This window comes from Mus musculus, chromosome 1 (genome assembly GCF_000001635.26).
Source record: "Mus musculus strain C57BL/6J chromosome 1, GRCm38.p6 C57BL/6J".
NCBI lineage: Eukaryota > Metazoa > Chordata > Mammalia > Rodentia > Muridae > Mus > Mus musculus.
Window position 1 is genome coordinate 21,080,872 of NC_000067.6, and position 924,747 is coordinate 22,005,618.

The 924,747-nt window shown below is 40.2% G+C and overlaps 6 protein-coding genes, 3 long non-coding RNA genes and 6 pseudogenes across 19 annotated transcripts; 8 read left to right on the forward strand and 7 right to left on the reverse strand.

Moving 5' to 3' along the window:
- The first annotated feature begins 85,564 nt into the window (after positions 1-85,564).
- Tmem14a (transmembrane protein 14A) lies at positions 85,565-149,296 on the forward strand. Of its 4 annotated transcripts, none has more exons than XM_006495579.2 (5): positions 85,565-85,680; positions 144,687-144,772; positions 145,074-145,175; positions 145,721-145,808; positions 148,537-149,296. In XM_006495579.2, the coding sequence occupies exons 1-5, from the start codon at positions 85,676-85,678 to the stop codon at positions 148,712-148,714; spliced, it is 459 nt and encodes a 152-aa protein (XP_006495642.1). In that variant the 5' UTR covers positions 85,565-85,675; the 3' UTR covers positions 148,715-149,296. The 4 variants fall into 4 exon arrangements, with proteins under 4 accessions (XP_006495642.1, XP_006495644.1, NP_001277608.1 ...); XM_006495581.2 differs by having other exon boundaries at positions 85,577-85,680; positions 148,720-149,296; NM_001290679.1 differs by lacking the exon at positions 85,565-85,680 and adding an exon at positions 137,704-138,018.
- Gm32947 lies at positions 108,175-112,452 on the reverse strand. Its single transcript, XR_373237.3, has 2 exons — positions 112,313-112,452; positions 108,175-109,012 (listed from the first exon to the last, which is right to left on the reverse strand). It is a non-coding gene; the product is annotated as a predicted gene, 32947 (long non-coding RNA).
- Positions 126,657-190,814, reverse strand: Gm28836. Its single transcript, XR_373236.3, has 3 exons — positions 190,544-190,814; positions 127,492-128,112; positions 126,657-126,906 (listed from the first exon to the last, which is right to left on the reverse strand). It is a non-coding gene; the product is annotated as a predicted gene 28836 (long non-coding RNA).
- Positions 159,694-184,704, forward strand: Gsta3 (glutathione S-transferase, alpha 3). 4 transcript variants are annotated; one of them, XM_030248789.1, is made up of 9 exons: positions 159,694-159,788; positions 164,067-164,161; positions 168,880-168,987; positions 173,813-173,952; positions 176,460-176,511; positions 177,977-178,109; positions 179,177-179,318; positions 181,922-182,053; positions 183,972-184,349. In XM_030248789.1, the coding sequence occupies exons 6-9, from the start codon at positions 177,988-177,990 to the stop codon at positions 184,089-184,091; spliced, it is 516 nt and encodes a 171-aa protein (XP_030104649.1). In that variant the 5' UTR covers positions 159,694-159,788; positions 164,067-164,161; positions 168,880-168,987; positions 173,813-173,952; positions 176,460-176,511; positions 177,977-177,987; the 3' UTR covers positions 184,092-184,349. The 4 variants fall into 4 exon arrangements, with proteins under 4 accessions (XP_030104649.1, NP_001070821.1, NP_001275546.1 ...); NM_001077353.2 differs by lacking the exon at positions 173,813-173,952 and having other exon boundaries at positions 159,714-159,788; positions 183,972-184,704; NM_001288617.1 differs by lacking the exon at positions 164,067-164,161 and having other exon boundaries at positions 159,714-159,788; positions 183,972-184,704.
- Positions 190,815-191,436: 622 nt separating the features above from the next.
- On the forward strand, positions 191,437-192,231 carry Gm7094 (annotated as a pseudogene).
- Positions 192,232-204,374: 12,143 nt separating this feature from the next.
- Positions 204,375-217,441, reverse strand: Gm4956 (predicted gene 4956; annotated as a pseudogene). Its single transcript, NR_002858.2, has 6 exons — positions 217,170-217,441; positions 214,055-214,106; positions 212,609-212,741; positions 210,424-210,494; positions 207,271-207,402; positions 204,375-204,862 (listed from the first exon to the last, which is right to left on the reverse strand). The product of NR_002858.2 is annotated as a predicted gene 4956 (transcript).
- Gm21909 (predicted gene, 21909) lies at positions 231,645-260,517 on the reverse strand (annotated as a pseudogene).
- On the forward strand, positions 268,806-271,328 carry Khdc1a (KH domain containing 1A). Its single transcript, NM_183322.2, has 3 exons — positions 268,806-269,248; positions 269,387-269,569; positions 270,005-271,328. The coding sequence occupies exons 1-3, from the start codon at positions 269,149-269,151 to the stop codon at positions 270,220-270,222; spliced, it is 501 nt and encodes a 166-aa protein (NP_899145.2). The 5' UTR covers positions 268,806-269,148; the 3' UTR covers positions 270,223-271,328.
- Positions 271,329-287,459: 16,131 nt separating this feature from the next.
- Positions 287,460-288,872, forward strand: Khdc1c (KH domain containing 1C). The gene is made up of 3 exons (NM_001033904.1): positions 287,460-287,886; positions 288,021-288,203; positions 288,639-288,872. Exons 1-3 carry the CDS (start codon positions 287,787-287,789, stop codon positions 288,854-288,856), a joined length of 501 nt encoding a protein of 166 aa, NP_001029076.1. The 5' UTR covers positions 287,460-287,786; the 3' UTR covers positions 288,857-288,872.
- A 44-nt stretch (positions 288,873-288,916) lies between these two features.
- Positions 288,917-300,437, reverse strand: Gm33147. The gene is made up of 3 exons (XR_001778839.1): positions 300,413-300,437; positions 291,144-291,252; positions 288,917-288,945 (listed from the first exon to the last, which is right to left on the reverse strand). It is a non-coding gene; the product is annotated as a predicted gene, 33147 (long non-coding RNA).
- Positions 291,485-293,299, forward strand: Gm2709 (predicted gene 2709; annotated as a pseudogene).
- On the forward strand, positions 298,683-299,548 carry Gm16533 (predited gene 16533; annotated as a pseudogene).
- A 2,247-nt stretch (positions 300,438-302,684) lies between the features above and the next one.
- Khdc1b (KH domain containing 1B) lies at positions 302,685-305,513 on the forward strand. The gene is made up of 3 exons (NM_001113187.1): positions 302,685-303,165; positions 303,304-303,486; positions 303,931-305,513. The coding sequence occupies exons 1-3, from the start codon at positions 303,066-303,068 to the stop codon at positions 304,026-304,028; spliced, it is 381 nt and encodes a 126-aa protein (NP_001106658.1). The 5' UTR covers positions 302,685-303,065; the 3' UTR covers positions 304,029-305,513.
- Positions 305,514-317,527: 12,014 nt separating this feature from the next.
- Kcnq5 (potassium voltage-gated channel, subfamily Q, member 5) lies at positions 317,528-881,779 on the reverse strand. Of its 4 annotated transcripts, NM_001160139.1 has the most exons (15): positions 880,310-881,071; positions 512,653-512,743; positions 454,190-454,316; positions 424,813-424,988; positions 424,429-424,554; positions 406,352-406,462; positions 398,503-398,598; positions 388,599-388,693; positions 385,512-385,538; positions 380,680-380,736; positions 376,533-376,753; positions 343,178-343,286; positions 324,922-325,053; positions 324,061-324,187; positions 317,532-322,254 (listed from the first exon to the last, which is right to left on the reverse strand). In NM_001160139.1, the coding sequence occupies exons 1-15, from the start codon at positions 880,708-880,710 to the stop codon at positions 321,292-321,294; spliced, it is 2,859 nt and encodes a 952-aa protein (NP_001153611.1). In that variant the 5' UTR covers positions 880,711-881,071; the 3' UTR covers positions 317,532-321,291. The 4 variants fall into 4 exon arrangements, with proteins under 4 accessions (XP_011236670.1, NP_001297406.1, NP_001153611.1 ...); XM_011238368.1 differs by lacking the exons at positions 380,680-380,736; positions 880,310-881,071 and adding an exon at positions 527,285-527,310 and having other exon boundaries at positions 317,528-322,254; NM_023872.3 differs by lacking the exon at positions 380,680-380,736.
- Positions 430,996-432,225, reverse strand: Gm7658 (predicted gene 7658; annotated as a pseudogene).
- Positions 881,780-924,747: the final 42,968 nt, after the last annotated feature.

The window sequence follows — 924,747 nt, forward strand, 5'->3', positions numbered from 1 at the left end:
GAACTCACCACCCCTCCCATTTATAAATAAAACAGTCGAAAAAGCAGAGATGTTTTAGACATTGCTCTTGCAGCTGATAGCTCTTCCCTTTGCAGAATAGTTGAACAATAAGACACAAGATTCTAAGATGTATGTTTGATGGTGCATCACATTGACAACTGCCGAGGGAGCACCAAAAGCTTCCTTCAGCCATCACAGCCATTTCTAAGTCCAGGTTGCCCAGGCCATCTTTAATACAAACAATGGGTTAAACACTTCCCAGTGCTTGCAATACACACTCTTAATACTAAGAATTGACAGCATCCTGCATTTTGCAGGAGTTTTGCAAGCCCATTCCCAGCCTTTCTTATTCACTCAGCCACAGAGTCCTGTAAAGGCTCATCTCAGAATTCTCACCACTCCCCTTCTTCATCATTCCACATGTGACCCCCACAAATCACCCGTGTATTTCCAAAGTTTGTTATTATCTTGTTTATTAGCCATTTCATTTGGCATAATACCCTTGGAGCACCTACCATGTGACAGACATAACTAACTCCTGAGAAGAAAGACATGCTAATCCAAGTGTGGCAGTTTTATATGTTTCCAATCCAGCTAATTCCTCTTCCTTTGAACGTGGGCTTGACTTGGTGGGTTTACTTCTAACACAAAATGGTATCATGTTTTTGTTTTTGTTTTTGTTTTTACCTCTAATACTAGGTTCTAAAAGGTCTTTCTAGGTTTTCCTTCAGCTTGTATCAGCCTCTCTGGGACAAGCCAGATGCCATATATTTATACAGCAGAATTCACATGGCAGTGTCTGAGACCTCTTGCCAGCAGCCAGCAATGACTTCATGCTTGGGAGGGAGCTACTTTGGAAGAAGATTGTCCAACCCTATGAGTTCTGTACTAGCATCTTGACTACAGCCTGTAAACCACCCTGAGTTAGAACGAGCCAGTGTAAGCCACTCCTAAGTTCCTGACCCACAATGATAAGATAATAAGAATCTGAAATCTTAAGCCACTAAATCTTGCCAATTGTTTTGTACCAAGAGGTAACAAATACACATTTGTTGGAGCTTGCAGTAGTTTTCAGTGATAAAGACATCATTACAGTTCAATAGGGTGGTGGTGGTGGTGGCTCAAATAATTTGAAATAGGGTAGAGACTCATTTTGATCATGGTCTAGGAAAGGGGGAAATTTGGGCTGACACACCTTTTAAGGATAAGAGTATGTAGGCTGTGTGTGGAGGTGCTCATGTGTTATCCCAGCAGTCTGGAGGTTGGAGCAGAAGGACTGAGGGTTCAAGACCAGCCTGAGCTACTTAGGTAAACTTTCTCTCAAAACAAAACAGGAGAGAGAGAGAGAGAGAGAGAGAGAGAGAGAGAGAGAGAGAGAGAGAGAGAGGAAGGTGCAGAAATGGGAAGATAAATTTGGAGAGAGATAGAGCTGGATTTTTAAGACATTTTGAGAACTATGCTAAGGATTGTGACTTTATTCTGAAACAATGAGAACTTTTTAAACATGCCTGTATCAGCCATGAAAAGGCTAAGGCAGGAAGATTGCTATGTGTTTGAAGCCAGCCTGGACTCCTCACTACATTCCTGGCTAGACAGGGTTACTGAAAAGAGAATCTAGCCCAAAACAAATCAGTTGTTTTAAAAAGAAGGAAAAGTCTGATAGAGATCAGGGAGCCCAGACTGGGTAGATATTCAGTTACCCCTGGAGGTGGAGGGAACAATAACCCTCTTACATTTACACTGCACTTTGCAAGTGCCCTGTGAGCAAAAATGACAGTAATTGGCAACCTCTTCTTGCAAATGCTCCAAGACATATGGATGACCAGGGGCCACATAATTAGTGGGTAGCTGAACCTGGACTCAGACAGTGGAATCAGTCTCTCCGTGCCTAGTTCCCGGTGCTGTACCGCACTGTTACTTGCGAAGAATATCAGGTAAACCCCAGGGACCCCACTCTGCCAACCCAGTGATGACTGCCAGCAATTTGACTGCATCAATGCTGATCTAATCACCCTCTCTAAAGCTCTGGGAATATCATAGAGGGGGGGGGTGATGGAAAGAGTTGAGTAAGAGTCAAGGTTGGGAGTTGTGCAAAAAAAAAGACATTTTCTGGGTATGACATAGAGGTTGCAATCATAAATTTACCCCAGCTGTGGTTATCTGCACAAGCAAGACCTGAACAAGATTGGACCTATTAATAATATTGGACCTACTACAATGGGGGAGGGGGCTATGAGACCTCATTGCTTCCCGGAGGGACTATTCCAACTAAAGGTAGTTGAGTCTCCGGTGTTATTTTCTTTAGTGATGTAGCCACAGGTAAGTTGCCTTTGCTCCAGAAAATAACCTCCCAGCATGCTTGCAAGCAGCTCTTATGAAACCTAGAGGGCCACATGCAAAACAAGGACTCAAAAGCAGCAGAGGCTTGTAAGGAAGAAGGGTTCCAGCAGGAGAGGAAAAAGGGTAGGAGAGGGGAATAAAAGGTGTAAATGACTAAAGTTCATCGTATAAATGCATGAAAATGTCGAAAATAAGACAATCAAAGGTTATCTATATTAGACAGATCTTGCTCTTTCCATTAGGGACCCGATAGTTGCCAATCCCCATGTTTTCATTTGCCTTGGTGCCTGTGTGTCTCATCCTTTTGCCTGGAAGGTAAGCATCCTTGAAGAGAGTTGTACTGCTTCCTTTACTAAGTTTCCATGCAGCAGGCTCAAGGCCTTGGGAGTACCATATGCTCACCTCCCAGGTAGCACCAAGTACGCCTGTATTAGATGTGCATGCCTCTGAATTTCACCCCACACTGGACGATGTGACATTTCTAGGCTGGTATTATGGTTTGGAATAAAGTGTTCCCCTGAAAAAGGTCACACAGTGAAGGCTTGACACCCCCCTCCCCTGGGCTGCTGCTGTTATGCAGAGGTGATTGGACCATGAATGAAGATGGTAGGTTTACTGGTAGGTTAATCCTCTGAAGAGTTCAAAGAAGAATAGGATTGAAGTAGAAATTTTTGGGTTTTTTGGAGACTCAGTTATATCATGTGTGTGTGTCTGTGTGTGTGTATTTGAAACTGTCTTATGAGAGGATGTTTTATTGCAGCAGACACATGGGAGGATTTTTTTTTTTTCTGAGAACAGACACATGGTATTTGTCTGTAAGCTGTCTGGAAAAGGGGCATGTGATGTTTTGTTAAAGCAGATGCTTGAGAGAACACATGATGTTTAAAATGGGTATAAAATATAACCCAATAGACAGTGGGTGGTGCTGTGTGGTATTGGTACACCTTAGCCTTCTTTGCTGGTCGGCTTTGGGTTTGCTTATGCTGGTCTTCGCTGACAATGCTGTGTGGTATCCATTTGCCTTGCCATTCTTTGCTGGTGACCATTTATTTGTAGTGACTTCACAGAGAGAAATGCCACCAAAGAATCTCGTGGTGTTCCAGTGGCTTCTTGCCGCTTCCTTGGACTTGGCTGTTGCTGATTTACGAATGGTGTTTGCAAGTGAATTTGAGCTGCGCTGCTGATTCATGTGAACTGAACTGCTGATATGCTGACCATGCAAACTGAATTCTCTCCCAAGAACTATTTCTAAACAGGTCCACCTCCTCCTTTGCCCTATTAACCTTTCCTTTCCACTACGTTTGGTGGGTGGTGGGCTAGAAGGGAGGTTAAGGCACTTAAAAACCCTTATTAAAAGTAGGTTATAAAAAATATAATCTTACAGAGAATATTAAGAGGGGAGGCAGAGGCAGGTGGATCTCTGTAAGTTTGAGGCCCCTGGTCTACAGAGCTAGTTCCAGGACAGCCAGGGTTACACAGAGATACCCAGTTTCAGAAAACATACAAACGGGGAAAAAAAAGAGGTGGGCACTAGTTGGAGAAATTGCATCATCTTCTCTCTGGAGAACTCCCTCCTGCTTGCTTGCTTCCTCCATGAAATGCCATGAGGCGAGCTGCTTGGCTTCACCATAGCTGTCTGCCAAGATTCTCTGCCTCACCACAGTCTCAGAAACAATGGAGCCTGCCAACCACTGGCTGAAATCCTAATAAATCTTTCTTCCTTCAAGTTCATTCTTGTAGTAGAGAAAAGGGTGACAGGGCAAGCATGCCACCCTAGGTGGCTGTCATATTGATACAGAGATAGGACAAGAGTCCCACATCTGTACATTCAAGTGTTGTACTCATGGCTGAATGAGAGAGGCTTGTGAGGTGGACTGTACAAATACTGACCACAGCTTCTGGATGTCTAAGTGGAGTATAGCATGCTTTTATGCATTTGTGTATTTATGCATTTATTTATTTATTTTTGGGCTGGGTTTCTTTATATAGTCCTATCTGTCCAGAACAGGCTAGCCTTAACCTCACATAGATGCACCTTTTTCTGCCTCCTGAGTGCTGGGATTAAAGGTGGGCTCCTCTGTTGGCCTCAGAGCATGCCTTTTTGTTGTTAATGAAGGTTTTTCCATCAGTCCTCAGTAACTTTTAGGTTCCCCCAGAAGAGGAAAATGTATTTCCTCACATAACAAGGGGGTCAGGCATTAGTTCATGCACAGAAATAAATAATGCAGCTGAAGGTCAGAGTCTCACTGGTTTTCCATTTTGGAACATGACATTTGCTTCTGTCTCAGGTTTGTCCACCATGGTTATAAATTAGCTGCCACAGCTCCAGGTATTCTGTCCTTTGACAAAGGATAACTCAAACAATAAGGCTCACAATTCAGACAAGAAGGAAGAACAAGGTTTGAGGAAGTTACCCAGTAACTCCAGACTTCTCACTAGCCATCGGCCAGAATTACCTTCCAAATTCACTCCTAAAGCAAGCATTGGCACACTTGATTAAAGTCTACAAGAAGGCATTCTCATAGAGCCTGGGATGCCCAGATGTCCCATAGGAGGACCACCCTGCAGATCCTTACTCAAAGTAATACAACTTAGGGGAATCAGTGGTATAACGAGGGTGGCGGGAACATTCATCTCCCAGGACATGTGACAAGGCTTTGAAAGTAGGTATTTTAAATAGTAGTAAGCCTCTAAATGCAATGTAATTCTTGAACTAACTTGCAATACAAGAGGTATTGTATTGGAAACACCAGAGAACTCCACATTAAGTCTGTAGTTTGGATAATCGTGTTGTGTCGGTATCTGTTTGGATTAATGTGCAGTGGCTGTATAAACCTAAAGAAAGATGTATGAGAACTCCCCATCCTATTCTTCCAATTTTCCTGTAAACCTAAACACTACAATTGCTTTACATTAAAGTGAACTTTGGTCTGCTTTTGTTACTATATGAACTGCCTGTTAGAAGCAATGACATCCCTCAACTAAGACCCCATGCATTAGACACTTCCTTAAAGGCCATGTATATGTTCTCCCACCTTCAGAAAAAGGGAGCCCCAGAAAACTGTTATTAATAAGGATCTGGAGAGGAGGCTGAGTACAGGACCCCCTGTGTTCTGACACATCACTCCCAGCACCAACTGCACCCAGTTGCTGGCTCTCCCTTTGCAGAGACACAACCACTCTGACAATTGAACTTCCTTGTCTAGCACAGCCTAGTGACTCAGTACCAGACTGAGGCATGGGAAGCAGCTCTCCTGGTGGCTCCAGGACGTTAGCCACTGCATTTCATTTCCCCTTTCCAGATGGATGCCAGGTGACTAATAACTGTACCGCCTGACTTTGGATGAGAGAAGGGCTCCATCCTTAGAAAGGGATGCAGCTCTACATTAAAGATGAGTCAGCCAGAGCTCCTGCCACCAGGAAAATACTAACGCTCATCTGTGAAACCGGGCAAGAACTCCGGACACTGAGTTACTTCTCCAGTGGATGGAATCATTTTTATGGATGGAAAAGGAAAGAGATTGGGGACTTAAACCTGCCCAATAAACTGCTTATCCTCAGTAATACATGAGAAGAGTAAAGGAGAAAGTGATAAACGATCAGAGTTATGACGCTGCAGGGTGAGCTGTCATGCCAAGGAGAAGCTACCCAGTAAGAGGTCTCACAGAGCTGCCCTGACAAAACGCAGTTGCCATGCCTGGCTTCTTTAGATGCCATCTTGATTACTTTTGTTACCAGCCCTCAACATTCATCCCACCATCCCTGCTCTCACCTTGCCTCTGCCCAGTGATAGGGAAATATTTAATTGTGAATAATAAGATATGGCCACTGAGTACAAACTGCCAGGTTCTGCTTTGCACTGATACCTTTATAGTAATTAGTTATATTTATCCTGAGACCCACTGGGTTAATTACTGACTTCCTGCCCCATTCATGGAAAGATGATAGATAAGTGAATAGATGAATAAAAGGAACTTATAGATGGAAGGGAAGATAAATGAAGATGGATGGATGATAGATAGATAGATAGATAGATAGATAGATAGATAGATAGATAGATAGACAGATAGATATGGATGGGTGGACGGATGGATGATGGATGGATGGATAGATGGATGGATGGATGGATGGATGGATGGATGGATGGATGGATGGATGCTGGATGGATGAATGGGTGATGGTAGATGGATTGGTGGATGGATAGATGAGTGGATGGATGGGTGGATGATGGATAGATGGGTGGATGAGGATGATGAGGGATTGCTGGGTGCGTAGGCAGACATTTGGATGGATGAGCAGATGGTTAGGTAGATCAGTGGGTACATAAATAAGTGAGTAAATGGATAGCTAAGCGAAGAGTGATTGGTATGTGGAAGAGCTGGTAGATTAGATCAGTGTATACTAATCCATTATCATTATATTTTTAGCCCGGTGATACCCAGAGGACTTGCATAGCATAAGGACCTCAAAGGATTCTGTGTTCCTACAGGAGGCATATCCAGGAACAAAGCTGTATTTACTTAAGCTTAACAGAAGTGTGACTGCAGAGGTACTCTAAACCTGAAAGACAGGAGTCTATCCATGTGCCTTTGGAAGCAGCCAATTCTTGGCCATGTGCTACAGACAAAGTGGAAAGTAAAATGAATGAATGAATGAATGAATGATTTGAGGAACACAGGAGATGCTCCCACATTTTGACTTTAGTTTATGTGCTAAAGTTAAAACATCATTATAAATTAACTAAGCCTGGCATCGTAGCTCATGGCCATAATCCCAGCACTTCAGAGACTGAAGCTGTAGTTTTGACTCATGCTTGAAGCTACATAGTTAGTTCCAGGCTGGGCTTCAGAGTGAGACCCTGTCCAAAACCAAAAGCAATGAAACTAAACCAAAACCCAAAACCAAAAGCAAAATAGAAAACCCAAACCCAAACCAAACGGGAACAACAACAAAAACAACAAACAAACAACAAGAAGAAACTAAGTAAATAAAAGAATTGTTTTGGCATCTAGGACATCCCAGTGAAGGTACAGAACATTCCTGGATATTTAAACCATTCAACTTGGGCTGGAGGGATGGCTCAGACATTAAAGGCTAGGCTTACAACTGGGGAAAAAAAGTCATGAGACCTTTTTATGTGTTTTGTTTTGATAAGAATTAGCGCTACTGCTGTCTGTCTTGACTCTTTGTTGAGGAGGCTGAGCATGCGCCAGGGCCAGAGAGTTCTCTGATGAGGATGATGCATTCTCAATGAGAAATAGCAAGACTCTTTCACGTAGGAATCATCGTGGGGAGGAAGGCAAAGATTCCTTTCATCATGAATTTGGGCAGTCAGTCCCTGGTCTCAACGACTTCCCAGCAACCCCTGCTTCAATGTAAGGATTTCCTCACATTGTCCTGGCTCTACTGGAATAATTCACTTTGTCCAGTGAATTTCTGCAAAGTGAGGAGGGTACTGAGACACAGCAAGAAAAGAAACAAGGAAATCAGGGTGTGTTGGGTCTTGTGTTTGTAACCCCAGCCTTCAGGAGGCTAAAGCAGGGGGGACTCATTGAGAGTTGGGGCTATCCCGGGCTGTGTGATGATTTCTCAAAATCACAAAAGAAAGAAAATATAAGGAAAGAGAACAGATGAGGCAGGAGGAGGGGGAGGGAGGGAGGGATGGACAGATTGGGGGGAGCAAAGGAAAGCAGGAGGAAGGGGTAGAGAGAAAAGACTAGGAAAAAGTAAAGTTGAAAAGAGCAGGGGGCGAAGAGATGGAAGAGCAGATGGTGTCCCCAGCACAACACCTATAGTGATGTTATCATTATCTTGCCTGAACAGATGTGTCAGGACTCCCAGCTACTCATTATCCTCAGTGAAAACAGAACACATTTCCATCATTCCCATCCTGGCAATAGCGACAGACAGTGTGCCCTGTTTCTGAGATGTGATTTTTCCCTTTTAAACAGTCCTGTGTGTACACAGAACTCCAGGCCTTGGTCATGCTAAGAATGAGTTCCACTGCTTCCTCGATGTTTGCAGTATGCTTTCCTTTTCAATAGCACATATTGATTATTTTATAATACACATTGATTATTTTATAATACATATTGATTATTTTATTTGGGCTGGGGGAGCAATGGGGGTTGTATGTGTTTTCTTTTTTGTTTTGTTTTTAATCTTGAAATCCTTTACCCTAAGGTGTCCCGCTTTGGATCACATTGAACCCCTGTCCTTGCCACCTCAGCCTGGAGCTGGCTGGCAATCATTGCTCCACTGTATCCTGTGCTAAGGGCTCATTCTCTGAACAGCCCCTCACTGCTCTCATCTGCCCGTTCTCCAGCACTAGTCACAACTCTTCTTCAGTGCCCTGACCTCAGTCCCTTTCTCTCAAAGACATCTAAAATGTATACAGTTAAAGGAAAGAGCATTAACTCCCATCTGAACAAGGTTTGGGCAGCCTGCAGTCCAGAGAAGGGAGTGGGCACCGTTTGCCTCTGAACTACAGCTATGTAGTGTGTAAGTTCTCCATAGCAGACACCACCTTTCCCTGGGAAGGCAGCCAAGGCCTGGAGCCCTGGGTAGGAAATCCCCTGTGAGAGGCCCTTCCTGAGCCCCACAGAAAATGGTTCTTTTCATACTCTCTGAGTATCCTTCCTTTATAGCTGTAAATGTCCACATCACATCCCCCTTCCTGGCTGTCTCCACCCGATTCACATGCCAAGTACCCCCACCCAGGCGCCTCCCGGCTCATAGATCTCCTTCTCGGTCCCTCCACACTCAACTAGCCTCTTCAGTGCCGAGAAGCCTCCTCCTTTCAGCCTTGCTGTGCTTATCTCTTCAGCCAGGATTTGGTGCCTCTCTGTGAGGCCATCTCCCATCTCCAGAGACTTCTCTTGGGTTGAACAGAAATCATTTGTTGATGTTGTGAGATTAGAAAGATGAACGGATGGTAGGTGGAGATATCTCCACTTCTACACCTCAAAGTTGAACTCTCAGACATGCTAGCAGAAACCCTGGGAGATGGCAGGAAAGATTCACAACACTGACCACCTCTCTCTGTGCAGCGATCACCAGCAGGCGGCAATTGCCCAACCCCTTCACATGCAGTTTTCCATGTAGTCTTTCTTCGTCACAGACTGCTGTGGGTAACTGTTTCGAGCACCATTTGGGAAACCCAGAGTTACTAAGGAACTTACCTGAGGCACTAGGTAGGTAAGACAGAGTGGTCCCCCGGGATGAAGCTCTGCGCTGTTGTCCACAATTTCTGGCATGCCCTCAAGTGACAGGAAATTGCATTCCAAGCCAGTTCTGTCATTCTTCAAGCAAGTTAGTTGAGTCTGCCCCTTCTTTTCCCAAGCCTCTATTTCCTCATCAGAAAAGAAATGGGATTTAAAATGATCTCTTAGAGTCCTCTCCGTAGCTATCTGTGACACTTTGTCCCAGTGTTAAAAGCACTCAGAATAACCTCAGATGTTTCTGGACTCTGGTTTAACCAGAAGCAACGAGATGAAAGAAACAAGTTGATCTTTGGTTGTCCCTAAAGTTCTCCACCTGTGCAATATTCCCTCTGTTCTGATCAAGTCATTGAGGTAGGCCTGGTTGGCTCTTTTCACCCCATCAAAATCTCAGGCAGGTAAAATGAGGGGTTGCCCACCAGCAATGGGCAAAGTACACAATGCACTCCCCAGGAGGATGTCCAAATATGAGCTCCCAGATAAAAGCAAGCTCCCCTCGCAGACAACACTAGCAGCTGAAATTTAGGAAAGCCAGGCAAGTCTTACTGAAGACAGGTTCCTAGAGTCACCCTCTAAAAACCTGAAAGTATATTCTTGGTCACCACAAAAGCACAGGCTGGCAAGAGCAATTCAATGTTCAAGGTGAAGTTGCTGCAGATATGGGAGAAAACACACAGCCTCCATCTGTGCAGGACAGCAAAGAGAAAGAAGTTGCTGAAACAGGTGTAGAAATTAAGGATATAGAATCGGAGAGGTCTTGGGAACAAAGGAAGTCAAACTCGAACAGCAACAATAATGATACTGTAAATGCTCTTACAAAATCAATAGTGGGATGAAGAGATGGCTCAATGGTCAAGGGCATGCACTTCTCTTATGGAGGACTGGAGTTCAGTTCCCAGCACTGACATCGGGGTTCCTACGTCACTTGTAACCCCAACTCCAGGAGGTCCATCTGATCTCCTCGAGTACCTGCAAACATGCATATATTCCCCCCTCCCATTACACACACACACACACACACACACACACACACATCATTAGAAAGAAAAATAATTTTTTTCCAGAATTGAAAGAGAAATGAAGACTCCTTTTCCTCCCCAAAACCAGCTGGGCTTGCTTGGAAATTTGTATTATTTCTATTGTTTTCACAGTTATAGATTCTTATTGGATGGTAAAAGGTGGGGACCTGGAACTGGGGCTCAGTGTAGAAACATATGCAGTAAGTGTGAATGTCTGGGCTTAATGCTTTGAACTAGAGCAGAAGAAAGGGAGGGCAGGTAAAGGGGGAGAGATGGGGGGAAAGGGAATGGGAGGGGAAAGAAGGAGGGGGGGAGGGAAAGGAAGGGGATAGGAGAGGAAGGGGAGGGGAAGGGAAGACAGGGAAGGGAAGAGGAAGGCAGGGGAAAGGGAGGCAGGGGAGGGGGGAGGGGACTGAAGGGAAGGGGGAAGAGAGGGAAGGGAAGAGAAGGGGAGGGGAAGGGAAGGGAGGAAGTTTCTTTTCTTGAGTGTGTCTTCATATAGGGTAAAGGTGAATGTTCTGGCCAGTTCGATTCAAAGTTAACCAACCCCTGCCTCAGACCAGACACCTTGATGACTACCTGTAACTGTATAACTTAGGAGGCAGAGGTAGAAGTTCATGAATTCAAGGCTGATCTACATAGCCAGACTTTGTTTCAAAACAACAACAAAAGCCAAAGGTAACCCAGCCATAGCTTCAGTCCACCCATGTTGGGCACAGATCTCTCAACCTTGCATTAGAGAGAAGTCATAAATATCGTTTCAGGTTAATAGAGGTCAAGTGATTGTAGACATTAGGATCATACTTCCCAGTGAGAGAGCCTTCAGCAACTGCAAAGGGCCTGCTGGAGGAAGCCCTGGAGCCCGTAGCCTGGCTATTGGGAACTTCCTGTGACTCTTCTACTTTGCCTTTGGCTTCCTGGGAAAGTGGTGAGCAGCTGGTTTCTAGAAATCCCAGCAGCATCACAAGAATTAGCATCCAGCATTGGTGGAGAAAAAAATCTGTACAATATTTGATGGGTCATAAAATGCATATTTTCCCCCTTTTAACATACTACTTAGCAGTGATATTAAAACTGATGGTCGACCATTGTTCATTCTGCAGCATTTCTTTTTAAAATTGTTTTATTTCTATTTATTATACCATGTGTGTATGCGTGCACATTTTGTATGTGTGCACATTCTGCAGTATGGAGGTCAGAAGGCAACTTCTCAGAGTTGTGCTCTTCCGTCTCTGCCTGGGTTCTGGGAATGGAACTTAGGTCTGTCGAGTTTGCATGGCCATATTGACAGTTCACTTTTTTCTTTTGTAATGTAATAATATAATCCCTTGCAATGGAAGACATCTCATATTTAATAAAGTATGCTACACAGCATTCTCTAGATTCAAATGTTAGCTGCTCAGCCAGAGGCTGGGAACTGGTAAGATTGTTCTTAGGGACTTGTCCTCCTGGGATAAAGATGGCTCTCTGGGTTATGGGGCTTGCATTAAGGCTTTCCTTAGTCATAACTATGAGGGATGTTCAAAGTGTTTAACGATAATCAGAAACAATGATACACAGACGTACCTGGCATGTCTGTCCTGAACCTCACCTTCTGCTCCTCAGCCTGTCTGTCACTCTTGTTAATGTTGGCTCTCAATCTTTCCAGTATCTGCCCTCAATGATCTGATAGATAGTTGATAGCATGTACAGAGAAATGAGCCTGCCCCTCCAAACCCAGGCAAATCCTAGTTGCTCTAAACTATATGTGGTTATACCATTATTGGGCTTGTGTATTACTTTTAAGTTGCTGTCTCAGCAACCATTACAAACATAGCTTACAGTAGACCTTATTTTGTTATAGTTTCATGTTCCTGATGTTCAGCCCGCTTGTCTAAAATCGCGGCCCTATTCCTTTCTGGGGATTCAAAAGAGACTAGGTTTCCTTGTGTTTGGGGTATGTGGAAGATTGTGGTTTATTGAAGCTATAGGACTACAGCCCCTGTTTCCTTGCTGGCTGTGAACTCAAGACTCTTTTCGGATGTTAGCAGCCTCTCTCAAGTTCTCCCTCGCAGCTCTTGTATCTCAGAATCAAAGCACATTGTAGCAATGTTGCAATCAGTAGCACATTGTAACAATGTTGTCATTGTCCTCTCCCAGCTGGGCTGATATACTTAGATAGGGCATATGGTAGGACAGCCTGGCTGTGCCACGGGTCACTCCTTAATCCAAAGTGTTTTCTTCTGGGTAAAGTGAAACCACAATAATTTGCATGAGGCTAGAGTGTGATCACCTCTGAAAGTATTATTCTATCTACTAAAGTGTGTGGACCATTCTGGCTAATGGTATTTGTCTTAGTTAAAGTTTCATTACTGTGAAGAGACACAATGGCCAAGGCAACTCTTATAAAGGACAGCATTTAATTGGGGATGGCTTACAGGTTAGGAGGTTGTCCATTATCATCATGGTGGAAAGCATGGCAGCATGCAGGCAGACATGGTTCTGGAGGAACCACTGAGAATTCTACATCTTGATCCAAGGCAGCAGATTCTCCTCCACACTGGGTGGGGCTTGAGCATAGGACGTCAAAGCCTATCCCCACAGTGATGTACTTCTTCCAACAAGGCCACACCTCCTAATAGTACCACTTCCCATGGGTCAAGCAAGCTCATACCACCACAGTATGTAAAGGGAAATCAGCTGAAGAATGGAGGAAAACGTTCTCTGATTACAGAGATGTTTGCGTTTGCCTCAGGCATATCTGCTCTGCTTCAAATGACATGAGTTATGACAGATGTCTTATGACTATAGGGAGTCAGCCACAGGAATGAAAACTGACATACAAATAACAGCACTGACCATATCAGAACAGAAGAGTTTGGCCCTCCGATGACCACGGTTGAGCACTGGCCCAAGCCAACCATCATTTTCAGACTCTTGTGAGATACTTAAATAGCCTTTGCTTAGTAGCAAAATGTTTTAGTCCTTGTAGCTGACCTTCTCCTAGAAGAGAGTCAATTCCTTCATTATTGGCCTATTCCATTAATTCCTTGATTAGCCACATAGTCTTCTGTTGCCTGCTTTACCTCAGTCTACTATAGCACCTGTATCATCATTCCAAAGTTTCCTAAGATTCCTAGTTCCTCCTTCTGGCTCCCTCTCTAATGGCTAAGTGAAGGCCCTATAATTTCAGTTATAGCTCGATCTAACCTTGGATGAGCAGGTCTCCCACTACCCATCACACTGTCTGTCCATTCTATCCCCAGATTGAATGATTATGCATGAGCTTGCTGTCTCTCAGACACAAGTAGTTGGGTTGTTGGATGCCTTTGCAACACCTCAGTTTCCTCAGCCCTGTCCCCTTCAGTCTCAGTTTTCTCTTCCTATTACTCCCTCCCCTCCTGGGTTACATCATATCTACTCTGCTCACTCGATGTTCCTGATATATCTTCACATCTGCATACTGGGCCACTAGCCGTTCTCTCACTGCTCCTTCCTGCTGTTATGTCTTTCTGGTCCCTTAATTGGAAATGCCTTTAGCCAGCCAGATGTGATGATTCACATCTGTCATGCTAACCCCCAGGAAGCTAAAGTAGGATGACTGGCAAGTTTGAGGTCAGGCTAGGCTACAGAGTGAGGCCGTGTCTTTGAAAAGGAAACTAGCTCTGTCTGCAGCCTCAGATCTTCACACTGAGTCTTCATTGAAGGCTTTACCACTGCCATTCCCCTTCTTGCTCCCCGTATAGCTCAGACTAATCTTGAACTTACAGTCTAGCAGAGGCTAATCTGATTCTCCTGCCTTCACCTCTGGATTACGGGGAAGTCTTGAGAGGCGGTAAATGTCTGTGAAACCCATAAGTAAGGCTGGTAATGAATAGGCAGTAAAAGAATTAACCAGAACATGGGAAAACAGAGAGAACTTATTGAGATACACTGGAAGGAGACAGTGAATGGGTTTCCAGAGAGGAACCTGGCTGATAGAGAACGGAAGGATTAGTTTGTTTTGGTTTTGTTCTGTTCTGTTCTTTTTTATAACAGTTGGGAAGAAAGTTTCTTGGTTCTATCTTGCAGGACACTGGTGTAGTAGCGTCCATATCTGGAAAGACAAGTAGGCATCTCATTCCATTAGTATGAAGTAAAATTTGTGGCTTGAGGTGTTTTTCTTGAGTTTGGCAACATAGATTCTTAGGAGGCAGGCTCCAGATGACTGGATAGCTGCATAACTGTATTAATGTATAACTTCATTACTGTATAACAGCTGGGATCTGGGTGCCATGGAGTCATGGCCTGGTTGTTGAGTGTGAGAAGTTAGCTTTGGGTGATTGTGCACAATCGGGAGATACCACCATTCCTCATTTGCAAGCAGTTACAAACTGAGAGGTTACTATTTCTGGTGATGAGGTTAGCACCTGCGATAGGAGGGTGCCTAAGCACCTGCGGTAGGAGGGCGCCTAAGCAAGTTTCCCTTACCTCTCCTCTGTCCCTTTATCCTCATCTGTAGCCTTTTTTCAGGAAACTGTGCCCAGCCAAGGCTCGAAAGACTTGTTTTTCTTCTTGCCCTGTAAGTATCCAAGGCACGAATCTTTGTTATCTCCTCCTGACAGCAGTATGATTGTCCATGCAGGGAGAAAGAAACCCTGGTTCACATATTCAGGTCTTATACAAGAAGTGGTCCCCTTCTTCCCAATTTCAAGCTTACTAGAATGGGCAGGACAGTGCACGGAGTCAGGCAAATCCGAGAAACAGCACAGCAGAGTGCAGGATTTCCAGCACACAGATCCGATGCAGTGAGCACCCTCCGATGAGACACACGTGATGAGCGTGGGTACTTTTTACAGCTAATTAATTTTATTTACTTATTTGTGTATGTGAGTGTTAATGTGAGTGTGGGTGTGTGCCCATGCACACCCATGCCCATGGGCCCCAGAGTGAAGAGGAAAGAGATCACTGGGGTCTGTACACTCATTTTCAGTTCATCTGCTCTGGCTTGTCATGTGGGTGCTGGGATCTGAACTCTGATCCTCATGATTGGGTATCACACGCTCTTAACAGCTGAGCTATCCAGTCTTTCTGTTTAAATTATTAAAAATGTGAATCCAATGTATTTGCGCGTAAGAGTGTGTGCATCCTTAGCACACAGGAGATGGTCAAAGGACAACGATTGGGAGAGGGTTCTGTCTTTTCACTACACAGGTCTAGGTGAGAGCAAATATCTTTCCTACACAGCCATTTCATCAGCCATAGCTGTTTTAAATCTCATTTATCCCATTATAATGATATGTAATTCAATCTTTTAATAATTATGTTTAACAATCTGTTTTCAATGTTTCTGAAAAGATAACAAGATTGATAAACTGGTTTGACCCAGCCACTAGTAGAATCTTATATAATGTTTTGCTTTTTAATAGGCATGGCATGGTGGGGAGGCTGGTAATACAAAGAATGTGGTTATCTTCTGGTGAGCTTTCCCACAACTGGCAACCCGGGCTCGAGTTGTTTCTACTGTCTGAGCGCTGCTCGGCTTGATCTTCATACTTTACAAAAAAACCGGATGAATAAGATGCACTTGAGGGTGGAGACTGAACAAAATAGATAATGGCCTAGTTTTGGGCTGTGAATACTGACCTCTGCCTAGGGTCAGGGTGGAGCTCTTCGATTGCTTCCAGTTCTGAACTGAGCTCAGCTGTAACTGGGCTTGAGCAAGCATTTCTGCTGAGTCTCCTCTCCTCTCCTCCCTCTCAGCTCCCAGCCACGCCCACAAGATAACCGATTATTATTCTATTACATTGCAGAAGGCGTAGCCTCCTAGGAATTGGGATCCTCGAAAGAAATGACTAGTAAAATGCGGAGATCCAAAAGCACGATGCCCTGGTGCTCTTTAGCTATCTTAACCTTTTATTATGGATGCCGTGCTGACCTCAATGGAAACCGGAGTGGGCCAGCGCTGCTTAGGGAGCCAGAGGGACAGCTGGTGAATCAGCTGTGTTGCGTTATAGTCTATTCTACTGTTGGCTCAAAGACTGTACCATATATGGACCGAGGCTCAGGACTAGCATGCCCTTTGATTTGCCCCAGGGTTCCTCTAAAATTGCATCTTGGGATTAGATCATTGTTCCCAGCAAAAGGGAGACCCCCAGAAAAGTTGATGAGTATGAAGAAATTGAAATGATTTATAGTCTGGCAAAGAAGAGGAGGAGGGCAGAGCCTCGACGCAGCCAAGCCGTAGTCGCAGATGACGGGCTGAGGCTGAGAAAACCATGCGAGGGTTTCTTTGCAGAAGTTTCAAAGGGGGAGCCGCAGACCCCTTCTGCGAACTCAGGCCTGAGGTAGACTCAGATCAGGGTCAGAGGCGCTGAGCCAACTCCGCTCTGTAGAGTAAGACAGGCAGCCTCTCTGGCTGTGGATGAAGGTGTCTGTGATGCTACTGAAGACACGGACTGTACTGCCCACTAGGGATGGTCCAGGCTCTGGATTATTTTGAGTATGAGACAGGTTAAGGAACCTTGGAGCACAGTTCCTTTCCTATCTGCTCAGGCAGGGTCAGGCTAGTGAGACATTGCTAGGACTGGATGAACTAAGGAAAGGGACTGGGTGTGGGAGGAGATGATGGGGTACTGATTTGGGAAAGTGACTCTTAACAGATCATTATATTACATTCTATCTAAAATTGAAAGAATTCTCTCTCTGTGTTAGTAACTTAGTTTCTGTCTGTCTGTCTGTCTGTCTCTCTCCCTCTCTTTCTCTCTCTCTCTCTCCCTCCCCTCTCTCATTCTTCCCATGCATGTAATTGTGTTCCACAGTCTGGAAGTGTAGAATGCTCTACTACACTGAAAATAAGTGGCTTGCTATGCAAAACACAGGCAACGCTTGCAAGCATAACTTGAAGCCAAAAATCCAGACACACACGAGTACTGGACAATCCCATTTATGCCAACTCAAAACCAGATAAACCCAATCTGAGACATTAGAGGTCAGGAGAGAAGCTCCTTTGCTGGCCAGTGCTTGGAAGGGGCTGGCGGGTTCAGAGGGTGCGGTGGATGTCCTCATTCTCTGTCTGGTCACTGCTTACGTTGATATAGGCATTCTGAATATTGATTATCTGGGTCATTCTGCAACTGTTCACATGAAGGAAGGAAGGCAGGAAATAGGGAAGACAGGCAGGCAGGCCGGTGACAACCAGAATAGAGTCTTGTGAAACTGGCTGGCATTTACAGGAAAAGTGAATGCCTGTGTGCCAACCTAGAATGTAGTCTGCAATTGGTGAGGCACAGCGATTACTTGATTCCTAAAGCTCATTGGTCATCCACTCTAGCCTAATTTGTAAGTGACACTGAATTTGAGTGGCCCTGACTCCAATAGTTAGAACAAAATAGTGTACCCTCATGTACATGTGCATATACACACATGAACACGTGCGTACACCACAGTATAACACATATAAGCTAAATGCCTGCTGCCCTAGGCTGCCATGCCCAGTTGGGTGGCTTTAAAGGTGTATGTCACAGGTAGTTGTGGGGACTACTAGTCTAAGGTCAAGATGTGTCTGCAAGACTCTGCTGGCTCGGAGGGGGAGGGGGTGCTGAGAAACATCTTTTCTATGACTGGATCGTAGTTTCTGTAGCTTTAGATGCTTGCTGGCTTTGCACCCTGTACCTCTAGAGCATGGCTCTGCCTGGGTCTCCACAGAAACTTCACTCAGAACATGACTGAATATCCAATTTTTTTTCCTTTTAAGAAGGACACCAATGGTATCTCACTCCAGTGACTCCATTTTTAACTCCATTACATTTGCAAAGGTTCTGTTTCCAAACGAGATCACCCCGAATGGTACCAGGGATTAAAAAATCCATCACACATTTTAGCCACAAAACTCAGAAGTACTAGTGCTGAGACAAATGCCTCCGGGCCGTCTAGAACAGTCCAACTCCACGCCTTGTTTGCTTGAGGATCCCAGCTGAAACCCAAACACTGAGCGGCTGGGTATGAACTCATAATCTGTAGTGTGTACACAGTGATCCCTGCTCCCAGGCACAGTTGGAATTATTGCCTTATGTGAGACTTCATGGTATCAGAAGTAAGAAGGCAGGCTCTGGGCCAGACTGCCCCGTGTGGGCATGAAATGTCACTTCCCTCTGTGACTGGCTGCGTGGCCCTCAACTTGTGTGTCTTAGTTTCCTAATATGTGAAACTAGGATGTAGGGCATAGTCACAATGCACTAGTACCAATGGCGGCCTGCAGCAAGGTTAACGTTTGATAAATACTAGTCACACAGGTACAAAAGGCAGTCAGTGCCGTGGGCATTTTATAGATGGAGAAGTTGAGGTATACACAATGATGTCACATTACATCTACAACTGCAATCCAGACCCTCTGTCTGCGTCGTCTCTCATTGCTTGCTGTCACTGTCATGCATTAATTAAGAAGACTCTACTGCTGCGTGTTGATACCCACAGGAAATAGGGCTGGCCCTATGCTAAGTCCACATACAATATCTCACTCAATCCTCATAATAGTGCATGAAGTAGTTTAAAAAAACCTAATTATCCTCATCATTATTAGGTTTTGTTGCTTGTTTGTTTTTGAAAAAAAAAATCTGGCTAAGTACACACACACACACACACACACACACAATACACATTTTTTTTTCCTTCCCAGAACTGGTGATTAAGTCCGAGGTTTGTATGTTTGTCTATGTGTATGTATACGCATATAGTTGTCAGGGTGTTAGATCCTGAGCTGGAGTTACAGATCACTGTGCGTCCCTCAACATACTTTGGTATCCTGGAAGAACAGTGAACACTCTTAACTGCTGAGCTATCTCTACACACTCTGTTATGCCCATTTTAGGGAGGTGAATACCAAGACCTAATCAGAAGGCAGGGCCAGCAATATCTATTCAATCCCTGGAGCCCAAGTAAAGGTGAAAGGAGGAAATCTATTCCGTAAAGTTGTCTTCTGATCTCCACACACATGCTGTGGTATGGGTGTCCACATATGCACATCCTGAAAACACACACACATGCACACACTTGCATACCCATATGCACACTTACCCACAAATACATACACACACATACACACATATACATGTATGAACACACACATGCACACACACATAGACACATACATACATATATACACATATGCATACACACATACACACCTTAAAACAATATAGAAGGCAAAGTGGGCCGTTCTGCTAGTAAGAGGCAGCCAGAACCTGAGTGAAATCTTTACAGCCTCAGAGCCCAAGGTTTCAACCATTTATTTTCAGTGGCCTCTAAAATTAAAAAAAAAAAAAAAAAAAAAAAAAAAAAGGCTATCAAGATAGTGGCTACTTTATAAACAGTGTCGAGCTGAGCTGCCAGGACAAACTGGGTGACATTTGTGAGCTCCTCAGGGTCAAAAAGTAGTCCTCGTTATCCCTCATCTCTCCTTCTGCATCAGGCACTAGACCCCCACAGGTGACCATATGCTCCCATGGAAGGACCTTAAGAAGCCAGGCCCAGGAGAGGTAGATGCCAGGGGAATACTTGGTAGCCAAAGCCAAGGCTAGGGCTGGGGCCAGCGAGATTGTGATGGAGCTGAAGAAACAGAAGTAGTAGATGCCAAAACTCAGAGGGACGGAGTGTCTGATCACACAGGTTTGTGATGACTGGTGATTTTTCAGGAGGAAAAACTCAAGGTGAGAAGGTTGGCACTTCCCAAATGAGCCTCAAGTGCTGCTCCTGTTAGGGCCTTGGGTGGCTGCCTGCTTTAAGATCACAGCATAGGTCTGAGGGACACAGCCCTTTAGCAGGCATTGATTGCCTGGGCCATTCTGACTCTGACAAGCTCCCATGATCACACATGGTTGTGGCTGGCAGCTCAGACAGACACGACTGTTTTGGCTTCTGTCGTTTCTATTTTTCCTCTATCATCAGGCATAGACTCAAGGTCCTGAGCCTAATTGGAATTGGTGGCCAACCCAAGTGCCTGCTGGCGCCCTCTGGTGGAAGAGCAAAGGCTAAAAACACCATCTGGCCCAGAAGGAAAAGATAAGGTAGGGCCTGGGATAGAGGGAGCTAAGTGGATCTTCCCAGCTGACTTTAAAGAGCTATGGTTGCGAGTCTTCCTGCTGTCCTCCATAGGTAAATGATTTACTGTGACTTAAAGGTCAGCAAACACAACAGCTCTGACTCTCAAACGGACTTTGATGATGGATGCAGAAAGGTTTTTCTGTTTTGTTTTGTTTTTTTAACCTTGGCTCCCTTTGGAGGCCCCTCGGCCCTCAGGAGACTTAGAAGGTCATTCGTTCAGAGCTTTCCCAGACAGAACTCAGGGCTGTGACTTGAGCAGGAGGTGTTTACTCCCACACACTTGGGATTTGTATTGCTAGGAGGTGTGAAAGCTGTGTACAAATCTTGCATAGCAGTGCTGCCTTGGGGCGGGCAGCGGCACAGGAAGGGGCTCCAAGCGCCTGGCTTCTTTCACGCTTAGCTGCACAGGAAGCCTCTGGGACCTTGTGATGAGAGGGTCTGGGTAGGACCTGGGGTCGTTCCAACTCTCACGAGGACTGCGCTGGAACGTAAACCTCTTCTCTTCCTATAAACCACACACCTTCCTTATAGCTTTCTGACCTACGAGTCAGGAAAAACCCCAAAAGCTGGAACCTGCATTTCCTGGAAATGGCTTACATGATCTCAAGCAACAAGGAAGGGATGTCCCACAAAGAACTTTCTCATTGAGGGCTGGTAAGATAACTGCACGGGGGAAAGGAATTTTTGTGAGCCAAGTCTGACCACCTAAATTTTATTCCTCTAACCCACATGGTGGAAGGAGATAACTGGCTCCTGAAAGTTGTTCTCTGATTTCTCTGTGGGAACCCTGGCGACACACACACACAGTCACACCCCAAATAAATAAATAAGTGTAAAACAACAAAACCAAAGAACTCTCACTGATATTGCCTCCACGTCCCCCTCCCAAGGCAATTTTATCAAATAAGCACTACTCTTTTTTTCCTTCAAAATACAGTCTTAAAAATAGTTTTGATAGACAGGCGTGCTTGAGAATAGTTTAAAGCAGGGCTAAAAAAGCAATTGTACTATCCCTTTGTGTTATTTCATATTTTTAAATTTTTATGCAGATTAACCTATACTGTTTCTTATTTCTCTTAAAGTGTACACTTGAAACATCCTGTGCTGTTGATGTTCACCCTTTCTTTTCCCTGGGGCTAGCTGACCCAGATGGAGTTTATAAAACCTAAGGGTTAGGACTGTAGACATAGGCACCTGGTGCTAAGAGGATGCTGGCAAAGGGTACTAAGTCTGTTTGGCACTAAAGGGCGGTAGAGAAGGCCAGTGAGGGGCACGCAGTCTCTGCCTTTGGGTCACGCTGACTGCTTGCTGGCCAGAGGCCTGATTTATTTTGGTTTCTTTGTCTGGGAGCATAACCAATTTGCACAAGTAGTTATCTGACATCTTGATGCACGTTTACAGATCGATGAGTAGATGACCCAAGTCAATGCTCCACGGTTTTGTGCGTTTTATAGATGGGAGAGGAAGCCTGGACAAGGTAATGACAGTCATGGAAATGAGAAGTTCATGACTCAGTTTCCCACTGCGTGGGACTTCCTAGAAATAAGACATCATCAATCTTTGGAAGTGCCTGGGCACCGTGCCTTTGGGTAAACAAACTCCTCTTTTATCAGATTTTATGATTTTGTATACAGTAAGTACTTGATAACTTTTTTTTCTAGGAGAGCTTACAGATGACGCTGCTCAGCTGGCTGTGGAGGGGGTGTTGCTTCTTGGCTGGTGTGTGTGTGTGTGTGTGTGTGTGTGTGTGTGTGTGTGTGTGTGTGTGTGTAACTTTGTGCATGTGCATGTGGCACTCTCTGCCCATGGTCTAGGGACTTTTCCCCTAGGCAGAAGGATAAAGAATACATCCCTCGTAGCCTAGGAAACAGGCTTTGAGAGTGAGTTACCTGGGTTTCAAGGCGTGGCTATAATTTTTTTTCTAAAACAGCATCTCATTATTTAGCCCAGGCTGGCCCCAGACTTGCAATCCTCCTGCTTCAGCCTTCTGACTGCTGAGATTACAGGCATATGTGACCATGCCTAGCTTCAATTTTTAGATGAGTTTTGTGATATTCTTTTTTAATTTTTTCCTCCCACAATAGTCTAAGCATACAGCACAGAGCCGTGTTGGGACATCACCATTTCTACAGGAAGCAGTAAGATTTTTCAGGAGGTTTGGCAAAATAGAAACTCACACTTCCTTGTTAGGCATACTAAAAGAAAACCGAAGAGATATGGTTTGAGGTGATTAAAACAGCAAAAGAGAAGGAGGGTTGGGAAATGGGCAACTCTGAAAGTGGCAAAATTCTGTTTAATTGAAGCATCTACGAATAGATTCAAGCACTTGATATCCAATATTTGAGGCACCAGGACTCAAGGAGAGTGCCTTCCATGGTTCCCTTCACCCACTGTGGGGGAATGAAACACACACCCCTTGTGTCTCAACCTTGGCCAGGCTGTCTGCTGAGTTCTTTCAGTTCCTGTCAACCCCTACCCTTCCACACTCTGGCCCACCAAGGTAAATACCAGCAGCATTTGTTCCTCGTGTTCCCTACCTGCATCCTGCTGGACTCTTATTCCCTCTAGCGCTTTGCTCCAGGGGTCCAGGATTCTCACGGCTTCCTTTTATGAACAAAAGAGGACTAAATAACTGATGATGACCTAGAGTGTTAGTCTGGCTCTGCTCCAGGCCAAAGCACGACAGACGTGTGTCTCCAAAGGCTAGATCCACTTCAGGGCTAAGGTGCCTGTGACGCTGAGGACGTCACAGGTGTTCCCTTAGCTCCAACAGGCCCCCTTCTTGGCTACTGTACCCTGGCATCTTCTCTCACCATCTCACCCAGAGTTACCAACTTTTGTCTTTAATTTTAAAAAATGTATGAAGCAAAGTTGAAGTTTGTTGAGAATAGGGTTGATGCCTATCTGTTTGTTTGTTTGTTTGATTGATTGATTGACTGATTGATTTGATTTGATTGATTGAGAGACCAAACTGGCCTTAGACTTGCTACATAGCCCATGATGGTCTTACAGTCAGCAATACTCAGTCTTTGCCTTTGTGAATAGTGGGCATGATGGTTTGTATATGCTGGGTCCATGGAGTGGCACTATTAGAAGGTGTGGCCTTGCTGGAGTGGGTGTGGCCTTGTTGGAGTAGGTGTGCCACTGTGGGTGTGGGCTTAAGACCCTCATCTTAGCTGCCTAGAAGTCACTCTTCCACTAGCAGCCTTCAGATGAAGATGTAGAAGTCTCAGTTCTGCCTGCACCATGCCTGCTTGTATGCTGCTAATGCCGCCACCTTGATGATAATGGACTGAACCTCTGAGCCTGTAAGCCAGCCCCAATTAAATGTTTTACTTTATAAGAGTTGTCATGGTCATAGTTTCTGTTCACATCAGTAAAACCCTAGCTAAGACAGTGGGATTATAGATAGGTGCTCCCATACCTGTCTAAGAATAGCTTTTGAGGTTCTTTGAGAAAAGACCTCATGTAGCCCAGGGTAGCCTAGCATGTAGTTGTGGGTGACATTTTGTTCTCTTACCTCCGTTTCCCAAGTGCTGGGATCATATTCATATGCCATTATACCCAACAAATGTTTTTAATATAAACATTTTTTATTCATGTGTGTGTGTGTGTGTGTGTGTGTGTGTGTGTGTGTGTGTGCATGTACAGCTAAGTGTCCAGGCTAGCCAGAGGACAGCTTTGAAACTCTGGCATTGCAGTTATGTGTGGTTGTGAGTCACTAATCTGGATGCTGGGAACTGAACTCCAGTCCTCCTCTTGCAGTTAAATGCTCTTACCTGCTGAGCAATATCTCTAGCCCCAGGTTTTACATTCTTTTTGTCAGTATATCTTCATTGTACATAAAAATAATTTCCATAAAGACATTTTCATATCATACAAGTATAGCAGTTACCTTGACTACATGTGTATAAACAATTTTAAGTATTTATAGACATGAGAGACATGTCATCTTTCCTTCCTTCCTTCTTTCCTTCCTTCCTTCCTTCCTTCCTTCCTTCCTTCCTTCCCTTTTTTCCCTGAGACAAGGTTTCCTCATATAACTTAGGCTAGCCTCAGACTTGCTTTGTAGCCCAGACTAGTCCTATCTCAGCGTCCAGAATGCCGGGATTAAAGGCAAGCACTGCCATACCTAGCTAACATTTGTCTTTGTGAATCTGACTTATTTAGCTTTATGTGATAATCTCACGTTGTACCTATTTTCCTGCAAACAGCATAATTTTGTTCTTCTTCATGGCCAGTTGATACGCCACTATGAATATACACCATTTCTTCCTCTATTCATCTGTTAACAGACATCTAGGTTGATTCCACGAATATTCCATTATTGTGTATAATGCCACAATAAATGTGGATGTGCAAGTCTCTCTGGTGTGTTGACTCAGACACTTCAAGAATATGTATATATTCTAGAGTGGTATAGCTGGGTTATGTGCTGATTCTATGTTTATTTCTTTGAGGAGCTTTCCTACTGCTTTCCATAGTGGCTGGATCAGAAGCATATAGATTTTTTCGGATTTATTTGTATATTTACATGTATGAGTGTTTCCTGGCATGTAAATATGTACACAGGTGTATATCCCTGGTATAGTGGAGGCCCGAAGAGAATGACAGGTCCCCTGGAGTTACTGATGGTTCTGAACCACCATGTGGGTACTAGGAACTGAACCCAGCATCTCTGCAAGAGCAGCATGTGCTCTAAGCTACTGAACCATCTGTCTAGCCCCTGGGTGATTGCCTTTGAGAGATGGCTCAGTGGGTAAGACCACTCCATGCCCAGCCATGCATACCCAATCGAAATTACCAGTACCCACAGAAATGTAAGATGTAACTGCAGGGGTTACCTGTAGCCCCAATGCTACAGAGGGTGGAGTGTAACTCCAGATTCTGCGAGAAACTCTGTTTCAGGGGAGTGAGGAGGAGAATGATGGAGTAGGACACCTGATATCTTCCCTTGGCCTCCACACATTCATGGATGAATGGACGAGTGTAGATACACACACAAGTACACATACTCCTCTTGATACACACCATTTCTCAACAAACAGCATTTGCTGCTTATTTCCTTTTAAAAGTTGTGTGTGTGTGTGTCTTGGATGCATGTGATGCACATGTGTGTGTTGCTGCACTTGACCATGAGAACCCATGTAGAGGCCCGAGGTTGACATCAAGATGTCTTTCCTCAATTGCTCTCCACCTTACTCCCTCGAGGAAAAACCTCTCACAGAATCTGGAAGCTTGCTAGTTTGGCTAGACTAGCTGCCTGGTCACCTCCAGGATCCCCCTGTCTCTGTCCCCTGACACTGGGAGGGCAAGCATGACCTGTCTTACTTGCCTTTTGCTTCCAGGGAATATAAACTGAGGTGCTCAGGTTTGAGCAGCCAGCACCTTCCCCGCTGAACCATCTCCCTAGGCCTTCTTTGTATCCCCTAGCCATTTTGACTGGAGTGAGAGAGATCTCAGTGTTGTTAGTATTTAAATTTTCTTGATGACCAAGGATGTTATTTCATACACTTATTAGCCATTCGTAGTTCATATTCTGAGAATTACCTGTTGGCCTGCTGATTTCATTAACCCATTTGTTGACTGCAACATCTTCCTTCCTTCCTTCCCTCCCTCCCTCTCTCCCTCCCTCCCTTCCTTCCTTCCTTTGAAGAGTTCCTTCTTTCTTTTCTTCATCTTTTAGTTCTTCTTGTGTTGCAGATGCCAGTCCTGATCAGATATGTAATACCTAGTTTGTTTGTTTGTTTGGTTTTAATCCCATAGGCTGTCTCTTCGCTCTCATGATTGCCTCCTGTGTTGTGAAGAGGGTATCGAATACGCTGTAATCTCACTTGTCCTTTCTTGCTTTTATATCCTGATTTGCTGCAGCCCTGATCAGAAGGGCCTTACCTGTGTCTGTATCCTGAAGCATTCTTTGACCCATTTTGGATTGATTTTTGTGCAGCCTGAGAGATAGAGACCTAGTTTCATTCTTTGTTCATGTGGACATACATCAAATTTCCCCAGCACCACTGGTTGAAGTGGCTGTCTTTTCTTCCTATGTATGTTGTTGTCATCTTTGTCAAAGATCAGGTAGCCCATACCGGCACAGGTTTATTTTTGAGTTCTTTATTCTATTAAACTAATGAGTCTGTTTTTATACCAGCAATGTGCTAGGTGTGAGCTATCCTTATTACTAAAACTCTGCAGTATAATTTGAAACAATGAATTGCTCTCTCTCTCTCTCTCTCTCTCTCTCTCTCTCTTTAACCAGGCATTGTTTTGGATATCTGGTGTTATTTGTGATTTTATATGAATTTTGAAACTTTTTCTTATTTCTACAGTGAAAAGCATTGTAATTGTGTGTGTGTGTGTGTGTGTGTGCGTGTGTGTGTGCGCGCGCGCGCGCGCGCGCTCATGCATTAATTTGTAAACACACATGAAAGACAGAAAAAGACATCAGGGACGTATCTTGATCTTTCTCTGCCTTATTCCTTGGAAACCTGGTCTTGCTGAACCTGGACTTAGGCTGGTAGCTGTCAAACCCAGTGACCCCCCCTTCCTTTCAATGCAATCAGCCATAGCCAATCTTTTACACAGGTTCTGTATATTTGAACTCAACTCAGGTCCTCATGTGTGTGACACAGGCAGCCTTACCCACTACTATCTTTAAAGATTTATTTTTATTAATTACAAACCGCATCTATGTGTTTTTGTATGGATATCTATGTGCAGGTGTGTATGGATATAAATGCAGGGTCCTATGGGAGCATCTGATCCCCCTGGAAATTGGGAGTTAGAGGCAGTTAGGAGCCACCTGACATGACTGCTAAGAATTGAATTTGGGCCTTCTGTAAGAGTAATACAGTCTTGACTTCTGAGACATTCTGCAGCTCCTTAATATAACATTTTAATCAATTCGTTGAGACCTTTACACGTGCACATAATATAATTTGATAATATTCTCCTGCTCTGGCTCCCCCATAGCACCTCAAGATTCAGATAGTGATCCACCCCCACTGTCAAGCCCTCTCAACTTTGTTTCTTTTTTTAAAAAAATATACACTTATTGATTATTTGAGAATGCCACACAGTGTATTTTCATCATATTCACCTTCCGCACTGGAGGAAATTATCTTCCAGATCCACCCCAACTCCCTACTCTAAACCTGCTTTATGTCCTCTTATTTGTATTATAAGCTAATGTGTACAATTTGTGTTGCCCATATACTCCTAGGTGTAAGACCACCTACTGGAGTATTGCCAACCAACCAGGAGCTTCATCCTTTGGAAATCTGACCTAGAAGCCGTCAACTGCCCATAGCTCCCCCATCGGGGTAGAGTTTGTGAACCCCCTTTCCCTCCATGGTAGAATGTCGACTGCCTTGATCTTGTGCAGTCAACCATGTGTGCTGGGGGTTGGGGGGAGAGATAGCCATCTTGTTAGGTCCAGAAGACACTGTGGTCCTCCCTGATCTCTGGCTCTTATAATAGGTCCATGCCACTTTCCATCATGGTCCTTGGGTCTTGGAGGGTGGTGGAAGTTTAGATATTCCATTTGTGGCTGAGCACCCCAGGGATGCTCTCCAGACTTTTGACTAGTTGTGAGTTTCTGTTCCATCTACTGCCGAAGGAAACTGCTCTAATGAAGTTTGAGAAGATGAATAGAGAAATGTCATTTAAAGAGAAATTTGGTACTATGTCCATTTAGTGAAATATTATTCACCTATGAGTCACAAATAAGTTTTGAAATTTTGATAAACATGTGGAAGACCATATACTGGTTAGTTTTGTGTCAACTTGACACAGCTGGAGTTATCACAGAGAAAGGAGCTTCAGTTGAGGAAATGCCTCCATGAGATCCAGCTGTAAGGCATCTTCTCAATTAGTGATCAAGGGGGAAAGGCCCCTGTGGGTGGGACCATCTCTGGGCTGGTAGTCTTGGGTTTTATAAGAGAGCAGGCTGAGCAAGCCAGTAAAGAACATCCCTCCATGGCCTCTGCATCAGCTCCTGCTTCCTGACCTGTTTGAGTTCTAGTCCTGTCTTCCTTGGTGATAAACAGCAGTATTGAAGTGTAAGCCGAATAAACCCTTTCCTCCCCAACTGGCTTCTTGGTCATGATGTTTGTGTAGGAATAGAAACCCTGACTAAGACAAGGGGTTTAGGGAGATTGCTACGTGGACAGAATGCTGATCATGAAAGCACGGATACTGGAGCCAGGTGGGCTTGGTGGCTCATCTGTAATCCTAGAGAACAGGATGTGGAGACAAGGAATTCCCCAGGGCACGCCAGCTATCAAGAGGTGCCCAATTGTGAGTTCTGTGTTCAAGAAGGGGACCCTGGCTTCCATGAGAAACAAAAGATGAAGACACAAAATGTCAACCTCTGGAATCCATATACATGGACACCTCCACATGTGAACCAATGTGCCCGCAAATGCACCTACACACAGGGACCCCGTGCTCACATACACATACAGCAAACAACCCAGATGGAAATATATGAGATAAAGGAGCCACCTGCCTAGGACGGGGGAAGTATGCTGTCAAGCAGGGATATTTTGATGGAGTCCTGAAGATCTACTTTTAAAGAAAGGTGTGCTGGCTAGTTTTATGTTAATTTAACACAAGCTAGAGTCATTTGTGAAGAGAGAACAGTCATTGAAAAAATGGTTCCCTAAGCTTAGGCAAGTACATACTGCATTTTCTTAATTAGTTATTGATGTAGGAGGGCATCCATTGTGGGTGGTTACAATCCCTGAGCAGGTGGTCCTGAATGGTATTAGAAAGCAAACTGGGCAAGCCAGGAAGATCAAGCCAGTAAGCAGTACTCCCCCATGGCCTCTGCTTAAGCTCCTATATCCAGGTTCCTGCTCTAACTTCCCTGGATAATGGACTATAATCTACAAGAGGAAATAAACCCTTTTCTCCTCAAGTTGATTTTGGTTATGGTGTTTTATCACAACAATGGAACCCCAGACAAGAGAGGAGGAAGGATATAGTGGGTTGGCCTAATGCTGTTTGTATTCTAATGTTAATTTTAGGCCTCCAAGACTGTTGCCCCAGAGACAAGAGACACTAAGTGTCCTGATCCCCAAGTTATTTCTGATTGGCAAATAAAGAAGCCAACAGCCAATAGCTGGGCAGAAGAGACATAGGTGGGGTGGAGGTTTTGAGGGATTGCGGTCAGTGTAGAGGAAGGAGAAAAAGAAGGTACTGGAGAGGAGGAAGGAGAAGCCACCATGGGTTGGGAGATGAGGGAACATGGCCCTGCGGGCTGGCCAATTGGAATTGAGAGCAGCCCAAATGAAATATAGCAAGTCATAAATTGGGGTTATCAATAGGGAAGGACCTGTGCAAAGGTCCTGAGACAAGAGCACGCTGTATTTGAGAGAGGAGCTGCTGGAGTTTAGGGTGAGGTGATGGGAAGAGTAAGAGGAGTAAGTGGGATCTCATGGCTTTCATTCAGGTGTCAGGTCAAGAACTAGAGACCAAGGAGAGGCCTTTAAGAAGAGGCATCACCTTTTGCCTTCTCCTGAGGCTTTCTCTCTATTCTGCAGACCATTGGAAGCTGTGACCATGTTAGGACAAAACTGTTTCCTCTAGGGTCTTATGGTAGCATACTGAGTCATCATGCTGGGAACAGCACTGTCTCCTTCAGGGTCCTATGGCCGTGTACTGACACACTATGTTGGGATAATGCTGTCTCCTCCAGAGTCTGTTGGTAATGTCCTGAGGGATCATGTTGGGACAATGCTGTCACCTTCAGGGTCCTCTGGTAACAAACTGAATGAGCTCCTTTGGTCCAATGACAGTAGAATAGCCTCTTCCCCAAGGGTTGGTGCTTTTTAGGAACTAACAGAAACAGGCATGAAATCCCAATCTGAGAGAGAGAGAGAGAGAGAGAGAGAGAGAGAGAGAGAGAGAGAGAGAGAGAGAGAGAACTCTTATAATCCAAGAGAATGTCACAAGAGGAAAAAGCACTGAGACTTATTTAGCACATCCAAGGTGCTCTCCAAGGTCAAATATGCCTCTGGTGTGTCCACTTTTCTTCCAGTTACACATTCATTCAGTTGGACTGAATGTCAGCAAATACAATTATTCACCACAGAATTTTGAATGGTCACAGCTTATCAAGGAGAAGCCAACAGACCAACAGAACCACAGTGCTAGGATTCTGAAATGGGAAGATCAAAGGCTACCACTTCATCCTCCGTAGAGCCCTGGTGGGAAGGAAACACCACAGGTGGAATATAAAGTGTCTGCTCTCCTGTCCAGTAGCTAGTGTTGAATACTGACAACCTGTGAGGCACAAAGGTCATTAAGATGGTCTTTATCCAAGGGGGAGTCCATGTGGGAGAATAGCTCACTGCGGTGCAATGTGATACACTACTGCAGAAGAGTTGTCAAGGAACAATGGTGGCTCCTAAGTTTCAGCCATGAATGTTCCACAACTGGAAGATGCTGGAGTAAAAAAGGAACTTGGATTTGCCCTTGCATCTGAAGCCACCCTGTTACTCTTCCCATTTTGGACCACAGTGTCAAGATGGGATTGTGGAAAATGTTCCCACTGTGCTCACACAACTGTCTTGGACTCCATGCAAAAGACTGCAGTTGGTAGGTCACTTGGTCTTTAATGTCAACTTGGCAGAAGCTGGAGTCATCTGAGATTAAGTAACTTCAATTGAGAAAAAAAATCTGCGTATGATGATCAGAATGTAGTCAAGTTTGGAGTGCACTTTCTTAATTATTCATTGAGGTAGGAGGGCCCAGTCCATTATGGGTGGTGCTACTCTTGGGCTGGTAGTCATGGGTCCTATAAGAAAGCAGGCTGGGTAAGCCATTAAAGAACACGGAGATCACATATCTAGCATGTTCTGTTGATCTGCTGGGTCCTCTCTGGTAAGTTATGACCATACAGAATTCAGTGTCTATTCATATTTGCTGACACCAACCCTGTGATGGTAAACTTAGCAAGTTGTTAAACAGTCTGCTGAGAAATTATAGAAATAGTGTGTTAGAACCTGCTGTTGTTCTAATACACTATTAGAGTATTAGAGTCTTCCTGAGTTCATGAAATGCTTCATCCATATTGTTCCTTAGCATTTCCTCCCACTTCCAAAATACAGTGCAGTCATACAGGAGGTGGGTAGTCTATAAACACATCGTGTGTGTGTGTGTGTGTGTGTGTGTGTGTGTGTGTGTGTGTGTAAGAGTTAGTAGGGCCCACCAACCTTAGTGACAGAGAGTGACTTGTGTGTGATTTGTTGGAGAAAGGCTAAGCAGGATATTTGGGTGAGCAGCTGCTGTGAAGCCTCCACAGACTCAAGGCTAAGCACATTTGAGAGTTGATGCCTTGCAGGGAAGGAAATCAACTCCCATCAACCTGTGGGAAGGGTCATTATCATTTATCCCAACTTGGACTACAAAGACCTCTAGGCTCTGCTGGATTCACTTTATTTGGGGAAAATTTAATCTTTTTTAAAAATCACATTGTATTACCTTACCCAAGAGAGTTTTTCTTGAAAATGACAAATGTGAGAACAACATGATTTATTTCTTCTCACTAGAGCCATTTACTGAGATGGAAAGTGATTCTTTGGGCAAGATGAAAACTTGAGGTTCATGTTAGTTTTACGTCCAAAGTGTCATAATGCTCACACTCAAAGACAGGCTTTATCCGCCTTCAGACATCAGACGTGGTCTTAGTCGGTAGCCGCCAGAGAATGTGTGGCATCAGACGATCAGACTTTATGAGGGTTGTTTTATAATGCAAGTGTAGATGCTCTAAGTTTTTCATCTTGGAAGGGGCAGGGCATCTAAACTCAGCATAGAGTGATTCGGTCACCACTTGGGAACTTTTCTTTGCCTTTTAAAGCTCTAAACACGAAGAGGAATATTATGTATTGCTTCTTGGGCGTAAAGGAATTATGACAATGATTTGACTTTTGTCCACCCCTTCGGGGAAAAGTATACCTATGAAGTATGGATTTCTAGAATTTTCTCTATGCTAGAAGCTCTACCTGTCTCTTCTATTTCTGGCAAAAGAGGTTTTGAGGGTAGGAAGCTGTGGACTAAAGTCAAGATACCCAAGTTGGTGTTCTGGTTACCATAAATGGAAAGAAGAGTATGCACTGTGTTAAGAGCATTGGCTGTCTGTCTATAGGAACCAAGTTCAAATCTCAGGACCCACATTGTGACTCACAACTACCTGTAACCCCAGTTCTGGAGGAGCTGATGCTTTCTTCTGGCCTCCACAGGCACTGTACACACAATGCATAGCTAGACATGTATGTAGGCAAACACTCATACATATAAAATAAAAATAAATATGTATTTTTTAAAGAAAGAGGAAATATGCCTTGCTCTACTACACCATTGGAAGCTTACACAGCTGAAGGCTCACAGCGATGCATCTCTCCTAGGGCTTTTCTCCCATGACAGAAGAAATGAACTCCAGCCTTCCACATGTACTCTCTTATTCATTTTGTCTGTCAAGAACACTGCTGCCTCCTCATTGTTCCTAAATAACCATTCTATTTGTTTATTTAGTTTAGCAACCATGTCTTGCTGTGTAGTTCAGGTGGCTTAAAACTTGCTATGTAGCCTATGGTGGCCTTAAACTTGTGAGCTTTGGCCTCCTGAGTACTGGCAAGGTATACACATGCCACCATGCTCCCAGCTGAATGAACATTTCAAGTGTGTTATTTTATAGATTTAATACCTCCCTCGTGTTCAAGTCCATCTCCTAATTTGAATGTTGAAGAGCTTCTAAAAACCAGGAAAGAAAAGATTTACTGCTCTGATTCCTCACAAGTTCCCCCATTCTAAAATTTCTGCTTGGTCATTCTGTTCAGATCACGACAGTAAAGGTGCATCTTCCATCACTGTGGTCCATTCCTTCATTCATATGGCCAGGAATGCAGTGGCTGCTTCTGTGTGGCCAGGCTGTGATGAGAGGTTTTTGCACACAATAAACTTATTGTTTAGTTAAGGATATGTCAAATGGGTTGACTGTAGCAGTGCCGGAGGAGCCTTGACGGGAGTCACACTGTACTTAATCTAGCTTTGGAGAAGGTAAAGGATGCAATTCAGAAAGGGGAGGAGGGTGAGAGAGGAAAGGAAGGGAGAGGAAGCGGGGGGGGGGGGAGAAGGGAGAAGGAGAGGGGGAGGGGAAGAGGAGGGGGAGGGAAAGAGAGAGAAAGAGAGAGAATCAGTCAAGACACAATGAATAGACAGAAGTTTTAGCACAAGTTGAAAGCAGCCTGCACCAGACAAGAAAACTGTCCAATGGCCTGTGAGAACACGGTGGATTTGAGTCACTAAGAAAATTATACTCAGAATGGAATTTGTAGCATAGAGGGCATATCTTGCGCATGCTCGACTCGACCAGCAAGAACGACGCTGCAACAGGATCCTTCTGCACACGTTTATTGGGAGAGCTTGATTGCAGAGGCGAAAAGACCTTTTGCCCAGAGCTGGTGCTGCTTTTATAGGCCTAGGAGAGGCGTGTCTCATACCCTGATTGGTTATGCACTAAGCCTCATTTGCATGTTCCTCATCTGATTGGCTACTCTCTCTCAGTACCTCACTGAGCCTCATTATCATACCTCATTTGCATGTCTCACATCCGATTGGTTATACTCTCAGTACCTTACAGAACCTCATTATCATGCCTGGGCCAGGCAGTGTTTTTGCAAAAAACTTTACTGCATATGTACACATTGGTTGTTTGTCCAATCTTATGCATGGTGGCCAGCAGTAGTCAGTGCCACTCAGCAACGGCACATGTGGCTTCCCACATCTCCCCCTGTTTGTTTTAATAAAATGAGGCTGGACTAGGCCTGTGCAATTATGCCCATCCGCCGTGGCTCCTATTTTAGGTCGTTCCTCTAATGTCACAGCCTTACCCGTCATAGGGTAACCCTATCGCCACCGGGCCCCATGTCTTAGGTTGGACTGTGCACGAGGAAAGTTGCCCGTCTCTGGATACCGCAGTGCTGTGTGACAATAACTGCTAAATGACCTAGGGCGAACTCTGCAAAAGAGGCCAGCCAAAAATTGAATTAGTGGGGAAATCATGATCACCCTATTGATGAGCAAGGGCTGATCAATGATCGTTGAGTCTCTCTCATCTAATCTCATGCTGACTAATTCTTGAGCATAGATAACCAAATTTCAGGGGAGGAGCCGTTTTCAATAGCTAAAAGTGCCTGAGTTATAATCACCTTGTCACGTTTTTGTTGGGTTCTGAATTTGCATACCAACCAGAGCATGAACGCCAGTCCACAGCATATGGCAGCACCAAACAAAATCACTCCCACCCATTCCTTAAAGTAAGAAAAAGCAGAGGTAAACCAAGAGGTAAAGTCTCCGAGGGTCACTGGTTCCACTCTGGTCCCATTAAGGTTCAGGATCTGCATCTGCAGTCTCGTCTGCAACCTCTCCAGCTCCTGCGACCAGTTCCCTTTCAGGTAATTTGATAGGTCTGTACTTTTAATAAAAGAATTATTAATATACTTATTGGGAGTAATGCACACATGCGATGTGGATGCCACACAACTCATTTGTATGACATCCATCATCCGTTCCATATTATGTTGTAAAATATCCACTCTCTGATTCACTAACATTAACCCTGAGGCGATATGAGAATCCACCTTTTGCAGGGTAAGCAATGCTTCAGAGGATTTTTCTGCTATCTGACTTATGGTGTCAGCAGTATCAATTTGATGGGCCATTGCAGTTCCTGCGGTAACTGCTGATGCCGCGGACACTACAATGGCTGTAACAATGGCAGCTGTGATTCCAAAACCTCTCTTTTGCCGAATAAGACTCGTTATTGGGAACTTCTCTGGATCTGCCTCAACAGGCACAGGGACAAAGATTGGTAGATGAACCACTAAGGCTAAGAATTTGGTTCCATTCCAGCATTGCGTCAAAAAACAAGTAACATTTGTACAATCTAACCATTCTGTATTATTTTGAAATTCAGCCAATATAAAGAAAAATGGAGGATTGACACAAACTTCTACTGGAGAAGTAGTCATATTAGTTGTCACATTATCTAAATGAGTAGAGGTATTGGAAAGAGTGGCAGAAACATTCAATATCTCATGAAAGGTTCCAGTCAGCAATGCAAAGGCTGACAGACTGGTACTAGCACCTGCCTCATTGCTTAAAATCCATTGGTAATATGGCCAAATATTTTCTTTCCCTGTAGCATCTCCTTTATCGCTCATTATAGCAAAATCTAGTGGGGGTGACAAAACAAAACCCTTTGCTATTTCTTTTCGAGGAAAAATTTTTGATTGACAAGGTGAAAAAACTATAGGAAATGCGAGGTCCGGATGACACCAAGGCATGCTGCGTATAGCAGTAGCATTGCCAACAGGCCATCGTGATCTTTTGGGAATGGTCACCTTTCCCTTTATCATAATAGTGGTGATGTTTATAGGTGAAGTTATATTATTTTCAACATCACCTGAGCCTGATTGCACTCCTTGAGCAACTTGCGTTAAAGCATTAAACAACACTCCAGAGCTCACCTTATTTTGGCTAATGGGATCTGCCCAATTAGAGATAATCTTTTTCTTTAAAAATATACAGGGTGTAAAAGGTTTATCCACATTATGCACAAAGCATAGTGTATAATTCAAATGAAAACTAGTACTATTATACACCCGTGGCTCTTGAGGAGTTTGTCGTGCACAAGGCGCATCCAAATAACATTCCGTTGCAAAAAATAAAGGCAAGGTAGAAGAATTGGAATGTACCGGTAAAGGTACTGGCCATGATCTTACTATGGCCCACAAAGGTATACTTATCCCGGTCTCAATCATCAGGAGCAGGAGAATCATCTTGGGGTTCATCTTGCTCTTTCACGGTCCTTGTCAGTCGCGTCGGGACCCAAAGTGGATTTTCTTCACCCTGTGGGAAAATACAAATAGCTCCCCGGGATCTGATTAAAATAGGATCTGGGCCATACCATTTATTATCAAGGACATTTTTCCATTTGACCATTTCATTGGGCGATTGAGGCCATTGTCCGTGCCTTTCAGCTGGTGATCTTCCAGCATCATCCAATTTTAAAAAATTAAGAGTAAATATTGTAAGGGATAGAGCCATCTTTGGCGTCATAGCCTCTATTCCCCCTTTCTGTTTTTGCAAATATTGTTTCAGAGTGCGATGGGCTCTCTCAATTATGCCTTGGCCCTGTGGATTATAGGGCAATCCAGTAATATGTTTTACTTGCATTTGTTTGCAAAATTGGCTAAATTTAGAAGAAGTATATGCAGGACCATTATCTGTCTTTAACACTAGGGGCTTGCCCCATGCAGCCCAAGCCTCTAAGCAGTGAGATATGACATGAACTGCTTTTTCCCCTGTCAAGGGAGAGGCATGTAGGACACCAGAACTGGTATCGATGGATACATGTACATATTGTAATTTCCCAAAAGATGGGATATGCGTTACGTCCATTTGCCAAACATCTAGGGGTCGCAATCCGTGAGGATTAACACCCACGGAAGGTGCATTAACAAATTCTACACATTTACCACACCGTAGGACAATATCTCGGGCTTCTTTTCTTGTGAGCTTAAACTTTTGTCGTAATGTAGAGGCAGGGACATGATAAAGCTGATGAAAATTTTTTGCACTTTCTATAGAACTTTGTAATAGAAAAACCATGTCTCTGGTGGCTGAGTCAGCAATCGCATTTCCCTTAACCATAGGTCCAGGTAATGATGTATGTGCTCTAATATGTTGAATATAAAAGGGATGCTCACGCATCAGAATACAATTTTGTATTTTCATCAAAATTTCAGATACAGGACTGGACTGTTTAAAATTTCCGGCAGTCTCTAATGCTAGAACCGCATTAACTACATAAACAGAATCAGAGATAATATTTATGGGCATAGGAAATCTTTTAAAGACTTCTAAAACTACCAAACATTCTACCAATTGAGGGGCTCCTGGTGTAAATTGCAACCTTACAGCCTTTTCATTGATTACATAACTTCCAACTCCTGTTTTGGATCCATCTGTATAAATATCAATGGCTCCCTTTATAGGGGTATTAGCCGTTACCTTTGGAAATATTACTGGATGCAATAACATAAAATGTAATAACGGATGTTTAGGATAATGATTATCAATTAAACCAGAATAACTGCATCTAAGAATGGCCCATTCATCTATAGTAGCACACAATATTTGCATTTGTGCGACAGTATACGGGACAATTATGCTATCAGGCATTTTTCCAAAGTGAGTGATTGAAGTTTTTATCCCTTTGTGGGCCATATTTGCTACCATGGTGGGATAATGCTCTATAGTTTTATTAGGGGATATATGTGGATGTATCCATACTAAAGGACCATTTTGCCATAACACAGCAGTTGGCAGATTGATGGTGCATAATATGCATAGGCACAAAGGTTCTTGCTCATTTATACGAGTTAACTGTGCTGTTTGGATCGCCTTTTCCACTTTCCTAAGAACATCAAAAGCCTCAGGTGTTAATTGTCTCAATGAGGTAATATGTGAGTCTCCTTCTAAAATTTGAAATAAAGGTTTTAATTCCGAAGTAGGGATCCTTAAATAAGGTCTAATCCAATTTATATCTCCTAATAATTTTTGAAAATCATTTAGTGTCTTTAGATGGTCTTTTCTAATACTAATCTTTTGTGGGGTGACACATCGTAAAGTAATAGTGGCTCCTAGAAAATGACTAACATTAGACTGCTGTACCTTTTCTGGTGCAATACTCAAACCATTATTTTTTAAAGTTTCATTAAGCAAGCCATAAGCTTGCTGTATACTTTCTTCTTCAGGTCCACAGATTACAATGTCATCCATATAGTGACAAATTTTTAAGGAGGGGAAACCATCCCTAACCGGTTGTAAAGCTTTTCCTACATATAACTGACATATGGTAGGGCTATTTGCCATTCCTTGGGGTAATACCCGCCATTGGTACCTTTTATCAGGTTCCATATGATTAATAGAAGGCAAGGTGAATGCAAATCTAGGTTTATCTTTCTTATTTAATGGAATTGAAAAGAAACAATCCTTAATATCTACTACTATAATTCTCCAATCCTTAGGTAGAGCTGAGAGTAGGGGGAGTCCTTTTTGTACAGGACCCATAACTTGCATTTGTGCATTAATGGCTCATAGGTCATGTAACAATCTCCATTTACCTGACTTTTTCTTTACAACAAAAATGGGGGTATTCCAGGGTGATTAAGTGGGCTCCACATGTCCCAGATCTAATTGTTCTTGTACTAATTCTTTAGCTGCTTTTAACTTCTCAGAGGGTAAAGGCCATTGAGGCACCTACACCATGTCCTCCGTATGCTACGGGATGGGCAAAGGCTCTTCAGTGGCCCCTAGAAAAAACCCAGCCCTTTCTTGTCTGCCTTTACAGTGGCTTTAACTGGTAAAATTCTACCTTGCAAAATTTTTCCAAGACCTAGTCCAGGTATATATCCCATTCCTTTCATCATTTCCTTGCTTTTCTGAGAGTAATCATTAGTCAATATAAAGTTCATAGCTGATAACACATCTCTCCCCCACAAGTTTACAGGTAAAGGGAGTACATAAGGTTGAAAAAGCCCTGTCCTTCCTTCTTTATCTTTCCATTGTAAGGATTTTGCACTTATAGTTGGGGTAGCCTCATATCCTAATCCTTGTAAGCTATGTGACGATTGATTAACAGGCCAAGAAGCAGGCCACCACTTACTAGATATAATGCTTTTATCTGCTCCTGTATCCATTATACCTTGAAAGGTTTTTCCTTCTATTTGTAAAGATATGTACTTTATTTTCAAACATACTCTTTCTACCCTTTGTACATTGCTTTTGCATATTACCTGTTTTCTTATGTTGTTTAGAATAACTCCAACCTTGGGTTTCCAATTTTAAGCTAACTTTCTGTTACAAGCAAAAGGCTGCCTGCCCCTTTAAAAGCTCCATTTGCAATCAGCCTTCAGCAGGGCTTTTTCAGCTGTACTTGACTCCCAGCCACTGTGCAGCTAACTTGTCATTTTTTGCTGTGCAGACTGAGACTGCTTTTTTATTTTTCAACATGAAACACAGAACAACAATCATTCAATCATCCAAGCAAAAACAAACACGAGTTGACAGACATATAGACAATTTGGTGCACCAAAAAACAGAAAATAGAACACAGATATCCTATTCGAAGCTAAAAATATTTCCATAGGAGCCAGAGAGGAAGCAGGACGTCTCCCGTTTTCTGTCTGTCCCTAGGAGGGCTCTGAAATAGCTTATTTTCATTTTTTCTCCTTCTTCTAGGAATTCTGCACAGTGGCTGCTTCTAATAGTTACTCCTCTTTCCCTGAGAGCTATCTTTAAGCCTTTGATGAAGGCTGCCTCTTTAGTCAAAGTCCTCGAGAGGAGGGTAAATTGACTTAACTTTTTGCTCTTCATTTTTTATATTATCCTTTATATCTTTATATTCTCCTTTGTATCTTTATATTATCCTTTGTATCTTTATATTTTATATTATCCTTTGTATCTTTATATTTCAGCTTCCTTTCTTTTTCTCTTTTTATATTTCTTAAGTTACTTATTTTTCTGCGCGCATCTTCTTTTTTCTTTCTCTATGTTTCTGATATGCCTTCCTGGTACTCCTACAAAGTCGCTGCCCTTCCTTAACAGCTCGTCCCACACAAACCCAGTAACAACTACCAGACCCACTGCGTAAGAAAGCATATCTCTCAGAGACTTACCTTAATTTCTTTATACTTACTGGTACCACCGTTCCTCAGCTGAAGAGTTCTGAATCCACGCAGTTGAATCCTTCTCAGCAGTCTGTTTTGCAGGAACCTTTATTAACACCGCTCCCCAGCTGAAGAGTTCTGAATCCACGCCGGATCCTTCTCAGCAGTCTGTTTTACGGGAACCTTTATTAACCGCTCCTTCCCCGCGATGCAGTTCTGAATCCTCCCTGTAGCAGGGGGTCTTCGCTCGTGCCTGAAGATGTTTCTTGTCCCGGGTTTCGGCACCACTTCTTGCGCGTGCTCGACTCGACCAGCAAGAACGACGCTGCAACAGGATCCTTCTGCACACGTTTATTGGGAGAGCTTGATTGCAGAGGCGAAAAGACCTTTTGCCCAGAGCTGGTGCTGCTTTTATAGGCCTAGGAGAGGCGTGTCTCATACCCTGATTGGTTATGCACTAAGCCTCATTTGCATGTTCCTCATCTGATTGGCTACTCTCTCTCAGTACCTCACTGAGCCTCATTATCATACCTCATTTGCATGTCTCACATCCGATTGGTTATACTCTCAGTACCTTACAGAACCTCATTATCATGCCTGGGCCAGGCAGTGTTTTTGCAAAAAACTTTACTGCATATGTACACATTGGTTGTTTGTCCAATCTTATGCATGGTGGCCAGCAGTAGTCAGTGCCACTCAGCAACGGCACATGTGGCTTCCCACAGGCATACACATGCATGTACATGTGTGTGAATGTGTAGTGTAAGTCGTTCCCTCCCCCCCAAAAAAAAGTAGGGAGGCAAGCAAGGTCAGATCACTAGAGGTCTCGTAAGCCAGCTAAGGCATAGCTATACAGGTCTGGAGCATTAGTGAATCATGATTAAATCGGATTGGATTGGGGACAGCCTTACCACTGTGTGTCTCATCGTCATGGCTGTGCCTGCCAATCTGTGCTGTTCTCAGTATTGACAAAAATCTTCCCCGATCGCGAAGCTCAAACCCCACATCCTAGAAGGCCTCTCTTTTAATTACATCAGCACCCAGGCACCCCTGTCTGTATTCACTCATAATATGTATATTTTCCCCTTACATTATTATGTAGTAACCACACACAGGTCCATATGAATATTCAGCCTGCTGTGTATATCTTATATTTACAACAATGTTGTTAATACTCCCACGTAACTCAAGCTAGGCTCAAACTGGTTATGTAGCTCAGGTTGATATGGGACCTAACATATTCCTGACATAGCCTTCTGAGTGCTAGGATTACAGGTGTGCGCTGTCCACCTCTTACCCCCCCCCCCCCCCCCAGTTTCAGCTACATATAGTTTTGCTCATAGCCAAAGGCAAATACATAACAAATGGGTATATTTTGATACAACTTTATAAAAATAGGCAGCTGCAGGTCACGTTTGTCTTGAAGGATGTAGTTTGATGGTCCATAATTCACAGGGTCTGCAGAAACCAACATATAACTAGTGTTAATTAAGATGCATCTTCATAGAGGCCCCTTGGTCTTGCAAACTTCATATGCCCCAGTACAGGGGAACACCAGGGCTAAGAAGTGGGAGTGGGTGGGTAGGGGAGCAGGGCGGGGGGAGGGTATAGGGGACTTTCGGGATAGCATTTGAAATGTAAATGAAGAAAATATCTAATAAAATAATTGAAAAACAGAGATGCATCTTCATTTACCTCATTTAGACATGGCTTTGGACTACTATTAACAAGTAAGGCTTTCCTTCCCAGGACTATTATTAATAATCTTTTTAAAATATTTGATGGATTACTCTGCATTAATCCCAAAAATCTAAGACATTCACTTGAATCATGCCTTGAGCCTCAGGCTTGTACGATTTGAGAACATCAAAGCTCTTCAGTGAAAACAGAGACACAAAGGTAACCTGGCAGTGTTTAATACGAGGCTCTCGTCAGAGACAGTATCTACCTCCATTTGATTGGTGCACGCTTATAATCAAATGCTAACACGTGGAGGTGTTGTTACTATCTCTCTGCTGCTTTGCTGTTTTTTCTTTCTTTCTCTTTTTTTCTTGAGCTACCTCATACCATTCCTTGTGAATCTGCCTTCCATCAAGTCCTAGAAACTGAACACAGTCCTTCTGGCTTTTTGCAAGTGAAAACAAGTATAGTGTTTGCTCTCATCCCCAGTACTTGACTCCTGACTTCAATCTGGAACCTCTTCAGGGTTCCCTCTTCAGCCGTGTCTCTCTCTCAGCTTCCTGGCCATGAGCACTGACTTCACCTCTGAGAAGTTGCAGACATCCAGCATTTGTTCTCTTCCTCCGCATCCTCAACAGAATCTTCCTTATCGTCCCTCTCGGGGCAACCAAACTTTCTTCCCAGTCTGAACCTATCATCCCTCTTAGTCTCTCCTCGGTACCCAGAACCAAGGGTGTTCCCACATTTCCAGGTATGTGTTACAGTGACAGACTGGCTTCTCAGTACCAGTTTTGTGCCTTAGATGATTAAAAAAATTTGAGACAAGGCCTTCTTATGTAGCCCTGAGTAGCCTTGAACTTGTGTCCTTTTGACTTCTGCTGCCCAAATGTTAGTGTTACAAGTGTGCATCAGCATGTGCTACTTTTCTTAGATTATTTCACTATTACTATAATTGAATGCATGTCATGATGCTTAATAACAAAAAACCCCAAGAGATTAATTTACTATTTTGGATGCTGGGAAGTACAGGGTGACCTAGCAAGGGAGAGAGGGGGATGCAGAGGGGGGGAGAGAGAGAGAGAGAGAGAATGGAGAGAACTGAATTAAATTTCTTGTTCGGCATCCACCCCCATGAAAATTAACCCACTCACTGGATAGCCATTTATCTGCTGTGAGGACAGAATCCTTCGGACACAATCACCCCTTCAAAGGCCATATCTGATCTCATTATTGCATTGGGGATTAACTTTCAGACATGTATGCAACTGCACCATGCTGTAGTTTGAAAATGGAATCTATAATAAGCAATTGGCATGTGCAGTTCAACCTGGGATTCAAATCTAGAACTGTCTAACCTCAAATGATGTTAAGTTTAAAGTTTAGTTGAACTTTAATTGATCAAAGATATTTTTTATTAGAAAAATTAAAGTGGAGTCTTGCCCTGTTGGCCAGGCTGGTCTGAGATGCACTATATAGAGCCCAGGCCGGCTTCAAACTCTATGATCCTCTCTGCCTTAGGTGTGTTTGTGCTGGAATTACAGTCATGAGTCTGGCTTTGAGGATTTTGTAGAACGTCTTGTTCCCCTCATGCCCTGGGCTGCAGCTTACTCTACACTTCACCTAGAGTGGTCAGGCATGCAACAAACATATGAAACACTGGATAAAGAAATGAGTAATGAGGGTAGAGGATCCGGGTTTGATCCCCAGTGCCCACTTGTGGCTCACAACTGTGTAAAGCCAGGCCCAGGGGCTCAAACACCCTCTTCTGACCTCTAAGGTCACCAGTCATGTATGTGACACACAAACATACAGACAAACATTCATACACATTTTTTAAAAAAAGAAATGAGCAAAGAAAAACTCCTCTGGGCAACGGAGGAGGGGCACTCCGGGGCGACTGCACCAGGAAGACAGTGGCTAGCAGAATTTCAGCTATGCAGAGTGAGTAGGTCTAGTGTTTCTCACTAACTTCGTATCGTACCCAGGCTTTATGTAATAACTGGTGGGCTGAAGTGAAATGCCTCCTGTCCCATGGCCCATTTGAGAAACGTAATGAATGGGCCCTTACATAAGGCTCCCTTGTGCAGTTTGACCAAGTGCGCAGAGCCAAGCCTCCAAAAACAGAGGCTTATGCCCAGGTTTTAAAAACCACCAACCAACCAACCTGTACCCACAAACAGTCATTCATTTATCTCTGTAGGAACCGAGGGACTTCACAAATGTTCCAAGCCAAATGGAGCAGGATGAACAACAAACATGAGCAGCCTGTTCGCACGAGGTTTCCAGGAATCACCCTGCCCAGTAAAGAAAACAACGCCCAAGTCTGCAAGTTAACCAGTGCGAGACCGAGAGTAAAACGCTGACTGGTGGGGTCAAGGTTGTTTTACAGTTTAAAAGAACAAAAATTAATGGAAGTCCCTAGGCAACAAATGAAAAGAAATCAGAATGTTTTGTTCCAATACCGAACATCCACTCTAGCGGCACGGCTATGAATGGCAGCTGGAACGTTTGTGAGCTTCAAATTATGGAAACCTAAATAAATACTCTCTGATTTGAGGGTGGGGGCGGTTCATAAACGAGTGTGGTCACGTGATGGTACCAATGAGGGCTCGCCTTCCTTGTTTCTGGTAAGATAAAAAAAAATGAATGTCACAAAACTAAGTACAGTTAGGCGTTAGGCTACACATACTCACATATATTCATCAGGAAGTGCAGAACAGAACTAAATTTGCGCATCTCTGTCTTTTCTGGGAGCAAACACCCTGGATACGTGGATAATTGGTAGGCGTGATCTCTTTGAATATGACAAAGTGGGGCTGAGAACAGAGCAGGGGTTTCACGGTTGCTTATTATAACGACTTATACAAAGAGATATATGTATACAGCTGCTTCATAATTAGAAATTAGCAATGATTATCAAATGAATTAGGACAATATAGCTTTTTGAAAAGAAGGTGTTCTTGTTAGTAATAGGAGAATCCTACTTAGGTACTCTGTCAAATTCATGTTGGAAAGAAATATCTCTGTCTGTCTGTCTGCTTCTCTCCTTTTTTGGTGACTCTTAGAATTGAACTCTTGGCCCTGTATATGCTAAACATATCATAGGACTTATATCCTTACTCCCAGAAAAATGATATTAAAGAAGAAAAAAAACTTTAATTATAAATGTCTTGATGCTATTAAATTGATAATGAAATCTTGAAGATTTTCTTATGAGGGCAAAGCTTTCTTGTTTCTGGTAGACAAGGAAAAAATCAAAGGCATAAATGTGCTCACCATGTGCTCTGTAGCTCAGGCTGCTCTTGAACTTCGAATTCTTCCGTGACTGACTCCCAAATGCTGGCATTATAGAGGTTCATCACCACACCCATCCTGAAGATGTTGTAACTGGCAAATGTTTAATACGTATAATGGAGCAGTAAATAATCTCCCCCAAAATTAAGTAAAATTGAGAAATAGCAAGTGTTTTGTTTTATTTTTTTCCAATTTGAGAATGATTACTGTGTTGGTTTTTTTGTTTTGTTTTGTTTTGTTTTGTTTTGTTTTGTTTTTAAGTGCTAAAGGGAAAGAATGTCTGTCAGTGTAGAAGACCTATGTGTTCAAAACTTAATTTAGAAATGCACAAGAGAAAATTGAAATCATCAAGACAACATGGACCGTGTTCCTTGGTGAGGAAATGAAGAAAAAACCTTTTTGTGTTAATTACAAAATCAGGAAATCTCAAGGAATTTCATGTTGTTTATTTAATTGGAAACCATGATTCTGAGTTCAAAGAATGGGTTGATGAGAAAAACCAAGACACTTCTTGACTTATTTTATTTTAAAATACAGCATAGAGCTTCAAGTTTCACATTTTTCACCTTGGACAGAAAAGTCAAATGGATTGGTGCAACAGAATAGAGCATGAACTGCAAATAAGTTTGCCTGTCTGTCTATTTATCTACTAGTGAATAAAAAATATCACATTCCAATGATGTACAGAGAAATTATATTTCCATTGCTATTTTAAAAAATTCACCAGGCATGATAACGCATACCAGCAACACCTCAAAAAAGAGTGAATTTTGAGTTCGAGGCCAGAATGGAGTAGTGAGTTCTTTGCTAATCTGAGCTTTATAATGAGATGTTGTCTCAAAATAAGCAAATAAACAACCAACTACTTATGTAAAGCTAACAAGAGGGGTAGAGGTAATCAGGGAGAGAATATGAGTAAAGTATAGTCATATAGCCCACATAGCTGTGTGCAGGGCTCATGTGGTGTGAGTGTGTGTGTGTTCTCAAATTAAATACATGTAGAATGAAAAAAGTGCTTCTTCAACATATATCACAGAGCAAATCACACAGCAATCCTTTCAACACCCAGCAGATCACCTGCCTCTACTGAAAGCCGTCCAATGACTTCTGTAGCACTCCAAGCAAAGAGCAAACCCAATGGCCTTAGTTTGCCCCCGAGGGGTCTTTCTCTGTCTCTGTCTCTTTGTCTCTGTCACTTCTCCCTCTCTCTCTGTCTCTCTCTCTGTCTGTCTCTCTGTCTCTGTCTGTCTGTCTGTCTGTCTCTGTCTCTGTCTCTGTCTCTCTCTCTCTCTCTCTCTCTCTCTCTCTCTCTCTCTCTCTCTCTCTCTCTCGTGACTCCACTCCAGATTTACTGCTTCCTTATCTTCAACCCATCCAGCAGATGCTACCACGTGACCTTACAGTAACCAATCCCCCAGCCTCTAGACTGTCTTCAGGTCTCTTGCTTCTCAACAGGGCTCTCTCTCTCTCTCTCTCTCTCTCTCTCTCTCTCTCTCTCTCTCTCTCTCTGCTGGCTTTGATACATCTTTTCTTCCTTTCCTTTCCTTTCCTTTCCTTTCCTTTCCTTTCCTCCCTTTTTAAAGTTAATGCATAGGGCACTGGAGAGACGGCTCAGTGGTTAAGGACATGTGCTGCTTTTGCAGAGGACCTAGGTTCAGTTCCCAGCATGCACATGGCACCTCACAGCCACATGTAACCCCAGTTCTAGGTCATAACCCCTCTTATGACCTTCACAGGCACCAGGCACACATGTAGTATACTTGCATACATACAGGCAAAATACTCATGTATATAAAATTAAAAACAACCCTCCCCATACATTGAAAATAACAGGGTTCAGTGTTCATGCTTATACATGAGTGTTATATAGTTTGCTCAGATTCATTCACCTTTCCTGATACCCTTGACTCTGGCCATTTTCTCATCTCAAACTGTTAGTTTGATACAACCTAGAATCACCCAGGAAGAGAATCTCAGCAATGGATTGTCTAGATCAGGGTGGGCTGTGGGTCTGTCTGTGGGCAATTGTCTTGATTGCATTAACTGAGGGGAGAATGTCTGCCCACTGTGAGCAGCCACCATTCCCTGTGTTGAATCCTGGGCTGTAGAAGTGTAGACAGGGCTGAGCCCAAGTGAACATGCATGCATTTGTTTTCTCTGTTCTTGATTGTGGATGTGATGTGATAAGATACATCAAGTTCCTGCTGCCTTCTCTTCCCTAAGACAATGAGCTCTGATCTGGAACTGTGAGCTGCTGGAAACCCTTTTTCTAAGTCTGTTTTTTTTTATTTTTTTTCCCACAGCAACAGGAATAAAACTTAAAATACAAACCTGCCCCATGTTCTATATTTTCTTGTTTCTCTATTTGTCACTTCCCTGCCCTTTGAGTACAAGCTCTCCAAAAGCACAGACCATGCTTATTTTGACCATTCCTATATTCCCTGTGTGTGCAGCAGTGTTTATTTGTGAGTGAAGAGCTGAACATATGAACTTGTGGTTTGAATGTAAATGGTCCCCCATAGGCTCCTGTGTTTGAACACTTGGTCTCCACCTGGTGGCGCTGTTTGAGAAGGTTGTGGAACATTTAGGCAGTGGAACTTCACTGAACTTGGGTTACTAGAGGCAGAACTTGAGGCTCTGCAAACTGGCCCAACTTCTGTATGCTTTCTGCTTCCTGTGTGTGAATGCAATGTGAACAGCCAACTTCCTGTTCATGTTGTGACTCATGTGGCTACTTCCAGGACTTTCCCACAATGATGAAATGATGCCCTCAAACCATGAGCTAGGATAAACCATTTCTTGCTTAACTAGCTTATTGGCAGATACTTGGTCACAACAGTAACAAGAGTAACTAGCACAGTATCAATTGTGACTTTTAGTACAACTGAGAGAGAAATATTTGAATCAATTTAAGGACCTCATCAAGGTGAGGTGGCAGCTCTTTCTAACCAATGGAATCCATGCCATGCTGGGAGCAGTGGACTATGGTCATATTGGGGAGGAGCGTAGTGTATTCTGTGAAGTGGTGATTGCCCACTTCACCTGTGTTAGAGGAGAGGGGAAGTCTCCAAAAAGAAGTGAGCAGGTTGGCTCGTAGGTATTTATTTTGTACAACTAACTCTCAGTTCAGTTATAAAACATGTTAGCACCTGTGCTGTTTTTGTTTTTGTTATTGTTATTGTTGTTTTGTTTTTATCAACTTGACACAGCTCGGGTCATCTGGGAAGAGGGAATCTCATTTGAGAAAATGGTTCCATCAGATTGGCTTGTAGACAACCCTGTGGGACATGGATATGGAAGGGCCCAGGTCTCAGCAGACGGTCCTTGGGTGTATACAAAAGTAAGTCAAGCACACCCATAAGTAACATTCCTCCTGGCTTCTGCTTTACTTCATGCCTCCAGTGTCCTGCTTGAGTTCCTATCTTGACTTCCCTTCATAACGAATTGTTATCAGGACATGCAAGTCAAATAAACTCAGCCTCAAGTTGCTTTTGATGGTGTTTTATTACAAGAGTAGAAAGCAAACTAGAACAGTTCCTAATTCAAAAATTACAGTATAAAACAATTTACAGTATAAAACAATTCATAAAATGATAACATATTATAAACAGTATGGTACACATATAGGCAGAAAGAACAGTGGAACTGATAGAGTCCAGAGGTGAACCCTCACATATAATGAGTCAAATGAACTTTGACAAAAGTGCTGTGGTAGTTTGAATGAGAATAGTCCTTGTAGGCTCACATATTTGGATCAGCACTAAGTGGAACTGTTTGGTAGGATCAGGAGGCATGGCATCAATGGAGTGGGCGTGTCACTAGGGGTGAATTTTGATGTCTCAAAAGATTAAAGCCATTCTCTCCTCTCTCTCTCTCTCTCTCTCTCTCTCTCTCTCTCTCTCTCTCTCTCTCTCTCTCTCTCTCCCTCCCTCCCTCCCTCTCCCATCTGTGTCTCCCTGAATCTCTGTCTCTGTATCTCTGTCTCTGACTCTGTCTCTTTCTCTCTCTTTCTCTCTTTCTGCCTTGTGTTTGTTTGTGTCTCAGGATATGGGCTCTCAGTTACTATTCTAGTCCCATGCCTGCCTTGCTCCCCATAATGATGGTCATTGACTCTAAGCCTCTAGAGCACCACAAACACTTTCTTTTGTAAGTTGCCTTGGTCCTAGTGTTTTATCACAACAATAGAAAAGTATCTATAACAGGTGGCCCAGAACACAGTGCTTGAAAAGTGGATGTGCGCAGGCAAAAGACTAAATTTAGATCCCATCCTTATGCATTACATGAAAACTAACTAAAATTGTATCAAGGCACTCAAACAAGAGGACTTCAGGTTTGAGGTCAGTGTAAGTTGCACAGAAGAGCTTACTCTCATATAGCTAATCAAACATAATCATAAAAACCTCTCATCATATTTAGATATTTAGATATAAGATTATAAATTCACTTTACTTTAATTAAATTAATTAATTTTATCTCTTCACTTTTTTTTTTTTTTTTGGTGCTGGTACTGGGATAGAACTCAGGGCCTTATATATTTTAGCCAAGTGCTCTACCATTGACCCAAGCCCTTGATTATAATTTTTAAAGGTTTTAAAAGATTTTCAACAGTGGTATTATCAACTCCAGATGAGGGTCTAGTCAGAGAGTCAAACACCAAAAGCCCAAAGGACAAAACCCCAAGTAAACACAAACAAAACAATTAGCTAAACAACAAAAAAAAGAAATCATGGACACTTTCAGATCTACTGAGAAATAGCCTGGAGTTATAGCCCTCAAGATCTGGGCAGGCTATATACAGATATGTATTAGTTTGATAGAGAGCCCAAGGAGTTAAAAAAAAATCTCAATGAGGAACAGGATCAAAATGGTGATTTGAGAAAGGTACCTATCAGAAGAGAGCCACTTAACATGGGAGAGATTACAGGAAGAGGTTATCTAAAGAATATTTAGTCTTAGTTCACTTTGAAACAAAACAAAATTCTTACACTACTGGGGTGACATAAATCAATTCCCAATAAAAACTCAAACAACTAGGGACCTAGGCTTGGCATTTTAGCTTTTTGTGATATTTAATGATGTTTAAGGGACTGTAATTTTTTTGCAACCCACTCCTTAAGTAAACTGTCAACCTACCTTTGACCCCCAAAGTTGTCAAGAGAGATTAATAGGTGTGTTGAGGCAAATTGTTGCAGTAATTAATTCTGACTGGGGAAAATAACATTAGAAGACTCAGAACATCCACAGAATAGAATTTGCTAGTGCCTTCTCTAGCTCCTTCATTGGGGACCTTGTGCTCTGTCCAACGGATGATTGTGTGCATCCACTTCTGTATTTGCCAGGCACTGGCAGAGTCTCTCAGGAGACAGCTATATAAGGCACCTGTCAGAAGGCTCTTGTTGGCATCTGCCATAGCATCTGGGTTTGGTGGTTGTTTATGGGATGGATCCCCAAGTGGGGCAGTCACTGGATGGTCCTTCCTTCAGACTTTGCTCCGAACTTTGTAACTCCTTCCATGAGTATTTTGTTCCCCCTTCTAATAAGGATTCTAAGCTTCTGGGCTAATATCCACTTATCAGTGAGTGCATATCATGTGTGTTCTTTTGTGATTGGGTTATCTTGCTCAAGTTGATATCTTCCAGATCCATCCATTTGTCTAAGAATTTCATAAATTCATTGTTTTTAATAGTTTAATAGTACTCCAAGTACCCAGGGAGCTGAAGGGGAGTGAAGCCCCATAGGAGGAACATCAATATGCACTAACCAGTACCCCCAGAGCTCCTTGGAACTATACCACCAACCAATCAAAGAAAACACATGGTGGAACTTGTGGCTCTAGCTCTATATGAAGCAGAGGATGGCCTAGTCAGTCATCAATGGGAGGAGAAGCCCTTGGTCCTGTGAAGGTTCTATGCCCCAGTATAGGGAAATGCCAGGACCAGGAATGGGAGTGGGTGGGTTGGGGAGTATGGGGAGGGGGAGGGGATAGGGGAATTTCAGAGGGGAAACTAGGAAAGGGCATAACATTTCAAATGTAAATAAAGAAAATATCTAATAAAATATTTTAAAAAATGATCATGACAAAATAAAAAAAAAAAAAAGAATTTGCTAGTGCCATCTATGTGGACTTCAAAATGCCACTTTCTCCAGCATTAGCTGTTCAGGAAACTCATTCTCCCTTGTCTTCTACATTGTGATATCATTTCCAATATTTTCAAAGGATGTAATGTTCTTTTTAACTACAGTGTCAACAGAACACTTGGCAAAACCTTTCTCTGTTATTTGCTCCCATGTCAAAGTTCACGGTGCTATGCCATGGTAACCTTGAGCTGTAGGTACTTCACACGTGGCACTCAGAAGGTCCAAAGGTGGTGTGACAGACACTTTGAGTGAGCAAAGTGTCCCTTTACTCTAAGTGAAAAGGCAAGAACCACAAACTGCCTAGTGTCTTTTCATCTCATGTTATCATTTGTTTAAATTAGAACTTAATTTCCAAAGAGGAAGTTGAAACAAATAGTTCATTGTTCATCAAAGAAAATAGAGTCACACTCAGCGGAGGCATGATAAACAAACTACTAGTTTTTTTTTTCTTTTGTCAGAGTTCCTATGTAGGTAGCCCTAGGGCTAATAATTCCCCCATTTATGCTGACTATTAAGAATCATTTTATAAAATGATTTTTGTAAAACTCTCTTGTGCAGGTTGCTGGGAAACACCTCGCTTCTGCATTGGTGCTACAGTTACACACACATCTTTGATGGTGGGAGCAGAGAAGTTTTGTGTATTGAAATGGTCTTTATAGGCCATACAAATAATGGCTTTCAAAATTATATTTAATGTGAAATGTTCCTGAAAGGAATTGAAATTATGCAGCATAACACAATTCCTAACTGTATAGCTTTTCATTCACACAAGAAAGTGTATCATAATAGAAGAATACCAAACATTATTAATGCTTCAATCAAATTCATCGGTATAATAAGCTTCTTGCTTTTAATTCATTTTGTTTTGATTTTTGGAGACAGAGTCTCACTCTGAGTCCAGGTCTGGCCTTGGACCTGTGGCCCTCCTACCAGAGCTGCCTCAGTACTAGAATTAGAAGATACGTGCTACCACACCTAGCTTAAGACTCTTATTCTTTGTACTAACTAGCTTTTGTGACTAATATATTATGTTAGTTATATTATTATTTAATTTGAGATGTTAGACACAACAGATTAATAAACAATAAACACAATCTATTAGGAGTGAATACTGGGGTAATATCAAATCTGTTTAATCTAAAACTGGAAATAAGTAGCTTTAATATATGTATGCTTTTCACTGGAAACATCTTGTTAATGCTCTATAGAGTAACAACACAGGGTAATCTCGTTTACAAACAGCATCAATACCATGCATGGTCCATATTAAATGGTGGTTTGAAGTCACGAGACAATAGGGAGACTGTTATTCCCAGAAGGGCAACAGACCAGACAGCTGAACAAAAAGCATGACTTTACCAGTGAATTTAAACATTAAAAGGGAAAAAATGTCAACCTTACACAAACTTTTTATAGGAAAAAGTCATGAGATAATATTTAAGAGCTCATTTTATGAGGCCAGGATTCCAGTCATATCAAAAATGCACAAGTACATTATAAAATGAATATTACTGCCTCACACCGTCAAAAGTAACTTAGATGCAAAAGCTGGGATTTCTTACTAAGCACGACAGAAAAAGACTAACACATCATAACTAGATGGGTTTATTACTGGAAGGCTACATTAGCAGTACTTTAAATATGAACTGAGGTGAATTAAGGAGAGAAACATGATCCATAAGGTTGTCTTAAAAGATTTAAGAGAAACATCTGTCAAAAATTCATACAGCTTACATAAAAAGAAGGAAAACAAAACCACCTCCTCCTCCTCTTCCCTCTTGCTCCTCCTCATTCTTATTCTTCCAAAGTGGAAATTTCTGGCTTCTTTGTAGGCTCAGTTGTGTCATGTGACGTTTTTCTTGAGAATCTTATGAGAGGATGTTTTGCTAAAGCATACAAGTGGGAGAATGCTTTGCTGAGAATAGACATGTGGTGTTTTTCTGAAAGCTGCCTGGGAAAGGGCATGTGGTGTTTTGCTGACGAAGATGCTTGAGAGGACACATGGTGTTTGGAAAGTGTAAGTGTATCCCAATGGACAGTGGACAACGTTGTGGCATTGGTTCACCTTGCCACTGGTCTTCATTGGGTTTTGTTAATATGGTCTTCAATGACGACACTGTGGCATTGATTTGCCTTGCCTTCTTCGCTGATCATCATTTGTCATGATTTTGTAGAAAGAAACACACCAAAGAACTTCTCATGATGTCCTGGCAGCTTCTTGCTGCTTCTGCTTCCATGGACTCAAGCCAATTGGCAGAGCTCTGTGGTTTCTTCTAGATTGAACTGCCATTGCTGATTCATGAATGGTGTTGGTGAGTGGACTGAGCTCCTGCTGCTGACACATGTGAACTGAACTGCTGGTATCCTGACAAGGAAGGTTGGAATTGCCCCAAAGAACTATTTCTTTATTTTTTTTTATTACATATTTTCCTCAGTTACATTTCCAATGCTATCCCAAAAGTCCCCCATACCCTCCCCCCACTTCCCTATCCATCCATTCCCATTTTTTTTTTTTTTGGCCCTGGTGTTCCCCTGTACTGGGGCATATAAAGTTTGCAAGTCCAATGGGCCTCTCTTTCCAGTGATGGCCGACTAGGCCATCTTTTGATACATATGCAGCTAGAGTCAAGAGCTCTGGGGTACTGGTTAGTTCATAATGTTGTTCCACCTATAGGGTTGCAGATCCCTTTAGCTCCTTGGGTATTTTCTCTAGCTCCTCCCTTGGGAGCCCTGTGATGCATCCACTAGTTGACTGTGAGCCTCCACTTCTGTGTTTGCTAGGCCCCGGCATAGTCTCACAAGAGACAGCTATATCTGGGTCATTTCAGCAAAATCTTGCTAGTGTATGCAATGGTGTCAGCGTTTGGAAGCTGATTATGGGATGGAACCCTGGATATGGCAGTCTCTAGATGGTCCATCCTTTCATCACAGCTCCAAACTTTGTCTCTGTAATTCCTTCCATGGGTGTTTTGTTCCCAATTCTAAGGAGGGGCATAGTGTCCACACTTCAGTCTTCATTCTTCTTGAGTTTCATGTGATTCGCAAATTGTATCTTATATCTTGGGTATCCTAAGTTTGGGGCTAATATCCACTTATCAGTGAGTACATATTGTGTGAGTTCCTTTGTGATTGGGTTACCTCACTCAGGATGATGCCCTCCAGGTCCATCTATTTGCCTAGGAATTTCATAAATTCATTCTTTTTAATAGCTGAGTAGTGCTCCATTGTGTAAATGTACCACATTTTCTGTATCCATTCCTCTGTTGAGGGGTATCTGGGTTCTTTCCAGCTTCTGGCTATTATAAATAAGGCTGCTATGAACATAGTGGAGCATGTGTCCTTCTTACCTGTTGGGACATCTTCTGGATATATGCCCAGGATAGGTATTGCGGGATCCTCTGGTAGTACTATGTCCAATTTTCTGAGGAACCGCCAGACTGATTTCCAGAGTGGTTGTACAAGCTTGCAATCCTCAACGAACCAAAAAGAAGACTGCCACAAGAACAGAATGCCAATTCTAACAACAAAAATAAAAGGAAGCAACAATTACTTTTCCTTAATATCTCTTAATATCAATGGACTCAATTCCCCAATAAAAAGACATAGACTAACAGACTGGCTACACAAACAGGACCCAACATTCTGCTGCTTACAGGAAACCCATCTCAGGAAAAAAGACAGACACTACCTCAGAGTGAAAGGCTGGAAAACAATTTTCCAAGCAAATGGTATGAAGAAACAAGCTGGAGTAGCCATTCTGATATCGAATAAAATCGACTTCCAACCCAAAGTTATCAAAAAAGACAAGGAGGGACACTTCATACTCATCAAAGGTAAAATCCTCCAAGAGGAACTCTCAATTCTGAATATCTATGCCCCAAATGCAAGGGCAGCCACATTCATTAAAGACACCTTAGTAAAGCTCAAAGCACACATTGCACCTCACACAAGAATAGTGGGAGACTTCAACACACCACTTTAATCAATGGACAGATCGTGGAAACAGAAACTAAACAGGGACACAGTGAAACTAACAGAAGTTATGAAACAAATGGACTTAACAGATATCTACAGAACAGTTTATCCTAATACAAAAGGATATACCTTCTTCTCAGCACCTCACAGGACCTTCTCCAAAATTCACCATATAATTGGTCATAAAACAGGCCTCAACAGATAAAAAAATATTGAAATTGTCCCATGCATCCTATCAGACCACCATGGACTAAGGCTGATCTTCAATAACAAAATAAGTAACAGAAAGCCAACATTCATGTGGAAACTGAACAGCACTCTTCTCAATGATACCTTGGTCAAGGAAGGAATAAAGAAAGAAATTAAGGACTTTTTGGAGTTCAATGAAAATGAAGCCACTTCATACCCAAACTTATGGGACACAATGAAAGCATTTCTAAGAGGAAAACTCATAGCTCTGAGTGCCTCCAAAAAGAAACTAGAGAGAGCATACATTAGCAGCTTGACAACACACCTAAAAGCTCTAGAAGAAAAGGAAGCAAATTCACCCAAGAGGAGTAGACGGCAGGAAATAATCAAACTCAGGGGCGAAATCAACCAAGTGGAAACAAGAAGAACTATTCAGAGAATCAACCAATTGAGGAGCTGGTTCTTTGAGAAAATCAACAAGATAGACAAACCATTAGCCAGACTCACTAGAGGGCACAGGGAAAGCATTCTAATTAACAAAATCAGAAATGAAAAGGGAGACATAACAACAGATCCTGAAGAAATCCAAAACACCATCAGATCCTTCTACAAAAGGCTATATTCAACAAAACTGGAGATCCTGGATGAAATGGAGAAGTTTCTAGACAGATACCAGGTACCAAAGTTGAATCAAGATCAGGTTAATGATCTAAACAGCCCGATATCACCCAAAGAAATAGAGGCAGTCATTAATAGTCTCCCAACCAAAAAAAGCCCAGGACCAGATGGGTTTAGTGCAGAGTTCTATCAGACCTTCAAAGAAGATCTAATCCCAGTTCTTCACAAACTATTCCACAAACTAGAAACAGAAGGTACTCTACCCAACTCATTCTATGAAGCCACAATTACTCTGATATTTAAACCACAGAAAGATCCAACAAAGATAGAGAACTTCAGACCAATTTCCCTTATGAATATTGATTCAAAATACTCAATAAAATTCTCGCTAACCGAATCCAAGAACACATTAAAGCAATCATCCATCCTGACCAAGTAGGTTTTATTCCAGGGATGCAGGGATGGTTTAATATACGGAAATCCATCAACGTAATCCATTATATAAATAAACTCAAAGACAAAAACCACATGATCATTTCATTAGATGCTGAGAAAGCATTGGACAAGATCCAACACCCATTCATGATAAAAGTCTTGGAAAGATCAGGAATTCAAGGCTCATACCTAACCAGGATAAAAGCAATCTACAGCAAACCAGTAGCCAACATCAACGTAAATTGTGAGAAGCTGGAAGCAATCCCACTAAAATCAGGGACTAGACAAGGCTGTCCACTCTCCCCATATCTATTCAACATAGTACTTGAAGTCCTAGCCAGAGCAATTGGACAACAAAAGGAGATCAAGGGGATACAAATTGGAAAAGATGAAGTCAAAATATCACTTTTTGCAGATGATATGATAGTATATATAAGTGACCCTAAAAATTCTACCAGAGAACTCCTAAGCCTGATAAACAGCTTCAATGAAGTAGCTGGATATAAAATAAACTCAAACAAGTCAATGGCCTTTCTCTACACAAAGAATAAACAGGCTGAGAAAGAAATTAAGGAAAGAACTATTTCTATACTGGCCCACATCTCCCTTTTGCCCTATTAACCTTTCCACTACCTCTGGTGGGTTGTGAGGTAGAAGTGAAGTTAAAGCATTTAAGAACCCTTATTAAAGTAAGTTTTGAAAAATCTAAGCCTACATCATTCTTCTCCTCTTTCTCCTTCTCCTTCTCTGTCTCTCTTAATACAAAACTAAAGGGAACATTGTCCATTTGTCATGTGCCCTCTGCAGAATGTCTGTAGCAAATGTATTTAAAGTTGCAATGTCAGGGCACTCCTAAGATTGGGATCAAGGCAGATATGTCTTCTCCCAACATTTACATCCGAGGTTTAGACACGGCCCTCAGAGGTGCCAAGGTTCTGTCGTCAGCAGGATTTTGTGTGCAGGTTTGTGTGGGTGTTATCTTTATTACCTGTCCTCATATTGTGGAATAGTATCCCGTTATACAGATAGGCATTATATTTTGCTTGTACACTTACTAGATACAGGTAATTTGGTTTGTTTCTAGTTCAAGCTATTGTGAACAGATATACAAAAACATGCTGATGTTAAAACATGAAGGTATGTAAGGATACTTATTAATAGGGAAAGGTGGTATTGACCAGCTGGTAAATGAAAATAAATTATAAAATGCTGTATGAACATTTTCTTTTCTTTATTTTTATTGTATTTTTTTGAGATGGGGTTTTGCTTTGTAGCCCAGGCAGGACTTGGACTCAAGATCCTCCCACTGCAGCTTATTGAGTTCAGATCCCCAGAATCCAAGCAAAAACCTGGATGTGGTGGTTCATGTCTGTGACACCACTGCTGAGACATAGACAGAAGGATCCGTGGCCAGCCCGTCTAGCAGATCATTGGTCTCCAGGTTCACTGGGTGACCCTGTCCCCAAAAGTAAAACGGAGAGTGTTTGGATGGCATTCGTGTTACCATTTTACCTTCATGTGTAAATGCGTGGATGAGTGCACTCTTACACACAATGCACATGTATGTCACATACACATACGCACACACACATATACAATTGAACAAGCATCACACAAAGGAAGATATGCTGAGGAGCATATTGAAGAGGTGTTTAATATCACTAGTCATCAGGAGATGCAAACTGAATGATCTGCCCCCATGAAGAGTACCAGGGCAAAGCAATGAGGCGTACTATGCTGGTGTGGACAGAAAATTGTGCTATGACTCTGGGACCTGCCCAGGCTGTTTCTCATAAACATGCTACTCCACTATGGCCCAACAAATGCACTTCCACAGATTTGCAGAGGAGAAATGAAAATATTTGGGGCTGGAAATACAGCTCAATGCTGTAGTTCTAGACCAGTGGTACGGTAGCATATGCAAGTCCCTGATTCCAATCCTTAACATGACACAAAATGAAATCTAAACAGAGTAGACTTGTACATATGCGTTCTTAGCAATGTTATTCATGCTGAATACTCCAGGAGGAAGAGAACACTTCAAAACTTTATCCAGCTGGGAGACTAGTTCACTGGCAACTGACGTGTTTAGCAATCATGAGGCTCAGAGTCTAATTATACACACACACACACACACACACACACACACACACACACACACACACATACACACACACATGTTTCCCCCTTTACCATCCTTGGCCTCAATAAATCGAAATAAATTGAATGTTCATTAGAAAAGGATTAATCAACACATGAGTATTTCTACTCAAAGGGATTCCACCCAAAAATAACAGAGCCAAGAATTCTAATGCATGTAACACAGGGACAAACCTCAATGTTATTATGAGTGAGGGAAGTCATGCACAGAGGAGTATAAGCTGTGTGACTCCATATTTATAAGGTTCTGGGCCAAGCAAAAACATATTATGGAAAAGATATCAGGAATGGGGAAGTCACAAAGCATATTTTAGAAGTTATAGGATAGGACTCCTGGTATTGCACCAGTTTGTATTCACCATGCCTACCTTACAACAACAACAACAACAACAACAACAACAACAACAACAACAACAACAACAACAACATAATAATAATAATAATAATAATAATAATAATAATAATAGTGTGAGCTGTGGCTGTGAACGTATACTTGAGCACCAGGAGGACAGGAGAGGGCATTGATTCCTTGGAACTGGACTTGCAGGTGGTTGTGAGCCACCATGTGGGTGCTGTGAACCAGACCTGGGTCCTCTGTAAAAGCAGCAATCACTCTTAACCACTGAGCCACCCCTCCAGTGTATCACTGTGAATATGCTAATGACACCTGTGATACACAGATGTGTGCAATTGTTGAAACTTATTCAGCTTGTTATTTCACTGAGAGTAAGTGATTTTAAATAGTAATGGGGAAAATGAAAACAAAATAAAACAGAAATTCTTTGTATCATACAGAATGTGAAACACATAGGACCAGGACTAGAATGGACACTCTCTACTGGCTGGTTTTGTGTGTTAACTTGACACAAGCTGGAGTTATCACAGAGAAAGGAACCTCAGTTGAGGAAATGCGTCCATGAGACTCAGCTTTAAGGCATTTTCACAATTAGTGATCAATTGGGGAGGGCCCAGTCCATTGTGGGTGGTCATGGGTTCTATAAGAAAGCAGGCTGAGCAAGCCAGGAGGAGCAATCCAGTAAGCAGCACCTTCCATGGCCTCTGCTTTAGCTCTTGCCTCCAGGTTCCTGCTCTGTATGACTTCCTTTGGTGATGAAATGCAATGTGCAAGTCTATGCAGAATACACTCATTCCTCCCCAGCTTCCTTCTTGGTCATGGTGTTTTGTGCAGGAATAGAAACTCTGACTAAGACATGCTCCATCTTATCTGAGTAGTCATTTGTTAACATTGGTTATTGGCTATAAGTTACCTGAGAAACATGTTGCAAATTTTTCCCACAATACCTTGAGCCAAGCATAGCTGTGTGTTTACTTTATAAAGAAATGCTTAGCAGTCCCTTTCAGCAATCGAAATGGTGTGAGAAATGGGCTACTTTGTCTTCCCAGGGATGGCACAGTCTGTCCCATAGTCTACTGAGAAATCGTGGTCATTTTCAGCTATCTGCAAGGCTTTGTCTTGTAGGGTACTTTCAGTCAATGCTGTCATTTAGAAGGGAATACTTTGCGTCGATGTCTTTATTTTAAAGTCAGTTTGATAGTTTTGCTATCCCACCAAGGGAAAGGCTACAGTGATGGGTACTGCTAGACTGCTCTCCATTCCTAGTTTGGATGCAACTGATGGAAAGAGTGAGGCAGATTATGGAGAAACCTATGGCATCTAAGTATTTACTAAGTGAACTCCAATATATTCCTTACTCATGATTGTCCATTTCCACAGTCACAAGCATAAGAACTTCTACCCGAGAGAACCTTGCCATGTGCTGGATGCTCAGTCAATAGATATTACTATTGCCCGAGCTTTTGTCCCCACCGGCAAGAACACACTTAGGACATCTGGAATCTTCTGCGGCAAAGCTTTTGTTGCTTACTTATCAGGAGGGAAGACCCCGAACCGGGGAAATGGCGCTGCTTATATAGCCCGCAGCGTGATGTTTCAGCACCTGATGTGGCGTGACAGCTCCTGATTCGTTGCTCGCCCATCACCCCATTACTACGCCGCGAGATGGGCAGTGACTAGGCGTGAGTTCACTCTTGCACTTGCGCATAAGGCTTGTTTACTAGTTAGGCACAGTGGAAGCCAGCGCCATCTTATAATGGCGATTGCTCATGGCACGGCTCTCCACATATTACCTTCCCTTCCTTAACTCTGTTAGAAAGCAGGAAGGAAAACCACTGTGATGGCTAGCTAGCTTTATGTTAAGCTGACACAGCTAGACTCATTTGGGAAAAGAAATGAGAAAATGAGAAAATTATTCCTCTGGTGCTTTCAGTAAGTTTGGCCCCTGTAGACTCATGTGTTTGAATGTTTGGACCATGGGGAGTGGCACTATTAGGAGGTGTGGCCTTGTTGGAGTAGCTGTGGCCTTATTGGAGTAGGTGTGGTCTTACTGGAGGAAGTGTGTCACTCACTGTGGGGTGGGATTTAAGGTCTCCTCTTATGTTCATGCTCCACTCAATGCAGAACATAGATCGTCTCCTCCTGGCTGCCTGCAGAGGATAGTCTCCTGGCTGACTTCACATCAAGATGTAGAACTCTAGGCTCCTTCTCCAGCACCATATCTTCCTGCATGCTGCCATGCTTTCTGCCATGATGAGAATGGACTAAACTGAAACTGTAAGCCAGCCCCAATTAAATGTTTTCCTTTATAAGAATTGCCTTGGTCGTGGTGTCTCTTCACAGTAATGGAAACCCTAAGATGCCCCAGCAGACTGGTCTATGGGCAAGTCTTTTGAGGCATTCTCTTGAATAACAATTGTTGTGGGGTGTTCCATTTCATTGTGAGTGGGGCCACTCCTGGGCTAGTGGTTCTGGGTGCCTAAGGAAGCAGGCCAAGCAAGCCATAGAGAGACAGAGAGCAACATCTCTCCATGGCCTGCATCAACTTCTTCCTCCCAGGTGCTTGCCTGAGTCTCTTGGATGATGGACTACAACCTATAAGATGAAATAAACCCTTTCCTATAAAAGTTGCATCTGGCCATGGTGCTTTATCATAACAATAGAAACCCTAACTAAGACAAACACCGTCATTCATTCCCCATACCCAGAGCTAAGTTACTCAGAAATCTGGATATTCTTTTTGGAAGCTATGCACATCTTTCTGGACTGTTTCAGAATGAGGTGGCAAAGAGCTGATGAAGGTGAGGTTGGGAGGAGTGGGAAGTCACAATTTTTTAATTGCATTAAAGCAGTGGTCCTCAGCCTTCCTAATGCTGTGACCTTTCAATACAATTCCTAAAGTTGTGGTAACCACAGCCATAAAATTATTTCCATTGCTACTTCATAACTGTAATTTTGCTACAATTACATATTATAATGTAAATATCTCTGTTTTCCCATGGTGTTATGGTACTCATGTCAACCCTCCTGTTCAACCCTCCAAAGGGGTCACCATCCACAGGTTGTGAACTGCCGTATTACAGCATCATAAATGTTTTATAAGAGCAATTGATGCAAATACCTGCGTCATCTTCTTTTTTCTCATTGAGCAACAAGGACTCTTAACTTCTGAACCATATCTACCACTCTGTTTAATTACGTTGTTTAAAGCAAGGCCATCCAATTTGTCTGTCCACTACTGCAAAAAGCTTGCTGTTTTTCTTCCCCTGTCTCTTCCATACTGTGACCCTTACCAGATGGGTTCAAACAGGTGGGACTGCTCTTGAGCTTTTTGCTTTCAAATTAGGAGCTCCATGTACCTTTTTCCTTTATAACATACCCAGCCTTAGTTATTTTGTTATAACAACAAAAATAGGTGAATATAGGATATATAGAATTGAGGCTTAATAAAGTTATGTTCTTGTTTGATCTTGTATAGAAAGCATGGACCAAACCCAAGCCTTGAACCCTGGCCTCCTGACTTTGGATCTTTCTCGACAGACTGGCCATCATGTTCAGATGAACCGGTCAGTTATTTTTAGAGCATTTCAATGAAGTGGTCCAGAAAAACAAGTCTGGGTACTCTTGCCTCAATTACAGCCTGTGATGAAGTGGAAGATGCAGGAACCAGACATGATATGCCACACATGAAAGTCCCAGAACTGCCTTGCAGGACGAAGTTCAACATGACACTTGGGGGTGGGCAAGAGTTGAATCTTCTGTGTATCCCCTTCCGTGCTTACATCTCATTTCTAAACTGAGAAAAACCAGTGAAGAGCAGAAAGCAAAGAAAAGCAGACATTCCATTTCTAGAGCATATCAAGAGTACTACCAATTAAAGAAGAATTTCATAAATGTACACATCAGACATTTTCACTCAGCTCTGTCTTTAGATTAAAAACTAGAGTTCCAGAAACAAAGTAAAATTGTGGCTGCCAGTGGCTGAGGTGGTGGTGGTTAGAAATAGTAGGGTGACTGCCAAAAACGACAAAGTTTCAGGGGTGCAGGATGAACAAACTTATGATTCCTCTAGTATTCAGCATGATGGCTGTGCTCAATGGCATGGTACATGCACTCAAAATTGTCTGAGAGCAGATTTTAAATGTGGTCACTACAAGAGAAATAGTGACTCTATGAAGCGATGGATATGTTAGTTAGCTTAACAGGACCAATTATTTCACACTGTAAATATAACCAACATTTTATACCTTAAAAATATACCATTTTTTGTCAGTTATATCTCAATAAATCTGGGGAAAGATATTCAATCCTAGCACTAACCTGAGACATCATAGCAATGTCTAATATTAATTCAGCAAAGCTCTTAGATATATTAGGATTTTACTGTTCATAGAGTACCCCAATGCTTTTGAAATTAAATGATTCAAAGTCAGGAAAACACAGCACTATGTCCCAGTGAATGCCTTTTCTGTCTGTCTATCTGTCTGTCTGTCTGTCTGTCTCTCTCTCTCTCTCTCTCTCTCTCTCTTTCTCTCTCTTTCTCTCTCTGTCTCTGTCTCTCTCTCTCTCTCTCTCTCTCTCTCTCTCTCTGTGTGTGTGTGTGTGTGTGTGTGTGTGTGTGTGTGTGTGTGTGTTCATTGTTCACCATCAAATGCCTTCCTGAGCAGAGACATTTTCAATAAGCTTCCCACAACATCTCAAGCGTCCTGTTCTGAACAGTCCTCTTCGTCTCAGGCTTGTCATTACAGGCAACAGGAGAGCTGAAAAGCAGCAGAAAATTACCTTGTCAGGGTGTGTGCTTTTAGACAGCAGATTCTAAGGAAAGGAAGCCTTCATATTTCATATTTTCTCCCTTCTCTATAGTGTTTTTTTCTGTGACGTGCCTACTAAAGGTAGGGGTTGCCTTAACAAACAAACAAACAAACAAACAAACAAACAAACCAGGAGACCTGGTTTATGTTAGTTCTGTACCAGATTTAGATAGATAGATAGATAGATAGATAGATAGATAGATAGATAGATAGATAGATAGATATAAAAGGCTCTAAAACCCACAATCTTTTTGAGCATCAACATGATATCACGGTAGAAAATTCTACACCTGTTGTCTGGTCACAGGAAAACACATTAATAGCATTGTATCAAATTACCTTCTGGCCAAGTGTGTTGGTTGCACTTCCACTACCACAAATTTTGGATAAGGCATATACATTCTGTGAGGAAAAAATTTCAGCGGATACCACTGAATGCAATGCATGCTTATTTTCAAATAAGGGACATTTTACGAGGCCCATTGCTTCATTTTAAATGAGGCTACAAGAATAGGAAATATTTGGAGATTGTAGAAATTATTTTTTGTGAACTATGGTCCAAGTTTAAATTCTGAATCCTTGAACACACTGTTAGTCCAGGAACTGTTGACTATTAAATGTTCTGTATCAGATTAAAAAAACAAACAAATCTAAAAGGCTCTAAAACCCACAATCTTTTTGAGCATCAACATGATATCACAGTAGAAAATTCTACACCTGTTGTCTAGTCACAGGAAAACACATTAATAGCATTGTATCAAATTACATAGCTAACAGATTGTTCCAAACCCAGGGTCAGGTCCTCAGATTTGCTTTTTCACTACAGTGGGGGGTGCACAGTGAGATTTTTAAAGAACACAATTTTCTTTACATCAGAAATTGGAAACTGGACTTCTGAGTTTTCTAAGCATCTCATCAAGTTTGAATGGATAGTGGAAGCTGTCCCTTAGTGCCTTAAAATGAATGGATGCATTTATTCAGCACATAGAAAGCTTTGGGACCCATGCTGGACCAACATGAAGATCAATACTTGTAGGAATTGATTAGCTTATCACGATTAACAGTCAGGGAAGCCTTAGGACCTGTTTAACCTTTTACTACGTATATTCAATGATTGAAAGGCATGCTCAAGACTTCAAGAAGACCATGTGCCCACCTTGAATCACAAAGACAATGTCATCTCAGCAATGTCTTCTATTGACTTGGAAATTATAGATAGGTGTTCACAAGAATTCAGCATCCATGTTTCCTGAGTTGAACATTAGATTGAAAACCAGCTGTCAGTGAACAGGAGCAGCAAATGACTGCCACAAAGAAAACAGGGGCCATGCTCTTCACTACGTGAGACTCACTGAGGCACAAGAAGCCATGTAGTTGGGTACCACTGCTGTAGGCTATCAGACTGAGGCATTGAACGTGTATCAGTTATAGAATGACATGCATGCAAACCATTGAGCAATCCAGAGAGCAACAAGTTTGACTAGGAAAATAAATCTTCAACAAAATCCAACACTCATTGTGTGTGTGTATGGTTTGTACTGGGTAATTTTTGGTTTTAATGACTTCCAAGTCCTGCCTACAATTTTTTCCCCTAAGGGGTCATCCTCCATCCTCATCAATGGCTGGTCTGCTGGTAAACATTTTGAATGAGCAAACCCTGTGAACGTTTTAGAGTCCTGATTGGTGACATGAGAAGTATCTTTTGAGGGAAGAAAATGGAGACAAAAACAGATGGAGAAAGGGAAACTTGAAGACAAAAACTAGCAGATAAGTGATATGGCACACTTAGAGAAGAATATGCAAAGGGTGGGGCATGGGAGTGAGTGAGGAGGGAAAGACAAAAGAGAGGGGGGAATGGAGATGCCTAGAGAGAATCAGAGAAGGTTTGGAGACAGTGAGAGACGGTCCTGCGGAACACAGAGGGCAGCTTTGGGTGGAGGGAACAGGGTGGTATGTCAGCTTGGACTATGAAAACCTCACAGAGAATACAAGCCCTGATGTGGTTTGTCTGCAAGGCCAACCTTTCCCAGGGCTGCTGGAGAGGGTGGGTGTAGTCTTCCTAAGCAGAAGCAGGGTGCCTTCATCTATCCCGGTGCTGGCTCGCCTGGAAGGAGTCTCAGGAACTTGGCTTCTCCCCAGCACTTAGGCTATGGGGACCTCACAGAGCTGCAAGGAACTGGAGCTGAGGTCCTTGGGGTGAATGTGTGGGACTTCTTGGCCAGCCCTTCTCCTTCCACCTCATTCCTAGTGACAGCCTTCTCTGTCTGGCCACAACCACCCTTCCCCTACTCTCCGCCCCTGTGGTTTCTATGGAGTTCATGAGACCTTGCCTTGCCTCCCATGACTAATTTCTCCTGGAGGTGGTAATTGCTTCAGGGATAGATACATTAACCGAGGAAAGAAAGTGTGTGCCCATCAGTCTCACATGTGTGGTGTTGCTGGGGTGTCAGAGTCTGTCCTCCCATGCCCGCTTAAAGCATAGAGATATGTTCAGCTGGACAGGAGCTGTATCTTGTATCCATGCACAAATGGCTTAGAGAACAGCAAATAACTGAATGAACAACTGGGCTTTCTTCTGAACAGCTGTTTCTAAGCTATCTTTAGGGTTTTTTTTTATTATTATAAAAAGCCAATAAATTACTAAAAACAAAAAAAGATTAAGTCACTTCATACTGTATTCCCTATTGCCCACCCTAAAACCTATTTGTCATAAACTCTTGGATATCGTGTAACAACTAATTTAAGACAGGATCTCCCTACATAGCTGTCTGGCCGAGAGCTTTCCGTATAAACCAGGCTGGCTTCAAATTCACAAACATTTACCTGCCTCTTCTTGCTAAGTGTTGACATGAAAAGCATGCAGCACCATACCCAGCAGAAACAAATCTTTATTTTATTTATGAAAAAGTATAAATATATTTTTAATGTGTTTTGCCTGCATGTGTGACTATGGCTGGAGTATGGGCAACTTAACATCACTGAAGAAAATGATTCTTTCTCTCCCAGCAACCATTAAGAACAGCCAGTAGCTCCTCAGAAGTGGTGGGGCCTGACGAATCCTTCCCCTTACAGGATTTCATGATCACAGGCCCCATGTTATGCCCATCTGCAGTAAGCTCATGGGAGCAAATTCCATGTTCTGCCCAAATGACAGCTCTTGAGAACACTCCTTTCAACTGTCTGGCTCTTCCATTACTTCTCTCTCTCCTGCTGTGTTCCCTGAGTCCTAGAGGAGGGCAGCTGTGATACAAATATACTGTTTAGGGCAAACACTCAGTGGTCACTTATTCTGAGCACTCTGACAAGTCAAGGGTCTGAGCATTAACTGCGGCACACTCCAAACAGAAGCTTTGCTGAAGAAAGCTGAGGACAGCAGCAATTTATGGTTATAAATATAACTACTTAGAAGTCAGCTTCACACCTTGTCCAGTCAGCAACACAACTATTTACAAGTCTGACTGCAGCTTCTTATCACTGTACTTCACTACCCTCTATTTCTTCCCTCCCTTAAGGTCATGATCCTTTTACAACTTCATATCATCTCCTCACCCCTCTGTTCATGAACACACACACACACACACAATTTGAAATCTAGGTTTCACATATGATGGATACTATGATATTTGTCTTTCCAAGTCTGGCAAATTTCATGGATTTTAATTGTGTCCATTTTTATGCAAGGGTTGTGGTTTCAAATATAGCCACATAAAATTCCTGTGTGTGTGTGTGTGTGTGTGTGTGTGTGTGTGTGAGAGAGAGAGAGAGAGAGAGAGAGAGAGAGAGAGAGAGAGAGAGAAAGCATGCGTGCTTGCATCCACAGCTCCCTTATGTATTCATGTATTGATGGATATGTAGGATGGATAGATTTCATTTCATCGCTAGTTGGGAGTAGTGCAGAAGTGGTACTGATGTGCTAGTATCTCTGTGGTGTGTTGACTTCAACTCCCATCCAGGAATAATATATCTGGGTACAGCATTTATTTATTTTTTTAAAAAAATATGATTTCTATGACTAAACAGACTCACATTCCCAACAGCAGGGAATAGGGTTCCTCTTTTTCCACATCCTTAGCAATGTTTGTTTTCTTTCCTTCTTTTTTAATTCTTCCCTCATATATTATGTCCTGACCACAGTCTCCTCTCTTCTCGGACCCTTCCCTCTACCCCACTCTCCCCACTAAATCTGCTCCTCTTTGGTTTTCCTTCAGAAAAGGGAACTCTCCCAGGGATGTCAACCAAATGTGGCCTATCAAGTTGCCACAAGCTTAGGGACATCCCCTTTTATTAAGAGTGGATGGAGCAGCCCAGTAGGAGGAAAAGAGTCCCAAAAGCAGGCAAAAGACTCAGAGACTGTTCTCAATCCCACTGTTAGGAGTCCCACAAAAACACCAAGCTACGTATTCATAACGTATATGCAGAGGACCTAGATCAGACCCAAATATGAAGTTTGATTTTTCAGTTCAGTTTCTGTGAACCCCTATGAGCCCTGCTTCGTTGATTCTGTGGGTTTTCTTAGGGTGTCCTTGAGCCCTCTGGCTCCTATAATCTTTCTACCCTCTCGTCCTCAGGATCCCCTGAATTCTGCCTAATGTTTGTCCGTGAGTCTCTGCATCTGCTCCCATCAGTTGCTTGATAAAGCCTCTCTGATGACGATTATGTCTGTGAGCAGAGCTGAGTATCACTAGGAATAGCTTTGTTGACTTTTCCCCAGTCCTGTTTGGCTCCTAGGCCTCTGATGATAGAGGTCTTTAAAGCAGAAATGAAGAAATCCCCTTTAAAAACCTAGGAAATCACAAGTAATGGGAGGTAATGGATACATCCCGTTTTTAAAAAGCCAGGAAAAACAAACAGGTGAAGGAAATGAATGGACACAGAAGCATCAATAAAACACAAACTGAGAGAATCCTGGAGATAAAAAAATCTAGGTAAGTGAACAGTAACTACAGACAGAAACATCACCAACAGAATATAAGACACAGAAGAGAGAATCTCGGTCGCAGGAGATGTGATAGTGAGAAGCCAGGTCTTTTAAGTTCCAACTTCGTTTTAGAGAATCTGACCTAAGTTTGAACTCAGGTAAACTAACAGGATGGTACCTAGTTTCCAAGTTGTCCCCCAACAAAATCCAAGTCTAGCTCCAGTCTCTAGGCTAATCCCCAACAAGACCAAAATCTCTAGGTTACACCTTGAACAAGACCAGCATCTCCAGATTATTAATTACCCCAACAGATCTGCACCCCCAGGTTACAAGCCTAATGACCACCAATGCAGAGGAGAGCTAAGAGTTAAGTTTATGATATGACTCCTAACACCAGGCTGCAGTAGCTTCCCATTTAGATCTTTGCACTCTTACCCCCCTATACACACACACACACACACACACACACACACACACACACACACACATACTTGCTGCTTACTATAAATCCTTGCCCCATAGATATTTGGGGATTCCACCATCACTAAAAACATCCTGCATGATGGCAGTGCACTGGGGGTGGGGGGCGAGCCAGTTTGAATAGAATAAAGACCCTCTGTGAGATGCATCAGGTTGGCTCCTGTCTGATTTTGGGGAGGATCACTACACTTCCCTGGCACTACTATAGGAGAAGTTGATATATCAGTCAAAAAAAAAAGTTAAATATAAAAAATTCCTGACACAAAACATCCAGGAAATCTGGGACACTCTGAAAAGCCCAAATCTAGAATAATAGGAAAAGAAGAAGAGTCCCAGTTTGAAGGCCCAGAACATAATTTCAACAAAATCATAAAGGAAAAATTTCCTAACCTTAAGGGCATGTACAAGAAGCTTAGAGAACAGCAAATAGATTGGACTGGAAAAGAACACCCCTCCCCCATATAATCAAAACACTAAACATACAGAAAAAAAAACAGAGAGAGGGAGGGAGGGAGAGAGGGAGGGAGGGAGGGAAGGAGGGAGGGAGGGAAGGAGAGAGAGAGAGAGAGAGAGAGAGAGAGAGAGAGAGAGAGAGAGAGAGAGAGAAAGAGAGAGAGAGAGAAAGTATGTGTGCTTGCATGCACAGCTCCCTTATGTATTCATGTATTGATGGATATCTAGGATGGATAATTTCATTTCATCGCTAGTTGGGAGTAGTGCAGCAGTGGTAGTGATGTGCTAGTATCTCTGTGGTGTGTTGACTTCAACTCCCATCCAGGAATGATATATCTGGGTACAGCATTTATCTATTTTTTTTAAAAAAAAAATATGATTTCTATGACTAAACAGACTCACATTCCCAACAGCAGGGAATAGGATTCCTCTTTTTCCACATCCTTAGCAATGTTTGTTTTCTTTCCTTCTTTTTTAATTCTTCTCTCATATATTATGTCCTGACCACAGTTTCCTCTCTTCTCAGACCCTTCCCTCTACCCCACTCCTTCCACTAAAGGGAGGGAGGGAGGGAGGAAGAGAGAGAGAGAGAGAGAGAGAGAGAGAGAGAGAGAGAGAGAGAGAGAGAGAGAGAGAGAGAGCTTTTAATAAAAAGCTGCAATAAAAAAAAAAGGCCAAGGCAGACCTGTTAGAGTTATACCCCGCTTTTCAATGGAAACTCTTTAAAAAGGTCTGGACAGATGTAAAACTCCAACCTAAGGAGGTTAACTACATCCATGAAAACACAGGGAATAAATAAATAGGAAGAAGGGAAACACCACCACCACCACCAACAACAACAAAAATAACAGGAATTAGCACTCATTAGTCCTTAATATCTCCCAATAGCAATGGATTCAATTCCCCAATAAAAAGACACAGGCGAACAGCAGAGCTGTGAAAAGAGGAGCTATTCTTCTGCTGCATACCTCAATATCAAAGATAGACATTGTCTCATGGTAAAGGGTTGGAAAAAGATTTTCCAAGCAAGCAGACCAAGGAACAATCTGGTATAGTCTAGTATCAAACAAAACAGACTCTGAGCCAAAATCAAAAGAGATTCGGAAGGACACTTCATATTCAACAAAGGAAAAATTCACCAAGGTGATATTTTCTTCATAATAGCAATTCTCAGCTGGGTGGTCACAATAAGAAGGGGTCCTGACAACACCACATTGGATAGAGGGATGATATCTAAAACATATGAGGAATTCAAGAAACTAGACATCGCCGTTCTAAATAACCTAATTTAAAAATGAGTTCTAAACAGAAAATCCTCCACAGAGAGATCTCATCTCTAATGGATGGAACTAGAAAAGATCATCCTGAGTGAGGTAACCCTGACCCAGAAAGTCAAACATGTTATGTACTCACTTATAAGTGTGTGTTAGCCTTAAAGTAAAGGATATAACCATGCTACAATTCACAGGCCCAAAGAAGCTAAGGAGGGCTCTTGGGAGAGGTGTGAATGCTACAGAGAAGGGGAAATAGAGTAGAGTTCATGGGTAGATGCAGGGAAGGGAATGAGTAGGGATGGGACGGGAACAGGAGGGATCAGATGGGGGACAACAGAGGGGGAGACTTAGACAGCTGGAGAGGGAGAGACTTAGACAGCTGGAATGGAGGAGCGTCTCTGCAATGAGCTTAAAAAACCAGGGCAATAAAAACTCTCATACCCAGATATAGCATCTGAGACTCAATTATAGTTACAAATACCTTGGCCATAAGCTTTGTTTCCCTGTTTAGATCACGACTAATAACCCATTTATTCTAATCTAGGGGGTTTTGTTTGTTTGTTTGTTTGTTTTTTGGTTTTTGGGTTTTTGTTTTGTTTTGTTTTGTTTTGTTTTTTGAGACAGGGTTTCTCTGTGTAGCCCTGGCTGTCCTGGAACTCACTTTGTAGACCAGGCTGGCCTCGAACTCAGAAATCCGCCTGCCTCTGCCTCCCGAGTGCTGGGATTAAAGGCCTGCGCCACAACGCCTGGCTCTAATCTAAGTTTTAACACATAATTGGTTACCTCTGCTCAGGTTCAAGGCATTCAGGTCCTGGGGCCAATTCTCCCGGTTCCTGAGAATTCTCTGTCCCTGCCAGATGTCCTACCTTCCATTTCCTGCTATAGACCAATTGGCTTTTTTTGCCAGGTGAACGTCTATGCACACATAAGAGATTCCTTCTTCACTTCATTAACAAATACTCTCTCCAGCATTGTGTGGGAACAGAGATATATCTTAAGTGCTGCAAAGAAAGTAAAAACTGAAGGGGAGGGTGAGGTGGAAATGGGAATCTCAGGCCCAGAATGATATAGTAGTCATGAGAACAGTCCAAATATAAAGGGGAGAAGAGTGTGTATGTCTGGGGGAGGGGCATTGTATAAGTAGGTGTTGACTCAGAAGTGATGCAGCACAGGGACAGTGTAAGTGTGTGTCTAAATTCCATAAGGATGCATTAACCTCTTGTTACTGGGTGATGTGGAAACCTGAAGAAGAAAATAAGTTAGGATATTAGAAAATAAGGAATATTAAATTTGTGTTTGCAGACTGAAGTGTATATGTGCTACATTGCCCAAAAAGGGAAGTTGGGAGGGGTTTAGACCATTCGAGGGAAGGGAGCCTCGTGCATCAAGGAGCACTATGCAGAATGGGAGTGATTGCTCCTGCTTGGCCAGCAACTGCGTTTCGGGGATGAGGAGCAGTCCAAGGTCAGCCACACATTCTCACGGGCCAAGAAACCCAAAGATTGAGAATGGGTAGAAGCTACTGAAGAAGGAGCAAACATTGGCAAGGCCTGGCTTCCCAGAGGGTTCTGGGAGTTATGTTTTAAAAGCATTAGATTTATCCTGGAATGGTGGTGCAGGCCTGTAGTCCCGGTCCTCAGGAGGCCGAGACAGAAGTTCATGAGTTTTAAGGCAGTCTGCAACATATATTCTCTCTTTCCCTCCCCCTCCCTCTCTTCCTTCCTCTATCTCTTCCTCTCTCCCTCCCCCGCCCCCTCCCCCCACCTGTCTCTCTGGGATTAAAGGCATGTGCCACCACTGCGTGGCTGTGAGAAAACGTTCTTAACTTATCTAGACTTATCTAGACACTTTGGAGAAAACATTTCAACTGGTTGCTAGGGTAACAGCAGGATGCTGGGACTCCAGGTGGATGCCCAGCATTGGAGAAAAAAAAATTGTTTTTTGGATGTTTCACTCTCTTTTTCTTTATCTCTTATCTAATTTTCCTATACAGACTTTTCCTGTACAATTATTTTAAGCAGAGATTTGTGGGGATTTTTTGCTTGTTTTTGTTTTTTTGTTTGTTTTTGTTTTGTTTTTGTAAAGAAATGTAACTTAGAGTTCTTTTGGTAAAGATGAATTTAGTACTATAATCCTTCTTCCATATTTTTGGAGTGGAGAAAAAAAATAGAAGAAATGAAAAGCAAAACAATCCAAACAAACAACCAACCAACCAACTAACCAACCAACCAACCAACCAACCAACCAACCAACCAACCAACCCATAGACAGTGCCATTCCCTTCCCCATTCGCTGAATCCAGCCACAGAGGAAAGAAACGACCATTCTCAGTGAACCACCAGAAACAAAGCATGAGGTCCTGAAAGAGCCAGGTCTTCAGAGGACCAAGGCTATCCTAGGGCTCTGCTCACAGAATGAACCATAGTGGGCTGCCCCGACACCAAGACAGATTCAGTGGCTAAACTAACTCCTTTCCACTGAAAATTCTAACTGAAACAAGTTGCACATTGCAGTAAAAGACACGAAGTGTTGAAACAGACACTACTGTGTCAGACGTGCCTGGCTGCTTCCCTGGAGCTCCTGGGGCCTACATTCGACTCCTGGAGGGTTTTAGCTTCTCTGGGTAGCTTCAAAGAGAAGAGAGAACACTCGGTATTGACACAACTCAGCTTTGCGATAATCCAAGACAGAACATGCTATTCAAGAGGCTGAATTGCCCAGGGGAACCAAAGAAACAGTGAAAGTCAGACTCAGACACAGCGGTGTCTGATGACTAAGGGTAGGAAGCTGGTTGTTTATGGGGAAAGTGTCTTTAGAAGGGGTCACATCCCGACACGTTTAGAAAAGGGAACACCCTGCTTGGCTTCGTGCCTTGGGCATTGATGGAGCCTCGGCGCAAAGACAACTGGATGTGGTTCTCAGCAGCTCGTGTTTCCTTCGTGTCAGGGATGTTGTTTAGCTCTCGATGAGAATTTTGTCTTTATCAGCATCTTTGTTCAAAATCCACCCCTCCCCCCAAGCAATCAAAAGGGAATGATCACTTTGGGGTGTTTTATATCAGGACTCAGCAGGCCCTTCTCTCCCGGGAATCTCATGTACAAACAATGTTCTCATTGGTCCCTGCGGTCCTCATCAAAGCCAGACTCGAGAATGGAAAGGTCCTGGAGTCTATTTTGTGTTGGAGTCACTGGCTACGTTTGGATGCAGTCACACATCAGAGCCACTTAGTACTGAGGAGACAGAAATAAAAGAGCCTGCTGTTCAAGTTCCTGGGACTTTCTAGCATGCAGACTGTAAGTGGATCCAGTAATTTATGTGTGGACCACTGAGGCAAAGCAGACAGCAGCCCTTTGAAATTCGGGGTTCATCCTGTTTGGGTGATAACTACAAAAGACGTCTGTAACTCTGGTTTTAGGGCATCTCATGATGCCCACTTCTGGCCTTCATGGGTAACAGGCTCACAAGTGGTACACACACATCAGCAAACACTTGCACACATAATTTTTTTTTAATTAAAATAACAGTGCCAAGAAAGAAGATGGATTGTAAGGAGTTGTGGTCCTGTGGTGATACTGAGTGAGACTATGCACCGTCATTGTCCCTACTTGATGCACTTATGAAACACCAAGAAATTTCATGAAAATTGAACCATGGAAGAAGGACAGGAGAAAGACCAGTACTCAATGAGTATTTTCCTGATAGCAACTTTCCCACTGTTTCCCACTCCAGAATGGCCTGGCTTGACCATCACGTGGCCCCTTGACATAGCAGTGGGTATTGTCTTGCGCAGAGTGGGAAGGTGGGGGGGGGGACCATATCTCAGATACAGGAGGAGGGAGAGAAAGGTCTGCTTCTAAAAAGGCTGATAAAGTCTCTGCTTTGCCCTTATACCTAGACCTCTGTAACAAAGGACCTGGCTCCCCTCCTCCTTCTCCTCTTCTTTCTCCTCCTCTTTTTCCAACCCCTGCTCCTTCCCCACGTTCTATCCCCCCTCCTCTTTATCCTCCTCGTCCTCCCCCTGATCCTCCTTCTCTTCCTCGTCCTCCCCCCTCTTCTCCTCTACCTCTTTCCCCCCAGATTCCCTCCAGTGGTGGCCCACACCTTTAATACCAGGATTTGGGAGGCAGAGGCAGGCAATCTATGAGTTCGAGGTCAGCCTGGACTACAGAGTGAGTTCCAGGACAGCCAGGGCTACACAGAGAAACCCTGTCTCAAAAAACCAAAAACAACAACCACAAAAAAACCCAAACAAAACAAAACAAAACAAAACAAAACAAAGCAAAAAACCAAAACCAACCAACCAACCAACCAACCTCACCAGGGCAGACTTTCCTTCCATTGTACTGGATGTTTCTTCCCTATGCTGATTGCTTCCTTTTCTGTATAGACATTTTAAACATTTCACGATGTCCTATTCCCAGTTCTTGGAATGGCTCTCTTTCCCCCTTTCTCAGGCAGCTCTGACCATGCCTATATCTTGAACTATTTTACTTATGATTTTTAATCTAAGCTCAGAGTTTGCAGGTCAACATGAAATTACTTGATACATTTGTATTTGAGGGCCATAGGAGAGATTATTAGCTTTCTGAGAAGCCATCAACTCCCAGGAGCACTAAGCTCTTTCGTTGGGGCTGGAGGTTCCCAAGTCCCTGCTCACCACCATGTTGGAATTTAGATGAGTCTGATCCTGTGCAGGCAACCACAGCTGCTGTGTGTTCATGAGTACAGTGGCTTTTCAGTCTAGTCTTCTTTTATCTCTGACCCTTACCATCTTTCCACACCCTTGTCTGCGATGGTCCCAGAGCCTTTCCATATGAATTTAATGACTACATTTTCTAGCTCTGTGAAAAGCGTCATTGGGATTTTATTGAGTATATATATGATTTTCCACTAATATAGCTGTTTTCATAACATTAATTAAGCTAATCCATGAACATGGGTAGTCTTTCCATCTCTTGGTGTCCTCTTCAGTGTCATAAAGTAAGCCTTGTACAGGTCTTTCACCATGTTGGCTTATTTCTTGGCATTCACTTTTAGATAGTATTTTGAAGAGAATTTTCCCCCTTCTTTCTCATCAGGTTCATTATTGGAGAACAAGCTACAGGTTTTTGTAGGTTAATTTTGTTGGAAGTGTGTACCATGTCTAAGGGCTTTTGGGTTGAGTCTCGAGGATCTTTGAAGATCTCATGCCATTTGCAGAAGGAGATATTTTGATTATTTTTATTGTACTGTTTTATTCTTCTCATCCTTTTTGTATTGCTTTAACTAAGACTTCGAACACTCTATTGAACAACAGCATTGAGAGCAGACATCCTTGCCTCACTCCCGATTCTACAGGACCTTGAATAAAGTGTACAAACAGTCTCTTGGTATTATTTTTTATAGCCACATATGAATATACAAATGTCACAATACAGAAAGATTAATTTAGAAAAATGCCTCTCATGCCTGGGTTGCTCTTCATGCCAATTAAATGATACAATCTGGAATTGGGAGCCAGGCACTAGTAATTTACAAAGTGATTCCCTTGACGGTTGAGAATCATTAAATTAGGTAGCACAGAACCAAGAAGATCTTTGAGAAGATGAACAAAAAGACGGGGGAGGAAGAGGAGGAGGAGGCAGCGGTGGCACCATTTTTGTGAAAGGGAACTACAAAGAAGCATCCAATTATAATCTGACCACATCCCCATTTAATATGAGGGAGATGCCATGGACATGTCTTGTCTATCTTCAGGTTCATGTGCTCATGAGTTCAGGTGCTTTCAGAGTCCTGAAGAGATCCCTGGGAGCTGGAATCACACAAGGTTGTTTTAGGTCTTAAAGTAATGTAGAACAAGTCTCACTCAGTACCTGTGGCTCCTTTCCAGGGCTTCTCACTCTGCCCTCTACCCTAAACCACACCCTTCCAGGGACTTGGGATTCCCAACCCCTCTCATCCACTCCAGATCCCTATCTAACTCACTCTCTTGTCTCTTGGACCATACAGCCTCTCTTGTTCTGCGGTTCCTCTTTTGCTCTCTCTCCCATCTCTCTACTCAGTCAGGTTTAGTCTTCTGGTCATATTCAGCCTGGACTCTTCCCTCTGTCTGCTTTCTCCCTTAGATCTATAGTAAAAATCTTTTCCATACTTTAGAGTAGTCATTTTCTTCCTTTCTTCCTTCCTGCCTTTCCTTCCTGCCTTTCCTTCCTGCCTTTCCTTCCTTCCTTCCTTCCTTCCTTCCTTCCTTCCTTCCTTCCTTCCTTCCTTCCTTCCTCCCTCCCCTCCCTCCCTCCCTCCCTCCCTCCCTCCCTCCCTCTCTCTCTCTCTCTCTCTCTCTCTCTCTCTCTCTCTCTCTCTCTCTCTCTGTTGTGAGCCTCCTGATGTTGGCCCTGGGGACCCACCTCATTTTAGGTCCTCTGTAAGAGCAGTACACGCAGTACATGCTCTTAGCCACTGAACCATCGCTCCAGCCCCTCTAACTTTTTATTAAGCCTCGCCTGAACTGACATAATCTCTTCGAGGTGTGCTGGAGTCGGCCTTTAGGTACCACAGCTGTGTTCACTTCACAATGGCACCTGGCTAGCAATTCAGTGCCTTTAACATCCACTTCCTTTCTTTTCAAGCAACTTCTTAGAGATTCTACTTCAACCCGCTAAGACAAACAGCATGTTATAGCATACCATAAAAGCAAAGGAGAGGAAATGGGCTGCGATATTTTCTCTCATTAAACTAGTACCAGACAGGACCTTAATAGTAACTCCTATTACATTACCAAAAGGTGGATGTTTTTAGATAATGTTTCTTTCTTTCTTTCTTTCTTTCTTTTTTCTTTCTAACTTTCTCTTGAGATTGCTCCTTTCGGATTAAAAGCAGCATTCAGTGGATTACTGGAGCGCTATAAGGGGACAGGCAGCTTTATCGGGCACAGTAAGATCCTCTCCCCCAAGGATGCCAATTTTATTGCAAGGATTACTTTGCTCAAAAAGTTGAGGAAGAAATATAAATTAACCCTGAATATCAGGTTTTCCCCTTCACCACCCGATGTTCTGTGTGATTGTTTATATTTCGAGAGTCACAAGTATAATTGCGGTTCTGTGAGACTTTAACAGAACAGGACATTTGAGTTGTCTCTACTGTTTGTCTTTTATTATCAAGTAACTTGTTTCTGATGAGATGAAGTTATGTTATTCCTGTGTGCTGGAGAATGCACGTAAGCCACTGGCCAAGGAGAAGGACATTCTCTAACTTTTAAAGTTAATTTTGCTTATTATGACTAGTGTGTGTGATGGTGGGTGTGTGTGCGTTCATGTCATGGTGTACATATGGAGATCAGATGGCACCCTTGTGGAGTCCATTCTTGATTTCACCCTTATATGGGTTCTGGGACAAAATGCACGTTATTAGGTTTTGCATAAACATCTTTACCTCCTAAGCCATCTTACCAGCTCCTTCTTTTACTGTTAAACAGAACAAAGAGTGACAGGCCATTTAAGATAGATGCTCTTCTGGACTTGTATATGCATAGATACATACAGCATTGGGTTCCGTCAAGGACAACCAATGAAAAGCAAGTTGCACACAAAAATTATCTTATGCCTCATGATGTCAAATTTCCACTCAGCCACATCTGGAGACTGCAAAAGTCCAGGTGACTTGAATAGATGACGCAGGGGCAGGAAACCATGCTTAGCCAAGGTCACTTATTACATAATGAATTCAGCTTCTTGCTGAATCAATCCACTGCGCTTCTATTTCCCAGGTCTGCAGCACCCAGTACTCTCACTTTGTTTCCACAAGTCACAGAGCCCTTCCCCCACCAGCACCCTTGCTCAACCTATTTATTCCATGTACCCAGTATGGGGCTCCAATATATGGTCCAACTGGTTCATTGTCTGTTGGCTCCCTCTCAGACTTCAAGTTTCAATTAACATGATATGCCTAGCCATGCCCCTTCCTCCAGAGTCTGTGAGTTGGCATCCTGTCCAGGTCTGCATCCTATTCCAGAGCTAACAGAAAAATACCCATGAAATAAATGGACCCCCCAAATCAGCAAGTAGTTTGACCAAAATGTAGACATCAAGCTACTGCTTTATTTTAGTGAATTTTTTCGAAGAGGATATGTTTAGTCAAACATCCACAGGCATACGATGATTAAATGTGGCAATTCATTATGATAAAATAGTTTTACATTTTAAAAGACTGAGACTTTTACTGGACTCCAGGAAGTTAGTAATGCACTGTGAGGTTACTTAAGACTTCAGGCTGCTGTCCTGCTGCCCTACCTTGTTTAACCTTCCTTAAGAGAACAATGTAACAATCAATATTACCTGCCTTAGATTCCCAGTGTAATCACTGTTTGCAACCTAAGCTACAATGTATAGCTGTAAGCTTGGTTTATGTGTTGTTCCATGCCAGACCTAAGCAATGCATGCGTATTCTGATAATCATTTGCACAAAGCAGCAAAGATAGAGGGTGAAAGCAATCTTATATCAATCATAGATATTGTACACGACACACAGCTATTGCTTGATGAACAACGGTATCTGTTATCTGGGCCTGTTGGGATCAGCTGGCGTCAGTGACTTAATCCTGTGTAAACTCTGTTGAAGAGTTCCCTCCTTCCTTCACCATGTGATGCTTTCTGTGACGTTCAACGCATACATAGTAAAACACTTTGTTAGGAACAGGAGCTCTCAGATTGGCACACATTCACACAGTCCCAGACAGACACATTCACACAGTCCCAGACAGACACATTCACACAGATGGACAGACACCAGGACAGCCTCACAAGACAGCCTTCAGGCAGGCACGGATTCAAACTCAATCAACACACAGACAAGAGGAATGAAGATACAGGGGGCCTGAAGTGCAGAAATAAAATCTAGATGATAACAATCCAAAGTGTTTTGATTTCGTTCCCTAATGCTGCACCAACACATTATTGGTAACTCAGAGGTTATTATTAGTGTGTTCAAGCTGGGTGGATTTGATGCCCCCTGTCACGTGGAAATTATCTAATGTGTCTAATCCATGCAATGAAACATTCAGAATGTAACAGTTATCTCAGCCACTTAGAGTCAGAAATCGCTTGCTGTTAATGCCACAGAGGCTTCTCCTATAAGATTTTAAGCAGTCGCTACACTGAGCGAGCTATGACCTGGGTCTGACACTCTCTGCACATCTTTTCCTTCACTACAATGCTGATGGGCAGCTATTATTTCTTGGTTTGATTGACTGACTGATTAACTCATCCATTTGGTGCCTCTCTTGTATTATTAATTATGCTAAACTCCTTAGCTAGATATTAAACTCCCAGAAGATACATATAACTGTATTAATAACAATAGCAAATACTGTATATTTCCTAATGCTTGTTTTCTACTATGTATTTCCTACAACAGTCACTCAGTGTTTTCCTTTATAAGAAAGTGTAGAGCTACACATGACAAACTCAGAATGAACACGAGTCAGCATGTGCTGCTCTTCCTAAGCATCTGATGCTGCTTTGTATGATCTAAGGCAAGTCGCTTGTTCCTTCCTCCATACTATGGGGATGTTGGGGTACCTACCTCAGTGGATGGCTGTGAAGGTGACAGCGGATATCTATAAAATACTTAAAGTGGTGGCCAGCACGCAAAAGATGCTCATTATCATCAGCTGTTCCCATCCCATTATTGCTGCCTTATTGGAATGGTCTCCATCCTGAGAAAATCTTTATCCCCACTGTTAGCATCAAAGGTCCCACAGCCTTGGCAGAAGTCCACTTTGAGTCAAAATGGCTGGATGAGGACAGGTCAGGCAGACCTTGTTCCGGTCATTCTCCACTGCTCTACTTAAAAGTTCCATCTTATATCCTGTAACAACATTTCAGGAAAGTTGTAGTCTTTAAACAGGATGTAGTGAAGAAATCACGCCCATTTTTTTGCACAGACTTCCAGGAAGACCTCAGAAAGGCTAAGGCAGCACCATGCTCAATGAAGCGTTGACCTCTAGCGCCCCCTGCTGTCTCTTTGTGGAAAATACCATTGAACGAGAGAACATGTTTGATTCTGGAGGTCCAAGTAAAAATTCCATGCAAATATACTAAAACTGACATTAGATTTATATCATTTGACCTGTTCTCTCCAGTTTGTCTTTTATCTCTTTGTTTTGTTTTTCCTTTGCAAATTTTGCTTTTTTTTTTCTTTATTGGGCATTTTTCGTGTCTTTTTGTTTCCCTTGATTTTCAGATGTTTGTTTTGGTTACTTAAAATTTTGTCCTACCCTTGTCTCTTTTTCAGTTTGGTAAAACCCAACGAGGAGTATGGTGTGACAAATGACAGTGTCCTGAGACAAGTGGCCCCCCAGCAAATTTAGAGCAGGCCCTTGAGGCGAGGTGTTGTGCTTGATTTGCCAGAGGGCTTTGGACTACCAGGGTTCATGTCCTCTGTGTCTATTAAATTCAACATAAAGTGCTCAGGAACCCAGAACCAAGCTGTCCTTGGCTGGAGATGGCACCTTAGAATGCTCGGAGGGGTGGTTGAGTGGCTTTGTGGGTGGAGGAGAACCACCTGGATCAGCTATATGTCAGGAACACATGACAGTAAGCAGCCCCCAATACTGACCCACCAGGAATCCGCATGAAAAGTCTAGGCTACCCGCCTTCCGGGACTGAGGCTAGAGAGTGGAGGTCCAACATGCGATCAGCAGCAGGAACCGAGAGGACCAGAGGCATCTCAGAGCTGCAGGATTACCTGATTGGATTTGGCACGATTCTGGAGCCGTCTGGTTGAAAGGGCGGATGGACAGACCTGGAGGGTCAAGAGGGCTGTTCCTCAAAGCCGTCTAGGCCACTCTAACCCTCCCTCCAGTAGCTCCTCCTACCTTTCAGCTGGGTATTTGGTCCTTCTCAATCCCCAGGCTCTGAGCGACTTCTGGGGTTCCCAGGCAAAGAAAGGGAGCAGAGGGAGCCGGTTTCTGTAAGAGGGTTTCCGGATTAGCCTCCAGCGCGCCCCGCTGTGGCTGGGCTCCTTCCTTGCCCTCTGGAAAGAAATGAGCTGAACTGGTCAGCGAGAGAGCTGGGGAGATTTATGAATATCATTCAGAGGTAAATACTTTGTGAACTTGCTTGCTAGTTTGATGTCAGCTTGCCACAAGCTTGGGTTGTTTGGGAAGAGGAACTCTCCATTGAGAAGATGCTTCCATAAGATTGGGCTGTAGGCAAGGCTGTAGGGCATTTTCTTAAGTTGTGATTGATTTGTGAGGCCATCCCTGGGCTGGTTGTCCTGGGTGCTCTAAGAAAGCAGGCTGAGCAAGCCATGGAGAGCAAACCAGCAAGCAGCATCCCTCCATGGCTTCTGCATCAGCTCCTGTCTCTAGGTTTCTGTCACGACTTCACTCAGTAATAGACTGAGCTCTGAAATACTGACAGAAAGAACAAAAACTTTAAATCACCTTAAGTTGGAGTGATCCCTGACTCGGCTGTCAGAAGTGAAGCCAGCACTACCAGACCGGGAGGATTCAGTGGAAAGTTCTAGAAAGAGAAAAGCAGTGTGGAGAAGGACCAAGATTGGGTTGTCTGAGCCACAGATGTGGTCAAGTGTTCATTGGGGTAAGTAGAGTTCAGACACTTGTTCCTGCAGGGTATGTGGGCTTCAGTGTCCAGGAAGAGGGCAGTTGGCACTTAGTACCTGTCTGTATGCCTGATTGGACACTACGTTTACTACTTCACACAATGAGTCTTAAAAAGGCATTGATGTAGAGTCTGAGATAGGTATGTTAGTATTAGCGGCACAGGAAGATACCATTGTGTCCACTTCCTGAGACATGTGAAGGAAGTTCTTCTCATCCCACATAGGGCTCTGATTACAGACCAAAGAATGGATTCTACCAAAGTTTAACTTGGTAAGCCAGTGAGTTTGGGGGGGGGTGTCACTTACGGGAATAGGAATGCCTTAGAGGCAGCTGTATCACCCCCATGTCACTGTTCATAAAAGGCCCATTTTGGGGGAGCTCTCTGTGACTTGCAGGCAACTCAACCTGCTGGAGACTGTTCTCTTTTCAGAGGAGACTCTTGTGATTTATATAACCTTGAGGAGGGAGGAATCTTCATGAATGTGCTAAGTTTCACTGATTTCCAGAGGATTGTGAGTTCCTTACCGAGTGGTCTTGAGCCTCTCTTTAGAGCACTGGTTCACAACCTTCCTCCCTGGTTCTCAACCTTCTGAATTTTGCAGCCCTTTTATACAGTTCGTCATGCTGTGGTGACTCCCAACCATACACTTATTTTAATTGCTACTTCATAACTATAGTTTTGCTACTGTTTGAATCATAATATAACTATCTGACATGAAGGATATCTGACTTATGACCTCTGTGAAAGGCTCATTTGACCGCAAGGGGGGTCTCAATCCAATAGGTTGAGAACCATTGCTTTAGAATGTCCTGAGTTTGTTTCAATTCAGAGGATACTGTTCTACTACACTGAATGTTAAATAAAGATGAGGGTAGGGTATTAAAGTCATTCACTATTATTTTATCAGGACATATGTGACTTCTTGTGGTCTTTAATATTTGCTGATGAAATTAGGGCTGCAATGTTTGGTGGATATATATTTATGCTTGTAATATCTTCTCAATAAGTTTGATCCTCTTATTAATAATGTAATATCTCTTTATCTCTTCTAACTTTGACTTGAAGTATACTTATTGGACATCAGAGCAGCCATGCCCACTTGATTTTGGCTTCCATTCACTTGACAGATTGGCAGGTGTCTTTATGCCTGAGGTGTGCTTTTTGGAGACAAAAGACATTTGGATCAAGTGTCGTAAATCCAGTTAACCAGCCTGCATGTCTTTGGTGAGCCAAAGTCATTACATTTATGATTATTCTGGAGAGGTATAATTTTATTGGTCAGATTGTTTCTTCCTTTTTCCCTTTCCCTTTTTTCCCTTTCCCTTTCCCTTTTTTCCCTTTCCCTTTCCCTTTCCCTTTCCCTTTCCCTTTCCCTTTCCCTTTCCCTTTCCCTTTCCCCTTTCCTTTCCTTTCCTTTCCTTTCCTTTCCTTTCCTTTCCTTTCCTTTCCTTTCCTTTCCTTTCCTTTCCTGTGTTAGAGCTCTGCTAGTGTACCATATACGGCACAACAGGGCTCACATGGATTCTCCTCACCCGCTCACTCTTCCCATTAATTCATTCTCGCCTATGCTCATGTGATGAAAACAGTCTTTCTCTTCTGCGTGTAGCATTCCTGCAACTATTTTCTGTAGTGCCAGCGTGGTGGTCATGAACCACCTTAGTTTGCCCCTGGTTATCTGTTTGTAAAATAGGTTTACTGGCTATTTCAACTGGGAGGTTGAAAGTTGAGCCTCAGGGAGGTCCTCTCCCTATATTTGCATGTGTGCAATCCCCATAGCATACAGAGGGTTCTTAAAGTGGTTTAGACAGCATGAGTCCAATTGAAACATACTGTACTTGTTTCCATGGTCTAAGTTTTTAGTGGCAAGGCAAAAAAGATCTTGGAGCCAGCTAGCCTGAGACAGATTCTCTTAGAAGGAAAATTACTTTCCCAGAGTGAAAGCTATGTATTCAGATCCTAATGATGAGACAGTGAGGAATTAGAAGAAAGCTCTACATTTGATTTTGAGTAGGGAAGAAGTTCTGTGAGTCTGAGGAGAGAGAGAAGGCTGGGGTGAGGGTAAACAAGCAGGAGGTAAGGAGGAGGGCCAGGAGAACTTGAAGTTCAGGATACAAATGCCTCCATATCCCTATGTCTTGCTGCCAGTGTTCCTGCAACCTTTCCAGGGTTTGATTAATTCCTGAGGAGCAGGAGAGAGAGAGACACACACAGAGACAGAGACAGAGACAGAGACAGAGAGACAGAGAGAGAATAGGTTCAGCAAAGGAGTGTCACAAGATTTAATGTACATATTAGGTTCCTTCCTCTGTTGAGGGGAGGTTCGTTTATTCCACACTCCACAGAATCTTGGATAACTGGACTTCCTCAATACCAGAACTACTGCTGTATAACAGAGGGCAGAGAGTAAACCCTCTTTTCAGGCAAGACTGGAGTGGCGTGAGATTACCGCAAGGCACACTTTCAAGTCATTTTAAGGCTCTTATTTGGGAGGGAGGGGTGGCGGGGGGAGACTGATTCTCCTGGACTTGGAAGACTCCAAATGCTTTCCAACGCTGGAGCTCTGTGTCATTCCTCCCGGACATCTAAGCTTGGCTATCCTGGTTTCACCGAGTTTTATAAAAGCAGATCATGATCTGCCTAGATAATGAGCTGTAAGGGCTCTGGAGCTTTGAAACCAGATCAACTTGGACTCTTGACTTTTGATACTGCACATGCTGCAAGTGTCAGCCAGCCCGGGAGGGGGCAGCAAAATCCAGCCTGGATTTAGGAGCAGCTCTCTAGGCGGGTGAGCAGTAAGTTCCTGGGAAGGGCTCGATAAAGTGACCGCACATGCGCGCTGTGGGCCTGGCCTGGCCCCTGTCCCGGGATAGAAAGGGTGAATCGCACCGCGGGGGTGCGGCTGCGTTGAGATTGCTTCCGGAATGAGGTACTGAGCTTGCGTGTCGCTCTTTCTGCCCCCTCCACTGTTTCTCTCTTTAGCCACAGTTGAGGCTCAGGACAGCAGGTGTTATATATATTCATTCCCACAGTGCTGACTTCCCTGCCCTAGGCTGTCTTGCTAAGGTGCAGAAATAAAAGGGACTTTGCTGTCCCTCCCTACCCAATGGCCTTCTAGTGCTGGAATCTTGGTGAAGGTTGCAGAGTGAGCTCATGAATTCCAATGTCTCAGAATCTTGCAGATGTAGCTGGGAAATGTCTTCATGTCCAGGGACCTCAAGGGATCATAATAGTTAAAGCTATTATGCTGAGGCATGTGAAAATGCACATGCTAAGTTAGAGCGGTTAAAGGCTGTGCCTAGTTTTCACATTCATACATAGTTGTACCTGTTTGAAGCCAGAAGTCCCCTCCCCTGCCTTAGGCTAGGACACAGGATCAGATCGGGACACTCCCCTTTTCTCCCAGGGCACTGGGCAGATGTTAAGTATCATTAATGCACTGGTAAAAATCAGTAATACGTGTTAACAATAACTCCTTCAGGTTCTTGCTGGAGGCACACCTTCTCTTGTTCGTGCTCCTGGGAATAAGCAAAGTCCTAGATGTCTCTTGCTGCCCTGGCTGCCTTACCCAAAAGCACGGTGCCTTTATCTCATTACTCTCATTTTGAACTCTCTCCAAATGCCTTGAGGAGACTGCACTAACATTGTAGCAACCATTTTCACCGAAGCCAGAGCGGAAGCACCTCCCGTTTGTGACCCAGCAGAAGCTATGGCTGGGGGCCTTTATTTGCATACGAGGCTTGCTGTGTTGTACAAACACCCCTCTTACATATAAACGTGTCGTTCAGTGCTCTTGGTGATTTATCTGGGAGATATACTCATGTGCCGTGCCCGCTCGTTTTTGAAATATTAGGCTCAGCAAAAGGCTTCTCCTTGAGCGGTGCTTTATTTTTTATAAACAATTTTTTATTAGATATTTTCTTCATTTACATTTCAAATGCTATCGCCAAAGTCCACTATGCCCTCCCCCAGCCCTGCGCCCCAACCCACCCACTCCTGCTTCCTGGCCCTGGCATTCCCCTGTACTGGGGCATATGAGCTTCTCAAGAACAAGGGCCTCTACTCCCATTGATGGCCGACTAGGCTGTCCTCTGCTATATATGCAGCTAGAGACACAGCTCTGGGGGGAGGGGTACTGGTTAGTTCAGATTGTTGATCCTCCTATAGGGTTGCAGACCCCTTTAGCTCCTTGGGTACTTTCTCTAGCTCCTTTTGGGGGCTCTGTGTTCCATCCAATAGATGACTGTGAGCATCCACTTCTGTATTTGCCAGGCACTTGCATAGCTTCACAAGAGAGAGCTATATCAGGGTCCTGTCAGCAAAATCTTTCTGGCATATGCAATAGTGTCTGGGTTTGGAGGCTGATTATGGGATGGATCCCTGGGTGGGCAGTCTCTGGATGGTCCATCCTTTTGTCTCAGCTCTAAACTTTGTCTCTGTAACTCCTTCCATAGGTATTTTGTTCCCCCTTCTAAGAAGGAACAAAATATCCACACTTTGGTCTTCCTTCTTCTTGAGTTTCATGTGTTTTGCAAATTGGATCTTGGGTATCCTAAGTTTCTGGCCTAATATCCACTTATCAGTGAGTGCATATCATGTGGGTTCTTTTGTGATTGGGTTACCTCACTAAGGATGATATCCTCCAGATGCATCCATTTGCCTAAGATTTCATGAATTCATTGTTTTTTAATTGCTGAGTAGTACTCCATTGTGTAAATGTACCACATTTTCTGTATCCATTCCTCTGTTGAGGGACATCTGGATTCTTTCCAGCTTATGGCTATTATAAATAAGGCTGCTGTGAACATAGTGGAGGATGTGTCCTTATTACAAGTTGGAACATCTTCTAGGTATATGCCCAGGAGAGGTATTGCTGGACCTACTATGTCCAATTTTCTGAGGAACCGCCAAACTGATTTCCAGAGTGGTTGTACCAGTTTGCAATCCCACCAACAATGGAGCAGTGTTCCTCTTTCTCCACATCCTCGCCAGCATCTGCTGTCACCTGAATTTTTTATCTTAGCCATTCTGACTGGTGTGAAGTGGAACCTCAGGGTTGTTTTGATTTGCATTTCCTTGATGATTAAGAATGTTGAACATTTTTTCAGGTGCTTCTCAGCCATTCGGTATTTCTCAGTTGAGAATTCTTTGTTTAGCTCTGTACCGCATTTTTTTAATAGAGTTATTTGATTTTCTGGAGTCCATCTTCTTGAGTCTTTTATATATATATGACTTTAGTCCCCTATCTGATTTAGGATTGGTAAAGATCCTTTCCCAATCTGTTGGTGACCATTTTGTCTTATTGACAGTGTCTTTTGCCTTACAGAAGCTTTGCAATTTTATGAGGTCCCATTTGGTGTTCTGTTCAGGAATTTTTCCCCTGTGCCCATATCTTTGAGGCTTTCCCCCACTTTCTCCACTATAAATTTCAGTGACTCTGGTTTTATGTGGAGTTCCTTGATCCACGTAGACTTGAGCTTTGTACAGGGAGATAAGAATGGATCAATTCCCATTCTTCTACATGATAACCGCTAGTTGAGCCAGCACCATTTGTTGAAAATGCTGTCTTTTTTTCCACTGGATGGTTTTAGTTCCCATGTCAGAGATCAAGTGACTGTAGGTGTGTGGGTTCATTTCTGGGTCTTCAATTCTATTCCATTAATCTACTTGTCTGTAGCTGTACCAGTAGCATGCAGTTTTTATCACAATTGCTCAGTAATACAGCTTGAGGTCAGGCATGGTGATTCCACCAGAGGTTCTTTTATCGAGAAGAGTTCTTGCTATCCTAGGTTTTTTGTTAATCCAGATGAATTTGCAGATTGTTCTTTCTAATTCGTTGAAGAATTGAGTTGGAATTTTGATGGGGATTGCATTGAATCTGTAGATTGTTTTCAGCAAGATAGCCATTTTTACTATATTTATCCTGCCAATCCATGAGCTTGGGAGATCTTCCCATCTTCTGAGATCTTCTTTGATTTCTTTCTTCAGAGACTTAAAGTTCTTATCATACAGATCTTTCACTTCCTTAGTTAGAGTCACACCAAGGTATTTTATATTATTTGTGACTACTGTGAAGGGTGTTGCTTCCCTAATTTCTTTCTCAGCCTGTTTATCCTTTGTGTATAGAAAGGACATTGATTTGTTTGAGTTAATTTTATATCCAGCTACTTCACTTTCACTTTCTTAGTTAGAGTCACACCAAGGTATTTTATATTATTTGTGACTATTGTGAAGGGTGTTGTTTCCCTAATTTCTTTCTCAGCCTGTTTATCCTTTGTGTATAGAAAGGACATTGATTTGTTTGAGTTAATTTTATATCCAGCTACTTCACTGAAGCTGTTCATCAGGTTTAGGGGTTCTCTGGTGGAATTTTTAGAATCACCTATATATACTATTATATCATCTGCAAATAGTGATATTTTGACTTCTTCCTTTCCAATTTGCATCCCCTTGATCTCCTTTTGTTTTCTAATTGCTCTGGCTAGGACTTCGAGTACTATATTGAATAGGTAGAGAGAAAGTGGGCAGCCTTGTCTAGTCCCCGATTTTAGTGGGATTGCTTCCAGCTTCTCTCCATTTACTTTGATGTTGGCTACTGGTTTGCTGTATATTGCTTTTATTATGTTTAGGTATGGGCCATGATTTCCTGTCTCTCCAAGATTTTTATCATGAATGGGTGTTGGATTTTGTCAAATGCTTTCTCAGCATCTAACGAGATGATCATATGGTTTTTGTCTTTGAGTTTTTTTTATATGGTGGATTACATTGATGGATTTCTGTATATTAAACCATCCCTGCATCCCTGGAATGAAGCCTACCTGGTCAAGATGGATGATAGTTTTGATGCGTTCTTGGATTCGGTTAGCGAAAATTTTATTGAGGATCTTTGCATCGATATTCATAAGGGAAACTGGTCTGAAGTTCTCTATCTTTGTTGGGGTTTTATGTGGTTTAGGTATCAGAGTAACTGTGGCTTCATAGAATGAATTGGGTAGAGTAACTTCTGTTTCTCTTTTGTGGAATAGTTTGAGGACAATTGGAATTAGGTCTTCTATGAAGGTCTGATAGAACTCTGCACTATGCCCATCTGGTCCTGGACTTTTTTTTATTAGGAGACTATTAATGACTGCTTCTATTTCTTTAGGGGATATGGGACTGTTTTGGTCATTAATCTGATCCTGATTTAGCTTTGGTACCTGGTATCTGTCTAGAAAATTGTCCATTTCATCCAGGTTTTCCAGTTTTGTTGAGTATAGCCTTTTGAAGTAGGAACTGATGATGTTTTGGATTTCCTCAGGTTCTGTTGTTATGTCTCCCTTTTAATTTCTGGTTATGTTAATTAGGATACTCTCCCTGTGCCCTCTAATTAGTCTGGCTAAGGATTTATCTGTCTTGTTGATTTTTCTCAAAGAACCAGCTCCTGGTTTGGTTGATTTTTTTAAAAAGATTTATTTATTTATTTATTTATTATATGTAAGTACACTATAGCTGTCCTCAGACACTCCAGAAGAGGGAGTCAGATCTTGTTATGGATGGTTGTGAGCCACCATGTGGTTGCTGGGATTTGAACTCCTGACCTTAGGAAGAGCAGTCGGGTGCTCTTACCCACTGAGCCATCTCACCAGCCCTTGGTTGATTCTTTGAATGGTTCTTTTTGTTTCCATTTGGTTGATTTCAGCTCTGAATTTGATTATTTCCTGCCATCTACTCCTCTTGGGTGAATTTGCTTCCTTTTGTTCTAGACCTTTTAGGTGTGCTAACAAGGTGCTAGTGTATGCTCTCTCTAGTTTCTTTTTGGAGTCACTCAGAGCTATGAATTTTCATCTTAGGACTGCTTTCATTGTGTCCAATAAGTTTGGGTATACTGTGTCTTCATTTTCATTAAACTCTAAAAAGTCTTTAATTTCTTTCTTTATTTCTTCCTTGACCAAGGTATCATTGAGTAGAGTATTGTTCAGCTTCCACGTGAATGATAGCTTTCTCTTATTTATGCTGTTATTGAATATCAGCCTTAGTCCATGATGATCTGATAGGATGCATTGGACAATTTCAATACTTTTGTATGTGTTGAGGCCTGTTTTGTGACCAATTATATGGTCAATTTTGGAGAAGGTGCCAAGAGGTGCTGAAAAGAAGGTATATCCTTTTGTTTTATGATAAAATGTTCTGTAGATATCTATTAAATCCATTTGTTTCATAAGTTCTGTTAGTTTCAATGTGTCTCTGTTTAGTTTATGTTTCTAGGATCTGTCCATTGATGAGAGTGGGGTGATAAAGTCTCCCACTATTATTGTGTGTGGTGCAATGTGTGCTTTGAGCTTTAGTAAAGTTTCTTTAATGAATGTCGCTGCCCTTGCTTTTGGAGCATAGATATTCAGAATTGAGAGTTCATCTTGGAAGATTTTTACCTTTGATGAATATGAAGTGCACCTCCTTGTCTTTTTTGATAACTTTGGGTTGGAAGTAGATTTTGTTTGATATTAGAACGGTTACTCCAGATTGTTTCTTCGGATCATTTGCTTGGAAAATTGTTTTCCAGCCTTTTACTCTGAGGTAGTGTCTGTCTTTTCCCTGAGGTGGGTTTTCTGTCAGTAGCTAAAAGTTGGGTCCTGTTTATGTAGCCAGTCTGTTAGTCTATGTCTTTTTATTGGCAAATTGAGTCCATTGATATTCAGAGATATTAAGGAAAAGTAATTGTTGCTTCTTGTTATTTTTGTTGTTAGAGTTAGTATTCTGTTTTTGTGGCTGTCTTCTTTTACGTTTGTTGAAGGATTACTTTCTTGCTTTTTCTAGGGCATAATTTTCGCCCTTGTGTTGGTGTTTTCCCTTTATTATTCTTTGAAGGGCTGGATTTGTGGAAAGATATTGTGTGAATTTGGTTTTGTCATGGAAAACTTTGGTTTCTCTATCTATGGTAATTGAGAGTTTTGCTAGGTATAGTAGCCTGGACTGGTATTTGTGTTCTCTTAGTTACTGTATAACATCTGTCCAGGACCTTCTGGCTTTCATAGTCTCTGGTGAGAAGTCTGGTGTAATTCTGATAGGCCTGCCTTTATATGTTACTTGACCTTTTTCCCTTACTGCTTTTAATATTCTGTCTTTATTTAGTGCATTTGTTGTTCTGATTATTATGTGTCGGGAGGAATTTCTTTTCTGGTCCAGTCTATTTGGGGTTCTGTAGGCTTCTTGTATGTTCATGGGCATCTCTTTCTTTAGGTTAGGGAAGTTTTCTTCTATCATTTTGTTGAAGATATTTACTGGCCCTTTAAGTTGAAAATCTTCATTCTCATCTATACCTATTATTCTTAGGTTTGGTCTTCTATTGTCTTCTGGATTTCCTGGATTTTTGGGGGTTAGGATTTTTTTGCATTTTGTATTTTCTTTGATTGTTGTGTCCATGATCTCTATGGAATCTTCTCCACCTGAGATTCTCTCTTTTATCTCTTGTATTCTGTTGCTGATGATCACGTCTGTGGTTCCTGATTTCTTTTCTAGGGTTTCTATCTCCAGAGTTGTCTCCCTTTGGGTTTTATTCATTGTTTTTACTTCTATTTTTAGATCTTGGATGGTTTTGCTCAATTCCATCACCTGTTTTGTTGTGTTTTCATGTAATTCTTTGAGGGATTTTTGTGCTTCCTTTTTAAGGACTTCTACCTGCTTAGCAGTGTTCTCCTGTATTTCTTTAAGTGAGTTTTAATGTCCTTAAAATTCTCTACCAGCATCATGAGATATGATTTTAAATCTGAATCTTCTTTTTCGGGTGTTTTGTGGTTTCCAGGACTCGCTGTGGTGGGCGTAATGGGTTCTGATGGTGCCGAGTGGTCTTGGTTTCTGTTAGTAAGATTCTTATGTTTGCCTTTTGCCATGTGGTAATCTCTGGTGTTAGATGTTCTAGCTGTCTCTGTCTGGAGCTTGTTCCTCCTGTGATTCTGTTAGCCTGTGTCAGCAATCCTGGGAGTCCAACTCTCTCCTGAGTCCCAGTGGTCAGAGCACTCTCTGTAGGCAAGCTTTCCTCTTGCAGGGAAGGTACACATAAGTTTGGAGCTCAGATCCACCTTCTGAGTCCCAGGGTCAGAGCTCTCCCTGGAGGCCTACTCTCCTCTGGCAGGGAAGATGCCCAAGAGTCTGGGTCTCAGCTCTGCCTCCTGGCTGAGGATGAAGGCCCGAAGGGACCCTGTCCAAGAAGCTCTTTTGCATGTGGCCCACTTGCTCTCCTGTGTAGACTGGTTTCAGTGATCCCAAGATCCTGAGTGTGCTAGGGCCCACTGAGTTCGTGCCCAATATGGTGCAGGGATGGAGCCACCAGAACGAATCCCAGCCACTGATTGGGCAGGTTTCCTTTGTCCCTATTACTGCAGTGATCCCAAGATCCTGGCTGTGCTAGGGCCCACTGAGTTTGCACCCAAGATGGCACAGGGCTGCCACTCACCAGAATGATCCCCAGCCCCTGGTTGGGCGGGTTTCCTTTGTCCCTGTTCCTGCTGGCACAAGACCCTCCAGGTTGTTTTGGAACAGATGTTGCCTTCCACTCACCAGTGATCTCAAGATCCTGGGTGTTTTAGGGCACCTGCTGTGTGGAGAATCCTCTGGGGACCTTGTGACCCTCCTCGGAGTTCGTGCCCAAGATGGTGAGGGGCTGGCTTGCTCTAACTGGTTTAAACTCTTAGTCATGTCTCCTGCTCAACCAGCCACCTTTCCTTTCCTTCTGCTTCCTCTCTCTCTCTCTCCCTTTCCCTCTCCCTCTCCCTCTCCCTCTCCCTCTCCCTCTCCCTCTCCCTCTCCCTCTCCCTCTCCCTCTCCCTCTCCCTCTCCCTCTCCCTCTCCCTCTCCCTCTCCCTCTCTCTCTCTCTCTCTCTCTCTCTCTCTCTCTCTCTGATACAGGGTTTTGCTCTGCAACCCTGGCTGCACTGGAACTCAATCTGTAGATGAGGCTAACTTCAAAGATCCATCCACCTCTGCCTCCCAATTGCTGGGATTAAAGGCATGCACCACCACCTGGCCTCAACTCCATTTTCTTAATTAGACACATACCGTTATTGTATCCTTCCATTCAGTTGGTGGTTTTTGGGTTGTCAGAGTTCTGCAGTGTACACTTGTTGATTTCTCCTTCTGTATGATGTGGCTGAAAAGCTGCTCACCAAATGGCACCTGGGCATTAGCTGCTCTCCTCTGCCCTCCCTTTGCAGTCAACTGGCTGAAGGGCTCTGACTTGGAAAACATGGTAGAGGTCGTCCGTGGGTATCACGGAGCTCTAGAGGGCTCCAGGGTGGAGTGGAGAAGCCCTGACACGGCACTCAGTATGAGCATGAGCAGTTTGGTTCTCTGTAAGTGGAGTATGGGGGCTCTTGCCAGGGCAGTCATGTAAGGAGAGCTACTCCTTGATGCTATGCGTGAGGATTGTATATTACAGTCACAGAGAATCATTATCTCCCTTGGTCTCGTTTTCTCTTTACCCAGCAACACATTAATGTAACCTTTACCCTAGTTTTGGCCTGGCTCTCAACAGCCTCATTTTCAGAAATAGTAAGGAACATTCGGTAACGTATTTCTTAAGCTGAAACTTCATTTCCTTCCCTAACATGATCCTCAGGAAGTCCTGGGAGGCCTGGGTCCCTTGGCTCTTCATCCCTAACAGTTCTGTGCCTCAGGCATGTGAGGACTTCACTTTCCAGGCACGACTTCTGATCATGCCACACCCTGATAAGAAATGGCAGTACACTGTGTGACCTAAAGACAAGTGTTATACTTTATGAAGGTGTTATACTTCATAAAGTTACATTTTTTTGAGTTGCCCATTTTAAAATATGTGTTTTTAAAACATTTGAATCTCGGTAAAGAAGTCACACAATTTCTCAGAAATATGAGTGTTGGTAAAGCTAGTGTATTCTTGCTTTTATTAAAAACAAAAACAAAAACAAAACTCAACCCCTAAGAAAAATTCTTCTTAGAAAAAAGTAATCTTTACCTTTTAGTTGGTATGTAAAATAGTGAGTTTCGTTATAAGATTTTTCACACATATGTGTCCTTCTACATAGCTTATATTTCCCCTCACCATACTTCTCTGCTTCTCTTAACTGATCCCTTTCCTTTTCCAAACATAAATATGTATACATGTATATGTGTGTGTGTACAGCACTATATGTGTGTGAAGCATTATACATATATACATATATATATGTATATATATATATACACACAATACATATATGCATTTGCAGCACTATATATGTGTGTGTGTTCAGTACTATGTGTATATGCAGTACTATATATATGTGTGTGTGTATACACACACACACACCACACACACATACACATACACACACACACATATACATACACACACACAGAGTGCTGCGCTACATATATGTATATGTATATATATGTGTGTGTGTGTGTGTGTGTGTGTGTGTGTGTGTATACAACACTATATATCCTAAATGTTTTATAAAAGAGCTTCAGAAAAGGTAGCTGTTTTCCCCCAAGTCTTAGTTCTTGGGCCCCTGCCTTCAGTGAGCCTCTTACTTGTATTATCATGATGTACTTGTATTACCACGATGAGATTAGTCATGCCAGGAACTTTATAAAGGTTATGCCAGTAGCTCTCGGTTTTTGGGCTCTGACTCTTTGCTATATTCCACCTTCCATGCAGGTTGAGATAAAGGCTATCCAACTGCCTTGACTGGGCTTGATCAATATGTATGTTATATGGGATGAGCGAGTGAGCATGTACATGTGCCCACATGTATGACACATGCCTGTGCATGAGGCCAGAGGCTCCCCATGTGCTCCTTTCCTGCACTCCACATGCCCTGTTCTTTCCCGTTTCCTTGAGGCCCAGCACAAGCATTGCAAACACCACTGTCTGCAAAAGTGATTGATTGAAATAGAAGTGACTCCGAATCCCTTGGACTGCACTTCATTCGAGCAAGCCTCTTAGAAACCCAGTATCTCCATGTGTAAGATAAAAACGCTAAAAGGTGTCCTCTTATGTGATGTTTTTAGAGTAAAATGAAGGGGATTTGTGAATTCCCATTGTTTGTCTGATAATAAAGAACTATCGGGTCCCTTTTCTGTACCGTAACAAGAAGTCACACAGATCATTGTTGCTCTATTATACAATGAAATTCTAACAGTAGAGGCGGTGTACCAAGTCTAAAGAAGCAAGAGGGGTCTTGCCAGAGTCTGGCAATCAGGGGACCCCACTGATTAAAAGAAAAGAAAAGAAAAACAACCAACCAAGCAGAACACCAGGAAGCAGCAAGCACTGCACACTTTTTGCAGGCATGCTTCAGCCACTCAGTTGAATGGTTCTTGAGGCCCAGATTTTTGCCTTTGTCCAGGTTCTGACAAGTTTCTTGGGCCTTCCCTGCTGTGGGTCCCTCATCCTCTTTGCTTTTAGTGGTCACTGTGGATTTTCATATCTGTTGTCAGTTTTAGTGGGGTAGATATTACATTTAATATCATTACCATTCAGTTTCATTAACTGGCATGTAGAAATAATAGCAGCTTCATAGGTATAGCATGAGTAATAAAGACAGTGGATCAGGAGAAGGTCTTGAGGATGTTAGGAGGTTTTCAATGCATTTGAGTTCTCTGGTTCTTGCATTGCCCACTCACTCCCAAACAGGCGTGACCACAATGCTCACCTGTTAGCCTGCCAAGAGCATTTTAAACAAAGGTGATCTGGGATTGGTATATTTTAATCCATTTTCTGAAGACATTTGCTTAGGTCTGCTTGGATCTTTGTGCCCAAAGGCTGATCATTACAACCCCATTACATACTAACAGCCCTACTATGAACATCATATTAGCCAACGGCATCCCCTCTCCTGCTCCCCACTCTCCTGAAATGTCCATCATGTCCTTCATGTTCTTCCTTGAACACCTGGTAAACTGACTGCACACATTCCCTTAGTTTCTCCACAGTATGACCTCCATGGTCATATATATTCACAAGATGATCCTAGGAACCCCAGAACCCTGACTTTTCTTCATAAGAAACGACGTAAAAACACAATAGCCACTACCAACACCGATATTGCTTACTACCTGGCTTGTGTGGGTCTGACCCAGCCCAGTGTGTCTGTCAGGTCTACATCAGTCTAAGAAAGTGCTCTGCCTACATTTTAAAGGACAACCAAAGGCTTCTTCTGCCACTGTCTGGATCACCTATCTTAGACAACGCAGAGCCTCCTTTGAAACCAGAACACACTGGCAATTGAAATCCAAAGATCTTGATGCCTGTCCCAATGGACTTCTAGTTGGACAGAGAGTCTGCCCACTGAAAAATGTTTGTTAAATAAGAACCAGGTTTTCCTCTTGATTGTTCATTACACGTGACTACACAGAACTTCTGGCCAGACAGAGAAGTCTCTGCTACTGGCTGCAGTTCCAACCGAGGTGTCTTTGCCTCAGGATAGGTTGCAGATCAAGACCAACCTGTATCTTCATCAGTATTAGAGTGAGTTAAAGAAAAAAAAAAACAAAAACATAGGATTATATGATTAAGTAACCGTACTGTTACATCCAAATGTTGACTTACATCTAAGTGGAAACCTGGAACCTTCTCAGTTATGTAACTGTATAGTAATTTAGTCCATATACCAATGTTTAATAATGTGTATTAAATTACTAATCAATGTAACTTTACAATGGTGTCATTTCACCCTCTACAATCGTATCAGAAATCAAAGGTAGTTTTGTTTTCAGGGAAAAATAATGTGATAACTCTTTGATTTTTTTTCCTTAAATGTGGAATTCTATCTTAGTGCACCCCATCTTTTCCAGGGGAGAAAATTGTGTAACACTGTTTATAAGGTTAAAGTTAGTTATAGATCATCTGGGGCTGTTTTCCTTACCCCACAGCTACCTGGGAATGCAGTGCTGTCAATTCCACCAGAGGCCTCTCAATGGCACATAGATAGGTAGATAGATAGATAGATAGATAGATAGATAGATAGATAGATAGAAGGAAAGTTTAGCTGGTCCTTAGTATATGTGCCATGGCGGAGACACAAATTGTTCTTTTTTCGTTTTTCTTGGGCACTCCTCTGAGATGTGGCTGGAAGAAATTCTCAGTCTCTTACCTCCAATAACACACCTCCAAAGCCATGATGTCATCACAGACATAGGTCGGGTCATTGTAGCAGTGAACTACAGGAATGAGCAGATGTGTGCCCTTCCTCTTCCTTGTACTTTTTATGTCTATGATCAATTTCTATCCAGCTAAGACCAGGTTCTCAGTTTTCCTACCAAACTAAAGAATATTTCCCTTCACAGTGTATGCACAGATTCTGTTGTGTTGAAGAACTAAGCAAGCTGTGGGATGGTGAACAAGAACTCATGTACTGTTTTTGCTTTACAGTTTGAAGAGAAATATATTAAAACACTAAAAGACTTGAAAAGGTTAAAGAACCGTAAGAATTAATATCTAACTGCCTCTGAGCAGTGTCCTCAATATCAAGTTTAAATACTAGATTTTATCTACAAAATTGTAGCACATCATGAGATGGTAGAGGCAGCGGGTAGACAGTAAGAAGTGAGGACCCCTGAGGAGACCCAGCAGGGCTCTCAGAGCTTGAAAGGGATTTTCTCTGAGGACTTGAGGCAAGGGCTTTGAGGAGTTACTGAGGCTCCACCTCCAGGACCCCAGGAATGGGCTTTCATTTTTCCATGAACTAGAATTAGCTACACCAGCTTAGGATCCCACAGTACCTAGCACTTACTTACCTTGCATTTTCTAACAAGCTTTTAAACACAACTCCTCACTAATATTGTAGGTTGATAATGAAATAGTAACAGTCATTTGAAAGTCCAGGTGAAAGTATAGGAGGGAAGGGAAGGAAGGAGGGAGAGAAGGAGGAAGGAAGGGAAGGAACAAGAGAGGACAAAGAACATACCCATGGTGTTAGTTAAAGAGCATACAGAGGTGCTACCTAGGAATCCCTCCCTACCGACTGACCTCGAAGTAAGGAATGCCCTACGGCTTCCTTAACTTCTTCCTGAAAGACCCATGAAGATAAATTAAGTTAAAAACTACAGAGACCAACAGCATATCAAGATGTGGGAAACAACAATGCTAAATGTTAAAAAGAGGAAGAAAAAGTTTTAAAAAATAAGGGGCTCGTTTTAAAAGTGCTTGTTGATCTTGTAGGGGAACTAGGCTCGATTCCCAGTGCCCACAAAAGGCAGCCTGGAAACATTTGTAACTTCAGTTCTCGACCGTGAGATGCCCCTTTCTAACATCCATAGCTACCAGGCATGGGACACAGAGATATAAACAGGCAAAACACCCATTTAAAATAAATTAAAATGTAAAATAAGAAAAGGAAGGTGTACTGGCTAGTTTTGTGTCAACTTGACACAGCTGGGGTTATCACAGAGAAAGGAGCTTCAGTTGAGGAAATGCCTCCATGAGATCCAACTGTAAGGCATTTTCTCAATTAGTGATCAAGGGGGAAAGGCCCCTTGTGGGTGGGACCTTCTCTGGGCTGGTAGTCTTGGTTCTATAAGAGAGCAGGCTGAGCAAGCCAGGGGAGGCAAGCCAGTAAGGAACATCCCTCCATGACCTCTGTATCCGCTCCTGCTTCCTGACCTGCTTAAGTTCCAGTCCTGACTTCCTTGGTGATAAACAGCAGTATGGAAGTGTAAGCTGAATAAACCCTTTCCTCCCCAACTTGCTTCTTGGTCATGGTGTTTGTGTAGGAATAGAAACCCTGACTAAGACAGAAGGAAAGGAAGCAAAAACTAAAACTTGAAAGGCTTCCATTTGTGTTTTCTCCTATAGATTCAGTTATCATAACAAACATATCATAGACAATCCTCTCTTTTCTTTGCTTCGTCCAATAGATGGGAGTTTGATGTTCCAGCAAGTGCCCACGGTAGAGATCGACGGGATGAAACTGGTGCAGACCAGAGCCATTCCCAACTACATTGCCTCCAAATACAACCTTTATGGGAAGGACATGAAGGAGAGAGCCCTGTATAATGAGGTTCCTGTACTTAAGAACAGATACCATAAGAAGGTTATACGTCTTCTCTTGAGCATAACTGTGGTAGGGAGATCACAACCAGCTTCAGGCTGGACATTTGCACTGATATCAAAGTGGGAGACTCCTGTGGAAAGGGAGCAGTAAATTTGGTTGCCCTTAGAGAGTTGTGCCTATAGAGTAGGGCAGATACTCTACATGGGTATAGACATCTATAGACTGTAGACATCTCTATACATGGGTATAGAGATCCATGGTTAGAGGATAGGATAGAGCTCATGGAGTCCTGATTTCTCTTGCTTACTCTGTAGAGGCAAGACTCTTAGCAGTTTCATGGAAAGGTTAGACATGGAGTTACTACTAATCCAGAAATGGGATCTATCCAGGAGAAATGGCCATGCATCCTTGGCTATGCTTATATCAGAGTGTGCTGAGCTATATTGTTTATACTATTTTAAAAATTCAACAGGTGAATGGAAGAGGAGAGTGTTCTTCAGCCACAATGTATCATATCTGCAGGGGGGAGGCAGGGGAGGGCAAGGGGAGAACTAACTTGTGGGACAGCAGAGATAAACCTTGATATTTTATTATGTAAAAAAAAAAGACATAATACACCACCCATTGTACATTCTCTTTTGTTTAAAATGCCCAGAATTCTCAAATCCATAGAGACAGGAAGCAGATTAGAAGCAGTCTAGCACTGGGGGCAAGGGTTTGGAGCTTGGCTGCAAAGTCTACAGGTCCTCATACAGTGTCCTCTTGTGAGGCTATGCCAGGGTCTAGCAAACACAGAAGTGGATGCTCACAGTCAGCTATTACATGGATCACAGGGCCCCCAATGGACGAGCTAGAGAAAGTACCCAAGGAGCTAAAGGGATCTGCAATCCTATAAGTGGAACAACAATATGTACTAACCAGTACCCCCCAGAGCTCGTGTCTCTAGCTGCATATATAGCAGAAGATGGCCTAGTCGGCCATCAGTGGAAAGAGAGGCCCATTGGTCTTGCAAACTTTATATGCCTCAGTACAGGGGAATGCCAGGGCCAAGAAGTGGGAGTGGGTGGGTGGGGAGTGTGGGGAGAGGGTATGGGGGACTTTTGGGATAGCATTGGAAATGTAAATGAAGAAAATACCTAATTAAAAAAATAATAAAAATATATTACAAGGCCAGTGAAAAGGCCTGGTGGATAAACAAGCAAACAATCAAAAAAAAGAGTTCTGGGACTGGGGAGTGTTGTCCTTTGCAGCTTTGATGAACATATGGGAAAGCACAGAATGGGATGCCTGGGTGACAGTCACAGTTATTAACAGATCTCAACACACTGATTATTTTTAAAAAGTAGCCCAGCAACTTCACTTTACATTTTCTTCAAGTTTTCCTATAATGCATACCTGTGATCATAAAAAAAAAATCATATCTAGCAAGGTGCTGTTTTGGGTGAGGTCTGAAAAAAACGCAAGCACAACTTGAGTTGGACAATAGGACTCGAGAGGGTAGTGGCTCTGTGTTTTATAGAAAATGGAGAGAGCTTCTGACATGAGGTCTGTAATGAGCCTAAGCCATGTGCTAGGGTTAGGGAGGAACAGCAGAGCTGGGGTGGGTGTGGCACACACAGGAGGCACAAGCCCTCTTTGTAGGGCATACAGTTAGTTGTGGGTGCCACATTCTCTCAGTATCGACTCTGGTGGATCACTGATGCTCCTTCCACCATGTTTCGTTATGTGGATAAGTAAAATTTCACACATGTTATCTCCCTTGTACACCCAAGAAACAAGCGTTAACTTATACTTGAAAGTTGGAGGTCCCACAGAAGGACTTGGACTTGGCCACCATCTGAGTTCTATTCTCCTAGGTTGTTAACCACTGAGCAATCTCTCCAGCCCCATCTCTTAGGTAAACAATGAATACAAGACAGGAATTTTCTCCTTCAGGATTGACATGTATACAGAAGGCACATATGATTTCAATGACATGATTATTCGCTACCCTTTCCTTCCCCTGGGGAGAAGGATGTAAGCCTCGCCCAGATCACATGGAAAGCAAGAAAGTGTCATCTCCCTGCCTTTGAAGGGGTGAGTAGAGGCTGCTGTGTCTCGTCCAGCAGCACTGAGTTTGGAGGCCACCATGATCTGAAAGAGAATCCTCCGGTTTAGGGCTGCTACAATAAAAAATTACACTAAGTGGCTTGTGCTTCGTATATCAGGAGACTTATTTCTCATAATTCTGGGGGCTGAGAAGTTTAAGATCAGGCTCTGGTGAATTCCTTTTTTATAAGGCCTGCTTCTTGGTTCATGGATGCCTGACTTCTGGCTGAGTCCTTACATAGCAGATGGTTCAAGGAAGCTATCAGAAGTGCTGTAATAATGATGGCAATGGGAGACCTGGGCTGCAGCTCAGGTGGTAGAGTATTTGCCTAACATGGGCAAAGCCATGGGTTTACCTCCAGTACTTCATAAATCAGGTATAGTGGCACATGCCTATAACACCAGCACATCTGTAATCCCTGCACTCAGGAGGTGGGGGCAGGAAGAGCAAGTTCAAAGTCTTCGTTGGCTACTCTGGATACATAAAAGTCCATCTCAAGGTAAGATAGATAGATAGATAGATAGATAGATAGATAGATAGATAGATAGATAATAAATGATATAGATGGATGGATGATAGGTGATGGATGATGGATGGATAGATAGATATATAGATAAAAACTAATGTCATTCACAAGAGCATATGATTATTTCTCAAATATCCTACCTACAAACCATATCATATCATGAGTTAGAATCTCAATATATGACTTTTGGGGATCATAGACATTCAATCTAACAAAGACAGGATGAAAGCAGTGTCTACTGTTCCTGGGCATTGACCTTCCTTTCTAAAGGACTTTTATTAATATTAGAGTAGCACTGAAGGTATTCTGCAGAGGCATCGTTCTATTTATATCAGAGTTTGCAATTTTCATAAAAATTTCTTTTGCTAGGATTCTAGAATTTTCACTATGGTGTAACTTCTTGTTCACAACTAGAGCTGGACTATGTAAAGGTCTAAGCTGCCTTAGAGGTTGGAATAGATCATGAAGAGCACCATAATACTGACTTAGGAGCAACACAATGAAAGTGACACATTAGAAAATATGCCAACACTGAGTGCCGGGATACCTGAGACAAGCTGCTCATCAGAGACTACTGTAGTGTTCAGAGACAGGAAGTTTATACACTGACACATAGAACAGAGAAATGACATCATGATTTACAGGTTATTTTCCTGGTATTTTCCTAAGGAAGTTACATAAAAATCAGGGAATGAAATCCCATCATTATGTTTAGTACCTGCTTTAATAAGACCTTTCTCTGTGTGTGAATAAACATTATTCAAGATGGAAGTCATGCGAGGTCATGTTGAATAAAATCACAAACCAAAAATGGGCTAGAAAAATACAGACTTGTAAATAAGCAATGAAATAACCACTTAATTTCCATTATATCATTAATTAATTAATTAGTTCAGTGAATGTTAAGCTGCTGCTTGTGTGTCAGGTCCAGGGTAAGTAGCTACCAATGTACAATCAGATCCCCGACCCTGGTTTTTGTGGTGCTGATGATGTAGGAAATGTTCCATGATGATAATCTCAGCAACCATTATTAAAATCAAGTCATCTATGCTATGTAAAGTATCCTGTGAATGTAAATACATAGTACAAATTACATCATTCATTTGTTGGCTGAAATGATATCTTCATGGATAAAAGTGTTTGCTACCAAAGCTGATGACCTGAGCTGGATCCCTCAGACCCTTGTGGTGGGGGAAGAGAACCTATTCCATTGGATTGTCCTCTGATCCCCACACAGGCTCTGTGGCAGGTGGACACACACACACACACACACTTACATACACACTAAATGTAAAAATAATCATGTTGTGCTTAGTTATTATAACAAGCAGTCATTCATACATCTTTTGGTATTTATTATCTTACAGTACATTTGACAAATATCTTTGACTGGTAGTTCTGTGTGTGCCTTGTTTCTCTTATTCATGTATCTTAAATATCATGGATTATTCCTCCCTAATTGTCATGTAACTTCCATCTACTAAGAAAAGTTAAGAGAAATCTCAGAGGCCACAGAGATACTCCCTGTGGATGGAGTAGCCTTGACATCCATCCAATAGAATTGTCTTGCACAGATGTGTCTGTCTCTCCATCCCACTCTCTTTCACTGAAACAAGTCATTAGTTAGAGACATAGCTCAGTCCTCTCTCCACACCCAGGCATGCCAACTATGGCACAATGTTGAGAATGGAAGTTAGAGTTGCCAAGATGATGGTTCAATTGTCTTCATTTCATATATGTGAGTGTGCAGTGGTGTGTGCTCATGTGCACGCAGGTGGAAGTCCAATTGTCTTTTCTAGATCACTTTCCACCTTTGTTTTTGAAACTGAAACTGAAGTTCATCCTTATGCTAGGCTAACTGGCCAGTGGGCTTCAAGGGATCTGCCTGTCTCTGCTATATATACTTATATATGTATCTTCCAAGGCTGATGTTACAAGCATGAATCACCATATCCCACTTTTTAAAAAAGACTTGTTTATTTATTTTATGTACATGGGCATTGTATCTTTACATGCACGCATGCGCGCGTGCACACACACACACACACACACACACACACACCAGAAGAGGGCATCTTGGATCCCATGGGACTGCAGTTATAGACAGTTGTAAACTGCCACATAGGTGCTAAGAATTGAACCCAGGACTTGCCAGCATTCTTAACCACTGAGCCATAACTCCAGCGCCATGCTCCATTTTCTCGAGTGGATTCTGGGCATCTGAAACCAGGTCTTTGTGCTTTCACACTTGGCACTTTTATCAACTAAGCTATCTCCCCAGTCCCTCCAGTTGACTTTAGATCCCAGAAACAAACCTAAAGGATGAAGAAAACAGGAAAGAGGAGAAATGTATACTTGCCTACACAAAACTGGTCTACTCATGGGTGAAGGGGCCTTCCATGAAAGTCAAACAACTTTCCATTCATTATGTATAGAGAGAGCTGAAACTTTGCCAATTTTAGGATGTAGGGACAGGGAGAAACTGCAGCAGGAGGTCAGCCCTTGGCACATGTGTAAAATTCAGGAAAGGGCAGTTGTGAATACTATGTGGGTCTGGGAAGGAAAATGGAGAGGTCCTTTTGGCTCTCATGGAGGAGACAGCAGACTCCCTGTCTCCCCCTCCTTCATGACAGGGCCCTAGAGAGAGGTCCAGAACCCCATACTTTCTTGACGAGGCTATAGAAGGAGAATTGGGCTGAAAGGATTGGGGAGACACTAGTGTTCCAGCCTGACTGTATATGTTCACGAGTCGATTTTCTGTATTCTCTAGGCACTGAGGGAGCATGGGCAAGACTACCTTGTTGGAAACAGGCTGAGCAGGGCTGATGTTCACGTGGTTGAACTTTTCTACCACATTAAGGAGCTAAATGGCAGTGTTGTGGGTAACTTCCCTCAGCTTTAGGTGAGATAGTTCAGTCCCTCAGAGGCAGAGGAGGTTCTCCTTTCCTAGCAGGTCTCTCTTCAAGTACTGACGTTGGGCTTCTGGCATCTACCCTTGTCATTGTGCACCGAATCTTATGTTAGCAGCCCTCTTTCCATCTGTTTCTCTCTCGGTTTTTGCCATTAGCAGACATTGTGTTTCTCTCAGCATGAGCACTGTCTTAGTCAGGATTGTCCAGAGTCGCAGAACTTATATTAAGGGAATTTATTGGAATGACTTACAGTCTGCAGTCCAACTAACTCAACAATGGGCAGCTATGAATGGGAGGGAAGTCTAAGAATCTCGTAGTTGTTCAGTCCCATGAGGCTGGGGGGTTTCAGCTGGCCTTCTGTATGAACTGGACTCCTTCTTCCATTGTTCTTATATAGGCCTCCAGCCTAAGGTATGACCCAGATTAAAGGTGTGTACCACCATGCCTGGACCTAAACTGTTCTTTATGTGGAACTTGCTCTGTCCCACTCTGGTCTTCAACTCAGAGATTTACTTGCCTCTCTCTCTTGAGATTAAAGGCATCCACCACCTTGCCTAGGTCAAAGATTTTCATGGCCACCATGCCTCAAGATCTGGATCAAAAGTGTGTCATCCCATGCCAAGATCTGAATCAAAAGCCTGTGTCTTCCAGCCTCAAGATCTGGATCACAGGCATTCCCCCCCCCCCCCATTTCTGGATTGTAGTTCATCCTGGATATAGTCAAGTTGACAACTTGGAATAGCCATGTTAGCTGCCAACACAGCAACAGCTCTCATTCATCTCTCGCTGTGATAGTTCATAAAGTCTGGACTCTGGCTTTTCAGTTCCATTTTGTCATCATTGATGACTCGGCATCTTGATTTCACTGGTGTGAGGGTTCCTCCGTATTGGCGTCTGACAGACATTTTATTTCCTTTTTCTTTACACAAGGGGTGACTCCTATACAAAAAGGGTAAGAAGGAAGGTAGGACTGACTGAAGCTACATAAAGTCTTCAGGGTGTTCTGGGAAGGAAGGGTTTAGTCAGCCTTATTCCCACCTCTTCTTGCCTCTATCATCTGTTCCCTGAGCTCTGCCTTCATGTTGCTCAAGGGGGTTATTTGTTTTTTGTTAAGGAGGGGTTAGATTTCCTGGGACACACCAGTTTGGGCCTCACTTTGAGGTTTTATATTGCAGGCCTTGGGAACCAAAGTCATTGACCTCCCCACAGTGAAGAAGTTTCTACAGCCTGGCAGTCAACGGAAGCCTTTTGAGGATGAGAAATGTGTAGAAGAGCTTAAGAGCTTCTTTTGCAAGACTGGACAAGATTTCACATAGATTCCCTGCCTTCCAGGAGTTCTGGCAATGAAGTGCTCATGGTGTCCCAGTAGTCATGGGGTCAACAAAAGTTTCCAACAATTATGTGTCAGTCTTGTCAGACATGAACCATACATGGTTCCGAACAATATCTCGTGTATTGGGTGTTGAACAAATTTGAAATCATGATCACCTCCTAAGATGTGCCTTTGAATTTAAATAAAGCAGAGAGAGAGAGAGAGAGAGAGAGAGAGAGAGAGAGAGAGAGAGAGAGAGAGATGTTTAAACTAAGATCTATTTAAATCTTGTCATTTCTCACCTGTTATGGACCCTGTCAAAAAATTAAGCAGAATTTTTCATCAGATGCTTTGACCAATGCAAAAATACTCCTTTATGATGTGTTTTTATAACTGAGTAATAACACATTTTTGTAAAGAATCCTGTTCCTTCAAGTAATTTTTCTTAGTCACTCTTGTATTTACATGCTTGCATCCAATGTTGAGCATCCACCTGTAAATGATGAGTACATCAGATAATCTCTCCGTCTCATGGAGATTTTGATGACTGCAGTGAGAGGAAACAAGACAAAACAGGGCGATTCTAATTCAGCCAGGCATCCCCAAGTATCACATTCTGAAGGACGCTATGACAACATAGCACAAACTTTGCACCTTAAGATAATATAATCTTAATCTCTCAGAGTTCTGCAGAGTGTGGGTTTCAGGATGGTCAGAAACGCTCCAGACTTTAGCTGAAGACTGTATGGAAAGATCCTTCTTTATTTATTCCTATCATCTGCCAGTGGCCAGCCATGCTAGGGTGTCTTTGGGTCAGTACACTAAACTTTGCCTTCATGGTCCTGTGGTATTTAACTCGTGTGTGTTTGTGTGTGCACATTTCCCCTGATATGGACACCAGTAATCACATTTGGGAACTCCCCTATCAGGTGTGACCTCAGCTTGCTTATGCCTGCAGAGATTGTCTTTCCAGATGACGTCACACTGACAAGTGTCCTGACTTAAAATATACATATATATGTAGGAGGTAGAATTTAGCCAACAGCTCCATTCTAGGGATGGCCTTCTGGGCAGGAAGTCAAAGGGGTATCTGTGACGGTGCTAGATACTGACTCAGAAGATACTGTGCTAAACTTTAGCGACTGAAGACAACATTTACTACCTCTCACTGCTTATGAAAAGAAATGTAGCACCCGAGAGACAGGAACCACAGTGTGTCCAAGATTCTAGGAGCTAGCGATTGACTGAAGAGATCTCTATGAGCTAGTCAGGAAGATGAGGTGAGGGGGGGTTGCAGGGGGGGGGAGGTGAGTTGAGTAAGAGTAGCTAAGGAAGAGCTTAAAAGAGTCAGTGAAGTGGAGGAGATCAGGGAGCCATGGCAGCTCAACATGGGAGCTTGGAAGCCAATGGTGGCCCCCAGGAAGTGCAGCTTCTCTGGGAAAGAAGCCTCATTAGAAGAGAAAATGGAACATGAGGAAGCATGGTTACCTAGCTTCTAGAAGAAGCAGTCACTTCTAGAAGATTCTGGAGTCTTGCTCTAGAACAGGGTAAGTGTGCAATTGAGGACTTTCTTTGAGACATAGAAGAGGGAAACAAGGCAAGAAGACTAAGATGACTTTATTTGGGGAAGTTGCCTAAGGTTGACTGAGGTCTTATGCTAGATCAGGGTTTGTATATGTCACTTTGTTCTAGAATGTTCGCTCTCTGGTGTTGAAGCATGGAGACACAGTCACACTGACTGTGAAGAGCCTGCATGGTTTGCTGCAAAAAGAAAAATTTTGTTTCCTTTGGTTTTTAAGTTTGTTTTAGAATAAACTGCCAGAGTCTAACAGATGTGGTCAGAAAGGGGGAATCAAGAAGTTTTCTCTTTCTCTTAGCATATTCTACTAAGCTCACTTCCATTCTTAATAACCAAGGACTCCAGTCTCTGTTCATAGAAAGGGCTTATAGTTTTCTGACTCCATATTTTGCTTTGATCTAATTGAACCACGGCAGTTTTGTGAATGGTGAAGGGAAAGGGAACTGGTGGAGATGTCAGGATCCATCTAGCCATTCATTCATCCACTCACCAAATAACTTTAAGCTTCTAGTTTTGAGGAATATTTGTAGAAACTCAACAAGACACATGTAAGTTAAGAATATCAAGTCACCAAATGACTCTGGTGATGACGTCCTTCCTATATGTGGTATCAGTGGGTGACTGATTGTCAGGCAATGCTGGTGTGTGGATCCAGTGGGCGTTGAAGATGGTAAAGATGCAGAGGGTAGAAATGTAAGGGTTGAGGCTCTTTGAGTAGGTTTCGCAACTCTCCGTGGTGCTGAGAGGGGTGAGATGCATCTGAAAGCTTCGTAAAGAGTCATTCCCCATGCCTTGGGAACGGCCTCTTCTTGTTCTCTTGTATGATCTTCTCAGCAGCATGGGTCCCACGTTGTCCTTCTGCCAAGAACACACAGGGATGTGATCAGATGAACAGGAAAGGAACTACCCAGTATCTCCAGGGCTTTTATTTTTGGCTTCTGATGAATTATATTTTAGCAATGCTAAAATTGCTTGTGGGAATACAGAGCAGCCCCTCTGCACAGAAACTTCTCAGGGAACCTTCCTTAAATAGCATGAGACTTAGCTAAGGGACTGACCCCTGCAAAAGTGTGGCCTGGCCAACGGCTCCCTCCCTACTTCTTAAGAAAAGAAACAAGCATTTCAAAGGACCTGGAGAAAAAATGGAGTCATCAATGAAGTGAGGTTAAAAACAAAAAAACAAAAAACAAAAACAAATTGAAGATTGACAAGATAAAGAGGGCTTAGCAGTACCAGAGAGTGGGTTTCACTTGAGCCACTAGCAAGATTAGGATGGCTCCTCCTTTTATGTCTTCAGTAATTTTAGGAACTTTTTTTCCACGAGGCTGATAATGGGCTAAATCTCTAAACCTGTCATTCAGGCCCAGTGAAATGCTTCCCTTTATAAGAGTTTTTATGGTCTTAGTGCCTCTTCCCAGCGATAGCAACCCTAACTAAGACAGATACTGTACCAGACCGTGAAATATTACTTGGCCTTGAGGATGAGTGAAGGTCTAATTTATTGTTCACTTTGCTAAATCTTAAGCTACTATCTTGCATGAAAACAGACCCAAAATGGCACATAGTTTCTGATTCTCTTAGTGTGACCTGCGCAGAGCAATTGCATCCTCAGACACAGGACACAGAGTAATGTTCAGGGAGGTAGCGACTGAAAAAACAAGCACACAGCTTTCGTCTTAGGATGGAGGAAATATTCCGAATGGTGACAGTTTCATATTTTTGTGCATTGATTAAACACCACAGATCTATACTCTTTAAAAGAGTGACATTATAGGGCTGGGGAGATGACTCAGTGGTTCCAGAGGATGCAAGTTTGGTTTATGAGACCCACATCAGTCAGCTCACAACCACTTACAACTCTTGTTCCAGGGGATCTCACAACCCCATCTAGGTTCCATGAGCACAGACAAATATGCATGTGGTACACAATATGTATATACAGGTACTTGCACATACTCATAAAATAAAAAGGAATCTTTAAAAAGAAAGATTGCAGTGTAAGAGGTGATGTGGAAGAGTCATCAAAAGTGCACACATGGCTAGAGATGAGCAGCATTCCACGGGCATTGCACAGAGATGAGCCCTCTATGGCACATGGAAAATTATTGCAAGAAAAGTCATGTGTGGGCTAAGATGAAGGAGAGGGAGACATGCCTGAGGTGGAATTGCTGGGCTGGGGACTTTGTTTGGTGTTTACCTGGCATGCAGGTCTTCACTGTGCGTGAGCTGTGTATTTTTTTAAAGACTGCATTTTTATGTCTATGGGTGCTTTGCATGTATACCCATGCACTGTGTGCATGCAGTGGCTGCAGAGGTAAGAAGTGTCTTGGCAGCGTTTGCCAGTAATGATTCTACAAATACTTTGATCAAAGGGAGAATGATTTGTCATTTTTTTTCCTGTTTTGAAACTCTTAGTGATGGCGTGAACTGTCTCTAAGAAGTTAGTTCCGAAGACAGTAGCACAATGTTCGATTCTCCACAAGGTATTAACCGCATCAGTGAATGTCAGAGAACACTACTGTTAACACCCTAATGCCTCATCATTCAAAAGAAGACCATGAGTCTTTAGGAACTTCCTCCCCTCTGGTTTCCGTGCCCTCTGTCTGAGGTTTGTGTTCGTTGGTTCATTGCTATGATATACATTTTAGAGGGGCCAACATCAAGGAAGTTAACAAATGAGGGACATCTTGAGTTCCGTTTAGGACAGAAGGAAGATCAGGCTAGGCCAAAAGCTAGGTTAGAAAGACGTCATGGCGGAGGTCATGACAAGGGAGCGGGACAGATAACCTTCCCCTAGGCCAGTTATGTACCTCTGAACTGGAGAGCCACTCCTTGGAAGCTGTTGCTCACCTTCTGCACTGAGCTTGCCCAGTGTTGCCTCCCGGGAGTGTTAAGTTTTCAGCAACCCTTTCCAAGCAACTATCTGCGCTTGCTCAGACAGGAGCCTTTCCTCCCTGTCCCTCGGGGCTTTCTGACTTAAATTCCTCCAGCTTCCCAGTGTCCGTTTCAAATACTGTTATTATCATGACCGAGGGACTGAATGAGACACAGTGCTCCCCACCCCACCCCCATGGTGTCCACACGTGATGCTCAAATGCTTTGCGTGGACCTTTTTTGTATCCTGACACAAATGATTTGGCTTTAAAATTCTTAGGGACAACCAAAGGAATCGGAGCGTTGAGTATTTGTTAGAATGAAAGAGGAAATACATTTTTGGTGTGCTAGAACAGTGGGGCTTTGTGGGTAAGTCATGTACATTTTAGGTCCAGATATTTTTCTTGTTTCTTGGGCACACACGACAGAAACAAATTAAGTAGTGGAGAGAAGCTGTCTCAATACGTGGTTCAGCGGCTTCAGTTAGTCATGGTACAGAAGACACATAGTTTGTGGCATTGGGAGCTTGCTGTAGGGCTTGGTGACAACTTGGTGTGCACGAACCAGAGAGCTCAGGCTAGAGGCAGGACCAGGCAGTGACTTTGAAGTGTCTGACCCAGAGCAAGAGTGTCACCACCTCCCCAGGCAGTGCCATCAGCTGGGGATCAAGGGCTCAAACATGGGAACTCTAACAGGTATTAAAACACAGTAAGGGGTGTCTATAATCTGCTTCATCATAATCCAAGTGTGGTGGGAAGAGGGTATGCTGTAGTCTCATTGGTGGCTAGAAACTCCAAACTCCTTGGTGATCTTTTGACAATTTAATTTGTGCTCTTGGGTGAGAAAAAGGAAGTAAAACCCAACAAAGGAAACTGGTGTCTGAAATACAACCAAACATCCCAAAAGTAATTGTTGGGCCTCAAACCTGGGACAAAGAAATAACTAATGAGCTAACTAACAGAGATGCCAATTTAACACATCAAAGCAGACCTGGGCAGCATGGCTGAGTCCCTACCTGTTACAGGTATGGCTGGCATACCCCACCCCCTACCCTAAACTCCTCAAGCCCAGGGGCTGGGCTGGCCTTCCCTCAGCTGCCCTTCCCTTTGTAATCCAGTCTTCTTTTCATTCACTCTCCACGTGGCCTCTGCTCTTCTGGCACTTAGCTGCTCTTCATGACAAGCATCAAGGGACAGGGACAGAGCTCAGTGTCACAAAACCTGCTTCACATGTGCAGAGGCCTGGGCTCCAACCCCATCCCCGTAAGAAAAATAAAACAAGCACCTGAAAATCCAGCGTATCTCTAAATCCTCCTCTTAGAAGGTCGCCTTGACTCCAGGAAGGTTGGCAACAATTCTTTTTCTGTTTCTGTTTGTATGTTTCCTGCTTTATGGACAGCCCTAAAACAAACCAAATAGTCAAAACCAGAGCCAATCTAGAATTAAAAAGCCCCCTTGACATACTATTAGTATGGCAAGTCAAGTCAACAGTTGACTATTTGAAATTTGAGCAAATAACATCTTAAGGTAGCTTCATTAACATACTTTCTCATTTATCAAACTCAAGTAATACATCTTAAAGTATGAGACCTGAGACATGGATATAAGCTTTACTGATAACAGCATAAAGTCTGTTTCTATCTGCCACTTTGGGTCTATATGCATGTGAGTTTTGTAATAGATTTATAACCTAATATAATTTACTTAGATGAAGTAGGCACTAAGAAAATAAAAATTAGCTGGGTGTGGTGCCACACACCGTTAGTTCTAACAGTCACTGACAGAGGCAGGGGGATCTCTGTGAGTCTGAAGCCAGAGAGGACTGTGCCAGGCAAACCAGGCCTACATAACATAGTGAAACCTTGTCTCATTGAAATACAATAAAATGAAATAATCCTCTTAAAAGTATATGTAGTAACTAATCCAAATGACTTTTGGTTGTGTGACTTAATAAACCTTTGGTAAAAGAAAAAAGCCAGTTTTAAAAAGAATTGGTAAAATAAACACTTCTTCACGATTGTTAGCATCTTTGGGTTGGTTTGCTCATCACGCAGCTGGTGTGGGCTCTGACAGACACAATGTAAAAATCCTGTTGTTTCTGTGATAGTTTTGATGGATGCTTGATTTACCTGAGCAAATAAATTGACTAGAACTACTCACAACTCAGAAAACTCACTACTAACAGTATATCCAAGATAAATGACAACACACCCTTTCTAATACTTGGTTAAAATTGCTTATAGCAGCATCATTCAGATGCTGGAAATAAACCAAATATCTATCAGCCAATGAATAGATGAGGAGAATGCCCTACAGCAATACCATGGAGTTCAATATGTGGATTAGCATTGAAAATCTATGCTACACAAAAGTGTTTGGAATTGTCAAAAGCAGAAAATTGCAAGTCCCCAATTTCCAGATATAAAGAGCCAAAGGGAATGAGCAGTAACAATGCATTAAAGGGCAGGATTAGCAAACAGAAACATCTAAATAAATTTGTGCATTAAATAAAAAGGCATTGGGGGTAAATAAACACTGCCAATGATTATTTTCATTTCAATATAAGACATTTCCCATGTATTTAAAATGACCACTTCAATGCAGGAACCTGCCGTGCCAGGCACTTAGCATGCTGGGAGCTGGGCTCTCAGCTTGTCCAGACGCTACAGCACCAGCAGCACAAGTCTCAGGATCATCATGAGGCTGAGTCAAAAGAAGAGGAAGACAGAGGGACAGTCACGCTGATGGACAGGCCTGCTGTGTACTGCCCTGTCATGTCCCTGTGCTGTGGGCTCTGAGGGCTCTGTCACCGCCCTTCTCAGAGGAAGCAAGGGGGACTCATTTTTCCTGTGTCCCAACTTCCCAGATGCAACTTGACAATATTCCCTGAACAGATGAGAGAAAGCAAACCTGCTGTTCTGAAAGGCTCAGATCAGGGCTTAAGGGAGAAAGGTCAGGGAGAAAGGTAAACTTCCAACAGCTACTGAAGATGAGCCACTGGGAAGGCCTGGTCAAGGGTGCAGGAGAGCTGGCTCAGCAGTTAGGAGCACCTGCTGCTCTTCCAGAGGGCCGGAGCTCCGGTCCTGCACCCATGGCAGGTGTTTATAATAATAAATGACACGTGACTCAAGCTCCAATCTTCATCATTACTTACTACTTTTGATCCTTCTCGGTATCAGAAATCACCTTATGTCATGGACAGAGCTGCAAAGTTGTCTTTGGTAACCCTCCACACAAATAAACATCACCACACTAGATAAAAACGGGGCCACTCTAGAACATTCAGCATCAACAAAAGATCATAAAACTATTTAGGAGGCTTGAAGCATTTCTAACTTGTCTTTTTTTTTTTTTTTGCGATAGATATCTTTACACATTGTGTCAACCTGTGTTTGGTATGTTTTAGTCCTGATTTGTATTTTATTATGACTTTATTAATTTCCATGTCTTTTTTTTTTTTTTTTTTTTTTACTTTCTTCTTTTTTTTTTTTTTTTTCCATTTTTTATTAGGTATTTAGCTCATTTACATTTCCAATGCTATACCAAAAGTCCCCCATATCCACCCACCCCCACTCCCCTACCCACCCACTCCCCCCCTTTGGCCCTGGCGTCCCCCTGTACCGGGGCACACAAAGTCTGCGTGTCCAATGGGCCTCTCTTTCCAGTGATGGCCGACTAGGCCATCTTTTGATACATATGCAGCTAGAGTCAAGAGCTCTGGGGTACTGGTTAGTTCATAATGTTGTTCCACCTATAGGGTTGCAGATCCCTTTAGCTCCTTGGGTATTTTCTCTAGCTCCTCCCTTGGGAGCCCTGTGATGCATCCACTAGTTGACTGTGAGCCTCCACTTCTGTGTTTGCTAGGCCCCGGCATAGTCTCACAAGAGACAGCTATATCTGGGTCATTTCAGCAAAATCTTGCTAGTGTATGCAATGGTGTCAGCGTTTGGAAGCTGATTATGGGATGGAACCCTGGATATGGCAGTCTCTAGATGGTCCATCCTTTCATCACAGCTCCAAACTTTGTCTCTGTAATTCCTTCCATGGGTGTTTTGTTCCCAATTCTAAGGAGGGGCATAGTGTCCACACTTCAGTCTTCATTTTTCTTGAGTTTCATGTGTTTAGGAAATTGTATCTTATATCGTGGGTATCCTAGGTTTTGGGCTAGTATCCACTTATCAGTGAGTACATATTGTGTGAGTTCCTTTGTGATTGTGTTACCTCACTCAGGATGATGCTCTCCAGGTCCATCCATTTGGCTAGGAATTTCATAAATTCATTCTTTTTAATAGCTGAGTAGTACTCCATTGTGTAGATGTACCACATTTTCTGTATCCATTCCTCTGTTGAGGGGCATCTGGGTTCTTTCCAGTTTCTGGCTATTATAAATAAGGCTGCTATGAACATAGTGGAGCATGTGTCCTTCTTACCAGTTGGGGCTTCTTCTGGATATATGCCCAGGAGAGGTATTGCTGGATCCTCCGGTAGTACTATGTCCAATTTTCTGAGGAACCGCCAGACTGATTTCCAGAGTGGTTGTACAAGCCTGCAATCCCACCAACAATGGAGGAGTGTTCCTCTTTCTCCACATCCTCGCCAGCATCTGCTGTCACCTGAATTTTTGATCTTAGCCATTCTCACTGGTGTGAGGTGGAATCTCAGGGTTGTTTTGATTTGCATTTCCCTGATGATTAAGGATGTTGAACATTTTTTCAGGTGCTTCTCTGCCATTCGGTATTCCTCAGGTGAGAATTCTTTGTTCAGTTCTGAGCCCCATTTTTTAAGGGGGTTATTTGATTTTCTGAGGTCCACCTTCTTGAGTTCTTTATATATGTTGGATATTAGTCCCCTATCTGATTTAGGATAGGTAAAGATCCTTTCCCAGTCTGTTGGTGGTCTTTTTGTCTTATAGACAGTGTCTTTTGCCTTGCAGAAACTTTGGAGTTTCATTAGGTCCCATTTGTCAATTCTCGATCTTACAGCACAAGCCATTGCTGTTCTGTTCAGGAATTTTTCCCCTGTGCCCATATCTTCAAGGCTTTTCCCCACTTTCTCCTCTATAAGTTTCAGTGTCTCTGGTTTTATGTGAAGTTCCTTGATCCACTTAGATTTGACCTTAGTACAAGGAGATAAGTATGGATCGATTCCCATTCTTCTACATGATAACAACCAGTTGTGCCAGCACCAATTGTTAAAAATGCTGTCTTTCTTCCACTGGATGGTTTTGGCTCCCTTGTCGAAGATCAAGTGACCATAGGTGTGTGGGTTCATTTCTGGGTCTTCAATTCTATTCCATTGGTCCACTTGTCTGTCTCTATACCAGTACCATGCAGTTTTTATCACAATTGCTCTGTAGTAAAGCTTTAGGTCAGGCATGGTGATTCCACCAGAGGTTCTTTTATCCTTGAGAAGAGTTTTTGCTATCCTCGGTTTTTTGTTATTCCAGATGAATTTGCAAATTGCTCCTTCTAATTCGTTGAAGAATTGAGTTGGAATTTTAATGGGGATTGCATTGAATCTGTAGATTGCTTTTGGCAAGATAGCCATTTTTACAATGTTGGTCCTGCCAATCCATGAGCATGGGAGATCTTTCCATCTTCTGAGATCTTCTTTAATTTCTTTCTTCAGGGACTTGAAGTTTTTATCATACAGATCTTTCACTTCCTTCGTTAGAGTCACGCCGAGATATTTTATATTATTTGTGGCTATTGAGAAGGGTGTTGTTTCCCTAATTTCTTTCTCAGCCTGTTTATTCTTTGTGTAGAGAAAGGCCATTGACTTGTTTGAGTTAATTTTATATCCAGCTACTTCACCGAAGCTGTTTATCAGGTTTAGGAGTTCTCTGTTGGAATTTTTAGGGTCACTTATATATACTATCATATCATCTGCAAAAAGTGATATTTTGACTTCCTCTTTTCCAATTTGTATCCCCTTGATCTCCTTTTGTTGTCGAATTGCTCTGGCTAATACTTCAAGTACTATGTTGAAAAGGTAGGGAGAAAGTGGGCAGCCTTGTCTAGTCCCTGATTTTAGTGGGATTGCTTCCAGCTTCTCTCCATTTACTTTGATGTTGGCTACTGGTTTGCTGTAGATTGCTTTTATCATGTTTAGGTATTGGCCTTGAATTCCTGATCTTTCCAGAACTTTTATCATGAATGGGTGTTGGATCTTGTCAAATGCTTTTTCTGCATCTAACGAGATGATCATGTGGTTTTTGTCTTTGAGTTTGTTTATATAATGGATTACATTGATGGATTTTCGTATATTAAACCATCCCTGCATCCCTGGAATAAAACCTACTTGGTCAGGATGGATGATTGCTTTAATGTGTTCTTGGATTCGGTTAGCGAGAATTTTATTAAGGATTTTTGCATCGATGTTCATAAGAGAAATTGGTCTGAAGTTCTCTATCTTTGTTGGATCTTTCTGTGGTTTAGGTATCAGAGTAATAGTGGCTTCATAAAATGAGTTGGGTAGAATACCTTCTACTTCTATCTTGTGAAAAAGTTTGTGCAGAACTGGAATTAGATCTTCTTTGAAGGTCTGATAGAACTCTGCACTAAACCCATCTGGTCCTGGGCTTTTTTTGGCTGGGAGACTATTAATAACTACTTCTATTTCTTTAGGGGATATGGGACTGTTTAGAAGGTCAACTTGATCCTGATTCAACTTTGGTACCTGGTATCTGTCCAGAAATTTGTCCATTTCGTCCAGGTTTTCCAGTTTTGTTGAGTATAGCCTTTTGTAGAAGGATCTGATGGTGTTTTGGATTTCTTCAGGATCTGTTGTTATGTCTCCCTTTTCATTTCTGATTTTGTTAATTAGGATTTTGTCCCTGTGCCCTTTAGTGAGTCTAGCTAAGGGTTTATCTATCTTGTTGATTTTCTCAAAGAACCAACTCCTCGTTTGGTTAATTCTTTGAATAGTTCTTCTTGTTTCCACTTGGTTGATTTCACCCCTGAGTTTGATTATTTCCTGCCATCTACTCCTCTTGGGTGAATTTGCTTCCTTTTTTTCTAGAGCTTTTAGATGTGTTGTCAAGCTGCTAGTATGTGCTCTCTCCCGTTTTTTCTTGAAGGCACTCATAGCTATGAGTTTCCCTCTTAGAAATGCTTTCATTGTGTCCCAAAGGTTTGGGTACGTTGTGGCTTCATTTTCATCAAACTCTAAAAAGTCTTTAATTTCTTTCTTTATTCCTTCCTTGACCAAGGTATCATTGAGAAGAGTGTTGTTCAGTTTCCATGTGAATGTTGGCTTTCTGTTATTTATTTTGTTATTGAAGATCAGCCTTAGTGCATGGTGATCTGATAGGATACATGGGACAATTTCAATATTTTTGAATCTGTTGAGGCCTGATTTGTGACCTATTATGTGGTCAATTTTGGAGAAGGTACCATGAGGTGCTGAGAAGAAGGTATATCCTTTTGTTTTAGGATAAAATATTCTGTAGATATCTGTCAGGTCCATTTGTTTCATCACTTCTGTTAGTTTCAGTGTGTCCCTGTTTAGTTTCTGTTTCCATGATCTGTCCATTGGTGAAAGTGGTGTGTTGAAGTCTCCCACTATTATTGTGTGAGGCGCAATGTGTGCTTTGAGCTTTACTAAAGTTTCTTTAGTGAATGTGGCTGCTCTTGTATTTGGAGCATAGATATTCAGAATTGAGAGTTCCTCTTGGAGGATTTTACCTTTGATGAGAATGAAGTGTCCCTCCTTGTCTTTTTTGATGACTTTGGGTTGGAAGTCAATCTTATCAGATATTAGGATGGCTACTCCTGCTTGTTTCTTCATACCATTTGCTTGGAAAATTGTTTTCCAGCCTTTCATTCTGAGGTAGTGTCTATCTTTTTCTCTGAGATGAGTTTCCTGTAAGCAGCAAAATGTTGGGTCTTGTTTGTGTAGCCAGTTTGTTAGTCTATGTCTTTTTATTGGCGAGTTGAGACCATTGATGTTAAGAGATATTAAGGAAAAGTAATTGTTGCTTCCTGTTATTTTAGTTGTTAAAGGTGGCATTCTGTTCTTGTGGCTGTCTTCTTTTAGGTTTGTTGAGGGATTACCTTCTTGTTTTTTCTAGGGCGTTGTTCCCGTTCTTGTATTGGTTTTTTTCTGTTATTATCCTTTGAAGGGCTGGATTCGTGGAGAGATAATGCGTGAATTTGGTTTTGTCGTGGAATACTGTGGTTTCTCCCTCTATGATAATTGAGAGTTTGGCTGGGTATAGTAGCCTGGGCTGCAGTTTGTGTTCTCTTAGTGTCTGTATAACATCTGTCCAGGCTCTTCTGGCTTTCATAGTCTCTGGTGAAAAATCTGGTGTAATTCTGATAGGCTTGCCTTTATATGTTACTTGACCTTTTTCCCTTACTGCTTTTAGTATTCTATCTTTATTTAGTGCATTTGATGTTCTGATTATTATGTGTCGGGAGGAATTTCTTTTCTGGTCCAGTCTATTTGGAGTTCTGTAGGCTTCTTGTATGTTCATATGCATCTCATTCTTTAGATTTGGGAAGTTTTCTTCAATAATTTTGTTGAAGATGTTTGCTGGACCTTTGAGTTGAAAATCTTCATTCTCATCCACTCCTATTATCCGTACGTTTGGTCTTCTTATTGTGTCCTGGATTTCCTGGATATTTTGAGTTAGGATCTTTTTGCATTTTCCATTTTCTTTGATTGTTGTGCCGATGTTCTCTATGGAATCTTCTGCACCTGAGATTCTCTCTTCCATCTCTTGTATTCTGTTGCTGATGCTCAAATCTATGGTTCCAGATTTCTTTCCTAGGGTTTCTATCTCTAGTGTTGCCTCGCTTTGAGTTTTCTTTATTGTGTCTACTTCCGTTTTTAGGTCTAGTATGGTTTTGTTCATTTCCATCACCTGTTTGTATGTTTTTTCCTCTTTTTCTGTAAGGACTTCTACCTGTTTGATTGTGTTTTCCTGTTTTTCTTTAAGGACTTGTAACTCTTTAGCAGTGTTCTCCTGTATTTCTTTAAGTGATTTATTAAAGTCCTTCTTGATGTCCTCTACCATCATCATGAGATATGCTTTTAAATCTAGGTCTAGGTTCTCAGGTGTGTTGGGGTTCCCTGGACTGGGCGAAGTGGGTGTGCTGGGTTCTGGTGATGGTGAGTGGTCTTGGTTCCTGTTAGTAAGATTCCTCCGTTTACCTTTCGCCATCTGGTAATCTCTGGAGTTAGTAGTTATAGTTGACTCTGTTTAGAGATTGTTCTTCTGGTGATTCTGTTACCGTCTATCAGCAGACCTGGGAGACAGATTCTCTCCTCTGAGTTTCAGTGCTCAGAGCACTCTCTGCTGGCAAGCTCTCTTACAGGGAAGGTGCGCAGATATCTTGTATTTGGACCTCCTCCTGGCCGAAGAAGAAGGCCCAAAACAGGACCTTTCTCAGACACTGTGTTGCTTTGGCAGTTCCCAGGTGGTACAGACTCTCACCTAAGCAGACTAAATTCCTAAGTTCCTTGGAGTCCCGGGACCAAGATGGCGACCGCTGCTGCTGTGGCTTAGGCCGCCTCCCCAGCCGGGTGGGCACCTGTCCTCCGGTCCGGAAGGTGGCCGGCTGTCTCCGGCCCACACAGGGTGCTGCCTCAGCGCCTCTGTGCTTCTGCCTGTTCCAGAAGCTGTCAGGTTCTCTGGCGCACCCTCTTACCTGTTCAGACTAATTTCCTAAGTTCGGCGGGTCTCGGACCAAGATGGCGACCGCTGCTGCTGTGGCTTAGGTCGCCTCCCCAGCCGGGTGGGCACCTGTCCTCCGGTCCGGACGGTGGCTGGCTGTCCCCGGCCCACAAAGGGTGCTGCCTCAGCGCCTCTGTGCTTCCGCCTGTTCCAGAAGCTGTCAGGTTCTCTGGCACACCCTCTCACCTGTTCAGACTAATTTCCTAAGTTCGGCGGGTCCCGGACCAAGATGGCGAACGCTGCTGCTGTGGCTTAGGTCGCCTCCCCAGCCGGGCGGGCACCTGTCCTCCGGTCCGGAAGGTGGCCGGCTGTCCCCGGCCCACACAGGGTGCTGCCTCAGCCCCTCTGTGCTTCTGCCTGTTCCAGAGGCTGTCAGGTTCTCTGGCGCACCCTCTCACCTGTTCAGACTAATTTCCTAAGTTCGGCGGGTCCCGGACCAAGATGGCGAACGCTGCTGCTGTGGCTTAGGTCGCCTCCCCAGCCGGGCGGGCACCTGTCCTCCGGTCCGGAAGGTGGCCGGCTGTCCCCGGCCCACACAGGGTGCTGCCTCAGCCCCTCTGTGCTTCTGCCTGTTCCAGAGGCTGTCAGGTTCTCTGGCGCACCCTCTCACCTGTTCAGACTAATTTCCTAAGTTCCAATTTCCATGTCTTTTAAAGCATGATATACAAATGCAAATACCTGCTCAATATTCTATTAGATAGATAAAATACTTACACTTCTTTTCTAGTGAATTTCAAGGTTGCCTTAGTTTTTCAGCTTATTATATTTTCTATTATCAGCTTATCAAATTTTCTATTAGAAATACAGCCAGAGTGAGCATTAGAGTTTGCATACTTCTTTTTGGGGGATAATTTCTGGAAAACAAAAATGTGTACCCAAGGGAGGTGATGTTTGTGGCTTTCAACCTACAAGGGCAGCTTCCAGGAGGAATTAGAAACATTTTCTCTATACTTCATTTGATAATATGTATTTTACCAACTTTACCTCAAAAAAAAGTATATCCTGGGTAATATGGCAGACTAGAGGCCACCTCTGAGAGTCTGACTAAAGGAAATCTATCAGAATAGGGGAAAAAAATAGACTTTCTTCTAAAGAGAATGAGGAAGGGCTTTGAAAACTCACAAAGATGCAGAGGTAAAGACAGGAGACACACTGAAAAGAACTGGGAAGCTAACACAGCTCTAGACACATGGTCCCTAGGAGCAGTGAAAGGAAACAGAAGCCTCGCCCAGAGCCTAAGCTGGGCAGCCCCAGGAAAAGCCCAGTGTCCTCAAATCTCAAGCACAGTTTAGTTGAAGGTTTTGGTGGGACACTAACTAATTCTTCACTCAGACAGACAGTAATAGAGAGGAATCGCTTTCTGCCTTTCTGTGTCCTGGGGGGCAGCAACCAGGTGTGATCTTCAGAGGCGGTCTAGAGAGGGGGGCAGAATCTGTCCTTTATAGAGGAAGAAGGTGGCTCAGTTGCAAAGGCACAGCAAAGGTGACCTTCACAGTAGGAGATGAATAAAGGAGAAAGAGGAAGGATTCTGTTGTTGGAAACATTTAATCCCAACCCAGATTTTCTACCCTGCCTTTGACCATGTAGGTCCCGGATAAAAGACACACAGCTTGTATTATTACAATAAGCCTTAGTCAGCACAAGAGCTAGGCAGCTATCTATCCTCTATGTGATTATGTCTATTTCCAAGCCAATAATCCCATTATGTGATTTGCCATGTTTCCTCTGGGCTGCTCTTAACTCCAGGTAGCCAACCCACATGACCATGCTTCCATGCCTCACCTAACCCATGGTGGCTTCCTCCTCTCCCATGTTTTCCCTCTCGTGGTCTCCTCCAACCCTGTAAGTCCAGGAGAGCTAGGAAAGAGTCTATCGCATCCAACAGCACACTAGCAACCCCTCACACTATCAGGGATGACAGAAAAGAATAGTCAATAGCTCAATCAATCAAAAATCACCACAAATTTATAAGAACTAGGCCAAGTTGTGGTATAATCCTCTAATCCCACCCTTCAGAGGGCAGAGGCACAGGGATCTCTGAAAGTTTGAGGCCAGCCAGTTCTACATAGAGAGCCCCAGCGCATCTAGAACTATAAGGAGAAACTGTCTCAAAAAGAAATGAGAAAAAGGAAAAAGTAAAAAAAAAAAAAAAAAAAAGGAACACACTTCATTGGTGAAGACATCATAAAATGTTGTCAAATGTTTTTAATAATTTATCATGCATACCAGATCCCCAAACAAACTGGAACAGGACTTTGATAATGAACAAAATTAACCTTAAACAAAGATTTTAAGCTATAAAGAAGGCCACTATAATAAGAGAATAATACATGAAGAGGACATAGCAATTATAAATATGTATACATACCAACATCCGGGTTAGCAGTTATATAAAAAAATTATGTTATTGTAAAAGACCAGGAAGGTCTGGATGCAACAGCAGTGCTTGTCTTTAATGGCCACCTTATCTTTAGATGGACCATTCAGCCCCCAAACCAACCAAGATACTTCAGACTTAAACTTCACCAGTGATCAAATAGATTTACAGATAAATTCAGACTTCTTGTCCTACAGACGCAAGCTATATTCTTCCCTATAATCCACACAGTCATATCTAGAGTAGTCCATAAGCAAACTATATCTGCCTATAATTAATTTTTAAGTGCTCTGATATTTAGGCTGGGTGTGGTGGCACACACCTTTAATCCCTGCACTCAGGAGGGAGAAGCCATCAAAACACGGTGAGTTCAAGGTTAGCCTGCTCTACAGTGTGAATTCCAGGCCACCCAGGGTATGCAGTGAAACCCTTTCTAAATAACAAAGAAATGAAACAAAATTAATTATTAAAAATATCTAGCTATAGCACAATAAAAGTTTGACTATGGAGGTCAGAAACATCTAAATATTTATAACTGAAAAACTTAAGTTATTTAGCACTTTAGATCCTTATTAACTATATTATGGGGTTAGGAAATTATGATTTGCCCCTCAAAATCTGAAAGGTCATTATTATTTCCCCGCATTAGTAGATGTACAAAATATTATTTAAAAAACAATATTACTGATAATATGAAATAAACATTGTGAAATAAAACATCCTCAGAACCAGAAAAGATTCTAACTTCTCCTGCCTCTTCATTTATAATTTACTATTCTTAAATAAAGTGTTTTATTTTTGTATAAATGGAAGTGGGGAGTAAGTTACCTTGAAGAAGGTTAATTAGTTATGCAATTCATGATTGCTGATGAAATTAGTTTTTTGAAAGCCCAGAAGTCTAGGCTGGAACGCTCTGCCAGGCTTGGCCCCACATAACTCCCTTCCCTCTGTGAATTTTCCCCAAGGCATGCTGGGTCTTATCCACTTGTAAGACATCTTTAGTTTCTTGTCCTGCTCACAGGTCCTTAGATCCCAACACAGGATCTTGACATTTTTGTATTTTACCATTTTATATCTATAGGAAAAATAATCTTGTTAATATGAAAAATGGTGAAGGTGTGTGAAGTTTCTTGTGTGTTCATCTCTCTCTCTCTCTCTCTCTCTCTGTGTGTGTGTGTGTGTGTGTGCATGTGTAAGTATACATGGATGTTCATTGGTGATTAAATGCAGGTCTTATACATACACTAGGCAGGAGCTCTACTACTGAGCTGTATCTCTGGCTCTTGTGTACACTGTTTTAATTTCCTCACTGTTTCTCCTTTAGAGGAACAGTCTCAGAAAACCGACTCAGAAGAAGGCAGGTGTTAAGCTGATCTAGAGTCACTTAGAATCTACTATAGATCAAGTATTCATGCCTGTAATTCCAGGAAGTAGTGTTAATCCTACTGGGTGAGAATAAGAACACTATGACAATATTTGAGCCAAATTTGAAGCAAGCATTATTAAATGCTGGCCAGGTCCATGGATACTGCCCAGGCCCATACCCAAGATTTCCAGAGTATTGAACCCGAATTACATGATAAAGGCAAATCCCACAAGGCTATATATACCCTTCCCATCTTCATCTAATGAGGGGCAAGCATACATGCAGACATACTTCCTGCCTATTTGTGATCAAGCGTATCCTATGCAGTTGGAGACCTAAGCCCACTTACAGAAGTGAAAACATTGGGTTTTTTATCGTACATGAACATCCCCCAGCATGCTGGGAAGTTATTTGTCCTAGGACAAATGGGGCTTACAGCTTGGAGGCACTTTTATTTTCCACATCTCTTGAGCACAGTGACTTAAACTTAAAACATGACTTACATCCCTGCCTTGAGTTGTATCCCGAGTCAAGTCCTTGACTCTGTGGTGGGTACCTATTTATATGGGATCTAATAACCTTCAGGTTAATGGGACCCAGATGAGAATTCATGTATCTACTTCAGGCATTAATAACACAAAGGCCAGTGGTAATTAGCCAAAACAGAAGGTCCAAAGGAGGAGGCCGAAGGTGAGAATGGGGACCAGTCATACATTTTGTTTCTAGTCCACCACTCACCCCCACACTCCTTTTTTTTTTTTTTCTGAGCACCACCAAATTATTTCTAATGATTCCCAAATGGTTCGCATTGAAACAACTTTCTCTTAAAGGTCCACAATAGCTTCCTTGTTTTACAAAGAGCAGGTAGAGTGTCCTATGATATTGTAGAACTATTTCGCTAATAAATCTACCTATTGATAGTTCTTGGTCTATTTGGCCTTAATGGATACCTTTTCTGGTGTCCCAATGGGCACTATAGGTAGCCATTTGTCCCCTTTGCCAGAGAGTTTCCTTTGGACCTAACATTCCAGCCTTTTGTTAAGGATACCACTGGTGACTTACTCCCTGCTGGGGTTACTTCCTGTTGAAATTAGGATGTTGTTGTCAGGGACCAGGAGGCTGGAGTGCTAGGCAAAGGCTGAAAGGGGATTCAGGCAACAGGGCCTTCATCAGAAAAATCTCATTGGCTGATCCAGCTGAAGACACAAGGAGCAATCACATGAGCTGGGTTGCTTCACATCAGCTTTCAGCAAGTCTAGGCTTGTAGCCATTTGGAGCTGTTCGTGGTCTCCTTTGGAGCAGTATGTAGACCCCATCTGAATGGAGTCTGTCAGCTGAAGGGAAATCTGATGGGGTAAGATATGGACTATGAATAGAAATTAAAGTTTAGGAATTTAAAGGAAAATCTCACATGTGGACCTTCCAGGCCTGAGACCAGGAGATGGACAGTGACAGAGGCTGAGCAAGGCTTGCTTACAGAGCTAGCTGTGCAAAGCTTGTTAGTCTCAACTCTTCCATGATCTTTGCTTCCCTGAGAGAGGCACAGCTGAGAACTTCTTCTGGTGTCCCTCCTGGTCCCTCCTGCTAACTCATGCCGAGGCTGAGGCCTGGCTGTCTCTGCTAGGTAGTGCCACCACTGCTGATTCGTGTTTGCTATCCCGATTCTTCTGAACTGGACTGCAGGTATATCTGTGAAGTGTTTGCAGATGGATTGGGCTGCTGCTGCTGACCTGTGCACTGTCAATTTCCCGACAACACAGATGGCAGTTGCTCCAAACATCCTTTCTAAACAGGTCCACTTCCCACATATCCTTTTCCTCCCACTACTTCTGGTGGGTTGTGGGCTACAAGGGAGGTTAAAGCATTTAAGAACCATCATTAAAAAATAGGTTTTGAAAAAATTAAAGATATGTAGCACAGGCAAAATGTAGACATAAACAAAAACTAGTGAGAGAGGAGGTTAAAGAACCCAAGGGCATCTCCTCCGGACCCTCAAATACAACCACACATTCAGATTCTTTGTGCTTATAATACAACTTTAAATTACATTAACTTATACATCCAGTAGGAATTCAGACTTATGCTCTTACAGTGACAGGGTTGAGAAGAAGAATTAAGTATTTTCTTCTCATGATTTGGGCAACCAGTCCCTGTTCTCAATGGCTTCACACACACACACACACACACACACACACACACACACACACACACACTACCACTGGTAACATTATCAGTACATTGTCTGAACAGACATGTGGGAACTCATGTCTGCTTAGTATCTCACACAAAACCAAAACAGGTTTCTATCAGTCTCATCAGAAATCCTTACAGATGAGTCACAACGTCCGTGCCTCTTCTTCATCAGCTGCCCTGACCTCAGCGTCCCTTCCTCTCCAAGACACATGAAGTGTATGGCTTCCTGGTTCCCTCCTGAACGAGGCTTGAGCAGCCTGCAATCTGGAGAAGAAATGGGCATCATTTGTCTCTGCACTATAGTCGTAGAGTGTGCAAGTCCTCCATAGCAAACACTACATTCCCTGGGAGGCAGCTAAGGCCTGGAATCTTAAGTAGGAAATCCCCTGTGAGAGGCCCTTGCAGAACTCATGAAATGACTCTTTTCATACTCTCTGGGTCTCCGTCCTTTATAGCTCTATATGTCCAAATGCATCCTCTGTCTTGGCCTTCTATACACAATTTGCTTGCTCCTATGAAGATACTTTTAGAGACAACTCCTGTATTAATACACCTTTAACTCTTCCACAGAGCAAACCCAGTAGCTTTGTTTTCTGCCATCTTCACAAGGCAAGCTAAGCACACCCAACCATCTCTATCTACCATCTTGTCCTTGTGAACATGCACTCCTTCTTGAACTATGATCCTAAACTGAGCATGCTCAGACAATGTTGCTGAGAGTGCTGAAGAGCAGAGTATGCCCACACCTCAAGTGCTTTCCTACAGGAATATGCAGAGCCTTGCCTGCATGACCTCCACACTCCCTTTGTCTGAAAAAGACACTAATTAGGAAATGATTCCATTACTCACCAGCAGAGGAGAAATCTTTCTCTTCTCTATTTGCTTCTCTTGGGCATCTTCAGTCTCCATGATGCAAATGCACAGCATCCAGCCACAGAATCACATGCCAGGGACCCCTCCATGTTCCTCCTCACTCAGAGTCACCTCTAATGTGTCTGTATCCATACCCCAGTCCCCAGTGTCCTCAGAACAACTGCCCTAGCTGGGCTATCAGCTCTCTCTCTCTCTCTGAGATCAAGCCAGGGTAAAATCCCCTGAACCAGGGAGCCCAGTGCTCTAGGCTCTACCACCTGTCCCAAGAGGCTAAAGAAGGGCTGTGAGACTGGGTAGCCTCTGCCACTTGTCCAGAGAAACTGACACAAGAGCTAGGAGACTGGAAAAGTCTTTATTCATGATGTGATATCAGAGAGCAGATGTCTGGTGACCTAAATTCCATCCACAAACATTGCAAGGGCAAGGATTGGAGCTCTGCGGGACAGGTTTCTGGTGGTGTTGGTCCAACTGATCTTCACTCCAGCCATCACCTCAGGATCCGCCACTGAGGGCCTTTTTGATGCCAACAAAGTCTCCTTTGCTCAGGCACTGGTTTCAGTCCTTTGTTTAAGATGATCATCAGTTAGACCATGGCTTCTGAAACCCAAGGAATGTGGGAGAAGAAAGATTCAGGAGAGGTCAGAAAGAGGGGGAAGAATTCAAATGGGATAAATAACCAAATCCACTTATCCTGCCCCATCCGAGTCTTTCTTGGAGGCCCTGAGAAAAGCCTTGCTCTGTGTCCTTGCTCAGGAGCAGACTTGGCAAGGGCAGTCTGGAGCTGAGCCCTGTGGGCCTTGAAGGAATTAACTCGGCTTGCCCCTGAAGAGACTGAAGCTATCAGGCCAAGGCTGCTGAGTGCTGGGACAGCTCTTGAGATACCCTGGGTTCCTTTTGTGGAACATTGCTTGCTTGGCCTCCCACTTCCAACTTTGTCCCATTGTATGATGGAGTCTGCTGACTGTCCCACTTGTGCCCTGAAAACAGTCATATGGTGCGGTACTCATTAATAAGTGTTCTAGGCATAAGATAATGCTTCAGCAAGACCTTCCCCCACCCCCATCTTTTATCCTTTCTTCCTTTCTCATCCTCTGGCACCTCTACCTCAGGATCCCATCACTGAGGAAGGACCTGCTATTGCTATGCCAGGTCAGTCCCCCAGCTGCTGGAGAACAAATGACAAGGGCTGAGAAAGGAGACACAGCCTGTCTTGTAGATGCATTGCTCCCAGTCTCCTCACACAACCAGAATCTTTGCATTATCTGAGTCTGCACAGTAACAAGGGCAAGCACACAAGATGGAGGCCTCAATTGTATGGATTGGTTTGGAGATTTTGGTGGTGGCAGATGGATATTTTGCTTGCTTGTTTGTTGTTTGTTTGTTTGTTATTTTGGGTGTCATGGTCACAATATTTAGCTCTGACTGTGTTGGTACTTGCTACACAGCCCAAGCCGACCTTGGATTCCCAGAGATTTGCCTGCCTCTGCCTACCCTAACCCTGTGATTAAAGGCATATAACCCCATACCAGGCATCTGCCTTGTTCAGAATTCCAGCTCCATGTATTAGTAGCTGCTTGACGCTTGCAGGGATGTTCTGTTAGAATCCAGTTACTGTTCAGACATCAATGCTTGCTACAGGTTTTCCCTTTCATGGGCACAGGCAGGCTTTCCACTGAGACACTGTCTGTGAGTCCCTAGCTAAAAATGTTCCAGGTGCCAAAGGGACTTTGCAAGGACAAGAGTAGTGGTGGCCACACACCCTGTTCCCTTACCACCTCCTTTTTAGTGAAGGTGCAGAAAGGTATGTGCACACATCGTCAGAAGGGTATGTGCACACATCGTCAGAAGGGTACATGCCTACATCGTCAGAAGGGTACATGCACACATCGTCAGAAGGGTATGTGCACACATCATCAGAAGGGTATGTGCACACATCATCAGAAGGGTATGTGCACACATCATCAGAAGGGTATGTGCACACATCATCAGAAGGGTGTGTGCACACATCGTCAGAAGGGTATGTGCACACATCATCAGAAGGGTATGTGCACACATCATCAGAAGTGTATGTGCACACATCATCAGAAGGGTATGTGCACACATCATCAGAAGGGTATGTGCACACTTCATCAGAAGGGTATGTGCACACATCGTCAGAAGGGTACATGCACACATGGTCAGAAGGTTATGTGCACACATGGTCAGAAGGTTATGTGCACACATCATCAGAAGGGTATGTGCACACATCATCAGAAGGGTATGTGTACAGATCGTCAGAAGGGTACATGCCTGCATCGTCAGAAGTGTATGTGCACACATCATCAGAAGGGTGTGTGCACACATCGTCAGAAGGGTAAGTGCACACATCATCAGAAGGGTATGTGCACACATCATCAGAAGGGTATGTGCACACATCATCAGAAGGGTATGTGCACACATCGTCAGAAGGGTATGTGCACACATTGTCAGAAGGGTATCAGGGCAGACCTCTCATTCTCTTCTTAGAGGCCTCTCTCACCTCACTGTTATTGGTTTGCCTGTCCATAGTATTATTTTTTAAGAGTAAACTCATCTCCTCAACGATCCGCCCAGGCGAATTTCTCAAATCACTTCTCTGAGGTCTTTTAACCCCTGATCCCTGTGTTTCAGTTTTCTCCTGCACAAAGCAGGAATGAAGCAAAGGTTAAATAAGTTAGTACAAAAACAAAAACAAACAAACAAACAAACAAACAAACAAAAGATCGTACAGTTCAGGCGATTCCAACATGCTCCTCTTACTCGTCCCAGGGACCTAGCAACAGCCTCTGTTATCACCTGCCACCATGACCTGCCACGTGCGACTTGGCCCTGTGTTTAAGAGGACTGCATTCAACAGGTTTTGGGACAGGCCCTGTTCCAGTTGTTCAGAACCCACCTGAAGACCAAGCTGCACATCTGCTACACATGTGTGTGAAGGCCTAGGTCTAGCCCGTGTATGTTCATTTGTTGGTGGTTCAGTCTCTGAGGAGCAGTGAGCCAGCTGTGAAGTGAATAATTTAAAAAAAAAGAAAAAAGGAAAACAAGGTCTGCTTGAGCATTCTCTCTCTCTCTCTCTCTCTCTCTCTCTCTCTCTCTCTCTCTCTCTCTCTCTCTCTCCCTTCCTCTCTCTCCTTCTCTCTCCCTCTCTCCCACTCTCTCCCTCTCCCTCTCCCTCTCTCTCTCTCTCTCTCTCTCTCTCTCCCTCCCTCCCCCCTCTCTCTTCCCTCAAATTCCTGGCCATCCTCTCTCTCCTGCTTCCTGTCCTTTCTTCTGTCCTCTCTGTCCCCCACTTCTCTGCCCTCATGGCTCTGCTCCAGTCTGCCTGCCTCTACCCATTCTCCAGGACTCACTCCCCTCCCCCTTTTATGCCAGGTCTGCTACATTGTGTGATTTCTCAGGGGGACACCTTGGCATAGGCTTCTAGGTAGCCCCTGACACTACCTTATATTTTACAACACCTGCCACAGAGTTACCATTTGATGAGGGTTCCTCAACTCAGTTGCTAGAGGCCCTACAGTGCTGTCTGTGTTAGACCTATGAGGAAACCGAGACTGGCAAAAAGAGTTTTTGTCAGATCTAGAACTGAAGGCCAGGTTTCCTGGGAAGACTCGATGTCTGTTTTTATGTAGTGATAAGAAAGACATTAGTGCTTATGGAACACTTGCTAAATGCTCCTTGTGCTAAGACCTTAACACACAAAGCTTCATTCGTTCCTCATAATCAACAAAGCAAGGTTCTTAAGCAAGTTCTTTGCTTTCAAGTTAACAGAGAAATCTGTGCCTTTTCCACTTAGCAGGTGTTCTTATCTCCATTTTAGAGAGGGAAATGTTGAGGACAAGAAATTCAGGGTGCAAAGACTTATTGCTCTGTCAGTGACAGGCACTCAGGACCAGGACACAGGTCTCTGCATCCCCAGAACCTGGGCATCAACAATGTGTGCTTGGTGACCTCTGCAATGCAAGAGACCAGCTTACCAACTTTATAAACAGTGCTGAGCTTCCAGGACAAACTAGGTGACATTTATGAGTTCCTCGATGTCAGGAAGTGGTGAGAATTGGTTCTACTGCTTTCTCTTAATTCGGATCCCAAAAGCCCCGCTTCCAGATGTGAGGGTCCCTGCCGCCGCTGGCTTTGACTGTTCATAGAGAACTGCTATTCAGCCAATGCCTGGCACAGAGATGGACGTGAGACCTTTAGATTGTGCAGGCAAGGGACCAAAGGGGAAGAAGGACAGAATTGCCATGATGAGGAAGCAAAGAAAGCAGACTTAAGGGCCCACCAACGTGTAAGACTCTGCGAAAGCAGCCCAAGATTCCCTGATCCCTCTCCCCTGATTGCATCTGGGGTAGCAGAGATAAAATGTAGATTTTAAAAGATGTTAACTCAGGAATGCCAGAGGGAAGTATGTGCTAGGGGCAGGGAGGTTTAGAAGTGCCTAGTCATGGAGCAAGTAAAGCTTATCAAAATTAACTGACCTGTGTGTCCTGAAAGGGCTGCAGCTGACATATAAGAATATGAAAGATCCTGACAGAATGTAAAAGGTCACAGAAGCCCTGAAATTGGCAAAATAGATTTCACTGTTACTAAAAGTAGCTTCACTGATTTAGAAAAATAGAGGTGCACAATGCTCTGGCCACTCCTTGAACCAGTGTGTCTGCCAATGTTTTGACCGTTCCTTGAACCCATGTGTGTGCCCACTGATGAAGCCCACTGCCAGGTGTTTGTGATATTGGTTGCTGGGGAAGAGTCGGAAAATCTCCCCAGCAACCACAGCCCGGCCAAGGAGTTGCTACACCTGCCCCAGACTCTTTCCTTGTACCCCTCCCATACCCATTTCTTGAGAATAGACATTGTTTAGATCTGGAAATCCCCTACTCCCCCCTCTCCTTTCCCCCCTGAGGGCCTATAAAAACTGGGACCCCTTTCCCCTCGTGGTTGATTCCTCTACCCCTGTGTGGGATATGAGTCGTCCCCAGAGCTCTGGCTTTCCCCGAATAAAGCCTCATGTGATTTGCAACAAGCTCGGTCTATCCTGAGTTCTTGGGTGTCCACTATTGTCCCCAGGCCTGAGTGAGGGGCTCCTCTCAGAGTGTTTTAAATACAGACTAGGTCTCAAGACACAGCCCTTTACTAGGCCATGGTGACTGTGATCACACATGACTGTGGCTGGCAGGCCAGACAGACACAACTGTTCTGGCTTCTGTTGTTTCTATCTTTTCCTCTATCATCAGGCATAGACTCCGGGTCTGGGATCTCAGTGATGGCCAACCCATCAGCTCTGCCAGTGCTGCTGGCGCCCCCTGCTGGAAGAGCAAAGGATAAAACTACCACCACTTTAAAGAGCTGTCTTGTAACTCTCCCTGCTGTCCTCCATAGGGAAATGATTTACTGAGACTTAAGGGGCAGCAAACAGGACAGCTCTGGATTCCAAATGGCCTCTGATGTTGGAGGCAGAGCAATGTCTCTGTGCCTTAAGGGGCTTTCGAGGTTCCACAGCTGCCACTGCATTTAAAGGTCCCCACAGGGCTGTCTCAGGACTGGAGGAGGGACAGAGTATAGTTTGAGCAGAGGTATTTATTCTTTGGTTATTAAGGAAAGATCAAGGACATGAGAAAGGCATTTGTGAAACTTGGCACCAGGACTCTACATACTCAGAAGATCTGGGGGTGTTCACAGCTGCATGTCTCATGGGTTTGTGCTTTATGAGAAACACTTTGGAAGAAGAAACATGGCTCTCCTTTTCTTAGTACCCTCCTTCACATCTCTTCATTTAGTTCCTGAACATGCTCCACCCCGCAAGCTGTGGAGAATGGTATTTTCTGAAGACTTCTTACACAACCTAAACGCTTGAGTTCAGACTGAGATGCAGTCTTATAGATTTTTGTTCCCTCTCACTATCATCAGAAAGTCTGCCAAAGCCAGTTTGTGACTGATCGTACTCTCTGCAAAACGTTCCTGGAGGCATAAACTCTGATGGTGAGCAAGCCCTCAAGGTGTGGGACATGTCAGGCACTGAGCAAAGCTGGCCCAAGAGTGAGGTGACATGCTGTGGGCGGCAAGAGCTGACAAGTCAAGTCTGCCAAAGCTCATTGGAGCCCAGATAATGCCAGACATGGAGATGGCAGGGTTGGTGTTTCCCTGCTGGCTTTCAGTGTGGATTTGGTCCTGTCACTCCTTGCTGTCTACCCTCGTTCCTCTCTTTGGTAATGAGAGACTTTAGTCTGTGCTGTGACATACTGGGAGGCTGTACTTCATTTTCTTGTATTGCTGGGGCTCATAGTTTAGAGACTGAACCGAGTTTAGAAGCAACACTGGAAGAAGAGTCCTGAAATGTGTCTGTGTGTAGCATCAAGTGTGGCACAGACTCTCAAGCTTCCTGCACTAGAGCTGCTGCGCTGCACATGAGCACAGAGCCTGACCTCCAGGCTTCCAGGTGACTGGCTTTGGAGAAGGGCCTGAGAATCTGCTCTTCTAATCCTCTCTCAAGTGGTGCTCACACAGGTCTGGGCACCACCCTTGGAAGATCATTGTGTATATTTAAGACTAAACTCCAAGAAGGCTTAGCTAGGTAGCAAACAAGCAAACAAACTGCCAAACTGTTCTGTTTCCCACTCAAAATCCAGATTCACTCAGCAGAAGCAGCCACCAAGTCCTCTAAGAGATGATGAGAGGTGGCATCAGGTGGGCTTTGGAAGAGTTTCACAGTCAAGGGCATTCGAGACGTGGAGAGCCTCTGTGATAAGCTTATTGGTGCAAATGACCTGGCGGATACACAGCCGGTCTATCAGACAAGCTGCAGATTCAGTGTAGGTCACTGCATGAGGTTAGGGTGTGTGTGTGTGTGTGTGTGTGTGTGTGTGTGTGTGTGTGTGTAATAGAATCTAAAACCTTGCCGTTTCTCAGAGGTAAGGTCATGAGTGTTCTACTCAAATGCTTTCCTAGGCAGCATAAATAGCTCGATGGCAGCACACTGTGCTGACAGAGGACTTGTGTAATTCTGCCTTGAGGAGAGCCGAGCTTGAGGGCAGAGTGATTTCTATCGAGACTTCTTGCTTCTGAGACCTCTGAAAATGAATGTCCTCAGGGCTAGAGGCAGTCCTTAGAAGTATCACTGAAAAAAAAGAACATGAAAACACTGTTCTTTCTTTCTCCTTCTGGTTTTAAGAGACAGGGTTTTTCTGTGTCATCCTTTCTGTCCTGGAAGTCACTCAGTAGACAAGGCTGGTCTCAAACTCACAGGTCCACCTGGCCTTGTCTCTCAAGTGCTGAGATTAAAGGTGTACACCCCCATCACCAAATGAAAAGATTGTTGTGTCATGGAAATGTGTCACTTTTTAAAAATTGAATATAGGAAGGGGTTATTAATTAATCCTATACTATTTGTACTCCCCCTTTACATTCCATTTTATTGTACACATGTACATTAACCTTCACAGTGTTAGCAGAGCAACATATGGTAATTTTAAAATAGGTTATAACCCAGACTAGGTGGTTCACATCTATAATTCAGCCCTTGGAAGGCTGAGGCTAAAAGGATCACTGTGGCTTTGAGTCCAGCCTGGGAGATATAGGGGATTCCAGACCAATGTGGGTTACGTAGTGAGACTCTCTCTCAAACATTAAGTAATTATTAATATTCTATGTACTGTATGCACACATGCTGATTCAACACGTCTTTGCCTGATGAACAGAAGTAAAGTTGCCATATGGATCAGAAAGGAAAGAGTGAAGACTCTTTGCAGTGTACACTTGGAATACCTGAGACACACTGACTTTCTCAGTGATTGTTGAGAATCAGGCTTAGGACCCAGTGAGAATAACTCAGAAAGTCCTGACTGATTAGACAGCGGGCTGGACAAATGGACTGGTGGCCTGCTTCTCCCTTCCACCATTTTCTCCTCTCCTCTACCTATGGAAACACCCATTACTACAGAGCTAGCAGCTTTCCTCTGGGATCTGCAATTCTCAAAACTGTAAGGATTGGAAGCAGGTGCAAATGTCAGGCAGAGTAAAGAATTTTCTGTTTCCACTAACCTCTAATTTAATCTCACTGTTTGCATTAGGGAAATACACATCAATCCACAGTAGCACTGCTGTGTGTCTCCTATCATGGGGGACCACACACAGTCCCATTACAGACAGTTCATGACAGTACTTACATGTGACACAATTCTGAAGTTATGCTGATAGACATAACTCAAGACCATTTACTCTTCAGGATATTTATTAACCGAGCTTCCTTTGAGATTTTATGTATTTCTCCGGCATGCCAAAGGCTCTAGGCCATACTGAATTGTGCATCTCTGTTACTACGAAATATGGACAAAAAGTCTGTCTTAGTTGGGGTTTTTATTGCCACGATGAGACATGACCACAGCAACTCTTATAAAGAAAAAAACACTTAATTGGGGCTGGCTTATGGTTCCGTGATTTAGCCTATTGTCATCATGTCAGGAAAAATGGTGGCATGAAGGCAGACACTTGGGGATCTGAGGGTTATATATTAGGAAGTACAGACATCAGGAAGAAAGGGTGACATTGGGCCTGGCTCGAGCATCTCAAGGCCAAGAGACAGAGCCCACTCCCGGTGACATACTTCATGAAACAAGGGGACACCTCCTAATAGTGCCACTGCTATGAGCATTTAGGGGCCATTTTCACTCTAACTATCACACAGTCTTACAAGTTGGCAGAGGTGCTGAGGCCACAGGGAATTGTGTCTCTGTCACCATGGATCGTAGGTAGACAGTCTTACAGGTTGGCAAAGGCCGAAGGTTTCACTGCACCCTCATCCTCAGCTCCACCCTTGGCTTCCACTCGAGCAGGTGGCAGCTGATGGCTTGAGCTCAGGTGACAAGTTCCCTCTACCTAAGAGCAGTCCTGTTCCACATATCTGACAGTGTGGAATCCCAAATGCCCTACAGAGAGATGTTCTCTGGGGTTCATTTAGAATCACTGAATAGGAGCATGTTGTGGCGGCTTCATCTTCTGGTACTTTAGTAGGAGAATCTCTGAGTGTCTATTCTGAGCCATATCTTAATCTGCTGCCGGGGCTGATGGTATGAGGGGTGTTTAAGTGCAACAGACTGCACAAGAAGGACTGTGCTCCAACTTTCAGACCAACAGAACAACAACAAAGACCAAACTCTAAATCCACTGTGAGTAAAGGAGCCATCATTTACCCAAGCATGCCATGGAAATAATAAAGCTTTCCAAGAGGGTTTTCATATTATTTTTAGACTTTGAGTAGGAAAGAGTTCTGAATCTGAGGAGGGGGGGGGAAGGGAGAGAGACAGACAGAGAGAGACAGAGACAGAGATAGCTAGGCCACGTGTGCACAATCAGGATGTGGGAAGAAGAGAGAACCAGGAGAATCTGAAAGCAAACTTTAGGATGGGACTAACTCCATAGCTCCGTGTCACTCCATAGCCCTATGTCAGCGCCCCTGCGACACTTCCAGGGTCTGATTAATTCTCTAGGAGCAGTATAGATTTCCCAGTTCTCAAAAGCAGTCACATTACTTCTCCAAATGTGTGTGTGTGTGTGTGTGTGTGTGTGTGTGTGTGGTGTGGTGTGTAGGATCAACAAACAAATGCCACCTGTTTAATGTATATAATTAATGTATATGTCTTTGAGGTAATTCTATTACTCCTCACCTCCGAGAATTCTGGAGCTTTCCTGAATACCTTGATTGCTGTTGTATAAGGGAGGGCACAGTGTTCATCCTAATTACTATTTCCATCCTAGAAAGCCCAACTGGAGTCGCATGAGAATTTACCAAGAGACACAATTTAATGTCAGTGTAAGGAGATTTTCTGGAAACTGATTCCCCTAGCCTTGCAGGACTCAAAATTCTTTCCAACTGTGGCGTTATGTGCCACACCTCCTGATCATCTAAACCTGGATACCTTGATCCCACAGAGTAAAAGAGTAAAAGATCAGGAGGCTATCTATGCCCTTATCTACCTACCGGCATTCATGCCTTGAAATCAGGTTAACTTTCACTGATCCTGAAGACCTTCGCATTCTGGAACGTCCCCACCTCCACTGAAAGTGGAAACAATTTGTAGACTATGTATATGTTGTTTACCTTCCTAAAATTCTTATGACGATGTAGGGGGATCCTAGCTAAACCAAGGAGTCCCTCTGCAAGCATCATCCCGGCCGGCAGGGGGAAGCAGACTCCAACCCTGCGCTCTCGGGGCCTACACAGCCGGGTGGGGAAGCGACTTCACTTCCCAGGGTCTTGGCCTCTGCTGGCCCAGAGCTGCACCCCACTCCCAGGCCGAGGACAGTAGAAGAACTTGGGATCCAGGACTCTACAACGCACGAACCAGCTCCAGAGAGGACTCAGCTCTGTGCACTCTGCTCTCTAAGGCGGGTCGCAGCTAGGCAGTGCGCCTGCGCAGAACTGCTTCCGGATTGAGGGACTACTCTTGCGCTTTTTCCGCTTTCACCAGCTGCAGCAAGTGCTCAAGGGTGCAGGTGAGCTGTGCATCCATCCCTTAAAAGAAACTTTTCATGCAAAGGCATGAGAATAAACCGTTCTTTGCTGAGCATCCGCCCTCTCCTTCAGTCCCTCGATCTTCACAGCAGAAAACAGTTCAGACGACCTGGGGAGGGAGGGAGGGAATGGCATCTGCCCTCCCACAGATCTTTTCTGGCTCATCCTTCCAATTTCCTGAATTTCTGCTTTCCTGGGGGCCCTAAATATCGCATCTGTCTTACTCTTTACCTTCCCAGAGGTGAGGCGTGGTGGTAGGTAAAGTTCAACCAAGACTTGCTTCAAAAATGGCTCTCATGCCCACTTAGATCATAGGTAATTAGTTTATTTTTATGTGAAAATGCTTTGTGCATACTTATTTACAGATATCTTAGTGGGTGGAGAAGATTCAGGAGGACCTGAGATGGTGGGGCTGCGGAGGGATTTTCAGTTTCCTATGCTAAGCAGTGAATAATTTTGTTGCATTGCATCCAGGACGTTTTCCAGTCCTATATCAGCACCTAGCCTCTGTCTGTTGCATGAACATGCAGTGAACATGCCTCCCTCTTCCAGCCACATTCCACAACTTTCAAGTTCTTACACCCTTTGGGGTTTGGGAAGCAGGTGCGGGGAGGCAAGTGTCCTTTGCTTTCCAGAAGAAGCCAGCAAGATAACTGACTTGTGTAAGTTTTCACAGTAAGCAATTGTTGGCAATGGATTAATTTTACCCTTCTATAGAACTAAACTCAGTTCTCTGTGGAGACGCAGGAATTGTGGGATTCCTGACAATGTAGCCAAGGATGGTGAGGCAGTGGGGGTGTGGGTGTGGGTTGGGGGGGTGGCCAGCCACTGGATAACTTCCACACAGGCTGTGTATTGGAGCCACCCACTCATTCTCTCAGGGCAGTGCGCTTGGAGCTGTGTGCAGGTCAGCAATGGATGAACTAGTGTGGGTTTGCCCTACTTGAGCTTGGCTGGCAGAGAAAAAGAATCTGACAGGCAACGAATCTCAAGCAGGAAATTAAAGGAATTTATCTCTTATTGAAACAGGGTCACACGATCAGTTGGGGGACTCAAGAAGGTGAACTCACTTTTCATATTTTAAGTTAGCTTAGAAGAAAAATTAGAATCCACGTTACTATCCAGTGACGAATAATCTGTGCTATTAGCTTTGGATTTTTAAAAAAGTATGTCTTCTTGACTATTAGGCACATCAGTGAATAGTTCAAATATATGTGTATGTGCACACACAAACATGCTCTCGTGCTTACACACACACACACACACACACACACACACTACTGCCCAGAGACTCTGACTAAGGGAAAAGCATCAAGACTTCCCACCCTTAATTCCACTAGTGCTCCAAGACAGAGACCAGTAGGGAGCCTTGCTTGTAACTCCCCAGCCTTGCCCACCTCCAGGCTGTAGACTCTCAAGGCTGACTCTCAAATGCATGCACGCTCCCCTTTATTGTCCTTTCTCACAGGTGGGCACTCTCATCAACTGATAGCTCCACTGCATTCAGCTCCAGATTCATGTCCCCCTGCCTTTCCTGAGTATGTTCCACTACCACAGCTAGGAAACATTAAGTCTGCCTGTAAGGCTTGCTGGCTTAACCCTTCACTGACCTTGGGGCAAGACCCACAGACTCCCCTTACAGGGTGATGTGAGCGCAGGTGATATTTCTAATGGACACTCTTTGCACAAAACATGTGTGTTTCAGGATTTAAGGTGTGTCATTATTCGTTTGTTTGTTTTGAGACAGAATTTATGTGTGTAGCCCTGGCTGTCCTGAAACTCACTCTGTAGACCATGCTGGCCTCGAACTCAAAAATCTGCCTGCCTCTGCCTCTGCCTCTCTGCCTCTCTGCCTCTCTGCCTCTCTGCCTCTCTGCCTCTCTGCCTCTCTGCCTCTCTGCCTCTGCCTCCCAAGTGCTGGGATTAAAGGCATGTGCCACCACTGCCAGGAGTGTCATTATTCTTTAATCGTGTGTGTCTCTGTGTGGGTGTGTACACACTCGGCCTTAGAGTTCAAAGGAGGTCATCAGATGTCCTGGTGCTAGAGTCTCGGGCAGTTGTGAGCTGCCCAGCATAGGTGCTGGAAACAGGGCTCAGATTCTTCACCAAGCTCTCCCACTCCTCCCCCTACCCTTTGCATTTCATTTCACTTTATTTACAAACATGCCTTGCTTGCTCACCAACTCCCGGAAGGCTCTGCACATGTTCATTCATCTGCCTGGAACACTGGCTTACTCTGCTTGTTCCGGCTTCCCCGAGATCCCAGCTGGGACCCTGCCTCCCCTGGACATCCATCCTTAGACTCCAATGTCCAACAGACGCCTGTCCCCGTGGGGCTGTTCACCATCTGCTACTCCCTGCCCTGTTGTACTGTAGACCAGCCTGTGTCTACAACCTTTTCAAAACTGCTTCCTACTGCCTTGCACAAAGATAATGCTCAGTAAATACTTGTTGAGTGCAAAGGGGTTTAAATATGCCTCATTGAATGTGCAGGTGACAGATTTACTCTACATTAGTTGTCTTCTTGGTGTGCTGAAACAGTAATGGTTTTTAAAGTGGGAGTATCAAGGGAAGGATATTACCAAACACAGCTAACGTTTGTTCTAAAGTGTACCTTTATTTTTAATTGACATGTAGTATAAGTGAGACCACATGGGATTTTTCTTTCTGGGCCTTGAACAATTAATGTTTCCTGAACACTCAGTAAGTGCCGGGCACTATCCTGGTACTCTAATTATTTTTGGAAGTAACCATGTGAGCTAGACATTTATAATTTCCTTCTATTAAAATGGAGAAACTGAACCACAGAGCAGCTGAGGAACGCACCTGGTTTGACACAGCTAGTAAGCCTCGGTGTCATGGAGGCTGAGGTATATGGTATGACCAGTTTCTACATAGTACTACGTGGGGCCTCCTGTGAGATGCTCATAGGGCAGAAGAGAGTGAGTCACAGGTGGATGGTGCACTGTGTCACAGGGTGTGGGGCGATTGAACAGAAGAACCCTCCACGAGATCTCAAGCCCACCACTCACACTGTTGTTCACCTTGTTCAGCTGGATGCCCCTTGTTCTCAGGGGCGGGATTGCAGAGACGCCTACGGTGAGACGTCTCTGATCCTGAAATCTTGGCTGTGTGTGGTTTGGACATTGCCTGCTTTCTCTGCACCTTAGTTTTCTCACCCAGGAAATACTCACAATGATAGCACTGCCCTCATAAAAGCTTGTGTGGTGATTGGCTGTGGTGATATGGAGTTACGTGCTTGGAGCTCAGAATTGTCTTTCTCATTACCCTATTGCTGTTTCTTTAAAAACAACAACAAAACAAAAAAAAAAGGATGAAAGAAATAAGAGCCTTTTCCATTTGTTTCTCTCGTTTAAATCGTGGTTTGATTGATCAGGTACTCCCCACTCCCACAGCTGGGGGTCTCACTATGCAGTGCTGAGTGGCCTGGTACTCATGGTGTAGTTCCCATGAGTTCCCCACCCAGTACTGTGTCTGTGTGCCTGTGTGTCTGTGTGTCCATGTGCACGTGCTTCAGCTCTTTCTCTACACATTTCTTAGGTTTTTGGTTTTGTTTTGTTTTTACCATAGCACATTTCTTCTCTAGTTTTCTGGGGGCTTTTGTTTGGTGGAGAGGTTTTTTTTTTTTTTTTTTTTTATGTTTTGGGGTATTTTACCTGTATGTATTATACCTGTAGAGAGTGCCTGGGGCCCATATAGGCCAGAAGAGCATATCAGATCCAAAGGGGCTGGAGTTACAGAGACTCATGAGCTGCCATGTGGGTTCTGGGAAGTGAACCCTGGTCCCCTGGAAGAGTTGTCTGTGTTCTTATTTATTGAGCCTTCTCTCCACTCACTATCATTATCATCACCATCACCATCACCATCATCATCTCTTCATTTCTTCTTCAGTCATCTGTGCCACTCCTTGGGCACAGATGAAATCTACTAGGTTAGTTCTTCATGCAAATGTAATGAGTCTTTCACTGTTGCCTCCCTTTCTTAACATTCCCCACCACCACCACCACCACCACCACCTCTACTCTGTATTTGGTGTTTGCATCTTGACTGGCAAGGAACTCAGTATGTAGTGAGGTTGGCCTTGAACTCCTGGAAAGCCTCGCGTGTGCTGAGATTATAGGCATGAACTACGTACCACACTTGATTTAACGTAGACTCTAAGATCAGCTTCACACCTACCTTCTTCTGAGGCAGTCTCAGAGTCTGTTCATCTGAAGGAGAAACAGTGAGGAAATTAAAGCAATGCCCATAAGAATCAGCGATGTAGCTCAGTAGTAGAGTCCTGTGTTGTATGTGCAAGACCTGGGTTAAATCCTCAGTTACTGCACATGTAGAGACGATCCCTTGTGCACTGTGTAAAAACAGTCATCTGCCAATCAAAAGCTGATTGGCCCATGAGCTGAGGTAGGATTAGAAGGTGAGGACAGGGAGAGGATTTCTGGAACTGAGAGTCATGCGTGGGAGGTTCACTAGGACACAGGGGAAGAAGGTTACAGGAAACTGAACACCAGGGAACCAGCCATGCCCATGGCAGGACTTGGAATAGAGCAAATGGATAATTAGCTGGTAACAGGCCCAAGCTAATGACCCAGGCATTTATTCACAACTATATTTAAGTCTCAGAGTCATTTCAGGGTAAGTTATGCACTGATAGGAAAGCCTACAGTTACACACACACACACTCATAAATGTACAGAACATGCCACACTCTGTTGTTGCCTTTTTTCATACATACCAACATGATTATTTTTTCCTATGGAAAAGGTGATGTAAAAATGGCAAGATATAAAAATGGCAAGATATTGTGGTTACAAAGGTCATAGGCCCTAGGGGACAACCTACTGCTATTCTGCTAAGAGGACATAGTATTAGAATGATTTCTAATAATTTATAACTATACCCATAGATTAGTGAATGTTTGAGCCCTTATCACAGAAATGCATTGCAGTAGTCAGTAATTAGCACAGAGATTCAGAGACTGAGACTGGGGAGTGCTAAGCTCTAAATGGCATGTCTGTCAAACCCTTCCCCAAAAGGCTCAGGGATCACCTAGGACGAAGGTCTAGGAAGACTGTAAAGCCAGAGGTCGTAGATGACGGCAAGCAGACAGTGTTTCCATACACGACAGGCACAATTGAACCCCCAGCAATTTTTACAGCACGCATGAGCCCAGTGCACACTAAAGTCAGACAAAAATCTTACCTTGGAGAAGGGGAGATGACACAAAATCCAGCCCCTATCTGAGGACCTCTGAGTATTTGATCCATTCAGGGAGACTGAGAGTCAGTTTCCCTTAAGGATGTGACCCCTCATAGGTAAGCTGCCCTCTAGGCCCCCTACACAAGAGAATCTTAGCAACACAAGTTAGACTTTATGAGAGGGAGAGAGAAAGATGTAGAACACACGGGTACAGGAGTACACAGTTGGGTGGATCAGGAAGTGGATGGATCTAGAAGGACGATCTAGAAAGATCTAGATGGGGAGAAGGGGGGTATGTTAAAAATACATTCTATGAAATTCTCAAGGAATTAATGAAAATATTTAAAAAATAAATCAATATATAATTTACCAATTGAACAACTACATCATATCTCATCTACATCCCTCACTATTGGGGTACACAGGGACAAAAGGGCACATAGCCTATGGATCCACAACCAGCTAGGACAAGTGGCTCTCAAGCTTCCTGGTGCTGTGACCTTTTCATATAGTTCCTTAAGTTGTGGTGAGCCCTCAACCATAAAATTATTTTCATTTCTACTTCATAACTATAATTTTGCTATGTTATGAGTTGTAATGTAAGTATCTGATATGCTGATGGTGTTAGGTGGCCCCTGTGAAAGGGTTGTTTTAGTCCCAAAAGGATTACAACCCATATGTTGAGAACCACTAAACTATAAGCGAATTCCTTAACTCCTGGGGCTATCTTATTTTTGTTGCATCTTGGGTAATTGAGGGCAGGGATTCAATGGAAACCTCCTCACCACTGGAGTTTCTTTACCTGTTCTGTGATTCACAGAACAAACAGTTAATTTGGGGAAAGGGCTCCATTATAACACATGGTGGTTTATGATCAATTACAAGTGATGTCTTGCCCACTGACTGGAGAGTTGGTAACAAAGAGAAAAATCCTTATTTAGGGGAGGCAGAAACTACTCCCTGATGAGCTCTGGAAAGTCAAAGTCCAAAGAGCTGACGAAGACATGATTGAGAGCAGAGGCTGAGTGGGTACGGAGGATCATGGGCACAGGTGTAAGCTGTGTCTCATTGGTTGAGGGAAGGAGGGCTTTGCAGGACTATAAGCGAGTATGAGTTGAAAAGTCTAGTCTGCGGGACCAGAGCAGAAGTCTTATTTGGAATCTAAGCAGCTGAGGGCATAGCAGGTCTTGAAGACAGGTAACACAGAATTGGCTGATGTGCCCTGCCCCCACCCCCACCCACACCCCCAACACATGTGTATTTGGAGTTATGAGATGGGAGATAGTGTCTGCATGATACAAGAGGTAAAGATTAAACCTCCTTTCTTCAGTGGGCCAAAGAAATCCCATAGACTTGTGGGATAACTATCATTAGCATACACATCTGTTCTTCAAAACACTAGATCACACACTCCTTGCTTTTTCTTTAGACTTGCATCCTTACCAATGGACCTGATTGGTTTTGGTTATGCAGCCCTTGTGACAATTGGGAGTGTTTTGGGATATAAGCGAAGAGGTAAGCCAAAATGTTCTTCCTTCCCCTCATCCCTCTCTCCTTCCCTTCCCCCTCCCTCTCTCCCTCCCTTCCTCTCTTTTTCCCTTCTTTGTTTTAAAAAGACTTATTTTCATTATTTTTAATTGTGTGTGTGTGTGGGGGGGGTGTACACATCATTGTGAGTGCCCAAGGGGGGCGTGCAAGAGCTGTACTCAACTGCTAAGTCATCTTTCCAGCTTTTCCAGCTATGTAAAGTCTCCCCCCTCCCCCTCCCCCTCCCCCTCCCTCCCTCCGTCTCTCCCTCTGTCCCTCCGTCTTGCAGGTGGAGTTCCATCTCTGATTGCTGGGCTTTCTGTTGGACTTTTGGCTGGCTACGGAGCCTACCGTGTCTCCAATGACAGACGGGATGTCAAAGTGTCATTGTGTAAGTGAAATGTTGTCCCCGGTTACAGAGGAAGAACCTGGGAGATGTTCCCTTCATGTTCTGTGCCAGGCTTACTAGGAAATGGACTGTTGAAGTTAAGTGTCTCAGTCCATGCCAAGGCTGGACAGAACACTTGTTCCTTTCTAGACAGAACTGGTAAGAAATAATGTACTCAGAGACTTCCTCTACCTCATGTTTTTACAATGCATGTTACTAGAAAGTAAGTCAGAAAAGGCATTGGGATTATGACAAGATTTTCTTGTAGCTTTTCTAGGTGTACAATTAATATGGTTTTCAAGTTGCTGTGAAAATGCCTTTATATAGCCTTACATCATCATCATGTTCAGGGCACAGAGAGCTTTTATGTACAGCGATGCCTTAAGAGAACAAAGCTAGCTTCCTTCTACTTTCTTTTCTCCAGCCTTTAGTAAGATCATGCCTATTGGTTAACTCCACCCAACCCCCAAGGTACTTGGCTTTTTAGTCTCTTGACTAGCAAGCATTGATAATGTTTGACATTCTAATGCATGGTATTTGGGTTTCAGTTACAGCTTTCTTCCTGGCCACCATAATGGGTGTGAGATTTAAGAGGTCCAAGAAAGTAATGCCTGCTGGTCTAGTTGCAGGCTTAAGGTAAGAGCCCTTCTGATCTATGCTTTCCTGTGCCAGCATTTCTGAGTGGTGACAGTCCGAGGCAGTGCCACCCTGAATATGCCCAGTCTTGCTAAAGCTCTGACAAATTTTGTGAAGAATTTTCATGGGTCTGGAGACAAGGCTCACTTACTACTCTTGCAGAGGACCAGGCTTGGCTGGCGGCCATCTGTAACTCCAGTTCCAAGGGATCCAACATTCTCTTTTGGCCTACATGTGCACTAGGGACATATAAGCACACAGGCAAAGCATTATTATACAAATAAAACTAACTAAATATATTTTTAAGGGAATTAATTTTCTTGCTAGAGAAGAGGCCCAGCACTTGAGTCCTCGCAGCTTTCTAATAGGAACTGGGTTGGCTTCCCAGAACCCACATCGGGTGGCTCACAACCACCTATACCTTCAGGTTCTTGGGAATCTGGCAATGTCTTCTGAACTCTGAAGGCACATGCATGTACACAGACACACACATAAATATATACATACAATAGAATGATCATTTGAAAAGTCAAATAATTATTATGATAAGTATTAGCATAGCAGACTTAAGCCACCATAGACTCAGTCTTTGGTGTGACAATGGTCCTCTCTGATGCACTTTCTAGTGTTCAATAAGATGTATGTATTTATATTTATCAAAATAAAGAGTTAAGTTCTCCTTCAGTTGGCTTATCCACTGGTAGCAGTAAATTCATCTAGGGCCCTTCCAGAGAATTAGGGACAGTCCAAGTCATGGAATTTTGAAGGGAGATAATTTTTTGAAAATAAATAACCTTTATTTTCTCTTAATAGGATCCAGTATATGCATTTCCTTTATTTGTTTATTTATTTGATTGGGTGTTTATTGTATGTCTTAGTTAGGGTTTTGCTGCTGTGAACAGACACCATGACCAAGGCAACTCTTATGAGGACATCTAACTGGGGCTGGCTTACAGTCCATTATCATCAAGGTTGGAGCATGGCAGCATCCAGACAGATTATGGGGCTGAAGGAGCTGAGAGCTCCACATTGTCATCTGAAGGCTGCTAGGAGAAGACTTCTAGGCAGCTAGAATGAGAGTCTTAAAGCCCACAGTGACACACTTCCTCCAACAAGGCCACACCTACTCCCACAAGGCCACACCTCCAAATAGTGCCACTCCCTGGGCCAAGCATAGACAAATCAACCACTATTAGTTGATTTTCTGTTACTGTGACAGAATAACCCAACAGGAAGCACAATCAAGGACAAGATGGTTTATTTCAGGGGAATGTTCTAGAGGGCATGCAGATGCATCATGTCACATAACACAAAGCAGCACTGGGTGACCCAGGCTTGGGAATCAGGAAACAGAGTGATCACATTCTATCCACACAGAGAAACAGGAAGATAGCCAGGCCGTACAGCCCCAAAGCCTGTCCCTTACTGACCTACTTGTTCCAGCAAGGTTCCACTTCGAACTCCTGTCGAGACCTTTTCAAACGGCCACCAGCTGGGAACCAAGTGTTCAAATACATGAGTCCATGGGGAGTACTTGTCATCCCCATGCCTAGTTATTAATTAGTTACCTGTTACAGTTTCAGTGCTGAGGACTGAACCCAGGGCCTTGCATATGCCAGACAAATACTCGGCCACTGAGCTATATCCCCAGCTCAGATCATGTGACTCGATCCACCAAGTTAAATACATATTACCAAATGAAATATAGAGAAAATGTTTCTAATTCCTCCTGGAAGCTGTTCTTGTGTGTTGAAAGACACAAACATCTCCCTTTGGTACACATTTTCATTTTCCAGAAATTATTCCAAAAAGGAATTAAGCAAAGCCTAATGTTCACTGTGGCTGTATTTCTAATAGAAAATATGGTAAGCTGAAAAACTAAAGCTGCCTAGAAATTCACCAGAAGAGATATATAAATTTTTTTCCATTTAATGGAATATTGACCAGGCATTTATTTATCATGTTTTAAAAACTAGTTAGTGCCATTGGAAATTAATAATATCATAATAAAATAGAAACAGGACCAAAACACACCAAATATAATTTGACCCAATGTTTAAAAGTATCTGTGGCAATAAACAAGATGGAAATATTTCAAGCATCAGTAGTATTTTGCCCTGGGCTATAGCCTCCTGAATGGTTTTATGGTTCTTTAATTGCTGTAGAATTTTCTAGTGTGGCTCTGTATTTATCTTGTGTAGTGATATTTGTTTGTATGGAGTAGTGCCAATGACAACTTTGAAGCTCTGTCCCTGACATAAGATGATCTTTGATACTGGGAAGGATCAAAAGTCATTAATTATGAAAAGAGGACCTAGTTCCTGATTCTCTCATAAGTCCCCACTGAATTATTCCTTAATGTTTTTACTTTACTAAAAAGGTGTGTGTGTGTGTGTCTGTGTGTGTGTGTGTGTGTGTGCGCGCGCGCGCGCATGCATGAAGGTACCTACAGAGACCAGAAGAGTTCATCGGATCCCTTGGAGCTTGAGTCACGTGTCATTTATTATTATAAACACCTGCCATGGGTGCAGGACCGGAGCTCCGGCCCTCTGGAAGAGCAGCAGGTGCTCCTAACTGCTGAGCCAGCTCTCCAGCACCCTTGACCAGGCCTTCCCAGTGGCTCATCTTCAGTCGCTGTTGGAAGTTTACCTTTCTCCCTGACCTTTCTCCCTTAAGCTCTTATCTGAGCCTTTCAGAACAGCAGGTTTGCTTTCTCTCATCTGTTCAGGGAATATTTTCAAGTTGCATCTGGGAAGTTGGGACACAGGAAAAATGAGTCCCCCTTGCTTCCTCTGAGAAGGGCGGTGACAGAGCCCTCAGAGCCCACAGCACAGGGACATGACAGGGCAGTACACAGCAGGCCTGTCCATCAGCGTGACTGTCCCTCTGTCTTCCTCTTCCTGTGACTCAGCCTCATGATGATCCTGAGACTTGTGCTGCTGCTGCTGTAGCGTCTGGACAAGCTGAGAGCCAAATGCCCAGCATGCTAAGTGCCTGGCACGGCAGGTTCCTGCATTGAAGTGGTCATTTTAAATACATGGGAAATGTCTTATATTGAAATGAAAATAATGTCACTATAATATTTAAAAATCATTGGCAATGTTTATTTACCCCCAATGCCTTTTTATTTAATGCACAAATTTATTTAGATGTTTCTGTTTGCTAATCCTGCTCTTTAATGCATTGTTACTGCTCATTCCCTTTGTCTCTTTATATCTGGAAATTGGGGACTTGCAATTTTCTGCTTTTGACAATTCCAAACACTATGAGTGAAATAAGTTAAATAAGTTAACTGCATCCTGTCAGACAATGGGATTCCTGTCGTGGGCCACAGGGAGTGTTAATGAATTATAAGTCACTTTGTACTTAGGGGTTTTATTTGTATTATTGGGGGTGGGGCAGGTTTGCATAGAAGGAATTCTATTCTCAGCACATCAGCATCCTGACACAATGCACTCAGTGTTGAAATAAAATGCATCTTAGTCTAAGCCTTCTCATTCATTTCTATGTCTTTTCTAGAAACTCAATCACTCAATCGTTTAGGCTGTAACATGTTCTTTAGTAGTGAAAAGGATGTCAGGGAGGGTTGTTTACACCAGATCTCCATACTTCTCAGGAGCATCTCTCTGTCCCCCACACGCCTGTGAGACCACACGCCATGTGAAGACCAGTTATAACTTGTAATGTCCAAGGCAGTTTAGGAACCAGATGAACCATCTGGAGACCCCTGCCTATTTCCAATGTCTGCTATGGTCTCTGGGAAACCTGACCCTCTCTGGGCGACTCAGTTTCTCATCCCTATGGGGGTGGATATTAATGGGTAGCTTGCCCTCCAAGGTAGCAGGCTCACAGTTTCAGTCCTTCAGACTGTGTGTGGCCTTTGTTGACATGGAAGGGGTGGAGAGCTGCAGCTGTTGGCCTGGTAGGCAGGAGGACTTACCCTCTTGTTAGTGCAAGCGGGATGCTAACCTTTCAGCCATGAGGAACTGAGGAGGGAGCCAGCAAAGCCATTAGTGAAATCAAGTAGGAAACCCATACAAACTTTGTTAGTGTGCTCTCAATGATGCCCTTCTTAAAAGGACAGACAAATCCCCTCTGACTCCAGCAATGCTAATCACATGGCTTCCATCAGCTGGACTAGAAATGGCAGGTGGTTTGCTTTCTTGACAACAGCCAAGGTTGACTGGGCTCACTCTGTGATTGACACTGAAACCAGGGTGAGTTGTGCGGTTGGTTGTAGAAACACTTGCTGTATCTGGAAGATACCCCAGGGATGGAGACTTTTAGAAGCTGTTGGAAGCTACGCTGCATCCTGGACTTTCACCAAAAGGCAGTGAAAGTGAGTGATTGTGTGTGTGCGTGTGTGTGTGTGCATGTGTGTGTGTGTGTGTGTGTGTATGTGTGTGTATGTGTTGTTGAGCTTTCATTTTTAACCTTTGAGGGTGAGCAAGATGGCTCAGCAAGTGAGGTTGCTTGCTGCTCGTGTGTGTGTGTGTGTGTGTGTCTGTGTGTCTGTGTGTGTGTGTGTGTTGTTGAGTTTTGTTTTTTAACCTTTGAGGGTGAGCAAGATGGTTCAGCAAGTGAGGTTGCTTGCTGCTAAACCTGATGGCCTGAGTTCAATCCCCAGAGCTCACAGGGCATGAGGAGAGTTGTTCTCTGATCTCCACCCATGTGCCACAGCCAACACAGGTATATACACCTGCACCTACGCATGCACAACCACACTCACACATGTGCACACCCACAAATAAATGACTTTCATTTACTCCATGTGAGCTTATTCCAGCACCATACAGAATGCAGAGGACTCCTGCTTGGGTTTTCTGGACTCACTCTTGGCAGCATGTTTCATTTCGAGCAGGAATTGGCTCTACTAGTACATTAATAGTTTTCTAGTAGTTTATTTCCTTACACATGTGTTATTTCTTTACTAACATACTTCCCCATGCCTTCTTACAAAGCACTAAACCATGGAGTTCTACATTTAAAAGTGTGGATTCTTAAAACATGGTCATGTATTTTTGATTTTAGAGATTCCTTCTGTTTATGTCGAAGTACATTTTATCAAAGAGAAGCATGCATTTGCAAACATGATGTAAAAGCAGTTGCAGTTTCCTGCACTGGGCTGGCATGAACCTGGGACGGTCAACAACCCAGCATGGTTAGGGAGGGGCTCAATTGTTAACAAAGGTGCAGTGTTTGTCTTTAATTGAGTATGAAACCCTGTAAAGAGCAGGTTCCAATGGACAGCTCTAACCCCCACTGCCGGTTGAAATGGGTGGGTTACAAAACAAAAGCAAACAGTGTGAGTATGGAAGTGGACTTGTAGGGAGGAGGGGCTGGGGAGATGGGGTGACAGGGATGAGAGCAAATCATCAAAGAATGAAGTAAATCGATAAAAAAAAAAAAAGTTGGACATTCATTAAAAGAAAAACTATAGCCCTGCAAATGTAACTTGGAAGTTTCTGGATGTTTTCTAAGCACACTTTGTACTTTGGGCCATTATATAACACTGTGGGAAATTATGTAATCATTTGTAGCTGAGTCAAATTAGCTCCTTGTGTTTCTCTTCAAGCTGCAAGTGTCAGAGAGCCTTTGGTTTTCATTGTCAGGTTCTTTGCTGAGTGCCACTTTCCACACTGCTGAGACAGAGCACCGATTCCCTTGACTGATATTAAAGAACCTGTTTCTATCCATCACGAAGCCCTTTACAGCAGTCTACACCCACACACTCACATGCATGACACATATAAAACTAAAAAACAGTTTCCAAAAAAAAAAAATCCAACAAAACGAGTGTTGTAAAGGCTTGAGAGATGGGTCGGCAAGATCCCTTCCAGAGGACCCAGCACCATATGGTTACAATATATTCAATTCTGGGGAGTCTAACATTTTCTTGTGGTCTCTCTGGGCAACAGGCTCACATATGGTACACAGACAGACATACAGGAGACTCATACACATAGGAAAAAAATATTTAAAAATTAGCTTTGTAGATCTACCTGCCTCTGATTGTAGTGTATGTGAGACATCAGTCTGAGGCACAAAGATCAGAATGCTCTGGCCCTTGGCACAGGCAATGTGTATTGTAAACAGAGAAAGGAAGCCATGCAAAGCAAGCAGAGGACAGGAGAGGACCTTCCAATATGAGGGAGGTGTGTTTTGCTTGCAGTTGGGTAGCAGGAGGTTGCCTTTAAGGGTATGCTGAAATCTCATTATACACCAAGGTCGTCTTCAGTTTTCTAAGTGTGGGCAATTCTTTAATCGAAACAAGTTATTTCAGTGCATATGGCACCTGACCTGTGGGGAGGAGAGTCGCTCCTGCGTTCTGACTGTGGATGAAGAACAGAGATGAGACACCTGCCCTCAGTCTTTCCTGGTCTCATTTTCTATTGATCCAGTAGCTCTAGGTTCACCTTGTCATGGCCAGGGGTTTGGACCCCTACCCTCTCATAGTATCACACTGAGTATTTATTTATTCTTTTTTTTTTAATTTCACTATAATAGCTTAGTGAGGTCCAAATCACAGTAGGTAATAAAACCTAGATTTTTTATTTTAAAGACAGGGTCTCACTATGTAGCCCTAGCTACCCTGAGACTCACTGTATAGACCAGGCTGAATCCTGGACTTTTGGGTTAAATATGAGTTTGAGTTGCTAGTACAACCCACATATCAGAGCAGCAACTACTTTCTCTAATTCTTCTAGGGTAAAATACTGGCAAATTCGTGAGTTTGACGAGTGTATGACTGATATTTAGCAAATGTTCCTTTCATCCCATTCATCCACACTGCTAGGAAGTGAATGCAAGAACATCCCCCCTTTCCCAAACCACGAAGCAAAATACAACCCCCAGGAGCAGCACACAGATTTCTGGCATGAGCAGGGAATTAGCAATTAGGCTTAGAATTAGAAACTTTGAACTGCACTGAACCCAGTCTGAGTCTTACTTTGACTCCAATGTGGAGTAACAGCCAAGGAGCTGAAGAGTGGATGCTGTCTCCTTATCCATGACACAGTTGTAGCCTCTGGTTCCCAGGGCTTTGGTCTCTGTGACTCCCAAATCTGCCCTTGTTTTTTTCTGCTGCCCACGGGGCGTGAATCGTATGTTCATAAGTGGATATCGTGTAAGGTAGTCTTTGCTTCTTGCCTCTCTTTACATGGTTCCATTATTTACATGAACGTAGCAACAAATATGGCCATGCACCCAATAGCATTTCAACCCATGATAAGCCTCATTATTGACAGTGGTACTGTATGATTAGAGTGGAGATGAAAGCTTTTGATAAGCTAATACAGCACAGCCATTGTAAACCAAAATACAGCACATTGGGCACAGATTTGTGGTAATCTTAGTGTAAATAGATCCACCAAACTTTCTATAAGAATATGGAGTATACAGTCATGTACCATCCCAAATACATTTACTTTTATAGATTATTTTGAACTTATGTATGTTTGAGTGTTTTGCCTCTTTGGATGTCTGAAGGCCACATCTGTGGTTGGTGCTCCCAGAGGTCACAAGAGGATATCAGATCCTCTGGAACTGCAGATCCAGTCTTGAGTTGCCACTCATGCTGGGCACTGAACCTGATCGTCTGCCAGAGCAACTAAAGTTCTTAAGACCTGAGCCATCTCCCCAGTCCTCCAAATGATGGGCTTTAAAGATTGATTTTTAAAAATTATGTCAATATATCTAAATTATGTACCCCTTCATATCTCTGAGTGTGGTTCTGTACATGTGAGTGCTGGAGCCTGCAGGGACCTGAGCTGTCGGATGCTTCTGGAGCAGGAATCACAGGTTACAAGCTGATGTACGGAGGTGCTGGGATCCAAACTCAGGTCCCCTGTAGGAGCAGAATGTGCTCTGAACGGCTGAGCTGTATCTCCAGCCCCAATTCCTGCTATTGGGTAAAGACTGTAGGCAACTGGGTTTGGTATATGTTTTTGCTACACAACATAGTGTTCTGAAAGCACTGAGGTCGCAGAATAAACTCCATGTTGTTCTTAAGACTCCATTCTAAGATAACTTGCCCTTAGAGAGACATGGCCAATGAAGAGGCAAAAAAAAAAAAAAAAAAAAAAAAAAAAAAAACCAGCAGGACAGATTCCATCTTATCCTCCAAACTCTATTTTAAGTTTCTGTTTGGAGAATGTACTGTCTAGAAAGCTACGGTCTGTTGTCCTTGAAGTGATATGGCCCCCACCCTTTGACTCTGGGAAGGAGACCAGCATCCCTTTACCTTCTCATTAATGCCAAGGCTTAGAAACCCCCACTTGCATTCTTTTTCCTTTATAAACCTCCTTCACCTGGAGCTGGGGGGTCACTCTCCTTCCTGTTCCATCAGGAAGGTTTGTAGCCTAAGCTTGAGCTTGAATAAAGACTGTCCTGTTCTTGCATCCAAGTTGTGGTCCCTGGGCATGACAGTTTGTTATTATTTTGCTTGAAAAAAAAAAAGTAAAGCTAATTGTGGTGAGTTTGCCAGCAGGTGCCTCAGCCATCTTCAGTTAACTATCTTTCCTCTGTTCATATCAAGAGGCCCTGTGCAATCTCTGACCGCCTCCACTTAGGTTTCAGAAGTATACTCCATGACATTCATACAATGAAGAAAAGAAAAACTTGTTAGCAGTTGTTCTGATCTTTAGTGATGCATGCCAACAGTTCACTGGAGTTCTACATAGACTAGTGAGAAATGCAAGAAGCCATAGACTAGCATTGAGGGCATCATTAAGAGTTTTACAATAAATATTGCTTCTTCAGTTCTTTCTCATCACACTAATCCTCACACACCCATTATTACCACAACCTCTTACCCGAGAACCGGGCAAGCACAGCCATGTCTCATTCCAGGGATACCTGAGGCTTGTTAATATCTCGGAGTGGCTACTAATAGGTTCATACCAAGGAAAGCATTTCAGAAATTGCTGAGAACCTACCATTAAAAAGACACAAAGTGCTATGATACAGTCGACAATGTTTAATCATCCCTCGCGACATGCATTTATACCTGCATAATTTGGCTCACTGATACATATGTAAGCAAGTTGAGAGATTGTTGCTGCAGACAGGGCAAAATGAAGTGCATCTGGTCACGCTTGCTTGTATCTGCCTTAGAGATGGACTCTGGTCGGGACAGCTTAAGTCAATCCTAAAAGTGACCCCATCTACTGCCTTTCACATATTAAAGGGAAGGAATTTTTTTGCCTCAAGATCTCTCTAGACTCTAAGAGACATCACAATTTGAGATCCTTATTTCAGTGAGGATTTAGACAAAGCATAAAATAATTTATGCATATTATTCTGGAATTAGAACTGTAACTATTAAATAAATATTTAATGGTATTACCCAATTATTACTTTTGTGGAGCTGTGGAGTCAGTTGAGTAGTAGTACTTGGTTAGCATGTATATTGTGCTGACTTCCATTCCAAGGCCTGTTTAAAAAAAAAAACACACAAAACGAAAAATAGAAACATTGCTACCTACTGAGGTGTGAAAATCAACTGTGGTTACTTTTTTAAAGATTTATTTATTTATTTATTATATGTAAGTACACTGTAGCTGTCCTCAGATACTCCAGAAGAGGGCATCAGATTTCGTTACGGATGGTTGTGAGCCACCATGTGGTTGCTGGGATTTGAACTCGGGACTTTCGGAAGAGCAGTCGGCGCTCTTAACCATTGAGCCATCTCGCCAGCCCAACTGTGGTTATTTACAACATCATAGCAATGTTTTACAGAGGAGCATTGGTGGAATTAAACATAACATATATGTGCTATATATTGTGTAGCCATAGAAAAGAGTGCAGTACTGATACATGCTCCAGCAGTGGTGGATCTTGAAGACATTATGCTAAGTGAAAGAAGCTAGAACAGTCATGTATTATATCCTGTTTCTATGAAATGTCAGAAAAAAAGAAGTCCATGGAGAGTGCTGGAAACAAAACATAACTACTGAACTTACAGATGGCCGAGAAGCTGTTCTAGAACTAGATAGGAATGAATGACAGTTCACCAACAGCGGAAATGTGCTAAATACCACTCTGTCATCATCGCTCAAATGTGCTCAATGTTTTGTGAATTTTACCTTTAAATAAACTCCCAGAAAGAAAAGATTAAGGTATGAAGATCTAAAATATGGCTCAGGAAAGAAAAAGAAAAGAACAGCTTTATATAAATGAAAAGAATAACATGCCTGTGATCTACACATATTCATGTCGAAGAACTTCCTTTATTACAGTAAGGGAGAGTGGATGAGGACACAGATCCTTTCTGTATCTCACACCTGCATCCCAGGTCTGCCTTGGTCTTGCACTCTGTATCCATCATCTCTCCATCTCTCAGCCCAGGCTGTTACTGTGAGACACACCGCTGTTCTCTGCACAGACCCTATGTGCAAATGCCTTCCCCTCCTTAGTTCCTCAGCTTTATCTGTGGGAATTGGCCATGTGGCTGTGGTCAGACTAGGGGACAGCATACAATGCCAGGCACTGCCTTCAAGTAGGCTGGGATGGAGCCCATGTATCATAAATGTTCTCAGTAGCCCATGTATCATAAATGTTCTTTGTAAACAACAGTTGTTCCCATTTCTCCTAACCTTAGATGTGGACACCGGCTGTACAGATTTCATTTGTTTGTGACTGCTTTTCAGTTGACCTTGGTGTGCATAATTATTCTATTATATCTGACTGTCTTACTTCTTTCTCCTTCTGCTCTGGTGAGTTCTGTGAAACCAAATATTCCCTGATGTAATGATACATAAACAATTAAAAACTAAGGCATGGGCACAGCACAGCACAGTCCTAACGGCCTAGGTATATGCTGTGTGTTCTCATCTTAGTAACAATGTAATAACTGCACGATGGTAGTTCCAGATTAATGCTTGATTTACAAAGAAAGTTTGAAGAAATTATTAGAAAATGAATTAGAGCCAACACAGGACTCAGAGAAAGAAAAAAAACTATTAAAGTTATTAAATAAGTTTTACACAGCACTTGAGAGTGGTTCCTGGATAAGCAAGTATAAAATATATAAAATCTTATATTAGTAAAACTAAGTCAAAACACTGGGACTTTTAGGACAGTCATTGTGTACAATGTCCAAAAGTGGAACTACTAAGTTAAGGGTTAATTTGATTCTTTCTGGCTACTGCCGGACAGCTTTGCCCATGTCATTTATCATTAGAACTTCACAAGAAAATGCAAGTAACTGGTCTTGGAGCTCTGAAGTATTATAAGTCAAAAGTTAAAGTTTAAATGATAAGTTTGCAATTATTATTACTTTGGCTATAGACCTGGGAATAGGGAAGCTTGAAACTTTGGGGGAATAATTGTAACTTGATTCTTTATGGTTTATGGGACATGGTTATTCTTTTGAATTTGATTTGACAGTGATTATACAATCTCTCTCCCTCCCTCCCTCCCTCCCTCTCTTTTAACCTGATTTTGGAGTAACAATAAAAGACTGGGCAAGAGAAAGTCTAGAGAATGAGAGAGCATGTGAGGTGAATGTGGAGAGCGAGTGAAGAGAGAGAGACAGACAGAGACACAGAGAAAGAGCATGAGAAGAGTGAGTGGGGAGAGAATGTGAGGCATGTATGGAGAGTGTGTGTGAGTGACTGAAAGGAGACTGCATGTGGTATGTGTGTGAGATGTGTGTGAAGAGTGTGTGTGACAGTGAAAGGGGAATGCACAGAGGTGTGTAGGAATGTGAGAGTTCAAGAAAAGCAGAGTGCACAGGAGAATGCAGAGTGTGTGCAGCCTCAAGCTTCGAGTGAATGAGCCAGAGAGGGAAAAAACAGAGAATGAGAGAGAAGAGAGAGAAACTTTAAGCCTTGAAAAAATTGCCTGTCAGTTTGTACCCAAAGAAGTAGTCTGTGTATATTTATTATGCGCCTTCCAGATATCCCTGCTTCCAGTTGAGAACTCCAATCCTGGGTCGAGGCTGGACCCTGACAGTACGCATTCCTATCTCACCTCCCTGTACATGATTTCATCTTATTTCTATGACTTCATCTTATCTACTTAGAGATTCCTATGAGTTGGCATCTGACACACTGTCATACCTTAGATGACATAAGACCATAAATGTAAGAATTTAATGTACAAGACAGAAACAAGAATGTCTGCAAATTAATGTCGTTAAGGTATCTTTGTGGGTACTGGAGAGATAGTTCAGTGTGAGAGCACTGGCTGCTCTTCCAGAAGACCTGAGTGTGACTCCCAGCACCCACGTGGCAGTTCACAGCCATCCAAAACACCAGTCCAGGGAGATCTGATAACTTCTTGCTTATGTGGGCTCCAAAGATGCAGGTAGTACACAGAAATACCTGCAGGCAAAACACCCATATATGTAAAATTAATTGAAGAAAGATGTCTGTGGAAAATGGTATTGAGCTCTGTGTCTTTTCCACCACCTCATCTTATACACATCTCTGCTTCTATTGAGGTGCCTGCCACCATATTGAAAGTGTCGTGTGGGTTATTAAAGATGAACTCATATCAAGTTCCACAAATTAAGAACATCTGTAAAGACCTTTTTCCAAATTCAATTCTATTTACAAGAGCCTAGGATTTGGACATGGGTCTAACTTTGAGGGAAGGCACATGATAAACTTAACTCATTCTACAATATAGTTAACAAAAAACTGACAAGTTATCAATCTGAGTGATAGAATGTATTTGGGGTTTTTAAAAATACTATTCCTCTTTTGTGTTTTTGGTAGAAATTATTGCAACCATTCTAAATTAATTTGCTGCTACTATCTATGGTCATATTTTTATGCCCATTTATAGGGACTTGACACATACCACAGCCCATGAGAGCACTTGAAACATATAATGTAAAAATAATTCAGGACACAATAATTGAGAAAATGAAATAGTAGCTGATAGTCAGGAGTCTAACTGAACACAGGGCACATGCAAAGGCCTTTTGCGGAGAAGGTAACATCTAGGACAGCCATGTCAATGTGAAGTTCAAAGATAACATCTCTTTTTAGCATAAGCACATTCCCTCAATACTTGTGACATACTAATAATCACTACCTGAAACTCAGCTCGTTGTGGGGTCTGCTTAAATCCAACATAATTCAAACAGCAGGTCAATGCAGTTGACAAAAATTTGATTGTAATCAAGCCACTACTGCTCAATCAGGGCCACAGATCAGACTTGGGAGCTGAACTAAGACCCTGAAGGGATGCTATCCATCATATTTATAGTATGAAACCGTAAAGAGATGGGATGCTAGGGGGGCTATAGCATTGTCTAATCATACTTTGATATAAGGGACTGAGCAAGGAAGTTTCCATTAATCAAGAGTGGAGTTGATTCCTGAGCCTGGGAAGATGAACTTAGGTTGACCTTGCCAGCAAGTTGGAGAAGTTGTCCTTGAGATGTCTGCACTCAGACAGCTGTTTCCTTACAACAGAAGCTGGTCAGCTACTGGGAAGTTCCCAGCTCCCTAGGGCCTGAGACCTTGAATTTAATTTTTTTCTTAGGATTAAATGGAGTCTGAAACCAAACTGGTAGTACCTAGAATGAGGTTCTATTGCTTGTTCCCAACAAGATTATCTGTTCTGTACCTAACCTGGTGGCCCAGTCCACAGAAGTACTCCCTGGTGTCACCAGAGTTCTCTTTATAACATCTGCCAGCTGAGATTTCCCACTTGCTTTAGCCCATCCTCATTGACAGCCGAAGAGTTAACTCTGCTTGGAACAGGTTCTTCCAGCTTGCCATTGGCATTGAGGAAGAAACATATTAACCAACTCTTTAGCAACTCAGGCATGACATTGCATTTTTCTTCTAATCCTTTATCTAAATGTCTGGCCTCTGAACACTGTGGGAGTAGCTTTTCCCTTATTGGATTGTCTCCCCTTAACTGGGAAGGGCGTATTCAAATTTAATAAGTAGCTTACAAAACAGCAGAAACTCTTGCATATGGTAAAAGCTAGCTTTTTAGAGGGAACAGCTTTTTAACAAGGTAAGTACTGAATCAAATCTCTCTCTCTCTTTCTCTCTCTCTCTCTCTCTCTCTCTCGCTCGCTCGCTCGCTCGCTTGCTCTCTCTCACACTCTCTCTCCCCCCCCCCCCCACACACACATCCTATATGTTCCTAGAAAATAATTTAGCACAAGAAAACAAAGTTTTATACTGGCATGCAGACTAGGTGTGCTGGATTCAGGACAGTCTAAGAATTGCCGAATCCATTTCTGCTGGATACATTGTAATAGAGATGTAAGCATAAAGGATTTAGATAATGATTGAGGATTTAGTAAAGGATTGAGACATGAGAATTTATTGGTAAGAGACAAATTAATCTCATAAGTAGACAATAGGAGGTAATAGCCTAGACAAATTGCAATTATGTCCAGGGAAGAGAAGCATGGGACTTAGTGTGTTACAGCTCTGAGGGTGGAGGTTTCCCTGGTGCAAGTGCTATAACTCTGAGGAAAAAGGTTTCCCCTATGGAAATGTTGCAGCTCTGAAGGGAAAGGCATCCCAGCATTTGGAAGCCAAGTGATACCACAGAGTCACACTGCACAACAAACCTCATACTGGAGATTTATTGGGAAGGATATAAGAAGGTGGCTACCTCTGCTAGGGTGAGAACTGGACAGGAGAAAGGCTTATATACAGCTCTTTTGAGGGAGGAGTTTTCCAAGGTGGAGATTTCCAGGGCGAAGATTAGTAAGATTTCAAGTTGTGAGCTTGGAGCAAGTGCAGGGATTGGTGGGAATTTTGCACATGGGAATTGGTAGGTTTTCAAGCTCAGGCACTGATGGGTTTGGGTAGCTTTTGTCATCCAGAAATGGGCTCATACCATTTACCCTACGTTATGATGATGATGATGATGCAACCAAATAGTAGGAAAGGGAGCAACATTCTCATTAAACTACTTTCTGCTGATTGGGGCTGCCAAAGTTCTTAGGGAAAACTTGATCTTCACCATCAGGGTATAGTCACAGGCCTCTAGCTCAGTAGCTAGGGGCTGGTCATTGTACAATAGCAGCAGAATAAAAGTCTGATTAGAAATCTTTCTGATCTCTTCTTGAAGAAATCTAGACAAGAAAGGGCTTGTGAACTTCTGGACATAGGGGCTGGGTGGTATTGCTCAGGGTGAGGATATTATCACAGTCTGAGGGATCCAGTGTGAAGCAGCCTGTGATGCCAGAGAAAGAAGTGTCGGAGAAACTAGGGGTGGTAGTGATTTTTGGCAGGGTGCAGAGTGTGATAAGCCAATGGGTGAGGCTACAAATGATGATTGTGAATTTGATCCAGAAGGGGCACACAACTAACTTTCTCCAAAGTGGCCATCCAGGGTGTTATTTAGTAGCTGATCTACAATTAAGACAGCCCAGATTTGTCCCATGGTATTTGTAGGACCAATGTGGGTAACCTCTTTAAGTTTCTGACCACTTTTTACAGTAGTGTTCCTTTTGATCATAGAGAAAACAGGAGTGAAAGAGAGATGGATACAGAACTGAATTGGCCTTTGACAGCCTGCTAGAACAATTCACCGACACTGTTTGGAAGGGCTGTTGGTTAGAGGGGAGAGCCTCTTGGAAAATAAACATCTATATGTAAAAGCTAGCCCTGACAGGTATAGATAGGAGACATAGAGAAGAAGGTGCAAGTTAAGACATAAAAGATTTTTAGATTCATTGTTTGCACAGTGACAGAAATTACCACCACTAAAACCTGGCCATGGCAGTTTTGGCCATTGAATTGTGCTGAGTTCAAGCTGTTTGTAGTAATGGAGGGAGGCTTTAATAAAATTTGAGTCCATGGAGGGAGGAAGAGAAGAAGGGTCATAAAATGACCTCTGAGAGATCGAGTGTCTATAAGTTCCAAGAGGGAGCTGAGAGACAGGAAGAAGGGCCTAGGGAAGCTATGGGACTTAGCAGTCAGCTCCCGAGGGGAGGAGGCGAGGAAATAGGGAGGGTTCCATTAGGGGAGAGAAATAGTGGGAGAGAAAAATATCTTAGTAACTTGCCCAATTAGTAGGGCTCCAGAGTAGCAGGCTCCAGGAGCCAGAGACAGGAGACTTATTGAGTAGGTGGGAAAAGATGGATGGTTATAGAGAGTGGAAAGATTACATGGATGAAGAGAGACTCTAGAATTTGGAAACAGATAGGACAGCAGAATCCAGTGGCAACAAATGATCTGTGCACACCTTAAGAGAGTCCGTCAGCATCTTGAGTCAGTTTGAAATGATGAGATGTAGGCATGGTTGAAAGGTAAGTCTAGCATCCTCTACCTGAAAAGAGAGAAGTCAGGAAGGAGTGTTCAAAGCCCCTTGTATGTTAGGCGGTGGTATAGCTGAGGGAAAGATGATAGTGGGTGACCTGAAGGTTAACTTTTTTTTTTTTTAATTAGATAAGCAGTTTGGCTATGTCCAGAGCATGCAGGCAAGGTGCCCATTATTGTATAGTATGATCAGCTTTTGATAAATATGCTATGGGAGCCAAGGAAGGTCCCGGTTGGTGGTCCAGGACCACAAGGACTTATCCCTCCTTCTCTATGACATGGAGTGAGAAGGGGTGAGCCAAATATGGAAGATGTAGAGCTGGGGCCTAGAAAGCATCCTTTTGAAGCTTACAAAAGGGTTTAATGATGGGTGCAAGAAGGGGTTTGTACGAGGGGCCAAGAGCTGCCTTATCTAGGGGAGGGTGAGAAGAGAGAAGGAAGGAAGGAATCCAAGAGCCTAAGAAGCTAGTCATCCCTAGGAAGGACAGAATTTTATCCTTGGCGGTGGGGACCATGAGAGAATAGGTGAAGTGTTTTCTATCTAGGGAACTGACCTTGTGAGTTGGGATAATAATTAATCCCAGATAAGAATCCAGAGGGGTGGACATCTGAACCTTAGAGGATGAGACCCTTTATCCCTGGCCAGATACAGAGTTTTGTAAGGTGTTGTTCTGGCTAAATTGCAGGGATGAACTACAATGGTATTTTATAAGCTTGGGTTTAGGAAGCAACAAAGAGAATAAGTCAGAGACTAGAGCTTGGCCAAATAGATGTGGGCAGTCCCTGTGAGCAGGGTTGAGAGGTGAGAGTCTGGATTGGTCTAAGTAAAGGCAAAGATATTTTGTGACTGAGGATCTAGAGGAGTGGAAAATAAGGCATCCTTGAGGTCTAAGACAGAAAAATGGGAAGTCCCTGTAGGGATGGTAAAGAGGAACAGCATATGACAACAGTATACTGTCGCTCATACCTAAAAGACACCTGAGTCCCTATAAAACGAAACCCAGTAAAATGAGAGTAAGCAAGGCTTAAAGATAGAAAAAAAAATGAGCTCTGGCAACAGAGAACAGTGCAGAGAGTTGAGAGACTCACTAGCCAGCAGTGTGTGTGTCTGTCTGTGTGTGTGTGTGTGTGTGTGTGTGTGTGTGTGTGTGTGTGTGTGTGTGTGTTTTCGGGAAGACCATACACATGCCTTGTAGTAGAGAAAAGAGAAAGCTTGAATATAGGGAACGGGGAATTTCTTTCCATTTCCCTTATCACTCACAGTATTTGTAGAGGTCCAGAATAATATTGAGACCTAGGATGTCATTAGGCAACATTTTGGATTGATTATCTAAAAGATAGATTATCTAAGTGCAGAATCAATTGCAAAAACAAATAAAATTGGAGCCCTTCAGGTCGGGTGCCACATGGAAAGGCTGGAGGTTTCTAAATTCATCCCAAGGGGGAAGGGAAAGGGTCCCATAGATGAGAGAGCAGGAAGAAAAACAGCCTGTGTTTGCGGGCATCCCCAGGACTCAGAGGAGTGGAGGAAGTCATGAGCCTTTGGGTGAATCATCACAACTTAGTGGTTTATCCTGGCTAAGCCTAAGCAGAGATGTGTGCCTGGTACTAGGGCTTTTATGGAAGCCAGACATGAGGATAAAATACCAAGTCTGAGGGAAGGATATGGAATGGACTCTAGAGGATCTGTGGGATTATTGCCAGCTCTGAAATGGAGGCAGAAGTAGAGGGCAGAACAGGGCAAAACAGCCTAGTTGGACCTAAGGAAATTGCAGGATTGCAGTTTGAGTTAGGGGGAAGGTCAGGGCCAGGTAAAGGGGGACAGCCATAGCCTTAACTACCATGCTAGGGATACCTCTGAGGGTACCAGAGGAGTGTCAGACGCTCAACAATTACCTCCTCAGACTCAGGAAAGCTTTTATGCCCAACCGAAGGGGGATCTTACTGAATTGCTCCTGGTGGATGGAGTGCCAAGTGATCAGTGAGCCAGAAGGTGTGTCTGTTGTTGCAGGTGAACTGAAGATTTGAGGGATAGAGTCCCAGAGAGATTTAGACTCCAAGCGGCAGTGCAGGGACCAGGAGAGCCTACTTGAGGTACAGCACAATGTAAGTTTTATAGCTCTAAGGGGAAAGGGGCTTTCCCAATGGAGTTGTTACAGCTTTGAGTGGGGAGGTCCCCCAGGGAAGTAACATAGTTCTGAGGGGAAAGGTTTCCCCTAGAGGAATGTTGCAGTCTTGAAGGGAATGGTGTCCTAGTAGTAGTGAACTAAGGAATAACACAAAGTCACACTGCACATAAAACCTCACCCAAGAGAGAGATTCAAGAAGGTGGTTGCCCCTGATCCAGGGTACTGAACAGGGAACTGAACAATAGACAGATTTTATTTAGGGTTTCTTAGGGTTGGAATATCCAGGGTGGAGATTTCCAAGGTGGGGATTGGTATGATCTCAAGTCCTGTATGGTGCAAATCCAGGGATTGGTAGAATTTCGTGCTCAGGGACTGGCTATTTTTATGCTCAGGGATTGGTGCATTTTATCACCTAGAAGTAGCTTGGACCATTTACTCAACACTTATGCTAGAGTTGCTTTGTGTATAGAAGAAACCAATGTGTAACTGTGAATTGTGATGGCTGAGGCAAGACAAAGAGAATTAGACATGAGGATGAAAAATGAGTTCCTCACCTCTACTGGCTGAGATTAAAATTAGGAATTATGTTTATAGCCAAAGCAAAGTGTCTTGATCATTAACCTTTTTTGGCTTGTGTTCTATCTTATCATTCTAAAAACTAGTACAATATGCCTTATAAACCACATACCAGTGGGAGATCCCTGATAAACCACACAATCTAGTTTATTGGTGGAGGGAGGTTGCTGGGGGAGGAAATCTTTGGATAAAACTAAGCATGCCTAAACATGTTGCCTAACCTTTAAATATTTTAGATAATTATAACTCCATCTAACACCACTATGTGAATAGCTAACAGATCTATCTATCTATCTATCTATCTATCTATCTATCTATCTATCTATCTATCTATCATCTATCTATCTATCTATCTACCTATCTAAATCTGAGTCTCACTCTCTCTTCTGACTATAGAGACAATCACACTCTCCCTCTCGAAGCTAATGAGCAACACAATAAATGAATACACATAACATTCATATCAGAGACATTGCAGAAGCATGTTCACCGTCGTCCCAGTTCCTGAATTTCATGAAACCCTCAGTGGTGGGGAGCGCCAGGAGCTGTCTCCATGGTGGTTACTGACAGCACAGCTACTCCTTAGAACTGTCTAAGGCTGAGGAACATGTAAGATCCTGTCACATCATTCAGTCTCTCTGGTTCTCATCCTCTGTTGACTCTGTGAGGCTGTGTGACACCCTTTGTCCTGATGGAGAACTAACAAACCAACTCCTGTTTGGAGACTGGCAAATATCCGAGTGGAGGGCTTATGATGAAATACCATGTGATATGATCCTCTATCGATGCTAATAGGATTAGTGAGCACATTTGAATTACTTGGCTCAGTGTTCCCAACAATCACCTGCAGCCACACAAACTTTCTCTTCCTTCTGAGTCATTCCAGCTAATGAGAACATGCAATACTCACATCCTACAGCTATAAAAATAATGGAGTGCTTACATTTACAACAAATTTTATAACATAAAGGTTGGGACTTAGGAGCTCTGCCTTTAAGGGAGCTCCTATTTAAAGTTGTTTGCTATCTTAAACACAAGTGCACATACTTTGGTAAAGACAAGGAGAGTGTTTCCAACTGCACAACATCAAACACTCTTCAAGAGGTTATATGCTGTTCTATATCAGCTCTTTGGGGCTTTAGGGGGAAAGTATGTCTCCCCCAATCCAGCACTGGAGCCTCTAGTCACAGTGATTCTTCAGTGTTTACTTTACACCCATGACCTCACTGGTCATCTATCCCAGAAGCCATTGCTTTTTATCCTCTATTTCTTTGCTGTGTCCTACCTCCAAGCATCCTGAGATGGGGAAGTGTCAAATTTCCTTACTGGACTCAAGACCTCTTAATATATAATATATATAACAGCATACACACACTGAAACTAAAATCACATCCATCTACTTAACACTTTCTGAACTCTGGTACGTCCTATTCTTTTTCTAGTTCATCAAAAAATCAGATTTTATAACCCATCTAGAGATTTCCACTTGTATTAAAAAAAATAAAAAAAACTAATACCACATGTCTTGGTTAGGGTTTTACTGCTGTGAACAGAGACCATGACCAAAGCACCTCTTATAAGAACATTATTTAATTAGGGCTGGCTTACAGGTTCAGAGGTTCAGTCTATTATCATCAAGGTGGGAAGCATGGCAGTGTTCATAATTAGTGGTGTAGGAGGAGCTGAGAGTTCTAAATCTTGTTCCAAAGGCAAACAGGAAGAATACTGGCTTCCCAGAGCTAGGACGAGTGTTTTGTTGTTGTTGTTTTGGTTTGGTTTTTTGTTTTTGGTTTTTTTTTTTTTTTTTTTTTTTTTCCCCCGAGACAGGGTTTCTCTGTATAGCCCTGGCTGTCCTGGAACTCACTTTGTAGACCAGGTTGGTCTTGAACTCATAAATCTGCCTGCCTCTGCCTCCCAAGTGCTGGGGTTAAAGGCGTGTGCCACCACACCCAGCAGCTAGGATGACTGTCTTAAAGACCAGGTCCATACAGACATACTCCTTCAACAAGGCCATGCCTCCTAATAGTGCCATTTCCTGGGCCAACCATATTCAAACCATCATACAGTAGTTAATAAAGCCTAGACTTGGTTTTGAATAGAAAAGTGACTGATAGAACAACAGTTTATTTCGTGCAGACTTCTCTAGAAACCCATCTCTACAGCTGTACAATGAATATAGTTTTTAAGGGTCCTATTAGGTGACTTATTTATTCGGAGAAAATGACAATAAACTGATGAGGATGCCCAGTGTGGCAGACGTGGAAAACCTTTAGCTTGGTGTCAGGTCCAAAGGAAACTCCATGCCTCCAAATCACAAAGGAGAGGCATCCCTTCTCATGTAATGAGATCCCAGTTGGGCAAGAGAACTTGTTTGTCCCAATTGTGACTTTTGTAGAAACAGTGTAAGCTCCAGGAGGGGGCAGAGTAAGGAGTCAGCAGCAGTAGGATCCTAGTAGTAGTTTCCAGGAACCAACAGAGTCAGAGCAAGCAACTCCAAGGTGACATTGTCCAGGAGAGAGCAGGTGGAGGAAAGAACCAGCTAAGAGGGCAGTTCTAAAATCTGGAGTTGACTATGATGGGGGGGAGGGGAAGCCTAGAGAAACAAACAATCCACTCCTTAGGAGAGTTCTACCCAGTAGCCTGGTTCAGGTAGGGGTGGCCCAACCCGTTGGAATTGGGTCCATTTATACCCCCTTTGGTTTTGTTAACAACCAGATAAACTGAAGATATGACTACTCTATGATATGGGTAAGGGACTGGTTTTTATTTTAGATATGAGAGAGGACATCAGACATAGTCCATAGCAAAGACAGAACATCGTAGCCTGAACATATCCACCAGACTGGACATGGCTATAAAAGAAGCAGGAATGGCGGGGGTCGGGGGGAGGATGGGGCGAGCTCTTTTTGGAGAGCATAAGGGGCTGGAGGAGGCAGACAGAGAGAGGAAGATAAAGAGAGTGTGGGTAAAAGAGGGAACATACCCAACACAGCAGGGTTAGAATGAGAATAAGTGGCTGGGAGTTGGGAAGCCCGTATGCTGGGAAAGTTTAGGGTAGGAGGTGAGAAGGATGAGGCTGCTAATATGAAATGTGTAGCAGGTACTCGTGGTACTGAGGGAGGCCAGCATGGTTTTAGGAACCACAGATAACTTTCTGCCAGTGATAAGGGAAACGGCTCCTTTAGTTGGGGTTTCGGGGGGACCTGTTTCAGGCTTCCCAGGTTCCTGGGGAATGCTGGCATTTGTCTACCCACAGGAATTTGGGGAAATGGGGTTTCCTTTGGACCTGATGTTGGTCCTATATTCTGTAAAATGAACTCAGCAATACTTCTTTTTCTTGATTTCACATTGAAATGCAGAAGCAAGGAGTCTGCAAGAGTTTAATCTCTGCTTTTGATCAAATGCAGCATAAGAGCCAAAGGGCTGAGCAGTGCCTGCTGTTGTGGCCATTGCTGGGTTAGCCATGTCCTCTGGGTTTGATGTGCTCGCTTATGAGGCTACAGATCCTTCTTGTCTTTGTGCCTCACTGTGACTCGTCCTGTCCAGCACTGACTTTGGTGTGATTGTGCACGCTGTTTAAACATACTGATGTTCGGTTTCCTTAACTGAGAGAGACGTGGAGAAAATAGGCAGTTCATGTGACCATATGAGAGTATTAAGGCAGTGTGTTAGAGGAGATCTGGGCTGGGGATGTACCTCAGGGATGCAGGGCTTGCCTAGCCTGTGAAAAGCCCAGGGTTAGACCTTCACCAAGAGAGGGGGAAAGGAAGAGAGAACAAGACAGTGGGGTGGATGGGTGGGACCATTGGAGATCTACAATAAACTGTCGTTTGCTGGTACTTTGTTTTCCTATTAAGTCCCACACATTATCATCCTCCACCTTGAACTATGATCCTTTAAAAAAAAAAAAGTCACATGTTAACCAATAGAGACACTAACGTGTTTTGGTCCATCTGAGGGTGGCTCCTGATATGTATTAATCTGGACCAAGGAACATGGTCCTGGGCTGTCTCCAACCCTGCCATAGAGAAGGCAGATACTTCTTCAGTTAGCTGCTGCTGTTCAGACGCCCGCATAGGACAAACTTTTAAGAGCATGGTGTGCTTCATCCCTGTTTAGAAAACCCAAGCAACTGCTGCCATGGCGGGGAAGCCAGTCCTTCATTACTTTGATGGCAGGGGAAGAATGGAGCCTATCCGGTGGCTCTTGGCTGCAGCTGGTGTGGAGGTACGTTCTGACATGAGTGGAACCTGAAACTACTTGTATCAAACACTTTCCTCTCACGAACTGACAAAGCATCTTACTGAATGTCCTAAGATAAAAACTACCAACTCTTAAGTGATTCACAGATTTATCCTAATAGATTAATACTTAAATTCTCATCATCGATCATTAACATTAAAATAAGGGCTGGAGAGATGGCTCAGCAGTTAAGAGCACTTGCTGCAATTTCAGAGAAACTGACTGCAACTCACACCACACACACACACACACACACACACACACACACACACGCACGCACACACGCACACACATACACACTCATACACACATGCATACTTACACACACATGCACACATTCATTCACATACACACACATACATACTCAACACACTTGCACACACATGCAGAGAGTAAACCTTCAAAACAACGAAACGTGTAATTTATCAAAACTTGTACACTCTATTTAGATGTAAAGGATCTGTAAAAGACAAAAACCAAACGTGTCATTTGAGAAAAAGAATAGAAAAATGAACGCTGTCTACTTGATGTTAAGTTAAACAAAACAAACATCAATAATAAATAAATTAATCTCAATGTAAAAGTTGAACTTCACACATGTCATTTTTAAACATTTTTTGCTTTTGTCATAGCAATAAGAAAGAGTACACAGTTTGCAGCCAAAGTAAAATATTTCTGTTTTCTAATATTTCTATTTTTCATTTTTTTTGTGGGTGTGTTGTTGAACACACACTCACAACTTTATCCTTGTCCTGATCGTGGTCTGGATGGTCAGGGTCACAATTGTCCTCCTCCACCTCTTGCTGCACTAGGAAGTCCTGGGGTGACGCCCTGGATCAATTGCTGTCTCCTCTGAGGACTGTGCCTCCTTCTGGAACAACTGTTTGCCTGAGGCTCATCTGAGGAGATGTCAGTCTGTCATGAGTTTGATTGACATTCCTGAAAACAGAAAATGGAGCATGGTATTCCTTTCATCCTACAGATGAAAGATGCTTCCAGGTTGAGATCCATGTTTTCAGCTTTCAAGGAATGTTCCTGACACAATTTCTAAATGTTCCACTATGGTTCCTCTGCTCCTGCCTTGTTTTTAATCTATACATTCTCTATGCAGTAATAACTGTAATTCTGCTATAAGCTATGAGAGCACCTTTGCATGGTGTGTGGTTGACCCAGCGTTGGTGTGAGTGTGCATGGAATCTGAGACTTCCTTCACCAGATGAGAAAAGAGGCTTAGAGGTGAAAGTCTCTTGCCTTGACGATTGAAAGTCAAGAGGAACCACAGAGGTTTCTGTTTATTTTCACGCACACCCAACACATCAACCTTAAAAGGATTAAAGCGTACACTCTTAGGAAATGAACTTAATTACACTGAAAATACATAGAACAGGTGAGGTGGCCAAGAGACAATGCAAAGAAACCCTCTGTTAAGCATGAAACCTGTACATTCATAATAGCTAGAGAAGTCAGTTTATTTTTTCTGGGTCCTTGGAGATATTGGGCCATAAAAGACAGACAGAATGTTTGCCCTTGGACATCCTATTGTCACTGTAATAACCATACTTATCATCTTAAAAGGAATAAGAGATAGCTTGTTCTATCTAAGTACCCACTGTGAGTTAACATGGCCCAGGGAACACAGACGTATGTTATGCCCCAAACCAATGTTCCAACATGAAAGCACTTTCAAAAGACATTTATAGTTTCACAGAACAAAGAAGGCAATAAATCAAGCCAAATTTAAAATATATTTATAGAAATTTATTATCACAAGATGTTCTGTGTCAAAACCTTCTAAAAGGGTTTTTTGTTTTGTTTTGTTTTGTTTTATTACCATGAGATGTTAGTTTAAATACAAGGTGGAACAAGGAATGGCTGTTCCACAAGGCTAAAGCTAGCCCAAGATAAAAGAATTAGACTCCGTGTTAGTACCAGGACACTCCAAGCCCTGGCCTAACTATGTGACCCTTGACCTGCATTGCCAGGACAACGACCCTCAATCCCACAAACCATTTGGCTCAGTTCACACCATCACTGGTGTGATGTCATTTTCTGTATAAATTAGGAAGTCACCCCCTCCTCTCTCTCTTTTTCCTCTTCTCTGCCCTTCTAACCGCTTCGTCGCCCCCCTTATCCCTGCACAATAAACCTCTCCCACGTGGAACCACCTTGGCCTGGTCTGCTGTCTGGTCTATCCATTCAAAATATTTATAGATTAATATTATATGATATTAATTAACATATCATTCTGAACCTGTAAATCCCAATCTCTCCAGAGCATTGGCGTTCCAGTGGTGTCTACAGACAGACAGACGCCTTCCGGGGGTTTTTGGTTCACAGTGAGACACAGCTTCTTTTTAGGAATTTTTCATTCACAGTACGAGAGAAGGAATCAAGTTTTTACAGAGCTAAAAGGCATTCTTTTTCAAACTTTTTGCACAGTAATCTAGTGGGGATCTTTGTGATTCAGCTGAGCACTACTTTCTCCAGGCAGAAGGATTCCACAAATGGGTGACCGATTTTCTGAGACAGGAACTTGGGAAAACTGCTAAGAGGTCTTGTCCCTGGGAGGTAGTGGTAAGAAAGCTAGCCACTCATATGAGGTCCTGTCTTTTATCTGAGCTTCTACTGCCCCCTCAGTTTCATAGCAAGGTGTTTTCTAAAGCCTCAGGTTACAACCCACACAGAACCACACTGTGAATGTATCTATTATGTGGCCAGATCCTGTTTCAAATTTAATGAAGAAACAAACAAAAACAAACAAAAATGTGTTGAGCCATCACAGCTTGTTTTCTTCATACAAATGAATGCCTGGTTTCTCAGGTAACCAGATGGCAGTCAGTCTGGTGTTTCAAGACTTTTAGGCCTCTGGGCAGAGAAAGGTCAGTCCAGACACAGTGAGAAGCAGTGTTGCCAGCTCCCTCTCCTGTCTCTCAGCAGGACTGAAGAGCCTGCTGAGAGCAAGTGGCCTGGACCCTCTGGCTCAGAACCCCTGTATCTAAGGGGCGATGACCATCTCCTCCTCCACCATCCTCCTCTTCACCAGCAGCATCACACTCCCAGCCCCAGCTCACCTTGCACACTCTCCCGTGATCTCATTTTCTACCCTGTATGGTTTTTCTAGGCTGGATGTTTGGCAAAGTGTTATCATATTATCTTATCGTCCCTGGAGTGTGATATGATGGAATCACATAGAGCTACAAGAAACTGATCTGTGGAGCATTCTAAATAAGCCCAAAGTCCTGAATTTTTGCAACCAAGAATTCTAGGAATGTCAGATAGTCACCGAAAGTAACTCCACCGTATCACGTGACGGTATTTGCTTTCTGTGGGGCAAGTGAGGTACTGAGTGTTTTGAAAACATTCCGGTATTCGTTTAAAGAACGAATCTCACAAAGATCTCACAAAGCCATGTCAGAACTCATAGGTTTTAATAACAAAAAATAATGTAGAGACATTAATTCCTTCTTAAACTGGGAATTTGATATAATTGTGCTCCCATTTTCCAGGAGGGACATCTTTACTTACAAGACTAGGGTAGCAAACAGGAAGTTCTTCACCCACAGCAGGGCTCCTGCGAACAAAAGTGTTGTTAAGTACAGCAGAAGCCTATTGGCAGGATGTTAGACACAGGCTCCTGCCCTATTCCAGTCTGGAGATGCACAATATTCCTTCTAATCCCACTTGGGATCAGATAAATATTATAAATACATAGCAAGAAGAAAAGAGCATCATTCCCCTGCCACTGGTATTCCATAGCTCATGTCTTAGTCACTGACATAGGAATGATCCTAGGAGAGGAGACATTGTAAGATTCAGGGGAGCCTTAGCTTACCGGAGACCCCCTGAGTGAACTATGTGGAGCCAGGATCAATGCAAAAAGCAAGAGGAATTTATTGTTCCAGTGCACTGGGGTTGTCCCAGACACGAAGGAGAGACGGTCACCTCTGGTGCATGTTTGACGAGTTTTTATATAGTTTCCAGGAGCGGAATAGAGCATCAGCAACTAGGCACAATATGATTGGTGGAACAGTGTGCCTTTTAAACTGATTGGTCTTTAGGGAATGAGGTGACAAGGACTTCCCTTGTCAGAAGGTGGGCAATGGTCCATCCTGTGAGATGTATTCCCACCCGCAGGTCAGTTCCTACCCTGTGATCTGAGGAATGTTAATTAGCCTCTCCCTTCCAGGGGAGCAAGTGTTTCATGACCTTCCCAAAGTTCCTGAGCTGACCTTTTCAACATCAACTACCATAAGCTGATGTTCCATTGAAGCAGGAATTTTGAAGGAATTTCCTACCTTTGTCTAGGCAAAGTGAGTCGGTCAACTTCCCAGGGTCCTGCCTGTCCATAGTTTGGACAGTGTGCTGTCGACAGTCAAGGGAGGCAAAGGGCAGTCTACTGCTCAGGGTCCAGCTTTTCTGAGTTTGAAGCAAGCGTTAGGTGTAGGTTCTCCTGTTCCCATCTGATCTGGAGATCAGAGGTGCTGTCAGAAGCTGCCATGTCTATCACAAAGAGGTTTTTAGTATACATTTGAAATGCCATATTCTACACATCTCTGAAGTTTTTGAAGGCCATCTGTCTGTCTAAAGTGTAGTTGACTAGACAAACTTTGCTTGTATCTCGTTACCCATACTAGTCTTAACCTTGAAAATATACATACACAGGAGGCTAAATAAGGCTTATTTCTATAATTAATTACATTAGTACTTAGCATGATTACAGATATAGTTCTCAACATATTAAAGGATTTTATCATTTATAAGGTGACTGACTACTAACTTGCATTTTTTTTTTTTTAATTTCTCGTGACAGGGTTTCTCTGTGTAGCCCTGGCTGTCCTGGAACTTGATCTGTAGACTGGGATTAAAGGCTTGTACCGCCATGCCTGGCTCCAAAATAAGACTTGTAATTACAGTATCCAAACAGCTAAGGCTTAAAGGAAGAGAAGCTAGGTAAATATTACTATGAACATACTAGACCTTAGGAGTTTATAGATCTTAATTATTTAATATACCTTATTCATTTAACATATGTTGCTACTTATCTAAATTTTCTAGCAGTTTGTGCTGAATCATTAGCAAAGACAGAAAATTTCATACAGAATATTTTAAATTAGAGTTGAACCATATATATATAATGTGTTGTGGCAAATATAGCCTTAAATTTCTACCATCATCACACAAAAGGCCATAGCAATTTAAAATATTTGAGACTTGCTGCTTTCGTAGTCTAAAAGGAGATAAATTAATGAACAGTTCATTATGACAAAGAAGTGTTATGATTGTTGTTTTATGTAGTGAGGTCATCTTAAGATGGCAAAGTCACATGGCAGGTTGTCAGCCATGTGACTGACATGGTTGCTATTTAAAACATTTGTTTTCCTAATCTATCTATCATCTCTCTATCTTTTTAAATGAGCTATATTCACGTTACATGCACATATACCCTAAACAAGAGTTGAAACACATATACAAACACCCATGTATACAAACACCCATGTATACAAACACTCATGTATACATTTTTAATTCTAAGCCCTTTGTTGTAAGTTTAAAGCCAAATTTTGTTGCAGATTATATACGTTTTAAACCATATCTAATGGGTAACATACAAATCCTTAGATAACAATTTACGGCATAATCTTAAGATGTTTTGTTTCTGAGAGCAGAGTGCAAAGAAATCAGGAGATAAGATTTTTTTTTTTTTTAAGTGTGGGGATTTGGAATCTTAGAGATAAGAGAATTTGAGAGTGTGTAGCAGAACAAGTTTAGACATAATATATTTGTGAATCATTTGTCCATGGCAGTGGGAATTTGGAAATCAGGTATGCCAATTTCTGGCCTTTGAATTTAGCCAAGCTGTTGTATAAAATCTGAGTCCATGTAGGAAGAGAGAGCAGGTGTGTGCTTAGCTTAGCACAGGCCCCAGAAAGCCAATGGCAAAGTCCACATGGGGAGGCTGCAGGAGCCAGTACTATGTGGCAGACATAAAGTGTGCTCTAGAATTTGAACTTACAGACAAATGATAAGTGCATGCCTCAGGAGCGTCGGATCAGCAGCTTGGTTTGAGCAACCACTGTGGTGGGAAAACCCAAGGGAGGACTTCGAACATGGCGTCCTACTTGGTGGCCTGGAGTGGAGGAGGGTTTGCTCTGGGTTAGATGTCTTTGGGTCCTAAGGCTCCTGAACAAAGATCCGCTTGCCCAGGCACATCCCAGCGTGGCGAGGGATCCTGGGGTTCTTAGACCCAGAAGTACCTTGTGCTTCTTAGGTTGCTGGGAAAGGATAACTTACCTAGTCAAAAGTTGATCATGTCAAGCAGAGAAAAAGAGAGGGGAAAGGAGAGGTCCTCAATTACCATGAGGACTTAACTCCTCCCTCCCTGGCCTAAGGCAACAACATAATAGGTTTTCTCTGCCCATGAAATAAGCCAATTCAAACCAAATTAAAAGTAAAAAGGGGCAGGTTATTTGTGGGGCAGCTCTCAAGTGGATTCATCAGTCTCAAGGAACAAGGCCAAAAAAAATCACCACGCAGACAGGGAGACTGAGGTGGGGGAGAAGAAAGAGACAGCATGTGCCCAGGGAGGGAGGGAGGACAGGAGCAGCAGGGCAGGAGGAGGAAGGAAGGAAGGAGCGAAGAGGAAAGGGAGGGAGAGGGAGATGTAGGCCTCTGGGGGTAGGGGAAGCCCAGCCCTTAGGCTGGAAAGTTTAGGGCAGAGGGTGGGGTATGCCAGCCACACCCTGTAACAGCAAAGGACTGAGGGATACTGGGAGAACCTAGAGGCCAGGTCCCCTTTGATATGTTAAATAACCACCTACTCCAGGGTTTGAAACCCAACCACTCCTTTCTTAAAATATCTGCTGTAAATTTCCATCAATCAAGTTTAGCTTGTAAGACTCTGGGAAGCCGTAGCTTACCCGGGACCCACTGTGTGAACCATGTGGATCTGGGATCTATGCAAAAAGCAAGAGGAATGTATAGTTCCAGTGCACTGGGGTCATCCCAGACCCGAAGGAGAGGCAGTGACCCCCAAGATCTATTCGGGGAGTTTTTATATGGTTTCCAGGGGTGGAATAGAGCATCAACAACTAGGCACAATTAGAGGAACAGTGTGCTCTTTAAACTGATTTATCTTTAGGGAACAAGGTGACAAAGACTACCCTGATCTGAAGGTGAGCAAGTCAGTCCTGTGGAATGTGTCCCAATGTGGTCAGGTCGGTTCCCACCCTGTGATCTGAGAAATGTTCATTAGTCCCTCCCTTCTGCAGGGTGCGTGTTTCGTGACCTTTCCAAGTTCCTGATCTGACCCTTTCAAGCTCACCTGTGTACCAAACTTTAAAAAAAAAAACAAAACTTTTTTTTTTCATATTATCTATAGACAGGAGCCATTAAAGTGAAAATCCTGGAGCACAATGAACTTAATCGATAAAGACTTGTTTATTCTTTCTGTTTTCTAGTTTGAAGAAAAATTTCTGAAAACTCGGGATGACCTGGCAAGGTTACGAAGTGGTAAGAAACAGATGTAAATGTTCCTGAGGGGGGTTCTGGTGGAAGCTATAAGCGTTTAATCATAAGTCAGTACCTATATAAGGTGGTGGTTATTATTATTATGGGGGGCTGCTACACCACCTCATTTAAATATCTATTCGGGGGTTTCTACCCCACTTCACACCATATTGTTCCCAGATAGAAGACAAGAAGCCTTTAGTATTATAAGAAGCTTAAAAGCACTAGAGCTGGGCAGGTATCAACCCTTTGTACTATTTTGTCTACATCCTGTGGTGATCCCTGAGATATAACTTGCCTTGCTCTGCCTGGGATCTGCCTACTCCATCCATGGCCCACATGTCCATGTGTTCACCATTCACCTAACTCGTGGTGGCTTCCTTCCTTTTCCTCTCCCTTTCTCATGGTCCCTACCTCAGACTCCAAGTCCTGGAAATTTCGCTCTACCCCTCTCTTCTGCCCAGGCCTGGCTGTAGGCATCTTTGTTAACCAATCAGGGATAACTTCAAGTACAGCATCGTTTGTACTTGAAGATCTCCTGGAGTACTGGGACCTGGTCTCAGCGGCCAACATTTAGCATCTGTATACATAGCAGCACCAGACCAACTCCCTACAGGTAATTGTAGTGTTCACTGATGAAAGGGTAGTAAGTTTAAGTCAAGGGTCTTCTCTATGAGCAGATCTGAAAATCTCTCAGTTTAAGGAGCTGAGAAACTCTTTGTGTCTGCTGAGAAACCATCCCCAGGGCCCCACAGGTGTCCCAGCTTTGCTTCCACATGCTCATTGCAGTTAGCTCAGGCTCCCACAGTACCCTCCATCCACACACAACTCACTGGATGCCAGGAGTAAATATGTCAATAACTGACCTTGAGGTCTAACAGGTTTAGCAAACTAATTCCATAGGAATACTGTATTCTAGGATTAACAGAAAGATTATGCTGATTATGTGGAAGACTATGAGAGAGGATAAGGGGAGAAAGGGAGAAGGGCAGCACCTATGGGTGAGGGTCACTGGGCCTACCCAGTACATGTTGTCCCTTGGTGTTAATTGAAAAGCACACAGGAACCTACATAGAAGCAGGGTCATGATTTTCCTTTGATGTCATGAATAACATGAATACTTTAGGACTGTCTTTTTTATTGTAAGGAAATCTGTTGACAGTACAATTATCCCTCCTTCAACTTCACCCTAAAATATATATGAGGATGAAATAAACACACCATCATATCCTGTCAACAGACACAGTATAAGTGTTTATGGTAAAAAATAAGAACACCAGTAAAATAATTGTCTACATCTTAGAAGACACTAAAGATGCAGGAAACAAAAAATTAGGTGCTATTTCATTGAAAGTTACCTAGTAATTTGTTTCTAAATTTTCAGCCATCTGATTAAATATTTTGTTTTGAATGTATCTAACCATAGATTTTACGACTTATTCTCCTTTCTCTTTGTTTCGTCCAATAGATGGGAGTCTGATGTTCCAGCAAGTGCCCATGGTAGAGATCGACGGGATGAAACTGGTGCAGACCAAAGCCATTCTCAACTACATTGCCTCCAAATACAACCTCTATGGGAAGGACATGAAGGAGAGAGCCATGTATGGTAGACTTTCTCTGGAAAAGATTTTTTCCTTTCTTGAGTGAACAGAACTATAGCAAGGGATTCATGAACACAGTGGGGTTGTGTGCTTGGATATACATACACTGACATCAGTTAGGGGAATGCCATGGAGATGGAGGAAGAATATAAGGGGTTAAAGATGTATCGTTGTAGAATAGGAGATATTGGAATCCTGTTTCCATAAAATTTGTTTAATCTTTAGAAGCAATATTCTAGTCAATATAACTTTGGACAAAGGCCAAGTCTTTAACTAACAATAAAGAGAGGTATCCAAAGAGCTGACCTTCTAGTTCTGGCCATTATAAGACATATAACAGTAACCATGACCCTCGGTTACCATCTAAATCTACATATAGTCAGCCTGCTTGTAAGTCATAGAGTCTGGTGCAGAGACACAAGGGTTGCATGGTACACGGTGCTTTTCATGGGAACTGAATGAGGGTTTTTTGAAGCTGCCAAGACTAATCATCAGATCTCCTCTCTCTATGCTACATCCACTCCATTCAAACAGAAGACTTCTGTGGAACTGTGGATTATTTCTCAAAAGTTAAACATCAAGCCACCAATAACCTAGCAGTTCCTTTACTAGACACATACGTAAGAGACATGGAAATATATGCTCAGGAATAATTGCACAGGAATGTGCAAAGATGTGCCAGTTATAGTGTTAAAAAAAGTGAGCCAAGTGTTCACCAAAGCCTGAATGCAAAGAAGAACATTGCTTGCTAGACATTCAAGTCATTCAAAGTGGAATGCCACTGGATGTGATGGCATTTGCCTTTAATCCCTGAGCTCAGTGACAAAGGCAGGCAAACTGCTGAGAGTTTAAGGCCAATCTGTAAACTCAGCCAGAGCTACATAGAGAAACTCTGTATACATTTTGAAAAGTCCAAAAGGATTGCTAATCTGCAAGTAAAAATCAAATTACTACTACTGACTCCAAAGCCCCATCAGAGGTAAACAACTTTACCACCGCCGTTTGAGTCTTTTAAGTATGAAACCCCAGGTAAGGGAGCTTTGGCCGAATGTTTGTCTGTCTTTCAGCATTGACATGTACACAGAAGGAGTGGCGGATCTGGAGATAATGATTCTCTATTACCCCCACATGCCCCCTGAGGAGAAAGAGGCAAGCCTTGCCAAGATCAAGGAACAAACCAGGAACCGTTACTTCCCTGCCTTTGAAAAGGTGAGTGGAAGCTGACAGAACTTCCGTGCATTCAGAAGGTCTAAAAGTCCTCAAGGGCACTGGGCGTGGTGGTGCACGCCTTTAGTCCCAGCACTTGGGAGGCAGAGGCAGGTGGATTTCTGAGTTCGAGGCCAGCCTGGTCTACAGAGTGAGTTCCAGGACAGCCGAGGGCTACACAGAGAAACCCTGTCTCGAAAAACAAAAACAAAACAAAACGAAAGTCCTCAGGGGACATGTGGCCAACTAAAGTTGCTATAAGAGAAATGCGGAGCCTGTTAAAACATGTTATGAAGCATAACATCAGGACCCTGCAGATTGGTGCCTGTCTGGACTGGCTCCTTGGTTCATGGATGCTTGCCTTCTTTCTGTGTCTTCAATTGCAGGTGGTGTATGGGAGGTCTCTGGAATCCCCCTTGTAGGGAGCGGGGATGCCATTCATGAGCACTTAGCCCACAGTTAATCTATTCCCTTCTCAAGGGTCCTACTTACTAGCAGCATCATGCTGTGGGCTGGGGTTCTCTGCATCTTGATTTTGGGCAGGGCAGACACAGATCCTCAGTCACAACAGAGGAAGAATATGTTCTTGGGTTGTTAGTCTTTGCTTCCAGAACGGGCTTCATTATTGTAAATTCAGCACCTAAACGTTGGAGGTGTTGTGTAAACGTGGAGTGTGAAGACCCATTGGGATAGTTATAGCAGAGAGTAACAGTTCATTTTTTTCAAAAATTTTTGTTGTGCTGTGACCCACCCTAGAGTTTTTCTGAAAGATTTCACAGTCACAATTAGAACTTGGGGTATGTGAACCTCCAAGCCACACTAGGGGCTGCTCTTGATTAAACAGAATACTGCCATCTTTTGACTCGAGAGCATCACAATGAAAGCAATACCAGAAAATATTCTGCCCCTGATATACGGAGGTTTGAAACAGGTGGGCCATCAGAAGAATATTGTTCTGTTTCGGGATAGATTTGAAGTATCTACACAATACTGACAAGAGGCATGGGAGGGAAGAGGCAGGGCAGAGATGTGAAGGAAAAAATTGCCAGAATTAACAACATGGCTCTCAAGTTTTTAAAAAGAAAGTTATACAAAATAAAAGAATAAGTTCTGCCTTTACACATGTATATGTGTTTGTTGTATATATACATCTTCTTGAGAAGTCCATTTACAAATGAAGAGGCCATGTTTCAGAATTGAACTACGAAAGGTCAAACTGAACATAAGAAATAATTGTAAGCACGTGACGGTGGCAGGAGCCTTGCACATAAAGGAAGAACAACAGAGTTCATCTACCTTTCCTTTGCTGCACACGGTCGGTGCTTTCCCCTTACGTCTTCAGGAGTTCAATAATGATGGATATTTTAGCAAGTAGCACAGTTCAATCCCCCCCCCTTTCTTTGATTAAACACTTCCTTTGTATTAGGTTATTCCTTCATTAATTCAACAAATACCAACTCATTGCTCAGATGTCAGATCTAGGATGTAGCAAAGAGCATAAATCATCATCCCTCAGTTTCTTACTCCTGGCTCTCGTGATGCTGACAGATTAGGATGCAAACCATGAAAAGATGCTCTGTTCATTAGTTTGTCTTTTTCCAAGCAGTGAATTATATTTCTATGTGTATACCTAATCTAATATGTATTTGAAGACATTATCTTTAATTGGTAGCACTATGGAAGTCCTTTTCTTTATTCTTAAGACTTTAACATGGATAAACTATTTAGGCAAATATTACTTATTGCCATAATATATTTTTAAAAAACTTCTGTCCATCTAGAAAAGTTTAGCTAGGCATGGTGACACACACCTGTACTTGGCACTCAAGGTGTAGAAGCAGGATCAGGTCAAGACAAGGTTAACTACACAGTGTGTTTGAGGCCAGTCTGCACTGCACGAAAATCTGACTCAAGAAATACATGCATGCATGCATGCATTCATACGTACATTCAGACAGAAAGTACATTAAAGAACATATGTGCAGTGTCTGCTTGATGACAGAATTGACATCCTGTGTGTTCAATGTGTCCATTCCTCTCCTTCACCTGCCCTTGTTTCTTCCAGTTAATCATAATACATTTCTGAAGCATTTGAAAATTAATTGTAGACATGGATGCAGTTAACCCTTTGATGCTTCAGCAGTACTGAGGATCCCATAACATAAATAGCCCGAGCCAACGTTGCAGAGATGACAGTTCAAGCTTATTGTAGATGCCATAGACATGAGAACACTGGGAAACAGAGAGGAAGAAGGTGGTCAACGAAACGGTCTGTGCGTGTGTGAAGGGTGCAGTGAAGCCACTTCCCAAAAGAGACTACAGAGTATGGCGAGGGGCACCCCCACATGTCAGGGCTTCATCCTTTTAGGATGGGTAGGAAGAAATAGTGCAGCTGGAGCTAGGAGCTTGGCAGGGCTCTAAGATGTAGGGAAGGACAGATGACACAATGATGGTCAGAGATCTGCTTCTTGATTTTATCATGAGCCAGGGCCTAGAGACAAGCATGGGCTCCATATGCACCCGACAAGGAAGCAAAGGGACATTCAAGGGGCCCCACTCTGATGCCAGTTGTCTTCAAGCTTTAACTAACAACTTGAATTCCTCAGGTGTTGAAGAGCCATGGACAAGATTATCTCGTTGGCAACAGGCTGAGCAGGGCTGATATTGCCCTGGTTGAACTCCTCTACCATGTGGAAGAGCTGGACCCGGGCGTTGTGGACAACTTCCCTCTCCTGAAAGTACTCTACATATCTTACCTCATGGGAACCAATATGTTGACCATAAGGGTGATCCTGATGCAACTTCCAGCTACTGCCTGCCTCCATAGCTAGCCCTCTCATTTAACCTATGAGATTCGACTTTAGATGCTAGTTCTGAGACATAAAAAGAATCCTGTTACATGAGGAAATCTGAGGAGGATGCTATCTCAGGACATATGACTTTGTCTTGTATAATGGAAAGAACCCAGGACCCCCCCCTCTCTCCCCACACTCTATCCTACCTTGGATTTGATTCTGATTTCATGGGATCCTCTCTATCAAAGGTGCAGTCTTGTCCTTCCACACTGAATGTATCTGGAGAGGTCTTTTTCAAGCTTCTATATTAATGAACATTGTATTTCTGTAGCAGTGAATAGCTAATCTGTTAACTAGTTAACAGTTAATCTGTCGTGGAAATATGTTTGTAAAGGAGGTGTGTAGAGAGAAATATGTTGTAGTGGTGAATAGTAGTGAAGAGTTAATCTCCACTGAGCTTTCAGCGGCTGATTGCACTTCTAGCCACCTGCCAGAGATCTCTGGATTCACGAATAAAAGACACACACACACACACACACACACACACACACGTCAGCCTAATTTTGATATGCCTTGACGAGTTCAATGACTGGACACTTCCAAACCTCCCCACAGCTAGCACACACACCCCTACAGTATTCCTTAGTTAACACTTTCTAAGTTCTGCCAGGAGAGGGGTGTAGGATGGAACATGACAAGACTGGGAAGCAGAGACATCAGACTTAAAGGCCCAGTGACATATAAGAGTCAGGGAAGCAGACCTAGAGGCCTCTCTCCAGCTTGGGTCTGGGGCAGCAAAGATAAAATATAGATTTAGAAAGTGTTAACAAAGCATATATCAAAAGGAATCTGGCGCGTGTCTTTCATTCGAAAATCCAGAGAACTCTGGCTGGTGGCTAGAAGCATGATCACCCACAGGAGCTCAGTGCAGATTAACTATTCTCCATTCAACATATTTCTTCCTACAGAGGCCTTCTTTACAAACATATTTCCACAATACAACAACTCTCATGTGTGTGTTTGTGTGTGTGTGTGTATGTGTAATGAATGTGTTAATATCAGGGTGTGCACATGCACTTATACGTATGGATGCCAGATGCAGACATAGGATGTCTTCCTGGATCATTCTCCATCTCATTCATTCATTCATTCATTCATTCACTCATTTGAGATATAGTATGTCACTGAGCCCGGAGCTCATCAATTCAGCTAGCCTGGCTGACCAGTGAACTCCAGAGCTGTCTGTCTCTACCCTCCACACCACAGCACTTGATCAAAGACACACACTACTCTCCTATCTCGGGTGAGGATCCAGATTCATGGCCTCACACTTGCAGAGCAGGCATCTTGCCCATTGAGCCATTCCTAAGCCCTCTCGCTCTTTTTATTTGCCTTAGTTTTCTGTGGTGCTTGTGAGTAAACCTTGCATCTACTGGGCAAGGGCTGTACCACTGGGCTACACTGCCAACCTCTGATCCTCCCATTTTTCTTTCTCAGTGATGCTTGAGAGTGACTGGATACAGGTTTTTCTGTTCTATTTTCTACTACAATTTTTCTATTTGGGTCTATGGATCTGAGAAATAAATTGTTCACCCTTAAAACCAACAGAAGTGATGAATCTGCAGGATTAATATCCAAAGAAGATGGAAAAAACTCGAACAAAATGAATCTTTAAGATATATTGGGGCAAAGCTCCATTTCCTTCCTCTCATCTTCATTCTCTCTGGGTGTCTGTCTCCAACCTCCACCCTGGTGCTGATGGAGGGGCTCGGTTAGTCATTTGACTGGCAGGGGCACAGGGCAGGGCAAGCAATAACTCTTTCTTCGGCTGCTCTCTGAGGCTCTGCTTTGTCTGTTGCAGGCGCTGAGAAGCAGAGTCAGCAACCTCCCCACAGTGAAGAAGTTTCTTCAACCTGGCAGCCAGAGGAAGCCTTTTGATGACGCAAAATGTGTTGAGTCAGCAAAGAAGATTTTCAGTTAATTCAGGCAACTATAAGTACATAGCCCCCACAAAGCCAACCTTCTAAAATTTTGCATCACATTGAAGTGTTTTGACTAAGTGTTGACCCTACTTAGAAAGCTAACAAGTTTTCTAAGGCGTCTGTGTCAATTCAGGTAGACATGACTGACGAGGAACGGCCGGATGCTCTCTAGTTGTAGTTAAAATTGAAATCATGATCACTTCCTCGGATATTTTCTTACTGTTCAATAAAACAAAACAAGCTTCTTAGACTCTGGAGTATTCGAACATTGTCATTCAATAGCTGTCATATCCTTGTCAAACGGAGAAATCTTCCTGTCAAATTCTGGTTGATGCAAAAATAATCTTTCCTTATGGAGAGTGCCCTTCCTGACCAAATACACACAGATGTGTGCACACTCAAACTGTGAGGAACTCTTTTCCTTTAACTTAGTAATGGTTTTCTTATTCAGTTATACAAACAATACATTTATGTTCAATATAGAGCAATTGATTTCCCTGGGGCTGCATGAATGATGGATACAGCAGGGACAATCAAATTACCCAGCCACAGAATCTTGAATTTCTGTAATAAAAGTATTAAAAACTTAGGTATTCCTAATACAGAACTGGACATTCTGTGTGTCCCATTCCTAAGGTTTCTATAACAATGTACCACAAACTTTGTATCTTAAAATAATATAAACTTATTCTTGCTCAGTTCTGGGGGAGGTGTCTGACGTCTAAGTCTGCGATCCACTAGGTTCTCTCAGAAGGCTTTAATAACGAATCTTTCTTAGCTTGATGGCCAGTAACGCTGAAATACCTTGGTTTGCTGATATAATACTCAAATCTTTACATCTGTAGAGATCGTTCTTCCAGAAGACAGTATCAGGAGTTACAGGTGGAACAGATGGAACACTCTCTAGGACAGAATTTATCCCGAAGTCTTATGGATCAGCATACCTAGAGATACACCTGCTAGACTCTGAATGTAAGAAACAGTAGTTCCTTTTTTTTTCTACTATGACAAAAAACACATGAGAAAACTTTCTTGTTGTAGGTAATATTTAATCTCAATGGGTGTTTCCCATTTGATCATTCAGTCCCCAGATAAAAGATACACAACTTACACAACTTTTATATTTATGATAAGTCTTAGTCAACACAAGACCTGGGCAGATATCTACCCTCTAAGCAATTAGTTTATACCTCCCTATCAAGAACCCTGAGTTATGACTTGCTATTTTCTGCATGGGCCACTCTTACTCTGACTGGTCAGCTCATATGTCCAGTTTTTTTTTACTATCCCTCACCTCATGGTGTCTTCCTCCCTCTCTTTCCTCTTTCTTTTCCTCGTGGTCTCCTGCCCCCAAACCCAAGCCCTGGAACCAAAGGACCCACCTATCTCTCTTCTGCCCAGCTATAGGCTGTATGCAACTTTATTCACCAATCAGGGATAACTTGGGGGGCAAGGTTACATATAGTCACTTGGGTCTATGTGAGGGTTCTTTCATCCCTGGGAGCAAGCAGGTTTTGACCAGTATTTAGCATTACAATACATAGCAATGAACGTTTTATTTCGGTTTATACTTTGAAGGTAGAGTCCATAGCAACTTTCCAGGGGCCAACACATTCAGTTGTAACCCATAGTAAATCACTATGCATTATAATGGAGCCCTGGGCCAAAATTAAGTGTTTGTCAGTGACATTTTGGTGTGACTTATGCAACAGCTAAAGCACCTCCAATGATGAGAAAGGTTCCATTGAGTCCCTGTTCTCAGTTACCCAAGAAGCAATAGCAGATAGCCCCAAAGAGATAAGGAATCAGTCTCTAGCTGCTGGATCCATAGGCCATGCCCTTCACTCCCCATGTCCCCCAAAGTGAGGCAGCTTGTTAAATCCTAAATTGATTGGTAATTTTAAATTTTTTATTTATTTTTTTAAATAAATTTATTTATTTATTTAATGTATGTCAGTACACTGTCCAATCTTCAGACACGCCAGAAGAGGGCATCAGATCCCATTACAGATGATTGTGAGCCACCCTGTGGCTGCTGGGAATTGAATTCATGACCTCTAGAAGAGCAGTAAGTGCTGTTAACCACTGAGCCATCTCTCCAGCCTGGTAAATTTTAATAATGTTTTTATTAACTCTTTGATAATTCCATGTATTTTTTAACATACTCCACCTAACTCATACAGATCCTCTCCTACCTACCTACCCACTTCCCTTTCAACACATTTTTGTTCTTTTCTGTGTCTGTCTGTCTCTGTCTCTCTGTCTCTCTGTCCTTTCCCCCAAAGAGTCCAATTTGTGTTACTAAAATACTCTTGGGTATGGGGTCTAGAGAGTGGCAGACTACTGGGAGTCATATCTTCTCAACCTCATGTGGGTAGGTAATGTGAGTTTGAGATCACAGTGGTGTCTGTAAAATGAGTTCCAGGCCACCCAGGACCGCATAGTGAGACTCTCCCCCGTGTGGAGGTGGGAAGCCCTTAACAAATTGAAATAAAATAAAAAACTAAACAAATAAACAAATGGAAAAGGTTAATTTGTAAAAGAAACAGCAGTAGGGTAATGAGAAAGACAATTCTGAGCTCCAAGCACGTAACTCCATATCACCACAGCCAATCACCACACAAGCTTTTATGAGGGCAGTGCTATCATTGTGAGTATTTCCTGGGCGAGGAAACTAAGGTGCAGAGAAAGCAGACAATGACCAAACCACACAGAGCCAAGATTTCAGGATCAGAGATGTCTCACCGTAGGCGCCTATGCAATCCCGCCCCTGAGAACAAGGGGCATCCAGCTGAACAAGGTGAACAACAGTGTGAGTGGTGGGCTTGAGATCTCGTGGAGGGTTCTTCTGTTCAATCGCCCCACACCCTGTGACACAGTGCACCATCCACCTGTGACTCACTCTCTTCTGCCCTATGAGCATCTCACAGGAGGCCCCACGTAGTACTATGTAGAAACTGGTCATACCATATATCTCAGCCTCCATGACACCGAGGCTTACTAGCTGTGTCAAACCAGGTGCGTTCTTCATCTGCTCTGTGGTGCAGTTTCTCCATTTTAATAGAAGGAAATTAGAAATGTCTAGCTTACATGGTTACTTCCAAAATGAATTAGAGTACCAGGATAGTGCCGGGCACTTACTGAGTGTTCAGGAAACATTAATTGTTCAAGGCACAGAAAGACAAATCCCATGTGTTCTCACTTGTATATGGAAGCTAAAGTTTTACCAAATCCTAGGAATGATGTGAGAGGGAGACGTTATAGGGCACACAGAATTGCTGAAAAGGAGGAATAATGTCTAATGTTGCCCAGCACAGTGGAAGAGCTATGGTTGGAAACTACTCTACGCTCTTCTGTAGCTAGTATACAGGATTCTGGATGACCCCAGAGGGAAGAAAGTAATAAATGTCTGAGGTAATGACTATGACAGTTGCCCTAATTGGTTGATAAGATACTAAATATAAGATACTGAAATGCCACACTTTACCCCAGAAATATGTGTAGTTATTGTGTGTCAATTGAAAGCAAAGGTACATTTTAAGAGAAATATTAACTGTGCAATAATAGTAATCTTTACATGTTACCTGGTATTTCAGCACACCAAGAAGAAGACAACTGATGTAGAGTAAATCTGTCACCTGCACATTCAATGAGGCATATTTAAACCCCTTTGCACTCAACAAGTATTTACTGGGCATTATCTTTGTGCAAGGCAGTAGGAAGCAGTTTTGAAAAGGTTGTAGACACAGGCTTGTCTACAGTACAACAGGGCAGGGAGTAGCAGATGGTGAACAGCCCCACGGGGACAGGCGTCTGTTGGACATTGGAGTCTAAGGGTGGATGTCCAGGGGAGGCAGGGTCCCAGCTGGGATCTCGGGGAAGCCGGAACAAGCAGAGTAAGCCAGTGTTCCAGGCAGATGAATGAACATGTGCAGAGCCTTCCGGGAGTTAGCGAGCAAGCAAGGCATGTTTGTAAATAAAGTGAAATGAAATGCAAAGGGTAGGGGGAGGAGTGGGAGAGCTTGGTGAAGAATCTGAGCCCTGTTTCCAGCACCTATGCTGGGCAGCTCACAACTACCTGAGACTCTAGCACCAGGACATCTGATGTCCTCCTTTGAACTCTGAAGCCGAGTGTGCACACACCCACACAGAGACACACACGATTAAAGAATAATGACACGCCGGGCAGTGGTGGCACATGCCTTTAATCCCAGCACTTGGGAGGCAGAGGCAGAGGCAGAGGCAGAGGCAGAGGCAGAGGCAGAGGCAGAGGCAGAGGCAGAGGCAGAGGCAGAGGCAGAGGCAGAGGCAGAGGCAGAGGCAGAGGCAGAGAGGCAGAGGCAGAGAGGCAGAGAGGCAGAGAGGCAGAGAGGCAGAGAGGCAGAGAGGCAGAGAGGCAGAGAGGCAGAGAGGCAGAGGCAGAGGCAGAGAGGCAGAGAGGCAGAGAGGCAGAGAGGCAGAGAGGCAGAGAGGCAGAGAGGCAGAGGCAGAGAGGCAGAGAGGCAGAGGCAGAGAGGCAGAGGCAGAGGCAGAGGCAGAGGCAGAGGCAGGCAGATTTCTGAGTTCGAGGCCAGCCTGGTCTACAGAGTGAGTTTCAGGACAGGCAGGGCTACACAGATAAATTCTGTCTCAAAACAAACAAACAAACAAACGAATAATGACACACCTTAAAACCTGAAACACACATGTTTTGTGCAAAGAGTGTCCATTAGAAATATCACCTGTGCTCACATCACCCTGTAAGGGGAGTCTGTGGTTCTTGCCCCAAGGTCAGTGAAGGGTTAAGCAAGCAAGCCTTACAGGCAGACTTAATGTTTCCTAGCTGTGGTAGTGGAACATACTCAGGAAAGACAGGGGGACATGAATCTGGAGCTGACTGCAGTGGAGCTATCAGTTGATGAGAGTACCCACCTGTGAGAAAGGACAATGAAGGGGAGCATGCATGAATTTGAGAGTCAGCCTTGAGAGTCTACAGCCTGGAGGTGGGCAAGGCTGGGGAGTTACAAGCAAGGCTCCCTACTGGTCTCTGTCTTGGACCACTAGTGGAATTAAGGGTGGGAAGTCTTGATGCTTTTCCCTTAGTCAGAGTCTCTGGACAGTAGTGTGTGTGTGTGTGTGTGTGTGTGTGTGTGTGTGTGTGTGTGTGTAAGCATGAGAGCATGTTTGTGTGTGCACATACACATATATTTAACTATTCACTGATGTGCCTAATAGTCAAGAAGACATACTTTTTTAAAAATCCAAAGCTGATAGCACAGATTATTCATCACTGGATAGTAACTTGGAGTCTAATTTTTTTTCCTAAGCTAACTTAAAATATGAAAAGTGAGTTCACCTTCTTGAGTCCCTGAACTGTTCGTGTGACCCTGTCTCAATAAGAGATAAATTCCTTTAATTTCCTGTAAAACTGCTTGAGATTCGTTGCCTGTCAGATTCTTTTTCTCTGCCAGCCAAGCTCAAGTAGGGCAAACCCACATTAGTTCATCCATTGCTGACCTGCACACAGCTCCAAGCGCACTGCCCTGAGAGAATGAGTGGGTGGCTCCAATACACAGCCTGTGTGGAAGTTATCCAGTGGCTGTCCACACTCCCCCCTCCACTGCCTCACCAACCTTGGCTACATTGTCAGGAATCCCACAATTCCTGCGTCTCCACAGAGAACTGAGTTTCATGCTAAAGAACAAAATTATTCCATTGGCAACAAGTGCTCACTGAGAAAACTTACACAGGTCAATTACCTTTCTGGCTTCTTCTGGAAGGCAAAGGACACCTACCCTCCACCTCCAACCCCCCCTCAAGGCTGTAAGAACTTGAAAGGAGTTGAGTGTAGCTGGAAGAGGGAGGCATGCTCATTGCATGTTCGTGCAACAGACAGAGGCTAGGTGCTGATATAGGACTGGAAAACGTCCTGGATGCAATGCAACAAAATTATTCACTGCCCGGGATAGGAAACCGCCCTGCCCTGTCTCAGGCCTCCAGAATCTTCTCCATCCACTAAAAGATCTGTAAATAAGTATACACAAAGCATCTTCACATAAAAATAAACCAATTGCCTACCTATGAGCTAAGTGGGCATGAGAGCCATTTTTAAAGGAAGTCTTGGTTGAACTTTATCTACCACAACGCCCCACCTCTGGGGAGGTAAAGGGTAAAACAGATGCGAAATTTAGGGTCCCCATGAAGGCAGAAATTCAGGAAATTGGCAGGATGAGCCAGAAAAGATCTGTGGGAGGGCAGATGCCATTCCTTCCTTCCTCCTTCCCCAGATCTTCTGTGAAGATCAAGAGATTGAAGGAGAAGGCAGATGCTCAGCAACAACTGGTTTATTCTCATGCCTTTGCATGAAAAGTTTCTTTTATGGAACGGATGCACAGCCCACTTGCACCCTTGTTGCAGCTGGAAAAGGCAGAAAAAAAAAAAAAAAAAAAGCAGAGATGCTTAAGGGCACTACCTCACTCCGGATGCAGTACTGCGCAGGCGCACTCCGTAGCTGTGACCCGCCTTAAGTGTTCTCTTAAGTGTCTCTTGAACACAGTCTTGTTCTCTTTGGAGTTGGTTTGTGGGAGGTAGAGTCCTTCATCCCACGTCCTTCTTCTGTCCTCGCCCTGGGAGTCAGGTGCAGCTCTGGGCCAGCAGAGGCCAAGAAGTCCCTTCTCCACCCAGCTGTGTCGGAGCATAGGTCTGGAGTCTGCTGCCCCCTGCCGGCCGGGATGATGCTTACAGCAAGACTCCTTAGGATTCCCCACCCACCCACCCACCCACCCACCCCCGAGTCGTTAAGAATTTTGTACCCACAGACTACAAATTGTTTCCATTTTCAGTGGATGTGGGGACATTCCAAAGGGTGAAGTGTCCACAGTCAGAATCCTAGTTGATTTGATTTCAAAGGCGAGTGCCCTCACTGCTCAGTATCTAGGTAGATAAGGGCATAGCCTCGTGATCCTGCTATTGCCCTGTGAGATCAGAGTATCCAGGTTTAGATGTCCAGGAGGGGTGGTACAGAACGCCACAGAACGCCACAGTTGGAAAGCATATTGAATCTTGCCGGTCCAGAGAATCAGTTCCCAGAAACGAAACTTAAGAACACACACACAGTATTTTGGGGGAACTAATTTGATCATATTTTGAGAATTTGGAAGTCTAAATTGGTCCCAGGGAATTAATCAGTCCCCAGGAGAGGCGTAGGAGCACTGTCAGCAAGACACAAGGCTGTAGAGTCACTCCCATCCTGACCTTTGCCTGCGAATCCTTCTGGCCCTCCTTCCAACATCCTGTTTGTCCATCCTCACCCTAGCCTTCTCTCTCCTCAGACTCACAGAACACTTTCCCTACTCAAAACAACCCCTTTGGATATAGCAACCGCCTGCCGGGAGCAAACGCGCGCCCTGGAGGGGAGAGCGGCTGTTGCGCGGGCGCGGGCAGGGGCGCAGGGAGGGGATATGGCATCCAGCCAGCGCATAACTTTAGACCAATGGAAGAAAAAAGCAGCAAAAGTTGAACTGAATGACACCCAGAAGCAAGAAATTAAAGAGGCCTTTGACTTATTCGATATTGATGGATCTGGAACCATAGATCTGAAAGAACTGAAGATTGCAATGCGGGCCTTAGGCTTTGAGCCAAAGAAAGAAGAAGTAAAACAACTGATCGCTGAAATCGACAAGGAAGGGACTGGCACCATTTGTTTTGAAGATTTTTTTGCCATCATGAGCGTAAAAATGAGTGAAAAAGATGAAAAAGAAGAAATACTGAAGGCATTTAAATTATTTGATGACGATGCTACGGGAAGCATATCACTAAATAACATCAAGAGGGTTGCCAAGGAGCTAGGGGAAAACTTAACCGAAGATGAATTACAGGAAATGCTTGATGAAGCTGATCCTGACGGGGATGGAGAGATTAATGAGGAAGAATTCTTGAAGATGATGAAGAAGACCAGCCTTTATTAGCTGCTTGGTACCTTCCAAGAGGTTTGGACCTCCTGTTAACAGCTTTCCTGTTAAGCAGTTCAATGATGTAATACCTGAGTGTATCCATTTCCACTTTTAGTTTAGGTTAGTCCCTTGGTGTCTAATCTGTGCCAGAAGTTATATGTCCCTACCAATGTCATTAAATCTGTAGTAGTAAGAAACAAACAGAAAAACAAAACAAAACAAACAACCCCTTTGGAACGCTTTATTATCCCCACGACAAGATTGGATAGATCATACTTCCTGTCATGATGCTGCGATATCTTTGTTGTTGTTTCATTGGTCTGAAAGTTGAAGCACAGTCTCTCTTGCGCAGTCTGTTGCACTTAAACACCCCTCCGCAAACCTCCATCAGCTCCGGCAGCAGATTAAGATATGGCTCAGAATAGACACTCAGAGATGCTCCTACTAAAGTACCAGAAGATGGAAGCAGCCACAACATGCTCCTATTCAGTGATTCTAACTGAACCTCAGAGAACATCTCTCTGTAGGGCATTTGGGATTCCATACTGTCAGATATGTGGAACAGGACTGCTCTTAGGTAGAGGGAACTTGTCACCTGAGCTCACGCCATCAGCCACCTGCTCGAGTGGAAGCCAAGGGTGGAGCTGAGGATGAGGGTGCAGTGAAACCTTCGGCCTTTGCCAACCTGTAAGACTGTCTACCTACGATCCACGGCGACAGAGACACAATTCCGTGTGGCCTCAGCACCTCTGCCATCTTGGGGAAATGCAGAAGTAAAATATGTAAGAATTCAAAGAAAGCTCAGTTAATAAATACCCTAAAGAGTAAATGATCTTCAGTTATGTCTACTAGCATAACTTCAGAGTTGAGTGACACATAAGATTTCCAGGTGTACCTGGCTTTGGGGAGATTTATTTATAAAAATTAAAATCACACTGACTTAATTGATATTACAGAACAACAAAAGCAAACAGAGGCTTGACATTTTCCATTTCTTTCTGTCCTCCACCTTTGGAAACACCCATTACTACAGAACTAGCAGATTCTGCAATTCCCAAATGCTGTCAGGATTGGAACCAGATTCGAGAGTTAGGCAGAATAAACAATTTTCTGTTTCCACTAACCTCTAATTCAATCTCACTGTTTGCATTTGGGAAATACACATCCATCCACAGTAGCACTGCTGTGTGTCTCCTATCATGGGGGACCACACACAGTCCTGTTGCACACAGTTCTTATATGTATCACAACTCTGAAATGGCTACTTTACAGGATAAAAAATGTGTTGAAAGAGCATACATGTATACAGAATATTAATGTTTGCTTAATTTTTGAGACAGAACCTGACTCTGTTACCCACACTGGCCTGAAATTCACTAAGTAGCCCAGGCTGGCCTCAAAGCCATAGCAATCCTTTCTGCCTCTGCTTTCCAATGGCTGAATTATAGATGTGAACCAAAATAGTTTGTTTTAAGAGCAACACATACCGCCCAGCTAATACTGTAAATATTATTCATGTATATGTATAACAAAGAGGTTATAGAGGGAGAATACCAATATTATAGGATTAACAACCCTTTCCCCCCCCCCCACACACACATATTCAGTTTTTTATTTCCATGATACAGAACAATAATACTTCTAACAACTGCCTCTAGCACTGAGGACATTCATTTTCAGAGGTATTAGAAGTGAGTAAGTCTCGGGTAGAAATCACTCTGCCCTGAAGCTCTGCTCTCCTCAAGCCAGTATTACACAAGTCCTCTGTCAGTACAGTGTGCTGGCATCAAGCTATTTATGCTGCCTAGGAAAGCATTTGAGCTAGAACACTCATGACCTTACCTCTGAGAAATGGCAAGGTTTTAGATTCCATTCCCCCACCCCCCCCACACCCTAACCTCATGCAGTGACCTACATTGAATCTGCAGGCTTGTCTGATAGACCGGCTGTGTGTCTGCCAGGTCATTTGCACCAACAAGCTTATCACAGAGGCTCTCCACTTCTCAAATGCCCTTCACTGTGAAACTCTTCCAAAACCCACCAGATGCCACCTCTCATCATCTCTTAGAGGACTTGGTGGCTGCTTCTGCTGAGTGAATCTGGATTTTGAGTGGGAAACAGAACAGTTTGGCAGTTTGTTTGCTTGTTTGCTACCTAGCTAAGCCTTCTTGGAGTTTAGTCTTAAATATACACAATGATCTTCCAAGGGTGGTGCCCAGACCTGTGTGAGCACCACTTGAGAGAGCATTAGAAGAGCAGATTCTCAGGCCCTTCTCCAAAGCCAGTAACCTGGAAGCCTGGAGGTCGGGCTCTGGGCTCATGTGCAGCCCAGCAGCTCTAGTGCAGGAAGCTTGAGAGTCTGTGCCACACTTGATGCTACACACAGACACATTTCAGGACTCTTCTTCCGATGTTGCTTCTAAGACTCGGTTCAGTCTCTAAACTATGAGCCCCAGCAATACAAGAAAATGAAGTACAGCCTCCCAGTATGTCACAGCACAGACTAAAGTCTCTCATTACCAAAGAGAGGAACGAGGGTAGACAGCAAGGAGTGACAGGACCAAATGCACACTGAAAGCCAGCAGGGAAACACCAACCCTGCCATCTCCATGTCTGGCATTATCTGGGCTCCAATGAGCTTTAGCAGCCTTGGCTTGTCAGCTCTTGCCACCCACAGCATGTCACCTCACTCTTGGGCCAGCTTTGCTCAGTGCCTGACATGTCCCACACCTTGAGGGCTTGCTCACCATCAGAGTGCATGCGGTTACCTCCAGGAACGTTTTGCAGAGAGTACGATCAGTCACACATGGCCTGGCTTCGGCAGACTTTCTGATGATAGTGAGAGGGAACAAAAATCTATAGGACTGCATCTCAGTCTGAACTCAAGCATTTAGGGTTGTGTAAGAAGTCTTCAGAAAATACCATTCTCCACAGCTTGCGGGGTGGGGCATGTTCAGGAACTAAATGAAGAGCTGTGAAGGAGGGTACTAAGAAAAGGAGAGCCATGTTTCTTCTTCCAAAGTGTTTCTCATGAAGCACAAACCCATGAGACATGCAGCTGTGAACACCTCCAGATCTTCTGACTATGTAGAGCCCTTTCTGCCCTTCCTCTGTGGTCCTGGTGCCAGGTTTCACAAATGCCTTTCTCATGTCCTTGATCTTTCCTTAATAACCAAAGAATAAATACCTCTGCTCAAACTATACTCTGTCCCTCCTCCAGTCTTGAGATAGCCCTGTGGGGACCCTTTAAATGTAGTGGCAGCTGTGGAACCTTGAAAGGGAAACCCTTAAGGCACAGAGACATTGCTCTGCCTCCAACATCAGAGGCCATTTGGAATCCAGAGCTGTCCTGTTTGCTGCCCCTTAAGTTTCAGTAAATCATTTCCCTATGGAGGACAGCAGGGAGAGTTACAAGACAGCTCTTTAAAGTGGTGGTAGTTTTATCCTTTGCTCTTCCAGCAGGGGGCGCCAGCAGCACTGGCAGAGCTGATGGGTTGGCCATCACTGAGATCCCAGACCCGGAGTCTATGCCTGATGATAGAGGAAAACATAGAAACAACAGAAGCCAGAACAGTTGTGTCTGTCTGGCCTGCCAGCCACAGTCATGTGTGATCACAGTCACCATGGCCTAGTAAAGGGCTGTGTCTTGAGACCTAGTCTGTATTTGAAAGACTCTGAGAGGAGCCCCTCACTCAGGCCTGGGGACAATAGTGGACACCCAAGAACTCACGAGAGACCGAGCTTGTTGCAAACCACATGAGGCTTTATTCGGGGAAAGCCAGAGCTCTGGGGACGACTCATATCCCACACAGGGGTAGAGGAATCAACCACGAGGGGAAAGGGGTCCCAGTTTTTATAGGCCCTCAGGGGGGAAAGGAGAGGGGGGAGTAGGGGATTTCCAGATCTAAACAATGTCCATTCTCAAGAAATGGGTGTGGGATGGGTACAAGGAAAGAGTCTGGGGCAGGTGTAGCAACTCAGGATTGGCCCCGCTGTGGTTGCTGGGGAGATTTTCCGACTCTTCCCCAGCAACCAATATCACAAACACCTGGCAGTGGGCTTCATCAGTGGGCACACACATGGGTTCAAGGAACGGTCAAAACATTGGCAGACACACTGGTTCAAGGAGTGGCCAGAGCATTGTGCACCTCTATTTTTCTAAATCAGTGAAGCTACTTTTAGTAACAATGAAATCTATTTTGCCAATTTCAGGGCTTCTGTGACCTTTTACATTCTGTCAGGATCTTTCATATTCTTATATGTCAGCTGCAGCCCTTTCAGGACACACAGGCCAGCTAATTTTGATAAGCTTTACTTGCTCCATGGCTAGGCACTTCTAAACCTCCCTGCCCCTAGCACATACTTCCCTCTTTAATTCCTGAGTTAACATATTTTAAAATCTACATTTCATCTCTGCTACCTCAGATGCAATCAGAAGAGAGGGATCAGGGAATCTTGGGCTGCTTTCCCAGAGTCTTACTCGTTGGTGGGCCCTTAAGTCTGCTTTCTTGGCTTCCTCATCATGGCAATTCTGTCCTTCTTCCCCTTTGGTCCCGTGCCTGCACAATCTAAAGGTCTCACGTCCATCTCTGTGCCAGGCATTGGCTGAATAGCAGTTCTCTATGAACAGTCAAAGCCAGCTGGGGGCAGGGACCCTCACATCTGGAAGCGGGCTTTTGGGATCCGAATTAAGAGAAAGCAGTAGAACCAATTCTCACCACTTCCTGACCTCGAGGAACTCATAAATGTCACCTAGTTTGTCCTGGTATCTCAGCACTGTTTATAAAGTTGGTAAGCTGGTCTCTTGCATTGCAGAGGTCACCAAGCACACATTGTTGATGTCCCAGGTTCTGGGGATGCACTCCTGGTCCTGAGTGCCTGTCACTGACAGAGCAATAAGTTTTTGCATCCTGAAATTCGGTTTTTTTTTTTTTTTTTTTTTTTAATGGTTTTTCGAGACAGGGTTTCTCTGTGTAGCTCTGGCTGTCCTGGAACTCACTTTGTAGACCAGGCTGGCCTCGAACTCAGAAATCTGCCTGCCTCTGCCTCCCGAGTGCTGGGATTAAAGGCGTGTGCCACCATGCCCAGCTGCATTCTGAATGTTTTGTCCTCAACATTTCCCTTTCTAAAATAGAGATAAGAACACCTGCTAAGTGGAAAAGGCACAGATTTCTCTGTTAACTTGAAAGCAAAGAACTTGCTTAAGAACCTTGCTTTGTTGATTATGAGGAACGAAAGAAGCACTGTGTGTTAAGGTCTTAGCACAAGGAGCATTTAGCAAGTGTTCCCTAAGCACTAATGTCTTTCTTATCACTACATAAAAACAGACAGCGAATCTTCCCAGGAAACCTGGCCTTCAGTTCTAGATCTGACAAAAACTCTTTTTGCCAGTCTCGGTTTCCTCATAGGTCTAACACAGACAGCACTGTAGGGCCTCTAGTGACTGAGTTGACGAACCCTCATCAAATGGTAACTCTGTGGCAGGTGTTGTAAAATATAAGGTAGTGTCAGGGGCTACCTAGAAACCTATGCCAAGGTGTCCCCCTGAGAAATCACACAATGTAACAGACCTGGCATAAAGGGGGAGGGGAGTGAAGTCCTTGGGAAGGGGTAGAGGCAGGCAGACTGGAGCAGAGCCATGAGGGCAGAAGAGCGGGGGACAGAGAGGACAGAAGAAAGGACAGGAAGCAGGAGGGAGAGGATGGCCAGGAATTTGAGGGAAGAGAGAGAGACAGAGACAGAGACAGAGACGACAGAGACAGAGATAGAGTGAATGCTCAAGCAGACCTTGTTTTTCTTTTTCTTTTTTAAATTATTCACTTCACATCTGGCGCATTGCCCCTCAGAGACTGATCCACCAACCAAGGAACATACACGGGCTAGACCTAGGCCTTCACGCACATGTGTAGCAGATGTGCAGCTTGGTCTTCAGGTGGGTCCCGAACAGCTGGAGAAGGGCCTGTCCCAAAACCTGTTGAATGCAGTCCTCTTAAACATGGGCCAAGTCGCACGTGGCAGGTCCTGGTGGCAGGTCCTGGTGGCAGGTGATAACATAAGCTGTTGCTAGGTCCCTGGGAGGAGTAAGAGGGGTATGTTGGAATCACTTGAAGTGTACGATCTTTTTGTTTGTTTGTTTGTTTGTTTTTGGTTTTGTACTAACTTATTTAACCTTTGCTTCATCCCTGCTTTGTGCAGGAGCGAACTGAAAGACAGGGATCAGGGGTTAAAAGACCTCAGAGAAGTGATTTGAGAAAGTCGCCTGGGCAGATCGTTGAGGTGTTAAGAGTTTACTCTTAAAAAAATAATACTATGGACAGACAAACCAATAACAGTGAGGTGAGAGAGGCCTCTAAGGAGAGAATGAGAGGTCTGCCCTGATATCCTTCTGACAATGTGTGCACATGCCCTTCTGATGATGTGTGCACATACCCTTCTGATGATGTGTGCACATACCCTTCTGATGATGTGTGCACATACCCTTCTGATGATGTGTGCACATACCCTTCTGATGATTTGTGCACATACCCTTCTGATGATGTGTGCACATACCCTTCTGATGATGTGTGCACATATCCTTCTGACGATGTGTGCATGTACCCTTCTGACGATGTGTGCACATACCTTTCTGCACATACCTTCACTAAAAATGAGGTGGTAGGGAACAGGGTGTGTGGCCACCACTACTCTTGTCCTTGCAAAGTCCCTTTGGCACCTGGAAAATTTTTAGCTAGGGACTCACAGACAGTGTCTAAGTGGAAAGCCTGCCTGTGTCCATGAAAGGGAAAACCTGTAGCAAGCATTGATGTCTGAGCAGTAACTGGATTCTAACAGAACATCCCTGCAAGCGTCAAGCAGCTGCTAATACATGGAGCTGGAATTCTGAACAAGGCAGATGCCTGGTATGGGGTTATATGCCTTTAATCACAGGGCTAGGGTAGGCAGAGGCAGGCAAATCTCTGGGAATCAAAGGTCAGTGTGGGCTATGTATCAACACAGTCAGAGCTACATATTGTCACCATGACATCCAAAATAACAAACAAACAAACAAGCAAAATATCCATCCGCCACCACCAAAGTCTCCAAACCAATCCATACAATTGAGGCCTCCATCTTGTGTTCTTGCCCTTGTTACTGTGAAGACTCAGATAATGCAAAGATTCTGGTTGTGTGAGGAGACTGGGAGCAATGCATCTACAAGACAGGCTGTGTCTCCTTTCTCAGCCCCTTGTCATTTGTTCTCCAGCAGCTGGGGGACTGACCTGGCATAGCAATAGCAGGTCCTTCCTCAGTGATGGGATCCTGAGGTAGAGGTGGCAGAGGATGAGAAAGGAAGAAAGGATAAAAGATGGGGGTGGGGGGAAGGTCTTGCTAAAGCATTATCTTAGGCCTAGAACACTTATTAATGAGTACCGCACCATATGACTGTTTTCAGGGCACAAGTGGGACAGTCAGCAGACTCCATCACACAATGGGACAAAGTTGGAAGTGGGAGGCCAAGCAAGCAATGTTTCACAAAAGGAACCCAGGGTACCTCAAGAGCTGTCCCAGCACTCAGCAGCCTTGGCCTGATAGCTTCAGTCTCTTCAGGGGCAAGCTGAGTCAATTCCTTCAAGGCCCACACGGCTCAGCTCCAGACTGCCCTTGCCAAGTCTGCTGCTGAGCAAGGACACAGAGCTAGGCTTTCCTCAGGGCCTCCAAGAAAGACTCGGATGGGGCAGGATAAGTGGATTTGGTTATTTATTCCATTTGATTTCTTTCCCCCTCTTTCTGACCTCTCTGGAATATTAGTCAAACTTTTATTGTACTATAGCTAGATACTTTTCATAATTAATTTTGTTTCATTTCTTTGTTATTTAGAAAGGGTTTCACTGCATAGCCCTGGGTGGCCTGGAATTCACTATGTAGAGCAGGCTAACCTTGAACTCACATTGTTTTGATGGCTTCTCACTCCTGAGTGCAGGGATTAAAGTGTGTGCCACCACACCCAGCCTAAATATCAGAGCACTTAAAAAATTAATTAGAGGCAGATATAGTTTGCTTATGGACTACTCTAGATATGACTGTGTGGATTATAGGGAAGAATATAGCTTGCATCTGTAGGACAGGAAGTCTGAATTTATCTGTAAATCTATTTGATCACTGGTGAAGCTTAAGTCTGAAGTATCTTGGTTGGTTTGGGGCTGAATGGTCCATCTAAAGATAAGGTGGCCATTAAAGACAAGCACCGCTATCGTATCCAGACCTTCCTGGTTTTTACTATAACATAATTTTTTTTTATGCAACTGCTAACCCAGATTTTGGTATGTATACATATTTATAATTGCTATGTCCTCTTCATGTATTATTCATTTATTATAGTGGCCTTCTTTATAGCTTAAAATCTTTGTTTAAGGTTAATTATGTTCACTATCAAAGTCCTGTTCCAGTTTGCATGGGGATCTGGTATGCATGATAAATTATTACTAACATTTGGTAACATTTTATGATGTCTTCACCAATGTAGTGTATTCCTTTATTTATTTTTCCTTTTTTCTTTTTCTCATTTCTTTTTGAGACAGTTTCTCCTTATACTTCTAGATGCCCTGAGGCTCTCTATGTAGACCCGGCTGGCCTCAAACTTTCAGAGATCCCGTGCCTCTGCCCTCTGAAGGCTGGGATTAGAGGCTTACACCACCACTTGGCCTAGTTCTTATAAATTTGTGGTGTTTTTTGATTGATTGCGCTATTGACTATTCTTTTCGGTCATCCCTGATAGTGTGAGGGGTTGCTAGTGTGCTGTTGGACGTGATAGACTCTTTCCTAGCTCTCCTGGGCTTACAGGGTTGGAGGAGACCACAAGAGGGAGAAGGTGGGAGAGGAGGAAGCCACCATGGGTTAGGTGAGGCATGGAAGCATGGTCATGTGGGTTGGCTACCTGGAGTTAAGAGCAGCCCAGAGGAAACATGGCAAATGACATAATGGGATTATTGGCTTAGAAATAGACATAATCGCATAGAGGATAGATAGCTGCCTAGCTCTTGTACTGACTAAGGCTTATTGTAATAATACAAGCTGTGTGTCTTTTATCCGAGACCTACATAGTCAAAGGCGAGCTAGAAAATCCGGGTTGGGATTAAATGTTTCCAACAACAGAATCCTTCCTCTTTCTCCTTTATTCATCTCCTACCGTGAAGGTCACCTTTGCTGTGCCTTTGCAACTGAGCCACCTTCTTCCTCTATAATGGACAGATTCTGCCCCCCTCTCTAGCATGCCTCTGAAGATCACACCTGGTTACTGCCCCCCAGGACACAGAAAGGCAGAAAGCAATTCCTCTCTACTACTGTCTGTCTGAGTGAAGAATTAGTTAGTGTCCCACCAAAACCTTCAACTAAACTGTGCTTGAGATTTGAGGACACTGGGCTTTTCCTGGGGCTCCCCAGCTTAGGCTCTGGGCGAGGCTTCTGTTTCCTTTCACTGCTCCTAGGGACCATGTGTCTAGAGCTGTGTTAGCTTCCCAGTTCTTTTCAGTGTGTCTCCTGTCTTTACCTCTGCATCTTTGTGAGCTTTCAAAGCCCTTCCTCGTTCTCTTTAGAATAAAGTCTATTTTTTCCCCTATTCTGACAGATTTCCTTTAGTCAGTCTCTCAGAGGTGGCCTCTAGTCTGCCATCTTACCCAGGAGATACTTATTTTGAGGTACAGTTGGTAAAATATATATTATCAAATAAAGTATAGAGAAAACGTTTCTAATTCCTCCTGGAAGCTGCCCTTGTATGTTGAAAGCCACAAACATCACCTTGCTTGGGTACACAATTTTGTTTTCCAGGAATTATCCTCCAAAAAGAAATACTCAAACCCTAATGCTCACTATGGCTGTATTTCTAATAGAAAATTTGATAAGCTGATAATAGAAAATATAATAAGCTGAAAAACTAAAGCAACCTTGAAATTCACCAGAAAAGAAGTGTAAATATTTTATCTATCTAATAAAATATTGAGCAGGTATTTACATTTGTATATCATGCTTTAAAAGACATGGAAATTAATAAAGTCATAATAAAATATAAATCAGGATTAAAACACACCAAATACAGGTTGACACAATGTTTAAAAATATGTGTGGCAAAAAAAAAAAAAGACAAGTTAGAAATGCTTCAAGCCTCCTAAATAGTTTTATGATCTTTTGTTGATGCTGAATGTTCTAGAGGGGCCCCGTTTTTATCTAGTGTGGTGATGTTTATTTGTGTGGAGAGGTACCAAAGACAACTTTGCACCTCTGTCCATGACGTAAGGTGATTTTTTGATACCGAGAAGGATCAAAAGTAGTAAGTAATGATGAAGATTGGAGCTTGAGTCACGTGTCATTTATTATTATAAACACCTGCCATGGATGCAGGACCGGAGCTCCGGCCCTCTGGAAGAGCAGCAGGTGCTCCTAACTGCTGAGCCAGCTCTCCTGCACCCTTGACTAGGCCTTCGCAGTGGCTCATCTTCAGTAGCTTTTGGAAGTTTACCTTTCTCCCTGACCTTTCTCCCTTAAGCCCTGATCTGAGCCTTTCAGAACAGCAGGTTTGCTTTCTCTCATCTGTTCAGGGAATATTGTCAAGTTGCATCTGGGAAGGTGGGACACAGGAAAAATGAGTCCCCCTTGCTTCCTCTGAGAAGGGCGGTGACAGAGCCCTCAGAGCCCACAGCACAGGGACATGACAGGGCAGTACACAGCAGGCCTGTCCATCAGCGTGACTGTCCCTCTGTCTTCCTCTTCTTTTGACTCAGCCTCATGATGATCCTGAGACTTGTGCTGCTGCTGCTGTAGCGTCTGGACAAGCTGAGAGCCAAATGCCCAGCATGCTAAGTGCCTGGCACGGCAGGTTCTTTTTTTTAACCCTAGTATTAAAACTTTGATTTTAACTTACAGCACAGATTTGAGATGTTTCTGTTTGCTGGTCCCGCTCTATGATGACGTGTGACCTGCTCGGTCGCTTTGTCTCAGGTTTACATGAATCTTAGGGCTTGGTGCTTTTCACTTTTGTCAATTCTAAACACTTATGACTCAAATAAGTTTAAAATAACTTGCAGCCTGTCAGACAATGGGATTCCTGTCATGGGCCACAGGGAGTATTAATGGATTATATGTCACTTTGTACTTAGGGGTTTTATTTGTATTATTGGGGGTGGGGCGGGTTTGCATAGAAAGAATTCTATTCTCAGCACATCAGCGTCCTGACAGAATGTACTCAGTGTTGAAATAAAGTGCATCTAAGTCTAAGCCTTCTCATTCATTTCTATGTCTTTTCTAGAAACTCAGTCACTCAATCGTTTAGGCTTTAACATGTTCACTAGTAGTGAAAAGGATGTCAGGGAGGGTTGTTTACACCAGATCTCCATACTTCTCAGGAGCATCTCCCTGTCCCCCACACCCCTGTGAGACCACCACGCCATGTGAAAACCAGTTATAACTTGTAATGTCCAAGGCAGTTTAGGGAGCAGATGAACCATCTGGAGACCACTGCCTATTTTCAATGTCTGCTATGATCTCTGGGAAACCTGACCCTCTCTGGGTGACTCAGTTTCTCATCCCTATGGGGGTGGATATTAATGGGTAGCTTGCCCTCCAAGGTACCAGGCTCACAGTTTCAATCCTTCAGACTCTGTGTGGCCTTTGTTGACATGGAAAGGGTGGAGAGCTGCAGCTGCTGGCCTTGTAGGCAGGAGCACTCACTGTCTTGTTAGTGCAAGCGGGATGCTAAGCTTTCAGCCTTGAAGAACTCAGGAGGGAGCCAGCAAAGCCATTAGTGAAATCAAGTAGGAAACCCATACAAACTTTGTTAGTGTGCTCTCAATGATGCCCTTCTTAAAAGGACAGGCAAATCCCCTCTGACTCCAGCAATGCTAATCACATGGCTTCCATCAGCTGGACTAGAAATGGCAGGTGGTTTGCTTCCTTGACAACAGCCAAGGTTGACTGGGCTCACTCTGTGATTGACACTGAAACCAGGGTGAGTTGTGCGGTTGGTTGTAGAAACACTTGCTGTATCTGGAAGATACCCCAGGGATGGAGACTTTTAGAAGCTGTTGGAAGTTACGCTGCATCCTGGACTTTCACCAAAAGGCAGTGAAAGTGAGTGATTGTGTGTGTGTCTGTGTGTGTGTGTTGTTGTGTTTTGCTTTTTAACCTTTGATGTTGAGCAAGATGGCTCAGCAAGTGAGGTTGCTTGCTGCTAAACCTGATGGCCTGAGTTCAATCCCCAGAGCTCACAGGTCATGAGGAGAGTTGTTCTCTGATCTCAACACATGTGCCACAGCAAGCACAAGTGTACACACACACACACACACACACACAAATGTAATAAAAACTCCTTGACTTTCACTTGCTACATACAAGTTTATTCTAGGATCATACAGAAGGCCGAGGGCTCCTTGGATTTTCTGAATTCTGTCTTGGTAGCCTGTCTTACTTCAAACAAGAGTTGGTTCTTGTAGTTTATTGATAAGCTTCTAGTAGTTTTTCTCTTACACATTTAATATTTCCATTACTAACATTCTAACATTGCTAACATACTAAGATTCCTAACATTTATTACTAACTTCAGGATATTTCTCTGGCCATATACTTAGTGAGTGTCTTTTTATGAATGCAGTGTCAAGTTACTCAGTATACTTACTGAGTAACTCCAGCCTCTGTAGCTGTTAATACTCAGCTACTATATTGCTCATGTTTTTAAGAAACAGTCCTCATTCAAATTTGAATATGTCCTTTGCAGTCCCAATGGATCGCTCCTCCAAAGGAGGCTTCCTCTGGCTTCCAGGTTGGAGGAAGCTGTTAATTGTAGGAATTTGGCTGGTTCTCACCTTGAAGTCCTACAATGTAAAAGGCCACGATCCATTAAAAGAGAATGCAGCAAAATAAACAGAAGGGAGGCATGTTGTTACAAATGAAAAAATGTGTAGAGATTTGTGTTCGTTGGAGATGTGACTCAGTGGTTAAGAGGGCGTCCCATTCTTCCAGAGCACCGGAGTTTAGTTACCATCACCAGGTGACTCACAAGTCACCTGTATCTCCTGCTCAGAAGGATGTGAGCCCCGTCCTGACCTCTTCCAGGACCTATACTCATGTGTGTGTGTGTGTGTGTGTGTGTGTGTGTGTGTGTAAGCTGTATATGAATACATGTATGTGTGAGCATGTTTATATGTGTATGTGGGTATATGAGTATTTTTGTGTATATGTGAGTGTCTGTATGAGAGTATATGTAAGTGTGTATGTGAGTGTGTGTGAGTGTGCAAACTTTAACAGAAGCACATAATGAAATTTGAATTCTGCACTGTGAGAAAGAGGAAAGATAATGGTCAAGTGGTAGTAGGTTGGATGTTATTGACAAAACAGGTAACTGTAACCATAAGCTGTAACCAGCTCATCTCATTACAAGACTCATATCCTAACATCTTAAATGTGTAAAAGCCCATACCTGTCGTGATGCTGTTGATGTACGAGTTATAAAAGCAAACATCAGAGCATCACAGTAAGGGCCACAGTAAGACGAGTTCTCATTTTCTTAGGCCACTTAGGCTTATTTCCTAAGCTTATTTTCTTAGTGTTTTTCATGTTTTTCTGTGAAGAACAGCTTTAGGGGCTGCGTACACTTATACAGTGGAAGCTTCTTCGTTTCTGAAGTTATTTCTCAGGTGTTAGATGCTCCTGGCTTTCACTACTTAAAGTAAGCACAATAACCAGTATATGGTCAGGATTTTTTTTCAGAAATATAAAATAGCCAACATTGGAAAAACCTGAAGTGAACCAAATAACATTTCTAAAGAAGTTTATACTGGAATATAAACTGGAAAAAATGTGGCTTCAGAATTGGAATAAGTCTCAACTATTTTAAGTTTAGTTTTGCAAAGGTAAGGTTTGAGAGTTCGGCTGTGTAAATCGGATGGATGAAGTTCGAGTCCCTGTCTCTGCACCTCACAATGGAGAGTTTCCTAGCTCCCGGAGTCCTATCTCTTTACTTTGAGGATGAACTAGTGAATGGGTGTGTTTGGTGTTTGGTGCTATGGGAGACATTTGGTTCGCTTCATCAGTGGGCGCTGTTGTTGTTAAGTAAGGGCTATGCATGACAGTGTCTTCTGTGCCTGCCCCAAGAGAAGAAAGCAACTCTTTAGTCTGTTCTTAAAAAGGGGGGTCCGCCATCACTGGGAAGAGAGGCCCCTTGGTCTAGCAAACTTTATATGCCCCAGTACAGGGGAACACCAGGGCCAAGTAAGTGTGTAGGGGAGCAGGGCTGGGGGAGGGTATAGGGGACTTTTGGGATAGCATTTGAAATGTAAATGAAGAAAATATCTAATAAAAAATGTGGGAAAAAATAAAGTATAATGTGCTGCACCTTTGTGAGGTGCGCAATCTAAATAAAATAAAATAAAATTAGTTTCTAAGGGACAAAAAAAAAAAAAAGAAAAAAGAAAAAAAAAGAAAAGGGGGGGGGGTCCTGTTATATAGCCTGCGCTGGCTTTAAACCAAGATCCTCCTGCCTCAGTGTCTACAGAGCTACAACTGCAGGTACGCACCACCGTAGCATCAGGTGTGCACTGTCGTGTCAGTTTAGGAAGCGGCTTCATTAAGGTTCTGCTGCATCTCAGGCAAAGTCCTGAAGATTCATTTCCAGCAAGAAGCCTCCTCTGTCCCCTGTCTGGATGGCACTACCTTTAAATTTTATTTTATTAGATATTTTCTTTATATATATTTCAAATGCTATCCCGAAAGTTCCCTATATTCTCCCTCTGCCATGTTCCCTACTACATACCCACTCCTGCTTCTTGGCTCTGGCATTCCCCTGTACTGGGGCATATAAAGTTTGTAAGACCAAGAGGCCTCTCTTCTCAATGATGGCTCACTAGGCCATCTTCTGCTACATATGCAGCTAGAGACACAAGCTCTGGGGGTACTGGTTAGTTCATAGTGTTGTTCCACCTATAGGGTTGCAGATCCCTTCAGCTCCTTGGGTACTTTCTCTAGGTTTCCCATTGGGCTGTCCTGTGTTCCATCTTATAGATGACTGTGTTTTCCCATATTTTTAACTTAGCACATTATATGCCTCTGTGACTGTTTTCTGGACTAGCTGTGTTTAGTGGTGGTGTCTTTATATATTCTAGTACAGGTTGTGGCATAAAGATGAAAGTGACTTCTTAAATAATAAAGTATGACTGAGTGTAGGAATAAATAAATAGCACGTGTTCATTCTCTGAAGTCCACAGGAGCTCTTAGATAGGATTACCTGTAGCAGAGGGAAACCCGAGAGAACACTGGCTTTGCATTCTTCAGCCATTAAGATGACTTCAAGGAGCTGGACATCAGCCAAGCTCAGCCGATTGCCCACAAGAAAGTCTTGCCCGTGGTCTCTCAGGGCCTGCGTGGTGGTTGGAATGGAGGAGGCAGAAGGTGAGGGTCATTTTCAACACATATAGTAAAGTGCTGTTCAGTAGAAAGATCTTTAAGAAGTTAGACCTTAGTTGTTATTCTGTTCTTTGCCTCCAGCTAGTGTTGTGAGTTAAACCCTATCCTGTGTGCCTTGGGCTTCCTACTTAGTTTAAACAATTCACTCAGCACAGGAAATCCTTGCACCTACCTTGTGAGTTAAGCAGCATCCTCTCTGGTGGCTGCTCTTGACTTGTGGCGATACTCTGTCCTCACCCCATGTGTGGACCTTAGGCATGCCCTCTTTAGAAAATTCTCCATGTATAAGGAGAGTGTTCTCAGAGGGACACAAATCCATTTTTTCATAAGGGTTTTCTAATACAGCTGTAAATTATATGTCAGGTTACTTTAAAATTAATGAATAAAAATGAAAAAAAAATGGAATAGGCTAGAATAGTATATATTCTGGCGCCAAAGTTTATGTTCTTTATTATAGACTTGGATGTGTGATCAATATTTGTAGATCTGGGAATGCAAGTGTTAACTTTTATCAGTTATATGCCTTTGGACAAGTTCTTCTAAGTTATGATTTCTCATCTATATCTGGAATGATAATAAGACCTCTTTCTTGGAATTAATGAGTATTAAAACAGTGCTTGCAAATTACATATGGCCCCATCCATGTCCCTCAATAGAGATGATTCTCCTTGTTACTAATGTCGTTAGGAAATATTGATGTTGTTACTACTTTTAGCCATGAGAGGAGCCTCTGTGCTTCATGTATTATAGGGGGCAGGGAATGGAAAGAGCAGTGTCCTAGGATATTGCATTGCCTGAATGAAGCCCTGGGTGTTATCCCCATCACTTCCACAAAAAGAAACATACATACATACACACACACACACACACACACACACACACACACACACACACACACACAAAGGGGCTGTGGAAATATTGGTGTTAAACTATGCTATTGATACTATTTTTAAAATTAGAAAACAAAATACCTTAAATTATGCACTAATTAGAGATGAATAAACTTTAAATTCCTTTGAAATAAATTTGTGTGGAGACAGTCTGCAGTATATAGTATTTATAGTTTGATATCTTTTGAAACAAAAAGACTAAAAACTTACTAAGTGTAATTAAGAAAGAATATAATTTAAGAAGGTAGGGTACCTGTAATTCATGATAAGTGTACAGTAACAAATACATGCTCATGACAAATACATGCTCATTTAAATGTATGTACTAATCTTTCAATTCTAAGCATGTCCTATAGTACAGAAAAGATAACAAAGCCAGTATAGTAGGTGAGTTTGGGAAATTCATCTGGCTTTTTCTTCAAAGGATGAGTCACGTTTTCATCATCTTCCCCCTACATCTGTACTTATGACAATGAATACACCTGGGAGAAGATCACATGTCACCAAAGAACCACCCAACCCCGGAGTCAGGGATACCATCTTTAAATGTGCGCCTACAGCACATGATTTCCAGGAATCATTTTGCAGATGTGAAAAATTTGAAACAATACACAGCATTACTTTTTAAGTAATCACAGAACTCATGGAGTCCTGCTTCCTGAAGCTCTGGTGCTGTTCGAGGCTCTTGAGAGATAACTTTCATCCTACTACCCCAGTGTGGGAGGCCCTGGGGGTCTTGTTTAGAAGGTACTATTGGACTTCAAACTTAAATAAGGTAACTGACTATACCAGGACCATGAATAGTACTGGAGCTACACTTAAAGTCCTTAAAAAGAAAATAGAATCCAGGAGAGTTCAGTAGAGGTGGAAAGATGGCTCAGAAGATAAGAATGCTTCCTCTTGTTGACTGGAGCTGGGATCTGTTGTAGAAATTATTAATTATAAATTATTAATCCCAATCAGGGTTTCTACCCCACCTTGATCATTTAGTTTCTGGAGAAAAGACACATGAAATATATTATTTACAATAAACTTTAAACAGCACAAGAGATGGGCAGATATTACCTACTGTGTTGTTAGAATCTACTTTCCTATGGAACCCCGAATTATTACTTGCTATGTTTCATCTGGGCTACTTTTAACTCCAACTGGCCAGCCCTCAGGGCCACATTTTCATGACTCACCTAACCCATGGTGGCTAATCTTCTCTATTCATCTTCTTCCTCTGGACCAGTGGTTCTCCTCCAACCCCAAATCCAGGAATCCTAAACTACACTTATATCTCTTCTGCCCAGCGATTGGCTGTCAATGTCTTTATTCAGCAATCAGAAATAACTTAGGTGCAAGGTCATACAATGTAACTTGGGTCTATGTGAGCAACTGGGCCTTAAGGAACCAGTATTAGTGTTAGAATACAAGCAGCATCAGGCCAACTCACTACAGAGGTCCCAACACCTGTAAGCCCAACTTTGTGAAAGGAAGTCATCTAGGTTCAGGAATGATACCCTGCCTCAAAAGACTAAGCAGAGAGTGATAGAGGAGGATGCTTGATGTCCTTGTCTGTGTGCATGCATAGGTGAGCTCATACATGGACACATGTATGCACACACACACACACACACACACACACACACACACACACACACAAATGCACAAGAGAGAAGGAGAACGAAGAAAAGAAGGAGAGAAAGAAAAAGGAAGGAAGGAAGGAAGGAAGGAAGGAAGGAAGGAGAGAAAGAACAGGATGAAGGAAGGAAAAAGAAAGGAGGGAACGGAAAGGAAGAAATGTAGCTAGGAAAAACAGAGAGAGAAAAAGAGAGAAAGGGGGGAAGAACTAAGGAAGGGAAAGGAGGGTGAAACCCCAGAGAAAGGAAGACAAGCAGGTTTGTTTCATACAAGTGAGGAAAGATGTTCAAGCTCTCACACTGTGTTTGCAATCTTTCATCCATCAAAGAAGTTCTGCTCTCAGTTCCGTTAGATGTGCTCTCTCTCTCTTTCTCTCTCTCTCTCTCTCTCTCTCTCTCTCTCTCTCTCTCTCTCTCTCTCTGATGAGAGCCATGCAACAGCCAAAGGTCTTTGCTCACCTTCTCATAAACGGGGAAGAATCTTGTTGTAGCTCGGTGGAGGATGTATTCAAGGTTCATCTCCTTCTCTTCTGGCAGAGAGAGTGGAAAGTACATTATCATGTCGCTCAGGTCTCTTAAGCCCTCTACATACATATCAATCCTAAAGAAAGGATGGCCATTTAAAAGAATCACTCAAGACAGAGAAGAACATTGTATGGACCAGTGATACACTTTACATAGTGCCTTAATCTCATCTGCCTGGTTATCGGGGTCCCCACAGGATATCCTCTTATGAACTCCACTCAAGTATTTATACCAGCAAGCCACTCCTTGAGGGTGTTAACAAAGATCAACCTGAAACCTGGTGTGGTGATACAAGCCTAGAATTGCAGTCTTCAGAAGACTGAGTGCAGGGAGGGAAGATCCTGGGCTATGTAGCAAAACCTCGTCCCTCCCAGATTAAGAATTATCGCACCAAGATGTGTGAGCAGTTACATGGATGTTTATATATTATGCAGTGCCTCTATTAATAAAATGCAATATGCTCATACAGAGTCTTAAAGTAACAGTAAAGTAGTGCCTAGTGTAAATGTGTTGTTTATGGTATTTGTTCAAAGACAGCACATCTCAGGTCCGTGTGGGAGAAGAGGTATCTAGGGTCTTCAGTCCAGCCCAAAACCTCTCTGCAAGGGTCCAAGATTCTCAGCTACTCAGAACAGCATCTTAAAGCACATAGAATTTGCTCCACAAGACACCATTTGCTGCTACCCACAACTCTGACAGAATGAATGGAAAAACAGACACCATGGCCCAGTGGAGAAACTCCTGAGGTTCCGCATGGTATGTCTCTAACCTGATCTAAAATGAATCTCTGATCTTTTCAGGCAACAGGTCCTGAAGATTCACCCTGAGGTAGCACCTAGTGTCCGAAGATGGTCTTGAATTCTTGCTGTGTCTGCCTCAGAAGAGATTTAGCACAGACTACGAAAGGTGGGTGCTTACAATGAATTCTTAAGCTAAAATCACTCTAAAAATTAGCTCTATATCATTTTTTTGGACATTTTTTGTGGCTTTTCAAGACGGTTTCTCTACGTAGCCTTGGCTGTCCTGGAACTCACTTTGTAGACCAGGTTGGCCTCCTGAGTGCTGGGATTGAAGGCGTGCACCACCATGCCTGGCTCTTTTTTTTGGACATTTTTTAAAAATGCATTTTTAAATACAATGAAGCAATGGCAGATTTCTTTAAAATACACTTCATGAACCATTCATGGGCTGTTTTGTGCCTAACTGTGTTTATCAAATTCCACACAGGAATGTTCAGCTCAGAGTTGCTGCTTTAACTTTCAGGTAGGAGACAAGCATGGAGTTTAGATGTAGGGCTGCCAATCATGCCAGGTCTAATACATGCTCAAGAGATTTAGACTTTGTCTCAGAGGCTGAGGTGGGCAGCTGGTTTAAGTAGAGACCTTTTTTGTATATGTTTGGCACTATTTGGAGGTGTGGCCTTGGTGGGTGGAATAGGTGTGCCACTGTGGGTGTGGCCTTTAATGCCCTTGTCCTAGCTGCCTGGAAGTCAGATTTCTCCTAGCAGCCTCCAGATGAAGATGTAGAACTCTCAGCTCCTCCTGCACCACGTCTGCCTGGATGCTGCCATGCTCCTGCCTTGATGATAGTGAATGGAACCTCTGAACCTGTAAGCCAGCCCCAATTAAATGCTGTCCTGATAAGAGTTCCCTAACTAAGACAGACATCGTGCACAGTTTCCTATAATAACTACCAGCCTTGGGTTTAAAGGTGAGCCCCTTAACCGAAACAAATGTATGAGTCAACGTTCTTGTGACTTATTCTTGTCTACATTTCCCACCTGGCAGAGGCAAACATGGCATTGTGAGAAAACAGCTAACTCCCTCTAGTAATGAAAAGCCAAAAATGCAACTAGAAAAAATAAATAAAACTATAGTAATTTCCCAAATGAATTATTGCTGAAGGCAATGTTGTGGAATGGGGTCTATAATGATAGTCTTTCCCTTTAGCACTTGTTATAACAGATTCTTCCAGTCAAGAGCAAAGTATGCTTTGTATCAATCTATCAAGAACTACACTACGAGTGTGGCCTCTAATGATGCTAAGTGTTAGTGTTCTGGTTTGGGGCAAGGATCGTTCTGCTTTGGCTTTGGCTCTAAATAACAAAGTGCCCTTGTACCAGGCTTGTTCCTCCAGGTTCCTTCCATACAAGTCATATTTTGCAGCTACATATCTTAAGATGGCACTGGTCTGCACCAAAGTCATTCCATCGATTTCCACCATGGGCACTTGCTCGTACATCAGGGTTCCACCTTGAAATACACAAAAGTACACGAGATTATATGTTGGTCTTCAGAGAAGTAACTATAATTCCTTTCATTCTAAAGGCTCTAGAAAATAGGACCACATGGCTCATTTGTAAATTTTAGAAACAAACAGGAGAAATATGTATGCATTTTTCCACAAAATATATACCATATACAATATGATATTTGACACTTTGAATCAATTCTTTTGGATATTTTGGGACATTTTGGATACATTTGGATACAAAGTGTTCCTTCTGACTAGTTTTTCCTCTTCTACCTCCTTAGTGTCTTTCCCTATGGCTATGCCATTCATTCAGACACCCTTTGGCCTTTGAACTGTGATAGCACCCTCTACTGTAATCCCGAGTCCAGTTGGGCTTCTTACCTACCCCTCATCCCTCTGGTCTCTTCCTGAAGTCCTACACCACTGCTTATGTCTTTCTATCACTCATCATTGCTTGCCAGAGGGCACATAACTGGTGACTCTCACTCTGAATTCAAACTCTCTCTTGAAATTTGCTCTACAGGTGAGCTCTCCTCTGGTGAGAGTTATTTACTTTGGGCTTATTTCTTCAACTTTCCCAAGATGCTTTGTAGCAAAGCAAAGCAACCAAGAAATCACATGGAGATAAGGAATGCAGGATGGCTATGGTCATTTAATTAGAAAGAAATTTGTCTCTTTCTGTCTATCTCTCTCTGTCTCTGTTTCTGTCTCCCTTCCTCCCTCTCCCCACTCTTTCATGAAAGTGACAGTGAAACTTACCCTACACTTTTCCATTTATAATCTTTCAAGTTGGGTGAGTTAGGCTAGTCTGTCCTCATTCAGTATCTAACAGGGAAGCTGAACCACACAGCTGGCTTTAGCAGAGAGAGTTCAATATAAAGACATTAGCTGTGTATGGTAACATACAGGCATAATCCCAACATCCAGATGAAGGTAGGAAAAATGGGGGTTCACGGTCATACTCAGCTACACAATGAGTTCCTGTGGCCTAGGTTATGAAACCTTGTATGCATATGTGCATACACACACACACACACACACACACACACACACACACAGCAGTGCCATGAAGCAGCTGCAGAAAGTATCGCTTCAAATTAGGGGGAAAGTTGGGAATGGGCTCCTCCTACTTGCAAGATTCAAGTGCTGCCCTTCTTACATAGAACTAGGATCCTGGTAGTTTCTGTCCAAGTGACTTCCACTGCCCTCTTGGAATACTAGAGAGAGAAGCAGAAGGGGGCTTCCGCAGTAGCAAATGACCATCTCAATTTTGTCTCCAGCAACACTGAGAGCGAACAGGGTTTTCTCTTACCTTGGATTAACTTCTCAAACTCTTCATGGGTTTCAAAAAGTTCTTCCTCAAACTAAACAAGGATACAAAGAACAAGGATGTATTGCTTTTAGCAGGTCCATTGTCATTGCTGTTGAAGGCATGAGGAAGCTGAAGAGGATTATGAGGCCTAAAAGCCTCATAGGCCATGAGTTTATGGATACCGGGACATGACTCCTTGCTTGGCATTTCTGAGTACCTGGACTGTTAAACTGAAGTGTAAGGTCACCCTTTATTTCTGATTCCCGAAGACAAGTGTGACTTGAACTCTGAAATCCAGCAGCCATTATAGGTTCTGGGGCTTATACCACCTTTTAAAAACAAGGGCAGGTACAAAGATCCACCCTCTCATTCTCTTAAAACATTAACAATATATTTACACTAGTTATAGAATACATTGTAGAAAACTATATCTTAAAATACTCACTGCTCCCTAAAGCAATGGGAGTGGTTTAGATGCTAAGTATTGCATTCACTCTATATGCTATGTATGCCTTATGTAGTTTCATATTGTAAAGAACAAATCCACAAAAATGAGGTTTAAAATGTATTGTCGAAGTGTTATTGACCCATCTCTCTCACATGCAGACATACTCTCCATCTCTCTTTAACTATCTGCAACTCTATCCTTCTAGATCAGGTTGGGGAGATAGATAAAAGGCTGCTCTGACAGTACAGATTTATGCTCACTGGTGGTGGTCCAACTGCATGGAAAGGAATGTATATCCTACTACACAGACACTTCCATGTGCATACATGTGTTTCTTTATTGCCCTAGGGTAAGAAGGGAGTAACGGGTCTCTTCATAGTAGCTAAGAAGTCAAGCCAACCTAATAACTGAGAAGTGGATAAGAAAGATGTGTTGCACACACACAATTGACTCTTACTCGGCTGAGGGGCAACAATATGAACTAACCAGTACCCCCAGAGCTCCCAGGGAATAAACCACCAATGAAAGAGTACACATGGAGGGACCCATGTCTCCAGCCGCATATGTAGCAGAGTCTGGCCTTGTTGGTTATTAATGGAAGGAGAGGCTCTTGGTTCTGTGAAGGCTTGATGGCCCAATGTTGGGGAATGCCAGGGCAGTGAGGTGAGTGGAATAGGGGGAGGGAGGATGAGATGGGGGGTTTTCGGAGGGGAAACCAGGAAAGGGGATAACATTTGAAATGTAAATAATGAAAAAAACTTTACCTAAAAAAAAAGAAAAGAAAAAAGAAAAAATAGAAGCCAAAGATAAAAAGAAAAAAGAAAAATGCGATTGTGAGATTTGTAAGTGGTCAGGAGCCATTTGCCTACTTCTTTGAAGCAGAGGGAGAAAGAGAGCAAGAAACCAAGTAAGAGGGAGGGAAGGAGGAGAGAGAGAGAGTAGAGAGAGAGAGAGAGAGAGAGAGAGAGACTGCCTGCCAGGCTGAGTCAGGGGAAGTATGTGTCTGTTGGCAGATTTCCTAGGCTGCTGGATATGGAACAATAGGAAGTGGCTTGATACTTGAGGCTCAAGGCAAGGGGTTGAAAATTCTATTGACCTTGGTGGAAGGAAATTCCAACATAGACCCAGAAAGCATCCTCCAGGCCATGCCCACTACTGAGGAGCTATTGGCAACCAATAGCTGCAGGTAGAGGGAGAATCACTCTTTTTAGAAGCCTTCTGAGAAGGGGCAGATTTCCCCATGCTTCAGTGCATGACCCCACACCCATGCATGTATAAGCAGTACTAATGGTGGGATACAAAGAGAGAAGTGGGGGAGGAAGGGGAGGAGAGGGAGGAGGAGGGGGAGGGGGCGGAGAGAGAAAAGTGGAAGAAAGAAAGAAGAGAACATGAAATTGGGAGGGAGGTATGGTTAAGATGAGGGTGTTGGAGAGAGGGTATGATCATTTTTCATTGTGTACGTGCATGAAATTCTGAATAATAAAGGAAAATTATTAGTACCTTAAAAGAGAGAGAGAGAGAGAGAGAGAGAGAGAGGAAAAAAGAAACACAATATGTGAAAACAAAATGTTTAGTAATTTTAAATTTCATTAAATTATTTGACAGTGACAATTTTAGTAGCAAATGATATGTTTTACATCAGGCTGTTCTGTTTGCTTGGGGTTTTTGTTTGTTTGTTTGGTTTTTGTTCTTGTTTTTGTTTTTGCTTTTGTTTGAGTCAAGTTCTTATGTAGGCTAGGTTGGCTTTGAACATGCAATGTAAGAGAGAAAGACCTAAACTCTTGACTCTTGATCCCCTTTTCCCCTCCTAATTGTAGAGTTTACAGGTGTGTGCTGCGATACCTGGTTCCTATGAGATGTTCTATACTTTCAAATAAATTATCAGGAGGCCAGCAAGGTGACTCAGTGGGGAAAGGTGCTTGCTTCCAAGGATCCACATGATCCTTGGAAGCAACTCCCAGAAGGAAACAAGTCCCAGAAGTTGTCATCTGACCTCTAGATATGTGTGTCACATGTCCCCCCATACATATACACAAATTATAATAAATATATAAAATAAGTCTCTCTCTCTCTCTCTCTCTCTCTCTCTCTCTCTCTCTTGTTTCGTTTTTTTGTTTTTTGTATTTTTTGAGACAGGGTTTCTCTGTGTAACCCTGGCTACTCTGGAACTCACTCTGTAGACCATGCTGGCCTCAAACTGAGAAATCCACCTGCCTCTGCCTCCCAAGTGCTGGGATTAAAGGCATGTGACACCACTGCACTGCAGTATTTGTCTCTTAATGCTCTTGAGGCAAATATAAGTAGATGATAGTCTCACTAGGTTGATAAGAATTAGCTGAATCTATGAGTCAAAATGATCCCACTTCCTTCTTATCCTTTCTTCTTTCCTTCCCCTCCTTCTTACCTTTCTTTCTCTTATTAATTATTGTAGCACACTGTCTACACTACCTTTAAATGAGCTTAATATCCATAACTGGTCCCCACAGAATTTGAGCACCCATTTTAAAAAACTAACTCACTTGCAGCCCAACATTTAAGGAGTAGTTTTCAAAAGCTTCATTTTGTTTGAAAAGAATAAAAAGTTTTCTATGACTTTTAGCCAAGTATGTGTTCAATGAATGACCTGGCCATAAGATAATCAACTAACAGGTCTATCGGGCATCTTACCTCTACTCCAGCTGCTGCCAGGAGCCACCGGATGGACTCCATTCTTCTTCTTCAATTGAAGTAATGAAGGACAGGCTTCCCAGTCATGCTGCAATATTCCTGACAGAGAGAGGGAGTCAGAGACAGAGACAGAGACAGAGACAGAGACAGAGATGCACAGAGAGACAGACACACAGGCACACAGGAAGAGTCTCAGAGAATGTGTTTACAGTGTCTAAACACAGGCTAAAAATGCTTTGACTTGGAATTTGGTGATAACAGGAAGTTGGGATGGTGGTGTGCTTGAGAGGGGAAGCAGATGGAGTTGGAAGGAAGGAGGGAGGGAGAGAAGGAGTGGGGAGTGAGCATGGCCAAGATACTTGCACATAAAATGAAATTAAATGGTCATCACTGTCTAAAATGGTTTTAGTATTTAATTAGAGAGAGGTAGCAACAGAAAAGAAAGTGGAGCCGGGCGTGATGGCGCACGCCTGTAATCCCAGCATTCAGGAGGCAGAGGCAGGCAGATTTCTGAGTTCGAGTTCAGCCTGGTCTACAGAGTGAGTTCCAGGACAGCCAGGGCTACACAGAGAAACCCTGTCTCAAAAAAACAACAAAACAAAACAAAACAAAACAAAACAAAACCAACAAAAACAAAAACAAAAAAAGAAAAAAAGAAAAGGAAGTGGAAAAAAGAGAAAAAGGTGGAGATGGGTATTTGGTTCAAAGGAGGAGGCTAGCAGAAGTGCTAGGGCAAGAAAGGGCAGCAAAATATATGGTCAAAGTATAGAGATGCTTAATGGAAAGCATTTTAATGAACTCAGTTAAGTTCAATTGATTATACTCAATTTTTCTATAGCAGAAAAAATGGTTGTATATATTCATGTATATTTATTGGCAGGGGGTAACTCTCTTAACAAGAGCCACCCACATGCAGTTGTGCTAGATTTGTAGTTATAATTGTCTAAAGGATTTAAAGGTCGGGTGACAGGTCTGGCCTGCTTACTTTTATACAAGGAGTTTCCCCATAAAACTAGATTGTATGTGGTTATGAGGTCCATTGCACTGGTCTATCTCCTGATAAGACAGAATACAGCGAACAAAAAGGTCAATGATGAAGGCAAGGGGTTTGACTGTAAACATAGCTCATAACATTAATCAAAATGTCAGGAAACAGAGGGGAGAACCTCTTCTCTTCCTCCTCTATTTAATTCTCTTCATCCTTGGGGCTTGCCTCAGCATCACAATTCACAATTGCACACTGGTCTCTTCTATTAGAAAAAGCAACTCTAGCGTAAGTCTCCTGGACTTGATTTGAGTTTGTCTAGGCTGTTTCCATCTTTCTTTTCTCCTTGTGAAGTTAGCTTGCCTCTGAGCATTCAATTCTTATAGCATACTTTTCTAAGTCCTTCCTTCTTACATCTCTGCAACAATGTATCCAGCAGAAATAGAATCAAAGATTCTTAGACTGTCCTTGAAGGACGTACACCAAGTCTGCATAACTGCATAATGTAAGCATAAAAGAGATGCTTGCTGTGCTAAAGTATCTTCTAGGTACTTAAGATATGTGTGTGTGTGTGTGTGTGTGAGAGAGAGAGAGAGAGAGACAGAGAGAGAGAGACAGAGACAGAGAGAGACAGAGAGAGAGACAGAGACAGAGAGAGACAGACAGAGAGAGACAGACAGAGAGAGAAAGAGACAGAGAGACAGAGACAGAGAGACAGAGACAGAAACAGAGAGACAGAGAGAGACAAAGACAGAGAGGCAGAGAGACAGAGAGAGAAATAGAGAGACAGGAAAATTCAGTAATTGGTGTTAAAAAGCTGTTCCCTTTATGTTCCACAACACGCTAAGAGTTCCTGATATTTTTAAAGCTATTTATTCCATCTGAATAAGCCCTTACCAGTTAAAGAGGAGACAGTCTAATAAAGGAAAAGTTGCTCCCACAGTGTCCAGAGGCCAGAAGTTTCTATGAGAGACTAGAAGAAAAATGCCAAGTCAGGCCTGAGTTGTTGAACAATTAGTTAATGTGTTTAATCTCGAGTGCTGTCAGCCAAAAGCTGGAAGTCTTTCATCAAATTTAACCCTTTGGGAGGCAGTGTAGATGGGATTTTCCAGGAAACTTCCTGTGAGGTTTCATGGGTAGCAGGCAAGGGCTAAAGAAAGTGGGGAGTCCCTGTCAACTAAGCTGGGAGATGCTACGAAGAGCATGTAGATGCCAGTAGGGAGAACTTCTGTTGCCTGGCCTCTGTGGGGAGGTGCTTATGCTAAAAAGAGATGTTCTCCTTGAACTTCACATTGACATGGCTGCCCTGGATTTTACCTTCTACCCAAAAGGCCTTTGCATGTGCTCTGTGTTCAGTTAGACTCCTCCACTCTCAGCTACTATTTCATTTTCTCAATTATTGTGTCTTGAATTATTTTCACTTGTGTTTTATATTTTTATATAACATGAACATGATATGTTCAATATGATTATTGGATTTTTTTTTAACGTGTCAAGTCCCTGAAAACAAGCACAAAATATGTCCTTAGTACGTACTCAGTGAATTAAAGTACAATGTTTATAACAATTCTGACAGAAAGTGAAATAGTATTTAAAAAACCCAAATTATCCATTTTCACTCATCAATTGCCACTTTTTGTCAACTATACTATAGAGTAAGTTATCATGTGTCCCTTTCAAAATATATACCCATGTCCAAATCCCAGGATATTGTAAATATGAATTGAATTTGAAAGGGTTTTTTGAAGATAGATATATTTAATAGGTGATGAGTCAGTCTCTAATAATCTTCATAAAACTTTCAATCTGGTGGTAGGCATCTCCACAGAAGCAGAAGGAAGTGTGAACAAGGTGAGTGGGTGGAGAAGAGAGAAAGAGCTCACTGCCATTTTCTACCAACATCTTCCCTGAATTCATTATACATATACGGGTGTTTTGTCTGAAGGCATCCTTGGTGCCCACATAAGCAAAAAGAGGTCATCAGATCCCCTTGGCCTGGCGTTTTCGATGGCTGTGAACTGCCACATGGGTGGTGGGAATCAAACACTTACACTGAACCATCTCTCTAGTACCCACAAAGATACCTTAAAGACATTAATTTCCAATAACTCCTGTTTCTGTGTTATGACATTAGACTCTTATTTTTCTGAGTCAGGGTTTCTCTGTGTAGCTCTGATTATCCTGGAACTAGCTCTGTGGACCAGGCTGGTCTTTCACTCACAGAGATTCACCTGCCTCTGGTTCCTGAGTGCTGGGATTAAAGGCAAGCACTAACAACACTAACTCTTTAATATTTTGGTCTTATACCTTCTAAGGGATGATGGGGTGTGAGATGACAATTCACAGGGATCTCTAAGTAGATAAATAAGATGAAATCATGCACATGGAGGTGAGGTAGGAATGCCTATAGCCTGACCACGGCCACCATGGCCAATTCCCACAGATAAAGTTGAGGAACTAAGGAGGGGAAGGCATGGACATATAGGGTCTGTGCAGAGAACAGCGGTGTGTCACACAGTAACAGCCTGGGCTCAGAGACGGAGAGAGGGTGGATACAGAGTGCAAGACCATGGAAGATCTGGGATGAAGGTGTGAGATACAGAAAGGATCTGTGTCCTCATCCACTCTCCTTCCCTGTAATATAATAACCTAAAGGAAGTTCTTCCACATGAATATGTATATATCACATACATGTTACTCTTTCCATTCATATAACACTGTTCAAAAATTCCTTCCCTTTAATATGTGAAAGGCATTAGATAGGGTCACTTTTAGAACTAACTTAAGCTGTCCCGACCAGAGTCCATTTCTAAAGAAGATTCAGCCAAGAGTGACCAGATGCACTTCATTCTGCCCTGCCAGTAGCAACAGTCCCTCGACCATGCAGCCACATGTCAAAAGGGATGGTTAAACAGTGCTGACTGTACTGAAACGTTCTGTGTCTTCTTTATGGTAGGTTCTCAGAAACTTCTGAAATGTCTTCTTTGGTACAAACCTCTTAGTAGCCACTCTGAGATTTGAGCAAACAAGCCTCAGGCATCCCTGGGATGAGACATGGCTGTGCTTGGCAGGTTCTCGGGTGAGAGGTTGTAGTAATAACAGATATACGAGGATTACTGTGATGAGAAAGAACTGAAGAAGCAATATTTATTTTAAAACTTGTAATGATGCCCCTCCATGCTAGTCTATGGCTTCTTGTATTTCTCATTAGTCGATATAGAATCCTAGCGAGCCATTGGCATGCATCACTGAAGATGAAGGCAACTGCTGAGAAGTTTTCCTTTTCTTCATCGTATGAACATCATGGAGTATACCTGAGCGGAGGCGGTCAGAGATTGCACAGGGCCTCTTGATATGAACAATGGAGATATAGTTAACTGAAGATGTCTGAGGCACCTGCTGGCAAACCCACTGTCTTAGTCGGGGTTTCTATTCCTGCACAAACATCATGACCAAGAAGCAAGTTGGGGAGGAAAGGGTTTATTTGGCTTACATTTCCATATTGCTGTTCATCACCAAGGAAGTCAGGACTGGAACTCAAGCAGGTCAGAAAGCAGGAGCTGATGAAGAGGCCATGGAGGGATGTTCCTTACTGGCTTGCTTCCCCTGGCTTGCTCAGCCTGCTCTCTTACAGAACCCAAGACTACCAGCCCAGAGATGGTCCCACTCACAAAGGGCCTTTCCCCCTTGATCACTAATTGAGAAAATGCCTTACAGTTGGATCTCATGGACGCATTTCCTCAACTAAAGCTCCTTTCTCTGTGATAACTCCAGCTGTGTCAAGTTGACACAAAACTAGCCAATATACCCACCATAATCAGCCTTTATTTCTTTTTACAAGCAGAATGACACTTTTAATAATAGCAAACAGTATATTCTCACAAATATACCAACCAAAGTCAGTTGCTTACTGTTTTATCAAAAGTTAGGAATTGGGGCTAGAGACACAGGTCAGCAGTTAGTTCAGAGCACATTCTGTCCTTAGGAACTGAGTTTGGTTCCCAGCACCTACATACAGCAGCTTACAACCACCTGTGATTCCAGCTGCAGGAGTGTCTGACAGCTCAGGTCCCTGCAGGCTCCAGCACTCACATGTACATAGCCACACACAATGATGCATATGTAACATAATAAGACATAATAAAAACAACACAGTCTTTTGAGATTCATTTGGAGGCTCAGCCATTAAGAACATTAGTTGCTCTTTCAGAAGATACAGGTTCAGTGCCCAACACCCACATGACAACTCATGACTTTCTGTATCACCAATTTCAGAGGCTTTGACATCCATTTCTGTCTTCTGTGAGTACCAGAAACAGGTGTGGGATCCAAACACACAAGCAGGCAAAACACTCAAACACACATAAACTCAAAACAAATCTTAACAAGTAAGTGTTAAGGATTGTATATAATTGCATACTCTGTATCATTCTTGGTGCAACTGTTTATACTAAAATTACCGCGAAGCCTGGCGTGGTGGTGTACGCCTTTAATCCCAGCACTCGGGAAGCAGAGGCAGGTGGATTTCTGAGTTCGAGGCCAGCCTGGTCTACAAAGTGAGTTCCAGGACAGCCAGGGCTATAGAGAAACCCTGTCTCGAAAAAAAAAAAAAAAAAAAAAAAAGTAAAATTACCACAAATCTGTGCCCAGTGTACTGTATTTTGATATACATTGGCTGTGTTGTATTATCTGATCAAAACTGTCCACCTCCACTCTAATCATACAGTACCACTATCAATCATGAGGCTCATCATGGGTTGATAGGGTGCATGGCCATATTTGTTGCTACCTGGATCTTACAGCTAATGGAACTATGTAAAGCGAGGCTGGCTACTTACAGACATGAGAATTCACAGCGAGTGTGCAGGAGTAAAACAAAGGCAGATTTGGGAGTCACAGAGGCTTGTCCCTGGGATCCAGAGGCTACCACTGATGGCAGAGATGAGGATGGGGAGCCAGCATCCACTCTGCAGCTCCTTGGCTGTTAAGCCACATTGGAGTCAAAGTAGACCTCAGACTGGGTTCAGTGCAGTTTAGAGTTTCACATTCTATGCCTAGCTGCTAATCTTCTGCTCATGCCAGAAATCTGTGTGCTGCCTGTGGAGGCTGCATTTTGCTTTGTGGTTTGGGAAAAGGGGGGATGTTCTTGTATTCACTTCCTAGCAGTGCAGATGAATAGGATGAAGAAAACATTTGGTAGGTATCAGTCATACACTAGTCAAAGTCACGAATTTGCCTTCATTTTACCCTAGAAGTATTAGTGACATACTGACTTGCCTAACTCGTGAGTTGTGCTAGCAGCTCTAACCACAAGAGGAATCCAATGGCCAGGTAAGGACTGTGCCTGCGGTTCTCACCCTGTAGGTCATGACCTCTTTGTAGTTGCCTATCAGATATTCACATTACATTTCACAACAGAAGCAAAATGACAGATAAGAAGTAGCAAAAAAAAAAAAAAAGAAGTAGCAACAAAATAATTTTATGGTTAGGGGGTCACTTCATTTGAGGAGCTGTATTAAAGAGTCAAAGAATTAGCAAGTGTTGGAACACTGACCAAAGCAGAGCTTAGCATACAATATGCTGGGTCAGTAGGAAATGAGTCAAGGAGTACCCGTAGGCAGGGGTCTCACCTATGTACTTCATTCACAGTCAGTACTCAGGAGCGACTCTCTGAGGTGACTTTCCTCCCCACAAGGAAGGTGTCATGTGCATTCAATTGATTTGTTTGGCTTAATGAGTTCTCCACACTTAGTAAGCTGACGTTGACCTTGATGTACAATGAGATTGCAGCATACCCTTGAAGGCAACCTCCTGCCACTCAACGGCAAGCAAAAATGCACCTCCCTCATGATGGAAGGTCCTCTCCTGTCCTCTGCTTGCTCTGTGTGGCTTCCTTTCTCTGTTTAAAATACACACACACTGCTTGTGCCAAGGGCCAGAGCTTTATGATCTTTGTGCTTCAGACTGGTGTCTTACATGCGCTGCAATCAGAGGCAGGAAGATCTACAAACCTAGTTTTTAAAATAGATTTATTCTATGGGTATGAGTCTCCTTTATGTAGGTCTGTGTACCATATGTGAGCCTGGTGCTCAAGGAACCCAGAAGAGGATATTGGGTCTCCCAGAACTGAACATACAGATTGTATCACATGGGGCTGCTGGGTCCTCTGAAGTCAGTGATCTTGCCAACCCATCTCTCAAGCCTTTAAAACACTGGTTTTGCTGGATAGTTTGTTTGTTTGTTTGTTTTGTTTTTTTGGGTTTTGTTTTGTTTTTGTTTTTGTTTTTAACGAGACAGGGTTCCTCTGTGTAGCCCTGGCTGTCCTGGAACTCACTTTGTAGACCAAGCTGGCCTCGAACTCAGAAATCCGCCTGTCTCTGCCTCCTGAGTGCTGGGATTAAAGGCGTGTGCCACCACGCCCGGCATATGGATATTTTTTTTTGTAAACTGTACTTTAGTTTTATATGTGTCATGCATGTGAGCGTGTGGGTGTAGACTGCTGTGAAGGGCTTTGTGATGGATAGAAACATGTTCTTTAATATCAGTCAAGGGAATCCAATCGGTGCTCTGTCTTCACAGTGGGGAAAGTGTGAACCTGATACAAAGAACCTGACAATGAAAACCAAAGGCTCTGGGACACTTGCAGCTTGAAGAGAAACACAAGGAGATAATTGGACTCAGCTACAAATGATTACATAATTTCCCACACTGTTACATAATGGCCCAAAGTACAGAGTGTGCTTAGAAAACATTCATAAATTGTCTTCATAAGGGACATTGTGCAGAGCTCTAAAATTTTTTTATAAATGCCCAATTTCCTTTTTTAAAAATATCAAATTCATTCTTTCCTTTGGAGGCTCAATGCCCCAACTTAGGGCAATGCTAGGGCAGTGAGGTGGGAGTGGGTGTATGGTTGGGTGAACACCCTCATAGGAGCAGAGGGGAGGGGGGATGGGATGGGGGTTTGTAGAGGGGAAATCAGGAAGGGGATAACATTAGAAATATAAATAAAGAAAATAACCAGTAAAAAAAAAAGAAAAAGAAAATTCTATAGATGTATATATAGCATTGTTTGCTCTCATTCCTACCCTTTAATAAAACCTCCCTCCCATCCCTATCATCCGCCCATCCTTCCTTCCTACAAGCCCGTTTCCACACTCATGCTTTTTGCTTTGTTATGTGACCCACCTATTTCTTCCAGGACCAGCAGTGTGGCCATGGGTTTGGAGCCGTCCCTTGGAACCTGGTGTGCTCACCACTACAGCTTTTAAAGACAACTGAGGTCAAATACAATCCCATCCTCAAGATTCGTCTGTTGCTACTCGTTCAGCCCCCTGAATCCCTTCCCTGGTGTATGATTAGCCATTTACAGGCCCAGTTTTGTGCCAGATTTGTGCAGGCAGCTGCAACTGCTGTGAGACCATGCTTGCAAATGCAGTTTTTGATAAGATATATATCTGTATAACCAAAACAATCTCTAAAACCAAAGATGTGTCACCGTGTCATAAGTATCTGTATTTCTAGATCATGGACTCATAGTTTAATATTTTTTTTAAGAAGACATAGAGCAGTACACTTTGCTTGTTTATCTTGTAACTGGATATTCCGTACACAGTACTGGAGATCAGTCCACTGTTCCTTCTGGCCAAGGAGGTGGAAGAGGGCAAGACCGAGTGAAGTTGATGCTAACAGGCAAGGTGTGTGACTGTTAGGACTGAAACTCAGACTACAGCAGCTTTCTGTTGTTAGTGACTAGGGGGCTATGTTACAAAGGATGTGAAATAACACCCACTCACATGATATTTTATCGAAAAGCTCTTCATTAGAAAGCACTTTCTCGTACTTATTATAAGAGGATTCCAGGGCTGGAGAGATGGCTCAGTGGTTAAGAGCACTGACTGCTCTTCTGAAGGTCCTGAGTTCAAATCCCAGCAACCACATGGTGGCTCACAACCATCCGTAATGAGATCTGATGCACTCTTCTGGTGCATCTGAAGACAGCTACAGTGTATTTAGATATAATAATAAATAAATCTAAATAAATAAATAAATAAAAGAGGATTCCAAACCTGGGTCATGACTCGGGGGAAAAGTGAGTATGGTTTCCAGGATCAATAGAAAATGAGACCAAGTGGGATTAACTGGCAGTCTCACCCATGTTCCTCCTTCATGCTCAGTACACAGGAGTGGCTGTCCTCTCCATAACCACCATAAGAACTGCTCCTTGTACCCTCAGAGGGAACCCACTCACCCACACTCACACACTGAGTGTCAGGTATATGATTGTCCCTGGCTTCAGGTCAGCTCTCCAGTCCTCTACCAGCCTTCCTCATCTTGCAACAAGCTCCAGAATTTCCCATCGGAAAACCTATACTTGCCCAAGCCGAGTACAGGTTGGAATGGAAGGGGATGGGAACATTCCATTCATCTTTATTCAGGTGTCCCTCTTTATTACTGCTATCTTAAACTTCATCTTGTTGAGACAGGATCTCACTATGTGGTCCTGGCTGACTAGGGAATCACTACATAGGCCAGGGTGACCTTGAACGTAGAAATATCCACTTAACCCTGCCTCTCCAATGTTGAGATTAAAGGGATATTCCACTATATCTGATACATTGGGGTCCTCTTTATGGGACTAACAGGTCAGGGATTTTTATGGGAATAGAAAATTAGTATACTTCAGCTTGGGTTTCCATTGTTAACCAACAAAGCTGATTGAATTGAGGGCATGCATCTATCTGATAAGATAATCGGATTGTTTTAAAATCATCGTGAACTCAGTCAATTCTAACTGGAAGTTCAAAGAATTCCATTTTAAAAGTTATTTCAAAATTCCCAACTCTTAGCACAAAGAGCTGTATGAAGTTGGAAAAGTTAAAGAAGTTCAGATCTCTATATCCTTTCTTGAAAACAAAGAGAAACAAGTTCTCACTGAAGGACTCCTGTGTAAGTGGATGAGATATCTAATAAGGGTCTCAACAAATGGACAGTCTCTGCTGCCCCAGGACCTGAGCTCAATATTAAACCTACTTTTTACTCTTTTATGTCCCCTTTGAGTTGTGAGGGTTCAGAGGGCAGATTTTCCAGGGTAAGCACAATATGTTGCACACAGTAACACTGATATTTTAAAAGTTAAACTAGCAGTGTAAAATACAAATGAGGACACACAGGCATATGGTTTTTCTTCTTGAGAATGGATACAAAGAAACGTTACATATAAATCCTATTTATCAGAGACCATTTTCAGTTTACATAGAATTAATATAAAAAGATACCTTGACCCATTCTAGTAAACAGACATTGAAACACTAGGCATAGAAATTTGGGGATTGGGGGGTTGGGAAAGAGTCTCTGCAACATCTAACGTGTATTTCAAAATGAAGCTTCATGGACCAAATTTGAGAGCAGTACCAATCTGAAGCATAAAAATATTTAGAAGGTGTGATGGTTTGTATATACTTTGCCCAGTGAGTAGCACTATTAGGAGGTGTAGCCTTATTGTAGTAGGTGTGTCATTTGTGGGCATAGACTTTAAGACCTTCATCCTAGTTGCCTGGAAGCCAGTCTTCTTCAATTGACCTTCTTTTTTTGTTGTTGTTTGGGTTTTGTTTTTGTTTTTGTTTGTTTGTTTGTTTGTTTTTTGTTTTTTTGTTTTTTTCGAGACAGGGTTTCTCTGTATAGCCCTGGATATCCTGGAACTCACTTTGTAGACCAGGCTGGCCTTGAACTCAGAAATCCACCCGCCTTTAATCCCTCCCGAGTGCTGGTGTGTGCCACCACGTTTTTAATTTTTTAAAAAAGATTTATTCATTAATTATATGTACGTACACTGTAGCTGTCTTCAGAAACCCCAGAAGAGGGCACCATATCTCACTATGGATGGTTGTGGGCCACCATGTGGTTGCTGGGATTTGAACTCAGGATCTTCAGAAGAGCAGTAAATGCTCTTAACCGCTGAGCCATCTCACCAGCCCCTCTATTGGCCTTCAAATGAAGATGTAGAACTTTCATTTCCTCCTTCACCATGCCTGCCTGAATGCTGCCATGCTCCTGCCTTGATGATAATGGACTGAACCTCTGAACCTTGAAGCCAATCACAATTAAATATTGCCCTTATCAGAGTTGCCTTGGTCATGGTGCCTGTTCACAGCAGTAAAACCCTAACTAAAACAGAAGGTGCTTCATGACAACAAATTTATTTACCAAAACAGTAGTTTGCATCACTAACACCTACGACCTACACAGCCATGACAACCATTTTTCACAGTGGTCAACCCTGAATTCACCCATTAGAGTGACTCTCAAATGCAGTTGGTTATGCTTATAACAGTCATATCATTACTGATCAGTGAGTACAGCTTGCCTAGTCATATCAGTTGTGTAGCATGTGGGGTACACAGCTGGGTAAAGTCCTGTGATGTCATTTGTCCTGCCCTGGTCTACTAGTACTTGCCAGCACTATGAAAGCTAACCAGAAAGGAGGAAGCATCTATCTAGCTTCCACCTTGATTGTTCTATGTCTTGCAGTCAAAGCATGAGGTGTCTTCAGAAATGGTGCCTCGGCATCTAGTTCTAGTGGGCAACAAAGAGTTGTGGCAATAGGATTTATTGCTTTGGGGGCCTCAGAAGCTTCCCTGAGCAAGACCTCCTAGGGAGGTATCCTACTTTGGGCATTGGGAATTACAATAACATCTGGCTTCTGGGACAAACATAATTCACCTGTGCGTGGAACCTCTTTTTAAACTCCAGCTCTTTAACATTTTTAGATTATGTATTTTTTGTTTTGTTTTGTTTTCGAGACAGGGTTTCTCTGGATAGCCCTGGCTGTCCTGGAACTCACTTTGTAGACCAGGCTGGCTTCGAACTCAGAAATCCACCTGCCTCTGCCTCCTTTAATCTGGGATTAAAGGCGTGGGCCACCACGCCCAGCAGATTATATATTTTTAATCATTTTACAAAGCAGTCTGTTTCCATATAACTCCAGAACATTGTAAAGTGGGGTAGAGAATGAGAGAATTGGTGCTGAGCTTGTGTCTCCCTCTTGTCTCCACAGTTCAATAGGCTATCTGGTTGTTTTATAAAAAACATTGGCTCATTTAAATATCCATCACCCAATAAAGGAGGCAGAGCCCAATCAAAGAAATGCACAGATTTCAGGGAATGGTAAATGTTCATTCTACATTAAAAGACAGATGGCAGGTATTTTCATAAAGCAATGGGATTAAATATTCCTTCTCATAATTTCTGGTTGGATGTCTTTAAAAACTATAGGAGAATGGATTCTTGAAAAAATTTCCCATGGTGTTTATATGAGTTTTATGAGTGTGAAACCAGCTAGAGGAAACAGTATACAAGAAGTTGATGCTGCATCATAACATAAGATTGTAACTTAGTTCTGTTGACCACTGCTGTGGTAAAATACCCTGACAAAAGCAACTGTAAGAGAATGTTGGTTCAGCTCACAATTCCATCACTGTGAGGATGTCAAGCAGGAGCTTGAAGCAGCTAGTCACATTCACAGTCAGGGGCAGAGACAGAAGGATTGATCCTATGTTTAGTACATTTTCTCCACTCTTTCTCTCTCTCTACAGTCCAGAATCCACACCTAGGGAATGGCACCACCCATAGTGGTCTGGATCTTCTTACAACATTAACACAGGCAAGACAAATCTACACAGACATGACCACTGGCTAACCTGATTTAGACAATCTCTCATTGAGACTCCCTTCTCAGGTGAATCTAGATTGTGTTGACTTGATAATTAAAACTAACCCTTGTGGCTGGAGAAATGGCTCAGCATTTAAGAGCATTTGTTGTTCTTGCAGAGGACCTGGGTTCAGTTCCCAGTATCCACATGGTAGCGCATAGCCATCTGTAGCTCTAAGTCTAGGGGCTCTGATACCCTCTTCTGGCCTCTGAGTTATCAGAAACAAACATGGTACATAAACATACATGTAGGTTTAACACTTACACACATAAGGTCAAAGTAAATAAATTATAAACAAATATACAAATGAAAGCAAACTCTAACCATCTTAGATCACTAAATATTACTGAAGGTTTTCAGGGAAGTAGCTAATAAAAACTAAACTTTTTAAAATTCAAAATAAGTTGTCACACCTTGTAGTGGTACACAAGATTAATCCCACCTTACGAAGCAGGGGCAGACAGATCTCTGTGAGTTCCAGGCCAGCCTGGTCTACATGACAGCCAGGGCTATATAGAGACCCTGTCTTGAAAAACAAAACAAAACATTACAAAACAACAAAAAAGTTTTCTTGGCTAGGTATTATGGTGTACGTCTTTAACTCCAGCACTCTAGAGGCAGAGATATGTTGGGGTACATTGTGTGGAGATGTGTTTTTATATATTTAATTGTTAACTCAGTACTGCCAGAGAGTTAAATGCTGACAAGATCTTAGTATTGTTATTTCTATGGCCCATCATCAGCCTCATATTTTGTAAATATTCATCCTTCCTTACTAGCCTAGAGGCAATCTTGTATATGATTGACTGTAATAAAGAGGTGACAGCCAATAGCTGAGCATAAAGTAGAAGGCAAAATGTGTGTGTGTGTGTGTGTGTGTGAGAGAGAGAGAGAGAGAGAGAGAGAGAGAGAGAGAGAGAGAGGGAGGGAGAGATAGGAGAGGAGAGGAGAGGGGGAGAGGGAGAGAAGAGGGAGGGAGGGGGAAGGGAAGAAGGGAAGGGAGAGAGAGGGGGATGAAGGGGGAGAGAGGAGAGGGAGAGAAAGACTGGGAGAAATGAAACATGGGAGATTCCCCAGCAGACATGGGGTGAATGGACAGACAAAAGCAGAGCTGAGAGGTAGAGCTAGCCACATACAGACATTAGTGCCAGATTTAGTCAGGTTAAGCTAGATAGCCAGCTGAGAGACTGCCATAGGCAAAAGGCCCAAGCTTTAAAATATAAAAAACTTATGTGTCATTATTTATATCACTTGCAAGTCCAAGAAGGTCCCACTATAGAATTAGGTAGTTCTCTGTGAGTTTAAGGCCACCCTAGTGTACATAGAAAGTTCTAGAACTGGATAGGTTACACAGTGAGATCCTGTCTCAAAAGAAATGAACAAACAAACAAACAAATACCAAAATAAAAATAAGTTTCTAAGAAGAAAAAATTGTTATTCGGGGCACTACTATATAATTACAGCCATGATTCTGTTTGCTTAAGAACATTAAATGAAATTTCTAAACTTGACTTTTCAATAGATGAGATGACAGATGTTGTTATAGGATGATTAAAAAAAACACACATAATCCACAATTTGTATTAATTTTTTGTTACAGGAAAGCATTACATCATGGAACTAACTATAAACCAATTCCACAGCATATCCATAATAAAATAGTTTTCATTAAACTGTGTCATAGAAGCCCACTCTTTCATTAATACACTCAAATGTGGAAGCTCACTGTCTCACGATGTTCAGGGACAACATGTAGGTGTAGTACTTGGTCAATGTCACATCACCAAAACTTGAAAACATTCCTTGTTTTTTGTATACTTTTCTCATTGACAGGAGGCTGCCTCTGGCTGCCAGGCTGCAGAAACTTCTTTATGGTAGGCATGCCACTGATTTGGGCTTTCAAAGCCTGCAGTTAAAATAAGAAAGAATCCATAGCCTTATGGAAGAACCCAAAGACAAAGGCAACTTGCCTCACAGCCTAGGATATCTGAGTTTCTCCACCAACTGTATACAGTTACAGATAGGCATCCAGTGACAAGGAAAATAAGATGAAGAGGCAGAAAACAGCTCGATAGCACTTTATCTGAAGATATTGCTAAGGCTTTACTAAGTTATAATCATCCTTATCTTATCCCTTACACCTTCACCTAGTAGTTTCATGACTCTGGTAGAATTCAAGGAAGTAAAAAGTCTATCATAGATCGACTCAGAGGAGTATAAGGAGATGGAGCTGGAACTAAGTTGAGGACATATTGAATAGATATTACCACTAAAAACACAAAACTGTTTTATTGTGTCATATGATATGGTAGTGTTACAGAAGAAATTGAAGAAAGGAAACAAATCCTTGGGGACTGAATGACATACACTTGAATGAAGAGTGTCATAAAAGACATTAGGGAGGAAATCGGTACATTTCTAGAATCAAAGGGAAGTGAAGGCACAACTTAAGAGAACCTTTGTGGTATAGCCAAGGTGGTTTTAAGAGGAAAGTTATTGATACCATTGCTACATTAAGAAGTCAGAGTGCTTTCCAAGGTCAAAAAAAAAAAAGGGAGTCAATGTCAAAATATCAGAGAGAAATGAATGAAATGCTATTCAGTGACTCATGCTGAGTCTTCCTGTCTCAGCCTCCTGAGTCCTGGGTTTGCAGATATATATCATCACATCGACACTAATATCAATACTCTTGAAGTCCAAAGAGCTTCCACAAACCTTTTCAAAGGCAGGAAAGTAACGGTTTGTCGCTTTCTCTTTCATCAGTGCAATATTTGCTTCTTTGTCCCCAGGTGGGTCAAAGGGGTAGAGAATAAACATCTCATTCAAATCTGCCAACCCTTCCGAATACATATCCATCCCGAAAGACAACAACAACACAACTCTCAATGTAGCCTGCCTGACAGTTCTTAGTTTGAAAACTTTTGAGAATATCAGTAGATACCAGCCCTACCTCCTCCTGCTTCTTCCCCTAGTGAGGGCCTGGTATGTGTTAGACATTATGCTAGGATTTCTATAGTTACATATTAACATTGATTTTGGGGGGAGGAAATCTGTAAGGTTAGAGTTGTTGAGAGTTTCTGGTGGCATGTTTTATCTTGTTTCTTTATGCTTCCAGTATCCCCATATGGGTATTGGTACATTTGATGGTTTGGTTACTTCTCCCACTTTTATGTTAAGAGTGGCTTCCATAAACTCTTCCTGCAGGTTATCTTAAGGGTTGGTCGGATAGACAGCATTGGTTTTTAAATGTTTAGCAGGCACTTCCGGGTTCAGGTGTGCTGCCTAAATACTTCCAGGGATACAGATACCGCTTTTTAACTTTTATTTTAGCTTTTTATGTAGAGACGTAGGCAAGATGATTCTTGCTAATAATGAATTTGACTGTTTGAGGAATTGCTACTATTTCATACTAGATCTCACTTTAATGTTTTAGAGGGTTATATGTGTGTTTGTAGGTGTATAGTGGGTATACCTGTCCATATATGTGCACGTGGATGCCAGAGGTCAATGTTAGTTATATTCCAACATTCCCTTCCATCTTAAAGAGACAGACTCTTTAATAAACTTGGAGCTCAAATGTTTCTGCTAGCACTGGCTGCAAGCACCTAGAATCCCTGGATTTCTACCTCTCAAAACTGGGTTTACTGCTGCACCCAGCTTTGATGTGGGTGTTGGATATCACAACTCTAATCTGTATGCTTGGAAAGAAAGTACTTTACTGAATGAGCCACCCCGCCCCCCCGCCCACCCCCAGAGTTTACTAAGTTTCAATGGAGCAGTTCACCACAACTGGGAGGCAACCTGCCAACTCTGCTGGTCCTGACTCAGTCTGACTGCTTTGATTGAACATTACATAAGCCAAGTGACTCTAGAATCTTAGGCACCTAGGTTTTATTAACCTGTGAGCATTGGACATAATTAGCTAGTAGCTTAATTTCCTGGTTCTGAACATGATCATTTCTTTTTTTTTTTAAAGATTTATTTATTTAATGTAAGTACACTGTAGCTATCTTCAGATACTCCAGAAGAGGGCGTCAGATTTCATTACAGATGGTTGTGAGCCACCATGTGGTTGCTGGGATTTGAACTCGGGACCTTTGGAAGAGCAGTCGGCGCTCTTAACCACTGAGCCATCTCGCCAGCCCAATCATTTCTTAAAATTAAAAGTTGGCAGACAAAATTCCTCTATGGTCACTCCTTCATTTCTAGACATTTCATGTTATGAGCATCCAGGCTCTGAAAGCCTGCACATGTGGAATAATGTTTCCACTTTTCTCCCAAATTCAAAGCTGACAGAGTTATCAAGCCTCTGTCCCTATGTTGTGTCTGAGAACATCAATATCCTTGTCTATCATTACATTCACCAGGATTCCCACCAAAACCACTCATAGCTCATCTCCATAAGACTCTGCCATACTTGAATCCAGTATAAATACCAAGACAGGCCTGGTGATCCTCATTCCTCCCACAGATCCGATCATTCATTGCAGGACTTAAATCCTCCCCATGATAACCACTGTACAGGGCTCTCTCCTTAGAGGTTGTGTTTACTGGAAAAATAGTTCATAATGGCTCTGGTCTGCACCAGCTTCATCCCATCAACCTCTACCATGGGCACTTGCTGAAACATCAGGACTCCATCTTTTGAAAAAAGAAAAAAAAATTATAGGATGAAAAATGCTCAGATGACTAAAAGTCAAAAGGAAATAAGATTATTGCCTGGTAACTTAACATTTGTAATTACATGCAGTTGCTTTGTTTTAAACCTCCCATACTTCTCCCCACCCCCTAGCCCTAATTAATTAGCTTGCTATCTTAGCTTCATTTCTGTCTTTATTCCCCATCCAGATACATGTAAGGGAATTTCTTCATTTGTTTCTGTTCATAGCCGTATTTAGGAAATTGAGAGAGAAAAGAACAAGGTGGCCATCTGACATCAAGGTTGGTCCAGAGAAGAATTTCTATCTAGGATTGTGCCCTTTTCTAATTAGACCACATAATGGGTCCCAGGAAGGCTTAAGTTCCCTGGCCTTGTAGCTGGTATCCATTCCTGTTTCTTTACTTCTCCACACTCTAGTATGAACTTTCAATACTTTAGCACTATCGCACAATAGATCCTTAAGTGTTGCCAGGAATCATCTAGCCAAGTCATCAGACTGAAGAACTGAACAGGAGTGCTGGATTTCTTTCTCTTCTTTTACCTCATGCAGTGGGTGAAAGGCATTGGATCCTGAGCTGTCTATTGCTCAAGAAAACTGTACAAAGTACAGGAAAACTAGTGAAGACACTGGGAATGTTTTATTAGCAAATACTCAGCAGCCTGGTCCTTGCAACATTAAATGAGTCTCAAGTGTGCTCAAAGAACCCTTCTCTTTTATATTTTAATTTCTCGATGCATCTCTAGCATCCTCATGAACCACAACACACACACACACACACACACACACACACACACACACACACCCATACAACTCAGGGTTTAACTCTTCCGGAAGACACCCCTATCAGGGGTCTTCAGATAATTGGGCTCACTACTTCTTAACTTCTCTAAGTCTTCATTAGTGTGTATAAATTTCTCTTCATACTAGAAAGAAGAAACAGCAAAGGAATTATTTTTCTTTAGTATTGTGGGTTTCTTAATTTGAATATATTCTCTTTGACACATGGTGTGAGTGAGATAATACTTTGAAGTTTGATAATATATGCAACAATATGCTTACAGCTGCTTGGAAATTTATATCTGACCTGTCAAGAAGAGAGTGCAACTCACAGCATGCAGCTGATTATCCTAAAGGTAACCTCATTCTCACCCTCTTCCCCACCAAGAACTATGGCAACTACACAGTTAAGGAGGGAATTCACAAAGAACGTTCTGCAATGTTTTCTAACTGTAAGGCTCTAAGATCTCAGGAGAGTCGGCATCTCCAAGAGAGATTGTTGGGTCTGCAGTACAAGGTATTACATGGACCAAAAGTCTCTGTTCTAGCTAGCTTTAACTGTCAACTTGGCACAGCCCATAGTTACCTCAAATAGGAGATCTCCTTGATCAGACTGCCCATGGACATGTTTCCTTGGCACTTTCTTCATTATTAATTCAGGTAGGAGGGCCCAGTCCACCAAGCATAGTGCTATCCTTAGGCAGTTGGGCCTAGACTACAAAAAGAAGTGAGCTAAGAAAGCCAGGAAAGCAAGCCAGTAAGCAGCATTGCTCCATGGTCTCTACCTGAGTTCCTGTCTCAGTTCCCTTCAATTGTTGGCTGTGACATGTAAGCTAAATAAACCCTTTACTTCCAAAACAAGTTTGGGGCAGTGTTTTATTTTTAAATATATATTTAAAATGATGTAAATGACATGAGTCCTAGTGTCATATAGCATGGTTCAACTCTTCTTAGCTAGAATTTTCTCTCTGGAATATATGGAAATTCATGGTCGAATTCTCAGTTGAAAGAAAAGTTCATAGTTATATATATATGGTGTAATGGTGTATGGGTGTTTTACCAGAATGTGTGCCTGGGTACTCTTACATGCCTGGTGCTTTCAGAGACCAGAAGCCAGTATTAGATTCTCTAGAACTGAAGATACAAATAGCTGTAGAACACCATGTGGATGTTAGAAATCAGACATGGGTTCTCTGGAACAGCAGCAGGTCTTAACAATTGGATCATCTCTCCAGCCCCTATTCAGTGTTTTATCATAGAAACAGAAAGCAAACCATGACAGCCTCACACTTTTACTATGTGGCTTCTGCTTAGTTTATAATTTACATCACTGCTGCAGATGACCTGAGTCCTGGATGTCATATCACATAGTATCAATTTTTCTTAGCTAGAATTTCCTCTCCTGAAATATATGGAACTTTATGGTAAAATTCTTCATTTAAGGAAAGGTTCATACTTCTCACAGTAAAATAATAACAAAAAGAGTGACTATAATGTTGTGTGGTTTGTTGCATGTTTCCACAAAATATTTAACTGAGGTCGACAAGATGGCTTAGTTGGTAAAGACATTTGCTGGCATTTCAGAAAAATATGAGTTTGATCCTTGTAGCACAGAAGGTAGCAGAGTACAACAAATTCCTGTAAGTTATCCTCTGGCATGTGCATCTATGTATGCATACACATGAAAACACACACACAAAATAAAATTGTAAAAAGTATTAAGCAAACAGTTAGGATTCTGAAAATTGGGAAAGTTCACTGAAACACTTTAATTTTTGTGTATTTATCTGACCTTTAAATCCTTGTTAACTCTCAGTTTCAATGTTCAAATCTATGTATACAGTTATATTGACCTATGTTTTGTTTTGTTGCAAAAAATAATTCAATGAGTAATTCAAACCACTTAGAACTGTTCAGAGGTATATGTGAGTGTTGTGTGTGTGTGTGTGTGTGTGTGTGTGTGTGTGTGTATGTGTGTGTGTGTGTGTGTGTGTGTGAGAGAGAGAGAGAGGGAGGGAGGGAGAGAGAGAGAGAGAGAGAGAGAGAGAGAGAGAGAAAGAGAGAGAGAGAGAGAAATTTTTCCAGACAGATGATGTTTCATAATTCTAATGGATTCCCTGCTATTTCATCACACTCTTTTTTCATTTCCCTTTTCTTTAAAGCAGCTGAATACTGGTGATCATCCACTCAGCTCTTTATCTGCCATTAGAGATTAAAGTTTATCCTGAGGGACATCACTTTGGTAAGATAGGCAGCTCAAGACAGGGCTGTCAGAAACTTATCTGATGCTCCAAACAGTTGCCAGTATTTGCTACAGAGGAAACAATCATATTAGCCAGACATGGTGGCACTTGCCTATGCAATGACAGCATTCTGGAAATGAAGCAGGAGGATGACAAGTTCATGGCTAGTCTGGGATGCACAGCAACAGTGGTATAAAAACCCTCTATTCAGGAGCTAGAGAAATGGCTCAGTGGTTTAGAAGATTGGCTGCACTCCCAGATGATCCTGGTCCAATGTATAGCACCAACATCACCATTCACAACTGTCTTTAACATTAGTTTCAGGGGATCTGATGCCCACTTCTGACCTTCATGGGCACCAGGCATGTTTGTGTGGTTCAGACATACATGCAAGCAAAACATCCATGCACATAACATAAAAAATTTTAAAACCTCAAATCAGTTTTATAACATTTATTAAATATACAATCATATTACAATTGATAGAATCCATTAAAATAAAGTCATTAGAAAAGAAAGAGTATTTCTGTATTTTGATGCTCATATGATTTATGATCTATAGCTCATAAATGTGTGTCTATGACTTGAGCGAAGTCTTTTAAGATCTCACAGCATAGCATCTCTCTCCCCATTTGTAACATGGAGAACATTTTTATTCATCTATTGTTTTTTTTTAAATGTGAGACATAATGTTGCACAAGCTAGGCTCAAATAATTCTCCCTCAACTACAATCTACTGAGTAACTGGGGCTGTAAGCACACATGACTGTACCCAGGCAGGTGAGCACTTCCTTAGATAAAATACGGAGTTTTCAAATATATAGTACAGGGCTTGGCCCACATAAAATTGGACAATAAGTAATAACTGGCTGTGGCAAGTTATTAGAGTTCTAAGTAGTTACAGGAATATTTTCATTTCTGGCATGTTTGGTGAAATGCTTGGTTGTAGATATACACTATCACATTGCATTAAACCATAGAGACAGTGAGGTGTTGCATGCCACCACTTAGCTAAGCATTGATTCAGAAAGCACATAGGGGATGAGCAGTTCTTGAGAGAGGGTCACCAAGGCTGCATGGGGTTGGTGAGTTTGATGGCTACAGTGGGGATGATGGAATGCATGGGCCTGTCATGATCACTCTTGGGGTACAAAAGACCAGGGAGATCTGAGCAAAGGTCTGAGGGCTCAGCTCCCTCTTGAGTCTCCCTCAAGGGTGGTAAAGAGGAAGCCTGGATATTGAGTCCATTGCTTCTACTCCACCCTTCTGTTTAGAACTCAATCTTCCAGAGGCTGAATTATAAGGTGGACATCTGCCTGATGGGAAAACATACTCTTCATAGAAAGAACACAAGTAGAAACTGGTCATTTGTATCTGTGTGCTGTTTTCTTTGAAACTGAAAAGGGTCAAGCTCAAGTTCCATGTGTGTTAGCTGTATCAATGTAAGCACCGTTTCTAAAACGTTCGAAGCCCTGGTAATGTATTGACTATTAGTGTACAGATTAAAGGGACAGGTATCCATCTCATGAAATAGAGCTACAACAGCTATCTAAGCTCTAGAACTTGATCTGAAGCTGAGGGAGTAAAATTTTCTTTCTTCCTTTCTTTCTTTCTTTCTTTCTTTCTTTCTTTCTTTTCTTTTTTCTTTTTTTTTTTTTTTTTTTTTTTTTGGTTTTTCTAGACAGGGTTTCTCTGTATAGCCCTATAGCCCTGGCTGTTCTGGAACTCAATTTTTAGACCAGGCTGGCCTCGAACTCAGAAATCCACCTGCTCCTGCCTCCCAAGTGCTGGGGTTAAAGGTGTGTGCCACCACCAACCAACTGAGTAAAAATTTTTTATCTTTTACCCTGAATCATATAAGCTTCAGTGCCATTAGAGGATCAATCTGTAAAAATTACCTGAAATCTGGGAATGGGAGTTTGCCTCATTATTTTAGGGAATTTTAATGCAGGCATATTCATAAACTGCAATAGCTTATATTTAGGATAATGATTATCTATGACTCCAGGATATTGTGCAAAAGCAATGGCCCATGCAATCATATTTTGAAATAACCAAACAACTTGCTATTTTGTAAAAGGCACTCCAATCGATGAGGGCTCTGCTCCAAAATATTTTTTTTTTTTTTTGGTTTTTTGAGACAGGGTTTCTCTGTATAGCCCTGGCTGTCCTGGAACCCACTTTGTAGACCAGGCTGGCCTCGAACTCAGAAATCCGCCTGCCTCTGCCTCCGGAGTGCTGGGATTAAAGGCGTGCGCCACCATACCCAGCATCCAAAATACTTTTTAAGATTCCTCTTGAGTCACCTGTACTAGACAAGCAGCAGCTTCATAGTAAGGCAGCAATACTCTAGCACAGGAAATGCATAGGTATAACCAAAGTAATGACATATTACTGCAGTAGGTGTACAGGCAGTAGCAAAAACATAAGCAGCCTATCCTTATGCATAGTCTATATACAGCACACACTTTTACTCAATAACTTGCTCTACCTTGTGTAGAACCTCTCTACAAGCTGTTAATTCTCTTTCAGAAGTAGGATTAAGGTCACCCCACAAAATATCAAAGAGTTTTTAGCTCCCTTGTAGAAAATTTCAAGTAAGGTCTAAGCCAATTTATGTCTCCCAGTAATTTTTGAAAATCACTTAACGTTTTTCAATCCATCCTTCCTGATTTGGAATTTTTGAGGCATGAAAACGTTGGGATACAATTTATGTCCCAAATAAGAGTAAGGTGGTTCAGTCTGCACCTTTTCAGGTGCTATTACTAAGCCCTGTTCTTTCAAGACCTTTTGTAAATGAGCATAAGGTGCTAATAGCAGTCCTTCTTGTTTATTGGCCAATAAAATATCATACATATAATGAATTATACATACTTCAGTATGTGCTTGTCTAGCTTTAATAACAGCTTGGTGATGTGGAAACTTTAGGGTTTTTTGGAAAGTCAGTTGTGTTAGATGGTGTTTTGCTGGGGCAAACACATGAAAGAATATTTTGCTGAAGCAGACACAGGTGAAAGGATGCTCTGCTAAAGCAAGTATTTGAAAGGACACATGATGAGGAATTCTTCATTAATGGCACACATGTATTAGTCCACCTTACATTGCATAGTTGAGCTCCATTTGTTGAGACTCCATAGATAGAAATTCACTAAAAAACTTCTGGTGGTGTGTTTCAGCTTCTTGCCACTTCTGTGGACTTGGGCTGATTGGCAGAGTGATGTCAGCTGAGACAGACCCATGGCGGACACATGATGACTGGAGGGTATATAAATAGGACTCAATGGACTGAGAAGAGCTTGAGAATTCCTGATAGAGCTAGCTGTGCAACACTTGTTGGCCTCACATTTTTGCTGATCTTTACTTTGGTGAGAGAGACACAGCCCAAGAACTTCTCCTGGTGTCCCTGCTGGTCTGAATCCCTCCTGCTGACTCCTCCCAATTTGACTGAGGCATGGCTGTCTCTGCTAGGTCATGTGACTATGCTGATTTGTGTTTACTATTCTGACTCTACTGAGCTGAACTGCTGGTATATTTGTGAAGTGTTTGCAAGTGGATCTAACTACCACTGACCTATAAACTGAACCACTGATTTCCTGAAAAGGCAGATGCTATTTGTTCCAAAGAACCATTTCTAAACAGGTTCACTTCCCCTGTATCCTTTCTTTCTCACTACCTCTGGTGGGTGGTTGGCTAGAAGGGAGGTTAAAGCCTTTTAGAACCATCATTAAAAGTAGGTTTTGAAAAATATTAAAAAGTTTGGGCCACAAACTTTTGAAACACCTTGGGGATGTTTGCCATGGGTAGGGGTAAAACCTTACAATGAAATCTTTTCATGGGCTCTTGAAAATGTGTGGAGGGCATGCTAAAAGCAAATTTCTTACAATCCTTTGGAGCAAGAGATATAGTACAAAACAGTTGTTCAAATCGAATGTTAAAAGTATCTTTGGGTATGGCAGAAGGGGTAGGCAACCATGACTGTAGTGTTCCCATTAATTCCATAGTCTTATTAACTCTCTGGAGATCTTGCAACAGTCTTCATTTTCCTGATTTCTTTTTAAATCACAAAAATGGGAGAATTCTTTTTTTTTTCCTAAGGGGAACTAGAATTCTATGTGTCTTCTATGAAGCTGCTCTGGTGCTCACTGTTCTGTGGCTTTTATTTATTTATTTTTCCTATGTAAGAGGCCAGTAAATCCACCCATATCACTCTTCCAAGCATGAAGCAGAGCTCGGCCAGTAACCTCTATCAAAAATACTCTAACCCAGCCCTATAAGGTCTTTCAGTAGGTATTACCAGTTCCTGGACTCCCTGCCCCTTAATTCCCAAGCCTTGGTGTGGCAAAATTCCTGGATTCAACATCTGTCTTGTTACTTCTTTGTTAGGACTATAAAGTTAACCCCCATTTTGCTCATCACGTCTCGTCCCCGTAGATTAACTGGTAGGCCTTTTACAATGTATGGTTGGAACATACCTTCATGGCATCTCCTCATCCTTCCAGAATAAAATATCAGTACTTTGTTCTGGACATTAACATTGACCAATTCCTTGTAGTAGTGTAACTGTGGGTTGTTTTAGCCAAGCCTGAAGCCATTGATCTGCTATGGACACTGAGACATCAGCCCCTATGTCCAGTAGTCCCTGAAACTCTCTTCAATTAATTCTTAGCATGAACTCTAGGCTCTGAGCCCCTCTTGCTTGTACCCAATAAGCATCTGAGGATCCAAAACCTGCATTTCCTCTTCTATCCTCTTTTAGAGTATTCTTAATTTGAACTTAAGGGAGCAATAATAACATGCCAAACGTTGCCCTGACTGAGTAACCGAAATCCCAATAGCGGAATGTGTTATAATTTTGATTTCTCCAGTATAATCATTATCAATAACACCTGGCTCCAACATAATACCCTTCATGGTAACACTACTTCTTCCAAGGAGCAGATCTATGGTACCTAGTGGTAAAGGACCATACACTCCTGTAGGTAGGGTTTGTATACCCACTTCAGGTGTTAATGTTGGTGGAGAAACTGCTTTCTGCCTGGGGTTTCTCAGAAGAGGTCCTGAATAGATTTCTTTACTGAGAAAGGAAGTAGTGCCCCATAATATTGCTGCTTCGGGCCTGGTGCTGGCCCTTCCTCCAGTTACTCTGAGAGAGAGAGGATTCCCCCTATCATCTCTCTTGGACTTGCATTCATTAGCTCAATGTTTTCCTCTCTTACATCTAGGACATAAATCTGGCTGTTGGCCGTCCTGGGAAAACCTCTGAAGCCTAGTTCTGTTTTTATTGTGATGCTATTTGACTTGATGTCCTATTTGCCCACACCCATAACAACTTCCAGCAGGAACAACTACTCTACTTTTATTCGATTTTTCTGTGTTGAAACAATAGCTCCTTTACTATCTTTCCTTGCAGAGCAGCTGCCATAGCAATACCTTACGTGTATGATGGACCTATGTTAGAATACAATCTGATATAATCTGGCAAATTTTCCTTTTCCCTAAAAGGCTGTAAATACTGTCTGACATACAGTATTAATATTCTCATAGGCAAGCTGCTTCTCCAGTAATAAACTTGCCTCAGAATCCCCCATAAGTCTGCTTGCTGTCTGCAACAACCTGGCCACATCTTGGAACAACTCATCTGGACCCTGCCTAATTTTAGATAAGTCCTCAGTCTGCCTCCCTGTAGAAGGTAGTTTATACCAGGCTTTCTTAGCTGCAGTATTAACCTAGGCATAAACAGCTGGATTAAAATTTAACTGTTGAGCAGTCACAGCATATTTATTGCTCCTCTCCTGCTAGCGTCTCAAACATAATAGATATCCACTGTGCTCAATGGATCACAGTATTTTGGAGTTTCTCAGCAAATTCTGATTTCCATAATAATAAAAAAATCTCCTCCTGACAAGCATGCCCTTGCCAATTGCTTCCAGTCTCCAGGAGGGAGGGGTCCCTGTGGCCAATGATTTGAGCATAGCCTGAGTAAATAGGGCTGTCAGCCCATACTGTGAGCAAACAGTTTCTTTTATTCCTTTAACTGTTTAAAGGGGAGAGGCTGATAATCTCTGACTATATTAACCTTGAGGATCAATCTGCTCTGTAACTAGAAATGGAAAATGAAACCCCTGAACATCATGTCCTCTCTTGGTAGCCTCTTTCAATTTCACCTGTAAGGGGGATAAAAGCCTCTTTGGTCCAGTCAAAGGCTGTGTCCCAGATGGTTTCTGTACTACTACTATGACTGGTGGCTCTGCTCCTGGAAGTGGATCCAGCTCAGCTATGAGGATTTAGATTTTACTAGCTCTCAGTCTTAGAAATCCACTCTGATGGTCCCAAGACCTCCTCTTGATCTGGCTGAGCCTACAGGCTGCTGCATTGCATAGACAATGAAGTGCACTGGCTGCACTTCCTTTGTAACTAACCTATCCTTGGAAGGAATTTCCGGTTCCACCAAGACAGTATGTGGTGAAGAATTCACCTCCCTATGATATTTAGTGGCTTCCTCTTTCAGCTGCTAAGCATTTCCCACATCTAGGGTCTCTTCTTCTTTCTTATAAGGTGGCAGCTCAAAAACTGGATCAGTTATGCTTGATTGTAGGAGTAGATGGCTTAGTTTCACTTTTTCTCCTCCATGGTTGAAGCATCCCTAGACAGGGGCTGCTTCTCCAAAACCTGCTTCTCCTCCTTGTGTCTAGGATCTAATCCATTGCTAACCAAAGTCAAAAGTCTACAAGTATCTACAGGTACTTTACCTGATCCATGCACATCATAGTAGTCTTGAAGTCTTTCCCCAACCTTCTTCCAGGTAACTAAATTTACTGTACCTTCCTCAGGTAACCAAGGACAACGCTTCTCTACAAAAATCTTAAAAATTCTGTAATTGCTATTGCCTTACTTTAGCCCTGTGATCATGAAGCATATTCTTTTTTTTTTTTTAATGTTTTTTTAAAATTAGGTATTTTCTTCATTTAAATTTCCAATGCTATCCCAAAAGTCCCCCATGCCCTCCCCAAAACACTTCCCTACCCACCCACTCCCACTTCTTGGCCCTGGCGTTCCCCTGTATTGAGGCATATAAAGTTTACAAGACCAATGAAAAAGTATGCGACTGTTTCAATTTCCGATTTTGTCTTTTTCTCCACCCTTACCTTTTCTGAGCTCACTTTTCTGAGGTGTCCTTCACTTGATCTCTAATTCTCAGGTCCCTGTTGGGGTGACACCATACCAGAGCCTGCTGGCACAAGCCCAACAGTACCTCTGAGGGGAAGTGATGATTTAAAAAGACAGAGATCATTTTAGGAGGACTGCCAGTGTATACTGCAGCCTCGAGTTTACTGAGTATGGCCTTTTTATACCCCACAGAGCCAAGGGAAGTAAAACCAGAAACTAGCAGAAACAATTGCTGACATTTACACAGGATATCTGTTATTAACAGAGCCCTTCTGTTCTTTCCACCAAGGTATAGGTTCAGCTCCTTGTTTCGAGCCTCAAGTGGACCTCTTCCTAATGATCCATGCATCCATGGGTCAGGAAATATGGCTGCCTGCAAAACATCCTGCTAGGCTAGCAGCCCCTGACTGGCAGGCAGACTTCTACACTACTTCAGTGGCAGGCAAATGGCTCTGGATACTATACCAAAACCTAATTCATACTGTCCCCTGCAGAAGGGGAACCTTTTTGCTTGTTTTATTTGTTTTGTTTTTCGAGACAGGGTTTCTCCGTATAGTTCTGGCTGTCCTGGAACTCACTTTGTAGACCAGGCTGGCCTCGAACTCAGAAATATGCCTGCCTATGCCTCTTTGCCCCTCTGCCCCTCTGCCCCTCTGCCCCTCTGCCCCTCTGCCCCTCTTCCCCTCTGCCCCTCTGCCCCTCTGCCCCTTTGCCCCTCTGCCTCTGCCTCCCAAGTGCTGGGATTAAAGGTGTTTGCCACCACACCCGGCTTTTATTTACATTTCAAATGTTATCCCCTTTCCTGGTTTCCCCTCTGAAACCCCTCTATCCCCTCCCCCCTCCCTCTGCTCACCAACCCACCCACTCCCACTTTCTGGCCCTGGCATGGCATTCTTGCTGAAAGCAACCTACAGAGTCAATGCAATCCCCATCAAAATTCCAACTCAATTCTTAGTCACTGAGTTAGAAAGAGAAAGTTGCAAATCTTCTGGAACAACCACCACAACAAAAAAATCTAGGATAGCTAAAACTGAAAGACCCCCGAAGGGAGACCCTCACTCAAGTCTTGGGATAGCTGCGGACCCCCAAGGACTCGCGAGAGACCAAGCTTGATGCAAATCACATGAGGCTTTATTCGGTGAAAGCCAGAGCTCTGTGGACAACTCGTTTCCCACGAAGGGGTAGAGGAGTCAACCCAGAAGTGAAATCACAAGAAATGAGTATGGGAGGGGTACAAGGAAGGAGTCGTGCCCAGGTGCAGGGGTGATGCAACTATATTGGCTATTGACTGATATGTGGGGCAACTCAGGATTGGCCCTATCTGAAGTTGCTGGGGAAATTTTCCGATTTCAGCCCAGCAACCAGATTACAATCACTTGGCAGAGGACTACAGCAGTTGGCAAATACACGGGTTCAAAGTACGGTCAGAACATTGGCATACACATGAGTTCAAAGAATGGTCAGAACATCGTGCACAAACATTTTCTAAGTCAATGGAGCAAGTTAAACTTTTTTTTTTGTTGTTTTTTGTTTTTATTTTTGTTTTTGTTTTTTGAGACTGGGTTTCTCTATGTAGCCCTGGATGTCCTGGAACTCACTTTGTAGACCAGGCTAGCCTTGAACTCAGAAATCTGCCTGCCTCTGCCTCCCAAGTGCTGGGATTAAAGGCGTGCACCACCACGCCCAGCTAAACTTTTACTTTCTTGTCAATAGTGAGGTCCATGTTGGATGCCAGTCTAGAGGCTTTCATGAATATTTTCATTCTGTCAGGTTCTTTCAAAACTAGTCTCAACAATAAAAGAACCTCTGGTAGAATCACCATCCCTGACCTCAAGCTGTACTACAGAGCAATTGTGATAAAAACTACAATGGTATTGGTACAGTGACAGGCAGGTAGGTCAATGGGATAGAATTGAAGACCCAGAAATGAACCCACACACATATGATCATTTGATCTTTGACAAAGGAACTAAAACCATTCAGTGGAAAAAAAGACAGCATTTTCAACAAATGGTGCTGGCTCAACTGGTGGTTAGCATGTAGAAGAATGCAATTTGATCCATTTTTATCTCCTTGTACAAAGCTCAAGTCCAAGTGACCTCCACATAAAACCAGATACACTGAAACTAATTGAAGAGAAAGTAGGGAAGAGCCTCAAGCATATGGGCACAGGGAAAAATTTCCTGAACAAAGAACACTAATAGCTTATGCTCTAAGATTAAGATTTGACAAAACAAACAAACAAAAAGCTGGGCGTGGAGGCGCACGCCTTTAATCCCAGCACTAGGGAGGCAGAAGCAGGTGGGTTTCTGAGTTCAAGGCCAGCCTGGTCTACAGAGTGAGTTCCAGGACAGCCAGGGCTACACAGAGAAACCCTGTCTAGAAAAAACAAAAACAAAAACAAACAAACAAACAAAAAACCCGAACAAACAAACAAACAAAAAACGGTTGCCAAAGTAGTAAATCCAGGTCTTCTTGCTTCACTATCCTAAATTCCTTTACCTTTCCATTTTATTGCCCTTTTCAGACTTTAAACCCTGTTCATCTTTGGACTCCTCATTATTGAAGCAGCCGGGAATGGGAAGGAGGAGGAAGACATAGTAAGAGAAAAGAGAACCCAGGGAAGTAAACAAGTCCATCTGGAGGAGGAGGAGGAGGAGGAGGAGGGGGGGGAGGAGGAGGAGGGGGAGGAGGAGGAGGAAGAGGAGGAGGAGGAGGAGGAGGAGGAGGAGGAAATAAAAGTATAGGCATGAGAGATGGCTTAACTGGTTTTGCCCTGGAAACCCCAAGACCAAAATTCCACCCTCAGATCCTATGGTGGTGTTAGTTAGACCTGAGGGAATGTCTGGTTAAAGCATGCTGTATTTAGAAGTGCACCAGGGACTGGACACAAGACTGCCTCCCCTAAGCTGGGCTTTCAGAGAGCAATCCCTCACTGGCCTTTGAGTTCCCTTTTATGGGGAAGAGTTAGGGTTGATAAAAAACAGCCTGACAGATAATTGGCTGGTAGCTCCTGGATAGAAGAGCAGGGAACTCAGGGTTCAAGGCTGCTTGTACAAGGATATATAATGTGGAAGAAGTATCATCACCAGCTTCCTAGGACAAAGCAGTCCTCTAACCACGTATGTGAGGTGGCTCCTGGGAGCCTGCACTTACACACATCATAGGAAAAGCAGCATGTGTAGTAAACAACTGAACTGACTGCAGCCTAGTCCACAGACGAGCCAATTGATTGCAGCCTGGCTAGCTAATTGTTAATAAATAATCATTGTTGGGTTTTTAAAATGTAATTTAGTTTTTTACTTATTCGCTTCAAATTCCACTCATAGCTCCCCTCCCAGTCACCCCCCTCACAATCCTTCCCCCATCCTTCCTTCCCTTCTCCTCTGAGCAGGTGAGGGGCTCCCAGGGTACCCCACCCCCTCAACCCCTGCACTTCAGGTCTCTGCTAGACTAGGTGCTTCCCTTCTCACTGAGGCCACATTGTTGTTTTTCTGAGAAGAAAATAAATTTCTACTTTGTGCCCAATCTTAAGGTAGCTAACTTGAACATTGAACATTTTATGTGAACTCAACATGAAGTCCATATTAAGATTTTGCCTGGCAGGTACACTTCAGGCCGAGAATGCACAAGATAAACTTGCATTTTCCGATAACTAGTGATCCTGTTTACTCTCATCAACTGTGAGGGTTTGTGTGCATTCAGCCCAGGGAGGGAGTGGCACTATTTGAAGGTGTGGCCCTGTTGGAGTAGATATGTCACTCTGGGTGTGGGCTATAAGACCCTCACCCTAGCTGCCTTGGAGCTGCCTTCAGATGAAGATGTAGAACTCTCAGCTTCTCCTGCACCATGCCTGCATGGATGTTGCCATGTTCCTGTCTTGATGATAATGGACTGAACTTCTGAATCTGTAAGCCTGCCCCAATGAAATGTTGTCCTTATAAGAGTTGCCTTGGTTGCCGTATCTGTTCACAGCAGTAAAACCCTAACTAAGACATCAACCCATCAAATTGTCTGCTCCTGGTTTCTTGTTTTTCTTTAAAAACTAACAAAGGAAATCTAAAATCACATGCACCCAACACGGGTTAATAAATACAATTAATTTTTTTCAGATTTATTTTATTTTATATATATGAGTACACTGTAGCTGTATAGATGGTTTTAAGCCACCATGTGGTTGCTGGAATTTGAACTCAGGACCTTCAGAAGAGCAGTCAGTACTCTTAATCGCTGAGCCATCTCTCCAGCCCTACAATTACTCTTAAAAAAAAAAAAAACCTAATAAAAATGCACATGGGGAAGTCAGTGATTTGTGTGAAATGCTACACTTTTTTCTCATGATGAGACTAGATAGGTTAGGGTTTGAAGACAAAGACTACCCAGCTCCCCAATTTCTTAAGCCATGAAGCATACAAGCTGAGCTGAGGGGGTACCTGCTTTTAATCCTTAGCCCAGGCAGACGCAGGCTGATCTCTGTGAGTTCGAGGCCAGCCTAGTCTACAGAGTGAATTCTAGGACACTTAGGACTACCCAGACCAACCCTGTCTCAAAAAACAACCCCCCTCAAAGGAATGCTAAAACCAAGGGCCTGTGAGCTATCTCAGTAGGTAAAGGTATTGGTTGCCAAGCCTCTTAAGGTTGAGTGTAGAGATTCACATTGTAGAAAGAGAGAACTAACTTCAGAGAGTGTCCTCTGACCAGCACACACCTGCCTACATGCCACCCCCCCTAGTTAATTAATTAATTAATTAATTAATTAAAGTTTAAAAACAGACTCAGAAGGAAACTTAAGGGATCACTTCATTGGAGTCTGAGAAAAACAACAGGGCGGGCAACGTGGGACTCTGAGAAGCTGCAAGTGGAGGGAGATAAGACAGAAGTCATGGTTTCAGAGTTAGGGGTCAGAAAGGTAGATAAGACTCAGAATGCAAGTCTCTCAGCATCGTTGGTGTGAGTTCGTGTGCAAGGGATGGGGATCGCTCCTCAGAACCAGAGAGAATGCCCAGTGTCGGGAAGCAGGCTTCGGGCTTGGGCAAGCATTCAAAGTGGGAGCTAGAAACTGGGAAGATGGCTGAAGAAGGTGCTTCATGCGCTCGCATGTTAGATTTCGAGCGAAGATGTCTACAGGGAGTATGGGCAAGGCTGGAGCTGGCACATGGGTTTGGTGAGCTTTAAGAACACGGCTGTGGACTTAGTCTTGAAAAGAAAACTTTTACTGGATTCTTCTAGGAAGAATCTGTACAGAAATGAGATACAGGAAACTGGTAGGAATCTCACACATGACCCTGGCTCACGTGTACCTGAACCCAAACACATATACACATATTAGTAATAAAATAAAGAGGATTTAGCAGTTAGAAGCACTTGCTACTAAGCCCAATGACCTAAGTTCAATTCCCAGTACCCACAAGGTGGAGAGAGAGAACTCCTGCCCCTTGTCCTCTGATTTTTCATAAATGCCACAGTATGTCAGAGTGCTCTCCCCACCAACACCCCCATACGCACACATACTCAAGAACTGTAGCTTTAAGAAAAGAGAAGACGGGATGGAGAGGTGGCACATTGCTTAAGAACACTGGCTGCTCTTCCAGGGTTCAATTCCCAGCACATATATGGCAGCTCACAACTGTCTGTGAATCCAGGCCCAGGGGATCTGACACCCTCATGCCAATGTCTGGGTAGGCAAAAACACCAATGCACATAAAATAAAAACTTGAAAAAAACTGTTTCTTAAAAAAAAGAAAGAAAAACCAGGCAGTGGTGTTGCACACCTTTAATCCCAAGTGCTGGGATTAAAGGTGTGCAACAGGTAGAGGCAAGAGACAGGTGGATTTCTGAGTTCAAGGCCAGCCTGGGCTACAAAGTGAGTTCCAGGACAGCCAGGGCTACACAGAGAAATCCTGTCTCAAAAAAACAAAAACAAAAAAAAACAAAAAAACAAAAAAAAAAAAACAAAAAACAACAACAACAAAACAAAGCAAAAAGAAAAGAAAGAAAAGGAAAGAAGGAAGGAAAGGAGGGACAGAAAGGGAAGGAAGGAAAGAAGGAAGGGTGTGTGTGTTATTTTTCCTAAAGTAGAACTGAAAAGGTGGAAAGGTTTACCAATCAGGACACATGAACACCTGCATAGGCGGCGAGGGTGTTCTAGAGTCTGTAAACAACACATCTCAGTAGGGGAGAGCCTTTGGTCTCTTAGCATGTCTTCAGGTGTTGTGGTAAATCTCCAACCCAAATAAGCCCGGGCAATGAAAACACAACTCAATTAATATGAATACATGCTGTGTTGTGTGCCTAGATTGGGCAGATCTACCACTACACTACCATCTTCCCCATATAAGAGACCCCTTATAACTTGCGGTTTCTCCAGGCCAGGTGCTTCTGCTCCACTTTCCTTCTTCTGCCTCCTCTGTTGTCCTCCTCCTCCTCCCAACCCCCCCCCCTCCCAAAACTTTCAACTCTACCTTCCTCTCTTTCTCTGCCCAATCACCAGCTCTAGCCTTTATTTATAAATTAAGGTGGGAAGAAGATTTACCTGAATGCTGACTCATTCCTTGTTTGCAGCCCCTCACAGGAGAACAGAATTAACATCAAATACAATTAGCCCCAGGGCTATCCACAACAAGATAAGGCTATCCAATCTCAGTAGGAGAGAGCTATTGGTCTCTTAGCATGTCTTCAGGTATATCACGTTTCTTGTTATTTCCCCCCCTCGGGTGATGTGATCCATTTGGCTAAATCTGTTTTGTTTTGTTTTGAGACAGGGTTTATCTGTATAGCCCTGGCTATTCTGGAACTCACTCTGTAGACCAGGCTAGCCTCCAACCCAGAGATACACCTGCTTCTGCATCCCGAATACTATGTGCTACCACCATGCAGACATGAATTTTCTAATATTAGCTCTCTGGTACTGAGAGAGGTAGAACAACTGGATATATTCTTCTGGGTGACTAAATCTAGGGACTTACTTATACTAGTCAAGGGTTGTGTCACTGAGCTACACCCTAGCCCTTACATATATATCTTAATTGAGTTTTGTTTTTTTTTTTTTCTGAGCAAATGTTTAGAAATTAAAGTAATAAAATTTTACTTTTTTTTCTTTCATGATGTTATACAATAAAATATTAGTTATCTACAGTTCATTCTTTTTTTTTTTTTTTTGAAAAAAGTTGGGAACTAGAGAGATGGCTCAGCAGTTAAGGCCCCTAGCTGCTCTCCTCAAGGACCCTGGTTTGATTCCCAGCACCCACCCACATTGCAGCTCACAAACATCTGTGACTCCAGCACCAGGAGACCCAATGTCCTCTTCTGGCTTCCTGGAACACTGTAACATGGGGTAACAGACATACACTCAAGCAAAACACACATATGGATACTGTGGTATTAGTATTTTAATAAATCCCGGTGAGGGGTTACTACCCACCTCAATGGTTGATGTTCCTGGATGAAAGACACACACACACACACACACACACACACACACACACAGCCTTTATATTTAATATGCCTTAAGCTGCACAATAGCTAACCTCCAGTTGTTAGAATCTTCTTCTATCCATAACCCCATTGTTTCTTACTAATTTCTATGTTCCCTCTGGGCCACGTTTTCTTGTCTCACAGCCCAGGATGCTCTCCTTGCTTTTTTATCCCATGGCATCTCTTGTCTCTACCCTGCACACTCCTAAGGCATGGCATCTCTCTCCTCTCCTGCTTCCTAGCAGCCCCAAGATCCCAAGCCCAGGAACCCTAAGTCCTCGCTCTCTCTCTCCTCCCCAACTATTGGCAGCTCGTATCTTTATTTACCAATCAGAATTAACTGGGGGCAGGTGCGTAGAAGCTATGTGCAGACTCTCTCGTTGTAAACAATTTTGGGGTGGGGGTGGGGCGAAATTATCATCAAAATACAAGCAGCTACAGCATACAATACAAATAAATCTTAAGAAAATTAACAGTTTGGTAAAACTATGTCCCGACCCGCAGGACTCAGTTATTCTGGGGGCGGAGGGGTCCGAGGGGGACCATGCCTGAAAGAGAAACGGGCGAGAAAGAAGGAGCGAGACTAAGCAATGATTGTCAAGGTCTGTTTATTGTGAGCAAGGTTACAGAATATAAGAAAGAAGGAGGAAGTAAAGAGGGAGAAACCTGCGGGAGCCTCAGCCCGGGGGCGGGGGTGGTTCTACATAACTGCCTGGGAATACACTATCTACTCTTAGCTCAGGGGACATTCTGTGGTTTTTCTCGGAAAGTTTGCAGAGACTATTATCTGATCTTGATGTTCTGTCAGCTGTCATTTCAAAAGGTCAGAAGTTTCTCAAGAAGGGAGGGGAACTTTGGCTCACAGTACAATATCCATCCCCAACAAAACTAGTTATAAAAATCAAGAATTGACAAAACAAAACAAACAAACAAAAAGCCGGGCGTGGAGGCACACAGCTTTTATCCCAGCACTTGGGAGGCAGAAGCAAGCGGATTTTTGAGTTCGAGGCCAGCCTGGTCTACAAAGTGAGTTCCGGGATAGCCAGGGCTACACAGAGAAACCCTGTCTCGAAAAAAAAAAAGTAAAAATAAGAAGTATGTAAAGGAGACAAAAATCAAGTGTGCTTAAACTTCAAGTACCAGGAAACCCTGGTCAAACTAGGCATACAAGAGGTCCAGGCACAACTTGTCAAGGGCTCAAATTCAATCTCTGTATGTCTCCTCCCTCTTCAGTCTGGTAACACAATACTCGTGTTGCTGCCCAAATCATACTGGGTCCTAGCCCCCAGGAGAAGAGTTGAGATTCGTTCCTGGTTCTCTTCTCAGAAGGGAGAAAAAACATTTTCTAGAAATGCCCAAATTTTCCTTAATTGTTAAACTGATGCCATTTCTTTAACCAATCGCTGGCAAGAATGATGGGATTGTCTCTGTCAGTGTACACCAATCAGCTGGAGTCGTGCTAGCCAAGACCAACTAGGTTCTTGCCTTCTACAAGGTTCTTGCCTTCTGTATTGGAGGTCCTCTGGGTATTTTTAACTTCCAAATGTCAGCCAGTACCTGGTGACAGTGGTGTAGTTCTCCAATTGTTTATTTGTTAGGGAATAAGAGTCTGCAGACTCTAATGTAGAGTACAATAGAAACTATATTCTCATACAAATTCGCTTCCCTATTTTCTTTTTAAGATTTATTTATTTATTTAATTGCATACACTGTAGCTGTCTTCAGACATACCAGAAGAGGGCATCTAATCTCATTATGGATGGTTGTGAGCCACCATGTGGTTGCTGGGATTTGAACTCAGGACCTCTGGAAGAGCAGTCAATGCTCTTAACCTCTGAGCCATCTCTCCAGCTCCGCTTCCCTATTTTCTGGTAGCAGAAAATTACTGACACATTTGGTCTCAGGTTGGTTGTTAAGAAATTGGCAGGGCTGGTGAGATGGCTCAGTGGGTAAGAGCACCCGACTGCTCTTCCGAAGGTTCAGAGTTCAAATCCCAGCAACCACATGGTGGCTCACAACCATCCCTAATGAAATCTGATGCCCTCTTCTGGAGTGTCTGAAGACAGCTACAGTGTACTTACATATAATCAATAAATAAATCTTTAAAAAAAAAAAAAAAAAGAAATTGGCAATCATGCCAGGTGTGGTGGCACACGCCTTTAATCCTAGCACTCGGGAGGCAGAGGCAGGTAGATCTCTGAGTTTGAGAGCAGCCTGGTCTACAGAGTGAGTTCCAGGACAGCCAGGGCTACACAGAGAAACCCTGTCTCGTAAAACCAAAAAGAAAAAAAAAAAGAAAAAAAAAAAAGAAATGGGCAATCCCAAGTGTATCAGAGGTCCTTATACTTCTCATCCTTCTTGTGTGAGTACACATTCATGTGGGTAGCTTACATTAAAACAACCCTTGGCTCCATTTGTCTCATTTGCAGCCCTTACCTTTCCCAAAACACAAGGTAGCAAAAGCTGTGAGCTAGCATTAGCTACCACACTGCCCCCACTATCTTTGACCCTGTGTTTCTGAGCCTATTGTGGTACTCTCCATAATACTAGTACCATAACTACACACTGGTGTATTCTATTGTAGTCACTGAACCTGGTATGGGGGAATTTCTTCTAGCTTTAACACCAAAGTTAAATATTTGCTATTTCCTCAGAGGGATAATACTTGAGAAAGAGATCACAAAGCTGTGTAGAGGGTTCGCTTTCTGAAAGGAGAAATTCACACCTCCTGGTCCTGCATATGTATTTGTGTGTATGTGTGTGTGTGTGTGTGTGTGTGTGTGTGTGTGTGTGTGTGTGAGAGAGAGAGAGAGAGAGAGAGAGAGAGAGAGATGTATAAATGTTTTTGAAATTCTACTACCCCTCTTTCTAATATAAGGCCACACAGGGAAACTTAGAAAAGTATGAACTTTTATAGTTCCTGTTTTTACTCAAGAAACAAAGAAACACTCAAAATGTGGCTATTAACCTGATACCAAATAGCCCCACAGGATAAGAGGAAAGAGGAAGTCAGATGTTTGGCATTCAAAAGCAACAGCACTCAAGTAATTCAAGGTGGGCTACATTGTTGGTTAAGTTTTGTCCATTTGAAAGAATGAGGTTGGAGATCAAGTCAAGCTTGGGGTTGCTGGCCATGTCTTGTTTTGTTTTTGACAGTTGCTCTAATCCCACTATGTGGCCAAGGATGATCATGAACTCCTGATCTTCATGTCTCTATATTCAAGGGCTGTGATGAGGCTTCTGCCATCATGACAGCTCTGAGATTCCCTGTTTCTAATAGTAGACAATGCCGATTAAAATGAGAGTGGAGGGATGGCTGTTGCTCTTGTCTGCTCTTGCAGGTCCTCTTCCAATCTTCTTCACTCCAAATTCTTCATGGACCAATTTCCCCAGAGGTTGTTTACTCTTTAGTTTCTAATCTCTTCTGTTCTCCTCCTAAGAGATGGGATTATAGGACTGAGCCATCACGCCTTGCATATGTGGTGCTGGGACTGGAACTGAGGATTTTAGATATGCTGTGCACCCTTAATGGAGCTACACCCCTGGCCCTGCCCATGTCTTTTAATCTTTTCCTTTTTCCAAGCAGTGGAAACAGTTAGATTGATACCTGGGAAACACCAAGGAAGGTTGTCTGTGAGCTGCTCCCAGAATTCTAGATAAAAGCGAGAGCATAGCCAGAGGCAGGGACAATTGGGAGAGTCTTAAGTGAGCACGACCCTGAGCTGGCTCAGGTGAGGAGAGTTGGAGGGGTGAGTGGGGAACTAGACCAAGAGGCCAGGAAGGTAAAAGGTAGACCAAAGGAGCCAAAGGACCATAATAATGAAATGGATTATACAGGGAAGGGCAGCTGGAGGAACTGGCAGCCTAGTGTCTGGGCTGGAGGAGTTTAGAGTAGGGGGTAGGACATGTGAGTCAGGAGGGCCCTGTAACAGATAGGGACTGAGGGATTCTGGGAGAACCTGGTGACCATGTCTACTTTGATATATTAATTGGCATCTTAGCCATTTGTCCCAGGTTTGAGAGCCTTTTTGTTGATGATACACCCCCCCCCCCCACATAATTAGCTCCCGTGTATCTGAACAATGCTATCTACTACCAAAGAGTCTTTATCTTGTCATAGGCTTCATTGTCTCCTTTTGTATCAAAGGCCCATGAACAGACTATATTTTCTGAGTCCCCTTGTGGCTAATGAACTCTGACAGTAGGATGGTTCTGAGCATTGCGGATGGAAGTCCTAAGGGATGATTTTCTGTTCCTTTGTTCAAATAAAGAGTCTGAAAACTGAAACCTATGAGCTTTCACCTGGAAGTCATCCCACCAGACTGCCTTCTAATCTCCCTTAATAAACCTTTGTAAAGCTGGCCTGGTGCTGCATGCCTGAAATGCCAGCACTTGGTAGGCTGAGTCAGAAGGGTCACTTGAGTTTGTGACCATTCAGGGCTACAAAGTGAGTTCTGGTTCAGCATGTGTCAGAACAAAATAATGTGACAGAATCAGAAAACTACCCAACAAAATGGGACAATCCTGTCCTCAAGAAAACATATCAAATAATATAACAAGTCATGAATAACAGTTCAGTGATCAAACATCATAGTAATGGAAGCAGATGTGGAAATGTCACTCAGAAACTATTTGAAACGAAATTAGGATGGCATTTGGCCTAAAGGGTTGGAAGGCAGTGGAGTGGTATGTTCTTTACCTAGTATGCACAAGGCACCAAGTTAGAGCCCAAGCACCAGATGAACAAGCAGACAAAACAACAAAAAGTAAAGGAAGATAAATGTTGTAATTAAATACTGTGACCAAAAGCAACCTGAAAGAAACACTGTCTACACAGCTATCTCCTGACTCCTACCCACCCTAGTCCAGTCAGTAGACTCCTCCAGAATTCTTTGCCACTACAGAGTATGAAATTTTGGGTTCTACTGAAAGACTCCATGAGAGCAGCCCCTCGCTCAGGCCTTGGGACAATAGCAGACACCCAAGAACTCATGAGAGGTCAAGCTTGATGCAAACCGCATGAGGCTTCATTCGAAGAAAGCCAGAGCTCTAGGGACGACTCATATCCCATGCAGGGGTAGAGGAGCTGACCTCAAGGGGAAAGGGATCCCAGTTTTTATAGGTCCTCAGGGGGGAAATTCACCCAAGAGGAGTATATGGCAGGAAATAATGAAACTCAGGGGCGAAATCAACCAAGTGGAAACAAGAACTATTCAAAGAATCAACCAAATGAGGAGCTGGTTCTTTGAGAAAATAATCAAGATAGATAAACCCTTAGCCAGACTCACTAGAGGGCACAGGGAAAGCATCCTAATTAACAAAATCAGAAATGAAAAGGGAGACATAACAACAGATCCTGAAGAAATCCAAAACACCATCAGATCCTTCTATAAAAGGCTATACTCAACAAAACTGAAAAATCTGGGAAAAAAATGGACAATTTTCTAGACAGATACCAAATACCAAAGTTAAATCAGGATCAGATAATCCATCTAAATTGTCCCATAACCCCTAAAGAAATAGAAGCAGTCATTAAAAGTCTCCCAACCAAAAAGAGCCCAGGACCAGATGGTTTTAGTGTAGAATTCTATCAAACCTTCAAAGAAGACCTAAAGCCAGGCAGTGGTGGTACACACCTTTAATTCCAGAACTTGGGAGGCAGAGACAGGTAGATCTCTGAGTTTGAGGCCAGCCTGGTCTACAGAGTGAGTTCCAGGACAGCCAGGGCTACATAGAGAAACCCCATCTCAAAAAAACAAAAACAAAAACAAAAACCCCAAACCAAACAAAAAACAAAACAAACAACAACAAAAACAAAACAAAACAAAGAAGACCTAATACCAATACTCCTCAAACTATTCCACAAAATAGAAACAGAAGGAACCCTATCCAATTTGTTTGATGAGGTCACAATTACACTCATACCTAAAACCACACAAAGACCCAACAAAGGAAGAGAACTTCAGACCAATTTCCCTTATGAATATCAATGCAAAAAATAGTCAAAAAAATTCTCCCAATCTGAATCCAAGAACACATCAAAATGATCATCCATCATGATTAAGAAGGCTTTATCGCAGAAATAGTTCAAAATATGGAAATCCATCAATGTAATCTACTATATAAACAAACTCAAAGGCAAAAACCACATGATCATTTCTCTAGATGCTGAGAAAGCATTTGACAAAATCCAGTACCCTTCATGATAAAAGCCTTGGAAAGGTGAGGAATTCAAGGCCCATACCTAAACATAGTAAAAGCAATATAGAGCAAACCAGTAGCCAACATCAAACTAAGTGGAGAGAAACTTGAAGCAATCCCACTAAAATCAAGGACTAGACAAGGCTGCCCACTCTCTCCCTACCTATTCAATATAATATTCAGAAGTCCTAGCCAGAGAAATTAGATGACAAAAGGAGGTCAAAAGGATACAAATTGGAAAGGAAGAAGTCAAAATATCACTATGTACAGATGATATGATTGTATATTTAAGTGACCCCAAAAATTCCACCATAGAACTCCTAAAGTTGATAAACAACTTTAGCAAAATGGCTGGATATAAAATTAACTCAAACAATTCAGTGGCCTTCCTCTACTCAAAGAACAAACAGGCTGAGAAAGAAATTAGGGAAATGATGTCTTTCACAATAGTCACAAATAATATAAAATACCTTGGTGTGCTTCTAACTAAACAAGTGAAAGATCTGTATGACAAGAACTTCAAGACTCTGAAGAAAGAAATTGAAGAAAATCTCAGAAGATGGAAAGATCTCCCATGCTAGTGGATTGGCAGGAGTAATATTGTAAAAGTGGCCATTGTACCCAAGGTACAATTCACAGACCACATGAAGCTCAAGAAAAAGAAGAAGGAAGACCAAAGTGTGGGTGTTTTAGTCCTTCTTAGAAGGGGGAACAAAATACCCATGGGAGGACATACAGAGAAAAAGTGTGGAGCAGAGACTGAAGAAAAGTGTGGAGCAGAGACTGCCCAACCTGGGGATACATCCCATATACAGTTACCAAAGCCAGACACTATTGTGGATGCTAATAAGTGCTTGCTGAGAGGAGCCTAAAATAACTGTCTTCTCAGTGGATCTATCAGAGCCTAACAAATACAGAGGTGGATGCTCACAGCCAACCATTGGACTGAACACAGGGTCCCCAATACAGGATTTAGAGAAAGGACTGAAGGAGCTAAAGAGATTTGCAGCCCCATAGGAGGGACTGCAATATCAACCAACCAGACCCTACAGAGCTCCCAGGGACTAAACCAACAACCAAAGAGTACACATGGAAAGACCCATGGCTCCTATCATATGTGACAGAGGATGGCCTTTTTGGCCATCAGTGGGAGGAGAGGCCCTTGGCCCTGTGAAGGCTAGATACCCCAGTGTAGGGGAATCCCAGGACAAAGAAGTGGGAGTAGGTGCGTGTGGGGAGGAACACCCTTATAGAAGCAGAGGGGTGGATGGATGGGATAGGAGGTTTTTGGAGGAGAAACCAGGAAAGGGAATGATATTTGAAATGTAAGTAAAGAAAATATCTAATAAAAAATATTAAACATGGCCCTCAGGGCTGGCCAATTGGGGTTGAAAGAAGCCCAGACAAAACATTATAATGTTTATAAATATTAAATAGTAACTCAAGGTTATTGATAGTAAAGTAGATTCTAATAACAGATTCTACTAGATTCTAGTAGGTATTTGCCCAGTAGGTATATGTGTTGTTTAAGGCTTATTGTAAATGTAAAGGGCTGTGTGGCTCTTTTATGCAGGAACTAAAGGGTTAAAGGCAGGGCAGAAACCCCAGGTAGGGATTAAATACATTCTACAACACTCTGTGGCATTATTGAAAGCTGGAGGGTTGAGACAGTCCAGTGGTATTTGGACTGGACCCATCTTTACATTGTGTCATAGCAGTTGTTTGGACTTGCCATGTTCTGAAGCAAGTAGGAGTTCCTACATCTCCATCGGAGATGGAAATGAGTGCCTCTCAGCAAGAAAGCATGGTCATTACCTGAAAAACTTAATGTTGTCTGCTGTCCTATGTGGATGAAGACCACCATGAGGAATATATACTTGGTGGATAGCCCTTGTCCACATCTCTCTTTCTCTCTCATTTTACTTTCCAATCTTTTTCCTCTTCTGTCTGTCCTATAACCCTACTGCCCTATAACCTCCAGGCTACCCATCTACCCAACAAGTGCTGGTGGTCTACCTGTGTCCTCCCACCTCTTCTGTTCATGGGCCATAAAAGCACACACTTTAACTGCATCAAACTGCAATGCCACACTTTCATTCAGTTGGAGAAAGGGTTCTCGGCTTTTGGCCATGTTGGGGGTGGGTCTGGTTGTGCTTGTACTCATATGATAAATTCTATACCTCAAAGTCTGGTTGTCCCAATATGAGCAAGTTCTCATGTTCAACAGCCTTTGTTGTGCAGATCTCACTCCCCCCTCCCCAATTTAAAACCAGAGAGAGAAAGAGAGAGGACAGAGAGAGGAGGTCTACATTAGTCAGGACCAGAGCACATGCCTCAATGAAATGCCTCTCTAGGACACTACACTGCTGGAGTAGAAATAACCCAGGAAGATTCAAAGTGTTTGGGGGAAGTAGCCAGTCTAGTGTTAGAGAATTAGACTAGGGTTAATTCCTCAGTAATTACACAGTTAAGTCACTGTTGTGGTGACCACTTATGTATGTCAAGGCAGTGTGCTACCACCAGGACTTTTATCATTAGACTGGAAGTGCATTTAGGTTTCCTTGACTGACTTGTGAGGATTTGGTACTCAATACAGTGGAATCTTGTACCCACATACTCCTTGGAATTCATATGAAGAGGGGGAGCCTAAAATGATGGCGATTCTTTAAAATATTTATTCATTCATTCATTCATTCATTCATTCATTCATTTAATGTAAGTACACTGCAGCTGTCTTCAGAAACTCCAGAAGAGAGCATCAGATTTCGTTACGGATGGTTGTGAGCCACCATGTGGTTACTGGGATTTGAACTCAGGACCTTTGGAAGAGCAGTTGGTGCTCTTAACCACTGAGCCATCTCACCAGCCCCAATGGAGATTTTTTTTTATGGCATGAATTCACCAGGGAAGTAGAAAGGAAAAGGGAGAAATTCAGAGGTTGTGTTGGAGGATTTGAGCTGGAATGACCCTCTTTATCACAACATCCCCATGAAGACACTCTTTCAGTGACATAATGTTGTACTCATCATGACCACAGATCCCTCCACAAGCCATGTGATGCTACAGTGGGAACAGAGCCAGCCCCCGACCAAGACCAACCTGGACATCTTTATCAGGATGCAGTTAGAGGTCTGGACCTGTCTCTGGCTACCAGGTTGAATAAGGATTATCTCTTTGGACATTACTATGTCTTTCTTGTGCCAATTCTTCTATTGTTTTGGGTTTTGTTAGAATTAACTCTATCTGTAATAAAAAGCTCACCTCTGTGAGGAACAGTAGTAAAAGTCATGGTCAGTCTTTGTTGAGAACAAGAGAAGCATACTACTGGGAGTTTCAAAGTTGTGACTTCTCCAGTCCATCTCAGGCTTCCACTCATGTCTCTGAGGGAAGACTGATAAGTACAAAACTGTTTTACAAGAAAACTGTCCAGCCAGGTGTAGTGCACACATCTTTAGTCGCAGCACTCGGGAGGCAGAGGCAGGCAGATTTCTGAGTTCGAAGCCAGCCTGGTCTACAAAGTGAGTTCCAGGATAGCCAGGGCTATACAGAGAAACTCTGTCTTAAAAAAAAAAAAAAGAAACCAAAAACAACAAAACAAAACAAAAACCCCAAAAAAATGTCCAAGAAAGCAAGCTATGTATTATTTAATGTCTTTGATGTGTTGTCCTTTCTTCTGGATTATCTTATTGATCCAGAATAGGCTTTTATATATGGCACCAAAGCATGGGTGGCCTATAGTGCTGTTAAGGAGAAGAAGACTAATCGAGGGACCGGACTTTACATATTTCTTGCATGAATTGCTTCTCTGAACAGAAATCTGGCAGGTGCTCTGGTATGAGAGAAAACATAGGTTTATTCTGTGAATAAATATTCCCCGAAGCTGATGGTTCTCGTTATAAAATACAGATAAATGGGTGTGAAGAAGGTGGGTGGAAGAGGTCAGAGAAGGTATTTACAGTCACTTGGTAAAACAGACAGGATGGCCACATGGTAGATCTTGGTGACCAGGCTGCTGACTGTCAGAGGTTGGAAGTGACTTGGGATGATAAAAGTTCCAAGGACCCCAAAGCCTTGAGTACACTGATTAGTAGGGTGTCCAAAACATTTTTGAGGCTGGATCTCACTTTTTGGATCCCTGGGTAGCCTAGAACTTCCTATGTAGATTAGGTTGGTCTGGGACTCACGGGAAGCCACCTGCCTTTGTCTTCCAAGTGCTGGAGTTAAAGGCATGAGCCACCATGCCCAATAAATTTCCTGAATTCTCATCCAGAATGTTCTGCAATGCCAGATCTAAATTGATGTCTCTGCCCCAGATTACAGCAGGCTAAGCCCCTCCCGATGTGAGCTTCCCCTCTTCATTGTCTACTGTGTGTTTCCCACAATGAAACCACTGTCCTATTCTAGGGGTGAGACATTGCAATGGGGGCCAGTGTAGAATGTGTCAAGAAACAATTTTCAAAACATTCCCTCTTCTATTGTACAGACACAGACACCGTAAGTATCAAAAAGTTAGCTTTTCCTGGTGTGGGGGTAGAACTCAGAACTGTCAGCACATCTAGTTCTTGAATACTAGGCTCCTTTCCCAGACCTTGGTCTTTTTAAACAATTTCACTACATGTCCTAAACTCCCTCTAAAGCTGACCCTACTGCAGGGATCTCTTTGGAAGAAGCCCTCCAACACCAATAAGAGGGGAAGAGCAGAGATGTCACCTTAGTCCAAAGCCAGGATAGTTCCTGAAAGGCTTCAATGCTGAGTCTAGGTACTCAAGGGTCTAGTTTGTATTTTCATTTTGTATTTAAAACCATGATGCAGGTGGGACAAGAAATCAGGATTTTATAGAGCCTATGTGGTTGGCAGGCCGTCAACGGACACGGCTTGTTGTTTTTGTTCCCGGTTGTTCTGTTCCAGGTAGCAAGTGATGCCATTGTTGTTGAATAAGCTGTAGTGCTGATATGTAGTGCAGGCTGTGAAAATTGGTGTTGCTAGCTTCTTCATAGCCGGGAATCTGGACTGTGAGTTTCTTGGAAGAGATTAAGTCAGAGGCAAAACAAGCTTTGTTCATTAAGAAAGGAATTATTTGGAACCAGCAGATAAGGTGTAATGATCACCCTGAATATAATGATATTTAGAACCTGACATTTCCAGATAAGGAAGCTGATGACTCTGAGCTTGGTCAAGAGACCAAGCAAGCAAGATTTTATAGCCTGTCCCCTATAAAACAGGGTGGCACTCCTTAGCATGCTTTGCTGCCCTCTAGAGGCCAACCAAAGTTTCAAGATGTGTTCAGAAATCTTCCTTCACCTTCCACAGCATTGCTCTGGCTTCCAAAGAAATGCAAACCTTTACTAGCGCACCTGAAAGACCCACAACATGAGGACTCCCCCGCGTTCTGACTCAGGAGAGGCGACACCCCAAATCACTCATGAGAAATGGTCTTACTGCAAACTGCAAGAGGACTTTTAATTCAAGAGCGCTCTCGGGCCCACGGTCATACACCACGCAGGGGTAGAGGACCATGGCGCCCCGAATAGCTGGGTAAGGGGGTATTTAAAGGAAGAAACCACAACTCAAGGAAGTAGGGAGGGCGTTGTTGGAAAATACCAAAGATACAAGTTAAGAGTCACAAGGAAGTGCAAAGTCACAAGAGTCACAAGGAATAACTGGTAATTGTTCGGCTTATCTCTCAAGACAGTTTCTAAGAGCCCCTAACAATAGCACATTCTTTGAATGAACACTCTTTGAACCCAGGAAGCGGGTGGGTGGAGGAATGTCATATCTGTTTAATGATTAGCATACCTTGGAGCATTGAGTCACAGAGGCCACATTCCCAAGCCTGGGCCTAAAGGCCTAGAATTTTGCTTTTATATTTTTTCACACGCAACTACAGTTTTTCTTCATTTTTATTTTGTTTTGATACAGGGTATTGCTTGTATTGTTCAGGTTGACACCCATATCATAATTTATCTTAGAAGAGCAATATTAAATGAACCTGGTTTGGATCTGTAACACCCAAAATTAACCTGTAAGGCCCACCTGCCCAAGGACCAGGTAACTTTAGCTATTGGGGACTCTCTGAGTGAACCATGCACAGCTGGGATTGATGCAAAAGCAAGAGGAATTTATTGTTCCAGCTTGTTGGGGTTGTCCTGTACCCAAAGGAGAAGCTGCAACCTGGTTGTCCAGTTCAGCAACTTTTTTATACAGTTTCCAGGGGCAGAATAGAGCATCAGCAACTAGGCACAATATGATTGGAGGAACTGTGTGCCCTTTAAACTGATTGGTAATGAGGTAGTAGGGGCTTACTCAGCCTCTCCCTTCCAGCCTATGTGCTCAGCTGACCTCTTCCCTCTGGGAGGGAAGGGGCCCAGTGGAATTGTCCAACAGTCTTTAGTTAGCTGACCTCTTCAGCTGGGAGTTGTAGTTCTTGGAAAATAGCAAAGCCTCGGGGGAAAAAGAGTACTGTAGCTGATAAGTTTGCCCTTATAAATTCCTGCAACACATGGCTGGGACCATTCCACCTGGGAAATACAGGGAATGGCCTTGACCAAAGTCCATTTCTTGGTCAGTATTTAATATTTAATAAAGCTTGCATTAAATTTGACTCAAAATGGTGGAACCGTTCCTCCTCACCACCCAATACCTGGTGAATCGCAAGATTAACAATCCTATTGCCTCTGCCTCTGGAAGAGTGGGAACAGAGACACCTATTACTATGAGGGTGTATTCCCTCCCCTCCCCTCCCCTCCCCTCCCCTCCCCTCCCCTCCCCTCCCCTCCCCTCCCCTCCCCTCCCCTCCTCTCCTCTCCTCTCCTCTCCTCTCCTCACTTTCTCTCTCTTTTTCCTTTTCAAAAGCTATTGGCAGGTGATAGCTGCTGGGAGAGGACAATACTTTTATTCTAGATACGGCCACTGGTGGGCTGCCCTGCTCCACTGAATGGCCCTCACATATGGATCAGAGAGACTAAGGAAGAAAAGAGAAAATATGAAATGGGAGAGGAAGGGGTAAGAGTGTGTTCAGGGGAAAAGGGAATGGGGAGATGAGAAATCGACAAGCTCAAAACACATTGTATATGTATCTGAAGTTCACAAGGAATAAATAAAAATATTAAAATAAATAAGGGTCTTCTTTTTTTTTTTTTTTTTTTTTTTTTTGGTTTTTCGAGACAGGGTTTCTCTGTATATCTCTGGCTGTCCTGGAACTCACTTTGTAGACCAGGCTGGCCTCGAACACAGAAATCCGCCTGCCTCTGCCTCCTGAGTGCTGGGATTAAAGGTGTGCACCACCACGCCCGGCTAATAAGGGTCTTCTTAAATGAATAATCTTTGTACAAAGAAGTGGATGCCATAAAGACCTCAGTCTGTATATAAAGTTGACCTCATTTATGTCCCCACTTACCCTCTCCTGTTGGCCTTCCCTTCTCATCCTGGTCACCTTTCTTGTTCTGAATTATCCAGATTCTGTGGACACATTTTGAGCTTGTGTGGATGATGCATGTGTGTGTGTGTGATGGAGCATATGCTTGCATGTGTGCTTGAGAGTAAGTACTATTTAATCTTCCCATCCCCCAGTGCTGAGACTTGAACCAGGGTGACCTGCTATAGTGACAATTTTCTAAATAAAATCAAACCATGGGCAGTTTTCGATTGCCACATGATTTAATGTCACTGACTTAATAGCTGTTCATTTAAGACTTTTACAGAGCAAGTTGTCTTCTAAGAATTCTTGCTGATACTTGTAGTTTCCTGAAGATTAATCTGTTACTATTTGTTCTAATAAAGATACAGGTGGGCACATGATTCTGAGCCTTGGTTTTGTTCTCTAGACTGTGATCTCTTAGATTATTTATAGTACTAAGAATAAGTGTTTGTGGCAGGGCCTGGTGCTCTATGACTCTAATTCCAGGCCTGTGAAAGGAAAGGGAGGGGGAGCTTTGTGAGTTTCAGAGAGTTCTGAGCTATACAATGAGATGTAGACCAGCGAGGGACCACATGACACCCAAGCAAAGAAAAGTAGGTTTTTCAAATAATGAGCTGAATCACATTTAAACACTGTCTCATATTGTCCGCAGTGGCAGTCTCTCTAGATGCTTCATTATGTCCTTTGGAGAAAGAAGGTCTCTTGGACCCTGGCTCTGAGTTGCTGCAGGTTTATCAATCTCCAAGAAACTTTTGACCATTTGATTCTGACAGCAGTGTGTGTTTCAGTCAGGATCGCTCTCAGGCTCCCAGGTAAGCTGTGCTGAGGTGGCTCTCAGGTGATCAGGTCCTATCAGGGTGCCAGCCTCTGTGGCTACAGAGGGTGCAACGTGGTGAAGACTGAGAGGGAATCTCACAGAATTCCTGACATGCACAGAGGGGAGTAGTCTCAGAGTTTGGAGGAAACTAGTCGGAGTTTTGCAGATGAATAATGTTTTCAAATAGGGTATCCCTATGCAATCCTGGTAATCCTTAAACTATGAAGACCTGGGAGGCTGTGAATTTACAAAGATCTGTCAGCCTCTGCCCCCTGGGTGCTGGGATTAAAGCTGTGAGCCACCACACTTGGCCACTAAAGTAGGAATTTAAAAGTCCCATTATTGGGCTAGCTAGATGGCTCAGTGGGTAAGAGCACTGACTGCTTTTCCAAAGGTCCTAAGTTCAAATCCCAGCAAACACATGGTGGCTCACAACCACTCCTAATGAGATTTGATGCCCTTTTCTGGTGCCTCTGAAGTCAGCTACAGTATACTTATGTATATTGATGACTAAATCTTTGGGCCTGAGCAAGCAGGGACTGAGCAAGTGGAGTTGACAGGAGCCAGAGTGCTGAAAACAATGACCAGAGTGAGCAGAGGTCCTAAAAATTCAATTCCCAACAACCACATGAAGGCTCACAATTATCTGTACAGATACAGTGTACTCACATAAATAAATAAATAAATAAATCTAAAAAAAAAAAAAAAAAAAAAAAGGTCCTAAACTCCTCAGAAATTCTGTGGATCAAAACCATGTGCTTGTAAAGCCTGAGAGCTCACTGGACCCAAAAGAAAACTCTGAAGGAAAAGAAAAAGAAAAAATATTGAAAGAGAAGAAAGAAGGAAAAAAGAAAGAGATAGAGAAAGCAAAAAACAAACAACAACTTGAACAAAGGTGGAAGGAATAAAATCCTAAGAGCTCACAGCTGTAGACTGATAAGAAACCAGTGATCTTTCCTCTGAAATGTAAATAACTCTTCAAAGACTGGGATAGTGGCCCACACCTTTAATCCCAGCAACAGGGAGGCAGAGGCAGGTGGATCTCTTGATTTGAGGCCAGCCTCATCTACAGAGTGAGGGCCAGGACAGCCAGGGCTACACAGAGAAATCCTGCCTCCAATAAAGCAGGATGGAGAGACACACATCTCTAATCCTAGTTCTCAGAAGCCTGCGACAGACATGAAGAAGGCAGCTCTAGTCTGTGCTATCTAAAGAGTTCCAGAGCAGCCTGAGCCACCAAGAACCCCACCTCCACACAATAAAACAAATGAATAACGAACAACCCCAAGTTTCTTTCTTTCTTTTTTCTAGACAGGGTTTCTCTGTGTAGTCCTGTCTGTCCTGGAACTCACTCTGTAGACCAGGGTGGCCTCGAACTCAGAAATCTGCCTGCCTCTGCCTCCCAAGTTCTGGGAATAAAGGCATGCACCACCACCACCTGGATGTGAAGTGTCTTAATGAGTCAAGATCACAACAACTGTTCAAAATTAGTCATCCTGAAACAGAGATTCCTAGGGGCTGGGAACTACTTTAGAACTAAGGAGTCTGGGTTCAAGACTGGCACCAAACAAACAAAACCATAACAAACAAGAACAACAAAACAATTCAAAACAACAAAAACCAAACCAAAATAACCAACAAAACAAACAAACCCAAAGAAGCTAATGTCATCTTGCTGCCATGGTGACAAGTTGACAATTAGCTGTACAGCCTCAGGAAGGAAGGTGACAAACTTGAGCACAGCCTGGTTTTTTTTTTTTTTTTTTAGTGAAACCCAGATTAAAGAAAAAAGAACAAACAAGCAATCAAAATAAAATAAAATAAGAACAAACAAACAAACAAAAAACAAAAACAAAAAACAAAGCCCCAAATAAATCAAGGGACTCTCTGAAATTACGGAAGGGAGCCTGAGGCAACTGTGTTCAGCTTGCCCAGGGCACTGCAAGGATTTAATGAAGCCTGCTTTCCTTGAGTACACTCTCAAGGTTCCTAGCTCTCTGTCAGCTCCTTTCAGGAAGTGGGAGTGTTTTTTTGGTTTTGTTTTTTTTGGGGGGGTGGGGGTGGGGTGGCACTCACCTTTCATCTCAGCACCTGGAGAGATCCAGCAGCCTGGTCTATTTAATGAGGTTCTGGGCAGCCAGGGCTACATGAGGTCCTGTCTCAAGGAGGGAAAACCATGTAGAGATCTTCCTCCTCCAGCTCTTTCATTCCTCCCCAGCCTCCAGCGACTTCTCTACTCCATGGTCTGTAGATCTGCTCCAGAAATTTTGACATTATAAAGAAGAAAATTTTAGGTGTTTGGACATTCAAGTGAAGACTAATCAGATTATCTAAGAGTAATCACAGGGAGTTTCGAAGGGAGAACTTAGAGGCATTTGAGTCTCCTCCCTAAGGTGGGTCAAAGCTTGTTCCTTGGGAGTGAGCATACATATATAGCTCCTAAAGCCAGAACTGCCTTTCTACGGAGCAACAAGCTGTCTGGAATTGCTTTGTTCTAAGGCAAGTAGGATCCTTCAGAAGACAGGAATGAGTGACCTCCGCAGGAAGGGATGGTGGAATGTGCCTGACTACTTCCACAGCCCACTGGTGTTTGACATGGAAGAGGACAAGGAAGACTACATATTTGGTAGGTGGCTGTTATCTTCATCTTAATTTCCTTCTATCACCTTAGATAGAATCTAAACTTCAAGGCCTCCTGTTTACCCACCCCACCCCCAACCAAGTACTGGTGTTTCACATGTGCTATTACCTCTTCTGTGAACAGGCCCTCATGATGAATACCTTCACACCCTGGAGGTCCACAGCAACACCCTCATCCAGCTGGAAAGATGGTTCACACCCACAGGCCAAACCCGAGTCACTGTGGTGGGGCCACTTAAGGCAAGGCTGTGGGTGATGGACATGATCAGAAAAGTGGGGAGTAAGAACAATTTGGATCAAATTAAAGGTAGGCATCTTTGACAGGATCCTGGTGGAGGCCATGGTGCCTCTTTGTTTGAAGATTTACTTTATGTATATGAGTCCTCTATCTGCATGTACAACTGCCTGCGAGTAGAGGGCATATGGTCTCATGAGCCACCAAGTGGTTGCTGGGAATTGAAATTTGGACTTCTGGAGGAAATCCAGTGCTTTGATGCCTCTTTAGGAGTAGCTGTAAAGCACCATACCTCCTGAAGGGCCTCTGGGTCATCTGGTAAACCAGAGATTACACAGAGTGCAGTATAGACTAGGACAGTATAAAGTCATATAGGTTCATGGGATGATGTCAGTGAGGGTGTGGGAAGACAGGATGGATTATATGGGGGGATTTGGGTGGGATGATGCCCCCTCCCCCCTGCAATGTCCTCCTGAATGTCTTGTTCCTCTTACATTCCCTTCTCAGGCAAGATGATGCTACTGCAGATCCGGGATCATCCTCTGAGGGATCGAGACCTGGAGCTTCATCCGGAATCAGGGAGCAGTCTTTGGATTACCACAATGAATGATACGACTTTTGTGGAAGTTCCTCACTTCTTGAGGTTTCCTTTGACAGTTGCTTGGTTGTTTTGTGGTTTTGTGAGAATTCTTGGTATTCATAACTTCGCAGACCTCCATTGGTAAATGCTTTGGGAAAGCAGCAGTTTGGAAAAGCAGTGTTGGTGGTGGTGGTGGGTGGGTGGGGGACAGGTGTTTCATCGGCCTTTAAAAATTAATAAAAGATAGTCAAGGAACTTTGAATTGTGGACCATATTGGCAATCTCTAGAATTGTAAGGCATAAGATTACACTCTTGCTGGTGTAAGATTCTGGCAAAGGTATCTGTGACAGGCAATGCCTTTGATGTTGGTCTCTTTTGTCTACACTAATCCGACCTAGTGGTAGAATTTCTGGGCAAGGCAGATTCCAAGGTCTGGGAAGGCTACAATTTCTCCCAAGAATTACAATCTGGGAGGTGGGAGTGGAAACAAGATGTAAATTGCTTCTCTCACATGGAAGCACCTTAGGCTGTGTTACTGGGAGTGTCTGATTAAAGCAAGTTGTATTTAAAATCGCAGGAGGGCCTGGCTAGACTACTGCCAGGGTGACCTGCCATAGTTAGTTTTTAAATCAAACTGGTTCATGGTAGTATTTACTTGGCACACAATTTTTTTTTCAAAGTCAAAACATTTATTATGCACTTAACAAAGGGGGACAATCTTCTCATGGAAAGGTGCCCCTATTATGACACGCTCAAACTACAATAGTACTAGTGAAGAAAAGAATGCTTGACACTTTTTGCAGATGGAACATCCATTCTCTTGCTCAGAGGAAGATCTTTCCTTTACAATGTGTCTCAGGCTTTTAGGTGCTTGACATATCCATGTTCCTATCAGCAATGGACATTGACTTTCGATTTTGTCCATCTCTAATACTCAGCTTTCATTTTTTTGTTCCACAATCAATATTCCAGTAGTTCTCTCTGGTATAGGCAATGCTGGGTCTCCAGATCATAAACTTAGGACCCACAACAGTTTAAACATTTGGATGTAGCAAATGTGACTCTGTTGGGCTGCCTATTAGCCCAGATTATGTCCAGAAGACATAATTTCAACTAACTCGGATTTAATAGGAGTTCATTTAAGTCCTTTACAGAGAAAGTTGTCTTCTAGGAATTCTTGCTGATACTTGTAACTTCTTGAAGATTAATCTGTTACTATTTGTTCTAATAAAGATACAGGTGGGTACATGATTCTGAGCCTTGTTTTTGTTCTCTAGACTCTGATCTCTTAGATTATTTATAGTACTAAGAATAAGTGTTTGTGGCAGGGCCTGTGCTCTATGACTCTAATTCCAGGCCTGTGAAAGGAAAGGGAGGGGGAGCTTTGTGAGTTTCAGAGAGTTCTGAGCTATACAATGAGATGTAGGCCAGCAAGGGACCACATGACACCCAAGCAAAGGAAAAGTAAGTTTTTCAAATATAAGCTGAAGCTGGGTGTGGTGGCACACACCTTTAATCCCAGCACTCAGGAGGCCAAGGCAGGCGAACTTCTGAGTTCAAAGCCAGCCTGGTCTAAAAGTGAGTTCCAGGACAGCCAGGACTATACAGAGAAACCCTGTCTCTAAACAAAACAAAACCATTCAAATAATGAGCTGAATCACATTTAAGCACTGTCTCATATTGTCTGCAGTGACAATATGATGCCTTCATTATCTCTTTGGAGTAAGAAGTTCTCTTAGAACCTGACTCTGTGTTGTTGCAGGTATCAATCTCCAAGAACCTTTGATCATTTGATTCTGACAGGAATGTGTGTTTTAAATAGTCAAGATCTTTTTTAAGGCTCCCAGGTAAGATGTTCTGATCTCAGGTGATCTTAGGTGATCTCAGGTGATCAGGGTTCCAGCCTGTTGCTGGAACCTTGGTGAGGATTTAGCAGGAACCTCACAGAGTTCCTTACAGGCACAGAGGGTAGTAGTCTCCTAGTTTAGAGGAAACTAGTCTGAGTTTAGCATATGAATAAGGGAACCAGAAAGGATTTAGGCATGAATTTGTTTGTTTTCAAATAGGGTATCCCTATGCAATCCAGGTAATCATTAAACTATGAAGACCTGGGTGGCTGTGAATTTACAGAGATCTGTCAGCCTCTGCCCTCTGGGTGCTGGGATTAAAGTTGTGAGCCACCTCACATGGCCACTAAGGGAGGAATTTAAAAGTCCTATTATCTTCTGGATATATGCCCAGGAGAGGTATTGCTGGATCCTCCGGTAGTACTATAACGCCAGGGCCAAAAAGGGGGAGTGGGTGGGTAGGGGAGTGGGGGTGGGTGGGTATGGGGGACTTTTGGTATAGCATTGGAAATGTAACTGAGCTAAATACCTAATAAAAAATGGAAAAAAAAGTCCTATTATCATTCCAACTTTATCCCAGACACTGTTTCACACTTTTGGGAACTTCTGTGATCTTACAGGGTGATCAATACCATGTGCTTGACAAGCCTGATGGCTCACTGTGTATGCCTTGGATCCAAAAGGGAACTCTGAAGGAAAAGAGGAAGGAAGGAAGAGAGAGAGAGAGAAACAAAGAGAGGAAGAAAGAGAGAAGCGGCAACAACAAAAACAAGGTCAAAAGAAATATAAATTTAAGAGCTAACAGCATTTACGCTGATAAAACATTGATCTTTCTTATTAAGTATAAATATCTCTTCAAAGACAGGTGTGGTAGTCCACACCTTTAATCCCAGCACTAGGGAGGCAGAGGCAGGTGGATCTCTATGGTGTGGAGATCTCCAGAATTCTTGATATTATAAAGAAGAAAATTTTAGGTATTTAGACATTCAAGTGAAGCCTAAATATATCATCTAATAGTAATCACAGAGAGTGTTTAAATGGGTGTTGAAGGGAGAAGGTAGAGACATTAGTGCCTCCTTCCTCAGGTTGGTCAAATTGGCCATTTGGGAGTGAGTATACATATATAGCTCCTAAGACTGGAAGTGCCTTTGTACTGAACAACCAGCTGTCTGGAATCACTCTGTTCTAAAGCAAGTAAGAGTCTATAGGAGTAACCCACGCAGGAACACGCAGTGGAATGAGAAGGACTACTTCCACAGCCCACTGGTGTTTGACAGGTAAGAGGACCAGGAAGACTACATATCTGGTAGGTGGCTGTCATCTTCATCTTTTTGTTTGTTTGTTTTTTGAGACAGGGTTTCCTGTATAGCCCTGGCTGTCCTGGAACTCACTTTGTAGACCAGGCTGGCCTTGAACTCAGAAATCCACCTGCCTCTGCCTCCCAAGTGCTGGGATTAAAGGCGTGGGCCACCATGCAGGGCTCATCTTCATCTTAATTTCCTTCTATCACCTTAGCCATCAACCTTCAAGGCCTCCTGTTTACCTACCCCACCCCCAACCAAGTGCTGGTGTTTCACGTGTGCTATTACCTCTTCTGTGAACAGCCCCTGATGATGAATACCTTCACACCCTGGAGGTCCACAGCAGCACCCTCATCTAGCTGGAGAGATGGTTCTCACCCACAGGCCAAACCTGAGTCACTGTGGTGGGGCCACTTAAGGCAAGGCTGTGGGTGATGGACGTTATCAGAAAAGTGGGGAGTAAGAACACTCTCGATAAAATTAAAGTTAGGCATCCTTGACAGAATCCTGGCAGAGGACTTGGTGCCTCATTTTTTGAAGATTTATTTACTTTATGTATATGAGTCCTCTATCTGCATGTACAGTTACCTGCCAGAAGAGGGCATATGGTCTCATGAGCCACAAAGTGGTTGCTGGGAATTGAAATTTGGACTTCTGGAGGAAATCCAGTGCTTTGATGCCTCTTTAGGAGTAGATGTAAAGCACCACACCTCCTGAAGGGCCTCTGGGTCATCTGGTAAACCAGAGATTACACAGAGTACAGTATAGACTAGGAGAGTATAAAGTCATATAGGTTTATGAGATTAAGTCAGCCAGGTAGTGGGAAGGTATGAATGGATTGGGGCGGGGGTGGGTGGATGAGATGATTTATTTCCCCTGATAGTTCTTCTGAATGTCTTGTTCCTCTTACATTCCCTTCTCTGGCAAGGCGATGGTGTCCCATATCCTGCTTCATCCTGACAGAGGAAGACCTGGAGCTTCATCCAGAATAGGGGAGCAGTATTTGGTTATCTGATTGAGTGATTGGACTTCTGTGGTAGTAGTTCATAGTTACATGACTTTCTTTTGACATTTGTTTGGTTGTTTGGGGTTCTGTTAGTATTTCTTGTATTCATAAGTTCACAGATCTCCTTTGGTAACTGCTTTGGGAAAACAGCAGGTGGGAGACGTTCTTTATCAACTTTGAGAAAACAAGTGAAAGATCATTAAGGAAGTTTGAATTGGTGGACCACACCTGCACTCTCAAGCAGTGTAAGGTGTAAGATTACACACTTCTAGTTGTAAGAATCTGTCAGAGTTCTAATAAAACATGTTGAAGTAATAGGCAATGCCTTTGATGTTGGTCTCTTTTTTTTGTCTTCACTAATACAAACTAGTAGAATTTCTGGGCAAGACCTTGTCTTCAGGGTCTAGCAAGGCTACACTGTTCTGAGCAGTGTCCTGAGCAGAGTATAACCATAGGGGAGTGTCCTGAGATGGTTGATTTAGACTGGTCTGAAGCTACCAACATAGTCACCCACTTTCCTTGGTCAGTAATTGAACAATTTGATTTTTTGGTTTCAGAATAGTAACTGAACCTGATATATTCCATTTTTTTTTTGATTATTTTCTGGTTTCTTTCTGTCTTTGAAATGTTAAAAAATGATTTATTTTTATTTTACGTTCATTGGTGTTTTGCCTGCATGCAAGTTCATGTGAGTATGGTCTATGATATTTTGGCCTGGATAAAGCATCAACTCCTTGAATCTATCCTCAAGCTCTCAGACTCTGTCACCCTCTACTGGGACCCGTTCAGATACCATGAAACTGGACTTAGAAAATTGTGAGCTTAGCCAGGCAGTGGTGGTGCATGCCTTTAATCCCAGCACTTGGGAGGCAGAGGCAGGTGGATTTCTGAGTCCAAGGCCAGCCTCGTCTTAGAGAGTGAGTTCCAGGATAGCCAGACCTACACAGAGAAACCCTGTCTCGAAAAACAAAAAATAAAACAAAACAAAAAATTGTGAGCTATTGTGTGGGTATTAGGAATTGAGCCTGGATCCTTTTGGAAGAGTATCCAGTATTACTAATGGCAGAGCCATCTCTACATCTGCCCCACTATTTCACTCTTTCTTTATTTCTTTTATTTTTTTTTTTTTTTCTGAGACATGGTCTCCCTATGAAGCTGTGGCTGTGCACGAACTCAGTATCTAGTTCAGGCTGGCCTTGAACTCACAGACATCATCCTGGCTCTGTCTCTCAAGTGATAAGTTAAGGGCATGCATCACCAAACAAAAACTAGCCTAGTAAGAATAGTGTTAGTAGGGTGGGTCTAATGGACTGTCTCAGATTCAGTCAGGAATGGGCATGGTTTTGACTAATCTGATCACACACTGTGATATCAATACTTCAGGAATTATGCATTTGGCATGGCATTGGTTTAATGAAGTGTTGGAAAAGTACATTTCTTCTGTATTTGGGAGAAATGTTTCCTGTCTCCTTCCTGTGTCCCAGTGTAATTAAAGAAATGTGCTGATCCTCTGGTCACCATCTTGTGGACACTAAGCAGTTTGCCCCTGAAAGTGTCCCAGCAGAGCGTGACAGAGCCTGAGAGCTTGAGGATGGAGTCAAGGAGTTGAAGCTTTCTCCAGGTCAAGAGTTCATAGACCATCATGTTCCTCTGCTCATGGCTGTTGCTGTTTGTATGTCTTGGATTTCAGCTAGTTTCTTCTACCATATAGCCATGGATCCATGTTGGCCTCTTTTCATAAGTGCTTTGAGGAAGGGCTAATAGGTTCCATATCCTGAATGGGGTTGGGCTATCAATAACCACAAACTTTTCATTCACTCCTTCTGCTTTTAGTCTTTACCCTTCTTGGACTGTGTATGACCTGACTACATTATCTAGGCTGGACTTAGGCTTAAACTCATGGGCTTCCTGCCTCAGTTTCCCAAGTGCTTGTCTTACTTGTAGAAGGCACATCTCCTGGTCAGGCTATATTTTTATCCCAATGACAATGACGATGACATGCTGTATGCTGCAGCTGATGCCAGCTGAGAAGAGGATATGATGTCACGAGAAAAGCAGAGGATAGGATGGATTTGTTTCTAAACTGGACTCTAAAATGAAGTTTGATAAAGTTAACTTTTTCAACTGTAGGCATCTGTCACAGTCATTCTGAGCTGAGGGCAGGATGCTGAGGCCTCCTGTGGGGTTCCTCCCTGCTGGGGTCCTGTGGGGCTGCTTATGGAGGAGTCTCTCCTAGTCTTGTACATACATCTTATCATCTGCTCCACTCCCTGCAAGGACTTTGAGGACAGATTTCAGTTCTGTGATTGACTGAGCTTTCAGAATTAGTCTCCCATAGTCAGAAAGGTTTTTGAGTTTAGGAATGGGAAGGAGATAGAAGCAGGGTTGCAGGTGAAACCTTTTAATCTGCTCAGTGAGAGCTACAGTTCTGATGGTTCCAAGGAACAGGGCATGGTGGTAGGGGAATCTGTTTATACTTCCAACACACTAGAAGCTGAGGGAAGAGGATATCTCCGTCACTGTCTGTCTTCCCTTCACCCTTTTTTGATATAGAGTCTCTCTGTGTAACACTGGATGTACATTAACTCTCTATGTAGAGCACACTATCCCCAAACTCAGGCTCTTCCTACCTCTGCGTTCTAAATGCCAGGATTAAAGGTATGAGCCAAAATAGGATCTTGATTTCGTTGTTTTTGTTGTCTGTTTGTTTCATGAAACAAGACTTCTCCCTTTAGTAACCTGGCTGTCCTGGAACTTGCTCTGTGTGGACCAGACTGGTTTCCAACTCAGATATCCACCTGCCTCTGCTTCCTAAGCAATGGGATTAAAGGCGAGCACCATCACTGCCTAGGCCCAGATCTCAATTTCTTGACCAGTCTCCCAACCATAGACAGACTTTGTCTCAACAAAGCCAAAATAGCTTGCATTGTTCTGCATCCTTGTAACAACAGCATAAGGGAAGTTAAGCCCAGAGGATCAACTAAAGCCTGAGATCAACATAGATACATGACAACCCTGTGTCAAAAAAGCCTCCTGGATACCCTCTAAATCAATACTAATAATACAACGAGGGAAGGCAACCTAGAGTTTGTCTCTTCTGAGATCCTACAAACCTCAGGGAATGCTCCATGGTGGGCATAGAAAGTGCTTGGCCTATGGTTAGGCAAGATCTTTTTTCTTACTTAAGGCTGCTTCTGTGACCTTATTGGTCAGTCAGGACAGTTTTGGGAGTGGGCTAATAGTAAAGACAACAAACTCCCATAATGGATTTGGGACATGATTTTGGGCCTTGTTTTCGAAATGTCTGCTGTTGTCCTTGAGTTGTATTCATAGAAGCATTCATTTTCCTAGTAATGAGCAGAATCGTATTTGAGGATGGCATGGTACTCAGTGAGCAATCCATTCCCTTGCAGATATCTGGTTTGATAGCTCAGTATGCATCAAAATGCTTGCAAGCCACTAACAGTAGGAGGCAGCAGGAGGTGTTCTGGTGACTTCCCACGTTAGCATGCACTGAACACTGCATCAAAGAGGGGACCTGAGAGGATAAGGGATTCACCTGCCTCTGCCTCGTGAGTACTGGGATCAAAGGCATGCTTGGGCCACCTGGTCTTTGAAGATGATTTTTTAAAAATGGTTTTCAGGGTGGGGCTTATCTATGTACCCCTAACTGTCCCAGAACTCTGTCTGTACACTTTAAGCTTGGCCTTAAATTTACAGAGATCCACCAACCTCTGCCTCCAGAGTGCTGGGATTAAAGGCATATACCACTGCCCAGCGAAGATGAACATTTAAAAATCAATTATCTGAGCTTGGTATGGTGGTACATACCTGTAATTCCAGTACTTGGGAGGCAGAAGCAGGCAGATTTCTGACTTCGAGGCTGGCCTGGTCTACAAAGTGAGTTCCAGGACAGCCAGGGCTATACAGAAAAATTCTATCTCGAAAAACCAAAAAAAAAAAAATGTGTGTGTATATATATATATATATATATATGTATGTATGTATTAAGTATGTGTGGGTTAAAAACGAACACACTGCAGCTGTACTGAATGACAAAGATTGAGGTCTTTTGATACTGAGGGTCACTCTCAGCTAGTGAATCTGGTTGGGAAATCCAACCGGCACACATGAAAAGAAGGACATTATTTTTATTTATAGCTTTTTCCAGGTTACCTGCCCATGAGATTAGATCCTCTGCATAGAGAGGGGAAGGGCCTCAGAGTTCAGTTGATCAGTGAAGGCACTAGATCAGCCACCAGTCAATAATTTAAGAAATTAATTCTATTGTCCCACTCTACCTTGGGAATGTTACATGCTACAAATTTGGGAAATTTTTTGATAATCTGTAAGTGTGACTGCTCCCTCCTCGGGGACAGCGTCTGTTTTCATACACTGAATGCTGACCTCTTATGTCTCTGGTCCAAAAAAGCCTTAGCAGGATAAAAAAGGGAGCAGCAAATGAAGATGAACAAGGGGAACATAATCCCCAAAGGGCTTGTAGTGCTTAAGCAAAACTCACAGGACAGGTGGCTTACTTATGCTTTATCATAAACACACAGACCTTGCTTGAAAGGCTGAATGTTGAAGGAAGCACACCTTTAATCCTAGCATTCAGGAGGATCCCTGTGAGTCTCAGGACAGCCAGGGCTTCAATAAAGATAAATGGTCTCTGCCAGGCAGTGGTGGCACATGCCTTTAATCCCAGCACTTGGGAGGCAGAGGCAGGCAGATTTCTGACTTCAAGGCCAGCCTGGGCTACAAAGTGAATTCCAGGACAGCCAGGGCTACACAGAGAAATCCTGTCTCAGAAAACCAAATAAATAAATAAATAAAACATGTACAGCTGCCTGACAGTGAAGGAAGATGAAATATTGTAACTTATGAGTTGTTGAGGAGCCCACTGCCCTGGCCTGAGACTGAGAACAAAGCAGAACAGCCCCCAGGCATGCCAGGGCAGGGCTGTTGTTAAGGCCTTCCTAAGAACATCTTGACTGTAAAGATAAAAAGGTATGCAAGGACCAGCAGGGCTATATTATCTAAGTCAACACCATCTGGCCAGAAACTCCTCTCTGTCTATTGCCTCTTGATGCCGGGTAAAGTCATACATCACCTGGTTGCTATGTGAACAAAGATAAGCCCCCAGCCCACAGGAACAAAGTCCTGATGCCCTTTCTGTTAATGTTTGAATAAGCCAATAGTGTGCCACTATGCTGAATTCCACACCCCTAAGCCCCTTACCCCATAAAAACCCCTAGCTTTCAAGCTTTGTGGTCTGTTGCGCTCACCTTGTCCAGCAAGAAAAGACGCAACACGGTCGGATTCTTCTCAACAGCCTTTCTTTATTTCAGGAACACCTTGATGCTACAGGGACCCCGGAAACTCCGGGTGGACTGCTTATATACACCCCAGCACTGGGGAGAGCTATGTGTCCTCCTGGGATTCATCAGTCTGTCGGCACTTTGATATGTAACACCCCCTCGGGAGGGGCTGGCACCAGATTCAGGCTGGCGCCTGCACAATGGCGTTGTTTATAGCGCCGGTATACCGGAGGTCAGCGCCATCTTTTGGGCGTGCGGCTGCCTACATCTCCCCCTTTTTTGTTTAATAATATGATGCTAGTCTAGGTCTGGGCAAGTCTGTACATAGGCTACGGCTCCTGTCTTAGGTCGATCCTTTCATGTCACAGCCTTACCCGTCCTAGGGTTACCCTATCGCCACTGGGCCCCGTGTCTTAGGTTGGTCTGTGCATAAGGAAAGTTGCCCATCTCTGGATACCGCAGTGCTGTGTGACAGTAACTGCTAAATGACTTAGGACAAACTCTACAAAAGAGGAACTAAACTTCAGGGGAGACGCCCTCTTTAATCGCCATCAATGCTTGGTACACCACTGCCTTGTACTGAGCGTGTTCTCGTTTGCCAGACACAAAAGACACAACCCAGGAGGACCACTGCTCCCCAGGCCAAAATTCCTGCCCATTCCTTAAAAAATGAGAAGGCATTGGTGATCCAGGAGGTGAAGTCCCCCAAGGTGACAGGGTCAAGTCGAGTGCTGTTGAGTTTTGCAATCTGGAGGAGCAGCTTTCTGAGCAACTGCTCCACTTTAGCCGACCAATTTCCTATTCAGATAAGAGGTGAATCTGTTCAAGAGACTGAGAGAAATTAGTTTATACAACTTTATACAAGGGGCACCTAATGGGCATAGGTGGCAAACATTTCAAAATCTACTATAGGCACAAAGGTGAGAAGCTTTACAACCACAGCAGTATACCCTGCCAACATTCTGCTAAAAAACATGTCCTTCCGGAAATATTATAATCTATATCTCTGTCGGGGGGAGCAATTTTTGCGTCAGCCTCTCTGGTACCCAAATCAGGTGTTCTTGACTTTGTGGAAAAACACAAACAGCTCCCCTGGATCTTGAAATAACGGGATCTGGGCCATACCATTTTCAGTTAGGACATCTTTCCATTTGACATCCTGTTTAAGGATAGGCGAGGTCATGGCATGCCTATCTGCAGCCGAACGACCATGTTCATCCAGAATTAAAAAATTTAAAGTAAAGAGGGCTAAAGATAATTTTTCTTTGGGTGGCCGGCCATCGGCGATTCCCCCTTTTTGTTTTTGTAAGAGTTCTTTTAAGGTTCGATGTGCTCTTTCCACAATGCCTTGGCCCTGTGGATTGTAGGGAAGGCCAGTAGAGTGACTAACCTGCATTATTTTGCAAAAGGTTTGGAATGATTTTGATGTATATGCGGGGCCATTATCAGTTTTTAAACTATCTGGCCTTCCCCAAGCTGCCCAGGCTTCTAGGCAATGGCCAACCACGTTGCGGGATTTTTCACCAGACATGGGGGAAGCAAAAATGACACCTGAACAGGTGTCAATTGAAACATGAACATATTTTAATCTTCCAAATGATGGGACATGAGTAACATCCATTTGCCACAGTTTTAGAGGAAGCAATCTGAGAGGGTTAATACCAACATGAGGAGGGTGGTGAAATTGTACACACTATGGGCATTGTAACACCACATCTCGTACTGAGGCTCGAGAGATATCAAATTTCTGCTGAAGTGTGGCAGCAGGAACATGATACATTCGATGAAAGTCTTTTGCAAGCTCCAGTGGGGTGGCATGAAAAATAAATTCCATGCGAGTGCTAGCGTCCACTAAGGCATTTCTTTCTGCCATAGGGCCTGGCAAGGTAGAGTGAGCTCGTATATGTTGAATAAAGAATTTATGTGTTCTTTTCCAAATCAATTTTTGTAACTCTAATAAGATGGTGCACACAGGGCTGGTAGGTCTAATGGGTCCTGCAATTTCTAGTGCACGCACTGCATTTACTACATAAGCCGAATCAGAGACTAGATTAAAAGATTCTTTAAAAGCTTTGAATACTTCCAACACAATTTTACATTCAGTAAGTTGTGGGATGCCAGGATTGTATTGAAAAAGAACGGGATTTTGAGAATTAACTACATAGGCACCAACACCTGTTTTAGAACCATCTGTATAAATGTCCAATGCACCCGATATGGGTTTAGATGCTGTGACTTTGGGGAAAAAATCACTGGATGTTCACTAAAAAATTGTAGCAAAGGATCTTTGGGATAATGATTACCTAATTCCCCATCAAAACTACAGCGCAATAGAGCCCAATCATCTATCAAAGAACTTAGAATCTGTATTTGATTAGCATTATAAGGTGTAATGATTTTCTGAGGGGGTGCTCCAAAATGTTGAATACACGATTTAATGCCCAAAATTGCTAATTGAGCTACAGCAATGGGATAATATTCAAGGGTTTTATTGGGAGACACATGAGGATAAATCCACAATAGGGGACCTGACTGCCACAACACTCCTGTTGGTTGACGGAATGTCTTCAAAATGCATAAGATGATGTCCTCTCCCTCTTTCCATCTATACAGTTTGGCCTTTTCTAAACACCTTTCTACCTTTTCTAATGCTACTCTGGCCTCAGGGGTGAGAGCACGAGGTGACAAAAGCTGTGGATCGCCCTTCAATATATCAAAAAGAGGGATTAATTCAAAATTTGATAGCCTCATATATGGACGAATCCAATTTATATCTCCCAACAACTTCTGGAAATCGTTTAATGTTTTTAAATGATCTTTACGCAATTCTATCTTTTGAGGTGTAATAAAATGTGGAGTAATTCGAGCACTCAAGAACTCTCCTAAATTTCCCATCTGAACTTTGTCAGGTGCTACAAACAATCGTTTCTTTTCTAATTTATTTTCTTTTTCCTTTTTCTTCTTTTTGGCCTTTTGTTGACCGATACTCCCTTTTTCATCGGGTTGGCTCTATATGGCCAATCCAGATCATATCTATCCCTCTCATATTGAGCTGCCTCTTCTTCTAGGTCAGCTTCATCATCTTTACTAAGCTCCGAGTCACTGGAAGCGGAGCTTGATAAATTTAAATCCTTTAGAGAGGGATATATCTTCACTATTTCCTTTTCTTTATCACTAATTATTTTTATTTTTCCTCCCCTTTCTTTTTCTTTTTCTTTCACGCTATTTCCTTTTCCTTTTGAATTTTCCTTTCCTCCCTTTTCCCTTTCTCTCTCTTTTTCGCCCCTTTTCTTTCTTTTGCTTATGTGTTTCCTATCTTCCTCTGACATACTTTCTTTTTGTTCCATGAGAATTTTCTGACCTGCCTTAACTGCTTCTATCAAACAAAAGCAGAGGCCAGAAATTACAAAAAAACGAAACGAAAACACTAAGAGCTACCCACACTGGGTCTACGGGCAAGAGAAACATATCCCTCCTTTTAACCAGGGATCAATTTTGGGAGACTTACCGGTACCGCCGTTCCTCAGCTGAAGAGTTCTGAATCCACGAGATCCTCGGGTCCCCGTACGGGCCACCAGTTTGTTGCGCTCACCTTGTCTATCAAGAAAAGACGCAACACGGTCGGATTCTTCTCAACAGCCTTTCTTTATTTCAGGAACACCTCTATGCTACAGGGACCCCGGAAACCCCGGGTGGACTGCTTATATACACCCCAGCACTGGTGAGAGCTACGTGTCCTCCTGGGATTCATCAGTCTGTCGGCACTTTGATATGTAACACCCCCTCGGGAGGGGCTGGCACCAGATTCGGGCTGGCACCTGCTCAATGGCGTTGTTTACAGCGCCCGTGTACCAGAGGTTGGTGCCATCTTTTGGGCGTGCGGCTGCCTACAGTGGTCAACATCCATTATCTCCTGTGTGGGATACATGTCGGTCTGGAGCTCCATAATTAAACGTCCTCATGTAATTACATCAAGAGATGGTCCTTCGTGATTTTTTTGGGTGCACGCCAAATCGGGAATTGGGTGGGGGTTTCCCCACTAGTTTCTTTCAACAGAAGAGGGCATCTGATCTCATGAGCCGCCAAGTGGTTGCTGGGAATTGAAATCCAGACTTCTGGATGAAAGCTACTGCTTTGATACCTCTTTAGGAGTAGATACATAGCACTACACATTCTGAAGGGCCTCTCAGTTAGCTGGTAAACCAGATATTAACACAGAGTGTAGCAAAGACATGGAGATCATAGAGTCGTACTGGTTTATGGGGTGAAATCAGTAAGGATGTGGGCAGTTATTAATGGATTATGTGGGGGGAACAGAGTGGGTTGATATTTTAACCCTCCCTACAATGTCTTTTGTTCCTCTTATATTCCCTTCTCAGGCAAGATGATGCTACTCCATATCCTGCTTCATCCTCTGACAGAGCAAGGCCTGGAGCTTCATCCAGAATCCGGGAGCAGTATTTGGTTTCCTGATTGCGTGACAGGACTTCTATAGTAGTTCATAGTTACTTGATGTGTCCTTTGACAGTTAATTGGTTGCTTGTGGTTCTGTTAGTATTCTGTTAGTATTCCTTGTATTCATAAGTTCACAGATCTCCTTTGGTAACTGCTTTGGGAAAACAGCAGGTGGGAGACGTTCTTCATCAATTTGAGAAAACAAGTGAAAGATCATTAAGGAAGCTTGAATTGGTGGACCACACTGGCTCTCTCAAGCAGTGTAAGGTGTAAGATTACACACTTCTAGGTGTAAGATTCTGGCAAAGAGTTCTAATAAAACATGTTGAAGTAAGAGGCAATGCCTTTGATGTTGGTCTCTTTTCTTTGTCTTCACTAATTCAACCTAGTGGTCAAATTTCTATGCGAGGCAGTCTCCAAGGTCTGGAATGGCTACATTGTCTCCTAAGAGGTACAATCTAGAAGGTGGGAGTGGAAATAAGATGTAATTGCTTCTTTCTTGTCAACAGCCACTTAGGGTGTGTTAAACCAGGACTAACTGATTAAAGCAAATTGTTTCTAAAAGTGCAGGAGAACCTGGCTAGACTACTTCCAGGGTGACCTGGCAGTAGCAAACAGATTTTAAATCAAACTGGTTCATGGTAGTATTTACTGGGCATGTGATTTAACTAACACGGATTTAACAGATGTCCATTTAAGTCTTTTACAGAGAAAGTTGTCTTCTAGGAATTCTTGCTGATACTTGTAGTTTCCTGAAGATTAATCTGTTACTACTTGTTCTAATAAAGATACAGGTGGGCACATGATTCTGAGCCTTGGTTTTGTTCTCTAGACTGTGATCTCTTAGATTATTTATAGTACTAAGAATAAGTGTTTGTGGCAGGGCCTGGTGTTCTATGACTCGAATTCCAGGCCTGTGAAAGGAAAGGGAGGGGGAGCTTTGTGAGTTTCAGAGAGTTCTGAGCTATACAATGAGATGTAGGCCAGCAAGGGACCACATGACACCCAAGCAAAGGAAAAGTAGGATTTTCAAATAATCAGCTGAATCCCATTTAAGCACTGTCTCATATTGTCCACAGTGACAGTCTCTCTAGATGCTTCATTATGTCCTTTGGAGTAAGAAGGTCTCTTGGACCCTGACTCTGTGTTGCTGCAGGTATCAATCTCCAAGAAACTTTGACCATTTGATCTGACAGCAGTGCGTGTTTTAGTCAGGATCGCTCTCAGGCTCCCAGGTAAGCTGTGCTGAGGTGGCTCTCAGGTGATCAGGTCCTATCAGGGTGCCTGCCTCTGTGGCTACAGAGGGTGCAACGTGGTGAAGACTGAGAGGGAATCTCACAGAGTTCCTGACATGCACAGAGGGAGTAGTCTCAGAGTTTGGAGGCAACTAGTAGGAGTTTAGCAGATGAATAAGGGAACCAGAAAGGGTTTGGCATGAATTTGTTTTCAGACAGGGTATCCCTATGCAATCCTGGTAATCCTTAAACTATGAAGACCTGGGTGGCTATGAACTCAGAGATCTGTCAGCCTCTGCCCCCTGGGTGCTGGGATTAAAGCTGTGAGCCACCACACTTGGCCACTAAAGTAGGAATTTAAAAGTCCCATTATTGGGCTAGCTAGATGGCTCAGTGGGTAAGAGCACTGACTGCTTTTACAAAGGTCCTAAGTTCAAATCCCAGCAAACACATGGTGGCTCACAACCACTCCTAATGAGATTTGATGTCCTTTTCTGGTGCCTCTGACGTCAGCTACAGTATACTTATGTATATTGATGACTAAATCTTTGGGCCTGAGCAAGCAGGGACTGAGCAAGTGGAGTTGACAGGAGCCAGAGAGCTGAAAACAGTGACCAGAGTGAGCAGAGGTCCTAAAAATTCAATTCCCAACAACCACATGAAGGCTCACAATTATCTGTACAGATACAGTGTACTCACATAAATAAATAAATAAATCAAAAAAAAAAAAAAAAAAAAAAAAAGGTCCTAAACGCCTCAGGACTTCTGTAGCTCAAAACCATGCGCTTGTAAAGCCTGAAAGCTCACTGGACCCAAAAGGGAACTCTGAAGGAAAAGAAAAAGAAAAAATATTGAAAGAGAAGAAAGAAGGAAAAAAGAAAGAGATAGAGAAAGCAAAAAACAAACAACAACGTGAACAAAGGTGGAAGGAATAAAATCCTAAGAGCTCACAGCTGTAGGCTGATAAGAAACCAGTGATCTTTCCTCTGAAATGTAAATAACTCTTCAAAGACTGGGATAGTGGCCCACACCTTTAATCCCAGCAACAGGGAGGCAGAGGCAGGTGGATCTCTTGATTTGAGGCCAGCCTCATCTACAGAGGGAGGACCAGGACAGCCAGGGCTACACAGAGAAATCCTGCCTCCAATAAAGCAGGATGGAGAGACACACATCACTAATCCTAGTTCTCAGAAGCCTGTGACAGACATGAAGAAGGCAGCTCTAGTCTGTGCTATCTAAAGAGTTCCAGAGCAGCCTGAGCCACCAAGAACCCCACCTCCACACAATAAAACAAATGAACAGTGAACAACCCCAAGTTTCTTTCTTTTTTCTAGACAGGGTTTCTCTGTAGTCCTGTCTGTCCTGGAACTCACTCTGTAGACCAGGGTGGCCTCGAACTCAGAAATCTGCCTGCCTCTGCCTCCCAAGTGCTGGGATTAAAGGCGTGCACCACCACCACCTGGATGTGAAGTTTCTTAATGAGTCGAGATCAAAACAACTGTTCAAAATTAGTCATCCTGAAATAGAGAATCTTAGTGGCTGGGAAGTATTTTAGAACTAAGGGGTCTGGGTTCCAGACTGGCACCAAACAAACAAAACCATAACAAACAAAACCATAACAAACAAGAACAACAAAAAAACTCAAAACAACAAAAACCAAACCAAAATAACCAACAAAACAAAGAAACCCAAAGAAGCTAATGTCATCTTGCTGCCATGGTGACAAATTGACAGTTAGCTGTACAGTCTCAGGAAGGAAGGTGACAAACTTGAGCACAGCCTGTTTTTTTTTTTTTTTTTTTTTAGTGAAACCCAGATTAAAGAAAAAAGAACAAACAAGCAATCAAAATAAAAACAAACAAACAAACAAAAACCAAAAACAAAGCCCCAAATAAATCAAGGGACTATCTGAAATTTCAGAAGGGAGCCTGAGGCAACTGTGTTCAGCTTGCCCAGGGCACTGCAAGGATTCACTGAAGCCTGCTTTCCTTGAGTGCCCTCTCAAGGTTCTTAGCTTTCTGTCAGCTCCTTTCAGGGAGTAGGAGTGTTTTTTTGGTTTTGTTTTTTTGGGGGTGGGGGTGGGGTGGCACTCACCTTTCATCTCAGCACCTGGAGAGATCCAGCAGCCTGGTCTACTTAATGAGGTCTGGGCAGCCAAGGCTACATGAGGTCCTGTCTCAAGGAGGGAAAACCATGTAGAGATCTTCCTCCTCCAGCTCATTCATTCCTCCCCAGCCTCCAACGACTTCTCTACTCCATGGTCTGTAGATCTGCTCCAGAAGTTTTGACATTATAAAGAAGAAAATTTTAGGTGTTTGGACATTCAAGTGAAGACTAATCAGATTATCTAAGAGTAATCACAGGGAGTTTCGAAGGGAGAACTTAGAGGCATTTGAGTCTCCTCCCTAAGGTGGGTCAAAGCTTGTTCCTTGGGAGTGAGCATACATATATAGCTCCTAAAGCCAGAACTGCCTTTCTACGGAGCAACAAGCTGTCTGGAATTGCTTTGTTCTAAGGCAAGTAGGATCCTTCAGAACACAGGAATGAGTGACCTCCGCAGGAAGGGATGGTGGAATGTGCCTGACTACTTCCACAGCCCACTGGTGTTTGACATGGAAGAGGACAAGGAAGACTACATATTTGGTAGGTGGCTGTTATCTTCATCTTAATTTCCTTCTATCACCTTAGAATCTAAACTTCAAGACCTCCTGTTTACCCACCCCACCCCCAACCAAGTACTGGTGTTTCACGCGTGCTATTACCTCTTCTGTGAACAGGCCCTCATGATGAATACCTTCACACCCTGGAGGTCCACAGCAACACCCTCATCCAGCTGGAAAGATGGTTCACACCCACAGGCCAAACCCGAGTCACTGTGGTGGGGCCACTTAAGGCAAGGCTGTGGGTGATGGACATGATCAGAAAAGTGGGGAGTAAGAACAATTTGGATCAAATTAAAGGTAGGCATCTTTGACAGGATCCTGGTGGAGGCCATGGTGCCTCTTTGTTTGAAGATTTACTTTATGTATATGAGTCCTCTATCTGCATGTACAGCTGCCTGCGAGTAGAGGGCATATGGTCTCATGAGCCACCAAGTGGTTGCTGGGAATTGAAATCTGGACTTCTGGAGGAAATCCAGTGCTTTGATGCCTCTTTAGGAGTAGCTGTAAAGCACCATACCTCCTGAAGGGCCTCTGGGTCATCTGGTAAACCAGAGATTACACAGAGTGCAGTATAGACTAGGACAGTATAAAGTCATATAGGTTCATGGGATGATGTCAGTGAGGGTGTGGGAAGACAGGATAGATTATATGGGGGGATTTGGGTGGGATGATGCCCCCTCCCCCCTGCAATGTCCTCCTGAATGTCTTGTTCCTCTTACATTCCCTTCTCAGGCAAGATGATGCTACTGCAGATCCGGGATCATCCTCTGAGGGATCGAGACCTGGAGCTTCATCCGGAATCAGGGAGCAGTCTTTGGATTACCACAATGAATGATACGACTTTTGTGGAAGTTCCTCACTTCTCGAGGTTTCCTTTGACAGTTGCTTGGTTGTTTTGTGGTTTTGTGAGAATTCTTGGTATTCATAACTTCGCAGACCTCCATTGGTAAATGCTTTGGGAAAGCAGCAGTTTGGAAAAGCAGTGTTGTTGTTGGTGGTGGTGGTGGGTGGGTGGGTGGGGGACAGGTGTTTCATCGGCCTTTAAAAATTAATAAAAGATAGTCAAGGAACTTTGAATTGTGGACCATATTGGCAATCTCTAGCATTGTAAGGCATAAGATTACACTCTTGCTGGTATAAGATTCTGGCAAAGGTGATCTGTGACAGCAATGCCTTTGATGTTGGTCTCTTTTGTCTACACTAATCCAACCTAGTGGTAGAATTTCTGGGCAAGGCAGATTCCAAGGTCTGGGAAGGCTACAATTTCTCCCAAGAATTACAATCTGGGAGGTGGGAGTAGAAACAAGATGTAAATTGCTTCTCTCACATAGAAGCACATTAGGCTGTTTCACTGGGAGTGTCTGATTAAAGCAAGTTGTATTTAAAATTGCAGGAGGGCCTGGCTAGACTACTGCCAGGGTGACCTGCCATAGTTAGTTTTTACATCAAACTGGTTCATGGTAGTATTTACTTGGCACACAATTTTTTTTTTCAAAGTCAACACATTTATTATGCACTTAACAAAGGGGGACAATCTTCTCATGGAAGGTTGCCCCTATTATGACACACTCAAACTACAATAGTACTAGTGAAGAAAAGAATGCTTGACACTTTTTGCAGATGGAACATCCATTCTCTTGTTCAGAGGAAGATCTTGCCTTTACAATGTGTCTCAAACTTTTAGGTGCTTGACATATCCATGTTCCTATCAGCAATGGACATTGACTTTCGATTTTGTCCATCTGTAATACTCAGGTTTCATTTTTTTGTTCCACAATCAATCTTCCAGTAGTTCTCTCTGGTATAGGCAATGCTGGGTCTCCAGATCATAAACTTAGGACCCACAACACTTTAAACATTTTAATGTAGCAAATGTGACCCTGTTGGGCTGCCTATTGGCCCAGATTATGTCCAGAAGACATAATTTCAACTAACTCAGATTTAATAGGTGTTCATTTAAGTCCTTTACAGAGAAAGTTGTCTTCTAGGAATTCTTGCTGATACTTGTAACTTCCTGAAGATTAACCTGTTACTATTTGTTCTAATAAAGATACAGGTGGGCACATGATTCTGAGCCTTGTTTTTGTTCTCTAGACTCTGATCTCTTAGTTTTTTGTTTGTTTGTTTGTTTTGTTTTTGGTTTTTCGAGACAGGCTTTCTCTGTATAGCCCTGGCTGTCCTGGAACTCACTTTGTAAACCAGGCTGGCCTGGAACTCAGAAGTCTGCCTGCCTCTGCCTCCTGAGTGCTGGGATTAAAGGCTTGTGCCACCATGCCCGGCTAGATTATTTATAGTACTAAGAATAAGTGTTTGTGGCAGGGCCTGGTGCTCTATGACTCTAATTCCAGGCCTGTGAAAGGAAAGGGAGGGGGAGCTTTGTGAGTTTCAGAGAGTTCTGAGCTATACAATGAGATGTAGGCCAGCAAGGGACCACATGACACTCAAGCAAAGGAAAGTAGGTTTTTGAAATATGAGCTGAAGCTGGGTGTGGTGGCACACGCCTTTAATTCCAGCACTCAGGAGGCCAAGGCAGGCGTACTTCTGAGTTCAAAGCCAGCCTGGTCTAAAAGTGAGTTCCAGGACAGCCAGGACTATTCAGAGAAACCCTGTCTCGAAATGAAACAAAACAAAATTCACCATTCAAATAATGGGCTGAATCACATTTAAGCACTGTCTCATATTGTCTACAGTGACAATATGATGCCTTCATTATCTCTTTGGATTAAGAAGGTCTCTTAGAACCTGACTCTGTGTTGCTGCAGGTATCAATCTCCAAGAACCTTTGATCATTTGATTCTGACAGGAGTGTGTGTTTTAAATAGTCAAGATCTTTTTTTTAGGCTCCCAGGTAAGATGTGCTGATCTCAGGTGATCTTAGGTGATCTCAGATGATCAGGGTTCCAGCCTGTTGCTGGCACCTTGGTGTGGATTTAGCAGGAACCTCACAGAGTTCCTTACAGGCACAGAGGGTAGCAGTCTCCTAGTTTAGAGGAAACTAGTCTGAGTTTAGCATATGAATAAGGGAACCAGAAAGGATTTAGGCATAAATTTGTTTGTTTTCAGACAGGGTATCCTTATATAATCCTGGTAATCCTTAAACTATGAAGACCTGGGTGACTGTGAATTTAAAGAGATCTGTCAGCCTCTCCCCTCTGGGTGCTGGGATTAAAGTTGTGAGCCACCTCACATGGCCACTAAGGGAGGAATTTAAAAGTCCTATTATCATTCCAACTTTACCCAGACACTGTTTCACACTCCTGGGAACTTCTGTGATCTTACAGGGTGATCAACACCATGTGCTTGACAAGCCAGATGGCTCACTGTATGCCTTGGATCCAAAAGGGAACTCTGAAGGTAAAGAGGAAGGGAGGAAGAAAGAGAGAGAGAAACAAAGAGAGGAAGAAAGAGAGAAGCAGGAACAACAAAAACAAGGTCAAAAGAAATAAAAATTTAAGAGCTAATAGCATTTACCCTGATAAAACATTGATCTTTCTTATTAAATATAAATATCTCTTAAAAGACAGGTGTGGTAGCCCACACCTTTAATACCAGCACTAGGGAGGCAGAGACAGGCGGATCTCCATGGTGTGAAGATCTCCAGAATTCTTGATATTATAAAGAAGATAATTTTAGGTATTTAGACATTCAAGTGAAGCCTAAATATATCATCTAATAGTAATCACAGAGAGTGTTTAAATGGGTGTTGAAGGGAGAAGGTAGAGACATTAGTGCCTCCTCCCTCAGGTCGGTCAAATTGGCCATTTGGGAGTGAGTATACATATATAGCTCCTAAGACTGGAAGTGCCTTTGTACTGAACAACCAGCTGTCTGCAATCGCTCTGTTCTAAAGCTAGTAGGAGTCTACAGGAGTAACCCAGGCAGGAACACGCAGTGGAATGAGAAGGACTACTTCCACAGCCCACTGGTGTTTGACAGGTAAGAGGACCAGGACGAAGACATATCTGGTAGGTGGCTGTCATCTTCATCTTTTTGCTTGTTTGTTTTTGAGACGGGGTTTCTCTGTATAGCCCTGGCTGTCCTGGAACTCACTTTGTAGACCAGGCTGGCCTTGAACTCAGAAATCCTGCCTCTGCCTCCCAAGTGCTGGGATTAAAGGCATGGGCCACCATGCCGGGCTCATCTTCATCTTAATTTCCTTCTATCACCTTAGGCATCAACCTTCAAGGCCTCCTGTTTACCCACCCCACCCCCAACCAAGTGCTGGTGTTTTACGTGTGCTATTACCTCTTCTGTGAACAGGCCCTGATGATGAATACCTTCACACCCTGGAGGTCCACAGTAACACCCTCATCCAGCTGGAAAGATGGTTCACACCCACAGGCCAAACCCGAGTCACTGTGGTGGGGCCACTTAAGGCAAGGCTGTGGGTGATGGACGTTATCAGAAAAGTGGGGAGTAAGAACAGTTTCGATAAAATTAATCAATAAAATTAAAGGTAGGCATCCTTGACAGGATCATGGTGGAGGCCTTGGTGCCTCATTGTTTGAAGATTTATTTACTTTATGTATATGAGTGCTCTATCTGCTTGTATAGCTGCCTGCCAGAAGAGGGCATCTGATCTCATGAGCCACCAAGTGGTTGCTGGGAATTGAAATCTGGACTTCTGGAGGAAATGCAGTGCTTTGATGCCTCTTTAGGAGTAGCTGTAAAGCACCATACCTCCTGAAGGGCCTCTGGGTCATCTGGTAAACCAGAGATTACTCAGAGTGCAGTATAGACTAGGAGAGTATAAAGTCATATACGTTTATGAGATTAAGTCAGCCAGGTAGTGGGAAGGTATGAATGGATTGGGGTGGGGGTGCGTGGGTGAGATGATTTCTTCCCCTGCAATGTCCTTCTGAATTTCTTGTTCCTCTTACATTCCCTTCTCTGGCAAGTCGATGGTGTTCTATATCCTGCTTCATTCTCTGACAGGGGAAGACCTGGAGCTTCATCCAGAATAGCGGAGCAGTATTTGGTTTCCTGATTGAGTGATTGGACTTCTGTGGTAGTTCATAGTTACATGACTTTCCTTTGACAGTTGTTTGGTTGTTTGGGGTTCTGTTAGTATTCCTTGTATTCATAAGTTCACAGATCTCCTTTGGTAACTGCTTTGGGAAAGCAGTAGGTGAGAGAAGTTCTTCATCAGGCTTTGAAAAAACAAGTGAAAGATCATTAAGGAAATTTGAATTGGTGGACCACACCTGCACTCTCAAGCAGTGTAAGGTCTAAGATTACACACTTCTAGGTATAAGATTCTGGCAGAGTTCTAATAAAACATGTTGAAGTAATAGGCAATGCCTTTGATGTTGGTCTCTTTTCTTTGTCTTCACTAATCCAAACTAGTAGAATTTCTGGGCAAGACCTTGTCTTCAGGGTCTAGCAAGGCTACACTGTCCTGAGCAGTGTCCTGAACAGAGTATGACCATAGGGGAGTGTCCTGAGACGGTTTAGACTGGTCTGAAGCTACCAATATAGTCACCCACTTTCCTTGGTCAGTAATTGAACAATTTGGTTTATTGGTTTCAGAATAGTAACTGAACCTGATATATTCCATTTTTTGTTTGTTTTTCTGGTTTCTTTCTGTCTTTGAAATGTTAAAAAATGATTTATTTTTATTTTATGTTTTTATTTTACGTTCATTGGTGTTTTGCCTGCATGCAAGTTCATGTGAGTATGGTCTATGATATTTTGGCTTGGATAAAGTATCAAGTCCTTGAATCTATTCTCAAGCTCTCAGACTCTGTCACCCTCTACTGGGACCCGTTCAGATACCATGAAACTGGACTTAGAAAATTGTGAGGTTAGCCAGGCAGTGGTGGTGCTTGCCTTTAATCCCAGCACTTGGGAGGCAGAGGCAGGTGGATTTCTGAGTTCAAGGCCAGCCTCGTCTTACAAAGTGAGTTCCAGGATAGCCAGAGCTACACAGAGAAACCCTGTCTCAAAAAACAAAAAATAAAACAAAACAAAAAATTGTGAGCTACTGTGTGGGTACTAGGAATTGAGCCTGGATCGTTTGGAAGAGTATCCAGTATTACTAATGACAGAGCCATCTCTACATCTGCCCCACTATTTCTTTCTTTCTTTCTTTCTTTCTTTCTTTCTTTCTTTCTTTCTTTCTTTCTTTCTTTCTTTCTTTTTTTTCTGAGACATGGTCTCCCTATGAAGCTGTGGCTGTGCACGAACTCAGTATCTAGTTCAGGCTGGCCTTGAACTCACAGACATCATCCTGGCTCTGTCTCTCAAGTGATAAGTTAAGGGCATGCATCACCAAACAAAAACTAGCCTAGTAAGAATAGTGTTAGTAGGGTGGGTCTAATGGACTGTCTCAGATTCAGTCAGGAATGGGCATGGTTTTGACTAATCTGATCACACACTGTGATATCAATACTTCAGGAATTATGCATTTGGCATGGCATTGGTTTAATGAAGTGTTGGAAAAGTACATTTCTTCTGTATTTGGGAGAAATGTTTCCTGTCTCCTTCCTGTGTCCCAGTGTAATTAAAGAAATGTGCTGATCCTCTGGTCACCATCTTGTGGACACTAAGCAGTTTGCCCCTGAAAGTGTCCCAGCAGAGTGTGACAGAGCCTGAGAGCTTGAGGATGGAGTCAAGGAGTTGAAGCTTTCTCCAGGTCAAGAGTTCATAGACCATCATGTTCCTCTGCTCATGGCTGTTGCTGTTTGTATGTCTTGGATTTCAGCTAGTTTCTTCTACCAGATAGCCATGGATCCATGTTGGCCTCTTTTCATAAGTGCTTTGAGGAAGGGCTAATAGGTTCCATATCCTGAATGGGGTTGGGCTATCAATAACCACAAACTTTTCCTCCACTCCTTCTGCTTTTTGTCTTTACCCTTCTTGGACTGTGTATGACCTGACTACATTATCTAGGCTGGACTTAGGCTTAAACTCATAGGCTTCCTGCCTCAGTTTCCCAAGTGCTTGTCTTACTTGTAGAAGGCACATCTCCTGGTCAGGTTATATTTTTATCCCAATGACAATGACGATGACATGCTGTATGCTGCAGCTGATGCCAGCTGAGAAGAGGATATGATGTCACGAGAAAAGCAGAGGATAGGATGGATTTGTTTCTAAACTGGACTCTAAAATGAAGTTTGATAAAGTTAACTTTTTCAACTGTAGGCATCTGTCACAGTCATTCTGAGCTGAGGGCAGGATGCTGAGGCCTCCTGTGGGGTTCCTCCCTGCTGGGGTCCTGTGGGGCTGCTTATGGAGGAGTCTCTCCTAGTGTTGTACATACATCTTATCATCTGCTCCACTCCCTGCAAGGACTTTGAGGACATATTTCAGTTCTGTGATTGACTGAGCTTTCAGAATTAGTCTCCCATAGTCAGAAAGGTTTTTGAGTTTAGGAATGGGAAGGAGATAGAAGCAAGGGTGCAGGTGAAACCTTTTAATCTGCTCAGTGAGAACTACAGTTCTGATGGTTCCAAGGAACAGGGCATGGTGGTAGGGGAATCTGTTCATACTTCCAACACACTAGAAGCTGAGGGAAGAGGATATCTCCGTCACTGTCTGTCTTCCCTTCACCCTTTTTGATATAGAGTCTCTCTGTGTAACACTGGTTGTACATTACCTCTCTATGTAGAGCACACTATCCCCAAACTCAGGTTCTTCCTACCTCTGCGTTCTAAATGCTAGGATTAATGGTATGAGCCAAAATAGGATCTTGATTTCGTTGTTTTTGTTGTTTGTTTGTTTCATGAAAGAAGACTTCTCCCTTTAGTAACCTGGCTGTCCTGGAACTTGCTCTGTGTGAACCAGACTGGTTTCCAACTCAGATATCCACCTGCCTCTGCTTCCTAAGCAATGGGATTAAACGTGAGCACCATCACTGCCTAGGCCCAGATCTCAATTTCTTGACCAGTCTCCCAACCATAGACAGACTTTGTCTCAACAAAGCCAACATAGCTTGCATTGTTTTGCATGCTTGTAACAACAGCATGAGGGAAGTTGAGCCCAGAGGATCAACTAAAGCCTGAGATCAACATAGATACATGACAACCCTGTGTCAAAAAAGCCTCCTGGATACTGAAGCAAGCCCTCCAAATCAATACTAATAATCCAATGAGGGAAGGCAACCTAGAGTTTGTCTCTTCTGAGATCCTACAAAGCTCAGGGAATGCTCCATGATGGGCCTAGAAAACTGCTTGGCCTATGGTTAGGCAAGATCTTTATTTTCTTACTTAAGGCTGCTTCTGTGACCTTATTGGTCAGTCAGGACAGTTTTGGGAATGGGCTAATAGTAAAGACAACAAACTTCCAGAGTGGATTTGGGACATGATTTGGGGCCTTGTTTTTGAAATGTCTGCTCTTATCCTTGAGTTTTATTCATAGAAGCATTCTTTATTCTAGTAATGAGCAGAATTGTATTTGAGAATGGCATGGTACTCAGTGAGCAATCCATTCCCTGGCAGATAACTGCTTTGATAGCTCAGTATGCATCAAAATGCTAGCAGAAGGGGGCAGCAGGAGGTGTTCTGGTGACTTCCCACATTAGCCTGCACTGAACAGTGCATCACAGCGGGGACCTGAGAGGATCAGGGATTCACCTGCCTCTGCCTCCTGAGTACTGGGATCAAGGGCAAACTTGGGCCACCTGGTCATTTGAAGATGATTTTTTAAAAATGGTTTTCAAGGTGGGGCTTATCTATGTATCCCTAACTGTCCCAGAACTCTGTCTGTACACTTTAATCTTGGCCTTAAATTTACAGAGATCCACCAATCTCTGCCTCCAGAGTGCTGGGATTAAAGGCATATGCCACCACTGCCCAGCGAAGATGAACATTTAAAAATCAATTATCTGAGCTTGGTATGGTGGTACATACCTGTAATTCCAGTACTTGGGAGGCAGAAGCAGGCAGATTTCTGACTTTGAGGCTGGTCTGGTCTACAAAGTGAGTTCCAGGACAGCCAGGGCTATGCAGAGAAATCCTGTCTCCAAAAACAAAAACAAAAACAACAACAAAAAAATTTTAAAAAATTAAAAAATCAAATATCTGTATTAAGTATGTGTGGGTTAAAAAAGAACACACTGCAGCTGTATTGAATGACAAAGATTGAGGTCTTTTGATACTGAGGGTCACTCTCAGCTAGTGAATCTGGTTGGGAAATCCTACCGGCACACATGAAAAGAAGGACATTATTTATATTTATAGCTTTTTCCAGGTTACCTGCCCATGAGATTAGATCCTCTGCATGGAGAGGGGAAGGGCCTCAGAGTTCAGTTGATCAGCGAAGGCACTAGATCAGCCACCAGTCAATAACTTAAGAAATTTATTCTATTGTCTCACTCTACCTTGGGAATGTTACATGCTACAAACTTGGGAAATATTTTGATAATCTGTAAGTGTGACTGCTCCCTCCTCGGGGACAGCGTCTGTGTTCATACACTGAATGGTGACCTCTTATGTCTCTGGTCCAAAAAAGCCTTAGTAGGATAAAAAAGGGAGCAGCACATGAAGATGAACAAGGGGAACCAAATCCCCAAAGGGCTTGTAGTGCTTAAGCAAAACTCACAGGACAGGTGGCTTACTTATGCTTTATCCTAAGCACACAAACCTTGCTTGAAAGGCTGAATGTTGAAGGAAGCACACCTTTAATCCTAGCACTCAGGAGGATCCCTGTGAGTCTCAGGACAGCCAGGGCTTCATAAAGATAACTGGTCTCTCCCAGGCGGTGGTGGCACTCGCCTTTAATCCCAGCACTTGGGAGGCAGAGGCAGGCAGATTTCTAACTTCAAGGCCAGCCTGGGCTACAAAGTGAGTTCCAGGACAGCCAGGGCTACACAGAGAAATCCTGTCTCAGAAAACCAAATAAATAAATAAATAAATAAATAAAGCATGTACAGCTGCCTGACAGTGAAGGAATATGAAATATTGTAACTTGTGAGTTTTTTAGGAGCCCACGGCCCAGGCCTGGGACTGAGAACAAAGCAGAACAGCCCCCAGGCATGCCAGGGCAGGGCTGTTGTTAAGGCCTTCCTAAGAACATCTTGACTGTAAAGATAAAAATGTATGCAAGGACCAGCAGGGCCATATTCTCTAAGTCAACACCATCTGGCCGGAATCTCCCCTCTGTCTATTGCCCCTTGACGCCAGGTAAAGTCATACATCAACTGGTTGCTATGTGAACAAAGATAAGCCCCCAGCCCACAGGAACAAAGTCCTGATGCCCTTTCTGTTAATGTTTGAATAAGCCAATAGTGTGCCCCTATGCTGAATTCCACACCCCTAAACCCCTTACCCCATAAAAACCTCTAGCATTAAAGCCTCATGGCCGACATCCGTTATCTCCTGTGTGGGATAAATGTCAGTCCGGAGCTCCGTAATTAAACGTCCTCATGTAATTACATCAAGAGATGGTCCTTCGTGATTTTTTTGGGTGTACGCCGAATTGGGAATTGGGTGGGGGTTTCCCCACTAGGTTCTTTCAACACAAGAGGGCATCTGATCTCATGAGCAGCGAAGTGGTTGCTGGGAATTGAAATCCAGACTTCTGGATGAAAGCTAGTTCTTTGATACCTCTTTAGGAGTAGATGCATAGCACCACACATTCTGAAGGGCCTCTCAGTTAGCTGGTAAACCAGATATTAACACAGAGTGTAGCAAAGACATGGAGATCATAGAGTCATACTGGTTTATGGGGTGAAGTCAGTAAGGATGTGGGCAGTTATTAATGGATTATGTGGGGGGACCAGAGTGGGTTGATATTTTAACCCTACAATGTCTTTTGTTCCTCTTACATTCCCTTCTCAGGCAAGATGATGCTGCTCCATATCCTGCTTCATCCTCTGACAGAGCAAGGCCTGGAGCTTCATCCAGAATCGGGGAGCAGTATTTGGTTTCCTGATTGCGTGACAGGACTTCTATAGTAGTTTATAGTTACTTGATGTGTCCTTTGACAGTTAATTGGTTGCTTGTGGTTCTGTTAGTATTCTGTTAGTATTCCTTGTATTCATAAGTTCACAGATCTCCTTTGGTAACTGCTTTGGGAAAACAGCAGGTGGGAGACGTTCTTTATCAATTTGAGAAAACAAGTGAAAGATCATTAAGGAAGCTTGAATTGGTGGACCACACTGGCTCTCTCAAGCAGTGTAAGGTATAAGATTACACACTTCTAGGTGTAAGATTCTGGCAAAGAGTTCTAATAAAACATGTTGAAGTAACAGGCAATGCCTTTGATGTTGGTCTCTTTTCTTTGTCTTCACTAGTTCAACCTAGTGGTCAAATTTCTATGCGAGGCAGTCTCCAAGGTCTGGAATGGCTACATTGTCTCCCAAGAGGTACAATCTAGCAGGTGGGAGTGGAAACAAGATGTAAATTGCTTCTTTCTTGTCAACAGCCACTTAGGGTGTGTTAAACCAGGACTAACTGATTAAAGCAAATTGTTTTTAAAAGTGCAGGGGAGCCTGGCTAGACTAGCAGTAGCAACAGGTTTTAAATCAAACTGGTTCATGGTAGTATTTACTTGGCACATGATGTAACTATACGGATTTAACAGATGTCCATTTAAGTCCTTTACAGAGAAAGTTGTCTTCTAGGAATTCTTGCTGATACTTGTAGTTTCCTGAAGATTAATCTGTTACTATTTGTTCTAATAAAGATACAGGTGGACACATGATTCTGAGCCTTGGCTTTGTTCTCTAGACTCTGATCTCTTAGATTATTTATAGTACTAAGAATAAGTGTTTGTGGCAGGGCCTGTGCTCTATGACTCTAATTCCAGGCCTGTGAAAGGAAAGGGAGGGGGAGCTTTGTGAGTTTCAGAGAGTTCTGAGCTATACAATGAGATGTAGGCCAGCAAGGGACCACATGACACCCAAGCAAAGGAAAAGTAGGATTTTCAAATAATCAGCTGAATCCCATTTAAGCACTGTCTCATATTGTCCACAGTGACAGTCTCTCTAGATGCTTCATTATGTCCTTTGGAGTAAGAAGGTCTCTTGGACCCTGGCTCTGAGTTGCTGCAGGTTTATCAATCTCTAAGAAACTTTGACCATTTGATCTGACAGTAGTGTGTGTTTTATTCAGGACCTTTTTCAAGCTCCCAGGTAAGCTGTGCTGAGGTGGATCTCAGGTGATCAGGTCCTATCAGGATGCCTGCCTCTGTGGCTACAGAAGATTCAGTGTGGTAAAGACTGAGAAGAAACCTCACAGAATTCCTTACATGTACAGAGGGGAGTAGTCTCCTAGTTTAGAGGAAATTAGTCTGAGTTTAGCAGATGAATAAGGGAACCAGAAAGGGTTTGGCATGAATTTTTTTTCAGACAGGGTATCCCTATGCAATCCTGGTAATCCTTAAACTAAGAAGACATAGGTGGTTGTGAATTTAAAGAGATCTGTCAGCCTCTGCCCCCTGGGTGCTGGGATTAAAGCTGTGAGCCACCACATTTGGCCACTAAGGCAGGAATGTAAAAGTCCTATTATCATTCCAACTTTACCCCAGATACTGTTTCACACTCTTGGGAACATCAGTGATCTTACAGGATGATCAATACCATGTGCTTGACAAGTCTGATGGCTGACTGTGTATACCATGGATCCAAAAGGGAACTGTGAAGGAAAAGAAAAAGAAAGGATGAATAGGAAAGAAAGAAGAACAAAAGATAAAGCAAGCAAGCAAACAAACAAGAACAAAGGTGGAAGGAATAAAATCCTAAGAGCTCACAGCTGTAGGCTGATAAGAAACCAGTGATCTTTCCTCTGAAATGTAAATAACTCTTCAAAGACTGGGATAGTGGCCCACACCTTTAATCCCAGCAACAGGGAGGCAGAGGCAGGTGGATCTCTTAATTTGAGGCCAGCCTCATCTACAGAGTGAGGGTCAGGACAGCCAGGGCTACACAGAGAAATTCTGTCTCCAATAAACAAACAAACAAACAAACAAACAAACAAACAAAACCAAATTTCTTCTAAAGCACGATGGAGAGGCACACATCTCTAATCCTAGTTCTCAGAAGCCTGAGACAGACATGAAGAAGGCAGCTCTAGTCTGTGCTATCTAAAGAGTTCCAGAGCAGCCTGAGCCACTAAGAACCTCTACACAATAAAACAAATGAACAAAGAACAACCCCCAGTCTCCTGTAAAGTTTCTTTCTTTTTTGTTTTTCTAGACAGGGTTTCTCTCTGTAGTCCTGTCTGTCCTGGAACTTACTCTGTAGACCAGGGTGGCCTCGAACTCAGAAATCTGCCTGCCTCTGCCTCCCAAGTGCTGGGATTAAAGGCGTGCACCACCACCGCCTGGATGTGAAGTTTCTTAATGAGTTGAGATCATAACAACTGTTCAAAATTAGTCATCCTGAAACAGAGAATCCTAGTGGCTGGGAACTATTTTAGAACTAAGGGGTCTGGGTTCAAGACTGGCACCAAACAAACAAAACCATAACAAACAAGAATAACAAAAAAAACTCAAAACAACAAAAACCAAACTAAAATAACCAACAAAACAAACAAACCCAAAGAAGCTAATGTTATCTTGCTGCCATGGTGACAAGTTGACAATTAGCTGTACAGCCTCAGGAAGGAAGGTGACAAACTTAAGCACAGCCTGGTTTTTTTTAGTGAAACCCAGATTAAAGAAAAAAGAACAAACAAGTAATCAAAATAAAATAAAATAAAATAAAACAAAAAGAAAAACAAAACAAAACAAAACAAAAAAGTCCCAAATAAATCAAGGGAATCTCTGAAATTATGGAAGGGAGCCTGAGGCAACTGTGTTCAGCTTGCCCAGGACACTGAAATGATTCAATGAAGCCTGCTCTCCTTGAGTACACTCTTAAGGTTCCTAGTTCTCTGTCAGTGTTGTAGTTCGTCAAAAGACCCTCACTCACAAAGACCACAGAGACCACGGCCATTGCTGCAAACCACATGAGGATTTTTATTGATCCAACATATTGGGGACTTCCCTGTCAGCACACAGGTCAAATGAAAGACCAAGAACAACGAAACAACATACTTTTTATACCTTGTAAGGGGCAGATTTGGGCAACAAGGTTTTCATTGGTGTAGCAAGTAACCCTTTCAGGCATTGGTTGGTTTGTATATTGACTAAGTAACCCTTTGGTCTAGTGACTCACTTTGCTTGCCCCCATGGTGGGTTATTATGATTTGGTCAGCAAAGTAAGAGTACATTTTGAACCTATGGATCAGCTATTAATGGCACAGCTATTAACATCAGGGGAATTCTCACAACAAGGTCAGGGTGGTTTGTGGTCTTTGTCAAAATTCAGTGTGGGATGGGGGGACAGGAGAGTTGCTAATCTGGTTCTGAGAACAGCTAATATTGTTTTGGCAGCTTGTAGGCTCAGTATTTTTTTTTTTTTTTTTTTTTTTTTTGGTCTTTCAAGATAAGGTTTCTCTGTATAGCCCTGGCTGTCCTGGAACTCAATCTGTAGACCAGACTGGCCTCGAACTCAGAAATCTGCCTGCCTCTGCCTCCTGAGTGCTGAGATCATAGGCATGTGCAACCACTCCTGGCTCAGTCACTTTGACTGCAAAAATGTGTTTTACATTTGTTTAGTCAGCCATCTTCCTTATCTGGCTCTACATTTGGCCTGCTAGTACAGTTTGGAAAGTTCTTTTCGAATGGGGAAAGTACTGATTGGTCTTGAATTTCATTTTGGATATTACATCAGCTCCTGTCAGGAAGTAGGAGTGTGTTGGGGGGTGGGGGGAGGTTAGCACTCACCTTTAATCTCAGCACCTGGAGAGATCCAGCAGCCTGGTCTACTTAATGAGGTTCTGGGCAGCCAAGGCTACATGAGGTCCTGTTTCAAGGAGGGAAAACCATGTAGAGATCTTCCTCCTCCAGCTCATTCATTCCTCACCAGCCTCCAGGGACTTTTCTACTCCATGGTCTGTAGATCTGCTCCAGAAATTTTGACATTATAAAGAAGAAAATTTTAGGTGTTTGGACCTTCAAGTGAAGACTCAACATATTATCTAAGAGTAATCACAGGGAGTTTCGAAGAGAGAAGCTAGAGGCATTTGAGTCTCCTCCCTAAGGTGGGTCAAAGCTTGCTCCTTGGGAGTGAGCATACATATATAGCTCCTAAAGCCAGAATTGCCTTTCTACGGAGCAACCAGCTGTCTGGAATTGCTTTGTTCTAAGGCAAGTAGGCGTCTACAGGAGACAGGAATGAGTGACCTCCGCAGGAAGGGATGGTGGAATGTGCCTGACTACTTCTACAGCCCACTGGTGTTTGACATGGAAGAGGACCAGGAAGACTACATATTTGGTAGGTGGCTGTTATCTTCATCTTAATTTCCTTCTATCACCTTAGATAGAATCTAATCTTCAAGACCTCCTGTTTACCCACCCCACCCCCAACCAAGTGCTGGTGTTTCACGTGTGCTATTACCTCTTCTGTGAACAGGCCCTGATGATGAATACCTTCACACCCTGGAGGTCCACAGCAACACCCTCATCCAGCTGGAGAGATGGTTCTCACCCACAGGCCAAACCCGAGTCACTGTGGTGGGGCCACTTAAGGCAAGGCTGTGGGTGATGGACATGATCAGAAAAGTGGGGAGTAAGAACACTCTCGATAAAATTAAAGGTAGGCATCCTTAACAGGATCCTGGTGGAGGCCTTGGTGCCTCATTGTTTGAAGATTTATTTACTTTATGTATATGAGTCCTCTATCTGTATGTACAGCTGCCTGCCAGAAGAGGGTATCTGATCTCATGAGCCACCAAGTGGTTGCTGGGAATTGAAATCTGGACTTCTGGAGGAAATCCAGTGCTTTGATGCCTCTTTAGGGGTAGCTGTAAAGCACCATACCTCCTGAAGGGCCTCTGGGTCATCTGGTAAACCAGAGATTACACAGAGTGCAGTATTGACGGGGAAAGAAAGCATAAAGTCATATAGGTTCATGGGATGATGTCAGTGAGGTAATGGGAAGGCATGAATGCATTATGGGGTTTGGGGGACCTGGGTGGGATGATTTCTTCCCCTGCAATATCCTTCTGAATGTCTTGTTCCTCTTGCATTCCCTTCTCAGGCAAGTTGATGCTACTCCATATCCGGAGTCATCCTCTGACGGATCAAGACCTGCAGATTCATCTGATATCAGGGAGCAGTTGTTGGTTCCCTGATTGAGTGATTGGACTTCTGTGTTAGTTCTTAGTTACTTGACGTTTCCTTTGACAGTTGTTTGGGGTTTCTGTTAGAATTTCTTGTATTCATAATTTCACAGATCTTCTTTGGTAATTTCTTTGGGAAATCAGCCAGTGGGGGTAGGGGAAGGAGGTTCTTCATTAACCTTTGAAAAAACAGGTGAAAGATAGGTAAGTTTGATTTGGAGGACCTTACTGGCAATTTCAGGCAGTGTAAGATTACACACTTCTAGGTGTAAGATTCTGGCAAAGGTATCTAATGAAACACATTGCTGTGACACGTAATGCCTTTGATGTTGGTCTCTTTTCTTTGTCTACACTAATCCAAAGGAGCTGTGGAATCTCTGGGCAAGGCAGTCTCCAAGGGCTGGGAAGTGTACATTGTCTCCCGAGAGTTATTATTAGGGAGGTTGGAGTGGAAACAAGATATAAATTGCTTCTCTCACATCAACAGCACCTTTTGCTATGTTAGACCAGGAGGGTCTAATTAAAGGAAATTGTACTTAAAAGTGCAGGGGTGCCTAGCTAGACTACTGACCCCCAACCTCCAGCCACTTTAGGGTTTCAGAGAACAGCCTCTCACTGGTTTTGAGGTTTCTTATTGGAAAGGGTTAGGGTTGATAGAATACAGCTGTGGAGATTATTGGCTGTTAGCACCTGGGTAGAAGAGTGGGGAACTCTGGTCTCAAGGCTGCCTATGGGGTAGATAAGTGGAAAAAGAGTTATCACCTGTGTCTTGGAGTTTAGCAAGGCAAAGAGGTAGGTGTACATCAGTGGGCTACAAGTTTTGCATATTCTGGAAACTGTGGTTTATATCATACATTAGGCTCTGGAAAGAAACTTATTCTTGTAAGGTATTGAGATCTAATGACAATGAATGATATGTGGATCCTGATTTGGGCTCTCAACTGATTTGAGTGGAAAACATTGGTTCTGCAGAGAACTTTCAGTAGACTTAAGATTATCCTAGTCTTAAACACTGACCAGTGAGAGGTGAGAAGATTCAGGGTCCTGATGGAGACAAGTTTTAAGTGGACAGGAAGGTCACCTGGTGAGCATGACCATGAGCCTTCAGCACTGTCCCTGAAGCCTGAAGTTGGGGGAGGGTTAAAACATGCTTTCTGAGATCTATAAATTGACAATCAAGGGTATTGGAATTCCTTAAACATGTTCTCTTCACAGGGCTCTTCAGCCACTTGTGTCTTACCAGGACACCATTTCCCTATTCTAGGAGAGGGAGCAGTGTCCTGAGCAGAGTATTACCACAGGGGGGTGTGCTGAGATGGTTGATATACACTGGTCTGAAGCTACCAACATAGTTCCCTACTTTCCTTGATCAGTAATTAAATAATTTGATTGGTTTCAGAATAGTAACTGAACCTGACACACTCCATTTTTTTGTATGTTGATTGTTTGGTTTCTTTCTTTCTTTGGAACATTAAAGTTTGTTTTATTTATCTTTGTTTTATTTGCATTGGTGTTTTGCCTGCATGTATGTCTGTATGAGGATGTCAGATTCCCAGGAACTGGACTTAGAGAGTTGTGAGTTATGTGTGGGTGCTAGGAATTGAACATGGATCCTGTGGAAAAGTAGCCAGTGTTCCTAATGACTGAAACATCTCTACTGCTTCCCCCCTCCCTTTTTAAAAAGAGTCTCACCTTGAAACTGGGACTATTCATGAACTCAGTATGTAGTCCAGGTTGGCCTGGAACCCCCAGAGATCAGCCTGCCTCTGTCTTTCAAGTGCTGAAATTAAAAGTATGCATTACCACACACAAACTATCTTCCTAAGAATAGTGTTTGTAGGGTGGGCCTTTGTGCCCTTTCCCCAGCCTCCAATAGGCTAAACAAACAAACCTCTGATGGTTTTACAACCTGGCTGGATCTCTGTGCTTTGCCTTGCCACCTTTACATTTCCTGTGAAGCCTTGTGGCAGACTGCCTGTTGAGCTTACTTTCCAACTCAATTCAGCTGAAACAAAGGGTGAGTCTGTGGGTTTTGCCTATATAAACACAGAGCTGAAAACTAAACTTTGAGCTATGATCAGAGAAGCTTTATCTTGCCTTCATTCTTCTCTTGTCTCATGTCCTATTTCATGCTCCGCCTCCCTTTCAGGTGTACCCAGTTCTCCATGGCTGCTGAACAGCTACAGGTCTAATCTATCCCAGATTCAGTCGGGAATGGGCATGGTTTTGACCATTCTGATCACACACTGTGATAGCAATACTTGAGGAATTATGCACTTGACTTGCATTGGTTTAATGAAGTGTTGGAAAAATACATTTCTTCTGTATTTGGGGGAAGTGTTTCCTGTCCCCTTCCTGTGTCCCGGTGTAATTAAAGAAATGTGTTAGCCGGGCATGGTGGCACATGCCTTTTATCCCAGCACTCGGGAGGCAGAGGCAGGCGGATTTCTGAGTTCGAGGCCAGCCTGGTCTACAGAGTGAGTTCCAGGACAGCCAGGGCTACACAGAGAAACCCTGTCTCGAAAAACTAAAAAAATAAAATAAAATAAAATAAAAATAAATAAATAAAAAATGTGTTGATTCTCTGGCCACTGTCTTGTGGACACTGAGGAGATACTGTGCACACTAAGCAGTGTGGTCCTGAAAGGGTCCCAGCAGAGTGTGCCAGAGCCTGAGAGCTTGAGGGTGGAGTCAAAGAGTCAATGCTTTCTCCGGGTCAAGAGACCATAGACCATCACCTTCTTCTGCATGTAGAGGGAAAGGGCTTCAGAGTTCAGTCGATTAGTGAAGGCACTAGATTGGCTATCAGTCAATAATTTAAGAAGTTATATTCTCCCACCCTACCCTACCTTATCTGCTATGAGTTTAGGATAGAATATAAGATGTGACTGCTCCTTCCTTGGGGACAGCGTCTGTGTCCGGACACTGAATGCTGACCTCTTATGTCTCTGGTCCAAAAAAGCCTTAGCAGGACAAAAAGGTTAGCAGGATAAAAAGGCACATGAACAAGGGGAACAAAATCCCCAAAGGGCTTGTAGTGCTTAAGCAAAACTCACAGGACAGGTGGTTCACTTAGCCTTTATCCTAAGCACACAAACCTTGCTTGAAAGGCTGAATGTTGAAGGAAGCACATCTTTAATCCTCGCACTCAGGAGGATCCCTGTGAGTCTCAGGACAACCAGGGCTTCATAAAGGTCTCAAATAAAACAAGAGGAAAGAGAAAAGAAAATATAAACAAGCCTAAGGGAGTTTAAGACAAAGAGAAAGAAAAAAAAATGATCCTGGTCAAGGTGGTTACCAATACTAAATTGTACCTCACATATCTATGCAGTGAGAGATAAATGATTTGGGGCTGGAGAGTGGGTCAGTGTTGAAGAGCACTGGTAGGTCCATTCCATAGGACCCAGGTTCAATTCCCAGCAAACACATGGTTGTTCAAAACTCTCTGTAGCTCCAGTTCCAGGGGAACTGACACCTCCACACAGTCATATTGCATGCGAAACACCAATAAATGTAAAATAAAAATAATTTAAAAAACATATACAATGAAAAAGAAAAGAAGAAAGAAAAAAGAAGGAAGGAAGGAAGAAAGAAAGAAGTACCTTGCTAGAGATGACCAAGCATCAGGGAACAGTACAGTATAAGCAGGCCATCTTTACATCGCTGCTTCAAACATCCATGCACTAGGCACATAGAACGCTCAGACTGGGATTCTGAGACCTGCATTGCAGCCTGGACAAGAATGTTGATTTGCTGATGGTTGCTGTGAAATGTCATCGGAGGAGAAAATACCCTTTCTGCGTTTTGGAACTCTCCAGGCTGCCCTCAATCTCGGAGACCTGCCTGCCTCTTCCTTCCCAGGGCTAGGATTAAAGGCATACACCACTAACCCTGACTTTATTTCTTTTACTTTTGAGATTATGACATAATTACATCATTTAACCCTTTCCCTCCTCTCCAAAACCTCTCATATGCCCCTCCCTGATCTCTTTCAAATTCATGGCCTTTTGCCATTAACCATCCCTAAATGCATACACGTATATACATATATATTCCTAAAAAAATCAGTTCAGTCTGTTTTTCCTCTACCACTTTAGCCCTAAAATATGAAACTATCAAGTAAATAATAAGTGCCACCAGCCTGTTGGAGCTAGGGATGCAGAGTAGACTGATCCACAAACACTGATCTCATAAGAAAGGCAGGGAGGGTGCTGGCTTGGTGGCACAGGCCTGTAATCCCAGCCCTGGGGAGGTTGAGGAGGGTTGATTTCTGAGCTGGAGGCCTGCCTGATTTACATAGGAAGTTCTAGGACAGCCAGAACTGTGTAGAGAGACCCCAATCTAAATCAAAAGAAAAGAAAACAATCCCAAAACAAACATGCAAGCAGATAGATGTAGGACCCAGCCAGACTTTCCAGCACCTGTGCATTTATTCATCCCTGGTCTACTTTTCTAGACCATGCTCAGTAGAGTTCCTGGAGAATCTTATGTGATTATTTAGAATCAAATTAGAATTTCTGGACACTAAAGATTATCTAATTGCCATGGAAGACTAAGCCAACATCAGATTGGTTGGATTTACTGGGGAATCTCTGGGCATGGGTCCCTTGCTGTAAGGTGTATCAAGGGCTGGGTTCTAGGTGTGAGTATATAAACCAGGGTTTGGACCCTCCTTCATACCATTCTGCAGTCAGTTGCCTGCACTTGCCTTGTTTTGAAGTCAGGGCAGTTTCTGAGCTGGAAATGTATGTGGCCAGAGAGAATGCCTGGTGGATGATCCCAGAAAACTCTGAGGCCCCATTTGTTTCATTTATAGATGGGGACCAGGAGCAGTGCCTTTGCTTATACCTTCTTCCTCATGATTTCCAACCTTCTCCTGTTCCCCTGTCTGTTCTAGGTTCCCAGCTGTTGTGTGACATTATTTCTGGGGAGGTGTGAGTAAATAACTACTCACCTCAGATGGAGACTCCCCCCCCCAAAAAAAAAATCCCCAAAAGGTCAAAACAAAGCAAAGAAACAAAAAGAGCAAAGTAAGGAATCCATGAAGCATCAGTAGAACTTGGAGGACCACTTAGGAATTTTTGGGCTTCCGAACTGTAAGGATAGGAGTGAGGGGTAGGGATAGGATGGGAGCAGAAAAGACAGCTCCATCATTACAGTGCACTCTGAGTCTCAAAAGCTGGGGACTTACAGCATACTGATCAAGCTGCAGGCGGCTCAATAGGTTGGAGGGTGTTCCTGTCCAGTGGCTTAGTTGGTCTGAGCCTCTTCGGGCAACTCAGTTGATCTTTGCTTTTCTGGGATCCTGTGAACTGGGTCTCTTAGGAGCTCTGTCTGAGAGTGATTTCTGGCAGTCTTTACTGCTTACATACTTTTTGTTTTGTTTTGGTGTTTTAGATACTGTGTAGTGCCTCTGTGGATAGCCTTAGCTGTCCTGGCACTGGCTCTGTAACCAGACTGGCCCTAAAGTCAGATCTTCCTGTCTCTGCCTCTGTGCATTGGCATTAAAGGCATGTGCCACCACTGCCCAGCTTGCTTACATAATCTTGGGGAGGTAAGAGTCTAGTGAATCCAGTTAGTTTTGAAGGATTTCTAGTAATTGTTTTCTTTTGTCTTAGGGGCTTTCATGCAGGATGGATTGTTTAACCGCCTTTGTCTGTGAACCTTTTCTTTTTTTTTTCTGTCGTTGTTTATTTTTTGGTTTGTTTGTTTATTTATTTATTTATTTATTTATTTTGAGGCGGTGTCACTCTATGTAGCCCTGGTTGGCCTGGTACTATCTATGTAGAGCACGCTGACCTTGAAGTTAAAAGGATTTGCCTGTCTCTGCTCGATTAATGCCAGGATTAAAAGAGGGCTCCACAATGACTAGTACTCTTCCTTAATGTCCTGTGTCATTATTTCTTCACTCCAAAAGAAACTTTTTTGTCTTGGAGAAAACCACTACACAGTACCACTCTCACTATTGAAGCCTGATCATAAAGCAAATGCTGGTGACTGATATATCCCACTGCCATTTCTTCTGTGCACAGGTCATGGAGACATATACCTCCGAAGCACTGAGGAACACGGCAACACCCTCATTCAGCTGGAGGGTTGGTTCTTACCCTCAGGTCAGCCTCGAGTCACTTTGATAGGACCATACAGAGCAAAGCTGAGGTTTATTTGTATTATTTTTAGTATCTGTGACCTGGAAGCTTCCCACCACCAGGCCTGAGGTACGTGACCTTGGCCCTGTTGCCATTGTTGGGGATTGACTAGCAGCCCGATAATAGTTGACTGGCTATAAATGCTCACTGAGCTCACAGGAGTATCAGGATCCAGATGTTCCTCAAAATCCATTCAAAGAGAAACAGCTTTAAGTTACAGCCCTTTTTATTGCACGAAGTCCTTAATGTCATGGGGAGTATGAATAGATCACCTGGCAAGGCGAGGATTTGGCTGATGTCCCTCTCTACTGTGTTTCCAAGGGAGTCTTGGTTCCCTGTCTTGAGCCTCACTTTGCCATTGGTTTATGTTTTGTCCCCAGGCCAAGAGATGGTGGATCATGTTTGGAATCAGCCTCTGAACAGAGCCGACTTGGATCCCGCTCTCAGAGTGCAGGCATACAGCTGAGGCCTGTCTCCTGCTGTCAGGATGAAAGGCACCACCTGGAACTGATCTCCCCTGGTAAACTAGGATGTGAGAGTTTTCACCAGGGACTTGACATGGTGCACTGTCTGTCACTAAGGTGTTCTGTCACATAAGGCAATTTTGTGATGGCAAGCATCGAATAAAGCAAGCTACCTAATGTCAAATGCCTCGTATGTGGTAATCTGTCTCCTTGGGAGAAACTTATCCAACCCAGTATCTCTGCCAAGTGTTCCTAGGTTTGGGCTAGTGATACTGTCTCCTCGGAGCCTAACCCAAAGAAAGGGTGGGAAACAAGATACAAATGGCTTTTTTTCATATGCTGAAAACACAGGTTCTGCAGACCAACCTCAGAAGGCTTGGGAGTCTCTTAACTTGAAAATACAGTAGAGAAGAGTTGGGTGTAGAGTATAGATGGAGAAGTATGTTTGGAAATAGGCAGGGGGGTCAGTGCATAGAGCCTGGTTAAAACAAAAACAAAAACAAAACAAAACAAAAAAAAAAAAAACTGGAGCAGCCTCTGCTATCCCTGACTGTCAATCATTTTGGGGGTGCTCCTGGAAAGTGAATTTGGGGATCCACAAATAAATTAGTGACAAGAATTTCCTAATTCTATTCAGAATAGCACTATCCTTCTATTGATCTCCATGCAAATGCAGGCTGAGCATTTTTTTCTTTTATTAATTGTAGGCATATTATCCCTCAGGAGCCTTTATCGTACAAGGACTCTACCGCTTCAAACTAGGAAAGAGGCTTCATGTCTTGGACCAGAATGCAATGGAAGAAATTTCAGAAAATGGTTGAACTTGGTACATCTTCTGGAGCTAATCACATTGATTTTACACTGCCAACTGCTGAACAGAGATTAGATCAGTTTCACAGAAGATAGACACTTGGGAGTCTCACAAGAAGAAAGCAACCTAACTACTCTCAAAGGGGAACATCATTTATTTTTTATTTGATAATTCCACATTTTAGGGGGTCCACGGATAAACTAGTGATAACAGTTTTCAAATTCCATTCAGAATTAGAAGTAGCGGGAAAACAGCTGGCTCTTTAGGAGTGCCTGTGTGCGTGTGTAAGAACAGTCAATGAACCAAGAGGCCATAGATTTGAAAGAGATCATGGAGGGCTTTATAGGAGGGTTTGGAAAGAGGGAAGGGATAAAATAATATTATATTAACTATATTATAGTCTCAAAAGATAAAAGAAATAAAACCAGGTGTGCACCTTTAACCCTAGCTAGCAGAGAGAAAGCAAAGGCAGGCTGGTCTCAGAGTTTGAGAAGAGCCCAGAGATTTCCGGGCCAGGGCTACAGAAAAGGCAAGTTAGAGTTAAAGGGATCTACCTGCCTCTGCCCCCGAGTGCTAGGGAGTAAAGAAGGGCTCTGCCATGACTAATTCAACCTATTTTATCTCTTCCTTAACATTCTTTGTCTTTATGGCTTCGGTCCAAACAGAAGACCTCCATCCCCACCCCAAAAGTATAAAAGCTATTATTTTTTTTTCTCCAATGAAGTTTCACACCAACCATTGCCAAATCAACATTTCCTTCAGGCTGCAAGGCAGGTTTCTAGTTCGAATTGTCTGTGCCGTGTTAGTGCCTATGTGTGTTAATCCCTGAGGTGACAAAGCAGAGACAGCTGATAAGACTGTATCTTTCTCTGATGCTTGGACATCTCTGACAAGATACTGAATTCTCAGTGAATAGGTTTTATGATCTCCAAAATAGCAATGAGAATAGAAACAACCTTGGGCAGTTTAATTTTTTTTTTTTCTCTTTCTCTTTTACCTTTTTCTTGTTGTTATTTTGAGACAGGGACTCTATGCAGCCCTGGCCATCCTGGAACTCACAGGGATCTGCCTGCCTCTCCCTTCTGAGCAGTGAGATTAAAAGCGAGCGAGCGAGCGGCACCACCCTGGGCCCCTTACTGCCTTTTTCTGGCTGGGTTTTCCCTATATCCCTAACTCTGTTGGTTGAGGCGTCAGCCAATCAGATTGCATAATCTGTGAAGGCGCTGCCCTAAGAATTTACATTTGACTGGTGTTGGTTTCATTAGGCGCCAGGGAAGCATTTTTATTCATTTGGGAAGAGGAGATCATGTCTCCTTCCTGTGTTAGAAGTAGTTAAAGATATGTTCGCATGCAGCTGTCATGAGGACTATAAGAGGAGGCACCAACAGTATCCAAGTGGGGAAAGGAGAGGCAGGAAGAGCGCGGGAGCCTGATGATGGAGTGCGGCGGAGGACACTTTGCCTTTATCTCTAGTTTTGTGCGATGGGCTTGGAAGTTTCTACATTTGATTGGTTTGCTGCTTTTGACTTTCTGAGACAGGGTTTCTTTGTGTGGCCCTGCCTGTCCTGGAACTTACTCTGTTGACCAGGCTGGCCTCTAACTCAGAGACCCTCTTTCCGTTGCCTCCCAAGGACTGGGATTTAGAGTGTGTACCATCTCTCTTGGCTTCACTAGTGTTTTCCTAAACACCATATCCCTGTTCTTCTTTCAGCAAAGGTGTTAGTATATTTTACTCCAAATGTTCCATTACTTTTTGTAATATAGCTGGTATAATATTGGGCAATTTTTTTGTTTTTGTTTTTTTGAAATATTATATAAAATTTCACTTTGAGCTTACAGTAGTGTTCCAGTTTGCCTTTTATTGCTTTCATAAGGACCATGACCAAAAGCAAAATATACATTCCAAAAGAATAAGTTTTAAAAAAACACAACAGGGCTGGAGAGATGGCTCAGTGATTAAGAGTATCCTTTGATCTTCCAGAGATCCTGAGTTCAATTCCCAGCACCCATATGGTGGCTCACAACCATCTATACTGTGATCTGGTGCCCTCTTCTGGCATGCAGGTAGGTATACATGGAGAAAGAGCACTCATAAATAAATAAATAAATAAATAAAACAAAAAACAAAACCAAATTAAAAAACACATAATTTAGAATTAGATGAGTTATAAGGGGAATTTTTTACAATTAATATAAAATTTTAAAATGTTCCAAGATGTGCTTGTATCAGACTTGAAGCATTTGAAACCAGGGAAATAATACTGATACCTCAAGTCCAATACCCACCACCCCCATTTTTTTTTTTTTTTATAACCAGTGGTTAAGACAGAATTGTATGTTTTTATTTTAAGTGGTAGGTTTGAGGTACTGTGAAAGTAGTTCCAGAAATGCAGCTTTTAAATTTCTTTAGTTAAAAAAAAAAATGTGTATAGGTGTTTTGCCAGCATGCTCAGTGTGGGCCTAGTCCTCCTAGAGTCCAGAAGATGTTGTCTGATCTCAGAATTGGAGTTTCAGATGGTTGTGAATTGCCCTTAGCATGCTGGGAACTGAATCTGGATCCTCTTTAAGAATAGCCAGTGTTATGTGTGTGTGTGTGTGTGTGTGTATATATATATATATATATATATATATATATATATATATATATATATATATATATATATATATATACTTGTTTGTTTTAAGATGGGGTCTCATTGGTTGGCCTGGAGCTTGCTATGTAGTCCCAGGTGGCCTCAAGCTCACAGAGATTTGCCTCGCCAGTGCTGGGATTAAAGGTGTGCCATCACACCGAATTAGTCATTGCTCCTAACTGCTGGAGCCATCTTTCTAAGCCACTAGAAGCAGTCTTATCTCAAAAGATGACAGAGCAACCGTGGCCCTCACATGTGATGGTTAGTGTCCTCACTTTGATAAGAATCACCAATGAAGTCAAGCCTCTAGGTACATCATGAGAGATTATTTAATATTTGGACCTGTCTCTGAGGAATTATGTTGATTAGCTTAATTGAGGCAAAAATATCTATTAAAAAAAAGGTGGGTTACACTGATCCCTAGACTTGGGTCCTGGGCCAAATAAGAAAGATAAAGAAGGCTGAGTCACAGATTCCCTGCTCTCAACCTTTATGATTTTGTATGTGACTTGACTGGCCACTTCAGCCATCTGCCATCTTCAGTTCTCCACCATGGTGAACTCAAAGAACTGTCACCAACCCTTCAGTTTCGTTGCTTGGCAGGCTGTAGAAGATCCTACACAGTTTTGGAAGTTTGCAGTTGAGAAGCACTCTTCTTTATCTAGCATCATTAAAGCCATGGGCCTTAGGACCTAGGTAAAATATTAAGGCCTAAATGGAATGTTAATAAGGCCTAGGTAACTGTTACCTACCTGGCTAGCCTGCCATTATAAGGAAACCTTCTCATTTGTTTCTGCTGTCACTAGGAAGCTTTCTACTGTCAAGATTGATTACATAGTCTGTTATGTTCCGTGCCCGTGGTGGAAACCAATGGTGATAGAAGTCAGTAGAACTGTTTTGTATAGTTATGCACTATAAGCTTGGACCCAAACTAGCTACCCAACAGCACCTATGTATAAGCTTTTATGGTATGTGCCTCTATAAGCTGCCCCTGGGATGGATCCCCAATTGCACCAGTAGAAGAATCTATTTGGAATAAGACTTCCGTTTTGAGTAGTGGTCTAGTAAAGATTAAGTTCCCAAGACCTTTCTGGGAACATCCTACTCAGCAGAAAGAGACATGTGTGTGGGTAACTAACATCATGGTTGGCAAGTTAAGATGTGAATGCTAGGCAAGTCCCATCCTGGTAGATAAGTTAAAACATGAATATTAATTAACAAGGCAAGTTCCCTGCCACAGTTGAATACCCTAACCAATGGGAGCAGGATAAGTGTACAACAAACACATATTCCTAAGAGAACCCTCCTGTCCCTAAATCCTGATTGGTGAAGTAACTTGGCACAGATGTTTGTGGATTTTGGACTTAAAATCCCTGTAGGATCTTAACTCAGGGTTCAGTTCCTGAATCTGGGTCATGGCCTTGGTCAAGTCTAAGGATGTATGTTCAATAAACTATCCCTGTCTGACTGAGATAGGGGTTTGTGTGGCTTGTGAGTCGATTCCTGGACCCTTACATAAGGATGTCTTCCTAAGGATTTTATGCCTCTGTATTTAGAAGTTGCAAGATTCTGATTTCCTTGAAAATTTTTGAACTCATAAATAGAGTTTCCAGTAGTTAAAAGTAATGGGAATCTTTATTCTTACTGATAGTTTTGTTGTAGTTGTTGGGTTTTTGTTTGCTTGTTTGTGTTTAAACCAAGCGTCTCACTATGTAGACTTCCACCTCTTGTCTTATTCTTCAAATAGCTAGAACTGCAGGCATGACTACCATGGCTGACTTTTTATGTTTTTGGTTTTGCTTTTTAAAGATTTATTTATTTTTAATTTCTTTTGTTTTTGCTTTTTGTTTTGATTTTAAAGGATTTTTATTTATTTTTTTAATACTTATTTATTTATTTATTTATTATATATAAGTACACTGTAGCTGTCTTCAGACACTCCAGAAGAGGGCATCAGATTTCGTTACAGATGGTTGTGAACCACCATGTGGTTGCTGCGATTTGCACTCAGGACCTTTGGAAGAGCAGTCGGCGCTCTTAACTGCTGAGCCATCTCACCAGCCCTGTTTTTTGTTTTTTGAGAATGGGTTTCTCTGTGTAGCCCTGGCTGTCCTGGAACTCACTTTGTAGTCCAGGCTGGCCTTGAACTCAGAAATCTGCCTGCCTTTGCCTCCCGAGTGCTGGGATTAAAGGTGTGCGCCACCATGCCTGGCTGTTCTTAAATTTTATGTGTATATTCCTCCCTGAGTTTATGTATGACAAATGTGTGCAGTGCCCTTGGAGGCCAAAAGAATGTGTCAGACTCTGTGGAACTAGGGATACAGCAAGTTGTGAGCCGCTCATTGGTGGGTGCTGGGGGATGATGCTGGGCTCTCTGTAGGAGCAGTAAGCACTCCCATTGCTGCAGCCTCTAGTGGAGCATCTCTTGGAACAAAGCCTACTGTCTGTTTGAGGTAGAAACATTTTCCTGGTAAGGCAGAGCTGTGTGCATGCACCCATATAGTCCTGGATAACTATATGGCTTCCATTTCTTGATGTCTCCTTTAGCAAACCCTTTTGTTATACTGGTTGAATATCTCAAAGGCTGAATCCCCAAAGCTAACAAATCTAAAAGCTTTTTAATGTTGACATGATCACCATAAATAGAAAATTCCATAAAACGTTCTTCCATGGCACACATTATTAACAAACTATAAATGTCTGGGGTGAGCTCCATGATCGAGTACTTGCCTAGAATTTGTAAGGTTTTAGATTTGAGTGTATGTGACATAGCGAATTTCATGTATAGACTTGGATTCCATCTCTAAAGTGTATTATGGCCGGGCGGTGGTGGCGCACACCTTTAATCCTAGCATTTGGGAGGCAGAGACAGGAGGATTTCTGAGTTCGAGGCCAGCCTGGTCTACAAAGTGAGTTCCAGGACAGCTAGGACTATACAGAGAAACCCTGTCTCGAAGAAAACCAAAACCAAAACCAAACCAAACCAAACCAAACCAAACCAAACCAAACCAAACCAAAAAGTGTATTATGTATTTTCAAATATCCTAAAGTCAACATTAATCTGTAATCTACAAAGCTTCTGCTTCAGGAAGTGTGGGTAAGGGCTAGTCAGAATTGTACTCAACAGAAGAATCAATAACTCGGACTGATTGTGATGATCCATATCAAATTAGGTTTTGTTTGGTCTAGGGCTTACATGGCCAGGAACCTTAGTTGAATCCTCAGCAATCAAAAAATTATAATTTTCCTAATTTTATCCTTGAGAACATATGCAAATCTCTTCCATTCCCCAAATGCAACAGTTTCTTTACCACCACCACAGACATACATCTGTACAAAATCTGTACAGTTGAGTTACTTGGGTCAGTCAGCCAATTCCGGAGAAGTCTATCAATAGATCTCATTGCAGACATTTAAGACAGACCCAACCAGTTCATTCCAGATAAAAGCAGTCACACTAGCTGTTTATAGACATCTTTTTAATGTTTTAGTTTAAAACATATCATCTTGGTAAAAGAGCAAAGGAAATTACATTTTAATGATAGCTTGAAATGGGTGTGCTATTCCTGATTTAGTTGTTTTTCAGGAAACAGACAATTGCATTGTTTTCGTACATGACTTTTGGAACTGCTCAGTTAAATGCACATAATTATATTAAATTAAATTTTCCTTACAAAAACACAACCATGTCATTTAAGGCAAAAAAAATAAATAAATAAATTGGGTTCTGGGGAATTAGCATCTGTGATAGCATCTGACTGGATGATCTGTTTGCCTGGGTTTCATCATTCTTTATAGTTTTGCTCTGGAAATAGGTATGATATATACCTAGTGTGTGCCTCAACTCCTCTATTAGGCTTTTTTGATTTTCATATTAAGAACCTTCCAGAAAAAAACAAAATACCAAAAGGCTGAGCCAATAGCAGGTCAGAAAGGCACCTAAGAACCCAAATTAAGTACTTAGAAAACCCAATAAAGCTCTTAAATTAAATGAATTTGCCATCTACAGATATTAATTTGGCTCAACAAACATTGTAATGTTTGTACATTGTAATGATGCAAACATTTAGATTAGACGTGGCAAACATGTTTTAGGTAACTTCCTGCATGGGATGATTGCTGTTCTATATGAGCTCCACCAACCCTGTGGTTTGCGGAGGGCAGATGGGTTTGGGCTGAGAAAGCACAGGGTTATTCAGTGTGCTCGGCTAACCTGTGCTCCCCTTCCGTCACCCCTGCCACTCTTTGGGGTGGAGCAATGGGTCTCTGCTAAGTGTAAATGGGAGACCCCTCCTCTGTTCCCCCAGAGCATGACATAATAGACATACCTCTGAAATGTACACACCCAAAACCTACCAACATCCAGGTGGTTTTGTGCTAGAATAAAGCAGACACAAAGTGGTCATGGCTTCAATGTGCAGACATCGTTCTCAATGCCATTCTTCACATTTTTGCTGTGCTTAAGACCGTAGGGACACGTTTAGGCTTTGTCTCTGAATCTTCAGCTTTCAGCTATGTTAGATGAACTGTACTGTGCTTGAGGCCCGAGGATGCCTAAGAAGAAGGGGTCCCTGATACATTCACAATTCTTGCTGCCAGTGGGGTTCAACCTGAGACAGTATCAGTGCTGTCTGGAAGCTGTCAGCTCCCTCCTCTTCCTCAGCCCGTATTTGGAGTGAGCCTTGTTCAGTGCCAGGCAGGTTTCTCTGGCTTTTGCTCAATGGTGAGGGATGTGTTGTGGGTATACACACATGTGTGTAATGTCCGTTGGAGGGTACATCATTCAGGTTGGTTGGAGACATAGGTAAATAAAACATCATATAATAATTGAGTAGCAGTCTGTTTGCAAAATGAGAAGAATAGCTCGAAAGGCTTGAGGAGCATTCCAATTTCAATGGAGTGTAGAATTTAGACTTTAAAGATGTTCTCATAGGTCAGAAGATCCTGAATGCTACACTCTAAGAGACCGTATTAAGAGTCCAAGAAAGTTTTTGTTTGTCTTTTTTTCAGACACACTCCCCCCCCCCCCCTTCCTTTTTTTTTGAGACAGGGTCTCTCTGTCACCCTGGCTGGCCTGGAACACACCTTGTAGACCAGACTGGCCTTGAACACACAAAGATCCACCCAACTTTGCCTCTCAAATCCTGGGATTAGAGGTGTGCGACCACACCCTGCATGTGTCCTTGAGGGGTGAGAGAGAGAGAGAAAGGGGTGGGGGGGAAGACTTTAAATGACAAAGTTACTTAAAGGTTGGGAAGAAACAGAGGAAGAGAGAATTGGTTTGCTTGAGGGTGGAGGCTGGCTGAAACCTGGTGAAGTTTTAAAGCAAAATTGTGGTGTAGAGTTACCAGTTAGGGGAAAGAAAAGTAAGGGCGATTGTTCAGGGACAGCGTTCTGCTGGGGGAGAGGCTGGTGGGTTGAGAGCCTTCCTTGCTTCCATCAACCACTTGACATCCCTAGAGATTCTGCTCATTTGGCTTGGATGCTAAAAAGGTTGAAAAGGCCCCCAACTCTCCCAACCCAGACCACCCAGCACAAAAAGAAAAACATCTTCTTTCAGGAATCTTTTAGTTAAAGCTTATATAATTTAAATGGCAGTTATAGATCTTTCTTTAGCAGCCCGCCCCCCCCACTCTCTTTACACAGTCTTGCTGTATGAGCCAGGCTAGCATTGAACTCATGATCCTCTATCTTCGGTTCCCCGTCTCCATGATTACAGGTATGGGGTTGAATTCTAACAAGCAGCCAGTATTGCTTGCCTTTTGGGAAATGCATTTTTAATAAATACACTTTTTTATTTGTTTCTTTTCCATCATAATACATGACTAAGGAGTTTTGATCTGCAGACCCATCCAGTGCTATCTGGTTTGCAGTTATAAATGTTCATAATCTGGAAACTGAGCCGGTAGTTTCTTATGTGGGATAACTTTGTTGGGAAGAATAGAAAAATGTTCACTATAGTATAAAAGTAAAGGAAGTTTCATTTTAGCCTTTCATATGCAAAATGTGCTACTTAATAGCAAAAGACACTCAGGGCATATTAAAAATAAATAGCTTGCAAAATTCTCTGCTATACAAGAATAAGTGGGTGTTTAGGTAGTTGGATTTCCTAGCAATATTTATTTTTCTAAGAAAATCTAGTTATTTATTTCAAATTTTGGGCTCCTCTCCTCCTTGCCCATGGGGTGCGGGGGGGGGGGGATGGAGATGTACTTCCTTTAATGTCACCCACCTGTGGTAACTGTGGAGTCTTTCCAAGTTGTTTTCCCCCAACCTCAAGTAGGAAACCCCTTCCCCAGGCCCTATACCTCTATGTCCACTAAATGGGAATTGTTAGTCACCCTGGCCATTTGAGGGGACAGGATGGGCAAACCTGTGGTTGTATCCTCACAGAGAGACCAGCCCCGTTGCACAGGCTGTTAAATCCACCAGTACTTCATATGCTTGTAGAGAGGTTGACCATTTTCAGGGTTGACTCCTCCATTAGAGACTATGTTGTCATGAAGTGGAAGATGCCGTAGGAAGGGGAGGTCTCCTCCCCCACTGGCCCTCAATAACATTATCTGGCCATATTCTAATTGGAAAACATTCGCAGCGTAAAGGACAACATGAAAACAATGTGCGAAACTGCTTGCCACAGCGCTAAGTCACCAGAAGCACACAGATTGACATTCAAATCACATTGATGAAATGACTTAGGAGAAACGGGCTGGCAAAGGTTTCTTGAAATAAGCAGCCATTTCGGTTATATCCCAAATTCTGCTTTACTTTTGTTATTAGCAGCTGTTGATAGCCATTGTGTCTAAACATACATTATGGCCTAATTTTGAAAATGTACTTGGTATCTAGTCATAAAGCAGAAATGCCTGAAATTTGAAGGTGTTTACTTTCACAATTTCAAAACACAGCGTCAACTCTTGCAATTGAACTAATATCCCGGCATCTTCACACACCCCATAGCATCAGCAGCGACTGTTGGCTTGGGATTTTAGACTCAAGGTACGTTATTAAATGCATGGATTAATGTCGATGTACCTTGGAATTTCTGCCACCCCTAAACATGCATTTTCATGCAATTAAAAGATAACAGGCTTATAAATGGCCTTTCGCGTTCTTCCTGACTCTTGTGCGATTTCAACTCTATAGACGGGCTTCCAGAGTACTTCATGCAGTGATATGTATGGCTAAAAGAACAGCTATGCTTAGAAAGGAAACAAAGAACTTAGTTCAGTTTGACGTGAGGCAAACTGAGGGCGTCTGTACTGTCTCCTGTCTTACAAATGTTCTGAGATGACCGTGACCTTCCAGTCCTTAGAGAGTCTGATGAGAAAGCAGCCTCCCCCGCAGGCGGTGGGGTGCCGTCAAAAGTATCTGTTTCTGTCTCTTCGGCACCGACCTCCTCATCAGTTATAAACAATTTGGATTCTCTCCACTTGGGATAAAAATCTTGACTGCCTCGAGAGCCGCTTGACTCGCTGCCTGAAAACTGTAAGTTCAGTTCTTCTGTCGACCTGATCAGGTTTTGTACAGACAGAGATTTGCCCAAATCCTTGGGCACCATGGGGCGGACAGACAACAGAGTTTCTCCTCCCATGTCGAAACTTTTCCTCAGGGAACGGTCCTTGGTCAGGTTTGACTGTGCAAACTGAACACTTTCCTTGGAGGCAACAAGGCAGGTGGTGACATCAGAAATACTCTCTTGTAAGCCGGTGGGGTTTGAGAGCAGAGGTTCTGGCCTGGACAAGTGCTTGATGGCCGAGAGAGGAGGAGGGATCTGTAAAGTTGTTGGGGCTGCTGGCTTGGGTGCGGCGCTTATTTGGTTTGCAATGTTATTGGTGGCTACCACGGAGGAGCCGTCATTTTGACTCATGGGTACCTGGGTAGCTTGGCTGTGCATAGTAGGGCTAAGCGCATAGAAAGTCTGAGCACTGAACTCATTTGGTGTTAGGATGAACTGCAGGCCTCTTGAGATGTTGGCACTGGCTGACCTCGTTAAACAGCCGCTGTTTTGTGCTGAGCCAGACAGGTCTTTGCTATCCACAGGACTTTGATAGTCAGAGGTCTGTTCACATTCAAAAGGCGGGATCTGAAAGGATGCCAGAGTGAGGGCGGAGGCAGAGCCTTTCCGGAGGACCTGTTGATAGATATCCAGCAGGCAGTCCAGCTTGGATTCGATGGACTGGACCTGGAAGCGGAGAGAATAGTTAGACACCAGTACACACTCTTATAAGGAACTGACTTGACTTTTTGGTACTGAAAGGTGAAATAAAATTGTATTGACAGAGTAAAATAACTACTATGAAGGCCACTCCAGTTTTAACTCTTATGGAGTGTCGTGTTCGCTGGTCGTGACAGTGCCACAGGAGGAAAAGGAGGGCGTTACTTTGGCATTTATGGGACCCTCTGTGCACCCTCCTCTCTTCTCTTTAAAACTTTAAATAGAGTTTTTATATTTATTTATTTGTTTATTTATTTATTTATTTAATCAATTAAGTACCATTGAAATGCAACCTCAAGATGATTTTCAACGGAGATTTTCTTTGCATTACTGCTTGCTTTCCTTTCTGGGATGCTAGTGAAGTTTAGTGAAACCTTAGACTATCATGAAATTAGGAAACTTAAGGATCAATCAAATTTAAAGTGAAAGCCAGACTTGGTGGTGCACATCTGTAATCCTAGCACTTGAGAGGCAGAAGCAGGTGGATGGCTAAGTGGTCAAGGCCTGCCTGATCCGTGTAGTGACTTCCAGCCAGAGGTATATAGTGAGACCTTGTCCCCCCAAGTCCCGAAATAAATAAAATAAATAAAATGAATTCCATTGAGAAGACTCTTTGAGAAGATACAGTATCAGGGTTAACAAATAACCAATGTTTGCCACAGTTATGGTGGAGATTTTAAAATCTTGTTTTAAATGAAGGAAACTAAAGGAGACACTATGAAAATAAAATATGGCTGACTTTTGCTGTTTTTAACCTTTGAAATTCTTTAGTTGCTTTCAGATAATTATTAACTGACAAGATAAAAATTTCTTTTTTTTTCTTTTTTTTTTTTGTCTTTTTCTTTCTTTCTTTTTTTTCCGAGACAGGGTTTTTCTGTATAGCCCTGGCTGTCCTGGAACTCGCTTTGTCGACCAGGCTGGCCTCGAACTCAGAAGTCCACCTACCTCTGCCTGGGAGTAAAGGCGTGCGCCACCACCACCCGGCTAAGATAAAAGTTTCTTTCTTTTTCTTTTTTTTAGAACCTTTGCTCTCTCTGGTCCACTCTGTCCGCCATGTCCCGAAGATTTATTTATTATTGTACATAAGTACACTGTAGCTGAGTCCAGATGCACCAGAAGAGGGAGTCTGATCTCATTATGGATTGTTGCTGTGATTTGAACTCAGGACCTTTGGAAGAGCAGTCAGTGCTCTTAACTGCTGAGCCATCTCGCCAGCCCAAGATAAAAGTGGCAATCCTAAGGTGTTTTAAAGAACATTGTCTATTCATAAGGCAATTAGATACTCTCCATTTCATTCTTAAAACATATACTGATCATTAGGAGGCCAGGCATGGTGACACAGGCCTTTAATCCCAGCACCAGGGAGGCAGAGGAAGGCGAATCTCTGTTAGTTCAAGGCCAGCCTAGTCTACTGAGTGAGTTCCAAGACAGCCAGAGCTCTGTAGAGAGACGCTGTCTCAAAAAACAAACAAGATTAAGTTCAGGAGGTGGAGAGAGAGCTCAGGTTAAGGGCACTAATAAGGACTAGGAGTGTGATACCCAGCACCCACAGCTGGGCATGGCAGCTCACACCGATTCACAACTCCAGTTCTAGGAGATCCAACAGCTTCTTCTGACCTTGGGCACTAAAGTTCGAGCACAGATGTATATGCAGACCAAACACTCACACACATAAAATAAAATTTAAAACGATTAGCATGAATATTAACACTGAAGTTGCAGATACTCTGCCTTGATGAATGAATCCCAGCTGAAAGTGGGGCTGAGCCCTACCTGTTTCTCAACCTTCACAACCCGGGCGAGCATGCTGGGGTCATCTGTTGTCTCGTGTTCTGCTGTTATTTTCTCTCGGCTCTTCTTATCTGACGTCATTTGTCCTTTTCCAAGAATTTGATCAACGCTGCCAGACAAAGAAGATTTCTGGTTATAGGCACTAAATATATATGTGTGTGTATGTGTCTGCTACTTGTGTGCGGGTCCCTTTGGAAGAGTCAGATTCTCTGAGAGCCGGGGTTCCATGCAGTTGTGGACCACCTAACATTGGTGCTGGGATTTGAACTCAGGTCCTCTGGAGGAGCAGCAAGTGTTCTTAGTTAAGGCACCTCTCCAGCCCCTGATGGTTCTTTTAACACAGCATTACATATGATCAAATATGAAATCACGTAGGAAGGAGCGTCTAGAGGGAAACTGTCCAAACAAAATAACGTCTCCCTTGGACCTGTCAGTTCTGAGTTCTACCAAAAAAGCCATGAAATCGTAACTCTGATGATTTTACACTGATAGAACAGGCTCAGTGAGGATTTGTTTGATACCTGATATGTGGGCAATAAGCAAGTAAGGAAGCTATGGTTTTTTTGTAAAGTGTTCTACTGAGCTGCCATGTTAGCCTATCATTAACATTGACTGATTAGCCAGTGCCAAGGATACTACGTGTTACAAACTACACTGACTAGTCAATAGTTGGCTCAACCCTACGAGGTACCACTAACCTTCTCTCCATTTACGAAAAGAAGAATACAATCTATGTTAAAAGGCAACCACCCTGTTGCTTACCGAACAAGAGTCGGAAATACAGAATCGAAAGGTTTTGTGTATTGTAGGAAATACCAGATAGTTTCCATGCCCATTGCTTACCGTGTCTGAAGGCTTTTTATTCTACAAAGCATGTCCAGGTGACCAGCAGAGTATTGTTCAATGACATCTTTTACATCATATGGGCGTAATGTTTCCTTAAACTTCCGCTTTGCAACATGAAACTTCATAATTCTGTATCAATACATAGTGAATATTATTGCCCACAACTTGGTCAAAATAAGTTTCTATACATTTGTCAGCAAATACAACAACACAATAAATCTCCTAGTGTACAGATCCACAAGCCCACTTACTCTAGAGGCCAAGGCAGAAAGACTGCGAGCTCAAAACCTGCCTTGCTTCCATGGCCAGCCTGGAAAACTTAGCAACATCCTGTCTCAGGATGAAAAAAGACCAAAGATACAACTCAGTGTTAGGAGACTTGCTTAGCATATGCAATGCTGCCTTAGGTTGTTAAATATATACACACATGAAACTCCTGGAAGCAAAAATCATGTATTAAATTATTTTATGCTCCTACAGTAATGCAGTATAAAAGCCAGAGTTTAAAGAGGGCATTATTAAGAATATTTCATGTGAGACACACAGCATAGCAACACACACTATGAAAGAAACTAAATATTAAGTGTTATATCTGTTTAATACTCATTGAAATCTCCAATTAAAACTAGAGTCAAATGCAATTCTTTGTGACCACAGACATTCAAGATACATTACGATCAAAATATAAGATCTTAAAAATAGAGCATACTGCATAAATGCATAAATGATGCATTTATGAAAACTGTTTGTCATACAAGGATGAGGAAACCTGAGTTTGGATCTCTGGCATTCATGTAAAGATACTGGTTCTGGTGGCATACACCTGTAGTCTCAATGCTGGGGGGAGTGGAGGCAGCTGGATTCCTGGGGCTGACTTGCCGGCCAGCATAGCTAGATTGGTGAGTCAGGATTAGTGAGAGATTCTATCTCAAAAGATAGGGTGGAATTTGAGGAAAGCATTTGATCTGAACTTTATGTGCACTCACATGCACATCTGTACGCACACATACATGCCCACATAGGTACATACACACAGTGAGACAAATACACACACACACACACACACACACACACACACACACCACTCTCAAGCAAGCCTTCCTCCATAAACAGAATAGTTGTCCAAGTGGTCTTTTATGAAATTACATCTTCCTTCCTCCCTCCCTTCTTCCTTCCCTTCCCCCCCTCCTTCTTTCTATTTTTCTCTCTTTCTGCATACATATATGCCACAACCACATGTGGAGTTAGAACACAACCTAAAGTAGTCCATTCTCTCTTCCAATCATGTGTATCCCAGGGGTCAAATTTAGGTTGCCAGGCTAGGTTGCAAGCATCTTGTATGCATTTTTGAGATGCAAGTATGTTTGCAAATCTCAAAATAATGCATACTAGTTTTGAATTTGTAAAAATTTCCGTAAACTATTTCTGCATATAGTTTTGGATTAGCTAGCCACTTTTTCTTTTTAAGCACAATTATCAATGAAACTTGGATATAAACATTTTTTTAAGGGATAAGAGTTCATTCATTAGAAAGCTCCCATTAGCCCGAGCCCCAGATTTTAAAGTAGTATTTCACCAGTCACTTTCATGATGCCATCAAGTAGCTCATTTGGTTTGGTAATTAGTGACTGCAATAGTGTCATAAAGCGCCTGCTAAAGGCAAAGGAGTGTGACATTTTAATTAATCTGTGCAGCCTCATAGGTGGTAAATGTTAAACCTGATGGTGTTTTTCAGCTATTAAATAGCTCACTGATCCCTATTACAACAGTCATGGATTCCAGACAGGGAACTAGGCTCTGTTCTAAAAACTAAAATTTATGATGCTTTGGTCAAAAGTGGAAAGATTAGAGTTTAGAGAGAAACTATCTATTACCTATCTGATGTGATAGGTTAGCTGACTGAATCCAAGTTGTTTAGTAGTTTAAAAAACCCCCAACTCTATCTTCTAATTGTATCTTTAACCTCAAATTATTTATATCCTAATTACTGTTGAATCACTCATCCACAACATCCTAGCTCTTTACCATATTTTTCAACATCAATATTCTTATTCAGAAAAGGGATTCTGTGTTTGTTTCTTCTTTTCCTCCTCCTCTTCCTCCTCCTCCTCCTCCTCTTCCTCCTCTTTCTTCCTCCTCCTCCTCTTCCTCCTCCTTCTTCCTCCTCCTCTGCTTCCTCCTTTTATCTTTTTCTTTTTAAATTTTATTTATTTATTTATTTGTCTTTTCATAACATAGCTTCTCTGTAAAAGCTCTGGGTGCCCTGGAACTCAGTTTGAAAACCAGGCTGGTCTTGAACTCACAGAGATCAGCATGCCTTCAGCCTCCAGAATGCTGGGATTAAAGGCACATGCTCTATCAGACTCAGTAATCTGTTTGTTTGTTTGTTTGTTTGTTTTCTTAAAACCGCTTAGGCAAGATTTTTCAGTAAAAAGTAAAGAAAGTCTGGCGCTGGGGAACCTTGGTTTTGAAGGTCTAGATGCCGAGTATGTATTCACATACAAACTGAGGCACAGCTGGGGCTCCAGGTTCAGTGAGAGATCCTGCCTCAAAAAACCAATCCATAGAGGAAGCCATCAAATGTCAATCTCTGACCTCCACCCGCACATATCCCTCTATGTAGCCACTCACATGAACATGTATACACACACGTGTGTGCATAGTGCATTCACGATGCCTTAGCTTCAACAGGACTGGAAGAGATGGTCTTTTCTGCTTTATACATATTTTGTGAAGCAGAAATACAAAGATCTTAGACTGTCTTCCTCGCCTCCCCCACATAAGCAACCATTACACAGCAAAGCAGGATCCCACTCAGGTCTTCCTGGCTCCTGCTTTAGACCTTAACCTCCCATGCTGACAGTGATGATCACTGCGGTGTTCCAAACTGAGTCTGCATCTCCATTGCAGTGACCTGGATGGGAGCATTCAGTATGATCCCCTGGATGCTCAGCTGGGTGGTAAGGGTACAAGGTTGAACAAGACATAGACAGCTCTTGCCCTCTTCGATGGCTCTCTAATAGTCCCACCTTTCTGGATGTCTCACAAGGCGCTAAGCAGTTTATCTGCACCACACCACTTCGAAACTAACAATTCCCCACCTTGCTCTTGGAGTCAGGGGAGAGCTAGAGTTGGAGTAACCCAGTCCAAGGTCATTCACCTGTTAAGTGGTAAGTTTTTGTGGATGCCAAGGCTCATGGTCTAGCAATCCAGAGAGCTCCCTCACAGGGAGGATTGGAGGCAAGAAGCTTCATAACTATAACGCAGCTTGTCCAGGCTAGTCATGTGATCTCTAACACTCGCACAAGTGAATCTACAGCAACATCCACAACTTCATCCATCGTCATCTCAAAAGATTCCTTCTTTCCCTAACCCTACTGATTGCAATATTTTCCTTTTGAACAAATGCAGGGGTTGCCCGCTTATTTATATCTCCATTTTAGTATACACACAATATTCTTGATGTGGTCTGACATTTTACTTTTTACTTTGAAATATATTATCTCCCAGAGAGCAGAGATTAGGCCATTTTCTGGTTACCTAGGGGATCAAATGAAGTTCAAGGCTTAATAATTTAAACCATAGGAAGAAACGAGATTGTTGAAAATTAAGGAATTAACTTTTTTTTTTTTTTTTTTTTTTTTTTTTTTTTTGGGGGTCCCTGGTAACCCTGCCTGTCCTGGAACTCACTCTGTAGAGCATGCTGATCTTGAACTCACAGAGATCTGCCTACCTTTGCCTCCTGAGTGCTGGGATTAAAGGCATGTGCCACCATATCTACCTTGAGGGAAACGTCTTAAGAAAAGCTATTCAATTATGAATTTGAGAGGTCTTTCAATTATTCATTGACTTGCCTTTCCAAGACCATTGTATTTAAGATACAAAGAAGATGACTTTTATCTGTCAGAATAAGAGAAGGAAGAGAGATCTGGGGTTTGTGAAGTCCTGGGTTGGTGGGTAGAGGGTGAAAGCTGATTTTGTGTCTTGGGCTAGCCTGCAAATTCTGTCTTAATTGTCTCTACATAGGTGGGTGTAAATACAGAGAAACTTAAAAACCCAGATAAAGGGCAAGACGTAATTCGAGGTGAAAGGGTAGCAGGTGAAAGTCGTGTGTCCTGCAGGTCCTATGGTTTCTGGAGAAAACAGACAAACAAATGCAGCTATGACCCAGTGACCCCAAATTTGCACCAAATGAACTTTGGGTAAGAGTTTTGACTTAGCTGTTGTTTCCCATCCCTGCTTTAGATAAGAACTATGAGGGGTGGCCAAGAAACCAGGAATAAATGAAAGTCTATGAAATGGGTTGTCAAAGAGGTCAAAGACTTTGGGGGCCTCTTCCTTGTTTACCAAAAGAAGTGGTGATAGTTTGTGCATTATCTAGGGGTGGGGGAAATGTTTGGGGACATTGCCCCAGGTTAAAATTAGAGCCTTTAAAATATATTTAATAATTAGGGTGATGATAATATTAGACTGTACTTCTTAATACACTCGGAGAGAGGTGTATAATTACTTTGCAGATAAGGACCCGTAGTACAAAGAGAGGCCAAGTCGCTTGGCCCATACTTAAAGAACTATCAAGCATGGGATAGGAATGAGTCAGCTTGACTCCAGAGTTAAGCCCTTAATTATTATTATTTTTTTTATTATGTATTTTCCTCAATTACATTTCCAATGCTATCCCAAAAGTCCCCCCCCCCACTCCCCTACCCACCCATTCCCATTTTTTTGGCCCCGGGGTTCCCCTGTACTGGGGCATATAAAGTTTGCCTGTCCAATGGGCCTCTCTTTCCAGTGATGGCCGACTAGGCCATCTTTTGATACATATGCAGCTAGAGTCAAGAGCTCAGGGGTGCTGGTTAATTCATAATGTTGCACCTACAGGGTTGCAGATCTCTTTAGCTCCTTGGATACTTTCTCTAGCTCCTCCATTGGGGGCCCTGTGATCCATCCAATAGTTGACTGTGAACATCCACTACTGTGTTTGCTAGGCCCCGGCCTAGTCTCACAACAGACAGCTATATCACGGTCCTTGCAACAAACGCTTGCTAGTGTATGCAATGGTGTCATCGTTTGGAGGCTAATTATGGATGGATCCCTGGATATGGCAGTCTCTAGATGGTCCATCCTTTTGTCTCAGCTCCAAACTTTGTCTCTGTAACTCCTTCCATGGGTGATTGTTTCCAATTCTAAGAAGGGGCAAAGTGTCCACACTTTGGTGTTCGTTCTTCTTCAGTTTCATGTGTTTTGCAAGTACAATTTGCAAAGCCCTTAATTATTATACTCTCCTACTGTCTTAATACTTTGGTACTTTGACGTACTAGGGCCTTTTTCACTCACATAACAGGTGCAATAAACCATTGCCAAGTGAATGGCCTATTCTTAATGGCAATTCCTGGCTGGCCTTTGGGGGACAAAGAAAAGGCTGAGAAGTCAGTTATACTTAGTGGAGACTCTTCTTCACACGAACGAGTTGTATCACAGGGCTAATTAATGCAACAGACGATTCCTCAGGTCAGTGTCCTTGGATGCTGTTGGTAATCAAGAGGCGTGGAAAAAACGATCCTGTTGAACAAAACAGATGTACTCCACTAACACCACTAGAGGGTGCTGAAGATTCACCACAGACTCTGAATTGGCACCTCCTCCAGAAACTGGAGAAGCCTGCTCACACATTTTCTGAGAACTAAGGAACTACAGCAAAGTTAAACTCTGGGTAGAATATGTCTATAAATACACACAAACACATGTGTGCTTCTGAGGAGCTAAGGAAATGTAGGTGCATTTGTTGTGTTGCCACAAGTTATAAAATCTCACAAGAGTCTCCTTCCAGTAGCTCTAAATCAGGGTGAAGACATGAATATGCAGCGAGAAGAATCCTGAGAAAACAGAAGCAGCAGTGACTATTGCTGCCACCAACAGATGGATGGTCCGGCCAGCCGCCAAACCGTGCGTGGGGCAGAGAGGGCCCAACTGACTGTGAACTGAAGAGGCGTTTGATTGACTGTGAAGAGAGCACTATTACCCAAGCTTGGCTGCTCTTCGGAATCACCCAGGGAGCTTGGGCTCTGACTCTAATTCTGATTTAATTGGTCTGGGATACGACCCAGAGATTTTTGAATCTTTCTCCTCTTATTTTGAGACAGAATTTCACCATGTTGCCCATGCTGGATTTAAATTCTGAGACTCAAGTGGTCTGAGTACCTGGAAATACAGGCTGTGTAGCTGCCACACGAGACTAGGCATCAATACATACATATGCGTGCGCGCGCGCGCACACACACACACACACACACACACACACACACACACACTTTACTTTGTAGTGCTGTGGATTAAATCCAGGGATTTATGAATACCAGGAAAGTGCTTTTTAGAGCTACACTCCAAGCCGCAGAGATTTAATGACAACCTTGGTCTTGTTTGCCTGCTGTTGTGATAAACACCTGCTTGGATAGGAAATGGATAATTTCACCTTCTAGTCCACCACTGAAGGAAGCCAGTGTAAGACACAAGCCCCTTCAGCCACAGCACTTTCGGACTAGTAAGGCAGCTGGCAAGCAGACAGAAGGCAGCTGGGAGCACAGGTCAATATGAGAGTGCAGAGATGGAGAGTGTTCAGCTAGGCTGGAGGAAATAGTAGCACATGGTTTCTGGAGGTAACAGCCTGTCACAGGGATCCTGTATGTCCACCTCTAAGGCATCTGATCATATATTCCACTGTCTCTAAAATACATGTGCGGTTCCTCTCTGGACATTCTTCCTACTTTGTCTTGGATTCTTGAGGTCCTATGCTCAGCTCTTTTGTATGTCACAGCCTTTCTTCTGAGTTCAGAAAACTCCATTTTCTGATGTTTCAGTTGCCGTGAGAAATGCAGCCTCTAATAACTTTAAAATCAAGGATCCAGGGTGGTGGCGGCATATGCTTGTAGGCAAGCAGATCTCTGTGAGTTCAAGGTCATCCTGATCTACAATGTTCCAGGATAGCAAGGCCTACACAATGAAACCCTGTCTCGATAATAAAATAAATACAAAGAAAGAAAGAAGTCACAAGGACCCCATCCTGGCTTGGTGATGCTTATTCTTGAGTGATAGAGACACTGGATTGACAACCCAAGCCTACCCCAAATTTTCAATTTTTAGACCTTAACTCAAGTTTGGTAGTATTCATGGAGCACACCGAATAGGCAACCAGGTCAACATGATTTGGTAATTTTTGCTCCTCTTGTAAGCATATGTGTTGTTATTCATTATGGTATTTAGTGATATTGTTTTTTTGTTAATATATAAACATAATCAACAATATATACTTTTATTTGTAGGCTAAGTATTTGTTTTTTTTGAAGATCCTGTAAAACAAATTATAGAAACACTCACCTCCGACTCCTCAACTCTTCTTTCATCTCGGGCTGGGGGACTAGTTACTAGGGAAGGCTCAGAGACCTTAGATGGCCTGACTCAGTCTGTCTGCCTTTCTCTTTCTTTTTAGCTTTTGAAAAATATATTTAATGTATGTAAACATTTTCCCAGAATGTATGCATGTGTACTTAGTGTATGCCTGGGGCCTGTGGGAGGTTAGAAGAGGGCACCAGTCCCTCTGGAAGTGGAGTTATGGATAGTTATGAGCCACCATGTAGCTGCTGCATACTGAACATAAGTCTGCAAAAAAAAGGGCTCTTAACCACCAAGTAATCTCTCAAGCCCCACTTTTTAGTAGAGATATACAAACTGGCTTCACTTGTATATAGTCTGTTTAGTGTTCTCAGTAGAGGTTGTAAGCAGGTTGTGGTGGTTCAAATATGCTTGGCCCATGGGAAGTGGCACTATAGGGAGGTGTGGCCTTGTTAGAGGATGTGTGTCACTGTGGGATTGGGGCTTTGAGTTCTCATATAAGTGTGCAAGTCTGGCCAGAGGATCCAGAGTTTCCTTCTGGCTGACTACAGAAGACAGTCTCCTCCTGGCTGCCTGTGGATCAGGATGTAGAACTCTCCACTCCTCCAGCACCATGTCTGCCTGCACACTGCCATTCTTTCTGCGATGATGATAATGGACCAAACCTTTGAAACTGTAAGCTAGGCCTAATTAATATTTGCCTCTCAGTGGAAGAGGATGCACCTAGCCCTGCAGAGACTTGATGTGGCAAGGTAGAGGGAATACATAGGAGCTATTCTCAGAGGAGAAGGGATGGGGAATGGAGGAAGGAATTGTACTGGGGGGGGGTTAATGATGAAGATATAAAATGAATAAATAAATTAAAGGAATGAAAGAATTGCCTTAGTCATGGTGTCTCTTAAAAGCAATGAAAACTTAACTAATGCACAGGTATACCAGTTGGCTGGTTTAGAACATGTTTCCATTTCTGTCAAAAGAGTCTGTCCACCTCCTCCTCCTCCTCCTCCTCCTCCTCCTCCTCCTCCTCCTCCTCCTCTTTTTTTTTGGGGGGGGGGAGGTATCTTTGTGTATCTCTTGACATCCTGGAACTCACTATGTAGACCAGGTTAGCCTTGAGCTCATAGAGATCTGCCTACCTCTACCTCCTGGGCACTGGGATTAAAGGCAAGTGCCACCATGCCTGGCCTAAATTATTATTGTTCTCTAGCTGAGAGTTTACAGAGGATGCTCTGAAGGCTTGGTGAATTTTCTTAAGAAAGGTAGTAAAACTCAAGAAAAATCTTGTAGATCTAATAGTTAACTTGCCTTACAAGGTCTGCTTAACCTTGGTATGGTATCTAAATATGGGGACTTTGTCTTTCTGCATAAACTTTAAAACGTGAAAAGACTAAGTAAAAATGTGCTCACACACTCTATTATCCTTAAATCACTTTGTTCCAGCAACAAAAAGAGGCTCAGTTTAAATTATAACCAAATAAAATGTTAAAAAAAATCTCTGCATGTTATCACACTGTGCCTCCATTAGGAACAGTAGTTTAATTCGTCCTCAATAAAAATTTGGCCACAAGTAATTATCTTCAAAACAAAACCAAAGAATATCCTAGGGAATACATTAGCTGATTTTAAAAACATGTGCTAAATGATCCTTACAACATTCTTCTGGCAGCGCCCTTTACTGTAGAATGGCTGTCAAGAATGTCTTAATAGAGACTGGGAAACAATGAACCACTACCTCTGTTAAAATAACGGAGAAAAGAAAACATCAGCAAGATTAACAGCTCATGATGATTAAACAGCTTGTAGACTTACAAACAACATCAACAAGCACAAAGACAAGTAGAGCCTTTTCTCGGTGGAGTATTTGTATCTGAAATACAGTGAGACTTCAGAAGGACCCACAGTCTAGATTGCATTAGAGGAAGGGGCATGTGTGTCTCTTTGCACAGGTCGAGCAGAAAGAAGACTAGAAGACTGTCATGCAATCTAGGGTGACAGTGGGGTCTGATTTGCATATCCACTTTAGAAAGTTTGACAGGCCATCACTGGCTCTTTGGTGGCTGATCAGATGTGAGCTATTTAGAGGAGCTGAGTCTTCCCTAGTCACAAAGAATTTCTTGACACCCTTGTTCATATTAGAGCCAGAGATTCCAATATTGTGTTTTAAGAAGTGCTCTGCCTGCTATCTGACTTCAAACCCTTTCCTCTACACTGACATTCCCCCCTCCGGGGTCTTAACACCGATGGACACTTTCCAAGGACCTTCTTCCTCATCTTTCTGAGCTCATAGCAGCATTTAGTGCATTTGACTTCTGTCTTCTGCTCAAGCTAGTTCCCCCACGTCATCTTCCGCTACACCTCCATCTGTCTTTCAGTATCTGCCTGTCCACTTGGAGCTTTTCCCTTTTATTCTTTGAGGCCCCCTGAATGATTTCAAGCATTGGAATCTGTGTAGACCATTTTATTTATTTTTTTTACTTCCTGGGATAAGACATCAGTAAGACAGTTGTCACTCTGCTGATGGGTACCATGTTTGTCTCCATTCCTTTTGTTTTGTTTTGTTTTGTTTTGTTTTGTTTTGTTTTGTTTTGTTTTGTTTTGCTTTGCTTACTATTCCACAGATCCAGAGAGAGAGTCACTCTGCTGCTAAGCTCCACTGGCACTTTAAATTCAGTAGTTGCTTCTCTTAAGCAAAGCATACTGTGACGTTTAATATGTTAGACCCAGGGAATGGCACTATTAGAAGGTTTGGCCCTGTTAGAATTAAGAGTGGCTTTGTTGGAGTAGGTGTGGCACGGTGGGTGTGGGCTTTAAGACCCTCATTGTAGCTGCCTGGAAGCCAGTATTCTGCTAGCAGCCTCAGATGAAGATGTAGAACTCTCAGTTCCTCCTGTACCATGCTTGCCTGGATGCTGCCATGTTCCTGCCTTGATGATACTGGACTGATACTCTGAACCTATAAGCCAGCCCCGATTAAATGTTGTCTTTAGAAGAGTTGCCTTGGTCATGGTGTCTGTTCACAGTAGTAAAACCCTAACTAAGACATACACCATTCTCCATTCTTCCTATTTCTCACCCATCCTTTCCTACATTCTGTAACTTATATTCTTTTTGTTTTTGTTTTTTTGAGACAGGATTTCTCTGTATAGCCCTGGCTGTCCTGGAACTCACTTTGTAGACCAGGCTGGCCTCGAACTCAGAAATCCTGTCTCTACCTCCCAAGTGCTGGGATTAAAGGCGTGTGCCACCACCGCCCGGCGTAACTTATATTCTTTTGTTTGGTTTTAAGACACAGTTTGGCTATATAGCCCTAATTGTCTCTGAATTGATTCTCTTGAGGGCTAGGATTTCCCAGTGTGTATATGATACTTGACAAGTACTAACACTTGCGTGCATGATACATTGTGCATGTGTAAGGAAGCCAGAGGTTGGAGTTGGGGATGATCCTTGATCCTGCTACATTTTTATTGAGGCAAGGTCACTGCTTGAACTCAAGGTTCAGTGATCCAGTTGGTTTAATCAGCAGATGTGTCCTGAGTTGTGTTCCATGTTTCTGCCTTTTGAGCATAAGGATTATAGGTGGCTTGACACCCCTGCCTGGTTTTTAATATAGGTTCTTGGTTTTTAATATGCTGTGATGTTAATGTATGTATATATAAAATAAAATATTATATTTTAATATATATAACATAATATAATAAATGTATGATTATATGTATATGTATGTATATACATGTGTGTATATACATACATATAAATGTATACACACATATATTTTATGTATATAAAAGCATTATAGGTTCTTTTCAAACTTCAGAATAAAGCACTCATCAGATGAACTTGCTTCTGTATTTAAAAACTCCTCACATTTCCTACTCTTTAAAACAGTTCAGGCTCCATCTTCAGTTTTAGTGTACTTTCCTGGCTTACCCCCCTCTATTAGCACATACCCTTTCTAATGCTGCTTCTGCATTTTCTCACACTTGCAGCTCACCAGTGTTCAATATCCTTCCCCTTAAATAACCTTGCACCTACAGATCATCTAGCTTTCTTTGCTGCACCCTTCTCTGATTGCCATATCCTGTAGACTTGTAGATTTATGCAAGATCCAACTATCCTGCTCAGCATCATGAGTGACTGCAGTTTTCTTGTTGGGCCTCATGACTGTAAGCAGGGATCTGTCTCCCTTGTTAATGTTTATCCCTGTGCTTGGGGCACAGTAGTAGCTCAGCTCATATTTTTAGAGTGTAAATACCAGCTCCTTGGGAAGAAATACAAAGAGTCAGTAGTTAGACCTCTGCAAAAGAGAGAGAAGCCACTGCTAACCCTTATCTCTGCTTCTTCTTTTTCTTCTCCCTCTCCTTCTGCTCTTCTCCCCTCTCTTCTTTCTTCTTATTTTCCTCTTCCATATAATCCAGATTGACACTGAAACTGCTGTTTTTCTTCTTTAGCCTCCTGAATGCTGGAGTTGCAGGCCACCACACCTAACTTTATACTTCTTTTGTTGTTGTTGTTTTCAGATTTTTTAAAAGTTGTATTTATTATATTTATATGAGTACATTGTAGCTGTTTTCATACACACCAGAAGAGGGCATCAGATCCTATTATAGATGGTTGTGAGCCACCATGTGGTTGCTGGGGATTGAACTCAGGACCTCTGGAAGAGCAAAGAGCAGTCAGTGTTCTTAACCACTGAACCATCTCTCCAGCCCAACTTTATATTTCTTTTATTAGTCTCTCTCTCCCCCCCCCTCTCTCTCTGATAAGGCTGGATATAGGTTGCCCTATCCCTTTAAATTTCTCTAGCAGCCAGCCTGGTAGGGTAATGATGTTGGATGGATGATCTATTATGCTGCCTGAATACAGTCAGCTAAAGAATTCTTTGAGGGGCTAGAGGTGTAGTTCAATGGTAAGAGTGCTTGCTTGTTTGATTATGCACATGGCCTTGGGTTGCAGCCTGAGTATTGCAAACGAATATACAAAAAGAGAGTTTTTTTTTTTTTTTCAGTTTCCCCTCTTGATTTGATTATTTCACTTGATTCTTTAAACAGCTGGCTTGACTTGGGATATAGGAGGTTGCCTGCAGGGAAACCTAACAGGCACGGGAACTCTTGCATATAAATCTTAGGAGAAATTAGGAACATGGTAAAATTAGTAGCTTCTCTTGCAGCTTTTCACAATAATGAGCATTTGGATTGGCTTTAATTATCTCTAGTAGAAAAAACTGTTGAACAGTAATCTCATTCAGACTTTTGCTTAGTGGTCCTGGGGATCAATTCCAGGAAGTTCGAACATGTTAGGCGGGCACTCTGCCACTGAGATAATTATGTGAAAAGACCCAAACTTTCTGCATCTATAAAACCAGCTTATGCATGAACGATGGTCACTGAGGATCTCATTAAGAGGGACTCTCACGCTAGATGTAGTAATTCTGTGACAAGCACAACAGTAAGAAGCATAAGAACACCACACTGCCTCGTGAGTAAAGCATGCTCCCAAATGCATGATTCTTCAAATGATACTGCACGTTGCCTTGGTGTGTATATCTGAGCCATAACCTAGTCTAGTGCAAGTGCACGCAAATAAGCTATACAACTTCTCCCCCCACCCCCAGGCTTTAGAGCTTTATTGTAGAAAGGCAGGGAGAAAGAGAGAAGGGAGAAAGAGAGAGAGGCCGGCCATGACCACGGGGGGGGGGAGGAGAGAGAGAGAGAGAGAGAGAGAGAGAGAGAGAGAGAGAGAGGAAGAAGAAGAAGAGGAGGAGGAGGAGGAGAGGAGAGGAGAGGAGAGGAGAGGAGAGGAGAGGAGAGGAGAGGAGAGGAGAGGAGAGAGGAGAGAGCTAGAGAGGAGAGTAAGAAAGGTGAGAACTTAAAGAGTGCTATACAACTTCTTTTGCATTTTAATTGGTTATGACTCTGAGACTTTAAAATAAACATCTATTGCAGTGATAAAACTTTCAAACATTTGTTAAAACAAATATAAACCATCCATTCATTTTCTTGTGTGAATTTGCCAAATATTCATGACTTTTTAAAAAATGAGTATTATTAGTCTCTGTGTAGATATGTACACGTGTGCTCATGGAGGCCATAGGAGGGCATTAGATCTCCTGGAGCTGACCTGATAATCAGTTGTGCACCACTTAATTTGGGTGTTCAAAGCTGAATGTGGGTCCTTCGTAAGAGCAGGAAGGCTCTTAACCACAGAGACATGTCACTGGGCCCTGACTCATACTTCTATAGTGATTGTAATATCAATACAAGCATGAGATATAACTGTAACTTGACTTAAGAAACTCCTGAATGGGCTGGAGAGATGGCTCAGCAGTTAAGAGCATTGACTGCTCTTCTGAAGGTCCTGAGTTAAAATCCCAGCAACCACAAGGTGGCTCCCAACCATCCTTAGTGAGATCTGATGCCCTCTTCTGCTGTGTCTGAAGACAGCTACAGTGTACTTACATATAATAAATAGATGAATCTTTTTTTTTAAAAGAAACTCCTGAATGATCAGATTCTCTGCATGTTGGAAGACAATGTCAAGGGCATTTATTTACAGTTTTTCCTTTTGTTTCATTAATAAATCAATCATAAAATCACTGGTTCCATTAAGACAGGGTTTCTCTGTGTAGCTTTGGCTGTCCTGGAACTTTCTACGTAGACCAGGCTGGCCTCAAACTCAGAGATCTGCCTAGCTCTACCTCCTGAGTGCTGGGATTAAAGATGTGTGCCACCACTGCCTGGCCTAAACTTGTCTTTTAGGAAAAACTAAGAGTTTCTGGGATACAAAAGAGTATTTATATTAAATATTCTAACATATAAGAATTTTTGACAAGGAAAATGTCAAGGTAAAGTTGTTTAGAGATAGATAATGGTTGGTGCATGCTCAGAGTTAGTAATAAACACATAAAACACCATTTCAGGTGAGTTGAAAGATGTGAGAATGTTTGGCAGGCTTCTTAGCCAGCTGATTTTGAACTTATTTATGCAATTAATACTTCACCAGAAAAGTACCTTTGCATAAGATTTAGGGACAAATATCTGCAAATTTCTTTGCAGAAATAGTAGTATTGAGTGGTCATCAAATTATGTGTCTTACAAAAATAGTTTTATTTTAAACTGTGTGTGTGTGTGTGTGTGTGTGTGTGTGTGTGTGCACGTGCGCCCTTGCATGTGCAGTGCCATGGAGTCCAGAGGAGAGAGAGTGTCAGACCCCTTGGAGCTAGAGTGATAGGCCATTGCAAGTCGCCTGATATGCTAGGAAATGAACCTGGGTTCTCTGTAAGAATAGTATGTGCTCTTAACTGCTAAGCATTTCTTCAGTTCCTAAATCAAGTATCCTTAAGTTACGTGCTTCATGGATGAATAATTTCATGTTTAAACCCTTCAGTGTCATGGCTTTTAACTTCTTATATTATTTAATTATTTTAAATGGAACTTAGGAATGATTTCAACAACTCCAGGCAGAATCAGAAAATAGGGAAGAAAAATATCCCCCATTTATCCTCACCAAGAGCCTCAAAATACACACAGACACACAGACGGACAGACAGACACACACACACAGTAGACACCTAAATCATGAAGTTCAGCTAAAAATAAGAGCTTAGCGCAGAGGAGATGGTTCAGTAGGTAAGAACGGTTGCCCAAGCTGAGGACCAGAGTTCGGATCCCAGCAGCTAAGCTGGGTGTTTCTGTACCAGCTGTAGCTGCAACAGCAGGAGGTGGGTTGAAGGAAAGACATGAGAACTGCTGGGGTCTGTTGACCAGAGAGTCTAACAACAATGGGATGAGCTCCAGATTTAATAAGAGACCCTGTCTCAGCCGGGCGTGGTGGCGCACGCCTTTAATCCCAGCTCTCAGGAGGCAGAGGCAGGCGAATTTCTGAGTTCGAGGCCAGCCTGGTCTACAAAGTGAGTTCCAGGACAGCCAGGGCTATACAGAGACATGAAACCCTGTCTCGGAAAAAAAAAAAAAAAAAAAAGAGAGAGACCCTGTCTCACGGTAGTGATAGAGCAGGACACATGACATCTTCCCCCTGGCTTTTGTACACGTGTACTGGTGTGCACAGATTCCGTCTTACACCATACAGTTACATACAAACAACCCCCATGTACAAATAAGAACCAAGCTAGGTGTGGTGGCAAACACTTGAAATGTCAGACGTAGGGAGTTAGAAGCAGGAGGATCAGGCGTTTAAGACTAGCCTTGGCTACATAGTATGTTTGTCTTTGTGACTATTCTGAGCAACATGAGACCTCGTCCTAAAAAAAGCAAACAAAACCCAAACAAAAATACAAAATCCTAGGTTGGAGAGATAGGTCAGTGGTTAAGAACATTGGCTGTTCTTCCAGAGGTCTTGAGTTCAATTCTAAGCAACCACACAGTGACTGGCTCAAAACCATATATAATGAGAGCTGATGCCTGCTTGCAGCATGCAAGCATATAAGCAGATGGAAAATTCATATACATAAAAATACATAAGTAAATTAAAAAATATAAAATCCTGACCAGTCAACAGAAAGAAAAAAGGGAGTGGGAGTAGGGGGATGGGGAGGGACTGAGAAAGAGCTCTGAAAAACAACGGAATTCTGCAAAAGACTTTATGAACGTCAGCTGATTTCAGGAAAGGCAAAGTAAGTCTCAAACTGTTGCTAAACTGCTTAAGGCAGCAGAATAGACCAATCTCGTTCCTGGTTTTGCAGCCCACGATCCTTTTATTACAGGCTGTGAAGCAGACAGGGAGAGTTTCAGAAGGTCTGTGGAAATGCCGCAAACTGTATTAAAGATGACGGATCTGCCTCTACTAGATAAGATTTAATGCACGTGTTGCAAGTCAGATGGATTTGTGGACTAACTCTCCTAACGGAAATAGTCAATGCATGTAAAAAATCTAAAGGTGGCTTTCAGAGCAGTACTGTTCAGTTCAGCTTCCTGTGATGATAGAATGTTGCTGGCTCTTTTTTTTTTTTTTTTTTTTTTCGGTTTAATATGGTTGTCACTAGCTATGGGTGCCCATGGCCACTAAACATTTGAAGTCTGTATTGTGTAACTGAGCCAGCTGAGCAACCTGAATTTTAAATTGTCTTCTATATTTTAATTAATTCAAATTTACATATTCTTTTAAAAACAAGTAGTTACAGTATTGGACAGTGGTGTGTTGTCTTATAGTCAAGGTTTGTATGCTTGTGCAAAACATCATGACCAAGAAGCATGTTGGGGAGGGAAGGGTTTATTTAGCTTATACTTCCACTTTGCTGTTCATCACCAAGGAAGTCAGGACTGGAACTCAAGCAGGTCAGGAAGCAGGAGCTGATGTAGAGACCACGGAGGGATTTTACTTTCTGGCTTGCTTCCCCTGGCTTGCTCAGTTTTTCTTTTTCTTATAGAACCCAGGGCTACCAGCCCAGGCATGACACTACCCACAATGGGCTGGGCCCTCGCACCCTTGATCACGAATTGAGAAAATGCCTTACAGCTGGATCTCATGGAGGCATTTCCTAAAGGGAGGCTCCTTCCTCTGTGATAACTCCAGCTTGTGTCAAGTTGACACACAAAACCAGCCAGTACATGTATAGGTGCTTTGCCTGCGTGTTTTTCTGTGCTGTATATAAGTGCCTTGTGCCTGAGTGGGGAGGCTAGAAGATGGCATTGGATCCATTGCAACTGAAATTACAGTGAGCAGCTATGTGGGTACTGAGAATCAAATGGGTCCCCTGGAAGAGTAGCCAGTGTTTTTAACCTCAATGGGTAGTCCCTTTAATTGACTTAGATATATATGTAGGTCTCTGTCTCTGTCTCTGTCTCTGTCTCTGTCTCTGTCTCTGTCTCTGTCTCTCTCTCTCTCTCTCTCTCTCTCTCTCTTCTGCAAAGTTTTCCTATGTAGTCTAGGCTGACCTCAGATTCACAATCTCCCTAGGTTGTCCATGGATATATGATGACTATTTAACTGGTTGCTCAAACTGGTACCCACTGAGGAAGTCTGAAGGTACTTTCTACAGTTACAACATGATGTGAGGCATAACCTATGACCATCCAGGACTAATAGGAATCTCCCTTTTGTAGGGCAATTCACCTTTACTGCACTTAGTATCAACTGGCGATACATATCATTTAAGCATCTTCTGAAAGCACTTACATTTTCATAACATTTTATGGTTTTCTTTATCACCACAAGCATTTACTGGGAACTAATTTCTGCTTGCCCAATATTTCCCAATGAAATCACAAAGGCACATGTAACATCATGCTAAATGACCAACTTAGACTATAAGCAAGCAATTAATTGCACAGATATGAGCTGGAGTTGTTATGGGTTCTCTCTTAGCTCTTTGCCATTGTACAGGGACCAGATTAAGAGTCCCTGTGTATGAGCAATTACTTTTCAGAATGGGAAGAGTCACTGCACAGTACCTCAGGTTTCCCATAGTCAGAGCTCAGCCTTATTTCAAATAGCCTAGAGGGGTTTTCTTTTGGTACAAAATATAGAACATATATTATTGAATAAAAGGCATAAAATAATTAAGAAAAATATAGTTCTAGTTACATCAATAAACCAAATGTCTCTAAAGCGACAAATATAAGACAGTACACTCACTCTTACACAATTTATCTGGTTGCTTAGCTTTTCAAATCCCACCTACCTTTTAACATATTTCATGTTGCAGCTAGTACAGTTCCTTATGAAGAAAAAAATTACTTAGTGAGTTAAGAGGTGTGTGGGTGAACACACCAAGGGGAAATAGTTATTCCAGGAAACTTATTTGGTTGGGAAAAGAGAGAGAGAGAGAGAGAAAACCAAACAGCTCCACAGTAATTCAAAGAATCAGAGATAAGCCAGACGCACAGTTTTGTTCATGGGTTTTACCCACCTGATTGCTCGGATGACGGTTTTAAGTGGTGGGGTGAGGTCCTCCACAGAGACGTCACACTGGCATCCTTTCTCATCATACACATCATCAATGCCAAGGGCTGTGTCGGCTGCAAGAGACAAACACCACCAGCTTCTGGTTAGGACATACTGGGTTGTTTGTCTCACCCTGGAGAGATGGGGGCCCTTGCAGACTGAGCATTTAATCAGCTGATGAGGTAGAAACCCAGCCATTGATGTTGCCAAATCCTAAAAATTCATCCCTGTCCTTGATGATTTGACAGGAACATTTTCCCCCAAGTTGTTCTCCACCTGGAGGATGGTGGTGACAAATTTGTGTCGATCTGCTCATACTTTTTGCGCTGGTTGTTGAAAGCTAATAGGTGTTATTTAAATTGCAGTTGTTTAGAGTTGAGGAAACTGTCTTTGGACACTTAAATTCATTAGTCTGCCTATACAGAGCTGAGATCCCACGACACTGACCTCATTAGCTCTGTTGCTGAACCACTTACTTTATAAGCAGCAGACCGGAGAAGGTTGACTACTTATTGCTTGCTGGCCTGGCAATGGTGGGGTGGTGAGAGCGCTTGCTTAAGCAGATACAACCACAGCTAAAGGAAGAGCGGTTTGCATATGAAAATCAGTTCCGTATAAACCAATTAGATTAAGTTTTTGGTTAATTGTAACATTTGGGAATGTGCGTCTATTATTACTCCTGGCTGTTCGCAGTGTGGGAGTAAGGCACAGAAGGCTATGAAACTTCTCTAAGGACATAGGAAGACTAAAGTGATAAATCCAGAGCTGTTCTTCGGACCTCTTCCCATGTGTCCCTTTTGCCTGCTCTCTTGGCCTCTGGCTTCCCTTCTGTAGTACTATTCCTTTCATATGACTATGTGCACAGAGCGCATTGTCTTGAAGTTCCAGCTTGGAGCAGTCTAGTTACCTTGGCTGTGTGGTGCGGTACTTTATATCTTATAGGAGCTCTGGATGCGTATATATGAGGGAGCTTCTAGGAAGAGTATACAAGGGAAAGAGAAGACAGACAGGTAACACATATAAACTGACTGACTGACGGCTGAGACCGGCATCCTCTGAGCTGCACAGATACTAGCTCCTCAGAGGCAGTATCAGATCACACTCCTCAGGGCTTCCAGTGTAGAATTTTTGGGAGCATTTGTTACTCTGCTTCAAAATTGAGGCATGTGACTGCTTCGTCTCATCTGAACTCTAGTGAAAGGTATTACTCACATATATTCTGGGATCGCTGAGTGGTCTCAATGGGGGGTACGTTTCAGAAAACCATGGACATAGGAGAGGACATAGGGAGAGTAGATATAACAATTCCCATATTGATGACCTCTTGAAATGGTAGAACAGCCTTATATTAAACAGCATAGGATGCAGGGTCATTTGTTTGTAAATAAAAATGCTATTATTTGAGAACACTTTTACAGACATTAGATGTGTTTTGGTCAAATATGACATTTCTTCTATCCTAATATCAAATATCCTATTTCTTCTATCCCAATTTTTCCTTGATTCACTCACTATTCTGCCACTCCCTGCCACCTTCCAACTGCATGTTGTTTTTCCCCCATTGAGACCACTCAGCGATCCCAGAATATATGTGAGTAGAATAGACCATCTCCTGGAGCCCCTTGGGGACTGCATTCTTGATTTCCCCCTCCTGGAACAGTACATGGGAATTGTCCCAGAACAGTGCATGGGGATTGTCACAGGACAGTACATGGGGATTGTCACAATTACCACAAGGTGCAGATAGTGAAACCAGTGCTCACGGCTGACTCAAAATGGAACTGAAACTCCATCAAGTGATCAAATGACAGTGATCTCTTGGATTACTGCTGTACTTCTTCACCCCTAGCCTAGATATCAAGAAGACACATGGTCAAACTACCTTGGTGGGAAGAAATCTAGACTAAAAAGAGAGCCAGATACTAACAGTATTTATATTCAGATGTGTCTTACTGGGCAGATTTATCATACCATTTTATAACTCAAAGATTCAGGTACAAATTCAACAATCATGTCTGCTTTGTAGATTTCATTTATTTAGTGAGTGTCTGAGTGTACAGGTATGTGCCACAACATGTATGTGAAGTCCAGAGGACAAACTGTGGGAGTTGATTCTTTCATTCTGTTATGAAGGTTTTGGGGATCAAACTCGGGTGATAAGTTTGGCAGCAAGCAACCTTTATTGGTGTAGCTACCTCATCAGCCCTCATTTCTGCTGTTTTGGTAGGTTTTGTTAGAGCAAATAAACACCCAACATATGTCTGCTGGTGAGTGTGGGGCTAGGGTGCTAACTTAGATGTTATTCTCATCCTTATTCCAAAGCCCCCCAAAATGAGAAAGACAACATTATTTTGCCTCATTCATATCTTGGGATATCAAGTTTCTTTCTAATATTGTTAATAATTCATTATAACTCTTATGGTTCCTAACAACTTAGAGCCCTCTATGACTATTGAGCAGCTGGGGATGGACGATCATCAATGGAGGCTGGATCTCTGCTCTCCCCTCACGGGCTAGGCTGTGGAATTTTGGTAGATTCATGAGATTCTCAAACATATCTGGACAAAGCCTAGCCATTGTATCCAAATGTCAGTCAAATAAGGTGCTCCAAATGCCTCTTGCTTTGGACAATCTTCCCACCTTGTGCTGTTCATCTCTGGCACAGAAAAAGGAGTATAAAATACAACTGTTTTCATTTGTGCAATGCTTTTCTGTTTTTTTCTTTTCTCCTTAACATTCCTTCTCTTCCCTCCCTCCCTCCCTCCCTCCCTCCCTCCCTCCCTCCCTCCCTCCCTCCCTCCCTCCCTTCCTTCCCTCCCTCCCTCCCTCCTGCCCTCCTGCCCTCCCTTTCTTTTTTGGTGTTCTGTGTTTTGTTATTGGTGGGCCAGGACCTTGATCATACCAGGTGGGCATTCCGTCTCTGAACTGTATCCTTAGTCCCATTTCTTATTAATTTGATAATTAGTATTGATATATTCTGAAGTTGTTACCCTCCATTTAGATTTAGAAAAACCTAGAATAAACATTTGGGAAAAAAAAAATCTCACAGGGCAGCGGTGGTACACGCTTTTACTCTCAGCATTTGGGAGGCAGAGGCAGAGGCAGGCCTCTGTGAGTTCCAGGTCAGTCTGGAGTACACCGTGAGTTCCAGAACAGCCAGAAAAATGCTGCCTGGAAAAAACAAAATTCAATCCAAACCAAATCACTCATTAAAATTGGCATTGGTAGTAAAAACATAACTCGGAACAAGTTTTTATAGCTATTAAAACTTAAGATCGGGCCAGGGAAGATGGCAACGGTGTTGTGAGTAGCTGAGTGTGTATCTTGAGAACTCGTACAGAATCCCAGTGCTCCCACTGAGAGGTAAGGGGTAGAGACAGGAGAATCCCTAGAAGTTACCATGCCAGACGGCCGGACACACAGTGTAATAGTACCCACAAAGCTTGATTTGAAAAACCTGCAAAATACAAACAATATCAATATGTCTATCATACTTAGGATACTTAATTGTGGGACTCATAGTTCAGGGTTGACACCTGTGGCTGTCCTCTGACTTCTACATGCACCAGCACCACTTTTGGGTATGTGGATTCACACACACACACACACACACACACACACACACACACACACACACACACACTTATCAGTTCCTTAAGAAATTAAAAGATGTTTTTCCTAACTCCTAAAATTGACATAGTTTGGGGAAAGGAAAGTTAGAGAATGAACTAAGGTTTCGCTGGCCACTTACAACATATAGCTTTTGACATACAGAGCATTCAAAAAACAAAGGTGAGTTTAGAATGAAGGAAATAATTTCTTTTTTCAAAGATTCAAAATGTCAAAGCAACCAGGATTGTGGTACATTTTTTACAGTAAGAGTGTGAGAGATCCCAGTGTACATATAGAAAGGAAACATACAAAAGCCATCTGTCACTGGGCCACAGGGAACACACATTGAAATAGCCACCATTAATGGTAGTGACGACCAATTTGTTACAGTCTGTCATGAGTCACGGTATATTCTCCAAAGATTCCTTCCTCTGCCGCTTATTGGGTTAAAGTTGCTCTCTCACCCACTAGCATCTCACAGCACCTTAAATATCTTCCTAAATTTAGAAGGTTCACGTTAGACATGTGCTAAGCCAAGGATAATGTCTTTGATCTGAGTAGAGTTCAGAGTGACATATTGGGCCCTGGAGCAGTAACATAATCCTATTTCTCTATGTCCTTGGCTTGGCCCCTTTTTCAGTCCTGTGCTAGCTGCTTCGAAGTTACCAACAGATTGGCTGGGTCCCTTAGGCACAAACAAATAGCCAACCCAGGAAACAGATCATATAATGTTTGGCCTAGACTTATCTCTTTTCAAATACTAATTTTAACTCTACCTTTCTCCCATAATAACATTAACACATGCTTGTTAAAACTTATCCTTTATCAATTTCATTCTTTGCCTGACCACATAATATTGGTATGCGTTAGGGAGTGTGATGGTTTGTATATCCTTGGACCAGGGAGTGGCACCATCTGAAGGTGTGGCCTTGTTGGAATAGGTGTGACCTGGTTGGAAAGGGTGTGTCACTGTGGGTGTGGGTATAAGATCCTCACCCTAGTTGCCTGGAAGTCAGTCTTCCACTGGCAGCCTTTGGACGAAGACATAGAACTCTCACCATCTCCTGCACCATGCCTGCCTGGATACTGCCATGCTCCCACCTTGATGATAATGGACTGAACCTCTCAACCTGTAAGCCAGCCCCAATTAAATGTTGTTTTTTTATAAGACTTGCCTTGGTCATGGTGTCTGTTCACAGCAGTAAAACCCTAACTAAGACAGGGAGGTACAACATGACGTTTTTGGTCTCCGTTATTGAGTCAACATCTTGTTATGTTGCATACCTACATGTGAGTTCTTGATCTTCCTGCCTAAACCATGCACACCAGAGCCAGCACGATATGATTTTGTATTCATGTACATGATGGAACATGATCAAATCAGAGAATTCAGCATCATCACCTGAAGCTTTCCACCTCTTCCCTCCCTCCCTCCCTCCCTCCCTCCCTCCCTCCCTCCCTCCCTCCCTCCCTCCCTCCCTCCCCCCCTCTCTCTCCAGGTTTCTCTGTGTAGCCCTTGCTGTCTGTGAGCTCAGAGATTTGCTACCACTGTCTAGCTTACATTTTCCCCCCAGAACTATTTTTTTAAATCAACTACTGATGGCATACAAAAGAATAAAAGTACACCTAATTTAAATAATCAGTGCTTTGTGAAATGATAATATACACTGCATCACAATGTTAAGCCTAACTGTCAAGATGCACCTCTTCGGTGTTTCAAAGAGAAGTTAGGGCACCAACAAAATTAGAGCTCACAGTTTGGGCTCATTTGGATGGTAAAAGATGATTTTGTAGTTATATTGGCAGGGTGTGATGATGAAAAATTCATCCATTAGACAGTATAGTGTATAGTAAAAAAAATATAACCAGAAGGGAAAGAATGGGGTGGATTTGATTAAAAAAATTATACACATGTACAGAATTCTTAAATGACAAGAAGTTAAGAAAAGACAGGTGTATATTTGAGTTAATGCCTGAAAAGAAATGATGTCATGGGTTGGTGTGGTAGGCAGAGGTTGCTGCCAGGCTTGATGACCTGAGTTCGATTCCTGGAACCCACATGGTAGAAAGAGAGAATGACTCTTACAAGTTGTCCTCTGACCTTTACACACATGCCATGGCAGCTGTGCAATGTCCTCCATAAAACAAATATAAGAATAAATGTGGTGGAAATGTAAATAAATGTCTGAAAGTAAATGACATCCATCAAATTGCAAAACAAATCTTTCTTATTACCCCCTTCCTTCCTTCCTTCCTTCCTTCCTTCCTTCCTTCCTTCCTTCCTTCCTTCCTTCCTCCCTCCCTCCCTCCCTCCCTCCCTTCTTTCTTTCTTTCTTTCTTTCTTTTCTTTCTCTTTCTTTCTTTCTTTCTTTCTTTCTTTCTTTCTTTCTTTCTTTCTTTTTTCTTTTTGAGAAAGGGTGTCTCTGTGTAACAGCCCTGGCTGTTCTGGGACTTGCTTTGAAGACCAGGTCGGCCTTAAAAGAGATTCACATGCCTAGACACGTGCCACTATGCCAAGTCTTGCAACAGATTTCGTTGAGGAGTAATTTTTTATTTTTTAAATTTTAATTTTTATTATATATATTTTTATTTATACTTCAAATGTTATCCCCTTTCCTGGTTTCCCCTCTGAAAGCCTCCTATCCTCCCCACCCCCATTCACTAACCCCCCCACTCCCACTTCCTGGCCCTGGCATTCCCCTACAGGGGTCATAGAGCCTTACAGGACCAAGGGCCTCTCCTCCTATTGATGACTGACAAGGGCATCCTTTGCTACATATGCAGCTCGAGCCATGAGTCCCTCCATGTGTACTCTTTGGTTGGTGCTTTAGTCCCTGGGAGCTCAGGGGGTACTGGCTGGTTCATATTGTTGTTCCTCCTATGGGGCTGCAAACCCCTTCAGCTCCTTGGGACTTTTCTCTAGTTCCTCTATTGGGGACCCTGTGCTCAGTCCAATGGTTGGCTGAGAGCATCCACCTCTGTACTTGTCAGGCACTGGTAGAGCCCCTCAGAAGGCAGCTATATCAGGCTCCTCTCAGCAAGCACTTGCTGGCATCCACTATAGTGTCTGGGTTTGGTGACTGTTTATGTGATAGATCCCCATGTGGGGCAGTCTCTGGATGGCCTTTCCTTCAGTCTCTGCTCCACACTTTGTCTCTGTAACTCCTCCCATGGGTATTTTGTTCCCCCTTTTAAGAATGACCGAAGTATCCACACTTTTGTCTTCCTTCTTCTTGAGCTTCTTGGGTATTCTGAGCTTTTTGGCTAATATCCACTTATCAGTGAGTGTACACCATGTGAGGACTAATTTTTAAAAACACTGGTTTATGAAAACATTTCAAAACATTAAATTAAATGTTCATTGTGATGAGTAATTTGGAGACAGGCTAAGTTCTGTGCTCTGTACAAATTAAAGGCTTTATGCTTTACTACAGGCGAAGTTCAATATTCTAATTGTCTTAGAAAAAAAAATACACTTCACAATTTAAACAGAACTTACAGTACTACAGTTTGTAGACTATCTTTCCATCTTCTTTCCTCCCTCTCTCTCTTCCCCCTCCCTTCCCTTCCTCCCTCCCTCCCTTCCTCCCTCCCTCCCATTTTCTTCCCTTTCTGTTCTTAGACTATGTTTCATATATTCTCCTATGTCCTTGAACTTGCTATTGTAGATGAATATGACCTTAACTTTCTCATCTCTTGCTTTTATCTCCCTAATAACCTCTAGGATTAAAGGCATGAGCTACAGTATCTGGGTTATGTAGTGCTGGGGATAGAACCCAGGGTTTCCTGTGTGCCAAGAATGTACTGAGTGGACATCTCCAGCCTCCACAAACCTTTCTTGAAAAAAAAAAAAGAGACAGATCTGGATGTTCAAAATGTAAAAAAAAAATTTTTTTGTGTGCATCAAGTTGTAGCAATTGTTTTTGCTATCCAATAAAGAAAAAAGAAAGAAAGGAAGAAAGAGAGAAAGAAAGAAAGAAAGGAAGGAAGGAAGGAAGGAAGGAAGGAAGGAAGGAAGGAAGGAGGGAAGAAAAGGCAGTAATTCAGCAAAACTACCCTGGAAGTAATTATTCTAGACTTTGAACAACAGAGATTACACTGTTAGTAAACACTGAAGAACAACCCAGAACACAGCACCCTGAGCAGCAGGAGTGACAGATGACAGAACAATCATGGCAGCTGTGGAATGTGGGTGTCGGAGTATGCCAGTCTATCTCAGCCATAGCTTGTCCATCACAGGCTACAACAACTGCCGGCCTCAGACCCATGTCAATGTGGGTACTCTTGAATACGCAGGTCACAGAGAACTATTTAAGAACATTTCCCTCTTCCACCTCAGTAGTGCCCTGGGCATCACAGTAATCCTTAGAAAACGGGAAACCCAGATGCTCCAGATTTTGCTATAGCTCCCACTTAAATAGAATTTGAAGTCCATGTTTAAGCAGTAAGTCAAATATAATTTTGCATGACAACAGGTAGATTTTATGTAAGACTTGCATTTAATGTTTATGTCCCATCCAGAAGAATATAATTCTTATTTTATTTATAATTTCTTGATTATACAGGATATGGGAAGTAATGTCAACATCTTATTAGTAAGCAGTTCCAGCTTTGTTTTCTGTAGATGTGTCAAAAATATCCAACTTGATAGGGACTGACATAGTATGTCCATTGATCATATAACATGAGCATACCTGTGTAAGAAGGAGTTCATCTGGCCTATAACCTGGCTTCCAGTAGTTACACCAAATTTTGCTACACCTTATTTGCAGTAAGCCTCCACGTTCAATGTCACGTACTGTAGGCATGAATAACTATCAACTCTAACACTTCACAGTTCCATATACTTCCTCAACATTTTGTAGAGTTGTATTCAACCCTATACAGAAGGTACAACAGGGTTAAGTCTCCAAATCATTGATGCTGTCCTGGTGCTTTGTACCAAGAGTTTCTCTCATGGTCCATCTGGGATTTCATGCAGGCATAATCTCCATCTCAGCTCTGGTCTTAACTATCTCCCTGTAATCCTTGGGTTACAGAGCCTTAATAGTATCCATAGTCACTAGATCGAGCCCTGAATCACCAGAACTCATTCGTCCCATCTAGTGTTAGCACTCTACCTGTTAGAGAATAACGTCTTCCCATTTTTCTTCCCTGCATTTTAAATTAAATCATAAAGTATAAGAAAAAAATTTGCTTCAAAACCTTTGAGGCAAATCTTATTAAAATTTGGCATATTCTGCTCTAATCACATTTCTTCTGCATCAGCTGGTGCTTTCTGTCAAAGTCAATTTCTTAACAGATTGAAATTAAGCATCTCTGGTTGCCATGTAAGAGAAATTTCTTCTGAGGGCTCCGGCTTTACCTTATTGTTTTATGGTCTTTCCATCCCATGCTCTAGATATACCAGATGACCCAGTTCTGCCAGGTGCTGCATAGACGTCACCTATGGATACTCTTCAAGGTGTGCTGTACACATACCCTCCATCATCTCTTTTTTCCCCCCTTTCTTACTTGGCTGATGGTTTCTGCATGCTTGATTTCCAGTGGAAAGATTGTAAAGTGCATGGGCAGGGAATGCTCAAATGAGGTGAACCTCAGAATAAGCAGAAGAAACTGTTTAAGGTTTGGCACACATGCAACTTGTGCCACTTGGAAAACTGTAATTGTGTTTTGCAATCTAGCAGTTATTTTTATTTTCAGTTGTCCTAAGCAAACAGCATGGGGTGTGGAGAGAATGTGCTGCAAGTTCAGAGCCTCAGATACAGAGCTGCAGTGGCAAGCCCTTCAGGCACCTGCTACCCCTAGGAAATACACTGGGGATTCATGGAATGGATTAACCATGTTCTTCCTTTACTGGCTACACATACTTCTTGCTGGGTGGTTTTTGTCTTTGCATTGTGTAGTTTCTGGGTGAACTAAGACTTAGCACATATCAGGTAAGTGCTCTACCATTGCAACTACGCCCTTAGTGTAGTGATTACTACATCATATTATTTCTAGTTGTTTAGAAGTCCTTTTATTTAATACATAGTGAGCTTCATGACAGCAGGACTTCTTATCCATTTAGCTGATTTCTTGATATTATTCTTATGGTTTCATCATCTATTGTGCTTATCTCTCTCTCTCTCTCTCTCTCTCTCTCTCTCTCTCTCTCTATCCATCTATCATCTTCCTAACTACCTAACTACTTATCTACCATCTTCCTATTTACATTCATGATTAAGTAAACCCCAAAACCCTGATATGAGAGTAAATAGCTTATATGCAGAGTTAGGAAATCATCTCATTGAGTTTCTATAGAGTAAGACAGTGACAAGGAAACTGCAACTGTGACTATACATTCATAAAATTTAAAGACTAAAAAAAAATCCACTATTGAAAAAAATTTGAAAGAGAAGAGAAATTATTTTATTTGAAAATAAGTCCAATTACTCTTATATACAGAATATATTACTTTCAAAATCAAATAACCTTTTGAGTTTTTAAAGAATAACTTTAATTAAAGCTCTGCCTTTAACATTTTGAACAGCATGTATGAATCTTTACATACATGCATATATATGTCCAAAGCAGATATACCATACTTGGCAAATGTAAGCACAATAGAACACTACCGATTCATGGAGTTGGCATTACCTACAGTATGTGTTGCCTAGTTTATAGTTTAGGGCTATAAACTTCTTAATGCAAACGAAAAACTTAGAACTCAGGATAAACAGCACAGTACTGAAGACAATAAAATGAAGCAACACATCTAAACATAAGAGAAAATGCAGTTTACCTTTCTCTCCCCCCACCCCCCCCAAATCTAGAATTTTCTGTGAATGCCCCTCTCAAATGTACAAAGGAATTTTTAGATTAAGGAAAAATATGGTTAGCAGCTGGCTAGACTTATTTTTTTTAACTTGTTCTATAGTACTTTTCAGATTTTTTGAGTTCTATCCATACAAAGAAATGCATTTTATATTGTGATCTAACACACACACACACACACACACACACACACACTCACACTCAGAGAGAGAGAGAAAGAGAGAGAGAGAGAGATTAGTGAGACAAGGTGACAGAATGAATATACATATCTAGTCCTGTTCCCTCTGAGAACTCACAAAGACACAGTGATGAGATAATTAAAAAAGATAAACTATAAAAAGAGAGCATTTGAGAAAAGGCAGCAGAAACATAGTTTTGGAGGTGGGAAGCAGATGGAGAAGCTAGGTAACTAAGTCGCTGACACCAGAAAGAGAACCCTGGATCAGCCCACAACAGGAAAAATGGAGGGGCCAAGGTTTACACTTCAGAGAGCTCAAGGCTCTCAGGACTTGGCAGCCCTGGGCTCTTCTAGATGCAAGAACAAATGGGAACTTGTTAACACGAGAAAGACTGAATATAATCAGCACTACACTTGGCCTCACAGTCCTCTCATACTCTGTGCTCGCCCATGGATAGGATCAGCTGTTTTAAGTTTCTACTTCTTTGACTTCATGGCAGTGATGGGTGGGCTTTAATCTGGAACCCTGAGTTTAAATAAACCCCTGTCTACCCTACATTTCATGTGTCAGAACATTTTAAACATAGCTGCAGATGAAACTAAAACACTGTTGTAGCGATGACAGCACAGGCTATAGCCATTGTGTAGGGGCTTGGATAAGTAAGTGATCCCTGGCAAAACTAAGCTGAAGATACTAATATAATGAACATGCTAGGGGCTGGAGAGATGGCTCGGAGGTTAAGAGCACTGACTGCTCTTCCAAAGGTCCTGAGTTCTATTCCCAGCAACCACATAATGGCTCACAACCATCTGTAATGGGATCTGATGCCCTCTTCTGCTGTGTCTGAAGACAGTGATGGTATACTCACATAAAATAAATAAATCTAAAAAAAGTGGAAGATTAAAACAAGAACATGCTAAATTTTGACACATTAAAATGATTGTAATTTGTATTAGAAGCATGGGAGTGTCCCAAGAAGGGAACAAAGAGCAAAAAACAGCTAAATTGTCGTTGGCAAGAGGAAAATAATGCTCGGACTGATTGGGACAACAGAGATGTAAATGTCATAAGAAACCTGTGGGTAGGATGGGACAGATAAGAAAGAATGCCATCATATTTCCTTGTGAAGGGCTCATAGCATTTGACTTTTTCTTTATCTTACTGGTTTATTTTACTTATTTCTAAGAATTTGAGAGATAACACTGTTGTGATTCATTGCTCACAACATAGTGTTTTGGGTGGTTAGGTCTGGCTAATTGGCAAATTGTTAGGTCACTTGGGATAACTCTCTAGACAGGAGTGGCCACACCTTTCATCCTATCTGTTCCTAAGATGCCAATCTCCTACTCTGGAATCGTCCTAATCTAGGATACTACAATAAAGTTCCAAAATCACTGCCTGCACCTTATCTAGTGCCTTCACTAATCTATTAAGCTTTGAGACCCTTCCCCGCTACGCTCAGAGGTCCCTTTCCTCCAAGGTCAGAACATGTAAGAATTTCCTTTAGTTCTGCAGGTTGCTGGTGGCTCTCTTATTCCATCGTCTCCTGTGTGTCACTAAAAATCAGATTGCCTAAAACCTAAGACGTGGGAAGAATCTTTGTCCCTTAAAACACAAGTATAATTATCATTCTGTGGTGAGAGCACATAACGCCCAATTTCCCCGTGGCTGGATACATAGACTGTTTTGATAATTGGCTATTTTGAATAATATTGCAATAAGCAGAGGAATCAGGTAACTTCTCACATACTGACTTCATTTCCCAGCCTTCTATTTTTAGTTAAAAATGTCGATTGATTGATTGATTGATTAATTGATTGACTGTGCTAGAATGTTTGCCCACTTGTGTGCATATGCACCACCTCTATGTCTGGTACTTGTGCAAAAGGGCATCAGACGCTCTAGAACTGGACTGACAGGTGGCCTGAAGCTGCCACATGGATGCTACAAACTGGACCTGGGTTCTCTGCAAGAACAGCGAGTGCTCCTAATGGCTGAGCCATCTCTCCATCCTCTATTTTTAATTTTTAAGGTGACGTTCATACTGGTTTCCATAGTGGCTGTGATAATTTTCGTTCCCACCACAGCATTGTTTGCTTTTCTTTACTTTCTCATTGATACTTGCTATCTTTTGTCCTTTTGATACCAGCCAGGCGGACAGGAGAGAGGTGCTACCTGACAGTGGTTCTGATTTGCATTTCATTGATTAGTAGTGATGCTACTTCTTATTGTGTTTGTTCTCAGGCTGGCTAATTAGCAACATCCAGAATTACTAATTTACACTAATGAGTGTAAGTACTAATTTACACGGCCCTATTATGTAAGAAGCTGCTGCATTTGAGTACTTTCTTTTAAAGATCAAAGATGCCATTGGTGAATAATTCATACATTCTCAGCACCTTAAATTATGTTAATTATGATATGAGTTTCTCTAAAATCCTCTATTAAAGATTGTCAATTAACATTACTGGCTAGTAGAAATGCTGGCAAAATTTCATGGAATAGTTCTTGACACTTAATTAAAGGAGTCTTTTTGCTTTGAGGGATGATATGAGGCACTAGAGAGTTTTCAAAAACAATTAATATAGTCTGTACCATAAACCTGCTGATCACAGCATGATAATAGCTTAGCCACTGCCAATAAGGGAAAAGAGAAAAACAGAAAAAGCATTTTTCTTTAAAATTGTACTGTATTTTTTATTTATACTTTTTACACATCTTTAAAAATTATTTCAGGGGCTACAGAGATGGCTAAACAGTTAAACGTTAGGAGTGCTTGTTGCTCTTCCAAAGGACCAGAGTTTGGGTTCCTTTACCCACATTGGGTGGCTTAACCTACCTGTAACTCTAGCTTCAGACCATCTAGTGTTTAGCTTCTTCAGGTATTAACTGCCTGTGCATGCATACACAAACGAACAAATAGAAATCTTTTTTTTTTTTTTTTTGTTTGTTTGTTTGTTTGTTTTCCCCGAGATAGGGTTTCTCTGTATAGCCTTGGCTGTCCTGGAGCTCACTTTGTAGACCAGGCTGGCCTCAAACTTGAAAATCCACCTGCCTCTGCCTCCCGAGTGCTGGGATTAAAGGCGTGCGCCACCATGCCCAGCTACAAATATAAATCTTTAATAAAAGGAAAAACTATTGAAACTTAAACCAAGGCAGGAGTTCCATTAAGAAGTTGAAACCCCTCTGATTCCTATCTATTGCACCCAGTAATGACAGTTTTAGTTATAATACAGCCTTTGTTTCAGGGTATATTGCACTTGTCTGTGGTCCCCAAAGACAGTTTTTAATCAATAGGTTTAGTTAATTGGATCCAAAAGTAATACTTAATCAGTTACTTGTTCATAATCTGTTGATTATTCACTCATTTAAACTAAATATTTTCTTTCTGATTACATTTACTGAGTTATTATTTTTGAGACATCTCATAAAGCTTAGGCTAAGCTGGAACTCCATACATATCAAAGGATGACATTGAATTTCTGTTTTCTTCTTCTTCTTTTTTTTTCTTTTTCTTTCACTTTTTTGTTTGATTTTTGTTTTTTGTTTTTTTCGAGACACAGTTTCTCTGTGTAGCCTGGCTGTCCTAGAACTTATTTTGTAGACCAGGCTGGCCTCGAACTCAAAAACCTGCCTGCCTCTGCCTCCCAAATGCTGGGATTAAAGGCGTGCACCACCACTGCCTGGCTGACCTTGAATTTCTGATTCTCCTGCCTCTACCTCCTGAGTGCTAAGATCACAAGCATGCAACACCATACCTGGTTTATGCAATGCTGGGGAATTGAACCTGGGCTCATGCATGCTTGGTAAGTGTTCTACCAACTGAGCTGCATTCTCAGCCACCAAATAAATATTTCTAAGTAGCCATTATGTGTTATGTATTGTGTTGTCAAATTGTAAGGCAAGGCATCTCTCCCAAAGCAATTATCTATGCCATCTTTAATAAAGTTCCTGAGGTGTAGTCATAGCGTGAGATATAATAAGGACAATGCCATTCTTTCTGCCTTTCTATGAATTATTCAGTGTGAGGACCTTAAACTTTCCATTTCCCCTGACAGGGACTTCGTCAAGTACTGGAAGAAGGAAAAAAGGAAGACATTCAAATTAATAATACTAAAACTTCAATTCTTCAACATCAATGTAGAAATTGGTAGTAGGCAATTATTAAGTAATGACTATTCAATTTTTGAAGACTTATACTGTGCTAGGCATTGATCAGTAATTTTTCATATATTATATTTTATTAGTATTCATATGACCCTATTAAACTTGTATGAAGCTTAGATCCTTGGAGCAAGAAAGAAAGATGGGGAGGAGAAAAAGGGGAGGGAGGGAAGGAGAGAGGGAAGGAGGAGGGAGAGATGGGGGTGGGGGAGAGAGAGGGAGAGAGAGAATATGAATACAGAGTGAGTATGTCAATTGTCTCATTTTATTTAATCTAGTTGGGGTACTAGGATTAAAGAGAATTTTATTTGGCTCCAAAGACATGACCCTACACTGTATGAAATTAATTAAATTTTCATAAAAAATTTCTCAGAACCTACCTTCACCATCCTCTTCTCTATGTTGTTCCGATTAAAAGCAAAAGCATAAAATCTAGCTCCTAAAACTTTTTTGTTCACATGTACAAAAATCATTTTTCACGGATTTTTTTTTATGGTCTTCTAGCAGATAAAGAAGGAATTTGAAACAAAACTGTGGCGAATTTCTAGAGTAGAAAGACTGTGTCCAATAGAATAAATACTGAGGCAATTCTAGCCAATCAAGGGACAAACTATATTCAGATCTCAGTCACTGCTCCACACTGGATACCATCGACTCAGGTACCCCCCTCACAGGGCCACATAACCAAACAAGTTCATATTAGGAGAGGCATTATCCTTTTGTACAAAAACATCCTGGAATGTGTCTGAAGTAAAGGTGAGATGACTTAGAAGACCTTATTCCATCCCATCTCCAAAGGGATGTGATTTGTTTCCTTGGAACCATATTTAGGGATTTCCAACCTTAATAAAAGATTTTGGGCTTTATAATGGTTGAGCAAACTACAGATTGAAAATTATATTATTCTCTCATATCAAATACACTGGCAAACTCTAAACATGGACATAGGTGCAGTGATCACTTGAACATAATCTTCTTCTTAAGAACTTCTTGCTACCAGGTGACCCAGCCCACCTAGTGGAAGGTGAGAGAGCCTGTGTGGGTCAGAATGGAGTAATCTCAGTTGAGACTGCTTCCCAGCCTTCAGACAACCCAGCAGGATCTTTGCAGACTATGAATCTAAGATCTGAAGAATTGCCTAACAGAATCACAGGCTAAATAAATGGCTGCTGTTTTCAATCACTGATCTGAAAGAGGTTACTTATGCAATGGTAGACAACGAATGCAGACGTAAAAAGCTACCCACTCAGGACATTTGTCAACCCAAACGCAAAATAGAGCAATACAAGTTTGAAATAATCTTGGCCATGGGAAGTCACCAAGTTCAGCAGAGTGGTACGGCACACTAGCTGTGGTTGGTCTGGATTAATAAGAGATGTAACATTCTCTCTTTCTCTTTGGTTTTTGTGAGTGTGAGACAGGGTTTCTCTGTATAACCCTGGCTGTCCTGGAACTCACTTTGTAGACCAGGCTAGCCTCGAACTCAGAAATCCGCCTGCCTCTGCTTCCCGAGTGCTGGGACTAAAGGAGTGCGCCACCACTGCCCGGTGAGATGTAACTTTCTCATGAGTGGGGTTTTAAAGGTTTTGGGTGCAAATGGTGATTTGTAACTGGGGAACAATGATCTCCTGAGGCCTTGTAATCTTTGCAGAACATGAACAGTGGTTAGGCACAGTATATGCGATGGAGGAAAGCTCTGGAGGGAAGAAATATTTGGGAAGGCTGGATGTTAAAAGTAATAAAGGGAATTTGGGGGGATGTAAGGAAGTACCAGGCTGCCGCAGACCGCAGAAAGCGGGACCAAGTAGCTTGTCTCCTTCCTCTGCCAGCCGTCCTTGGCAGAGAAAGAATCGTGGACTCTATCTAACCTTTTATTCTTTCCTTACCAAGCAGAACACACCATGAACACTATTAAATATAATTTTAAAATTGTGTCATGTTGGTTTCTTTTTGTTCAGCAGGCGACTAAGTGTGCCTTTGAAGAAAATAATTGGGATATATAGATGAAAAAAAGGAGAGAGAAAAAAAAAGAATCTCCATGAGCCGAAAAGTACTTCTCCTAAATACAGGCTAAATTCTGTGATTTGGGCCATGGTTAAGTTTGTGCTCATTTTGTGCAAATTTCAAGGGTGACAGAGGTTATTTTTTAAAAAGTAAGTTATCTTGAGAATGAAGACGATGCTTTGTTCATCCCCGTGCAAATCAGTACTAAACTGAGGAGGGGTGGTAGTAAAACTTACCAATGACACCTGTTTTCATAGCCCCTCACTCTAAAACCCAAGACAACGCTAGCTCTGAGGAGCACCTCTCAAATACCTTTCTTGGATTGGAATCTATCAAGTGAGGGCTTATTTAAATTTTGTGATGACCCACTGTGTGCAATATGTATTCTTCACAGTGGTACATGGGGCAGATCAGATAATTCTCAGAACATGAAGAACCACCTCTGGTCCTGGAGGAAAATTGGAAACATTGTGACCAGAGAGAGATGGGGGTGAGTGTGGGGTTGTAAGGAGAAGAAGTGTCAAAGGAACATGAAGCCCAGGCAATGATAATTTATCTCTAGCATCCCTTTAGCCAATACTTCCTTCCCTCCTCTGTTGCTCAGTATGGCTAATGGGCAAGGATGTTACTTCCCATCAGGATAGCAGAGCAGGTTTTAGAAACTCAGGCTTAGAACGTTTCTTAAAGGATGTCTGATTGATCTCCTTTAGGGTCCAGAGGTCCCCTGCTGCAGATCTTTCAAGCTCGGCTTTAATGTGCCCAATTGAGGAATCAACTCTATTGGTCTAGAATGTTTAAACAGCTGGGCTTAAGCTTTTATTATATTGAGCTAAAAATTGTATTTCTTATCTCTTTGCTCTGATTCTGCTCTTTGAAGTGACCAAGAATATGTTTGACATCTTGTGATAGGGTTGAAAAGGGGCTATACATTGTACAAGAAAGTGTGCTAGCCTGCTTGTCAGAAATATTGGTTGGCAAACGACGACAAGCTGATTTACTTTCCACATTTTATTTTACTTATTGTTTGTTCCATTAATAGTATGATAAAGTTTTTGACAATATTGCTTTTGAAAAGTTGTGTTAAATAGAATATAAGTCAGTAGCTATATAATCAAGGAGCGATTTAATACACACATAAACCTATATATATATATGTATATATATATATATATATATATATATATATATATATATGATATGATGAGACCCTTGATTATACTAAATGTCACAAACCCAAATACTCTCAAAGATAAGTAAGTAATGGAAATATTATAATGTCTCAGAGAACTAGATAGTAAAGGTTCATGACAAAGACAAAAGGTAATGGTAAAACTATGTAGCCTGAGACAAAATAGATTGCAAGAAATTTGATATCTAGCTTTTTATATAGTTACCAACAACCTTCAACTCCTGGTGTTTCTCTCTTGATTGGCCAGTGTAATCATTAGCATACTGCAGAAAAGATACCTATCATCTGAGGTTAGTTATAAAACACTGTAGATTCTGATTAGCTATGATAGTTTATATATGCTTGGCTCAGGGAGTGACAGGATTCAGAGGTGTGGCCTTGTTGGAGCAGGTTTGTCACTGTGGGTGTGGGCTTTAATACCCTATTCATAACTGACTGGAATCAAGTCTTCTCTAGGAGCCTTCAGATGAAGATGTAGAACCCTCAGTTCCTCCTGCACCATGCCTGCCTGGATGCTGCCATGTTCCCACCTTGATGATAATGGACTGAACCTCCAAACCTGCTAGCCAGCCCAATTAAATGTTGTCCTTATAAGAGTTGCCTTGGTCATGGTGTCTGTTCACAGCAGAAAAACCCTAACTAAGACAAGAGGCATATTCTGTTTTGTGGACAGACACTCGACCTATGGATTGGACAATGTGGTACACACTTGAATGAACTTAGAATCTCTTATTTCCAGCCTTGAATTGACAAGCACCTCTTGTCAGGTACTAGATTGTAACCTCATTAGAGGATGAGCAATAACATCCAGCTAGGATGCTCCTGGGTTACCAACCATAGAAAATATGAACATCATGTGTATGCATGTCTTAAAGCACTGTGTTAGGAATTTGCTGCAGCAGGTAGGTGACATCCTTTCTCAGCATATAAATATCTATGAATATATAGACAATTAAAGAGTTGGAGGCTAAGAATTTGAGAGAGTAAAGGAATGCATGTGAAGGGTTGGAGGAAGAAAAGGGAAGGGGCACAATGTTGTAATTATATTTTAATTAAAAGAAAGTGAGGTCTTTGGGAGGTGAATAGACCTTCAGAGCACAGTCCTCATGGGTGGAATTAAGATTTTTATCAAACAGACCTAGGAGGTTGCTTGCCCTTCATTGATGGGGAAGGGGGATCTTATCACCATGGCAACATGATGAATTTAGTCTTTTAGCCTCCAGAACAGTGAGAAATAAATATTTACTACCTATAAGCTCTCTAGTTCCTGGTATGATGGTTATAGTATGCAAACTATTTAAGATACAACCCTTCCCAGGATTAAGATGCTGTTACTTGGAGACACTGGACCAGAGAGACACTGGACTAGATCTTAGGAGGCAAAGGCAGTGTAGGAGACATAGAACAAGAGTAGGGAATATGCATGAATAAAGAACACAGGCAAGAGAAAAAAAAAGACACCTAAGGAACAAAATTGAAACAATGTATCCAGGAAGTAGTTTTGACTAATAACAGTAAAGGACTGCAAGTGTCTCTTAGAAGCCTGACTACTCTTTGTAGACTTCTTCATAGTTAGAGTAAGAGTTAAGCTGAATAGGAAACAGAAAGAAATGTGGAGTGTGAATTTCCAGACTTTAGATCTGGTCACTCTAACCAAATCCTTTTGCTTTGTTATTAATGTAAACCCCCAGGTATTGCTACAGAGTTTTATTGCATGCATAAAATTCTCAGTCAGAATCATAAGCTAGACATACATAACAACTAGCTATGTAGAACTTCTACTAGAAGGTTTCCATAAAAACAATTATTTCAGAGCTGGGTATGGTGGTCTATGCCATTAATCAGAGAGGCAGGCAGAGCTCTGTGAGTTCAGAGCCAGCCTGGTCTACATAATGAGCCCCAGTGCAGCCAGAGTTACATATTCACAGATGTTTTAAAGCATCAAGAAATAATTTTATCACAGGGCAGAGCTATAATCAGTTAATTTCACATAGTGCCAAGCAATACCATCTGCAGTAGAATATTATAGTCAAGGTCAGCACGAAGTTGGTAATTCATTATGGAAAGTCATGGGAAATGTAAGCTGCATTGAAGTAGTTGGCATTTTGTGGAAACACCAAAATGTCAGCGGGGAAGTCTGAGAAAAACACAAGCAAAAAGAAGGTGCCACTGGGAAACTAGTGTAAAAAGCAGAGTGACCTTGAAGACCATGTGTATGAAGCCGTCACAGGTAAAGTGATGAGATGGTGTGATTTCTACTGCTTGGAAGAAAATTTCCCCCTAGTTATATAGGGGGAGTACAGGTTGAGGATGTAGTAATTGTCACAATCATTGTGTCAAAAAGGATTCAGTGTCCTCAGTGATTTCAAATCAGCGTTTCCCAGAAGGCTTATAGTTGACTAGTGAGTCCTGGACCCAGACCGAGGTTAAAGAAGAGATAAAGAGAATAAACTCCTTTCAGAAGGGTTTGAGGGTTTTGCCACTTTGCATTGGGTTTTTCATTGCAAGGTCCTGTGTGTGCTCGGGAAGTGCTCACAACCGAGATATATTTCTGTACCTTTTAGGTGCAGTCCAGCCAATCATAATCTGTAATGTCACAAGGAAGAATTACTAAGGGAAGTAGCTTGAGGAGTGGGGTGTCCCGGGGTTGCTTATGGGGTGGAGAGGAAGTCAGCTGAGCCAGCTTCCCAGTGACGGGGGAGATAGTAAACACGCACTGGATATATATGAGGAGGGGGCACAGTTGACATTGTTATCATTTATTTAACTTATTTCTGGTGTTTTGAGATAGGTCCTTGCTATATATCTCATGCTGGTTTCTGATTGGCAATCTTCTTGCATGTCTGTCTCCAGTAGACAGATTACAAATGCACTCATGCCTCTCTTCTAACTTAGGTTGTTCTAGTCTCTCCCTTACCTACTTCGTCCCTTTCAAATTCAAGGAGATAGGAAAGTTTGGGTTTTCTGTCTCCTAGAAAGCCCCTAACAGAAGAGAACAGAAGAGAAGCCCTCCCCAATTCTATATCTGGCTCTTGCATTAAACCAAAGCCAAAGTCAAGGGCAACACTAATTCATGACAGGGATGCCTTCACTGCTGCTTTATTTATGAGACGTAGGCAATAAAATTAGCTCACATTAACTGGTGAATGTATAGTAGAAACTCAGGACATATATACAGTGGTAGATTATGTATGTATACAAAGAGTGAAATTGTAAAATTTGCAAAGGAATAGTGTGGTGGTTAGAATACTTGGCCTAGGAAGTGGCATTATTTGGAGGTGTGGCCTTGTTGGAGTAGGTGTGACCTTGTTGGGGTAGGTGTGGCCTTGTTGGAGGAAGTGTGTCACTGTGGGATGGGGCTCTGTGAGCTTCCTCCTAGCTGCCTGAGGATTCTAGTCTTCTCCTTGGGGCCTTCAGATGAAGATGTAGAACCTACATTCTCTAACACCATGCCTGGCTGGATGCTGTCATGTTCCCACCTTGATGATAATGGATTGAATCTCTGAACCTGTAAGCCAGCTCCAATACATGCTGTCCTTATAAGGTTGCCTTGGTCATGGTGCCTGTTCACAGCAGTAAAACCCTAAGACAAATTGTTAGAATTGGAAAAGATACTGAATGATTTAATTCTGGCCCAGAGAGACAAACACCATTCTCCCTCATATGTGGGTCCTAGCTTCAGAGGTTTAGATTTCTTCATTTTAAGCTAAGGGACTGTTTGTGGAGGCAGAAAAGCAAGAAAGGAGTCAAGGGATGGGGGAAGTAATTCAGAGGGAAAGATCATAAAAGACAAGGTCTATGAAAGTAGAGGGCAGGGAATGATAGGTGTAAAAAACTGTAAATAAAGACAGATCCAGAGAATGGGGAAGCGGTGGGAGTGGAACAGAGGGATAACAAGAACAAATAATGTATGAAGGGGCCATATGGAAGCCTCCTACTTTGTATGCTAACTAAAAAAGTAGTATGAAAAAAAATGAGCTTTGAACAAAAGTACACTACATGTGTGGAAAATGTTGCTTCCAAAATTCATGACTTTTTAAACTAAAAGCTCACTGTTAAGTTAAGGACACCTTTTTATGAGTTGTTGGCTAGACATGTCCCAGAACCTCTCAAAACAACACAGGCTATTGCCAATGATTGCTCTTAACTGCCTTCCAGAATTAGATGGTAAGATACTACTGCTGAAGGCACCACACACTTTGGTTAGAGGACAGAGAAATCAAGCTGGAAGCTGTGTGCTGGCTGGTGTTCCCAGTGCTAGCATCTGCTGTCTAGGAGAAAGTTTATCATCAGTTTCCAGGCACGGGATACTTACAGGGCCATCACTTTTTTTTTTTATGGTAGTTGTGGCAAAAGCAGCAAGGATTGTTGTTGGTAACTAATTGCTTTCTGACCAAAAGAAATTGTGTTAGAACCTACTACTGTTGTTTTGACTAATGACATTCTATAAAAATTTCTTCTAAATATTTATGTTTATAACCTTAGACCAGAGTTTTTAACCTTGGGCAGAGATATTCTCTCATTTTTTTCTCTCTCTCTTTCTCTCTTCCTTTCTCTCTCAGCATAAAGGTTAATCCAGAGACTTACAAACTGGTCAAGTTACTGACTGATACGAGGCTGATATGAGTTCATATGTAAATGGGACATCCATATCATCTTCTCCAAGACCCAGGGAACTAAGAGACAGATGATGGGGATGGAGCAATGCTGGGAAAACCACCACCAAGATGTGACATAGCCATTGAAATCATGCACACAGAGCACCTATGCATATCCAAATAGGTTCTGTATTTGACTGGACTCTTCAACATTCTACCATGGACAGGGTCACCACCAAAGAGTCCCCATCCCTTCCTGAGGAATTACTGACAATTAATGATTTCCTTGGGGAAAGGGTGCCATTTTCTTCAGTTTTGTCCACCACTGAGTTGCCCAATCTCAAGCAAATTAACCCCTAGATATGCCATGCAAGCGGTTTTAAATGTATGTTATTGGCTCATATTTTATATATTTATATGACTCAAAATATATTTATATGGCTCAAAAAATGATGAAAGTAACAAAGGGACTAATGGGGCAGATGAAAGTGTTCAGAGGTAGTAGGAAGGGGGCTAAACAGTGTAATGTGAGGTACATGTAATTGTAACATATCTGTATGGCAAATCTAAAACTTAGGAGGACTAGTCATGGAGATGAACAAAATATACATGGTTAAAATACATAGGATAAAATCCTATTTCTCACCTGAAGTTAAAAACATTTTCTTGACCAAATCAGACATTGTTCTATGTTGCTTTTCCAATATCCAATCCTTAGACCCTAAGTTTCAAATCAAATAGATCCAGGTATCTCTCCTCTTAATTGATCGTATGTCTTAGGAAAGTCTAATCTCAAATCAAGGTCCTGACTCATGCCTACCAATAATGGTCCTACTCCCCTGAATATTAAACATTGTAAAAAAAGATGTGAATGGATAAGTTACAGTACATCTGGAAGAAGTACAGATATAAGGTGGTCATTTGTGACTGTCTTTAGAAACCCTGCAAATTGCTTGGATCTCCTTTGTCCATTTTGCTTCTACCCTGAAGAAGAAGTGAATGTATCTATGGACAGACTCAAATGAGAGGTCATGATCCAGACACAGGGTAGGAGAGAGTCACCAGAAGCAGCCATAGTAATGGTGAGGGCTAGGCATTGGTATTGCAACATATTCAGATGAAAGGAGTCAAAACTAAGGCTTTGAAGTGTGCCATGGGTTGTAGCCCCATCCTCAGTAACAAAGAGCTGGATCCACTGAAGAAAGCTGTGGAGTCTGAAATCTTGGATCAATAAAAACTCGTCTCTGGCTCACCTATTTGCTGTGGATTTACTTGTCTCTGGGACTGAGAACTCTAAAGCTCCATCTAAATACTTGGCGTCCAGCATCTCGTCCTTCAAGTAGAGATTTCAATGCTGTATAGGCTTTGAAAGCATGGAGACAGATCTGCCTATATAGTTCTCAATGTTGTTGTTTGATTTGCCTTCATAAGAAAAATCACCAACCACTCAGGGTGTGTGAACTCAGGAGTCTTGAGAGCATCAAAGAAGCTATGCTTCTTTTTATGCTTGGGAGCATCAAAGAGAGCATAAATAATCAGCTGGAAAAAGTAAAGAAGAGGACTCAGGATGTGAAAGAGGGATCGAATAAAGATATAGAAACACTGGAAAATTAAACAAAAACTTTTGGAGCAAATATCTCAACAGGTTGAATAACTCAATAGAAAGTCTCATCAACAGCTAAAAGAGCCCACAGGCTGCAAAGGTAAGTGCAGCCAGCAGAGGCTCCTGGTAGACAAGAAGGGAAGCTTCCAAAGGAAAGAGTTCTGGCAGACACATGACACTTGACTGTTGACTCAGCAGTGGCTTAAATAGACTGCCTTCACGGAGCCTCTGGGGACTTGCTTTTGGAAGTCAGCCCTGGATGTCAGCTTCATAGATCATTAAAATACATTGTATTAACAAAACAAATCCAAACAAGGACTTAGTCCTAACAGGAACATGAGAAGTATGAAAAATCAAGGCACTACAACTTACTCAAAACGCAGCAGTACTACTGTAATGGATTCCAAGTAGATAAAAATCCCCCAAAATTCAAAAAGTATGGTTATAATGCTGCTCAATCTAATCACAAAGGATTTGAATAAACTCTTAAATTAATTCAAAGATTGCATAAACAGTTGAATAAAATGGAAGATACTTTCTTTCACAAGAATGATTGAAGAAAGAGGTAGAAACACTGAAACAAAAAACTTTTGGAGCAAATATCTTAGCACGCTGAACAACTCAAGAGAAATCCTCATCAACAGAGTAGATGAAACAGAGACACAGTGTGAAGATAAGGTAGATGATAAACAGAGGCACAGTGTGAAGATAAGGTAGATGAACAGAGACACAGTGTGAAGATAAGGTAGATGATAAACAGAGGCACAGTGTGAAGATAAGGTAGATGAACAGAGACACAGTGTGAAGATAAGGTAGATGAACTAGAAACGTCATGTACTCTAAAGAAAGAAACAAAATGTGGGGAGCACAGGTAAGATTTTGGGACATCATTAAAAGTCAAGGCTTATCAAGCATGGACCATGAAGAACTATGTTAAAGGCATATAAAACATATTCAACAATACAGAAGAAATTGTCTCAAACTTTGCTAAAGAGATGGTTGTCCAGGTCCTAGAAGGCATTCAGAACATCAAACAGATGAAAGAAAGAAAAGATACTTCTCACACCATATTATATTTAAAACACTATTATATTTATATATTATATTTTATAATGTTAAATATAATACTATATTCATACATTATATATCTTATATATTAAGTATATTTTATCCGTATATTTATTTATTTATTTTTAAAGATTTGTTTATTTATTTATTTATTTATTTATTTATTTATTTATTTATTATATGTAAGCACACAGTAGCTGTCTTCAGATGCACCAGAAGAGGGCATCAGATCTCATTACGGGTGGTTGTGAGCCACCATGTGGTTGCTGGGATTTGAACTTCGGACCTTTGGAAGAGCAGTCGGGTGCTCTTACCCACTGAGCCATCTCACCAGCCCTATTCATATATTTATATATTTTATACATTAAATATTTAAATATAGTATATTATATATTAAATATAATACATCATATTTAAAGCACCAAATACACAGAGCAAAGAAACTGAAGCTACAAGAGAAGTGTCTATTCATATGATATAAACACATCACATTAATAGCAGGTGTCTCAGTAGGAAGTCTAAAATCTGTGAGGGCATAGAATGGTGTATCAAGCCTTGAAAGAAAACAACTGCTAATCCAGATTATCATATCCAGCAAAACTGTCCTTAAAGGTAAAATAGCTTTCCATGATGAACACAAACTATGGGAATACATGGTCCACTAATGGCAGCATCACAGAAGGGAACACTCTATCAAGAGGATATAAAAACTAAAGCCATATATGCCCTGAGCATTAGCATAACCAATTTTAAAAGCAAGCACTACTGGGGCATAAAGGCATGAATCAACTTCGACAAATACATAATGGATGACATGGATGTTGTAATCTGATTCATAGGTAATTGGGATTTAAAATGTCAACAAAGAAAATCTTCTCCATAAAAGAGTCCCAAATAGGTTATTCAATCCCAAGTGGTTGGCACTAAGTCCATACACATATAAACAATGCTAAATAGACTCAGCACTCAGCAGGTTGTATTTACACACACACACACACACACACACACACACACACACACACACACCAATAATAAAGATGAAGGTCATGAGTTTTAGAGGGGATGGAGGATGTGCAGGGAGAGTTGGAGATGAAGAGGAAACCTGGCAAAGCATCATGTAACTGCAGCACTTATGCATTAAGTTATCAACAACAACAGCAACAACACTAACAATAACAACAAGTTAAATGACTCTATAGATCACAGGGCATGTACAGAACACCTTCACCTACAGTACAGTTTATATGAAAGAATAGACATTTTCTTAGCAGCTTCTAGAACCTTCACCAGTATAGACAACATGCTACCTTTCTTTGATTTAACGCCAAAAAGCAAGTTTTTTTTGTTTTTGTTTTTGTTGTTTTTTTTTTTTGTGCATGTTGGATTCGTGAAAAATATTGGAATTACTGGTAATGGCAAAGTGTTATTGTGAATGAAATTAATGTAAAAAAAGAATCACATACCTGAACATTGGTAAAGTGAGTCATTTTATGTTATTTATCACTTACCATTATAAAAAATTCAAAATTAAAAAAAATGTTTCTGTAAGTGTTCAAAATCTGAATATAGATTGACAACATACATTCATTGAATTATATGTATAACATGAATTATGGCAGTTTGGGCACATTTGCTTGAATAAAAACTGAATTGTGTATTTTTAAAAAGCATGTATAGGTTTCCCTTTTCAGCAATACTTGAAGATAACAATATGGATTAGAAGATTGCAGCTAACTAAAGTCAAAATTTTAGGTTTTTAGCTGAATTTCCAGTATAATAGTTACTAATCCAAAGTACTAAATTTGAATGAAAAAAAACTTCAATATATTTATTTCATTTATATGACCAGAAGGCATCACAATACTTAACAGATGGTTGTGAGCCACCATGTGGTTGCTGGGAATTGAACTCAGGACGTCTGGAAGAGCAGTCAGTGCTCTTAACCCCTGACCCATCTCTCTACCCTCCAAAAGCAAGTCTTACCAACAAAAATGAGTAACAAAAATTGTGTATTCTATTTCATCACAAGAGGAGATCTAGCAATTAGCTGCAAGGGAAAGAGCAGAAAATACAAGTTAAAGATATTGAACAATGTGTTGATATTTAGTAGGGTGCTGAATAAGTTAGAAGGGAAAACATGTAAAATCCTGGAATCAGATGAAAACAGAAACACAATATTTCAGAATCTGTATAATGAAAATGGCCCTGAGTGGGAAAATTATAGCTTCAAGCATATTTAAAAAAAACCAGAGAGATCTTAAACAGAGAACCTAATACGTAACTCAAGGACTTTCAAAAACAACACCAAACTGAATTCCAGATTAGCAGAAAAAGAAGTAACAACAGCCAGGTCAGGCTGCACCTCCCTCTCCATCCTAACCACAGCAAACAGCAAGCAATGCTAAGGGCATTAAAAACATTGCGTCCTTGAGAAATAGCTGGAAGGTAAAGTGTTTTCCAGGAAAGGTTACTACTGTCCATCCCATGGGATAAAACTGTCCATGGTGGAAAACAGAAGCTGAAAGCTCATCTGGAAAGAGGAAGTTCCGCAGGGAGCCTCACTGATTGCCTCAGTTTCCCTGTTTGCTTTTCTGTTGGTAAGCCCTGGATTTAATAAAGTTACTTTTGGTTGTTCTCTCAGTCATGCTACCCCAGTCATCTCTGCTCAGTGCTGTAAACTGATCTATATGAAAACATATACCATCTACTTACTATTCCTATCTACTACTGTTGCTTGACCCCCCCTCCCCACCTCCCCTTTGTTTGCTAGGTAATAAACCCATCCATTTGAAACTGCAAGCACAGGTATTATAGATCAGTCTCCTACAGGACACAGCACATATTTTCTCTCATATGCATAGTGTAGACTTAATGATACAGATATATGAACCCAGAAGCAGAACTATTTGGGAAAATGGAGATTAGTGGCAGTTGAAGGTGATAGGGAATGTATAGAAGTTAAACAAATTGCATGCTATACTTGAATGGAAATTTCTTTCTTTGCTTTAAACAATTATTTATTTAGCTGGGTGTTTTAGCATATGCCTTTAATCCCAGCACAAAGGAAAACAGAGGCAGGTGGATCTCTATGAGTTCAAGCAAGCCTGGTACACATAAGGAGTTCTAGGTAAGGTAGACCATGAGATGGTGAGACTCTATCTCCAAATGTTAATTAATTAATTAACAAAACAATTAATAATTAGATGTTTACGTGTCTAAGTATACGTGTATACACCTTATACATACAGTGCATGAAGCTTGAAGAGGGGCTCAGATTCTCTGGAACTAGAGTTAGAGATTGCTGTGAGCCACCATGTGGATACTGGCAGCAGAACCTGGGTCTTCTGCAAGTGCTTTTAACCAATAACCCTTTCCTCCAAGGCACATCTCCTTCCCTTCCTCCATCTTTTGAGGTAGGGTCTCTGGATCTCATATAGTCCAGCCTGGTCTCTAGCATACTGAATAGCTGAGGCTAGCCTTGAAAACCTGACTGTCCTGCTTCCATCACAGAACAGTACCCCCAAACCAGGAAATGAGAATGTCTTGCACAGTGCATCACTTGGTGAAACAAATTTACACAAAAGAAATACTTTTTAAAAAGAAAGGTAACCGTTTTCTTATTCCAAACTCCTTTATAATGGTATTGTAATATAAATCACATTATCTTTTAAGGTATTCTGATATGCTTGATTTGTGCCTACAACCAAATGTACATATGATGGTACTTTAACCAAGGAGAGAGAGGATCATGAAGAGAAGAGAGGAGAGATATCGGTTGTGGCAGGAACAAAGAGACAGTACTCAAGGGAATGCACCGTTTAGAAGGCACTCAACATTTGACTCCACTTCCCTGCATCTCGAGAGTGTCAGTCTTTCACAAACATCTGGTGATGGTTAAGTACCATCCCTGGCAATCAGCAGTGCGCTTGAGTATTGCACAGCAGGATAGCGTTTTGTATTTTCTCCTTAAGCAGGAGTGAAGCTGGGCATGTTGAAACCTGCGTGCTGGCCTCATGTTGTGGCAGCTGGGACTTTGAGGAAGAGAGGATGAGACAGTGACAAGGAAATATGATTTGGTGGCAAGGGTAATCCAGACTGGAGGAAAATAGACGAATGAAAGCACGGGCCAGGTAAGAGTAGAAGCAGAAAGGGATGCAAGGTGTACAAGGGAAAATTAGCATCTCTACCTGAAGCCCACCTCAGCTATGTGTGTACAGGCAAACTGTGAGCTTGGGTTGCCTGCTTGTGTGCTACAGTGCTGTGCCTTATACTTGTGAGATCGCAGGCTAGTTACTTGTTTTTAAGCCTCCATTTTCTCATTGAAGAAACAGCGACAATAATGTAAACCACTTCACAACACAGGGATTCTACCCATTTGTAAAGATAAAGCAGTTAGAACAATATATGTCACAGAAGATTTGACAGGTGTTACCTCTGTCATTGTAATTTTATGTTCTTTTAATGATAAAGATATCATTTCCATGGCTACCTGAGCTCTAAAATTATATAGAGGCACAAATGCTACTAAAGTATTAAACTGGGGGCACTTCTGCCAGTTATTGTAGGCATGCATAGATTAAAAGATAACATCCAAGTCATCTTGATTAAAATATATGTACTGTGATAATATATAGTAAATATCCTTAGAATTGATTTTCCCCTTCAGCCATTTGTACATTTCTAGCTGTAATATTTGCCAGCTACTTGTCACTTCCTTTCCTTTTTTTTTCTTTTTCCTTTTGAGACAGGGTTTCTCTACGTAGCCTTGACTGTCTTGGAAGTCCCTCTGTAGACCTGGCTGTCCTCGAACTCATATCTGCCTGGCTCTGCCTCCCAAGTGCTGGGATTAAAGGGGTACACCACCACTACTACCTGGAGTGACTTCCTTAAGTATTACATACTAATATTATGAAGACCATAACAAGGAAAAGCAAGTGGATATTTAATAAGCTCGTATATGAGTCATTACAATATACCTCATTCAGAAAGAAGTGTTCACACTTAGAGATTAACCACGAACTTTCTGTTTTTCATTTGTATCTGATATTCAGAAAAGGCTGTTTTTTTTTAATGTAGCTTTTAGTTATTAAGTTACAGGCATATCTGGATTCCTATTATTCTTCCCTCTTTTCATGCAGGCTCCTTGAGAATGCTGATACGTAATGAGATGTAAAGGACCAGCTCACAAAGGCTCCAGAAGCAAACAAATGAGTGGACCAGGGATGACTGGGAGTCGGCTCTAGCGTTATTACACATTATATTCTATGGGCAATAAGTGGCATACTCGTAACCTGGAGAGACACCGAAGATAATGTATACACCTAATTGAAGGACACATTTACTTGATGGCTACTTTATTATTTTTCTTTTCTGTAAAAAATGTACTTGAAAATTTCCAAGACCCAATTTCAAGTTAAATCATAAGTAAAGACTTTTGGCTATTGGATTGAAGGAGAAGTCAGGAGCTACCATCTCCTGCCAGTGAGGAGCTCCTTCAACAGGGCAGCAATCAGCCCTGTCCCCACTTGGGGAGTTCAGAATCGATTGAGAAGGGGCTCAGCCAGGGAAAAGCAATTCTTTTCTAAGCAAACCGAATTGCACTTGTATGAAATGATCTAGCATGTATGACCTTTCCAATCTGTGATTTGGTAAAACAGGATTTTTAATTTTTTTTTTAATATCTGACTTCTGAGATACCTTTGGAGAAACAGAAAATGCTAGGATAGGTAGTGGTGATTCTAGTCTTTGGAATTTTCTTTCCTTCAGGCTAAACAGCACAGTATAGAATTCATTTTTCTATGTTCAAAATCTAGTATCTATGGATTTTATAATTAAATGTGCTCAGCCAAACAAAATGACCTCACAGCAAGGAGACAAATAAAAGTTTCAGATTTCATGTTATCAGGATAAGGGTCCATAGCAATGTATAATAATTGTAGACTTAGTATAGTGTGAACCTAGGGTCGAGGTTGAAGACAGGGACACCCTTCAGCCAGCCAGGGAACCTGTTATAGAAGCAGAAGTCTTGCCAGGTGCTGAACTGGGTTTGCCTTTTCCAATTCATGTGTTGCAACCCTTATGCCCAGCATCCCTCTAAATGCTACTGTATTTGAAGACAGAGTATTTAAAGAAGTGGTTAACTTAAAAACGAAGTTATTAAGGTATGTCTAAATTGAGTATGGTTCATGTTCCATATCCCAATAAAGTACACATACAGCTAGAGAAAAACAAATTATGTGAAGACAGAAGGACCATGAAGAAAGATGTCCTAGGTAGGCATCACCTATGCCAGCCCCCTTAGTTGAGACTTTTCTTCCAAGACAGCGAGACAGTCAATTTCTGTTGCTTAAATTTTCCAGTGTGGGTCAGACTGTCTTTGAATCCATGATTTTCTGCCTCAGCTACCTAAGTATTCAGATTACAGGCATGCATCAGGCTATCTGGCCTGTGATCACTCCCCTTCCATATCAGTTAGAATAATTTTCAACATCTGATACTGCTTCTTATATCTGGAGATGGTGCTGTTATGTAAATGTGTCTAATTTTTGGCAAATGCTATAGCTTTGCTATCTATGTGCCAAACCATTTTACAGAAGGGATGTGTCCATTTTTATTAGTGAGTCATTTTCAAGTGCACCGGACACTCTAGACTTAGCTGGCCCAAAGCTATCTGAGAATTTCCTCTTTGGGATCAAAGTATGGAAACAGGACCCTGACAACCTGTGCTAGATGCAGGGTGCTGCAGATGCCTGGGTGAGGCGTACCCAACAACGGAGGACAAGGCGTTTCCCAGCTTAGCGGAGCAACAGGTGAAAGCAAAGCATAGCAGGATCAGTATGTCCCTGCCTCTGAGATGGGAGCCATCATCTCTGCCAGGTAGGGCCACATCAGGTCAGCATCTAGGAGTCTATTTGGAGATCATGACACCAGGAGGGGCATGGAGAGTGAAGAAGTGTGAAGGACGGACTTGTATTGCTCACTTGAGAGTGGAAGGGAGGTCCCTGAGGCCCTCTGAGGAAGCTGGGAGGGGCTGTCAGCCTGAGGTTCCAGGGGTTCACCACAGGGACCCATGATCACTGCAGCCATGACCTCTGCTTGTTTGCCTTATCCCTGGGGCTTTGAGGGCCTGGGAAAACACAGGTTGTGCCAGGGAATGAGAGTATAAGGCCTGGTGGCCTTACAGTTTGTATGCATTAATGGAAGATGCTAGTTGATTCTGGTTTTTTGCCCAGTGTGAAGGATCCTGGGGGTGGGGCGAGGTGGTGGCACACTTAAAAGGAAAACTACGCTAGTTTTTAAATGGAAAAAAAAGAGAGACATAAACATGAAATTATGTGTCAGTCAATAAAAGGTTGGCAGGCAACCTTCTACCACGCAAGGTGGTAAAGAAAATAGGTTAATTGCTCTTGAGAGAGAGAGTGTTTTAATCTTTAGAAGGCTGCAGAGCTTGGCATGGTTGAGCTCTATGACAAACAGCAGCCTCTGAGTGTGTGGGAGATGGATTGTGGGACAAGGGAGAAGGACATTTTCCTTCTGCCTAGAAGGATACTTGTCTCATATTTCAGGTTATTCTCAAGGGGCCTGCTAGTCTTTCTAGTTTGGGGCTTGGTTGGCCACCCACAGCACACACACCATCAAGGAGGTCACAGTGATCTTGAAATAAATGTAGATAAGAGGGAAGAATTAACAAAATGGTTCCTCCCTCCCTCCCTCCCTCCCTTCCTTCCTGCCTTTCTTTCTCTCCCTTTCTTTTTAAAATGTGCCACCAGTCATAAAGATCCAGGTCTTGCACATGCTAAGCCCTCACCTTATTCTGTATTTCCAGGCATTTGCCTTCACAGAGATAGAGATTTAGCTGCCCAAGTTGTTTCTCAACACTAACACAGAGCAACAAATAAATTTCCAATAAGAATAAACAATTTCTTTCCCTGACATGCTACCTTCAATGGTGCAGCGGAGAACGAGTCATTTCCTAATCGTACAGCAGCCTATCGAGCTAAAAATTGTCTTGAAAAACCAAAAAAAAAAAAAAAAAAAAAAAAAAAAAAGAAAAAAGAAAAAAAAATTGTCACGAGGGCCAGGCTTACCGTCTATCACTGGCTTTGGCTGGGAACTCTTGAGCCGTAGTGAGGGCCTGAAGCGGGTTCGGTCGTTGAAGCTCCAACTCTTCTGGACTTTGGTGGGGCTGCCCTCGGCAGTGATGTCAGTGCTCGGGGATCTCCTGTCACCTACTGATGCTTGTCTGCTCTTAATGCTCTGGCCCCTTGGGCTAGCCATGCGCACTCGCTCCTTAAAGCTCAGCTTCTGACTGTGGAAAACAGAGCCACGGTTATTCCATCGAAACAAGCATCTCTCATTCCTCAGGGGCGAATGCTTGGATGAAACTATAAGGCCATTTACAAATCAATAGGCAAGAGCGTGTGCAGCAAGTAGGAGCCAGAAATAGATTTTTTTTATTGAAAAAAAAATAAAGAAAAGAGCGACATTTAATCATGCTGTGTGTATTTATTTGAGATCAGTCTCACTCTTGTGAGTAAATACATGCTCCTTGGATTTATGTAGGAAGGAAAACGACCAGGTAGAACACTTTGTGCCCAATTTCACTGAAGATAACCAAAAATGAGTTTGGAATTCACTTTAAAAATTGTTGGGTGGTTGTAGCTTTCCCCTCCATTGTTAAGTTCCTCTTGTTTGTTTGTTTGGGAGATCTTTCTTTGGAACTCCTAAGCATCGCTACAGGTAAACAGGGATGATGGTTACATATGTACCTACATTCAGCATGCATTGTATACCCCAGGCAAGATTATGATATCCATAAATTCATGCAATCTCAAAGCAATCGACAGCACTGCACACATATATTAAACACATGACACTTGACATTATGTTCTTCATTCTTGGGAAAAGAAACCAAACATGGGGTTTGGTTGGGGGGCAGCCTCGACATGTAATGAATGAGGTGATTGACAGAAAGAGATGCAATGTTGACAGTTTTCTGCCATGAAAGCAAGCTACCAGGAAGATCACTTTTATCTAAACATTCCGTTCTGTGGTACTGGATGGGATCAAGCTGCCGTGGGATGGTCAAGGATGTACTAGCAACAGAATCCAAAATGAATCTTTACCCTTCCATGGTTAAGATGTGTGTCTTTTGTGTTGTGTTAGGAGGAGCAGGTAGGAATTATGGAGACAGGTCTCTGACTCATGAGAAAACAGGAGTAATATAGCTATCTTTTAAAATACATACATATATACTTATAGGAATCAAATGAACTGTGGAGAGTGTTATATGCCCCAACATGGTTTTGTTTCACTTATAAAGCGCTGTGCTATTCATTAGAAAGCAACACACAGTTATCAATGCGAAGGGCCCAGTGCTCTTCAGAGACTGAAGAAATAATGGAGCAATGGGTCTGAGGGTGAGTCGCTTAGCACAGCTCTTGTGAGTCATGCTGCAGCCTTTGTGGGGGATGAAGGCAGCGTGCTCATGGATAAGGACTGTCTGAGACCAAGTGAAGGCCTTGTCTTCTCCACTTACCGCAGTGTCCACGGTCCCCAGCTGCAGCATGCCAACAGCAAATGTGTTTAGTGGGTGTGTGTCTGGCAGCTAACGAGAGATAGTAACATTTGTTTTTCCATGCCTAGCTGCTTAACCTCTGCGGGTCTAAAGAGGTGCCATGTCTGATGTGAAGTTGTGTACATGGAAACAAATCATATCATGAACAATGGTGGTCTGACAGTCTGGTTAGCACTAAAGGAGTTGACCATGCAGCTGACACCTCCTGGCCCCAAATGCAGACACAGCCACTTCCAGCACAACTAGCTGAAGGCACATGCAGGCTGGGCAGTTTTGTGGTGAGGTCACGTGAGGTCAAGAATTCTGTCCAACAGCCCCGTCGGTCACAGGCTTTATCTTGACAAATGTATGATTAAATGATAGGTTACATCAAACGACAGCAACAGAAAACAGCTAACGAGCACATTGTTTTATATTCAGTCTAGGTTCTCCATATCACCCCATACCCTTAAATTACTAAGAGAAACCTGTCAAAGAGATAGGTGAAAAATGCCTACTTTCCCTTAAAAGGATTTTAATTATAAAAATTTCTGATCTTTAAAAAAATTTTCAGCTTGTCTGTACCGTAACTTAAATTTTTGATGATGTAGTTCAGCAAACATATGTTCGTTTCTGCACCTTCATTTCCATAAATGGCTGACTCAAGTAGACACAGCTAAATGAGAACCCCAAGTGTTCTCACTGTGTTTGACCTTGTCTCTTACCTTTCTGGAATTAATGCTAATTGCATGGAAGGTTAAGTTTAAATGCTGGAAAGCTACATCTCTTTCCTAATCCAACTGAACAAACAAGAAACGGGTAAAATATAATCACCAAGAAATTAATATAAATTCTATTTTATTCTTTTTTTAAGAACTACAATTTTTAAAAAGCTTAAAAATTTTCTAAAATAAAACAGCTTCAGATATCCCATGATTTATTTATGATGACAAAATATTTGAGAATCACCCCTGTAACATATCATTACATCATTACCTCTACAAGTTGATGAAACATTTTTTAAATCTACACACATTAAAAATTGACATGTTAATTCTGGGTACCATTTTCTTTTCGGTTGTCTTTTAAATTTAGTTTATTTTATTTTGCGTGTGCAGGCATTCTGTCTGTCTGTCTGTCTGTCTGCGTGCCCTGTGCATGGCTGGTGCTTAGAGGCCAGTAAAGGACACCAGATCCCCTGGAGATAGAGCTATAAATAGTTGTGAGCCACTAGATGGCTACTAGGAATCCAACCTGGGTATTGAGGAAGAACAGCTAATGGCCTTAATTTGTGGGCCATCTCTCCAACCCTTCCTCTTTAGCATTTCTAAACTGTAAAAAGATTTGCTAACTTCTAATATTAAAAAACAAAAACAAAAAACTAAGCTATGTATGGTAGGTAGCGCATGCCTTTAATCCCAGCACTTGGGAGGCAGAGACAGGCAGATCTCTGTGAGTTTAAGGCCAGCTCATTTACATAGCCAGGCCACCCAGGGCTGTAAAGGGTGATGTTGTCTCAAAGACAAAAGCCAAACTAGACCAAACCAAATCAAAACACAAATTAAATTCAATAAATTACATGCTAAAATAGAGAAAATGTAATGCTTTCTTTTCTCTTTTGACACAAAAGTATGAAAGTTTAGAGTGGCATCTTAACACAGAATGAGTTTTTCCCAAGAAAAAGTTCTGTTTGTGTGCCCTCTAATGGAAAGTTTTCTTTCATTGGTTTGTCTACATCATCTCTCCTTTGGAAATCAACAGAACATCTTGATTAGATGTCTAGTAAACAGATTAGGTGGCTGTTATCGAAAGCACACATCAATTAAAATTATTGTCACTTGACTGGTACATAAAAGTTTCCATTACTTTCTTGTTTTCTGTTTTTATTTATTTATTTATTTATTTATTTATTTTTTTGTTGACATTTAAAAAATGACTTTTGAGGAAGATTTTTTCTGTCACAGCATTTTTCAGAAAGCTTGCCAAGGATGATTTCCCCAGGAGAGCAAGTGAGTCTCGATCTGGAGAAAGCAACCAAAAGGTCACAGTGGTCATTGATTGGAGCCTCTCAGTATGCAATCCCATGTTCCCAGCTGAGCACCATGCTCCAGGGAGCCTGCGGAACTGCTCTGCAAGGGGATTCATTTTTCTCTAGAAGCAGCTGTCCAAATCACTCTGATGGCCCGGCATGCACTCAACTGTTAGATGCTCCCTGCCAGGGAATCTTGCGGCTTCATAACTCCGCAGTAATCCACGAGGGCTTACGCCGCTGCCTCTATTGTTATACATAATTAGTGTTTTAGCCCTTCATAGGATAAGCACCCTACAAACTGTCGCCTCAGGCACAATATGGCAACCCAGCCACTACCAAACCAGCGCGTGCAACAGCTTAGCAGTTGAGCAGCCACCAGGAGGCGCCAACAGGCTGACTGCCAGTACTATGCCTGCTTTTCATTTCATTTTATTTATTTATTTATTTTTGTCCCAGTGATAAGAGTTTCGAAGCAGGCAACAGGCAACAAGGAAAATTACAAGCGCGCTGAGAACCTCATTCAAGAAGTCCCTAGGAGAGTGAGTCTATAAAGAGGGCCCAGGTGTAGTGGCGCCGTATCCTGATCATGCACCTGAGGTTAGTTGGCATTCTCAAATCTCATGTCAACAGCTGGGATGCTGGGTACCTCTGCTTCCGTGAGGTGTACACTCTGAAGAACTTCTGCTTATTACTACAGAACTTACTAGGAGTGAGGGAGATAGAGCAGTGTATTACTAAGCATTTCTCCACCAGCGGAGAGCTGAAGGCTTTCTGTTTCTAAAGACAAGCCGTTTGACTTGACTTTCTATGAGAAGACAGTACATAAGCAGCGCGTGCTCTGCAGTTCAGTAGTGCTGCCTGAGATACAGCCAGTGCTCTTGTGGTTAGGCGCTGGCAGTTAGATTGGAAATAATAAGCATTATGAGCGATGAGAATATGTGTCAGGATCTGTATCGTATGAAACGGGGAAAATAAACTTCTCTAATAAATATCAATGAATAGAGCATAAATAATGGGGGAGCCAAACTTTTAGAAAATTTATGAATGAATATTTCTATAAATCAACAAAGTAGATAACAGTTGCTTTGAAGTTAAACACACACACACACACACACACACACACACACACACACACTTGATTTGTGTGGAACTAAAGTTATAGTTAGCATATAGGTAAATAGTTGTCAGGTTGAATACCTGTTTAAAAGTTAACAGAGAAAGGATTCTATATTAGTACTTTATAAAGATTAAAACAATCGCGTACTTATTAAGTCCTTGGCTGTTTATAAAAAAGTAAACCACTCCCTTCTATAAATAACGTGAACAGATGGAAAGAGTCTTTTTAAACAATTTAATATTTGCCAGTAAGGGCCAGAGCTGATTATGTGGGGAGGAAAGTCAAGTCCGGTCTCACTGAATTTAGCTTAATGATACATGCAGATCATTCACTACACACAGAAGAAAAAACAGTAGTAAAAAAAAAATAAAAGCAGAAGAAACAGACAAACACAATTTCTTCTACAAGCGTTCTAGAGTTCTTTCCCAGGAGCCACAGAATTGGACCAGAACACACTGGAGTGGTTTGGACAAAGCACTTAATGGGCCACAGAATGATGTCCTGAGATACCTGTGCCTTAACACACATGACATGCATTTCAAATCAGCCTCATGGATGCTTGCTAAAGCAATCTTAGACAGTCAGCGGTCTTAGAAGGCTGAGGCCGTGTTAGGGATGCTTGGTAGATGGAATATAAGGCCCTGTAACTGAAGCAGGTACACAGTCAGCCATCGCTCACTCAGAGGACAGGAAGGAGGCAGTGAGATTCACAGTTAATCCCTTAGTCTCTGTGGATACCATCTGCTTTTGTTGGGATAAAAACTTAGACAGGAAGAAATAAAACCTTATATTAGTGCAGTGGCTTGCTGTCTGTTCTCTGATGACTTAGTCAAGGAGGAAGGGAGGAAAGATAGGAATTCCAGGTCAAAAGACTGTGGTAGGATGGCCAGATGGGTTCACACATAAACTCTTCTCTGAAAATGACAGTGTACTCCGTTCCGAGAAGTACTGTCCCACTTAAAAATGAGCTGGAGATGTTACTTAAGGGAGACTTAATTAGAATGGAATTAATAAACACATCAACATGCATTTTCGATTAAAACTATCCCAATGGGATAACAGGGCAAAAGAAGAGTAACAGAATAATAACACTAAGGAAGATGGAATTATGGTCTCAAAATAGGTAAGGAAACATTATTTCCAACATTATACACTTGAGCAGTAGCTATAACAAAAACTTCTCTTCCATCTTTTAGTTTACAGTTTTAAATTAAAAAAAAAAGTACTAGTCGCAGTGTTTCTTAGCCTGGGGTGTGAGAATCTTTGTTTAAAGTACATCCCAACTTCATAGAAAGTAAGATCTCTTTTCTTAATCAGAACATCGAGAAATAATTAATCAAGGGTGATGTATGTTTGCCCTCCATCCATTTACATTCTGTGGTGTCTTCTGTGGACAGGGCTCTTATTCAGTGATGGGGCCAGCTGCCTGTGAGAAAGGTAATGCCTGCAGTGGTGCGCTGATCTGAGGGTTTTAACAGAAAGACCAAGAGTTTCCAGACTCTGAGGTATCCAAAGGATTAAAAGAAAATCAGCTCTTGCTGGTGCTAACACTTGTCTGTTCTGTCTAAACTACAGCAATAACCAAATGGCCAAGCACGAGGTCAGAAGGAGGCTCTGCACCTGGGTAGTACCAATTAATTCACTCATTTGAAATGAGGTCAAACATTAATCAATATTATTCCTAACCTAGAATTGCTCCTCTCCAAGTGTATAAGCGCATTTTCTGTTGTGGATATTTTGCTTCAGTAAGGGCAAATGTATTACATTTTGTGATGCTGCTGTTGTTATTGCCATTACGATAGTCTTTCTGCATCCATTATTGCAACATTATAAACTGTCTTGTCTACAGAGCACATGGGAGAATCTAAGGCAATAATACAAAGGGAGTTTCAATGCATATCATTTTTTTAATAGCATGTTTCAATTTAAAAGAGAGAAAAAAAGAAGAAGCTTCCAGCTTATTTCCTATGGTTCTTGCAGTGTCTTGTTTTCAATGATTTATTTTTGACTATGGATATATGTGTGTGCATGTGCGGGTGTGTAAACTACTTTAGTGCAGTGACTAAAGAGGCCAGTAAAGAATGTGGAGGATCCCTCGGGCTGCAGTTACAGATGGGAGCCCCCTGACACGGGTGCCTGGGAATGAATGTGTGTCCTCTGCAAGAGGAGTACGTGCTCATGACTTCTGAGCACATCTATTTTGTTGGCTGTGTTTTCAAAAAGTACTTGGAGTGGGGGAAATTTTATTCTTCCAGTCAAGAATAATGTATTGAGCACATTTTCTGTTATCACCTTACATAGGAGATACAGTCATAATTGGGGAGAGGGTCCTCCAATAACAATAGGAGCAGGGACTGCCTCTGACTCTGTTGCTTGCCGTTGGATGCTCTTCACCTAGCTGGACTGACTGGTCTAGTCAGGCCCGAGAGGAGAGGGTGTGCTTAGTCCTGCTTAGACTTGATGTCCCAGGGCAGGTGGGTACCAAAGCAAGACTTACCCTTCTCTCAGAAGGAGAGGAGATAATGGGGGAGGGACTTGTGAGTGTGGGGCTGGGAGGAGAGGGGAAGGGGAGTGGTACCAGGTATAAAATGAATAAGTAAATAAATTAAGGGAGGGGGAGGTAGAGAAACTGAGTGGTGATATAGGACTGGTTTCAAGGTTGTTCAATGTTCAATGCCTGCAGAGAAGCAAAGAATTTCACCAGGTCATTCTTCAAGTCATGAACCTAGCTGGGTGGTTTTGCACACATTCAGATCTATAAGTGAACTAACTTTAACAACATTAGTCACAAGTCTGTCGAATAGATTTTAACATTTGAGACAGACGTGGTAAATTTTCTGATGTACTAACCTTAGGAAATGTGTCCTCTGTTGTTGTTACTACTGGCCCAAGGTGACTCCTATCTCAGGATTGCTAAAGAGGCCATGTTTATTCAAGCACCTATACATTACCTATAATTTCCTGTTCTCTTGTCAAAGTTTCATTTTGGAGGATGAAACTAAGACAGGTGACCCTCTCCACTAGTTCTGCAACCTGTGCTATTAGACCCTGGAGACAAATTACCCTCTGGATAAATTGTAGATAGGTCATTCTGAGACCAAGCCTCTGAAATATCAACAAAGAGTAAACACAACTCTGAGATGTCTATGCAAAGATGGTGCATGACCCAATGACTGAATTTCTCTTTGGTTAGAAACGTCTTTTGAAAATAGCAACTCATTGGTTAGCTAATACTTCCTGTAATCATTGCTCATGGGCATCCAGCATCCTTTGCTTCAAGTCTTTTCCTTCTGACGTAAGAGAGAGTTCTGAATGCATTGGCTCAGCTGCACAGAGGGAGAACTTAAGGCAGGGTCTCATACTGTATTCAGCACCTGCCAGCATAGACATCTTGGTCTGGAATTTTTTTTTTAAAGTATTAATGCAGAAATGGCTAACGCAGCCTTGTCACTCCAGAGGAAGTTTCAGAACTAGTCAAGTAATACATAAATATTTTCCAGTTGATGTTAACATGAACTCTTACTAGAAGCTAGCTCAGGGCATGAGCACACCTTGCTTTCTCTTTACTGAAGCAAATGGCAATGACAGGAAAAATATAGACATTTCCTGTTTCTTGTTGCTTCTGCCTGTTACTACTTGTATTTCATTGTGGAGATCTACAGCCTTGCCTTTCAGGCTTTGCTCCCCCTTCCAGACCTTTCCTGAGACTTCTTACTTATGACGCTTGTCTTCTATTCCCCCTGGGTCTTTCCAGGAGGAGCAGACATGAGGCATCTGGGGAAATTGTGGGAGGGGTCTTCTTCCTGAAGACGAGATCTTGTCTGTGAAAGTCATAACCAAGTGAACTTTATTGCTCCCTGGGCTGGAGATATCCCACACAGGTGGTTCTTGCCTTTCGCCTTTAGTGTACCTCTAGCCAAATTTAAAAAAATAATAATAAGAAAAAATTCTTATCTCAAGAAATACACTCTAATAGAGTAAAGCCTATCCTAGACTACCGTCCATTCTTTCTCCTACTAGGCCATTAGATAACTCTATTTGAATACTTGGGAAGGACTTCTGTTTGGGACAGAGGGAGACAAGAATAATCTTGGGCCATGATTATTTTGCCCCTGAACATTCCAGACCTTACAGATTGTTAAAAGGCACTGAGTGGGTTAGGAAAAAAAAATTCTATTCCAGAGGAGGAAAAAAAAAAAAGAATCGATAAAACCAGTAAATGGTGCAGGCAATCTTGTGAAAGGTCACTTTTAATCATCAGGCATTTGTTGATCGATTTTACTCATGAGGCACATTTAAAACACTGGTTAGGCATCTGATTTATAAACAAACGTGAATGTAGCAGAAGAGAGCTCACAAACCTGCTTGATGCCTCCCCTTGTTCTTTCCTTCAGGTGCGTGCAGACAGGAGAGAAATGATATTAAGCCAGTGAGTACATTTATAGCATTTGATAATGGCCCAGATGGGAGATGGGTAATCAGGTCCCTTTAAGTAACCCCCTTTAAAGCACTGTCCATAGAAGCAATGCTATTTATAATAACTGTGCACAGCTTTCAAGCATATGTTCTTTGTGGCAGATCTGAGACAGCACAACATTACTTGGCAAATCCAAACCTGCCCCACACAGCAGAATACCACACACTGTTTGGTTAAGAAACTATGCTTCAGGTTGAAGACGCTTTAGCAAAGGCTCCGGGAGTGTTGCTGAGTCCAATATGGCTGTGGTCCCTGTGTCTTGGGCAGACTTTTAGGAACAAGCCCTGGAGGCATTAATCGACGACTGTTGTCTTGTTCTTCAGTCACTTACTGAGGTAGATTATTTTTCTCTTATATGAAGAATGAATTTTCTTGCAGTAAATAAAGTGCACAGAAAATCTATCTGAAAATTTCTCTTCTTGTGTGTCTCTGCGTTACTGCTAAATGGGAAGACATTATATCAGAAAGTGTCTACATTGTGACTTCTCTTTTATTTTATTTTATTTTAGTTAGATATTTTCTTCATTTACATTTCCAATGCTATCCCAAAAGTCCCCCATACCTTCCCCCCTCTCCCCACCCACTCCCACTTCTTGGCCCTGGCGTTCCCCCGTACTGAGGCATATAAAGTTTGCAAGACCAAGGGGCCTCTCTTCCCAATGATGGCCTACTAGGCCATCTTCTGATACATATGCAGTTAGAGACACGAGCTCCGGGGGGGTACTGGTTAGTTCATATTTTTGTTCCACCTATAGGGTTGCAGACCCTTTTAGCTCCTTGGGTACATTCTCTAGCTCCTCCATTGGGGGCCCTGTGATCCATCCATTAGCTGACTGTGAGCATCCACTTCTGTGTTTGCTAGGCCCCGGCATAGCCTCACAAGAGACAGCTATATCAGGGTCCTTTCAGCAAAATCTTGCTAGTGTGTGCAATGGTGTCAGCATTTGGAGGCTGATTATGACTTCTCAATGTAACCCATAACATCTCCGCAGCTTGATAATTTCCCACAACTTCTTAAAATATCCGAATCATTCTTTGAGATACCATATTTCCCTGGGCTTCACCCTTTGTATAAGCCTTCACCCATTTTGAGAAGCAAAATCAGGAAAATACTTTCCTGTATAAATCCCCCTTTTAAAAAGCTTTGAAAGAGAGATAACTGATATTGTTCATGTAGAGTGTACATAAGAGGAAAGCCATGGCCTGGAAAGAGAAAGAAACTTCTCCTTTATAACCTTGGCAGGTGTGAAGAGGGTTCAGGGGGCCAATTCTCTCTGCATCTCCAAGACTTGAAGAGTTGTTTCTTAGACCCATCTTTCACCCTACTCTTTGATATGAGAATGGGGAGTGAGATCAACTAAACACATCCCCAGATTGATGGGGGAACCAGAGCACATGTCTGCTGTTATTTAGCAACAATAATGTCATTGTTAGCAGTGCTGCTGGTAGAGTTGACAATGATAATTTCTTTAACCCTGATGAGCCCTAAGTTGCTTTCCTATCAACATTTCTCTTTAAAGCTTATGTGCATTTCATAATATCTGCTTTTACTGTCTATTCTTGGCATCTTTGGGTGTCTAGTTCCTGAACCATGAAACCAACTTACTCTGGTTTTCCCTGACTGCTTTCTGCTTAGCCTTGGAAACAAAACCTTGGGCACAGTCAGTGTTCAATGAGCACTCACAGAATGGCTACACAGATGAATGGATGCAGTCTCTCTCAGAATCACTGCAGTATGAACGCTAAGGAGTAACCTACCATGTAGGTGTAAAGAAGTTTCAGTCTTTTGCATTGCATCAGCTTGCATTCAAAAACCTAGTTAGTTTTAAGTAAAGCCATTCTGTAGATTATAGTAAATTATTTTTCTCATAAACAGAAACTTGACTGAAATAGGTTTCCTTTCTAAAGCAAAGGTTCTAAACTTGGCTTCAGGGAATATGAGAGTGTATTAAATTTGTAGGCACAGTTCTGATTGTGTGTGTGTAGTGGATATTATCCTTGGGAAAAGGGCACGATTTCTGTCACATTTCACTGATTTATAAAAGAACAACAATAATAACTGCAATGATTATGAACCTCAAGAACAACGAGGTGTCTCAGGGGTGGTTTGTGTTGGGCGCCCAGGTTCAATGCATGGTACCAGTGACTGCTGAGTCCTTTGGCTGACTCACTGTTTTTCAGTAAGTGAGGCTGGAACAGAAGGTTGTGGGGAGAAGTGAGGGAAGGCATGGCTGATGGGCTCAAGGGAACAGGATGGGGGCAGTTGTTTGAATCAATCCTCTTTGCTGTTGCCCCCACTTAACACGGAGAAGAGGTGAGGAGTAGTGTATGAACAACATTCTAAGGGAGGCACTTAGAGAAATTGACTCATTAGTACGTTTTTCCAGACCTCGGGATGACTTTTAATTCAAAACTGTAGTGAAGTGGGAAGGCAGATAATCACGTGTAATAGACCACTGCCTTCTGTCACTAGAGACCCTTCAATAGCTTTCCAAATACTCTTCCTTCTTTACTTAGATCCAGAAAATTTCCCAGAGATGAGAACTATGATGTATGTGTGTGCACGTGTGTGTACATGAGTGAGTTAGTGTGTGCATGCTTGTGCATGTGCATGTTTGTGTGTGTATTTTGTGTGTGTGGATTCCAAGCAATCTCCCTGTAAAATTAGTTGATGGGTCAAGTGATCTTTGTTTTTCAAGACCTGTTGCTTCATAAGAAGAGACATTAGAAAACTGCCATATCTCTGTATATCTCATATTCTTTAAGACTTTGGTCATGGCCTATGATTGTTAAGGAACGATGCCAATTCCATGTGGTTTTACGGTTGAGTTGCTGTTAAATAGTTTAAACTTCTTTAAAAACAACAAAGAGAATAAAACAAGTCCCAGAGTGAGACTTCTGCACACATATGGTTTGTTTAACAAACTAGAAAAGACTCAACTCCAGCACCAGCTGCCCCACTGATACCTACTTGGTAGGGCTGCAGGTGTGCAAGGCCTTCAGATGTGGCTTCCAGGTTGCAATGGAAACAGATTTTTCATCAGCTGCATAACTACGCCAGACACACTGCATGCGGCACCCAGGAGCACGAGAAAGAGCAGGAAACAGAGTAGAAAGAAAAGGACAATTATTTAGTTACTATAGGCTACGAATCTTTTCCTCCTTAAGTGTAGCCCTGACACGTGTGCAGAGGAAGAAGCAGATACACAAGCTACTTCGGCATTTTCAGTGGGTAGTTACACACGTCAGAATGTCTTTCAAAACCAAAGTGTTCGACAATGAGACAAGACAAATTTAGAAATGGTGAGGGGGAAAATGGTGTGTTATCTGATACAAAATCAGGGATGGTTAATTGGTAACATGCATACTAATGTTCTAGATACTGGTTCAACTGTCTGACCATAAATGTGCATTTCAGGGACTTCTGTTTAGTTGTCTTATTTAACAGGACAGAGGCAAAGAAATCACCATGAAAAACAGTGAACTAATAAGTCAACGACATCTAGAAACTGGTGCTGATTTAATTAATGGACTCTGTAAGTTGAATTACACAACACTTGTAAGGTTTAACCTGCTCAGAGGAGAAGGGGAGGGGAGATGACAGAAGGATTATGGGAAGGGGTGACTGGGAAGTAGGTAGTACATGGGATGTAAAGTGAATAAGCAAAAAATAAAATAAATTTAAAAAGTGATATTGATCACAAAAAATTTCCAAAACAAGATACAGGGAAAAATATTCTCTCAGATTATAAGTGAAAAAGTAAGCAAGGAGTTAATATTATCATCCAAGAAAATGTTTATATGCCTTTGATGTAAAACATAGGCTTGTCTACATTACATAATCGTTCCTGGCATATAAAATGGTCCTTACAACCAAGGCGTGAATTCAGAGGCGTGTTTTGTAGATGAGACAAGGAGTGTTGGCAAAGAGCTTCGGTCGCAGTTGGGAAGGTTGAGATAGTGTCTTCAGTTGATGGACTCTTGGTCAGAACCTACACCATCCACTGGAGATTGTTTTTTTCTGACTGCTTGATGGCTGGGCTTGGAAGAACTTCTGATTCACATTGAGAAATCACCTGCACTTCCTTTCCTATGCTGGGTGTGGAAAATTTATTTATTCTGCATTGAGCCTGCAAATAACTCAAAATAAAAGGCTGAGCATTTGCTCCAATTTCTTTGGAGAAACTCTGTGTTATGATGAGTTACTTAGAGCTTTCTGTCTACTGAGGCAAACTCATCTGAATGGGGCCACATTCCTACTCTATAACCATCACATTTTGAAACACAGTGAAGAAAAAAGCAATCTAACTACATTCTAGGCAACCACAATAGAAATGCTTAAATATGTTCATCAAAAGATATGCAATATATTTGGCTATTTAACTACAGCTGGAAATTCCCACACATCTATCAATAGTTGTGTAAATAGAAGCCCTGTAATAAGGTCACGTGATACAATGTGTCTACATAGCAACAGCTCACTGTAACTATGCTTGACAGTATGGATGGATTTCCTATGAGTAATTTTATGTGCTATAAACAGGACACAGAGGAGCACTTTCTACAAAGTTGGGAAAATGAGAAAATACTCTACTCTGTTAAGAGGTAGCATAATAGTTTCCCCTGGTGGGATAGTGATGGAGAGAGGGTATTCAAGAAGTCGTATTTTGTCTTTCTGAGTGCGGGTTAATCGAGACTGCTCAGTTCTCTTAGGAAATGGACTTATTTTTATCTGCACATTATACTTCAGTGAAGTATTCAGGCAGTGAGATGAAAAAGTAGAAAGAGACACAGTAGAAACTGAGATGTTAAGTTTTCTTTTCATTTTTTCTTACATATTTTTTGAAGCAGGATTTTTTACCTGAATGCTTACCCACATGGCTTCTGTTGATTTAACCCATACATCTGTGGAAATTTGTGCTAAGCATCTTGACATGTTATAGACTGTAAAGCAACTGCCATCTTACTGTCCTGAAATTCTAGTGTTTGGAGTTGTTGACATAAAGTTTTTTAGAGTGACTAAAATAACCAACAAAGACACAGACATCTTGTTATTATTAGCAATTTTGGTTGTTGGAGACAAAGTTTCACCATTACACCACAAGCTGGCCTTGAATGTGTGGTGATTGCCAGCATCAACCTCTTAAGTGCTGCAGTTATAGGGTGGACTTAGTAAAGTTGTGAGGTCCAGTGATCCTCAGCTGATGGCAAAGTATACTTGGCTACGTTAATTGAACAGTTTCCATAGAGGCATGGTGCATCTGTGAGATTAGATCTGAAAGTAAGACCTTTGCACAACTAGATATAATGGACACACTGAGTCCATTCAACACTAGTTGGGGGGAAAAACCTACAATAAAAATACACTAAAAAAGGGGGGGGGGACAGGGAGGGGTCAGAGAGTACCTGTTAAATGTCATAAACCATCGAGGGAATGGAAAATTGAAGACTTGCTTTTATAATACGACTTAGTTTTTTGATCTTTCTCTATCAAATTGAGCTTAATGTCTGAGCTCTTGGTCCCATCTTCTCTTGTAAAAGATGCCTTGTAAATAAGACACAGAGAAGGGCCAGGGGACATCTGTTCCAGAACTGAGATTAGTTAATGATCAACATGGAGATAGAGAATGTCAGGTGTACTACTGCCATGTTTGTTTTATTATGCCTTTAGTTTTAGGGATGACGATCAAAGCATTTCCCCCTTTCCTTTTTCCTTTCCTTTTTCTTTTCTTTTTTTCTCCTTTTTCCTCTCCTCTCCTCTCCTCTCCTCTCCTCTCCTCTCCTCTCCTCTCCTCTCCTCTCCTCTCCTCTCCTCTCCTCTCCTCTCCTCTCCTCTCCTCTCCTCCCCTCCCCTCCCCTCCCCTCCCCTCCCCTCCCCTCCCCTCCCCTCTCCTCTCCTCCCCTCCCCTCCCCTCCCCTCCCCTCCCCTCTCCCCTCTCCCCTCCCCTCTCCCCTCTCCCCTCCCCTCCCCTCCCCTCCTCTCCCCTCCCCTCCTCTCCTTTCCTCTCTGCATATACATATATGTTTATATGCATGTATATATGTATATACATAATGCATATATATGATATATATACATATATTTCCTTTTTTATTAATCATTTTATTTGTTTAAATTTCAAGTAATATCCCCCTTCTCAGTTTCCCCTCCACAAATCTCCCATCTCTTCTCCCCTCCACTTGTATCTGCAGACACCAAACCCAGACAATATTTTTGATGCCAAGAAGTGCTTGCTGACAGGAGTTGGTATGGCTGTCCCAAGAGGTTCTACCAGCACTTGACCAATACAGATGTGGATGGTCACAGCCAACCATTGGACTGAACATGGGGACCCCAGTGGGAGAGCTAGGGAAGGGACTGAAGGAGCTGAAGGGGATGGCAACCCCATAGGAAGAACAACACATTTATTTCCTAAATAGAGCCTGCTCAGTCTGTTAATGTTACTTATATGTGTTTTCCACATAATCCTGTGCTCTCAATAACTTCCTCCTGCCCTTGACTTCCACTAATTGCTTCTAGCAATTGAAATTCAAGTCCCCATTCATATGACCGGTACCCGATGTTCCTGTATTTAAAGTTCAAATCATAGAGTATAAAATGAAATAGTCCCTTTCAGGGATCCCTGTGGATCCAAATTAACCAATTCACGTAGCATATGTAACTCTGAAGAACAAGTTAATAGAGTGCAAATAAAAACCAAACTTACGATTGTGGTAGTGTAGGCAGGCAAACAAATTTGAACTTTAGTCTAGAGTACAAAACCTACAGAGTTCTCTGTGTGGGGGCTACTCCGTTTGTATTCTTTAGACCAGTACAAGTATAACTCTTTTGACTCTTTCTAAAAATAGTCCAGAAAATTTCAGCTGACCATCCAAAGGTAGACTAATACTGAACTTACATTTTTCAAATGTATGTTCATGTGCATGTTTTAAAATAGCAGTCCTGAAAGCAATCATTTCTCCATCCATGCTCTTAATTCTTGCATAATTTCTATTTTAGTAACGGATGTACTAAATAAGACTTTGTGTTATGGCATCTTCATGTGTGCATGTGAAGTGCTTGGGTCATGTTCAGCCTTCCAGGATGCTCTTTTGTTCCCTCTCGCCCATCCCATGACTCCCTGCTTCCCTTTAGTGGTCCTCTTTATTTCTTTACATTCATGATATACATATATTTATTGATTCAGTTGTTTAAATATAAGCTCTGTTTGCAGTATAGCTTGTGCTTAGTTGGATGATTTCTAGACTCATCCCTTTTCCTACAAATGACATAATTTTGATTTTCTAGCTGAACAAAACAATATACATATACATATATATATACATATATATATATGTCACATTTTTCTTATTCATTCATCTGTTGGTGGATACTAGATTGGCTTTGTATCTTGGTTATTGTAAATAATGCTGCAACAAACATGGATGTGTGCAAACATCTCTGTGGTATGTTGATTTAGGTTCCTTCTGATATATACTCATGGGTGGGTCACTGGATCATATGCTAGTTCTCCTTTCCACCTTAAAGAATCCCTGCTTTTAATATCTATGCTCCTATTTCAATGTTAGGTGGTATTAACCATTTTTCAATTAAGGAATACAAATAAATAGACTGCTCATGTCTCATGTTTGCTTTTGAATTTTTGATTTGCTATTATTAACTATTACAAAGTTATGGCATTCCCAGTCTTTCCAAAAGAAACAGAAAATCCCAGGGGTCAAAGGCATCATGGAATCTGTCCATTCCACTTCCATTGCTCTACCCTTTCAGCACTGTCCATGAGCCTGCTCAGCTCACGCCCATTTTGCTGATACTCCTCCTCCTCACTTGAGATGGGGCTCCATTAGATCACATGCAGACCATTGTGCATGGCATTTTCTTGACTAATGATTGTCATGAAGTGTTCAGCCCACTGTGGGAGATGCTATCCCTGGGCAGGTGGTCCTAGGAAGCATTATAAAGAAGGATGAGCAAGTTATGTGGAGAAATCTAGTAGTTGGCATTCCATCATGGCCTCTATTTCAGTTCTCAACTCCAGGTTCCTGTCCTGACTTCCCTAGATGGTGGACTGTGACAGGAACATATGGATAAAATAAAACCTTTCTTCTTCAAGTTGTTTTTGGTCATGATGTTCGATCACAGCAAAAGAAAGCAAACTAGGACAATAGGTAAATTTTGGGGCTCTTGAATGCTTTTAAACATCTTTGTATTGTTCTAATACTCCATGAATGGGTTGGCTTGATGTAGAATGCCAGGTTGCAAGTACTTTTTCTTCCTAATCAATTTGTTACCATGAGTTCTAAGTGTTGGGTTTCTTGTGAAATATCCAGTGTCTGTTGATCTTCACACTTTGGATATGCTCAGTTCAGAAAGCATATAAGATGCCTGATTGATACAAGCATTCTGGTGTCTCTCTGGGATAATCTTGGTATAAGGGCTTTGGTTTATTGTGCAGGCATTTTTGGGTCATTTATGGTGGCTACTCCTGCCCCCCAGTTCTAGAAAATCATAGTATACTATTTCCATGCTGAAACCCTCTCCTTAGTTTTCCTATACTCTGGTTGAGATACCCGTGTTAGTTGGGTCTTAGACCTCAAGAAATGGTCCTTCTTTTGAATTATGTTCTTTCCTTCCTTCCTTCCTTCCTTCCTTCCTTCCATCTTTCCTCCCTCCCTCCCTCCCTCCCTCCCTCCCTCCCTCCCTTCCTTCCTTCCTTCCTTCCTTCCTTCCTTCTTTCTATTTCACTTTCTGAGATGCTGTTACAACCTGGTTTTTCCTTATATTTTCTTTTCTGCTCTCATACTTTTCTTTCTATCCCATATCCGAATCTGCTCTCTTTGACTAAAGCACGAGAGACAATGCATCAACTTGAATAATCAGCACAGATAGACATCATGAATTGGACTCAGTAGGGTGTAGAAAAGCAAGTTGAGAGGGAGATGTGTTGGTGGGGGGGACAGGGTGAGTAGAAAGAAAAGTTGGGGTGAATCTGATCAAGGTACTTTGTATACATGTATGAAAATTTCTAAAATTGGATTTGGACTCAAGAGTCAGGATTTAGACCTAGCTCTGACTGGGCTGTCTTGATGATTAAGTGGAATAATGTGTTGGAAGCACTCTGCAAATTAAAAAAAATACTCAGTGAGTCTTAGGCATTATTAATAAAAGTTGTAACATTTGGGCAGGTATTCGGAATGTTACTGAGAGCTGACTTCTTTTCCCAGACTGCTCCACTTGAAAAGTTAATTTAAATGAATCCCACAAAGGTATTGACAGAGCTAAATTTGCTTCAAGCTTCTAGGATTTTAAACTTTTTTTTTCCCCTCTAAATCCCTGAGATACTGGTTAATTTAGTTCTTTCACAACCAAATGACAAGGCAATTTGAACATCTCACTTGCTGGTGGCAAGAGTGTGGCTCAGACGAGACAAATGATATTGCCTTTGGTCTTTCTGCTTTGTATATTCAGCCAGGTTTATGGAGTAAGCAATGAAAGGACCAGCGAAGAAGCTTGACTTCTACTCTGCTCTATCATTCAAAAACTCATATCTCAATTAAAAAATAGATTTCTACACTATCTAACTAAACCCCTGGATTCTGTTCAAAGACTACATAAGGGAGATGCAATGATGAAATAAATATTACATTATTCTTATGCAGCTTAAATAAATCCATTTCATTAGAATGAGTGGGCAGCCACTTCCGAAAGCAGCAAATTCAATTCTTGATTCCTGAAACTAAATCACAGATTTTAAGGCATTCTTAAACATTTTAAGTCTTATAGTTTGTGCTCAAACGATGTGAACTTTAAGTAAAATTAATGATCCTCTTTATCAGTAGTTTCATTTTTACAAGTTCACTTCCTAATCACAAAATATGTTACATACTCAAGTTACCAACAGTGGAGCTCAAGGCCCCTGACCTAACTATTCCATTGAGATCCACGCGTACGTGGGTTGTCTTGCTTTGGCAATAGACATAAAAGTTCCACCTCTCTAAGGATTTGCTGTAGGGAAAACAATTTGTTTTGAAGTGCAGTTGGAAACTGTTCCTCATGAGTCAGTAACTGATAAGGATGCAGCCATTGAGACAAGTCCCTGTTGTGGTTCTTGGAGATTCATCCTATGCACCATAGCAGCTAACAGCCACTTAAAGGTACTGAACACTTAATATCCGTTAGTCTCACCATAGAAGTCAGATTTTAAACCTTTAATTCACGTAGCTTTAAATGGTGATATGGAGCTAATGATTATTGTATTGACAGCACAGCCCTGGATTGTCACAGTTGATGTGCACAGGAGACTTTTGCATGGTTTCGCTTTCCAATAGAGCAGCTCACATTCTAAGAGATTAAATATCTGGGAGATATTTTTTATTTAAAAAAAGATTTATTTATTTTTTTATTTATATGAGTACACTGCAGCTGTCTTCAGACACACACTAGAAGAGGGCATCAGATCCCATTACAGATGGTTGTGATCCACCATGTGGTTGCTGGGAATTGAACTCAGGACCTCTGGAAGAGCAATCAGTGTTCTTAACCACTGAACCATCTCTTGAGCCCTCTAGGGGATGTTTTATTGGTTCTATACATTAATAGGTTTTTTGCCCTATTACAAACGAAAAGATAACTAAAAATCTGTAGGTATCCTGGAGATTTGACCACGGGCCTTAGACAGGTCACAGAAGCATTTGTTGCTCACTTGTCATTGAACTACATTTCTAGTTCCTGGCAAAAGAGCTTAAGCTTCTATTAACTTAGGGACTTTTTCTGAAAGAAAGAAGTTTTACTTACTCATTTGTGATCTTTTGTTTTGTTTTTGTTTTTCATTTTTTGTTTTTTGTTTTTTGTTTTTTTTTTTTGGGACAGGGTTTCTCTGCTTAACCCTGGCTGTCCTGAAACTCACTCTGTAGACCAGGCTGGTCTCAAACTCAGAAATCTGCCTGCCTCTGCCTCCCAAGTGCTGGGATTAAAGGCGTGCGCCACCACACCCAGCCTCATTTGTGATCTTTTAAGAACAGTTTTGTTTATTTATTTTCATGTGTATGAGTGTTTAGGTTGTATGTATATCTGTGTACCATGTGAGTGCCTGGTGCCTGCAGAGGCCAGAGGGAGCTAGAATTACAGATAGACATGAATCATCATGTGGGTGCTGGGAACTGAACCAGGATCCTCTGGAATAACAACCAGCAATCTTCTCTGCTCAGCCATATTTCCAACCCTCACTTATTTATCTTTTGTCTTGGTTTTGTTGTTTTCCGAGACAGGGTTTCTCCGTGTAGCCCTATCTGTCCTGGAACTAGATATTTAGATCAAGCTGGCCTTGAACTCACAGAGGTCTGCCTGCCCCTGTGTCCTGGGATTAAAGTCATGTACTACCACCAACTGGCCTTTATTTATTTTTTAAACCCTTGTAAAAATAGTGACTGGCAATGGTTTGCCTTGGAACTCATGCCCAATGGTCCATTGCTTATAAACAGCTTTAAAATAATAAGTGGGAGTGGGTGGGTAGGGGAGTTGGGGGAAGGGTATGGGGGACTTTTGGGATAGCATTGGAAATGTAAATGAGGAAAATACCTAATAAAAATATTAAGAAAAAAATATGTTTAAAACTAGTGCCCTCATTTAGTCTTTAGACCCAGATTTCCCTCAGGATATGATTAAGGTACACAGTTTCCTCTCTAGCTTCATTTCTGCTGGATGTACCGCATGCCAGAGACAGAGGCAAAAGCCAATGGAACAGTTCACAGTGGTTGCAACCGAGTAGTTCAGTCACTCCAATCAGATCTAAATTAAAGCAATGTGCTTGCTAAATCTCTATGGAAACAGCTCCTCTAGTGTCTCAGTTATGCATCCCAGCATCCTCAGGTACAAACCCTGGAGGTTCAACTACTTGTCAGGCAGAGAGATAACCTTCGGTTGTAGGACTATTGTGCTCTTTGTACAATAATAACGTCATATCATTGATGTAGAAAAGTAATACCTTGTTATTCTTAACCTAGTTCCATTCCCAAAAGACATGGGAGATAGCCATACCTCTACTGTACCGCTAGTGCAGATCCAAACCAAAACCAAAACCAAACTAAAACCCCTAAACAAAACAACCCCCAACAAACAAAACCACCAACCACCAAAACGAAACCACAAGGAAACAAAACAAAACAAAACAAAACAAAACAAAGCAAACAAAAATGAATGGCAAAATAGAAATATTTTAGAAAAAATGTTAACACAAATCCCAAGTTGTTGAAAAAAATTGAAATGCTAACACAAAACCCATGTATTGTACACTAGCTTCAAACAATATGCTTATTATCTAATTCCCAAAAGACACGGGAGGTAGCCATACCTCTATTGTACCGCTAGTGCAAACATTAACGCACTTCAGGACATCTCCCTGCATAGCATTAAAAGCAATTCTACAGACAGTAAGCCTCAACATTCTATACATGTATATTCTTCACAACAGTAATATCTAACAGGCTAGAGAAAGTCACAGGGTGCCAGGGTTGCTACTGTACTCTGTTCCATCACTTAATGAGCAATTTAGCTTCATACAGTGATTCATAAAATGCACTAGGTCCTTCCAAGAGTGACAGGACTAGTGACCTCTACACAGTGCTGGTGGCGCTGGTTAATGACTCAATAATGCATAGAACATTATCCGGGAAACATGCTCTGTTGCTGTTATTTGGGAAAGAGACAACACCTGCCCAAATTCAAGACAGTTCATTAAAGTTTGACTTTTTTTTTTTTAAAGGCCAAATAGTAAACAGCTCTAGGATGCAATGAAGCACGATAATTGGAAAATGACCCCAGAAGCAGTTCTGCAGGCAGATGTTGCCTTCTGCCTCCCACGCTGACATGGATGTACCTGGATGAGGTTGGCAGCTGGGTTCCTTCTTTTCTCAAAATGCTTCTGGCGGTGCTGCTCCTGTACTTTTAATGCAAAACCTGAGCCAAGAATGCCCTGGAACAAAATACAAAATAGTAGCATTTTAAAGAATAATATCTTAAACATTTCTACAATGAATTGGAAAAAGAAAGAGAAATAATAGTATGTAATTCATTGATAATCAATGTATTGCTTATTTTTTAAAAAAACACTATTTATCTTCATTACAATACTTCCAGGTAATGGTGAGCTGTTGGTTAATACTGCCCAAAGATAATGACCCTTGTTCTGTAGTAGATCAACTGGGAATTAATTATCATTAATCAATTTCAGGTATCAGAAAAAGCATCACACTTAGAGACAGAAATGATTATTAAATTCAAGCAAGTGGTCTTAAATGATAGAACTTAGGAGCACGAACTCTGCTTTGGACTGGGCTGGGTTTTGAATATAGGAGATTTAAAGTCTTGCTCTTGTAGATATCGGGTTACTTTTAACAGTGATGAGACTCTGGGATTGTACATCATCTGTCATGAACAAAATCTGGAAATAATTGGGGGGGGGAGTGTGTGGGTTTAGATCTATTGCAGCTGTAGCCATTAAAAAGAGGCTGTCAGGCTTGGAGGTGAACATTTGGCTTGTCTGTATGAAAAATAAAAAACAAACAACCCCCTAAAACAACAACAACAACAACAACAACAACAACAACAACAACAACAACAACACCCAAGAGCGTCACTCACTAACAAATCCATCCCTGTTTTCCTCACTTTTAACCTGGCCCTTTCAGCATGTTTTACCTATTCTGGTTTTGGCTTGCCTATTTGGAATGTGGAGTTAAAAAGATTAATATACCCTCCTTCGTTTATGTCATTTTTAAGTTTATTTTGTTCTTTTATAGGTTTATTTTCGTTTAAATTATGTGCATATGTGTATGCATGTATGTGACCAGGAAAGAGGATTCCTGGGGATAGATTCAGATCCCTGGGAACTGGAGATAAGGGCGATCGAATGCTGTTCAATGTGGGTGCTAGAAATGGAACCCAGGCTTTCTTCTACAAGAAGAGTGGGCATGCACTCAACTGCTGAGCCATCTCTAGTCCTGGATGCTTTGTTACTGCTGCTAGTTTGATTTCCTTTTGCTTATCATCTTGAACTGCAAAAAATCTGGTTCTCTGAGGCTTACCTCTCTTTTTAGTTTGTTTAGGGCTGACGTCTGTGAAATCAAGATGCCTTTTGTCTCAACCTTGGGTTCACATTCAGAGCTTGCTAAATCCAGTCTCTGGGCTTTTCCTGTGTTCTTGACTTCATTAGTATGATGCTGGGAGCTCCTAGTGCTTTCAAGTCTGTGGATTTCACTTGCTAGCTATGAATTATTTGCCTTTTATTAAACTTCAAGGAGTCTAACCCTTAGGTTAGAGTTGGGTATCTTCTTAGTACTAAGTCAGTATCTTCTGCAGGCAAGAAATGCCCAACCATCTTTATCTCTTGGAGAAGTGGTGGGTTTCAAAAATATTTTATTTTATTTTATCGATAGAGGGTACTACGTCTCAGCTGTGTGACAACTTGCCTAAGATATTTTTGGGCCCTAGATAACCCTTGACCTTCCATCTTATCTTGAGATTTCACAAATCTGAGCATATTGGTGACAATAACCAAACAGCAGGTAGTGCATTCATGTTTAAAATACGGAATTGTAAGATAATACCATTTCCTACTAGTATGCACTGCCCTCTCTACTATTAATTAGGATGAATGACTGTGCCCTGAAATGAGCAGAGCAATTAAATCATGAGTTCCGCATCCTCTCTCTTTCAGTGCAGGCTTCATATTGCCCAGTATCTCCACCTCATATGGGTCATGATTACATAAGCTAAGCTTTGTAAAAGCTGCTTTGTATACTCTGCTTTGTAGATTTAAATAATATTTCTTCACTTGGAATCACAAATACTCCCTCTCTACTTCCAAATCCAGATCAACTCTAGTCATTTGAAACTGTTGTGTTTGTTTGTTAAATGAGACTATTTAGGAAAGATCAGCTGATTCTTCTCCTAACTTTATTTCCCATTAATAATTAATATAGGAGAGAACACACAATAGCTTTATAATATATATCTTTTTTTTTCTTTCCATTTTTTATTAGGTATTTAGCTCATTTACATTTCCAATGCTATACCAAAAGTCCCCCATACCCACCCACCCCCACTCCCCTAACCGCCCACTCCCCCTTTTTGGCCCTGGCGTTCCCCTGTTCTGGGGCATATAAAATTTGCGTGTCCAATGGGCCTCTCTTTCCAGTGATGGCCGACTAGGCCATCCTTTGATAATATATATCTTTATTTGAGTTTAATTTTGTATTTTTTGCTCTGATCATAATTTAGACTTATAAAATAAACATTGGGTTAAAAGCAATAGACATCATTTTGAGCATTAAATATATGAATAAGGGGCTTCAGAGTTAATCTCCTTTTGAAAACAGAGGCCCTACATAGAATAATTTAGTATCTACTAAGCAACAGAAAATGACACTAAAAATCACATGGTATTACTTCGAAGCATATTTTAGTAGCTGGCAACTGTTTACTACAAGTCCCCTGTGCCAGACCGCACGTTACAGCAGTTATTAAGCAGGTCTGCTCCCTGTCTGGTTATTCTCTATCTCAACTTTTCCCTGACTCTATTCACATACAGTCAGCATCTCTACACAGATGCCTGTTATGTTGTAAACACAGATGCAGCATGGCTTCATCTTCTAATATGTTTGCCATCTCTTCCAATCCTGGTAATAGAAGCAAATTCCTTCAGATTGATTTTCATTAATTTTCTATGATAACAGAAATTAAAATTTTTAGGTTTTAAGATTTGATTCTAGGCCAATAAATGCCAAGTGGGAAAAAATACCTTGACAAAGATTTTAAATGTTTACCCCTTCCTTATCATTCAACTTCAAGGAGCCCAGTTTTTACCCTCAACATTGTGCTGACTTTTAACTCTTGTTTAGATTTTAATCTATTATTACTATATTTGTTAATATTTTTTAATGATTGCAGATAGTAGATAACATGTGTTTGTATAATAGTTAATATTTCAAATCAAACAGAACTACTTGTTGTCTTGAACTTTTAAGCCAGTTGGATATATAAAGGGATTCAATTTCTATAAATCCCAATTTCTTCATAATAAAAGCAACTTATAGCTAGGGGATGCAGCAGGAGGAGTGAGCAAGACTGGCTTGCAAGGCTGCTGTAGGGAAGTCTGGTCAGCCTGCAGGAGCTCAGTAGCCTAGGTCTGAGGGGAGCTGGAGGAGGTAGCCTACATTGGATTTTCTTTTGGCCTGTTGATCCTGTGAGGTGCAACAGAGTTCTTCTGCTGTCACAGTAAGATAGGGCACCATGGCCATTGAGTTTCCTGGGTTGTGGGAACCCCAGAGAAGAGAGGCACACAATCCTCTTCATCTTTCTGTGTTGATTTGAATAAGAATGGTCCCCATGGGCTTGTGTATTTGAATGCTTTAGTCATTAGGGAGTGACAGTATTTCAGAAATATTAGGAGGTGTGGCCTTGTTGGAGGAAATGTATCATTGGGGTGGACTTTGAGCATTAAACTGCTCATGGCAGGTGCAGATTCCTTCTCTGCTTGTGGATCAGGATGTAGCTCTTAGTGACAGATTCAGTGACACACTTGCCCCTGTGTCCCCTGCCACAATGATGATTTACCCCTGAAACTGTAAGCAAACATCCCATTAAATGCTTTTTTTTATAAGAGTTGCCTTGGTCATAGTGTCTCTTCAAAGCAATAGTACAGAGTCTAAGACAGAAGTTGGTACCTGAATAGTGAGGTATTTCTGTGATAGGATTGTTCTGGGATTGTGCAAGGACTTTGAATCTTTGGGCTAGAAAAGCCATTGAGTGTTCATTAAGAGCTCAGTGAGCTGTTTTGCAGAGCTTGAAAGATAAGAATGTTGAGAGCAATGCAGAAGATGATAGAGGCCTGGCTTGTGAAGTTTCAGAGGGAAGCAAAGACAGTACTGGCTTTTTGTGTAAAGATCTGTGGTTTCTGGTCAGTTGGAGCTGTAGAACCAACTGTGATTTGAAGAGACCAGTTATTACTGAGGTGAAGTCATCTGGGAAGTGTTTCCTCAGAGTCAGTCAGTACCCAGAAGCTGTTTTCCAGAGGCAGCCAAGGTTGCACCTCCTGCTGGCAGCTGAGGTAGTACTGGTTTTGAAGGCATGAAGGGATCAAGGAGAACAGCTGAGGCTTGGTGCTGTGTGGCAAGGATGGAGTACCTAAAGATAGCCCAATTAAGGCTACTGATGGGTGAAAGTGCAGCCCAGTTGTGGCAAGGGACCTTAGCAGTATAGAGATGGCCAGTAATATGGGATGACCACCAGGAACAGCAGTAGCTGTGGAGTGGAGCCCTGGGAGCCTAGAATACAAGCTGTGTGTGCTTCAGAGGGCAGAGTTAGAGAAGTGACCCACGTCCTCCGGAGACATCCTTTGGAGTTAGAGAAGTGATCCACGTCCTCCGGAGAAGATCAGAAGCTCACGGATCCCAGACACTGGGTATTGAATTATTTACATAGTTGGAGTTTGGTTTAGCTTTGTTCTGATTGTGACTATGACCTGGTTCTTTCCTCTTGAAGTAAGAAAGTATTTAATTTATTTTTGACTCTATAGGAGCCTTCAGTTGAGAGACTTTGGATTTTAGCAAAGACTTTGTTTTTTGTTTTTTGTTTTTTTTTTTTTTTTTTTTTTGGTTTTTGGGTTTTTTTTTTTGAGACTGAAGTTTTAAAGTGTTTGAATTTTCAAGACTGTGGAACTTTTAAGTTTGAAAATATTTTAAATTGTAATATCAATATTAATGTGCAGTCTTTGGGATGAACCACAATGGTAATGTGGCTTAGCAGTGATTTGTTTGGGTGGCAAGGTGGCAAGAGGTCAACTGTGCTGAAGAGTTTTTTGTCAACTTGACACAAGGAGGAAGGAACCTCAGTTAATTATGCTTCCATAATATGGGGTTGTAGGGAAGCCTGTAGGGCATTTTCTTAATTAGTGATTGATGCAGAGGTCCTAGCACATTATAGGTGATGCTATCCCCTGGCTAATAGTCCCAAGTACTGTAAGAAGGCAGAGTGAGCAAGTCAGAGGGAGCAAGCAAGTAAGCAGCATCCCTTCACAGCCCATGCATCAACTCCTGCCTCTAGGTTCCTGCCTTGATTGAGCTCCTGCCCTCCACTGCTTTTGAGGATGAACAAAGAATTGTGAATGAAATAAACCCTTTGCTCCCCAAGTTGCTTTTGGTCATGGTGTTCCATCACAGCAAGAGTAACCCTGACTAAGATACTCTCCCAGCAAAACGCTGGCTCATTCTCCAAAATTTCAATCAGGCAGCGCTGCTGCTGGCTGGCAGATGCAGAGGACAAAATGACAGCTCAGCACCTAAAATGAGGTCACAGTAAAAAATGCACAGGAGAGGCCTCTTCCCTTGGCATTGTTAGGAAATGGTATGATTAGCACAAGCATATTTTATGGATTTTTTACATAGGTTAATTTAATTTGTATATAAAATGGCAATCACTTTATTGGAAACATTTGCACGAATGACTACTTAGTCTCTGACCTGTAACCTAACACAACAACATAGTTTAACTTCCCTGTAATGACTCAGAGTTTCATTTCAGGATCCTTGCCTTGTACTGTGGGATCCTGACAATTTATCTAACTGACCCTGAGTCTTCACATATTTGAACAATTATCTCTGCTTGCTTATTGCAGAATTTCATTTCCTGCCCTTGCTGCTACTGCTAGTTTCCAACGTCTCTTCCTGTGCAGTGCCTTTTCTGCTGGCCTCTACTGTATATTTTAACAGTCCATTCATCTCAGTGACCTCAGAGTAAATATAAACTTAAAACAGCAGGTATTTTGTGATACTGCTTTCTGGGGGTGGGGGTGGGAGGAAGAAACTGAAGACTGAATTTTACTGTTTCCAAAGATATCTTTTTCTGTGGGGAATCTGATGATTGAGTCTTTCTCTGTTCTTTTCCAGGTTGCTGAGACAACCATAAAAGCTGACTTTGGGCTGGATGTAGTGGCTCTGTAGCCTTGTCAAGACAGCCAGAATTACACAGAGAACCCCTGTCTTAAACAAACAAACAAACAAACAAACAAACAAACAAAAGGAATTTACTTTTGATATGGGAGATTCTTCCCTGTCTGCCTTATATTACCATTTGGGTCTGGAAACATATATTTTTATATTCTTATAAATTAGGGAGAGTTTTTTTGTAGTTTTCCTCACAGTAATCACTTGATTTATATTATCACATTGTTCACTCTAGTACTTACCTGGACTCAACCAGTCCTTATCATAAGACTTCTTTCACTATTTTAATGAAGAAATATACTAAAAAAAAAAATCACTGATCTGAATTGTGTCTCCACAAATTCATATGCTCCTTGTAGTTCAGAATGTGAGTTATTTGAATACAGGGAGGGTCCTCACCAGAGGTAATCAAGTTAGGATGAGGTCATCAGAAGGGGACCTAATCATACAAATGCTGTCCTTATAAGATAAATGAATCTGGATATAAATATTGTCAGGACATATAAAGGGATGGCCCTCCCTCAGCATCTCAAGAATGGAGGCTCAGACAGCGTGCTCCCTCTTAGAGCTCTTAGAGGGAACGTGCTCTGGTAATTCCTGGGTCTCAATTTCTAGGCTCTGATAGCCATGAGACTAATTTCTATTGTTGAGTCCCCCAAGTCTGTGATACCTGGTCAAAGTGGTCCTAGCACACTAATATCGTTACACAGTTAGGAAGAAATGTAAGTCAAATTGAGGCATAATATCCTAGTACGTACATAGTCTGTGCAGTCTCCTGCCACGGTTTTGAGTGGGGTGGGCCTGAACCAGCTGGCCAGTGGAAAGTTGGGACCTGAGTGTGGGAAGGGCAGGAGTGTCCTCTGAGGTCATTTACTGTCAAAGGACAAGAACTGTGATCTAATGTCTGTGGTACTGAATACCCCCATCTGACCTCAGTGTACTCAGCTTTCTCTGGCATGTGCTCTCAGGTTTCAGTTTGGCAGAGGTGGCACATGGCATGCCTGCTGCCTGGAAAACGAGGAGACTATTTTTCTTCCGCACACCTGTTGTGGCTGACCCTCAGTTCTTACTGTCAGCTCCCTGATGCCCAGCTCCACCTCAGATGGAGAGGCCCAAAAAAAAAAAAAAATGATGTCCGGAGGGAAGAGGCAAACGGTAACATCATGTCCTACTGCCTTTAAAGAAACAAGAGGCTAAAATGACCAGAAAGTCAAGCCTCGCCCTTTGAAGAGAAACTAATCAGGAGTCCAGAGGGAGATAAATGTGTTCTTCATTCTGACAAAATGCAGAAACTGCTCATAAAGAAAAAAAAGAATCAATGGCTGTGACACTGGTATAAATCATCTGACACATTTACAACACTTATGCTTCTCATTCAAGTGTTTGGGGAGAAGAAAGAACTCCTGTGAACATCTATCTTTCCATTTGTGTACATTATAAACCAAATTGCAGTAATTAGTTTAAATGAAGCTATCTTTAAATCTTTATAAACATTTAAGATGGATCACTGGCATGTTGATGAAAACAATCTAAATTATTTGTTTATACAGATCTAGCCAGTATTGGAGATTCAGGATACTATTTTATACATCATCTACCTGGATGCACTTAGAAAGAAAGCAACATTTATTAGAATAGTAGTGTAGGTCAATGCAATAGATTCGTTCCTCAGAACACTAATGTGTGAGAACCTAGTTGAAGCAGCTTTGTTAAGACGATACTCACAGCAGGAAGTGCAAAGAAAGAAATGCCAAGGAGTGCGAAGCCTGCAGAGAGCAGTCTTCCCAGCCACGTTAGGGGTGTTTTGTCTCCATAGCCAATGGTTGTCAGTGTGATCTGGAAACAAAGTCAACAGAACATCCAGCTTAAGTACTTGAGAAGGAAGTTAGGACCTAGGAATGGGAGACAAAACAGTATCTCCACTAAATCATGATGCAAGAAGTCTTGCTGGCACATTCTCTTCCTGCACTTTAACTTTCCATGACGCATAACAGCACTTCTCTTTGTTTAAGGGAAGGAATAACCTGCATATTTTGTCCTCCCTTTTAATACAGTCTCCAGTTTGTCCATGTGTATTCAAAGGCAAGTTGTTGGGGTAAGAAGATTATCTTCCCTGATATGGAAGAGATAGCGCTGGGGGTTTATAAGTTAATGCCCCAATCAATGATTTATTTAATAAGACTGTTTATTATTTTCTTAAAGCCTTAAGCATTCAATATACATTTTATGATTTGCAGTGGAACAAAAAGGATAGGAATATAGTTCTTGTCCTGAGATAATTATGACAGTAAGGGAGGCATGATATAGGCATCCAACTAAAACAGGAAGAGAGGCATACAGGAATTTTAATGGTGTGTGTGTGTGCATGTCTGTATGAGTGTGTGTGTGTGTGTGTGAATGTGTATAATATGTAGATTTACAGTCAAAAGATTGTGTCATCAGCAAACAATAAGTCTTTTAATTCTTCCTTCCTGGTTTGAATGCCTCTTATTTCTTTTCTTGCCCAATTGTTCTGGACACGATTTCCCATACTATCTTTTTTTTTTTAAATAAGTTTAAAAATATTTATTTTTAAATTTGTGTGAGCAGGTGGGTAGGAATAATATCACATGCAAGCAGAGGTCAGGAGATAACTTGCTGAAGTTGGTTTTCTCCTCCCATCACACAGGTCACTGGAGTCAAACATATTGTTGTACTTGGTGGCAAGTGATTTTACTGGCTGAACAATTTCATTGGTATGCATTCCTAATTTTTAAATAATAAAAAAGGATTCTATTTCAATTAGGTGTGTGTGTGTATGTGTGTGTGTGTGTGTATACATGTTTAGATATATGCTAGTGGATATAGTCCCAACACAGGCCAGACGCTATGGTTCCCTTCCAGGCTGGAGTCCTGGGTGGTTATGAATCACCTGATATGGATGCTTTCCTTCTGGAAGAGCAATAAACTCTCTTACCCATTGAACCATCACTCCAACAATTTTCTGGATATAGTGAGTTTATTTGAAATAAACTGGGCATGGAAAGACAAATACCACAGTTGTTTTCCTTTTCAAAATTCTTTCTTTTAGTTTTGAGATTATAATAATACGATAACATCATTTCTCCTTCCCATTTCTCCCTCCAAACTCTCCTACAAACTTTTCCTTGTTCTTTTTGAAACATATAGCCATCTTTATATTAATTTTTACTATATACATATGTTTATATGCTCATGTACGCACACACATACAAACTCTTAAGTATTGCTCAATCTGTATAAAATTACTTGTTTGTTTCTAGGGTTGACCGTTTGGTACTGGGTAACCAATTGTGTGCTCTTCCCTGTGGAAGGCTATTTCTCCTGACTCAGCATTCCTTAGTTTCCTGTAGTTCTTTCTATGGGACTGACACCTCTGGGCTTTCTCTTACCATGGTGGCTATCTATTCTTGTTCTTGTTCAGCTCCTGTTTAGGTGATCATGTTGGGGAGAATTTATGGGTGTAGCTCCCGACATTCATAGGTTACACAATCTCACAGCAAACTCCTTGTTTCTCTGGCTCTTGCAGTCTTACTATGCCCTCTTCTGCAATGTTCCATGTGAAACCCCTGGTGTATTCCCTCTTATTGTACTCATGAACCCCATTATCCACCCAGTTGCTCAAAACAGAAGCCTTAGGCTCATCCCAATTATTCCTCCTTATCTCTCCCTTCCTTGGACCTATCAGCACATCCCATTGAATCTGTGTAAGATGTTAGAAATCCCACCTGCTGTCACGTTGGCCACCTGGCAAGCCAAGTTTGTACGAGTTTATGTTGTACCTGCTTATGTTTGCCTTTCCTCTGGTTCTTTCTCTATAGACCGAAAAGGAATGGCATTTTCTCACTCCCTTCTAAGAAAAAATATTTCAATGGTTTTCTATTTGATTTCCCAAACCATGGAAAATCATGGTTGTCCCATCGGTGAAATTCTTCTTTACCAAATCTTCCCAGGGCTCCTTACTGACTTTTAGATCTCTCAACTATTCTTTCATGGAGGAAGGTTTCTCTATTTTGTCTGCAATAGTCTCTGGTTACTGTATATATCCATAGCTACTTACTGCCTACCTTCCTTCCTTCCTTCCTTCCTTCCTTCCTTCCTTCCTTCCTTCCTTCCTTCCTTTCTTCCTTCCTTCCATCCTTCCTTTTGTCTTTCCTTCCTCAATTCTTTATTTTCTTCTCCTTACTTTATTTTCTTCTTTCCTCCATTCTGTGACAGGGTCTTGTTCCATTGTTATCCAGCTATCTTCAAATTCGCAATCTTTCTGCCTTTATGTCCCAAGAGATGAAATTACAGAGACACACCAAGACCATCTGTGTTCCTTGTTTTATGATAGCACTTGTAACAAGTGCTAGTAATTTGACAGCATTTATAACAAGTACTGGATTCATACCAAAAGGAATAAAGATGACCTGTATTTTATTATCTTCCCAACATCTAGCATGGTGCTTGGTACCAATAATGGAGAACTCAGTTTTTAGAAAATAATTTCAAGATTATTGGCAAGAAATTGAGAAATATGGGACAGAAACTCCTATAAACCCCTAGCTCTAGGAGAGGCTTCCGACGATGGGCTTGTACATGGTTTAGGAAGGGTGAAGCTGAAGAGGGAAAGGATAACGGCTTTATGATAGGGTAGGACATCCAAAGAGGCAGAAGAAAATGGAATGAAGAACATTTCTTGCAGGTGTTAGCCTTGGCAAGATGAACAAACTTTCCTGTGGGAGATAATGTAGGCACAGTATGAATGGGGATGGGAACGGGGAAGGTGTTGACAATGTCTCTAATCACCCAGAAAAAGTTGGAGACTTTTGAGGGAAACCAGAGGCCTAAGGGAGGGGAAAATGCTTGGGACAGTGGGAGTGTGGGAGGGCGTCAGGTGCAAGTCAGCAAGAGGCCTGTGGGTGGAAGAGCTCATCCAGGGCTGCAGAGAGGGAAAGTGTGCTGACACATAGTAGTCAATGGAGTCTAACTGCAACTACATCAGTATGAGACTCTCACATATACTTCTCAGTACTATCAAAACCAAACTTTTGTTTTAATTTTATTGTATTTTAAGCAACCATTGTTTTTCTGCCAAATCGCTTAATCTTTTTGCAATAATTTATTGATAATAGCCCACTGAAGGAACATTTCCTGGCTTTGCTATGGAGGAAAATGTGACATTTCATGGTTGCTTTGTGTTTCTATAACACAAAGTTATAGTCCAGGTTCTTAGAGAGCGCTGCATCTAAATCTGTAGAATGGGACACAGCAAAGTGACTATATTATGTTTTATACTGGTAAATTTTTTTCTCTCCCAGGAATGGCAATAACATAGAGATAGAATATTGTAGATTCAGGGAAATTGGCTCAACTTCCCTTGGATTTTGGTGAAGAGTTGGGCCACCTGTCTGCCCTGTGATTTGGGCTTCTAAAATAACCACATCGACAGAACCTGGTGGAACTAGTAGCCAAATCTCATTTCTCAATAAATTATTCCTCTCTCAATTCAAAGAAACTCAGGGATTTTTTTGCTTTGATGCTTAGGGATGAATGTCCCAAAACCATGAGTCAAATCCTTCCTCCCTTTAGCTTGTTCAGTTACAGATAAGTGAACTATAACTAGTATACTTCTTGGCTGCTGAAAGTTCATGCTGGGGTAGCCAGCTCACTGTTTACACAGGAGCCAAGAGATAGAAGCCTTCTTGATGCTTCCCATCCTAGGCTTATGCTAAACCATTAAACATTTCTGCCTTCTAGAGACCTCCCATCTTTGTCTGGGCACAGAAATGATTCATTTTGTGTAGGTTCAGTGTCATAGAAATGGAGGCCCTATAGATACCAGCTTTCAGTGTATTTAGGGAGAATCCTAGAGCTTATTTTGGAGATCCGAGATTGGCTGCCTAGGGGATTTTCAGAGGCTGTGAGGAAGTTGCAATTGGACTTCAGAATTAAACTGGGTGGCAGGGACAATTGACTTCTTTTCTGGAAATACTTCCTATGTCTCTAAGATCGCAGCTGTATTCTGACGGTCTAGTGAGGTAAGATGACTTGTTTATTGTGCTGCATATTTTCCATCTTGCAACCACTGTCACACACAGAGTATCTCAGCAACTCTCAGTCATAAGGGCAGTTGGTGACTATTAATTATACTATACAATTAACAGTGATTTGAGATAGTTGGACTTCGAAAGAGCATTGATTTTTGGAGAAACTAAATCTAACGGTAGAGTGCTGCTATGGCAGAAACAATAAATAAGGCACCTCTTTTCAATGCCAGTCTCTGTAGAACAGGAATCCAACATCAGATAAATGACATAGTTCCTCCTCTGCAGATACCCCCACCAAACCCTGAGTTGTGTAATTCCTTGTCGGCTCTTTATATGCATAGGACATTAGGGTGTAAGGGTTGAGCACAGTGGCAATGGAACTGGAATCAAATCTAATGTCTCTGCTCATCCCAGGTGAGTCATGAGGATGCCTCAGAGCTGCACACAGGCTGGGTGGGTGTGGATGACAGGGATTACTGGGTGGGTCCAGGATGATACAGAGCACTAACGTGTAGTTACTTAATGGCTTATGCTTGTACTAAGACATTTTGGATAATTCCTGAGTCAAAGCATTTTATTCTTTTCTATTTCATCCAATGTTAAAAGTGAATCATAATATATTAGGGTTTTGCTTTGCATACCAAATATAAAGGAATGAGTTGAACTTCGGTGCAGCATAGTCAGTGAAAAGTGAGTCTTATGAGGCAGCCCTGTTACTCTCTGTATGGGAGATCATTTTCTAATACTATATTAATGCATGATAATACACACGACCCAATGGGCTTCTTCTTTTCTTCCTTAACTGAGGAACAAATACAGGCACTTTCTCATATTGGCAAATACCCTTTCTCTGAGATATCTTCTAAGTTTCAGAGAAGGCTTCTTAATAGAAAGTTCTATGACAGCTGGTTTTCTACTTAGAAGTTTCATAACAGCATATCATCTTAAAACTAAATTATATATTTATATAACATACACACACCTATAATTTATAAAATGTATATAATACTTTATTGCTCCCTAAAACACATAGAGGTACACTCATTTCATAACATTCCTTGTGAAGAATAGGGAGTCTACTTCATATTTTTATTTGTATAAACCTCACCCATAATGCATCAAATTTTGATGTTTTATAAGTTATGTTTTAAAAAAGATTTATTTTATACATGTAATTGTTTTGCCTGTACGTACATATGTACATATGTATGTATGTATGTATGTATGTATGTATGTATATGCATTATATGTGTGCCTGGTGTCTACAGATACCAGAAGAAGATATCAGATTCCCTGGAACTGGATTTACAGAAGGTTATGAGTTACCATATAGATTCTGGGAATTAAACCAAGGTTCTCTGCAAAAAAAGTGCTCTAAATCAGTTATTGCATACAAGTTACATGTGTGTGTATCTTTAGCATGAACTCCAGCTTCATGAAATGATCTAAATACTATGAGTCCCTAGATTTGTAGGATTTTCCCCTCCACAGAGTTGTGTGTTCACACTTGGCTTTATAGTAATAATATTTTAGCATTTCGCATTTTGAGCTTCTAGAAAAAATTATATTCCATTTTCATAAACCATCCATCTCTCTGTACCATGCACTATCAGTGTGCTGGCTAGTTTTACATTAATTTGACACAAACTAGAGTTATCAGAGTGGAGGAAGCCTCAGTTGAGAAAATACGTGTATAAGACTGGGCTGCAGGTCAGCCTGTAGAGCATTTTCTCAAGGGGGAGAGTCTGGTCTGTTTATATGTGATGCCACTCCTGGTCTTGTGGTCTTAAGTTCTATAAGAATGCAGGTTGAATTTCTGATCTCTCCAAGACTTTTAACAAGAAGAGATATTAGATTTTGTCAAAGGCTTTTTCAGCATCTAATGAGATGCTCATGTGTTTTTTTTTCTTTGAATTTGTTTATACAGTGGATTGCATTGATTGACTTTTCATATATTGAACCGTTCCTGCATCCTTGGGATGAAACCTACTTGATCATGGTGAATAGTAGTTTTAATGTGTTCTTGGTTTTAGTTTGGGAGTATTTTATTGAGTATTTTTGCATCAATATTCATAAGCAAAATTGGTCTGAAGTGCCCTTTCTTTGTTGGGTCTTTCTGTGGTTTAGGTATGAGCATAACTGTGGCTTCATAGAATGAATTAGGTGGTGTTCCTTCTGTCTCTATTTTGTGGAATAGTTTGAGGAGTATTAGTATTAGCTCTTGTTTGAAGGTCAGGTAGAATTCTGCACTAAAACCATCTGGCCCTTGGTTTTTGTTGTTGTTTTGGGAAGTTTTTAATGACTGATTCTATTTCCTTGGAGTTTATGAGACTATTTGTATTTAGATAGTTTACCTGATCTTATTTTAACTTTGGTACATGGTTTCTGTCTAGAAAATTATCCATTTCATCTAGATTTTTCCAGTTTTGTTGAGTAAAGGCATTTGTAGTAAGATTTGATGATTTTTTTTTGAATTTCCTCGGTTTTTGTTGTTATGTATCCCTTTTCATTTCTGATTTCGTTCATTTGGATGCATCTCTATGCCCTTCAGTTAGTTTGGCTAAGGGTTTATCTATCCTGTTGATTTTTTCAGAGAACCAGTTCTTGGTTTTGTTGATTATTTGTATCATTTTATTTGTTTCTAATTGGTTGATTTCAGCCCTGATCCTCCCTGATTACTTCCTGCCTTTTACTCCTCTTTGGTGTGCTTGCTGCTTTTTGTCTAGAGCTTTAAGACATGCTTTTCAGTTGCTGAATTGAGAACTTTCTAATTTCTCTATGGAGGCACTTAGTGCTATGATCTAGGTTAGAAGAGAGGTACGTGTGGGCTATGGAGGAGTAGGTGGAAGGGAAGATGTGGTTGGGATGCATTGTATGAGAAAAGAGAGGAGGAGTTGGCTTGGGAGGGTTCAGCCTGGTGGTACTAGTCTATAATCTTTGTACCTAGGAAGTTGAGGTAGGAAGATTGTGAGCTGTAGGCTAGCCTGGGTTACCTAGTAAGAACCTGTCTCAGAAAAACAACAGGTTAGTGAGATGGCTTAGTGGATGACACTGCCTTCAGTGTAAATCTGATGACCTGAGTCTGATTCAAAGATGCTAAATTTAAAAGGCAGAAGCACTGATACCGGTTTGTAGTTCAAACATCCCTATGGAATGATGAAGGTTGAGATGGGAGAATCACCTGGAAGTTCATGAGTCTGCTAGTCTAGAGTACACAGTGAGGGGAACAAAATCGACCCAGTCTCAACAAAATGGATGAAGAGAACCCACTCCTGAAAACTGTCTTCTAACCACACATATGTGGTTGTGAATGCCTGCTTCTACAGACATGTACCACACACAGACTTGGTAATAAGTTAGATGATAATTACAAAAGCAACAAATAAAACCAACAAAACAAAACAAAGCTTGGTAATAAGTTAGATGATAATTACAAAAGCAACAAATAAAACCAACAAAACAAAACAAAGTAAAAACAACACAACATAAACAAGAATGGAAACTGCTATTGTCACATTTACACACTGATTAGGTTAGAGATATTTTTCTTTCAAGTTGATTAATTCCATTATAAAAGTAGGAGGTTTTTTTTTTTTTTTTTTTTTTTTTTTCTTCTCTCTTTCCTTCAGGGAAGAAATCAACAAATGTTCTGTGGCACAATTATGAATGCATAACTACGAATACTAGTTTTAAACTAATGCATTCATGTGAACAAGTTAAAAATAGACTGTATTTAACAGCATGGCATAATTTCTCCATAAAGGGGGTCTTTGAAGAAGGACAATTTCACTGCAGTAGCAGTAATAAAATTATTCCCTCCTCTCCTCTCCTCTCCTCTCCTCTCCTCTCCTCTCCTCTCCTCTCCTCTCCTCTCCTCTCCTCTCCTCTCCTCTCCTCTCCTCTCCTCTCCTCTCCTCTCCTCTCCTCTCCTCTCTTCTCCTCTCCCCTCCCCTCCCCTGCCCTCTCCTCTCCCCTCCCCCTCCCCTTCCCCCCTTCCTTCTTGCATAAACAGCTGATTTCAGAGAGTGTGTGGTCCTCTAATTTGACAGTCAACTTTGGTATTTGCACTGTTGACTCAGAATGATTTTCTCTGGTTCAAAGATCAGAGTGTCCTTCAGTGGGCGGCATCATAGAACCTGGATTCTTCCATGGCAGGTTCCTTTAGGATATTATCATTCATGGTGTTTTTTTCAGGCTTGAGGTCAAATATATAATAATAGTAATGCCTGATATTTTCCTAGCGTTTGATAGACCATCTCCACGTCCCAATCTCATTCCATAATCATAGCATAGCTGTATTTTGTCAATATGACTACCTCTATTGTAATACAGGTAATGATTACTTAATACCAATCTCCATGGACTAGATAGATGGCTCAGTGGGTAAGAGAGACTGATACATAAGCACAAAGACCTGAGCTCAAACCCCCAGAACCTATGTGAATAGCTGAGTGCAGAGATATACACCTGTAGCCCCATCACCGTAGAAGTCAGAGACAGGGGAATGACTGGGACTACCTGAACATTAGCCTACCTCTAGCTTCAGTGAGAGATCCTATCTATGTCAAAGAAATGAAATGGTGGGTGGAAGAACAGAACACTTGGTGTCCTCCTCTAGCTTCCACATAAATATGTGTTCCCATTCCAGTACACATGTCCAGTCACATATACCTGAGATGAAACCAATACTAGTCCTTCAGCAAATCACAATGTTGTTTCTAGAACTCATGTCTCTTGAGTGTGTTTCTTCTATTTTAAAACAGCATGTGTCAATGCCTATAGAATAAAGCTATCAAAAACAAATGTCCAGACACAGGTACCAGCTGACACTGTTAAAGGATCAGGATTCTTAATGAAGCATCTCCTATAGAACCGGGAGAGCTGTGCACTTCATAAATGCATGCTGTTGAGGTAAATGTGAGACTTGGAGGTGCTTAGAGCAGGATTTGGGGTGGGTGGCTGGAGTGTGTGGGTGTTTGGTAGCTGTGAATGCTCATGAATCATTAGGAGCTGCTATGTTGATTCTCTTAGGCTAAATAAAGCTTTAGGTAAAGCATTGACAGTAAAAAACAATCATTTACTTTAACGGCATGTACTGGTACTAATTTAGAAAATGATGCTTTGTACAATAATGCAGAAAACACTTTTACCGGTGAATGCAAAGTAAGGAGGCCTGATTCTTTGAAGGACGACCGGTGCTATCAAGGACAATGGTATCCTTCTTCATTCCCCATGTATTTTACACACAGATTTGGGGTGTGAAACACATTGTGCACATGGTACACTATATTGCATATTGAAAGTTCATAAGATTTTTGGCATGAGTTCTGAGACTTTACTTGGCTGATATAAATTCTTCTGTATATCTGAAATAATCTCTTCAAGGACACAGTCTCAATTGGATCTGTATTCAGATATCATCCTATCTGCTGTTAGATAGAGTCCTTCTCTCTGCTATTGCACACATTTAAAAAAAAACATTGCACTAGCTTTATTACAAGAGAGAACAGTAAATAGAAAAATGGTGGTCTTCTAGAGCAGGTCATTATCAGAAAAATTCTATATCAGCAAAACTAGATCTGAAATTATTTCAGAATAAATCTAAAGTAATTCCGAAGGTTAAAAAATAACAGGAAAGAGGGAGATAACAGAAAATAACTTTATAAAATCCTATTCTTTAATTATTTCTGAATAAATATGAGGTGGCTGGACAAGAAGAAAATAGTGCTAGGATGATTGAAGAAATAATAGCACCCAGACCCTGAACTCCAGAGCAAGGAGCATATGGAGTTAGCTTGTTCACCCCATCCACTGCCTGCCATGACAACCCCTGATCCCAGTTACCACTATAGAGGCCAGAAATCATTTCACGGCAACTTCCAATTCCCAAGCCCCCACTCTGCTTAGACTGTGTGTTTGCAATAAAGAATACAGTTTTCCTTTCTTCTGATGTTTTGGCAGACACTTCTATTTAGCATCCTTAACATCAGTGTCCACACACCAAACAGCTACCATCTATGTCTCTGTGAACTTGCTGTGGTCTTGGTACCAGATCTTGAGTATCTGACATCTAACATAGTAAGGAGGACACATTCCTTTGTTCCTCACCATGGAATTGTGTTCAGGTATCAAAACTGTACATTGGCAATCCCACCAACAATGGAGGAATGTTCCTCTTTCTCCACATCCTCACCACCATCTGCTGTCACCTGAATTTTTGATCTTACCCATTTTAACTAGTGTGAGGTGGAATCTCAGGGTTGTTTTGATTTGCATTTCCCTGATGATTAATGATGCTGAACATTTTTCCAGATGCTTCTCAGCCATTCAGTATTTCTCAGGTGAGAATTCTTTGTTTAGCTCTGTACCCCATTTTTAAATGGGGTTATTTGATTTTCTGGAGTCCACCTCCTTGAGTTCTTTATATATATTGGATATTAGTCCCCTATCTGATTTATGATTGGTAAAGATCCTTTCCAAATCTGTTGGTGGCCTTTTTGTCTTATTGACAGTGTCTTTTGCCTTACAGAAGCTTTGCAATTTTATGAGGTCCCATTTGTTGATTCTTGATCTTACAGCAGAAGTCATTGCTGTTCTGGTACAACCACTCTGGAAATCAGTCTGGTGGTTCCTCAGAAAATTGGGCATAGTACTACTGGAGGATCCTGCAATACCTCTCCTGGGCATATATCCAGAAGATGTTCCAACTGGTAATAAGGACACATGCTCCACTATGTTCATAGCAGCCTTATTTATAATAGCCAGAAGCTGGAAAGAACCCAGATGCCCCTCAACAGAGGAATGGATACAGAAAATGTGGTACATTTACACAATGGAGTACTACTCAGCTATTAAAAAGAATGAATTTATGAAATTCCTAGGCAAATGGATGGACCTGGAGGGTATCATCCTGAGTGAGGTAACCCAATCACAAAAGAACTCACATGATATGTACTCACTGACAAGTGGATATTAGCCCAGAAACTCAGAATACCCAAGATACAATTTTCAAAACACATGAAACTCAAGAAGAAAGAAGACCAAAGTGTGGACACTTTGCCCCTTCTTAGAATTGGAAACAATCACCCATGGAAGGAATTACAGAGACAAAGTTTGGAGCTGAGATGAAAGGATGGGCCATCTAGAGACTGCAGCACCCAGGGATCCATCCCATAATTAGCCTCCAAACACAGACACCATTGCATACGCCAGCAAGATTTTGCTGAAAGGACCTTGATATAGCTGTCTCTTGTGAGGCTATGCCGGTGCCTGGCAAACACAGAAGTGGATGCTCATAGTCAGCTATTGGATGGAACACAGGGCCCCCAATGGAGGAGCTAGAGAAAGTACCCAAGGAGCTAAAGGAGTCTGCGACCATATTGGTGGAACAACAATATGAACTAACCAGTATCCCCAGAGCTTGTGTCTCTAGCTGCATATGTAGCAGAAGATGGCCTAGTTGGCCATCATTGGGAAGAGAGTCCCCTTGGTCTTGCAAAGTTTTTATGCCTCAGTACAGGGGAACACCAGGGCCAAGAAGTGGGAGTGAGTGGGTAGGGGAGTTGGTGGGGGAGGGTATGGGGGACTTTTGGGATAGCATTTGAAATGTAAAATAAGAAAATACCTAATTAAAAAAAAACCTGTACTTTGGCATTGATCACTGCTGACCACACTCCTGTATCTCCCTAAATATTGATGCTGGGGACAGCTCTTCCTATCTTAAATCAAGGATCTTTACTTTTAAAACTTGGAATTTAGTGGGGTACTGTATTTATAGATGGAACACAAAGTGAATTCTGGTATCAAATGTTGGTATTTTGGACTCTTACTAAGGAGAATTCCGCTTTTCATAAAGCCTAGAACTAATAAACACTCCAGTTTAGAGTGGCACACTTCAGTGTAGGGTGGTGTACTCCAGTTTAGGGTGGTCTTATTTTCCCATTTAATCTAGATACTCCAGAGTTATTGAGGACCCCATCATATGCAACAGGGACAATTTCAATTAAAAATGACATAAACAAGCTTTCCACAAAGGTCTTTAGTGACATATTATAAGTCACTATCAATAATCTAAATTTCCTTAGCACTCAGATCTACTATATGCTGTTTTTGTAATGAATAGAAATAATAATCTCTCTTAACTACATTTCATGTTTTTTTTTAACCTTCAGACAACTCCATTAATGAGTCAGCCAATATAAACAAAACTGTTTCAGAGTCATAAGCCCTTATTTTCATTCCTAGAAGCTTGGTATGCTGAACGATCTTTTTATTTACTTATTTTTACTTTGATATCAAGCCTAGTGGTTTTTTTTTTTATGGAAACATAATTAGGCCATTGAGAAGCCTGTAAAGCACAGGTTAAACAGCAGTCAAAACAGCCTTCTCGAAGAGGAAATCATTGAAAATACGCTGCTTCTCCCTACACATCGCAGAGATGACCTTTGAAAGCTTGCTTTGTTCGTGGCGCTGCCGAGAAGCTAGCTGGCTGGTGACTAAGCAAGGGTATATTGAGAGTTTCCCACACACAGTTTAACACACAACACAGCAATTTGTATTGGTAATAAAAAAAAGAGAGAGGAAGAATGGAAAGAGAGATAAAAAGGTGCCAGGCTTAATTTGCCAGCAACTGCATCTCAAAGGGGGAACAGGTGCCCCTGAATATCTCCATCAACTGAAATGTATTTGAATTATCCAAGAGAAGCAAACGCCACACATGAATTCAGACTGCTGCAGAAAGGTTGGGCTATGAATTGCCTTCCCTCGATCCCATGAAAACCCACCCACTTTCTCAGGTTACACCATATCTCACCACAAATAACAGGATTTCATTTACTTTCTGTTTATTAGAGGTATTTCAAGAATGTCCCAGTACAGGGGAACGCCAGGGCCAAAAAGGGGGAGTGGGTGGGTAGGGGATTGGGGGGGTGGGTATGGGGGACCTTTGGGATAGCATTAAAAATGTAAACGAGTAAAATACCTAAAAAAAAAAAGAATTTCAAGTCTATTTCTGATCTCTATCCTTTGCCCAGTGTTTCTTGTGTGTAGGGAGGAAGAGTTGGAAATGAAACAATTTTTTTTTCTAAATTGACTTTGTGAGTTAACTCATAAAGCAATGAGTTTCACTATGACGCTTTCTCTTATTATGTAACACTTCTCATATGTGCATGCCATGATATTTTTTTCTCATGCATGCATGCCATTATATGATTTTGTTCTGACTCATCCCTCTCCCAAATTCCTCTGGCATCCCAACTGTGTTGCTTTTTCTGATTATATTTCTCCCTACCTTTGTATGTTGCATGCATTTCATTATCCTCTCTTCTCCCTACCACAGGCATCAACCTCTTTCTCCTCTCACATGATACCCTATGGGTTTCATGGGGCTAAGGGTGCAGTATGTGTGTGTACACGTATGTACATATGAACTACTGTGCGCGCATACACACAAACACACATCTATGTCTAGACTTTCCACATTAGAGAAGGCATGCATTGTTAGTTTTTCTGCATCAGGATTATTTCACTGTGACAATGACAATCTCCATTTGCATCCACTTTCCTACAGATGCTATGGTTGCATTTTCCTTTGTGGCAGAAAAAAAAACCCTCCACAATTGTCTATCTACTTTTATGGGACTATGGATGCATGTGAATGTGTGCACATACATGCACTCACATTTGTTCATATCTAGACTCCTCATCTTAGAGAAAAACATGCACATCCAATCTGGTTCTATTGCCTAGGTACTATGAACAGTGCTATAGTAAGCATCGTGTGCTTGTGCCTCATAGCATGCTGACTTAGAGTCCCTTGAGAATACACTCGGTAGTGATAGAGTCCTTTTTAGTTTGTTGAAGAAATTCCACAATGATTCCCACAGTGGCTGTTCAGTACACATTCCCACCAACAGTGTATATGTTTTCCTCTTCTCCCTATCTTCACTAGCATTTACTGTCATGCATTTCCTTGACAAGAGCCATTCTGTCTGAGGTGGGAACGTTCCCAAACAGTTTTAATTTACATTTCCTCTATGGCTAAGTTTTGAATATATATATATATATATATATATATATATATATACATACATACATACATATATATATATATATATATATATATATATATATATATATATATATATATATATTTTCAAGTACCTGTTCGCTATTTATTTTAGTTCTTTTGAGAATTGTCTGTCAAGGTCATTAGCTCATTTACTGACCTGATGGAATTTTTATGTTGAATTTTTACAGTTTATATATTTTAGATGCTGATTTTTTTGACTGATGTACACTCAGCGAAGATATTTTTCTCTTTCATCGTATAACCTGTTTTTTAAATAATAGACTACACTCTCACCAACAGCACAATCTTGAAGACATGCACTCAATGTTTCTAACAGCCTTAAATGTAGGGGAACATATCTCTAACTTTTATTCATGTAATGACTACTATATAATCAAAAATATATCAAATTCTGCTTTAGTCCTGACAAATTTTCACTGTCTCTCACAGGAGTTCTAGCCACATAAATGAGCTTTGGATGAACAGTGGATTATTAGACAATACCAACTCAAGTCTGTGCTCCTGAAAAGGCAAACACAAATCCAGCAGTGCCTCAGTCACAGGCCAAGATGATGACACGTTCGTTCATAGATTGGCAAAAAAGCTGGCTAGCATTCAAGAGTGATTTATAAGTGAATTTTCCTCTGCAGAACAAAAGGAGTGGAAAAAAATTTACACAAATGGGAAAAGGACTCTTGAGGGAGAAGGAGAGAGGAGAATATGGAAGAAACAGAAGGAGGGCAAGGAGAATAGCAGTATACAAGTGGACTGAGAGAGGAAAGAAGAAAACTGAGGGATTCTTGGGGAAGCGGAAGGAAGGGGGTTGAATACAAAAGAAGGAGGGAGGTGTGTAAAATACCAATAAAGATTCTGAAACAGCAACAAGAAATCAGACTAACTATCCAAGTATAAAATAACCCCATAATACACCTAATTTCATATTTAAACATACATGCATAGTTTTAGCAAACTTTTCTCATCTGGGATGAGCATCTTCCCTCCAAGTGCCAAAGACCACATAACAAAAGTATCAATACAGACACGAGAAAGATGTCTTTTCACTTGTTTTGTCTAAGAGACTCCCAAAGCATACAGTCTATTACTGTTGCCTGTAGTTACCTCCCTAGGGGAGGAAGTTAGTTCCTTTTGCTGATGACACCATGAACTCTGTAAATCCTGAGCTGGAACTGCCCTGAATGTCCCCTCCCTGATGACTAGATTTCTTGGTATCAGAAGGTACTATGTGAGCTTCTACAAGAGGGAAGCAACCAATTGTCCTATCCAACTGTGATTCCTATGAAGTGCATCTACAAAACAATAACTGTTGGTACCGGAGTAGCCCACACACCTTAGTAGTAAGCAACAGCTCTCTAATTGGACTGACATTCTGTTAAACAAGAAGAAAAATCATTTCTGCTAGTGGAAACCTAGCTAACTATGCACTGCTAATGAAGCCATGGTCACTGTAGGAGAATCTATAGTTAATAATTTGGTAAACCAACCTATTCTCTAACAATATAAACTTAATTATGTACACCCACAGATTAGAATAGTCTTCACCTTTCATCAAGGAGACTTCTCTTTGCAACAGAGTTTACTGCAGAAAACTACAACCAATCAAAATGAAGAACTCTAGAGCCTGGTCCCAGTGGATACATCTACAAAACACTCTTGCGTCCTAGACTCAGGGCATTGCAGAAAAGGTGGTAATAAGAGTGTCAGAATCAGAGAATCAGGAGTTTTCTGTGAGGTTGTGTCTCCTAGTAATATCACACGCTCCACCCATAGATGGTCATTAACATGACTGCCCAAACGTGAGCTGAACAAGGACAACACCAATGGACAGCACAAAGGGGATGGAGAAAAGCCCAGGAAGCCTCAACCCTAGACATAGAGGTGTAGGCAACTGAAGAAATCTAGGAATGGAAGAGGTGGTCTTCCCCACAGAAGAGCACACCAGTTGGTTGTTTAGGGCCAAATGGTCAGCCCTGAAAATGTACATACAAGTAATGTTATATGTACTGTGCAGGTAATATTGAGGAATACACACACACACACACACACACACACACACACACACACACACACACACACATATATATATATATATATTAGTAATTAGTAAGTAAAAGAAGTCATGAATTTGAAGGAGAATGGAGTAGGCTATAGGGGAGGGTTTGGAAGGCGAAATGGAAGGAAGCAATGTTGGAATTATAATCTCAAGAATAAAATAGAAATATCTCTCACAATTATAAATTTTGTATGTTTCCATGTAACTCTCTTTTAAAACACCATAACCATATAAAATAAGAACTATAATTTTTATCTTGTATAAAGTATTCCCATGTACTATAAATTCTTTTTAGAGAGTGGGTTCCAAGTGACTGTTTTGTAAATTCTTCACAATGCAGGGAGAATTTTTGTCTGAAAGAAAAAAAATGCATTATTCACAGTACACTCTTTCCAGACTATTGTGTTCTGCATCTTCATGACTTTTCTGAGCTATTTTGCAGCTCTGTGAATTGTAGATAACACATAGCAACAATAAATATTTGAAAAAATAATTTTTGCCATATATGTGTAAGTAAATTATATGTAGTGGATGTTCACTGATCTGCTTCCTATACCGTGAAAGCAGACAGATTTCCCTTTATTTATCCTATGTTTCAATATCCTGACATTTAGGAATTTTTTCTGGGGTCTGCTCAGTATTATGAACTGACTGTCACATGTGACTAATGCATTTTTAAAATGAATTAAATATAATAGGAAGCATGCATTTAATTTTTAATATTCTCTATTTCTCTCTCTCTCTCTGAGACAGGGTTTCTCTGTGTAGCCCTGCCTGTCCTAGAACTTTCTCTATAGACCAGGCTGGCTTTGAACTCACAGAGATCTACCTGTCTCTGCCTCCCTAGTGCTGGGACCAAAGGCGCTCGTCACATGCCCAGTTATTTTCATGCCCAGTTATTTTCTATTTGTATGACAAGTGTCATTCTTTGCTTTTACCTTCTTTGAACAATATTTGTAGCAGTATAAGGAAAAGGTGGAATTTTGAATGGGAAATATTATAATAAAGTATACATGATCTCTGATCTTCCAGCTCAGATGTGACCAGCATTCTCTTCTTGAGTGATTGATGCATTTAATTTTTCTCTCTTTGACTCAGCTGCTTTGCCATTTTTGTGTGTTTGTTATGTTTTTGAAAGCGTTATGCTATGGAGCCCAGGCTGACTTTAAACTTGTGACCGTTCTGCCTTAGTATTCAGACTTCTGGGATTACAGGCCTGGACCACCATCTGCTTCTTCCTTTCTTTCTTTTGACAATTAAAACTCCTCTTTTTTCCTGGAGTGGTAAATCATGTCATTAATTGTCTATTTAAGTTAATAAAGTTCAAACAAATAATCCTAACATTTCATATTTTCAAAATGGTAATTTTTTTGCTTCAGAAACTGCTGAGCACTCAAAAAATATAAATGATAATTTATGTGTAAGTTTAATTTTGTTTGCCCCCAAAGGCACAGAATCTCCTCAGATCACTTAATAAATACCATACATTTCCATATTCATCCCTTTTGGAAGTTAATATTTTCACGGAGACCATTCATTGAAAACCACTATGTTATATTCAACGGAGACATTCCATAATAGCTAATAGATAAAAACAGATTTTTATACTTACTGTGCCCCACCAGAGAGCATCCGCATATGTCGAAAACTCTTTATTGGCATCCTTTTCCACAAGATAGACAAGGAAGGATGAAAAAATAAGAACCAGAAATCCAATGTACCAGGCTGTGATTAATTCCTAGGTATAAATGGAATGAAACATTTTAGAGGTGACAATATTTTTTTGGAAATGGAAACATGAACTCTACATATGGTTCAATCATGCTCCTATTTCTAGGAAATATAACAAAGGCTTTAAAGTAATGCATTACGCATCAGGGCTTCAAATAGCTTGAAACACAATCTGGAGCAACTGCCTGTGTCAAGTTTATTAAACATTGCAATCAACAGAACATTTCAAAAATTTTCCTATACGGTGCAGAGAGCGCACTTTTACCTTGCTGTGAGCATAAACCACAGAGCCGAGCAGCTTCCAGGTCCCTCCCCTTCTGTCCATGCGCACCATACGCAGGATCTGTAGGAACCGGAGACTTCTGAGCGCTGACGTGGCGAAAATATTACCCTGAGTTTTTGCAGAGACAACTGCTATTGAAGCGATGAGAACAATGGTATCTGCAAGAAACAGGTTGAGACAGCCATAAGTCACACAACTAATATATTTTATTTCTCAAAACTATTTCTGAAGCGTTCATGTGCGTCGTTTTGAGTAAACAGAACTCTGTGCTCAGTTTCCCCTACCAGAACGTAGCAGGACTGCAGAGCTAAAAGGCCCAGAACACGACTTTCCTGTCTCTTTAGCTCTGGTTCCTTGAACACTCTGCACTTTTACCTGTACAAGTTTGAATCACATAAGCTTCAACAGATTGACAGCAACCTCCAGAGAATTCAGTGTCTTGAGAAACTGCAGGGCTGGCTATGAAGTTTTCTCACAAATAACTCTGTTTTTATTAACTCCCTCATCTGCAGCAAGAAGCTCCCATCTCAGCCCCCAACACCGTGGTGGTTCTGGCTCCCTGGTTATCGCGATGGAGGAATCAGAGTCTATGCTCTGATGAAATGGCCTTGCTTGGTATAATAAAGATTCTTGCTAGTGTTGCCAAACAATACCGCATTCCCTCTGATCCAACTGTCCTCTTCTGTTGTGGAGTCTGCAGTTGTGCCTACTGCTTAACAGAAGTCTCCAGTAGTCTGAAAGCTCTAGGCTCTCAGTATGGTCTGTCAGTTTGATGAAAGTTTCGTACACAAATCAAATACCACGTCTGTTACAATACAGTATGCAATCATGCTCCATGCACTTCATGTGGAAGCAGATAGTCAGGGTTTGATGTATTGGCATTGGTTTAAAAATTATCGGCTCTTTTTTATAAAGGAGAAAGGAGAACAAAATAGAAAAGAGAAATTGTAAAACAGAAAATACAAAGAGGACACAATCGCTAAAAACTAAATCTATATGTGACAGAAAGAGGGTTTTGAGGTCTTAGAAACAAAGGGACAAAGAATGGCACCTTTTGGCAACATTAGGGCTCACTTCTCTTCAATATGCTCCAGTCAAATTTCCTTCCTGCTTCAAGTAGGCTGTGCATGAGTGGGCTGCCACACTCCAAAGCTGCATTCTGCACCAAGAGTGTAGGGTGTGGCACTTGACACGTTTCTGTGATTCTTTCTCAGGAATAACAGATGCGAAAATGTACCTTCTCCGTTCAGATTTTCCTTCCCAGTGTGGACCTCCTTGTGTAAACTTATGCAGCATGTCCGCATCACTCTGCGGGTGCCCCTCTTAGGTCCTTGGTTTGTGAGAAAGGATCAGCGATTGGCAGCACAAGGACAAGAGGGAGGATGTTTCTGATCAGACCTGGACTCTAAGTTGTGTTGAGGCACCAGAGGGCCTCAAATGTATCCCTTTCTGCTGCTGAGAAGGTACCGAATGTGTTGCTGCAGACACCAACGACATATTTTAAGCGAGTAGAATCTCAGTTAGCATATGCACCAATTAGTGTAGGCTAGAAAAGCATGTGAAAACTTGCATAGGTTATCGCCATTAATAAGCTGTAGGGGGTAGGCAGTCAGGTGGGACTAGATACAGGGGATTTTTATTTTCCAAATTCTAAATTTTCACAGTGTTGGAGTTTTATATACACAAATATATAACTTAAAATAAAAAAACTGAAAAAAGTTATATGCACACAAAAATCATGGTTTTTTTTTTTTTTTTTTTTTTTTTACCTTTTGGAGAGACTTACTATGATAACTGTAACTTAAAGAGACACTGCTTTTATGATCCTAGCAGATGGTTTTGCTTTTATCTTATTGTATTCTTGCATATTACCAAGTACACACTCCTTTATTTATGTACTAAAGTACTCAAAACGGTGGAAGAAGTAAACGGCTAGCAACGGTACAGAATATCCAGCAAACAAAAATAGCTATCATGCCTTGTGTTTTCTATAATTTTTACACTGTATCTTTTAAAGATACTTTTAAGTGTGTGTGCGTGTATCTGTGTGTCTATGTTTCTGTGTGGGTGTGTGCATGTGAGTACAGATGCCCACAGAGGTTAGCAGGTATTTGAGAGCAAGAAGTAGGATTTACAGGCAGGTGTAAACTACCCACCTTGGCTGATGGGAACTATACCCTGGTTCTCTATGAAGTGGTACGTTATCTTAACTGCAGCATAATCTCTCTAGATTCAGATTTATTCCTGAAAGTTTTTTGCTTGCATGTGTCCCTCGGTCCCACATGTGTGTTTGTTTTCCAAAAAGGCCAGAAAGGACAGGAGAAACCTTGGATCTGGAGTAACAGATGTTTGTGAGCCACCATGTGGGTTCTGGGAACTGAGCCTGGGTTCTCTACAAGAGCAGAAAGTACTCTTAGCCACTAAGCACTTCTCCAGCCACGTAAACTTATCTTGATTGTTAGGAAACTTATTAATTAGAAATTCTATGGATTTCATTTCCTATATGAAGACATGAGATGTGGAATAAATGTATTGAATTGTCATTTTTTAAAAAATCAATTTGTCAATCTGTTAGACTAATACCTCAAGAATTATGCTATGAAGTTAGCACATTACAGAAAAGCTAGAGAAAGTAAAAGGAAAACTGCCAGTTTGAAGAATATTTAAAATTAGTCACACAGTGATTCATAATCTAAATGTCTAAAGTCACGAAATATGCAAAGGTAACTGCAGATTGTATTTAATACTGTCAGTGTAATTCTGATTGGAAGAGGAAACTAAAGTTTAGTAAAATGAGCAGTCAAATGACACAGAACACATTTCCTTCCTTCCTTCCTTCTTCCTTCCTTCCTTCCTTCCTTCTTCCTTCCTTCCTTCCTTCCTTCCTTCCTCTCTCTCTCTCTCTCTCTCTCTCTCTCTCTCTCTCTCTCTCTTTCTTTCTTTCTTTCTTTCGTTCTTTCTTTCGTTCTTTCTCTCTCTCTTTCACACACTTTCTTTTTCTTTTAATCAGCACCACCTATGGGATCTCCTAGGATACTATAGAAGTTAGGAGTAACTTTTTATTCACATATTTATTATGTTTCTTGTCAGTTAATTTAGTTTAAAGAATGACGGCTCCACAAACTTGAATCCCTGGGTTTTTGTTTTTGTTTTCCTTCTTTTATGTAGCCTAAGAACTTAAAAATAATCTCCTGTTAAGGCCATCCAGAGACTGTTCCACCTAGGGATCCATCTCATCTTCAGACACCACACCCAGACACCATTGCTGATGCCAAGAAGTGCTTTCTGACAGGAGCCTGGTATAGCTGTTCCCTGAGAGGCTCTACCAGCACCTGACCAATACAGATGCAGACACTCACAGCCAATCATCAGACTGAGCCCAGGGACCCCACTGGAAAAGCTAGAGAAAGGACTGAAGCTGAAGGGGTTTGCAACCCCATAGGAAGAACAACAATATCAACCAAGCAGACCCCCCCCCCCACACACACACCCTCGAGCTCCCAGAGATTAAACCACCAACCAAAGAGTACACATGGAGGGATCCATGGCTCCAGACACATATGTAGCAGAGGATGGCCTTGTCAGACATCAGTGGGAGGAGTGGCCCTTGGTCCTGTGGAGACTTGATGCTCCAGTGTAGGGGGATGCTAGAGCAGTGAGGCAGGAGTGGGGGGGGGGAGCACCCTCAATGAGGCAAAAGGGAAGGGGAGAGGGGGAATGAGATGGGGGGTTTGTGGAGGGGAAACTGGGAAGGGGTATCATTTGAAATGTAAAGGAATAAAGTGATTAATAATAATAGTTAAAAATCTCCTAAGTACTTCTAACAGTACACGCAGAGTGAAACTTATAGAAAAGCCTTAAGAATTAAGAAAAACTCATTAAGAATTGCAGTGCAGGGCTGGTGAGGCGGCTCAGCAAGTAAAGGTAACTGCTGCCAAGCCTGATGATTTGAATTTGATTTCCACAGCCCACATAGTGGAAGAACTGACTACCACAAGTCGGCATCTGACATTAATACAGTGCTGTGGTGAGTCCTCCCAATAAATAATAAATAAAGCAATAAAAAAAAAAAACCACCCATAGCTGTTTCCTGAGAGGTTCTGTCAGTGCCTGGCAAATACAGAAGTGGATGCTCACCATTATCCATTGGACAGAGCACAGGATCCCCAATGAAGGAGCTAGAGAAACAACCCAAGGAGCTGAAGGGGTCTGCAACCCTATAGGAAGAACAACAATATGAACTAACCAGTACTCCAAGAGCTCCCTGGGACTAAACCACCAATCAAAGAAATCACATGGTGGGACATGTGGCTCTAGCTGCATATGTAGCAGAGGATGGCCTAGTCAGTCATCAATGGGAGGAGAGGTCCTTGGTCCTGTGAAGGTTCTATGCCCTAGTGTAGGGGAATGCCAGGACCAGGAAGCAGGAGTAGGTGGGTTGTGGAGCAGGGGGAGGGGGGAGGAGATAGGGGATGTTTGGAGAGGAAACTAGGAAAGGGGATAACATTTGAAATGTAAATAAAGAAAATATCTAATAAAAATAATATATATATAAAACCCCCACCCAAGTGCAACTTCACTACTGTGTAGGTTAATTAAAATATATAATTAAAAAAAATAGGAGTTGAACACAAATGATGGATCTGCAGAAGAATCGGGTTGGATGAAAATCTAGAGGCAGGATTGGGATACATCCTTAGCTAGCAAGTTATTGGTTAGTGAATATGCGAAGCTCCCTGAGACAGCACAAGATATTGCCCTTGCTCTTGGCTGCTCATCACAGCTGGACGTTAAGACACTATTGTTGAAGGCACAGTGAACTTTGGTGTCGGGACATGGAGAAATCCGGAAACGTCTTTACTAATGGCTGACTTGCACAGTGCTGGAACACATTACGTGGGTCACTGGGAGAAAAGGGACATTAATAGCATGTGCCACCAGTGCTATAGTAGAACAAAGGGTGTGTAGTAACCAACTACTTGTAGACTGGATTTGAGGCCGGCTCAACAGGAAGGAATTTATGTCTGGTACCAGAAACTTACAGTTAAAAGCTTGGGAGGCCATCGATCGTAAAAAGGAACCTACCAGTGCTATTTTGGCAAATGGCATGCTATACAATCGTCTAAATACTTAAGTTTACATTCACAGATTGGTGGCTTCCCCACCCTTTTCTAGGGAAGATTCTCCTTATGAGTCAGTATTTAATTCAGACATTCATAATTGGTCAGAGTGTCAGAATATGTGACTCTTAGTACTCAGCCCCCAAATGGGACACCTATAACAACAATGGTCAGAAAACAGCACAAAAGATGGGATAGAAAAAAAAATACATGAGCCAGAAGCTAGAAGGAGCACTGTGAAGTGCTGTGTTCTAGACAGGGCGTGGTTACTGTATTCACAACTGCTCTGCAGCTATGATTACCAGCTCAAGATCAGTTAACAAGAAGAACTAACTGGAATTAGTTATTTAGTAACTACAAGAAAAGGAGAGGACAAAAGGGCCAGGGGTATATAACGAGGTGCCTAGGGAGAGTAGGAAATCTGGGTAGAGTGAAATGGGTTTGAGGATACATATGGTCAAGCTTCAATTAAACATAAGGTACTCTGTTGTAAATATAAAGATATATTTTGAAGCATTGGAGTTTTGCATTTTGGGAAGATACCCCATTTTACTATAAGAAAAACCAACAGGCAGTTCCTGCAGCTGAGTGATTAATTGGACATAGAGTTATTAGCAAGTATTCAGATTTATTTGTGTGTTGGTTTATGTATTCAACAAAATCTGAGGGTCAAGATCAAACCTATTTCTTCCCAAGGGCTCATTTGTAGATTTTAAGATAAATATTTGATTGTCACAGATGGGAGGAAGTTGTTATTGATATCTAGTGGTTAGAAGCAGTATTTTTAAAAGACCACTTATTTTTTACTTATTTACTTTACACCCAGCTCTCTGCCCTCCTCCCACAATTCTTCCCTCATCTTCCCTCCTCTTCTTCTCTGAACAGGTGGGGGAGCCCTAAGTATCCTCCTACCCTGGCACTTCAAGTCTCTGTGAGTTTAGGTGCTTCCTCTCCTACTGTGGCCAGACAAGCAGCTCAGCTTGAACATATCCCATGTACAAGCCTACGAATTAGTAAAGTTTCACTTGTTTTTTTTTTTTTCAAATTTCAGTTGATAATGTTTTACTTAGAACTTTTTTTTCTCAACGAACAAAATCATTTTCATAAAAATTCAGGTATCTGAAAGACTCAAAAGGCTATTTTTCACTTTGTTCAAGTTCTGTTTCCAGGCATTAAGAGTGTCATACAGTTGTTGCCACTGCTGTTTTCCAAATGTCCGATGTGTGCTGTGACTGACAACTACTTTTCTTTGGGTCTGATCGATTTTGCAGTAGACCATTTTAGTTCTTACAGCATCAATAACAAATGCTTTAATATCATCAGCTCCAATCTGTAGCTCTTGCTGCATTGTGTCAAAAGAAATCTCTTTGTTTTCCACTGCCATTCCCATAAAGGTGAGGAGTCTCATTTTCGACATATTTTGCTCATGTAACAAGCCAAGTGAATCTATGATGTCTTTGTTATTCTGATAGAACTTGACATACGATGCCAATTTAGCACTCACAAAAATGGTTAATAAATCATGGATAAGCTCGCCTTCCAAAAATTTGACTGGCTTTAGAATAAGAAGATGGTCAAAAAGAAAGGCATTTGGATCCTTTAGTGCCCGCACAATACACCTGTGGGCATCAACTCGAGCCTGGGAAGCATTGTCCTCTGTGTAACTCCCGAGCAATTCCACCATGACCTTTGATGCAGCATCACTTTTCTTACAATCCACAAACGCCTCGTAGAGCAGTCTTAGGAGGGTGTGTTTCTTTTCAGTGGTGAGCTTCCAGTCAGAGATCCACTTTCTCACTTGATCCAGCTCCGTTGGGATGTACTGGATGGCTCCACATGATGCCGCCACTTTGATGAGGCTGCAGTACACTGTGTACCTCACAGGAGTATTCTTGTCCATCCCATGGAAAAGGATGCTGAGCAACTGTAGTCTCAGAGATGGGCGTTCGCCTTCCCGAAACTTGACCAGCTTTTCACACAGACTTTCAATCAATGCTTCTTGCTTGTCTGGTTCCAGAATCAACAGGAGGGACACCACACTGTTCATCACACTTTCAACATCTTTATCATCTTCTTTCAGACACACATCACAGGCTTCAATAATCTGAGCTAAATCTACATGAAGTCCACCTTCCGAGTTTTCTTGTGAGAGCTCAGCTCCTTTTGATTTCAGATAAGCTCGAAGTTCAGCGGCCTGGTCTTCCTCGCTGATATGATGAAGGCCGGGACGCTCATGGTGAAGGCCGGGCTGCGGAAGACGATCCGATGCAGAAACACGCCGACCGGAAAAGGGAGCGGTGCCGTACAGGGTTACCTTTTTTTTTTTTAATTGCTTTATTTATAACTTATTGGGATGACTCACCGCAGCATGTGTGTTAATGTCAGAGGACAATGTGTGATAGGCTCTTCCACTATGTTACCTACTGCACATGTGGAGGCCAGAGGAAAACTTGTAGCAGCCAGTTCTATACTACTATGTAGGTTCTGGAGAATCACAATCAGGCTGTCAGGAATGGCAACTTTACCTATTGAGATATCTCTTTAGTTAGGAACAGAGTATATTTTAAGTGCCATTTTGGTCCCAATTGAAAATTACATTTCAATGAACATTGAATGATTTACCCCCCAAATGTCAATAGTGTTGAGGTCAAGAAGCCTTGATTCTCTGTGTGTGTGTGTGTGTTTGTGTGTGTGTATGTTGCTGTATTTAATCATTTGAATCACTGTATGAACAAATTGAGAAGCTGAAGACTGTAGCAGTCAATAACCAAGGCTCAACTTCTGTAAGTGGCATAGACAGTGCTGAAGCTGTGTGGCTAAGAGCTACATATAGTGTATCAGTCTTAGGCTGAGAAATTTAGGGCAGGACGGTGGTAGGGAAAAAAGAAGCGAAAGGTTACAAAAATCAGGTGTATAATTAAGCAAGAATAAATTGTTATCACATAAAGCATTGAGGGAAGAGTGCAGGAAGGGGAACAGAGAGACAAATGATGTTAAGAACAGACCCTCTTTTTATGGGCATATCAAGGAAAAAATGGGGCTACAGAAAGAAATAGAAAATCTAATAAATTAAGAGCTCAAGACTGCATGAGAAAAGAAAACCTGTCTAATGCTTACTTCTTCCCAAGGAAGTAGATCCAAATACCTTGGGACATGTTGAAAGATTATTTAATGATTCTAAGTAGATGGGAGAAATATAAAATATAGACCAATACTGTATTATGGAGTATGCTCACAATGTACTTAGTGGAGAAGGCTCATGAGGTACGGAGTCATTTAGAAAGATTTATCAATGATTTCTCTCTTTTGAGATTTGGGGAAACGGCCATTGATTTGAACACAGTAAAATCCATAGTGATATTTAAGACACACTGGAGTTAATCAGATTCTTCTAACTTAGCTCCCGTATTGTGTAATCAGCAAAATCAATATGAATAGATCGTTATAGAAAGAGTCTAAAGGAGATTAGTCACCGCAAGCTCTTATTATAAGACAGATTCACATGCGAAGGTACTGGGTCGTGGATCCCACGCCTGGGTAAAAGCAAGGGCAGTTATGCGGCTGGACTTGACGGGCTTTGCTTTCTGCCATGATTGCCCTACATGACACATCTGTTAGGATTTAGCTCAATAGGAACAACATACCTGAAAAGCAAGATTCAGATTTAAAATCATATCTCATGATGCTGGTAGAGGAAAGTCCCCTATGCCCTCTCCTCACCCCTGCCCTAGCTGGAAGAGGAATTTAAGAAGGGCATTAATACTCACTTAAAGAAATACAGGAGAACACTGCTAAACAGGTAAAAGTCCTTAAAGAGGAAGCACAAAAACCCCTCAAAGAATTACAGGAAAATACTGTTAAACAGGTAGAAGTCCTTAAAGAGAAAACACAAAATCCCTTAAAGAATTATAGGAAAGCACAACCAAACAGGTGATGGAATTGAACAAAACCATCTAAGATCTAAAAATGGAAGTAGAAACTATAAAGAAAACCCAAAGGGAGATAACTTTGGAAATAGAAATCCTAGGAAAGAAATCAGGAACCATAGCTTTGAGCATCAGCAACAGAACACAAGTGATAGAAGAGAGAATCTCAGGTGCAGAAGATTCCATAGAAAACATGGACACAACAATCAAAGAAAATGCAAAATGCAAAAAGATCCTGACTCAAAACATCCAGGAAATCCAGGATAAAATAAGAAGACCAAACTTAAGGATAATAGGAATAGATGAGAATGAAGATTTTCAACTTAAAGGGCCAGTAAATATCTTCAACAAAATTATAGATGAAAACTTTCCTAACCTAAGGGAAGAGATGCCCATGAACATATAAGAAGCCTACAGAACTCCAAATAGACAGGCCCAGAAAAGAAATTTCTTCTGACACATAATAATCAGGACAACAAATGCACTAAATAAAGACAGAATATTAAAAGCAGTAAGGGAAAAAGGTCAAGTAACATATAAAGGCAAACCTATTAGAATTACTCCAGAATTCTCACCAGAGATTATGAAAGGCAGAAGATCCTGGACAGATGTTATAGAGACTCTAAGGGAACACAAATGCCACCCCAGGCTATTATACCCAACAAAACTCTCAATTACCATAGATGGAGAAACCAAAGTATTCCATGACAAAACCAAATTCACACAATATCTTTCCATGAACCCAGCCCTTCAAAGGATAATAAAGGGAAAACTCCAACACAAGGAGGGAAATTATGCCCTAGAAAAAGCAAGAAAGTAATCCTTCAACAAACCTAAAAGAAGATATCCACAAGAACAGAATCCCAACTCTAACAACAAAAATAACAGGAAGCAACAAATACTTTTCTTTATTATCTCTCAATATCAATGGACTCAATTCCCCAATAAAAAGACATAGATTAATAGACAGGCTACATAAATAGGACCCAACATTTTGCTGCATACAGGAAAACCACCTCAGGGACAAAGAAAGACTTCAGAGTAAAAGGGTAGAAAACAATTTTCCAAGCAAATGGTTCGAAGAAACAAGCTGGAGTAGCCATTCTAATATCAAAGAAAATTGACTTCCATCCCAAAGTTATCAAAAAAGACAAGGAGGGGCACTTCATACTCATCAAAGGTAAAATCTTCCAAGATGAACTCTAAATTCGGAATATTTATGCCTCAAATGAAAGGGCATCCACATTCATTCAGTAAAGTACAGTAAAGCTTAAAGCACACATTGCACCTCACACAATAATAGTGGGTGACTTCAACATCCCACTCTCATCAATGGACAGATCCTGGAAACAGAAACTAAACAGAGACACATTGAAACAAACAGAAGTTATGAAACGAATGGATTTAATAGATATCTACACAACATTTTTATCCTAAAACAAAAGGATATACCTTCTTCTCAGCAACTCATGGTACCTTTTCCAAAACTGACCATATAACAGGCCTCAAAAGATACAAAAATATTGAAATTATCCCATGCATCCTATCAGATCACCACGGGCTAAGGCTGATCTTCAATAACAACAGAAATAATTCAAAGCCAACATTCACATCGAAGTTGAACAACACTCTACTAAATGATAACTTGGTCAAGGAAGAAATAACAAAAGAAATTAAAGTATTTTAAAATTTAATGAAAATGAAGCCACAACATACCCAAACTTATGGGACACAATGAAAGCATTCCTAAGAGGAAAACTCATAGCTCTGAGGATGGCCAAAAAGAAACTAGACAGAGCTTGACAGCATAACTAAAAGCTCTAGAACAAAAGGAAGCAAATTCCACCAAGAGGAGTAGAAGGCAGGAAATAATCAAACTCAGGGCTGAAATCAACCAAGTGGAAACAAAAAGAACTATTCAAAGAAACAACCAAGCCAGGATCTGTTTTGTTTTGTTTTGTTTTGTTTTGTTTTGTTTTGTTTTGTTTTGTTTTGTTTTGTTTTGTTTTAAATCAAGAAGATAGATAAACCCTTAGCCAGACTAACTAGAGGGCACAAGTACATTATCCCAATTAACAAAATCAGAAATGAAAAGGGAGACATAACAACAGAACCTGAGGAAATCCAAAGCATCATCAGATCCTACTACAAAAGGCTATACTCAACAAAACTGGAAAACCTGGATGAAATGGACAAATTTCTAGACAGATACCAGGTACCAAAGTTAAATCAGGATCAGATTAATGATCTAAACTATCCCATATTTCCTAAAGAAATAGATGCAGTCATTAATCGTCTTCCAAGCAAAAAAAGCACAGGACCTGATGGGTTTAGTGCAGAATTCTATCAGACCTTCAAAGAAGATCTAATTCCAGTTCTGCACAAACTATTCCACAAAATAGAAACAGAAGCTACTCTACCCAATTCATTCTATGAAGCCACAATTACTTTGATGCCTAAACTACATAAAGACCCAAGAAAGAAAGAGAACTTCAGACCAATTTCCCTTATGAATACTGATGCAAAAATACTAAATAAAATTCTTGCAAACCGAATGCAAGAACACATCAAAATGATCATCCATCATGATCAAGTAGGCTTCATCCCAGGGATGCAGGGATGCTTTAATATACAGAAATCTATCAATGTAATCCACCATATAAACAAACTTAAAGACAAAAACCACATGATCATCTTGTTAGATGCTGAGAAAGCATTAGACAAAATCCATAACCCATTCAGAATTAAAGTCTTGGAAAGATCAGTAATTCAAGGCCCATAACTAAACATAATAAAAGCAATATACAGCAAACCAGTAGCCAACATCAAAGTAAATGGAGAGAAACTGGAAGCAATCCCAGTAAAATCAGGGAATAGATAAGGCTGCCCACTTTCTCCCTACCAATTCAATATAGTACTTGAAGTCCTAGCCAGAGCAATTAGACAAGAAAAGGAGATCAAGGGGATACAAATTGAAAAGGAAGAAGTCAAGATATCACTGTTTTCAGTTGATATGATATATATGAGTATATATATGAGTATATATAAGTGACCCTAAAAATTCCACCAGAGAACTCTTAAACCTGATAAACAGCTTCAGTGCAGTAGCTGGATATAAAATTAACTCAAACAAATCAATAGCTTTTCTCTATACAAAGGATAAACAGGTTGAAAAAGAAATTAGGGAAACAACACCCTTCACAATAGTCACAAATAATATAAAATTCTTTGGTGTGACTCTAACTAAGGAAGTAAAAGATCTGAATGATAAGAACTTCAAGTCTCTGAAGAAAGAAATCCAAGAAGATTTCAGAAGATGGAAAGATCTCCCATGCTTGTGGATTGGCAGGATTAACATAGTAAATATGGCTATCTTGCTGAAGGCTATTTACAGATTCAATGCAATCTGAATCAAACTTCCAACTCAATTCTTCACTGAGTTAGAAAGTGCAATCTGCAAATTCATCTGGAATAACAAAATACCTAGGATAGCAAAAACTATTCTCAACAATAAAAGAACCTCTGGTAGAATCACCATGCCTGACCTCAAGCTGTACTACAGCGCAATTGTGATAAAAACTGCATGGTACTGGTACAGTATAAATCAATGGAATAGAATTGAAGACCCAGAAATGAACCCATACATCTATGGTCACTTGATCTTTGACAAAGGAGCTAAAACCATTTAGCTACTGGAAAAAACCATTAAACCACTGGAAAAAAGACAGCCTTTTCAACAAATGGTGCTGACTTAACTGGCGGTTATCATGTAGAAGAATGTGAATTGATCCATTCTTATCTTTTTGTACAAAGCTCAAGTCTAAGTGGATCAAGGAACTCCATATAACAATAGAGACACTAAAACTGATAGAGGAGAAAGTGGGGAAAAGTCATGAAGATAGTGGCACAGGGGAAAAGTTCCTGAACCGAACATCAGCCGCTTGTGTTGTAAGATTAAGAATTGACAAATGGGACCTCATAAAATCACAAAGCTTCTGTAAGGCAAAAGACATTGTCAAAAAGACAAAAAGGCCACCAACAGATTGAGAAAGGATCTTTACCAATCCTAAATCAGATAGGGGACTAATAGTCAATATATACAAAGAACTCAAGAAGATGGACTCCAGAAAATCAAATAACCCCATTTAAAAAATGGAGTACAGAGCTTAACAAAGAATTCTCAACTGAGGAATACTGAATGGCTGAGAAGCACCTGAAAAAAATGTTCAACATCCTTAATCATCAGGGAAATGCAAATCAAAACAACCCTGAGATTCCACCTCACACCAGTCAGAATGGCTAAGATCCAAAATTCAGGTGACAGCAGATGCTGGTGAGGATGTGGAGAAAGAGGAACACTCCTCCATTGCTGGTGGCATTGCAAGCTGGTATATCCACTCTGGAAATCAGTCTGGTGGCTCCTCAAAAATTGGACATAGTACTACCAGAGGATCCCACAATACCTCTCCTGGGCATATACCCAGAAGATATTCCAACATATAATAAGGACACATGCTCCATTATGTTCATAGCAGCCTTATTTATAATACCCAGAAGCTGGAAAGAACCCAGATGTCCCTCAACAGAGGAATGGATACAGAAAATGTGGTACGTTTACACAATGGAGTACTACTCAGCTATTAAAAACAACGAATTTATGAAATTCTTAGGCAAATATCTGGAGGATATCATCCTGAGTGAGGTAAACCAATCACAAAAGAACACAGATGATATCCACTCACTGATAAGTGGATATTAGCCCAGAAACTTAGACTACCCAAGATACAATTTGCAAAACTCATGATACTCATGAAGAAGGAACACCAAAGTGTGGATTCTTCATTCCTTCTCAGACTGTGGAACACAATACCCATGGAAGGAGTTACAGAGATAAAGCTCAGAGCTGAGTTGGAAGGAAGGACTGTCCAGAGACTGCTCCACCCGGAGATCCATCCCATAAACAACCACCAAACCCAGACACTATTGCATATGCCAGCAAGATTTTGCTGATAGGACCCTGATACAGCTGTCTCTTGTGAGGCTATGGCAGTGCCTGGCAAATACACAAGTGGATGCTCACAGTCATTTATTGGATGGAACACAGGGTCCTCAATGAAGGAGCTTGAGAACGTATCCAAGGGGCTAAAGGGGTCTGCAAGCCTATAGGAGGAACAACAATATGAACTAACCTGTACCCCCTAGAGCTTCTGTCTCTAGTTGCATATGTAGCAGAGGATGGCCTAGTAGGCCTCAGTTGGAGGAGAGGCCCTTGATCTTGTGAAGAGTATATGCCCCAGTACAGAGGAATGCCAGTGCTGGGAAGCTGGAGTGGATTGGTTGGGGAGCAGGGTCGGGGTGGGGGTGTATAGAGGACTTTCGTGATAGAATTTGAAATGTAAATGAAGAAAATAAAAAAAGTGCTTTTTGAAAAAAAATGTGGGGTAGAGTTTTAATTATTTCATGTAGCTTTTAGAAGAAATGATTTTACCTTGTTCACAATTTTCTTCTAGCACCTATTCTCATAAACACCAAAAATCAATACTGGAGCCAGTTTCAGTTCCGGAACAGAGCCCCAAATAGTGTCTCCCTACAGACGAGATCTTGAGAGTCGGATTCCTACCAACAAGAGATTAATGCTGAAACTTCTACTGGAAATCCCCGACCTCTGAAGACGAAACTCAGTGCTCAGTGTCTCAGGCTGGGTTATAACTCGAGTGAATGATTACTCAGCGACAGCTAACAACATCATTGCCATTTTAAATACAGTCTGCAGGCACCGGAACCTCGTTTCTCATACTGACATCCAGAGTACAGCAGTTCTGAGTTCTGGCCAATGGTCATGGTTATCAATGTTGGGGCATATATTGTTGTTTTTTTCTTTTTTTTACTTTGAGAAACTTGATCCTTGTTTTCAGATGATTTGTGGTTAGGATTAATCAACACCTACTACTAAAAGGTTTTGAAAGAACATCTTCAGGAAGCTCTTTGATGGGCTGAGCTATTTGGCTTTTGCAATGGGGCTGCAATTTGAGCTTAAATGTCACCAAGGAAAGGAAACCTATTGGTGGGAATTTATTTTACATTTCATCTTGGGAAATTGAGAATTACCCGGATCACCTGCCTCTCAATCTTTTCCAATGCACGATTTCTTATTTTAGAAATACGAAATGGATAGTCTAGGCACTTGGCTAATCCCTGGAGATAAACACTGGGGTGTGGAAATGGAGTTTTCCTCCTGTGGAGAATGAAGGGAAAAGGCTTTAAAGAAACAAAATTAGAGTAAATACAAGCCACAGATTAATGCCTGGCACTTATTGTTACCTTGAAAGCCCATTTCCTCCCATTTGGAGATAAACACAGGTTATATCTGTACACGTGTGGTTTTAGTGATGTTATTAACCAAACAAATTGTGCTTTATTATCTGTTAAAGCCCCATCTTTATAATTTTCCCCCAAACTTTGCCCTCTTTTTAAAAAGTTTTAGAACTTCTAAAGTTTGTATTTGCTTCTCTGTACCACTGTTTATGATCCATATAAATCTGCATTTTTTCTGTGCTTAAAAAAAAACTGATCCCCAAAGACACTTGTACAAGCTGATATAATAAGTTATTTCATAAAGAGACTTAAAATTCATAGGACCTAGTATCTGAAGCTGCACCTAGACTATAACACTATCATCAAAAATGCCAAAGCTATAGGCAGAACCTATTTGGGACACACTTTCTCTGGAGTATCAATGCCTTTCAGACCAGGAACTCTCTGTAAAGCTATACTTCTGTTTAAGTGTGTGAGTCTCTGTGTGTGTGGCGGTGGGGAGACCCTAACGCTTATTGGAAACAGGTGACCCTACAATCTCGGATTCCCTTCTAAGAGGCCGAAGGAAACCTCACAGAGTTCCGACCACTCAGGAGCCACACATTCCTTGTAACCAGATATAGAAAAGCGTCATGGAGAAATATTCCGAAAATCGTTTCAGATGTGCACAGTTTAACAGAAAATAATCCAGGAAACCACAGAAATTCCATAGGAGAAGGAGTCTGAAGGCACAAGATGGCAAATGCCCTAAGGATTAGCTACAGCACTTTGATGTCCAAATTCCCAGCAGAGATTTGGAGTCTGTAGTGGGGGCTAACAGCAAATATTTGAAATGTTTTGTAAAAGGCAGAAGTAAAAAAAGAGAAAAAATGAGATAAATAAAGGCAAAAACCCCAAAAACAAAACCTGGACAGTTTAGGATTAAGATTGCTAGTAGAAGAGTCTACAACTACACAGTATGTAAAGCAAGCTCTGGCAAACAGAATAATCACATTCACGTGGCCAAGCAAGAGAAAGTTCCAGGAGGTAGGTAAAGCTGTCACTTTTCGTCTTGCATTGCACAGTCACTTGCTATACTCTCCCTTCCATTTGTTCACGGCCAGTGGGTCGGTGGCACCGTGCATATCTGAATGTCTTACCATGGTGGGCGGGGCTGATGTTCTTCAGTGGACGCCTTCTAGTGGCAGCTCCTGGCATTTCAATTCAGTAAGTGCATCTTGAATTCGATTGAAACCTCTAGGACGTGGGTTTAGGGGTAGTTATGTAGATCGTTTAGGGCCAGTTTAGACAGAGACACATTGTCTTTACTTACAAGGATGAAGAGAATTGGTTGAAGAGACTACGGAATGTAAGGATAATTATGCTGAGGAGAGTTGCCCAGGGGATCTTGCAGGGACAATTATCCTTGTTAAGACTCCCAGGTACAGTCAGGGTAAACTGTTATCCAACAACTAGTTTCAAAAGACACTCCAGCTAATGCAAAATTCTTTAGCTACTGCACACTGTCCTTGAAGCAACTGCATCTAATGTTCGACAGGATTTAAAAAATAACTAGCTTCTTTCCTCCTCTCTCCCTTTTTTAAAGCAAAGCTTGCTTATTTATTTATTTATTTATTTATTTATTTACTTTGGTTTTTTTTGAGACAAGGTTTCCCTGTATAGCCCTGGCTGTCCTGGAACTCACTTTGTAGACTGGCCTCGAACTCAGAAATTCGCCTGCCTCTGCCTCCCCAGTGCTGGGATTAAAGGCGTGTGCCACCATGTCCAGTGCAAAGTTTATTCTTACTTAACATACATGAACTCTCAAATCTAGGGCTACAGTATTGGTGAGAGTTTGCAGAGGAAATAATGAAATGTATTCCAACAGGTCTTACTGAACAGGCAATAGAAATTTTGTCCTATTTATGTTGACTGACCTGGAGCTGGTAGGAGGGTACTTTGAACCCACCATGCTCATAATTTATCAGGTCGGCTACTGCTTAGATGCCAGACATGCAACAACGCTCTTTATACCTGTCATCTGATTTTTTTTTCCTTCAGCTTCTCCTGGAAGTTCTTTGAAAAGTCTGAAATTCCATGTTTAAAATTCATTTAACATTATGGATGCTAAACTAAAGCACATCACAAAACACCTTTTAGAATATGGTTTAAGAGTTAGAGGCACTATTATATGCTTCTTTAGCTTCAAAATGAGAGCACTTACATAGAAATCCTATGGTAAATTAGCCTTTGCATTGTCCATGGTAATGACAAAATGCCTACAATGGAAGATTCTGTACCACCATGCTTTCTGTGGACCAATCTGCCCACTGCACTACTGCTGGGCACAGAAAATAACAGTTGGCATTTAGAGCATTCTTGCTGCAAGCCAAAGAGCCATGCTTGCTATTCAGCCTGTGGATGCTATATATATATTTATATAATTTCAATGTCATTATGATGTAAAGAGGTACATGATGAGAGAATTTGCCTCTCCCAGTAAATCTTGGCTTGCACAATGTCTTCAGGTGAACATTTTTACTCTTCTTTACTTTGAGAGCTCTTCTCATTTTTTTTATTCAGATACAGAGCAACATAAATACTTACATTATGCCTATGTCATTTACATTTAATACAGCTTGGCAGTACAGACAGACGTCAAGTGTGTTTTATCATGGGGACATTCCCTAGTTGATTTAGCTGAAGACTAGTGGTGAAAATATTATTAGGAAACTCAGCTCATGGGTAGAGAATAGATGCTTATGTTATTTAAACAATTATGGATGTTTTTCATAAGTGGCACTACTTAGCAATCCTGTGGTGTGTGTATGCTTGATTCAGTCATGTGGAATAACCACAGGCCCACTGAAATATGTCTGGTGGAATCAAAGATTCCTGTCATTCTGGTAGCTAAGAGAATTTGACCATACACATTTCTTTCTCAGGAGTGTGATGGTGTGTCTAAGAGGCATACTTCTCTTTTAGCAGATTTGGGTCATCCCCTCCTTCTCAACCTTGATTTTGTACTGGGATGCCAGAATTTCCTTGACTTCTGTGTTCCTTCTATCTTAAGGGGATCAGTTTTTTTGTCTTTGATAGGAGGTATATGTATTTTTCTTGGTGTTTCCTATAGTTGCTTTTATTTTTGCTTCATGTGTCATGCAACATTCTTTGTTGGTTTTGTCCCTATTTGTAATAATGATTAGAAAATGAATAAAAATAAATTATTAAAAAGAGGAAGGCTTCTGAACTTTCATGATCATAGAGATTTCTATATTTGCTTCCTACTTTTTATTTTCCCTGTTTGTTTTACATCTTGACTTGGAATTTATCTTAAGTAAGACGGACATGGATCTAACATGACCTTTTCCTACATGAGCAGCTGGTTGTTCCATCATGGAAAAGGTATCTCATTGGTCAAAAATCCATGAATCTGATCACCCACTGATGTTTTACTGGGAAAAAATACTTTCTGATTTGTTATGATAAAAAAGCCACTGGAAAAAGTAAGGGGGATTTTGAAGAAATGATAGTCTTCGGTATAAGACAGGGGGAATCCTATAAGAGAGGATTTGGATTAAGGAGAACAAATGAACTTTCTATAAGTTACACAAGAACTGTGATTACTAGGCCCAATTATCTATATGGAACATTGGTAGAAGTTTTAAATGTGTTAGTCTGAAGGAGCCATAAATGTCATTTATATCAGCCAAGATGTAATTTACATCCATGAATATATATCTTAAAAGGAATAGCCACATTCTATAAAACGTATTTTTTTCTGGTAAAGTTATACAAAAAACACTTACTACATACCCCAGTAATTTCTAGAGAAATAAAAGTTCATGTTCACATAAAAACTAATACAAGAATATTCATAAAAGCTTCATTGGTAATAGCTAAATAATAAACCAAATGGGTTCCTAAAGGGAAATGAATAAACAAATTGTGGTTCAACCATCTCCCAGGATATATTATTCAGTACTAAAAATGGATGGATTACTGAAGGCTGGTGCCCTCACTTTGAGTGAAAGAAAGTGAGTTTCTAGAGCTTGCTATTGTGTATGAGTAAAGTGCTAATTTCCAGGGATAGGAAAATGAAAGTGAGGGAGCTCTGACTTGTGGATCATAGAGGTTATGATCTGAGGGAAGGAGTGACTCTACAAGCTCAATGCCGGAGGTCACAGGCCATGTTTCTGTTGACTGTGTTAATGGTACATAACTCTGTCCATATGATAACAATCTATAGGGACATACATATACAAAGCCATGCATGTAAAAACTAGTGAAATCTGAATAAGGTCACTTAACAGTAGGCATTCATGTTGGTTTTCTGTTGGGGGAAGCCAGAGAGAGGGTACATTCTATCATGGGGATTTGTAAGAAGGACTCAAATTATTTTTATGTAGGTTGGGGATGTGGGGAAAAGCCAGATTGTAGACTAAATGTTTAGAAAAAGAATTGTCTCTGTTCCGATACTTATAAGTATTTACTTCTTGACTTTATATAATGTCTTCAAGGAGGAGGGGGGAAGGAAGAGGGGGAGGGAGACTTAGGGATAAGACTCAAGCCTCATCATACATTTTATTAATTTGGCCCCATTCTGCATATACATGGCACAAGGGATAATGAAGTGTCATCAAGTCAGGACTTAAGCAGATGTCCTGCCCCAGCTCTTTGGTATATGGTGTAGGAAAGCACCTAATGCAAGTCCCAGCTTCGTATGCCATAACATTTGCATCAAATCCCTACTCACTTTAGTACAAGTTTTGTAGGAATTACACAAAATAACTTTTATCTCTGATTTATGATTAAAACATAACGTTTTATCCCTGCTGATGTAATACCAGGCAGCTCAGTCATTAATCTTTTATTATGTGCAATTTCAATGGCAAATTTCTATTTAAATTAAACTCCTATGATACTGGCCATTCTCTAATGTACAAGCAGGAAACACAAAACCAATAGACTAGTGTATGTACTGTATTTATATTTACAGGGAAAAGGCCATCAGAAACAAACATGAGGAAGCTCACACTCATCATCTGAGAGCGGAGCACACATGCACTTTTCCTTTTAGGATGTGGAGAGTTTTGTAATGTTTTATTATTTTATTATTTTTTAAATATTTATATATTTTTATTATTAATTTTATGTGTATGGGTGTTTTGCCTGCATGTGTGTCTCTATACCACATGCATACTTGGTGCCTGCTGTGGCCAGAAGAGGGAGGGGTTCAGATCTCTAGGAACTACATTTTCAGACAACTGTGGGTTACCGTGTGTGTGTGTGCTTGGAATAGAATTTGGGTCCTCTGAAAGAGCAGCCAGTACTCCTGAGGCATCTTTTCAGGCCCTGCTCTCCTTTTTAAGTTCTCTCTCTCTCTCTCTCCCTCTCCCTCTTCCCCCCCTCTCTTTCTGTGTGTGTGTCTGTCTGTCTCTGTCTTTCTCTCTCTCTCCTCTCTCTCTGTCTCTTTCTGTCTCTCTCTGTCTCTCTCTGTGTCTCTGTCTCTCTCTGTGTGTGTGTGTGTGTGTGCCTGTCTCTGTCTTTCTCTCTCTCCTCTCTCTCTGTCTCTTTCTGTCTCTCTCTGTGTCTCTGTCTCTGTGTGTGTGTGTGCGCGTGCGCGCGCGCACATGTGTTTACATCAGATCCCTTGGATCTGGCATTATAGACAGCTGTGAGACAGCCCACATGAGTGCTATGAGTGGGACTTAGGTTTTCATCAGGAGCAGCAAGTACTCTTACCACAGAGACATTTCTCTAGCACCCATGTTTGTGTTTCCTTGATGTACATTTATTTTTTTAATAAAAATATGATTATACCATTTCCCCCTTTCCCTTTTCTTTTCTCCAACTTCTCCTTTGAGTATACCACTCCCTGTTTTCTCAAAAACCCCAAGATCTGTGGCCTCCTTTTCTTTAATTGTCAATATGTGTATTCTTGTGTGATATAAACACACACACACACAATTTTGTAAGTGTGGGTGTTTTGCCTGTATGTATGTTTATATACCACATGCCACGTGCGTGCGTGCGTGCGTGCGTGCGTGTGTGTGTGTGTGTGTGTGTGTATGCATAGTCCATAAAAAGATAGATGTAGTCACTTCGTATTTGTAGCTGGAGGGATCTTGTCTAAAGAAGAACATTTCTCTCACTCTCAGCATGCTGTGGTTGCCTATAGTTCCTTGTCTACGGTTGGAGCTCCGTGAGATTCCCTCTTTGCACTCAGCGTGTGTGTCTACTGGTGTTGTCTTTGCTCAGTGCTTGTTTAGGCAGCCATGTTGATGACTTCATGGGTGTAGCTTCCTTGACTTTTCTTGGAGATTTATTCCTTTTGATCTCAGAGTCTTCCTTCCCAGCCCTGACCAACCCATTTATAACACAACTGCATGCTTATGTGTTTAATCATAGTCACAAAGAGGAGAATTCTGGGACACTTTCAAGCACAAACTTTGCTTATGTTTCAGTGTGAGAAAAACTAAGAAGTTCTTTTCCAGTGCTAACCAGTGGAGAATAAAACCAGTGGCTACTGTTGAACACCTTCTAGGACAAGCTGAAAACCTGGGCCCCCATAGAAAGCCACTAATCTATGTAACATAATCTTCCACTAATCCATTAATAAATTCTTTTCCCTGCTCCTTCCTTATTCTTCCATGTGTAGATTAACGGATTACACTGTAATTAAATTTGACTCTCACAAAAGGCAGTGTGTCAGAGCCGTGAGCTATCGGGAAGCCAGTTTTCTATTCCTAGTTTCAGTGATGACTTACAGCTGAGGACAAAGCACCCCCTCTTCAGGGTGTCTCATTTTTTCCACCTATAAAGTGAGATAAACAATGTCTCAGAGGGATATAGTTCTGCTTTTTCAGTGCCATATTCTAGCAGGGCTCCAGATTCCTTTATGGAATGGTTCTCTTTGCAGAAGTAAAGGTATATTTATATTGTTGTGATTCTTAATAGTCACAAAGACTCAAAATCTAATTGTAAATGCCTCCTACTAGATATTGCATTATCTACATTTGTAAAGACTGCAACCAGCTGTGCCCCAAGTCTCTCTGTGATATTTATTAAAAATTAAAGGAAACACATTGCAAAGACATACTGCGGAACATTTTCAAAGCCACGTGTAGCGGTCTAACTGCAGGATTTCCACTGAAGTTAATGGGACTCATACTGGTAAATTCTAAGTACCACTTTGAAAATTTACCCCATAGTGACAGTTTAATGCTCCTTATTGATTGTAACTTTCCAGATAACATCTTGAGGCAAAAGGGACTACTTCTCAAAGGAAAGAAATAATCTTTAATGAAATAAATCTGCATTGCAATCACGGTAATGAATGAGTCTGGGGGCACAGTCATCTGGAATGAAAGCTCCCAGGAACTGCTTGTTAGTGACAGCTGCCAAGGCTGCTGTAACAAGTTTCCATCATGTCATAATATCAGTGGCACACAGAAAACAATGCATTTCCTTTTTAAAGTAGAGATTACATGTTCACAAGGGCAGGGCGTTACATACATGGAGAAGTCATGGATTGCTACTTTACAAATTATTCCCCCATCATATGTATGTATGTATATATATATATACATACACACACACACACATATATACATATGTGTGTGTGTGTACATATATATATATATATCTAATACAAAGTTCTAGTAGGCGTAGATGACTAAAAGACCCAGTCAAACTTCTAGACGTCTTTAACTCAGATATTCATGTTAGTTCTGAAGTTCCCAAGTTCTTTGCATTTAAATATAGTTCCTCATGTCCTGGTGACCAGCAACCGTAAAATTATTCCCTTGCTACTTCAGGATTGTAATGTTGCCACTGTTAGGAATTGTAACATAAATCTATGATACACTGGATATCTGATACATGATCCCTGTGAGGGTTAAGACCCAGACGTTGAGAACTGCTGTTCTAAAGATTGTGACTTCTGCCCATCTCTGCCATCGTTTCTTCTAATTGTCTTTACTGGACTTGACTTACAGTCACAACACACAGTGCCTCCTGCCCAAGCCAATCTCATAAGATTGGAGGAAATTTTCAAATATTCTTCCTTGGATTAGAAAGGTATGTGCCCAAATATTTCCAAGACTGATTCCTTTTAGAAAAATATTATGATCGACTCAGTATTCTAGTACTTGGAAAGATTTTCTTTGGCTGCACAATCGAAAATATCTCCCCTATGTTCTCTATGTTTCTATTTTCACCACCCAGAGCTCATCACCCATTTATGTATATATGTGTATATGTATGTATATATATATATTTTTTTTCTGGATGACTAAATTTCAAAACTTAGGTGATCTTGGTGCCTTTGTCTTATAGAGTGAATCATGACAGTCCATATCATTCTTTCCAGAACTCTTCAATGTTCTTTTGGCTTTCCCCTTTCTAATGATATATAAGACTGAACTCTTACTACTAGGGACTATTTTTATGCACATCTGCATCTTTTGCACTTAGAGTGTGCCTGCCACATATCTATGTTCTATCTTTGAATATTTTTTCTTATAGATCAGGAAATAGGAGCAATAATAGTAAAACATATCACTGGGGTCTACTAAAGTTTATCGAAGACAGTCTTCAGTTCTTCATTCCTCTCTAAGAATAATTTTTGCATGGTCAAGTACAATAGCCTTTTACTCTTCCTTATCAGTCAGGTTTGCATACCACAGTGTTACCTAAACAGCGACTGTCATTGAACAGTTGGAAGCATTCCTGGGAGGGAGATGACCTACCCTAGAATTTGCAAAGTATTTTTCAAAGATTTATTTATTTATTTTATATGACTGCACTGTAGCTGTCTTCAGACACACCAGAAGAAGGCATGGAATTCCATTACAGATGGTTGTGAGCCACCATGTTGTTGCTGGGAAATGAACTCTGGAAAAGGACCTCTGGGAGAGCAGTCAGTGCTCTTAACTGCTGAGCCATCTCTCTAGCCTGAAATTTTTTTTTACAAACAAACAAACAAACAAACAAACAAAGAACTACTTATTTCCAGTTTGCAAGTCCCAGCGCCCCTCAGAATGACACTGCATAAGAGTGTAAGAAATAGATACTAGGCACAGAAGCTTATTTATCCCCTAATTTCTCCTCCAAGTTAGAAAGTAGCAATAGATAGAGTTGTTAAAAATAAAACTAATGAGCCGGGTGGTGGTGGTGCACACCTTTAATCCCAGCACTCGGGAGGCAGAGGCAGGTGGATTTCTGAGTTCAAGGCAATCCTGGTCTACAAAGTGAGTTCCAGGACATCCAGAGCTATACACAACCCTGTCTCAAAATGCCTCCCACCCAAAAAAATAAAAATAAAATAAAATAAAACTAATGTTGTTATTAATGTTATTGAATAAACTCTGGGTTTTTGAATTTCCAATGCCAGAAGTCATTAGTTGGTTCCAATGGTCAAAGTTCAATGAAGTTTAATTTTAAAATGTCAGAGAACAATGAGCAAGGGATATTTTTTTTTCTGGAGTAAAATCATTGGAAAAGAATCCTATTTTTATTTTTGTTTTCTGGCCATCTTTCTAACTTTTCACCAGTTTGCTAAGTGCTATCTGATTTCCTCATGTTTAGAATGGGGTGTTAGTGGCTGGGAAGACTGCTCAGTAGTTAAGAGCATCCAGCTTTGGTTTCTAGCACTCACATGGTGGTGGCTCAGAACTATCTATAATTCCAGTTTCAGGGGATTCAATGCCCTTTTCTGGTCTCTGCAGGCATCAGACATGCATGTGGTGCACAGACATATAGGCAGGAAAATATCCATATACATAAAATAAGATAGTAGTAAAAAATTTAAAAGTATATTATAATACTTGAGTAGGATTAGTAATTTAATACTTATAAGGTACTTGAGGTAGCATGTAGCAGTCCTCTGTGAATAATGCTACTAGAAAGTAATAGTATATGATTAACTAGGTTTCAACTGTCCCCAGTTGACCCTAGGATAGAATGTGTGTGTCACAGAAGGGCATGAACGCTTATTAAGAGAAGTTGCAGAATGCATGACTGTTAGGCAATACCCTGTGAGAAAAACTTCTACAAAAGGGGATTAAAAAGCTTTGAAGGTACTGAAAATGACTCAGGTCAAGAACAGGTTTATTCCAGTAAAAAGGTGGGGAAGGCAGAGAAGCAGAAAAAACAAAACAAAACAAAACAAAACAAAACAAAAAAAAAAACCCAAACCTTCAGTTTGCAAGCCAGTGGCAGTTCAGAGTCTCTGTTCTAACTTGTTAACACATTAACAACTTAACTTGCCTTATAATATGAGGAAATTACAGATGTATCTTAATAGCTTTAGCCATGTGGTTGATTTAATAAAGTCTTTTATTTTTCTTTTAGCCAAGTAAGAAGCCAGCTATGTTTTCTAAAAGCAAACAAACCAAAACAAACTAAACCAAACCAACAACAACAACAACAACAAAACACTTGCTGGCACTCTCCCAAGGAGCTGTTATTGCAAGTGAAAGACAGACATGCTTAGTTTGCAAGAAACATCTGAGCTGTGGTTAACCCTCTTCAAATTCTCTGCTGGAAGTACCACAGGAAACTGTTAAAACAGTGATAGGGAATCAATCTACATTTGACATCAAATATAGATCCAATATTATTAACAGGCTGGCATTTTCTGCTGCACTGAGACACATTTGAAGACTGAAAAAAAAAAATAGAGCCCTGTTCTGACTGTTTTTAAAAAGTAGTCACTCAGGAATCCAAAAATAGCCACCACTTGAAGTTGAGACTGCCTGACACATCAGGCTCATTACTGTGATCTAAGTACCAGCCTTTGGTACTATTTGCAATTCTCCAGTAGGCCATTAAGAGAAGCTGGATAAAAATGAATGGCTGTGATACCAGTCTTGGAGGTGATTCAAGCTTCTCCCTACTCATGCTCTAGAAGGAGGCATTTATGAGAAGATATAGGAAATTGGTAAGGAAGCCAACCCAGGTAGTTACTACAAATGTGCTTAACTCTCAGAGGCCCCACTGCAGGGAATGGACAAAGCTGGAGGAAGGCTATCACAGCAGAGTCTTAGGAATGGAGCTGGTTGGACATGTAGAGGAGAGGAAGGGTTTGCCATTCTAGATCTAATATTACCAAGTTTCAAAGGAAGCCAGCAAAACTAAGCAAAATATTCAAAACAGCGATGAAAGGAAAGATTTGATTTTTTAAAAAATGCACAAGTTGTTTTTCTTAGAATGTTAAATATTTACAATATTTTTCCAAACACAAGTGTACAATGACTATATAAATATAAATATAAAAAACATAAATATAAATATAAAAAATATAAATATAAATACCAGTCTCTGGAATCAGTGCACAGGACTTCTATCAAATGGTATTCTAATGGTAGATAAGAATTAGTACTACTCAAGGTCTGACCATGTTTGTAGCTTTTGTTTCCTTTCAATGGGAAATGTCCTCATTGCTGTGTGTTTTAGTTGGCTTTTAATTGCTCTGACAAACACTGACCACAACCACAAACAACTTGGAGATGAAAGGGTTTGCCTTGCATTATAACTCCCAGTTCACAATCCATCACTAAGGGAACTCAGGGCCTGAATTCAAAGCAGGCACAGAGGTAAGAGCCATGGAAGGATTATATTTTCTAGCTTGCTCTCTTACAGTGCAGGTCCGCCTGCCCAGGGGTAGTATTGCCCACAGTAGGCTGGGTCCCCCCGTACCAAACATTGAACAAGATAATGCGCCACAGATTGCCATAGGCCAATCTGATTAAAGTGATTCCCAATAAATACTGTCAGATAACTTGGCTGTGTCAAGTTAATAGCTAAAGCTGAGTATGCCTAGAGAAAGCATTTCCAACTTGGAAGGCAAAACAGGTGAGCTGTCAACCTCTTCACATTCTGTTCTTAAATGTTCTAGATATTAAAAAAAAATATTTGGCAGATTCAGAGTACCCAACATTTCAAATACATGAAATATTAATAAATCTTGGTGTGTTTCAGACTCTTTCATGCTCAGAACCCACATCACAGATAGGGAAGAAAAGTACAATATCCCCTTTTGCATTTAGCAGTGTAGATTTGGTTGAACAAGGGAACCATTGACCTGATTTCATCATTTTTAGCAGTTTACACAGCATACTTATGGACTCCTACAGAGATCTAGGAAGGGTCTCAAGAATAATGCAGTATAGCCCTTGCCTTCAGTAGGTGACATTTGATTCATGTGTGTGTGATAAATCCAGGGATCTAATATTAATAACCCACATTTGAATATATTCAGTATTATATCAATTATATTGAAACACAGATCCAACTGTCACATAAACATTAAATAGAATACTGAAAGCCATGCGTGATTACTTTTGCTGCAAGTGGATATTTATCTATGCTCTAATGGGAATTCATTAAATATTTATCTATGTCAACTTACAGAGCATTTAGTTTTCTAGCTTTAAAATGCCCATTTAAACAGAAATTCCCCCAAAGCTAACAAAACCCAAATTATGCAGATATTAAATCTGCAAGGTCACCATTGATAGTTGTATCCAGGCAAGTAGGATGATGGAGAACAGAAGATTACTTTCTGAGAAAGACCTTCAACTATCTGAAGCAGACAGAGAAAGATTAAAAGGCTACTGTGTGTTGATGCATCCATGGCTGGAAAGAGTTATCAAGAGGCAGCAGGCATTTGGGAAAGAACTTTTTTTCTAGCTTGAAGAACAGAAATACATGGGCATTGCCTTTGGAACTGGAATACAACCAACTTTTAATTGGTTTTAAAATCTGGATTGGAACATCCCTACAGTCACCCATGAACTGACTTTATACTGTAAAAGTTGAGGGAATCTTGGCCAACCACCTGCTTTGTGAGTTGTTCTGTTTGGGTTTTTCATGGAAGTCCTTGTTTGGCAAGTAGTTTTGCACCAAGTGATAATCTTCCCTAACCTTGTTTGAGTAGAGAATTCAGAATGAAAAAGACCCCTTCATGTGAGGGTGGGGTGGGGTCAAATGTTCAATGACTTGATCTATGGGATTGTCAGCTGCTGCCTACTTTTCTCCATACCTTTCCAAAAAGAAAAGACGCATATCTTTGTAGATGAGAGAGGTTGGTGTTAGCAGTGCTTGCAGAGGGGGCAACTCTACCCCTGGAAAGCACTGGACTGCTCTCATCATAGGGAGCAGGGTTAAGGGGTGAGATCAAGGATCAACAATTCCTAACTCCCCAAACAAGAGGGTAAACTATCCTGTAAATTAAACCTGACTTTCTCAGCTTGGAAATAATTGGAGTAAACTTTACTCAAGAACTTCCAGCGTTTTGGATCTGAATGTTTGCCCAGCAAGTGAGAAGGGCAAAAGAGCAGGAAAGGCAAATTTAGCTGTCTAATAATAGCTTTGATATGCAGAGTTTTCAGTTTTATGATATGATTTTAAATAATCCTACTGAGAGGTGCCAGGTCTTAACTCCATAGGATTCTACAACATTTTCATCAGGAGACATCATTTCAAATGGAGTCTTAACAGAATGGAGTCCATCCTGGAAGTACAGAAGCTAGGGGCAACACGGAAATGCACTATTTGTTTTGGAACTGTGGGGTGAGGGTGGGAGAAATCCTATTTTAGCCTGTAGAGCTCATGGTCAGATTTAAAATTTCCAGAGCAGAAGCCACACTTGTGCTGTCAATGTATGCTAGAGGGTAAGTGTTTGTAGGAATAATGTATTGATGCCCATTTGAATCATTTGAATATAATCTGGAGGCATACTGCAGAGCTAATCAGCAGAGGCACACATGCATACATACAACAAACACACACACACACACACACACACACACACACACACACAGAGGAAAGGAGGAAGGGAGGGAAAGAGGGAGGGAGGGAGGGAAGGAGGAAAAGAGGGAGAGAGAGAGAGAGAAGGAGAGAGAGAAAGAGAGAGAGAGAGAGAGAGAGAGAGACAGAGAGAGAGAGAGAGAGAGAGAGAGAGAGAGAGAGAGAGAGAGAACAGTACCATAAATTCTGGACTTTGATACTCACCTATTACACAGAATGGTTTTCGAGCAAACCTCAGTCTTCCTTGCCATCCTCTATAACGACAACAGCAACCTGCAGACCAGATTCGAATGATGAACTCCAAGCCAAAGACAACGATCATCACGAACTCCTAAGATATCAGAACAGACATGTCAGCATTATAGAGTAACAACCAACTCTAAGATGCTGTGTGAATATTTCTGAACCTTTAGGGCCTGTGCTTGGCATATCTGGTTGATATGTAAAGAACATCTTTTCTCCACAAAACCAGTATGAAGATTACTGAAGCCCATTTTCTGTATCTTGTCTCCTATTGTAGGGTGTGAGCCTCCTCAAGTCTCCAACAGTGTGAAAGTGTCCATTTTAATAGCAAGCATGCGGGTTGAGTAGGAATGTTTTCTCACTAGGGATATGTAGTATAGCTGGCTTTAGCTTCTTGGTTATATGAAATAAAAAATGAACCCAGAAATACAACAGCAAGCCCTAGAGACATAGAGCTTCATGGTGCTGCAAGGAATGGCATAATCCCTAAACCTTTAAGAGTTGGTCTCAGAGGATAAGAAGTAAGTTTTAGGAGTGTTCAGCTTTTTGTCACCGTGCCAGACTCCTCTTAAAATACAGGCAGTTTCAGAAGAATAACTATGTGTGTGCGTGCATGCCACATACATCCAATGCCTGTCAGAAGTGAGACCTAACCCTTCAGCTCTGAAGCTGGTTAATTATCATGCTGCCCTTTGGCAATGGCTGCCTGGAAAACAACACCTGCTTCAGCAAAATGACTCGGAGATTATTTAGGAAGGGCTGTGAGTTAACCCCAGGGAAAGGCCAAAGATAGCAGCTCTTAAACAGTCAATCACAGAATGAAGAAGGCAGAGGGAATTTGCAAAAGAAAATAATCCTGGAGTAAGTCTTGCAAAGTCATTTGTCTCTATAGGGACAGATCCTCTGTTTATTAAAATTGGCTTGTTTTGAAAAGGGAACTACCTTTCTTGTTTGAAGACAAGGATTGTCCTTATTTATAATATTGATAATTGCATATTATTCAGCTTTATTATAAGGGATAGATTATAAAATTAACTCACATTTTTTATATAAGTTGCCTAATATCGCAGAAGAATAGATTGTAGAAATATCAACATTTCAATCCATTTTACATTAAGGTAAATTTGTTACCAAATTCATGAAAACTAGACTTTTGTACATGTGTTATGCAAACATGTCTTTAGAGCATGCTCTAGTATAAAATGCTCACTTAGCTAAACTTGTGCCCAACAAAGTTTATTAGCAGACCCCACCATTACTCATTCCCAGGGATCCTACTTCTGTCGAGAATTTTGGAAATCCAGTTGTGAGAGATTGTATTGGAACTCCAGTTGTGAGAGATTGTATTGGAACTCCAGTTGTGAGAGATTGTATTGGAACTCCAGTTGTGAGAGATTGTATTGGAACTCCAGTTGTGAGAGATTGTATTGTACAGGATACTCTCCCCACAAATCTTGATGTGTGGCCTCATCCTGCAAACACAGCTATATAATGATGCTATGTCTCAGGTAAACAGATAACACCAATAGATAAAAGAACATTGTTCTTAAGAGAAATGCTAGAGTCACTGCCCCATTTCTATGCCTCAGCGAGGCAGTATAACATATCTATAAGGTCTTTATTTAATTCCCGTTGTTCAGGAATATGGCCATATGCTTTATGATTTTGTTTTGTTTTTAAAAGAGATTAGGAAAAAATGATAGTATATTTTCCTTACAAAGCAAAAACTGGTAGAATTGAGAAGAGTACAAAGAAATATGTGATCATATTTGAGGTATCACCAGCCCCTTTTCTCTGAAGCACTAGATCAGCAAGTCTAATGAATATCTGAATAAGAACAGAAATGGGTTCTAGATAGAGATTTGCATCTCCAATAACCACAACAGAATATGAATTTTTATGTTAAAAACAGCTTGGTGTCATCCTTTACTTCATTTAAAAGTTCAAGAGAGAGCATATAAGCTATCAACAAACTTCAGCATTGTAAAGAATAAAACTGACTCTGTTGTCCAATTATAAGGGAATTTGCTTATAAATCAATAGTAGAAAGACAAGCAAACTCTAAAAATGTAGAAAAGAATTAAAATATACTTTTATGTATTTTATTAATTAAAATCTCAATGAAAATTACAAAAGATAACTGAAAGAGAACGAAAATACAGCCTATCAAAATTTACAGGTAAAACACAGTAGTGAAGAGAACAGAAGAGTAAAATTGGCACAAATAATGCAATATACATTGCAATATACATATATATGTATATATATGAAAGTAATAAAATAAAAAAAAACTAAACAGAAATTTCATGAAATAAAAAGCTGATTTCTATGTAAAAAAGTCAATAAAATTGATAAATCTTTTGTAGGCTGATAGAGACAACCTATCTCAGAAATGTAATAGACGATGTCACCATGGACATGGTGGCTGTGAAATATCAATATGGAGTCTTTATGGATGTAGGTTCTGAAGGTAATGGAATACAATCCCACAGCAAACACCCTATCCTTTGGCTCTTATAAGCTTTCCACCCCATCTTGTGCAGAGATGTTACTCAATCTTAGGTGTAGAAGTGTTTTGTATCTGTAGTATATCTGTACTGTATTTGTAATGTATATGTAAAACATGAGCCCCACAACTCTACGTTGTGATTTGTTGTGGTGTTCTGCAGGGTTTCCATCTGTTGTAAAGAGACATTTTCTTGATGAGCATAAAGGTTATACATCCCTGTAGGTATTAAAACAAACATTTAGAATCTAGTTAGGGATTATGCTGGTTTAGTAAAGGGGTGGTTGTAAGTTCTCCTCCCAGATCCCTGACTTCATTAGTGAGAGGGATGAGACAGGCTGACTCCATGACAGCCTTCAAATCGACAGTCTAGGCAACTAGGCCTAAGAACTGGGCAAGCCCAGGCAAGTCAGTTTGTAGGAAAAACCCCAGCCCCCAGCCCCCACACCCTGGTAATGGTTCTGGAATGGCTAGAGATAAAGGTCACTTACCCTGGAATTCCTCAGCAAAGGTTCCTAGCCCCCAAGCACTGGTAATGACTATTGCTAGTTCTCAAATAGTTTCCACTCATGTACCTGGGCACAAATACCACCCACTCTTTTAATCTACCAACCACTCTTCTAATCGACCCCCCATACAAATAACCAACCAGCTAACTTCATTTAAAAAAGAGCAAAGAAATGTGTATAAAAATCTAGACACCGAAGATGCATGAAGCAGCTAGTCTTGATTTCTGGCCAATGGTCTTTGAGATTACCTATCATTAAATTATTATCTCCTTCCCAGATAATAAGGAAGTCTAGCCACATGGTACCTTTTTATTGAACAAGATGACTTTTCAGAATATTTCTTGATACTTCCTGTCTATTCGTGAAGTTAATCTGTTTACAAGTTACTCTTAAAATAGTTTTAGGTGCAGATTTATTTATTTATTTTTGGTACAAATTCAGGATTCCTAACAGCACATGTTGTAGTTGTTTTCTCATTAACCAACAGCATTGTTAATTAAAACAGTGACCTATTTCTAATTTACAAGCTGTCTGCTGTGACTATTAGTTACTTCTTTCTTGTTTTTCTGCTGTCAAATAGCTGTGTGTGTGTGTGCGTGTGTGCGTGTGTGTGTGTGTGTGTGTGTGTGTGTGGTTGAACTGCCAATGTTACAAACCTCTTGACATTTACACCAGTTCTTAAAGAGCTGTGGCTAATTAAACACACAAAATGTAACTATTACTTCTATTCAGAGTATTACATCCATCAGTTCTCAGCCACTTCCCTTCAGTTTCTTATGTGTGCGTATATTTAAAGCAGTGCAAAGCTAGTGAGCCAACCTGCCTTGTCACCTGATTCCTGCAGGAAAATCATTTGTGACATAAATGTTAAAGGAATGCATTAGTTGGAAGGATTACTGGTTATGGTCACTGTAACATGGAAAATTCTACCAGAATCATACATACTGAAAGGGTGACATGAAGATGTGGAAATGGCCCTTTACTTAAGTTCAGTATGAAAATAAATAAACAAAAACATAGTAATTTCTTGGAATTCTGCCTCTCTGGAGAGTAGGAAAAATATTTTTAAAAGCATGTCTTCTAGGGCTGGAGAGGCGGCTCTGTAGTTAGGAATACATGCTACTCTTCCAAAGGACTTGGTTCAATTTCTAGTATACTTGTTAGAAGCATACATACTTAATTAAAGGGGATCTGACCCACTTTTCTGGCTTCTACAGGCACTGCACACACATGATCTGTTGGCCTCTAAGCAGGCAGAACACCCCTAGACATAAAATAATTAAAAATAATTTAGAAAAGAAAATATGCCTATGGAATACTTCGCAGAGCTCATCACATACTGTTACCAACTTAGTTTTCAAATGTCTCCTTATTTTGGAGACACAAAGTATTATTTCAACTATTAGTGTGTTTGAGGAGAATTAGAGAAGCAAGGTTTTGCTGAATAGAACAATTCCTTCTGAGTAGAAGACAAATGGATGCTTTAAAATCAGGTCCATGTGGTGGAGGTGGTGGTGAGCAGACAACGGAACTTTCCAAAAGTGCTTAGTCTGTGGGAGGTGGTGTGTGGATAAGGACACAGCAGTAGAGTGGGGTACAGATGGAGAAGGTAAAAAGAGGTGTGAAGGGACATCCATGCTTCCAGCCTTGGAAAACGAATGCTTCAGAGTATTTAAACAGGCAAATGAGCTGCCTCATTGGTCAAAAGGCATGGGAAACCACAGATAAACTCTCAAGTAGAGTCAGAAAACTACAGTGTCTGCCAGTCATCTCTCTTTGGGGTAATTAAGTTTGATATTTCTCTAAACATATTTTAGCTTTTTCAATCTTTTCACTTTTTGAAATCTGTCCCCTCTGGAAAGGAAAACATGGAACCACATCTATAAGACAAATTTTACATCAGGTTCTTTAGAGGGAAAAGTGAGAGTCAGGTTTTTCTCCTTATGTTGAACATAAAGTGTAGTTCCCAAATGCCTTGGGTTTTGAAGGAAACAGGAATTCAAGATGGCACTAGGGTAGTTCTTGAAGGCCAAACAGAAGGAGCCTCTGTTTATTTTAGTCTCACTGAAGGCCCAGGCTGTGCTACTGGACTGGAAGAAGCTTGAGAACTTCTAGTTGATGATATTGTAATGTGCTTGTTGGAAGAAATGGAAACAGTAGGCATAGGCCTTAGAGAACATGGCTTTCTATGTAGTGTTAGAGAAAGTCAGAAATAACATACTATATACTGTCTTAGTTAGGGTTCATTGCGCTGAGGAGACACCATAACCACAAAAAATCCTATAAGAGAAAAAATTTAATTGGCGCTAGCTTACAGTTTTGGAGGTTTAGTCCATTACAGTCATGGTGGGAAACATGGTAACAAGCAGGCAGACATGGCACTAGAGAAGGAGCTGAGAGGTCTACATCTTGATCTACAAGCAACATAAGAAGACTGTGTCCCACACTGGGAATAGCTTGAGCATATAAGACGTCAAAGACCACCTCCACAGTGACACACTTCTTCCAACAAGGCCATACTTATGTTAACAAGACCACACCTCCCAATAGTGTCACTCCCTATGGGCCAAGTACTCCATCACATGATTCTATAAGAGCCATACCTATTAAAACCACTGCAACGATGTTTCTAAATCCCATGTCCTAGTATTCATTATAGAACTTCGTTAAGTTACCAGGAGAAGTAATCTTCATGAATTCTCAAATCACCTGACCCTCCTTTTGTCTCTCCATAAATTAGGAGCTATTTTGATGTAAAGCCTGTATTTTCTTCCCTGATCTTTTCTCATTGTTATTTTTCCATTACAAGCACCAAGGTGCATTTAATTACTTAGAATTACATATGGCCCCAATCACTACAGCATGTACTGCTGCTGTTAAGGAACTCCAGGCAAACGCTGTATCCCATGGTAAATTTTAGAGGTAAGAAAACACACCCTTCTCTCTGTTCACACTACCTGTACACCTGTATGTACAAAAGCTTTCAGAACTTGATGTTAGGAAACAGCCAGTTAGACTTATGCAGACAAACAGAACAGACAAAAATCAATGAATGCAAATCTAGAGGAAGAAAAGGGGCTGGGGAAACAGCTCAATGTGTAAAATTATTGTGCAAGAATGAAGACTTGAGAATCAAGCTCCAGCAACCACATAAATAGTGGGGGCATCAGTGTTCATTTGCAACCCCACTGCTTAGGGGATTGTATATGCAGGCAGATCATAGAGGCTAACTGGCCAGGCATTCTAGTGGAAGTGGTGATTTCTGGGTTTAGAGTGAGATGCACTCAAAAATTAAGGTGGATTTGATGAAGACACCCATTTATCATGGAGTGTTTCAACATCTCTCCCTCTTGGCACAGTGTGCCATTGTGGGTCTTTGTTAGTTCACATATATAAGAGAAAGCATCTCTAATGATGGTTGAGAAACACACATCACTATGGGTATATCATTAGAAGTCATTTTATTGCCATGTTCCTTTAGCAGAACAATAGTATTTAATTTTTCCTTATGCTCATGACCTATCAAGTCTCAGGTTCTTGCATGTTATGAGGCATGAGTTCTATCTCATGGAGTGGTCCTTAGATCCAATCAGAAAGGGTTTGCTTTCATACTTTCACGTTTGTACAACTATTGAATCAATATATCATGTAAGCAGGTCACCATTGTAGATTATAGGGTTTGTAGCTGGGTTGGTTTTACCTTTCTCCTCTGGTAGCATACAGTACCATGAACAGTAATCAATAGTGTTGGTAGGTTCTAGTTAGGCACCAACTTGGTTTTTCTGTGTTCAATGAAGTATGTAAAAACCCCTCCCCTGAGAGCTCAGGGAGCTATGATCAAGAAAAGACAAAAAGAATGTAAGATCCAGAGAAGATGCACAACTCCAAGGAAAGAAAGCATCTTCCAAACATGACAGGACTGAAAAACATGAATGCATAGAGACTGTGGCAGCAGGCACAGGGCCCGCCAAGGTTCCAGCCAGAGAGGGTCCCAGCGCTGAGAGGGAAAAGTGGACATGTGCTCCTACCACTAATCAAGAAGTTAGCTCCAATGACATCTGTTTGCATGGAAACAATTAATTTTCTCTAATGGCACCTCACTGGGTATGTTAACGACTGGGTATATGGATTCAATAGTACCTTTGTAGACTTTTGTCTGATAATCTTTTGTTTGGACATTTTTTGTCTTCCTGATCTTTTGCTTATGTATTAGTTTGCTTATGTATTAGGGTTTCTGATTTTGTGTTTTTATGAATTTTTCTGTGTGTGCTTATTTCTTGTGTTTTTTTTTTCTGCGTTTACATGCATGTGTGTATGTGTGTGTGTGTTTGCTTGCCTGCCATTTTGTGTGTGTGTGTGTGTGTGTGTGTGAGAGAGAGAGAGAGAGAGAGAGAGAGAGAGAGAGAGAGAGAGAGAGAGAGAGAAAGGGCATCAAGTTGGTTGGGTGAGGAGGTGGAGAGTCTGGGAGGAGTTGAGGGAGGGGAAACCATGATGTAAATATAATATATACATTTTTTTCTCACGAAAACAAAAGTGAAGACAGACTAATGAAGACTTCTGAGGCTAATCTCTGGCTTCCACACATGTATGCATGCATGGATAAGTGTACCAACACATGAGATGAACACACATATATAACACAAACATTTTCTCCATCTCTCTTTCTCTCACATAATTTAAAAATATTTTAAACAGAAAACCCACCTCTACAGTGGTTCTACAAATCAAAAATACCCACAAATACAAAGTATATATTGGTTTTCATTGCAATTTTTGGTAGACATAAAAAAAGTTAACTATTCTTAAAGTACATACATCAATGCCATGGTAACAATAGTCCATTAATAACATTTCCTAAAGTGAGGGAACATTTGAAATTTTCTATCATTTTGAACATCTAGATGACAAAGAAGTTTTCAATATATGTACATTTATTTTCTTAGCTTAAATTCTATTATCTATGTAACTATTTATAGTATATCCTTTATGAAATCTGTCACTGTTCTGAGATATTTACTCATATTTCTAATTGTTTCAAGTCATCCATCAAAATCATTCAGGACCAGTCATGCTATAAATCAAGTTGACTCTTTAGCTGAGCACGAGAAATGCCTTGGTTGCAGATACTCCTGAACTAATTTAATGTTTTCTTCTGCCTGTCATTTATCTGAACTACCACACAACAGATGGAAGGGTAAATGCCATTGTATTTACTGGCTTAGGAAAATGGAGATGTTGACCACAAGCAAGAAGCTCTCTGGGAATTTTCCAAGTGTTTTAGAACATCAACTTTTTGTATCCCTAAATATACCATCCCAAATGACAAACATATCAGTACTGCAAACCCTCTAGCATCAACACCAATTTCTTTCTGTTCTTTTTCACAAGTTCACTTTCTGTCCACCATTTGTCTCTCTACAGTTCCCTCCTTGAAGAAAAAGTGCCTAGTCTTATCAGGTTTAGCCTTCATCTAGAGATGGCTTCTTCTACATAGATGTCATCATTCTTCTTTGCCCATAAGAGTATTTGGAACCATGTTACTATCAAATCCCAAATCACCAACATCTCTTTATTAACAAGCCACTGCTGCTCAAGCCACTCCTGATGGGTGACAGCCTCCATCTGTAGGATGAATTGCTATCATTTGGACAGATTTGGAAAAATCACTCAGGGGAGGAGTCAACTGATATGTTGAAGAAAGTTGAAACCCTTCCCTCCTTCTCCTTTCTTTGGTTATAGGTTTATTCCTATCTGGCAATGCGATGCTGGATTATATGCCAGGAATGCCAGGAAGACTGATATACAATGCTAACCTATAAATCATCCTGAACACAATTAATGATCCCAGCCATGGAAACAGAGGCTTCTCCACTTGTAAGCTCTATGGGCCCTTTAATAGGAAATAAATTCTGGACAAAAAATAACTGTCTGCCCAAAAGTAAGGGTCTGCCCTAGAAAAGAATGCACTAGACAGAGAAGGTGCACTTCCTCATTCCCTAGGCAGCACAGAGTGCCTGAATAGATGTAAAGTAATACAGCAGTGTCAGGCTGACCTTTTGTAAAATCTAGACAAAAGGAATCCTGGAGCAAGGTACATTGGAAATAAATTTACCATCTGGTTAAAGTGAATGGAGCAGGGACTGGGGTGAGGGGGAGGCTGAGAGTAGTGTTCTGGAAGAAAAGGAAGAAGGCATTTTTAAGGCTGCTTTTTCCTCTTGAAGCAAGGATGGACAATTAGTGTGGATGAGAACGAAACAGTTCTCTCACCTCTCTCTGGCTTGAACCCTAGCTTTCATCCTTGTTTACCTCCTCAGGCTTGTTTATGAAACCTCTGTGGAGGAAACTCTCTGGTCTTCCTATGGGCAACCTGCAGATGCAGCTGGGTCCCCCATAATGTCTTTTCATGACAGACACTTAATACTCTATGTGGCTGAGAGTAAGTGTGAGCTTCTGTATTGTTTGAACCTCTCAGTGTATCTCTCTTTACACTTTTAAATTAATTTCTGTATTCACCTTACATCCTGATCACAGCCCCCCTCTCCTCCAGTCCTCCTTTATAAGCCACTCCCCTTTTCCTCTGAGAAGAGGGAAGCCCCCTGCCCTGGGTGTCAACTGACCCTGGCACATAGTGTCACTGCAGGACTAGGCACATCCTCTCCCATTGAGGCTCCCAAGGAGAGCCAGTTAGGGGAAGGAGATCCAGAGGCATGTAACAAACTCGGACAGCTCCCACTCCAGTTTTTGGGGGACCCACAGAAAGACCAAGCTACATATCTGCTATGTATGTGTGGGAGACTTGGTCCAGCTAACGCTTCCTTTTTGGTTGGTGGTTCAGTTTCTTGGAGATCCTAAGGGTCCAGGTTAGATAACTCTGTAAGCCTTCTTGTAGAGTACCTATCCCCTTCAGGTCCCTCAATTCTTACCCTAACTCTTTCTCAAGACTCCCTGAGCTCCAACTAATGTTTGGCTGTGGGTCTCCACATCTGTTTCCATCAGGTGCTAGGTGGAGCCTCTCAGGACAGTTATCCTAGGTTCCTGTCTGCAAGCATAGTAGAGTATCATTAATAGTGTCAGGGATTAGTTTTTGACCGTTTGATGGGTCTCAAGTTGGGCCAGTCATTGGTTAGTCATTTCTTTTGTCTCTGCTCCATCTTTGTTCCTGCACATCTTGTATGCAGGACACATTTTGGGTCAAAGGTTTTGTGGATGGGTTGCTATCCTTTTGCCTTCACTGGGAGTCTTGCCTGGCTATAGGAGATGGCCACTTCAGGCTCCAATACTTCACTGCTATAAGTCTTAGCTAGAGTCACCCACATAGACTGACTCCCTAGGGCCTTCTCCCCCATCCCCAGTCTCTGACATGTCTTAGAGATGCATTCCCCTTCCTGTCTATTTCCATTTTCTTTCCCCTGTTTTCCCTATACTTGAAACCCCCCAAGCCACACCCTGTCTCACTCTCCATCTCCTCTCCTACCAGGTTCCCTCCCTTCTTCCACCTCCGATATCTATTTTATTTCCTCTTCTGAGAAAGGCTCAAGCATCCTTTCTTGGGCCCTCCTTCTTAATTTGGCTTCTTTGGGTCTGTTGATTATATCGTGGTTAGCTCATCTCTTCAAAGACAGGGAACAGTATTGTAACCAAGCTGCATCCAAAGGAGAAAAGATACCTAAGAGTTTCATATATACAAGACAGATCTCATTATAACATACAAATGGCTTTTGCTTTGGGAAGTTCCCACTTAGATTTCTTTTGTTATATCACTCTGGATTTATTTTTTGTATGGCAAACATGAGTTCAATGGAAACTTACCCTTTTCAGGCACACAGATTTGACTCATTACTTCCATTCAGACCCCACTACATCAGAACTGAACACAATCATTTGAAAAAAACTTATTTTCAAACCATGAATAAAAAGACACTTTGCCAGATAAATTTAGAACAGTTATGAGAGGAAGGCGGGGGGGGGGGGGGAGGAGGCTTAGCATATTTAAGAGGAAATGCTTTTCAAGATTCTAAATAGCATTTATTTTGATTTAAACAATTAATGGAATAATTGTAACCAAGCTGGCTTGTTATTGAAAGAAAACCCAGCAGGACATTTATTTGGCAATGGCTTGTTAGCTGAGGTTTCCCAAGTATCAATGCAGTGGGACTGGTAAGAGATAGGCTTCCTCCTCCATTCAAATCATTTCCTCCAAACACCTTAAATGTTTCCCAAGCACTGAGGTTATTATTCTAGCAATATACAGCTATATGGGAAAAAGTGAATGGTAAATATTTAATGGTCTGTTCCATAGAATCTTGTGATCTGTAGTAGCAGCTCCCAGCCTAGTGGAGCCATGACAACCTAGAGGAGCAGGGAGGAGTCTACAGGTAAGCCAAAGGGTCTTGAGATCTATTTTCATAGCCCCATGCCATCTTGAAATTGCATGGCCTCTTGTTCTTCTTTTCCAACATCTATAAAGAGGCACAGACTTGCACAGGTATACATGCTTTCTTGCCTCCTTCTCCTTAATAATAGCTGCTGTATACTTTGTAAGCTGTATGTTTCAAGAAGGTCAAAGGACAGTGCAATGACTTCACTGAGCTAATGTCAAACAGATCATTAATTTGGCTAATACGTGGATCGATCAAAATGTCAGGGAGATAATGATTTCACCACATTTTTGTATAGCTGAAATCAAGGCTTAGGGATGTGAGTGGCTTCCTCATTCTTAAAATACACACAGTTTAACCCAAGTCCCTTTCTCACACTCAAATATCATAAAATTTAATTTAAATATTCCTGCATTTCAGTTTTGTTTTCTTTAAAACAGGGATTGGGGAGGAAAGCCCTTCTTAAACAGAGATTGTCACTAGAGTTCATTTTATTTATTTATTTATTTATTTATTTATTTATTTAGATTTTTCGAGACAGGGATTCTCTGGATAGCCTCGGCTGTCCTGGAACTCACTTTGTAGACCAGGCTGGCCTCGAACTCAGAAATCTGCCTGCCTCTGCCTCCCGAGTTTAGGGATTAAAAGCGTGTGCCACCATGCGCTGCATCACTAGAGTTTGAATAGAGTTGTTACTAGAGATTGTTGACAGTTTAATTACTGTAACATTTGTATCATGCGGAAAGCAATGTCTAACATGTAGAAATCACATTATACAGACTTAATAAGATACACTTAATATGTATCCATTAAATATTTTTGAATGCTTTCTGTGTGACAGGTTCTTTTCTAGACTTTGGCTACAGACAGGACTAGAAGAATCCCTGCTCAAGATGTATCCAGTCTACAACAATATGAACTAACCAGTACACCCAGAGCTCGTGTCTCTAGCTGCATATGTAGCAGAAGATGGCCTAGTCGGCCATCATTGTGAAGAGAGGCCCCTTGGTCTTGCAAACTTTATATGCCCAGTACAGGGAAACACCAGGGCCAAGAATCGGGAGTGGGTGGGTTGGGAAGCAGGGAGGGGGGAGGGTATAGGGGAATTTTGGGATAGCATTTGAAATGTAAATGAAGAAAATATCTAATAAAATTGTTAATAAAAAAAAGAATAGGAAAAAAAGTCTAAAAAAAAAAAAGATGTGTCCATTCTAGAGAAAACTATTCTGAACAATAAAAGAACTTCTCAGGGAATCACTAGCCTGGACTTTAAGCTGTATTATAGAGCAATCGTGATAAAATCTGTATGGTATTAATACAGAGACAGGCAGGAAGATCAATGGAATAGAATTGAAGACCCAGAAATGAACCCCCACACATATGGTCACTTGATATTTGACAAAGGAGCTAAAACCATTCAGTAAAAATGACAGCATTTTTAACAAATGGTGCTGATTCAACTGGTGGTCAGCATGTAGAAAAATGCAAATTGACCCATTCTCATCTGCTTGTACAAAGCTCAAGTCCAAATGGATCAAGGACCTCCACACAAAACCAGATACACTGAAACTTAGAGAGGAGAAAGTGGGGAAGAGCCTTGAACACATGGGTACAGTGGAAAAATTCCTCAACAGAACAGCAATGGCTTATGCTCTAAGATCAACAATAGACAAATGGGACCTCATAAGATTACTAAGCTTCTGTAAAGCAAAGGACACTATCAATAAGACAAAACTGCAACCAATGGATTGGGAAAAGATATTTACCGGTCTTACATCTGATAGAGGGCTAATATCCAATATATGCATAGAACTCAAGAAGTTAGATTTCAGAAAATCAAATAGCCCTATTAAAATATGGGGTACAGAGCTAAACAAAGAATTTTCAACTGAGGAATATTGAATGGTCAAGAAGCAACTAAAGAAATGTTCAACATCCTTACTCATCAGGGAAATGCAAATCAAAACAACCCTGAGATTCTACTTCACACCAGTCAGAATGGCTAAAATCAAAAACTCAGGTGACAGCAGATGCTGGCAAGGATGTGGAGAAAGAGGAACACTCCTCCATTGCTGGTGGGATTCCAAGCTAGTACAACCACTCTGGAAATCAGTCTGGTGGTTCCTCAGAAAATTGGACCCAGCTATACCACTCCTGGACATACAGCCAGAAGATTCTACAATATATAATAAGGACACATGCTCTACTATGTTCATATCAGCCTTATTTATAATAGCCAGAAGCTGTAAAGAACCCAGATGTACTTCAACAGAGCAATGAATACAGAAAATGTGGTACATTTACACAATGGAGTACTACTCAGCTATTAAAAATGATGAATTCATGAAATTCTTAGGCAAATGGATAGAACTAGAAAATATCATCCTGAGTGAGGTAACCCAATTGCAAAAGAACACACATGGTTTGTACTCACTGATAAGTGGATATTAGCCCCAAAGCTCCCAATTATCAAGATACAAGTCACAAACCACAAGAAGAAGGAAGACCAAAGTGTGGGTGCTTCGGTCCCTCTTAGAAGGAGAACAATATACTCACAGGAGCAAATATGGAGATAAAGTGTAGAGCAGAGGCTGAAGGAAAGGCCATCCAGAGACTGTCCCACCTGGGGATTCATCCCATATACAGTTACCAAATATAGACACTTGTGGATGCCAAGAAGTGTATGCTGACAGGAGCCTTATATGGCTGTCTCCTTAGAGGCCCTGCCAGAGCCTTACAAATACAGAGGTGGATGCTTGCAGCCAACTATTGGACTGATCACAGGCTCCCCAACAGAGGTGTTAGAGAAAGGACCAAAGGAGATGAAGGGGTTTGCAACCCCACAGGACAACAATATCAACCAACCAGTCCCCCAAGAGCTCCCAGGGATTAAGCCATCCACAAAGGAGTACACATGGCTCCAGCTGCATAGGTTGTAGAGGATGGCCTTGTCATGTATCAGTGGGAGGAGAGGTCCTTGTTCCTATGAAGGCTTGATAGATGTTTCAGTGTAGGGGAACTGAGGCGGGGAGTTGGAAGTGGGTGCGTAGGTGAGGGAGCACCCTCATAGAAGCAGGGGGAGGGAGGATGGAATAGGGGTTTCGGGGGTGGGGAGCTGGAAAGGGTATAACGTTTGAAATGTAAATAAAGAAAATATCCAATTAAAAAAATAAAAGATGTGTCCAGTCAGGAAAGCAGGTGATGGATATTAGGAGACAAGAGCTAAAGAGAAACATGAAATAGGGGAGAATATTATGAGGAGATGATGGGTTTTCAGCTTCAACTAGAAATTCAGAGTGGGTGTTTCCAAGCAGATACAAAGGTGCTAGGGCACCTCGATGAGTGAAGAGGATGCTAGACAGGGCTCAGCTCTGAGAGAGGAAGAAACAGGGGACTAGTCTGGAAGAAAGAGTTTAAGTGGAGGGGTCAGGTAGTTGGGAATGAGAAACAGCCACTGTAGGTTCTTTTAGGTATCTGAACAGACTCTGACTTTTACTGAGGGGTATGACTAGCGGGTTTCCTGGTCGTGGCTGTCAGCAGTTTTGATGAAGATAGGAAGTCCCTCCAAGAAAAACCAGGTACCCACAGATGATCCAGTGAGCATCTAGTGGAATTCGGGACAGGTTTCATCTGCATATTTCTTTGGAGCAGGAGAATAAAAATGAGAATCTAAGCTGAGAATAGGCATTCCCTATACATTCTAAAACAAGAATTTTGAAAATATAATATCATATCCTCATTAAATGCTTTCCCATAATTATCAGAACCTTCAGAATAGAAGCCTGCTCTCTGCCAAGTGCCAACCCACAGATTGTCAGTCTCATTTTTTAAATATAATCATAAACAAATGATTTCCCAAGAGTGGCTTTGATGGGATGAGAAGCAATGTTAGACTTGACAGTGTTCTAATTAGCTTAACTCTTGTTATGACAGAACACTAGCTAAAAAAGCAACTTAGGTCAGAAAGAGTTTATTTGGTTTACAGGCTCCAGTCCACCATTGAGGAAAGCCAAGGCAAGAGCTTTATGCAGCAGCCTGGAGGCAGGGACTGAGACAAAGGCCATGAGGAACATTTCTTACTGGCTTACTGTTTTACACAATCTGGGATCCCTTAATCAGAAGTGGCATCACCTACAGTGGGCTCTACTCTCCCACTTCAATAATTAGTCAAGAAAATACCCCCCATGGACACGCCCATGGGCCAGTCTGATGGAGGCAATTCTTCAAATGAAGCTCTGTTGTCCCAGATGACTCTGGTTTGTGTCACGTTGACAAATAGTGTTCATTGGAACTGAAGAAACGAGAACTGGATTTGAAGAACAGCCTCTCACTTTGATCTTTATGTATGTCTAAGATGAACTTAAATGGAAATTGAGAAAATTTGAAAAATTAAAAGAAATTAACAAACACTTGATTTGAAGCTTTACAATCTGTGTGTATCCTACACTGGCACCTTGATTCTTGAAGGAAGTCTACAGCATCCATCATGCCACAGCAGTTTCAGTAATGCTGCAAAGCTGGCTCAGAAGGTTTGAGAAACAACCCCTGGAGAGTGAGGCTTCAGTTGCTTTTTCATCTTGATTAGCGACTGAACCAGATTTTAGGAGGAGAAAGATGAGTTGTCTGACTTTTGGGGCCACATATAAAGAAGCAGCAATAAAATGAGACTATCAATAAGGAGATCAAGTAAAAATAACTGTATCTCAATGAAACATTTAAGCATTTTCAAGGTATATAAAAAAGTGGCATATAATTAATATAATTACTGAAATTGTTATTTGTTGAGGAGGGTTTCAAGAAAACTCTGCTGTGGCAAAGAGCCCCATGGGCAGAGATGCCGCATAGATCACCACCCACCAGCTGGGACCTCATTCACATAAGCTCTTTGCTTTGTTGGAAAGTAAATCCAAGTGAATAAAGTCCTATCTCATTTGAAATGCTGAGTGATGCTGAGTGGCTTATCACTACAGTGGTTAATTTTTTGTTGTTGTTGTTGATACTTTCTAGAAAGTATCATCCTGAGTAAGGTAACTCAGTCACAAAAGAACACACATGGTATGTACTCACTGATAAGTGGCTATTAGCCCAAAAGCTCAGAATACCCAAGATACAATTCACAGACCGCATGAAGCTCAAGAAGAAGGAAGACCAAAGTGTAGATGTGTCAGTCCTTCTTAGAAGGGGGAACAAAATACTCACAGGAGCAAATATGCAGACAAAGTATGGAGCAGAGACTGAAGGAAAGGCCATCCAGAGACTGCCCCACCTGGGGATCCATCCCATATACAGAAGCCAAGCCCAGACAATATTTCGGATGCCAAGAAGTGCTTGCTGACAGGAGCCTGATATAGCTGTCTCCTGAGAGGCTCTCCTAGAGCCTGACAAGTACAGAGGCAGATGCTCACAGCCAGCCATTAGACTGAGCATGGGGTCCCCAGTGGAGGAGCTGGAGAAAGGATTGAAGGAGCTGAAGGGGTGTGCAACTCCATAGGAATAGCAATAATATTAACAGACCAGACCCCACAGAGCTCCCAGGAACTAAACCACCAATCTAAGAATACACATTGAGGGACCCATGGCTCCAGCTGTATATGGTCTTGTTGGGCATCAGTGTGAGGAGAGTCCCTTGGTCCTGTGAAGGCTATATGTCCCAGCGTAGGGGAATGCCAGGCGGGGGTTGGGGGGAGTGGTAGATGGGTTGGGGACAACCCTCATAGAAGCAGGGGGAGGGGAGTATGGGAGATGGGATGGGGATTTCTGGAGGGGAAATCAGGAAAGAGAATAATATTTGAAATGTAAATAAATAAAATATCCAATAAAAAATTTTTGATTATATAAGGTTTTGAAAGTTGGGTAGTTGATAAGAGCTAAAAATGAATTCTGGTTCTGACTACAGTTAAATTACATGAAAAAGTTATTCACCCCTGTTTAACTTGTTACTGAGTCAATAGGGGTCAACTCCCTCATCGCAGAGATTTGTTTCTTCTTGGAGACTTTCTAGCACCATGCTCTTTTGCCTTTTTGCCCTAGTCTGAAATCCCAAACCTTTATTTTTATATCTAGCAATCAATCACCTCATGGCATCGCAAGGGGGTTCATAAGCATTGGATGAAGCAAGACCTTTCTTCCATTCACTTCTCTGATAACTGTTATCTGATCATTCTGTCTTCAGGAGGCAGTTTCTTGGTGCAATGACTGCATTACTGCAGTGGTATCAGTTGCCCAGGTACACAGACCTATTTTAGCTAGTTCACAACAGCTTAGTTGAGTGGTTCTGAAGAGGGCAGGATGTTACCTACTGTAGCTTAGAGTCTTGTCAGAAGGAAAAATGACTCTTCTGAAGGTCAATGCTAGATTGCTGCAAAGCCTCCGATCCCACATGAGTTGCATATTTATGTAGATAAAAGTGACTCAGCCTTTTGGGTTCCTTTTTTCTGAATCATTCCATCTCTTGTTTCTGCAAGAAAATGGGTAGGCAGAGGTGCACATAACTTCCTGTAAAGTTTCATGGCTTTGGATCTTGACTTAGAGAAAACAACAAGTTTCACCAAGCTATACAAATTTGGTTTTAAAAATACTACTTTCAGTGAGTCTTCAGAAAAGGAACCAACCGTAACTCCTTCAAAGGAAAAAGGGCCCATTCCCAACATTGTTTCTGCCATGCAGGAGCGAGATTTTTGGATGAGGGCTGTGTAGAAGCTGATATTCTAGAACATCCAGTGTCAGGAATAGTAAAGACAATGTAGGTGTTAAATCATATTCTAGGTTTAAATTCTAATGTGTTAAGGCTATGTGTAATAGGAGAGATGTTGGAAAATGAGTTTCTGAACTTGCCTGAGGCCTCATGCTCTCAGTCTTATTAGGTTGTAAGGTCTGAGATGCTCACTTCTGGCCTCTCATCTCAAAGGACCTCACATACTGGCTTGGCCTCAGAGCAGTCTGCTGATTTTGTCCTTTCCCCTCTATTTTCTTTGCCTTACTTAAGATGCTTTGCACACAACCCTGGGCATTGAAGCAACCTTCTTACAAGTCTGCCTTCCCGTGGTCCTTTGCCATTTCATCTTTCCTCCAGGATAGAGTCAGAGTTATCACACTCAAAGTAAAATTTGATCAGCTTATGATACTACTTAAAGAGTCCTGTGACAGCTCTATGCCCCAGTATAGGGGAATGCCAGGACCAGGAATGGGAGTGGGTAGGTTGGGGAGCAGGGGAGTGGGGGAGGGGATAGGGGATTTTCAGAGGGGAAACTAGGAAAGGGGATAACATTTTAAATGTAAATAAAGAAAATATCTATAAAAAATTAAAGACATTTTCAGTTAAAAAAAAAAAAGAGCTCCTGTTGATGTCTGTCATTGCCAGTACAAACTCCAAAATCTTCTCCAAGGGGAAGACATTCTAAGTCTCCTAGGTGATGCCTAAAACTTCAGATAGCACCAAGTCTTCTGTAAACTAGGCTTTTGTATCCACAGCCCTAAGTTAAAGATAAATTTATAAATTAGACACAATAAAATTAAAAATTAATAAGAAATTATAACAATATTCTGTGATAATAGTTACAGAAATATGATTCTGTCTTCTACCCTCTTTAATTTTTTAAAAAAACATTATGTTATGTAAATGGATGTTGTGCCTACATGTCTGTGTGTGTACCATGTACATTCATGGTACCTGCAGAGGCCAGAATATTGCAGTGGATCACATGGAACAGGAGTTACAGACAGTTGTGAGCTGCCATGTGGGTACTGAGATCAAACCCAGGTTTGGAAGAGTAGCCAGTGCTCTTAACTGCTGGGCTATCCTCCAGCCCCAGCTTCCTTTAAAAAAAAAGTGTCTTATTCTGTAATTACTTTTCTCTCTACTTTCAGTGTGCTTTTCTATTTTCAGAAAGGATGAATTATAATGAATGGTATAATGAGCTCAACATATAATCCTTCTTTTCTTATTAAATTGGGAATGTTCACCCTTTCCGTTATGGGAAGTACTTCACAGTTTCTTCTTGACATATACTCATTTCCTGCAACATTATTCTTTTGTTTTAGGGACACAGTTATACAAAATAGGGGTTAACTGACTAAAAGTCTTATAATACCATGGCAATGGATCTTCACTAAAGAGGGATACAAAATTACCAATGAGAGGGTAGCACACCCAGAGCAGATACCTGTTGACAAGTGGGTGACTCATGGCCCAGATGGGTCAGTGGCACAGGGGGAGGTTTTATCATAAATGCAGAATGGTATGCACTCTAAAACACGGGAAGCATATCCCACAGTTTCAGAATGCAATTGGGCACAAATAATAAAAGCCACAGAAAAAGAGGAACTACTCTACTTAAACAAATAAGTTCAAAGCCCCGTTACAAATTCCTCTGAGGTTCTTTTGTTCAACCACCACTTCCCTAGAACTTCGTCAGCCTAACGACAACTTTTGTCTTGTCGGTCTAGTTTAAATGTCACTATCACCTGTGGACGTTTTTTTCCAATCCCCTAGTAGAGACTGAATCATTTCCTCTGTTTTAATCAGGTTCCCTTTTTATCCTATCATCTTTGTGAATCATGGAACTTCTAATTCCACTTACTTTTAGCTCTCTCATTTAATGAAATCAGTCCTGAATAAAATCAAGGGTGAAATAGAACACTGCATCTAGAATGGAGTAGAAACTCAAGAAAAGTCAAATGCATGCCTAAAAATGTGTGTGTTAAACCCAATGAAATTGCCATGAGATCAGAGAGAGGAGCATTAAGAACTCATCTTAGTTTCTTTAGGTTCTGTTGATCTCAAATGGTATTATAGGATGCTATGTGGGACTCTCTCCTTGCCCCTCCCCCCAGATATCATTACTGAATGACTCTCATTGCTAAATGACTTTAAATTATATTAATATTTAATCTGAAACTATCCATTTTTACTGGTGGCTTCAGACACATATCATACTATTATTCTTCAGGGTTAATGAAGCTTTGATATTTGATAATACTACTAGTGAAAATAATGTAAATACATGAGTACCTAAGATTCAGAAGTGACGTAGAACTCAAAAGAAAGTGAAAACTGAAAACGAGTTAAAAGGAGCAAAAATTAACAAAGATTCATTTTATTTTATATTTTGAAAGCTATACTCTATAATACTCAGTTATACTTATAATACTCAATTATTTTGTCTTGTTGTCCTTCTAAAATTAGTGAAAATTTGTTTCGGAATTTAATAGTGTTTAAATTACAAGATTAATTGGAACCAGCATATTTTAATGTGTTCAGGAAGAACTGAGCTTGTATAGTGATTTATTTAAAAGCTTGACACTAGGACAGGAAAGCAAACCCTGGATCTAGTCACCCATTTCATGTAGTTGAAAGGTTTATCTCAAATTTCTTTTGTTCCAGCCATAGAGTACTTACTTTGTTCTGAACATAGACTAAAGCTATAAATAAAACAAAGATACACTCTTGGGAAGCTTACACCCCAGATGTCAGAAATCAATATTGAGAAGCAATGACAAAATAGCAAGAAAAAAAGCAAACAGTGACAAATGCCATATAGACAAAGTAGAGGTACATACTGATTTGTTTTCAGATTGAATGGTCAGAACATTTCGTTTTCACACATTTACCGTGTACCCTCTACAAACAAGTCGATGTGGTATACACTAGGGTATATATAGACTGTTACATAGAATCCCTATTCTTACCTAGCTTGCAGGCTGAGTAGGAGCAAAGCATGCATGGGAGCAAACCACCCGCAGTTGTAGGTCATCTATGGCTATGGACCACTCTGAACTATGCTGAGAAGCATAGCAACTCTTACAGAGTTGGAGAAATGTTTTGAGAGGAAAAGCTAGGAGTTAAGAATTTAGAAATTAACAGGAATTTCCCAGGTGACAAAATATTTTGGTGAAACAGGGCTTTATGTTGGGATATGGTCATTTAAAGGCACGTAGGCAGGTAACATGCAAGGAAATGAATGACTTACTATTGCTGGATTAACATGAGAATGAGAATATGTGTGTTTATGCTCATGTGTGTAAACTAGCCAGTGCTACTTGGGCTTCCAGGGCAAAGTGGTACAGAATTAGCTCAGAGGTGTAGGAAAGGTATGGCCATTGGAAGACTGGATTTGGCAAGTGGAAGATTGAAGTCTTATAATTCTGGAAGTTATTTGGAATTTTACTTCAGGTTAAAAACAGGAGAAGATAAACTATCCTCTAAATATATCTTAAAATACTCAGGGTTGAATTGTAAAAGAAGATTTAAGACCATTATATCAGTTTTATAGATTTGAGAATTTGTTGAGTTTTTTGTGTGTATGGGTATTGTCTGAATGGTATGTCTGTGCACCATGTGTGTGTGTGGTACCTGAAAAAGCCAGCAAAGGGCATCAGGTTCTTCTCTTACTGATGGTTGTGAGCTGCCATGTGGGTACTGGGAAATAAACTCGAGTCCACTAGAAGAGGAGTGACTGTTCTTAACTTTTGAACCATGTCTCTAGCCCCTTAATAAATTTCAAGTAAAAGGCATAATCTATTTGGATTATAATAAAGCTTTATATTTCCTTACTAACTTTGATAATGTATATATATTTTTAAAGATTGGGAATGATACCTCCTGTTTCTCATCGTGACCTCCAGAGTCTGGGATAAACAAATCTTTTGCCTTGGCCTTTTACGTTGTTTGGATTACAGGTGTAGGCCATGATGCCCACATGTTTTTTGTTTGTTTGTTTGTTTGTTTTAAATTATCAGCCAGGCAGTGGTGGCACACACTTTCAATCCCACCATTCAGAAGGCAGAGACCAGTAGACCTGTGAGTTCAAGTCCAGTTTGGTCTACATAGTGAGTTCCAGGATTGGCAGGGCTATGCAGAGAAGCCCTGTCTGGAAGAAACAAAACAAAATAAAACTTTAAAACAAACAAAACTGCAAAAAATTATGGGATTCATTATGCCATTTTCATATGAATATATTATGCACTGTGGTCACAACCACACCCAGTATTTATTTTAGTTTCCCTCAATAGTCATCTTTCTACTCTTCATGTCTTTAATAATAAGGAATGATAGAGTTATTGCTACAGTTCATCACATGCTATCTTCTGGTAAGACAGCAGTTAAACTGTCAGGGCAGATCTTTTAGGCATGAAGAATGAGAGACAAAGTATGATCAAAACAAACACTATAAGAACACAATCATGGTATCACTTACACTAGAATAAGAGTATTACTTGTAGATACCCAGGATAGCATCTTGAGTCTTGACATGAAAGGAAAAAAATGCAGAATTGTAAAGTTGGTTTAATTTATTGCTATTTTGCAGATATCTTCTAGTCATATGAAAAGATAATGTTTGATAATGTACACAGTGTTTGTAACAGTGCAGAAAGATAAACTCTCATGCAGCATATATGTATGAAAACTAAATATATGTATCTAGATTCTGCTTATAAGAGAAAGCATGTGGTATATTATGTCTTAGTTTCTTCTTTTGCTTGACATGATGATTTACAGTTTATTCATTTTCCTCAAATGACATGATTATCTTTTATGACTGAATAAAATTATAACAAATGGGCATATAGAATTTTATTTACTGTGTAGTATATTTTTAATCTAATTGTACAGATTTCCCCTTCATTAAAATTTAGACTAATTCAAAATACTAATTTTATTTTTAATACATTTTTAATGAGAACAAAATTATATCACTTTTTCTTTTCTCCCTCTAATCCCTCCCATGAATCCCTACTCTCAAATTGATGCCTCTTTTCTTTGACTATTACTGTTACACACACACACACACGTGTATATATATATATATATATATATATATATATATGAATTTTGATAAGTTGGTTCATGTGAAAACTTAAGCACAGCTTGATGAAAGGAAACTTACACAAATTTAATAAAGATTAATAATAATTTAAACCATGATGTCATCTCCTTTATATTTGACATAAGGATGGCATCACAATTTTTCATTGCTTTTTTTTCACTATGAATAATCAAAATGAAGCAGGACCAATGTGTGTATGCAAATTAAGAAGAGTAACACACAGCTATATGCATAGTTGAAAAGCCTGGTAGGTAAAATTTTGCAGTCAAAAGAACAGGATGGTGATAAAAACAAAACCACAGTAAAGCATTCCAAATGGACCGAACTCTGAAGCCAGAACTCCAGCAAAAGGCACATGAACTTTTAAAAGCTATATTCGGATTTGTACTCTATCGCCATCACATATCACATAAAATATGTAATTATATATTTTATCCATGGCAAGAAAAGCACCAGGATATTTTTAAAGAAGATACATCTAAACTCTTACTATCAAATGTGGCAGAAATCCTGGCCATCACTTAAGTCAAGATGAAGAGAGTTTAATGGAATTGCCCATCTGGAAGGAGGCAGCTACCAAGTGATGGAGCTACAGAGTATTCCATCTTAAGTCACAAGTAGAAAAATGGGTATTTGTTTGACACAAAGGTTGAATAATGCCAGTTTGTCTTTTAGTGTTCATGACTTCTGTACAGTGGCTATAGAGGATCACATTATGAGGAACTTCCAGGATTGAGCAAGTATCCAAAATCAAGTAGTAGATAAAAATAGTATTGCATTTGGGTAGGGCAGGTACTTTATGGTCAATTTATAATTTGAGAACAAAATCACCCCTAATTTCTGTGCTACATTGACACCATTTTCTTACTCACAACTGTTGTAAGAGGGTATGGTGGTTTGAAAGAAAATTGCCCTTATGGGCTCATAGAGTAGCAATATTTGAAAGGATTAGGATTTGTGACTTTATTGGAGTAAGTGTGGCTTTCGTGGTGGAGTGTATCACTGCAGGTGGGCTCTGACATATCAGGAGCTCAACCCAGGCCCAGTGGCTCACTCGCTTTTCCTGCTGCCTGCTGATCAGGACACAGAACTCTCTGTTACCTCTGCAGTACCATGTCTGCCTGTTTGCTGCCATGCTTCCTGCCAGGATGGTAATGGACTAAACCTATGAATTGTTAAGCCAACACCAACGAGATGTTTTCCTTTATAAGAGCTGCTATATGCATGGTGTCTCTTCACAGCAACGGAACCTTGACAAAGACAGTTGATAGGTATACTATTTGCTAATATTGCAGACTCTCCACATGGTTTAACTAGGAAAATGCCTTTAAGAACTACCAAAGGTGGGGCAGGGGAGATAGATGCCTCATGTGATAAAGTGCCTTGCTGTACAGCATGAGGACCTGAGTTCAAACCCCCAAATCCATGTTAAACAAGTGAAAAGCTAGGCATGGTAGTTCACACGTGTAGTCTCAGTACGGAAACAGGAAGTTAGCTGGTTCTCCAGTGTTCGCTTGCTAGCTACACTAGCAAATTTGATGAGCTACAGGTTAGCTGAGAGACGCTGCCTCAAAAAAACAAAACCCAACATGGTCCTGACAACAGACATTTATCTCAGTGGAACAGAATAGAAGACCCAGATCTAAGTCTGTGCAGCTATGGTCATCTGAGTTTTGACAAAGATGCCAATAATTACTTATTGGAGAAAAAAAGACCATTTAAAACAAATTTGGGTAGAAGAAAAAAATTGAGATCTTTGTATCTCACTCTACACCAAAAACAATAGCAAGTGGATCAAATACCTCACCATAAGACTTGGAAGTTTGAACCTGATACAGGAAAAAGTTGGAAAAACACTTTATGATATGGACATACAAAACAAATTATTGAATATGACTCCAGCCTTTCAGGAAATATTTTCCAAACTGATAGATAAGTTGTACTTCATGAAGTTAAAAGCATCTGTACAACAAGGTAAGCAGTTAATTAACTGACAACAGGCGAGAGATTGGATTTTTCTTTTCCAGCTATCCATCTGATAGAGCATTAACACATAAGAATACCCAAAGAACTAAAAAGAAACTAAACAGAAAGAAAGCAACCCAGTAAAAGTGGGCTGCAGAATGGAACAAATTGTTCTCAAGAGAAGAAATACAAGCAACTAATAAATGGTTTTAGGGGTGCTCAATCTCTTCAGCCATCATGGAGATAAAAAAAATTAAAACTGCGATAAGATCCCATCTCAACCCATCAAAATGGATGTCACCAAGAAAATGTAGGATAACAAATACTGGCAGGGGAAAGAGGAACCCTCATTGACTGTAGGTGGTAGTATAAACTGGTGAACCTGCAATGAAAATCAATATGCAGGATTATCAAAAAACCTGAAAAATGAACTACTGCATGACCACTTCTGGAGACTCTATATCCCACTACAGTGATCCTTGTACATCTGTGTTTATTGCTGCTCTATGCACCATAGCTAGGAATTAGAATCAGCCTAGATGTCCAGATTATGATTGGATAATGAAAATGTGGCATATACTGCATGCATATATAATATACATACATGTTATTATTATATATATATGTGTACATATACATATACACATACTATTAAAATTCATATATAAGAAGGGGACTCTTAAAAGTAGAACTTTTAAATGGAGACCCCACTAATTTATGTTAGAGTGCCTCTTTTGCTTAAGGTTAGATTGGATGTTGATTTGTACTTGATTTTAGCTTATTTTCAAAATTATGTTTGGGAGAGCCAGTTTTGGGAATGAAAATCAGAGTGAGTCTTCCCTCCTACTTTGCAGCATTAGGGGTAGTGCTTATACTTTTCACCCCACAGTCTCTCCCAAAGGATGTCACCATCTAGAATTTCCAATTCTTTGCTAAGGCTCTTTTCCCAGGAGGGATATGCAGGTTTTTCTCAGGTCATTGAGATGTTGCCATCCTGAATAGTCACAGGAGAGTCAAGATTGGGGCCTGGGACACTTTTAGGGTGTCTTTTCTTTTCTCTATTTTCCAGGAAGGCTTTCTGGATTCACTGTGACTTACAAACCCAGAGGAAGTCAGGTCTGCACTGTTTTCATTGAATCTAGACTAATGTTGTTTGTCAAGACTTTTTTCTCTAATCTACTTTGCATCTGCTTGTTATGGCTCCTCACCTTCACTGAAATTCTGCCATATTTATACATGGGGAAAGGTGAGATTTTGTTCATTAAATTGCTTATACTTTGATTTTTATAGTACCACACCAAAATCCAATATATTAACATGGTTACTAATATTAGATTGAAAATGGTTTCCCATGGTTTCAATGTGATCTTTTGAAGAGAAGATGATGAGACATAAATATTTCCTCATGTAGATTTGTATATAATGGGGATTTTTAAAAGATAATCTCATTGCCTATATTTTATCATTTATTGTCTATAATTTTTTTCTGGAGCAAGAGTTACTGTGCATACTAACAAGATATGGATAGTAATACTGCAATGTCTTAAATATATTTGGGATTTCTCAACCCAGCACAGAAGTTGGCATATAGGAGTTGCTTAAAATATGTTAGAATTACAACAGTAGTCAGTTAAATTACAGGACCTGGAGAAGCTAGGAGGGAGATTTATAGGTAGGAACCAGGAAAATACCCAACTATCTGTAGAAATCCACAGGATCAAAGGACACCTGGGAAATCTAAAGTCGGTTCCATAGCAAGATGGTAGGTCCAAACTAGAAAGCTAATAAGCAAAGAACCACAGATAAAATAAGCATTAGGCAGGAGACAAGCCACTGAAGCTGTGTAGTAACCAAAGGGGTAGGATACCCCAGGTCTGAAGAAAAAAATCCCTTACAGACTTTATGAAAGAGAGAGAGAGAGAGAGAGAGGGAGAGAGAGAGAGAGAGAGAGAGAGAGAGAGAGAGAGAGAGAGAGAGAGAGAGAGAGAGAGAGAGAGAGAGAGAGAAAGAAAGAGAACCAATTATACAAGACTTGGCATTTTATTGTGACATCTTCAGGGCACTCATTCCCTTGGGTCTACACTCTGCCATTGAGTTTAGGTCAACACTATTTTCCAATGAATGCCTTCAAAGGCTTTTAAAATAGTTTACATTCCATGACTCCCAGGCTCAGTTCATTCTTAGGCAAATCCTACATCTTGAGTCATATTCATGGCACTATGATAATTTCAGCATACATTTAAAATTTGGCCATCTTTGACTAAATATCTACTGTAATTTGCATGCAAGTACCATAGTATTAAATGTTCCCAACTCAGCTCTGCATTCAACTCTCAAGAAATGTACAGTTCCAGAAGGGACCAGGTACATCTTTGTCTCCACTTTGTTTTGTTCTCTTGTCTCAGTGAATGTACCCCTGCCTGGGTCTTTTATGCTTCAAACTCCCTCTATCCAGAATGGTCTTTCTTCCAATATTGCTGTATAGCTTTCCACTTGCTCCATTTAACTCTCTGATAAAATGCTACATTCTCAGTAGAGTCTCTAGACATAACATAAACAAACTATTGAAACATGTCTTTGTTTTCTTTATCATTTTTGCACACATGTCATCTATTTATCATCTATCTATCTACCATCTATCTATCATATCTATCTATCTATCAATCATCTATCTATCATCTATCTATCTATCTATCTATCTATCTATCTATCTATCTATCTATCTATCTATCATCTATCTACCTTTGTGCAGCTTAAACAGAGTTAACCATTTGCATGGATTAATGGTCCTCAACCTTCCTAATGCTGCGACCCTTTAATACAGTACATCATGTTGTGGTGATCTTCAACCATAAAATTATTTTGTTGCTATTTCAAAGCTATAATTTTGTCATTATAAGTCATAATGTTATCCCAAAGGGGTCACAGGTTGAGAAATGCTAGCATAGACTATCTATTATGGGAGCTCATTGATAATGCTAACAGTGTTTGCTGGGCTATAGATCAGATAAATTCTGTAAAATGTCTAGGTCTTTTAGCTAGATATTAATACTTTCATCATCAATGTTGGAAGTTCTTTTTTAATAGTCTTCCAGGTATGGCTTCCTTTGCTTGATCTCAACAACTCTTCTTTCTAGTATCTGAAATGCCTTTCACGTGGAGGCTTACTTACTGTATTATTATCTCTCAGTGATGGTTCCGTGTAGGTGTTTAACCACTCCTGCCTTTTCAGTCATCAGCAGATTGATGAGAGCCATTAGTTTCCATGAATCATTATCAGGCTTACTTTCAGTTTCCTCGATGAAAGGAAAGCTCAGGAAAATAATTGCAGTTTTCAGTGTTCATTGGGATATTCTGGGAGCGTTCTTCAGTAAATTACAGGGCGCAAGGAACCCCAGAAAGCATCAGTCATTTTTCATGTGCAGTTGCTTGGCATCTCCTAGTCTGTCACTCTGTTAAAGTGACATGATTTATACCCTTGAATGGATTCTCATCCTTACACTCTGTTATCTTCTCTTACAATGACTAGTACCAGAAGGTTTAATGCAAAGAATAATGGAATCTCATTCTACCTGAGATCCATACAATTTCACTTGCAAACCCTTTCACATTTCAAGACCTGGCTAATGTGTTTGTGGCTATCCTGTCACGTGAAAAATAGCCAAAGTCATCTCCAATTCTTCATTACTATGGTGCGCAGTAGATAGTTACACCACAAGTAAAAAAAAAAACATGTGCTCCCACAATTACAAAGGAAACAGATCACACTGATTAATTATGTTGTTAGCAGCTTTTCAAAGCCTTTTTCTTTTTATAAAGACATTCGCTACAGATTTTCTTTAAATAGTAAGTGTTACTAGTGTGTTTAAGATATAATTAGGTCTGCCAGATTTGGATTTTACACATTTTGGGAATTAAACCACTATGTAGAAAAAAAAAAAAAAAGACAAAACAACCAGAACCAAATCCATGCCAGATTTGCTACATGAAGTGTAAATAGCAAATACACACAGCTTCTATCTACTAGAGGTTCATTAAGATATTCGGGATAATCTGGACATTTGACCATCTATGTAGTATGCATCCAGATGGATCACAGAGTCTATATAAATCAGCATGACTGTAACTGAGAAAACACGCCAAGATGGTCTCTGATATCTTACTGAGACTGATACCAGCCTGGCATTCCCTCATTTCTCATTTCAGAAATGACCAATACCAATTAAAAATGTGAACATACCATATCACTTCTATTCAGTTTAAGTGGTTGACTGTTTTAAATACGATGAGAAAGTTTTATTTACAAATGGATTAAAATTCATCTAGAATGGAGAACATTGCCCAAAAGGTTAGAAATTTTCAAATATTATTGTTCTCAAGAAGAGAGGAAATGAATGTTAAAGAGTACAACCTCAGGCTAAGCAAATAAACAAAAGATGATGATTTCCACTGTAGTGTGACCTGAAGTTTTACTTCTACTGCCTAATAGCACCTCTGAACAATGAGAGCTGTGGCTCAAAGAGGAAACGGTCTACCTGATGACTCCATGGATCAGGTGATCAATGGCAAAACAGTTTTTTAGAATTCTTGCTGCAAAGTGAGGTAAACTGACTTAGCCATTTGTGATAGTTTTGTAAGTGGACATATTTATGAGAAAGCAAACTCCCTGAGGGAAGGGAAATGCTTGGCAAGTAGCACTTGATTTATGGCACCACAAGGAGACCCTGGACGTTAAGCTTCACTAGGTTGTGGCAAACACATTGGTTAGTTTTGAAGAAGGGAGAGGAGGAGAGTCAGTTGGGGACTTGAAGACAGCAGCCATCTACTTGGTAACTTTTAGTTGGCAAAGTCTGGATTGAAGTCATGGCTCTGTTTACACTTGACATTTGTTTAGCACCATTTATTAGCCAAATGGCTAATTTACCAAACGTTAAGATTTTGCTGAAAGGACCCTGATATACCTGTCTCTTGTGAGACTATGCCGGGGCCTAGCAAACACAGAAGTGGATGCTCACAGTCAGCTATTGGATGGATCACAGGGCCACCAATGGAGGAGCTAGAGAAAGTACCCAAGGAGCTAAAGGGATCTGCAACCCTATAGGTGGAACAACATTATGAACTAACCTATACCCCTGGAGCTCGTGTCTCTAGCTGCATATGTATCAGAAGATGGCCTAGTCGGCCATCATTGGAAAGAGAGGCCCATTGGTCGTACAAACTTTATATTCCTCAATACAGGGGAATGCCAGGGCCAAAAAGTGGGAGTGGGTGGGTGGGGGAGTGGATGGGAGAGGATGTGGGGGGCTTTTGGGATAGCATTGCAAATGTAAACGAAATAATAAAAAAACTGTGAAGAGAGATACTTTCATTTGCAAAATGTCTTTTTTTTTTTTTTTGATAAGGACTTAAACAACCAAGTGAACAGTATTGAAATGCTACAGTTCTATTTCAGGTTTCCTGAAATTAATATCACTTTTAATTAACCCTGAAATCCAGAAGAAATAAACAACAAAAACAACAACAACAATAATAAATAAAGCCCCAAACCAGGAAAAACAGAAAAAAAAAAACAAAACATACAAACAAAAAAATCAAACAAACAAAGTCCCATTCCCATCCCTGCAGCAAATCACCCAAGGAGGCATATTCTTCCTCTCTGACTTCACTTCCTTGAGTTCCTCCAAATGTTATGGCAGATCTACATTTCTTCCTGCCAGTGAATCATTTCAGCCCCATCTCTACCCCATCCCCATTCTTTGTTCCAGACTCCAATACCTAGAATCTCAACCTACCCGGGACTCCAATAGCCATACCTGGCAGGGACTCAGAAGCACTCACTGCCAGAGCCTGCACATGTTCCTAAGATCCAGAGAGAGCAGCAGAAAACAAAGAATGGAACACCCCTCAACAAAGACAAGACCAGATGGCAACATCTTATATTTATCTCAAAGGTAGATGTCTAGACACCAGCATACAAACACAATCAATAAAAACTAGGACATTATGTCTGTACCAGAACCCAGTTATCCCACTACAGAAAAATCACCACCATCATCATCATCATCACCACCACCACCAGGAATATAACAGCAAGATAACAGAATCAACAAACCCTGCTTATTGATAACTCTTTTTAAAAATTTATGTATTATCTTTATTTACATTTCAAATGTTATCCCCCTTCCCAGTTTCCTCTCCGAAAATCCCCTATCCCCTCCTCCCTTTCCCTGCTCCCCAGCCCACGCACTCCCACTTCCTGGCCCTGGCATTCCCCTATATTGGGGTGTAGAACCTATACAAGACCAAGCGCCTCTCCTCCCATTGATGGTCAATTAGGCCATCCTCTGCTGCATATGCAGCTAGAGACATGAGTCCCACCATGTGTTTTCTTTGATTGGTGGATTAGTTCTAGGGAGATCTGAGGGTACTGGTTAGTTCATATTGTTGGTCCTCCTATAGGGCTGCAAAGCCCTCAGCTCCTTGGGTACTTTCTCTAGCTCCTTCATTGGGGACCCAATGGATGACTGTGAGCATCCACTTCTGTACTTGCCAGGCACTGGCAGAGCTTCTCAGGAGACCAATATATCAGGTTCCTGTCAGAAAAATCTTGTTGGCATCTGCAATAGTGTCTGGGTTTGGTGGTTGTTTATGGGATGGATCCCCAGGTGAAGCAGTCTCTGGATGGTCATTCCTTTCAGTCTCTGTTTCAAACTTTGTCTCTGTAACTCCTTCCATGGGAATTTTGTTCCCCCTTCTAAGAAAGATCAAAGTGTCCACAATTTTGGTCTTCCTTCTTCTTGAGTTTCATGTGTTTTTGAAATTGTATCTTGGGTATTTTGAGTTTCTGGGCTAATATTCACTTATCAGTGAGTGCATATCATGTGTGTTCTTTTGTGATTGGGTTATCTCACTCAGTATGGTATCCTCTAGAGGCATTCATTTGCCTAAGAATTTCATAAATTCATTGTTTTTAATATCTGAGTAGTACTCCATTGTGTAAATTTACCATATTTTCTGTATCCATTCCTCTGTTGAGAGACATCTGGGTTATTTCCAACTTCTGGCTATTATAAATAAGGCTGTCATGAACATAGTGGAGCATGTATCCTTATTATATGTTGGAGCACATTCTGGGCATGTGGCCAGGAGTGGTATTGCTGCATCTTCTGGTAGTACTATGTCCAATTTTCTGAGGAACCATCAGACTGATTTCCAGAGTGCTTGTACCAGCTTGCAATCCCACCAGCAATGGAGGAGTGTTCCTCTTTCTCCACATCCACGCCAGCATCTGCTTCCTCTTTTCTGCCTGTCCTTATCTTGAGAGTGTCTCTAAGTACAGGTACTTACCTTGCTCAAAATTTCTTGCTTAGCACTTTCTGCTACATGATAATTAGGATTGTGTTATGACCAATCAGCCCTTTCTGCCTGTAACTCCTCAAAAATTTCTAAGGAAAGTCATGTAGCCTGTGGCCATGTTACAGGTTTAGCTTTCTCTGAACCTACGGGTCATGTTTCTGGAATTCCTCTTCATGTAAGTGAAACATTCCTAGGCCTCTACCCTAAACTGTAAGTTTGCCCACCCTAGAAATCGCTATCCTCTCTCCAAGATCTACATAGCTCTTCTTCAACAAAAATAAAGCTGAGCTGTCTCACTGAAGCTGATGCCAGAAGTTAATCCATTGGTACTAATGGCTGTCCAAACCCAACCCACTCTCTTCTGCTCCCTTTGTCCTTTCACGTTGGTGAGCAACAACTCCAGAAAAGGGAGGACCTCAAGCCCATAGACAAGTTAAAAAGAAGACAGAGAGAGAATATCTAAATTAATTAAATAGACATTAAATGGGGAATGGTGTACCAAAGACACTGAGGAACTATAGAGAATCAAAATAACATTCTTAAATACCCCTATTTCACCAAATTGGAAAACCTAAAAGAAATGGATACATTTCTTAATATTTATCACCTGTTGAAGTGCAATCAAGATCAGGTAAGCAATTTAAACAAACCTAGAACCTCTAAGGAAATAGGAGCAGTAATTAAAAATTCCCGAACCATATAAAGCTCTGGGCCAGATGGATTCAGTGCAGAATTCTACCAGATTTTCAAAGAAGAATTAACACCAATATTCCACAAATTATTCTACAAAATAGAAACAGAAGAAACATTGCTGAATTCTTTTTACAAGGCTATAATTACCCTGATACCTAAATCACACAAAGACACAACAAAGAGAATTATAGAACATTTTCCCTTATGAATATGGATTCAAAAAATTTTAAAAAACTTGCAAATGGAATCAAAGAACACATCAAAAAGATCATCCACCATAATTAAGTAAGCTTCATACCAGAGATGAAGGAACAGTTCAACACATATAAAGTGATAAACATAATCTATCATATAAAGAAGAAGAAGGAGGAGGAGATGAAGAAGAAGGAGAGGAAGGAGGAGGAGATGAAGAAGGAGGAGAAGGAGGAGGAGGAGATGAAGAAGGAGGAGGAGTAGAAGAAAAAGAAGACACATGATCCATTCATTAGATAAATAAAAGGCCTTTGACAAAATTCAACATCCCTTCATAATAAAAAGTTCTGGAAAAGACTAGGGATAAAAGGGACATTCCTTGACATAATAAAGGCTATTTGTAGCAAGCTTACAGCCAACATCAATCTAAATGGAGAGAAACGTATAGAAGCATTTCCACTAAACCCAGGAACAAAACAAAGTTGTCCACTCTGTCTACACCTATTAAATACAATACTTGAAGGCTTAATTAGAGCAGTAAGACTATTGAAGAAGACAATGGATGGAGACCAAGGGGATATAAATAGGAAAGAGGTCAATATATATTTATTTGTAGATGGCTTGATTGTATACATAAATGACCCTACAAATGCTTCAAAAATTTGTACAGCTGATAAATGTTTTCAGAATAGTATCAGAATACAAAATTAACAAAAAATTAATGTACAAATGACAAAAGAACTGAGAAAGAAATCATGGAATAATACCTTGCAAAGATACAGTCCACAGAATTCAAAAGACTCAACAAGCTGAAGTGCCCAAGTGAGGATGCCTCAGTCCTACTTGGGAGAGAAGAAAGCAATCACAAGTGGGGAGGGAGGGAAGGACTTGAGAGGGAAAATGGACTGGGTGGGGGAGCAGTGGGGGAGTAGAGGGGAACCTGATCTGATTGGGTGAGGGAAAGAATGGAAACAGGCAACCTCAGGAAATAGTTTGGGGTGAACCCCCAGAATGTACTAGAGACCTGGGAGGTGAGAGACTCCAAGGACTCATAGGGAGGGGCCTTTGAGGAAATGCCTGACAGTAGGGAGAGGGAACTTATAGAGTCCACCGCCAACAGGAAGACAGGTGAGGGATGGGGTTGCCATCTTACAGTCACTCCTCTGACCCATAATTCCTGTCTGGAAGAATTACAGGAATGGAAATGGATTGGAGCCTAAGGAAAAGAAGGTCCAGGAACAGGCCCAAAACTGGGATCCAGCTCAAGGGGAGGTCCCAAGGCCTGACATTATTACTGGGGCTATGGAATGCTCACAAGGCTATGGATCTATCATGACTGTCCTCTGAAAGATCCAACAAGTAGCTGAAAAAGTCAACCAATGGACAGAAGCAACTGATCCCTGTTGTTGAATTAGGGAAGGCAGAAAGAAGCTGAGGAGAAGGGCTTCTGTAGGAGGACCAGCAGTCTTCATTAATCTGCACCCCCAAGTTCTTTCAAACACTGACCAAACAGACAGCATACAACAGCTGATATGAGGTCCTTAGCACACATACAGTAGAGGACTTCCAGGTCTGTGTTCATTCAGAGATGAAGCATCTAACCCTCAAGAGACTGGAGTCCCTCTAAATGCCCCAGGGAGTTTAGAGGTCAGGTGGGGTGAGGGGTTGAGGCATCCACATGGAGATGGGGTGGGGTGGGGAGGAGGTGTGGGATGTGGAGGAGTCAGAGGGTGGATGGTGAGGGGTGGGGAATGGACTATGGAGTATAAAAAATGAATTATAAATAAAATTAAAAACAAAACAAAACCCCTTCCATCATAGCCTGAAAAATATTTTGGGTAACTTTAATTAAGCAAGTAAAAACTTGTATAATAAAAAAAACATTAGGGCATTGAAGAATAAAACTTAAGAAAATATTAGAAGATGGGAAGCTCTTCCATGCCTGGCTTGGTAGGATTAATATAGTAAAATTGGCCATCCTATTAAAAGCAGCCTACAGATTCAATGCAGTACCCATCAAAATTCCAACACCATTTTTCAAAGAAATCTAAAGAACACAAATGGCTGAAAACCAAAGAAATCTTCAGTATCCATAACCATGAGAGAAATACAAGTTAAACTACTCTGAAATGACACCTTACACCTTTCCGAATGGCCAAGATCAATCCAACAAGTGACAGCTCATGTTGTAGAGAATGTGGGGTAAGGAGGACACTCATCCACTGTTGGAGGGAGTGTGAAGTTGTGCAGCCACTATGGAAGTCAGTGTGTTGGTTCCTTGAAAGCTACCACTAGATCTACTTCAAGATCCACCAATACTAGTCTGGGGCATATACCCAAAGGTTGCTATATCCTACTTCACAGACACTCGTTCAATCATGTTTGTTGCTGCTCTTTTCAGATGAGAAATTGCCTAGATGTCTGTCAAAAGACACAGTGAAGCATCATGCAGTTGTTAAAAGGTGAAACCATGAAATTTGCAGGTCAATAGATGGAGCGAGGAAAAAAAATCATCTTGAATGAGGTAACTCAGACTGCAGAAGACAATATGGTAAGCATTCCTTTATTTGTGGATGCTAGCTATCAAGTGTTTGATAAGCAGGCTAAAATTCACACAACTCTGTTAGGCACAGAGTAAGGGATTGGGGAAGGAATGATTTCTTAGGAAAGGCAAATAGAATTGATGACTATGGCGGTATTGATAGTGAAGACTATGTTGGTGATGGAGGATCAAATGAGGAGGGAGAGAGAAGGTGGTAATGTGGGAATACAGAGAGAAATGCTAAAACCAAGGGCCATTAGAGGGATCGTATGGAAACCTACTGCAATAGAAGCTTCTCAAAATATATGCTAAAAAACTACATATGAAAGACATACAAATGGAATTACCAAATAATGGGGAGACAAAGCCCCAATGAGATATCTTTAACTACCAAATAAAACTTTCAGTGGCAGGAATTGGTTACATGTAATTGATTTGTTGGTGAAATGGAAAACAACTCAGGCTATTGTCAAGGCTATTGGTTGCTCTCCACAAAATGTTGGTAAGGTCCTATTGCTGCAGACAACATTTACACAACTCACCAAATGAAGAAATTGAGCTGGTGCCTATCTAGAGCCCTCACCCCTACTGACTAGTGTTTATGATACTGAAAGGTACTCTGCACATTAGCAGGGGAGAAAGGTAAACACTAACCTAGCTACAAAACCTTCAATATACAATGGTGACCTGCCTGCAAGACGCTCTAGTGTAACAGCAGCATAAAAGGTGTGGGAGTAACCATCCACTCTCTGATTAGATTTAAGGCTTACTCCATGATATTGACATGCCCAATACTGCTTGGATAGTGTAAAACCTGAAACTGGACCTAGAGGACAGTCAAATATCATTGTGATGTTAAAGGGATGTAGTAATAAAATGACTCCAAATGTCTTGATTAGTCATCCTCTGAGATGCTTTCTTTTGCAGAGTATAGGACCAAATGGAGAGACCCACAGCTGGACAATGTGCAGAGACTAAGGGACCTTGGAGCACTCAGTTCTAAAGGAGGTGTCACCATCAAATCCCTCCCCTTAGGGCACAGGGACCATTAAAGAGGAAGTGGAGAGACTACAAGGGTCAGAGGAAATGGAGGAATTTTCTAAGGAAACAAAGGCTTTCTAATCAGGGCAGGACCTATGCACACACAAGTCCACAGAGACTATAGTAGCATGCACGGGCCTTTCCCTCATCTATGCCATATGAAGTCCCAGTTCTGAAAGTGGAAGTGGACACGATTCCCTATCAATTTCTCTGACTCAGTAATTATTTCTAATTTATAACTGTTTGCAAAAGGAAAATGTATTTTCTCACTGGGTGTATAAAATACACTGAAGGGAAGTCTCCATGCCTAGCAGTAGCTGGTCAGTAGAAAATGAACTCAGTGGTATTTTTGAAAATTGGTCTCATAATGCTTTGGCTTGGATTTATTTATGTATTTATTTATGTATTTATTTATTTACCTTACATATCTTTTGCTTATATATTATGGTTTTGTGGTTTTATGATATTTATGTGTATACAAATGTGTATGTCTAATTCTCTGTTGAGGGGCATCTGGGTTCTTTCCAGCTTCTGCCTATTATAAATAAGGCTCCTATGAACATAGTGGAGCATGTGTTCTTATTATATGTTGGAATATCTTCTGGGTATATGCCCAGGAGAGGTATTGCTGGATCCTCCAGTAGTACTATGTCCAATTTTCTGAGGAACCACCAGACTGATTTCCAGAGTAGTTGTACAAGCTTGCAATCCCACCAGCAATGGAGGCATGTTCCTCTTTCTCTACATCCTTGCCAGCATCTGTTGTCACTTGAATTTTTGATCTTAGCCCTTCTGACTGGTGTGAGGTGGAATCTCAGGGTTGTTTTGATTTGCATTTCCCTGATAATTAGGGATGTTGAACATTTTTTTTTCAGGTGTTTCTCAGCCCTTTGGCATTCCTCAGTTGAGAATTCTTTGTTTAGCTCTGTGCCCCATTTTTAAATGGGGTTATTTGATTTTCTGGAGTCCATCTTCTTGAGTTCTTTGTATATATTGGATATTAATCCTCTATCTAATTTAGGATTGGTAAAAATTCTTTCCCAATCTGTTGGTGTTCTCTGCCTTACAGAAGCTTTGCAGATTTATGAGGTCCCATTTGTTGATTCTCAATCTTACAGCACAAGCCATTACTGTTCAGTTAAGGAATTTTTCACCTGTGCTCATATCTTCGAGGCTTTTCCCTACTTTCTCCTCTCTAAGTTTCAGTGTCTCTGGTTTTATGTGGAGTTCCTTGATCCACTTAGACTTGAGTTTTGTACAAGGAGATAAGACTGAATCAATTCACATTTTTCTACATGATAACCGCGAGTTAAGCCAGCACCATTTGTTGAAAATGCTATCTTTTTCCCAGTGGTTTAAATTTTTTTTTTCCAGTGGCTAAATAGTTTTAGCTCCTTTGTCAAAGATCAAGTGACCATAGGTGTGTGGGTTCATTTCTGGGTCTTCAGTTCTATTCCATTGATCTGTCTGTTGCTGTACCAGTACCGCGAAGTTTTTTTTTACAATTGCTCTGTAGTACAGCTTGAGGTTAGGTATGGTGATTCCACCAGAGGTCCTTTTATTGTTGAGAATTGTTTTTGCTATCCTGTGGGGAATTGCAGGCTGGTCTCCAGTTGAGCTGAGGTCTGAACCCTGATGGTCATAATTCACCTACATAACACGGTAGGTGTTCCCTTATGCTCCTGGAACTCTGGCCCCTGCCTAAGATACCACTTCCCACAGCCCCCACAAGAGAAGCATGGTCAATAATCATGTAAGGAATGGCCCAAGCTTCTGACCTTCAGGCTAAACTCCTGCCCAGTTACCTAGCAACAATAAAGGCCATAGAAAGGGGTGCTCAGCCCCCACCTCGCTCTCTTACTCCTTTGTTCCTTTTACCTTTCACTTCTCTCTCCTCTTCTCTTTTTCTTTGCCTTCTCATCTCCTCTCTCTCTCTCCTCTCTCTCTCTCTCTCTCTCTCTCTCTCTCTCTCTCTCTCTCTCTCTCTCTCTCTCTCTCTCTCTCTCACCTTCTCTCTTTCCCCTGCATTTCTATAATAAATCTCTTAACCCATAGTCTCTGCTTCTTCAAGTCCTGCTGTGCACTCTGGTCAGTGTTGGGAACCTCTTCCCCTATTTACTCTCTCCTACAACCATGGTGGCTTTAGCAAAGAGGCTCCGGGAGGAGGGGTCCCTAGGCAGGGCTGACCCTTGGCCACCCCCTGAAGAGTGGGACAGAGGAATGCTCACCCAGGGTTGAGTGGATAGGGTAGGTAGCATCCCTCCCACGCCTGACTGACCAGAGGATAGGGAAACCCTGGTGGGGCCACTTTTTCCTTCCCCCCTTTTCCTCAGGGCCCTCAGGCCCTCCCCCCTTTATTTTGTTCCCAACACTATCCTAGGTTTTTTGTTATTCCAGATGAATTTGCAAATTTCCCTTTCTAACTCAGTGAAAAATTGAGTTGGAAGTTTGATGCAGATTGCATTGAATCTGTAGATTGCTTTTGGTAAGATAGCCATTTTTACTATATTTGATCCTGCCAATCCATGAGCATGAGAGATCTTTTCATCTGAGATGTTTGATTTCTTTCTTCAGAGACTTGAAGTTCTTATCATACAGATCTTTGACTTCTTTAGTTAGAGTACAATCAAGGTACTTTATATTAGTTGTGACAATTGTGAAGGGTGTTGTTTCCCTAATTTCTTTCTCAGTCTGTTTATCCTTTGTGTAGAGAAAGGCCACTGACTTGTTTGAGCTAATTTTATATCCAGCTACTGCACTGAAGCTGTTTATCAGGCTTAGGAGTTCTCTGGTGGAATTTTTAGGGTCACTTATGTATACTATCATATCATCTGCAAATAGTGATATTTTGACTTCTTCCTTTGCAATTTGTATCCCCTTGATCTCCTTTTGTTGTCTAATTGCTCTGGCTAGGACTTCAAGTACTACATTGAACAGATGGGGAGAAAGTTGACAGCCTTGTCTAGTCCCTGATTTTAGTGGGATTTCTTCAAGTTTCTCTCCATTTAGTTTGATGTTGGCTACTGGTTTGCTGTATATTGCTTTTATTATATTTAGGTATGGGCCTTGAATTCCTGATCTTTCTAAGACTTTTATCATGAATGGGTGTTGGATTTTGTCAAAAGTTTTTTTCAGCATCTAATGAGATGATCATGTGGTTTTTGTCTTTGACTTTGTTATATAGTGGATTATGTTGATGGATTTCCATATATTAAACCATCCCTGGGATAAAGCCTACTTGATCATGATGGATGATCGTTTTGATGTGTTTCTGGATTCAATTTGTGCAGATTTTATTGAGTATTTTTGCATCAATATTCATAAAAGAAATTGGTCTGAAGTTCTCTTTCTTTGTTGGATCTTTGTGTGGTTTAGGTATCAGAGTAATTGTGGTTTCACAGAATGAATTGGGTAGAGTACCTTCTCTTCCTATTTTTTGGAATAGTTTGAGCACAATTGGAATTAGGTCTTCTTTGAAGGTCTGATAGAACTCTGCACTTAACCCACCTGGTCCTGGGCTTTTTTTTTTTGGTTGGGAGACTATTAATGACTGCTTCTATTTCTTTAGGAAATATGGGACTGTTTAGACCGTTAATCTGATCCTGATTTAATTTTGGCACTTTGTCTAGGAAATTGTCCATTTCATCCAGGTTTTTCAGTTTTGTTGAGTATAGCCTTTTTTAGTAGAATCTGTTGATGTTTTGTATTTCCTCAGGTTCTGTTATTATGCCTCCTTTTTCATTTCTGATTTTGTTAATTATGATACTGTCCCTGTTCCCTCTAGTTATTCTGGCTAAGGGTTTGTCTATCTTGTTGATTTCCTCAAAGAACCAGCTCCTGGTTTGGTTTATTCTTTGAACAGTTCTTTTCCTTTCCATTTGGTTAATTTCAGCCCTAAGTTTGATTATTTCCTGCTGTCTACTCCTCATGGGTGAATTTGCTTCCTTTTGTTCTAGAGCTTTTAGGTGTGCTGTCAGGCTGCTAGTGTATGCTCTCTCTAGTTTCTTTTTGGAGGCACTCAGAGCTATGAGTTTTCCTCTTAGGAATGCTTTCATCATGTCCTATAAGTTTGGGTATGTTGTGGCTTCATTTTCTTTAAACTCTTAAAAAGTCTTTAGTTTCTTTATTTCTTTCTTGACCAAGTTATCATTGAGTAGAGTGTTGTTCAGCTTCCACATGAATGTTGGCTTTCTATTATTTATTTTGTTATTGAAGATCAGGCTTGGTCCGTGGTGATCTGATAGGATACATGGCGTAATTTAAAATTTTTTGTATTGATAGAACCTAATGGGGAAACCCCCACTCAATTCCCGATTCAGTAGGCACCCAAAAAATCACGAAGGACCATTTTGATGTAATTACATGAGATCTTTTAATTACGGAGCTCCGACATGCATCCCACACAGGAGATAACGGATGTCGGCCACGAGGCTCAAAATCTAGGGGTTCTTATGGGGTAAGGCTTTAGGGGTGTGGAATTCAGAATAGGGACACACTGTTGGCTTATTCAAACATCAGCAGAAAAATTAAATGTATGTGCAGGGTGTCAGAGTTCTGTAAGTTGTTGACTCAGTTCAGATTGCCCTGTTATGTCCTCACATTCCTCTTTATCTTTAAGGTTAAGCTGTTCCCAGGAATGTTTTAACTACGGGGAATACCTGGGTTTGTTTTTCTTTTTTTCTCAGCCCCAGGCAGCCTCTAGGCTCACAAACAACCAGCGATTTCTGAGTACTTTATATGACTTACAGGTCTTGAAATTTCATCTTTCTTTCAGTTCTGTTGAGACCTGTTTTATTGTATGGTCAATTTTGGAGAAGGTACCATGAGATGCTGAGAAGAAGGTATGTCCTTTTGTTTTAGGATAACATATTCTGTAGATATCTGTTAAATCTATTTGTCTCATAACTTCTGTTAGTTCCAATGTGTCTCTGTTTAGTTTCTGTTTCCAGGATCTGTCCAATGATGAGAATGGGGAGTTGAAGTCTCCCACTATTATTGAGTGAGGTGCAATGTGTGCTTTGAGCTATACTAAAGTTTCCTTAATGAATGTGAATGCCCTTACATTTGGAGAATAGATATTCAGAATTGAGAGTTCATCTTGGAAGATTTTACCTTTGATGAGTATGAAGTTCCCCTCCTTTTTTTTTTTTTTTTGATAACTTTCGGTTGGAAATACATTTTATTTGATATTAGAATGGCTACTCCACCTTGTTTCTTCAGACTGTTTGCTTGGAAAATTTTTTCCAGCCTTGTACTCTGAGGTAGTGTCTGTCTTTGTCCTTGAGGTGGGTTTACTGTATGCAGCAAAATGTTGGGTCTTGTTTATGTAGGCAATCTGTTAGTCTATGTCTTTTTATTGGGGAACTGAGTCCATTGATATTAACAGATATTAAGGAGAAGTAATTATTGCTTCCTGTTATTTTTGTTGTTAGAATTGAGGTTCTATTCTTCAGACTGTCTTCTTTTAGGTTTGTTGAAGGATTATTTTCTTGCTTTTCTAGTGTGTAATTTCTATTCTTGTGTTGGAGTTTTCCATTTATTATCCTTTGAAGTGCTGGATTTGTGGAAAGATATTGTGCAAATTTGGTTTTGTGGCAGATTACCTTGGTTTCTCCATCTATGGTAATTGAGAGTTTTACTGGATATAGTAGCCTTCACTGGCATTTGTGTCCTCTTTGGGTCTGTATAACATCTGTACAGGATCTTCTGCCTTTCATAGTCTCTGGTGAGAAGTCTGGTGAAATTCTAATGGGTCTGCCTTTATATGTTACTTGATCTTTTCCCTTACTGATTTTAATATTCTATCTTTATTAGTGCATTTGTTGTTCAGATTATTATGTGTCAGGGGGAAATTTCTTTTCTGGTCCAGTCTATTTGGAGTTCTGTTGGCTTCTTGTATGTTCATTGGCATCTGTTCCTTTAGGTAAGGAAAAAATTTTTTTAATATTTTTTATTATTACATATTTTCCCCAATTACATTTAGAATGCTATCCCAAAAGTCCTCCATACTCTTCCCCCAAGTTCCCTACCCACCCATTCCCATTTTTTGGCCCTGGCATTCCTCTGTAGTGGGGCATATAAAGTTTGCGTGTCCAATGGGCCTCTCTTTCCAGTGATGGCTGACTAGGCCATCTTTTGATACATATGCAGCTAGAGTCAAGAGCTCCGGGGTACTAGTTAGTTCATAATGTTGTTGCACCTACAGGGTTGCAGATCTCTTTAGCTCCTTGGATACTTTCTCTAGCTCCTCCATTGGGGGCCCTGTGCTCCATCCAATAACTGACTGTGAGCATCTACTTATGTGTTTGCTAGGACCCGGCCTAGTCTCACAAGAGACAGCTATATCAGGGTCCTTTCAGCAAACTCTTGCTAGTGTATGCAATGGTGTCATCGTTTGGAGGCTAATTATGGGATGGATCTCTGGATATGGCAGTCTCTAGATGGTCCATCCTTTTGTCTCAGCTCCAAATTTTGTCTCTGTAACTCCTTCCATGGGTGATTGTTTCCAATTCTAAGAAAGGGCAAAATTTTCTTCTATAATTTTGTTGAAGATATTTACTGGCCCTTTAAGTTGAAAGTCTTCATTATTATCTACACCTAGTATCCTTAGGTTTGGTCTTCTCATTGTATCTTGGATTTCCTGGATGTTTTGAGTTAGGAGCTTTTTGCATTTTTCATTTTCTTTGGTTGTTGTGCCCATGTTTTGTATGGAATCTTCTGCACCAGATATTCTCTCTTCCTTCTCTTATATTCTGTTGTTGATGCTCACATCTATGGTTCCTGATTTCTTTCCTAGGATTTCTATTTCCAGAGTTGTCTCCCTTTGAGTTTTCTTCATTGTTTCTACTTCCATTCCTGGATGGTTTTTTTTCAATTCCATCACCTGTTTGGTTGTGTTTTCCTGTAATTCTTTAAGGGATTTTTGTGTTTCCTCTTTAAGGACTTCTACCTGTTTAGCAGTGTTCTCCTTTAATTCTTTAAGGACTTCTTTCTACCTGTTTAGCAATGTTATTCTGTATTTCTTTATGTGAGATATTAATGCCATTCTTAAAAATCCTGTACCAGTATCATGAGATATGATTTCTTTTTTTTTTAATTTTTTTTATTTTTTATTTTTTATTTTTTATTTATTTTTTTAATTTTTTTTCTTTCCATTTTTTATTAGGTATTTAGCTCATTTACATTTCCAATGCTATACCAAAAGTCCCCCATACCCACCCACCCCCACTTCCCTACCCGCCCACTCCCCCTTTTTGGCCCTGGCATTCCCCTGTTCTGGGGCATATAAAGTTTGTGTGTCCAATGGGCCTCTCTTTCCAGTGATGGCCGACTAGGCCATCTTTTGATACATATGCAGCTAGAGTCAAGAGCTCCGGGGTACTGGTTAGTTCATAATGTTGATCCACCTATAGGGTTGCAGATCCCTTTAGCTCCTTGGGTACTTTCTCTAGCTCCTCCATTGGGAGCCCTGTGATCCATCCATTAGCTGACTGTGGGCATCCACTTCTGTGTTTGCTAGGCCCCGGCATAGTCTCACAAGAGACAGCTACATCTGGGTCCTTTCGATAAAATCTTGCTAGTGTATGCAATGGTGTCAGCGTTTGGATGCTGATTATGGGGTGGATCCCTGGATAAGGCAGTCTCTACATGGTCCATCCTTTCATCTCAGCTCCAAACTTTGTCTCTGTAACTCCTTCCAAGGGTGTTTTGTTCCCACTTCTAAGGAGGGGCATAGTGTCCACACTTCAGTCTTCATTTTTCTTGAGTTTCATGTGTTTAGGAAATTGTATCTTATATCTTGGGTATCCTAGGTTTGGGGCTAATATCCACTTATCAGTGAGTACATATTGTGTGAGTTCCTTTGTGAATGTGTTACCTCACTCAGGATGATGCCCTCCAGGTCCATCCATTTGGCTAGGAATTTCATAAATTCATTCTTTTTAATAGCTGAGTAGTACTCCATTGTGTAGATGTACCACATTTTCTGTATCCATTCCTCTGTTGAGGGGCATCTGGGTTCTTTCCAGCTTCTGGCTATTATAAATAAGGCTGCTATGAACATAGTGGAGCATGTGTCCTTCTTACCAGTTGTGGCATCTTCTGGATATATGCCCAGGAGAGGTATTGCTGGATTCTCCGGTAGTACTATGTCCAATTTTCTGAGGAACCGCCAGACGGATTTCCAGAGTGGTTGTACAAGCCTGCAATCCCACCAACAATGGAGGAGTGTTCCTCTTTCTCCACATCCTCGCCAGCATCTGCTGTCACCTGAATTTTTGATCTTAGCCATTCTGACTGGTGTGAGGTGGAATCTCAGGGTTGTTTTGATTTGCATTTCCTTGATGATTAAGGATGTTGAACATTTTTTCAGGTGCTTCTCTGCCATTCGGTATTCCTCAGGTGAGAATTCTTTGTTCAGTTCTGAGCCCCATTTTTTAATGGGGTTGTTTGATTTTCTGAAGTCCACCTTCTTGAGTTCTTTATATATGTTGGATATTAGTCCCCTATCTGATTTAGGATAGGTAAAGATCCTTTCCCAATCTGTTGGTGGTCTCTTTGTCTTATTGACGGTGTCTTTTGCCTTGCAGAAACTTTGGAGTTTCATTAGGTCCCATTTGTCAATTCTCGATCTTACAGCACAAGCCATTGCTGTTCTGTTCAGGAATTTTTCCCCTGTGCCCATATCTTCAAGGCTTTTCCCCACTTTCTCCTCTATAAGTTTCAGTGTCTCTGGTTTTATGTGAAGTTCTTTGATCCATTTAGATTTGACCTTAGTACAAGGAGATAAGTATGGATCGATTCGCATTCTTCTACATGATAACAACCAGTTGTGCCAGCACCATTTGTTGAAAATGCTGTCTTTCTTCCACTGGATGGTTTTAGCTCCCTTGTCGAAGACCAAGTGACCATAGGTGTGTGGGTTCATTTCTGGGTCTTCAATTCTATTCCATTGGTCTACTTGTCTGTCTCTATACCAGTACCATGCAGTTTTTACCACAATTGCTCTGTAGTAAAGCTTTAGGTCAGGCATGGTGATTCCACCAGAGGTTCTTTTATCCTTGAGAAGAGTTTTTGCTATCCTAGGTTTTTTGTTATTCCAGATGAATTTGCAAATTGCTCCTTCTAATTCGTTGAAGAATTGTGTTGGAATTTTGATGGGGATTGCATTGAATCTGTAGATTGCTTTTGGCAAGATAGCCATTTTTACAATATTGATCCTGCCAATCCATGAGCATGGGAGATCTTTCCATCTTCTGAGATCTTCTTTAATTTCTTTCTTCAGAGACTTGAAGTTTTTATCATACAGATCTTTCACTTCCTTAGTTAGAGTCACGCCGAGATATTTTATATTATTTGTGACTATTGAGAAGGGTGTTGTTTCCCTAATTTCTTTCTCAGCCTGTTTATTCTTTGTGTAGAGAAAGGCCATTGACTTGTTTGAGTTAATTTTATATCCAGCTACTTCACCGAAGCTGTTTATCAGGTTTAGGAGTTCTCTGGTGGAATTTTTAGGGTCACTTGTTGGGAGCCGCCCCCACATTCGCCGTCACAAGATGGCGCTGACATCCTGTGTTCTAAGTGGTAAACAAATAATCTGCGCATGTGCCAAGGGTATTTTACGACTACTTGTACTCTGCCTTTCCCGTGAACGTCAGCTCGGCCATGGGCTGCAGCCAATCAGGGAGTGATGCGTCCTAAGCGAAGGATAACTCCTCCTAAAAAAGGGGATGGGGTTTCCGCCATTCTCTCTCGCTGGCATCTCTCTGGCTCTGCGCACCCTTCGCTCTCTCGCTGCCTAAAGATGTAAACAATAGAGCGCGCTCTGCGCTTTGGCGCGCCGGAGCTCTGGCTCCTAAAGATGTTATTGGGGTGGCTTTCGCTTTTGGGGCTGGGGGTTTGCGCTCCTAGCTCCTGAAGATGTAAGCAATAAAGTTTTGCCGCAGAAGATTCTGGTCTGTTGTGTTCTTCCTGGCCGGGCGTGAGAACGCTATTAAGAATTGGTGCCGAATTCCGGGACGAGAAAATCCGGGACGAGAAAAAATCCGGGACGAAAAAATACAAGAAAACTCGGGACCGGCGCAAGGAAGATCCCTCATTCCAGAACCAGAACTGCGGGTCGCGGTAATAAAGGTTCCCGTAAAGCAGACTGTTGAGAAGGATTCAACTGCATGAATTCAGAACTTTTCAGCTGGGGAACGAGAGTACCAGTGAGTACAGCTTTACGAGGTAAGTCTGGTCTTGAACTTTCTAATGAAATTCAAGACAGTCTATCAGAAGTAAAGTGGAAAATAGCTTTACAAGGTACGCCTGGCCTTGAACTTTCTAAGGAAATTCAAGACAGTCTATCAGAAGTAAAGTGGAAAATGGCTTTGCAAGATATGTTTGGCCTTGAATTTTTTCTAGTGTTAGGAGCCCTTTTGTTCCTTTTCACATGTTATCAAGTGGTTAAGGCAGGGAGGATTCTAGATGAAATTCAGGACAATCTATCAGAAGTAAAGCGGGGAGAGAGAGTAGGAGCAAAGAGAAAATATGGTACACAAAATAAGCATACAGGCCTTTCCACGGGTCTTGAACCTGAGGAAAAGTTTAGGTCAGGTAAGAATACCTGGGGAGAGATTAGAAGGAAGGAGAAGGAAAAAGAAAAGAAAAAAGATCAATCAGCGGAGGCTTCTAGGAGAAGGAGCCTCTACTCATCACTAGATGAGTTCAAGGAGCCAGTTCTTAATAGTTCTGAATCAGATGAAAAGGCTATTAGGGCCTGGAAGGCGCTCTCCCGAGCAGGTGAAGCCACTGCACAACTTAACAAAGATCATCCAGGGACCTCAGGAGTCATTCTCAGATTTTGTGGCCAGTATGACAGAGGCAGGCTCTTGCAGCCTACAAGGTCTTATTGTCTACCCTGGAGTTGTAGATCAAGATTATAAAGGGGAACTTCAGGTTCTCTGTTCTTGTCCTCAAGTTGTCTTTTCTATATCACAAAGGGACAGAATAGCTCAACTAATAATTTTGCCAAGCCTACATGGCTGTTTTTTCTTCCTCTGGTATTCCTAGAGCTGCAAGAGGGATTGGTTCTACTAGAAATGATTCTGATTACTTAATAATGCCTTTAGATTGTTGTCAAATTTTATCTACTCACGTAGGGGTAAACCCTCGTGGCGTCAGGCCATTACAGGTCTGACAAATGGATGTCACGCATATTTCCTCCTTTGAGAGAAATCAATATTTACATGTTTAGATAAGAAGAGATCACCTCCATACCTTAAATGATTTTCAAAAGCTGTTGGGAGATATTAATTGGCTCAGACCTTTTTTAAAGATTCCTTCCGCTGAGTTAAGGCCTTTGTTTGGTATTTTAGAAGGAGATCCTCATATCTCCTCCCCTAGGACTCTTACTCTAGCTGCTAACCAGGCCTTACAAAAGGTGGATGACGGTGATGTATAATGCTCAAGTATTCTCCTGCTTTTTTACCACTAACTAGGAACTGGGTTTAGCCTTGATTCAGACAGCCTTGGCTCTGTCTGGACAGGTCCAGACGACTGACACCATTAACACTTTGTCAGCCTCAGTGACTACAGTCATAGATAAACAGGCCTCAGCTAATGTCAAGATACAGGGAGGTCTCATGCTGGTTAATCAACTCATAGATCTTGTCTAGGAACAACTAGATGTATTATGGCAAATAGCTCAGCTGGGGTGTAAACAAAAGTTTCCGGGATTGTGTGTTACTTCCATTCAGTATGTTAAATTTACTAGGGCAGCTAATTTGTCAAAAAGTCTTTTTCAGTATATGTTACAGAATTGGACGGCTGAATTTAAACAGATCCTTCGGGAATTGAGACTTCAGGTCAACTCCACGCGCTTGGACCTGTCCCTGACCAAAGGATTACCCAATTGGATCTCCTCAGCATTTTCCTTCTTTAAAGTATGGGTGGGATTGATATTATTTGGAGATACACTTTGCTGTGGATTAGTGTTGCTTCTTTGATTGGTCTGTAAGCTTAAGGCCCAAACTAGGAGAGACAAGGTGGTTATTGCCCAGGCGCTTGCAGGACTAGAACATGGAGCTTCCCCTGATATATCTATGCTTAGGCAATAGGTCGCTGGCCACTCAGCTCTTATATCCCATGAGGCTAGTCTCATTGCACGGGATAGAGTGAGTGTGCTTCAGCAGCCCGAGAGAGTTGCACGGCTAAGCACTGCAATAGAAGGGCTCTGCGGCATAAAATGAGCCTATTCTAGGGAGACATGTCATCTTTCAAGAAGGTTGAGTGTCCAAGTGTCCTTCTCTCCAGGCAAAACGACACGGGAGCAGGTCAGGGTTGCTCTGGGTAAAAGCCTGTGAGCCTAAGAGCTAATCCTGTACATGGCTCCTTTACCTACACACTGGGGATTTGACCTCTATCTCCACTCTCATTAATATGGGTGGCCTATTTGCTCTTATTAAAAGGAAAGGGGGAGATGTTGGGAGCCGCGCCCACATTCGCCGTTACAAGATGGCGCTGACATCCTGTGTTCTAAGTGGTAAACAAATAATCTGCGCATGTGCCAAGGGTATTTTACGACTACTTGTACTCTGCCTTTCCCGTGAACGTCAGCTCGGCCATGGGCTGCAGCCAATCAGGGAGTGATGCGTCCTAAGCGAAGGATAACTCCTCCTAAAAAAGGGGACGGGGTTTCCGCCATTCTCTCTCGCTGGCATCTCTCTGGCTCTGCGCGCCCTGCGCTCTCTCGCTGCCTAAAGATGTAAACAATAGAGCGCGCTCTGCGCTTTGGCGCGCCGGAGCTCTGGCTCCTAAAGATGTTATTGGGGTGGCTTTCGCTTTTGGGGCTGGGGGTTTGCGCTCCTAGCTCCTGAAGATGTAAGCAATAAAGTTTTGCCGCAGAAGATTCTGGTCTGTTGTGTTCTTCCTGGCCGGGCGTGAGAACGCTATTAAGAGTCACTTATATATACTATCATATCATCTGCAAAAAGTGATATTTTGACTTCCTCCTTTCCAATTTGTATCCCCTTGATCTCCTTTTGTTGTCGAATTGCTCTGGCTAATACTTCAAGTACTATGTTGAAAAGGTAGGGAGAAAGTGGGCAGCCTTGTCTAGTCCCTGATTTTAGTGGGATTGCTTCCAGCTTCTCTCCATTTACTTTGATGTTGGCTACTGGTTTGCTGTAGATTGCTTTTATCATGTTTAGGTATGGGCCTTGAATTCCTGATCTTTCCAGAACTTTTATCATGAATGGGTGTTGGATCTTGTCAAATGCTTTTTCTGCATCCAACGAGATGATCATGTGGTTTTTGTCTTTGTGTTTGTTTATATAGTGGATTACATTGATGGATTTTCGTATATTAAACCATCCCTGCATTCCAGGAATAAAATCTACTTGGTCAGGATGGATGATTGCTTTAATGTGTTCTTGGATTCGGTTAGCGAGAATTTTATTGAGGATTTTTGCATCGATATTCATAAGAGAAATTGGTCTGAAGTTCTCTATCTTTGTTGGATCTTTCTGTGGTTTAGGTATCAGAGTAATAGTGGCTTCATAAAATGAGTTGGGTAGAGTACTTTCTACTTCTATCTTGTGAAAAAGTTTGTGCAGAACTGGAATTAGATCTTCTTTGAAGGTCTGATAGAACTCTGCACTAAACCCGTCTGGTCCTGGGCTTTTTTTGGCTGGGAGACTATTTATAACTGCTTCTATTTCTTTAGGGGATATGGGACTGTTTAGAAGGTCAACTTGATCCTGATTCAACTTTGGTACCTGGTATCTGTCCAGAAATTTGTCCATTTCATCGAGGTTTTCCAGTTTTTTTGAGTATAGCCTTTTGTAGAAGGATCTGATGGTGTTTTGGATTTCTTCAGGATCTGTTGTTATGTCTCCCTTTTCAGTTCTGATTTTGTTAATTAGGATTTTGTCTCTGTGCCCTCTAGTGAGTCTAGCTAAGGGTTTATCTATCTTGTTGATTTTCTCAAAGAACCAACTCCTCGTTTGGTTAATTCTTTGAATAGTTCTTCTTGTTTCCACTTGGTTGATTTCACCCCTGAGTTTGATTATTTCCTGCCGTCTACTCCTCTTGGGTGAATTTGCTTCCTTTTTTTCTAGAGCTTTTAGATGTGTTGTCAAGCTGCTAGTATGTGCTCTCTCCCGGTTCTTCATGGAGGCACTCAGAGCTATGAGTTTCCCTCTTAGAAATGCTTTCATTGTGTCCCAAAGGTTTGGGTACGTTGTGGCTTCATTTTCATTAAACTCTAAAAAGTCTTTAATTTCTTTCTTTATTCCTTCCTTGACCAAGGTATCATTGAGAAGAGTGTTGTTCAGTTTCCACGTGAGTGTTGGCTTTCTGTTATTTTTTTTGTTATTGAAGATCAGCCTTAGTGCATGGTGATCTGATAGGATACATGGGACAATTTCAATATTTTTGAATCTGTTGAGGCCTGTTTTGTGACCTATTATGTGGTCAATTTTGGAGAAGGCACCATGAGGTGCTGAGAAGAAGGTATATCCTTTTGTTTTAGGATAAAATGTTCTGTAGATATCTGTCAGATCCATTTGTTTCATCACTTCTGTTAGTTTCAGTGTGTCCCTTTTTAGTTTCTGTTTCCATGATCTGTCCATTGGTGAAAGTGGTGTGTTGAAATCTCCCACTATTATTGTGTGAGGTGCAATGTGTGCTTTGAGCTTTACTAAAGTTTCTTTAATGAATGTGGCTGCCCTTGTATTTGGCGCATAGATATTCAGAATTGAGAGTTCCTCTTGGAGGATTTTACCTTTGATGAGAACCAAGTGCCCCTCCTTGTCTTTTTTGATGACTTTGGGTTGGAAGTCAATCTTATCAGATATTAGGATGGCTACTCCAGCTTGTTTCTTCATACCATTTGCTTGGAAAATTGTTTTCCAGCCTTTTATTCTGAGGTAGTGTCTATCTTTTTCTCTGAGATGTGTCTCCTGTAAACAGCAAAATGTTGGGTCTTGTTTGTGTAGCCAGTTTGTTAGTCTATGTCTTTTTATTGGGGAGTTGAGACCATTGATGTTAAGAGATATTAAGGAAAAGTAATTGTTGCTTCCTGTTATTTTTGTTGTTAAAGTTGGCATTCTGTTCTTGTGGCTGTCTTCTTTTAGGTTTGTTGAGGGATTACCTTCTTGTTTTTTCTAGGGCATTGTTCCCGTTCTTGTATTGGTTTTTTTCTGTTATTAACCTTTGAAGGGCTGGATTCGTGGAGAGATAATGTGTGAATTTGGTTTTGTCATGGAATACTTTGGTTTCTCCATCTATGGTAATTGAGAGTTTGGCTGGGTATAGTAGCCTGGGCTGGAATTTGTGTTCTCTTAGTGTCTGTATAACATCTGTCCAGGCTCTTCTGGCTTTCATAGTCTCTGGTGAAAAATCTGGTGTAATTCTGATAGGCTTGCCTTTGTATGTTACTTGACCTTTTTCCCTTACCGCTTTTAGTATTCTATCTTTATTTAGTGCATTTGTTGTTCTGATTATTATGTGTCGGGAGGAATTTCTTTTCTGGTCCAGTCTATTTGGAGTTCTGTAGGCTTCTTGTATATTCATGGGCATCTCTTTCTTTAGATTTGGGAAGTTTTCTTCAATAATCTTGTTGAAGATGTTTGCTGGTCCTTTGAGTTGAAAATCTTCATTCTCATCCACTCCTATTATCCGTAGGTTCGGTCTTCTCATTGTGTCCTGGATTTCCTGGATGTTTTGAGTTAGGATCTTTTTGCATTTTCCATTTTCTTTGATTGTTGTGCCGATGTTCTCTATGGAATCTTCTGCACCTGAGATTCTCTCTTCCATTTCTTGTATTCTGTTGCTGATGCTCGCATCTATGGTTCCAGATTTCTTTCCTAGTGTTTCTATCTCCACTGTTGCCTCACTTTGGGTTTTCTTTATTGTGTCTACTTCCCTTTTTAGGTCTTGGATGGTTTTATTCAATTCCATCACCTGTTTTGTTGTGTTTTCCTGCAATTCTTTAAGGGATTTTTGTGTTTCCTCTTTAATGTCTTCTACCTGTTTGGTTATGTTTTCCTGTAATTCTTTAAGGGATTTTTGTGTTTCCTCTTTAATGTCTTCTACTTGTTTAGCAGTGTTCTCCTGTATTTCTTTAAGTGAGTTATTTACGTCCTTCTTGATGTCCTCTACCATCATCATGAGATATGCTTTTAAATCCAGGTCTAGCTTTTCAGGTGTGTTAGGGTGCCCTGGAGTGGGCGAAGTGGGAGTGCTGGGTTCTGATGATGGTGAGTAGTCCTGGTTTCTGTTAGTAAGATTCTTATGTTTACCTTTCGCCATCTGGTAATCTCTGGAGTTAGTTGTTATAGTTGTCTCTGTTTAGAGATTGTTCCTCTGGTGATTTTGTTACACTATATCAGCAGACCAGGGAGACTAGCTCTCTTCCCTGAGTTTCAGTGGTCAGAGCAGTCTCTGCAGGCAAGCTTTCCTCTTTCAGGGAGGTGCAGAGTTATCTGGTGTTTGGACCTCCTCCTGGCCGAAGATGAAGGCCCAAAACAGGATCTTTCCCAGAAGCTGTGTTGCTTTGGCCTGCAGACTGCCCGCTGCGGAGTCCCAGAATCAAGGTGGCCCCCGCGGAACGTGAGGCAGAAGCCTCTCGGGCCGGGTGGACCCCTGTGCTCTGACCAGGAAGGTGGCAGGTTGTCTGTAGCCGAAAATGGCACAGCCTCAGAGGCTCTGTGGCTCTCGCCCGTTCCAGAAGCTGCTGGCCTCTGTGTTCCACACTCTCACCCGCAGACCGCCGGCCGCAGGGTCTCGGAACCAAGGTGGCCCCCGTGGAACGTGAGGCAGAAGCCTCCCGGGCTGTGTGGACACCTGTGCTCTGACCAGGAAGGTGGCCGGTTGTCTGTAGCCGAAAATGGCGCCGCTTCAGATATATTTTTTGATTCTTTTAGTACTGAAATATTTATGTCTTTCATCTAAAGTGAGTCTCTTGTAGTTTGTACATGTTGAAAAAAAATCTCTACTTCAAACCACTGCATTTTGTCTAGAAACTTTGGCACATTTATATTTAAACAAGTTAGTGATTGGTGAACATCTGCCTTTTCCACACCATTCATTACTTTTTATGGCCTGCATTTCTTGGGTTCCCCCCCCCCCTTCCACATCATTTTCTCCTTCAGTGTTTCAATAATTTTTATTCAGTGTTGAAATGTTTAAACTCTTTTTGTATTTTCTCTTGTGTACATTTTATAGCTGTTCTTTTGGTTACCCAAGGAACACATATACGTTGTTTGCCTAATCTAAAATTTGTAGCAACATGCCTTTGATAATACATAAAACTCTGACCCTTCACAGCTCTGTTTCCTGCATCTTCTAGTTGCTGATGTCACAAGGTCACAATTATATTTATAAAGAATGTGCTTCAAATCCAGAAAAAAAATAGAGCCAAAAGAACCTTTTTATTCCCCCATAATTCACCTCAGCTGGGCAGATCGCCTTAATGGAACAAGATGTACCAGGCACAGCTGATACCTTTTCCCTCCTTAGCTCTGATCAGAAGCAGCAATTGGAAATCAGAACAAGATCTTTGATATTTGCAAGAGACCAGTTTTGCACAAAGTGGCTCCTGTAAACTGGGTGTAGTGTACTTTTAGAACACAGTCTTCAGTGGGCTGGGCTTAGTGGATACACAGCTCTCACTGTGCTACAGACTGAAATTGAAATTAATTACAGCTGTTTTCAACTTCTCCTAGATTTTGTAAGCATTCAATAGATCCCCGATATTAGAAAGTAATCATGTAAGACAATGCTTTTGTAGCCATTGGCATGGGATGGTGGCACAATTCTGGTGCTTCTTATTAATGTTTTCCAAATCTTATTTACTGAGAAAATGTAGGTGCAGAATTAATTTGCCAAATGAATAAAAAAGAAGGAAAGAAAGAAAAATAACAACAATAACAACAAAGATTGAAATAAAATTTCCCAAGTGGTGCCTGTTTGCAGACATTTACATAACAATAGTGAAAGAGACAGGTAAATATCGTTTTGTCCAAATGAAAGAGTAAGAGAGCACATGAACAAAGCATCATTCAGTTTGCAATGTAGGCAAGTTTATACATCTTAGGGTTTTTCTTTTTTTCCAAATTTTTATTAGGTATTGTCCTCATTTACATTTCAAATGCTATCCTGAAAGTCTCCTATACCCTTCCCTGCCACTCCTACCCACCCACTCCCACTTCTTGGCCCTGGCGTTCCTCTGTACTGGGGCATATAAAGTTTGCAGGACCAAGGGGCTTCTCTTCCCAGTGATGGCCGACTAGGCCATCTTCTGCTACATTTGCAACTAGAGACACAGCTCTGGGGGTACTGGTTAGTTCATATTGTTGTTCCACCTATAGGGTTGCAGACCCCTTCAGCTCCTTCGGTACTTTCTCACTGCAAATGCAATTCTGGCTGACAGTGTTGGAATGGCCTCTTTGGTTTTATGAGGAACAGGAATCATCTTCATGGGGCCGTAGTCCATAAGCAAGACAGTATGCACATAATGACCCATATGCACTACACTGGAGATCTCAATGGAGCAATGTGACAGAAAACAGAGCATCCAAGACACATCTCAGAGCTTTGTTTCCAGTCTAATTTGCCAGCAGTGTGTATTCTCTTTCTATATCTGTGAGAGTCTGTTATTTGCATGGGAGTTACAGAAAATACCTTACCATAATGAAAAATCTTTCAAGGAAATTGTAAATGAATAGTTATAACAAAATATACAAAGTGAAACATTATTTATATGTAATTATGCATATTCCTCTAGTATTGTGTTTGTATACTAACTGTGTACACCAAAAGTTTAAAGTCTCACATCATTTGGAGATGGTGGCATGGACATACATCCTGAGCTTGGAGCAGTTTGAATCAGGAGAATTGTTTTTATGCCAGTACAAAGTTAGACCCTGTCAGATAAAGTGGGTAATTTATTGAAAACATTTGTTTATATTTTAACAACCCTTCCTATTACTATTTGGATAATAAAATTTTAGTTATTCTCCATATTGGCAGCTAAAACCAAACAACTAAGCAATAAAACTCCAGCCAGCCAGAACTGAGTTCTTTGATTTCTGTTTGATTATGTGTTCACAGGGCAGACAGTCTTTGAAATCTGATTAATCAGCTCAAACATACATGAAAAAGGATAGCAGGAGATTTTCCAAATCATTTAGTGTTCTCATATTTTCCTAATAGTCTACAATTGGATGCCTATAATATCTATCTATCTATCTATCTATCTATCTATCTATCTATCATTTATCTTTCTACCTATCCTCTATGTCTATAATTGAATGCCTATATGTATAATAAATGTAATGTGTATGTTGTGTTAACTCATTCTGAAAATATTAAAATATGCATGTCTTTTCAACTTGTTAATTCCCAATCAAGAAAGAAAAAAAAACCCCACAATCGTTTCGTTTTAATTGTTCTTTAAGGATAACATGGAGAATTTTGGAGACTGCTCTGAATCTGAGGTTTACAGTAGAGCCTACATATTTCTAGGCAGGTCTCTAGAACCCTCTTTAGCTTTAAAATAGACACCCTGAAATGTAACTCTATAGCCCCCAAATAGGAAAATTAACAAATCCTTTCCCTACTGAAAACCATATAACAGTACTCTTCTGAAACGTCTTCCTGCAGTACAAGGTCACTGCTCAAAATGAAGGCTCGCTTGCAGAAACAGTGTGTTTTGCTCTGTTAAGCCTGAAGATGTTCAAGACTGACAAGTCCAGGGCTGGGAGCATAGCTAGTGGTAGAGCACCTGCCTAGCATGAACGATGCCTCAAGTGCGTCCTTTAACATCATGATGAACAATGACAGCTTCCTTATTTCTACAACATATCCTAGTTGCTAAATACCAGTTGCTCATGAGACAACATGCTTGAAAAAAATCAGGATCCAAATTACTCTGGGTCTTGCAAAGGCTGAGCTTATATGTTTTACATGGATTTTCTGTTGTTTCTGACTTTTTTTTATAAAACATGTACATATTCATACAGTTGATCAGGGTCTTTTAAAATAATTTATTCTCAGGTCTGAAAGTCATATTTACATTTTCAAACTGCAATTCAGCTTCTGTATGGACCAAATGTCAGTGGAGCCTTAGCTCTCACGCTTCAAACATCATTTGTAATAAGCAGAGGGGTGGACCAAGCTAAAAGCCTACTTGCTCCCCAAATGGAAAGTGTGCAAATGGAACAACCCCCCAGAGTGCTTTTCCTTGCTCTCCTCTCTCCATTGGTTTGGAAATTGAAGTCATAACATTAGCAATATACCACTGAGCACAATGTGTATGGAGACAAATTGGAGTAGATTCATTCCTGATTCAAACAGGAATCATCTGTAATGTAAGACTGAGAGACTTGGTGCTGCCTTAGCAACATCAAACAAAAAATTAGCCATATGGAAGCACAGGCCACAAAAGCATCCTCTCCTATTACGTGAGTTGAGATCTTTCCTTTCCCACCTCAATGACACAGAATTTTTGCAAATTAGATGATTGTTATATACAACCAAGCTCTGTGACTTTACAGAAACCATCTTCCTTCATCTCCTTTCCACTCTGTAAGCAGAGCTGAGTTCTTGCAGCTCATTCACAGTTCTGAGACTGTCAAGTCTAATAATTTTGGACCAAGTAAGCCAGGTTAAAATGGACATAAATGAACCAAACTTTCAATCAGATGTGATTGGAGCCTACAGTGCTATGGGTTCATTGTAATAGAAACTACAAGAGCTTAAAAGGCTCAGAATAACCCAGACTAAAATATCTTGGGGTCTTTTTCCATTTTAAAGAGAACTGGATAATTCTGTGTGGCTGAAGACTGACAGCCTAATGGAAAGAGCGAATCGTGCAGTTTCTCACCAGGTAACTGCATTAGCAACAAACCCATAATACTGCCTGTTAGTTGAAAGGAGCATAAGGATCCTTCTGTTTTCATATGAGGAACCACATTCATACAGCTTTTTACCCAATTACACTTAGTCACTGCTAAATTCAGTTATTGGAAAGTACTTTCTACTCTGTATTTTTTTAAACAATAATGAAAAATCACATGGATGCTGACTTTTGTTATAATTATGCTATATAGATTAGCAAAAAGTAAAAAAAGCTGTCTTCAATACAGCTCCCTCTCATTGCCTCCCTCTCATTACATACTTATAGGATATGATATTGTTGTCTAGTAGCATCCTGAATATTTCTGCATGGATTTCTCATGTTTTTCTATTAGTTACATTGGTGGCACAATGCTTGAGTGATCTTTGACAATTTTATGTTTCATAGTAACAATCATTTTGGATAAGCAACAGTATAAATGCAGAGCATCAATATTATACACAATTTGGTGTATCCCATGAACTTTTTGCATATCCATATACACATATGATATATAACTACATATTTTCACTTACCAGAATTAAGAGGCAACTTGAAGCCAATTTTGTATGCTCAGGGATGGTAGAAAACACTGACAAAATCAAGCAACCAAACACAAGGAGAAAACTGCAAAATAACAGAAGAGAAGTTTAATGAGAACTGTGCAGAACTGTCCCTAAAACAAACAAAGCACCTGATTCCCTTGCACATGTCTGACCTAAATAATTACTGAGTACTTTAAGCATCAGTGTGCACTAGGGCATTTCAGAGAAATGGGGCTCTTTTTGCAACTTAACTCATGAAGACATGGTTGTAGGTATTGATTACTTTGTGTGTTGTGGTGTGTGTGTGTGTGTGTGTGTGTGTGTGTGTATCTATGTTTTGTGTGATACTGCATTTAAATGTTAACACTTAGGAATCTGTGAATTTCCCCATACAACTCCTCTGCCAAAAGGAACCCTAAGCAAGACTGAATTGTGGTTTTGTTCTCCTATCTGAGAATGCAGACTCTCCTTTCAAGAAGCAGAAAAAAATCCCTGTTTGTCAAGTCTGCCTGCAAAATACCAGACATTGTATGTGATGGTTGCTAAGTGCCCATTGTCGTTGTATGATACTTACAGTCCTATAAACCCACGTGCTTATGGAGTCTAATTTATATTTTTTATATTAGTAGGAAGAACAGGAAAACAGAGGCATTTTCTCTACCACCCGTGGACTTTCCAGCTCTACAGTCAAAGCGGTAGAGGAAAGGGCTTGAGGTTCTCTCTCCTCATATTTTAGTGACAGATATTAGAAGTAATGAGCAAGGACTTTCTATTAATCACTGTAATGATGTTTCTGTAAATACGGGACTTCTAGGGTTGAGTAAGGAGTAGGGATGAGTGATGAGCTCTCAAGGAAAAAATCTCAAATAAAAGGGAAGTCTGTTCAAACCTGAAGCTGAAATGCACGCTATCAAAACAAATCAGAACCATTGAGAAAGTGCGAAAGACTAAATCTCACCATTACTGATGTCCAGCAAGCTCATTCTATAAGCCCTTCCTTATTACAGAGCAACTAAACTCTGCTTCCTTGTGGCTTGTACCGAGACTCAGAAAGTCCATTTACCATGCTAGACTCACAGTTCCCAGCACTCTAGTCAAGGATTGGATAACTATGGCCTCAGCAATGAGTCTGCTTCCTTATGCTTCTTTCAAAATTGTTGAGATTTTTACGTATAAGTATTTTTTATTGAAAGGAAATTGTTCTCTCATACAATACATCCCAACAACTGTTTTGCTTCCTTCCTCCTTCCAGCTCCCTCCCACCTCTCTTTCCCCCCAGATCCACTCTCCTTTCACTTCCGAAAGAGCAGGCCTCCAAGAGACAACCAAATATGACTAAACAAGATATAATAAGAAAGCCAAAAGACCTCATACAAAGGCTGGACAAGGCAACCCAATCGGAGAAAGAAAGTCCTAAGAGCAAACAAAAGGGTAAGTGATATACCTACTCCCACTGTTAGGAGCCCCGAAAAAGCTCCAAGCTATCAGTTGTAATATACACAGTGGACCTGGTGCAGAATTTTCTGGCCAGGTGCATGCCATTTCAACCTCTGTGAACTCATATGAAGCCTACTTAGTTGATTCAGTGAGCTGTGTTCTCCTAGTGTCCTCCACCCCCTCTGAATTGTACATGTTTCCACCCCCCTTCCCTGGATTTCATCCTTTCAAATCCTCACTCTTCCCTTTTAATATCTCCTGTGTTAGTCTCGACCCCTCTCAAATCCATGACCTTTTCTTCTGTAAATATATACATATATATATGTATATATATGTATGTATGTATATGTATAAATATGTAACACTGCATCCATTTAAGTGTTGCTCATATGTATATCTGTTTGGGACAGATCACTTGGGATTGGATAACCTATCAGGTTAACTCTTAGAGAAATTGCATTTCCCCTCCCTCAGCAGCTGCTGACTGTCTATAGTTTCTCATATAGAGGCAGGACTTGTTATATGGTGACAAGTTGATTGGTGTTTCAAATTTTCATTTCATCACAGTGAAGCAAAACATATTAATCTCAGGTCAGAAAACATATTATCTAAGGTACCAGGTAGCAAATATTTCATCATGTTATTCTGACTGTCATAACTACATGGTTTTACACTTGTAATGTGAAAGCTTCTATAGACAACAGACCAGTGCAAATAAAACTTTATTAAAAAATAATTGTTAGAGACATATTTGCAGTAGAACATTTATACCCAAGACTCTGGGGACATTGTGCAAGGGAAGACAGAAAGACTGTAAAAGCCAGAGTGCTAGAACACCTAGTGCTGGATAGTGTATTCTAGATATGAAAGGCATGCTGTATCCATGAAATCTTAACAACACAGTTCCCTAAACAATACCTGAAAACATGTCAGTCAACATTCCAGTGTTTCAGAAGGCCTACCCCTACATGAAAACTACAGGCAGTCAGTGGCTGCTAAGGGAGGGGAAACCCATTCTCTCTAGGACTTAATTCTCCAATAGGAATAGGTTATCCAATTCAAAATGAAAATGAAGGCCAGCTGTTTAAAAGTACTTAATATTTAATGATGAAGAGACGAGAGTATGAAACACAGTTGGACAGTCTTTTCAATGTGGGTCTCCAGGAGAACACAAAAGTTGCATGTCATGGGGCTGAAGCTGAGGTTAAAGGAGCTTTCCTGGAGACAAAAACAACCCATCCACCCTGATGGTACAAATGGAGCTAGGGAGAAGAATTATGGGGGTAAAGGAATACTCTAGTGTGAGGACTGTACGAATCAGGATGAGATGCAAGTATGTGTCCAGTTTTCACTAATTCATCAGTAAGATGGAGTTGATGAACACCTGCAAGCTAGCTCGTTTGAGATGAGGCAAGAGTCAAGGGGAGCAGTCCTATAAATCCATGTCTCTGCACAGCAGACATTTCAGTCCAGCAGAAAGTGTATATTGAGTATCTTAGTATTGAAGACCATATCAAGACTTTGAAGTTCACTGATCAACTGAAGGGTCTCTCCATAGAGGAATTGGTACACACAGGGAAATGGACAAGGGGTACACACAGGGTGGTAGTGAAAGGCAGAGGAAAATGTGCACTTCCTGTTTGAGATGATCTGCAAGAGGGATGTATTAGCATGAAACATTTACTAGAGGAATATATCCCAGAAGGAAGTACAACACAAGAAAGCTGCAAGCCTGGAGAGGAGATGCTTCTAAGGTAGATTTTGTATTTAGTTTAGTAGTTATGAAAGATCTCGTAGATAGTATAGACGAACTTAGAGTTCTGAATAGCATGCACTCGCTGGAAAGAGAGGCCCATTGGACTTTCAAACTTTATATGCCCCAGTACAGGGGAACTCCAGGGCCAAAAAGTGGGAGTGGGTGGGAGGGTATGGAGGTATTTTGGGATAGTATTGGAAATGTAAATGAGGAAAATACCTAATAAAAAGTATATATATATATATATATATATATATATATATACATAAAACAAGTAGTGGCAGTGGTAGGACACTGTCTATCTGAGTGTCTTGATCCATGTCCATAGGCTTCTGAGGATCCTATGTATTAGGATCCTATGTATTAGGATCCTATGTATTATGTATGTATTAGGATCCTATGTATTAGGATCCTATGCATTAGGGCATTTTTGAAATGAGTAGGAAAAAGGCTGATTTTAGTTTTCACTATGATGAAATGATATTGTCATATTATATTTTATACCATCAATAAAAAAAATCACAATCATTTCATGTTGAATAGTGATTTTTGTAATCATTATTTCCAGATTATGGCAATTGTTAGACCCTGGCTAGGGGCTATTTTAAATGCATTAATAATAAAGCACTAATAATAATTAATAATATACATTAATAACATAATGTATCAATATAATATGACGCAATACAACATAATTAATATAATATAATATTATTAATAATGATTAATAAATTAATGTCTTGCCATATGACAAGCATGTTTGATACTTCAACCCTTGAATTTTGACATAATTTTATCTTTTGTAATTATTTATATTTCATGTATTTAAAAACATTCTGACAAATGGCATATAGGTTTAATTAGTCTACTGATGTATTTATAATATACTTATACACAAAATTAAAATGGTAATTTAAATGGTGACAGGTTATGAGGTAGGGTTGTGAACTGGACAATGGCCGTATTTGGTAGCTACTCACGACTTACCAAGGAAATCTCATCAGTGGTCAGCTTAAAACTACCATGAGATAAATATATTCCTTCGAAATGACTCCATAGCAGCTTCTGGCCTTTATTTTATCTGAAGCATTTCTATTTTGTTTCAGATAAGATTCATGCTTATCCAAACATTTTTTTTTTATCCCAAGCTTCTCATTTGGAAAGCACTGATTATTTTAAGATGAGAAGAGTATTTATGAGAAAGTAAATATTACCAGTCTCAAGGCTGCTCTGTTTAGCCAAGAAAAGTACCATCAACTTTTTATGTTAGCTAATTAAGAATCAATTTCTGGGATGTAATTTAGCAAGAAGGCTGAGCTGAGAAACCCAGGTTCTTGTTTGAACAAATGATGCCCTGATTCCAAGGCATGTGCTTTCAGAGCAGGTGCACTTAGCTGGAATTAAAACAGCATGCAAATATAGCACTCAGAAAAGCCTAGCTGATGCTCTGCCAAAGGAACCTTAGCAAATTACATTGCTATCATTCTTGCACGCACACATGCACGCACACATGTATTTGCACACACATGAACATATACACATGCGCACACACATGCATCCATGCATGCACAGGCATGCACACACACACACACACACACGAGCACTCACACATGAACATACACACACATGCACACATGCACAAACAGGCACACATGCACATACATAAGCACACACACACACACACACACACACACACACACACACACACCCCTAGACATTCACAAACAACTGTGAATGTTGCAGTGAAGAAACTAGACACAGAATGAATATCAGACATGGAAATTTCACAGGGCTTCAGCAAGGAGGTTTTGCTGATATTGACACAAATATACAGTTCTCCCCAGAATGCAATCTGCTGCAAGTATTTTGGTGGACTGTCAGTTTTATTGAGAAACCTTTGGAGGAGAGGAGATCATTAAATATTACATGATATAGGATCATGGGATTAAAATAAAGCACTCTAATGAGAGACACAGAAATACTTAAGAAATACAGACCTTAGGAACTGTTTACATAAAAACAATTAACCACAGCTACACTGCTTCATAAAATTTCAAGTATTGCCATGATGAAGTGAGCATTTTAGTATATTGTATGGAAGACATAAATGTTTGTAGGTGCATCAAAGATTATGATGTCTAAAGCATGTGTGCTGGTATTGGTATTAGTGACTTTAGATGATCCTCCAGCATCATGCATTAGCAGGTGAAATTGAAGCAGTCTAATGAGCACATTGGCAGGACTAAGGCTCAACATTTGGCTCTTGCATCCTAAATTTATCTGTCTTTATATAAATTTAGTGCTCTGTGAAATATCCTTGGTACATAATTTTTCCATGAAAGATGTCCAGTTTTCACCTGGAGGTCTCTTCGAAGCACATCTCACCCTCCACGGCAAAGCAACAAAACTGTAGCATGACGTTTTGGTGTTTTTCACAGTGAGCTACTAAGACCTATGTAGTAATACTCTAATACAACGATTACTATAAAGTCTGTGAAGTTCTACCATGAATTCTGATATGTTACATATTGTATGCAGTATTAAAAAGCAATCGAGGGATTGGGGGACTAGTGCTTTTGACTTTGTTATTGTGTTTCTGAAGAAGGGTCTGGAAAATGTAAGCAATTTAGAACTTTGAAAATCTACAAGCAATTCAAAAGGCTTTCTTTCTATCAGAGCAGAGGCTACACTGTGTACATACAGATTGGGACACGCTTTGGATGAAGCTTGCTTCAATGATCAATGAATCCTTGTGATCAGAAGGCTCTCAGATCGAATCTTTCATTCCCCAAAGTGGTTATCTTTAAGCATCTCTGAAAGACATTTGTTCAGTTTCTCTTTGAGTCCTTCCAGGGTCCTGAACCTTTATGCCCACTCAGGCCTGCTAGGCACAGCTCTACTCTTGGAAAACTGCTTCCTCAGTGGGCTCAACTCCATAGAGAACCTTTGCCATTGGTTCTTCAAGCTCACAACTACAGAAAGCATGCACTCCTACCTCCCCAGAAAGCTCATCATACACTGAAGGATGGCTTTACTCTAGTTTCCCCAGAGGTTTTCTGACTGAATATACTGAGACTGTTTTTGTCTACTATTCATAGGAAACAATGTCCTGATCTCGTAACCCTCTCCTCACTGTGCCTTAAATATACCCACTGTGTTACTACATCCCTTGATGTGAGACTGACATTGTGTGACCCTCCAATGTAAGCAAAAGATCTGGCATTCAGTTACCAACATGAAATAGCTCCATCTCTTGCCAGGAAACTCAAGTTCAGATTTTCCACTCCCCAGATAATAGCAAAACTGGTTTCAAAATGCCCACCTAGCTTAAGGACACTTCAATTTCTGTCTCTTTGCTACCAATTCACAAAACCTGGAGTGAACCTGCACACTCTTGACCTGTATCCTGAGAGTACACCCACACTGGTCCCTAACATAATTACTTTTTACTAAACTATGTTTGATTTTCTGCTCTTTCCTTGAAAAAGAATAATGAGCATTCAACCAACATGCTATGTTCTGAGAGTTTCTCAGTATTTTACATTGAGTTGGTTCCTTGAGGCATCCCATAAGACATTCTTGCTAGTATTTTATTGCAAAAGATCTCTATATTTCTTCCGGAAAAAAACAATGGTGAGGTTTTGGTATGAGACAGTGATTTTTAAATATGTTTGTATCATCGCCTTGACTGTTAGGATGTTTAGATATGAAACTAAATTTTATGCTAGTAATGGCCTATTGAATTATGAACGAGGATGTGCATGATCATGGATGCCCTTCCGTTCTGATTTCTGTCTGCTTTCCTATCAATACTTGATCCTCCCTGCAGTGTACCTGTCTCAAATATTTAGAGACTCTGTACCAGACTCTGTAGACTCAGACAGAGTTTGTACCCTCATAGAGTTTCTGTTTCAGTAGGAAAATAAACCTTTTGTTGTTTTTACCCATTTACAGTGTGTGTGTGTGTGTGTGTCTGTCTGTCTTGTCAATATTCTTAACTGCTTTCTCTATGAATTAGGCAAAGCTCAGCCGAATGACTAAGGGTGCAAGTAAAGAAGATGTAATTTCACCCGCCTCCACTCTTTGAAATGGGAGTGTTAGTGCAGCTTAGAGTTCCCTTCTTTGTTAGGCGTCAAGTACAACCCCCATCTCCAACTTGAATTAAATTCAAATGAAAAGATTTTGCTCACTCAGATTCGAAAGTTTTCACATTTGCTATTTTCCATATCATTATGCTATGTTATGTTATCTCAATTCATTTATCCATTGGACAATCTGCCAACTCCCTTTACTCAGAATCTTTACATGCCTGATGCCGTCTTCTGGAATTTTCTCTCAATGCTGTGTTTGTCTCTGGGGAAGGGTCCTGTCATCCTGTTTAACTTTCTCTTTCTATTCCTTAAGCACATTATAAAGCCCATTTGATGGCTTTACTGAAATGGAGACATTTTCTCTCCTCTATTGCTCTGCCACAGCGAGCTGCTAACCCTATCCAACTGAAAAATAAGCGTAATTTAATGTTCTTGCTCTTGGCAAATTTGTGTTACTTTCTAGAAATCACAGTTACCCTTCTGAATTTATTATAAATCAGAGCTTAATATTCTATCTGAAGCATTTCTAGGAATTGCTGTTGAACTTATCAGTATGCAGAGTAGAGCCCCACTTGCTTTTGTTCTTTTTTGTTTTCTGATGATCAGAATTTCCTCCTATCTTTGATCACTTGGAGCCCATTACATTTTTACAAAATTATTAAAAATTATCAATTCAAGTAATTCATTATCATCTACAAATCTTCAAAACCTTACAGTAAAATAAAACTTGGGCCAGAAATACGAATGCACATGTAGCTGACATTTTAAACCATTTTATATTTTCATTGTATTTTACTCACATTTAAATTGCTTAAGTTTGAAAAGTCATGATGCCATTGATGGAAAATTAGGGCCAGGTTAGGGTTTAAAGACCTTAATTTCTCTATGTGATCATAACCATGATGATAGCCAGTAGTAGAAATATTTTCTCCATTCTTATTATTTCCTTCCTTAGAAAAGACCACATATGCTAATTTAAAGGGTTGTTTCTTTTGAAAAGGCTTTATTTTTTAAAGTCCCCCCCTTATTTTGAATCTCTCTCTCTCCATCTGTATCTGTATGTCTCTGTGTGAACATGTCCATTTTAATAGAGATGCCCTTGGAGGCTGGAGGCATCAGAGTCCACAATCTTAATCACTGATTTAATGTTACAGTCTCCCAAAGCTTTACTTTTGAGGGAGGTAGATGTCTGGCTTCTCTGGCTCAGAGTTTATATGAAGTTACCATGCTGGAGAGTTGACTTACACGGTTAAGATCCCATCCTGTTCTTCTAGAGGACCTGAGTTCAGTTCTCACACATCCATTGGACGACTCACCAGAACCTGTAGCTCCGTATCTAATACCTTCTCTTCTGTTTCTTGGGCACCCTTCCCTCGACTTACACATAAATAATAATAAATCTTAAAAATTGAAACTATACTTATAATTTTTTTTAAGCGAAAGAACTACTGTTCTTTCTGTATTTAGAAATGCAAGATGGAACCAGGCTGGGTGGGACAAGTCTTTAGTCCTAGCATTCAGGAGGCAGAGGCAGGTGGATTTCTGAGTCTGAGGGAAGGGTAGTCTGCAGAACACATTTCATTCCAGCCAGGGTTACATAGAGAAACCCTATATTGAAAAAAAAAACAGAAAAAAAAAAAAAACAAAAACAACTTCTACCACTACCAGCAGCAGCAGCAGCAGCAGCAGCAGGAGCGGCACCACCACTACAGGCACAGCATAGTGGCTCAGCCTGGCAATCTCAGCTACTTGGGAAAGCCAAAGAAGGTGGATGATGACTTTAAAGACTGCATATCCAGCCTGGGAAGGCTATCTCAAAATAATAATGATAATATTGAAATAAAGAGGTAAAGATACAGCTTTGCTGAGGGCACTTGCCAACAGGAATAGGGCCCTGGGCTTAATTCCCAGTACTGTAAAAAGCCAGAGCAAACAAGGCAGCCTTGAGAAGTGATGACTCATGCTCACAATCCCAACTCTCTCTAGGATAAGGCAGGAGGAGAGAAGCTGACATCCTGGATTACATAGTGAAATGCTTTCCTTAAAAAAAGAAGAAGAAGAAGAAGAAGAAGAAGAAGAAGAAGAAGAAGAAGAAGAAGAAGAAGAAGAAGAAGAAGAAGAAGAAGAAGAAGAAAGAAAGAAAGAAAAGCCAAGGAAAGTGATTTTGGCTTCTTTCTGTATTCTTTCTTCCTCCGCTCTTTTACAGCTCTCTGTCCAGCTTTTCACACCACTTTTATTATGATCTAAAAATTGCTTCCCTCTGTTCCTCTTCTATGTTTTAATTCAGTTCTCCTCCAGCCTGCTTATTAAAAGGGTCATGACCTCTTCGAGAGCAAGGCCTTGATTGGAAACACGGAAACTGGCCTCAGTTTTTGCTCTATTTCTCAGTGTCACTCACATATTTGAACTTGAAGATACTTAGTCTGATTGGATGGACTGAACAGATTTTGAGTCATTAAAATTAAATTGATTAGGGCTGCCAGGATGGCAGAGCAGAAAAAGGTGCTTGCAACCCAACACCCCAAGACTGATGACCTGAGTTCAGTCTCTGGAACCTACATAGAGATAAAGAAGAGAATAGACTTCACAAGGTTGTCCTCTGCCCTCCAGCTACACACAAAGAATGCATGTGTGAATGTGCAAACACACACACACACACACACACACACACACACACACACACACACTAATGAAAGTAAAAACTAAACTGATAACATACCATATAAATACGACATGGCTCCCCACTAACATGCATAATTTACTTCTTTGTAATTGTTTTTGAGTTTAGATTAATGAAGAAAATACATATGTAAATCTATTTTATATGAAAGTCATATAAAATTATGTTGAAGATGTCATCTTTTGCCTCTTTTTAATTTTTAATAATGCATTTAATTATGGCATTTTCATACATACGTGTCACACTTTATTCATGTCCCTGTCATTCACTACTAGTGCTCTGCTTTGTCCCAGCCAACAGTCCTGAAAGCTTTCATGATACATGCATTATTTCTTTCTCTCTTGCTCTCTTGCTGTCTGTCATTTAAGTTCTCATTCTTCTCCAGTTCACAGTGACAGAAGACAGACAGACAGACAGACAGACAGACAGACAGACAGACCACACACACACACACACACACACACACACACACACACACACACACACACATCTGTATTCCTTAATCAAGATTAAATGTGGAATTTGTCTTTCTGAGTCCGACTTATTTCACTTAACACCATGCCTCCTAGCTACGTTCATTTTCCTGCAGGTGTGAAGATGTCAATTATGTTTTGGAATGGATAAGTTCAACTGTGTTTATGTTCGAAAATTTCTTTCTTACTCATCAGCCTGATGGATACCCAGACTGATTCCATTTCGTGTCTAAAGAGAACACCACATCAAAGAACTAAATGATTCTGTGCACAGTGAGAGATGTGAATCTAGTTTCATTTTTAAGCATGTGGATATAAAGTTTTCCCAACACCATTAGTTAAAGAGGCTGTCTTCCCACCATTTTAAGTTTTTCACCCTCTGATTAAAAATTGGGTGTCTATAGGTGTGTATTTATTTCTGGACCCTTTGTTGTAGGTCACTTGTCTGTTTGTCTGATTGTGTGCAAATAAGTCCCATACTGTTTTTGTCACTATGGCTAGGCAATATCATTTGAAATCATGAATTGTGTAATCCCTCCAAAATTGTTTTTTGTACTAAGGCACTTGTTCTTATTATAATATGTACATTAGATATCCTGCATATCATATATTTACTTTATGATTCATAACAGTAGCAAAATTACACTTATGAAGTAATGACAAAAATTTTTACGGTTGGGGTTACCACAACATGAGGACCTCTATGAAAGGGTCTCAGCCCAGGACGGTTTAGAACCACTGTTCTAAGGATTACTGGGGTCTTTTCGAATCCATAGGGACTTCCCTAGTTATGTGATAAAAATATTGGTATTTGGATGGAGATCGAAATAAGTCTATAATCTAAATCTATTCAGTAAGTTAGCCATATTTTTACAATATTAATCCTATAAATCCATCAGCACTGGGGAGAGAACTTTCCCTCTTCTATTGTCTTCTTTAACTGCTTCTGTCTCTTAAAAATTCCTTCCACATCCTTGTTCAGGTCCATCTGCAGGTGTTTTTTACAGCTATTATGAGGAGGATGGGATATGACATTTTGATAGTTGTTTTGAAAAATTATTAGTTATTTCTACGTGTATGGATATTTTGTCCTCATGCATGCTTGTGCACCAAATATAGGTCTAGTGTCTGTAGAGACCAGAAGATGGCATTTGATTCCCTGGACCTGAAGTTATAGACAGATGTGAACTTCTGTGGGTCCTAGGAATCAAACCCCTGTCCTGCAGAAGAACACCCAGTGCTCTTAACTGCCCAACCACCTCTGTTCAGCTCCAGTAGCTGTTTGTTTTAAAAAGACACATCCTCCTGGAATGTAATGGCTTCAGTGTAATGTCTGACTATAATTTCTGGGCATATTCTTGCTTAAAAGAACAAGGTAACAATACTCTCTTAAAGGGCCCGAGGACTGCAATTTAGAAATACATCAACTAGGGTATTGTCTTTACAAGCTGTTTCTCTGTCTTTTCTAGAAAAAAACAATAGAGCTCAAAATTTAGAGTTTGTTGTTCTGAGATGAGGAATTTAAAATGAAAACATTCCTTCCTACTGTCATGTATTCAAAGCACAGAAGAAGACAGCCCCTAACCCGATGCTTGTGTTGTTATTAAGCTGCTGTATTTTTCTCTTCTCCATCTGGGAGTACACACCTGTTTGCTTGTTTTGGTGTCTCTGCTAGCCTGTAACCTCTGCAAGAATAGGAATCTCTGTCTGTTGTTTCTCTCTCTCTCTCTCTCAATGAAGAACAAGCTGTGGTACAGGTATTAATCAACTGATTTATTCATGTAAGTAGTATCTATTCATCAGGGGCATATATGTATTCTGGATGTTCTCCATCTTAAAGCTATAGAGATGGTAGTGAATCAAGCCATCAAATTGTCTACTTTTATAGAACTTATATTATATTTGGAAAGTTGACATAATTGACATAATAATTGACATAAACACATAAGCTGTGTACTGTATCAGAGACTGACAGAAGGCAGATGGCACAGGAAGCAGGAGAGAACATTTGAACAGAATGGTCTAGTGCCATCTCACAAACAAGGTGCCATTTGTTAAATCTTGAAACGTGAATTCTATGATCCATGAAGACAAAGAGGTCTTTGGAGGTCAGCCTCCTCAGGCCTTCCAGAGCTTGTTCCCAAAACAGACTCTGGAGTTGTTGTTCTGTTTTTATGATAATACTCTGCTTTAAGATCTATGTTGGATCGATGGAGATGGCTTAGTGAGCGATAACACTGCGATTCAAGACACTAGGACCTTGCTTGTGTCCTTAGCACTCACAAAGCTGAGTGTGGCTGCATGAGTCAATAATTCTAGTGCTTGGAAGTAGAGCCTGATCATGGATCACCTAGTTTTCTGACCAGGAAGACTAGTTAGAAACAACAACAACAACAACAACAACAATTATCAAAGCCCAAACTGGGAGATCCAAGTTCAGTGCAAAACCATGACTAACGAATCAGAGAGACACATTAGATAAGTGTTATTTTGACCTCTTACAGTCTCCACATGTGTGCATACACAGATAAATACACAACACACACACACTTACACACATATACATAAACACACACATATACTAACAAAATAATGAAACCAATGAGAACCTATGGTTCTCTCTCTTGCTACATCCATCCTTGTCCCTCCTTTGCTTCTAAGATCTGCACAAGAACAACCAGCTCTTCACTTTCCCCATTGTAGACCTTCTAGAAAGGCCTCCTCTCCGTTCTCTTCACTGTAAAAAACAGCATCCTGTAACATAATAGTTTGTACATAAAGAGTCTTCGTGCTTCTGTATGACGCTTCACCCACCCACATGTCAGCAAATCTCATGTCAACTTATCCTCAATCCCCTCCACATATCCTCATTCCCTCTCCTAGAGAACTGGCTGAGAACAGGAAATGAAGCAGCCAGAGGTCAAAGGGCACAATGAGTAATTAAAAACAAAATGTAACAGCACAGATGCCTAAAAATGACATGAGGGAGTTCATTGCTTGGTATGCTGATCTGAAAATTAATAACAAAAAATAAAAATAAATGTATGCAGGAACACCAAGCTGATAATCTTTGCTCTTACATAAATGCCAAATTGAATTAAAAGCTCCCATTGCCTTATAATTTCTACATGGGTCCACTAACATGGATGACAATTATAACAATGAATTAAATGGATTTTTTGCCATCTGAAATCTCTCTTTATAAAGTGAGATATTTAAGAGTGCAAAATATGACACAATATAAAACAGTGTGCAGCAAGATCTCAAGTTTTCAAAATATTGAACCCACTTGACGACAGATAATGTAAGAGCCGGGTGAGAATCATATGAAGAACTGGTCAAGGTTGATTCATTACCGTGTTCCCTCTATCAACATTGGCTTTGATGAACTGGATTCCAGTGATCAGCCCTTGATGATGCCAGTTCCTCTGAGACTGGGTTGTCTTAAATAAAGATACTGAAGCACTAAGAAATATTTTAGCTTCAGTTGATATTCAGGAATTAATCTTAGTAAAGTCTACCAGGGATTTTAAATTATTTAAATGGCCACTAATGATCCCTGTGAACTAATCTATTGCATTAATTAGTAGACAATACACAATAAGAAAGGGGCCAGCTCAGAACGATGTACCAATTATTGTCATGGATGAAACACAAGGTTTTTGCAACGTGGTAAAGATCTTGGCAAAGTCCATGTGAATGTGCCCATTAAAGTTATATTCTTAAGACGTCAATGTCAATGGAAAAGCAATGCTGTAGAATGTAATCCAGTGTAGTAGTTCCAACTATACAAACTCATACAAATTCAAATTTCCTTGCTTTGTTTTGAAGGGTCTGTTCATGACTAAAAGTGAGAGATGGTACATGTTTAGACAGATCTTCAAAGATATTTGTTTGACCATAGCTGTCTGGCTGGAATTATTGTCCCATAAAATTAAGCAATCAAAATGACTATAATTTCTAATAATATATTACCTAAAAACAAAAAGTAGAATTTATGAAGTACATTTATCTATTGCAGGAGATAAAAGTAAGAGGTACTAAAAGCATATTTAATTTTTTTGTCTGCAAACCAAAAGCTATTTTAAAGTACTAGCCTTAATACTAAGAATATAAATAAGAAACTAATAATAAGAAATATAAAGTTGATTACTTTCAACTGAGGAGAGCCATATATATCACTTACTTTAAAATCATTTTTTTCCCTTGAAAGGTTTTCTGAGAACATCTCTACTCCATGGGGATAATCTCAGTGGGCTCTTTGTCACACATACATACAAGAAGATCTGTCTTGTGCAATGAGTGTCTTTTAAAGCTGTCAAAGAGTCAGGGTTTGATGCTGGATGGCCTGAGGCATGGAGACTTACTACTGCTTCCCTCTTACTTTCTTCAGTCTATATAAATAAAGTAACAAAGTGCCTAAAACAGAAGAAAATAGAATCCCGTTGAGTAAAGTAGTCTTGGCAGACGCCTTTATGATGTGGTACAGGATTAGGAAAAAATAAACCCAGCAGACAATTGACTCCAGAGAGTAATAACCATAAACTCTGAATCTACTATGCATGTAAGTATTTGCCCATGGAATATGGAAGATAAATGATGCTCTTGGGGCCAACCTACACTGGCACTTCTTACTCTTGGTGACCAAAGTTGAAAGGAAGCTGAAGGGTAACTTCAGCATGTGTGGAGTCATTGATGTATTTTATAGATCAGAGAAGTTGGCAATCAGTGACAGACACAAGAAAGCACACACTTCCTCCCTCTGGAAATATATTTATAGTTTTAGAAACTGTATCCATTTTCCCAGGGACTGGTAACTAAGCAAAATGCTGTATTTTCTTTCTGATGCTGCTGTGTGGATAGACATGAAGTATACTCTCTCCCCACATATTTTGTATCATCAAAATAGTAGAAGTGCTGTTATTATGTAGGTAGACATGCATTGCATGATCAAAAAGGAGACAAAACCTAGCCATCTCTGATGTTTAACCTAACACTGAGAGCTCGAGAGGTTTTTTACTTAAGGTTTGTTTTTGTTTCCTATGGTGGATGTGGATGATGTAGAACACAAAGTTCAATGTGTATGAGTATTTGGCCTTAAAATCTATTTTCATGGTTACTCATTTATCTATTTTAAGATTTATTTTTAGTGTGTGTGTGTCTGTGTTTGTGTGTGTGTGCATGTGTGTGTGTGTGTGTGTGTGTGTGTGTGTGTATGTGTGTGTGTACAGGTGCCAGTTGAGTTGAGAAGAGGGTGTTAGCTTTGTGTGGAGCTGGAATTATGGTAGTTGTATGCAGCCTAACATGGGTACTGAGAGCCAATCTTGACCATTACTGGCTCCCTGAGTCATCTTCTACACTCTATCTTTATATTTACATTTAAAATTTTATTTTTAAGATACCTTTTAAATTTTTATTCTATGTGTATGTGAGTGAGTGCCTGTATGTGTGTATGTGTAGCGTGTGCCTTCCTGGTACCTTCCGGGATCAGAAGAGGGTGTTGGATCCCTCGGAACTGAGGTTATAGATGCTATGAACTAAACCTCAGTGCTCTGCACAGGCAGCAAGCGCTCTTTACCACTAAGCAGTCTCTCTCTTCCCCTCCGTTTCCCACTATCAGAAAATAAACCTTAAAAAACAAACTTCATTACTTAAAAATTTAGTTATTTTTGGATACTCTGTAGCCTTGCTTGCATTTTGACAGCAGGAACAAGAAAGCCCTGCTGTTGAAAAGCCACAGATAGTTTCCAATTCTGGGATCATTACAATGCACAAAGCTGTCAGGACCCCAGAAGTATTGCCTGCACAATCCAGGGGGAAGAAGCATTATTTTCTGCTTCTTACTAGAGAATGCAGGCTATGCTTTTCTCACTACTTATTACTATTTGGAAGAAAGGAAGAGAAGGTAGATTTACAGCAAAGGAGAGAAGCATTTTTTTTTTTTCTGTAAAGTGCCAGATAGTAAATATTTTAGGCACCGGAGTCAGGTGGACTCTCTTGCAGCCGACCGTTGCTACAACTGGAGTGCAAAAGTAACCACAGGCTGTCAATGAATGAAGTGTATTTTGATAAAACTTTATTTGCAAAAAAGGTGCTGGGAAAGATTTAGTCCAAAAGCTATAGATTGTTGACTTTGGGTTTGGTCTGAATGTTATAAAGTTATACCCTTACCAGAGGAGCAATTGGTATGTTCTGGGACAGGGGAGTTCATGTTCTTTAAGGATGTGGCCCTTGATACATCCACTGTAGTCCAGCGGAAGGTCCTGTGATTATATAGCCACAAACATACTCCATGGGTTTAAGAACAAAGAAGAGGACCTGAAGTTGGGCAGAGAGAGACGCCGGGAGTTGAGTTGGGAGTGAACCAGATCCAAATACACTGTATGAAAATCTCAAGGTTTTAAAATGTCAGCAATGTGATTTCCACTCTGATCTGGCCACACGATGGCAATTCTGCTTCATAATTATTTCGTTCCCCTTGCTTTCTCGTAAGTCCTTCAGAAGGAAAAAAAAACCTTCATCTGGACACTTTCATAATGAAATGTACTATAGATGTAAAGAATAGGGTGGAAATAAAAGGAAATTTCTGAGTTCTCTGTCTCTGTAAATGTAAACATAACAGAAAGTAGATGTGAACAAGTGGAACTGAACGTTCTGAAATGCCTTTTTGAAATAGAAATTAGTTTTGAATTTTTTAATTAGTTCTTTGTGAGGTGTGTGGGTTTGTTTGTTTGTTTTTGACAGGGTTTCTCTGTATAGCCCTGGCTGTCCTGGAACTCACTTTGTAGACCAGACTGGCCTTGAACTCAGAAATCCGCCTGCCTCTGCCTCCCAAGTGCTGGGATTAGGGTTAAAGGCATGCACTACCACTGCCCAGCTTCTTTGTGAGTTTTACACAATGTATTTTCAAAACACTCACCCCTTTGCCCCCAACTCTTCCCAAAGCCTCTTTTCCTGGCCCATGCAACTTCCTGTCCTTTGTTTCTTCTTAATCCTTCAAGCAGTGTGTTCTGCCCAAATAGTCCTGTCTGCATGTCTTCCACTAGAGGATGCCAGCATTACCAGGTACTATACTTTTAGTGAAAACTCCCCTCTCTTCAGCCAGGGGCTGACAATTACCTATAGCTACACTGTTTGGGATGGGGTTATATGCTAAGCTCTTAATATTTTGCAACTGCAGGAACTGGGAAAAAGGTGGTTTGCTTTCTTCATTGCTCCTGCTTTGTCATGTGCATAAAATGAGAGTCAGCTGATCAGAAGGGCATTTGATCTTTGTCTCCTCTGTTTAATGTTGCCTGGTGGAAACCATAATTGGAACAAAAAGCCATAGGAGATTAAGCAGGCACTATTATCTGAAATGGATGTCAGGCAATGTGGGTCTGACTGCAAAAGTCTAAGCTTAAGGAGTTCTCTAGAGCGTGTCTTTTTCACCATGAAGTTTTGGGAAATAAAAATTAACTTTTTCCCTGCAGTTTCAGAGCACTTTCCCCTAAGTATTTGCATCTTTTAAAAAGATTTTCACAAAACTCTTAAATACAGTGAGAAAAAAGTAACTACACATACACAAATTTTATATGTATATAGATACATAAAGCTTTTTAAGCATCTCTGAGAACTCTCAGAAACATTGTCTTTGAGAATGATTCAGAGAATCTCTAAAAATGTATCCTAGACACAAAGGATTTTTTTAAGATCTTTTCTTTAAAGGGGGATTGGTTTCCACAAAAAGAAAAAAAATGAGAAGAAGGTGCAGATTTCCCATGACCTCAAAGTTCAGATTTTTGTTTCATTGAGTATTATAATTTTTTTTTTACTAATTAGAGATTATGTCCTTCAATATGACATGAATTTACTATGGTCAACAATAATGTACGACTGGAAAAATATCACCTGGAGAACATACGTTATGTGTGGTGCCCTATTTGGGCCATTGTGAGTGAATGAATGAGCACATGAGTGGATCGTTTGAGTTTTCAGATTACTTCTTCAGATTTACTTTGCAAGCTAAACTTATTTGTTGGAACCAGCATTAGGTCAGGGATTAGAAGGCATGGAGTCTGCTTCAGCTTCACTGCTCCCTAGCTTAGAACTCTTGGACAAGCGTTTTAGCCCCTTTCAACTTCAATTTCTTCATTAGTAAATATGAAGTCTTGTTCTTGTCATGTACACAGGATTTGATTATGTATGGAAGGCAATGAAAGTACCATGTAAGTATGTCATATTTTGGCCAGAGAATTACAAAGTTTTTGAGAGCAGGCTTGTATCTTACTCCTTCAAATTTAAGAAAATTTCATTGATTATGTACCAGGTACATACATTCTTCACCATGGTTGAGAAAAGACATTTCTCAAAGATCATTTGATGACTTATATCAGCTAAATTTCAAATGGCAAATACTTATTCACTTGTTCCCCAGAAAACTGAAAATGCAAGTCATTGCAAGATTCTATTTCTACATTGTATTTTTGAAAGGAAGACTATAAACTAGCTTCTATGCATGGTAGATTGCCTCTGACTGATGGCAATTTGCAAAGGTAGTGATAATGTTAGGGTTAGAGACTTCTTTGTCAGTAGCCAGAAAGGCAGCTAAGCCATAGACACCAACAGAAAGTCAACAAGACTATTTATACTAAGTCCTTAAAACTCATTAGATATACTTAGTGCCTGCTCCAACAGGTGATTCTCCTCTTTTGAGCAACTGGACTTAGCATTACTGAAAATCTACATAAAAAAACTACTTTGCAATTTTCTGTGTCAATGTGTATGCTCTGTACACATGTGCATATGTAATATACATGGGACAATACAATGCTAAACAGTTACATGTGAAATCATAGATCCCTAACTCATGAAGTTGATAGTTCTTTTGTCCTGCATTCACTGTGTGTGTTTGTGTGTATGTATGTATGTATGTAAATCTTATGATAACTAAGGAAACAAAAATTGTAATTGTACAGGCTTGAATCATAGAGGAGTATTCAAACTAGTAATTCATGCAAGCTTCAAACTTGTCATTATTGATAATCAGAGGTTGTCATTGGGACACATTTACTGTACAAGCCTTAATTTCTTGGATCATTTAGATACTTTAATGTTAATAAAAACAGAAATCAGGATAGGTATTAGGAAAAGGGTGACAGTAGTTAGAATACTCTTTTGTGTAGAATTGAACTCAACACATTGACTTCACTTGCCCTTTAAATTTTGGTGTCTGAGAGTTTGCCAACCAGAGAGTGGATAATTAAACATATGAATAGTCTGTCTGCTAATACCTAGAATGATAGACCAGAAGGATATATGAACAGAGGAGTCACAGAGGGAACTCTGGTTCATGTTTCAGTTGTGACAGGATTCTCCAAACAGAGGGCTCTTCACACAAGGGAGGAGGTATAGTTTCCTATCTAAAGGCTGAGCTAAATAAACTATCAGGTTCAGCTATACAAAACTACCACTACTGACAGCCTGAACCAATTGCATTTCAGCAGTTTCTCATGGTTCAACTTTACATGCTACATAGGTGTTAGTGCTAAAATTTACTATATACAAATGACCAATGCTTATATCCAGCCTAAATTCTATACACACCTTCCCAGGGTACAAAGAATGAGAAGGATGAAAAAAAAGATACTTTTCAAGCTGTTGTTTTAAAAAAATATCTCTGTAGTCTAAAAAGCAATCAACTTGGTCACTTTCAAACCTGAAATTGATTTTGGTGCAGGAGAGATGGCTCAGCAGTTAAGAGCATTTGCTATTCTTGCAGAGCATCCAGGTTCAGTTCCTAGCACCTACATGGTGGTTCCCAAATATGTAACTCTAGTTACAAAAATTCTGACACATGTGGCCTCTTCCCCTGACATTGGACACACAGACACACACACACACACCACCACCACCACCACCACCACCACCATCACCAAAAATTATAAATCTTTAAAAAACTTGTATCTTTCATTTTGGCACAAAAAGTTTAACAACTATCAAGGATAGTTAAAATATGGTTTAAAATAAGTCTTTCAAAACAAGGGTGAGAAAAGTAAACATAAACAATGATCCTTCTTACTGAAAGCAAAGAGCAGTTGGAAACTCCAGGTGGCTATTTTCAGCTCCCACCTCAAAGCCTGCTGTCAGGTATGTCATCATCACATACCAACTGGGTGAGTAGCCAGAGGGAAACATGTCAGCGAGACCACATTGTTTATTCTCATTCCTGTGGCCTGCTGTACTGGAGAAGGAATACAGAGCAGGTGCTGCTCAAGTTTACAGCGTGGGTTGATCTTGGTACTTCAACTTATTTTTGGCTACTTTAGTACCTTTCATCATTTTTGAAAATATTGCACCCATATTTATGTGTGATTATAGAAGCCAGTTTTTTTTTTCTACAGATATCACGACTCAATCTTGAAGGTAAATGCTAATGACTTCTGGGAAAAATTTATTGATTATCAGAATAGGTTCTGATGGTTCTCAAACAAGAATTCAACATTAATAACACAGAGATTCACAACTTGGTCTGGGTTCCTAGAAATCACTGTTTATAGTTTTACCTTGCCCATCTAACTAGTCATCAAGAACAGCAATTTAGGAGCTATAATTACAGTCTCTTTCTCCTTATCCACTGTTCTGCTTAGAGTTGGCTGTACTTCCAATTTTAAACCTTTGCCCTCCTTTGAATCTGTTTTTTTCTCATCAGCTCAGATCATAAACATCTTTCTGTTCTACATGTTCAGCAGATAGAACTTGCTCTCAAAGATTGAAAAACTGTCACACAGTCCTGATTTTGCATTTCCTAACCCCCCCTTCTATCCCACATAGAGGTTTAGTATCCAATTGGCATGATTGCTCACTACAGTAAGTAATTTCACAGGAAGGATATGGGATGGATTATGAAATACTTGAAAACAGTTGAAGGCTGGGGCTGGCACTTCTGCTGAGCCTGATGACCTAAGTTTCTTTCCTGGGACCAGAAAGATGGAAATAACTGACTTTTGTAAGTTGTTTTCTGACCTCCATCACTCGAGTATGCATGCACGTGCACACACACACACACACACACACACACACACACACACACACACACACACACACAGAGAGAGAGAGAGAGAGAGAGAGAGAGAGAGAGAGAGAGAGAGAGAGAGAGAGAACACAGTAAATAAATATGTTAAAAACAAAAAAGTTGAAGTCATTATTCACTAAAATCTTTATGGGGCAATGAATGTATCTGTCCCAGAGAAGGTTATGAAATTGAGGGGTAGTGCATAAAATCCTAAGAGCGGTGCCATTATATCTATAGCAGTTCATTTCCTTTGCATGAAGGGAGTCTAATGGAAAACTTCATAACTGCAGGCATCCTATTCTGTCATTTCTGACAGGAGTAACGTTAAAATTTTGCTCCATTTAATAAATTGTACAATAGGAGAAATGGCTGATCCTAGGCATATTTTTGGCCTTATGCACCTTCCTCTAAATTCTGTAAGACAAAAACTAAAAATCATAAAGGAAGAAATCAGATCTCATTCACTCATTAATTAACTTCTCCAATTTCCTTCTAAAATAAGAAGCTTCCAGGGCATAACGGAAGTTTTCTGTTGAAATCAGCTGTTGGTAGTCCCTGCTGTCACTCATGCCAGTTACTGAGTTTCACAGGGAGGTACAGGGCTAATACAGCATGGAGAAGACTTTTCTCAAAGTATTCATCCATGGCTCATAGTGGCTTTATCCTAGTCTCCAAATCTAGCTAAGGGTTTCAAATTAAACTCAGTCAATTTTCTATTTTCCTAATGGAATTTTAGCTTAGTTATAAATATTTGAAGGTTGTCCAATATGTAAGGGAGAGGGGTACCTTTCAAAGTATTGGTCTTGGTTTCATGATTAATAGGCAAAATAAAGTTTCTGATTTTATGTTAATGTGGACTCTATGACTTCAGTTTATTAAGCCTGTCTGGTGTAACAAAGAAGGAAGTAAATAATGTGTTTATGAGGCGACAGGAGACTTCAGTAGGTCTTGGGATGGGAAAGAACAGCAGAAGAAAATATGGAAACTTCTCCAGTTGGCTGAGTGAAAAAGTGATTCATTGCTGAACTGTGCCCTTCCCTCTCTGCCTAGCATGTGGTCCTAGGCAGACTCCTAATCTCCTTAGGACTGACACCTATTTTCTATAGAAGCAGCTGACCTGCAGAAGATCCAACCTACTTCTAGAAAAGTTTGAATATGTGCATATTATTTCTTGTGGTGCTATTTTTCCAGATAGACAAAACTGTCCATTACTCTATTTTACAAAACAGTAAGAACATGACATCGACCTTTTAGATTTTGAGTGTTGTGATTCAGTTTTGCTGAGCATAGCTATAGCTATGAATTTTTTCTAAGCAATACTTAAAGAGTGATTGTTCAACATACTAAATTAAACCTTAATAGCAGTATGTTTGAGGAAATTGAAACACAAAGCATCTGAGCCTGTGCAGAGTGTGGGGTTGCTTTTCTCTTGTCAATGGGTGGAGGGGTGGTGTTGGTGGACAGTCCCACAATAAGATTATTTTGCTGTCATATTCTCAAGCAGCCACAAAGGTTCATGATGAAATATTGTGAGAATAGCTTCTATGAAATTATCAAATGGAAGAATATTAAGTTGCTTATCATTATGGGCAGTAGTTACCTTTTACATTTCTGTAAAGTAGTGAGTTACCAAGTACATAATCAATGTTCCCAGGGCAAGCACAAAAATCCCACAAGATTTGGTTCATCAAGTGATCCATGCATGGCCTTCTTTTATCTGTATATCTGTGTAGTGAAATCTTGTTCAATGCACCTGCTGTTTTGTGAATGCTGACATCATAGGCAACAGCAAGTGCCAATGACTCATGCGTGAAAAGACTTTGTCTCTATGCACTTGCTTTCTTCGTGAAGCTCATCACAAGTGTGGGCTTTGGAACATTACACAGCACTTCAGCACTGCCCGTGGGGGACCACTTTAAACAGTGAAATGATCAACAAATGCTCAAGAGTGAGAAAAGCAAGCCAGAGAAGAGGTCCGGAAAGAGAGCTGAAGCAAGGGAGCAGAGTCCCCTTGTTTGAACTCAGCTGGGAACTCTCTCTCTCTCTCTCTCTCTCTCTCTCTCTCTCTCTCTCTCTCTCTCTCTCTCCCCCTGCCATATCTTACTAATTCTGTGATTTTTTTGTCTCACCAGTCAATTTCTCTGAGTTAACCCATTTGTCTGCATGGAACCCAGAAATAACGAGGTGCTACTCTATTGTATTCACCTTTATTTAGGAGGTAGATATTGGAATTACTGTTGTCCTTTTATGGAAACCAGGAGCTTAAAATAATACCTCACTATAAACACAGAGTAATAAAAAACAATACTTATAATTCATATGTAAATAACATCTTTCCATGCCTTAGAGCACATTATTGTTAGATAAAGGTTTGCTTTAACATCAATAAATAAACAGGAATGACAACCCGGGGAACTATAAAAGCTGCAGGAACATGAGAGTAATGAAGGTTGTTCCGAATATTGACCGACATCAGTCTTTCGACCATATCCTTATTATATGCCACAGATAACTGCAAAGGTCACCAAGAGGAATAAAACGAGCAAATAATGATGCCATGATTCTTAATGTTTCATAGTTTACAGTTGAAAGCCTGTCAGTATGTAATGACAATCCCGGAGTCCACAGCACTCCCAGGCCAGGGTAACATCATTGTGACAGATTAATATGATCATTCACAAACAATGCAAAATTGTGGGAAATCAAGTGAAGCACTGAAGCTTCTCATAGCAGACTTGACAAGAGACACACTATCCTTCCCATCTGACTAATGAAGGATTTCTTTGACAGCCACACAAGTCTACATGAAACTTTCCAATTCAGTCTTTAAAATGAATGTTTTCCATTAAGTAAGAGCTATTTGTTAAGACACCATTTCGTCCAGACTTTAGGCATTCTATATTAGAAATACAGGTTTCTTATGTACTTCGCAAGAAGGATATGAATTAAAATAATAATAAATTTAATTTAAAGTTTAATTTAAGTCTAAATTTTGTGATGTGAAAATATAGAGACAAAATTAAACTATTTAAATCATATTTTCACCCATGCTTTAAACAGAGTTTCCACAAATCTAAGATCCCTATGTGATGCCCAAGTATTTCATTGGTCAATTAAAGAGCCATCTTCTTTCTCTATTTCCACTGAATAACTTCAGGAAGACTAGATATCAGAAGCAAAGGGCATCTCTAAATTATTTTCCTTCGATTTGAAATAGGTTTAATGTTACATCCTTTCTACCAAGGGAAATTAACTCCAAAATACTTGCAAATAATTTCAGTCAAACTCAATCAGCTCCAGAATGTGTTTTTCTACACATTGTGAATATCTGAATTAACCTAGATGCTTAGATGAGTCTCTCTCTCTCTCTCTCTCTCTTTTTTATAGTATTGTCTGCTCTCCAAACCCTTTGGTGGTAAGATGCATCCACAAAAGCAATATAAAGGAGAAAGAAATTATTCTGATTTGCAGTCCATGGCAAAGGCAAGGTGATAGGACTTTAAGTCCTATCACCTTCACAGTCTGAAAGTGATGCACATTGAAGTCATTCCCTTCTCTTTTTTCTTTTCATTTATACAATCTAGGATCCCACTCAGGGAATGACACCACCCAAGTAGGCAGATCTTTCCACTTCACTTAACATAGTCAAGGTATACTCCCACAGATACAAACAGAAGTTCCTCTTTCAGATGATTCCAGAATTTATCAATTTGACTTGAGATTAAGAGTCACAGTGTCTTAGTTACTTTTCTGTTGCTATGATAAAATACCCTGACTCAAGTAACCTAAGTGAGGAGTCATAGCTCCTCAGAGAAATAGTCTGTCATGGAAGGGGGACCATGGCAACAGGAGGAAAAGGCAGCACCAGGAAGCCAGCTTGTCACACTGTACCCACACAGGAAACAGAGCATGAGCAGGAGGTTAGAACTAGCTAGAAAGCCTCAAGGTCCACCTCCATTGACCGAGGCACACCACTGCGGCTCCACCTCCTAAGGTTTCTACCACCCTCCCACACAGTAGGATCATGCTCGAACACTTGAGCCTATGGGAGCCATTTCATGTTCAAAGTCCAACAAATAGCATGCAGAATGATTTGTAAAAGTTTCAACTTGGACATATACATACACACATGTATTAGAAAGGGTAAAAGAAACCTCCTCCCTTTCTAGGGAAAAGCACCAGTAACATCTTTAAAATGTGTCTCCATGAGGACTTTCAGGCAGCGAAGATTTTTGAATATGGAACAGTGGATGAGTGCCTTGCAAGAGGAACAGTGTATAATGACCCAAAGAGGCAGTTAAAGTGGCTCCGTCCAGTCTGATTTCCAAAGTCATAGCATCAGATGCTGCAGGTGAATCTTGGTTAGTTCACTCAGCTTCCGTTTTTCTCTCATCTCATAGTCTACACATTGCTCTCGAGTCCCTCCTTTCAGTTCATCTTTCTCACCTTACAAACTTCACTCACTACGGACTCAGAGTCTGATGGTTTCCTTGCCTTTCAGGCTCATGACCCATAACATGGAATTTCCATTTTCCTATGTCAACAGCCACTGTCTGCTTTCAGAGTTCTGTAACTTGGTCTCATCGAACCCAGCGGGTCATTTCTTGTTAAGACCCAGAACACTTTCCTTTCATGCAGGTCACCTGAAGTCTCACTAACTTTGCTGGTTCCACTTTGTCATCTCACACAGACCCAGGTGTAGTTGTAAGTGGGAGTTAGCTCTTACCTAACTTCATTGGTAGTGTTCCTGCTTGCAACTAGATGGCATCATGTTTTCTAGTCTAGTCTAAGGCTGCATTCTGGTTTTTACTTTCCAGGTTGCAAAATTACATTAGCTTCATAGGTTAAGTTTTCATTCAATACAGTCATTCTTAAACTTCATTATAATGACGTTTTAAAAAATAAAGCAGATGGATACAAATACAGAGACCCACAGATGGACATGATGCAGGGAGAGGGAAGGAGGGAGGGAGGGAGGGAGGGAGGGAGGGAGGGAGGGAGGGAGGGAGGGAGGGGGAGAGAGAGAGACAGAGAGACAGAGAGAGAGACAGAGAGAGACACAGAGAGAGAGAGAGACAGAGACTCTAATGACATTTCTCCATCAAACCCTTCCCCTCAAAGCTCAAAGAACATTGTGGCAAAGGAGGTGGAGAAAGTGTGGGAGCCAAAGGAGGAGATGTAGGATACCAGTGGAATCAGGTCCTCTAAATCATTGGAGTAAAGATCATGTGATCTCACAGAGAGTAAAGCAGTAAGTACAGGGCTGGACCAGGTCCTCTACGTATGTCCTACACTTTTGGTTTGGTGTTTTTATGAGACTCCTGAATGTGTGAATGAGTAGGTCTGTGATTTTTGTACCTTCTTTTGACACTCTCTTTCTTCTCTTGGATTGCCTTATCCAACTTTGATGTAATGATATTTTATTTTGTTTTGTTGTTATCTGTTAGAAGATTTCTCTTTTAGAGAGACAGAAACGGAGTGAATTTGGATAGAAGACAAGGTGTTAGGGGATTAGATGGAGTAGAAAGAGGAGAAAGAATGTATAAGAAGAGAATCTATTTTTAGTAAAATGGAAGAAAGAAAATATAAAAAATATTTTTTATAAATGGCATCATATATAATATAAAGAACTTTTAAGTACTGCTAGATCTTGATCCTTGTGCTACTGATAATGCAGTTGAATGTCTGTATGGTCACTGGGATTCATTCACCCGTACTCAGGCTCATGTTTCTCATCACCTAAGAGACACAGATGTGGAGCCCATGCCAAGAAAAGCAACATGTGGTCAATTTTTACAGTGGTAACCCCAAGCAGTCTCAGATGGATCTCGGTACACACAAAGTAGTCAAAGTAGTGGGTGTGAAACATTCTTCCCCAATCAGATCCCTGCCAACATGTTTCTGAAGATCCTTAGCAGTCCAAAATCTTTCTATGTATTTGTTTTAGAGTGTTAGAAGAAAAGAGTTCTTGCCGCAGGTTTAGTGAAAAATTAAACACACTCAGGATACTTTCAGTGCTTCTGTGCTCTGGGATGTCATTTCTGTAATTAGATTTGAATTGTACTATGAGTCCCTAGATCCTCAAGCTTATAAATACACTTTTATCTACCAAAGCAACTTCAGTTTGAGTTTGCCCTAAAGCAACTTTAAAAAAAATTACAGGATCCATCATTTTGTATCATGAACTCTAAAATGAAAAGCTATGATTTATTCATATTTTCATTTACAGGGAAGAAGTTGTGTTTTCTTGAACATGTCTGGGATTCCAGCATATTGTATAACTAAAAGACTATTGTTCATTACTTATTAGATTCAGGTATGCTATACCAAACCATGAGTCCAAAACTATTCTCATGGAATCCCTAATTCATAGAACATGTTCTACGTAGGAGGATGTAGGTTGAACTTCTCTCCAGGAAATTCATATATTATAAACAAACATTTCTTAAAAGTCTGGAAACTCAAGACTTCAGACAGAAGCTGCCATCCTTCAAGAATTCCCTGGAGCTCTCTTGCTCCAGTAGCTGAAGTGGATCTCCCTTTTCTTGCCCAAATGTGAAGGTGTTAATTTGATGCATATAAAGAAAGCAGTGAGTGACTAGGAAACAGTGAGAATGAGGGGTGGGGCAGGACAGCCATGAGCAAGTTCCCCAAGCAGAGCATCTCTATTCCTAGTTCTCATTTGCAGAATCATTCTTGTCCAGGTCTAACCTGAGGGCTAGGTATATTTTATTCTGCTGATGGGTACATGTTTTGCCTCATAGCAAGAATAGAGATTGGTAAATTCATTTCTCTTGCAAAGAAATGTGTGACTTAAAGTTTACATTTTTCAAAACCATAGGTGAAGAATACTGGCTGGTAGGTACCACCTTTGAATTATATTAAAATATAATTCAAAATTATAGAGGAGAGAACCTCCTCTTTACTTAGCTGTAAATGAGTAGCTCATATGTGGGATTCTGTGAAGGTTTTCTTTTGCTTTTGTTACTTATATGGGTCCTAGATGAGGAGGTATGGGAATGAAAACACTTCTGTGTGATGTAGCAGTAATGGGCAGTTACCACATGTTTTCCTGTTTTCAAATATTGAATTGCACTTTGGGAAAGTAAGAGAGCTTGTTCTTGTGGGGCCAACTAGGGCAATTCTCCCATTAATGACACTATCATTGTTACCTGATTCTTGACCCGAGTGTAAGGCCTGTGTAACATCAGTCAAACACATACTTATTGAGCTACTCATGTATATGGGCACATATGGGCTTCATATTTTGTTGTACTTTAATATACCTCCTTAAAACACTCTCAACTTCTGACCATATTGCTCAATTATATTGGCAGTTTTTTGGCTTTAATTGATTATAGTCAGAATATTTCAAACAAGAACCTAGACAGTGAGTATGTCTTCCATACAGGAAATTATTGTTGTTATTGTTCTTATTTATAGATATGGTATAAGAAAGTATAGAATGGTTTTCTGGAGCCAGACTGGGAATATTAAAATTCACATAAAACTTGTTAAAGAGCATTTATATATCATACACAATAATTAGTTTATATGTCTACTAACTCAGTGCTATAAATCAGGTATTTAGGTTAATGCATGCCCTTGGTACCATTATTCAAGTCAAATACTCATCTGGCCATCTTGTACATTTGGGGCATGGGGAGGCTGTAGAGTTGGCTATTTCTAGCAACTGTTTTCTATTATATCCAGCTGTTCTCTTGTAATGGGTAATTTGAAACTATGTTATGGAAATCTAGCTGTGTATCAGTATTCGGCTGTTGGGATCGCACTGACTAAGATTGCTAACTTTTCACAAAAGCAAAATGTAAAAACCAAAACTACAACAAAAGTTGAGCATCTATCATGTGCCAGGTTCTCACTGTACTCAGATCCAAGGTTTCATGAGTTCATGAGGCAGAACACATTCTAAAAAGTCTGCAATTATAAGGTTGCCATGCCTTAAGAAAAGACTCAGTAATTTTATTTTTTTCATAATTTGTATGACAGCATATTTAAGAGTGATAGCTGGAAAATAGTCATGAAAAGGAAGGTGAAATCAAGAGTGAAAATCTTTTCCTGGGAAGTCCCTTACATAGTCATCCTATCCCTCAAGTATTCTGGGACTAAAGCCAGGTTTGTGACTAAATCCAGTCCATGAATAAGTGGACACCAATGAAAGAGACACTTAAAGAATGTCCTTTAAGGCTGGGGAGATGACACAGTGCTTAAGAATACATGCTACTTTTGGAGATGACCTGAGTTTGGTTCACAGCACCTACAATAAATAATTCACAACTGCCTACAACTCCAGCTTCAGAGGACCTAACACCTCTGGTCCCCAGAGTCACACATATGCATATGCCCATAGACACGCATAGACCCATACATAGCATTAAAATATAAATACAATCCAAAAATTTAAAAACAAATGATCTTCTTTAGCCTCTAGAGCTATGGGTAAGATGTGACAAGACCTTTAAGAATATCTTTATTAACATTCCAATGACCACATCAGCTTGGAATAGAAGGGCAGGAAAAGCCTCCAGACTAGCTGTTCACTGGGGCTGTATATAGTTAGCATCATTTGTGGGCTCAAGCTTGGGCTTTAGCCAGGGAGAAAGAAACCTTCTCTCACATTTAGGAGGGTCAAGTTTTGGATATTGTGGAAGAGCTTCAGACGTGTGTACAGGAAGGATGAGAGCTTATGCAGTACATCACCCCTCCCATATCTAGACCTTAGAAAATGGAGATTCACAAGGCTAACTGACACTCTCTTGCACATCAGAACTGAGAATTTAGTGAGAGTCTGTTTCAAAAATGCAATGGACCTTAATATCCAATTTTCTGAATACCTCCTTGTATGCTGACTTTTGAGGAACCTCTGTGAAGTCTACAGGAGTAACTTTTGTATATTGAGAATGCCTGATAGAACCAGCTGTCCTTTAAAATTTCTGACAAAGTTCATCTTGGTAGGAAGGGGCAATATGACAGTCTCAGGAGTGCTTTATGAAGTCCCAAGTCCAACCATGGGATTTTTTTTTTATGATTTGTACTATATTTCTTTTCTTTTTAAAATTTAGATATTTTCTTCATATACATTTCAAAAGTTATCACTTTTCCTGGCTTCCCCTCCAAAAACTCCCTATCCCATTCCCCCTCCCCCTGCTTACCAACCCACCCACTCTAACTTCCTTGTCCTGGCATTCCCCTATGCTGGGGCATTGAGCCTTCTAAGGACCAAGAGCCTCTTCTCCAATTGATGTCCAACAAGGCCTCCTCTGCTACATATGCAGCTGGAGGCCCAACCATGGGAACTTGTGATATGTTGAACACACTGGTTTTGTATAAAAGACTCCAAGCCAAGGAAAGATACAACTAGACAAAAGTGATTAAGAAACTGTGACTGAAAGTTTGCCCTCAAATCTTGTATATAGCTGCTTTAGTTTTCATTTTTATGTTTTTAAAGTTATACCTACTACTTCTTGGCGAGAGGCATGGGGGTGGGTATTCAATCTAGAATACTGAGCATGCTCATTAAGCATAATACCACCATGTTACTTCCTATCGCTGAACTTCCAAGCTTTGAAAGGTTATTTACATATAAAGAATAATTAGGTGTTAGAGGCAATATAATATGAAGTTTCAGAAGAATTTTGGCTATAGACTGACCATTTTCTAATAACTGACACATTGTGTGGCTTTGAGCAAACTTTATTTCACTATGTAGGATGAAGATGTTATTTACCAGGATCTCTCTAGGACTATAAGAAACAATAGATATAATAATAAAAAAAGGATTTAGCCAATGTACAGGAATGGATGCATCCAGCCTAACAAATGTGCTGACAATTCATTAGTTTCTATCTTCCTTTCAGCTGAAAGCAACAGAAGAGTTTTTGTTCAACAGTGACACAGGATTATAGGCTAAAGAATTTAGGTCTTAAAAAATTGGGCTTGCTCAATTTTGAGAACTATTTTTTGTATAGTACATTTGGAAAATCATAACCTCAGAAGACCTAATTCTATGTTATTGTGGTGCATCAAAATGCTTCCAAAGTACAAAGTTCAGCATAATTCAGCTTCAAGATTGTTAATCTATGACTTTCCCTGCCAGAGGAGAGGTGTCTGCCCAGGAGGGCTCTGCCGGAGCAGGTGAAGGAGCCATATTGGGTCCCAGGTCCCTCAAAGACTAGTTGGCACAGGTGAGAGTGCAGACTACAGAAGTGACACAGCTTCTGGGACAGACCCTGTTTTGGGCTCCTGACATCTGGGCACTTTCCCCACCAGAGGAGAGGTGTCCACACAGGAGGGCTCTGCTGGAGCAGGTGAGGGAGCCATCTTGGGTCCTAGGTCCCTCAGAGACCAGTCTAGACAGGTCAGTTCGCAGACTGCGAAGGGTGAGCAAGCCGAATGCAGAAGCAACACAGCTTCTGGGACAGACCCCATTTTGGGCTCCAGACATCCAGCACCTTCCCCACCAGAGGATAGTGTCTGCCCTGGAGGGCTCTGACCACCAGAGCAGGTGAGAGAGCCATCTTGTGTCCTGCTTCCCTTGGAGACCAGTCTGTGCAGGTGAGCGTGCAGACTGCAGAGGCAACACATCTTCTGGGACAGGCCCTGTTTCGGGCCTTCATCTCCAGCCAGGAGGCAGGTCTGAACGCCAGATATCTGTGCACCTTCCCTGCAAGAGGACAGCTTGCCTGCAGAGAATACTCTGACCACTGAGACTCAGGAGAGAGCTGGACTCCCAGGTCTGCTGACAGAGGCTAACAGAATCACAGGAGGAACAAGCTCCAACCAGAGACAACCATAAGAACTAACTCCAGAGATTACCAGATGGCAAAAAGCAAACTTAAGAATCTTACTAACAGAAACCAAGACCACTCACCATCATCAGAACCCAGCACTCCCACTTCAGCCAGTCCTGGATACCCTAACACACCCAAAAAGCAAGACTCAGATTTAAAATCATATCTCATGATGCTGGTAGAGGATTTTAAGGGCATTAATAACTCACTTAAAGAAATACAGGAGAACACTGATAAAGGGGTAGAAGTCCTTAAAGAATTACAGGAAAACACAAAGAAACAGGTGATGGAATTGAACAAAACCATCCAAGACCCAAAAAGGGAAGTAGGAACCATAAAGAAAAACCAAAGTGAGACAACACTGGAGATAGAAACCCTAGGAAAGAAATCAGGAACCATAGTTGCGAGCATCAGCAACAGTAAACAAGAGATGGAAGAGAGAATCTCAGGTGCAGAAGATTCCATAGAGAACATCAGCACAACAATCAAAGAAAATGCAAAATGCAAAAAGATCCTAACTCAAAATATCCAGGAAATCCAGGACACAATGAGAAGACCAAACCTACGGATAATAGGAGTAGATGAGAATGAAGATTTTCAACTTAAAGGGCCAGCAAACAACTTCAACAAAATTATAGAAGAAAACTTCCCAAACCTAAAGAAAGAGATGCCCATGAACATATAAGAAGCCTACAGAACTCCAAATAGACTGGACCAGAAAAGAAATTCCTCCCGACACATAATAATCAGAACAACAAATGCACTAAATAAAGATAGAATATTAAAAGCAGTAAGGGAAAAAGGTCAAGTAACATATAAAGGCAGGCCTATTAGATTATAATAGACTTCTCACCAGAGACTATGAAAGCCATAAGATCCTGGACAGATGTTATACAGAGAACACAAATGCCAGCCCAGACTATTATACCCAGCAAAACTCTCAATTACCATAGATAAAGAAACCAAAGTATTACATGATAAAACCAAATTCACATAATATCTTTCCATGAATACAGCCCTTCAAAGGATAACAAAGGGAAAACACCAACACAAAAATGGAAACTACACCCTAGAAAAAGCAAGAAAATAATCTTTCAATAAACCTAAAAGAAGACAGCCACAAGAACAGAATCCCAACTTTAACAACAAAAATAACAGGAAGCAACGATTACTTTTCTTTAATTTCTCTTAACATAAATGGACTCAATTCCCCAACAAAAAGACAGAGACTAATAGACTGGCTATACAAACGGGACCCAACATTTTGTTGCTTACAGGAAACCCACCTCAGGGAAAAAGACAAATGCTACTTCAGAGTGAAAGGCTGGAAAACAGTTCTCCAAGCAAATGGTCCAAAGAAACAAGCTGGAGTAGGCATTCTAATATCAAACAAAATTGACTTCCAACCCAAAGTTATCAAAAAAGACAAGGAGGGGCACTTCATACTCATCAAAGGTAAAATCTACCAAGAGGAACACTCAGTTCTGAATATCTATGCTCCAAATACAAAGGCAGCCACATCATTAAAGTAACTTTAGTAAAGCTCAAAGCACACATTGCACCTCACACAATAAAATGGACCACCCCACTTTCACCAATGGACAGATCCTGGAAACAGAAACTAAACAGAGACACATGGACACTAGCAGATGTCATGAAACAAATGGATTTAATAGATATATACAGAACATTTTATCCTAAAACAAAAGGATATACCTTCTTCTTAGCACCACATGGTACGTCTTCCAAATTTGACCATATAATTGGTCACAAAACAGGCCTACACAGATACAAAAATATTGAAATTATTCCATGCATCCTATCTGATCACCACAGGCTAAGGCTGATTTTCAATAACAACATAAATAATAGAAAGCCAACATTCACGTGGAAACTGAACAATACTCTATTCAATGATTCCTTGGTCAACGATGAAATAAGGAAAGAAATTAAAGACTTTTTAGAATTTAATGAAAATGAAGCCACAACATACCCAAACTAATGGGACACAATGAAGGCAGTCATAAGAGGAAAATTCATAGCCCTGAGTGCCTCCATAAAGAAACTAGAGAGAGCATACACGAGCAGCCTGACAGCACACCTAGAAGCTCTAGAACTAAAGGAAGCAAATTCACTGAAGAGGAGTAGAAACCAGGAAATAATCAAACTCAGGGCTGAAATCAACCAAGTGAAAATAAAAAGAACTATCCAAAGAATCAACCAAACCAGGAGCTGGTTCTTTGTGAAAATCAACAAGATAGATAAGCCCTTAGCCAGACTAACTAGATGGCACAGGGACAGTATACTAATTAACAAAATCAAAAATGAAAAAGGAGAGACATAACACAGAACCTGAGGTAATCCAAAACATCATCAGATCCTACTACGAAAGGTTATACTCAACAAAACTGGAAAACCTAGATGAAATGGACAACTTTCTAGACAGATACCAGGTATCAAAGTTAAATCAGGATCAGATTAATGATCTAAACAGTCCCATTTCCCCTAAAGAAATAGAAGCAGTCATCAATAGTCTCCCAACCAAAAATGCCCAGGACCAGATGGGTTTAGTGCAGAGTTCCATCAGACCTTCAAAGAAGAGCTAATTCCAACTCTCCTCAAACTATTCCACAAAATAGAAACAGAAGGTACTCTACCCAATTCATTCTATGAAGCCACAATTACTCTGATACCTAAACCACACTAATATCCAACAAAGAAAGAGAGCTTCAGACCAATTTCCCTTATGAATATTAATGCAAAAATACTCAATTAAATTCTCACAAACCAAATCCAAGAACACATCAAAACGATCATCCATCATGACCAAGTAGGCTTCATCCCAGGGATGCAGAGATGTTTTAATATGTGGAAATCCATCACCTTAATCCAGTATATAAAGAAACTCAAAGACAAAAACCACATGATAATCTCTTTAGATGCTGAGAAAGCATTTGAGTAAACTCAGCACCCCTTCATGATAAAAGTCATGGAAAGATCAGGAATTCAAGGTCCATACCTAAACATAATAAAAGCAATATACGGCAAACCAGTAGCCAACATCAGACTAAATGGAGAGAAACTGGAAGCAATCCCACTAAAATCAGGGACTGGACAAGGCTGCTCACTTTCTCCCTACCATAATCAGCCACCAAACCCAGACACTATTGCATATGCCAGCAAGATTTGGTTGAAGGGACCCTGGTATTGCTGTCTCGTGTGAGGCTATGCCAGTGACTAGCAAATACAGAAGTGGATGCTCACAGTCATCTATAGGATGGAACACAGGCCCCCCAATGGAGAAGCTAGAGAAAGCATCCAAGGAGCTGAAGGGGTCTTCAACCTTATAGGTGGAACAACAATATGAACTAACTAGTACCCCCAGAGCTTATGTCTCTAGCTGCATATGTAACAGAAGATGGCCTAGTCGGCCATCACTGGGAAGAGAGGCCCCTTGGCATTGCAAACTTAATATGCCCCAGTACAGGGGAATGCCAGGGCCAAGAAGTGGGAGTGGGTGGGTAGGGGAGCAGGGCAGGGGGAGTGTATAGGGAAATTTTGGGATAGCATTTGAAATGTAAATAAAGAAAATATCAAAAAAAATATTGTTAATCTATAAAACAGAATTCAAGTTCAGGGTCTGAAGAGTTTTGAGACCACCTGACATTTCTTAAGTAACACAACTAATTTAAGACAAATTAAATCAACCAAAGCACACATGTTACTTTTTAATATTAGAGTCATAAAGTTAGTCCTCACATTTAGTTAAAATAGATTAGCATGAAAATCACCTTGACGGTCCTCAAAGCAATTAAAAGTGATTTAAAAGGCAAAGGAACAAAATTAACAGAGTACAACAAAGTAATCCAGTTGTTCAATTTTTAAAATATAATCAAAGGTCTGTATTTGACTCGTTTGTATTATACTTAAGAGGAATAAACTGAGCAATTCAAAAAGAAGGCTTTTGGATGATTTATTCATGTTTTGTCATGTTTATGTATCCAATTTAAATTCAAATTTCATTGATTTGACTGCACAATGATAAGAAGGGACTTGCAGGTTCACTTTAGGAAGGGCCGATGTGAGTGACTGCATGAACTGTTAAAATAAAGGGATAAATAATCATGGAACAACTGCCTTCAAGAATCATCTAAATTAATGTTTAATCTGCCTTAGTACTCTCCTCTTTGCCAAATTTCCATGATGCTACCATCTTAACTGCCTTTGAAGAACTCTGCCAGGAGACATCTCCTATCTAGAAGAGAAAAACAAAGGGAGATCTTTTCCATGAGCTAAGAACAAATTTGAAGTTAACAGAATCCTGATAAAAGGGCTAGGAGCAGCTAACAAGCCAGGTGAATGGTGCACTGAGCTGGCACATAGGCACGAAGGACTCTGCATTCCCGGTTCTGTCTCACTCAGTATTGAGGATTGTCCTTTTCTTCTCAAGTATCACATCCTCATTTTAAACAGATGTCAGACACAATTTTATCACACAGATAGCACAAGCCATTTAACTTCATTTACTAGTCAAGTCTGTATACTCAGAAGAGAACAATCTTGTGGCTCTATCCCTCTCTGCACTTAAATTCCTCCCATCCTTAAGGAGCAGTTGATGTTTTTATAATTAATGAGAAATTACCAAGAGGGATTTTTTTTGCAACACATTCATGTGTTTACACGCTCACACAAGTCTTGAGATACCTGAGAGTGAAAATATACAGTGAGTTAGTTCCTTAGCCACAAATGTAACTCTATTAATAAACCCCTCTTAAGTGGAAGTGGGAACATGTGAATACTCTCAGGTTTTTCAAAGTGTTGTTCTGCAACATTGTTTTGTAGTGATTTTTCTCATTGATTTGCATTTATGTCCATCTCAATAAGCTTCTGGCTCTTTCTCTTTCTCCCTCTACCCCAGGCTTCACCCCACTATGCCTCACTTATTCTCTAACCAAACTGAAACCATACAGGTTTGGATGTGACATATTCATGTTCTCATATTCATGGGACAGTAGCATTGGGATGTAGGTAGAGGTAGACCTTGGCTTGACTGGGTGAATCTTATACTGTGACACCTAAGAAGCTGGATGAAATACCCAAGCAAGAATTTCCATATATCTAATTTTACTTAGTTGTATTGTGGTATATACCAGAAAACCCACTGAAAGATTGCCAGGAAGATGGAACGGAGCTGACAAAAGTCTTTTGTTGAATCAGTTTTGCTACTGTGCTTTGATGATAGATGATGATAATCATAAATCACCCCAACTAGCTTGGACACAGACGAAGATGGAAGAAAGAGTCTTGGTTTTTGTTTGGGATGGGCAACGTATGTTCAAACTTAACAATCACCATGTTAAAACATGTATGTATTGAGGTCTCATTTCACCCAAACCATCTACACTACTCCTGAAAAGGTGGGGGTTTCCTTCATATTTATTAACCAGATTCCAACAGTGAACATGTTTTAGTTACAAGAGAGAAAAGCAGAGAGAAACTTAAGGACTTGATTGGAGTTGTAGGACCATGTCCTAAGAATGGACTTCTCCGACTCTAACGACCCAGGCAGAGAGGGAGCTCAGTTATACAGATTTAAGCATATCTGCATTTCACTTGTATTGAAACACTTTCCAATTTGTTGGTGTCATTTACTATAATATGAAAAAAAGTGGCAACTAAAATGTACGTGACTTCCATCTGAATGATTTTGGATACATATTGTTAATCATACCCCCTTCACCCGAACACGTAGAATGAATTTCTCACTCTTCTTTTGAGGGCTGAAATGGTCTTATGACTCAGTTTGCCAAGTCAAATTGTTATTCATAAGGAGAAAATCCTGGTTTAGTGCTATTTGGCAGCAAGCCAGGCTTGAAGTCCACTTGGGAAAATATCAGATTTTTTATACTAATATATGCATTTTTCGTTGGCTTAAGGGTGTTTCAGGAGAAATTCTCATTAACTATGCAGCACCCACCTCTAGACTATATGATCTACTAGGCCATGGGCCATCCATTCTTCAGTCACTCATGTATCTGGAGCCTAACACTATATGAAATGTCCACTGAGAATTGAGAATAGAGAGATGCAGAAATCAAGTGGTAGGCTCCGAGAGGTCTCCAGGAGGTTTTACTGCATTCTATAACAGTAGTGTGTCTTTATAGCATACAATTCAGCAAGAAAGCAGATTCTTGCTTTCTGGAATTTAAACTCTAGATATGGCATCAGATTTATGACTTTTGACTTAAAACAGCAAAGCTGAACTATTTAAAGGGGGCGAGCCTTTCCTCCTCCGAAGATTTTTGTACTCTTGGTAATGTGCTAAAAGAGGGAATAGATGGAAGAAAAATCATCAAGAACTTGGCTAATCAGAGAAGATAGAGGAAGAAGGTAAGATTATACCTTAAATATAGGGTATATATATAATATCAAATTATAGCTGAGAAGGATGTAGCTTTAATCAAAGGGACAGATTTCAATGTCATGACTTGACATTAACTCTTCCATTTCTGAAGCTGAGTTAAGGAGGAAATAACTTACAAAATAGATGTAGGTTTATAATACAGCATTGATTTAGTAGATGTATTTTCTGATATTTCTTGACTTACAGAAGTAACCACACTAACCTAAAACTATTTAAAACAGCAAAAGCATGTTTGGAAAGCATGTTTTCAGAGAGTTTTAAAATCAGCCTCTTTTTTATTGCTGTGGTCTAACAGGAGGCATTATGAGTTATATACAATAAGGCAGAAAATAACCCAAGATCATGAACTGTGTCTGGCATGTCTAGTAAAATGTATTTCCAGTGGAGTAAAAAATGAGGCATACCCAAAAGGAAAACAGAGACACATGTTCAATAGAATGAAAAGTTGCTGACCCAAGAGCAGAGGGGGTGTGCTGGTGTCTGTGCTAAGTCTGTGTGTGTGAGCACAAGTAAGTACTAACTCTGTGTCTGTGCTAAGTCTGTGTGTGTGAGCACAAGTAAGTACTAACTCTGTGTCTGTGCTAAGTCTGTGTGTGTGAGCACAAGTAAGTACTAACTCTGTGTCTGTGCTAAGTCTGTGTGTGTGAGCACAAGTAAGTACTAACTCTGTGTCTGTGCTAAGTCTGTGTGTGTGAGCACAAGTAAGTACTAACTCTGTGTCTGTGCTAAGTCTGTGTGTGTGAGCACAAGTAAGGCACTGAGCTATTGACTTATTTGTCTGGCACATCAATTATCTTTTATTAATTCAAAGACATCTTACTAATTTCACTGAATCTTTCCGTTCATATTTCAGCCCACACTTCAGCTTACAAACTTTGCATAACCAATTCCCCCATGTGGAGAAATCATCTTTAAGTAATAATTTCCTTGTGACAGGCGCAAATTTAGTCCTTTCATATATAACTAGAATCTTAGAAAGCTAAGTGACTCATTCTATTTGTTGCAATGTTAACTGCGCTTCCACACAGCTCCTTCTTTCTGCACTTAACAGGCTTGGAAAGAAGTTGAAGTTTGAGAACAACAATCGTTACAGGTGAAGATCAGCATTGAAATTTTCTAGGAATTAAACTTTGCTGTTTATTTTAGGTACATAATATTGATTTCTAAATATATACTTTTAATCAAAATTTTTGGCTGTGGATTAGAATCAAATATTAAAAAAACACAGTATTTACTAAACAAAAGCAGAATGGAAAAAGGCATTCAAAACTGACAGACTACACATGTTAGGTGAGGGTTCATTAGTTGATTAACATGCTAAATTCAAATGCCTGTGTTCAGGGAAAAGATCTGGAAAGAATAAGAAACTTACAAATTCTGATGACTGTGGTAACATTTACCATGTTCAGGCACTGACACTGTATGTAAAAACACTTAAGTTTCACTGACAAACACTTAAGTTTTAAATTTTTTTTTTGAAGGGGCTATCAGAAACAATACTAAAAGCTGTTAGGCAACCAGTGAATATTCTCAGATCTCAGCAATGATACAAAAAGCTAGAGGAGGGGGTTCTACTGTCTTAGGATCAGATAGGTAATCTAAATATTAATGGGAACCTGATTTCACAGAGTGCAGAATGGTTAATCCTATGGCATCACAATAGGCAAAAAAGTCACTATTTGAGATTTCATCACTTTGTGGTAACAGCCCTCCTCTAAGTTCTGAAGCCTTACCTTTAGAGATCAAGACTGTCTAAAAGAGATCAGCTGTGGTCTACTACCCAATCCTTGGTATTCACATCTACAGAACTGTGGCTTCACTATTCATATGGCAGCTACCATCACTGTCCCAGGACAGGGTTTCTTAGGCCTCCTCACCACCAGGTATAACAACAGGAAGCAAGGCAATACAAACAGCTGGCTCCTGCTACTCCAGGCAAGGAGACAGCTCAAGGGTTCAACTGAAGACTGGTTCCTGTGACTCATGAGTGGAGACTATACGGTTGTATTCTCACAACCCTGTTGAGTGGCCTTTCACCAGCTGACAATCATCAGTGAAGACTTCCTGTCTGAGTTTCAGAAAGTTTAAACTTTCTACTCATTCAAGCATTAGCAATATCAATTCCTTTCAGTGACTGACTTCAAACAGTGTCCCAACATTGATCAAGCGAGTTAGATTAGACCACTGGTAACAGACTATCTCAATCAATGAATTAAAAATTTCCATAAGAAATGATAATGAATTTAAAAAAGGAATAAAAGTTTTAGTTGACCTTGAGAATACTGCTATTAATTTTCTCATAGCTATTTGTGACTTTTAGTGGTGTGGCTTAACAGGATCTTTGCTGAAAAAGTATTCAAGACATATTTTTGACATATTCATGACGAATTATGCTCCTGAAAGAACAAATGCAAATTTCTTGCATCTGTCATGGGTGTTTGAAAGGGGTAGAGAGTTTCTAATAAAAATAATTAAAGAAAACCCCAACCCCCCAAAAGGTTGCTTGAGAGTTTTCGATAAAGAAAGGAAAAGTCTTGAAAGTGTGGGTTAGATTAAAAGAGAACCTTTGATCTTTCTTCATGATTAAATCTTGCTGTCAAATGGTAACCAATAAAAATATAAATTTAGTTTTTATCAGAGGAATTGGAAAGACAGAAGAAGAGAAGCGTATTCCTATTGCTACTGATGATAGATGATGGAAAGAATATTTGCTGCCTTTTCACAGATATGCTCATATTTCATTGCATACAAATGTCAAAATTGAACAGGATAACATACTAATTTGTGACATATATGAAAATGAAGGCAATAAAAGGACTTTTGAGGCACTATCAATATTGTTAGTGGGTTCCAAAACTTTTATAATACTAAACACTATATGTGTGCAACAGATCTCTTACTCCTATAGATTTTCCAGTAGAGAATATTGTTAACACTATTAATCATATATATCAAAATTTATTTCCACAATCAAGCTCATCCAGACTTTTCTGCATTTATTTAAAATAAAACAAATGGTTTTATTATTACTATCAGCAGCTAATCTACTTCTAGGATAAACAATCTAAATACTGAAAATCAGAAGAAAAGAAATGAAAGCATGAGACACCCACCGGACTCAAGCACAGGCAGATAATATAAAATCAGGTTCTATTTGTTTTCTATATTTCTTTTTAAATATACACCTTGAGGGGAAATTTTATATCATCAGTCCTTTAAAACAAAAAGCAGAACTGTTCATTCCTTTAGATGAAGAAGCCAAACTCCAATGAAATCACTTATGTGTTAATCAGTAAAAATACTCCGTGCTCACTTTTCCAGGGAGTCAGCCAACAGGCTTGGAACAAGTTCCCATGACGCTTAGCTGTGAAGTAGGGAATGACAGATGATTTGAGTCTGAAAGCCAGTGGGACCCAAAAAAGCTTATCTTCTGTGAAACCAATATGCTTGTTAATGTTGTTGCTGCTGTTTAAATGTCAGGAAAACAAGGAACAGGTTTTGTTTGTTTGTTTGTTTTGGTTTGTGTTTCTGTGACAGGGTCTCACTCTATTGTTCAGACAGGCCTTAAGCTAATGGCATTTCTCCTAAACCCCATGGGTCTTTATGCCTGGCAACTTCAAGGAACTTTTAAGCACTTTTGTCACATATTTGAGATAGTGTTAAAGTGCATTTCAGCAATTGTTTTAAAATTAAGTATTTGACTACCATGAAATTTTACCCTAGGTTGGTTGGGAAAGCTGATAACTGCCTTTCAAAAGGGATGTGACGCTGTGATCATTAAATTCTTTCCATGTTCTGGGAAAACCCCTACATAGTCGTAACAATGGGAAAACCCCATTGGATGAGTAGATTTCTAAGACTTTTAAATGTTTGTATTTTCACTCTATTTAAGTTATTTAAAATCCAAAGTTCTGGTTACAGAATTCTATTATATGGCAAAGTGAACAACAACCTTTGTTTATGTCATTTGTCTGCATAATTTGAAAACAGATGGTGTATGCTCTTAGGCGTCAATCATTCCATTATATACTTGTCAGAATAACTGTGGTTGTTGTTTATAATGCTGTATAGACAGACTCTTGGGCTGAGGGATATAGGTGTAGGCCAGGAGGACTAACATAAATCACCTTTTCTGTTGTCCATTGCTGTTGAAGCATTACTGTCTCTAGATCTGGAATGGTTACTTACATATATTAGACTCTTATAGTAGAAGTGAGAAACTCCTAGCAGTCCAGTTGCTCTTTTTAAATAATTCATCAGTGACCTTTAGGTATTCCAAGTTGGGAAATTAGAGCACATTCCACGCCTCTCCACTAGTTAAAGTGACCTATTGAGCAATCATGGAATCATGCTTACATTTCAAATCCACCAATTAAAGATTTCTCTTCTAGTAAGCATAGGTTGTAGTAAATAGTTTTGCTGATGATATCTAAACTTCCTCTCACAAGGATTGCCTGGTCAGAAGTTTATTGTGTAGAATAATGTTCTTTTCGTGTGTGACACTTTTAAGAGACTAGGTGCCAAATGAGACATGTGTATTCATTTCAACAAGAAAATTTGGAAATTTTTCTCCTATAGAAATTGTCATTTGTGATTAGGTTACCTCACTCAGGATGATATCCTTTAGATCCATCCATTTGCCTAAGAATTTCATGAATTCATTGTTTTTCATTGCTGAGTAATATTCTATTTTGTAAATGTACCACATTTCCTGTATCTATTCCTCTGTTGAGGGCCATCTGGGTTCTTTCCAGCTTGCACTCACTGATAAGTGGATATTAGCCAAGAAACTTAGGATACCCAAGATACAATTTGCAAAACACATGAAACTCAAGAAGTAAGACCAAAGTGTGGATACTTAGTTCCTTCTTAGAATGGGGAACAAAATACCCATGGAAGGAGTTACAGAGACAAAGTTTGGAGCTGAGATGGAAAGAAGGACCATCCAGAGACTGCTTCACCCAGGGATCCATACCATATACAACCACCAAACCCAGACACTATTGCATATGCCAGAAAGATTTTGCTGAAAGGACACTGATGTAGCTGTCTCCTGTGAGGCTATGCCAGTGCCTGACAAAGACAGAAGTGGATGCTCACAGTCATCTATAGGATGGAACACAGGGCACCCAATGGAGGAGCTAGAGAAATTAACCAAGGAGCTGAAGGGGTCTGCAACCCTATAGGAGGAACAACAATATGAACTAACCAGTACCCTCCAGAGCTGTGTCTCTAGTTGCATATGTATCAGAGGATGTCCTAATAGGCCATCATTGGGAAGAGAGACCCTTGGTCTCGCGAAGATTATATGCCCCAGTACAGGGGAATGCCTGGGCCAGGAAGCAGGAGTGGCTGGGTTGGGGAGCAGGGTGGGGGGAGAGTATAGATGACTTTGGGGATAGCATTTAAAATGTAAATGAAGAAAATATCTAATAAAGAAAAAGAAATTATCATTTAAGTGTATCAATGAGAACACCTAGATGGCCCTGCCATCTCACTAACAGAGTTGTGATTTCTGGATCAGGTCAATGGATACTATGATATTTGTCAGTCAGGAACATAAGTAAAGCAGACTACCTTTAAATAGTAACCAAGCAAAGTCAAATAAGATCGGGGAAGCTTGCCCTTTGAGAAGACTGTTGGGCTCAAAGTTGCGCAGGTCACAAAATGTATCATGGAACTCTGTTCACATCCTTCCACAGTTACGTGAGGAGGTTGGGAGTAGGGCATTCTCCATGTTCATATCTTAGTAAAAAGTATCTCTGAAAGACTTAATATTTCTATGAGTGACTTTAATATTTCTGTGAACATTGTATTTTACAGTCAATATATAATTAACAATACGATCAAACATGACCAATATACAAGTCCTTTACATCTTTCTCAATGAGACTTAAGAGATGATATGTAAAGAAGAAATAATGTACATCTGATTTCTTAGAAAAATAGATAAATTCATATTTGTACAGATTTTCACATACAGATATATGCAGTTGTACAGATTTACACATACAGATATGCACAGTTGTACACATTTGCACATACAGATATGTGCAGTTGTACAGATTGCACATACAGATATGCGCAGTTGTACAGATTTGTACATACAGATATGTGCAGCTGTGCAAATTTGCAGACTCTTTATCATTCTCTGCTCCTTTGAGTATTAAATGCAAAGACTTTCCAATTTGTTTTGGAAATTATAGTGCTTGAATAATAGTTAATGGCTCATGACTTAGTAAATGAACAGTATGTCTTGCTTACAGCAGTTATATTTTCCAGTCCAAATCGTGATGTATTAGAAATTATACTGTGTAATAAATGTTATGTTTGTGATGATGATGACTTTAAATTGTGTATAATGAAGTGAATGGGGAGAAGCACGATTCTCATCTATCCCAATTATTTTATTCTACTTACTAGGATCATTATGTACTTTGTAAAAAATGTAACACTTTATCTGACAGGTGTAATTGATATTCATGTTGTTTCAAGAGGCTATTAATTCAGTGTATTTTATGTATTTCAAGAATATACAGAGATGCTTCCCCAGCTAATATTAATACGATATGTATATCAATAGGGCACATAAAAGAACATTCACAGTTCTTGGGTAGGACAGCCTCATTACCATCTCTATAACCTTTGCTGGTGTAGAATACGGAGGTTTCCTGATAAGCATCACCGCACCAGTTTTGGCTCTGTTGGCATCACTGGACCAATTTTGGCTCTGTTGTCTCAGCAAACTTGGGCCAGTTTCAGGGCTTTCCTGAATCTCTATTTTCATGTAGCTGAATGGGGGTTGAGTAAACTTAAAGTTGATATGAGAATTATATGAGATTGGACATATTGCACTCTCATATTTACAGACGACAATAAGATAAATGTGTTTGTGATCAATGCATGTAAGTACCTTTATTCCTCTTACCTCTTGAGGACACCCAGGACAGCAGAATAAAGAAGGCTGGGTATTCTCGATTCTGCACTTAGGTCAGTATAATCATTCAACAATCTAAAAATACATATAAGTCACACTTCTCCTTATAAATATCTATAGAAATAGCACAGGTCCATCAAAAAAATCAAATTAAACACAGACTTACATTTCCCAATTTTAGGGTACAGCATATCTTTGTAAACCCATTTTCCTTGAGATACCTAATGGTTGCTGAAGGAATTGAAAATACTGTTGTAATATCAAACTGGTTTTCTTTCTAATCAGAGGAAATAATCTGATATGAAAACCCTTTGTGAATAATTTTTCCACGTGATCTTGGTAATAGCAGGACCTGGAACTGGTTTTGAAAAGGATGAATGTAAAGAAACTAGATGAAGAGTCAAATTATGTTCTCAGAAGTGTGAACCCTCCATTTGTATTTTGTATCTTCCATGGTTTCTCTCCAAGCAGCAATGAGGACAGTTGATTTGTGAAACACTCTCTTGTGTACCCCTGGAGGACAGCACACTGATACAACACATCCTTTCTTACAGGCTTTACTCATAGATGCAGATCTGAAAGGTCCTACACTACCTTTGGTTTGTCTCTTGTCTGCTGGGCTGAGGGGACGGTCACAACAGGTAGAAAGGTTCTTCAGAGACCTTCAGTTTTCTTATGTGAGAAACAGCCAGTAACAGAGAAGGTAGGCTCATGTAAAATATCTATATGGTAATAGCCCAAGTTTTATTAATGAAATAGTTTGGTTTCTAAATATAATTTTATTAATAATATATAATTTAATTATTAATAAACAAGAATTTATCATAAACAACCATAAATAAATAAATATTTAAAATAAAAGAAAATATCAAAAATAAATAATAAAATACCTATTAATAACAATTATTAAATTATTATTGAATAATAATGTAACAGGAATAATTAAAAGTAAAATATTTATTTTTATTAGTTCATTCATTCACTATTAATTAACTAATTAATTAGTGTATTAATGTGTGTCTGTGTGGATACTCATCTGGTGGTGTGAAGCTGGTTCCTTCTTTCAGAATGTGGGTCTCAAGGATCAAGCTCATGCCACAGAGCTTTGAAGCAAGCACCTTTACTTGCTGAGCCATCTCACTGATCAAATATTTCATTTTGATTCTATTTCCCCAGTCTTAAGGTTAAAATATGAATGAAGTTAATGACCAAACGACTCACTATGCATTCGTGCTGTGATGGGCAGAACTCTGCCTATCTTCTCTCTTGAAGGTCCTAGAGAAAGTCTGGAAATAATACCAGGCTTGTAGAAAGTTCTTAGAAAGAAAATTATGTTGGAAAATTCCTAAGACCATAAAATTGAGCAGAACATTTATATGATTTTATAAAGCACAAAGTAGTAAGTGTTTATGGAATATTTAATGGACCCATACAATGGTCTAATAAGTATGTCCAATGTTTTGACTTTCCAATATGACAATTTTAATTACAGTGTTCATCCTTAACAACCACACAATTGAATTTTTATTTTATTTATTTATTTTTATTTTCTTGGTTTTTTGAGATAGGGTTTCTCTGTACAGCCTGGCTATCCTGGCTCTAACTCTGTAGACCAGGCTGGCCTCAAACTCAGAAATCCACCTGCTTCTTCCTCACAAATGCTGGGACTAAAGGCGTGCGCCACCACTGCCCAGCTTGAATTATTTTTTAATTGCAAAAACCTTATAAATTTTAAGTAAGTTTGTGATTTTCTGTTTGGCCACATTCATACCCATTCTGGACACATGTGGCCTATAGGTGACAGTTTTATAGACTGTGATCTATATAGCAAATCCCATTAAATGCCAGTTTTACATTGATGAGCACATTAGGAACCATAGTATAGAGGTTGAGGACATGGAGGCTCTGATATTGAGATGCTCCTGGAAAAATTGTTTCAATTCTTGTTTTTGTCATCTCCTCATCTGTAAGAGGACTGATGACATTCATTACCTAAACAGTTGTGGAAAGTAAACATGTGTTAAGATTGGTCCTAGTGATTATCAATCTGTTGCAATACGGAATCACCCAGGAGACGGGCCATGCCTGTGAGGGATAATCTTGTTTAGCTTAATTAAAGTGGGAAGACCTACCTTAACAGTGGACTGTACTATTCCCTGTACTTGCGTCCTAGACTGAGAAAAAGGGAAAAAAGGTTATCTGAGTATAAGTAATCAACTTTCTCTGCTTCCTAACTGTGGAGACACCATATTCAGTAACCTAGAACACAGCTGCCAGAAACATGATCGAGTGTACCCTCAACTTGGAGCCATAAAACAAACCCTTTCTCCTATTAGAGTATTTTATCACAGCAACAAGAAGAGTAGGGTGAAAAGGGGGGGTGTCCTAGAATAGTGCCAAGAATATCTATCAGTTCTCTCTCTCTCTCTCTCTCTCTCTCTCTCTCTCTCTCTCTCTCTCTCTCTCCCTCTTTGTCTCTCTCTCTCCCTCTCTTCCCCCTCTAAAAGAAATGTTCTCAAGAGGTTAGCTTTCACAGAACAGGCATAGACCACAGTCCAATGCAAAGTAGAAACTGTGAATGTTAACACTCATTATGTATGTATGGGTTTATATGTGTGTGTGTGTGTGTGTGTGTGTGTGTGTGTGTGTGTGTGTGTGTGTATGTATGATCTATCACCTATCTACCTATTTTCCTTCTCTTCTTCCTCCTCCTTCCTCCTTCTTCTTCATCATCACTACCCTGACCATCATCTTCATTCTACACATGAGAAACTTGTTATGCAGAGAAGTAACTTTCTTTTTTAGAACACATGGCCACTTGTTATTAAAATTGAGCCTGGAATCTAGGTTGTCTAAATTTGAAAATTGTATTCTTAACCTTTAGGGTATTTAACTTTGAAATGTATGTGCTGGATTGTATTTAATTTACTCTCACTAATAAAGTGTTCGTACAATTTATTCAAGAATTTTCAAATGATAATTTGATACTCCACTAGAATATCATTTTGAAGGTTTCTGATGAATAAGTACAGGTGTTTCTGTGGTTTATTAATAAAAATATGCTATTATTAGCCCAGTTGTCTGATTAATTTTAAGAGCCAATGTGTTAGAAAATGATTGCTATTTTCTGTAATTTAGTCTTCCAAAAGTGTTAGTAACTAAAAATAAACCTCATTTCAGTGAGACCAAGTTTACAATTATCTGACACCAATCCATTCTTTATTCTCAGCTCTCTAGCTGATGGATCGTCAATAAGAGCTGCAATCTAGAATGAATTCATTCAAATTCTGCAGTACACTGGCAAGGTCAATACCACCCTGTATCATCCATGTCCTTTCAAAAGCAACAGGTCAGTACTTTTGAAAGATGGTTGAACCACATGGTTTTTTTTTTTTTTTGTGGAATAAAAGTTTAATGTTGCATTTTCTAGATAAAATACAATATCGTTGTAGATGTGCATAAACAAAAACATCTTTAAACAGAGATGCCCTAGCAGACAATGGGACCACATGTTTAATTTTAAAAAAGCACCATGGGAAAAATAACAAACCCTAACAGTGTAGGCTCTATTTCAATATTATGTTATGTTGATTTTAATGTAAATTTTTCTCATTAATCATTGGTATGAGTTTGTAAGAATAAAATGTTTTTCTGATCTACATATCTGCCCTCTGAGCAGCTCTATCTATGTGATCTGATGCTGGCTCAAACTTGTGATCCTTCTGCCTCAACTTTTTAAAAGTTAAGAAAAAAAAAATATATATATATATATATACATATATACATACATATAGGCTTGTGCCTCACTCTTCTGAGCAGTTTAACTTTGTAAATTGAAGTAATCTCTAATAGTTACCTAATCAGTACATGAGGTAGGAAGTGACAGGTTGAATGTTCAAAATGCTTATTTCTAATTATTCAATAATATATAGTTTTTTATGATCAGCCAAATACGTCAGCACACTTGCAGGCAGCAGCCATTCCTTGACACCTACGACCCTTAGCAGCGGCAGGGTTCTCACACAAGCTGAAAAGACCTGTATTTCTATTTGGAAGGCTCACTTATACTTTTGAGGCTTGAGCTTGGTTGTCGAATTTCTCCTAAACAATTTGAAAAGTTAGAAAGCGATTATCAGTCTGAAAGAAAGACTTTCTCTGCAACTGAAATTACGGGTTCTTTAACTGTTTTATCTGTCAATCTTTTAAAAATATTTTTTATCTGGGAAATATATTTTTAAGCTTATTTCAGGCGTCTCTCTGACATCTACAGAGCTGAGGTGTCACAGATGATTTGCCTTTGAGTTTTTAGACTAATCATGAAATACTTGATGAACATCTCATTACATACGAAGGTAGTCATTGATATCCACATTAACACAATTTATAAAGAGTAACACCGATGGTTTTGATTTTAATAGTTTATGTTAACTAAAGGATAACTTTTATATTATTTTAAACTATGTAATACATTTAAATGGGTGAAAATACACCTGAATTTAAAACAAATCCTAAGATAATGGTTGGAATTGGCTGTCTCTATGACAAACTAAGTCTTTATAGACACTAGTGAATTTTCTGCAATTTGCCAATTAAGAGACTCAGCATATTTATTTGTATCCCTGACTATTTATCATGTCCTTATAATGTAACTCTGCGGCTGGGTCCTGTGTGCAAGCTGTTGCTTTGAGGTGAAGAAAAAGCTCCCACGAGCCCAGTGATAGTTCCCCCACATTCACTATTTGAAGAGCCAGGTGTTTCAGACACAGTCCCTTTCAAACCAAGACTCTATTTACTCAGGCTGTTTATCTTATATTTGTATTCATTAGTGAGGCCATCTGATAAAGACCTCTCGTGTTCGTTAGATTATAAGAGAGTTGGAGTCATATTTGCTTGTTCTCTGGTTTTATCCCTAAAGTTCAGAATACTTAACGCAGGCAAGGAAATTACTATCCATTTAATTTAAATAGGAAAGAGAAGGCTGGGATTATAGTTTAATGGCAGAGCATACTTAACATAAATAAGACCCAAACTTGATACATATACACGTATGTGTGCACATATTAACAAAACAAGTAGTGTGACACTACCTTAGCCTAGGTGCTGTAAGAACATCTTATTTTGGCCTCATAGCAATCTTCTGAAACAAGAACTTTTAAAATTACTGATTATTAAGACTAGACCCAATGCCAATGATTGTCAGAGTATTTTCTTGATTCATATAGATGTTATTTTTCATGGTGGCTTCTTCTTTAATTTTCTCACCACCAGGATGTTCAATGTATAAACAACTCACAGGTAGTCAAACTATATCCTTTTGTTTTTTGGCCAAGACAAGCCATGGAGCTAGTAAGGGTGAAAGTCATGGTGCAAAAGCTGATCTGTGCTGAACCATTACTTTATATTTCCTTTTCTTTTTTAAAAAAATTATTAGATATTTTCTTCATTTACATTTCAAATGTTTTCCCAAAATTCCCTTATACCCTCCCCCTACCCTGCTTCCCTACACACCCACTCCCATCACTCCCATTTCTTGGCCCTGGCATTCCCCTGTACTGGGGCATATAAAGTTTGCAATACCAAGGGGTCTCTCTTCCCAATGATGGCTGACTAGGCCATCTTCTGCTACATATGCAGCTAGAGACACGAGCTCTGGGGGTACTGGTTAGTTCATATTGTTGTTCCACCTATAGGGTTGCAGACCCCTTCAGCTCTTTGGTTACTTTCTCTAGCTCCTCCATTGGGGGCCCAGTGTTCCATCCAATAGATGACTGTGAGGATCCACTTCTGTATTTGCCAGGCACTGGCATAGCCTCACAGGACTCAGCTATATCAGCGCCCTTTCAGCAAAATCTTGCTGGCATATGCAATAGTGTCTGCATTTGGTGACAGATTATGGGATGGAACCCCGGGTGGGGCAGTCTCTGGATGGTCCATCCTTTTGTCTTAGCTCCAAACTTTGTCTCTGCAACTCCTTCCATGGGTATTTTATTCTCTATTCTAGGGAGGAATGAAGTATCCACGCACTGGTCTTCCTTCTTCTTGATTTTCTTGTGTTTTGGAAATTGTATCTTGGGTATTCTAGGTTTCTGGGCTAATATCCACTTATCAGCTAGTGCATATCAAGTGACTTCTTTTGTGATTGGGTTACCTCACTCAGGATGATATCCTCCAGATACATTCATTTGCCTAGGGCAAAAGATACTGTCAATAAGACAAAAAGGTCACCAACAGATTGGGAAAGGATTTTTACCAATCCTAAATCTGATAGGGGACTAATATCCAATATATACAAGAGCTCAAGAAGCTGGACTCCAGAAATTCAAATAACCCCATTAAAAATGCGGTACAGAGCTAAACAAAGAATTCTCAACTGAGGAATACTGAAGGGCTGAGAAGCACTTGAAAAAATGTTCAACATCCTTAATCATCAGGGAAATGCAAATCAAAACAACCCTGAGATTCCACCTCACACTAGTCAGAATGGCTAAGATCAAAAATTCAGGTGACAGCAGATGCTGGTGAGGATGTGGAGAAAGAGGAACACTCCTCCATTGCTGGTGGGATTGCAAGCTTGTATAACCTCTCTGGAAATCAGTCTGGATGTTCCTCAGAAAACTGGACATAGTACAACTGGTAGATCCAGCAATACCTCTCCTGGGAATATAGCCAGAAGATGTTCCAACTGGTAATAGGGACACATGCTCCACTATGTTCACAGCAGCCCTATTTATATTAGCCAGAAGCTGGAAAGAATTCAGATGTTCCTCAACAGAGGAATGGATACAGAAAATGTGGTACATTTACACAATGGAGTACTACTCAGCTATATTTCCTTTTCTTAAAGCAGACAAATTACTGAGAAATGAAATTAAGTGATTTGTGTGAATCATCTTTCCTATACTGACCCACATAGTTTTCTTGACACATTCACTAATGCTTTCTCTATACATATGGGCATACTGACTTACAGCGGAACGTCTCCCAGTTTCCTGGTCACATCTACCCTGGCTTCCCAGTGGTCCAAGAATCATTCCAGTAGTATCTGGATATGATTTGTATCACTTCTATTGGGGTGTAAGCTAGGGAGAAACACTGCATTAAGATGATATTCAGGCAAGATTTGGTGATACTATCCTGTATATGAAAATTAATATCAGAGCTACGGAAAAGTTTCCTGTTAAAACCTTAATAATTTGACTAAAGTGATAATAACCATTTCAAAACTGCATAACCAATTTATATAGATAAAAAGGCTTCCTCTGCTTCAGAAAGTCAAATTATTAAGAATTCTTTGGGGGAGAGGAGGAAGGAAGTGGTCAGATTGTTTCCACTATTTTTTTTTTCTTCTGTTCAGCTCAGGGATGAATTATGGGTAAGATTCAGAGTATCCAAGAATGGTCAAGTTTACAGAGGCTTTGAAGGCAGTGAATTCAACACTCTCATGTTATGAAAGACAATATTAGAGACCTGGAAGGCAGTTTAAAAAAATGAATATTTCCATCTAACCTTAAAATGACTCAGAATGATAGGCCTGGAGGATAACAATTCTTCACGTCCCATTTTCCTATTTGGTCACACACTTGAGAGAACCAATAAATGACCGTTCCTGTTTATCTCCCTGCTCATCCTCTATGGGAATAAATATAAAAAAAAAATGGCAGCTCCTCTCCTGGAGTGACCTCTTGGATGCAGCAGATACTGGTAGGCTTAGCAGAAGAGACATGCATGCAATACATGCAGTTTTAGATCTGATTGTATAGGTGTAGATAAGCTTCAAACAAACAGGGGCCGATGAGTATTTGTTGAGTGAGTGAGAGGATGTATAAAGAATTCACTGTGGAGGATGCATTGATCTCCTCATTTGAGAAGTAAGGATCAAGTTGTAAATGCATAATATTGAAGACATGTTCTGACATGTGGATACTTAGTAGAGAGAAGTCACTCCAAGGTGGACCCCATCTGCAGCTTGATTCAAATAGTTTAGGTGATTGAGTTAGGTAGGATTTAGAATAGGACTACTATTAAAAATTTAAGAATGTTTAGAAGAGCTGCACTCCTTCTTTGAACTCAGAGCCAAGGCATGATTTATATGTCCCCAGAGCAATGGTAGAGTGTATACCCCAGGGAGAAAGCTGAACTAGATTCACAGATGAGAAGCACAGCTGATGGCTATGTGGATCTGAAGTCTTCCCCCTGTGGACTGCTTCTGTCTTGTTTGCTGTCATCTTCTGGGAGCCTGGCCAGTTGTGTCTCTGAGGGTCTGGGTTCTAATGGACTAAAGGGCCATGGATCAATCCTTCTTTCTCAGTCCAGATTTCACCTGCCTTCCAAATAGCACAGAGAGCTCCGTGATGCTCAATAAACATCAAACTGATAATATTGGGTATATTTTCCAGATATGTCAAGGTTTTTTTTTTCCTTTATTGGATAATTTCTTTTTTTCCCATTTTTTATTAGGTATTTAGCTCATTTACATTTCCAATGCTATACCAAAAGTCCCCCATACTCACCCACCCCCACTCCCCTACCCACCCACTCCCCCTTTTTGGCCCTGGCGTTCCCCTGTACTGGGGCATATAAAGTTTGTGTGTCCAATGGGCCTCTCTTTCCAATGATGGCCGACTAGGCCATCCTTTGATACATATGCAGCTAGAGTCAAGAGCTCTGGGGTACTGGTTAGTTCATAATGTTGTTCCACCTATAGGGCTGCAGATCCCCTCAGCTCCTTGGGTACTCTCTCTAGCTCCTCCATTGGGACCCCTGTGATCCATCCATTAGCTGACCATGAGCATCCACCTCTGCGTTTGCCAGGCCCCGGCATAGTCTCACAAGAGACAGCTACATCTGGGTCCTTTCGATACAATCTTGCTAGTGTATGCAATGGTGTCAGCATTTGGATGCTGATTATGGGGTGGATCCCTGGATATGGCAGTCTCTACATGGTCCATCCTTTCATCTCAGCTCCAAACTTTGTCTCTGTAACTCCTTCCATGGGTGTTTTGTTCCCAATTCTAAAAAGGAATGCCTGGTACTTTTAATTGGACTAAAAACCCATGGTTTTTACCTGAAAAAACAGACACAAATGCCAAGCTTTGTATAAGGATGCTAATGAGATTTGGGAGTTTTAAAATATTGTATGTATCTAGAGAGCACAAAATGTGCTCCAGGTTCTAGAAACTGTATTACTAGTGTTAGTATGATTTTAACACTTATTTTTAAACAATCATTTAATGTTTTGAACTATTAACCAACACCATTTATATTTATTCAGAATCTTAAAGAAGGTTTTGGATTATCTGTTGACTTTCACTCATTCAACTATAGGCTTCTTGAGGGTAAGGACGATGCCTTACTTTTGTGTTTTACGGAAGCATAGTGTTGTCGTATAGCAATTTCCCCTTGAGACCAAACTGTCCATATCAGAGCAAGTGTTAATAGTAAGGATGTGAAAAGGGAGATGCTATGGCAGGGTGTTCTAAGGAGAAGTGAAGCATTCCGTCTTCCTGGGAAGCTCTTTACGTTCAGAAGGACTCAATAGCTTTAGGAATTCCTTGTAATTGACAGATTTACCAGAGGCTCTTTCCTCCCTGTGCATTTACAAACTGTCCCCAGCTTTCAGGAACGGTCACCCACGCTGGGATGGATTTGAGAGATGAAGCTCTCTTGAGTCATTTCTGCTCCTATAATCATGCATAAACTTATCCCTGTGAGCTACCCCAGTAAAATTCATTGGTCCATAAGTTGGATTTTGATGACATTATTTGGTCTGTCATTGGTTCCTTGTCTTGAATGAGTCTGTTCAGACATTTCAGGAATAGTGTCACACAACTATGAATATTATAAAATTTGTTTTTCTTAAATAAGTGATCCTCTGTTAGCTAATTTATGTTACTATGCAACAACTACTATGATCTTAGTTGACATAATTTCTATCAAGTCAATCAGAAATCATATCATCTGCATTGATGTAAATATTTATTTCAGCACTAGTTTGATTTTGAATCCTTGCTGTCTCAGGAAATCCTTGGCAATGGGTGGGTATTCAAGATTTTATACAACTATTGTCTGAAAAATATAATAATTGAATATTAGAAATGCTGCATTTTCTGCTCCTGAACTTTAATTGTTTATGTGTATTGCATGCCCTCATTCAGCATCATTGAATTTCACCAGGAAACGTGTGGAGGTCAGGCTAGCATATGCTTTCTGAAATGATTAGGTAGACCAGGACAGGATGAAATGCATACACACATTTCCTGCTGACTTGTGAATAACAAATTTGTTCTGTTGAACTGTAAAATCAGTTTAACTAAATTATAGTCAAATCAAGGTGATAAAATACAATGAAAGCATGAGATCTACACAAATATATGTAAAGAAATAATACAAAATCAAATAGAAACGTATTTCATTGGGTGTATATGTGTGGTGGACACAAGTGTGTAGGTTATGGAAATACTTGTGGAGGTCAGAGGTCGACCTCTCAATTGCTTTCACTTTCTTTTGTGAGACAGGGTCTCTGTGTGAACCCAGCTCTCACTGATTAGATGAGGCTGGCTGGTCAGAGAACTCTTAAGAGTCCAACAGTGCTCTTTTCCCCAGAGCTGGGGCTAAAGGTGGACTTAAAATTGCCTTTTAAAATAGGCACTGGAGATTTGAACTCCAGTCTTCATGCTTAGATGACAAGTGCATTACTATCTGAGCCTTCTTGCCAGCCACTTCTTAATGGAATTTTTATTTCTATAGAACACAAAAATATTCTTATTTTAAAATGAGGTTCACATGGGTGCTGGAGGGACGGCTCAGCAATTAAGAGCACTGGCTGCACTTATAGAGGACTTGGGTTAAGTTTCCAACACACAACATAGTAGCTCACAACCATCTATAATGTAGCTCCAGGGATCTGATGCACTATTCTTGTCTCTGTGGTTACCAGGGATGCATATGGTATGCAGTCATGCAGGCAGGCTAAATATCTATACGGATATATTTTTGTAAATGAGGTTTATAGACAAGTTAATAACATAGTAACCACAAATCCATAGTTTTATAAATGAGAGTTTTTCCAAGTTGTTTGAGGAATTTGAAAACATTTAGCTTTCTAAGCACTCCATTATGTGGTTGTCTGTCTGTCTGTCTGTTTGCCTGTCTGTCTGTTTAATCATCCTCCCTTTGAAGCAAGGATGAAGGATATACTATTAGGTATAACAAAGTGATAGGAGTAAATGATCACTAAAACGAGGCGCAAGAGAAAAAGCTTACTGTTTACTGAAACGTTCTTTAACTTGTTATTTTTCATTTTGATAATGTGTGATGCATTCTGTGGACCTTTGATTTGTTGGTAGAAATAGACGTAGCTTCCCTTCAAAAAAGTGAGCTCAGTTTGCTCAGTCACATAACAGTTTCTTGCCCTGTCTCTGGGTGAATTCCAGCTGGTGCAAGCAAAGAACGCCATAGTTTCTTTATTGGAATGAGCTTCGATTGGCAGCTCAAATTGTACTGTGTTTACAGAACGTTACCCAGTACCTTTAAGTCCCTGTGTATGTCCCAAACTTGAGGGGAGAGTGATTGCTGAAGAATGCCAGAGTCTCCGTGTACCATAAGTGATAATTCTTCTTTATGTAGTATTATTTATAAATTACTGCAATAAAGCTTTACCCTATTTCTTTGTAATCCTAGTATGCATGCATAAGTTATCAATATGAATTGTTTTTATGAAGAAGCTGTTATTTTTGTGGCATCAACTCCCTTGGGACTATTACAAACCTAGTTGCAGTTTCAGCTGCTGTTCTAACACAATTATGCAAAATACACAGACGAAACTACTTGGAAATTACAGACGCCAGCATCACGGAACAAGAGTACATTCATCTGATGCTAATGATGAGACTCAGACGGAAGATTTAGAAATTAGAAGCCATCAAGTTCAAAGATGAAGAAAACACAGTTGAAACAGAAAGACACAAGGGTAGTTAGGTGGCAAAAAAGGGGCTAGAAACTGTTGATAAAGGCCAGGAATTATTTGGTATATAATTCATATTTTTATGAGCTAAGGAGGTTTATCAATTAAAAATCAGATAAGAGGATATGGTCATAGCTTGGTAATACATGCTTCTATACATTCTAGTTAGAGCTCTGTTTCTTTGAAAAGATACTCTGATCAAAAGCAGCTTGAGGAGAACAGAGTTTTTTCATCTTACACGTCCAGGTTACAGTCCATTGTGAAGGATGTCAGGGCAGGAATGTAAACAGAGACTTAACAGAATCAACAGAGAAATCTTTTTGCTGGCTCAGTCTCTGTTCCACTCCTATGCTACTGCTTACATGGATTTCTTACACAGTTCAGGATCATTGATCTGGGGTCATACTGCAGACACTGGTCTAGGGTCTCTTACATTGATTAGCAATAAAGATTATGCCTAAAAGGCATGCCCACTACCTAATGTGTTCTAGACAATTCTTCTATTAAGGTTCTTTCTTCCTTGCTGACAGACTCTATGTTGTATCAAGTACAACATATTAAAGCTATCATGAACAGTATTTTGTACAGACGTGAATTCAACTCCCATTACCCTAAAAATGGGGCATGCTAATGCATATAAAATTTTCCAATTAATTATAAAATACCAAATGTAACATTTTCTCATGATTGTAACTTCCATTGTAAGAGGTTGAAAGTACGATCAATTTCACACTAAGTTCAAGACCTTGCATGCAACTTGTTTTTAACACAACATCTAATTTTGAATTTTGTTTCTTACTTTATTTTGGAAAACAGCTCATGTAAATTTGCATTAAAGTTTATCCAACTTTTCATTAATCTTCTGAGGAAGTTTCCAAGGAATACCCTGGATAAATCAGATGAGCTCTTTGTCCCCATGGGACCTATTGGTCACAATGACATGTTCAGTGAAACAAATGATATTGAGGACTGGGAAAAGTAGTTGCTAAGGGGGTCATTTTAGGGAAAGCTTCTCATGATCAGGAGTCTCCATAGCAACCTGACTGGAGAAGATGGAACTAAGAAAAGCACAGTATGAAGGGACTTCCATGTGATTGGTATATGCTGAAGCTCAAGTTCAGGGCACATGAGGAGGAGAGAGATTAAGGCGGTTGGGGATTAGTGAGGTAGAGAGGCAAGTCTTGACAGAAAGGGAGGAAATTATCAGGGATGAGATAATGAATTTTCACAGGACATGATAAGGAGCTCAGATCTTAAATTCAGAAGAAGGTCACGCTAGACTAAGACGAAACAGAGCCACAGTCTGACTTATGTTTCTAGAGTGACTTTGGATGTTATTTGGAGAAAGAATGGTAAGGAGTGTTACAGTTTGGATAAAAAGAGTTCTTCAAGGTTTATGTGTTTGAACACTTTGTCCCTAGACTGTTTGGGGAGGTTGTGACCACTTTGAGAGATAGAGACTAGCTGCAGGAAGAAATCTTGATCTTCATAGCTTGCCATTCTCCGAATCCTGCCTCTACCTCCTTTTCTGCTGAGATATGAGGAAGCCTTGCATGCAACTTACTTTTAACACAACATCTAATTTTGAATTTTGTTTCTTACTTTATTTTGAAAAACAACTCGTGTAAATTTGCGTTAAAGTTTATCCATCACATGTCCCTGCCACCATTCCTTCCATGCTGCTTACTGTACTCTCAAAGCATGAATGGAAACGGACCTTTCCTCCCTCTACTGCTTCTGGGAGGATATTTGAACACAGTGATAACCACTCCTAAATTAGATAGGGGACTAATATCCAATATATACAAAGAGCTCAAGAAGCTGGACTCCAGAAATTCAAATAACTCCACTAAAAATGGGGCTCAGAACTAAACAAAGAATTCTCACCTGAGGAATACTGAAGGGCTGAGAAGCACCTGAAACAATGTTCAACATCCTTAATCATCAGGGAAATGCAAATCAAAACAACCCTGAGATTCCACCTCACACCAATCAGAATGGCTAAGATAAAAAATTCAGGTGACAGCAGATGCTGGTGAGGATGTGGAGAAAAAGGAGCACTCCTCCACTACTGGTGGGATTGCAAGCTTGCACAACCACTCTGGAAGTCATTCTGGAGGTTCCTCAGAAAATTGGACATAATACCACCAGAAGATCCAGCAATACCTCTCCTGGGCATATAGCCAGAAGATGTTCCAACTGGTAATATGCTCATAGCAGCCTTACTTATAATAGCCAGAAGCTGGAAATAACCCAGATGTCCCTCAACAGAAGAATGGATACAGAAAATGTGGTACATTTACACAATGGAGTACTACTCAGGAGTTAAAAACAATGGATTTATGAAATCCTTGGACAAATGGATGTATCTGGAGGATATCATCCTTAGTGAGGTAACCCAATCACAAAAGAAGTCATTAGATATGCACTCACTGATAAGTGGATATTAGCCCAGAAACATAGAACACCCAAGATACAATTTGCAAAACACAAGAAAATCAAGAGGAGGGAAGACCAATGGGTGGATACTTCATTCCTCCTTAGATTGGGAACAAAATACCCATGAAAGGAGTTACAGAGACAAAGTTTGGAGCTAAGATGAAAGGATGGACTATCCAGAGACTACCCCACTTGGGGATCCATCCCATAATCAGCCAACAAACTCAGACACTATTGCACAATGCCAGAAAGATTTTGCTGAAGGGACCCTGTTATAGCTGTCTCGTATGAGGCTATGCCAGTGCCTGGCAAATACAGAAGTGGATGCTCACAGTCATCTATAAGATGGAACACAGGGCCCCCAATGGAGGAGCTAGAGAAAGCACCCAAGGAGCTGAAGGGGTCTGCAACCCTATAGGTGGAACAACTATATGAACTAACCAGTACCCCCAGAGCTCGTGTCTCTAGCTGCATATGTAGCAGAAGATGGCCTAGTCGGCCATCACTGGGAAGAGAGGTCTCTTGGTATTGCAAAATTTATATGCCCCAATACAGGGGAATGCCAGGGCCAAGAAGTGGGAGTGGGTGGGTAGGGGAGCAGGGCAGAGGGAGGGTATAAGGAACTTTCGGGATAGCATTTGAAATGTATATAAAGAAAATATCTAATAAATAAATAAATGAAAAAGAAAAGTCACTAATATACAGGGCAAGCCGAAGAAATCATATGCTATTTGTATAAGCCAAGTACAGAAAAAGAGTATGTGTAATAACTAGGGAAAGCAGTAAGATAATGATGTTAGAGAAACAAGCAGACTGAAACTATTTTAGAAGGAGATGACAGTATTTGCTGATGGAGTGGGAAAGATGGGAAATAAAGAGTTCAGAGGTTGCAATGACTGTATTCAGAATAAGCAACTGAGTGGAAAGAGCCAATTGCTGACTTGGGAATTTTGGAAAATGTGTATTTGAAATACATTAAGAGACATTTGGGCCAAGCTGTTTCAACAGTTCTTAGACAATTAACTGGAAATAACAAACCCTCTACTACCCAGATCGATCAAGACCATGAGTATAAGCAGGGATATCTTCAGTACAAACATGAGATGAGAAATAGTCAAAGCAATAAGTGAGACTATTTAGGGACAATGTGAAAATAAACAAGGCGCATCTGGGTCAATCTGAAGCATATAAGCATATAAGTCGGTTAGACAGAAGTGTACAAGGAGTCTGAGAAGCCTCCTCCCACCAGAGCAGAAAATAACATGGAGCCTTTGAATACAAGAGGGGGAGCATCAAGGAGACTGAAGGTGGGCATGGTGAGGCCAATATATAATCCTGGCATTCAAGAGACTGATGCAGAATCACAAATTTGAGGACAGGCTGGGCTACAAAACTTTGAGAGTGTGAGCAGTGTAGTGGAGCTGCCACTGTATAGACTTCAAATTTGACCAAAGCAGCAGCCAAGATCAGTGAGGAGTCGTTAAGATAAGAAAGAGCAGCCCTTTGAGAAGTTTTGCTTATGAAGAAGCTAAGAGGACTAGGCACCAGTAGAACGGATGTGGGGAGAGAACAGATTATTTGTCTTCAATAAGTTCTACCAGACCAGGTTTGCCAAAGCTGAGGAGAGTGGTGTAGTCACAAGCAAACAGCTACTTATGCAAAAATAAGACTCAATACAGCTACACCTATGTATTGGGAAATCTGCTTGCAGGAAGCGCTAAGAGTGATGGGCATGGATTTAATGACAGGCCAGCTAGCCTGGTTGTGAGAGTTCCTCGGATGGGACTTTAGTTTCTCAATTAAAAAGTGGCCAATATATGGGTTCACCCAGGACTGGGGCTTTGATGAAGCTGGCAGTGACAGACTGAAGTTTATACTAGATACAAGTAGAAAATGAGTACAGAAGGGAGGTGATAGGGAAAGTCTCAGAATCACTGGATTGGAGGCTCTACTGAGCTCAAGACTCTGTGAACCTGAGAGAATACCAAAGTACACATGGCGAGAGGAAAAATATGGTTCTAAAGAAATCAACTGTGTCAAGTTAATACTGTGGTTGGTTAATGGAGTGAAAGGGAAGAGTTGAGTCATAGAGACCATGAAAGCCAGACAGAAGTTTGTGATCAGGTGGAGTGCTGGGGTCCTTCTGCCGAGCACCAGCTCCTGTAAGTATTTATGAAACATCTAAGGGGGAGCTTTGACATGAGGTAGTTCCTGAAAAGGTATCCCAGCTCTCTACAGGATACATGCCTGAGGAAACCCGACTCTCCTTTCCTAGCAGGCATCTTCCACCAAGAGTTCAATCCTTATTAGGAAGAAATGTATAAATGTCACGGCTTTAAAGAAAATAACAGGTTGAAATGAAGGGAAACCAATTTACTGGTACATCGTAATTTTGAAGTGCGGTAGTTATTTTTATAATCTCAAGACACAGGGAGACATAATGATCACCACATTAGAGCTAATTTGAAATAATCTAGTAGAATTAAGTCCCCCTGATGGATGGCAGGAAATCATTAATTGGCACTCACAATATAGACTGATCTAACACAAGATGATCAGAAACAGTGAAGAAATATCGCGGAAGAAGAATGTTTCCTTCAATAACTCGTTCTCTCCCCACCATTAGCAAGCTGTCTTGGCCACTCTGTAAGAATGACAGACAGAACTCTGCTAGAAGCAAAGGCATAAACCTTCACCAGCTTACTGAATCTGAGCTGACGCAGAGATGAAATACCCAGGGGAGGAACAGAGCATGCTGTGGCTTCCTTTGATGCTTGTCTTAGCCACTGTTCTATTGGTGAAGAGACATAATGGCCAAGGCAAGTCTTAGAAAAGAAATCATTTAGTTGGGAGCTAGTTAGAGTTTCAGAATTTTAGTCGGTTATTATCACGGTGACATGCATGGGGGCATTCATAGTGCCGAAGCTGTAGCTGAGAGCTGCATACTTATCCACAGGCTTACGAGCAAGTCAGTGAATGAGCAGGGGAGAGAATCTAGTATGAGCCTTTGGAAATCTCAAAACCGACCAATAGTGACACATTTCCTCCAACAAGGCCATGCCTACTCTAACTAGGCCACACCTCCCACTCATCATATCTTCCTCCATTGTGTAAATATACCACATTTTCTGTATCCATTCCTCTGTTAAAGGACATCTGTGTTCTTTCTAGCTTCTGGCTATTATAAATAAGGCTGCTATGAACATAGTAGAACATGTGTCCTTGTTATATGTTGGAGCATCTTCTGGGTATATGTATAGCTGGGTCCTCAGGTAGTACTATGTCAAATTTTCTGAGGAATCACTGGAGTGATTTCCAGAGTGGTTGTACCAGCTTGCAATCCTACCAACAATGGAGGAGTGTTCCTCTTTCTTCACATCCTCAGCAGCATCTGCTGTCACCTGAAGTTTTGAACTTAGCCATTCTGACTGGTGTGAGGTGGAATCACAAATAACACTATTCCATTCTGACTAAGGATTCAAATATTTGAGTCTATGATGGCCATCTTTATTCAAACCACCACAATGCTCAACTAAGTTTTTGTAAACCTCCAGGTAAAATAAGAATTTCATGAAAACCTTTAAGTTAAAGTGATTAGCATAATGATCAGTGTCCAGAATTCTTTCATATATGAGCATCTGCAAATGATTTTTATTATAAAAAATGACATTGCATCATTAAAGCTGTAAGATTTCCTGCCTGCTGCTTTATTCCTATAAAAAATGGTGATATCAAAGTTCTTCATGGTCAAATGTATTTAAAGCAATATGACTACTTTATGTTTTATATAAGTCATAGTCACATGAGACTTAAGATAATTTGTTTGGAGGACAAGGTTATCCATTAACTAGTTCATGGGAACTTTCTTTTTATTTATTTATTTATTTATTTATTTATTTGGTATTTTTCTCGTTTACATTTTCAATGCTATCCCAAAGGTCCCCCATACCCACCCCCCCAATCCCCTACCCACCCACTCCCCCTTTTTGGCCTTGGCATTCCCCTGTACTGGGGCATATAAAGTTTGCAAGTCCAATGGGCCTCTCTTTGCAGTGATGGCCGATTAGGCCATCTTCTGATACATATGCAGCTAGAGACAAGAGCTCCGGGGTACTGGTTAGTTCATATTGTTGTTCCACCTATAGGGTTGCAGACCCCTTTAGCTCCTTGGGTAATTTCTCTAGCTCCTCCATTGGGAGCCGTGTGACCCATCCAATAGCTGACTGTGATCATCCACTTCTGTGTTTGCTAGGCCCCGGCATAGTCTCACAAGAGAGAGCTATATCTGGGTCCTTTCAGCAAAATCTTGCTAGTGTATGGAATGGTGTCAGCATTTGGAAGCTGATTATGGGATGGATCCCTTCATGGGAACTTTCAAAAAGCATTTCCAGGCATTTTCAAGGCGGTTTTAGAGTAAGAGCAAAAGCAGAAAGGTTGCTAATAATACAAACAAAACATAGAGATGATTAGTTCTTTGAAGCAACTAAGTTTTTGTAAACCTCCAGGTAAAATGCTAATTTCATGAAATTAGTATTAGTTCTTTGAAGCAATCGTAACACAAACCTGACTTATAAGAAACTTTCCAAGTTTATAATATATGTAATTTATACTAACATGGTATAGATATTCTTTAACAGGGCTCAATATCATGTGGGAGAGGGCATACAAGTATCATCATTGGAGGGGTCTGAAATTTTAGAATGTCATTATCATAAGGGTTTATATGCAAGTATTGCAAAAGACCAACTCTAAGACGTGAGTAAAAATCCAGATGTTTCTTACTGTATTTATATTTCTTTTACTTTTGACATTATAATTCTATCATTCCGACTTCACTCTCCTCACTCCTAACCCTCCTGTATACTTTCTTTTTCTCTTTCAAGTTCATTTTTTTCATCAGTTGCTCTTTCATAGATATACACTTATATTCCTAAATAAAACTGACTTAGGCTATATGATGTTACCTATAAAGTGAGAGCTACATATAATAAGCATTTATTTATAGTTTTATTCTCATTGTATGATACATGTGTATAACTTTTTTCTTTCTCCTTCTTTCTTTCCTTTTTCTTTCTTTTTTTGCTCCTAAGCCAAATGTTTCATTTAATTTAAATGCCATTCTAATTTAAATACCACGTTTTTTTTCTCCCTTTAACAGAGGTGCTCTCTTTCTGTCTCTGCCTCTCTCATTAGACAATAGACTTTGGAGAGAACTGTGTTCAGTGTTTTCATTACTAAGGCCATATAATCTCTCTTTGTAGCTGAGCCAAGTGCTGAGGATTGCAGAAGCTTGTGGAGAGATCTGTGCCTGGCTTTAGGGGCAGGAAACCTGCAAGGTTCTTTTTACAGTTTTACGATTTGCCTTTCTCCTATTAGCCTTATGTCTATAGAATCCAGCCTTGGTCTAGGATGTACAGATTGCCTAGAGAAGGCTCTAAGGGTCCAGAGGGCACAATCCTCTTTGTCAGTGTTTTGGTAGTCCAATTTGGGAGGGTTTAGCCAAGATGTCTTTCCTTTCTCCTCATCTCCCTGCATTCAGTCTGGCATACCTCATATCCCCTCACAGGGGACCACAGCCTGGAAAGTGTCATGATGGCTCTCTGTCGAGGGCACCTTCTATTTTATTAGCCTTTGGGACGTCCAGGTACTTGGTTATGAAAAGTTTGGGGTGGAAAATGAGGGAGTCTAACTGCCTCTTTAACAAATCTACATGAAGCTTTCTGTTAGAACCTCCATTTACTTTCCCATCTGTGGCCACCAATTCTAAGTGTCTTGATGTGTAACATAAATCTGTTTGTCCCTGGCTTTCCTAGCTGCTGACTTAGGATTTAACTTTCCAGGCTTTGCTAAGTCAGGCACCATTTGTCCACATGCTTTCCAGGGCTGATGTTTTGTGTTCCCTTTTATTTCTTGTGTCCCGGTGATTTAAGAGCTTAAAAATATTATCGTCATTTTATTTGGTCTCAGATGGGGATCAGAGACTTAAGCAAGTGTTTCTACTGCCATATTTAACAAGACACCATGAAGTTTTATTATTAACAAAAGTGACTCAAGGAGTATTTAAGAAAATATGTGTTCTCAGATAAGGTGAATATGAAAATTCAACAAATAGTAACTTATCATACTAAACTATACTATAGACCAATGGATTGCAGACTAATATATTGCAGATAAATATACTCCAGATTGAGACTGACAAACTGGTATAATAAGAGTAAACCTTAGTACTTTTTAAGTTAGTGTAGGAAGCAGGTGACGTTCCTAGCATGTTGTTACCATGGGCACAGTCATGTCAAGGATCTCTACGCCTCAGCCCCTTGGGAGTGGCAAAACCTTCCCAGGTGAAGCTCAGATGGCTGGCAAAACTTTCTTCATGTACAAGTAAAACAGTAATGGCATATGCTGCACATGTCCACCATAGCTTTCTCCCACTGAGTGTCGAAAGATTGAAGATGATTCCTCTACAGAGATAATTCCCACTGAGATTAGTTAAACCTGTCCCCTTGATCCAGCTGTGTATAAGAGCCCTGCCTTCTTGTACATCTGTATGTAATAACCTCATCTCCTTGTTCAGCTATATGGAAATAACCCTGGCTCTTTCTTCAACTGTATGTAATAAACATACCAAGCTTCTGGGGTAGGGAAGGGCCTCTCTACCCTAACTTTTTGCACATGCCTCTGTTTGTCTATTTGGTCTTTTTGCATTCCCTTGCTGCCCCAACTAGGCCAATCACAGAAACAATGCAGGATGCACAAGTTAGTCTACAAAGTCATGGTTTCCATCATAGCATTTACATATATATATGTTCTACTCTGACTTTGTCTCTCTTCCATGTCTTCCTCCATGGCTGTCTTTTCTCTGGTTTGTATCCTTTGTTACCCTAAATATTCCTCTTTACTGTTTCATATAGCATGTATTCTATTAATCTTTCATAAAATAATTTTAAATATAAACTTTATTTTAATAGAGGATGAGTTCTGCTATTTTAAAAATGGTGTATGTCTATACAAACTATTTCCCCAGATAAAAACTTTAGAAGCTAATTAGCATGGACCAGAAAAGGCATTAAGATAGACAGTGGTTTTATTTCTATCTGATTATATGACAGCACAGGTCAATTAAACTACAAAATGCCACAGTCAACAACAACCTTACTGCCTACAGAGGGCACAGGCTAGCAAGCCAATATAAAATTAATGTATCTGTTACATATATTCATATGACTAAATGATAGGCACAGCATGCTCAATGAATCCCACATGTCTTTTCTAATGTGTTAATGGCGACACGATACAACAGGTTTAACTTAAATACATAATCCAAGGGTTGATTCATTCATTAATTTATTGCCTTCAATCACTTCCACAGCTGGTGTGAATGTTTGTTAGGTTTCACATGAACAGAGGCCAAAGTACCCTGAATTAATTAACTTAGGAAGGCAATTAATGTAAGCAACATATGCAAGAATATGCAAGACTGTTATCATGTAATAGCACATATGGTTAGTTAACATTCATCATAAATTAGATCTATTTAACCTTCTTGCAAGGTGGATTGGCACAGGCCTTTCTTTGTAAATTGTCCATATGTCTAAACTGAGGTGACCAGCTGCATTATATGAACGTCTACTAAATCACCCAAAAGCCTTCTTGTTTATTACTTGATTAACAGCAAGCGTGCTTTACATGTTCTGTGTGTATTCAAAATGATTTACAAATCAAGATTGCCTACTGTGCCCAGAAGCCAAAGGAAGGTTCATAATGTATTTTATATTTGAAGTAAACTGCTTCCTGCTATTGTTTTCACATAACTCCCTCTCTGCCAGTTGCTCCTCATAGATGGCTTTGCTTTATGAACATATTTCAGCAAGTTTGTTGATGACATTTTCTTGTCATTCACTATGTTATGAAAGATCTCACCAGTAAATGTCAAATGTGGCAAGTATGTGTTAACCTTCCTTTTTACACAAGGAACTCTGATCAACTTGATAACATTGATTTATACATTGTTTTTGAACATTACTTCTTTAAAAATGATTTAAAAATATATTAAATTGATCATTCATAGAAAGAGATAAATATAAATGGGCCAAGCATCATGGCACATGCCTTTAATTCAAGTGCTTAGGATGCAGAGTCAGAGGTAGAGGAGGCAGAGAGGCAGAGAGCAGAGAAGCAGAGGTAGAAAGGTGAAGAGGTAGTGAGGTGGAGAGGTAGAGAGGTGGTGGAGAGGTGGCGAGGTAGAGAGGTGAAGAGGTAGTGAGGTGGAGAGGTAGAGAGGTGGTGGAGAGGTGAAGAGGTGGAGAGGTGGAGAGGTGGAGAGGTGATGGAGAAGTGGAGAGGTGGCAAGGTGGAGAGGTGGAGAGGTGGACAGGCAGAGGGTGGAGGAAGAGTCAGAGGCAGGTTTATCTCTGTGAGTTACAGGCCAACAGAGCTACACAGTATTACCCCATCTCAACAAACAACAAAAAGCCAACAAAACAAGTAACAAAGAATGATAATATACAACAAAAGGAGGAGACTACAAATAGTTACTGGTTACTATGACTCAATGTCCAATTTCAAACAAAAATACTTCATAGTTGTAACCAAAAGAAAAACAGTGACATTATATGTGTTTCAGATTAACAGAAAGTACACAGCATGTTCTTATTCTTGGTGTTTCCTGTCACAGGACTGTGTTCACGTTATCGTCTAACAATGTTATAATCATATCCATTGCTGATTGTTGCCAATGGTCATACTTAAAATTTATATTCCTCTTATGTCATCTTGCATACGTGAGCATTGGGTATGTATGCTTTTAATTTGTGTGTCTCTCTCTGTGTGTGTATGCTCGCTTATCCATGTGCTGCAGTGAAATGACAACCTCTGATTATCTGATGTGACTCCTTCCCTTCTACTTTACTAGAGATAGGGTCTTTATTTGCTACTGCATACAGCAGGTCACATGGCCTACAAGTTTCCCAAGCTTCTCTTGTCCTTCTCTCAGAGCATCGGGATTGCAGATATACTGCCGTACCAGGTTTTATGTAGGGTTCGGATTCAATCTCAAGTTCCCACACTTGCATAGCAAACTCTTTTCCCACTGAATTATCTCCCAGCCAAAAAAGACCGTTTTGATAATTTTAGATATTTCATGATCTTACCTTTAGCCCATTTCCTCTATACTATTACATTTCTGGTATAACTTAATCTATTATATGATTCCAATTGATACAGTATACATATCTACAACTTTGCAGTTTAAAAAACCACATAAAACACATGGCATTTGTTTTGCAATTCCAAAATACATGGTTCTTCACTGATATATTTAGGCTTTTAGTGACTACAAGATTATAACCTTCATGCCTAGAGGGTAAGAGTGTAGTAGTTCTTGGTGTTCATACATGTGTGTTGATGGGAGTGGTCAGAACATAACCATTTGATCTTAGTCCATTTTATTTTATTGTTCGTCGGTCAAGTGATGCATGATTTATTTCAAATACTTTCCTTAACAATATCCACTGTGATTTGCAACGCTGTTCATCCTAGTCAACTGTCCAGATACAGAAGGGTCCTCAGTTCCAACATTCCTCCATTCCTCCTTTGCACATCAAACTCCTCAGTGCTTTGAGAGTGTGGGTGCTGCAGCCCTGGTTGGGATCTGGGGGAAGGTCAGGGACGCTTCACAGCCCTAACAGTACAAGTGCCTATCTCCGCTGGCACACCACGTGACACAAAATAGAGGTTCCTAGCAAAGTAGTGGGACCTCAGAATGGGTTGGTAACTGCTTCCTCTGTCTTTATGGAAGTCCCTTCAGGTGCTGGGAGACTAGCAGCTCCCCATAATACCAGTAGGATAGTTGGCTATTCCAGAGCTCCTGTCAGTTCCTTATTGTTTCAAAGACTGTATAAAAATGCTTGGTGCTGTAGATCTGCACTCCAATGCTGATCTCCAGAAAGTCTGTTTCCTGGACTCATGACTTCACCTCCCTCAGCCCCTTCTGGGTCTTGATTCCAACATGAGAGGTTAGGAGGCTTGTATATAGTGTTATGACCAGGAAAAACAGCTTCCATTATGAGTAAGCACAAGTTTACATTTTAGTTTATGGGTCTGATTAGGCACAATTTCTTCATCATAATAGCCATTCTATATTCTAGGCTATGACTCAGAATGAGTACCTGACTTTAGGATGCCTCGTCTTTGTCAGTCATTAAATACGACTGTCAGGAGTCACTTATCTTCACTACTCTAGTACATACCAAAATGTCAGTCACAGAATATTTAATTTGTATTGGATGACTGGGTAAAATATTAGTGAATGAAAAATTAAAAGCTTAATGCCATCCACAGATAAGGGAGCCATGTTGTGTATATAAGCAATTTATTCTAATATCTATTGTCCACAGCAATTAGACTAAGCGTTTTTCATAGGTATAGATACAACATAAAGTCTACTCTATGAATATTTATGTTTTTATATATCTTTCAGTTTGCTTAAATTGGGGCTGATTGAAAGTAAAGCTAACATTGTCCATGCCCTCATAAATATGAAAGTTCCGGGACCCTCTGTTTCTGGTTTCTCACATAATAATTAAAGGGGATTTTCTACTGAATTTTTATGAGATATGAGAGTGTTTAAAAGGCTAATTGAAAATTGTTTAGCTCTAAGATTCTTATGATGAAATGATTTAAATACAAATGTAGCCCACAGGGCAATAAAGATGCACATAAAGAGGAATGTCCAAGCTGCGACTTCATCTCCATGATTCCTCGGTGATTTCTGTAGTGGGTTGCTTCTATTGCCTACAGTCTTCATGTGTTTGAGTGTTGGGGCATGTTTTAAGACTATATTTTCTTTCTTTTCTTAATTTATTGAGCACCTAAAATATTTCTCTAATATAACTGGCTAAATTACAGAAAATTAAACTAAGGAGAAGCATTAAAAACTTCAAGTCAGTTGAATAGATGAGGATAACATTAATGAGATGAACATTAAGGTACCTAGTGAACTCACCCATTTGCTAACAAGCAAGACAACATTTTGTTCTTCGAGCTCCCCTCAGGCAGTAAATATTTTTAAAACACACTTTTCCTACTTTTTCTTCTTTAACAAAATCTCTTTTACTTCTTGGACTAGCTTTTTCAAAGTCAAGTTATTTTCCTTCCTCTACTGCTTATATGCCTCAGGGATAGCTTTGGTACCAAGAAATTTTGTGCAACCATGAGGAATGCCTGGAGATCTGAGACTAGAAGAGTCAATTGTGGGAATAACCAGTTGGATTGGTCATGTAGAATAACTAAAAAGTAATACTAATATGCCTCCATAAAAACTGAGCAGCTCAATGCAATATTAGAGAAACTGGCTAATGAAAGCAGCCACATATACAGCATTAAAGAAAAATACAGATTAGATTAGCTGAGTAGGCATCTGTCTACATCTGCCAGACTTTTTTACCTGTTATATTCCAGTTTTCATGTCTGCAGACAAGAATCATTCTCTCTGAGACACTAAATTCATTGAAGCGATATTAGGTTCATACCATTAACTTTGAATTCTTTTCCTCACACAGGTCTTTAGGACCTCCAAGACAGAAGGGCATGTGACAAAAATGAATCATCATAAAACCAATGACTTGCATCTCTGATCTGTAGTATAAACGCATCAGTTTCCCAGAGTGAGATCAGAGCAAGTCGTAGTTTCGGGGAAAAAAAACACGAAAATTTTAAGTGTGTCATAGTTGAAATATTTGAGAAGCTCAGTGGGAATTAGTCCAGGGATATTTGCCACATATTACAACTACAGAATTCTGGTTATAAAAGTTTTAGCATTTCCACATGACTAATAAAGAACTACCAAGTACCACTAACACGACCATAAATCTTCCTCCTAGGGGACCTAAGCTAGCTAACTTTAAAAATATAATTCCTATGTCAATGTTTTGGGAGACTTCAATTCCTTTATTTTTTATTTTTTTTTAATTTTTAATTTATTTTTTATTAGGTATTTTCTTTATTTACATTTTAAATGCTATCTCAAAAGTTCTCTATACCCTCCCCGAGCCCTGCTCCCCTACACACTCACTCTCAATTCTTGGCCCTGGCATTCCCCTGTACTGGGACATATAGAGTTTGCAAGACCAATGGGCCTCTCTTTCCAATGATGGCTAACTAGGCCATCTTCTGCTACATACGCAGCTAGAGACACGAGCTCTGGGGGTACTGGTTAGTTCTTATTGTTGTTCTGCCTATAGGGTTGCAGATACCTTTAGCTCCTTGGGTACTTTTTCTAGCTCCTCCATCGGGGGCCCTTTGTTCCATCCTATAGATGACTGTGAGCATCCACTTCTGTATTTGCCAGGCACTGGCATAGCCTCACAGGAGACAGCTATATCAGGGTTCTTTCAGCAAAATCTTGCTGCCATATGCAATAGTGTCTACATTTGCTGGCTGTTTATGGGATGAATCCCCGGGTGGGGTAGTCTCTGGATGGTCCATCCTTTCGTCTTAGCTCCAAACTTTGTCTCTGTAACTCCTCCCATGGGTGTTTGATATCATCCTTAGTGAGGTAACCCAATCACAAAAGAAGTCACTTGATATGCACTCACTGATAAGTGGATATTAATCCAGAAACGTAGAATACCCAAGATACAATTTGCAAATCATAAGAAAATCAAGAAGAACGAATTTTTTTAAACAAAGCCTCAACTCTCCCCAAACTCTCTTGATTACATGTATCAAGTTATAAGAATGATCTACTGAACCTAAAAGACAGGATGTCACCATAGTAACTAGAAACCTGGACTACCTCATGTCTTCCTATATATTTCTAATGAAAAAAGAAAAAAATCTTATCATTACCTTAAAATATTATATAGAGGAGATTTTGACCATTCAAAATTAGAGGCTTTTACTCCCCACAAGGAATCAGATAGAAAGTTCTAAAGAACATTGAGATTGTTGATATTTCTTAGTTATTGCTCAGAGTTTCCTCATATAAGTTGAGACCTTGGGAGCCATTAGCTGTTATTGCTTAAATTACCACCTACATGATCAGAAAGAAGGATTACACAGCATATCACCTACTAGAAATAAGAGTCAAATACTAGAGAAAAAGAGAGACAAGTGGGAAGAAATAATGTGTCAGCAAAGACTGGGCAGATGTTCCCCATAAACAATGTAAGTATGTTCTTTTTAATATACTGTAGCTTTTCATGAGCTGATAATTTCTTGCAGCTGTAATATTAATTAATCTTTTTTTCTAGTCAGTTCTATGTCCCAAACCAATAAAATTCTGTGGGGCAGAGAAATTTATCATCTTCTCTGACAGTCAGTGAGATGAAGGGGGTGAATTCCTGAAGGCAAAGTAGTCTACTAGGAGAAAGCCTTTGGTCTCAACATCTACCTCCTCACACCCAGAGAATAACTCCTATATCCCCACATTGCTTAGATATAGCCTCTTCCATTTTTTTTCTATTTAGTACATTTTCAGGGAATAAAAATAATTTAAAACAATAAAGGAGATAGACAGACAGATAAATAAATGCTGCCAGGGATCCTGTGCTACATTTCTTCTTAATACCACTTACTTATATGGGCTACCATCCTGGTTTTAGCAATGAGTTCCATATTTAAGAAACCCCGTGTGCTGAACATAAGCCAGCAGGACAGTTGCTCACTCTTCACCGAGAGGTCTCAAGTCTAAAGATTTGTGTACTGTTTGTGTACTGGGTGTCAGGAGAACAAGAGAAGAGATATGGCTTTGAAATAGGAAAATGAGGCTCTGTCACTTGAAGCCTTTTAAAATGACATAGGGATGGAGACATACAATAGATGACAAATTGGTGGTAAAACTGATCAGATATGAGAAGATTCATAAGTCAACATATGAATGATTTCATTTAAGAAGGCATATTTACTCAATACTTTAAAGTGGAGACACTCAAATGGAGTTTTGATGACTATATTTGACTTTTTTTTTCAAAAATGTACTGACTTGATAGTTATAATATTAATTTCTGTTCAGAAACAAATCTATTTCAGCCTCATAATTTCTCTTATTAGCTCAATATTTTATTTCAAAACTGTGCTTCAAGCTCAAAAAGTTAAAAATGCTATCATGAGTTTACTTCTCAGCAACATTGTATGTTATGAAAATGATTTGTGGAACTCAGATGAGCAAGTTGTGAGGCATAATTCTTAGCAGAAGATGAGCTATAATAAGACTCTTTATATTAATGATTCGTTCAGATGAAGAAATTAGAGTGGAAAGCAGTGTAGAAATCTCCCAAGTTAATTGTTAATCATGCTACTCATAAAGCATCAGCAAAATGTTCTCATTTAGTAAATTTAGTTCTCTTCCATCAAAAAGTGTATAGCTAAAACACTGCAGTGTCAAGGAAACAAATAACCCAATTTAAAGTTGAAAAGGTGTCCAAACAGATGTTTCTCAAAAGATGACAAACTCTTCGAGAGGAAATGTAAATTGAAACCACAGTGACATTGGACCTCATTTCAGTTAGAATAGCTGTTATAAAGAGATACTACATATTGAAGTGAAGACAAGTCAACAATCACTACCTGTTAATGAAAATATAAGCAAGGACATTTGGTTGGCATGGGAAATAGAATGAACATTTTGTCATAGAAGAACACGGAACCATCACATCCAGCAGTTGTAATTCTGAATTTACAACCAAACGTTCAGAATTCCATACATCAAAGGAATAATTTCATTCTAATGATCTCTGCAGTAGTATTCACAAGATTCAAGATATGGCGTCAATTCGAGTGTCCATCAATAAACTGTCAGATGCAGAAAAGGAAAATATGCAGGCTAGGCAGCAAGCTTAGCAAATCCACGAATACAATTCTGGATTTAGTACTTAGCATTCCCATAAAATGCCAGACACTGAAGAGTTAGAGATAGCATATCTCTGGGGCTCACTTGCCAAACAGTCTAGCCTAATTGGAGAGCTTCAGGTCAATGAGAAATCACATCTCAAAAACCAGTATGAATAGCATCTAAGGGACACCAATTGGGATTATCCTCTGGACCACAAGAGCAGCACATGAATACATGTGCACTTGCACCCACATATACCAGGTTCAGAAACACATTACATTTTTTTTAAACATGAAATAAGAAACTTAAATTTATAGATGTATCAAATAGTATATTGATGATTAGTGGTTTAGTAGAGAGAGCATTAGGAAGACATTAGTTAATGATTAGCTTTGTAATTTGGAAGAATAACTGTCAGGAGAGCCACTGTATAGCATTGTGACAATAGTAATACTATAAAACATACTTGAAAATTATTCACCGTATTTATTTATTTATTTATTTACTTACTTACTTAAGATGTTGGAGATGGAAGTCAAAGTCACTCAGTTACTAGACAAGCATTTCACCACTGAGCTTTAAGCCCATCCCTAGGAGACAAGATAATTTCCACTCCTAGAAAATAATTGTGAGATCATTTCTATGATATTTATCATAACTTATTCATTCCATCACTTTGGCATATGTCAAATATCATAAGTCATATGCCATATTATACCATACATAACAAACACATATAATTTTATTTTATCAATTAAAAATAATTAATGGCAGGGGGAAGGCTCAGTGGGTAAACAATTTGTTGCTCATCCTTGACAATGTGGGTTTTAACACTAGAATTTAGGTAAAGATAGAAGGCAATAATTATCTCCACAAATTTTTTCTCTGAGCTTCACACATGTGTGGTCATGTGAGAGCATGTACACATAGACCAAAAAAACACCCATAATAAAAGTAAAAAATAAATTAAAATAAATATTACATACAAATAAGAATATTACATAGTTGTTTACTACTTTACTAACCAAATATGAGGTTATAATAACTGAGGCACAAACCCAATATGAGGTTAGAATAATTAATCTAGTAGAATTCACTGTTTGTAATAATATGCTTAGATTCTTTAAGAAGTTTATACATGATATGAATTCATGACACATTTTTAACTTTTTGAGTTTAAAGCACAAATTTTGAAATAAAATATTCAGCTAATCAGAGGGTACCTATAGGAAATCAGACATAAGAGAGACCATGATAGCCTTTGAGTGAAGGATAAAATTTAGTAGTTCAGCACTCAGTACAAAAGTACAAGTACAGAGTAAATACAAGGGTTTTTGTAGCTATAATATTACCTTTGTTTTGTAAGATACCAGTATGTGGATTTGGCAAGAACTAGCCACCCATTACTGTTTGAAAGGACATTCTTATACTCATTAACAGCATCAAGAGAAGACACCACACACTAAAACCATAGATCATGAGAAAAGCAAACTGGAACTATCCTAGAAGCTTCATCATCACTAGTTAGCTTTCATAGTATTGGAAAGTAAAAAAAATGTCATCCTCAGTCCTTTCTCCCTATGAACCATGCAGTCAAGTCATGGCTGGCCTGACAAGTTGTTCCAGTGGTGCGATAATGGCCTGAATTCTATAAAGCTGATTCATAAGATAGACTTAATGCCTGGTACTTTTAATTGGACTAAAAACCCATGGTTGGCTAGGTCATAGATTTCAGGGGAAATACTAGTACTAGCATTTTGCTATGGGTAGACAGTAATGAACTCTCCCAAGATCCTATCTTTATGCCAATAAATTAGTCATCTGTCAAGTTTCACAAGAGGAGCCTCTTTTGCAGTAGATTAACAGAGGCCAAGAACTGATTGATATGCAGAATAAAGTACTATAGTGTGTTCAGTTCTAAGTGGAACATCTTTGTTACACTCCTTTTACCCAAAGCTCAGGGACTGGTTCAGAAGAGAGAGCAGAAAGGTTGTGAAAACATGAGGGAGTGGATTCCTGTAGTGAAGCAGTGAATGGCTAACAGGACAGCATAGTTGCAGACATGAACTCACGATGGCCATGACTGCATGCAAAATTTTGCACAAGATAAAGGCAATGAAATTCCCAACATGGGCCGGGGTGGAGATAATGAAGTCCAACCCCTAGATGAGGAGCTATTAGTAGTTGATACCCACTAGGAAGAGAGAATCACCTTTCTTCAGGGAGGCAGCCTCTAAGAGGGTACCAAAGCTTTCGTGTAATAAAATATAATAAATAGCTTTAGTAGATAGATAGATAGATAGATAGATAGATAGATAGATAGATGATAGATAAATGATAGGTAGATACAAAATAGATAGATGATAAATAGACTAGATAGATATAGGTAGATTATAGATAGATGATAGGAAAATACCAGATAGATGATAGATAGATAGATAGATAGATAGATAGATAGATAGATAGATAGATGCATGCATACATCGCACACACATGAAGTTGGAATGAAAAAGTAGATGAGATAGAGAAATAGCTTGAATGGAGTGAATTGGATCCAAACCTTGTATACATGTATGGATACTATATAAAATAGGTTTTAGAAGCATTTCAAGTCGAAGGAGTTGTAGGTCTTAAACTTAAACTGACTTAACCCTATGACATTAGATTCACAAAGCCAACATAGACTTTGGTGGAGTAATTAAAAAAAAAAGCCCAGTTTTGATTTGACTCATTGAGAAAATTTCTATGAAATTGTCTTGACTCAGAAATCTCTAGGACAGAAGATAAGGCAAAGAATTCTGAGTCCTTAATAACCTCAACTGGTTTATCTCATATAATTCTTACAACCCAGTGAAGTAGAAACCTATTAAATATGAATTTAATATTTTGGAGACTTTCCTACATGAGTATTTTCCCCTATTTTACATAGGAGGACCTTGAAGTTCAGAGATCATTTTACACAGGTAGGAATATATATTTAGTTAGTAATAAAATAAGAAACATGGCTTTTCAAAAATACTCTGTCAGCATTTCCATACTTATCAATTCTTATCTCCCTGGTGAACTTAATCTCATCATTCTAACTTTTGTGTGTATATCTTGGTCATTTATGCTTATTGTCCTACAGGGAAGGGTTTCTGGTCCATTTCTAATTAAATACTATTTCCTATCAACTCAAATAACATTCTTACAGTGATCTCTCTCTCTTTCTACACACACACAGATCGCTGTAACTATATGTATGTATATATACTATCTAATACACACACACTGCTCTATATAAACGTGCATATCATCCATGATGCTACATCCTTTGTTTGTAACCTGGTTCTGCTTACTTGTACTTTTATTTATTTATATTTTTATTGTCTTCCATCTTAAAACCAAAGTTAGCCTTTTGGTTAGGCTTGGTATCACCATAATCCTCTACCGTGGCATCACTGTGTTTTTCCACGTTTCACATGTTCCAATAAACACTTATTCAACTGGCTTTAGATGTAGACTTTAGGAAGATTATGTAAGGTGAAGCTTTTGATTGAATTAAAAATAGAGCTGACATGTACTTCTACTAAAGCCCGATACAAGGTAGGCAGTAAGCCGAACCCAGAGTCTTGACTCACAGTCAATAGAAATGGCAGATTAATCTAAATTTTAGTGCCTAGCAACACCCCCCAGTCTTAAGAATCATAGTAAATACAAATATAAAAAAAAACTGGCTAAGACATTTTAAAAGAAAAAAAATAAGGAAATTGATTGCATGAGAAAGCAGAACCATTAGCCTTCTTCTAGGAGCAATTATAGAACACAGAGCAAGAAAAATGTGTCAACCATTTTCTTCCCTGAAATAAATGTCAGAAAAAATGTGAAAGGTTAGCATTTCCCAGACCCCAAATAACATCGGAGTAGTGGAAGGATCCAGGAGTAGAATTATTGACCTCCCTTTTAAAAATAAAGCACCTGTAGAGGAAAACAAGGGATCCGGATAATGCCTCTGACTGTATAGTCCAATACCCTTTCCAATGAATGATGCTTCCTTATCTGAATGCCATCTTTCCTTTGGCATCTATTTTGTAGTGTCATTAAAATACATACAGTGCAAGGATCCCTAAGTAGTACATAGGGCCCCAGAGTTGTAGCTCTTCCCCACCCCCAGTACTGAAGATTACACTCAGTGCTCAGTACACTAAGTTGCACTCTTAGCCAGGATCCCCACAGCTTTATTTAGCAGCTTTCTAGGGAGAGGACTCTCACCTGTCTCCTTCTCCCTCTATTGATTTCTGTGACTCAATGGGATTGTTTATGCTAGAGAAAGGAATGTGGGGTGGTCACTGTGCTCAACCCTTTGAAGTTATGATTAGAGACTTTCCCAAACATTCCATTGTTTTTTTTTTTTTTTTTCTTCTCTGTAGCTAAGTTTCCTTCAAATCTATTAAACTCTGTGAAGAAGGAAATTTGCCTCATAAAAAGATTTTTCTTTCATGATCTTGAGACATGATCACAAAACAGGGTCCTTCCTGTTCAGCAACTTTGAACAAACAGCAGAATAAAATATCAGTAAAACAAAATTCCCTCTGTTCTAGGCTCTATGCCACTCAAAGCCAAGCCAGAGAGTGTAAAAGGACAGAAAGTTGCATCAAACACTGAGATGTTCTTGAAAACAAGATCTTCATTTAAATTTGTCCACAACAGCAGAACCAAAGCCTTGTAGTAGAACTTCATGTGGTCATGTTTAGTTTAGATCTTAAAAAAAAAAAAACTGTGACCATGTTCTCAATATGTGCTACCTCTTCACAGAGTACTGTGACACAGGACACGTGGTTTAGAAGTTTTAATCTCTACCAGTGGTTCTAACTTGGGTATAAACTGGTCTTCCATGGACACCTGGACCCTCTCCAAGAACATTCAACAATGACTGGAGACATTGTAGGTTGTTGGAATTCAGAAGTCAGTGTGTAAAGGATGCTACTAGTACTTCAAGTGTGTAGTACAGTCCCCACCACAAGGAATCACCTGACACAAGTGCAAACAGCACCAGGAAGGAGAATTTGTCTTCCAGCTTAGAGTAAGTTGATCTAAGTTACTTGACAGATGAGGTAAGAAGATGGTAGTGGCTTTCTAGGGAGCACCTGAAGAGGTCAGCTCAGAGCTTTGGAATTTTCCAAAATTCCACTGGAATCTTCCCCTCCTGTAAGAGACAGGTCAGAGAGCACATAGGCCAGAAGGGAGAGTCTGAGTAAGCTCATACTACCCCATTCCCTAACGACCAATCAGTTTAAAGAGCGCGCTGTTCCACTAATCATATTGTGCCTAGTTGCCGATGCTCTATTCCGGCCCTGGAAACTATATAAAGACTCACAGCTGGGGGTCACTGCCTTTCTTTCAGGTCTGGGACAACCACCCCAGTGCACTGAAACAATAAATTCCTCTTGCTTTTTGCATTGATTCCGGCTCTGTGTGGTTCACCCAGGGGGTTCCCAGTAAGCTAAGGCTTGCCAGTCTTACATTTGGTGCTTTGGCCTGGAGTCTTGTAAGAACACACTGAAGGCATGAATTGGAGGTTTCATCAAAGTCTTAGTCTGTAAGTCTGTTTGAACTTTTGCTTGCAAGCAGTCTTTCCCTGACTAGATGTGACTGGGACCTTAGTATGTCAAAAGGTAAGGAGCACTTAAAGGTCTACCACCAGACTCCACTGGTAGGTTTCAAGGGGGCTGCATAAAGACACACAAATTTGACCAAGGTTAAGCAGAGACCAGATGAGTTGCCTGCAGCCATTCTAGAGTGACTCATGGAGACATTCCATCAATATACATCCTATAACACCCAGCTTTATTTATTTATTTATTATCTTTTTTTATGAGCTATTTTCTCATTTACATTTCAAATGCTATCCCCAAAGCTCCCTACACCCTCCTCCCCACCCTGCCCTGCTCCACAACCCACCCACTCACACTTCCTAGCCCTGGCATTCCCCTGTACTGGGCCATATGATCTTTACAAGACTAAGGGCCTCTCTTCCCATTGATGGCCTACTAGGCCATACTCTGCTACATATGCAACTAGAGTCACAGCTCTGGGGTGTGTGTGGTAGGTACTGGTTAATTCATATTGTTGTTCCTCCTATAGGGTTGCAGACCCCTTTAGCTCCTTGGGTGCTTTTTCTAGCCTCTTCATTAGGGGCCCTACTGCATATGCCAGAAAGATTTTGCTGACAGGGCCCTGATATAGCTCTCTCTTGGGAGGTTATGCCAGTGCCTGGCAAACACAGAAGTGGATGCTCACAGTCATCTATTGGATGGAACCCCCAGCTTTTTGCATCAATTCTGGCTCTGCATGGTTCACTCAGGCGTTCCTCGGTAAGCTAAGGCTCGCCAGAGTCTTACACACTCTTTCCCAGGTAAAACACGTTTTGAAAACAGAGTTTCCCAATCTCCCAGGATCTGTACCAGATTAAGTCCTTGCTATCCCCAGTAGAACAGAACAGAACAGAACAGAACAGAACAGAACAGAACAGAACAGAACAGAACAGAACTAAAAAGCAAAGCTTTATAAAAACTTAGTTTACTCTCACTCTGGTCATTCATAGAAGAATATTTCAAGTTTGCAACATAAAGCACAAGGAAGGGTAAAAGACATAGTGGCATCTCCTCTAGCCTCATGCTTTCTCAAGATATATCCAGTCTAAGTCAACTTCAAGGACTTGGTGAGAGACAGCAGCAGCAGGGGTTCCCTGCTTTATAGGGAGATGCAATTGTAGGGCTGTCTGTCCCCTTCTTCCTCTCACCTGCATCAGCTCTTCAGTGTTCTACACTCCTTTATGGCTTCCTTTCTTCTCTTCTTCAAAAGGAAGCTGATTTGTCTCCTTTTACATTCTCTCCCACTCCTTTCTTCCTTTCTTACTTCTTGCCTTCCTCCTTTCTCTCCTGTCTGCTTATCTCTCTTTCTCATTTTCTTCTCCCTCTCCTACACTCTCTGTTTCTTTTACATTCTTTACCTCTATTTTTCTTCTCTTATACCCTCAAGCTATGAAGCTCAGGCTGGTCTCAAACTCCCAACCTACCTCTTGTCTCACCATACTGAGTGCTTTGATTAGAGACACGTGCCATTGTATCTAGTTTGGAAGATTCATTTCTATGAAAATCAGAATGCTAATACCTGGCCAGGAAACATGCTTATGTTGCAGGAGGAGAAGAGTGAAATGAAGAATCACATGGAAGTATTAAGCAGTTATTGGAATATTTCAGTATAACATCAATCTCCCTAGATACCTGTAAGTGACTGCAGTGCTGAGACTTCCAATACTTGAGGATAACTGATAGGTGTTCTCATCAGTGAGAAGCATCATAACTACTGAGAGAAATGGTCCAGAAAGCCTGGAGCTTTCCACTTACTGAACAACACTGCAACATTTTTTTCCCTGCCTCTTATTGGTTACTCGTCTTCCTTACCCAAAGACTCTCAGTTTATCTTGTAACTGTAATTCCCACTGACAAGTTACCTGGGAAAGGCATTCCACAAAGGTGCAGTGGAAAGTTCTTGAACAATGTACCTCTGCTTTCCACCTTCCATGACTTTCACTGGAGAATTCCATGTGGGAGAGAAGATCACATCAGCCGGATGTAGAGTGGCTATATACTTTTTGCATGCCCCAGAATTCAACTGCGATGCAGTATTCTTGTTTTGTTTCTTTTGCAATAGAAAGGTCCGTCAATGCTCAACCTTTTGAGGTTAGGAACTTTCCCTATTCCCTGCTCTGTAATAGTCATTGTGAATATAATTAGTAAGGTCAACCATTTTTAGCAAGTAAAAGCAAAAGTCTCTAAATTAAATAGCTGAAGTTATTTGAAGTCTGAACATCACCCATAGGTGAGATATGAAAATAAATTCATTTTCGACTTTAGTGGAAGTGAGAACAGGAAAAAAGTCTCCTTTCCTTAGATTAGAGAAGACCTTTTGTTAAGACTGATGGGCAAAATAATCACACTGCAGGCAAGCATGCCCTTGCTGTCTGGTGCTGTTTGGGAAGCAGGGCCTATATAAAACTATTAGTGCGAAGGAGTCACCTCATTGGAATTCTCCTCTTTATCATCGGTACAAACCCAGTTTCCAGCACATTTCTATTTTCTTTCCATCTATTCTCCCACCCCCTGAAAGGCCTGAGTATATGTGTTGATATCAGAGGCATCCCAAGGATTTTAAGACAGCGATGCTATCTGGTAGTTACTATAGTATAACTATATAATATTCAGGGCAAAACCTGAATTCTTTTTGCTTTGCTTGAGGAATTAATACTTGCTATTAATGCTGTGTAAACAATAACGTGGCTGGGGAAAACACATAAAAGGAGGACTTGCTACCATAGAAACCACCATAGAGTCTGCTCGGTCAGTGTTGTTCCTAGAGTTGTGTAAAAGAACTCAGCTTTAATAATTTAACATTAAAAATGAATTTTTCTCCAAAAGACCAATATATAGTGATGACTCAATTCCCTGAGATTGTCTACCTGGGATCAAAGCCAAAACCAGCTCATTTCCTCAGCCTAGGGAGGATTCAATTAGCAGATTCATATGGGGGCTCTGTTTGCTCTACAACCTCCCCGTGAATTTAGAGACAGTGTGAGCTCCTTGGTACAGAATATGCTCTTTTGCAGGGGTGATGTGTTTCATGGATCTTACATTTCAAGACAGATTTATTTTTATGTGTGAATATTCAAAGACAGGATCTTATATAAATTGTTATGTAAGGTTAGACGTGAAACACATGTTCAATAATGAACTTGTCATTTTTTTCTGGAAATAGATGCAGAGTTTTAAAACAATTATAGAAAAGATTTTTATTTTTTAATATTATTCTTTTTAAAATTTTAAATTATTTGATCTACTTTTGAGAACTTCATATACATTTACATTATTTATTACTCTTCTCAACTTCTCTTGTGTTCCCCAACCCCAGGCTTTCTCCAGCTGCTGCTATGAAACACCATGACCAAATGCAAATTGAAGATCAAGGGCTTATCTAGTTTATGTTTCCACATTGTAGTCCATCACTGAAGTCAAGACCAGAACTCAAACAGGGCAGGAACCCAGAGTTAGGAGCTGATGCAGAGGCCATGAAGGGGTGCTGCTTACTGGCTTTCTCCTTGTGGCCTGCTCAGCCTGCTTTTTAAAAAATGTATTAGTTATGTTATTTATTTAAATTTCAAATGTTATCCCCCTTCCCAGTTTTCCCTCTGGAAACCTCTTGTGCTACCCCCTTGCTTCTATGAGGGTGCTACCTCACCCACCCACCCACTCCCACATCACTGACCTAGTGGCCCCCTATACTGGGGCATTTAGCTTTCACAGAACCAAGGATACCCCTTCCCATTGATGGCAGATAAGGCCATCCTATGCTACGTATGCAGCTGGAGCCATGGGTCCATCCATGTGTACTCTTTGGTTGGTGGTTTAGTCCCTGGGAGTACTCAGGGGCTGGTTGGTTGATATTGTTGTGTTTTCTCATAGAACCTATGACTACCAACCCAGGAGTAGTCATACCCACAATGAGCTGTGGCTTCCCACATCAATTACTAATTAAGAAAATGTCCTACCTCCAGTCTTGCCTACAGCATAATTTTTTGGAGGCATTTTCTCAATTGGGGTTCCAACCATCAGATGGCTCTAGCCTATGTCAAGCTGACATAAAGTTAGCCTACATGAAAACATGCGCCCTCCAAAGTACCTGGCTTGAGCCTAAACTGTGAGGATTCAAGATTGTGGTTCTGCCAGGGCTACTCACTCTTACCTGCAAAGCTCTACCACTTCCAATTAAATTAGCATAATCAATTCCCAAGATTCTATTTGGGAAAGAATCTCAAATTTGTCTTGTATCTTTAAGGCTTGATGGTTCTTTAGCATAGTTCAAAGGTTGCTCTTAAAATAGGGATGAGGGATAAAATATATCAGTGCATGAAAGCGACCCTGAAGAGGCTGTGATCATTGTTAAGGTCTGGACTGGATGGCCTCTATCGACCTGAAAATGCACCCCTGACACACTCCTTCTAGGAACAACCAAATGATGCATTAAGGCTGAAAGTCATCTTGCTTCCTTTTCTATACCTGGTAACACAGCCAATGGAGCTATCCCAGCCTTTCCATAGTGGATCAATTATACTATTTTATCAAATTCCTTGTGATTTTCTTCCCTTCTTGCCTGGCTTGAAGAGAGACAGCAACTTTGTCGAAGTCCATCTGGATATGCCAGGATTTCCACTCCAAGTTGTTAAACCTAATGGCAAAACCTTCTGGGACCTGGCCTTCAAGTACAGGGACCCCACTGATGGGTTTAGAACAGTATCCTCCAAAATATAGCACATTGGCACCTATAAAACCAAAATGGCAGAAGACATCCTCAACTTGTTTTCCATAGTGCAGCACATACCAGATCCTAGAAAGTCACACTCTATTAGCATCTCTTCTGAAGTGACCATAAGACCCTGTTTCCAGAGCTACTTTCCTCACACCAATGGGAAGAAGCATTCGTAGCACAAATCAGTTTGCTAAGGTCTCCTGGACATTACTTTGAATCATGCCCCTTCATCTTCTGATCACATTTTCCCATGACTTTTGCTTCTCTCTCAGGCAAAACGCATAAACTCAGAAAAGTATATATGCTTCATTGTTTCCTTAAAATGGGCTTTTACACCATGGCAATTTAGATAAACTTGTCTGCTCACCCCTTCTTATATGTTTTATTACAACAACATCGGCTATGAACCTAAGATAGGAAGAAAAGAAATTTGTTTTTCCTTATATCACTTAAGATGTGGATGTGTTCTATGTGAGAACACACAGAGATTATATAACTTTTGGTGATGAAATCATGCAAAAAAAAAGATCCTACCAAAAATCAAGGAAAGACATAAGAATGGGTTTTTGCTGTTTTACAAGAATAGCATCTGTAGGTGCTGGGGAAACAACACTTTCCACATATAAGATATCAAAATCCATTTTCTTTTCTAATTGTATCCTGTGTGATTTTCTATGGGCACAAATATCATGTGCAATAACTCAAAGTCTTCCCGAGATCCTCAGGACACGGTGCAAATCCCTGAGGAAGATCTGCAATCTTGTGGTATTAAAGTCACTGTTAAAGTCCTAGGATGAGCTGCTTGCCTCGGATGTTGACTTCCGTCTTCATTTGTGCAATTTCTGTAGTGTTACAAGGAAAGATTATGAGTTTCCTAGGACTGATCAACGTCAGCAACGCCACTGAGTAGTACCTTACCAAATCTTATATGTGACAAGAAAGCAGAAAATATCAAGATATGTCTGGAAGTACATATTGAACCTAATGCCCAAAAGATTACTAGTTTTTATTAAATTAGTCTTAACACATCATGAATAATAAAAACAGGAGTATTGCAACTTTAAGCGATCATCTAATGAAGCCATCTAAGAAAGTTTTACCAGAGTGGTCTGTTCTGGGAGTTCTTGATTAACCACAGCAAGGATATCCTTTTTTTTTAAAAATTATTTATTTTATTTATATAAGTATACTGTAGCTATTTTCAGACATACCAAAAGAGACCATCAGATTCCATTTTAGATGGTTATGAGCCACAATATGGTTGGTGGGAACTGAACTGAGGACCTCTGGAAGAACAGCTGGTGCTCTTAACCACTGTGCCGTCTCTCCAGCCTAGTAAGGATATTTTTAAGAAGCATTTTTGTTGGTGCAATGGTGCACATCCATCCTTCTTGTGCGTCTTGCCCTCTGCTAGACTTTTAAATAATATAATCTAATTAAAATATGTGAGCGCTTCCTGGAGACTGGGATCATTACAAGAAATTATCTAGTTCAGAAAGCTGACAGCACTGCTCCTGTCTAATGGCAAGCTCAAGAGTCCTCAGCTCAAATGTAAACTTGTATCAGTATGCCAAAATTCCTTGACATTTTTCATTACATGAACCCCAAAAATCTCTCCCAAAAGTTTAGTAGAAAGCAAAGCAGTAAAGTGTTAGTCCTGGGAAGTCACAAACATTTCTGAAACTAATTCAAAATCATTTTGGATTATTAAGGTAATGGAAAGTTCTCTTCATTAGTGGAAGTATGTATAAATATAATACATTCATGATCATTATACAAATGTTGTAGATTAATGAACCTATTATGTCTTCTGCAATGCCACTGAATAATACCTCACCAAATCCTATATGTGACAAGAAAACAGAAACTATTTAGATAACTTGATAGGTATCTTGACAGCCCGGCATGACTCCACTAAGTAATACAGTGGGGATTTAAGATCCTGTCAACATATGGGATGAAGATGCTATTGACTATGGAATAGTGTGCTGGATAACTTTGTGTCAATTTGATACAAGCAAAGTCATCTGAGAAGAGGAAACCTCAACTGAGAAAATACCTCCATAAGATTGGACTATAGGCAGACTATGAGACATTTTCATAGTTAATTATTGATGGATGAAAAGGGCCCAGCTCATTGTGGATAGTACCACTCCTGGGATGGTAGTCCTAGGTTCTATAAGAAAGCAAGCAGGCTGAGCAAGTCATGATGAATAAGTCAGTAGAGCACTCCCCCATGGCCTCTGCATCAGCTCCTGTGTGGAGGTTCCAGCCCTGCTCAAGTTCCTGTTCTGACTTCCTTCAATGATGAGCAGTGACATAGAAGTGTAAGGAAAGTAAATCCTTTCATCCTCAACTTGTTCTTTTGGCCATGGTGTTTCATAGCAGCAAGAGAGACCCTAACTAAGATAGGCACACACGGCAGCAGCTCACCTATTTTGGCGTTCCAACTTCTTCCTCTCTTGGTTGTTACCAATTAGAATGTTTACTTGTTTGAAGCTGGCAGGGAAGATTGAAGGCAGACAAGCTCATTGCCAAGTGGGAGAATTGAAAAAGGAACATGCCAGCCTTCCCAGACACAAAAACCATCAGCAAAACTGCCAGCTCAGAAGTAATGGAATTATTGTCTTTAGATGACACAATATCTTTAAGGAAAGTGAGGAAAATGAACCATTCACTTGACGAGCAACACTATAACTTTTTCTTTGCTCTGGATGCAGTGTACTGCGTAAATACATGATACTCTTAGTTTCTTAGAACCTCTCTAAACTCTTAATCCTAATTCTTTTTATTGGTGGCACACATTATACAGGCTCAACAATCTCTCTCCCTGAATTTCTTATCAAAATGGATTTCAGATATCAAACAAGATCAGTATCTCTATCACTTCTTATTTGTCAGACACTTGTAAGCATTGGTCTTACTGACAATTTGGTCCATTGCTATTTGTCTAAGATAGTTCAGGTTACTGTAATAAAGTACTCATGGCTGAGCAGTTTACAAAAACAGAAATGTGTTTCTCAATTCTGAAGGCTTTGTGTCTGACATATTACTTCTGTGTTTTAGACTGCAGATTTCCAATTAAGTTTATCATGGCAAAATAGCAATAGCTATATTTAAGTCACTGACTTCTGCTAAAGACCCAAACTCATTAATAGAACCTCTATCAAAGTGTCTCAATCATGTTCTAGAAGCCCTTGTTCATAACACTACTATCTTTGTGAGTTAGAATAGTGAATTTTGCATGGTCACAATCATTCTGCTCGCTGCACAGTTATCTCTCCAAACGTAAGTTTCATCTTGTCATTCACCTGCTTTAAAGGACATATATGTAAGTCCATATTCCAGAGACAGAGACCTGGCTTTTGATAAACAGGTCAACAAGACACATCAGACAAAAAGGTGTTGTCTTCAACAAATCCTGCTGGTTAAATTAGATAACAAAATTCATCTTCAACTATATCAAGGACCCAAACCCAAGACTGGATACACAGAGGCAAAAATAGGAAATAGTCTTGTGCTTAGAGGCACAAGAAAGGCATTTTTACAAAGTACTATGATAAAGCAGAGAGTAATAAAAACAATAAATAAATGGGACTTCATGAAACCAAAATGCTTTGTACTGTAAAAAGACACCTCATTCCAATAAAAGCAAGGATACAGAATAGGAGGAAAAACCTTTATCAGCTACACATGAGACTGTGGGCTAGGATCTAGAATATATGTTCATCTTACACCAGGTCTTATACTAGTCAAATGCCTACATAAAAAAAAAAAAGACGATAAATCTCAATGGTATGAATGTATCAAAGGGAAACACTTATGCACAGCTGATGGAAGTGTAAACTGGTATAGTCACTTTGGAAATCATTGTGGATGTCACTTAAAATTCTAAAAATAGATTGTCTAGCTACATCACTCTGGGCAGAAACCCCAAAGACTCTCCATTTTACTACCAAGATAGTTTGTCATCCATGTTCATTGCTTATCTACCCATGATGGCCAGGAAACAGAAATATTCCAAATGTCTGTCAATGGACGAATGCATACTAAAAATGTGGTACCTTCATAAAATGGGATAATAGCTGCAAGGAAATGGGGAGTCCCTATGGTGTCATTTTAAAAGGTTGTTGCTCCTGGTATGCCCAGCACACTTTACTGGATATGTATACCCCACACTCAAGAGTGCATAGGCATAATAATTGGAGTCCATGGGTTTAAAGAATGGGAACACAAAGTAATGAATTGGGATAGGTGTGGGTGGAGTTGAAAGTGGAGATGAATATGCTCAAAAATAATGAATGAAATTCTGAACAACATAGAAATATTTCTAAAATTGCACATGGTTATCAGGTCTAATTTTTTTTACTTGTTATCCATGTATTCATTTAGAAACCTTCCATGCATTTTCAGGTTATCTTTGCTTCAAAATTGGTATTCTAAACAGAGGAAGACAAGGGAATGCCAAAATGGGCAAGGAGATGCTCTTGGCTTATGTGTGGATATTAGTTCTTTCGGTCTTTAGGCTTCTCTCTCTCTCTCTCTCTCTCTCTCTCTCTCTCTCTCTCTCTCTCTCTCTTTCGAGACAGGGTTTCTCTGTATAGCCCTGGCTGTCCTGGAACTCACTTTGTAGACCAGGCTGGCCTCGAACTCAGAAATCCACCTGCCTCTGCCTCCCAAGGGCTGGGAATAAAGGCGTGCACCACCACGCCCGGCGAGGTGAACTCTCTTTAATTGTTGTATTCTTCCTCTGCCACTGCTATCTTTGTTATTATTTTTGTTTCTAAATCTCATTCCACTTCTCTTCCCTAAAGCTGCTTTCTTTACAGGATGCTATCTGTGTTTGTTGATTTCCTACAACTATGAAATGCTGTTACCTGTAACTTACTCCTCATGCCTACATTTTTTCAAGTGAATAAAAATTCAAATATATTTCTGTAGCTTATTTTTTAAGCTTAGTGTTTTTAAAAAAAATACCTTTGAAAATTCTGTACATGAACACTAGATTCACATCATTTCAACCTTTCCTTCTACCATCTCCGATTCCACCCACATTACTTGTTCCATCATGAATTTGTAAACTATCTTTTTATAGTTGTTATTTTTACATAAATGTTATATATATATTGTGTATATAATATACTGAGTCCATTCAGTGTTGCATGTGTTTAGCGATGACACTTGGTATTTGATAACCTGTCAGAGGAGTTGAGAAAATCTATTCCTCTCTCAGTTATCATCGGTTGCCTTTAGCTCTTCATCTAGCATTACTTTTTGTTTGAAAACATCTCTATTGAAATATTTCAAAGTTAAATCCGCGTGAAAATTTAAACCATTACACAGATGGTCACAAAATAAGATCAGTTACAGAGTTTTCATATTTTACATACCACATTTTTACAGATGATCAACTTACATGTATACATTTCTAATTTTGGAGAATGGGGCAGGTTTGGGAAAATCGATGCATTTTTTTTTCCTGACTTCTAAAAAGAGATTGCTGAATATTGGTGCAGAACCCAGGTGGTGTATTTAAATCAGTAGACATCTTTAATTTTTAAGAGGGAGACAGAAATACTTGTAAGAATTTCTTTAAATCATTTGACTTGGTTTCTGTTCACCAAATGAAATTATCCAGAATATTTCCCATATCATTTTGTAGAACTCTGTCTGCACAATACAAAATTGTTTTCTCTATTTTATAGCTCTGTTCCTCTTGAATTATTCACCGTGACTTGGTGTCTCTTTAAGTTCCAAAAAGGTTTCTCTAATTTTAGAAAGTCCATATGTTTGGCTTATGTGGATAACTTTCTGAAGAGACAGTTTAAATGGATATGAAAAATCTGCGTGTGGATAAAAATATAGTCTTTCTTATACTTTAAAATGTTTGGGGGATCATAGACATACAAACTGTAAATTCTTGATGGCAGAAATGTTGAACTAATGCTCACACTTCACGAAGGCACTGTGGAACAAACTGTCTTTGCCTGTTAACACATTTCTATTAATACTACTTGTTCAGATTTTGCTTTGCAGTGCATGGAAATACACACAGATCTTGAATGGCAGTGTACTCACCCAGACAATTAAGCATTAACTCAGAGTAATTAGAAAGTTGGGATGGTCAAGTTGACACAGTGCTGAGGTAAGATCAGGAGTTTTGGACTCCCATCTTGGCTTAGCCCCTGGTGGCTTTGTAAATTCTAACCTGTCCCTATGTAGCACTATTTGCCTGTGAAACTGAGGCCAGAACAGATGATCTCCTCTTCTCCAGTAAGATTCAAATTGCACTCAGGACAATTGTGAAGTAAGTCAGTGGCAAAGAGTTTTCAAGGCATATGCCACTGGAAAACGAAAGTCGAAAACAAGAGGCCCCTTGGTCTTGCAAACTTTATATGCCCCAGTACAGGGGAATGCCAGGGCCAAGAATTGGGAGTGGGTGGATAGGGGAGCAGGGCGGGGGAGGGTATAGGGGACCTTCAGGATAGCATTTAAAATGTAAATGAAGAAAATATCTAATAAAAAATTGAAAAACATTCAGGAGCTCTGCCTACAAATTAACACTTTAGCAATGTTACTGTGTTCTATTTTTTATTGGTTATTTTATTTATTTACATTTCAAATGTTGCACCCCATTCCATTCCTGGCCTACCCTCTGCAAATTCCCCATTCCACTCTCCCTCCCCTTTTGCTCTAAGAGGGTGCTCTTCTACCCACCCAACTAAGTTCTAGCATCCCCCTATGCTGGGGCATCAAAGCCTTCACAGGACCAAGGTCATCGATGTAAGATAAGGTCATCCTCTGCTACATATAGAGCTGGAGCCACAGACCCATCCATGTACTCTCTTAGAATAGCGAGGGTTGTGATGACTACTTGTCAGAGTGCCTCGTATGTACCAATCACTGAGGACAGAAAAGCCTATACCTCCACTGGTGTCACAGCATGGGACTGGTTCGACATGATTTACACAGAAAGGACCCGATGAGTCTGTTTTTGTTTAATGTCATTTTGGAACACTGCATGTTTTAAATGACATCATTCTCTTTAAAAACCAAAAGCACATCCAACTTCCTTTTGTGAATGCTCATGGCAGGATGCTAAGAACCTTCAACCAGCCTATTGGAAGATGAAGTTTGGTCACTAGTAAGACCATTCATCTTCATGTATTCCAAACTGTTTGAAAATTTATTTCTATCTAGCTACAGAATGATGATGCATAATTTCATGAGAAAGATAAACCTATCAGAGGACAATGGAGGTGATCTAGAAGGAAGCCCACACTCATCATTGTATTTATAGCTGAGAAATCCCGTCATTGGTTGAAAATCAAAGAGTTAATAAATATCAGTAGCCTAGGGACCTAGATTGGTATAACAGAAAGGTAACCTGTGTCCTTTATCTCAGAAATGCAATGTGTGTTGATGCTAGGTATAAATAAAATCCATCTCAAAAATTCCAAAACACATGGGAAATCAGTTTGAGGATCGACATATAGAACCACACAAAAACAACAGAGGAAAAGCAATGAGGTAAAACATTTCTATGTGACCTAAAGGAATGCACTAAAATCCAAAAGGTGCACCAGTCCTTTGGAATGAATATCACAAGCCCAATAACATGATGACAGTCACAGACTACACAACTTCAAATATGCGAGAACTGACAATATAATTAGTGATGTTACAAAGATGGGGAGATGATGCCTAAATATATTTGATCTGTCTAATAATCAGAACAAAGTAAATTAAGAAAAGTATAGTATTGTATTATTCAGACAGTAAAGCTTTGGATAAATAAAATTATTACAGGATACAGAAAGTGTCACAAGCAGGAAAGATACATCACAGCTTTCAGAATTGTATTAGTTAATCAGTGACTATACTACTACTAATCCAGTCTTAGGAGATTTTCCAAGGAAAGGAAACCCTGTGCCTAACAATATTTGAAATAGAATCATTGGAAATGGAGGAAGCCTGAGTGAGGGTGTATTGTTAAGAGCACAAACATGTCAGATCTCAGTGCTCCTAACCTAAGATTAATGGGAAGGTTTTCCCTGAGTTAGGCTCCAGTGTGTGTGTAGAGCAAAGCCTCCCTGTTGTATGAATGTGAATGCAACCTACATACAGAAACTATCAACCACAGCTTCATCCTCCAGGATAACTACAATTTGAGACTGCTTCCCTAGAGAGACCTCCTATAGAACTTAGGCAAGCCTGTTTCTTTGTTCAGCTCTATGCTATAAATCCATCTTCTTATTCTCTCTCTCTAGTAAACCCATCCTCCTAATTCAGATGTACAAATTAAGTATGCAGTTGGTAACATCCATTAGAAATCATGCAGCCCACCTGACCCCAGCTTTTCTGGATGTGTTCATTCCTCCATTACTTAGTTGAGTCAATTCTCTAAAGCAATTCACAGCATGGCAAAAAAAATTATAATAATCTGATATGTAATGACAAGTAATGATAAGGGTATCTGGGAAACTATGATCCATATACCAATGGAAAAGTTGCAAGAACATTAAAATAATTTTGAGAATATAGAATATAAGGACAAAAATGCTATGGCAAAAGGGGCAATATAAATCAGAACATTAGATTATCTACTCATTAATGTCTCAAAATATTTATATATTTTCTTCATGGAAGTGTGCAGACATTTCTCTAATGTGCTTATAAAATACAAAATAAACAGGGATAATGTTCAACCCCTGTGCTCTGCAGTAGGGGTAGGACTCATAGTTTTTGTAGTGTCAACAAGGTAGACATAGTTTTATTTAGGAATGAAAAGTATTATCTACTGCATGATGAAAACATATCAAAGAAAGTTCAATTGCTCCTTCCCTGAGAGTCTAGGCTAAGTTAATAGATGTATGAGAACCACCATTGTAACAGGATTTTAAATAAAAATCGAAGTGTTCAGTTGTCATGCTGTTTAGTAATCTCACTTTGTAAAAGTTACTCTTCTCATGGCTGGGGCAAAATGCTTAAATGCTTGATAGAAACAACTTAGGGGCAGAGCAATTTATTCAAATTCATAGTTTCATGGCAGGGAGACAGGAAAATTGGGGCTTTACTGTGGGATAGAAGCATATAGCATGGACTGTTATAGTCTAGACCATCAGGAAACAGAGATAGGGCACTGGATCCAGAGACAGTCAAAACCTTGTTTAGCTGCATGCCTGTGGTCCTACCTCTGCAAGCAAGGCTCCACGTCCCAAAAGTCCCACAACCACTCAAATCATCATCAACAACTGGCAAACAAGAGTTCCATAATATAATCCTGTGGGGGAAAGATTTCATACTAAAATAACCTATTATATCCCCCAAATATTTAATAGTGGCCAGCATCACATTAGCCGGCTGGATAAGCAGTCACTATGGTGTGATTAAGGTACACTTTACATATTAGAAAAAAAATCTCTCCTCTCCTCAAGCCCTCTGAAATTTCCAGTAATGCTCTGTATTAAACCACTGATAGCCAATTTATAGACTTGCTTTAAATACTGTTAATTAATTATGAAGTCATTGTTCTGAGGTATTTGCTAGGGCAGGTACATGGCATTTCAATTATCTTGATACCTCATTTATAAACTCTCATTGGGTATGTTATCATAAATATAGATAATCTCATTATCATTTAAATGCCTTGTTTAAAAACTATTAAATTTGAATTTGGAAATATTATTTTAAAACACAAATTTGTTTGTATGCAATATCCTCAAGTTTTGAATTTGTCCAACATACCCAGGAATTATCTCATTGAATTTTCTAATGTAAGTTTGATTGGTTTCTTCTTTCTTTCCTTCTTTCCTTCTTTCCTTCTTTCCCTCTCTCTCTCTCTCTCTCTCTCTCTCTCTCTCTCTCTCCCTCTCCCTCTCTCACTCTCACTCTCACTCTCACTCTCACTCTCTCTCAATCTCTCTCTTTCTATCTTTTTTTTTCCTCTGGAGGCAGTTTATCACTATGTAGCCCTGGCCAGCCTTGATCTCACAGAGAGTTTCCTGTTCTGGTCTCTTGAGTGCTAGCATTTAAAGTGTATGCCTTTATAACTAGCTATCTCTAGATGTTTTTTTTACAGAGTGTATGTGAGCAGTTTTGAAATGTCGTACTTTAAACACTCTTTGAGAATTACTACAATTTATTTTGGGTATAAGATAAAAGCACCTAAAACTCCTTTAATCTTTGAAAAGACTAACAGCTCCACCATACATAACTAATCATTAAGTAACTGCATTAAATGTTTTGTGGGCAGGTTATAAAAAAAATCCTCAGTGGTTGAATAATATGTAAATTGAGATCATTATACAGTGCATGGTAATGAATAATTCAAAGTCTTAGTAATATTTCTTCTAACCCTGGTGCTTCTTGGTTGTGGATCCTTTTAAAGAATCCATGCAAGTTTGAGGCATGGTTCAGAGGTAGAGTCTTTGTCTAGCAATCATAATGCTGTGGGTTGATCCCCAGTGCAAAATATTATCCACAATAAAAACAAGCACACGTTTACCTACTGCATCTGTTCTCTTATAATGGTGTATTGAGTTTTGTCCTTCTTGCTGGTCCTCTAAGCTGTGATCCATTTCACTATGCAACTTTGTTCAAAGCTCACGTCTGTGGGATGGTGCTCAAGTCAAATGAACATGTAAACCAGCCATGGAGCTTTATGCAAATGAAGCTGCTATTGGATCAAAATTTAGGATAGTGGGACATTTCTAAGTATGTGTGCATGTGTTTACATTCCTGTATGCACACATGTGTGTATATGTGCACTTATGCATGTATGTGTGTGCATGTCTGTGTTCCTGTGCTTGCATGTATGTGTGTGCAATGTGTGTATGCATGCTTGTGCTTATATGTGTGTGTATTCTCTTCAGCATCTTCAGGTAACAACCCATGTTTACTATTCCTCTTCATTAAAAAGAAACCATGGGGCAAAACGATGGCTCAGTGGGTAAAGGCATTTTCCATCAAGGGTCACAACCTGACTACTATCCCCCTGGACCCACAATTTACAAGGAGATGATTGACTCCCACTACTTGCCCTCTGACCACATGTACGCCGTGGAACAGATATGTGCACATGCACAAAAATATATTTTAAAATGTAACTTCTATTTGAAAAGTGAAGGCCTCAACTAGGTTTGTATCCTATTATTTTAGAGTATTGATTTTACTTTCTGGGGAAGATTTGAGGTAAATCCATGTCTGTCCACATGATAAATATATGGCAATTTTGTTTATTTTCTATGATAGCAATTGATTCTCTAAAGTATGAGAATTATCCTATAAGACTAAAAGTATTTAGATAATCAAATTGAGATAACCAAGGAAAATATCCTCATTTCCCTTTTTTATTATCTAAAAGAGAAGAATCTATTCAAGCAATATCCTTTCTACCACTTTCTTATTCTACTTTTTCCACTCAATCAAACAATCCTAACAGTCTCCATGGGGAATTACAAACATATTCAACCCCATCCCAGAGGAATTGTCAACGAAGACAAAAGCTGGAGAGCAATTCATTTTCATCACCTTTTAATATCTGATTTATGAAGTAATTTGTCCTGCAGCCTTTCTTCCTCTTAGAATTAAAAAAAAATACAAGCTACAGCTACAGCCTATTAGAAAAATACACACATCATTTCTAACAAAGATGTTATGACCTTCTGACAAAGCTCAATTCCACTCACATGGCTGTACAAGAGCCAAATTCATGCAGAAGTAAAGGTGACAGCCATTGAGTTGAATACAATCAAAGATAGAGAAACTTTCAGGCACTAGAGAATTTTGTCTTTGTCTTCTTGGTTGTTAAAACAGGATCTCACTAAGATGTAGACTTGGCTGGTTGCCTAGCCTGGAAAGTGCTATGTAGACCAGGAGGACCTCCAAGCCAGAGATTAGTTTGCCTCTGTTTCCGAGTGCTGGAATTAAAGGTGTGTTCCACCGTGCCTTACCCAGGTTATTTTGTTAAAAGGCCACATGTGACAGGTAGAGTGAATTTATTCTGCTTCCTGGCAAGCATTAAAGGTAAAAGAATTTAAGTGTCAGAATAATTGCTCTGACTCACATGAGTCAAGTAGAGCTGCAGGTGTTAAAGGAGCCCATGATAGACATTGTTTGTAGAGGGACTATTACAGAATGTTTTCAGTTATACTGAGAATATGAAACTCCAAACAAAATTATTTTCAGCTTAACTTATATGACAAACAGACTTTTAAAATGTTTTTTTTTTTCCAAGCGAAAGTCATTCACAAAAATGCTCAATAATCATATGATTGGATCAGCAGAAAACATAATATTCTGCTTTAAGAGCTAAGTCCAGGATGGAATCAGCAGAGGCAAAATCTGAATGCAGCCAATTTATAGTTAAGAAAGCTGCATGCCTAGGATTTTGGGGTGACATGTGAAGGTGAAATCTCTTCAGCGCTTTCATTAGGGTTGGTGTAGCAGTGATATTTTTATTTGACTTTCCTAATCACTGTACCTGGAGAATAGTCAATGCCTAATTAAAAATGCATTAAAGAAGTAAACAACTGTGGAGTGTCCATTCACCTCACTGAGCTACCATGAAATGTCTAACTGGGTGAGGCAGGTAGAATAGAGAATAGCTTGACAACCTAGAAATCCGCTTGGTTTGGGTTATGTACACATCTCTCTTCTAACAGTGCTCTTGGCAACCTAGACTCTCACCTACATTTTCAGTGAATTATGTACATATATACTTCTCTTATAAGAATTTAGAATGCCTACCCACTGCACAATATACTACACTCTGAATGATGAAATAACTTTCTTGCCCCCCAGTAAACATCAATGAAAGTTTCTATTTAAATACATTCTCAGATCAATCCATATGTGGAAATGAGGGGACTGATCTGGTCTAGATTGACTTGGGGCATATGTGCAACATGATCAATTATGTCCTCTGAGTGAACTTTTCAGGAGAATTGCTCATTTGTTATTTTATACCTGTGTATAATTTGGTATACATATGATCAGATACATTGCAGAAAAGGCAACACAATGCAAATCCATGACTCAAAATAAGAGTATGACCCTAAGTATATTCTCTCTCCTCTAAATCTCATAAATAAAGACCCTGAAACAGTCCTCAGGGCCCTGGGGACTCTTTCCCCAGCTACTCCACTGACTCTCTTGCCAACAAATCCCATCTGCACTCTCGCTTTGCTTGTGAGCAAAGTTTCCTTGGCATTTTGTAGTCTTTGTATACCTCCCGGCCCCAATCCCTTGAGGAATACACCAGAATCTAGAAAGCCTAGTCCAGACACTGACCAATGGTAATAGAAGCAAAAGCAGTGCAGATAAACATGTGAAACCTATCATTATCATAGGAGAAAAATGACCCTCCAAATACATTCTTATCGAGGGTGGACAAGAAAAAAAAATCACTAACCAGTACCCCCAGAGCTCCTTGGAACTATACCACCAATCAAAGAAAACATATGGTAGAACTTGTGGCTCTAGCTGTATATGTAGCAGAGGATGGCCTAGTCGGTCATCAATGGGAGGAGAGGCCCTTGGTCCTGTGAAGGCCTGATGTGCCAGTATAGGGGAATGCCAGGACCAGGAATGGGAGTGGGTGGGTTGGAGAACAGGGGGAGGGGGGAGGAGGGGAGGGGATATGGGATTTTTGGAGGGGAAACTAGGAAAGGGGATAACATTTGAAATGTAAATAACTACCGGAGGATCCAGCAATACCTCTCCTGGGCATATATCCAGAAGATGCCCCAACAGGTAAGAAGGACACATGCTCCACTATGTTCATAGCAGCTTTATTTATAATAGCCAGAAGCTGGAAAGAACCTAGATGCCCCTCAACAGAGGAATGGATACAGAAAATGTGGTACATCTACACAATGGAGTACTACTCAGCTATTAAAAAGAATGAATTTATGAAATTCCTAGCCAAATGGATGGACCTGGAGGGCATCATCCTGAGTGAGGTAACACATTCACAAAGAAACTCACACAATATGTATTCACTGATAAGTGGATATTAGCCCCAAACCTAGGATACCCAAGATATAAGATATAATTTGCCAAACACATGAAACTCAAGGAGAATGAAGACTGAAGTGTGGACACTATGCCCCTCCTTAGATTTGGGAACAAAACACCCATGGAAGGAGTTACAGAGACGGAGTTTGGAGCTGAGATGAAAGGATGGACCATGTAGAGACTGCCATAGCCAGGGATCCACCCCATAATCAGCATCCAAACGCTGACACCATTGCATACACTAGCAAGATTTTATTGAAAGGACTCAGATGTAGCTGTCTCTTGTGAGACTATGCCGGGGCCCAGCAAACACAGAAGTGGATGCTCACAGTCAGCTAATGGATGGATCATAGGGCTCCCAATGGAGGAGCTAGAGAAAGTAGCCAAGGAGCTAAAGGGATCTGCAACCCTATAGGTGGAACAACATTATGAGCTAACCAGTACCCCGGAGCTCTTGACTCTAGCTGCATATATATCAAAAGATGGCCTAGTCGGCCATCACTGGAAAGAGAGGCCCATTGGACTTGCAAACTTTATATGCCCCAGTACAGGGGAATACCAGGGCCAAAAAGGGGGAGTGGGTGGGCAGGGGAGTGGGGGTGGGTGGATATGGGGGACTTTTGGTATAGCATTGGAAATGTAAATGAGTTAAATACCTAATAAAAAATGGAAAAAAAAAAAAAAGAAAGTATCTAGTAAAAACAAAAGAAAAAATTCACACAGGGGAGGGCACTGTTCTTATAAGACAGAGTCAATGTTTACCTAGAGAAGAAACAATGGCAGTGCTTAGCTTAATTTAATTTAAATTTACGTTTCTAGGAAAGGGGATAGCATTTGAAATGTAAATGGAGAAAACATCTAATAAAAAATTAATAATTAAAAAATTAGGCTTCTAGCAGGGGCAGGGTAAATGCCAAGATTTTCTGTCAGGTTCTTTTACAAAATATGTCTTTTAAATGCTGGATGTTTCTTATTCTCTCCAGCCAGGTTCCTAGCCAGTTCCTGATACCCGCTAACTTGATGCACTATCCCATCCTTTCCCCATTCTGATAGATAGACTTTACAATGGAGAAGAGTCTAGGCTTTTCACATTGTTAGGCACAGCATGCTGATACATCCACACCAAACACGGCTGAGAGAGAGAAGTCTGCAGGAGTTTTATGTCTGCTCTCCAACTCGTGTCCCAGTTGCTCGGCCTTCCCAGAATTCCTAATATTAAAAAGACTAATTATACCAGCGAACCCACTTTGACTATTCTGTTTGCACGGTGCTGAGAGAATTCTTTTACATTCTTCCTTGTTCAATTTTGGACATGAGCAAAAATGGCTAATTTTGTTCAATATGGAAAGTTGTGCTGTAGGCAAATGGGAAATGTGTAGGTCAGTGCCTGGCCTTTCCCCTGGGATAGCAAGACGTGACGAATTTTCCCATTACAACTTTTCAGCGACTGCATTCACATGGTTCCATTTCATAACACAATCATGACTGCCGATCAGCTGAAGCTTTCCTAGGCACCAGGCTTTCTTCTTTTTAAACAGAGAAAGAATCCAACCTGAGTTATAATTCATAGTAGATAAAGGCTCAAAATCCAGACAAGCTACAATATAGGGTTCATGGCAGGTTTTTTTTTTTTCTCCTAAAGGTGGATACTACACAAAGTACAGTTTATTATAAAAATCTCTGTGGCCCAAGTGGAGTGCCAGTCTGCAAATTGCTTTTGAGTTGAAAAAAAAAATCCTGGATTCATGTTGAATTATAGTTCCTCATCTACACTATGATTGGTAGAGGAAATCTTCCTGTCACAGAATATTAGAGTTTTGCTCTTTCAAATCTAGCTTAAATTTTCCGAATTTAAATTTATCAGAGTTACTTCTGGCATTAGGCCAATCGTCTAGTTGTCAGCTACAGGTGACTTGTCTGTGCGAACATTTATCACAGCTGAGAGTAAACAGTGCTTGTCTTCACACCAGAGAAGCTCTGTGTGTGTGGTGAAGGGATTTAATCCAAACACTATGGAACAGCCAAGTTGAGAAACTGAAAACTACCTGGGGGAGGTTAATTTCCATTAGAGCTAGTGGGCTGAAGCATCTGAAGCTAGTGGATGACAGAAGCATCTGTGTTCTAGGCTTTCCAAAAGGTAACTTAGAGAAACACGAGCTTAAAATAGAAAGGGATGAGATTTATCCCAGTAAACACAGATTCTATAATAAAGAACTCAAGAGGGTGGACTCCAGAAAATCAAATAACCCCCTTAAAAGATGGGGCTCAGAGCTGAACAAAGAATTCTCACCCGAGGAATACCAAAAGGCCGAGAAACACCTGAAAAAATGTTCAACATCCTTAATCATCAGAGAAATGCAAATCAAAACAACCCTGAGATTCCATCTCACATCAGTCAGAATGGCTAAGATCAAAAATTCAGGTGACAGCAGATGCTGGCAAGGATGTGGAGAAAGAGGAACACTCCTCCATTGTTGGTGGGATTGCAAGCTTGTACAACCACTCTGGAAATCAGTTTGGTGGTTCCTCAGAAAATTAGACATAATACTACTGGAGGATCCCAGGATACCTCTCCTGGGCATATATCCAGAAGATGTCTCAACCAGTAAGAAGGACACATGTTCCACTATATTCATAGCAGCCTTATTTATAATAGCCAGAAGCTGGAAAGAACCCAGATGCCCCTCAAAAGAGGAATGGATACAAAAAATGTGGTACATTTACACAATGGAGTACTACTCAGCTATTAAAAAGAATGAATTCATGAAATTCCTAGGCAAATGGATGGACCTGGAGGGCATCATCCTGAGTGAGGTAACCCAATCACAAAAGAACTCAAATGAAATGTACTCACTGATAAGTGGATATTAGCCCAGAAACTTAGTATATCGAGATATAAGGTACAAGATGCAAAACACATGAAACTGAAGAAGAACGAAGACCAAAGTGTGGACACTTTGATCCTTCTTAGAATTGGAAACAATCACCCATGGAAGTAGTAACAGAGACAAAGTTTGGAGCTGAGACAAAAGGATGGACCATCTAGAGACTGCCATATCCAGGGATCCATCCCATAATTAGCCTCCAAACGATGACACCATGGCATACACTAGCAAGCCTTTGTTGCAAGGACCGTGATATAGCTGTCCCTTGTGAGACTAGGCCAGGGCCTAGCAAACACAGAAGTGGATGCTCACAGTCAACTATTGGATGGATCACAGAGCCCCCAATGGAGGAGCTAGAGAAAGTACCCAAGGAGCTAAAGGGATCTGCAACTCTATCGGTGGAACAACATTATGTACTAACCAGTACCCCAGAGCTCTTGACTCTAGCTGCATATGTATCAAAAGATGGCCTAGTCGGCCATCACTGGAAAGAGAGGCCCATTGGTCAGGCAAACTTTATATGCCCCAGTACAGGGGAACGCCAGGGCCAAAAAATGGGAATGGGTGGGTAGGGGAGTGGGGGGGGGGAGGGTGTGGGGTGAATTTTGGGATAGCATTGGAAATGTAATTGAGGAAAATATGTAATAAAAAAATAGTTAAAAAAAAGATGGCTTACAACCTTCCTAATGGCCAATTCATTAATACAGTCCCTCTTGTTGTGGTGAACTCCAGCTATAATGTTATTTTTGTTGCTACCTCATAATTGTAATTTTGCTACTATATGAATCTTAATGTAAGTATCTGTGTTTCCAGATATTCTTATGTGACCTCTCTTTTGACACTCAAGATGAAAATCACTGTTCTAAATTCTGTCCCCATCATGAAAAAAAAACAAAACAAACAAACAAACAAGGGTGACTTTCAAGTGTAGGTAAGTAATTATGCTGATGGTGGAGGTAAGATCCAACCTTTTAGAAAGATGCTCTGTTTAGATTATGGATGTTAGAGACCTCAAGACTGTGTTCTTCACATTACTTTGCTTTCTTTGTTGGATGCAAATGTTACTTTCTATTACTGCTTGATAGGACACATACAATATACTTGGAAGAAATGCTAGGGTAGACGCTTACATGAAGATTAAGATGTGTAATATGAAAAGTGAAATATACACAATAAAAATAATGCTTCCTTTAAATTGATGATAAGCTACAGTACACATTATGTTGTGAGGAAAATGATAATTACTACTGACCTGAGATCTTAATATGTCTGAGTGTCTGAGAGTCTATTTGCAAATGTGTGAACATCCAATTATTTTCAAGTACAAAGGTGAGTGAACACTGACAGGCAGAAAATTTCAGAATGTTTTTGCTTTATGGCAGAAGTGGTAGTTTTCTCTTTTAAAATTAAGCCTCTAGAACCTTAGTTGCTAAATGTGTTTCCTCATCACAGTAAGGGTTAAAGATTGTGGTGGGGCTACATCTTCTGTGGGCTCAGGGTGCTAAACTCAACTGTTAAGTCACATAGCTTTTGAAGTAGAAATTTCATAATTGTGGATTATATAGTCATGTTTCAGGATTTATGAAAAAGATAATTTTAGTTAACTTATATTTTTGTCAACTATCTTCATTTGTCACACTTTAAAGTCATTTTATCCTGCATTACGGGGATGTCAGTTTTCAGGTACCTGGAGTCCTGGGATACAGGTTCTGTGGGCATGAAGATTCCTTTATATAAATAAACACACTCAAATTCTACAATTTTCTACATATCTTATTTGATGCTTTTGAATATGTTCGTCCAACTGTTTAGACATGTCATAAACTGTATCACTAAATAATCATACATGTTCTGCTGATTTTCAACCTTGCTTCACCAACTGCATTACTGAAATCAATTTACTTCTAACAGAATCTGGGTTACAGTTCGCATAAACCCATTAAACAAGAGAATAAGCTATGTCTGGAATGATTTATTCTCTGTGAGTCCATATAGATCTGAAGGGTTCTGGCTTTGCATGTAGATTTATTAACTGGTCCTCTTATAATCACTGGTTTTTATCAAATGAATCTCACTCTACATTTAAATTCCCTAAAATAAAATCAGCCATCACATCTTTTACATTTTCTAAAACTCTTCTCCTTGCTAGAAAATAGTTTATTAAGACATTAAGAGCTTTGAGGATTAAATTCATTCTATTCTAACTCATGGGATGCCCTTGGGAGAACTATGGATTCTCGCTCAAGGGCCAGATGTCTTGTCAATCTTAATGTTTATCAGCCTTTCTAGAGTGTTTTTATGTGATCTGAATTTTTTTAAAGCTTACCCTGGAACCCCTAGTTTACCTTTAGATAAGCTAGGATGGCTGCTTATCAGATAATTTCTGAAATACAGAGCTGCTTACACCAAGAAGGAGAACTAAGGCAAGCAAGTTTTCATGATGCTGTATGTCAGCAATCCAGCCACGCAGAAGGTCCAAGTGATGTCACATTCCTGACCCCAGGCACAGCTATCCACAGGAGAAGCACCCACAATTCCCTGGGTTACAGGTTTTTTTTTTCTGATGACTCTTTCCATCATAACTAATAACCCCCAACATCCCCAATACCCACCAAAACATTTTTGCAAGACAAGGAATTGACATAAATGTGACCAATTCTATATACATTCTCAGTTACATAAAACAAGTTTTAGTGATCAATGTAGAGTACCAAGAGCCAGAAATATGATTATTTCCCAACTTAAAATAGGGGGAAAACACCCATCTAATGCTGAGTATTTTCACAACAAAATAATAGCAAGCAAACAAAAAGAATGGAAGAAATATCTGAATATTATAATAATGCCTTGACTGTGGTGATTTTATCATGGGATTAGACATATGCTCAAATTCACCAAAATGTATACATGTACACATCAGCAAGAGACAGTGTTGGTGTTCCAAGGCAGAGGATGCACTATTGTTGCCTGTTGGGAAGTAGGTTGTCTCTTGGAAGGGTGGGCACATTCCCTGTATCATACTAGGCAAATAGCATCACCAGGACCCTTCTTATTCATTAATGTTTGCATCTGTTTAGGATTTTTCACGAGCAAATCAACAAGAAGTCTTAGAGAACTTTGAAAGCAGTAAAACTGAGGTTCATGCATAGTAATTGGCATGTGTTAGATGTTTAATTACCATCAGTTTCTCTTTCCCACTATGACCTGGACCTTTTCTTGATGAAAGTCCCTCATTTTGTACCTGCAGCTAGAGAAGGAATGCTGAGTGGGAGTTCAATGCACAAGTCTTTGCTTAAGCTTATATCAGGTGTTTGCAGAGGATACTACACACATTTAAGTTACATTCTGGCATTTCTCTGCTTAGAGCCTTTCAATAGTTTCCAAAGCCCCAGAGTCCTGTCTACTATGCTGTTCTCTAAGAATAGCTCTGACAGCTGCATCTGTCCCTCTGCCTCATTATCTTCCTGCCGCTGTGACATGCTCGGTGTTTCTTGAGACAGTAGGTCCCGTCACCGTCCAGTCCAGTCTTGGTCCTCATTGCTGCTTCTTCCTAGAAACATGTTTCTTCAACACTTACATGTTCCATTTCACCACTACTTTAAGTTCAATTTCAAATATTCCTTTTGAAAGTTCTCCCTATCACCTATTTAATATACAATGGGCATTCTGCACTTCATTTATCATATTTTATTGTTTATATAATTTACCATTTTCTAATGTCTTATATGATTTACTTATATATTGTCTTTATTGTGTACATTTTCTTTATATATTTAAAGTACAGGTAGATTAAATCTCTCTTTTTTACACATATATACATTCACAGAGATAGAGGAGAGAGAAAATAGAGATTCTATGAAGATGAAAGGCTTTTTTTACTTTTGCTTACTGCTCTATCACCAATGTCAACAAAGGAATACTTATAAGTTGTATTTTTCTCAGTGCATATTAAATTAACACACAGAGGAAAGGATGTTAAACCACCCAGAAAGAAACATATCAGATAAGTAAAACACTCCTATACTTAGCTAAATGATAGGTATGAACCAAGATGAACAGAGGTGCAGCTATGTTTCTGGAGTCTCCAGAGAGCATTAAGACCTACATCATGAGGCCTGAGCTGACTAGCTTTACTAGCTGCTGCCATCACATCCAAATTCTGAGACCAAAAACGTGAATGGTTCACCATAGACACCATCTGTACTGCTAAGCTCCTGTGCTCAGCAGCAGTAACTGTGAGCTAAACACTGACTGTGCCTATCATCAGAAGACATGCCCATCAATCTCACAAGTTCCATATTTAATTTCTTCTAAATTAAAAAGTAAAAACTTAGCAAAAACATTTTTCAGTGAATTTTTACTTCCTTAATAAAGTCTAACAAAACTTCTCCTTTGTATTTAATAAAGTAATCATGCACTAATTTTCTCAGTCAATAGATACCATCCAAGCAGGGCATAGTCTCAGACATTGTTAATCTCAGGATGTAATTCTCTGTGAGTTCAAAGGTAATCTGGTCTTCAGAATGTGTTTCAGGCAAGTTCAGATCATATGGTGAGATCATGGCGTGCGCTAGCACACACACACACACACACACACACACACACACACACACACACACCTCCAATGTTTAGTCAGTATATACACTGCTCTATTGTATAAGTTAGTGGTTCATATAAGGGTAGTCTAAACTGAAGTACTCTTTGCACATTTAAGAAACTGAAATTTTTAACTATTAAAATCCCATGATTTCTTATCATTCTGAGTTGTATAGATGGCTTAATTGTTTTAACAAATGTTTTATTTTTTTACATGTCAATCTTCAAATCTACTTCATGCTTAGTACTAGTATACCATGTTAAAGATGATGAAACAGAGGCTGAGACAAGTGACTTCTCTGAGGCATGAGAAAAGTCTAATAGTGACAGTGAAGAGCTGGATAGGGCCTAATGTTTTAAAATATAAGTTACTTCTTTGTTATGACTGTTTAATGTGATCTTATTCTTCCACAGATAATATACTGACAACCTGAGAGATTTCTTTGGCTACATCAAATTAAAAGTAAAGAGGCATCCTTGACGAAAGACCTAGTCATAGGGTCTAGGTTATATCCTGGATTGAAGGGTGACAGGTTTCAATCACAGTGCAGAAGCCTTTGAGTGAAAGAAGCTAGCCATCAACTGTATTAGATGCATCAGTGTGTGTGTGTGTGTGTGTGTGTGTGTGTGTGTGTGTGAGTGCACATGCATGCATGTGTGTTTGTTTGCATATATGTACTATAAAGGCCAGGGGAAAATATTGTTTGAACTTCTCCCTGATCACCTTATTCCAATTGAGAGAGAACCTGACCCTCACTGAACCGAGAAGTAAGATGGCAGCCATCAAGCTCCTGTGAGCTTGTCTTCAACTTTTAGAGCACTAGAGTTGCAGATACATGTTTTTACTTGAATGTTGGGGATTTGCTCTCAGGCCCTCATGATTGATAGAGAGCTGAGTCACATCTCCAGCCCATGTATGCATCTTTTACTTGATTTAAATTTTGACAAAGAAGGTATTATACTTGTTCTTAGGATATTGACCTCAATATACAGTGAGATATAAGAATATTAGTCACTATGGGATGCTTGATTTTGCTGAACACCGGTACCTGTACTTTATTCACCTCATTGTGCTTCTGTGACACTTTAAGCCACCTTTGATTTCTGATCATCTGCCTCATTTTCAGTTCCAGGCATTTGCCTTTAAGATCCCTCTACTTCCTCACCTTTTCCAGCAGCCAGGCAGCCTGGTCTCTCCTTCTCTTCTGCATTGTCTGCTGCTTGATGAGCTATAGCAGGAGACTCCCTGCAGACAGCAATGGGCACTTTTTTTGGACCCTCCAGCATCTGTGCACACATAGATCTCTCCATGGCATTACCTTTTGCTTATTACCAATGCTATATTCTGATAATTCTTGCTTGGAGAGTCAACTCCATTCAAAGTGTTAACTATTTCATAGCATGTTCTCTCTCTCCCCATCTCCTACAGGTTCTGTTTCCCCTCCCTCACCTTCCTTCTATACCTCTTCTTTCTATTTTCAAAAGCTATAAAAGTTTGGTTTTGAATTTTCAAGAGGAGGCTATAAACTCAACGATGGATGTTTCAGTGAGTTCTTAATAGAGCTGGAAATCAACAAAAAAGGTTTCTTATCAGGGTTCTTCACCTTATAATTAACTCTTGCTTTTACAAAGATAGTACACTGAGAAAAAACACTCTCTTTGGACGAGAACAGGAAGCATCACCAGCTCTAGACAGAAATGGTACCATAAGAAAATGGGCGAAAACAATCAAAAGAGAAATTGTCTTGCTCAAGGTTTTGAGATGTTCAGAGCTGAGGTGCTGTTCCTACCATCAACAGTTCTCATGAGGGCCATGATGACTTGACACACCTGAAGGATGGAGAAGAAAGTTGGCTGAGGGTAAGGCCTGCAACTGTGGGGAATATTCTAGAAGAAAGTTTTCTTGATGAATCTTAGGCATATGATCAATTACAGAACAGCAGTTTCATGAGTCATAGCTTGTTAGTCACATGGAAACTCCATCTACATCCAGTGGAAAATAAAATGAGATACAGGTAGATCTGTTTCCCACATAAAAATAATATAATTTGCTTTTAATGCTAAAGAAAAATAAACTTCTACAGCAATAGCAATGCATGTACCAGTGTCAAGCCTTCCTTGATTCCATAGAAAGATATTTCTCAAAGGAACCTCTACCAAGCGAAATGCAGAGAGAAGGAGGGAGGGGACAGAGAGAGAGAGAGAGAGAGAGAGAGAGAGAGAGAGAGGCTATTCTTAAGAGTAGGTGGTATGCTCTAAGAAGACAATAGCAGTATTTAGAAATGAGCACAATGACCCTAAAATTCTTTTGTGAATTAACATAGTGATGGTTAGAAGAACTGATGCCTGTTAAAGACAAGTAAAATAAATAAATCAGAAATTCTAGTCTTTTATTTTAACTTTCTTGCTTTGCCCAGTGTTGGCGTCTTGCATTTTCCTTGAGTATGATACCTACTAAAGGGTTCATGTATTTTATTCCGTTTTATTTGGGACCTTTTCTTTGCTTTTAAATGATAATGATGCAATTTTGAGTACCTTTTGAAATTAAGGGACAATAAGTTGATATTCCCAGGAATATAAAAATTTTTAAATTTTATTTTAAATTATTATTTTAAACATATATCTAACAATATCCACACTCTATTATTTGAATACCCAAAACTCCTGTTTAAAGACTAAAATAAACTCTTTTGTAATGCCTACAAAGAGCTACCACCTACAAAAATGTTCAAACAATGAGAAACATAGTTTAAAATTCAGATATATAAGAATGGTGACAACAGGCCTTTACAAAATTACATAAGAACAACACCCATTTAAAGAGTTACTTTGCATTGGGAAATATATATTAAGAGACCATTCAAAGAACTTACACACAGTATATTATATATGTGAACTCATTGTTATGAATGCTTTTTAATTACACTTTTTGTTCTCTGCACTAAATGTTATATTCACATGTACATTTGCTTACATATACACATGCACACTACACATATACATAAACACATACAGATACAGATACAGATGCACATACACATACAAATACACATACATTGCCAGGATCTATCTGTGTGTAATGGACAGTTCAATGCCATCTTCTGTATTTTTGGAACTTTACCTAAGACTAACTTCTCTTAGTTGTTAACTTTTTATTACTGCATTTTTATTATATTTTTATTAGATATTTTCTTTATTTACATTTCAAATGCTATCCCAAAAGTTCCCTATACCCTCTTCCCACCCTGCTCCCCTACCCACCCACTCCCACTTCTTGGCTCTGGCGTTCCCCTGTACTGAGGTATATAAAGTTTGCAAGACCAATGGGCCTCTCTTCCCAATGATGGTAGACTAGTCCAACTTCTGCTACATATGCAGCTAGAGACACGAGCTCTGGGGTTCCTGGTTAGTTCATACTGTTGTTCCACCTATAGGGTTGTAGACACCTTCAGCTCCTTGGGTTCTTTCTCTAGATCCTCCATTGGGGGCTTTGTGTTCCATCCTATAGATGACTGTGAGCATCCACTTCTGTATTTGCCAGGCACAGGCATAGCCTCACATGAGACAGCCTTTTTAAATCATGTTTGTTTGTTTTTTTTTTCTCCTCGAGATTGAATCCAGGGTTTTGTACATGCAAAATTCAAGCTCTGAGCCATGGGCTCAGCTCTCTAGGTCTTTGATAGAGAGCATTTCTTGGACTAGAGAAATGGATCTGAATTAAAAGACTTGTATACAACTCTGGTTCAGTTTCTTGCACTCCTGTGGCAGGTCCAGTTCTTCACGATCAGATGTCCTCTTTTGGCTTCTGAGGGCTCTGAATATGCGAGTGGCCAGTATGTATATATGGAAACAAACACTTAAGTGTGTGTGTGTATTCCCATTTCACAACCACACCCTATTCTGCATTACTAAAATTTATGCAAATGACTCTTAGAAGTACTCACACTCACTTTTACCCATGATACTTTTCTGTATCAAGTCTACACTTGTGAGTTTCAATATATCTGTGATAACAGTGGCATTTTAAAATGCAACTTAGACTGTTCAGTCTTTTGAGGTAGTAATTATGATTTATAAAAATATTATTTAATGGTATATATATTTTTCCTGCTTGTTTTTTAAAAGTCAAGTACATGGGAAACTGCCAGTGAACCATGTCCACATCTATCCTGTAAGTCTAACCATGCTTTCCCTGAGATACAAGACACTGTAGAAAATGATATTATTTAGGCTGTGCCTTGGCCTGAGAGATTCTATTTTATAAGCAGTATTTGACTCCACTTTGAGGGAAAATATAGAAGGATTACTCTGTACTTTGATGGGCATATAAAGAACACTCCAAAGCCACAGACAGATAAAGGAGCTATTACTGCGAGTAAAAGGGGTGTTACTATATAAATTTATCAATGTAAACTGTGATCTTTTGAGCACATGAATGTGTTAAAGTCACATCAGGGGAACAAGACCTGAGAACGTTTCCCAATATACCAGAAAGAGGAAAAACTGTAACTCTCTTATCTGGACCCAAATCACAGGACACCTAACACAACCTGGTGACTTCTGCTAATGTGTCACATGACCATACCATGTGTACATAATGTGACTAGCAAGCAGACAACTCCTGAATGTCATATGAGCTCCAGCCCAGCCTACCTCTTACCTTAGACACAGCAGACTTGGTCCCCACTGCTCAAATAGGCTACTGAAATTGTCATCTGCCCAAGCGCATGTAGACCTATAGGAACTGTCCTATCATTTACCTTTACAGCATCCATGGTCCAGTGGCTTGCTTCTGCAGTTTAACTCAGTGCTGAAGCTGGGCTTAGCTCTAGGCCTTTGCAGCAGCAGTATCCCAGGTACAATGCCAGCAGGGTTATTCATCTTACTCCTGTAGAGACTGTTTTTGCATCCATATTAGCTTCAAGCTTCTGGAGCTAAGGCCTCTTAAAAATGTGTAAACTCTGCTATGACATCTTTAATTCTTTGTAGCAAACAAGGCACAGACCATATTCAGCATAATGTATAATATGTGATCTGAGGCTTAATATTAATAGTTAAGTTTGGAATAAAGGAACATGCATTTGCCTCTGTTGGGTATCAAGGGAATTGAGACTACTTAGCAAATTGCTGCCAAAGAAACTAATGTAACAGGTGATTTTATGATTATTCAACAAATTTTGGCATTGTAGGACACAAATCTATTTATGTCTAACAGCATTCTCATAACACCATTATTTACTATTTTAAATATAGTTTTGCCTACAACACTACTTTATTTGTAACTGAAATTGTAGTTGGCCGCATCCTTATTTATCTTCTTTAGCAATTGGAAGCATCTTTGAAGAAATGTTGTAAATGTTGGAGGAGCTAGAGAAAGTACCCAAGGAGCTAAAGGGGTTTGCAACCTTAAAAAAGGAACAACAATATGAACTAACCAGTACCGCCAGAGCTCATGTCTCTAGTTGTATATGTAGCAGAAGATGGCCTAGTCAGCCATCAATGGGAGGAGAGGCCCTTGGTCTTGGGAAGATTATATGTCCCAGTACAGGGGAATGCCAGGGCCAGGAAGTGGGAGTGGGTGGGTTGGGGAGCAGGGCGGGGGGAGGGTATAGGGGACTTTCGGGATAGCATTTGAAATGTAAATGAAGAAAGTATCTAATTAAAAAATAGAAATGTTGTTTGAGGTTTCACAGACTGTCCTCTCATATCTAGTATACCAATGATACTTAAGACATGAATCCAAAGAACCGCGGATTTCCATTCCATAAACAGAAAAATAATTAAGCAGGAAGTAAAAGGCACTTAAAATTATTTATGTTGCAGTTGGCATCCATTATTTGTATTTCGTTATTGTCTTAAGTTGGGCACTGCTATCTGGTCCTGTTTGGTCTTCAGCTCTGGAGCACAGTGGTATGACCTCAGCATCCTGAAAACTGATGTTACAGGAAAATACCATCAAACTCCCTTCAATATCGCTATTTGGGTCAAAGAACCGAAAACATTTCTGTTGATGGTTTACTGTTGAGGATTTTTAAGGAACACTTCGGCGTTGGTTGATATGATATCTATCAGTCACCAGTTGTGTGACCATGACTAGGCTATGAGAATTCTACAAGGCTTACTTTTTAAAAAATCCCTAAAGTGGTGATAATAATGATTAACATCCTCATTTAATTTTCCCAGGGACAGTTCCCAAATGCAGCAAAACTCAAGAAATATTGGCCATCATCATCATCACCACCACCAGTAGTGGCAGTGGGGGCAGTAGCGTCTGATTAGAGCGTCTGATTAGATAGATTATCAATCACTCTGCCCAACTGTAATCATATCAATGCATTAATTGCTGTCTTTTTTGGAACTTGTGGCTCTAGCATTATCTGTAGCAGAGGATGGCCTACTCGGTCATCAATGGAAGGAGAGGCCCTTGGTCCTGTGAAGGCTCTATGCCTCAGTAAAGGGGAATGCCAGGACCAGGAATGGGAGTGGGTGGGTTGGGGAGCAGGGGGAGGGAGGAGGGGATAGGGGTTTTTGGAGGGGAAACTAGAAAAGGGGATAACATTTGAAATGTAAATAAAGGAAATATCTAATAAAAAAAGAAAAAAGAAAAGAAGGCTGAGAGAGAACCCTTACTTTCTCCAATAATTAACAGGAGAAGGTGGAAGAAGCAAAGGAGGAGAAAGTAAGAGATTATTTGTTATCAGAAGTGACAAAAACTCAAAATATTGTACAATATCAAGTGTTGCTAAGAACGAGAAGAAGCATGAGATTTCATATGCTTCTTGTGGGAATGCAAGTTGCCAACCCATGTTGAACCATGATTTGTCAATATCCAGTATACAATGTATAACATAATAAATATTCTTCCAGATTTAGACCACAGAGAAATTCTAGCACCCAATGGCAGAAATACAGGACTGTCTCCAAAAGTCAAGGCAAAAAAAAAAAAAAAAAAGGAAAAATCTTGAAAGTATATGGTTCATTAAGAATGATGGAAAATTAGGATACATTTGAAGAAAGAGGAGGTTCATGTGTAGCTGGGGCCCTTGCAAAGTCTAAGTGGAATATAGCTTATTTTGCAAAAGTTAAGAAGATAATCACACGATTCAATATGACAGCTTAACATGCCATATTCTGACTGGTAAAAGAACGTGAGAAAGGAGAAGAGATGAGGAAAGACATTTTACATTATACTAAAAAATTTAACATACTTTTAATAGAAGGGGAGTTACAGGAAAAATGTTAAGAAATGCATCTGGGACTTTCTAGTGTGCCCCTTCCCTTGTTGCCCATCCCCCACTGCTACATATTTCTATATTTTCCTGGCCTTCTGAATTTCTCTCCTGTTTCCTTCCATATCCAATCTTACCCCCTCCTTTTCTCCTCCCTTCCCTTCTCTCAACCAGGTCCTGCCTTCCCTCTGTCTCCCATGATTATTTTGTTCCCCCTTTTAAGTGAAATTGAAGCATCCACACTTTGGTTTTCCTTCTTCTTAAGCTTTATATGGTCTGTGAGTTATATCATGGGTATTCTAAGCTTTTGGACTAGTATCCAATTATCACTGAATACATACCATGAATGTCCTTTTGAGTCTGTGTTACTTCACATAGAAAGATATTTTCTAATTCTATTCATATGCCTGCAAAATTCATGAGGTCCTCATTTTTAATAGCTAAGTTATATTTCATTGTACAAATGTACCATATTTCTGTGTCCATTCTTCAATTGAGAGACATCTAGGTTGTTTCCAGATTCTGGCTCTTATAAATAAGACTGTGATGAACACAAAAGTTCCAGATGTCAGAGATGTGAGAGGCCTCCAGAACCCAATGAGGATGATATTTGCCAAAATACCCAACAGTAGGGAGATAGAAACTGAAGAGACCATCTCCAGTAGATAGACATGGCTCCCAGTGGAGAGATGGGCCACTAACCCATCTCAAAAAATTTAACCCACAATTGTTCCTGTCTAAAAGAAAAGCACTGACAAAAACAGAGCAGAGACTGAAGGAAATGCCATCCAGGGACTGCGCCACCTAGGGATACCAAACCCCGATACTATTGCTGATGCCAAGATGTTCTTGCAGACAGGAGCCTGGTATGGCTGTCCTCTGAAAGGCTCTGCTAGCACCTGACTAAGAGATGCAGATACAGCCAACCAATGGACACAGCCTGGGGACTCCAATGGAAGAGTTAGGGGAAGGACTGAAGGAGTTGAAGGGGATTGCAGCCACATAGTATTGACTTACTGGACACCTCAAAGACTAAACCACACATGGAAGGACCCATGGCTCCAGTTGCAGAACGTACATGAGCTGGTCCGTGGCTCCCACTGCATATGTAGCAGAGGACTGTCTTATCAGTGGGAGGAGATGCACTTAGTTCTATGCAGGCTTGATGCCCCAGAGAAGGGGGATGCTAGAGGAATATGGTGGACATGGGTAGATGAGCTGGTGGGTAAAATCCCTCTTAGAAGCAAAGGGGAGGAGAAGTGGGGTGGGGGGCTTGGGGAGGGGAGACTGGGAAGTGGAACAACATTGAAATGTAAATAAATAAAACAAAAATGTATTATATGGATTTCAAAAAGTGTCTCTCTCAGCTATGTAGAGTTATACAGAGAAATACCACCCTACCTATGATTCTCTCACTTAACAATAAGATGTGTACCCTTCCAGTTTAGTTTTTTGACTCTGCATTCCAAGGATTCAATACTGTAGGGGAGAAGTAAATTATCTGCCATGAGGCTGAAAAATAAGATTCTATTTGAAGGAATAGTTACCAGAAAGAAGAATGATGCCTTAGGATTGTGCTAGAACAGGGACTGCCTGAGGCAACATAAGCTTTCTGAGGTTATAACATAGCACCCCTAAAGAAAATAATGATCCCGTCAAAAGCATGAGTGTAGAAATGTTACTCAAAATAGATGCTCACAGCTACATGGAAACAATGGCATTTATGGAGTTTACTGGTTACTTCAGAAAAAAATATTATGAATTTAAAACTAAATATATTGTATTTTAATTACCATTGGTGGCACACGCCTTTAATCCCAGCACTAGGGAGGCAGAGGCAGGCAGATTTCTGAGTTCAAGGCCAGCCTGGACTACAAAGTGAGTTCAATTTCAAGAAGAGAAAGGCAAAGAGTGACAATTAAGACATATTCATAGGGGGGCTGGAGAGATGACTCAGAGGTTATGAGCCCTTGTTACTCTGGCAGAGGACATGGGTTCAGTTCCCAGCATCCACACTGTGATCACAAGTATCTGTAACTACAGCTCTGGAGTCTGAACTTCTTCATACTCTTTGGACTGCCATAAGCACCAGGTGCACATGTGTCATAATGCAAACATGCAGGTAAAGTATACACATGGAGGAAACCGTTTATACATAGTAAAAATATACATATACATACACGCATGCTTATGTATATACATTCATAGGAGATAAATTAGAAGCCTCAAGATAGGCCATGAAAGCACTCCCAAAAGACCAGGTGACACTGCAGCAGATTTACTCATTCACACTCCCATCTCTGTGTCCTGCTATTCAAGAAAGTCAACTATGTGCCTTACTTTAGTCAAATCTCTGGATCGCACTCTAACTCTATAATAACAAGAATATCTTAATGGTGTAAAGTGTAAGCTTTATTTGGAAGTAGGATTGTCTGGTGGTCATTTGCTTAAGTAGCAAGCATTTTGACACTTGATGGAGTAAAAACAAGAGAGATGGTAGATAGAGCCACGAAATGGATGCTCACTGTTAAAGTGCCTGCATTCAGTGAGAGTTCACAGATGATCTGTCGTTATCTCATTAATTTATGATTGTGCTGCTTTGAAAGAGAGGCATTTAAAGGACTCTGACATTAATATGTTGTCTCAAAATACAAAGGAATATTTAATTTAACTATTAATTAATTAATTAATTAATTAATTTATAGACCCTAGTAGATGACTACGGTATTTACATCATTACCCCCTCCAGTCCTTTCTCTCTGTTCTCCCTCTGGCTCCTCTCCTGTCTCTCCCACTCCTTTTGTAATTCATGACCTCTTCTTTAATTATCATTACATAGATATATGTGTCTGTATGTCTATATAAACACAGCTGTCTGAGTCAATTTGGTGTCGTACAAATGTCAATGTGTTTATAGCTGACCACTTGGCACTGGATAACTTATCAGGGGTCTCATTCCTGGGGAGTAATGACTCTTCGCAGCAGCTTTAACTGCCTGCAGCTCTTCATTACACAATGTAACTTTTAAATCAATGACAAAATGCTCAAGACAATACAATTCATTAGTGCTATTCATTTAGGTTGGCTGTGCAGAAGATACGTTTGAGAGCCAGGAAGATTTTATTGTGCTTGTGTGAATTAAAAAGTCTGCCCCTAAGGTTTTTGAGATGCTAGAATCAGCTATATAAAAATTTTCAATTTTAAGAGAGATTGCTAAATTTTTAAAGTATTTTAAATCATGGATGACATTGATATACTGACTAATACAAATATTACACAAGAAAGATTAAAATTTGATTAGTTTACAAATTTTCTAGTCTTGAACAATAATGTTTTTGTTTGTTTGTTTGTTTATGTATGTAAATTTACAGTATTTTTAATTAGGTATTTTCTTCATTTACATTTCCAATACTATCCCAAAAGTTCCCCCATACCCTCCACCCCCCACTCCCCTACCCACTTCTTGGCCCTGGCGTTCCCCTGTACTGGGGCATATAAAGTTTTCAAGACCAATGGGCCTCTCTTTCCACTGATGGCCGACTAGGCCATCTTTTGATACATATGCAGCTAGAGTCAAGAGCTCCGGGGATACTGGTTAGTTCATATTGTTGTTGAACACTAATGTATTAGATTTATTTTGAAATAATTTGGAATACAGACTTTAAAATATAAGATTAATTGAATGTGACTCATATTTAAAGACCAGTAACTACCTACAGATATTTTCTATACAAAGCAATCATTCATGTACCTCCTCAAGGCGTGAAAAAATTGAAACCTATAGATCACATGAAAGAGTAAGTCACAGAGAATAACTTATGCTGTTTAGAGAAGAAGAACATCAGGACAGATGATTCCTAAATAGTTGTGTAATCATAGACATAGTGTAAAGTTCAAAAGAATTATACAGAAGAGAAGTAAACATAAGACTTAACATTTCACCTGAGATATTTCCTTTGTTAAAAATTCTCAGTTGCACCAAAAAGTTGAAAATTCTTTGTGGCCAATAAGCACATAGATGACTATAATATTATCCATTATATTTTTCTTCCTAATCGATTAATATCTCTCTCAAGAAACTACTTGAATAAATACTCTTGCAGAACCCAAGAGACCAATAGAAATAGTAAATTGGACATAACTTCAGATATTCTCCATTTAGGTTAACCATGAATTTGATTGTTGAGCAATTAAAATTATACAATCGTAATTTTCCTTTAATACAAAAAAAAAAAAAAACCCTGCGGATGGAGATACCATGATGCCTCACATATGAGCAACTTGACATTCATGGTAGTTCTTCTAGAGAAAGGGACAAAATGAAGTGATTTGGGGGAAGACAGTGGCTGAACCATGCTGTTCCAAGAAAATGCGAAAGTAAACTGTAAAATTTGGGAGTGAAAACTACAATATGGACAAAAATCTTCCCCGAAATAAAACCAAAGTGAAATGAGATCAATGATTTTATTCATGGAGAGAACAGGAACAAGTACTTAAGTACTTTAAATACTTCAGCAAAAACTAGTACGGTCATGGTATTCTGCATGCAAACATAGAAATACACCCCCCTTGCACAATTAATGTATGCTTGCAAAACATAAAGGAAAAGTCATTATAAGGTGGAGGGTGTTCTTTTCTTGTCACATAGACTGGCATACTATTTGACAGTTACTGTGAGTACTGGCATAATTATAATCACAAAAAATGGTTGAGGAAAGGTAAGGTAAACCTTTAAAAAACATACATTACTGAGTAAAATACTAGGTTAAATTAATAGTGGTGGCAGAATCATAATATATGTGATATATATACATATACATGTATATCACAAAACCAAGGCTGTATAGCCATTTCTGACTTTACAATGATTCTTTTGAAATGGGCTCTTCATGGAGTTTTGAGCTATATCACTTTAAATAATTCACCCATAAAATATGGTTCTCAGTGTCTTTGGCGGAACTTATAAAGATGAAATTCAACTCTATCCAAGACTTTCTATCAGTGAAGATATTCTAAGAGATTCCCAGGGAATTCCAAAACCTGATTCCCTCAATATTTTTATTTTTGAAATAGAACCAAAAGAATTGTGCATAGCAGCATTTAAAGGTGGTTGTATAAGGTGTGCACAGCACTTCTTTTGTAGGAAATTGATTTTCTATTACATATATATATATATATATATATATATATATATATATATATATATATATATAGTCAATTTACCTTTTCCAGTAATCTTTTAAATACAGATGCTTCAGAGGAGTGTGATGCATTATATGGGGGATTTTGCATCCTGCTCATTAGTGGGCTAGACTTAGGTTCTTCAGCACAGTGAAAAAGAAGGTGGCTGACACACTGGAGCTCTGTGAAACAGAGGTGATGTGGCCACTCGGTAATGTTATTACTCAGCTGACCCAAGGCTGGCTGCTTCATTTCCTTTCCACGGAATCACTTCCTATTAGACTTGAGAATGAACAGACATTCCTGGTTTGATTCTGGTAATTTCATCATTTGAGAAGAAAATCAGTTTCCTAGGAAAAGTATCATTTGTGCAATTATTAAATCACTCACAATTCATACTTAGGCTGCTAGTCTACCAAGCTCATGAAAGTATTTCTTACTATGCCTACAATTTCCTGCCCTTTTAACTCTAAGGTATTTGATATACTTTTATTCTTCTGCAGAGATAAGTGAGGTCACTTTATCACATTTTCCTCAATAAATAAGTAACACAGTGTCTATCTACCTTTGCTAATAATTTGATAATAAGATTTATAATTTGTTCTCTATGAAAGAAAAAACCATGATATTCCTCTATTTTCTATGAAGAATACAGTGAGGTAAATTATTTTTGATAGTATTAGAATATCTGTCCTTATGTATTATGTATTCTCATTTTAAATTATAAATTATGATTATAATTCTGAGAGTATTATATTAGTCAGAATTAATACATTAAATATATCATTTGAATTTAGGTTTATTTTCATACAAGTAGCTTTCATCCCAAGACTGACTTTAAGGTCTATATATTTTTAAGCTCTGCTCATTATCATGGTTATATTCTCTTTTATTAACTCTTAATATCAACAAAATTCTAAATGATATGTGTATACATATAAAAACATATATACACAAACGAATGCATATGTACATATTCAGATATCATGCATATATATATATATATATACACACATGCACACACACATGCACCCACAGCTACATATATACATATACAGACATATATACATATATATACACACACGCACACACAGCTACATATACACGGGTTGGTTGAGAAAAATGTAAAAATGTGTGTATGTGTCTACTTAATTGCTATTTTAATATGTGTCTCATCTGAAGGACCTGAGCTCATCCCATTACTTAGGAAGAAATTATTATTATTTTTAATGTAGTAAAACACTATTCCTTTTGAGAGTCCTGTAAATGTAATTGAATGCTAAGAAAGCTACTAACATGATTAAGGAGAAAGGACGGGTTGGCTTTCCTAAGCCAGTTAAAACCATGGTTCTGGCCACTCCACTCAGTAATAAATCACGCCTGCAATCTGGAAGCAGAAATACCCTGCAAGCATTTCTATCTTTTCCTGCTCATAAAAGCTTGGGGACTCGACCAGAGTAGCCTTTCTGATGAGAACAAATGCAGTCTCACTCAGACTGCTAACTTCGTAACTGGTTTGCCTAGCAGAATCTAAGGTTTGGGCTTGTTTTGTTGTGAAATCTGGGGCAATGTCATGGCAGGTGCAACATAATTAATTCTAAATGATGTTAATTATTATTTAATCCAAATAAAGAAAGAACATACTTTGCAAGCTCTGATAAGAGAATAGGGCTAAATCTTTTAACGTGGTTACCACTGGAAATTGGCATGTGTTCATTTAGCTTGTATAATGTAAAAGCAGTAGAGAAAAGCATGAATAGGAAAATTATATGACTATAATCTGTTTATTGAGAATGAAAATTATATCTTCTCTACTGGAAAGAATGTGAGTGTACAGTGATTCTACAAAGGTAAGTATAGAGATACTTGAATCCATAAGAATTCTGTGTGTTAGCCCCAGCTTGTCTTCAGCATCTCAGTCCCAGCTGCTATGTTATCATCAGTTGTCAAATGTGAAGCTTCTATGATTTGAAAGTTCCCAGCCACCATAGACTGCTCTCTTGCTCCTTTACTCTGCCTCTCTCAGTCTCTCTCTCATGTTCCTGCACCAAGGTGGGCTCCACACACACCAATAAATCTCTTACATAAGGTGTATTGCATGGTGTAAGCTCTGAGTTTTACCTTGGCTCCACCCTGCCAAGGTACTCTGCCACATTAATCTTAAGAGCATGAATTTCCATTTCTGGAAGCATTAAACACCAAAGTCATCTACGTTTCTAAATTTGTTTGTCAGATTATAGGGTATATGTAAACACTCTAATTCTTTTTTTATATTTTTGTTTTTGTTTTTGAGACAGGGTTTCTCTGTGTAGCCTTGGCTGTCCTGGAACTAACTCTGTAGACCAGTCTGGCCTAGAACTCAGAAATCCTCCCATCTCTGCCTCTCTAAGTGCTGGGATTAAAGGCATGTGCCACCACTGCCCGGCTATAATTCTCAACTTTTCGTGAAAATAATTCAACATAAAACATAGAGATCAATTTTCAGGCAGGTCACCTCAGTTTCATCATCATAGATTATATAAACTGAACACCAAAGGAGGAAGTAATATTGAGGAAAAATTTTGTTAGGGTTATTAGAATATAGATTCCCCTCACATTTACTCACAAATTAGAGGGAAAGGAATCTATTGTAAAGTAGCTGTACTGGCTTAGGTGAAAGTCTTGGATTTATTAATTGTCAGTTGTCTGACCACTTACCACATGCAACTCTGCAGAAAGGCAAAACATGAGTGTAGTAGAATTTTTAAGAAGATGGAATAGCATCATGCATAAGAAGATCTTTCTGGTATATATCAGTCTTTCAAGCATCAGCTATGATTATTACTTGAGGGCAGTCATTGCCATGTTTCTGCGAGACTGATAATGTCCATAAATGCAGTACATGCATTTCACCTATTTTTTTACTTATAATTCACCCTGTGTGTTCTCTCCAGACAAATGTCATTTAAAATGCAAATTACGGTGAGTGGCATTAATATAGAAGTTGCCCATGAATCTATTTCAACTTTAAATAAGAAGTAAATTTTAAATCATGAACACTTAACTTTAGAGACAGTTTAACTGCATATCACAGAAGGCATGATTCAGACATGTTCAGAAAAGATTTCTTTTAGAAGGAAAAAGGAATGGTAAAAAGTAGGAGGTAAAACAAAAGTTGTTGATTGAATAAATGTGACATTCAAATTCTTGCTAAATTTATTCATGTGTTTTCTGTCTATCTAGTCATCTAACCATCCGTCTAGCCCTATCTGCCTCTACACATCAAACATCCTTTGAAAATTGTGAAGACCGAGGACATTTCCATGTGAGTCTGCTCCTTCCTTGGAGGATGGTTTGTGTGTGTTCTGCTTCCTTGGAGGATGGTTTGTGTGTGTTCTGCTTCCTTGGAGGATGGTTTGTGGGTGTTCTCCTTCCTTGGAGGATGGTTTGTGGGTGTTCTGCTTCCTTGGAGGATTGTTTGTGGGTGTTCTGCTTCCTTGGAGGATGGTTTGTGGGTGTTCTGCTTCCTTGGAGGATGGTTTGTGTGTGTTCTGCTATCCGTTGAGTCTGTTTGATGGTTAAGAGTGCCTCACTCTGGCAATGGAAAGCCGTCTGACTCCTACAGATGATGCATTCATCTCTTCAAAGCTCTAGTTATGTTACATACAGGTTAATGTCTGGCCAATCCTAGATTCTGTCAGGTAAGGAATATTATCATACTCGGAGGAGCGAGAAAGGTGGAGAGAAGCCACTCAGAGAATTAGAGGAACCATGATAGTTTCTTTGGCTTTACTCTAGATTTCAATATTTGAATTTAGTGAACTAACAAAGTGCTTTTGAGTTTTCATTTGGGTTTTTTGGTTGAACATGGCAAACAGAATTTATAATATTTTTGCACCATTTCCCTAGTTCCTACCATCAGAGATTTGTACTTAAATTTCTAACTAAAGATTAAAATTTTAATTAGATTAATTAAGATCTTAATTTGTAATTAAGGTTAAAATAAATCTTTAATTCAAATGAGTTGCTATTTCTTTACTAATTGATTCTAACCACATGTACTTATCAAATTGTAATCATGAGGGAATTGGCAGCCATATCATAACAGCATTTATGATAGAAATATGTACATACATTAAAAAAAGTGTGGGACATTGCAGGAGGCATGGTTTAAATTAAGCATTTGAGAAAGTAGGGTTGTCAATCCCATGGGTCAATTTTCTTCAAAGGAAGTATATGAATGATGTTCACTTGGAATGCTGGAGTAAAATGGACAGTCTAATGAGCTTTCATATTCTATTAGAGGGTAGCCTCTACCTGAACCCCCATAACATCCTGAGAATTGTTCAGGGCAATAGTCAGAGCTGTGTCTCTCAGTGACTAGAACATATCCCTACAAGAAGACCCATTGACTTTGGATAGTCCACCAATAGAGTCTATTCTTATGCTTATAAGAGATCCACCCACTAGGCCCTAGCTCTGAGCTCTATTTATCAGCCAATAGAATCCATTATTAGTGTAAAGATCACAGGTGTTTTGCTACTCTGCAAGGGAACTTCTGGACAGCTAACCCTGAAGCTTTGTGATGAGAATTGTTACATGTAGACTTTCCTCCCAAAAGTCTAGTATCTTCAAATGTGTAAGTAAACCAGGAGGTCAGTTCTTGGATGGCAGGACAACTGCCTGCAAAGATGGCACTTTCCTGAGTTTCATTATTCACCTCTATTAGATTATATCTTCCCACACCCTCCTCCCTGCTATCTGAGAAGCTTGCAGAGGTCCCCTGACAGAAAATAACAGAAAAAAAATGGCTAGGAGGTGGTGGTACATGCCTTTAGTCACAGCCCTCAGGAGACAGAGGCAGGGGCAGAAGGGCAAAGGGGCAGAGGGGCAGAGGGGCAGAGGGGCAGAGGGGCAGAGGGGCAGAGGGGCAGAGGGGCAGAGGGGCAGTGGCAGAGAGGCAGAGGCAGAGAGGCAGAGGCAGAGAGGCAGAGGCAGAGGCAGAGAGGCAGAGGCAGAGAGGCAGAGGCAGAGGCAGAGGCAGAGGCAGAGGCAGAGGCAGAGGCAGAGGCAGAGGCAGAGGCAGAGGCAGAGGCAGAGGCAGAGGCAGAGGCAGAGGCAGAGGCAGAGGCAGAGGCAGAGGCAGAGGCAGAGGCAGAGGCAGAGGCAGAGGCGACAGGTGAGTCTGTGATTTTGATGCCAGCCTGGTCCACAAATTGAGTTCTAGGACAGCCAAAGCTACAGGGAAGAATCTTTTCTCAACCCCCATTCCTCCCATGCACACAAAGAAATAGCAGGAAGAAAAAAAAAAGACAATTAGCAATAGTGCATTTGTTCCTCAGAAACTATTACTGAGTTTTCAGAGTCAGAATGTGTTATATGATGAAATAAATGTAGATTTTAGTGAAAGATCTAACACAAATTTAAATGCTTCCTTCTTCCAAAATAAATTGTAAGTTAAGAAGCTAGCCCCCACTTGTTTCTATGGATTCCTTTCGACATAGTGTAGATAACAGTCATTTTGTGCTGGTTGTGTGACTAGGACGGGTTTCACAATATTATTCATGCTAGGTAAGCCCTCTACCATCACAGAGCAATATTACTATTATTGTAGACAGGCTGTGAAGTCTTGTGATCTTTCTATACTTGCCTCTTGTGTTGGGTAAATGTATGTTGACTTGATACAGGCATCTCTTGGAAAGAGGGTACACCAACTGAATAAAAATGTCTCAACCAGATTACCCTGGGGGCAAGTCTGTGGTGCATTTTTTTTTAAATCAGTGATTGATGTGGGAGGGCCCAGCCCAGTGTGTGTGGTTCCAACCCTGGAAGGGTGGTCCTGAGTCCTATAAGAAAGCAGGCTGAGCAAGTCTTGAGGAGCAAACTAGTAAGCAGCACTCCTCCATGGCCTCTGTTTCAGCTCCTTCCTCCAGGTTCTTGCCTTGACTTCTTTCAGTGAGTGTGTGTGACTTGAGAGTTGTAAGATGAAATAAACCCTTTCCTCCCCAAGCTGCTTTGGGTGGGGGTTCTTTAGTACAGCAATCGCTTAGCTAATTCCAAAGTAGCTCTGAAAATATGTGTGAGAATCAATTTAGAGAATAGATGTTAGTTTTTGCTTTGGAAAAATCCTGCTGATGTTCAGGAGGCAGGCAAAAACGCCCAGATTAGTAGAGAATGGATGCCCCTGAGAGGGAGATTAACTGCACAAAAATCATATCCGCTAATTCAAATTTGGGTCTCTATGCAGGTTATCAGTATAAAACATGATCTATTTATTATATGTATGCGTTGTTTGAGTGTGTATGCTGTGTGTGCGTGTGTGTGTGTGTGCGCACGTGTGTGTTTGTGTGTGTGTGTGTCTGTGTGTATTTTTGTGTGTGTAAGTGTCTGAGGATGTCAGAAAGACTTTGAATCCCCTGGAAATGGAACTAAGGGTGGTTGTCAGCCTCCAGATGTGGTAGCTGGAAACTGCACTCAGGTTTTCTTGAAGAGCATTAAGTGTCTAATTATTGATCCACCTCTCCAGTTCACCAACCCAAGCACAAAACCTTTGACCAATAATCAGTCCCATTTGCAAAATAGGTGGGGGGCAATGATGGCACAGCACTTGTAGGAATAGCCCCTGCTGTCTGGTTTGACTGAGGATCACTTCATGGAATGGAGCTCATGCCTGGCACTGCCTGGATGGCCAGGAAGCAGAGATGGGGTAGCCCAGAGACCTAGGGAAAAAGCAAATAGAACCAATAAACCAAGCAAGGAAATGATTCCCTATGATATTCTGTTAGATCCTTAAATTGGTGCTTCATCCAGTTGTCATCAGAGAGGCTGCCTCTGGAAGCTGATGGGAATGGATGCTAAGACCCTCAGCCAGATATTATGCAAAGAGAGAGTCTAAATTGGAGATCTCTGTTGGGTTTCTTTCCCCAGAGCTCAGAGAGTTCCATAGAAGAGGGAGGAATGGAGTCAGAGAAGGAGTCAGAGAAGATTAGCAAGACTCCTAAATCATCCTACTGAACCAACTAAGCAGGGAGGATATAGCCTCATGCAGACTGAGTGGACAAGCACAGGGCCTGCACAGGTCTGTACCAGGTCCTCCACATACATATTGTGGCTGTTAGCTTGGTGTTTTTGTGTGACACTTAACTGTGAAAACACATGTGTCTCTTACTCTTTTGCCTGCTCTTGTGACTCTTTTACTCCCTTTGGGTTATCTTATGCAGCTTCCATGTGAGAGCTTTTGCCTTGCCTTATTGTGTTTTATTTTGTCATGTTTGGTTGTTGTGTCGTGTGTGTGTGTGTGGGGGGGGGGGTCTGTTCTTTTCTGAAGAAGAGAAAGAAATAGGGAAGATCTGGGGAGACGGAAGGTTGGAAAGAACTGGGAGGGATGAAGGGCGGGGGACCTGTGGTTAGGATGTTATTGAATGAGAGAGGAATCTATTCTCAATTTTAAAAAGAGGGTTTTTGTTTTGCTTTGTTTTTTGTTTATTTGTTTGTTTGTTTGTTTTTTAAAGAAAACATGACTGTTGCAAAGACAGTGCTTTCAAGTATCAAGTGGCTAAAGCATAAAATCTTACCACAAAATCCTGAAACATCAAGAAGCCATTATTGTGGTCTTTTTATTTTCCTAAATCTCGATTTGGAAAAGTCTACATAAAACAAGCATGTCTAATAGTCATGATGATGGCATCAACAGGAAAATGTGTTTGTTCATTTTACAACATTTGCTGTGAGCATAAAAATCTACCTGGCAATATATTATATTAAAAGGGCATTCAGTGAAGTAATACAGTTTTCTGAGCACTAGGATTATGATAAATTAGTTTTTAAAAAGAGCTATTGCATTAACAATTTGGATAAACTCTTTTCAGGGTAATGAATTTAATGAGGTTTTTTTTTTCCCCTTAGATAATACAAACTCTAGCTTGGAAACATTAAGACATGAAACAGTCACCCAAACTTTTGGATTATTTTTCCTGGTGTCATTTAAGCTACAAGCAATCTACAAGTATCAAAGTACATCATGTAATGATTTTAACAAGACTTCATAGCTCAATGTATTAGAACCATCAAAATGAATTTTGATGCCAAAGCCAACACTTTGGAAATAGTGTTGTCCTGTATAGGGGAACCCTTGGTAGGCACATTTTGACGGTGTGGACTTTTCAATGCCACAATTTTGGCAAAACAACAGTTTGATATGCCCTGAGCATAAACCATTAGATCAGAGACTTCTGAAATACTAAGTACTTCACACAAAAGCCTCCTCTATTTTCTGCCTGACCTTTGTCATCAGGTGTCTGGCTTGCACATTGATGAGAAGTTTCATTGCAACCATGTGCAGATTTGCTCTTACAAAGAGCCTTACTCATGGAGGAACAATACAAGAGTACAGCTTTCCCTAGGGCTCCTAGTCAAAAGTACCACCCTCTAAAATAATTTTCTAAAAATTTTACATCTTGAAGTGACTAAATGTCAAAAAGACTGTGTCAAAATGTTCCATCTTTATAAATGTTATGCTTGTGAAAACGAGCCAAGGATCCTACTGAAGAAAAGCACTTCTGCACTTATCTGAAGTAAATAGAGAGAGGGGTTGTAGGGAATGGGGAGACTTGGAAAATCTATGTAAGAGTACAGAGTTAGGATATCTGCCACCTGAAAATATCTAAAGGGGCATTTTGTCAAAACATTGCCCTGTAATTTGAGAAATTCTCATGCCACCTGGTTCCCTGTTGTCACAAAGCTGTTGTCTCTTCATGTGAATCATAGATTCTTCACTGTGGCATCATTCTGGCCCAAGCTCAAGTGCCCAGATTGAAGATAACAGCAATTCTCTTTTGACCTTGATCTAATCCTATCCTGTTTTTTGCTGCTGCTGCCTCTTCTTCTTCCTCTTCTTCTCCTCCTTTCCCTTCTTCCCCTTCTTCTCCTTCTCTTCCTCCTCCTCCTCCTTCTCCTTCTTCTATTGGTGACTAAGTTCTGACCAGACATTGGTTGTCCCACGTCCCATCATGTTCCATATTAATGGCTCTTTCTGTAGCTTATTTAGGAAGTAGGTCTCTCTCTCTCCTCCAGATCCTTGGAGCTTCACTTTCTTAGGTGACATCTCTGCCTCCAGGCATTTGTCTCCACTACACATGGTCATTCATCTGACTGAATGTAGCCTCTGCCTTTTTCTTCATTTCCCAAGACTGTGTTGCTTTACCTTGGCTTGATTCTTCCTGATGCCAGGTTCAATAGTGGGATTACCTGTTCCCTCTCAAAATATTCTCTAAATGCAACCCTTCACACTCCCATGTCTACCTCTAAAGCAAGGCCCACTGTTAATTTCAAGTGTTAGAATCCTGGCTTAGCCTCACCTACTGTGATAAAGTCTGATTGGGAATGAAAGTACTCTTAAAAGATAATCCATTCCTGAGGAGTCTGAAGTCCAGTAACCCAATATGCTTTGAAAAAGTAATCTTATTATAGAAAAATGAGTGACAAATATTTTCTTGTTATGTAAACTTGAAATCAAACAGTATGTAATATACATGATGCCTTTTACAAATTAGGAAAAGGAAACACGCTCAAAAAGAGCAATTTCTAAACACAGCCCAACCCAAGTTGCAGAGTTGGACATAGAGGCATTACAAAATTCTAGCCCTTTTACCTACTTGGCTAAGTGTACTTGAGCCAAGACAAGACATTGCTATTTAGCTCAACTTCAGTCATAGACTCTATTTCCTTCCTGATTCTGCTTAGACTATTAAAGATGAGTTCTTCTACACAAGATTTTCTTTAATTATTTGGTAACAGTCATACTACAGTATCTTTACTTTGGCCTGAATATCAAGAGCCTTTTTAAATTCTTTTTACAAATTATTTCTAAATTTCTTACCTTCCAATTAATTGAAATATGCATTGATCTATCTGTTTTTCTGTCATCCATTTATCTCTATCTATTCATATATAAAATATCTCATATAAACAATCTATAATCCATCTCTATTATCTATCATCCATTTTCATCTATTTCCTATCAATTATCTATCTATCTATCTATCTATCTATCTATCTATCTATCTATCTATCTATCTCTATCATCTTAAGTCAGCCTACTTTCCTCTTCTTCATCACCATCACCATCTTCAATCTCTTCAAATGTCTAAATGGAACATGGCTTTAGTCTCAGTTAGATAGCTTTACTGCAGTATTCTGAGTTCTCTTTTTTTTTTCCATTTTTATTAGGTATTTAGCTCATTTACATTTCCAATGTATACCAAAAGTCCCCCATACCCACCCACCCCCACTCCCCTACCCACCCACTCCCCCTTTTTGGCCCTGGCGTTCCCCTGTACTGGGGCATATAAAGTTTGCAAGTCCAATGGGTCTCTTTTACCAGTGATGGTCGACTAGACCATCTTTTGATACATATGCAGCTAGAGTCAAGAGCTCCGGGGTATTGGTTAGTTCATAATGTTGTTCCACCTATAGGGTTGCAGATCCTTTTAGCTCCTTGGCTACTTTCTCTAGCTCCTCCATTGGGAGCCCTGTGATCTATCCATTAGCTGACTGTGAGCATCCACTTCTGTGTTTGCTAGGCCCCGGCATAGTTTCACAAGAGACAGCTACATCTGGGTCCTTTCAATAAAATCTTGCTAGTGTATGCAATGGTGTCAGCGTTTGGATGCTGATTATGGGGTGGATCCCTGGATATGGCAGTCTCTTCATGGTCCATCCTTTCATCTCAGCTCCTCAAAGTACCATTCATCTACAGACAACTGTCACACTGCCAAGAGACATTTTGACCTATAAGTATCAAGTGCTCTAGACTAAATTTCTATCACACAGAACAAATCCAAAGTTGTGATTTCTTCTTATGCTCTCTTTTATAGGAGGAATATAAACAAAGTTGTAATTTTAGGAAGGGGAAAGCTAAGCTTTTTGTGTGAGGATTATTTAAGTAAATTTCAGCAACTTGTATCCTGTTAGACAAATGGGTATCCACACATATAATTTCAAATTAAATTCCTTTAAATCTATGTACACATCTGCATTTTTCATTCAGTTATTGAAGTTATATATAAACTCTCCCTGTGTTGCTGTCATGATATCAGAGCTTAATGAATTAGAATAATTTCATAAAAGCCAGACTGAAAAAATCTACATATATTTTAGAAGCAAATAATTTGAGCTCATGTAGACATAGAGCTGGTAACAAAATCAGAAGCTTATGTCACTTTCTTATTAAGGAATTAAGGTTTTCTAATTATGTCTGGAGAGGTTATGATGATATTGGCAGTAGGAGACATGAAATTCAGTATCTTAAGTAGGGAACAGCCTGGTGAAGCTCTAAGTTTGAACTGTTTCCTTGCTTTGAATTATAAACTGTTGACATGGCAAGGATGATCTGAGCTAAAGACTTGAAAGTCTGATTTGGAGAAGACATACATATACACATACAAAACACATCTGAACCTTCTGTTTGGGTGCTTTTCTTCTTTATTTTTCCTTCCTTTTATTTTAAATAATACTAAGATCTCACAGAGCAGCAATTAGAAGAAAATGCCTGAAGCTATGGGTTAGAAAAACTAGAGTGATCATGGTAGGAAAAAATTCAGAGAAGCATAAAGATCTTGGAAATATCAAAACTTCAAAATAAGTTTCTTGACTGTCATTTTATATGATGTGACATCTGGCCAAGTTCTATAATTTCTTCCATTCTCAGTAGTAACATTTATAAAATGGCCTTAATAATAAATATTTTTAAGTATTATAAGAATAATTGGGTTATATTACATAAAGCTTTCAGGAGATAATATATATTTCTGCTACTATTTTCATGCTAGAAAAGCTGATACAAATAATATGAGAGGTGAACACAGGAATGAATATCTTGGTAACTTGGCATGGTGGTGTAAATAAATATGGCTCCCATAGGGCCATAAAGAGTGGAAGTGTTCTAAGATATGGACTTGTTGGAGTAGATATGGCCTTATTGGAGGAAGTGTGTCACTGCAGGCAGGTTTTGAGGTATTAGAAGCTCAACCCAGACATAGTGGCTCAGATTGTCTTCCTGCTGCCTATTGATCCAGCTGTGGAACTCTCTGCTGCCTCTCTAGCACCATGACTGCCTGCATGTGACCATGCATTGATAGTGGCTGAAATCTCTGAACTATAAGTCAGCCCAATTAATGTTTTCCTTTAGAAGAGTTGTTGCGGTCAGATATTTCTCCAAAGTAATATGACCTTAAGGCAGAACTTGGGTTGGATTTGTTACTGTTTACAAATACTAGCTATTATTGTTTCCCTTTAAGTTGAAATGCATTGCAATTTCCATTGACGCAAAGCATTGAATATAGTAACCCTTTACTGAAAAATATTATTACTATTATCCTTCCTTCCTTCCTTCAGAATTCTAGGGACTCACTGGTGGAGTCTTCTAGGACATTCAATACACATACTCAAAAACATTTTCAGTAATTGCCAGTTGTTAGGTGAAAACCACGTAACCAAGCACTATGTAAATGATACGTCCTGATTTCAACACATAGTTGGCCCTGGGCTTGGGCTTTCATTCCATATCCCCAGCTGGCATCTGTGTAGCGCTGGGTTTTTGGATAGCAAAACATCCTGTTCAAGATCATTTATGATCAAAGGACTCATCATAGGGATCACTAGCCTGCCAAAGAGATAATATGCTCAATTTTACAGAGCCTAGTAGCAACAAGACCTTTATGCAACCCTGAGATAAGCTCAATATTGTGTAGGGGATTCGTAATTGTATTTAGTAGCTTTCATTGTGGTGAATGAAGGAGATTATATCATTGAGGTACTTTATATATTAGCATTCTTTATTTTTGCCAAGGCTGCTTTTCAACATTCTATGATGACTTTTAGATCTGCTTATAGTATATATATATATATATATATATATATATATATATATATATATATACTTTAATGACAATAGAATTATAAGTAAAACTCAGCAAAGAGATAGGACATAGTGGTGTGGAGAGAATTTGATATTCAGAGCAGGAGTATTTAGAATGTAGACTCCAATTTGTACAAATTGTGAGCACTGTGGAAAAGGTCTTTCAGTATGTTTGCTTTTAGTTTCTTATCTGCATACTCAAGGTTCTGGTTATCCATTACTACAGCTCCAGTGATATTGTAAGGATCAAAGAAAGAAGGGGGTCTTCTAATACAGGCTGTCGAAGTAAAAGGTTTGTAGCAAACTTATAATGGGCAAAGGACACAAACTATTCATAGTGTAGTTCTCAAAATAGTAGACCAATTATTTAGCTGTGAGCAACAATGTTCCAGTATTGACAAAGAAGCAAAGAGCCCTGTATAACTGTTTGGATTTTTTTTTTTTTTGTCTTGTAACACATGACATGGAACACAGTAAATGTCTGAAACAATGTTAGTCAAAGATTATTAAAGTAAATACGTAAGTGCAAATAATTGAAAACTGTGCTGAGATTTGATGCTTGTTCTTGTTCTGAAATTAAGTCATGTATTGATGTTACTATTAATAGAAACTAGCTTTCCAAATAATTCTGCATGCCTTCAAGAAATCAAATTTATCCAAGTTTTCAATACTGTCAAGATGTAACTATTTCTAAATGTTATTCTGTGAGACAATCAGTTTATTTTGCAAGTGACCAAACCAGTATTGTAGAGAAAGATAGAAGGAAGGCATTAAGGATAGAAGGAACAAAAAAGAATAGAAATTCCAAAAGAAGAACACGAATGTTAAGTAAGCTCATGCTGATCCAGATTATTGTAGAGCATTAACATTGCTGATCAGTAAAGAGTTTGAGACTTTGGAGTTGACAGTAAATTAGAACGATTACTAGCTAGCACTTAATGATGTGTGCCATAGGTAGTTCTGTGTCCTGAGTAATACTGATAGATCATTATTACTTTATGGGTTGTAATTGGTAAAATAACAGCTTAGAAGATGAGAAATTGCTGGAAGTAGTGACCCCAGGTCATATATTCAAGTCAATCATGAGTAGAAGTAGGAGTATAAAGGAAAGGGCAAAAAAAAAAAAAAAAAAAAAAAGAAAGTCTATAAATAAGATGAAATCAGGAAAAAGAAAGGTTACAGTATGAAAATTTCTACAGAGGCAGAAGATCAAGGTACAGCTTTGATATTTGAACATTGAGTACCACCAGAGAAGAGATGAAGGCTCTCTGCCAATGATGGAATGAAGAAGACAAATATGAGGAATAAATTCTTTCCATGAAGCGCCATTGTACCCCTAGTAGGATGCATGGATGTTTAAACACTAGTTTATCCTCATAATGTTCAATTTCTATACACTACATATTTGTGTGATAACAATTTAAATATTCAGTATTTTCAGTTGTACTATTTTCTGTTAGCATTGCTAACCATAAAGATATCTTTGAATGAACTATAACAAGAATAATTTTTAAAATATATGTTTGCTACACAAATACATACATTTGGAGAGTAATGATGCTCTATTTTATTTGATGGCAGGAAATTGCCCTTTCTTATTTGGATTCACTGATTTTCCCTTACCTACCATGAGCTATTTTAAAAAAGAATGGTTTTCATTATTTTTGAGAATGGCCATGGAGATAGTTTTCCTAGCAGCTAAATTTCCTTTTTCTCAGCCCTCTGGAATATTTTCAGTAAAATATATTATGTTTAATGAAAAAGAAGTATTATAAAAGCATATACAAAAACAGAAATCTAAAAACAATAATTTTAGGAATATTTTATTACAAAAAAGGGCAACTGAGTTAAAGAAATATTACCAAAGTTGGTATAATCTTTTTTTGTCAGTTGGAATTTCTTACTTTCTGAAAACCCAGATTTCTTTGACTCACTTTGTATTCTGCTACATGCTCATAAGAACTAATATTATAGTGGTCTGGAAAGACTATCAACTCTCATTTTCTCATGGCTATACATTTAGACATATAAACAAGGAAATAAAAAATGGATTTTTCTTAGATGCTTAGGCTCATACATTTCCTATCTTGCCATTAAACACACTCAAACACTGTTACTTGCTAAGCTATGTATCATCTATCTCTTATAGACCTGTATATACAAACAACATCAACAGAGCCAATTAGTCTGTCCTAACCTGCTTCCAGGTGTGAGTCTATATTCTCCAGAAAAACGATGTCATTTTTCTGTATTGTTGATGTTCCTATAAATAACTTAGCAAAGGTGTTTGGCTTAGGGAAAAACAGAGACAAATACTGTGGTTGAATATATAAAACATGTTGCTCTGTTTTTCTTTTACGCTTGAGCCCAATGGGATACCAGCAAGTACCTCTTGATTGTAAGGGTTATCAAACATCATAATGAGTTTTGGGAACTAATCTCAGAAATGTTTTCAAACCATTTGAAAGCCACTTTCTGAGAAATTTGAAAAGTAAGGGGGAAAGAAAAGGGGGGGGGGTGAGAAGGGAAGAGAAGGGGAGGAGAGAGAAGATAGAGGAGGAAAACCATGGTGATATAGTTTGAATAGGAATGGCCCCATACACTCAGCTCATATATTTGAATATTTAAGGAGTGGCATTAGGACGTTTGGCATTATGGGATAGGTGTAGCCTTGTTAGAGTAGTTGTAGCCTTGCTGGAAGAAGTGTGTCACTGGGGGTGGGTTTTAAGGTTTCAAGAGCTCAAGGCAAGCCCATGATCTCACTGTCTTTCTGCTATTTGCAGACCCAGATGTAGAAATTTGCCAAATGCATGAAACTCTAGAAGAATGAAGACCAAAGTGTGGACACTGTGCCCCTTCTTAGAATTGGGAACAAAACACCCATGGAAGGAGCTACAGAGACAAAGTTTGGAGCTGTGACAAAAGGATGGACCATCTAGAGACTGCCTTATCTAGGGATCCACCCCATAATCAGCTTCCAAACGCTGACACCACTGCATACACTAGCAAGATTTTGCTGAAAGGACCCAGATAGAGCTGTCTCTTGTGAGACTAGGCAGGGGCCTAGCAAACACATAAGTGGATGCCCACAGTCAGCTATTGGATGGATCACAGGGCCCCCAATGGAGGAGATAGAGAAAGTATCCAAGGAGCTAAAGAGATCTGCAACCCTGTAGGTGGAACAACATTATGAACTAACCAGTACCCCGGAGCTCTTGACTCTAGCTACATATGTATCAAAAGATGGCCTAGTTGGCCATCACTGGAAAGAGAGGCCCATTGGACACACAAACTTTATATGCCCCAGTACAGGGGAACGGCAGGGCCAAAAAAAATGAGAATGGGTGGGTAGGGAAGTGGGGGGGGAGGGTATGGGGGACTTTTGGGATAGCATTGGAAATGTCATTGAGGAAAATACGTAATAAATAAAAAAAAAATCTCATTTCTTTCTCAACCACCATGTCTGCCTGTGTGTCACCATACTCCTTACTCTGATGACAATGGACTGAACCTCTGAACCTATACGCAAACCACAGTGAAATGTTTTGTTTTTGAAGAATTACTGAGGTCATGGTGTCTCTTCACAGCAATAGATCATTTACTAAGACAAATGGTTTCTTGGCCATATGAGAATCCTAACAAGACAAAAGCATCTTGCTATGATCTCTCTCCATTCATTACTATATCTTAAGTAAACAGAAAAGTTGAGTCAACTTCCTTCTTAAACACAGCAGCCGGGATTCTACTGACTTCCATCTGCCTCCCTCCTACTCCTCAACAGGGCAGTCCTTACACCTCCTTACTCACTTACAGCTGACTGGATAAGAAGACAATTGATTCAGCTGAACTATCAAGTCTCTTTCCAAGGAATTCAGAATTGTAGAAAAGGATAAATCAACTTCCTTGTCTTTGGAAGGAAAATTTTTGAAGATAGACTTAGAGTCTGATGCAGACATGGCATCCATTCTAGACAGAAATACATGCCAGCCAGAAACATATCAGGGCTATGAATCCAAAAGTAGACAAACTATTTTCTGCAGAAGGAAGGGACCTGAGAGTTGGTAAAGAGACTGTAAACAAAATGCAAGAGACCCCACTAAAGAACAGTTTCTTCAGTGGAAGTAAAGGGGTTGCTGTACCTGAAAGCTGGGCATGGACCAGGGATGACTAGGTGTGGATGTGGAATCATGTTGAAAGCCTTACAGCATAGGTGAGGACTTTATATTCTCCTATTCATTTTCACATCCTTTTCACAATCAAATGGCTTCCTACAGACATACAGTGGTTGTCTAAGATTGCAGGAGGAATCTTAAATTGATTTGTAAGGAAGCCTTTTTTTTTTTTTTTATAAAAGTGTGCTTTAAGTAGGGATATTATGGACCATGGAAGAATTTCATAAAAGGAAATTCACTGAGAGACTGTCTGCTCATGGGACTTGGATTGCCACACAAGACCAGTTGGCTAAATTCATACACACCTCACTGGTTCTTCTATTTCAATTTGTTCTCAGCCATCTGGGACTTTATCTGTGTTTGAGAGTCTCTTCTAAGCAGTCCATGAAGTTTATTTTTTGGGTTTGGAATTTCAATGCTTGGCCTGAACAGCTACAGGCACCTGTTTTTGCCTTGAGTCATTATGAATAAAGAGGAAAGTTCTGTGGGACTCATGCTGTTTCTTTCTCTGGCTGGATTTCTCCATTCTGGTCAAGTCTTTGAAGGGTGTCAAATAGCCTGACAGGGTGGCTTTAATCCCATCATTTTGGGAATGTAGGAGAATGAATTGTAAACCTCTAGCTTCTCTCTAAAGATGTGAGCTCTTCAATCCAATATCCACAGGGCTTTTCAAATAAAGCATCTAAGTATGTATCAATACAAATCTGTAGGACATGGACCAAAAATACAGCCAAAATACCATCAAAAGGAAAAACTATTCAAGGCAGTTCCCTCCCCCAACACATACACACACACACACACACACACACACACACACACACACAGAGAGAGAGAGAGAGAGAGAGAGAGAGAGAGAGAGAGAGAGAGAGACAGAGACAGAGACAGAGAAAGACAGAGACAGAGACAGAGACAGAGACAGACAGACAGAAAGACAGACAGACAGAATCAGGACAATGACGAGCCAGAAAAATAATACAAGGCAAAATAGAAATGCGGATCTCTAGAATTAAATTCATACCATTAAACATATGTACTATAACATTTTGGAAAGGATCATTTTCCCAACACCAGCTAGGCTATCACATTGAAAATATTATTTAATTAAAGTTCTAATATTAGGAAGTACATAAATTGATTCTCTTAAAGTCATTGACCTTGGTCAGTTTAAAAGATCAAGTTTTGGGTGCTATACTACGTGCTTTCTGTGAACTCATGTATTTCTCCAAAGAGCCCCTCTGGTCTCTTTCTTTCGTTTTCATTGCACCTCCGATTGTGCAGATGAGAAATCTTAAGCTTAGAAAAGGTTAAGCAAGAAAGGCAAACTTGCACTGTACAAACAGTAAACTCAAGCCTCAGACTCTGGAAACCCAAATCTTTAGGGATTTTCTCTGAGAGAGCCCAAGTATTTAGCAAAAGTCTTATAGAAATGATGGCTTAGAGTCTCAGTTTAGAGTCCCAGGATTGGAGAGTTGACTCCCTTGTACGTAAGATGTCAGGAGAAGACAGACTGAAAATGGGAGCAGGGCTGATGTCACTGGGATTGTGACAATGAGAATAAGGAGTCTCACAGCATTTGTATTTGTATCTCAGTGCCTGAAGAGATCTCTTTACTGTGCATTCCTTCTTCTGAAGAGAGCATTCTCTCACCTTTGAGGTCTAGATACCATTCTACAACTCTTTTCTCTCTTTTTAATAAAAGAAATATTTTTATTAGATATATTCTTTATTTACATTTCATGTAATTTAATGTTATTCCCTTTCCTGGTTTCCCATCAGAAAACGCCCTCCCTGTTCCCCTGCTCACCAATCCACCCACTCCTGCTTCCTGGTCCTGGCATTCCCGTACATTGCTGCATTGAGCCTCCATAGGACAAAGGGCCCCTCTTTCCCCTGATGACCAACAAGGCCATCCTCTGCTATATATGTGGCTGGAGCTATGGGTCCTTCCATGTGTACTCTTTGGTTGGTGGTTTAGTTCCTGTGAGCTCTGGGGTACAGGGTGGTTCGTATCATTGTTCCTCCTATGGGACTACAAACCCCTTCAGCTCCTTGGGTCTTTTCTCTAGATCCTCCATTGGGGACTCTCTGCTCAGTCCAATGGTTGGCTTAGAGCACCCACCCCTGTATTTTTCAGGCACTGGCAGAGCCTCTCAGGAGACAGCTATATCAGGCTCCTGCCAGCAAGCACTTGTTGGCATCCACAATAGTGTCTGGGTTTGGTGACTGTATCTGGGATGGATCCCCAGGTGGGGCAGTCTCTGAATGGCCTTTCCTTCAGTCTCTCCTCCACACTTTGTCTCTGTATCTCCTCCCATTTGCATTTTGCTCCCCCTTATACGAAGGACTGAAGTATCCACACTTTGGTCTTCCTGCTTCTTGAGCTTCATGTGGAAACTAAACAAGCCTTCATGTATTGACAGCTAAAGCTCAGCACAGAGGAGGTGAGCATTAGCTGCCAATCAATGATGATTACGTTCTAAGTGAGAGAGACACAATGTCCCTTGTAGGTAATCATCTCTCTGAAATCTTGAACAATTCAACCTTAAGAATTGGGAAATGTTATTTCCCAGTAGTCACTGTCATTCTAAGAGCTGGAAAAAGGTAAAGACAGTATGTAGTGCTTTAATTTTCTTACACAGGTATACGTAAAGTTACGTTTACTAATGGCTATGCTTGGGGCTTCTGGTTTTGCGCAATAAAGAATAAACTGTTTAATATTACATGAGAAGATACTACTACATTGCAATAGAAGTATAGCTTTATCCATATACCCCCACAAGTTTTACTTTAAATGCTATTTTTATTTAAGCAAAGTACCTCTACTTATTCTAAGACCTTTTATATAGAGAAAAATACCAATAATTTCATATTAAGGTCAGAGACATCAAAACTGGCAAAACTATTATTTTTGATCACTAGGATTCAACAATTGTGTGGAAATAAGAAAAGGAAATTGGGGCATTGGTGTGGGTAAGGTTCTATTTTGATAAGAAGTCTAGAGCACAAGAAATAAAAGAAAATATTAGATAAATTAGATATCAAACTATCAAGGATTGCAAATAAATAAAACTACTTAGAGTAGCAGACTCAAGATACCTTCATCAGACAAAGGCTTGATATCCAAAATAATAAGGAACCCACAACTTCACTCTGGGAAATGCAAGTATCATCAGTAAAGAAATGGGCAATAGATCTTTCTGGGTATTTCTCAGAGAAAACATACAAAAGGCCAAAATGTATACATACATATTATTCAACAACAGCACAAACCAGAGCCACAATAGGACATCAGACTGGCATTTATGAAACTGATGTTTAAATTAAAAAGAGATGAGAATGAGAACAGGTGTTATAAAGTATGTCGAGGAAAGGTTATTCCATGTACACTGTTGGTGGGAATCTGAATGATTACAGTGACTATAGATGACAGCAGAGAGGACATCGAAATATTAAATACGGAGGTAGCAAAGAACCTAGCCCTCTCTTAAATGGGTCCACTCTGAAAGAAGTAATGTGACCATGACAACAAGATGTTTGCATTCCAAGCTCATTGGAATACTCTTCACAAAAGCATAGATATGGTAATGACCTAAGAGTCCGTAGCTGAAGATATGACACACATACACATTTAAATATCAGTGAGCCATATGAAGAACAAGACCCTGTTATTTGTGGCAATGGGGGTGGAACAGGAGATAATTATTTTAAATGAGAAGAAGCCATGAGTAGGTAATAAAGTTCCATATAATCTTATTCATGTGTGGCATCTACAAGCACTGGTCTCATGGAAGCTAGTAGTAGGAGATTGTTTAGCACACGTTGGAGAGGTTAGCCTGGATTGGGAGGTTGGAAAGTTAAGCAATCAGTATTAGGTTACAGAGAGTGAGAACAAGAGGTTCTGGGTGTTGTATTTCAATAGAAAGCTATATACAACGGTAGTGTACATTATAATTCAGAAACCTTGAAGACTTTTGAGAATCACCAACATCAAATGTTGATAAATAAAAAAAAGGGGTTACGTTAACCAGCTTAAAACATTACATGGTGTTTTAAATAGATATGTAGGTTAAAAAAAAATTTAATCAACAGTAAACAAATATCAGTAGTTAGTAAGAAAAAAAATCCACTTAAGTTGATAAATACTAGAAAAATTATCTCTCATAAAAGAAGCATAAAGATAAGATTTTTAGATTGAATATTGACAAATGATTGAATTAAAAGCTAAAAAATGGAGGAAAAAATTAAACATTATTTTCAGTCACTTCTATGTATTAATGCAAGATTAATTAAAATTTTTCTTGTTCATATTTAAAAAACAGAATTCTTTCAATTAAAAGAAACTTTTCATTATTTGACTGGCTATTTTTCTCATATTTCTCATTATAACATGTGAAGGAACACATATTCTTAAAAAGTTTATCCTTCATTACCTGGGAGTATTTTAATCCAATTTTATTATAGTGCAGGAGCCATGTGCTTTTAACAAGAGAACATGTATGTTCTTTGAATATATCATTCTACACAGTCATAGGTATTGTTTATGCTTACATGTCATAAACAGGCCTAATCACATCTAAGATGAGGATGAAAAAATTCTTTTATTTTGAGATTGTTGCAGACTCAAAAGACTATTATGGAGACATCTGGCTGTACCTCCCCCAGCCTTTCCCAGTGAGAACACTACAAAAAGCTATAATATTTTTTCAGTACTAAGAAATCTTCATGGCACAATACTAGTGACTATAGATATTTCTCATATTTTATCACTTTAACACTCTTTCAATGTTTGAACATTGTTTCAGAAACTTTTGTTATCTGTGTAGAATCATGTAACTACCATCAAATTCTGGATAGAGAACCAGAAGGCACTCCATAGAGGAAGGGGTACTTGGATAGTTGAGATGATCTAAGCAAGAAGGCTTTTCTAAGAGAGGCAAATAATTAGAGCATAAAATCCAGAAGTTTGAAGAGGAAGCAATGGGGAAATATGTGGGAATGAAAGGCAGTGCAATAAAAGTACAAAAATAAATACTGGAGGGGGCATCAAAATGAAAAATTATCTCTGAAGCTAACAACCTTTATCATGCTAAGAGTAAATATGTAAATATATAAAAGTGGCACATTCTATACTGAGGGATGGGTCAAACTCTGGTTCCCAAATTTGCATGTCAGAAAAGCTGTCTTTCTTCTTGAAAGAACATATGGCAGGTTAGAGAGGCAGGAGCTCCATATTTCCTCTTGCAAATATACAGGGCTTCTGAAGGGACATTTCAGAAGAGAGATGGACACTTAGAGGGTAGATGGGGCCGGGAGTTGGGTCTTAGAGAAGCTAATGGTGGGGATGACCATGCTCAATGTGCTTGATGAAACTCATCATTGAGTACAGCTTATAAACTCAAAAAATGCTAGCAAAGGAAATTTAAATAAAGTCATATGAATATAGATGTGTAGACATTAAGAAAAAGGATGCAAATAGTAGAAATGGCCATTACTCAGATAGAAACACAGAGATGATATAGTCTTTACAGGGATGTAAAAATATCATACATTTTTCATGATGGGAAAAATGTTCATGTTTGTATTGGAGGCAGTTTCCACTTTCAATCTACTTGCTCTTCCACCACAGAGCCCACCTCTTGCTGCAGAGGTTGAACTTGCTGTCACTATGTTCTGTGGTAGAGGAACATGCATGTGAAATCCTTTCCCCCATGATGGACCTTGAAGGGAATCATGACAGAAAGTCTTCCAAGAAGGAGGGCTGTATGACCTACTCTCCCCACTACGATGCTTTGCGAGGACAAAGATCTTGGATCTGCTGTGACCATTTTGTAACTATGAAGGAAGGCCAAGAGAAAACACAGTCACAGAACCAGAGTTTTAACATTGAACTTACTGTTTATCCTGTTTCTGGGCTTCCAGTTATGATAAAAATAAATCCCATTTTAAATTCAATTTGTCATTATACTTTGTGACTGAAAACAAATGTCCTGGCTGAGCCAGATAACAGTGACACAGGAATCTACTAGTTATGTACCTGATGTATTCCCAGCACTAGAAATAATAATAAAAAACCCAAGTATCATGAAGAGAGTGATCATAAACAAAGAATAACCATAATATGTCAGTTTTACTGCAGAGATGGAAAAATATCTAATGAAAAGATCTCAGTGCTGTTTAGGGCATTAAGTGTTCCAAGTTGGTTTTGAATGACCTTGAAATCCTAATCCTTCTACCTCAGTCTTCCAAATGCTAGGATCACAGTCTTATGTTTCTGTGCCCACTTCATTCATTGCTAGAAATTGAACTCAAAACATTGCACATGCTAGGCAAGAATGCTATCATTCTCTCTATACATGTTTTTCAGTGAAAGGATATGTTAAAACTCCATATCATGAGAGATTTACAAATCTTTGATTCTAGTATATTTTCTATACATTGTTCTTTTGTCTGTAACTCTGTTAAAATTCTGCTCTCATCAATGACTTCCCTCAACCCATTTCAGCTCTTTGTTTCTCTAATTCACATCTTGCTTCACAATTAACTGTCTTTCTGACTGCTGAGAATTCACTTCTGTGATGTAGAATTCTGGGAGCATTTGTTTTCTCATGTAGACCTAGAGTTTGCTGACTAGGAGTTCAGTGAATGCTTGCTGAATGAATCAGCAATATGCACATCCTCCAGTTGTACTGAATACCCTTAGAGAGGGCACTCAGTGCAATTTACCTTTGTTTTTTGTCCTGTGTGTGTGAGAAACTACCAGGAAGTAGGAGCTACCATATCCAATGATATACCACACACTGAGCCAATCGCCTTTGTTTCTGCTCACAAATCAGTGCTCTGGCTCAGCAAACCATCATTTCACACCTCTGACTTATAAATGAACAATTTCGCTGGCACCAGGTTGTATACAGCTGAAGGCCCTCTAGATTTGCTCTTAATCCTAAGGCCAGGTCTGTGTTAAAATATAGCACGAGCTTCATTCTGTAAACTTGCTGTGAATGCAAAGCAATCCTGCCAGTAGAAGATGCTTAGATGGAAGGATACTGGCATTCTTTGCTTTGGTTAAGGACTGCTAGTGCAAGTAAGTCTTAAACCATGGAACATGGACATGGTCAATTATCAATGGGAAAATATAAACATTTTTAAAGGTCTTAGGATAAAATATATAAAATAATCTCATTGTTATTTATAAAAAATGAAATGAAGAAAATCTGAATGTAATATTGCAACTTAAAACATTAAAAACTTTAGGAATCAAAGTGTGCTTTTCTTTTGATTCCACATATGAATTTCAGCCTTTTTTTTTTTTTTGGCCTGGCTTATTTCATGTAACAGGATTTCCCGATTCGGTTCTAACACGATGTATATATTAACCTATATATCATACTAAACCCCAAAGGTATGCATAGTTATGAGTTGTTGAAAAATAACAAAATGGAAAAAAAAACAGAGAGAAGAGTTTCACTGAAACTTGGCTCCTTATGGTCACATAATTTACTGTTGGAGGAGCATCTGTGCACAGCTTGTCCTGCACACCAAGAGTGGCTTTGGACCCAGAGCATTTCCTTACTGGGCAATGAAGAGCCCTCGTAGTCTGTGCTGGGATTGTTGCCTTATGAGGGAGTGTCTTCCCTTGTTCCAAGCTTGATGCATATTGTTTGATTTACAGAAGCATGTGTATCTATGCCTCTCAGACACACCATGAGTTTTATGCACTTCAGATCCTTAAAGGAGGGGGTCAGGGAGGGCTCACACTTCTTTTACTGTAGCATGAAGAATGGCATGTTTTGGTAATCAGGCACAGACAGCTATCAAGTGTTTGAGTCTCATGGCTAAGCAACCATCATAAGTTTAGAGTCTGTGCCTTCTCTCTTCTTTCTTGCTGTAAGGACTACATTTGAGCCTGCTGCTATTTGTCTTTGTGAATCTCTCACTGATCTCCAGGAAGCAGGTTCTGCTTTCTGAATTTGGCCATACTGTCTGGCTACCCAGTGAACAAAGAAAGATGATATGGAGACTATGCTATGGCTGGGGAAGTTTGGAATAGCTTCCACATTTCTCCTGTGCCCTTTATGGCTTGAACTACCTCTAAGTGTTCTTTGAATGTGAGTGGATGTGTGTGTGTGTGTGTGTGTGTGTGTGTGTGTGTGTTCATTATCTTCTTCAGTGTGGCTTTTTCCTGATATGTCCTGATTGGGTTCACTCAACAATTTCATTGTTCCACATTCCTAGCATCTCATAAATAGCCATGTAATCACTCCTGCTGCCAGCTATTTTTCTCCATAAATCTACTTATGTTTCATTCAAATTTCATCTCCAATGGTATTATTTCTTTGCTTAGTTGCATCATTTACATTTTGGTTGGATAAGCCGCTCTTTATTTCTTCTGACATCAATTTATATTTTAAAAGTTTATAAAAAAGTGAACAACCACAATAAGCTATGTTGTGATTTTTATTCTTTAAATAATACCTGTAATGACTGCATGAAGTTGGAACTAATTTTCACAAAAGCATAAATGGAGGCACAGGGAGGTCAGTTGCTTCACTGCAACTGTCTCTACAGTCACTGGGCAGCAGGGCAGCACCTGCCGTTGGAGGTATGAAATATACTTCCTTCTTCATAGTCCTTTGAAAGCCCTTATTAGAGTATCCAGCTTTCTAGTGTTATATGGTTTACCACTGGTAGACAAGGAGATATCAAACTATGGTTCCTTGCTGTCTGCATGGTAACTAAATAATTGATTAGCATCTCTATTAACCATACAGGAAAGTAATAAGCCACAGGATGATGTCAATTTGTTGTCTATACTGTAGAGTGAACTTAAGAACTAGCTAGCAAAGGTCTTTAGATAATCCATACTTTATAGAATTAGTCAAATCTAATACATTGCAGGAACAGAAATTTGAACCCATACTTTAGGGCCTCTTTTAACTGATTGGCAATTAAGATTATGAATATATATAATATTCATATGAATATATAATATCAATATAATACAATAATATGAATATATAACACAATATTATATATATTATAGCTATAGAAAGTAAGGCCTGCCTATTGTGTGGCATATTTATTTTAAAATTTCAGTGAGGGACTAGAGAGATGGCCCATCAGTTAAGAGCACTCATTGTTATTCTGGAGGATCTGGGTTAAGGTCTCAGCACTCAAGCAGTGGTTCATAAGCATGCATGATTCCAGTTCCATGGAATATAATACACTCTTCTCACCTCCTTGGGAAACAGGCATGCATGTGGTGCATAGACATACATGTAGGCAAAACTCTCATACAGAACTTTTGGGATAGCATTGGAAACGTAAATGAAGAAAATACCTAATTAAAAAAGAAGAATATAAATAAATTTTCAAAAAAGAACTTCTTTGACAAATCTTTGGAAAGTCAGTTTATCAAAGTGAGAGATTGATTAGGAAGGAAAGAACATGACCCAGTCAGGTTTATTAGTTAACAAATATTTCTGTATCAGTGGTTGAGTATGAGAAGTTATTTATTGATCATATATATATATATATATATATATATATATATATATATATATATATATATATATATATATATTGTTTGGTATCAGTGGGTGATGGATCCAGGACTCCCCTTCCCAATGAATACCCAAACCTGCTGATGGTCAAGTGTCTTATAGAAAATGATGTGTTTGCAAACAATCTACATACATCTTTTAACATAGATTTGCTACATACATACTTTAATACTTTAAGTCATCTATAGAATAAGTAGAATACCCAATACAGCGTGAAGGCCATATAAATACAGCAATGTGGTACTGTTTAGAGATTAATGAGAAAAATCCACTCATGGTAAGCACAGGCACGTTGTTTTAGCTCCTATGTGCAGTTGGTTGAATTCAAAGATTCAGAATTTATGAATATAGAGAGCAACTGCCCATACTGACAAATTTGAAGCAACATTTTTATTTAAGATTTTTTAGAAAATGGGCTGTTAGCTAAAATCTAATTTGAAATCTCATCTGTACCAGAGGATAAAATCGGCATGGTGGATTTTATGTCTCAGCTGGTAGCACTCATTATTTTTATCACTTAATATGTTTCTGACTCATAAACTGCTCACATCCAAGCCTTCAGTTTTCATTATAATTCTTTCTCCCCCAAGTCTAACATTAGCGAAAATTTCATCAAGTGCCTTTCCAAATGACATCAAGCCACGTGAACACCATTTTCTTTCCTTAATATAAGAAAATATTCTACCAAATCAAATAAAATGTTTGTATTTTAGACTTGTCGCCAATCACAATAGACTATGTTGTATACAAGTAAGACTTATGTTAGCTTAAGTTCATTAATACACATTTATGTTTACATAGTAGCACAGACAGAAACATAGACTACCTTTCTTTCTTCCTTTCTTCCTTTCTTCCTTCCTTTCTTTCTTTCTTTCTTTCTTTCTTTCTTTCTTTCTTTCTTTCTTTCTTTCTTTCAGTATAGAATAGTTTATTCAGGGCATGGTGAGGGGAGCTGAGAGGGTAATAAAGATAGAGAAAGGCAAAGGGGGGGAGGAGGGAGGGAGAGGAGAGGAGAGGAGAGGAGAGGAGAGGAGAGGAGAGGAGAGGAGAGGAGAGGAGAGAAGAGAAGAGAAGAGAAGAGAAGAGAAGAGAAGAGAAGAGAAGAGAAGAGAAGAGAAGCATGTAGTGAGAGGGAGGAGGGGAATGGGGAGAGCATGAAGGCAAGAGTGCAAGAGAGCCCTTTCTGCATTTCTATTACTATTTTAACTCACCTTTAGCAAAATGGTTCACTGACAGTAATTGACTTACTGGACATTTTAAAGGAGCAGGTTAAATTAAATCAGATATTTCTTCATCTCTAAAAATAAAGCTTAAAATAGTTAATTAGTTTTAATTCATCCTGCTTAAAACATTTGGATTGGTTACAAAGAAGACTGTGGTCTTCATTGGCATTGTTTTTTATCCTGCTTTTAAATGCATGAACTTAATTTGAAAATCTGGGAATGCTTAGTGAGAACGTCATAAGTCTGTACTGGGTAAGGTTTGATGCGGTTTCTCTTCCAATGTGTGATAATTGATATGGAACAATGGCTATTGATGAATGAGTACTTTATAGCACTTCTTGTTCCTCTGAATGAGAGTAGAATATGATTATCTATGGCACAAAATGTCAATATCAAGAGCCATTTGCTCAGTGAGGCCAGGGACAGTGAACACAATAATTATCTTCGTCTACACGAGGCCATATAATTAGAATAGGAAAACTGAGAGTCCATAAATGCAATCTCTCAAGTGGCTGCATGGAATTAATCCTTCTGCTCTAAGCAGTAATGTGCCATGGTGTGATATGTGTGTGCATATATGTGTGTGTGTGTGTGTGTATGAGCATGTGTATATGGAGGCAGAGAAGTAGAGAGGAAGGAGGGAAAGAGGAAGAAGGGAGACAGGAAGGAAGGAGAGAGGAAGAAATAATTGCTACTTCTTAAAAACCATTTAGGATGACATAGTTCATGTTTTAACATAAAAAAAAAATCAAAAGAAAATACAGCCTCAAAATATAAATATAACAAAAGAGTCTTTTAACCCATGTTCATTCATATTCTTTTTAAAGAATGAATGGTGCATTTCTTTAGATGTTTTAATTGTGAAAAACAACTGTGAGAGAATTGAACAGTAATAAAGACAATTTTTTTTACAAGTGAACACATATTAAATGCTATCTTTCCATCAATTAAAGCTATATAATTTCTAAACCATTTGCTAACCTAGATAGTTCTATGGTTAGTCCATTTTAGAGCTGTCTGTGTATAGAATGCATTTAAGCATTCTATGTATAATGCTCCTTTGAAAATCTAAAGCAAATGGATAATAGAAAAATAATTTCTTTACATTCTAATTCTCCATTTACCCTGTAACATTACTGAGGAAGCATGCTTGACTACAAAAGTAAAGACCAATTTCAGAGGTGCTGAAAGTCTACAAATATTAGGACAGTATAGGAGAGGGGAATCACACCGACCTTGGTTAATTTAGAAAACATTCAGTACTTAAATAGTATTCTCACCTTGTGGATGCCTACAATCATTACAAGTGAATACTCCTGCCCATACACTACCACAACACACACACACACACACACACACACACACACACACACACACACACACACACCATCTAAAGAAAATGGGAACAACTAGTAATTACAGAATCTCATATCACTTTTTATAGGCTGTAGACAAATGCAGAGTTGATTAGACTATAAATTATTTTTCTTTCTTTACTTTGACCCAAGTTTATCAGAAGGGGAAAGGTAAATTGATATAAACATTAAACAGAATTACATATTTGCATAATAATTCAGTTAGAGCAAAAAAGTTTGTGCTGATAAATGTCTAATAATCAAATCTTAAGAAGAAATAGTCTTTTATGGAAGTTGTTGAAATCTTTGGTGCAAATACAACCTCTATGTCTGATACTGAGCCCACAATGGGATGGATGCTCCTGAATGTGAAATGGAGGAGAGTTCCCTGATCTTTCACACCCCCACAATGCAATGTAACACATAACTTTGAAAATGTGAACAACAGATACTAGAAACTGATGGGCTTTAATTATTGTTTTGTTATTTATTTAACTGATTTCATGTAGTGTATATTTTTAAACGTATATGATTAACAACTGATCCACAAACCTAAAAATGCGTCATTTGGCTCTGGTAGGCTGGTTGGAGTCACGTGTATCACACTACTCAAATATGTCAACTTTCGTGTTTTATAAATATACAGAATACATCCTACTTATACATTCTTTAGTTATTGTTTGCATTCTCTTAATTTTAATATATATAGCAGGAAATATTAAAAAAATAGCTATCTTGTTCCCATGATAGTGCCAGCAGCGGCTGTTCTCGCCAAGCTACTCTCTCCAGATAGCCCCTGCTGCATCTGATCGCTGTGTTCCCAGCTCCAGTTTGCTTGTCCCTAGACCTGCTAGTTCTTCCTCAGCCATAAACCGATGTGGTCAGCAATCCTACATTTCAGTAACTAAATGGAACTGATAACCTCTCAGTTTCATATCACAATACCCAGTAACTTGGTAAAATCAAGACTCTTAAAGCTTGTAGTTAACCAATCAGATTTAGGTATCAATAAAATCACAATTTACAAGATGCCAATACAATAATTTCAGAGCCAATTGATAGGATAGAAGTTTTATTGGGGGGGTGGGTATGGCGGACTTTTGGGATAGCATTGAAAATATAAATGAGGAAAATACCTAATAAAAATAAAATTAAATTAAAAAAATTCAAATAATAAAAAAAGAAGTTTTATCTCAATAGTCTAACCTTTATAATATCATAACAACCTATGGTTGGTCAAAGCCATGCTGATCACTCTCCTGCCATCTTCCTCCCTCTGCTACCCTGAGATGCTCTCTGTCTCTGCAACTCTTAGTTCCACCTCCCTTTTCCCTGTCCAACCACAGGCCTTGTATGCACTAATGTACAGGAAAAACCCTGTGCCATATCACCATTTTTGTTTAATTACATTAAGAAATCCCTTTCTCTCAAAATATAATTTGAGTACAACTATATCATTTTGTAATTTATATGCCATAAGATAGACCTAACACTCAGTCCAACATTTTTGGCAATAAAATTGAACACGGTCATCTCTCCTAAGTTAAAAGACTATAGTTCTGAACCTGGCTTATGTACTCGCTTCAGATAGAATGCCATCAGAAAACCATGCTCTCAAATCTGTTCTCTCAAAGTAAATTGCCTGGGTTTGCTATGTGATTATCAGTCTTCAACACTGTTGGAAACCCAAGAACAACTGATGTTAACTGAAAATACATTGGAAATTTAACACAGCTTCCAAAACTTAGCCAATTTATAGAGACCACTGATCAGCTGGTCAATCCCTTACTTCAAAACGTTGGAACATTGGTTTTCAGCCTTCTGGCCCAGGATCATCTGACAGTCCTTAGAGAAACAGGGTATTAATGATTAGACTCTTCTGTCTTGGCTGAACTAAGCTGCCCTCACCTGTATTTGTGTCATTTCTTTGGATATTATTATGTCTGTAAATAAAATTAGACAATGCTTGCCTAGTGGCTGTCTCACCACAACTGGAGTACCTCATAGATTCTCAGTTTCTTCTTTGAATCCAAGACAGGGAATGATGTCAGAAGCAGACTGGTCTCAACAACAAGTAAATAAGTAACATTAAACGTCACATTCTGTAGACTTATGACATTTTTGAAAACCAACTATCATTGTGAAGTAATATGGACTGTTGTCAGCTACTGTTAGTTCTTTCTTTTTTTTTTAATTTTATAATTTTTTACTAGATATTTTCTTTGTATACATTTCAAATGCTATCCCGAAAGTTCCCTATACCCTGCCCCACCCTGCCCCCCTACCCACCCACTCCCACTTCTTGGCCCTGGCATTCCCCTGTACTGGGGCATATAAAGTTTGCAATACCAAGGGGCCTCTCTTCCCAGTGATGGCCTAGAAGGCCATCTTCTGCTACATATGCTAATTAAAATCATGAAAACACCCTAACAATGAACTCAGAGCCATGAATTTGCTAATTTGGCCCTAAACTTACAGGCTTAAACATCTCAGATCAGATTAAAATAAAAGTTATAGAAGAATTGAGTATAATCCTTGTATTTACAAAATTTTGTATCAATAGAAGACATGTATACCAATGAAACCCTTGACTTTGTATCAAAATAAGTTATGTAACATCTAAGCAATTATGACTTCAGCTTAGTAACAATTAAAGAGATTTCTACCAAATGAGATTATGGCTATGCAATCGATTCTATTACATTTGTTAGAAGGTCCCAGATTTGTTAGAAGAAAAATAAGGAGAAATAGTCTATTATTTACTAATTTATTTGTATATACATGTAGTGAAATAAGTCCCTCTCTGTGTACCTATATTTGATCCATCTACCTAATATGGTGAAATTCATCAACATTAATCAACATACCAGTAAAAGCATGTTCTCGAAAAATTTCTCTCAGTTATGTTTTAGTCAAACAGTCCTATAAAACATAAGGTTGTAGAGATAATTATGGTCTTTCTTGTTAATAAGAAGACTCACTTGAAGTATAACCATGGTCCTAAAGTCTTCAAAGCATGACCCTGACTTTATGCAAAGGGTCAAAGATAAGCTGGTAGAAATCAAATGAAATCAAATCAAACTGTATTTAATGTATGCATTTTGTATGTATATAAACTATATATATGATGAAATAACTTGGAATTTATGTCAGATAATATTTTCCATGCCACATGCAGGTTTTTCTTTCAGGAGGTAATCTTTGCAGTAAGTTTCAGGACCATAGAAATTTAATATTTAAAATTTGGCATAGAACTTTGCCCAGACAGCATGAAATAATCTGAATGGATCAACCAGTAGCCAGACATCTTGCTCACTGGCAGCTTTGTTAACTTCGTTCCAGATTAGCAGTGGGGTTGGGATGAATGCTGTATGCCAATTAATAATGCTACCTGTCATCAAACATTACAAAAGCTACAAAACTCTACTTTATAGAAAGTGCCATTGAGCTAATAATTACAGATATATGTTGACAAGTTTAATGGCAGAGGTTTTCATCAGGATCTACAATGTGCCAACTAAAACTTCCTGGTGATTTGCTTTCTAATGAACTACATTTTGAAAAGCCTTTAACAATAGTGCCCTTAACCTGATAATACATTGTCTTAATGTAGTGGCTTGCTAAATTGTTTTGGAATTCAATAGGACTTTAGAAATTATCCCCTTAAATTATTTATGAGATAGCTTCTAAGCAGTCAATCACTTTGGGGTTTTGAATATCTTTTGCGTGATTTTTTTCCTGAGTACAAAGAGTGTCTGCTAGGCAAAAAGTAAGGTTCTTTATTACTTTTTCTGTAATGTAGAAAGTATCACAAAGATTTGAGTCCCCCACCCCCCATTCAAAAGGACTGAAAGGGTTTAGGAGCCTTAGTCTATACTTTAGCAAAATATAATTTGATTTTCATATCCTTATCTTCCAGTGGGCCATGAATATATATATATTTTACTAATATATATATACAGTAACACCTATTGATGAATAATACAGCCTCAGGCTAATAGCACTCAACCAGGAAAACACGGATTGTTAGCAAAGCACTACTCTGCCTGCTGCCTGGAGTGCTTGCATTCCATGTTTATATAATACATCCATCTGAGAATTCCCCATACTTCACAAACACTCGCTTGTCAACTTTCACAGTATCTCCAGGAAATAGATAAGTGTGAAAATTATTATTCTCACAGGAGAATTGAGGGCAAGAGTCATACAGAGATGTCTTTGGTAGGACTCAAAATGAACTTGACAGAGTGGTTCTGCTGTAGATATGGTAGTTTCTCAATAAATAGCATTGAATGGACCATAGTCAGAGCCTGAGGCAAAATCTCTCAGTTCTGTCTCTCTTGTGCATAGAAAGCACCTGGAGCAACTCTGAACACATGTTATTGTAGGTCGTTCCAACTGAGCAAGTCATGGTGGAAATATAAACTATTCCAGTTCCAAGCAAAAGCCAGACTTTGACTCATTTCATTTGGGGTGGATAGCAGCTCTGCTTGCCTGGGTTTGGCTGTCTTAACAGTACCTCAGACTTATATCCCTCACTTGAAAACAAACCTCTTCATAAATCATGTATATTTCTAAATAAATATTTTCTTTCCTGGATTAAAAGCAGAGACTATCAAATCTCTTCCATTAAAATCATAAACTGATGGCACAGGAGGAAGGGTATGAACATAAATGAAATCATAACAACTACAGTCAGTATGCAGAAACATCTTCACATAAAGAGTGCTGGCCCTTGGGTTGGAAATAAATGTTGCAGTCCTTCCTTAAAGATTTAAGGATCTCAGTAAAAGGGGACAGACAGATTGTAAGAGCTAAAGATGGTGGATAACTCCAAGGAGATAGCATCTTCCAGATACAAAAACATCTTACGCACGTATGAACTCATAGGCACTGTGACAGTATGTACAGGATCTGCACAGGTTCAAATCAGATGAAATCACAGCACTAAGAAGGGGAAGTTGACATAAATCCCATACTCAAGCAAGCAGGTATTTCAATAACCTAGCAATAACCTGCAAGGAAAGGGGAAAATCAGTTTTCTCTAAATGAGTGCCACTGGGTATATCAACCACACTCCATGGTGGGTCCTAGGCCCTGGAGGAGTTGAAGAACAGTGGCTCTGTATTTGGGGGGATTTGTGGTGTGTGTGTGTGTGTGTGTGTGTGTGTGCGCGCGCACAGGCACTTATGGAGGTTTGTTTTGTTTTCCATTTTAGAGGAAGAGCATGAAGTTGGGTGAGTAGGGAAGTAGAGGGGTTGGGAGAAGCTGGAGATAGAAAATAATATGACCAAAGTATATTGTATGAAATTCTCAAAGAATAAATAAAAATATGAAAAATGAATATGGTTGATCTAGAAATATGCTTTTGGATTTTGGAATGGATTTTAGAATGCTCAATATTTGTTTCTTAATGTTTGATATAAAGTCTGAGATGTTGAAAGTACATGGGGCATTTGTATTTTGCAGGGAAGAAATTCTTCCTGCAGTAGAATGAAGAGGTGAGTTTCTGAGTAGGGACTGAAAGTATGATGGGAACACATATTGAAAGATGTGAAGAGCATCCCTCTCCCTCCACACATGGATGAATACATGGGAAAAAGCACAAAAGCACCAAGTTCTGACTCACTTGGGCCTCCCAGTCCTCATGCCTTGTTCACACCCTCCACAGTTTGTATCCTGAGTGTGTGAGGTCTTGACACAAATCAGGGATTTTTTTGCATGCTAACACAAATCCTTATGACCCAAGTGTATGACTCCCTTGTATATTCAGATCCGCTTAAGAATAACGCCATTGCAGAATTTGAAATACCTGTTTTTATTTGCCTGTGAACTTTAATAACATTGACCTATGTTTTTGTCATTCTTCATTTATTTAAATCACTCATGATCACTTTGGAAACACTTAAGTGTAGCAGTTTAAATTTTAAATTATTTTCTATACCAGGTTAATTAAACTGATCTAGACCAGAATCTCTCTCTCTCTCTCTCTCTCTCTCTCTCTCTCTCTCTCTCTCTCTCTCTCTCTCTCAGCTGTTTTACATGTAAACATAATTAGACATTGTTTAACCTTTATTAAACGTTGGAAGGCTGAAATGTTTACTAGCAATTATTGATTAGTGCTAAATATAATTTAAAGTTAAAGAATATTTGACATGCAAAGATATGTCAGAATATCCAGTCTTTGTTCAAAATTGTTCAAAAAAGTCTTTAATTTTAATCTTATAAATTAAATACATTTGTATTTATGAATCAGACATTGTCAATGTCAGCGTCTACAGACATTTATTTTTGTCAATAGCAGCAGACCATATCAATATAGAAAGGCTGAACTGAGAGTTTATTATGAAGATACTGCATTAGTAACTCACAGCTGGCCTTTCATGAGCTCAGCAAATATCACATCTCTGGGATCCTCGCCTCCTCTGGGACATGGATTTCACTACTTCAGTATATTCCTGTGGAAATGGATGGTTTTCATTGCAACTTGTTTGTACTGGCGTTTCTAGATGGAGTTATAATTTCAGAATTCAAGGTTCTATTAAGCTATTCACAGCCTGGGTATGTTATTCCATAAGCAGGTATAATTTGAAACTCTACACTTGATCCTCCTCAAAGGAAATTCATGATACCCTTTCCAAGTTGCAGGCCTGGCTAAGAGGGGGCATCTCCTTCTATTGGTTCAATGCAGGGGTTTCTTTCTCCTTTTTCTGGTGAATGAAAGGTAATGGAGAGAAAGTAAGCTTTCCTGTGTGTCAAAACCATTGAAATTTTCATTGTAAGGTGCATATATTAATGATTGGCCATAAGCATATGGACCTCGTGCCTTTAGCTGGCAATTTCCAGAAAGCAAGCATAGAACAAGGAATTAATTTTTTGGGAAGGGGTGAGTTTGGGTTATCAGCTATTTAGAAAAAGAAACAGAAGCAGGATAAACATCTTCAAAGCTTTAGCTTTTAAGTTTTGCTTAAGGACAGTATGCAAGGAAGCTCTTTTCTCTTCCTCTCCAGGAAACTGCTGTTGAACATCCTTTTCTCATCACCACAGCCACTAAAGATCCTGGAGAAACAAGGAATAACTTCCAAAGATTTTCACCTTGTTCCATTTAGGATAATTTCAGTGCCATATCCCTTACCATCTCTCTTTCCTCTCTATTTCCATCATCCACCATCGCAAACATTTACAAAAATCAACTATAAAAGAAAAGAGTACGGCCCAGTTAGGGTTCTCCTAGCCAGCCCATTTATCTGATTACTGAACTATGAATACAACTATGAATACAAACATTAATGCCTTCATTACTCAATGTCATTTTGAGATTATTCAATGTGAGTGGCAACTGCATCTTCTGAATTCAAACAGCTGACTCACTTTTGGCCTTTGGGAGTTGATTTTAATATTTTCATTGCCAAATGAAGTGTAGAGACAAATTGGAGGAAGAAGGTAAGTAATCAACTGTGGAGAAACTTCTTTTATGTTGCTGTTTTCAAAAGTATAGTAGGACTTTGAAGGCTGGAGCCTAGGTTTTACATATGCCTGTGGTTCATAAAATCATTCTAAAATTAGTTCCCAAGAGTAGCTCCAGAACTGCTGTTGTAAAAATAGCAATGACATGCAGACTCATTAAGAACATCCCAAAGTGGCCTACTCTGAAACTGTGTATGCCTGAGACATTGTGATATAATGCTTAATGGGTAATCTCATGGCTTGACCATCACCTTCTCTGTGCATACACTACAGTCTGGTATTTTCCTCTTTTGTTCCTTTATTAAGAATTTATGTCACATGCTAGCATGATCGTGCAGTGGGTAAAGATGCTTGCTGCCAAGACTTTAAACCTGAGTTTAATTCTTGCAATACACATAATCATGGAAAGAAAGTTGTCCACGAATCTCTACATAAAAAAAAATGTGTACACACACAAGCATAAATGAATGAATGAATATCAAACAATTAAAAGGAGCCCAGCATGGAGGCTCATCCTTATAATCTAAACAGTCAGGTGAAGTAGAAGTAAATTGGAGGCTAGGCCTGGAGAGATGGCTGAGCCATTAAAGATTGGACTCACAAACAAAATAAATCTAAGGCTATCCTGAACTACACAATTATAAGACAATTCTGGGCTATAAAAAGGGGCCTCAGAAACCATAACAAAAACAAACACACAGAAATAATTTTCCAAGTACAGTTACCAAACTATTTAATATAGTATTGATATTATCTGAAGGCCTCCAGTCATGATGGATGGGTAGAATGTAATTTATGATATTTTGTATGGTTTTGTTCTCACAGGTCACCCCTGGTCTCCTCATCTAGATAGAATTGATTCAGAATTAGTGCTGGGAGACTTGGTGGAAAAATGTGTTCATTATTGGTACCAACAGTAAACAATTCAAAATTTCTGGCCATCAACAGGGTTTTCTTTATAGCATATTCTAGGACACTCATTCAGCCACCCATATTTCTGGGATGAGATTAAATGCAATAATAGGACAGCAACTAAAAAAAAAAACTGATTAAGCTAGATAGTGATGGTGAAAATACCATTTTAATTTGAGGATGAAAAACTGCATGAACACAAAATCCTCTTTATATTTTCATAGTTTTGTCTTAGTAATTGCACTGGTGATCACATGACTTGTTATGACAACTCAATGATGGTTTACTTAAATACATTCATGATACTTGCCTTGACCGTCTTCACTAACTCAACCAAAACTTGGAAAAGAAAGTTGTTTACCTTTTAACTATAGAAAGCATATTTTCTTCATAGAACAGTAATTGGGCACTAAGCTGAATAGGGATATTTACTATAATATTATCTTAGCATTATATTAAAAATGTGACCCATCGACATTGAGCAGTTTTGAAATCAAGTTACAGGCGATACAGTTTTTAAATGAGAGCCCTATTGGAATTTCTAACATGTGAATTCCATGGTGGGAATCCATGTCTGACATGAGGAGATAAAGAAAATTCTTGGAGCTCCCTAGGGTAAGACTCTGGAGGCTTCCTAGCCCAGCGTGAACAGAGCTTGTAGCCAACCCTTCCACTACACTACGCTCATGCTACACATCTGTATTTACTCGATGCGTGAAATGCACACCTGAATTCCTCATCATGTGGACACTATGAGAGGTAGCCTTTTGCATATGATGATGCTGATACATAATGAAGCCTCCCTGTGGGGTTTTCTGAGCAATAGTTTCAGTTCAAGATTGATTCCCACCAAAGGTCTGATTTCCCAGTTACTTTGGCATTTACAATTATAGTTTCTTGGTCTTAAATGCTTAATTAGGAGCCTTTGGAAAGTTTTGTGTCAAGCTAAAAATATTTCTAATGTACACTTTTGCTTACTCAAAGCTGCATGGAGCTGTAATTTACAAAAGAAACTTGCTTCTTTAATTGTTGTGTCAGTCAGCAAAAGCTCAAAGAGCGGGCACAGAATAATCCGCTTATATTTAGCTGCAACAGTGGCCATGAAATGTCACAACCTTCATGGAATTTAGGAGCAAGTTAGGGATGCTGTGTCTATGAACATGATTAGTGTATGATTTGATCTATTTTTAAAATTATGTTATTATACATGATTTTTCCTGTCCATTAGGACAGTTTTGCTTATATGCAAATTTAAAAAATAAACTCATGATTTAGTTGATCTCTTCATTTTTATTGTAGTCATTACATAGATTATTAGAAAATATAGATTAGCATATATCTTAAGTTTATTTTTCTCACAATGCTACTATTTTTATGCTGCCTTCAGTCACGGAAAAGTGTTTCTTTACAGAACAGATCACAGAGAGAATAATCTTAAGCGAGGTGCACATTTTCGGATGACTCATGTATTTACCAAGTGTGATGAGAGGAAAGAAGGGGAACAAAGAAAAAGGAGCAAATTAGAGGGAACAATGTCTCTCCAGCACTCTCTTGCTGGGACAGCTTTCCTACATCTCTAATGTGGGAGCTTTGTCCATCCACTGCTAGATGAGCTCATGTTCTCAGTAGCCTCCTGCCATGTAGCAGGTACAGATGCACGGTGGAGAGCTGCATATTTGTGTGCCATAACCACTCTCACCACATCTGTCAGGATGACCGTGGGTGGATACACTACTTAGCATTTCTGAGCATTAGGTCCCTGCTCTGGAAAATGAGAATCATGATAATTGTGTCATTAGTTGTGTGGTTGAACAAATGAGCCCAGTGCATGAACATCAGTTTTCATGTTGTCACTGCTGCTGCTTGGCCTGCTAGAGAGAGGAGATGCTCTCAAGCTATTAAGATGGAGCAACAGATGATGGATATAGGACACCTGACAATGAAAGAAAAAGGTGTCTTTCCCTTCCTGGCAGTCCTTTCCACAAGTAAACTGTCAGTAAATTGGTGTAAAGAATAAAAGTCCACATCCCAACAACTTTCCAATGTTTTTACTCAGAGCTAAAACTTTTCCACCAGAAAAACTCATATTCTGATCTCATGAATCATTGTCCTGTGGTGCAAAGCCCATGATAACTAATATTCATTCTATTCCTGAATTAATTTAACTCCATTAAAAAACAATTTATGTGTATTAATTAAGAGACAATATGATACTATTCAGGGACACAATAACAACCAAGATCTACCAACAACAATCTAAAAGACATTTTACATTATTATCTTTTCTGCTGTCTTTTTATGATGAATTAGACTGGAATAACACCTCTTCAATGTCACATAGTAACTTCAGTGGTGTACAGAACAAACCTGCTGCAGACAACTATTGAACTTGTGAGTTCAATATCTTTTAAGAAATAAGTACTGCCATGTGGTGATGGTGCACATCTTTAATCCCAGCCCACAGGAAGAAGAGGCAATCTTGATCTCCAAGTTTGAGGTCACCTTGGTCTACATAGTGAGTTAGTATAGTACAACAAGGATACACAGAAAAACCCTGTCTCTAAAACCAACAACCAACCAATCCCCAAAAATCAAAAGAAAGAAGTACTAGAATGTAGTGTGATACATAAAACAAATATTATATCTCTATGTATATACACATACAATACATATATTATATACATATATACATATAGAATGATTAATAATATCTCAAAGTGTTCAATGCATATATCCAGTGTATTATATTATTAAATTATTAAATCATGTTGAACTATCTCTCTCTTCAAATATCCATCATATGTAAGCTAAACACTTTCAAAAAAAGCATGTACATGTATTACATATATGAAAACATAGTAAGCTATTGTTATCCATATTTACTGTGTTGTAAACTACTACATTTGAATTTCCAATTCCTCCTACTGATCAGTAGCTAAGTAACCATTTATTACAGCACTAACCATCGCTCATTTATCTAGCTTCTAATAATGACATTTTTTTTTTTTTACATTCCACATGAGTAAGATCATGAACTTGTCTTTCAGAGCCTGGCTTATCTCACATAGCACAGGAAACCCCAGATACAATCATGTTGTAACAAATGACAGGTTTTCATTCTTTTTATGGGCATTTGACTGTGCATACACAAACTATTCTTTCTTCATTTACAAGCAGATGGTCATTTAGGTTTTTTTCTATTGTAACTTGAACTGAAAACTTCAAAAATTGTAGATGGGGAAGAATAAACATAAAGAATGAATGTATAAATCTATAAGCACATCTTTCAACATTCTTCACTTGGTAAAGGTCCTGATAGGTAGCTAAATGGTTCCACTTATATGTGATGGAATAGGGGCGAGAACATTCATGAAATCATCACAAGGAAGCTGATAGTATGGGTAACAACCAGGTTCTGAAGTCTCTTTCTGGCTAGGTAGAAACTTTAACTGAATAGGTGAGGTTATAAAAGTAATTTGCTGGTCTTTGTTGAATGCTACAAGGAAAGAATTTAAAGTCAATTTTATACATTATGGTCACATACACATGTGCACACACATATATATGTGCATATATATGTGTGTGTATATGAGTGTGTGTATATGTATACATGTATATACATATATACATCAACATGTGTGTGAATGCATGCATATCTATGTGTATATATGTGTGTATGTGCATGCATGAGTGTATTTGTGTATTCACATATATAAGACAGAGAATTTCAAATGTTCTTACATCAAAAATAAGCATGTAAGGAGTCAGATATGTTATTATCTGCTGATTTTATAGCCTTTTTCTAGGATAGACATGTATCAAAATTTCACACTGTACTCTGTATATCAGTACACTTATAGTTTTTTTTTATAGAAATAACAAAAAACATGAGCAAGGAAATAAAAGCAACATAAATGGTGAGTTCAGTTGCCAAGAAGTATAGAAGAGATTAATGCAGTTTGATGATAACAAAGTTAATTACCCATTACTGTCAAAAACACAACATCATTTTAAGCAATATAATAGAAACCAGTCTTACAACATTCAGGAGATAATTCAAATTTTTTGACAGGAACCAAGGAAAACATGACCTATTTTCCAAGAAAAAATCTGTAGCTGCCAGCATTAAAATGACCCAAATATTGAAAGTATAAGATAAAAATTTCTAATCAATTCATAAGATACTCAGCATGATCTGGATAAATTTACTTACATTAAAGAAAATGTGTCATCTCAGCACAGAGAAATGCATGTTAAAATAGTTTTGCATCTGGAACAGAAATAACATCTGGAAGAAAAGTTTCCTTTACTAATTTGAACAGAAGCACTGTAGGGTTCTGTCAGTCAATGCATATTCCTTTTGATTTTTTTCCATATAGTACACCTTGATTATTTAAAGGTTACAAAAAAAGCACATCAAAATAGTGATTATTTTTAAGATCACGAATACTTTGTTAAACATCAAGTAAAATGAGAGGGTAAGAAATGGTAGTGGGTGAGGATGTGCCAGTCTAGTTCTAAGACTTAAGCTACTATGCAGTTGATTGCATGTTAATTAGCCATTACATATTGGGGGAAGTGATTGGTGAAGCACTAACTTATCCACAGGAAACTCCTTCACAAATTAGGTCCATCCAGATCCTTCCCCCTGCAGGGCCATCCTACTCTACTCCGTAAAACCCCAAAGTCATCTTGGATAACCGAAATTCCCATCCTTTGGCACCCTGTTACCTACTCATAGATTCTTCTTCCCCAAAGGTGCTGTGCAAGCTGAAAACACTATGCTCTCTGCTGCCAGAATTTATACTGTTCTGGCAACAGGATCCTGCATGAATCAGAAGTTGACAGCCATATTTTTTCTTTTATTGAAAATCAATTTTTAACATATTCTCATTATGCTTTCTCTTTCCCTCTATTCCTCTAATCCCTCCACTGCCTTTCTACCAGATCCACTGCATTTCTGTCTCTCATTAGAAAACAGGCAGGTTTCTAAGACATAGTAATATGTAATTAATAAAATATATGATATAAACCCTATAGGTAGAACAACAATATGAACTAACCAGTACCCCGGAGCTCTTGTCTCTAGCTGCATATGTATCAAAAGATGGCCTAGTCGGCCATCACTGGAAAGAGAGGCCCATTGGACTTGCAAACTTTATATGCCCCAGTCAGGGGAACGCCAGGGCCAAAAAGGGGGAGTGGGTGGTTAGGGGAGAGGAGGGGTGGGTATGGAGGACTTTTGGGATAGCATTGGAAATGTAAATGAGGAAAATACCTAATAATATATATATAAAATAATGATATAACTAGCCCATCAAAACTGAAACAAAAACAGAAGGAAAAGAGCCTAAGAGAGGGCACAAGAATCAGAGACCCACTGTTTCATATACTCAAGTATCCCATAAAAACACTATGCTGGAAGCTATACTATACATGCAGAGCACCTGGTGTAGACACCTGCAGGCCCTGAGCTTGCTGCCTCTGTGAGTTCATATGAGCTTTGATCATATTGATGTAGAGGGCCTTGTTTTCATCATGTCCTCTATCCCCTGTCTTTTACACTCTGTGCATCTTCTGTAAGGTTCCTTGAGCCCCAAGGTGAGAGATTTGATCAAAACTCCCCATTTGAGGCTGTGTGTTCCACGATCTCTCACACTCAGCATAATATCTGACTATAGGTCGTATTTGTTCCAATCTGCTGCAGTAGGATGCTTCTTTGATAATGGACATCCATATTTCATTTCTCTAAGTTCCGCACAAGTACAGTCAATTTCTTCTCCTAATACAATGCAGATTCACTGACTACACAAATGAAGAAAGTGAAGGTCCCTCCATGCCTTCAGTAATTCCAGCAGTTCCTTAACCATCATGTTTATAACTACATGCAAACTTCCTAGCAGAGAGGGTGGACATAAAAGCACTGTGTTATCAATCCTCTCTGTGTTTTTCTGTGTTTGTGTTTTTCTGTATCTACCTTTCTTTTTCTCTCTTTGAAGAACCTAAGTCCCCCTAACATAAAGACAGAATAAGTGCTTGCAAGTCTGAGAGTAGGTAAAGGTATATGGATTCTTGCCACACACAATACAGACAGGGACCCAATTTGCAGCGATCTTTACAGCTCGGAATTTGCAGGCGAGTGGCTTTGGGAATTACACAGACTTTGAGAATTTAGTCTGCTAGGGCAGGTTCTAGACTTAACAGGAGAACCAACAAGAAGCTGTTAGTATGAAAATAGTATTTATTACTGTTAATCCTGCCGAGGAGGCTCAGAGGGCAACCTGTACCAACTCTCCTCCATTTGCCTCAGGCATTGTACATAGTCTGCAGGCAAGGAGGAAAAGTAGCCAACTCTAGTTTAAAGGGCCAAAGTCATCCTAGGCCCACAGTGGGTTTCCTGTTCAAGGGTGGACCCTGGGTTTGAGAGAAATAGCTGACAGCTGTAAAGATGCAGATGCTTATGTTATGATTGTGCAATGTGGGAAGGTAGACCATGAGGATCTCCAAGCCAAGGCTAATGCCATCCACCCAGAGTTCAGCTCCTCAACTGTAGTGTACAACATTTTATTTCCATCTAGAGTGCCATAGTCAGTATATAGTAAACTTAGTCCTGGGATGTCAAGCTATCCCTCTAAAAACATGGCCTCTGTCTTGTTTGCTTCTAAGACTGTGGCCTACCTCCCAAATAGGTCAGTTAATCTGGGTATTGTTACTCTAATTGCTGAACCTTCAATACATAGTTTTGAAAAATACCCCAAAGTACTTGCTCTTGAAAGGTCATAGAATAATGTTAATTAGCTCAAGAAAAAAAAATCCTTTTAAGTGTATAGATTCTTTCAAATGTAAATGTTGAACTAAGATATATTTGCAATCCCATGTGAGAAGAGAAATATGCATATCTCCCACACATTTCCATATTCCAAAAGGCTTCGAAGCAGACACAATATATAACAGCATTTATAAAGAGAACATCAGCTGCATAGAAGGATGTGAACTTAAATTTCCTCACAAGTTTCTGGTATACATATTTTTAAATGCTCATATTTCTTCTAGGTTTATAATACAAGGCATATAAAATGATTGATGACAATGAAAGCAATATAATTTATAAGAAATGCTATTAAGCTATTGTTATTTAGTTATGCAGTTCATGTACTGAATACAAAGAAAGTGGGTAAACAGGACTCAGTAATAATTTACAAATATTCCTTATCATCTTCTCTGTGACTAACACATAAACAATATAGCTAAATAACAATAGCTTAACAGCATCACCTATAGTATTTTTATGGAATGCAGAGAACAATTTTGTAAATTCCATTTTCTTCTTTGAATCAGACTCTCAAGAAAATCCAGAGCTTGCCAATAAGGTTAATCTCATTAGTCTGCTTGCTCCTGGGGGTGGTCCATCTCTACCTTCAGAGGCTGGTGTTCAATATGGGTTGCCAAACATATGTATCATTTATGTGAGTTGTAAGAATCCAAGCTCCATTCTTCATGCTTACTATGCAAGCAATTTAACTCCTAAGCCATTTCCCCAGCCTTCATATTTATGCTTATCAAGGATGATAAGATACAGGTATTTTAATTATGAAAAGAAATGATAGGCCAAAGAAAATTCATATAAAAATTATTATTCATTTCCATATTCTATGTGACTTGCAGGAAATGTAATATATAATATTTATAAAAAGAATGCTAAAATCAAACCTTACTTCAAATGAGTTTGTTATTTATTATTAGCTAAAAATTTCAGTTTCATTCAAACAGAGGCAAAACACGGTGTGGAAACACAGCAGGGCAAAAGGCAAAGCTTGCATTGGAGCGATGGCTCAGTGATTAAGAGTTGCTCATTGCTTCCATAGGATCTGAGCTTGATTTCCAGACCTCATGTGTGGTGGCTCCCAACTGTCTGTATTTGAATTCCAAAGAATCCAAAGCTTTATTCCAACCTATAGGGCAACCCATACATTTATGGCATACACTCACACAGACAGGCATGTATACAAAAGTAAGTCTTAAAGAGTCATTATCTTTATCTCCAAAGTCTCGGTGTTTCCCTTAGAAACTAAACAGATTATCAGGTATAGGACCTTATCTCAGACAATGTCAGCAGCTGGATACTATAAAATATTCTAAGCATGCTCATAAAGATGAATATTTATGGTACCAGCTTTGTAAGATTCCTCTAGCTTTGGGTAGTGTATATCACTGTGCTGTGCTGGTAAATGTTTGATAATCAGATCCAAGAAAAACAAATACACTGATTCACAATATTTACCGATTTCTGGGCATAAATTGATCCATCTACAGATGACTTCAAATTATCATTGAAGTCAACCTCACTGGCCCTGGAATTGGGAAGATATTCTATTATAGAGAAGGCACATGTAAACAATGTGAATAACTATAGTAATAAAGGAGGGAAAATTTTTCAGAGCATGATTGGGATTTAAATATTTATCACCCTTGTATATAATTTTAGCTCTTAATTCAATAATTTCTAATAATAGACATGCTAAGGAAATAGCCCACTCAAATCTTCAGTGCTCAGCATTTGACTCTTGTGAATTGATTACAAGTATACCCACTCTGACTTTGGACACAGTATTACAGTGGAAACATTTGTCCTATGAATTTGAAAATGGACATTGATATTCTCAGTAATGATTGGTCAAATTATTTTAGTGCACTGAGACCTAGTGTCATAATCTACATAATGATGCCTAATCAGTATAGTTCTTTCAATTAAGTATGAACTATATGTAATATGCTACATGTCTGAAATACAACATAATTCTTAATGAAAACTTACACCATCAATTTATGACAACAATTTACTCCGTGTTCAATTACAAATTGTCACTGCTACAATACAAAGTCAATAAAAATTGCCCCTATTTTGTGGCATAAGAATTATAACATTTTGGTCAAATTTGCCTCCCTGATTTCTGGAGTTAATGTATTACTAAAACTGAAAAGGAAAATGGTTAATGGGAGTGGGTGGGTAGGGGATTGGGGGGGTGGGTATGGGGGACCTTTGGGATAGCATTGAAAATGTAAACGAGGAAAATACCTAATAATAAATTAAAAAAAGGAAAAAAAACCAAAACATTTAATTATGGGGATTATAAGGTGGAAGGGATTTCACACATCCTGGACTATATCTGTAGCAAGAATAAGCAAGGATTTTCAAGCTGTCTTTAGGCTACAAAGGGAAGACTGAGTGAGAGTGTTTGTATGTGTATATCATGTATGTATATATGTGTGTGTTTACATGTATGTATGTGTATATATGTGTGTGTTCATGTGTGTATGTTTGTGTTATGTCTGTATGTGTTTATGTGTGTATGTATGTATATATGTATGTATGTGGATGTGTATGTATGTCTATATGTATGTGTGTGCTTACACACACATACATATATATATGTGTGTATATATATATATATCCCTATCAATCAGATATTTATCATCATTTATCATTTTTTCATTTCTTATCTACCTAGTATTCTCTCTCTCTCTCTCTCTCTCTCTCTCTCTCCCCCTCTCCATCTGTCATCTATCAGTGGTTGATACATTTCTCTAGGCTATAGTCACTATTATTAGAGTTGAAAAATGATTATATACAGTGAATAGAGTTCATTAGGATTTGTTTACCTTGAATGAAGAAAATACTATATATACAATAAGCCTATAGCCAACATTATACCATATGGGAACAAACAGAGAATTTCCACTAAAATCAAGAATTAGATGAGAATGTCATCTCTTACGTCTCTTTTTCAAAGCAGTGTGCAAAGTCGTAGCTATAGCAATTAGACAAGAGAAAGACATACAAAGAATAAAAATTGGAAAGGAAAATAAACTATATGTGTTTATAGATGGCATATTTTACATTTAAAAGACCCAACATAGTTTACTAGAAAATTATTTTATTAATAAACTCAGTAAAATTGCAGAACAGAAAATCATGTTTGAGAAAAAAACCCCACAACCTCTAAAATATATTAATACTAAACTTACACAAAAATAATTAGCAAAAATATTTCATTTGTCATAACACCGGAAATGAAAGTAAAGTATCTAGGATGAAACATCATGGCAATACAATTTGCTGGTAGTGAATAGAAGAAAACATCACCATTTGAACACAGTCTTGAGTTTGAGAATGGCACACATTTGGAATACATAGTGATTAAATATGGTGGCTACTTGAAAACATAGAATGTGTGCTACAAACCAGGCTAGAATACTATACTTATTCAGACAGGGGTGTGGGGGTCAGGGTGGATGGAAAATCATATAAAGTCACAAGAACTTGGAATAGAGGGGAAATTCTTCTTGGCTAGTTTCTTGTATTCCATTTTAGAGCTATACAAAAGCAATTTTGAATACTGGTAACACAGATCATTTGTGGATATTAAAGAAAGACTGGACATTTACATTCTTTTCTTCCAAGTGGCATAAAAGTTCTTTGTCCACACATAAAGAACAAGAGCAGAAGGACCTCACAATAGAAGGCTAATTTTAGCATTCCCTTGAGTGACTTGGGCAGGATTTTTTGTGCCTAGATCTTACCAGTAGGCCTCCACGTAGTGCAAACTTTATTTTATGTAAGGCACATGGATAGAGCTGGACTTTCTCCATTGAGAGGGCTCAAGCCACAGACATTCCTTAGTAAGCATTTTCAGGAATACAAGCAAGGTGCTCTCTTGAAAGTTTTATGACACACAAAAAGATTTCTCCCACGTAGGCCCAAACTTCAGAATCAAATGAATGTCCACATTATTCAACACTGAAGATCTTTCAGGAATTAGAATAAGAATTCCTTTTGAGCAGTACAGGCCTTGACAAATCACCCTAATTTTAGAGTGTTATGCAGTCTCTTCAATTCTTTTTTGCTCCAAGCCCCATTTAACAAAATGCTTTTCTTTTCCAAAAGCTTAATAAATACAAAGTGTAATATAACCAACACCCCAGCCTCCAAACCCAATGTTCCTATTTCATGATTTTGCTTCTTATGCAGTCATTTTGTTTTCTAAAAGAACTACATGACTTTTGATAAAGTTGAAGCTTTTTCCCCTCCTCCCTAGACAATTCCTATAAACTCTACATTGGAAGCAACCGCAATTCACAACCCATTTCTAGTGTTACATAACGTACTCTATCATACTTCTATAAACAATATGATTTTACATATTTAATTTGTGCCTTGCTTTTGATTCCAATTTTGCTTTGATATCTGTTGATGTCGACAAATGTAGATATATCATTCTTTAACATAGTAATGTAGTTTCTCTGTTATATAAATATAGCACAATATGTTTTCTGCTTTTCTGGGGATATTTAAATTTTCCTATATGAATGCTAAAATATGCAGTGATTATTTTTTAAAAATAGTTGCCAATTTCCAATAAAAATTAATTCCAATAAAATTCAGAGGCAAACCAAACCCTTCCAAGAATCCAATTTTATTATCTAGCAACTTAAGTGAATATTTAAATTCTATCAATAATTTCAATATAAGGAAACACATATACACCACACCTGGATATAGTTAAAATAATGAAATAAAATCGTTTTAAAATACAAATGATTTCAAAGCTTTGAAGGATGAAAGGAGAACACAATTTTTGTTGTTTTTGTTGGGTATTTACTATGTTCCAGATGCCAACTTTAGTTTTACAACTAGCTTGTTAATCATAGTTTGTACCATAAATATGGATGCTAAAGATAATCTCTGCATGGTTTCTCTACACTATAAAAGCCTCATGGTAACTTTGATGTGGGCACATGGCTTCACTCATTTGTAGATTAAGAAGTTGAAAAAGGGATGCTATGTCTAATGGCAAGTGTGTCTGACATGATAATCTGGACAGAATGGTCCAGACTCTCCCATTTTGAGCTCTGGGCAGTAGTGCTCTCGGTTAGAGAAATGCAGGGACTTGTGGAAATGTTCATCAATGTTTTGACTCCTTATTCCTTTTTTTTTTTTTAATTCCAAATGTGTTTGAGAATGAAAGTAATTTATGAATTTTTCTTTTCTTTTTTCTTTTTTAGATATTTTCTTTGTTTACATTTCAAATGCTATCCCAAAAATCATGTATACTATCCCCATCGCCCTGCTCCCCAAACCACCCACTCCCACTTCCTGGCCCTGGCATATTATCTTCATAATACCAAGGGCCTCTCCTACCATTGAGGGCTGACTAGGCCATCCTCTGCTACATATGCAACTAGAGACACAAGTTCGGGGGGCGGGGGGTACTGGTTAGTACATATTGTTGTCCCTCCTATAGGGATGCAGACCCCTTTAGCTCCTTGGGTTCTTTCCCTAGCTTCTCCATTGGGGGCCCTGTGTTCCATCCAATAGCTGACTGTGAGCATCCACTTATGTATTTGCCAGTCACTGGCATAACCTCGCAAAAGACAGCTATATTGGGGTCCTTTCAGCAAAATCTTGCTGGTGTAAACAATGGTACCTGGGTTTGGTGGTTGTTTATGGGATGGATCCACAGGTCCGGCAGTCTCTGGATGGTCCTTTCTTCCCTCTCAGCCAAAACTTTGTCTCTGTAACTCCTTCCATGGGTATTTTGCTCCCCATTCTAAGAAGGAAAGAAGTATCTACACGTTGGTCTTCTTTCTTCTTGAGTTTCATGTGTTTTGCAAATTGTATCTGTTAAAGCCATTTGTTTCATAACTTCTCTTAGTTTCAATGTGTCTCTGTTTAGTTTCTGTTTCCAGCATCTGTTCATTGATGAGAGTAGGATGTTGAAGTCTCCCACTATTGTGTGCAGTGCAATGTGTGTGAGCTTTCCTCTAGGTTTTGTTGTTGTTGTTGTTTTTATGAATGTGGATGCCCTTGCATTTGGAGCATAGATATTCTAACTGAGAGATCATCTTGGAAAATTTTACCTTTGATGAGTATGAAGTGCCCCTCCTTGTGGTTTTTGATGACTTTGGGTTGGAAATGAATTTTATTCGATATTAAAATGGCTACTCCAGCTTGTTTCTTTGGACCATTTGCTTGGAAAATTGTTTTCCAGCCTTTTACTCTGAGGTAGTGCTTGTCTTTGTCCCTGAGATGGGAAGCAAAGTTGGGTCCTGTTTCTGTAGCCAGTCTGTAAGTCTTCGTCTTTTCATTTTGGAATTGAGTCCATTGATTTTGAGAGAATTAAGGAAAAGTAATTGTTTCTTCCTGCTATTTTTTTTGTTAAGAGTTGGAATTCTGTTCTTGCAGCTATCTTCTTTTAGGTTTGTTGAAGGATTACTTTCTTGCTTTTTCTAGGGCATAATTTCCCTCCTTGTGTTGGAGATTTCTCTTTATTATCCTTTGAAGGGCTGGATTCATGGAAAGATATTGTGCGAATTTGGTTTTGTCATGAAATACTTTGGTTTCTCCACCTATGGTAATTGAGAGTTTTGCTGGGTATAGTAGCCTGGGCTGGCATTTGTATTCTCTTAGGGTCTGTATAACATCGGTCCAGGATCTTCTGGCTTTCATAGTCTCTGGTGAGAAGTCTGGCGTAATTCTAATAGGCCTGCCTTTATATGTTACTTGATCTTTTGTCCTTACCGCTTTTAATATTCTGTCTTTACTTAGTGCATTTGTTGTTCTGATTATTATGTGTTGGGAGGAATTTCTTTTCTGATCCAGTCTATTTGGAGTTCTCTAGACTTCTTGTATGTTCATGGTCATCTCTTTCTTTAGGTTAGGGAAGTTTTCCTCTATAATTTTGTTGAAGATATTTACTAGCCTTTAATTTGAAAATCTTCATTCTCATCTACACCTATCATTTTTAGGTTTAGTCTTCTGTGTCCTGGATTTCCTGGATGTTTTGAGTTAGGATCTTTTTGCATTTTGCATTTTCTTTGATTGTTGTGCCCATGTTTTCTATGGAATCTTCTGCACCCGAGATTCTCTTTTCCATCTCTTGTGTTCTTTTGCTGATGCTTGAATCTATGGTTCCTCATTCCTTTCCTAGGATTTCTATCTCCAGAGTTGTCTCCCTTTGGGTCTTCTTCATTGTTTCTACTTCCACTTTTTAAATCTTGGATGGTTTTGTTCAATTCCATCCCCTGTTTATTTATGTTTTCCTGTAATCCTTTAAGGGATTTTTGTGTTTCCTTTTTAAGGACTTCTACCTGTTTAGCAGTGTTTTCCTGTAATTCTTTAAGGGATTTTTGTGCTTCCTCTTTAAGTACTTCTACCTGTTTTGCAGTGTTCTCCTTTATTTCTTTAAGTGAGTCATTAATGCCCTTCTTAAAATCTTCTAACAGCATCATGAGATAAGAGTTTAGATCCAAATCTTGGCTTTTGGGTGTGTTGGGATATGCAGGACTCGCTGTGGTGGGTGTACTGGGTTCCGATGATACCAAGTGGTCTTGGTAGGTTAGTAAGATTAGTAAGTAAGATTGTAGTAATCTTGTTAGTAAGATTCTTACATTTGCCTTTTACCATCTGGTAATCTCTGGCTGGAGCTTGCTCCTCTTGAGATTCTGTTAGCCTCTGTCAGCACTACTGGGAGTCCAACTCTCTCCTGAGTCCCAGTGGTCAGAGCACTCTCTGCAGGCTAGCTCTCTTCTGGCAGGGAAGGTGCACAGAGGTCTGGAGCTCAGCTCTGCCTCCTGGCTGAAGATGAAGGCATGAAGAGACCCTGTCCAAGAAGCTCTGTTGTTTCTTCAGCCCGCATGATCTCCTGAGCTGTCTGGTCTCTCAGAGACCCGGTATCCAACATGGCAATCTCTCCTGAGTTCTGAGGTCAGAACCCTCTCTGGAGGCTAACTCTCCTCTTGCAGGGAAGGTGCCCAGAGGTCTGGGTCTTAGCTCTGCCTCCTGGCTGAAAATGAAGGCACAAAGGTATCCTGTCCTAGAAGCTCTGTTGCTTCTGAGGCTCACAGGCTTTCCTGAACAGATTGGTCTCTGAGAGACCTGGAATACAAGATGGTGATCTCATCTTAGTCCTGGGCTCAGAGCCCTCCCTAGAGGCCGAATGACTCCTTACTCTTACTTACAGTTCCAATTTTATCATAATTGATGAAGCATCTCTTTCAAAAGGTCACAAAATAAAACCTAATTTTCAAGTAAGAAGGCCTAGGAATTTGCAAAATGAAGCAGTCAGATCCTTGCCCAGGTGGCTCAAAGCTGCAGTTGCTGAGAAAGCTCACAGGAAGGAAATGTTCTTGTGTGGACATATGCTCACTATTTATCACAGACATTTGGTCTGTGGATACCTTTTTGGAGAAAAGCAAGTGCAAACTCGCTCTTATTTGAATCCCAATGACTTTTAGTGTATATTATCTTATCTTATCTGAAAAAGAAGATGAGGGCTTGGTTTGTAAAAAAAATGTTTCAATGTGTCATTCTTATTAAGATCGATGGGTTTTTGTGCATAGGAAAATGTGAGAGAAGGTGTGTGTTTGTGTGTGTGTGTGTCTGCACGCGCGCAAAAATTGGGAAGAAAGAGTTAGAAAGTTTCTTAGGAACGCTTATTTGGTTTTGATAGGATTTTTACTTTTCAGTTCTCATAGAACACAGGCACACTTGGGAGATGTTGTATGTTAGATCAAACACAATGTTGGAGGGATTTCATCAGGCACTGCACACGTTAGAGCACATCATTTCCAGTCATGGAGGGCTGCCTGTGCACAATGAGCGGTTTAGAGGTCCCTGGCCTCACTCCACAGAATGCCAGGGAACCACACCTCCTCTCATATTTGTAGCAGAAAACCCTTTGTTGACAGCTTCTCATGTAGAGAGTCATTCAAAACTGTGATACATAAAAAGTAAGGTTCTGTTCTTTTTATGCATTCATACCTACTAATCTCTAGCTAAAGCTCACTGATTCTTAATTTCACTGCATAGCTCTTTTATTTACCTTTAAGCCCAGAATCTGTCCCAAGTCCCACATTGGTTACCTCCCAGATACATATTTCTGGTCAACTTATTACCTGTAGGGTAGAGATTTCTCTTGTTTTCTCACTCCACAAAGGTACACATTGTCCTACTTAATTTTGGAATTGACCCTTGTGCGTGGGTATATTGGACACCTCTCATCCTGTTATTCCCACCATCATCCTGTAGGTTCTAATAGTATTTCCTCATCCTTACATTCCCTAAGATTGGCCTCTACCATTTCATTAAACGTCACTTAGATCTTTACAATACAGGAATTCTGAAATCAAGCTCCTGTAGAGACACCATTAATGGCCTTCTTCCATAGACAGGGAGGAGCTACACGGAGCTAAAGTCCCTCTGACTATACTTGATATGATCTATGATCTGTTCGAGCACAGTCTTCTTCTTCCTTCTTTGACATTGCTGTTTTAGAGAAACTGTCCATCATATGGACTTCAGATTTTGTCTATTTTCTAACATCTGCTTTCTTTGTTCCATACATGCTTTTATTTACCATGCTTCCCTGTTGTCTTTTCCTCTATGTACTGAAGCTATTCTTGCATTTACTTATCTCATTGTTAACTCAGATGCTACTTCCTTCCTACATGCACTATTGGTATTTTAATCCAAGAGCGTTCTTTCTTCATGAACACCCATTGTACCTACAGAACTGAAAAATCTATACAGCAGAGTGTATAGCACGCATAAGCTGCGTGCAAATTGGCTTCCATGGTCTCTGTCACCTAGCACACATGGAATGCACTCAAGAAATATATGTTCAGTTAATAAAAGACATAACAGAGAAAAACATTTACTTTTGCAAAGCCAATGTCACACAGTATAAACTACAAAAATTATCTCCTTAGTATATGTATTTCTATATGTGATTTGACTTTTAAAAACAAATGTCAAGACTATAGAGATAGCTCAGTGGTTCGCAGTACCGGTTGCTCTTGAAGAGGATCAGTGTTTCTTTTCTAGCGCTCACCCAGAGGCTCACAGCTGTAACTGAGATTCCAGTGAATCCAATGCCGTCTTCTGATGTCTATGAGCTCCTGCATGTATGTGGGATACCAAACTAATGCAAACATTTCATCCATATATTTAAAAATAAAACAAATGTCCTAAAGTTTGCAATGTCTTTGATGTCTGGAATTTTTCTGGTTGTAAAAATGCATTGACACAAGCAATAGGGAGTTGATAAGCGCCCCTCCTCCTCTGTGTATGTGTATGTTTATATACATATTATATTATACATATTATATATATATATATATATATATATATATATATATATATATATATATGTCTTATCCATGAGTGTCTTACAGTTTCTCTGCTGTGAAGAGACACCAGGACCAAGGCAAGTCTTATTTTAAAAAAAACAACAAAAAAACCCCCAATGTTTACTTGGGGCTGGCTTACAGATACAGAGGTTCACTCCATTATCATCAAGGTAGGAGCATGGCAGTATCCAGGCAGGCATGGCACAGGCAGAGCTGAGAGTTCTATGTCTTCATCCAAAGGCTGCTAGTGGAAGACTGACTTTGAGGCACCTAGGGTGAGAGTGTTAAGCCCACACCCACATTGATACAACTATTTGCTCCATTTAACTTCCTGGTACCACAAAACCAGTCTTTATGCTTCACTCTGAAATTCTTCTCCTTTGAAATCTCTTGGGCCAGGTCAACACGGTTCAAATTACTCCCAGCAATGAAGTCTTCCATATTCCTACTAGGATGACTAGAATGACTCATTACTCCCTATTTAAAGCATTCCACTGTGTTCCAAATCCAAAGTCCAAAAATCCACATTCTTTCAAATGTCATGGTCAGGCCTATCTCAGCAATACCCCAGTCCCCGGTACCAACTTCTGTCTTAGTTCGGGTTTTACTGCTGTGAACAGACACCAAGACCAAGTCAAGTCTTATTTAAATTTTTTTTTTTTTTTACTTGGGGCTGACTTATAGGTTTAGAGGTTCAGTCCATTATCATCAAGGTAGGAGCATGGCAGTATCCAGGCAGGCATGGGACAGGCAGAGCTGAGAGTTCCATGTCTTCATTCCAAAGGCTGCTAGTGGAAGACTGACTTTGAGGCACCTAGGGTGAGAGTGTTAAGCCCACACTGACAGTGACACACCTACTCCAACCAGGTCACACCTCCAAATGGTGCCACTCCCTGGTCCAAGAATATACAAACCATCACAGATACCATGGGTGAAGATTTCCTGTCATTTCTAGGAGACAACAATGTCTCAGGAGCAGACAAACTTTTTAATAACACAGATCTCAGAAAACAACCCTACAGTTAAGCAAGTTATGACTGTATAAATCAATGTACATATTACAAACACACACACACACACAGACACACACACACACAAACACACATATGCATATATATTTATACTTACAAGGATATGTCCAAATAATACATATTATATATATATATATATATATATATATATATATATATATATATATATATATATATAATTGTGTGTGTTACTATGTTACTCAATGTATCCAGAATTGCGTGTGCTACATGAATGCATTCATTGTTATGGACTTAATTAAAACCAAGGGCACTTTTTGAAAATAGAATATGCTATCAAGAACACTAAGAAAATAGTACCTGGTGGTTATCATGTAGAAGAATTCGAATTGATCCATTCCTATCGCCTGTACTAAGGTCAAATCTAAGTGGATCAAGGAACTCCACATAAAACCAGAGACACTGAAACTTATAGAGGAGAAAGTGGGGAAAAGCCTCCAAGATATGGGCACAGGGGGGAAAATTCCTGAATAGAACAGCAATGGCTTGTGCTGTAAGATCGAGAATCAACAAATGGGACCTCATAAAATTACAAAGCTTCTGTAAGTCAAAAGACACCATTAATAAGTCAAAAAGGCCACCAACAGATTGGGAAAGCATCTTTACCAATCCTAAATCAGATAGGGTACTAATATCCAATATATATAAAGAACTCAAGAAGGTGGACTCCAGAAAATCAAATAACCCCATTAAAAAATGGGGCTCAGAGCTAAACAAAGAATTCTGAACTGAGGAATATCAAAGGGCTGAGAAGCACCTGAAAAAATATTCAGCATCCTTAATCATCAGGGAAATGCAAATCAAAACAACCCTGAGATTTCACTTCACACCAGTCAGAATGGCTAAGATCAAAACTTCAGGTGACAGCAGATGCTGGCGAGGATGTGGAGAAAGAGGAACACTCCTCCATTGTTGGTGGGATTGAAAGCTTGTACAACCACTCTGGAAATCAGTCTGGCGGTTCCTCAGCAAATTGGACATAGTACTATCTGAGGATCCCGCAATACCTCACCTGGGCATATATCCAGAAGATGCCCCAACTGGTAAGAAGGACACATGCTCCACTATGTTCATAGTAGCCTTTCTTATAATAGCCAGAAGCTGGAAAGAACCCAGATGTCCCTCAACAGAGGAATGGATACAGAAAATGTGGTACATTTACACAATGGAGTACTACTCAGCTATTAAAAACAATGAATTTATGAAATTCCCAGGCAAATGAATGGATCTGGAGGGCATCATCCTGAGTGAGGTAACCCAATCACAAAAGAACTGACATGATATATACTCACTGACAAGTGGATATTAGCCCAGAAATGTAGAATATCCAAGATACAAGATACAATTTGCAAAACACATGAAATTCTAGAATAATGAAGACCAAAGTGTGGACACTTTGCCCCTTCTTTGAATTGGGAACAAAACACCCATGAAAGGAGTTACAGAGACAAAGTTTGGAGCTAAGACAAAAGAATGGACCATCTAGAGACTGCCATACCTGGGGATCCATCCCATAATCAGCCTCCAAACGCTGACACCATTGCATACACCAGCAATATTTTGCTGAAAGGACCTTGATATAGCTGTCTCTTGTGAGGCTATGGATGGAACACAGGGCCCCCAATGGAGGAGCTAGAAAAGTACCCAAGGAGCTAAAGGGGTGTGAATCTCTGTAGGTGGAACAACAATATGAACTAACCATTACCCCCAGAGCTGTGTCTCTAGCTGCATATGTATCAGAAGATGGCCTAGTTGGCCATCATTGGGAAGAGAGGCCCTTTGGTCTTGCAAACTTTATATGCCTCAGTACAGGGGAAGGCCAAGAAGTGAGAGTGGGCGGGTAGGGGAGTTGGGCGGGGAGGGCATGGGGGACTTTTGGGTTAGCATTTGAATTATAAATGAAGAAAATACCTAATTTAAAGAAAGAAAGAAAGAGAGAAAGAAAGAAGGAAAGAAAGAAAGAAAGAAAATACTACCAAATATAAACACGCTTTTCTTTAAACACAAATGGACACAAAAGAAATAGCATTCTTTAGTGAGAAGTATAGCTTCTTGCATTCTATTCATCATTTCTTACAATTTTTTTAGGATTTCTGCTGTGCAAAGACTGATAGAAAGGCACTGACTTTCAGTACTTCCAATCTACAAAAATGACTGTCATTTCTAAATTTAGCTCATTATAATTATCTGGTTTTTCCCAACGCATTAGCAAGGCTAATAAGGGGGTCTGATGACTAAAGGAAGAATAACTGATGACTAAAGTATTCCTAATGTTACATATGTGTGCATGTGCCTTTTAATGGGGAGGGCAGAATAGGCTGACATCTTTCTCTTGCAAGCTTTTAGTTACACTTCATTTCATAAGTTGAAATTCTCCAGGGCTGAAGCATTTGTCATGGATTCCTGAGAGAAAGTGAAGGAAAGAAAGGGCCTCTGATTCAGAGTGGCCTATCAGTTGTAAGAGTTCAAATCCTTCCTGGCAAAACACCTAAGGCTGGCCTCAACAAGATAGCGCTGATTATACTACTCAGTTGCTCTTCTAGACTCCAAATAACTGTAACTTGCTGACTTGCCTGGTCTAAGTTTCCATTGGAAACTAAAGATTGAATACTAGCCAATATTAGATGACTCGTTTCATTCCTTCAATAACTATTCCTTAAAAATCACACTGTCTTTTATGTATTAGAATGAATAGATAAACATGATTGACCATAATGTGTTCCAGGTTCATAAGTGTAGACAACGTACACTGTACCCTGATTATAAGAAATCAAGTAGCCACTCCCAAGTTCAGCTTATTCAAGACCCTCCAGACTACACATGTTATAAGGTACTAATAACCAAGGTCAGAACTCTACTCTGAGTCAAGCTCTCAGGGTTTTGCATACCAGACTCTCCCCCTCATTCATTCTCCAGTGACAACTCTCCAGCGACTCATCTTGCATTAGTAGCGTGTAGCCTAGGCTTCATCTTTGCATTTCATCCTGCATTCTGCCAAGCTCATCCTTGTAGCTGCTGGGGAGACTTGCACCAACAAATGACAATCTTTATTCTCAAAGATCTTTCAATTTAGTGTACAGAGCTAGGAGACAACTATATGAAATAGATAGTATATCCAAAAGTAGTAAGAGCTGTGGGGAATTTAAAAAATAGTCAAATGAGAGCTGAGATCCTGCAGATGGTGGGCAAGCATATATATATATATATATATATATATATATATATATCTTTTTCAGATTAAATTTTGAAAAGTGGGAGGCAGACTAAAAGTATGAAGTGTTTGAAGGAGGAACATATGAAGTTAAGAGGTGGATTTATTTACTGACTAGCAGAGTGAATGCACAGAAGGGTCAGTCATATCTAGGGTATGTGAGGCAAGCATGCATTATTGCTTTTAGGATTTTCCCTAGCTCATGCATATGGCAAAGGTCACCTGGCAGCTATGGGCTTGGAAAGAACAGACAACATTACCTCAAAGACATTGAGGCTTAAAGAGTTCTCTGTCGAAAGAGAAAAATTGTGGCCTCTCTTGACTACTTAAAGGTATTGTAAAGATCAAGGGAAAAGTGGGCATGTAGTTGCTTTGAAAACCATGAAAGGTCTACATGCTGGGAAGGTGTTATTACTGCAGAGCTAGGGTAGAAAGAACTGAGAGGCTTTTCTCAAACATTATCAAATATGTTATAAAGAGAAGACTGTGGGGGAGGGCAAAGAGAAGACCTACAAGCACATATCATATTTATCAAACTATTAGCTAATAACAACCAGATAAAGGGACACCCTTTGATCTCCATCTAAATTGCTTGAAATGGCTGCAGTCTTCTGAGCATATGTTGCTCCACAGTACAAGATGACAATGTACACCATCAATTCCTGATGGGAGGTAAAAAGATTGATTTTACCCAAAGAAGTAAATGTACACATTAAAAACTAGGTTAGTTTGTTCAGACTTGTAAACTACTTGAGAAAAATATCAGAAACTGCCAACCAAGGAGAGGGGGGGAGGGAGGGTGAGGGGAAGAGGGAAAGAGACAGAGAGACAGAGAGAGAGACAGAGAGAGAGACTGATAAAAAGTATTTTTAGTGTTTTTAAATTTTGTTTTATTTTGACAATCATGTTCAGATGCTGAGAAGACAAACTATTATAAGATTTTCATTTTTCATTTTGACCTTTTGCTATTTACTTGTAGTTGAAAATATTTCTTAGGAATAAATATTAAAACATGAAGTCTACTTAAAAGGTAAATTTATAACAGGTCTCATTATATTACCTAGCAAGTCTCAAACTTACAGACTCAAATGAGCATGTTGAAATCACAGGTGTATGCCAAAAATTGAGTGTTTGGCTATAAGAAGTAAAACTAACAATTTTAAAATTAAGTTTAATTATTTTAAAAGGCAGATTAATTGTCTAAAAACAATATGGAAGCCTAGGTATAGTTTTCAACTCAGTAGAATATAGTGATCCTAAAATAGACAAGAATTCTGTAAGAGAACAATAAAAATGGTAATTATTAATAAAAGTAATTTGGAGACATTAAAACAGAATTAACACACATTCATTAAATAATTTTTATGTTTGGTTACTAAATTCTGTGGTATTACATCAGTGTACTGGATAAAATACATTAAAATGATTGCTTTTCTGCTTATCAGACTTCACTGTGTGAAATGCATGCTCATGTGTTGCCCTCACTTATGTTTGGCTTATGCAGTTAATAAAGCACTGTTTTCATTCAAGCATTCCTTATTTCTAGGTTGCAGGGCTGATATATAGTCCAGAATATAAAGTGTAACCTTAAGTGTAGCATTGAAGCCAGACTAGAGAAGTGTTATCTATCTGCTAGATGAGAAATGATCTGGCTCAAGGATTCCAGGAAATCTAGCACCTGCTTACAACATGTAAGGCTTCCTTAACTGGCTCCTGAGGATCTTGAAAAAGTGTTTCTGTCCAAATACGAATGAGAAAGAGAGAGAGAGAGAGAGAGAGAGAGAGAGAGAGAGAGAGAGAGAGATATTCTAAGAACTAAGAAGGGAAAATGTCACTGAGTAGAATTTTTTAGAAATGTGACAATTCTATATGTGACAATTCTGTATGTAACAATTATGGTAGTTTCTTACAGGTATACATTGAATTAACTATGGGAAATTTAGGTTTTGCTCATTTTAATCCCATAGTAATTATACAATTGTCAGCAACAGCAATCAGATACATAACCAGAATGGCACATTAAGAAAACTGGACAAACAGCCAGTATAATTTTTAAAACTATAACACTCCACTGGCCATAGTACTGGCTTTATTTGAGTTTAAAGTCATATTACTCTCAGCATCTGAGTTTGAGGCAATTTGTTTCCAGAATAATTGGAAACTAAACTATAGGGCTTGTATATTGATATGTTGTCTCAGGCTTCTCTAGTACTGTATGCTTAGTAATAACAGAAAAATCAGCAAGTCTGTTCAAGGAAACAAAACAAAGTGAACTACCATAATAAGAAGGCATGATTCAGAGAAGCATCCTGGAAATATCTCTCCCATTGCCAAATTAGTGTCAAGCCTGGTTGCCAAGGTGTGGACCACCCTTGTGAACATGCAGAACAGGCACACGAGGAAAGGCGACTGTCAAAGATGGCCATGAAACAGATATACAGCACTCCCTGGCTTTTATTAGGAAATACATCTGAAGTGTTAATTACGCAAACCATCTGTTTCTAGTGACAAGCTCATAGAAATGCAATCATCCAAATGGCCAAGCATATAAGCAAGATTCAACCAGGGCAACGACGACATTCCACAGGTTTGAAAGTAAAATAGTGATAGATAGGGAGGCCTGGGTGTTGTATCCAGAGACAGTTATTGCAGAGATTTAAGAATCCCTAGCCAAGGAAGGGTATCTCCGAGAGAGACTTTTGAAACATTTTTAAAGAGAAACAAGGAGGGCGGCATTTGACATGAAATGTCAACGGGAAGGAGAGAAGAACTTGGACAGTAACTACTCTTCCAAGAACAGCAAATCAGAGGCACAAAGGATGGGTTTATATTCAGGGACTGTACATAGAGGTGAAACAAGACTGGGCCTCTTAATCCTGGTTTATTAAGCAAAGAGGAATGGAGCAAGGATACTGAAGAGAGAAAACAAACCATAGGAATGACTCAATTAAAAGCCCCCCACACACCCCTATGGTGATATGACTATAACAAACATACTAGGCATAAAGCCCCAGAGAGTGGGATCGATCCCAAGAAACAGAAAAATACTAGATGGTAAGAAGTTATTATTGTCACTGAAAGATATTCACGCTATGAAGACTGTGGTTACATGGTTTGGGACTCATGACTCCTCTGCCTCAGCATCTCAAGGGCTGAAAGACCAGGCTTGTGCTACTCTGGCAGGCTTTTGGAGACTGCTTTAAAAGCAATTGGAAAGGAAGTGTGGATTGAGAGAGGTGTGGGGATTTATCAGATGTGGAGAAACCTCTAATATGTTTTTCAAACTCCTTTGAAACCTTCAGAGTATCCACCCTGCGATAAACACTATTCAACAGGAGAGATAAATGACGGTGGTATGTCTGTCAAGATAGAATATTTAGCTCACAGTGTCTTCCATAGTGACAGAACATAATATGTAAAACTCAATGAAAGGCAATTCTGGAGGCAGACAAGTCAATTTGTCTCTCATTTATATGCATGCTGCAGTTGAACACAGGGAAAAAGAGAATGTCTCTTAGTGTGGAAATGACAGAGAGAAGGGAGTCAGAACCCAGGGTAGCTTTCTCCAGACCTTCTTCAGAATGGCTTCAGCAGAAAGACTCCAATGCATACAATTTGAAACCCAGTAGGAAGTAGCTCTGTTGAGCACATTTCTGGCTACTTAGGAAACCACTAAAATTGGATTACAATGGGGAATATCAATACCTTTTATAAACTACTGCTATCATGTTAGGCATCACTTCTATGCTCAGTCTCTTCATCCCAGGCTACTCACATCTTTGGTTTTCCAATAGCCTGAGGCACTTGGTTTTTGAAGGTCTTGGACAGTTTCCTCTCTTACCCTTTCCATTCCTGTCATCATCCATGACCATTATCTGTATATGAGCATTTCCTTCCTCTCAAGTCCAACTGAAAGTGCAGTATGAAGACTTGTAAATGACTCGTGAAACAAACCAGTAAATGCAAGATGACCATATAAAACCCAATTTGGAAAACAGCAATTCCAGTAATGTTTCCATAAAACTGAAAATTCATAAACACTGCATCTAGTGTGGCCTGAGGCTCAATTGCAAAGCGAAGTGGGGACTCTTCAGAGAGAAAATGACAATTTTTGTTGATATCTCAGGGACTGCCTATCTATTTTCTGTGAGTCTGTTCTAGATTTGATACCAGAAAGACAGAAAAGAATTTAGCTTGCCATTTTACCCGGCTTCCCACTGGGCTCCTGCTTCCCTGTTGTAAGTATATTTTATTCTCCAGATTATAGAGAGGTGAAATATTTAACTACATGCCTTATAAAAGACTATGCTAAATTTTTGTGCGCTAACTCAACCAATTTTTGGTATGCAAACTCAACCTACTTACAAAGTTACTAAGAGAAGGGCCTGGTTGGAATGTGGAGAGATGACTAGGATTCTCACATTACTTAACAATCCAGAGGACAAGCATCTCCTTCAGCATGTCAAGGAAACTAACTGATGCTCTGTGTTTGCATCCTAGGTCAACTCTCATAGACTAAAGACCTGGTTTTGGGGTGACACAACCACTTTGTTCTTGTATTTGAACAAACAACCCCGTTGATTATAATACTGTCTGGTACTCAAATGGGAAAAATACTTTCTGCCTGGTCAATCTAGACTTCTATACACCATCTTATTGAGAGTTGGCAAGTATTCTCAAAGAAAAATACATATCAAGGGATGGTTATCATATCAGAAAGTAAAGGTACATGCCCCCAACTGGCATTTACTGGCACAGTGATCCAAGGCCCCAGATGTAGAGAGAGAAACCCAGGGAAAAGGGGAAATAGAAGGAAGCCTTGTCAAAGGGATCTGTAATTGGCAGAGGAAGAAAAGAAAGATATGAGATCAGAGACAGTACAGGAAGGGCTGAGGGACAGAAACCAAGCATGAAAGCTTGCTTGCAAGGTCAGAAATGGGGAGTTTGCCAGGGGTGGCAAGATGATGTAGCTTTGTTAGGTTAGCCTGTCTTTCCAAGGATAAGTTACCTCACATTGGTGTCAGCATTGTCTTGGTGACATCAGAGAAATGGTTCAAGTTCTCTTTCTTACCTACTCCTCCTTCTCTCAGTGCATAAAACAAGGAGTGAGAAGGAGTGCTCCTAAGACCTTCCTTTACCTACCTTTCACATTAACCACAGGACCCAGGTACAAACATCTCACTGGCCTCAGAAACACAGAAAGATATTTTTGATATTATCCAGGCTCTACATATTTAATCTCCAATGTCAGTTAAACTTAAAATAGTTTCTGTATTTTCATGTGCAAAAGGATATATATATATATATGAGACATCATCTTAGTAATAAAACCATATTCAAGTGCTATAAAATAACATTATGACTACTATTATCGGAACTAGTAGATATGATGACAAGGTATCTTCTCGCTTACTTTCATTAAACTGAAAAGTGGTGCAGTAAGCATAAGCAGAAAGCATTGGCAGGTCCTTCTACACCATGCAAACAGGAAGCTTAACTTGTCTCTTCAGAAGAGCTGAAGAGTCATCGGGCAGAAGACCAGAAGGCAAACGATGAGAGGTAAGAGGTTACTGTGGGGAGTGAAGTTAGTCAAGGGCAAGGATGGTCTATCCTTCTGCATTTAGCTAGAGTCCTGCACTCTGGGTTAGATAAAAGCAGACAGAGGACTGGGAGCCACCTCTGGTCCCAAAAGTTTAATTAAGTATCCAGTCTACACATTCCTTCTTTAGGTCACTTCTGGAATCTAGGATCATTTTTACTTTGAAATACTCTTGGAATAAATTCTAAAGAGTTTTTATAGTTGCAACAATTTTATAAAAAAAAAAAAATAGAAAGAAAGCCCTAGGTTACAATAAAATGTATGTGAACCATGCAAAGTACCACGATTTCCCTTTAGCTATTGATATTTTCATACGCATTATGCTGATTGTAAAAAGGGTTGTTGCTGGATGGATAGTAGCGCCCAACCATCCTCCACTTTACTTACTCTGTAACTTTGTTAACTTAGAAAAGAATGAGCTTCAGGAGTAGGAGGAATGCTGCCCTGGTAAAGAATATTTACACAGGCACTAGCTCTTCTTAGAGCATGAACCATCAATAAATCACCGGCACAGCTCCAGCTGAAGAAACGCTGCAGAAAACTACAAATCTAAATCTATTATTAAACAGTAGACATTTAATAATTAATTCAATATTTAAATACATTTTAAAATATTGAGTGCTTAAAATATAAAAGAAATAGAAAATATTTTTACATGAAATTTGTGTGAAATACATGTACTTTCAGAGGCAGGGTCTTATTATGAATCTAACCTGGAAATCATGATTTTTTTTTTCCTAGCTCAGCCATTCCACTGCGCCTTGGAAATTTTGAAGATTCAACTAAAATAAATCTTTATTAAATAATTACTGAATAGTCCTACTACAAAAAAAAATCCTTGTAGGTATCGTTATATTGAAGATTTTACATATAAAACATTTTCTCATTAGTAGGACTTGTGGTTATCTACCTGTAATATTTATCTTTCCATAAATTATCAAATGTGAAACATGCATGTTAAACAAAGTGAGAAGCAGGACCTCGCTAGGCAAATGGGCAAACATGATATCAAGGACATAATTAAATTGTCCAAGCTCTATAAAACCTTTGACATATTCAGCCTACTGTAGCCATCTGCATTGTCTCCAAACAGCTCAGAAACAGTTTTCAGGAGAATCCCAGTTCATCAGTCATAAAAGCAAAATCACTACAGAAGGGTATAACATTTAGAAAACTATCCTTTCCCAAGAGTTTCTACCTGTAACACACTCTTTTTTGTGTGACAAACAGGTACGATTTCTTAAAATTGTGAAAATGTCCTAAAGTCTCCTGCAACAATTTAATCTATAAATGCTAACAAAAATAGTTAAATGTTAGTAAAATTAATTGAATGAGGAAATGTATGGTTTTAGTGAGAAGATAGGTTAATTTTTTTAAACCATGCCAAAATTGTTATGTGATTTTGCAATGAAATTTTCTTTTTATCAATTAACATTTTGTCACATTTAATATACTGCATATTCAAAATTATTTTGAATTCTTGGGTGTAAAATGGTTGAACATATGCTTCCTTCAAGCTGAGTTTAGAGGGTTTTTTCTTTATTATTAAATGAATATAAAACTATGAAATCAATTGCAGTTTAGTAAGTATGCCTTCAGTACCACAGCAACATGCCTGTTTCATCTTTAACTATTCATTAAACTGGGTTCCTTGATAGCACGGGCTTCTGTTTCCTTATGCATAAACCTGGAGCCTGCCAGAGCACACTTCAGATTTTACCTTTTTCAATTCCGGTGCTGTGACATATTTCCTTAACCTTCTAAATTGTGATGTATTTTCTGAAGCACAACTCCTAATTTAAAAATGCATCTTTGATAGTCTTTGTTTTAGTTCTGGAACGTTACATTTCTGTAATACCTTGAGAATTAAATCATGACTACTAGATCTTAAAACAAATGTGCAGTGGTGGCACATGCCTTTAGTCCCAGCACTTGGGAGGCAGAGGCAGTGAATTTCTGAGTTCAAGGCCAGCCTGGTCTATGGAGTTCTATGGAGTGAGTTCCAGGACAGCCAGGGATATACAGAGAAACCCTGTTTAGAAAAAAAAACAAAAACAAAAAAAAAAATAAAAAAACAACAAAAAACAAAAAAAAAAACCAAGCATTGTATTTAGATACTTAAGGAACAAATAAAAACTTAATACTTTTATTTACTTATTGTGTATCCTTGTGTGTGTGTGTGTGTGTGTGTGTGAGAGAGAGAGAGAGAGAGAGAGAGAGAGAGAGAGAGAGAGGCAGAGAGAAAGAGAGAGAGAGAGAGAGAGAGAGAGAGAGAGAGAGAGAGAGAGAGTATGTGCACATGAGTGTGAGGAGGGAGAGACACAGAGGGATATGCTCACACCCATGTAGAAGCCAGAGGACAAGTTTCTAGAGTTGACACTTTCTTGCCACCATGTTGGTTCTAGAGATCAAATTCAGGCAGATGGGCTTTGTGGCAAGCGCTTTGACCCACTGAGCCATTACACTAGTCCCTTGATGAGTTTAAAAAAAAATAAGTGTGTCATTATTAAACTAGAATTTTTCAGTTTGATTCAAGTAAGTGGGAAGATACCTTTTCATCACTTAACTATTATTTGTGATAATACAATAAAAATTTTGTTGTATAGCATTTGAATACAATTTTATTTCCAAGATAAAATCATATATATCTGTTCCTGTATGTGGAAATACAGATACTTTTTTAAGTGTAACTGATATTAGTGATTAGATATACACATAAACACACTAGAAGAAACTGGACAATAGAATAACTATTATTCTGTATCTCTGAGGCCCGTGAGATGTCGGTACCCAATTCCTATTGGTATTACGTAAGGGATGTTGTAGGGAGATTCGATTTCACTCCTCTCTGAAGGCACTGTGAGAGTGTGGATTCTTTCTTAGCAGGAACTCTTATAGAGACCATCCTTGGTCCATTTCTCCGATATCACCAAGACAATGATGACAGATATAAGGTAATTCACCACTGAAAAGACCGGCCAACCTCACAAAGCAACATCGTAAAAAGACTTACCACCCCTGGGATTCTCCTGAAAACTGTTTCTGAGCTGTTTGGAGACCATGCAGATGGCTACAGTAGGCTGAATATGTCAAAGGTTTTATAGAGCTTGGACAATTTAATTATGTCCTTGATGTCGTGTTTGCCCGTTTGCCTAGCGAGGTCCTGCTTCTCACTCCTGTTTTTCAGCTTACTCCCCTGGCATGCACTGCAGCCTCTCTGGCCACTGCCAGCCTGTTGAAGTGCCCGGTTCTTACAGTACTACCTAAAACCCACTGTTTTCTTAAACCGCAAAGTGAAGTTGTCCACTTGTAAGAGAATTTTACAATTAAGATAATTCTTCTCATTCTTCTTGCTGCCCAACATGATGATTAAAATGTGCTCTGGCTGTCACTTTTCTTTGTTCACTCCATGTTCCCTCTGTAATCTATTACAGCATGTCTTTGATTCTTGATCCTGTTCTGGTCTCAGCAAAGGTTACACAGTTTCATTTTAGCTTCCAAATTTGTCATTGCTCCTCAGGCTCCAAGTGTATTTGTGACATTGACGGTTTTGCATAGTCTTTCCATTTTAACAGTTTCTCTCCCCTCCCCCAATGCCGTACTTCGGCATATTCACCTCATCTCTGCCTGTTCACTGTGTGGTCTTGGTTTGTAAGGGAGATGTTCAAGGAAATGACTTTAACCCTCAGTCATCAAAGACTTCCCCTTGCAGTGATTTCAAGGCTTTAGTCATCTCCTGTGTGTGAATGCTCTCTCCACCAAGAGGCTGTCACGAATTCTAATGCTGAAGATCCTGCCTGCACTTTCAACATAACACGTCCCTAGTTAAACTCCACATCTTCCTGTCAATCCAACCCTTCTCTCTTGGCCACCTGGCAGTGCTAATGGTACCAGAATGAGGCATATCAATTTTGTCTCTCGCACTAGATTTCCAATTTCTCAGCTCATTGCCAAATGGTTCAACACTCCCATTAATAGCATCCATCATTAAATTTGCTGATCCATTTTAATTATTGTGTCCTCATGAAGCTTTACTCAAACGGCTGATCAGCTCTTCAGTGTCTTCTCACCACTTCCTTTTATCAAACTAAACTGCATGCAAAGTTTCCCACATTTCTTGAATAGTCCTACACCACAGCCTTTGCTTGAGTCTTCTCTGCCCACAAGGCCAAAGAAACCTGAGTCTGACTGACTGCTTTTCCCCTTCTTTGTTGGCTCATCAAATCGCACATCTCTCCCGTGGTGTTTATGAAAGTGTGCTTTTAATCCTTGTAGTATCTGTTCATTTTTGATCTCTTCCAGGGAGACCAAAACATGCACATGCCAGGTGCATGGTGGACTGGCTTGGGGTTTAGAGTCCCACAAGCATGCCCTTTGTCACCTGACAGGCCCTGTATGCTCCTTGGGAAACAAAAGCAGTTCAAGGGCAGTTGAGATGGCTCAGTGGGCAAATGTGTTAGGCATGAAATCCAGACCACCTGAGTTTGAGTCCTCGAGTCCCTGCAAAAAGTCAGATGCAGCAGCGTGCATTTATAATGCAAGGACCCCTAGCATGTGATGTGAGGCAGAGAAAGGAGAATCTCCTGACTCTAGGAGGCAGCTGAGTGGAGTACACAGACCTTCAAGAAAGACTCTGCCTCAAAACAAAATGGAAGGCGAGAACTGATCCATAAAAGTTATCGTCTGACCCATTTTGGCATGTGTATAAATTTATACACACTCACAAACACACCATCACTGATGATGATGATGACATGACAACAACGATGATGATGATTTAAACATTTGTCTAATTATGTTTTGCATTAGAACTCCAGGCATTGCATGCGTTTTAAAATTCATGACACTAAATTGAATCCTTTACTTCCTCCCAATGGTCCACTTCTCCCCTTTTCCACAAACACTTCCCTGACAGATATTTGATTTGTTTCCTGAATTCACTTGAAAAAACCCTGTGTGCAAATTGATGTGAAATTATGAACAGCACACTAAATTGGTTCCTACTTAAAAACTCCAATTAAGGGTTCTATTCTGTCAAATTTCCTTCCACCTAAAACTCAAAAGTAAGAACATTCTTGAAAAGAACACACACAGAAACAAATGAGAAAAAGTTCCTCTTATAGTCATCGTGATTTTTACTGCTGAGGGTCCTTTCCACCTTGTTAATTAATGACAAGACAAAGGGCAGAGGTAGCACCCAGATACTCGTGTGTACCACACAACTGAACAACTAGGCTTAAAATAAAAATTGATCGAGAGAGAGGGGGGGGGGGAGGGAGAGAGAGAGAGAGAGAGAGAGAGAGAGAGAGAGAGAGAGAGAATTAATAAGGTTATGAAAATGAAAGCAGATACTAATTGTGGGTGAATGGATGCAAGTTATACAAAAATTAGAATTTAATATCATGTCCCTGGTTCTAACATTGATCATGGCACAAAAATACAACAACGTCCGGTATCAGGAATTGTTCCTTCCAGATGTGGGTTAAGTACTTCAATAGGCAGGTAATCTTCAGAGGTACTTGTGAAGTGGATAATAGTGTGTAACCTGCATTTTACAGATGAAGAAATCAGAGCAGAGAGCTTGAGTGAGCTCCCTAAGGTGAGCAACTTAATTAGCAAGTAATGCAGTAAACACCTGCAAGTTGGCAAATGAGCCTCCACACTTGACTCAAGCTCTGCCTTGAGCAGCAGCTGATGCAACCACTTCTCAGAAGGAACATGCTCTCACTGGTGTCCTCTTCCTATGGTTGACAGGACTGCCACCTCCACGGATGATGACTCTGTGTTTCATGATTGGAAACTTGGTCCAATGTAGTTGGTCTAGCTGGTCTGTAACTGCAGAGCATTTTCTGTCCTGTGAACCCCATACTTTGTTTCCTCTCTGTGTGTGCACATCAGCATGCTGGAGTCAACATCTGTGCTGGCCCTGGCCCTCTTCTGAGAGAACCTGGTCTGTTCATTTTCCTGCTCTGACTGTGACTAACTTCCCAGTTCTCCATGTAACATTGGCACAGACTAGCACAGTGCAGTGAACAAACTCCACTAACCCTCCCTAGCCCAGTGATTGCTCCGAAATGCCTGTACCAAGAACTACAGCAATTTAAATATAGACCTTTATTTTAAGAGGTAGTACAGGAGATAGACATGAGATGAGACAAAGTAGCATGTATTCATAGTGGGAAGCTAAGAAAGAGATTTAGTTGGAAAATTATAGATATTTTTTCTATCCCCAGCATGCTAATGAACTGAAATAAAACCGGGGGTGCTGGAATGACTGTCACCTTATCTATTATATCTTAGTGGGCTACAAAACATTTTGTTTTTGTTTTTGTTTTTGTTTTTGTTTTTAGTTGGCCTCAGGTATTTTCAGGCTGTGACCTACTCACTAGTAGAATCATGGAAACAAGACTCTGGAAAGAAGCTATTTTGAAAGAAAGTCAATTTTGTTTAAGATACCCACTTCTTGGATTGTTCATTTTAGCACTAAGTACACAGTAAAAACACATACAGTGGGCTGCAAAATAATGTGGGTGAAACATTATTTGTCCTTGCACGTTGATAAAATGCATCTCTTGGGATAAGATTAAAAATTCAAATATAAAAACCATCACTCAACAGGACTCCTAGGAACCACCCTAGGATTACTCTCAAAATAGTGTGTGACATATTGTAACATAACATCAAACATATTTTCAATAGATTATAAATCACCTATGCAAATTCACCATTTATATCATTTAAACAAAAAATTATTCCAGTTTGAAAGATTCTTCTTTTTGTCTGTAATTCTCATAAAAGTAGGTACCAGGTAACCTCAGCTTCCTGGTTACCATATAATTTGTTCCCATTTGTTCCATAAGCCATTAAAATCATCCTTACACTTAGAAATACATCTTGGCTCATTCAATGTGCTACTTCCCTTGGATTTGAAGTATATCAAACCTTTGAAGCTGGTTCAATCATACTGGGTCTTCAGGAAATAAGTCCCTCTGTTACCATTCCTCAACAGCTAAAAATAGAAGTAGAAAAAAAATGAAGAAAACCCAAAGGGAGACAACTCTGGAGATAGAAACCCTAGGATAGAAATCAGGAAACATAGATGTGAGCATCAGCAACAGAATACAAGAGATGGAAGAGAGAATCTCAGGTGCAGAAGATTCCATAGAAAACATGGGCACAACAATCAAAGAAAATGCAAAAGGCAAGAAGATCCTAACCCAAAACACTCAGGAAATCCAGGACACAATAAGAAGAACAAACTTAAGGATAATAGGTATAGATGAGACTAAAGATTATCAACTTAAAGGGCCAGTAAATATCTTCAACAAAATTATAGAAGAAAACTTCCCTAATCTAAAGAAAGAGATGCCCATGAACATACAGGAAGCCTAGAAAACTCCAAATAGAATGGACCAGAAAAGAAATTCCTCCTGACACATTATAATCAGAACGACAAATGTACTAAATAAAGATAGAATATTAAAAGCAGTAAGGAAAAACGGTCAACTAACATATAAAGGCAGACTTATTAGAATTACTTGAGACTTCTCACCAGAGACTATGAAAGCCAGAAGATCCTGGACCGATGTTATACAGACCCTAAGAGAACACAAATGCCAGCCCAGGCTACTATACAGAGCAAAACTCTCAATGATCACACATGGAGAAACCAAAGTATTCCATGACAGAACCAAATTCACATAATATCTTTCCATGAATCCAGCCCTTCAAAGGATAACAAAGGGAAAACACCGAGACAAGGACAGAAATTATGCCCTAGAAAAAGCAAGAAAGTAATGCTTCAACAAACCTAAAAGAAGACAGCTGCAAGAACAGAATCCCAACTCTAACAACAAAAATAAGAGGAAGCAATAATTATTTTTCCTTAATATCTCTTAATATCAATGGACTCAATTCCCAAATAAAAAGACATAGACTAACAGACTGGCTCCATAAACAAGACCCAACTTTTTGTTGCTTACAAGCAACACACCTCAGAGGAAAAGACAGATACTACTTTAGAGTAAAAGGGTAGAAAACAATTTTCCAAGCAAATGGTTCGAAGAAACAAGCTGGAGTAGCCACTCTAATAGCAAATAAAACTGACTTCCAACAGAAACATCAAAAATGACAAGAAGGGGCACTTCATACTCATCAAAGGAAAAATCCTTCAAGATGAACTCTCAATTCTGAATACCTATGCTCCAAATGCAAGGGAAGCCACATTCATTAAAGAAACTATAGTAAAGCTCAAAGCACACATTGCACCTCACACATTAATAGTGGGAGACTTCAACAACTGACTCTCATCAATGGATAGATCCTGGAAACAGAAACTAAACAGAGACACAGTGAAACTAAGAGAAGTTATGAAACAAATGGATTTAACAAATATCTACAGAATATTTTATCCTAAAACAAAAGAATATACCTTCTTCTCAGCACCTCATGGCACCTTCTCCAAAATTGACCATTTAATTCGTCACAAAGCAGGCCTCAACAGATACAAAAATATTGACATTATCCCCTTCATTCTATCAGATCACCATGGAGTAAGGCTGATCTTCAATAACAACATAAATAATAGAAAGCCAACATTCAAGTGGAAGCTGAATAACACTCTACTCAATGATACCTTGGTCAAGGAAGAAATAAAGAAAGCAATGGCAATATCAAGAATCAACAAATGGGACCTCACAAAATTGCAAAGCTTTTGTAAGGCAAAGGATACCAACAGATTGGGAAAGGATTTTTACCAATCCTAAATCTGATAGGGACTCATATCCCATATATACAAAGAACTCAAGAAGCTGGACTCCAGAAAATCTAATAACCCTATTAAAAAATTGGGTACAGAGCTAAACAAAGAATTCTCAACTGAGGAATACCAAATGGCTGAGAAGAACCTAAAAAAAATATGTTCAACATCCTTAATCAGCAGGGAAATACAAATCAAAACAACCCTGAGATTCCACGTCACACTAATCAGAATGGCTAAGATCAAAAATTCAGGTGACATCAGATGCTAGCAACGATGTGGAGAAAGAGGAATACTCCTCCAATGTTGGTGGGATTGTAAGCTGGTAAAACCACTCTGGAAATCAGTCTGGTGTTTCCTCAGAAAATTGGACATAGTACTACCAGAAGAACCAGCAATACCACTCCTGGGCATATACACAGAAGATCTTCCAACTTGTAGCAAGGGCACATGCTCCACTGTGTTCATAGCAGCCTTATTTATAATAGTCAGAAGCTGGAAAGAACCTTGATGTTCCTCAACAGAGGAATGGATACAGAAAATGTGGTCCATTTACACAATGGCATACTACTCAGCTATTAAAAAGAACGAATTCATGAAATTCTTAGGCAAACGGATATATCTGGAATCCTGAGTGAGGCAACCCAGTCACAAAAGAACACACATGATATGCCCTTACTGATAAGTGGATATTAGCCCAGAAACTTAGAATATCCAAGATACAATTTCCAAAACACATGAAATTCAAGAAGAAGGAACACCAAGGTGTGGATACTTCTTTCCGTCTTAGAATGGGGAACAAAATACCCATGGAAGGAGTTACAGAGACAAAGTTTGGCGCTTAGACAGAAGGAAGGACCATAGAGAGACTGCCCCACGCAGGTATCCATCCCACATACAACCACTAAAACCAGACACTATTTCATATGCCAGAAATATTTTGCTGACAGAACCGTGATAGAGCTCTTTCTTTTGAGGCTATGATAGTGTCTGGCGAATACAGAAGTGGATGCTCACAGTCTTCTATTGGATGGAACACAGAGCCCCTAATGAAGGAGCTAGAGAAAGTACCGAAGGAGCTAAAGGGGTCTGCAACCCTATAGGAGGAACAACAATATTAACTAACCAGTAACCCTCCGATCTGTGTCTCTAGGAGCATATGTAGCAGAGGATGGCCTAATAGGCCATCAGTGGGAGGAGAGGCCCTTGGCCTTACAAAAATCATATGCCCTAGTACAGGGGAATGCCAGGGCCAGGAAGCAGGAGTGAGTGGGTAGTGGAGCAGGGCAGAAGTAGGTTATAGGGGGCCTTGGGGATAACATTTGAAATGTAAATGAAGAAAATATCTAATAAAAAATAGCTGAGATATCAGCTCTTCATAGTTGGAGTTGTGGAAGGTAGTTTGAACACTATACATCAAAATGAAAAACATGTTTATACTCCTGATAGCTTTACTGTTCCCTCTTCCATCTTAACCTCCCAGTTATGACTAAGTATGTCCAAAGAGGCAGTTTATTTTTATAGCCATGCTTACAGAGAGCCAAAATGGCACCTAAAAGACTTTTCCCCTCTAATTGCTTGCAGTCATAATTCGTGATGATGACATCATAGTTGCATGGGGGTATTTTCAAAACCAAGCACTTCCTTTTTCATAGCCACATACCATAGAAGAGATAGAAGACTACTCTCTACAGACCTGCTGTCTGCTGTTTTGAAACCCTTGGTATAACACTGTAAGAGACAGACATTTTTTTGGGTGGGAGTCAGATACTAAGATTTACAATTTCTGGTTCAATCTCTAAAGGAAAACAGTCCTGGCTGTGAGAGCAGAATGCAGTAGAATATGCATTCTTTATTTTTTTTCTAGTCAATATAATCCATTTATTGGAAACTTACATCACTAATACCTATCACTATCTAAAGCTTGCATTTTTACTTTATTGATTTTTTATTGGATATTTTATGTATTTACACTTCAAATGTTATATCCCCTTTTCCAGTTTTCCCCTTTGGAAACACCCTATTCCACACCCCCTCCCCTTCTCCTATCCCTGCTTCCCCTTTCACCCACCCACTCCTGCCTTATCACCCTGGCAGTCCCCTACACTGGGGAATCAAGCCTTCACAGGACCAAGGGCCACTCCTCCTATTGATGCCAGACAATGCCATCCTTTGCTACATATGCAGCTGGAACCATGCAGCTAGCGCCATGGGTCCTTCCATGTGTATGTTTTGGTTAGTGGTTTAGTCCCTGAGAGCTCTAGGGGACCTGGTTGGTTGATATTGTTGTTCTTCCTATGGGGTTGCAAACCCCTTCACCTCCTTCAGTCCTTCCTCTAGCTCCTCCATTGGGGTCCCCGTGCTCAGTCCAATGGTTGTCTGTGAGCATCCACTTCTGCATTTGTCAGGCTCTTGCACTGTCTCTCAGGAGACAGCTATAACAGGCTCCTGTTTATTTTCTTTAATTAGATGCATACACAAGAGACTGTGTGTTGGTATGGTCATGTTAGCATAAGTGCTTGTGGAGACCAGAAGGTTCTGGATTCCTGAAGCTGAAATTACAGTCTATTGTGAGTGCCTGGGCATGGGTCCTGAGAACTGAGCTCAGGTCCCCTGTAAAAGCAACATATGCTATTTACTTCTGAGCCATCTCAAAGACCCCCCCCCCCAATATGGTATGCACTCTATATAACATGATGACTTTGTTTTTCCCCCACTTCCTCCTTAAAAGGATTTCTTTTCTCAATAGGTTAGAGAAAATGAATGGAAACATGAACAGTATCCTACAGTGAATTGCAAACTTTACCAAATGATTCAGAAAGCTCACTGATGTTAAACATGCTTAATCATCAGTGACATGCAAATAGTAACTACTTTGAAATTTCATTTTGTACCCATCATAATGACTAAGATCAATAAAACTGTGACAGTTTACTCCAGTGAAGGTGTCAAGCAAAGGGAACACTCATCCATTGATTGTGGGAGTGCAAACTTGTACAGCCATTTTGGAAGTCAATGTGACTATACCTCAGGAAGACGGGAATCTATTCACATAAAGATCTAGATATACCTTGGACAATATATGCTCAAAAGACACTTAATACCCCAGGGACACTGGATCAACTATGTTAACTGTAGCTTTATTAATAATAGGCAACAACTAGAAACAACTTTGGTGTCCTCCACCAGAAGAATTGATAAAGGAAATGTGGCACTGTCTTTCTTTGGTTTACTATTGCTATGATGAAATACCTTGAGTAAAACCAAATTGGGGAGGAAAGACTGTATTTGGCTTAGACTTTCACATCATAGTCCATCATTTGAATGAAACCAGGACAAGAACTCAAACAGGGCAATAAAATTGAGTCAGGAGCTGATGGAGAGGCATGGAGTGGGGGTTGGGGGGTTTGTGTAGCTTTTTGGATTGCTCATCATGGCTTTCTCTGCTTACTTTCTTATAAAACCCAGGTTTACCACCCCAGGGGATTAAAGATGGATCTTCCTATCTCAAAAGATATGAAATAAACTTTATTTTCCTACCTCAAATATGGATTAGAAGTGAGTCTTCCCACTTCAAATGATTTAACTGGGAAAAAACTCTCACAGCTCAACCATTTGGGTTTTAGTAATTCCAGATGTAGTGAAGTTGCCAACCAAGAATAGCCACCACAGGTATATTTTCACAATGGGATATTACTCAGTCGTTAAAACAAATGAAATCATGCAATTACCAGGTAGATGAGTAGACCTAGAAAAAATCATACTGAGATAACCCAGACCCAAAAAAAGATGTATGATATATTTTGCTTATAGGTAGATATTAGCTATTAAGTCAATGATAACCAAGTTTAATATAGAATAAGGGACTGAGGGCACCATGGAGGGGGGAACACAGATAGATCTCCCTAGGAAAGAGAAATAGAATAGATGGTTATGGATGGATAGGAGAGTGGTATAAGTGTTCAAATGGAGAAAGAGAGGGGAGAGGGGGGTTAAGGCAGGGAAGAGAGGGACCAAAGGAGGAATACAGGGGCATACAGCTAAAATCAAGGGCCATTTGAGTGGTAGTGTAGAAATCTAATAAAGTAGAAGCTTCCTAAAATAAATACATACATGAAAATGATCTAAATGGATGGACCTGGAGGGTATCATCCTGAGTGAAGTAACCCAATCACAAAAGAACTCGCACAATATGTACTCACTGATAAGTGGATATTAGCCCAGAAACTTAGGATACCCAAGATATAAGATACAACTTGCCAAACCCATGAAATTCAAGAAGAACGAAGACCAAAGTGTGGACACTTTACCCTTTCTTAGAAATGGGAACAAAACACCCATGGAAGGAGTTACAGAGACAAAATTTGGAGTTGTGACGAAAGGATGGACCATCTAGTGATTGGCATATGCAGGGATCCATCCCATAATCAGCTTCCAAATGCTGACACCATTGCATACACTAGCAAGATTTTGCTGAAAGGACCCAGATATAGCTCTCTCTTGTGAGACTATGCCGGGGCCTAGCAAACACAGAAGTGGATGATCACAGTCAGCTATTGGATGGGTCACATGGCCCCCAATGGAGGAGCTAGAGAAATTACCCAAGGAGCTAAAGGGAACTGTAACCCTATAGGTGGAACAACAATATGAACTAACCAGTACCCGGGAGCTCTTGTCTTTAGCTGCATATGTATCAAAAGATGGCCTAGTCGGCCATCACTGCAAAAAGAGGCCCATTGGACTTGCAAACTTTATATGCCCCAGTACAGGGGAACGCCAGGGCCAAAAACGGGGAGTGGGGGGGGGTAGGGGATTGGGGGGGTGGGTATGGGGGACCTTTGGGATAGCATTGAAAATGTAAACGAGGAAAATACCTAATAATAATAATAATAATAAAAACCAAAAAAAAAAGAAATTAACAAATAATGTGGCAGACAGAGCTGCAACTGGACATCTCTTATCACCAAATGGATCTCCTAGTACTAGGAATGGTTATACATTACTGAGTTGTCCAAAGCTGCCCATTGAGAAACCATCCAAAAACCCAGATTATTGCCATGACTATAAATTGCTGTCCATAAACCAACTGCAAGGCCCCAATTGCTTAAAACAACACCCACACAATTCATTGAACATGGAGAAGTTGAGCTTGTAATTGCAAAAAGCCTTTACCTCTACAATCATAGTATCTTTGGTACAGGAAGGTACTCTGCATGCTGCCAAAGGAAGAATGTAAACTTTAACTCAACCACAAACACTTTGATCTAAAATGCTATTCTGCTTGCAAGATATGCTAATGCAATGGCACAAAGTTTGCAGGAGTGACCAACTATTATCTGATTTCACTGAAGGCCCATTTTATGTGATGGAACTAATACCTGACACTGTGTGGGTGACCAATAACCAGAGACTATATAGCCCAGGGATCTAGATTAAAACCAAATATAACCACTCTAAAAACAAACAAACAACCCACCCAAACAAAGTAGGAACAACATGTCTTCTAATGACATTCCTTTGTACACATAGATCAGTGCCTTGCTCAGACATTATCAGAGAAGCTTCCTCCTGTAGCAGATGGGGATAAATACAGAGACCTATAGCCAGATATCATGAAGAGATTGAGAGACCTTGGCACACTCAATGAGATGTCTCTATGTAATTCTTCCCCCCAGGGCTCAGAGAATTTTGTAGAAGTGGAGGCCAAAATAGTATAATAGCCAGGTGGGATGGAAGACATCAAGAGAACCATGTCCTCTAAATCAACATGATCAACACACATTAAAAACGCATAGAAACGTAGGGGAAATACACAGGGCCTGCATGGGACTGCACCAGTTCCCCAACTGGTCCTAGAGCTGAAAATATAGTGGGTACATGTTGCATCCCTAGCCCAAAAGCCATCTCAAATTGATAACCACTTGAAAATGAAATTTTAGTTTTCTCCCAGGGAGTCTCTGAGGAAACAAATTACTCTTAAGGTTAGGCTGTATGCTCAGCAGTTGATGGCCAACAGAAAACAAACTCAGTGGCATCTTTGGAAAACAACAATAACAAGAAAATATAAAGAATTCATTGTTAAAGGGTATTTATTTGTAGGAGTCTGGAAAGGAACAATCTCTTTCAGACACAGGGAAATGACAAATATTCAATGGAGTGGCAGCTATGGTCTGGGAGCTGAATTACCTGGAACAAAGTTTAATGACATGTTAGCTTGATCCTGAAGTATAGTAAACATTTACTGCTCATGGTATATAATGAAACAATTGGGTAAGCCCTTTTTTCAGAGGCTGTTTCCTAATTAATCAGTCATTAATGGTCACAACAGAGGCAAACAGGAATGGTGACATATGCCTCTAAAAATACTGCTTATTGGCAAGTGCTTTCAGGAAGAAGTATTTTGTGTTCATTGGAACCATTAGCATGTGAGTGAAATTTTCCAGCAGTTCACAAAAATACCGGGAGCACATCAAGCAAACATCTGAGAAGTTTAGGAAAGCGAGAAGGAGTAGGAGACATTAGCCAGCAGTGCATCATGGTTCTCTGGTCAGAGTGGCTGTCACTAAATGCCTGTTGTCTTGACATAATTAGATTAAACTGCAGAGAAGACTGTGTGACATTTCCAATCCAATCTGGCCATCACCCAGCCTACTCAGATTATTGTTTTTACACATGTTCTTCTGTGTACAAGGTTTTGCCATGTCAACATGGCTATGACTCAGAAAATGTGGTGGCACTTTGACAGTCGTTCTTCACAAACTACCTGGTTTGGGAAAGATTCCATGCAAATGCCAGGGCACCAGACACTTATAATAAAATAAAATAAAATAAAATAAAATAAAATAATAAAAAGGGCCTTTTATTTTCTCCAACTTTAAATCAATTTATTTTAAATAGGTACAGTGAGGAAGCTATTAGGATAAGAATCGTGAAGAATGGGGGTAAATTTATGGATAATTAAAAGGTAATAGTCCTTGGCAATGGTATTGCTTCACATGGGAACTTGGACTCTTAAAAGTATGTTTTGATTTGGTTGGTGCAATGGATTGCTGTATACTACAGAAGAAAGACATCAACTTTAAGAAGTTTCTTTCTATTTTTTTTTTCCCAAAGGACAACTAACTATGTTTGGAGTATATACTTGGTCACCTGAAGTTGCATATTGAAAATTGGGCTCCAACACTTCTTCCTTACACATTGCTACATGCCTTTGAACTTGTTCCATCTCTCTTCACTTTCTCTGTTATTGAATGCCACTGACAAGATCTTTCCAATTCTACCCTGCCCCAGCCAACCCTCCCCTCTGCTGCCAGTAAGCACATGCATTGTTCCCTGTGTCTCCTGCCACATCTTCTGCGGGAATGTCAATATCCTCAGTTTAAAGTCTGAATTATTTAATAGTCCGAGTATCCTTTACTGTCCTACACATTCTGAATACCATATTCTCATCACTAGCCTCTGAGTCCTTATTCTCTTGGACTGTAGATCTTTAAACTTGAACTCGCCTTGACTTGGAATATTTTGCAATCCCAACAGCCTACTGTCTAGAGCAGGTTTCCACTGCTCAACTATTCTCATCATAGGTATCACTTCTATAGGGTTGCTGTTGATAAAAGCCGCAGACAGCAGTTAGTTTGTCTCATCAACACATGTGAAAATACTAAGTAGCAGAGACTAGGAGACTCAATGATTTCTATGTTATGGAGCATCATCACTGTATCAGCTCACCATTTCTGAGTTGGGCTGTGGCTGGACATCTGCTTGACATGACCCCCCAGGCAAGTTGTGATGTTTTGCATACATCTGACCCCAGAATTGTGCTTCAAGGAAGACAAAGAAGAAAGTCCATGAAAAGTTCAAGCCTTGTGAAGCCATTGGCTGACTTTACAAAATCAGTCAACTACTTAGGGAGAGGAGACTCTTTGAGAGAGCTGCCTGCAAGTTGTATGCTGAGCTCCAGGGATGGGGCTTTAATGAGGTCCTATGGTGCTGTGATGGCCTTTTCAGTGATGTATCTGCTCCAGTTACTGATGTTCTTGTAAGAAACATGGCTAGGCTTATTTATTCACTAAGCTAGATTTGAGGGAAATGAATTCATTTTTCTTTCTCAGGATTACACAGTTTTGTTGGAGTACAGTTTGTTTACATCCCTCCAGTAAGAGTCACACAAAGGTGATAAAGAAAGGTTTATTTTTTCCTATGAAAGTTCAAGACTCCACGTTATGTTGCTACTGCACCTGTAGCTAAATAATCACAGGTGTATCCTGCATCTCCCACAATTGTGACTTGGCCTGTAACTGTAGTTCTCAGTTACTACTCCTGTTTCCCCAAGTCAGTTTCATTTCTGGACTTTGCATGATGAGCCCTGAAGTAGAACTCACAAACTCTCCCTGGAAGTCCATCTGATGCATTTAGAAGGTAAGAGCAGAACATGAAAATGATTAATATTCATGAATGAAGACTATGGAAGGAAAAGGACACTCTTTGTCTTGCTCTGGAAGACTCTTAGAAAAGCCACTGATCATTAACATGAAGCAAAGAAACTAAGAACTAAAATGACAAGCAATAGCAATGCTATTTGTCATCATGCCAGATTAGGTTTGTCTAGATTCTGAGTGCCTATATCCATCAATATAATCATGCAATTTGCTAATGATAATCATTGATACTTAGCCATTAATTGATGCTTCTTTTAATATCAGTGCTGCCACATTTAATACTAAATCACAGCTAAATTTTACATTACAAAGGAATTCTTATCTGAATTCGTTCTTAGATAGTCTTCATTTATATTATTACTTGAAAACTTACATACTCTCTATATTGGACAGATCTCATAGTTAAGACATTAGTCAAAGTGGTGACTGTGTAAATTTGATGCAAGTTGCAGTTAAATGTTGAATATTGCATTTTACAATATACAGGCAATTAGGTTTATGAGTCAGTAATTCTTCTTGGAAGTCTGTCCTAAGGAAATAACGTAATGTATATAAATGCATATATGATCACAGAGATTGATTTCAGCACAAAGGCACACACCATTTAAATATCTGTAATTGTAAAAAACTAGAATGAATCAGAATGTTAGGTGTTAGTGAATTTCCACATGATGGATCATTACCAGCGATTAGGAGTAAGACTTGTCAAATGCATTCAATACTGAAGATAAATGATAATGTTTCAAAGTCAAGTGAGAATCAAGAAACCACATCATAACTAAATATGGGAAAACACATACACTGAAAATATCAGCAAGAAATATGTTCACACATTAGAAGTCACTGTGCTCATGGGAACTAGGGGAAACTTATTATCCCATACTTGCCTTATTTTCTGAATGTTACTTAATAATCCCATGACTTTTATAGCCCAAAGGACATACAAGGAAGACAATGCATCTCTATGGGCATTGCTTGGAGTCTATTCCCAATGATAGCTGAACGTTTCCTCATGGAATGCACATTTTGCAATTTTACCCATCTTATTTCCTGAGACAACTGCCTTTACGAATATTGCCTGGAATATGGCTCTATTTCCTTTAAGACCATAAGAGGTTTGTCTGTGTTATCCTAATAGATATATGCCATTATCCTTTGTTCCTCTCTCTGATCCTTCCCCTCTGTACCAGCACAACTCTTCACTCTTGATGATTCCTTCCATCTTTTCAACAGTCTCCCCCTTCTTTTTTGATGCATGCATATAAACTTCTTCTCCATTCAAATTTCTGTTTCTTCTTTCATAGTCCTCTTTTTCCTGTGCTCCCTAACCCCCACTCCCCCAAACCCATGTCAAGTATCTATATATAAGAAAAAAATATGTGTGTTGTTCTGAGCCTGGATTATTGCACTTAACATCCAGTTGTATTCATTTTCCTTCATATATCTCAATTAAAATTTTATGTGTATTAATGAAACTTCATTGTGAACATATACTACATTTTTGTTAATAACTTATTGGTTGATTGACATTTGTGCTTTTGATTTTTCCGTTTTTGTAGCTATTGTGCATGATGCAAGAGTAAAAAGAAATGCTGCTATGTTTGTGATGGCAATTAAAGTCCTGTATGTATGTAGTCAGGAGTGGTATAGCTACAACATTTAGTTCATCCCATTTTTGGGTAATTCTATTTTCAGTGTTCTTGAGGAATCTGCACATTGACATGTGCAGTACAATGACTATCCCACTTTCCCTTCACCAGAATTAAATACAGATGCTTTCCCCCATCCTCACCAGCATTTGTCTCACTTGTTTTCTTGTTGATACACATTTTGACTGGAATGAGAATAAATGCTGTTTTAGTTTCCATATCCCTGATGACAAACATGTTGGACCCATTTTCAAATGTTTGTTGGCCAAAAATGTATTTCTTGTTTGGTGAAACACTATAAACATTAGTCAAAACATTCTACTTCATCTTAATACATGTGATGAGTAATTAATGTCACATAATGGGGACCCTTATTGATACCAACTAAGGAAGAAGATCCTTATATAGAATAAATAAAGAGAGGACTTGTTGGCTGCTAAGGGTATTAATGAGTGAAAACAGAAGTACACAGCAAGAAATGGATAAAGTCAAAACCCAAGATGGCACTGGGCGGCACTTCCATTCCTGTTCTTCCTGTATGCTTCTGTCTCTGGGAGGAACTAACAGATATTTCATCAAAAACAAGAAGAACAAGATCATGGAAATATGACTTAAAATAACTAGGCTTATAATTAGGAGACTAACTTTTCACATACTTTTTTTTTCTTCTCCTAAAACAAACCTCAAATTGTTCACTGGATTTCTATCTCTCACAAACCCAAACAACTGTAAGGATAGTCTTTTCCTCAAAGAGCTCTGAAGTGCTACTTCTGGAGAATAAAAATAGATGCAAATGCTCATTGTCTTAAACACTTAGTTGAAAAATTAACAAAGTGAAGAGTCCCTGATGGGTAACACTCCCCGGTGATGATACTCTTTGAACACACTCTCAGAATAATGCTACCTTTCCTTGAAAGTTTTTATAAAATGAAAGCATTTACTCTATGTTGGCTATTAAGAATTTAAAGGACAAAATTTTATGAGACTAATACATAGTACAAATCCAATGTCTTAAAGGAATATAGTGGTACTGGCACCTTGGAGAAGGCTCTCTGGTACCAACTCTATGTTTATCACTTAGATCACTAATTATCCTGGCAAACACAGAAGTAGATGCTCACAGTCAGCTGTTGGATGGAACACAGGGCCCCCAATGGAGTAACTAGAGAAAGTACCCAAGGAGCTAAAGGGATCTGCAACCCTACAGGTGGAACAACAATATGAACTAAACCAGTACCCCGGAGCTCTTGACTCTAGCTGCATGTGTATCAGAAGATGGCCTAGTCGGCCATCACTGGAAAGAGAGGTCCACTGGTCATGCAAACTTTATATGCCTCAGTACAGGGGAATGCCAGGGCCAAGAAGTGGGAGTGGGTGGGCAGGGGAGGGGGGGCCTGGGGGACTTTTGGGATAGCATTTGAAATGTAAATGAAGAAAATACCTAATTAAAAAATAAATTAAAAAATGATCACAGAAGTTAAGGCCTTAGAGGATATACCAGTGTATACTCTAGAGTGTACATTCATCTACACTAGATTTAGGACTTTGTAAGGAGGAAATATGGAAGCTTTCCCCAAGCATCTGTGGTTAGTTTAGATCTTTCCTGAATGTATCACATAGATTTTTATTAGCACATGCTAAAAACATGAACTTGTTTGCTGAAATAAAAGGAGAACAAACACAAGCAAAATTTCTTAAAAGTGAAAATAGTGCTAAGAGACTGGGTTTCTCTTTCCTACACAAGGGACAGAACTGAGTCAAATAGCTAATTTTACCATCACATTAAGTTCAGGATTGTTTATTTCTTGGTAGAAAAATGTGTGGGTGAGATAAAAGTGCTGCCAGTATTTTGCTGCATAGGGGAAGACAGGTCAAATAATACTTCATTAGGAAATATATCTTTATTCCTAGAAACTCAAACTGTAACTCACAACATAGGTGGGCGATAGGGTAGTTTTTCTCTAACAATTATTTATTAGTCTGGTCATTAAGAGCACAGGAAAAATGTACAAAGACAAGCTATTAATAACCAGCATAAACTGTGCCCTGCTTTTTTTCAAAATTTCAAAGCACCACAGAAATCCAGTAATTAGAACATCAAATGACATGAAATAAAATTGTACTCAGTGACATTTGGTTATGTATTTCATTCAATAACAGGAATCTGGGGCAGTTCCCAAGTTAAGGAGGACTGTGCCAATAGCCATTTGTTGTTCCATTCTCATGTAAGCTTCAGGCTATAGTTCCTATTCACCAGTCAAACAATCTATAGATTGCTGTATGTGGTTAATGTTGGTCACCACAGCGCTTTGAGTGAAGGAGGTTATCTTGATCATGAATGTAGGCCTCACCCAACCAACAGCCCTAAAGACCAAAGCTGAGAGTTATCTCATACACTCTGAAACAACATTTTCTGCTGGAAAGTCTACAGCCTGCTACATTTTTCTGGGGATCCCAGAGTCATCTGTCTCCACATATGTGCATGCTGAGCCCCTAAAAATAATCTCACTCTCCCTTCCTTGATTGGTCTGTGGCTGACTGTTTGTTTATTTCTATCTCTCCTCTTTCTACATATGATACATACCATATCAACCTCACATCTCTGGAGACCACTAGATGACAGAACTTTCTTTCCAAGTTATATGATTATATGTCAATTTTAAGACATATCTCATATATATATTATATGGTATTTATATGGGTTTGTAAATAGGTTTGCATGCATGAAAGTTTAAAAGTACAATATAAGATCCTATATTAAATATGCACCAAAGATGTGTGTGTGTAAACATGGTATTGAAAATAAGTTATATAGAATATAAATTGTTTTGAAAATTAAAACTTAAAAGGAATCTTAGTGGAATAGTAACATCAATGTATCCTGAATTAAGAGATTGAATAGTTTCTCATATGTAAATATTTGTTTTTATAAATTGTGTTATACATCTTATTGGAACAGTATTTATAATCTATATTCATAGAGGATTATACTGTTGTTCCTAGCATCATAGATTGAGTCCTAATCACTTAGCTGACGATGGCAACATTCACATATGCATGGGAAAGCACTAAGCTTCAGATCGGGTCTCTCTAGAAATGTCTCTAATTCCTGTAGCTTCTATGCAAGGGACACTGTCCTTGTGTCTACATCATGCCAGGTCTGTGTAGAACAAGCTATTCATGGGCCCAGCCCTTTTACGAATGACCATTTCTCTTACAGCTGTTGCTTATCAGTTGGGAAATGAAACCTTAAAATCAAGATGCTCAATGGTGGTTACCTTTCTTTGTTTTACAGAGTGACTGGCTTCGGTGTCTACACATAACAATTCAGGCACTCAACATTCGATTGGTGGAAACTAATACTAAAAATGGAAATTCTAATTTTAATAATAAATAATCAGGGAGTTTTAAAATTGTGAATAGTATTTTGACTTAATATTATGAATATTTTAGATAGTATATTGAATTTGTCTTGTCCGAAATCTAACTCCCAAATCATTCCTCTGTAACTACAATAAAGCACCTGAGATAATTAACTGATAGAAAGATAAGTTTAGTTCTGACCCAGTGTTTCAAATGTTCTAGTCAAGGACTTGGTAATCCCTCAGGTTTTGCCTATTGTAAGGTATTAGGAGGCAGGGGAGGGATATGTATTCCCCATTTCTTTGTGGGCAAGAAGCTTAACAGAAAGAGAAAGGTAATCTACAATTCTCTTTAAACGGATAATCCCCTGGGACCTAAGGACCTACCACAAGGCCTCAATGCCATCTATCTCCAACTTCTGCTGTCCTGGACACCAAACTTGTAATGCATGAACTTGACAACAGTCAATATCCAAACTATAGCATGATACAAAATTTGAACCTCATTTTTTTCTTGTTTTTCATTTATATCATAAATGCCCATTGCAGCTAATGTAAAAAGTCAACACGCTAGAAAAATAAAATCCAGCTTCCTAATGTGAAAGCGATCGTATTCAGAGTTAAAACCACTACTGTACTAAATGATATCAGAATAAAAACACCAGTCTAATTGGCTGTGCTCTGATAGTTTGTTAAAAAGGAATTATTTGGAAAAAACTATATGGAATGCATAACTGCCTTTACTTTGGCTTCAGCTGTGCCACAGTCTGAATCAAATGCACTCAGGAGGGAAAATAAGATGCTCTAGACTTCAATTGCTAATGCAACTACAACAAATATCATTTTAAAGTAAGCTTTTCATACGCCAGGCATGGTGGCTCACGTTTGGAGCAATGCCACTAGAGAGTGCTGAGACAGGGGTATTTAGGAGAGTTGTTTGAGGCTACCTACTGATACCCAGACTAGTTTAGGCTACAGTGCAGGACCTTGAATTTAAAACATTACACACACACACACACACACACACACACACACACACACACACTTTTAAAATGGTATAGTTTGTAATTGTTATAGGTTTTGACCTAATATTCTTTACTGACTACCATAATTAAAAAACAGATATATTAGAGAAAAACTTCAGATTCGTAAAAAGCTATTTTCATGAATTTTTCTGAGACTATCATAATCATTCCTGCTTCCTTAAGGATGTCAGCATTAACATCTCTAGCAAACCTAAGAGGCCATGGGTTCATAGAAATTGCAAAGTAACATCTGCTTTCATGGTCCATGTTCTTCCTTAAGTTAAGCCTCATCTGCCAGGAAATAATCGCATTATATTCAAGGAACAGATTCACTATTCTCTCTATTTGCCCTTTAATCATATTACAGTAACTATCTGTACTTCAATTTTTGACCTTTGGAAGTTTAAATATCAGTATTTCTTATAAAATTTAATAATATGGTCATAAATATGACTAAGACCTGTAGTTACCTTGAATCCTTAACTAAGCTTTCATGAGTGAGTGAAATCAACATCAGCCTGTAGTTTCTAGGCGTGAGGCAAATGAAGAGTCTGGTCACCAGCACAGGGCAGTGTACTCATGGGGTTGAGGAGCAACCTCCTTTATTTACACATAGCACATAGCCTGCAAGTCTTACTTGTCTCCATGACAGCTATACTGCCAAGGTCTCAGCCTCAGATCCAGGCTGCTCAAGGGCATTTCCAGAGATCAAGCACCTACTTTTGGCTGCAGTGTCACCAGTTCTCATGAGCAGAAAGGAGGCTGTACACACGCGTGTGCACACACAAACACACATATACAAGTCTCTCTAGGTCTAAGATCTCATCTGACTTCTGGGATTACAGTCACATAATCTTCAAATGTGTGCCAAAATAGGGAATAATAAAGCCTCAAATACCTATCTGTGAGACAACAGTAGTTACTTCAGAACACATTTAATAGTTTAAAACACTTTCCATAGATTATATTGAAAAGGAAATGGATTACAATAAGTACATGCAGATATTGATGTGTCCTATGGTTAAGAAATGGCTCTTTTCTGGAAACAGGTTATATTTATCAGCAATCTTTTTCTTAGGTACAAAAGATTTAAAAAGAGAAAGCAGAATTAATTTTCAATACATACTTTAAGATAGAGGAATACAGAAAGGCAGAAATTTAATAAATGACAATATAGCTAGAAAAAAATGATAAGGTTTGCTTTCTTAATTTTTTATGAACTTTCGATAATAATTTCTGTCATCCAAGCTAAGGTGCAATTTCCAAAATACCTTTCAGATACATCATGAATGATTTTAATAAAATTTGGATTCATATTTCACACTCCTCTCCTCAATGGCTTAACTGGGGTAACACAAGCAGCTCTTGCTATCAGCAGTCTCAACTGAAAAGTGAGCTAACTCTCCAGAAATGCTGAAAGGGATGTTTAACAACATGATTTACAAAGTCTCTTTTGTCCCTAAAGATCTGCCATGCTGAAATTATGCAGCCTTAAAGAGGGGTAGGATTATTACTTAGATGCCAACCACCATCAGAGAGGTTTCACTCTCTGCTGTGAGCACAGGCACAACCTTAGGCAGAGCTTGGGAACACTGCAGAACAGGGAGAGGAAAGATTTTAGGAGCCAGAGGGGTCAAGGAAACTAGGAGAACACAGCCCGTAGGACCAACTAAGCAGGGCTCAGAGGGACTGAAGAAAAAAAAAAAATGGACCCTGCATGGATCTGGTCTAGGTCCTCTGCATATCTTATGGTTTTGTAGCTTAGTCATCCCACAGTTAGGACTCCAAAGAGTGGGAATAGGGGCTTTCTCTGACTCTTTTACCTGTACTTTGGACCGTTTCCATCTTACTGGAGTGCCTTGTCCAGCCTTGATAGGAGGGTTTGTACTAGACTTATTGTAACTTGCTATGCCATGTTTGGTTGACTCCTCTGGGAGGTCTGCTCTTTTCTGAAAGGAGATTGAAGAGGAGTAGATGTGGGGAATGGAGGGGTAGTAAGTGAAAAAGGAGTGGAGAGAGCAGAAATTGCAGTCGGGAGTTTATGTATGAGAGAATAATAATAATTAAAAAACCGACGTGGGATTAGGTTGATGCGACTGTGATACAGTAAAACTTTCACAATATCTGGGCGAGGCCATCAGCAATCAGTGCCTGCAGAATCTTCCCTCCTGGGTGCTTTTGGATCAGGCTGTGATGCTGCTGATGCTGAAGTCCTTCATCTTCCCTACCACTTAAAGGCACATGGTCTCAGTCACACCAAATTGCATCAGCCATTTCCGCAAAACATAGAACTCTCTACCACCACCACCACCACCACAAGCATGTGACCCTTATCCATTCAAGAAACAGTAAAATAAATTAAAATAGAAAAAAAAAATCTCAGTGCTTTGCTAGTTTCATTCTAATGAGATACGGGTGTTTACACATGGTACTTTGATAACAGCATGCTGAGATTGCTTTACAACATATAGTAAATGCAGAGATTCCATTTAGATCATTGGACACAGTCTCTTTTTCCAACATAGTTATAATCAGTCTGTGAGTGAGCATTTTTTCATGTGTTGCAGGGCTGCATGGTTGCAGGGGTAGGGCTCAGAAGACAACTTTTTTAGTTGGTTCTCTCCTTCTATCATGGGGGTCCTGGGGTTGACCTGTTCTTCAGGCTTGCTTGTAGGCAGCTTTCCAGTTGAATCACCTCTTTGCCAACTTATTTTTTTCTTGATTAAAGCTGTCTCTTTATGTTTCTAAGCTTACTACCAAATTTTGCTATCAAGTGGCTTTATGATTCCAGTAATCTTCGATTTTATTGCAGTGACAGCAAAACTGTTATCCTTTCAATTGATGCACCTTCTCCTCCAAACTTAAGCTCTCCTACTTGTTCAGATCTATCCTACCCCAATAATACTCTGCCAAGTATACCGCAAAATGTCCAGTCACACATTTCCTCATTAAATACAAATCTCTAGCTGTACCTGGCCATTCTCAAAGGAAGGCAATCTATCACTTACCAAGATTACAATGGTTTGAGATTGTCATGACTGAAATGTAATAGGGAAAATTATCTTTAGTGCTTAAATTTTCTAAGGCAATATTGATATATCAAAGGTCCTCTTTTGCCAAGTTTTAAAACCTTAACCAACTAATAATGCATTGGTTAGGAATAGTGGTATATTTTACTTCATATATACATCCTTTAAAAGACATTTTTGTAAATGTATTATTGTACATCAGATTTTGCTTTTACTTCTTCTTGTCTCTAGTTTATCTGAGAAATTTTAATTTTGTGTCCTTTTCAAATGCCTGAGATTTGGCTCAGTGAAGATACCATGTTTTGAAACAACTCCATATCTAAAAGTGGGTATAAACATATGCATAGCATCTCTTCGTTCATTTATCACTTGCGAATGTGTCCCAAAAAGCTATAAATAGAAAGCACGTGCATACCAATGTGCACTGAGATCCATATGCATATAAATTCCTATATACATCTACTGTGATTTTTTTCAGAGTTTGTTACAATTCATCTTTGTGAAATTTTCATTAACTCCCCTAAATCGGGTACCAACAATGCCAAGAGATTCATCTGCTCATCTCCTCTTTTTTCTCTCCTCAACAAGTTCCAAGCAGCAACTTGGAATGTGGCACTCCAGGGCCACAATATTCAAATGATTTCATAGTGACATGCACACAAATGAGGACATGCATTTGAAATGCTGGGCACAGGGTCTGGCACACAAGTGCCTGGAGTGAAGCTGATTCTCCCATTTCTTTCCCCTTCCCTTTGTCTAGAGTGTGTATACGTCCCACTATCCTTCTCTTTGGAGGCATGATAGATTTTAGAATCACAAAGTTCCTTATCACACAAAATTCTTCCTTAAAAATATTCTCATTTTGTAGTTTCATTATGATATAGTAAAAATAAACCAAGAAACAAGAGAAGGCAGTTCATGTTCTTTTGTCTCAAACCATAATTTACCCCCTGTAACATAAAAGAAAAAATATGGGGAAAAATATTAGGAAAGCAATTCATAGTAATAATGTATTTCAGACAGTAAATGTTTGGACAGGGTACTCCTGTTGAGAAGATATAATTGAATTGTTGGGTGGAAGCACATAGACACAGAATCCTCTCAACTGCAGCTGCTGCAAATGTTTAATAATGTGGGCATGTTTTATTGGCAACTCAAATACCACAAGCTGTGCTGCCATCGACAGCATATTTTTTTAAATGAAAAAAAAAAAAAGAAAAAAAAAAAAAAGAAAAACCTCTCAGTAAAGTTTTAAGCAGAAGAAACTACTATATTCGTTGAAATCTTGCAAAATTCATTACATATTTGAATTGTACTTATTTGCAAAATGAAAATAAGTTTGAGTTCTGAACTCTACAAATTTATCTTTTAACTACATAAAATTTCAGTATTCTCCATGTATACATAGCTGACCTCTACCCGGAAATTACAGCTACTTGAAGAGCCCTAACCCACTTAAAACCATTCCATGAAGCAAAGAAGAAGCCCACATTCATTGAGACTTTTTTTTTTTTAAAGGAGGCATGGCTTATTTTGGCTTACATGTCACAGATCTAGTCCATCTTGGCATGGAAGCCAGGGTGGCAAGAGAATGAAACAGCTGGTCCCATTGTACTCAGAGTCAAGTAGCAGAGTGATGGAACATTTGCATTCAGCTCACACTGGCTTTGTCATTCAGTCTAGCACATCAGCCCATGCAATGAAACCACTTGTATTTAGCATGGGTCTTTCCATCTCAGTACATTACTCATTTAGTTCCAAGCCACATACTTAGGCATGATAAAATGAGCTTGTCCTGGGTCAGCTTATTTTAACTTCAGAACTCACTTCAAATATCATTTTGCTACAAAGCAAAGTCTCCACGGGAGGAGGCAGCGTCACCCATTAGTGACTGTGTGGCACTCTCAGTTACTTTCTGAGATGAAAGACTGTTCATTTTTTTTTCTCAGAATGTAAGAAGCTACTGTGATCTTATTTACCTCACTGTTAACTGTTTTCTGACAGCTTCCCTTCTACAATGGTAATGACAGAATGTATTATGCCTGTGCCTATCTTGCTTATCATTCTTACACTGGATTTGTAATATCCCTTTTCTGTCATAGAAGATGTTCAAGATTACAGCTCACGAAACAAGAGGAAAATTATGCCTAGTATTAGAAATTCAGCCAACTACGTAAAGTTAGTGAGGTCATGGGTCTCAGATTAGAACCCGTTAGTGCCAATTTACTAAACCAAACTAATTACTAAATGTATTCTATATATTTATCTTCATATCCATTGGTAAGTATAATTCTGGTATCTCATCAAAGAAACTTCTCTTTTAGTGGCTGGAAAGATGGCTCAGACTTTATGAAAGCTAGCTGTTCTTCCAAAAGTCCTGAGCTGGAACCCAGTGCCCACATGGCAGCTTACAGGTGTCTGTAATGAGAGTTTCAGTCCCTGTTCTAGCCTTCACAGGCCTACATGCAGACAAAATGTCCATACACATAAGATCAAGAAATTTAAAGAAACTTCTCTTTCCCTGAGAAAAACACCATTACAGAAAACCACAACTTGTCAAAATCCAGAAAACAACTTTTCATGGAGATCCCAGCCCAAATTCATGCATCTATACCACAAATCTTGTACCTTGGGTTCATGGAGCATTGTGAACAGGGGGCAGAAAGAATGTCCAAATAGGAGGCAAGGAAATCTTTGTAAGACTTCTAGAAATAACAGGGAATCTTCACTCTTGATACCTTCAAAAAATGGCTGCCTCAATAAGACATGAAGAAGTGCAGTACCAGTAGACATGCTAACGTGAAATGGACGTGTCTCATGGAACTGTATACATAGACAAAGAACAACAGCAAATAAAGAATGATGAGTGGGAGAAATTGTCTTCTCCAGGGAAGAGCACACTGATTGCTATCCAATAACATGTGGTCAGCCCTGAACTCATATCACAATTTTATCTCCCGAAATTTATATGTACATTTAAAAATAGATCATATACTTAAAAGACAAGGATTTAGTGGACAAAATACCTCAATCTAATTCCTTTGATGCAAAAATTTTATTCTTTGTCTTTATGTTTAGTGTTTTCAGTTCTATTAATTTTCTTTGCTTTCTAAATGATTGAGGTTTTTCTAAATAGAAAACTATGAAATTTATTTTCTATATTTAATCTGTGGCTCTACTTGATGTCTAACTGATTTAGTTATTAAGTTCATATGCATTGCATATGTCTCCCTTTCTCCTGTCCTCCCATTCTCATGTCCTCCAAACATCCCATCCTCTTTCTTCTCTCTAACTCTCCCTCCCTCCCTCCCTCCCTCCCTCCCTCCCTTCCCCCTTGGTTTTGAATTTAGTACTTCATTCCTAGAATCATACTCACTCTGAGCCCCAATTCCAATCTCTGTATTTTTTATTTACTCAGAGAAACTTTCTTTTTTGTGGAAGCTTATATTGTAGTCCCTGCCATTCCACAGACTTCAGAAGACTACATTTGGAGACATAACATAGAACAACTTCTGAGCACAGCTTTTAAAGTACCAACAGCATTTTTAAAAATTGTGTTATTGCTTAAATCAACATTTTAATGAAGTTGGGACTCATATGCAAGTTATGGCAAACATCTATCTTGACAAGTTGGGTCTAGTGCTAATTCTATCTGGCCACTGCAGGATTCTCTCATCTCAGTACTATTCTATTTTCTTGCCTTGGGTCTCATCCAAACCATTATAAAATGGTCCTTTGTGAAATGTAAGTTCATTCAGATCATCACTCCTATCCAAGGGATATTACCACTCAGCTTCCAAATAGCTTAACAAAACAAAGTGGCCCCTCCCTGTGCCTACCACGCACTGACTGTGTTTCAAAACAGTCCTTTAGCATCTTACTGAGATGCTCTGCATGATGGTCCACTACCAGGTTCAGCCTGTGATCATCCTAATCCAGCTCCAGGTTTCTATATAAATGAACAGTGCTAACTAAATCACGAAACAAAATAAATTGAGGCATGTACTTATTCAGGAAAAATCACAAAAAGGAATAGATTTTAATAAATACGAGAATGTGATTTTAGGGCAGAAAATTATATCATTTTTGGATTATTTTCTGAGTGACTCTCATCAGCCATGTGAGGTAATACAAGTTTATCTATCTCTCTGTACACCATTCTCTTCTACTGTCTAAAAGGAAAATTAGGATATAGCTATTAAAAGAAATATTAAACAGTGAGTCATTAATATAAGAAATGAGTACTGATAATTTTTAACAATTGGGAAATATTCTATGATATGCAATTATATATGAAGCTAAATTAAAGTGATCCATTATTATAGAAAAATAGAAATACCTACTTCATCATACTTAATACATAAATATGTTCAATGAATTCAATTAAAATTAAACATATATTTTAAATCTTCTATCACTGATATTTTATTATGCTCATATATTCATTTAATGTAAGAGACATTCATTTACAGAAGTTTTGTAAGCATCAAGACCATATGCCTTAAATTTCTGGTCAGTTTTACCCTGTAACATTGACCCAGGTGTAGCAATCTGGGTCTGGTTCCAGTTCATCTTAGGAGAATAGAACCAGTTCTATTGCTGCCAGGTTGACTTAGTGCAGATGCTGAGCACTAAGGGTGAGATGCACAAGTGACTCCCAGACTTGACCACACATTAGTACACTCCAACAGACCCAAGCATATCATGCCTTGCCTCTGTATTCAGAGATGGAGGCCTGAAGAGAATCAGAGCATCAATTGCTTAGAACCTTAAATAATTCTAGTGTGAAGCTAAGGTCAAAAAGTTCTGCTAGCTATGACTATTGACTATCCCGGAACCAAAAAATAAGAGAATACGATATTGTTTTTAAGATGGCTCATGTTTTTTATAAGCATATAGATTTTGAAATCTCAGTTAACATGATTCAATTTCCTATGACGAAACTTGAAAAAAATTAGAAGAAAAAGATGATTTGCAGTTGTCTACTAAAAAAGAACCCACAAAATCAGCAGATTCATGTGGCACTTCTGTTACAGAGAAAAATCAGTGAGCATCAAATTTTGTTCTAGAGTTCTTTCAAAAATATGTACATAATGAATAGAAAATTATTTACCAATGTTCATTCATATGTTTTAGCTCTATAATTTAATAAGCAAGATAAAATAGCTTTAGTTATAAACAATTATGACCAGTTAGGGTTGTCAAAATCTTTCCTAGACAGAAGAACAGCTTTTCCTAGCTGTTCACAAACTTTCAATTTTGAGTGAACCCACCCAACAGACACACAGTGGCTGAGCGCATGGCAGGCTGGAGAACCAATGATAACCAAGGAAAGTAAAGATTAGGTTTTCTAAAGCAGACTCACTGCAGCAACCGACACATATTTGGGGCAACTGGAAAACAAAGAAGAAAGAAAGGAAAATCAGGTTAGTCTTAAGAAAGTAAAAAGACAGTGGTGACTCAGAAAAAGAAATCACGTTGGAGCCAGGTTATCAGCTAGGATTAACTGGTGACTGCAGAGAAAGACTGTGTCAATTCACGCTGGAGCTGGCTATCTTTGGAAGTATAGGAAGACCAAGGTCACAGAGATAAACATAACCAGGACTGAGCTGACTAAGAATGGTCTGCTTTGGCAAGTTGGCTTGTGGCCTCTGTGCTGACAGGTTCAAATTGAGGATGGAGAATGCTTATTTTCTTCTTTCCATCAGGCCCTAGTGCATGCATTCCATATGAGCTCTGTTGGCTTTGGTGTCCTGTATAGATTAGCTACAGTATTAGAATCTTCTTGTTATTAATCCTTATGTTTAAGTCTCAGCAAAGATGTATATTTTTACTTCAGTGCCGGCTGTGGATATTGTAATTCTCTAAAGCTCAAGTGACTTATAGAACATGAGACTGGCAAACAATTCAGAAATTGTGCCACAGAAGCCAACACCTTGGGTTTAGAGGAATATATTGTGTGGGTTACAACCCTACTTCTCTATTATTCCATTCCTTCTGTGTTGACTCATGATTTCGCGTTTGTAGACCATACATAAATCAATACAATAAAACTTTATGGACAAGGACATTTTAATTTATTTCATATTTTCTCCATTACAAACTTAGTTTCTTTTTATTTCATCTATTTAAACTGTGAAAAATTAATCTCACCTTTTATTTCTACAAAAAAAAAAGGTCAGGGAGGGTCAGGGCTTATCATATAGCAGAAAAAAGTTAAACCTCTGTCTATGGAGATGCATCCAATGCGAAATCATGAGTCAACACAGAAGGAATGGAAATGTCATCTTTACACACAGAATTCCACCAGCAGGAGCTCTATCAATTGTAGGACTTTTTAAAAAACATTTATTTTTATTTTGTGTATATGAGTGTTTTGCCCATGTATATGTCTTTGCACTGCAGGTATACCTGGTACCCATGGAAGTCAGAAGAGTCTGTTAGGTTCCCTGGAATTGGAGTTACACAGGACTCTAAATTGCTATGTTGGTTCTGGCAACTGCTCCCAGGTCCTCTCCAAGAGTAGCCAGTACAGTATAATGACTATCCATTCTTCAGTCCTACCTTTGAATGAATCAAATTCTTCTATATCCAGGTGGCTAAGTTCTAGAGTCTGGGAAAGGATGAAATCCCTAAGACTAAAGTTTCCCTTCTACTGAAGAACTGTCTAGGAAACAATGGTCTCTCCTCAGATATAACAACATCCACCAGGCCCTCATAGCATCAGTTTTCTTAATTGTAGATGCATTAGGCACAATCAACATGATTGTAAGCCTTCTAAGTTGGAGGGCATCCATCACATGTAACTAATGACTGCTCACGATGTGTTGATCCAAACCAAATGTGTAAATTTCACAAAGTATAAAGCATATTCAGTATGAACAAAATGTAAGAAACTTTACTAATAAAAGGAAAGTGTGAAATAATGTCAAAACCAATAATAATTTAGGTAAAGTGGATCAAAGTCATTATTAAAGGTGATTTTAGAAAATAACCCATTTCTCTCTTTTCTTAAACTTTATTTTGATTTTTGACATCCATGTTTGTCATGTACTATACTCAGGCTGACTTTGAAAGAGCTCTCTGAGACTACAAGGATGAAACATTATGCCTGCTCTCTTTTGCCACTAGTATATATGAGAGGGGATGGGGCGGGGGGGGGGGAGGGGTTGTTGGGAAGGTGTTGTGTGTTTGTGTATGTGTTGGGGGAAACCAGAGTAGGCAAGCATGACTCCAAATGTAGAGACCAGACACTGGTGTCTGCCATGACTTTTTGGCCTACATTTTGAGACAGAGTCTGTCACTGAGCCTGGAACTCATTAGTTTGACAGAGTGGTGTACACCAGTGAACCCCAGAAATCCACATGTCTCTCCCACTCCTGTGTTAGGGTTGGAGATGCATCACTACACCTTGCTTTTTCTATCTTTGCCTGGATGATAAAGATCTTAACTCCCGTCCTCAATTTTGCATGGAAAATACTTTGGGAACTGAGCTGATCACTGGCCATTCTTTTTTGCCACTTTTAAAAATAGAAAACTAAAAATTGCCCACAGGCCTCACATTCTATTTCTCTTGGCAACATGGCTATAGGAAGGCAGAGGTTGAAATGTTCTAAATGCAGGCTTACAGCAGGACTTAGGTCCTTGGTAACCACTGAAATAGTGACTACTTTAGTAAAGGCTGTGTAATTGTCATGTGTGCATACAAGAAGGGCAATACTCTTAAGACACAGACTTTAAGGATGAGTTGCGCTTATGCTTGAACTTAAAGATGCCAAAGAACAGCAGACAAGGAAAAGAATTTCTGCCGTGTTCCTATTCTTTGCCAACAGTCCGGAAGTGTTTTCAGACGTGACCTCAGCTCCGCATTATAAGTTTTTGTTATGGAGGCATCCCAGCAGAGCAGAAACACTCAGGTAGATTTCTCCTTTTTAATTGTCCTGCAGAACCAATAGTACCAATATTAAATAAAATAGTCTTATGCTCTATGTTCTTTGCTACTGTAAGAGCATAACACTTTTACAACCCAGAGAATGAAGTAAGAAAGTTTTGGTATTAGTCAATGCCTTTGATGGTAGTTATCTTTTTTATTGTTGTTTTTTACTTTGTACATCTTTATGGGAAACATAATGGCAATTGAATGCAAGAACATACTTTGTGTATTGGGAATGCACCCATTAACTAATACAATCATTCTTATAATTCATCTTGAACTGAATTAGATAGAAGAAAAGCCAGAAGTGACTCCTACCCCCTATCCTTTTGGTGGCTATTAGTGAATTTCTTTCTGGACTACCCCAACTTGCTTTTCCTATCTTCAGTGGCTACTTCTCCACTCTGTCTTATAAAGTTGACCTTGTTTTTTCCACAAATGATTTTCTTTATCACTATTGGCTGATGTTGCTTGCTGCTTATGTAGCTCTTGACAATTTCACTACTTAGCTTTGCTTTAGGGTTGTAATTTATTGTCTGTCTTTGATTTTTTTTTTTTTTTTTTTTTGGATAAAATGAATCCACTGTGATTCCCTCAAACAGCTATGAGCACCACTTTTTTTTTCTCCTTTGAATTATCCTCTATTCAGAAGAGGGAAACACAGAAAAGAGTTCCAGTATGGCTCATGTTGGGACATGTGCAGGACTCCAGGAAGAAAATATTTTCCTATAAAAGGATGAAGCTCTGCTATGAGCTCCTTGGTTGCTTTGTGACCTAAGTGGTATAGAGTTTAAGGTTGAAGATGAGAGGCTATATTGAAAGCATGAGAAAAAAAAAAAAACAAAAACAAAACAGAAAAGTAATGAGAACAATAGACTAAAGCTGATGGGCCAGGCAGTGCTGTCGACCTGAGTGTTACTTGGAGCCCTGACTTCCTCCACATTTCTTCTTACATAGAATAAGTTCTGAATTTGTAAGGCCACTCTCAGCCTGCGCTTCTACGACCCCCGGTGAATGCAACCCTAACCAAAACAGTAAGCATTTTTATGATAGAATTTTTTTCTTTCTGCAAGGATTTCATAACTGGGTTTCTCTTACATCTTTCATTCAAATGTCTCTGTTCCTGTTATCTTTACTCTTGCAAGTCACTGCTCATCAGATTCACAGTCGTCAGGCAAGATTGCACTCCTCTCGCTTTCCTCTGACAGTTTGTGCTCTTCTTTAAAGGAGGGTTGTCCACCAGGAAACACTACTAAGGGTGTGCCCACACCCTTCACCCAACTTGGGAAGACAAGACTGAGAATGGACCCACCAGAGGAGCTATGGCAGCAAGAGAGGGATGCGGTAGTTACCTGTGCATTTGTTCCTCCCTCGTGTAATATAGGACATACTTAGGTTCTCCGTGAGATACAGTTTATTGTGTTCCATATAAACCCACACAAGCCTTGTAACAATTTGACATCACAAGCACGACTATCAGGTACTAGCAAGAAAAGCTTTTTCCCTAAAAGTTAGAGGAAGAAGCATCCAGTCTACAAGCAGCCAAGGAAACAGAGGGATGCTGAAGATGCCCAGAGAACAGCACAGAAACATATGAACTCAGGAGAGGAAAATGCCTTTATTCCCTGCAGATGTTTATCCAGAACATTTTAATGTAACCAGGTGACGCTGTGAAGTGTTGATATGGCTAATTCTCCACCCTTCTTTTAACACCTTGGTAATCTGTTTCTTTCAAGGTTTTATCTGGCAACAAACACATACCTAGGATATCTGGGGCAGCATGCACCACTCTTGTTTTCTATAATAAGCCATAAAGGATGACATGTGGACAGAACAGGCCAAGACGCATCTCATTGCCACATGACTGTACATTTGATTGAATGTGTCTTGCATACTTCAATTTTGTAAAATGAGCTTTTTTCTAGTGTGACCTTACACTACAGCATTGCTACACTATATTCTGATATTCACAGTATTCACAGAAACATAAAGACTTGTATGTGTGTGTAAATTGTATATATGTATGTGTACCCATGTGCATACATATGAAAGTCAGAAGAGATTATCTGATGTCTTCCATGTCTCTGTTCCCAAACATTTGGAACAGGTGTCTACCGTCATGATCTATGTTTATACATAGTGCAGAGGATTTGAACTCAGTTCTTTATCCTTGCACATCTCCATCTGTATATCAATATATTAGAAATAAAATATAATTACATTTCCCCTTCTTCCTTTCTTCCCTCAAAGCCCCCATTCATATCCCCTACCTTGCTTTCCCTCAAATTTATCATGCACACAAACACACACACACACACACACACACACACACACACACACACACAAACACACACACAGACTACTTAAACTTGTAAATATAGCAGGTGTTGTAAATATAAGCTTCAGAAATGCTCAGTTTAAAGACACCTCTATCTCCACTCTCTGTACAATACCTGGAGTGCACACACACCGTGGAGATTTGGTGTATCATCTCCCATCGGTAACTGTGCAGTGCCTGAGACACATTTAGCACTCTACCCTTTGACTGTGAACCCTCTTTAAAAATATTTCTTTAATTTTTAAAATTTTATAAAATGAATACATAATCCCCCCTCCATACACACATAACCTGCTTAGTCTCTGCAATGTATTTTTTTTTTTTTGTCTCCTAGGAAATGTCAGACTCTACATCATAAAGTCTCTGAAACATGACGAAACATGAGCTAAAAGGGACAAAGAAGCTAAACATATCACAATGGATTGGAGGAAGATCATGAGACCTCAACCCTACACACAAAACTACAGGCAACTAGGAATGCTGAGCAGGGCAGTGATGGTCTTCCCTGGGGAAGAGCACACCGATACAATATTAAATGGTCAGCTCTGAAACTATGCATACAAGTAGCATTATACAAAGACTGACTATGCTGAAGGCAACTGCTCTACAACACTAGCCCGAATGCTACCCCTAGGTCCTCCCTGGTCTCTGCTGCTTCTTCTTTAACAAAGAACCACTAACTACCTCTATGTTTTATTCATTGTTCCTTCACTTTAACACTTACTCCTTTTAGATCCTGGCTACACAGACTGCACCAACTGATTCATTCATTGACTGATCCTTTGATTAACCAAAGAGTACACATGGAGGGACTCATGACTCCAGCTGCATATGTAGCAGAGGATGGCCTTGTCTGGTATCAATGGGAGGAAAGGCTCTGGGTTCTGTGAAGGTTTGATTCCCCACTATAGAGGAAGACCAGGACAGTGAAGTGGGAGTGGGTAGGTGGGTGGGTGAGCACCCTCATAGAAGCAGGGGGAGGGGATGGGATAGGGGGGTTCTGGAGGGGAAACTGGGAAAGAGAATAACACTTGAAATGTAAATACATAAAATTTCCAATAAAATAAATAAAAACAACAGCTATAATGCCTGGCTTTGCAGTTACTGTAGTAATCAAGGCAAATGCATATCTATTATCAAAGACAGATAATAGGCCAGTAAATACATAAAAGGAATATCAAATTCCAAGTAGTGCACTAACCTTAGGTGGTTGAAAGAGGGACAGGAAACTTTCTGAAGAGGAGTCAATTCAGTAGAAATATGATTTCAAACCTCCTCCCAGGCCAGTCTAAAAGCCATAGCTGCTCATTTGTTAAGCCAAAACCAGGCCCTCGCAGGACTGAATTTTCAAAGGGAGTAGCTTGTGCTTTCTGGCCTCACTTTGGTTGTGTAGAACAGGATGATGCATCCTTCATATGCGCTCTGAAAATGCACATAATGCAGGACATTTTAACGTCCTGGGGGAGCTGGTGCAGGGAGCCGCTCTTGGAAGAAGTCCTTAGTTCACTAGGCTGCTGCTTCACTCTCTGAATGTACCCGGAAGACTCTGTAGCATGTGTGTGTATGTGCACACCAGTGTAAAGTAATCTCTACGTATAAACAGTCTGACTGAGCAGCTCTAGAAAAATCTCAAATATAACTTTATGATACTTCTCAGTGACAAACAATAAAGAGAATCATTTCAGGGGAACTTGAGGAGAAGGTACAAATGTAAGTGTTTTGTCATCAGTTAGATGTTGGACAATAGTAATTCAAAAGGGTGAAAGTTTACTCCAGTCACCATTTTTTTTTTCTTGAAATTAAAAGGATTTTAGCTTCCATTTTTCTTTTTTCATATTAATTTCACATGGCTTGCTCTGAAATTGTACACTTCTATTCTTGTGAAGATGCAAGGTTTCAAAGATGTGCAGACTCACTCTGCTGGATGCCTTGCACAGCTTACAACCATACTTCATGAGCAACTTCTAGTATTTCCAGTCTTGAGAGATTCTGTCAATTTGGGGGCTGGTGCAAAAGACACAACTGAAGCAAGCTTGAGCATTTTCATACTGTTTGAAGAAAGTCTTAGATTCATGGTACTTCCAGACCGGTGTTTAAAGGTTACAATGCAAAAAAACAAATTACTCAAAAGATTAAAATTGTGGACAAAAATATCAATATGCAGTTGGAAGCAAGATATCCCCTGGGGAATCCAAATGAGATTTGTATACCAGGCAAAGGGGAAAAGAAGGAAATAAGTATAGAAACATGGGCTTATCAAATCATCAATACATCATCTTTATCTCAAATACTACATGCTTCTATTATGCAATTATAAATATATATGAATATATTCTAATTGGAAAATGGCTTGAGTTTATATTTTTTCTAGGTTGCTATAACAAATCTCTACAAAGATAGCTTCCTTTAAAAATGGGTCCAGTGAAACTACTCAGTTGGTAAAATACATGTGCAAGCATGGGAGCTGAGTTTGAATCCCCAGAAATTACAAGCACAGTAGCATGCATGTGTCATTCTTAGCATCCCTAAGGCAAGATGTGAGGGGGAGATTAAAAGTAGTATGAACAATTTAAGCTTAGCTCTGATTAGCTTACAAATAAACGAGACTCAAACCATGGTTATTTTATTTGGTGTTGACAATTACTGGGGGTTACCCCTAATCTATTCTAACTGCAGGCCTGACTACCTCCCCAGCTGTGTACCCCAGATACTTGCTGTTTTTCCAGGCTGTGTGCTCATGACTCCTCTCCCCTTGTGGCAGTTTCCTCCCCCTCCCCCTCCCCCTCCCCCTCTTCCCCCTCCTCCTTCCCCTCCCCCTCCTCCCCCATTCTCTTTCCTCCCAGTCTCTCCTCCTTTAACCAGGTCACTCCTAACTCACCTACCTCTAATCCCTCTAATAATTGGCACATTTTATTTAACCAATAGTTTTAAATCAAGGAACAGGGTTGCACAACAAACCTTGAGAAGTCACTCATAGGCACAGACCTTTGCATATAGAATTTAGCTTTATGCTACATAGCAATCCACCATCCCTCAACCATATCCTCCAGCTCCTCTGGCTTATACAACAGCAAACAACAAAAGAGATCTCCTCTCATACAAGGTGGAAGGCAAAGTCCAAAGCCCAAGGTTGTTTATCAAAATTATACTTCCCTCATAACATTTCTTCAGTGATTAAATTGCTGAATCTATGAACACTACTTGTGTGTTGCCAGACTAAGAGTGACAAATTATAATCATTAGGTTCCTCGTTCTGAAATCCATCCTGCTAATTACTGACAAGGCCATATTTCAAAAACTCAATTCTGATGTCATTCTGCCCTTTGAGAACATACACTCCTCCAGTTGGTTATTAGATAAAGTAAATTCTTCATAGATAAAATGCCTCTTAATTTTCTGATTCCATAGCCTGCCAGCTTCATTCCACTGTCACTGTGCCTCAGATGCCATTGGTCCAAGAAGCTTTGCCTCTCATGCTTCTTGGTCCTTCCATATATAGCAGATACAATGCTGCAATTGTCCGACTCCTGCACATCTCATGGATATCAACTCAATGGTGATCAGTGCTCAGCTGTCAGCTCAATGGGAAGGAGTCTCAAAGCCTTAGTAACACTGAGGAATTCCCAACTGTTCTGATTTCTGAACATGCTGCCGTATATGTCTTGGTTGCATTAGAAGATCCATAAAGGTAGGGAAACTGTCTTAGCAATGCTTAAAGTTCTAATTCCTTGAGGGAAAAACAAAATAAAACCAAACAAAACTACGTTTGTCTTATTTAGGGTTTCATTGCTGTGAAGAGACATCACAACCACAGCCACTCTTATAAAGGACAACATTTAATTGGGGCTGGCTTACAGGTTCACAGGTTTCGTCCATTATCATCATGGCAGGAAGCATAGAAGCATCCAAACAGACACAGTGCTGGAGAAAGTGCTGAGAGTTTTACAAATTCATCGACAGGCAACAGAAGGAGACAGCCGCACTGGACATAGCTTGAGCACAAGAGACCTCAAAACCTGTCTCCAGTGACACACTTTCTTCAACAAGGCCACACCTCCTAATGATGCCATTACTCATGGGCCAACCATTCATACACATGAGTCTATGGGAGCCATTCCTCTTCAAATGACACAGTATTTAACAGTGTATGTTTTGGAGTTGGTCAGATCTGTGTTCTGCCTTTTGGCCAGTAGTACAACCTTGGAGAAACTACTTAACTCATACATTGAAATCACCCAATTATCAACCTATTGAACTTGCTGTAATGTTTGTAGTTTATATTGAATAATTATTTTTTTAAAAATTAAGCAGCAAGTCACAACTGGAAATGAAATCGCCAAAGCCCAGCCCACTCATTTGGTCTGTGTGTTGCTTGCCTTCCTAATTCCTATCTCTTTTTCCCTTAGTCTTCATCCAGATATTGCTCGATTAGGAGTATAATTCATCTGATTCCCAGATTACTTTCCTTCCTACTAAAGTAAAATATGAATAGTAAAGTACTAACAAATAGAGGATGTAAACTCTCTACCAACAACTGGATGTTCTACTCCTCTGTACCAAATGCAGATTCACAGCCTGTCTGCCTGCCTCTGCCTGCCTACCTGTCTGTCTGTCTTTATATCTGTTTGTCTCTACACTCAAGTAAACTGCCCACAAAACTTGACTTCATACTCCTCTATGTGGGCTGCAGCTCTTTCTGGATTTGAAGCAAATAAATTTCTCAACCTGTTGGATGGCCACCCACCCAGTGAACAGGTGTGTGACCTCAATTGCCTTTGCATCTTTTCCCAGGACTACACCACTCTGCTCACACATCAACATCCACTTTCCACCCAGGATCTTTCCCTGTAGTGTGCTAAACAACTTATCTGGACCAAATTGCAAATTAGTCCCTTTTTCCTCTGTCTCTAGATATTTTCTTCCTTTGCTTTTTCAAATTCCTGCCAGTCTTTACAAGGAGAGTCTAGAAAAGCAGTGTCTACTTTTTACTAAAATTTATCGCTCAACCCACCTCAGTGCAATTGAGAACAACTACTGCTGAAATAAGCCCCACTAAAGTCATCTGTGCCTTCTCCAATGTTTGGTTTAATATTTTAATGCCACCTCCTCCTCTGTATGCTCTTTACTGATCACACAAATCATGTGATCTAAAAACTTTCTAAAATTCCTCTTTTTTTTTTTTTTTTTTTTTTTTTAGTTTTTCTGATAGATTTTTAAAGATTGGGTTGGCCTTTGTTTCTACTTCTGCCCCCCCCCCCAGTTTTGTAGAGGTCTGATTAACAAATGTAAATTATATGTATCTGTAACGTGTGGTGTGATATCTAGGAGCATACTGTACACATGATAACTAACTAGAGCTTATTTGTATGTCTGATGAACTTTGAGATCTACTTTCATTGAACATTACATGTACTCATACTGTCAAACCGAGTCTCCAATATCCCCTCTTTCACAGGCAACAAAATCTTCCAGTTGTCAAAGCCTAACACGGGTGTTAGGGTAGAGGTCTGAGGCTTAGAGGGTATATTTAAATTTTAGGGTGAACTTTCTGGAGTCTAGAAGCAATGAAAAGTGCACGGGAAGTAATTTGTTTCGACTCAGTCACGCAAATGATCTTTCTCGGTAATAAAGTGTATAGGGCCAGAAGTTACTTTGGTCAAAGAATAAGATAGAATAGCCATGAGAATTTTTGTTGTTTTCTGTAATCTTTTGTTGAACACTGCCTCACATGCTGCCAGCCAGAACCATAGGCTGGGGTGGAGATTTAAAATGTGTACGTGAGCACAAGGCTAACGTGCACACCTAGATATCTGAAATTCCATGGAACTGTTAAACTTTTCACCCACTGTATTTTCCCACCTGCCCCAATAACTGCCATCCAATTAATTATCATTTTTCTTACATAAGTCTTATATTAACTTCCTCTCCTCCATGTTTACCACCATTCATCTTATCTACCACCTTAACATCCACCTCTTGAGTATGGTACTAAATTCTCTGATAACTTTTCCAAGCTAAGCCTCTGTAGAACTACACCATTTTCAGGTTCATATATCTGCTCTCCCCAGTCACACCATTCTGCAGCAAAACCAAAGAGCAGGGGGCTTCCTAGAGAATACATTAGCAATTTACCTCTTCCACCTTTGACCTGTGTGATCAACTTTGCTTGGAATATCCATGTGCCCCTTGTTTATTTGAATGTTTAAGTTCTATCCCCTTTCCACAGGATCTTAAGACACCTTACAATGGATCACGTGGCCTATCAGTATCTTAATTTCTATGGTGCCCTGAACTGTTTTCTGGCTTGCTTCTCAACTTCGCTTCATCCATCCTTGCCCTCTTCCTGCTCCCATGTCCCTTTGTAGAAGGATAAAGTTTTATTCACTGTTACGTGTCTAGGACCCATCCCACTTCTTGAAGTATTACAAATGCTTGCTCAACCAAATCTCACGAATTTATTCTGACCTTGGGCAAGTCCCAAACTTCCTGGCTCTCAGACAGCTTATAGAAAGTTAAGGAGCTGAACTAATCCCTTAAATGTCCCTTTCGGTTCCAACATTCCATGAGGTTTCTATTATATTTGTTGAAAGTGTGTAATGGAGTGTAAATTTATTTTTAATAGACCGTAATTACTAACAAAAAAATTCCTCGTTTCATCACTCAGTCCTTTGCATGAAGTGTGACATATAAAAAGTTGAATTTAAAATATTTGTAACAAATAACTCATACAGCTACCATCTTACTGCGCTGGAGTAAACAGCGGTAATTGACTTTTATACTTTAATCGCCAAAGATCTGTTCAAAGTTGCTGAGAAGGCAAATAATAAATCCTGCTTTACAAGGGGATATCTGGTTGTGAAAGCTAGTCATTGTGCCCAATCTTTAAATTAAAATCACAGATCAAATTTCTCAGTTAAGCATAAATGAGCACTTAATATGAGTGATAGTTTTAAATGTTACTTTTAGAGTAATTTTGCATTATGCCAGAAAAGTTACAAAGTTTTGACAAACTATTCAGTATTAACCTTGTCATAGGCTTCTACTATTTTTAATATTTTACATGGTACATGTGCCTTAATTAATGGCTGGTTTAAGTTCAGACTTTGTCACAATTAGTGTATAATATTCTGGATGGATTTGTTAGATACAGTGTGTATGTTTTATCTAAAACATTAAAAAAATCACAATGCACTTGGCATACCAGTTTACGGCTAAATTAGGTAGTACAATCTATCTTACAACATCAAGAACAAAGATATTGACTGAGCTGTTGAAAATCTTCATAATATATGCAAAAACAATTTCTTATTTTAAGGCATAAGGCTTTAACTTCAGTGGTCTTATAAAACACTTTAGAAATTGATAAAAATTGTAGGATATCTTCCAAGAAAAATGAACACACAGATATTTTTGCAGGAAGTAGTTTAGGGTTCCTCAGAATACATAAATCCTCCTTCCAGAGATTCTAACATGAGCACAGAGGACCCTCTGTGTACTCCTATTCTGCTCAACTCACAGGAGTTATTATATCAGTCCATTACCAGAACTACATATCTAGTAGTAGTGATGCCTGAAAACTGCTTTGCAGGCTAAAACAAATTTTCACTCTTTGCATTTATAGCACTCAACATGACTATAGTCAGGCAATATAACATACCTTTTAGCTCATATAATGTGTGTGTGTGTGTGTGTAAGGCATCTAAATACCAAAACATCTGCATTATCATTAAGTATCAGAGAAATGAAAGTAAGTACAACTGTATGCTTGCAACTCGTACCTAAGGGGATGACAAGATTCTAACAGTTAAGAAATCACAACTGTGAATAAGAATGAGAGCACTCTCTGCTAGCTGAGACTCCTAGCACAGGGGTAATATGGAGACTGAAGTGGTCACATCCTGTAGTCAGGCAGGAATTCTAGAGGGGGAAGGGGAACATGAACCCACCTACAAAATCTTTGACCAAAAATTAATCCTACCTACAAGATACATGGGGATAAAAATGGAGCAGAGACTGAAGGAATAGCCAACTAATGACTGGCCAAACTTAAGACCCTTCCCTTGGGAGAAAGGCAACCCCTAACACTATTAATACTCTGCTCTGCTTGTAGTCAGGAGCCTAGAATAATTTTCCCCTGAGAGGCTTCATTCAGTGGCTGATGGAAACAGATGCAGACACCCACAGCCAAACATCAAGTAGAGGTCAAGGAGTCTTGTGAAGAATAGGGATAGTATTAAGTGAGCCAGTAGGGTCAGGAACATCACAAGAAAACCTACAGAGTCAACTAACATGGGCCCATGGGGGCTCACAGAGACTGAGCCACCAACCAAAGAGTATGTGGGGGCTGGACCTCAACCTCCTACCGATTTGTAGCAGATTTCCAGCTTTGTCTTCAAGTGGGTCCTCTAAAACTTGGAATAGGAGCTGCCTCTGATTCTGTTGCCTGCCATTGGATCCCCATCTCCTGGCTAATCAGCTTGGTTGGGCCTCACTGGTAGAGAATGCATGTAGTTCTGCTTAGACTTGATGTCCCAGGGCAGAATGGTACCCAAGGGGGTGTTTCCCCTGCTCTGAGGAGAGAAGGAGTGGGTAATGGGAGAGAGATTTGTGAGGGTGGGAGTGGGAGAAGAGGAGGTAAAGGGCTGTGACTAGGAGGTAAAGTGAATATATAAGTAAATTTTTGAAAAAAAAAGACTCTAAGCTAAGTACAAGAAGGAGAAAAAAGAAAAAGGTAATCTGTTCTTTAAGCTCTCTTACTCTCGAGCCTTTCTTCTCTCTGTCTTCCCCCTTCTCTCCTTGTGGTCATGGCCAGTCTCTCTCTCTCTTTCTACCTTCTCTCTTTTCCCTGCCCTTCTACAAAAAAGCTCTAAAACCATTTAAAAAAAAGAATAAGGTAATCATCTTGGTGAGAATGTAGAAACCATGGTTAATTGCTGAAATATAAAGGTTAAATACATATCCTCCTGTTTTCTAAGTCCAGCATCTATCTATCTATCTATCTATCTATCTATCTATCTATCTATCTATCTATCTATCTATCTATCTAATCATTTAAAAATTTCAAACATGCCTGTGATGTACCTTGGTCATATTCATCCCTTACTCACTCCTTCCAGTTCCCCCCAGGATGCTTGATCACATCTCCCTCTCAACCTCATCCACTCCTTATTCATTTCTTTATTTAAACAAGTTCAATTCGTGCTACCTATATAAAAATGGGTTCATGGAAACACATAAAAGGAAAGATATTTAATACCATTAATAATTTAAGACAAACACTATATCTCTTTTGGATAAAGTTCTAAATCCATTTCCTCACTCTTTACACTCTTATTTTTTCCCCTTCATTGTTTGAAAGTAAGAATTCTTTATATATTTTGGACATTAAACCAATATGAGATACATTATTTGAAATTATTTTTTCCATTCATGGAAATCTTTTAAATGTCTTAATGCTTTATCTTGAAGTACATTTTCAAAATTTTAATAAGAATTCATTTTATCTTTTTTTCTGTTATGCTTACAGTATCATACTTAATCTCTCTCTCTCTTTTTTTTTGCCATGTCTAGAGTCATTTTATTTAACTATACTTTTTTCCCCCCCCCTGAGGACAGTTTAGTTTTAGTTCTAACATATAGTTTATGATTCACTTTAAAAACTTCTCCTTTAGATATATCTTTGTGGCATGATATAAGTGTCGAACTTAAATCTTTTGCCTATGGCTATTGCTGTCCAATTGTTGTAACACCACTACCCCATGTCTTTCCCTATTGACTCTAAGTAACCATTACTGCAGATTGAAATGTACCTACAAAAGCCAAAGCAGAACCTTCCTGTTGATCTTTTTCCCAGCCCCTCTCCCTTCTTTCCCAGATCAGTAACTGACGTGAACTGATCACTCGGTAGTGAAGGCATACATTTATCTTTAGCTGTCTTTACTGATCCATCAGTAGGTTATTTTTTCTGTGCCTTCAGATCCAATTCAAAATTCATTCTCTTCCTCTCCTAGTCTCTATCCACTTTATTTTCAGGAGATTGCAGTTGATTCTACACCTTGATTCCTATCTGTATGTTGCAATAATCCAAAATGAAAACTTTGGTTTCTTCTGCCTCTACAACTTCTAATAGATATTGTAGATTGCATCTCCAAAAGCTGATATTTGAGTCTCAATTCTTCCTTGCTACAGACTAGTCTACCATCTCTTAGATTCAGCCAATGTTTCTTTCGATTGTGCAGCTTCTCAGAATAAAAGTCTAGGAAATATTTTATCTCCTTATTGTCACACTAATATCCAAGCACCCCAGGATCTATCACCATATCAAATTCAGTTCTTAGCACTTTCAGAGCTAGTGATGTAGCCCAGTCCCTACTGTCTCCTACTTGCCTTACTTAGAGGGTCTTCCAATGACTCCCTTTTATTATTTCATATGTATACTACACATGTACTGTCTTTTTTCACATAATATTCTTAAGACATGTGAGATGTAAGCCACTCTCTTAATTAAAATTCTTAATGTAGTTCCATAAAATTAACAACTTAATTCAAATTCCTCATCATGTCCTTCTTAAGTCACAATCTAGCCACTATCTGGTATTTAGAGTTTGACCTTTGCACCATACTGAACTTTATTTCTGTCCCGAGGTCTTGTGGATATCCCTGTACCCAAGCTCTTATGGTTCCAAAGAACTACTATGCTGAGTCCTCTCTGATACTTAAATCAGAGATGTTCCCTGACCAGTCTATCTAAACATAGTTCCAGCACTCTTCGTCCCTCTAGATCAACTATGACTACCACTGGGTAAAATCTACAGAGGGACATTTGATTCTTGATTCTTGATGAATATCTAATACCAGTTTGGGTACATAGTAATTCATTAGGAAATACATATGAAGTGAAGTCATGAGAGACCAAATGCCTATATTACTACCAACCTATTTCAAGCCACTGTGGACTCTAGCCTAAAGGAGTCAATTATCCTCTAAGTCATTCTAGTTAGCATTCTTGTCTCCTACAGTCAGACTTAACTTCATGGAGCAGAAACCATGCTTCAGATCCACTAATAGAAATCATTTTTCTTTGTATCATTTCACAGGGGCAACTCACTATGCTTATAGTATACATCCAAATCTTAAATGTGGTATGGCGAAATATGTACCTCTTATGCTTCTGGCAATATCTTACCTTCTCCTTTTCTCCTAACAAGTATACTTCTGCTGAACCTTCAGAATGCTATGTTCTCTCTTGTGCTAGGGTCTGATTTTTGTGGTGGCAGGTGTTTTGTCTGGTCCTTCTGCATGGAATATTATTATTGAAATATTTAGAGAATAGATTGTTTCTACTGAGATTCAACCTTAAGTATCAAGAGACTTTAAAGACCACTCAGTGTCAAGTACACAATGACCATTTTGACAAATGGCTATTTTGAGTCCCTGCATAGCACATATCTTGATCTAAAGTATTTAATTATTTAAAATATGCACTGATCTTCACACGTCACATGATCTCCAGTTATACTTTGACATATTTTACATAAAATTAGGACTTGTGCTATTCATATTCAAAGTAGTACTTCTACTTGGTTCTTCTCATATCAGTTGACACTACTGGAAACTGTGTGTGTTACACCAAATGGTTATTATTTTTTCACCTTATGATCCCAGACATTAATTTATAACCAATATGCTAAAGAAATATATGCTGATTAAAAAAAACTCAGAGTTTTTCTTTATAAAATTTTTCTTTTTCTTTTTGTCACTCCAAATGAGTATATTTTAAGTTGGGACTAATTTTCCAGATAAACCAGTAGAATGCTTCTGTATAATTAAAACTCACATGTTGACAACATTTTTTAGACTTCTGAGTATGACCTCGAAAAAGAAAGCCATGAAGCAGACTTGCTTAGCTTTCTTTCCTCTCTCTTAGGCAGTTATTACCAAAATAAAAAATAGAAGACTTTCCACCCACACAATTAGAGTTTACAATTATTTTATAAGAGAGCTCTGGGTTTTCTCAAAAATACTTGTTTTCATTAATATGTTTATTGGGATAGAAACAAAAGTGAAAAGAGATTAAGTAATGTTCCCCGGGGATAAAAAAATAAGGAAACTCTGGAGCCAGACTAGGGTTTTTATTTATTCATTTCTCTCATTTGCCATATTCTGCTCATAATAGCACATGGTCCTTATGGCTAGGCTTGGGAAACATGGGACCTCAAAATACCCATCCATTCATGTTTCTCTTCATAGGCTTCCCTTTTCAGTAATTGCTCCAGCTTGATGAGAATAGATGAGAGATACAAGGAGGAGGAACAGAGAAAAGGCCCTAGCTGGAGCTCTTCTCTATGACAGAGCCACTGACTTGAAGTGAGCATCTATCTACTCTACCCTAAGCAGGCTTTGTTTTGGGTCTAAAGCATCAATACTGTAGGGGGTTTCATTCCAAACATTAGAATATGACACAAGACAGTAAATGCACCAAACATTGCTAACACGTGACAGTTTGCACACTTATTTAAAGGAAAAAATGTATTGTAAAAGTAGAGGTGGGCCATGTTGGGAAAGAATAGAAGAGATGAGTATATGTGTGGGAGAAAGAAGAAAAAATAGGTTCCTGAACCTACAATTTTACCTCCCACTCAGTTTCTTTCAAGTGTCTACATAGATAGCATTTATAATAACTCATCCCCTGAGGCCAACTGCCTGTGAGGCTATAAACCTCTCCAACAAATAATTAATATAGGGTCCATTAGTCCTGCTCTATTTTCTGTAGAAGAGAGACACTCAGAGACTAGGGCACTATGACTCTTCAGGGAAATACATATGATATGTATTTATGTGACCACGAATTGTTATGGCTATAATAGAAAAGGAAAATATTACATTGTTCATACTTACCAGTTGAGGAAAGTCTACTTCTTATTTTGCTTTTTTTTTTTTTTTAAAGTATTCTCCTATAGCCTACTGAGCCTCAAGCTTGTAATACAACAAAGTGTTATTGGCCTTAGGCTTCTGACTCCCTCGTGCCTCCTCCCAAGGGCTGAGAGCACAGGCACACCCTGATACACATGGCTGAGATCCTTCCACTTCGGGAACAGATTTTCGTTATGTTTTATGAAAACAGATCTCTTTCTGGATAATAACAATTCGATTGTGTAGGCTTCTGTGTGTGTTTTCACTGTGTTACTAAAGTGGTTCAGTGTTGCCCAATTTCCTGGCTATCTTGGGAACACGAGACTAAACATTTAGAAGAGATTCAAATAACAATGATAAGCCAGTTTAGCACAAAATGAAAAAGGGAAATTTAACTAAAATGCACAAAGGTAATTTAGTTAAATAATTTGAAAGACACAGCACTAAATTCTAGTTATTTAAACAGTAGCAATTGGCACATAGCATTATCCATTTAATCATGGCACGGGATCATCTACTTCTTACTTAGATTAATTTACTTCCTTAGGCTGCATTTATTCTAATACGGAGGAAACACTGTCCGGAAACACCAGTTTGCTCATACAGTACAGTCTTCGGGTGCTGGTATTATTTTTCTGGTTTTAAAATATTTATGTATGTATGTATGATTTATGTGTTTATTTGTTTGTGTGGTTGTTTATTTCTATGTGTATGTTATTTAGCCTGCATGCATGAATGTCATACACATTCAGGCCTCGTGCTCCTAATGGCATAAAAGGGCATCAAATCCCCCGAGAGTGGAGTTAGGGACAGATATGAGGCATCATGTAGGTTCTCGGAACAGAATCTAGGTCCTCTGAAAAGCTGCAAGTGCTGTTAAATTTTGCCTCATCTCTCCAGCCACTGCTGCTGATATTTTTCAAAACGCTTCATTGCCAAGTTTTGTTGGACCCTGGGAACACCAAGGCATCATTGAATTCATAACCGGTGTGATATCACATTTAGACTTGTATTGCCTCAGTCAAAAGTCTGATGGAGCAATATTGTAGTCCTGGCTCTCTGAAGCCAGAGTGAGATTTGCAACTTGGAGGAGAATCTTAGCTATGTAGTAAGGTCTTGTCTGCAAAAACAAACAAAAATAAGGCCAAGGAAACAAAGGAAAAAGATTGCTTATGCGTATGCATGTGTGCTAGACCATACATGGAGGTGAGGTGATGATCCTACAGGCATCCCTCAGCTGCTGTTCTCCTTGTTTTACAAGCTAAGATCTCTCACTGGAATAAAGCTCACCAAGTAGTTTAGCCTTCCAGTGAGTGTTAGGGATCCACCTGTCTCTGTCTTCCTAGTGCTGGGATTATAATCAGGCACCATCCCTCCTGCTGTATTTTGTACATGGGTCCCAGAAATCAAACAAACTCAGATGTTCATCCTCATAAGAAGCACATTTCCAACAGACCTCTTTCTCCAGCTATAAAAATATTCCTTCAAAGAAAATTCACCTGAATAGTCTGGGAACAAAGTAGATCTAAACTTGGGTCTGCCTACAACTAAGACATGATGTTTTTAAACTGTTCCTCCCTGCCCCATCTCCTTTGTGTGAGTGTGTGTGTGTGTGTGTGTGTGCATGCACACGTGCACATATATATTTTTGAGTGGGTACTACATGCAAGTCAGAGGAAAACCTGGCCTTCTACCCTGTTAGTTTCTGATCTTCACAGCTGCATGAACCAGTCTAGCTGGCTTGTGAGCCTCCAGAGATTTATCTTATCTTTGTCTCCTGTCTTGCTGTATAAGCACCAAAATTATGGACATGAACACTCATGCTGGCTTTTATGTAAATTGGAGATTCGAACTTGGGTCTGCCAGTTTTCACGGCAATTATTTTACCCACTGAGCTATCTATTTTTAGATTTATAAGAACTAAAAAGTAGAGTAAGGGATGCATTTCTTGGCTATTGCCCTAACAGAGCTGTAGCAGTGAGCCACATATGGGACCCATAACCTGTCCTCCATGGGCCTCACTGAGAAAACAAAGACTCAAACAAACAGAAATTTTAAAAAGAAAATTTAAAATACAATGTGGAAACATGAGGTTTTCTTACTCTAGGTTTGTTTCTGAATAAGCAGCATACTGGGATAGCTTCTTTTTTTTTTTTTTTTTTTTGAGCTGTCACATATTAGTGCTTTGCAACTCAATTTTATTTAAAGACATAATTGCTATAAAATTTAAAAAAAAGTTGCAGTTGCTGCTGAAAAATTATCTTTAGGAACTATGAGTAAAATAACTAACTATGCAAGGAAACGAACTGAAGAAAACTCATTATCCTTTAATTATAGAATTACAAAAGTATGACTCTAACCTTCCAAATTTGCTATGTATAGGATGATTACATGTGACCCATATGGAAGACTTTGCAGCCTGTTAAAGAGCACATTGATAAGCTAATTATTATAATGTAGCTTAGAAAACACACTTCTAAGAAGAATACAAACGGGCAAAATAAATGGAAGAATTAACACTTTACTTTTAAAATTAGCATTATTAAATCAATTTAATTCCATACTAAAACTATTTGCAAAACAATTTGCAATTTTATTCTATTCTTCAATTTTACCATTAAAAATGTTAAAATTGTTATTCTGGCATTTGTTAAATCACAATCATAAGATTCTCCAAGAATCTTATACAACAATAATGTATATCTCAATAATGAAATATACAACAGCAATTATTTTAGTTCTTAATTAAGTTTTTGAAATTTTACCTGTAATTTAAAGTAAGAAAAATTAGACTGCTCAAAAGTAAACATCACACAGTTAAATTCCATTTGGATCTTACAGCCTTTAATTCTCTTAGCTCCCAAGGACTTAATAAACACACCCAAAAGAGGTACTACCTTCAAAAAGACCAATGCAAAGAACTGTGATATGCATGGTAGACAAATACTCAGTGCTGATAATATAAAAAGCAAAAATTTGGTTGTAGACTAGAGTCGACCACCAGCACAAACAGGCAACATGAAGCAAGTTGCCACAGGCTCCTCTTTCCCTAAAACGTTTCTAGCAAAGCATTTGAAGCACGCACAGACTGCTGATAAACACAGTGCCTTTGTGGTTTACTCTATATGTTTCTACATTAGAAATATCGGGCAGGAGCCATTTGACCGATAGGAACTGGGAAAAAAATTAACATCTGCCCTTTGTAGTCCTCAGGGTTTCCATGGGAATTCTGTCTATATTAGCTTTGGCAGAGGATGGTAGCTATTTTTAGAGGATCTGAAAGTAACTACGAATGCCTTTCACTTTTGTTTCAAAGCTGAGCTGTTGATTGGCCCCTCACCTCACACACACTAATAGACAGACTTCTGAGAACTGTATTTGGCTTTGCATGGATTCGACTCAAAATAACAAGCTGAGTCACCAACTCCTTTCCCACATGGTTTGGGTGCTGATAGGACTGTCCTTTTAATTAGCTGTAATTGTTCCTAAGACTTTACCCAGGAGGCCTTGCTCCACCATCTCTTCGACATAAATGTGGAATGCTAATGGATCTCTTCCCCTAGAGCCTTGCCCGGTACTTCCTGAATGGGTGCACTTGGTTTATTAATGAAAGTTACCAACTACAGGCCAAGCCCAGCAGTGCACATTGTCATCGCTGAGAGAAAGCATGGCACTGGCACTGGGAAAGCAGCTGCCTCCTCTGTTCGTTTATGAACTCATTCTCTCAAGACCTCTGCGTTACGCTGGGGCTCAAGTGCTGAGTGCTTCTGTATGTTCTGTTCAGTAATATCTGTACCTTCTGTCCAACTTCTCCTCGTTTCTTCTCATATTATATGCCGGAGATTCCCCACCGTAGAACAAGGAAAAGGGAGGCTAGAGAAGGCCTGTGTGCCTGTGTATGTGAAGTAATATTCCTTTGTCTCTCCTATAAGGAGCCAAGTATTCTACTAATAGGAATTAATCAGCTATTTCAGTTTGACTGACATATTTAAGGGTTACATTTCACTGAATTTTAAATACTGTGTGTAGTTATGTCCAGTTATCTGGTCTCTCTCGTGGAGGGCATCCATCTCTTAAGCAGTAGATGAGTAACACAGGAATAATGATATTTTCATTTAAACCATGATATTTTGCACCTGCGGGAGAGATGGGCTGGGATTAAACCATGTAAATTAGAAAGCCTGACTATCTATACACTGATATAACACAGTCCTCTAGGTATGCATTCATGTGATCTGGGAATGGATGCCTCTTCTAGAGACCAGTGTCCTGCGGTATTCTACATGATCCATAGTGGAACCTAAGTTTTTAAAAAACACTAAACAGGCAGATGTAGTATGAAGCTGAACTAATAATATATAGCCCTCCTTAACCATAACTGAACCCATCTCGAATTGAGCATTCCTTTTTCCACCAAAATAACCATTTAGTGATAATGTGAATGACAGAGAGACAGAGAGCAGAAAGAATGAAACTGATGTCCTAAAATGTATGGACCATAGTCTGTGCAGCTAGACCTCGTCCCTTTAGCTTCAAGGAAGAATGTCTGCACGGAGGTCATTTCTCTCCGAAGGTATTGGATTTCATGCAGCTAGAGGTGTTTCTCATTAATTAGTGTCTGGTTGGACAAACAAGGTTCTAATTTGAAATAGGAAAAACTGTGGTGTCTATATTTTACTTTGGTTTTAGGGTGTTTTGTCTAACATAAAGTTCTCGAAGGCCAAAGGTCTCTTCTCCTCACTTTCTAGCTTAAATGACTGTGTTCATAATTATTCACTGAGATTTCTGTCTATTTTCCTTGGTTTTAATTATTATATCTTCTAACTGATACTAAAGTCAGATAAAGCAAGTTAGAAGGAATGCCAAGCTAGACTTGACCCAGGCATGCCTTCTTACTATAGACACCAGGTTATTATATTTTTAAAATGATAAAACTATCTATAGATAAATAAAAATAAATAACATAATATATAACATAAATAAATGGGCAGTCAAAGGTTAGGACAGACACTTAATAAAATAAAGAAGAACTGAAAATCAGGATCAGTAACAAAATTACTTATAAAAATAACAAATTGAATTAAATAAAATGTAAGATTATATAGTATTATCAAGTTGGCTCTTAACTCTTAATGTAGAGTTTAACAGGTGGAAATATAGAAGCATAATAACGAAGCATGGAATATAATAAAGTGAAAACTCATGTGATTATTTTATTAAAGGCAGAGAAAGAACTTGGTAAAATTAAACACTGCTTTACAGTAGAAGTCTTGAAATTAAAGTACAGAAATACCATACAAGTGCATGATAAAACCTTTGCATGCCAAACTAATAGCCAATAAAATACAAAGTTAAATAAAGCTTTAATGCTTACAAAAAGGAGAGAAAAATGTCTATTCTCACAACTCCTTTTCAGTATAATAGGAATTTTAGCTAAATCAATTAAAGGGAAACTAATAAATGCACAGAGATAAATCTAATTTATTCCCATTTACAGATTATATGATTCTCTACTTAGAAAAACTGAAAGACCATTTAAACTGGTAGATGAGTTAATTAAGGTAGCAGGAAACAAAATCAACACATAAAAATCAACAGCTTTTCAGGGTTGTCTACTCTGCATTGGACAACTCAGAACAACACTCATCCTTGGGAGAGGCTAATTCTCTCAGAAGTCACTAGAAGCCGTATTTTGGCTAGAGGTGGGATCCAGTGAAAATTCTATCTTCCATATGTCCACCGTACTTGCATACATTCTATGTTTGTCTGTCTGTCTGTCTGTCTTTCTCACTCACATACATACACACACACACACACACACACACAGGCACACACACACAGACACACAGACACACACACTATGTTTAGCAAAATTATAAGTAGCTTCTGCTTGTTCTTAGAAATATTAAAGTAGGTGTTAGAACCCTTTGTGCAGCCTCCACTACCCCATCCCACACACAAACTTGCCACCTCCTCTTCCAGGGTCTAACCAGCGTTACTGATGTGCCACATGCCTTTAATCTCAGGATTCAGGAGGCACAGGCAAATGGATCTTTGTGAGTTTCATGTCAAACAGAGCAACATAGTGACACCCTGTCTAAAAAAATAAAGACATCTTTAAAAAAATAAAGTATTGTTTCTTAGGTATTTAATTTCCTCATGAAAGAATACTCTACAAAGAAAATAATAAATGGATATACACAAAGGTGCATATATTTTTCTAAGATACCTTCCGTACACACTGATTGATGATATATGAACGTATTTTCCTAGGGTGCTTCTCTTGGAAAACTATATATTATTCTTCTCTGTTGTTACAATATGATGTGATTAAATTTTATTTACAGTGGCTGACTTGCGTCCCGTCAAGTTACTTTTTATGTAAGTAGGAGAAATGTAATGTATAGAAATATGTTTAGAATGTTAATTTATCAAATACTTGAAATTATTTGAAAAGTTCATTTTTTAAGAGTAAACAGAAGACAAATACCATTAGTTTTATAGAATTTAACTCAAAAATGGTCTTGTAATTAGAAATGCCTTAAGTAATTTACTTAACAAAAAAATTATTAGAATATAAGATCAATTAGTGGATATCCATCCGCATTAGTTGTGTTGTCAATTTTACACATCTGGAATCTAAGTTCAGATCAGCCCATCGGGCACTGTCTTGATGATAGTTGGTTTAAGAAGGTCCAGCCCACTAGAAATAATGCCATCCTTGGTTAGGTGGTCCTAGGCCATGTAGGAAAGGGAGCTGACCCTTACCCTAGAAACAGTAAAGAGCAAGTGATATTCTTAAAGGTCCTGCCTTGGGTTCCTTGGCTTTGCTCCATAACTGGGCTATATAACCAGAAGCTAAAATCAATCTCTTCTCACCCACTTTGCTTCTGGTCAGTGTTTTATCACAGCAACAGAAAAGCACTGCATTAGTACAAAAGGCACTGCTTCATTCTATTATTTTTGACTAAGTACTAAGTTTTAAACCTACTGCAATACATAGGAACTACCTTCACTTAGTTTTTTTCCTTGAATCTCTTCAGATATGAATTTCTAGTGTAATGTGAGTTTTACAACATAATATTCTTGCCTAAATCATATAGCATACATTTCAAGTCTTCTCAAATACAATTTCAATTTATTTTCTAATATATTAGTTTTCTTGTTCTAGACCCAAATCATACTCAGTGGTTCACTAACTAAACTCAATTTGTATTAAAAAAAAAAAAAACAAAAAAACCAGGCCTTAGATTGTATGGTGCTCTCTCCCTGAAATTATCTTCTCTGAAAACCATTGCTTTTCTTCAAAATTCTGAATCAGAATCAAAATCTATTTTTTAGCTCTCTCTCCCTCTCCCTCTCTCTCCCTCTCCCTCTCCCTCTTCCCTCTTCCCTCTTCCCTCTCCCTCTCCCTCTCCTCCCTCTCCCTCTTCCCTCTTCCCTCTTCCCTCTTCCCTCTTCCCTCTTCCCTCTTCCCTCTTCCCTCTTCCCTCTTCCCTCTTCCCTCTTCCCTCTTCCCTCTTCCCTCTTCCCTCTTCCCTCTTCCCTCTTCCCTCTTCCCTCTTCCCTCTTCCCTCTCCCTCTCCCTCTCCCTCTCCCTCTCCCTCTCCCTCTCCTCCCTCTCCCTCTCCCTCTCCCTCTCCTTCCCATAACACCCTTTTGAATAACCTTTATTAAATTAAAGCTAATTTTTTTTCTCTTCAGCAAATACAAGCTTCATAATGCTAGGAACCATATTTTGCCATATTTTTCACCCTAGTACTAGTTCAACTTACACAAACATCACAAAAATTATTTTGGGTCAACTGTGAGAATTAGATGATAATTTATTTTTAAGTTATCATGTAAAAGGATGAAACATACTAAATACATATTGATGGAATGACATTAGAAGTCTTGGATGGGGGTTGAAGGAGTGGCTCAGCAGTTAAAGACATGTGCTCTTGCTTTTAACTTTTAACTTGCTTTTAAGGACACATGTTCTATTCCCAGCCCCCATATCATTGCTCATCTGTAACCCTAGTTCCAAGGTACTGACACCCTCTTCTGACCTCCATTAGACATGCATATGATGCACACACACACACACACACACACACACACACACACACACACACACAGAGGCAAAATACACCAACACATATTTTTAAAGTCTTAAATAGTTAAAGTCAATTGAGCACGTGGAACAACAGTCTGAAATGCCTATGGTGTTATATGTTATTAGTCCATTAAAGGAATGGACGTCTAAAGCATCATATTTTGGCTATTACAAAATTAACTTACTTTTAAAAAGAGCTCAATATTAGAATGATCATCATTTTATACCACAGCCTTTTTCCACAATATACTCCCATTTGGTTTTATGGCTTAGTAAATTAATTCACTCTGAGAGCATTGATAAGTCACTAAGTGTTTTCTTGCCTAAGTGAACTTTTAAATAGCCCTGTGGCTCAAAATCTATCATTTGGAGTTATAATTGTTTCAAACTTAACATTACATCTCACAAATGATATTGCAGTTGCCTTCTAGGCACCCTTTAGTATGATCTAATCCCACAGGTCATTTCTTTATGCTGGATAGACATGGTAAACACATTTGGACTCAAACACTCCTAGGAAATGTCCCAAGTTTCCCATAGACTACACTGCTCCAGGATATTAGCTTGTCTATCATTTAAGTCTGTGAATTTACAAAAGGTATATAAAATTTGCAATGTGTCATTTTGGAAGCCATTTGCACACCAAAATACACAAGCTAAAATTTTGTAAAATGTAAGGTTCATGCCATTTGCATGGAAAACCATAAGCAATAAAATAACACTGAAGTTTTGTTTCTGGTTTTTGTTTTTGATGGTTTTGCTTCTATTTACTCCATTGTGAGGTGTTTTAATTGCAACATGGCCCATTGATGTCATATAATTCCATGACAAGTTACATTGTTTATATTGCACTTTCCATTAGGTAATGCTATGAAAAGGAAAGACAGATACAGAAATATCATCTTAAAAGGCCAAGCCAAGTTGATGGCATACATTGAAAAAAAATATTTTCTAGAATATTGTCAGTGAGTCCTCAAGACATGACTATTTCCCCTGTGGACTATTTGTGCCTGTGTTTTCCATCCACCTACCTGTGGTTGGTTAGATCATTTCCCTGCATGTTTTCTGTGAATAAAAAGAGCACAGGGCATGTCAGGAAAAACAAAGTATAAAGAAGTTCAAATCCTTCCTTTTGGCTACTTGAAAGTACCTGCAGGATGAAGCTTATGGTGGGCTATAACTGCAGGTGTTACCTAAGTTGAAATATAATAAATATTATATTAGTTTGTCTAAATTATTCTATGATTGGGGCAGCTGCGGAGTAAGTAATTAATCAAAGGCCCCCAAAGCATAAGAGCATAATTCCTCCCCTCAACTAAAAACACCAGCAGTTAGAAGTATTTCATAGCCAGGTGACTTTAAATACAAAATAAAAATCACTTTCTAATTGGTTGGTTAAATTAACGTTCTAGCTACGCTTTTAACAGAACCTCAGTCTAAATCCCAGCGAGGAAGACACTGTTCAATGATAATTCTTGGATCGGTGACACTTCCTTGTTTAGTTTATTGAAATGTCTCTCAATAGTCAGATCCTATAATCGTAAGGAACAGTGAAGAGAAATATGGGAAAGAAGAAAGTAAATATGTAATTTAGAGTTTGCTCAGGATCCAAGAGTTAACTCCCTTTATTGAGGAAAGTTGAGTCATGGGCAAACCACAGGTGGTCAGGGAGTGGGTGCACCATGACACATCTGTTTCCCGTTAAGGCAGCCTAAGCCATTCTAAGCCTTTACTTTTTCTGAATGAAATACATTCATGTGTGAGCATGTCATAGCCAGTGCGGGGGAAAAAACACTCATTTGCCCTGGCACAGCATGAACTTATGATGGGTCCAAATGCAGGACAGGGACTTCTTGCCTCATCTGAGGAGGAGTTCTCCTGGTAAGTACATGGGACTAACAGAGACTGAATTTTCCTATACTTGGTGCCCTCAGTAATGAAAAACAAAAACAAAAAATGGAAAAGCATTTTTTTACAAGCTTAAGGAACAACAGTCTGGTTTAATGAGATTTTTCACCCAAAGTCATTATTACATTTTATATTCATTGTACGTATAATATACGTACATATTACATACAGTTTAGTACCGTCCTCCTTTCTCCTGAAGACAGAAAGCAGCAAGAATGTTCTTAATCAATAGGAATTAAGGTGTCAGCACTTAGATTCACCTCCCATTATGATAGCTGTACTTCATATCATAGGTGCTTCTCAAATTCCAATACAATTTAGATCATTGAGTATTTTTGTGAAAATTCAGATGCTGATTCAGTAAGCCTGAGGTTTGGCTCAATATTCTTATTAAAATTTGACTTTTAAATAATTCCCAACAAACTGTTGTTATAAAAAGATGTCTGTGTGTTTCAAATAGAGCGTCCTAGGGCCTGGTCTTCCATAGGAAGGTCACTATAACCAACTCAATCTAAAGGCAGCTGGAGTTTATCTAAACTTGGTTCTATCTCTTAATATATATATATATATATATATATATATATACATATATATATGTATATATATATGTGTGTGTGTGTGTGTTTGTTTATACACATACTTTTTTTATGAGAGAAGTATTTGCTTTTAAGAACAGGTTATGATTTAAAAAGAAACACTATATGTCAACTCAATCTCTATTCTTCATCATAAACTAATTTCTCAGCCCTCTCTTTGTTGTTCTTTCACGTCCAGCAAGATTACCTACATCTCATGTGGTCAGCCCACATCCTCCCACATCACTTGCTTATTTAATGTTCATACTATGACTTGGTTACTGTTCCATTGCTGTGAAGAGACACCATGAGCAAAGCAAATAGTATAAAGGAAAACATTTAATGGGAGGCTTGCTTACAATTTCAGAGGGTTAGTCCACACTCATCATAGCAGGAAGCATGGTGACAGGCAGGCAGGCATGGCACTGGAAAGGTAGGTGAGAGCTTACGTCCTCATCCTCAGGCAAGAAGCAGAGAGAGATTTAGCTTAGGCATGGTATGGGCTTTTGAAATGTCAGAACCCACCTCCAGTGGCACACCTCCACATCCAGCAATGCCCTAATCCTTCCCAGAACAGTCCAACAACCGTTAAATATCTCAAATATCTATCCAAACACTTAAATATCTATGGGGGCAGTTCTCATTCAATCCACCATAGGCTGTGTGCTGAAAAAGACAATTTTCTGAAGTAGTTATATTATTCAAAATAAATCTTGCTGTGATAGGCAAAGTCTCACTGAACTCCAGCTTGCAAGAGCTGATCCTTTTTCTTAATCTGTCTTTTACTTAAAGAATTTAAAAATCTGTGAAAATCATCCTTTACCGATTGAAATACTCCGTAGATGATACCCAAAAGAGTTCTCATGTAAGACAGCTTTCCTGGAATATTTTAAAGGCAGTTCACAGGTATAAGTAATTATTTTAAGAAGGATACAAATAATGAGAAGTAGTGTTCCATGTGGCTAATTAGGCTGTAACATCACTTTGTACCATAATAAGGTGAGAGGATCACTGGATCTTGACTTATCATCATCTGCGCTTTTGAATTTCAATGCATTCTCCTTAATGCCATTTTTTTTCTTTTTTTCCTGTTTCTTATAGTCAAAATTATATTAAGGTTACTTTAAAAAAAAAGATGGTGCCTTGAAATCTGCCACAGACTTGAAAATAACAACCCTTTATCTATATATAATCCATGGGGCTGTTGAAGGGGGAAAAAAACAAAAACAAAACCCAAACCAAAAAAATCCAGTATCTCAGTTGTCTTGGCTAAACGTGATCCAGCCCTTGTTTTTTTTTTTTTTTCCTTCACCATAGCTTTAGGTTAAGTTCAATGACAACAGCCATTAGTATCTGTCAGCAGATCCCTGACACAGGAGGGAGATAGTGACTCACCCTTGCTCACCAGCGTGTCTGTTCTGGCACATTTGAACAGCCTCCAAAGCCTTGTGAACAAAGGTAATGCTTGACAAGTTTTGTTAAGAAAATCATGAGAAAGGGCAAGGATAACATGGGAACCAAGTCTCAGGGCAAACAAACAACACTGTGGACGTACACATTCAACTGCAATTAGAAGTCCAGTGGAGAGTACAGAGAGATTATCTTTTATATTTGGGTGTTTACAGAGTGTTTTAAGAGTGTTTTACAGAATCCTACCTATAGATGATAAAGAATTACAGAAATTTAAATATACCATTATTAAGTATTGAACTATATCCCCTAAGAAGACATATGTTGGATTCCTAACTCCAGGTATCTGTGGATATGAACATATTTTGAAAATTGAAAAGAGACTCTTCTGGGCTTCAGTGGTCTCTAAATTCAGTAAGTAGTGTCCTTATAAGGAGAGAGGTATTTGCAGTTAGGAATGCAGGCACAGTTGGAAAGCAGCCTGATGAGAGGCAGATGAGAGTAACAAGGTAAAAAGAAAGTCACAAATTTCTAGGTATCACCAGAAGCTTGCCCATGTGCATGTGTATGTGCCTTTGTGTATGTGTGTACGTGTGTATGTGCGTGCGTGCATGTGTGTGTGTGTGTGTGTGTGCATGCATGTATGTGTATTTGTGTTTGTATGTGAAAAATAGCATTTCTGTGGTCTCCAAAGGGAATATGATTTTGTGATTCATCTTGCTTTCAAACCTCTGTTCTCTAGGGTTAAGGAGGACAGTTGGTGATTGCTGGCTTCCCAGGGAAAGTCACTTTTCTCTGGAGATAGGGTCTCTGGTAGGTTGTTGTTGGCCCAGCAGGTGATCCCACACTTATTTTTCTATAGTGAGCATTAACTGGACTCAGAATCAATTAAAAAACATATATGTGTATGGAATTTTCAAAAGCTGAAGAAAAATATAGAAAGAATGCACAATGCAGTATAAGAATAGGGTGAACTGGGCAAAGTTACTAGTACTGAAGTAGAGGTCTTAGCCCCGACTGCTACCATTTATAAACAACAGTCCTGCATAAACTCAGGTGCTTCCTAGAAATACCAAGTACTATGAAATGAACACACTCACCTGACTTAAATATTTAGCATGCCATCAATCTGATAGTATAACAACAGCTAATGCCAGAGAGCCCAATTCAAACAATTCATTAATTATGGACAATAAAAGAAGTATGAAGGAAGCAACAACTTCTTAATTGATATTTTTAATTTTAACGTGAAGCTGCACACATAAAAACAGACATCGTTTCCAAAAATTGCTTTTGTGGATGGACTTCTAAATGGCAAAGCAGTAAGAAAAAGTATAGGAGAAACAGAAGAACAGGAAAAGCTATGTCATTAGATTAAAAGGTCCTGATATTTTAGCAAAAACAACATAAGTGTACTCATTAAGAATAGCCTAGATTCCATTGCATACACTAGCAAGATTTTGCTGAAAGGACCCAGATATAGCTGTCTCTTGTGAGGCTATGCCAGGGTCTAGCAAACACAGAAGTGGATGATCACAGTCAGCTATTGGATGTATCACAGGGCCCCCAATGGAGGAGCTAGAGAAAGTACCCAAGGAGCTGAAGGGGTCTGCAACCCTATAGGTGGAACAACAATATGAACCAACCAGTACCCCCAGAGCTCATGTCTCTAGCTGCATATGTATCAGAAGATGGCCTAGTTGGCCATCATTGGGAAGAGAGGCCCCTAAGTCTTACAAACTTTATATGCCCCAGTACTGGGGAACACCAGGGCCAAGAAATGGGAGTGGGTGGGTAGGGGAGTGCTGGGGAGGGTATGGGAGACTTTGGGGATAGCACTGGAAATGTAAATGAAGAAAATACCTAATAAAATATTAATGAAAATAAAAGAATAGCATGGATCAGCCAGGCGTGGTGGCACACACCTTTAATCCCAGCACTCGAGAGGCAGAGGCAGGCTGATTTCTGAGTTCAAGGCCAGCCTGGTCTACAAAGTGAGTTCCAGGACAGCCAGGGCTACACAGAGAAACCCTGTCTTGAAAAACCAAAAAAAAAAAAAGAAAGAAAGAAAGAAAGAAAGAAAGAAAGAAAGAAAAAGAAAGAAAAAGAAAGGAAAAGAAAAGAAAAGAAAAGAAAAGAAAAGAAAAAGAAAAAGAATAGCCTAGATCAAAACCTCTATGCTGAACTCTGCTTTTCCATATAGAAGTGAGACATTTCTTCTAGGTAAATCCATGCACCTTTCAGTCTTCAAGAACATGCTTGGTTTGTTGGGTTTTTTATTTAATTTTTAAAAAAACTTGATTTGCCTTTTTATATTTTGGGGCAAGGCATTATGCATATCAGTGTGGCATCAAATGCATTAAGTATCAAAAGATGCCTTTGAGACCTTGGTCCTCTTTCCTCCACCTCCCAGATGCTGAAATTACACACATGTATTTCCATTGCTGGCTTCCAATATGATCACTCACACACATTTTCCACAAACACTTTTCCCAGTCAGTTGGATTGGCTAAAAGTTTGGTGTCTCTCAGCCTGTCTCCTCCTCCTCCTCCACCACCATCTCGTCCTCCTCTTCTCCCTCCTCCTCCTCCTCCACCACCATCTCCTCCTCCTCTTCTCCCTCCTCCTCCTCCTCTCTTCTTCCTTCTCCTCCTTTTCCTTGTCCTTTTCCTTTTCATTATTCTCCTTTAAGCCAAGAGTTCTACATCATTTTTCTACTGTGCTTTCTCTAGCTTTTACTCTCATTCACATTTTATGTTTAGTGTTAAGAACATAATGATGCATAGAAAGTTCTTTTGAAATGTAAATGAAGAAAATACCTAATTAAAAAATAAAAAAATAAATGTAAATAAAGAAAATATATAATAAAAAATTGAAAAAAGAGAAAAAAAAGAGAGAGCTCTAACTTGGTTCTCATACCATCTTTTTTTTAAATTTTTATTAGGTATTTTCCTCATTTACATTTCCAATGCTATCCCAAAAGTTCCCCATACCCTCCCCCTCACTCCCCTACCCACCCACTCCCACTTTTGGCCCTGGCGTTCCCCTGTACTGGGGCATATAAAGTTTGCAAGTCCAATGGGCCTCTCTTTCCAGTGATGGCCAACTAGGCCATCTTTTGATACATATGCAGCTAGAGTCAAGAGCTCCGGGGTACTGGTTAGTTCATAGTGTTGTTCCACCTATAGGGTTGCAGATCCCATTAGCTCCTTGGGTACTTTCTTTAGCTCCTCCATTGCATACACTAGCAAGATTTTGCTGAAAGGACCCAGATAGAGCTGTCTCTTGTGAGACTATGACGGGGCCTAGCAAACACAGAAGTGGATGCTCACAGTCAGCTATTGGATGGATCACAGGGCCCCCAATGATACCATCTTTTTAAATGGAAAACATATCATCTTCTCAAATCTTGGCTTCGAACCTCTTCCATTTATAGTAGACAGTTGTTAATCCTTCTCTCTACTAATGCAAGGGAAAGATCATTTCCTCACTAAATTAACCTTGGGATGAGTGTATTAGCTCCCACTTAAAAACTCGTGAGCATAAGAAACAGGTCAGTTCTCCTCCCTTCCCAATCACTTGGCTGAGGGGCACTTCCTGAACTTGGCTCTAGCTGTAGTATTGACCTTGGGTAATGAATTGTGACTTCAGTTACAGCCACTATTTTTGAAAAACATGATTTAGTTAGCAGCATATGATCTCTCAGCAGCACTCCTCAGCTTGGATAAACCAGAAGTACTTGCCAACATGGAATTTCTATGTGATGGTGTGCAGAGATCACCAAGGGCATAGCTTCTGTAGGCATGAAGCATGAAACAGTGACAAGTGTCCTCACGCAGGGGACATTCCTAGCCAATAATACGTGAGCTTTTGCTTCTGTGTCTGCAGAGAAACTAAAGCTGAGTCTATTATGAAAGATTTAGTAATAAATATTTATGTCACATCCAATATTCATTTCTATGTCAGTTATTATGTTTCGTATACTAGGGACAGCTCACATTGAGATCATCAGCTCACCAAAGAGAGGGGAAGCTCAGTGGGAAAAGACTCACGTCACCCCACCCCTGGGGAAGACGCCATATCAAAATCTGAGTCAGGGTCCAACACTGCATCTTTACTAGGTTTCATGTGATAGAAACAAAGTGAATTTGGGCCCTAGTAGCAAGCACAGGATAATAGGAACTTTTGTTTATTAGTCCATAAGATTGGTTGGCTCTACTAATGATACTAATAAAATGAAGTTAGCAAATTGACCTTACATTGGGGATCAATGAATTGTATTGTAAAATGAAAATAATTTGTATTTATCATGATTTCATTTTAAAATTATAATTGTGAAGCTGCACAGTAGTGCTGCTTTAAATCAATCAAAGTTCTATTAAAATAATTAAAGTTTTATGATTAAGATATAAAAATATTTAATCAAGGTCGTTATTTAAGACATAAAATATTTTATTATTTAGGCCTAATAATATTTACACTCACTAATAGTATTGAAAAGTAGTGTAGTTATTTGTAATAATTTTACTTATAAGAATAAACTTTTATTCCTGCCCCAAACTTTGGTCTTTACATTGTCTAAGTATTTAATGACTATAGTCACATTACCTAAGGGGCACATTGTAAATTAAGCTTCTTTTTAAGTGGCTAAAATGAATAAAGTATTTTGAAGAAGGTTAGGCAAAATCTAAACCATTAAGATAGATTCTTTTAGGGCAAAAAGAATATTGTGGTTAATTTCACCTTTAAAGATGACATTTTTATACACTTCATTTTTTTTATCTGATATTTTCCAGATTTTTATGAGTCACAATATAGTGTAGATGAAAATAAGCAAATGTTCACACTCCTATGCCTGAAGATATCAGAACAGACATGGGGCAAACTCAACAGCTATATCCCATTGAGTTTATTATGCTCAGGTCTGCATTTGTATGTTATTCCCAGGGAAAATTCCAACTCAAGGGCATAGCCTCAAAGACCACCACCAGTGTTCCTTTCCAAATGTACCTGCAGGAGTTTAACCCAACTCAGCTCACTAGGAACACTGGCATTTTAATGAAAATATCATTGAGGTCAGGTGAATCTTTTATTGTACTTTATCTAAAATATATTAATATATTTGTATAAATAATATACATACATATACATGTCTGTATATATATATGTATATATATATGTATATGTATATATATATATATATACAATTTTGATTATATACAAGTTATTTAAGCATCCTGGTTATTTATATCAGACACTAAGATGAAAGCTTATCTCCTATAGATTAGCTGCTATAAATAGCAATAGAGAGAGCAGCAGAGGAAGAAATGTTTGTATGTGTGAGCTGATTAGACAGCACTTTTACAACCGTTATGAACTTTTCAACATTGATTCATGATTAAAAAAAAATGGTTTTGGCAATTTCAGAATTCTACAGCTTTAATATGCAAATTGCAATAAAGGAGCCTGAAAGCTCCATCTCACAAGACCTCCATTATAGCTTCATCCCCGGGAAGATTCTCTGTTCTTTTGCCCTAAAACCACCATTCAAGAAGACTTAAAATGCAGGCATGAAGCTCATCCCTATGTCAACCTGTGTCTGCTTCCCTGGTGTACAAACATAAGAGAGAATCCGTGTAGGGGCAATATGGTGCATGAGGATGTTGAAAAAGGAAGGGATACAGGGATTGCTGATGTTAACTGACCCCTAGATATAACTCAGTGAAAGATCACTTGCCTACCATGGGAGTGACCCTGACTGCACCCAAAATAAAACTGACTGCTAAATCTCCTAAGAGAAGATCACATCTTCCAGAGTTAGGTGGCAGTGAAATTGTTTTCCCTGTTCTACCCACTAGGTATTTTCTGCTTTTCCATAGCACTTTCTTCTAGGAGGACAGAGAGTAATCTTAGGCAAGTACAGTAGGTTTTTTATTATTCTTGGTGTGTGTCTCTGTGGTGGCAAGTACACAATAGTGGGGTTCTGGTGGAGACCAGAGGCATCCAATTCACCATTCATCCTACAGATTGTTGCTGTGGGTGCTGGGGAATCAAACTCAGGACCTCTGAGCTCTTATACCCTAAACTATTTCCCCAGCCCCATTCTCCCCCACAGAGAGCTGTAAGTATTCCTAAAGAGTTCTATAACTCCTACTTTAACTGGAAGGCATGAATTGAAATTCTTATTTTGTTTTTTTGTTTTTTTGTTTTTTTAATCATCTAAGGCAGTGGGCAGTAGTTCTAAGTCTCCTAATGCTGTGACCCTTTAATACAGTTCCTCATGGTGTGGGGACCCCTCCTCCAATCACAAAATTATTTCATTGCTACTTACTAACTATAATTTTGCTACTGTTATGAATAACGTAAATATTTAATATTGAGCCCCTGTGGGGAGTCATAACCCACAGGCTGAGAGACACTTATGTACAGTATATTTTTTCTGTTCTAATACACTATTTATCTAAATCATTTGGGGTTTTAGAAATGCAGACTCCCATCCCTATAATGTAGTATAAGAAAAAACACTTTCACAAATACCTAAGTCATGTAAGCCTTGAGAATTCCTGTTAGAACACACCTTCGTAAGAGTCTCATTTACTTGTAGATTTTCTTTCAGGCTGGCTACTGAGGGTAGTAGGATGTGAAGGGACATCAGTCAGTCAACTATAGCACAGTATTTCCCCAGCTGTGCATTATTTTCAGTAAGGGCAGAGAAAATTAAACATTGTGTGATCAGATGTGACACTTTTAGACTTAACCATGGAACTTCTTCTAAGAGCAAATTTTGAAAGCAATGTAGCATGCAAACTTAACCCTGCTGAGTTTCTGTTCATTGCCTAGACAGATCTGTACTCTAGGATCAAGCTATTATATTACAAGTACTGATTGGGAGATTCTTGGTTTTCTATTGTTGTTATTGTTTGGTTTTTTTGAGACAGGCTTTCTCTGTGTAAACAGTCCTGAATCTTGTTCTGTAGATGATGCCGGCCTGAAACACACAAAGATCTGCCTGCCTCTACCTCTCCAGTGCTGAGATTAGAAGGCATGTGCCACCACTGCCGAACTGACTGGAAATTTTGTAATAGACCAAATTCTTAAAACAATACACACATCACAAAAGTCCAGACTCACAACGATTGTTCCTCCATTAGAGATACAGTGAAAAATAATGTGTCAGCAGGGAGCCAGAGTCAAAACCACCTACCTTCCTAAGGCTTGGGGATGAAATGGAAAACAAGCATGACATATTCATCAACCCAAATTTCTAGAATCTTTCTATTTATGTTCTTGATGATTCTGGAAGATGTCTTCAGTCACCTTCTGATCCTATGCTAAGAATTTTCTGTGCTCTGTGCTTGATGATAAGTCTTCTGTGTGAGTCTGTTTCTCTTAAGCATGTTACTCATCTGGCATCTCTCAGAGTAGTCTATCAATGTCAAAAACGGCCACATGTTCTTGATCCTTCCTTTAGAGTTTCATTTTAGCTTTACTGGTTTGTAGCTGCCATTGTCAACTTGAGAGCCTCTGAAGACAGCTTCCTAAATCTTCCAACACCCCATAGTCAATCTATCATCTGCTGAGAATTTCCACTTACAAATAGGGAAGGCTTTCCCAACACACATCGATCTACAAGCCACTTTGAGTTGCTTTCTTCTTCTCAAAAGGATTTAAGCATGGCATGGTATCTCAACACTTTCTTCCTGAAACAGCTTCAGGAGTCCATTACCCATCCCCTGAGATCATGTTCTTATGGTAACCTCTGGTTTCCTACATTGAAACCAGATCATGTTCTTGTAGTAACCTCTGGTTTCCGACATTGAAGTGGAAAATAAGAGATGCTCATACAACATTTTTCATCCTAAAGTTGTTGGAGAAATTTGAAGCAATATGAGTAGACATCACTGTCCAGAGAAGAAAGTATTAAAGCCTACTGAAATGGCAATGGTATTGGTTAAAAATAATATGCCGGGGTGGGGGGCATGCTTTGCTACTACTTGATTTCAATCAAGTGAAACCATGAGAAAAAAAAAACAAATGTCTCATATAGATGCAAGATCTGCACACACTATGTGCTTGCTTGTTGCTACTAAATGATGTATTACTCAGCCGTAGATAATGAATAGAATAGCCGACACTTAAAGCACTGTAAGTATTCTTAAATTATATAAGTTAATTTTATTTTCTCACATTACAGATGTGTGCTATATAAAGCAGAATCTGAAGGATAACAGTTCTTAGGACCATAAAATAGCAAAAAAAAAAAAGTGCTGTGAGAATTAATAGTTCTCTGTTCTGGCTCCTTGGCTCACTGAGCATACAATCTGCAGCTCTGCTGACCTCTCTGATAGAGAAACAAATTGTTCAGGGGAGCCACGGTCTCCTTTAAATGTTGTGTTTACAGGTGGCATCTGTATTATCATCTTTAAGAAAGATTGGGTTTAAAATAAAATGCAGAGAAGCAGCAAAAGACCAGAGCTCCCTTTGTGAAGTGAAAGACTTTCAGAAGGCATATAAATAAAGCAAAATAAGAGGTTAGTAAAAAGCCCTCAATAGAATTGCATGTGGAAAACATTAAGACACCCTTCCCCCTATCTTGATCCCTACAAAATGCGACAATCTATTCAGACACAAAAATTATGCACTAATACTGTTAGGTTTCCACCACAGTTACTTCATGGAATTATACAATAAAGAAATTATTCCCATAAGGACAATAATTATACTCTATTCATAATTTCATATAAATCCTTAGTTCCTTTAAAATTATGTAAGATTGGCTGGGGAGATAGACCAATCAGTAAAGTGTTTGCTTCAAAAGTCCGAGGGCCAGTGTTAGACAGCTAGCACCCATGTTAAGCAGGGGTGGTTATTTGTAATCCCAGTTCTGGGGAAGCAGAGATAGACATACTCCTGAGGCCCCTGGGGCAAGAGTTTAGTCTGTTTATCTAGATTCAGGGCAGTGAAAACACCAATCTCTAAATGGAAGGTAGATGACATCTAAATTTGGTCTCTGGCTTTCACATAAATATATACTCACACACGCTTCCACTAACAAAAGTACAGAAATAAACACATAAAGTATCATTTAAAGATTAATATGCATTACTTGGGATAATTTGAGTTCACAACAAAGATGAGAAGAAAGTCTAGAGCTTCTATGCACCCTGTGTTCCCATAAACACACTGCATCTTCCAGTAAAAGGACAGTTCACTGAAAGGGAACATTAGATGTAATTGATGAACCTTCATTATTCTCCAACATCCATAGTTTATATTATGATTAACTCTCCATGTAATAGAATATTGGTTTCCTAAATGTACAGTGACATGTCTCCTTCTTTGCACTGTTCTGAGCATGTTGCTCCCTCCCCAGTTGCTGGAATCACCGCACTTTCTGTGTCTTTAGTTTTGCCATTTCCAAAATGCCATGTTGTTTGCATCCTAAAATAAGTAGCTTTCCAGATTACTTCCTTCATTTAGCAAGGTGCACTCAGGATTCCTCCATATCCACTCTGAGATCAATAACTAATATTTTGGGGATTAAATTTTATCTGGGTATAGTATAGTCAAATAATTCTTTGTCTCCAATAAGTGTATGGTATTAATTCTTTTAAAAAATATTACACCACCATGCAAGTTCCTATTACAAAGGAAAGTAATCTAATAAATCAATACATGGTAGAAAAATAAGATAGTCCAAAGACTGTGGGAATGGAAAGGTTTACAAAGTTACCACACATTTTGGGGTACGTTGAAAACCATTAATGTTGAATATCTACTTGAAAACCCAAAGTAGAATATGTTAGAATGTTTATAGCCATCTAAGGAATAAAGTTACTTTACACCCCCAGTGATCTAGATTTGATAGGGAACTCTCTGAGAACTGCCATCAGGGCTGGGACATCTTCAGATCAGCCCAGCCACAAAGGTCTGGGACTGTTTTGAACATGAAGGACTGGTCAGCTTCTCAAGTGCATGCTTGGTAACGAACTGTTTTTCCCTCTATGGTTGCCTTCTCCAACATGTTTCATCCAGACCACAAATCACACATTCCATGTTCTATCTTTTATTTCTGTCTATCTGACAGTCCACCTTTCCTTTCTCTTGGCTTACTCCTCTAAATAAAACCGAGAAGTGTTTCATGAAACAATTCTTAGCTATACTTACTGTAAATTTTTCAATTGTAATAAAAAGTACTGGTTCGTTTTAACTGGCAACTTGACACAGCCAAACCTCACTTGGTAAGGAAATATATTTTTTATTTTATTTATTTTTAAATTAAAATAAAATTACTTTATTTTCCTTTTACCTTCCTTCTAACTTATTTTATGTTCCACTGACCCTTGCTCCCTCTCAAAATCATGGTCTTTTATTTTGTTGTTTCACACACACACACACATGAACACACTGACATGTATGTATATGTACATGTATGTTCAGGGATGCCCTCTTGTTATTGGACAAGCACTTAGGTAGCACATCACTGGTGAGAAGTTTCTCTCCTGCTCTCATTATCCTTCAGTTGACTATTCTGCTTTGTCTATGAGTAGAGCCTTTTGAAATTTCCCCTTTCCATATTACCATGTCTGTTGATGCTGTACTTCTTCAGGTCTTGCTGAGGCAGCCAGACTGTTCCTGTATCATGAGTGAAACTTTTCTGTCATTTCTAGGAGACGAAATCTCCCAGATTTCCTGGTCTTCGGTGGTTACAATCTTTCTACCTTGTCTTTTGTTTTCTTTTCTTTTGTTTTTGTTTTTCCAGACAGGGTTTCTCTGTGTAGCCCTGGCTGTCCTGGAACTCACTCTGTAGACCAGGCTAGCCTCGAACTCAGAAATCTGCCTGTCTCTGCCTCCCAAATGCTGGGATTAAAGGCATGTGCCACCACGGTCAGGCCTTTTCTACCTTGTCTTATATGACCTTCCTTGAGCCTTAGTGCAGGAATTGTACTCTGCTCAACAGTTGTCTGTATTTTGAGAAGATGTGGTTCTTTTCAGTGGTTCACCTTCTGTTGCAAAGTGAAGTTTCTTTGATGAAAGCTGATTCCACACTTATCCAGCTGATTCCTGACACAAGATGTGCAAGAGCTGGCTGGCCCGAGAGGTTCTAGTGAAAGACCATTAATCAGATTGGCCTTTGGGCATGTCTGCTGAGGACTGTCTGCTTAAGTGCTATAAGAATACCTAGACTATTGTCGGCAGCACTATTCCCCAAGCACGGATTCCCCACAAAGTAAAGAAGTAATGAAGCCAGATAAGAGTAAGTAGGCAGGCAAGGAGGAATGTCTTTAGTCCCTCTTTGCTATTGGCTGTGGATGTGGTGTGACTTGAGTTCCTGTCTTGAGTTCTGGGGAATGATGAACCATATATGACTTTGAATTATTGAAAAAATAAACATGTTTTCCACAAAAGTTGCCTTTTGTAGTGTTATTTCATCAGAACAGTGGAAATGAAGCCGGAACATAGTGTCACTATGAAGGTGCTTTTCTGAGCATTTAAATATGTCATAAAAGGAAACATTCTGAAAGCTAAAGTATTTAAAAACAAACCAGCAAAAAAAAAACAAATATCTATCTGACAGTGCATCACATAGATGCCATTCTCTTAAAGAGGGAAAACTCACAACATAGAAAACATATCCCAAAGTTCACCCATGCCTTCCTTCTCCCTATGACAGGTTGTAGTTCTTCTTATGGAGAAAAAAAGCCACCTGTATCTTCCATAAAGGAATCACATAGCTGGTTTTGTGCTCTTTCACTGTCAGAGGTAGTGCTGTCCTTGATTTTAGACTACATCTATCATACTATCATTTGATTTCCTTGTTTTATATTGAAGATTTCATTAGTACCAAGTAATAGACACAAAAAGTACAACCAACAGAACCTTTACTAATGAGATATTATTTTCTTTAACACCCAGCACACCATCTTCAAAAGCTCTCTACTATATACATAGTTCTCATCACTTCAACTGAAAATAATTTTTAAAGGGCTTAAGCCAGTAATCCCAATTATAAGAGGATCAAACGTTCAAGGCTTGCTTGGGTTAGAATAAGTTCATGTAACTTATTACATGAACTGTGTGACTTAGTAAGACCAGGTATCAAGATGAAAAAAATTACAAGTTGAAAGGATAATGAAGACAACTTCATTGTGGAGCATCTTGTTAAAATACGTGAAACTGTGCATTCTATATGAAGTACAGAGAAAAATACAAACAGGAAACAGAAACAGTAACAGTCCTTTCAAATTTACATGTTGACTATTTAAACAGTTCCTTTGAATCTGTACCTACACAAGAAATATAACTTATATCACCATAACTCTTCAAATTTTTCTTAAATGCTATTTATAAGCAGAGTCACAGAACCATTCTGAGAAATCACATTAATCATATATTTGCTAATATAATATTCCATTACTACTATAACTTATTGAAAAGTCCTTGCTATTGGACATTTAGATTGCTTCAGTGTTTAGTACTGTAACTTTGTTAGTGTCATTTTTATAAGAAGGTCTTTTCTCTGTTTTTCAATTTTTTTTTATTGGGGTACATGCCTGGGAATAGAATTTAAACATCAAAAAGACTAGATATTTTCAGGATTTTATATGCATGGACAAAAAATTTAAAAATTCACAGATCTTATGTTCAAATTGTCAACTAGCAAATGAATCATTTTACTGAATATGTATTAGTAAGCCTCAAACTATGACTTTCATGTTTTAAAAAATTGTTGAAGGAGAAAGAGCAGAAACATCAAAAGTTTTTGATGTTGCTACATGAAGTATATGTACTCTGACATTAAAAGTGCATGCTGTTTTTAAATTACTTAGCTCAACTAGAAAATATTCTTCAGTATAAGTAATGTTTCTAAGTGTTATTGAGATGTTTGCAAATAATGCAAAATTTCTACCTCCTTATTTTTCAAAGCATCCAAAATACTAGGTTAATAAAGTCCTTAAAAGAAAAATGACATGATTTGCTTTATGAACATAGTCACTAGCAATAAACTGAACTCGAAGTCTCAAGGACTGACCAACTGTGGCATGCTTAAAATTCACTAATTAATCATTTGGTGATAAATACATGTAAATTTAATTTTTAAATTGTGTGTGTGTGTGTGTGTGTGTGTCTGTGTGTGTGTGCGCTCATGCACACTTGCAGACTTGGCTGCAGCTTGCACAGACCTTTAACATACCTACAGAGTAACCTGAATGAAGGTTTTTGTTGGTTACCTAAAACTGTGTGTGTGTGTGTGTGTGTGTGTGTGTGTGTGTGTGTGTGTGTGTGTGTAATTTTATTGATATGTACAAAGTATAAGTAGAATATCATTCTCTACCAATAGCTTTTTAAGAGAAACACAGGAAAGCTTTTATTGTAACACTATCTTAAGTTCCATTTTAGAAATATTTATTTCTAAACAGTCACAGTGAACATGTTAATTTCAGTGCGTTTCTTAAAATAAATGGTGATTGTTAGCCCAAATTCTTCCAAAATAAAATGCTTATCTCTATAGTCTCGGTCTCTGTGATGCCCCGCTCAGTAAGTCTGTTGGAACCATGGTACTGATAAGATTTATTTTCATAAGAGCTACAGTGGTTGTTCTCTTTGACAATCGCGTTTTGATGGTCAGGCTATGGAAGAATGGGTCTTAGACTTTGGATTTTCTCCTGACTGCTCTTGGATATTTAGCTGCTCAACTGTGCATATGAAGCGACCTGACTCCCCTCTGATCAGTGCCCTTCCTCTTGTGTTGATACAGGAAGCACATGCATTGAGTTATAGAATATTTAACTGTGTTAGCATTTTCGTGATTTTCGTGACATTAAAATAACCTAGAGCATAAGACTGGTGTACCAAACCATAGAATCAGAATTCGGTTAGATTCCAAAATATCTTGATTTTTATGGCTCAGAAAACTTGATCAGGAAATTATCAGCTGAAACTGGGTTTTAAATTAAATCTTAAAGTTTAAATCTTAAGTTTTAAATTAAGTTTTTAAATAATCTGACACTGCCCAAAGTTATTAATAGCCTATAATGTTAAAAATGCAGCAATCCCTATTTATTTTGCTAGGCTCTATCACAGTAGCAGAACATATGCCTTTTAGGCAGAGTGTTAGCCCATAAACCAACACAACTAATCCTAATACCACTAGATAGCAAAATAGAGGTTGAATATCCAAGTCAAACAACAATTATCTAGAATTTTAATATTTGATAAAAATTTGCATGTTAACCTACGTCTGGTGGTACTTGCCTATAATACCAGCAGCTGGAAGGTCAAGCAGGGAGCTTGTGCACTTCAGGACAGTCTGACCTACACAAAATTCTGTCCCCACAAAATATGAATTAATGAAGGTAAGAGTAGAATTGTCAAGGGAACAGGAGAGGAGGTGGGACAGAAGAAGAGGGTAAAGGTTGTGGGAGGAAAGACATTTGCATGAAAATTTCCTTTGTACACCATGTACTGAAAATATAAAAGTATATGTTTATATGTTAAAGTAGTAGAAAATATTTTAAATATGAGTAAATTATGCTAGTCTTTTGTTATACTCCTGTGATGTTAATCTATTGCAGAGCAGTCGATAACAGCCCAGAATCACTTACAAGGCCATTTCTCAGTCTCTAACTGGAGAGAAATCACTGTAATATGAAAATCTGATGTCACCAACCCTCTGGCTCACTCTTCTCATTTTGATGACCAGTCATTTTTAATTATTAATTCTAACTCCTTCGTGTTCCACAGGATAAAAATTTGCATGTTAACCTTGCCTTGCTTTCATCATTGGCCCTGTATACTACTGTGTTTTCAGAACCAGCCATGTCCTTCCAGCTCCCCTTTACACCTGCTTAGGAAAGGGAAAACTAATCCTGGAGAAATCTAACTGTTCCCTCCAACTCTCTCTAACTGTCCTGCAGAACATTACTGGAGAAAACAACATGTTCTCATGGGATGAAGAACTTACACTGTATGGTTTCTAGTCGCATAGCCTGCAGAGCTGCCTCCCCATCTGTCCCTGCCAATTCTCCCCTGAGTTGCCCCTCCTGAGACTGGCAATCACTAACTTTCTAGATTTCTATGTGATTACTACATATAGACCCCTTGGTTATAGCCCTCCAGGGTTCCTTTCCTCCCTTATATAAAAAGCTCTGTTTCCCATGCTTCATGACAAATCTTACTCAGGTACTCTGATTATGCTTGTGGGTTTGCATGGGGGGTGTGAAGTGTTCCCTATTGCTGAAGTCACCATGCACTTTGTACATAAGACCCAAAGCTAGATCTGATCTGAAAAGCTTCCTCTCTGATGACTAGATTTCATGGTACCAGACAGTGCCATGGAAGCTTCCAAGGAAGAAAAGCCACCAATCAATATTCCTGCCCAGACATGACATTAACAACTAGCATAGCATAACTATAAGGCTACAATATGGTCATTCACATTTTTGCAGGAACCAAGAGCTGTTGAATGGAATTATGCCCACTCAACAAGGGAGAAACAATTGATGGCTACAAGAAACCTAATGAACTCCCTAGAGCTTAGTGAAGTCCTGGGATTTTGGAGGAGAACTTCTTTTGTTGACTTGTCTGAAGCCTTTTTCTTTCTTCTTTTTTTTTTTCAATATTTTCTTTCTCTTCCATTGTTCCATCTGTGGCTCTTTCTCGTCAAAATTTAAACTTACCCAAGACCCTTCCATCTTTAAAAGGATGTATATGAAATCTCATGTTTCCCTAATCCAATAAGTACCACTGCTTTAAAGCATTTTATAGAGAAAATTAAAAAGAGAGAGAGATTTATATTTTAACTCAGTGTTAAATTTTGTCATCAAAGCTAACTTGCAACTAGTTCCAACAGTTTTCTGGTTGCTAAGTTCAACAGGTATGTTGATTTTCACTCATATGCTATCTATAGTATTTAAAATGTATAGTATTTAAAGTAGCACTAATAGTTATTAGTACTATGCTTACCTCATTTTCTGCACATATTCCTGATTTCACCACACTCATCAAAAGTAGAATAGTTTGTTGATATTTAATTCATTTCACAGTCTTGTCCCATTCATTTTCCAGATTTAAATCCTTCTCTAGACTTGTGGGGATATCTAACTAGCACCTAAAACTTATCTCCACTGATACCTTATCTTTGCTACCAAATCTCCTTGGGAAGCAATCCATTCTTCCAGCTGTCCAGGACAGAAGATAGAGCACCTTGCTGCTTCACTTGCCCAGCTCCCTCACTTCTGAATTCAGTGAACCCAAGTCCTGCAGATTCTTCCTTTGTAAGAACTTGTCATCCCCAACTTCGTACAGTGTTAAAGACATCATCCTGTCTTATCTAGATTAGGTAAACTACCTTGACATCCCCTTTGTTTGGATCCTGTTTATCCATAACCTATTTTCATTTGCCCGTGGGATGATTCTCTGACATGCAAAGCTGAGCACATCCCTTCTTGTTTCTAGTTCTATAATCAGGGATAATATAAATTTTAATTAGTCTGGCACAGAGGCCCCCATGATCTAGCTTCATGCCCACTCTCATTTCTTCAGTCATTCCCAGCTGACAAAAATGTAAGAACTGGCAATACTACACAATGAATAGTTCGCTCTTTCATTTCCCAATTTCAGATATGCCGTGTTCAGTGGGTAGGTTATTTACTTCCCATTAACTCTCCTTTCCAGTCAACCAGATAAACAACCATATTTGTAGTGTATGTGATATGTAGTGCATGTGTGCATGTGTGTGTGTGTGTGTGTGTGTGTGTGTGTGTGTAAATACATATGAATTGTGTGTGATTTATGCACATTTGTGTGTTGAGATATGTATACCCATTTATATTGGGGACAGAGAAAGATGCCTAATGTCCTGTGGTACTAGTCTCCATCTTACTGCCTTGAGATAGGGTCTTTGCATTTCAGGAAAGCCAGAAAACCTTACTGGCCTCCCTCCCTTTCTGAGACCTCCACTGCTGGGATTACAGCAGAGCACACAGCTTTGCTAAACCTCCTATGTGGATGGTGGATGGGGACTGGAACACAGGCTCTCAGTCTTGTGGAGCACTTTTCCCCAACTGTGCAATCTTCCCAGCTCCCAACCACTCCTACCTTACTCTGTAGCTGGACCTTGACAGCTCCGCTCAGTTCTCACCTTGTATTTCCAATCCTCCACCTAGGCTTCCTCAAGTGCCTCTTGTATGTGTTTCGCCTCACCTCCTGCATAGCCCTGTGGAATCACCTCTCCCCCTATGCCGCAAGTACTTCTTATCAGTCGGGCTCTCACATTAGACTGCACACTACTCGAGGCAAGGATTAGGTCTTAATCCTCTTTGGGAGGTCTGTAAAATTGTACACTTTGGGGATTATATTTTAAATGCTTGCTGAGTTTCCTGGATCCTAAAGAAGAAAAGAGAACATGTGATTCAATTATCCTAGAAAACTTCTTCCTTTTTTTTTTTTTTTTTAATTGAAAAACTTGAAGATCAAAGAACTGCTTTCTAGCTCAGGTTTGCCTGACTACTAGGCTTTCTTAAATGATCCAATAATGTGAACTATAACTCAAATATGCTCAGTTAACTCACAATCTGGTTTCTCCCCCCACCCCCTGCCCGCTACATATCACTACACTCTATAGAGAAAAAGAACAAAGTTTAATTTCAGGGACAGGACAAAAAAGTTCTTTTCTTAAAGATCACACTGTCCTTCTTTCTTATCAGGAAATTCTTTATGCTTTATGAGCACTTTCTTGTATAGTTTGACATAGAATGAATGAAGAGTGAGGCTTCTAAAAGTTTATTCACAGAGGTTGGCTTCACTAGGAGGCGCAGAGTGTTTTCTGTTCCTCTTTGTTTCCATGGCTGTTATACACATGTGGGTAAGAGGTCACATAACTCTCTTGCACCATGCAGTTAGGAAGTCGAAGATGGAAGCCATGCTAATAGTTAAGAGCAGAAAAAGAAATGAAAAGTAAGGAGCCAGTGTCACATTCCTTTATGAGACTTGTGTGCCATTGCTGATATGTCACATGCCTTTATGAGACTTGTGTGCCATTGCCGATATGTTTATAACAAAAATTCCCTCATATGAGGAAAAAGCTAAAGCTTGATCATACTATGCATCCAGGCATAATGGATAATAATTTCAGATCGATTCTTTCTCTGTATAAGAATCATATTATTGTTTTTTTTTCCTGGAGTTAGAAATAAGGTTAACACAGCTAGCAAATATTTTTTTTCTCTTTTATCATTGTATTGGAAAGCACACTTAAGGAGGACTGTCCAAGACATAAGAAGAAATATTTTTCAAATACTTAAAAAATATATACAAAACAACTCAAACAAATATAAATGCATACTACATTTTAAAGGTAAGGAAAATTACTATGAAGGCCTTAATCCTCTCATTACTAAACTGTAAGTACAATAGCTCCCCTAATCAAGGGATTTCAAAGTCAACAATAAACTATCCTTTAATGGGGAAGCTTATTTAAGTAGATAATAATACAGACATTAAATAGAATATTACATATTTTTTAAAATAGTTACATCCATATGTCAACATAGTAAAAAATAAAAACAAACAAATAACCTCTAATATGCACAGGAGAAAGACAGAACAAAGTTTAGTATTTATAGTATGTTATTTGTGTAAGTGGGAGAGAGAAGAAAAGTGAAATCTTTTGGGAGAGACAAATAGATTCTTAGCTCTTCAAAACAAGATTAATAGATCGAGAACTCATACAAATCACTAGGTATTGGAAATTGAATCTGGTTCTAGAAATTAATGATAATCCAAGCATGTTTTTGGTAAGAATGTCACCTAAATTAAGGTATTTGAGCATGAAAGTTAAGCAAAAACCTGTGATATAGAGGGTTTAGCACAGATGACTGAATTTGTTTCCAGTTTGCAACTCTTTTCCAAAGCTATGCATGTGTGACCCGGAAGGACCTGTCATAGAAAGTGGAAGGAGATATTTCACCTTGTTCATCACAAACTTTCTCACACGTCTTGCCTGGATAACTAAAACTTTACAGGATAAGAGTATTAAGTGTTTATCAAATTTGTTTTTAAGTCACTCCCCAAGCCCGCTAATTAATTTTTCTTTCTGTTTTTTGAAATAGAGTTTCTCTATGCAACAGCCCTGGTTGTCCTGGAACCCAATGTGTAGACCAGGCTGTCCTCGAACTCAGAGAGATCTGCCTGACTCTGCCTCCTGAGTGCTGGGATTAAAGGCATGTACTGTGCATGCCTTGAGCCTGTGGAGGCCAAAAGAAGGCTTTGACTTCCTTTAAACTGGAGTTAGAGATGGTTGTGAGCCACCACGTGGTTGTTGGGAATAGGTACCAGGCCTTCTTACCTGCTGAGCCATCTCTCTAGCCCCAAAATGTTTTGATATGTACTTTCCAATGTATGTGGTTAATTCATCTTTCTACATTTGAGAAACATCTGTTCAGATATTTTGCCCATCTTTAAAAGTGGCTGATTTATCTTCTTGCAACTGAGTTCTCTCTCTCCCTTACAGATATTTTTAAATTTAAGCCTTCTAGCAGCTATAGCATTTGAAAATATTTTCTTCCAATCTGTGAGATTTAATTGTTTCCTTTGCTTGACAGAATTATCGTGGAAATTCAAATGAAACCCACAGGAGATATCACTTAATGCCTGTTGCCCTGACTGTTATCAAAAGGCTAAAGATGCTGGCAATGGTGTAGAGAAAGACAGTTAAGCACAGTTTGTGGGAATGTTAAGAGTTACACTTATTTTGGAAACTACAGAGACTTCGTAAAACGCTAAAAATAGAATCACTGTATATTTCAATGTCATTATTTGACATACATCTAAAGAAATTGTTGGGGAATTACCCATATTTCTATGTTTATATAACTATTCTTTACCAAACCAAGATAGGAAAGCACACTAGATACTGCCATCAAGTGATAAAAGCATAAAGCACATGGTATACAGACATACTAGATACAAAATAGCCTTCAAAATGCTGCTATTTGTATCAGTGGGGCTATGGCGGAAAGCAAAAACTGCATAATCTCACTTCTGAACAGGATCTTAAAACATCAGTCTTGGAATCAGTGAGATCTCAGCACAGGTAGGTGCTTGAACTCATGACCTGAGTGAATTCAGTGTCTGGAACACATATGATGGAAGGAGAGCCTCAGAACTCCATTCACACATGTTGAATGAAGGGATGAATGGATGGATGAATGAATGGGTGCATTAGTGAAGGAAGGAAGGAAGGAAGGAAGGAAGGAAGGGAGGGAGGGAGGGAGGGAGGGAGGGAGGGAGGGAGGGAGGGAGAGAGAGAGAGAGAGAGAGAGAGAGAAAGGGAGGGAGGGAGGGAGGGAGAGAGAGAGGGAGGGAGGTTTAAATGAATAAAGAAAATTAAATCAGTCTCAGAAGCAGAGATATAGCTCATTAGCAGAAGATGGGAATCAGATGGAGATAGAGAGGATGTTGATCAAAGATTACAGAGTTACAGTTACATTGAAGAATATGTGTTAGTGATCTGTTGCTATCCATGGTCACCACAGTTTAAAAATCTGTATATTTCAAAATGTCTCAATAATTTTTTTAAAGTTTCCATCATAAAAAGTAAATGAATGAGGTGATCACCATTTGTTGGACCTTTCTAAAATACACATTGAGATCAGCATAACACACCAAATCTCATACACATTCATAATTACTGTTTGTCAATTAGAAATGCATTGATTTTTGGTTGCCCGGGGGAACTGTAATACTGAAACTTTTGCCACGAGGCCACTAGCTTTCATGTAGCCCATAGTCCAAGAGACAGATGAAAAGATGGTGCAATTGGCTTGGCCCCATCTGTCATAGACAAATCTTCAACTTTGCAATTTATAGCTGCACCCAGCAAATATGACTTAGACTAGCCACACCCCAACCAACTGCTAAAGAGACAGATGCTTCCAGGAGGTCTACTAGGTTATCTAATGTGCGCGCGTGTGTGTGTGTGTCTGTGTGTGTGTGAGTCTATGATTTATTTATATGTATGCAAGTTTAAAGAACTCTAGAAAAAATTATGAAACCAGGTAACTGCCACTCAGAAAACAATGGGGAAGGGGCACTGGGTACATAAATACCACCATTGAACTTGACTGTGCAAAAAAAGTTTTATTCCAATAATGATAGATCAAATATAAAGTAAACCTTGTGTACAAACTAGAAATCATTACCCTCACAGATGGGCTTGACATCTTCTGCACCTTTTATTTTCCTCCAGATTGTGTTCAAGAGGACAAATAGAAATCTATAGCCTACAAGTTAAAAAATCTCTGGGCGCCGGGCGTAGTGGTGCACACCTTTAATCCCAGCACTTGGGAGGCAGAGGCAGGCAGATTTCTGAGTTCGAGGCCAGCCTAGTCTACAAAGTGAGTTCCAGGACAGCCAGGGTTATACAGAGAAACACTGTCTCGAAAACAAAACAAAACAAAACAAATCTCTGGGCAAAGATTCTGTATAGACATATACATGGGATCACAGAAGGACTTTCCTTGCTGGTTTGATCAAAGCACATACTGCATCAACTGAAAGATAAATGTTAGATATATTCTATATTGAGGAAATAGCACTACATCTAAGGAGTCATTATTTTTGCTGTAGTAGAAACAACTGTCATATATATCTGTGTGTGCCTGTGTGTATAGAGGCTCATATGCTATGTGGCACAGCGTGGAACACCTTCTGGTGTCAGCCCTATCTTTCTACCTTTGTTAGCAGGGTCTTTTGTTTGCTATAGAATAGTTCAGGGCTAGTTAGCAGATGAACCTCCTGGGATTCCTCCCATTTTCCTTCAGGTACTAATATGTCTGTCTTCATGTGGTTTGGGGGACTAAATCTCAAGACCTTAAAGTTGTACAGCAAGTGTGTTACCCACTGAGACCTCTCCTCAGCTCAAAAGTATTTTATGGCTCAAAGGACATGACTCTCCAGAAACATTTCATCATTGAAATGATCAATGTAAGTGTCACAAACACACCTTACAGGTTAAGATCTTAGTTTTCCCTTCTAGTTTATTTTGCATCTTCTCTATCATGTTTCTTAACTACAAATTAGCATTGTAGGGAGATTTAACTTTCAATAACATTCCATAATCTATGTTTCATCTAACATAATTTTCTACTATCTTATTTCTCCCTTAGCCACCCTTGAATTAACAGTCAACTTTAATGTGAATTTTGAAAGATGTGTCCTGGTTGTTTTGAACATTAAGATGACAAAAAAAAACCATTTTGCATGTGGCAATATTGACTAATACACTTTATTTAGGTGATGTAATTTTTAAATAACCTTAAAGAATCATTTTTTTACTGCTAAGTAGATTACTTTCACCAAATTTCAGCTTTTACTTAGGTTCTCCATCATGAACCTTTTTATGTGCAATGAATCCATTCATGGTGCATATAAATGACTTCAGGAGTAAAGCAACTTAGGAAACGTGCTAACAACATTATGGCTGAAATACATTTGTTTTACCCATATAATGACCTGTGTAAGAGATGTATCATTGACTTTCTAGGCTATCATACTGTAAATTTCAGATAGCTTAATCCTAAAAGGAGGCCATATGAAGATTTTAAATACTAGGTTAGAGATTGGTAGCAAATATAATGCTTTCTTTATAGTTTTATTTGACTAATGATTGAATATATTTATGCACTTATGTATTTAATGCACTCACATTTCATAATGACTGAATAAAGAAAACTAACATAGCTATCACCTTAGATAATCATTTCTGGCTACATTGAAAATCTATTCTTTGAAGACTTTTAAAACATAATGTGTTATTTTTGTTATAGTAACTGCTCAGTGAAGCAATGATTAAATAAAATCATTTAATGTGGCTTACAGTTTCAGAGGAAACTGTAATTATGTTAATGTCCACAATGGCAGAGGAAACACATGGTGGAACAGCTGAGAGCTCACATCTCAAACTCCAAAGGAGGCTGAGAGCATTGTGGGAATGATCCAGATGTTTCGAGGCTTTAAGCCTTGCTCCCATTGACACATCTCTTCCAAGGTCAAACACTGGATGTTTTCCCAAACTATTCTACCAACTGAGGACCTTATCTTCAAACATATGAGCTTGGGGCCATTCCCATTTAAGTTAGCATTTTTTCTTTTCTTTTCTTTTCTTTTCTTTTCTTTTCTTTTCTTTTCTTTTCTTTTCTTTTCTATTATTTGCTTTAAGAACAAACAAACACACAAATGAATGAAGATCTACAGTATCAAATAACCTGGATCCCTGGGAGCTCCCAGAGACCAAGCCACCAACCAAAGAGCATTTATGGGCTGGTTTGAGGTGCCCAACACATATGTAACAGAGGGCTCCGACATCTGGCCTCAGAGGATGAACCTAACCCTGAAGAGACTTGATGCACCAGGGTAGAGAGATTCTGGGGTGGGTGAGATACCCTCTCAGAGACCAAGGGAAGCAAGGGAGGACCAGAAGGGGGGCAATGTTCAGGATGTAAACAAATTATAAAAAAAGAAATATGGCAAGGGTTGGATTCTTAGGCATGTTTATATTATTTCCATGTCTTATAAATGTTAGCTTGATTTTCACTTTCATATTTATAATGACAAAATGTAGTCCTTACCATTAATTTTTCTAATATTCTTGAATTAGATTACATTGTTCATTTTAAGCTTTAAATAGAAATGAATAATTCCACATACATCTAAACATGATGTAAAACAACAGAAAAAACCTGTAAACATCTATAGAGATGAAAGACTTGCTAATGAGCCTGAGTTTCTAAATAAGAAGGCATGTCAGAAGAAATTCGATTACATAAAAATTATATTACCATGCTACTAGACAAAGGAAGTGCAAGGCTGTGGCAGCCCTTAATTTTAGCGTACAAGCTCATGAACTCTCATTTGAAAAATGAATTCAAATTAGCTGTGATAGGAATGCTCTCATCTGGACTAAAATAGCATGAAGGGTCGTAAGGAAAGGTAATGATTAATAGCAAAGTATTGAATCACAGAGTTTTTTTTTTTCCCCCCTTGAGAAAAAAGTTTCAATATATTTAAAACACCTAAAATACCAAACTATTCATGCAGCTGTCTGACATGAAATAGAAGAGGGGAAAGAAGGAAAGGAAAGGGAAGGGAAGGGAAGGGGAGGGGAGGGGAGGGGAGGGGAGGGGAGGGGAGGGGAGGGGAATTTCAATAGTTTCTGCTTTTTACAGGTATTGTATATTATGGACAGTGCTCTAATAACATACATGGAAAGCCTATAAGACTAATATTCCACAAAGATTGACATATCTAACTTGTTTCTATTTCTCATATCATTTCCATATGCAAAGTAATAGGTTTATTACATAATTTACATATACAAGAAAAATAACTAGAAAAGCAAATGCCATGAATTATGTATGCTGAATTTATATGCGTTGAACATGTTGAAAATATTAAAATAGTAAAAGAAAAATATCAATTTTCTAATCTATCTCCAACCCACCCATATATCTACATATCATTTGTCTATCACTTGTCTGTCTATGTGCCTATCTGTCTATATTGCAGACAATCCTAAGCCTTGTAATTGCTAGGAAAGTGAGTTACCAATGAGCTATGCTACTAGTCTAATCAGTCCTATTTTAAAGATGAAGGAAGACACCCATTTTTCTTCTCCTTTCGAGTGGCCAGTAATTGGGAAGCTAGAATTGATGGTCTGCTTAAATATTAGTGTCTGTTCACTATTGCACTTAGCTGTTATCATTTTATCATTATTTCTGCTGTTAAAATAATGACTACACTTACTTTCACAAACTTAATATGGAATAAGAAACAAAAATACATTTTGAATATAAGCATCAGGTTTTGAGTGGCTGCTTAGAACAATATTCACTTACACTGATAAATAATTCCTTAGGGTCATGACTGTTTTTATGGTCACCATACTGATTTAATTGTGTGTGTGTGTGTGTGTGTGTGTGTGTGTGTGTGTGCAGAACCTGTGTAAACTTCACAGCCCAAGAAGAGAGGACAATATGTTAAGTCTAAGGGAACTTAAGAAGTTTTTCTAAAGCTCTAGTGCAAAATTTAAACCCAGGAATTCTGATTTCCAAGAGTTTTTTTTTTTTTTCCTTTTTTCTTCATTCACCTCCTCATGGACAAAGCTATTAAGTTTTGAATCCCGAACCTGTTGTGCAGCACCTGATTGCCTTGGTTTAAAGGAAGGCAAATCACTGTTGTCTCTGATAGCCAGGGAAGGTTTTCTTTCTTTCTTTCTTTCTCTCTTTCTTTCTTTCTCTCTTTCTTTCTTTCTTTCTTTCTTTCTTTCTTTCTTTCTTTCTTTCTTTTTATTAGATATTTTCTTTATATACATTTCAAATTTCAAATGCTATCCTGAAAGTTCCCTATACCCTCCCCCTGCCCTGCTCCCCTACCCACCCACTCCCGCTTCTTGGCCCTGGCATTCCCCTGTACTGGGGCATATAAAGTTTGCAATACCAAGGGGCCTCTCTTCCCAGTTTTCAATAAAAAAGAAAAGAGGACTTACTGAAAAATGTGTGTAATGAGTATACAGGAGAATGAAAGGCAAGAAGATGCAGTAGATGGAAAGTCACCACAGCCCAGAGATGAGGAAGCGTAAGACTGGCTCTGGGAAAATGCAGGAACCAGTCAGGACAGTGCAGAATGCTGAAGAGCATTTGCTTCCTGCTATAACAAGTCATTGTGTAGTGAGTGGATTGAAGCAATACACCTTACATCATAACTCTAGCAAAACTCTTACATCATAGTTCTGAAGCCCAGAAGTCCAAATCAGTCTCACTGTGCAAAGTTAAATGTGCTGTAAGGGCCAGGTCTTTTCAGGCCTTCATGGTTTCAAAGAGAGCATCTTTCCTTGCTTCTGCATTTGAATGTCAGGTGCTTTCCTTCATTCAGAACACCTCTGTATCATTTCAATCTCTTTGCAACAGTTCTCATCCTTTATCTCTCATCTATGAGTGCTTGTGAATGTGTCCACTGAGATAATCTGGGATAAAATATAAGCAAGCATCTCTGCAATGTCCCTTTGTAATGAGATGCAGCACATTCCCTGATCTGGAGGACCAGGATTTGCAAATGGAATGAGGCACTTTCTGTCTATCACCAGAGAAGACCCATCCATTCACACCATATCCTGAAAGATGGCCCTTTCCTTGGAGATTAAAGAAAGCTAGTGAAGGTTATTCATGCGGGGAAACACCATAATTCAAATGATATATTACATAAACTGACCTGGTGTTTGATAAATGATTCCTCTAGAGCAATAGTTCTCGCAATTAGCATCTATAAAAGTCACATTTGGGGTTTATTCTAAAATGAGCTCCCAAGATCATTTATTGCTAGAGATTCTCATTAGTGACTCCTTTAAAGAGCTCAGAAACCATCATTTCACCATAATTCCTACAGAAGAGGATCACTACTTGAGAAAGACTAGAATGTGATGTTTTTCTGGACTAATGTATCTATAAAATGTATCACAAACCCAAGATAATCACAATGCAATAGGAGCTACTAGTCCAATCATAAAAACAAGTTATTATTTTTGATGAAGGAGAAAGAGAGATGTAACAACTGAGCATCCCAGTGCTGTCCTAAGTACTACAGAGTAGTAGTAACTCATTTAGATTCCCAGTCATAATAACCTTACATGTGGAGCATGATTAACCAATTTTATGAATCAAAAGTTCAGAGGATTTAACAGATTTGCCCACACCATAAAACTAGAAAAAGTCAAAACTCATATTTGGCTATTGCCCTTCTGGTTTATAAATTCATACATTGTCTATTTTGTTTTTTAAAGAAGATGTTAGTCCACGTGAGATTAGCTATTCTATTCATAAAATTTCATTTTAAAATTAATAACTATTCAATAGCTATACCTGATAATATTTTCAAATTGTACTCAATTACTTTTATGTGTGCTATTATTTTACCTGCGTGTGTGTACCCTAAATAAGTGCATGGTGCGCACAGAGGCTAGGAGAGAGCATGAGGTTCACTAGGACTCGACAACATATAGATGCTGGGAATTGAACCTAGAAACACAGCCAGTGATATTAACCTCTGAGCCAGCTCTCCATCACCTACCCGTAATATTTTTAATAAGGAAGAATTAAAAGCGATGCCCAATAGCCAGGAAACAGTGTTGCTATCTCAGATTGTCTCTGGGTCTCGAGCAGATCCCTTAGCCTGTGGCCCGTTTCCTCCCATCTCACCACAAGAACAAATACACAAATCCCCAAACTCCTGTGTCACACTGCATGAGTAGTAACTTTTCAGGATCTATTTGTTTTTATGTGACGTGTATAGTCAGTTTGCCTATATGCATCTCTGCCCTATGTTCAGGAAGGACAGGTAGAGGTCAGAGAAGATATCCAAACCCTCAAGGATTAGAGTTACAGATGTTTGTGAGTTGCCATGTGGGTGCTGGGAACTGAGCCCTGGTACATCTCTCCAGCCCACCAGGCTAGACATTTTATGATTACAGTAATTATGAATCACACCAAATAAGATCTTCCCACACTAATAGAATCAAAGCTTCTCCATGAGAGGAATTCTGAATAGTGGCAGAAACTCTTTTGGTTGAAGAATAAGTAAAGTTAAGTAAAGAAAATCACACGTTCAAGCGCTGTCCAGAATCTATGTGAATAGATCAAAAAGAAAATATCCTTACCCATGATTCATGGGGGTCCATGAGATAAATAACACAGTAGAGACAAGAGACAATATAAGCAAAAGGTTTTTTAAAAATGAAAATAATAGATTTAGAAGCTTAAGTGAAGCTTCTACAAGTCTAACTTTTCTTTTTGGGAAAATCTGGAAAACACAGTGAAATATGATAATCCATTGTAAAGCAGCAAATACAGCAGACTGTAAGATCAGCTGTGAGTTCACAGAAATGCAAAGCATTGGTAAAGATAGCAAAGCTAAAGAAAATAAGAAAGGAGTGAAGAAAGGAAGGAAGGGTGGGAAGGGGAGGGAGGGGAAGGGAGCGACTCAGAGGGGAAGGCATGGAGGGAAGGAGGGAGGGAAGAAGGAAGGAAGAAAGGGAGGGAGGGAGGGAGGGAGGGAGGGAGGGAGAGAGGGAAGAAAGAAGGATGAACAGAAGGACTTATAAAGCCACAGTGTCTGAAGCTCTCCATTTACTGACAATGGATCAAATAGGAAAGGTCACTCCTACCTTGAACACTGATAGATGGGCTTTGTACCCCTTTTCTAACAATGACTCAAACTTAATGGAGTTAAAACCTGACTTCGATTTACATATCAGGTACTAGAAGTAGGAGAAGGAAAGGAAATACATGATTCTTACCAAGTCTTTCATTAGTCTAGACACACTGATAGCCTTTGGTTTTATGATGTGGATCTAGGAGGCTCTGAGTTTAGAGTGGGTACTCAAGGGGAGGTCAGAAGAAATGCTACTGACACTTGAATGTCTTGATGGAGTTGAGAGTGACACTGTGCCATACCACTCATGAAGAGCTCTTTGGAGAATGAAGGGAGTTATGAGGGAGGCACAGGAGGAATGAGTGAGGACTGTGCAGGGAACCATTGTAACATCACTGCCAAGAATAGATGTTGTGTATATAGAGAAGAATCCCCGAGCAGGAAGGCACCAAATTATTATTTTCAGAAGAGTGCAAGAGCAACCATGGCTCTGTAACACATATTTTCTCCATCAAAACCAGGGCCTTGTAGATCTAAACACACTTCCACTTGCCTCCATTGCCAGCTCTTTTACACACTTCTGCTTGCCTCCATTGCCAGTTCTTTTACACACTTCTGCCTGCCTCCATTGCCAGCTCTTTTACACTCTTCTGCCTGCCTCCATTGCCAGCTCTTTTACATACTTCTGCCTGCCTCCATTGCCAGCTCTTTTACACACTTCCGCTTGCCTCCATTGCCAGCTCTCTTACTACTTATATTTTGAAGCAGAATATCAATAAGTGTTGCCCAGGCCATCTTTGATCTTGTGCAACCTAGGAAAGGCCTGAACTCATGAGCATCCCAGCTCCCCATGCACAAAGTTGGGGTTACAGCCACCAGAAACAGGTAATGCTCAGGTTTTCACCAGCAAACCATCTCACTAGTTTGAATACTGGATGAAATAGTATAGCATATAGCTGAAATTGCACAAACAGAATTTCTGGTTTATCATTTATAACAAGTTCAGATACCACGAGACGAATATATGACAGAAGGTATTTGAGTAACATTGCCTTTGAAAAGGGCAGGTAGGGTGGTTGGGGCTTGTCTAATATTTAAATAAAGCCCTACCTCCATCTTTTCCTGCCATGGACACTGATATTTTTCAAAATAGTTTTCATCGTGAAGTCAGAAAAACTTTTCTACAAGAAACCTTAGCCAAGTAGGGGTCTTAAGATCTGGGCAGCAATTTAGATTTGTGCTAGGTCAGGGCAAAGTTAGGATTTCATTCAATCTAGACAGCATGCTCTATAAAAGTACAATTGTGTCCTTGTTTTTGTTATTGTTGCTGTTGCTTTACATATCTTAACAAGTATGAGATCTTCATTCAGTGAACAAATTCTTCTCACTGATTCCAATAGCATCTATAATTCCTCCATTTACAGTACTTTATGTTCATGTATGAACTATTTATTGAATTATTTTCAGGAAAAAAAAAGAGCTAGCATACTTGTATATTAGTATTCTAAAGGAGCAGCTGATACCACATCTGAAAAGGAAATGTAGATTGGGGATTGAGAAATGATTGATATTTTTAGTATTCCCAATTCTAGGTCTCACAAACAAGTGAAAGGATGCCTTGTAAGCCTGTAAGAGGCAACAGAAGGAAAGAGTCCTCAGGACCTGGCTTACCTCCCGAATCCACAAGTAAAGGCAAGATATAGAGAGCCCAGCTGCTCCTTAATGCCACCAACTGCTGATACAAACTGGCAGGCAGAGCATGGAGGCCAGCAAAGGACAAGACACATGCTTCTGACATAATTAACTACTGTCATCTTCTCAGAGATCTGCTCCAAATACACTCAGCCAATCAGGGTATCTAAAGTTATTTGGATGATGCAAGAGAGCATCAGCTAAACTCAAGGCATCCTCAGTTTCTCAGAAAAGCCATTCAAGATCATTATTTTAAACAATACAAGGTAAAAAAGAAAAGGTTCTTTGTGGGTTTTTTTTTCCAAAGTCATTTTGAAAAAATAAGGGTGCTTTGTGTATGCTATCCTGTGCATGCTTTAGGGTGATAGTATGGCATATATACATATGCTGAGTATATATGCATAGAAAGTATATATTGAGAGTATTCCCTTACTTAAACATACACAGAGAGAGAGAGAGAGAGAGAGAGAGACAGAGACAGAGACAGAGACAGAGAGACAGAGAGAGAGACAGAGAGAGAGAGAGACAGAGAGAGAGAGCAATAATTTGCAAATGATACTGGGTTTGGAATAGCCATATGAGTTCCTGCTGGAGAAGACTCCTAGGTAGATCTGTAGATACTGTTGATACTAAAATTACTGAAAAACTTGAGTAAATATTATGTAAAACCACGACCTTTTAAAACAAAATAAGGGGCTGGAGACATGGTTCAGTGATTGCACTGTCTTTCTTGCTGAGAACCCAGATTTGATTCCCAGCACTCACAGATGGGGACTTAGAGCCATCTGTAACTCTAGTCCCAGAGAATCCAAAACACTCATCCAATCTCTGCAAGAATTCACTGCATATACAGTATGCACAGACATAAACACACAGCAAAATAAACCTAAAAATACATATGAAATAAATGAAAAATAAAAGAGAAAATTTGAAAAAATTTCAAGTACCTTCTTAGTATTATGTTTTGTTTTTCAATTCCTTTATAGTCATTGATTCATGAGTACACAAACAATCATTCAATAATTTTTTATTTCTGTGGTATGGATGATTTACAAAAAAAAAAAAAAAAAAATCTCTAGGTAGATTCCTAGAGAGGAATTCTCAGCCAACGACTTCAATAATGTCTACTACATTTTAAGTTATGCTTAAAGCTAAAACAAGAGCCAATTCTCCCTAAATTTATCCTGTGTTAAAGGTTATTTTCCCATTAAAGATTTCTCTACCAGCACTAATGTATACTAGTTCCTAAAAGTGTTTAATGTCTGAAGACAGTCCCTATGATGTACTGTTTGGTGAGTCTGGCAACTTTGGTGATCTGTGTTCAGCTATTGCTTTTATGTTGGTTGTTTATATCTTTAGTAAAAGAACTCTAGCATAACTGTCCTCTCCGATACTCTACCCAGCAGTCAATGGAAACAGATAACAGAGACCCACAGCCAAACATTAGATGGAGCTTGGCCAGTCTTGTGGAAGAGTTGGGGAAAGGACTGAGGGACCCATAGAGAAAAGAGACTCCACAAGACCAACAGAGCCAAATAATCTGGACTCCTGAGGGCTCCCAGAGACAGAACTGCCAACCAAAGAGTGGGCATGGGCTGGACTGAGGCCTTCCACATACATGTAGCCAATGAGCAACTTGATTTCACGCAGGTCCTCCAACAACTGGAGCATGGACTGTCCCCGACACTGCATGGCCTGTGCACCCCGTTTCCCTAGCTGGGCTGTCTCGTTTGGTCTCAGTGGGAAAGGTGATGCCTGGTCCTGCAGTGACTTGATATTCTGGGGGCTGGGGGTTGGGGGCATGGGACATCAAGGGGTCTCTCCTTTCTCAGAGGAGAAAGGGAGGGGAAATGGAGGAAAGATCTGTGTGAGGGTATATAGAGAAGAGAGGGGGGCTGATATTGGGATGTAAAATGAATAAATAAATTAATTTTCAAAAGTTAAAGAAAAAAGAGCATTTCGGTGTTCGGATTTTCATCTTCTTGGATGTGGTCAGCATGGATAAGCAATGCTCCTGTCTGTGTGTGGCATCTTCTGAAGTTCAACATATGCCACTGTGGTTTCACTACACAGGCATCATTACTTACGCATCAGTATTATAATGAGAAATGGCACTCACACCTCTAGTATCTGTGAAAACCACTGTCATGCCCCACCCCTTCCAAGGAAAATAAGAATTCCATGAGTTGTTTGTTGCGTTTTAAGCTCCCTGTCACAGTTCCTTGGTGGGTAGTAAATGTTTAATAAGTACCACAATGATCAAGTGTGCAAGTGAACTTAAAACTCTGCTTTGATGTGACAAAGAGGGAAGAATGGCTAAAGCAGATCAAGAGTCTCGGGTGTCAGCCTGTGAAGGGTTAGCCTCGCACTCTGTTTCCTGAGAGCTGATTTTTCTCAAAATGTGCTCTGTTACCTTGTCTCATCACAGCTGAGTACTGGAAATTTAAGCCTGTGACTGTCCAGCAGCTAAGACTCTCTCCATAGACAATAATTAAAACACCTAGAGTATACACCAGGGAGGAAAGTAAACCTGATCCTACCCGTGGCACCACACCATGAAAATAAATGGAACCCGTGGCTACAGACAATGAAACTTTTGATGCCAGAATTGATTAACCAAAACCCAAAAAGTTTTAGTAATTTTTTAGTAACTACACAGGAAAAAGAAAGCCCTATAGCACTGCTTTTATGGGATAACAAAAGCCAGTTAAATATTTCACTGAAACTCAAAAGTAAAAGGAAATATGCCTTTGATGCTAAAATGGCTTTATGTGCTGTTTCTGGAGAATATCCATAAGTATATGAATCACACAACCATACCTGTGACACCCTATACATACAAATAATTGGTTTTCCTTGAGAAATAATGTGTTCCTTAAAAACTTTCTGAGGTTATACATTTTCTTGTAAATAGCTGATTAAGTACATACTAATCATATTTTAATTTCCTTCACCGTTACGCTGCTCTTTTCTTCAAATTCAAAAGACAAATGTTATTTGGGAACCTGCAAGAAAATATGTAGAGCCTTTTAAACAACTCAAATCATCAAGGTAAGCAATTTTTTGTGGACTGAAGTGAAATAGAATATCTTGGGAATTCTTGTGTGGTTCATAATTTGTTTGAAAGAATACATCCAAATAAGAGCTCTGGACTATGCATATAAATATACATATATGCACAAACATATAAATATTTAAATACACCTGACATGCATGTGTCTGGGGGTGAGGATGAAGCCTATGACCTCATGCATACTAGGCAAGTACCCCAACTGAGCTGCTTCCTAAGCCTAGAATACTTTTGAAAATAGCAGTATCACTGAAAAACCTGAGGAACATATTAGCAAGACTAAGGTCAAGCTAAGCATACACTATCTAAGTGTGCATGTTCCCGGATCTCAGTGACATATTTGCTTTTTAGGAAAACATACTAAAAGGACAATGCTATTTCATGAACATGCCATAGTGTGAAAATCACGATATCCCAAGGTAATCTTATGTACTCCTGGATGAAAGTTCTTAAAACCTATATATTTAGCTGGGCAGTGGTGGCACACACCTATAATCCCAGTACTTGGGAGGCAGAGGCAGGAGGATTTCTGAATTTGAGGCCAGCCTGGTCTACAGAGTGAGTTCCAGGAGAGCGAGGGCTGCACAGAGAAACCCTGTCTCGAAAAAAACAAAAAAGAAAAAAAAAACTATTTATTTGAAGAAAATCCAATTGCAATACTAAAGCTAAAATGCACCATCCAGAATAATATACTTAGTAGTAAAATACAGTGGAAAAAACTCCCTTGTAGTCTTTTCCTCTAGAAAAGGAAAGGTGAACCTGTTTGATCTCTTGCTTTTCCATTCCATTTGGTCATTTTCCACACACACAGTTTTTTTCTATCATTCCCTTTAAGCACAAGGTCTCTCTTCCAAATAGATAAATGTAGACTGCTATTTAATTTATTTGTTGTCCAATCACAGCTAGTATGTCTTCTTGGTGTTTCAATAAAACGTGTGTTCCTTCAAAGTTCATTTCCTTTATTGGGTGGCACTGAATGGATTATTGTTGTTATTGGAAACATGCTTCACACGGTCCTGAAGCAGGTGCTCATCTGTTACATGATAACAGTCAAAGATCAGAAAAGATATGGTAAGTTTTGCAGCACTGGTCTTAAAGGGAAGAACGTCTGTTCCTTGTTACCTCTAATCTGTTACAAATTTTTTCCCACTGAAAAACTTCAACTTCTCTATATGGAAACTGTTTTCCTCCAAACATAAAAATAAAACAAATAAAAAAAAAACACAAGGTTTACCCCAGGATTTCATCGTGTTACATATAAATATCTTGTTCCTGGATACAAACTCTACCCTTATAGGAAAAAATAAAACTGTCTCATCATATCTATTATCTTTGGAACATGACTAGGGGTCTTACTGTGTTCAAGGCCTGGCACAACTACTGAATCTATGGAATGCTCACAAAAAAGGAGCTGTTATAACTGTCCTCTGAAAGACCCAACAAGCAGCTGAAAGAGTCAGATGCAGATATTTATTTTTTTTCCTTTTTTTTTAATTAGGTATTTTCCTCATTTACATTTCCAATGCTATCCCAAAAGTCCCCCATACCCACCCCCCACTCCCCTACCCACCCACTCCCCCTTTTTGGCCCTGGCGTTCCCCTGTACTGGGGCATATAAAGTTTGCATGTCCAATGGGCCTCTCTTTCCAGTGATGGCCGACTAGGCCATCTTTTGATACATATGCAGCTAGAGACAAGAGCTCCGGGGTACTAGTTAGTTCATAATGTTGTTCCACCTATAGGGTTGCAGTTCCCTTTAGCTCCTTGGGTACTTTCTCTAGCTCCTCCATTGGGGGCCATGTGACCCATCCAATAGCTGACTGTGAGCATCCACGTCTGTATTTGCTAGGCCCCGGCATAGTCTCACAAGAGACAGCTATATCTGGGTCCTTACAGCAAAATCTTGCTAGTGTATGCAATGGTGTCAGAGTTTGGAAGCTGATTATGGGATGGATCCCTGGATATGGCAATCACTAGAGGGTCCATCCTTTCATCACAGCTCCAAATTTTGTCTTTGTAACTCCTTCCATGGGTGTTTTGTTCCCATTTCTTGGAAGGGGCACAGTGTTCACACTTTGGTCTTCGATCTTCTTGAGTTTCATGCGTTTAGCAAATTGTATCTTATATCTTGTTTATCCTAAGTTTCTGGGCTAATATCCACTTATCAGTGAGTATATATTGTGTGAGTTCCTTTGTGATTGGGTTACCTCACTCAGGATGATGCCCTCCAGGTCCATCCATTTTTAAACCCAACCAATGGACACAGAAGCTGCTGACCCCTGTGGTTGAATTAAACAAATGCTGGAAGAAGCCGAGGAGTAGAAAGACCCTATAGGAGGACCAGCAGGCTCATTTAACCTGGACCCTCAAGATCTCTCAGCATACACCAGTTGATATGAGGCCCCCAACACATATACAGCAGAGGACTTCTGAGTCTGGATTCAGTCAGGGAAGATGCACCTAACCCTCAAGAGACTTGAAGCAACAGGGAGTGGGGAGGTTTGGGGGGGGGGGGCAGGAAATCTTCATAGAGACTGTGGTAGGAAAAAAATTAAAATAAATAAATAAACAAAAAAACCAAATAAATAGGTGTTATTTGTATGTAACAACAGAATACTATACGAAAAGTATCCATCTTAAGCTTTTAGATTTCATAAGAAAATGACAAATGGCAAATAAAAATTATGATTATGTTAGGATATTCTGATTTTGTGACATAATTATCTTGCTTAAGAACCTAGTTAGTGTTTAAGCTAAGACCTATAATGTAGTCAATTACTGGTTAATATCTTTAAAATATCATAGAGTAAAATCAAAGTAAAGGGGTTTTATGAATTAAATGTCATCATTTTTATTTAAGTGAAGGCATATTTCAGAGTAAATTTTAAGTTCAACTTTGTTAAGTCTTAGTGGGGGATCAAAAATTCTCAGTATTATGCAGAGGCTGGATCTGATGGTAACAAAGTTTAGAAATTGCCCCTTCTAATTCCTCTGTCTTCACCCCATGCTTCATCACGTTGTCTAAATCTTCACCTTGGAAAAGGCTTTGTAATCATCAAGAAGCAAATACTTTACTAAAACTCACATAAGACTCCATAACTGCTCTTCAGACACGTTTATAACGTTAAAGCCATAAGCCCAAGGGATTCTTGGGGGTATTTAGGACAAGTCAGATCTTTAGTGAACTATAAAGACCCCCAAGCACATGGCCATTAAGTTTGTGACAAACAGTACTTGAATGTCTGCAGGCACCTTCAGTGTTCATCCTGCTAGCCCTGTAACGACCTTCCTGAAATGGCTCCTATAGAGATAAATCAAATTTGTACTTACCTCAGAAACGGTCACAGTAAATGATACTGTAAATGCTTCATTGTATAAGAACACACTTAAGTATCAAGTTTACCCCCAAGGAAAAGACAACTACTTAAAAAATAGGTGCAGATAAGGTTGGGTAATTGTAAAACTCATCACAAATGTCATCCTGGTTTAAGAAAATCACTGCTGACAGAGAAAATCGTTTTTCTCTTTAAAACATTTTTATTTTTGTTTTCCTACTTCCTTATTATCTCCTGTTGGAAAACTGTTTCTAGCATTAATTTGTTTATTCTAAATTTGATGGCAAAAATCCATCAGTGTTATTGCCCAGACTCCCTGGTGCCCAAGAATATGACTGTCAGGATATTAAGGGGGGGAGATCGAATATTTACTATTTTTGAACTGCCTTGACATTAGCAGTTATCATTTAGAAACTGTTGGTAATTAGACAGTGTATGAAGTTCTGATATGCAGCAGCTGACAGTTAAGCTCAGAGTTGCATGGTCATTACTGACAGCACAATACCTCTCAAACAATGCCCAAGGCAACCACTATCCACACTTCTGATGGGAAGATATTTCCGTGTCCTTTTGAAAGCCACATGGTACTAAGCACGAAGTACGCCAGCAATTGCTCCTGAGCTAAAAGCAGTAAAGAATGAGAACACAGAGTGTTTAATGATATTACGGGAGAGATGCTCAGAGGACATTTGTCTCAGTTTAGTGAAGGGCTCATTTCCATTTTGAGTCCTAATGAGGCTTTATTGATGTAAACTTATCCACCGACTCCGCTCTTCTGTAAGAGAAGACACCCTCTGTAGGGTCAAGATATTCATTTCATAGGCCTGAAATAGACACAGGAAGGAACTTGCTTGTGATCAATGAACACATCAATTAATTATCATCCCATTTGGACAAACCAAGGCTGACAATATGATATATTGCCTAGAGAAAAGATACATGGGGAGGAAAATGCGTACAGCCAAGCCTGCCGACCCAAGTTGGAACCCTGGGGCTCACACAATAGGACAAAACTAGCTCTGTAAGTGGTCCTTTGATGTGGCATGGTCTTCTGCCCCACATGTGCCCAAGATAATTAAATGATTGTAATTAAAAAATAGATCAGAAAGGAAGGTATTATGGAAGAAAGATACAAAATACACCTGGAAGAGGAGAATTAATAGTATTTAGTGGATATAAGAATAGCATGTTTTGTACCTCTTGTTTGTTTGTTTGTTTGTTTCTTCAATGAGTATGCCTGCATGCCAGAAGAGGGCATCAGAATACATTATAGATGGTTGTGAGCCACCATGTGGTTGCTGAGGATTGATATCAGGACCTCAGAAGGAGCACTCAGAGTAAGTGCCCCTAACTCCTTAGCCATCTCTCTGGCCCTCATGTTTTGAACCTTAAAAAAAAATGCCTTTCTCACAGAACCTCCACTGTGGGTCTGAGACTCATGAGAAATCAGCTCATGGTACAACCATGCAAGATGCTGGCTTGGATTTCAAATGTGTGTTCTTAGGAATTGAATCACCAACTAAATTGTAGATCCAATCAATATTACACACTTATTTCCTGCCATCAGACTTCAAATATCATTGATTTATTCATTCTATAAATATTACCGAACGTTTACATGATACCAAACATGATTTGGTATCAACTGACACAGTGAACAGAAAAGACAGTGTTCCAGTTCTCAAGTAGCTGATCGCCCAAAAGCAAATTGAACAAAGCCAAATAAGTCATAAACAGATAATAGAATAACAAGTATGATAAGCATGCTGAAGCAAAATAAAGGAATGGGAAAGAGGAAAAGCTAGTCTTTAAACCAAATATTTATGTTATGATTGAGAATTAAACCAAGTACTAATTTAATGACTTTTCTCCAAGTCTTTCCACTGAAGATAATAATAGCTAAAAGTCAAGTGGGTTATCTGTTTCTAGGAAGAGTTCATTTAGATCCGATAAGCTGGTAGTACTTTGCAGTAAACATCTTTAATCTCTAGGTTGAGAACTATGACCCCAATTTAGTTATAAGAGAGCCATGTTTCTATGTCTTTAGAGCAGTCCCCAGTGGACTCACATGGGATCTGCTATAAGGCAGACAATCTGTATGACAATGACTATTACCAACAATATTTAAAACTATTTAAGATCTTTACCTTATCTTGATTTTTCAAATGAGGTTAGCTTTTTGAAAGAAAAGTATGCAAGTAGTAAAATAAAAATAATTTTGACTATTGAGCAATGTCTTACAATTCATCATGAGGTTCTGGGGGAAGTTAATAAAGGCTTTGAGAAAAACCTAGAGAAGCACATAGTGATACAGTCTTACAATATTTTTTACTAAAGAATTCTTACAAAAACAAAATGGTAGTGATTTCACTCCAAAGGGACATGTTAAATACTATCTTTTATCTGTACGAATGTTTGTTTCCATTTACGTATGTGCATGATATCTGTCACAGTGAAGGGCGTCACACTGAAACTGAAGGTTTACCCCATTGTGAGTTCCCATGTGGATGTTCACAAAAAAAGAACCCAGGTCTTCTTCAAGAGTAGGAAGTTCTCTTAACTGCTGGACTAGCTACCTCTCCACTATCCCAGAAAGGGTATCTTAAATGAAGTTGTGAGGAAAGAACATTGATTGTCTAAATATAATCACATACTATTATATACATATTATTATATCACATATTAATCACCATCCTCTGCTACATATGCAACTAGAGACACAACTCTGGGGGAGCGGGGTACTGGTTAGTTCATATTGTTGATCCTCCTATAGAATTGCAGACCCCTTTAGTACTTTGGATACTTTCTCGAGCTCCTTCATTAGGGGCCCTGTGTTCCAACCAATAAATGACTGTGAGCATCCACTTCTGTATTTGCCAGACACTGGCATAGCCTCACAAGAGATAGCTATATCAGGGTCCTGACAGCAAAATCTTGCTGGCATATGCAATAGTGTCTGGGTTTGGTGGTTATATATGGGATGGATCTCCAGGTGGGACAATCTCTGGATGGTCCTTTCTTCTATCTCAGCTATGAACTTTGCCTCTGTAACTCCTTCCATGGGTATATTGTTCCCCATTCTAAGAAGGAACAAAGAATCCACACTTTGGTCTTCCTTCTTCTTGAGTTTCATGTGTTTTGCAAATTGTATCTTCGGTATTCTAAGTCTCTGGGTTAATATCCACTTATCAGTGACTACATATCCTTTGTGTTCTTTTGTGATTGGGTTACCTCAGTCAGGATGATATCCTCCAGATCCATCCATTTGCCTAGGAATTTCATAAATGCATTATTTTTAATAGCTGAGTAGTACTCCATTGTGTAAATGTACCACATTTTCTGTATCCATTCCTCTGTTGAGGGACATCTGGGTTGTTTCCAGTTTCTGGCTATTATAAATAAGGTTGCTATGAACATATTGTAACATGTGTCCTTATTACAAGTTGGAACATCTTCTGGGTATATGCCCAGGAGAGGTATTGTTGGATCTTCCGGTAGTACTATGTCCAATTTTCTGAGGAACCGCCAGACTGATGTCCAGAGTGGTTGTACTAGCTTGCAATCCCACCAACAATGGAAGAATGTTCCTCTTTCTCCACATCCTCGCCAGCATCTGCTGTCACCTGAATTTTTGATCTTAGCCATTCTGACTGGTGTGAGGTGGAATCTCAGGGTTGTTTTGATTTGCATTTCCCTGATGATTAAGGATATTGAACATATTTTCAGGTGTTTCTCAGCCATTCGGTATTCATCAGTTGAGAATTGTTTGTTTAACTCTGTACCCCATTTTTTAACAGGGTTATTTGATTTTCTGGAGTCCATCTTCTTGATTTCTGTATATATATATTGAAAATTAGTCCCCTATCTGATTTAGGATTGGTAAAGATTCTTTCCCAATCTGTTGGTGGCCTTTTTATCATATTGACAGTGTCTTTTGCCTTACAGAAGCTTTGCAATTTTATGAGGTCCCATTTGTCGATTCTCGATCTTACAGCACAAGCCATTTCTGTTTGGTTCAGAAATTTTCCCCCTGTGCCCAAATCCTCGAGACTTTTTTCCTACTCCTTTATAAGTTTCAGTGTCTCTGGTTTTATGTGGAGTTCCTTTATCCACTTAGACTTGATCTTTGTACAAGGAGGTAAGAATGGATCAATTCACATTCTTCTACATGATATACAGCAAACCAGTAGCCAACATCAAACTAAATGGAGAGAAACTTGAAGCAATCCCACTAAAATCAGGGACTAGACAAGGCTGCCCACTTTCTTCCTACCTATTCAATATAGTGCTCAAAGTCCTAGCCAGAGCAATTAGACAACAAAAGGATATCAAGATGATACAAATTGGAAAGAAGTCAAAATATCACTATTTGTAGATAATATGATAGTATATATAAGTGACCCTAAGAATTCTACCAGAGAACTCCTAAGCCTGATAAACAGCTTCAGTGAAGTAGCTGGATATAAAATTAACTCAAACAAGTCAATGGCCTTTCTCTACACAAAGGATAAACAGGTTGAGAAAGAAATTAGGGAAAAAACACCCTTCACAAAAGCCATGAATAATATAAAATACCTTGGTGTGACTCTAACTAAGGAAGTGAAAGATCTGTATGATAAAAACTTCAAGTCTCTGAAGAAAGAAATCAAAGATCTCAGAAGATGGAAAGATCTCCCATGCTCATGGATTGACAGGATCAATATAGTAAAAATGGCTATCTTGCCGAAAGCAATATACAGATTCAATGCAATCCCCATCAAAATTCCAACTCAATTCTTCAGAGTCAGAAAGGGCAATTTGCAAGTTCATCTGGAATAACAAAAAACCTAGGATAGGAAAAACTCTTCTCAACAATAAAAGAACCTCTGGTGGAATCACCATGCCTGACCTCAAGCTGTACTACAGAGCAATCGTGATAAAAACTGCATGGTACTTGTACAGCAACAGACAGGTAGACCAATGGAATAGAATTGAAGACCCAGAAATGAACCCACATACCTATGGTCACTTGATCTTTGACAAGGGAGCTAAAACCATCCAGTTGTAAAGAAACTACTCTGTCTTATTTCACACTCTGATAATCTTTTTGCTGTTCCTCTGTGAGCTCATTTCCTTCCACAAAAGGAGTAAATATTGGCAATCTTCCAGAGTTCATTTTATATCGGTTTCTCTCTTCGTGTTGAACTCTAATTTTTATTGGTGGTCCTCTTATTCATCCATCCATTCAGAACTATACTGGGGACCTTCTCTATGTCAGCATTACTCTGGATTGGAATACATCCTTGAACCAATAAGAAAACTTCTGCACACAGAAAACTTGCTGTATAGCAAGCTGACCTTGCCATTAACTTCGGGCCTCCATGTTTATACGGCCTCTATTTGTCCTCTAACTCACCCACAGATTGTCTACTTCAGTGCTTCAGAAGTATCTTAAATTTCACCTGACTCAGAAGATGCAGGTCGTGTTGGAGGTAAGATTATAAATTCAGTGTTCTCCATTTTAAGAAAGGCATCAGATTTTCCCTGATAAAACCACAAATGTGCAAACAGTCCTCACCTTGTCAACTTCAACTATAAATACCAACCCACTTTGCCCCATTCCACAGCCACCATCCTGTCTATATTGCCTTACCTTTGTTGGAACTCTGGAGGAGTTTATTCTGTGTGTAGTGTTTCCCTACCCCGGTTGGTCATAACTGGATGTTTTAAAAAGTAAATCTGATCACAGCAACCGTTTTACAACAATAACAGCATTTTGTGGGTTGGTAATTTTCTTGCATTTTAGTAATATTTATAGAACAAATAACAAATGAATCTTTAAGAGAGCCCTCCTGACATGGCACAATGTGACCTTTGACCACCTCTTGCACCTCTCCATAACCTATTCTAGTTTGCACTTTCATCAATAGGTTTTCTTTCAGATTCTCAAAAACACTCAGAGTTCCAAACACACCAATCACTCAATATAGAGATTTGCAAAGGGTTCTGGGCTAACTTACATATCAACTTTAAAGATCACCTCCTTGGGAAGCCTATTTTTGGCCTGCTATTGATGTCTAACTGAAAATCACAGTTGGTGTGGCTGTAACTACACACATTTATGTTCTCCCATTTTGGAGGCCTGCAATTCCAGACCAAGATGTTAGCCAGAACTGGTTTCTTATGGAACCTCATTCTTTTGCTTGGAGGTGGCTACTTCCTCATTGTATCCTCACATGACATTTTCTCTGTGTCTATGCTGTCTCAGTCCTTTCAAACTCTTCTTTAACCTCACCCAACTTTTCCTCTGTAAAAAGCCTTTTCTCCAAATACAGTAATACTAGAAAACAAATTAATTTTGAACTTTGGAGCACACAATTCTGTCTGTAAAGCAATCTTCACATTTGGGTTGGGCTCCCTGTCACCGACTTTCTTGAATACCTTATTTGCTGCAACACACTTTGTAATCCATGATAATGAGCAAAGCCTGGCTTAGTCCCCTCTTTCTGTTCTCAAGCATCCTATTCCTCTGGGTAAAACCCTAATGTGTCTGGCACTTTCAACCCTAGATTTCTCTCTCATGACAAGACATAGCACCTCTCTATTCAATTTCTGTTTAAATACTTATACAGAAGTACTTCTTCATCATTGGCTCTAAGCATATTGCCCTAAATCAAAACACTTTTGATATCACTTAGTGGTTTTGGATTACTCTTAGCACTAATTGCCATATCTAACCATGCGTCTTTGCTTACAATCTTATTTAACCACAAAATGTGTCATGGTTTCAGGCACTGCATGTCTAGTATAGGCTCAGAACTCAAAGCACTCAGTAGATATATTTGAAGAAAATAACAAGTATATTTAGTTGTGTTCTGTAAGACATGAACAAATGTTTACTCACAACAGATAGGAATATAAGAACAGATCAATGTATGGATACCACCAAAGTCCAGAACTAGTGAATGTTGCATGGGTTACTTGTAGGAATATGTGTAAGTGGTTACTACAGGAGCAGAGGCTACTCAAAGACAGCTGTATTATGAAAAAGATAACCTACCATGCGTAACAACAGCTCATGAAAGTCAGAAATCTGAGTTTACTCTGTTACCCGCATATAGCTGAGTAGGTTGAAGACTGTCCTTTCCAGATAACTAATTCACTTGAGCCTCTTCCTGCCAGATTAGTTGGTTCCTACAGCTTCCAATCAATTTAGAAGAAGCCCACATGCCTGGGTAGGGAGGCAGGGCAGGGGCTACTAAATCTGGTCAGTTTCAGTAACTTCCTGAACCTATTGAGTTGTTTACTTCCTGCACTGAAGAGGCTTTTCTGGAGGGTGGGATGTTTTGTCTCTCTTTTGAAGACCTTTATCTCAGGGAGCTTCCTCCAAAGTGGAGATTTTTAAACCTTTAAATAAACTAATATACAAGAACTTGCATAGCTTTTTGATTCTTAGCTATTTGTTTCACCAGACTGTGACCTCCAAGGTACAGATGAATATCTTTTATGGTCACCAATAACCAACTCAGAGAGCAGTATGTGATTTATTCTTAGTAAATAAAAGCAGAATGATTTTATTAATGCAAAGATATTTTGAAATGATTTTTCTAATCATGGACAGGAGCTGTGCATTTCTACCCCTGGTATTGTTTTGTTTTGTTTTTGTTTGTTTATTTTTTTCACAATTGATTACAGTTAGCATGGCTACACTCTTCAGATTAAGCCTGCCTTTTCTGGGCTAAATCTCTTTTAGAGACCATAAAGCTGCCATCAGAATGAAAACAAAAATTATAGGAGAAAAAATAATACAGCACATTCTTTCTTCAGCAACTTCCTCAAGTGTAATCGGAGATTTAATTAATTTGGATGGTACTTCAGTATGAATGAAGAGGGTAGCCGGAATGGATGTGTTAAATACAAGACAAAGATTACAGAGAACCCAGTATTATCGAGAATATGAGTATGTTTTCCCTGCCTATTTTATTTTAGATTCACTAAAAAGAATTAAAATATATTTCATGGTCTATTGTTTGGAAATGTATAAAAGATTGATGTAATTTTATTAAAATTTTATATGTAATGTTTTAAAACTTTACATAATTGAGTTGGTTCTCTTCTAAAATATCACCATGATAAAAATATGGATACTTGTTTCGAAGTATGTGAGCCAAGGACTAACAATGTTTACTGTCTTTATTTCCCCAACTAGAGAGAGTTTGGAAGAAAACTATTCAGTTATTAACAACAAATGTATTGTCTTCCTTTGCTGTGAAGGAAAAATGCAAATTATTTAAGATCCTTAAGGACTGTTTTAAAAGTCTCCCAAATATATGAAGGTGATTTAAATGAAATTGCCAAACAACAGGGAAGATGTAGCCCCCAGTGGCTATCTCTTGTCACCAAATGAAGCTTCCATTATTGGGTATAGAATATATCTAATTGAGCTGTTGCGCAATGATAACCTATGGAAACCCCCAAACAATCCGAGATATTGCCAAGGCTATTGGTTGCGCTCACAAACTGATAGGAAGCCCCTACTATTGAACAAGATGCTTACACAACTCATTGAACAGAGTTGAGTTGGTGCCAAACAAAAAAAGTAAACACCAAATAAAAGTCAATAAATACATAACTAAATGAATGTCCCCGTTATGCATCACAATGATTTTGTTGCAAATTTTTCTATATACTGCCTGACTCTTTCCAATTTCATATTTTAATACATGTAAAATATGTCTCCATATGAACAATTACTTGAAAAGAAACCAAATTCATTAAAATACTGTCATTTAGTTGTAATGAAATGTAAGTATCAATAAGCATTAACAAACACTGGTAAACAAACAAAAAGCAAAGAGAAGGAAGCATTGTGACAGATCCTTGTATGCATGAGAGGCCAGCCAACAGTCTGACAAAAGATACACAGCAGAGCTAGACATACGCCTCAGTGGTTAGCTTCAAAGTGAAGAGCTGTCAGTGGGGAAAAGAAACAAAAGCCAGGGCTGTTGGGGAGGTGATTGTCTTGAAAACTATGACTGGAACTTGCAAAGGTGTTCGATTTTTCATCACAGAGACTTTATGAGCCCCTAGATTAGCGGGTGGTAGGAATGTTTAAAGATCTCCAGATCTAAAGAGAGAGAGAAACAGACAGACAGACAGACAGAGACAGAGACAGAGACAGAGACAGACACAGAGACACAGAGACACAGAGACACAGAGACACAGAGACACAGAGACACAGAGACACAGAGACACAGACAGAGACACCGAGGGAGTCTCTTGGGACCTAAATTCAGTTAAAGGGCCAGGTCAGGGTCAGAATACCAAACATGAAAGATTTTACAAATGCCTCAATGTCAGCTGCAGGCCATGAACTCTTACTCCCTTCATGTGGGCAGCTAATGGAATCAAGATCTTTTTGACTCAATTTTTGTTAAGAAGACCTGTCTCTGCTAAACAATTAAGCAAGTGAATATAAAAACTGAAATTGAGCTTGTATTCTGTCCTAAATTTACTATTACCAAGTTAATGTGTACATTTAAATTCCAAGAGAATCAAAATCATGGAATAGACTGAACATTTATGAATTTTTATCTTAGCTCTAGTTTTCTCAAAAGGTATTCTTGGGTGGATTTTAGCATTTTTAATTTCAGTTAAGAGTTAAAATTTTATTTCACTTCCTACTGAATCTAAACTTAAAGTCTCACTATAACACTTAAAATATTCTGCCACAAATGGACAAACACAACAAAAATCTACAAGTTGAGGCCTACAGGTAAGCAGTAGTCACAAGTAGAACACTTCTATTTCCAAGACTCACTGAAAAGGAATTATATTCATTTACTTAAGGTTTGCCTATTCATTCATTCATTCATCTATTCACCCAGATCAGGTCTTGCTATACTATCCAGGCTAGGCTTGAACTTGCTGAGTAGCAAGACAAGTCTGGAACTCATTATCTACTTGCCTCTGCCTCCCACATGCTAGGATTAAAGACGTGCATCACCATGCCTGGGATATTTAGAGAGGTTATCAATACTAGTTCTATAACGGAATAGAAAAATTTTTGTGAGATTCAAAATTTTTATAATTAGTCATGGGAAGCTAGCAGTTGGATCTATGAATATGCTTGCAAATGTAAAACTCTTTTATAAAGTTGCTGTTTGCCATTCTCAATGAGAAAACCTGATGAGTACGCATCTCAGTGGGAGCACACACACACACACACACACACACACACACACACACACACCTTTGTATGTCTACACTAATGTGCCTGATACAGAACACAAGAAACAATTCTGTTAAAGATGTGCTAGGGTAATGGTGGCTCAGAGTGTGTGACCTTTTAATGAGTGCAGGCCCATACCACGAGATGGAGCTCTGCCCGTCACTGCCCTGATGGTCAGGAGTCCGAAGCTGGATGACCCAGAGACCTAGGGTAGAACCAAATACAACGGACCAAAAACAAAACAAGAGGTCAACTGAGATGATTCCTAATGATATTCTGCTATACTTGTAGCTCGGTGCCTACCCCAGTTGACATCAGTAAGGCTTGTTCCGGCAGCTGATGGAGCCGATATAGAATCCTAAAGCCAAAGAACACACAAAACTCTATACACAAAACTATAATCTCCTCCCCTCACACCCCCGTCCTGTTCTCCAACCCACCCACTCCTGCTTCCTGGCCGTGACATTCCCCTGTACTGGGGCATATGATCTTCCCAAGACCAAGGGCCTCTCCTCCCATTGATGGCTGACTAGGCTATCCTCTCGTACATATGCAACTAGAGACACAAGCTCTCGGGGGTACTGGTTAGTTCATATTGTTGTTCCTCCTATAGGGTTGCAGACCCCTTTAGTACCTTGGATACTTTTTCTAGTTCCTTCATTCCGGGCCCTGTGTTCCAACCAATAAATGACTGTGAGCATCCACTTCTGTATTTGCCAGGCACTGGCATAGCCTCCCAAGAGTTTCTATGAGACTCCTTAAAGTGGGAGTGGGGTATCTCTGATTCTTTTGCCTGCTTTCAGGACCCCTTTCCTCCTACTTGGTTGCCTTATCCAGCTTTGATATAAAGGTTTTTCTTTTATTGGTTTTTCCAGACAGGGTTTCTCTGTGTAGCCCTGGCTGTCCTGAAACTCACTCTGTAGACCAGGCTGGCCTCGAAGTCAGAAATTCACCTTTCTCTGCCTCCCAAGTTCTGGGATTAAAGGCGTGTTCCACCACTGCCTGGCTTTTTGCACCCATTCTTATGGCACCTTATTGTGATGTGTTTTGTTGATATCCTTGGGATGCCTGATCTTTTCTGAAGGGAAATGGACAAGGAGCAGTGGATTTGAGGAAGAGGAGAGGTGTGGGTGGGCTAGGAGGAATGGAGGGAGAGGAGTCTGTGGTCCAGATGTATTGTTTAAAATAAGAATATAAATAAAAATAAATTCCCTGATACTATGCTTTCTCATTTACTTAAATTTAAAAAAAAATTCAAACAAGGAAAGAATAATGTAGAAATGGTTCAATCCATAAGTTGATTTTAAAAGTGTGAGTTACATGTAGTCCCAAATGTGCTTACATTGTTTTAAATTGTAAGTATAGGCATTCATATATGCCCATAATGTAACATATTTAATGAATCCTATAGAAGCCCCCATAAGGCTAATGAGGCCACTGTCATAATAAATCTATTATTCTCTCACACAATTTTATTTCCATTGCATTTATTCAGTGGCTGGTCTTTTTCCTCTCCAAACACTGCAGATAAAAAATTAGTTAATTATTATTCAGCTCTCCATGCTAGGTGCCCACCTCGGGATGTAAGCAAAAGAAAGCACAAGAAAATTTTAAATAGGCTCTGCTATTAAAGTGGATAGATCTTTTACATTTCAGTTACAGGGTGTGAAGAGAAATGGCTTAGTGGTTAAGAGCTACTGATCCACCAGAGGACCTGGGTTCAATTCAAGTACCCACATCAGGTAGCTTACCACTGCCCATAACTTCAGTGCCAGGCAATCTGATGTTCTCTGGCCTCTGAAGCCACCTGCATACATATGGTGTACATTAATTTAAAGTAATAAGTATTTTTGATTTTATTTCCATTACTGAAATAGTTTTTAAAAGATCTTTCAAACCATTTCAACTGATACAAAAGTTTCATTTCAACCTCAAAATTTTGATTCTAGGTGTATTTAAGCATCTGCTTTTATGAGATAATAATGTCTACATTTGCAATGGTCAATGTGCTTCTGATTTGAAATATTCAGTGATGTTTTTGGTGGTGTTGGGTTTGAATACATGCGCCTCATGCTTACAAAAGAAAGCATTCTACCAACTGAGAAATATTCCTAGCCAAATAATTATTTTGAAAGCAGACAACATAACTACACTTTCAGTAACATTTTTAATTAAATTAAATTTTATAGTGCTTGATATTTCTGATTTCTGCTGCCTCATTAAAACAAAATTGCAAAGTTAATTATCCAAGCTTTTCATAGAGCAATAATTTCTGAAATAATAACTTAAAAAATTATGTAAGCATAATTTCTTATTTTAATAGTTTTATATTTTATTTAGTTTTCACATATAATTTCATTTTTTAGTAAGACAGAAACACCTGAAAGAATTTTTAAAAAGGTTACATTATAAAAGACTTCATATTTTATTTTAGAGAAATTGGGCCTGTCAAAATTGTAACAATATAACAAATTACTTCCCAGATTGAAGCAATTAAAGTACAAAATATGAAAGATCTTTTGTGTTAAAATTTAGATCTAATAATTGCTTTGAATTTGTTCCAGTCTTATATTTTAAAGTGACTACCTGGTCTTATAAAAAATCACACTTTACAAATTTTATTTCTTATTGCCTATGCTTTATTTAAAAACATACTTTGACAGCAAAGCCTTCACATGGATTTTAAGAACAGTTACATGAAAAAGTTAAGTTCCTTAATTTTCGTCTATTTAAACTTTCTAACTGCACAGAGAGAACAATGTCCACATGGGGAAGCAGCAAGTGTTTCTTCTCCTCCGTGGAGGCAATTGTGCCATCTGTCCTGATCATACTTAATAAGCACCAAGAAAGGCAGTACACAGCTTCCGCATGAAATTGATTGTTGACAGAAGCATGGTGCATTCTCCTGATCGAGATATGTGTCGGCAAGGTTTAGCTTCTAGACAAGCATAAGTGGTTATCAGAGACCACCAGGGTACATCGAGAGCATCACTCCACTTCCCCATGTGTTTGAGGGGCTCTGTAAATGTGAATTGGACTAGAGAAAACAAACAAACAAACAAACAAAGAAACCTATACATTAGGTAGGAAAGACCGAGCGGCAATAAAAACAGAAACCAATGGGAAACATGACTAGTTGAGCTCATTTTCAGAAAGACACCGAGAGAAGATCAAGCGCAAAAAAAATCTAAAGGTAGACAAAGTAGTGTGGAGTCAGTGGCTCTCCTTGATAGTTACACACTGAGGGAGGCCATAATACAGCTTGAAACTGAAATATCCTTTCTAGAAATCACTTGTTCCGTAATGCAGCGGCATGGTAATCTTTTAAATGTAGTAACTGATGGGGAATTGGAAGACAAAGAGAGACAGCAGATTTTCTGTTTACCACCAAACCAAACAAAGCATCTAAGCAAAGAGGAAACATTATATTTAATGTAATAGAAATAACACCTATTTTGCTGATAATTATTTTTCAGAGAAACTAAAATTACATTTTCAAAAGGAGTAAAAAGATGAATGAAAAATTTAAGCTCCCATGATTTCCTACTTTTATTAGGAAAGAGTTGATAATAAAGTGATTATTTGTATATTACAATTTATATGTGATTTTGTTTTAGAAAAGCTGTGAATACACAATGTATGAATACAAGGAATCTATTAATACTAGAGAAAGTCAGAGAAGCAGTTCAGTTCATAAAGAACATGTATACTCTGAACACAGGTCTTAAAGACATAAGTAATGAGCTTGAGCATACTTTGGTATATATATGTTTGTAGAAAATATTTAATTTAATACTCTAGTATGACTTCATGAACATAGAAATATATATATGGACATCTATAGCTGACCCTATAAAAACAAAACTTAAAAAGACTGTCTTAGTTACTTTCCTATTGTTATGATAAAACAGTATGACAATATATAGAAGGAAGAATTTGGTTTGGGCTATGGCTCCTGAGAGCTCAGTACATCACCATCACAGGGGCAAAACATAGATGCATATAGACATGGTAGATGGAGCTGGAAGCTAAGAGCTGAGGGTTACTCCTAGAATCACACACAGAAAGCAGAGAGAGCTAACTGGGAATGACACGTGGCTTCTGAAATCTCAAAGTCCACCGCCAGTGACACATGTCTCCGCATGGCCACACCTTCCCCAAACAGGACCACCAACTGAGCACCAAGCTTTTAAATGCCACAGACTATGATGGACGTTCATCATTCAGACTACCACAGTAACCTTCTGAACCACCGAATTATGATAATTAAACTGTCTGAGGTTATCAAGATCAGCTGAGGAATAAGAGCATTTTAACTGCATTTTACGTATGGGTGTGTGCATGTATGTACTGCCCCATGTGAACAGTGAGGAGATGAGAGATCCACTTGCAAGAGTCAGTTCTTTCCTTCCAGAAAATGGATCCCAGAGATTGAAGTTGGATTTTCAGGATCTGGGGCACATACCATTAACTGCTAAGCAATCTCAGGAGAGTGATAAATATTTGTCTTCATGATTGGTAACCACATTTTTTGAAGGGTCAGTTAAACCCTCTCTACTTAGTTGAAAAATAAAGCACAAACAGAATTGGATAAATGAAAACCACATTTTAAAATAAATAGTGTAAATAAATACTGCAAATCAAGGGCTATCTGAAACCGCTGGCATGTGCTCCATCTAAATCACCCTGTTGTGCTGAGATGGATTGTTTGCGAAACCTCCTTCATAACAGTTTAAGTCTACCTAAGGCACATTGTTCTGGCCAAATAAAATAGTTTTAAAGAAATAGCTTAACAAGTTAATTTCAGCCTGGATGGTTTTGTTGGATTGGAACGACCCTGTTCTCAGTTCTAAAAACAAAACAAAAACAATAACAAACAAACAAACAAACAAACAAAAAGTATCAACTGAGAGAGGCAGATACTTAACATACAATTCCAGAATAATAAATGATCAAGGGAGCCCAAGAACATAAAATAGGGCTATCCGACTAACATCTACAGGAGATGGCATGGATGCTGACCTTACAAGAAATGAGAATGTGAGGAGAAAAGTATGAGAAGATGTGAAAGGGGTGGCAGAATGGACCAGTTAGAGAGTGATGCTCACTCTTATCCCTGAGGGCTATAGTCTGCCCCAGTTAGAGGCTACGTCTCTGTTGGTTGTAGGGAACCAGCTCAGGACTCTAGCAAGAAGGACATAATAGCTCTGAATCTTAAGACGATTTCTGTAGCTGAGCGAAGGGTCAGATGAACTGAAGCAGTCCAGGAAGGAGGTGGTTTGTATAGAAGAAAAGTTAAAAGTGGTTTGACACTGGTCAGTAAAAAGGAAAGGAGGAAGATTGCTAAAATGCATTAAAATTGAGTTCAAGGTGCTGAGAGAGGACTGAATTTAGGACTATAATGGACATCAAGGATCTCTCATTCCCCAGTTCCAAGAGATGAAAAAAAGGCTGCAACATCAAATGTGGAGGACATGGGAGAAAAACACCACTGCTTATCTGATGCTGGGCAGTCCTCAGGCAGCCTTCAAGAATTTCCAGAGTGGCTCCAAACAAGAGAAGTTTTGTTCCTTGAAATATGCAAACATATCTTTCTGTACTTCAGCCAACGCTATTTATTGCATCATCTCAAGGTTTAAGGTTTTTTATCAGGTTTTTTCTTTTTAATGCTCTTTCTTAAACCTTTCATATGCTATTCAAGAAAGGGGGGGGGGAGAGATACAAAAGAAAAAGAAACAAAGAAAAAGGAAGGAACACTGTTTCTTTACCCTTGGCCAGTAACTCAAGAATGTCTACTTTTATTTCCCTCGAGCCACATGAATCTGCAATCATGCTTGGCTTCTACCTCTGATCTAGGCAACCCTTCATTGCTAAATAGATTTTAGAGCTTTATCTTCATTCAGCTTCAGTTTCATGGTGCATTTCTGTTGAAGTCATTTGTCTGTGAATGGTAACTTTCCTCTTAAGAAATATTGTAGGAGAATATATACAAACAAAGATCTTTAACACACACACACACACACACACACACACACACACACACACACACATATTTGCCTAAAACTTCTGTCTTCAATAATCCTAATGTGCTATCAAAATATTTAGGTGAATATTCTAAGAAATAATGATGTAATGATTCAGAGTTTATTTGCTATATTAAAAGCCATCCCGTAATATTTTGAATTGCTTTCTCTATTTGCACAAGCTTATGATAATTTCGAGCTGTAGAATTTATAGTGCTGTTTGCAAAACTATCAATTTGACCAATAATTTGTTAGCAGTATTTTATTTCTAAAGGTAGTAATATTTTTGCTTCTTGTTTCTGAGAAACAAAAAGGAAGTGGTCTAAAGATATATTCCAGATATTAAGCTAAACGGACTAATTTCACAAGGCCTTAAGTTAAGGTAAAAGCACTGGAATTTGTGTGATTTTTAGTTCAGCTACATTAAAAATTTGGCTCACAGTTTTGTTAAGTGTTGTTGGACGCTAGAGCTTTAATTAAAACTTCTTTTTTACCTTAAGAGGTTATTTCACAAATAATCTTTTCTACAAGGTATGCAAAATTAGAATTTATTCCTCCCTTAGAGAGTCATTCTTATAAATAAAGCTAGGAGAAATTCTCCTTCCTAATGTCTTCATAAAAGTCCAGGATATATTGATGTTATTGCTGCTTATTACAAATTAAATTAGCAAACAGTTATGTGGCCAGGTCATGAGAGCTAAAAGAAAGTGCAATCTGTCTCTGGACTTATAAAATATCTAACAATTCTAGATTAGGCTTCACTTTTGACTCATCTGTTGATGGGGGATGGGAGAGATCCTGCTGGGGGTTAGCTGAGGTGTGGCCTTGAAGACTTTGCTGGCTCCTAAGCTGGAATCTGTGATGGGCGTCGTGGACTTCCCCTTCTGGGCATGTACCTAGGTCTTAACTGCTTTAGGACTCACTTGATGTCACTTGCTTCTCAAACAAGCCCCTGAGACACATGATAAGGGAGTAAAGCAGGATTAATTACAGTCAAACCATAAGCTGCGATGCTTGGTATTCTGTATTGACATTTTACTCACAGAAGCTTAATCCAGCAGTGTAAGTAATGAATGGTGTTCCAAAATAAGGATACTTAAGCCTGATCTAGCAAATTTGATTAATTTTCAAATTAATCAAAGTTCAAGTTAGTCATTTCATTTCGACATTAAAACAAATTAAGTGACCAAGAATAAAAATTGCCTTGTTAAAGGCTTCTTGCATGAACTCAAACTCCACCTCAGACAGTTGTAAATTCTGATTAGCAGAGGTGGTGTCGCTTGGTTTCCAGTTGTGATGCTTACATACTCCACAGTGAAGTGAGAGATTTGGCAATCTTCTAATTAATGTGTTAGCAGTAGTTAAGTAGAGTGGCATAACGTTCACAGTTAGACAATTGTTTGTATTTAATCAGTAATCTCTTGAAGTCAAGACAAGAGGACAGAGAGACCAGATCTTCTCTAGTCAACATGAAGGCAGGGATTGTGTTAGTCCACACTGGTCCCAGAAACAAGTCTTATATCTCTACTAGTTTACCTTCAACCACCACTGATCTCATACTTACTCATTATTCATTTATACTTGAACTAAGGTTCAAAGGATAAATTAGTCTAGGGTTGAAGGAGAAATACTTTTGTATTCGATGTATATTTCCTATTAAGATTATGCTTGGAATTTTGAAGCAAAAGCGATAACTAATTAAAATTAAATAAGAGTCAAAAAAAAATCTTAGGATAAATAGGATTCCCTTGCAGTTACTTCTACAAACCTTCCTCTGTGCACGAGAGCACACATACACCTCTGGTGTGCGTGTGTGTTCATGTCTGTGTATCTGTGTTTGTTTTCATGTTTCAGATATATATGAGGAGACACATCTGCTCATGTGTGTGAAGATTCGGAGATCAGAGAATAACTTCCCATGACATTACTTGTGCACCATAAGTCTTTTTTCTGACAATAGGGTGCTTTTGAAGTTAGCTAGACTTGCTGGTCCAGAGGCCCCAGGGGATTCACTTCTTTCTGTTTCATAGGCTCTGAAATTACAAGTGTGTACCAACATTCCAAGATGTCAGCCTTTTCAAAAACTGTGCTTTAGGAATTAAACTCGGATCCTCTACCAATTTCCCTTTCTTTGGTCTAAAATCTACTCCTTAAAAATTATTTAAAGTGATCAATCCTCTCTTACTTGTAACCTTATTGGTACGTCATTTCTGAGCATTCAGCTACCATCCATGTCATCTCTAGTTTTTCAAAGGCATCATTGTTAACAAGTTTTAACCAAACATTGTTTAAAGGGATAATTCTGGAACTTTCACTAAAATGTCAATCAACTTTTCAATTTTTTCATCCTATTATTATTTACTTGGTCCTTTTAATCATAATAAATTGAAAAATAGCACAAGTCTATTTCAAAATTATCACTGAACACATATTCACTCTTTCCTATATACAGACTCATCTACATGTTCAGATGGTACCTAAAGAATAATCTAATTGTGACTTATTGAAATTTTGGGCTTAGAAAAACAAAGGATTGAATTTTCCTGAAAAGACTAACTTGATAACTTTTAAGTGGAAAATGATATACAAAGATCAAGGCACAAGGCACTTGTTTGCCACAAGTGTTTTATTTTTGCCAAGATCCTTTTTATTATATATGATATCTATTTACAGGGTTCAACTTGCTGTCTTGATATAATGGAACACAGCTAAGCTGATTAACATCTTTACTTATACATTATATTTCAGTAAAGCTCAAAGGAACCCTTCCTGTAAGACAACATAATAGATAAAAAGTCATGGACTAATAAAATGTTCAGACCTAAACATCAGGGTAAGGCTGCTTTAACTATAGTCACGTTTCACACTCTTTAAGTGGATTTATCTTTCTTCACCATTTTCTCCATGTGTGTTTTACAGTCAAGCCTATAGAATTCTCTCTCTCTCTCTCTGTCTCTCTCTTCCTCCCTCTCCTAGTATTTTGAAACTGAAATTCATATTGTATTAAATTGACCACTTTCTCTTGAATTCTTGGATAATTTAACGAAGCTACTTGAATAAAGATACGACTCATCCTTCTTGGTTACTGAATTTTATGGCATTGCTTACTCACTCCTGCTTTCCATGTGGTCCTTCCTTTCTCAGTTCACTTGGTAGCCAGAACTACTGCAAATAAAAAAACTGGTGAGATCTGTGGTACAGAAGACAGTATGAAAGACCAGTTATGGCAACACTCTATAAAGAACTGTAGAATCACTACTCTCAGCGATGCCACTTCACAAGGAAAAGATTGTGTAATTAAATGTTCTTAGCAGAATTAAGTGATATAATGAAGGCCTAGTCAAGCATGGTAATGTGTAATCAGAATCACAGCCACTGGAAGGCTGAGAAAGAGCTGCTAAGCCCCTGAATTTGTGACTAGCCATGGTCATATAGCAAAATTCTGATAGAAACAAACAAAGCCCACAAAAGTAGAAACTTTTTCTTGGCATCAACAATCTATGTATAACTCATCAGACTTCATAGTGGTAAATAGTAACCAGGTATACTCACCACTAACAAAGCTTATCACCACTATTGGGAAAGTGATATTAGTCATTGGTAAATTCGTACCTTCCATCACCACATGGGGCTATCTTTTTTCCTGTAAAAGTATTCTTGAAAGATTAAAGCAATTATTTCATATTTGGAGTCATAATTGAGATCCTGTGGATACCCTTGGGGAAATCTACTTCTGGCATAATTCTAGTATTTTCTAATTTTAGAAAAATCCCCAGTCTATCCTATGTTTTTAAGTCAATGTTTTAATATGCCAGATTTTCCTAAAGCAGAGAACCTTTAGATAACACTACAGTAAGAAAAGGGCTTCTTTAATTGTGATCCTCTAAAAATAGCACAATGAGTTGTCACCCATTGTCAAAGAAAATGGAAAAAAATACTGTGAAATGATCTTGCTAATTTGTCAGCTGTGCTTCTGTTGGAGAAATCTTCTATTACTTCTGTAGTTTTCTCATGTACTTGAAACAGAAATCAATTCTATGAAATGCATGGTGACTAAGGTTTAAGAAAACATAGTTTTGTTTATAAATTACCCAACATTCAATTTTTACCGCACTTAGATTTTACCAAGTAGAGTTTGTAGTATTTTCACATTTCTTTTCTAACACTTACATCACTTAGTTTCTACATTACCTATTTGGTTCAAGTGCTATTTCATCTGTTAATATGCCTAAACTAGTTATTTCAGTGATGATGGGCCATAGATTTTTTCATGTTTTTCTATTAAATCAGTTGTATTCCACAACTATGTATGCATCCTTTTGTCCAGGTGAAACCTTCTCAAAATTATACATGGAGATAAATTCCCATCTCTTCAAGTTTCCCTGATGTTTTCAGAATGCCCACTAAATAGTTGTATAAGGTTATCCCCTAGCAGCAATTTGAAAGATCATTTGTTCTTGTCAATGTAACGTGAACTAAAACTGTATGTATCAATAGATAAATATCCACTAAACATTTTAAATACAATTACTGTTTATATAAATACAGATTACATTTCAGCTATGACAATTCCACATATGAGAATGAAAATTCACATGTAGTTGAAGTTCAAAATGTATCGTGAGGAGACATCAATTTTAACACTGTGATATTCAGAGGGGAAAAAAATGGAAGAACTGAATAGGGAAGAGGTATGGTAGAAACACCTGTAAACAAGTTTTTGTTTTTTCTTTAAAGAAAATCTGAAGGAACTGTGACATTACCATTTCATTTTATGTAAGGAAAAAATGCAAGAATATTATTTACTGTATTTCAGTTTTGAAAAGTACTACATGAAAATACCTTTGAATTTCTATGCAAATTAGTTTTGACATATTGTGAAGGCTATATGGTAGATAAGTATAGTTCATAGTGATTGCAAGTGTGTTCATCTCTCAGACTCATTTACTCTTTGACACAGGATGATGGGTTCTGATACTACTCTGATAACACACTTCCTCCCACGGGGAGCCCAGACACTGTGAATCTCACAACCATTGTTGAGGTAGTCCAGTCACACAACTCTCTAATTTAGAGATGTAAATTTAGACTCCGCAAGATTCATCCACAGGTCAAGCAGCCGTTACAGAGTAGATAAGAGCCTAGTCAGCACTAGAATGCTAAAGCTTCTTCCCAAGTCAGTGGTAAATGTTTCCCTCTGAACATTTACCACTGAGTCTCTCTCCTCTCGGTCCTTTGGAGAAAGGACATGCACACGAAGAGGAAGTGGGTCTCTTTGTCAGGCCTCTATATCAAAACAACAGACACTGTCAGCCATTTAGCTACTGAATCTCCAAAAGTTCTGCCACATTGAGAAGTCTATCCCCAGCAGCCTGGATAAAGGCTCACAGGGTACCACACCTCACAGCCACAGATGTTACATTGTTTCTGGTCTACCATGTCTCAGAAATGACAGGATACAAATTATCCAAGAAAGGAATCTCCAGGAACAGCACCTGTGCTTTACACAATTAAAAAAAAAATAGTGTAATATTTTTACTAATCTTCAGCAACTTGTCTACTTGATGGACTGTGAGACAGAGTTGTCAGTGTTTTGGCTTGGTCAAAGGAAGCTATATAGTGGCCCAAGAAATAAACTAAGCCTAATGTTAATTTAATCTTTAATCAAAGTTCTTCCAAAATAAGTGAAAAGATGGGAGAGAGAGACAGAGACAGAGAGACACAGAGAAAAAAGAAATAGTTTCTGATATCATCAGGAAATACAGAATCTGCAGTTGTATTTATTCCTTTATTTCAGAAATTATTTTAAAACAGAGAACCAGGGACTTGGCAAAGTGCTTGGTACCTAAGGCTGAGTTTGGATTCTCAGTACCCATGTAAATGTGCGGTGGGAATGGTAGCCCATCTGTAAACTCAGTGCTTGGGAGGCTGAGGTACAGAATACTTACTGCAACATGTCTGTGCAGACTAGCTCAAAAAGTGAGTTCTAGATTCAGAGAACTAGCCTGCCTTAGTATATAAGATAGACAGTAATAAAGGAAGGCACCTTACTTCAACTCAGAACTTTCCATATATATGGGTTTACACACCTCCATATATACCTCTCCCCCAAAACATGTGAACATGAATACATGCACACATGCTATACATATATGCAAAAAATTAAAAATACCGAGAACCAATTATGAGATAAATATTGATTTGAGAAGGACAGAAAGAAACATCTAGGGAACAGTAAACCGAAATGATTCTCTCCAAGTTAAGTCAGTGAGATGCTAGTTTGAATACCCCTCTTATTACCTCATAATTAGGATTCAGGATTGCAGTAAAAACGTTGAGCACTGCAGAATAATTTAGGTAGATTCTTGTCCTGTGGTGACATAACTTACACATAAAGTAAGTTCTGTAAGTCTATGACAAGGACTTCTCTTACAAAGATGTGGATAGTTGAGGCTCTTTTGCTGTTGTTGTACTGTGTTTTGTTTTGTTTTGATTTTTTTTCCTGGAATACTTCCCTCTTTTTCTCTCCATCTTGGTTTTCTTGTTCCATTAGTTCCCCTCTCTTGTTTGGAAGGAAATCACTTACCCTAAAATTAACGGGGTTAATTTTCTCCATCAAACAACTAAGACCTCTCAAGTGAACTGAAGCAGCACAGACATTGGACTGGCCTGACCGATCCTTGTGCATCTTCAGTTCCCATCTGACTTCACCCATAGGCAACAGTTTTTGATCCTCAGACTCTTAGCTGTCTCCATTCCACAGTTAGCCAGGCTATCCTGCTGTCTTCTGTCTCTCCAATGTCATGGTCAGGCTTCCCCATCTCATACACAAGCTTCTGAGGACCCTGTTGCTCTTCCCTTACTTGATGTGCTTGCATTAGATTTCACTGGACTCATGTCATCTATTCCTATGGACTGATTATCATTCATAAGTTTCTACTCCATATATTTATATCTCTAAATTCAATTTCATTCTTTCTTTCTTCAAGTTTTATTTAACTGAAAAGAAATTTCTCATACAATATATTCTGATTACAGTTTCCCTTCCAGGAATTCCTTCTACATCCTCCTCACCTCTTCTTCCATTCAAATCCACATCTTCCCACCACTTCCATGTTTTTATTATTATTATTATTATTATTATTATTATTATTATTTCTATCCCAATCAGTATCTTTCTTTAAAAAAAAAAAAAAAAGATTCAGACTCTTCTTTGATTGGAAATGTAGCAGTGGCTTTTCTTTTTTCTTTTCTGTTTTACTTAGGAGATAATATCCAGATGGGTGTGATGGTGCACGCCTTTAATCCCAGAAGGTGGATTTCTGAGTTCGAGGCCAGCCTGGTCTACAAAGTGAGTTCCAGGACAGCCAGGACTATACAGAGAAACCCTGTCTCAAAAACCAAATTTAAAAAAAGAAAGAAAGAAAGAAAGAGAGAGAGAGAGAGAGAGAGAGAAAGAGAGAGAAAGAAAGAAAGAAAGAAAGAAAGCAAGAAAGAAAGAAAGAGAGAACTAAAAAGAAAAAAAGGAGATAATATCAGGCTCTTTTAGTGTTGCATACAAATAATTTCACACAAATTATATAGTTTCCCAATCTCACAAAATTCCACACTGTGTCACAATAACACCTCCCTAACCCTCCTCAATTCCCCTCTATCTGAAAAATTTGCCACATTGCCAGGATCAAGTATATCAAGACACAATGTTTGATAAGCACCTTGTACACTCTTGAGGGTAAAAGGATTCCTTTACAGCTATGAATCCCCTGGTTAGCTGGGGCTGAAGAATCAGCTGTGATTAACAAGATACCAGAACTACTAAAGCGAACACTTTTCATTACTGAGACTATTGGTGCTGGTTAGCTGGAGCTAAGAAAGTAGTGGTGATTAAGAAGAGACCAGCATCATTGGGGTGAAATCTTCTGGACAGTGTTTTCTGAAAGCACAAAGAGGCTATATTCCAGAGATAGCCAAGGTTGTACTGCATTGGGACTTGGTAATGTGTAAGAGTCACCCAGGTGGTACTGGTTTTGAAGGCATTAGGGGTCATGAAGAGCAGCTGAGGCTCGGCACTGTGAGAGGCCATGCAAGGTCATTGGTGAATGTACAGCCTCAGTTGCAATTGATGGCCCAGGACAGAAGGGGTCATGCAAAGGAGTTGAGGCTTGGCACCAGGAAGAATGCCTATGAGCGGCTATTGGTGAAGTCTAGTTACAGCAAAAGACAGCAGTGTTTTGGAGATGCCAGTACCATGAGATGACCACCAAGAACAGCAGCAGCAGTGGAGTACAGGCAGCTAGAGCCTAGAAGACAAGGTGTGTGCCACAAAGGGCAGGGCTGAAGAAGTGACCCAAGCCATTGGAGGAGTCCAGAAGATCATGAGTTGAATCCCAGACATTAGATGGTTGGAGTCTGATTTTTGCTTTTGATTGTGACTGTGCCCTGATAGATTTTCTCTCTTGAAGAAAGAAGGTATTTTATTTGAGTCCACAGTTAAGAGACTTTGAATTTTTAAAAGACTTTGAATTTTAAAAGATATTGAATATTTTAAAGGGATTGAACTTTTAATATGTAAAGATTGTGGGACTTCTAAAGTTATTTAGATCTTGGGGATGAATAAGATTGTACGAGTTGAGGCTTACTAGTGATTTGTTTGTGTGTCAAGTTGACAAGGGGTCAATTGACAAGGGGTCAATTGTACTGGCTGGTTTTGTGTGTCAACTTGACACAGGCTGGAGTTACCACAGAGAAAGGAGCTTCAGTTGAGGAAATGCCTCCATGAGATCCAGCTGTGGGGCATTTTCTCAATTAGTGATCAAGGGGGAAAGGCCCCTTGTGGGTGGGACCATCTCTGGGCTGGTAGTCTTGGTTCTATAAGAGAGCAGGCTGAGCAAGCCAGGGGAAGCAAGCCAGTAAGGAACATCCCTCCATGGCCTCTGCATCAGCTCCTGCTTTCTGACCTACTTGAGTTCCAGTCCTGACTTCCTTTGGTGATGAACATCAACATGGAAGTGTAAGCTGTATAAACCCTTTCCTCCCCAACATGCTTCTTGGTCATGATGTTTGTGCAGGAATAGAAACCCTGACTAAGACAAAGTCTGGAATACAGTACTGATACTTTCTGCAGAAGTCAATTGTGTCTACAGTTATGGAGTTCTTTCTGTTTTTATACAGGTGACGACATTCTACAATCTCCCCTGAAGGAGGAAGAGTCGTTCCCACATGAACTATTTTACCTCCTGACATTTTCACTGATACGGACTTTGGTAATAGTGTTAGTGACATGACTTTATTCATGTGATTTCCTTGCATCCTGCAAATCCCAAATGACAATGCAAGTTTCACCAACTTAGTCCATGAACACATTTCATTTTTTATGTTCTCATAACATCTAGTTTCTAGATTTATGGCAGTTCCTGGTATTTATGTGTGTGTAATTAGTTTTCCTCTAACTTCCCAAACATCTTATAAACCCCTTATAGACATGAAGAACACCATAAATACAGGAACTGACAATAAAGGAATCAAGACTGTACCCTACGGTAGCATTAATGCCCAGGATACAATGAATAAAGGGTTATTTGTTTTTAAATCCTGTAGTCATAGCAATGGCTATATTAAGATACTACAATTAGGCCAAAGAAATTATGAACTTTAACACAACTGATATGGACTTTCTCCTGAAACCAATACAATCAGAGAACAAATTGAATTTTGCTCAGAGATGGCCGAGTCTATCAAGTGGCGAATAAAGCAGTTGTAACAGCACAGAGTATATCTGCTTGCAAATCCAAACTCCAAAATTTTTCCCTATGCAATTGTCTCAAAATTTTACTCCCATTACTTTTTCAAAATACTCTAAGAACTAAAGACATAAATTCATGTTATAAGGCAAAAGACTTGCACACTAAACAGTGTTAATCTTGTGGGTATGACACATGGAAGTATAGTGTGCCTGGGAGACTAGAACATTTGTGCAAAATGCCAGGTAGTTACCAAAAATGTGCAGCGAGTAATTTTTTTTTACTTATATTCACATCTCTAATATTCTTGTTTCTGTTCCTTCCCAGATAGTTCCCATTTATATGCCTTACTTCTCTACAATTTAGCTCTTTATTTAGCTCACAAAGTAGGCATTATACTAAGGAGGTAGAGTATTCATCTTTTGGCATCAATGCAGTTGCCCATAGCAACTACCACTTGAAGGAAAATCTTATTTTCATCTGGTAACTCAAAATAGGGCTAAAGGGTCAACTGTAGGGCAATTGTGTGAGGCAGGTCTTAAACTGGAAAATTGCTCAATATAAGAACTTCTTTTATTTGGATCATTCCAGTGACACTGGGAGATTTGTTCACAAATATTTCATAAATCACAGGGTTTATAAATTGGTTTCTAAATGATACTCATAAAAATAGAACTATGCATCCCAACTTCGAATCTCATTGTTGAGGCTGTGAGGATGAGCTACAATTGACACACTCTGCAGTAAACAGAGAGACAGTTGAAGAGAATAATACTCCTTTGAAATGTATTATGCCAAGTACTCTGAAATTGGAGCTCCACTTGAATTTGCTGTTTTTCAAGGATATTTCAGATTATTCTTGCGATTTCAAACTTTGATACAATGAAATGATCCTATCTCCTTCCCCATTTCTCTACTCCATCTTGCACTATATAGGCTACCACATGTTGCTCTGTGACCTTCCTGTCCTCTTTTCTTCTGTTTTTGATGAGCTACTAAATACAAGTCATGCTTTTCATGTGTGCATTGGTGTGGAGCAACCCATCAGATCCTAGAAAGCCACCAATGGGAACACCCTCAAAAATCTAATAATTCTCTTTCCCCACAGAAGCTATAAACTCCCAGTAGCTCCACACTAAGGGGTGAGACCTCCCCTATTTACATTGGGACTTTGGCAGGATTCATCTTGGACAGGTCACATATAGGTAATCTTAGCAGTTGTGAATTCATGAGTTCTAGGCACAGTATGTCCAGATGGTGGCATTTCACTGCATTCTGCATCATCCTATGGATTTTCCATTGCTTCTGCTCCCCCTTCCACAATTTTCACTGGGCCTTGGCAGGGTAGGGAGAGTATTAAAGATATCTCACTTGGAGTTGATCAATACTTCTTCCTTGCTGGCTAGCTTTCATAGTGCCAGGAGGTGCATGTAGAGTTCTGGTGAAGACATAACAGCCATGGTTGTCCCATGCTTGATCCTACCTGCCACAAGACCAATTTGCCAAGCAAAATGTGCCTCCTCATGCAATAATGGCAAGACTGTTGTGGATATACCCACAGTTCTCTGATTGGAATTAAAGCCTGCCTTGCAAGAGAGAGTCCCATGCCAGACACTATAATCCCAGTTTATGACTGGGAGTGTCACTATTCCTAGGGTAGAAACACTATTGCCATTTTGCTAAATTGCTGTCAGATTAAATTGCCTTTGAAATATTTACAATAATACTCACAGGCCTGGGGTGTTCTCAACATTAGTTAGGAAGCTTCCTTTTAAAGTGAGTAGCAGTCATTGCAGAGATACATAACTAGCCAAAGTGCTAAGAATAAGCATTTGCTGGGTTTTACTTTGAGTCCACGCTTCTAAGAACAGAAGCTATGCAGTGAGGGAAGAGTTCTACCTGCGCTGGTTGATGTAACTCAATCAAATGACTAAGGATCTAAGGAAACTATTTCTGGAAATCTGATAAATAATAATTATTAATAAAAATTAGTTCAAATAAAGGACATATGTCATTTTCATTATATACTATTTAAAGGCAACTTACATCTGCTCTACACAGTATTCTGATTAATGTTTAATATGTATCACATATATTAGTGTGAATTTTGAGAAGAATAGAAGGCCCTGACAATAATTACCTAAAGTCTTATAAATGCTGTGTCTTGAGATTTCCAAGACATGATGCTGCCAGGATTTCTCCACAACAGATTCCAGGATCTAAGAAACTTTGTGTTTGCTTGGGAAATAGATATGAACATCAAAGACATGGTTTATGTTGACACTCACAGTTTTGCTTCTTTCACTACAAAATAACTTTTTTATAGGAAGATGCTGCTAAGGTTGGAGTCTAGAATCTGGTTCATGTTTTTGAACACCTGTACTCCATCTGGTACTCCTATTTTTGGAGCCTGTGAAATCTTTCGGATGCAGTACCTAACTGATAGATGCAGTTCACAAGGGAGGCAGATCTTTGGAAGCATTATCTATCTCCAGACTTAGCATTCTCTACTTCCTGGTCCACAGTGATGTGAGAATCCTTGATAGACATTCTTCCCACTATGCGTTCCTATCCATAGAGTAAATTCCTTCGGAAGACATGAGCTAATGATTCTTTCTCGTCTTAAGCTAATTATCTCAGGTACTATGAATGCAGCAATGTCAAAGCAACTAATACAGATAGCTACTAATTGGTAATTCCAACACTTTTCGTGTTTTAAGTCAATTCAATGATACATGGCAAGAAACTTTATCACAACTTTATTTATGATCAAACAGGGCTTCCTTTCAAAAACACAAAATATAGTAAGGAAGAAAAGACAAACAGAAGATTGGAAATCCCATCTCTGATAAGCAGAGGCAGCTTCAAAATTCAAGTGAGGTTGATACAGTTGACTCATCATTGGCTGAGCACGTACGGTCATGCATTCTCAGCACTTTGACCAAGTATGAGTCCCTATATTGACTCCAGCCCTGTATAAAAAGAAGCTTCTCTGATGAAGTGACAGTAGCTCAAACATATGAGGGTACAAACATAAACATGTAGAATGAAGTTTGAAACAAGGGTATTTAGCAAAATGCCAGTAGGTATCTCCCTTGGAGCTAGGACCACCCAACCTACTCATGGTCTTTGACCAGGATTATTGCACTGGACATGGAATGCCCCCTGTGGAACAAATATTGAGTCCAAGTCTCAGAGAACATCACAAAAGAAGGTTAAGAAATAAGAGAAGAGCTACAGGGTGAATAAGAGCTGTGATCTGCTTTCTTCTGGATACAGCATGTCTGCTGCACACTTTAGCTCACAGCAACTAAAGCTGAATGCACAAGACCTGTGTAAGATCAGGGCAGTCAAAGGATCTGCATCACAGGCTGAGGAATTATTGGGAGTTGATGGCTGTGACTAAGGCAAGTCACTTTTCTTTGGGAATGTGGCTGCTTGTATCTTCCCCATGTCCCAGTGAATGCTGTCTTCAATTTTTATTTAAACCCCAATTCTTAGATACTGTGGGAAGCCGTTGCAGAGTGGCAGTTGCAGAGTGGCAGTTGGCTACTGCTGGCCACCACACATACATAGGCAGTGAAGGTTCTTTTGCCAAGATGAGAGACAAGTTAACCAATCAGATGTGAGACACGCCTCTCCTAGGCCTATATAAGCAGCACCAGTTCTGGGCTCGGGGTCTTTTCGCCTCTACAATCAAGCTCTCCCAATAAACGTGTGCAGAAGGATCCTGTTGCAGCGTCATTCTTCCTGGCCAGTCGAGCGCGCGCAAGAAGGTACCATAAAGTATCTCACTTCTGAAACATTTTCCCAAAGGATATTCAAAGCTGGTATGGGTCAGGATGTGGATAGTTTATCTTTGGCTAACATGCTGCTATGGATCCTTCCCTCATCTTTCTTTGGTCACCTGACCTTCTGAGTTGATGACCCATCACCCAGTTACCCCTTGGGCATGTCTGTGGGAGGTTAAATGGCTTGTGGAGATTGCCTGAGACTATGGAAGTCTTTTTGCTTTGTTTTGTTTTGGATACTTTGAGTTGTTTTTCCCATGCAAAGGCAAGCTCTGTCCAAAGGGAATTGGACTCGTGACTGAAGGTCTGTTAGTCACTGGCTCCAGTCACTGTTCTCACTCACTGTTCTGACTGCTAACACATTTGGAGATGCAGAAGGAGCTCACAGCTTTACTCAAGTCAGTGGCTTTGGAGGGCCATAACTAAATGTTCTAAAAGAATAAATGTATATTTAGACAGATGATAAGTAAATAAAGCTCTCAACTGAAAGAACTTTTAATGGAAAAGATTGGGTAGTAACTTAAGGCAGCATTTTTATTGCTCAAAACCCTTGACTTTTAAAAATATCCTTTTTCCCTCTAAACCCTTATACTTCTGTATGTATTTTATTTCAGCATGAAGTATTTCTTTGGGAAATAGTTTTATTGATTTTATAATTTAGAGCAATTTGATTACAATGTAAAAAAGACTACTACAACCCACTACTGATTTAAACTAATGTTTTATGATTATCAGTATTTTACAGTACTATAAAATTAAGGCAGGTTCATTAGATAAATATAATAAATATAATCTATAGATAGCCACAATATTATATTTGTGAAAAAAAAACCTAAATGTTCCCTGAAACCCTTTTATATTGATTTACATCACCATGTTCTGTCTATGGCTAAGTTATCCAGAAACTTCATTTGGGTGTGGTGGCACATGCCTATGTCCAGGCTGTTAGGGAAGCTGAGGCAAAGGGACTGCAAAATTGAGGATAGTTTCGGCTGAATGATACAGAAACCTCGACCTCAAGTGTTCAACAGCATTGCTGAAAAATAATCAGCTTTGGCAAACTTGATGACAACCACGGTTGGTTGTGTGTGCTCACCCACCAAAACTCATGGATATTTGTAAGATGGAATTCCATGCTAGCTCAGATTGGATCCACTATTCTTTTCACAGAATTCTGACCAGCATCAGCATGCCCCCCTCCCCTAAAAAAAATCATTGTAAGAAGCAGCAAGTGAGAAAGGATAAGACAGAAGTCAATATTTCAATCTAGTGTAGCCTAAGGCAGGAGAGAGAAAAAGAACTCCCAAGAGCTGGTTTTCAGACAGGGTATATCTATATAGTCCTGGTATATAGAAAAGGCTGGCCTTAAACTAGCTATCCACCTGCTTCTGTTTCCCATTTGCCAGCATTAAAGGTGTGTACCACCATTTCTAGCCTCAAGAGATTGATTTGATTTTTAAAACCACCTGGGTGGCCTTGGGCCAGCTTTAATATGAGGGGATGTGTCAAGTCTTATTGCATAATGTTATGCCATGTTTGGATGGCCAATGCTGGGGAGACCTTCTCTGAAAGAATATGGAGAAACAGTGGATCTGGGGGAGTGCGGAGGTGTTGAGTGGGGACTTTGGAGGCAGGGGGATATGGTCAGGATTTGGTAAAAGAAGAATAAAGAAAAAGCAAATCAAAACAAAGTCATTTCGCCAAGGAGGTCCTGAAGGAGTCTGATGTGCAAAAGAAGATGCCCTGTAGATTATTCCAAACAGATAATTAAAGTCCAAACTCCTTTGAAAATAGATGGATGAAGAAAGCAAGGTAGCAGGCATTTGCACCCTTTTAAAAATGGCCAATTTAAAAGTTAGGGTTTTGCTAATTCATGTTTATACGGACTCTCAGGGAGAGGACATTTTTCTTTTCTTCTTCCAAGAAAAACACAAATAAAGTAAGTACTAATTCAACCTTAAGACATGGTGTTTATAAGATAAACAGAAATAAGATTCTGTTAATGATTTTCCTAAACAACTATCCATCCATAATTTGCCTAGCACTCCATCTAAATGGACAATGTCCTTCCATTTTATCTCCTCAAGACAGACATCCTTGCCAGTCCAAATTGGATGGCCATCCTCTGAACTTTTGGAGATTCTAGGAATAGGGCTGTCACATGTATTATCACTGTTAATGTTTCTGTCTGTCTCGCTACTACACCCTATGCTCCTCGAAGACAAGACTTATATTTCCACATTTTGCTGCTCTTGATCCCAGGATTGTGCTTGGATATGGCAGATACTCATTAAGTGTTTTCTGAGGGAATCAAGTGGAAATATAAGGCATGGTCTCTCCCAAGGACTTCAGAGCTCTCCTGGGGGGAAGAGATGTTTTGTACAGTGGAAATAGCATAAGGAGGAAATAGATTTTTCTACTCAAAGCTTCCTGTCCAGGCAATACATGCCAATATAGTCATAACAGAGAGCAGTGTTGGTGAAGCTTCATAGACACTCAGTGTTGCAAGAGAAGCTTAATATCCCTCCTTTCCTGGCTGCTTGAGATAATTCATTTTGACTATTTAAGGGAGTCTGTAGATCAAGCAAATTAAACAAAAGAGCTAAATGAGTAACAGGACTAGAATATAGCTAGTTGTAGTAGTAGTAATTAATATATATACATATACATATAACACATATATGCATATATATATATATATATATATGCACATATACACAATCTGATCTTAATTACTCAAATGGTACTTACAATAAAAAAATCAGTATATCATCATACAGAATCATGTTGTTTTAGCCTATCTTGATTTGATTTTAAGACGCTTGTTTTCTCTTATTTGATAGATTTGACCTTTTTTTTCTGAAGATATTAACACAGGCCAACTGTGTAATAGACATTAAAAGGATAGAAAATCAATAAAATTAAAAGAAAATAGCAGGTCGTATCTCAGAATGCATGTAGTAATAATTTGAAAGTGCCAATGACTTTAAAACAAGGAAAAAATCAAAGAATACTAAAAAAAAAAAAAGAGAGAGAGAGAGAGAGAAATATTTTGTAACCTTGGCCTGTAGACAGTACTGAAGCAAATATTTTTAGCTTAACATAAAAATACGTATTAACAAAATCAAAACGTAAAAGATAAGCTTGGAAAGCTACTTAAAGTCTATGCAAAGGACTAGCTTTCATACGTAAGCATCTCCAATGAAATATGAAAAACAAACCACCAGTCCAGTTAGAATGTGAGTGAAGACAGTCATGACCACCTACCTATCTCCTGAGAAATAAACTGTTGACATCTACCAATCTCAAGAGCTAGTTATCAACCTCATATGTTAATAATAAAAAGGTAACTTCAGGGACTTGGATGGATGTCTCGGTAGTTAAGAGAACTGACTGCTGTACCAGGGTACCCAGGTTCAATTCCCAGCACTCACTTGGTACCTCTAACACCAGTCCCAGGGGATGTGCCATGTTCTTCTAGACTCCACTCTCTGTCCTGAAGTGCATAGCCATACATGGAGGTGAAAGTCCCATACACATTAAAATAAATATTTTTGAAAAGCTAATATTCAATGGTGAAGGGATATCCCAAAATTTGAAAACTCACTTTGCTGACAAGGTTCATACCTTTATCCTTACATAGGAAATATTTATGAAAACCTGGGATAATGCCAAATAAAAATTATACTCTGCTGACACAGTAGACAAACTAAATGTTTGGAGGCCACTCCACATTCATATGTTGAAACATTTGATATTATAATATTAAGGAGTCAGGGCCTTGAGAAGCAGTTAGGTTTATTTATTGCTTGTGTATGTGTTTTTGCTATATATGTGCTTGCATGTATCTGAAAAACATGTGCTCATATATATATGTATGGAGGCCTGAAGTTTACCTTGGGTGTCTTCCTTAATAATTTTCCACTTTATTCACTGAGCAAGGTCTCTCACTGAGCCAGGAGCTCACAAGCCCATTGAATCTAGGTAGTTGCAGGTCCCTCTTTGTGCCTTCATATTGCTAGAGGTACAGGCACTACCACAGCTTCCCAGCTTTGATGGAAGTTCGGAGAATTTGATTTCCCTTCCTTATGTAGAATGGGTCTTTACCACTGAGCCATCTCATCAGTCTTTGATTAGGTTCAGATATAGTCATGAAGGCAGGGAACCTGTAGTAAGACTTAGTGTTTTTAGAGGAAGAGATACCAGGGCTCAATCTCTGAGTACACATGGAGAAGAGACTGTGAATGTAAGTGAGCTGGTAGTCTTTCTGCGAGTAAGAAGAGAGCAACTACAGGACCAGCAACTTCATTTTGGACCTCTTTGTTGCTTGACCTATGAGAAATAAACACCTTCTGCTTAACCTATCGAGTCCAATCAAAGATACAAATAGAGTTATACTTTGCATCTATGTTCATATAGAGACCATGCCTACTATCTAAGCTTTTGTATTGAAATGTGAAGGGCAATAATGCAAATAATAGAAGGCTAGTTAAGTAAATCGATATACTGCAGTTTACCTGTAGACAATTTTGTAGGGCATTTCTTTGATTACTGATTGGTGTAGGAGGGCCCAGTCCATGGTGGTGATGTCATTTCTGGACAGGCAGTCCAGGGTTCTATAAGAAAGGTGCCTGGTGCTTTTGTGTGACTCATAACAGAGGGAATGGGGACTATTTCTGGTGTTTTTGTCTGCTTTGGGGACCCTTGTCATCCTACTAGGTTGTCTCGTCCACCCTTAATATGAAGGGAGGCACCTAATGTTACTGCTATTTGATATACCGTGCTTGGTTGATATCCCTAGGAGCCTGCCCTTTTCTGAAATAATCCCAAAGAGGAATGCATGGGAAAGGAAAAAGGAGGGATGGAAGAGGAAGCTGAGAGAAGAAGCTGCAGGGATATAATATATGAGAGAATAAATTAACAAAAAGAGAAAGAGAAAAAGAGAGGAAGAAAAAAGGGAAGGGAGGGAAGAAGGAACAGAAGAAGGGAGGGAGGAGGAAGAGAGGAAGGGAGGGAGGGGAAGGGTGGAAGGGAGGGAGGAAGGAGCAGGATGAGCAAACTAAAAGGAGAAACCCATCAATCAGCATTCCTCCCAGGTTGCTTCCTCAGTTCCTGCCTCTGGGCGCCCACCCTGACCTCCCTCCATGCTGGATTATAGACTGTAAACTGAAATAAACCCTTTCTAACCCAGGTTGCTCTTGGTCTCAGTGCTCATCACTGCAAAGAGAAAGAAAACTATTAGTTCTTTTGCTTCCTTTGTAAAGAGTTGCATGAGCACTTATGATAAGTGAGTTCTTAGGATGAGGAACCACAAACCTTGGAAACACCTGGCTCGACCATCAGTAACAACTTGACAGGACCCTTTATCACCTACTATGTAAACATATGGGTGTGTCTGTTAAGAAGGTTTTGGGTTGGAATGAAATGAGAAGCCTCTTAAATATGGGCAGCAATTCTATGGGATAAGGCTGGTTAAAGAAAGAAGCAGAAAGTGCATGGAACAGCAGTATTCATTACTTTCCACCTTCCAATTTTGGATATAATATGACCAACTGCCTCACGGTCTGGCTGTCATGCCCTGCCCCTTGCTTATGCTTAGATTGTGAGCTAAAACTATCTCTCCATTCCTTCAGTTGCTTTCCTCAGTAATTTTTGCAACTGCAGTAAAAAGAAGTATCTAATTCGCTATTATCATTGGCATACATATCATTTTCCTAACTAAAAACTGACCTTCAACTTGAACAATACATGCTTCAATTGATGAAACTATTTATGCTAAGAATGAACAACACACTTTGAGTCTCAGACAGAAAACATTGTATGGGAACCCCATTCTTTGGATCTGCGCTTTAAATAAAGGTATTTTCATACAGGCTAAAGGCCTCATCTGAATACTTCAGAACTGAATGCAATGTACAAAAGGCAAGGCACATTTCCATATCTGCTCTGCCCAACTGAAATTTATTACCCATTTTTCTTTATGGTCCTTTGTGTTTATTGAATGTGTTTGCTTGTTTGGTGCCCAATGTATAAACAAATACTATATAAAGAAGGTCCGTGTCGTGTTGTACTGTCAGGAAATGCAGCCCAGTCTAGAGAAGGAACAGAACAAATGCTTAGAAGGTTCTAGTTAAAGCTTGAGTGTGAGAGGTACGGCTGTTTAAAAAGACAGTGATTCTTTTTTTTTTGGGGGGGGGGACATATCTGCTGCCTGTCATGGTAGATAGAGTTTCTAGGCAAGAGTTAAGTAACAAACTGGAAAGAAGCAGAAATGCTTTTCCAGTGAAGCCCCAACTCTCCTAGCTAGATGCACCTTGACGTCATTTAGGGTTTGTCCATCACTAATCATGGATAGTAGGGAAGTATGGGATGAGGTTGGCTATAGAGCAAACTAAAGTTCCAGTGTCTAAGGGAGTATGGTGGTTTGAATGAAAATGGCCCGGTAGGCCCATAAGGGGTGGCATCATTAGGTTGTGTGGCCTTGTTGGAGTTGGTGCTGCTCTGTTGAAAAAAGTGTCACAAGGGGTGGGCTTTGAGGTCTCAAATGCTCAACTGAAGTCCAGTGTCTCACTCTCTTCCTGCTGCTTGCTGATCCAGATTTAGAACTCTCAGCTACCTCTCCATCATTGTGTCTGCCCGCAAGCCACCATGCTTCCCATCATGATGACACTAGACTAAAATCTGAACTGTCAGCCAACCTCAATTAAAATTTCCCTTATAAAACTTACCATGGTCATGGTGTCTCTTCACAGCAATAGAAACCCTACCTAAGACAGAAGAAGGATTATCCACAATTAAGGACCATGGTTCCTGTGGCTAGTAGAAACACACTTACTCACAAGAAGGAAAACCACAGTGTGCTTGTTAGCAGGCAAGGAAGCACACATATGGACAGATTACTGAAAGGCCTGTATTCTGACGCTGATATGCAGGTAAGCAAACCCTAAATATCGGTTTCAATACTAGAAAAGAAAATCAAGGTACCAAAAGCTGTCTAATAAGTAGGACTCTCCTTGAGAATAGAAAAAAATTGATTGATATGGAAATGTAAAGGAAAGACTTGTGAACAGTGATACAATGAAGTTCCAAACATTGGGCACAAGCACGTCAGCTCGTGCACAGCTCCGTAAGTGGCATCAGATAGAACAGCTAAACACATGCACTGATCATGTGCATCAAGAGTGTGCTGCTTGCTCCATTGCATTGCATTACATTACATTACATTACATTACATTACATTACATTACATACCAAAGACCAGCAATGACAGAAGTTGCGTATAGATTTCTCACTTATCTGAAAACAGGAGATTCTAGGTGCCTCAGAAAGTCTGGAGGTCAAAGCAGTTTGGCTTCAGCATTCGGTAACACTTTAAAGACTAGTTTTAACACTTTGTTTCATTTATTTAATGAATGTGAATTAATTACCCTTAATTTTTCCACTTATGATGCTGGGTAAAAAACACGTGGCAGAACAGATTATAGAATTAGAAGTAGACACACACACACACACACACACAGAGAGAGAGAGAGAGAGAGAGAGAGAGAGAGAGAGAGAGAAAGAGAGAGAGAGAGAGAGAAGCAAATTAAGTAAGTACAGTATCTTGCATCTGTTGCCTCTTGGTCAAGCTAAGTAATTGGTAATTCAAAGTGGTCCTGAGAGGAATGTGTGAACTACCGAGCAGGAGGTAGGTCAAACAGTGATCATCTTTTCTTCTGCTTTCTAGGAAGAAAGATGAAAAGCATCCTGGGCATGGGAGTTAGTGTTAAAAGCAGAAACACTACAGTTCACCTTCCACAAGGCCTTCACCATCACCACCGTTGGGCTTTCACTGCATTGGACATTGGACTTTGGATAGCATAAGCATCCCCTCTTCCACCCAACCTTCCATGCAGATGGTGAAACTTGAGTTAGGAGAACTCACCTGTGCACGGTATATAATTGAAGAATACTTTAAGAGCCAGGGCAATGTGAGATGGCCAGGCATATGAGGAACCGTTACAGTGTAGCAAAGGACATAGAAAGCCAAGAACACCCTGAGGAGAGCATGTCTGCCTATGGCAGAGAAAGGAAAAGAGTGGCTCAGGGCAAACAGGAAATGACACGTAGTGGGACTTGGGGAAGCCAGGAATATCAGCATTGATTAAAAGTTGGATGGGGTGAGGGATACGTGTCCTAGAACAGTCCTAGATTCTACAAAATGAGGACTTAAAGTATGGAAAGTGGATGCTCATTAAGTTATTCCTTTTAAAATGCTATTAATTGGGGCTCAAGAGATGGATCAGTGGTTAAGAGTAATTAATGGTTATTATTTCAAAGGACCTAAATTTGACTCCCAAAACTCATATATATGATAGTTCAAAACCATCTGTAAAGCCAATCCCAGAGGATTTGATGCCCCCTTCTATTTGTTGCAGATATTATACACATGTGGTACACAGACTCACAAACAAGCAAGACACCCATGCACACTTAAAAGAAATTAATATTATGTGTAAAGGATATAAGAAATGTGTAAAGAATGTGAAATAAACCCTGATGATAAACATGAAAAGGCAAACACATAGCAAAAGGAGTGTTCATGTTTTGGGTGGACATTGGAGATCTATCATCTAGGCTGCTGTTTAAGTTCCAATTAGTTTTCTCACAAAGACAAAAACGTTTCACTCCGTTGACATTTCCTGCCTGTTAACTAATGACAGTAAAACTTATGTTGAAGAATTATAAAGTTAAATGTAAGCAAAAAGTGTCTAGCAAACAATATATACTGGCTGGTTTTGTGTGTCAAGTTGACACAAGTTAAAGTCATCAGAGAGGAAGGAGACTCAGTTGAGGAAATGCATCCATGTAAGGCATTTTTTCATTTAGTGGTCAGTGGGGGAGGGCCCATCCCATGGCGGGTCATGCCAACCCTGGGCTGTTGGTCCTGGGTTCTATAAGAAGGCAGAGCAAGCCATGGGAAGCAAGCCAGTATGAAGCACCCCTTAATGGCCTCTGCATTAGCTCTTGCTACCAGGTTCCAGTCCCGCTTGAGTTCCTTTCCTGAGTTCCACCAGTGATGGATATGGAAGCTGAATAAGCCCTTCCCTCCCCAACTAGCTCCTTGGTCATGGTGCTTTGTCAAAGCATTGGAAACCCTAACTAAGATACAGTAATTGCTCAATGAACAGCAGCTACACTTAGCACGTCATCTTTGTTATCTCACAAAATTCTCTTAAGCATGAAGGACCAATGCCATTCCTACACATTAAACACTCAGGTCACTGAACATATGATATGGGTCACAGAAGTGTGTTAACAGGACAGAGGAGGTTTTCACACCAGTTCACCCTTTTCTATGTTCAAATTCTAGAGTCAGTGATATGGTTCTGAGAGAGACAATGGACTTGCAGTAACTGGTAGTATTCTCCAGTCCCTTTGTTGCTACTTGTTAAATAGCTACATAGATCACAGAAATCATTGTAAACTTCAATGCATGCTTCTCTTTCCTAGAGCAGGAGTGATTCCACCAAAGACAATGGAAACCTCTGGGGTAATGTACACTTTTGATTTCATAAAACTATATTGATTATTTCCAGATTTAATATAGTAGTGTAAAGAGGTATTTCCTTTTATAGCTTTAGGAATGTAGGTTGTTTTTTCTGTGAGTGGGTATTCTACACAAGAAATTTTTATTACCAAATATTGGACAAACTTGCTGAGCCATTTCACTGCGGAAAGATGGCTCATACAATTCTGTTGCCTGAGCTACAGAGGTCAGGGTCTCTCCAGTCTAAAGGTATGGTCCTCTCATAAGGTATGATTTTGTACAATATGAAGAAGAAATAAGGAGTCTTCACTATTGCCACCCCACCTCCAGCTGGAAGCTAGAATGAATTACATTCTTGCTCCTAGTGATCAAAATTTTATTATGAGTCAAACAGACTGATTTAAATACTCATCACATACTTAATAGATACATAAACATCAGCATATCCACAGAATGAAATACCATTTAGCTGGAGAGTAGAATTGGGCAGACACATTCTGTGGCATAGATAACATTTAATATGAGAATACTAAGCAACATGAAAGAATAAAAATTGTACAGCAATTCCATTTCCACTAACAGAGAGAATGGGGAAATATGCCTAGTGGGAAGGTACTTTGGAAGTAACTTCCACTGTGGTATTTGGGGCTTGGGGGAGGAGGGGGGCAATGGGCACAGGCTTTTGGAGAAGGGTGATTAAAAATACTTTAGAATACGTAATGGTAAGAGTTGTACTTTCAAGTAAAAACACAAAAATCCACTGAATTTGTTATTTTTGTGTGTGTTTATACATATTTGTGTGGATAGGTAGGCGTCTGCATCTTCCTCTATCATTTTATAACTTAAATTTTGAGACAGATTCTCTCTCTTTCTGAACCCTGAACCCTAGACTTGCTAGCCAGCATATTTCGGAAGTACCTGGCTCCCCATACTGGAGTTAGAGGGTGATGGACAGACAGGACCTAAGGTGTCCAGCTTCTCACATGGGTGCTGAGGATGCAGACTCGGGGCCACACCATGTGTAACATTCCCTTTTCACAGGCTCTACTAGTTCTGCAGCTAAAAAAGATTGTGTGTGTGTGTGTGTGTGTGTGTGTGTGTGTAAGAGAGAGAGACAGAGACACAGAGACACAGAGAGAGACAGACAAAGAGAGACAGAGAGAGACAGAGACATAGAGAGACTGAGAGAGACACAGAGAGAAAATTATATCTCAAGTTTCTAACCTGGAAAACCCTTGCCTGTCATCAACAACATTTTCCCAAACAAATAGTCCCCTGGGGCTTACTGTGTGTGGTTCAGTGACTTTCTAACTGACATCACATTAGCAAAACAAAGTTGGAAATAGTTATATGCAAATCTGTTTGGTTTTCAAAGTCTTATAAACAAAATTCTCTGCTAATTTTTAAGTCTAAAAAAAAAGGAAAGAAAGAAAGAAAAGAAGAGAAAAGGAAAGGAAAGAAAAGAAAACAAATGCTTTGGATGAGTCTGTATTAGCTCTTACAAAGGGATCAAAGAAGTGCTTCATGGTTTCTGTTTTTCTCTTTGTTTTTAGAATAAAATGGGATTCACTAAGAATGATAATGTATGACTTCTGGAAACAGCAGCAGCTCAAATGTGGAACACATCCAAAGTAGGAAATAAAGTATTTAATTAAGCACATTAATTTAAAAAATCTTGCAAATTAAATGTTGTCATGAAAACATCTTAACTACTTACTAGAACATTTTACACATTTGGTGAGAAAAGACCTATTTCATATTTCTGTCCTCTTGCAACTTTGTATAATGAAATTTTTCAGAAAGGAAAATAATCACATAATTAATAAAATACACATATGGACACTGCTAATTTGCTTTTTTACTATCACACATTAATTATTAATTGTAATTTTGAATATTATAATAATTATAATAATGAAAGGGTTTATTTCGTAATCCTGAATAACATGTGCAACAATGTGGCAACTCAAAGGCCAAGCCTTGATTCAAACTTACTGATCATAGTCCTGATTTTTCCCATTTATGCTCTTTAAATATCTTCTTGATCTTTGAAGCCTTCAAATTCTGCATCTTTAAAATGAAGTTAACAATGTATGACATTTAGAATATCAACAGTGGTCACTTTGTTGAGCTGAACTATGGATATCATCACAACCATCACCATCATCATCATCACCATCCTCATCATCGTGGTCATCACCATCCTCACCACCACCGCCATCACCACCATCATCATCACCTTTGACTTACCCTTTCCCTTACACCTTTCCCTGTCATTGGATCATTTGTTACCCCAGTGACTTTCTTTACAGAGTCTACAGGTTTGAGACAGAAGCAAAGTCACAAAGCCAGTCAGAGCTAGAATGAGAGACTGCTTTTTTTCTTTTCACTATGAAAATTCAGATTCCAATAAACTATTCATCCTTTTTGCTAACATTTTTACTAAGAAGTCTATAACCACAAACTTATAATGCATCTTTTTTCTATAAACAAAGCCAAATATAATATCTCATTATAAGCAAAATAGCTGTTATCTGAGCTGTGCTGTATCACAAACAATAACAACTATAATTACTAGCCACCCAGAAAACAAGTCACCTATGGAGTCCATGTGGCATCTATCAGTCTAATGAGACGTGCAAAGAAGCAGATGATTTCCCCATGTCACTCTCTAGATTATAGTTCAGTAGCATTAGCTCTGTTCTAAAAGTAATTCCTACTTACAAAAGGTATTTGTCTCGTAGAATAGATTTATCACTCAACTCCCTCGTACTGTGCTGGCTGTCATAGATACAAACTAAAGCTACAGCATACCTTATCTAGATCTTTTTTTTTTCTGAGATATACTGTGTGTAGAATTAAAATCAGTGAGACAAGTCTTAACATAAGTGCGATGTTAATGCCAGAGTCAGTTATCCGCTGAGGCTGGAGGCACAGACCTCATCCAGATGTTGAAGCAGCCTACAAAAGTTCACAGCATAGAAAGCAAAGATGGTATGTGTAGCCATGATACTTCCCCCTCATGGAAAACACATTCTAATGCAAGCTTTCCCATTTCTGAGGAACAACAGCTTTCTGAGCTCTATCCCCAGCCATCACCGTTCCTCAAGAGAATCTACTGGGGAAGTAGCTTCCAGATGGTAGCTCTGGGAAGCAGAGACTGTACTGCCGCCATTTTGTAGGTCTGGCTTGAATGACAGAGCACTGACTTGCCAGACCACGATGTACATAGCAAGCAGGCTAGTGATTTCCTCGAGAACTGATGCAGCCAGCTATACATTTGATCAAGCCAAGCAACTGGGATGGACCTGTTGTTAGAGAGGCAAAATTAACTGGGATCCTGTTTTATGATGTAGTTTGATTTGCTGAACCAAGGAAATACCAAATTTGCTATAGAAACACAATCAGAGACAGATAGACAGAGAGACATACAGACAAAAAGAGAGACAGGCAGACAGATATACACATATACACACTACTGATACAAAACAAAAAAACAAACAAAAAAAAAACCATGATAATACAAACACCATGTACAAGAGCAACTGAGCCCTAAATAAATATATATTCTCTGTTCTGTAAAAGTACCACTTTGCATATAGGTAGTCAGATATCTTTTAACCCTTGGCCCTATATTATTCTACAACAGGCTTTTGAGAGAAAGGAAAATGTAAGGTCTAGATATATTAACCCCATTTCTATATAGAGTTTAAAGAACACAGCTATTTCTATAGAGAATCAAAAGAAAATAGCATGAGGATATGCCCAGATTCTAAAGATAATGTCCAAATGCTAGAAAAAAAGCAAAGCTAAGATACAAATAAACATATATGACAATACTACTTTTATGTTAGCTAGCTGCACTGAGAATATAGGTGTTTTACTTAGCATTTGTGAGGCCATGAGTTCAATCCCCAGCACTGATGTAAAGAAAAAATAAAATAAAATCAACTTAATTCAGATCACTTAATATCTAAAACACTATATCTAAATGGAATGATGTAAAGAAAAAATAAAATAAAATCAACTTAATTCAGATCACTTAATATCTAAAACACTATATCTAAATGGAAACACTATATCTACACTATAAATCAATAAATCTGCTACTACCAGAGCATTATTTTCTATCAGTCTTGCACAGAAGTGTCTGTTATCCCTTAATTCATAGAGTTTCAGGTTATTTACTCCAAAATTCACTTAAAAAACAATTAGAGATAGTGAAGCTAGGTGTGATCACACACACACACACACATACCTGTAGCCCCATCACTATGGAGGCTGAGGTAGGAGGAGCTGGAGTTCAAGACCCACCTGGGATACCTGTCTCAAAACTACCACCATAACCATCACAAGAACCCCAGAGACATGGACAAAAACCAGCTTCTTAGTAGACTCTACAACATCAACTCATCGCCTTGCCCCTGTTAGCCATAGGCATATTCTGGCTGCGTTTATGTTAGATCAAGGGGCTTTCGGATGTGACTATTCTTGGGTTGCTTTATGACAGTGGAAGGGAGTATTTCAAAGATACTGTGAGAGATGAAAGATGAAAGCTTTCTGTTCTGCATGTTGATCTCCACACACTTCTATGCTGGGTTCACATTCCAAGAGTTGTCTTACTTTCAAGATAAGGCAAGAGACTAACCAGTTTCCACTGATGGATGGAGATGACATGTTCAACAGATCCTGGGAGATTCATCACCTGATCTTTCAAAAGTCAAAAGGCCTTCATGCAAGTTAATAAAAGTAGATCCTATGACAATCCTGCCAAATGCACTTCTCTGAATTTACTCAGTTAGGAAGGAGTACTGCAGCTTTAATCAATAAGAGGCTAAGACATGATATACAGTAGAAACAACTAAAAAATGATCCTAGGATACTAGGTAATATTTGGTGATTTACTCCCTTAAATCCAGAAAGGATCAATATTTCTAAGCCACTGCTCCTATCTGATGAAAGCCCCTAAAATTTCTTCAAAAGATTAATAGTGCAAAGCTGCAGGAGCATAAATCCCAAAGACTTGGCTATAAAGAACTTGGAGTGAACAAGGAAGGCAAATACCATAGAGCCATGGGTTCACGGGGGGTCATTCTGCAAAACGATGACACATCCTTTAGAAAGCTGGAATGAGAAGCGCGTCAGGAGAGCTGAGTTATTATCGCTGCCTGTTCTCTATCCCCTCCAGTCACTCAGCCTCAGCCTCAGATGGCTAGATGGCTAATCTCAAAAAGCTGCCGTTTGTCAGAGTAATAAGCAAGACTCCAGACCTCAGAGCCAAAGTGAAAACTGGAAAGCTATAACCCATTGACAAGTATCAGGTCCCACAATAGAATTCAAAAGGCACAGGGACTGAATTTAAATATCATTGTCGTTCCAGAATAAATTAACACAGACTGCTTTTATGATTTTCCCTGAGGATTAAGCTTCTCCTTTCAACAGATAACAATTTCATATTTTAAAAAAATCCCATGGATGAGAAATATAGTTGCCCTGATAGTTTAATGTTAGATCATGAGTAAGCCTTATATAGTCTAAGACTGTTTTAGCCACACACTTTTGAAAATCAAGTAGTCCCTGAGTGCCAATATATAATGCCTCTGGAAAACATGAACAGGGATTTTTAAAGATTTGTTTGTTTCATTGTCTCATAAACACATAAGCAAAGTAAAATGTCTGTCTCGCCACTGTTACATGCTCATACACATTTACTCACTGAGTAACAAAGCTATTCTATGAAGTGAGCTCAGAATTAGCTGAGAGCAGAACCTTCCTGTGAATATTAGAAGATGCATCTCAATACCCAGGCCCTAGCTTCCTCAGACTCTCCACTAGGCATCCTTTGAATCAAGTCTCAACTCCAATTACCTAAAGAGTTTAAGTATAAGATTTGGGGAACTTGAAAAGTAACTTTTTTCCTGTAAAGCCAAAACATTGGAAGATACAGAGATGAAGCCACATAGATGATAGATGAATAGACAAATGGAAAGGCAGATGAAATATTTTTCTTTATTTGAGAATTAGTTGTGTTGTATTATTTAGAATATATTTTTCATCTTTAAGTCTTAAAGTTAGAAATGTAGCTGATAAAATCATACTGCCATGTAATAAAACAACAATGGGCCAGTGGTTTAGTGCATTCTACTGTACTATAACAGTCTGCAATTAATTCTAAGACTAGGCAGCTCATTCATTCTAACCTCACACAGAAGATGTTGTTGGAGAATGTTTAGTCCAATTTAACCCTAACAAAGCTGATTTGTTAGTATTATAATAGTCTAGAAAACAATATTTCCAGGGTCTACTCAGGGACCCCACTCAACTTACTGAACCAAAGTGAAGGCATTTTAAGGTAGTAGTTCTGAGCATAGAGAATGACCAACTAGCTTACCTTCCAATTTAAGAAATACTTTCACTTAGCCATTCTTACTGGGCTCAGATGAAACCCCCCCCCAAAAAAAAAGTTTCAATTTTTGCATTTTCTGAAGCATGAAGTCTCAGATTTGGCTGAGAAGCCATTGGCAACTGATGGCCACTGGATCAGCTTGCTGCACAGATGTGGCCTCTGAGAGCGATCCATGCTCCAGCTGATCATCCTATACCTATACCAATGCACACAGGCAGCCCTAAGTGAACTCAGTGAACTTAGCTTTTTTTTTTTCTTTGAGTGTAAGGAACTGGGAAGGAAAAGTGGAGGGAGAAACAGAAAAGGCACTAGAGGGGCCAGACTGGGAAGTAGACTTGATCAAAACACATTATAAGCCTTTATGACATTCTCAATAAGTTTTTTATGAACCCAGATAAAGGATAATGCTATCTAGCTTCCAAAATCTTAAGGATCAGTCCTGTATGCCCTTTACTAAAACAGAAATGACCCATACCTTGGTCTCCTCCCTCCTCTGACCTCTCTCCATCTTTCTCTGCTGCCTAGGCATCCTCCACCCCTTTCAGAGTCTCTTCCCACAGGCTCAGTTGCTGCCTTGACTCTCTAAGTATCCTAACCTTTGTCTTTGATCTTTGTCCATCTAAATCATTTTAAATGACCTTGAAAAGATTATTCTATTTGCTCTCCTCATTAAGTAATAGTGCTTTGAACATTATAAAGTGATAATTAGAGGTTGGCAAAGATGGCTCATTGAATCAAGGCACTTGCCACAAACCCTGGGGACTTGAGTTCAATCCCTAGGACCAACTTAGTGGAAGGAGAGACCTACCTCTCACAATTATTTTGAGTTGTTCCCTAACATATGCATGCTGTGGCATATACATACACATTCCTGCATGCAATATAAATAAATAAATGTAATTTTGAAACTCAAAATAATAGAGTGTTTTTCAAGTAAGGAAGCAGACATGCAGTCACCTATACTCAAGGTGTGGTTTTTCCATTTCTTCTTTTTCCCACAGGTCCACAATAACAACCAGGAAAATAAATTTTCTTCCTTCCACTACGGTATCCTATATCTACAGTAGGCGATGCTGAGAGAGAGAGCCTTGCTTGTGTTCAGTGAGAGGCTTGAATCCAGCAAGACTAGTTTAATCACTCTCAGATACAAGGGTATCTGCCACAGTCAGCTATTGTACAACTTCCCTAGAAGCAGATTCTACTTTGAAGTGCCTTTTGCTACTGGAAAGCTATTCTGTTTAATTAGCTTAGATCATACATGCTGACCTTCCCCTTTCTACTCATCGTTATTAACTCTCTCCAGTGCTGGAAGACAATTATAAGATTACCTATTGGCCATCTTTTCCTTATACATAACTACTACGGATTATTTAACCTTTCACAAGGGCTTTTGGTCATGCCTATAAATTTTTATGTGCCGCTTATATCTCCGTACTTATTAGCATTAATCATGAAACTTGAAACTAATAAATATTAGAAAATAATCATACTGTGGTGATGGCATCACTAGCAAAATAATTGTGATATTTTTAAAAAACCATTTTGGGGGCATTATTTTTTATTCTGATAAACCTCTAAAACAAGTTTGAAAGGGATAAAACTATCTATCAGTTGTCTTAAATGAGACAAAGCCCCAAGGGTTTATTTTTCAAAAAACTACAGCTAGAGAGTGCTAAAGACCTAACTTCAACTTCTCTCATAAGAACTCATATTTTTCTATTTGTCTCAGTTTATGTGTATGAGTGTTTTGCTTGCAGCTGTGTCTGTGTATCATGTGCATCCTGAAACTGGGGCTGTAGACAGTTGTGAGCCACCATGGGAAATGAACCTGACTCCTTTGCAAGAACAACAAGTGTTAACCACTGTGCCATCTCTCCAGCCTCAAAACTTTGAGACTTTCATTTCTAAACAGATTAGGGTGCCTATGGATCCCTCTTTGGCTTGTTCTGGCTTTAGTTTTAAAAAAGATTTGATAATGTATGTACATGAATATGAAATTTCTGGCAGGGTTTGTACATCTCATCATAGACAAGTTATTCCTGCCAAAGATCTGCATGTTCATGTACTCTGCCTTCATGAACTAGGTTATAATGGTAGTTGTTGTCATGGTTACTCTTTTTGTAGTTCTCATATACTTTATGTGTAAAGGTGAAATTACTACCTGTTTTATAATATCAATACTACGTCTTGAATAATACCACAAAGCATAAGCCCAAGAGACATCATGATTTTAAAGTGGCAAATAAAAATTACATTCACTGTCAACTGTTCTCTTCAGAAAGCAAGACTCAAGTGCAAACAAACAGAAGGATGTGATTTTAGATGAAGTGGATGAAGTTGTTCAAAGATAATTCCTAATTACTGAGGCATGATCTGAATGACGACGATGTGAGTGTGAAAAACCCTTCTGGAGATTCTGCCAAGTGCACATCAGAACTCGAGAAGCCCTCACTGCTGACTCCCTATAAAACGGTGAAGGGCCCTATTTCCTCACTCCCTCATCAAAGAGTCACGTAACTTTCCCGTGTGGACTTAATGTTCGCATCTTTCTCAAATTGATAGATTGACTTCCTAAACCCAGTGTGTCTGTATTTGGAGATAAATATGGGGATCTAAAGCCACAGAAATGAGTTCTTTATCCAAAGCAGAAATGAGATTGCATATGCTGTTTCCCTGCCATGTGAATATACAATGTGAAGTTGGCTGTCTACAAGCCAGGAAGACAGCCAGGAACTATATTGGCTGGCTAGAGTCTAAATTATACAAATTATACCATGATGGTGAAGCCCTGGTAAAATAGGATTAGTGCCTTCAGGAGAAGAGACGATAGAAAGCTTATGTACACATTTGTGGCTATACAAGGACCTGGTCAGAAACTAGCAATTGATAGACATCTCCAAGAGGCCAGTTTACCCAGCACCTTAACCTGGGTGCCTCAAGACGGTGAGAAACAAGACATTAAATTATTATATTTAACTTATTCTACCTATTGTGATATGTATAGTACCCTTAGCCAATTAAGATACCCATTAATAAATCATATGGTATAATTAAGATACCTTTAGTTTTCAAGTATCCTAAAGTCTTTGATTTTTCATGTCAATATTTCTGATTGGAATGCCTCTTCTCCACACAAGTTCTATCTACTGGGACTGGAGAGAGAGCTCAGTGGGTAAGAGCAGATACTACTCTTGCATTAGACCTGGATTCAGCTGCTAGTAACCACATCAGATGTCTCACAAGCTCTTTTAAGTCCAGCTCCAGGTGTATCTGACATTGCTGGCCTCCACCAGCACTCACATGCACATACCCAGCCACAGATAGATAACTAAAAACAATAATAAACATCTGATAAAAGTTCTATCTACTCTTCGAATTTTGTCTCATATCATCCTTTTTTTTTAAGATAAGGTCTCTCTGTGTCTCTGTGTCTCCTCACTATCCTGAAGCTCACGATGTAGAAGAGGCTAGGCTTAAACTCACAAATGTCTGCACACCTCTGCTTCCTAAGGGCTGAGATTAAAGGTATGTGCCACCACGCCCAGCTTACAGAAATCTTTTCTATATCTACTATTCTGTCCAGTTAAGAAACAGCTGTATTTATATATACATATGTGTGCGTGTACACACACACACACACACACACACACACACACACGGCAGAGGGTAAGAGGGAGAGAGAGAGAGAGAGAGAGAGAGAGAGAGAGAGAGTCATGTCTACTTTTGAGCTGAATCTTTTATTGCTATCTAATTTATCTTCTTTTCTCAGACAAGATTATAAGTGGTTTGGACACAGAAGGTGTGTTCACTAATCACTAGTACCCTCTGCAGTACTCACAAATATTTCATGCTCAGTCATTATGTTTAGTTAATACAACTGAACTATATTGATGGGAACCGTCAACTTTTCTGCATAAAAGAACTTAGTTTTTAAAATATTTCCCTTTGGCTTCATGCCTTCTATATTTGTGCTAATTCTCCGACAACTCTGTGGGACATATTTTGAACATATTTATCCTCCTCCCATAATTTCTTTAACTTAATGCTTTTAACTCCATCAAGAATTACAGAAAATGTTTTTTTTTAAAAAAATTACAGCATAAGCTGGAGTGCATAAGATTATTTCTTCATGGTTTCACCTAGCCATTTTAATGTCAATATCTAATAGGTCACATAGCATAGATCAAGCTAATGGAAGTAGCTAGCCCTTAAATGGAATTTTATTTGAACTTCACGGATAATCTGTTGAGGCCTCTTACTTCTCCAGAATAAGCTTCCACATTGTGTTCCTTCCCCAGTGGGTGATAGCTTCTCTAGAGTCCACCTCCCAAATCTCCACCCATTAGTGCCTTTTGTTACCATAGCTGGGCATATTTTTCATGCCATGTGTATATGCATGCTTCATGCATTAATATAAAGTCTAGCCACCACAAATGAAAATATGCAATATTTGTCTTCCTATGTTTGGCTTAGTTAGGTAATCCCGATTTTCATACAGTTTTCTCCAAAAGACATAACTTTGTTCTTTATGCCAAAAAATAAAAGTCCAGCCACTATAACAATCCATATGAAGGTTTCTCAGGAGATGAAAAATAAGTTGATTATATTACCAACCTATGTGATATTCATACATAATTTTTTTTCACAGTAAATTTTATTTTTTTAATTAGGTATTTTCTTCATTTACATTTCCAATGCTACACCAAGAGTCCCCCAAACCCTCTCCCCAACGCCCCTACCTACCCACTCCCACTTCTTGGCCCTGGCGTTCCCCTGTACTGAGGCATATAAAGTTTGCAAGACCAATTGGCCTCTCTTTCCACTGATGGCTGACTAGGCCATCTTCTGATACATATGCAGCTAGAGACACGAGCTCCGAGAGGTACTGGTTAGTTCATATTGTTGTTCCACCTATAGGGTTGCAGACACCTTTAGCTCCTTGGGTACTTTCTCTAGCTCCTCCATTGGGGACCCTGTGATCCATCCAATAGCTGATTGTGAGCATCTACTTCTGTGTTTGCTAGGACCCAGCATAGCCTCACAAGAGACAGCTAAATCAGGGTCCTTTCAGCAAAATCTTGCTAGTGTGTGCAATGGTGTCAGTGTTTGGAGGTTGATTATGGGATGGATCCCCCGGTATGGCAGTCTCTAGATTGTCCATCCTTTTGTCTCAGCTCCAATCTTTGTCTCTGTAACTCCTTCCATGGGTGTTTTAAAAAAAAACAAATATAATCTTGCTCACTTAAAATTAAAACATTTAATTTTATGTTTTAAAGTATACAAAAGCGTCATCAAACATCCCAAGATTAAGAGCCTCTGCATGCACACACAAAGTGCAAACATAGTCTGAGCAACTCCTCTCATTACACTTCCAAAGCTGATCCCATCTGTAGAACCTCCAGTTTAGGATTGTTTCTTTGTGTTTGGTTATAGAATCCCTGAAAAAAGCATTAAATATCAAGAATAATTCATATAGCCAATCACAGATTAGAGGTCATTTCAGTCATATCTAGTTGGCTAATGATTGAAAATCTAACATGTTCATAAAGCAATTCTGTGTAAAAATCCAACTTGGTTGAGGAAGTCTCTCTGTGATTTAAACAGTGGTCTGGCTCCCTGAGAAGAGTGACCTCAGGATAATAGGATATACCTTACATCTTTTCGTGTATGCTGTAACCATATCAAGCAGGAAGGACTTGATGTATGCCAAACATTATAAACAAATAAAAATTTGAAAACATGAACTATCCATGAAAAAAATCTAATTACATAAAAAAGAACAATAGAGCTAGATAGTTTCAGATGAAATTCACTTGCTTCTGATGACATCGTATGCATCCCAGTGTGGAAAGTGGTTTCTTATATACCTGTTAATCTGCTACTGGATAATTCACAAAGAGCTGCTTACAGGTTTAAAGAAATAGTGTTGATTCCCTTCCTACAAATCCTTGAAAAGTATTTGGTGGCTACAAATATTGACAGTGAGAGATTTAGAGGTCAGTAGTTTTAAGACTTGCTTCTATGCATTTTGGTCCCAAATCATAGCCTTAAAACAGCAACTTTTAATCATTATAACAGTTAATACATAAAGCACTATATTGTATATTGTAGAAAGAGGAATCATTTGTATTTATGAGTGAGATTTGGTTGTATATTAACCAAGGATATATTGTGTTCTAAAAATAATAATAATGATGATTTTACTCTAAAGTATATTTCCTTGGCAGAGACTTGGTATGTGTGTGTGTAGGGGGGGGGGTCCCACCCTCTCAGAAGAGAAGGAAAGGTCAGATGGGAAGGGGGTGCTGAGAGGGGCCAGTGTTTGGGATATAAATAAATAACTATAATTTTTAAAAGTATATTTGCTTGTAGTAAATAATTTGGCACCTATATAATGAGATACCTTGCTGCAAACCACAACTTATTTTCAACTGTTTGGCGAGGAACACTTGTAAGATTACTGACCAACAGTTTTCCTTCAAATAACAGGCATTGTACAAGTGGAAGCCATGAAACTTAAGATTCATTCACTTTACGATAAATTTTATCGGGTTTTATATATACACGCTCAAAAAACTTCACATCATGTTATTTTCCTCCCACAGAAACTGTCTTATCTGCAAATTCCTAAGTGTAATAAACAAGCCTGATGTGTTTACTTGTCTCCTGCCAGATACTGAGAGTGCCATAAGAAGATAAATCTGAAGTTGCTTGCCATGTGTTATAAGGCTTCTTCTTTCTTTTTTTTAAAATATTTTTTATTAGATATTTTCTTTATTTACATTTCAAATGTTATCTCCTTTCCTAGTTTCCCCTCTGAAAATCCCTTAACCTCTCCCCTTCCCCTGTTCCTCAACCCAACCACTCCCATTCCCAGTCCTGGCATTCCCCTATACTGGGGCCTCTCCTCCCATTGATGACCAACTAGGTCATCCTCATCTACATATACAGCTAGAGTCACAAGTCCCACCATGTGTTTTCTTTGATTGGTGGTTTAGTCCCAGGCAGCTCTGGGGTACTGGTTAGTTCATATTGATGCTCCTCCTATGGGGCTTCAGACCCCCTCAGCTCCTCTTGCAGGCCACGCACTATGCATTAAATCATGACTGCTATGTGAAACCTCCTTGTCACACAGCAACATGCTCAGTGGGGACTTTGATGATTACATCAATGCCCTCTTGGACCTTTGCAGCGATGATGGTTAATTTCAGTGTCTTTCTTTTTATTCCACTGCTGTGCTCCTGTGAAATTATGTAAAGCAGAACTCATGAGGTTGCCTCGTTTTTGTGAACTCGAGGAGGTATCCCAAGAATGGATTTTAGACATGAGAACCCTCACTGAAATATGACATTAAAAAAAAAAATCATTGCTGAGCCTTTTCATTATACTGGTTCTACGTGCTTTTAGGAGAGTCTAGAAAAATCCTCATATCAAGCAGATTGGACAGGACAGAGTAGACTTAATCGGTAAGCAATGCTGTCTGAAGGTAGCAAGAACAACAACAACAAAAAAAAAAAACAAAAACAAAAAACAAAAAAAGAAGCCTAATTAGTATACAGCACTGTTTATGAATTAGGTTCCTTATTCTTACAAAGACATGCAAAATATATTCAAAATGTGCTTATCTCTAACTGTTAAGACAAAAAAAATAACTTTTACTCAGCTTAGGGAAAAAAAAAAAGGAATGCTCCTAGTCTTCTATGTCTGGAGGAGCCACTACTGGGGTCGCAATCACAGGAAGGAGGAGTAGAGAGTCTTAGATGGGAAATGGAGATTCAGAGAATAAATATGGCTTTAGCACACAGTATCCTCATTTATATTCAGTATATAAAATATTTTACAGCTAATGACCCAAAAGGACATCTTTTGAGAAGGGAATTATGCTAAATATCAAGTGTGATTACAATTACAATATACCACGCCTCAGATCCTTGATAAAGTTTAATGAATGGAACTTTAAGCCCCTTAGAAACACGAACATTTTAATGAGCAGACGCCTGCTATCCATACTTGAAGCTTCCTGGGGAACCTTTAAAATATTTCTTTTTAGAAGCTTTATAAAAGAGCAACACAGGACTCAGTGCTATTACTCCCTATGCCTTTATAACATTCAGAAATAGTTAAGATAATCGAAGTTGATCATAACATTTTCAGGTTTTGGCTGTCAAAATCAACTCTCCTCATTTCTCTTTTACCAATAACTAGGGTGCTTTGCATAAACATGAAAAATGGCAGCACAAGCACAAAGCAATCCTTAGAAAGATGAGGAGGGAGCCAAAACTTCAGATACCTGCTGCATTTGCTGAATGACAATGACAGCCATCAGGACTTCACTTTAAAGATAATAGAATAGTTTACTTTTGCATAAACAAGATATGTTCTATCTATATTCAAGTTTTTAATGACTTAGATGTGTCTGTTGGATTATTTGAGAACGTCATTGAACAGTTAATTTCTCTCTTTTCCTCATTAGCACAAAATAAAGTCTGTCTATTAGCTGCTCCAGTTAATGGAACCATTCCAGAGGTATCATTTATGATACACCATTGAGAAACCAAATAAAAAACAAGCAGGATTAAAAACAACTATATGGGCTTGAGAGATGGCTTAGCAGTTATGAGTACCAGATCTTCTTTCAGAGGACTCAAGTTCAATTCCCAGCATCCATTATAGAAAGTTAAACCCATCTGTAACTTCAGTGTGGGGAGGCAAGAATCCAAGATCCTCTCATGGCTTCCATATACATTATAGACACATGGTACACAGACATGCATACAACACCCATAACACAGTAAATAATAAAGTACTTTTTAAAGATTTGTAGATATCATATTGTATATAGTATGTTCAAATTCTGTTACTTTTCTTTTATTGAGTGAATAAATTACTACTTTTATGCCTCACACATTAAGCACTAAAATACTAACCATTATACTCACCTGATAGGAAAATTTATGATTCTCAGGTGAGCCAAAAAGCAGGATATAAACATTCTGAGAAGGAGGGAAAGAACACTGATTCCTAAAAGAGCAGACAACAATGCTTGAGGAGAGAAATCAGAATGATCTTACTGAACAGAGACTCCCAAGACAGAACAGAAGAATAAACACTAAATGAGGAAAGATGAAATCCCAGGAGCATGGTGGCTATTTTAAGGCAGATACTTTGAATATGACAACCCCTTGTGTGTTAGGTTCTGTCATGCCTAAAAGTCAAAAATAACTTGAAGGCAATACAGTTCTCTGTCTCAAAGAGATTCTGCCCCATAATAGGATTGTATAAACCCAAGAAAAATAAATATATTCAGTGCAAAGCAGTTCACTGAACATTTTGCACAAACAAAACCATGAGGTATCTATAAGAAGACATGAAAAAGTTTCCCCAAAAGAAAAACCAACAAAATTAAGTCAAAGATCACTTAATAAATTTAAATGCTTATGTTTTCAAAGCACATCTAATTATAACACTTTTAGAGGCCCTCAGTGCTCTGTGCATTATTCAAAATACTAATCAACATTTTAATAGGACTTGATCTAAGTCAGTATGAAAAAATGAAGTTGAATAAATTAAAAGCATGTGTAAAGAAACCAACTTCTAAGGAATAAAAAAACAAAAACAAAAACAAACAAAAACAAACAACAACAAAAAAAAAACAAAACGTGTGCCTGTAATAGTGTTGGAGTAATTTGATAAAAGTATGGGAAGAAAGTCTTACTCAGTCTGTTTCTAAGAACAAATCCCAGATTAGGGATAATATTCCTAGCCTAACATACTTTGTATTATTTTGATAATCTAATTCTGCAACAGTTATTCTGTAACTAATTGGATATATCTTCAGAGAATGACCAAAATAAATCAAGTTTAGGCAGGCTATAATAAAGTCATGTCATTTTTATATTGTAATTTATTCGGCAAATTCACATTACTAAATTTATAATTTAAATAATAATAGTAACAAATTATAGAGTAACAGTAATAGTAACAAATTATAAATAGTCCTAATTTTTAGCAGCAGGTTAAATCTCACCATATATAATGATAACCTTCAAAATATCTGTTTAGACACAACAAACGAGAACACTTGAAAAAGAAGTGTATTAGAACTGGTTAGTGGGTGAAATTTATATTCATTTAAATTCATGAAAAATTTACGCGTATATTTAAATACCTATGACTCACAAAAACTCTTCTATGTAATTTCATTAGCACTTTTTATTATATGCTGATATTTAGGTGATGGTAACTTTGATTACAGACTTTAATTAGTTAATATGTCATAACAGTTCTCATCTGAACAAAATCTTTACCAATTACATTCATTTTAGCTCTTGCTAATTTTCATGAAGAGTAGGATTTATGAGTGTAATTTCTGGAATCAACATTTATCACAAATATGTGTTTCTTGATTGAATGAACAATAACTTCACACAGAGTTATGATGTAAAAGTCAAAATAAAGCACTGATAGTAGAATTTTGTTCAGAACTCATGTATAAGATGAACACTAAATCTGAAACACTGGCAGCTCCTGGAGTCTAAGGTACTTCCGAGGCCATCAATGTCAAAAAGAATCACATGACTGTTAGTGAGACGCTAACTACTTACATTATAGGATGCTAAGAAATTTTATCTCAAAGTAACACTAAAAATGCAGTACATGCCATAAAAATCAACACATGAGTCAATAAATCAATGTGTCTACAGCCAGTGATCTTCATTGAAGAAATACGCACATTATAGACAGGAACATCTCTTTAGTGAACAGAGCCTGGAAAACTGTATATGCACAAACAGGAGAAATAAAACAGGTCCTTACTTTGACATATTAACAAGTCAACTCAAAATGAGTCAAAGACCTAAGTATAAAACCTTAAACCCTTGTAGAAGAAAACACTTCATGACATTGGTATAGACAATAAACGTTTTGATTAGATATCTCTCTCCCCAAATATTAAGAATAAAAAATTAAAAGTTTACAAATGGGAATCACATAACATAGTAAGCATTGCACTGTAAGTGAAATATTTAACAGAAAAGAATGGCCTTCTAGAAGAGGAGAAAATTCTTGCAAACTACTCATTGGACAAAAGATAAACATATATACTACATAAAAAACAGTAAGACTTAAAAATCAAAATCAAAACCAAACAAAAAATCTACATGATATGCCTTAGTTACTTTTCTACTGTTGTGGGGGAAAACACCACATAATTTATATTTTTTAAAAAGTGCTTAATTGTGCTTACAGTTTCAAGGAGTTAGAATCCATAACGTCAGTACAAAGGCTCTGTGGTAGGAAGAGCTAAGAGCTCATAACTTGATCCATAAAGGAAAATTTTAAAACATGTCAAATATTTGCATCGATATTTCTCAAAAAGTCATAATTTTAACTAAATATTTTTAACTAAAAACTTTATATAAGTGGAAAGATTTAAATAACAGTAAACTATATAACGGGCAAACATACACATAACAGTTTAATATGTTTTCTACATAATCATTTTTTATAGTTGAATCTTTAACACACAACCAGAGTGAGCTCTTCAGACAACCATGGTGGACAATGGCTATGAAACAAATCTGACACAGAATTTTGATTTTGTTTTTGGTTTTTGTGATTAAAATGTTATTTAAAACAGGAAAAAAAAACGTATGACTGGCCAATAGCTTGTAAAATTCACTAGTCATAAGCAAGTAAAAACTATAATAAGCATTCAAGTCACACTAACTATAATGGATATTATAAAGAACATAATAAATAACAAATGTTGATAAAGATATAGAGAAAGAAGTGCTCTTTTACACTATTTATAGGAGAGTAGATCAGAACAACCATTAGGAAAGCAATCAAAGTATTGGAGTTCCTTCACGGTAACTAACAATGCAACACATGACATAAATATCACATAACCTGGTGCATACTTATAGGAAATAAAATTTCAAAATTATATTACAAATTAAATGTTATCACAAAAATATTTCTGAACTCTCAAATCAATTTAAACACTGTTTACAATAGCCAAGTGCTCATCGATGGATGAACGGATAAGGAAACTGAGGGTCATACCTGAAATGCAATATTACTAAGCCATAAAAGTGAAATATTATTTGCAGCATCAGTAATGGACGTGGTGGATCAAGACATTATTCTGATAAGGAAAATATGCTTATGAAAGAAAGACAACTACTATATCATTATTCATTCGGGAAAACTAAAAAAATAGATTTCACAGAAGTAGCAAACAAAGAGTAAGATTTAGATCAGCATAGAGAACTCACCAATAATGCATGAGGCATTGTGTTCAATCACCAAAACTACCTCCGCACTCATGTACACACACACACATACACATGCACACACTCCAGTCCCCAATACTGCCGTTCTTTCTATATATGTATACACACACACACACACACACACACACACTAGGAAGGGTATTAGGTATCAGGTACCAAAATCTATCTTGATAGGAGGAATGTGTTCTGGCATTGCAAAGCACAGATACATCACTAAAGCTTATAACAACTTATCATGTGTCATATCAATACCTAGAAAGGTAGTTACAAAGCTCCAAAGACTAAGAAATGATATATTTTTAAGGAGGAGGAAATGCTAACAGCCCATCCTGATTGGAGTATAACACCGTAAATATATGAACGGTCACACTGTATCCAGCACGACATGCAGTTACTAGACGCCCATTATTAAAAATTCAAGTATCATATATCCATTTTTGGATTCATTTACAAAATGAGGAATAAAATAGACTTAGTTTATGAGAAGGTGCCGTATTAAGTGGATTAATAATTGCAAAGAGGAGCAAAAACCTATCTATGCTACTTGCCATTTGAGATGCTGTGATAAAGCTCTTTATCTTGCTGTTCCTCATTTTTCTCATGTATAAGACAAGAATATTGCAAGACTGCAGTGAGGATAAGTGAGAATAGTGTGACAAGAATTTTTGGTTACTATAATGGGTTCTATTTCCTTCCACCCTTCTGCACCCCAATCCCTCACAACCCCCAACACTAGGTAGGAGAGAAAGAGAGTTAAAGGGGAAAAGGGAGTGTTGTTCAGACTACTTTCAGCTGACTAGGGGTGTTGAGTTTCCTAGAGCAAGTTCCATTAGGATATCTCCAACCAGCAATCCAGCAATCCAGGAATCATCCAGCAATCCAGCAATCCAGCAACCAGGAGCAGAAACAGCAGTAGGGGAAGAAGCAGGGGCTCTGACATTTATATTCCCTCTGAAGAGTCCCCAGAATTCCAAACAGAAACTATGTGCAACTGGCAAAACCATGCCCCAACCAGAGCATGAAACAAATCACAGTCTGCTGCTGTGTACAATCTGAAGCAGCTCATACCCCACACCTGAGATCAGAATTTCTGTGCTCTGAAAGAAATCAAAATTCTCACTACAGGGTAGGCTTATATCCTCTTAGCATATGCCTTCATATAAAGTAAGGGATCCCTGCACAGTACCTGAAATTACTATGATAATGCTCATGGTACTTCAGCGATGCTTCAGGACAGTTTTCAACATAGGAAACAACTGATCTGACCCAAGATCCGGCCTTTCAGTGAGATTTCAGTACTGAGCTCAGAACACTCAAGAGAAGAGCTAAAGGGAGAAACAGTAGGTATCCTTTGCAGAAGCCAAGATGAGAGTGTGGAGAGTCAGGCAAAATAGGGAGTTCACAAAGGGGAGATGAGGTATATGTGGTGACGGGACACAGAATGTATTTGTCAGAAAGGAGCTTGATAATTCAAGATCAAACTTTCTCACAGTGGGTGTTTGAATTTTAGCTCTAAAATTCTCATGTTGACAATTACCAATACGATCATATTGCGAGAAGTGGGGGTCTAGGGGTTATTATGCCTTAGTGAGAATCCCTTAGGAATGGGATTACCACTAGAGATTCAGCCCAGCAGTAGAACACTTGATCAGTATGTTTGGAGTCCTGTGCAATTATCACCACCTAAAAGGAAATGATGTCAATTTCCATGGAGAAGAGGCTAACAGAGGGCTCCCTAGTCCTTGTGTGACTCTTTGTTTATCTCAGTGTGAGGACAAAGTATCTGTCCCCTCAAGAACACTACTTTAGACACAGACAGAAGTCAACACAAGAACCCAGAGCTGTTGGCACCTGGATCTTAGCCTCCCTAAATATCAGAATGTGAGGGAAATACTTCTATATTTATAAATTGTCCAGATTATGGTATTGTGTTATAGGAATAAACTAAGACAGGAGCACTTGTTGCCTGTTTTCTTCCTTTGCTAATTTTATGGTTGTGAATGCTAGGGAGGGTGAAGTTTAGATTTGGCAAGATACTTAGCAGGGAGCCCATTTTATATGTACAGATTTGAACTATAGAAAGCAGTTTGGTTCATACACATTCAAAAAGAGAATAGTCAAGAATCCTTGGAGGTAGGGTATGGGGGTTCATACCTTTAATGCCAGCACTGGGGGGCGGGGTAAAATCAAGCAGACATCAATGAGCTCATTCCAGCTTAGTCTACAAGAGTGAGTTCCAGAAATGTCAGGGCTGCACAGAGAGATATTTTACCAAAATAGCAAGACCATTCCTGAAGATTTTAACAAAGTCATTGGATAAACAGGAGGAGAGTTGTCATTGAGAATTAAAAGAAGAGTTGCTATTGATTAAATTATATTGTATGAATGAGTGTGAGTTGTCTACTTTAAAGGACACAACTCAAAATGCACATGTGGCCTTAAGATTAACTATCCCCCAAATGGGGTTTCTCAAATCTTAAACTATCTGTATAAATACTAACCATATAGCATACATAGAAGTATATGTTTATTTCAGTCAGTGAAAACACAGACTACTATAAATACTCATGCTGTAAGAATTGTCTATTAAATGTGATATATATCTGTAATAAAGGAAGTGGCCCACATTCCGGAAGGAGAGCAGTTTAGTTCACAGATCTCAACTGTTGATCCAGGACACACTATTGTTGCCTGAGTCAAGCATGAAAATAACTCTAACTCACTCTCTCTCTCTCTCTCTCTCTCTCTCTCTCTCTCTCTCTCTCTCTCTCTCTCTTTTTTCAAGACACGGTTTCTCTGTGTAGCCCTGGCTGTCCTGGAACTCACTTTGTATACCAGGCTGGCCTCGAACTCAGAAATCCACCTGCCTCTGCCTCTGAAGTGCTGGGATTAAAGGCATGTGCCACCACTGCCTGGCCTAACTCTCTTAATATTTCAAATCAGTATATAGCTGGTTGTACTCTCTACCAACAGCCTTTACTTATTCATTAATGAACTAGCCATTTGATACTAGGAATATGAATGAAAGAACAGTACCTGGAGAGATGGGCCAAAAGTTAAGAGCAATGCTGCTCTTTTAGAGGACCCTGGAAGTTCAAGTCACAGCATACAAAGAGTAACTCATAACTGTCTGTAACTGTTGTCTCAGGGGATAAGTTTGCCTCTCCTGACATATGCAGGTACTGCATATGTACAATACACAGACACCTGCAGGCAAAATACCCATACACATAAAAAAAAAAATCAATGAATTTTTAAAAAAATTCCAAGCCTGGAGAAATAAGCAGAAAGAGACAAAACTGTAAAGGGGAAAATGCCCACAGGTTCTACTATAAATCTCCCCAGGCACTGAGGAAGTAAAATTCCTACACACACTGGGTGTGTGGATATCCTGAATGGATTTTAGAACAGAGGAGGTATCTTTCTGATGGAAGGTATCTAACAACTCACTCGAATGAGACTGTGGAATATACACGACCTGCTAGAAGAGGCAGAATACAGTAGCGTCCACTTGTGAATGGTCTTTTCTCCCAATCTTCAGCCCTCAAGTCTGTCCTACATATTCTTATTTGAAAAACAGACCTGTCTTCGACTTCAGAACTTACCATTTAAATTGACAAAAGTGAAAGATCTTAACTTTGGAACAAACTTTATTTCCAAAGGACCATCCATGGGCACTTGTTCTTTTCAAACAGACTTTTAGAAATTTTTCTTTTAACACCGTCATTTCTGAGCAAAAAGGAAAGGATTTTAAGGCTTCTAAAAAAAGCTTCCTACTGTCTACCCAACATTCAGGTTTGTGGAAGCCCAGAGTATAGAAAGCAGTTGTGATTCATTCCAATCTAAGTTATTAATGAAAACGTAAACACTGGGAGAAGTTTGGTGACCAGTTACACTTTGATATGATGGACTTGTATTCAACTAGGAGGACATTTCCCAAACAAGAAGCTGAGGGTGCAATAATAACTAAATGCGAGTAGATGCGGGCACATTAACAAGCTTGCACTGCTTGATAGGCTGCAGTAACAGTGTCAGAAGTATACAGAATTGACTACAGAAAAAACGGAATCTCAGAGAAGCATCTCCTAGACTTAAGCTATGCGTTGCAAGCTTTAGTGTAAAGAATTTTTACAGTCCTGGAACATCCTGAACTTCTAGTGAATTTCCTGGGTGTCTCCCAGGAACCACTGAAGCCAACCAGACTTGTTTCTTCCCTTAGGCCTGAACAGTCCATGGGGAAAATAGTACATTTTTCAGAAGTAATAAAAATAACACATTTAGTATGAGAAAACACTTTCATGCTCAACTTCATTGGAAAATAAAATAGATCTCACTTATTAACTGAGCGAGTTAATCAGGGAGTTGATTATTTTAAAGAGATTAAGCAAAAACTGTACAATGTATTATTCCCTTAAACATTATCAACCCAAGCACAGCTGGCAGCATACTCATGTTTACCCTGAATGCATTGGTGGAGTGGAAAAGATGAGGTTCAGACCAAACTGTGTGAGAGTCAGAGATATGAGGTCTAAAGTGAATCTGTATTTGTGTGCTGGAGAAAGCTTCCTGAAATATAATCTAAGAAAGTTGAATTTATGGACATTTACTAGATCCATACACATAGAATTCTAAATCTACTTTTAATTAGACCAAAAGGAAGGGAAACCAAGGCTGGAAATTTCAATCGACCACTCTTATTTCATGATTATTGAGTTTATTATAGCTAAGAGCATTTGATATTAAAATATGGTCATAGATTAATAGGACACCAACAGTAGTTGTAATGTTTCTGTTCAGAGAGTCTTTTTGTTTAAAGAGTGAGAGTCATCCTCATGGAGAGCTCTCAGACATACCTGTTGCTCCTGAAAGAACACCAAGAAGTGATGCACTTGTGGCCTGAACCCAAAGAGTAACAATGCAATGTGTACGGTGTAATGACTGAGGGCAAGGCTGTCTTCCTAAAACATTTAAGATGCCTCTTAAATGGCTATGGTAGCCAGTTCATAGTACATACTGTCATGTGTGATCCTCTATCTCCAGTGACATTTGGCTGTTTATGTCTCCAAGATCGGAATCAAATGCGCAGCCATTCCGGTGACCTGACAAATCTGAGCAGACACTATGAATACACAACAAATGTAGGGCTCTACCTTTGAGCATGCCAGTGCCAAACCACTCTGCAGCTTGATCTGCCAATTACAGGTGGACAAAATATGGAAATGTGATATGCAGACATGAGCCCTGGGTAGATGAAACATTCCCCAGACATTTGCATTTTTGGAAGACATGTAGATAGATTCTTTCCTTGTCATTCCATCTTGATTCATACTTTGTTAAACTACTGGCTAGAACAGTAGGTCCCCAGCCAGTTTCCGCAAGTCCAATTTGTCTTCATTCTAGAAGACACCACACACAGGTGCTGTCTCACTATTCTAAATTACCTTCCCCCTACCCCAAAACTACTCATCCTTCTTCATTTCCCTCTAAAGAAATCAGAAGTTTCTCAGCATACAAACACAGGGCAGGCATCCATGCTTTACTTCTGGATCTACTGTCTTGACATAACCTCCAGTCAAGAGAATAACTACTTACTAACAGCATGAACTAAGCTTTTATCTGCTCACAGTTCACTCTTCCTGCTGCTCAGGAAGATGACCTCATTCTCCCATTCTCCCACTCCTCACTCCCCTGATTCTACTTTCTCCACAAGCATTTCCTTGCCCTATCAATCTCCTCTCTCCCTGTCCCTGTCCTTATCTCTGTCCCTGTCCCTGTCCCTTTCTCCAGAATCTTCACACATCTATGGAATTATCTCATGGTGATAACATACCAGTGCTGCTGTTTACATAATTTCATCCATGCATTTGGAGATTGTAAATGTGGTTTGCAGAACCAAACATGTGAGAAAGTAAAAAATAAATAAATAAAAATAAGAATAAAAAGTAAAAAAGACAGGCAAAACCTAAAGACCAAACCATATATTTGAACTAAATCTGGTGGTATATGAGGTACCTGTGGGAGGCTGGATTTTGAGTGGTAATGTTTGAAAGCACATTGCAGCTTATGTGTAGGCATTTCTTCCATATTTTCCATTTTGGTCAAAGAGAGCCAACAAAGAAAGAACCCAGTTTTCTTTTCCTTAAAATTAAAACAGATTCTGTCTACTAAATATAACAAGAATCCAAACTTCTTAAATTTGCTAAAAATTATGACAAAAAAAACCTACAGATCCATTTTAATACTCTAGCATGTTCAATTAATATTTAGAGAAAATTATATTTATGTTATTCATAGAATCACCACTTCTATACCTTTCATATAACATACTAGGAAAAATAACATACTAGGAAAGTAGGCTTATGTAATGATTTTGATGCAGAGCTGTAATAAATAAATAGAGGCAGCAAATAATCTGCTGTTACCTTCATTACCTGGAGGATTCTAACCTCTAAATCACACATTTAGTTCCTATAAAGGTATTTTTTTCTCAACACCTACAATTATTTGACATGTTCTTTTTGCCTAATTCAGCATGCTCTTGATATTCCTTAAGCCTCCTGTGCTGCTGCCTTGATTTCTTTTTGTAATTCTTCATGCCTCATGCAAGAGACAGGCAGATGATTTACTTAAAGCCCCTGTATATTTCTTAACTGTATCTGGAACATAGTTGGTTACAATGAAAATGAACATGGGGGATTCTATTTCAATGCACAAGAGAGCCTTAGCACATCTCCACTACAAAGACTCTGTCTCTTCAAATTCAAGGTAACCCCAACAGCTCCAACCTCTCCCAGTAACCTGAACCCCAACTTCCTTTCACTTCTTTTCTTACATCACATGATCTCAAATACCATTAAGTTATCCCCAGTTATTTCCTTTCTGTTCACACCTATCTAATGACAACTCACAACTGCCTGTATCTCCAGTCTCTTGGAACTCAGCCCCTCTTCTCCCCCATGTGCGCTCTTGTGTGCACATGGGACACATAAATTCAGCAAGCACACACATAGATTTAATTATTTAAATATCAATTATTATTACGTTTTCATGAGAGCCTCATTCTAAACTATGCTTATATCATGTACTCAGACATAATAGTGATCACTGGGTGCTTGTCATATGCCAGAGATTGCACTAAATTCTACATGAATTATTTGTGTTGAGTTTCAAAGTGTCTCAGTATGAAGATGATGTAGTTATTTTTACTTTATGAAGCAAGAAGAATCTTCCAAATATTTATTGACTATATGGATAAAGAAATGTATATGAAATAATCTAATGTTCAAATTTACATTTTTAACCACAGAATTAAGTAAATAATAATTATACTTTGATTTTATCCTATAATAATTTCTGTAAGGTATATGTAGAAATAGCTGCTTTGGGAAACATAAAATATAAATATCTTACTTTGACATCAGATGTCTATCAAGAGAACACACTCTTTTGTGTTCGTTCACATTAAGTGGTGTGAGTGTTATTTTTTTTTTTTTATATTTACACTTTGAAAATAAAATACTGTTTTAGCAAGCACAGTATTCAGGGACTGACCCCAATGAAATAACTTAAAATAATTATTTTTACTAAACTAACAGTCACAACTATAAAATAATATAGTTGCTAAAATGTCACCAAATTATGCTTTAAAAAATTAGAAAGGGTCACTCCTTAGTATCTCCTTTCAGATGTCATCCTCTAGCCCCTCCTCACTGAGTAGTAATGAGAGAAAAGTCACCTTAAAGATATAAATTTCACATTAGAATTGAAGGTACATTTGCAGCGGTGAAGATAATACATAGTGAAGAAAAATCTATTTTCCAAAGAAGGATCCTTACAGGAAAAACAAGTAATAATAAAGTAGAAGGGGTGAGGGAAAGCATGCAGCGTTTCTAAGACAAGCAGAAAATGGCTTGCTTCACTGATTCTGACAGCCCGCAGGTTGGTTATGAAACATCACACCCAGGCTAAGACATGGAAGATTCAGAAATTGTGGCAGCTGAAAGCCAGAGATGAAAGCCCAAGGGACACATCTCTCTTTTTACAGGAAGATAGAGCCACTGTTGTGGAATAGACAAACTACTGTAAGCCACTGCTGCTGTGATGCCCATCTCGATGGATATGTGAGCTTGATTGTGAATAAAATCAGCAGTTGAAATTGAGAACATATCTGACGTGTTGTGAACCACATGAGGGGAAGAAAGTACAGCAGGACCCACAGAATCCTCAGTCCATTTAAACAAGGAAACTAAGACATGTTTTTCTTCCTTCTTAAGAATTTTTTTAATTGTGTGTGCTAGAACCAAAGCCAGCAGTCTGAGCAACAAACACCTTTGCCAGCTGGGGCTTCTTGTCAGTGCCCATGTTCAGAATTCATGAGGCTAAACTGAATCCTTTTTTTTTTTTTTTTTTTTTTTTTTTTTCCAGATTGAACGTTCTCCTCTGGAGCAGCATTATCTCTGTCTTCAGGGTTAACCTCACATAGGAACGCAGTACATTTGACATTAGCAAATGTGGTTGTCACCTTCAGGGTCCCTGGCAGTGGCCAGGCTAAGAGGAGAGGTGGAGAGCGATGATGTATCATTAAGTCTGAAAGATCCAGGAAAGCTCAAGTTGGATAAGATAAGGGATGAAGACAAAGGATGAATTGTGTATACTGGAAGACTTCTCTACTTTAGGTGATTATCACCGAACAATACTGGCTTTCTGTGAAAGGCATGAAAGTGAGGGGGAAGAGCAGAGGAGACACGAGGAAGGCGAGGCAGAGCTAGGGAAAGAAAGGAGATAAGAGTGGGACTTGAAGTTGGAGAGAATGAGTCAGAGGAATTAATCTCCCACTTGTCTAAAGAAGCACACCATGAAAACTTCACCTTCAGAAACGCATAACTAAAAAAGACACACGGCTACGGAGCTCCCCCACACCGCTTCTGTGTCAAGGACTTTCAAAGTTACCTACGAATTACAGAAACTTGGGTTTCCTTCTAATGTTCCAGAGATTGATGTTTGTCTTAATGCACATATCATATGGTTTTGTTTGTACATGGGACCTCATGAAAAATTAAAAAAAAATAAAGATTTGACTATGAGTATATACATTGAGGCAAAGGAGGAGGACTTAGGGTGATGGAACAAACTTGTAAAATGTTGTTTATCCTATCCATGCCATGAGAAAAGAAATGTGCAATTCATGTAATTCATGAATAAAATATAATTGGAGTTTTACATCAGCACTATAAATGTTCTTATTGAGTGTAAGTTTTTAAAATGTTATTGCATTATAAAATTTAATGGAAAATTTTTTTCGTTCCCTTAAAAATAAACTCAAATGCCACAGACATTTCCCCAAAATTCCAGCTGTCTGCTCGGTCAGCTTGCGTCTCCAGAACGGTTTTATTTTTCCTCCACTGGAAGTTTGAAGATGTACTCTTTGATATGTAACACCATTTTGAAGGGGTTAACCAAACTTGGACTTTTTTCCAGTGGACTAAGCAGTTTATTTTCACATAATCTAGGTACACATTGCAAAATTAGCATTTTAATTGAAAGGTTTTCATTACTAGTTATAAACTGTCATCCTAATAAAAAATAATCTTCTCAACTTACTTAGTACAACAATTTAATAGATATATTAATGTGTGCATGAGTGTGAAGTTCTGGAAAGTCTACACATAGGTGGAAATCATTTCAAATTTGTAATAAAGTCCAAGTGTATTTCTAGTAAAAATATTTTTACATTCAACCACACCCTGTATATTATATTTTTCTTACTATGTTGGTTTTTCCACTGAAGCAGACATAGACCAAGTGCATGACTTTCTAAACACAAAAGATCCATCACTCTGGGCTATCCGTTCAAGTATTTCTCCATCTCTCTTTGCATCCATCCATCCTTCCATTCATTCTGTTCAACTAAACGAGCATTAATTTTTTTACCCACCAGCTGTTTGGACTTGTGCTAGAGCAGAGAGGAATGGGTTATCTCCTTGTTTGGAGATTTTACAGTACAGATTAAAAGGTAATGGAGTAATTACAGTACATTAGGTAGCAGCTACATCAAATAGATGAACAGATATGATAATAAGTTTAAGAAAACAGAAATCAACCCACCTTCTTCACCTTCATACAGAAAGCAAAAATTACAACTTACCAGTGCATTTGATGTTTTTCTCACCTCACATGCTCTCAAACTGGCTGTCTTTGTCTTCCCCAATGTCCCATAGGGCTAATTTCCACACCTTTCATTTTCATGGCATTCCTAAGGCCATGCTACACTGTGTACATGCCAAAGTTTCTCCCTTGTGACCAAAGCTACTTGAAGGCAAAAAGTAGTGGTTTCATGTTCATATCACTGATTGTCAGCACGTATCTGTATGGTGAGTTTTTAGGAGGGAAAAGGATACATAGCTTGTCCTCCATATGTAGTTTCCACATGTGTGATGGATTCAAGTATTGAAATGTTTGAAAAGAAATAGTGGCTGTACTAAATATATAGTCTCTTGATGATCATTAGTCTTTATATTCTACAGCCCAGCAACTATTTATACAATGTTAGCATTCTGCTGATATTATAAATAAACTAATCTTGGCTTATATTGAAGAATGTGTGTAGGTTAAATACACATACTATGGAATATAGCAACCAAGTCTCATAGACACAGAGAGGCAACAAGACTTATAAATGAATGTTCTTCACTGATCCATTTGGCTGTGGTCTTTGGAACACAGGGACCTGCTCCCCCGATTTCTAAGATGTTGCTCCTTCTTCTTCCCTTTTACAAAGGTAAGAATTTTAAGTATGTCTTCTTTAAAGTGGCTTTTTCCCCAGAGGTAACTGCAGTATTTAGCCTCCTGGCAGAGAAAAACAATAAACTGTCAAAATGCTTAAGCCAGTTTGAGAATATTCTGGAATTTCTGGTTTCCTTTCCCCACATTTTGCACAGCTATATAAATATGGGCCTAATCTGAAAGTCAGCTTGAAAACATATTTTACAGGGACTTACAGTACTTTTTTGTTTTTGTTTTATTTGTTTTGTTTTGCATTTCGCTTGCCTAGGCAAGTGTTGTAATATTGTGTTAACATTACACCTATTTATATTGATCCTTTCAAAATGAATATCCATGAGTTGCCATTTTTATATATGTAATCTAGTCAACCAGAGAAGAAAAGATCCGATAAAAGTTATTAGATTGTCAATTATATGTTGAATGATATAATGCAGAATACATAATAAAAAAGAAGTCAAGAAAAAAATTAGTTTTTATTTTATGTTGTATATTTTCATTGCCCGTTTAGACCAAAAAGCTGTATATGTACATATATGTATGACAGATTATTGAAAGTGAATGAAATTTAATATTTTGATCACTTACACACACACACACACACAGACACACACACACAGACACACACACACACACAGACACACACACACACAGACACACACACACACACAGACACACACACACACACACGAGAGAGAAAGGCACAGCATTTGCAGTGAGGCTGTATTAATTGTAGCTGGTTGCCAGCCAATGCAGTATTGACTCATTCAGTGAACAACCTCCTGGGATCTCATGCCCACTTGCCCTTTTTTAAGTGACAAGTATGGAGTTCACAGCGTATGTGACCTTACACTAAACTTTCACTCCTTACTTACAGTCTACACTGGCAGTCAGTGCTCAACACCAAGAACTTACTTGTCATCTGACTGAGTTTCTTTTTCTCACACAAACTGCATCAGGAAAGTCACATCAACCTAAATAGCTGCACACAGGTAGCAGAACTGGTTGATGGATTTGTTTCTATACCCAAAGTTTTCTTCCTTAAATATGAAGGAAGCATTGGGTGGAAAAATACAAACCAAGCAAGTGCTGACTGTATAGTTTGCTCCAAGATGAATGTTTGTTTGTTAACAGTATGTAAATCAATAAATGTATAAAGACCCCGTGAGTCACACAAGCACTTCACTGGGTCTGCAGCACTCATGGCTGGGTATATTCACAGGCATTACTCAAGTAACTGTCTGCACTGGGGGATTTAACCAACTTCCTGTAAGGCAATATGTTTATTCCTGAGGTCCTCAACTAGTGATTGACCTCATGCTATATATACCCTTAGAAAGGTATACCACCATGTGTATGTGCACAAATGAGCATGGGTGCTTAAGGGCAAGGCTCGTAGTTTTGTTTTACTTCGTGTATATTCTATAAAAGGCTATAAGCAAAACTGTTTGCAGATCTAGCCCCTCATCCACTCTTAAGTATTCATGACCAACGTGCCACTCACTTGCAGCATTGCCCAGCCGCTGCCCATCTGTAAGCAAAGCAAGGTCAGTGCTCAGCCACAGACGTCTCCAAACATCACTCATTTGTCTGGCCAAAGGAAACCATGATTCGATTATACCAAAAACTTATTTTGCTCAAAGAAATTCCTGTCTTGAATCTATTAAAAAAAACACCTCATTTTTCCTCAGGTGACTAATATGCTTCAGCACACACACACACACACACACACACACACACACACACACACACACACACACAAAATGGGAAGTTCAGAAATAAAACTGAGTCTTAATATCTTTAGATTGGGAGGTTAACTCAGAAAATCCTCTTTTGGGGGTATTGTCTCCATACAAGCATACTCTGCCAATTCTTTTTTGTCTCTTCAGAAATGTTTCAAACATAAGGGACTGAGAATAATAAAATGAATGCCCACATTTGCCCCCACACATTTAATCACTCATTTTGTTTTATTTCCTCAGTCTTGGGTCAATTTTTTTATCTCTAAATAATTATTACATTTAGATTCAGTTGAAACAACTACATATGTATTCCCAATTCTATCCCCCAAAGGTATCCTTGTAGATACCAATTATCAAACTAAATATTAAAAATTTTACAAATATACACATGCTACATATGTTTTCCCAATTCCTTCCTCCAGTGCTATCCTTATATTTTTGGTTGTGAGCCTAGCCTTTAACGGCTGAGCCATCTCTCCAGCCCTAGTGCTATCCTTGTAGATACCAATGATTAATTCTCATACTGAAAGATATTTTACAAATATATACGTATCCATATACCGATATCAAGATATCTATGAGTATCAATTTGCACATTTTGAATATTATATAGTCTTTCCTACACTGTAAAATATCATTCACCTATTTTTGTTGTTGGAGGCAAGATGTTCATTGTTATAAAGTCCAGTCTGGTACTAAACTTTGTCTTGCCTCAGCTTCCTGAGAGCTGAGATTATGACCATGTATTGGACATGCATATCTGCCTGTGCTCATTTAGTTTTGATTCAATATTAAGCATCACAGGTATTAACATTGGTTACCCTTTCTACTACCATATGGCATTTATTGTAGGACACTGTCTAGGTTTACCTGTTATTTCCTCTATGAGCTTTGTTCTAAGAACAATGGTGTTGCAGTGAACACTCTAAGTAAGTAGGTCTCATGTGTCACCTCTTGAAGTCCCATAACCACATGCCCCTGCCAACAGTGATGAGAGGTAACCTTCTGTTCTCCTCATAAATAGTCCTATAGCTTTTCCAGTGCCAAAGGCTCAGCTTCTACAAAACGGTGTCCATGATGGCTGCTATGATGCTTACATTACACCTGTTGTCACTATCCATTAAATTTAATTGTCACAGTTTTTTCCTGGGTGATAGTTGTTGTACCTATCTTGAGTTCCTTATGATGTCATTTATGCACCCTGAAGGAGATTTTATCATATATACATTCACAGGTTTTGTATATTGAATAGGTCTTTAATATTCATTGGGTGAACAAATAAAATAAAGTTTCAATGACAAGTAATTACATAAAGTGTGATGTAACTGTAACCAATACTCCATTTAAGATTTCTGTCAGCACTGTTCTTTTCTACTATATTGAATGTTATTATTTAAAAATACCTATTTGTATGTTAGTGCTTACTACCATTACTGACATCTAGTGCCAAAGAGGTACTCCCATGGGAACTTAAAAATAAAAAGATGATAAATTGGCCACATTATGGACACATAAGCATCTATGTATCTGCAAGTGGACTATTCAAATATGTATTTATTTGCATTCTTTCTTTTGATCACAAAGAAGAGCTTCTTGGTTCCTACAGACAGAGAGCGGTGCTTGTAAGCACACCTGTGGGATACACAGATGTCAGCAAACCAGAAAGCTTAATAAGGATACTATTGGGTTTCTGAGCCCCAGACTCTGCCCCAACACTCTCTCTCTGTCTCTCTGTCTCTCTATCTCTCTGTCTCTGTCTCTGTCTCTCTCTCTTTCTCTCTCTCTCTCTCTCTCTCTCTCCGTGTGTGTGTGTGTGTGTGTGGTGTGTGTGTGTGTGTGTGTGTGTGTGTGTGTGTGTGTGTGTGTTGCTCATCTTAAGGCATTGTTCTCTTTTAACTCTAGGTCAGTTATATTTTCCTATTGTCTCTTGAGTTCCTTTTCTTCTTGACTTGTACTCTCTTGTTCCTTATAACTCACCTCACATTTGCACACACTTTAAACAGCAACATCCATTCTACTTCACCCACAGCAGCAGCTAACTCACCAAACATGTCTCCATACTCATCTATCCATAGGACAAGGACACACAATAGAAAGCACTAGGTACCCAGTACACAGTTTCAGCACTTTGGACTTGAGATCACTGTTGGAATCATTCAACTATGTGCTTGTAGTATGAGAACATCATGGACAATACAAAACGAGATGTGAATTACTGGTATTCCAGTAAAAATTATTTGTACCCTCCTGATCTACAAGACTTGATTGACTTCTGCCCTGTTGCTCTGTGTGTATCTTTACTAAGACACCCTCTGCTGGTAGCTTTATTTTGCTTCTAGTTCTTCCTACCGGATAAAAAACAAGGTCATTAGAGCTTTGATGATTCTAACTAATTTGAGGGTTTTATGTGGCTAGTAAATAAGATGAACCCCTACCAATGTGATAAAGGCAAGAGTATCTTCTACCTCAGTACTCACAGATATGCCTGAATAATGGTGTATAATGGGGACAACATGCCTTGACTGGGCACTTGTTTTGGAACAATAATGCTGCCTTATAAAAGAGCAACTAACATTTAAAAAGTCTTTGAGAACTCTGTCTTAGTTAGAAGACATCCTACATTCCGGCAACCCTAGGTTGGTAGAGTATATGCCATCTGTGCACAGCTTCCCATCAGAAAAGGTCCCTTTAGTCTGCCTGGATAATCTGTGTATAGAAACAGCAGTGAAATACTTAAATATACCAAGGGATATGACATGCCTTTAAAAATCCCTGTGGTTCTTCAAACATGAGATCACAAGTAACTACAAGCTGTTCCACTTGAACACAACTGTCATATTTAGTGAGAAAAAAAATAGAACTTTTACTATTTTTATTTTTAGAGGTACATATATTTATGAAACTTATTCTTAAAATAAACTCACCATTTGTTGCTGAAGTTATTCCTACAATCCTTGTTTGTGTTTTTAAAAGAAGGGGTGTTTTCACACATTTTGATTGTATATGTGTACATGCATACAAACATATGTATAAGACAGTGTTTTCTATATTAAAGAAAAAACTAGAAGGATGCATTTCTGTTAGAAATTCAAGTATACAACATACTGAACTAATTTTTCCAGTCTCTAATCAAATATTGAACTGTCTTATATGCTTTTTATTTCCATTCATTGTCAACTTTCTTTTAGCAAAAAGTGTACTACATCACAGAAGTTAACTGGAGGAAAATGGAGATCTCTACATCCATTGGGGTAGGGTATGTGTGAGCATTTTAGGGAAGCCAGAAATACTTTCTCTTCAGGCTTTCTTTCAATAAAAGAAAATAGCAATGCAATATATGCAGGAAGGAAATATGATATAAAAGTGAAAGTTTTCCTCTGTTTGCTGAAATGACATGTTAAAAATGGCAAAATTTCAAAAATATTCTAAGAAACCAATCATGCTGATCCAGAAATGGATGCTTTTCATTATGAATATCCTGGGGAAGATGGTAGCCAACAGCTCTTAGTGGGACCAATCATGAAGTCAGTGGAAACTAGGCTAAACACACTACTCTGCCAATATGAGGTAAAGGCAGCAAGCCCAGATGCTAGAGGTCTGTCTATCTGAAGAGAATCTCCACACCACAATTCATGCTTTGTAGTTATAGAATCAGTGATACTGTTTGTTTCCTAGTTACTGTTTTTAATTCTGACAACCTGGTAGAAGAGCTTAAACAAGAGTATTATAGGGCTGAAGTCCCCTCAGTTCATGGACCCTTGAGTTCTAGAAGACAAGAGAACATGATATGGTAGGAATTACTTACTCTAAGAACTCATGTTCTCAGGGTCATGGTGCTGATCATTCTAGAACACTCTTCATCGGTAAAAGCATACAAACGAAGTTTCCAAATATTCCAATGGAGAACTCATGTAGTCAGTTTGGTTCAATTACAACTTTGTCCCTAGTACCTCCAAGAAAATGCAGGGCTTCCTCTAAGAATGGGTAAGGGAGATGGTGGGAGAAAGAAAGACAGAAGATTGAGAATAAGAAGGTATTTGTGACATACACATTCTAAGTATAGTAGTATAGAAACACACACACAGTATATGCATGCATTGCTAATCCTCACGATTCATAGATTTCATATTCATGTATACACCACAAAATCAATAAGGTACTTTTTAGAAGTCATCTATGTGTAGGTGTGGGAGAAACAACAGTTCACAATTTAGATCTCTTGTTGCATGTGTTTCCAGTTCATGATGAACAAGGCTAAAAGATGACCAAGTGTTCCTAAACTCAAAAGACTTGTGTGTGTGTGTGTGTGTGTGTGTGTGTAGAGAGAGAGAGAGAGAGACTGAGAGAGACAGACAGACAGAGAGAGACAGACAGAGAGAGATAAAGAGAGGGAGAGACACAGTTATTCCTTACCCAGGGATTTCTTGTCATATCTTACAACACTACTATCCCGTTTTTCCTTTTTCTTTTAAATTTGTTTTAATTTTTTACTTATACTAAACATGTATTAATCCTAATTTCAATTCTCTCTTTTTCTGCCATCTTGTTCATTTCAATTATTCTAATTTCCCTTTTTAGGGTGGACTTTCCATACACTTTATGCATTTGGACAGACTTAGCACTGCTTAGAGAAATTCAAGATTTAGCTTTACACAGCTGTTTCCTAATATGCCATTCTCCTTCTCTCTTCACCCATTTCATTGAGTTGTTGGTTTCACAGCCTGATCTGTCTCCTTATTCTCATTCCTACAGCAATGTCTGGTGGCCTATCTCAAGCTCCTTAGCACTGCTAGGCACTTATCAGCTTCTTCTCTCTGACTGGGAATTTCTCTTTCCACCAGATTTTCCTTCTGATGCAGTTCTGCATTGCTCTTGTCCCTGAGGTCTGCATTCTAGTTATGCTTCATACTTCAGGAGACAGCACTCTCCCGGGTATCTTTGGAATACCGGGTGTCTTTGGAAATGCTGATTTCCATGTTTATTCACAGCCTCCTGACTCTGCTGTTTTCATCTCCTTTGTCCAGGACATTGAGTGTGTTCCCTGGGAGACTGGTTGAAGATGCTACAGGCTCCTAGAAGTCTAACTTTTCTACTGGTCTCTGGCCACACCTCAGTTATCCTGGCTTACCACTTCACTGCCTCTTTTTACGTGTTTACAGGCACAATGTTATCTTTCTTCTGTGTAATACTTCACCACGGCCTTGTCCTTATATGAGTCGTGCCCTCCTGTGAATACTGCATGGCTATAGTTTTATGGTTTTATTTTGTTATGTTTTCCCCTATCTTATCATCTTCCCAAATGCCTGCTTTCTCTCCCTGTACCCATTACTATCTCTTCATTTGACATGTCTACACTGCAGAGCTTAAATAAGCCCCCTGTACACATCATCTCTCTGTACCAATGAACAAGTAACTGTCAGCTGGGATGGTCACAGTCAATGAACCACTTGGATGATTTCAATCATTTTCCTCACAAGCAAAGAGATCTCTCTGTCCTCCCCTTCTTCATATCCACACATACAGCACTCCAGTGAACCCCCGATTGTGCTGTGTGGCTTCCCCATGGCCAGATGTTCATTCTGGTGAAACTAGCTTTGTGGCTTTCCATGTGGCCTCTGAAGCAAATGTAACAAGACACAATAGATGACTCTTAAATATCCAATGACATGGTTTGGAAATCTATATTAAGACTATATTAAGCATTGAAAGGGAATTGGAACCAACAAGAAACCAGAAGAGGAAAAAAAAAAGAGTTGAGTATTTGCTTCATTTTTTTAACAAAAAATTGTCATTTATTTCCAGTACATACATGAGCTTTAAATTTAATAGCAACACTGCATGTTTGATTACATTGTGTTACCTATCATTTGATTAAAAGGACATTCTGTGGTCTTCAGCATAGTGGGATAGTTTCTTGACTACTCTTGTTTATCTAGTTGTCTAGGTCACCTCAACTAATGTCAACTATGAACGCATTTTTATTATCTTCTTTCAGCTCCAAAGCCTAGAATAAAACTACACGCCCAGGAGCTCTGGAAAACAGCTCTCAGCAGCATGACCCAACTTGTTTAAAAACAGGAATTTGTGAAGTAACTCATCAAGATCAACACTGGATACAAAACCCTGGGGAACCATGTAAGGAGATTTTTCTTGGTAGAGATGCAATTCTGTTCTCAGTGGAGTGACTTTCAACATTCATCAAAGAGAGATCATGGTCACACCAAACAGGTGGCCTGAATCCCTTTAGAAGTCAACAGGAACAACACAAGCACAAGGACTGAATGCTTCTCACCTAATATAGTTGCTGCTTGACCTTAAGGTCTACAGGGTCACCTCAGAGTAAAAACAAAATGGTACCATATTACTTACAGTAGCTGAGTTCACTGTGAGAACTAAAATATTTCTCATTGTTCTGACGCCATACTGGGATTGAATCTAAAGATGTAGCCTAGCTCTCTTTTAAGGACTTCCACTTTCATTTGATGTCCATTACTGGTCAAACTGCAGCCTGTGAACAAAGTTGCTTTTTTTTTTTTTAACTTGTCAACTTGTACATCAATAAGAATAGTAACCCCCAAGATCAGGAACATATCCTGAAGGAACTAATGGGCTCAATGACAGTCATTGTTATAACTGTTCTACTTCTGTGTCCTATGCATTTGGTGAACTGAAATAGAACTACATAAAGTTACTACTCTACCTCAGAGGCTCTCCTATGATAAACAAGCATTTCTGAGGTGTGTGCTATCCTCCCAGTTATAAGGAAAGTACAGACTTCTGGAACCAGATTACAGATATTCTCGGATACACACACGCCTTATGACTACAACTGAGTATGCAGTGGATATTTTTAAGTTAAACACTACTTATCCACGAGTAGTCTGTTTCCCCACACCATGCTCTTACTCCACTCCATTCTCCATTTCTTTTTCTCTTAATGACTGGAATTTTCCAGCTATCCATCATGACCTACTAACTTTATCTTAACTGACTTCCTTGTGATTTTTATCTCTGGTATTTTAAAGCATCATTCACATGATACTGTAAACATGCTATCAGAAATTCCACCAGCACTAAAAGCTCTGTATCTCTAAAGTTAAACTCGTGTTTATCTTTCCCTACATACCCCTTAACCTGTTTTGTCACCTGAAGTCCTGTTTCAGTTAATGGCCCCACTATCTATATAATGGCCCAACCCAACTACCAGAAATAGTAAGTCCATCTCTATCTTCTCCATTTGATAATCCATAAGTACAACTCCACACTAGTGTTGCATTTTTCCTCTTTTCTTACATTATTTCCTCAGTCTGCATCCTAATTCAATGCCAGTCTCAAAGCTGATCATCTCTGCTCTTGATCTCCTTCAAATCATCAGCCATAGAGGGGAACACCTTAAATGAGAGCTAGTGATGGCTTCATGTGGTAATCAGACTTGGAACCCAGGGCTTGTGATGCTGAAGCAATTGGACTACAACTTGTAAGCTAGCCTGGTCTTCACAGAGAGGTAGAGGTCAACCTGGACTACATCAGGAAATTCCATTAGGACAGACAGACAGATGGATAGAAAGAATGGAGGGAGGAGAGAGGGAAGACAGGCAGAGAGGGAAAGAAGGAAGGAAGGAAAGAAGGAAGGAACAAAAAAAAAAGAAAAGACAAAATAGGATGTCATTATTGCCTGCCTTAGTTCAATCTGTTTAAAAGATTACCCAATAGGTATAGATAAAATCCTAAAATTTTAGAATGGAAAGAAAACCTTCTACCATACTATTACTAATCTTATTTACAGTTTTAAAGGCAGTCACCACACTAAGTGTAAGTATACATATTTTAAATATTATACAGATACACACAGCTCTCACATACAATGTTAATACTGTATCTTGAAATATCCTGTGCAATTTCACAGATTAAGTAAACTGGCCCTGAACTTACTCATAGCCATCAAATCAGTAGGAGTAAGCTGAAGTTGAATTTGAACCTAATCATATTCTCCTATGAGATATCTTTAAGACCATATTACCTGCTTTGTGAAATGACTAACATTGAGCACATCACCTTCTATACATCATGGCTTTTAACTAGATGAGAAACTGGATCCAGGGCTACAGACAAGGAAATGTGAACTGTAACATTACAGTAATCAAAGATCTCCCTGCCTTGGGTAAAAAGGAACAGTCTAGAATGGCCTCATAACTATTACAATGAGAATAATGCCCAATATGTTTGCAAATCAGGGTTAAAATCAGTTACAATACAGTTAAAATCAATTAGTTGTGAAATTATCAGCCAATTTTAACATAACTGAATGAATTTAAGGTTTTTTCTGGATGATGGACACATTATCCAATATTACCAGGCTTGGCTAGTCAATGTTTGGACTTCCAGTGGTCTCTCACACTGGGCTAGGGTAAAACATGCCCTGTTGGCATTTTCATCTGCCAAAATAGCCATTTGCAATTAAAAATTAATATTGGCATTACTTCTCTGCAAGCAATTATCAAAAGGTTTCTGGCCATCTTCTTTGTTTATAGTGTTTCTTGCACCATGACTTAATTTTGTTTTGAAGTACTGTTCTCAATTTTTCTGTTTCTTTTATGCCATACTAGTCCTGATATTGATATATCAATAATTTTAACATTTTTTCAATTGGATTATGGACCTCAAGTATAAAGAAATATTTATTTATATTTATAAAATAGACTGACTCGCCATGCTATATTTTATATTACTATATTAGCTGAATATAAAGCAGCATAAGTTGAGCCTCACTGCACATAAGGCAAATATGTAATTTTTAATGAATGTATCTGTTTCTATAGATACGGACTTTTAATTTGGAACAGAACTCTTACACAAATAATAAACAATTATTTTGGTCTAATGGCATCAGATACAGAACATAATTAGTAGCATATAGTTCCATTTTCAAAAAGGGAACTACTATAGTCTGGACATTTGGAGTATTGATAAATAAACTAAGATGCACGAACAGACCACAGCTGTGCAATGCCCAGGATTCTAGGTGTTAATGACTCAGGACAAGGGTTGTAATTTTAAGGGCTGAGTGCACATGGAGTGGAAAGAGGCCATGAACAGGTTTCTTCTCCAATGAGAGGCCAGAAGTGTTAAATTTTGGAAAGGTGACTTCTGCTATGCTGTGGCACTTAAGGAGAAGGGTGTGAAGTTACAGCCATGAATTAGGAGGCAATTATCCAGCTCAGACACGAGAAGGGGGAGTGATTAAGATGCCAGATAACTTAGTATTCCAAGTATTTTGTTCCTTCTGGGATGGTATTTTAGACTCATTCAATTCTATCACCTTATTGAGTCATAGACACTGTGATGCCCAAGCACAGATGAATAGTCAGAGGCACAAAGGGTCAACTGACTGCTTCACATTAGCTATTTAGTAAAAACGCTGCAGGTCACATAGCCACCTTCTGGGATACTTATAGCATCTTTAAGAGAATTGCAAAGATGTGGCATTTCTTTCATCTTTGGCTTACCTGAAGTCTGCATAGGGAACTTCCTCACTCATTGAGTTGGCATTTAACAAGGCGCTATTAGATACGCAAATTAAATTAAAATTCAGAATTATGTAGACCTTCTGTATGGGAAGTTTTCCCTCATACAGAAGGGCTGGAGCAAGGTGGCACCATGACCACCAAGATGGTCAAAGTACCATTGTAATGGCTCTCACAGAATGTGATAAATCTAAGACAAATGGTTCCTACCTCATCCTTGCCAACTGCCTAGGAGTGTGCCAGAGAAGCCACATTTGTACTGTAGTTTGAAGAAATAGTGAAAGTCGGAAATATGTGTTAAAAAGTCATGGTACACTTAGTGGGAAATATTCAACAGCATAACATAGGAGCAAAGATATAGCCACAAGCCACAGGACAGAGCAACCCAGCAAGGCCTTTCATCAGAGGGATGGAGTTTTGGGGAGGTAGCTGTAATTAGGCCAGAAAGATGACATGAGAGTCTTCTGACCTGTGCCAGGGGAACTGGAGCATAATTTTTTATCACTCTTACTTCATACATCCATATACTAAGATCATACAAACCTGTGTCATTCCACATGGGTTTCAGTAACAGAGGTCTTACTCTTTAGAAACATCATTCAAAAATATTCCAATGAAGCCTCATCCAATTCTCTAGTCTTTGAGGTGTTCTATTATGGCATTCTGGGTCTTCCTTCACATTCCCACTCTTTGGTTCTTGCTGGTGTTCCTAGCTCCTTTCACCACTTTTTAAAGCATTGATTGAATTACCACAAACTGATAAAGTTTTCAAAATCAAGGTGTAGGGTTGAGACATTTATATTACCCTCAAGATTTCTAAATGAATTTATTCTTTCAACATATTTTCTCATGGGGCCTTCTAGGTTCTTGAAACTGTTGGTATTGCTGATCTGAAGCCCATGAAACCATAAGGGATGGCCCCACGTTCCTATTTCTTACAATCCCTACACAGCTGACTAAGAACATCTGCTTCTACTTGAGCAAGTCTGAAATTTTTTACATTTCTGTGAACTTGGGTCATATATTACCATCATATATAGGCCATATACTTGCATTATATCTTACTAAATGACAGATCTACCTCCAAAACCACAGACGGGAATCATCCACACAGACCCACCAGACGGGTGAAAACATCTAACCAATTCTGTATCTTTAATATTGTTTTTAAATAAAGGATTATGGAGTACTCATCCCTAGATGGGACATTCATCTCACACCTCTCCCCTTACCCACCAAAGCTCTGGAACATCAAGTAACAGGGTTCACAGAGAGTGTAAGGGCCACAGATCAGGAGGACGTACTACAAAACAGCATCTTCTAGACATGCCATGAACTCATATCTGGTGTGACAGCCTGCGCAGGATCAGATCAGTTTACATCCCCATAGATGTACTAACAATACCTCTCTCCCAACTGCTGGGTTATCATCAGCTGATGACGTGTAGGGGAGGAAAGGGCTTCTTTAGGGGTGTGACCCCCATCTTTGGGACTGTGAATACTCCAGTGGGTAGCCCTACAACCATGCAGAGGGCTATTAAAACAACAAGATATGAATGTAGGGGAGGGAAGCAGAAGGAGTTGAGGAGGACTTGGAGGGGAAATGATCTAAAGTCACTGTACAAAAGTCTCTAAGAATGGATTCTAGGAGAAAAAGAAACATTTCTGATTAAACCTTGCCTTTTATCCCCACCTTCACTCCCTTGGCTCCTTGGGCAGTCATCTCCCACTTTTTCCAGAGCAACATAGAGAACCAAAAGACATTTGCAGGGTGAACTTAAAGATTAAAAAAAAAAAGCTCAGAATGAATGGAAAAGTTGAAATACTCTTTCCACCTAATTACACACCACACTGTCTCCATTTTAAATCCCCTCTCCGATTCACTTTCCAAGGTAAGATGTGTTCTCTTGATTTTTGCCATTCATTCAGCTCTACTTCGTACAGGGTAAAGAGTAAAGACAGACCCAGCCTATGCAATTCCATGACCATCTCCATCATCAAAGCTACGAGAAAGCTGTGAGCCCCCCACTCCTTTCCTTGAAGATGGCTTTATCCTGCAATGAGTTTAAAGTACTTACAGTTACTACACACTTGGGACCACACACTTTCACTAACGCTGTTTTCTCTTTCAAGATAGCTCATTCACACACACCCACCCCGTTCTGCTCCTCTGAAAATGGGCTACTTGACCATCCAAACTCAGCCCAGGCCTCACTTCCACTTTGAATGCTGTTTGTTGGCTTCTCTGTCCAGAGTGGCTTTGCTGTCTCTCTTGCATTATTTTATTTTGTAACTTGTTTTCTCTGCCACAGCCCTGAGAGCATCATCTCACACTTGTTGAAATGCTTAAAAATCACACGGATGCTCGTCCTCCTTGAAATCAGAGGCCTCATAATTTAGAAATCAGCATGTACCACAGACACTCAGATATGTGTAGATGGATAAACCTATATATGATGTAATCATATTTGGCCATTACTAATAAGACTTGTGTCAGAATGGCAGCTATGGGGTTGTAAATAGAAGAAAGACGACCAGGAAGCAGAGGAGAGATTCTGAGAAACAGAGAGGCACTGAGGAAGCAGCAAAGGACAGAAAGAGATATAACTGTAGAAAGAGTTCACAGCAAATGAATGAAATTTAATGGTCATTTGTATGGTCAGTAGTAGCTAGCATAATAGTTATAATAATAATAATAATAATAATAATAATAGTTATAATAATAATAATAATAACTATCATCATCATCATTATTATTATACTCCAGGCTCCCTAGTTTTGGGGGGTTGGAATATTCTAGTTTAAAGTATTTATGAATTCTCACCCACAGTCCTAAAAGGGACAGGATGCTTTGGGCAATGTGATGGGTTAGCTGGATGTATCTGCATTGATACCTCTCTGGGGCAGGCATGGGTGTTCCTGTGAGTCCTCAGGACTGATCGTGTTTGCTACACGAGCACAAATTTACATTAGGAATCCTTTCATGAACTCCTCTACAACTACCATAATTCTTCTAAATCTTCCCCAAAGAAGGGCAATTTAAACGGAACAAACAACTCAGAGAAACCATCTCCTATTTTAAGAGCTCATCTGGTTAATTGTATCACAGCTGAAGACAGAACACACTGCTTCCCGGGGACTCCAAAAAAGCAGGAAATGCCTGGATCTCCCAAGGCCCACAAACTCACAGGAAGAACTCCCTTGAAGCAGACCATCTCTGTTCTTGCCAGCATTCTTACCAGTAGGCTGGGGTATACACTCATCAGATCACATTTTAGACCATTAAAATGTCATTATAATAATAATTATTTTTGCATATCTTAACAGAATATTCTCTTTACCTGAAGCATAATGAATGTTAAGCATACTTCTCTGGTTTCTTGGCTGTGGAAACCCTGGGCTAACCAAGTAAATTCATCCCTGAACTGCCTCATTAATCACACTGTGCTTGTTCTTGGCAAGGAGCTTAATACCCTACAAAAACTGTTATTAAAGTCAGATTTGAGGATTCCCAGGCTGGCAGAGCATTAGTTACTTATACCTCTATAGAATATATATTATATATATAATATATATATATATATATATTATACCTTTATATTATATATATTATATATTATATATTACACCTCTATATTATATATTATATATATTACACCTCTATAGAAATTATTTTCTTATCGTTTCCTGGAATGGTCTTATTGGACCTGCAGCTCAAAGTAACCTTGCTTTATTAATGTAATGTGTAAATTCCAGCTATTCAAAACCTCATTTAAACTCATAAGTAGTGATTACTCTCCACCTCCTCCATCCCCCCACACCCCCCCTGTCCTTCCCCCAGCCTCTGACTCTGTGCTATGTATCTTCAGCTGCTCCCTGCCTACAGACCTCAAGGCTCTTTGCTACATTATGAAGAACTTTACATAAGCAATACTGTGTTGGCAAGCACACAACTCATGTTCTATCCCTCACAGAATTCACTGATAAAACTAGTTAGCAAGAAAATTCTTAAACTAGAAACAAACAAACAAACAAAAATTATCAAAGTTTAAAAAACAAAAACAAAAACAGAAACACTGCTTTATCCACCAGGCATCAAAAAGAAAATGCTGCATTTTGAGAAATTTTCACTCCTGTTTGTAAACAATGCTTAGGAGACATCAATATGTGCAACAGTGTCAAGCTTCCTCTGAACCCATACCATGTACTTTACCCAAATAAAAAATACTATATTACATCATATTTAAAACTCAAAGCCATGAATATTTTGAGCATGTCTAAAAATATCATCATCCATACTGTGCACATTTACAGCAAATTAAGCCTCAGCATTCCTTTTTAAAAATGTATATTATAGTCTGACAGTCAAAATAATTTATTAGATCATTAAATACTAAATTAATTGTATATCAACCCAAGGAGATGAGCTTAACAAGTGTCATGGGTGTCTATCATTAATTACATTCAAATATTTATGACTCTTTCATCAGCAAAGGATAGACCTTATATTTTGAGTGTAATGACGCTAGACAGAATACAACATTCCCTATGTGTGCCTTGCAAACACATGAAGCTGGCTGGAATAGGTCACCTAAGCTTACATGCTCACAACAATCTGCAACTGTAAAAATTCCCAGACACTGGGGCCCCAGAGTGCAGACTCCACCAGTTTCCTGAGTTCTACCTGGTCACATTTCAGGTTCACCTATTTATAAAAGCAGCTCCTTCTCTCCTGATATTATGATTTTTTTTTTTTTAACTTTCCTGGGTTTGTGCCAATTCTTCATTCCACATAAGGGAGAAGTATAGGACGGCATGCCTCATTTCTGAAAGGTCTTTTTGGTCTGTTCCAAACATATCTTAACCAAGTAAGAAACAAGGAATCAATCAGTATGTGCCTGCAGCTTTCTCTGGAGGTCTTCTAAGGCTAATATGTTTGTACTTCATCTTAACATAAAGAAGGAGGGGGCAGAGACGGGGCAAGAAGAGGCGGGGCTTCCTCTAAAAAGATTAAATTAGACAGGGTGTATAGACATGAAAACAACCTTAAGTTGTCGTCCAGATTCACCTAACTCTAACAGGAGATTGAATGAATGGACGTCGGGCAAAACAGTAGTAAACTTCAAAGCCACGGAAAGCTTTCTAATGCCTAAGGGAAAAATAAACATTTGCTTCCAACCATTTTCTCATTTTCATTCTCGCATACTCTGCTAGATGGTGAGGGCTTAGTCAACACACACACACACACACACACACACACACACACACACACACACACACACACTTTATCTCGGCGCCATAAGTGTCAACTAAACACACTGCTTGCTTCAGGTCACAGCTGGCCCCTGTGCATTTCCACTACAGCACCTCTGGCCATGTTCCTGAACCCCAGTTCTCCACTTTCAGCTGGCACTGCCTGCCACAGAGCTTGGGTAGCCCTCTAGACTCTGACCACCTCTATGTGGCAATGACTACTACGTGCACTGACAGATTTTCCGTTGATGACAGCTGTGATGGTGGCCAGGCGTGTTTCCGGGCGCGCTTACAACCTAGTCTCTCTCTCTCTCCATCACGTAGCAGCTTCCTCTGCTTGACCCCAGAGCTGACTGTGGACCCACTCTTAACCTTCTCCTCGCCACTCCATCCCACCCGGTCATGCCCTCCCAGTCTCTCCAGTCTCGGGATGGTGCACAACCTCCCGGAGCTATCCCCAGCTCCTGGGCGCCCCACTCAGTTAACTTTCCGCATATCAGGACCTAATCGCTCCCGATTATCTGAGTCGCCTAAGTCCGGCTTCTGCCTTCAATCACCCAGGTACCTGGAACTGACCCGTTAGTCCCTTGGGTGCTTTGGGGCAAAAGGGCTCTATGTGAACCAGAGCGAGAGGTGGGACGAGAGAGATTGAGGGCTCCAGAGGGCCGATGGCAACACGTGCAAAGAAATAAAAACCACCACGTGTGTGTAGCTCTGCGTGTGAGCGCGCACGCGTTTCCGCGCCTAAGGCCAGGGCGCGGGCGCCAAGTGCGCCCCGGGGCTCCCCAACAGAGGGCATGGCTAGGGGCACACGGGGTCGGAAGTGGGGGCGCGGGTACTCACACGAACGCGTGGTAGACGAACGCCCAGCCGCGGGGTCGCTCCAGCACGTTGTACAGATAGTTCTGCACCCGCCGGTACTTGACGTTGCGCCGACAGCTCTGGCTGCTGGTGTAGGAGAGCGGCTTCCCCAGCAGGCTCATTCGGGCCCCCTGCTTGCCCCGGCGGCTCTCTCTCAAGCCGCCGCCGCCTCCGCCGAGCGCCGCCGCGCGGGTGCCGAGCAACAGCAGGCCGTCGCCCCTGGCGGCCGCCGAGTTCAGCAGCACCCTGCCGCGGCCGGACTCCACATCCTTCATGCCGCTGCCCGGGCGCCCCCCACCCGCGCCTGCCGCCGCCGCCGCGCCGCTCCTCACCCAGAGCCCGGCGGCACCGCCCTCCTCTCCTCCCGCGTGGTGGCGGGGCATGGCATCACCACGGGCACCGCGAGGGGGGCGCTGGCGCCTGCGGCGGGGGCAGCGGCTTCATGTGCGCGGGCAGGTCTGCAGGAGGAAACCCGCAGCCGACGGGGCGCCCCGGGGGGGCGGACTAGCCTAGAGTCGGGGCTCCGGGCGGGGGCGGCGGGGTGTGCGGAGCAGGCCCGGGGAGGTCCGGATTTCTGCCGCTTCCAATTCCAAATCCGGACCTGTTGGGGGCGTCACTTTGTGAGGTGTCCCTCGCTTTCCTTTAGTCTGGTGGCTGCCACTCCCTCCTCCCCGAGGAGTGTCGGCACACGGGACTGAGGGTGTGCGGGATGCCCGGAGGCACGCTCGCACGCGTGCACACCCAGCAGGGTTCGAGTCTGTCTGTCCCCTGCACCCCGGCAGAATACCGGCTTGACCCTAAGTCGGTCTCCCAGGATGAGTTTGGTTCGGTTCTTCCTGGGACTCGGAGCTGTCCGGAGGGCGAAGTCTGCCTCTTGAATAAACTGGACGAGCGGGTCTCTGGGCTTCTCCCGCTGCTATGCCGCGCCTGGTCCTGCCATCCTCGGGTGATGGGTGTGGGCAGGAAAGGTTCTGTCCTACCCTCCAGGTTTTGGCTAGCCTAGGAGCGAGCCAGCGGGGGCTAAGCTTCTGGCAGTGGCGCTTGGGTTCCCGCGCTGGGGACCAGCCCACCGCAGTTCAATGGACACACCCGGAGAGAGCCAGGCAGGGACCCAGCAGCTTCCCGCGACTCAATCCAGCCTGCAGGCTGTGACTTTCCATCCTAGCCTCAGACAACAAGCCTGCGAGTCGCAGAACATCCTTCCCATCCCCAGGGGTGGGGTGTGGGGAGGGCGTAAAACTCCAAAGTAGCTCCTTCGTGGTGAGGGAGCTCCTCCTGACAGAGCAGCCTGGGAAAAGGAGCCCACTTCTCTCCTTCCAGAAATTTCCATGTAAGTGAAAGAAAGTCATAAAACTGCTTAAATCTCCGCCGCGACTGTGGCGTCCCCAGGGAGTTCGAGAGGGATCATGGAGGATAGTGAGTCCAGGACCTGCCTCTCAGACAGGATGCTGTAACTTACAATGTTAGAGAAAAGGGAACCACTGACTGCATCCCCCACCACCTCTGGAAAATGGGCGCCCCAAAGCCCATCTCTTCTCTTGGATGAGAGTGAGATTATGGTGCTGCTGGCTCAGAACTCCGCCTTTCAAAAATATTGTTAGCAATTAAACAACAGATTCAGCGATGGGGAAACTGAGAGGACACCAGGATTGGGAACTCCTTCTAATAGAGCAGCCTTCCTCCCAAATATTTAAAAAAAAAAAAGTAATAATCGCCAAGTTCAACTGAACTATGCTTTCAACACAAAGTCATGGTAGTCAGTAGCAAAGTGGCCATCCCTGAGCCTTTTTTCACTTCCATGAATACCAGCCAACACTAAGGCAAAAATCTTATCTTGGTTGTCTCACCCATAGCAGATAATACTCTACCAACACACCCACACATACACCCCGTGCATACACCCACGCCCACAGACAGCTGCTTTCTACAGTCAGAACGTCAGCTAAGAGTTTTACTTTTATTTTTATCGTTATTGTTTTGTGAAGACCTCTTCCTGGTTCTTACTCAGCAAGACCTTGTTTCCCTTCAAACCTCTGGGCAGTAGGCACTACTAACCCCTAGCGCTGTGCAGCTGGCAGCAGTACCACGTGTGAGCCAAGCATCAACACTCAGAGTCACTCCTGCTTTCCTCTAATACACTTCACACCCACACACCGTGGAGGTGCTAGAGAGGTTGCTCCGTGCCCTGCTATTCAAGGCAGATGCAAAGAGAATGTCCTGGAATAAGCTCTCCAATCCTAGAGCTGCGTGGAGACCCCTGGCTGAAGGTGGGAGCTGAGGTGGGGGGTAGTTCGGTGCAGCTATATTTAGACTCCCCGTGGAGTTTCTGTGCAGGGACTTTCAGGGTGAAAGATGTAGAGACTTAAAATGACTCGTGCACACGCTGTCGGCATGAAAAAAAAATCCTAGCTTTGCTGAAAATAAGAAAATGAAAAGGCCACTTCCCCTTTAAAGGAAGCTGTTTTCTTTGCTGCAAACTTCAACTGAGATTAGATCACCTTTGCCTCACTCTGGGGCCTGGCCCCACACACAGGCAGGAAATCTCTTTAAGGCAGGACTCAAGAGCGTGTTTCCCCTTCTGAAAGGCCCAGGAACTCAGCTGCTTAATGTCCAAATGATGGTTTCCTAGGATGCAGGGATCATACCAGGGAAGCTATGATGTCTATTTCGAAAATGTTAATAAACCCGGGTGGGAAGGTGGCAAGGACATCTGCAATTAGTAAGGGTTATAGACGTCTAAGACATTTGTAACTATCTTTTTTGAGTGCCATCCACTTAATCACAAACCCAGAGAAGGGGGCTTGTCTGTGTATTCACAGACAGGATGGGCCACTAGGAACCCAGCATCCTGACTCCCAGTTGGAGTACCCATTCTGCTGTTGGTGCAAACCCTAGGGGATCATCCTGCTTGTTCAATCCCAGAAAGGAAAGTCTAAGAGACTCTGTTCATACCTGTTCCTAGGCCTTGATCTGTGCCATGTTTTCCTTGTAACCCAGTGACTTCTCTAGATAGGCAAAAGTCAACTTTGAGGAAAAGAAAGTGTTTGTAATTAAGCTTTTATTGTTGTTGCTGCTCCTTTGAATACAGGTGTTGCTAGGAAACTGCCTTTTATTTCTTGCTGAAATATCAGTAGGCATAGTGAGCCATGCATGAAATAATGTAACATTATTTCATGAGTAACAATTACACTAAAATATTATGAAAGGGTAATAGTAAAAGTACATGACAATTCCACTTATTTCTTTATTTTGGTTTTGTGCCACAAGATCTCACTCTGTAGCCCATGCTGTCCTGAGGATACATATTTAGCCGAGGCTGGCCTCTAACTTGTGATTACCTCTCTGCTTGTATCTTGAATGTTGTGATTTCAAGAATCAAAAGGCCTATGCAAAGAATCACTCTAAATAAACTACCAGTGTTTATGGCTAGTGTAGAAGATGTGAGTTGATTGACAGACCTCATCCCTTAAGATGGTTTTGCTTTAGCCTGGCAATGGTGGTCCATTCCTTTACTTCCACCACTCAGCAGGCAGAAGCAGGCTGATCTCTGTGAGTTTGAGGCCAGCCTGGTCTACAGAGCAAGTTCCAGGTCAGCTAGGGTTACATAGAGAAACCCTGTCTCAAGAAAGAGGGTAAGGGTGCTTTCAACTACTCCTTTGTGGTGCCTGCCTGAAATTTATGGTCTTGGAAACTAAATTCCCTAAAGTCTATAGAAGCGATTTTACTTGAATATAGTTACTAGAAAATAATTGATTTCAATGCCTTTTCTGTCCTGTTATATTTTCTTACTGAACAGTACTCTGAGATAGCATCATTAGAAATGCCACCTATAGGCTAGAGACAAAGACATATTGTAGCACCTACACAGGGAGGTTAAATAAAGCATCACTATTACATTCTTCCTTTTCTTGTTCAGGGCTATGCATTCTACTGTTTGTCCCAGTCCTCCCAACAGAGCATAGACTCACAATCAAGCTCATGTGCACTGTTCTGATGAGCTTGTGTGATATCAGAGATACTACACAGAGATACAGATACGTTTTGCTCCAGTGTGACATGCCTGGGCTAATCAGAGTAGCAATAACAAAACAAGTTGAAAACTTAGAACAGTAAGAATATTTACTAATGTAAAATGATGGAACTTCTTGCTTGCTCAGTGACTTGCACCAAGCCTAGTCATAACAATAGGCTTGAAATCAGGGCAGAAGCCCCTGACTTCCTGAAAGAATGCCCTTTAAACTATACCATCCATGTCTGTAGCTTTTATTCCCTCTGTGGTAATCCATAATCGAGCCAATAAGCATAGCAGCTGTACTGCATTTCGTAGGTATCTATCATTATAATCAATGGCCATATTAAAAATAGCAGTGTGGTGTGGCAAAGTACTCTTTTTTAATGCAGAATAATAATTCCTAAGAGATATGACACACACCTCTTAGGTGTTTCTCCAACAACCTAAAGCCAGGGAACTCACCACAATATCAGAGACCATCTGTACTGGCTAGTTTTGTGTCAACTTGACACAGCTGGAGTTATCACAGAGAAAGGAGCTTCAGTTGAGGAAATGCCTCCATGAGATCCAACTGTAAGGCATTTTCTCAATTAGTGATCAAGGGCGAAAGGCCCCTTGTGGGTGGGACCATCTCTGGGCTGGTAGTCTTGGTTCTATAAGAGAGCAGGCTGAGCAAGCCAGGGGAAGCAAGCCAGGAGAAGCAAGCCAGTAAGGAACATCCCTCCATGGCCTCTGCATCAGCTCCTGCTTCCTGACCTGCTTGAGTTCCAGTCCTGACTTCCTTGGTAATAAACAGCAGTATGGAATTGTAAGCTGAATAAACCCTTTCCTCCCCAACTTGCTTCTTGGTCATGATGTTTGTACAGGAATAGAAACCCTGACTAAGACACCATCTGAGGCTGGCCAGACTGCTAGATGTTCTGATAATTGGAATCTGAGGCCTGCATTACTTTGTCAATGAGAAATTGTCCACTTGAAAACAGCCTGGCCCGAGGGCACAGAAAGAATGTAGGAGATGTGAACTGAAGTTCTGAGAATGAGGCCACACCTGTGCTAAACATTCTACAAGGCCGATAGACTGGAACCTCTCTGATTATAGAGAGCTGGAATGCTGTGGATATACTGATCTGTCTTCAGCATCTCCATTGTCATTTCTGGCCCACCTCTGTGTTTGACCTAACTTCTATTTGACTAGCTGGTAAAATCTCTTTTATCTTCCACCAACCCAAAGGCAAAGAATGCCATCAGATGATACATGAGGCCTGTAGCAGAGCTTTACTGATATCCACACAGATGTGGTTTTTAAATGCTTTCATTTATAGCATTTTCTGTTCCATACCTATAAAAAGCCATTCCTAAAGCTATTACTACATTGGATCTTGGAATTCAGGAGTCAACTGAATCAGTGTTCTCATGACATGGTCTCTCATATTTGGCCCCAGGATACACTATGCCTCATTCCCTTTGAGGTGAGCACTGTGGTTATACTTCAACCATGTGTATGTGGCTGTCACAAGTGGGTTGGTGAGGGGCTGGACACAGAGCTTCAATAGATCTCCCTGTTCCCAGGCCAGCAGCTACCTTTTTTCCTAAAACTTCCCAAATATTGTCCTGATCAGCACTACCAAAGTAAAATAATTATACTTACTATGTGTTCAGTGTGTGCTAACACTGGTTTAAGTCATTATTTCACTTGGTTTAAACAGTAACCTTATAAGTATGTGTTTTTAAACCAGAATTCTGATTATATTTAAAAAGAAGAAATAGATTCAGTGGTCATCTTTAGTTTTCTGTGAAAATAAAGAGTCTTCTTATGTAGGTATTTTTATTAAAAAATTTAAAGCAGACCCAAGTCTTGTGGTATTGTTTTAACATTGGATGTATATTTTGATCCTTTCTTAACACTAACTTCAGGTTAATTCATGAAGCCCTACTTACGTAGCCTACTCTAGCAGATTACTTTGCCAGTCTTATCTCTTAGATACTGTTTGAAAGCTTCTTCTGAGGCACGACTTAAATGGAATCGTTAGATTCTTCCATGATCCATACAGCTAGAAATAGTCAAGTTGATACAGAAGTGAAAAATCTCCTGTGAGCTAGTGTATTAGAAAATTCTGTTATAATTCTATGCCCCCTAGTGGTACTGACATTTTACCATTATTCTTCAATGAGGAAATATAAGGATGCATTCTTTATGAAGCTCCTATCATGCATCTATTCTTTCTATATGCAATCAACAAGTGCCTTAGATAAAAATAGAAATAGTCCTGTTTTTTAGCATGTTCAAATCAGATGAGAAAGAGGCATAAATTAAATCATTATGACATAGTGCTGAGTTCAGAAAAGGTTACGTAGAATGCCATGCAAACTACAGAGAATTTCCTGGAGGATGCCATAAATGGGAAGGTATTGAAGAAGCAGCAGATTGCACTGAGGACATGAGGGCAGCATCTTCAAAGAGAAAACATTGGTGGAAACAGACCTCACCATGCTTTTAGAATGACAAGTAGTTAGGCTGTACTCCAGTTGAGCTGCTTTGGAAAACAAAGCTGTATGCAGGAGGCAGAAGAACCGCCACAGGAATTCCACTGCATAGGGACTAAGGCAAGACTAGTCTTGTATCCTGAAGAACGGAGAGCCACCTGAGACTATTGAGCAAGAAATCTTTTCTTATTTCCACTTCCAGAACAGTGCTCACTCAGTACAAACTGAGAACCTACCAGAGATGCTCATTGTTCCAAGTCAGAGGAATCAAAGATGATGACCTAGAGAAACACGTACACATTTTACTGTACTCAGAGATCAGTGCCTTATTCAGTCATCATGAGAGATGCTTCTTCTTGGAGCAGATAGAGACAGATGCAGAGACCCTCAGCCAGAGATTGCACACAGAGTGAGCCCGTGACATTTTACCATTATTCCTCAATGAGGAATTAAAAACTCATTTTTTATGAAACTGCTACCATGCATTTATTCCCTCTGCATGCAATCATCAATAAACAGGTGTCTTACTAGTTGGAGTAGTATAAAAATGAAAATACAAATAGTCCTGGTTTTTTAACATGTCCAAATCAAGTAGGAAAGATGGATAAATAAGTTCTATTGGATGGATTAAAAAAGGTTGTAAGGAGGATGTCTCCATTACTTACCTCCCCTCAGAGCTCAGGGAACCAACCCTGTGGAAGAGGAAGGTGAAAGAGTTTAAGACTGTAAGAGCCAAAGGGGTTGGAAGACACCCAGAGAACATGGTCCTCCGAATCAGCTGAGCAAAGTTCCTATGAACTTAGAGAGATTGAAGCAGAGAAAGCACAGGGGTGACACAGGGCTGCACCACGTCCTCTGCATACAAGTTACATCTTTCAGCTTAATTAGTATTTCATGGGACTCCTGAGTGTGTGAACGAGCAGGTCTCTGATTCTTGTGCCTGCCCTTGGGATTCTTTTCCTTTTGTTGGGTTGGTTTGCCCAGCCTTGAGGTGATAGTTTTTATTTTATCTTAGTAATAGATTTTTATCATTTTTGTCGTATTTGGTTGTTATCTCTTAGAAGCCCGCTATTTTTTTTGTTTCGTTTGTTTGCTTTTGTTTTGTTTTGTTTTGTTTTGTTTTGTTTGAGACAGGGTTTCTCTGTATAGCCCTGGCTGTCCTGGAACTCACTTTGTAGACCAGGCTGGCCTCGAACTCAGAAATCCGCCTGCCTCTGCCTCCCAAGGGCTGGGATTAAAGGTGTGCACCACCACGCCGGGCTCACTATTTTTTAATGAGAGTGACAGAAAAGGATTGGCTGGAGAGGGGAGGGGAGGTGGGGAGGAACTAGGAGACACAGGGAGGGGAAACTGTAATCAGCATATATTATTGAAAAAAAGAATCTGTTTTCAATAAAAGGAGAAAAGTTAAAAATAAAGAAAGGAAGAGAGAGATAGAGAAAGAGAGTGTAATGGTTTGAATATGTTTGGGCTAGGGAGTTGCACTATTAGAAAGTGTGGCCTTGTTGGAGAAGGTGTGTCACTCCTGGTGTGGGCTTTAATACTGGAGTTCAAGTTGCCTGGGAGTGAGTCTTCTCTTAGAGGCCTGCAGATGAAGATGTAGACCTCTCAGCTCCTCCTGCACCATGCCGGCCTGGCTGCTGCCATGTGCCCACCTTGATGATATGGGACTGAATCTCAACTAAGTGTTGTCGTTATAAGAGTTGCCTTGGTCATGGTATCTGTTCACAGCAATACAATTCTAAGACAGAAGGAAAAAATGAGGAACAGAGGGAGAGGGAAACACACACACACACACACACACACATACACAAACACACACACACACACACACACACACTAAACCAGAAAAGAAAAAAAGCCTGAAAAACAAGAGCAGTTAGGATGAGCAGAAGGAACAGAAATTAAACCAAAACTAGGCAACTACTGAGGAGTCCTCCACTGTGAATACCAGAAGAGGAAAATAAAAGAAAAAAAGATTAGACACAGTAGGCATTTTCAGTTTAGCATCATTTCATTTTCTCGAAGAATTATATAAAGAAGTAGGAGGTATTTGAAGATGTAGGAATGAAAACAATTTTTCTGAAGATGATGGAGAACCAACAAGCAGAGGATTTGAGTTAAATGATTGTTCTAGAGAAAACACCATGTTGGCTAATCTAGGACTTGAGTGTTCCTGATCCTCATGATATATATATGCATTTGTCAACTGACCTGAGCTTTTAACTGACACTGTATTACTGTTAACTGGGATATCCATGACATCTTTGATGCATTACATTGATTTTATTTAGTAAAATGTGCCATATTTGATGACCGAACTTAAAAAAAAATCCATGTAATGATGTATAGTTTCTGCTTAATTTTATTAGTCGGAAGTACATAATAAATAAACCATATTATTCCATTAAATAATATTAACCCATTTATTTGGTTTTGTTTGTAATACAAACTGAGCGACTATTCAGATTGTTCAGGAGAAAATAAACTTATAAGAAGAAAGTGACAGGGCTGATCCGATCCTTGTGAATTCCACACTAAGACTATTGAAAGCTAGAGAAGAGAGTGAGGCAGGTTTGCAGTTGGTAGAATAAAGGACATTCAAGTTCCTGGAGTGTCAATCAAAAGTATGTTTTATCATTTATATATGTGTTGAAGTGTTAAAATTTTAGTAACAGAAAGTCTGTTTAAATTATGTTTGAACATTATCAAAATCAAAAAATAACCCTGTTTGTTGGGGTTCTGAATTTTATATAAATAATCCTGTCTTTTATACTCATGGATCAGATACAAAATGACCAAAATGACCCATTAGTGTCAAAAAGAAGAAACTAATGAGGGGCATGTGGGCAGCCTTGAGATTATGGCTACCCTGAGATCCTTAGTTCTTTGGCTTAGATATCCCAGATTGTGCCAAGGGTTAGGAAGAAAATCCAAGGAAGAGCCCCTGAACTTTGTTGGGATCTTGCTACTCAAAATAGTTCATTGGAATAAGAAGCAATTGTCCTGAAAAAGTGCAGGAAAATGAGATAACAAACAAGCTGCCTTTCCCACCCTGGAGGAAAATTTGACGAGCTATAATATGGGGACGGTAAGCTAGAGTATGACTGCACAGATTTGAAAGATTTTTATTTTGCTTCTGTGTGCTATTTTGTGTGAGTCTGAGGGCTAATAAGGAAAAAGAGGGGAAAGACTGTAATTGTTCAAAGGAAGAGGATATTTTTGTTGTCATTCTGCATAACTCTGGAGGATGGTCTATAACAGTCATGCTTTGGTCATGGAATAACTGAGTTTCTTAAGTATATAATGTCTTGTTAGTTTTATGTTGTTGGCATAATATTATAACACAAATCAACACGGTGAGGAAGATTTTATTTTAGCCTGTTATAGCCTTTCATTGAGGAAAACCATTGTGAGACAGAAACCTGGAGGCAGAAACTAAAGCAGAGACCATGCAGGAATATTGCTTACTGCCTTGCCTTACTGGCTTGCTCAGTTAGGTTTTTTCATACACTCAGGGTCACCTGCCACAGTATAATATGATCCATGGTGGGCTGTGACATCTTCTATCCATTAGTAGTTTTGAAAATGCCCACAGACAAGGCCATAGGCCAATCTGATCCAGGCAACTCTTCAGTTGAGGCTCCCTTATGGCAAGTGACACTAGGTTTCTGTTAGGATGGAAACTGAAACTATCTATGACATACAGCAAGCCAAAGTTAAAGAATAAGTAGCAGGCAGCAGGCAGGTAGATAAGTAGGTGGAAGGATGGCTAAATAGATGATAGATAGATAAATAGATAGATAGATAGATAGATAGATAGATAGAAAGATGATATATAGATATAAATAGGTATTAGATAGGTAAGTAGATACATAGATATAAATAGGTATTAGGTAAGTAGATACATACATAGAGATAATATGGATAGATTAGATAGGTAGATACAAATAGATATTAGATATATAAGTAGATATATACATAAAAAGATAATATAGATAGATTAGAAAGATGATAAATAGATAGATAGATAGATAGATAGATAGATAGACAGACAGACAGACAGATAGATCACAAAGTATCAAATTGGGTGCTCAAAATATCCATCAGACATCAACTGGCATCTGCTGTTAAGGCAGTTAGTTTCTTCCTGATATAGAGACTCCAGGACAGAGCAGATCATTCTCTCAGGTGATGCTTCCACATAAGAGAACAAATAGCAACGAGCAGAAATAACATCAAATTCAGCTTAACATAGAGCAGCAACTAACTAGGGTAGCTGTGGCAGGCAGCTGGAGTTGGCAGTTGAGCTTTCTCTCCAGAGACCAGCTTCCCTTGAGCTTTTCTGCCGCACAGTAGGCACTTTTGAGTCATGGGATAAAAACAAGGAACCTCTATTGCAGATGGTTCACCTTCTAGCTGTTCTCAATGATATGGTGGGTTTTGTTTGCTTGTTTTCTTTTGTTGTTGTTCACTATTGAGAAGATTTGCTCTCTTCCCTTTGTGTTATACTATTAAGGGACACCTCATCTCCAAACAAGGGGTCCCAAAGGACATGACAACATAAACAGACTAAAGTGAGAGGTGGAAAAAGTCCTCATCTAGAGCAGGCTTCTCAGTGATCTCAAACTGCTCACAGCAATTTACCAGGAAATGGACATCAAACATGTTATAGAAAAATAAATAAATAAATAAATAAATAAGCAAAGTGGAAGCTGGAAGATGCAACACCCAATATTATTTCAATATTATTTGACAGAATGAGAACTGAAGGGAAATGAATGACAAAAATACACCAATATACTCAGAAACTGGAGAAGGATATATATATATGTATGTATATATATGTATGGAGAAGGATATATATATATATATACATACATACATATGTATATAGCACCCTCAACAGTTAATCTCAGTTCTTTCATGTATGAACTGTGGATGATTTAAATATTACAGAATCTGTGTGGCAGATGAATCCATTTTCATTAAACCAGCAGTAAAATTCTGACTTGCAGCAATGTTCAATAAATGTTATCTACAACTCCCAATACTCACGAGTATCTCAAACCTTAAGTTCAATTCGTGCTGTATTCTTTAATGTGGGTAGCTGGTGCTTATTTTTCAGAAAAAAAAAAGCCTCATATACTTGTTGATATTTGGCTTGAATTGAGCAGTAACTGAAGATTAGAAATGTAAACCTATCCATTGCATCGTTATGGTCAAACTGAAGAAACTTTAAGTTTCACAGATAATCGATGACTTTCAGATTAGCAGCAGGTTGTGAAGTTTCACAGCAAATGACAGCAGCTACATCTGATAATATACTCTGCTGTGTATTCACAGAAGCATCATTTACTGAAGGTCACCGGAGAGAGCAGAAGGAACCTTGATTGTATATGTACTTCTGACAGCAGCGTTCAATTGAATACATAAAATGTATGTAAAATTGTAGATGTGTTTGTGGTAGGTGTTGAATTTACTACTCTGGGATGCCTCAACTTACGCTTCTAAAGTTTTCTGAGGTTACACATGTGAGGAGCGGGTGTGGCAGCAGTCCCAAGATGGCGCCCGGGACTGCAGCCAAGTCTTATGACTTGCACCTGACTTCCTCATACACCTGAAAATAAGCCACATCCATCGTGAGAACTGCACAAGTGCACCATGATGTAAGATCAGACCGTATGACAAGTGATGATTCTGGCCAATGGACTGCTGTTACGTGGACTGGGCTGATGGGGCGATGTTGAGAGGATATATAAGGGATTGCGATTTGGTGGGGGGCGGGGGGGGCGGGGGTTGTTTTTTCCTGGAGAGATTGATTTCTGGAGAGAGATTCATGCCTGATATTGAAAGGTTCCTGAATAAACTGCTTTGAGAAGAATGTAGTGTTGTCGCTCTTTTCTGCTGGTCTGAATAGGAGGCGACATACACAGGTTTGGGAGTTTCCTGAAAGCCTCGGGAAAGTGTTTTTAGGAATACTAATAAATTTGCATGCAATTTCTGAGGTTCACAGACTCTTGGGAACAATTAATAAAGTCTGGATTTAAGGGTTGTAGATAGAGCTTACCTCCACAGTAGTGACCTGCATACCTCGCATACATCAGCTCAGGGTTCACACGCACACACACACTCCACACACACACACACACACACACACACACACACACAAACACACCACACAAACGCACACACTCAAGCACACCCACACATGTGTGTGTGCACATGCCATGCATGGATACAGAGATGCACACACATGCACTTTATTTTCACTGCTATGTAAAAACACAAAATTGTATCATTTAATTTTGGGACCATGTGATAGTAAGATTCGTACATAATAGTATACACTCTGTAATCAAGTTAAACAGATCTGTCCCTAAAGCCATCTATCTTTTCTTTTCTGTTTAATTCTTTTTATTGTTTAAGAATTGTATACATGCATATACTGTGTATTAATCAAACCCACCCCTTAATCTTTCTCCCCACAATCTCTTCCCTATTTCCTTCCCCATTTTCTTTGTGTTTTGCTTTTAAACCCACAGAGTCCACTCAGCGCTGCTTGTGTGCTTATGGTTGTAGGAAACTTGGCTGGAGCATCATCATGATCCCTCCACTCTACCAGGCTGGCATCGTGGCTGAGTTGATCGTGTACAGGTCCTAAGCATGCAACACAGCTTCTGGGAATTGAGCACCACCATAACAAGCAAATTATTTCATTGCAGATGTCTAGTATGCCTGGCTCTTACAGTCTTTCCATCTCCTCATCTGCAATGATTTTCTTTTATGATAGAGTCAACCTCTTTTTCTATTGCTTGTTAAAATGTATTGAACATAATCTCTACTTACATTCAAACATACATATGTCTATATATGGTCATCTATACTGGAATGTACCTTCCTTCTGCAGCCCAACTTCAAGTTAGTATTCATTTATTAACATTTTTACCAACTGTCAGGTAATATGTATATTCCTCTCATCTGTCATGTATCATTTTTATAATCCACATATGAGCGAAACTGTATAATAGTTGTCATATCTTCAGCAAACAGTGATGATGTGACATCTTTTCCATGTAGATTTTGTTTCTCTTGCCTCATATGATTTAATGTTATGTGATACACAATCCGGCTTTATTTCACCTAGTATAATGATCTCCACTTTCTCTCATGTTGTCACAAATAACATGATCTCATTTTTTTTTTAGGATGAATGGCATATATGTACCACAGGTTTGTTTAGTTTAAATCCACCCACAAGCTAAAGGGCATGTAGTTGTTTTAATGAATTGACCAAAGCCATTAGTAGTTTAATGAACATGATGATTCAACTATCTCTTCAAAGTATACCTAGCCCATAGCTGGTAACAATATGGGGTAAAACAGGAGTTTGTACCTGCAGTTCTAGGTTGGTCTAGAGGCTCCAGTTTGAGTGGTAGTTCTGGGGTAGTTTGGCTACTTAGGGCTAGTGGTTGGCATACACCTTTAATTCCAGGACTGGGGAGGAAAAAGAAAGTTGATTTCTTTGAGAATGACTACATAGTGAGACCGTGTCTGAGTGAAAAGAGAGAGAGAGGAGAAAAGAAAGAGAGAGAAGAGAGAGAGAGAGAGACTAGCTAACCCTAAAATTCTGTGAGGCTAGACCCCAGTTAACCAGTGAATGGAAAAAGACACAGTCCCCAACTGTTAGAATAAAACCCAAGTGTGCTTACTCTTCTATTTAGTGAGTATCATAACCTCATGATCAAGAGTGAGTTTTTGCCTTGATAAGAGTCTTTGATTAGAGTAGTTCCCTTTTTCTTTGTAAACAGACTTTGATTCTAACATAGTGAAGCCGGAGGCTTCTTTTTTCCTGGATCTCTCTGATCACACAGATGTAGACAACATCTATCTATCTATCTATCTATCTATCTATCTATCTATCTATCTATCATCTATCTGTGCATTTGTATGTTTAATGGATGTTGCCTGCATGTATGTATGTGTATGAGCGTATGACTGTCACCCATTGAAGGAATAAAAGGGCATTAAATTTCCTGGAAGTGGAGTTACAGATGGCTTTGAGCTGCCATTGCTTGAAATCGAATCAAGGCTCTCTGGAAGAGCAGCCAGTGTTCTTAACCCATATTTTGACCCACATCTCCAGCCCCAGCTGTGTACCATAGCTGGAATACTAAGATAGTGTGACTGGTAATTGTAAGCAAGGCTGGGGAACACAGTAAGTTCCAAACTAGGCTAGTCTGACTTATAGAGGGAGACTCTTTTTAAAAGTAAAAACAGGAGATTAAAAATACACATTATTCATATCTTAACATATTATTGATAATTTAGGGATTTTATACAGTGAGTCCTGATCATACTTCCCATTTCCCCCAGGCTCACTCTATCACTCTTGTGCCCTCCACAAAGAAGAGGGAAAAAAATACACAAGTCCAATTTGTGTTACCCATATACTCACTGGAGCATAGCCAAACTCCCAGTGGCCTGTCCCTTAAAGATAATTGAGTCCTTCCTCACCACCCCACCCCTGACAGAAGCCATCAACTGTGAAGAGCATCTATTTCACAATTTTTAAGGACTCTCTTTAATAGTTTCCTGTCTAGACAGTTTCCTTTTGGGGAGTGGGAGTAGGTGGAGGGCTCTCATTCTCAATTATGAGCCTGTAGTCATCAATAGCACTGAAAAAAAAAAAGCATAACCATAACAGCCGAAGCAGCACTGACCATGGACTTGCACATGGCCTCTGGTAGCAGCACAGGCCATGGGCATACACATGTCCTCCAGTGTAATTACCTCCAGGTAATACAGATCAGGAATATCAACATGGCCTGCAGTGGTAATACAGATCAGGAATATCAACATGGCCTGCAGTGGTAATACAGATCAGGAATATCAACATGGCCTGCAGTGGTAGCACAAACCCCACCCTATCCACATTTAATGTAGCTTTTAGTTTATTATAATTGTTGAAAAGCTTTTAAGTACTTTAGATCAAATTTAAATATGTAACATGGAATGATAAAAAAAAGATTGTTTAAAATGTGACAACCTAAAACCAATCTGCATTCATTCACAGCTAGTTCCCATAATAGCGCTGATCTGGGACACTGGAAGATATTGTAATATCAAAGAGTTACCTGTTCACTTCTTCAACAGAGGTATTATGTGAGACTCAAGAACAAACATTGATTGGAGTATTATTTTGATGCCAATTTAAGGAACATTATCTTTCATAGATACATAATAGAAACCTCCATTTCTCTGATATGGGTAACTTAGGAGTTTTATTAAGCTGACAACAATGGTGGTTTATTTAAGTTGTCAATACATTACAGTAAATACCAATGTTCGTCATGCCAGTAGTCATCATCCTTTGCCTTGGAACATGAAATCAAATAGGAAAACAGCAAAAGCCACTTAGTAACTTTTTACTGAATAAATATTCCTACTGCCATCACACAGCTTGTTTTTAAGCTGTCTTTGCTTAATCATAGATATGTTTTGCATAGGTGACTATTTTAATGCACATTCATGCTTGACTTCCAGACATACGTGTTCACCTAAAACCTCTAAAATACATTTTCTATTACTTTCCTTTAAGCCTCTTTTTTCTCGATGTTTCTCCTATAATGAAAGGATTCCTAGTCCCTTAGTATAGTGAACACTGTCTGAATATTTTGCTTCAAAAAAAATTAGACCTGTGGTATTTTGCTTTCTTTTAAGAATTCTACTGGAAAATCCAGAGGCTTTTACATGGTTAGGTTTAAATTCCAACAATTCTACTCAAAATGAGAGCAGGACTGGACACATTGTTTAACTTCCATTTTTAATTTGGGAGACAACCAACAGTTACTAGTAGATGAACTAAATTAAATAGCACAAGGTGTTTTGGACCACAGAGGCATTCTATAAATGTTATGAAACATTTAAAGATGCCTTTCCAGTTTTGTTTGGGGAAATATTATAGCAGCAAAATTAGGAGACACAATTACCTGAAATGATTGTCTATATGTTAAATTTTCTCATAAGTGATAACAATTAATGAAAAAATTCAGTATTATAAAGTCAGATCATTTATCAGGTTCATTGTATCCCTAAAACTAAAGTAAATACTAAAGTGAATTTGCACAAACATGTATAAATACAGTTGTAAATAAACTCAGTCTCTTTATCAGATATTATGTTTTTAACTTTCTGCTCTGAGAACTTCCCTGCTGCTAATACACAACCCCCATCTCTTTATCTGACTAGTCAACGTTAAAGTTAGGATAGAGATTAGATCACTTTCAAGTAAAGGAGAAATTCTAAAGTATATCTTCAGTTTTCTCAGGAAAACTGAATCATAAACTACTACACACTTTCTTTAGTTTTCTTTTAAGTACATGAGGTGAACAGTTGTATACCTCCCGTTTTTTTTTTAATTTTTTGCTATCTTCCCAATTTTCCCTCCACAAATCCTCTATCCCCTGCCCCCTCCTGCTGCCTTTATGAGGGTGCTCCCCCCCACAACCACCCAATCCTGCCTTAGTGCTTTAGCGTTCCTCTATCCTGGGTCATTGAGCCTCCACTGGTATGAGGGGCTCCTCTCCTAGTGAAGCCTGATAAAGCCATCCTCTGCTACTTATCCAGCTACAGCCATGGGTCTCCCCATGTATACTCTTTGGTTGGTGGTTTACTCCCTGTCCCCTGAGAGTCTCTGCCAGAGCTCAACCAATACAGAAGCAGATGCTCACAGCCAAACATCGAACTCAGCGCAGGGTCCCCACTGGAGAAGTTAAGGGAAGGACTGAAGGAGCGGAAGATTTTGCAACCCCATAGGAAGAACAACAATATCAACCAACCATAGCACCCAGAGCTCTCAGGGATTACAACTCTCCTCTTAAGGCATGAAAATAAAGCTAGAATTATAAAGTGATTGTTCTGTCTTATGCAATCAGTAACGGGAAAACAGGGGCAAGAACGGTAGTCCACTTAAAGGGTGCTGTTCTTCACCATGAATGCATAATGTCCTCTCAAATTGGAAAAGCGCTTAGGAGCAGCGGGTTATCTGCTTAGGATATTTCCATATTTCCACATGGAAGAGGGCAAAAAAGAGAACATAATAGAACAATCTCATAAATACTCTGCCTTATTCTGGCTATGAAACAGGAAGATAGACAAACACACTCCAATTTCAACATGAGCATGCTATAGAATCTCAGGATGGAAGCTACTGTTTTGTCTAATTAATGTATGTAATAAGTTTTTTTTAAAAAGAGAAAAAGGAAGACAGTATCAATTCTTCTTAAACATGGAGCTGACATCGCTGATCTCTGGGTCCAATATGTATAGATGCCTTCACCCCAAAGATTGTGAGAATGGATAGATCTGTTAAGAATGCATTGGGGTTGGAGAGAAGACCCAGCTGTGTAGCACATTTGCTGCTCTTGCAGAGAACAAAACTTACACAGCGTCTCTGCACCTGCAAGGCAACTCATAACTGTCCTAACTTCAGGTCTGCCTCTTCTTCTAACCTCAATTAGAATCAGTGCACGCATGGTGTGCAAACATACATGCAAGCAAAATTTCCATACATATAAATAAAACCTAGAATTAAGAAAAGGCATAATGTGTTTATTTACAAAGATCCCTCAAAAGACTTTGTTTGAGTAAGCCCCATTTGTTGTGAGCAAAGAGGTCAAGTCAGGCAGGCAAGCTTGAAGATCTGAGAAGCTATAAAGACGTCCCATTTTCTGTTTACACATCTATATTCTAAACAGCTGTCATTGATATACATGCTCATAACTTGGCTGTTGTAGTTCCAGCACTATGTTTGGTTTCCAGGCAGTGTCACCATCATGCAGGGCTAAGGAAGGTACTCTAGAGACACTTGTTCCCTTTCCTTGGGTTATGAGAGCATTGAGACAATGACCCTCAAGAAGTTGGAGTTTCCTTAGGAATCTCATGCTGTGAGAAGGAAAAGATTGAGTGTTTAATCCTAGCCAGAGGGGATGTTTAGGTCTTGAAATAAATTTCATATACTTCTGACAGCTTGTCAGACTCCTTTAGAGAAGATACCAGAGCCCAAGTGATAATAGGCACTTTGAACAAGACTACTTAGCTAGGTATATCTCATGTTTACTCTCATCTAAATCCAAACCTCATGTCAAGACCCAGAAATAGACATGGGAGTTTTACTGAACTTTGTTCCTCTTTCCAATGTAACTATGTTGGATAAATATCTTTTTTCCCTTTTCCCTTTCACTTGTATATTTAAATGGCCTGTTGAAGGCAGGAAGCCAAGCCCAGTCTGTTCAGCTGCCAGGGTCAAGACTCTGACCCTAAAAATTCTGGTAACAGTGAAAATAATAGAAAAATGTACTTTTCCCTTTATTTAGAAAAAGTGTCTTCTCAAGGGATTCCTACCTAATGTCCATTTGGCTGAGCTGTCACATGGTCAACCATAAATGCATATAAGGTAAGAATAGTGAACCATTTTAGTATGACACACTGGGAAATAATTGAAATCTATTTTTATTAAAGGAAATAAGGAATAAAAAATTAACAATGTCTACCATAGTTCATCCATTTGACATTTCAACATCTGTACAACTCTCTATATATACAGAGAAGACAGAATCCTCTGTTAATGCTATGAATATACTTATCACTCCAGCAGGAGAATTTCTGGATAATGGTCATTGTTCTTCATTGGCTCTAAATGTGAGTCATGAGCAGACCAGTAACTTTAAAATTAATGTGCTGGGCTTCAGAGATATCTTAGTGGCTAAGAGTCTATGCTTTTCTTGATCAGGATACGAGTTCAGCTCCCAGAAGCTACATTAGGCTGCTCACAACCACCTTTAACTCCAACTCAATGGGGATTCAGTGTTTCTGGCCTCTGAGGACAACTACACTTACAGTCACATACCCCACAACTAGACATACACGCATCCAGAAATGTTACACACTTAAGACAACAGACTGCTACAGGGTGACTTCATACGTGTAGGCCAGTTACTCTTGATGCAAATATGGAAGCTCAAAAGTCTGTTGTTAGCCACAATTACTGTGGATAGTCTATTAGTTTCTAGTGAATTCAGTGTGCTAGACACCACAGGAAGAAGCTCTGTTGATAGCATTAGTCCTTAGGACCAAAGGCATGCCACATTTCTATCAACTCTCCAGCTCTCTGGCTATACTTTGGTCAATATTTTGAGGTAATACCCAATAATGAATATTCTTACTGTGATATTTGCCAGTGGGCAACCTGCATTTTTGACTGAGAATTCTGTTTGAATTTGACTGTTATAATTGCTTCAGAAAAGCACACTGAGTTTGATCTATATCCATACAAATATTAACTGATAATTGATTATTTTATCAGGTTCTATTTCAGCCTCCAATGATGATAGCTTCCTTAATATTCAAGGCCATTATCGCAGACCTCTCCCCCAATGCTATGTTATAGCTCCCTTTAAGGAGCAGTAAGAGGAACAGGGGGGTTATTGTGAGATTGTGTGTCCTAGAAATGTCAGAGAAGTTATACTCATGAAGTCTCATCAACATGACTGCCTAAACTAGATCTGAACAGCTATGACACCAATGACTATGCTAACCACAGACCAAAAAAAAAAAAAAAAAAAAAAAAAAAAAAAAAAAAAAGGAAGAAGTAAATAAGGAGCTGAAAGCAGGAGATAAGTATGCCAATTGGATATCCAATACCAAGTGGTTGTCCTTGAGGTCATATACATACTGAGAACCTTATATGAATATATATGTATTCATACACACACACACACACATAATTATAATTGTGTGTGAGAATTAAAGAGAAGGGTCATGAATTTGAAAGGTGGCAGACTGGGTGCATGGGAGAGACTGGAGGAGAAAACGATGTAATTAAATTATAATTTCAAAAAAATTCTATTTTTTTTTTAAAAAGAAGCACTACTTTCTCTCATTTTGATATAGGCTAGGTAACCCTGCTTTAACCTAAGATTTCTTTGTTTTATGAATTTTGTAAGTAATAGTAGGTTTTCTATCCCCATCTAGCTTCAACTGAATGATACTGAGATTATGATTTATTTATTTAGTTTTGTGCAGTTACTGTGGTATTACCAGTCTTCTAATTTCTTATGGCTAGAATGGCTACTTCTCCAACTGTGCTACCCAAATACTTGCTGTTTGAAGATGGCTAATAGGACAAGGGTGATGTGGACCTATTTAGAATTAGTTCCTTTGGGCAATTTCAATCTTTGTTGTCTGCAGTCCAAAGCAACAGCATGAGGAACCTCCAATTAATTCATTAACAAGTGTTTATTTAGGGCTGGAGAAATGCCTCAGCAATTAACATTGACTACTCTTCCAGAGTTCAATTCCCAGCTCACGGCCATCTCTAATGGGATCTGATGCCCTCTTCTGGTGTGTCTGAAGACAGCTACAGTGTACTACAGTATAAATAAAAATGAATAAATCATTTAAAAATGTGTTTATTTAGAAAGTATTGGATTGTATACATTATTGACAAAGTGGTTGAGCAGCCAAGTTCAATACTAAATGTTTAAGAACAATACATTGAAACCTGCAAAATAGATCTGATAATATTGATGCCACCGTTAAGATCAGTATTTGCTGGAGCTGTTCTTTACTATACTGCAATTGTTTTCAACATCATGATGCTTTAGCTAGCAAATAGCCTTAAAGCTAATACAACTTCACAAAGCCAACTACCTCAGCAGAAAAATGGAGAGTGAACTTGGCCTTCTTCCCTACATTTCTCACTTCCAAACCTAATTCTTAAAGAGAAATTGGGACAAAGTGTGGAGCAGAGACTGAAGGAAAGGCCATCCAGAGACTGCCTCACCTGGGGATCCATGCCATATACAGACACAAAACCCAGACACTATTGCTGATGCCAAGAAGTGCTTGCTGACAGGAGCCTGATATAGCTGTCTCTTGGGAGACTCTGCCAGAGACTGACAAATAAAGAGGTAGATGCCCTAGCCAACCATTGGACTGAGCATGTAGTCCCCAATGGAGGAGTTAGGGAAAGGACTGAAGGCACTGAAAGAGTTTGCAACCCCATAGGAAGAACAACATCAACCAACCCTCAGAGCTCCCAGGGACTAAAGCACCAACCAAAGAGTTCACATGGAGGGAACCATGACTTCAGCCTCATATATGTAGCAGAGGATGGCCTTATCTGGCATCAATGGGAGAAGAGGCCCTTGGATCTCTGAAGGCTAGATACTCCAGTGTAGAGGAATGTGAGGGCAGTGAGGTGGGAGTAGGTGCTTGGATGGAGGAGCACCCTTGTAGAAGCAGGAGGATGGGGAGGATGTAGAGATGTTGCGAAGGAGAAAATGGGAATTTTTCCCATACCTTTATCTGGATGATCCCACAGTGTTACAGCAGAAAATTCTTCAAACTCTCAAAAGATGAGTCAGGCTACATCATCAACATCCTTTACAGATAGAAGTAAACTGTAAGACCTCAAGGTCTGCACATTGTGGATTCTGAGGTGTCAGGGCAGGATCCCAGAATGCTTATTGGGTCACTAGGATTACCTACAATAGGGCCTCCATTGCCCCCTTCAGGTCTCTGTGAGCATCTGCACACAAGCAGTGTGTGTGCTCACACTCACATTCATACCATACACATGTGCACACCACACATGCGCGTGCACACACACACACACACACACACACACACACACACACCTAAAAATCTCAAAGAAGAATCACACCCAATATCAGTAGTCTTTTGGAATCACACTAAAATGATTAAAGGAAAATAGCAGGGGCCAGGTGGCGGTGGTGCACGCCTTTAATCCCAGCATTTGGGAGGCAGAGACAGGCAGATTTCTGAGTTTGAGGCCAGCCTGGTCTACAAAGTGAGTTCCAGGACAGCCAGGTCTATACAGAGAAACCCTGTCTCAAAACAAAAAAAAAACAAAAAAAACAAAAAAAAAAAAACAACAAAAAAACAAAAAACAAAAAAAACAAAGAGAGAGAGAGAGAGAGAGAGAGAGAGAGAAATAATAACAGGTATATGAATAAATAAGATTTATTGATGGAGTTAAACTTGGATAATGACAGATTAGTATTGTTATTGTTCCATACACTATTAGAATACAGTGGTATCCATGAGCTACTGCAGAGCCATTAAATGTTCTACAATTTTCTCTCATTCCACTGCCTGTCTTCTTTAGGCTGAGCCAAAATTCAATTCTTTTTATTATATTTTAAAATATATCATAGTGACACAAAAATTTCAGATTTTGAGAGTCAGGCACTTACTCGAAATTCCACATACACATTAGCCTTTAACAAATGGAATCCTGCCATTATTTAAATATGAATAATCAGTTTCCAGATGTCTGTCTGTGGGGAAATATTTCAAACAAAAAAAAATGTTCTATAATCCAAAGTTGACAACACACCACAAATGGCAGATAAGTGGACTAGATGGTTGATGCACAGGCTTTTTTTTAACTGCTCCTCCTTGTAGATTTATGGTGGCAGCCAAACACAAATTTATTCCTCACAGAGTACATTGCGGTGGTTTTGTGTATTATCACTTACTAGAAACAAAGAATACAAGTGAATGTAACTTCAAAGATAAGCAGGCAAATAAAAACAATCCCCAAATTAAGCAAATGAAAGACTCAAGAACTGGTTGCTTTATGCAGTCTCTACATTCCAGCTTCCCCTTTATCTCTTTTCTGGAAGTGGTGAAACATTATATGCAACTGTTAGAAGGTCACAGATTTCAGGTAGGTTGTTTTCTTAAAGGGCTTCTTTTGAGTCAGAAACAGCAACACAGACAGAAAAGAGAAGAGAATCCCAAAATACTGTTAAAGAATATGAGATTCACATTATCCTCAGGCACAGTTATTATGTTAAACGTAGAAAATTATTTATTTTTAATGAGGGGTGCATCGTCTACATACTGGGCATTGTTCACAATCTGTGGGGCTCTGGCACAGACAGAGTGGCAAAAGAACTCTCTGAGGGGAAGCAAAGTGGGCTGCCAGCCCTCTGCCATGGTGAATGCTGGCCCAGAGGTGGTGGCAGGTGGTGGAAAAACTTTGGGAGAAAAATACTCTTCCCTGGAGTGTTATAGCTCCATAAGACAGGCACTCTCAGACGTCCTTTGGTGAAGTAACTCGTGCACTTTATTCCTTGTGGATAGGACCTTATAAACATTTGGGTGTGGGTTGGGGTCTAGAGGCAGATGCTGTCTTCTCTGAGATGTTACAGATGCTTCATTTGCATATGGAAGGATTTCAGGTGTTGTTGCTACATGACTGATTGTCACAGTCCTCTCAATGGGGTATTGTGGTCCTATATTCCAGTACAGAATGTTTAGGCTTCCCAAATCTGCTCAACCTTACCAGGTTTTCTGTGGTGACGTGGTCCACTACTCCATAGAAGGGTTCATATATGTTTTTATTCACCGATGCCCATGTGACTGTAGACACACACACCAACATTAATGCACAATCAGCACTCTCATTCAGGTACTTTGGAAAATAACATAGTCCAATCCAGCCTACCTAGAAGAAAAAAACAAATGAAATTGATGAATACAATGGGTACTCCACTATCACTTAAAATATACTTACTAATGTGGAGATTAACGAAAAGTTCATTTTGTACAGTGAGTTGAGTCTGAGTATAGACAATAGGAAGAAACAACATTAGTTAAGGTGGGACCTAATAAGTGATTGTGCCTACCTAGGACTTCAAGTGAATGAAATCTAAATTAAAGAACTAGTAAGAAAAAGATTGAAAGAATAAATGCATGCCTTATAATGTGGTGCTAGATTTATGGGCGAGGGTGTGTGTACTAATAATTTTTAATAGGTCTGAAAATAAGGAGTTGCAGATTGCCGGGCAGTGGTGGTACACGTCTTTAATCCTAGCACTTGGGAGGCAGAGGCAGGCAAATTTCTGAGTTCAAGAGCAGCGTGGTCCACAGAGTGAGTTCCAGGACAGCCAGGGCTAAAAAATAATTTGCAGACTGAATTCATATCAAGTGGGTAATTTAAAAAGCACTATCGGTAGTCTTTTAGCCTAGAGGTGTCCCATGTTGGTTGTGTTCTCAAGAAGTCAGAAGACACACATGATAGCAGGCTATCCAAAACTCACTCATCCCTTGAGGAACACTTGCAAGGTAAGCTTCTAATGAAGGGAAGCTCATTGTCAAAACTGCAAACAACCAAGGCAGTAGGGAAAAATCTGAACAAAGCACATACGTGATCTACTCCAATCGAAGTGTCACTATCAGTTCACACAACAAATATACAATAACAAAAATTTTCAAAAGAAAAATGCTACACACAAGATTTGTTGGATTATCAAATGGCTACCCTTAGTATTTCAAGAAGTTTGCCTTTTAGAAAGAAAGGAAGGATGATAATATAGCGAAGGTGCTAAGACTACCAAATAAGCTGGAAAGTCAATAAAATAGAAATTTCAGGAGTAGAAACAGGGAAATAAAATTAATGGTTATGACAAATATCAAGGCACTGGTCTCTCAGTAGGGTGAGGCAGCAGAGACCAAGTACTGACTGAGTTACAGGTTAAGTTGAAGGTCAGTAGAAGCAACTTAGTGGAACTGTGTTTCAGAATGTAAAAAACAAGTTACTTGGGCTACATGACTCAGTGGTAGACTGTATGTCTGCACAGCAAGTGGGAAGTAGGCTCAGTTGTTAGTAACACAGCATAGGACACACCGGCACATGCACACGCACACGCACACTCACACGCACACGCACACACAGAAACAAAAAGAGAAAAAGGGTGTAATTTTAGAACTAGCACGAAGTTTGGTGAACTGAAAGATCTGTAAAGTGTACCAAGAAGATATCACAGTATTGTAAAGAGAAAATATGAGAAGAGCTAAGCAGAAAAGGGTCCAATTGAAATAGAGCTCTAGAAATGAGAACAAACTACATATAAGAGTTACTTCTTTATTGCTATGATTCATAGTTTCAAGGGAGAGTTCATCCTGCCTGGGAATCATGGAAGAGTTTATGGTGGCAGGAGCATGTCATCGGGACTCTCCTATCACAGAATGAGAAAGCAAAAGAAAGAAGACTATCGGGACCGGACTCCAGTCCACAAGAGATGTAATTCCTAAGGCATGCAGAAGATCTGCATATGCTCAAGTCAGATAAAATCCTAGCATGAAGAAGAGAAGTGGGCATGAAGTCCCACCCCTAACTAAGGAGCTATTAATAATTGATAGCTGCTTAGTTCATATTGATGTTCCTCCTATGGGGCTGCAAACCCCTTCAGATCCTTGGGTACTTTCTCTAGCTCCTTCATTGGGGACCCCGTGCTCCATCCAATTGATGACTGTGAGCATCCACTTCTGTATTTGTCAGGATTCCCCCAGAGATACCTGGGACTAGACCACCAACCAAAGGAAACACATGATGGGACTCATGGCTCTAGTTGCATATGTAGCAGAGGATGGTGTAGTCAGTCATCAGTGTAAGGAGGGGCCCTTGGTCCTGTGAAGGCTCTATGATCCAGTAGAGGGGAATGCCAGGACCAGGAAGCAGAATGGGTGGGTTGGTGAGCTGGGGGAGCGAGAAGGGGATAGGGGATCTTTGGAGGCGAAACCAAGAAAGGGCATAACATTTGAAATGTAAATAAAGAAAATATCTAATAAAATTGATAGCTAAGAAGATAATCAGTTTTCCTTAAGGGTGTCACTTCTGGTACATTAACTATGCAGCAGAGAAGCCCAAACATCCAAAAGTACAACACAACACAAAATGTATCTGGTGGATTAAAAATAATGACAACTTCAAGTACAATGTTGAATAGGTAGGGAGAAAGTGGACAGCTTTGTCTAGTCCCTGATTTTAGTGGGATTGCTTCCAGCTTCTCACCATTTACTTTGATGTTGGCTACTGGTTTACTGTAGATTGCTTTTATCATGTTTAGGTATGGGCCTTAAATTCCTGATCTTTCCAAGACTTTTATCATGAATGGGTGTTGGATTTTGTCAAATGCTTTCTCCGCATCTAAGAAGATGATCATGTGGTTTCTGTCTTTGAATTTGTTTATACAATGGATTATGTTGGTGGATTTCCATAAACCATCCCTGCATCCCTGGAATAAAACCTACTTGGTCAGGATGGATGATTGTTTTAATGTGTTCTTGGATTCAGTTAGCGAGAATTTTATTATTATTATTATTTTATTATTATTTTGCATGGATATTCCTAAGGGAAATTGGTCTGAAGTTCTCTATCTTTGTTGGATCTTTCTGTGGTTTAGGTATCAGAGTAATTGTGGATTCATAGAATGAATTGGGTAGAGTACCTTCTGCTTCTATTTTGTGGAATAGTTTGTGCAGAACTGGAATTAGATCTTCTTTGAAGGTCTGATAGAACTCTGCACTAAACCCATCTGGTCCTGGGCTTTTTATTTTTGGTTGGGAGACTATTAATGACTGCTTCTATTTCTTTAGGGGATATAGGACTGTTTAGATCATTAACTTGATCCTGATTTAACTTTGGTACCTGGTATCTGTCTAGAAATTTGTCCATTTCATCCAGGTTTTCCAGTTTTGTTGAGTATAGCCTTTGGTAGAAGGATCTGATGGTGTTTTGGATTTCTTCAGGATCTGTTGTTATGTCTCCCTTTTCATTTCTGATTTTGTTAATTAGGATGTTGTCCCAGTGCCCTCTAGTGAGTCTGGCTAAGGGTTTATATATCTTGTTGATTTTCCCCTTCTTAGAATTGGGAACAAAACACCCATGGAAGGAGTTACAGAGACAATCTTTGGGGCTGAGATGAAAGGATGGACCATCTAGAGACTGCCATATCCGGGGATCCATCCCATAATCAGCCGCCAAACGCAAACACCATTGCATACACCAGCAAGATTTTGTTGAAAGGACCTAGATATGGCTGTCTCTTGTGAGACTATGCCGGGGCCTAGCAAATACAGAAGTGGATACTCACAGTCAGCTATTAGATGGATCATAGGGCCCCCAATGGAGGAGCTAGGGAAAGTAACCAAGGAGCTAAAGGTATCTGCAACCCTATAGGTGGAACAACAATATGAACTAACCAGTACCTCCTGGAGCTCGTGTCTCTAGCTGCATATGTGTCAAAAGATGGCCTAGCCTGCCATCAGTGGAAAGAGAGGCCCATTGGTTGTGCAAACTTTATATGCCTCAGTACAGGGGAACGCCAGGGCCAAGAAGTGGGAGTGGGTGGGTAGGGGAGTGTGGGTGAGGGTATGGGGGACTTTTGGGATAGCATTGGAAATGTAAATGAGGAAAATACCTAATAAAAAAATTTAAAAAAATAATGACAATATAAACTCTGCTTATTGAAAGGGACAGGACCTGGGAGGAGCTGGGAATGAATCTGGTCAAAAAACATTATGTATAATTCCCAAAGAACCAATTAAAGAGTGAGGAAACAAAACCAAACAGAAAAACTACTTGAGAGAAAGCAACTGTATTTAGAATGACTGTTGATTTCTCAACAACATCAGTTAAAGCCAGAAAAAAAGATTCAATGCTTTTGTCATGATGAGAGGAAACAACTGTCAATCTAGAATTACATACATAGCAGAGAATAACCTTGAAGAATAAAAAAGAAACACGTGTTTTGATGAGGAACAAAATAGAGCTGTAATTAGTTCCAACCAAAGATGCTCCCTAAAAAAAAAATTAAAAAGAAGTACTCCATCTAACATATACAACCTATTACACATGAAGGATAAAGAAAAGATAGAAGTGGTAAATGTGTCAATAAATATTCATAACATTCCACTGTAAAAGAACCAATATGTTGATTAGGGTTTAAAACAATGTAGGCAGGGCTGAACAAGTAGTGGAGGAAGGATTAGTGATACAAAGAAAGTTTGAAAAGGCCATGTGGAACCCATTACTTTTATAAGCTTTGTACACATTTAAAACTATACAAGGGAGGTCAGTTGGATCTAACCTACCCAGGGAATAATGCTTATACCAGAAGTCATAGGTTTTAAAATTAAAAAGCTCAGTGTCAGTTATAGAATACCTGTCCTCAAGGTGTTGGTCATGGGTACACTGGAGACACGTAAAGTAATACAGGCTATTTACATTACTCTTTGTGGTCTACTTGGACCTGTTGGTAAGATCCTACACACTTTGTTCACAGGACATGGAGAAATCAAGATTAGAGCATTTCTTTCTGGCAGCTATATTTCTTAGGACTAGAAGGTGTTCTATGTAAGTTTCTAAGAAGAGAGGGGCTATCAATTGCCCTGCTCAGTTGTGAAGCCTGTTTGCTACAGTGATAAGATATGCCAAAGGGCACAACAGTAGAATGGATGCTATGGAAGAATCCAGTCATTTTCTAATTAGATTTTGGCCCAGTCCACAAGAGGAAATGCATTCATAGTACTGCAAATCTATCTACATGGCTGAGAACCCTACAGGGCTCAGGAGAGAACTTATTCCTGTTACTTCACTAAATGAGCATAGCATCAAACTGCTCTTTAAATTTCTTTCTTTCTTCCTATAGATCAATGAAGTCTTCTACCCTCATCAGTTATACTTCTGCAGTTGACAGTGGTTAACACAGAATCTCAGAAGTATCAAACATACAGATAAATTTATGTCTGGATTGTTCAGCCATAAATGGGACATCTACCATACTATCATTATCCCCTATGAAGGGATAGACAGACTATATATAATAGCCAGAAGTCTGGAAAGTACTAGAAGCAAACAGTATCTCCTGGACATTGAGAGGCCACTGAACTCATGACCTCACGGAATCATTGCCTGACTGCACAAGGCCTGATATATATATATATATATATATATATATATATATATATATATATATATATATATATATATATATCTATGCCTACCTCTAAGGCACCTAAGTACATATCATGAGAAGCCCATGTGCTCTTGGCTGTGCTTTATTCTTCCCCTAAGCAACCTCCTATTTTGAACTAACAGAGCTCTGTTTCATACAGGAACATTTTTTTTTCACAGCATGTTCAAGGCACTGGTTTCAGCTGAGTAGAGGCCCGTGTGAAAGAACTCCTCAGGCTATCAGAGATGTTGTAGCCTTGTCTCTGCCACTGTTAATATTCTTTTTGGGGAACTCCTCTGGGTTCTATCAAAAAAACACTATTTATGACTATCCCTGACTTAACACTTAGCTATTCTATTCTACTTTTTGACTTAATGTGGAATAATTTTAATTCGGTAATATGGCTAGCCTAGCAAGGAATCCTATCCAAAGATCTTCTAGGTCAATATGATCCAGTGGAATGCAGACATATCCTGGAATACAGCATGATCTGGCTGGACTACAGACAGGCCTTTAGTATACACCTTTAATCCCTAACAATGAAAGTAAGGTTAGTTTGTGAAGGAAGCAGCCCAGTTTGAAAAATATCTAATTCAGGGGAAGACAAAGTGATGAATCAGAAAAAGATTTGACAGAACGATTCATGAGTTTGAGATAGGATATGCCCAACTCTCATGAAAACAGCACAGGAAAGAGAAGCTACTTAAGAGCAAGAGAGAGAGAGAGAGAGAGAGAGAGAGAGAGAGAGAGAGAGAGAGAGAGAGAGAGAGAGAGACATACACAGATGTCGTGTGTGTGTGTGTGTGTGGCAGTTTTACCAAAACAGTTTTACAGAGACAGGTTGCAGAGAGAACAGTCTAGGTATAGATGAAGACAGATGAGCCAGAGAATGAGGAGCCATAAGATTATATTTGTCAAAGTTACTACAGGCCATGCAGCGCAATTTAGTCAGAAGCTAAGAGAAGCTGGATTGAATCAGCCAGTTAGAAGAAGATTAGATTGTACAGAGGACAGAAGCTGCCTGGCCTAAGCCTAGGGATATTAGAACAGAAAAATAAGTGCTCTGGGCTCAGCCCATGCTGTGTATTTGCACAGCTTGGGTACAGCTCTCACCCCATCCCTTCATCTGAAGAAATGAAAGCAAAACTTAGACTTGATATGCTACAGTGTTAATGAGTGCTTCATGCACCAAACTAGAAATCCCCTTAAAAATATCTATAATTAAAGGAGGATGTCACTAGAAAGACTGATGTACCAAGATCTTTAGGTACTCCAACAGAGCAGCCCAAGCAATGGCACTCTTGCCAGGGGTGAGAACACAAGCATCTGCTCCTTAAGTAGCTCACTCTGCATTTAAAAACATATTACGACTGCCTGGTTCTGTAATTTCTCAATATCCTGAAGTCTTAAAGGCATTCCAATGTTTTCCAACATGCCCTAGAGGTGTCTGATGCTGCTCCTACCATACCTGTTTTCTGTGAAGCTATAGCCTTAAACAACTGGAAACCCTACCAGCCTTCCCTTCCGAGGGCTCCTTCACAGACCACCCTTTGCAGCATCAAGCTTTTCTACTCATAAAACAGCTTTCCTCTCTGAAACGTGTTTTAGATATATCTCTTTTAATTTTATGTATATGTGTGCTTTCTCTGTAAGACTGCACACTACATCTGTGCCCCATGTCTGCAAGGCCATTAGAGGATGCTGGATTCACCTGGGACTGGCATTATCTGGGACTGGTCATGATCCACCATGTGGGTCCTAAGAATTAAATCCAGGTCCTCTGAAAGAACAGTAAATCCTCCCCAACTACTCAGTCATCTGAGCTAAATTTCCCATTTTTAGTTCTGACTATGCAATGGTTTGAGGACAGGGCATCCACAACTTTCCAAGACCCAACATTCTGAATTTAGACTACATGCATACTGGTTTTACCAGAGTTAAACCCCAGTTCTTTGTGAGTTTTGATTGTTTGTTTTACTTTGTTTTTTGGTTTTTGGCTTTCTTCTTGTTGTTGTTGTTGTTGTACTTGCTACAGTCAAGAGATGCAAGGGGGCATAATCAGGTCTCTAAGAATGTCTCAGGATGAAAAGGAGCCTCCGGGACTGTGGGGATGCCCAATGTCTAATTAACGGGGCAGACTGGTGTAGTCTGATCCTAGTGGTGAAATCAGCATCAGTCACCCAGTTACACTGGTTGTACTTATAGTGTTCCTAACAGAAGTAGCAAAGTCAGCAGTGTAGTGAATATCAGAGGGTCTATTCTATGACTCTTGGTTTAAAATAAAAATCATCTCTTGATGAATAAATATCTTTCCTTTTCTTCTTATTTTAGTTACAAAAGCAAGCACATAAAATACAGCTGAGCCTCACTATAAATTATAAAGTAAACATTCTTTGGCCTAAAATGATAACAAGAGAGATATTTTCATCTATGATCACATCTCTTTCTCTGCTATGGATCTCCTAAAATAAGAAAGTTTTACCAGGGTCTTCATAACTAGCTTCACATTTGACCTTTTTAAATTTTACCTGGTGTGTATTTGCTCCTCATTAATAATTAGGTTAGGATCAATGTCTTTGAGTGTTAAACTTATTGTCTTGTTTCTGAGAAAAATAGTTTATTTTTAGAAGAACAAATTTAGAATTTTTTTTTTTAGTGTTGTGGAAAATAATCAGATTGATAATCTAGCTAAAATTTCACGGGACACAATTAACGTACTTTTTAAAATCTCTGTGTGTGTATGTATGTAAATGCATGTATTACCTACATATATCTTTTTAAATTGCTTGCAATACTAAATTGGCTTATGAGTGGTTTTCATACAGAGTAAATCTGTTAAACTTTCACCGATTCCTTTTAGATTATAGAATAATTAGAGTTTTAAGAAAGCTTCAGCTTCAGACACTCCATCAGTCTAGCTCTGTCACCTATTGTCAAATGCAGTGAAATGGACACAGTGATGACAAGTGTCAAAAAGAAGGACTTAATCACTCTAGTCAGTCTGGAGGAGCAAATAAAGAGGTCTGGTAGTCGCAGATATACCTTCAGTAGTAATGACATGAACTTAAATATAAATAGAGAAACATTAAAATAGAGGGCAAGAAGAATGTAAATGACTGGACATTATTACTCAGATGTTATTGGTTAAATAGCTGCCTCAATTTGTGTTTTACAAAGCAAGCTGTGTTGCCTGGTCAGATGAGTTGGCTCTATGAAGAATGTTCATACCTATACTATAAAGTGAAGTCTCAGACTTGTGGATGAAAATTTCCTTCTTCTCGCTATGGTCCTGCTAAGCTCTGCTGGTCCATAAATCCAAGGACTGGAAGGAAGATTTATTTCTCTGCTTTCAACTTTCTTTGAGTAGTTAATGTGCTTTCTTAAAAGGTTTTCAGGGAACTTGAAAGGAAGGAGATAACCACTAAATAAAGATAGAGATGCCAGGCTTTTATCTTGCCATTTGGTGTGCTTGAATGAGAAACATATTTAAAAAAAAAAAGAATAATTAGTTTCTGAGTGCTTGTTAAATTAGAACTTAAATCTCTAACAAATTGGTTAATTAGGATTTGTTAGTAAGGAAACAAACTGTCTCAAAGACTGGTAACATGTTTGGCCCATATTTCAAATTCACCTTCTTGCATTTCACTAAAATATTAAGTAGATTTACCCTTTAGGATAACATTTTTAGCACAGAAAGTAATCATCAGGTTAAAAAAAAATTACATATAAATGTATAGATAAGGGATAGATTTTTGGTAAAGCATATGAAACAACAGAGGGTATTTTTAGATGCTAAGTGATGGTAATTTTTTCCAAGACAGTTGAAAGGTTGAAAATACAATCAAGGATAGAATTTAAAAAACCTTAAGCATGTCTCAGGATGTATAAGTCAACACACATTCTGAAAATGGTTATAACAGGTAATAACCTAAGAAAGATGGTACAAATATACTGAAGCTTACTATAACAAGTATTAAAAATATACTCAGGTCAGCCATGGTTAAGTTTTTATCACCTCAAGACCTTAAGAGTAAGCTGCAAAAAGAGACATTAGGACCACCTAGTCATTACCTTCAATTTGCCTTGTGGGGTTCTCAACAACAGACACCAAAGTGAAGCAGTAAAACCCATTGTTGACACAAGAACAAACTCAACTGATAACTTCAGCCTTCCGTAGACAAGTAATTACCTACCACCCAGAGACCATTCAGATGGGGGAAAATACTATTGTAAGAGGCAAGTTTGCTACAGCTCTGTGACCAGGAGAGTAAAAATAATTGCATGCAACACGGTTCTAGGAAATAGGGCTTCACATCTTCCCTAAGGAAAGACACTTCCGTAAGAGATGATTCCCTTCTCTTGGAAGGAAGAATGAACATGTGGCTACCAATAAAGATCTTGCTAGTATATCCCTGGTAGAAGCCCTACTTGAATGGCTTCAAAGAACTACCAGGTATGTTGGTTGACCCTTGATGTAGCAGGTAGAATATAGCAATTTTCTTTTTTCTCTTTTTTCTTTTTTTTATTGGATATTTTATTTATTTACATTTAAAATGTTAACCCCTTTCATGATCCTGCCCCACACAACTCCCTATCTCATCCTCCCTTCCCTTATTTCTCTGAGGCTCTTCCCCTACCCAATCACCCACTCCTACATCCCTGCCCTTACATTCCCTTATGTGGGACCAAGGGTCTCTTCTCCCATTGATGTCTGACATGGCTATCTCTTAAACGCGTTCTCACGACCGGCCAGGAAGAACACAACAAAACCAGAATCTTCTGTGGCAAAACTTTATTGCTTACATCTTCAGGAGCAGGAGCGCAAGCCCCCAGCCCCAAAAACGAAAACCCCCAAAACGAAAGCGAAACCCCGTCCCTATTTAGGAGAGTTATCCTTCGCCTAGGACGCATCACTCCCTGATTGGCTGCAGCCCATGGCCGAGTTGACGTCATGGGAAAGGCAGAGTACATGTAGTGGAAAAATACCCTTGGCACATGCGCAGATTATTTGTTTACCACTTAGAACACAGCTGTCAGCGCCATCTTGTGACGGCGAATGTGGGGGCGGCTCCCAACATCTCCCCCTTTCCTTTTAATAAGAGCAATAGGCCACCCATATTAATGAGAGTGGAGATAGAGGTCAAATCCCCAGTGTGCAGGTAAAGGAGCCATGTACAGGATTAGCTCTTAGGCTCACAGGCTTTTACCCAGAGCAACCCTGACCTGCTCCCGTGTCGTTTTGCCTGGAGAGAAGGACACTTGGACACTCAACCTTCTTGAAAGATGACATGTCTCCCTAGAATAGGCTCATATATGCCGCAGAGCCCTTCTACTGCAGTGCTTAGCCGTGCAACTCTCTCAGGCTGCTGAAGCACACTCACTCTATCCCGTGCAATGAGACTAGCCTCGTGGGATGGAAGAGCTGAGTGGCCAGCGACCTATTGCCTAAGCATAGATATATCAGGGGAAGCACCATGTTCTAGAGCTGCAAGTGCCTGGGCAATAACCACCTTGTCTCTCCTAGTTTGGGCCTTAAGCTTACAGACCAACCAAAGAAGCAACACTAATCCACAGCAAAGTGTATCTCCAAATAATATCAATCCCACCCATTCTTTAAAGAAGGGAAATGCTGAGGAGATCCAATTGGGTAATCCTTTGGTCAGGGACAGGTCCAAGCGCGTGGAGTTGACCTGAAGTCTCAATTCCCGAAGGATCTGTTCAAATTCAGCCGTCCAATTCTGTAACATATACTGAAAAAGACTTTTTGACAAATTAGCTGCCCTAGTAAATTTCTCATACTGAATGGAAGTAACACACAATCCCGGAAACTTTTGTTCACATCCCAGCTGAGCTATTTGCCATAATACATCTAGTTGTTTCTGGACAAGATCTATGAGTTGATTAACCAGCATGAGACCACCCTGTATCAAGACATTAGCTGAGGCCTGTTTATCTATGACTGTAGTCACTGAGGCTGACAAAGTGTTAATGGTGTCAGTCGTCTGGACCTGTCCAGACAGAGCCAAGGCTGTCTGAATCAAGGCCAAACCCAGTTCCTAGTTAGTGGTAAAAAAGCAGGGGAATACTTGAGCATTATACATCACCGTCATTAGGAGTGGAAATGTCGACATTATCCCCCAACGCTGCTCTCTCTTTATTATTGACGCCCTGGACATCATCAAGACGAGGGACATCAGTATTCCCTTGGTCAGTCTGGATTTTTCGGGTGAGTCTTTCTGGTATCCAAAATGGGTTGTCTTCATTCTGTGGGAAAACACAGATAGCTCCCCTGGATCTTATCAAAATAGGATCCGGGCCATACCATTTATTATCAAGGACATTTTTCCATTTAACCATCTCATTGGGCCTATCTGGCTCTGAACAATGACGTTCAGCCGCAGTATGGCCATGAACATCAATATTTAAAAAATTGAGTGTAAAGAGTGCCATAGACACAGACACTCTTGGTACTCGGGGTAGAGTCTCCTCAATTCCCCTCTTCTGTTTTATAAGATAGGCTTTGAGGGTGCGATGCGCACGCTCAACAATACCCTGTCCTTGAGGGTTGTATGGAAGTCCAGTCAGGTGGGTCACGTCCATCTGACGGCAGAACTGCTGGAATTTTTGAGATGTATAAGCTGGTCCATTATCAGTCTTAAGGAGTTTGGGTTTCCCCCAAGCACTCCATGCCTCAAGACAATGTTGAATCACATGTGAGGCTTTTTCTCCGGTTAACGGAGAAGCAAACATGATGCCAGAACATGTGTCAATGGACACATGGAGATATTGAAGTTTTCCAAAGGAAGAAACATGTGTAACATCCATTTGCCAGACCTGTAGAGGTCGAATACCGCGTGGGTTAATTCCCACATGAGGAACTGGCAAGAACTCACAGCAGCTTTGACATTGAGTAACAATGTCACGGGCTTCTTTTCTTGTCAAGGAGAAACGACTGCGTAATGTTTCAGCCGTCACATGAAAATTGTTATGAAAATTTCTTGCAGCCTCTACCGGGGATGATAGGGCAGCAGCCACCACTTTAGTGGCCTTATCTGCCAAATCATTTCCCAGAGCCATGGGGCCAGGTAGGCCTGAATGGGCTCTAACATGAGTAATATAAACAGGAAATCTTCTAGATAACAAAACTAATTGTATCTGCTGAAAAATATTGGCAACTCTACTGGAAGGCTTAATCACTCCAGCCACTTCTAAAAGATTTACTGCATTAACCACATAGCAGGAATCTGACACAATATTAAGGGGTTCTAAAAAGGTTTTTAAAACTTCTAAAACCACTAAACATTCTACCACTTGAGGTGAATTTTCATTATATTGTTTGGATACCACTTTACCATTAGCCACATAGGCACCTATGCCAGTTTTTGATCCATCAGTATATACCACAATCCCATTTTTAAGTGGGTTTCTTACTGTTATTTGTGGAAACACAACAGATTGATTTTGGGCAAACTGTAAAATTGGATGTTTTGGATAATGGTTATCTATTTGTCCTGAAAAGGAGGTAACTAAAACTGCCCAATCATTAGATGTGGCTGCCAAGGTTTGAACCTGTGCAGCGGTATAAGGTACAATTAAAAGATATGGACTTCGCCCAAAGTGGGTGATTGCTGCTTTTAGGCCTTTAAGGGCAAGCTGTGCAATTGCATCAGGATATCAATCTATTATTTTAGCTGGGGATACATTTGGATGGATCCACAACAATGGCCCATTCTGCCACAAAACTGCGGTTGGCAATTGTGCTGTCTTAAAGACACACAAACTGAAAGGCTGCGAATCCTCAATACGTTGTAATTGTGCATCCTGTAAGGCTTTTTCCACCTTTTGTAAGGCCTGGTTAGCAGCTAGAGTAAGAGCCCTAGGGGAGGAGATATGAGGATCTCCTTCTAAAATACCAAACAAAGGCCTTAACTCAGCGGAAGGAATCTTTAAAAAAGGTCTGAGCCAATTAATATCTCCCAACAGCTTTTGAAAATCATTTAAGGTATGGAGGTGATCTCTTCTTATCTCTACCTTTTGGGGCACAATCTTATCTGGGGACACCACAGAGCCCAAGAATTGTCCTGTATCAGAAATTTGGACTTTTTCTGTGGCTATCTGTAAACCCCACTGACTTAAAGTTTTAAGTAGAAAAGGATATGCCTTTTGTAGCATGGTAAGGTTTTTATGGCACAGGAGGATGTCATCCATGTAAAGGAGCAAAATTAAAGAGGGGAATTGTTCCCTCACTGGCAAAAGAGCTTCTTGCACATAAAGTTGGCACATAGTAGGACTATTGGACATTCCCTGTGGTAAGACCTTCCATTGATACCTCTTATCAGGTTCCATGTGATTAATAGAGGGGATGGTAAAGGCAAATCTGGGCCTATCTCTTGGACACAAAGGTATAGAAAAGAAACAATCTTTAATATCTATAATAATTAAATTCCAGCCACGTGGTAAGGCGGAAAGTACAGGGAGACCCCTCTGTACTGGGCCAAATAAGTTCATTTGCTCATTAATGGCTCTGAGGTCATGGAGCAGTCTCCACTTTCCTGACTTTTTCTTAATTACAAAAATTGGAGTATTCCAAGGTGAGGTAGAGGGTTCAATATGGCCTAGTTTTAATTGTTCCTCTACCAGTTGAATCACAGCTTCCAGTTTTTCAGAGGATAGGGGCCATTGAGGAACCCACACTGGATCCCCTGTTTTCCATGGTATGGGTCGTGCTGCCCCAATGGCCACTAAGGAAAACCCAGACCCTGTCTGTCTTGGTTTCCATTAGGTGAGATGGGCTCTATCCTTCCCTGTTCTTGATGTCCTAACCCTTTTCCTTCTTTATAACCCATCTTTGCCATGATATTTTTTGCTTTAGCTGAATACCCTCCCGATGGGGCGTTTTCATTGGACAAAATAAGGCCCAAATGCTGCATAATATCCCTTCCCCAGAGGTTAACCGGGAGTGGGAGCACATAAGGTATGAACTTCCCTTGCTGCCCTTCAAAGGATTCCCACGTCAAGGCAATGGAGCTTATAGTGGGACATGATTGATAACCTAGGCCCTGTAATGAATGAGATGACTCTGTGGTGGGCCACCAATGTGTAGAAATTATACTTTTATCTGCTCCGGTATCAAGGATGCCTTCAAACTCTTTTCCGTTGATCTTAAGGCGGAGCTTAGGTCTATCATTCAAAGATACAACCAAATAGGCAGAATCATTTCCTGAGGAGCCCATTTTCTTTATCTCAGGTCCTGTAAATTTCTCCCTGGTATTATCAGGGAGGAGCAGCAGCTGAGCTATCCTATCTCCTTTACTAATAGAAAAAACGCCCTTAGGGCTTGAGCACAGGACCTGTATTTCAGGGGAATGTTGACAATCCATAACTCCAGGGTGGACTACTAAGCCCTGCAAGGTGAGTGAACCCCGGCCGAGAATAAGGCCCATGGTTCCCGGGGGCAAGGATGGTATAGGCTCCACTGGCACCGGCTGAATACTCATTTGAGGCATTAATAGGAAGTCGGAGGCGGCACGCAGGTCCACCCTTGTGGGTCTTCCTGGGTCGCCTCTCTGACTGCTTCCTGGGTCCTGACAAACCGGTTCCCATATCTTTGAGGGCCCTGGGACCGAGGGCCCGATGACCTGTTTTTTGGCACATAAGCTGATTGACTATCAGGTGGGGGAAGGATTCTGCCCTTTATATCCCTCACAGAGCGACACTGGTCGGCTCTATGATAACCCTTGCCACACTTAGAGCAAAGAGTGAGAGTCCCTCCCTGTTTATCTGGAGCTCTGCAATCTTTCTTAAGATGCCCAGGCTTTCCACAGTTAAAACATGTCCTCTGATCATTTCTGCCCATGGAGCGGTTTTGGGATTGAAGGATGGCAGCCGCTAAACCTGCATTGCTGAGAGGTCCCCCAAGCTCTCGACAAACTCTGAGCCAGTCTTGTAAGCCTTTGTTCTTTCTTGGGGCTATGGCCGCTCGGCACTCCTTTGTGGCTTGCTCATAAATGAGCTGTTCTACCAGAGGTGCGGCTTGCTCTGAGTCTCCAAAAATACGCTCTGCTGCCTCTGTCATTCTGGCCACAAAATCTGAGAAGGACTCCTGAGGTCCCTGGACGATCTTTGTTAATTGTCCAGTGGCTTCACCTGCTCGGGAGAGCGCCTTCCAGGCCCTAATAGCCGTGGAGGAAATTTGGGCATAAGCTCCCCAATGGTAGTTTGTTTGATCAGCAGAATAAGCTCCCTGACCCGTTAACAAGTCAAAAGTCCAATCTCTCTGCTCTGGAGTCAAAGCAGCTGCGTTTGTTCGGGCCTGCGCTTGTGCAGCTTCATGCCAAAGAGCTCTCCATTCCATATATTTGCCCATACTAGGGAGAGCGGCATTTACAATCGTTTGCCAGTCGGCAGGAGTTAGTGCCATGCCGGCAAGCCTGTCTAACTGCACCAAGGTAAAATTAGCATTGGTTCCGTATTTACGGACCGACTCGGCAAGTTCTTTAATCTGCACATATTCTACCGGAGCGTGGACACGCCCACCCTCGGCTCCTTCAAAGACCGGAAATGCCTGTTGTATTTTCCTTTGTTCCTCTCTGGGAATGAATGAGTCTGCGCATTGCCTCTCTGCGCATTGTCTCTCTGCGCATTGTCTCTCTGCGCATTGTCTCTCTGCGCAGGGCTGACGCACTACGCAGGGCGGGGGCTCCGCATAGGGCGGACCTTGAAGCCGACTGCCCGGAGGCTGAACAGCATGCTGGCCTTCGCCAGCCGCTTTTGGCTTTTTTCTTGACCGATTAGCTAGCACTTTATCTGGCTGGTAATGAGCTGCTTCTTCCTCCCAGTCTGTTTCTTCAGAGGAGAATTCTTCATCTGCTTCAGAGCTACTAAGAGCTGGCTTCCTGAGCTCATCTAGTGACGAGTATCTCCTAGAGACCTCCGCTAATTGATCTTTTTTCTTTTCTTTTTTCTTTTCCTTCCTTCTAATCTCTCCCCAGGTATTCTTACCTGACCTAAACTTTTCCTTGGGTTCAAGACCCTTGGAAAGGCCTGTATACTTAGTTTGTGTACCATATTTTCTCTTTGCTCCTACTCTCTCTCCCCGCTTTACTTCTGATAGATTGTCCTGAATTTCATCTAGAATTTTCAGCCCTATCTTAATCACTTGATAACATGTGAAAAAGAACAAAAGGGCTCCTAACACTAGAAAAAGTTCAAGGCCAAACATACCTTGTAAAGCTATTTCCCACTTTACTTCTGATAGACTGTCTTGACTTTCCTTAGAAAGTTCAAGACCAGACTTACCTTGTAAAGCTGTACTCACTGGTACTCCTGTTCCCCAGCTGAAGAGTTCTGAATTCATGCAGTTGAATCCTTCTCAACAGTCTGTGATGCGGGAACACTTTATTACCGCCGTTCCCCAGCTGAAGAGTTCTGAATTCACGCAGTTGAATCCTTCTCAACAGTCTGTTTTACGGGAACCTTCATTACCATAACCCGCAGTTCTGGTTCCGGAATGAGGGATCTTCCTTGCGCCGGTGATGGTTAACTCCCGTCTCAAGTTTTCTTGTATTTTCTCGTCCCGGGTTTCAGCACCAACTCTTAAACGCGTTCTCACGACCGGCCAGGAAGAACACAACAAAACCAGAATCTTCTGCGGCAAAACTTTATTGCTTACATCTTCAGGAGCAGGAGCGCAAGCCCCCAGCCCCAAAAACGAAAACCCCCAAAACGAAAGCGAAACCCCGTCCCTATTTAGGAGAGTTATCCTTCGCCTAGGACGCATCACTCCCTGATTGGCTGCAGCCCATGGCCGAGTTGACGTCATGGGAAAGGCAGAGTACATGTAGTGGAAAAATACCCTTGGCACATGCACAGATTATTTGTTTACCACTTAGAACACAGCTGTCAGCGCCATCTTGTGACGGCGAATGTGGGGGCGGCTCCCAACAGCTATCCTCTGCTACATATGCGGCTGGAGCCATGGGTCCCTCCATGTGTAGTCTTTGGTTGGTGGTTTAGTCCCTGGGAGTTCTGGGGACGGGGTCTGGTTGGTTGATAGTTTTGTTCTTCCTATGGGGTTGCAAACCCCTTTATCTCTTTCAGTCTTTTCTCTAATTCCTCCATTGGGGACCCTGTGCTCAGTTCAATGGTTGGCTGCGAGCATCCACCTCTGTATTTGTCAGGCTTTAGCAGAGCCTCTCAGGAGACAGCTATATCAGGCTCCTGTTAGCAAGCATGTCTTGGCATCCACAATAGTGTCTGGGTTTGGTGACTGTATATGGGATGAATTCCCAGGTGGGGCAGTCTCTGTATGGCCTTTCCTTTAGTCTCTACTCCACACTTTGTCTCCATATTTCTTCCCATGAGTATTTTGTTCCCCCTTCTAAGAGGGACTGAAGTATTCACACTTTGGTCTTCCTCTTCTTGAGCTTCATGTGGTCTGTGAATTGTATCTTGGGTATTCCAAGGTTTTAGGCTAATAATCCACTTATTAGTGAATGCATACCATGTGTTTTCTTTTGTGACTGGGTTACCTCACTCAGGATGATATTTTCTAGTTCCATCGATTTGCCTAAGAGTTTAATAAAGTCATTGTTTTTAATAGCTGAGTAGTACTCCATTGTGTAATTTCTTTTCAATATGTGTTTTGCTTCTAATTAATAACCCAGAACAAATTTTAAAACAAACTTTGTAATGACCTGAATTTAGTCAAATGCCTAAAGTCAAAAGAGTTGTTACTGGTTACCTTAGGCTTGTAAATTCCTGATTTAGGGGAAAAAAAAATTTGGTTTTGTATGTAATAAAGAGTCCAGGCATAACATCTGGAGTCCTAGATAGATTGTTGAACTCAGAAAGTTAGGATACACAGGCTGTTAGATCTTTAATAATGCTTGGGGCCACAGTTATCATCCTAAAATCTCTTTCCTAAATAAAAGTCAAGCTCATTTTATACTGGCAATATGGCTAATTCAATAAGTTTTTGTTTGTTTAGACAGATAAAAGAACTATTACAGAACTTAATGACATAGCACACGAAAAGAGAAACATTAACTATTCCAGTCACTTGTGCCCTTGGGAATATAAAAAGACTATGAAGTCTACAATGCAAGTGTGACTGTGACTTAGCTTGCATATCTGTAATGATATAATGTAAGAAGTAAACTAAGCCACCACTTTTTCTTAAACCAGTACAAAGAACAGACACATTCTTCAAAAGAAAGTTTGACAGATTTTACACAAATACTTTCCAATCAAGTACATAAATATTATCTTGTGTTGGCTGAAATGTCCTCAGACAGGATAGAAGTCTGTCATGTGCAGGTACTAAAAAAAAAAAAAAAATTAACAAGTTATTTCTACAAGACAATAAATGCCCTCTGAGTTTTTAGTGACTCAAAGCATCCTGAGGATAAGGTTGCCTAAACCTGTTACATGCTAACAAGGATATATTTTTTATTGGTTATTTTATTTATTTACATTGCAAATGTTGTTCCCCTTCCCAGTCTCCCCTCCCCTTCATCTCTAAGAGGGTGCTCTTGCATCTACCTACTCACTCCTGCTTCACTACTCTTATCACATCCCTACACAGGGGCATTAAGCCTCCACAGAATCAAGGGCCTCTCCTTCCATTGATATAGGTAAAGTTATCCTCTGCTACATATGTAGCTGGAGTCATGGACCCATCCATGTATACTCTTTGGTTGGTGGTTTAGTCCCTGGGAGCTCTGGACTATCCTATTAGTTGATATTGTTAATCTTCCTGTGGGGTTGTTCAGTTCCTTCAGTCCTTCCCCTAATTCTTCCCCTAATTCTAGGGTTTCTGGGCTCAACCCTATGGTTGGCTGTATCTGCATCTGTATTAGTCAGTTGGTGACAGAGCTTCTCAGAGGACAACTATACCAGGCTCCTGTTACATAAACAAGCAGTTCTTGGCATCAGCAATATTGTCTGGTTTTGTTGTCTGCAGATGGAATGGATCCCTAGGTGGGGCTGTCTCTGGATGGCCTTACCTTTAGTCTCTGCTCCATTTTTTGTCCCTGAGTTTCCTTTAGTCAGGAACAATTCTGGGTTAAAATTTTTGAGATGAGTGGGTGACCGCATCCCTCAGCTGGCCATGTCTATCTACTGGAGATGGTCTCTACAGGTTCTATCCTTCCTTTGTTGTTATGTCAGCAAATGCACATACACATATACATTGTCAAGAGACATCTAGGAAAGACTAAAGGCATGCAAGTAAATTTCCTGGAGAAGACTTACTGGCTTGCATGCTCTAAGTTTCAGTGCCTTCAGAGATTTTTATCCCAGGATTGCTTCTTACTGTTGATATGCTTTTCAATCACTATTCCATATTCTAATAATTCATGGGCATTAGTTAACATATTGGGCAGATTTTGTGCATTTTAACAAAGATGTACTGTAATGTACCAATGCTGTGTAAAAACTTGATAATTTCAAAATTCCTAAAAATTATTTTATAAAATTCTAAAATTTATACAATTACCAGCCCCTCTGAAAAGCTACAAATAAGGCTCTGTAAATCCTCATGTGTCAAAGGCTGATTGTACTAGGATAAGAAAGCAGGCTTGAAACATGTTTATGATCTGGAAAAGCATCCCTTTTAGGATAGCTATGAGACCACTATCTGGTAACTAATGGTCATAAACTGGGAATGGAAAATTTATTGTAGCTACAAGCAAAAAAAAAAAAAAATACAATATTGACTCGTTTATCTATATAAAACTTCAAAACTAATGAGAAACAAGACAGATGATTTGTTTCTTGGTAAGACCATGTTAACTTATGACATAATAATTATTGTTTTAAACTTTTTTATTAGATATTTTCTTCATTTACATTTCAAATGCTATCCTGAAAGTCCCCTATTCCCTCCCCTCGCCCTGCTCCCCAACCCACCTGTACTGGCTAGTTTTGTGTCAACTTGACACAGCTGGAGTTATCACAGAGAAAGGAGCTTCAGTTGAGGAAATGCCTCCATGATATACAACTGTAAGACATTTTCTCAATTAGTGATCAAGGGGGAAAGGCCCCTTGTGGGTAGGACCATCTCTGGGCTGGTAGTCTTGGTTCTGTAAGAG

What these genes read in the sequence shown, in the direction of transcription:
- Kcnq5 (NM_001160139.1), bottom strand. Translation starts at nt 880,710, where the DNA reads ATGCCCCGCCACCACGCGGGAGGAGAGGAGGGCGGTGCCGCCGGGCTC. An exon ending in TTCGTCTACCACGCGTTCGT is followed by an intron (nt 512,744 to 880,309) that starts GTGAGTACCCGC and finishes GTTATTTTGCAG; the next exon opens with TTTTCTCCTTGTGTTTGGTT. An exon ending in AAAACCATTCTGTGTAATAG is followed by an intron (nt 424,989 to 454,189) that starts GTGAGTATCAAA and finishes TGTTTCTTGCAG; the next exon opens with ATACCATTGTTCTCATCGCT.
- Khdc1c (NM_001033904.1), top strand. Translation starts at nt 287,787, where the DNA reads ATGAGTGACCTCCGCAGGAAGGGATGGTGGAATGTGCCTGACTACTTC. An exon ending in CAAGGAAGACTACATATTTG is followed by an intron (nt 287,887 to 288,020) that starts GTAGGTGGCTGT and finishes TTCTGTGAACAG; the next exon opens with GCCCTCATGATGAATACCTT. An exon ending in CAATTTGGATCAAATTAAAG is followed by an intron (nt 288,204 to 288,638) that starts GTAGGCATCTTT and finishes TTCCCTTCTCAG; the next exon opens with GCAAGATGATGCTACTGCAG.
- Tmem14a (XM_006495579.2), top strand. An exon ending in GGATGTCAAAGTGTCATTGT is followed by an intron (nt 145,176 to 145,720) that starts GTAAGTGAAATG and finishes TTTGGGTTTCAG; the next exon opens with TTACAGCTTTCTTCCTGGCC. An exon ending in GGTCTAGTTGCAGGCTTAAG is followed by an intron (nt 145,809 to 148,536) that starts GTAAGAGCCCTT and finishes TCATCTGTTCAG; the next exon opens with GGAATATTTTCAAGTTGCAT.
- Gsta3 (NM_001077353.2), top strand. Translation starts at nt 168,901, where the DNA reads ATGGCGGGGAAGCCAGTCCTTCATTACTTTGATGGCAGGGGAAGAATG. An exon ending in CCTGGCAAGGTTACGAAGTG is followed by an intron (nt 176,512 to 177,976) that starts GTAAGAAACAGA and finishes TTCGTCCAATAG; the next exon opens with ATGGGAGTCTGATGTTCCAG. An exon ending in GACATGAAGGAGAGAGCCAT is followed by an intron (nt 178,110 to 179,176) that starts GTATGGTAGACT and finishes TCTGTCTTTCAG; the next exon opens with CATTGACATGTACACAGAAG.
- Khdc1b (NM_001113187.1), top strand. Translation starts at nt 303,066, where the DNA reads ATGAGTGACCTCCGCAGGAAGGGATGGTGGAATGTGCCTGACTACTTC. An exon ending in CCAGGAAGACTACATATTTG is followed by an intron (nt 303,166 to 303,303) that starts GTAGGTGGCTGT and finishes TTCTGTGAACAG; the next exon opens with GCCCTGATGATGAATACCTT. An exon ending in CACTCTCGATAAAATTAAAG is followed by an intron (nt 303,487 to 303,930) that starts GTAGGCATCCTT and finishes TTCCCTTCTCAG; the next exon opens with GCAAGTTGATGCTACTCCAT.
- Khdc1a (NM_183322.2), top strand. Translation starts at nt 269,149, where the DNA reads ATGAGTGACCTCCGCAGGAAGGGATGGTGGAATGTGCCTGACTACTTC. An exon ending in CAAGGAAGACTACATATTTG is followed by an intron (nt 269,249 to 269,386) that starts GTAGGTGGCTGT and finishes TTCTGTGAACAG; the next exon opens with GCCCTCATGATGAATACCTT. An exon ending in CAATTTGGATCAAATTAAAG is followed by an intron (nt 269,570 to 270,004) that starts GTAGGCATCTTT and finishes TTCCCTTCTCAG; the next exon opens with GCAAGATGATGCTACTGCAG.